The 1,054,506-nt window shown below is 44.9% G+C and overlaps 10 protein-coding genes, 3 long non-coding RNA genes, 1 other non-coding gene and 4 pseudogenes across 40 annotated transcripts; 7 read left to right on the top strand and 11 right to left on the bottom strand.

The window, feature by feature from the left end:
• Nucleotides 1–22,913: 22,913 nt before the first annotated feature.
• On the bottom strand, nucleotides 22,914–31,613 carry LITAF (lipopolysaccharide induced TNF factor). The gene is made up of 3 exons (XM_036411122.2): nucleotides 31,389–31,613; nucleotides 25,803–25,959; nucleotides 22,914–23,274 (listed from the first exon to the last, which is right to left on the bottom strand). The coding sequence occupies exons 1-3, from the start codon at nucleotides 31,606–31,608 to the stop codon at nucleotides 23,166–23,168; spliced, it is 486 nt and encodes a 161-aa protein (XP_036267015.1). The 5' UTR covers nucleotides 31,609–31,613; the 3' UTR covers nucleotides 22,914–23,165.
• A 92,274-nt stretch (nucleotides 31,614–123,887) lies between these two features.
• LOC123651212 lies at nucleotides 123,888–134,204 on the bottom strand. Its single transcript, XR_006739765.1, has 2 exons — nucleotides 133,403–134,204; nucleotides 123,888–123,960 (listed from the first exon to the last, which is right to left on the bottom strand). It is a non-coding gene; the product is annotated as an uncharacterized LOC123651212 (long non-coding RNA).
• Nucleotides 134,205–134,348: 144 nt separating this feature from the next.
• SNN (stannin) lies at nucleotides 134,349–144,263 on the top strand. Its single transcript, XM_036411128.2, has 2 exons — nucleotides 134,349–134,482; nucleotides 140,975–144,263. Exon 2 carries the CDS (start codon nucleotides 141,062–141,064, stop codon nucleotides 141,323–141,325), a length of 264 nt encoding a protein of 87 aa, XP_036267021.1. The 5' UTR covers nucleotides 134,349–134,482; nucleotides 140,975–141,061; the 3' UTR covers nucleotides 141,326–144,263.
• TXNDC11 (thioredoxin domain containing 11) lies at nucleotides 144,190–212,055 on the bottom strand. Of its 9 annotated transcripts, none has more exons than XM_036411096.2 (12): nucleotides 211,638–212,051; nucleotides 201,514–201,730; nucleotides 197,674–197,771; nucleotides 191,692–191,821; nucleotides 182,685–182,778; nucleotides 165,961–166,073; nucleotides 163,419–163,619; nucleotides 156,715–157,504; nucleotides 154,038–154,180; nucleotides 153,218–153,327; nucleotides 148,988–149,068; nucleotides 144,190–144,948 (listed from the first exon to the last, which is right to left on the bottom strand). In XM_036411096.2, exons 1-12 carry the CDS (start codon nucleotides 211,904–211,906, stop codon nucleotides 144,306–144,308), a joined length of 2,889 nt encoding a protein of 962 aa, XP_036266989.1. In that variant the 5' UTR covers nucleotides 211,907–212,051; the 3' UTR covers nucleotides 144,190–144,305. The 9 variants fall into 9 exon arrangements, with proteins under 9 accessions (XP_036266989.1, XP_045427635.1, XP_036266993.1 ...); XM_036411098.2 differs by lacking the exon at nucleotides 144,190–144,948 and adding an exon at nucleotides 144,959–148,545 and having other exon boundaries at nucleotides 211,638–212,055; XM_045571679.1 differs by lacking the exon at nucleotides 201,514–201,730 and having other exon boundaries at nucleotides 211,638–212,052.
• On the bottom strand, nucleotides 161,068–161,984 carry LOC118703849. The gene is made up of 2 exons (XR_004983157.1): nucleotides 161,497–161,984; nucleotides 161,068–161,461 (listed from the first exon to the last, which is right to left on the bottom strand). It is a non-coding gene; the product is annotated as an uncharacterized LOC118703849 (long non-coding RNA).
• Nucleotides 212,056–216,537: 4,482 nt separating the features above from the next.
• Nucleotides 216,538–253,924, bottom strand: ZC3H7A (zinc finger CCCH-type containing 7A). 9 transcript variants are annotated; one of them, XM_036411090.2, is made up of 23 exons: nucleotides 253,771–253,924; nucleotides 241,995–242,096; nucleotides 240,693–240,732; nucleotides 238,812–239,009; nucleotides 236,478–236,636; nucleotides 235,728–235,808; nucleotides 235,597–235,635; nucleotides 234,943–234,976; nucleotides 234,190–234,473; nucleotides 233,420–233,624; nucleotides 231,284–231,348; nucleotides 230,173–230,359; nucleotides 229,257–229,418; nucleotides 228,428–228,624; nucleotides 228,075–228,175; nucleotides 227,458–227,639; nucleotides 226,965–227,041; nucleotides 226,084–226,217; nucleotides 225,575–225,680; nucleotides 221,855–221,963; nucleotides 220,199–220,332; nucleotides 218,440–218,603; nucleotides 216,538–217,451 (listed from the first exon to the last, which is right to left on the bottom strand). In XM_036411090.2, the coding sequence occupies exons 2-23, from the start codon at nucleotides 242,060–242,062 to the stop codon at nucleotides 217,262–217,264; spliced, it is 2,916 nt and encodes a 971-aa protein (XP_036266983.1). In that variant the 5' UTR covers nucleotides 242,063–242,096; nucleotides 253,771–253,924; the 3' UTR covers nucleotides 216,538–217,261. The 9 variants fall into 9 exon arrangements, with proteins under 9 accessions (XP_036266983.1, XP_036266986.1, XP_036266985.1 ...); XM_036411093.2 differs by having other exon boundaries at nucleotides 235,597–235,632; XM_036411092.2 differs by lacking the exon at nucleotides 253,771–253,924 and adding an exon at nucleotides 252,951–252,974.
• An 18,909-nt stretch (nucleotides 253,925–272,833) lies between these two features.
• LOC118703853 lies at nucleotides 272,834–285,666 on the bottom strand. Its single transcript, XR_004983161.2, has 2 exons — nucleotides 285,375–285,666; nucleotides 272,834–273,277 (listed from the first exon to the last, which is right to left on the bottom strand). It is a non-coding gene; the product is annotated as an uncharacterized LOC118703853 (long non-coding RNA).
• A 6,428-nt stretch (nucleotides 285,667–292,094) lies between these two features.
• LOC118703835 (protein SGT1 homolog) lies at nucleotides 292,095–293,515 on the top strand. Its single transcript, XM_036411120.2, is given in 2 exon segments — nucleotides 292,095–292,409; nucleotides 292,411–293,515. Coding segments are annotated over 2 exon segments (1,020 nt in total). The 5' UTR covers nucleotides 292,095–292,127; the 3' UTR covers nucleotides 293,149–293,515.
• Nucleotides 293,516–307,483: 13,968 nt separating this feature from the next.
• On the bottom strand, nucleotides 307,484–319,367 carry RSL1D1 (ribosomal L1 domain containing 1). The gene is made up of 9 exons (XM_036411118.2): nucleotides 319,174–319,367; nucleotides 318,330–318,469; nucleotides 315,936–316,074; nucleotides 315,045–315,193; nucleotides 314,591–314,692; nucleotides 312,850–312,943; nucleotides 312,639–312,764; nucleotides 310,172–310,471; nucleotides 307,484–308,082 (listed from the first exon to the last, which is right to left on the bottom strand). The coding sequence occupies exons 1-9, from the start codon at nucleotides 319,291–319,293 to the stop codon at nucleotides 307,756–307,758; spliced, it is 1,497 nt and encodes a 498-aa protein (XP_036267011.1). The 5' UTR covers nucleotides 319,294–319,367; the 3' UTR covers nucleotides 307,484–307,755.
• A 91-nt stretch (nucleotides 319,368–319,458) lies between these two features.
• Nucleotides 319,459–431,795, top strand: TNFRSF17 (TNF receptor superfamily member 17). Its single transcript, XM_036411123.2, has 5 exons — nucleotides 319,459–319,888; nucleotides 368,425–368,522; nucleotides 428,460–428,860; nucleotides 429,206–429,337; nucleotides 431,287–431,795. The coding sequence occupies exons 3-5, from the start codon at nucleotides 428,743–428,745 to the stop codon at nucleotides 431,568–431,570; spliced, it is 534 nt and encodes a 177-aa protein (XP_036267016.1). The 5' UTR covers nucleotides 319,459–319,888; nucleotides 368,425–368,522; nucleotides 428,460–428,742; the 3' UTR covers nucleotides 431,571–431,795.
• Nucleotides 323,790–370,675, bottom strand: GSPT1 (G1 to S phase transition 1). Of its 4 annotated transcripts, none has more exons than XM_036411117.2 (15): nucleotides 370,285–370,675; nucleotides 353,234–353,275; nucleotides 353,075–353,116; nucleotides 352,122–352,340; nucleotides 350,640–350,673; nucleotides 347,402–347,479; nucleotides 345,081–345,261; nucleotides 344,169–344,323; nucleotides 343,862–344,002; nucleotides 342,678–342,771; nucleotides 340,709–340,789; nucleotides 332,639–332,812; nucleotides 331,712–331,801; nucleotides 331,398–331,566; nucleotides 323,790–328,384 (listed from the first exon to the last, which is right to left on the bottom strand). In XM_036411117.2, the coding sequence occupies exons 3-15, from the start codon at nucleotides 353,094–353,096 to the stop codon at nucleotides 328,332–328,334; spliced, it is 1,491 nt and encodes a 496-aa protein (XP_036267010.1). In that variant the 5' UTR covers nucleotides 353,097–353,116; nucleotides 353,234–353,275; nucleotides 370,285–370,675; the 3' UTR covers nucleotides 323,790–328,331. The 4 variants fall into 4 exon arrangements, with proteins under 4 accessions (XP_036267010.1, XP_036267006.1, XP_036267007.1 ...); XM_036411113.2 differs by lacking the exon at nucleotides 370,285–370,675 and adding an exon at nucleotides 369,611–370,240; XM_036411114.2 differs by lacking the exon at nucleotides 370,285–370,675 and adding an exon at nucleotides 369,611–370,240 and having other exon boundaries at nucleotides 352,122–352,337.
• Nucleotides 377,359–378,562, bottom strand: LOC118703836 (annotated as a pseudogene).
• A 3,000-nt stretch (nucleotides 431,796–434,795) lies between the features above and the next one.
• On the top strand, nucleotides 434,796–847,969 carry SNX29 (sorting nexin 29). 7 transcript variants are annotated; one of them, XM_036411105.2, is made up of 22 exons: nucleotides 434,804–434,909; nucleotides 436,794–436,883; nucleotides 459,331–459,395; nucleotides 462,377–462,429; nucleotides 479,296–479,420; nucleotides 496,523–496,703; nucleotides 499,264–499,334; nucleotides 500,391–500,639; nucleotides 506,551–506,914; nucleotides 513,462–513,580; nucleotides 517,430–517,505; nucleotides 519,196–519,278; nucleotides 558,243–558,306; nucleotides 560,874–561,002; nucleotides 609,397–609,479; nucleotides 661,858–661,964; nucleotides 708,116–708,232; nucleotides 728,507–728,562; nucleotides 732,547–732,628; nucleotides 781,471–781,611; nucleotides 807,322–807,461; nucleotides 843,471–847,969. In XM_036411105.2, exons 2-22 carry the CDS (start codon nucleotides 436,865–436,867, stop codon nucleotides 843,598–843,600), a joined length of 2,454 nt encoding a protein of 817 aa, XP_036266998.1. In that variant the 5' UTR covers nucleotides 434,804–434,909; nucleotides 436,794–436,864; the 3' UTR covers nucleotides 843,601–847,969. The 7 variants fall into 7 exon arrangements, with proteins under 7 accessions (XP_036266997.1, XP_036266998.1, XP_036266996.1 ...); XM_036411103.2 differs by having other exon boundaries at nucleotides 496,421–496,703; XM_045571683.1 differs by lacking the exon at nucleotides 843,471–847,969 and adding an exon at nucleotides 814,688–814,910 and having other exon boundaries at nucleotides 496,421–496,703.
• Nucleotides 467,866–467,971, bottom strand: LOC118703966. Its single transcript, XR_004983207.1, has one exon. It is a non-coding gene; the product is annotated as a U6 spliceosomal RNA (small nuclear RNA).
• Nucleotides 847,970–882,526: 34,557 nt separating the features above from the next.
• On the bottom strand, nucleotides 882,527–985,626 carry CPPED1 (calcineurin like phosphoesterase domain containing 1). Of its 2 annotated transcripts, XM_036409799.2 has the most exons (4): nucleotides 985,447–985,621; nucleotides 959,234–959,452; nucleotides 912,863–913,285; nucleotides 882,527–884,083 (listed from the first exon to the last, which is right to left on the bottom strand). In XM_036409799.2, the coding sequence occupies exons 1-4, from the start codon at nucleotides 985,514–985,516 to the stop codon at nucleotides 883,854–883,856; spliced, it is 942 nt and encodes a 313-aa protein (XP_036265692.1). In that variant the 5' UTR covers nucleotides 985,517–985,621; the 3' UTR covers nucleotides 882,527–883,853. The 2 variants fall into 2 exon arrangements, with proteins under 2 accessions (XP_036265692.1, XP_036265694.1); XM_036409801.2 differs by lacking the exon at nucleotides 912,863–913,285 and having other exon boundaries at nucleotides 985,447–985,626.
• Nucleotides 985,627–989,348: 3,722 nt separating this feature from the next.
• Nucleotides 989,349–989,641, top strand: LOC118703268 (annotated as a pseudogene).
• A 6,376-nt stretch (nucleotides 989,642–996,017) lies between these two features.
• LOC118704044 lies at nucleotides 996,018–996,166 on the top strand (annotated as a pseudogene).
• A 37,265-nt stretch (nucleotides 996,167–1,033,431) lies between these two features.
• Nucleotides 1,033,432–1,036,283, top strand: LOC118703691 (annotated as a pseudogene).
• Nucleotides 1,036,284–1,054,506: the final 18,223 nt, after the last annotated feature.

The following is a 1,054,506-nucleotide window of genomic DNA, read 5'->3' as shown; positions in this document are numbered from 1 at the left end:
GGTCAAAGACCCGCATGTGGCTCGAGAGCCGCAGTTTGCCGACCACGGCTCTAACCTATTTACACCAAGAGACCAATTAGGAAACAAGGTATTATTTATGACACCTCTTCCCCTTTTCATTGGGTTAACATTTTCATGTTTATTGGTTGGACTCAAGTGCAATTACCCCTCACATTTCCCAAAGTGCTTCTCTCTGTGCACAGAACTGGCCCTAAGGTCCTTTCATCAACTCCACCCCAAGATACAAATGGAATCACTGGGTTAAAGACTTTCATTGGAGGGCGGGAGGGGGCACCAGCAATGAGGAAAAGCCCTAGGCTGGGAAGGCTTAGGCCTCTTGCCCTGGTGTGCTGTTTGTTTCTCTACATGCTGACAACACGACTGGCCTTGCAGATCTGGCTTTGCTCCTCCCAACTGGCCCTTCTGGGAATGTATACAAGGTGCTCTGGACTTGTCCCTAATCATGCCCCACCCACCCACCCACCCCCACCCACCCTGTATGGTCACAACAGGTGCAATAGTGTTAGATAAGACAAGGATCTCAAGGTCTGAGCCATTCTTACTAAATGCTATTCTTGCTAAAGGTCAAAATGCAGCCCAGTATTTTGCAGACCAGCTGTAAGCAGAATGAGCTGGACTGGAACTCACTCCATCAATGTAGCCAACTTCAAAGAAGAAATCGATAGGTAATGGACTAAGGAGTGAAGATAAGCAATGGCTGTGAAGATAAGCAATAGCTAAGCCCCCCTTCGGGGAGCCAGAGCGTTGGCTAGGAATTCTTTGTCTCCTTAACTTGCAGCAAGCAAATAAACCCTATTTTGCTTAAGAGAAGAAAGACCAATCCACGTCTCCATCGGCAAACCCCCTGAGTTCAGCGACAACAGGTGTCCGGAGAGGCTGGCTCACTTGCCGTGCCCTGGTGCAGGGGCTGCCTCTCCCTCCGGGGAAGCTGGGATTTATGAAATCACAAACCAGACAGAACCAGGGCAGCGCCAGGAGGAGGCAGGGGACAGCCCCGCCCACGGCACACTGAGGTGCTCGTGGAAGAAGGCGTTACGAGGACAAGAGTGATAGTGCCAGCTCTCCTCTCTCTCATCGGACCAGTAATGGCCTCCTCACCTGTCAGCCAACCTCTCTTCCCTACCTTGGGTACAGGGAACACTGTCCCCCCCACACACACACTTATATGGTACTACTGACTGTGTGTCATGCGCTGTTCCAAGCCATTTATATATTCCACTCCTTCAGTCTCTCAGCAACCCCCTAAGTGCTGTTATTACTCCCATCTTACAGATGAAGACGCTGTGGCCTTAAGTGACTTCCTGCAGCTAGTTAGTGGTGGAGCCAAAGTTTGATCCCAGGTACCTGGCTCCAGAGTCCACAGCCTTCACCTCTCTATTATCATGAATAAATGAGTGAATGAATGAATGAACAAAGCAAGGCCAAGAGGCTGCAATAGTAAAAGCTGTCTAGCCCTGCTACCTGGTGGGTCTTGTGGCACCTCATTTCCCTCCTCCATCTAAGCTGTAAAAGACAACCAGAGTATGAACAGAATGAGCTGGGGCTCCTCAGTTCCCTACCTTAGGCTCCAGAGGACCCTCTGCAGGGGTCCCTAGACCTTCCTCCCTAAGAAAGGTCAGCATTTCCTCCTCCACACATCCCCAGTGTGAAGCCTCTCCATTCCGGCCTACTGTCAATCCTCACTGGTACTTCCTGCCAGCCACTCGCCTGATCTTCCCTGAGCACCATCTGTGCCCTCCCAGAATGGCCTCAGCCGGGTGTCCTTCTGTGGCCATTTCCATCGAATGGCTTTTCAATAATAACACTTCTATCCCAGGGTGCCTCCACTGGTAGTCATCACACACGCCAGCCTGCCTAATCCCTCCAAGAACAAAACGCATCCCCCCAAATGAGAGGAAAGCACATTTCATACCCTTGGGTTTAGATTTTTTGAACCAATAACACAAGGCAGGCTATTTGTTAGGGTTTTCCCCTGAAGGTTTTGGCTCCGCTAACCAAATGCTCTTGGTGTTAAAGTAGAATATCAATGGATAAGACCCTATGTCAAAGATTTTTTTAAAAATATTTTAAAGTTGATTTTTCAGAGAGAGAAGAAGGGAGAGGGAGAGAGAAACAGAAACATCAATGAGAGAGAAGCATTGATTGTCTGCCTCCTACTGGGGATAGAAACTGCAACATGGGCTTGGGCCCCAACTGGGAATTGAACCTGTGACCTCTTGCTGCATGGGATGATGCTCAGCCAACCGAGTCACACCATCTGGGCTGTTTCCAAGACTTTCACCCCAATCCATTTCCCTTCCAATCTCCCTTCAACTCGTTGACAACATGGACTCCGGGCACCAAATTGAACTGTCTGCATGCTTAATCGTTGAACTCCCGTTTGTGCACAGACCCAGCATTCTGCCCGTTTGCTCAACCTGCAAAGACCAACAGCCTCCGGATCTGTTTACCAGCCAGCCATGCAGCAGGTCCCAGGAGCAAGGTGTGTCCTTGAAGTGTTCTGCTTGAACAAAGTCTGTTTTCCCTCCACTTCACAAGCACTTTAAAAAAATAATTTAGATGTGTGTTTTTTAAGTTTCAGAAAAACAAAATCATTCAAGGATGCTATTAAATAGGCCAACCAAGGAAGGGAAAAGGTTGAGTGTTGGGAGGTAATAAATCTCTCTGTCAGATCCTACTCCCTTCCAGGACAGTCAGGAGACAGACTGAATTCCATGTGAAGCCGGATCTCCCTTCCACCTTCTCAGATGTTCACTCTGATCCCTATTCATTCATTGATCCAGATGACACCGATTTACCGAGTGCCTGTTGTGTGCCAGGCAAACAGGTGCTGAAAACACAGTGAATAAAACTGCTGGGATCGACCTGCGGGTCCAGGGCAGAAGCCACCAGCCACAGGTAGCTGCTGAGCATATGACTTGTGACTCGTGTTATGGAGAATGCTAGAAGCTTGGTGCATGAAATTCTTGCACAGGAGGGGGGCGGGTTCCCCTCAGCCCGGCCTTCACCCTCTCTCAATCCATGACCTCCTGAGAGATGTCCGACTGCCAGTTTAGGCCCTATCCCATAGGGATCCCATAGGGATCAGGCCTAAACCAGCAGTAAGACATTCCTCTTGCAAACCAGGACTGCTGGCTCCTAACTACTGGCTTGCCTGCCTGTCTGATTGCCTCTAACCACTCTGCCTGTCTGCCTTATTGCTCATAACCACCTCTGCCTGCCTACCTGAGTGCCCCTAACTGCCTCTGCCTGCCTGCCTGCCTGCCTGCCTGATCGGCACTAACCACTCTGCCTGCCTGCCTGATCTCCCCTAACCCATCTGCCTACATGCCTGATCTCCCCTAACCACTCAGTATGCCTGCCTGATCACCTCTAACCACTGTGCCTACTTTCCTCATTGTCCCTAACCACTCACCTGCCTGCCCAATCACCCCTGTTTGCCTGCCTGCCTAATCACCCCTAACCACTCTGATCACCCCCAACTACTTACCTGCCTGCCTGCCTGATCGCTCCTAACCACTCTGCCTGACTGCCTGCCTAATCACCCCTAACCCCTCTGCCTGCCTGCCTGATCGCCCCTAACCACTCTGTCTGCATGCCTGATTGCCCCTAACTGCCTCTGCCTCGGCCCCCACTGCTGTGACTTTGTCCCGAATGACATCCAGAAGGTAATTCGGTTGTCCAGTCTAATTAGCATATACACTTTTGTTTTATAGATTTTTATTTTATGTCAATTTAATTTAAATTAAACACAGATACTCAAGTCAGTTACTGTGAAACTTTTACGTATATTTGAAACAACTTAGCATATATGACACTACTTGTTGCACCCTACATTTTAGGAATTCTAAATCCAGACCAAGTATTGGCAATGAAGTTTCAGCATCCAAATTGAAATAGGCTCTGAGGATAAGGTAAATGCTAGATTCATCTCATTTATATCGATTGTATTTTCTAGGGATGCGTTAGGTATATTGGGTTAAGTACAGCATATTAATAAAATCCATTTCACCTGCTACTCTTTTACACTTTTTAAATGTGGCTACTGGGAAACTTTAAGTCACACCCCGGCTTGCATTCAATTTTTATGGAATAGTGCCGCCCCAGAGCCTTCAGCAACAAAAGCTCATTTCACTGCGCAGGTTTCCCCTGCCTCAGAGATACGTTCCTGCATGTTTAAGCACAGCCCCCCACACCCCTGCAGACAGCTAACACCCCTGCCCTCGGGGTCCAGGGAGCCCAGAAGTCAGAGTTTCCTCACTCAGGACTCAGCCCCGCTCTCAGTTCCCAGGGGATGTTGGTGGAGGATACAAGTGAGAGGTTAGGGATCCACCTGGATCTCCTTTTCCCCAAACGCTGCCTCCCTCCCCCAGGCAGAGCCAGGACTGCGGCTGCTGGACCCACGCCTGGAAGCCACTGCCGCCAGCACCCAGAACAGGACGGAACAGGACCGGAGGCAGGAGGGCCCTGGGCACTTGCACCACCCCTGCCAGGAGGAGCCCCAGCCCACCGCCTCTTCCTCCAGAGCAGCTCAGAGCAACCCTGACAAGGGCTGGGCTCAGGCTCAGTCCCCTCTCCCAGCTCAGGGTGTGTGAGCCGGTGGGAGGGGCAGAGGGAGGCCCAGGTCAAAGACACAGCCAATCAGAAACCTCCATAAAAGTTATGAGCACCCACCCTCCCCCCACCACCACCACCACCACCACCCAGGAGAGAGGAAAGGGGCTTCTGACCAACGAGAAGTAAAAACCCCTTTTTAATCCTGGGAGGGGAACGGTTTGCCTTTTCAATCCTTGTAAACGGAGTGCTCAGGGCAGAAGGTATTACATGGCTTGATTGTTTTTTTTAACTGCGGTCTAATACATATAACATAAAACTTGCCATTTTAACCATTTTAAAGCGGCAATTTTGTGGCATTGGGCACATTCACGACCTTGGCATCCACCACCACTGTCTAGCTCTGAGGTCTGAGTTTTGGCCTTTTCCACTGCTCAGGCCTGGGTGGTGGCTCTCCCCTAAAGTGGCAGCTGCAGGGCTTTCCCATGCTCATGCTCAGGTCCAGGCCGCCCTCCTTGGCATGTGAGGACCAGCTGAGAAGACAGAGAGGAGGCCTTTTGCTCACACCCCGTGTCCTCCCTTCACACTCACCTCCACCCCCACCTCTGGTTTTCAGGCTCCAGGCAGCCAGGTCTGGGCCCACCTCTTCCAGCCACAGTGACTAACCCCTCTCATATCCACCTGCTTCCCCTCATAAATGTGCTTTTCATCAACTCCTTTATTTATTTTTTAGTTATATTTTTATTGATCTAAGAGAGGAGGGGAGAGGGAGAAGCATCGATGATGGGAGAGAACCATTGATCGGCTGCCTCCTGCACGCCCCACATGGGGGATTGAGCCCGCCACCCGAACAAGTCCCCTGACCAGAATTGAACCATGACCTCCTGCTTCATAGGTTCACACTCAACCACTGAGTCACTGCAGCCGGGCTCAACTGCTTTCTTGAGATAAAATGTGTATCCTACCATTCTCCCATTTAAAGTACGTGATGCGATGGTTTGGTTTTTCCTGTTGTTTTTAGCATTTTTACAGTTTGTGCAACCAACACCACAACCAAGCTTAGAATCTTTTCACCCCCACGATGGGAAACCACAGCCCATTCATTAGCAGTCGCTCCTCATTCCCGTCACCCCAGTCCCGGCCACCAGAGACCTGCTTTCGGTCTTTATGGATTTGCCTATTTCGGACGTTTTCTGTAAATGGAGTCATTCACTGTGAGGCCTTAGGTGACTGACTTCTGTCACTGAGCATAGTTCCCCAGGTGCCTCTCTGTTGCAGCGGGTATCGGTCCTTTGTGCCTAGTTCTGGCCGAGTGCTATTCTACGGGACGGGTAAACACGGTTCTCTTGCTCATTCATCCCTTGATGGACAGTTAAATATAACTTCCTTAGAGCTAAATTAAAACCCAGCTGACGAGTTGACATGTCCTGTTTTATGAAAACAATCAATCATGCTTTTAGACGTAGGCCATTTTCTCTTCCTATTTTGAAACCAGAGACCCTGCCTTCCCCCCCTCCAGCTCAAATATTTCCACGGGCAGAGCTAAGAAGCCCCCAACCCATAGGACAGAAGGCCAAAAAGGCCCCTCCGCTCACAGCTGCCTATGTGTGCTCTGGGCTGGCTCTGACCTCTGAGAGGAACAAGGAAAACTCCATCGACAGGCTGGCCCGGAGGAGCTCGGGAATGCACAGCCAGGAAGTGCACGGAGGAGAAACGATGATTGTGCCAAGGGACGGCTGGGAGCAGTAAGGAAGGAGAGATCTCCTTGGGACTTCAAAGGATTGATAACAATGGTATTAGGAAACTGTATACTTGCAACCTGTAGATAAATTAAGTCCTGGAAACCTAATACACAGCACAGTCATTACAGGCAGCAAAGCTGGATGATAAACATGGCATTTGCTGAGAGACTAGATCCTTTTATTTTTATTGACACCCAAGCATATGGTGGGGTGTTTTTTTTGTTTTGTTTTTTTTTAATTGATTTGAGAGAGAGAGACAAAGAGAAAGAGAAACATCAACTGGTTGCCTCCCATATATCTTTGACTAGGGATCAAACCCACAATCTAGATATGTGGCCTGACTGGGAATCGAACCTACAACCTGTTGGTGTATAGGATGACGCTCTAACCAACTGAGCTACCCAGTCAGGGAAAGCAATTAGACCTTCATTGTTCCCTAAAAGACATGATCTTTATGTAATGAGATAAGACTACAGTGGAAACCATATTGCAATATAAATGTATCAAATCAATGTTTACACCTTATACTTACACAAAGTTGTATGTCATATGACAAATATATCTCTATGGAAAAAAAAACACAGAAAAACACTGGCAAAATAAAGGGGTTGGGGCTTACTGGTTAAGTCTTCAGTATTCAAGTGGAGAATAGAAGGGCCAGAAAAGAACCAAGTCGCAAGGGAATTACCACATGATGAAAATAGTATCACATACAGTTGGAGAAAGGTAGATTATTGAATAAATGGACAAACATATGAGCACCCTGTTCATGGAAAACATAGGTTTTCAACAAACTAAAAGAAGCTCAACCTCGGACATAGAGAAACACAAAATAAAGCTACCAAGTGTGTTTCCTCAAAAGTCACACCTACACCTGCCCCGTGACCCAGCCACCCCACTCTGATATTTACCCAAGAGAAAACCTATGTCCAGGTAAAGACCTGGACATGAGCATTCATAGCAGTTTTGCTTGTAAAGCTCAAAACTGGTGGTGGTGGGGTGGGGGGAGACACGGGGATACCCATCAATAATGAATGGATAATGACATTGTAGTCCATCCATACAACAGAAGACTGTTCAGCCATAAACAGAAACAAACTATTAGTACCCACAGTGACGTGGATGAACCTCAAAATGATTTTTCTGAAAGAAGTCAGGGGCAGCCCTGACAGGGTAGTCAGGTGGTTAGAGCATCGCCAAGAACGAATGCATACATAAGTGGAACAACAAATCAATGTCTCTCTCATGTTCTCTCTCTCAATCAATTTTTAAAAAATAAGTCAGTGGGGAGGTGGGAAGGGGAGTACATTCTGTATGTCTCCATTTATGTAAAATTCTAGAACTCCTGTCAGTGGTTGCTTGGGGAGGCATGGACGAGGGGATTTACAGGACAAAGGGGAGTGGGACATAGATGTGCTCTCTATCTTGTGGGACATAGGTGTGCTCTCTATCTTGATTGTGGTGGTGGTTTCACGGGTGTAAACACGCCCAGCATATCCTGTGGTCTTCTTTTTGTCTATGCGGTTTGCGGCCCGTCAGTCATCCTCACTGAGACAGCCATGTGATATCCTGCTCATCTGCCAGACGGACGCAGACAAGACCCTGTGAGAGAACAGTCTCCGGCTCTGCGCACACCATATGCACACATGTGCACAACCTTGGAGGGGGAGTTTAGCAGCCGATAGAATGTAATGTGTACTTGGATGCATTTCTAGAGAAGATGCTACTCTTAGGGATTTGCCTAATTGGTTTTCTATGGCTGTCGGGACACATCACCACACCTTGAGCAGCTTAAAGCAACACCACTCATCATGTCAGAGTTCCGGATGGCAGGAGGGGGAGGGGGTAGAGGTCCAGGTGCAGCTCGGTCCTCTGCTTGGAGCCTCTACGCAGGGTCTTCAAACTTCTCTCATTATGAGAATCACCTGGTGGAGTTGTTAAAACACAGATTCCCGGATCCCAACTATAAGAAATCCCAACTATAAGGAATCTGTGTTTTAACACCTCCACCAGGTGATTCTCATAATGAGAGAAGTTTGAAGACCCCTGCGTCTACAGGCTGAGTTCAGGCTGTTACTAGTTCCTGGTAGACCTTCCAGAGAGAGTTCTACCCATTAGTTAACAAGAAAATACACCTGTATTCTCTCTTCCTCTTGTCTTGTCTTTTAACATTAGGCACGCCACATTCTGCAGCTTGCTTTTTTCACTTAGTTATATATCATGAATCCGACTGTTCTTTTCTACAGCTGCCTTCTACTCCACTGTGTGGATATCTGGATATGCGTGTCCCTTCTGGCTGTGTTCCTTTCTGGAGGCTCTGGGAACGGGTGGCTTCCCAGCTCATGCGGGTCGCTGGCTCAGCCCAGGTCCTGTGGGTACAGAAATGAGGTCCTTGTGTCCAGCGGAGGGGCCGGCTTTGCTCTGGAGACTGCCCACGTCCCTTGCCTCATGGCCCCTCTTATGCCTCAAATATTTCCTCCTGTCTCATCTCTCTGCCTCCAGCCAGAGGACGTTCCTGCTTCAAGGGCTCATGTACCAGATTGGGACTATTTGTCTCATATAGATGCTGGAATCAATTCCCATAAGCTCGGTGGCTTTAAATGACACAGATTTATTCTCAAGGACCACTGTGATGCCACTGGCTCCACCTGGATAATCCGAGATCCTCTCCCCAACTCGAGGTCCTTCCTCACATCTGCCAAGTCCCTGTGACCATATGAGGAAGCAATCATAGGTTCTGGGGGTGAGAGTGTGAATGTTTTTGTTTGTTTGTTTTGGGGGGGAACCATATTATACTGGGTTTAGCACCCAGATAATCCAGGCTAATCTATTTTAAGGCCCATAAACTTAGTCACTTCTGCAAAGTCCCTCTGGCCTCCTGCCATAACATGCATAGGTTCCAGGGACTAGTGTATGGACATTTTGGGGGGCCATCCTGCCCACTACATTATCTTACAATTACACCTGTTTGTGTGCAAAGCACTGAACCCACGAGATTATTAATGTCATGGCCTGTAACGGCCAAGAACTGAGGCCACAGATGACATCAACTCATACCGGGAAGTACTGCACAGCTGTAGAAAAGTCAGATCCGTGATATTTTGTTAAATGAAAAAAAGGAAGATGTGGAGTGTTGCAAGTTTTATGCCACCCTTGTGTGTTAAAAGATAGAAGAAAATGCATGCATTTGCTTGTTCAAACAGAACCCCGTGGGAAGGTTACCAGGAACTGCTAACAGTGGTTTTGTCTGGGGTGGGAGACGGGGGGAGGGGGGCAGGGGAGCAGAGCTGTGAGGGAGAGCCCATTTTCACTGCAGCATCTGGGGCATGTAACCCTTATTCAAAATTAAAGTGTGTATAAGTGAAAAGGCAAAGAAGGCTAGTGGCAGCTAAGGAAGGCGAGGACACAGTGCTACGAGGGAAAAGAAAGGGGAAAAGGTGTGGACTTTGAGGTGAAAGATGGAAGGCAGATGAAGGCAGTGGATGTGAAGCTCCTGGAAACAGACAGCGTATCACCATCCAGGGCAAAGACCACTCCTCCCTCCTGCATCCCTATCACGGGGTCACTTGTGATGACAAAATGTAGGTGTGTGCCCTGACTGGGACTCGGACCCCCAACCTTTGGTGTACGGGCAGCACTCCAACCAGCTGAGCTGCCAGGCCAGGGCTGCTGCACAGCCTCCTACAGCATGACGGCCCTGCTCACACCCAGAGCCCACAGTTAGCTAAGCACCTGAGCTTACAATTCTGGCCTTGCTTTGCCCGAAGCACCTTTCCCAATAACCCCTTAAGAGTTAAGCCTGGGAGAAGGTAGTGACCTCAGCTTCAATCACCTTACAAGTAATATAATACATCTGTGCATATTGAAAGGAAATTAATTAGAATATTTTAATATCACTATTCATCCTTTCTCTATAATAGAAGTGTCAATCAAACTCACAATCGACAGTGACAGACGGAAACACACACATGTCCAATTGGCACCAGAGAGTCAACTTAGCCTTTTATAAATATAGAATAAACTTGCTTTATTAGACCTGCTTTCCGATGTAGCTAAACATTTTCGAGCCCAGTGAAGCACCCTAACTTCACTTTCAGGTAATTGTTAGCAACATAGCAGTAAATATCAACATGAAGCAGATTATTATTGCACAATAGATCACACAGGGAGAACAAAGGGTAAAATATTTTACTGCAGCAGCGTTTGACTATATTCTGTGCAGTGAGAAAACCTGAAATAGTTTTCTAGGTCCACCATTTCTTTCTTTCTTCTTCTTCTTTTTTTTTTTTTTAATATATATTTTATTGATTTTTTACAGAGAGGAAGGGAGAGAGATAGAGCGCTAGAAACGTCGATGAGAGAAAAATATTGACCAGCTGCCTCCTGCACATCCCCCACCGGGGATGTGCCCGCAACCAATGTACATACCCTTTACCAGAATAGAACCCAGGACCCTTCAGTCCGCAGACCAATGCTCTACCACTGAGCCAAACCAGTTTTGGCTAGGTCCACCATTTCTTACTTCTTTTCAGTCAGGTCAAGTTTCTAAGCTTTCTAAATCTCTGTTTTCTGGCTAATGAAAATAGGATTCCACCGAGTCTCCTATCTACCGTATTTCCCCAAAAATAAGACATCCTCCAAAAATAAAACCTACTTACAGGTTTCTTTCTGAGTGAAATATAAGGCATCCCTCGAAAATAAGCCCTCCCCACCCCCCCTGCAGGCTCTGTCTCAGAATGCTATTGCTAAACATGAGAGATTTAGTCCACTGATTCTGAAAGAAATGGAGTCACAAGAAATTCACCAGGAAATTCAGGAATTGGATTGTTATGATGATGTTCCAGAAGATGGTGACATGGTTGTCATTGAATAAATGAGTAAATTCTTGATACTGTAGGATTCACAGTTTGTCTGGTTTGTGTTGACAACTACCATACTACCATACCGTATACAGATGATAAATTTCCTTTATTTTCATTTAACAATAAATGTGTACCATATTCTTCTTCATGGAAAAATAAGACATCCTCTGAAAATAAGACCTAGCACATCTTTGGGAGCAAAAATTAATATAAGCCACTGTCTTATTTTCGGGGAAACAGGGTACCTACTCCAGGACTTCTGCAAGCATCAAATGAGATGAGGCACAGGAAACCGCTTCACAGACATTTGGTTAAAGTGTAAAATGTTTCCACCTGGCTATGGAACAAGTCATGTTCCTGGGCTGAAGAAACTCCGAGAAGGCTAGTCACTAGGGAGAGGAAGCTGGGCATTGCTATGTGATGTAATTATCCAGATGGACACTTAGCATGTTTAGCCTTTTATATGTAGAGATAATTGCTACTCTGCCATCTCCTGCTTGCTGGTGACCTGGAACAGTGGCTGTTCTTCCCCCAACTCATTGTACCCACCATTCTACTCCCAGTTCTGTAAGCAATATGTTTTGTGACTTTACTTCCCATTTGTTAGTGTATTAAAACTGCACCTTCTTTTAAATTTTTTTATTTATTGGTTAATTTCAGAGAGAGGAAGGGAGAGGGAGAGCAAGATAGAAAACGTCAATGCTGAGAGAAAATCACTGATCAATTGCCTCCTACACACTCTCCACGTGCCCTGACCAGGAATTGAACCATAACCTCCTGGTTCATGGAACAATGCCCAACCACTAAGCCGCATGGGCTGGGCTGCAGATTCATTTTTTATCTTTTAAAATTTTTTAAAAATTTTGAATCACAGTTGCTATGTACTATATCAGTTCCAGGCGTACATCCTAGTGGTTAGATATTTATATAACTTAACTTACCCAGTGATCCCTCAATAAGTCCCACTTGACACCACACATAGAGCATATTCTTAATATAACACACAACCACAGGCTCCCAGTACAGAAGCCGTTTCACAGCCAAAGCGGTTGTGGGGAGCTCAGCGCAGGCCAGGAGCAGCGGGGGAAGCAGCTAGGACGGGTGGGGCCTTCTTACTGCAGAGACAGCCCCGAAACAAGGCTCGGGAGTTGTACAGGCTCTGGGCTCTGGGGTGTTGGGGTGGGCAAAGCACTAAGTCCTGAGTGGGAAGCAGTGTCTTAGAGCTCCCCTTGTCCCCGCCCACCATAGGAGGCCTCAGCAGAGGCACCTGAGAGCTCTAGGGCTGCAGACCTGCGAAAGCCCAGCGGGCAGGAGGGGGTGGGGAGGGCGAGCCCCGGACTGTAAGTCCCCTCAGACACCAGGCTTGCTGTGTGGGGTCCGCTTTCCAGGAGGGGGAGCTGTGAAGTACCGCCTTGGCTCCGTAGGCCCAGGGGTCAGGCCTGAAAACCATACCTGGGTTTCCACTGGGAGCTGGGCTCCTCCGAGGCCTCACCAGGGCCTGGACAGCGGCTCATTGGCGTCACCTGGCCCGGAAGGGGCGCCCACACCTCGGTCCGCCCAGGACAGTCACCAGGCACATCTGTTGTCTAGTGTGGCCCTAAGTGGCAGCCCTTTCATCCTCTGAAGTTTCTACCGGGATTCGCCACAACAAAAGATTTTACATGAATATGGTGTGTGTGGAGGAGGGGAGGGGGGAGAATACAACAGAAAGCTAACAGTCTTTTTATTGACAAATGGCGCACAAGCTCATCCTTTCTTTGAACCGCCGATATAATGTAGCTATTTTAGAACCATAGATTTAGAAACAGATGAATGCATAAACAAACTGTGGTCTATCCGTACAATGGATAGACTATCTCCATAAAAACAAACCGACTACACCCTACGAGGCTGAACCTGGAAAACACTGTGCCGGGTGAAAAAAGCCAGGCACGAAAAACCACATAATATACGATTCCATTTATAGGAAATGTCCGGCACAGGCAAAGCCAGAGAGACAGGACGTAGATTAGTGGTGGCCTGGGGCTGGAGGGAGGTGGGGGTTGGGCTGGGGGGGAGGAGGGGGGGATGATGGCTAATAGGGAAGGTGTTTCTTTTGGGGGGCATTGAAACTGTTGTAAAATTGTGCCGATAATTGCAAGATCCTGTGAATATACTAAAAAAACAACAACACACACACACACCGAATTGTACGCTTGAACCAAGTGACTTGTCTGGTATGTGAATTTTATCTAAATAAAGCTATTACCAACAACAACAGCAGCAGCAAACAGTCCTTACCTTAAAGCCTGTCAGTGGCTGTCTCCAGAGGCGAGGCTGCTGTGGAGTCTGAACGCAGCTCTGGGTTCAGGTCGGGTCTGAGGCCTGGCCCTCCAGCACCTCCTCCTCACTCCTCAGCTACTCAGAGACCAGAGGCCACTCCCCGCCCTCAGCCCTACGGCCCACACCTGCTCCCACCACCTCCTCCACCTCCCCCACTCCCACCGCACCTGCCGGCCATTCACTCACCCCAGCTGCGGGGAGCCGGGAGGCTGGTAACCACGCCAGGAGGGCGCTCCCGAGAGGACTGGAACCCAGGCCCCAGCACGTCCCTGCTCCTGTGTTCAGGGATGGAGCCTTCTTCCTGACCCCAGGAAGACACACCTCTGCCCGGGTCCCTGAATGGAGCAGTCGCTTCGTTGGTGGCAAGCCCAGGCCAGGCAGAGGCCGGCGCACCCCGTGGCCCACCTGGGAAGTGGTGGGGGCTTGCGAATGGCACTGGCTCCCAGGTGCCAGCCCTTCTCACTGGTGTGGCTCAGTGGATAGAGCGTCGGCCAGCAGACTGAAGGGCCCCAGTAGGAGGTGTGCAGGAGGCAGCTGATTGATATTTCTCTCTCACCCGATGTATCTAACTCTATCCCTCTCCTTTCCTCTCTGTAAAAAAAAAAAAAAAAAAAAAAAAAAAAAAATCAATAAAATATATATATATTTTTTTAATTTAAAGAGGTTTCTCAGCTCCTCCAGGAGCCTGTCCCTGAACGTTGCAGCGTGTTCTAGCATGTTTCAGAGCCTACCCCTGCGTCTGCCCATTTCCCAGCACAGGCTTTTGGAGTTGGGAGGATCAGCCTGCTCCTTTCTGGAGAGAGGAGAGGAACTCAGCGCAGGATGTTCAAATGACCCGCCTCACCCGGTCGGTGGTTCAGTGGTTAGCGCCGACCTGAGAACCAGGAGGTCAGGGTTTGATTCCTGGTCAGGACACAGGCCTGGTTTGGGGCTGCATCCTAATTAGTGGGCTTGCAGTAGGCAGCCACGAAAATCACTGGTGTTCCTCTCTCTCTCTCTCTCTCTCTCTCTCTCTCTCTCTCTCTCTCTCTCTCTCTCTCCCTCCCTCTCTGAAATCAAGAAAGACAGATTAAAAATAAAAAATTAAAAATAAAAATGGCCTGCCTCAGGCATTCTGCAGGCAGCAGGTGGCTCAGCTCCGTCCCTGATGGCGCTGCTCTCAGGCCTTTCTCCGCCTCACGCCCAGCAAGCAGGCCTGCATGCACGCTCGATCCCAGCACCGCATGGTTCCTGCAGGGCTGCTCTGGGGCCCCTCCGCCCACGAGACACTCGCCTGCTTCACATGCCATCTGACTGCACTGTGCACCCCCATTACACCGGCTCACGGCCACAACCTCGTTCAGATACCCACTCAGCCTCCCGTGGCACCCACGGTTCCCCCTACCCCACCTCGCTGTCCCCGTGAATCACACAGACTGGCACGTGTTTTTACGGAGGCAACACTCCCCCAACGTCAATGAACCGTCTTAAAGTAAAAGCTCGGTGGCACTGCGAACACTCACAATGCTGCGTCACCTGCGTGGTCCAGACCCACACTGTTTTCCCCGAAAGGAGACTCTGTGCCAGGAAGCAGTCTCTCTCTCTCACACACACACACACACACACACACACACACACACACGCGCACACACACACACACACACACACCGTTCTCTCCTCCCCCAGCCCTGGCCGCCACCAACCTGCTCTGTGTCTCTCTGGGTGTCTCTAGCCCAGACATTTCCTCTAAATGGAATCTGGCCACGTGTGGCCTGGGTCTGGCTTCTCTCACTGAGCACCGTGACTTCCAGGTCCGTCCATGCTGTCCTCCGTGTCAGCGCTCCATTCCTGTCCGTGGAAAGGAGCCTGTGTTACGTGTCAGCCACGTGAGAAGGGTCTGATCCGGCCGGCCCCTGTGCTGCGCCCGGGGTTAGCGACGTCTGGAGACACGTTTTGGTTGTCACAGCGGAGGGGCGGGTGTGGCATGTGGTGAGTAGAGGCCAAGGACGCTGCTCAGCCTCCCCCACCCCGCACCCCCCACCCCAGGGGTGACTGGGCCGGTGCCAATTGAGTGAAGTCGGGGTTCTGCCTGGCCTGGCCCTCAGCTCCTTCCCTCTGGCTGACCTGGTCCAGGCCGCATGGAGCAGCATTTCCAGCCCGGCCCGCCCTTAGGCAGCACCGGACACCCGAAGCCGGGTGCCCGGGCCCCTCGGGGTGCTCCAGGGGAGGAGCCAGGTCTGTGTGTTTCAGGACCAGAAGGCGCTCCTCTGCGGTGGGCTGCTCGGGCGGCCCCCGCACATCACACTTAGTCTGTGCCTGCGTCTCTTCAGCTGCAAACTGGCTGTGTCTTTCTTTTCCACCTGGAAATGCTCTTGGCGGGACTGGTGAAGACGGTATTCCAGGAAGCATTCGCAGGCAACACGTAACCTCATCATCACGTGCAAAGCCATCCCACAACGACGAAGTTCCTGTCTCAATCCCCCAGAGCCAGGGGCCTGTCTCCATCTGCTGCTGTGTCCCCGTGACCGAGTGGACACAGTCACCACGGATCCGACCACGTCGACAGAGAGCCTTGCCACGGAAAGCAAAGAGCAGCATCGACACCATGGGGACGAGCCAGAGCCATGAGCATATGTCCCTGGGCCCCTCCCTCCAGAAATATATTTCCTGAAGTGTGTCTTCACACTGTGTTGATAGCCCTGGGTGGTGTTGCTCAGTGGTTAGAGCACATGTGTCAAACACAAGGCCCGCGGGCCAAATCCGTCCCGCCAGGCCTTGCAATGTGGCCCGCACCGCGCTGTCATCACTGCACTCCGCTGAGTTTCCATCACAATGACAGTTTATGACTGTTCAGTAAACCATTCGGCCCGCGATTTAGGCTGGATTTTAGATTTTGGCCCCTTCTCTGATTGAGTTCGACACCCCTAGGTTAGAGAGTCGGCCCACACACCAGAGGGTCCTGGGTTTGATTCCTGGCCAAGGGCACGTACTCTCCGTTTCAGACATGAACGAGAAAGGCAGGCAACAGCTTAGAAAACCCTCCTGAAGGGCTGCAGTGTCCCTGCCTCTGCTCCCCTCCTGCTCCTCTCCGCGGGGACTCCTGAGAACAAGGCAGCAGAAACACACCCCCCTCCCCCCCCGAGCCCTGACAGTGAGGGCCAGGGGTTGCCCACTTGCCCTTTCTCCACAGAGCAGGTGTGGCCAGGGGGGCCCGGGCTCAGAGGAGGTGCCCTCTGGGGCAGGCACTGGGAGATCAGGCCCTCCGGGCAGGGGGGCCATCAGGCCGATCAGGGCCAGGTAGTCACACCCACAGGAGTTCACACCCACAGAGTCCACTAGCTTACTGGAAGCCGCTGGGCCCTTCCTGCTGACTCACAGGAAGTCAGGCGGCCTCGAGCTGGAGAAAGATTTCGTTTCTAGGGCCGTCACTCTTCCAGAGAACATGGCTCTGGTGACGCTGCCCGTTAAACCCCGGGGGGGGGGGGGCAACACGGAACAGGGGGACCTGCCTTGGACTGCCGTCAGGCTCCAGGGCTCCGACTCCCACGTGCTGCCTCCGCAGCGGAAGGAAACGGCAGGGTGATTGATAATTTTAGAGGATGAGGGACCCCTTCCATTCCCCCTCCACCTACAATCCCCACCACAGGCTGTTCTCCTGTGCTTTTCCTCCTGGGTTTGCACCAGTTTGTTAAGGTAGGCTTTCTGATTTAATGCTCCCACCCCCACCACCAATTCCACAGGGAGGGGCAGTGCTCCCCCCCCCCCCCTTGCAGCTGTGTGCAGCGCCTTGCATACACGTCAACAGGACCCACAGTGTTGTGGGGTAAATAAGACCACCGGAGGCTGATGATTAATTAAAAAAAGCAGGCAAGGATTTATTGAACTGGCCAGGACGGCCACAAGAGCACCACACGAGCCTGCACTGTCCCAGGTGTAGGCAGTCCTTTTAGAGGCTCAAACCACAGGAATTTTCCTTTGTTCTAAATTCTAAAGGCTGGGAACACTGGAATGTGGCCCTATCTTGCCGATAATACAGAAGCAGAACTCAGAGGTTAATTTCTAAAGGTTATCTATAGTTTCCACCCCTAAAGCTACTGAGTCAGTGGTAATCAATCTCCTGTATTTCTGGTCCCAGGCACAGGAAAACTGCCTTAGCCTCCAGGTCTCCACCTGGAAACCGAGATAACTACCCTGTAAGAGCAGGGCTAAAATTCAAACAGCAGTTTTTACCCAGGTGCGGTTGCTACCATACTTCACACAGGACATCTGAGGGCTCTGTGTTTGAGCTCACCGCGCCTTCTCCAGAGAGGGTCCACACGGAGAGGCCGAGATGTGGCCACAGCCCCTGCGGTTTTCCAGGCTCCGGGGGAGCCCCGGGAGGGCGGAGCGGGGTCCGGAGGAGCTGAGCGGAGCGGGCCGCCCCAGGTGCAGCTCTTGCTCCGAATCTGGCTCTGTTGCCGCCAGGCTGCTCCCATGGCTCTCGGGAGAGACGATGGCAAAGTTCTCTCTCTATTCCTGGGCGGTGCCAATGGGCGGCCGTGCCAGATGTGGCTGTGCAATAGGGAACATTTAAGACGTCACTGGGCAGCTCCTCAACAAGTTAAACTGGGTTTCCATGACTCAGCAATTCCACATCCAAGAGAATGAAAACATATGTCCATACAAAGGCCCGTGATCCAATGTTACAGCAGCGTTGCCTGTGCTGGCCCAAAGGTGGCGGGGCCAAATATTCATCAGTGGATGGGGCATCAACAAAATACGGAATAAACATACAGTAATTCTCCCACTAAACAGGACAAAAGCACAAACCTGGCCGGTGGTGCTCAGTGGGTGGAGTGGCGTCCCATGCACGGAAAGGTTGCCGGTTCTATTCCTGGTCTTCACATGCCCGGGTTGTAGGCTTGATCCTGGATATGGGGGTGTGCAGGAGGCTGCCGATCAACGTTCTGCTCTCACATCGATGTTTCTCTTTCTCTCTCTCTCTCTCCCTTCCTCCACATCTAAAATCAATAAAAATATTAAACGGGGGTGGGAAAGGAACAAAGCAGTGACACCTGCTGTGCTGGATGAACCTTAAAAACATGATGCTAAGTGAAAGAAGCCAGACACAGCAGGGCACATATTACATGATTCCGTTTATAGGAAAGAAATATCTAGAGTAAGCAAATCCAAAGAACAAGAGGGAACGTGGTGCTGCCAGGTGCTGAGGGGTGGGGAGTTTTAGGTGGGCTGATGAAATGTTTTGGTGATGGTTGTACACCGTGAATGTACTGCATGACATTGAATTACACATGTTAATGTCAGGCGAGTTTTAGTGGGGTTTTTGTTTGTCTTAAAGAAGCCATCAGGAAAGTGGGCAGGGCAGGGCTGAGCCCACTGCTCACTCTTCCCAGGCAGGGCTGGGTTTGGTACCCGGACCATCCAACATCTCAAATACAGCCGAGGTCAGTCAGCGAGAAACATGAGGACCACAGCTATAGGATGTGCCAGATCAGAGGCTACCAGATGTTGCCCTGGGCGCTCCTTTTGCCCTGTGACCCCCACACATACACAGCCATAGAGCCACAGGTTTCAAAACTCCACCGTACACTATGATGACACGTGATGTTGACACACTAAGTTGATTTTGTCCATTTGGGAAATCCAGTACAAGATCACGTGAGACACTACCGTGTTAAGAACTTTAAAAGCACTTAAATGTGCCCTAGCCAGATTGCTCAGTGGCTAGAGTGTTGGCCCTCAGACTGAAGGGTCCCAGTTCAGTTTCCATCAAGAGCACGAACCTTGGTTGCAGGCGCCTGCAGGAGGCAACCAATTGATGTCTCTCTTCCTCTCTGTCTCTCCCCGTCCCTTCTCCTCTCTCCAAAAATCAATGGGGAAATATCCCTGGGTGAAGATGAACAACAACAACAGAAGTAATTCAAGCCGAAACCGGTTTGGCTCAGTGGATAGAGTGTCGGTCTGCCGACTGAAAGGTCCCGGGTTCGATTCCGGTCAAGGGCATGTACCTTGGTTGCAGGCACATCCCCGGTAGGGGGTGTGCAAGAGGCAGCTGCTTGATGTTTCTCTCTCATCGACATTTCTAGCTCTCTATCTCTCTCCCTTCCTCTCTGTAAAATATCAATAAAAAAATATATTTTTTTAAAAAAAGTAATTCAATATGTGGCTTACCCGAACAATGGAACACTCTTCAGAGCTAGAAAGGAAGGAACGGAGAGGACTTAAATGCATGAGTGAGAGCAGCCGGGATGAAAAGCATACAACCCTGTTCCCACTGTTTGACATTTGGGAAAAGGCAGAACCGTGGAGACAATAAACAGATGGATCGGTGGGTGCCAGGGGCTGGGGGTTGGGAGGATGAACAGGTGGAAGAGAGGACTTGCAGGGCATTGGAGCTCCTCTCTGTGACGCTGTAATGATGGACACGTCCTTATACGTTTGTTCAAACCCACTGCACACGCACCAGAGTGAGCTGCAATGCAAACTACAGGCTTGGGGGGATGGTGTATCAATGTAGGTTGTCAGTTGTACCGAATGGGCCAGTCAGGTGAGGATTTGTTAACGGGGGAATCTGGGCATGTGTGAGGCATATGGGAACTCTGTTCTTTCTTCTCAATTTGCCATAAACCTAAAACTGCTCTGAGAAAAGTTTATTTTTAGGGGAAAAGGGTACTTAAATATGTGAACATTTTCCTAATACCACAGAGAACAGTCGCAAAAACAGTTAATGCACCAGACTGTATGCTAGGCCATGAAGCGTTTTGTGTTGTCGTTTTCTTTTTTAATCTTTCTGAGCCTCAGAATCCTGTTTCTTTAAAATTCTAGACCTAAAAATCTCCTTTCTCTTTCATCACCCTTACTGGGTTGGGTCTATTTTCAATCCCTCATGTGTCTCTGACAAACAGATGACTCATTGTAAACATGTGAGTCTTAAATGCAGGCGATAACTTTAAAAGGCTTCAAAATGCAAATAGGAACTTTGGAAGTCAAAGTACAAGCTCCATACTTACTCCTAATGGAGACCTTTGACCCCAGAAAGTCAGAAGGATTTTGGCATCCCATACATAAGAGGCTGTCACTGGGAAGAAAACCGAGGCCACGTGTGTAGGACGCCACATTTAGAAATAGTTCGGTGCCTATCCAAGAGTTCGCAATAGCCACTGGGAAGCCAGTTGTGCCAGAAAAAAAAAATTTTTTTTTTCATGGGCAGTGCCGTGATCTGCCAGGAATCGGTCATGTGCTTCAAGTTGGCTTAGCTAGATGCAATAACTGAATCGGTTTTGTGAACAAGACACAAAGCAACTCTTCCATACTCACCTCGATGGCCTAACGGTGTATATGAAACACAGCCATGTGGGATTCAGAAATTGGTAGAATTCTTCACTGAGATCGATAGATACAAACACCTTTATTAAGCGAATGTGACTCAGTCTTTGCACGCCAACATCCCTAACAAACAGTGGCAGAACGGAAGAGCCTTCAGTCGGTACACAGACAGGAGTGAGCCCTGAACACGGGACAATGAAATGGCAGGTCCAATAAGTGCACAGCGGAGCCCAGGTTTTGGAGGGAGTCTCCAGGCATCTGACATTAAAGGTCCCACCGGATAACTCATGGCCCCTGAAGCAGGGCTCTTGTTTTGAAGACTGCATATATAATTAATAGCAGCTTGGAAACCCTTCCTGGACCACCCTCTGAACAAAACTGCTGAATATGCATGGCTCTCCATTTTGTCAAATGAAAAGGAAAACGCAGGAGCCAAACTGAGGGAGGGGCACTTTTCCGAGACCCTAAGATGGGTTTAAATGACGACGTTCGCCACACCGAGGACATTATTCTCCTGCATCTGCCAGAAGAAAGCCGTGTCGCCAGGTAGGGAAGGGAGGATGGCAGTCCCACTCCCTGCGGGTGACAAAGCTCTCCTTTCAGCGGCCACAGCCACCCGGACCCGTGAACAAAGCGTGTGTTGTTCGGAGAATGAATGGGGACAGCTCTCTTCTGTGCATTTTATTAAAACTAGAAAGCTGTGGCTGGCTGCCACCGATGACGCCTGTTGAGTCCCAACAGCCTAACGCTCAAATCGGACTCACCAGCAACCCACCCAGCTCCGGGTCTGCATCTTGGCACTGCGGACTACGCAGTGGGTCCGAATTCCACTGCGACGGGGCAGATAAAGGTCCTTCGTCACGGGGACGAGAAGCACGAGGCCTCCCTTTGCACGGGAAGAGTAGATAAATAGTTCACCACGTGAACCAAAGACTTTATTTATTTATGTTTTTAAAGCAGATATAAACACCAAAGTACAATGTAGTATCCATATTCGTTGAGAAAAACAATAAAATTACCGAAACTTCGAAAACATCAAATGAATGCGCTGAATCAATGATCATGACTAATTCTCAGCCGGTAACACAGATTTTCCACTCAAGGACGAGGCTTGATTTCTAAATGATATTATTCACATGCACTCCTTGGACCTACTTAGTATCAAAATGGGGACTCGGGGAGGTCGAGTCCGGCTTTGTCTCGATTTCAGAGATGACGCAGCAGCCGCCCGAGGAGCCTGGCTTGCTGCTGGAGTCCCAGAAATCATGTCTCCCGAGGCTATACAACAAATTCTACTTCTGAAAACTAAAAACCAGACTTTAGATTCCTTTGACATCACTCAGGGCCCACACTCTCCAGCACCATGGAACCCGACATGCTCACACGTGCTTTTCCTCGTCTTTCCAAACACACCCCCAAAGGGGGCCCGGCTCTGAGTTCCCTGACAGAGGTTCGTAAGGACCACACTGAGGCCCAAGGGAAGGCCGGGAATGCAGTTCCCTGTGGCTTTTTCTATTGAGGAAAAAATAGATATATTTATACGAGAGTGCCCTGGCAAACGGGAAAATGACACCAATTATACGGCCACAGAAAATGGTTCTATAAAACCCCTTCTGTCAAAATCACGTTCCAAGGCAGTTTAAGGCCAAAGGGTCGTAAAAACGGTTCATACAAATAATAATCTCTCCACCAGAAAAAGCCCTTCGTGAAAAGTGGCGGAGGGTCTGGCACCCAGAACGGAGGGAAGCGGGCCCGCTCCTGTGGGGCTGGGGCCTGGGCGTGTCGTTAAAAACGAAGTAAAAAAAAATGAAAGTGGATTTTCGTGTGAGCAGAAAGCCTGCGGTTACAGAATCCGAGAGCCGAGGCCTTAAGGCAAGACTGCTGCCATCAGACGTGAGGACAGAGGGTGCAATGGCAGCGCTACAGGCTGGCTTAGTCCTATCCAGGCCACAGCGGCCTCAGGAACAAAGCCTGCTGTGACTCCTCAGTCTGAGCAGCCCCCGGAACGGCCCACGGAGGTGAGAAAAGAAGCTGGCAAGGCGAATCACCAGAAAATATCCAGGCGGGGCAACGATCACAGTTGGACGGACGGCTTGGGTCGTGGGCAGGCGGGAAAACCCTTGACCCAGTCCTCAAGGTCAATGTCTTTGCATGTCCTGTGCACGACTCCAAGCAGCAGTTTCTGGGGCCGGGAAGTGAGTTGCTTTTGCGATATTTCCCCCCCAATAAAAGAAGACAAGAAGAGACGGAGAGATGAGACCACTGAGGTGGACCCTCCTCCGTCAGGGGTGGAGCCAGAGAGGGTCGGGAAGGACTTCCTGCCATGCACACGGCTCCCTCCTCCAGGTCTGGCCGAGTCCTACAGACGCTTGTAGGTGCCGAGGAGAGCTTTGCAGTTGGGACAGTAATGGTCCACGTCCTGCAGGGCGTCCACGCAGAAGGGGATGAAGCAGCAGCCCGCGATGCACCTGGAGACAAGCACGGCCCCCGCGGGGCGGGTTAGCGACCGCAGCCGTGGGGACGGTGGAGACATCCTAGGCCCCCCCCCCCCTCCGGAACCTGTGCATGGGACTTTTATTTGGAGAAAGGGACTTTGCAGATAGAATTAACCTCAAGATGAAGTCATGACGGAGTATTCAGCTGGCCCCCTAAACTAAGGTGACCAGACGTCTCGCTTTTGGCGGGACAGTCCCGCCTTTTAACAATCTGTCCCGCGTCCCGCGGCATTTTAAAAAAGTCTCGAATTTTGCAAAAACATTTGGTCACCTTACCCTAAACCCAATGACTGGTATCCTTATAGCAGGACACATACAGAGACACAGGGGGGGGAAAGGCCACGTGAAGACGGTGGCAGTGATGCAGCCACAAGCCAAGGACACTGGGCCTCCCGAAGCCGGAAGAGGCAGGAAGCACTCTCCCCTCAGAGCAGTGGTTCTCAACCTTTCTGATGCCGCGACCCTTTACCACAGTTCCCATTTCCGGTACTCCTCCATAACTGTAACGCTTCTACTGTTAATGAGTCGTAATGTAAACATCTGTGTTTTCCGATGGTCTTAGGGGACCCTGCTAGCATTTTATTTTACTGGTCTCCCAGACTGCCCAATCTAGAGTGCATGCTTTCTCCCCTTAAAATGCCAAGACCATGGCCTATAAATGTATTTCCCATTAAAGAATACAAGTCTTCCTGAACAAATGGTTGATTCCAGGTTTGTGGCAAGCAACGTATAGAATGATCATGGATATCTTATTATAATACATGAGAACCGCTGCCTAAGACTATCGGAAAACACAGTATTTACACTCCGATTCGTTAACAGTAGCAACATTACGGTTAAGAAGTAGCAGCGAAATAATTTTATGGTTGGGGGTCACCACAACATGAGGAACTGTATTAAAGGGTTGCGGCATCAGGAAGGTTGAGAACCACTGCTTTAAAGCCTTAGGGGAATATTGGGGGGGGGGGGGGGGGGTAATGGCACCTTGATTTTGGACTTCAAGCCTCCAAAATTGAGAGAGAATCAATCCTTATTGTTCTGAACCAACAGGTTTGAGGTCATTTGTTATGGCAGCTCTAGGAAAGGACTACGCCAACCACTGCCAAGCCTGCTCCCACCGACAGACTGTGCCGAGTGTGTTTTCAAGTCCTGGGTTATCTGGGCGCCTTCCAGAGCCTCAGACCAAGGTTGGGGGGGCCTCTTTGGTGCAGGGCCAGAGAGCACCTCTTTTATCCGCGCTGCAGTGTGAAAGCAGCCAGAGGTCATGACCCATAGACGGAGGTGATGTGTTCCAGTCCACCTCACAGCAGGCTGGAGTTTGCTGACCTCTGTCTCGGACTGATCCCCTTTCCACGTGGAGAGGCTGCTTCTTACAGCAGCCACCACACAAAGTTCCCCCCAATACTGTCTCTAACCCACGCAACCAGCAGGCCCAGGCAGGGCCTTCTCCAGGCCTGCAGCAAAGGAGGCAGAGCCAGTCGCACAAGAGGCCGGGCTCCTGAAAAGAAACGCACGAACACCCTGCCTCTGGGGAAGAACACAGAGCCCCAAGGTTTTCCGAGAGAGTCCACGGCCAGGAGCCAGGAGGCTGCCTGGATCTGTTGGGGGAGGGGGGAGGGCGCAGGGGATTAAATTGTGTATCTTCAAGTTTCTCTCAGAACAGAAATTATTGTCTCTTTCAATAAAATGTCCTTGGGGCAGACATAAATATTTACACATCCCCTTGTGGAGGCAATGGGAAAAACACTTGGGCTCATAAAAGGGTAAGACATTTTAAAGCGATGACTATCGAGTATATGTAATGTGCAGATGTTTAAAGCTTCTCTCGGAGAGAGGCAAACACTGTGATTTAGACCACGGAATCCTGGAAGGAACAGAGATCCCTAAGGTATCACGCTATAAGACGCACGGGGATGCTCTGCCGGGCACTGCATACACTATATGTCATAGAGGGAGTGGTGTGAGCAGATGAGCAAGAGGGAATTATGGGTCTTGGCCGGTATAACTCAGGGGTTATAGCATCAATCCCCACACCGAAGGGTCTCGGGTTCAATTCCCAATCAAGGGCACACACCTGGATAGCAGGTTCGATCCCCATTCCTGGTTGGGGTGTGTGCAGGAGGCAACCAATTGATGTGTCTCTCACACCTGGATGGTTCTCTCCCTCCCTCCTTCCCTCTCTCTCTTCCACTCTCTCTAAAAGTCAATGGGAAAATACCCTCGTGTGTGGATTAACAAACGAACAAGAAAGAAGCAATGATGGGACAGCAGCTCCCAAGCTTTGAGATGCTCAGGAGCAGTGGTTCTCAACAGGAGACGATTCCTATTTATCACGATTTTCGGAGGAGCTCCTGGCACACAGTGGGTGGAGGCCAGGGATGCTGAGCAACGTCCTCCATGCGTAGGACGGCACCCCATGAGACAGAAGTGCGTGCTACCGCTGAGAAACCCTGCGAGCGAGGAATGAGGGAGAGCCGGGGTTCCGAGGGGACCTGGCTTACCCGAGCAGGCACAGGCTCCCACAGGAGAGCCAGGTGAGGGCGCCGGCGTTGTAGGACAGCTGGGTCACAATCATCTTGTTGCAGGAAGGGCAGCACATCTGGACCGGGCGGTCGAAAAAGGAGACCGGCTGCTGCACGTAGACCGTCTGCACGGTAACTGATGGGAGGGAAGAGGAGAGAGCCGCTCAGTAAACCAGGAAACATCTGTTAGAAGACAAGGTGGAGGCACACCCCTGTTCACAGCAGCACTATTTCTAGAGCCAAATGTCCTCCGATGGGTGAACAGATAAGCAAAATGTGGTCCATCCATACAGCGGAGTATGATTCCGCCTTCACATATGCACCATGGATGGACCTTGAGGATGTTACACTCGGTGAAATAAGCCAGACAAGAAAGGACAGATGCTGCCGGATCCCTCATCCAGGAGGCACCTCGAGAAGTCACACTCATAGACAGAAAGTGGACGGTGGTTGTCAGGAGCTGAGGGAGGAGGCTGCGGAGTTAATGGAGACAGAGTTTCAGTTTTACAATATGGAAAAGTTCTGGAAATGGGTGGTGGTGGCACAATGATATGAATGTGCTTAATGCCACTGAACTTATACTTGGAAATGCTTAAGATGATATATTTTATGTTGTATACTAGAGGCCTGGTGCACAAAATTTGTGCATGGGTGGGTGGGGGGGGGGGTGTCCCTCAGCCCGGCCTGCACCCTCTCCAATCTGGGACTCCTCGGGGTATGTCCCACTGTCAGTTTAGGCCCCATCGCACCCTGGTTCCCCACTAACTAACCCCCTGCTGGCCTGATCTCCCCCTAATTGGCCCCCTGCTGGCCTGGTTGCCCTCTAACTGTCTGGAAGTCAGATGGCCAGAAGATGTCTGGTTGACCCGGTTAATTAGCATATTACCCTTTAATTAGCATAGATTTTACCTTAACTTAAAAAATGAGGTGGAGAGGCCCGGGGCTGCAGAAATTGGGCAGCACCACCAGGAAGCTGCTGCCAGGGGCCGGAGCACCTTCACTGCGGATTCCTCCCTTGAGGTGGGACTGCACAACTAAAGCAGCTGCACTTTTATTTCTCACACGCTCCCCCCAAAATGACCTGCAGTTGTATGTGCAGCACTTTGCTCTGGCATGTATGCGCTATTAAAAAACACACAATTCTAATATATTTTTTTTTTTTAAACCCACACAAATCTAATATTAAAAATAATAGGGGGGATGACAAAAAGGGAAAAAGAGGAAAGTGGCAGATTTCCAGAAATATCCTTTGAGGGACATTCAGAACCCCACAGGCGAGCGGGGCAAGGCCTGTGCTCAGCTGGGCCAGGCTTCCAAAGGCAACTGGCCATGGAGCCATGGGAGGAGCTGACAATGCAGGTGCCCGGGCCCCGCCCCGGCACAGCCTGATCCAGCCGGTCCGGGAAGAGTCCCCAAACTGTGTTAAGTTCCGAATGGTTCTGCGACTGTGGTCTGCGGATGGTAATCTCAGAGACTGTGACATGGCCGGTTTTCGCTCCCGTTTCCCTCACCCACAGATTAGACAGCCAGGGGCTGGGGAATGACTGCTAACGGGTGTAGAAGGTACAGGATTTCTTTCTGGGTGATGGGACATTCTGGAATTAGTGCTGCAAACAGGCAGAAACCAGTGAGTTGTACACTTAAAGAGACTGAGCCTTCCGGTCTGAGAATTATATTTGAATGAAGCTGTTATTTAAAAAATGGATGTAGCCCTAACAGGTTTGGCTCAGTGGATAGAGCATCAGCCTGTGAACTGAAGGGCCCCAGGTTCGATTCCGGTCAAGGGCATGTACCTTGGTTTCGGGCACATCCTCAGTAGGAGGCAACTAATTGATGTTTCTCTCTCATCAATGTTTCTAACTCCCTATCCCTTCCTCTTAAAAAAAAAAAAAAAAATCAATATATTTAAAAAATAAAATAAAATAAGAAATGGATGTAACAGAGTTGTTGTTGGGATTAAGTAAGATAATGCTGGTAAAGGAAGAACCTCTCACCGGTTCTGGGACAGAGGGCTCCTCGATAAACAACTCCCTCTTTTCATAAAACAGGCCCCTTTACCAACTCAATGCCAGGGGAAAGGCCGGGTCACCGAGCAGGACAAGCCCGGGAACCACCTGAGCACATGCAGCGAGGATGTGAGGTCATGCCAAAGAGAGGAAACTCCACGGCAGACGTGTCCAGACAGACATTCGCAATTGGAGAGGATCTAGGCATGTCAGTCCCAAAGCCCTGCGCGTTTTGCGTGTTCTTTGTGGTGTTTGGCAAAGGTGTTGAAGCTCATATTTCTGTCACGGGGACTTCCTCCTGGACCGCCCTTGGGCTGCTGAATGCCCCTGCCTCAGAGGAAATGAACGCCGCCCAGGGCTAGGTGAGCCTGACGCCTGCTTTAGCACCTGCATGTCAGTTTTAGTAAGACTTTTGGGGTGGGGTTGAGGGTGGCCAGCAAGAATGAGTCATTTATCGAGCAGAGAGCGGCGAACTAAGATAATCAAAAGTTATCTTGTCCCCTCCCTTCTCGAGGGGTCAAAGTCACCTGAGCACTTTTATGAAATGATTCCTCATAAAATGTTATCTCATTTTAAGAACTCACTGATAGAGGTACCCGATGAGCCCTTACTTACTTACAGATGGGGAAACTGAGGCCCAAGCGGGTGAGGTGACCCGAGCAGACCCGGGGGACCACTCTCTGAGCAGGCGATTTCCTCCTGAGCTGCTTGTGATTTTGAATCAGCTGTGTCCCTCCCTCGGCAGCAGGAACTCCCCCGCCAAGGGACACAGGCCAGGGGCTGTGGCCATGAAGCAATAATGTGATGTTGTAACCAGACAGACAATCAATGGGCCTGGGCCGCCTGTCAGTACTTGAGCCAATTAAGCAGAGACAGGGTGGAGTCACCTATGAGTGGCTATTCCCATACTGCCAGCAGTGTGAGAGAGCAGCAGGTCACCCACAAAAATCTGCTCTGCAGCCCCCCGCCCCCCCAAACCAGCTGCTTATAGTGGGCAGAAGGACAAAGATTACATGGGGAAGTAGGCAACAGATAATGGGGGCTGGAGATTTGCAATGGCTGGGAGTCTTCAAAGGGCGAGTCAATAGGCAAAAGGTTATGCCAAATGGGCAGTTGACAGGTCGGAAGATTTGCAAAGGCCCGTGGGTATGCAAAGGCTGGGGGGTCTTCAAAGGGCTGGTCACTCTGGTTTCTGCAACAAGGTTGTTAAACTTGCCCTGATAACAGGCAGCTCCCTGAGGGGGAGGATGGGCTGCATCTCCAGGTGAGCTCCCAGCCGGGCTAGAATGTGCCTTCTTTCATCAGAACAAAACCATCATGGTTAACAGAGCATGGTTAATACTTCTTACAACTCTAGTGGGCCCCCAGTATCCTATCTCTGCCCTTATCCATGTGACAGTGAGCAGGACTTGGATTGCTGGTGTGGCTTTAAGGATGGAGAAAGGGGGCCATGAGACAAGAAGTGGGGCAGGCAAGGGGATGGATTCTCTCCTAGAGCCTAGAGGAAGGAAAGCAGTTCCACCTAGACCTTCGTTTCAGCCTGGGAGACCTATCAGAATTCTAACCCCGAATAATGTATGGAATAACAAAAGCAGAAAGAGTAAGAGAAGACACGAAGAGAAGAAAGGAAAAAGTTATAAGAATGTCCCATCTGTGGATGTTTGTGGAGTTATTAAATCATGATCAACAGGCCACGCTATTGCTTGTTCCCAACTCAAGCATTTAGCAGCAAAACTCGATCAAGTCTGGGAAGCTGGAGACAGAGCCCACCTCTCCTCACCTTAGACCCCTTTTCCTTAATCTCTAGAAGGACAGACACTTGGGGCAAAATCCAGCTCTTCCATGTTAGTCCTTCAAAGACTGAAATCAAAATAAGGGCATGAAGAAACACTTTGGCTTCCGGGAAAAAGGGGTTTAAAGCAGCGTGACAGTACCCTAACTGGTTTGGCTCAGTGGATAGAGTGTCGGCCTGCAGACTGAAAGGTCCCAGGTTTGATTCTGGTCAAGGGCTTGTACCTTGGTTGCGGGCACATCCCCAAGTAGGGGGTGTGCAGGAGGCAGCTGATCAATGTTTCTCTCTCATCGATGTTTCTAGCTCTCTATCCCTCTCCCTTCTTCTCTGTAAAAAATCAATAAAATATATTTTAAAAATAAATAAAACAGCATTGACAGTATGCAAACTACAGGAACCTGCTTCAGCGAATTCCAGCAAAAAGAGGAGTTATTATTAGGAAATACAGATGGGCTTAAACAAATGAAAAGATGATAAGCCTCCTGCGTTCTAAGGTGCATGAAATTTAAAACTGTACTAAGATAACATTTTTTTTATTGACCAGGCCGGCAACATTTCTAAAGTTGGACATGATACTCTGTCGGCACTGTAAAAGGGAACGAAGATGTTGTCTGTGGACTCATATGGACACTTTGGAAAGTGGAGGAGGGGGAAAAAAACAAGGTACAAAAGAATATACATACACACACACAGCACGTGTATAGCACGCTACCCGTTTCTGTAAGAAAAGGAAGTGGAAGAATATGTATTTGTATTCATTATGTCTGCAGAGAGAAATGTTGGAGGGGACCTCAGTGCTGAGAGCGGTGACCTAAAAGGTGTGAGGGCCGATGGGGTGAGACTGTCCTTGCACACGGACTGTACGTGTCGTGTCCACACGGGTGTCTTCTCCGGGCGACACAAATGAACGCGGGTGAGCCGAGACCCTGTCTGCCCCGGAGGTCAGTCCTGCGGGGCCCACGGGCAGCCCCGCGCTCGCTCTCGGAAGCACCGCCTGGCCTCAGCCATGAGCCCTCTGTGCACAGCACATGGTGCGCTTGGTTACATGAGCTTTCTTTTCAGGTAGTTCGGGAGGCAATGACTGGAGAACAAGCTTGGGAAGAAGCCCCCCACCCCATCCCCTTTTGACAGGTGTGAGGTGATACTTGATTGTGGTATTGATTTGTGTCTCTCTGATGCTTAGTGACAAGGAGCCTAAATCTTCCTGTCTGCTGGCCATCTGTGTGTCCCCTTTGGAGAAGTGTTATTTCAGGCTGTCTGCTCGTTTCTTAACTGGGTTGTCTTCTTGGCGTTAAGCTGTATGCGTTCTTCATGTGTGTTGGATACTAAACCCTGAGAGGTTTAGTATAAAAATAAAGTTGTGGGAGGCAGGGGAGCACCTGTGCACATGGAGCGCTGGGGGGCTCTGCTGGGGGAGGGGTTTCTGCTCCCCCATTCCTCACGCGGGGCGGCTTCTCCTCCGGCTCTGACTCCCGCCCTCCACTCAGGGCCCAGGCTTCTAGCAAACCCCGGTGGGGAGGGTGAGGTCTCTGAAAGCAAGCCGCCGTTGCCAGATTTCTCCGGCACAGTGTGAGTGCCAAAGGGGTGATTTATGGCGGACTTGAGGAAGCTCATAAACGGTCCTTGATCGTGGGAAAGCCGTGAGCCTCAGCGGTGCGGAACCTGCGAGACTGTATGTAACGTTTCACACGGAGGAAAACCGGACTGGAGGCCGGGGCGGGAAGGGGGACAGGGAGGCGGAGCGGTGGGAGGGGAGGTCGCACGTACTTGGATTGGTGTTGGGGACGGGCATTGGCTGGGTGTAGTACCCAGGAGGGTTCATGCCCTTCCCATCGGGGCCGGTCACCAGCCCCGTGGTGGGCCCGGGCATGGGCGCAGGAGGCGTGGGGAAGTAGTTGTTAATGGCCACCGTCTCTTCGTAAGTTGGGGGCGCGGAGGGGGCCGATGAGGGCCCGGCGGCCGCCTGGTACAATCCCGGAGCAGACATTTCACCTACGGCAAAACCAGAAGACACCACATAAGCAATTTAATGGACAGCTCTCTCTGTCTCTTGCTCGCTCTCCTCCACCCTCTTCTTTAACTTTCTACCCGACACAAAGAAAACCTGAAGAATTGCCAGACAGGGAGTTCACATCTTTCCAAGACCCAAGAATGATCACCTTAATCAGAATTCATTAAGTAAAGATTAAAGGTAAATAATTTGGACAACCGAAAATCGCCCAATCCTAGAAAACCCCGAGGACAAACGTCTCAGAACGAACGGAAGCAAAAGGTTCTTCACACTTCAGACCGCCACCCAACAGCAACCTGTCTTTCACACCGAGTGTCTGCTTCGTTTTGAACCACCACGGGTTTTTTTTTACGAATAGTTTCCAATGCCAGAAAGGACCAAGGCATTCGAAACCAACCACAAGCTACGCAAACAGAGTGCTGAGCAAAAGCCAGACGCCAGAAACGCACAGCCCGCCATGCCCTCCCTGGACACACAGTTCCGAAACAGGCGAGATGAGTCATGGGTTAGAAAGCAGGAAAGGGGGCACTCCGAGGAGGCGGGGAAGAGGGTGGAGGGGGTGGGAAGGAGGCCTTTTTGGGGTGCCGGTCATGTTATCTTTCCTCATCGGGGGGACTGGTTACATGTGCACGCTAACTTTGCGAACATCTGAGTTGTACAATTATGTACTTCCTGTATATATGATATTATAGTTCTTTAAAAAGAACACACACACACACACACACACACACACACACACGGTTCCTAGTTTGGAAAATGAGTCTCCGAGCGGCCAGGCCCACATTTCCTTTTGTGAGGGCGAAGAAAGGGTTGTTTTTTTCCTCTCGGAGCCGATGGAGCCGATGCCCGCCTAGAATTACATGGCCCGCACCCAGGGTGCGCTCCGGTCTGACGGCCCGGCTCCCAGCCCCCGGGCAGCCGCGGGGAGGACACAGGGCCATCCTTTGTGCGGCTCTGTGTTCCAACGGGGCAGGGCCAAGGCTGCTGTTAGGAGATCCATTCAAACCTGTCCCAGGAGAGATGGGGTATGAGCTCCCGGGGCAGCGAGCCATGGGCCGGGCCCGGGCTCCGACGGGCCTGCGACCCCTGCCCATCCGGCTGGGTCTTCTCGAACCCGTGGGGAGCAGAGGCAGCAATTCATTCTGCTGCGGGGAGAAGGGCAGAATCCTTTGAGGAAGCGCTGCTGTCCAGCCAAGCATGAAAAAAGACTTCTCTGGGGGGAGAGAAGGGCGTGTATTTCAAAGTGGAAAGAGAGTCACCGGGAAGTGGACACGCGCAAGACAAAGTCAATACATAGGGCTTGGTTTGGGGCTCGGCTGTTGAAAATTTTGAAAGTCCTTTTGGGCTGTTTGGACTTGATAAGACCGGGCTGTCCAGTGGAACTCTCTGGGAGGGTGGAATGTTCTCTATATGGGTTAACAGGGTCGCCACCAGCCTCACAAGGCTATTGAACACTAAATACGGCCAGCGTGACGGAGGAACTGGATGCTCAAATTGTTTTTAAGTCTAAGCAATCTAAATTTAAAACTGAATATGGAATTCATTGACTAGAACACGTGTATGTAAGTCTGGGACACCTCAGGTAGGTGAATCGATACTTTTGCAACAGCAAATTTAATACACTCTGAATCGAGACCGAATGTTTTTTTTGCCCTAACCCCATGGTTGGCAAACTGTGGCTCTCGAGCCACATGTGGCTCTTTGGCCCCTTGAGTGTGGCTCTTCCACAAAATACCACGGTCTGGGCAAGTCTGTTTTGAAGAAGTGGCATTAGAAGTTTAAGTTTTAAAAATTTGGCTCTCAAAAGAAATTTCAATCGTTGTACTGTTGATATTTGGTTCTGTTGCCGACCACTGCCTGAACCGGTTTGGCTCAGTGAATAGAGCATCGGCCTGCAGACTGAAGGGTCCCAGGTAAGATTCCGGTCAAGGGCATGTACCTTGGTTGCAGGAGGCAGCTGAATTGATGTTTCTCTCTCATTGATGTTTCTAACTTTCTACCCCTCTCCCTCTCCCTCTCTCTCTTTAAAAAAATCAATTATATATATATATATATATATATATATATATATATATATATATATATATATATATATTTTAGCATCTAATTTGGGATACGTCGATGTAAAATACACCCTAGATTTCAAGTACTTTAAAATACATGAATGTGAAATATCTTGTTTATAATTTTTAAATATCGGCTGTATGTCAAAACGATACTATTTCGGATATATGGAGGTGAGTTACAGTACGATGTTAAAATGCATTTCAGCTGTTTCTTTTCAATTTAAAAAAATGTGGCTACTAAACCATCTAAAATACCTATGTGGCCCATTTCCTGGTTCTGCGGGAGAGCACAGCTGTGGAGCAGTGGGAACCATGGAAGGTTATGGAGAAGAGGAAGGTCCATCCCTAGAAAATGTAGATGACACAGAAGGTCCGTTAGGGAAGCAAGAAGAAAACCACAGACGGCCCCATGTACGGGTGGCAGGACAGAAGGTCGGACACCCAAGTCCACAGGGGAGGGTCAAGCAGGAGGGCGGACTGTCTCTGTGGGAACAAGCTCAGGGGTTACAGATGAGAACCCTGTGACAAGTGGCTAAGGACTGTTGCCAGGTCCCTCTGGCATACAGACACAGAAATGCAGAAGGACAAAGAAACCACAAAGACCAGCCGAGGACACTTCTCTATCCGTCCCACCCCCTCTGTCTGCTGAGGTCCCCTCAGGCTGCCCCAGGCACTTCCCCATCAGCTTCCGGCAGGGACTGGGCTCTTCAGCTGGGGGAACAGGCCACGATGCTCTGCAGGACTTTACATCCACATTTGACATCAAGGACGTGCTGTCCCTTCCTGTCTCAGAAAACGCAGACCCTGGCTGCTTACACAATTTATTATGGACACCAAGTCCTATGGAAAAACACCAGGAGAGCAGAAAACGCCATGCGTGCGGCAAGCCTAAAATAGCCCTGCTTGCTGTGGTTGCAACTGGAGTGCCTTTGTGGGAGGGGCAAATAAGGCCTGGGGTACCCTCAATCGTGCAAACCGCTGGACATCAATGACTCCACTCAGAAGCGGAATTCCTTTACTTCAAAACCACCACCTCTCTCCTCCGAAAGTAAAGAAACATGAATAAAGAACATCACAAGTGTCGGGCCAGGGGCCTCCTGTCCCTGAACTGTAAAGAACGCCTCGTTTTGGAAATCAAGGCCCAGGTCCCCGCTCATTAACCAGGCATCGTCTTTCTTGTAGTCACATCCTATTTTCTGGACTGTCAGGGCACTGTCCCTTGGGAACATTGCTTTTGATCAAACAGCCACATGAGCATGCTTATAGCTTTGAAAAGAACAAGAGCAACAAACTAGAATAGTATAAAAAAAAAAAAAAAAGAAAGAAAGAAAAAAGAAAAAAAAGCAACAACCCATTCCCAGCTGGTTTGAAGGCTTTCTAAATAAATTCCACAGCATTCCTTCCCCAGGCCCCAGGCCAGGAAATGCCACTTCACTCAGTCCCAGGTCCACCCCCTTCACATTTCTTTTTATTTCACTCCCCCGGGGGCAGGAGGCCCAGCCAGCCACCCACCTACTCACCCTTCCAGAAAGAATGCACTCAGCCCGCCTCCACTCCCTCCTCCTAGCCCACAACATGACACGCTTAAGAGCAGCGGCCTCACCCCAACATACACACAGGCGCAGATGGCCCCCCCACACACACACACACAACATATGCACACTCCACTGCCACCGAGAACCCTCTGCCACGCTGCCCGGGCTGCCTGGATGCTGAGGTGCTGGCACCGTTATGTCAAACACTTGTGTTCCTTTTTCTGGGACAAACGGGATACCCTGGGAAAGCATCTCGGCATCTAACAAAACGCAAAGCCACAGTTTTGCTCATAAAAACACAGCTTTGAGCATCCTGGGCTTTGAGGCATCAAGGCAGAGCCCTGGTTGCCATGGTTACTGGGGGTGTTTTGTGTTGGGGGGAAATAGAGGAATAAACAAGGGGGTACCTCTCCCACCCCCATTGTTAACTTTGTTGTTAAACCCAAGAGTGGCTTTTCTCAATTGTCCATTTGCAAGAACACACAGAAGGCCAGTCTCCAGGACCTTACACCCCACCCCACCCCCGAGAAATCAAGAAAATGCTGAGGAATGGTAAGTGAGACCAGGCAGGAACCTGTGCAGTCAGTCCCACAGGGCACTCCACTCGGAAGGGCCTCAAAAGTGGGAACTCCGGGCACCACCTGACACTCTGGACACCTTTGGAAGGAGGGCCCAATGCTCTGTCTATGAACATCAGTGCTGGTTAAAGAAAAGGAAAAGGAGGCCCTGGCCGGTTTGGCTCAGTGGATAGAGCGTGGGCCTCTGGACTGAAGGGTCCCAGGTTCCATTCCAGCCAAGGGCAAATGGCCCAGTTACAGGCGCGATGCCCAGCAGTGAGTGTGCAGGAAGCAGCAGATCGATGATTCTCTCTCATCATTGATGTTTCTAACTCTCTCTCCCTCTCCCTTCCTCTCTGAAATAAATAAAAATATCCTACATAATAAGAGCTAATATGCAAATGGTCATCACACCCTCATCACACCAGCTCAGACAGTCAACACAGGGGAGAGAGGAATGGGGACCAGCCAGGCACAAATGAGCTCGTGAGAAAGGAATGGGGACCAACCAGGCACAAATGAGCTCGTAAGAGAGGAATAGAGACTAGTGGCTTGGGAGATGGACAAGCTGCCTGCCCCATGGTCCCGGGCGCCAGTGGCTGCTCCTGCACCTGAAGCCTGGGAAAGGGAAAGCCCACCCATGATCCCCTGAGGCTACGGTCAGCACAGGCCCTGGGTCACTGCGGCCAGCCAGAGGATGGAATCCTGAGTCCTGGGTGCAGGATGAGGAGAGGTGGTTCGGGCAATCAGGCGAGTAGGGGAGCAATTAGGGTTGATCAGGCAGGCAGGCAGAGGTGGTTAGGGGTAATCAGGCAGGCAGGCAGGTTAGCGGTTAGGAGCCAGCAGTCCTGGATTGCAAGAGGCAGTTGGACATCGCCAGAGGGGTCCCGGATTGGAGAGGGTGCAGGCCCGGCTGAGGGACCTCCCCTACCCTGCACATGAATTTCGTGCACCAGGCTATATATATATATATATGTGTGTGTGTGTGTGTGTGTGTGTGTGTGTGTGTGTTTCTAACTCTCTCTCTTTCATATATATATATATATATATATATATATATATATATATATATATGAAAGAAGGAAAAGGAGGCATTTCCAATCCATGGATCTGCATTTCTGACACAAGAACTGGGCTTGGCCTTGGAAATATTGGCTCATGACCAGATGCATAACCCTAGCCCCCAATTTCTTATCTATAACTATGCCACTTGGAATGTTGAAAATTTCCCTTGTCCCAAATTTCAACGATTTGCTTAGAGAAGCTTACTCTCGTCAATGGGCAGTGAGGGTTATGTGGCTATTACCCCTGAGCCTTGAGGAATGAGTCTGGGGGTCGCTCATTCATGGAACTCGTAGAGAACAGGATTTCCCAAGCTTGTTTTCATTACCGCTATCTCCCCCACTACCTTCCCACCCCCTCTCCAGAGAGTGAAATTAAATTGTTTAAATTTAATTAATTAATTTAAATATAATTTAATTTCTGCCTAACAAGAGTAGTGAAATACTAAGAAATAAGATTTTGTTGCGTAGGGTTGGATTTTGGAGGGCCACACACCACTGTAATATCTAAGGTATTTTTTCGCTTCTCCCGTCCCCCCAATCCCAAGAACCGATTTTCACTCCCTCGGGACTCCCCTGAGAATGCACAGGGTGGGTCCAATGAATCTTCCAAAATCACCAACATTTATTCATCTAGTGTTTCTAAAATGTGTCTCCTCTTTTCTTGCTGTCATCAATGCAACTGTCCAAACGCATTTTAACCTCCTCCTGACCAAGTCCTGATGCCGCTTACACCTGTATATTCTTTTGCAGGCAAGCCCAGCCCTCTCACACCCTCCATCGCATGAGTCACAACTGAGGGGGAGGGCAGGATAGGATGACACTCCTTTCTGCAATGGAGCCAGGCAGGGCTGGGCCGGCCAATTCCTTTTGTCACCAGTCACTCGTCTGGGTCTTGAATCTGCTGGGTTCTCACCCCAGAAAGAAGCTGAGGAGTACTAAGGCGAACCAGATAAGGAGGCTGTTAAACCTTATGTTGGCATCTTTGAATCCAGACGTCTGGCCTGAGCAAAATCTACTATGCTCCACCTCCACCCCAGATGCACAGTTGCATCTACATGAACCACAGGGGGCCCTTCCTTTATTGTTCTGTAATTTACGTCCTTCCAGGAGCCATCCCATGTAGTTTTCAACCCACTAAGTTGGGAACTATTATCATCATCCCAACTTATAAATGAGAAAACTGGGGCCCAGAGAGGTTAAGCTGCTTGTCCACAGTCACACAGACAAAGTGGCAGGGCCGGCTGGGGTTTGAACCCAGGCCCAGCAAACTCCGGAGTCCTTCAGAGTCCACCAAAGCACCTCCCAGGCTCTGCGATCCAGGTGCAATCAACGGCCTCGTTTTACACACCCTGCCCCCAAATGAAACGAATAGAAAATGAGTTCTCACAGATGTAATGCTTTAAAAAATAAAGATTTTAAACATTAAAAAAAAAAAAAAATTAAAGAAAACTCTTTAAAGAAATTCTCAGTGGAAGCAACACATCTGAACAACTCTCAAGGTGTCACCTCTCCCTAAAAGGGTGAAAAGATGCATTTCAGACTTTCACACCACACAACCGAGACAAAGGGAAGACGTGGCCAGAATGGGTTCTGAGTCCTTTTGTCACTGGGGACTCTGCAATGCAAACACGATCTGCTTTAATAAGGGTGGGGCCGGTCTCAATGATCAACCAAAGGCAGGTGTCCAGGAAGCTCTTCCTTTTCATCTGGAGAGACAACAATGATGGGGGAATCTCAGAATTTCTGAGGTGCACATTTTGTAAGTGACGGTGGGATAGGGTATCTCCACCACAGGCTGCGACCCCAAGGGAGAAAAGGGCAAAGGCCTCTAACCAGCTGAGTCTCAGAGCAGCTCAGTGCTGGCTTCCTAATATTGCTCTGTTGAAAGGGAAGGCAGCCCAGCCCGTGTGGCTTAGTGAGCATTGACCTCTGACCCAGGAGGTCACAGTTCAATTCCCAGTCAGGGCACATGCTTGGGTTGCAGGCTCAATTCCCAGTGGGGTGTATTCAGGAGACAGCCGGTCAGCAATTCTCTCTCATCACTGATTTTCTATCTCTGTCTCTCCCTCTCCCTTCTTCTCTGAAACAACAACAACAAAAATCATATCAAATAAAAGAGGGAATATGCTAATTGATTTCCCACCCTCAAAGATGGCAGCACCCATAGCCAATAAGGAGGGACTATGCTAATTGACTGTCCCACCCTCAAAGATGGTGGTGGCCACAGCCTATAAGGTGGGAATATGCTAGTTGATTGTCCCGCCCTCAAAGATGGTGGCACCTTCAGCCAATAAGGAAGGAATATGCTAATTGACTGTCACACCCTCAAAAATTACAGTGCCCACAGCCACTAGGAAGGCGGCACCACATCCCCCCAGCCCCACCAAGGCAGCAGGCATGCGGCACAGCAGGGCTGGCTCCCAGGCAGGTCCAGCTGCTCCGTGAGCCTGCCTCCAGAGTCCTCCAGGTCCCCTCAGCCCCACAGCCACCTGAGGATGCAGGCAAGCCTCAGATGTTGGCTGCCCAGCCACCCAGGGCAGGACAAGGCTTGCGCTGCCGGCAGTGGCAGCAGCAGAGGTGTGATGAGGCGTCACCTTCCCAATCACTGGGTCATCTCTCGCCCCTGAGAATTCCTTCCCAAACCTCTCCACCCAGTGCAGAATCAAGGGTGCAGGTTCCTGGACTGTGAGAGGGGGCAGGCCAGGCTGAGGGACCCCTCTCCAGTGCATGAATTTTCATGCACTGGGCCTTTAGTATATTAAAAAAGAAAGAAGAGAAGGGGAAAGCCCTGGAAATCCTAGGGAAAAGCCACACCTTCAGATCCTGGGCTGCCTTAACTGATCCTGAAACCCCAGAATGTAGGAATAAACTCACTTTCAGCAATGGGTCTGCTCCTCAAAAATTGGGCCTCAACAGCTTTAGAATCCCCGGAAACATGACAGGAGAGCTGCTGTGTCTGGCACTCACCACGAGCTTGAGGGCCATCTCTCTCGTCCTGTGCCTGCACCTGCATTCGTTCAACGTTTGGGAGCCAAGACTGGCAGCAGCTGCCTGGAACCCTAAGTTCTAAGGGAAGAAGCTGACTCCCGGGAGCCTAGAGAGGGCTAGCCGAGCAGCTCTGTCACCGATAACTCAGCTCCAAGGCAGCCCCGAGCCAGCCTTGAAAGCAGGATGCCACGTGAGAGAAGCCAAACACAAAAGGCCACTTCATGTGACTCCATCCATCTGAAATGTGCAGAGAAGGTGAACCCAGGGACAGGAAGCCAGGGGCTGGAGGGAGGTTTGGGGGCAAAATAAGGAGCGACTGTTAATGGGTACGGTTTCTTTTTGGGGAGATGAAAACGCTCCGGAACTAGAGAAAGGTTGCACACCCTGTGAATGTACTACATGCCACTGAATTGTGCACTTTAAGTGGAGGGTTTATGGTATGCGAACTTTACCTCAATAAAAAGATAAAAGCAGGCATTGCTGGAAATCTCTGTCACAAGCCAAGGCCTACAAGCTGAGCCTCCAAATGCACCACAGTCTTGGTTCAGCCCATCCAGTGATGCCCATTTATGAACACCAAGACCCCTGGGGTCTTTCTGACACCTACCCACCCCCCAATGTGTCCCACCAGGATGATCAGACACCAGGTTGCCCAGGATGGAGGGGTTTCCCAGGATACACTGGGCCCCTACTTCCCACCCCTCTCTCACTTTACCCCCTACCACCAGTGCAAATGCAGATCTTTTGTGCATCTGCAGCCTCGCTTATATATCTCCAACATGCCAGGCACCCTCCTTCTCTCCGTCTTATTTTCCTTCCTTCCCAAAGTGTCTACAAATTCTTTTCACCTATCATAGCCCAGTAAGCACGTCACTCCCTCCAAGAAACCACCTGTGGCCTTCCCAGGGCAGAATTTCTCCCCAAACCTCTCCACCCAGTGCAGAATCAAGGGTGCAGGGTATGGAGCCAGATGGCCTGTGGTCACACCCAGGCTCTCCCATGTCCCACAGCACAACACTGGAGCCTCGGTTTTTCCATCTGTATAATGGGCACAATGGTAGTTTCTTTTTCTTTTTCTTTTTTAAATATATTTTATTGATTTTTTTTACAGAGAGGAAGGGAGAGAGACAGAGAGCTAGAAACGTCGATGAGAGAGAAACATCGACCAGCCGCCTCTTGCACACCCCCCACCAGGGAAGTGCCCGCAACCAATGTACATGCCCTGGACTGGAATCGAACCTGAGACCTTTCAGTCTGCAGACCGAAGCTCTACCGCTGAGCCAAACCGGTTTCAGCCAATGGTAGTTTCTTAAGGCTCTTGGGAGGATGAAATGAATCCTTGTGAAAAGTACCAGAACCACGAAGGACACATAAGTACTCAGATGTGTCAGCTGTTACTCTAAGTGTTCCTCTGCTGTACTTGGCACAGAGTCTTTTTGTTTTGTTTTGTTTTGTTTTGACTATATCTTCCTGACCAGTCTGTGGGCTCTATAAGAACAAGGAGCGGGAATTGATTAAAATCTGCATCTCCAGCTCCAAACACCACGGGTGCCTCCCAGGGTGACACGCCATCCGTTTGCCCAGGGGTGTCCCTGGGTACGGGACTTTTGGTGCCAAAGCTGGGAAAGTCCCAGGCAAACCGGGACACGTGCGTCACCCTGATGTTTCCACGAACGTCTGTGGAAAATGCCTGGGTGTAAGAAGGACACCAAGAAAGACCCACCTTGGGTGGCATCAGGTCTGAAAGCTGCTCAAGACATTCATGGACGACAGGCCTCCATCATGGAGGGTCTGTCCCAAGGCAGCATGAGGATTTGGCCAACGCGTCTCCAAACATGCTCCAGAACTGGAATCACTTCATTGGGTCTGGAATCCTTCGTTTCCTCCAGGATTCCTGGGGGGAGATGTTTCTCAGAAGGGCGCCCTGGGATGTGCAGCAGGGAAGCAAGTCAAGACGTGGGTGGAAAGAACTTGAAAGGGGAAGTGTGGAGGCGTGCAAACACCAACAAGATAAAAATCAGAAAGAGAAGAAAACCACAGTCTCCGAACCTCAAGATCGGTTCATTTGTATTCCTCGATGCTGGCTGGGGCTACCGAAGTGGCAGTGCCTGCGACTTTATCATCCACTCAAGGTCTGACTCGTGACCACTGCCCCCACGCCAAGCTCAGAGAGGCCTGTCCCTCCGTGTTCACGCCCTGGTCCTGGGTGTGGCTCTAAAGCCACTCGTTCAACATGGAGAATGTGTCACCCACTCTCCAGCAATGACAACCTGTCTTTTTTCTTGAGAAAATCCAGGGGCTCTAAGTCGCTTGTACCCTGAGACCCGACCATCAGTACCTCCAGCTGACCGTGTGGACAGGAAGGAGTTAGAGCACATGTGTCAAACACAAGGCCCGCGGGCCAAATCCGTCCCGCCAGGCCTTGCAATGTGGCCCGCACCACGCTGTCATCACTGCACTCCGCTGCGTTTCCATCACAATGACAGTTTATGACTGTTCAGTAAACCATTCGGCCCGTGATTTAGGCTGGATTTTAGATTTTGGCCCCTTCTCTGATTGAGTTCGACACCCCTAAGTTAGAGAGTTCACGCCTCTCCATCCTCACTGCTCGTCCATGCCGGGCAAGCAGGGAGGGGCGGGTAGCGGCGAATGAGGGACTTATGGAATCTTGGGTCATTTTTCCTTCCCACCCTTCATCCCTTTCTGGTGAAATGACCCACAGGCAGGCAGGGCCCAAAAGCAAAGGAGGAAGAGGACAGAGAGATAATGCCCAACAACTGAGAATTCTCCTCCGACAATTGCTCAAGATACAAAGGGCTTCATAGCAAAATCCAATCGGAAAATGACCCGGTGGGGAAACCAAGGCCGCTGAGCTCAGAAAGGTCACAGGAGGGACATCACTGCCGGGTGCCCAGATGTGGTATTTTCGGAAACATCTGTCTGTGTTCCCCTGACATTGACAAGATGAGTGGTCAGGCACCACTCATCTCTCAAGGCACAGTAGGAATGGCATGGACCGTGGCCTGGCCTACTGAATACCCAACAGTCACTCCGAGGAAAGAGAGGGCATGAAAAAATGTGAGCAGGCAGGGCATGCAAAGGGGAATGAAAAATGCCGAAAGAAAACAATATTTAAGACAATGGAATTTGAAGGCAGGTAGAATGTTTAAGAGCAGAAACTCTGGCACCAAGCTCCCTCAGTTCAAATTCCAACCCTGCTACTTCCGGGCTGGTTGAACTTGGGTGGGTTGCTTCATTTCTGTGTGGCCTCGGTTTCCTCATCTGGAAAATGGGCTGAAAAAAGTATCGACCCCCTTGGAAGGCTGCTGTACGAGTGAAGTGAGTGGATGTACTCAGAACACTGGGCACGTGGATTGCTGTAAGCATACAGTTCTCATTATCTACAGGGAAGCTAAGCAACGGGGTCAGGAACGGGGTCACCTGCCCACGGTGACCCAGGTTTCACCGCTAGGAGGCAGGAAGACCCAAGCACAGACAACCTTCGCACTGCGTACATCCCATTCTCGGCAGTGGTTCCAATCTTTCCTTGTTAAAATGTAAAAGCAAAACGCCCCTCTACCCTCAGCCTGGGCCTCAGCCCCTGGGGCTCCCTGCCTCTCTCCCTCACCAACGGGTTCACCCTCTGTCTCAGCCTCCTTCCTCCCTCGCCCTCCACGCCCCTAAGCCCACTCCATTTCCTGTTCTCTCCTGAAGTTGCCAGGCACCCACTCTGGAAGGAGGACACTCATTTGGCCTGGGCCTGAACCTCTGTCTCCTACACCGGCTGCTCCTTCCCCATCAGTCCTTCTGCAGCAGGTCTCTTGGGACTTGGGGACCTGCACACAGCTCCTGTGGTCCCCCTACTCCTGAACCCCACACCCCTCGAGGTGACCATGACCATCTCTGGACAACTTCGTTTTCACACACACAAAAAGATACTCATCTCTCTCCCAAGCAAGGTGGTGCACTTAAAACACAGAAGCAGATGGTGAGGCTTAACATCGTGGGAGAGAAGTCACGTGGACATCACAAACCTGCTAATAGGATGGGGTGAAAAGGGCTTTTCAGTTCTGTGGACTTCCTCCCCCTAACCTCTGACCCCAAACCTCTGACCCCTCAGGCTCATCATGAGGATACATCAGTCAAACCCCAGATCGAACAACTTTTTACAGGGGACCAGGCCAGTACTCCTCAAAAATGGTCAAGGTCAAAGAAACCGGAGGAGGAGGAGACGTGACAACTACATACAATACAATGTAGGACCCTGGAACAGAATCCAGTGGAAAAAAACTGGTGACCTTCAAATAAAATCTGGAGTTTGTTAATAGTAAGGTGCCAATGTCATTTTCTTAGTTGTGACAAACACCTGGTGATGTAGGATGCTAGCAATGGGGAAGCTAGATGGCGTATACGGGACTTCTGCACTAACTCTGCAACTTTTCTGTAAATTTGAAACTATCTTCCCTGATAATAGGCAAACATGTAAACTGACCATACCTCTGCTACGCCCACAGCCAATCAGAGTGAGTATGCAAATTAACCCAACAAAGATAGCAGTTAATTTGCATATGTACCTAGATCCTGGGAATATCCTCCGTACCCAGGTCACTCCAAGCCAGCCATTGGAGGGGGGATACAGCAACCCCTTGCCCAAGCCTAAAGCCTGTGTGGTCCAAGCCGGTGATCGGAGGGGCAGGGACCGAGCTGGCAATCAGAGGGGCAGGGGCCGAGCCTGCGATTGGAAGGAAGGGGGAAAAAACAACGGAAACATATCCTCAGATGAGGATAAAAAAAGATAAAGAAAAAAATGTCTATGAAAGACACATCTTGAAAATGCCTAAATAAAGTTGTAACTTTTTTATGGTGAAGGGACTGCAGTTCCCGTTGATGAAAATACCTTGGCAGCTGAAGCGACTGGCAGGGGCTGCAGTCGCAGGGTGATGGGGCTGGCACCTTCCCCTGGTCAGCCTGGTTGCTTCCTGCAAAGGGAGGTCAGACTGGGGCTTAGGCCCGCTCCCTGTTGGACACCCCCTGAAGGCTCCCAGTATGTGAGAGGGGGCAGGCTGGGTTGAGGGACACCTCCCCAGTGCACCAATTTCGTGCGCTAGGCCCCTAGTCCTATATAATAAAGATGTAATATGTAAATTAACTATCACACCATCACAAGATGGCTGTGCCCATAATGAGTGATCAGCAAGGACCTGAGGTTGCATGGAGCCGCGCAGGGCGGGAGAGCTATGCCCCTCATCCAGAGGGGCTTGACTAGGGACCTCAGGCCACGCCCCCAACCCAGCGGGGCTTGACAGGGGACTTCAAGGCACATCCCCTGCCCCGGTACCAGGCTGGGGGACCTGAGGTTGTGCCCTTCACCCCAGGCCAGGGGACCTGAGGGTGCGCCGGGGGACCTGAGGCTGTGCCCCCTAGACCAGTGCCAGGCCATGGGACCTGAAGCTGCACACCCCCATCCGGTGGGGCTTTACAGAGGTGGGGATGGCCAGACCTGGATCTTACCCAAAGGGCATGAGGTCAGCCAGGTCTGAGGACACACGTGAGTGGGCAGGGACTTGACTCTGGGTCCCGCGGTGTGCCCTAGACTCTAATAGGAGGAAGATTTTCAAGTACATTTTACTAATTTTCTTTCATCTCTGACACTTCTATTATAGAGAAAGGGCAAATAGCAATATTAAAATATTTCCTCTGACTATTCCCTTTTAATGTGCATGAGTTTTGTGCACCAGGCCACTAGTTCTAAAATAAAAGATTTGTGTTTTTAAAAACTCACAACTGATACCAGGATATTTTTCACCCATCATTAGATCTGCACTTTCATCCTGGCAAAGGGCAAAGCATTTGAATCCACATGGAGCTCCCTGGTTGTGGATGTCACACAGGACTGGTGGGAAGGTAAACTGAGGCTTGCAAAATGGACACATCTGCCAAAAATTTAACATGCACGAGTCTTTTGACCCAGCACTTCCCCCTCGAGGAATCTGTATGAGAGACAACCCCATGCATGGGCAAAGTGACAGAACGGTGAGCACACGGATATTCACTCAACATTGCTAGAAACCACCTAACTGTCCATCAGCAAGGAGCTGGGTAGATCAGGGATGGTCCATCCACCCAAGGCAATAGTATGCAACCATTAAAACAGAACAAGGAAGTTTTATGTGCAGAAATGCAGTAATCCCTAAAATATATCATTGCATGAATAGCTTAGACAGCAATTATAGCAAGTCAGCATCCTATACAGGCAGAGATCTGTTGGATTACGTCAGAGATCTGTTCTTAGGGCATGACGTAACTCGATTTTCTCCGTAAGTCAGAACCCACATACATAAGCACCTACGTCACTCACATGGAGCACATACACAGCAGTAATGAAGCAAAACAGCAAAATAATTTTAAAAGGAAGATAAAAATCCCTGACCTTTACTTGTGGTAAATAAATAATAAAAAACATAAAGCACATATGTACATACATCAAAATAACGGAACTTTTACTTTTTATAAATACTGTGAATGGGAGATGGTGACATAACCACGAAATGATGTAAGTCTAGACTGATGTAACCCGAGTCCTGCCTGTATAATAAAAGACTAATATGCAAATCGACCAAATGGCGGAACAACCAGTCGCTATGATGTGCACTGACCATCAGGGGGCAGATGCTCGATGCAGGACTGCCCCATGGCGATGAGTGCTCTCCCACAGGAGAAGCACTGCTCGGCCAGAAGCCCTGAGGCCCGCTCACTGCTGGGGAGCACAGCGCTGGCGGTGGCGGCACCGTGTCCTGCCTCCACGGCAGCGCTAAGCTGTCTAACTGATGGCTTAGATCCACCCCCACACAGAGTTGAACATCCCCCAAGGGCTCCCGGACTGAGAGGGCACAGGCCGGGCTGAGGGACCCCCCCTCAAAGTGCACAAATCTCGTGCACCGGCCTCTAGTTTGTGTATAAGAAGGAGATACATATTTCCTTACATAAGAGGAATGAAATACCTCTAAAAGGATACACAAGAAACTGGTAACAGTGGCTGTCTGTGAGCAGGGAGGTGAACTAGAGATGCAATGGGATGAACACTTTTCATATTTACACCCTTGCCGATCTTTTGTATATTGAACCAGAGCAGTGGTCGGCAAACTGCGGCTCTCAAGCCACATGTGTCTCGCGAGCCATGGTTTGCCGCTCTGTTGACTAATAAGTTTGCCGACCACGGAACCAGAGCAATATTATATAATCAAAATCACATTAAGAAAAATAATTAAATTATGTATTATTTACAACACAATGAATTTACAATTTATTGATTATAACAATATATATTTATAATTAAAATAAATTCAATCTTTTAATGGGGAAAAAAGCCTCCTTTGCAAACCCTTCTCTGCCTCCCCCAGGCTGGCGTCCTCGGTCCTCCTGCCTCAGGATGAGATGACATCACACAGCCCTTTGTCCGTGGACTGGCACTGGCTCCCTGCCTGCACCTGGCCTCGGGCCTCTCCCTGCATGTTTGCACAGTGATTAAGCCGATCGTTTCTATTTGGTGAGAGGTGTACTCTACCATTCCTGCTATAGAACTCCCCAATCTGTACCGACCGCATCCTGTTCACCAAAATAGAGTTCTCTTTGCATGTTGTGCCAAGATCCATTGTTCATGGGGGAGGTCTGGAGGCTGGTGGTGGGCAAGGGGTTGGGGAGACAATGGACTCGCCCTGGATGGCCCCAAGAAGCCCATATAGGAAGATATCGAGGCAGACACAAAGGGGAAACTGAGTCCAGGTTCTAAGGCCAGCAAAGGGTCCGGGTACCAGGCTGGACCTTCTGAGGAGGGACCTCACGCAGGGGTTCTGTTTCACGAACCCGGAGCCCAAGAGCAACTTCAAAACCCCCCTAAAGTATTCAACTCCTGCCAATGGGAGTTCAGATTCCAAAAATAAGTCTCAAAACCTAGCCTATGGGGAGAAGCCGACCACAGCAGAAGCCACCACCAGCTCCCCCGTCCGGCAAACACACATCACAGGCCCCACAGCCCACGGCCAAGGGGGTCCTCCCCCAGATTACATCTAAACACAACGAAAACGCCGCTCTCATAATTCCTGGTGTTGCTTCATTCTGACTTGACAGTCTCTTTCAACATCGCTCCCCAGAAAGTATCTTAACCATGTTCTCAAATCGATCCCACACGTCTCTCTGCCTTTTTAAATTAGCAAAAATCTATACTAACAAAAGGGTAATATGCTAATTAGACTGGATAGACCAGTCATCTTCTGGACGACCTTCTGGACTACCTTCCTGACAAAGCTGGGGCCCAGTCCTGGGTGCCTGTGGCAGCCAGCCAGAGGGAGGGAAGCCTGGGTCCCGGGTGTGGGGGCCGAGGCAGAGGCAGTTAGGGGCGATCAGGCAGACAGGCAGGTGAGCGGTTAGGAGCCAGTGGTACCAGATTGGATGTCCAGACAGTAAATAAATAACAAAATGCTTGTGTCGGCCATGCTAGCCCAGGTGGCCCCAGGTCCAACACAGCCCTAGTCCGCCTCTCTTCCTGCCGGTTCACAGCTCCCTCCCGATTTCCCATGGCTGGAAGACCAGACCCGGGCATAAGGGCTCCAGGTAAAGTAAGTTACTGGTGAACTTGGGCGCCTCCTGTGAGAAAGGTAAACAACCTGGACATCTGGCTTAATGATAACATCTGCACTCTCGGGAGTCCTGTATTTGCTTATTTCCTCCATTCTGGCAGTCTTCCAGATGGCTGCAGGTACTGTAACTGTCATGTCGTTGAAAACAATAGTCTCCCCTTTAGCAAGACTTAGGAATAAAGTGAGACTGGGTGTTAAACATTACTGCTTTCTGCTCTTTCCATTCCCCCGGACCTAAACCACCCCCCTCCAGCCCCTGTGACATATGCCTTCCTCATGTGTTCTAATTACTTCCTGTCTGCAAGTTAGATTGTGTTGCCCAAATGGACCACATTACACCCCTCCAGGCCAAGCCAGGGCTGTTCTGTTTCTCTGGATTCCCCACAGCCTACCTCTTTGTAGAGCTGAGATTTCATGCACGTATATGACCTATATCACCCCAGACAACAGGCTGAGGGGTTGGGGAGACATGGACCCTCCCTCCATGATATATTTTATAGTGTCAGCTCTTTTGAAGTGTTTTTTTTATTTTATTTAAAATTTTTATTGTTGAAAGTATTACAATATGTCTCCTTTCTCCTCCCCCCAGCCCCCACCATCCCCATTGACCTCTCCCTGGCCACTTTCTCCCCACTCCCAACCCCAGCACATGTTCCCGCTCCCCTACTATCTTGAGTCCTTTGGTTATGCTTATACGCATGCATGTAAGTCCTTTGGTTGATCGCTTTCCCCCACCCCCACCCACTCTCCCCTGCCTTCCCTCTGAGGCTCCATGGCCTGTTCCATGATTCCATGTCTCTGGATCTATTTTAGTTCAGAGAGGAAGGGAGAAGAAGAGAGAGATAGAAGCATCAATGATGAGAATCATTGATCAGCTGCCTCCTGTATGCTCCCTACTGGAGATCAAGCCCACAACCTGGGCATGTGACCTCCTGGTTCATAGGTTGATGTTCAACCACTGAGCCACACTTGCAGGCTGAAGTGTGTATATATTTTTTAAATGAAGAAGACAAGTCTTTCTTACAGCATTCCAAGTAATGTGCATTGACACACTCTTCTCTAGGAGGTGGAGCCTAATCTTTTCCCTCCAAATACTGGCTGGGAGCTGGATTTAGCATATTATCCTAGATAATAAAAGGCTAATATGCAAATTGACTAAACGGTGGAACAATCAGTAGCTATGATGTGCACTGACCAGCAGGGGGCGGATGCTCAATGCAGCAGCTGCCCCGTGATGGTCAGTGCGCTCCCACAGGGGGAGCACTGCTCAGCCAGAGGCCGGGCTCAGCGGCGGTGGTAGTAAGTATGTCTGACTGCCTGCTCAGGCTCACTAAACCGGCAGTTGGACATCCCCCGAGGGCTCCCAGACTATGAGATGGTGCAGTCTGGGCTAAGGGACAGCCCCCTCCAGTGCATGAATTTCGTGCACCAAACCTCTAGTCTTTAAATAATAAATGAAAAGAAAGAGCAATTCTACAGTGGAAAACCCTGGCAAACCCCACCTTCACCTAGTGATGAAGGTTAATGTTATTTGCGATGCCATGTGGCCACCATGTACCCCCAGGTGATGCGATGTAACAGGAGGGGCCCTTCGCCTCTGTGGCATTCTCCCACAAACCCATACCCCCTGTGTAATCGTGTCAAAAACATCAGGCAAACCCAATTTGAGGGAAATTCTACAAAATCTCTGCCTGGTACTCTTCAAACACAGTCCTGAAAACAAGGCAAGGTTGAGAAACTAGCCGACCAGAGAACACTGGGAGACCGGGGATTGAAAGCAACGTGGTACCATGGATGGGACCTTGGAACAGGAAAATGGACATCAGTGGAAACACTGGCGTTTGGTTAACAGTGAGGTTCCGGTGTCCGTTTCTTAGTGTGACAAATGTGCTGCAGAGACGATGTAAGATGTTGACAAATAGAGGGATGGGGTGAGAGTACACGGGGTCCCCAGTATTAACTGCAATTTTCCTGCAGATCTAAAATTAAACTGTAAGGTGAACTGGGGCAGACGGGCCTCATCCAAAGTCGTTCAAGTTCAATTATGCGTGTGTGTGTGTGTGTGTGTGTGTGTGTGTGTGTGTATGTGTTCTAAAAAAAAGAAAGTTTTTTTTTTTTTAATTATATTTTGGTTAAATGAAATGGCAGGGTTTCTAATATTTCTAATTGGGGAGGTTAAAAAAAATTAGGGTTTCTAGTATTTCTACTTGGGGATGTTTAAGAAAGAAAAATATACCCTCAAATTTAATTGAATGGTCAGGCCTTAAGATTTAAGGAATCTCCCAAACTCCTACCAGCTGAATATACATCAATACCCCACAAATCTGCACCCCCTCCCCAAAGGTGCAGACTTTAAAAGACGCACAAAGTGGTCTTGACCACATGTTGGTAAGAAACTCTTCTAAAAATACATCTTCATGATGTGTATAGAGCTGTTTTCCAGACTTAGGTATCAGACCCACACACAAAAGGACCAGGCCTTCAGAGGGAAGATAAAGCAGTGTTTTCACCACCAACTTAATCCTCTAAGATCAGTTCTTTCAGGAAGAAAAAAAAAAGGAAGATTATTCAATTCCATTCCCCGCCTCCACTCTCCGGCCCCAGAAAAGAAACCCAGGAGACATCCCGGAATATGTGCCTAACACAAGTGACCCCAGGAGACCCCAAGGAAGAAAGGATTCCTTCAGCCAAAGAAGGGCACGCATGTGAATTGTCAGGGCTCCAAAGAAAATGGCTCAGTTTGTACACAAGGTGGAGGACCAGCTGGGGAAGGCCCCAAATATCTGGTCTTTTCCTGTCTCTGGAGAAAAAGGTTCTTTACAGCAATGTGAGCATAAGTGAAACCTGACTACACGCGCCCCAAGCAACTCTTTCACTTGTGCATTTATTGAATTGAGCATCACTCAGAATTCTTAAAGGGCCACTGGCCAGGCATCTTTAAAATACAAAGACTCCAAAAGGCTGTTTTTATTGTAATGGAATTTAACCTCCAGAAAATGTCCAACATAAATGATGTTTCTTAAACTCTAAGTTAATAAGGGGAAGAATTGAGACAAAAGAGGAAATTGGGGTCTCCAGCCATCTTCGGGGAAGGAAGTGAGAAGTTGTACCATGGTAGTGGGAACCCTGGTCTGCAAACTGCGGCTCTCGAGCCACATGTGGCTCTTTGGCCCCTTCAGTGTGGCTCTTCCACAAAATACCGCGGCCTGGGCGAGTCTATGTTGAAGAAGTGGCATTAGAATAAGTTTTAAGTTGAAAAAATCTGGCTCTCAAAAGAAATTTCAATCGCTGTACTATTGATATGTGGCTCTGTTGACTAAGGAGTTTGCCGACCACAGTGTTAGGCTATTCGAATTCAGATTCAGTATACTTCCATGAAAACACTCATAGTGAAATGTTCAGAGAAATGCTTTCAAAATTCCATCTCCTGAATCCAATCTGTTTCTGCAGGGCGGTACAGTCCACAAGTCAAAGATAAATGTACCACAGCCTGAAAGCCAGCTTCAAGCAGAGCGCAAGTACAAAGTAAGTGAATTGTGGGATGGAAAGTGCTTCCATTGAGGAGAACCAGAGAGGGCAGTTTCCCTCTGGATTCCTGGTGAAGTCACATCCCCAGTTTCCACATGAATGAAGGTTTTTGGTGAAACTGAGCAATGAGAACATGAATGGGACTGCATCAAGAGACCGAAGTGTGTGTACCCTGATTGCAACTTCATTAAAAAAAAACAAAAAACAGGCACCATGACAAAACTGAATTAGCAAACAAACGTGCTAGCTGTTTCATTCACATGGTGAGATTAGCCTCATTTTTTTCCTATCTCCCACACTTTCTGCAATATTGTTATTGTCTATGTCACTTTAAAAAATATCAATGCATTATCTATGAGTAACCTTCCTGGACTCAAGGCACAGGCAACACTGTACTAAGCTCTTAAATTTACCCCAGGAACACGGTCAATTCTAAAGCTCCCTGAGCTAAATAGTTTCAATTCTCCATCAGGTAACACCAATAAGAAAGCGAAACAGAAGGAAAAGTGCCTCAGGCATTGAGGATCCTGGTGCATTAACTTCCTACCTACCAGGAGGTGACAGGAAATCAATACAGACACCCTCGATGCTGTCCACGCCTTAAACCCTATGGAATTACACACAGTTCTACTGATATAAGTACGTTGAAGGGATAACTTCATTAGGTACAGAAGTGTTACCACAGCTGCCCAGAGCGCCACGGCAGATTCAAACAACAGGATGAAATTTTGAGGATTCAGGAAAGGACCCCTTTAGGCTCAAATAACAATTTTTACGATAAGTAAACGCCAATCAAGGGTAGAACAGGCTACGGGCAGCCCGAAGAGCACCAAAGACGTCACAGACACGTCTGTGCTAAAGAGAGACAGAGTAAAGGAGGTCTGTTTGCCTGAAGAGGTGGATCCCCTTACCCACAGGGCTATTTTCACAGCAGCAAAAGCAACCCAGAGGACGAGTCCCTTACCAAGACTCTGAGACGTCCTCGTGTGGATTATTGCCGTGGGGAGGTTCACTTTGGGCAGGAGAATGTTCAGTCCCTGATGGGCACCTGCCTATTCTCACACCTCTGGCCATTCACCCCTCTGGTCAGCATGGGTGGTCGAGGGCCGCAATGCATGTTTATGTCCTTGAAAATTAAGTTGTCCTGGAAATGCCTTCTGGCTCCTTCCTGCTCAGTGGTCCCCCGTTTAGTGTCCTCAGCCCCCGGTATGTCTGTGCCTCCTCCGAAGCTTTGTTCAGATGCTTCTGCAAACGTGGAATGCTGCCCACCGTGTCCACACGTCCCTCTGCCAAAGGTGCTCAGGCCTCAGCTTTGCTACTAAACTTTTCTTGGGTAACAAGCTGGTAGCACCCTCCCTCCCATTCCTCCCACCCCTCCTTCCAAGCAATAGTGAGCGCTGGCTCTTGCACAACTGTGTGTTTCCACTTTCCACCCACAGCGTCAACCCCTCAGGACCAGGGACCATTTCTCCCGTGTCCTTTCCAGGGCAAGAGTGGCCCTTGGTTTCCCCACAGCCAGCCCACAAAATGGACTGAAGGAACAAAGGGACATTTACTCACCAGAGAGAGCGCTTTACTTCAGGCTGGTAGTTTAGAGATTTACCCAATTGATCCTCCTGCTCAGATCAATCACCAAGTCACTTAATCCATGGAAACATTACAACCAGGATACTTTTTCAAATGTGAATAAAAGCATCTATTATTAATGCCTTAAAGTAGCAAGAAAGAGGGAAGATGGGCCTCTCCCACTGTAAGAGCTACAGTAGTGTTTCTTGGAGAGGCTGGTGTACAGTGGGGTCCAAAGCCAGGGCTGGCTGTGGGGAAAGCCAAGGGCAGCATGGGTGTTATTCTAGAGCCAGATAGAGGAGTCACCTGCTCCCTGGACTCTGATCCGGCTGTGATAAAACCGAATGGTGATAGAATCCCAGATACAATCTCTCTGAACATTCATCCAGGTGAGTCAAGAGCCACCCTGAGGAGGCCGAGGGGGTGGGGGTAGGAAAGTAATTTAGGCACACATTCATGCAAACCATGGTTTTTCCTTAAAAGGGCCCCAGGAGAACGGCGGGGCCAACTTTCCTTCCAGACAGCCCCTGAACCAAGGCCCAGGGGAGGGGAGATTTATCACTCCCGTCCCCGCCCCACCCGCCCCCGCACTAACCTGGATCAGGAGCTCCTGGCATAACACCCAACCCACTGCCCACATGCACACTGACCTGGGGAGCTGAGGAGGGGAGGGCACCTGCCTCGCGTGGCGGGAGGGGCAAGGTCCACCTCCGCCACCGGTTCCCCTGCCTGTGCCACCAGCGCTCATCCTCCTGGGAACTGGGCTGCCGCCTGCGCTCCCAGGGCGCCGACCTCAGGGCGGGGGCACCCGGCCCGCCAAGCCTGGGATGGGATTGTGGCCCGGGTTTTCCCTTCTGATGCGCCCCAGGCCCTCGGGTGTCCACACAGGCACCCGCTAAAGGGCGGCCCTGGATCCGGCGGGGATGGGTTTCCGGAGGAAAGGACAAAAGCGCAAGCAGATGTCGTGGCCCCTAGAAGCCGAACTTCTGAGACCTACGTCCGGACATTAGTTGGGTTCTGTTTGGTTTGGTTTCTAAACCTCCCGGGTGATGATGATTCTGGAAATCTCAACTTTCAGGTCGCAGAACGCCAGAGCGAACCCCGACTTTCCCCAAAGGACTCTGGGCGTCCTTCCCGCGGAGGGAGCACCGCGCGCCCGCAGGAGCGCGACCCACCGCACGCGATCCGCGGACCACCGGCCCATCCGGGCGCGAGAGCGGGACCCGCCGGGCCCCACGGCCCCCACGGCCACGGCGGCGCTGGGAGGCGGGACGCCGGCCCGCGCCGGCCCCGCGAGGAAGTTCTGGCCGGAGCCCCGCGCCCTCCACCCGGTCTCGCACCCCGGGACCCGCCTGGTTCACGGGCCGCCGCCACAGGCACGATGCCTCGGGACTCCCAGCCTCAGCCGCCCCGAATCCCGGGCAGGTGCCCGGCGCCGAGGGACCCCCGCTCCCAGCCCCGGAGCCCCTCGGCTCCCTCTCCGCGCCCCCACGGGCGTCCGGCCGTTCGCCCGCCCGGCCGCCGCACTCACCGCCGCGCGCCGCCAGCCGAGCCGGGAGGTCTGAGCCCGCAGCGCGGGCGGCGCGGCGGCTGCACTCGCTGGGGCGGAGCTGCTGCCCCGGCTTCCGGATCCTCCCCGCCTCCGCGCGCCGCCGGCACCCGCGCCGCGTGTCTGGGACACCCCTGATCCCCCAGAATTCGGCCCCCCTTTGCCCTCCGTACTCCTCTAGTCTTCCACTTCTGGCATGCCTTCGCCTCCCCCATCCTCAGACGCCCGGACCACCAACCTGGGATCCCAGATCCCGCGTTGAGGGACCCCCGCTCCCCCCCTCCCTATCCTTGTGAGGGGGCCCTTTATATCCCCAAAAGTCAAACCTGGACATTCAGGCGTATCCAGACAGCCCAACATACTCCTTGTGCCTTTGGGCAAGTCGGTTTCTCTGGGCCTCAGTTTCCTGTCTGCAAAATGGGCATAACAGTTACCTATCTCATAAGAGCTAGTCAAAATTAACTGAGATGATGCAGGCGAGGGGTTTAGAACAGGTTGTGTGAAATCAAACCTAGCTGCTGTTGTACTGCCTTGTGTGCCCCAGAATGGTCAGTGGCCCCTAAGAGCTGTCTCAATTCATGGCTAAAAAGCTCTGGAAATCAGTAACTCCTGTTTCAACAGCCACTCAACCCTCTGCCCCTAAATGGGTGCTTCCTGCCTGTTTGATAAGAGCCCATCTGCCTGCTACAGTAATAGCAGCAGTCCTAATAAAGCAAGGTTCCCTGGTGAGTATAAGGCATTAATGAGCTTGAGAATATAGAACTCTGGAGATAGGCGGAACCCTAACTTGGCGGTCTAGAGAAATGCCACTTGGGCTGATAGCTTCTGAACCCTGTCATGAGTGGATTCATAGACCCGGGGCCTAGGACTCCTCTGGTGGCGGAATCTCCTGTCTTTACACGGAGACAGGGAGACAATGAGAGTGACTTGCCCAAGGTCCCACAGCAAACTGTCCTTCCCTTCCCCGTCCAAAGCACTCGCCACCTTTCACTATGTCAACCATCAGTCATGCATGTGTTACTCAATCAGAGGAGGAGATTTCAAAGTCCTCCAAGCATGGGGAGTTGCCAAGGTACATGTTATTAGTAAGCCCAATCTTTTAGTGAACCTAAAACTGCTTTTTTAAAAATTGTCTTGCCCGTCTGGCATGGCCCAGTGTTTGAGCGTTGACCTATAAACCAGGAGGTCACAGTTGGATTCCCGGTCAGGGCACATACCTGGATTTCGGGCTAGATCCTCAGTAGGGGACGTGCAGGAGGCAGCTGATCAATGATTCTATCTCTTCATTGGTGTTTCTTTCTCTGTAACCTCCCCCTACCTCTCCGGAATCAATAAAAATATATATTTTAAAAGAAACACAAACAAAAATTTTTAAATTGTCTTTTTTTTAATGAAAATAGTTCTGAAGATGAATGGTGTTGATAGTTGCACAACATTGTGAATGCACTTAATGCCAGTGAGATGTACACTTAAAAAAGGTTAAAATGGTAAATTTTACGTTATGTATGTTTTTAGCACAAAAAAATAAAATTAAGTTAAATTAAAAATGGGCAAAGGACTTGAATAGACATTTCTAAAAGGAGATATACCAATGGCCAACAAGCACATGAAAAAATGCTCAATATAGTTAGTTATCAGGGAAATGCAAATGAAAACCACAATGAGATACCACCCCATTGCCCCTGTAGTGGTCATAACATTTTTTTCAAAATAAGTATTGGGAAGGATATGAAGAAACTGAACCCCTCGTGTTGCTGGTAGAAATATAAAATGGTACAGTTATGCCCTAGCTCAGTGGTCAGCAAACTGCGGCTCTGTTGACTAAAGAGTTTGCCGACCACTGCCCTAGCTGGTTTGGCTCAGTGGATAAAGCTTTGGACTGTGGACCAAAGGGTCCCAGGTTTGATTTCGGTCAAGGGCACATGCCTGGGTTGCAGGCTCGATCCCCAGTGTGGGGCGTGCAGGAGGCAGCCGATCAATGATTCTCTCCATTGATGTTTCTATCTCTCCCTCTCCCTTTCTCTCTGAAATCAATATATATATTGAAATCAATTTATATATATATATATATATATATATAAAATGGTGCAGTTACTCCTTCACACATAGGTATTCAAATGAAAATTAATACAGGAATATACACAGCAGCATTATTCACAATAGTCAAAAGATGGGGGAAAAAACAAATATCCATCAACTGATTAATGGAATATCCATATGATGGAATATTATTTGGCCATAAAGAGGAAGGAAGTACTGATACACGTTACCATGTGGATAAAACTTGAAAACAATATGCTAAGTGAAAGAAGCCAGTCACAAAAGGTCACGTGTCATATGATTCCATCTACATGAAATTCTGAGAATATGCAGCTCCATAGAGACAGAAAGCTGATCAGAGGTCGCCAGGGGCTGAGTGACTGCTAATGGCTATGGGGTTTCCTTCTGGGAAGCTAAATGAGTCCTGGAAGTTGACAACAGTGGTATGTACTGTTGGTGAGTACGATATTTGGAATGTACTAAATGCTACTAGATTGTAGAGTTTAAAATGTTAAACAGTATACTATGTGACCATTACCTCAATTTTAATAAAAGTAAACCAGGCCTCTCCTGTATGCCCTGTTTGGACACAGAAGGAGGGGGGACACACAGCATTACATGACATCTGTTTTCTCTTTCCACTAAAGACTTCACCGCTGTGCTCTAACCCAAAAGGGCCCAGAACAAGATCTGGGAAGTAGACACACATGCCAATACTGTGGAATCACAGGAACTGGACAGAAAAGGAGAGACTTCCTCTGGGTGAAAGTTCCTTGTTCTACTTTAAAAATGACAGCAGCCTGAGGAGAAGGCAGGTTGCCTAAAATATACAAAATAAGATACATTTTTGTTTAAAAGAAAAATACACACATGCACACATGTGCATACACACACACATACACACACATACACATACACACACCTGGAAAGAAGTCTTCATACTTTTTCAAGGATACAGCACACTATAAAAAGTTGTCTCTGAGTGATATAAATTAGGATTTTTTTTTTCTCCTTTTGCTACTCTCCATTATCTCACATTTCCAGAACAAATACAAATTGCTTTTAAAATGAAAACTAATTTTCAAAAAAGGAATTCGGTTTCCAGAAATAGCCTCCACAGACTGGTCTGTGTTATTCATAATAATGAATTCTGGTATCTAATGTTTCCATAACACCTCTTCCATTTCCAGAACACATTTCCCACGCACATCACACAATTCATCCTTGAGAAAGCAGGCCTTCTGACTGCCGAGTTATGCAGATGGGGAAACTGAGGCCAGGGGGAGGAGAGACTTGACTAGGTAGCACTCCGACCCTGTGCCTGATCCTGGCTCTCTGTCCTTGCTGGGGCTGGGGCTCTGGACACTCAGGGGCAGAGAGAAGCCTTGGTAGAATTGCCAGATATAGCAAATAAAAACACAAGATGCTTGGCCAGCTGGCGTGGCTCAGTGGTTGAGTGTTGACCTTTGAACCAGGAAGTCACAGTTCGATTCTCACTCAGCGTACTTGCCCAGATTGCGGCCCGATCCCCAGTGGGGCGCAATGATGTGTCTATCTCTCTCTCCCTCCCCCTTCCTCTCTGAAATCAATAAAAATATATATGTTTTAATAACCACACAAATACACACACACACACAAAAACCCCACACAAGATGCCCTGTTAAATTTGAATTGCAGACAAACAGCAAATGATTGTTTAGTATAAGTATGTCCCAAATGTTGCAGACCTGTAATACATGCCCAGTCTTTCACAGGACACACTGAAACTAAACACAAACCGACAAAAAGCTCACACCACTCATTGCCTCACATTTATATTCGACCGGGTATTCTCTGTTCTACCTGGCAATGTCACCTGCCTGTCTGCTCTGGCCAGGGCAGGAGGGCCAAGCCAGTCCTTGGTCTCTGATTGTGGGCGACAGCACCTGCAACCACTGCCCAGGTAAGTTTCCTGGGCCCCATAATTACCTGGACAGCTCCTCCCCCACAACCACCCCCACCCCCGGTGTCCTCACTAGGCCCACCAAGCAGCAGGTGGGGCCTTTTCTGGCTGCCTAGAGGGAGGACCTGGTTACCTGCTTCAGGCACACCACAAACGACAGGGAACATGTGACCTCAGGATGAGAGAGGCCTGACGCCCTTAATAACAACACTCAGATGCCATGCTGAGTGCCTCTGCCTCTGTTTCTTCCCAACAAAACACGCGGCAGCCACGGCACTCAGCAAGGGACCCAGAGTGAGCGCCCACCGCAGACTGATGATGACAACAATGATAACGATGTTGGTGATGGGCCCCCACTGGGTACTGGACCCTGACCAAAGCGCTTTTTCATTCATGATCTCATTTCTATTCTCCCAAACCCCTCCTGTTTTACAGATGAAACTGAGGCCCAGAAAGGGTAAGTAACAAGCTCTACATCACACAGCAGGAAGGTGGCTGAAGATGGAGTTGCACTGGGTCCGGCTGACCCCTGAGGCTACCATACAGCCTCCTCATTCCCTCCGCGGTTATGTGCTGGCTGCCACGACTGTTCCTGGAGCCAGGGCCAGGGTAATAAAGGTCAAGGTCCTCATTCCCCTGGAGTTTATGTTCTGATTGGCAGCAGGGGAGATAAATAATAAAGCAATCATAAGTGAGTGCCCTGTGACTTTGCAATCATTGCTGGCTCCTCGTAGCCTCCAGGAAACACATTTTAGTGGCCCGGAAGAGCTTCATTCTCTGCAATCCATTCTGTAGCTCTGGGGGGGGGGGGGGGGGGGGGGGGTTAGATAGGGAGGTGAGGAGAGATGATGTGGTGGAGCATACATCCCAGAATCCTGTTTATCTATACTAATAAAAGGGTAATATGCTAATTAGACTGGGAGACCTTCCAGGAGACCTTCCGGACGTTCTTCTGGACAAAGCCATGGTGGCGGGGCCGAGATAGAGGCAGTTAGGGGCCAAGAGGGGAGGGAAGTTGTGGGTGATGAGGCCAGGATGGGACAGCAGTTGTGAGTGATTAGGCTAGTGGACGCGGGGAGGGAGGGGAAGGAAGGGAAGGGGTAAGGGTGGTTGGGGGTGAGCAGGGCCAGCATGCAGAGTGGTTAGGGGCAATCAGGCAGGCAGGCAGGTGAGTGGTTAGGAGCCAGTAGTCCCAGATTTCGAGAGGGATGTCTGACTACAGGTGGGATCAGCCCTAAACCGGTAATCAGACATCTCTGGAGGGGTTCTGGATTGGCGAGGGTACAGTCCAGGCTGAGGTACATCCCCCCCACCCCTCACCACCACTACCCCGCCTCACCCAATGCACAAATTTCATGCACCAGGCCACTAGTTTTACTATAAGTCCCATGGTGCACTAGGCACTGGCTTCCCAACAACTCTTATGAGGAAGTATTATATCTTCACTTTGCAGATGCAGCAACTGAGGCCCAGAGAGGTTAAGCAAGTTGCCAAAGGTCACACAGGTAGTAATGGTAGCCACGGCATTTGAACCCAGGCTGCCTGGCACCTAGTCTGTGTTTAGTCACCAGGTCATGGAAAGCTTCTTGGAGCTCAGAGCCTTCTAGATCACCCATATCCGTGTCTTTCAGGCCTTTGAACCTCAAAGCCTTTCCCTTCCGTGCAATCTCTGCAGAGCCCCAACTCACAAAACAGAAACAAGCAGTTCCTATGTGGGCTGAAACAAGACCCAGTCTGAAAGGAACCATCTGCCAACTTCCCCGGCCCAACCAGGTCTCCAAGCAGGTCCCGCCCCCCGCAGAGGGCACCCACAGAGGCCCTCTGTCCCTCGCACCGTTGTCTCTAGGTGCCCGGGACACGGGTGCCAGCTTCCCATCCAGCTTTCAAAGGAACTTCCTCCTCTGGGGCTTTCTCCCAGGCACGCCATTGCTGGACGGCTTCTGTGTTTCCTGGAGTTTGAACCTGAACACCAGTGTTTATCCATCAGTCCTAGGTTGCCTAGCACTAGCTGCTGAACTTGGTTCAAGGTCGGTTTCTCTCCCAGCCAGAGGAAGGAGTATGGGCCAGGGGCCGTGCATGTTGGTCCGGGGAAGCCTGGAATTGTCCAACGTCCAGAGGGTCTGGCCAGGGCTTGGGGGTGGGGGATGGGCAGCCAGGCCCCTTTTTTGGGGGAAATGGGCAGAGCAGTGGTGAGGCCCTAGTGGTGAGTTTGGCATGAGGCCTAGACCACGTCACCTTCTTGGCTCCTTCCTGCTGGCAGGACCTCAGCCAACCTCTCTGGCCAAACTCCCCCAATTTCTCAGCTGCCTTGCCATCTCCAGTGTGGCCATGACAGTGAGACGAACTCCTGAAGGGAAGCCGCATGGCCCCGGGCCTGGCACCCGGTAAGGCTTCAGTCATCCGCAGCAATTCTTTCGTTGTATTGCTGTTGTTTGTAAGCCCCCCTTCCACCAAAAACAAAAATCCACGGGCCAATGGACGTGCCCCATGTGTTTCTGGAATCTTGGTTTTGATCTGCTAGCAGCAGCCAAGCTCCATGATGTAAAAATGGTCTTACCCAGGCAAATGTACTCATGGCACAAACCTAGCACAGCCTGAGCTCCTGACTCGGTTTCCTCACTGTTTAGAGAAGTGCCAGGACCCTCCCTAAGGCCTCCAGAGTCCTACAGGACCTAAGCCCCATTCATTCTCTGCCTTCATCTCTGAAGACCCTGGCCCTTGCTCACCTGCTTCAGCCGTACACGCCTCCCTGCTGTCTATTACAGTCCTGCCTCAGGACCTTTGCACTGGCTGCCCCCCTGCCAGGACCACTGGCACCCCGAGTAGCTATATCGCTTGCTTCCTAATTTAAGCCTTTGCTTAAATGTCACCTTCACAACCAGGCCCACGTGGATCACCTTATCTGAAACCCTCCCCCACCTTCCTGACACCTCCCCCACTCTTCTACACCACATTCTAGTCATCAGCATCATGTCTGTTATTCCACATCTGTCTCCCCAGCTAGACTGTCAGCTCTGGGAGGACAGGGATCATTGTGTGTGGCTGTCCATGTGTCCCAGATGCCCAGCACAGATGAATAAAGAGAAGGCAGCGTGGAGGGAAGAGAGAGAACCCTGACAGCCTCCACACTCTTCACTCCCCCTTCCTGCCTCCTGCTCGGCCTGTGAGCATCATTAGGAAGCCTTGTTATACTGAGTTTCCACACACACAAAAAGGTGAATTGTGCTACTTAGCCTTCCACCTACCTACCTTTCTGAGATGCCAAATCCCGTTGACTCATTTAACCCTATGAGGTGGACACTCTTACCCATCACCTTGTCCCCCTCAGACACACCTTTCTGGGGCCACTGAAGTGAGACACTGAGAAACAGAAGAAACCTGCTGGGGAAGGGACCCCTAAAACCGTTTCTCCCTCCTTGGCTAGAGTTAGGATTAAATGCTCTAGACCTCCTGCCTTCTGAACCAAGAATATGCTCTCTTTAAAACCATAATTTAAAAAGAATGTAATTGTTTACTACATGCCAAATCCTATTAACTCATTCTCCCTATGAGGTAGACACAGCTACTCTCCCCATTTTACATGAGGAAACTGAGACACAGAGAAATGAAGTATCTTGCCCAAAGTCATACAACTAGTCAGTGTGAAGCCAGAATCAGAATCCAAACAGGCTCTTTCTAAAGTCTGTGTGCTTGCCTTGCTGGTTTGGCTCAGTGGATAGAGCATCCGCCTGCAGACTGAAGGGTCTTAGGTTCTGTTCCAGTCAATGGCACATGCCCGGATTGTGGGCTCGATCCAGAAGGGGGTGTGCAGGAACCAGCCAATCAACGATTCTCTTTCATTATTGATGTTTCTTTGTCTCTCCCTTTCTCCCTTCCTCTCTCTGAAATCAATATATATATATATATATATATATATATATATATATATATATATATATATTTTAATCTGTGCTTACCCATCATTCTACCCTTTTTGCCTAAGAATTATAATCCCCATTTTATAAATGATGAAGAGACCGAGGCCCCAGGTTTTGCCGCTGTGTCAGCAGCAGCATTTGAACCTAAGACAGGACTGCAACTAAAGGGCCTGTTCTAATTCACTGCCCCCGCGGGCCCCTTCCAGCTGTGTGCATGTATCCCCCCAGCCAGAGAAAACAAAGGCCTGAACCTAGGAACAGAAAAGCCAGCAGCGTGGACAAGCTTTGGAATCTGGTTTAAAGAGGGTTCCCTCCCCGATGCCCTGTGACAAAAGGGGAAGCTGAGGGGAGAAAGGAGAAGTGAACAGGGCCGACTCATTTCTAAAATGCACATGGTATTTCCCAGCATCGTAAGCAGGTTGAGAAACCGGGCAGACACAAATCTTGTGTGGTCATTGGATGCAGGGGAGCAAAGGGTCCTTTTACACACACCCCAGAAGCGCTCTTGCTGAATCCCTCCCTGAGACATTCCCAGCAGCAATCCAGAGGTTTGAGAGATGCTGGCGTCACTTCTCAGATGTCCTTTTGCCTGTGTGTGGATGGGAGACCCATCTGGAACCTTGCTGGTGACAGCCCAAACTGGACAACACAAATAGCTGTTAAGAAGAATCTGACAGCCCTAGCCAGTGTGGCTCAGTGGGTTGGGTGTCAACCCATGCACCAAAAGGTTGCTAGTTTGGTTCCTGGTCCAGACACGTGCCGGGGTTCGGGGCTCACTTCTCCCATGGGGGGTGGGCATGCAGGAGGCAGCCATCTGCGTTTTGCTCCACATTGGTGTTTCTCTTCTCTCTCCCTCTCCCTTCCTCTCTTTAAAAATCAATACAAATATATTTTTTTTTAAAGAAGAAGAAGCTGACAAATACATCATGAAAAACCACTCCGTAATTTCCTCTGTTGCTTAAGGAGGAAGGAATAGCCTTGCATGTCCACTCAGCGAAAGCAGGCTCTGAAATCCCCCAGGGCAGAGAGATTAAGAGGTACAAATTGCCAGTTATAAAAACAGTCCTGGGATCTAACACATGGCCGAGGGCAGTGGTCGGCAAACTCATTAGCCAACAGAGCCAAATATCAACAGTGCGACGATTAAAATTTCTCTTGAGAACCACATTTTTTAAACTTAAACTTCTCCTAACGCCACTTCTTTAAAATAGACTCGCCCAGGCCGTGGTATTTTGTGGAAGAGCCACACTCAAGGGGCCAAAGAACCACATGTGGCTCTTGAGCCGCCGTTTGCCGACATTTGTCCTAGGGAATGCAGCCAATAATACCGTAATAACTATGTGTGGTGTTAGGTGGGTACAAGCTTTATGGGGGTGATCACTTCCTAAGTCAAAGAAGGGTCGAATCACTATGTTTGTGCACTTAAAACTAACATATCAATACTATTCTATGTCAACTGTCATTTAAAAATAAAAAAATTATTTAAAATAGTGACAAGCAATTAGCATCTATAGCAGTTGTTTCATGGATGGTCATGCCATTCCAGTGGGACATGAATCCATCTGACTAGGTTAAGACCAGCACCTACCTTTGTCTTGGAATGGAATGGAATGGAATGGAAAGGAATGGAAAGGAGCTAAATAGAATACAAGCCCATCCTACAATAGTACCACTGCATAAAACTTAACGTTTTAAGAATATGCTATTGTCTGCATTCTGGGTTGCAATGCAAAAGCTATTTTTTCACTGTGGCTTGGAGCTAAAACGTAGTTTGGAAACCCTTGATATGGAAAATATCTACACGAAACGAAGGACCCAAACAGCCCGGGAGGCTCCCTCTGAAGAGAAGGGAGTGGGAGCCTTATTTTATACAACTCGGTACTGTTTGGGGCTTTCTTTTAAACAATGAGCATGTATTGCTTTTGCAATAAAATAAAGACCTTTTTAAACCTTTCAGAGAAAATAAACACGCCTGCCTCAGTCTCCAGGAGAGGGGCGGGGCGGGGCGAGCTGTCGACAGGTTTTTGATGTGAAAAAGACCATGTCCCGGCCCTGCGGGCTCTGCCTCCCAGGGGCTTGTGGGCCGCCCTGGTTGGTTTCCAGGTGGCCGCCCCTCCTCTCCAGAAAGCCACGGGTCCTCCAGAAAGGAAACACGCCTTATGGTATCAGTCTTCATTTTTGAAAACGGGTTGGAGCGTGGGGTTGGCGGCAGAGTCTTGGGGACGTGGCTGCCAGCTGAGAAGCGGAGCTGGGACCCCCCTCACCACCCGCAGGCTGGTTTCCTCGCACCCGGAGCAATAGGCCAATCTCCCAAGCTGTTAGGAGGGTCTCTGGACCCCCAGCCCAGCCAGACTATCTCCACATGTGGGTACTGTGTGTTCGGTTTAGCATGATATTGGAGTTTCCATGTTGGTAAAGAATTGTCCTAATTCCTTTTTATAAAAACTTTCAGACTCCCCCGTTCAGTCACAACATACCTGTTGCATCCTACTGTCTCCTATTATAGATGTCCGGAGACAACTGAGGGGAGGGGCGGTTGGCTTTTCCTTTTCTGTCTTTTAGGATCAGTTCTTCCGGGCAAATTGGAAAGTGGAGACTCTCAGGCCAAACTGCTTTGGGAAAGGGCGGGGCCAGCTGGAGTGACTAAGGCACCACCACCTCCTTCCTGGGACCTGAATCACCTGGGACCCAAGAGCCCCCCTTTCCTGTGGGACCCATGCAGGAGAGAGGCTTCCTCTGTGCCGCCAGGAACCAGCCAGGGCCCGCGAGAACGGGCTTAGCCCGAGGGCTAAGGCGCCTTCCTCTCCTCCCGCCTCAGACACCTGGAAGCCAGGTCCTCGGCGTCCCGAAGCCAGGGGGGGGAGGAGGGCATTTTTTCTGAATTATGCACATAGACTTGGTCAGTCGGCTGTGACCACGAAGAATGTGCGTGTCTCGGTCCATCCAGGCTGCTCTAACAGAAAATGACAGACTGTGTGGCTTATAAACAACAGACACTTATTTCTCACCGTTCTGGAGGCTGGAAGCCCAAGGTCAAGACACCAGCAGATTCGGTGTCCGGTGAGGACCCACTTTCTGATGCATAGATGGACGTCTTCTCTGTGTCCTCCAAGGGTAGAAGGGAGGAGGGAGCTCTGTGGGTCTCTCTTCTAAGGGCACTAATCTCATTCATGGGGGCACCACCCTCATGACCTCGTCACCTCCCAAAGGCCCACCTCCTAATTGCCACCATATTGGGGGTAAGTCTCAGTAAGTGATGTGGGGAGGGGGACACAAACATAACTCTGGGTACATGCTGAGCAGAGGAGGCAGGGCTATCGTTTGTCCAGACAGGGCAGATGGGTAGGTAGGGACCCAGCTCAATGCCAGCTCTACCTTCTGGGACCCCCATGGGCCCCCACGAGACCTCGGGTCCCCCAGGTCTGAAAAGCTGCTGCTTCCTGCTTCCAAACAAGACCCCCATGCCTTGGAGGGTTGGCAAGCACTTTCCCTGGGCTGCCCACCTCCCAGCGTGTGGCAGGTCAGAGCCAGGCAGGAGGAGAGTACAGAGGGAGAGAGCAAGAGCATGGGCAACAAAGAAAGAAGAGGGAGAGAGGAAGGAAAAGAAAGGGAACTGCAATGAAACACGGGGTGAGAGAGAGATTGAGGGGAAAATATAAGGGGAAAGGGCTGGTAAAGGTGAGACCGCATGTTCTGAGAGGTTTACACACAACCACACCCAAGACCGGCGCCACCATCCCTGCTGCAACCCTGCCACTGACCACCCACTTAGAATCGAGACACGGCCCCCAAAGCCTCCCTCTTCCACCTTCGGGTCCCCATTTTCTCCTTGGAGCATCTCTCATGCGGGGCATACAATCCTCCACTGAGTTAAGGACTCGCTTTTTTGTTAAACTCATCGTGGACCCTCACAAACGCCTTCCCCCTCATCTGACGTCACCGCTAGCCCCCTCGCCCCTTCCACCGTAGGATTTATTTTTTAATAATCTCTTTTTGGGGGTACTGCGTTATGTTGGAGCAAACCCCTGCCATCACATCATTTCATCTGTAAACACTTCAGTTGGAGTCTCTAAAAGACGAGGACTGCTTTTTTTAAAAATATAACCACAGAGCTACGACGTCCCAGAAAAGAAATGAAAGATTACTGGACTGCATCCACGTCGTCCAGCCCGGGTTTACATTTCCCTGACCGTCTCACAAACATTTGAAAAAGAATCTGGTTTGTTCGAAACAGGATCCTGTTCACTGCGTTCCCGTCACCTGGCAATCGGCTTGTTTGGCAAATAGTGGGTCCTTCATAAATACTTGCAGACTGAACAGATACGGACAGAGAATTGTTTTAGAAGTCCAATGCACTATCCATTGCGCGACAGAGCCAGATATGGACAGGAAATTGTTTAAAAACAAAAAAACAAAAACCAGTTCCTATGTTCAGAGTACTTCTGAGCCAGGACACCATGGACATTCCTGTTTCATCCTGACGGCCATGTTGAGAGGTAACACTTTTTGTCGTCCCTTTTTGGGGAGGACACAACTGAGGCTCAGAGAGGGGAAGTGACTTTCCCAAGGCCACACAGTGAGGCAGGACTCCAGCAGGAACAGGGGAAGAGAGTGTGGGGAGCTACCGGTAGCTCCCTGGCCAGGTGCTATACTTGACTTGACAGCAGCCCTCCACCTGCAGGTGAGGAAACACGCACACACATGCATCCACCAGCAGGCTGTGCCGGGCCAGCCTCCCCCGCCCCCACCTGCTCCCCAGCACCGTGAGGACAGACTGGCATGTGGCACAGTTTCCAGGGCTGGGGGTTACTCCTCACTCTGCCAACACCCACATGGGCACCCGTGGCCTCATCGGTGCCCTGCAGAGGAGTTCCTGACCTGCTTTCCCTCCTCCCGGAGGACTCCAAGACAGTCTTTCCCGGGGCCCCAGAGGGAGGACCCAAGGCCTCTCCCTGTCCTCATCGGGCCACACAGCAAATATCTGTTGACTATTATTAGATGCCAGCCATGGGGGCGGGTCATGGAGAACCAGTAGTGGCCAAGACCAAGTTTGAGTCCAGCGGGAAGGCAGGCCTTAAATGAAACCATCAGATGCACTTATAGCTGTCAGTGGAAAAAGGTCACAAGGGAAAGAGAGAGAGGCTCTGAGAGCACCTGGGAGGGCTTCCAGGAGGAAGTGGGGCCAAGGCTGAGGAATGTAAACTTCTGAAGCTCGTGGTTGAGTCCTCTTATTTATTTTGAACAATTCTAATTAAACCGAAGTACTATTAAAATAACACTCACAAACAATAATGACAATGGCTAGCAATTACTAGATTGTGTTGTTTTGCTTTTTTCACATATAGCATATCCTTTCATCTTTACAATAATCCAATGAGACCCTGACAAACCCCTCTTTAGAGATGAGGGAACTGAAGCTCAGAAAGGGGAAATAATTTAGCAAAGTCACAGAATTTGGTAGGTGGTGAAGCTGGGCTTTGAACTCAGGCCAGCCAGGTCGCAGAGTGCAGTCGGATTCTGGCCTCTCCTTTCTGTTAAGAAGCCCTGCTGGACCCCGGCCTGGGGCCTCATGGCATCATTCGAGGTCATCTCCCTTCTCTAGCCTTGGACCCTAGGTCTGACACATGGAGTTAGTTAGACATATGACCAGCCTTCAGAGCCACAGGCCCTGCGTGAACAGCGCTCAGAGCCCAGCTGTGGGCCTGCAGTTGGAAGAACCTGAGTTCGACAATGGCTCTGAGGCTCGGAGGCTGTGTGACCAGAGGCAAGCTCTGCACCCTCTCTGAGCTGCTGCCTCAACCCTGAAAAGTAGGGGTGACAATGGGACCGACTTGTGAGGCATTCCAAGCAGGAGGAACAGCAAGAGCAAGGAGGTGGGAGCGGTACATGTTCGGGAGACTAAATAGCAGTGTCCCTAGGACATAGAGCATGGGGCTGGGGGGCAGAAGGTCCAGTCGGAGAAGTTTATATCTGGTAGCTTATTGGGTGCTTACTAGGTATAAGGCCTAAAGACATAGGAATTTTTGTCCATTTTGTTCACTGCTGTCTCCCCATTGCTTAGAACATTGGCTGGCCACAGTAGGCCCCCAATAGTTGACTGATGAATGAATGAATGAATCAATCAATCAATCAATCTATCAATAAGTGAATGAGTGACTGGGTGAATTAAAGAATGAGTGTATGAATCAATGAGTGGGTGATTAATATGCATTCTGACAGCAGTCTTAACGGAATAGCTGGGGAGGAGCTGAATACAAAGAAACCATCGTTCCCCAGGGAGTAGGAAATCCAATAAAGGCTTTATACAGGAGCTGGTGCTCAGGTCAAGTGTTAATATCTGGACGAAGCAGATAGGGAGGGAGAGCATTCCAGGCAGAGGGCGCTGCATGGGCAAAGGCCTGGCAGGCTGACAGTATGCTGGAGTTTGGAATTACTGGGGCATAGAATAGAAGTGGGTGTAGAAAAAAAAAGATTGTGGTTAAGTCAGGAGTGGACCCCAGGGGTCTGGGATAAAGCGTCTGAATGCTGCCCTTATGTGACGAGGAATCAGAGAAGGTTTTAGGCAGGAACACAGCAGGAGCAGATCTGACCACTTCTGGCTACAGGATGTCCCGCAGCCAAAAATCTTCACTCCCCTGCGGTCCAGATCAGGACTGGATCCCAAACACAAACACTCCACCCCAAGGTACATACTATCTCATTGAATTCCCCTCACACCCCTGCGAGGTACATAGTATTCCTGCCCTATTTTATGGATAAAGAAAGGGAGCTCTCAGAGGTTTAGACTAGAGAATGGCCCAAGGCCACTCAGCTACTGGGGAGAGAATCCAGGTCTTGTCCCCCAGGCAGACTGGCTTCAGAACCCCCATTCCTGTCGCTGTTCTGAACAGCAGGGCCCATTAGCTGGGAACACAAACCACCACACTCACAGGAGCTGGAAGAAGGACTGCCTTTGTCAAGCCACTCCCAGCCTTACATCATAGGCTGCTTTGGAGCAGTGACACTCACTGCTGTGATCCCTGTAGGGCTATTGTTGGGGACAGAGATGTCACCTCCAGCACTTCTCCATGGCCCCGGGTTAAGGGCCGGTTAGAGAAAAACCCTTCCGTTGCCAGGCCCAGGAAAGCCACACTTCCCTCTTCATTTGTTTTCAACTTAGAAAGGTGAGAATCGTGAAACGCATGGTTTCCCTTTTTGCTCTGGCCACTAGGAACCTCAGACCAAAGGCACAGCAGGCTCTGGAGGCAGTCCTGTGCTTTAGCAAAGGTGCTGTTTTATTTCCCTTCCCTCTCATTAATTTTTTTTACCATAGTTTTCTCATTTAAAAAAAAAATCCAATTATTATAAAAAAATCTTTGATGATTACTTCTGATCCATTCTGGCAAGAGCCAAGGTTACAAATAAATATATATACATGTGAAAAGTGAGTAAGTAACAAGGATATAATTCAACCAGGGTTTCTCAATCTTGGCACTGTTGATATTTGAAACTAGATCATTCCTTGTTGCTAGGGGCTGTCCTGTGCGTTGCAGGGTGTTCAGCGGCCTGCCTGGCCTCTACCCACCAGATACAGTAACACCTACTCCCATCGTGACAGTCAGAGAGGCCTGTTGCCAAATGTCCCCGGGCGGCAAACTCATCCCCGGGTAAGAACCTCTGCTCAAGCCTGAGCTTCTTAAAGGCAGGACGAGCGTGGTTGGACCACAGCCAGGTGGAACTTGGCAGGGCTCGCTGATAAAAGATGAACAAATGCCCGCCCGCTACCACGTCCCCCCTCCCCCGGCTTCCAGCCCCAGATCGCTTGCCATCTCGATCCTCACAGCAGCTCCCTGAGGCCAAAATTAGATCTTCACTTCAGAGACAAAGGAACTGGGGCCCAGAGAGGCCAAGCGAGTGGCCCAAGATCACACAGCAAAGGCCGTAAGCGGACTCCCTGTCTCTTGCCATGGCGGAGAGGACAGGGAGTGGCCACAGTGAGTCAAGGCTGGACGCTGGAACCTGAGGAGTAAACTGGATTTGTCTGGGCAGGGGTCCCTGCCTGGGGAGTCCCAGAGAAGGGAGGCCTACGGGTAGGAATTTGATGGTTTGCTAAGACCAGGAGACTCCTGAGAGAAGTACAAACGTGCGCACGAATGTTCGTAACAGTATGATTCACAATAATAATAAAAAGGTGGGAACAACTCAAATGCCCATAAGCTGATGAACAAATAAACAAAAGGCCGCCTCTTCAGACAATGGAATATTATTCAGTCATAAGGGGAGTGAAGTTTGACACATGGCTTCGACGTGGATGAGCCTCGGTGCTCAGTGAAAGAAGCCAGACGCAGAGGTCACCCGGTGCAGGGTTCCATTTATACGAAATACTCTGAGGAGGGAATCCCTAGAGACAGAAAGTAGGTAAGTGGTTGCTTAGGGCTGGGGGAGCAGGGGGCTGGAAGGTGACAGCTAAAGAGCACCGGTTTCTTTTCAAGGTGATAAAAACGTTCTAAAACTGACTGTGGTGATATTTGCACAGCTCTCCTGTACTAAAACCCAGTGGTTGAACTGTACATTTTATATATTTTATTGATTTATTGATTGACAGAGAGGAAGGGAGAGAGACAGAGTTAGAAACATCGATGAGAGAGAGTCATCAACCAGCTGCCTCCTGCACACCCCCCACTGGGGATATGCCCGCAACCAAGGCACATGCCCTTGACCGGAATCGAACCCAGGACCCTTCAGTCCCCAAGCCGCCGCTCTATCCATTGAGCCAAACCGGTCCCTGGCTGAACTGTATATTTTAAATGGTCGCATTGTGTGGTATGCAATGACAGCACAATAGAGCTGTTTTTGTAAAAAGAGAAAGAGAAGAAGGGGAAGGGGTACTCCCAAGGTAGAGAATTCAGGCTGCTGTGCTGGCTGTGTGACCATTGGCACGTCACCTAACAGGACCTCAGTTTCCTCATCTGTAAAGGGGTGCATCACTGCTCCCCCGTCTGCCAGGGTTGCAGAGAAAGTAAGGAGAGGAAGCCTGCAGCCTAGAGCCTGCCATAGCAGTGCTCAGACTCTGAATGTGTCTCCTTCCTACCCACTTCAGAAGCTTCACACTCCAGAAGCCTCGAGAATGCCCATTCCAGGAACGGGGCAATTCCTTGAAATCTGAAAAGACGGCAGGCTTTCCTGGTCTGAGGAGGAAACAAAATCCTTGACTGTGGTCCAAGCTCCAGGTCCTAGCACACCGCCCTGCCGGCATCTTTCCCCAGGCCCAGCGGTCCAGCTGGTCATGTACAGCTTAAGACACCAAGTAACCCCAGTGACCTGCAAAGGGGTCTTTGTGGCCGCCACCACTTCCACCACCACCACGTGGGGCCCTTGAATCCGTTGACCCCACTGTTCCTGGTGGTGTTGGGGACCCCAACAAGGCAATGAGGGGCTGGCACTGACCCTGCAAAACCCATGCAGTCCAGATAGGATGGGGTGGTGGGGAGATCCCACAAAGGAGTGAGTGTGCGAGGACCTGGGCGTACAATGGCCCCTCAGAAATCTGTCCCCGGGGAAAACAGAGGATCTCTATGGACATGGCCTAAGAAAGAAACGCCTGTATGCTGTGAGGGCCTGCCCCCACAGGCTCCAGGCCAAGAATGTGCAGGGCAGCAACTATTATGTTTCTAAAATTATGCCTAGTCGGGGGGTGGGGAGAGGGGGTGGTAGTGGCGGGGGACTGTGGGAGGTGGCGGGGAGGCTGGCCAGGGCCAGGAGCAGGAGAGGATGTAGTGGCCAGGCGGGCAGGAAACCTTTAATCCTGCTCCCCGTGCCCCCGCCTGCACGCTGGGCAGTGGGAAGGGCGTGCCCCTCCAGCAGATGTCAGTCCGCCCCAGGAATCAAAAGCCCTTTTGTGCACAGCCCGGGCACTCAACTGTTTTCCATGATGCCGTGGGGCCTTCCGAATTGCTTGAATTTTCCTTGGGTCTAGGGAGCTGGGGGAATGGGATGGAGTCCATAGGCGGCCCAGTTTGAGGAAGAAAAGTCCTGGTAGTCAAAATCCAGATGTGCCGTCGCACTGCACAACAGCAGAGGGTGCTCTTCTCAATCGCGGAGTCGCGCTGTCAACCTGACAGCCGTTCCAGTTGGCCTGTGACTGTACCAGGAGGACCAGCTGGCCACGTGGCTGGGGCCTCACGTGGAGTGGGAGCTGGGGGATGTGACCGAGTAGTCAGTTTGTATGTGGGGGACAGTAAAACCTCATCACAAATGTCAATCCTGATTGAAATATTTAGATAACCCCCCCTCCCCACTCCACAGATAACTACATCTACGAGGAAGGGGAAAGAAGGAAAAGTCAAGGGTGTGAGGGCCTCAAAATCTGTGGGCTGTCCTACCACACTGGTGTGGCTGCCAGAAAAAACAGAGGCCGCCCCATTAAATCTGAATAAACAATGAATAATAGTTAGCATAAGCATGTCCCAAATACCGCATGGGATATTTACCCTAGAAATTTATCTCTTTGGTTGTGTGGCGTTCAAATTTAACGAGGCTTCCTCTGCTCTTATTTGCTAAATCTATCAGCCCTACCCCCGGAGCTCATGCCTATGACAACTCTTCCCCACCCACCATTGCCTGGAAACAGCCATTACACCAGCAGCAAACGGGGAACATGTCCCCCCAAGTCCTTTGGCTGCAGTGCCGTAGGCAGGATAGGAGGCGTGAGAGCACTCCCCACCCCACACACATACGTCATCACAGCGGCCTCCTTCCTCCCCTGGGGGCTCTGAAACCACCACTGTGGCCTGGCTGCCAGGGCTGCCTATCTGGATGTGGGAGACCAGCAGGGCCACGTGGCCCTGGTGTGAGGGGGAGGGTGGAAGCAGAGTCACTGAGCCTCAGGATCGCAGGGCACTGCCCACGCCCCTGAAACTGGAGATTCTTGCGCAAGGCCTGCTCGCTCGGCCCAGGTTTACCATCAGCTGCCCTGTGTGAGATCAGGCCTCTCCAGGAAGTGAGAGCAGGTGGTTTCCCAAGACAGTGACATGGTGACCCTGGGAGCCTTGGTGGCCTTGGGCTCCGGTGTCCTCTCATTCATCTGAGATGGGAGGGGAGGTGTAGGGTGTAGTCTATGACCCCTCCCAGGCTGTCCCGGGCTTTCTGGGAGGCAGATAGAGAATGAGGAAGTACCTCAGGCAACTCCCAGGTGGTTTCCATGAGAACAGCGGGCTGACTTTTTGTGGGGCCACCTGCAGCCAGAGCAAACTGCAGGTGGCCAGTGGGGCCGGGAGCCAGCCCAGCTGGCAGGACACCCACATGCACTGGGAACCTGGAAGGAAGTTCCCCAGGGGCCAGGCAGGCCGGGCCTAGATCCTGAGCCCCTGGAAGAGCCCTGCTCCCACTGCCCACCGACTCCCCCACTCCTGCTCCCCACATCCCTGTCCAGTGGCCATTGGCTCCTGATCACTGTGGGTCCCTCCCCATCATGGGAACAGATTCCTGTTCCCTGGAGAGGCACAGGGGCACTTGGTCACTGCAGAAGCTGCCCCATGTGGGACACAACTCTGAGGCCGGAGGTGTCCTCTTCTCATCAGAGGGCCAGCCAATGGCGTGAGTGATCTACTTCTCACCCCTGTGTTATGGGGAGAGCAAAGGACACCCACATGGACAAAGAGACTGGAACTCCTGCACCCCTTGGGGGAACATGCAACACAGCCAGATGTCAGCTCCCTGATCTGCTTTCTCCTCATTGTCTGGGTAATTCAGAAACAACAGGGTTTCAAGTATCAGACCCTGCTGTTCTGCCGCTTCAGACAGACCGGCCCCAGGAGGAGCAAAAGTGGTTCACATTCTCCCCTCTGACTGCCAACGCGGGAAGGCAGCACCCTGCTGATTCAGACAAGGCTTCTGGGAAAGCCTCAGAGAGAGGGCAGTCAGGGAAGACTTCCAGGAAGAAGCAGCTCTGGTGGGAGCCAGTATTGGTTGTGGGAGGAGTGGTAAGGACATTGTCACAGGGGGGGACAGTAAGGTCGAAGGTGGGGCGCATGTGCAGACTCAGCAAGCAGGTAACCCTTAGGCAGTTCAGGCTGGTGGCCTTGAGAACACGGCCGGGGGGTGAAAGGAGGTGGGCAGAGAAAAGGCTGAACAGAATGGGCGTCCTAGAAACCAAGATCTGAACTCAGATGGCAGGCCTCACCCTGCCACATGCTGCATGATGACGGGTAACTCCGGGCAGAGCCACTTTACTCACTGAACCTCAGTTTCCCCATCCCTAAGATGGGAGCAATGATAGAGATGAGTTTCACTGCTCTGTGGGTTCCTTGCCAGGCCCTGCATTTGCACATGCACCCGTTCACCTGCACATCTCATGCATTCCCACAGCACCACTGGTAAGCAGGTGGCACTGTTATCCCATTGTACAGATGGGGCAGTAGAGGCCCGTGCAGGTTCAGAAAGACAGCCTGGGTCTCAAGGTCCAGCAATACAAAGCCTAGGTTCTAACTGCTCCACAGATGGGTGTGGGGGGTGGTACCCCTTTGGGATATGGGTGCAGGTGTCTTTCACTCTCCTTTTCCTTCCTGGGGTGGCCATATCAAATTACCACACGTCAGGTGGCTCGAATGGCTTGAAACAACAGAAATGTATTTTCTCTCAATTCTGGAGATAGGAAGTTCGAAATCAAGGTACCTTCCAGAGGTAGAATCTTTCTCCCAGTTTCTTCCAGCTTCTGGGGTTCAGGAAATGGTACCCCCAAATAAAGCACCTGGACTTATTGAATACCTCCAGCTGAAGGAGTTTGAATAAACGGCAGAAGCAGAAATGTCACTCTAACCTTGGCCGCTTGCCCATCTTCCCTCAAACAGGTGAGTAAAACCTCCATGTGACAGGTACCTTTCTGCACCTGGAGGAAATGAGACCTTCTCATTGCCAGCATGGGGACCTGGGGCTGAGAGCCCTGAACAACAAGCCTCGGTAAACAGCCTTGTCTTCCTGGTTATTTTTTCACCACTTACTCCCCCAAACCCTCTGTCTTGTCATTCTTCACAAATGTATTGCTTCTTTGTCTCAAAGGTACAAAAGCTCCCTGCTCTGGTCACTATTGGGGTCTTCCTTCTCCTGGGATGGCTCCCATGAACATGTAAAATTCCAACAGACATGTGTCCTTCCCTCCAGTTGACCTGTCTTGGGAAAGTTAATGAAAACGCTTCTTCCCCCACAGGGCAACCCTGGGAGTTCCTTGGCTGGTGTCTACGCCTGACCTCTGCCTCCATCAATCCGAGGCCTCCTCCATCTGTGCTCTCTCCTCTTCGTATAAGGACACCTGGTGGATTCAGGGCTCACCTACATCATCCAAGATGATCTCACACCGAGATTCTTCACTTAGTGACACCTGCAACGATCCTTTTTCCAAAGAGGGTTGCATGCACAGGTTCTGGGTAGGCACATCTTTGGGCTCCATTCAACCCACTGCACTCATCTCTGGGAGGGAGGGCTCGTCCGAGGGGACAAGACCCCAGACAGGTTCTGAACAAATCAACACCAGAAAGTTCGATAAGGGAGGGGCTTCCAGAAAAAGGTTTACTACTTCCTGGCGGTTCCTCTGAAGAAGCCAGAAGCCCTCACCTCCTCCTAGGGCCAAGCTGTCTGGTGCGGGAATTGCCAACCGCACGGGCTGCCGAGAACCTAAATGTGGCTGGTCAGAGTGCAACCGCGGTGCCCGTGTTCACCACACCCAATTTCAAAGACGTAGCCCAGAAAAGAAAGGAAAAAGCCCTCCTTTTTAACTTCTCGTATCAATTGCATGCCGAAACGACTACATTTTGGATGGATCGGGTTAAAAAGGGTGTTCAAATGAAGTTCTCCCATTTACTTTCATGTTTTTAATTGTAGTAACATTCACATAACGTAAAATGAACTATTGCCCTAACAGATTTGGTTCAGTGGATAGAGCATTGACCTGTGGACTGAAGGGTCTCAAGTTCGATTCCGGTCAAGGGCAAGTGCCTAGGTGGCAACTCAGTGGAAAAGTAAAGATGCGGGTGAATATAAATATATATTTGCTCTTCGTCCCAGGTTCCTAGCACAGAGCCCTAAAACCTTTGGAATTTCCTGATGAGTGTGTTTCATTTTTTAATTTTTATTATTGAAAATATTACAAATATATGTCCCCTTTTCCCCCCATCAATCCCCTCCAGCCCATCCCCACCTTCAGCCCAGGCACTCACCACCCCACTGTCTGCGTCCATGGGTTATGCTTGTATGCATACAAGGTCTTTGGTTGGTTACATCCCACCCACCCGCCCTCCCCTCCCTTCCCTCTGAGAACCCGAACTCTGTTCCTTGCTTCCGTGTCTCTGGATCCCCTCTGTTCAACAATTTATATTGTTACTTAGATTCTACATATGAGTGCGATCATGTGATACGTGTCTCTCTCTGATAGACTTTTTCATGCTGTCCCAAAGGGTAAGATATTCTCCTTTTTTACTGCTGCATCGTATTCCATGGTATAAATGTACCACAGCTTTTTATCCAAGAGGTTTTTCTTAAATGTTTTTTTTTATTGATTTGAGAGAGAGAGAGGAAGGAAGAGGGAGAGAGAGACAGAAACTTCAATGAGAGAGAAACATCGATCAACAGCCTCCTACTGGGGATGGAGCCTGAAACCCAGGCGTGTGCCATGATGGGAAATTGAACCAGTGACCTCTTGGTGCATGGGACAAGACTCAACCACTGAGCCACACCAGCCGGACAAGAGTGTCTTATGTATGGTGAGATGACTCAAGGGGGCTGGTCACCAGAAAAACTAACCAAGTGATTAGGGTAGGAACTTTCAGCCCTGTCCCCTGACCTCCAGGAAACGGAGAGGGGCCTGAGTTCAAGCACTAAGGGCCAATGGCTTAATCAATAGTGCCTGTGTAATTAAACTTCAATAAAAACCCCTAAATGATGGAGTTCAGGGGACTTTCAGGTTGGTGGATACTTCCAGGACGGTGGCCCACTCCAACTGCACTGGGGCAGACAGACACCTGTACTCGGAGCCCTTCTAGACCTTGCCCTGTGTCTTCTTCACCTGTATCTTTTATAATAAACTGTAATGGTACAGATGGCACTTTCTCCAGTTCTAGCAAATCTTTGAACCTGTGCTTGGCCAGGCAGACGTGCAGGTGGCCTGGGGACACCATTCATGGCTGGCGTCTGAAGTGGGCCTGCGCTGACTCCGGTCAGGGTCAGCCTTGGGTAGTAGGACAGCTAGAGGGTGTTAGAGAATCAGAGAGGATGTCTGACGGGCTCCTGTGGGCTTCTGTTGTGTGGGATGGGCTAACAGCAAGATGGTTTTCTTTCCGGTAATGAACGCGGGTGATGCCCTCGCTTCCCGGTGGGTGGAGTACTTCAGTGGGTGCACAGGCCTGTCTTGAGGATGGAGGATGGGAAGATGTGGGCTGGGAGGAAGGCACTCCACAGTGGGCTGAGAGGAAGACACGCCCTGTGGTATTATTGCTGAAAGCTGGCTTCCCCAGGGCCCTAAATGTCATGTGAACATTGGGGCACTTCACTCTGTGGGTGAGAGGCTGCCAACTCGGTCCCCTTCAGCGGCCAGGTCAGCGACAGAAATAGGATAAGTGAGCAGAGTGTGATGATAACCAGAGGACATTCTTAGCTAATATTTCACTTTACTGTTTTTTCAAGACAATGTGGGCAAAGGATGTTTCTGTTCTGTGAGAAAATCATCAGTACCAGAATGATGACGGGAAGAACTAATCCTAAGCCTCCCGCCACGGAGGCGTGCAATAGGGAGTGGTAGGGACTGTGGCAAACTGGAGAGCAAGGCCCCATAGGACTGCCATGGTCCTGCCCACAGGCTGTGGCAGCTGCCATTCGAGTACATGTCAACAGTGTGGGGGGTCATTCCCCATCTGTGATGTTCTACTTGAGGCTTTGCTCTTGGACAACTGGCAGTGCCAGGAAATTCAAACCCCAGACGTTGCCCACCACCAATGACAGACAGGAGTTGGCGGGAAATACCCAGTCCCCTCGCCCCACGGGCAGTGGACTCTGAGGAACATTCAGTGCAGTCTCCCATGTCCCCAGTGGGACTGAGCGCCAGCTGCCCACAGCAGTAACCACTCGCTGACGCTCAGTGGTGTGTTGGCCCCTTCCCTTCCCCGCCCCTGCGCTTCCTGGGACCCCCTCCCTAATACACTGCTTGCATTCTGGTCTCAGAATCTGCTTCTGAGGAGACCAAAACTAAGATGGGGGACCAACTAACTGTTCCTTAGCTACAGCCAATTTTTGCCAGATGGAAAGGCAGGTCCAGTATTGCAAGGGCTGCCAATTTTTTTCAGAGAAACCAGAATCCAGAGTTTCCTATGAAACCATCTGAGTTTTCATGGCCAGCTCAAATTAAACAATACAGAACAAAATAATACAGAAACAAACCCAAACAAAACGTATCTATAGGCCCACCCGGTCCTTTACAGACCTGCCAGTTCAGAGCTGAGAGGTGGGAGGGGGGTTGGGGAGGAAGGGAGCACAGAAAACTGCAGACCTCGGAACGTGGTCAAAAGGGTGCTTTCAACTCACCCAGTGGCCTGAGTGGGGACAGGCCTAGGAGGCCCGAGGCAGGCCAGGCTGCATGGAGTGTTTGTGGGATCCCAGCTGGAAGCATCTGGAGGGCCTGGCGTGGTCCCCCTGAGCCAGCAACAGCCCCAGAGTAAACAATCAGCCTGCGTGCTTTTCAAACATGCAGACCCTGCGCCACCGGCTGCCTCCCCTGGCTCGCAGGGTGGGGAGAAATCCCAGGACCTCTCCACCGCCTGACATCCAAACTCAGGCCCAGGAAAAACAAACGTGAGGGGGCCAGAGCGCCGAGGAGGAGGCAGTTGTGAGAGCTGCTTCCAGACCCCACACTGCTGAACTTCTTTTTAATTCTGTGCAGATGGAGGAGGCTGTCTTTACAGATTTCCATCTCCCTGTGCCACCCCTACTCTCCCCCGGCAGAGGAAACAAAAGGGTGTCTCCTGAGATTCCTTTTGCACCAATTCACATGGTTATTTAAAGCCTCCCTTTTCAGCTGCCTCTTCAGGATTTAAATTAAGAATACAGGTGTCAAGAGCACAAGTGGGTGATGTAAAATGTTGGTGGTCCTGTGTGTTGTCCTACAGCCAGCCAAACCCATCCATGCCTGTTCTAAATTGTTTCATGAATTTATTTTATTTTATTTTTAAAATATATTTTATCGATTTTTTTTTCATAGAAGAAGGGAGAGGGATAGAGGGATAGAAACATCAATTAGCTGCCTCCTGCACGTCCCCCACTGGGGATGTGCCCGCAACCAAGGTACATGCCCTTGACTGGAATAGAACTTGGGACCGTTCAGTCCACAGGCTGACGCTCTATCCACTGAGCCAAACTGGTCAGGGCTGTTTCATGAATTTAGTAGATTTTAAGTTGGAACTGTATTCACTCGGGGAGGGGAGGGAGAAGAGAAATTCCTGAGAGCTGGCCTTTAATGGGCCACGGGTGGGCCACATAGTTCATATATTGTTAGCACATTTAATTCTCCTCGCGACTCAAATAGCTGCATAGGACTGTATTCAGGCATCTTTTGTAAAAGGTATCTTTTGGGTTCAAGGAACAGAAACCTACAGCAAAGGGACTTTATTCGTTTGCATCACTGGACAGTCCACGGTAAGGACTTCAGGCAGGATGAATATCCTGAACGATATCATGAGGAATCTCTGTCTTCATCTCTTGGCTCTGCTCTCCTCTGTGACTGTTTCATGCTCAGGCAGGCCCTTTTCTTATGCTTGTGAAGATGATCCCCAGCACGTCCAGGCTTCCAATCAGCCTAGTAACCCCAGGAGAAAAAGAACTCCTCTTTCCTGAAAGTTTTGGGCCAAGTCCCCTGACTGAATCTCATTGGTGCAGCTCGGGTCATGGGCCCATCCTCTGACCAATGACTATAGTCAGGGTGATAGGTTCCTGACCACATGTTCACCCCTGGAGTTTGAGAGGATCAGCCTCGCTGAAATATAAATGGGGATGGGGAGTTACAGCACCAGAATTTGGGCTGGACACTGGGCATTCAAAAATAATAGGTGCCTACCACAGGGAGGCATCAGAACAGAATGGATGGATCCAGGGCGCCTGCAAGATTGCCGTGACCATTGCACAGGCTGTGCATTGCACGTTTTGAAGGAACTCTATTTACATGCACTGTCACTGTACCGGTAAGTGTCTTATGACTGAATTGAAAAACATGGCCACAATATTTTGTAACTCTTACCATCAAGAATCTGTGTCCTCACCCTGTAGATCTGGGCTGGCCTTGTGACTTGCTCTGACCAACAGAATGCAGGGAAAGTGACGATGTAAATTAGAAGGCTGGGCCTTAGAATGCCAGGTTTCCACTCTCGGCCTCTGGCAATGCTGCCTGAGACCAGCATGCAATGGAGGGAGTAGCCTATGGGGGATGAGAGCCACCTGAGGGAGAGCCCAGGTGCCCAGCCGCCTGCCTCTGGACTGAAGGCCCCAGGAGGTGGCACAAACTTCTGGGGTGAGCTATTTAAGGCAGATTTAATTCACGTAAACTGGGAAGCTTCCCCACATGGTTCCAGGTTAGAGTTCGCCAAAAGAGGAACATGAACAACATTTGAGGGTGAGAGCAAAACAGTGGATGAAACTACTTGGTCAATGCGGTGACAGTCTTCTGAGATAAACAAACCACTTGTACCCAAATCCTGTTTCAGCCTCTGCTTCGGGAGGAACTGAGCCTAAGACAGGCTCCTCAGGGGACCCCAAGTGCCCCTGTGTTGTGTGCTGAAGGAGCCCAGTGACAGCTCCAAGTAGAAAGAGATAAACCTTTCCTTCTAATCTTTCATTCACTTGTTCATTCATTCATCAGCTCTGGGGATAAAAAGAGCCCAGAACTCAGAGTCAGCTGCGCTGGAGCTAACCCCAGTCTGAGACAGGGGCAAGTCACCCAGCCTCTGAACTGCAGTTAGTCCTCACAGTGGTCTTCTGAGGCAGAAACGTCATGGTGCCCATTTTTCAGATGATGGAAAAGAGGCACAGAGAGGTTGAGGGATTTCCCCAAGGTCACATAATTAGGCAGTGGCATGCCAGAGCCAGGAGTCGAACCCAGGAGTCGACCCTAGATCCCACATTCTTAGCCACTTCTGCAGGAGTTCTGGGCTAAGTGAGGGAAGTCCCAGAATGTAAAACTTGCTCCCATAAATGATATAATTAGCTCCATAAATACTTGTGAGAAAAATCGTGTTACTTTCTTTTCTAAGTCTCATGAAATTGGGATCTGATGCCCCTTGCTAGGGGAGCAAGACTTTGCAACTCAGAAGTCTCCCCAGAGACCCTCACTAAGCCTCTCCATGGCAGCCAGGTTCCATTCCCCAAACACCCTCATGCAGACAGCATCTCTTACCTTTGCAACCAAAGCTTTCCTTCTTCCTACCCCACCCCAAGCTCTTGGGGCTGAGTCATGCACATGACCAGACTGACCATAGCTATTGCCTCAGTCATGGTCACGTGACCCAGGCTGAGCCTCTGAGACTCAACCCCACGACTCTTGCTGGAGTTATTGAGTAAGAGGAACTCTCCACTAGGTTAGTGAGAGGAAATCTTTGCCAGCAGGTGGAGAGAGCCCACCTGAGAATGAAGCCAACATAGGAAAGCAAAGTCAAGAGATGGAGACAGATCCCCCACAACACTGCCTCAGCCCTGGATCCAGCTGTTCCTGAAGCTGTCACACTCCTGACTGTCCAGTGACATGAAACAATACATTCTGCTTTGGCACAGCTAATGTCAGGGGCATTCTGTTATTTGTAGCTGGCTGCGTCCTAACATACTAACGAGGCTTTAATTGGCCCAAGGCAAACACAGCGCCTCAGAACATAAAGATACAGTTGCTCTTTGAAGGACATGGTGGGTGGAAAAAATACTCCTCATTCTTTTGTAATGAATTAATAGCCAAAATAAGACCTAGTTCATTTCTCAAGCAGGTCATTCTGCATTGCAACTATTACTCAACACATCCCGAGAGCCTGCTACACTGAGAGCCTCCCCAGATTTTTCCATGGTCACGTGACAAGAATGTCTGTGTCATTACTCTTTTCTCCTTCAGCTCAAAGTCCTGGTAGCTGGGTTTTCTCCAGCTCCAATCAAACACCTTATAGAACGTCCAGCCAAGCTAACACCAGCAAATGCTTGCAGGGCACAAGGAGGCCTCAGAAGTCCCGCCTCTATAGGATCAAAGCAGCTGGTCTTGCCCCTTCTTGCTGACTGGTGGGCTAGCAAGGGTCCTCAGAAGCAAGGGGGAGAGGTCTGCAGGGGCCAGGTGAGGAATGGCATCGAAGGCTGAGCCAAGGAAGTGAGACTTTCTGGAAGGACTGAGGCTGTAGGGGGGAGAGTCTCCACTGGAGAAAACAGACATGCCTTCACCTTAGCTTAGCTCCCTAGAAACAGAGCCTGAGTTGGGGCTCTGGGTGCACATGACTTGTTGAGGAGAATGCTCCCTGGAGGAGAGGTGACTAAGGGGGTGGGGGAAGAGAGCTCTGAGCTGCTGGCCAACACTCACAGCAGCTGGCACACAGCAGCCTGGTAAAGAGGGTCTGGCAGCCTGTCCTCCTTCCTTGGGACCACATACCTGCTTTCCGGGAAGAGACTCCTTGACTGGTTGCAGGTGGGATGGGGGTGGGGGATCCATGAGTGAGTGTGTAGCTCAGTGGTTGAGCGCCCAGGGGTTTGGGGGAAGACAGAGCTGGACTCGAATCCTGCCTCTGGGATGCTCAGGCTCCTGCCTGGAGCTGCAGTGGTACACAGCTCGCAGGACATGGTGCCGGTGAAACATGATCGTGAGTGTTAGATGCTCCTTCACCCAGAGCCCAATCTGTGTGGGGGGTTCCCCAAAAGTCTCAGTTTTGCACATATCTCCAGGGTCCTAGGCCTGGGGCCATGGGGGTCAGAGTGGGGGGCTTCCTGGACCCTTCCTAGTACCCACAGTGTGCCAGGTGTCACCAGACCCTTGGTCCTTGGGGTGTCCAAACCTCTCTGTGTTGGGAAGTCCTGGCTCCCCAGTTTCCTCCCCATTCTCAGTCCATCTGGTGGAAAAGTACCTCAACTGGCATGAGAATCACGTGTGGAGCACAAAGCGCAAGTCCAAATGGAGAGTGAGTGACTCAGTAAGAAATGCAGGAAGCTTGGCCTTGAACTGGAATTGCTCAAATGCTTCAATGACCCCAAAGGCCCTGAGGACAAGTGCCAGCCCCACGTTCTCTGCTGGGGGAGACCTCTTAGGACTCACTATTCCCATAAGCCACGTCCTGTGTCCTGGCTGCTCAAACTATGGGCGAGTCCCACAGGCTCCTGCCCCCGAGCCTCTGCATATGCTGCTCTCTCTTTCCAGAAGGCCTTCCCCTACCTTGTTGGGGCCTACCTGTCCTTCTGCTCTGACCTCAAGCCAAGCCTTCCCTGACCCAGGCCCCTCTGGATGGGGTCCTCCTCCCATTCTGTGTCCATCTCCTATCGCCCCCCTCCCCCCACCATCACTCTCCTTCCTCACTTGCCTTCGAAACAAGACTGAGTGCATCTGGATGTGACTGATTTGATATCAACAGTGCAGATGCTCCGGAAATAGGTGTGGCATGAATGAATGGAAGCTGGTGAGTGGGATCAACGGTCCCTTCTGCCCGTGGCTAATCAGATGCCACCACTAATTACATCCACTTACATTGCACCAAACAGCAAGCTAAGCCAGTCCTGCCAGCTAATTTTGACCAGGGTTTTAGATGGCAAGATACATTTATTTATAAAGTACACCTTCCCCATCAAGTTAAAATCCACTGTTTGCCTTCAATGCGTGGAGTACAGGCCCCACCCCTTGAGCCATGACAATGGCAATCACTGCTGCTGTCGATGTGCCTGGCCCAGCTAAGCGCTGTCCAAGCATTGTTTGAATGACTGTCTCTGGCCTGGGTGGACCTGGAGACTATTATGCTAAGCAAAATAAGCCATTAGGGAAAGACAAATATCACATGATCTCACTTATATGTGGAATCTAATGAACGAAATAAATTGACGAACAAAATAGGCCTAGAGACATGGATGCATGGAACAGACTGATAGATCTCAGGGCGGGCGGGGTGGCAGGAAGAAATTAACCAAAGAACAAATATGCATAATGGATAGTGTGGGGAAGGCCTGGGGTGGTGTGGGGGTTAGGTGGTGGGGGGCAAAGAGGGAGAACATGGGGGACATCTGTAATACTGACAACAATGAAAGAGGGGCAGAGGGAGGGAGGGAGGAAGGAATTGTCTCTGTTTCACATTTATGGAAACCAAGGCTTAACAGAGTTACAATCACCCACCCAGGGCAGGTAGTGGAATGGCGGTTTGAGCCTAGGCCTGCAGACAAGAGATAACCAGACTCCAGTAGGCACTGCAGGGGAGGGGCTGTAGGTGCTGTGCCAGTTTCTCGGGGCGGCTGTAACAAATTACCAAACTGGTGGCATGGTGACGGCCTGGGGTGGGCTGGAGGCTGGGTAGAGAGGGGCAAAGGGGAGAAAATGGGTGATGTCTGTAATACTGTCAACAACAACAACAACAATACAACCCAGAAAAGCTGCGTTCTCTCACAGTTCCAGAGACTAGAAGTTTGGAATCAATGCATCAGCAGGGCCAGGCTCCCCCTGGAGGCCTTAGGGGTGAAATCTTCTCGCCTCTTCCAGCTTCCAATGGCTCTAAGCATTCCCGGTCTGGTGGCTTCATATCCCCAATCTCTGCCTCCGCCTTTTTCCTCTGCGTCTCCTGTCTGTTTTCCCCTCCTTCCTCTTATAAGGATGCCAGTCATTGAGGTTAGGGCCCTCCCTAAATCCAGGATTATCTTATCTCTCGATCCTTAACTGAGGACCTCTGCAGAGACCCTATTCCCAAGTAAGATCACATTCGTGGGGGTGCCCTGGGGGCAGGACACGGACATCACTTTTCAGGGGGCTACCATTCCAGCACAGCAGGGGTGGTGAGAGAGCAGGACTGAGCTCCACAGGGGCTGAGCAGGGACAGGGGAAGGTGGGGGTGCAGAGATGAGCGGGGACAGGGAGCCACCAGGCTTCATTCCCGGCTCCAAACCGTGGACAGAGGGAGCAGTGTAGGAAGGCCCCGAGCTCCCGCCAGTCCCAGCTCAGGACTCACAGCTGCGTCTGACTCCCCAGAGCCTTCGATGCCCTGCCCACACCGCTGGCCCTCTCCTGGTGCCTGGGATCCCTTGGTCAGGCCCATCCTGGGGGAGGCCCCACAGAGCCAGACCAGGCTGCTGGCCAGACTCCAGGCCCAAGGGAGATGCCACCCAGGCTCTATTTTCGGTTCTGCAAGTGCCACCTTCCCCGCTCCCTCCAAGGACCGAGAGTGTGGCCCCCATGTACACACACTCCACCGTGCCCTCAGCCCCCTCCTGCACCCCCACCCCTGCCGGCTGGAGAGTTTTAGGCGCCTCCCAGGCCCCTGAAAGGCCAAGTGCCTGGAATTCCTTGTGAATTCCCACAGCACCTCCTGCTCCCACCTCCTGCCTTTGGCCCCCTGTAAGGAAACAAAGGCCGGCTCTGGGCCTGGGAGGGGGGCAGGGCAGCTAGTGCTTCCATTGCCTGAGAGAGAAGAGGATAGCCCAGGCCTGGAGCTCCCAGGGCAGGGCCTGGTGAGGGAGGCCTCTTGGACCCCATCACACCTGCATACATATGTATGTATTCCCCAACACACACGTGCATACAGGGGCCACAGACACACCCACATAAGGCCTGACCACACACACACACACAGGTGTGCGGTGCCTTTCTCCCACGTGTACACCACGCTAGGGCGGAACATTAGGCGGACACGGGCAGCTCAGGACCGGATGAGGGGAAGCAGGGGGAGCCTGAGGGATGAGAGCAAGCCAGCCTGGGTTCAGTTCTGCCTCTGCACCCTCGGGCCAGTCACTCGACCGCTCTGCACTCATTTGAAAATTCAGATATGTTACCCTGTTTCCCCGAAAATAAGACAGTGTCTTATATTAATTTTTTTTCCCAAAGTTGCGCTAGGTTTTATTTTCAGGGGATGTCTTATCTTTCCATGTGCTAGGTCTTATTTTCGGAGGATGTCTTATTTTCGGGGAAACACGGTAGTACCCATTTCAAAAGGTTGTTGAGAGGGTTAACTGAGCTAACCACGCAAGCACGCGGCAGCCTGGTACACAGCAAGTGCAGTGTAAGTGTTTGCTACGATCGTTAGCATAAGCACACAGGTATGTATGAGGCCACCTACCTACACACAGAAACGTGTAGAAAGACATAGTAAGTCCTAATGAAAGCTCATATGCAAATACAGATACATGTTTGTGTGCACAGAGGCACTCGTACACATGGGTCCACACAGACACACATTCAGAATATTTAAGTGGTGCACATATGCCACATGCATGCATGTGTGCACAGTGGTGTTCACATGTGCCCACATGACTTTACACAGACACCAGACACCACAGGGAACCCTCCAGACAGCCCTTGTGGCTTGCTCACCCCCTTTCAGTGCTCCCTCTCCTTCTCCTCCCCCTCTGCCCAGCTGTGTACAGGGCACATCTGGGAGTACCATGGGGACCAGAGTGTTCCCTGTCTTTCAAGAAGCACCTGTGACATCTCTCAGGTTACAACACACCATCACCCATAGGCTGGTCTGACCACAGATACCCACCCCAAGGTACCCACTGCTCCCTTATCTGCCTGGGGTCTGGCGCCAGGAGTGGGAACCTCAGCGGGCACTGCGCACTGCTTGGGGCCCCTCTCCCATGCTGGGTTTCAAAGGGGAAAATGAACAAAAAAACAATTGCAACAGGTCCTCCCGCCTCTGGGGAGATCAGGATTGCCAGAAGAACCCCTTTTGTCACCAGCACCCCACCTGACCTGCAGGTTGAAACTTCTTGTCTGTCGGACAACAAAGGGCATTTCTGACCCAGGACTCTAGCATTTTAGCTCCCCCGAGGCCTGCAGGGGGCCTCCCACCAGCACCACACTGGAGTAAGAGCAGTGCGGGGCATACAGAGACCCTGGGCATTTATGGAGGGGCAGGAGGGCAGGGAGGAGCAGGGCTGCTAGGGGACTGTTCCTCCCTGAGCCTCCTCCGTCTGCTCACCTATGAAGAGGGTAAGAGGAGCAGCATCTGTGTGGGCGATGGGCACTGTTTGGGGCTGCCCCATCCCACGCTTGGAGAAATTTCCACCTTAGGCATCCCGGTGGGAGAAAACCCTGCTCTTCGCAGGGAAAACTGAAGATGGCAGCCCTGCATTTCGCCAGCCCCTGGCAGCTAGGATGCGGGCATGTGTCCCCGGCTGAGAAATCACATTCACGGGCCCCAGATAGAGAGGGTGCTAGTGCCACAGAGAAGTAGGAATGGGGGCTCTGCCGCAGGAGGCCGGGACACCCACCTGAAGGGCTCCAGGCATGCATCTGCTGCCCTCTTTCCAGACCAGAGTCAGCCCGGGCCTGAGTCCTCCGGTGTTCCTCCTGGAGATTTCTTCTCTGCTGACATCGGCCGGGTCTGTCTCTGCTGCTGGCAGCTGGGACCAGGGCTCATCCACCCCCTGCACGTCAGCTGTGAGGAGCGAGTGCGGTCATCCACTGGAGGACTCAGATCCTGTTGGCAAATGTGCTATTAACATGTCATTAGCCCAGGAACTGGGGCATATCACACCGCCCCTCCGGGCCTCAGTCTTTTCAGCTGTAAGATGGGCTTATAATAATAGTTCATCCCCCTGTGACAGGATTGGAAATATTAATAGATATGTGGTCTCTGCCCCCAGTTCCTAACATAGAGCTCCTAAGTCCCTTGGGATTTCCTGGACGGCAGGAGTGTCTTCTGTTCTAATGAGGTGACTCTGGGTGGGTTCCTGGGAGGAGAGTGGTCACCAGAAAGACCAAGTTGTGATTAGAAGCTTGAAACTTTCAGTCCCCCTCCCTGCCCAACCTCCCCAATACTCAAGGAGGGAGAGGGCCTGGAAACTGAGTTAATAATCGATAGAGCCTACATGAGAATGCCTCCATAAAAATCCCTAAACTATGGGGTTCAGAGAGCTCTGGGGTCTAACACAGCCACGTGCCAGGTGGTGGTGCACCCAAACTCCACAGGGAAAAAGCTCCTGGGCTCAGGACCCTTCCAGACCTCCCACTCTGTGCGTCTCTTCATTTGTCTGTACATCTGATCCTTTACCACCTCCTTTATAATAAACGGCAAACATAAGTGAGTGTTTCTGAGTTTTGTGAGCTGCTCCAGCACATCACTGAGAGTGCGGTGGTTGTGAGAACTTTGACACTGTAGGAAAGTCAGATGGAATTGGGGGTACCATGGGACCCCATCCTTATGGGTGTCTAAAGTGAGCTCGGTCTTGTAGGTCTGAGCCCTTAACCTGTGGGGTCTGACACTAACTGCAGGTAGTTAGGTCAGAACTGAATTAATTTATAGGACACCCCTTTGGTGTCCAGAGAGTTATAGAATTGGTTGGCCTGGGAAGAGGGGAGGCGGGGAGATGCACACATTTGGGGTCAGAAGTGTTGTGAGTAGAGAAACAGTTTTCTTTTATCCCCAGAGGTTGCTGTGAGGATCCAATGAGATAACACACATAACAAATGCCCAGGAAGTATTTCCATTGGTAACATTTGCCTTAATTTGGTAACAGCATAATTTATTTGGGTTTTTTTTGTTTGTTTGTTTTTTTGTTTTGTTTTGTTTTGTTTTTACAGAGAGGAAGGGAGAGGGATAGAGAGTTAGAAACATCAATGAGAGAGAAACATCATCGATCAGCTGCACACCCCCTACTGGGGACGTGCCCGAACCAAGGTACATGCCCTTGACCGGAATCGAACCTGGGACCTTTCAGTCCGCAGGCTGACACTCTATCCACCAAGCCAAACCAGTTAGGGCATTATTTGGATTTTATCAAATAAGAACTGAGTAGGGGCTCCTCAAATACAAAGGATCGTGGATTTAGATAGGGAAAAAAATACATCTTTGAATTCCTAATGTGGCAACACACCCTCAGTAGTGCTAGCAGGACTTGTGACTTTGTCACCCTCATGAATCACAGGGGTTTTTTTAATCCTCACCTGAGGATTTGTTTTTATTGATTTGAAAGAGAGAGAGAGAGAAAAAAGAAGTATTGATGTGAGAAAGAAATATCAATCAATTGCCTCTTATAGGCTCCCCAACTGAACCTGCAACCTGGGAATGTGCCCTGACCGGGAATCAAACTCACAGCCCTTCAGTGCATGGGATGATGCTCCAACCAACTGAGCCACACCAGCCAGGCAGGAATCACAGGTATTTTTATATTCTGTGACTGTTGCAGATATATATAGCTAGTTTTCTTTGTAACCTGTGTATAATTTTCTGCATTGAAAATATTATTCTAAATATTCAATTCTGGTTATTACAACGCATGTCAAAGTGTTTAAAGGGATTGGTACTGAGTTTAGCAATTTACTTTGATGTACATTTTTAAAAAATAAAATGCCTAGATAGAGTTATGGATGGATGGAAGGAAAGATGGATGGATGGATGGATGGATGGATGGATGGATGGGTGATGAAGGGTTAAAACGGTGACAAAGCAAAATAAAATGTTATCTGGGTGCTGGGAACATGAGTGTTCACTGTACAATTCTTTCATCTTTTCTGCATGGTTGAACATTTTCACAATAAAATGTTGGGGGAAATGCTTTCTAAAAGAGAGAAAAGGATAAAACTGGTAAGTGAGGCAACATTCAAGGTACGGGCAAAGAGAGAAGATTCACGAAGTGTGGAAATTCTGAGAAATTTACCAAAATGCATGCATTTCTCATGCTTTTGGAATTATTCTTGTCCTTTCCGTGGCAGGCCAGAAGTGGCTGTGCCAGAAAAGGCAGAATTGCTATCCTTCAGTTATTTTGGGGGGTACAGACTTCAGTCCTTCTTCCTATGGTCAGTAATCCGGGAGAGGCACTGCCAAACTCATGCTCAGGATACTCAGAAAGAGCCCTGGCCTGTGTGGCTCAGGTGGTTGCACATCGTCCCATGCACCCAGAGATCGCCAGTTCGATTCTCTGATCCCCATCAGGGGGTGTGCAGGAAGCAGCCATCTCATTGATGTTTTCCCTCTCCCTAAAATCAATTAAAAAAAAAAAAAAAACCCAAAACATTTAAAAAACATACAGTATTTAGAAAAAAGGTAAAATTTTTATATGGTAAATATATTTTTTAAATATCCAGTGCTAAATCAACAAAAATAAAACCCCAGTTCATCTTCAAAAATAAGACAAAACATTTTGGAAGGAGTCCATGGGCTTTGCCAGAGGGGTCCTAAGAATCGAGGTGTCCCAGCTGGTCCCGGTGCACCTGCCCCTTGATAATCACGGGGATTCTGGTTGGGGCTTCCTTCCCTGTTTTTAGATGACTGCCATGAAAAGAGGCACCATGTGACAGTCGCCTGACCCTCTGTGGGCCGTGGCCTTGGCCCTGACCAGGCAGGCACGCGCTCTGGTCCCTCTGGTTCTTGCTTCAGAGCAAGGAGACCTTGGGAGGAATCTGGCCAAGTGACAATCCTCCCCCTCCTGCCAGAGCCAGGTATGGAGCTAAGTCAGCCCTGAGCCTGAGATTTACCCCCAGGGGCAGCAGGGATGTCTGAGCTCTGGGACTTATTGGGAGGCATTTCCCAGGTGAGGGCCGTTCTGCTGCCTGCCTCCCCAGGCCGGAGCCTTTTTCTTCCTTGCTAACACATGTCAAGCTTGTTCCAGGTGTGGACACCAGACACACACTATCTCATTCCGTACCTGCACCCCTGAAAGAAGAGCTACCGTTCCTCTCCCTCCTCCACCAGCAGGGGAGCAAAAGCAGACAGGTGAAGTGACTGGCCCAAAGTCACACAGCACAGGGCCGTATTCCTGACAACCACTCCATCCTGCCTCCGTGAGGATGGGCCAGAACCCAAATGGGCCCTGATAAGCCCACGCCTGCCTGAGACACACTGGGCCGCTAGCCATATCCTTTCCCTGGAAGAGCTGCTCCTCCTCTGTACTCCACAGCCTGAGGCCATTCCCACCCACAAATCACCGGACCAGATACCTAGGGGTCTCCCTCAGCCACCCCTAAGTCTGACAATGCTTCCTCCACAGGCATATGTGTCTCCAGCCTCAGTCTCTTTCCCTTTAACTCCTCCCCACTTTACCAACTGAGTGACCTGGGGCAAGTCACTTCTCTGTGCCTCAGTTTTCCCATCTATAAAATGGGGGAAATGATAGGCCTATTTCTTACAGTAATCATAAGATCAAAGAGGGTTTTTTAATTAAAATACACACACGTATTAACATATCAGGTTTTACCGTGGGCCTGGCACAGAGGACATGTTCAATGTTATTTCACTACTATAATTATCATCTCCTTCCAAGGACACAGCAAATGTCAAGCGGACCCGAGATGGTTTCACAGGCGATCCAGTCATGTCCCTCCCAGCCAAAGGTCCTGTGATGGCTTCCAAATGAGCCAAGAAGGAGGCACAAACGCCTCAGGCTATCTCAGGAGCCGAAGCTAATGTCCCCCACCTGCTCCTCCTGCCCACTGTGCTCTCTCATCCTACAGTGAACTCTGAAGCCGTAACCCTGTCCTGGCCCAGGCCCTTTGCACTGCTGCTTCCCTGCCCAGGATGTTCTTCCTCCAACACCCCGCACAGCTGCTCTTCCCATGCTTCAGTCTCAGCCCACATGGAGCTCCTCACCCCGGCCTCCCCGCCCCAGGGCCAGCGTGTAGCTCCGCTCCTTCCAGGCACAGATCACATTCTGTCCATTTAGATCTGCTTGCTTTGACTGTCCCCTCACTAGAGTGTCTGCTCTCTAAGGGCCGGGACCTCATGGGGTGCTCCTGGCTGGATCCCCAGGACTTAACACAGCACTGGGCGCCTGGAAGGTGCTCCACAAATGTTTGTGGGATGACCTCAAGCATGAATCAGTGAATGAACAAGTGAGCAATGGGGGTCTCGTCCCAATGTTCGTTTGTGCCTGGGAAATGGAAGCTGAGATGAGGTGACTTCGCAGGTCACATACATCAAGTGGGCAGAGCCACCTTCTACACACATCTGAGGTTACTATATATTTAATATTATGAAACTAGAGGCCCGATGCACGAAATTCGTGCAAGAGTAGGCCTTCCTCCCCCCGGCTGCCAGCACCAGCTTCCTTCTGGCACCCAAGACCCAGGCTTCCCTCACAGCCCTGGCTTTGTCAGGAAGGACATCCATCTGATTAGCATATTATGCTTTTATTATTATATTATAACTATTTTGTAAGTACAGAGGGACGCATGCAATGTACACAGAGCTCTAGAAGGCTCTCTCTTTGACTTCCACCAGCCCTGGTGGCGCAGACAGCAGAAGGCTCCCCCAATCACAAGCTACCCTTGAGCACCACACCAGCAGGAGGGACCGGTTTCGAGTTTTTCACTCCATGCTGGGACGGGGTCATGAGAATCCTCTGGCAGCTCACAAGGATGCTCTGCTCCATTGGACAGGAAATCTCATCCTAACGGCTGAGTCACACACAGCCAAGGGACAGGGTGGGTCTTGACAAACACTGTCCATTCCAAACTCAGTTCCAGCCCGGCTTTCCCCTCCCCACACAGCTCAGCTGTCTTCAAGTCTGCTCACCGGCAAGACACTGCCGAGGAGGAAGGAAGCGAGCAAACCCAAAGAGAGGGGGCTGGTTTGTGGTGGGCGGCCTGGACCGATGTCCCGTGTGTCAGGGAGAGAACTGCATCACGATTCCGAGAATCACCAGGCCCACAAGGTGCTTAGTTAATCCTTGCTCACACCCCTGCAAAATGGTCAGCCCTGTGATCTCCATTTCACAGAAGAGGAAACAGGGCTCAGAGAGGTTGAGGGTTTTGCCCGGGTTGCACAGCTGGCCACAATTACCCCAGAGCCACCCCCACTACCTTTGGCCACATGTCAAGCGCTTAGAACCATTCTTTTTTACCACCAGCTTAGGAGCTACATGCTGTGTTTAGCCCCATTTTACAGATGAGAACACTGAGGCTTGAATAAGAAAATTTGCCCAGGGGCTGGCAGTGAGAGGATTGGAACCCAGTGCATCTCCAGTGCCTATGCGCTTCCCTCTGCACCCAGTGCCTCCTGTCTTGTCAGATCGGCATCCAGAATCTTGGCTTCTGTACAGTTGGCCTGGAGGTCACTTCTGTACAGGTAAAGTGACCTCCAGGCCAGGAACACTCCCTGGCCACAGGGAGTCTCACCCTCCCTCCTACTCCGGGGCCCCTCTATTAGACAAGCCCCAACAAAAGTGACCCATGTCTGCATGCACTAGAGCACATGTGTCAAACACAAGGCCCGCGGGCCAAATTCGTCCCGCCAGGCCTTGCAATGTGGCCCGCACCGCGCTGTCATCACTGCACTCTACTGCGTTTCCAACACAATGACAGTTTATGACTGTTCAGTAAACCATTTGGCCCGCGATTTAGGCTGGATTTTAGATTTTGGCCCCTTCTCTGATTGAGTTCGACACCCCTAGAGCAAGAATGGGACACAAAGGACATTTGCTAGTGACACCCCTGGGAAGTTGTGGCTGGGAAGGGGCTGAGAGTTGGCTGCCCTCCCATGTAGGAGCTGGGACAGAAAAGTTGGTGACTCACCCTGTCACATGCTGGTGGGTGGGACGGCTTCCAGTGAAGTGCACCCCTCCCTGCCCTCTCATCTGACCACCTGGGCCTACCAGCTATTCCTGTCTTCTGGACCCTTCTCTTCATCCACTGAGCCCACCTCTTTTCTCAGACCCCTTGCAGGAAGGGAGAAGCTAGGTGTTTCTCCCACCTGCCGCCCTCCCCGCACTCCCTCTGTGGTTCCAGCCCAGGCCTTGGGCTCTCCTGCACTGGTGTGACTGGTCCCCACGTTGAGGCCCTTCTATTCACATGTACATCTCCTGCCTTGGCCATGCTACCCACCCAGGAGCCCCTGTTAGAGTGTGAACAGAGCTGGAACAAGGAGCTAAGGCTGAGGGATGGACCGATGAATGGACAGCCTAGAGGCAGATGGGAACACAGACAACTATGCCGAGCAAAAGAAAGCAGGCGGTGTACATGCAAAATGTTCGCTCCGAGGTAAGCAAGGCAGATACAGGGATCTGTGCAGCTGCAGAGCACAGAGCAGAAATAAAAATGTCCTGATTTCTTATCAGCCAAACATGCCCCCTAGAGGCCAAGCGTGTGACTTTTAAAGAAATACCCTGAAAAGGGCCTGGCTCAGCCAGGAGCCTTGGAGTCTTTTTTTTAAAAAACAGCTTTATCAAGATATAATTCGATGCCACAGAATTCACCCATTTTGAGTGTACATTTCAATGGTTTTAAGTAAAGTCACAGATAGTTGTAACCCTCACCAGTCAATTTTAGAATATTTCATCATCTCAAAAAGAAACCCTTTAGCTATCGTGTCCCTAGCCTTCATCCATACTCCTCTAAGTCTTAAGCAGCCATTAGTCTGATTTTCCGTCTCTATGCATTTACCTATTCTGGACATTTCATTTAAATTGAATCATGCAATTTGGGTGCTGGTCCCAGACAGGGTTGGGGAATGATCCTGGGTAGGTAAAGCAATGTGACACCCACTGTAGGGCCCTGCCTGCCAGCTCAAATGTCCTGGGGCTCTAGAATTGTCCCCAATATACTTCCAAGATGCTGCCCAGGTCTCCAGGGAAGAGGCTTGCCCTAGCCTAGAGGGTAGTCAGCCCAGAATTTCAGGTTTTAATCCTCTGAAATCATCAGTCCAGGCGGGGGAGGTCAATTTCAAGGCCATGGCATAATATGAGACCAGGAATGGACCACCTGGATCATTGGCCTGTGAGTGTAAATTCATGTAGACACTGTGTGTGCACACATCCATACAAGCTGAGCGCATACACTTGTGTGCACAGGGGAGCACGTTTACACGTGAGCAGGGTCATGCAGGGGTAGGAAATGGATCAGTTAGGACTCTGAGCTACAAGAAGCAAAACTGCAATTTGAACCAATGCAGGCATAAAGGGAACCTGCATGTTTTAGAGATCGATGGTGGGGTCCAGAATCAGGCATCGAAGCCACCAGAATTTTCTCACTTCTCACATGTTTCTCTCTGTAAATTGGCTCCACATGGGCAAATCATCTTGTACCACTGGCAGACCCACCTGGGCTCACATCTTACCACCTCTGTGCCAACTCCAACTGGCAAAAATCCCAGGGAAGGCTTCTGATTGGCCCATCTTGTGTGCATTACTGTACCAATCACTATATCCCAAAGGAGTAGAGTAACAAGGATTAGTGCCCAAGAGAGGGGACTGCCACATGGAAAATTACTGTGAGCTGAAAAGCCACCCCAATTTGGAGAGGGAGGTATAATCTGTACAACTAACTTAGCCTCTCAGTTTTTTCATCTTTAGGAGAAATAATCAAACCTGTCTCAGATGTGCTTGTAAAGACTAGATGAGTTCATATGTACAAAACACTTAGCATAATGCCTGGCCCATGGTAAGTTATACCAAGTGTTTCTTATTGTTGATTACTATTATTACTCCAGCTTCCACAGTCAGCAGAGCTGTGCTGGGAGGCACGCATTATCCCCATTCTGCCGGGAAGGAAAGCGAGGGAATAAGGCCAAACAGAGCTTCTGCAGGAATGTGCACTCTGGGGAACTGAAGAGTCATCAGATAACAGCTTTGTGGTGGACTATTCAAGTCTGCCTATCACCAGAGTAGAAGTCTGAACACTTGTGCCCACTGCTTCTTGGTCTCAGTCACCTGGAAAAATACAACTTGGTCAGGCGCTGAGTGGGCCAAGGCTCCAGTCATATCGAGAAGAGATAGGACAAGTCAGCTTCAGCAGTGGGCATCCGTCCCTCATGGCCTGAGGCTCCCTCTGGCAGCCAGCCAGGGCCATTGGCCTGCACGCACAAACACCTCTGTGTCTCAGAAAGGACCTCGTCTCCTCCCCACAGGGGACAGATATATCAGTGGGGTGGGTCAGGTGCCATATGAGTCACATACTTGAGCAGAACAAAGGAGCACACATTAAGTCTGAATCCGGGGAAGATATACCCACATAAGGCGATAAGCCAGCTGAGGCTGAGCAGGCTCTTTATCGCCTGGAAGGGAAGTGTTCCGGCCCCAAGGCATAGTCTTCTGCAGCCGACTGGGGGTGGGAAAACTGTGCACTCCAGACGGCCTCTCCCACCTCTAGGCAAGGCAGATCAAGTTCAAAGATCTAGAGCCGAAGGGCAATTTAGAGGTTATCTTAGTCCAGGATTTTTCTACCTCAGCCACACGACATTTGGGGTTGGATAATTCCTTGCTCTGGGGACCGTCCTGTGCACCAGAAGACACTTAGTACCATGTTTCCCTGAAAATAAGACATCCTCTGAAAATAAGACCTACTTACAGGTTTCCTTCTGAGTGAAATATAAGGCATCCCCCGAAAATAAGGCCTCTCCCCCCAGGAGTCACAAGAAATTCACCAGGAAATTCAGGAATTGGATTGTTATGATGATGTTCCAGAAGATAGTGACATGATTGTCATTGAATAAATGAGTAAATTCTTGATACTGTAGGATTCACAGTTTGTCTGGTTTGTGTTGACAACTACCGTACTACTGTGCCGTATACAGGTAATAAATTTCCTTTATTTTCATTTAACAATAAATGTGTGCCACATTCTTCTTCATGAAAAAATAAGACATCCCCTGAAAATAAGACCTAGCGCATCTTTGGGAGCAAAAATTAATATAAGACACTGTCTTATTTTCGGGAAAACAGGGTAGCATTCTAGTCTCTACCACTAGATGTCAGTAGCACTCCCCCCTCTCCCAAGTTGTGATGATCAAAAATGTCATCTTGGAGGTAAACTGTTGAGAACCACTGATCTGGATAAATCCTGTCAAATGACAGACGAGAAAATAAAGGCCTAATGAGGTTAAGGAATCAGAGCCAGCTCTGCCATCACTGGTATTGCCTCCCTCACAAGCAAGCTGAATATGAAGCTCAGAAAGATCAAGTGACTTGCCCGGGTAAGTGAACATCGGAGCCAGACATCCTGACTCGGCCCAAGCGACCTCCTCTGTGAGGATTAACTTCACCAAGGAAGTTTTGGTCAACAGACAACAAATGCGGGCAAATTCTTTCCTTATGTCGGTGGACACGTCTACTGTCAACTGAAAACGTCTGTGAGTTTATGCTAGCGTCCTCTTGGCTCCTTCCAGTTCCTGCGGTCTGTCAGTTTTGGGCAGAATTACAGGGTCTGGTTGATGGGCCACCTTTGGCCCATATTATCCCGGGTCTCAGTGGGCAGGTGGTCCTGGATACGTGACCATCTGTCACAATAAAATCATAAGCTGTTGGAGCCAAATGTACCTAATTCAACACCTGTGCTCTCCAAGTGGGAAACGGAGGTTCAGAGAAGGGGAGCACCCTGCTTATGACTGCACAGGGAGCTGGGGCAGAGCTGGAAGGAGGGCTGACTGTGCTTGTAGCTTATCTGCTCTTCTTTTAATAACTTTATTGAAATTCTAGATGTCCGGTGCACGAAATTAGTGCACAGAGGGGAGGTGTCCCTCAGCCCAGCCTGCACCCTCTCCAATATGGGATCCCTCAAGGGATGTCCAACTGCCCTCTTACAATCCAGGACTGCTGACTCCCAACTGCTTGCCTGCCTGCTGTCCTGATTGCCCCTAACTGCTTCTGCCTGCCAGTCTGATCACCCCCTAACCACTCCACTGCCAGCCTGATTGATGCCTAACTGCTTCCCTGCCAGCCTGTTTGCTCCTAACTGCCCTCCTCAGACAGCCTGTTCACCCATAACTGCCCTCCCCTGCAGGCCTGGTACCTTCCAACTGCTTTTCCCTGCAGGCCTGGGTCCTGCCCAACTGCCTTTCCCTGCAGGCTCGGTCACCCTCAACTTCCCTCCTCTGCCAACCTGGTCCCTCCCAACTCCCTTCCCCTGCTGGTCTGATCGCCCACAACTGCCCTCCCTTGCAGGCCTGGTCCCTCCCAACTGCCCTCTCCTGCTGGCCATCTTGTGGTGGCCATCTTGTGTTCACATGGGGAAAGGATCTTTGACCACTTGGGGACAGGCATCTTGTGTGTTGCAGTGATGGTCAATCTGCATATTACTCTTTTATAAGATAGGATAATTCACATACCATATAATTTACCCACTTAAAAGTGCACAATCCAATGGCTTTTAGTCTATTCACAGAGTTGTGCAACCGTCACCACCACCAATTCTAGAACATTTTCATTGCCCTTCCCAGAAGCCCATGCCTATTAGCAATTGTCCCAAAACCCCTGTTTCGCCCAATTCCACCAGCCCTGGCAACCATTGATTTGTCTTTATGGATTGGCCTATTCTGAACATTTCACATAAATGGACCCATACAAGATATGGTCTTTAGGGACTAGCTTCTTTCACTTAGCACAATGTTTTCAAAATTCATCCAAGGTACAACCTGTTATCAGCACGTCATTCCTCCTTAAGGCAGAATATTATTTCATTGTGTGGACAGAGTACACTCTGTCTATGCATTCATGTGTTGATGGATGTTTCTGTTGTTACCACATGCATGTTTTCTCATCTCCTGTGGAGTGAGAACTTCTTGTGTGCCAGCCTGCATACCTGACTTGCTGACAGATCACATGGCCCTGGAAGAGGCAAAAATTGTTTCCACTTTACACTCAGGGGAACAGGCTCACAGGAGCTAAGGGACCAGCTCAAGGACCCAAGTCAGAGCTACCCCAGAGAGCTCAAACTGGTAGCCTGGGGGTCACACAGGACACACTGTGTGTGGTTTGGACTGAAAAGCATTTCACAGTTGTATTAGCTGCCCACATTTGAAACGTGGGAATTGTGTTTAAAAATAAACAAACAAACACAGCAAATCGATTTCTAGATTCTCATGAAAAAAAATATTGAAAAACACAAGATATGGCCCCATAGGGCCTGCCTTTCCCTTTCCAGGAGGTTGGTGACAGCTCCTGTGGGCAGGTGCGTCCCCTTCAGACGGGCCCACCTGATTGGTTAGGATGAATACCCCAGTTTGCCCAGTCTGTCTGAGTTTGCAAACTGAAGGTCCAGTGCCCAGAAAGTCCTTTGTCCCAGGCAAAACAGGATGGTTGGTCATCTTACTGGCCCTGAAGCCTCATTGCCTGCTACCCCTGCCACCCACCACTGCTCCCCAGCACCCTTCACTGCACAATCACCCTCCAGCTTTTGTCCATGATCTTAGTCATGATCTTTAACCATTTCTCACTCTGCCCATATTCTCCAGGGCTAAAGACAGCCCTAAACTTCTCATGGGTCCATGGCAAGATAAGAAAAATTGAGAGTTTGAATTCTTCGTTGACCTAGACTTACTCCATTCTGAGATAGAGACCTTCCTGTTGTTCCAAATGTCCTTCCTTTTATCAAACAACTAGTGGCCCAGTGCATGGATTTGTGCACATTGAAAGGAAATTAATTAGAAGAAAGATTCATGTGGTAATTAGGTTACTTCAAAAAATTACATGACAAAAGAGTATATACTAGAGGCCCGATGCACCTGTGGGGTCCCTTGGCCTGCAGGGATTGGGCCAAAACCATCAGTCCAACACCGCCTGCTGCTCCTGCCTGCTGCTCCTGCTCATCCCGGCCCCTCTGTGCCTGCCGCAGGCTCACACTCTGGCAGTCCCAATTGGGAGAGGTTCGTGCCACCACAGCAGCGCTCACCAGCCATAAGCCCTGTGTCTGGCAGCACCCATTAGTCAGCTGAGTGGAGCTCCTGCTGTGGGAGTGTGCTCCTGCATTGAGCATCTGCCCCCTGGTGGTCAGTGTGTATCATAGTGACCAGTTGACCGGTCATTCAGCCACTTAGGTCTTTATATATTACTAGAGGCCCAGTGCACAAAATTCATGCACAGGGAAGGGAGGGTCCTCTCAGCCCAGCCTGCACCCTCTCCAATTCAGTACCCCTCAGGGGATGTCTAACTGCCAGCTTAGGGCCGATCCCAGGTATCAGGCCTAAATTGGCAGTTGGACATCCCTCTACAATCCTAGACCACTGGCTCCTAATTGTTCACCTGCCTGCCTGCCTGGTCGCCCCTAACTACTCCCTCCCCCCCCCCTCCCCCCCGCTGACCTGGTTGCCCCTAACTGCTCCCCTCCCCCCTCCCAACCTGGTCATCCCTCATGGACCCCTGGCTGGCCTGGTCTCCCCATGCAGCCTGCTGTTTAATTGTTTGGTCATCCCTCACTAACCCCCTGCCAGCCTGGTTGCCCCACATAGCCTGCTTGTTCAGTCGTTTGGTCAACCCTCACTAATCCCCCTGCTGGCCTGGTTGTAGGCAGCCATCTTATGAGGGTATGAGGGTTAATTTGCATGTTGCCTCTTTATTATATAAGATAGATAATATAGTACTATAAAATTAAAATACAAAATATTTTAATATGTATCACGCATGTGCCAGCCAACATTTATTTTTAAATCACCAGTGTGCATCATATATACCAGCCCATTGGTCAGTCCGACAGTCAGATGGATGGATGGTCACTTAGCCTTTCTGATAGGGAGGGAGGAAGGGAGGGAAGAAAAGTATCTTAGTGTGGCTTTTAATGCCTTCATTCATTTAAATAAAACGTTAGCCATCTTATGTCCATCCTCAAAAATTTTTAATAAACTTTAAATTTTAAAATAGTTTTAGATTTAGGGGAACATTGTGAAAGTAGTGCAGATTTCCATATACTATATCACCTGTTATTAGCATCTTATGTGGCTCATGCATTTGTCACAGTTAGTGAACCAACATCAATACATCATCACTAACTAAAGTCTGTGCTTTGTTCCCATTTCCTTAGTTTTTTCCTAATGTCCATTTTATGTTCCAGGATCCCAGCCAGGAGACATTACATATATTATTTATTCCTTTAAAAATGTTTAATGTCAACATATGACTTCAACTAAACAAACAAGCATATCAGGAACTCTCTACACACCCCCAAACAAAATAAGCCTGCTTAAAAAAAAAAAAAAGAAAGAAGGAGTCAAGTAATTTTGAATTATTGCCTGGCCGACGACGTGGCTCAGTGGTTGAGCATTGAATCAGGACGTCACAGTTTGGATCTGAGTCAGGGCACATGCCCATGTTGCAGGCTCGATCCCCAGTAGGAGGCATGCAGGAGGCAACCAATCAATGATTCTCTCTCATCATTGATGTTTCTCTCTCTCTCTCCCTCCCCCTTCCTCTCTGAAATCAATAAAGGAATATTTTTTTAAACGTTATTGAATTATGACTACACAAAACATTTCTAAGTGAGCCCACCTATAGCTGAGACCCTGAGTTTCAGGACAGCCGCTCACTGGCTCTCCTCGCACAAAGTACCTCAGGGCAGAACCATCCCTGCTCGGTCTTCCCGTTACAGCAACAAGCCTTCCATCACGTCTGTGTGATCACATCAGTGTTTCGCCTTGGGATGAGCAAGGAGCCTTTCCAGTGAAACGTAAAACTTATTTCCTAAATAGAAAGGCTTGGGAGATGTCTCTGGGTTGAGTTTTTCAAGCTCTGTGAAAACTGGTCCAGAAAATGTGATGAGCCCAGTATCACTTATTTGATGAACACATTCCTTGCCATTCTGTAGCTACTCAGACTTGAGACACAGATCTCGGTCTCATGCTTTGAGAGTGAATGCGTGTTTAAGGAATTCTTTGTTCTGTAAACTCGAGCATGAAACTGAATAAACTATTTCATAAACATATGCACCACACTGCCTGCAACGCACGATTCCGTTGGCGGTGCTCCGGTTTTCCGGAAGACCCCTATCTGGGTACAGTACCCAACATTCCCAGCTCCTCCTGGTAGTTCCAGCGTAATTGTAGAAAGCGGCCATGCACAAGGTCCAGCGAGACCACGTTATGTTTAGTTTCATGTGTCCTTAGGATCCTCTGAACTGTGACAGTTTCTCAGACTTCCTTGCCTTTGATGACCTTGACAGCTTTAAGAAGTATTTGTCATATATTTTGTAGAATGTCCCTCAAGTGGGATTTGTCTGATGTCTTTCTGATGGTTAGACTGGGGTGGTGTGTTTTAGGAGAAAAACCACAGAGGTGAAAGGGCATTTTCATCACAAGGGTGTATGCTCTCAAGATGCCCTATCACTGTTGGTATTGACCTTAAATAGCTGGCTCATCAAGGTGAATTATTTGGAATTCTTCTGCATAGAAGATTTACCCCTCCCCAAATTAAAAATATATTATCAGCAAAGCCTAAATTCTGGCTGTCATCACTGCAGCCTCCAGATGGTGGAATGGGGTCTGCTAGAGGAGAGAGAGCCCCCTCTGTGTGGGAAGCATTAAAATTTCACATGGGAGGCTGATTTCTGAGGCTCAGAGAGGCAGAGTGATGAGCTCCAGCTCATACTGTGAGAGTGGCTGTTGTAGGGTTTGAACCCACCGGCTTCCCACCTACCTCCCCACACCCCCACTGAGCTGTGCTTGCTAAAGCTAACTGCTGACCAGGAAGCTGGGAAATTATACCAGCCTGGATCCTCCACCCTCTGTGCAGAGTGCACCACCAACCTCGGGGAGAAATCCCACAAGGTGAAACTTCAGAGGGCTCCCATGGTTGCTCTGGAAACCTCCAGCTAGACAATTAAAAAGGTCAGCAGATGTGCTACCTGGTGCTCTGGCCTGATGGGTGCCACCTGACTTCGGCCCTCCCTCACCACCTTTTACACAGGGCATGCTGGACACCTAGCCACAGGGAGAAGCCTAGACCCTGCCTTTGGGTGTCTGGGCTTATCCCTGGACCACAGCCCTGAGGTTAATCTCTAGCAGGCCCCTGCCTCCCCTGCTCAGGTTCCTGGGCAGGAACACTGGATTAGGGGGCCTACGATGCTGATTCAACCCCTTGGGTAGCGCTTTCTGCTCTCTGGGCCTCGGGGTTAAGAGCTGACTTCCTGCCTTGGCCAGTGTGGCTCAGTTGGTTGGGCATCATCCCGAGCATTGAAATGTTGCCAGTTCAATTCCCATCAGAGCACGTGCCCAGGTTGCAGTTCAATCCCTAGTAGGGTATGTGCAGGAGGCCCAGCCGATAGATGTTTCGCTCTCACATCAATGTTTCTCTCTCTTTCTCTTCCTTCCTCTCTCTAACAATCAATTTAAACTCTTTTTTTAAAAATATATTTTATTGATTTTTTACAGAGAGGAAGGGAGAGAGACAGAGAGCCAGAAACGTCGATGAGAGAGAAACATCGACCAGCCGCCTCCTGCACATCCCCTACCGGGGATGTGCCCGCAGCCAACGTACATGCCCTTGACCGGAATCGAACCTGGGACCTTTCAGTCCGCAGACCGATGCTCTACCACTGAGCCAAACCGGTTTCGGCTAAACTCTTTTTTAAAAGGCGCTGACACCCTGGAGGCTGCCCAGTCCTGACTCACCTGAGCACCATTCACCAAGCTTCCCAGCACCTGGAGCCTGTGATAGTGACAGTAAGCACCCTCCTCTGGCCGGGTGCTTTTTTTGCCTTCGTGGTGCCTCCCCTGTTCTTTGTCTCCCCCTGTAGGTCATTCTGGGAAGGGCAATTTGATTGAAAGCCACCAAAGCTGGGTTTCTAGGCTTGGGCTCTCCTGGGCTACGATCTCTGCTCTGCCACCTACTAATGGAACCTAAGTGTGCCACTGAACCCCTCAAAACTTAACCCAATGTGCTGTCATTTGTAAAATGCATATAACATATAACATGTGTTTTATATTTTTGGTTGAGGTGTAAAGCCCTTACATAAAATAAAAAAGGTACACATCTGAAGTGCACAGCTCAAGGAATCCTCACAAAGAAAACACACTCCTGCCCAGGGCAGTGTGCCTCGGTTGGGGACTGTCCCTTGCACTGAAAGGTTGCCGGTTCGAATGCCAGGGTTGTGGACTAGATTCTTGCTCAGGGGTATACAGGAGGCAGTTGATAGGTGTTTTGCTCTCACATCAATATTTCTCTTTCTCGCCCTCTACCTTCCTCTCTCTCTCAAAAGCAATTTAAAATATATTTTTTAAACCACACTGGTGAACTACCCAGGACCAGAACTGAAGCATAATCAGCATCCTAGAAAACTTATACTGCTCACCCCTAGTCACTGCTCCCTTCTTCTTCCCCAAATGTGGCCATTGGTCTAAATTCTAACACTGCATGTAATGCATACAATATTAATGCCTTTCTCACAGAATTGTGAGGGGGATTAGATGCAGGTAATGTGTAAGGAAGTGCTCATACATGGGCTCTGATATCCTTTTCTCTTCTGCTACCCCCACTCTAGTCAAGTGGCAGAGTGTCCTTTCCTCAGAGGGTATCCCATGCTGTGTGATGCAGAACAAATGGCTAAAACAAGTGACTAACACATCTACGCTCTCTGTGATAACATTTGCCCAGGGACTTATGACCCTCCAGCCTCACCCATTCTGCATCCTCAATACTGCCATTTCCATCACCATTCTAATATTGCTCTGTTGAAAGAGAAGGCAGCCCAACCTGTGTGGCTCTGTGAGTGTTGACCTATGAACCAAGAGGTCATGGTTCGAGTCCTGGTCAGGCCACATGCCCGGGTTGCAGGCTTGATCCACAATTGGGGGCATGCAGGAAGGAGTCAATAAATGATTATCTCTCATCACTGATGGAAGGAAGGAAAGAAGGATGGAGGGAAGGAGGGAAGGAGAGAGGAAAGTTACCCTGAGGCTCTGCTGAGGGCTTAGAACCATGGACAGCACCCCAATCACTTCTTCCATCTTTCATTCAGTTGTGCCTTTAACTAAAGCACTCAGAGGCTGACCGCAGAAGGGATCAAGGACCACTTGAGATCTGTTTGTCCTCACATCTTGGTCAGCTACTGACCAAGCCCCCATCACACCCAGCCTCCTTACCAGCCACTCCTCACATCCTCCTGGTCCACTTGAGGCCTCCTATGCTTTCTTCCTCAAGATGATCACAGAAGAGCAGGAATCAGCATTTAACTCCTCACAATGCTCACCAGGTGGGAACGGGCCTTCCCACTGCCCAGATGGAAAAACAACACTAAGGGAGCTTATGCCACTGGGAAGCAGCTGATTCTGGCATCTGTGCCCTTGTCCTACCCCCCACTCTTTCCTCTTCTTGGTTCATCCTCCCTGGAAGCCTGGGCGTGGGGTGCTGGTGGCCCATGCTGAGGAGTGAGTCACCCTCATTTTGTGTGTGTCATCTCCCCAGCAGCAGCTGGGAGCTGGGGGGCAGGGCCTGCAAATATGAACTAGAGGCTGGAAGGCTGTTTTCCCAGTGAGAAAGAAGCCTGCTGCCCACACACCCTGGACATCTCTTGCCCTCCGTGTCCATACGGCCCATGTGTCTGACCCATTCTACCTCCAGAATATCCTGGAACCTGTTCCCTCTTCATCACAGCCAGCACCCTGGCCCAGGCCCCCGTCAGCTCTCGCCCGGACTGTGGAAGCTTCCATCAGCCTCCCTGCTCCCTTCCTCGCTCCCTCAATCTGCTTTCTGCCAAAGAGAAGCAGGCCCATTCCTCATATGCTTTGAAGGTGGCCATAACACACTTGTGGCGAAATGGACAAATGAGTATATTTAGCTGCTGCCAACATCGATGTGCCTTCCTAGGCCTAATTGTATTTCTTTTCAGATAACCAGTATGGTGGAAATACCAGGCTCCCCACAGGTCTGGAGCCCGGGCCAACCCCCTGCACCCCCATAACCCTTCCACTCCACTTTCATTTTTTCCTTTTTTTTTTTTTTTTTTTTTTTTACAGAGAGGAAGAGAGAGGGATAGAGAGTTAGAAACATTGATGAGAGAGAATCATCGATCAGCTGCCTCTTGCACACACCCCACTGGGGATGTGCCCACAACCAAGGTACATGCCCTTGACTGGAAACTAACCTGGGACCTTTCAGTCCACAGGCCGACACTCCATCCACTGAAAAGGTCATCGATTCAATTCCGGGTCAGGGCACATGCTTGGGATGTGGCCTTGATCCCCCGTAGGGGGTATGCAGGAAGCAGCCAATCAATGTTTCTCTCACATATTTCATTCTCTCCCTTTCTTTCTTCCTTCCTCTCTCTTTAAAATCAATAAAAAAATATATTTTAAAAAAAGACAATCATTATAGCTTAAAAGAAATTTAAGAGAGAAATAAGCCAAATCCAATTTCTGAACCCTGCCGCTTGATTTAAACCATTACCCATAAAAACAAATCTAGGAAACAATGGGGGGAAATGGGATTTTAGGGGCCATTACAGAATCATGGATTTCTTCTAGGTGTGAAAATGGTAACTAAATAAACATGTAGTGATTTAAAAGAGTTCTTATCACGTAGAGATACATTCTGAAGAATTTATGAAGTAATATGGTGATATGATTTGCAATAGAATAATTCAGCAGGGAAACGGGACAGGGAGAGCTGAGACAAGCTTATCTAGAGGAAGTTGCACCTTTTTCCAAATATATGCTTCACATGATTGCAGTAAAAGCAGTTTGTCTGGAAACTGGGCCAGCCTGCGGTTTACTGGTGCTGATAAGAACATGAGGGGAGCCCTAGTCAGTGAATAGAGCTTCGGCCTATGGACTGAAGGAGCCCAGGCTCAATTCCAATCAAGGGTACATGCCCAGGTTGTGGGCTCAAACCCCAGTAGCATGCAGGAGGCAGCCAATCAATAATTCTTTCTCATCATTGATGTTTCTATCTTTCCCTCTTCCTTCCTCTCTGAAATCAATAAAAATATATTTTAAAAAAAGAATAGAAGGGGACCTGCTGTTGGTTCACTGTGGGGTGCTGGCACTTGTTTATTATACAGCCATCCTCATTATTTTTGTGTACGTTGGGGTGAGGGAGTGAGGGTTTTTAAGCTAGGCTGCATGGTTCAAACCCTGCCTCGGACATTTTTTTTTGCTGGTGACCTTGGTGATTCACATTCCTGCTGTGTGCCTCAGTTTTCCCATCTGCCAAATGGGGGATAATAATGTCTGCCTGATAGGGCTGCTGTGAGAGTCACAGATGTGAACACTTAGAACATGGTCCAGCACATCACCAGCACTAAGGAAAGTTAGTTCTGATTATTGCTATGAGGTAATATTTGAGTCTTCTTATGATTTTTTTTTTAATTTTTATTTTTCATTTCTCTGAGCAGATCTGGATCTCCACCCTTTTGGAGGGTTTTCTGTTTTAAATATTTTTATTGATTTCAGAAAGGAAAGGAGAGGGAGAGATAGAAATATCAATGAAGCCCTGACTGGTTTGGCTCAGTAGATAGAACATCGGCTTGCGGAATCAAGGGTCCCAGGTTCGATTCCAGTCAAGGGCATGTACCTTGGTTGTGAGCACATCCCCAGTAATGGGTGTGCAGGAGGCAGCTGATCAATGTTTCTCTCTCATCGATGTTTTTAACTCTCTATCCTTCTCCCTTCCTCTCTGTAAAAAATCAATACATATATTTTTTAAAGAAAAAAAGAAAGAAACATCAATGATGAGAATCATTGATCAGCTGCTTCCCGCATGCCTCTTACTGGGGATCAATCCCAGAACCCAGGCATGTGCCCTGCCTGACCAGGAATCTAACTGTGACCTCCTGGTTCAGAGGTCAATGCTCAACCACTGAGCCATGCTGGCTGCGCTGAGGTTAAAGATAGATATAGATATAGATATAGATATAGATATAGATATAGATAATTCACATTACACAGAATTCATCTATTTAAAGTGTAGTACAGTTCTGTGGTTTTTATTGTCTGCATGGAGTGAGTTATGCACCATCACCCCAATCTGTTTTAGAACATTACCCCAAAACAGGGCACCGCTTCAAGAAAGGTGGGGTAGTGACTGGGAGCCCTCTTATGACTTCCCTATGACAGAGGGGTGGGCCGTGGGGGCCACCACCTCCCTGGGGCTTCTCTCTGGTGGGGCCAAGGGCAGGTGCTGTGGTGTTCTTGCCAGCTGGCCCAGCTTCAAGACGCAATACATTTCCTGCAATTGTGTGAAGTACAGTGTATCTTTAGAGAAAGGTGCCCACAGACCTCAGAACCGCTTCTCTAGATCCATAAAAACCTGCCCCAACTTAATTTCCTTTTTTCTCAAGAGAGAGGGAGCGATCACCTCCTCTGATGTGGAGGGTGTTAAAGTTGCTAGAGGGCCCACCAAGGGGCATTTAAGGAAAGATGGAGAATGGCTCTAGGGCAGTGGTCAGCAAACTATTAGTCAACAGAGCCAAATATCAACAGTACAATGGTTGAAATTTCTTTTGAGAGCCATATTTTTAAACTTAAACTTCTTCTAACGCCACTTCTTCAAAACAGACTCGCCCAGGCCGTGGTATTTTGTGGAAGAGCCACACTCAAGGGGCCAAAGCGCTGCAGGTGACTCGAGAGCCGCAGTTTGCCAACCACAGCTCTAAGGTGTGCAGCTCAGCAGCTAGGGAGCTGCTGGCGACATTCGCCAAAATGAGGGAAGTGAAGAGAGGCAGGACGAAAAGGGCGAAGTATTTGCCGCTCCCACTTTCACAAAGCTGTCATGGGGCTCAAATGAGATCTGGCAGAACTTCAGGATGAGGCTGAGTTGAGTTCCTGCTTTGAGAGTCCCTGGGCCTTGAGTGACTCATCCTGTGCCTGGTCTCCTGCTCTGTAAACGGGTTTGTGCAACCTGAAGAGTCTGTATGAGAGTCCTGGGGGCTGGCCCACAGCAGAGGCCCACGGCCTGTGTTTCATAGTGGGAAGGGGGGGAAGGGATGGGGGGATAGATCCCTCTCTGGCTATGGACCCTGGGGGAAGTCCAGCCCAGTGAGTACCTGTCACAGGGGAGGGAGACAGAGCTGGAAAGACCCTGAGAAAAGGGCTAAAACAGGGAACTACCATGATGAGGTTTCTAGGCTGAAGGAGAAGGGAGATTCCAGAGGATGAGGGAATAAAATACATCACTCCCGGTCTGAAACCCGCCATGTCTCCTCGGTGTCATGCTCAACTCCCTCCCCCAGGCCTGGTCTACCTCTTCTCTGTCCCTTTCCAATTCCTCCCCTCCCAGGCTCCTGCCTTTGCCGTGGCACAATGTTCTTTCCAAGACTGGTTTCCAGGCATCCTCAGAGGGGCCCACCCTGAGCCCCTCTATGACGCAGTCCCAGGGCACCCTCCCTTTTAGACTCCGTCACATCACTTGTGAGAGCACATGTGTCCCTCTCTGAAATTCTATGGCACAACCTGTCATTAAGGTACTTTTGTGTTCCATCTCCCCCTCTACAATGCCAGCCCCATGAGGGCAGGGATCTTGCTCACAGTCCACCCCCAGGACCGCTATGCACATTCTGAGAGACTGAAGGGATAGTCCCAGGTGGGCAGGGGCTTTCTGGGAGGGGCCTCAGGGAGCCCTGGGTCCCCAAGGAAGTCTGGGGAGGGCCCTGGGCACTTAGCCCAGAAGGCAGGGAGGCTCCCATAGGTGGTTACCCAGCAGCTCCAGGGGGAGCGGGTCTCAAAGATATCTGTGTCCAGAGGGAGAAGGGTCTGGCTCCCGAGTTTTCTGTGGGGACAGGATCAGCACAGATCCTGTGGCTGATCAGCCACAATTTTCTGTGGCTCTGGCTCTGCGCTGGTCGATGGCTGGTGGGTGGCCAGACACTTGGAGGCTTGTTGGACCTTGCTCCTGAGAGCGAGCTGCTCCCTGCTGGCCTGGACCAGCTCAGGCCGGACACCTGGGTCCTCCCTTTTCTCTATCTGCAGACCCAGTCCATGCTGAGCCTGTCGCCAGCTCTTTGCTAAAACCCCTCCAGACACAGGGCCTCTCTCCATCCTTCTCAGTCAAAGTCACTCAGAAGCTGCAGGAGCCTCCGCCTGCTCATCCAGCTCCTCTGAATGTTCTCCACAGGCAGACACAGCCATCTTCCCAGGGTCCCGTCTTCCCAGGGTGCCAAAACCCTTTGATGTCCTCAAATTGCTCTGAGGATAAAGCTCAGCCACCCTCCCACCCTAGCCTCTTGGCCTCTGTGGCTCTGCTCTGTGTTCTCTGACCCCTGTGTCCTTTAACCCCTGACTCTTTCCTCTGCCTGGAAAGATCTTTCTGCCTCTCTCTGCCCAGTTGTTCTTTCTGAAACATCGCTTCTTCCAGAAAACCTCCCAGACCCTTGGTCAGGACACATTCCCTTTGCTACACACTCCCATGGTGCCATATTTGCCTTCAGGGACCATATGAGGTAGTTACACAATTACTTGTTTCACATCTGCCTACCCTTGGACTTCAAATGCCCTGTAGGCAGGAACCCTCTCTTCCGGGCCTCGGCTAGCATAGAAGCTGGTACATCAAAGTTTGGGGGGAGGGGAGACATTTCCTTTCTACATTCATTTAGTTGCTCTCAATAAGCATTTACTACTGAGAATCCACTGTCGCTGGCTACAAAGTTGGCACAGATCTGATCCAGGCCCTCAGGGGACCACAGAAGCTACAGACCTGGGCTGGGCCACAGAGCAGGGCTTCAGGGAAGGCACCCTGGGCAGAGTCTTAAACAGGGGGTAGAAGTTGTCAAGGGGGGAAGGGAACCCCAGGCCGTGGGAACAGCCTGTGCAAAGGCCTGGAGTTGGGAAAAGAGACAGGGTGTCAGGGAATTGCTGTGGCTGAGCATGGATGCAATGTAGGGAGGGAGGAAGTGAGCGGAGGATATGACAGATGGGAAGGCTGAGGCCCCAGAGTCCGAGCAGGAACTCAGGACCTGAGCTGTCTTCCGGCCTCAGCCTCTCACTCCCCTCCAGTCTCTCAGCCAGGACGGGTCAGGGCCTGCAGGAGACAACTCCCCAGCTCCAACCCCTTCCCTCAGGGCCAGAGCAGCAGGGGCAGGGCTTGGCCGGCGCCCAGGGCAGTGCTGGTGGTTTTCCGTCAGTGGATCAGGAATTAGGGAGCCCTGATAGGCCCCAGCTCTGCTAAGAAACACGTCTCATTTTTCTTGCACACCCCCCTCAGCCAGAGTTCTTAACAAGTGCCCTGGCTGCCCATGTGCCAAGCCCATGCCACAGATGGAGAAACTGAGGCTCGGAGAAGTGGGGCCTCAGAGCTGTGATGGGGCAAAGCCAGGCTTGAATCCACACAGCTTGTATGGCTCAGATCCCAGAACAATGTTCCCAGTCTCATTTCCTGTAGAACCTGTTCCAGGTGGGGCAAAGGCCCCTTCTGGAGTTGCAGGGCCCGTCAGGGTTCAGGAGTATCTCACCAGCATCAGCTACCCACATAAGGTACTTCCGGACCCGGTTGAGCACTCGGCACATACAAACGATTCTATCTCACCACAGCCTCAGAGGCAGGGACTATGCCACTCCATCAGCCCATTCCAGACTTATGGGGGTTCTCAACAGGGCAGGCACACCACCTGGAACCCCAGTGTTTACAGAGGCCCCATGCATGCCCTGACAGAGCTCACTGGCTGGGGTCCCCAGGAACAGGAGGGACCCCAGGGTACAGAGAGTTCTGGAGCTTGGGGGCTGGACTAAGGTGCCAGATGTGCCTTCTATCCACCTCTCACCTCACACATGAACCTGCTAGCAGATGGGTTCTATCTTGATTCCTAGCAATTCTCTCTCTTCTAGAAGCTTCTCCCCTAGTGGGGTGAGATCAAAGGGAGCAGAGAGTCCTGCCTGGACCCTGGAGCCAGCCCTGAGCCACATAGGACCTCTCTCAATTCCTACATGAGTAACCTCTCAGCTCTTCCTGGTTTTGTTCTTCTCCCAGTATTTCACCTCAATTATTTATTTATTTTTTCTTCTCCTTATGTTATATATTCTACTAGAGGCCCAGTGCACTGGTGGCGTCCCGCAGCCTGGCCTGCAGACATCCCCCCAGGGGTCCCAGATTGTGAGAGGACACAGGCCAGGCTGAGGGATCCCACTGGTGTCCAATTAGGGCATGTCTGATCCATCTCACCCAGTCCCAATCAGCTGGACCCCAGCCGCAAGCTAACCTACCATTCGGAGCATCCTCTCCCTAGTGGTCAGTGCGCATAATAGCGACTGGTTGAACAGTCAAACAAACTGTGGGACACTTAGCATATTAGGCTTTTATTATATAGGATTATCTTTAAGTATTTTTAATATACAAGGTGGGCCAAAAGTAGGTTTACAGTTGCATATGGAAAATCCTATCTAATAAAAAGGGATTATGCTAATTGACCCTCACACCATCACAAAGATGGCAGCACCCATGGCCAATAAGGAGGGACTATACTAATTGACTGCCCCACTCTCAAAGATGGCGGTGTCCACAGCCACAAGATGGTGGCACCCAGTCCCCTCAACCCCACCAGGTTGCCTGCCTCCAGAGTCCCCCAGTCCCCTCAGCCCCCCAGCCACCCAGGGCTGACCCAAGGTACAGGCAAGCTTCAGATGGTGGCTGTCCAGGCACCCAGGGCCACCCAAAGCTCAGGTAACTAGGGCCAGCCAAGGCTTGTGCTGCTGGCAGTGGCAGCAGCAGAGGTGTGATGGGGCATCTCCTTCCCCTGATCGCCGGGTCGCCTTCAGCCCCCAAGGGCTCCTGGACTGTTTAAGGGGGCAGGCTAGACTGAGAGACCCCTCCTCCAGTGCATGAATTTTCATGCACCAGGCCTCTAGTAATAAATAATGATACAAGAATAAAGTGTGTATTTTATATATTCATAACTGTAAACCTACTTTTGCCACACCTGTATTAAACATATTTATAATAAGTTTTATATATATATATATTTCTATTTATCATGTATTAGTACAAAAGAGTATGTTATATTATGTTAATATATTACCATATATTATTAATATTGCTGAATATTAATGGTAATATAATCATACTATATATTAGAATATTATTATTCTGTTAACCTCAACAGATCTCTCAGACCCTATTGTTTGACATTTCTCTGAAGTTAGTATTTTTATTTTCCACCTGTTTATAAAAGCTGGCCATGAACTTAGATTGTTTTTTTGGAACAAAACCCATCTTACGGAGTGTGGGGAGGATCAGGATAGTCAGCTCTCAACAAATGCTAAGTTTTGTTATTCTAGCTCAGCAGCACCGTGTCTTTATATGCTTCAAATTATTATTTAAAAGCAAGAAATCAAAAAAGAATAAAGTATGTCTATGTGTGATGTTGGGGGTGACTTTCAATATATATTTTGTCAAATATTTTTTTTTTATTAATTTCAGAGCGGAAGGGAGAGGGAAAGAGAGATAGAAGCCTCAATGATGAGAGAGAATCATTGATTAGATGCCTCTTATATACCCCACACTGGGATCGAGCCCACAACTTGGGCATTTGCCCTGACCGGGAATTGAATGGTGAGATCCTTGTTCATAGGTTGACATTCAAACGCTGGGCTCAAGATATATTTTTAAGTGAGGAAAGCAAAGAACAGCCATTGCATGTTTGAAATAGTACCACCTATGTTCTTTAAAATTGGGATGTAGCACTCACACACTCAACAACAAAAACAAACAATCTGATTTTAAAATAGAGGATCTGAATAGATACTGGCCAATAGATACATGAAAAGATGTTCAACATCACTAATCATCAGAGAAATGCAAATCAAAACCACAATGAAACTGATGAACAAACAGAACCAGAGACTGATGTATTTCAGAGGTAGGGGGTGGGGCAGGAAGAGATTAACCAAAGAACTGATATGTATATATCCATAACCCATGGATACTGACAATAGTGCAGTGAAGGCCTGGGGAGCAGGGTGGAAGGGGTCATTGAGGAGGAGACATCTGTAATACTTTCAACAATAAAGATAAATTTTTTTAAAAAAATTATAAAAAACACACAATGAGATATCACCTCACACCTGTATAATGGCTATTATAAGAGAGACAAGAAATAAATGTTGGTGAAGATGTGGAGAAATGGGAATCCTTGTACAATGTTGGTGAGAAAGTGATGCAGCGATTGTGGAAAAGAAGTATGGAAGTTCCTCAAGAAATTAAAAATGGAATTACAATATGATCCAACAATTCCACTTCTGGGTATTTATCCAAAGGAAATGAAAACACTAACTTGAAAGGCTATCTGTAGCATTTCCCCTTTTCCATGTTCATTACAGCATTATTTTCAACTAGAGGCCTGGTGTACAGGATGGATTTGTACACTGGTGGGGTCCCTCAGTGCCTGTGCCTTCTCACCATCCAGAGCCCCTTGGGGGATGTTGAACTGTTGGTTTTGGCCCAATCCCTGCAGGCCTCTAGTACACATATAAGATCTTTGGTTAATCTCTTCCCGCCCTCCCCTCTGAGATTCATCAGTTTGTTCCATGTTTCCAGGCCTGTGCATTTAGCGTCTGCCCCCTGGTGGTCAATGAGCATCATAACTACCAATCAAATGGTTGAACCATTGCTTAGGCTTTTATATATATAGATACAAGACATGGAAGCAACTTAAGAGCCCATTGCTGGATGGATGGATGGATTGAGAAAATATGGTATATATGTATATGTGTGTGTGGGGGGGGGGTGTATATGTGTGTGTATACACACACAATGTGTATATGTACACATACACAATAGAATATTATTCAGCTATAGAAAGAAGGAAATCTTGCCATTTGCAACAAAATGGCTAAACATGGAGGGCATTATGTTAAGTGAAATAAACCAGACAGTGAAAGACAAATACCATGTAATTTCACTTATATGTGGAATCTTAAAAAAACAAAAACAAAAAACAACCTGAGCTTATAGATACTGAGAACAGATTGATGATTGTCAGAGGGGAGGGTGGGTGGAGGGTGAAATGGGTGAAGGTGATCAAAAGATGCAAACTTCCAGTTATAAAATAAATAAGTCATAGGCATGCAGTGTATTGCATGATGACTACAGTTAATAATACTGTGCTGCAGATTTGAAAGTTGCTAAGAGAGAAGATCCTAAAAGTTCTTATTACAAGGAAAAAAATTTTGTGACTATGTATGGTGATAGATGTTAACTAGACTTATTGTGGTGATCACTTCCCAGTATATACAAATATCAAATCAATATGTTGCACCTGAAATTAATATAGTTACATACCAATTATGTCTTTTTAAAAGGCTGAAAAATAGGGATACATTTATATCTCTCTCCATCTATCCATCCATCCATCCATCCATCCATGTCCTGTGTTTATACAGGATATCTCTGGAAGGACACCCTTGCCCTGATCAGTTTGGCTCAGTGAATGGAGTGTTAGCCTGCGGACTGAAGGGTTTCGGTTTCATTTTCAATCAAGGGCACATGTCCGGGTTGCTGGCTGGATCCCCAGTGTGAGGCATGCAGGAGACAGCCAATCAATAATTCCTTCTCATCATTGATGTTTCTATCTCTCTCTCTCTCTCTTTCTCGTCCTCTCCAAAATCAATATTTATTTATTTATTTATTTATTTATTTATTTATTTTTAAGTACCCTTGGACCCTTCCCCCTTATGATTCTCTCTCCTTTGTTTTACCCAGAATGTATATGGCATATTTTTAAAAAAGATATTTTATTGATTTTTTTTTTCAGAGAGGTAGAGAGAGGAATAGAGAGTTCGAAACATCAATGAGAGAGAATCATCAACCAGCTGCCTCTTGCACACCCCCTACTGGGGATGTGCCCACAATCGGGGTATATGCCCTTGACCAGAATCGAACCTGAGACCCTTCAGTCTGCAGGCCGACTCTCTATCCACTGAGCCAAACCGGTTTCAGCATATAAGGCATATTATTCATTTCACATCTTTATTCATTGCCCATCTCCTCCAATAGAATGGAAGCCCCATAAGGGCAGATATGTTTGTCTGCTGTGTTTGCCACTGTAACTCCCACACCAGTACAGTGCTGTCCTATGTTGTAACCACCAACCCTGTGTGGTGACCGACCACTTGAAATGGGGCTGGCTGGAACTGAGATGTGGTGTGGGTCAAACACACGTTAGGTTTTGAAAACTTAATGTGTGCTATAGACTCAACTGTGTTCCTCTCAAAATTCAGGTGTTGAAGCCCTAACCCTTAGTTCCTCAGAACAAGACTGTATTTGGAGACAGGGCCTTTACAGAGGTGAATAAGGTAAAATAAGGCCATTTGCGTGAGCCCCAATCCAATCTGTCTAGTGTTCTCATAAGAAAAGATTAGGACACAGGGAGAGAAATCAGAGACATACACACAGAGATAAGAGCACGTGAGGACAGAGCAAGAAGGTAGCCATCTATAAGCCAAGGATAGAGGCCTCAGGAGAAATCAGCACTGCCCACCTTGATCTTGGACTTATGGCTGTGAGAAAATTAGCATCTGTTGTTTAAGCCCAGTCTGTGGTATTTTGTTGTGGCAATCCTAGCAAACTAGTACACTATAAAAAATCATTAGTATCTCATTAATAATTTTTATATTGATCCCATATGTTGGTTTTGGGTAAGTCGGGTTAAAGGAATACATTATTAAAATTAATTTTTTTGTTTCTTTCTACTTTTTAAATATGGCTTCTGGTTTCTGTCATATTTCTATTAAACATCATAAACTAGCATGGTGCCTGCCACATAGTAGGTGCTCAACAAATATCTGCTGAATAAATAAATTAAATATTATCCTTGAGAAGTGACTGGATAAAAGGAGGGAGGGAGGGAGACTGGCTTTTCACTGCATTCCCTTTGATTTGCCATGAATAACTCCTTTAAAAATAAGAGGTCTACAATGAACTATAATAAACACACCCTATGATGATGGTGATACATTAAGACAAGGTGACAGTTGCATCAAATACTCATTAGTCAACAGAGCCAAATATCAACAGTACAACTACTGAAATTTCTTTTGAGAGCCACATTTTTAAAACTTAAACTTCTTCTAATGCCACTCCTTCAAAATAGACTCGCCCAGGCCATGGTATTTTGTGGAAGAGCCACACTCAAGGGGCTAAAGAGCCGCTTGTGGCTCACGAGCCACGGTTTGCTGACCACTGTACTAAGAGATGCTTCTTACATGTATAAACATAACAGTCAGCCATCAGGTGCCCTCAAACAGATGATGTTGTCAACCAGGAACAGCCCAAAAGCTGTAATTCTCAAATGACAGGAGGGATTCCTCTTCACACCCCAGGCTTAGTCAGGGAAGCACCCCCTGAGTCCCCTGAGCAAACCCCTTTCCCAGGATGACAAAACAGGGCTGCTTGGGGACAGCCAGCAGTGTCAATGAGCTAAGGCCCCTGCTCCCTCTAGCCCTCCTGCCTGCTGCTGGATTTGCTTTGTCCATCTGTAAAATAGCACATTGGGCTCACTCCATTTGTTTTTAACTTCCTACTCTGGAAATTTTCAAACATATACAAAAGCAGAGAGAATAGTCAAGGGAGCCTTCACGCATACTGCCCTTCCCCTCAACAACCATCAGCTCACAGCCAGTCACTCTGTTCCACACATAACCCTCCCCGCCCTGCTGATTTTAAAGCAAATCCCCAACAGCATATCACTGCGTCTGTAAGTAATTCAATATGTTTCTCTAAAAGATAAAGCCTCTTTATTAAAACATAGCCATAATACCATTAGCATCCCCAATAAAAGTGAATAATAGCAGGGTCCCCTTGGGGTTTACATTTCCCAAAGATCAACTTTAAAAACAAACAGTTAACATTTTCAATTCAGGATCCAAACAAGGTCTACACATTAAAATCGGTTTATCTTTTTTTTTTTTTTTTTTAATATGTCTTTATTGATTTATTTTTTTTTTTTATTTTTTTTTTTTTTTAGAGAGAGAGACAGGAAGGGAGAGGGATAGAGAGATAGAAACATTGATGAGAGAGAAACATCATGGATCAGGGCTGCTTCCTGTATGCCCCACTCTAAGGACCTTGACCACAACCCAGGCATGTGTCCTGACCGGGAATTGAACCAGCAACTTCCTGGTTTGACACTCAATCTCTGAGCCATCCAGTCAGGACTTAAATATCTTTTAATTTAGACTCTAGATTACTCCCACCTAGTAGGTTCCTCTATCACCCTAGCCAGTGGTTGGCAAACTGCGCCTCGTGAATCACATGCTGGCTCTTTGGCCCCTTGAGTGTGGCTCTTCCACAAAATACCACGGTCTGGGCCAGTCTATTTTGAAGAAGTGGCGTTAAAGTTTAAGTTTTAAAAATTTGACTCTCAAAAGAAATTTCAGCCGAAACCGGTTTGGCTCAGTGGATAGAGCATAGGCCTGCGGACCAAAAAGTCCCAGGTTCAATTCCAGTCAAGGGCATGTATACATTGGTTGCAGGCATTCAATATGTTTCTCTAAAAGATAAAGCCTCTTTATCTTTTAAATAAAGCCCAGTTGGGGGGAGAGGGGGTGCAGGAGGCAGCTGGTCAATGTATCTCTCTCATCGATGTTTCTAGCTCGCTAGTTCTCTCCCTTCCTCTCTGTGAAAAATCAATAAAATATATTTTAAAAGAAATTTCAATTGTCGTATTGTTGATATTTGGCTTTGTTGACTAATGAGTTTGCCGACAACCACTGCCCTATCCTGTCTCTCCCCCTCCTGCCAATATCTATTCTATTAGTGATCTATTTGCTGCATAATGAATTACCATAAAACTTAGTGACTTAAAACAACAAATACTTGTTATCTCAGTTTTTGTGAGGCAGGAATCTGGGCTGACTCCCTCTAGCTCAGGGTCCTGCACCAGCTGCAATCTCAGTGCTGGGTGGGGGGGATGTTAGGTGGTGTCCTGCCTGCAGGGTAATTGGGAAAGGATCTGCTTCCAAGCTCACCCAGTAGGTGTTGGCAGCATTTAGTGGCCCATCACTCTATTCCATGCTGGTCCCTCCAACATGGCAACTTGTTTGATCAAAGTGAGAGAAGGAGAGTGAGCAGTGGGCACTTGAGTGTGCACCAGACTCACCTTGAGGCTCTGAGGAAACTCCTGGGCTCTGCCCCCAGAGCTCCTGATCCAGCAGGTTTGAGTGGGGCCTACGGTGGTGCATTTGTAATGAGTTCCCAAGTGAGGCTGGGGCCACACTTGGAAAACTACTGCATTATAGGAACCCCCTCCCTCACTTTTTATTTCTTCATTGCATTTTATCTGTTGATGGGTCACCCTTAAGAATTCCCAGGTGAGGAGAGTGATTTCAACCCTGGCGGCAAATAAGGATTGCTTGGTGAACTTTAAAAAACAGTAAGCCTAAAAGCCCCATTCAAGACTTGCTGAATCAGAAAATGGGGTGGGGGTTTCTGGAGGTACTTTTTAAAGCTCTTTGTGTGATCCTCATGTGCAGCTGGGGTTGAGATCCACTGGGCTAGAAGTAGCTGGGATTTCACCCTAGATAAGTCCCTTTAAGTAACCACTGGGATAATAAGTAGTGTTTACTAGGCATGTAATTAACAGGCCCTGCACCAAACATGCTACTGTATCTTCTTGTCTTGTCTTCACATTGCTGCCATGACTCATTACTCCCACCTCTCCAGTGAGAAAACTGAGGCTTGAACTTAAAACAACAGACCTGCCCAAGGTCACCCAGTGTGTTGATTTTCAAATAGATGCACAAATTCTTTGATGCTCCTCCCTTCAAAAAGTGGAGTCTTGGCTGGCTGGTGTGGCTCAGTGGTTGAGTGTCGACTCACGAACCAGGAGGTTACAGTTCAATTTCAGTCATGCCCGGGTTGCGGGTTCAATCCCCAGTAGGGAGTGTGCAGGAGGAGGCCGATCAATGATTCTCTCTCTTCATTGATATTTCTATCTCTCTCTTTCTCTCCTCTCCTTTCTCTGAGATCAATAAACACATATTTTTTAAAAAGTGGAGTCTCACCTTGAATGTGGACTAGACTTAGTAACCCACTTCTAATGAATAGAATATGGTACTGACAGATGATGACTTCTGTGACTTGGTCATAAAAGGCATTCTTCTTGCTCTCTATGGAGAACTGCTCAGGCTAGGAGAAGCCAGCTACTGTGCTGTGTCACTTGGAGAGGCCCTGGTAGTGAAGAACTGAGGCCTCCTGCCTATAGCCATGTGAGTGAGCCACATGGGGGTAGATCCTCCAGCCTGCCAAGCCTTCATGTGACTGCAGCTCTGGCTGGCATTTTGAATGCAATTGCAAGACAGACCCTGAACCAGAACCATCCAACTGAGCTGCTTCTGAATTTCTGACCAACAGAATCTATATGAAAAAAATCACTGTCTGCTAAGTGTTGGGGTAATTTGTTATGTAGAAACAGAAACTATACAGTCCATAATTCAAACTTGGGTCTGTGATTCCACGGGCTTCACTCTTACCCCTTCTCTTAGTCAGGGTCAGTTTCTAGCATGGGGGGCATGAGCCTCCACCCCAGCCATGGGCAAAACTGGGGAGTACTTCCCACCTGTGCATCAGCCTGATCCTGGGAAGTCTTTGTTTTTCCTGAGGCCTGAGACTGTAGGTGTTATGGATGCCAGACTGACCTGATCACCATTGCAGGTTGCTGGATACATAGTAGATGTTCAATAAAAAGTTGTTCCATAAATAATCACCTTTAACCCACTTTTATGGGGGGATATATTGTCTTATTAAAAGTCATTTTTGCAGGTAATACAATGGGGGTCTGTCTCTCTCAGGAGGGTGCAAACTTGCTGAGGGGGTCACACAATCTCCATATTCCCAGTAGGGCCTTGAAAGAGCAAATGTAATAACAGGGACTCCATGATCAAGGCCACTTGGGCTAATGTCTTTTATGTGGGTTACATCTAAATCTTTTAGCAAGGCAAGGCCAGTTATTCCCATTTTATAGATAAGGACACTGAGGCTCAGAGAAGGTAACTGGGAAGTGGCAGAGCTGGGCTCCAATGCAGTTCAAAGCCCTTTGTCCAAGTTCCCCTCCAGTGGGAAGCCACAGCACTCAGATCTAGAGAAGAGAGTAGCTTGTGCTCAGGCTCAGCTGTGGATAAAAACCCCTGACAGCTGGGCCTAGGGAATAATGCCTGCCTGACCACAAAGCAACCTCAGGCCCAGGATGGCAGCTATGAATAATGGATGACACCAGGGGGATAGGAAAGGGAACCATTGTGGCCAGTGATTCATCTCCACAGTGCCTGGCCAACTACCTGTGGAGGGGGAGGATGAATGGACTCCAGCCTCAGAGTCAAAGGCAGGGCCCACAAGGGAATTGGGGGTCAACCCCACTGTCTACCCGTTTCAATGTCCAAGCCCTTCCTCTCCTCCCCGTTTCAATGTCCAAGCCCTTCCTCTGGAAAAGCAGCCAGTTCTTCCCCAAGCCCAGGGGACTGGATTCTGGAGGACGGAGGAAGGGAATGGAAATGTTTTGTGGCTGTTTTTTTTTTTTTGCTTTTTTTGTGTGTGTGTTTTTTTTAAAATATATTTTATTGATTTTTTTTTTACAGAGAGAAAGGGAGAGGGATAAAGAGTTAGAGAAACATCGACCAGCTGCCTCTTGCACACCCCCTACCGGGAATGTGCCTGCAATCAATGTACATACCCCTGACCTGAATCGGACCTGGGACCTTTCAGTCCACAGATGGAAGCTTTATCCACTGAGCCAAACCAGTTTTGGCTGGAAATGGTTTTGATGTGTGGTGGTGATGGATGAGGGGTCTGCAGCCAGACTACCAGGGTTCAAGTCCTCTGACACATGCTAGCTGTGTGACCTTATGATTCACCTCCTCAGTGCCTGGCCAACTACCTCTAGAGGGCAGGATGGATGGACTTCCCCAGGAACTGGATTCTGTAGGACAGAAAAAAGGAAGGAAAATGGTTTTGATGTGTGGATGAGGGACTTATTCATCCTATTTGAGATGCATCTGTAAAGTGTAGAAAATTCTATCTACTTCACACTGTTGTCAGGGGTTGAGTTAATGACACATGTAAAGTGCTTAGCACATCACCTGGCACACACTAAGTGCTCAATAAATGCTAATTAGTGTTCTTATGCTCTGTACCTGGCGATGCGGGCAGCATTCTGCATAACTTATTTCATGTAATCCTCATGGCAACCCAAAGCAGTATCTAGTATAATTCCCATTTTACAGACAAGAAAACTGAGACTCTCAGAAATGAAGTTAAGATCTTAGACAGTCCCTTGAGGATTTAAACTCAAATCCAATGAGCAACTTCCAGTACACTAAGAGTTCCAGTCGATTATCCTGTCCCACCAGCCCCAAAATATATTTGTCCCTTATAAAAGTTCCTAAGATTACACAACTAATCACTCAGTACACAAATATCAACTCCAGATTAAGAACTTAAATGCCCAAACAAATTTAAAAAAAAAACAACACTTTAAAATCTTTAGTGGAAAGTATAGGTAAATATCTTTTAGACCTTAATGTTGGGAAAGATGGCAGATTATGAACTTAAATGTCAAAAACAAAGCTTTAGAAAACATAGGTGAATACAATTTAGACCTTAAGGTTGAGAAAGTTGTGCAGCATCATTATGATCAAGTAAGTGCAGATTAAGATCTCTACCAGTAATAATTTTACCTCCAACTGACAAACATTTTAAAATTTAGTTATGCCAAATAGAGGAGAGGACATGGGTCTTACACGTTGCTGGTGGCAGTGTAATTAGTACAATTACTTTAGAAAGCAGCTTGCTATTATCTCCTACAGGTGAATATCCAGATATTCTGAGTCCCAGGGATTCCACGTCTAGGTAAACACTCTAGAGCAGGGGTAAGGAACCTTTTTTCTGTCAAGGAAAATTTAGATATTTATAATACCATTCACAGGCCATTCAAAATTATTACCATAAGAATCAGCCTGCTGTATTTGGTCAAATGTTTAATAAACTCACCCCTAATGCCTTGGCAGGGCCAGGCCAAATGATTTCATGGGTCTTCTATGGCCCTCGGGCTGGGAGTTCCCCACCCTACTCTAGAGAAACCCTTGCACACATGCAGCAAGAGCCACTTACCAGAATGTTCATTTTAGCAGACACCTGGACACCACCCAGAGGCCATCTGTTCGAGAGCAGAGGGTACAATGACCTGGTAGAATAAGGCACAACAGTTAAAACAAGTGATGTACACTATGGGTCAGTCTTCACTTTATACTATTCCATGAAGAATTAAGTCCCAGAATAAGTATAAGATTCATACAGCTTACACTCATTTTTGGTTGCCTGGATTCTCTTTGTTGCAGATTGAATTGTGTCCCCAAAGAACTATGCTCAAGTCCTAATCCCTGTTAATTATAAATGTGATCTTATTTGGAAATAGGGCCTTTGCAGATGTGATAAGTTAAGTTTAGATAAAGTAATACTGGTTTAGGGTGGGCCCTAAATCAAATGACTGGTAAACTTATAAGAAAAGGAGAATATCCTAGCCATAGTGATTAGGCAAGAAAAAAAATAAAAGGCATCCAGATTAGAAAGGAAGAAGTAAAATGATCTCTGTTTGCAATGACATGATCTTATATATAGAAAACCCAACTCCACCCAAAAGCTGTTAGGATAAATAAATTCAGTAAAGTTGCAGGATATAAAATCAATGAAAGTTATTTGTGTTTCTATATACTAACAACAAACTACTTGAAAAAGAATTTAATAAGACAATTCCATTTTTAATAGCATCAGAAACAATAAAATACTTAGGGATAAATTTAACCAAGGAAATGGAAGACCTGTACTCTGAAAACTATAAGACACTGGTGAAAGAAATTAAAGAAGACACACAAAAACGGAAAGCTATACCGTGTTCTTGGATTGGAAGAATTTACAGATTCACTGAAATTCCTATCAAAATTCCAATGGCATTTTTCACAGAAATAGGAAGAAAAGAAAAAAAACTATTCGAAAATATGTATGGAACCACAAAAGAGTCTGAATAGCCAAGGCAATCTTGAGAAAGAAGAACAAAGTGTGTGTTGGAGGCATCACACTTCCTGTTTTCAAGCTATATTACAAGCTATACTAATCAAAATAGTATGGTACTGACATAACAAAAAAACACATAGACCAATGGAACAGAATAACAAGCCCACGCATAATTCCATGCATATATGGTCAACAAACACACAGTGGAGAAAGAATAGTCTTTTTAATAAAGGCAGCTGGGAAAACTAAATATCCACATGCATAAAAATGAAACTGGAGCCTGTCTTAGATCACTCACAAAAATTAACTCAAATGGATCAAAGATTTAAATATAAGACCTGAAACCATAGAAGCATATGGAAAAAGAGTTTTGACATTGGTCTTGGCAATGATTTCTTAGATAAGACACCAAAAGCTCAGGCAACAAAAGCTAAAATAAACAACTTACATCAAACTAAAGAGCGTTTGCACAGCAGAGGAAACAATAAATTGATAAGGCAACCTACAGAATTTGAGAAAATATTCCTAGAACTCAATAACTATAAAAGCAAATAATCTAATTTTAAAATGGACAAAGGACCTAAAAAGATATTTCCCAAAGAAAACATTCAAATGGCCAATAGGCACATGAAAAGATACTCAACATCACTAATCATCAGGAAAATGCAAATCAAAGCCCCAATGAGATATCACCCCACATTTGTTAAAATGATTATTTTTTTTTTTTTTTAAATAGCAAATGTTGGTGAGGTTGTAAAGAAAAGGGAACCCTTATGTATTATGGGTGGGAATGTAAATTGGTGCAGTCACTATGGAAAATGATATGGAGATTCCTCAAAGAATTAAAAATAGAATTACCATATGATTCAGCAATCTCACTCCTGGGAATATATGTGAAAGAAATGAAATCAGTATCTTGAAGAGATATCTACTATCTCATATTCATCGCAGCATTATTCACAATAGCCAAGGTCCTTCAACAGATGAATATATTCAATATACATATACTATATACATTGTGTGTGTGTGTATATATGTGTGTGTGTGTGTATAGACATAAAAAGATATAGATATGAGTAATGGAAAATATAAACACACATACACATATAACATTCCATTGTAAATATTTAGGATGTCCCCCCCAAAAACACTTAAATGTGGAATAAGAAACAAAGAAAAGAAGAGAAAAGAAAACTGATTTTGTAGAAACATAAAGTAGAGGGGTTCAGTGGAGGAGGACATAAGGAGATGTAGGTCAAAGGGTATAAACTTTCAACTATAAGAAGAATAAGTTCTGAGAATCTAATGTACAGCATGGTGGCTATCCTATATAATAAAAAGGTAATATGCAAATTGACCATCACTCCAGCATACAAGATAGCCACCCCATGTGGTCAAAGATGGCCACCCCCATGTGGACACAAAATGGCCATCACAAGATGGCCAGCAGGGGAGGGCAGTTGTGGGGGATCAGGCCTGCAGGGGAGGGCAGTTAGGGGTGACCAGACCAGCAGATGAAGGCAATTGGGGACAACCAGGCACGTAGGGAACGACAGTTCAGGGGAACTCAGGCCTGAAGGGGGGACAAGGCCTGCAGGGGAGGGCAGTTAGGGTCAACCACACTGGCAAGGGAAGGAAGTTAGGGGTGATTGGGCCAGCAGGGGAGTGCAGTTGGGAGAGCCAGGCCTACAGGGTAGGACAGTTAGAGGCGACCAGGCTGACAGGGGAGGGCCTTAGGGGCAATAAGGCTGGCAAAGGAGGGAAGTTAGGGATGACAGGGCCAGCAGGGGAGGACAGTTGGGGGCAATCGGGCCAGCAGAGTAACAGTTAGGCATCGATCAGGTTGTCAGGGGAGTGGTTAGGGGGTGATCAGGCTGGCAGGCAGAAGCGGTTAGGGGGCAATCAGGCAGGCAGGCAGGCAAGCAGTTGAGAGCCAGCAGTCCTGGATTGTGAGAGGGATGTCTGACTGCCTGTCAGTGAGATTGGGTCTAAATGGGCAGTCAGACATTCCTCGAAGGGTCCCAGATTGGAGAGGGTACAGGCTAGCCTGAGGGACATCCCCCACCCCCGGGCATGAATTTCATGCACCGGGCCTCTAATAGTTAATAATTTGTTATTGTATACTTGAAAGTTGCTGACAGTAAATATTAAGCATTCTCACCACACACACACACACACACACACACACACGAGGTAACTACCATGTTTCCCTGAAAATAAAACATCCTCCAAAAATAAGACCTACTTACAGATTTCCTTCTGAGTGAAATATAAGGCATCCCCAAAAAAATAAGCGCCCCCCCCCCCCCAGGCTCTGACTCAGAATGAAAATTAATTTACCATAAACTGGTCCCTAGGGCTGCCCCGACTGGCATCTAGCAACCAGTGACATTACGCGGAGTCCTGACATCACTGGTGTGTGGAGGTGGAGCGGAGGTCAGAGTGAGCGGTGGAGGTCAGAGTGTGCGGAGCAGGAGAGAGGAGGAGACTTTCACAGATGCGTGTAGAAAAACAGGAGGATTAGAGCGGACAGGACACGGCGAAGGTGCTGAGTGCTGGTCTGTCTCTGGTGACACTACCTGATGCTCGCAGCCGCCCTCATGATGACTGAAGGTTCTCAGTCAGTGGCAGACCCTACTCCATCCCAGATCCAGGCCCCAGCAATCCCAGTGACAGTCCTCAGACAGGCCCCAGAGGGTAAATGTCTGATAAAGGGGTAAGGGGGGATGTCTGGTGAAGGTGTTCAATGGCACAGGGGTGGGGGGAGGGGGATCACTTAAAATGACACAGGAGGATCAGAGGGGGCAATCAAATTGACACAGGAGGATCTAAAAGGATTACTAAAATTGTAATAACCCCTCTGATTCTCCTGTGCCATTTTGATTCCCCCCTCGAATCCCCCCTGTATCATTTTAAGTGATCCCCCTCCCCGCACCTTGATACCCCAATCCTTTTTTTTTACCCCTAGAAATGAGCGCAAAAAGAAAAAGCTACTCCATGGAGTACAAGAAAGGAATTGTGGAAGACTCTTGGGGCCAAAATCTTACTGCTTTCTGCAAAGAGAAGATGTTGAGTATCCAAGTGGTCCAAAAATGGCAAACTGAGTATGGTAACCTCATTGAACAAGTGGACAAGGGAAATGCTAAAAAGCACAAGTGTGGATCAGGTCGGCAATCATTATTTTCCGAGCTGGAAGACCTGATCTGTGAATGGGGTGTTGACAGGAGAGGCTTTGGTTGTGAATAGGACTCAGATTCAAGAATTTGCCCTTGCAATGGCACCACAGTTTGACATAGCCCCCGAAGACTTCAAAGCATCAAAACACTGGCTGGATAATTTCCTTTAGCGAAGTGAACTGTCTTTAAGAATATCTACAACATTGTTTAGGTTAGAAGATACTCAAGTTATTAAGCGAGCACTTGCATTCAAGTCCTTTATTGATGATGCTAACTTCTCTAAATACAATCTTTCCAACATGATTGTTATGGATGAAACTGTAGTGTTTATGGGCCAATCATCTCAAACAGCAATTGAACAGCGGGGTGCCTCCTTAGTGTACATTCCCTCCACTGCTTACAAAAGTGCACATGTTTCCTGTATTTTGGCAATTCGTCTGGATGGCACTAAAATCCCACCTTTAATCATTTCTAAGGGCAAGAAGGAAAAGATTGAACATGTTTTGGGCGTTTTTATTCTTAAAACTGAAAAAGCCTGGGCCGCACAAGCAGTTATAAGGAAGTGAGTAGATTTAATGCTGCCGCTTGTTATGCGAGGGAACCAAAGAGGTCTGCTAGTCTGGGATGCAGCCAGCACTCACCGCGCTAAAGACATGAAGACATTTCTTCACGAAAGAAAAATAGATCAGATGATGATTCCTGCAGGAATGACGGCCTATCTCCAGACTCTTGATATTGCAATAAACAAGCCATTCAAAGACAATTTGCGCATGGAAATTAATGACTACATTGAAAATAGAATGGAGAGAAATCAGCGTGGAAACTTTGTGAAACCTAAACTGCAAGAAGTTGTGACTTGGGTGAAGAATTCATGTGAGAAAATCACTGACAGTTGCATTGCAAATGCACTGCGAGCAGGCTACCTTGACAAGAAATACTCATTTAAAGACAGTGCTATTGCTAAACATGAGAGATTTGGTCCACTGATTCTGAAAGAAATGGAGTCACAAGAAATTCACCAGGAAATTCAGAAATTGGATTGTTATGATGATGTTCCAGAAGATGATGACATGATTGTCATTGAATAAATGAGTAAATTCTTGATACTGTAGGATTCACAGTTTGTCTGGTTTGTGTTGACAACTACCATACTACCGTACCATATACAGGTAATAAATTTCCTTTATTTTAATTTAACAATAAATGTGTACTGTATTCTTCTTCATGAAAAATAAGACATCCCCTGAAAATAAGACCTAGCGCATCTTTGGGAGCAAAAATTAATATAAGACACTCTCTTATTTTTGGAGAAACAGGGTATGTGAGGTGGCAGATATGTTAATTGACCTGAATAATCATGTGTATGTACATAAAAGCATCATGTTGTATATTTTAAAAATATATACAATTACATATGTCAATTATTCCTCAACAATGTTGGGAGGAAAAAAGATGCAATGACACACAGAGGAGAACGCATGTGAAGACACAGGCAGAGACTGGAGTGATGCATGTAGAAGCCAGGGATTGTCAAGGATTGCTGGCAACCATCAGAAATCAGGAGAGGCAGGGAACAGATCTTTTTCTAGAGCCTTCAGAGGTGTACCTCATGGTTCTCAACCACAGTAGCAAAATTACAGTTATGAAGTAGCAACAAAAATAATTTTATGGTTGGGGGTCACCACAACATGAGGAACTGTATTAAAGGGCTGTGGTATTAGAAAGGTTGAAAAGTACTGCCCTTGAAGAATGTAACCTTCATGAGGACTAAGATTTGACTAACTGGCTCATGGTTGTCTCCCCAGCTCCTAACACAGTGCTTGGCACATAGTAGGTGCTCAATAAAGATTGGTTGAATGAATGAATGAATGTATGATTAACAGGCTCCAGTGCTTATATGAGTGTGTGTGTGTGTGTGTGTGTGTGTGTGTGTCTGGCTGTGTTGGTGCTACAGATGGAAAGCAGGACAGGCTGGGGGTGGGGAGTATCTCAGGCTGGGCCTGCCGACCCCCCTCCCTTAATCTGTTCCTCATCACACTGACACTGACCACAGACCTCAGGAGTAAAGACCAGAGTCAACCTAGGCCCCACTTAACCCAGGAAAACATAAATGGACTTTTCTGGCAGACACAGAGCCTGTGGGGTGTCTCTGCCTCAGGCTGGTGGTCGGCTGGGCTCTGCAGTAAGAAGACTGTGGGGTGCCTGGGCTGTGAGCAGCCCTCTAGTTCACCTCGAGCACGTTCCCCACTTCAGCTATCCATTTGCCACTGTCCCCACTGCTTTCATCTCGCTGTACCAGCTTTAGTACTTCCATTAATACTTCGCTTTAACTCACTTTTCCCCCTTAATGGATGGATTTTTAAAGGGATAGGTATGTCATTATCACAAATGGAAAAGCAATACCTGAGCCCAAATAGAAGGAAACTATAAACATAAATATGCAGAAAATGACACATTATTAACCTCTAGTTCAAGAATGTAGATTGCCCAAACTTTGAGCCTGAGGTTTGCAATCTCCTGGTTATGAGGAAAACCAGTGTGGAGAGATGTTAAAGCAAGTGAGGCTTTCTCCCCTTGAACAAGAATTGCTGTCTGGCCCTGGCCTGTTTGGCTCAGTGGATAGAGCATTGGCCTGCATACTTAAGGGTCCCGGGTTCGATTCCAGTCAAGGGCATGTACCTTGGTTGTGGGCACATACCCAGTGGAGTGTGTGCAGGAGGCAGCTGATTGATATTTCTTTCTCATCGATGTTTCTAACTCTCTATCCCTCTCCCTTCCTCTCTGTGTAAAATCAATAAAATATATATTTTTAAAAATTGTTGTCTGATTCATTGCTAACTGTCCCACCTATCCTCACCCTAGAGAACTCCCCGGTGGGTCACCTCTCACCTTTTGGGAAACTCCCCTCTGGCCAAGCAGTTTTCATTTCATTTTAGGTCCAGAACGCTGATGGGGATGCCCTGGAAGCAGAAGCCTGTGCAGCCTGGTGGCGAGGCAGAAAGGCCCAGCTGGAGGGAGTTTCCCAGGAGGCTGGCTGAGACTTCCCTACTCCCTAGCAAGTCCCTCTCTTGTCCCAGCCTCGCCAGCAAAGGGAAGCAGGCACAGGGCCAGGCTGGCACAGGGCAGACTCAGCTGAGCCATGGCAATCCCCAGGGAGCCAGGATGAGCTCATCCCTAGCCCTTATTTATCTTCCCGGCTAATGAGCATCTGAGAACCTCCTTGCCATTGCCAGGAAGGACCCCTGGGACACTGGAGGCAGGGAGGTGCGAAGGGCCAAATGTCAGCAAGGAGGTAGAGGCCCCAGGAGAGGAAATGAGCTTGGGGAGGGGAGCTCTACTTCCTGCCTCTTCTTTGTAGGGGAGAAAGCTGGGGCAGGCAGGGTGGCAGTTAAGCACAGGACTCTGAAGCCTGCCATGTGAGCTTGAGTCACGGCTCACTGCTCATCACCTATGTGGCTTAAGCGAGGACTTTAGTCCCTCACTGCTCAGAGTGTGGTTCCCCAAATGTCAGCACCACCTGGGAGCTTGTAAGAAATGCAGAATCTCACACCTAGAACTTCTGTGACAGAATCTGCATGTATGGTTGTATGTGTGTGTGTGTGTGTGTGTGTGTGTCTGTGTGTGTGTGTGTCTGTGTGTGTGTCTGTGTGTGTGCACGCTTAGTCCTCACCCTAGGATATTTTTTCCATTGATTTCTAGAGAGAGATGGAAGGAAGGTATGGAGGGGGAGAGAGAGACAGAGAAACATTGACCTGAGAAAGACACAATTATTGATTGCTCCCCACATGCCCTCCTACCGAGGCTGGGGAACCTGCAGCCAAGGTACATGACCTTGCCCGGGAATCAAACACATGGCCTTTCCGTCCACAGGCCGATGCTCTAGCCACTGAACAACCCAGCCAGGGCCAGAACCTGCATTTTAACAAGACCCCCCAGGTAATTTCCGTGTTCATGTGCCACTCTGTGCCTCAGTATCCCCATCTGTAAAATGGGGATTAAAATGAGTTTATGCAGATGGAGTGTTTTAAACAGTGTTTACTGCCATTATTATTTATTGTTATTCTTGAAGCAACTCAACTTGGGCAAGATGATGGCTGGGCCCAGGTGGGCTGCTCTCAAGGCCCTCCCCCACTACCCCCAATCTCTCAGCACCCCAGAGGGACTTACATGAGACCCAAATGAAGATGAGGTGCCTGTGGCTCAGAGAAGTACAGTAACTTGCCCAAGTTCCAAATGGGGAAATCCAAGTTCACCCCAACTGTCAGACCCTGCTACTAAGGTTAACATTAAATACCAGGTAGGTGGAATTGTTGCCTCTGCACCAAGCACTTGAGGTGCTCACAACCACTCTGTGAAGTCAACCTTACTGTCACCCCTATTTTTCAGATGAGGAACCTGAGGCACAGAGAGGTTAGGCTGCTTTTCCAGAGGATGTCTAACTCTCGACTTCTGTGCCATGTTACATCCCACCTTATTTTTTTTCTCCCAGAATCTTTTCCCCAAGTGTCCCTGTCTTCTCTGTCATCACTTTGCCCTGGCTCTGGGGCTCTGAGCCTGCCCCTCCCACAGCCTTTACGAGGTCTTTGAAAACTTCAGGCTGGGACCACAGAGGCCACTGGAACTGGGTCTGCGGGAAGAACCTGTTTCCTTCTGTTCTGGGCTCCCAGATGTGACAGGAGCCTTTGAAGGCAGTGCTAGACAGACTGGGGTTGTTTGAGACGCTTGGCTCAGGCCTCTAAAGCCGGGCTTCCCTCAGGCTCTGTCCCCTATTCCTATTCAACCACCAGTTCACCATCTGGGCGTGGCCCCTTGGCAAGGATGCAGCTGGGCCAGGCCTGGACCTCTGCAGACTAATCATTCATTCATTCGTTCGTTCATTCGTTTGTTCATTCATATATATATTGAATGAATGTGTGCCAGGTACTGTTCTGCAAAAGTGGCAATGAATGAAACTGCCCTACTCCTGGGGAAGAGACAGACCAAATTTAATCACACACCCTCAAAAATGTGCAATTTCACAATGCTCCAGGCAGACAATAACGAAAGGAATCACTTAGGTAGAGATGAGGGAGGGCCCTCCTGAGGAAGGACATTTAAGCTGAGATCTGAAAAATGAAGTGGAAGAATACTGCAGCTAGAGGACACAGCACGAGCAAAGGCCCAGAGATGGGAAACAGCCTGGTGCACCTGAAGCAGGAAAGAGACCAAACCAGCCAGGCTGCTCTGGAGGGAGTAAGGAGAGCCTGGCCACCATGGTATTACGAGTTGAGTCCTCCATCTTCCCCCAGAGGGTCTGCTTGAAGCTGGGAGAGATGTTTCCAGCTGTCAAGCCCCCCAGCTCTCAGAATGAGAGGCTTCACCTGCCCATTCCTATCTTCCAAGCCCGAGGCAGTGACCCAAGGGTCTTGAGCCCCAGAGGTCTTGAAGGACCCGTCTTACCTTCTTGCATGCTCTAGCTTGCCACAGGGCCAGCCGGTGTCCTCTCACTAGATTCCCTTCTTGGGTGAACTCTCACTGTACTTATTGTCTTCTCACTGGATTCCCTTCTTGGGTGAACAAGTGGAAATCCCTGCACTTATTGGCCCCTCGGCGTTCCCTGGCCTTGCCTCAAATCCTGCCTCCGTCAGTCACCAGCTAGCTGTGGTACTTCTACCCTGCGGACCTCATGTTCCTCATCTGTTAAATGGGATATTTCTCGTTCCCGAGTAATCTCGAGAAACGTGTTGAGTGGTTAGCACAGGGCGTGGCCCTTGGTGTGGCTAATCAAGGTTATTACGTTAAATAACCATGTTTATAAGAAGCCAAGGAGAGGCAAACTCCCGGCATCTCAGCCCTCAGCAGAAGGAGAGCCCCGTGAGGGTGGCCGGGATCTTGTTTGTCAGCGGTTCCCGAGGGGACCTGTGTACCAGGCACAGGGTTGGTGTTCCATAAATGTGTGAGTGAATGAAAATAAGTAAATGAACTAGCCAATAAGTGAATAGCCAGTTCCCCGCCCCAAGCAAGGACTTTCAATTAAGGGGTCCTGCTTCTCTCCAGCTCTGGCCCGGGATCCCACCGCTCCCGCTTCTGGGCAACACTCATCTGCGCTAAGCCTCAGTTTCCCCCTCCCTAAGCCCCGGGTGAATACGAGCAGCCTCTAAGGTCAGAGGGAGGTTTCCTGGCCGGGGACCCGCAGCCCCGGGCGCCCAATCCTCGCGCGCTGAGGTAAAAGTGTCCCCGTCAACCCCCCCCATCCCGTCCCCCTTTCTGCCAGCTGCGTCCAACTCCCGGCCCGCCTCAGGCTGACCCGGCCCAGCGCGCACGTGACCACGCCCCGCCGTCCCAGCGCGAGCTCCCATTGGCCTATCCACAAAGGCACCGCCCCATTTCCAGGGGCGGCGCCTGGAATGCCCCGCCCGCCGCTGAGCTGGGGCTTCTGCGTCCCGACGGAGCGAGCGCCGGACCGGGCTGGCGTGCGGGCAGAGGCGGGTCCGCAGGGCTGCTGCGGGGCGATCCAGCCAAGCTGCAGGCGGCGCCATGGTGAGCGGGTCCGAACGAGCTGGGTGATCGGCCGGGCGGAGACTTACGGGAGGGAGAGGGGCGACCCTGGATGGAGCTGGGGCGCGTGCTGGGCAGCTTGGCCGCGGGCCGGAGGGAGGGGGTGTCCCTGCGGCGGGGGAGGGGCAGCCCGGGCGGGGACGCGGCTTCGGGGGAGGGTCTGTTCCGGGGGGCCGCGCCCGCGGGCGGGGGTTCTTTGTCCGCTGCGCTGCGCTGCGGGCGAGATCGGGACAAAGGAGGCGGCGGGGGGCGGCGGCCGCTTTGCGGGGAGCGGGTGTTTCCCCCCCTACGCGATGCATGCCCCCTCCTGCGGCCCGCAGTTTCGAGCCCTGGCCGGCCGCCCGGCTTCTCCCGATACTTCGGTGTCTTTTGTTGTGTTGTTTTTTTTAAATAACGGAGGAGGCGCGGATCCTGGCAGCCCCCGGGGTGGTCAGGAGGGTTCCAAATGGCAGGGATGGGGTCCTGGCGAGGTCTGGCACCCATCTGGCAGGTGGAGAAACTGACGACGGTCCCCAGCGTTTGGTGCCGGGTTCCGTCGGTGGTGGCTGCGCGGCGTGGGCAGGACTGGGTCTCGTGGTCCCAGTTCCCCCTGCCCGCCTACCCCCCTCCCTCCTCCGCTGTCTGGCCAAGGGAGTTCTCTTTCCAGTTGTCCAACCCTCTCCAGCTGTCGCCCCCTGGGCTAAGCCCCTTCCTCCAGCCTCGCATAGCTTCCTAGCAGAATGGGAGAGACTACGGCTTTGGCTGGGAGGGTTAAACCAGAGGATGCCTGGAGCGCGCCTGGCACCGCGCCTGCACGTCGCCCGCGCTTAGCACGCGGGAGCTGCTGGGGCGCTTGTCATCCCTGTGTACCCCGCATCATCGAGGCCTCAGCCCCCCTCACCCAGCCTGCTCCTGCTGGGTCGGGGTGCGGGGGAGGCTGACTTGGGTTTCCCTGTCCCCTGGCCCTGGGATTGGGGAGGTGTGGGTCAAGAACATCATAATAAAATAAAATAGAATATCACTTTAGAGTCAAGATTGAAATCTGGAATTCTGGATTCAGGCAGGCTGGCTGGATTTGAGTCCCTGTGCAGCAAAAATTTGAGCTGTGTGACCTTGGGCAATTGATTTAACTTCTCTGAGCCACAGATTCTTTATCTGCAAAGTGGGCATAGTAAAAACTCTTCGCTGGGTTGTTTCTGAGGCTGAAAGGAGATGATTCTGTCAAGTTGTTTAGCTCGGTGTCTGGCACATAGTAATCATCGCTAACTTTTGTCAGGCATCTGTTATTACCAAACTTGTTTAGCCAAGTGGGCTGACCCTGGGGCAGCCTGTGAGAATTACCAGTGGCTGATTCACAGGGTGGGGGCATGAGCCTCAGGCCTTGGTCTGCAGGAGAGACCCAGTCTGACCTTGGTACAGTCCCCGAGCTCTGCCCCAGGCCAGCTTCCTCTTCTGCACAGGGGAACCTAGGGGGTTCTGATGCGAGTTTCCTCTTCAGGGGGGTGGGGTAGAGGATGAGATGACACTGATCACAGAGCTGGGCACAGCCCTGTAATTGTTAGTCTCCCATGAGGATCCCCACTGTTCTTGGTCCTGGCATTTAGAGGACAGGGGCCTTGTGTGATGTGTCCTTGGGTCCCAAGGACAGCTGGGGCCTGGCACAGCGCAGATATTCCCCCTGTGCCCTCACTGTGCCCAGCAGTGTCTCTCATCCTCTCTACTATTCTATGTTCCTAATCAGAAACCGGGTAGGAAATGTTTCTCATTTGTGACCTGGGGTCCCATGAAGAGGTGGAGCTGGGTTTGTTGGCATATCTAGCAGATGGCTTTGTTAGGGGAAGGGTGTGGCTTAACCCCTAGGGGCAGGGCTGGAAGCCTCTGGGTTAGGGGGGTTGGCCCCCTCTAAGCAGGGCAGCCCCAGAAGGCGGGGGTGGTAAGCTCGTGTCCAGCTGGGCTGGGTGACACTCGTGATATGCTCAGTTAAGTGAGAAGGCAGTGTCCCCGAGGAAGGGACAGTTTGTGGCATTGTGCTTGGACCAGACGGTACCCTCTTGGGAGGCAAGTCTTTGGGGAAAAGGGATCCCAAGGGCTCACTGTCCTCTCTGTGGCACCCAGAAAGGCACAGGGTACCCGGTGACATTCAAACCTGGGAACCCCCCCTGGCCCTTCCCGTTTTCACATTTCTTATCACTTCTCATCCTCCACGCAACTTGATGGGTGAGGTCAGGGCCTCATTCCTATTTGGCACACTGAGAAGCAGGCCATTAGGAGCAGCTTGCTTGGCTGGGTCAAAACGGCTCACAATAGCAAGTCAAGAAAGAAGTGGGGTGGGTGAACAAGGGGCCTCAAAACTGCTTTTTGCTGGCTGTGGCCCCACTGTGCCTTGAGTGTGAGCAGTGAGCCACGGAGTGGGATTAAGGCTCAGTTTGGGGGTTCCATGAAGTGTCAGGGATAACTGAAAGAAACCCCACCTAATACTGGGAAAGATCTAGACTGTGGGCCTCTTAGGGGCAGCAGGACAGTGAGAGGTGTTGGCTGTGGGGAGAACTATCCTTTTGAACCCATTGATGCGCAGAGGGGGCATGGGATGGGGAGCTCAGAGGAGCAGCCTCTGCAGATTGGAGAGGCCGGGCTTTAGGGCTTGATGACTGTTCTGAGGCTGTCAGGTTTCCAGGGTGCCATCCTGGGTGTCTACTCAGCCCAAGCCATGGCCCTCTTTAGCTCACCGGGGGGCTTTCCTGGATTAGAGTGAGGGGACAGCTAACTTGCAGAAAACACCTTGGCTCAGAGGGGCACAGGGATGGGGGATAGGGAAAGCCACAGTAGAGAACACAAGTAGGGTGGGGTGTCACTCAAGCCAGCCAGCCAGCCTCCCTCATGCTTCATGTCCCGTCTGGTCTCTGCTTCTTGGAGGCCTCCTCCCCTCCCCACTGCTCAGTACTCGCAGTGACAGCTGCCCTTCCATGGGCTCAGGCCTGCCCGGCCTCCACTTGCACACGTTGCTCCCACCTCCACACTCAGGCTGCAGCCTGTCCTCCCTTGCAGGCTGCTGGCTTCCTGAGTCTGTTCAGACAGACAGGGAGACCCATGTCCAGAGTCCTGGGAGTGGCTTTGGAGTGAGGGAGCTGGCTCAGGGATGGGTAACTGCCAACTGTGATCCCCATGACAACAGGGTCTCCTCTGACTCATCACTCTATCACTGGGCTTGGAGCAGTCAGCAGACATGTATCGAGCACCTGTTGTGGGCTAGGGATCCCGCAGTGAGCAAGATAGTCAGTGAGCAAGATAGTCAGTTTTTCTGGCTCGGTCCACTGCAGGAAGGACAGTAGCTAGGGAAACGTGTTCCCTGACCAAAGAGGATTTCAGGTAGCGGAGAGTGCTAGGAAATAAAATGAAGGAGTGCAAGGTGGTGGCAAGTGTAGGGTGGAGGGGTATCTGGAGCCAGGGTGGTCTGGGAGGGCATCCCCCAGGAGGTACCTTCTAAGAAAGTCCCCCCAAAACAGGAAGGAGCCAGACATGGGACAATCAGGGAAGAACATTCCAGGCTGAAGGAGCAGAAAATGCAGAGGCCTTGAGGTGGGAGGGTAGAGTGTGTGCAGAAGCTTCGGGAGGCAAGTAGTTCAGATTCTTTGCTGATACTGCTGAGCAGGAGATGATGTGATCAGATTTTTTAAAAGATGAGTTCCCAGAAAATATACTTGCTGAGTGAGTGAAGGAACAAACGAATACATTCAGGGGAGGGCCAGAGACACAGGCCAGGTCACCTGGCTCTGTGCTCATGGGGGTGAGGGTCCCAGACCTGGCTATGCCCACTCCTGGCCTGATCAGGGGCAGCAGGTACTTGGTAGTGTCTTTTGAGGTTACCACACCTCCAGAAAGTCCCTGTGAGCTGGGGGGCTGCCTCTGCCTTGGCTTCCTCATTAGCTTGGGGCTTCTGGCTTCAGTGGGACTGGCCCTTGGGTTCCCCCCATCCCCAGGTCTTGCTGCCATTGTTTGAGTTCCCAAACCACCCCCCACTCCCCAAACGCACGCAGACTTCCCCTTCTGAATTAATAACTGACTTCCCTTCCTGTCCACGAGTGCTGTGGGAGTGCAGGCACCCCAGCAGACACTGGACAGGAGAGGTCCAGTAGAGAGAGGGAGGTGGGGAGGGACAAGGCAGGCAGGTGGTCTCCCCAGCAGGAAGAGAAAATGGAGGTCAGGGTGGCGTGGAGGGGTAGTCACCTGTCCCATCTGGAGGGCTGAGAGGACAGGGTAAGGAAGGTTGTGGGAGAATAAAGCAGCCCTGATGGTCACCTGTACACTTGGGACACAGAGGTGTGCAGGGCCACTCATGGAGCACACAGTCTGATGGGTGCTAACCAGATGGTTATGCTACAAAAGCAGGGTTGCAAGCTGAGGCTAGTGCCCTGGAGGGAGGACTCAAAACCAAGAGACACTCCTGGATTGTAGGATCAGGAGGCTTCCCTGCATGAGCTGGCGTTAACTAGGTCAGGGTGACTCCACCTGCACACTGTTGAGCTTTGTTGGGGTTGGGGAGCTGTCCCATGCTCTGTGGGGTCTTGAGCAGCATCCCTGCTCTCTACCCACTCGGTACCACTAGCACCCACACACACACATACATACACCAGTTGTGACAACCAGAAATGGCTCCAGATATAGCCAAATGCCCCCTGGGGGACAAAGTTGTCCCATTAAGAACCCTTGAACAAGGGTAAGGGGAGCAGAGCACTTGGGCAGAGGGACTGGCCTGGGCAGCACGGCTTGGGGATGCATCATGCAAGGTTCTGTGGGTCACTGTAAGGACTGGGCTTTTCCTCTGGGTCACAGGGGCACTGGCTGCAGTGGGCCCACATGGTAGACCAGGGAGCTGGAGGTTCGTTGAGAGTGATGGCAGTGGCTTAACCCTGGAGGTGATAAGGAGGCAGACTCCAGGGATTTGCCCCCTGCTGCCCAGGATCCTTCTGCAAATGTGGGCATGGTGGCAGGTGGAACTCGGGTCTATAGTTTCCACAGGGCCTGGTCCCCAAACAGATTCCGGAGTGTTGACCTTCAGAATAAAAATCACTTCTAATTAAGGCTGTTATTTGCTCAAGGATGACAAATCCCATCTTGTTGGGAGGGAAAACCTTCCCCTTCCAACACTGTCTACCTGCGTTGATGTCAGTCTTCTCAAAAAAAACGAATTCAAACAGGTCACTTACTAAGTGCCAAGTTGGTGTTTTTCCACATCCTCGTAACCACACCACCTGGGTTTTAGTTACTGTTATTTGCTCTGCATATGGTGAGACGTGAGAAAAAAAGTGCAGGCACGTGGGACCCAGGGGAGCCTGCTAGCTTCAGCATTTGAATTTCAATGGGCTGTTAGTGGCCTCACCTATAGAGTCTTCTGCACTTCCCACAGCTGCACTCTCCTTTGCCCCTCACCCCATTAACAGGGGGCTCTGTGGAGTTGTCTGAGGTTAGGAGGCCAGGAAATGGTGGTCCAGTACATGAACACCCCCTCCCACCTTCACCCAAATCAGCTGATGCTCCAACTTCAGCGACCAGCACCCTCAGCTCCTTGCACTTGCCTACAGGCCCTCTCTTGCCTTCAGAGCCTTAGCAGATGCTGTTCCCAAGGGCTGGCTTTTCATGCACATCTTAACATCAGTATTGCCTCCCTAAGTATGCCCTGCCCCACCCAGTCTAGCATCATGGGACCTGGTCTCCTTTTGTGCTGGCATGGCATTCCTGCATTTGTCGTGAAGGGTGTTTGGTATATTGGCCTGTTTGTAGTCTGGCTCCTACACCAGAAGCTGAGCTTGAGGAGGGTGGCTGCAGCGCATCAGCAAGTCTGTCTTGAGTGCCTCCATCTTCCTGGCTTCCTTTGCTGCCTGGCTTCCCTCTCAGATGGTGTAGTGGATCCGGGCTCTTCCCAGGCAACTGCTGTTGTCCTGGGGGCAAAGACTGTCATCTCCTGCACCCTCTCACAGGTGTTCCTGAAAACTTGGTTGTGCTACCACTTGTTCAAATGAGGTAGCTGTCAAATCAAACTTCCCTGCTGTTAAATCACTCATCTTTGGCCATCACGAAGCACTGGTTTCGTCCCTGAACTGCTGTGAACACCTAGTGGTGCTGGGTTTCCAGAACATTCACCTTACACAGACCCTCTTTCTAGGCTGCTGTGGGGTCACAGGTTGTATCCTACATACCCTTCTCCTCCACATGTCAGGCTCTGTGGCTGAGCCAGGGTGGCCGCCTGTCTGGTAGCAGAAGCTCCAGAGGCAGTGAATGGAAGTGGGCCAGGGTGAGTAAGGAGAAGGCTGGTAACACCACAGGCCACGAAACAACAAAAGCCAGCCAGCATGTTTTCACTAGGATGAGGGCAGGATGGTCAGGCTTCACAACGGATTAAAAATAGACGCGGTGGAAGAGCCAATGTGAGCTCGTGAGCTGTTCAGGTGGGTACCTTGCAGAGCCCCTAGTGGAGCCTCATGTCGCTTTGTCTTTCAGGGCTCTTGTGTCCGGCCTGAGTTCCAGCCTCACTGAGCCTGTCACCCACAGACCTCCCTGCTGAGGAAGCCTCCCCCCGCGCTGACCATGTCTATTATGGATCACAGCCCCACCACGGGCGTGGTCACAGTCATCGTCATCCTCATCGCCATCGCAGCTCTGGGGGCCTTGATCCTGGGCTGCTGGTGCTACCTGCGGCTGCAGCGCATCAGCCAGTCAGAGGACGAGGAGAGCATCGTGGGGGATGGCGACACCAAGGAGCCCTTCCTGCTGGTGCAGTACTCAGCCAAGGGACCGTGTGTGGAGAGGAAGGCCAAGCTGACCCCCAACGGCCCAGAAGTGCACGGCTGAGCTGGGATGTGAAGGCTCCTGGGCCTGTTTGCAGCCAGCCAAGAGGCGTGGGAGGGGAAAACCACAGACGTGCTGCCGTTTGAGAGGAGGGGTTGACGCTGGCATGGCCTCGCCAGGCTTCATTATCGCATGCACTGACTTCTGGGGTCCCAGCCGTCCTAAGCCAGGACTTGGTGGCCCTGGGCATTCCCTCTGCCTCCTGGCGGGGCTGCCCATTGCAGGCAGTGGGCAGACCTGACCTTGCTTTTGTTACTTGAATGTTTAGCTGAGCCTGTTTTGATGGCGCTACTACTGTAACGCGTAAACTCACAAACCTGTGAACTGTAAATAGGACCCAGAAGCACGTGCTTAAACCTTTTTTGCTGATTTAAAAAAAAAAAAATACTGCATAGTATACAGGGGATTCACCGTACTAATAAGCTGAGTCAAGACTGTGGGGGAGGGTCTTGGACATGTAAGGCCCAAGTTGCACTTGGCAGGGGCCTCTAATATATGTGTGTGTTTTTAAGTTTAAGAGCTGACCGGTTGGGGTGCTGTGGTGATTTCTGTTTGGTTAGCAATAGATGGGAGAACCACACCACTGTCTTTCTCTAGGTAGGTTCGGTCGTTAAATACCAGTTGCTATTGATATTGCAAGGAAGCTACTGCAGCTGCTTGGGAGCCAGTGAAGGACGAGTCAGGCACACGTCCTGAGGGCTGCCAGGCATCCTAGTGGCAGAGCAGTTACTTGCCCCCTGGTCTTGAGCATGCTGAGCACTCTGTCCCCTTCCCACCCTCACCCCCACCCCCACCCCCACCGGGCATTACTTAGCACAGGCTTAGTGAGCAGGCAGTGGCTTTTATCCGAAACCCATTTGGCCCAGGAGAGAAAATTGTGGTTTTTATTTGTTGTATTTAATCTTTTCTGCACTGGAGGGAAGGGGGAGGGGACTGGGGTTTCCTCCACTCCTTCCCTTTTCACTAATTAGTTTCCTTTCTTACTACTCACCTACTGGATACTGGATTTTACTTTCCTCAGCAGATCACCTAGGACAAGGGTGGGGAACGTCCAGCCCACAGTTCCATATAAAGCCCATGAAATCATTTGTGTGGCCCTGCCAAGGCATTAGGTATGAGTTAAATGTTTGACCAAATGTAGCAGGCTAACCTTTAAGCTGATTAATTGTGTATGGCCCATTAATGATGATGTCAATATCCAAATGGCCCTTGGCAGAAAAAAGGTTCCCACCCTTGTCCTAGAAGGAGAGTCCTCTGACTCCACGAGAGCACCAAGTGCAGTGGAAGGACATGTATGTTCATGTACACAGGAGCCCCAGATGTGCCCTGACTGCCTGTGCTTAGTGAGCACCTGGGGGAACGGGGGAGGGGGAGAGTGAGTTTCCAGTCCTGCACTTAAGTTTTCAAAAAGATGAGGTGTTAGTGGCTTTTGGATCGGGCCAGTGCCTCCACAGCCTGCATCTCCAAGGTGTCCCTTGTATGAAATCACTTGGATTTTTATTCCACCACTGTAAACACATTAACTGTCACGATTAACTAGGACTTATATCGGCATCCTGGGTAATAAACTGGAGGCCAGCCTTGTTTTAACCTCAGTGCAGTGGCCTTTAGCACTTGAGTAGCCTGCCAGCAGCATGGGCATGGAGCTCCCAGGAGGCCCTCAGCCTTGCCCGCCAGCTCTCACCATCAGAGGAGCCCTGGCCTCCTGGTCAGGCTGAAGGCAGCTTACTTATGGCTTCATTCAGGTCTCCTCTAAAAAGCATGTTGAACTAATCTACTTTCCAGAACCCCAAGGAGGGAGCTTAGGGAGCTCTTGTTTTAGCACCATAATTCTAAATTGGGGGTCAAACATTAATAGCTTAGAGAGAGGGATATGGGCAGTTAGGCAATTTGAGTTGAAGGCAAGGAGAAATATTGCTGGCCCTTAACTGAAGATGGCCAAGCATGAGACTTAAGTTGGAAGTCAGCAGAGGCCCTTTCCCTTTGGGCTGGGAGTGGAGACAAATTCCAAAGGTGCCGACTTGAAAATCAGGGAGATTTGCTTTTTAATGAAGGATGCTCAAGAAAAACGGAAGGTGTAGGGGCATTTGATCCATTCCCCTCGCATTCCAGAACTTCCAAGCTTTCTACCTCTAACTTTCTGCAGCCAGCAGCTTACACCTAGGCTGTTTTTCACCCTAGTAACCCAGGAGGCACCTGGGACTTGCATTTTCAGTCTCTGAGCCTGGCTCTGAAAATGACCATCACTTGACTGTCAGACTTACCCTGAGGTTTTTACCGTGCCAGTGAAGTTTGGGTTTTGAAATGTTGCTTTCTCCTTAGTTTCACGTCGGGAAGTCCTTTATTCCACTCCTTGGTTGCCAGGGATGACATCTTTGCAGCTTGAGTCAGGCCCATCCCATCAGCATGGTGACAGTGCCAGGTGAGGGTCACAGGCATGGTGGGGCACTCATGGAGGTCTCTGGGAGGAAAGTGAAAGTGCCTGTAGAACTGGCGAACAACCACACAATAGCTCTCACTGTTCTTATTTGTCAATAGCTACTTTTTTTAGTGTAGACACCAGAGCGACACACTCAACTGGCTTAGTAAGTTATGACCTCTCATTAAATTCTTTCTGAATTGCCTACTGTTCTGTTCAAGTTTTCTGACTAGTCAGTCAAGAAATTAACATTTCATCCTGTATGTCATCACAGAAGCAACAATAGGAGAATGGAGAGGGAACTCTGACGCAGCCACTAAAATATGGACTAATTTTTCAGACAAACCTTCAGATGGACTGTGCTACTGTTTTTGTCTCAGTTACCAAGTTTGTGCAATAAGTGGAAGGGATGTCATCCCTGTTCAATAAAAGCTGAATGACATTCACATTGATTTTCTAGACCACTGAGAAAATCTTTATTTACAATAAATTTCAATAAAATTTGCATAAATATATTCCCAATGTACAGTTTTCACCTCTGATTTCTTCATGTTGCTTAAAAAGTTAGTCTGTCCTACTCTCATTGCTCCTTTCAGCCGCCAGCGGGGAGCTGATATTGGCAGGGGGAGGGGTGCTGCCAGGTAACCGGGGGGACCCTGAAGGCTCAGGATAGTCAGAGTGTGCCTCCTCCTCCGGGGCATTGAGATTCTCAGCTCCGTCCTTGCTCTCCAGTTTCCGCTCCATGGTCGCCACCAGGATCTTGAGCCATGAATTCTCCGTGAGCAGGTTTTCTGAGGCGTCGGCCAGCTCCTGGAGCTTCTGGGCCACCTCCTCCAGCTCCCTGGTCTTCTGCTCATACAGGATCTGCAGCTGCTCAGTGTGCAGCTGGAGCAAGCTGTGCTGCTTCTTCAAGGTCTGCTGCTGCAGCAGCAGCCGGTGCTCATCCCTGCGTGCGCTGGAAAGCTGAGCCTCCACCTGCATTTGCGCTCGCAGAAGGGTGTTGATTTCAGCCCTCAGCTTCTGGATCTCTCTCTCCAAATGGGAGATGTGCTGCTGTAAGACTGCCTCCCTCTGAAGACACTCTTTGGTAGGAGGGTTAGCCAAGTTCTGGGGGATAAAAGCAGGGTCTGAGTGATGCAAAATGAACTTCAGCAGGTTTGGAAGGGTGATGGGAAGATCTTCGGGGTATTTCACACTTAGGTCCTTTCTGAAGAGAAAGGGAAGAGTCAAAGATGAGAGTCACACCAAGATGTTTAGTCCAAAACCAGACTGCTACTGAAGGTCAGGCCGTTTATTTCCTACAAAAGATATTCTGAGGATTGGACTTAACTGAAATCAGCAAGGAAAATGCTTTTAGGGCAAAAATTTTTCTACAAAGCTGAGGATATGCCACATGCTCATTCTGTAATTAAGGTGGCTTATCTCAAACAGGCCTGTTGCTAAGGACAAAGAGCTGTTTCTATTCACAACCTTCCAAGAAAGACAAGAGCTCCCAGGCCTAAGCCTAAAGCCAGTGATGCAGGGGCAGAATGGCCTATACACTCTTAGAGGCCCAGGGCATGTCAGGAAGGATGTCCTGGCACAGGGCTGTCCCCCATCACTCCTGTGGCCATCAACAATGCTTGGTAAAATGGGAAAAACCTGAAACACAGCTCAGTTTCTTCGGCTAGCATGTATTCCATATTATACAAGGCAGGAATTCTTAACTGGGGGTGACTGTATCTTTCCCCGCCCCCAAAGGACATTTGACAACACCTGGAGACATTTTGATAGCCATGATGGAGAAGTTGTTACTGGAGCCCTGACCCTTGACAAACAGAGGAATTGAAGCTACCTGGTCCTGAGAACACATGATAAGGAGGGAGGGTGACATGAGAAGGGGGTTTGCCCAAAGCTTCACTGCAAGTCCATTTGTAGAAAATTCTTTTTTAGAACTTGTCATTTAATTGTCTGATGAGCAAATTTCTACCACAGATATATTTTCCTGAATATACTGGTACACACCCTGGCTGCAATACATCAAAATCACTAGTTTTATGTATGAATTGGACAAATAATGTTTATTGTCACTTTTAGTATTAAAGAAATGGAGTTTAAGAGCAGCACCTCTGGAAGCTGCCTGTCTGGAGCCAACTCACAGTGCCACTGCTCACTGTCAGGAGGTCCCAGAAAAGGGGCTTCTCCATGTCCCTCCACTGCCTCATCTATAAAAGGTTAACAAGAGCACCATCTCCCTCACAGGACTACACAAGTTACCCAAATGCTCAATGAATGTCAGCTTAAAAAAACCCTGTTCCTTAGAAAAACCAGAAACCATTCATTAAAAGCTTGTACACCCTCTTCATACACAGAGCCAGTGGCCAAATAGCTAAGAAAAGATAGGTGTTCTATTACTTTCCCTAGGAAATAAAAATCACAGGGAAATTAAAATCAGATGTGCCCCATTTTTATACAATGTTAATGGACATTTTTAGGTAAATGGATTAATTTCAAACATTCTGGGGATAAGTATATAACCACGCCCTCTTTAAAGCATAATCTTCCTAACATGCAAGCTGTCGTAAGTGGGGCCTCCCAGCCATTCTCAGCTGGCCTCTGCAGGTGAGGAACAACAAGCAGAGGCTGATCTGCAGCACAAACCGGGCAGAGTAAATGTGAATCACTGCCCAGGGAAAGAGCTGCTGAGAGACCAGTGTATGTATCTGGAGATAGTTACAGGCAGAAAACATTCTAAGAATGCCATTTTAGAGTTTCTGGAGCAATCTCCATAAATCTACCTGATGAGTATGTTGAAATGCTTCCAACCTTTTTATAAGTAGCAAGGAAAGAGTGTCAACAAACTGCTTCCAAAAAAAATAATCACTTTGAAAGTGTGGTGGTAGAGGTCTCACTATTTACCTGACTCTCCTCTAAATTCACTAGGAGCATGTTTATGCACCTCTGGCATGTAAAAGGCCAGATTTTAAAAATGACAAATGGGGTCTAAGGCTCTACTCCAAAGAAGGGGCTCTCATACTGAGGGAGAATGGGCCTGCTTCTCTGAAGAAGTAAGGTCCTTCCTCAGGGGATACATTAGAATGAACCCTTCCACACTTCTGATATCCTAGCCCAGAGCGGGGCCACAGCACCTATATTTTGAACTATCACACATAGTGGTGGAAGGAAGGTAGTTCTAAGATGCCCCTGAACAGGAAGGCTGGCCCAGCCAGGAGCAGGAGGGGCTGGATTGCATACTGGGTCAGAGGACAAGCTCTTTCATATGGTTTCCTTTAATGATTATAAAATAAGATGTGCTCACTCTAGACAATTTGCAAAGGATGCAAAAAGCACACAAGAGGTACCATCAGATCACTTGTAATCCTCAATCATTGTCAACATCTTGACATCTTTTCTTCCCTTATGTACACATTTTAACCAGTGCAAATTTGTATTTTATCAAAACACATTTTATATTCTTTTCACTAAAAAGAACTGTGAAAAAGGTCTTGTTACATGTTACCAATCAGTCTTTTTTATTTCCTCTTTTTCGAGCTGTCAGCTCATATCCTTTGCCCATTTACTTCCTGAGTAAACTGAAGACTCACTTCGGACGAGGTAATGAGGCACTTCTGATTATAATTTATTTTGAGGAAATAAGTACAATTCCATCCCAAAGCAGTTATGTTTTAGTTGATCAAGTAAGCTCTTTCCATTAAAATAGAACTGGACAGTCTTTTCATGTTCAATATTTACCTTCTTGATTTTTCAATTCAGGGAATATACCAAGGGGCTGCAGTGACCCCAATGTGGGTGTGGAAAACAATCTCACCTCCATGCTGACTACATCAGACAACTTTAGAATGAAAGCTACTCAAACCAGACTCAGGCCTCCAAACACACAACTCCCTACCACCAAGTCTCTGGATGTCTTTCCCTGTCTCCTAATATATATTCATGGATTCTAGTTGCTGAGAACTTCTTTATGCAAAGGCCAGAGCTGGATGTTATGGCTTTAATACTTTTCTAAACTGTGTTTGGAATTCTAAAATTATGTTTCATTAAATTTCATGCCCAACCTCTGACCCATCCAGATGGAATTGCTGGTGTTATTGTCCATGATCCCGTGACTGTGTGACTCTTTAAAGCTCCTTAGAAAGAAAAGGGTCCTCAAGACACAACCAGTAGTACAATAGGGTGAGTCATGCTCTGCTTTTAGTGTGCGATTTGACAAGACTCTACTACCACAGGAAGTATTCCAGAAAAAAATCTTTGAGATAAAGAGGAAAAAACAAGGAAATGATTCAGTATGTATGAAGGAAGCACTCTCCTGGCAAAACACAAAAAGCAAGGTAGTGGCTACAATAAATGGCAAGAGTGCAGGAAATTAAAACAGTAAATGTCATATATGAGTTAGGGACCTCACTGAAATAACCCAGCAAATGCTTTTTCCCAGTAAAGCCATGTGACTGGGTCCCCAAGGACCCATCCTTTTAATAACAAAAGGGAAATCTGTAAAAAGGGAGAGAACATCTGGTTTATTGGCTTTGAAAGGCCAAGAGTTAATTTCCCTTTCTACCAAAACATCCACATCCACATATGCTAAATGCCAATTCATATTCCTTTTGATAAATGTTCACCCTACTTTCTGGGCTTTCAGAATAGTAGCAGTAATCAATGAACTTGGAGTAGCACCCTGACAAATATGAGGAGATCCAGGTGACAGCCCTGTAGTAGATGTTCACAGAAGTCTGCACACTTGGGAGAAGGCTCCTTGACCCCTATTTCCTCTTTGCATTGGAGAAACAAGGTAGTCATGGCCAGGACTCAATGAGAAGAAATTATACACATGAAATTTTGGACAGGTGGGACCAACACACTTTGTAAGGCTCAATAGGTGCCTGTTGTTTTGCCCCAGAGGAATGTTGAGCTCCCTGCTGTCAATCTTGGCATCCATTATATGCTCATAAGGCCAAGAAAGTAAATGAGTTTTAATGACGACATCTTTGCTGGTGTAAAACACATGCTCAGGGAGGGGCAAGCTTCTTTAAAAAAAAAAAAAAAAAACACACCACCAGCACCATAATGTGACACTAAAGCTGTTTTACCTTTCATTCCTAATAGCACAGTTTTTGCACAATACATTTTATTCAAAGTAATTTAGTAATAACTAATGATTCACATTTCACTTCCATTAAGTATCTTAAATCCACTTCATTTTCAGTAAAAGAATCCCATCTGTCCAAATATTGAAAAAAATTCTGCATTACCTGTTACAAGGAAAAAATAAGACAGTAGGAAGTCGGTCAACCATAAATTCCCAAGGAAGATCATTCTGAGATACATCAATCCTAGAAAAGGGAAAGAAAAGAAAAAGATCTGTGAAAAAACTCTGACCTGAAAGAACCTTGTCAAATAACTGAAGATCCTATAGCATTTTCTTCGACCAGCCCCTTCTCGGTGAGTGCACCATTAGGTTTAAATTGGACACAGTTCATGCCAGATGCACTAATACTTCCATGACATGAATCTTCCCACTTCACTTAACTGAGTAGAAATGTAAAGTTATGAAAGTAAAAATGAACTTCCCAAAAAATGCCTCACTGACAACTTTGGAGTAGTCCCACCTACCTGACAGGATCTAGGCAAATACTTTTTTTTTTAAATATATTTTATTCATTTATTTTACAGAGAAGAGGGGAGAGGAACAGAGAGCTAGAAACATCGATGAGAGAGAAACATCGACCAGCTGCCTCTTGCACACCCCTTACTGGGGATGTGCCTGCAACCAATGTACATGCCTTTGACCGGAATCGAACCTGGGACCTTTCAGTCCACAGACCAACGCTCTATCCACTGAGCCAAATACTTTAATTCCTAAATTAGCTCTGAAAAAAACAAAGGAAATCATTATGCAAAATACATCAAACCTCTCTGAAGATGCAAGGAAATTGGAAAAAAGCTACAGAGAGGGCACCAAAAAAAAAAAAAAAAAAAGAAATTGGAAAAGAAATGCTATATTTTATATTTTGTAAATCTGGACAGAGGCCCAAAAAGGTGTATTTTCTTAGCAGATTTGAAATTAATTTTTTTAATACAGAAAATGACATCTGTGCTAAATTACCCAACCTACCTGTGTTTAATTACTATTGAACTAGGTGGCGGCCCCTCCTGCAGCTAGCTATAAGTGGGACATATTGGGGCTAAGATTGCATAAAAAGAATATTCTAGAGGGAACTGGCCCCTCAACCCTATTCTTACAAATAGTGCACACAAAAGATGGAAATGTTTTGACTCATTAACTTGACAGAAATTTTCAAAAAGTACTGGTGGGATTAGTGCCATTTGTCCAAAAGGATAAAATTCACTTTTTAAAAAAATGACATAACCAAATTATAATGGTTTTAAACAGCTTTACTAATAAAACAGCATTCCTGCCTACTTAAAACATTTGAGTTCCATTTTTTAAACAAATGGTGATGAATTCTTTATTCTACAATGCTTTTTCCCTCCTGACTTTGGCTTCAAAAGAAGACCAAACTGTAAAATTAAAAGAAAATCATTTGTAAACATCCACTCAGAATTCCATTGGATTAATCAGGACCTTCTTTCTGGGTCTCTCATTTTGGCTTGATATACATGCCTACATATTGTTAAGAGCAGTAATCATATATTTTATCCTCTATTCTTTTCCATTAATTGTATGCAAAGCATTGTTCTAATAAGTGGCTCAAAATTCCACCAAATGCCCAACCATAATGTACTTAACCATTAATCTACTGCTGTATAAATAATGTTACCATGCCTACCTCATGCATCTATGGAAGTTCTGTTTCCTTATTTCCCCAAAGTGAAATTAACTAGGTAAAAAATGTGCAACTATTTTTTTTATTTCATACACTGTTGCTAAAATGCTTTCAAAAAAGTTATGCCAATTTTATTTATTCTGTTAGCTATATCTAACTATGCTAACTTCACTTTATTTTATAAAAGCAAGATTCTGTAATTTAAAAGCATGTTAATTTAGCCAAAACCCGTTTGGCTCAATGGATAGAGCGTCAGCTTGGGGACTGAAAGGTCCCGGGTTCGATTCCGGTCAAGGGCATGTACCTTGGTTGCAGGCATATCCCCAGTAGGGGGTGTGCAAGAGGCAGCTGATCGATGACTCTCTCTCATCGATGTTTCTAACTCTCTCTCTCTCTCTTCCTTCCTCTCTATACAAAATCAATAAAATATATTTTTTTAAAAAGCAAAAAACTAAAAAAATAAATAAATAAAAGCATGTTAATTTAGCCAAAACCAGTTGGCTCAATGGATAGAGCGTCAGCCTATGGACTGAAAGGTTCCAGGTTCAATTGTGGTCAAGGGCATGTATCTTGGTTGCGGGCACATCCCCAGGAGGGGGTGTGCAAGAGGCAGCTGACAGATGTTTCTCTCTCATCGATGTTTCTAACTCTCTATCCCTTTCTATTCCTCTCTGTAAAAAAAAAAAAATCAATAAAATATATTTTTTAAAAATAATAAATAAAAGCATGTTAATTTATTAAGTATAAATGAAACTTACTGCAATTTTCCCATTGTTTATTTACTCTTTTCTCCTACATGAAAACCTGTTTATGCCTTTTCTTTTATCTTTTTGTTAATCCTCACCCAAGGATATGTTTTCCATTGATTTTTAGAGAGAGTAGGAGGGAGGAAGGGAGGGGAAGAGAGAGACACATATACACATATTGTTCAGTTGCCTCCTGCATGCACCTTGACTGGGGCTAGGGATCGAACCTGTAACCCAGGTATATGCCCTTGACTGGGAATTAAACCCATGACCCTTTGGTGCATGGGCTGATGCTCTAACCACTGAGTAACATCAGCCAGGGCTCATGTCCTTTCTTCATACTGGAATCCTTCTTAGCTGTTTCTCCACACCCCCTCACCATTGTTTTTTATTGTGATAAAATATATGTAACACAAAACTTACGATCTTAACCATTTCTAAATGTACAGTTAGTATTAAGTACCATACATCCATACTGCTGTGCAACCATCATCTTACAAAACTCTGTACCCATTAAACAACTTTCCATTCTACCCTCCCTGAAAACCCTGACAACCACTATCCTACTTTCTGTCTTTATGAGTCAGACTACTCTTGGTGTTTCAAGAACCATACAGTATTTGTCCTTTTGTGTCTTATTTCACCTAAATTACGTTTTCAAGGTTCATTCATATTGTAGTGTGTGTCAGAATTCCTTTCTATTTTAAGGCTGTACTCCATTGTATGAACCAGTACTCTTAGCAGTTTCTTAAACCATTTTAATTTTTCGGGGTCTGGAGGATGAACACTTGATTCTGAATCTTGTTCCCTCATGGGTTATGTGACTCTGGGCAAGTTACCTAATCTTTCTGTGCCTCAGTTTCTTCCTCAGTAAAAAGAGAGTGATACTCATGTCTGTTTCACTGAATGTTCTGAGATTAAGTATATATATAATATATATATATATATATATGTGTGTGTGTGTGTGTGTGTGTGTGTGTGTGTATTAGCAATATAACATCTCAAATTTGGCTCTCATCAACACTTACAGAATATATAATAGGTGAAATATATATGCCATAAAATACAACTATTATCCTTTTTTTTCCGTCTGTTTTCCTTATTTATTTTTACTGCTCATTTTTTCTAGTGGAATTTGTTCATTTTCTTTCATTATTTTTTTAAACTGCTTCACTTTGGAAAGTTTTCATCTCTCAAAGGAGTTAGCCAATCCAATAGTCTATCTTCTATTTTTTTTCTCTGTGATTTGATATTTGATATTTAATATTTAATTCTAATCTATCTGGAGAAGAGGGAGAGAAGATATGCCTTATTATCTAAATAATTTTCTCCAAAAACTGCTTTCTACCTTATCTAAAACCTCTTTGAGCCTTGTTTTTACAAAACGCAATTTAAAATTTTTTGTTTACTGAAGCGATCACATACAGTTTCCACGGGAATCACAAAATAGGACATGTGGATATCAACCAATCTTTCCTTCCAATTTTACAAATGAGGAGAAAAACAAGGCCTGGTGGAGAGATTTACTCCAGATCCCAGGACCGGCTGGCAGCACACCGGGGACTGGCCTCCTTTCAGTGGGCCAAGGCCCTTGTGCTATGCAACTCCAAGGCACTCTTCCTGAGGTATTCCAGGAAGCTGGCCTCTCCAGGGGGCTGTCCTAACAACCAGGTCAGCACTGATCCCACAGAACTGCACTCACCCTCCTATGAATTCAATCAGGGCTAAACACACTCAACAACATGGAAAAAAAACACTCAGAATTCTTCTGGAAATCTTTGGTTTCAATGAGGTTTTGCTCATGACTTTAAGCTGATAATTAAATTCAACCAAGTCTTTCCCAAAATTAGTGAAAAATGAGCAAACCCTTGCAAACCATATGGCTAAGCTATAAGGAAGAGTGAAGACAGGAACACAGCCAAAGGTGCTGCAGAACAGGCTTCCTTACCTTGCAACAGTAAATGTATCCGTTGGCAGGAGGCGAGCTAGCTGGATGAAGACATGATTGAGGGAAGAACAGAAGCCACACCACTGTGCATAATACAGCAGCAAAACATCCTGTGGGAAAGGGAAGATGGCTGTGACTGGGCTCATTCTTAGAACTCTGTAGGCACTCAATAATGCTGCTTGTGTATATATTACAGTGAAAAAAATTAATATTCAGATGTTTCCAATTATGTACTATCTTAAGGACTTTTGCAATTAGAAAATCCCACGTAATTCACACACCCGTTCTGTAATAAAACTATCAGGTGGTTAATTTTCTAAACCAACCTTTTAGAGACAGTAGAAGTTGGGGGGAAGGGAGGAAGGGAAGAAAAAACAACCGACATGAGAAAGACACATCGATTGGTTGGCTCCTATTCATACCCTGACAGGGCTGGAGATTGAACCTGCAACCAAGGTACATGCCCTTGATTAGGAATTGATCCCAAGAACCCTTGGTTCAATGCTCTACCCACTGACTAACCCAGCCAGGACTAGAGATAATTTTAATAGGGTAGATGGCTTGATTTCTGCCTTTCTCATGATTCTGTGCTGGCTTTTTTTTTTTTTTTTTTTTAATATATTTTTACTGAATTCAGAGAGAAGGGAGGAGATAGAAACATCAATGACAGGAAACAATCATTGATAGGCTGCCTCCTGTATGTTTCCCACTGGGGATCGAACCCACAACCTGGGCATGTGCCCTGTCTGGGGATCGAACCATGACCTCCTGGTTCATAGGTTGTTGCTCAACCACTGAGCCACATTAACCAGACCCATACCTGCTTTTGAAGGACTATTTCCCAGAAGGTATCAGTTGTCACTTCAGTGATTAAATGCTGAGAAGGGAACTGGGCAGAGTCACTTCCAATAAGATGTCTTTTCAAGGGACTGTAGAGAATACTGAAGTTTTGAATAAAAGACTCTAAAAATAAAGAGAAAATGAGATCAACTCTTCTCTAAGTACAAGGAGATTGCTGGCCTACTTTAAACTCTACATTTTAAAAATTGGGATGACTTCACAGGCTCACATTTTTAACACTTCAGCTACATGCAAAACCCTGAACAAAGCTGCCCAGGGTGGCACCAGGTTTAGTTTGGTGGTATTAACTCGGTAATTTAGATAACAAAACACCATGCATGTTAGATATTCTAATATCCTGGCTTTTTTTTTTTCCTAACAAGACAACTGAGACTGCATAAATCATCAACATGACACATCTTTTAAGAGATTTCAATCTACAATACTAAAACTTTTAAGTATAACTATACATGCAGTAATTACACCAGTCTACTGTAATGTATTAGTTTAACACTCATTAATTTGAGGACAAGGAGCTGATGTTTTTGTTTCTTATATTGAAGTTCTTCAAGTTTCTTTCTTAGAAGGTTAAAAAAATAAACTCAAATATACTTAGCAGAAAAGCACATTAAAAAAACATAAATAATCTAAAAACCTAACTTGAACGAAGTTTTACCCTCCCCGAAAAGGCAACTGTATCATCTGAAACAGCACTAATCTGAGTTTCACTTCCTGTTCTTTCATCTACTAGTAACACTCTCCATTTTGGTCTTAAATGAACAATGTGACATTCTGCAGAGGTGGAGGAAGTGAAGAACGTCACGTGACTGCTAAAGAGAATTCATTATCAGCACTGAATAACACTTACTTGGGTATGTTTTGAAACATAAAACCAAGAATTATTTCCTATTCTATATGAACCCTAAATTCTGAGATTGCCCCCAGAGACAGCTGACTTAAAGAGTCAGCTCTCCTGACCATGACTCCCAGTATATGTGGTTTGTTTTTACAAGAACCCTTATTTTTGTCACCAACTTCAGGACAAAGAACAACTTAGCTCAATGTTCCCGAAAAGATACAGAAAACGAAAAGCAATCTTAAGGAGGCTTCTTTCAGATTACCCTTAAATTCAAAGTGACCACATTATGAGCTCATTGAGTACTTGGGTATAACTGAACAGAATTCAGAAAATTCAATAAACACTTTCTTAAAAAAAAAAAAAAAATACAGGCTTATTTCATTTTATAAAAACTCAGTACACCAAATTGCAACTTAAAAAAAACATGACTGGAAGCAATTTCAAAAATTAATAAGAATACACAAAGTGACAGGTCACAGGGTCCTTTAAACACTCAGGTGCTTTCCTGTTTATCCTATATAATAAAACCCTAATATGCAAATGGACCACGCAGCAGAACAACCAGTCGCTATGATGTGCACTGACCACCAGGAGGCAGACACTAAATGCAGGAGCTGCCCCCTGGTGATCATGCCCTCCCACCAGGGGGGCACCAATTAGCCAGAAGCCAGACTCACAGGCTGAGTGCAGCAGTGGTGATGAGAGTCTCTCCCACCTCCCCTGCAGGCGGATGGTAAAGAGTGAGGAGGTCCCAGACTTCGAGAGAGTGCAGGCCATGCTGAGGGACACTCCCCACTTACCTAAGTGCACAAATGTTGTGCACTGGGTCTCTAGTAACATATAACTTGATATAGAACAAAATCATATTGATATAAGCCTTTTCAAATGTGTCTAATGGAAGAAACAAGCTTCACCTGGACTCTAAAAAGACAGCTGAAAGGACTGTTACTTAGGGCTCTAACTTTATTTTTCTAATACTCTCTAAAACTTGAAAACAAAAGGCTTCTTTCCCTACCAAATTCCTCCTGTCTCCATTTGGCAAACACTGACTTTCCCTGGTGTTTCCAATGAGGCTGAACTAACATGGCTTTTGAATTCTCACTTTCTTGTGTGTATACCAAGGATGTCAGCATGGTCCTGGGAACAGGGCAGGGTGGGTTAGATACTGCAACTGTCAAGCCCCTAGTAGTCTCAAGGGCAACCTCTCCTATAATGAATAGATCATATCCCCCAAAAGGTGGTTTGTAACCTGACACTTGTTATTACAATCTAGGCACCCAAGGTCACAGCAGCATTTTCCAACCCTTATAAAAGAACTAGGCCTTGACACTTATACACTTAAATCTTTGAGACAAATCGGAGGTCAGGTGGTTCTATTGTTCACTGCTTTCTGTTTAAGTTCCTTGAGAATGAAGCTGCTATTAGGACTCACACTCATCAGACCCATGGGACATTTGCACCAAAAGGGCTCGCCATCACAGTGGCCAGGTTTCTACCACTGCAGCTCTCCCTACCTTAGAAATGTGATAGGTACTGCCAATCTGGAATGTTGGACTCTTACCCCCAAGGTCTAAATAACAAACTTACCAAAAATTTTGAGTTTGTAAGTTTCTGTTCCATTTAATAGACAAATTTAGCTTCTTATAAATTATGACCAAGTGTAGCCTAAATATTTCAAATGAGCTAAAGAGTTGACATCACCCCCATGACCAAATGTAATGAGATCCCCAGATAAAAGTTACCTATATCAAGTTATGCAAACTTAATTGTGCTTGGAGAAGGAAAGTGTCTGTAGTACCTAGGGTGAACTTCATAAGAGCTTGTTTTGGATCCAGGATATAGTGAGATTCTTCTTTCACATCAACAATTGCAGCAAATTCTTTCACCTGAGAGGTGCTAGGAGCACCTAGCCTTTCTGCATATAACCAAAACAAATTTGAATCCAACAGGTAGAGATTCAGGGTCTTATTGGTCCTGCAGCTCAGGCCTGTGAAGTTTGTGCTATTCATGTCCACTTCAGGAAAGACACGCCTGTTCTCCTCAATGTGAGGAACAGAGCTTGGGATATCAACCTCACATTCCTTCTCGAGTGAAGAAAATGCAATGCTTGGGGATTTGAAGACATCTGGTTCAGAATCAATGAAGCCTGCCATGCCCCTGTTCATAGTCCTGCAACATGCAGTATAGTAGCTGAAAGGGCTGTAGGAGCTCAGAAAATTGCTACACTCCATGCTGTCCGACACATGATAAAAGGCCTGCTCCTTGAGGTAGAAAGAATCCAGAGCTGCTGCCATCTCAAGAAAGCTGCACTGTGGCACACTAACTGAGCTCAGCCTAATGCCTACAGCCGTCTGGTTGACACATAGTTCACAGACATTGTGGGTCCTGGAGATCGAGTGCCACTGGGGCAGCACCACAGTGTTGCAGCAGGGGGACGCCGTTATCAGCGGTGGGTCCAGCAGCTGAATTGGGGGCTCAGATGCCAGAGACTTGACCACTGGGGTATCCACTCGCCGCAAGTGCTGAAGGAGCCGCTCCACCACCTGGTCCCCGTGACAGTTGTTGTACTCCAAGGCCACCTCGGTGATCTGCAACACAGGGTGGGACTCATGAGGCGTGGAATGACAGAGGCCTAGAAATCATCCTAATCTGATTCCCAAGTAGGAACCCTGGCTGGAAGCACTGTGTCAAATCAAAAGCTGTCACATCAAAATCTATAAATAAGGAGGCAAGGATTATTTTTCGGAACATATTCTACTAACCAATAGTGAACCAACTGTTTAGAGACAAAAAGGATCTTAGGGTAGATGTTTTGGCTTATCATTTGACAAGAACTAAGCATGAGGGATAAAGTGGCTCACCCCACAATATACATACAGGTTGTTGATGAAAAATCAGAAAAAGAATTTAAATGTCAATTCCCAGTTGAGTGCATTTTCCTTTACATCTACAAAACTCCTCCATATGTCTTTCTTTATCTAAACTCAAAACATACCCATTCATCTTACCTTCCCCCATAATCTCTTTCTCCTCCTGTACCCACCCTCTTCAGGGAAAGGGCATCATCAAACTGGAAAAATCAATTAATCCTCACTATCTCTCCTCTACTTCATCGCAGGCCTCAAATCCAGCCAGTTCTGACTTCAGCTTGGGAAAGCAGGTCCCTCATTGCATTCCCATAGCCGCTGCCTCAATTCAGGCCCTCAGCTGTCACAGACCACCATTTTCTGGCTTCTACTTTAACTGAGCTTCCACACTGTGAACACTTTTTTTGTTTTATTAGTCCTCACACCTGAGAATTTTTTCCATTGATTTTGAGAGAGAGTAGAAGGGAGGGAGAGATAGAGATAGAGATAGAGAGATAGAGATAGAGATAGAGAGAGAGAGAGAGAGAGAGAGAGAGAGAGAGAGAGAGAGAGAAACATCAATTAGTTGCCTCCTACAAGCACCCTGACCAGGGCGCCTGCAACCAATGCCCATGCCCTTGACCAGAGTTGAACCTAGGACCCTTTAGTCCACAGGCTGATGCTCTATCTACTGAGCCAAACTAGGGCACCACTTAGTTTTAAAAATACTGCCTTAAGCATGAGACTCCTCTAGTAAATGGCATTCAATGGCTCCTTATTAACTGTAGCAAAAAATCTAACATAATCTGGCCTGAATATGCCTTTCCGGTGTCACCCTACCCTCTTTAGACCATGCCAGGCCCACTCACAATGCCATATCTTTAAAGGCCTGGTTGGGACCTACTCCAACTGACAAACTTCAATACTGCCCCTCAGACCCAGCACCAGGGTGGCTGCTTCAGGAAAGCTATCCCCATCCCTATCCCAGGAAGAGTTGGGTTCTGCATCTTCAGGGTTCCAGAGTCTTTTCCAAAGTATCTCATAAGTATCTGCTGAGATGCCCCTCCTCCCAAGCTACGAATCCTCAGGGGCAGAAATCACATTTGATTTATCCTGCTATCTGCAGAGCCTATTACAGTGCCAGGCACAAAACAAATGCTCAATAAATACATGGTGAACAAGTGGCACATGCATGCTCCCATTTCCTAGTAAGATTAACTATTTGCCCTCAGGTCAGTATTAGCCATTTAGATTTACATTTCATTCCAAGACTCTTCCATTTCCAAACTGAATAACTTTCACCACCCACCACGTACCTCAGTTTCAAAAGAAAGATGAGCAAGTCATATTCCAAACTGTATTTATTCTCTAAAATAGAATTATATGCTAACTTGGATCAAATCTTGCCAAAGTCAGTTAAAAGGTTAAGCCACTCAGGATTATTTTTCATTAAATGTGTACGCGTGTGCATGTGCGTGTGCGTGTGTGTGAAGGCCATTTAATGAGTGCCTTTCCAATTTCAAAAAACCTCAAAATTTTGTAACTTATGATATTTATAGAGAGAATTAATCCAAGACATATGCATTTGTACTGAAAAATAGTTTGAATAGTTCTTGGGCACACAAAAAAGATCATTTTAGATGATAACCAGTGTTTTGTTTCTTCCCCATAACAACATAAGCCTTCAGCCCTTTTTGGATAAGGCCCTGACAGCATATTATACTAGTAAGGTCAGGCCTCTATAATCCATAAAGAGCCCAGCTGCCCTCTGACCTCATCTTAGTACTTCTTAATATTCAAAGACACAATAGTACATTACTACTTCTACCCAAACCACCTCCCCCACTCCCAACTCAAGTATTTACTACAGTCTTTTACAAAAGGTCCAAGTAGGAGTATATTAGTTACAGCAAAATTCCTTAAAAAGTCTTTTTCCCCCTCATCTTTCATTCTTCTCTCTCACATAGCAGCCATATCAAGGATATTTTTAATTAAAGAAAATATTTTGTATAGAGTAATGCTCTTGAAGAATGAGGAATTTTTACTTTTCTCGTATAAAGTGAGCTAGTTTTTACTTTTATATTCCTTTTTTAAGGATTTTTCCCCCATTGATTTTTAGAGAGAGTAGGAAGGAGAAAGAGAGGGAGGGAAGGAAAGAGGAAGAGAGTCGTCAATTGATTGCCTTCCATTCATGCCCATTCCCAGGCCAAGGATCAAATCTGCAACTTAGGCACATGCTCTTGACTAGGGATCGAATTCAAGACCCTTCAGTATGGGGGAGGGGGAAATGGCACTCTAACCACTGAGAATCACCAGCCAGGCCTATATTCCTTTTATATTATAGGCAGTTATGAAAACTACAGCTAAAGTTACATCAAATATGTAAATCATTTGATGCCATATTTAATTTCACGTGAACTAATACGGAAATTTGGCAAATAAGTTTGTTTGCACTGTAACTGCTTCATTCCATTTCTTTAATCAGAGAAATTCTGAACAAGATAACCACCTTTGCTTACCAAACTCACAGACTGTGAATGCTTCAAAGTAGGGCTGTGAGATCTGAAAACAAGTCACAGAGACTCACCGGCTGCGGAAGCATCTCTTTTGATAAGCACATTGAAATGTCTTATGACCTTCTCTAGACTCTAATGACCCCAAAGGTCATGGCCTGATGCTGTATGCAGTACAGGCTGTGCTCTCCTGTGAGGAGAATGGGTACGTGTGTGGGAGCAGCTGCCTGGTCCTGGACTGGGCCTCACAGTGTGGCCATGACATGGCTGTCTCACTGACCCCCATCACAATGCCCGCTACAGCTGCTCCAAACTTCCTTGCTTGGCAAGCCCCCAACTTTACTACCTCATTCCACGATTACCTCATTCTTTTCACAATGTAAGCTTCCTCAGCTATCTGCCCAAAATTAGGCCTAAAGGTGGTAATGGAAAAATAAGAATTAAGGCTTAAATTATTTTGTGTTTGAGGAGCTGATGAGTTTAGAACTCACCCTGAGAAGTGTGTGCATTCCTCCCACTCTTCCTGCAAATGACTTCTGGTCAGTGTCACTATTTCCTTGGCATTACCCCCTTGCCATCCCACCACCACCATCCAAGTTCAGGATCTTACTATTCTTCTCTTTTATGGAACACTGCTACCAAGAAAACTTTGATAATAGTAACACACAGCTCTGCTGACATTTTTACACAGTGAGTGAGACTTTGATAGCTACAATGAATGCTAAAATCCTCCAAGAAGCACCTAAGGGCCTCTCTTCCAAAGTTTTTTTTTTTTTTTTTTTTTTGGGGGGGGGGGTCTTCTCCAGTCAGCCATTTATAAAGGCCAGGCAACTAGTACTATTTCCTAAAACCTAAACCAAAACTTCCCCATCCCTGGGCCTTTGCTCAAGCTGTTCCTTCCCATAAATTTCTCTCAATCCATTAAGACCCTGGCCACCAATGAAGGTCTGTCTCAAATACTTGCCTCTCCCAACCCCTCTGTTGCCCAGTCCCCAGCTTCCTGGGATACAGCCCTTTCTCCTTCAATTCCTCCTGACCCAGACCTTCCTCTACCTTGAATTATAAGCAGGCTCTTGCTCCCCTATTGGACAAGCTCTTGAGGCCAAGAAACCAAGCCTGTGTCTTTCCCAACTTTCTCCCCTGTGGCTCCCTGACATGGTGCTCAGTAAACATCTCCTAAACTGATCTGAAATAAAAAGGGAACTACACTGCACAGAACACTGTACTTGCTAAGTAATTCCCAATACTGCTAAGATGCCACCTGGTTTTCAGCAACTTTAACCACACAGGTTAAGGGAATCCATTCACCTTGCAGGGATGCTATGATCTCTATGGAAAGGAGTCAAAGGCAAAAGTGTAATAAGCAGAAGGCCTAGCCACAGACAAAGGAGTCAGGGGAAATGGGGAGAGACAATCAGCCAGGAGCAAAGGGCTGGAAGGCAAGAGTCCTTGCACCAGGTGTCTAAATCCAACCACAACCTCCTAAACACAGAAGTAAGCTCCAGTCACAAAATACCACCCACCTAGGACCCTGGTATGCCCAAACTAAACAAAATAAAATTCTCCAGAAGGAAAGTTTAAAAGTTAAGGTAAAAACCCACACTTGCTTGAAAACCCCTCCTTTTCTACAAAGAGTTTTAAAGCTCTTAATATTAGATGCAGTAAAGGCCTAGTAATTTGGAAGATTGTCTCAGTTCATAAAATGTATAGTGAAGCCGAAACCGGTTTGGCTCAATGGATAGAGCGTCGGCTTGGGGACTGAAGGGACCCGGGTTCGATTCCGGTCAAGAGCATGTACCTTAGTTGCTGGTGTATCCCCAGTAAGGGATGTGCAAGAGGCAGCTGATCGATGACTCTCTCTCATCGATGTTTCTAGCTTTCTATCTCTCTCCCTTCCTCTCTGTACAAAATCAATAAAATATATATTTTTTTAAAAATGTATAGTGAAGATTTTCTAAAGAAATTAAGTCTTATTACTTCAAATCCTCCTTAATCAAAGCAGAAACAAAGCTACTTCATTTCTTATTTCTTCCTCTAAACCAGGATAGCAGGCGAACATTTAGAATGTCCCCTTGCAGGGATAATAACTTGAACCAAGTGAAGGGTCTGGCTGAGCAAGAACCCTGCCTTCCATTCCCTCTAGGCAGACCATTAGGCTCACACAGACAGGCGGGGACAGGCAGTGTCTGGTTAACCTGGCCAGTGGTAAAATGGCTGTCTGAAATTGATTTTGGCCAAATTAAGGGATCCTTCAGGGAAGAAAAAACAAACAAAAACCCCCAGTAAATTCAATTTAGCAATCCAAGGTGCTCTTTGCTGATTGTTATTGCTCTCTAAGTGGCTCCAAATGATCCACGAATGAAATAAACTCACCCCAGACAGAGTGAGTACACCAGATGAAGCAGAAAGGCAGGAGAGAGGGTCAGACTCTGGCTATCTGCGTTTAAGAGGAAAGGTTTAGAAACGTAAGAGATCCCAATGTCAGCACTATTTGCTCCTGGCTCTTGAGCTGAGATGGCAAAGGCCAGCAGTCTGGCTGGCCCCCATGAAAATACCATCTCCTAGGCCAGTGGTCGGCAAACTCATTAGTCAACAGAGCCAAATATCAACAGTACAACGATTGAAATTTCTTTTGAGAACCAAATTTTTTAAACTTAACCTTCTTCTAACACCACTTCTTCAAAATAGACTCACCCAGGCCGTCGTATTTTGTGGAAGAGCCACATTCAAGGGGCCAAAGAGCCACATGTGGCTCGTGAGCTGCAGTTTGCCCACCATGGTCCTAGGCCATATTAAATCCTGCCTGTGTGGCTGTCCATCCCACTCCCTGACATTAGTCATCAAAGAAAGAGGAGCATATGGTCCTTCTCTCGAGAGGCATAGTTTGGTTTCCCTGTTCCCTCCAATTCATCCAGATCTGAGCAGCTGTCAGTAAACGTGGCCAGAGAGGCTTTGGTGGATCCTATCCTAGGCATGGCTCTCCTGCCTCTTTACAGGAGAAAGGAGTAACCTTAGGAACACAACTGCCACTCCTAGCAACCACTCAGCTACACGTGGAAATTATTCTGAACATAGAATGAGAGAAGTCCAAGTGATGGAGGTTTTTCTCCTTATCAGATACCTTTTAACATCAGAACTCTTACCTCATCTATTAAAGGATGACTTTCAGCTAAGGGATTAAAAGGAATAAATAAAAAAAGGGCTGGTCCTTTCTTCAGTTCATTATTCAGCAGGAGACTCTTTCCACCATGTGGCCGCAGCCATCGAAGGAGTGTCTGTTGGTTTTCTAAGGCCCACTTGCAGATGTTCTCAGCTGTGTAGTTAAGGACCTCCCTGGGAAAGACCTGTGAAAGACAAACATGGAATAAATGGCAGGGCAGGATCAAAGCACAGCAGCACTGTCCTCAAGAGGCCCAATCAACCCTACCACTTCACAGGTGAGGAAAATGAGGCCTAGAGCTGCAACAAGACCGGCCCCTGCCTGTGCAGCTAAAACCTGGTTCTACTTCTCCAGACAGAGCATTTTCTCACAAGTGGTTGGAAAAAGCAAGAGCAGTTGCAAGAGGTGACTTTCATATCATGTGATTTATCTTTTTCCCATTAGACAGATGCATCGATCAATAAATAATTCTCCTTGCCTGCTGCTGGCAACAAGGATCTCTACCATTGCATAAAGGGGAGCTATTAGTGTTATTGAGTTATTTTATAAAAGGATCAGTGAATATCTAAGGAAACAGAAATTATGGAGTCATGGATCATTTAGATTTTCACCTTGCCCCTCAAAGGCTGCCTCATAAGGGCAGGAATGAATCTTCTATTAGGGCACAATCTATATTTATTTTGCTCATTTATAGCTCAAGTGGCTAAGAAGAGCCTGACACAGAACTGAAATTCAACAAATATTTGAATGAATCCATAAATGACCTAGAACTTGTGTAAGGCCACGAATCACACTTTATGTGTACAAAATGAAAGAAAGAGAAACTTAGATTTTTTTTTTGCTTTGTTTTTCTACAACAACCAAAGTGTGTCAATATGTAATTATTTTTTAAATTCCAATTTATATATCAGTAAGTTTGAAACAAAACTTACACCAAAGTACTTTGGAGGATTACATACAATGAGATATTTTATACCCTGCCACCCCCAAAACAACAAATTTAGATTCATAACAAAGATGTCCATTGTGCCCTAACAGGTTTGGCTCAATGGATAGAGCATCAGCCTGTGGACTGAAGGGTCCTAGATTTGATTCTGATCAAGGGCATATTCCTTGGTTGCAAGCACATCCCCAATAAGGGATGTGCAGGAGGCAGCTGATCAATATTTCTCTCTCATCGATGTTTCTAACTCTCTATCCCTCACTCTTCCTCTCTGTAACAAATCAATTAATTATAAAAAAAGATGTCCTCTGTATTTATTTTTTTAAATACTAGTATCATGGTATTTCATTTGATAAAAGAAATTCTGCTGGTAAATCAAACAACCAACTTTAATTTATGGAATTGATACAGGAAACCCAATATATTTTTCAGTGTCATTCTCATAGTTCTATCTTCTTTTCTCCATCTATTTTAATTTCTTCCTCAGTACTCTTTATTATAAATATGATATATGCTGGTTATATAGCATGTTATGAAAAACAGATGAAGAAAAATGACACACAGCAAAAGCAGTTGGAGTTAAAAGAAGCTTAGATAGGGGCGCAATGAGAGTGGGTGTGTGGAGGAGAGATAAGCACAGCAGTGATTCTCAAAGTGGGACGATGAGAGTTTAAAATAACAAACATCGTAATAAACATTTCTATTTAGAAAACACAAAAATACATTTGATTTTTTTAGGATATGAACTGAAAGAAGAAAAGCATAACATGTGGGCTACTAGAAATATGCAGAAGCTGGGGTGATTGGCAACCAAGGAGTGTCCCCTAGAGATTGCTGCCTAATTGTACTTACAAGGCACAAGACTTGTATGCTGAGGCAAGGTGTGTAGAGATACTATTGGTCATCACTCGACCTTTAAGTCACTGACACTATCATTGAAGTTAAAAATAGAAAATACTTAAGAGAAATAAACTCTCAATATTGGGACCAAGGAAGCAGCAATAAATAGAGCAGACGCACAGGATTAGCAGGATACAGTTCAGAAGTAGCTGAGTTGAAGTTGGACCACCAAAAGCAAATGAAATCAGCAAACAAAGATGACAATGGAGGTGAGAAGTCATCAACTTCTCACTGTGACTTGACAAGAACTTCAAAATCCATTATATCAGCTAAGGAGAAAAGCATGCCATATTGCTACTCTAGATAAATGGAACCAATGAAACAAAGAACATAGCCCAATGGAAGCTTAACCTCTGAGAACATGGGCCCAGAGTAACAATTCCCCAACAGAATAGTTTTATAATTTTATCCAAGAAGGAAAACTAACAAGGCTGTCCCAAAACCTAAGAATATAAACAAGAATTTCTAGATTTTAAATTCAAGAGCCCTTTAAACCATGGGTTCTTAACCAGGGGCATGGGTCCTAGAGTGGAATTAGAAGAACTCTCAATTTGCATATAAAATCATGTGCACTTTCCTAGGGAGAGTATCCACAGATTTTATCCAATTCTCAAAGAAGTCTGTGATCTAAATAAGGTTAAGAACCACTGCACTAATATAAACGTGATTTCAAAATACTTACAAGTGATGTGTTGAAATGTCTATGTAAATACACACTTCCAGAGTGTACTAAGGATACCAGTTTCGCAAGATGTTTATTTGTGATAACCCCAAATCGTACTGTTCTTAGGTAATCTGAAACAGAAAATTTTCCTTTATTAAAGAAAAGGCCTATGCCTTAAAACCACCACAAAACCCAATGATCAAGTCTAGAAGCACAAATTCCCCGGAGCAAAGTCCTTTTGGTCACCTAGCCTGACGGGAATGAAGAGGAACTAAGAAACCTCCTCCTGACACGGACCTCTCACCTACTCCTGAGTAACACTCTGATAATCACCTTCACTGTTTCTGACCATCTGTGCTGATCTGACTTCACTTTATGCTACCCCCTCACTCACCAGTCCCACCTCAGAGCCCAGGTATATGCTGTTCTCTGTGTGGACACTCCATGGCTAGCCCCTTCTTATCATTTAAGTTTCAGTTCCAACTGTACCTTCTTTGAGAAGGCTTCTCTGACCATCCCACCTCAGGTCAAATAATCAGAGGATTAAGTCTGTAAGGGAAAACTGGGGCTCCTTCCCTACTCTGGCGCTCTCTCTCTATTACCTTATTTTTAATAGCACTTACTAATATCTATATAATTTTACTGACTTACTTAGATGTTTTAAAATCTAACTTCTTTGTAAGTTCTGTGAAAGTAGAAACCTGTTTATTGCTGTTAGCCCAGAACCTACAATAGTGTTTGGGCATATTATAAGAGATCAATAAGTGAATAAGTCTAACACATACAAAGAACTCATACAAATTAATAAGAAAAAAGTTAAAAATGAGCAAATCACAGAAAAGAAAATGTTAAAGGCTAATAATTACATGAAAATACATTCAACCTCACCATTTCAAATGAAAGCAAATTAAAACAAAATACAAATTTTATTCTCAGACTGTCCAGAACTTGAGATAGGAAATATCAAGTGTTGGTGATTAATAAAGAAAGGAGTACTCTGATTGAATGCTGATAGAAAAAGTAAAATGGCAACCACGAGGGAAAGCAATGACACACGCTGTACTGATCACAATGAAACATGAACACACTACAGCCCCGCAATTCCACTTCTTAGTATCCACTTATGTGCACTAAGAGTCAGGTGAGGAAAGGCACCAAGAAACACTCTGCATATGTTAAAAACAATGGGGCAGGGCTACCTATAAAACATGAATAGACTTAAAGGCATATGTGAGTAAAAAAGCTATTTTTTTTACCTTTTCTGTAAAAAAATAAATAAAATAAAAATACCCAAAACAAACAGAAAAAAGCCTCACATTTATAAACAATACTTTTTTCCTACTGGCACACACGTTCAGAAATGTATAAAAGTATCTCAAAGAATATGAAATAAAGAGCAAAAAGGACTTTATCTTTATGTGTGAAGCTTTCTTTTTCCCCAATGAGTATATGTAAGACTTGTGTGATTAGAAATGGACTTAAATATTTAAAAGATGGATAAGATGGTGTAGAAAAAGGTATATTTTTTCCCATCCACTTTTTGCTTTATTAGCGATATAATATTGGTTACATTTTAAAGTTACCAAATCATACCTAAGTAGCTAAAATATAAAGTATTAAGTACTAAACAAAAGAGAGGTTTCCGCACAAGCAGTGGTGTCTACCTCCCAGCAGTGGTGTCTTCTTTCAGAGGAGTGGCTGTCAAGGATGAAGTAGAAATGACTATGTCCCTAATGCCATGCTAGACAAGCTTTAATGCAAATCTGATGAGTTTAAAATGGCACAAATCCAAAGAAATACAGGAAGAATAAACCAAAAACTACAGAGATTGGTTGCTTTTATAACAGGGGGCAAAGAAGGAAGAATGGAAACTGGAGAACAAGGATGAGGAGGCTTGACCCTCCTCTGAGGAGACCTTTTTTATATCAGACTCTTATTTCACACCCTTCACATGCTCAAAAACTAAACAAATCATTAAATCAACCCATACGTGGGGAAACCTAATGTGGAATACAAACACAAGAAATTACACCTAACTTTATCACAAATGTACCACACTACAATGAAGGGGTGAAGGCTTGGGAATAAAAAACTGAGAAACTAGAAACAGTATCTTAACTGGATACTGTAAAACTAAAGACAGAGCTAGGACTCTCAGGGCAGAGAGAAAGAAGTTATATATTAGAAGGGATCCCTAACATGAACCCTTTGGTGTCATACTGGAACCAGAGGAAATCAGTATAAACTTATGGCTTTTAACACATACAACTTCAGATATATAAAAAGATAGGGGAACTAATCCAAGATGCTCCTAAAGGCCAATAAAATAAACAATCACCACTATTTTGCAAAAGTCTCAAGGTCACCAAAGATAAGGAAAGAATGAGAAATTGTCACAGGCTGGAGAAGAGTAGGGGAAAAAAAAATAAGTAAATGTGATCTGGGACTCCAGACTGGATCAGACTGGATTTGGGAACAGAAAACAGACATTAATGAAAACACTGGCAAAATTCAAATAAAGTCTGCAGTTTAGTTAATAATACAGTATCAATGTTAATTTCTTGGTTTTCACAAATGGTTATATAACATGCTAACATTGAGGGAGGCTAGGTGAAGGTAGGGAATTAGGGAACTCTCTATTAAGGCAACTATTCTGCAAGTATAAAATTAGTTCAAAATCTAAATTTTAAAAAAAGTATGTCATAAAAGTTCAGATCCCATAACTGTCAGAAGAAAAAGCAAGACTTAAGATAGGACATGAATTGGCAGAACCAATGGACACCACTCTCCAGGAGGGGATTGAATCTTGGTGGACAGCCATAGCTAAAAAGAGAAAAGGAAAAAAAGCAGCCAGTAAAGAAATTTACTTGATAGTCTGCCAAAGTCACCAACATGATTTATTGGATCAGAGGAATAAGAAGTGACAACTCTACCCAGAATCTGAAAGAGTCCATTCAATAATGTCTTTAAATAATAAGAATAGAGAGCTTGCCCACACAGAGCGGAACAGATTTTATCATGCCCAAGCATACTACAGTTTCAAAACTTTATTTTTTTCCACTTCGAGAAAATTATAAAAATCACACATCTATTTACGTCTCTGCATATTGTGGAAATCTTGCTGGAAAAGCAGTTTAAATTTGCCATTTCATGTGTACAAGGAGTAACTGAATTACCAGAGGAAGTTCATAATGTAAGAATGATGCAAGAAAATAACACTTCTCATCTCCATATCCAGAACATTCTCTGTTAAGAAGACATGGCTTTTTACAATAGGGGTCTTTTGTTATTTATAAAATGGAAAAATTTTGTCCGAAAGTAATGAAGCTTCAATATTTCAGTTGAGGACTCTAAATTTGATTAAAAATAAATTTAGGTCTGGCCGGGTGGCTTGGTTGCTTAGAGCCAGGGTCAGCAAACTGCGGCTTGCGAGCCACATGCTGTTCTTTGGCACCTTGAGTGTGGCTCTTCCACAAAATACCATGGCCTGGGCGAGTCTATTTTGAAGAAGTGGCATTAGAAGAAGTTTAAAAAATTTGGCTCTCAAAAGAAATTTCAATCATTGTACTGTTGATATTTGCTCTGTTGACTAATGAGTTTGCCAACAACTGGGTTAGAGCATAGTTGATATACCAATAAAGGGTTCGGGTTTGATCCTCACTCAGGGGGCATACGGGAGGCAATCAATGTTTCTCCTCCCCATTGATGTTTATCTCTCTCTCAAATTAATAAATATATCTTTGGGTGTGGGTTAAAACAATTTTTTTTAAATAGATTCAGAAAAATGCTCTCCCATTCTTCACAAAAAAGTGTACAGCAGTGGCATAACTCTATTCAAGTAGCCAAAAATCCTATCTAACCTAATAAAAGAGTAATATGCAAATTAACCATCACTCCACTACACGAGCCACGCCCACCAGCCACGCCCACTAGCCGATCAGAGCGAGTATGTAAATTAACCCCAAGATGGCAGTTAATTTGCATATGCAGAAAGAGGAAGGAGGGAAGACTGAAGATAGCATAGAAGGAAGAGAGAGGGAAAGCAAGGCAGCTGTGGCTGCTGGAGGGAAAGCACTGGCAGTGCATGTGGGGCAGGGCGAGGTGTGCAGTGGTGGCATGTAGCCCCAGAGGCAGCGGCAGCAAGCACAGCTGTGGAGGCAGCAGTAGCAGAGGGTGAAAGTGGGTCGGGGCATGCGGGGCGAGGCGCGCAGCGGTGGTGGCAGCGTGCATGGATGAGGAGATGGTGGCTGTGGTGGCTGCGGGTGCGGTGGGGTGGGGCGTGCCCTGTCTGTCCCACCCACCCCGCCCTGCCTACTGCAGCAGGAGAGGTGGGGGGTGGGAGAAGTGGGGTGGCAGGAGGGAAGCCCACCAGAAGTCTTGCAGGAATATTCCTGCAACAGGTGCCTAGTATTGTAATAAGGAGGTAATATGAAAATTGACCCTCATGCCTTCACACAAGATGGTCACCTCCATGTGGTCAAAGATGGCCACCACAAGATGGCCAGCAGAGGAAGGTAGTTGTGGATGATCAGGCCAGCAGAGGAGGGCAGTTGGGGGCAACTAGGCCAGCAGCAGAGGGCAGTTGGGAGAGACCAGGCTGGCAGGAGAGAGCAGTTAGGGAATCAAGCTGGCAGGGGAGCTGTTAGGCATCCATCAGGCTGGCAGGGAGCAGTTAGGCATTGATCAGGCTGGTAGAGGAGTGGAAAGGGGGTGATCAGGCTGGCAGGCAGGTGAGTGATTAGGAGCTAGCAGTCCTAGATTGTGAGAGGGATGTCCGCCTGCCCATTTAGGCCCTATCCCACTAGTATCAGGCATAAACGGCCAATCGGACAGCCCTCAAGGGGTTCCAGATTGGAAGAGGGTGCAGGCTGGGCTGAGAGACTGTGCAAGGGGCCTATGGTGGTTTGCAGGCTGGCCACATCCCCTGGTGACCCAAGTAAAGGCCCTGGTATCTGGGATTTATCTTTTATAATTGAAACTTTGTAGCCTTGAGCAGAGATCAGGGCAGGCCAGGAAGTTTGACTTCCTCCATTGCCAGGGAAACCCAAGCCTCCTGCTTGCTCCGTGGCCACAGCCATTTTTGTTGGGATTTATTTACTTTCTATATTGAAACTTTGTAGTCTCAAGCAGAGGCCAAGGCAGGCCAGGGCGAGTGGGAAGCTTGGCTTCCTCCATCGCCAGAGAAACCCAAGCCTCCTGCTTGCTCTGTGGCAGTAGCCATTTTGGTTGGGCTCATTTGCATACTCGCTCCTAATTGACTGGTGGGTGTAGCTTGTGGGCGTAGCAGATTTATGGTCAATTTGCATATCTCTTTTATTATTATAGATTATCAGACTACTGTAGTCTGCTTAAAACCACTTGCCTTAAATCCAATTTTTTTAATTCAATTTTTTAGTATTAAAACTTCAATTTAGTATTAGGGAAAAGCACAAACATTCTGAGGCAAAAACTACTTTATTGAGACAAGTTATTAAAATTTTCAAACATTCCAGGAAGAATAAAATTCGTTTCTTCTGTTAGGAAAGAGAATATGTTTTTAACTGTGGTTTAAGATTAACAATGAAGGGTCCTGCCAGAGGCAAAGCTACACAACTCACACTCACCAAGTAACAGACTACCAGGAGCACACTCTGAAATGCTAACAAAAAAGAAAATGCCTACAGTAGGCTCAAGTATCTTATGAAACAACTAGTGGCCCACTGCACAAAATTCATGCACGGAGGGGTTCCCTCAGTCCAGCCTGATCCCTCTCCAATCAGGCACCCCTTGGGGATAACCAACAGCCAGACATCTCATATGCAATCTGAGATCATTGGCTCCTAACCACTCACTTGCCTGCCTGCCTAATCACCCCTAACTGCCTCTGCCTGCCTGCCTGATCACTCCTAACTGCCCTCCTCTGCCAACCTGATCTTACCTCCAATGGTCCTCCCCTGCCAGCCTGATATCGTCCCTAACTGCCCTCCCCTGCTGGCCTGATCTTGCTCCCAACTGCTTTCCCCTGCCAGCCTGATTACCCCTAACCACCTCTGCCTCAGCCCCTGCTACCGTGGCATTGTCTGGAAAGATGTCCAGTCTAATTAGCATATTACCCTTTTATTAGTATAGATTATTACAGATTGCTTTTCCCGGGACAACTGGATAATAAGGCCTGTGCCACAGCTGCAGCATCCTGTATTCGTAGCCACTAGCTAAAAGTGGCTAGTGAGCACTTGAAATATGAGCAACCTGGAAACTAAATTTTTATCTTTATTTGATTTTTTTTTTTAATAACAAGGATATGTTTATTGGTTTGAGAGGGGAAGGCAGAAAGAGAGGAAGAGAAACATCAACAACCAGTTTCCTCCTGTACACACCCCGACCTGAACTGAACCTAAAACCCAAGTATGTACCCTAACCGGAAATCAAACCTGAAACCTTTTGATGTATGGGAAGATGTCCAACCAATGAGCCACACTGGCCAGGGCTGATTTTAATTATTTTCATTTTAAAGTGATGCTCAACACAGTCATTGGAAACTTTTTATGTATATTTACAACTTGGGTATGCAAATGATTTTTTCAACTATAAATTTTTTAAAACCTAAATAGAAATCAAGTATTTCTGATAAAAATTTAGGATCTGAATTGATATGTGTTGTTAAGTGTAAAAGTATAAAAGACTTGGTCAAAAAAATAATATAAAGTAACTCAATAGTTTACATATTAATATATGTTGAAATAATTGGAACACACTGGGTTAAATAAACTATATCATTAAATTAGTTTCAGCTATTTTTCCTTAAATTTTAATTCAGCCATCAGAAAATTTTAAAATATCTACAAGGTTATGCTATATTTGGACAATGCCAGCGTAATAATGATGAAAAAGCAAGATTATTTAACTCAGGAAGAAATTTAGACTGAGATAATAAATCGAGTAACCAGTAAGTCTGAATAATGAGCAATTATCTAAGAAGGATACATAAGACAATATTTCTCAAATTTTGGGGGAGAAAACCCCTCCAACCCCCTCTCTTCTGCAGATAGAAAAAAAGGGGGGAGGAGAGGGTTTGAGGGACTCCAGACCTTGTGGCTCTAGGAACAAAGTGCTGAGCTTCTTAAATAAATTCTTTCTCAGAGGCCTAAAGTAAGCAGTACTTTCTGTACCCACAAAGTAAGGTACCTAAGGACACTGAAAGAATAAACAGAATGCCTGAGTGAACAATGTGGAGATTTGTGAGCCAATCTCTCTAGGATCACTGAAATGAAATGGAATATCAGGTCAGGAAAAATCCTCATGAAGATCACTACTAACAAATAAATCATGACATACTTCAAAACTAAATACCACTGGATTACATCACACAGCTTTTAATCAGTATGGCTAGGAAGTCATATACCTTCCTGGGGGAATTTATCTCACTTCTTTACTCTGGGAAGTAGTGACATTCCAAAAGGCAAACTTGTAATGTGTACCTTTCATCCTGGAAAGAGTCCTCATTTTACTCTATACTCTGCCATTTTATTAACTTCTGCTTTCCCACTCTTCTTTCCAAGGTTTTGGACAAGGAAGAAAAAAGAAAATGATAGGATTATATAAAACAGGTAACAACAGCCTCTCCAATGTTACTTAGCACTTACACAGTGACTCAATCACTCACTGGATAATGACTCACGCATTTCCAATGATAAATACATTACCAAAATTAAAAAGCCTTGAAAGAAATGTAATAGATTACAGAAATGTTTATTTTTAATATATGAACCATCTTATTACTTGCAATTTCCCCTAGAAATCCAGCTTTGGAATGTATATATTTTCAAAATTCTTAATATAAAGCCAAAGCAATTATCTGGGGGGGAGGGGGGGAACCTGGCATTTGGGCACCATAAATACAATATGCATATTCTGGTGCTTGCCAAAATACTGCTAAACCCTAAGTAAACATGTAAGTCCTCAGTTGTGATTTTTTTTTTTTCTTGTGAGTTAAGGAGGAAGAGAAATCAGTTTCAACTTCACTATTTTAGGGGAACATAAATTATAGAGCTAAATATGCACTGGCACATATACTAATATGACAGTAAACTACCCTCATACCAGCTGGTCCCATTTAACCAAAGCACAACATTAAACCGATCAATCAGAATACTTCCCTTGTATATATTTCAATTAAATTCCTTTCAATAAACTTGTTGAAGGAAGGATTTCATAAAAGAAACATATCTGCTTAGAAATGGCTCCTACACTCCCTTTTAGGCTATTCTTTATCATCTAGCATGGAGTCACATGTTCACCCCCAAACAACCCTTTACAAATATAAAAACAATTCTTAGCTCGCAGGCCTCCAAAAACAAGCCAAGAGCCAATGCATTTTTCAAGTTGAAGTGTCTTCAGAGGCAACTTGGGCAAGGCTCCTTTATCTTACCGACGGGAACCTGAGAAGGGGTGACTGAGTGGGTCCTGGACATACAGGATACTTGCCACTAAAATGATTTGTAACTGTCTATTGGAACTTCTTGTAAGGAAGATACCACTGAAATCCAAGGGAAAATAAGAAAACAATGCTAACTGCCAAGTAGGAGACATAGCCAACCAGTGCAGAAGTTCCAAGAAGGGGACCAGTGGTATGGAAATGTTCATATCATGTTCACAATGTGCCAGCATCATCCTAGACAATATTTATCAATCCCATAGGCCTTCAGGTACACTTTGAAAATTAGACAGGAGATATTAGAGAAAGGTACTATATTTAAAACAGTATCATGGGCAAGGCCTGGAGGTAAAATCAGCATATTGTACCACCTGCCACATCCCATGAGTACAGCAGTAAATGGAGTAATTTGGTCTTGGGCTCGTCTCAGCTCCTCCTATATGGTATCTGACAATATTAATTTGCTATTTCTGCTATAAGAAATTACCAAATATTTAGTAGCTTAGAACACCATAAGTTTATCTTACAGTTCTAGAGATCAAAAGTCCAAAATGGGCTTCACTGAAATACAATTAAGGTGTCAGTTGGACAAGTTCCTTTAAGGAAAATCCATCTCCCTGTCTTTTGCAGGTAAGCTTCTAGTTTACCTGCATTTCTTGGCTTGTGGCTCCCATACATCTTCAAAGTCAATAATGGCCAGACAAGTCCTTCCCACAGAGTACCACCACTTTGATACTACGCTTTAGTTCTTGTTTCCACTTTTTTTTTTTAATATATTTTATTGATTTTATACAGAGAGGAAGGGAGAGAGATAGAGAGTTAGAAACATCGATGAGAGAGTCATCGATCAGCTGCCTCTTGCACACCCCCCACTGGGGATATGCCCGCAACCAAGGTACATGCCCTTGACCGGAATCGAACCCGGGACCCTTCAGTCCCCAAACCGACGCTCTATCCATTGAGCCAAACCGGTCCCGGCTTGTTTCCACTTTTAAGCATCCTTCTGATTATACTGGATACTCCAGGATAAGTTCCCTTCCTCAATATCAGATGACTAGCAACCAATTTCATTTGCAACCTCAAATTACCCCTTGCCATGTAACATAACATATTCACAGGTTCTGATGATTAGAATGTGGACATCTTTGAGGAGCAATTATTCTGCCTACCATAGTTACCCTGAGTCAATAAGCAATCTCCTCAGAGCCTCTGTTTCCTCACTGAGGTAACAGCACTGAGCTAACAGTTCCTGCTGCGAAGAGGACAGTGAAGACTGAATCATCCGGGTAAAGTGCCTGACTCATCAAAGGGCTCTGTCCAAAATCAGCTGGTCATGTTCAACTTTACACAGATCAGAACTGGATTTGTCTGCACTCAGTTGTTTCACTATAAGCTTGTGACCTTATTAGATAAGAGTTTTTCAAGATTTTTAATGTTTGTGGTTCTTCATCTAAGAGTCTCATCGCAGCTTCAAAACTAACAAAAAGAGAAAACCTAGAAGGATCAAAACACACCACACACACACACACAGGACAAGTTAAAAAGGTAAAAATTATCACAAAACAATTAGAAAGTAAAGATAGTACAAATAAAAAAAAAACATATTTTTATTATTTCAGAGTGGAAAGGAGAGGGAGAGAGAAACATCAAAGACGAGAAAGAACCATCTATCAGCTGCCTCCTGCACAACCTCCACTGGGGGTCGAGCCCACTGAGCATGTGCCCTGACCAGGAATTGAACCATGACCTCCTGGTTTATAGGTCAATATTCAACCACTGAGCCATGCCAACTGTGCAAGGTGGTATAATTTTTTAGATACATGGATTCAAGGAATCCAAAATATATACAAAGATCACTAAATTTGGTTCTGAGCTTCCTGCACAACTTTTGCTTTCTCCAATCCCTTATATCGTCCTTTCTTTCTAGTTTTTAACACACTTACCTGAAGACTAACCTCTCATTATCCTGGGAAACCCTCCATACCCTTAGTGCCAACTCCTCAGAGCAGTCTTCTCTGAATTAATCAGATCAAATGACCTCCAAGATCCAACAAAGCTTGTCACAGACCTGTCACCACACTCATATTATGGGCAAGCCTACATGTTGGCCACACTAGCTGGTGGCACTACTGATGTCAGGGAACAAGTTTTATTCATCTTTATAGCTGTAATTACAGTGGATCCTCAAATGTTCGTTGAATTTGTAAGTCATGCTTCTGAATCTAACTTAAAGTGTGAGGAGGTCCATTTTTGGCCTTAGTTCTTATGTAGCAGCATTTACAAGACTTAAGAGATATGTAATAATGGGAATAAAAGTATCTCTTATGATATATGATGATAACCTTGCTAAAATAGCAAAATATTAAAAAGTCAATTTTACGTATGGATACCAAAAGCAAGAAATTCCTAATATGTTTATTCTAATGTGCATTAATCAGTACCCATGACAGATAGAAAATAATTTCCTTCTATTAGTAAATATAGTGACAACTATGAGATTATCAGAGAAAACCAAGGGATCCTAGAACCATCTTCATTCATGGGCAATTGTTAAACCCAAAGCCTGGTCCAAACTCTGAAGAGTTAGACCCCGGGCCCTGGCTGGTTTGGCTTAGTGAATAGAGCATAGGCCCATGGACTAAAGACTCATGGGTTCAATTCCGGTTAAGAGCACGTACCTTGGTTGCAGGCTCGAATCCTGGTTGGGGTGCATGTGGGAGGTAACCAATCAATGTGTCTCTCTCACATCAATGTTTCTCTCTGTCTCTCCCCCACTTTTCCCTCTCTTTAAAAATCAATGGAAAAATATCCTCCGGTGAGAATCCACAACAACAACCAAAGAGTTAGACCCAGGAACCCAAGAAAATAAAGCAATTTCAGCATCAATCTTGCCTAAGATGTCAGTTCTTTTTTTTTTTAAATGCCTCTAAGAATGTCACCTACAGGGTAAGAAAATCCTACCCTTCAGACCTCTTGATATTTTATAAAATTTCACTATCTAACATAAAAGTGCTCCAAAAAAGCTTTATTTATGAATAAGGATATAGAGGAGTATGCTTTTATATATACTGATTGAATTATACCAGCAAAGCACAGCACTATCAGATGCCTCCTGATGCCAAGAGGGACCCTACACTGAAATTATAAGTTTTTTCCTATAAGAAATTCCTCTTTAAAAATTCATTACAACAGTATTTCCCAAAAGGTGTTCCTTAGAAGACTCATGCCACAAAGTTCCCTTGGCAACTAAGTTTAGAAATTCATAAAGGTGTTAGAAGGGAGTGAAATTGTTGTCTTTAGTTAATAGTTTAGTGTATGTTCTTTTTTTTTTAATTTATCCCTACACCCTTTTTCACTTCCACCCACTCCCCTTTCTCCCAAAATCACCACATTATTATCTGTGTCCATGAGTTCTTTTTTGCCTTTTTTGCTCAATCCTCCTCCCCAATTCCCCCTCCCAAAGAGTCTGTCTCTATTTTGCTTGTTAGTTCAATTATAGTGTATTTTCAAGATGACACTTAAGTATCATGTAAATTTCAATTAAATTAAATAGGATTTTAGTGTCAGAGAACACTGAGAAGCCAGTGGAAAAAAATAAGGAGAAAAGTACCAGGCAGGGACACTAAACAGTTCTGCTGTGAATGATTCCCACATATTGGTCTATGGAACCTGAAAGGAGAGTGGTGTTGGTGCGAGCGGACCCAAAATGACTTAACAGCCCACTACTAAAATCATTCTCACTTGAGCCCCAGTCGCCTAATGGATAAGGCATTGGCCTCCTAAAATCATTCTCACTTAAGCAAAAGTGCCCTTTATTAGTCATCCTTCAACCTCTCAGTTACAACACTGATCAAGATGTAGGAGTAAGAAGGCAAAACCTTGGTTTCAAAGCACTCAATAAATATTACGCTATCTAAACAAATTCTTTTCATTCAACCTACCCTAGAGATGCAGACAGTTCTATAGTAAGGACAGCATGAAGTATGAGAAGCAGATATGGAGTGCTAAAGGAAAAGGGAGAAGGAGCACCAGTGCCCAATGGTTGGTCAAGTTATATAATACCTGGTGTAGATGCTTTTAAGAAAACAGACACAATACTTAAAGTGCTTTCAGGCAGGTGGCTTTCTAATTAAGCTACAATAGACTTTATTTATACCTGATGTATTTCACACAAATGTGACTTGGTAAAATAAGCATTTAATTCTACCCTCTCTGATAGAGCCTCCCTTCCCCCAACCGATGGACAGAGTATGACTTAAATGGGATCGGTGTCACGGGCATTCCTGAGCACCTAACCAGGCACCTTACATGGACTGTATATTGAACAACCAATCAGCACCTGCCAAATACCCTAAGCCAGTGGTTGGCAAACTGCGGCTCTTGAGTCACATGCGGCTCTTTGGCCCCTTGAGTGTGGCTCTTCCACAGCCTTGGCCAGTCTATTTTGAAGAAGTGGCGTTAGAAGTTTAAGTTTTAAAAATTTGATTCTCAATAGAAATTTCAATAGTTGTACTGTTGATATTTGGCTCTGTTGACTAATGAGTTTGCCGACCACTGCCCTAAGCCCTTGATTCTAAGTACCTAGGTGCATAATCATGTGCCTTATATGAAACCACCAATCAGCGCATGCAGAGTACCCTAAGCTCCATCCCTTCCCATTCCTCCCCTCAAAAGGTGTGTTCCCCTCTGCACATGGGCTACTCCCCTTTTTGGGGAAGCCCGGCAGGGGTCCTTCTCATCTAATAAAGCCTGTAGTCCCGGTTTTTGGCCCTCTGTCTCATCTTTCATTCTTCACCCTCTCTAATTTGAGACAATCTCAAACACAGATAAGTCAAGTGCTTTGTTTGATTTTACAGATTCTGTCAAGGGCAAACAAAGGGTAATGATCAGGCACTGTCAGTTCCCAAGCTACTGCTTTACTCCCAACAGCACTGCATCCCTATTGTAGATTGAATGAAAAGAAGAGTACCTCAATTTATTGCAAATTTTCTTTTCTAAAAGAAGTCACTAACCATAAAAGAATATAACATTTTACCAGAAAACATTTTACAGCAAATAATGAAATAAGATGAGGAAAAAATCAAGCAACCAACCAAAAATAATGATCCCCTTCTACCAAATTTTCGTTAAGCATAGAAAGAAGTTTGTCCGCCAAGACCAAATGTGAAAAGATAAAAAGAGAAACAGGTGCCCAGCCAGCATGACTTAGTGGATGACCATCGATCAACCTATGAACCAGGAGATGACGGTTCAATTCCTAATAGGGGCACATGCCTGAGTTGTAGGTACAATCCCCACTGTGGGATGTGCAGGAGGCAGCCAATTAATGATTCTCTCATCACTGATGTTTCTATCTCTCTCTCCCAGTCCTTTCTGCTCTGAAATAAAGAAAAATATTTAAAAAAAAAAAAAAAAAAAAAAAAAAAAAAGAGGATCAGGCCCTAACCGGTTTGGCTCAGTGGATAGAGTGTCACCTGTGGACTCAAGAGTCCCAGGTTCAGTTCCGGTCAAGGATATGTCCCTTGGTTGGGGGCACATCCCAGTAGGGAGTGTGCAGAAGTCAGCTGATCAATGTTTCTCTCTCATCAATGTTCCTAACTCTCTATCCCTCTCCTTTCCTCTCTGTAAAAAAATTAAGAAAATATATTTTTTTTAAAAGAGGATCAGACTTTGCAGTCTCCAAAGAGTAGAGAAGTCCGAGATTGGTTTCACTCAAGTTCTTGAAACATACACAGTCTGCCAGCCCAGAAAATCATTCCACATTTTGAAATGTATAAACATTAATAAAGGATGTATAAATAAATAAATAAATAAATAGGTTGAATAAAAGAGTAATCTGTTGTGATCCTAGAAAAGGAAGCTGAATATTATGAACATGTCAATAACTCTAAGTCAATTTATATGTTTAATATAATTCCAACCAAAATCCAGCCAAGTGCATTAACAGATATAAAAATATATTCCATAAAACACAAGAATGAGAAAGCTGAATATAGGCTTTACTTAAAATCAAGAAATGACATATTTACTCTTATAAAAGGAGGTATCTAGACCAAGAGAAAACATAGAAATAGACCAAATTACAGGCAATAAAATATTTGGTGATAAAGCAGGCATCACCAAGATGAGGGTAAAAGGAAGCATTATTTTGTAAATGGTGCTAACTTATTACCCAACTAGAGGAGCAGTGCACAAAATTTATGCACGGGATGTGGGAGTGGGGAGGAGGAGGGGGTCCTCAGCCCAGCCTGCATCCTCTCCAATCTGGGACCCCTTGGGGGATGTTTGACTGCCGGTTTAGGATCTGCTGGTTTAGGACTCTCAATCCCTAGGATCAGGCCTAAACCAGTAGTCAGACATTCCTCTCACAATCCTGGACTGCTGGCTTCTAATTGCTTACCTGCCTGCCTGCCCAGCGGCCCACAACTGCCCCCACTGGCCTGATCGCCCCCAACTGTTCCTCCCTACCAGCCTGGTTGCTCTTAATAATTAATATTAAGGGTCTAGTAATAATTAATGTCGTTTTTAAACATTCGTTTAAAATCTTGCTTGGCGTTGACTTGTATTGACATAACCTTCAAACACGTGGTATCTACAGAATGTGTGAAGTGCAATTAACAAGTTTTGCTTGAAAAAGTTTGTGTTTGGTTTGGTTTTTGTTGCAAAACTAGGGCTAAGAAGATGGCGGATGAAGAGCATATTCGGCACTGCATGCTTTACGAGTTCCAATTAGGAAGAAAAGCAAGTGAGGCTGCAAAAAACATCTGTAGTGCTCTTGGTCAAGATGCAGTTAGCGCCAGAAAATGCCAGCGTTGGTTTGAGAAATTTCGCGAGGGAAATTTTTCGTTAGATGACAAGAGTGGTCGAGGCCGTGTGTCCAATTTTGATCAAGAAGCTCTTCAAGCCGAAACCGGTTTGGCTCAGTGGTAGAGTGTCGGTCTGCGGACTGAAAGGTCCCGGGTTCGATTCCGGTCAAGGGCATGTGCCTTGGTTGCAGACACATCCCCGGTAGGGGGTGTGCAGGAGGCAGCTGGTCGATGTTTCTCTTTCGTCAACGTTTCTAGCTCTCTGTCTCTCTCCCTTCCTCTCTGTAAAATATCAATAAAATATATTTAAAAAAAAAAGCTCTTCAAGCTCTTTTGGTTCAAAATCCTCAAATTACCCAACAAGAGCTTGCGACAACTTTAAATTGTTCACAAAAAACAATTTCCAATCAATTGCGTGCACTTGGCAAAGTCCAAAAGTTTGGAAAATGGGTTCCTCATGAGTTGACCGACAACCACCGTAATCAAAGAGTCACAATTTGCAGTTCGCTCTTCTCTCGTCAAAACCGTTTGCCTTTTTTAGAGCAAATTATTACCGGAGATGAAGAATGGGTGCTGTATGTTAATTTGAAAAGGCGGCCTCAATGGTTGGACAAAAATGAGGCTCCGCAGCCCACGCCAAAACCTGACTTGCATGCGAAAAAAGTGATGTTGTGTGTTTGGTGGAATTTTAAAGGAATTCTTCATTATGAACTTTTACCATCTAACCAAATCATTACAAGTGCAGTGTATAGTGCCCAATTGGAAAGGTTAGCCCAAGCTTTAAGAGAAAAAGAACCCGCGCTGATTAATCGGAAGGGCGTAATTCTTCACCACGATAACGCACGACCGCATACTGCAAGAATCACTGCTGAAAAACTGCGCCAGTTGGAATGGGAAGTTCTCCCTCAACCTGCATATTCTCCTGATATTGCCCCTTCCGATTACCATTTGTTTCGTTCTTTGCAAAACTTTCTTCTTGGAAAAAAATTTAATAATGAAGAATGCCTCAAAAATGCATTGACCGAATTTTTCGCATCAAAAATCACAAGAATTTTACAACAGAGGGATTAAAATGCTTCCTGAGCGTTGGGTACAAGTAGTAGAAAACAACGGCAACTATATTGTTGATTAAATTTTGTTGTATTGTTTAAATAAATTCGATTTAAAAAAGTATTAGAAAACGACATTAATTATTACTAGACCTAATATTATACATCGACAATATAGCCATTACGCAGTTGGACCAGAACTTATAACTATGAACACACACACACACAAAATTATGATATAATAAATTTTAAAGTACAAAACCTATAATTGCAGACAGTATGATCAAGTTACATTTTAAAAGGCTAAAAAGTAAGGGACTACAGAACATAAAAGAATACAATTATGTAATACAAATACAGAGAAAAAGAATCAAGAAAATGAAAGTAATCATAAAGTTAACACATGCAAAAGAAGCTATCAATATACAAACATTTTTGTTAAAGTTCTAATGTCTTACTATAAATGATTTTTACCTTTCTTTAATGAATGTAATGCTGAACTGAAGAAGGTCACATAACCAGGAGGCTGGGGTGAACCACTGAATTCAAAGTACCCAAGTACTCCAGGCTGCAAGAACAAGAGCAGAATTAAGTGACTGAGGTATCACTAATCATTGTGCAATGGGGACATTTTAAAACAAGAAAGACATGTCATTATAAAATGACAATTGTCATTTGCTGCATTTCATTTTTTTAAAAAGCCTAATCACATGAAAAACGTTGGGATTTAGGGTGGACCTTTCCTTCCATTTAGGCAACTGGGTTAAGAGATACAATTGCAGCAGCTTTTATAGGGGGAGTTAATTCAGAGCTGAAACTTCCTTCCCTCTTCTTAAGTAGGTCTTTCCATTCTCTGTTGACAGTTTTCCTATGTCCCTGGTTCAAAATCTCACCATCAATTACAGGTACGGTTCTCACTTACTTCTGTTTGGCAACTCCAGACAAGCTATCAATTTCCTCATAATCTTTCTTAGATTTATTTCTCCCTCAAATTGCTTTCTTGAATGCCAGCACCCCTTCACACTAACTAGAAATCAGGTTAAATCTGATTTGCTCCACTTATATTCCAGGTAGTTCTTCTAGGGGCTCTTTCCTCCTCCACACCCAGAACCCTCTGCAAAGGACCCGTCTCATACTCTCTTGTACCTCTATCCCCCACAAACTTATTTCTCTCTCTTCATTCTACTTCTCTAAGCTTAGGACAGAATTCCCCTCCAGTCTGCTAAACCAATAAATTATCTTCTCCAGATACATCCTGCCTTCCTGTTCAGAATAATTTCTTCCATCTATGAAGGCCTTGTGGCACTCATTTTCTCTGGTTTTGTTCTGTAATGATTGTATCTGTCTAAAAAGCCAAACTGAGATCCCTAAGGAAAGAGTGCTGAGCTTGGAATCAGAAGACTTAAGCTCAAGTCCAAAAGCTAAATGATCTTGGGTGAACCCTTCAAAGAGAAACCTCAGTTTCCTTATATAGCAAATGGGTCAATTTATCATAGTGTTACGGAGAAGAATGAGCTTGACGAACTATTCAGCACTAGGCAAATGTAAAGAATTCTCTCTAGCCCTAAAGCATGTAACATCATGCTCTTAATAAATAATGGTGGAGCTGATTTGATCATTGGGGCAAAATCAGACCCAAAAGATAAGGTAGGAATTTCATCTGTTGGTAAAATTTAAAGTCAATAATTTGTATAAAAAAAGAAAATTTCTGACCTGTAGTGGAACATACTATCTTTCAAATTCAAATCACTTGTTTACTCTCATAAAATTCAATTTATTTATTTATTTATTTATTTATTTAAAAAATATATTTTTATTGATTTCAGAGAGGAAAGGAAAGGGAGAGAGAGAAACATCAATGATGAGAGAGAATCATTTTGATCAGCTGCCTCCTGCATGCTCCACACTGGGGATTGAGCCCACAATCTGGGCATGTGTCCTGATCCAGAATCAAACTGTGACCTTCTGTTTCAACTACTGAGCCATGCCAGCCAGGCAAGATTCAATTTTAAATAAATCACTTGGTTTTTATTCTGATAGAAATTGAGATAGTCAGAATGTTGAATCCTAATACTAGCTAAGAAAATCCAGCAAATAACTAACTTCTAAAACAACTGAGAACATTAGAAAGAAAAGTACGGAAAACAAATTTTCTTTTGCTAAACTCTTTCAAAATCTTTTTTTATTTTTAAATCCTCGCCCAAGAATATGTTTAGAGAGGAAGGGGGAGAAAGAGAGAAAGAACAATGATATGAAAAAGAAACATCCATCAATTACCTCATGCACGCTGCCCAGGTATTTGAAAAACCCCACAACCTCTCGGTGTATAAGACGATGTTCCAACAAACTGAGCCACCCAGTCAGGGCTCCTCTAAAATCTTTTTAACAAGCCAATCCAGAATTGGCTGAAAGAAGAACTGCATACTGTTTGGGTTTCAAAACATGCTATGACGATGTAATAAACCTTACTACCAAGAACAAAAGGAAGACAAAATCTTCAGACATTCTAGTCACTCAGTTAATGTTGTATGCAAGATCACAAAAATGAAAATTAGTGGAAACAAAATGGACTCATTTAAGATTCTTTATATTATAACCAATCTCCCAAACCGAAACCAAATGAAATAAATTAATTTAAATACCAATAAATGTTTCTTTGCTAAAAATTAAATCAGAGGAATTTCACATCATGTTATCACCAATGACTTCACAGAAGTGAACATATGGTCCATAAACACATTTATATCTACATGAATGTATGCAATTACATATATGTTTATATATAGAAATGCACACATGTACAGACATTAATGGAAGCAAAAAAGTTTTTAAACCTTAGTCTTCAAGAGAAACTGCAATAAACATTTTAAAATGTACGAAGGTTGGAGCATTTGCAGGGGTCCTTTGTGGACATTTCTACAGGTTTATTCTTGTTGAGGGCATCACTGCTGCAATTTTCCAAGGGGCTACAGAGCTTGGACAAAGGAGCCTGTCTACAGAACTGGTACTGAACTTTTCAAGTACTTTGACCAAAGAAATTTCATAAACAATACAAAGCAAATATCATATGCAAAATTATTTTCTTTTCATTGGCAAAAACACAGATAAGACTCAACAACTGTATGAGATTATTTAAAATTACATACCAGCTACAGAAACAAGAAAAAGACAAAATATATTTTAAGTATTATTTTTAAAATATTCACCATACTGTGACAATCTATATTAAGTTTTGAAAATTGGCCTGTTTGAGAATGTAACTTAAAATTAGTATTTCAAAATAATAAATTAATATTTATCTGTTTATTTCTATTACAAATTATCACTGAAAAGTAACTAAACTGGCTCTGGTTTTGCTTAAGATCAAAACAAATTTTGCAACCATTTCCCCAAAGTTTCAGTGTCGCCTAACAGAACCTGTATTTGAAAAATGATTACATATTTCAGAGTTCCTTTCACAATTCTTTCTTAAATCTGGAAAAAGAAGAGTTTGGGGAATAAAATTCATGCATATTCACATAAGTAGATTTTCTAGGTCAAGATCCCTTGTTTGCTCATCTGCAAATAAACCAGGGGCTGGTTCAAAGCACAACTGTAACCCTGCCTAATATATTTTGAGGCTTTTAGCACATAAGCCAGTCTGACACTGGGTTATATAGTTGGGGTGCAAGCCCTGCTGGTACAGAAGTTGACCCTCCTCACTCTGCTGCTTACCATAAGTAAGATCACCTGACCCCAGATTCCATCTGCAGTGTTTTATTAATCTACTCCCAGATGCTTATAGCTACCAGGTAAACAATCATGGGAACTCAACTGCAAACAGGACACTACTCAACCCCCTACACCTTGTCTATCTGTTTTCCTTTGTTATATATCTCCACTTTAAAACTCCATAAAACAGAGGCTCTCTCTTGTTCATCACCATGTTTCTAGCACAGAGCAGTCACAAAATAAACATTTGTTAATGAATGAATTGGGGATAAAAATGTGAATAAGACAATACTCCTTTATCAAGTTTACAATTTAGCAAAGGACATAACATAATAAATGCCAGATTATAATTTGACCTAGTTTGTGTTTTTAATTCCATCCCCTAATGTACAGTGTATTCAGTACCTGCTAGAATGAGGTTAAATAGACTACTTATAGGAGGCCAACAAATCCTCATGAAGACTAAATATTTATTTCCTAAGTAAATACTATTTGCAGTTTGGCATCAATTTCAGCAAATGATGTACACAATCTCTAGTGGTGTGTTTTTATCAATGACAATTGAAGTATTTCTGCACTAATGTTAACTCACACCTAGAAAACTTGAAACTATTTAGTTCACGGTGCTATAAAACTATAAATTGACAGAAACAGTATTTATTTGTTCAACATTCAGGCTATTTTTACTAACAAGTAACAGTATAACAGCAGGCAGCAGACATTCTACTAGATGTTTCTCCAAAATACTCAGGTTTTCTGTCACCTGGCAATTTACTCAACACCATGCTTCCATCTCTAAAAGATTGCCAAGTTTTTCCCCACTCTGTTTAAATGTAACACAATTTGGTTTATCATACTGATAAGAATAAATAAGTACATACATGCAAAATCACTACTCTTAAATGGATAAATTATAAATTCATGAAGAGATTTAGAAAATATTTTGGCCCATATGTAACATAAGAATTAAATAATATTGTTGGCATTTAGTGGGTAGAATAAAAGATACAAATCAGATGATTCTGATAAAAAATAAAAAAGAGCCCACTGGCATGGTTCAGTGGTTGAACGTCTACCTATGAACCAGGAGGTTACAGTTTGATTCCTGGTCAGGGCATATGCCAGGGTTGCAGGCTCAATCCCCAGTGTGAAGTGTGCAGGTGGTAGCTGATTGATGATTCTCTCTCATCATTGATGTTTCTATCTCTCTCCCTCTCCCTTCCTCTCTGAAATCAATAAAAATATATTTATAAATAAAAAAAGAAAGAAGCATTACTGATGTAGAAGCTACTGAAACCTTAACCAATTGATGCCTAAAAAATACCAAAATTATGCCCTGACCCAGTGGCTCAGATGGTTGGAGCCACCAACCCAATATGCCAAGATTGTAGGTTTGATCCCCCGCATGGGCACATACAAGAATCAATCAATGAATGCAAAAATAGCCCAAACTGTTCACAAATATCTGGATTTGAGACAAATGAATAAATTGATGTTTCTCTCTCTCAATTCCTCTCTAAAATCAATATTTAAAATATACCAAAATTAGGAGAGCCATAAGACTAATGACTTTGAGAAAGTGACATTACCATCACTCAATCCTATCTCCTTTCCAATCAACTTAATGTCCACCAAAATAAAAAAGGCACTGGGCTATGCTGTCCACAAGTAATAAATCACATTTTCCTGTCTGTATCTTAAATAGGCAAGAAGGACCTCCAGGAAGAAAGATTCTACATTTAGAATAAATGAAGAAAATGAAATTTCTTAACATGGTTTACAATGAGATGACTTAAAGCTCTTGAGCTCCCTCTGTAGTATGCATTGACAAGTTCACTTAAGTTTTTCGCTAATTTCATTATTTATAAGGTAGCTATGATTTTAATGCATGTCTGGAAAGAAAATTATAGAACCTACTCTGTCTCAATATTGTGATTATCATACATAAGAACACTCCCAGTTCTACAGAATAAATGCAATGACCCAATTAAAAATAGCAGATTGAGAGAGAACCAACATGGTGGTATAAATACCCTGTTTCCCCGAAAATAAGACAATGTCTGATATTAATTTTTGCTCCCAAAGATGCGCTAGGTCTTATTTTCAGGGGATGTCTTATTTTTCCATGAAGAAGAATACAGTACACATTTATTGTTAAATGAAAATAAAGGAAATTTATTACCTGTATACAGTACAGTAGTACAGTAGTTGTCAACACAAACCAAACAAACTGTGAATCCTACAGTATCAAGAATTTACTCATTTATTCAATGACAATCATATCATCATCTTCTGGAATATCATCATAACAATCCAATTCCTGAATTTCCTGGTGAATTTCTTGTGACTCCATTTCTTTCAGAATCAGTGGACCAAATCTCTCATGTTTAGCAATAGCACTGTCTTTAAATGAGTACTTCTTGTCAAGGTAGCCTGCTCGCAGTGCATTTGCAATGCAACTGTCAGTGATTTTCTCCCATAAATTCTTCACCCAAGTCACAACTTCTTGCAGTTTAGGTTTCACAAAGTTTCCACGCTGATTTCTCTCCATTCTATTTTCAATGTAGTCATTAATTTCCATGCGCAAATTGTTTTTGAATGGCTTGTTTATTGCAATATCAAGAGTCTGGAGCCGAAACCGGTTTGGCTCAGTGGTAGAGCGTCGGTCTGTGGACTGAAAAGTCCCACGTTCGATTCCGGTCAAGAGCATGTACATTGGTTGCGGACACATCCCCGGTAAGGGGTGTGCAAGAGGCAGCTGGTCAATGTTTCTCTCTCATCAACATTTCTAGCTCTCTATCTCTCTCCCTTCCTCTCTGTAAAATATCAATAAAATATATATTTAAAAAAAAAAAAAGAGTCTGGAGATAGGCCGTCATTCCTGTGGGAATCATCTGATCTATTTTTCTTTAGTGAAGTAATGTCTTCATGTCTTTAGCGCGGTGAGTGCTAGCTGCATCCCAGACTAGCAGACCTCTTTGGCTCCCTCGCATAACAAGCAGCAGCATTAAATCGACTCACTTCCTTATAACTGCTTGTGTGGCCCAGGCTTTTTCAGTTTTAAGAATAAAAACGCCCAAAATACATTCAATCTTTTCCTTCTTGCCCCTAGAAATGATTAAAGGTGGGATTTTAGTGCCATCCAGATGAATTGCCAAAATACAGGAAACATGTGCACTTTTGTAAGCAGTGGAGGGAATGTACACTAAGGAGGCACCCCGCTGTTCAATTGCTGTTTGAGATGATTTGCCCATAAACACTGCAGTTTCATCCATAGCAATCATGTTGGAAAGATTGTATTTAGAGAAGTCAGCATCATCAATAAAGGACTTGAATGCAAGTGCTCGCTTAATAACTTGAGTATCTTCTAACCTAAACAATGTTGTAGATATTCTTAAAGACAGTTCACTTCGCTGAAGGAAATTATCCAGCCAGTGTTGTGATGCTTTGAAGTCTTTGAGGCTATGTCAAACTGTGGTGCCATTGCAAGGGCAAATTCTTGAATCTGAGTCCTATTCACAACCAAAGCCTCTGCTCTCCTGTCAACAACCCATTCACAAATCAGGTCTTCCAGCTTGGAAAATAATGATTGCCGACCTGATCCACACTTGCGCTTTTTAGCATTTCCCTTGTCCACTTTTTCAATAACGCTACCATACTCTGCTCGCCATTTTTGGACCACTCGGATACTCAAAATCTTCTCTTTGCAGAAAGCAGTAAGATTTTGGCCCCAAGAATCTTCCACAATTCCTTTCTTGTACTCCACGGAGTAGCTTTTTCTTTTTCCATATGAATGGCCTGTCCTGGTGCAGGCTTCAGACTTTGCTAAAAATCAATCAAACAAGCTGCAGCTGGTGACAGCATGCCCCAAACGTATCAATAAAAAGCCTAAGACCAGGCACTAGTACAAGACTGCCTTGCTTCAAGCTGGGCCTCACCTCCTAAAAAGCAGCTCTCCCACTGTAGTCATAGATGGTCCTCACAGACAACTGGCCTTGAGGCCAACTCTTCCCAGAGACGCCAACAGCAATCAAGTCTCAACTACAAGTCTGTGCACACAGCCCACACAGGGGGCACCTAGAGTGCCCAACTCAGGTGACTGGGAGGCTGAGCCACTAGGCCCTAAAGGACACATACTACACAAGGCCACTCTACCAATTCCAGGAGACATAGTAGCTCTACCTAATACATAGAAACAGACATAGGGAAGCAGCCAAAATGCAGAGACAAAGAAACGTCACAAATGAAAAAATTGGAAGCAAGCAAACTACTGGATACAAAGTTCAAAACCATGGTTATAAAGTTGCTCAAGGATCTTTATGAAATTTCAGGGATCTTAGTGAGAATGTCAACGACATGAAAAAGGTCCAGTCAGAAATTAAGCATACACTAAATGACATGACAATTTATAGAGATTAAATGGTAGAGAAGATTCCAAGAAGCAAATCAACAGACCTAGTTGGTGCTACCAAAGACACTAGGCCCAAATGCCCTACTTCCCAGTGTAGCTCAGGCCTATCAGCCTACCCAGGCAAAACGGGAGGCAAGATAGTGAGTAGCACGGAAATCCATTATTTTTCTACCTTAAGAGCAAAGAATTTACTCAAATGCATATCTGAGAACTACAAGCAGAACTAGATATTAATACTGCTGCTTGGGGAATCTGCTATCATTAACATATAAATAATATTTCTAACATGATTGAAAAAGCTGTTAATGATGTTCTAGTGAAAGAAATTCTTAACTAATCTACATACAATCTACATAGCACAAAAATTCAACCCATCACTATTATTAAATTCTAAATTATGAAGTCAGGATTCATATGATTTTTATCTGTATCTGGTTACTTAAGGTCCTAATTTTGTTATATCTAAGCACCATTTTTCATTTTTGCTAGTTCCTAGTGATCTAGTGCAGTGGTCAGCAAACTCATTAGTCAAAAGAGCCAATTATAAACAGTACTACAATTGAAATTTCTTATGAGAGCCAAATTTTTTAAACTTAAACTTCTTCTAACACCACTTCTTCAAAATAGACTGGCCCAGGCCGTGGTAGAGTCACCCTCAAGGGGCGAAAGAGCTGCATGTGGCTCGCGAGCTGCAGTCTGCCGACCACGGGTCTAGTAGATTCAGCACTTTCACTTGTTGTACCCAAGTATGACTTTACACTTGCTCCAAAAATTTTTTGTGAAACTATTTTTACATTTTATTGAGATTACTTTAAGCTTTATACTAGTCTCCCAAAAATAAGCTGCCCTGCACAAGCATTGAACAACCTATAAAAATATTTTATCAGGTGTTGAAATTGGCAATGGAAAAGCAGTTCAGATCTTAAAATAGTTATACACTTAAAATATAAAGGAATGTATTTTCAGTTTTGTTTTGCTTTGAAACTACAACTGACAAGAAAAACCAGATACCTCATCATAAGATGCCATAAAGCATCAAATAAAATTTTTAGAAATTTGCCGCTGTATATAAATAAGTTAATTCTTACATACTCTAAGTTAATTGTGAGACAAATTGAAAGTTTGTTAAAAATTCCCAAGTAAAAAATAAAGGTTTTGCAAGCATTCTATTTTCTTAAAACTCACTTGGTCAAACCATCCCTATAATCTATTATCTCAAAAAGCATTTAATTAGGGCTTATCTATAATGTAACTTTTTAATTGCTACAAAATCAGGAAGTATAAAAACTTTTCTATACAAACAATCCAATACAACCCGGTGAAATCTTGGGAATGTAAGGAGATATGAAAGATAGGTACCTCGTAGTTTGAGAGAAAATCTAGTAATTCTGATTGAGATGGGATGTACTGAAGTGGTTTCATCACCCGGCGGACAAACTTCTCAATGTAAACAGCACTCATGGGGCCTTTGTATTCGATTGGTCCAAAACTAGTACCAAAAAATAAAAATAAAAAATAAAAAGAATACACCATGCATTAAACCTGTAATGTATAACTGAAATCATTAACAACAAAAAATGAAAAGGTCCTGCTTTAGGATCCTGACTGAGAAGTTCTTTGTCTCAGGAGACAACTGGAGAGCCAATTAAGAAGCATTTATGAGAGGAAAGATACAGAAGCCATTACAAGCAATCTCTGAAAAACAAATTAATTCCCGCAATATTTCCTTAAAAAAACAAAATAGAAAGGCAACCTTGGAAACTGGCCAAAACCTAAAGGATTCCAGGATCTGAACCACACAATTCAATGTAGAGGGGCAAGCTTTCCATTGAGCAGTTGGCCCTTAGCCTACTAAAAAACAGTTATTAAATATTCCCAACCTAGCCATTTTGGCTCAGTGGATAGAGCATCGGCCTGTGGACTGAAGGGTCATGGGTTTGATTCTGGTCAAGGGCACATGCCTGGGTTGTGGATTCAATCCTCAGTGGGGGGTGTACAGGAGGCAGCCAATCAATGATTTTCTCTCATCATTGATGTTTCTCTCTCTCTCTTCCTGAGATCAATATATATATATATATGGCTAATATGCTAAGTATCTGTCTGGGTAATAATGTTACATAACAATGCCCAACTTCCTCTCCATAGCAACTAGTCTCCTTGCAATTTCTTCAGCTCAGGAATACAACTTGCTTTATAGCCAGGTGCAAACATTTTACACTGTAACCAAATGTCTGTGAAGCATTTTCCCATGCCTCATCTCATTTGATCCTCACAGAAGTCCTGGAAAAGGTAGAAAGGAGAGTAGGTGGAATCCTATTTTCTTTTCATTAGCCAGAAAACGGAAATTTAGAAAGCTTAGAAACTTGACACAACTGAAAAGAAGAAATGGTGGACCTTGAAAATGACTTCAGGTTTTCTCACTGCATAGAATACAATCAAACACTGCTGCAGTTAAATATTTTACCCTTTGTTCTCCCTGTGGGATCTACAATAATAATCTGCTTCATGTTGATATTTACTGCTGTGTTGCTTACAATTACCTGAAAGAGAAGTTGGGGTGCTTCACTGGGCTGGAAAAAGTTTAGCTAAATCTAAAAGCAGGTCTAATTAAGCAAGTTTATTCTATATATATAAAAGGCTATGTTGACTCATGCATGTATGCTACATATAATGCTCTTGCTGGCACCAATCACACATGTGTTTCAATATGGCACTGTCGATCATGAAATTGGTTGACACTTCTATTATAGAAAAAGGACAAACAGCAACATTAAAATATTTCTTCTAATTAATTCCCTTTCAAAGTGCACAAATTCAAGCACTGAGCCACTAATATTAATTAAAAATTAAAAATAAATATTCACATAGGCATTTATACAAAGGATCACTAATTGAACCTTAAACCTAGTTAGAGCTTTATTACAACAAAAAATTATGTGATGGATCAAGTCAGGAGCCTGTATAAATGATTTTCCATTCCAGTTGTATAGGGGATGCATAAGAAGTTGATTTGGTATTGCTAAGAATACTATTAACACTCAGTTAACCTCCTAATAAGCTGATCAGAATCCTCAAATGGCTTTCTTTGATATTGTGCAATACCAACAGATATTGCTCAAATATAAATGGATGGTATGTGGAGTGGATAAGAAATAGAGTGACATTCAGCAACTCCATAAACATTCTTCTCTCTAAACAGAAACTGATATTAAGCTTACTGTTAATAGCAAGCATAGACAGAGCACAGTAAAGAATTATATAAATGCTATGGTCATAATAATATAATATTTGATTATAGAAATTAACACACATATAATGTGATAAGATAAACACAATTCTTCAGTGTGTACTGCAGAATATGATGCAAAGAAATATTAGCATAAAAAAGTAAAAATAGCATTCTACATGCACAACTGGGAGACAGTTAAGAATTCCATAAGTCAAGACTTATTACAACTAATTTAATTTTAACAATTATTTTAAAATCACCACCAGCCCTAGCCAGTTTGGCTCAGTGGATAGCGCATTGGCCTGTGAACCAAAGGGTGTCAAGTTCGATTCTGGTCAAGGGCCTTGGTTGTGCCTTGGTTGCGGGCACATCCCCAGTGGGGGCTGTGCTGGAGACAGCTGATTGATGTTTCTCTCTCATCGATGTTTCTAACTCTCTATCCCTCTCCCTTCCTCTTTGTAAAAATTCAATAAAACATATATAAAAAAAAATTTTAAAGGAAGAAATAAAAATCATCTGATAACTTATTTTATTCAGCAAAAAGGAGGCAACCAATCTAGAAACCTCATCTATTCAAACAAACAGGCTCTGCTGAATTTTACAGAATCCCAGTACTTGTAATGAGAAGAACCCAGAATGCAGGATGGGGGACATGTTTTAGCAACATGCTATAGTCATTGCTGTAGGACAAGCTGACCTAGGGCTGCTTAACTCCATATAGTGTTTTGAGAAACTACTGCCTCAGAGCCTTTATAACTAGTATTAATATATCGCTTCTCGGCCTTTTGGCTAAGATCAAGTGTAATAACTAGTATTAATACAAGCCAAAAAAAAAAAAAAATGGAATCTATGCTCCCTTCGGCAACACATATACTTTAAAAAAAAAAAAAAAAAAAAAGTGGAATCTAGTTTCACAAAACAGAAAAATCTATTAATTTATTTAAGCAGCTACAACTAGGTAAGTCATTATACAAACAGAAACAACACACACAACAGTCTATCCAGTGATAAGACAGACTCAAGGTTCACATTTGCAAGCACATTAACCAAAAAAAAATCTCCAAGACTACCAAATACTCACAAGAGAGTTTAGTTAAAGAAACACATTCATTCATATGTGTTTCATGTAAAATAGAGGGCTTGGAGATTCTTAAATAGAATATGAAAAGGCTACCTTTCAGATATTTCTGTGCTTTAGCACTTTCTTCTGTTTTTGAGACATTGGGAATGACTTAAACAAGTAAAAATTTAACACATAAAGATGAGGGGCAAACACTTCAAGATGAGTACTAACCTCAAATTCCTCATCTATATAATTAGAGGAGTGGACTAGATTTTTCTAAAGTTCCTTCCATGCCTTTTCAATCTTTCTATAAAACTAAGAAAACAAACAGCGTAAGACAACAATGCACACGCCACATAAACCAAAATGACATTTTGCACTCTATTAAAGGGAATTCTTCTAATCTTAATGTCACATCACATTAAGTTCAGCTCTGGCAACTGGCTTGGTTACATGTAGTTGCAAGTCTTTTATTCCCTGCTAGGCATCTGTGTCCTATTTCCTATTTCCAAGAAAAGAAATGCAGGAACCTTCATGAGGCAAGCTCATTATCCCTTTGACAGAGCACAGAGTTTTAGAACCTTCAAGCATAGCACCTTATACTTATCTTAAAAAACAAAAAAAACACAAAAACAATTTATAAATAATTCTTTGGTAGCAGATTCATTGTGTATTGTATATTCTATATTACCTAATAAGAAAAAAATTGATCAGGTATTTTTAGGAAGTACCTTAAACCAGTCCTTTTATAGTTTATATTTACTAGCATTTTTATACACACACACACACACACACACACACACACACACAAACACACACACACACACAATCACCTCTAAACATCAGGATGCCTTAATCAATGATTCTCTCTCATCATTGATATTTCGATCTCTCTCCCTCTCCTTTCCTTTCAAAATCAATAAAAATATATATTTTAAATAAATAAATAAATAAAATGGAGCCCTAGCTCAAGCATATCAAACTCAAAGGCTAACATAGGCCAAATAAACAAGGTTTAAGTTTATATGGGCCGCAAAAAAAACAAATAGAAATGTAGGTTTATTTTAATAGAGACATGCTGAATAAAAAGAGCTGAAATAAATGAGTAATCATTAACATAAAATAATAGAGCATTTCAATAAAGTTAATATTTTTTCTTGAACATTAACTTACCAGACACTGAATAACGATACAAAACACACAAAGACTTTTATTTATTTTTATACCACAAAACACTTTTAGAATATTTGAAATGTACAGCCACACAAATAATCTATTTTCCTTGTTCTTCAAAAGCAAAATATTTCCTGTTGCGCATACCAAACAAATCAGTACAAAACAACTGATGTGGCAATTGGCTGCTAAAATATTAGCTGCTAGTATTAGTGGAGAGAAATAGTGCGCCTGCACATAAGGTGCGTGATTATAGTAATTCGTCACTAGCGAACATTGTAATTCATTATTAATAATTATGTATAACAGAATATTGTAAAAATTAAGTTACGACACTTTTGTTAAAACGTTTCTTACATACCGTTATATTGGCTGGGCCGCAAACATATTCGTTGTGGGCCGCATGCAAACCACGGGTTTGCCCTAGCTGGACTGGCTCAGTGGACAGAGCATTGGCATGCAGACTGAAGGGTCCCAGGTTCGATCACGGTCAAGAACACATGCCGGGTTGCGGGCTCGATCCCTAGTGTGGGGCTGCAGGAGGCAGCCAATCAATGATTCTCTCTCATTATTGATATTTCTATCTTTCCCTCTCTGTTCCTCTCGGAAATCAATAAAAATATATTTTTTAAAAAGAAGGAACTATGAGAAAGTTCCTCTGAGAAAGTATTCATATGTCTAGATGAAAATGTGAGGTTGAAAATGGGGTAGAAAAGTATGTTTTTGCCCAAATACTATTTACAACATTTTATGTTAAAGTCATGGAAGTGTAATGGAATGTGACAGATAATCCACAATGGTAATTTGTTGATGTTTGTTATAAATCTCTATTAAGGTCTAAGAAGTTTGGAGGGAGGGGAAAAAATAAAATCTTAAAATAAAAAATAAAATCTTACTAATCACATCTTCTTTACCCATTTTACTTTCATTAACAAACTTTAAGACAACTACATTGAACAAAGTCCGAGTCCCATCTCATGTATCCAAAATCCTTTAAGTCAAATTTTAGACATTACCCATAGCAATGGCCAGGCAGTACTCCAAAATCAAGCACCAATATTTTTCTACAGCAAAATGAATAAACTGGCACCTTAAGTGAGATAAAGCCTATAGACAGCCTCTTATTACTTTAGGCCAGATGAATGTATTTGGGGACAAATTTAGGTTTCCAGAGCTCTCTGGATTTCAGAATTATGGTTATAGAATTATGGACTTGTACTTTTCTTCCCAGTTGAAAAGATGGTAAGATACCCTCTTGATTATGCAATCCTGCCAACTAAAAGGATAAAGACTTTTATTTATTTTTATACCACAAAACACTTTTAGAATATTTGAAATGTACAGCCACACAATGGAGTAACTATTACTATTACAATAAAAACCATGCTTTAGAATATACGTAATGATATGAAACTTAAGAAAAACCAGTTTAGTCCATCTTTGTGGCTCAGTGGTTTATCATGAACCAAAAGGTCACGGTTTGATTCCCAGTCAGGGCACATGCCTGAGTTCCAGGGTCAATCACCAGTAGCGGGCGTAAACTATTAGCTATTTCTCTCTCTCTCTCCCCCATCTCCCTTACTCTCTGAAATCAATAAAAAAATATATTGAAAAAGAAAAAAGTTTAGGAAAGAATATTACTATAGGGTAATGCTTTGTTTATTTTTAAAGAAGAGGAGATATATATATATATATGAATATAAATCTAAATACATAATGATTATATATGGCTGATAAAATAATCCAGATCCTTTTGTCTATTTATTTTTGCTTATACATATTTTCTCAATCTAGCTAATATTTTAAATGGGGGGAAAAATCACTTCAAAATTGATAAACTTAGTTGGAATTAGAAACATTACTTAAAATGTCTTACCTCCGATGATACAGATATATTACAGGAAAATAAAAAAAATGCTTCTTTTTTCTGCATCTCCCCTGGTTCCACCAACAGTTAATTGCCACAAACAACACCTGCAGAGCCAAAAAAAGGTTTTAAATGACTATGAATAACAACTGAAAAACTACAAAAACGTAAAAGGCAAACTTGTAGCTATGGAACTATTCCTCTCTGAAACAGAAAGTATAAAAAAAATTGTTTTCAAGAGTTCAAAGAAGGTCATCACTGACTGCTGCAATAAAAAAGAAAGACTCCATGCTAGCTTGCCAACTAACAGGATAAAGACTTTTATTTATTTTTATACCACAAAACACTTTTAGAATATTTGAAATGTACAGCTAGGACTGAATACTTTGGAGTCTGGCCCAAGAGGAAAATGATTTCCTTTGAATTCTAAAGTGAATGAGCATCAGAGCTTTTTCTAAGCATGATTAACAAGAAAGCTTAATAGAAAGATATGCCTTTTGATAGTCAAACTAAATATCTGAGAATGAAAAAAATATACAAATCAAACATCACAAATTTCAAGACCATTTCAAATGATTACATTAAAAACTAATAAAAATAACAGATTATTAAAGCTATTTCTAAAATATAGGACTGAATAGAAAAAATATAGATTAAGTACATATTTATAGATGGATGCTGAAGTACTTAAGAAGTGTCCCTATGTCTACAATTTACTTTGAAATGGACCAAAAATAAGATGGATTAATAGTTAAATTGGTGCAAAGTTTTTCAAATTTGGCAGAATTGAAATTTTGGGATTAAATTGTTGTGAGGCTTTTTTCCTTGTTATGTTTGTTTTTGCTGTGAGGGCTGCTCTACAACAAAAGTAAACAAAGGGTGGTGTAGAGTATTTAGCAGTCTCTTTTCCACTAGGTGCCACCAGTGTTTCCCTCTCAAGTACCAAAAAACCTCTCTTTACATTGCCAAAGGCCCCCTGCGGGGGAGGGGGAAAAGACTGCCACTAGTTGAGAACCACTGATTAGAAGGATAAGATGGATAAATACATAATAAAATGTTAACAGTGGAATTTAAGTGGTAAGTATATAGAAAATTCCTTTACCTCCACTATATGTTTAAAAACTTATAATTAGCACTGAAAAAAATATGAAGACTATAGTTATTTTAGGTGGCTTATACTTATTAGATAGCAATATTGCTCAAACTTAGTGGAAACTCTTTACAGCTCCTTTTGGAGTCTATTCATGAGAAAGAAAAGCAAAATATCTTTACTTATGGGTGACATCTCATTTTTTTACCCAAAAATAAGGCAGAATCTACCATTTTACTAAGCAATGTGGCTCAAAATATTTTTGCCCATTTCTGAAAATAAACCTGCTCCTTTTTCCTACTGAGAACTTGGAAAGCAATTAGGAAAATTTAGGGGGAAAGGGAAAAGCAGAGCAGGTCAGTTGTTTATGGCACTATGACCTCAATCATTTGTCCTGTGATCTTTAACAAACTGTTGTGCCCTCTAAATCTGAGGTCTTGCCTTAGAAGAACAGGAAAACCAGTATCAGCTTACAGAGCTGTTGTGAGAAACAGCATAAGGCTAGGCACTCCCAAATACTATTCCTATGTAATCACTTTAAAGGGCATATTGCTTAAGTTGACAATTCTATATAATAAAACCTAATATGTAAATTGTCCCCTCAGGAGTTTGACCACTCGCTATGACGAGCAATGACCACCAGGGGGCGGCACGGAACATGGTGAGCAGCGCTGGCAGTGGGCGGCAGTATAAGTGCCCCTATGGGCCCCAATGAGAGTGGGACCGCAACGGCATGGTGGAGCAGGTGAGTGGGTGGTGCCAGGCCAAGGTGGGAACAAGCAGGAGCCTGATCGCCCTGCAGACTGCAACCAGCAGTGGGGGGGGGGGGGGGGGGTGTAGCCACCACCCAGCTCAGAGGCATTGAGGAAGCCAGGTGGGGGGCCTGAGCAGGTGAGGGGGTGGTGCCAGGCCACAGTGGGGTGCCAGGCAGGGCTGGGGGCGCAAGCTGGGGCCCAATCCCCACAGGCCACCCTAAGGGACCCCACCTGTGCACAAATTCATGCACTGGGTCTCTAGTAAAATAATAAGTGATTGATAGTCTAATATATATTCTTCACTTGTTCTCTAAATTCAGAAAATTTGGGGAATGACTGGCAAAGTGGTGATTTCCTTCATGCTAATATACTACTTGCCTCACAGTGCTCCATTACAGTTCCTGTTTCCTCCCTGGAAGTATCTGCCAGTTTGGTTACTATTCGCCATTTAAAAGGGGGAGGGTGTGTAAAGGAAAGACGGGAACAGATTAAATCCACTGACCCACAGCTGGAACACAAAATCATATCCCACCCCAAAGAATCAGTGTTAAGGGAATGAAGAGTTATATTTAAACAGTAATTGGTACTCCATTCGGGGATATATAATGGTTTAAAATGCTTTACTAGGCTGAGAAGGAAGTCTAGTCACCATTTAAAACACTGTTTCGAAGAGTCTTTCCCTTTTTTTACTAAAACACTGTTTCGAAGAAAAGCCAACTGAGAGTTCCAAATGAACTTCTGGAACTCAGCTGCCTGCTTAAGTAACCTCAAATCAGTAGGTCCCAACAGCAGCCTTTTAGAAGTCTGTGGATGCTTTTTAGTGAATTGCAATGACTAGGGAAAGGAGGGAGGGGGCAGTGGGGTCAGGAAGGCTACAAGGCATGTGGTGGGGGTTGGGCAGGGGCTGCAGTAGATATCCTGCAATGTTCAAAATTGTTCTGCAAGGGAAGATTCATTCCAGAGCAGTTTTAAATGCCCTGCCCAACACAGATGTTGAAGAAAACCCATTTGTTATTATTAGAGCCCAGAACCTAATTCCATTTTATATGTGAAACCAAAACATGGTTTTTTTATACACTGAATTTCTTAGGAAGGCAATTTCTGTGTCACCTGAGGGCAAAAAGTACTTTGATTAGTTTAGAACTTTACCAACAGATGTCCATTGTTTAGAAAAATCAAAATCACCAAGTGCAATGCCCCCATGGTATCAAAGTCCAACACGTACCTTTATCAATCTACATTTGTAACTGTTCCATCCATAGTAACTCTATATAAAGGTACAAGGATCTATTTTGTCCAAGCATTTACAAACTGAAACACATATGATTTAATTATATATGACTTTGCTCCCTTCTCCCTTTAAGTTTAAATAGGTCATTAGATTAACTATTGTGAAATTTTATGTGTAGGAAGTTTTTCTTATCTACGAATTCCTTTTTAAGGCATAAAAAGGAATAAATATCAAATACTTGTTTTATAAAAAGCAACTGAGATCCATTTGGCTTAAAACCACTGTCACAGATAACTCATATGCCTATATATCCCTCTTATCTATTATAAAGGTTGCATTCGTTCATTAAATATCTGTTATAGTTCTGGTCCAAGTACGGGTATTTAAATGTCAGACAGCTACACTGTAGTCATAATGAATAAATTTCTCCTAAATAAAATACTTAACTAGCAAATATCAATGAGATAATCAACTAGGACGTTCAGTTCCCCACCTATAATACTTCAACACAAAAACTAAATAGCATGGCACCTGGAAATGAGCGCTGGCTTAGTCACAGGATGCAGAATCTGTTCCCCCTCCTGCTGCTAGCTGATTAGGATCATCACAATCAGAAATCCTTTGTTTCTTTATAGAAGGCTTTAGAATTTTAAAAGTGCTCCTGGTCTTCACCTTGGCAAAATCAGTCAGTTGGTAAGTTGTCTCTATAGAGACAATCTGCTCTGCAACAGGACTGACAGTCATTTGCTTCTTAGGCCAAATGTCAACATTACCTGGTCTGAAAGCTGAGTCGCTGCTTGATCAACTTCTGCCCTGGCAGCGATGGACTGTCCACACCATGGGGCATAGAAGAACAGCAGCACCACCTCTGAATCCTGGCGAAGATACTCTGCGTAATCCAGCTGACCCTGGAAGAGGTCAATAACCGGAGACCTCGAGGAGAAAAAGCTGACAGGTGGCTTTGCTGGTATTATCACATCTTTTGCTCGACTAAAAAAGAGTAAACACAAACAAGATCACTAAGTTTATTTTCTCCAACAACAGCTTCATGTGGAAGGAGAATGAAACTTAAATATTCTGCAATAAGGCAATATGTAGCTGAGAAAATGAAGATATGAAATATATGCTAGAAATTATTCTATAATATTGTCTCCCCACATGTGAAGTGGGAAGGCAGTGGAGAGCAGAGAATATCTTTGAGTAATCCACATTCTTGCCTCCACACCCAAGATTCACCTCATCTCTCTGCAATCTTTTTTTTTTCTTCAAATTTAATAAATCTTTATTGTTCAGATTATTACAATTGTTTCTTTTTTTCCCCCCACATAGCTCCCTTCCACCCAGTTCCCACCTCACCTTCTGCCCTTACCTCCCCGATTGTCCTCATCCATAGGTGTACTATTTTAATCCAGTCTCTTCCTGCATCCCCCACACCCCTTTCCCCCTGATAATTATCAATCCACTCCCGTTCTTTGCCCCTGATCTCTGCAATCCTGTTCTCCACAGGAGTCACTGATCTCCAGGACTTCAGAGCCACCAGGTAAGCTTGCTCAGAATTAAGGAGAGGGAGCACATGTGGCTACTACTAATAAGATTTCTATATGAAATGCTTACAATTAACTCAATTTTGAGAAAACTTAAAAGCGTATTAACTGGAGTTGATCAGAGGGGCAGGACAGGTGGGGGGGAGCTATAGGAGGTTGGCCAGCTGGCCCCACCCACCAAACAGGCCTGTTCGCTGGCCGCAGTGGGCATTATAGCATCAGTCATTCTGGTCATTACAGCTTTCCGGTAGCTGGCATTATATATATATATATACACACACACACACACACACACACACACACATATATATATATATGTATATGTATATGTATATGTATATGTATATGTATATAAAATTACTTTTCATACAAACCAATATAAACCTACTTTTGCCCACCTTCTATAATATGAATGCATTTATATGAAATCCCAAAACAGACAAAGCTAATCTATAATGAAATAAATCAGCATCAGTGATTATCTAGACTAGAGAGTGGAGAAGAGACTAACTGCAGAAGGGTACTGAGAAAATTTTCTCTCAGCTCCCTATTGGTTGCTTTCATACATCTCACCTCATTCTGTTACTTATCTTACCTTTTTATTATTTATTTACTCTACAAGATATATCATTAACTCCCTAAGGACAAGGATACTGTCTTTTGCACTGTTAGATCCTCATTGTTTAGTAGCTGCTGTTACTATAAAGTTCAGTAACTTGTGAAATGAACAAACCTCCCCTACTTACCTCACCTAAACATATGTGAAAGGAAATTAAATATAAATCCAGACATATTCTATATAATAAAAGGGTAATATGCAAATTGACCCTAATGGCAGAATGACACGCTATGATGTGCACTGACACCAGGGGGCAGATGCTCAATGCAGGAGCTGCCCTTGGTGGTCAGTGCACTCCTACAGTGGGGAGCTCTGCTCAGCCACAAGCAGGGCTAAAGTCTGTGAGCACAGTGGTGGTGGAGGGAGCCTCTCCCGCCTCTGCAGCAGCACTAAGGATGTCCAAGTGACGGCTTAGGCCCACTTCCCACTAGGCCTAAGCCGTCAGTTGGACATCCCCCGAGGTTCCAGGACTACAAGGAGTGCAGGTCAGGCTGAAGGACCCCCCTCCAATGCACGAATTTTCGTGCACTGGGCCTCTAGTGTTATTAAGAACAGTCTGAAAGAATCAAAGTGTCAGAAGGCCTATTTGCATTCCTAGGTATGATTCCGAGGGATGCCTAACTGTGCTTTAACTTTACAGGTGTGCAAATGAATTTGATAATTCGGTTTCTCAGAAAATAGCCAAGTATAATCAATCCTCTGTATCTCTGGGTTCCACATTGATGAATTTAATCAATCTTGGATCAAAAATATTCTTTTAAAAAATGTTACATTGTTGATGATGTGTACTACATAGTTAGGCATACCATGGTTATGTCTGTACTGAACATGTACATACTTTTTCTCTTATTGGTATTTACTCAACAATACAGTATAACAACTATTTATGTAGCATTTACATTGTATTAGGTATTATAAGTAATCTAGAACTACTTAAAATATATGGAAGGCTGTGGGTAGGTTGTAGGTAAATACTACACCACTTTACGTAAAGGATTTGAGCATCCAAGGACTTGGGTATCCGAAGGTGGTCCTGGAATCAAGCCCCTGCACATACCAATGGAAGATGTAGTAGGAAGGAGGAATGTGAAGGTGCTGACAAGTCTGAGATATGCAGCTGACTGCAAAAAAGAAACATATATCTTCCTAGCCGGTTTGGCTCAGTGTATGGAGCATCAGCCTGCAGACTCAAGGGTCCCAGGTTCAATTCTGATCAAGGGCACGTGCCCAGGTTGCGGGCTCAGTCTCCAGTAGGAGGCATGCAGGGGGCAGCCAATCAATGATTCCCTCTCATTAATGATGTTTCTATCTCTCTCCTCCTCTCCCTTCCTCTCTGAAATCAATAAAAACATATTTTTTTTAAAAAAGAAACATATATCAACACCCAAGACTTCGAACCAAGCTTCTCTAAGAGCCTTGGGTCATTTAGTATGAGGAAAAGAGTCCCAGATTCTCCTCTGCATCTAAAAGGTGTTAACTTCCTGAATTATGACGACAGTTTTAAATATATCACTTAACTATTTTAACCAAAAATTATGAACATCATAAATGTGTTAAAAGTTGGAGCAAATATATTAACTCAAACTAAAATTTTAACCTTGCAATCAGGAAGCTTGTCTATGTGAAATATCTTCATTAAAAGAAAAAAAGAAAGAAAAAACCTGGTGGCATAGGTAAATACCTAAACTGCTTCCTTGCACAACAATTTCAAAACTACAAATAAAAGATAAAACGTCTATCACCCAAAACCACAGGAAAGAGTGGAAGTTCTACAACTAGAAGGAAAGAAAAAAGAGCACTGAGATGTGCACAAGTGCTGAAAAGCTGAGGTTCGGAGGCATGCGAATCAGGCTGGCAGCAGGCAACTGGGTGCACTGCTTTTTCAACCAGAAGGGAGACAAGCTCCCGATTACTCTGAACTCGTTTCTAGGGAGACGCTGGAGACCCAAACTCCTATGGGGAGTTGTACTGTATGCCATCTGGTCGGAAAGTGAAGGCGGCTTACTTGAAGAGGTGCGCGCAGCAATCATTGTTTATTGCACTGGGGCGCAGGATGCAGGGACTTGGAAACACGGACACACAGAGATGGCTGACTGGCAGCCATCACTGTTTGCCAAGCACTAGCCTAGTGACTCCCTGCACAATCTACAAACCCCACCCTGCACAATCTACAAACCCACCCAAGCTCCACGCAGCTGCTTTTGCATATAAATGGCCTGCCCTATCGCAGCTTAACCTAATAAACTGCAGCTCCAGTCAGACAGCTCCAAAACCTCCAAACCCCAAGCAAGAAGAGAAAACTGTAGTTCTTGCTATAGCTCCTGCTGGGTGGCCTCAGACAGTAGCGGAACTGCACCCCATTGGAAGTCCAGAAGGTAGTGTATCTAGTGGTCAGTGTGAGATGACACCAGGTTTCAACTACTCACATCCATAAGCGACACATTCAAGAGGCAGATTCAGTGAGCACCAAAGCCCCACTGAAACAAGTCCTACCACATAAGCATATCTCCAGCACAGCAGTTATTCCATTATAGACACAGCAGGTCTTCACAGCCAATTGGCCTGGAGGTCAATACCTCCCAGTGATACCAATAACAATCAAGACTTAACTACAACAAGGCTGTACACACAGTCCACAAAGGGGTGCACCAAGAGTGTCCACCTCAGGTAAGTGGGAGGCTGACCCACTGAGCCACATAGGACACCTAGCACACAAAGCCACCCTACCAACTCAGGGAAGCAGCGAAAATGTAGAGACAAAGAAACAGATCACAAATGAAAGAAATGGAGGAAAACAAACAACTGGATATAGAGTTCAAAACCACAGTTATGGGTTTTTCAAGAATTTCCTAGAAAAGGCCGATAAATTTAACGAGACCCTCGAGGATATGAAAAAGGACCAACTATAATAGAAATTAAACATACATTGACTGAAATAAAAACCATTATACAGAGACCCAACAGCAGACTAGAAGAACGCAAAAATCAAGTCAAAGATCTGAAATACAAAGAAGCAAAAAATACTCAACTGGGAAAGAAAAAAAGAAAAAAGAATCCAGAAATTTGAAGGTAGTGTAAGAAGCCTCTGGGACAACTTCAAGCATACCAACATCAGAATTATGAAGGTGCCAGAAGAAGAGAGCAAGATACTGAAAACCTATTTGAAAAAATAATGAGTGAAAACTTCCCCCACCTGGTGAAAGAAATAGACTTATAAGTCCAGGAAGCACACAGAACCCCAAACAAAAGGAATCCAAAGAGGACCACACCAAGACATATCATAATAAAAATGCCAAGAATAAAAGACAGACTATTAAAAGCAGCAAGAGAGAAAAATAAATAAATAAATAAATAAATAAATAAATAAATAAAAGCAGCAAGAGAAAAACAATTAATTACCTACAAGGAAGCACCCATATGACTATCAGCTGATTTCTCAACAAAAACTATGCAGGCCAGACAGGAGTGGCAAGAAATGTTCAAAGATGAATAGCACGAACCTACAACTAAGATTATGCTACCTAGCAAAGCTATCATTCAGAATTGAAGGTCAGATAAAAGAGTTTCACAGATAAGAAAAAGCTAAAGGAGTTCATCACCACCAAACCAGTATTATATGAAATGCTGAAAGGTATTCTTTAACAAGAGGAAGAAAAAAGTAAAGATAAAAATTATAACAACAAATACATATCTATCAACAAGTGAACCTAAAAATAAAGTGAATTAAAAATCTGAGGAACAGAATAAACTTGTGAATATAATAAAATCAGGGGAAAAGAGGAGTGGGGGTGCGGGAAGAGACTGGACAGAAATCGTACACGTATGGATGAGGACAATGGGAGGGAGGTAAGAGCAGAGGGTGGAATGGGAACCAAGTGGAGGGGAGCTATGGGAGTTAAAAGGAGAAACAATTATAATCATCTGAACAATAAAGATTCATTAAATTAAAAATAAATAAAGAAATTGCCGAAACCGGTTTGGCTCAGTGGTAGAGCGTTGGTCTGCAGACTGAAAGGTCCCGGGTTCGATTCCGGTCAAGGGCATGTACCTTGGTTGCAGGCACATCCCCAGTAGGGGGTGTGCAAGAGGCAGCTGATCGATGATTCTCTCTCATCGATGTTTCTAACTCTCTATCTCTCTCTTCCTCTCTGTGAAAAATCAATAAAATATATTTAAAATAAATAAATAAAAATAAAGAAATATCTTCATAACCTGAAAAATTCAGTCACAAAATACAGTCAAACATCAATTCTCGAACATCTGCCATCTCGAACAATTTGCTTTTCAACTTGACAACCCTTTCATGCTGATAGCTATATGATCAGTCACAAGGCTCTCAGGCAACAAATAAAGGAGAGAATGTGTGAATATTTGTCAGTTAACCCAAGTTAAAATCTCAGGATATTGTGTTGTAAATATTTTCTTTTTTGTTTTTGTTGCTGCTTGTTATTAAACTTTCATTTTTTATTATACATTTCCTTGCCTTTTTGTTCAATTTTCATTTATATTTCAAGTCCTTTTTGTTTTTAAAGTGTTTATTTATAGATCCGTCAATACATTATACTTGTACTACCTATATACAAAAGGCTAAGCTATTGACCTATTGTCTGACCATGTGGTAACTATGACATGCACTGACCACCAGGGGGCAGACACTCAACCCAGGAGCTGCAGAACTGCTGTGACTTGGCAGCAGCAGTTGTCATTCTCGGGTGATGCACCCTGAAACCAAAGAGGAAGCCAATTTCTCGAGGGCCACACTGGGACGTTGTCGGCCCCAAAACTGGTTTACTGCACTCTTGATTTGCATTCTAAATAATGTACACAACAACTTTGCAGAGTGCCCTCTCACACTAGGGACCCCTCGGGGGATACTGGAGAGCCAATTTCTGCCAATCCCCACAGGCCAGGCCAAGGGACCCCACCTGCTGGAAGGATTTCCCCCCCACACTCCAAAGATGCCCTTCAAGCCGTGGAGGAGGGACTGTGGGGGATTGGCTCCAGGGTGTTGTCCGCCCCACCAGCCACTTTCTGATTAATTTCCTTTCAATGTGCATGAACCCATGCATCAGGTCACTGGTATACATATGAAAGGTTAAAACAGGGAATCATTTGGGGGTCTGAAAAGGGTTAGTTCAATTTACATTGTTTCTAATGGGAAAAAATGATTCAATTTTTGAACAGCCTTTTGAGGTTCCACTGTAATTCAATAAAATTTTCATTGAACAAACTTACTGTGCTGCAGGCACTGGACTAGATACCAAAGTGAGTGGGATATGTTCTCCAGGGGCTTATTTTTCTCAGAGAGGAAGGCAGGCAAACAACCAAACATGTAAACAACAAACAAAACACAAAACAATCACTGCTACGAGAGAAATTTAACTAGTAAAAGCGGTTCTTTTTTTTTTTTTTCTTTTTTTTTAATTTAATGAATCTTTATTGTTCAGATGATTATAATTGTTTCTCCTTTTTATTCTTATAGCTCCCCTCCACCTGGTTCCCATTCCACTCTCTGCTCTTACCTCCCTCCCATTGTTCTCATCCATAGGTGTACGATTTCTGTCCAGTCTCTTCCCGCACCCCCACTCCCCTTTCCCCCTGAGAATTATCAGTCCACTCCCTTTCTATGCCCCTGATTGTATTATATTCACCAGTTTATTCTGTTCCTCAGATTTTTAATTCACTTTATTTTTAGGTTCACTTGTTGATATGTATTTGTTGTTCATAATTTTTATCTTTACTTTTTTCTTCTTCCTCTTGTTAAAGAATACCTTTTAGCATTTCATATAATACTGGTTTGGTGGTGATGAACTCCTTTAGCTTTTTCTTATCTGTGAAACTCTTTTTATCTGACCTTCCATTCTGATGAGCTTTGCTGGGTAGAATAATCTTAGTTGTTTTTGCTATTCATCACTTTGAATATTTCTTGCCATTCCTGTCTGGCCTGCATACTTTTTTTTTTTTTAATTGATTATGGTATCACATAATTGTCCTTATCCCCCCCCCCCCCATTCCCATCCCAACCCCCTCCCTACATATGCCTCCACCCCCCTGTTGTCCATGGCCACTGGCTAGGCCCATATGCATGCACACAAGTCCTTTGGTTGATCTCTTCGCCTATCCCCACCCTCACCTACTTTCCCTCTGAGGTTTGAGAATCTGATCGCTGCTTCTCTTTCTCTGGGTCTGTTTTTGTTCATCAGTTTATGTTGTTCATTATTTCCTGTAGATGTGTGAAGTGGTTATCTTTTTAAGCTGAGATCTGAATGACAAGAAGACAGCATGCAGCATCATAAAAGCCCTGTGGTGCAAGAGTGCCACATTTTCAAGAGTTCCAAAATTCTGCCCTTTGGAGGTATTTTTTTCCTACTATTTTAGTTGCATGTTAAGTGTTAATAATCTGAGAGAAAATGTAGGTCTATGATGGCCAAGGAAAGGATAATTATCAACGTAGTATTACTGCTTTGCATGTTGAGTAAACATACCAGATAACATACGTGGCACTTCAAAAAACAAGCATTAACCAGGGAAGAGAGACATTTGCTTCTGTTCCATGAGACACATTCACAAGTTTCCATTTAACTCTTAAATTTGCTAAACAGTTTTTGAGAAACTATACCTAGATCAAAGATTCCCTGCAGCTTTCAAGTCAAAGTCTCAAGTACTAAAAACTCAAGACTTGATTGCAAACAAGAAGGCCTATTGCAACTCCTGATTATATAAAAAATAAATTATATACACACACAATATTTTTCTCCAAAGCAGGGTAAAAGGAAAGTGAGCAGGAGGAAGTCAGGGAGATTGAATGCATAGAAAGGCACACAGGATAGAGATTAAATGTCCAGAAATACAGAATTATTAGTTGTGTTTCAACCCCAAATCAACCTCTTAATGTTATCTTGTTGAACTCAGCTAAGCAATAGACACTGAAGAGGGTTTTCCCTTATTTCAGGTCTGGAGCTATTAACAAAAATTAAATTTTAAAAATTTCACTCTTCATTAAGCCTCTGTCTTCATTAACACAAAGATCTTAAAAGCAAAATAGAAAAAGAGGGTCAGAAATGTTTAAGTCAGTTGTACAGCGAAGAAATAGTATCATGACACCTTTCAATCAAATAGGACTCTAAAAAACTCAATCTGAGTCTATTAAAAGCCTGTCACATCTGCCAGTGGCAGAGCAAGGAGCTGGACAGACAAGCTGTGGCTCTCTCTCTTCACTGAAGCAGGCAGGGATCTTGTTCTGTCGGCTCTTCTTTCATCCTGAAATCTGAAAGGGCTTTCATATCTAGCAAGTCATTATTTCTATAGACAGATAAGCTAATGTAAGTAAGTTCCCCACCTTTAGAGGGGAGGAAATACCTCTCTTGCTAATTTAAACCCAAATGCCACCTTGCAATTATTCTACTTGTAAAATATTTTGTACATTTTGATGAAAGAAGTTATTGATAAAGAGCAAGGTTAAGAGCCTAGAACCTGACAATAAGGAATTAATAGGTAGATGTGATATGGGGCAAGTTTTTTAACATGACCAAAGCTCAAGTCCTTTATCTATAAATTGGAAGGACAAGAAAGAGCAGATCCAGACTTTACTGAGAACTGAAATTTAAATGACCCACACTAGGCTCTCAGAGTCTGCATTAAATTAACATTAATAAATGCATTCTTGTAAGCTAAGCTGTAGTTATCAAGCAGGCAATTCTGTTCCCCAGAGGACATTTGGCAATGACTGGAGACATTTTCCGTTGTCACATCTGCACAAGTCAGGGATGCTAAACATCCTACAACGAGCGGGACAGCTCTGCACTTAACATATTCAATAACAATGTTTCAAGTTGAAATCTTCCTCTCGGCCAATATGCCACTCAATGGCAACACAGACGTAAATCAAGGTCCCAAGAGATACACTTGTGCGGGAGGCCAAAACTACTCCTGAAATTTAAAGCGAAGTTTGTATCTGTGGTCACTCTCATCTTCCCTGCTCATTACACATAAGCCTGCTCAGGCCTCTCCTAGTTCCAGGAAGACACCAGGCTTGTCCAGCTTCGGGGCCTTCGCACTTCTGGTTCTCACTCTCCTTGGGACACTCTTCCCCCCAGATCGTCCCATGCTGGCCTCTTCCCCTTCTTGTGTAAGCTTCCTATGTGGCTTCCTTAGGAAAGCCTTTCTGCCCCACCCTCCCTGCTTCCATTCTCCGTACAGCACTGACAGAAACCCTTTAAAAATTAAGTTTACATGTTTACTGCCTGTCCCACCCACTGAAGTAGAAGCTTTTATCTTCATCGCTCACCTGGACGAGTGCGCCCCAAGAGTTGCGAATAAATAGTCATTAGATCAATGACTGCATGAATTTTGAAAGGGGTCTGGGGACTCTCCAATGGTTGTGAATTATCACATTCGAAGCATAAAGGACACAACATAAGTGATAGGTGAGGGTTCTACGGCTCAGGCAGAAGTGACAGGTGCATCCCCCGAGAAACCCCAACTGAGCACCTCAGAACCTGGCCCACCTCCGTCGGTACAAAATGGGGTGAAGGGGCGCCGAGCTGCACCCGAAAACCTCGCCAAATGGCTGGATGGCCGGCCAGAGCGACGGGAAAGTGGCCGGCAAAGCCGCAAGGGAAGTCAGTTTCCGACTTCACGCCGCGGAAGCCGCTCCCACCCACAACCTGGCCACGCGCCGCCCGCCCCGCCGAGGAGGCGCGGGGCCGGTGTCCCGGGGTGCGGGCCGCCTCACCTGCAGGTGAACTTGAAGGCGAGGAGCAGCACGCAGCCGAGCACCAAGGCCGCGCCGAGCAGCTCCGGGCGCCGGCGCGCCATGAGGAAGGCCCCGCGCAGTCCGCGACGGAACCGGTCCGCCGAGGACGCTCTGGCCGGCTCCGGGCTGAGGGAGCCGGAGCCCGCTGGGCCGGCGCCGCCACCCTCCTCCTCGGCGTCGTCGCTGCTGCTGCCGCCGCTGCTGCTGCCGCTGCCGCCGCCGCCGCCGCGGCCTCCGCATTCCGACATTACATGCTCTCCGTCGCCAGCTTTATACCGCCGCCGCCGCCGAGGGCCCAAGGGCCCGGCCCGGCCCGTCGTGCCCCAATCCCGCAACTCGTAGTGCCCGCTAACCGTGACCCTCCACGTCAGCCCAGCCGCCGCCGCGGCTCCCGCCCCCGAGCAGGCGGCCCCGCCCTACGCCCTCGGAGTCTGCGCGGACGCGGACACCGCCCCGTAGCCCCGCCCCCGGAAGGCCTCGCCCCCTCGACCTTGGCACCGGCACCGCCTCCCGGCCCCGCCCACACGTTCTGAAGCCCCGCCTTTACCCTGCGGGCCCCGCCCTCCGCCCACAGAGCATGCGCTAGACCAAGCACCGGGCCCCTCCCGCCCCGAGGTCCTCCCGCCCCGAGGTCCTCCCGGTGTCCACAAACGGAAACGTCGTACCCGGAGCGTCTCTGCCTGGCGCACCGCGTTTTAAGAGCCGGGATGGTAACAGAACACGTGCCCACCCGTCTCACTACAGTCCCCGGAGGAAGTAGGTGCCGTCTGTGAGCTCCGCTTCACGTAGGTCGTAGGGAAACACGTGCGGAGGCGAGAAGTGTCCGAGAACACGGGAGAGAGGCGGGGAACCACCTGTTCCTCGGCACCGGTCTGCACGCCTGTAAAATGGGGTAATAGCAGTAACTCGCTCTCAGGGCTGTTTTGAGAATTAAATGAGGCAACTCACGGAAATGCCTGTCAACCTACCGTCATTTTGCTATTTGTTTTCTATATCTCACATCTTTTTTTATCCTTTACTTTTTTTCTTTTATAGTAAGTGGATATTTTCTAGTATACCATTAATTCCTTTAATGATTTTTAAACTTTTTTGTTATAAGGGAAAGTTGCTCTAGGGATTACAGTATACACTTTTTTTAGAATTTCCGGAATGATTACTTCAGATTTATAAATTTAGTGATACAGAAACTGCTCCAATTTAGCTCCATTCCCTCCTCTCTTTTGTTACTATGACTCTTTTTTAATCTGTTATGTTGCAAGCCCAATAAAACAGTGTTTATATTGTTTTATATAATCTTGTTTAAAGAAGAGGATATGAGAACAAATATGTGATACCTTAATCAATAAAGAATTTTTTTTAAAAACAAGTTAAGTGGAAATACATATTTGTAGTTTTTAAATTTATATTAACCTTCTTACTTGCCATTTCTAGTTCTCTTTTCTTTATGTAGATTTGAGTTACATGCTAATGAAGACAAATATGGTAAGAAGTCGCCAGTTCCCCATTCACAGTAGGTTGCTATTACAATCTACCCTACACTTCCATAAGACGTCTGTTCTTTGCACAGGCTTTTTATAAGGTTCAAAGTACTTATGCTGCCTGTAGGTTAATCTCCTGAGACCCACAAAGCTTGTAGGCCAGGAAACTACCCTACACTAATAAAAGTATGGCCCTTTCCTCTCTCTTTTTAGTCATCTGGCTGCTGCTCTGGCACTAGAATATTCTGAAACAATGATAAATGCAGAATACAGCAGGTTGTCAGGGTCAGACTATACTGCTCTTCAAGGCTAGGTTAGCCCTAACTTGTCCACATCAACCAGAAGATGAGCTTTTGTAACCACTTTTTATACCCTGACCCAGTGGTAGAGTTAGCATAGGAGGCAAGAAGAATATTTGGGTTTTATACATATTTTTAAAAACACACTTTGAAGCTGTTAGCAGAGAGCCCTCAACATTCATTTCCACTTAGTTCCAAAGTCCCAGGGACCTGTATCAATTGAGAAACTGAAGAAAACATTTCCCAGTAACAGGTTTCAACATATCCCACATATTAATCCTTTCTTAGAACCAGAGAGAAATAAGGTTCGTTATTTTTTTAAAAATATATTTTATTTGTACAGAGAGGGAGAGAGATAGAGAGTCAGAAACATCGATGAGAGAGAGTCATTGATCAGCTGCCTCTTGCACAACCCCTCCTGGGGACATGCCCGCAACCAAGGCACATGCCCCTGACCGGAATCGAACCCGGGACCTTTCAGACGCTCTATCCATTGAGCCAAACCGGTCCTGGCAGGTTCGTTATTTTTTAAAAGCTCCTAAGCATTGACTTAACCAACGGGGGGGGGGGATATGTAAAAACAAGGTACAGGTTGGCAGATAATAAAGAGGGAAGCCTGTACTCCATAAGCCTGGGTATTCTGGACAATGGTATTCTCTCCAATGTTTCTTGGAGTCTTTTGTATCAAGACCCCAAAATTAGCTTCCCAGAAATTGGCATTTATCCTTTGTAGAAGTCAACTAAAGAGTGTTTGAAACCTGCACTACCCGGGGGAGTGTTCTCCTTTCGTTTCCCAATTGATGCAGGTCCCTGGAACTAAGGGGAGACAACGTGGAGGACTCTGCAAACAGTCGTCAAAGCAGACAGCCCAGGGAAGGTGAGGGTGGTGGGCAGAGGCAAGCACCTCCAGCACCAGCCTGCCTGCCCTGAGTGCCTCCGTCACAGAGGGGGAGGACTGGGCTCAGGAAAGAGTCCCTGAGAGCAAGGACCCACTTGCAACCTCCCATAGCCTTCCTAGGGCAGCTTATTGCAGCCAATAAAACATGTACATGAATATTCATATTCACAAGAGCCCAAAATAGCGAAACAACTCAAATGTCTATCAACAGAGGAATGGATAAAATGTGAATGAGTAAAATGGAGTATTATTCAGTGATTAAAAGGAATGAAATATTCATAACCTGCTACAACATGGATGGACCTTGAAGACAATATGCTCAGTGAAAGCCAGTCACAAAAGGTCACATTATGTGTTGTTTCCCTTAGAACAGGCAGATCCATACAGACAGAAAGCAGGTGGTTGCCTATGGCTTGAGTAGGAGGGCAAGGGGGGGAATTAGGTTGTGGGTTTTTTTTTAAGGAATGAAAATATTCTAAAAACTCTTTGTGGCCCTAACCAGTTTGGTGGATAGAGTGTCAGTCTTTGGATTGAAGGGTCCCAGGTTCTATTCCCGTCAAGAGCATGTACCTTGGTTATAGGCACATCCCCAATAGGGGGTATGCAGGAGGCAGCTGATCGATGTTTCTCTCATTGATGTTTCTAACTCTCTATCCCTCTCCCTTCCTCTCTGTAAAAAATCAGTAAAACATATTTTTAAAAATACCTGAGTGTGATAATTGTATCACAACACTGCTAAACACTCTGCTTCTCGCATCTTACTATTTGGAATATACTGAAAACCATGAGATTATACTTTAAAATGGTAGTTTTTGTTGTGCCGGTCTGCACGCCTGTAAAATGGGTAATAACAGTAACTCGCTCTCATTTTCTTAAATGTTGGGGGAAAAATGCATCCTGTGGAGATAAACATATCCAAGTAGATATGCCAGTGGTTACAGTTTCCCCTGCTGTGAGTATTGGACTTTTGCTCTTTCATACTTTACCCACCCCATTCCCATCACAAGACTCTGTCCTCCTCCAAAATTACCCCTTTGGTATAGGATAGAGTGTAACTTCACCTTGAATAATTCATTAGCTTCGTAATGCTGAGACCAAGGCTGTGGCAGGGGGGGTTCTTGGTGCAAACCAGAGCAAGTCACTGGCTCACTTAGGTAGAAATGGAGTTTACTGAAGGATGGCTGAGAGCACAAAGAATCAACTGCAAGAAGATTGAAAACCAAGTACAGAAAATGCGGACTGAAAAACAAGACTCTCACCTAGATCACTCACAGGATCTCCATCTCTGTTTCAAGCCTATATTCCCAAGGTTAAGACAACCAGCTTTTTAATTTGTAAACTGAGACGAATCACCAGGGAAACTTTTTTAAATTTACTATTCTCCCTGGAAAAAGAGGACAAAAGTAGACTGGGAGAAGTACGAAGAGAGAAATTAATGAAGACTGTCAAACTAGGAAGACCTAGCAGAGTAGTAATATTGCCAGACAGTGTCCCTCCTAACAAATAAGATGCATTCCTAATGCACCTGCCAAATTAAACTGGTCCCACCGCCTTCCCACACACAAGGGAAAAACCAGTCATTCCTACAACCTTCAAGGAGTCACGGGACTTGCTTATCACTGCAGTGCCGATTCTGCTAAACTCTGCTGCTCTCATCTCACTACTTGAAGCTGTGCCCTGCCCTCCACCCTGGCTGGACTCTATAAGCAAACATCTGTTTCCCCCAAACCCCACTCATGTAAGGTCATGGTGAAGCAGTGACTGCCTGAGTGTTTGAAGGGTTGGTACATCACAACCTGGCAGATCCCCCCAAACCCCACTCATTCAAGGTCATGGTGAAGCAGTGACTTTGCCTGAGTGTTTGAAGGATTGGTACATCACATCCTGGCAGATCCGTTTGTCAGAGATTCAAAGTTTGTCAGCCATTCTCCCTAATCCCTCATCCTAACAAGGACTCTGCGCTGGCAATGTCCTCATGAGTATCTGCCACCCACACCTGGATGATGACTTTTCTCCCTAGCTGGCTGAGTTCCAGCTTCTGAAACGGGTTAGTCTCAGAGAGGACAGCTTAGCTCTGTCTTTGTCTCTGTCAGTCCATATCTTCAGGGATCTTTTAACAATCAAACATCTATCGAGGGAATTAGGCTAGACACTTGTCTCACAACAATTCTTTGTGGGGGAAAGCATCACACCAAAAACTAAAAGACATCTACATATAAAATCTTTATTACAGGCAATATTGGTCCATACACTACACAATACCAACAGTACAAGTTTAATCTTTCAAAATCATCATTTTAACAGCAAAAGACCAAGAAATAAAATTTAAGTCAGCTGATTATTTTCAAAATATTCTCAATGCACATTTTTATCCTCAGTTCCCTTATATAGTGAAACATTCAAATAGAGAAAAATACCCCATTTAACGTATACTAGTGTTAAATGGTTATTTGGCTTAAAATCTGAGTTAAGAAAATCCTTTTTAGCAACCTACATACAGATAAGTAGCAAACTTTATTAAAGAAATTCATTCTGTTTAAAATGTGTAAAGAATTTCATCCATCATGTGTTCTGATTCTAGTACAAGTATTTAATCTCTCACCATCATGGTTCTTATCTGAAGGACCATCTCAAGGAATTGTCCTAGACATAACCTTATCCTCTTCCCCAACACACTTCATCCAAAAATCTGTTCAACAGATGGCAACCGGGAAGCAGTCACTTTGCCATTTGATGCCAATGGTGCTGTGAGAGCATGGCCATACCTGTTAAACAGCCCTTTTCCTACCTACTGTGGTTGCTGCTCAGGAGGGAGGATAGACGCCAATACAAGCAGAAAATCTGCAGCTCCTCTGCTACGTTCCTTAGAACACTTTCAATTTTTCTGGTCAATGCTCTGATTAGGTAACACACATAAAAGCCAGCATATTAGTTTAAATCTTTAAACAAAAAACTATATTTTCCAAAGTCATTATCATTTGGGGCAATTAAGTGATCTTTCCTTGCTTTGTTGAGCTTCATCTTTAGGGCATCTCTTCTTTCTTCCCATTCGTGAAGTTCAGCGTTTCCATGTGCAAATTTACAGCTGCTCCCTTCTGTGCAGGTACCATTCATATACCTGTCAGGACCAATCAGCTTTGTAAGTGTCCACGAGTTGTTTATGAAAATCTTAAAATGTACACTTTCCTATCATTATGATTTGCATAAAACTTTTAGTTCAAAATCTTAAGCCTAGAAAAATGGATATTTTACAGCCTTGACATCCACAATAGAGAAAATAAGCTATTTAAATGTATTTAATGAAAAATATCATTTTATTGCTACAATTCAAACATTTTCTTAAGCAAATGTATCTTTAGATAAACTGATTAAACAAATTTTTCCTGATTTTTGCAATCTAGTTAAAAAAGGAAAAACACTGTTTAAATGGGAGTAAGAGGGACTACAATCCTTCCTGATGCACGGTAGAAAAATTAGAAGTGACATTAATAAGAACTGCCTTAGATAATTTTAAGTATAACATGGATCTAAACTTGGAAATTAAATATCAACAGTGTTTTAACAAAATGAGAAGCAATTCAAAATTATCTCATTTGCCATTAAAAAATTTCCGCATAAACACAGGAGTGACACATTCTCCTTTGACCCCAGTAAGTTTCAGATTTACACTTGAAATATTTAAAGGTAGTTTCAAAATTGATGAACATCTACAAGAAAAGCTGTGGCGAAAGGTTAGACAATCATGGCTAGGAACTCAAAAATGGTCTGGGGAACAATGGGAAGAAAATAAGGGGGGCACCTATAATACTCTCAACATAAAAAGAAAAAAAGTGCTTTTGACAGCAACTGTAAAAAAAAAAAAATTGGACAAATTCAAATAAACACATTAATCTTAAGACATTTCAAACTAATAGCAGAGTAGTAACCTTTTCCAGTAACCACAGAAGAGTGAAGAAATGTTCAAAGAGCAACTATAAAGCTTTGGGCCCAAATCTAAGCCTCCAATATTAGAGGATTTATCACCCAGATATTCTGTCTACTGACATAATGACCATCAAAAATATGCGAGAGCAGCAGTTTTCGTGCGGGCAATGTAAGAAACCTACCTATCACAAATACTAAAATACCCTGTTGGAAAGCGGTGCTGCCAGCAGTACTGGTCGTCTTCAGTGTGGAAAACCTTCTCTTTGTGCTTCTCCGAGGAGATGTGGCCTTGCCACTGCTTCTCGCTGTTACAGTTCTTCCCACACATCCAGCAGTGAAAGTCCACCTGTAGAGCACAAAGACAGGCATCCATCAGCAGGTGTGTCTGTGTGTCCCTCACACACGGTCCAGGCACCAGGGAGACTAGAAACCACCCAAACTAATGGGAGCCCATTTGGTGGGAGAGCTAGGCAAGAACATAAAACACAAAGTAAGAAACGGGACCAAGGAAAGTGAAGCGTGCTCTAACACAGGCAGCGGGCTCGGGGGCAATGGCTTCAGCCAGGTGTCCAGGAAGTTTCCAGCAAGGAGATGACAGGAGCTAGTTTGCAAACAAAGATGTCTGTTGGGAGGAAAGGGGGCCAGGTTCAAACAAGGATCCTAGGAAGGAGTAACACCACAAGGAAAAGCGAGAAAGCTCAAGGCTCGCCAGCTGCAGAGGGACGAGCAGCAACTGCGTTCAGTGTACCTGAACAGAAGCCCTTACTATGGGCCAGGATTTGTGCCTGCTGGGAAGACACTCCCCCCGGGGCGCACACCTACAGAGAAGGCACTTGGCTGGGGGTTGGGGGGGATGCAAGCTTTAAGTGTCTGAGTAGCATTTCCCAAATGCCCTGTGTAAGAATCATTGCAAACACTGGATAAGAATAGACTCTGGACACTTCCCCTGAGATTTTGACTCGATATGTCTGGGATACAGATGAGAATCTATCTTATTAAACACCACAAGCAGATCTCATGCCCCAGCAAGCATGGGTGGCCCTGCTCTGGGAACCCAAGGACTTAAGAAAAGGTGGCAAGGGAATGAGAGCTAAGCTTGGCAGAGAGGACAGATTCCCAGGCTGTAACATAAGCAGAGGCGCAGGGCAAGGCCAGGCCACGATGTGACCCGGATCAGACTGAATCAATATGGAGAGGAGCCAAAAAACAAAACAAGCAGCACAAGAACGCATGCACCTACGTCAATTTAAAAAGTACGCCAGGCAGAACTATAGATGTGGAATAAATATGTCAAAGATATGTGCACGTGGCCTGGAAAGATACACACCGGATCCGAGCCCTCTGGGAAGAGGGACAAGTGGGGTTCCAATTTTATCTGTAACATTTTATTTATTTTACAGAAGTAAATACAATAAGCTTTTAATATCAGTTCACTTAAGATGGTGGACTCAAAATAATCACGGTATTATCCTCCTCAGTTTTCTGAAAATTTTAAGACGACCACAGCAGGAAAAGACAGAGGCAGAGGCCAAACTGCAGGCGGGTAAGGATGATGGAATGGGGGGAGAAGAGAGCCCTACATTTCCTGAAAACCTTCTGTGGCTGAGATGAGTGTACAGACTCATTATATTGTACTTTACCTCTCCATCATCACAGCCCCACTCGGAGTTGGTTAATAATCTGCCTAGGCGAGTAAGAAAGGAACCTGGACTTGAAATTCTCTGGCTCCAAAGTCAGAAAAAGGATCAAGGAGAGGATTTTAGCATGAAGAGTCTTAAACTAAGACAGCAGCAGGCCATTGGAGAGAGAGAAAAGATGAAGATACCAGAAAAGGGCAGGGAGTAAGTGATGGAGACAGGTTTTAGAGAAGGTGGGAGAAAAAGAAAGTTTCCCTCTACGGTTTAGAAGCAATGGAGAGGTGAAACAACCACCAGTACTTACGGTAACTTCGGCATAATCTGTTGGCATGTGAATTTGTTTTCCATTTTCCTTGTTGGACTGACTGGCTGCATCATCACTTTTTTCATTTTTTTGACTCTTTAGCCAGAGTTCATAAAACTGCTCCATATCTTGTACTAAAGAAAAATAAATCACTTTCAGCAACAAAGATCTAAGCATACCATTTAAATAAACGCAAGATCATGCACGCTTTTTCTATCAGTCAGTGTACATTTTCAAAAGACAAGTGAGAGGCTGAATGGAGACTGATTATATTAGACAGAGAGGACAGTCCAAGCAGCCAGGGAACTATCATGGGCAAGAATCAAACTCAGCGCTGTTAGGCCACCAACATTAGTTTTCAAGATTAATGACTCCTCCCTGCATTTGCAAGATGCGTTGGTTGGGGTGTTTAAAATTCAGAAACCATCCTAAGGGTACCACTGAAAACAAAACAAAACAAAAAGCCTCTGCACAGCTTCATGTTGCCCACATTAAACACTTGTTATCGTTGCCATAACCACACAAGCGACTTACTCAGCTGGGGAGCCTGGAGCTGACACGCTCCTCACTGCTTACTGAGAAAGAGAACACACTACTATTGGGACCGAGATTCTGACTCTGATGGGGGTTCATCAGTTAAGCCACAGTCCCAAAGGACTGACGTGCTGGGGTACAGTTTACATCACAACCGTGACCAGGTCCTGGGAAGTGGCTGCAAGCTGCTCCCTATGCACAAACCGGTGCATGACTGTCAAGCGCTAAGGCCAGGTTTCTCAGCCTCAGCACTGCTGACATTCTGGGATGGACAGCACTGCTGTTGGGGGCTGTCCTGTGTGCACTGTGAGATGTTTAACATCTCTGGACTCCACCCACATTCCCAAACGTCATGACAATAAAAATGTCTCCAGATATTGCCCATGTTCCCAGAGGGAAGGGGTGTGTGTGGCCAGATTTATCCCCAGTTGCTGTTATGTCCCTATTCCAAGCAAGACAATGTGGAGGAGTTCCATACACACAAGCCACTGAATTCTGACATGATTGAAACATGGTAGATGACAGGCTTAAATCCAATTAGTTCTTGTAATCCAGAGATTGCAGATCTTAAGGGTACCACTCTCGCCAGCTCCCACAGAAGTGGCGGAAAGTCCGTAACTTTCCATTGATTAAGATGAAAGAACAATGATCCTTGGAATAAAACATTTTCTGGTCAAAAGTGAAAAGTTGTCTGAAGCTCCTTTTAAGGACTCCCACAGTGAACTAGAGAAGTTTGACCAAGATACACGTTCTCTCCTTGCCTTTGAATCTGGGCCTGTTCTACCAGTCAGGCCTCCTTCAAGAAACTCCAATACTAATCTGCTTAATTCAGGGGTTACTATTCACAGCAGGAGATGATCTGATTTAAGCAGTTGTGGAAGGACTGAACTAAGGAATACATCCACCACATCGAAGGATGCAAACCTAGATATCTGTATCCTCATCTGACCTAAGCACAGATCAGATGTCAGAGTCTGCTCCACTGGTAAAATGGTACAATTGTCTCAGAAGCAAACTGCTTTCTGTGTTCACGACAAGCTGGCACATTTCCAGAGAGGAAAGAAACTTTCAGGCGAGCTAGATTTCATGGATATCAAGGCCACAATTAAGACATCAACTTACTCCCATTTTCCTTCATATAAGTCCACACTTCTCGTTCCTCAGGACTATGAGCAAAAGAGCAGTTTCCAACATATTGACACTTTTTCCCAGAAGCAATATGATTGCACAGCTGTATTAAAAAAATATGAATATAAAACATAATATACTTAGTAAAACTGCCTAATTTTTACACTTAAGCAAAATAAGCATTATTATCCATGCTAATGCTGAGTAAGACAATTTTAAAAGAAAACTGATTTGATTCTATGCAAAGTGACTGTAAGCCCAAAATACATGAGATGATATTAAGCTTTCCATTTCAAACATTTTCAAAAGAAAGAAAATATGGAACTGGAATGTGGAACATTTTCTTACAAATGTTTACAAAATTCACTTATTCAGAGTATCTGCTTTCAACATCGTGGAACATTTTTATCTCCAAAGGCTGATCTCTGGCCCCTCAGTCTGACAGCTCCTATTCTCCCCTACCTACAATCAGGATGCCTCCTTTCCAGCACTTGGAAAGCAGTTAAGAAACTGTAAAGGTACTAAACAGTGTCAAAAAAAAATAAATAAATCTTGGACATTTAATTTTCTAATAACCAACAGACAATGAACCTTGGCCATCATTCACTAGGTATCCATTTTCTGAAGATGATTATTATACTAACCAAGCCATCCAGTTACATAGTATTCAAATAATATATCTTCTGATTATTTGCATTTATATTTTACAAAGTAAATACAATGATATTGGTGGGGAAATAAAGTGAGCAGCAGAATGCAGACTTCCTAGGAACCTTGACTGTGAAGAACTAAGAAAACCTCCATCAGCCCTGGCCAGAAGCTCACTTGGTTATAGTTGTTATCCCAATACACCAAGGTTGCGGGTTCAATCCCCAGTCAGAGCACATATAAGAATCAACCAATGAATGCATAAATAAATAAAACAAACCAATATGCCTTCCTTTTTCCTCCCTTTCTCTCTTCCCTTCCTCTCTATCTAAATCAAACAGTAAATAAGAATTTAAAAAGAAAAAATATCCCTGGCCAGTTTGGCTCAGTAGATAGAGCATCAGCCTGCAGACTAAAGGGTCCTGGGTTCAATTCTGGTAAAGGGTACATGCCCAGATTGCGGGCTCAATCCCCAGTGGGGGGGTAGGGGAGGAAGGGGTGCAGGAGGCAGCGATCAATGATTCTCATCACTGATGTATCTCTCTCCCTTCCTCTCTGAAATCAATAAAAATATATTAAAAAAGAAAACCTCCAGCCCTCGCTAGTGTGGCTAAGTGGATAGAGCATCGACCTGTGGACTGAAAGGTCCCAGGTTCAATTTTGGTCAAGGGAATATACCTTGGTTGCAGGCACATCCCCAGTAGGGGGCGTGCAGGAGGCAACTGATCAATGTTTCTCTCTCATTGATGTTTCTAATTCTATCCCTCTCCCTTCCTCTCTGTAAAAAAAATCAATAAAATATATTAAAAAAAAGAAAAAAGAAAAAAGAAAACCTCCATCACCAAGAGCTCATTCTTAAATATATTTTATTGATTTTTCACAGAGAGGAAGAGAGAGGACAGAGAGTCAGAAACATCAATGAGAGAGAATCATCGATCAGCTGCCTCTTGCACACCCCCTACTGGGGATGTGCCCGCAACCAAGGTACATGCCCTCAACAGGAATCGAACCCGGGACCTTTCAGTCCGCAGGCTGACGCTCTATCCACTGAGCCAAACCAGTCCCGGCCAAGAGCTCATTCTTAAATATCAAGAATAAACCTCTGCACTGGCCGAGAGGCTCAATTGTTTGGAGTGTCGTCCAATACACCAAAAGACGGTGTGTTTGATTCCAGGTCCAGGCAGTTTCAATCCTATTGGGACTCGTACAGGAGGCAACTGACAATGTTTCTCTCTCACATCGATGTTTTCCTCTCCCTTCCTCTCTCTCAAAAAAACAATAAAAACATATCCTCAGGTGAGGATTTTTTTTAAAAAGCAAACTATTAAAAAAATACTCTTGTTGTTATAGAACATAAATCCTAGCACAATTGTTAGCTTATCTTAGTTTATTTATTTGTATTTCAACAGAAGTTGGCCATATATATTGGCTTATATAAATATTAGATGTTTAGCATCAGTTTTTGCTAAAAATTTAAAGCAGTGCCCTGAACACTCATTTTCTCCCCTTAGACCAAGATCAGTGACCCCTCCTCTTAGGATCTTCGGTATTAAGTCAGTAGTCAATAAAACATTCTGTGACTGACTTGATTGTATTCTTTCCCCAATCAAACCTCAGTAAGCACTTAGGCATTACTAGGGAAGCATTTACCATAGTCTTTAAAGCTCAAATAAGCAGCAGGGAGAAGAGAAACAAAGGAGAAGGCTGGACATTTTGCTGGGTTTTACATAATACCATCTCATGTAATCTTCCCTATAATACAATTATTCCCATTTACAGACGAGTTGACTGAGGCTAACGTAACCAGAGCCCTTGTAGCAGATTCTGAAGCTCATTCTTTCCACCTTAGGACACTGCCTACATACATATACACAAGAGTACTGTTTCCTCTTTTAGAAAAAGGATCCCTAAGCAATACCTAGTATGGAAGAAAAAGAAAAGGAAATAAGCTACTGTAACATCATACAGCAGTACACCACCTCCGACACCACCTCCGAGATTTCAGAATACAGCAGTACACCACCTCTGAGATTTCAGTCCTAGGCAGCTGCTTAATGAACTAGAATTGTTCTCAGGTAACTCAGTTTTAGCAAAGTATTTAAGGAATTTACTCATAATCTCCACCATCTTTTAAAGCCCAAGATAGCAATGGTTCCAATCAGCCTTCTTCCCCTCCTACATACCTCACAGGTTAAATCACCCAAATCTGAGTCTGAAGCCAAAGTTGATGAAACACAAACACACCACTTCCTTCCAAGACTGACTTTGTAACCAGTATAAGTTTTACAAACTGCAAGGTACTCTGGGTGATGGGAAATTAATGTCTCTTCCTCAACTCTTTCTGATTAGTCAGAAAAGGGGGCTTCCTTTACTCAGGGCACTGTCCACTAACTCACTGCTGACATCCCTCCACTCTCTCCACACCACACCCCATGAAGAGGACAGTCCAGAGCCAGCTCACGGAAGGTCTTCCGTGTAAGGCAACAGAGGATACAGAGGTGAAACATGCCACCTTGTGAATGAAGCACTATCCTGCCTTTAAGTTGGTCTGGCATTTTCATTCTAAGAGTTTTTGATTGAACATTTTTCCTTTGGGTTATTGGTAGAAGGCCCTATCGAGTAGGGTATCTTTTAGTTAGTATACATTGCTTCAGTGAAGGAAACTGGCATGATTTAAAAATAGCTCATCCACAGCATTCATCATAACACAGAAAGCCTTGGGTTTGAGAGCAAAGCTGAGGAATCAAATTTAAATGAAATTCTCTTCCATTCCCTCCCAAAAGTAATTCATCTGAAAAATAAGTGAAATCATGCCCAGAAGTCTCTCTTCCTTGATTCTCTATTTACTTTTTCCAAGTAACTCCTAAAATTCCAATCCATCTGAAAACTGTCCCAGAATCATACAATTAAATACTAAAGGGAAGGAAAAAAGAGAGGACCATTTAAATTTCATTATTTTACGATGAGCATTATTTAAAGGGAGCCAATTTTTATCTAAATTGCTACTACTTTCTAATAATTTGAAATGCCTAATTTAAAAAAGTGGCTTAAAAATTACGTATGTACATCAAACTGTAAAGGCATTTGTTTCTTTGTGGGGAGAGGACGGATGTTCATCCACTTCTTACGTTCAACAGACATCACTCTCATCGCACGCCGATCTTTGGTCCACCTAAGAAAAATGGAGTTCAGAAAAAACAGACACACTGGCAAAGGCATAATATAAAGGGACAGGTACGCAGTTTGTACCTAAAGGACCAGAGATTTCTTTTTTCTCAACCCTTCTAAAAGAAATGCCTTATAATGCTGTCATTTCCTGTTGTTTTTTGTAAATAAACATTCCCTACAAATCCTAAAGAATGAACTGATAAAATATAAGAAAAACACTATTGAGTTTTGTTGAATTCTTAGCTACTAAAGCCTAAAAAAATCTCTTTCCTTGTGCTTTTTAATTAATCCTAAATTATCTACTTTCCTCTCCCCTCTTCAAAGTCTTAATCTTTTCTCACACAATTTTACACCTATGAAACAGATCATTATGAAATAGGTATTGTTTCCACACACACGCTACTTACGAATGCCTTGCTTTTGCACTACAATATTTTCTGTTTTTATCTGGTTCAGTGACTTGACCATTTCTCAGACACTGAGCACACACAAATTTTATCTTCATATTAAGAAATCCAGGCATTATTTGATTGCCAGATACCTTAAACAATTAAAAGACCAGTTTTAATTTTAACAGAAAAACAGTTTTCTGAGAATAGTGAATCACCATGTTTTTCTTTTTTTGTTTGTTTGTTTGTTTGTTTTCACAATAGCATACAGGATATCTCTTTTTGTCTGGTTTGATGATTTGACCACTATATATGATGTGATAATAACTAAATCTCCAATCTTCCACCCAAATGTAAGAGAATATGACAAAAAGCGGATTAAAGATGTCAAATCTCGATTTATAAAAATCGGCTTTGGAATTGATGACTGGAAGTTTTTTGGGAGGAGAGGGAATAGATGTGCCAGATGGGAAATAAAACTATAAATACACCTCCCTTACATAATATTAAATATAACTTTTGTAACTTAATATTCCTTAGTTTCAATATGATTACATATCTATACATTACATATTTATACCAATTAATATGAATTATGAAGTCTTAAAATTATTCTTTTGGATAATAGTAGAATCCCCAAAGCCCAAGATCTCAATTGTTCTGTCAATTAGGCTGAATAAGAAAACTGTGTCTTATATACTTGGCAGATATTATGGGATGCCTAATTTTTTATGATGACCAAACTTTTTAAAATTCAGAATTTTTTTTCACATTAAGAAATCCTCAACAGACATTAAGAAAGTAATGGACTGCAAGTATGAACTGCCTCTGCTAACAACTAATATCCATTAGGCCATTCCAAAAAGATCCCAAATGCAAAAGTACACAAGATAAAATACCTGTGCTCCAGGCATATTTGCTTCCAAATTTTGCCAATATCTTTTAGATTCTTGAACAATAGCATCATGTGAGATACCTGGGAAATATACAAGCATTCCTTTAGGATCTCTATGTAATAACAGCCCACCAATCAGGTCCCAGTCAGGCTCCATTCCCTAATTATCCCCAGCCAGTGTAATCTATCATCAAGGAGGAATGAACATCACATGACTCTTTTCAAAATGGAACATTTACAAATAGAGCTCTTGGTGCTTTCCCAGGAATCTTGCTCACAAAACCATGCCACATGCATGCATTTGTGCCAGTAATTAACTACATAAGAACATACTAAAAACAGAGACTCTGAAAATGAAAAGTAACTTCACAGTTTAAAAGCTCAGAGCAAAATCATCAGATTGTCATATCAGGATGAAAGACAAGAGGCTCTGAGACTGTTTCATCAAGTCTAGACGGCTCTTGAGACATGTCTCAATCACACACACAGACACCTACCTGTTTCACTCTGCAATATCCAGACTTTCAATTCTACAAGACTGTGAGCATAAAAGCACTCATCTTCCCTTAAACAGCCATACCGAACCTCATGTCGACATAAATCCAGCTGACACTGACCATGAAAAGAACGTATTTTAGAATATTTTACTGTTGTCTCTCGCAAAATGTGGACAAGGCACCTAAGATGAAAAGGGAGGGACATTTTAATATAATCTGCCATAAATTTATTTAGATATATATATATATATATATATATATATATGTAATTTCAAGTTTAGACTAGCAATACATTTTAAATCTTTATAAAAAATAAATTACTATATACAATTGTTGGATTGGGGGGGGGGATAATTATTGGTTAAATCATAGAACATCTAAATCCATGTCACGTGAAGCTAAAAATCAATAATACTTTTCTGTACTAAATAATTAATTTAATAATTCATTTAAAAACTTACAGCAAAATTTACTAACAGACATTTAAAAATAGTCATTATCATTCAAAACAACAAAAGAAGAGGGAGGACTGCCTGAGCAGGTAATAGTCTGGTTTCATTTGGAGCTAAGAAAGGAATCTATTTTGTCACAATAAAAATCAGAAACTAGCAACATACTTATTGTCTTGAAACTCATGCTTTGTAACCGGGTGAGAACAAGAAGTAGAATTATCTTTATTTCTTTTACTGATCATTCTAGGCTTATGATCAAAACATTTCTGGAACAGACAGAGAAGACAAATTATCACAAAAACATAATACAAATTATAACTTTTTACCCTGAATATTTCTTAGATTCAATGTTATTACATTTATACATTATATACTTATACCAACTAATATTCGCTATAATCTTTTGGCCATTGCCAAGTGAACGCTTTAGCAGCCCCTGTACTAAGTACTTTATACTTCTGAGTCACAAGTCAGAAACTATCACCAATTTTACAGCAAATAAGGTTTGGAGACAGCACCTCACAAAGGAATATAAATTCTCCTAGATGCTCCTGCAGAAGTTTGAATACAGTCAGGTGGACCTTTCCGTTGCCACCAAAGAAAGCCTCTCTACTGAATGCCCCTTTCCGCTCCAGCGTCCACACATCTATCTCTTCTTGGCAATAAGCAAACGTGCAGTGGCCGGAATATCGACATTCCTCCTCGGCAGCAACATCTAGAGAGACAGAGAATTCAGACATTTATAATGTGGACCACTGGTTTTTCAAAACCAATGAATATTGAACACATTTAGGGCATCGTCTGAACTGTTTATAACATTCATGGGGAGTTTCAAACGATGACACCCATGTTACTATCCAGAAATGGTATTATCTCTTACTAAAACAAAAACCCAGCATCATAAATACAAGTTTTTTTCCAGACAGGGAAAAAAAGCCTTGATATGCTCATGTACCCTACCTAAGTTTAAAAAATCGTTTGGAAACCTTCAGAGTTTGTTTAGATGAAGTGGCTTAACAAAATAAAAATACTAAATCCTTTCTAAAACAGTTTAAAGAACAATATATTTTCTTTCAAAGCCTTAGTTCACTGTTCTGATTCTTAAAGTTTGAGACAGTTTCTGTTTAAAACCTGTTCAAAAGTCCTGTTTCCATAAACAGCTACAAAATATACACCACAAAATAAGTTTAAAACCAAGGAAAAAATAATATAAAAAAGACTAATGTCTCAATCCAATCCAAGGAACTTACCCTTAACTCTAAACATTTTTAGTAACAGAAATCCTGGGACTATTACAATAAATGCAGCATATCATTTGTAACACTAAGTAATTATAATACTACACACCTTTACATATATAATAAGGTCCTTCATAATTTGTTTTTGTTGGTCTGGGGCGTATTTTTTTCCATGTTTTATCTTCAACATTCTTTATCCTACCAATTAAAATATCTTTCTTACATTTATGGTCTGTATCAGCAAGGTAAGTGAAATCCATTAACTTAGGGCCTGAAAAAAGATGTAAAAAGTATTGCTCATACGCACAAAAAGTATCATTTCATTTTACAGGCAGATGTGAACTGATTCACTGAATACTAAATTCCTACAAAAATCCCATTTTCATAATACCAAAATGAAAACAAGCCACTGAAGTAATTTTTACTTTTAAGGTGTTCAGTAAACAACACATAGTTCTATTCAATACCAGTCCTCCCAACATATATCCTTATTTAGGACAGGAATTCTGACGGCTCATAAAAAACAATATTAAACATAAATCTAAGGGGAAAAAATGAATCGGGAAATACAGTGTGTTTCAACTGAGGATAAATTGTGTTTAAATCACTTAATTTAAGGGTGAAGATAAGAAATAAACCAATATAAAGTACTTTGATTTCCATAAACATTATACCATATACTGGTCTTATAAAAAAAATTTTTGTTCTCACTCCATTTAAAAATGACCAAGTTCTTAAGCATATATTTAATACATACGTAAATAATTTCATAAAAATCTCAATAAGCTTTAAAATCAGGTAAATATTCTACTGTATAAGATTATATAAAGAAAATTATACCAAATCAGAGAAGGAACTTTAAATTAGACTCCAAAGGCCCTAAATCAATAACTGTTGCTTCTTTAGAAAAGAATTCAAACAGGGACTGAAAAGTCAAACACCTGGTGTTTGCTACATGTATTTACAAATTCCTAAGAACTCAGGTTTCTAGTTCAATACTGTCTGCTGCTTCGGTTGACCCTGACCTGATTTTATAAAACAGATCTGACAAGCTTGTCTCAGTTCATGGGTTGCTTCTAGGGGATGTCTTGGGATCACTGATGAAGGTGGTTTTATAATTGTACTTCCAAAAAAGTTTCCAAAGTCATTTCTAGGGTGACTTGAAATCCCCAGGAAACTCTCAGAAGCAAACAAACTTCCTGGTCCATTCATCTGCAAGAATGAAAAAACAAAAAACAAAAAACAGCCAACAAATATTGATTGCACTCTCATTAAAGCAGGAAACAAATTCTTCTTTAGTCTATGAAAAATAAAGAGATTCTTCACAGACTGAAGTCTGTATTGTTCTGTCCCTTAAAGGGTTTTATTTTAAAAGGTTTCTTTGAAATAAATAAATAAATAAATAAATAAATAAATAAATAAATAAATAGGTTTCTTTGTGTATTTCCTCTATGTGGGTCTCTACACCCCTCCCCCACTTTTCCTGACCCTTCCTGAGTTGTTAAATGTAATAGGTAATTGTTCTGCTTCACAGCAAGCACATCTTACATGCCCTGATCTTATACAGTTGACCTTGAACAACATGGGGATGAAGAGTCTAGGCCCACACAGTCACAAATCCGTATGCAACTTCTGACTCCACAAAGACTTCCATTGTCACAGCATCCTCAGGGGCTTGGTTGGGTCCAGGAACCCTGAGGATACCAAAATCTGAGGATGTTCTAGCTCCTTATATAAAATGGCCAGATCAATGCACACAATCAGCCTCCCACATCCACTGACTCCCAACCTCAGTTCAAAAACAGTACAGGTATTTATTGAAGAAAAAAAAAAAAACCTCACAGTTCCAACCCGTGTGGTTCAAGGATCAACTGTATTTCCTTGTTTTGTTCACTCTGTGCTAAAGCCTCTTAACACTGTCTGCAATAGTGGTTAATCTGCTATGACAGATCCCGTCTTAAACACAGAGCACTTATTACTGGATGTTCTAAAAGAGTCTTATCCTAACACTATTTCCCACAGCACACACAAAATTTTAGGGAGACTGTCTCGTCCATTCAAATAGCTCCGTTATTTAAGTAAAAGACCTATTTTCAATTTAACTGATGTATTTACAAAAGAGGAAGTGGCACTTACAAGTAAAAGGGAAGAATTACTGTTGTTAAGCGATGTTCCCTCTCTAGAAGTTGAGGTGGGCAGATCTAAAATAATAAAAAAACTTCAACAGACCTTTTCATTCTAATCAAGTAATAAGAACATCAGGACTTAGTAACTGACTATGGCTTCCCACGTTATTTTCCATCCCAGTTCCTAGAAGCCTTCTTGCTCAAGATTGATACTCAAAGAGGGATATGGAGTTTTCTCTTTCCTCCAGAAACCAAGGATGTAAAAAAAAGCCCGTAGATAAAAACGATTTAAATACAAAGCTATTTTCAGAGATAGAAACTAAGGCAGGGCCTACCGAGTGAGACTGTTAAAAACAAAAAAAATCAACAAAAGTAAGAGTCCTGGCTTACTGGAGCTCAGTTGGTTGAAAAGTTGCAGATTTGATCACAGGTCAGTCTGAAGCATAGTAGAGGCAACCAATTGATGTTTCTCTCTCTCTCTCTCTCTCTCTCTCTCTCTCTCTCTCTCTCTCTCTCCCACCACCCCCCATTCCTCTCTCTAAAATCAATTTAAAAAAAAAGCCGAGACCGGTTTGGCTCAATGGATAGAGCGTCGGCTTGGGGACTGTAGGGTCCCGGGTTCGATTCCGGTCAAGGGCATGTATTACCTTGGTTGCGGGCATATCCCCGGAAGGGGGTGTGCAGGAGGCAGCTGATCGATGACTCCCTCTCATCGACGTTTCTAACTCTCTATCTCTCTCCCTTCCTCTCTGTACAAAATCAATAAAATATATATTTTTAAAATCAATTAAAAAAAAGAAAAGGAGCCCAGCCAGCATGGCTCAGTGGTTGAGCATCAACCTATGAACCAGGAGGTCACAATTAATTTCCCGTCAGGGTACATGCCCAAGTTGTAGGCTCAATCCCCTGTGTGGGATATGCAGGAGGCAGTCAATTAATGATTATTATTATTAACTAGAGGCCCAGTGCACAAAAATTCATGCACTCCTCAGCCAGGCCTGTGCCCTCTCGCAGTACAGGAGTCTTCTGGGGATGTCCGACTGTGGCTTAGGCCCACTCCCTTGAAGGCTTGGAGCCAGGACTGGGACTGTGCCGCTGCCTCTCCCACCGCCTCTGTGGAAAGGGGGGTGCCAGGACCACCATGGCTGGCCTGGCAGCACAGGCTTGCTGGCCCTGCCCCCGCCCACTGTTTGTTCCAGCAGGTAGATCTGGAAGATCGTTCCATAGTCTGGTCTAATTAGCATATTAGTTCATTATTATATAGGATGTTTCTATCTCTCTCTCCCTCTCCCTTCCCCTCTGAAATCAATAAAAATATATAATAAAGACTAAGAAAATAATTCATATTCAATAGGAAAAGAGCCTCTACTTTTGAAAATATGAAGCAAGAATTCACTATAACATAAAGAAAAAGAGTGAGGTTCAATTATTTTCTTTTTCTTAACCTACCACTCAATTAATTTCTCCCTGCCATTTGTCTTCCACAAATTTTAGTTTCTTCCATTGTCAATCTTTAAATCAATTATTTTGATTTTTCCCTTTAACCACACATCAATGCCTCAGAGATATGATTTATATTACTATTGCTGAAAATATTTATTAACCCTGGGATTACAGAAACAGAATTCAGTCCAAAACTCAGTAATCCCTGTAAAACTAAGGCATAGTTTACTGAGCTGAGTGGGTGCAGCCTGAAATAGGTCTAATTGTTATTATTCTGAACATTCATCTTAAATTAGTTTTAAACATGTATTTGCCCAGCTCAGAATTTAAAAGGATAACTTGCCTTTAAGACCTTTTGGGATAGACCTCTCTTGGAGAAAATGTTGAAAGTCATTTCACCACTCCAAAACAATAGACACCCAGCTTAATAAAGAATCTTATTAAAAACCCAGTGCCACATACATTCCTGTTCTCCTTTGCTTCTTGATCTCCAGAAAGGCACATTGAAGTCAAGGTGAATTTAAAATTGAAGGTTTTGTTTTTATATTTTCAGCTACAATGAAAATAATTTAAGTACAACTACCAAGGGTTAAATAATTGCCAAACACATACAAAAATAAAAATAAGTAAACAATTGCCGATTATCAACTGTCATTTTTAGAAAATGAACCACAATTGCTTACACAAATGACTGGATTCTTACCTCGTTTGGATTCACTCATTGAAAATGAACTTAAAGAAGAACAGAAATCTTCTAAGGATGAGGTCAAAGGTGGGTACAACTCTGAGAAGGAGGATGGAGGGGCATACCTCGCACCAATGGGCAAGGCGCTCAACAGAGACGCTGAAAAGGGTAAGCTAGGGGTGACACTGGCTGTCGGAAGGGGTCCTCTGACTAAAGCTGATGGCTGGAAAAAAAAAAAAAAAAAAGATCTGATGACAATCCACAGATCTCAGCTCCAAGTTAGCTGAGCTGCTTTTAACATTAGCATATATAAAAACAAATCAAGACACTGGGTGATATATTACATACAGTTGAAATCAAAATCAAAACTCAGTAGAGGAATCTATTCTACAGAGATTATTGTGCACTGAAGAATGAGAAGTCGTCATCCATAAAACTTATTTTGCTTTAAATATCAAATGCCTATTCTTTGTCCAAATGTTAAATTTACCCTTTTCATAGATATGGTTCCAATAGGAGTTGAAGAAAATTGGCTAATTACTAGAGAGTATGTATCTTTTTTATTTCAAAAATGACCAAATTAGCCAGTTATATCACCAAAGAAAGAAAAAAGTAATTTTCAGGATAACAAATCCAAAGTTCAGCTGGTAGGCAATTCTGAAAATATCTAATAAGTTATTTTGCCATTTTTTTTTCTTTTATTTTTTTTTTTTAAGTTTCTTATATTGCCTTTTCTTTTTTTAACAAGCCTGCCTTAATTTTTTGAAAGAAGTCACACTGAACGTTACCATAACAGTGTCATTAGTTTCAGGGGCGGAATCAAGGAGGTCATCTATTTCCTCTCCAAGGACCATATCTCCATCATCTACATAAGCTTCCGGCATTGTGAAGGGGATCTTTCCTCCATTTGCCAAAACTGTTGATGGCAGAGAGCTCTCTTCCACTTGCAGAGGCAAAACAGAAGTTAAGGGCATAACTGAAACTGAGGCCAGCTCACTTCCAACATGGTGAGGAAAACCAGATGCAGGTACAGAAACAACAGGAAGTGCTTCTTGCCTTGGCGTTAATAAATCTGTAACATAGATAGGAATGTACTCACTCATTTTCAGTGTATGTACATAATACCAATGTTAATAAACAGTAAGAGAAAAGAAAGAGCAATGATAAAAACAAATAAATACGTAGATACAATAGTAAAAGCAATTCAAATAAAAGAGCAAATGTAATTCTAAAAATAATTTGTTTCACCCAGGCATAGATATATTCATTTGAGAAAATATTTCCTTCTTTCTCAAAATGCCTGGGCCTCTTATAGGCAGAACTGTTAAAATAGTGGTAAGGCCTTAGTGGGTATTCAATGACTGCTTACTGATATCAGCATTATCAATCACGTGCAGGCTCAGACAGGAGCATAAAAGTGGTTTTCAAAATTATGCTTGCTTTCATACTAATAACCACATAGTAATCTCATTTGACAACTATAACACATATCATGTCTAACACTGGCACTTTTCAGATTAAGATGGCATGGAAACACATACCTGGCTCGATATCTTCAACAGAACAGTTCAAAGCCTAGAAATTAAACCAAATAATGAATCACAGTATTTTTCAGGATTCTAAACTATAAAGCAATCTGTAAACTTCACTGTAAGACATTCCCAATTAAGATCCAAAAAATAAATGGAACATGTAAATCTTTGCAGTGAGTGGTGGTATCAGCCAGCAGCACCACCTGTCTGTTCTGTGGGCCAGCATTTCTGACAGGTTCAGGAGCCAGTTCCAGAGCCACGAGCCTGGCCACCACTCACTCCCAACTCACAGTGGCCACTAGCATCCTAACAGCTCCAAGAAGACTTACCTATGAAAAAACAACTTGTTAACTGTGTTTATCCCAAAGACTCCCAAAATTATTTACTTGGCCTCCACCACTTTTTCTAACAAAACCTATCATCTCTGAATACCCTGTAAAATGTTCCATCAGACTTCAGGAGATACTGGGTAAACATGAAAGGTACTACTCAAAGTGCCTGCTTTCTTTTCACAGGCCAGGAAGCTCAGGCCAATAATGTGTCTGAGAAATAAAAAGGTTTCAAATAGACACAAACTAAACATATTAAAAGCAAAACTACTAATGTGCCTATCTTTGCTTCTTCGTTTTCATATTATGATTTTTATAGAAATAATAGCTTTACCTTGGTAGCCCTGTCACCAGGAACTGATTTTAATGACTGCTGAAAGAAAACAAAGACGAGAACTTAAAAACAGAATTGACTCCAGGTTACAAAAAAAAATGAGAACACCTGATGGAGAGAACTCGGCTTACCTCGGTTCTAACATATGCTTTTCTTATTTTAAATCCCAATTTCTGAGCTAGTTCTTGAGTTAGTTTTATTACATGTTCATCCTGAAACAAGTAAGAATATATATTTAATGAAAAGTTATATTTTACTAACTGTGAAGATTAGGCAAAACTTATGCCTGTCTCTCTCTCTGTCTCTCTCTGTCTCTCTCTCTCTCTCTCTCTCTCTCTCTCTCTCTCTCTCTATATATATATATATATATATATATATATATATATATAGCAACTGTTGCAACTGTTTTACAACCAAACAACCAGAACGACTGGAACAACCAGACAACCGGATGACCAGTCGCTATGATGCTCAATGCAGGAGCTGCCCCCTGGTGATCAGTGCACTCCCACAGCCAATTTCCCACAGCTGGCCAACCTCCTGTGGTCCCTTCCAGCTCAGGCCGGCTGCCCAACCTACCACGGACCTGATCTGGACTGGGCAAGAGGGCCCCGATCACCTTGATCACAGCCAGGCTGAGGGACCCTACCTGTGCACGAATTCAAGCACCAGGTCTCCAGTATAACTTATAACTTACAAATTTATATAACTGTAACGTATAACTTATATTCTGTCAAAACATTTGCTTTATGAGTAATTAGCTCCAATTGAAGCAGGCTGGTGGCTGGTTGGAAATTTAACTCTTTAGATGCCATATACCCACAAGGAATTAATAAAATGGCCATGATGTAAACAAATGAACAAAAATACAAATCTCATACCTGAGGCACCGCTAAGGAGCACTTGGCTACTGCGTCATAAGCCTCTCTGTATCTTCCCAAGTTACTTAGAGCCTTTGATTTCCGATACAGAGCTTTGCAGTTACTGGCATTTAAACTGAGGACTTTATCACAGTCTTCTATACTTTTATCAAGGAAACCCTGGTGTGGAAGACCAAATATAGTTAGCAATCAAACAATCTTGCACTGATGTCTTCCTGTAAATAAATGCAAACACATTACAACCCCAGGCTACTAAACCTCCTTTTAAACTCCAGGTTAGCGGTATTACTTTCCTTCTTAAAATTATTTCCAGTATGAGATTTCAAATACATAAAAGGAGAAAGAATATCATAAACACCTATGTATCCGCTACCCAAGTCAGACAAAGGTTAACATTTGGCCATAAAAGCCGCAGGTCTTCAAGAAAGAAAACACCTGCAGGTGTCACTCTCTGTCCTATTCTCCTACCATCTTAGTCTCCCCTTGGCGGATCTCATTAAAATGTCAAATGAAAATGTAACTCCCCCGGGACCGGTTTGGCTCAATGGATAGAGCGTCGGCTTGGGGACTGAAAGGTCCCGGGTTCGATTCCGGTCAAGAGCATGTACCTTGCTTGCGGGCATATCCCCAGTAAAGGGTGTGCAAGAGGCAGCTGGTCGATGACTCTCTCTCATCGATGTTTCTAACTCTCTATCTCTCTCCCTTCCTCTCTGTACAAAAACAATAAAATATATTTAAAAAAAAAAAAAAGAATCAACCAATGAACGCATAAATAGGCAGAACAACAAATTGATGTTTCTGTCTTTTAAAAAAAAAAAAAAAGAAGAAAGAAAGAAAATGTAACTCCCAAACAGTTAGAGATGAGAAAGGAACACATTAGAGAAAACAAAATAAATATCAATGAATGCTCGTTAACAGAGAACTAGGTGACAACATGGATTATTTTCACAGTTAAGTTTTACTGAACGTCCATAGTGAAGATTATAGGCACATCAAAATATGCTTTTTAAGAAAGCTTGTTAATTCTTTTGAAGGCTACCATGTTTCCCTAAAAATAAGACCTACTTACAGGTTTCCTTCTGAGTGAAATATAAGGCATCCCCCCGAAAATAAGGCCCCCCTAGGTTAAACATGAGAGATTTGGTCCACTGATTCTGAAAGAAATGGAGTCACAAGAAATTCACCAGGAAATTCAGGAATTGGATTGTTATGATGATGTTCCAGAAGATGATGACATGATTGTCATTGAATAAATGAGTAAATTCTTGATACTGTAGGATTCAGTTTGTCTGGTTTGTATTGACAACTACCGTACTACCATACCATATACAGGTAATAAATTTCCTTTATTTTCATTTAACAATAAATGTATACCGTATTCTTCTTCGTGGAAAAATAAGACATCCCCTGAAAATAAGACCTAGCGCATCTTTGGGAGCAAAAATTAATATAAGACACTATCTTATTTTCGGGGAAACGGTACCTTTTGGGTAAAAATCTATTCAGAGGACTGAATCTTGACTAAGAAGTGAATAATTAGCACAAGTACCTGACAGACACACTATCTCTGAACACTTGTATCTTATCTCCCTGGGCTGGTTTTAGTTTTATTTTTTTAAAGTGACACTCCACCCAAAGCCATATTCAAATAGGAATCTTTATAGATCAGTAACTAAGAAACAAGTTATTTTAAAAATCCCTAAACATTTGCCCAAAGCTGATTTTTCAAAATTTCAGCCAACTCTAAAAGCAGTTAATAACATCTTTACTTAACACTGAAATTAGAACCCAGCCTGTGTGGTTCAATGGTTGAGCATTAACCTATGAACTAGGAGGTCACAGTGTGATTCCCAGTCAGGGCATGTGCCCAGGTTGTGGGCTTGATCCCAGTCGAGGGCATGCAGGATGCAGCAGATCAATGATTCTCTCTCATTAATGTTTCTCTCCCTTCCTCTCTGAAATCAGTCAAAACATATTTAAAAAACAAACAAACAAAAAACATACACTAAAATTAGCCCTAGCGGATTTGGCTCAGTGGATAGAGTGTTGGCCTGCAGATGGAAAGATCCCAGGTTCGATTCCAGGCAAGGGCACGTACCTCGGTTGCAGGAGGCAACCAATCGATATGTTTCTCTCACATCGATATTTCTTTCCCTCTCTCTTCCACTCTCTCTAAAAATCAATGGAAAAATATGCTCAGGTAAGGATTAAAAAACAAAACAAACACACACACACACAAAAAACAACAGCTAAAATTAGATATTGACTTATTAATATACTATACTATACTATAATATACTATATTGAAACACTGTTTTAAAAACCACAACTCACCATATTAGAATAGCAAGCAATCCGATTTATATGTAGTTTCTCAATGATTTCTTTAGGTATTAAAATTTCTTCAGACTTTGCATAATCAGCTATATTCAAAGCTTCCGTGTATTGGCTCATCGAGCCATTCCAATCACCTTCCCGATAAACATCATTTCCTTCATTAAAAAGATTTCTCACAAGAGCATGTAAATATACCTAAAAAAAGAAAGTTACCACTTGAAACCATTTAAGGAACAAGTCGGGTATAAGTAAATTTTAATTTTTGTACCTACACCTTCAGAGGAAATAATTTGACAGAGCAAGAAGTACTGTTGTAAGAAATTACAAAATCCACGCCACTATCTCATTGTGGGTTTCATCTTGCTTGCTTTTTCAAGAGAAAATTCAGTTCTTAATTATTAAGAAAAATGCAGCAAAAGCACCCTGTAAATATTTGTCCACATTTCCAACTCTGTGCCTGGGATACATTGCTACAGGTGGACACTCTAGAGTCTAGGTCAAACAGAATGAGACGTTTAAGGCTTCTTACCAGTATTTCTCAACTGCCTTCCAAAGGCGGTAACAACGGGTATTTTTAGTGGTTTCTTTTACAGCATCCCACCAACACTGAGGAGCATGCAGGCACTTGTGTGCCTGCAACTAAAAATCTCTACCAATTTCTAGTGAAAGTGGTTCCTTTTTTATTTGTGTTTCTTTGATTACCAGTGAGGTTGAACTTTTCCACATTTCTGTGGACCATTTGTATTTCTGTTTTTATAACCTGTTTGCTCAGGCTACTTTTTCTTATTATGTAAGTATGTACATCCTTCTGATATGCAGAAAAGTTTTTAAGATTCCTTTGTGTTTTCTATCACAGCTTTAATATTTTAGAAATCCTTTCTTATCATAAGATCAAATAAATATTCAAGTCTTCTGTCTCATTTTGTGAATTCAGGTCTAAGTAGTAAAGAAAGCTGGACAGATCAACCTTTGACAATCGAGGTAACTTCTGAAATGCCACTTAACCTCTTTTAGACGCCAGTTCCAATTTAAATGTAAGGATTGTAAACTGAATTATAAAGTAAATGGATTATTCCATTTATTTGCAACCATCATACTTCATGATTCTACATCTGTTTGGAGGAAGGAAAGAAAGAGGGAAGAAGTAACTAAAATAAAGGAGAGGAAGGGACAGGCAGAAACAAAGAAGTGACAATTAGAAGCACCATGTCCCTCAGAGACACAAAACCACAGGTGAACTAACAGTCTTTAGAGACAAGAACCTGCAGAACTATTTCACATCACTGACATGCCTTACATTAATAGATTTACTAATTAATAGATTAATAGGTTCACCCCTGGCTCTTCCTATTACTGAGTCACGCTTTCTCACTGTTAGAACTTCTTTCTCCCAAATAAAAGCAGAAGATTCTCTGCGCTCTCCTTCTCAACATATTCTGTCCCACTTATTTTCGATGAAATGAGAAGTAGGCTAGAACTAATTTTCAAGGGGCTCAAGACATTAATTTTAAAAAAGATATATTAATTCAATATTATACTGAGAGAAAAAATATATAGGACAATTGTCCAAGTATGTAAAAAAAACAAATGTTGTCCTATATATGAGGGTCAGTATATCTTTTCTGTAAATGCTCAGATACTAACATTTTGGGCTTTATGGGCCATACAGTCTCTGTCCCAAATGCCATATTTCGTGAAAGCAGCCATAGAAGATACATGAACAAATTAGTGTGACTGTGTTCCAATAAAACTTTATTTACAAAAACAAACAACGGGCCAGATTTGGTCATCAAGGCCATAGTTTGCCAACCCTTGCTACATATTTACAGTTCACAGGCTACTGAAGAATGTTTAAGCCGACCTTCCCAGAATCATTACCGCATATTGTTCCTGTGTTCCTGGATATGACAGTGGTGACCTAAGAAGAAGAAACAAATTCATTTTAATTATCGGCTCTTATCAGGATTTGTTCATCCAGAAGGCATCTTAAACATGAAGATCTACGAGCTTGCTGCTGGTTCAAAGCATATTTTAAAGATTTCCTTCTCCTTATTCACACATAACTGTAGTCATGATTTAAGAAATCTAAAATTATTCCTTTGTCTTTTCTTGACTAAGTACATTTTCTTCTCAAATCTACTGCTATGGAAAGAAGGCCTAATGTTCCATATGCCAAAAATGTTTTAAAAATAGTACAGAACCATTAATACCAATAACCATTGGACCCAATTTACTGGCGTGTAAGGAGAAGACTGTCACTTCCTGGGAAGCACAGAGGGACCTCTCCTGGACACATCCACCCAAGCCACACCTGTCCCCTCACCAGCATGCCTTACAAAGGTCAGAGACTGAGCTTCTCAACAGAAACGTTTGATCACAAAAGCTCTGTGTTGACAGGTGTTCACTTTCATTCATCAGAACCTTTCTCATGAGATTAGGTTCAAATTCCTCAGCCTAACATTCCCAGGGAAATTAAAGGATTTCGGCCCTGCCAGACCGGTTTGGCTCAATGGATAGAGCGTTGGCTTGGGGACTGAAGGGCCCCGGGTTCGATTCCGGTCAAGGGCATGTACCTTGGTTGCGAGCATATCCCCAATAGGGGGTGTGCAAGAAGCAGCTGATCGATGACTCTCATTGATGTTTCTAACTCTCTTATCTCTCTTCCTTCCTCTCTGTACAAAAATCAATAAAATATATTAAAAAAATAAAAAAATTAAAAATTAAAAAAAGGATTTCGGCTCTAACAATCAGTGACAGTAAGATCCAGGTCAGCCCAGCCAGCATGGTTCAGTGGTTGAGTATCGACCTATAAATCAGGTCACAATTCCATTCTTGGTTGGGGCATATGCCTGGGTTGTGGGCTCAATCCCTAGTGTGGGGCATGCAGGAGGTCTGCCAATCAATGATTCTCTCTCATCATTGATCTTTCTGTCTCTCTCTCCCTCTCCTTTCCTCTCTGAAATAAAATTTTAAAATATTAAAAAAAAAATAAAAAATAAAAAAAGATTCAGGTCAGAACACAAAGAAATCAAATGTAAAAGAGCAAAAATTACTGCTGGAACAAAATACCTAACTTCTCATCCAAATTAACGGGACTTGTGATATATAACTAAAGGTTTCTTAATCTCTGTGAAATGTATAGCATTATCAAAGTTATTAGGGGATGAATTAAGCTCTTACTGTATAAATTGTAGTCCTTCCTTAATGCTCTGCTGCCTTTTTCTTCTCTCCTCGGACACACTGGACATGTTACCCCACACATTCACTTTCTAAGTGAACAATCTGGAAAGAAAGAATACACAAAATTGCATCAGGCAGCACAACCTGGACCTGTTAAAATACCCATCGCTTAAGGTTATGTCACTTATTTGTTGTGGACGCGTGCCTCTATGCCGATGTGACTCTCCAGTTCTCAAAGCCAAGAACCCCGTCTGCTTTCCTGTGCGGGGCCTGCTGTCCAGCTCACACAGCAGAAGCTTCTTAGACTCCTTCAGGTTACACAGCCAGGCGGACTGGGAAGGCTCCCCCAAGCACTCTCCTTGAAAAAGCCATTTCTCTCCCCTCCCTTCTCTCCTCTCCTTCAGCCTCAGGATTTGTTTATTCCCTTCCTACACGCGCACGGACGCTGCCCTGAACAGTCCCGGCCTTGTTTTGTTCTGGAAGCTCTCCAGAAGTAAAAAGGTTTCACATCCGCTTGCCTCCGAGGGAGTCTGACTTCCTTACCAGCAGACTCTAAACCTGAACACTTATTTCGTTACACAAACTTCTGAAATAATCCTTGTTGATACAACTGATAAAAAAAATAAATGATCTAGCCCAGCCAGTGTGCTCAGTGGTTGAGCATCAATCTATAGGAGGTCATTGTTCAACTCCTGGTCTCGGCACATGGGGGGGTTGTGGGCTCCATCCCCAGTGTGGGGCGTGTAGGAGACTGCTGATAAATGTTTCTCTCATCATTGATGTTTCTATCTCTCTCACTCCCTCTCTGAAATGGATAAAAATATATTTTTTTAAATTAGTGATCTAAATGAATTTCCTTCCATTGGAATTTTCTGGAAAGTTAAGTGTTTACCTTCCAGGTAACTGGCAAATGTCAATACGTATCCTTGCTGGTAGTATCTAACCCACTAATCAGTGTTCATTAGGGAGCTCCCAGCAAATCAGAGGACCGCAGGGAAGAGACTGTGATAAAAGAGCATCTCCAATGTCCTAACTAGGGTTTCTCAAGCTCAGCACCGCAGCTGACGGATGTTAGCATCCCAGTCTCCAGCCACCAGATGCCAAGTAGCACTCCCTCCCCCATCTCTTGTGACAACCAAAAAGGTCTCCACATGCTGTTAAAGGTGCCCTGCAGGGGGCGATTGGACTGGGTGGGGCACATCACCCCAGGGTACAAACCCCTGAGATCTAAGCCTCAGGAGACATCTTATCACATAAGCCATGTATTTGGACCCACGTGACAGATAGGAAAATGTCACTCATGTTTCAAATATGTGACTGAAATGTTTGTTTCATTACTGCTTACCACTGTGGTCTGGTCTTTAAATCTACCTTTTTCTAAGTGTAGGGGTGAGGATGAAGGTTGGAATGCCCCAAAGGCTGACAGCTGGTACTACCGTATTTTTCAGACCATAAGACGCACTTTCTTTCCCCCAGAAGTGGGGGGGAAAAGTCCCTGCGTCTTATGGTCCAAATATAGCCTACACATATACTTTAAAAAAAAAGTTTTTTTACTTGCCAGGCTCTGTGTGGTATCTGTGTGCTTGCCCGGCTCTAAAATGGTTCTAAATGCTGCTGTTTCCTTTACAGGGTTGATACATGTGTTTATGACTGTGATGTTGGGTTTTAATGCACATAAAATATTTTAGGACACTATTTGTTTCAGAATCTTTTTTTTCTTCATTTCCCTTCTCTAAAAACTGGTGCGTCTTATGGTCCGGAGTGTCTTATGGTCCGAAAAATACGGTAATTCTTTTTGTCTTTTAAATACTGTCAGCTCTAAGTACTTCAATCTCATACTTAAAGGTTGGAACTTCACTGAAGTGTTTACATGGAAAGGATATAATATCAGGAACTTGCTTTAAAATAATCCAGCAAACAAAAAAGGGAGTTGGGAGCGGATATGAAACAGAACACTGATAACTGGTGAAAGCACAAGGCTTTTTCCTAGGACTTGCTCTACCTTGTAAGTTTGAACTCTTCCAAAATAAAAAGGATAAAAGCCTCTTACACTGAAGTAAAATGGCATTATTTCTGGAATTTGTTTTTTAACATATTTTTATTGATTTCAGAGAGGGAGAGGAGAAAAAGGGATAGAAATATCAATAAGAGGGAATCATGATCGGCTGCCTCCTACATATAGCCCACAACCCAGGCATGTGCCCTCGACCGGAATCAATCCCAGGATCCTTTGGTCTGCAGGCCAATGCTCTATCCACAGAGCCACACCAGCTAGGGCTTGGAATTTATTTTTAAGATTGTCTAGCCCAGTGGTCAGCAAACTCATTAGTCAACAGAGCCAAATATCAACAGTACAACTGACATTTCTTTTGAGAGCCAAACTTTTTAAACTTAAACTTCTTCTAACGACACTTCTTCAAAATAGACTCGCCCAGGCCGTGGTATTTTGTGGAAGAGCCACACTCAAGGGGCCAAAGAGCCACATGTGATTGGAGAACCACAGTTTGCCGACCATTGGTCTAGGGCACATGTGTCAAACACAAGGCCCGCGGGCCAAATCCGTCCCGCCAGGCCTTGCAATGTGGCCCACACCGTGCTGTCATCACTGCACTCCGCTGCGTTTCCATCACAATGACAGTTTATGACTGTTCAGTAAACCATTCGGCCCGCGATTTAGGCTGGATTTTAGATTTTGGCCCCTTCTCTGATTGAGTTCGACACCCCTAGTCTAGGGGGATGAATGGGTAAAAGTGAAACAATGTTGCCAAAAACATGGGTAAGTGCCCCTTTTAAACAATGGGAGGAATGTGTGAGTTCATTCAGCCCCTCTACTGGTACAGGTCTGACCATTTTCATGATAAAAAATGTAATTCATACTTGTATGTACAAAGTTATTTAAGGAGGCACTATTTGGAAAAGAATAAGAGAGCAGATTAACTGTCTTATCAGAAAGGAAATAACTAAATGAAGCTGGGGGAAAAGAGGCAAGAAGCAACTACCCACAATATGACCCCAGTTTTTTGTTTGTAAAAAAAAAACTCCAGATGGAATCCCAGAAAATTACAGCAGCAGCAGCTGAATGGGTAGGACAGTCTTTTCACTGAATACCTTTAAAACTTTTCTTTTGAATCCTATAAATGAATTATAAGTATTCTTAAAAGTCTATGTAGCCTCTGAGCCCTTCCTTGGAAAGATGGCCCTTCCAGGCCCACTAAGGTGGCTTTTATTTTATTTTATTTTGTTTTGTTTTGTTTTAAGCAGGGCCACCTCACAGCAGCACTTTAGAGCTCAGAGGCCTTGAGTCTATGGCAGCCAGATGCCTTGAGTCTATGGCAGCCAGGCCCAAAGGCCGGGACAAAAGCAGACACCAGTTCTCAGAAGCACTGTTCCCTCTTCAGTGAATGGCAAAACTCTCCCCACCTCTGTCCAGCCTGGTGAGAAATGAGTTTTGGTTTGCTGAGAAAGTCCATCTGTTCCTCCTATTGTTCAAAAGGGGCAGTTACCCATAAGAAGGGATGCCTGGGGAGTGATAATCCACCAAACTAATAGCCGTGGGGCCATTTCCCCAGCTAGTGCTGGGAAACCTTGAACCTGGACCTCTTAGGGACAAAGGGCAGGTGGCAAAGAGCTGACAACTCAGATAAGTGATTAAGAGGAAATAAGATGCAGATTCACATGAAGTATACACTTCCTTTACATGTTAAAGATCTGGAAGCATAGTATCAAGTGATATTTAGACATATGACAGAACATGAAATGTTGTATAATTTTCCCAAAAAAAATATTATGAAAAATTTTACACACACAAATTTTAAATTTCTTTCCACAAGGCACACCATATACCAACACCGTACCTATATTCTACAATTAATATTTTGCTATATTGATCACATCTGCCTGTCTTTACCCATTTGCCCATCCTTCTGGCCTTCCATCAACCTGCATTATATTGGTGAGTTGCAAAGTGAGTTACATTTAATTCATCAATTATAATTCACCTCTAACCTCTTCAACATATTTATCCTTACCTAGAATTCAACATTTGTTAGGTTCCTTAATGTAAATGCACACATTTTAAGGCAAGTTTTGACAAAAGATAAATTCATGTAGCCCAGACCCCAATCGTGATATACAGTCATGGTCACTCCTCACGCCCCTTCCCCAGCTGGCCACCCACCAACCACTGTTCTGGGTTTGTTTGTTTTTTTCACTGTAAATTAGTTTTACCTATAAAATAAGCCTCCTCCACCTCCCATTTTGAAAGAAAAATATCTATGCATTATACACCATCTAACTTTTGGATCCAGTTAAAATCTTGCCTCAATTTTAATGATAGAAAGAATTTAAGAATTTTATAAAGTTAACCCAACAGTCAGGTTTTTTTTAAATATATTTTTATTGATTTCAGAGAGGAAAGGAGAGGGAGAGAAAAATGGAAACATCAAAGATGAGAGAGAATCATTGATTCGCTGCCTCCTGCATGCCTCCCCTTCCTCTCCCCCCCACCCCGGGGATCCAGCCTGCAACCTGGGCATGTGCCCAGACCAGAATCAAACCATAGATCAATGCTCAACCACTGAGACACACCATCAGGAGTCGTTCCCCACCCCCTTTTTTTTTTCTTATTCAAACTCAAGTCATTGTATGTCACAGGTGTCCACTTCCTCCTTGGACCTGGGATTCCATCTCCCGCTGACTTCTAACTGTGAGAGCCCTGGGCTTCATCAGACCATCTCCCGCCCAACCGCTCTCCCTCAGGGCCTCCCACACTGCCCAGCTGTCAAAAACCCTCATCTGGGGCCCCTACACTCCCCAGGCCATCCCCAGGCAGATCTTGATACTCTCCACGGATGTGATAGTTCTACCTGGGATGACTCATAGACATTATAAACTGTTTTAAAAGTAGTATCTTATTATGACAATGAAAAGAAATATATCCACCCAACCCCATCACTCAACCACCTTTTTGTCCTTCCTGAGAGCAATCAACCACTGCTACCAGTTTTTCTGTGTATAGACATAGACCACAGAACGAACACACACACACACACAGGTGCATGTAAAAACTGGTGAAAACAGAGTAAGGTGTACTTGGTTACAGTATTACACCAATGACAATTTCCTGGCGTTGATGTCAATATAGTTATATAAGATGGCACCACTGGAAATCTACATACTTTTGCATTTTCCTGAGAGTCTACATTTCAAAATAAGTCAAAAGTACCCCATGATGTTATTTTTACTACAGCAACGGTAGGGTCCCTAGGCCTGGACAGTGATCACAGCTGATCTGTGGGGTGACCGGCGGGGAAATGGGGAAGGGGGTCCTGCTGGCACCCACCTAGGCTGGCCTGGGGCCTGTGGGCTGGAGGCAGCTCCTGTGTTAAGCGTCTGACCCCTGGTGGTCAATGCATGTCCTAGCAACCAGTCATTCCACCAGTCATTCCACTGTTTGGTCCATTTGCTTATTAGGCTTTTATTATATAGGCTACCACCTGGGGCTCCTAACATGTTCTGCACCTTGCTTTTTTCATGAATCACCTAATCCAGAGGGTCTTTCCATATCAGCACCTGAAAAACTGCTTTATCCTTAACAGCCATGTAGCCTGTTCTAGAATACGGTTGGACTGTAACTTCACTAGGTCTCTAGTGATGAACAATTTGGTTGTTTCCAATCTTTAAAATCCATCAGATACACAGGACCTTTCACATATGTGTATCTTCAAAGAATTTCTATATGATAAAGAATATATGTTGTCATTATTTTACCAGCTATTGCCAAGCTACCCCAAATGACCCTACCCAGAAATAGTACTTGAGGGTGTCTATTTCACTGCTTCCCCAGAAATTATCAAATCTTTTCATCTTTGTCCACCAGGAGGTGAGAGATACGGCTTCTGGGTTTTGACATACTCAGAAATGCCTTCAACGCTGAGATTATAAAATAATTATCCATGTTTTCTTCTAGTACTCATATCCTCTCATTAAACATATTTTTTAATCAGATCTGCCAGTTTACTATAAGGAGTGATATAAAGATACACTGTCTATATTTCCCTCCCAAATAGCTGCCCAGTTGCCTAAACTTCATTTACAAAAAGGTCCTCTATTCTATAGCAATATGTGCCAGGCCACCTGGCTCTGTTTCTGACTTTTATTCAGCATTTCTGACTTCAGTGGCCCCAATCCTCTGCCCTCCTCTCAATCCTAAGGCTTGGCCCAATCTTACCTTTTCAGTAATGAAACCTTCCAGCCAGTTGCTCAAACCAAAAACCTGGCATTACACTTTTCTCTCTCACATTCCACATCCAAGCAACCCACTGACAAGCCTGTGGGAGATACCATCAAAATTGGTGCAGGCATCCCAAATCCAACCACTCAAAACCTCCTTGGTCTTGTCTCACCATCTCGTATGAATGCTGTCATATCCTCCTCTCTTCTTTCAGCCTCTGTCTCAGCTCCAGTCATTTCCTCTGCCCCTCCCCCTTTCATGTCCTACAGTAAACTAAAAGGAATGCTCTTTTAAAAACAGAAATTAGTTATTAGCCCTGCCTAAAACCCTTCACTGACTTCCCTAAGCATTTAAAAGAAAACCGAGATGCCTTACCTCGACCTACCAGATCTGGAGGACTAACTTCCCGAAAGTCTTTTCACAACGTCCTCACCCTGATTCACTTACTCAGCTCCCGTCAGACTGGCCTTCGGTGTGTTCCTAAAATGAGTCAAGGGCTCTGTTCTTCTGGGCCATTGTGCCTGCTGATCCCTCTGCCCATAACACGCTTCCCAGATCTGCAGAGCTGGCTCCTTTTCGGTCTGGAGTCTTGGCTCATAGTAAGTGTACCTGTAGAGGCTTCCCTTTCCACCCTAAATTGTCATCACCTCCCATTATTCACTTTAAGAGGTACCCTGTGTTATTTACTCCTGATTGCATCACAATACCTAGGACCAGGTCAAGAAAAGCTTGAATGGAAGAAGGAATGAATGGAAAGTTGAGAGGCCCCAGAGTTAAAACCTGGTAAAACTGTTCACAAAAACAGGCAAGCAGGAGAAAGGAGGGTGTCCGGGAGAAAATGACCGGACATAAGCAGAGCTGGCTGTAGGGGACTCTGCCCCACCCCTGCAGGGGAGCAAGTTGGGGAGTAAATCAACTAGAGACAGACAGAGAGAAAAATCTGAAACCATAAGACTCCTGAAACAGTGCTGGGATGCCAGGGGAAAGCAAGTCAGACCCATCCCTTCTCCTTAAATGAAAAGGAAGTGGATTGGGGGTAGGGAAGCTTTCAACTGCATTTTAAGGCAAGAAATTCAATTAGATATGAATTTCATTAAATTAACTAAACTCCTACAAACCAGAACATCATCTTTCCGGAACCAGCCGATTTTAAAATTGTTACTCATTCTCAAGTTTTTTATAAGAAAAAAAAAAATACCCTGGATCTTTATTATAATTCCTTTAAGTATTTACTCAGGGCCTGTTAGGTGAAACTCATTATACTCAAGTCCAGTACAATGTACAGAGCTCATAACTGAACAATTTAAAATTTCAGTCTTCCTTAGCAACTTTAGAAACTAGCTCCCATTAACAGAAGACACCCAGGTAGATGACTGCAATAGCACAGGTAGGAATGACAGCTAACACTAGTGTGCTTACTCCATGCCAGGCATTGTTCCAAGTGCTTTACATGTATTAAATCTTTTAATCCTTATATCAATAGTAACCTTAAGACATAGGTCCTATGAGGAAACTGAAGCACAGCAACCAAGTGACAGAGCCAGATTTCAAAGCCAGACAGGCTGGCTCCTAGCCCGAACTCACCCACCACCCTCCTTTGCCCTGTAAGTGGTGGTTTCGCCTGGAGGAGGAGGGGCTAAGGTAAGCTGGCCCTGGGCTCAGCTCACAAAAACTAACGCAGCACTGACGGACAGGTGGACACCTGAACGCCACTCAAGAGGAACAAAATAAACATATGCCTGCATATACACTGACGTAAGTGTTCAAGGAACATAATCTAAAGTGATTTAGACAAAGCAGAGGGTTCGCACAGGAATGTAGTCAGTGAAGGATCTTTACTCCAGGGAAGTCCACTTTGCCCTACTATAATGTACTTAGATACTAAGAAGAAATATTAAAGGGCCTTATTTACAAGATGTTCTAACTCAGGACCAAAGAACATGCCCCCAGGGAACTGGACACTGTGCTAGGACTTTTGCCTTAAAAGGTATTCTGAAGTTTCAAGTGAAAAATTGTAATTGCCATCAGACCCAAGCTTCTGTGTAATGGCTAGACAAACAGGCAAACAAAAAGTAGTTAAAGCCTGTCTTGCAATGTTGTATTAGCTCACTCCGGCAACACTTACGAAAGTATGTGGATACAATATAATCCTCATGACTACAAATCTAGTCAGTGAAACATTATTACAGATGTGCTACCACCTTCTTGCACCTGTCTCTCCTACTGGATACTTTATGAGACAACTTTTCCCCTTCACTGAAAGAGAAAAAGCGGTGATGGAGGCTGTTGCTAAACATCAGAAAGGTAATCTGATAATGTTTCCCGCCCCCCTGGACTTTCATTTTGAAATCAGATACTTATGCCAACTGCCTCCTCCAGAGCCCAGCCCTGCTAGGGTACAGGGTTCATCTCACCTCATACACCACCTCTGTATGGAAGGAATCAACAAAAACGATGGGAAGACTCTGTCCAACCAGTGTGGCCCAGCAGTTGAGCATCGACCTCTGAACCACTAGGTCATGGCTCAATTACCGGTCAGGGCACCTGCCTGGGTTGCAGGCTTGATTCCCGGTAGCAGGGCGCAAGAGGCAGCCAATAAATGATTCTCTCTTCACTGATGTTTTTCTCTCTCTCCCTCTCCCTTCCTCTCTAAAATCAATAAAAATAATTCAAGTTAATGGACAGAATTATAAATATGTTTACATATATATAAAAAAGATATAACGCCCTGTGCGTTTTGGTTCACTGAGAAAGTCAATCTGTTCCTCCTATTGGTTTGGCTCGGTGAATACAGCCTCTGCCTGCGGAGTAAAGGGTCCCAGGTTCGACTGTGGCTAAAGGCACATGCCTGAGTTACAGGCTCGATCCCCAGTAGGGGGCGTGCAGGAGGCATTCGATCAATGATTCCCATCATTGATGTTTCTATCTTCTCACCTCTCCCTTCCTCTCTGAAATCAATAAAAATATATTTAAAAAAAAAAAAAAAAAAAAAAAAAAAGATGTAAAGTCTTCAGGACAAATAGTTTGCCCAGAGTCATGCATACTGCCTGTGACATACCCAGAATTGCAGATGAGGTCTTCTCAAGGACCACATTAATATCTTGCTCCAAATTTAGGTATTCTCATAAAATACAAAGGCTCTGGGTTTTATTTGTTTTTGTCAAATAGAAAATTACTGACTCTCTCTTACTGAGGTTTATAAGTTATGTGAAATTAATTAATATTAATTAACTAAACATATCGCTAAACTCATAAAAAAAATTTCTTGTTGGGACAAAACCTCAAAGAAAAGCACCTCGCTTAAAAAAGTGTCTCCTTTGCCGAGACCGGTTTGGCTCAGTGGACAGAGCATCGGCCTGCGGACTGAAAGGTCCCGGGTTCGATTCCAGTCAAGGGCATGTACCTTGGTTGCGGGCACATCCCCAGTGGGAGGGGGAGTGCAAGAGGCAGCTGATCTATGATTCTCTCTCATCGATGTTTCTAACTCTCTATCCCTCTCTCTTCCTCTGTAAAAATCAATAAAATATATTTTTAAAAATAATGAAAACATTCAACCTCAATATGACCTGATTCTGAGTTAAACATTACATGACTGTTTCCAGAGTCTTAGTACACAGCAGATAGACCTTTCTTTTTGAAAAAAATTCTGCCCGTGAACATGAATTATTCTGCGTATTAGAACAAGATCCTCATTATGCAATCAGCTCAAAAGTTCAGTTCAGCCGAGGGTGAGAAGGGGGTGGGGATTCCTGGAGAGCCTACAGAACAGGAGGCAAGATGCCATCAGAGAAGCAGGAAAAGATAAGCAAATGGCATAGGCTTCCACCCGCCCCTGCCCCCATTCACAGGCTCCCTTGGAGCCCTGCCCAACAGAAATATAATGTTAGCCACATATCTAATTTTGAATTTTCAAGCCGCCATATTAACAAAAGTAAAAGTAAAAGTGACATTAATTTTAACCTTTATCGGAGGAAAGGGAACTTTAGTTCCCGGCAAGGAGTGGGTCAAGATAACTTTAATAATAAACATTTTCTTTATAAATGTTACTTTTCATAACTAACTCAAAAAATAGATAAGATAGAGGGGGGGGGGGGGGAGTAAATGCCTGCAGAGCTGAATTTAAATGCCAAAAAAAGCTCCGGCCGGGAGACCCCACTACGGGAATTTAAATGCCGTCTTTTTAGTTAACCCAATATGTTCAAAATATCATCTCAACATGTATTATTGAAGCATAAAAAAATATGAACCCCACCATGTGGCTCAGTGCGCATCAACCCAAGAACCAGAGGGCTGCAGGTTCAATTCCCAGTCAGGGCACACGCCCAGGAAAAGCAGGTCCGATCCCTGGTAGGGGGCGTGCAGGAGGCAGCCAATCAATGATGTCTCTCTCCCATCCATGTTTCTATCTCTCCCTCTCCTTTCCTCTCTCCCTAAAAAAATCAATAAAAATATTTTAACAAAATTACGAGATATTTTACCTTTTTTTTTTTTTTTTATTGTAAGTGTTTAAAATCAGGTGTGTCTTATTCGCCAAAATTCGGCCTACCTATATTCCAAGTGCTCAAGAGTCCCCTGGGGCCAGTGGCCACCTTCCTGGGAAGCAAAGGTCTTCTAGTTCAGGCAGATCCTTGCTCTTTAAATTTAAGGCGGGTACCTCCTTTCACCCCTAATCATGCGGGTTGGGGGGAAAGACGGGGGAAATACCCAACCACTAACAAGTTCACCCAATCAGGGGGCAGGCACAACCTCTTCCCAGCCTGGCCACACCCCTGCGATGACCACCCCCTCCACCGGGAAATTCTCGCTCATGGCAACTGACAGGTCCTCCTTCTCCAAGGGTGGGCAGGAGACACCTAAACCCGGCGGTCTCCGCGTCCACAAGAAAGACGAGAAGCCATTCGCCGCGCGTCCCCGACGTGTGTCCCGCGCAAAAAAAAAAGGGGGGGGGGGCACGGGGGAGGGACTAACCCGAAATAAATGAGCCACGCACTCCGCGTGCATCCTTCCCGCCCCCCAAAACCCAAAATACTGAATGAGGAAAACCGCGATGACCGGAACAGATAACGAAAAATGAAAATGTCTTTTGGAGTTCAATAGCCAGAAAGGAGGTGTCCAGCCAACGGAAATGCATGCTGGCGCGGAATGGCAGGGAGAAGCAGCCCTTTTCGCCCCACCTCCCGGAGCCGCGCCCCCTCCGCCCCCCGTCCCCCCAACCCTCCGGCTGAGCCCCCTTCTTCCCCCCGCCAACCGGGAGGAGGAGATGGGGAGGGAGGAGAGGGGACCCCGGGCGCGCGCGCCCACGGCGGACCGAGAATCCGTGGCCCGATCGGGGGCGCGCCCCCGGAGCCTGCCCCCCTTCGTGGCGGAGCCCCCCCTCCGGACCCCCCGGGCCGCCTCGGAGGACCCCGCGCCCGCCCCTCCCCCGTCCGGGGCCCGTTACCGGCCGCGCGCGAGCACGAGGCGGCGGCGGCGGGCGCGCGCCCGGCCGGGGCCCCGCGCGGCGGAGGGGCGGCGGGGGTGCCGGCCCCGACGGCGCCCACCTACCTGCGGGGGCGGCCGCGCCGGCCAGCGGGCGGAAAAGAGGGCGGCGGCGCGCGGGGGAGCGGGCGACAGGGGCGGCGGCGGCCTCGGCGCTCGCTCGCAGCTTCCCTCCGCGACCGGCGGCGGCGGCGGCGGTGGCTTCCCGGCCCCCGCGCAGCGCCCTCTGGCGGCGGGAGGCCGCGCGCGAGCCGCCGGGGAGGCGCCGCCATTGGCTGCGCCCGCGAGCGTCGGTGCCAGGGGCGGCCGCGGCGCACGTCGGGCCGGGCGGGCGGGGACGGGGCCCGGGATTGGCACCGGCGGTAGCGACCCTCGGCCCTGCCGACCGCGGGTCCGTCCCCAAACCGAGCGCGCTGGGCCGCCGGGTGGAGCCAATAAGAAGCCAGATCGTGTCCAGGACACCCCAGGGCTGCCAACTGCTGGGTGGACGTAACATTCAAATTCATACGCGACTTTGTGCATTTGCTTTTTTTTTGTTTTTGTTTTGTTTTGTTTTGTTTTTTTCCTAATCTGCAGCCCTAGGGTTAGCACCGCATCTAGCAAGGAACTGACCTAGTTTGGGTATCAGGAAGCCTTCCGGGAGAGGCTGTTTATGTAGCAAGTGCTATCTGGTGCTTACTGATCTGTGATCAGTTACTCTTTGGAGCCTCAAAACAGCCATTCTTGTCCCCATTCGTATAGATGGGAGGGAGCACGGAGCTCACTGGCAGCTCTGGGATGGAGAGACAGCCTCCCACCTTTGGAAGGCCTGGCTGGTTCCTGTCCTCCAGGTCCCAGCTCAAATGCCACATCTTCCGCTGTATTTTCAACAGCCGGGCGCCCTGGGTCTCAGCAGGGGGCAAGGTAGAGGCCCCGCCCTTTGACCGGATGGAGCGTGGGGGTGTGGACCGAAAGGACACAGAGAAGACCAATGGGGACAGTGAAAAAGGAAAGCAACTAGAGCAGGATGACCTGACGGTGACGGGAGGGTTAGAGAGGGGCTGGGGATAAGCCAAGGAAGGCCTCTGAGAAGGTGGCAGTAGAGCTGAACCGGGAAATGAGCCCCAGAAAGAGGGAAGAGCAAGTGCAAAGGCCCTGAGGCTGTGACATTCTGACCCGAGACTGCTCATCACTCAAGTCTCTGCTCAAATGGCTTCTTTTTAAAAAAAATTTTTTAAAAATTGACCTGCCACACATTCATAACAGGTTATTAGAGAAATAAAACAAACAAAATTGACTTCTGGTTGCCTTGGTTTCCTTTCAGCTGAGCACCAAATTAGACATCTTAGGGAAAGAACCCCTTCTCCTAGCACTCATTTTGAACTTTGGGGATGATTTCTCTTCGGCCCATGGGGTCTTTGGACAGCATATCTACACCTAGGGAGTAATAACAATAGTAGTTCTTTTTTATGAATAAAGTTCTCTACGATCCTCAGCTGAAACTACCATGCAAACATGACAAAAGTGTATTTTTAATATATATCCACATCCTAAGTTCCCTCCAAAGGCAAAAGGTGTTCTTTATTGTTGAAGATACCACACTTTCTCAAGCTCCTGCAAATAACATAAGTAAATGTTATGGACTGAATGTTTGTGCCATCCCCCCCAAATTTATATATTGCAATCCTAATCCCAATGTGATGATATAAGGAAGTGGGCCTTTGGGAGATTAGGTGATGGGGGTGGAACCCTATTGAATGGGATCAGTGCCCTTTTAAAAGGGACAAGAGAGAGAGGATTTATCTTGTGAGAACACGGCAAGAAGATGGTCATCTGAAAGCCAGGAAGAGAGTCACCCCAGACTAGATCCTGATCTCGGGCTTCCCAGCTTCCAGAACTGTGAGAAATCAATGTCTGTTGCTGAAGCCACCAGAGCAGCTCGAGGGAACTAAGTCGGTGAACATCTAAGATTGAGTAGTTGGTAGGATAGTGCAATGGCGGAAAAGGAGGGCTTTGGAGTCTGGAGAACACAGGTCAAGTTCCAACTCACTCCTTACCCATCTGGATGGCCCTGGGCCAATTTCTTATATCTCAGAGTCTTAAATTCGTCATCTTTAAATGTGAATGATGATTCCTCTGTCATGGTGAGGAGTAAAAAACGTGTATGTAAGGCACCTGGCAGACAGGGTGTTCAATAACTGGCCATTACCTTTCCCTGGAGGTTTTGACTAATGAATGGATTAAGCTTTCCATCGTAATCTTTGGAGTAGGGAGGGACACTTGCGCCCCCCAGAAATTGTTCAGCATGCTCCCGGTACCCATGGAATTGCTGCTTTTGGAGAAACTGTTCTTGAGGGTTGTTATGAGGCTGGCAGGCCTCTTAGGTGCACTGAGGTGAAAATGTTCGAGAATCACTGGCTTAAAAATGAAACCAAAAAAAAAAAACAACCTTCAATCTTGGGGCCATTATCACAATGTCGCCTACAAAAATGGGTTGACAACAGGGGAAACCTCAAATAAGAAAGAATAAAAAAAAAATGGTCCATCTTGCCGTGGCCAGTTTGGCTCAGAGGGTGGAGCATCAGCCTGCAGACACAAGGGTCCCAGGTTTGATGCCGGTCAAGGGCATATACCCGGGTTGTGGGCACATCCCCAGAAGGGGATGTGCAGGAGGCAGCTGATCGATGTTTCTCCCTCATCAATGTTTCTAGCTCTCTATTCTTCTCCCTTCCTCTCTGTACAAAATCAATAAAAAAAAACAACATATTTTTAAATGGTCCATCTGCAACTATGACATACCTATACAAGAAAAAGAAAACCTCCAATTTTATAGCACTCAGAACATGAAAGTATAAGATATCTGTTTGCCAAATGAATATATGATACTTTCACAAGCCACATACATTTCATTTTTGCCAATATTCACACAGGAACTGCTCTGCAACCTAAATGTGAAGGTACGTGTAAGGCAAGAGAATTACCCAAGGGGAAAAAAGGAGGGGACACCTAAATAATTTGGGAGATTATAAAACAGACTTTGCATTTTACTTGTCTGCAATTTTCCCAGTAGATCTTAGGAGCTCTCCTGAAGGCTACTCTGCACACTGGCAGGAAAGCAGATCTATATATATATAATTGATTTCAGAGAGGGAGAGAGAGAGATAGAAACATCAAAGTTTAGAAAGAATCATTGATAGGCTGCCTCCTGCATGCGCCTCCACCCCCAACTGGGGATCAAGCCCGCAACCCAGGATGTGCTCTGACTGAGAATCATACCCTGGACCCTTCTGTCCACAGGCCAATGCTCTATCCACTGAGCCAAACCAGCTAGGACCAGATCTTTAGTTCTAAAGTGAGTTCCTTTGGTTCTCGGTATGGATTTGATACACAGTTTAATGCCACAATGTGTCCCATGCCCCCTGCTTGTATTTGGGGGATGTACCTTTAATATTCAGAAAAATAATTATTCCAAGTCTAGTAGCTTCTGAAATTGAAGGATCATGAGAACTCAAGAGTGCTTCCTTTCCAGACCCAGGTCCAGTTATCTCACCTGCTTCTCGCTGCCCTAAAGTTGGGGATGTGTCTTGTCTTCCACGCCATACCTATTTCCAACTGATTCTTCCTCCGCTACCCTTTGATTATGGAGTTAATACTGAACATAAGTCCTATCGCCTCCAGCCTGTGGGATCTAAGCCACTTCAAACTGGTCTTTCCAGAATCGTGGGTGGAAGTCAAAGAGCTCCATCCATCTGTTTAACATACATACGTGCCAACTCTGTTAAGGGCAGTTTGCTGAATCCCAAAATCTACTGGTCATGGTTCCTACACTCAAGATACTTAAAATTAAACCTGCTGTTTCAAGATCCCCATAATGGGGTTTGGGAAATGGGCAGAAAGGACCACAGAGACCTGTGATTAAGCAAAAACACAGATTAAAGGAACTTGATCTATTGGGATGGATGGTCCAAAATATTTCTTTTTTTTTTTTTTTTAATATATTTTATTGATTTTGTACAGAGAGGAAGGGAGAGAGATAGAGAGTTAGAAACATCGATGAGAGAGAGTCATCGATCAGTTGCCTCTTGCACACCCTCTACTGGGGATATGCCCGCAACCAAGGTACATGCCCTTGACCGGAATCGAACCCGGGTCCCTTCAGTCCCCAAGCCGACGCTCTATTCATTGAGCTAAACCGGTCCCGGCACAAAATATTTCTCTTTTAACGTGTGAGGTTATTGGGATGTGTGAAAATGAGAATCAGCATGAAATCAGAATGAAACTCATCTCTGACCCTGCCATACAAAAGATGCCTCAAAGAGCCCTAGCTGGTTTGGCTCAGTGGATAAAGCATTGGCCTGCAGACTGAAGGGTCCCAGGTTTGATTCCGGTCAAGGACACATGCCTGGGTTGCAAACTCGATCCCCAGTGTGGGACATGCAGGAGGCAGCCAATCAATGATTTGCTCTCATCATTGATGTTTCTATCTCTCTCTCTTTCTCCCTTCCTCTGTGAAATCAATAAAGATATATTTAGGGATGAGGGCATGTGACAGGGGATAGGGAAGGCTGGGGGAAGGTCAATGAGGAAAAAAAGAAGATATATGTACTACTATCTGTAATACTTTAAACAATAAGAAAGGAAAATATATATGTATTTTAAAAATAATAATCATCCTAATATATAAAGAGCCAGGGCCCGTCACAACCTAAACATCTGGACAGATGACCAAACACCAGGCTAGGGTCCCGGCCAGCACAGCAGAAGTCGGTCCTGGGTCCTGGCCGGCAAGGTGGGAGTCAGTCCTGGGTCCCAGCTGCCTGCAGCATGGGGCCAGGAGGAAGCTGTGGGAACAGGGCCATGCTGCCATCGGACTGGCCTCTTGGTACCTCCCCCTGCCTACAAGCTCTGGGGAACCAGAGCCATGCTGCGATCTGGGAATCTTGGTCCCTCCGGGCACCTGCAGGCTCTGGGGAACTGGAGCCATGCTGTGATGGGATTGGACCCTACCTTAGGGGTCCCAGATTGTGAGAGCACGCAGGCTGGCCTGAGAGACACCCCCCTTCCCGAGTGCACAAATGTTCATGCACTGGGCCTCTAGTCTCTCTTTAAAAACCCAGTGACCGAACAGCGGAACCACTGGAACAACCAGAACAACTGGTTGCTATGACAGGCACTGCAGTGGCCAACCGGCCCTATCTGGGCCCTGATCGGCACCCCCCAACCTCACTCAGCTCCTCCCCCTGGCCGGCCCCTCTGCCCCGCTGACCCTGCCCCGGGTCAGCCCCCCCCCAGTCAGGGGGGCCAACCAGCCAACTGCCTGTGGCCCCCTCCTCCCCACCATCCAACCTCCTGGGGTCCCTTCCCCCAGGCTGGACCCCTGATAGGCCTCCATCCCCGCCAGGCCAAGGGACCCCACCCGTTGCACGGTTCATGCACCAGGCCTCTCCTAATGAAATAAAAGTTGCCTCAAAGAAAACTGCTGTCAGGCTTCCTTTAATTTAACAAATCAGCAATAGAGTGCTAGCTTTAAGAGGGAAAAAATATGAGCAAGGATTATAAATGTTACAAAGTCTTCTATAGCCTCTGGCAGGGTGCCGAGGGAGGCTTATTAGGAAATGTGCCAAACCATCAATATAAAAAATGCGTAAGTCCTCCCGTGAGTAACCACATGTATATTTTCCAAAAATATATTCCAAAGCCATTTTCTCTTCTGTGATCTTGTTATAAAATGTACTTAGCATGAATCCACATCTGCTGCTCTAGACTTATTTATAGCAAAATTTTAAAATCAACATGTTTTAAATGTGAATAAGGAATAAAAGTGAATAAATTCTAAGCCTAAATCATGGTAATGTACTTGCATTATAAAATTTAAATATTAATGTAAAAAATTTTTAAATCCTGAGCCAGCTCTGCTCCCTAGCTTTCAGCATTTCATCCTTCAAGCCTCATATTTAAGACCTGTGTCTTCAACAGGAGAGAGGTTTCTGGAAGCATGCACTGCTACAGATGCATATGTGCAGAGAACCAAGTGTGTATGTGTGTGTGTGTGTGTGTGTGTGTGTGTGTGTGTGTGTTCCTTTGGAGGAAACAAATTTTGTTCAAAATTTTCATATATTTCACATAAGTTTACTATAGGATAAACTTAAATTTCCAGTTGTTGTTTTTTCCAGAATAAACTAGATTTTAGACATTCTAGCTATTGAAGAGCTTTCTATGCTTCTCAATTTAAATGTTAATTTTCTCCATTTCATCTATACTATCAATGAAGTCTGTCTAATCAGTGGTGTTTTTTGTTTTCAGTGTTGATCAGGAAATGTTATCCATAGTACACTTTTTAAAATAGGACATGAGCCCTAGCTGGTTTGGCTTAGTATTGGCCTGTGGACTGAAGGCCCCATGTTCGATTCCCGGTGAGAGCACATGTCCAGGAAGTGGCTTGATCCCCAGTGAGGGGCATGCAGGAGGAAGCCTATCGATGATTCTCTTTCATCTTTGATGTTTCTATCTCTCTTCTCCCTTCCTCTCTGAAATTAAAAAAATATATATATGTTATTTTTTAAAAATAATAAAATGAATAAAATAAAATAGAGGGGCATGAAAATTTAACAATGAAGTTCCTCTAACCAGGGTATCTGTATCATAGTGATTCAGATATCCTTGGAGGGCCAGTTCCTTCTCAAGCACTTTACTAACATTTTTTAAAAGAAGTTAAAGACTAGATATATCAAGAATGTTTTAGTTGCAAGGGATCTGTAAGTAGTGAACCCTACTTAAACTAGGGTAAGGCAGAAAGCAAATTTATGAGCTCCTGTAACTTAATCATCCAGGTAGAACTGGCCTTAGTGTCATCACAGTCCAGTTGTTCCCCATCTGTCAACTCTGCTTTCCTGTTTCCAGGCAGGTCCTTCGTTTGTGGCTGGTTCTTCCAAGGAAAAGTGCTGGTTCCTGAAGAAAGTTATAAATGAATGGCACGTATGTCCAAAGCAGTGACTGCTGTAGGTCCTGTCCTGTTCAACCTCATTGCCATTTCTGGCTCCCACTGTCACTTCTCCACTGATGGCTCTTACACGTATGTCTCTAGCTCAGATCAGTCCTCTGAGCCCCAACCCTTGTGTTCAGCTGCCTCCTTACCCTTGCTTTTAGGGTATCTCAGAAGCATTTCCATTACAGCATGTCAAAAACTGAACTCCAGTCTTCCCCCTTCCCCATGTGACACTGTCTTAGGGAAACCTTCGCTAGCTTTCTTGAGCAGGCAAAGTCGGCCCAGTAGAGACATTCAGTAAATGGTGTACTTCCCTCTAAGAAATGGACACAAGTGCGAAGTTACATTTGTTTGTGATTCATATTTGTCTCTCTCATGAGACTGTAAGCTCCATGAAGGCCGAGGCTATGTCTATTTTTCTCAACATTGTATTCCATAGTTGAGAAAAATTGACATATTTTTCATAGACTATCAGTCAGAGTGTCTGCCCCCTGGTGATCAGTACACGTCATAGAGAGCAGTTGAGTGGCCTTAGCATATCATTAGCATATTACACTTTGATTGGTTGAACGGACAACTGGATAACAGAACACTTAGCATATTAGGCTTTTATTATATAGTATTAGGGGCCCGTTGCACAAAGACATTCATGCAATAGGCCTTCCTTCCCTTAGCTTCCAGCACCTGTTTTCCTCTGGCACCCAGGACCCAGGCCTTCCCTTCAGCCAGAGTCTGCCTTCTTCATCATTGCTGCAGACTCTGTCTGGAATCTGCCATCTTCACTGCAGACTCCAGAGTTGCCATCTTCATCTTCGTTGCAGACTCCAGAGTCTGTAGTCTTCTTCGCTACAGCCAGAGTGCCATTGCCGTAGAGCCTTCGCCCCCCACCCTTCCTCTCATAGCAAGTGTCCTGCCCTGCCCAGCCACTCCATGCTTGGTGCAGCTGGGTGGTCACCATCTTTGTCCTTCTAATGTGCATATTCCCTCTGATTGGCTGGTGGGCATAGTGGAGGTATGGTCAATTTACAATGTTTGTCTATTATTAGGTAATATACTAGAGGTCTGGTGCATGAAATTTATGCATGGGAGGATGTCCCTAAGCCCAACCTGCACCCTCTCCTATCTCAGGGGATGTCTGTCTGCCAGCTTAGGCCCAATTCTGTAGGCCTATCTGCTCACCGGCCTGCCTGCCTGATCACCCCCAACTGCCCTCCCCTGCAGGCCTGTACCCCACAACTGCCCTCCTCTGATCTCCCACAACTGCCCTCCCCTGCCAGCCATGTTGTGGTGGCCATCTTGTGATGATGTGGGGGCAGCCATCTTGTGACAACATGGGGGTGACCATCTTGTGATGATGCAAGGGTGAGGAGCGACCTAGGCTTTTATTAGTATAGATTTTGTTGACTACATTATTACTGTATAGCTGTTTACTGAGAAAAGTTTCCTACTGGAAAATTCTCTCTGAAAAAGAGAGATTACTAGTTAGAAATTAATCCAAAGTATAGCAGACCAGATGGTTGGTGGTAGATGGAAAGAAGTTTAGGAACATGTGCTCCTTCATGATCACTAGTCTGCAACACAGAGATTCTAAAGGGAATATAAAAAACCATCCTGAAAGATTGCTTTTTAAAATACATATATTTTAATTGATTTCTGAGAGGAAGGAAGAGGGAGAGAGAGATAGAAACATCAGTGATGAGAGAGAATGATTGATCAGCTGCCTCCTGCATGTTCCACACTGGGAATCAAATCGTGACTTTCCGGTTCATAGGTTGAAGATGATGGGTTGATGCTGAACCACTAAGCCATGCCAGCTAGGCCTGGAAGATTTCTTTGTAGCATGAAGGCTCTTGGAAAACATGCAAGTCAAAAAGAATGCTTGTATATTTAGTTACGAAAAGCAAGCAATTATTAAATATCATTATATCTATGATGATTGAGATGTCAGTGGGAAAAACTCAATTAGCCCAAGAGGAAACAAAACAGAGACTGATAAGATCAGAGGAAAAGCCAGGGAACAAAATGCAAAGACAAGGAAGGAAGAGTAAACAATGAAGATGTGAGCAGCCAGGGAGCAAACTGTCCTTCACGGAAGTGAGGCTAAACCAAGTTCAATGTGTTTACAAACAAAAGTAGCACTTCTGGTGGAAAAATATGTGTTACATGCTTTTTTACCACAATTAAAAAATAAAAGTAGCTGTTTTGCAAATCACTTGCCTCATGAGGCAATTAAATAAATTCCTTTTATCTTTTTTTATTAATCTTTACCCAAGGATATTTTTCCATTGATCTTTTAGAGTGGAAGGGAGAGGGAGAGGCGGAGCACAACATCAATTGAGAGAGACACTTCAATTGGCTGTCTCCTGCACACACCCTGACCGGGGCAGGTAATGCCTTTGACTAGAATCAAATACAACTCCCCTCAGTTCACAGGCCAATGCTTTATCCACTGAGCTAAACCGGTCAAGACTAAATAAATTTTCGAAAGGTGTGAAGTAAAATAGCTTTAAAATAGTGAGCAACTGCCCTAGCCAGTTTGGCTCAGTGGATAGAGAGTCAGCCTGGAGACTAAAAGGTCCTGGATTCGATTCCAGCCAAGGGCACATGCCTGGGTTGCAGGCTCATTCCCCCCAGTAGGGGGCGTGCAGGAGACAGCCAATCAATGTTTCTCTTTCATCATTGAGGTTTCTCTCTCTTCCTTACTCTCTGAAATCGATAAAAAAAATGTATATATTTTTAAAAATAGTGAGCAACTATTAATTTTATAGACAAAAGCAATTCGATTCCAGCCAAGGGCACATGCCTGGGTTGCAGGCTCATTCCCCCCAGTAGGGGGCGTGCAGGAGACAGCCAATCAATGTTTCTCTCTCATCATTGAGGTTTCTCTCTCTTCCTTACTCTCTGAAATCAATAAAAAATGTATATATTTTTAAAAATAGTGAGCAACTATTAATTTTATAGACAAAAGCAATTCATAGTAAATATCCATTTTGGAAGGTAAAAGAACCCAGAAGAATATTATAGATTGAAAACAAAAGTTAAAAGAAAGTATATGGAAAAAGTGACCTGTAAGGAAAAAAAAAAATGAAGTGGATCTAAACAACCTCAATATGAAAACATTAAAAAGTAAAAGCACTACAAAAAAAACCAAAATCATAAAAATGTTTTCCCGTCAAACTCTGAATGCTTTACTTCAGAATATTCTAAAAGCACCCTGAAAACAGTTGAAACTAACTGCTTTTAGACCTTTTAGCATTTCCCCATCTAAATAAGGGTAGTGACATCTGACTTATTATTGGAATTCAGTAATAATTAAGTAATAATAAAATGTATTATTTCATTAAAAAAATCAATAGGTCAATGTAAGCCATTATTAATGCTTTGGTCTAAGTTTCTATAACAAGTTATCACTAAACTGTTTTTGCAAGATCAGAACCAAAGTTTGATATATGATAAACATTTAAGCCAATTTATATATTTTATACCCATTTTTCAGATAAAAAGGGAAGGCCTGGCTGTGGCCTTTCAAACTCAAAGATCTAAAGTAACCACAAAGGATGGTGTGAAATTAAAACTTTTTAAATATATATATATATATATATATATATATATATATATATATATTTCTTTATTGATTTCAGAGAGGAAGGGGGAAGAAGAGAGAGATAGAAACACCAATGATGAGAGAGAATCATTGATCGGCTGCCTCCTGCCCGCCCCCTACTGGGGATCGAGCCCATAACCCAGAATGTGCCCTTGGCCGGAATTGAACCTAGGACCCTTCAGTCCACAGGCTGACACTCTATCCACTGAGTCAAACTGGCTAGGGCTGAAATTTAAACTTTTTAACTAAAAGCAGTTTATGGCACGTAGTTATGTCCTAGGCCAGCATCTTCTTTGACAAAGGTCAATCTTTACCTTAACTGAGACTGTCTATTGTCTCTTTGTATCTATGATAACATAACTTTGGAATGGCAAGCGATTTTCCTTTTTCCAGACCGCTCAAAGCACAGGAACTGCTCTGTGAAGACCACAAATCCCCTCGTTATTACTGAGTTAATTGTTAACTGTTAACTATCCTGTACCCACATATGTAAAAGGTGTATGTGTCTATCATTTTACTTTTCATTCAATCCCAGAAGTTTCTCTGCTTTGCTTTCTCCCACCTCCCTAATCTATCACCAGTGGATTTCATGTAACTCACTTGTGTCTTCTCTTTTTTTTAATCCTCACCCAAAGATATTTTTCCATTGATTTTTTTAGAGTGGAAGAGAGAGAGGGAGAGACAGAGAAATATCTATGCGAGAGAAACACATCAATTAGTTGTCTCCTACATCAGCCTTGATGAGGGCCCTACCGGGAAGGAGTCTGGAACTGAGACATCTGCCCTTGACCCTTTGGTTCGCAAGCCAACATTTTAGCCACTGAAGAAAACCGGCTAGGGCGTGTCTTCTCTTTTGATTGCAATATATATAATGGTGCAAAACTGCCATTCTCTGGACTCTGGAGCATTATCTCAGTTCGTTCAGATTTTGCTTCCTGGCAATTATCAACAGTTGGCTCAAATAAACCCACACAAAGTCTCTATAAGTTTGAATGTTTCTTTTTTTTTTTTTTTTAAATATATTTTCATTGATTTCAGAGAGGAAGAAAGGAGAGATAAAACATCAATGATGAGAGAGAATCATTGATCAGTTGCCTCCTGCACACCCTGCACTAGGGATTGAGCCCACAACCTGGGCTTATGCCCTGACTGGAAACCAAACCGTGACCTCCTGGTTCATAGGTCAATGCTCAACTACTGAGCCTTGCCAGCCAGGATGTTTCTTATGTTGACAACTTGTAAACGTAAGAGAGCTGATTTAGTGAGCTTCAAATTAGGAAGGTTTTATCGTGTCTGCAGCAGCTGATACTTGCCAGGCCTCTGCCCATGTACTGCATCCCTTCCATATAACTATCCAGAGTGTTGTCTGTGGGCCAGCAGCATTGGCACTCTGAACTTATTAGGAACCTAGCCCAGGTCTGGGGTGGGGCCCGGGTTTCGCACTTCTTACAAATTCTTCGGCCATGCCAGTCCTACTAAGACCATGGACCACATTTTGAGAAGCAAGGCTCCTCTTGATAATGTCCCATTTGTTTTCTTTAAACTCTATTCATTTTCTTAGGGTTTTTCTGTGGTTTCACCTAAAAAAAAGATGAAGTATCTGGATTTCAAAATGCTCCCAATCAGAAAAAAAAAAAACAACTGTACTTGAATGTGGCCGTTTTATAATTTGTTATTTTTTAACTTGGCCAGGTCTTTTATTCATGAATGATAAGTCTTGTTTAGGGGAGGAGAGAGAGAGGGAGAGAGAGAGAGAGAGAGAGAGAGAGAGAGAGAGAGAGAGAGAGAGAGAGAGAGTGAGAAAAAAAAATATATATATATATATATATATATATATATATATATATATATATATTTTATTTTTTATTTTTTTTAAGAGGGCTATGGCAGGCCACTAGTGACACTATGTGGCCAGTTCTTATAATAGCATTTTTGGGCCCCTTACAAATGCAAAATTACAAAACCTGACATTGTGGTTTGTGTGTGTGGTTTTTTCATTTCAACAGTCTGTTTAAATACTATTTAAAAATTTTAAACTTTTTATTATGAAGTAATTATAGATTCATAGGAAATTTCTCAGAAATTTATAGGAAAGTCCCACGTGCCTTCCCTCAGCCTCTCTCAAGTGAGCTGACCTGCTGATCTCTCAGAGAGATCAGACCCTGCTTCTCTCTCTCTTTGGGCTTTGCCAGCCCCCCCCCCCCCTCTCTCCCGGAGAGGTCAGCAGTTCAGCCCACTGGCCAGTCCCCGTCCACAGAGCCTGCTGCACATGCAGCCTGTCATTTTGGATATTATGGGCCATGAGTTTTTTTGTTTGTTTGTTTTGTTTTTAATGTATTTTATATTTTTTTGTTTTTTTAATGTATTTTATTAAATTTTTACAGAGAGGAAGGGAGAGAGATAGAGAGCTAGAAATATCGATGAGAGAGAAACATCAATCAGCTGCCTCCTGCACACTCCCTACTGGGCATGTGCCCGCAACCAAGGCACATGCCCTTGACCAGAAGAGAACCTGGGACCGTTCAGTCCGCAGACTGATGCTCTATCCACTGAGCCAAACTGATTTCGGCCTGGGTTTTTATATATTAGAATTACTGACTATATTCCCTATGTTATGTGGCAACTGATATTTCTTAATCCCTTCACCTTTTCCACCCAATCCTTCAACCTCTCCCGCCCCCTCCTACCATCCATCAATTTGTTCTCTGCATCTATGAGTTTGTTTCTGTTTTGTCTGGTCATTTATTTTGTTTTGGTTTGTTTTTAGATTCCACATATAAGTGAAATCATATGGTGTTTGTCCTTTTCTGACTGACTTACTTCACTTAGCATCATATCCTCTGGTCCATCCATGTTGTCCCAAATAAGAAGATTTCATTCTTTTTATGGCTCAGTAATATTTCATCATATATGTATCTCTTCTTCTTTATCCATTTGTCTAACAGGGAACACTTAGGTTTTAACAGGGAATACAATATCGTGGCTATTGCAAATAATGCTACAATGAACATAGTGGTACATGTTTCTTTTTGAAATAGTGTTTTGGATTTCTTTAAATACCCAGAAGTAGAATTGTGGGGTCATATGGTGTTTCTATTTTTAAATTTTTTTTTAGGAATCTCTGCACTGTTTTCCATAGTGGCTGCATCAGCTTACAATTCCACCAACAATGCATGAGGGTTCCCTTTTCTCCACATCCTCACCAACACTTACTGTTTGTTGATCTGTGTGTGTGTGTGTGTGTGTTTTATGATCCCCTGACCTGGTGCCAACCAATCAGTCAGCGGAGACCAAAACCCTGAACGGACACATCCTTTGTGGTTACTTTAGGCCTCTGAGTTTTCAAGGCTGCCACGCAGGCCTTTCCTGCAGTAGTCAGGTAAGAGAGTATGTAGCCCCTTTTTGTCCACAACACAGAGACCAATGCCTTCTGTGGAAAGGAACAAATGCCCTAGGCCTTGCTTCTGAGATCAAAGGGACAGAGATCTGTCTGGCAGGTCTGCATGACAAGGGGCCAGCTCCAGAGCGGGCAGTGAGGAAAACGATGACTACAAGTTAAGAGCTCCGTGGGGCTGGCCCAGCTCTGGCAGAGAGCATGCTGAGGTGCGGTGCTCTGAAACACAGCGTGCCCTTGGAGGCCAAAGGCAGCCCATTACAGCTGTAAACGATCTGGGCTAGCCAAGGAGGTGTGCCAGTGCGGTGTTGCTGTGGATTAGACCACATTCAAATAGCAGTTTAATAGCATATGCTGTTTGGCAAGCTGAACTGACTGGTGTGGGCTGAGCTGGGCTGAGCTGGTTGGTTTGGTCTGAGCTGGGTTAGTTTTGTCTGGGCTGGTATGGGCTGGTGTGGGCTAGTCTGGGTTGTCCTGATCTGGTCTGGGTTGATCTGGGTTGGCCTGAGTTGGTCTGGTTGTGCTGGTCTGGTCTGAGCAGGCTGGTCTGGTCTGGTCTAGGCTGAGCTGGCTCAAGCACCAGTGGTCAGTTGTTGGATCAGCAGGGCTGTCTGGTGTAGGAAGGCCTCTGTTGGATGACTAAGCTATGTTTTACAAGGCCTCCCATTCTCTAACAGGGTGGCCTAGGCTTATTCTCAGGCAGAGAGAGGCTGTGAGAGTGAGGCTTGTAGGTTCGGCACTGGCACAATGTCATGCCTACGGAATTCTACTGGCCAAAGCAAGTCATATTCACAGGGTGGGGAAGTGGACTTCCCTCCTTGATAAAGGTGTGGCAGTCACATAGCCCAGAGTGTGGACGTAGCAGGACAGGAGTGCACAGGGTGTCTGTGCAAAGCTGACCACCAGTACTCAGCACACAGCCCCGAGGCTGGGGGCTGGGACACAGCGACAGGCAGCGAGAAGACTTGGCTGCTGCCCTTGGAGTGCACAGTTTTTGGAGCTTGGGGGAGGACACTAATGCAGGCCCAGCAGTGGGAAAATAGGACCAAAGGATTTCTTTCTTTTTTTCTTTCTTTTTTATAATATATTTTTATTGATATTTCACAGAGAGGAGGAAGGGAGAGAGATCGAGAGCTAGAAACGTCGATGAGAGAGAAACATCGACCAGCTGCCTCTTGCACATCCCCCACTGGGGATGTGCCCGCAACCAATGCACATGCCCCCGACCGGAATCGAACCTGGGACCCTTCAGTCCGCAGACCGACGCTCTACCACTGAGCCAAACCAGCTTCGGCTGGACCAAAGGATTTCTATGAAGAGGATTGCACTGAGGTTGGAAGTGTGTGTAAAAGTACACTTGTGGGCAGTAGGAGCAAGGCTCCTGATTCCTGGTCCCTCCTGAGCCTGGAGGCAGAAGACAGAGCTGAGGAAGGACCGGAGCTGGTGCTCAGAGCCCACAGTCCAGCACAGGCTCTGTGTGTTGATTTATTGATGACAGCCAATCTGACAGGTGTGAGGTAATATCTCATTTCGGTTTTAATCTGCATTTCCCTGATGATTAATGACACTGAGAATCTTTTCATGTGTCTATTGTCCATCTCTATGTCCTCTTTGGAGAAATATCTATTCAAATCATCTGCCCACTTTTAAATTGGATTGGCATGTTTTTTTTTAAAGTGTTAAGTCTCAAAAAAAAAAAAGTGTTAAGTCTCTCTGTCACTCTCTCTTCCTCTCTTTAAGAAATCAATAAAATATATATTTTTTAAAATAATAAAATTTAAAAATAAATAAATAAAAAGTGTTAAGTCACATGAGTTTCTTTTCAATACTTTGGATATTAACCCCTTATTGTATTTATTATTGGTGAATATGTTCTCCCATTCAGTAGGTTGTCTTTTCTTTTTTAAAGATTTTTTAAATAGACTTTTAGAGAGAAAGAGAGAGAGGAAACAAAGGGAGAGAGTGAGAAAGATCAATGTGAGAAAGAAACATTGATGGGCTGCCTCCTGCATGCCCCGCACCGAGGATTTAGCTCACAATGTGCCCTAACAAAAATCAAACCCGGCAGCCTTCCAGTGCACAGGATGATGCCCAAGGAAACGAGCCACACTGGCCAGGGCCACTAAGTTGTCTTTTCATTTTGCTGGTTTCCTTTGCAATGCAAATACTTTTTAGTTTGATGTTTATATTTTTTGTTTGTCTCCCTTGCCTGAGGAGACAAATACAAAAAATTACTAAAAGCACCCCAGCCTGTTTGGCTTGGTGGATAGATCATCGGTCTGTGGGCTGAAGGGTCCCAGGTTCAATTCCAGTCAAGGGCACATGCCCTGGTTGCAGGCTCGATCCCCAGGAGGCAATCAATCAATGATTCTCTCTCATCATTGTCGTTTCTATCTCTCCCTCTTGCTTCCTCTCTGAAATCAATAAAAATATATTTTTTAAAATAGAATAAAAGCAACATCAGAGAGTTTATTGCCTACGATTTCTTCTAGGAATTTTATGGTTTTGGGTCTTAATTTAAATCTTTAACCCATTTTGAGTTTATTTCTTTAAATGGTGTATGAAAGTTTTCTAGTTTCTCTTTCTTTCTTTCTTTCTTTTTTCTTTTCTATTTCTTTTCTTTTTTTTTTTTTTTTTTTTTTGTATGTGGCTGTCCAAAATTTATTGAATAGATTCTCTTGATCCCAATATTCTTGCCTCTTCTGGCATAGATTAATTGACCATAAAGATGTGGGTTTATTCCTGGGCTCTGTTCTAGTCCATTGATTTATGGACTTGTTTTTATGCCTGTACCAAGCGGTTTTAATTACTATTGCCTTATGGTATAGTTTGCTATTAGGTAGCATGATTCATCCAACTTTGTTCTTTTTTCTCAAGATTGCTTTGGCTATTTGGATCTTTTGTGGTTCCATATAAATTTTGGATTATTTGTTCTAGCTCTATGAAAATTGCCATTGATATTTTACTAGGGGTTGTACTGAATCTGTAGGTTGTTTTGGGTAGTGTGTACATTTTAATGACATTAATTCTTCATGTTTATGAGCACAGTATATCTTTCCATTTATTTGTATCTTCTTCAATATCTTACAGTTTTTCAAGTACAGATCTTTCACTTCCTTGGTTAAATTTTTTCCTAGGTATTTTATTCTTTTTGATGCAATTGCAAATGGGATTGTTTTTTAAATTTACGATAGTTCACCGAAGCCGGTTTGGCTCAGTGGTAGAGCATCAGTCTGCGGACTGAAAGGTCCCAGGTTTGATTCCGGGCAAGGGCATGTACATTGATTGCAGGCACATCCCCGGTAGGGGGTGTGCAAGAGGCAGCTGGTCGATGTTTCTCTCTCATTGGTGTTTCTAGCGCTCTCTCTCTCTCTCTCTCTCTCCCTTCCTCTCTGTAAAAAAAATCAATAAAATATATTTTTAAAAAATGTATGATAGTTCATTATTGCTATTTTAAAAATGCGACTAACCCTAGTTGGTTTGGTACTGTCTCATATCATTGTTTCTATCTCTTTCTTTCCCTTCATCTCTCTCTAAAAATAATCAATGAAAAAATATCTTGGGTGAGGATTAACAACAAAAATTAACAAAACAAAAAAGTGACTGATTTCTGAATGTTTTGTATCCTGTTACTTTACTGCATTAGCGTATTAATTCTGGTAGGATTTTTTGGGTGGAATCTTATATATAGGGTTCTCTATATATATCGATAATATGTCATCTGCAAATTACTGTATGACAGTTTTACTTCCTCCTCTTCAATTTGGATGTCTTTTATTATGTTGAGGTTTTTATCATAAGTAAATGTCATGCTTTAATGCTTTTTTTGCCTCTATTGATATTATATGGGTTTTATGTTTTATATTATGTGGTATATCATATTGATTTGTGGATATTGAACCAACCTTGCATTCCATAAATAAATCCCACTTGATTATGATATATTAACTTATTAATGTATTGTAGAATTTGGTTTGCTAATATCTTGAGGATTTTTGCATCTATGTTCATCAGGAATATTAGCCTATATATTTTTTTATAGTGTCTTTATCTGATTTTGGCATTAAGGTAATGCTGGCCTTATAAACTGAGTTTGAGTTTGAGATATTTTTCCTCCTCTTAATTTTTTGTAATAAATTTTTTATTGATTTTGTACAGAAAGGGAGATAGAGAGTTAGAAACATCGATGAGAGAGAGTCATCGATCAGCTGCCTCTTGCACACCTGCTACTGGGGATATGCCCGCAACCAAGGTACATGCCCTTGACCGGAATCAAACTCGGGTCCTTTCAGTCCCCAAGCCGACGCTCTATCCATTGAGCCAAACCAGTTTCGGCTTTTTGGAATAATTTAATTCTTTGAACGTTTAGAACAATTCACCTATGAAGCCAAGGGAGATATGATTTTAAGGCAATGTGCTTACAGAGGAATCTGCCTGGGCAGTAGGGAAAAGAGGAGCCACAGTAAATCAGAGAATGGCAGCGGGAGTGCCTGTTTGAGGTTAGTCGTCATGGTTTGAAGGAATCTTTACTGTGTCATTTCTCAGGAGGTTTGGCTTCTTGGCTTTGTTGTATACATTGGATAGTCCAGTGAAGTTACCAGAATCTACAGGAGGGTCTGAAGGGTATGAAAAGTTAGGAGCCCATGAGGGATAAGAAGAAAGTCAAGGGCTCTGAAAAAGTAAAGAGGCAGTGGCATCTAAGGGTTGGAGAAGTCCATGACATCTGAGAATTGTGACAAGTGAAAGGCACAAGATATATTTTCTGAGTAAAAAGGGGGCTGTGTCGTAATGGCTGGGATGTCTGCAAGGAAGTTTTGGGGTCCTGACAAGGTACAGGACACTATCATGGAAGTAAGTAACTGATGGGGAAGAGAAGAACAGGACTTTGCAGGTGAAGAGGGCCATGAATCAACACCTGTTGTCTTGGCTTGGTCACCTCTCTGCACATTACAATGTACAGAAATTGATGTAAAGAGCCAGAGCGAGAGGCAGAGGCCAAATTTTCAATGATGGTAGGATGAGAGCAAGAAGATAGATAGTTGAAGCAACAGGGAAGAAGAAACTGGTTCCTTCTTGAGAGAGCAAGAATTTCTGGAGAAATAGAGATTTCACAGAAGCAACAAGGAACAAGCACATTCCAAAATCAGATAATATTAATAAGATCTTTATAAGCCAGAGTTTATTTCTATTTAAAACAATGCGTACATGGGGTCTAAAAGCCCAAATTATTTGGGTTTAATAAAAGTTATAGTCTAGTGCCTGCTTCCCATGTGTCCATTTCAAAATCGATGTTTCTGTCCCTCTGAGTGTTTCTCAGGTTTGATGATTCTAAGGTGAAAGATGAGTTTTGGCGTGCTTCATACAAAGTGAACATTACAACAATAGCAGCAAAAACAACTCCAGTAACAGTCATTATCATTGCAAGAGAAAAAGGTATATAGCTTGCTAAAAAAGCTTCCACAGAAATTCCCAGGAGGAGTATGATCAATCCAATATTAAACAACCAGATGCATTTGTAAATATCCTGAGGAAACCACCCCTCCCATATTCTCAGCAACCAACTCCTCTGGTCAGAAGCTTCTGGAGAAGGTGGGATCATGATGAGTCTTATCTGCAGAAATTAAAAGGAAAAACAAAATAAAGTCAGGTAAGTCAGAGGCTGATTAGAAACCTATCACCCCATTTAGCATGACACTACTTCTAGCTGAGGTTTTGAAATCCATTCACTCTTAAGTTATCACGTATCCTGATGATGTCAAACAAAGGGCTATTGGCTAGGACTGTGGTCAGCAAACTGCGGCTCTTGAGCCACATGCAGCTCTTTGAGTGTGGCTCTTCCACAAAATACCACAACCTGGGAGAGTCTATTTTGAAGAAGTGGCCTTAGAAGAAGTTTTTAAAAATTGGCTCTCAAAAGAAATTTCAATCGTTGTACTGTTGATATTTGGCTCTGTTGACTAATGAGTTTGCCGACCATGGGGCTAGGGTAACTGAGGAAGGATGCCAGGAAGTCAGGGATAATTGGTATATATATTTTAAATCTTCTTAAAAATTGATTTAAGAGAGGAAAAGAAAGGAAAAGAGAGATAGAACCATCAATGTTGAGAGAGAATCATTGATCAGCTGTCTCCTGCAAGCTTCCCACTGGGAATTGAGCCCACAACCCAGGCATATGCCCTGACCAGGCATTGAACCTCAACCTCCTGGTTCATAGGTCGATGCTCAACCACTGAGCCATGCCACTGGGTAATACTCCTTCTAAAACCTTCATGAAGCTATCATAAACTTCTGAAACCTTTACAGAGAGACCAGTATTGAATTGGGGTATTGCCCATAGTCCAGAAGTTTGTCTGGGGATGTATAAAGACTTAAGATATACATTGCATTTTCAGGAGTGTCAGAATTACTCAAGAGAGAGTATACTAAAGACTGTTATACTTTGATAGTTCTAGGATATGTGTTATGGAACACAGAAAAAGGGCCCAATTAATTCATTTAGATTCAGATATAATATAATAATAGAAGCTGAAAGCAACATGCACTTGAGACAAAGCCTAACAAGGGACATTTGAACTCCCACCAAAGGTTCTATTTTTTGTTTTGTTTAAAATATATATATATATATATATTATTTCAGAGAGGAAGGGAGAGGGAGAGAGAAATGGAAACATCAATGATGAGAGAATATCACTGATTGGCTGCTTCCTGTCCGCCCTACTGGGGACTGAGCCAGCAGCCTGGTCATGTGCCCTGATTATGATTCAAACTGACCTCCTGGTTCATATGTTGACGCTCAACCACTGAGCCACATGAAGTCCTAGGTTTTGATCTTATTGTTATTCATTTTAATATATTGAGAATTTTTCTACATTGCATGAAAAATCAACTATTTCTCTACCGTCTTTCCCCATTAGTTTGAAATGCCAGCTGCTTCATATTAAACAAACCTATTCCCTTGGCTATGCTTTGACACATTACTTCCATTGCCAATTCCCAATTGTGTTGATTTAGAACCTCTTTTATTGTCTGGTTTCAGGTGTTCCTCTTCAACTCATCTTTCAGACTTTCCTTGGCATTACCCTCAGCACAAAGATATGTTGGGGGGTGGGGGGTTTGAAATGTGGAAAAATAATTTCTTTGGAAGACATTATATTTTTATAATGCTGTATCTTCCTTTTCAGAAAATGCTCTCTACTAATCGAGTTCATCTTTGTATTCTTCATAATAATTTTATTCTTATTTTCCATTTACTATTTACAGTTATGTTCATAGACCTTACATATGATATATAAATTTATACAACTGCAATTATATCATATAATTTTATATAATTCATATTATATATTATAATAGGGGATTTTATCAGGTCTATTTCAACAGGTAATTATATTACACAGGAAAATTATTAAATTTGTTTACTAATATTTGCAGCTAGTCACTTTTATTAAAATAATTTAAAATGTTTAAATATGTTTTTATTGACTTTTTAGAGAAAGAGGAAGAGAGAGGGAGAGAAAATAGAAACATCAATGGGCTGCCTCCTACAAGCCCCTACTGGGGATCAAACCCACAACCTGGGCATATGCTCTGGGAATCAAACCAGCAACCTCTTGTGGGATGACCCTTAATCCTCTGAGCCACTTTTTAATTAAGATTCTAGATTTTCTAATTGTACAGTCATTTCCACATACACACAAATCATTTTTCCAGTAGCCATACCATTTTGTTCTTCAATTTTATTACATTATATTGGTAAATAATTATAGACTTAACTTAAAAAAAAAAAAACAAAAAAAAAAAAAACAATAAACTTCACCAGAGGATATGTTCATTGATTTTGGGGGAAGGAGTAGCCAAGGTGGGGGAGGGGAGCAGAGAGGGCGAAACATCGATTGGCTGCCTCCACAGTTCCCAGATCAGGAATCTAACCAGAGTGATGTATGGGACAACACTCCAACCAACTGAGCTACCCAGCTGGGCTAGACTAACTTTGAAATAATTTTTTTTATCTGACTATATCTCTCGTCTCGTTCAGGAAATGCTAATAATTTTTATGGGATTGCCATAAAAACCTACCACTTGTCACTTTTCTAAGACATAGGTTTTAGTTCATTCCAGCAAGAGTGGATTTGTTATTTTAGGTTTTCCTTATTAAAGTCCTCCATTTCCAAGTGTGTGTGTTTTTGTTTTGTGTTTTTACTAATTCCTCAGATTAAATATATGTTTTATTTATTTTTGGTCGTCCCAAAATGTGAAATCCATATTTCATTTGGAAAAAATGAGACAGAGACACCACATGGGAAAAAGGGGGAACATTGTAATACTTTCAACAATAAAGATAAATTTAAAAAAGAAAAAAAGAAACAGAGACACCATAAAAGAGAAATATTACTTTCATAATGTAAGACACATTACACAAAGTTTTGGTAGATGTCAGTCTGGAATTATGTATTTCATACACATAGAAGACAAAGAATTACAATGCTTATATAGTTTTTAAAAAATACATTTACACATAATGAAATAAAAACAAGAGAAAAACAGAGTATACCGAGAAACCCACTTCTGAGGAATTGCAACGGTCAGTGAACCTAAAAAGCCATCCCTGACCTCACCTAGTTAAGAAAAAGAGCATCTTCAATGACTTCCAAACACACCGCTACTTTTATATATAAGAAAAAAAATTGTAGCGTGCTTTACCTGGTATTAAATGCGGCTTTTGGACAACGGAAATCAGCAAACACCCTTCAAGATGAAATGCCAAACACAGCTCTTCGTGTTGCTTTTATAGGAGAAGGGATCTTGATTGAAACCTGTGACAAATAGGGTCTCATGGAGAGGCATTTTCACAGGTCAGTGTAGCTTTCTCTCAGTTAATCCAATAATCAAGGCCTAGATGCCAAGGAGCTGAGAAAACTCCTTAAAGGAGAGACTGGTGACAAGCACTTGTTATATGGTAATTAATGATCAGTGTCCATGTTAGAGAGAGAGCTCATGAGCTCGCTAGGAAACAAATCCTCATTTGTTTTCCCCTAATGTTGATGGTGGAGGTTTCATCTGGCTTCACCTGATGATAGTTTGGTCAAGATGAGGAAAGTTACCATCACTTTATACCAGTTTCCCAGCCACTCCGGGCTTGACAAATTTGGGGGCTCTTGTTGAAAGCACAGTTCTCCAGCTTCTTTCAGGGAGCATCAGCTTTCCACAAGCACCCCAGGAGGATCTCAATGCCAGCAAATACTGGGAGGATTAATGCTTTAAATTAGGGGTGTCGAACTCAATCAGAGAAGGGGCCAAAATCTAAAATCCAGCCTAAATCGCGGGCTGAATGGTTTACTGAACAGTCATAAACTGTCATTGTGATGGAAACACAGCGGAGTGCAGTGATGACAGCGCGGTGCGGGCCACATTGCAAGGCCTGGCGGGACGGATTTGGCCCAAGGGCCTTGTGTTTGACACATGTGCTTTAAATCATTCACTCTGAGCTTCTTCAGTCACGTCTTCACAGCTATATAAACAAGGTGCCCCAATAGCACATACCCTAACGGTATACTTAGTGATTTTTGGCATATGTATATTCCCAAGAAAGCTACAGTACCATCAAGACCATGAGCACATATCATCTCCAAAGTTCCCTTTGTTCATCCAGGCCTTCTTCCCTCCAACCCACAGGCAACCACTGGTCTGCTTTCTATCCATTGCTTGGCATTTTAAGTATATTTTTATTGATTTCAAAGAGGAAGGGAGAGGGAGAGAGAGAGAGAGAGAAACGTCAATGATGAGAATCATTGATTGGTTGCCTCCTACATGCCCCCTCCCCCGCTGGGGATTGAGTCTGCAACCTGAGCATGTGCCCTTACCAGGAAATCAAACCTTGACCTCCTGGTTCAGAGGTCGACGCTCAACTCTGAAGCCACACCGGCCAGGCCTTTACTTGGCATTTTGTATAAAGGGTACTAGCAAAACCGGTTTGGCTCAGTGGATAGAGCGTTGGTCTGGGGACTGAAGGTCCGGGTTCAATTCCGTTCAAGGGCATGTACATTGGTTGCAGGCACATCCCCGGTAGGGGTGTGCAGGAGGCAGCTAGTCAATGTTTCTTTCTCATCGATGTTTCTAGCTCTCTATCCCTCTCCCTTCCTGTCTGTAAAAAAATCAATAAAATTTTTTTTTAAAAAAAGAGTATTGTAGCCAGGACCGGTTTGGCTCAATGGATAGAGCGTCGGCTTGGGGACTGAAGGGTCCCGGGTTCGATTCCGGTCATAGCATGTACCTTGGTTGCGGGCATATCCACAGTAGGGGTGTGCAAGAGGTAGCTGATCGATGACTCTCTCATTGATGTTTCTAACTCTCTATCTCTCTCCCTTCCTCTCTGTATAAAATCAATAAAATATTAAAAAAAGAGTATTGTTTAGTCTAGACACGTCTGTTTCTGACTTATTTCACTCAGCATAAATATTACGAGATTCATCCATAATATTCAATATAATTATGGATGAATCAATAATTTGTTCCTTTTCCCCAGCTTTTTTGGAATATATAACGGACAGATACAAATTGTTTATATTTAAGGTACTAAAGTTAGTACCTTAAGGTAGTATATTGCTTGGTGATGTGAAATGTAGATGTAGACACAGGGGGGAAAAACTGGTTTCTCTGTCCTGTATGGAGAGAGAGGCCTTCCCTGGAAGAGACTTCACAGAGGCAATAGAGGAGAACATTACAACCATCAGAGTAGCTTTTAAAAACCAGTGTTTATTTTGCAAGTAAAATGCTCAAAAAACTTTAAAAAGGTCCAAAGGTCTAGGGATATCCAGGTCTCAATAAGATTATAGGCAGGTGATGACTGCTGGCTTCCCATTACTAACGCCTAAATCTCTATAAACTCGATTCTGTAGTTCCAGGATTATCTTCTTGTTCGGGAATTACTTCCTCCGACTCTTGCTGGCGTACACCAACATCCACCACAATAAGAACAATAAGGAAAACAGTGGCAGTAGTCATCAATAACATTGCCAAGGGAAACATTCTCTGACCCAGGGAGAAACCTGCCACAACAATTCCAAAAATCAAAATCGTTAATCCAGTAAAGGAGAAAAAGTATTGTCTGCAGGATCTATATGAACACTTTCTTTGGGTTATTCTCTGCAACCGAGTCTGCTGATCATAAACTGGAGGTGTCGCCATCATGAAGGGTCTTATCTGCAGGGATTAGAGGAGAAAGAGGTTAAGGTTAGATAAATACGTGGTTGGCTAAGAACTTATCCTTGCTCTTGAGGTGGCATTGCATTTATTTGTTTGTTTATTATTGATTTCAGAGAGGAAGGGAGAGGCAGAGAGATAGAAATATCGATGATGACAGAATCATTAATCGGCTGCCTCCTGTCAGCCTCTTACTGGGGATTGAACCTGCAACCTGGGCATGTGCCCTTGACCAGAATTAAACCCAGGACCTTTCAGTCCACAGGCCAACGCTCTGTCCACTGAGCCAAACCAGCTAGGGCTGGCATTGCTTTTAGATGAAGTTTCTTATTCCATTCGCTCTAAGTTATGGAGTATCCTGATGGGCTAGTGGCTAAGATAATCTACGAGTTGACCTCCAAGGAAAAATTGCTAGAAAAATCAGGGAAAGTTAGCATATATTATATTTCTCATATACTTTAAGATTTTTCTTTCAATAACCTTCATGAAGCTGTCGTAAAATTCTGGATCATTTCCAGAGAGACCACCACTGAATTAAGTATATCATGTAGTCCAGAGGTTTGCTGGGGGACATATAAAAACTCAGAATACACACTGAATTCTATGGAATATCACCATTACTTGGTGGTATACTTAAGATTGTTGTATTAATTTAGATACAAATGAAAGGGGAGGAAGCAAGAGCTCTGTTCACTAATTTAGGCACAGATATTATGGAACACATGCACTCCAACACCTAACAAGGGGACTGTGAACTCCCCAGCACAGGGTCCTGTTTCCCCTCCTCTGCCAGTGGGAGGCCCTGGGTGCAGTTTGACACTAAGAGGGAAGAAAGCTTCCAGGTATTTCCCACTGATGCCCTTGCCCTTGCTCTTGCCTGAGTGAACTGAGGGGGATTTTTAAGTTCATCAGACTTGAAAAGGTCCACTTGGGAGGGCAGAGACAGCCAGCAGGTAGCTCTTGTCTTGGCTGACATTTTCAGACAGATGAGCTGCCTGCTGTCTCAGGACCGTGTAGGACCATCTGCGGATGGACATGGTTTCTAATTAATGTGGTAAAGAGCCACAATTTCAGCTAAGTCAAGGGGGTCACCTCTACCCTTTATTATTATTATTATCCTATTTTTCAGGCTTATGACCTTTTGATGAAAAAGTCCTGGTACTGGGCATGTTTTGTTACATTCCAAGAAGCATTTAAGAGCCAATGTCCTGCCTGTTCGGTGTGGCTCAGTTGAGCCATGAGGTGGCAGGTTTGATTCCCAGTCAGAACACATACTGGGGTTACACGTTTGTACAAAAGGCAATCAATCGATGTTGATGTTCCTCTTTCCCCCACCCCTCTCTTAAGTGTGAACAAGAGGCAGCCAGTTGATGTTTTTCTCTCATATCAATGTATCTCTTTCTCCTTCCTTTCTCTCTCTCCCTCTAAAAAAAAAAAATCAATTTAAAAAGAAAAGAGAAAAAGAAATAATCAATGTCCAACTCAAAATAATAAATCTTATGATTTGACACCTACCTTATTCATTTTAATCCATTGAGAATTTGTGTATATTATGAGTGTGACTCTATAATTCCAAAAGGAATAGTCAATTTTTCCTTTTCCTTTATGGAATTACTCATCCTTTCCCTATGACTTTGAATGTCATCTTTATCATATTACATAATTACACATTTGGACACATTTTGAAGTATTTTTTTCTTATTTATCCACTCTCGCCATTTCCAGATTGTACTGATTTAGATCTTGTTTTTCTATCTGATTGGAGTATTTCCCCAACAACTTGTCTCACAGACTTGTCCCAGTACTCTCCTCAGTGAAAACAGGTAAATTGGGTTTTTATTGAAATTGCAGCATAATAATCTGTTAGGACATTATATTTCCATTATACTAAGTCTTTCTCTTTGGGAAGAATTCTCCATTCATTAAGCTCATCTTTTTTTAAAATATATTTTTATTGATTTCAGACAGGGAGAGAGAAGGAGAGAGAAATAGAAACATAAATGATGACAGAGAATTATTGATCGGCTGCCTCCTGCACGCCCCCTACTGGGGATGGAGCCTACAATCCAGACATGTGCCCTTGACTGGAATTGAACCTGGGACCCTTCAGTATGCAGGCCAACGCTCTACCCACTGAGCCAAATTGGCTAGGGCCATTATGCTCATCTTTGTATTCTTTATTATAATTTAAAATTCTTCAGTTACATCCTGGATTCTAACTACATGGTCATATCTGCAAATAGTGATTTTCCAGTAATTGAACTACTTCATTTTCCTTTTTGATGATTGACTAGATAACAGTGGTCTACAAGTGGACCCACATCTACCCTGAGGGACACAGACTGCTCAGGTGGTTCATGGTCAGGGGCGTCAGGCTCCACATCCTCAGCTTCCTGTGGTCCTTCCTAGCACTGCTCTGCCTGCCATCAGGGCAGCTCTGTGCCAGGTGCCTCTCTCCTTCCTCACAGAAGAAAGGCATCTCTCTCATTCTTATTTTGCTGCCGTGCATTGCACCAGGATATTAAAAAATATCGGGGGTGCCCTGACTGGTTTGGCTCAGTGGATAGAGCGTTAGCCTCAGATCGAAGGGTCTCAGGTTTGATTCCAGTCAATGGCATGTACCTTGGTTGTGGGCACATCCCCAGTAGGGGGTATGTAGGAGGCAGCTGATAGATGTTTCTCTCTCATCAATGTTTCTGACTCTCTATCCCTCTCCCTTCCTTTCTGTAAAAAATCAATAAAATATATATTTTTTAAAAATATCTGGGGTGCCAAATGTAGGGACAATTCAAAATATAGGTGTCTGTCTTAAGAAGGTGAATGACTAGCAACTGAATTACAAATAGTGTTACAAACAGTAAAAGTCTCATATTCTTTGTTGCTAGCAAAACAAAACTGCAGGAATTCATGCACTTGTCAGCTCAGGAAAAATAACTCATAAAAGATCATTTTGTGATTTGATTTTTCTTGCATGAAATTAAAGAACTTCAAAGATTAGCGACACTAAAAATAAAACCCCTTTCCTTCTTTTTCATGTACGTGAACATGATTTCTTTTGCTTTTGCCTGCGAAACCTACCAGAACTGTGTTATACCTCTTATTGCGGAGGTGATGGTTTAATTCTATGACTGGAGGTGCTCTTCTTAATAACTTTTCCTCTGTGTTTTTAATAACAAATTTGTAATATGTTTGCCTTCGACCCTTTGGACTGCTTTAACAAAACACCACAGACTGGGAGGCTTATAAATAGCAGAAATTTATGGCTCTCTGTTCTGGAGGCTGGGAGCCTGAGGTCAAGGAGCCAGCACCGTCAGTGGGTGCCTCTTCCTGGTGACAGACTTCCTGTTTTATCCTCCCTTGGGGAAAAGAGCAAGGGTGCTTTGTGGATCTCTTTTAGAAGAGATTAATCCCATTCATTAGTGCTCAGTCCTCAGATTGATCACCTCCTGAAGATCCCACCTCCTAATACTATCACTTAGGGGTAGGATTTCAACATATGAATTTTGGGGGAAACAGAAACATTCAGACCATAGCAATGTTGTTTTGGTCTCATGTATATTAATTGTAATTGTAATCCAGTTTAGAAGAAATTTTATAGTTAGAGCATTATAGTTAAAGAATTTTCCTTAAGCAACAATTCCAAAAACCAAACTTATCAATTCAATAAACAATTGCATAGATGAGCAAAAAACACTTTCATGCATAACATATTAAGACACAATTCATGAGAGATTGGATGGAATAAAAAAACAGACTAAAGAAGAAATGAGGAAGGTGGGGGCGACTGGTAAGAGGTCAATGGGAGGAAAAGGAGACTTATAAAATACTTTAAATAATAAAGAATTTTTTAAAATGAAATGAATTTTTGACAATTAAAGAAGAGTTTATGTGCATCTTGGATGGTGGTGGTCAAGATTCAGATTCATACATACATTTAAAAGTGGAGAAACAGTTCTTTTGTTTTGTTTTTTTCTTAATCCTCACCCAAGGATATTTTTCCCATTGATTTTTAGAGATAGTGGAAGGGAGAAAGGGAGAGAGAGAGAGATTGAGAGGGAGAGAGAAAGAAACATTGATGTGAAATAGACACATGGAATGGTTGCCTCCCAACAGGGACCAGGAATGAACCTGCAACCCAGGTACACCTTGACTAGAAATCAAACCCGAGACCCTTTAGTGCCTGGGTCCATGTTCTAACCATTTAGCAACACTGGCCAGGGCAAGAAGCAGTTTTTTGAAGGGTCAGCATTTGCAGTATGTCAGAAAGTGCATTCTTTGCGACTATTTTAATATGATGGAAACCTATGGAAGTCTAATTACTGTGTTTCCCCGAAAATAAGACATCCTCCAAAAATAAGACCTACTTACAGGTTTCCTTACAGGCATCCCCCGAAAATAAGCCGCCCCCAGGCTAAACATGAGAGATCTGGTCCACTGATTCTGAAAGAAATGGAGTCACAAGAAATTCACCAGGAAATTCAGGAATTGGATTGTTATGATGTTCCAGAAGATGATGACATGATTGTCACTGAATAAATGAGTAAATTCTTGATACTGTAGGATTCACAGTTTGTCTGGTTTGTGTTGACAACTACCGTACTACCGTACCGTATACAGGAGATAAATTTCCTTTATTTTCATTTAACAATAAATGTGTACCGTATTCTTCTTCATGGAAAAATAAGACATCCCCTGAAAATAAGACCTAGCGCATCTTTGGGAGCAAAAATTAATATAATATAATTAATATACACTGTCTTATTTTCGGGGAAACAGGGTAATATGGAAGTATCGAGTTGTCTCCAAAAATATTATGATGTTTGAGATGAGATCAAAGGATAACACTGAAAACCATCTGGCCTTTAGTGAAAGTGCTTTGGTTACTTCATTGTTTCTTATGTTCTTTGCTATTTGCTGATACTCCCTTTTAGAATCAGCATTTCTATCTTCTGAGAAATTGTTATCAGAAATTGCTATTGAATTTTGTGAAATGCATTTCAGCATTTACTGGTAAATGTGACTTTCTACTTTCCTTTATTAATATGATAAAGTCCATTGATTTTTTCCAACTTGAATCCATCCTTGTGTTTTTGAAATAAACACTCATAGACATCTTTATTATATTAAGCTGTATGATCATTTTTGAGCAAGGGTAGGATTCAGTTTTGGTAAGAGAATGAATGCCTTTCTTTACAGGAGATGAAAGTTCAAGTATTTAGGCAAGAACTACATAAAGTCTGCCACTTACCCTCCAAAGACTCCGCAAACAATAACAGCAATAATAATAAATTACATTAACATGCACCAAGGTTTCCACAAAATGTTAGTTTGTGGAGACTAAGAAAGGTAAGTGAAGGTAGTGTTCTTTGGATTTTAACCTTTTACACACTTGCAAATTGTGATTAGAGGCTTAAAAAAGATAAAGATTTATTTTCTCATTATGTTCGGAACTTTAACATGTATATTGCAAGGTTAGACCATGCCCCCATTTTTCTGAGGGGATTTTTAGGCTTTTTAGGATTTTTAGGGTAACATTTACGTTGCCAAAAGGTACCTTTGCAAAGCTTCCAGAGCTCAAAGCAACAGGTTACTCAGACCCTCCTCATGTGGAGGCATCAATACATTCCTCATCCGGAGTGATTTGTCTGCTCACTGCAAGTTTCCATCACTTTCTGATTCAATTTTGGCAACTTTTCAAGAAAACTATCCCTTTAACCTAAATTATTAAATATTTTTACATAAAGCTGTAGGTTACCTTTTTAAATAATTCTTCATCCCTGACTATATTTCTTATATTGTTCACAAATGCTTTTTTAATTGTCTTGACAGAGTTGATCTATTTGTCAGTATTTCCAAGAACAAGCTTTTTGTTTTACCCATCAGTCCTAGATCTGTTTGATTTACAATTTAATTTAGGCTTTTCTTATTAAATTCCTCCCCTATTCCCATTAATTTGATTTATTTATAGTTCCTGAGATTGAATGCATGTTTTGAGTCTTGCTAATATAGAAAGCACTTATGTTTTATTTAGAAAAATTAAAGAGACATGCCTTAAAGAAAACAAATCTCTTGAATGGCATCATAGACAAAGTTATGATAAGTGACAGATTAGGAGAACACACAGGGTGTCTCAAAAAATGCACATACACTAACACCCGAGAGCTCAATTTTGAAAATGAAATGCATTTTAGTAAACACTGCCTTTGTAATTATTCAAAGTGTGTGTGTGTACATTTTTTGGAATACCCTATATTTTACACAGATAGAAGAAAAGCATTAATATCCCTCATAAACAAAGAGCACAGACAAATTAGGAAGAAAGTAAGGAAATAGACAAAGGGCATAACAGGAAATTCACATCTGAGGAATTATAATGGTCAGTGAATCTAAAAAGACGTCCCTGGTCTAATTTAGGAATAAGAAAAAAGCATTTATAATGATTTCCAAGCACATATAATCACTACAGTTATATGTTAAAAAAAAGAAAAAAGAAAAGTAGATTCCTTTACCTTGGTTAATGCAGCTCTTGAATAACCAGAAAAGTCAAACGCCTTTCAAGACGAGATGCCAAATACAGCTGTTTGTGTTTCTTTTATACGAGATAGGATCTTGTTTGGATAATTGCGATAATGTGGGTTCTCATGAAAGGCCATTTTCACCCATCAGCATAACTTTTTCTCAATCAAGCCAATGATTAAGATCCTGAGGGGCTGAGCAAACTCCTTGAGAGAGAGACTGGCCCTTGCTGGTTTGGCTCAGTGGTTGGGGCATCAGCCCACAGACTGAATGGCCTGGGGTTCGATTCTGTTCAAGGGCACGTGCCTCAGTTACAGGCTTGATTCCCCTGGTCAGGGTGAGTGTGGGAAGCAACCAATCAATGTGTCTCTCACACATTGATGTTTCTCTCTCTCTCCCCATCCCTTCCACTCTCTCTAAAAATCAATGAGAAAAATATCCTCAGGTGACGATTAAGAGAGAGAGACTCGTGGACACCTGTTATATGATATCAATGATCATGTTGGATGTTGGTCTGGTCCAGCCTCCTCAGCTGCCACCACTTTATACCAGAGTTTCCCAACTTCTCTGAGCCTGAGAATTCTCCAGAGCCTTGTCAAAAGCACAATTCACCTGGTGCTTCATGGAGCACGCAGCAGCAGAACCAGGGGCATGTATTTCCCAGAGCACTCAGGAGCTTCTTTATGGGCAAAGACTTGGGAAACATTGCTTAAACTCATCATTCTGTGCTTCTTTATTCACAGCTTCATGGAGTTGAGTTTTAAAAAACTGCACATATAATGTGTACACATCAATGAATTTGACATCGTATGTATTCATAAAATCATCAACCTAATTAAGAAGCACATCCATCACCACAAACGTTTCTGTGCCTCCCTCCTCTCTACCCAGGCAACCACTAATAGGTTTTCTTTCTCTGTAGATAATTCATCTTGTTCTACGTACTTTTCTGACTGCTTTCACTCAGCATAAATATAGGGTGTACAAAAAAATGAATACACACACTTTGAATAGGTATAAAGGTAGTGTTTATTAAAAATACATTTCATTTTCAAAGTTGAGCTACCCTGGCCCTCACCAGTATGACTCAATGGCCACAGGTTTGATTCCTGGTCAAGGGCATGTTCCCGGGTTGCATCATTGATCTCTGGCCCTGGTCGGGACTCGTGTGCAGGAGGCAGCCAATTGATGAGTCTAACTCATCTCTTTTCTGTCCTCCATCCCTTCCATTCTATCTAAAATCAATGGGAAAAAAATAGCCTCAGGTGAGGATTAACAAAAAGAAGAAAAGAAAAAAAAAAGCTACCTTGTAGTTTGAAATTGGTCTATGTGGTTTTGAGTATCAACAGTTCATTTTCATGTTGAGCTGCATTTCATGTTATGGATATGTCACAGTTTGTATATGCATTCTCTTTTTGATATTCAGTCTGTTTCCAGCTTGGACCATTACAAGTAATTTTAGATAATTAAAGAGATACAATGAGGGAGTGATTACTTTTTCTTTAAAACAGTTTTATTAAAAAAAAAAAAAAACTTGAAACTATAGATGGTAGGGGGGAGGAGGCAAATCCCTGTGCATATGGAAAAAGATAGAAAATATACCATCTTTATGTCAAGAAGTGGGCCTTTGGCCCAGCCAATACGACTTAGTGGTTGAGCACCAACCTATGAACCAAGAGGTCATGGTTCAATTCCTAGTCTAGGCACATGCTCCAGTGTGGGGCATCCGGGAGTTAGCCAATCAATGATTCTCTCTCATCACTGATGTTTCTGTTTCTCTCCCTCTCCCTTCCTCTCTGAAATTAATACAAATATTTTTAAGGTATGTTTTTTGTTGTATTGCTCCCTGCACTCTGTGTTCTGTAGTCCTCTGAGTGTGCAGGTCATGGCAGATGCATTCCTCACAGGCTCTAATTTCTGGGCTCTCCCTTTATTTCCAGAGTGAGGCATGAGGGGGCCGGGGGCTGTTGAATGGGCTTATTAATGGGTAGAATATCTAGGAGTGGGAAGCATAGTAAGTCACATTTCATTGTGGAGTTCCCAATGTCAATTAAGAAGGAAGGACTTCGGCTGGTTGTCTCAGGAAAGAATCTGAGCTGAAAGAATGAGAGCGCCAGCAAAAAAGGAGACACAGCCCTGGCCAGATTGGATAGATAGTCTCCCAATATGCAGGTTATGGACTTGGGTCGATTCCTGGTCAGAGCACATACAAGAATCAACCAATGAATGCATTAATAAGTGAAACACTACTTGATGCTTCCTCTCTCTAAAAATCAATAAAAATTTCGCTCTGGCTGGTGGGGTTCAGTGGTTAGAGCAGCGGCCGGTGCACCCAAGGGTTGTGAGTTTGATTCCTAGTCAAGGGCATGTACTTGGGTTGCAGGTTCCATCTTTGGCCCCAGGTGGGGCTCGTGCCAAAGGATAACCAATTGATATGTGATGTGTGTCCCTCTCTCTTCCCTTTCCTCCATCCCTCCCTCTCAAAAGGTCAATGGAAAAATATGCTTGAGTGAGAATTAACGAAACAATAAGACACATATTCTGCACAACCCAGGACCTGGTGCTTTTCCTGGCTAGCATTTTTGGCTCAGTAAAACCTTTCAGAAAAACTTTCTGCCTCAAAGGCTATTGTTTAACAAGCATGTGGGCCCTGGCCCAGGTAGCTGGGTTGGTTAGAGCTTTGCAGAGATACACTAAGGTTTCAGATTCAGTCCCGGATGAGGGCACATACAAGAATCAACCAAGGAATGCATAAAAAATGGAACAACAAATCTCCTTTTTTCCCTTCTCTCCTTTCCTCTTTCTCTAAAAATCCAGGAATAACATTAAAAAAAAAAAAAAAAAAAAGGAGGCATACTCACATGAGTCCATTCATATTAGAGATTGTGATTTTTATGGAAATCTTGTCAACTTATATGATTTATTCCAACACATTTACCTTCATGGACTCATGTACATGACAGTTTGTCATGTTTAAATGTGACCACACAGGTAGAATCTTAAGGGGGTAAAAGGTGAGTATTTCAGAGAGAGAACCCACAGGGGACAAGGAGAAAGTCAAGGTGCTGTGAGATAATGAGGTGAGCTTGGCATCAAAGCGTCAGAGAAATCCATCATATTGGAGAACTTTCAGGTGGGAGATAGAGGAGGAAGGGATGAATGATAACTGCAGTATGGTAAGAGAATGGGGTTCTGGAGCATGTTTTGAGGTCTCACAGATGGCAGTGGTGACAATGGACAGGATACAACCATGGAACTAGGAAACTTTCAGGGAGAAGAACAGGACACTGCAGGTGAGAAGAGCTGAGCTGGGGCTCCTGTGGTCACCTCTGTGCACAGTAAAATCTGCAGCAGAAGCCCAGCTGATGTGTCTCAGTGGTTGAGCATATACAATAGAAAAAGATAGAAAATATACCATCTTTATGTCAAGAAGTGGGCCTTTGGCCCAGCCAATACGACTTAGTGGTTGAGCACCAACCTATGAACCAGGAGATCGAGGTTCAATTCCAATCAGGGCACATACCTACCCTGTTTCCCTGAAAATAAGACAGTGTCTTATATTTTTTTCTCACAAAGTTGCACTAGGTCTTATTTTCAGGGGATGTCTTATCTTTCCATGCGCTAGTTCTTATTTTCGGAGGATGTCTTATTTTTGGGGAAACATGGTAGGTTGTGGGCTTGATCCCCAGTGTAGGCGTGCAGGAGGCAGCCAATCAGTGATTCTCATTATTTATGTTTCTATCTCTCTCTCCTTCTCCCTTCCTCTCTGAAATTATATATATAATTTAATCAGCAGGAGTTGACATGAAGAGGCAGAGTGAGACAGCAGCTGGATCTTCAATGATGGTAGAAAGAGAGCAAGAAGGATGGGAGGGGCAGCAACCAGGAGAAAACTACTGAGCCAAATGAATTTTTTTTAATTTTATTTAGAGGAGACATAGGAAGGGGAGAGAAAGAAACATGGACTTGTTCCCCTCATCTGGGACCTGACTGGGGATCAAATAGCTAATCTTGGTGTAGAGAGACGATGCTCTATAACCAACTCATCTTACGTCTGTGGGTTATATCTGTGGGTTATATCCCTGTGAGGGCCAGATGACATGAATTTGAAAGCAGGAAGAATTCTCTCAGAGGCAATAGGGAACAAACCAGAACATCCAAAAGCAGACAAAGTTTGTGAAACCCAAATTTATTTGTTTAAAAATGCTCAAGAGACTTAAAAAAGGCCCAAAGCCCAATGGCGTCCAGGTTTAATTTCAGATCATCCTGATGTGGAGTACTTCCGCTTCTTCTTTTGTGCGGCATCGATTTGATCCTTGTCAATGAGACACCTTGGCAATTCCAGTTGGATCGTGGCGTCATCTTGTGACTCCCAGTATCTGTCATAAATGGCCATCAGGTTATGAACGATGAGAAACGTAATACCAGAAATAATCACTGTCAATGAAAGAAAGTTCTATGACTAATAGAAAGCCATCGCAACAATTCCAAAAACCAAATTCATCAATTCAATAAACAAACCGAGACGTCTGCAGATTTTACTTGAATATCCTTTCTGAATCATTCTTTTCAACCAGGCCCATTGATGATCAATTTGAGTAAGGGAGATCATGATGAGTGTCACCTGCAAAGACTAAGGCACAAAGGAAATTAAGGTCAGATAGGTCGAAAGGTTGACTATGGATCTCTCTCACCGTCTGATAGCATGGTGCTTTTAGACGAAGTTTTTCATTCCACGCATTGTGAGTCATTAAGTGTATCCTGGCGGTACAATATAAAGGGCTAATGGCTAGACAACCTGGAGATTGATTTTCAAGGGAGATAGCTAGAAAATCAGAGATAATCAGTATATATTCTTAATTTACTTTATTTCATTTTTATACACGTTGAGATTTTATAAAATATATTTTTATTGATTTCAGAGAGGAAAGAAGAGGGAGAGAGAGAGAGAGAGAGAATCATTGATCATCTGCCTCTGCACCCCCCCCAAACCCAGGCATGGGCTCTTGACCAGAATCGAACCCAGGACCCTTTAGTCCACAGACTGATGCTCTATCCACTGAGCCAAACTGGCTAGAGCTTAATTTATTGTACTTTAAATACTTCTTTCAATAACCTTCATGATGCTGTCTCTTACAAGCACCTCGATCGTTTCCAGGGAGACCACCTCAGATTTGGGATATAACCCACAGACATAAACTCAGGAAAACATTGCATTTTACTGGAATATCTATCTATACTACTTGTAGTATTTTTAAGACTATTATACCAATTCATATTTACCTGGACTGGAACAGAAAGCAAGAACTATGTCAATTTAGACACAGATATCATGGAACACATGCTAAAAGCAACATGCACTCCAAAGGTTAACAAGGGACTGTGAACTCCCCAGCACAGGGTCCTGTTTCCCCTCCTCTGCCAGTGGAAGGACCTGGGTGCAATTTGACACTAAGAGGGAAGAAGCTTCCATATTTCTCACTGATGCCCTTGCCCTTGCTCTTGCCTGAGTGAACTGAGGGGGATTTTTTAAATATATATATGTTTTATTGATTTTTTACAGAGAGGAAGGGAGAAGAATAGAGTTAGAAACATCAGTGAGAGAGAAACATCTATCAGCTGCCCCCTGCACACACCCCCCCCACTGGGGATGTGCCCGCAACCAAGGTATATGCCCTTGACTGGAATCAAACCTGGGACCTTTCAGTCCGCAGGCTGAGGCTCTATCCACTGAGCCAAACCGGTTTCGGCTGAAGGGGGATTTTTAAGTTCATCAGACTTGAAAAGGTTCACTTGGGAGGGGCAGAGACAGCCAGCAGGTAGCTCTTGTCTTGGCTGACATTTTCAGACAGAGGAGCTGCCTGCTGTCTCAGGACCATCTGTAGATGGATGTGGTTTCTAATTAATGTGGTGAAGAGCCAAAATCTCAACTGACTCAAAGGAGTCACCTCTTCCCTTTATTATTATCTCTTATATTTCAAGCATATACCCATTGGACCAGTGAAGCCTGGCTCTTTGTAAGATTTATTTAAAGAAACAAAACATTTCAAGAACATTTCAACAAATTTTTTTTTTAAATAACATTATGATTTTTTTAAAATATATATTTTAATGATTTTTCACAGAGAGGAAGAGAGAGAGAGTTAGAAACATCGATGAGAGAGAATCATCGATCAGCTGCCTCTTGCACACCCCCTACTGGGGATGTGCCCGCAACCAAGGTACATGCCCTTACCCAGAATCGAACCCAGGACCTTTCAGTCCGCAGGCCGACGCTCTATCCACTGAGCCAAACCGGTCCTGGCCATTTCAACAAATTTTTTTAAGTAGCAATGCCTCATCACAAGATTAAGTGCTGTGTTCTGATACCTATTGTGTTCATGTTAATCCATTGATATTTATCTCCAAAATAAATAATCAAGTATTTCTATCCCACTTATGAGGTTTTTTCCCCCCAGTATTTTGAAATGTCACCTGTGTCATATTAAAAAACTGTAATCCTTGGATACATTATAAAATATTTTTATTTAATCATTTGCTAGCTCCAAATTGTGCTGATTTAGGTCCAGACACACATATATATATATATATATATATATATATATATATATATATCTATATATATATATATATATATATATATATAATAAATTTCAGAGAGGAAGACAGAAGGAGAAAGAAAGAGAAATATCAAGGATGAGAGAGAGGTAGTAACAGCTGCAGCAACACAACATTGACTCGCAGAGATGACGGCAGCTGCAGCTGAACCTGCAACAACCCAAAGGTTTTGCCCGAGCTTCTCAGATGCTCTGATTGACGAGGACCCCCAGGCGGCCTTAGAGGAGCTGACTAAGGCTTTGGAACAGAAACCAGATGATGCACAATATTATTGTCAAAGAGCTTATTGTCACATCCTTCTTGGGAATTACTCTGATGCTGTTGCTGATGCAAAGAAATCTCTTGAATTTAATCCTAATAATACTGCTATGATGAGAAAAGGGATATGTGAATACCATAAAAAAATTAAAAAAAAAAAACTATGCTGCTGCTCTGGAAACATTTACAGAAGGACAGAAATTAGATAGTGCGGATGCTGATTTTATTGTCTGGATTAAAAGGTGTCAAGAAACTCAGAATGAGTTACAATCAACGGCGTCTGCATCCCAGAGGAATTCTCAGCCAAAAATCAAGTATGACTGGTATCAAACAAAATCTCAAGTAATCATTACACTTATGATCAAGAATGTTCAGCAGAATGACGTAAATGTGGAATTTTCAGAAAAAGAGTTGTCTGCTTTGGTGAAACTTCCTGCTGAAGAGGATTACAATTTGAATCTGAGACTTCTTCATTCTATAACACCAGAACAGAGCATGTTTAAAGTTCTTTCAACAAAGATTGAAATTAAAATGAAAAAGTTAGAGGCTGTGAGATGGGAAAAGCTAGAGCGAGAAGAAGTGCCTAAGCCAAAACAATTCATAGCAGATGTAAAGAACCTATATCCATCATCATCTCTTTATACAAGAAATTGGGATAAATTGGTTGGAGAAATCAAGGAAGAAGAAAAGAATGAGAAGTTGGGGGGAGATGCAGCTTTAAACAAATTATTTCAACAGATCTATTCAGATGGTTCTAATGAAGTGAAATGTGCCATGAACAAATCATTTATGGAGTTTGGTGGTACAGTTTTGAGTACCAACTGGTCTGATGTAGGTAAAAGAAAAGTTGAAATCAACCCTCCTGATGATATGGAATGGAAAAAGTACTAAATAAATTTGCTATTACTGTATTGCATACATTCACCTAATGCCCATTGTGTATTATTAATATTGCATTCTTGAATTTTGAACACTGAGTATCTTTTTCAAAGACTTATACCTTTTTACCTCTCTGTGCTTTAGAAATTATTTTCCTTCAAGTGTTCAAAGAATCTAATGAAGAATATAGGTCATATTTTATCACTCTATCCTTAAGGATTTTAGACTTGCTGAGATGGAGTGAGGTATCATTTGCTACTAGATAGACTAGTTCTATCTAGTTGTGGGAACAGAGAAATTGTTCATGGGGTATCTTGGGTTATTGCCTTATTTTTGATGCAGTGTTCTGTTAATTTATCAGACTTGGCAACTTTGGGTGAGCATATAATAGATTTTTCAACTTCAGTGTTATATTGTTTGCTTTAAAATTGCTTTTGAATAGAATTGTAAATACAATTTTTTTCTGTGAAGAAAAAAAAAAAAAGGATGAGAGAGAATCATTGGATAGCTGCCTCCTACATGACCCCCCACTGTGTGTGCCCTGATCTGGAATCAAACCATGACCTCCTGGTTCATAGGTCCACGCTCAACCACTGAACCACCGTGGCAAGGCTAGGCCCTGTTTTGTGATCTCATTGGAAGTGCCCCCATCACCTTGTCTTTTAAACTTTGCCTGCACCACCTACAGCATATTTAGGTAAGTTTCAGTTTTAATTGGAATTACAACAAAACAATTTCATAGGAAGACATAGTATTTTCATAATACTAAGCTTTTCTTCTCAGAAAAAGCTCTTCACTAATCAAGTTCATCTTTATATTCTTATTTACCTCTTTATGCTTATTACCCATTTAACACCTATGTCTCTGCTATTTATTTTAATTTATACTATATAATAATTTTATTATATAATCATAAGTATTATATAGAATAACTAGGAATTTTATAAGTTCTATTTCTTACTGATGATTTATTCCCATAAAAAAAAACACTAAATGTTTTGTTTCTTTTGCTTTGTTAATCCTCACCCGAGGATATTTTTCCATTGATTTTTGGGAAGAGTGGAAGAGAGAGAGAAAGAAACAGAAACGTCAGTGTGAGAAAAACACATCGATTGGTTACCTCCTGCACAAGCTCTGAACAGGGCCTGAGTGGGAAAGGAGCCTGAAATCAAGGTATAAGCCCTGGACGGGAATTGAACCCAGGACCCCTTAGCCCACAAGTCAGCGCTCTATCCACTGAGCCAAACCATCTAGGGCACTACTACATTTTTATACCATTATTTATCACTAGCCATTTTCATTTTTGACATTCTAAAATTCTTCAGTTACATCCTGGATTTGCAAGGTATACTGTCATTTCCACAAATCATCATTTTTCCAATAGACACCATTTTCCTTCCTTAACACATTGTCTAACACGGTCTTCAAGTGGACCCACACCTACCCTTGAGGGACACAGACCGCTCAGGGGGCTCATGGTCGGGAGCTCCTCAGGCTCCACACCTCAGCTTCCTGTGGTCCTTCTTGCCACTGCTCTGCCTGCAGTGAGGGCAGCTGTGCCAGGTGCCTCTCCGCCTCCTCACAGAGGAAAGGCATCTCTCTCGTTCTTACTTATCTTGCTGTGCTGCACTGCACTGGGGAATTAAAAAATATCTGGGATGCTGAAAGTAAACTACCTATATTTTGACTTGTGCCTCAATTAAATACCTAACAACCAGATAAAAAGTTTGTCATTAGACATCTTATGTTTTGCAGTTAACAAAGTGGAGGAATTAATAGCGTTGTCAACTCATTAAAAAAAAATCTATAAAAAGCATTGATTTTTGCATGTAACCTTGAAGAAGTTCAGAGAATTCAGAAACACTGGCCTAATGAGACTCCATTGTCATTTTTAATGCAATGTGACCAAGATTGCATTTGCTCCTGTTTGAAAAAAAATAAAAGTAGCGAGAATAGATGCTGCACCTGATCTCACTCTAGCTGTGATAGTTCTTCATGTACATGTGCACTAACAGAAAAGGGAAAAAAAAGAATAGAGCAAAGGAAAGGAAAGAAAAAAAGCAGTCACATTGCATGACAGGAGGAGCAGCTCTGAACCAAAATTTTTCTTTCATGTTTAAGAACATTTCTTATATATTGTTTGGATCACTCCACACTAATTGTAACTGTAACTTAGTTGAGAAGAAATTTAACCTTAGAGCAATATGCTCACAAGAAATTTTGAAATGAAAATGTCACATGTACTTTTGTTACCAGAGACATGATATAGTGGTCAACAAGAACTTAAAGCATATTATATTAGGATACATTCTGGGGAGAGTGAATAGAATGCATCCAGGAAAGCAAGAAAAATAAAGGGATGAAAGTTTCAGAGTGTGAAAGAAGAGCTTGTTCAGGTGTATTTTAAGTGGATAATGTCATTGAAGAGTCAGACTGAATGCATACATTTGAAAGTGGTGGAGCAGTTATCTATGAGTTTATTTCTGTTGATTATTTTTTAGATTTCACATATAAATGAAATCATACAGTATTTGTCTTTTTCCGTTTGACATATTTCACTTAACATATACCCTCTAGGTCTATCCAAGCTGTTGAAAATGGCAAGATTTCATTTTTTTATGGCTAATATTTTTATATATCAGATCTTCTGTAGCCATTCATCTATCAATGGACACATCTTTATGGCTGCCAGATGAAAGGGGATTGGAGAATGGATGAAAAGGTGAAGGGATTAAGATGTATAAATTGCCAGTTACAAAAACAGTCAGAGGGCTGTAAAGTTCCGTATAGGGAATATAGTCAATAATTTTGTAATAAGTATGTATGGTGTCAGATGTGTACTAGACTTATCTGGGTGATAACTTAGTAAGTTATATAAATGTCTAATCACTATGTTGTATGCATGAAACTAATATAATGTTGAATGTCAAATGTAATTAAAAATTTGACAAGTAAAGAAAAAAAAAAGTGGAGAAGCCATCACTTGGAAGTGTATTTACAATATGCCAGTATTCTATCCTTTTGACTATTTGAATTTATGATGAAAACCTTCAGAGGACAATATAGCACATACATAGTAATGAGTTGTTCCCTCAAAATATTATGGTCCCTGGGATCAGTGACCCTTGAAGGTTTCAAACAGAATGAAAACACTGGAAACCACAGAGCTTTTCATATTGCTTTTATGGAAATGCTGTGATTATTTCACCATTTTTATGCTATTTACTATTTGTTATTCTCTTTTGCACATTTAGCAATTATTTATTTGAGAAATTTTAGTAGGAAATGGCTAGAGAATTTTATCAAATGCATTGTCACCATTTGTTGTAAATGTGACTGTCTCCTTTTTAAATTAACATAGAGTTCAATCATTTTCCTAATATGGAACCATCCTTGGGTTCCTAAAATACACTCTTCTAGGTATGTATTTATTATATTATTTTTTTAATTTTTTAAAAATTAAACTATTACCTTTGTACATATACCATTGCCCACCCTTTTCCATACATGCCCTCCCTCACCAGAGTTTTGTGTCCATTGGTTGTACTTATATGCATGTATATAAGTCCTTCGGTTGATCTATTATCTCCCCCAGGTCTCCCTACCCTCCCCGCTGCAATTTGACAGTCTGCTTGTTGCTTTATGTATTTATTAGATTAAACTGTACAGGTAATTTTCTTACACAAAGGTGGTTCTGAATTTTTGTAGGAGAATACCTTTCACTGTAGGAGATGCATATTCAAGAATGTCATGATGCCTGTGACTTACTTTCAAACAATTAAGCAAATTACAGTGATAATAGATTATTTGCATGTGTGCCAGTCACAACAAATGTTAACAATTTATTGCATCTGATTGGAGAGCAGGTAGGTGTATGTGTTTTTTCTAAATTGTCTGCATAATTAAATATTGTGATGAAAGATTTGAAAAATTACAGGATTTTATTAGCTCATGTGTTAGGAATTTTTGCAGTCATGTTTGCAGTCATGTAATTAATTTAGAAAAGATTCCAGTTTTGTTATGGGAATTTTTATGGGCACTAGAGCTAGGTAGCACCTTTGTAAGATGACTTAGAAGCTTCCAGAGCTCAATGTGATTGGTCTCTAAGGCCATTTTATGTTGATCTGTGCGTTATGTGTTTTTGTCTTTCAGCAAGATTAATCTGACTGAAATTTTTATCTCTTGAGGTGATTTTGATAACTTTTGTTTTCAAGAAAGTTTCCTATTTTGTATAAAATGTTAAGTGTATTGAAATGAAAATGTACAGTCTTCTTAATAATCTTTTTTATATCTAATGATATTTCTAGTTTTATTTAGAAAATGCTAATTTTTCTTGGTTTGTCAGAGATTTAGGTACTTGGCTTCTTTTCAACAACACACTTTTAGTCCTGGCCAGTTTGCTCAGTGGTTAGAGTGTCAGCCTGTGAATCAAAGGGCCAGGGGTTCAATTCCCGGTCAAGGGCATTTCCTAGGTTTCGAGTTCACTTTGCAACACAGGTAGGAGTGTGCGCAGGAGTCAATGCGTCTCTGAAGGCACATAGATATTTCTCGCTCGCTCGCTTTCTCCCTTTCCTCCCCCTTTGCTCCCCCTATCTTCCCCTCAACTCTGAAAAAGCAATGAGGAAAAAAAAATCTTCTGCTGAGGGTTAACAACAACAAAAACACACCAACAAAACAAGCTTTTAGTTTTATCCACCAATGGAGTATTTGCTTCCCAATTTGTTTTTACATTTCCTTATTCAATTCTTCCTCCTTTTCTATTGGTTTTATTTTTTGTAGTTCCTTAGATTGAATGCACATTTTGTGTATTTTCAGACTTGCTAAATAGAAAATAATATTGTTTTACTCCTCTAAAAATGATTTTTAGAAGGACATTTTTATCCCTTGAATGCCCCAAGACATCAGAAACAAGATATAACTTTGTCAGTGATAGATAAACATATTTTATATACAAAAAAAAAAAGACAAAAAATCCAGTTCACAAAGAACATTGACAAATTAAGAAGCAAGCAAGCCAACAAAAGTGCATAAGAAGAAAAATCTGAGAAAACGCAATGGTCAGTGATTCTAGAAAGACAAAAGGAGTGTCTTTAAAACACACCATTACTATTATATATGTTTTTAAGAAATTATAATACTGTTTACCTGGTATTAAATGCAGCTTTTTCAGAAAGAAACCAGCAAACACACTTCAAGATGAAACAGCAAATACAACTCAGTCTTTGTGTTGATTTTATAGGAGACAGGATCTTGATTAGATAATTGCAATAACAAGGATTCTTCATAGATTGGTTTTCCCTCAGATGTTGATGGTGCTGGTTTCATCTGGCTTCACCCGTTGATGGTGTGGTCATGATGAGGGAAGCCTCCTTCTCAGCTGACACCCCCTTTATCCCAGAGTTTTTCAACCTCCCTGACCTTGAAAATCCCAGGACACTAGGTGAAATTATAATTCACCTGGTGTTTCACAAAAAATCTGGCAGTAGAACCCAGCTTAAGTTCTACCAAATGGGTGTTGTGAAAAAGTGTGGACTTTTCACAGCACCCAGGGGCTTCTTAATATCAGTAGAAATTGGGGAAACACTGCTCAAACTCATTCACTCTGTATTTCTTCATTCGCAAATTCATAAAGGCATATAGGAGACACAAAAATAGCACATATTTAAAATTAACATACACACACACACACACAAACACACCAATGAAAGCATCAGAACAAATAAGACAAAAAATACACCTACTGCCCCCACAAAGTTTCCTTCTGCCCCTTTATAAGCAACACCTCTCTCCCTTCTATACCCAAGCAACTATTGATCCACTTTCTGTTACTATAGATTATTTTCCCTTTTATGTAAATAGTACCAAAGATAATATGCTTCTTTTACTTAGGGCCATGGTTGGCAAACTGCAGCTCGCGAGCCACATGCGGCTCTTTGGCCCCTTGAGTGTGGCTCTTCCACAAAATACAATGGCCTGGGCAAGTCTATTTTGAAGAAGTGGCGTTAGAAGTTTAAGTTTAAAAAATCTGGCTCTCAAAATAAATTTCAATTGTTGTACTGTTGATATTTGGCTCTGTTGACTAATGAGTTTGCCGATCACTGACTTAGGGTATTAATTCTTTAGAGATTTGACCAGGTTGTTTGAGTAGTAATAAATTGCTCCTTTTAATGTTGAGTTGTACTGCATGGTTTGCATATATCACTGTTTGTTTATCCATTCCCTCATTTATGAATATTTAGATTGCTTCCAATTTGGGGCCATTAAAAATAATTTAGGTAATTAAAGAGATAGGATAAATGACGGTTTAATCTTTTTTCATTGAAAATAAAATTTTTATAAACAATCCAATAAAAAAAATGGGCAAAGGATCTGAATAGACATTTTTCTAAAGAGGACATAGAAAAGGCCAAGAGATATATGAAAACATGTTCAAAGTCACTAATCATCCAAGAGATGCAAATCAAAATGGCAACGAGGTACCATCTAATATCTATCAGAATGGCTATCATCAACAAATCAACAAATGGCAAGTGCTGGTGAGGATGAGGAGAAAAAGGAGCCCTCTTGCACTGTTGATGGGAATGCAGACTGCTGCAGCCACTGTGGAGAACAGTATGGAGTTTCCTCAAAAAATTAAAAATGGAACTTCCATTTGACCCAGTAATCCCACTTCTAGGAATACATCCCAAGAAAACACAAACACCTATCAGAAAGGATATATGCACCCCTATGTTCATAGCAGCACAATTTACCATAGTTAAGATTTGGAAACAGCCTCAGTGCCTACCAGCAGATGAGTGGATTAGAAAACTATGGTACATCTAACAATGGAATACAATGCGCTGGGGGGAAAAAGAAAAAAAGAAAAAAAAAGAATTCTTACCATTTGCAACAGGGTGGATGGACCTGGAGAGCATTATGCTAAGTGAAATAAGCCACTCAGAGAAAGATAAATATCTCATTATCTCACTCATCTATGGAATATAATGAACAAAATAAACTGATGAACAAAAATAGAACCAGAGACACAGAAGCATCGATATACTGTCCAACCTATGAGGGAAGGTAGGGGGTAAAGGGGTGAGAGACTAACCGAAGGACTTGTATGCATGCATCTGAGTATAACCAATGGACACAGACAATAGGGGGCTGAGAGTATGGGCTGGAGGATGGGGCGGCTGGGGAGAGGTCAATGGGGGAAAATGGAGACTCATGTAATACTTTAAACAATAAAAAATTTAAATAATAATTTAAAAAAAAGAAAATTAAATTTTTATTATACCAGTTCTGTAGGATAAGGGATAGGAAAAGTTAACATCAGATAAATTAAAGATTGACCAGGAAACTAGCTGCCCACTTGTCATGAACAGCTTTTAGATCCAGTTTTAAACTATATTCATTGTAGCAGAAAACGGTTTGGCTCAGTGGATAGAGCACAGCGTCGGCCTGCAGACTAAAAGGTCCTGGGTTCAATTCTGGTCAAGGGCATGTACCTCGGTTGCAGGCACATCCCAATGGGGTGGGGGGCCCAAGAGGCAGCTGATCGATGATTCTCTCTCATCAATGTTTCTAACTCTCTATCCCTCTCTGTAAAAAAATCAATAAAATATATATTTTTTAAAAATTATATTCATTGTGAGTTATCAAGTGTCCCAATGGTGTAATACAGAGGGCTACTTTCTGGACAAATTGAGAGTCAACATCCAAAGAAGATGGCCAGATAATTCAGGAGGAGTATATATTCTTAATTTCCTCTACTTCTTCATGAAGCCAACTATCACAAACTTCTGGATCATTTGCCAGAGAGACCAAGACTGAACTGATAAATCCCGTAGACTGGACGTTTGCTAGAGGACGTGTGATGATTCAAGATTGCACATTGCATTTTACTGAACTATCAGCATTTCATGGTCCCCTATTTAAGATTATCATAGTAACTCAGGTATAGATAAAATGGAACACAGCCGAGACTGGTTTGGCTCAATGGATAGAGTGTTGGCTTGGGGACTGAAAGGTCCCGGGTTCCATTCCGGTCAAGGGTATGTACCTTGGTTGCAGGCACATCCCCGGTAGGGGGTGTGCTGGAGGCAGCTGATCGATCGTTCTCTCTCATCAATGTTTCTAACTCTCTATCCCTCTCTCTTCCTCTCTGTAAAAAATCAATAAAAAATAAAATAAAATAAAAATGGAACACAAAGCAAAAGCTATGTTAATTCTGACACAGATATCATGGAACACATGCTAAAAGCAACATGCACTCCAGACAAAGGATAACAAGGGGACTGTGAACTCCCCAGCACAGGGTCCTGTTTCCCCTCCTCTGCCAGTGGGAGGCCCTGGGTGCAGTTTGACACTAAGAGGGAAGAAACTTCTGGGTGTTTCCCACTGATGCCCTTGCCCTTGCTCTTGCCTGAGTGAACTGAAGGGGGATTTTTAAGTTCATCAGACTTGAAAAGGTCCACTTGGGAGGGGCAGAGACAGCCAGCAGGTAGCTCTTCTCTTGGTTGACATTTTCAGACAGATGAGCTGCCTGCTGTCTCAGGACCATGCAGGACCTCTAATTAATATGGTGAAGAGCCACAACCTCAACTGACTTAAGGGAGTCCCCCCTTCCCTTTATTATTATCTCTTATTTTTCAAGGATATGACCTGTTACCAGGAAGTACTGGTGCTGGAAAGGTTTTGTTACATTTCAAAAAATATTTAAGAGGCAATGATCTGCCTCAAGATTATGAAACCCTGTTTTGATACCTATCCTATTCATCTTAATCCATTGGGAATTTTTGTACATTGCTCAAATGGGAATCCATATTTTCCCTCAAATGAATAGGTGTTTATATTAAGAAAGTGAATGACTAATGACTGGGTAACAAAGGCTTTTACAAGATGTGTTATTCTTTACTGTTAAGAAAATATGGAAGAATTAATGGAGCTGCCAGCTCAGTAAAAATAACTCAGCAAAAGATTACATAACTGCTGAAACCTGTTTGCCTCAGTGGATAGAGTGTTGGTCTGCAGACTGAAGGATCCCAGGTTCGGTTGCGGTCAAGGGCATGTACATTGGTTGTGGGTACATCACCAGTAGGGTGTGTGTTTAGGGGGCAGCTGGCTGATGATTCTCTCTCATCAATGTTTCTAGCTCTGGCCGGGCCCGGAGCAGCCGGGCCCAGAGTAGCCGGGTCGGTGCGGCCAGGCCCGGAGCAGCAGCAGCCACGCCCAGAGCAACCAGGATAGGAGTGGCAGTGGCCAGACCCGGAGCAGCCAGGCCCAGAACAGCTCGCTCCTCGCCTGCCTCTGTTCCAAGGCTGCCTCTCAGACATGGCTGGAAACTTTTGGGGGAACTTGAGGGTCTGCTGAATCAAATGAGGAAGGCTTAGATCTGGATGTGTTGAGTTAGTATTGCGCTGGGGTGTTGATCTGTGAGTGCCTTGTGTGGGGCCTGGATGAGGTTGGTTGATCTATTTGGAATGTCTTTTGTGTGAAGTGTATCCCTGGGCATGTGGAGGTATTATTGATTTGAGAAAATGCTAAGTAACTGATTTACTATCTGAAAAATTTTAAATTCTGAAAGTTTAAGGTCTCTTGCCAAAAAGAGGTTTTAAAGCTAACACCTTAATTTTAATGGAGAAAGGGAATGACAAGCCCTTCCCATCCAGAACAGGTAATCCAATTTCAACCAGCAGCTATGTTTAAACAATGTGTCCATTTACACTTGAATGGCTACACCTTTTGATAGCCTAAGGGCAAGTTTACATGTAAACAAGTTTGCTCTCAATTCCCAGGGCAGAAAAAAAACAAGGTTTAAAATTATTAGATTTTAAAATTTATTCTTAGAAGTGTAAAAGTTTATTAATTTAAAAACAACAATAACAACAACAACAAAAAAGGAGATTGAAAAACCTGATGAACAATAATAGCGGTTCATTGTAGTAGAGTTGGCGATATGGGAGGGGAGTGGATTGACTGTTCTCGGGGAAAGGCAGGGAGGAAGAGACTGAACATAAACTGTGCACCTATGGATGAGGACAATGGGGGGTGGGGAGGGGGCAAAGGGTGGGGTGGGAACCTGGTGGAAGGGGGAAGAAATGAGGAACCTTTGTAATAATATGAACAATAAAGATTGATTTAAAAATAAATAAATAAATAAATAAACAAATAAATAAATAAACAAATAAATAAATAGTTTATATTAAAAAAATGTTTCTAGCTCTCTCTCCCTTCCTCTCTGTAAATATTTTTTTAAAAAAATATTATATAACCTTTGCATGTAACTTTGAAGAAGTTCAAAGAACTCAATGACACAGCTCTAACTAAAGCCCTTCTAGTTTCATGTTTTGTTATGTGGACAAGATTTGCTTTTGCTTTTATTTTTTTTTATTTTTATTTTTATTTTTTTTTTTAAATATATTTTTATTAATTTTTTACAGAGAGGAAGGGAGAGATAGAGAGCTAGAAATGTCGATCATCAACCAGCTGCCTCTTGCAAACCCCCCATCGGGGATGTGCCCACAACCAATGTACATGCCCTTGACCGGAATCGAACCTGGGACCTTTCAGTCCGCAGCCCTACGCTCTACCACTGAGCCAAACCGGTTTCGGCTGCTTTTGCTTTTATAAAAATAAGAGCAATGGTCAGTGACTCTCTTTATCTGACTTAACTAGTAAAGAGAAAGGAAACTTTAATAACGTCTAACACACCACAACTTATATTTATAAATGAAGTTTTCTATACCTGATTAAATGAATCTACTTAAAAACAGCCAAAAAACTTTCATGATAAAATGTCAGTTACCTTTTTGCATTTCTTTTATAGGAGACAGAATCTTAATTGATTGAAATAACATTTATTCTCATTGGCAGCAGTTTTAATATAATTAATCCAATAATGTGAATGCTTTGATTCTATAGATTTGGAAGAAATTCTTAATGTGGAAAGACTGGGGCCAAAAGCATATAGTTCTCTTGGAGGTCTATAAAAATCCTATCTAATAAAGAGGGGATATGCTAATTGAACCTCATGCCATCACAAAAGATGGTGGCACCCACAGCCTTGAGGGAATATGCAAATTGGCTGCCACATCTTCAAAGATGGTGGCGCCCAGTCCCCTCAGCCCTGCTGGGGCAGCAGGCAGGCCCGGCTGCTCGCGCAACTGCCTCCGGAGTCCCCCAAGCCCCTCAGCCCCCCAGCTGCCCAGGGCCACCCAAGGCTCGGGTAACGAGGACTGGCCAAGGCTTGTGCTGCCAGCAGCAGAGGTGTGATGGGGCGTTGCCTCCTGCCCCTGAGGTCTCCTGGGCTGTGAAAGGGAGCAGGCAGGGCTGAAGGACCCCCCACCTCTCCAGTGCATGGTGCACTGGACCTATAGTTTGAATAATAGAAAATAAAAGAACTGGTTTACCTACTTGCTTATTTTATTTTTATTTTTTTAATATATTTTATTGATTTTTTACAGAGAGGGAGGGAGATAGAGAGCCAGAACGTCGATGAGAAAGAAACATCGACCAGTTGCCTCTTGCACACCCCCTACCGGGGATGTGCCCAAAACCAAGGTACATGCCCTTGACCGGAATCAAACCCGGGACCTTTCAGTCCGCAGACCGACGCTCTACCACTGAGCCAAACCGGTTTCGGTACCTACTTGCTTTTTAGTTGGCTGTTTCACTTAGTTTCACCAATGAATTTGATAAAGTTGTTACTAAATGGAGGCAACTTTGAGCTACCACAATTTATACTAGTGTTTCCCACCCTCCCTGAGCAAAGAACTCACTGGCTGCTTGTTAAAAAGATTCCTGCTGAAACCGGTTTGGCTCAGTGGATAGAGTGCCGGCCTGCAGATTGGGGCGGGGCCCGAGTTCGATTCCAGTCAAGGGCATGTGCTTTGGTTGCGGGCACATCCCCAGTGGGGAGTGTGCAGAAGGCACATGATCAATGTTTCTCTCTATCCCCCTCCTTTCCTCTCCATAAAAAATCAATAAAATATATTAAAAAAAAAAAAAAGATTCCTAAGTCCCACCAATTTAGGTCTGCAGTGGGACCATGGCTGTGTATTTTCCAAAAGTGCCACCCTATCCCCACCCCAAGAATTTCTTATTCTCTTTTCTTAATGAGAGACATTTAAAGGAATAAAGTGAAGGAGGGCTGGCATGTGTTCATCACAAAATAATTTCATTAAGAACATCTTGGAGAATACAGACGGGAAGAAAAAAGAAAAAAGGAATACTTATGCATAGAAGATATACTGATGGCAAATATGCATATTCCTTATCAGTATTATCAGGGAAATGCTAAGTAACACACACCTATATGAATGGCCAACACCAAATGCTGGTGAGGATGTGGAGCAATAGGAACTCTCACTCATTGCTGTTGGGAATGCAAAATGGTAAGGCCACTTTGGAAGACAGGTTGGCAGGTTCTTACAAAACCAACATACTCATATGATTTAGTAATCATACCCTTAGTGTTTATCCAAAGCACATAAATCTGCACACAGACATTTCTAGCAGCTTTATTAATAATTGCCCAAAACAATATTATTCTGTTTCCAGCACAAAAAAGAAATGTGCTACCAAGCCAAGAGAAGAGAGAGAGGAATCTTACGTGCATATGACTAAGTGAGAGAAACAGTCTGAAAGGGCTACATACTGTGATTCTAACTATATGACATTCTGGAAAAGACAAAACTATAGACAGTAACAATCTCAGTGGTTGCCAGGGGCTCTGAGGATGGGGTGAGAGGGATGGATAGGTGCAGCACAGGTGGCTTTTTAAAGCAGTGAAAATACTCTGTATACTGTAATGGTAGGTACATATTACTATTCATTTACCCATGTCCTTAGAATGTGTAACACTAAGCGTGAAACCTAATGTCAGCTATGGACTTTGGCTAACAGTGATGTGTCAAGATAAGCTCATCGGTTGTAAACGTGCCCCTCTGGTTGGAGGATGTTGATGTGGGGGTAGCTGTGCATGGGCACAGGTGGGGAAAATGGGAAATTTACCTTAATTTGCCATAAGCCTAAAACTGCTCTAAACATTTTAAGTCTTAAAAACAAAAAACAGAAGCATTTGAGATCGTTTCCTAGCATGTCATTAGTTTGGCTCAAAGAAATTCATAAAAATTCTTAAAAAAAACACACACAAACAGAACACCTACATTTAAGAATTGTCTATGTGAGCCAAAACCAGTTTGGCTCAGTGGATTGAGTCGGTCTGCAGACTGAAAGGTCCCAGGTTCGATTCCGGTCAAGGGCACGTACATTGGTTGCGGGCACATCCCCACTAAGGGGTGTGCAAATGTTTCTCTCTCATCCATGTTTCTAGCCACCCTCTATCCCTCGCCCTTCCTCTCTGTAAAAAAATCAATAAATTAAAAAAAAAATTTGCCTATATGTAAAAATCACTTGGTGCTACAAAATCTTTTACTTGGCTAGAGGATGGAATTAGAAAACCTTAAAACCCCAGAAAGTTGTCACATAAACTACATTATCTGATTGTTTCTTTGTCCTATGCAAAACAGCACTTATCTTAGATCTTCACCTTTGAGTAAGTGAAACAAGTCTATCTGAACATCTTCCCACAGAACCCAGTCTCCATGGAAAATGTTTCCATTAAGCTACAACACACACTTCTATTCACTTTTAAAAGCTTTTATAAAGTCAGTGGACCTACACATTTTTTTTGTATATTAGAGCCTTTCATGATTTAAAAAGTTAACATTAGTTTAATTTGTGGGGCTAAAAAGCTAACAATTGTCTCAACTTGCCAAGAACCATCTCAAATTTTATTTCTTGTTTCTGAACCAGCTGATATTTAGAAGCAGGTCTCATGCCGACCTTCCCATACTACAGTGAACCAATCGCTTCCTACTAGCAATGTGTACCCCAACTCCTATTTACGGAAAGGCTGTGCACCTGAGAAGTCAGCATATATTTAACAATCACCCAAATTTAATACTCTCCACTTCCAGGCTTCCTATCATAGAGGTGCCAAATCTAAGTAACTCTATAAAGGGGAGGAGTAACCTGGAGGAAGAATGGAAGGCTGAAGGATTTTCTTGCCTCTAGAAGGCAGGAATCAATTTGGTGCCTTTATGAATGATAACATGTTAATTTTTCTCATTAAACATATGCTAATTGGTTTATAACCTTGGCCAACCACCCCCTAAGACCCATTGAGATATACCAGCTCAGCATGATGGGCCAAGAAACTTGAGGTGTTACATAAATTCCACAGTTGATTTGCATGTAGTGAGCCCACCCACTGACTTGAAGACAAGCTTCAGAAATGTTTGCACAAACTGCTGTTTTGGAGCCAGAAAAGGAAAAGGTTGGATCACAGGCATTCAAGTAACAAGATACAAAATAATTTACTCAGAAGCAAATGTTACACTTTAATAAAAGCACTGTAATTTCTATTATATTAGGTAATACATAAAAAAAAATTTTTTTTTAATGGATTTAAACTACTGGTTCTTACACACACGATACATCAGAGTCCCTTAGAAGGTTTTACAGCCAGGTCTCACTCTTGGAGAAGGCTGTGACAGGGGTCAGGACCTGGGTATTTTTCAAAAGCTTTCCAGGCAGCTCCGATGTTTCCTCCTGGTCAAGTCACTGACTTTAGGTTGACTGGGGCACTTTGGGTTTTTGGCCCAATTTTTTGGGGGTACGAGCAGCTTTTTTTGCAGATTTATTAGCTGTAGTGAAGAACTTGGCCTCTGGCTTTTTGGGCGTCTGTTTTGGGTCTTTTTTCCCCAAAGGAGAGTTTCTTTGCTTCTCCACTTCCTCTTTGACTCGTGGCTTCTTCCCTGGGCCTTTACCTGGGGTCTTGGGCTCTGGTGCTTTCGGCATCTCCAAAGCTGGACAGGCCTTTCTCTTCTTCCCACGAGGTGGGTTGGAACCCGGACTCTTTACTGGAGACTTCTCTCCTGTGGCATGTTTTTGCACCTAAATAAAAGAACAAAGTTAGGTCTGGAGAAAGCCAACTGACAATATAACTCTAAGAGTTACTCTTTTGACTATTTAGGTAAACCCAAAGGTACACCTCAGCATGATGAAATGATGAAAGGCAGCTGTATTCCATTAGTCATATTTTACTAGTAAAGAAGATCCTGGCGGTATTCTGGTCCAATCAAAAGACAACCATCTTTCCCAATGGCTGAGTGTAGGGCCTCCTGGAAGCACCTTCCGGGAGCACAGTAGAGAAATCTGTGACCCAATCCTGACTCTTGGTCACCTTCAGCTGTAAATTCCTTGCACATGGGTTAGGACATGAGGTTCCAGAACTGTGTGTGTAAAAACCAACTGGGCTGCCTTTTAGAAAACCCAGTTTGATTCAAGGCTCCCTGGGGCAATGTGTTACAGGCCAGGAATCCTGAATTTTCTAAGCACCCCAGACAACTGCTGAATATACAAGTATTGTACATTCTAGCAATGGGCTGTCCAATATAGAAGTATGTTATGTAAACAAAAAAACAAAAACCCCAACCACCAACAAAACTGTTTCCAACAGATTAAGGAAAATCTGAAAAAACATCAAGATGCAAAAAAACTAATAACCATCACACAATGTTTACTATTCTTATCTTTCCCCCACCCTATGTAATAAAGGATCTAGTAAGGATCTTCTTTACTAGTATAATATGACTAATGGAATATGCTAATTGTCCCTCACACTGTCACAAAATTGGTGGCACCCACAGCCAATGAGGGAATATGCTAACTACTGCCCCGCCCTCAGAGATGACAACACCCACAGCTAATAAGGAGGGAATATGCTAATCGACCACCACACCCTCAAAGATGGTGGCCCCCACAGCCACAAGATGGCAGTGCTTGGCCAGTATCAAAAAATGGAGCAACAAGTATTGGAGAGATTATGGGAAAAAAGGGAACCCTCATTCGGTACTGGTGGGAATGTAGACCAGTACAACCACTATGGAAAGCAGTCTGGTGATTCCTCAAAAAATTAAAAATAGAGCTACCATACCAACAATCCCACTCCTGGATATATACTAGAAAAATTCAAAATCATTTATATGCAAAGATATATGCACCCCTATGTTCATTGCATCATTATTCATGGTGGCCAAGAGTTGGAAACAGCCAAAGTGCCCTATGATAGAGGACTGGCTAAAGAAGATGTGGTACATGTAGTGTACTTCCAGTACACCATGGAGTACTACATGGTCATAAGAAAGGATGAAGCAGTGTCATTTACAACATGGATGGATCTTGAGAACATTATGTGAAGTGAAATAAGTCAAACAGAAAAAGCTAAGAACTATAGGATTTAACTCATATGTGGAATATAAAACTGAAACATATGAACAAACAGCAGTGTGGTGGTTGCCAGAGGGGGTGGGGAGGAAAAAGGGTTCCTAATATGAGGTTCATGTTGACTAATGTCAACACCAATAAAATTTTAAAAATTAAAAAGTCACTTTGGAGAAAAAAAAAAATTAGTCTGCTATATTTGGTCAAATATTTAATTAACTCAACCCTAATACCTTGGCAGAGCCAACCAAATGTTATTATGAGACTTAAAAGGCCTTTGGGGGCCGGACATTCCCTACCCATTTTAAAGGATCCACTGCCTTCATTCACCTCTGAAAAATCTCTCTGACCCTCCTCTTCTACTAGTTTAGGTTGGATGTCTATTATATGTCCAAAAACTCTCAATTTCCCCTTTAATAAACCTCTTTTGTGGAAAGAAAATAAAAATTCCAAGTATTATGCCCTTTTCCCAATTATTTTATTAGTATTTTCTAAGAACTGTTAACTCTTACCAAACATTATTTCAAATAATTTTACAAAAACTATTGGTCTACCAAAAGGTCTGTAATTCATGGTAACTATCTACTGGGTCCTCAGGGTTAATCCTAGTATTTTTCTCTTTTGGTTCAAAATCTTTGGTAGAACGTTTCCCTAAAAACAGTGTGCCTCCCATCTTACATTCACCACTCAGCAGTGCCTGCAGGACACACAGTGACCACTGAATCAATCCACTGTGAATATTAAACATTAGCAAGCATACCTCTACTTTTCCTTTGGCAGGAGTTTCTCCTATTGGGACCAGTAATGGAATTTCTTCTTCAGATTCAACTTGCACTTTATTTTGGGCTTTTATTTTGCAGGTCTCTTTCTTCTCAGGCTGTGGGGTCTCTTTCTTTTGGGGTCTAGGGCCCTTCACTGGAGAACCACAAGTTTTTGGGGCCGTCTCCTCCTTATGTAGGGCTGATGTAGACTTTCTGCCCTGTTTCGTAGGCTTTCTGTTTCTTTTCTTTTCCTTTTGTTTCTTTTTATGTTCTTTTTGTTTTTGTAATTTCTTTGCTTCCTACCAAAAAACCATACGTAACTTTTTGAAAGAGATATTTTAGTTGGAAAATAAATGGCATTTGCAGTCCTGATTATTCATAAACTCTCATAAACCTGTACAAGCTCTGCACAAACCCCATTACCAGTACTTGAACCCCATTGCCACTTTGTTTCTGAGTCATGACCACAATTGCATTTTATGTGGTAAATTATAGACAGACACCCAAAATCTGGGTATCTGAGTTATGCAGTCATAAGTTTTGTGAAAATCAATCCCATTGATAGGTGACTTAATTATATAGATTGCATAGTATGTTATATAAATTACATCTCAATAAAGCTAACAAAAACAAAAAATAAAAATCCCTAACCATTTTTTTCCTACTTCAAGTTGTGGTTGAAAGTTAAAAGAGTACAAAGTTTACATAATCCTTACCACAGAGTATTGTTAAGTAATATCTATAATAGCATCCAAATTCCATTTTTGCCAGCAATTCCAACATTTTTACAAAGCCCACAACAGACTCTATGACAAATGACAAAAAAATCCAGCCTTCCTGCTTCCTATACTAGCAGTCTATATTATTCTGGATCACCCTCCCAATTAAAACAAAAGACAAGGTAAAATAAAATAATTTTTTTTAAAGCACTGATAAGGTGATTAAATTGTCAGAACTGCAATGAAGTCCAGAATCCATTTTGACCCAGAGTATCTCCTAATCACTGACTTTGGTTTTAACCACCATGTAAGAAACAGGGGGTGGAGGTGGTATGTAAAGGGAAATCAAATCCCAGCATCCATGCTGGACAGGGATTCTAGGAGGAAACCTCCCTCACCTCGATAAACTGAGACCCCCATGAGTTACACCCTCAGGGCAAAGATGAGCAGGAAACAGTCCTACAACATTAGCACCATGATTTGTCATTCAGAGATGTGCAAGCCTTGAATGTGCATTCAGGTGGTCCAAACTGAAAATGACCCAAGGTGCCTGGCAGATGTAAATGTCAGTCTCCAGATATAAGATCTTCTTCCTACACCTCAAGTCATTTCTACAAACAATTTTCCAAATGCCGAAATCTTCACAGAGATAACCAAACATATAAGGAACCAGCAGGCAGAGAAGACAGCTTGCAACACCAAGACTTCTACTATATGAATTAGCAGACAACTAATTGAGTAATTATGTTTAACATGTTCTAAGAATTAAGACCAACTGGAAGACTATCTATAATAATAAAGTGTAATATGCTAATCAGACCTGAAGACCTTCTGGACAAAGTAGGAGCTGCAAGGGAAGCCCGATCCCCGGGCGAGGGGGAAGCCGGTGCTGGCAGCCAGAAGGAAGGCCTATTCTTGCACAAATTTAAATTTCGTGCATCAGGCCTCTAGTTTCTAGATAACAGCAAACCAAAGAAAGCAAAGCCAATTTTAAAAGAACAAAAAATGGAACTTCAGAAAGTAAAAAAATAAAAAGATTAAAATTAAAAATTCACTGGACAAAATTAATATGGCTGAAGAAAAAATAAACAAATGAGAATATGGACCCAACAAAGAGCAAAAATTTCAATTTTCTCTCATTCTAACTTGTTTTTCTCATCTGAGGTTATGTTTTCCACTGATTTTTTTTTTTTTTTTTTTAAAGAGAACAGAGGGGAGGGATGACGGGGGGGGGGGGGGGGGGGGGGGACACGACACTGATTTGAGAGAGGCACACTGATTGGTTTGAGCAGATAACCAAGGTAGCCCTTGATCAGGAATCAAATCCATGACCCTTTGGTCCAAAGGCCAATGTTCTAACCCTGAGCTCTGGGTAGGGCTCATTCTTTTGCAATAGTATCTATTAGCACCAAAACCCTACAAACCAAAAACAAGAGGTACATGTTAGCCTAATAGAATCTTAAATTTTGCCCATAAACACAAATGAACTAAATTTTGGGTTTCTTCTCTCTTAGCTCTTCTTGCCAATAAATAGGCCCTTTAAAAGCCTAATTAGACCTTTGAAGAGAAATTAAAACACCTACCTTATCACACATGTATGTCCTACTATATTTTATTAACTAATCTCAAACCAGTCACTAGAAAACTACTGCAAGACAAAAGCCAGGCAGAATGACAACCTAGTTCTCTCTTCTGGGCAGCATTTACATCCCAGACTAGTCTACCCAGTACTTAAAGTTCTACTTACTTGTTTCTTCAGACTAGAAATGTTCACTCCTTTAGCTTCATCCCAACTGCTGACAAATGAAGAAAAGATAGGAAGGGCAACTGATCTCTCAGTTTTCACGTACAAGAGTTTCACACTCTCCCACTTCTGAAACAAACACAAAAAGAGTAATATAACATATGCTTTGTGTCTTTTAAATGAACGATCAATTGATGCATCTGCAAGACCATACCTCTGGCAATTTCTGTGAAAGCTTTTCCGTGACAGCAACAATGTTTTCGACGATGTGCTGAACCTGCATTCCAGTGTGACCAACGCGGATAGTGCTGAAATTTAAGTTTCAGACAAAAAAGATTTTAAAAAATAATTCTTCAAAATAAGGCATAGGCAGGTATGTGAGAAATAGAAATATACAGGTCCAGGAATCAGCCCACAGCTTTTCCGAGGACAATTACCTCTAGTAGTGACTGTTTTGAAAGGAAAGACTCCTGGAAGGGTTGCTTGCTTTGTTGATTTTAGAGTTCCACGGCCCTAACCCAGCTGCCTAAAACCAAGAGCTCTCCTCCCCCCTACAGTATCAGTCTTCTGGCCAAGAGCAAGACCATGCCTTCATTTGAAAGAGCGCAGACATAAGCCAGTGGGAAGCCCAGAAGTGCCGGGTACTCAGCCACCGAGTCCCTTTCCCTGCCAGTCCCCGTCCTCCCTACCATGGGAGCCAATAGGGAGGTGTCTCAGAAGCAGGGTGAGACAGGGGCTGGTGCCCCCACCTCCCTCCAGCCAAAAAAAAGGGGCTTTGATCACTCTGTCTGCTGCCACCTTCCTACAAGCACATTCTTGGCCTTACAGATGGAAAAATAGTAAGGAAGGAGGGGGAGAGGAGGGAGAAAGAGGAAGGAGGGTGGATAAGGAAGGGGAGGGTGGGAAGGAAGATAGAAAACAACTGTGTTAGGGAAGGGTAAGAACGGAGATAAAAGAATGATTGTTTTTGTATTATTTTTATTAGCTGTCCACAATGTTTCTTAAGCTCTGGATTTGGCTTGGGAAAACCTTAGAGGCAGATTTCCACTCCTTTATCTGGATGCATGGTGCTGTCCCCTTTTCATAGCTACTCATTAATCCCCTGAACCAGGCCTCAGACCTTCTAGCTAACTGCTTGCCATGAGCCACTACTCATGGCCTGATGAACAACTCTTCTCAGTTACCTAATGATACTCAAGTAAGGGACTTCTCACCTGAAAGCAGAGGGCAACACCAGAACTCACATGTTTTGCCCAAATTCCATTCTGCCATACCTGGAAACACTCTGCCAAGGACTGCCCTCCCTGGCATGTGGTCAAGAAACCCTGATGGTCCTATTTCATCCTGTGACCACTAGCTACACATGGGCTCCTGGGCATCTTTGGGAGAAAGGATCATACTCCACAGCTCTACACTACGGGCAGCGGCCCATCCCACACCACAGACGCCCAAATCAGCAGACTAAGTATTTTATGAAATGATTTTGAATATGTTTAAACCAAGACCGAGATAGATCTTCACATTAAAGGATAATAAGATGCTGGTCAACATGAACGCCCAGAACTACATGGATGTTTTCTAAGCATTAATCTCATTCTCTCTGCTATCCTTAACCTAGAGGTGCCCTATCCAATATGGTAAGCATTAGCCACTAGCCACACGTGTCTAAATTAATTAAAATCAAGTAAAATTAGAAATTTGGTTCATCAGCTATAGTACCCACAATGCAAGTGCTCACAACCACATACAGCTAATGACTCCTATAGGAGACCATCTCCATCTCTGTAGAAAGTTCTATGGGATAGCACTGTTCTAGAGAACTGAATATGTCTAAGGAATGGATTTTAGTCTTAATAGAACGACCTGGTTTCATTAGCACTATCTTATAAAACCTTAAAAACGTTTGTAAAATCATTATTAAGTATAAGATTAAACACATATATACATTTACCTACCTGCAAGAACCACTTTTAGAGATGTTTAAGACAGTCCCACCTATTGATGTGTTGATCTCTTTGGAAAGATTCTTGGCTTTAAGATTTACAGGTATTGGAACTCTGTAACGACAGACATTTAGAGCACACACAATGCATATACACCTGTAAATTCTTTTTTTTTAAATTTTCAATCCTTTCTTTACAGATTACCTAAGTAAAACCTTTTTTTTTTTAATTGATTTTTTTACAGAGAGGAAGGGAGAGGGATAGAGTTAGAAACATCGATCAGCTGCCTCCTGCACACCCCCTACTGAGGATGTGCCCACAACCAAGGTACATGCCATTGGCCGGAATCAAACCTAGACCCCTTCAGTCCACAGGCCAATTCTCTATCCACTGAGCCAAACTGGTGGATAGGGCTACACTTATAAATTCTGTGCTGCTCAAGTCCAGTCATTGATCAGACACTTACTTCTTTCTCTTATAGAAATGTCTTCCGAGGTGTGAGGGTAAGAGCCGACGGATTCTTGCATCAGAAAGGAACAAGTTGAAACTACTCAGGAGGCGGAGCTTGGCCTCATAGGCTTTATACTCTGTTTTTAATGTTCGGAACGGGATAATCTAGAAAACAAAGAGCACAATTCTCAAGCAACAATTTGTATTCAGATTTTAAAATGTTCTGGAGCCAGTTTAGTGAACACTTTAGTGCCTAAAATGGGCCAGACAATATGCTAAATGCCACAAACATGGAAACAAATGAAATGGGACAACCTCAGCTAAAGAAATGACACCAACAACTGTCAAACAGGATGAGAAATGCCACATCAGAGGCAAACACAGAATGCTCCAGAAGTTCAGAGTAAATGACCTAATGGAGCAACTGTTTGTAAAATCTTCAAGGAAGATACTAGTGTACACAGTGAGCTTGTGGATCAACAAACCTGGACAGCTGAGCCATCAGATGAAAAATGGAATATGTCCTACCTAAAGCCAAGGAGAACTATGTTAAAAAGAAAAAGTTAAAATTAAAAATTAAATTCTTAGGAGATGATACAGCAATGTATTACTTTTCGCTTCAAGTGAATCAAAACTTTTTAAAAAATATATTTTATTAATTTTTTTTACAGCGAGGAATAGAGAGAGGAGAGAGAGAGAGAGAAGGGGGGGGGGGGGAAGAGAAACATCCAGCTGCTCCTGCACACCCCACACTGGGGATGCGCCCTCAACCAAGGTACATGCCCTTAACTAGAACCGAACCTGGGGCCCTTCAGTCCGCAGGCTGACGGTCTATCCATTGAGCCAAACCAGTTTCGGCATGAATCAAAACTTTTAATTATCTTGAAAATATTAACCTGCTCCCTACCTGAGAAATGGTTTTTATTCCATGCTTTTTTAGAAGCTTCTTATAAAATTGTTCCGTCTTTTCAGGAGTTACATTGGGTTCGTCCTTAGTAAATAAACAGACATCTGCTAAATCTGACCGAATACCATGAGGCAAGGACCTGCAAAATACAGAAGGAACCACAGAATAAAGCATTATTATACAAAGAATGTGTTTATACTCCATAGAATATACAATCAATTTACTGTCATTTCAGGAAACTTCACTTAAACTATTTAAGCAAACTATATATGGGGTGCTTCCCCAAAATGTGAATAATTATAAAGGCAGTATTAAAATAAATTTAATTTTCAAAATTGAACTATCAGCTGTTAAAGTGTATGTATGTTCTTTATATTGAGAACATTTAAAAAATGTCTGATTTTCGCCAAGACCAGTTTGGCTCAGTGGATAGAGTGTCGGCCTGTGGACTGAAAGGTCCCGGGTTCAATTCCGGTCAAGGGCATGTACCTTGGTTGTGGGCACATCCCCAGTAGGGGGTGTGCAAGAGGCAGCTAATCAATGATTCTCTCTCATCAATGTTTCTAATTCTCTATCCCTCTCTCTTCCTCTCTGTAAAATATCAATAAAATATATTTTAAAAAATGTCTGATTTTCAATGGCACAGAAGAGATTTAAGATGGAAGTCACCACAAATACACATAGGTCAAATATCAATTAATATTTGGGACATAATAAGAGTTCAAATACAAAGACACTCAGAATAGTGAATATATAACTATTATTTCATATGTTACTATATGTGTACACATCCTATAATGTGCTAGAATCCATTTCCAACAGGGCAGATCTGACTTAGAACCTTACCTTGGAGAAAACTCTGGGCTCCATAAACAACAGAGCTCTTAAGAGCTGAAAGGAAAATATGGAGCAAACCAAAGGGACCAAGAGACATGCCATGATTACTAGGTTGAGTCTTAAAAAGAAAAAAAGATTTAAAGCACTTCCTAGGCCTATATGTTCCAAGGAAACATTTCCTTTGTTTAAGAAGATAGTAATACACATAGTAGCATGACCTGCCAAACGATGCGGGAAGAACTGTGACGCTGGTAAGTGGCAGAAATCACCAAAAAGGTGAACAGCTGGCGAAAATATTCTGGAGAAAGCAAGAGGGCTTTCCAGAAGGGAAAACTGCCTGAGCAAAGGTGTGGAATACAGAATGCAGGAGATACATAAAGCAGTAACTAAGGGAAGCTGGCTGAGGCAGGTTTGTAAAATTACTTATTGAAAGGTTTGAGGACCAAAAGGGTCTTTCCAATTTGTAATAATTCTTGGTTCCTCCTTCCCGCATCTCCTGCCCCCCCCTCCTCCGAAAAGAAACTAACTACCCTATACACTGGTTTATTTATTTTTTTCTTTTTTTAACCTTTTCTTATATTTCATTAGCTTACAGATTCTGTCAGTATGTCTCACATATCTATTATATATATTTATATATCAATACAATGCCTCTCTCTAGGGGACCCCCCAGAGGCTTAAGAAGCCCCTTAAGAACGGAGTCCCTATACACTGATTTAGCATAGCTGGTTAAAGGAAATATACTCAGGAAATGAGGGACTCCACAGAAAGACAGTGTTATCAGATAGAAGATAGAACACCCATTACATTTTAATTATTTTTTAAATACGTCCCAAGTATTACATGGGACTTACTCATACTAAAAAATTACTTGTGTTTTTATTTATTAAGTCTGGCAATTGCAGAGGTGCATCTCTGAGCTAAAAGTCCTAGCAATAAAAATGTGTAATTGCCATTGGTTTCTTTAAGGAGTTCACTGCCAAGTTTTAAACAGTGTCTGTATAAAGAAGCGAGTTCAGCCTGGCTGGTGTTGCTCAGTGGTTGAGCGTTGACCCATACACTGGGAGGTCACTGGTTTGATTCCCAATCAGGGTACATGGCAGGGTACAAGGGGCTGTTGTACAATGTTGATGTTCTCTCCCATTGATGTTTCTCTCTTTCCAAAAATAATAAAAACATAGTTTAAAAGAAGCGAGTGTGGGATCTCAGGGGTTTTAGCTTGAAAGTAGTTTGACATGAAAAGATGACAGGTTCTATTAAAGTATAAAAGCTGTTTAATTTATTCTAACTTTTATTCTCTAAAAACAAACAAACAGGTTTTGTATTCAATAGAACGGCTTTGGTTAATTGTCCACCAATTCCCAAGAAAACTGGTGAAATTTCTAAAAAAATGTAAGCTTGTCTGAATTCCTGTGTTTTTTTGTAAGGTACAACTATTTATACCAACTCAGATTTTTATTTTGAGTTTGCAAAGTTTACACTAGAAATTAGATCACGACTGTTAACGCTACACAGAATTGACTGATTAAACAGCTAAGGCAGAAAACCAGAACTTACAATCTGACCCTCAGTTCTTTACTTGGGATTTTCCACAATACCACCATTAAAAAGAAATTTTCATTCTCATTCAAAAGCAATCCATTCGCGTTTTTCCTGGACTTGGAATGTGTCAACAGAGCTTCCACTGCCTTTTTGGCCTGCAAAATGAAGATAAACAGATTAAATCTCAATCCAATTTAGCATTTGCCCTCTTCCTTACTACTGCTTTTACCTTTTTCTTCCTGCTCTATTTCTAGTTTAACAGGCAATCTCCAAAACCATTAACTATTAGTATCCTACTATTTGCAGTCACAGGAATATAAAACTCTTATCAGAATCACCTAAATGTATCCATACGTCCGGAAAAAAAGAGAAAAAAGGGCCAGACGGAACATGCTTCCCCTGCCCCGCTATGTTCAATGAAGGCCGTAACCCCAGTAAACGCGCACCACACCGCAACTAGCATTGAGTGAGCGCTTACTGTATGCCAGGCCCTTGGCTACAGCGCTTTGCGCGCCTCACCTCCTCTAACCCCGGAGAGCGGAGGGCAGCAGAGGTAACCGAGGCTTACAAAATTAAACCACGTGGCCATAGTCAAACGTAGGGAAGTAGAACCAGGTACACTGCGCTCAAGAATCCCAAGCTAGACCTGCATTCTAATTCAAGAGCGCCAGGCCGCGCAGGGTTAGGGTAAGCGAGCACCTACTCGTGCGCATAAGAGTGCGGGCAGGCTGAGAGTGAACCCTCAAACAGCGAATCAGAGACCCTCAAATCTTCGGGAGAATCGAAGGAAGCGCGAGCCCGTCTCCCGCACCACGCGCATCACCCGGCCAAGGCCGTCTCGCTCCCAGAGGCCTCTCACCTGTTTTTTATCCAGCTGCCCCACGGCAGCCGGGGTTGCGGCGGTCGAGGCTGGAGTTGCTGCGGTGGAGGCTGGAGTTGCGGTGGAGGCTGCGGGCGGGGATGAAGCGGAGTCCTCCATCTTTTTTCTCGCCGCGTGCGGACTCGCGAACCAAACCCGCACGACTGGCTCCTCGCGCGCCTGCGCGAGCACAGGCCTGCAGACGGAAGTTAGGGAACGTGGGGCGTGTCCTTGCGTCACTTCCGGGCGTCGCGCCGGAGAGGTTTGGCGGGCGCGAGCAAACTGTGAGTGTGGCTCCGCCTGCAGTCGGAGTGTCTGAGGTGACAACTCCGTGTGTTTCCGTGAGGCTTGGGGAGCAACCTGGCGACATTTTGGCCTCTCTCCTTTCACAAAAGACATCGAGCAGGCTCCGGGAGGCGGAAGAGGAGGCCTGTCCATGCACCCAGCGAGGCCACCCGCTCTCCGTGGACCCTGCCTTTGGGCAGGCCCCGAGGGGCATGAGGAGAGCTGGGAGTTCTGGCCCCGCCACCCACCTGTCTGTCTGGTGACTTTGGGGGGAACCACTGACGCTGCCCAGCCAGCCTCCTCCAACGCGAAGGTGGCGGGAACCTCTCCACCGCTGGCGAGAATTCCGTGGCATCAGGCGCGGGAAACACCACGCGCGTCGTTAAACGGTGGGGGGCCCCGAGCGAGGAGCCAGAGCCTGAGGTGGGAGGTAAGCATACAAACTTGAGCGTGCAGGCTGGAATACGGCGGAAAGCCTCCCTCCCGCCTCACTTCCCCAGAAGGGACCACTGTCACTTGGAACCTTCCAAGGTTATTCAAGGCATGTTTACGAAATAGTTATAATTTCTCTCTCTGGATACGGCTGGTATCATTTTTCTCTCTCTGTGTGTGGCTGGGTTTAAAGTTAGTCTTTAAAAACAAAACAAAACAAATGGTAGCCAACTATACTTATTGGTCTGTACGTTGACTTTTTCTCTTTCTCTCTTTTTGCATTGATGTGAGAGACACAATGACTGGCTGTCTCCTGCGCGCGCCCCAAGAGCTAACCGGCAACCCAGACCTGGGTAGTGAGTTGCCCTTGACCTGGAAGACCCCACGACGCTTTGGTGCGCGAAACTACGCTCTAACCACTGAACACGGGCCTGCGCGGTTTTTGTCTCAATGTATCTTGGAGGTTGCTCTACCTCAACTGTTTTAACTCGGAATCTCCTTCCTGCATGTAGATAAAACAATAGTTTATTTGGGAGCTTTTCTTCGTTTTGTTTTTTCTTTTTTTGTGTTTTTTGTTTTTTGTTGTTTTTTTTTAAGGAGCTTTTTCAATGGACCTTCAGGATGGTTGTAGTCTTTTTGGAACCAGCTATGGAAATCTTTGAGAGACAAGGAATAAGAGGAGACTTTCCCTATCAGTTGTTTTCCCCCAAAATGCTTCTTGCACATTGCCAAATGTGGAGGAATGGGTATTCTGCTGATCTCTAATAATGACTTTGTCTTTGATCAGTTTTTTTTCTTTGATCAGTTTAAGAAGAAATTTTCTTAAATCTCTGTTGCTTACTCTCACATATCTATTCTAGAATCTAGTATAAGGTGAAACTAGTTTTAGCACAAGATTATGAATTGTTATGTTCGGCTTCATTTATCATTTTTTCTAGTATGTGTTAAGAGCATTAGGAACTGTCAGATGTGTCACCTGAGTTCAAGTTTGAGAACCAGACTGGTAGGCCAAGGGAATGGTATGAATTCAGGAGAAGGTGCATGGCGGTGTTTGGTAGTAAGTGGCTAGACCAAGAATGTGTAGAGGGGAGGAATGGGAGATAAGGCTAGAAGAGTAGGTTAAGGAATTGATTATCTAGCTAAGGGTTTATACTTTGGAGAAATCGTACAAAGTTTTTGAACTGGTGCTAAGAAAAGGTGTGATGAACTGGGCTTTAGGAAGGTTAATAATTTGGATGTGATATTGTTTAAAACATGTCATGCTCACAGATTCTTTGATACTGAGTATGGGCTGGACTTAATAACTTGCTTCTATCAAATAGATTATAGCAAAAGGATGTCACTTCTGAGATTAAGTTATAAAGACTATAGTTTCTTCCCTGAGTGTTCTTCTTCCCTCCATCTTTCCTACTCTCTCTTTACTTCATATTACTTGCTCTAAGTGAAATCAGCTAACATGTCTTAAGGCTACTCAAGCAGTTTGCCAGCAACACATGAGTGAGCTTGGAAGTGGATCCTTCCTCAATCAAACCTTTAGATAACTGCAACATTTTGAGAAACCCTGAACCAGACCATTTAGCTGTGTTGCTTGTAACTGCAGAATCAGTTCAGACACGCTCTGTCCTATTTCTAACAAGATATTGAGTTGCTTTTCAGAGACACAGACCAAAACCACAAGTCATGCAGCTGAAGCATGTTCAAAGGAGACAATTTGACCTCGTTGCACCCAGAACCACAGCCGCCCTTCCCCCCATCTTCCAGAACAAAATGACTGGGACATGACCAAAACTTGAACACTGGAACCCTTTCAGAAGCAAAGGGTCAGTTGTCCCAGGAAGATCTGATGCTGAAGCCCCTTTCCATAAATGGCCAAGGTCCAAAGCTCTTCAATCAAAACTTGCCCTGCCAGTGCTTTTATATACCAGTCTTTTTTCTCCTAACCTCTTAAAACTTACCTGGGTTAAAAGATATTTGAGCCTGTTTTCCGTCTCCTTGCTTATGATTTCATAATAAAACCTTTTCTCAAAGCCAATGTCATAATAATTGGCTTCTGTATGCAATGGGCAGCCAGTCCTTGTTTAGCAACAAGATAAAGTTTTTTAAGCCATTGAGTTTGGGGTGATTTGTTATCCCTCAACAGATAATAGAAATTTGCAGACCTCCATCTTGAAACTCATCAACTGTTGATATAGAAATTCTATTAAAACTTCACACTCAGCAACGCCCCACTATCTTGCCTTCAAACCTGCTCCTTCTGTTTTCTCTGTCATTGGCACCCACTACAGCCTAGTTGCCCAGAATATGGGAGTTATTGTTTTTTATTCCCCCAAATATAGTCAATAACAAAATCTTGTTTATTCCTTTTAAATATCTCTTGGATTTATCCAATTATTTTTATCCCTTCTACGTAGTAGTACAGGGTATCATTTTTTCCCTAAAGGTAGTTTTGCCCTACCTCCAGTTTTGCATCTTGTCCATTCTCTGTCCTTAAGTTGGAATGATCTTTGTAACATTCAAAGTAATAAACAGTGCTTGTAAAGGAATACTACAGGTATTTTAGAGCCAATGGTGATAAAGGAAAATTAAATACAGGGAGTCCCCCCAAAAATGTACACACAATTAAGAGCTGATAGCTCAATTGATGCTTCTATCTTCATATTTAACCTGTTGGTATATATACATTTTTGGGGAGGACACCCTGTATAAGTATCTTGAATCAAATATGTGAATTACTCTTTTGTTGTTATTCCTATTCTGAGGATATTTTTCTATTGATTATTTTCGAGAGTGGAAGGGAGAGAAACAGAGAAGAAACATCGATGTGAGAGAGACACATTGGTTGGCTCCCACACACCCTCCGACCAGGGCTGGGGATCAAGCCTGCAACTGAGGTACATACCCTTAACTGGAATTGAACCTGGGACCCTTCCGTCTGTAGGCTGATGCTCTGTCCACTAAGTCAAACTGGCTAGGGGGAAGTATTTTTTTTTAATCCTCACCCAAAGATTTTTTTAAAATTGATTTTAGAGAGGGAGGAAAGGAGAAACATTGACTGGTTGCCTTCAAGATGTGCCCCCACCTGAGATCAAACCTGCAACCTGAGTGTGTGCCCTGAGTGAGAATAGAACGTGACTTCAGTGTACTTAGGATGATGTTCCAAGTCACACCAACCAGGGCATGAATCACTTTTCAAAAATTAATATGTATGTATTAAGACTCTTGGGAAGAAAACAAGGTAATTAGAGCATACATTTCTGATGGCCATCATTTATTCTAGGTTGGGAGGTATATAGTTCTTCACTACAAATCTATAGTATCCAGACTATTTTTCAGAAAAAGTCTCTGGGTCAAGAAGTATAAAATTATCTACCATCAGTTTTCTGCCCACTGCTATATATTGCCTGTGTATGGTTGGATGCCCAAACACACTTAAGAAAGATGTTTTTTCAACAATGTTTGATGGACTGATTTGGAGAGCTGGTCATTGAAAAGTGTGGAAAATGTCAAACCATTTATTTAGAACTTTCACATGAACCCCTGCTTTCATGTCAAACTTGCTCATAAAAATTCTGAACAATAGAAGTTTGTAGTTTTGACAGAATCATTGGTGTTTCCTCAATTCTGTTCACATAAACCACATACTATTATATAGCTATTTATTGTTAAGCATATATAACTTCCTATCAAGTTGCTGTTTTGTTAAGAATCATATGCACTGTATAAAGACCTTGCATACTATATGCAAGCAGACCACGTTTGTAAATTTCTTATGTGACAGAGCTTATTAGATTCATTTAATTAGATCCATGCTGGTAGATGGTTCCAATACTTGATACAAAAATAAAGGATTGTACAGAAAATTGATAAATACAGGTAACTATAAACAGACAGACAAATCCTTCAAAAGGGTAGGTGACAGTTTTTATTATTACAAAAGCAAGTATTTTTAAACTTGTCATTTGAGTAATTGCAAGAGCAGACTAAGGGCTTAATCCTCACACAGGCACCAAGTCAGGCACAGTAGGTAGCTACAAATCATAAGAAAAAGGTTTCTTTACCTTGGATTTCCCTAATTCCTACCTATAGCATTCTGCCATGCTTTGGAATTAAGTTTTTTTTTTTTTAAAAACCAGCAAACCTAATTAGGCCCCTACCCCACTCTTTTTTAAATGAGAACTAGGTATTAACCTGCTGTCTAGTGGAAACTAGACTACACCTTGGCCTGAGAGAGATCCACATTTCCTTTAGAACAAACAGAAGAAACTAGCTAAGATGTGTTGATTTGAGAGCCCAATGCAAGTTCTTAAAATGCAGACCTCCTAAGCTCAGACCTGTTTTACCTAATTCATGTGGATGATCACCTGAGGAATGCAAGAGTTCCAGCTCCAGCACAAATACTCTCCCAGGGCAGCAGAAAAGGAGGTAGCAGGGACTTGGGTTGACATCGGAAGCACTAAGCTAATGTGCCTGGCAAAGGGGACAAACCTGAGGTTTCCACATTAATTTTTAAATGGCACAGTGGCATGTGTGACAAGGCAGAAAAGGTAATTGCCACCCCAAGAGTTGTTTAAGAAATTCTGTGTAATTTTCTGCCTAATCAGACATGATGCCTCTGCTTTTCCCTTATGTTGGAGAACATAAAAGTTTTAATCTCCATTTCCTCCAGGGCCCTTGTAACATTCCTTAGTAAACAACTTGCTAGCATGTTATTGTTTCAAGGAAGCATAGGATTAGAGGTATGTGAAAGTGTATTTATTGAAGGGAAGACTTAATACATTCTAGGATATTGAAAATTAAGAATATCCTAGAGCCAAAACCATTACAAGTTGAACCAAATCTATTCTGTCTGAATTTCAACAGTAAATTGGTTCAAATGGGGTCCACCAAACTACTACAGGAATATAAGAACACTTCTATTCCATTTACTATCAAATCTATTATCACCAACTGACTACTAAATTTAAATCTAGTCTTTTTGAGTTGTGCTACGTAATTACATTTATTTAAGTTGCTGCCATGGCGAGATTTCTAAAGAAACAAGATTGTGAATGTATTAGGTGCTATCTGTTAAAATCACTGAGAAATTTGCTGGAGGAAATAAAAGCTGTATTATTTGGAGACAGAAAATCATCCCCTAAATCCTATTGATTGCTATCTACCTTATATATGTCTGAGAGAGAATTGATAGCACAGTTTATTCTGATTAGATAGGCCAACACTGAACATAACACTTAACCTACAATCAGAGCTATAGTACTGGAACCAGAATGTTCACAAAGGGTTTAAAGGTTGAAAGTTGCTTGGTGTTAAGAGCTGTAATAAAAACTATATTTGTCCCTTGACTACCTTAAATCCCTACCGAAAGCAATGAAGCTACCATCCATGAAGCAGCAGTCAATGAGGAAGTCCATGCCAATGAGGAAAGGTGCTAGACTGCTGTCAGTGGAACAGCCATCAAAGATCACCGAGTAATTAGTTATAGTATTCCTGAAGATTGCCAGGGAGTTTAGCTGACTTTTTTCAAAAGTTCATCATGGAAGCAGTTTTTGACCATAGGTTCACCTTTTTTTTGGGTTACAAAACTGCATCTTGTTGAAACTATGACCCAAAATATCTGCAGCACTTCAGCTGATAGGATGCTGGTAATCATTCAATGGCATCACCTCAAAGTACATGCCGTATTGTAAAAGCAGTTCTTGTACTTTATATAACTAGCAGACAAGTATTAATTACCTTGTTACAGTGAACCTGGACTTTTTTACAATTTACAAAGTTTTTACATTCAATTATCACATATTTCAAGACTTTCAATTCAAACAAACAAATGTACATGGGCTTAATTATTCAACAACTTTACTATTTGTTTACATAAGTTCATGGCAGTACATACTCAGTTCAACTCTTGATTTTACATAGATTTTCACTGAATAAGTCTTTTTTGCAAATTAAAAGCAAGGACTAGTTACCATACCAGTCCCCCACAGTAAGAAATAAGGGTTTAGAATAGCAATTACTTAGACATTTATTTCAATGATATCTTTCTTCTCTTAAATTTAATTTAAAAAACTATAATTAAATAATCTAGAATGAAAGTTGTATAAACATCAGTAATGTAAAAAGATGCAAAGACAATTGTTCTAACACATCTATTCTAAAGATGCAATATTTAGTTCTGTAATCTCCCAAATCTATCAATTGTCCTCTATTTTTGCATTGTCAAACATATAAACAAACCTGCACTTGCAGAAGACAAAATGACAGCATAGGAATCTGTATTGCTTAAAGGTCCAAAATCGCCACACTGCCAGTTTATTTCAGATATTTATTTCCTCATCTAAATAACTATTCATTGTAATTAATTAGAAATGCAGCAACTTTAAGAATCTCTAAAAAAATGTCAAAGCACATAAAGCATATGGTATTGGTTAATTTAACAATGAGGTTGTTAAATAATTATTTGCACAAATGTGCAAGAATTCATGAAATTTTTTTCATAATTACATTTTTAGATGTAGGCCTTTCAGTTGATAGCCATGTTTTACTTAAAAGTGTTGGCAACATGCACATAATCTAAAAATGTAAATGTCTTAATAGCAAGCATATAACTGGTTTTTAAAATGTGTTCAATTTAAAAATGGAACTCTAGAATTAATTTTAACAACTCTTGAATTTTTAAAGATTCATTAAAATCCAAGCAATTACTAGTATTTTGTTATTAACTTGAAAGTACAAAAAGTTATTATGTACTGATTAAAATTCCCGTATCTCCCAGAAAAATAAAAGCCCAGAGATGTGCAGACATAATAGAATTAAAATTCATGCAATTTAATAGCCATGAGTATAGTTGCAGGAAGCTGCAAGAGAATAATGTTGCTTTCATCATAAAATATAGCCCATTCATGAAATGAATGGGATTTCTATAATTAGGAAAACAAGAGTTAAATTAAGTATCAGGTTTTATGATTGGAATTACAGTTTGACTAGGCTTTTCTTTTCTAGGGAAGACTATAGGGAATTAAGTGTCATTAAATAAATAATTACAGAGTATCTTATTTAGAGATAAATTATGTGAAAGAGGCCAAGTCTTTAATAAATGGCAACACTCAAAATCAAGGGGAGGGGGCTTCCAATAAACTGAGAAATTATCTTACCCATTTCCCATTTGTTCTCATTAAAAATTTCAAAGTCATGAGTTGTACCAGAAAGTCATTCTTCAATCTAAAACCATCACAATGCTACACTGTGGTTCATCCAAATCAACATTAACAAATTCCAGCTTTAAATTTAAGAACACAATCAATTTCAAATAGTTGAGAAAAGCTCATACTGTGCTTGAATCTACTTATCACTGTTCATTGTAATCTGTGCAAATTCTGATGGTTCCTAAGTATGTGTTTATTTAGTTGCTGGATAAAATTTATCGTTAACCAGCAAGGAACAACCAATGTTTAAAACCAGTGATACAAATAGTAAAATGAGTAATTTGTAGATCTGGCACTTCCAATTGATAGTCTTCATACTAGATGCATGCAGCTCTTATAAATTCTAAAGGAGGCATTTTTGCCAGGTCTCAACATGCTTTCTTTATTGTAAATTCCACTAATTTAACACAGTAATGGAATTTTTTGTAGGGGTACAATTATGCTTTCTTATAAAAACTACAGTATACTTTTATTTTAAAACAATTTACTGTGTTTAAGAAATCATGTTAAAATATAAATTGGCCAAAAATAACTGATAGATCTAATAAAGCAGTGTCAGTTACAGAAAGTTATTTAATTATTATATGTATGCATTTACCATCAAAAAGGGGTCAAACTGATTCTTTCCTTTAATACAAACTTGAATACTGTTGTAAATGCCTCATTTAAAGTAGTGGGTAGGGAAAGAGTTTAGAAAAGTCCAAGTAATAAAATGTATTCAATTACTTGGTAACGTTAAAAAGCTAATGCAACAATGTTATATCCAGATAAAAAACATTATTCAAAAGCAATTCAAATACCGAAAAGGGTTTCAAATTGAATATTTTATTAACATGGTAGTTGTCTTTGTAACATGTGCACACACACTCGCACACTCAGAATGATCTGCCTTGGGGGGAAGACTATGTATGCCTAAGGGGAAAATGAAAAATTAAAAAATTTCTATAGGTTTTCATTATTGTAGGCAATTATGTCCACATCACTTACAAAGCTATTGCCAAATCTGTCCAAGGAAGCAGTTTGAGAGGGGAAGAAAAAAATATTGGGAAAAATTCAACAGTGGCATAGCAGAGCTCTCAATATGAGAAAGCTGACATAATGTGGACTTTTGCTGTGAATTTTGTCTTTGCAAAATATAGGGAGAGGTTTGTCAATGGGCAGAAAATAAGAAGGCGGTGTGAAGTAGGCTTTTGCAGTCAATTTTCCTCACAGTATTGTGCAGGGTCATCAAGAAAATGCTTAGTCTTTCTCTGGAACCAGTTTCAGAACTTTTCCAATTGCAATGGTCTTACCTGAAAAATGCAACAAAAACAAAATTTTTTGTAGTCAACAGCAAAGCCATGAAAGGTATTTAAAGCTTATTAATTTAAATCTTAATTTTTACAACATAAAGTATTAACTTCAGTTTTGGATCTGACAACTCTTTCATGCTGATACCTCAGCAGGACAAAAAACGTTTTTGCTGACAAAAAGGCATGATTTCTGATTAAGGAGTCTTAATAAGTGGATCTTTTTTTGGGGGTGGGGGGTGGGGGGAGGGGGACAGAGGAGGAGGGCTGAAAAAAACCAAACATGATTTCCTATATAAAAAATATCTTGCCCTACATGGTTTGGTTCAGAGGATAGAGGGTTGGCCTGCAGACCTAAGGGTCCTGAATTTGCAGGCTTCTCCCTGTCCCAGGCCCTGGTCAGAGAGTGTGTAGGAGGCAACCAATCAATATGTTTCTTATATATTTATATCTGTCTTTCCCTGCTGGCTCAGTTGGTTGGAGTGTCTTCTCATACACCAAAAGGGTTGATTCCTGGTCAGGGCAGCACATATCTAGGTTGCAGGTTCTATGGGACAAAAACGGGAGGCAAGTGACCGATGTACTCTCTCAAATTGATGTTTCCCTTTTTCCCCTGTCTCAAAATAATTTTTTTAAAAGCCACTCTCCAGTGAAGATTTAAAAAACACACACACACCATAATAAGTGAAATATACTAGACACTGAAGACCACAAATTTTATGTTCTATTTATATGACTTGTCCAATAAGCCAAATAGAAAAAAAATGTTGTGATTGCCTAGGTCTGGAGGTAGGTGTAGGAGATAACTAAATAGGTATAAAGGCTTCTTTTTAGCTATAATAAACATTCTAAAATTAGAATGTGATGGCTACACAACTCTGTAAAGATGTTAAAATTCATTGCACTGCACACTTAAAAACAGGACTATTTCATAGTATGTGAATTATCTCAAAGATGTTAAAAGGGGCTCTCCATCTTATGGGGGGGGGGGAAACTAAATACCTACCTACTACATTGAAGCCTAATTTCTTGAAGGTCTCTCATATTGAACAATTTGTTTCTCAACCAAGTTGTTCACAGAAAAAAAGTCTGGGTTTTCCACCTGACAATCCTTTCATACTGATACCTCAGCATGACAAAGAGTACAAATGTTGCCAAGGGTCTGAAAGTGCTCTTGAAACAGCACTCACAGGCAATTGAATAGGCAGAAAAACAGCTGATGATTTTGATAAAGGAAAAGCAGTTAGCTGGTGATAGCATTTCACAGGCAGTGATATTGGAAAAATTTCTTTAAGGCTAGTAGGAGAAGGTTTGATAAATTTAAGATAAAAGGTATTTATTTACAAATTAAACATGTACTGTATATAAGAAAAGTTGAAACAGAATCATTTGGGGGTTTTGAATGTATTGATTCAATTTACATAATTTCTAATGGGAAAAATAATTCCGTTTTTGAACGAATCGATTCTTGAGCAGCCTTTTGAAATGAATTAAATTTGAGAAACAAGGTTCCACTATATTTAGGAAAAAATAATTCTTAGAGTTAAAAATGTATGTTACATTAATTTCCTCTGTGACTTTATCAAGTTAATTCTGTTACATATAGGTATATTTTAAAATATATTTTTATTGTTTGAAGGAATAGGGAGAGAGAGAAACACCAATGATAAGAGAGAATCATTAATTGGCTGCCTCCTCCACTGCCCACACTGGGGATCTAGCCCAAAACCTGGTTATGTGCCCTGTGTGAGAATTGAACCATGACCTCCTGGCTCATCGGTGACATTCAACTGCGGAGCCATGGGCTGGTTGGGTTAATTTTTTAGTATTAATAGGACAACCCAGTAATCTGCGACTTTTACTAACACAAAGCAGATTTTTAAAATAAAAAATTTTATGAACTCTATAGTGTCTTTATAAAGATTTCTCTGAACTAGAACTAAAGTGCAAAAACTATATCCTATCTAATAAAGAGGGAATATGCTAATTAACCCTGACGCTGTCACAAAGATGGCAGTGCCCACAGCCAATAAGGAAAGAATATACTAATTGACTGTCACGCCCTCAAAGATGGCGATGCCCACAGCCACAGGACAGCGGCACCCAGTCCCCTTAGCCCCCCAGCTGCCCAGGGCCGGCCGAGATTCACGCTGCCGGTAGTGGCAACAGAAGTGTGATGGGGCGTTGCCTTCCCCTGATCACCAGGTCACCCCTGAGGGCTCCTGGACTGTGAGAGTGGGCAGGCCGGGCTGAGGGCTCCCCCACCCCCCACCAAAGTGCATGAATTTTCATGCACCAGGTCTCTAGTATATCATCATATTTCCAATGCTAAGCACAGTTTTTGACTTGCAATACAGTCAACTTTTTGCTGAATGGAATTAGAACATACAATTGTATTCTATATTTCAATTAAATCAAAGTTTCATGTAAATTTTCCAATCTTAAAATAGTTACCTAAGTTAACAACCCATAGAGAAATGTTTAATAAAAGTCATTTTGTTTTCATGATACCAAAGAATTTCATGGCCACAAGACAGAAAAATTACAGCTGTTCAGATTAACATGGATCATAAATCTTGAGCATGACTATTAAATCTTAAAAAAAAAAAAGGTTTTAAAAGGCAATCAATCTATATATCCCTTTTATTCCCACCCTCATATCAGTGCAGTGAATATATTATATTTGATTTTTAAATTATTTCCTCTGACCACAAAATGATAAGATATATACCTCAAGCTCACATTGCAAATCTTAAGAGGGCAAGATGAGCTTTAATCACATATATTACAAAGGATTACATCATAGAAATCTTGTTTATAGTAAATAAATGGCTCTCAAAACCCACTACTTACAAAATATCAAAATTCTTCTAGAGCATTACTGCCAAAATGCAGTTAATTTTACCAGCTGTCCAATTCATTTAACTCATAAAACATGCATCCAGTTCTCTATGAATTGTACTCAGGTGAAGAATCTATTTTAGACATACTACTAGACATCAATTTAAGGGCTTACCCTCATCTCTCAAAGTAAATCGACCCATCTGAGGGAAGTCTTTAAAGGTCTCAAGGCAGATGGTTCCTGCTGTCCTTAAGCGTGCAATGCATACTTGATCTTGTTTCACAAAACGGGGTCGAGTTTTACTTTTTTCTCCTGATTTTTTATCTACCAAGCAAATTAAGGCCTATCCAAGATAAAAGGATGAAAAGACATCAGAATAATGCCAAATAAAAGAATCATTAAATTATTGTAATAGGCATGCAAATAAGAGTACATCACTAATGATCTTAAAATACACAAACAAAACCCCCATTTATCTTAATACTCACTGTTATTTCAACTTCCTCAATACAGGTATGAATATGCAGCACCGCATTATAACCTGGGCAGATGATGGATTTGTGCTCTATAATCACTATCTGTCAAAAAAAAAAAAAAAAAAAAATTTCACATCTTTATACCAAGGGCAAAAAAATAATTGAATGTGTTAAAGTGAATATAGTATCACAAGAATATATAACTCACCATCTTAAAAGTTATTTTTGTGTTACAAGTGATAGGTCACTTGACCTCGAAGAACGAACTCTGATATCCTTAACCTACTGATCTTCTTGGCAAGTGCCCAAACTTTCAAAACAGTAGGCAAACTCTTTCCCCTCAGGGAAACCGTTCCCTTAAACCTCCCCCAAGGAATCATTCTGCTCACATGCTACTCTTCCCCCCCGCCCCATATGAACTTATCATAGTTTTATCCATTTTTCAATATGTAAGGTCCAGTAAAGGTAAACAACCTTATACCTGGTATCAGAATTTAATTTCATTAGTTATTATACCTTGTAAAATAATAGAAAAATCCTGTGACCTACACCAATAATTTACTGTCACTCTCCTGGGGAGGGCAGGTTACTAATATGAAAAAATTGGGCATGTTTTTGTGTCTGGAGAGTTATTTGTGCTAAAGGAGCAGACAAACCATGACTTCCAAAGCAATTTGCTTTAATTAAAGTGAAAGACACTGAGTAATGATATAAACAGATTAGAAAATAAGGAATTTACAAAGAATACTATCTAATCAGTAAGAAGACCTTATGTTGTAAGATACCTTATGGCTGTTGTAACACACACACGATTTATTCTATTTCAATTCCCCTTCTATACATGATGACATGTCATCAATAACCTGGACAAAGGACATTTAAATTCATATTTCACTTGCACAGTAAAGGTCAGTGAGATAACTATAATAACGGGTTTACCTGGGCATCAAATGTGCGTCCAGAATGACAAAGATTATTAGGATCACAAAGTATAAATCCTGGAAGAATCTCTTCTTCTTCAATTCCTTTCAGTCTGATTTTAAGGTTTTCACCTGGTGCTACAGAATCAGTTTCTACATCATCAGAAAGGATTCCAAGAACTTCCACGTTGTGCTTAAAAAGAAACCGAAATTGGAGGTTTTCTGACACATTTGTATGATGTGAACTTCATTATTGAGTTGTGGCATTTTTCTGTGCTTGTTGATTATCCAAAATACTTACTACATTTGTATGATGTGAACTTCAATGAAAATCATAACTTGACCAACAACTGCCAATTAAAATGACCTGTTATCCATTTGTACCTCCTGGGTGCCTGGTGGACAGCTTCAGATCACTCCAGATTACAACTTTACTACATCCACCAGCATCACTCTCAAGGAGCAAACTCAGTGAGCACCAAAGCCCTACTGAACCAAGTCCTGATCCGTAGGGGTGTTGTCTGCACAGCAGCTCTTCTTTTGTAGTCACAGCTGGTTCTCACATACAATTTGCTTGGGGGTCAATACCTCCCAGAGACAGTAACACCCATCAAGGCTCAACTACAACAGGGCAGTGCACACAGCCCACACTGGGGGATACCTAGCATTGCCCTGCTCAAGTGACTGAGTCACTGGACTCTACAGAACATCTACTACACAAGGCCACTCTATCAATTCCAGGAGACATAGCAGTTCTCCCAATACTTAGAAACAAACACAGGGAAGCAACCAAAATGCAGACAAAGAAACATGTCACAAATGAAAGAACAAAAGAAAATTCCAGAAAAAGAACTAAATGAAATAGAAGCAAACTACCAGATACAGAGTTCAAAACAATGATTATAAAGCTGCTCAAGGAAATTGAGAGTTTCAAGGAACTTAGTGAGAATATCAAAGAATTTACTTAGAACATCAAAAGCATGAAAAAGGGACCAGTCAGAAATGATGGATACACTAAAATGAAGAATAATTTACAGTGAATCAACGGAGTAGAGGATGCCAAGAATCATATCAGTGATTTGGAGTATGAGGAAGCAAAACACACCCAATCAGAAAAAAAAGGAAAAAATATCCTAAAAGAAGATAGTGTAAAGAGCCTCTGTGACAACTTTAAGTATACCAACATATGCATCACAGGGGTGCAGGAAAGAAAAGTAGCAAGAAATTGAAAACCTATTTGAAGAAATAATGACAGAAAACTTTCCCTACCTGATAAAAGAAATAGACCAGGAAGTAGAGAGTCCTAACAAACAAGATAAACCCCAATAAACCCAAGACACATGCCTGCAAAGGTATTATTTTGAATTGAAAAGTCAGATAAAGAGCTTCACAGACAAGAAAAAACTAAAGGAGTTTCAACACCAAACCATTATTACACGAAATGTTGAAAGGTATTCTTTAAGAGAAAGGAGAAGGGGAAAAGATAAAAAGTATGAACAATAAATATCAACAATTGAATCTAAAAAAAAAAAAATCAAACAAGGAATCTAACAGAATAAACTGATGAGTAAAATAGAACCAGAGACATGGAAACATGGAACAGACTGATGAATCTCAGGGAAGGGGGGCAGTGGGAAGAGATGAACCAAAGAACTTATATGCATACTAGAGGCCCAGTGCCTAGATTCATGCACCAGTGGGATCCTTCTGCCTGGCCTGGGCCCTCTCATAATCCGAGAGCGCTTGGGGTATATAGTAGTGTGAGAAGTGGCAGGCAGGCAAGAGCGAGCCCAGGTGGCATAGAGATTTGCACAGCCACAACTGCACTCGCCAGCGGTGAGCCTGGTGTTTGGTGCCAATCAGCTGAGGGGCGCTCCCACTGTGGGAGTGCACTGATCACCAGGAGGCAGCTCCTGCATTGAGCATCTGCCACCTGGTGGTCAGTGCATGTCATAACTACCGGATGGTCATCTGGTCCTCCAGTCTCTCAGTCTTTTATATACTGTTTCCCTGAAAATAAAACAGTGTCTTATATTAATTTTTGCTCCCAAAGATGCGCCAGGTCTTATTTTCAGGGGATGTCTTATTTTTCCATGAAGAATAATACAGCACACATTTATTGTTGAATGAAAATAAAGGAAATTTATTACCTGTATATGGTACGGTAGTTGTCAACACAAACCAGACAAACTGTGAATTCTACAGTATCAAGAATTTACTCATTTATTCAATGACAATCATGTCATCATATTCTGGAACATCATCATAACAATCCAATTCCTGAATTTCCTAGTGAATTTCTTGTGACTCCATTTCTTTCAGAACCAGTGGACCAAATCTCTCATGTTTAGCCTAGAGGGGGCCTTATTTTCAGGGGGAGGGGGAGGATGCCTTATATTTCACTAAGAAGGAAACTTGTAAGTAGGTCTTATTTTCGGAGGATGTCTTACTTTCAGGGAAACACGGTATATAGATAGATAGATATGCATTACCGATGGACACAGACAAGAGGATGGGGTACATGCCCTTGACCGGGAACCAAACCCACAACCCTTTGGTGGGCAGGCCAACACTCTAGCCACTTAGCAAATATGGTGAGGGCAAGAGTATACTTTTTAGAAGTTGTTTGAAGTAAGCTTAAAAGAATATTGCTCCGCCTGGCCAGTGTGGTTCAGTTGGATGGAGTGTCGTCCCATACGCCAAAGGGTTGCAGGTTCCCAGTCAGGAAACATCTCTAACCCGTGGGTTTGATCTCTGGTCTAGATACATAAATACAGGAGGCAACCGCAACTACTTGATTGTTTCTGTTTCTTTCTCTTTCTCTCTCCTTTCCTCCCCTAAGATTCCTCTCTCTCTAAAATCAATAACCATGTCCTAAGGTGAGGAATAAAAACAACAAAATAATATTGAATGTTTAGATAATATTTTGATGGTTGCAAGATGGGAAAGGATTTTAAGTAAGCATACTGATCAATGATTACAGGTTTCCCTTTTGGTGTGATAAAATATTCTGAAACTAATGGTGATAGCTGCACAAAAATGTTTTAGAAAGATATACAGATGGGGAAGTGGTAAAAGCAATACCCACAAATATTCCCACTTGTGCCCTTTGAGATAATTCAGATTTTTAAAACATCAACCAGAAAACTGCCCTAGTTAGTATGGCTCAATTAGTTGAGCATCATCCCCATGTACCAAAAGGTCACTGGTTGGATTCCCAGTCAGAGCATGTGCCAGGTAGTAGGCTGGTTGGCTGTGGGCAGGAGGCAACTGATCAGTATTTCTCTCGCACATGTTTCTCTCTCTCCCCCCTCCCTTCCTCTAAAATCAAAATAGAAACAAAAATATTTTCAAAAAATATATACCAGAAAACCAAACAAAATAGCCCTTCAAGACAAAATTGAATTTCCTTATGACAGATGAACAGTGAAAAATGCAGAATCAATATATTCCATACCAGAATGCTATAGTCACTTGCTAAACTCTAGTACCTTTACCCCTCTCCCGCATAATGATATTCTTTTCCAAAAGGTAGCTTATGCCTTAATGATACCTGTTCTAATGAAATTCATCCTAAGAAGTGAAGTAGAGCCATATTTTGTTAGCTAAGTTCTTTATAGTAACAGCAGGATAAAGGGGTAGAACTTAGCAGTTCCACCATGTACAAACTATTATTCATTATATTTTTGCCCTAATAACCCAACATAACAATCCCTATGGCCTTACATTGCTAAACACAATAAGAGCTGGTGTAAGATTAACTTAATCCACTTGGTAATCTCAGTCAACCTTTAAAAACAGAGCAGGCAGCGGAATCTGGTTTTGCTCAGTGGATAGAGCGTCAGCCTGCAGACTAAAAGGTCCCAGGTTCGATTCCGGTCAAGGTCATGTACCTTGGTTGTGGGCACATCCCCAGTAGGGGGTGTGCAGGAAGCAGCTGATTGATGTTTCTCTCTCATTGATGTTTCTAACTCTATCCCTCTCCCTTCCTCTCTGTTAAAAAAAAAAAAAAAAAAATCTATACCAATAAAAGTGAAATATACCTCCATGATGCCCACCAGCCAATCAGGAATGAATATACAAATTAGCCCAACAAAGATGGTGGGTTAATTTGCATGCAAAGGCACCAGGCAGCTGGGGGAGAGACACTTGTCTCACTGCCATGACGCAGGCATTTCGCACCACCCCAACCGCTCTTGGCTGGGACAAAAGCGGAGCCGGCAGCCAGGAGAAGGAAGGCCCATTCTTGCACGAATCTTTGTGCATTGGGCCTCTAGTAAAATATATTAAAAAAAAAAAAAAAAAAAAAAAAAAAAAAAAAAAGAAAAGAAAGAGCAGGTGGACTCTATCCCCTCTGGGAAGCCTTTCCTTTATACTCCCCTCCGAAGGAATCATTACTGTTCACCATAACTACTCAAAAATTAAGATTAAGGCTAACAACTTTTCTTAGTTTATAGTTTATGAAAGGTATTAAAAATAACTAAACATTTTCTTATTCTCTAGAGATCCAACATGCAGCTGTGTAAAGGAGTGATTTTAGGCTATATTTAAGCAATTTGGCAGGGATAAGTGGTTAACATTTCTAAATAAAGGATATCTGCAATTGTCTTCCTAGATAGATGCCCATTGTCTTGACTGGGGTACGATACCCTGTCTTATCAGTTCAAAAAGTTTTGGAGACAAGTCTGCAATGTGTTTACCAATTATATAGCACATGATCTTAAATGGCTGAGTCCACATTCCTACTAACATATGAGCTGGAGTTTATACAATATCCTTTTGGTATCTCAAATTATCAGAAATGAGCATTCAGATTACTGCACTGAAGTGTGGGGGAAGCCACTTTGCACTAAACTTGCAGATTCAGTTAACTTTGCATACAAACTTAAAGCCAATTTGTAAATATTAGAGCAATATTCAGAAATTCCATCACAGAGTTTATCCTCCAACATGATTTATTTTGTTTTACTTTACTGCTACAGCCAAGCATAGGATGTAGAAGTAATGCAGGCATTAGAAGCATACATAGGCTTCCAAAGACTCCTTAAGAACCAGAAGTTAACAAACCAGCAATCTAAAAAAGGTCTAAATATTAATCTGTACATTAGAACAATTTTGTAAATAGCAAAATAAAAAAAATGACCAATTTTTAATTTTACTCATTAATTTTTAAATACTTTTTAAATATTATGGTAAAATTCAGAACATAAAATTTATCCCCTTGAACATTTTGTCAGTCCTGTAGTATTAAGTACATACTGTATACAACCAATCGAGTTCTGAAAAATTTTCATCTTATAAAATTGAAACTATACAATTAAACAACTCCCCATTCTTCCCTCCCCACAAACCCTGGAAACCACTATCTACTTTGCTTCTATGAAATCTGAGGACTACTCTAGGTACCTCATAAAACTGGAATCATTGTGACTGGTTTATTTCAGCATAACATCCTCGAGGTTTATCCATATTGTATAGCGTATGTCAGAATTTCCTTTCCTGTGGTTGAATAATAATCCACTTTTACATATGTACATTTTGATTATCTGTTAATCCTTCAGACACCTGGGTTGCTTCCACCTTTTGGCAACTGTGAGCAATGCTGTTATGAACATGGGGGTACAAATATCTCTTTGAGGCTCTGTTTTTAATTTGAGGTGGGGGGAGGTACATACCCAGAAGTGAAATTAATAGATTATATATATGGTTTTATTCTATTTTTATTTTTTGGGGTGAAACATCATTACATTTCCCACCAATAGTGCATAAGGGTTCCAATTTTTCCACATTGCCAACATTTGTTATTTTCTGTGTTTTTAAAAAAAAAGTTTTTTAGAATTCCCACCCAAGGATATCTTTAATTTTGAGAGAAAAGAAAGGAGAGAGAGAGAGCGCGTGCAGTTGCCTCCCATACCCACCCTGACCAGGGATCGAATCTACATCCTTTTGGTATACAGGGTGACCCTCCTTCCAACTGAGCTATCTGGCCACAGCTAATTTCTGGTTTCTTTTCTTATAGTGGCCATACAGATAGGTGTAAAATATTTTCTGATTATGATTTTGATTTGCATTTAGCTAATGATTAGTGATGTTGATCATTTTTTTCATGTACATCTTTGGAGAAATGTAAATTTAAGCTTTTTGCTTGTGTTTTTAGTCAGGTGGCTTGATTTTGTGAGTGTGTTGAGTTGTAGGAGCTCTTTATATATTCTGGATATTAACCTCTTACCAGATTTAGAATATGCAATTATTTTCTCCAATTCTATAGATTGCCTTATGCATTAATTTTCAAATGTAAAGCGGTATGACATCTGTATCTTTTAAATATTTAACTCTGTTCCAAAAAGACAAAAGTAAACTGAGTTTTTAAGGCTCACTTAACCAACTATAAGATATGCTATACCTGCCCAGTAAGTAATTAGTATAAAGTGACAGCTTCCAGAGAACAGCCACTCTGTAACAGGGGTGGGGAACATTTTTCTGCCAAAGACCATGTGGATATTTATAGCATCATTTGTGGGCCATATAAAATTATCAACTTAAAAAAAAATTAGCCCATTATATTTGGCCAAACATTTAATTGTCTTGCCCCTAATGCCTTGGAAGGGCCAGACCAAAGCTCACAGGCTGGATATTCCCCACTCCTGGACTATAGCTAGTATGTTAAGGCTCTCGCCTATAGTGAATTGTACTTTTCTTTCTGTGGTGGTAAAATACTCACCACATAACATTTGTCTTTTTAAATCATTTTACACTGTACAATTCAGTGGCATCTAATACATTCACATAATGTCCTATAATCATAATTACTATCTAGTTCCAAAACTTTTCACCATTCCAAAAGGAAACCCTGTACCCATTAAGCAGTCACTCCCCATTCTTCCTCCCCCAATCTCTAGCAACCACCAATCCCACTTCCATCTACCATGATCAGCAAAATTTCTAATGACTACAGACAAAACTCAGCAAGAATTCAAACCAACTATTATTTTCATTCAGTTGTCACTGACTTACAAGTTGTAGAAAAAGTAGGCTTTAAAACAGAAACACTTTAGGAAAAAAAATACTATGGTGGAATACTCTAATCCCCAATGCATAAGGCATCAAGAAACCCCAGAGTATAATTTGTAAGGTGTCAATTATACTTAAACACTACATTGACAATAGACATCTTTTCTAATTCACTGAGCCTGGAATTGAGCATAGTAAAGAAATTCTCATTTAAATCTAATAAAATCTCTGTCATGAAGATCTGATGATTCAGGTATATTTTCCTACATTAAACAACATATTTGGAGATTTTAGAGAAGTCCTTTCTGGAAAATGGGTAACTTTCTTAGTAACATGTCATCTATATATATCACTAAGTGAGCAGTCACAAATAACACAAAGGAATAATTCAGAGATATTGCATGTTTTAATAAAACCCCCTCCAATGATGAAGAAATCACAATAAGTAGGAAAGAATTAAGACATATATATGCAAAGTGTCCCCTCGGGAGTTCGACCAACCAGGAATTCAATTACTTGCTTAACTATGATATTACTACCAGGAGGAGGCGCAGCTGGCAGCCACTAGGCACCCTACCCAGGCACAAATTTTATGCACTGGGCTCCTAGTTTATGATAAAGATAAACACTTTATGCTTAAAACAAATTAGGAACATAGCTTAGACATAATGTTATAGTATCCAATGTAACCACATACAAAAAGAGAAAGAAAGCTAACTATATCATAATTAAACCTGAGTTTTCATCCTTGGCTCACTTATTAATCCAGTATATTAATGGAAGCAAGTCACTTAATCACTCCAGATCTCTCCCATCTTGTAAAATAAAAGAGTTGAAGTTCTTTTGGTGCATCTTTTAGCTCTAACACTGTGCTAACATTGATCTCTCCCCATTTGTCAATGAATAACACCACATTTTTTTCTTAAGTTTTATATCTGACATTAATAAGTTTAATCCCGAATTTTAAAAGTTAAGTTTATTTTTGTGGAAATCTCTAAACTTTTGAAAAATTCTGGCTTCTTGCTAAAATTTTCAAGAGAAAAGCTAAATGAGAAAGAACATCTTTACTAATTCTTACCTTGTTTGGCATCATCACAAGCTGCTGGCCTTTACTAATAGATCCTGATTCCAGCTTTCCCAGGACCACAGTGCCCATATCCTGTTGAAATTGTAAATAAAAAAAGTTTCAGATTTTTTTTTTAAATATATTTTATTGATTTTGTACAGAGAGGAAGGGAGAGAGACAGAGTTAGAAACATCGGTGAGAGAGAGTCATCGATCAGCTGCCTCTTGCATACCCCCTACTGGAGATATGCCCGCAATCAAGGTACATGCCCTTGACCGGAATCGAACCCGGGACCCCTCAGTCCCCAAGCCGACGCTCTATCCATTGAGCCAAACCGGTCTCGGCAAGTTTCAGATTTTTATTACCACTCTACAACAGTTCAACAAACCCCATATGAAATCTTGCAGGGCTTATTCATTAAAAAAAAAAAAATCATTAGAACAAGTGGTATAATATTTAAAATTAATCTTAAATACAAGATAGGTAAAAAGTAATCTATAATACCTGCATTATAAGCATGTGCACAACTATAGTACCAATATAAAAGTATGCCTAACTTTTAAAAAGAAAGCATGGTACAGGAAATGGCACAGAATTTTGTTTGAAGATCTGAATTATTTGTTCAGGGTCTTGCAATCTCTGAGACTGTTTCTTCATCTATAAAACTGAAAAAGCAATACTTGTTCAAGAACTCCTGTATGGAGCTCTAGCTGATGTGGCTTGGTTGGAGCATAGTCCTGTACACCAAAAGATCAAGAGCTCAATTCCTGGCCAGGGCACAAACCCAGGTTTCAGGATGATCCCCCAGGAGGAGGCAACCAATCAATGTTTCACTCTCACAATGATGCTCCCTTTCTCTTTCTCTTTCTCTCTCTCTCTCTCTCTCTCTCTCTCTCTCTCTCTCTCTCTCTCTCCTCTCTCCCTCTCTCCCTCTCTCTCTCTCTCTCTCTCTCTCTCTCTCTCTCTCTCTCTCTCTCTCTCTCTCTCTCCCGCCCCCCTCCTCCTCCCCACCCATTCCTCTCTCTAAAATCAATAAAAACAAGTCCTCGGGTGAGGATTTAACAATAAAGTATTTGAGGAGAGGCAAAACATTACACTGATATTGCAGTTAAAAATAATGATGCTTTTTTTTTTTTTTTTAAGTAGAACATCCAGTTAGGTGAGGTGGTAAAACTAGCACTCATATACTCCTGGTAACAATATAAATTAGCACAGTATTCTGAAAGGTTGTTTGTCAATATGCATAAACTTTAATGTGCAAATCCTTTTGAGTCTAACACTTTCACTTGTATGAGTTTCTCTCTAAAAGATGATTGGCTCGCCCTAACCAGTTTGGCTCAGTAGATGGAGCAGCGGCCTGCGGACTGAAAGGTCCCAGGTTCGATTCAGGTCAAGGGCATGTACCTTGGTTGCGGGCACATCCCCAGTGGGAGGTGGGCAGGAGACAGCTGATTGATGTTTCTCTCTCATTGATATTTCTAACTCTCTGTCCCTCTCCCTTCCTCTCTGTGTAAAAATCAATAAAATACTTTTTTTAAAAAAAATATATTTTATTGATTTTACACAGAGAGGAATTGAGAGGGACAGAGAGTTAGAAACATCAATGAGAGAGAAACATCGACCAGCTGCCTCCTGCACCCTCCCCCACTGGGGATGTGCCCACATCCAAGGTACATGCCCTTGACCAGAATCGAACCCGGGACCCTTCAGTCCACAGGCCGACGCTCTATCCACTGAGCCAAACCGGTCCCAGCAAAATACATTTTTTAAAATAATTAAAAACATAAAAGATTATTGGCTCATTGGGAAACAGATGAAATAACTTAAGCTGGTTGAATAAATTATCGTCTATACCACAAAATAATATGCAGCCATTAAAAAAAAAAACTATGTTATTGTTAATGATTTCATAATTTAAAACAAAACACAAAACAATTATTTCATATCCCATAAAACCCAATTTCTTGAACATTTTGGGTACCTTGTATTTATCCACAATTGGCAGCCTGATTGGTCCATCAACTGATCTATTGAAGTTTGGCAAATTATCCAGATATGGAATAAATGGTAATCCACTGAGAACATAACAATATCCATTAAAGAGAGTCAATATAAATATCAAAATATTGTTACATGTCTGTAACTTTATGCAAAAAAATGATTATGTTTTCATTCCACCCATGTACTCGTCTCATTAATCCAATTTATTTTTTAATTTGTTTCATTTTATTCCTGAGAAAATTAAAAATAACAAAGTAGCTGAATTTAATATGAAAAACCTTCCCATAAACATGAGATTTAGAAAAATATTTTATAGCAAATAGTCCACATGCTGTAATAAATGACTGCACTCTTTTTCTTAAATTTTATGGACTTTTCCAGCTTTGAAATGAAGATTCTATAAAATAATTTCCCCTTTAAAACTGAAAAAAGCTACACTTTATAGGACACATAAAATACTGTCAAGATGGCAATGCTCTCCAAACTATCTACAAATTCATTTCCTGTTGAAATCCCAGGTGCCTTTTTTGCAGAAAATGTCAAGCTGATCCTAATGTTTACATGGAAATTCAAAGAACCCAGAATAACTGAACAATCTTGGGGAAATAACAAAATTCAAAGACACTTTCCAATTTGAAAACTTAAAAGCTATATAATAATCAAGAGTTCACCTTATTAAAAATGTAGGCAAAAGTGGGAGGGGGGTGGGCAAGGGTACATGTACAAAAACAATAATTTAATTAAAAAATATATTAAAAAAAAAAAAGTAGGCAAAAGTGAAATGCACACCTAAATGTCAATATTAGGGTTCTAACACTTCCTAACTGGATTAGGCAGTTTTCCTATTTCTGACACCAAATGTATACTCGGCAAAAGAAAAAATAAACTAGATTTAATAAAAAATAAATACCTTTTATGCTTCAAAGGACACCATCAAGAAGGTGAAAAGATCTCCCACAGAATGGGAGAAAACATTTGCACATCGTATATTTGATAAGGGACTTGTACCCATACACAAAGAACTCTTTACAACTCAATCAGAAAAAGATAACCCAATTAGAAATGGGCAAAGTTCCTGGTATTTTTAAAGCCAAAGTTACATTCATTATTTTCTTAAATTACTAATTAAGACATAAACTCTTAAAGGAAAAAAAGATTACTTACATGTACCAAGGACAGAAATCTGATTGCTCTTTAAGATTTGCTCCAGTCAGTCCTGAGCAGGGCATAAAGTGAATATCCTTTTTGGGATTGAAGCCAACTTTTTTCAAAAATGGCACTAGTTTCTCTTTACATTCTTCATATCTATAACATTTATACATAATCCAATTTTAATATAAACCAGTTGAACTCTAGTTTCATTTTTAAAAATGAGGTTTAGAAAAACCACAGGAGAAAAACATATAATAACAAAAACATTCTTTATTTCACTAACATGTCTATAACAAACCAATAAGGTATGTAAGCTTACCTCTCATTGCTCCAATTCACTGTTGGATCATCCATCTTATTAATGAGTACAATTAAGTGTTTTACACCTGCTGTTTTTGCCAACATTGCATGTTCTCTTGTCTGTCCTCCTTTTTCAAATCCAGTTTCAAACTCTCCTTTCCTGGCAGAGATTACCTATTCCCAGAAGTCAAACAGTTTATTCTTACACACTCAGGTATACTCTTTTAGCAATAAAAAGTCTTTCCTTTCAGTTTTATCAGAAGCTTTCTAGCGATCAGGCCAGGAGTGGAGGGCAGTTGGGGGCGATTAGGCCGGCAAGGGGGGAAGCAGTTGGATGTGAGAAGGCTGACAGGCAGAGTGCTTAGGGGCAAGCAGGCAGGTGACCAGTTAGGGGCAAGCAGTCCCAGATTACGAGAGGAATGGCCAACTGCCAAGGATCAGGCTTAAATTGGCAGTCAGACATCCCTCAAGGGGTCCCAGATTAGAGTGTGTGCAGGCCAAGCTGAAGCACACCCCTCCCCACCATGCACGAATTTCATGCACCAGGCCACTAGTATTTTCATAAGAAAATTAAATTATAGACTTCTTGCACAAATCAGCAAAAAAAAGTAAAAATTGTAACCATGTATATTACTGTTCACCACAACCTAAATTCCAGCTTTTACAGATAAACTCAAATATTTAAAAATTTAAGTGGGACCCAACCGGCATGGTTCAGTGGATGTGTCAGGGCACATGTCTGGGTTGAGGGCTTTATTCCCCAGTGTGGCGCATGCAGGAGACAGCCAATCAATGATTCTTTCTCATCATTGATATATCTATCTCTCTCCCCCTCTTCCTTCCTCTCTTAAATCAATAAAAATATATTTTTTAAAAATTTTAAGTGGGGTTGCTAACAAATATGAAGGTGAATTAGAAACGTCTTTCTTACCAATACAGCCAAATCAGCTTGAGAAGCACCACCAATCATATTTGGGACAAAACTCTTATGGCCAGGGGCATCTAGAATCGTGAAATGCTTCTTTTCTGTTTCAAAATAGGCACGACCCACTTCTACTGTTTTACCCTTGTCTCGTTCTTCTTGATTTGTGTCTAAGGCCCAAGACAAGTACCTGAAATAATTTTAAAATAAGAATAATACTGATAAGAACATGAAAATTTCTAAGATATTCTTCTACCATTAAAGGTGTAATTGATGACATCTAGCTTTATGTCCAGCATACAATATTTAAACCAATAACAGAACTAGACAGAATTGAAAATTAAGAGAATAAAATTTATGTTGATGTGGTTCAAACACTTGGAACTTTCACATATATCCTCAGTCAACCATTTCTTCTAGAAGCAAACATTATTTATGAAAATAGCTGAAACATATACAGAAAGACTACTTTAAGTACCAATGCTAATATCACCATCTATAATAAAAGCGTAATATACTAATTAGACTGGACAGCCAAACAACCTTTTGGACGACCTTCCAAACCAAGCTAGGGCTGCGAGGGCTGAGGCTGCTGTGAGGGCCAAGCCCCTTGCATGGATTCCATACATCAGCCCTCTAGTCTATATATATAAACAGGGAATATGCTAATTAGCTGGGTGTCACCGCTCAGGAGGAGCTGTGCAGGCAGATGGGAGGGAGGGGACTGCATGCCGCCCCTAGCCCCAGCAGCCACAGGGAGGCTGGAGCTGGGGGCAGGACAGAACGGACACACAACACCTAGGAGCACCTGCCTCTACCCCAGTGGACACAACGTGGCGGCTGGCCCCCTGTGGGGTGCTTCTTTGCACTATTTCAATCTCACATGAGCCTCTAGTAAATTAATAAGTTCCTCTATATTTCATTTTTATAATAATCTGTCACAAAATGTAATACAATTAATGGCTGTCTAAGGATGTCTTTTTAACATGAAGGCTGTTAACGTGCCACTTGGGAGCAACAGTTACTTGCTAAAATTATTTCAATATTATTTGCCATGTAAAAATTATTTAAGATCAATTCATCCATAATAGTAGGCATTATCTGTATTTCATAGTATATACTCATTAGGATTTTTCCCTTTACAGAGCAAGATAACAACTAAAAACACACCAATGCCCCATTCAGATAAGCTTAACTTTTAAAATATAAAATAGATAAGGTTAGAAAACTGAAAAATGTTGACCTTTTCTCTCACTATTCAATGGAATCATTGTCAATAATTCCTTCAGTCGTCAAAACCAGTTTGGCTCATAGGGTAGAGCGTCAGCCTGCGGACTGAAAGGTCCCAGGTTCGATTCTGGTCAAGGGATGTACATTGGTTGCGGGCACATCCCCGGTGGGTGGGTGTGCAGGAGGCAGCTGATTGATGTTTCTCTCTCATCAGATGTTTCTAGCTTTCTATCCCTCCCTTCCTCTCTGTAAAAAGTCAACAAAATAATGTGTTCATTTACATTTGAATGGTTATGCCTTTTGATAGCCTAAAAGCAAGTTTACATGTAAACAAGTTTGCTTCTCAGTTGCAAGGGCAGAAAAAACAAGGTTTAAAATTATTAGATTTTAAAATTTATTCTTAAAAATATAAAAGTTTATTAATTAAAAAAAAAAACAAGGAAATTAAAAAACCTGATGAACAATATTAACTGTTGATTATAATAGAATCAGAGATACGGGAGGGGAGTGGACTGACAATTCTCAGGAGGAAAGGGGAGTGGTGGATGCGAGAAGAGACTGAACATAAACTGTGCACCTATGGATGAGGACAAAGGGGGGCGGGGGGCGCGGGTGGCAGAGGGTGGGGTGGGAACCTGGTGGAGGGGGGAAGAAATGAGGAACCTTTGTAATAATATGAACAATAAAGATTGATTTAAAAAATAAATAAAATATATTTTAAAAAATAATAAAAATTAAAAATAATTCCTTCAATTATTTTTCTCTCAATTGTTTATTTACATAGTTAATGATCATGTCCTAAGTACTATGCTGTTTCCTGCTTTCTCTCCAAATTCCACTGTAACATATTCTATTCCTGGTTACTTTAAATGCAATTTTATAGTGGTTAGTTAATGGCCCAATTAGAATATATTCAAGAAGCCTTTTATTATTGGATGCTTCCAAACTTTCTCTGTGCAAGTTTTGAAGTCATTGGGAAATGATCTACTATGTAGTGTGAGGGGAAAGAAACTTCTTTGTTACACCATTTCAGTAGACTACAAAAACATTAAGTGGGCAGCATTTCCTTACAAGTAATTTATAGTATCATAAAAGTATACCAAGTTTCTCTGTTTTTCTCTTTAGCTTCTCTTTCATATTTCTCAAGTGTCCTTTTGTCAACCATTCCAGTCAAATACCTGAAAACATTTAAAGAAACACAAGATACTCAATGAAATCAGGAAAAATTTAAATCACTTAAAAAGGAATTTCAACTCTAAATATAATGAAGTAAAGGTATCTCTGGTGGATGCATGAATCAGGAAACTTTCAGTAGAAAAGTTATTTGCATAGTCTCAAATTATCTCCCACAAAATAAAGAGGGAAAATCATAACTTTATGGTGGAAAATCCTGGTAACACCTTAATTAAGTAATTTTTAGCAAACATCACCAGTAATAAATAAAACATACTGAATATTAATCTTTTTTTTACCCTAACAGAATGCCCTAAGAGCACAACATGTCTTTGATATTCTTGCCCAAAATGTCCAACCTCAGTGTGATTGTAAAAAAACATCAGTTAACCCCAAGTGAAGAATATCTATAATAAAAGCATTATATGCTAATTAGACCAGACATCCTTCCAGATGACCTTCCATATGAAGCTGGGGCTGTGAGGGAAATCCTGGGTGCCAGAGAATAGCTGGTGCCAGCAGCTGGGGGAAGGAAGGCCTACTCTTGCACAAATTTTGTGCATCAGGCCTCTAGTATAATAAAAGAGTAATATGCTAACTAGACCGGACAACCTGCCCAACAAAGCTGGGGCTGCAAGGGAAGCCCGGGTTCTAGGTGCCAGAAGGAAGCCGGTGCTGGCAGCTGGGGGAAGGAAGGCCTACTCTTGAACAATTTTCGCCCATCAAGCCTTTAGTCCTATATAATAAAAGGCTAATATGCAAATCAGTTGCACGGCAGAACAGCCCATAACTATGGCACGCACTGACCATCAGGGGGCAGATGCTTAATGCAGGAGCTGCCCCCTGGTGGTCAGCACACTCCCACAGAGGGAGTGCCGCTCAGCCAGCAGCCCTAAGCAGGGCTCATGGCTGACAAGCGCAGCATCAGTAGTAGGAGCCTCTCTGGCCTCTGTGGCAGCACTAAGGATGTCTGACTGAAGGCTTAGGCCTGCATCGGACATTCCCCGAGGGCTCCTGGTCTGCAAGATGACGCAGGCCAGGCTGAGGAACTCTTCCTCCCCTTCCCCCCATCAAGTGCACAAATTTCATGCACCAGGCCTCTAGTATCCTATAAAATAACTGAATAGCAATCTTCAAATTATGAAGTTGGGCCAAAACCCGTTTGGCTCAGTGGATAGAGCATGCCTACGGACTGAAAGGTCCCGGGTTTGATTCCGGTCAAGGGTATGTACCTTAGTTGCGGGCACTTCCCCAGTAGGGGGTGTGCAGGAGGCAGCTGATCGATGATTCTCTCTCATCGATGTTTCAAACTCTCTATCCCTCTCTCTTCTTCCCTGTAAAAAGTCAATAAAATATATATTTTTAAAAATCATGAAGTTGGTGAAAGACAAGACTGAGAAAATGTTGCAAGTTCAAGAGGACAAAAGAGACAAAATAATTAAACACAAAATAGAATTCTAGAACAGAAAAACATTACTGCAAAAACCGGTGAAATTCAAATAGATTTGTAGTTTAATAGTATTATAGCAATATTAGCTTTCTAGTTTTAATGATGATATACTACAGTTATATAAGATGTTTCCATTAGGGCAGGCTAAGTGAAAGGTGTATGGGAACTGTGTATTGTTTTTACAATCTTTCTTTAAACTCTGAAATTAATTCAGAATAAAAGTTTATTTATTTATTTTATAATAGTTTACTTTTTAGAGAGAGAGGGAGAAGAGAGAAACATCTTTGTGAGAGCTCAACGTCAATTGCCTCTTGTATGCACCCTACTAGGAATCCAGCCCACAACCCAGGCATGTGCCCTGACCAGGAATCAAACCAGCAATCTCTTTGCTGCATGGGATGACACCCAAACAACTGAGCCACACTGGCCAAAGCAATAAAAGATTCTTTTAAAAAGCAAATGTAGCCCAAACCAGTTTGCCTCAGTGGATAGAGTGTAGGTCTGCAGACTGAAGGGTACCATGTTCGATTCTGGTCAAGGGTACCATGTTCAATTTGGTTGCAGGAACATCCCCAGTGGGGGGTGTGTAGGAGGCAACTGGTCAGTGTTTCTAGTTCTCTATCCCTCTCCCTTCCTCTCTGTAAAAAAATCAATAAAATATATTAATTTTTTAAAAAAAGCAAATGAAAATGCTATATAAAAATGATTACAACAGTGTTGGCTAGGCAATTAAATCTTACTAATACACTTCAATATTTAATATTTTAAATATATTATTTCTCAAAGTGAGGTTATTTTAAAATAATTCCTTAGGAATTCCAGTTCTGGCTTTCATCTCTATGGGATTCTCTGAGCAGTCATCTATAGTGCATGTTTCTAACCATTTGATTATAGAATCCCAATGAATTACCAATGAAATGTATAGCCCATAAGCAAAAAACATACATTCTTCTAAAACACATAATAAAATGGGCCAAACACATCTATCCGTAGAGCCTTAGAAGAGGACACTTGTTTTAGAGTCTGTTGGGGAAGCTTCAAAAGTGAGAATTGGCAAGATTATCAACAATTAAGATTACTTAACAAGGCAAGACAATGATATACGTCTAGATCCTCTGATGACAGCTTTAAAAAATGGATCTAATCTAAGAGGAATTAAATATTTAGGACCTGTGAATTTAAAAGATTTTTCAATACTAGAATATGTTCCTGGAGGCCAACCATAGTGTCTTCATACCTTAATAGCTTATATACTATGATAAAAAATTATCTTAGCATGTTAGCCAGACTAACTTATATTTAATTAAATTTAAGGAGTTGATGATAAGGAAAAGCCAATTCTCTTCATGAACCAGGTTCAAGACCAGGTTTTTATTATTTTTAAGAAAAGTAAAATTTCCTATAAGTGAGAGTTGGTTCTTTATTAGTTTTTATAAAAAATGTAAAAGGCAATTTTCAGAAATATATTTAATTCATGTTACATGAGAGTCTGACAGTGATAATGAGAGAATTTTAGTGATGGTTTATAATCCATCAGAAAATACTAATGATCACATTGCAGAAATTACTACAGCCTTCTCTACAGATAATGTCATTTTATTATTAATTTTTCTTAACTTGGGGTGATCTGTTTTATCTCCTTTGTATTTTATGAATGTTGACAATTCCCAAAGTTCACTCAATTGAGTTAACTCTATAAGAAAAAATATACTTACATTATTTGTCCTCCAATGGTTGACTTGCCAGCATCTAAAAGTAATAACATCAACAATACGCAAAGCATAGGTATAAAAAAATATTTTAAAAAGCCAACCAGTATATACACATAACAGAACTATGAAGATATGGTTTAACATATACTATATAATTAAATTGTGCAAAAGCAACAGAAACTGTAGAAAACTATTGGTTAGTTACCTCTTCTCTTGGAAAAAGGAGCTACTAAGTCCCCCTAACAGCTTGATAATGATTTACAACTACTTTACTGATAAAGAACAAAAGAAACAATTTTTAAACAGCTTACTCCCTGACCTTCAACTAAGAGCCAGGCAGCAAATGAATATAAATTACCTAAGGGGAGCCCTGCCAGCACGGCTCAGTGTTTGAGCATCTACCTATGAAACTGGAGGTCACATGCCTGGTCAGAACACATGCCCAGGTTGTAGACTCAATCCCCAGTAGGGGGCGTACAGGAGGTAGCCAATCGATTCTCATCATTGATGTTTCTGTCTCTCCCTTCACTTCTGAAATCAATAAAAATATGTATTTAAAAAAACAAAAACAAAAACAAAACCCTACTTTAAGAAAAAAACAAAAAACCCCAAGGGAGCTTTAGAGGACAGCAAAAATAACCAAGAGCTGTGACTACATTTAAGTAGTCTGCCTTTCACTTTTAGTAGACAATGGTATTTCTATACAAATTTCAAAGGAGTTCTTGTTACTAAAAAAGTAGAAGGGTGTATCATCATATTCAGGGGAAGGCGGGGATAAATGGAAGGAAAAAAAGGACACATAGTTGTATTATTTTCTTCTCAGAATGTTGAGGATAGATAGGTTAAATATCTAAGTAAATCAAATGGGTGGGGTTTTGGGGTTGCTAAATCAGCAACCTATTACTAATTCTCATATTCCACAACATTAAACTATACAGTAAAGTTAATACAATAAAATTAAGTTCACACATAGAAAAGGCACATTCCCTAGGATAGTAAGATATAACATGCTCAGCTATCATCAAAGGCTAATTTACGCATTATATAAAAACATACTGGCTTCTTTTCTTCCAGCTTCCATGCCATTACAAAATTGTTCATCTGTCCACCCTTTGAGAACAAAGTGTTTGTTGACAACTTTCTGCCAGCTAAATCTAGCAAATCACGGTTCAGTTTCACAAAACATCTACAAGTTATTTTAAAAATGTTGTTTGCCCTAGCTGGTTTATCTCAAGGATAGTGTCAGCCTTCGGACTGAAAGGTCCCAGGTTTGATTCCGGCCAAAGTCACATGCCTGTTGGGGCTTGATCCCCAGTAAGGGACGTGCAAGAGGCAGCCAATCAGTGATTCACCCACATCATTGATGTTGCTATTTCTCTTTACCTCTCCCTTCCTCTCTGAAATCAGTAAAATATTTTTTTAAAAATAGTAATTTTAAAAAAAGATATTGTTTTATCTACTCAATCATAGCTATGAGTAACTTACCTACATGCCCAATGAATACCACATTTACATGTTCTTTTTTAGGAGCACCTGGTGGTGCAACCACAGACTTAGGTTTTGGTATTTCCTCTTCCTCCTCCATCATTTCTTGGGCATTTTCTTCTGAGGGCTTTCCATCTCCACCCCCTGGCTCTGCTTCACTTATTTCTTCTTTGTGCTCCCATGATTCTTCTGGGGACATTTCTGTCTCTCCATTTTCTACTGAAAGAAGCCATTTCAATTCAGTATTCTACAGAAGATCTGTAACATATACAGGTACTTTAAAACATAGATGCTTTCAATAAATGGAACTTTGCATATTTAGCTCCATTTCCTAATGTCTAGTGACACGTAAGCAAGAAAATCTCTTTCACAACAGAAAGGGATAATAGCTTTCAAGCTGGCCACACTCCTGACATCACAGCTTGACTCAAGATATTATGAGAATTGCTATTTTACCAAAGTTTTATTTTCATTAGGACAAACAACATGTAAGCAGGAGATCTAACTTTCTCAACAGCTCTGTTATTCCAATGTTAAGATGTCCTGACAGAAGAAAGGAAAATTTTAAATCAGAACATAGGAAAAGTGTGGAAGAATTTAGAAGATCTTTTTCCTCTGCAAGTAATAACTTTAGCTTCAAGTTTATTAATCACCTTGGGAATATGAAACCCTTAAGAGTAATAAAGTTACAAAAGGGAAGAAAAATTTTCACCAACTAAATAGAAGAGATACAACTATTTAAACTGACTTTAACATTCCTCCATTCAATTTTTTAATATTTGCAACACTAAATTTATCACAGCAGTATTAATGTCCAAATCTTCATAGCAAAGACTCAATGTCAGTTTTAAATGTAGACATTATAATAATCATAACACTTACATTTGCACCTTAAATCTTGAGAGTGAAAGAGTTTCTTATTACTGTATTAATATGGTCAGAAATTTTCTTACCAACAGGTTCTGAAAGTTCCATGCTAACAGCTGAATTTGAACCTAGACAAGAAATTGAGATATAATATATATTTATAAAACAATATCTAGCTTTACACACCATTACACAACTTGTTTTCTCAAATTAAATAGTACAAGAGTCACATCATAGAAAATTACCTTCACACAACAACTGTTCCTCTTGAGAAGGTTCCACAGGTGCTGTTTAATAGAAATAAGTTCTATTAAAAATTAAGATCTATGTATCCATTTTACTTACATTTTTTTTTTAAATAAAAGTTCAAAACACAACAAAAATCTCAATAATTCAGATTAATGACTAACTCGGGTATTCCAATCAGAAGTCTCTGTTTAACCTACTTAAAAAAAAAAAAAAAGTAACTGATATATATTCATAAAAGAATAATTATTCTTGCCGAGACCAGTTTGGCTCAATGGATAGAGCGTCGGCTTGGGGACTGAAGGGTCCCGGGTTCGATTCCGGTCAAGGGCATGTACCTTGGTTGTGGGCATATCCCCAGTAGGGGGTGTGCAGGAGGCAGCTGATCGATGATGACTCTCTCTCATCGATGTTTCTAACTCTATCTCTCTTCCTTCTTTGTACAAAATCAATAAAATATATATATTTTTTTAAGAAAAAGAATACTTATTCTCTTACTTTGCTCCATAAACTTTTCCTTCACAGATATTATAAAAGCAATCTATTGCCCAGGAAAGATCAAATTTGTAAAATTTTGCTCAACAAATATACATTACTTCTCTAAATTCCCTTAGTAAATTCCTCTAGCCTAAGGCTATGATTAGCCCTTTTTAATAATCTATAATCACATTATCATCTAGATTAGCGGTGTCGAACTCAATCAGAGAAGGGGCCAAAATCTAAAATCCAGCCTAAATCGCGGGCCGAATGGTTTACTGAACAGTCATAAACTGTCATTGTGATGGAAACGCAGCAGAGTGCAGTGATGACAGCGCAGTGCGGGCCACATTGCAAGGCCTGGCGGGACGGATTTGGCCCGCGGGCCTTGTGTTTGACACATGTGATCTAGATTCTCAAACAGAAAAAGGAAACCAAGATGGTGGCATAGGTAAGCACCTAAACTGCTGCCTCACATAACAATTTCAAAACTACAACTAAAAGACAGAATAGACATCATTTTGAACCACAGGAAAGCTGACTGAGTGGGAATTCTACAACTAGAAGGAAAGAGAAAAGCTCACGAAGAATCAAAGGAGCTGCAAAGGGCTGAGGTACGGAGACACCTGCGCAGAGAGGAAGGGTGGCTTTCTGTGGCGGGAGGGAGAAGGAAGATCCTGACTGCAATTGAACCCCAGTTCCAATTGCACTGAACCCCAGTTCTGGGTGCGACCCTGTGGACCCAGGCTCATATGGGGGGAATCTGGACTATCAGGTAGAAACTCAGGGGAACCGAAAAAAGCAGAGGTCTGGAGGCGTGCATGCAAGTGTGCCACAGAAAGGACTGAATGCTGAGTGTGCTGCTGGCTTTCTCTAGCTGGAGGGAACTGGAAGCTCCCTACTGAAATGAACTCTAGTTCCGGGCGAGAATCTCGTAATCCGGATTCATTTGGAGAGAGAAACTGGACTGTCTGGAAGTAGGTGAAACTCGAGGGCAGCTTTCTCTCAGAGGTGCTTGCAGCGATTACCAAGGGACAATGAGACCCAGGGGCCTCATAGGGCAGGGCTGACGGGAAGCCAAGGCTATCTGCTCAGCCCTGAGACTCCGCCCCATCCAAGCTGAGCACAGAGGCTTTTGCAATTTTTCAAGTCTTCTCTCATAAGGCTGTCTCCAGCACAGAAGTTCTCCTGGCATAGACACAGCTGATCCTCACAGCCAACTAGCCTGTAGGTTAATTCCTCCCAGTGATACCAGCAATAATCAAGACTTAACTACAACAAGGCTGTACACACAGACTACAAAGGGGTACACCAAGAGTGTCCAACACAGGGAACTGGGGTGGCCGAGCCACTGGGCCATAGGACACCTAGCACACAAAGCTACCCAAATGGAAGCAGCCAAAATGCAGAGACAAAGAAACCGATCACAAATGAAAGAAATGGAGGAAAGCAAACTACTGGATATAGAATTCAAAACCACGATTATAAGGTTTTACAAGAATTTCCTAGAAAAGGCCAATAAATTTAACAAGACCCTCGAGGATATGAAAAAGGACCAACTAGAAATTAAACATACACTGTCTGAAATAAAAAAAATATTATACAGAGACCCAATAGCAGACTAGAGGAATGTAACAATCAAGTCAAAGATTTGAATACAAAGAAGCAAAAAACACTCAACTGGAAAAGCAAAAAGAAAAAGAATCCAAAAATTTAAAGATAGTGTAAGAAGCCTCTGGGACAACTTCAAATGTACCAACATCAGAATTATGGGAGGTGCCAGAAGAAGAGAGAGCGCAAGATACTGAAAACCTATTTGAAGAAATAATGACTGAGAACTTCCCCCACCTGGTAAAAGAAATAGACTTACAAGCCCAGGAAGTGCACAGAACCCCAACCAAAAGGAATCCAAATAGGACCACATCAAGACACATCATAATTAAAATGCCAAGAGCAAAAGACAGAGCATATTAAAAAGCAGCAAGAGAAAAACAGTTAATTACCTACAAGGGAGCACCCATACGATTGTCAGCTGATTTCTCAACAGAAACTATGCATGCCAGACTGGAGTGGCAAAAATATTCAAAGTGATGAATAGCAAGAACCTACAACCAAGATTATTCTACCCAACAAAGTTATCATTCAGAATTGAAGGTCAGATAAAGAGCTCACAGACCTAACCAGTGTGTCTCAGTGGATAGAGCATCAGTCTGTGGGCTGAATGGTCCTGGGTTTGATTCCGGTCAAGGGCATATACCTTGGTTGTGGGCACATCCCCAGTGGGGCCTGTGTAGCAGGCAACTGATAGATGTTTCTCACTCATCAATGTTTCTAACTCCCTCTCCCTATCCCTTCCTCTCTGTAAAAAAAAAAAAAAAAAAAATCAATAAAATATATTTAAAGGTGTCTCTCCATGATCTCATACTTAAAAACAAAAAAACTAAAAAAAAAAAAAAAAAATTTCCACCCCCACCTCCCAAAAACGGAAAAAATAACAAAAAGAGCTTCACAGATATGAAAAAGCTAAAGGAGTTCATCACCACCAAACCAGTATTATATGAAATGCTGAAAGATATTCTTTAAAAAGAGGAAGAAGGAGAAGATAAAAATTATGAACAATAAATACATAACAAGAAAATCTAAAAATCAAGTGAATTAAAATTTGAGGAACAGAATAAACTGGTGAATATAATAGAATCAGGGGTATAGAAATGGAATGGACTGATAATTCTCAGGGTGGAAGGAGTGTGGGGGGTGCAGGAAGAGACCGCACAAAAATTGTACATCTATGGATGAGGACAGTGAGGAGAGGTAAGGACAGTGTGGGGTGGGAACTGGGTGGAGGAGAACTATTGGGGGGGGTGAAGTGGGGGGAGAAACAACTGTAGTAATCTGATTTAATAAAGATTTATTAAATAAAAAAATCCTCAAATTATATTTGATAACAAAATAAAGTACTTCAGATAAAATCCTCCAACTATATACAGGCCTTTACATCTCAGAAAGGCAATTACAAGGACGCCAGTTTTGCCCTATGTTAGAATTCTAAGGTCAAAACACAATTCCATTTCCACACCACTAATCTACCTATGACATCACTAGAAGAGATATATACTGTTCCCCAACTATGCTTAAACTTATTTTACCTGCTAAACTTAAATGTTACTGTAATATGAAAGTACCCCTGCTTTAAAGAACCTGCAAAATACAAAAAAAAATCAAAGAATTTGAAGTCACGTGAATCCTACACACAAAGTAATCTATATAAGGGAAGCTAGTGCCGACAGCTGGTGAAGGAAGGCCTACTCTTGCACCATGGGGCCTCTAGTAAAGAATTAGTCTGGCTGGTGTTGCTCAATGGTTGAGCATATCTTATAAACCAGGAGGTCACGGTTCAATTCCCAATCAGGGCACTTGCCCGGGTTTCGGGCTCAATCCCCAGTATGGGGATATACAGAAGGCAGCTGTTTGATGATTCTCTTCATTGATGTTTCCACCTTTCTTCCTCCCTCTCTGAAATCGATAAATATATTTACTTAAAAAATAATTAATTGGTTCAGTGGATAGAGCAACAGCCTGCGGACTGTCCCAGGTTCAATTCTGGTCAAGGGCATGTACCTTGGTTGTGGGCACATCCCCGGTAGGGGGTGTGCAAGAGGCAGCTGATCGATGTTTCTCTCTCATTTATGTTTCTAACCCTCTATCCCTTTCCCTTCCTCTCTGTAAAAACTCAATAAATATATTTTAAAAAATAATAATAATTCATATCCAGCAAAACTCATTTTAAAAATCACTACCGGGAGGAAGGGGGTAGATGAAGGTAAAAGGGGGGTTAAATGGTAATAGAGAGAATCTTGACTTGGGGTGGTGAATACAATACAATATACAGATGATGCATTATAGAGTTGTACCTCTGAAACCTATGTAATTTTATTAGCCAATATCACCCCAACAAATTCTAATAAAAAAATAATAAAGCCACTGCCAGAAAATATTAACACCTATAAGAGTCAAGAAAAGGTATTGGACCCAACCTTTAATAACAACAAGTGTTGAAGAAAGCAATTTTCTGTCCCTAAAAGGTAAAGGGCAATCAAGGCTTTCTGACAGAAGTGACATATGGAGTATCACATGGGAAGACTATTCTATGGTAGTATATAGAAGAACTAGAGAGGGAAAGACATTACTGGCAGAGAGACCAGCATCATTACTACAAGGAAGCATGCCATTATGATAACTGAGCAATAAAACTAGAGGAGGGATTAAATGCACAGATAATGGATACAATATCTAACAGGATTAGGAAGAAAGGTTTAAGATGACCTCCAACCTTTGTCACAGAAAGGAAGTAGGGGTGGAGGGGAGCAGAAATCATTTCAATTAGGTTTAGAAGGGAACAGGAATTGTACTTCAGACATAAAAGAGATTAACTTTTGTTCATTTTCCTATTTTAAAGCAAAGTTTGTGGATAAGGAAAAAATATTCAATTTTGAGATGAAGCCAGGCAATGCTAAGTGAATCAAGTTCATATGCCACCCTAGAGATGGAAGAGGTAGCAAGCATGTAGTAGCAAATAAGGCTAAAACTGAGCTGACTCCTCACTTTAAATCATAGTTTGTCACTAACAAGTTGTAAGATGCAATTATTTCATTGAAATTATGGAAATTACGTGCCAATCACCTGACAGGATTATTGAACAGATTAAATTGGGGGGAAAAAGAAAAAAGAAAAAGGAAAAAAACACAAAAAAAACCTCTGTTTAGTGACAAATAACTTCTGGCACCTATCAAATATTCAACAAATGACAGTTTTCATACCCTAACATGTATTGAGTATCAACTAAATTTTACCAGCATATACTGAGTATCTATTATGACCAGAACAAGGGATACCAAGCTCTCACAAATCGATACAATGCTGGATGTGGGGGTGATGCTAACGCCAACTAATGTTTTTGTTTGTTTGTTTATCTTCCTTGCTGAAAGTATTACATTCCTGCCTTTTTCTCCCCTTCTAGCCGCTTCTGTCCCCAACCCCAGGCCTTCACCACACTATTTGTGTCCCCACCCACCCACTTTCCCCCACCTTCTCTGAGATTCCAATCTGTTCCATGTTTCCTTGTCTCTGGATCCAATTGGTTCATAAGTTTATTTTGTTCATTAGATTCTACATTTGAGTGAGATCATGTGATACCTGTCTTTCTCTGACTGAATATCTCATTTAGCATGAATACTCTCCAGGTCCCTCCATGCTATCTCAAAGGATAAGAGATCCTTTCTTTTTACTGCTGCATAGTATTCCATGGTATAAATGTAACACAGCTTTTTTTATCCACTCATCTACTGATGGGCACTTGAGCTATTTCCAGATCTTGGCTATTGTAAATTGTGCTGCTTTTAATATAGGGGTGCAGACTTTCTTTCTGATTGGTATTTCAGGTTTCTTAGGGCACATTCCTAGAAGTAGGATCATTAGGTCAAATGGCAGTTCCATATTTAATTTTTGAGGATACTTCATAGTTTTCCATAATGGCTGCACCAGTCTGCATTCCCACCAGCAGTGTACTAGGGTTCCCTTTTCTCTACATATTCGTCAACACTTGTCATTTGTTGATTTTTTGATGACAGCCATTCTGGCAGATGTGAGGTGATACCTCATTGTTATTTTGCATATTTAATTTGCATCTCTTGGATGATTAATGACTGAGCATTTTTTTGTGTCTATTGGTCTTCTGTATGTGCACTTTGGAGAAGTGTGTATTTAGATCCTTTGCCCATTTTTTAATTGGTTTGTCTTCCTTTTGTTAAGTGGAATGAGTTCCTTCTATACTTTGGATATTAACCCCTTATCAGACGTATCATTGGCAAATATGTTTTCCCATATAGTGGGCTCATTTTCATTTTGTTGATGCAGCAGCTTATTGTGATGTAGTCCAATTTGTTTATTTTCTCCTGTTTCCTTTGCCTTAGGAGATATATTAGCAAAAATACTGTTTCAAGAGAAGTTTGAAATTTTGCTATTATGTTTCCTCTAGGATTTTTATAGTTTCACAACTTACATGTAAGTATTTTTTAGTTTATTCTTGGGTGTAAGTTGGTAGTCTAGTTTCATTTTTTTTGCATGTACCTGTCCAATTTTCCCAGCACCATATATTGGAGACTGTCTTTACTCCATTGTATGCTCTTGCCTCCTTTGTCAAATATCCTATCTAATAAAAGAGTAATATGCAAATGGACTGTCACTCCAACACACAAGAGTGCTGCTCACATGTAGTCAAAGATGGCTGCCCCCATGTGGACACAAAATGGCCACCACAAGATGGCCAGCAGGGGAAGGCAGTTGCGAGGGACCAGGCCTGCAAGGGAGGGCAGTTGGGGGCGATCAAGTCTGCAGGAAAGAGTAATTAGAGTTGACCCAGCTGGCAGAGGAGAGAAGTTAGGGGCAATCAAGCCTGAAGGGAAGGGCAGTTGTGGGGGACCCAGCCCTGAAGGGGAGAGCATTTGAGGGGGTGGGGGGATCAGGCCTGCAGGGGATGCAATTAGGAGCAAACAGGCTGGCAGGGGAGCAGTTAGGCATCAATCAGCCTGGTAGGGGAGTGATTAGAGGGTGATCAGGCTGGCAGGCAGAAGCGGTTAGGGGAAATCAGGAAGACAAGCAAGTGAGCAGTTGGGAGCCACCAGTCTTGGATTGTGAAGGGGGTGTCCCACTGCCTGTTAGGAGCCACCAGTCTTGGATTGTGAAGGGGGTGTCCAACTGCCTGTTAGGATCAGACACCCCAAGGTGTCTCAGATTGGAGAGGCTGCAGGCTGGGCTTAAGAGACACAACTCCCCATGCCCGAATATCGTGCACTGGGCCTCTAAGTTAATTTATACTAATTAATATTGTTGGGGTGTGTTTTTTTTTTTTTAACTTTTTATTAACCCTCACCCATGGATATGTTTTTCCATTGATTTTTAGAGGAGTATAAGGGAGAAAGATAAATAGAAAAAGATAAACATTGATATCAGATAGACACATGGATTGGTTTCCTCCCTCATGCACACCAACCAGGATAGAGATTGAACCTTTGACCCTTTGATTCACGGGCTGACACTCTAACCACTGAGCAAACCAGCCAGGGCTCTATTGAACTTTTATGTGCTGTTTGCTCTCTCATTTAAATTCCATCAAAACCCTATGAAATACTGTAATCACCACCATCTAACATTCAGACATAATAGACTCAGCTGGGCTTTTCCAAGTTATACAAGACCCTTTCCTCAAACAGCCTGTTGAAAAATCCATCCTATATAATAAAAGGCTAATATGCAAATTGTACCTATGAGCTGGAGTCTGGCCAACCACAAGTTACATGTGTGCTGACCACCAAGGGGTGACAAGGAACATGGCAGGCTTTGGCGATGGGACCCACAGCCAGGGGAACGGAGGCTGGCCAGCAGCAGCAGCACAAGCACCCAGGGGAAGGGAGGCCCCAGCCTGCAGCTGGCAGCCACTAAGGAACCTACCTGTGCATGAATTTCATGCACTGGGCCGCTAGTAAGTCAATAAATGTAAACTAAGTTATGATGTACAAGTATTTTAAAACAGGAAAAAGCCTGAGACAACTAGTATGGTGGGCTCCCCCTCCTCACCTAATAAGATAGCCCCCAAACTGTAAGTGAGCTTTTCAAAATGAAAAAGTATATACAACTGACCACCTAGTTCTAGAACCAACTCTTAGATTTACAAAAATGCAGTATTTTATACTTTACATGAATAAAGCTGTAAAGTACTTCTTAGAACAGAGACACTAGTCATGAGACCACCTCCACATGGCTGCATAATGCAGTATAATAAAAAAAAATCTGTTCCATTTTATTTTCCAAAATATCCTACATTTATAATGTTTAAGTTTGTAAAGCTCATAAAGGCAAAGAGTCAAGTACCACAAGCAATGAAATGCTTAATATACTGAAAGGTATTCTAAAACGTATATTGAATGTAAACTGTAATGGAAAAAAAATAAACCTTAGCCAGTTTGGCTGAGTGGATAGAGCTTTCGACCTACAGACCTAGGGGATTCCAGTCAAGGGCATGTCTTGGCTGGAGGCTCTTCCCAGGACCCTGGTTGGGGCCATGCAGGAGGCAACTAGTTGATGTGTTTCTCTCACATCAATATTCCCCTGTCTTTCCCTCTCTCTAAAACTCAATGGAAAATACACTCAGGTGAAAATTTAAAAAAAAAAAAAGTTTAATTTACAGGTAGTGATGACATTAAAGGACTCAAAAGAAAGAAGTTAACCAGTTTCTTTATGTTTGAAAAAAGCTTTCCATGTATTAAGATGATGGATCACATTTATAAAACTTAGCAATATTTGTCAACTGATGTTTTTGGAATAATGAGCCAGAAAAATAACAGATACAGCCAAATTTTTTTAAAATGTAAACTTCTCAAAATAGTTATACCCAGTATTCACAAATGCACTAGCAATCTTCTCTTGTTAATTCTACTATGGTCTTATTTCATAATGCATATGACATCCAGATTTTACTATTATTAATGAGCAGGGGTGTTGAATTCTACTAAGCTCAAAGTCATTGTTCATGTTAGCAAACAGATGACCACTCTAATATGAGATTAACCTATCAGGTCCTGCATGGTTCATATTTGCTAATGAAAGAGAAGTTATTATAGTAAACCTCCTGAGGAATGAAATTATGGTTTCACATTTCCAGTGGTATCTCTATGCTCAGGAACACATCCTTATCAAGTATTCAAACAGGAACAATTCTAATTAAGTGCAAAAGTTATCTGAGTGTGGCGGGTTTTATTTTGTGGGGGGTTTTTTATGTATTTTTATTGATTTCAGAGAGGAATGGAGAGGGAGCTAGAGATGGAAACATCAATGATGAGAAAAATTGATCAGCTGCCTCCTGCACGTATTACTCTGTGGATAGAGCCTGCAACCTGGGAATCTGACTGGGATTCGAACTGTGAATGAATATGAACTCCTGGTTCAGAGGTGAACGCTCAACCACTGAGCTATGCTGGCTGGGCTAAGTGTATCAGTTTTGAATAAGACTGCCATACCCCAAATTGAAAAGAGAAACTAAAACTACTGTTTATGATAAAGGAAGACTAATGAACTGGCTATTACCAATGAACTGGCTATTACTAATGAACTAGTTATATTACCACAAATTTTAAAACAAGAAGTGCAAAAATTTTAACATAAGACAGTCAGATAGTAGTTTAATACAGATGGTACTGGATTTCTAAATGGTTAGTTAAAATTTGGTCATAGTGCCCTGACCAGTTTGGCTCAGTGGTAGAGCGTTGGCCTACAGACTGAAGGGCCCCAGGTTCAATTTCGGTCAAGGGCATGTACCTTGGTTGCAGGCACATCCTCCATACGTGCAGGAAGCAGCTGATTGATGTTTCTCTCTCATTGATGTTTCTAACTCTATCCCTCTCCTTCCCTCTCTGTAAAAAATCAATAAAAATATTTTTTTTAAAAAGAAAAGACGCCCTAACCAGTTTGGCTCAGTGGGTAGAACATCAGCCTGTGGACTAAAGGGGCCCACGTTCAATTTCGGTCAAGGGCACATGCCCAAGTTGCAACTCGATCCCCAGTGGGGAGAGTACAGGAGGCAGCCAATCAATGATTCTCTCTCATCACTGATGTTTCTGTCTCTCCTTTTTCCTTCCTCTCTGAAATTAATAAAAATATATTTTGAAAAATGGGAAAATCCTTTTTTTAAAAAAAGGAGGAAAATAGATAGATCCTTAGTTTATCATTAGGGTGACAAGATTGAAATTATTTACATAAGGAAATCTGTGAACAATTATTCTTTACAGCTTTGAAAGCCCTCTGCACCCTTTGTATGGCCCTCTTACCATGCTGTGTCTTCCATTAAGCGTAAATCTGATCCCTTTCTAGACTCCTTGGGAACAATTTATTCCTCTTGGTGCTGTCATTTCAAGTGCCTAGAACAGCATCCTGCATTCTGTAGGCAGTTCGTTAACTGTTATACATATATCTGAGCAAAACCAGATTCACATCTCAAAAATTTCCACTCTAATACTGCTAACTCGCCTATAAGGTTATCTAGTCTCTTTTTTTCTTTCTCTTCAACCAGAAAAACAATACTATTTCAACACTAAGATATTTCCTCCCCAGCAAATAAAAGCAACCAAAACAAAGCTTAAAATCTGTCCTCTATAACATCTCCCTAACTTGCCCTGATAAACTTTAATTGCTGCCTTTTCATGCAATATGATTCAGAAAAAGTGAAAAATAAAGGACAAAATAATGCAAAAAGCTCTACACTCACTGCACTACTAAATAAAACTTGTTTCAAAGACAATTTATTCTCAATCAAAATTTCTAACAGTTTAAACTGCTCAACATGGCACAGCACTTGTTCCCTAAATCCTCCTGCACAAGTCATTCAAGCAAATAAGGGGCCAAATTCAATAACCTAATAATCAGTAAGTCAAGACTGGGGGAGAGGGAGGGAAGAAAGGAGGGAGTGAGAGTGAGAGTGAGAGGGAAAGGGAGAGGGAGAGGGAGCACTGCCTGTGCTATGCAGTGGTTAGAGCCTCAGCCCTAGCCACCCAATGATTTGAGGATTCAATTCCCTGTCAAGTTCAGGTACCTGAGTTACATATTCGATCCCTGGCAGGAGATACCCATGTAAGAGGCAACCAATTAATGTCTGTCTGTCTCTCGCCTTCCCACCCTTTCTTAAAAAAAAATAAAAACATCAATAGTAAAAATATCCTCAGGTGAGGATTAACCAAACACACACACACACACACACACACACACACACACACACACACAATGTCATATATACACATATGATACTCCAGGATCAATAATTTCCCCTGATCTTTTCTGTCCACTCTATTCTATTTACTGTCCCACAGAAACCTGAAAAATCCTGTATATTAGAACTGTTAATGCAGGCCATTTCAGTATAGAGGAAAAAGAAAACAAACCTAAAGTCAAGAACCTTATTTATCCAAACTTATCTATCAGTCAATAGGTAATGTTTAATAATAAGAAGAATATTTAAGAGGAGTTCTGGAGAAAACAAGCATTACCAGTTTTATTCTATATCTTTTCTACTCTAGGGCCCCAAAGACATCTTTTGAGACTATTGAGTGATTAACAAGCATCCACCAAGTAACAAGCCTTCCAGGGAAGGTGGATGACACTTTGTTGCATAACTTTGTGAATATACCAAAAACAACTAAACAGTATATTTTTAAAATGTGAATTTCATGTTATATTAATATGTCAATCATTTAAAAAAAAAAAAAATCCCTTCCCAACTACAGGCAGTCAGTGAAAACCAAGCACTACAAAACAAATATTTCTTTTTAAAATTCAAGTTCCACAATATAATGTGCTACATTTTGGGGCTAGATCTTCCTCTGAAGCCTGCTGGTTTTATTCTATACTTATTTTTTTAATGGCAGAGTTTTGAGAAATGTTGAGGGTGGAGAAGTGGAAAGAGCATTACACCATTACTTTAGAAGCTAGGCTGCTCTTAAATCTAAGTGCTACAGTCTGAATATTTGTGTCCCACCTATTACCCCCTCCCCCCCCCCAAATTCTTAAGTTGAAATCCTAACACCTGAAGTGATAGTGGTAGGTAGGGCCTTTGGAGGGCCCTTGGTCATGAAGGTGGAGCCCTCATGAGGGTGGAGCCCTCATGAATGGGATTAGTGTCTTTACAAAGAGCTCTCTTGCCCCTGCAGCGGAAAGAGGACACAAGAAGTCAATAGTCTAGAACAGTGTTTTTCAACCTTTTTTGGGCAAAGGCACACTTGTTTCATGAAAAAAATCACAAGGCACACCACCATTAGAAAATGTTAAAAAATTTAACTCTGTGCCTATATTGACTATATATAAAGTAATTCTCTTGAATAGGAATCAAATAAACACAAAGAAAGTATTTTATAATTACTTTATTATGAAATATTAAGTAAACAAAATAGTGAAAAATTATAAAATTCTTGTCTTGTCTGCACCTACGGCACACCAGGCAACATCTCGCGGCACACTAGTGTCGGTTGAAAAACGCTGGTCTAGAAAAGGGCCTTGCTCAACCAGGCTGGCACCCCATCACAGACTTCCAGCCTCCAGGACTGTGAGCAATAAATGTCTATTTTCTATCAGCTGTAATATTTTGTTATAGTAGCCCAAATGGACTAAGACAACAAGTAACTAACCCTGAATAGTAACTAAACCTGTTTCTCATTTACTGGGGAGAGACTGAACTAGGTGCAAACTGGAGCTTAAAGTACATTCTACCATGGAAAACATTTGTTGTTCTGGTATATATAACCCTTGCCTTCATATTTTCATTCATTTTAGGACCTCTACTTTAAAGAGCAATTACTTAGCCAATTTACTTGGCTCTGTACAGAGTACTGAACTAAAATGAATTACACCTAATGGGTTCTACTTAGTCATGTTTTTGGAACCCTATATTAAATTTTCAAAGAGATCCTAAGTCAACACTGAAACCTAAGCTGGGATGGCTGGAAACAGGCATAACCAGCAGCCTTCTAGAGAAGGTGGATGACACTGTACAAGTGCTCTCTGGTATCTAGTTTAAACACACACACCCACACACACGGCAAATTTCAGCTATGGCTTCACAACAAAAAGAAACATGTTAGCCCTACTGTCCATTTCCTTAATATAAAAAAATTGCAAACTTTATGATTCCTCCTTTGTAAACTCAATCTAAATGCTGTTCCCATTTTCCCCCCACTTCTTCCAAGCATAGTTTCCTGCTCTGATGGTATTTTACGGACTTGAATCGGCTTGGAACATGCAATCCAACAGTCCCACATAAGTCAGGACCTCAATTTAGAAAATCTATTCTTTTTCAAATAGATATCCTTCAAAGGATAATTTTTAAAAACATAACTCACATTTTGTAGAAGCAGCTGGTAAAGTCTGTAACATCAAAATAAGTCTCTGATAAAAAAGAAAAAAGTTGACCATAAGGTAGGGACTTCCCTTACAACCACTTCCCTACACATTTTTACATCTCTAACTCCCAGTAGGTCACAGAGAAAAGAATTAAAACTGCAAATTAGCAACTATCAGGAAGAGGAAAAATTCTCCTGGGTAAGAGTTAATGTCTAACCCAGAACTCATTGTTCAGTATGAGTTTTGATACATATAAGAAGGAACATGATACCTAAAATGCTGGTTCCTTCAGGTCTATAGGATTAATCATTTAAAAAAGCACAGAATATCAGGGAAATATCAACCATACTGCTTTAGTATTTTAATTTTGATGTTGATAACACTGTAACAAAGACGACTTCTTTTTCTCATTAGCGTTTTATCTTAAGAACACAATATCTGGATTTATGTCTTATTCTTTAGGTATTTTGTATATCCCGAAGATCTATACTGTTCTAGGGTGACAGCTTAGGAGTGAAGATGATTTTAACTTATTCATGTTTAGAGGGTATCTGAAATTAAATGAGGCTGATCCATCTACTCAGACCCTAACCATTGCCTAAAGTAAATTTGCTTGAAGAAATCAGTTCCCAACAATTATAGGTGGAGAGGTTTAAAAAAAAAAAAAAAAAAAAGTTTTTTTTATTGATTTCAGAGAGTAAGGGAGAGAGACAGAAACATCGTTAAGAGAATCGTGGATCAACCTGCACGCCCCCTTAGTGGGGATCAAGCCCTCGGCCCAGGCAGGTGCCCTTGAACAGAATCAAACCTGGGACCCTTTGGTCCGCTGGCCGATACTCTATCCACTGAGCCAAACAGTCCAGGGCCTAGGTGAAGAGCTTTTGATGTCCATATTCAAGTGTAGATCAAAGAAGCTCAACTACAAGGATTGTGGACTGAGTGAAATGACAACTGGATTGAACAAAAAAGGGATGACAATTAAAACTCAAACTCAGGATTCCAGTGGAAGGACTCAGACAGAACATGTGAAATTCCTTAAATAAAAATTTATTAACTTAAAAAAATAAAAGCGTTAATCCCTAGTCTGCCTAGTTATTCAACAACTGACTACCATTCCAGACCACTGCTCTGATTACTGATGGCTGTCCCTGGATGGCTAATAGGTAGCAAGGCTGGAAATAGGTCTTGCCATACTGGTGCTGATGGCTTCAGATTGAGGGAGGACCGAAAAAGAAAATGTCTGGATAACAGAGATCCTTATGATAAGGCACTGGAAACAGGCACTTTTAGGAGCTGTTAAGTGGATTTGTTTAAGTAGCCAAAATGGCTTGACATAAGCAAAGAAATAAAAGCTAAGTAAGCTTCCTTGTTCAAAAGGAAAACATCAAACACCCACACAAGCATAAGAAATACCAGTCAATAAAACAACCAAATCCAAACTGTGCTCACATATGTACATACTTGCAAAAGTATTTCTCCAAAGTCTCTTTTTACCTCTAGAGAGAAAATTGTAGCAGAAGTTTCTGAAGAAACTAAACTTTTATGGTGTCCACTTATCTAAAAAATACTACAATATAGAACTTTAAAGAGAAATCAACAATCTGCTCTCACAAATTGCTGGGAATAACTACGATTCAGTTCCATACCCTCACTAGAATGCAAGGACATTCAGCCTTTCCCTTTTTCTCTTTAAGCTCCTAAAATAAGCAATTTTTATTTATTTGTTTGTTTATTTTGTTAATCCTCACCTGAGGACATCTTTTCCTTTGCTTTTCAGAGAGTGGAAGGAAGGGATGGTGAGAAAGACAGAGAGAAACCCTGGCCGGGAACCAAACCCACGACCCTGGAAGGACCAATGTTCTAACACGGGACAAGGTAATAGGCAACTTTTATATAAGAATACTTAAATTCACTCATTTGATATTCCTACAAAATCAGTACCTGAAAGCATGCTATTACTGAAGCAGCCCCCTAAATACAGGAAGGTTATTAAAGACCGAACTGAACTTGAAACATCTGAAAGTTTGTCTTAATACCTAAGATCAGAACCGCACATGACTACTATTGTTATAACAAATGCTCAAGTGTCTGAATAGGCTACTTAACTGACACATAACATTAAAAAAGTGAGTTATACCCAACAACCTGAATAAGGTAAACGATTTTGACACACTGAAAATTCTAAGCCTGTCACTGACGGAGAAAGTCCAAGTCCCACTTAAGAAAGGGAGCACACAAATTAATGTAATTTCCTATCCATATTAAATGAGGTACTCTAACTTTGTGACATTTTGTGAACTTTACAAGCTTACAAAATGCGAAGGGTGAAAAAGATCTTTGTATTGATAGCCAACAGTTTCTGTCGGATCACAAGACTGCAATGCATCTTGGGATTCCTTTAGCCGGTTCCGTGCCACAGATATTTAACACGTAATTACAGTTTCAATAATAGAAGTTGCAGCCAAGAGACACTCTCTCCTAGGCCTAAGGTGAAGAGAAAACTCGATTCGTCCTCCCCAACTCCTCGGACCTTTCAACGCCTACCTACAGGCTCGGGATTCCATCTGTCCTCACTTCTGGGCCTCGTGTTACTGCCCTGCCGCCGCCCCTCTCCGTTCCATACGGTTCCCACCTTAAGTGGTAACTGGGGCCCCCGGCCCCGGCCCCAAGCCCCGCCAGTGTCCCCAGCGCGCTTCTCCCACCCCGCCCGGCCCTCCGCCGCCGCCACCCCATGAGGCCGACTTCAAGGCCCCGGACCGCCCCACCCAAGACTGCCGGCGCCCGACTCCGCTGTCAGCGCCCCACGTGCCGCCGGGTCCCACGTCCCCCGGCTCTGCGGGGCGCACCGCCTCATCCCAGCCCACCCCAGCCCAGGTGGGCCCAGACCCCCCAGCTGCTGCTCCCGCCCTCGCAGCCCCGCTGCCTCCCGCGTCTCGGGGCTGCCCCGAGTCCCGACCCTTTACCCGAAGAGCCTCCCGCGCCGCTGCCGGTCCCGTGGTTGTTGGCCGAGGCGCCGGCTGAGGGTGGCGGCGGCTGGGGTAGGCCCCGCAGGAAGGACGGCACGAACTCGGCGGCGTGGACATTGGGCACGAAGGGTTTGGCGTTGACGTTGAGTTGCCGGCTGAAGGCCGCATTGAGGGGTTCACCCTGGGCCTCGGCCGCCGCCGCCGCCAAAGGGCCGCCAGAGCCACCGCATGAGCCCGGCACGGGGGCTTCCATGTCCGCCTGGTCCCAGCAGTCGGGCGCCGAGTCGCAGCTGCTGCTGCCGCTGCTGCTGCTCCCGCCGCCGCCGACGCCGCCACCACCACTGCCCGGATCCATGATCGGGGGGGCCGTGTGTGTGGTGAAGAGAGGGCGGGAAATGGAGGCGGGGGCGACCGGCGTGGAACAAGCAGGCCGCGCTGACCCCGGGAAGCGGCGAGGAAGAAGGGCCGAGGGCTAGCGACCCAAACTCCAGCGGCGTCGCGGCGGCAGCGGCTCAATTCCCGACTCCGCACTCGCGACGACGGCGGCGGCGGCGGCTCAATCCTCCTCGTGTGAGCGAGCGGATCTCCTCCCACCCAACCCCAACCACCTCCGACAGCCTCAGCGCCAACCCCACGCCCGGCACAGGTTGACCCCTCGCCGCCACCCGTACCTTCGCCTTGGTAGTTCCCGGCCCTGTGCGTTCCCGCTTCCGGCTATGAAGCGCAGCGAAGACGGGACTACGAGTTCCGGCAGCGTCCGCGCGACCCCGCTGCGGTTTTCCCGGGGGCTGACGGGAGTCGAAGTTCTGGGGCCCGGAGCAACCGGAAGCGGCTCGGGCTCCCGGCAGGCAGCGCGAGGAAGCTGCGATCTGGTGGCGGCTCAGCGGCCTCACCTGTCACGGAGTGGGGGGGCCAGGGGTCACCGAAGCAAGACCTGGCGCGACTTGGCGAGTGTCTCAGCCTGCACTCTGGTCCACTCGTCCTGTTAGGCACAGGATACGGAGGGGAAACTCAGCTCTTGAAAATTTCTTCCCTTTCATCGTCTTCTCTGCCTCTGAATCCCTACCTGTTCTCTTTCTTTCCACCTTCCTTCTCCCCTCCCCCAGCCAGAACATCTCCTGCATCTCAAGCCAACGCAGAGCGCGTTTCATTTTACGTATTCATTTGGTGGAAGAGGCAGTAAAACCGTGAGACATTACAACTTAAACTGTGATGTGGCTCGTAAAGCGCTTGGGCCCAGGCTCTGCCCTGGCAGAGGGTATTATTAACTGGAAAGTTTCAGTGACTCACTGTTTGACTAGTCATTTAAATCCTTCACCCAAACTTTTCCATCCCCTCCTCCTCCTGCCGGCCAAGGGCTTTGCAAATTGAACGGAGGATTGCCATATTCCTTGATGTATCCAACTGTACCCAACTAATAGGGTTATTTTAGTACATCCAGCTTCTTTTATGCACCATTAGTTCACGTGGTTTTATTTTGAATGGTGGGATTCGCACAAGTTTATTCCCTTAGTACTTTGTTGACTGCATCTCACACTGACAAGCATGTGAAAAGAAAAAGACAAAAGACAAATAACTGTATGAAGTAGGGAAGTAACAACATGGCTCTGAGGACCAGTTAATTTTTCTTGTAATGCATCCATGTTCAAGCAGAGAAGAACATACTGGTGATATTTTTCTTCAAGGAGTCCAAGTGCACCTAATCTATTTAAAGAATAACGGCTCCACCAAAACCGGTTTGGCTTAGTGGATAGAGCGTCAGCCTGTGGACTGCAGGGTCCCAGGTTCGATTCCGGCCAAGGGCATGTACATTGGTTGCGGGCACATCCCCGGTAGGGGGTGTGCAAGAGGTAGCTGGTCGATGTTTCTCTGTCATCGATGTTTCTAGCTCTCTATCTCTCTCCCTTCCTCTCTGTAAGAAAATCAATAAAATATTTTTTAAAAAAACCACCTTTGGTACATTTACACAATGGAATACTATGCAGCTGTGAAAAGAAAGAACTCAGGGGGATGAAGGGGTAATAAGGACACATGTAACACCTTAATCAATAAAAAATTTAAAAAAAAAAAAAACATTTGCAACAGCATGGATGGACCTGGAAGGTATTATGCAAGCAAAATAAGCCAGTCAGAGAAAGATAAGTATCACAGGATCTCACTCATATGTGGAATCTAATGAGCAAAATAAACTGATGTACAAAATAGATCCAGAGACATAGAAATGTGGAACAGACCAAGGAACCTCAGAGGGAAGGGGGCAGGAGATCAATCAAAGAATTTATATGCATATATGCATAACCAAAGGACACACACTAGGGTGGTGAAGGCCTGGGGTTGGGGTAGGGGTGGACTAGTAGAGATCAATATGGGCGGGGGAGGGGGAGAATGGGGACATATGTAATGCAACAATAAAAATTGTGTGTGTGCGCGTGTGTGTGTGTGTGTGTGTGTGTGTGTGTTTTAAGAGAGAACTCACCTTAATGAGACAGGTCAAAAGCAAAGCTGTCAGTTACCTTTTAAAACAAGTTCTACACTAATGTGGTTTGAAATTGTGTTTAATGTTAAACTAGCAAATTTTCTGTGTGCTTTTTTCCTTTAACCCATAACATTTGGAAAATGTAAAGAAAGCAGATATCTCCATTATAACAAGTTTCTTGTCAGGTCTGTGGCCCATGCTCCCTGAAATCTTTTGGACACTTCCTCCCCCCATTCCCCCCCTCATTCCCCAAATAATATATTCTTCTGATTAATACAAAGTTCTGGTTACAACCTAATATAGTTCTCTGAAGACCCAATTATATGTTTCTTAAATATGTCCCACTTTAAAGTTGGTATTAATTGATTGCCCTCAGGTTTACAGAGAACCTACATGGGAGACCTGCATTGCTATTAAATGATAAATATTTTTATCGTACATTCACAAGACGAAAATACAATGTGTATGAAATAAAGTAAATAAAGTGCCTTCTCACTCAAGATTTGCACTCCCCAACCTATTCCTAAGAAACTGTCAATACAAGCAGATGGTTCAAGTAGTGAACTACTCTGTCCTCCCACCATCTTGTCATTGGATACCATAGGACACTGGATGATCGCTCCGATGGATTGATTCTTCACATCTAATTAAAGTTTCTTTGTACCTTGTGCTTTTCCCAGGGACACAGACAGAAACTGCCAAGACTGCAGCTTAGAAAAGCAGTTGATGTCATTAACTTGCATACCCTTGAATAGGATAATTATGGATATTCAGGAAAGAATCCACTCCATTGGTTTTCAAAAGCCTTGACCAGCCAGGGTTGAAGCACTGCTTCATCCAGAGAGTGAGAAGCTCTTCTTAATTACCGTTGAGCTAAGACTGAGCAACTGAGGTCAGGGTCTTTTCTTCCTCTTTTTATATACCCAATGCCGAGTAGAATGGCATTGAAGCTTAATAAATGTTTAATGAATGAATGGGTGAAGCAATAGGGGGCCTGGGATGGTACTGCCTTCTTTAAAAAAATTCATTTAAGGCTGTTGAGACACAGGACTACCAAGTTTTTCCAAGGACGTGATGCTATTCTTTGTGACACACAGGGTGAGCTTACAACAGCTGTACTTCATAAAGCGATGCTCAGTTCAAGGTCTGAGCCATTTCACAACAGATAATTCCCACCTTCCATTGCAAATTCCACCAGCTGGCATTTCTAATGGTCTCTGACTTTTGTTCTCTGCTTTCTTATTCTTCATTAGTTATCCCTCCTTTAAACTGATGTGCCTGTTTTAGTCAACTACACAGTACTTTCTTTTGTTCTTTTTAAGCTAAGAGTTTGTCTTTCGTGCTTCCGACCATGAGGATGCTAAGAAAATTCATGCCTCTCCCATGGTTTTAGTGGGTGAAAACGCAAATGAACACTGATGTAGCCATTCCATTCCTGGAAATGGTTCTACCGAAATATGAGCACAAGAGTGAAAATCTATTCTTTCCGGCATTTCTGCAATAGCTCCAAATTGGAAACATTCTAAATTTCACCAGCATGGAAGTGGTTAAATAAGGGATGTTATATCAATATTATGGAATAATATTATGTAGCTATCGAAAAGAGTAAAGTAGCCCAGCCTGGTTGAACGTCGATCTAAGAGCCAGGAGGTAACAGTTGATTCCCAGTCAGGGCACATGCCCAGGCTGTGGGCTTCGTCCCCAGTAGGGTACGTGCAGGAGACAGCTGATCCATGATTATCTCTTATCATTGAGGTTTCTTTATATATATATATATATATAATTGTTTGTTGTTGTTGTTTTTTACAGAGAGGAAGGGAAAGGGAGAGAGAATTAGAAACATCCATGAGAGAGAAACATTGATCAGCTGCCTTCTGCACATCCCCTACTAGGTATGTGCCCGCAACCAAGGTACATGCCCTTGACCGGGATCAAACCTGGGACTGTTCCACAGGCCGATACTCTAGCCACTGAGCTAAACCTGTTAGGGCATCATTGATGTTTCTATCTCTCCCTCTCTCTCTTCCTCTCTGAGATCAATAAAAATGTATATTTTTAAAAGAATAAAGTAGATCAGGTGCCAACATAGAAATTCATTTTTAATATATGGTAAAGTCAGAGAAAAGCATGATATCTCATGTGTGTAGAATATATCGTGGATCTATGCATCTAATACAATCCTATTTCTTTAAAAGTACCTATTTTTCCCTCTCCCTGGTATGTTCTTTTACTGCATCAACTCTCTAGGTCCTTGTTATCATTCAGCTCAAATGTTGTGTCTTTATCTCAAAGTCACCCTGCCCTCCACCAACCCACATCACTCTCTGCCCTCTTTACCCTGTCTTAGCTTTTCACAGCACTTACCATGATCTGAAGTTGTTCATTCCCATACCAATCTCCTGCTACTAGAAATCAATCCCTTTGTCTGTTTTATTCACCATTGTGTTCCCATCATCTACAGTGTTTCCCATCATCTACGTGTACCCCCAGGGGTACGGGAAGAGTTTGATGGGGGTACACGTTGCACCAGAGTTTGGTGGGGATATGCACTGCACCTGCTTAGCTGCACCTAATTCTACATTCTCATGAGTACGAGGGGTACTCAGTGTTACAAAAATTATAGAAGGGATACACATATGTCACAAGTTTGGGAAACACTGATCTACAACATTGCAAGTGGATAAGGTGTTCAATAAACATTTGGGAGAGGAAGAAACATATGTATCTCTTTGTATATTTAAAACTTTAAAAAGTGTGAACAGTTACTACATATCGAACAGTTAACGGAAGGTATATATGCGGGGTGGGATTGGATAGGGAGAGGAAAGCAGCTAGGAGAAGAAATTGAATTTTATTTTACATTTTTTAAGGCTGAATTTTTCTACAATAAGAAAATTGCTTAAAATTTCTTTTATTGAGATGAAATTCACATAATATAGAATTAACCACTTTCAAGTGAACAGTGGGATTTAGTGCATTCACAATGTTGTGTAACCACATGCTTCCCATTCTCCTCTTCTTCCTGCCTCTGTTAGCCACTTTTCTATCTCTAAAATTTACCTTTTCTGGTTATGTCATATGAATGGAATTTTATAATATATAACCTTTTGTGTATGACTTTTTTAACTTAGCATAATATTTTCAAACTTCATCCATGTTGTAGCAGGTATATCAGTGCTTCATTCCTTTCCTATGGCCAAGTCACATTCCACTGTGTGGCTATACCCATTCTTGTAAGACATTAAAGAAAATAGAAAGGTTAGACAGATGAAATTCCAGTAAGGTGTGGAGTCTACTTACCTGGATTGTAGCAATGGTAACTTTCTGGTTTTGTTGGTGTTACTATAGATATGTAAGATGTTACCATTGGGAGAAGCTGGGTGATAGATACATAGGATAGATACTATTGTTTTGCAATTTTTTATGTCCAAAATTATTTCAAAATAAACAGTTAAAATGTTAAAAACTCTAATCTTAATGAAAAGCCATGTTTTCTGAAGTCTTACAGCCCACTAATAATTATACCCTGTTTCCCCGAAAATAAGGCAGTGTCTTATATTAATTTTTGCTCCCAAAGATGCGCTAGGTCTTATTTTCAGAGGATGTCTTATTTTTCCATAAAGAAGAATATGGTACACATTTATTGTTAAATGAAAATAAAGGAAATTTATTACTTGTATACGGTACGGTAGTATGGTAGCTGTCAACACAAAGCAGACAAACTGAATCCTACAGTATCAAGAATTTACTCATTTATTCAATGACAATCATGTCATCATCTTCTGGAACATCATCATAACAATCCAATTCCTGAATTTCCTGGTGAACTTCTTGTGACTCCATTTCTTTCGGAATCAGTGGACCAAATCTCTTATGTTTAGCCGGGGGGGGGGGGGGGGGCGGCTTATTTTGGGGGGATGCCTTATATTTCACTCAGAAGGAAATCTGTGAGTAGATCTTATTTTCAGAGGATGTCTTATTTTCGGCGAAACATGGTAGAGACTAAAGCCTTGGTTCCCATCTTTGCTAAAGGTTTTTTTTTTTCTGCCTTCCTTAAATAAATTTGTTTGGACTAGGGGTAGCACTGAGGAAGGATTTTTTTTTTCCCACCTTTGAGAATTTTGTAAGTATAGAATAGTACAAAGAATCACAAACACTCACATACCTACATAGAATCCCAATACTGTAAATTGTTAACATCACATTATCTTGTTTCATGTTTTAAGATCAGAAATAAAACAATTCCAATAAGTGTTGCTTCTTTTATTGCCATCTACCCCCTCAAAAATGGCAACCACTATCATACTAGTATATTTAATGTGATTTATTTAATCTATTTAAAAACATATTTATACCTTAGCCAATGTGACTCAGTCAGTAAAATGTTGTACAGTGCAGCAAAAAGTTGCTGATTCATTTCCCGGTCAGGGCACCTGCCCAGATTGTGTGTTCTGTCCTCCATCAGGGTGTATACAGGAGGAAACAGGTCCATCTTTTTCTTTTTTAAAAAAACATATTTTTATTGAATTTAGAAAGGAAGGGAGAGGGAGAAAGAGATAGAAACATCAATGATGAGAGAGAATTATTGATTGACTGCCTCCTGCAGGCCCCACACTGGGGATTGAACCCGTAACCGTGGCATGTGCCCTGATGGGGAATCAAACCATGACCTCCTGGTTCATAGGTTGAGGCTCAACCACTGAGCCACACCAGCCGGGCATTTAACCTCTCAGAGTCATTCCATCTATGTTTATACCTCTTTTTTATTTACCCATTTCCCTACCGATAGGCCTTTAGGGTATTTCCAAAATTTTGTTATACTAACAGTACTTGTACAAAGTGTCAGGATATTTTCAAAAGCAAGTTACAGAAATTTCCACTCAAATTGGATATAACTATAAGAAGTATTTTATCTTACATAACTATACATTCTAAGGTAGGACTGGCTTCTGAGACCACTGGTTCAGTAGCTTCATTACATCATCAAGGACCCACAGCTTTCTACCTGTCAGCTGCCCTGGCTGTCAGCTTTATCCTCAGGCTGGTCCCAAGAATGCTGCAGAGTTCCAGATGAAAGCCAACATTCCAGATGTTGGGCCCAGAGAACCAAGAGAGAGCATCTCATCCTGTAGTTGTCTTCTGAGAATGGGAAGTTCTCTTATGGTATCTCCTCCCATGTGGTTGGCCTGAATTGGGTCATATACCCATTCTTGAAGAAGAGATATTTTTCTTTTTATTGTGGTAAAATATAGACTTACCACTTTAATAATTTTTTTTCATGCTGTATTATCTTTAATAAAGTACAAAGACTTTTCTAATCATGTCACCTAGAGCAGTGTTTTTCAACCTTTTTTGGGCAAAGGCACACTTGTTTCATGAAAAAAATCACGAGGCACACCACCATTAGAAAATGTTAAAAAATTTAACTCTGTGCCTATATTGACTATATATAAAGTAATTCTCTTGAATAGGAATCAAATAAACACAAAGAAAGTATTTTATAATTACTTTATTATGAAATATTAAGTAAACAAAATAGTGAAAAATTATAAAATTCTTGTCTTGTCTGCACCTACGGCACACCAGGCAACATCTCGTGGCACACTAGTGTGCCGCGGAACAGCGGTTGAAAAACGCTGACCTAGAGCTCACTTCACCCACTGCTCTGTTTGGCCACCAGTCTCTTGTCTCTCTCTTCAGCAATGGTGAGGCAGATACCCTTTCCCCGGGGTAGGGAAATCCATGGTTTGTTGCCTTTGCCAATTACAAAAATGTTGGAGAGCCGGGTGGCAAAGCTGTTGCCATTGGCATCTTTCACATGAACTACGACAAAAGAACCAGGGTGTCTCTCCCTGTTGGTGATCACGCCAATTCTTCCCAGGTTAGCATCCCCAGTTACCATGCACAAGTTACCAGTGTCAAACTTGATGAAATCAGTAATTTTGCCAGTCTCCAAATAGATCTGAATGGTGTCGTTCACCTTGATGAGGGGATCAGGGTAGCGGATGGTGAGAGCATCAAGGGTTACCAGATGAGGGATTCCTTTTGTGCCCACTAAGATCTTCCTGACTGCACAACTTGTACTTGGCCTCCTCAGGTGTAATACGATGAACAGCAAAGCGGCCCTTAGTGTCGTAGATCAGGCAGAAATTCTCTCCAGTCTTGTCAATGCTGATGACATCCATAAAACCAGCAGGGTAGGTTATATCGGTTTGCACCTTACCATCAATCTTAATAAACCGCTGCATGCAGATCTTCTTTACTTCATCTCCTGTTAGAGCATACTTAAGTCTGTTCCTTAAGAAAATGATGAGAGGGAGACATTCATTCTCTGAGCTTGTGGGGACCGGTAGATGGCCGAGGAGCAAACACACCGGTCAGTTTATCCAGCATCCAATGCTTTGGAGCTGCTACACGCTTCAGATGCTTCTTGGGACCACAAGCCATGGCTGCTCTAGGCAACGAAAGAGGCCACTTTAATAATTTTTTAAAAATTCTCACCCGAGGTTATTTTTCCTATTGATTTTTCAGACAGAGTGGAAGGAAAGGAGGAGTTGGAGAGAGAGAGAAAAACATAGATGTGAGAGAGACACATTGATTGATTGCCTCCTGTATACACCCTGACTGGAGCTGGGGAGCGAACCTACAACCCAGGTACATGCCCTGACCTGTAATTGAGCCTAAAACCCTTAGGTCCTCAGGCCAACACTCTAACCACTGAGCAACTGGCCATGGTTTAATTATTATTATTTTTTAATATATTTTATTGATTTTTTACAGAGAGGAAGGGAGAGAGAGAGCGAGCTAGAAATGTCGATGAGAGAGAAACATCGACCAGCTGCTCTTGCACACCCCTACCGAGGATGTGCCTGCAACCAATGTACATGCCCTTGACCAGAATCGGACTTGGGACCTTTCAGTCCGCAGACTGACGCTCTATTCACTGAGCCAAACCGGTTTCGGCTGGTTTAATTATTTTTTAAGTGAGTGATTCAGTGGCATAAAGTACATTCACATTACAGTGTAACCATCACTACATCCATCTCCAGAACTTTTTCATCTTTCTAACCTGAAACTCTGTACCTATTAAACAATGTCTTTCCATTCTCCTCTCCCCCAGCCCATAGAAACCACCAGTTTACTTTCTAGTCCATGTCTTTGACTACTCTAGGTGCTTCATACTACCCTGGAGTCCCGTGGTAGCAGAAACTGCATTTCACTTAGCATGGCTGTCCTCGAGATTCATCCATGTTGTAGCATATGTCAGAATTCCCTTCTTTTTAAGGTTGAATGATATTCCATTGCCTATATATACTACATTTCTGTCGTTGGACCATTGGGTTGCTTCCACCCTTTGGCTATTATGAATTATGCTGTTAGCAAAATGAGTATACAAATATTTGCTCAAGTCCCTGGTTTCAATTACTTTAGATATATACCTAGTAGTAAAGTTGTTGAGTCATATAATAATTCTATGTTTAATTTTTTGAGGATCTTATATATTATTTTCCACAGTGGCTGTACCATTTTACATTCTCACCAGCAATGCACAATGTTTTCAATTTCTCCACATCCTCACTAGTACTTGTTATTTTCTGGTGTTTTTCTTCTTTTCTTTTCTTTTTTTAATGTATTTTATTGATTTTTTACACAGAAGAAGGGAGATAGTTAGAAACATCGATGAGAGAGAGTCATCGATCAGCTGCCTCTTGCACACCCCCTACCGGGGATATGCCCGCAACCAAGGTACACGCCCCCGACTGCAATTGAACCCGGGACCCTTCAGTCCCCGAGCCAACGCTCTATCCATTGAGCCAAACCGGTTCTTTCTTTTCTTTTTTTAATCATAGCCACTCTACTGGGTGTGAGGTGATATCTCTTTGTGGAAAAGGGATCTCTTTAACTGGTGGCTTGCACTATTGGCTGCACATTAAAATCACCTGGGAGAACTTTCAACCTAATCCATCTCTAGATTTTTATTTAATTGGTCTTGGACAGGACCTGGGCATTGATACATTTTAAATATATCTAACGTGAGACATCTATGTGAGGACAATTTTGAGAACCACTGGTCTAGAGACAAATTATCCAAAGCAAAAACTGGATGTTGGAGAATCGATTCCAGTGTTCAATACTACTCAGAAGTGAAACTCCTGAGTCCTCAGTAGAGTTTCTGTACTTGCCAAGTACAGCCAACTCTGAATTATTCATAGAAATTTAGAATCAAAGTAGCATGTTAGCCCAAATAATTAGAATGGAGAGAAAATACTAGTACCATTGCTGCTTAATTTTTCACCCAGCACAACCAACACTGTGGATAATCAACTGCTTCTCACTTTGGCTAGACTTTCTTCTTCCGTGTGGTTTGTTTATTTTTTAAGTTTATTGAAATTTAATTCACATGCCATCCAACTGTAGATGAAAGAGGCCACATGCTAACCTGACAAGCTCAGGAAAGGCCTACATAGCAGTCCTGCAAATTCAGAGACGGAAAGTAACCACAAAGGATGTATGAAATTAAATGTTAATTAAAAGCAGTTATGGTAGGTAGTTAAGTCCTAAGCTAGTATCTTCACTGACAAGGTCAACCTTTACCTTAACTGAGCCTATCTGTCTTTTTGCATCTATATTAACACTAGTGGCCCGGGGTGTGGATTAGTGCACATTAAAAGGAAATTAATTAGCCGAAACTGCCCGCAACCAATGTATCCCTCTCTCTTCCTCTCTGAAAAAAATCAGTAAAAATAGCCGAAACCAGTTTGGCTCAGCGGTAGAGCGTTGGTCTGCAGACTGAAAGGTCCCAGGTTCGATTCTGGCCAAGGGCATGTACATTGGTTGCGGGCACATCCCCGATAGGGGTTGTGCAAGAGGCAGCTGGTAGATGTTTCATCGACATTTCTAACTCTCTCTCCCTCTCCCTTCCTCTCTGTAAAAAATCAATAAAAAATATATTTTAAAAAAGGAAATTAATTAGAAGAAATATTTTAATATTGCTATTTGCCCTTTCTCTATAGTAGAAGTTTCAACCAAATTCACAATCGACAAGGACAGATCAAAACACAAGTGGGCAATTGGCCCCAGCGAGAGCTTTGTATGTATCATGCAAGCATGAGTCAATTTAGCCTTTTATGTATATAGAATAAACTTGTTTAATTAGGTCTGCTTTCGGGCATAACTAAACATTTTCCCAGCCCAGTGAAGCACCCCAATTTCTCTTTCAGGTAATTGTCAGTAACTCAGCAGTAAATATCAACACAAAGCAGATTATTGTTGTATATCACATAGGGAGAACAAAGGGTAAAATATTTAATTGCAGCAGTGTTTGACTATACTCTGTGCAGTGAGAAAACCTGAAATCATTTTCTAGGTCCACCATTTCTTACTTCTTTTCAGTTGGGTTAAGTTTCTAAACTTTCTAAATCTCCATTTTTTGGTGAATGAAAAGAAAATAGGATTCCATCGAGTCTTCTATCTACCTACTCCAAGACTTCTGTGAGGATCAAATGAGATAAGGCAAAGGAAAATGCTTCACAGACATTTGGTTACAGTGTGTAACGTTCCCACCTGGCTATAAAGCAAGTCGTGTTCCTGGGCTGAAGAAACTGTAAGGAGGCTAGTTGTGGCTAGGAAGAGGAAGCCAGGCATTGCTATGTAACATCATTACCTGGTTCCTACAGTGACCATTTCCAGGCTGGGGTGGGCTGGGCTGGTTGGGCTGGGCTGTGGGCCACATTTTGCACAATGGGGTCTTGGCAGCATTGGATGCGATTTGGTGGGCTGTCACTTCGGGTTGGTGGCGGGCTCCTGTCCCACTTGGGGGAAGCCATTGCTTTGCAGGTGCTGGGTCTACAGTGCCATTTCTCTGTGTGCATCACGGCAGCTCCTGTGTTGAGCATCTGCCGCCTGGTGGTGATTGCATGTCATAACGGCCGGTTGGACAGTTGGGAACTTAGCATATTAACTTTATTTTTTAAAATATATTTTATTGATTTTTCATAGAGAGGAAGAGAGAGGGATAGAGAGTCAAAAACATTGATGAGAGAGAATCATCAATCAGTTGTCTGTTGCACACACCCTACTAGGAATGTACCCGCAACCAAGGTACATGCCCTTGACCCGAATCAAACCTGGGACCTATCAGTCCGCAGGCCAAAGCTCTATCCACTGAGCCTGAGCCAAACTGATTTCAGCATATTAGCCTTTTATAGATATAGATATTCTTGAAATGTCTGGGTAACTTGTAACTTCCCTTTTTCCAGACCCTTTGGAGCACAATCTAATGTACCTAGCCACCAAGACAGATACCACAAATTCCTTCATTGTTATCATGTTAATTGTTTCTGTAATTAACATGATAACTATGTCTGTGTCCATCATTTTCCTTTTTATCTAATCCCAGGGTTTCCCTGCTTTGTTTTCTCCCGCCTCTCTAGTCTATTACCAATGGATCTAATGTAACCCACCTACATCTCTTTTTTGATTGCAATGTCTAAAAATAGAGAAAAACCCACCATTCTCCAGAGCATTATCCCAATCCGTTGGGATTCCGCTTCCCTGCAATTGTCAATAGTTTGGCTTAAATTCTTTAATGTTGTGTTTTGTGGGGTTTTTTTTCGTTAACACAACTCACCCATTTATACTGTACAGTTCAAAGGTTTTTTGTATAATCACTGTTGTGAAACCATCATCAAATTCGTGGCATTTGTTTGTTTGTTTTTTAAGTCTAGGTTAATGAAAACACAGTTTGGAATGAAATGACTGAAGAGACAACATTCAGTGAAAAAGAAGTATGAAAAAGGGGTCTCCATGAGTCACGAAATGCATAAACAATTCTTCACACACACAAAAAAAGACTATTGGGCAAGATAAAAATGATAATGAAAGACAATCGCTAGCAGAAGATGCTGCTAATTGTGTTAAAGCTTGGTGATGCCAACATGAGCACAGTGACATTCAGCCTGAGAGCTCTTTTTAAAAAAAACAAAACATATTTTATTGATTTTTTAACAGAGAGGAAAGGAGAGAGATAGTTAGAAACATCAATCAGCTGCCTTCTGCATACTCCCCACTGGGGATGTCCCTGCAACAGAGGTACATGCCCTTGACCCGAATCGAACCTGGGACTGGAACCTGGAACCCTCCAGTCCCCAGGCTGATGCTCTATCCACTGAGCCAAACCAGTTAGTACCCGAGAGCTTGTTTTAAGGAGTCAATGGACCAGTTCTTTGGGCCAATTGAATTGGCTTCTTAAATCAGCTCCTCTGGGCTAACCACCTTTCCCCCCATGAATTGGAGATGTTTCCATGAGTAAATCTTGGTCACTTTACAGGCCTCATTTTCTCAGCCCACCCATCTGGAGGAAATGTTTAGCCAATGTAATCCTGAGTGCCCTCTGTGACTAAAATCCACGTTTATTGATCACTGACTCTGATGGGTTTCCCTGTAAATGGGTTTGTCTCCCAAAGTAGAGGGGAACCCCCAGGACCACCCTCAGAGCGGCTTCTTTGCTCAGCCAGCTCCCTCTGTTAGCACAGCTTGGCCATTAACAGTTGTCTAAATACCGCAGGCCTGGGATACATTAGCTTATTGATTTACATTTGAATTAACTGCCTCTTTGTAATGATTATCTCATTACATCCCTTTGTGAATGTAAAAGACCCATAATAAAGAGCACAGAGGAAGTCTGATAATAATCAGTTGACTCAGATGAAAATTTGATTCATCCTGTCAAAATCAGGGTTCATTATTCCTGAGCTATTAAGATAGTGCTCATTATGCTTCACACCTGGGAACCTGGCACCTTTCTTTTCAGAGTCCGACACATTTGTACAAACCACTTGATGGGGACGGTGGGCAGAGGAAAACTTCAACTAGGTTCAGTAGTGTTAAGCTGCATAGCTAGCCTATTAAATAATGTATAGATTATACAAATATATAATAATAATATTAACCTCATTACCTCTGTTTTTTTTTACTTTAAGAAATTATGGTAGCCCTGGCCGGTATAGTTTGTTGGTTGGGCATCATCACATGTACCAAAAGGTTGGCTGTTTGATTCCTGGTCAGGGCTCATGCCTGGTTGCAGGCTCAATCTCCTTGTAGAGGGAGTGCAGGAGGCAGCCAATTGATGTATCACTCTTATATTTTATGTTTCTCTTTCTCTCCCTTCCTCTCTCTCTAAAAGTCAATAACAAATTTTTTTAAATTATTGTAAAATATGCTTAACAATATTTACCATTAATAAATGTACAATTCAGGGACTTAAAAGTACATCCACATTGCTCTGCAACCATCACCACTGTTATCCATATGTTACGCCCAGACTTCGTGATCCCCAAGGACCACCAGGGAGTCTGATGCAATAAACAAAAGAGCCTTTTCCATGCTAGCATGGGCTCTGTCCCATTCATGCCAACAGCATGGTGGAAGAGTGCAAATTTCGCCAAGCCCTGGGGTTTTACTCCGGTGGTGATGTCACTGCTTTGGCTGACCCCAATTGGTTGGTTGAGGGCCAGGTTCCAGTTACACAAAATGGAGGATAACTCTGCCCAGCCCCACAGTGGAGTCAGGAGTTTATCCTCGCCCCACCCTGCCCTCTCACCACCATCCATCTCCGGAGCTTTTTATCTGCCTAAACTGAAACTTTATGAATAAGAACTCCTCATTCTCTTTTCCCCAAGCCCCTAAACACATGAGGCCAAATGGGGTGCAGAATTATTAATTTACTAGAGGCCTGCTGCACAAATTCCTGCATGGGTAGGGTCCAGCCAGCCAGCCCGCCCAGATCTGGTTGATTGGGCCTGGCTGGCAGGGTGAGGGGCTGTGGGCAGTTGGTCAGCTGGCCCCACCCCCTGGTCAAACTCCTGGTTAAAGGGGCAATTTGCATATTAGCCTTTTAGTATATAGGCCATCTGGATACCAGATGGGCTGAGCCCAAAATGGCACTAGCCCCCAAAGACGGGGGAGTCAGAAATTTTTAAAGGACTCTAGGTGGGCTTTTTCTGGGCAGAGAATTCTCTGTGCAGGTCCAGATTCTAGGAAACTCTGGAGGGGAGAGATAATGGTCTTAGCAAGTGGAATGTGGTCTACACAAGTGGAATGTCCATTGTGAAGTTCCCAAAGGAGGAGATATCAATTCAATTATTTGATCAGACCTAACACTAGTAACCTCTAGTTTCCATTTCTATTAATTTGCTTATTATAGTTATATCACAGAGTATGTATTCTTTTGTGTCTGGCTAATTTTACTTAGTATGTTTGCAAGGTTCATCCATGTTGTAGCATGTATCTGAACTTCATTCCTTTTTGTGGCTGAGTAATATTTCATTGTAGGTGTATACCTCATTTTGTTTATCAGTTCATTCATTGGTAGACACTTGGCAGTTTTCACCTTTTGGCTATCTATATATATAAAAAGCCAGTGTCTGTGATGACCGTGATGACCAAATGGCCAGTCACCATGAAGTGCATTGAGCATCTCTCTGTTCCCCCTAGCCCCCTCTGTCCTCAGGGTGGGGCATGCCTAGAGACTGGTGAGTGGGCTGAATGGCTGACCTTTTGGTCCCTGCCCCCGGCCCGCAGGCTCTGATGGATCAGCAAGGGTGAACAGGGTAATCAGAGTGGGTGGCAGGTGGACCGGGCTGGCTGTGCGGCCATTGGTATCACCAGCTCATCCCCGGCTGCTCAGGGGTTCAGGCCTATGTGAAAGCAGGCACCGACGAATTCACCTCCTTGCACCGGCACCGGGCTGGCCACTGATGGAATGCACTGCCCACTCAGGGCCACTCATGCCAGGGCAGGCAGGTTGTGGGTGTGCCCCGTAGCTTCCATCAGTACTTTAAGCCCCAGCAGCAGTGGCAGTGGCAGCGGTGTGAGAGGCCCCAAGTGGGCAGTGCATTCCATCAGTGACTGGCCCAACACACGTGCATGAACGTATGTTTGCCAGTGCCTGCTTTCCCACAGGCCTGAGCCTCCGAACAGCTGGGGATGAACTGGTGATCCCAATGGCCTGACAGCCCAGCAGCAGAGGCGGTGTTCAGCTGGGGACTGGTGAACAAGCAGAAAATGGCCTTGATCAAGGAGGCTAGGCCCTGGGGACCCTACCTGCACTATTCTGTGCAATGAGCTTCTAGTTATAAATAATGTTGCTGTGAGCATTGATATATAGGTACCTTGAGTCCTTGCTTTCAATTCTTTTGAAATTACTGGATTATTTGATTATTATCTTTAATGGAACTTGAAAATTTATCTACCGTTAATGTTACAACAGCCTTGGAAGTCTTTGTGTATTGTCTCCATTGTCAAGCGGGGTGGGGGGTGGGGGGTGGGGGGGGGGGTGGGGGGGTGAGGAAGGAGAGAATCAGAAGTTCAGAGAGAATGAATGACTTGAACCTGAAGTCTGTCAGACTGCAAAGCCAGTGTTCATTCTCCATATCCTCACACATAGAATCTTAACATAGCTGGTGTGTCTTGCATAGCATACACTCAGAAAGTGTCCGAGGCAGCACCTGTAAAGAATGTCTTCGAGGCCAAAACCGGTTTGGCTCAATGGATAGAGTGTCGGCTTGGGGACTGAGGGGTCCCGGGTTCGATTCCGGTCAAGGGCATGTACCTTGGTTGCGGGCATATCCCCAGTACGGGGTGTGCAAGAGGCAGCTGATCAATGACTCTCTCAACGATGTTTCTCTCTATCTCTCTCCCTTCCTCTCTGTACAAAGTCAATAAAATATATTTTTAAAAAAAGAATGTCTTCTAAAGCTTTATTTTAACAAATAAGGTGATTTCTGATCAGTTGGATTAAAAACAAATCTCTGGTTTAAAAATACCACCGATTCCATCAGGATGGCTGAGTGTTCTAAAATGTCACTGATTCCAACTCCTATCAACTTCCAAAGAGGACTGAAAGCATTTTTTAATAGAACTCTAGAGACAATAATACTGAAAAGCATAAAACAAGAGAGAAGTCAGAAACCAAAATATAAAAAGAGGAGAAAAGAGGGAAAGGATACAAGATTTCTTGGTTGAAGAAGGTTATATTGACTGATCACAACAATATTTAGTTTCAAGCAGGGAAAAGAGATTATATACCTTTCTTTGGTACTAGAGGACACACTAATTAATTAATCCATCCATCCATTCATTCATTCATTCATTCACCAGTTTAATCCTTTTAAATACATAATTCCTCACTCTTAGAACAGAGTTCCCCTTTCTGGTTCTCAAGAACTCTGTTCTCAACATACGTTAGGGCAATGGCTCTCAGTTTTTGTTTTGTTTTATATATTTTTATTGATTTTAGAGAGGAAGAGAGAGAGACGTAGAAGCATCAATGATGAGAGAGAATCATTGATCAGCTACCTCCTGCATTCCCCCTACTGGGGTTCAAGCCCACAGCCCAGGCATGTGCCCCTGACCAGAATCAAACCTGGGACTCTTCATTCCACAAGCCAACGCTCTATCCACTGAGCCAAACTGGCTAAGGCGATTTTTGTTTTGCTTTTTAATCCTCCCCTGAGTATATGTTTAGAGAGAGGAAGAGAGGGGGAGAGAGAGAAACATTGATATGAGAGAGAAACATGGATTAGTTGCCTTCCTTATGTACCCCTACAAGGAATCAAACCTGCAACCTAGGTATGTACCCTGACCAGGAATGGAACCACCCACAACCTTTTGATATATGGGACAATGCTCCAACCAACTGAGCCACCCAACCAGGCCTCTCAGATTTTAATACTATCAGATTTGCCTGTAGGCTTGCTAGGTATACAGACCTGAGCCCCCCTCCCCCAAGACACTGGTATAAGGTAGCTCATTCTAGGGACAGAAATAATGTCAGGAAGGGAGTGGGGAAAAGAAGGGTGGGACAAGGGATAAAACGAGAGGAAAAGGAAACGTCAAATCCTACAGAGCCTTAATGGTAGCAGAGGCTGTCTAGCAGAGCTCCCACTTCTATCCTGGTTTCCCTCATCTGATCTCTGCACCAAAGTTTTTGTCATCCTCAGTGATTCTTCTACTCAAAATGCTCTCAGAGGTTGTTATTGGAGAAGAGGAGTATGCCTTTCCCCAATGAATGTTGAGGTTGTTGTCCATGCCTTCTCTTGGTGCTCCCTCTCCCAGAATCTCCACATTTCCACTAACCTGGAAGCTCTCTGAGCCCCATACTCTTGGGTTTTTATGTAGGCTGCATGCATAGTCATGATTGATTTAAGCATTGGCCATTGGCTGCTACTTCAGTCTCCAGCCACTTCCTTCTCCTTGGTGAATGGGGGATGGGACTGAAAGTTCCAACCTTCTAACTACAAGGTTGGTTCTCCTGGCAGCCAGCCCCATCCCATGTGGTTCGGAAAGTCACCTATTTGCATAACAAAATACTAGTACACCTTCATCACTCTCAATACTTAGAACATTTCAAAGTTTTCTGAGCTGTGAGCCAGAAATTGTGGATCATGATCCAAATTTGGTGATGAATATATTTAGTGATCTGAATAAGTATATTTCTTATAAATCACAAGATCACCCAGAGTCTGAACAGCATACCAAACATTCCTCTCACTTCCTCTCAAGGCTCTGAATCCAGGGGGAGCTGCCCATTGGCCAAGCTCTTGTCACATTCTTCTCTCCAGCTGATGTAGAGTAGGGAAGGCACTCCTGGGGGCCGGTCCCAGCAAGAGAAATATTACCCACAGAGGTATTTCCCCAACTAGGAACCGATGTGTTATTAGAAAGAGGGAGTGGATGTGGGATAGCCAAAAGAACAAATGCCAAGACAGGGACTCTGTGTGACAAGGACACAGCATGACAAACACCGGGGCATGAATATCACATGACAAATACTAGGACATTTGCCCACGCCAACTAGAAGAACGTCATCCTTCCTGCTTAGTCATCCATTTAACAAATGCCATATTCAAGATTTAAATAGTACTAACGTGCTTTTGGTTGCACAATGAATCCACTCTTGCTGTTTACAGACCTCAGAAATATTAACAAGTCCACCGAAGCCGGTTTGGCTCAGTGGTAGAGTGTTGGTCTATGGACTGAAGGGTCCCGGGTTCGATTTCGGTCAAGGCATGTGCATTGGTTGCGGGCACATCCCCGGTGGGGGGTGTGCAGGAGGCAGCTTGTCGATGTTTCTCTCTCATCGGTGTTTCTAGCTCTCTATCTCTCTCCCTTCCGCTCTGTAAAAAATCAATAAAATATATTTTTTTTAAAAAGAAATATTAACAAGTCCTAGAGACTGGCTACTGATTCACCTTGTATAGGGCAAGGTATGGGGAACTTAAGTAGATAAATTAACCCAGTTGTTTTTTTTATATAGGTGAATCAGGTTATTGTGACCATCCATAAAGGAGAGATTATATGTTTGAGAAGAGCCAGTGGAGGAAAGAAGAACACAATAGAAAGAGTCCATCTTGGAATTAGATAGACCTGTGTCTGAATCCTCCTGTATTATACAGCTGTGTGACTTAAATATATATACTTTAAATTGACTTTTTACAGAGAGGAAGGGAGAGGGATAGAGTTAGAAACATCTATGAGAGAGAAATATTGATCAGCTGCCTCTTGCACACCCCCTACTGGGTATGTGCCCGCAACCAAAGTACATGCCCTTGACTAGAATTGAACCTGGGACCCTTGAGTCCACAGGTTGATGCTCTACCCACTGAGCCAAACCAGTTAGGCCCAACTGTGTGAGTTTTGACAAGTTACTTAACCTCTCTCAGCCTTTTCCTGAATGCTCTTAGCATATTGCTTGTCCTCAGAAAGTGATAATGTGTTAAAGGACATGATTGTGATGGTAACTTCCTTATGTTATTATTTAAGTGAAGACAACAGATTTAGGTTACACATCAGGAAGAACTTCTACTTGTTAGCAAGCCCAAATTAGAGAGAGAACAGGGTCTGAGCTCCTGGGGTAAGTAGTCAGGACTACCTGGGAGGATCCAAATAGGTACAAGCTAAGGTAGGACCATAAGGATGGCTTAAAGGAAGCCCCTTACCTAGAGGAAGATCTGACTTTTATATAGATGATGGGCCAGGATCTGTGTGGACCTTCAGGATCAGCCCACCAACAAATACCCTTCTCCCACTTCATCCTCTGCCTTTCTCCCCATCACTGGCTTCTCCGTACAATTCAGCTGCTCTGACCTCCTTTCTGATGTCTCAACCTGCCAAGCTTGTTTCCTCTTCAAATTCTGTATTGTTGTTGCTTTTATGCCCCGGCATGCCATGCTCCCTAAACCTCACATGGCTGGCTACTTCTCATCATTTAAGACCCAACTGAGATGTTACCTCTCCTCTGAGAGATTCCCAATTGAAAATTGACCCCCTTCTTTCTCACTATTGCATCGCACTCATTTATGGTGGATCTTCATTATATTGTATTTGTGAATTCATCTACTCTCCTGAATTTATTTGGAATCCCTGAATCAACACTTGCAGGGCTTTTCGAGGTCATTCTCAGATGCGGGCAGAGTGGCAAAAATGTCAGGTACCTGAGCTGCATGTTCCCTCTGAGTCGGAGCCGCCTTACTCTGCCTTCTTGCTTTCGCTCTCATACTGTAAACGAGTGTCCTTTTCAGGAGGAGCTCAGGCACAGACTATCTCAAATTGTCTCCTGTCTATGTGTCTTGTTTATTATTGCCCATCTCTGTGCTTTGGAAGTGCAAAGCTCTGAGAGAGGCAGCCTGGGCTTCCACTCTCAGGGCTCTCTCCCCATCCCTGCCCTCTACCCCCAATGGGCACTTGGTATTTGTCACAACAATAAACATAATGAATGAAAAGATCAGACTCTTAGCATTCAAGAGGGAGGGTTAAGACCTGGGGAGCCCAATCTAAACAAACATAACAAAGAAACAAAACCAAAACAGACTCATAGATACAGAGAACAAACTGATGGTTGCTAGAGGGGAGGAGATGAAAGGAGGGGTAAAAAAAGTGAAAGGGAATAAGAGGTACAAACTTCCAGTTAAAAAATAAACTAGATGCCTGTATATGAAAATTCATGCATTGGAGGGGGGTACCTCAGCCTGGCCTGCCCCCTCTCACAATCTGGGAGCCCTCAAGGGTGGGCGGTGATCTGAAAATTGGGGGAAGGTGATGCCCCCATCACACCTCTGCTGCTGCCACTGTCAGAAGCGTAAGCATTGCCCAGCCATGGTTACCTGAGCCCCAAGTGGCTCTTGGTGGCTGGTGAGCTGAGAGGATTGGGGGACTCTGGAGGCAGGCACGTGAAGTGGCTAGGCCCGCCTGGGGGTAAGCCCAGTCGTGCTGCATGCCTGACACCCCAGCAGGGTTGAGGGGACTGGGTGCCACCATCTTGTGACTGTGGGCACCACCATCTTTCAAGGTGTTGCAGTCAATTACCATATTCCCGCCTTATTGGCTGTGGGTACTACCATCTTTGTGAGGGCGTGACAGTCAATTAGCATATTCCCTCTGTATTAGGTAGAATAGGTCATGGGGATATAATGTACGCATAGGGAATATAGTCAATGATGTAATCACTTTGTACCATGACAGGTGGGTACTAGACTTATCATGGTGGTCACAATGTAAGTTATATAAATGTTGAATCATTGTGTTGTACAAGTGAAACTACTGTGACAAAGGAGGCCACATGCTAACCTGACAAGTTCAGGGGAGGCCTGCATGGCAGTCTTGCAAACTCAGAGACCTAAAGTAACCACAAAAGATGGTCTGAAAATTAAATATTTAACTACAAATTGGTTATAGTGGATAGTCATGTCCTAGGCCAGTATTTTCCCTGACGAAGATCAACTTAGATCTATACTGAGCCCATTTGTCTTTTTGCCTCTAAGATAACATATCTGTGAAATGTATGGGTAACTTGTAACTTCCTTTTTACCCCAGACCCCTCAGGACTTAACAAATGGCACAGGACATTCTCTCATTGTTATTTATCAAGTTAATTGTCAACTTTAATTATGTTAAACTATCCTGTATCCGTCTATGTAAAAGAATCATATGTCCATCATTTCACTTTTTACCCTATCCCAGAGGTTTCCCCACTTTGCTTTATTCCACCTCCTTAATCTATCACCAATGAATTTTATGTAACCCACTTACGTATTTTCCTTTTGATGGTAAATTTATGAAAACAAGGAATGAACTCCCCATTTTCAGGAGAATTATCTCAATTCATTGAGGTTCTGCTTCCCGGTATATGTCAACAGTTTGGCTCAAGTAAATTCATAAAAAATCTTTACAGATGCCGAGACCGGTTTGGCTCAATGGATAGAGCGTCGGCTTGGGGACTGAAAGGTCCCGGGTTCGATTCTGGTCAAGGGCATGTACCTTGGTTGCGGGCATACCCCATGTAGGGGGTGTGCAAGAGGCAGCTGGTCGATGACTCTCTCATCGATGTTTCTAGCTCTCTATCTCTCTCCCTTCTTCTCTGTACAAAATCAATAAAATATATTTAAAAAAAATCTTTACAGGTTTCGATGTTTTTTTCATGTTTACACTACTATAATATCTATGTCAACTGCACAGTGTGGTACTGATCTGGGAGCATCCTTGTCCGGGTTGCTGGGATGGATCCTTACATGGTGGCCTTCTGAGTGTTTACCAAGACACCAGTATGGCCGAAACCGGTTTGGCTCAGTGGTAGAGCGTTGGTCTGCAGACTGAGGTCCCAGGTTCGATTCCGGTCAAGGGCATGTACCTTGATTGCGGGCACATCCCCAGTAGGGGGTGTGCAAGAGGCAGCTGGTCGATGTTTCTAGCTCTCTATCTCTCTCCCTTCCTCTCTGTAAAAAATCAATTAAAAAAAAAAAAAAAAAAAAAGACACCAGTATGTCATCTGGAGATAGAGGGGGGGCAGCAGTCAAGTCAGTAACTCCCACTGAGTGGGCTGCTTTTATGAGTTAGATGCTGAGCTTGGTGCTTCACCTCTTTTAACTCACACAGCTACTCTGTGTGTGGGGAGGGGGGGTACAGGGGAGGGGGGGTTATCACTCTAAAGTTTAGAGTCTAAACAATTGAAATAACTGGGTCACAGAGCTACCAAGTGGCAGACACAAAATTCAAACTTAGGCCAGTCTGGTTCCTTACCAGGACTCCTTAGCTGCCACCACTGTGTGTCGCAAGCTTCAGGCTTCCCATTTTTGTCATTTGAATTTATCATCTGGACTATTATTTACTTCACGCTTTTTCTTTAAACTGACACAGTTTTTCCCCCCACCAACTTTATTTTCAAAGGAAACTTCATTGCTATAGTAAATGTAAATCAGGCATCCCTTACCTTGAAAAAAAAAAAGATAATTTTGAAAATAGATACAAAGGACACAGAATAATATTACATTTTGGCCAGATCCGGTGGCCTGCTGGAGGCCCACTGGGGCTTTGATCAGAATTCAGGTTAGCAGGCATTGGAGATATGTTAGACAGTAGAATTCATCTGAGACCATCTTCTAAAGTGAATAAGAGGGTGGCTGATCAGAGAGTGCTGTCTCACTATGTGACTCGACATTACTTGGTGTACCATGTCTCTTTACCTCACACAGTCTTCTCATACTCCTCCTAAAACCAACACATGTGCCACTCTGGTCTTCGGGAAGCAGCGGCAGACCTTTGTGGCCATATGCCCTACTGACCGTCCTCTCTGAACACGTGAGGGGGCAAAGCTTATGTTATAGAAAGTTGAAGAGGGAATTTAAGGAGCTGTAAATGCAACTCCTTCCCCCGACACTTGATCCCGTTCCAGAGAGCAGGGGGAGGGAGCAACAGCCCCAGACAATGAGAACACTGCTGTGCTTGCTTTCTAGGGAGGCATCGAGGTCATGGTGTCTGGCTTTGTGAGGGTGATAAAGGTCCCTGGAGGAAATAAAAATTCACACCAAGGGCACAGTAGGGACGGTAGTAATTGTGGAGTGGTACACAGCCCTCCATAGGTGGAAAGCCAATTTAATAGATGGACATAATGAGTCTGGCTCCCACTCTAAGTTTTCTTTGCAGGCCTTCTGGAAAGCAAGTCAGTTATTTGATGTGCAACGAGGAAGTGAAAACATACCCAAACAACTAAAGCAGAGAGATGGGGGTGTCAAGCTGGAAAAGCTATAGGGCTCCTCTCAGAGCCTTAAGTTACAGCCTGATCGTAAGAAGTGATATGGGAGGATAAGATGCATTTGTTGTAATATACATGAGGCAGCCTGGGGCTTAAATCAAATGAGATCTTATGGCATCTCAGCTCTGGCAGGTAACTTGGATAATGGAAGGGAGAAATTGCTAAAGCAGATATTGGGAGAGAAGAAGGAGGCTGAGTTGTGAAGACATACACACTGTCTATCTTCCTACGTCTTTTTCTCTCTTCTGTACCCTTCACCCTTAGAATGAACATATTTTCAGTCAAAAGGTGGGATAAGGAGATTAAAGGTTCTCTATCAGTGTTCCATTAAAATTCAATTATTTTTTAAAATTTCAATTATTTAGCAAACCATATTTGTCACCTACTACATGCCAGTCATTGTGCTGGGTACCAGGCCCCTGTAGATGAATGAGGCATGCTCTCAAGAGCTTCATGTAAGACCTGTCTGAGTTTGGTTCCTGCTCTTGTTCTTTGAGTTGTGCAAGTGACTTTACTTCTGTTCTCAGTTTCCCCATCTGTAAAATGGGGAAGTCAGTAGTGTCTGTTTCATAGGGTTGTTTGCAAGGGTTAAATGGATTTATCAAGATAGAGCACTTGGCACAAAGTATGGAATACCACACAGAGAGCTCCATACCTAATTATTACTATTACTAATATGTTAATAATTATTACTAACATTTTAATCAACAAAGTAAAAAGTGAAGTAGATAGAGGAGGGAATAATTCTATGGGCAGCTGGGGAGGCTTTCCTGGAAGAAATTATGGTTTCTAGTTTGAGCTTTAAAGAATGAGGTTTTGCAGGGCCCACGATGATTAGAGGGCATGCTGGGCAGATGGTGCAGCATGCATGCAAATGCACCCTCTCTTATTAGAAGAGAAAATATGGAAAAGGCTATGTTGGTGCCTTTAGCCTGCTGTTTTTCATCATTACTGCATATAATTACTCCAACTTCCCAGCTCCGCTTCTTACCAGTGTTCTCCAAGGTCAGTCAACAAGAGAATCCATCAAGGTCTTAATGAACAATGCAGGTGCCTGGGCACCCATCCCGGAGGTTCTGGCTCAGCAGGCCTGGTGTGAGGCCCAGGATTCTGCTTTTCAAAATAAGCATCCTTTGGTCCAACTGTGACACTTGGTAAACCTCTGTCCAAGGGTTCCAATTCTCCACTGAGAAACAGTCCTCCAGATCTATAGTGTAGATCACAGCCAAGTCCCTGAGTAATATAAGCAAACTAGGCTTTGCCTGTCTACTGAGACCATCCCTCTGAGGATCCACACACCAGGTCTCACTCTTAGCCCACTTTCCCTCCAGCAGCAGAAGTGCTTCCTGTTTCTTTAGTTCTGTACTTGGCTATGTTAGGGGCCCTTGAGGTAACCCCCAAAATGTATATTCACTAGAACTTTCTGTGATGATAGAAATGTTCTATATCTATATGGTGGCTATTAAGTGCTTGAAATGTGTCTACAGAGACTGATCATTTCATCTATCTATCTATCTATCTATCTATCTATCTATCTATCTATTTTTAGAGATAGCGGGAGGGAAATAGAGGGAGAGAAAAACAGAGACATTGATCTACCACCTCCCACATGCTCTGATTTGGGATCAAACCCGTCACCTCTTCGTGTAACGGTTAACACTCCAACCAACTGAGCCACACTGGCCAGGGCCTGATACTTTTATTTTGATTAATTTAAATAGCCACATGTGACTTACCACATTGGACAGCTGGGTTCCAAACACTGGAATCAAGCTAAGCACAGAGTGCTCACACTTTGAAAGGCCCCTGGATGGAGACTGCCTCAGGGACTAGCAGGTGTGTCTTCTGGCCTCACCCCCTGAAACCTGTTTGTTTGTTTTTTAATATATTTTATTGATTTTTTTTACAGAGAGGAAGGGAGAGGGATAGAGAGTTAGAAACATTGATGAGAGAGAATCATCAATCAGCTGCCTCTTGCACACCCAAGGTACATGCCCCTGACCGGAATCGAACCTGGGACCTTTCAGTCCTCAGGCCGAGGTTCTATCCACTGAGCCAAACCGGTTTCGGCAGAAACCTATGTTTTTTGAAGAGAATGGAGGATAGAAACTCCTCCGTTATTTCAATAGTGAATCTCTCTTTCCTGTTTGCATGTATAATTGGGATTACTAAGTTACAAAGATGTAAAACATTGCTCCACTGTGTAGGTTTTTTAAAATAATGTTTTTATTGATTTTAGGAAGAGAGTGATAGAAACATCAATTGGCTGCCTCCTGCATATGCCCTACTGGAGATGGAGCTTGAAACCCAGGTATTTACCCTGACTGGGAGTTGAATTGTAGACTTCTTGATGCATGGGACAACACGCAACCAACTGAGCCATACCGGCCAGGCTAAGTTTTTAAAGCATACATTCATGATCTGTTTCTTTCTGTAACTTATAAAAATTTTTTTAGCCTAGCTGGTTTGGCTCAGTGGATAGAGCATCAGTGTGTGTACTGAAGGGTTCCAGGTTCGATTCTGATCAAGGGCATATGCCTGGGTTGTGGGCTTGATCCCAAGTAGGAGGCATGCAGGAGGCAGCCAATCAATTATTCTCTCTCATCATTGATGTTTCCACCTCTCTCTCCCTCTTCCTTCCTCAATAAAAATATATAAACAAATTTAAAAAAATTTAAACCACACAGAATGGGAGAAACATATTATAACATCATATATTTGACATGTAATTTATATCTAGAAAATATATGGAACTCCTATAACTCAACAATATTGACATAGCAACGAAAACAATCCAATTTATCAATATTTTAAAATTTTCTATTTATTTTTATTTTAGAGAGAGGAAGAGAGAAAGAAACATCGATTTGTTGTTCCACCTATTTATATATTCATTAGTTGATTCTTGTATGTGTCTTGACTGGAAATTGAACCTACAACCATGGCATATTGGGGTAATACTTTAACCAACTGAGCTACCTGGCCAGGGCAGAACAATCCAGTTCAAAAATGAGCAAAGGACTTGAATAAACATTTATCTCAAGAAGATATACAAAATGTACAATAAATACATGAAAAGATGTTGAACATAACTAATTATTTGGGAAATGCAAATCAAAACCACAGTAAGAAACTACCCCTTACCCAGGGTTATATACCCAGAAACAGTACACCCAGTAAATCATAAGTGTTGGCAAGCATGTGGAAATTGAAACTCTTGTGCATTGCTGAGAATGTAAAATGGTGTTGTTGTTATGGAAAATGGTAAGAGGATTCTTCAAAAATTAAACATAGAGCCGAAACCAGTTTGGCTCAGTGGATAGAATGTCGGTCTGCGGACTGAAAGGTCCCAGGTTCGATTCCGGTCAAGGGCATATACATTGGTTTCGGGCTCATCACCAGTGGGGGGTTTGCAGGAGGCAGTTGATCAATGTTTCCCTCTCATCTATGTTTCTGGCTATCTATCTCTTTCCCTTCCTCTCTGTGAAAAAATCAATAAAATATATTTAAATAAATAAATACACAAAATCTTAAAAAAAAAAAAATTTAAACATAGAGCCCTAACTGGTTTTGCTCAGTGGATAGTGCATTGGCCCTGCGGACTCAAGGGTCCCAGGTTCGATTCTGGTCAAGGGCATGTACCTTGGTTGCAGGCACATCCCCAGGGGGAAGTGTGTAGGATGCAGCTAATCGATGTTTCTCTCTCATTGATGTTTCTAACTCTCTATCCCTCTTCTTTCCTCTCTGTAAAAAATCAATAAAATATATTTAAAAAAATTAAACATAGAATCCATATGATTCAACAATTTGACTTCTGGTTTATACTGAAAATAAGGTAAAACAGGGACACAAACAGATGTTTGCTTTCTCATATTCATAGCAGCATTATTCACAATAGCCAAATGGTAGAAGCAACCCAAATGTCTATTGATGGAAAAATGTATAAGCAAAATGTGAAATACTATTCAGCCTTAAAAAAGAAGAAATTCTGACACTATAACATGGATGAACCTGGAAGACATTATGCTTGAGGAAATAAGCCAGGGACAAATGGACAAATACTATATGAAGCCACTTCTAGGAGATGCCTTGAATAGTCAGGTTCCATATAGACAGAGGTAGAATGGTGATTGCGGGAAGTAAGGGTTGGGGAGCTATTGTTTATGGGTACAGAGTTTCAGTTTGAAGAGATGGATGGTGGTGATGGTTGCAGAATGATATGAATGAACTTAATGCCACTGAACTGCATACTTAAAGTGACAGATTTTGGTTATTTACCAAATAACCACAATAAGAATGATAAAAGAAAAAAATAAGCCAGTAAGATCTTGACGTTGCCTCCATACTTTTTTTAGTTACCACAGCCAGCAGGAGGGATGGAGGAATCCTAGTCTAAAAATCCCCCCAAGTTGATGTCCACACACCTTTCCTAGTCTCTGTCCAGGGTGGATGTTATTGAGTTACTTCTCTGGCAGACAGAATGCATTACTGAAGATGAAAATCCTTGGAAATAACGTGCATAGAATGATTATGTTGACACTATTGATAAACTGTTCCCTATATAAATAACATATGTGAATCTTGAAGTGTAGCCACAATTACAGTATAATCGTCTCATAAACACTGAATAGTCAAATCATTCTTGTGGCAACAACCTTAATTGACACTATTATTACTCAGCTCTACACGTAGGTCGAAATTTTTATCTATTTGATGATAGCAACCACCTTCATTTGGTCCTACGCCATATTCTGGTTTTGTTGAATTTTTTCTGAGCCTGTCAGTTTCAGTGTGCTTATAGTAACTGTAATGAGTATAATGAAATACTGTACCCTACTTTTTGCAAAAAATATATGCTGGCATGGCTCAGTTGGTTGAAGCATTGTCCCAGACACCAAAATGTGGCAGGTTCGATTCCCCTCGGGGCACATACCCAGAGTTCAGGTTCCATTCCCAGTCCGGGCACATCAGGAGGCAGCAGATCTCTCTCTCTCTCTCTGTCTCTCTCTCTCTCTCTCTCTCTCTCTCTCTCTCTCTCTCTCTCTCTCTTTCTCATCAATAAAAATAAATAAATATTTATTGTTGAAAGTATTACAGATGCCCCATTTGTTTATTTGTTTTTCCATTGACCCTCTCCCCACAAAAATATACAAATGTCTTAATATTTAGATTCACCCTGCCTTTCAGACATTCTGATTCTTTTTTTTCTAGAGGGACTGGTGTCGATATTATTATTATTATTATTATTATTTTAAATATATTTTATTGATTTCTCACAGAGAGGAAGAGAGAGGGATAGAGAGTTAGAAACATTGATGAGAGAGAATCATCGATCAGCTGCCTCTTGCACACCCTCCACCGGGGATGTGCCCGCAACCAAGGTACATGCCTTTGCCCGGAATCGAACCGGGACCTTTCAGACCACAGGCTGACGCTCTATCCACTGAGCCAAACCGGTCCCGGCTGTGTCGATCGATATCTCAGGTGGATGATATTCCCTGATCACTTTATTAAAATTGGTATTTCTCAAGTCTTTATTAGCAACACATTTACAAACTATCTTGTGAAATTCTTTTATCTGGCTAATTTTATATGCTATATCTATATTATGTTAAATATTAAAGGTTGTACAAATATGTGTTCATTTTAGAAAAACTAGAAAGCAAAATCTCACAATTAAAAAGATTGTGTCCGACTAGCCTGGCTCACTGGTTGAGAACTGACCTAATGGCTCCACCATTTTAGAGTCCCATCAATAGTGCATAAGGGCCGAAACCGGTTTGGCTCAGTGGTAGAGCATCGGTCTGCAGACTGAAGGGTCTCAGGTTCGATTCCGGTCAAGGGCATGTATTGTATATTGGTTGCGGGCACATCCCCGGTAGTGGGTGTGCAAGAGGCAGCTGGTCGATGTTTCTCTCTCATCGACGTTTCTAACTCTCTCCCTCTCCCTTTCTCTCTGTAAAAAATTAATAAAATATATTAAAAAAAAGAAGGAAAAAAAAAAGAAAAATGTTTTAAAAAAAAATAGTGCATAAGGGTTCCAGTTTTAAATCCTCATCTACATTTGTTGTGTTCTGTTTTTGCTTGCTTGTTTGTTTTAAATAATAGTCTACGTAATAGATATGAAGTGATGTCTCTCTTTGCAGTTTCGATGTGCATTTTTAATGACTAGTGAGTGCTGTTAAGCATATTTTCAAGTGCCTGTTGGCCATTTGCATATCTTCTCTGGAAAAACATTCTTATACACAAATCTTAAAGTGCTTCTTCAAGTCACATAACTTTGTTATGTGTCAGGGTGTCTAGTTCTGTAGCATCTTTTTCCATAGCTATGTAGTACCCCACTGTATAGATGTTCTATGTTTGATGAAACCAATTTCTCATGGTAGGAGGCTTTTAAAAAAGATTCTTATTGATTTTTAGAGAAATAGGAAAGGAGAGGGAGAGAGAAATAGAAACATCAATGTGAGAGCGAAACATGTTTCCTGCACAATCCCGGGCATGTGCCCTGACTGGAAATCAAACCAGCAACCTGCCGAGACTGGTTTGGCTCAATGGATAAAGCGTCGGCTTGGGGACTGAAGGGTCCCGAGTTCGATTCCGGTCAGGGGCATGCACCTTGGTTGCAGGCATATCCCCAGTGGGGGTGTGAAAGAGGCAGCTGATTGATGACTCTCTCTCATCGATGTTTCTAACTCTCTATCTCTCTCCCTTCCTCGCTGTACAAAATCAATAAATAATATTTAAAAAAAACAAAACAAAAAAACCCCCCAGCAACCTTTTGGTGCAGGGGACAATGCCCAATTCACAGAGCCACACTGGCCACGGCTCGTGGTAGGAGGCTTCTCACTATTTTACACAACATGGTGATGAGCATGCTAATAACCAAATCTTTGAAGGCTTCCTTAATACTGTAAAATCATTTCTTGGATGTAAACTTTTGGATCAAAAAATATATATATTTTAGAGCCTTTCAATTTACATTGCCTAACGTGCAGGAGTACTGTCTAAACTGCCACCCACGTTGTAAAAAAGAACTATATTGCATTAATTTAGTGGTCAGAAATACAATTTAAGCCTTTATCCCTTATAAATTATAATTATGTCCTGTTTCTTTGAGTTTTAAATTGCCTTTGCCAGATTAGCTGGGCTGGTGGGTGCTAATCCTTGCATCTGTTACTAAACATTACTAATGTTACTAAGCTAATACCAGCACAACATTATACTCAGGGCAGTTTGCCTTTCATATCCAGCCAGGCAATTAAAGTCTGTTTATAATTGCTTGGTGCAAGGACTGGCTGATTTCCAATTTTTTGTTCATGTACAATGAACAAACTCGGTGTTTCCATGATTCAATTTCCAATTAAATATAAAGTCAGAGATCATTTGTCCGATACTTTGTGAATAAATATTTGCACGCTTGTTACTTAGTGATTCTTTTTTAAAATATATTTTATTGATTTTTTACAGAGAGGAGGAGAGAAGGATAGAGAGCTAGAAACGTCTATGAGAGACAAACATTGACCAGCTGCCTCTTGCACACCCCCTACCGGGGATGTGCCCGCAACTACATGCCCTTGACCAGAATCGTACATGCCCTTGACCAGAATCGAACCTGGGACCCTTCAGTCCACAGACTGACGCTCCACCACTGAGCCAAACCGGTTTCGGCTACTTAGTGATTGTTTCTGAAGATGCACTCGATTGGTCTCTACTTTCCCATAGCCTTTCAGCCTTGAAATGTTACACAGAAGACTGTTACAAATGGCTTGCATAGATCTGGGCAAGGATATTCAAATGACAGAGGCTTTATCACAGTGCATCAGTGAGCGGGGGTGGGGGGTGGTGGGGGGGGTGGGGGGTGGGGGGGGTGGGGGGGTGGGGGGTGGGGGGGGGGAGAGGGAGAGGGAGAGAGAGATGAGAGAGACACACTAATCAGTTGCCTTCTGTAGGTGCCTGGATTGGGGATCAAACCTGCAACCCAGGTATGTGCCCTGACAGAGAATTGAACCGGCAGCCTTTCAAGGTACAGGATGACGCTCAAACAACTGAGCCACTCTGGCCCAGCATGCTCGTACTTTTCTTATGTCTATTCTATTGAGTTATCTATCATTAATGGATGTTCTAGTTCATGTGACTTAAACAAGTAATGAACTCTCTTTATGCCTCAGCTTCATATATAAAAAAAGCATAATAAAAAAAATAATAATAGCTTCCTTTTATTTATTTTTTCTTAAATATATTTTATTGATTTTGTACAGAGAGGAAGGGAGAGAGACAGAGAATTAGAAACATCAGTGAGAGAGAGTCATCGATCAGCTGCCTCCTGCACTCCCCCCACCGGGATATGCCCTCAACCAAGGAACATGCCCTTGACCGGAACCGAACTCGGGACTCCTCAGTCCCCAAGCCGACGCTCTATCCATTGAGCCAAACTGGTCTCGGCTAATAGCTTCCTTTTAAATAAGAAAAGGAATGTAAAAAATGCTTAGCATGTGCCAGGAATATGACTAGTTCCTCAGTAAATATTAGCAAATATTATTGTTGTCATTATTACATCATTTTTTTTTTCATTGCCTTTGGGATCTTCCTGTGGAAATTTCCAGTAGAACGTTTAAGAACAAAGCTGTATTAAGAGAATTATATTCGTGGAGGTAAAAAAAATGTTCAGTTCTGTTAATGTTTTTGGGTTCTAGCCTCTCTAGGGCAGGGACAATTGAACTTGTTTTGAACTTTATCTGGGCTCTCAATTCTGTAATAAACGCATCTTACCGACACATAATCTTTACGGGGGTTAAGTAGAGTAGAGTAAATGCATAATAAATATGTATTGCATATTGCCCAGGAATTTAGCTATTGGCCCTAGGGGGTCATGTTTATTACCAATTTACTTCACCTACTTGCCAGGGATGAGTGGACCAAGGTGGGCACCTGGCTCAGAAACTGCGCTTCTTTGAGGAAGGAGCCCCACTTGGCCGCCATAATAGTCAGCAGTCTTAGCCTTCCTCGGTTTGTAGATGCATCACTCCATCTCTGTCTTCACATGGCCTTCTCCCTGTGTGTCTGTGCCCAACTTTCCCTCTTATCAGGACACCAGTATTAGGGCCCATCCTAGGACCTTGTCCTAACTCAATTTTATCTGCAAAGACCCTATTTCCAAATAAAGTCACATCACAGGTCCTGGGGGTTAGGGCTTCAACATATCTCATTCTAGGGGGACATAATGCATAAAGGCTGCTATTTCGGGTCAGGTGTTCTGTGGGGGGCAATTGACAGAGACGAGGGATGGGGGGCTCCAGTCCTGAGCTTATTCCGTGGCAGAGCAGTTTGAGTCCAGGACTGGGCTGAGGCCCTCCCGTGGGAAGGAGTTGGCTGTATCTAGAAATAGCTAAGAGGACAGTGTGGCTGGAGCAGAGTTTAAGAAGGAGCTGAGTTTAAATATGTCATGGGATGAGGGACCCAGACAGGGGGGGCGCAGGCCTCCTTTAATGGGGCAGGCCGTTACCCTGGACCCCACTGTGGCCTAAGGGCAGTTCTTGCCCAAGACTACCAAAGCAGCCTTTTTTTTTTTTTTTTTTTTAGCACTTTTTTTTTTTTTTAAGAGATGCTAGAAATCCAGATTTTTAAAAATGTGCAATCTTCCCTAGCAGTTTGACTCAGTGGATAGAGTGTAGGCCTGTGTATTGAAGGATCCCGGTTCAATGGTTCAATGCCCCCTTGACGCTACCTCAGTTGCAGGCTCTATCCCTGGAACTGGTCAGGGTGCATGTGAGATGTGTGTGTGTGTGTGTGTGTGTGTGTGTGTTGTGTGTTGTGTGTCTCTCTCCCTCCTTTCTACTCCCTAAAAAAAAAAAAAAAAAAATTAATGGAAAAATATCCTTGGGTGTGGATGAACAACAACAAAAAATGTGCAATTCCCCAATTTTTTATTTTATTTATTTATTTTTTAAATCAATCTTTATTGTTCATATTATTACAAAGGTTCCTCATTTCTTCCCCCCTCCACCAGGTTCCCACCCCACCCTCTGTCCCCTCCCCACCCCCTATTGTCCTCATCCATAGGTGCACAGTTTATGTTCAGTCTCTTCCCGCATCTGCCACTCCCCCTTTCCCCGAGAACTGTCAGTCCACTCTCCTCCCGTATCTCCGACTCTACTAAAATCAACAGCTAATATTGTTCATCAGGTTTTTCAATCTCCTTTTTAAAAAAAAAAATTAATAAACTTTTACACTTCTAAGAATAAATTTTAAAATCTAATAATTTTAAACCTTGTTTTTTCTGCCCTGGGAATTGAGAAGCAAACTTGTTTACATGTAAACTTTCCCTTAGGCTATCAAAAGGTGTAGCCATTCAAATGTAAATGAACACATTGTTTAAAGATAGCTGCTGGTTGGCAATATCCCAATTTTTTAAATGTTAATAATGAATTCACATTAAAACAAAATTTCTTTGAGGATGCCAATTGTAGGGTGGAGTTGGAGGAGAAGAGAGGAGAGGGAGTCAGAAGAGGTCTCAGAGAAGGTTTCAGATGGTGAATAAAAAATAAAGGACAAGCCCTAACAGGTTTGGCTCAGTGGATAGAATGTTGGCCTGCGGACTCAAGGATCCCAGATTTGATTCTGGTCATGGGCATGTACCTTGGTTGCAGGCACATACCCAGTAGGGAGTGTGCAGGAGTCAGCTGATTGATGTTTCTCTCTCATCGATGTTTCTAACTCTTTCTCCCTCTCCCTTCCTCTCTGTAAAAAAAAATCAATAAAATATAAATAAATAAATAAATAAATAAATGACGGACAAATAAAAATGTGGAATGAGGTGGCTACCCTCCTCCACCCCCACCCCCACCCCAGCAGTGGCCTTTTCTGTTTCCTTCTTTTTTGGACAGCTGGTGTCATCTTTTCCAGTATCACCACTCACCAGCTCTGTGATCAGGGTTAAGTCATCCAGCCTTTCTGTATCTCTTACCTGAGAAATGGCTCAAGTCTCTTAACTTCTCTGGGCCTCCCTTTCTGCTCTGAGAAATGAACTACCGTGGAGTGGGTTAGGGGCAGCAGTTGTGAGGATTATTCAGTATCTGATCCACGATAGGTGGTTAATAAAAGCCAGTGCTTAAAACCCTCCTCCTCCTCACACCCCCATCCTCGCACCCCATCTCCCTACCCACTGTGCAGTGTTCATCAACAACCCCGAGTCAACCCCTGAATGGAGTACAGCTGTCTCCTACCTCTGCCTCCTTGGGAAGCATTTAGGTATGACATGGGGACCCGGCATCCTTGGGCAGAAACTGGTGGAGGAATTTCTTAGCAGTGCCTTGACTGGCAGTGGTCCCAGCAGCTCCGCCTAGTGGGCTGAAGAAAGACCAACCCTTGCTGGGCGGGGGAAGAGGGTGAGACTGAAGAATGGATTCTCAATTACTCCTATTCTATGTGGATGACTCCTGGGCTCTGTGTGCGTACACGTGTGTACATGTATATACACGTGTGTACACTTATGTGTACAAGTGTGTTACTATGTCATTTAGTGAGGCTCCTAGATATGGGAGGAGGAACACCAAGGCCCAGCCACAAAAAGGTCATTAGGTCCCCCTCACTCCTATGTCTTTGAAAACTGTATTCACTGTGAAGGTTTCTTTTTTGTGTCAAACTGAGAGGACCGGATATTTACTTAACCCTTGTTCTGAGCCCAGCTTGCGTGGCCCAGTGGTTGTGCGTGGGTAGGGTCCCTAGGCTGGCCGGGGATCAGACCCGATTGAGGCTGACTAGCTGCCAGCCACGGCCTTCCTTCCCTTCCTTTGTTCCACACCGCCCCCTGGTGGTCAGTATACATCATAGCGAGTGATCAATCTCCTGGTCAAACTCCCATGGGAACAATTTGCAATTAGGATTTTATGTATATAGATAAACCAAAGCTTTGAAAGAGGTCCAGTAACTTGCTGGAGGTCGCACAATTAGTAACTATCAGAGCTGGGATTTGAACCCAGGTATCTGCAATGGATAGATATAGCCTGAAACCCGGGAAACAATAGTGGTTTTGCAGGGAGAATAAGAAAGATTTATTTATTTTTATTTTATTTTCTTTAAAAAATTTAAAAAATATATTTCATTGATTTTTTTTTTTACAGAGAGGAAGGGAGAGGGATAAGAGAGTTAGAAACATTGATGAGAGAGAAACATCAATCAGCTGCCTCCTGCACACTCCCTACTGGATATGTGCCTGCAACCAAAGTACATGCCCTTGACTGGAATCGAACTTGAACCCTGAGTTCGCAGGTCAATGCTCTATCCACTGAGCCAAACCAGCTAGGGCGATTTATTTATTCTTAAATCTTCACCTGAGGATAACTTTTTCATGGGTTCTAGAGAGAGGGATAGCAGGGGAGAGAGACAAACTTCAATCGATTGCCTCTTATATGATCCCGGACTGGAGATTGAACCTGCAACCTTTTGGTGCACAGAATGACACCCAACCAACTGAGCAAAACCAGCCAGAGCTCCTTAGCCCATTTTATAATTGAATACACTTAATCTAGTTTTCTTAACAATTATACACTCCACCCACTGTGGTATCCTGATTCACAGTGGGTGCACTTCATGAAGTCCATGGCCTGGATTTGAATCCCAGCTTGGCCACTTATTAGCACACAACCTTGGCCATTCTCTCTGGAAATCGTTTTTTTCACCTATAGAGTGAGGTTAGGAATAGTAGGGTTGTTATGAGGATAAAAAAAAAAAAAAAAAAAAAAAAAAGACAGTGTATGTCAAATGCTTTGTAAGGCTTAATAAGGTCTCAGTGATGACATCACTTGCTAAGCTTTTTATTTTATAATGTGCACATAGTTGATCTCATTTACTATACCTGGCAGCCTTGCAAAATAGGTATCAGCATCTCCATTGTACAAGTGAGAAAACTGAAGCTCACAGAGATGAAGGAATGTGTCCCAGGCTACATAGCAGGTAAGAGGGAGAACAGAGGTTCTTACCAGATCTGGATGACTAGTTAGTCTCTGGAAAGATTTTAGCCCGAAATCTGTGTTTCCTCATGAGGCTTCTGCTATTCCAATACAACTGTAATTAAGCAAAAGCTATCAGAAAGGAATCAGAGAAGAACCCAGTAATGAAATCGTCAACAGCAAGGGTCTCCCATCGCTCCCTCTTCCAGAACTAGTATTTAGGGTTTCTGTGTAGTTCCCCATAGTGACATTGGGTGTCACCTTTGAGTTGTCTGAAGACAATTTCCCCTAGATCCTGACAAAAGGCGTTGTTTTCCAATTTTTTGGAGATGTTCATTACCAGCAATTCTGCCCCCAACTCAACCTGGATAATCTGATTCTCCTTTCTAGGGCCAAGCGCTGTCCTGAAAGAAGAGGGCTTCTTGTAGGCAGATAAGCTTTGAGTTTGAAAATGGGCTGCATGGCCATGACTTTGCAATCAACTTCTGTGAAAGGGAGGTGATGCCATAAGGATGAGAGATGGCTTATGCAAAACCCCTACCAACTAGGAGCTTTTTTCTCCCAGAGTTCTCTGCAGTGTCCCTTTTCAGAAAAGTCATCTGCTCACACATCTGTATCAACACTAGTCTATGAGCCACTTGGGAACAGGGACTCCCTCCCTTCCTCCCTCCTTTTCTTCTTTTCCTATATATTGTATTTATTGAGTACATATTATATACAAGACACTGGGAACAAAGTGAACAAACAGCAAAGTTCTCTTCCTTCATGGAAGTGACATTCTAATTTCTTATTTATCTGTATGCTCTCAACACCTAGCACATAGTAGGCATTTAATAGTTCAGTCTATTAAATGCTTTAATGGCTCAGTCTATTCTCTTTTCCCCCCAGTTTTAAAAAATATATTAACATATGTATATGATATCTACATTTTAGATGGAAATAAAATCACCCCTTAATACTATTCTGTGACATTTCCCCCCACTTAATGGTGTATTATGGCCATTTTCCAAGCTAGAACATAAAACTGACTTCTGTGGCTCAGTTAGTTGGAGCATCATCCCATATACCAAAAGGTAGAAGGCTCGATTCCCAGTAAGAGCACATACCTAGGCTGTGGGTTTGATCCCTAGTTGGGGTGCCTATGGGAGGTAACTAATAGATGTTTCTCTCTTACATCGATGTTTCTCTGTCTCCCTTCCTTTCTCTCTAAAAATGCTCTGCTGGGCATGTCATCATTCCTATTTTACCCGAGAAGAATAGGAGGCTCTCAGAGAGATTAAGGAACTCACTGAAACATATAATAAGCAGGTCAACAAACCATGCTTTTGAATCCAGGTCTTCAAGCTAGAATTTTGACTCTAAGGCCCTCATTCTGATGTTTTTATGTGTTCTGTGTGTGTGTGTGTGTGTGTGTGTGTGTGTGTGTGTGCGCGCGCGCGCGCACGCGTGCACGCGCGCGCGGGGGAGGCGGCTTTTAAAAGATCCAGTAAATCAGACAGAGGGGCTGCCTAATAAACCCACTTCTGCCAAAACCGGTTTGGCTCAGTGGATAGAGTGTCGGCTTGCGGACTGAAGGGTCCCAGGTTCGATTCCGGTCAAGGGCATGTACCTTGGTTGCAGGCACATCCCCAGTAGGGGGTGTGCAAGAGGCAGCTGGTCAATGATTCTCTCTCATTGATCTTTCTAACTCTCTATCCCTCTTTCTTCCTCTCTGTAAAAAAAAAAATCAATAAAATATATTTTAAAAATAAAATAAACCCACTTCTGAGGCACAACCTGGGGAATCCAAGAAAAATAAGATCAGGTGGGAGGTACCATGAATATTGACCAATGACACTTTTCCAGGTATGTGTCCAGGTGATGGAGCCTTCCAATAGGAAGATCTGTAAGCAGCAATGAAGAGACTTTCCAGCTCGGTGATGGGAAGCCTGGGGCCTTTGGGATGTTCTCATATCACAGCCTATGCATTTATGTAAAGTCAAGATGTTTGTCCAAGCAGAGATGCTGGGGCTGGGGTCTATTCTGTCTATACCATCAGCCCCTAGGGAGCTATAGAATGCTAACAAGGTAGAAAAGAACTCTTTGAAGGGTTGTGTTTGATAACAAGAGAAAGGATTTCGTTATTTCCTTACTCTCTCTGCCCTCCATATACCTGGAGGGTAGAAAGCATCTTTATCACCTGAGATAGAGAATTTAGGGCCCAGAAGGCTATATAAACAAATCTTGTAAATTCTTAGTGTTTACTACCCCTAGCCTAAATCCTCCTGCCTTACCAATTCTTCACTTATTGATTGTTTCTTCTTCTAAAAGGTATAAAAAGTCTCTGCTCTGGTCACATCTTGGAGTCACATGTCTTTGTGGGGCTCCCATACATACATACATACATACATAATTAAATTTGTTTTTCTTCTGCCAATCTGTAATTTATTACAGGGGTATCTCTGCCAAGAACCTAGAAAAATTTTTTTTCCTCTTCTTCAACATTTAGCCACATTAAGTAAAGGTGGGTGATGGGGAGATTTCCATGTGCAAGCATTGACATGTGGCCATGCTCTGTCATCATTTTGCACAGAGCTGTTCCTCCCCCACCAACCTCCGTTAGTGAGTTTGTGACATCACCCTTCATCTGTGGCTCTTAAATAAAAACCTCAGGCTCATCTTCCCTCTCTCACACTCACCATGGCCAATCACTTACCATTGACTTCTCCAATTAATTCTCTCTCTACATCATTTTAAACTTTCAGTAAATTCTTCAAACACATCTTATATCTGTTGACTCCCTGCATGTCTATTTGACAGCACCCTGGTTTCTCTTACTTGAGGGAAGGTGGGGTAGTAACCAGACAAACAATGGGTCTGTGCTGCCTGACACTACACGAGCCAATTAAGCAGAGGCAGGGTTGAATCACATATGAGCATTTATTCCAATACTAGAGGCCCAGTGGGGTTCCCTCAGGGTGGCCTGCGGGGATTGGGCCCTCAGCCTCATAGCCCCAGCTTGCACGCCCAGCCTCACAGCCCCACAGCCCTGCATGCACCCCACCTTGGCCTAGCATTGCCCCCTCACTGGCTCCACCATTCTGCCTTCGGGGCAATTGATTGGGGCCAGGTCCCCTGCCTGGCTCCCTCACACCCTTACTGGGAATTGAACCTATGACCCTTTGGTGCATGGGATGATGCTCCAATTATCTGAGCCACACTGGTCAGGGAACAATTCCAAAATTTAATGTGTGCAAGTTATTCATATGGTCATAATTTTATTATAGCACATGAGATTTGGGGAATCAAGAGCAGGGCAAAGGGAATATTCATTAGCTGCTTTAAAAAGCCCATAAGTAAAATGAATTTAAATATTTTAAAATGTATATTTATTGATTTTTTTTACAGAGAGGAAGGGAGAGGGAGAAAAAGTTAGAAACATTGATGAGAGAGAAACATCTATCAGTTGCATCCTGCACACTCCCCACTAGGGATGTGCTCTTGACCAGAATTGAACCTGGGACCCTTGAGTCTCCAGGCCAACTCTCTATCTACTGAGCCAAACCATCTAGGGTATGAATTTAAATGTTGTAACTAATTTCCTATTAACTCATAGTTATTGTCAATACACCTATTTAATAAGATTTGAAGTTCTCATTGACTTGAAAGGCTGAATTTTTTTTTAATTAAATTATTATCTGTGTACATATTTTAACATTGCCCTCCCCCCCTCCCCAGAGTTTTGTGTCCATTGGTTGTACTTATATGCATGTATACAAGTCCTTCGGTTGATCTCTTATTTCCCCCAGATCTCCCTTCCCTCCCCGCTGTAATTTGACAGTCTGCTTGTTGCTTTACTGTCTTTATATCTGTCTTTTGGTTCTTCAGTTTATAATAGAGAACTTTCCTTTTTTAAAAAGCTTTTTCCCCCCCAAAAAAAGTTAGGCTTTCTGTAGAATTAAACCGAACTGTGATGTGGTCAGCTGCTTTTCTGAAGTTGCTTCAGTTTGATTGGAAAGTTTTAAAAATAGTGCCAGCAAGGAAGGGAGTAAATGATTGAAAATGGAAATATGAACATGCCTTGATAGTATAGCTAGCCCCAGGCAGCTCCCAGCAAAATGAGTGTGCTGTTATTTATTAAAATTAGAAATTCTCCTCAAAGTTAGTGGGAGAAACAGAGAGGCTTTTGGTCAAAGTGCTATAGCCTGGGGGATAAAATTGATGACTTAGGCAGCTACCTCCCCAAGTAGCACACTCTGCCTGTGATGTATCTATTTCTGGACACAAACCAGCAGTAGTTATGGGTCCTTGGGATCTTAGAGTCACTCAGAGGAGGCAAAGACTGTTTGACAGGAAGACACTGGGATGATGTTGCTAATCTGGGGAATGTTCCAAACCATGAGAATCAAATAATGGCCTGGCCATGCCCGGTAGGAGAGGGAACTCTCTCTACTGTTTTAGTTAATGAGAAAGTAAAATCTTCTGAAGTGTTCTCTACACAAATATACCTTCCTTTGTCTCTAAAATCAATAAACATATTTATAAGTATGAATCTATTTAAAAAAAAAAACTAATTTAAGAAAAAAAAAGTTTAAGAAAATACCATGTTTGCCAGGTTGGTGTGGCTCAGTGGTTGAGTGTTGACCTGTGAACCAGAAGGTCATGGTTTGGTTCCTGGTCAGAGCAGATGGGCTAGATCCCCTGTGTAGTGTGTGCAAGAGGCAGCCGAACAATGATTCTCATCATTGATGTTTCTCCTTCTCCCTTCATGTCTGAAATAAATAAAAATATATTTTAAAAAAGAAAAGAAAGTACCATGTTGACCTGTGTTGCCATCTTGACTGGAAGCTCTATGCATTTTCTAGCATACATCTTATATAATAAAAGCTGGTCAACTGGTCAGCTGTTCAGCCAATCAAAGTGTGATATGCTAATGATATGCTAAGGTTACTCAACCACTCGCTATGACGTGCACTGACCACTAGGAGGCAAACGTTCTGACCAGAGGTTAGGTTGGCAGCTGGGGAGGTCGGACTCCAGCAGCAAGCTGGATCTCTCCCCAGTACTGATTGTGCACCAATGGGTCCTTCAGCTGGGCCTGCGCCTTTTGCAATTCCGGGCCCCTCAGGGGATGTTGGAGAGCTGGTTTTGACTCAATCCCACAGGGGGTGTGCTGCTCAGCCAGAAGCCAGGCTCATGGCTGGCGAGCACAGCAGCAGCAGCGGTGGGAGCCTTTCCTGCTTCCACAGCAGCGCTAAGGATGTCTGCTAAGGGTTCCTGGACTGTGAGAGGGCAAAGGCTGGGCTGAGAGGAAACCTCCCTCCCTCTGCCCCCGCCCCCAGAGTTCATGAATTTTGTGCACCAGGCCTCTAGTGTATATATAAAAATATATAGAGTTAGTACATCTTTGAAAATTTTAAGTTCTAAGATCAAATTGTTGTGCAAGACTTTTTATGAAGAACAGCATCTATTGGGTCCTGAGTGTTAGGTACTGGGCTACAACAATGTCTGTGGCAATTGTCCACAATGTCACTGAATAGTCTTTCCCTCTGAGTGGATCACTCCCACCTCACAGCACCCATTGCTGGTTTTCTAAGTATTATCTCATTTAACTCCCACAACGACTCCTGTGATAGGTGATATCATAATTGTTTCTCTTTTACAGAGTAGGTCATCTGACAAAGTGACTACTAACAGGTGCTTTGTCAGGATCCCAGATCAGGCAGGCTGATCCCATGATGCGATGACTCTAGGCAGGAATACTGCCTTTGGTTAGAAGTTGCTCTTGCATTGAAAGGAATCAAAGGTTAGGAAAATAAATTTATTAGAAATTGAAGCAAAAGAAGAAACATGCTGTGCACCTCTGCCTTCTGTGTCCCAGAGAGAGGGACAGTCACCTTGAGTCAGGGCAGAAATTCATGCTGCACATTTCGTCAGAGGCATCCGTTCCAGGGTGCTTTGTGACCCAGAGGAAACTTTGAGGGAGTTGAGTGTGATAAAATCACAATGCAGACCCCATCACAGACATAGCCACAAACTGCTTGAGGCTTCAGAGTCCTTCTCAAGGTTAATTTCATCACTGTGATTTCTTTTTAAATCTTCACCACAAAGAAAGCAAGAGTGTCTGTGGAAAATACTATTGCTTTCAGATGTTCAAATGACTTCACAAAAGACACTGAGTCTGCTTAGGGGCCTAAACAACAGAAATTTATTTTCTCACAGTCCTGAAAGCTGGAAGCCCCAGACCAAGGCCACACAGCCTGGTTCCTCCTGAGCCTCTCCTGGGCTTGCAGGTGGCTGCCTTCTCACTGTATCCTCCTCATGGGGCCTCACCTGGTGTGTGTGCATCCCTGGAGTCTCTGTTACTAATATGGCATCATTCACATTGGCTCCACCCTAATAACCTCATTTTACCTTAGTCACTCCTTTAAAGACTCATCTGCAGATAGTCACATTCTGAGGGTGCTGTGTGTGTGTGTGTGTGTGTGTGTGTGTGTGTGTGAAAACTTGAACATATAAATTTGAGGAACACAGTTCAGCCCATAACACTCATTATTTAGATCATTTCACATCCTCCTTTGCTTCACTCCCCTCGTTTCTTACCTTTGCTGCCCTGTTTGCATGTTCCAAATAAAATATTAACACATTCATTCTTGCCTCAGGGAATTTAGACTAATGTAGTGTAAGAGGAAAAAAAACAAATCCACAGTTTAGCCTCAGATCTACATTCCATGTCACAAAGGAGTTAAGCGAAATAGTTTCCATCCTAAATTGGGTCATAACATTTCCTTGTTTAAAATGCACTGATGAGCCGAGACTGGTTTGGCTCAGTGGATAGAGCGTCGGTCTGTGAACTGAAAGGTCCCGGGTTCGATTCCGGTCAAGGGCATGTACCTTGGTTGCGGGCACATCCCCAGTGAGGGTGGTGCAGGAGGCGGCTGATCGATGACTCTCTCTCATAGATGTTTCTAACTCTCTATTCCTCTCTCTTCCTCTGTGTAAAAAATCAATAAAATATATTTAAAAAAATAAATAAAGTGCACTGATGAGTGGCTCTCTCTATGGAGCCTCCAGCCTTTCCCCGCCCCCACCTCCACCCCCCAGGTGAGTTTTCCTTACTTCTCTCTTTCCTAAGCTCCAAGGGCCCTTCTTTTGCCTCTGTTACTTCCAGGTATGTACCCTGGACTGGAATCGAACCCAGGATCCTTCAGTCCACAAGCTGATGCTCTATCCACTGAGCCAAATCAGCTAGGTCGAAGTTCCCTCTTCTTATGAGGACACCAGCCAATTGATAGTGTCCACTCTAATGCAGTATGACCTAATCTTATCTTGATGACATCTGCAAGGCCCCTATTTTCAAACAGGCTGCATTCACAGGTCCCAGAGGTTAGGACTTTCACATATTTTTTTTTGGGTGGACACAGTTCAACCTGCAACACCACCTTAACACAATTCCTCCAAACGGAAGTCTTTTTTAAAAAATGTATTTTAGCCAAAACCGGTTTGGATCAGTGGATGGAGTGTTAGCCTGCGGACTGAAGGGTCCCGTGTTTGATTCCGGTCAGGGGCATGTACCTTGGTTGCGGGCACATCCCCGATTGGGGTGTGTAGGAGGCAGCTGATCCACGTTTCTCTTTCATCAATGTTTCTAACTCTCTATCCCTTTCTCTTCCTCTCTGTAAAAAAAATCAATAAAAAAATTATTTTAAAAAATGTATTTTATTGATTTTTTACAGAGGAAGGGAGGAAACCCAGGTGACCTACTTGGGGGCCTCCTGGCTCTCCTTGCCCCATTGAAACTGTGGATGACCTGTGCAGTGACTGCTCCTTGGAGGACCCCCAACTAACGATGGATTTCTTTTCCCTTCCCACTCACTGGGGATGTGCCTGCAACCAAGATACATGCCCTTGACCAGAATCAAACCTGGGACCCTTCAGTCTGAAGGCCGATGCTCTATCCACTGAGCCAAACTGTTCAGGGCCGAACGGAAGTCTTGAAGCACCTTGTTCCTTCCACCCTACTTAAAGGTGTGCAGCCATGAAAATGAGCTTCTCAGATCTCCTGCTGTGGCTGAGGAGAGTGGCTACAGGTTCAAGCCTCGGACTAATGAGAGGGCACAGTCCTCTCGTGGCAGAGCCACGTGCAAGTCCCAGCTTGAAGGGCAAAGCCATCCCAGCACAATTATAGCCAGAGGCTGTAGTTGTAAGCTTGAGCTTATGGTCTGAACCAGTGGTCCCACGTGGCTGAGTGATGTGGGCTTGATAAGTTCAGGTGCATGTAATTGAGTAGATTAGAACATTGTTAACATCTTGACTACACCCTTACTTTACCTAGTGGAATATGGCTATAAAATAAAAACTAGGATTGCAGGCGGGGTTGCTGTCTCTTCATCAGAGAAGCAGCTTTTATTCTCTTGCCTGTCTTTTCTAAATCCTTCACCGCCCCCACTCAGGTTCATCCTTGGTAATGCTGGCTTGGCACAGTGGCAAGTGGGATTGATGGCCCTGCTGCCAGTGGGTCCTCACAGAGCCCAGGTTTATCCTGACTTAGTCTGAATATGACATGGCCTTTTCTACTGGCAGATTCTCAGTCAGCACCACTGTCTGGAGGCTTATGGAATGCCCAATCCGTGGGCACGGAATCCCACATGACAGCATTTAACCTGGGGGTCTGCTTGGCAGTGAGGGAGACCCAGGAGTGGACCCAGGACCACTGGTCATGATATATTCTGATTCATAGGTCGACACTCAACCATTGAGCCATGCTGCCAGGCGCTCATGTTATATTCTGTACCATCTGGAACATATGGCTTGCGAGCCGCAGTTTGCCGCTCTGTTGACTGATGAGTTTGCCGACCACTGATCTGGAGCAGCTGTCCCATAGAGCATTGCATGGCTGAGCCAGCTAACATGCTGTGCTCTGAACGACGGGCTATCATCCTCCAGGAAGCAGCACGTGCTTTAAACCAGAGACCTCTCTGTGGTCCAATAGGAGGAGTGCACAGGTCCAGGAGCCGAGGAAAAGAAGCAGGAATGACCCACTTAGCATCACTCGCAATGATCCACTGGAGATGCAGCAAGGGTCCTGTTCCAGGACACGTGGGCCACCTGTCCCCAGGCCAGCAGCAGAAAAGGGAAAGCACCATACAGTGGGGGTAATTGGTGCTGATCAGCAGGCAGAGGCAGGGCTGCTTCTGAGCATCAGGGCCAGGGAGGAAGCCCAGGTAACCTACTTGGGGGCCTCCTGGCTCTCCTTGCCCCATTGAAACTGTGGATGACCTGTGCAGTGACTGCTCCTTGGAGGACCCCAACTAACAATGGATTTCTTTTCCCTTCCCACTCACTGACCTTATTTCAGTTTGTATCTGTGTGCCATGCTTTTTCTGTAATAGCACTTTCATAATTGTCTGTACTTTATTAATTATTTCTTCTGTTTCCACCACCACACTATAAACTCCATCAGGGCAGGAACTACATCTGAAATAAGCTCACTGTGGTACCTCGGTGCCTGGCACGGTGCCTCAGATGTACTGAGCACGCGATTAACACTTACGAAATGAGAGCATTGGTCATCTAATGCTGCCAACACTGCTGTCAGCATGTGCTCTGTCTGTCTTGTGATTGTTGGTGTTTAGAGTAGAGACAACAAGTGTCACAGGGAGGAATCAGTGAACTGAAAAACAAGGAAGCAAACTTCCCTGACACAGTGAGCAAAAACCCTGAGATCAGAAGGAAGCCACTTTGAAAAAGTCTAAAGAGCTGGGTTAGGGCTGAGAGGAAGCAGCTCAGAGGAGCGGCTCTTCAAAGGCAATCTTCCTGGAAAACAAGCAGAGGGCCTGAGACGTGGCCCCAAATCAAATTAGCCTTTTCATGTCCACAGGCAATCAAGGCTTCTGAGGGACGTGCAGAGATCTGAGTATCGGGGAGGGAAGGAAGGTCCCACATGTTGGCATTGGAATCTGCCAGTGCAGGGCTCCTCAGCGGGGCTTCTGAGCTCTTCTGAGCTCTGTGCTTTATTAGATCCTGGCTCTGAGCTGTTTCATCTCCTCCAGCTCCCCTTAGCACAAGGCCTGACTCCTCCCTCTTCCCCCCCACTGTTTCCAGTTGAAGAAGAAACAAGACCATCTGCAGTTTATGGGTATACCAGAGGGCCAATGTTTCTGGCTTAGTGTTTGCTGTTCCTTTGTGCTCTTGTTAGTTCTGTGTGCTTTTGCATTTCCTTTCATTTTGAACTGCAGTACACTAGAAAGGACTTGTTTGCTAATATCTAGTTCTCATAAAGGAGTTTTTAGTGGCAGTGAAGAGGCAGTGTGGCTTAGTGGTTAATACTATGGCTTTGGACTCCATCAGTCAGGATAGACCAGGTCATGCTGCAGTAACAAGTAACAACCAAATCTCATACACACAATGTGTCTGTCTTAGCTCAGGCTGTTAGACAAAATACCAAAGGCTAGGTAGCCAAACAACAGAAACATATTTCTCACAGTTCTGGAGGCTGGCAGTCTAAGACCAAGGTGCCAGTAGATTTGGTGTCTGTTGAAGCCCTGCACCTAGAGCCTCTTCACTGTTTCTCCCAAACTCTCTGATGTCTCTTCTTGTATGGGCACGAATCCCAGCACGGGGCCCCCCAACCCTTCTGACCTCATCTAAACCTAATCACTTCCCAAAGGCCCCATTTCCAAATATCATCACATTGTGTGTATGTGTGTGTGGGGGGGAAGGGGTTGGCACCTGAACATATTAATTTTTTTTTTGAAAAACAAACGTTAAGCCCATAATGGTGTCCCTCCTGGGCCAGTCAGGTCCACGCTTCATCCTCCTCCCATTGAAACCGAGGCCGACAGAGCTGTCATCTGGGGCATTGCCGTTCACCATGACAGAAAGAAAGAGAATGTGGTGAATCAAGCACAGGTCCTGAAAGCTTCTGCCTTCACGTGAGACATGTCCCTCTGCTCCCATTTCCTTGACCAAAAAGCAGGTTGCACATCCACATGTAACTTCAAAGAGGGGCATGGGAGGAAGGTACAATCCTGCCTTGAGCTCAGGAGAGAACTGTATTATTGGGAACAGCTCCAGATCACCTGAGTCTCACAGTCTTGATATTGCTGTGAAGGTATCTTCTAGATGTGACTAATAGTTAAGTCAGCAGACCCTGAGGAAAGCAAATTACCCTCCATAATGTGGGTGGGCCTCATCCAATCAATTGAAGCCTCAAGAGCAAAGACTGAGGCTTCTCAAGAAAGAAGGAATTTGGCCTCAAGACTGTAACATGGAAGCCCTACTTGAGTTTCCAGACTGCCTGGCTTGCCCTGTGGATTTTGGACTTAAGATTGCAATATTAACTCTTTCCAGAATTTTCAGCCTGCTGGCTTGCCCTATGATTTCAGAATTGCCAGCTCTCATAATTGCATGTGCCAGTTCCTTAGAATATGCCTGTCTGTCTGTCTGTATGTATCCATCTATCTGATCTCCAATGGGCTCAGCTCTCCTGTAGGACCTTTAAAAAAAAAAAAATATATATATATATATATATATATATATATATATATATATATATATTATTTATTTTTTACAGAGAGGAAGGGAGAGGGATAGAGAACTAGAAACATTGATGAGAGAGAAACATAGACCAGCTGCCTCCTGCACACCCCCTACTGGGGATGTGCCCACAACCAATGTACATGCCCTGACCGGAATCGAACCCAGGACCTTTCAGCCCCCAGACCGACGCTCTATCTACTGAGCCAAACCGGCTTTGGCATGTAGGACCTTGACTGGCATAGTTATACCCCAATTGTAGAACTGCCCCCACACTATGCCAACATCCAGTCCAGACAAAGCCCATTTCCTTGAACCTTCTCCCAAATCACCTGACGCAAGTCCAAATCCTATAATAAGGACTTTCTAACCTCCAATGGAGTCACCTAGGATGCTTCGTGACTTTTGAGGCACAGGGAAAAATGAAAATGCAGGGCCCTTGTGAAAAAATTACTAAGCCGAGACCGGTTTGGCTCAATGGATAGAGCGTCGGCTTGGGGACTGAAGGGTCCTGGGTTCGATTCCGGTCAAGGGCATGTACCTTGGTTGTGGGCACATCCCCAGTGGAGGGTGTGCAGGAGGCAGCTGATCAATGACTCTCTCTCATCGATGTTTCTAACTCTCTATCTCTCTCCCTTCCTGTCTGTACAAAATCAATAAAATATATTTAAAAAAAAAAAAAAAAAAAAAAAAGAAAAAATTACTAAGAGTTTCAAGATGACAACAGCAGAGCATTCAATTGAGTACAAGACCTGTGACCTGTTCTGTTGATCCAGCCTGCACGCTCTCATAATCCAGGACTGCTGGCTCCCAACTGCTCACCTGCCTGCCTTCCTGATTGCCCCTAACCACTTCTGCCTGCCAGTCTGATCACCCCCTAACCACTCCCCTGCCAGACTGATTGATGTCTAACTTCTCCCCTGCCAACTTGTTTGCCCCCAACTTCCCTCCTCTGCTGGCCTGGTCACCCCTAACTGCCCTCCCCTGCAGGCTTGATCACCCCCAACTGCCTTCCCTTGCAGGCCTGGTCCCTCCCAACTGCCCTCTTCCACAATTGTGGGAGGAGCTGGGGAAGTGAGGACCAGAGGAGTCACCTACCAGTTGATCTGAGAGATCAGAAACATTCAGTTGCTAACGTGGGGTTGTGAAGGGAACTTTTAGAATGGTCCAGGTTTCCATGGTATAGCTCTGTGAATCAGGAACCAAGCAATTTGGTGGTGGGACTGGGGCCACTATTGGTCAGCAGGGCCAGCAGTTGGGAAGAAAGGCTGGAGCAAAGGAGGTTGAGCATATACTTGAACCTATGAGACATCTTTGTGACCATCCATCACTGCATGCAATGCTGTCCTTCAGAGAATAGTGGGTGCTGTTTCCCACTTGTTTTCCAAGTCTCACATGTGTTTCTCTTTGTCCAACTTTTTCCTGAAACCATACAGAGATGGCGATTTGGGGAGACACAATTCTAAGAGTACTTAAGTGGACATAACACAAATTAGTACAGAGGTTATTCAAATAAACTAAAAGAAGGCAAGGCTTGGATGTGCAGTCAAGGGTCTTGGGATGGTTAATTTTATGTGTCTACATGGCTGGTCCATGGGCTGTCCCGTTAGTTGGCCAAACATTATGTTGGGTGTGTTTTGGATGAGATTAACATTTGAATGGCTAGACTGAATAAAGCAGATTGCCCTCCCCAAGGTGGGTGACCTCATCAAATAAGTTGAAGACCTGAATGGAATACAGAGGTTGACACTCCCTTGAGTAAGAAGGAATCCTCTTGCCTGACTATAGAGTTGGGACATCGGTCTTTTCCTGCCTTTGGACTCAAACTAAAACACTGGCTCTTGGACTAGAACATATACCATTGTCTATCCTGGTTTTTGACCTTTAGACTGAGACTGCAACTACACCATGGACTCTCTCTCCAGCTTGCCAACCTTAGATCTGAGGCCTTCACAAGCCTTCAAAATTGTGTGAACCTATTTCTTGTAATAAATCTCATTCTCTCTATATATATACATCCTGTTTCCCCGGAGATCCTTAATACAGGCCTAGGTTTCCCTTTCTGAGTAAAAGAGATCTACTTGGAAGTTCTTGGAAGAAATTGTGTACTTTTGGTTTGGATTTAATTGCTAAAGGTCAAAGTGTGCTGTTGTGGAAACTTGCTTGTAGTTGAGTCATTTTGGAAAAAGAATCTTTTAGTTGGATGGAATTTTCCTTGCAGAACATGGTAATGGCTTTGGACATTTGAGGCAGCATATCTTTGCTTCTTTGGAGCTGTGAGTGCGTGCTGAAGCTTGAAGATGACACGGGAGGCTTTCTTTCCTCTCTGTTCTGTGGAGAGGGAGGTCAAGCCCCGCACCCTTTTGGTGATGTTATTACATGAACACACACTTTCATGAAACATTTAAACATCATTAAAAAAAAAAAAACAACCAGGCTACTTCTGTTTTACTGTGGTTCTGCTAAGTCCCAAAATTACAGTCTTTGAGAACTGGAGGGAATCATGGAAATAAAGTTGTCAAAATTTTTCTAAATTGTGTTCCATGGAACACCTATTCCTAAAATGCTCATAGGTGGACCTTGAAAAAAAGGGATTCTATGACCAAGTAGGCTTGAGAAGGGCAGCACACACTCCCCTTTTGGAGAATCAAAATGCACATTAATAAAGTTTGAGCTGAGTCCGGCCAGCATGGCTCAGTGGTTAAGCATCGACCTGTGACCCAGGAGGACATGGTGGGATTCCTGGCCAGGACACATGCCTCGGTTTCAGGCTAGATCCCCAGTGGGGGGCGTGCAGGAGGCAGCCAGTCAGTGATTCTCTCTCTCATCATTGATGTTTCTTTTTTTTAAAAAATATATATTTTATTGATTTTTTACAGAAAGGAAGGGAGAGAGATAGAGAGCTAGAAACGTCGATGAGAGAGAAACACCGACCAGCTGCCTCTTGCACACCCCCTACCAGGGATGTGCCCGCAACCAACTTACATGCCTCTTACCGGAATCGAACCTGGGACCTTTCAGTCCGCAGACCGATGCTCTACCACTGAGCCAAACCGGTTTCGGCTCATCATTGATGTTTCTATCTCTCTCTCCTTCTCCCTTCCTCTCTGAAATCAATAAAAATATGTTAAAAAAGAAATTAAAGAATAAAGTTTGAGAGACCTCTTAGTCTTTGAGGTGGAGACGTCAAGTTAGGCCATGGGAAGTGGAGCTGGATTTAAGGGGCAAGGTTGGAGTTGGATACATAGGTTTTGAATCTAACGTGTTTAAAACCATGAGAGCAGATGACATTTCTCAGGAGAGTTTAGAAGAAATAAGACTATGCGAGGTCTGGAGATGCCGTAGCTCGCAGGTGAACATGAGGGAGGACCTGAGGATGGAGCCAAGACTCAGAAGATGGCATTGCTGAGCCACGTGACCAAGAGAAACCAGGATACTGTTGGCCGTAACTCAAGCCACTAAAGCTGACTTTACCATTGGACGTGTCAGCTACAATGCCAGTAAATTCTTTACGTTTTTATGTCACATCTCATGGAAAGAGTTCTGACTACTAGGACATTTCCCAACCTCTTTTGCACCTTCATCTCTGTCTCCTCCTAGTGTCTGTCTCCCCATCCGCTTACCTGTCATGAAGGAGAATCAGCTGAATCTAAGATGTCACCCCACCTCGAGGTGCAAGGGGAGAGCACATCTTATCCCAGCCAGCGTGGACTGTCAACATTTCAGGGATGAGTGGAGGAATCAGTTAAGAATTGGGTAAAGCAGTTAAGGATTTTATTTTTACTTTTGGGTTGTTGGCAACCAGCCAAAACCGACTCTGGCTAATTTAAGCCAAAAAAGGGGATTTTATTGGGTGATTCATGAGGCTGCCCCACAAAAATCAAAGACAGAGCTGAGCAAGCAGCACAGCAGGCTGGAGATGGGCAGAGCCAGGGTCTCCTGGGGAAGCTCTCTGGGCTTTTACCAAATTCCTCTCTGGGCCATTTCCAAATGGTGTGGCTACAAGGCCAGCACTCTCGGTGTTCAAGTTTGAGATGACCAGGACAGAGAATAGACTTGAGGGGTGACAGGGTATGGCAAGGAGGGAGAGAAGGCAAAGGCCTTTGGCCTGGTTCCTGCCAGTGCACTCTGCATGTCTGAGAGGCTTAGGGACTGGCCAAGAAGGGTCTTCTGTAAACTCTGAGGAAGGAGCCACCCCTGGGCCTCTCCAGGTTGCCTGCGGCCTAGTGGTGACGAAGAATAACCTCTGTGTCCAGCCAGTGTGGCTCAGTGGTCGAGCATCAACCTATGAACCCGGTCACTGTTCGATTCCCAGTCAGGACCTATGCCCAGGTTGTGGGCTTGATCCCTAGTGTGGGGTGTGCAGGAGGCAGCCCGTCAATGGCTTCCTCTCATCATTGATGCTTCTCTCTCTCTCTTCCCTCTCCCCTCTTCTATGAAATCAATTAAAAATTAAAAATAAAAATAAATAAAAAGAATAACCTCTGTGGGCGTCAGTGTTCTTAAGGCCCAGTGAGTGCACCTGGGGAAAGGCTTCCTTCAGTGCTTTTGGTGTTCAGGCCTCATGCTGTCCCAGATTCTGCCCAGGATGTTTCTGACATCTTTATTCTTTTTATTTTATTGATTTTTTTTTTTCAGAGAGGAAGGGAGAGGGAGAGAGAGTTAGAAACATCAATCAGCTGCAACTACTGGGGGTGTGCCCACAACCTGGGTACATGCCCTTGACAGGAATCGAACCTGGAACCTTTCAGTCTGCAGGCCAACGCTCCATCCACTGAGCCAAACTGGTTAGGGCGTGACATCTTTACTCTTTATTCTTTTTCCTTAGTGTGTGCTTTCAGCCTTAGGAAACCTTCTGAATCCCGGAGAGAATCCAAGATGGCAGCATAGGTAATACCTAACTGCAGCCTCACACAACAATTTCAATAAAATACAACTAAAATACAAAATGGACATTACCCAGAACTACAGGAAAGTCGATTGACTGGAAATTCTACAACGAGAAGGAAAGAGAAAACCAGAAGGAAAATCAGACGAGCTGTAAAAGCTAAAGGTACGGAGACACGGAGTGCACTTGGGGAGAGGACAGAGCCGGAGAGGAGGGGGAGGCTGAGTGCCTGGCTGGTGTTCCCTAGCAGGAAGGAGATAAAAGCTCCGGACTATGCTGGACCCCAGATACGACAGCACTAAATCCCAGTTCTAGGCCAGACCCTGGGGACCCAGGCTCAAACAGAGGGAGCCTGGGCTGTTAGGCGGAATCTCAGGGGAGTGGCGAAAGGCAGTCCTGGAGGCGCGTATATTGCACCCAGAGGATGGACCATTGATTGCTGCTAGATTGCCCTAGTGGAAAGGAGACAAAAGCTCCGAACTGTGCTGAGCCCCAGTTCTGACTGCACTGAACCCCAGTTCCGAGCGCATTGGGGGAGAGCCTAGACTGTTTGGTAGCGTGCAAAACTCGAGAGCACCTTACTCTCAGAGGTGCTTGCAACGAGTGCTGAAGGACCCTGAGGAATACTGAGACTCAGGAGCCTCATAGGGCATGGCTGACAGAAGCCAAGGCTGTAGGCTCCACCCTGAAACTCCGCCCCATCCAAGCTGAACACAGAGACTTTTAAGGCTACCAACTCAGGGAAGCTGTGGAAATGCCGAGACAAGGAAACAGATCACAAACAAAAGAAATGGAGGACAAAAAGCGACTGGATATAGAGTTCAAAACCACGCTTCTAAGGTTTTTCAAGAATTTCCTAGGTAAAATAAATGAGACCTATGAGGATATGAAAAGGGATCAACTAGAAATAATAAGGGATCAACAAGAAATAAAGAATACAATGTCTAAAATAAAAAATATTATACAGAGTCCTAAAAACAGAATGGAAGATCGCAAGAATCAAGTAAAAGATTTGGAACACAAAGACCCAGAGTACTCTCCTCCACAGAAGCAAGAAGACAAGAGAATCCAGAAAGTTGAAGATAATGTAAGAAACCTCTGGGACAACTTCAAGCGAACCAACATCAGAATTATGGGGGTCCCAGAAGAAGAGAGAGAGCAAGATACCGAAAACATACTGAAAGAAATAGTGACAGGAAACCTTCCTTTTTCACTCTACTTCCTTTTGTCCTCGAAGTTCCCACCCGCTAGAGCCTGAGTGTTTATCCCCACCCCTCAAGTCATGTGTTGAAAATTAATCCCCCATGTGATGGTAATGGGAGGTGGGGGCCTTTGGTAGGTCAGGAGGGTGGAGCCGTGATGAACTGGATTAATAACCTTATAAAAGAGGCTCCAGAGAGATCTCTGCCCCTTCTGTCCTGGGAGGTTATAGTGAAAAGATGGCTATTCAGTGGGCTCTCACCATACACTAAATCTGCTGGTACCTTGACTTTGGACTTGCAGGCTCCAGAACTATGAGAGATAACTTTCTGTTATTTCTAAACCACCCAGTCTGAACAGACTAAGATATCTCCCCTTTAAAAAAAGGATTCTTATTTTAAAAATAATCCTTATTATTAAAAAATAATTATTCAGCTGAAATCGGTTTGGCTTAGTGGCAGAGCGTTGGTCTGCAGACTGAAAGGCCTCAGATTCGATTCCAGTCAAGGGCATGTACATTGGTTGCAGGCACATCCCTGTTAGGGGGTGTGCAAGAGGCAGCTGGTCGATGTTTCTCTCTCAACGATGTTTCTAGCTCTCTATCACTCTCTCCTCCTCTCTGTAAAAAATCAATAAAATATATTTAAAAAAATAATAATTATTCAGTCCTGGTCAGGCAACTCAGTTGGTTAGAGTGTTGTCCTGATATGCCAAGGTTTCAGGTTCCAATGAATGCCTAAATACCCTGTTTCCCCAAAAATAAGACAGTGTCTTATATTAATTTTTGCTCCCAAAGATGCACTAGGCCTTATTTTCAGGGGATGTCTTATTTTTCCATGAAGAAGAATATGGTACACATTTATTGTTAAATGAAAATAAAGGACATTTATTACCTGTATACGGTACGGTAGGACTGTAGTTGTCAACACAAACCAGACAAACTGTGAATCCTAAAGTATCAAGAATTTACTCATTTATTCAATGACAATCATGCCATCATCTTCTATCTAGAACATCATTATAACAATCCAATTCCTGAATTTCCTGGTGAAATTCTTGGGACTCCATTTCTTTCAGAATCAGTGGACCAAATCTCTCATGTTTAGCCTAGGTGGGGGCATTATTTTGGGGGGATGCTTTATATTTCATTCAGAAGGAAACCTGTAAGTAGGTCTTATTTTTGGAGGATGTCTTATTTTCGGGAAACACGGTAAGTGGAACAACAATGTGGTGTTTCTCTAAAACAGCGTTTTTCAACCGCTGTTCCGTGGCACACTAGTGTGTCGCGAGATGTTGCCTGGTGTGCCGTAGGTGCAGACAAGACAAGAATTTTATAATTTTTCACTATTTTGTTTACTTAATATTTCATAATAAAGTAATTATAAAATACTTTCTTTGTGTTTATTTGATTCCTATTCAAGAGAATTACTTTATATATAGTCAATATAGGCACAGAGTTAAATTTTTTAACATTTTCTAATGGTGGTGTGCCTTGTGATTTTTTTCATGAAACAAGAGTGCCTTTGCCCAAAAAAGGTTGAAAATCACTGCTCTAAAAAAAAATCAATTAAAAATTTTTAAAAAAAGTATACAAATAGTACCAAAGATTTTTTAATGCAATCTTTTCCCTGTGCTGCTTCCTATCTCTTGCCAGAAGCAATTACTATCAGTGTGTTGTGTATATTTCCAGATGTAGCTAGCCTATGTCTGTCTCTATATACAAACCCAGTTATTTTATTTGTAAACACAGAAGAGCAGATTATACATACTGTTCAGTACCTTTCATTTTCTGCTCAGTACTGTGTCACTCATATCAACACACATCTGTCTCACCCTCACCTCTGTGGCTTAATGATTAGAGTGTTGACCTGTGGACTGAAGAGTCCTGGGTTCAATTTAGGTCAAGGGCATCTACCTGGGCTGCAGGTTCATTCCCCGGTCCCTGTTGGGGTGGGTAAGGGAGGCAACCAATTGATGTCTCTTTCACGTTGAAGTTTCTCTCTCTCTCTCTTTCTCTCTCTCTCTCCCTCTCTCTCCACTTCCCTTTCTCCCTTCCACTCTCTAAAAAATCAATGGGAAAAATATCCTCAGGTGATGATTAATAAAAACAAACGAAAAACCAAAACACTCCTGTCTCATTCTTTTTGATGGCTGTGTAGTATTCCACTTTGAGGCTCCCATTGACGGGCAGGCTTTTGAAAATACAAATGATACTGCAGTGAACACCCTTGTACCTGGTACATGTTACTTCAGGCACCTAAGTAAGCACATCTGTCTCATCTGTCTTACTTAGTATTACATATGTCTCTCTCTCTCTCTCTCTCTCTCTCTCTCTTTATTGTTTAAAGTATTACATATGTCTCCTTTTTACCTGATTGACCACCTCCTCCTCCCCCAACAGTGCTTTCTTTTCCAAGAGTTATTAAAGCTTTGTTCTTCCAGTTTCCACCAGACTTCCCAGGCATTGCCCACATTGACTGCCTCCTCTTGTTTGTTTTTTTGTTAATTCTCACCCAAGCATATTTTTCCATTGATTTTTAGGGAGAGTGAAAGAGAGAGGGAAAGACAGAGAGAAACATCAATGTGAGAGAAACACATTGATTGGTTGCTTCCTGAATGAACCCTGACCAGGGCCTGGGCTGGGAAGGAACCTGCAACCTAGATACATGCCCTTGACCAGAAGCGAACCCGGGACCCTTTGGTCTGAAGGCTGATGCTCTATCTACTGAGCCAAATCGGCTAGGGTGACTGCCTCCTCTCTCTCTGCTTTCTAAATATCTACAATATGGTTTCTATATGCTGACACCCCCAAAGGCTACCAACGACCTTAGTGTTTCACCTCTGACTTTTCTATAGACTTTGACCCTCACTACTCATCCTGACCTGAAACTCCCTTTCTGCCTGGCTGTTTTGGCGAGACAATCTTTGTCCTCCTCTCCCTCTAATTATGCTTTTCCTGTGAGCCTTTACCTGCTTTCCAAAAGTCCATTTTCACTGGGGGACCTGCTGGGCCAGCCCTTTCAGCTCCTGGCTATCCCACACAGGCTTCCGCCTGGACCCCAGAGGAATGGGAGGTTTTAATCAATGCCCACGTCCAAACTCTCTTCAAGGCTCAAGTCCTTCATTTAAAAAAAAAAAAGTAAAAAAAAAAAAAAAAAAAAAAAGTGCTATCCCGGCCAGTGTGGCTCAATGGTTGAGCGTCGTCCCATGAACTAGGAGGCCTTGGTTAGATTCCCAGTCAGGGCACATGCCTGATCCCCAGTAGTGGGCATGCAGGAGGCAGCGATCAATGATGTTTCTCTCTATCCCTCTCTCTTCCTCTCTCTCTAAAAATCAAGAAAGAAATTTAAAAATACTCTAAACATATCTTTCTCTTCAACTCACAGGCCAGTTTAGCTTTTTCCTGAGAGTTCCCTCTTTCGGTCAGAATTCTGGAATTCTACCTAGGTTCACAACCTGGTAGGCATGCTTGTTACCCCTTTCCCTCTTTCACATTCCATCAGTTCCAACTACTGTGTTGGGGTTCCATGTGTGAATTTCGATCTCCTCTGTGAGGGGCACAGGCTTTGTCTTACCCAGCTCCCTGGGGCCTGCCACACAGCTCCGCTCATAAACAGATGCACCGTAACATGGTTATAGAACCTTCTGCCTGGTGCCTCAGGCTTATCTATGTCTTGCAACTGTCACCTGGTTGAGACCTTGTCACTATTAATAAGCAGTTTCTGTTTCAGGTACGACTTGCCCTTGATATTGACGTGCCATCTCGTACCCCACCCAAGCCTCAAACTACGAAAGGGGAATGAGAATTGGTATTCAAATCCTTGGCCACAGTACAGAAAAGCATCCCCTATAAGCCCAGAGCCATCGAGGTGAACTTCTTTTATTTCCTCGAAGTTGTTGGACATTGTAGCTGCTCTCCTTCCACTGGCTGGGGAATTCTCGAAGAGAATCTACTTGTCTTTCCATGCGGTTCTCTTTGTGGTTTTTTTGTTTCTTTTTGTGATCAAGTTCCAGATGGCTCAGCAGTGCCTCCAAAATGAATATTTTGACAGATTGCTGAATGCTTGCAAATCGTGTCACCTTCGGTGTTCTAATACCCCTCCTCTCATATGTCAGCGTTTCTGCAATACAAGTAAGTACTACTGCTTGAACAATTATTCGTTGGTGTGCAGTATTCTTTCTATACTGAGTGCTTATTCAAAGAATAAACATTACAGGGAAGGGGGTGAAATATTGTGAATCCAAAAGGAGAAAGGTAATGAGGCCGTTATTTAAATGCCAACAGGAATGATTATTCAGAGCTGAACTAAATTTTATTCAGCACTGTTAGCAACCCTGTATTTTATCAACTCTTCTAATTAAGTGTTATTTAGAATTGGAAAGTCAATGCTGATGAATGAGGGGGAATTGGGTAGCAAATAATCTTTACTTGATGTTACCAGTTCATTCTCTCTCTCTGACATTGCTTTTAACTCAGTGAAAGGAACAAATACCACTCTCTGGACCTGTTTGGGCCTGAGCTTGCTGTTGTCTTTGACAATTTTCGTGCTGATGATCTTGCTAAGGAAGATGAGCTCTGAACCTTCAAAGGACGAATTTAGAAGCACAGGTTAGTCTGGTGGCCAATCTTAGAAATCTGTTTCTCAGAGGTGGCTTTTTCGAGTTTCAGTTCCTCTTTCTTTTTTTACATTGAAGATTTTATTAGGTTGGAGCCCTTTTGAGTGTGTCAGAGGACAGATATGTCAAATGCACTTCTTGGTTGAAGGGAGCTGTCTTCTCTCCTTGTTTACACCTTCTTTGCAGGTGTCCTATAGTGTCAGTCTTCTCCTGCATTCTTCCCTTGAAAATCACTCTTTTGAATTACCATTTTTAAAAAACAGTATATTTTATTGGTTTTAGAGAGGAAGGGAGAGGGAGAGAGAGTTAGAAACATCAATGATGAGATAGAATCATTGCTTGGCTGCCTCCTGCATGCCCCCCACTGGGGATTGAGCCCGCATCCCAGGCATGTGCCCTTGGCTAGAATCGAACTTGGAGCCTTTCAGTCCACAGGCCAACACTATCCATTGAGCCAAACCATCTTTTTGATCAAAATTCACACATTGACTAAATGTTACTGCTAGCCAGGTCTGCTACTACCGTATCAGGAAAGGTGTATTTGGCACGCTCCATGGCCACATGTTTAATATGTGCTATTTGCTTGGGTGAACATTTTACTGTTGAAAAATGTTGGAACTGAATAACCAGTTGCTCCTGGATTATGTAAGCAATCACCTCAAAGATTAGCATCTTTATAATCAGTAGAGAACCAGTCCCAGAGGACTGAATGTTCCGGAGAAGTGATTGTTCCTTACACCCTCAAGGTCTTAAGGGCTTCTTAAGATAAAACTACTTCTGCGGCACCTTTGCTGACAATCTGATTCTCAAACACTCTGCAGCCTCTGCCCTATTTCTTTCTGCATTTTTTGTGCATAATCTGCAAAGCATCCACCTTATTCACTCTCCTTGCATAAGGAGAGGTAAATGGTTGTCCTATATAATGTTACTCATTTTTATTTTTGTTTTGCTTGGAACTTGAGAAACAGGTGGGGAAGGACTTCTAAGTGTGGTGTTTTGGAAGATTGAGTTACACTGTGGAAGGTTGGGGAAATAGTAAAACATCTTCACAGGCATATGATGGGGGCATAATGGAGACTCCTTCCTTATGTGATCATGGAGAGTCATTACACTTTTTTATGTTTTTATTTTTATTTATTTATTTTTTAAAAATATATTTTATCGATTTTTTTACAGAGAAGAAGGGAGAGAGATAGAGAGTCAGAAACGTCTATGAGAGAGAAACACCGACCAGCTGCCTCTTGCACACCCCCTTCTGGGGATGTGCCCACAACCAACATACATGCCCCTGACCGGAATCGAACCCTGGACCCTTCAGTCCACAGACAGACACTCTACCACTGAGCCAAACCAGGTTCGGCTCATTACACTTTTTTAATCTGACACAAAATGTGAAAAGAGAAGCATCTTTACTTGGAATTCTAACGTGTTCCTATAGGCTGATTTTGGTGTGCTGTAACAGATGGTAATTTGTGTAAAATAAGATCAAGGCCAGTCTAGATTTGTATGCAAAATCACTTGATTTTTTAAAAATACTTTTATTTTTTTAATTCAAGAGCGAGAGCGCGAGAAAGAGACATTGATGTGAGAGAGAAATATCTATTGATTGCCTCCCGCACACTGGGAATTGAAACTGCCACCTCTTGGTGCACGGACAAGACTTCTACCAGCTGAGCCACATGGGCCAGGGCAATCCCTTGATTTTTAAATGTGGGTCAACATAAGCAAACACATAAAAACACTCTATGCCCCAAAGCATGTCTTTGAGCCTCTTGTGTCCAGTGGCCTGTTAGTTCCTGACTTCTAGAGTAGGACATAGTCATTTGTTTTGTAGGGAAAGATTTGTCTGGAACGGCTCTCCACCTGAGGTGTACTACTGGGACTGCCATGACCACACCTCCTGGGAAGTTTAGGTTAACTTTTCTGTTTCTGTGTAATCAGGATCACCTCTTCGGAACGAGGTGAATGCTGACCTGGGTGGTAAAGAAGATAGCAGGACCGGTGAGGAAATTCTTTCCAGAAGCCTGGAGTACACTGTAGAAGACTGTACCTGTGAAGACTGTGTCAAGAGCCAACCAAAGGTCGACTCTGACCATTTCTTTCCGCTCCCAGCAATGGAGGAAGGCGCAACCATCCTTGTCACCACAAAAACGAACGACTACTGCAGTGGCCTGCTAGCTATTGAGAGTCTCACAAGGATGGAGAAATCCATTTCCACCAGATAATTAACCATTTTGAGCGATGCAGAGCTACTTTGAGAATCTTTTGTCAGAGGAAAGGATGGTTTATCAGGCCTCTTTAGGATGGTTATGAGTGGCCCATAGAGCTTTCTGTCCTCTAATTCTAGAAAATCATTGTGTTAGATATATTTCTCTGTCTTACTGTTGGGAGCTTAACCGTGGAAACGTCATTGGTTTTGATGATTAAATTCTTGACTCACTGAAAAAAAAGGACTGCATTGTGTAGATCCCGTAGTGACACCTTTCTGCGGCTGGACCACTTCCCTCCTCTACAGGCACAGATGCACTTCAGAACAGACTGAATTTTTCTCTTTATGGTAAAGGCAAACAAGGTTATTTTGCGTACTTCTGTAGACAGGAGAAGCCTAGAGTCAGCTGTGCTAATTCAGTGTGCAATGACCTTGTGAATTTCCAGCCTACTGGAGGCCTCGGGCACTATTATAATCATATAAATATGGGTAGAATTACAAACGGTGATAGGTATACTTTTTAGACCCAAATGCAGGTAATGATGATTGCTAACACTTATATAGTTGCTAATGTGCAGGGACTGTTCTAAGTGCTTTACCTGTACTCACTCATTTAACTGCATACAACAAAGTACAAGTGGGTGGACCACCATCATCTCCATTTTACAGATTATGACAGAAACGAAGGGAGAGCAAAGTCACATAGCCATTAAATGGCAAAGCCATGATTGAAACCCAGACATCTTGATCTATTTTTTTTTCTTTTTCTTTCCACATCAACTTAGTTCCATGTCTGAGTTCCCCATCTGTTTGGGTTACAGTCTTAGTCATTATAGGGGGAGGATTTCTCTTTTGGGGTTGAGCAAAGATCTTGGGGCTGTGCACAGCTCTTTATGGAAAGGCTGCACTGTGATCATCGATTGATTTTGATCATTAAGATGCCCACTGACACCACAGCATAGATCTTCAAGGTCTTGGGGCTCTGTGGCTTTTGTGTCAGGCTTGGGATAGGGGGAACCTTGGCGGGATCTTTTTCCTATTTGGGACCCATCGTGGCTCCTTTTCAAGCCCTTGAGGGCCACAGGAGACAAACCGGTATAGTGGTTAAGGCTCTGGCTCTTAGAGCCTGACTGCCTGGGTTTGAATCCTGGCTCTGTTAGTAGGTGATAGACCTTGGGTGACTATAAGAAAGATACTTAACTACTGTATGTTACATAAACACACAACATTTCCCCCCCATAAAAGTATCTGGTTTATAATAAGCAATTTGGTTAGTCACACTGCTCTGATTTTTATTAGTTCCTTTGAGGTTGAGTCTCTCTGAGGGCAGGCACAAACTCCTTTACTATGATATTGCTCCTAATCCCCTCAAACCTGGTATAACCTCCTCAATGAATTTAGATTTTTCAAAAGTTGATGTTAGGCTTTTGATTCCTGGTCTTCCAGCACCAAGTTAAAGTCTGGGTTGAATGGGAGTTCCATTTTTAATTTTTTTGCATCTAGATAACATACCTTTGGAATGTCACTAGTAACTTGTACCTTCCCTTTTTCCAGACCCCTTGGGGCACAATCAATGCGCAAATCCCTTCATTGTTACTGTTATCCTTAATTGTTGACTTAACTATCCTATGCCCACCTATGTAAAAGAAGCATGTGTCTATTAGCTTACTTTTTTTCCAATCCCAGAGGTTTTCCTGCCTTGCTTTCTACCACATCCCAAATCTATCACCAAAGGATTTCATGTAACCCACTTACTCTCCTCCTTTGATGGTAATTTATAAAAATTAGTGAAAAACTGCGATTTTCTGGAGCATTAGCTCAATACATTGAGATTCTGCTTCCCAGCAGTTGTTGAAAGTTTGGTTCAACTAAACTCATAAAAATTCTCTACAGGTTTGAATGTTTCTTGTGCAAACACTACTTAAGAGTCAGGTTGAAAAGTTCAAACAGCTTACAATGGCTTGCAAGGTCCTACACCCAACTCTTTTATTTTTAAGCTTTATTGTTTAAAGTATTACATAAGACCCCCTTCCCCCCATCATCCCCACTGCCCCCAACCTCCACCCCAGGCCCTCACCTCCCCACTGTATGCATCCATGGATTATGCATATATGCATAGAAGGTCTTTGGATGATTACCTCCACCAACCCACCCAGCCCCACCTTCCCGATAGATCCCAGCTTCCACGTCTTTGGATCCACTCCCTTCATCAGCTTATTTTGTTAATTAGAGTCCATAGGAATGAAATCATGTGATACTTGTCTTTCTCTGACTGACTTATCTCACTTAGCATACTACTCTCCAGGTCCTTCCATGCTGTCTCAAAGGGTGAGACTCTTCTTTTTTACTGCTGCACAGTATTCCACGATATAAATGTACCACAGCTTTTTTATCCACGCATCTGCTGATGGGCACTTGGGCTGTTTCCAGATCTTAGTCTATTTTGTCAGAAATGAGTATTGATACTCCAGTTTTGATCTTTTTCCCAACCACCTCCACCCAACTCTTGACCTGACTACCCCTTACTCACTCACGCTCTCCCTCCAGCCAATCCCTCTCGGCAGGGCCTTTTGCACTTGTTCCTTTCCAGCAGATCTTCTCCGCTGTCTCCTTCGGTTTGGCTCAGTGAATACAGCGTCAGCCTGAGGACTGAAAGGTCCTGGGTTTCATTTGATCAAAGGTATGTACCTTGGTTGCAGGCACATTCCCAGTAGGGGGTGTGTAGGAGGCAGTTGATCGATGATGTTTCTCTCACATCGATGTTTCTAACTTTCTCTCTCTCTCTTTTCCTCTCTGTAAAAAAGCAATAAAATATATTAAAAAAAAATAAAGTCGTTTCCTTAGAGAGGCCCTCTGGGACGGCCCGTCTCCCCTGTCCCCATGCTTTGGCCCATTAGTCTTTCCCCTTCTCTGCTTCTAGCGCTGCCTGGCGTCTTTCCCTCTCGGGACTTCCTTGTTTACTGTCTGGCTTTCCGGCAGAGGTGTGAGCCCCAGAGGGCGGGGAGGGGTCCAGATCACCCGGCTGTACCCCAGCACGGACGGACCACCACGTGTTTCCGAGGAGGTTCCAGTCTGCCCGTCCCGGCCCAACGCGTCCAGATCACCCCGCTGTACCCGACCATGGACAGACCACGTGTCTCCGAGGAGGTTCCAGTCTGCCGGCCCCGCGCCGGCGCCGGTGTTTACGTTCCGGGTCGGGGGGCGGGGCCACAGCGCCGACACTCCACTTCCGGGGCGGGGCGGGAGGACGGGCCGGCGGGCGGGGCGGGGCGCGCAGTGGCCCGGCCTGTCGGAGCTCGGCGGCGGCAGTAGCGGCGAGGCGCTTCCACCGGCCCGGGGAGCGGCACCATGAGCGGTGAGTGGCGGCTCCGCCGCTGTCACCCGCCCCGCCCGCCCCGGCTTCCGCCGCCTCAGCTGCACACTCCGGCCCCTGGTCCCCACGTCCCGCTCCCGGACCCCTGTCCCAGCGGTCCCAGAACACTGTCACCAGCCCAGTTCTTGTCCTGATCACCTGCAGTTCTCGGGCGTCCCGAGCCCAGGCACTCCTAGTCCCCTGCCTCCTGTCCATCTCTGGGAACAAGCCCTTCGACACCTGTATTCCAACCCGCCAGCCCTTCCCAGCCCCCCGACCCCTTGCCCAGTTACCAGACCCCCCGGTTCTCAGACCTCCCGTGTCTCAGTCCCAACTAACTCGTAGACTTCCTGAGTCCCGGTTCCAATTCAGGCTCCCCCTGCTCCTCGGTCATCCGCGTCCTCAGGCCCTCGGTGTCCAGTCACTGCTGTCTCCACACAGGCTGAGCGTCCTCTCCGAACACTTAGTTTGCTGACCCCTGAACCCCGTGTCCCCGTAGCTCCGATCCGGAGAGGACTAGTAATTCTCCAGCCTCTTTGTTTTCCCGGCTCCTCTTATTCCTCTGCCCCCAGTCTTTGCTGTTCCAGCCACCGCTGTTCCCAGTTACTTTGTATCCCACTTTGGTCCTTGTTTTTTTTTTTTTTTTTTTTTTTTGTACTCCAGCCCCATCATTTTCTTAGATCATTTGAGATCTCCCTTGTCCTGTCCTGCAAACCTTCCCTTGTGCAATGTTGAGCCCATCTGGGGACCATTGCTTGCCCTGCCCAGTCCACCCCTCTCCCTCCCACAAGGGAAGGAGGCTGGTTTTGGTGGGGAGCTTGCGAGGGGGAGGGAGTTTCCTGGGAGGTAGTCCTCAGTGTTTCTGAAGTTTAGTCCTGAGACGTGGCCAGGGATCCTCAGTCGTTTCTCCTGTTGGTGTTTTGGTGCTAAGTCATTCCTGGGTGTTGCTTGTGGAGATGGGAGTGGCTCGGGGAAGCCTCTCAGCTCACCCTAACTGGGATCTGGATTCACTTAGGAGGACTCTGTTTTCTCTTTACTGAAAAGTCCAGCCCTTAGCCCTAGCCCCTTCACCCAAGCATTTTCTGGAGGTCAGGAGTGGGCAAGGCTAAGGCAATCTCTCTTTTCATCTGTAACTTTTAAATGATCTCTGTGGAATGTTTTTCAAGTAATGAGCTTTTGTTTTTGTTAAAGAGTAAGATTTGTGAAATTGATGGTCCTAACGAGGGGGGGGGGAGGGGAGAGGATTTCCCTGGGAGACAGCCCATCTTCTGTTTCCAGATTGAATGAATTTTAATTAAACTTTCTGCTCCTTGGACATGAGTAATACCACAACACAGATGAGCTGGTTTCCACCCAGGAGGTAATCTAGTCTGGTGTAAGTGCAGGCCCTGGAACTAAACAGCCGGGGCTCAAATCCTGGTGCTGCCACATAAAGCTGTATGATTTAAGAGTAAGTTGCTTGATCATTCTGCAAGTCCTAGCAAAATGGGGATAAATAATGGTTCCTGTCTCTAGGCTTGTTGCAGTGACCAGATAACATTACTCAGGTGAAGTGAGTGGTACTTTGCCCCTCCTTGGTATGTACGTAGTCAGGAAATTAGCGCTATTATTGTTTCCATAAGGACATGGGGCTCAGGTGGGGTTGCTTTGGCCCTAAAAAAATCTCTTTCTATTATTGTGACCAAGGAGGCTCCAAGGCTCACAGTTCTGCCTTCCTCAGAGGAGTAAGTGAAATTGACAAGCCAGGGGGAAATGAATCAATGTATCTTTTAAGGAGCAACTTAATATCAAAGATGAGTTTTAAAATGTAATTAAAAAATAATTAGGTCTAAGGCAAAAAAAAGGAAGCCAATAAATGTGTTTTTTGTTTTGTTTTTGTTTTTGAAGGAAAAAGCATTAAGAATGAAAGCCTTCTTTTGGAAAGATTGTAATTGAGGCAGAAAAAGTGGTTGCTGAGGATGGCGGGGGAAGTCCAAGGTATTTTTCAATCGTTTCTTTTTTTGAAAGTAAAACTCTTTATTTCCTCAATTTGTAAATAATACACATACATGTTTCCATTAATCATTTCTTGAGAATACAATTGAAATAGGGTTTTCCCACCGTTGAGATTGATATACAACAAAATAACATGACATGGAAATATTTTCTTTCTTCTGTTCTTTTTATTAACAGAAAATTTCAAACATCAGGGAAGTGGGGAGAATAGTTGAATGAGCAATTATCAACTTATGACCACTTTACCTATTTACTTTCTACCTCTCTCCCCAGTTTATTTTGAAGCAAATCCTAGAAGTTGTATTGTATCACCAGTAAAAATTTTAATATGTATTTCTAAAATATAAGTACTCTATCTTAGCTGGTTTGGTTCAGTAGAGCATCGGCCTGCAGACTGAAGGGTCCCAGGTTGATTCCTGCCAAGGGCACATGCCCAAGTCTTGGGCTTGATCCCCAATAGGGGTGTGCAGGAGGCAGCTGATCAGTGATTCTCTCTCATGATTGATGTTTCTGTTTCTCTCTCTCCCTCTCTCTTCTTCTTTGTCTGAAATCAATAAAAAATATATTTTAAAAAATATAAAAAAATACAGGCACTTCTTTAAAAACACAATTTCATTTCCATAACTATAAGAAATTAGTAATAATTCATTAATATCAGAGATTCAATGTTCAAATTTCCATACTTGCTTTATAATTCTACTTTATAGTGTATTTTTTAAAATCCAGGATCTAAATAAAGTTTACACAATGCAAATTGGTTTGTCTTTTAGGTCTCTCTCTAATTCTTAAGTTTGTTATTTTTTTAGTGTTCAATATATATACAGAGTTCTGCAAACATCATCATAATCAATTTTAGAACATTTTCATTACTCCCAAAGAAACCCTGTACCCATTAGCAGCTATTCCTCATTCTCCCTCCCTTAAGCCCCAGGCAATCACTAATCTATTTTTTTTCTCTCTCTCTGGATTTCTTATTCTGGATATTTCATATAAATTAATCATACTGTGGCCTTTATGTCCAGCTGTTTGCATGAAGTATGCTTTCAAGGCTCAAAATGTAGCATATTATCTGTACTTCATTTTTTTTATGGCTGAATAATATTCCATTATATGGATATGACACTTTTTTTGTGTGTGCATTAAAAGGAGAGACTATTCAGGTGAATAGTCTGCAAACCAGAGAAGTGCAGCCATGGGCAGAAACTGAAAGTGCATTCCACTGAGACAAAGGGGAGGCCCCTTATATAAAATGCCCACAATGGTCACTGATTGGTCCATTTTTATGCAAATGAGGAATCCAAATTTGCAGTTTAATTGGTTCAAATAGTACTGTCCAGTAAGTTGGAATTGCACATTCTGGTTGATTGTTACGGATCTACTGATTGGTCAGTAAAGGTGCAAATGAGGCTCTAATTGTGCAGCTCTAATTGGATGGGGCAGGTCTCTGGCCCAGTGGCCAACGTACATCCCAGGAACTCCTTTTAAGTCCAACTCTGCTGGCAGAAACACAGTTCAGGAGGCTGGCCCCTCAGTCTGTGACTTTTCCTTGAGATGCAAGACACATGTATGGCCTCTATCAGCAATGGCTACTAGACTCTGGTGAAGAATTTGGACCCAATTAATTGCTAGGAAGTCCTTTTTTGCAGGTATGTTCCTTCTTGGGGTCAACAGTTGTAATACAAATAGTGAATATTTATTGAGTGCTTAGTCTGTCATGCACTAAAGCTTCATCTGGATTACATTTTTAAATCCTTTCAAAAACATTATGAGGTAGTTATACTGTAATCCATCGTTTACAAATGATAAAACTGGATCACGGGAAGGTGAATAACGTGCCAAAGTGTACACACCCAGCATTTAAAAAGGAGTGTTGTGTAGGTGTCAGAGGGAAGCAGTAAGGTGGAGAAGATGTGCCATGCCAGCGCGGGTCACCTAGAACATCAGCAGTGCTCTTTTTGGACTTCAGGGCTTAAATCCAGATATGCACAGAGCTTTCAAAGCCTGTTGGCGATAGTGGCACAATTTATTACATTGTTAGGAAGGTTTAGATACAGGCGTCTTCAAACTACGGCCCGCAGGCCACATGCGGCCCGCAGAGGAGTCTGATCCGGCCCGCCAGGTTTTTTGGGCAGTGAGCGCAGCTGAGGTGTTACAGTAGGAATTAGTAGTTCATATAGTCCAGCCCTCCAGCTCTCTGAGGGACCGTGATCTGGCCCCCACTTTAAAAAGTTTGAGGACCCCTGGTAGAACCACCTGAAAGAGAATAAATAAGAGGATGGACTAGTAGTGAACAGGAAGAGGTAAACCAAAAGGAGATGCCCCAGTGGGGAGTGTGCAGGAGGCAGCTGATCGGTGTTACTCTCTCATCAGTGTTTCTAACTCTCTATCCCTCTCCCAATAAAATATATTAAAAAAGAAAAAAAAAAAAAAAAAACCAAAGGGAAAGCGGTAGCTTAAAAAACCTGTTAAGTTTCCTCTTAGGATGTGTTCACACCACAGGTCAGTAACTGTTCCAAAACGCCTTGAGCGGAGACCGGGAGAAAAGCATTTCCCAGTCTTCACCTGCTGCACAGGACTTGGCCAGCAAACTGGAAAACTTGCACATAGCAAGGATTGGATTAGCTTGACCACGCTGTGAATCTCCTGATGGCAGATGAGGTGATGGTGTGGATGAAAGCTTTTCCACTTACTGCACTGGGAGGCCGCTCCCCGGAGGGCTTTTCCGGTGCTCCACACGAAAGGAGTGAGGAGCACCAACTGGCTTCTCTCCCCTGTGGGTTCTCTGGTGCTGGATGAGGCTGGCACTCTGACTGAAGGCCTTCCCACACTCATTACCTTTATAGGGTCTTTCTCCAGTGTGAATTCTTTGATGCTGAATGAGTCCTGATCTCTGAGCGAAGCTCTTCCCATATTCATCACATTGGTGTTGTCTTTCTTCTATGGGGTTTCCCCAGGGCCCTTCAATCGGAGCCTTATGCTCACCAGCTTCTCCATGTTGGGCATCCTGGTGTGACACCTCCCAGGTGTCTCCATAAAATATCCTCCTATGTTGCTCAGGATTACTATCTCAGGACTATTTTCTTCGCACCACTCTCCTTCCTCAGTCCTGGTCAGTCTGTCTGTCTCTCCAATAGGGTAGGTAGGATCCCATGTGAGTAGGGGCTCCTCCAGGGATGGAAGACCCAAGGTGCCTCTCCTCTGGAGCCACTGTCTCTCTTTTAAATTAAATATATTTTTATTGATTTCACAGAGTAAGGGAGAGGGAGCGAGAGACTGAAACATCAGTGATGAGAGAGAATCATTGATTGGCTGCCTCCTGCACACCCCTACTGGGGATCGAGCCCGCAACCCAGGCATGTGCCCTGATGGGGAATCGAACTGGAGAATTGAACCGTGACCTCCTGGTTCATAGGTCAACACTCGACCATTGAGCCACCACGCTGGGTGCCAGTGGCTGTGTCTGCAGGCTGCAATTTCATGCTGCGGTTCATTGAGCTCTTTCTCCAGATCCCCCAGCAAAACCATCGCCTGCTCCCCACTCTGTGGGTGCTGCTCTTGCACCCAGGCCTTGGATATGCCACATTTTGCTTCTTCCTTTCTTAGTAGATGGACATTTGACTTGTTTGCACTCTGGCCATTATGAATAATACTGCAGTGAACACTCACATACAAGGTTTTGGCTGGGAATATGTTTTTATTTTTCTTGGGTGTACACATAAGAGTGGAACTACTGGGTCCATTTGAGGAACTGTCAGACTTTTCCAATGTGGCTGCACCGTTCTCCGTTCCCACCAGCACTGCATGAAGGTTCTGATTTCTGCAGTCTACCCTTCTAGTGGCTGTGAAGTGGTGTCTCTTTGTGGTTTTGATTTGCATTTCCCTAATGACTAATGGTGTTGAACACTGTTTCATGTGCTTATTGGTCACTTGTATATCTTCTTTGGAGAAATGTCTGTTGAGAGTCTTTGTCCATTAAAAAAAAATTATATATATATATATATATATATATATATATATATATATATATATATAAAATTTGATTTTTTACAGAGAGGAAGGGAGAGGGTTAGAGAGTTAGAAACATCCATGAGAGAGAATCATCGATCAGCTGCCACCTGCACACCTCCTACTGGGGATGTGCCTGCAACCAAGGTACATGCCCCTGACCGGAATTGAACCTGGGATCCTTCAGTCCACAGGCTGATGCTCTATCCCCTGAGCCAAACAGGTTTCGGCTCTTTGTCCATTTTTTAAGAGGTTGTTTTCCTTTCTGTTGAGGTATAAGAATTCTATTTAATTTGGTTATAGGTCCTTTATCAGATATGTTGTTTATAAACATTTTCTCCTTTTATGGGTTGTTTATTCCTTTTATGATGGTATCCTTTGAAGCACAGTCTTTTTTTTTTTTTTTTTTTTTTTTTTTTTTAAATTACGGATTCCCCTTTCATCTCTCTCTTTTCTTTTTCACCTCTTACAGTTTTTGTTGAAGGAAGCATTTTATCCTGTAAGGTTTCTTTGCAGGATTTTGCTGATTACATCCTTTTGGTGTCGTTTGCTATGTTTCTCAGTCTCTTGTATATCCTATAAATGGGCAATTAGCATCTGCTGTATTTTGAGTTGGAAATGTTTGAGTGGAGTTTGAGGTCAAATAGGTTCAAGGCCAAATACATTAAGTGCAAATAACCAGGAAGTGGAATGGCTCTAGGAAATGCATACATAAGATAAATGGGTATCATGAGGCAGAAACAAGATAACCATTAATAGGGGAGTGGATAAATGTATGTGGTATGATCGCATGATGAAAAACCTCAGAGACGTTAAAAGGAAAAAAATGGACTTTTACACATCATTAATATTAATGTTTTCTAAAAAAAATAGTGCAGAATTACACCTTTTAAAATATATACCTTGATGCACATCAATACATGCACAGAAAACTGTTTTTGGATTCATATATGTATGTGGAAATAAGCAAATTGTTAGGGTGATAGTGGCCATTATTTATTTATTTGTTTGTTTGTTTGTTTGTTTATTTATTTATTTTTTTCATAAAAAATAGTAGGGAAGAATACTTGATTACCAGCTTCTGCTAGCTAAGAAATTCTGATTTTCAGGTAATACCTTTGTTGTTATTGAGAAAGTAAACTTGTAGGGTCAAAAAGGCAAGGTTCTCAAGCATTGTTTTTTGTAAGACTTAATCTTTCAAGTTCTTGATGCTCTTTTCAAACAATAATTATTCTGTAAAGAATTCTTAAGTTAGAAACACACAGAAACCCCCAGTTCAAGGATGGGGAAAGCCAGACCCAGGGAAGTCAGGTGATTTGTGGAACAGACAAGCTGTAAGGGCTTGATACACTTTCGAGTTTGGGAATAGTGGGAATTTGCTGCTGTTCTTGCCGCATGTTTATGTACATTTTGGCAGCTTCTTCTTATTTTCTGGAATGTCCAAGGTCATGTTTCCTCTTTGGCTTTGACTGGGTCATCTCTAGCAGTGGCTTGTATTTGGAATAAAGAATAAGTGAGCCCTGGCTGGGTTGTTCAGTGGTTAGAGTGTGAACTGCAGGATTGAGGTTTTTATTCCAGGTCAAGTGCATGTACCTACCTCAGTTGCAGGCTCAGTCCCAGCCTGGGTCAGGACAAGTGTGGGGGGGCAGCCAATCAATTCCTCTCTTTCTCTTTTTTTTTTTTTTTTCTCTCTCTCTCTCCCTTTTTCCTTCTTCTCCTTCCCCACTCTTCCCTCCCTTCCACTCTCTAAAAATCAATGGAGTCGACCACTGCCCTGGCTGGTTTGGCTCAGCAGATAAAGTGTTGGCCTATGGAGTGAAGGGTCCCAGGTTTGATTCCGGTCAAGGGCTCAATCCCCAGTGGGGGGTGTGCAGGAGGCAGCCAATCAATGATTCTCTCTCACCATTGATGTTTCTATCTCTCTCCCTCTTCCTCTCTGAAATCAATAAAAATATATTTTAAAAAATAAAAATCAACGGAGAAATATCCTTGGGTGAGGATTAAAAAAAAAAAAAAGGGGAAAAAAAAGAAGCTGAAAATTGAGTGAACGGAAAAAGGAATATTAGTGGTTTTCATTCAAAGCAGAAAAAGTGATGGTAGCACACTTTCTTTTGTCCTTGTTGAAGGCAATGGGTTGATTTGGCAGTTAGTGAGAAATAAGAGCTCCACCACCAGCAGATATTTGACCATCTCCTTTGCGAGCAAGTGGCAATAGACATTTGACATTGACATTGACCCTATTGACATCACTCTCCTGCTTCCTGTTGCATGACTGTGCCTGGGTAACCGATAGAAATCAAGTTCTCAGAGCTCTTAAAATATGGAACTAAAATCTAAGACTTTATGGGCTTCCATGAATTCTGGCAATGTGGACATAATTCCAGATAAAGCGCCTTCCCTCCTGCCTGCCAGCATCTTGTCCATACGCATGCTCTGCATTCTCCACAGGTGATCGCGCCCCTGAGGGGTGTGCACATTTTATTGTTTTGTATAAATCACAGATAGGCAAGCAGTGTATAAACAGATGTAAAATATATCTGTGGCACTAATTTTTTTTTTTATTAACATAAAATAGAAACTAATTTTATTTCTCTGGGAGAAGCAGGTATCTGTAGCTGGGGCAGCGACTTTGGCGACAGAGACTGGTGGGAAGAGGGAACAGCGCAGGGGAAGAGCTGGGTCAGAGGAAGCTCTAGTATCCCTCCCGGGAAGCTACCCCTTTGGTCTCTTTCCAACCTGAGGCCGTGGGCCCTGGTCCCTGCCAGAGAATGACTGGCACCGATGCTCTCTTCTTGGGCCACTGCAGGCTATTTCCAGGCACAGGATCCTGAGAGCAGCCAAGTCCCAAAACACTGTCTACGGTGAGGCCACCGTTACCTCCTGTCCGACACCCCAGAACCCAGGGGCTCTCTGGACAAGGGCCCAGCCGCATGCTAGTCCACCTTTCAGGGTGGCCAACACATCCTCCCGCCCCAAGGCCTAGCCTGGCTTCCCCCTGGGCAGGACGTGGGGACACACTCCAGCGGCAGCCCCACCAGGGTGGATGCACCAGAGGCACGCCAGCCGCAGGCCTGCTGAGGCCACCCCCGTGCGAGCCTTCACATCAGCGTCTTGCACCTCGGCCCGGGGCCTGTGGGCTGAACCAAAGTCACTGGGATGGTGCTGGGTGAGGGAGGGACAGGCGAGGCGGGGCTCCCAGCCGCATGCTGTGTGGCATTAAAATTTCACTGAGGGGGTGATAAGAAAAAAAGTCTAAAAAGGACCCTAAGGGAGAAAGTAATAATTAAAAAAAAGGTTACAAAACACCTATATAGGTTGAAGTAATTTTATTTTTATCATATAAATTTGCACTTTATTTTTACCCATAGCATTTCTGGAAAAAACTTGAACATGTTGCTAAGTGGTCTCCATATTATTCACTTTTATGAATTACATAATCTATCATTAATCCATCATCTTGCATATAGCATAATTAAAAAAATACTTTTGTTTATTTCAGAGAGGAAAGGAGAGGGAGAGAGAGAGATAGAAACATCAATGATGAGAGAGAACCGTTGATCTGCTTCCTTTTGCACGCCCCAACTGGGGATCAAGCTCGCAACCCAGGCCTGTGCAATCCTGTCTGCGTGGTTATAGCGTCCACCCCACGCACTGAAAGGTTGTGGGTTCAATATTCCTGGTCAAGGGCACGTACTTGAGTTGCAGGTTCAATCCCCAGTCAAGTAGGGCTTTATGCAGGGGCAACCAATTGATGTGTGTCTTTCTCCCTCCCCTATCTCCCTCTCCTTCCCCTCCCCACCTCTCTCCCATCTTCCCCTTCCCCCCTTCCCCCTTCCTTTCCATTCTCTCTAAAAAGCAATGGGAAAAAATCCTTGGGTGAGGATTAACAACAAAAAGCTACCCATAAGAGTGAAGGCTCTAGTGGCAGCAGAGCCAGGCCAGAAATTCAGGATTCAACATTCAGGAGACATTTCTTTGATGACAGTTTAGTGTGTCTTCTGTCACTTAGCAAAGGGCTGTACTGTTGATGTCTGTTGAAACGAATTGAATGAACTGCCAAAAAGTGTTTTGTTGGAGTAATGGTTGTGTTAGCCAGGACTCTACAGTAGCATGTAGCAGAAGCTTATTTCAGGACTGCGGGGATTTAAAGTGTTTTATGATGACCCTGGCTAGGTGGCTTACTTGGTTGCAGCGTCATCCCATATACCAAAAGGTGGTGGGTTCGATCCTAGGTTGGAGTGTGTACAGGTGGCAACTGATCAATTTTTTTTTTCTTTCCCTTCCTCTCTCTCTAAAGTAAAAACATATGCTTGGGTGAGAATGAATGAATGAGTGAATAAATAAATAAATGAAGTGTCTTATAGTGGACACTGAACCAGATGGACTCAGGTGCTTAGAGAATCATCAGGACAACCTTTCTGCCCAGCTCACAGCTCTACTTTTTTCTCCGTTGGCTTCATATTCAGGCAGCCTCTCCTCTGTGGAGGCAAGATGACTACCAGCAGCTCTTGGGTCACATCCTACAATGTAATAACACCCAACAAAGAGTGGACCTCTTTCCCAATGGGCCCGGCACAGGTCCTAGGCTGATTTACCACAGTCTTGTTGGCCATGTGGTCATCCTGGACCCTACCACTGTGGCTCTGGTTAGCGAGGTCTAGATCTTATGCCCAGGCCATGGCTTAATGGTGCATCGGACTTGTTTTCTGGATAGATGGGGTGGGGAACGTTTGGGAAATCATTTGGTCTGGCCCTGCCAAGGTATTAAGAGGGAGTTAATTAAATGTTTGATCAAATGTAGCAGGGTAATTTTTAAGTTGATAATTTTGTATAGCCCATGAATGATGTAATAAATATCCAATTGGGACTGGCCAGCGTGGCTCAGTGGTTGAGTGTTGACCTATGTACCAGGGGGTCACGGTTCGATTCCTGATCAGGGCACATGCCTGGGTTTCGGGTTTGATCCCCAGTGTGGGCATGCAGGTGGCAGCTGATCAATTTTTTTCTTTTGTAATTGATGTTTCTATTTCTCCCTCTCCTTTCCTCTTTGAAATTGAAAAAGTAAAAACTAACTGAATAAATATTCAAATGGCCCTTGGAAGAAAAAAGGTTCCCCCCTCCTGGGATAGAGGATAAATTGAAGGGGGAGGGCTATAGTAATTTTGAATGGGGTAATCAGGGTAGACCTCACAGGAAAGGTGGTATCTGAACAAACCTGAGGGAGGGAGGAGTGATTCCTTTTTTTTTTTTTTTTTTTTTTTTTCCCTCCTGGGCAGCTAAAAGGGGTAAGAACTGCCTTTTACTGAGGTAGGAAAGGCTGGGAGAGGAGCAGGTATGGGTGTGGGGTGTAGCAGTGTGAAACCTCCAGAGGAGTGAGGACCCATTCCTTGGGCTTGATTTCTGCTTGCCCATCCAGGAGCCTTCTCTGACCATTGGGAAGCACCCTGCTGAGCCTGTGTTCCCAGCTTCCTGCAGGGGACCTTGCCCATTCCCATCTGATTTTTCCTTGCCTGCATCTGCATATCTTGGAATTTGCTCTTCCCCATCTTAAAAAAAAGCGAAGAAGCCCCAAAATGCCATTAAAGACTATTGTGAAAACAGAACATACATATGCATATGCCTTCCTTGCACATTAAATATTTATATTTTTAGGTATTCTACTTTTTAAAAGATTTTTTAAGAAACATTTTTGTTGATTTCAGAGAGAAAGAGAGAGGGAGAGAAAGCTAGAAACATCAATGATGAGAGGGAATCATTGATCAGCTGCCTCCTGCACATACTCCACTGGGGCTTGAGCCCATAACCCCACATGTGCCCTGACTGGGAATCGAACTATGACCTCCTGGCTCATAGGTTGACATTCAGCTACTGAGCCACACTGAAAATACTGTATTTGTTCAAAGCATATGCATTTTATATAATTGCATTGAGTCTACATTTAAATCAGTGTTTTCAGTGAGGAAAGTAGGTTTATAGTTGTTTATCTGGAAAAATATATAATACTAGAGGCTTGGTGCACAGATTTGTGCATTGGTGGGGTCCCTCAGCCTGGCCTGAGCTCTCTTGCAATTTGGGACCCTACCATGGCCAGGGAAGGACTGCAGGAGGGCTCCAGGGCATATCCTGCTCTCCTTGCCCAGTCCTGATCAGCCGGACCCCAGCAGCAAGATAACTACCAGTCGGAGCGTCTGCCCCTTGGTTGTCAGTGTATGTCATAGCGATTGGTTGGACAGTCAAATGGTTTGATGCTTATCGGTACATCAGGAATCTACATATATAAAGCCAAGCAATTGGAACACTGGAACGACCAGAATGACCAGAATGACCTGTCGCTATGACACGCACTGCGGCAGCCAACTACCGGATCGGAACCCCAAAACCTCCCACAGCCCCTCCCCCTGGCCGGCTGTCCTGATCAGCCCCACCCATCCAGATCAGGGGCAGGGCCAGGGCCAGTCATCCAACTGCCTGCATTCCCCTTCCCCCCCACTGGCCCAGCCTCAATCAGCCCTCTTAGGGGCAGGCCGGCCTGACCCCACTCATTCACGAATTTGTGCACCAGGTCTCTAGTAAACAACAATACAAGAATAAACTATACTTGTTATACTTAAAATTGTCAACTTACTATATTATAGTGTTTATCCAGGTTCCTTCTCTTCACAGTGATTAGAAATGACCGCATAACATTTCATAAAATTGAGTTACTCCAATTATTTAACCTTTCTCCCATTGTAGGAAAAGAACGTAATTCCATTTAGGATGTTCTGGGATGAAATTGGCAAACATTTTCTGCAAAGGGCCAGATAGTAAATATTTTCTGCTTTGCAGGCCATCTGGTCTGTGTCCCAGCCACTCACCCCTTTGTTGTAGGATAAAAGCAGCAAATGGAAAAACATGGCTGTATTCCCATAAAACTTTATTTAGACAACAGGCAGCAGCTGGGTTTGGTTTGAGCTATAGTTTGCCGACCCCTGCTCTAGGACACTACTGGAAAAATCTGCACAACTATGACGCTATGCTTAGGCCGCCATTGTGGGAAAAACACTACTCTGGCAGTCCTGGCTTTCACTCCCTATAGAGCGAGGGCAATTCTCTGCCTCCTGATTCCCTGGTCAGAAGATGGAAATGAAAGTGAGAGATGCACATGGAGGCCTTGCTCAGTGCCTGGAAGATGGAAGGACTGGTGAAATAGTTACTTGTTCCTTTTCTCGTTTCCCCCACTCCTCCTCCGCAGCTTAGTTTCCCATGCATCGAGAGTATTTTGTAGCTTTTGGTATGCTCTGCCACACTGTTTTTCAAGAACTTACTACCCCAGGATATTGTTTACTGGTGGTGTGTACCTTTTCCTCCAGCACTGCAGAATTTCTTTTTAAATGTTTCTTGGCCAAATTAATAATTACTTAATGATCACATGTGGAGGTTAATTTTAAGTAAGAATATAATTTTTATTTCTTCAGCCCTGGGGGAAGATACACATTCTCTTCTAAGTGTTTGCCAACCACTACCATTTTAATGTTTTTCCTACAACAGAGATTGGCACACTAGGCTGGCTATCTATTTTGTAAATAAAACTTTGTTGGAACACAGTCCCATCCATTCTTTTACTCTTGTCTATGGCTACTTTTACACTATGATGGCCGAATTGAGTAGCTGTGACAGAGCTGTAATGGCTTGGAATCCTAAAATATTTACTGTTTAATCTTTACAGAAAATGTCTGTTGATCCTGCTCTAGAGTAAACTATTTGCTCATTTATAAACCTGCTGTTGACTCCGTCTTAGACATCACACATCCACTTGGATGGCCTGAGTCTCTCCTTTCTATTGTGTGGTCTTGGACAATCTGTCCTTTTATCCCGGCCCAGCTGGGCCACTTTCCTCCACAATCCTGGGAACCAGCGCCCTGACTTCGGGGAGTGTGATTGTTCATTTTATCTGTTCACATGCTTGTGCTGAGCAGACAAAACTGCTGCTTCCCTATGCAAGTTACACATGCGAGGCTGCTGCTGTGGCCTGGCTCGTCCCTGTCCCTCTGTTTAAAGCTCCTTGGGGAACCATGGAACGTCCCTTGGAGTCTTGATTCCATAATTGTTGATTTCCTTATGTTTGCAGAAGGCTTAGGAAATTTTGGACCGTTTGCCTAGGTGGCCCCAGTGTGAATCCAATTGGAGAAAGGTGTTATAATTAAGGTACCATTCTGGGTCCAGATCTCCTGATTGTCTAATCTATATTGTGGCCATCCTGTATTGCAATAGAAAATAAGCATTTGGGTCTAATTTTTTCTCATAAATTGAGGGCCTTAACAGCCTTTAAAAGGCAGGTGAATTTTTGGGAGGGGTTGAGATTGAGTTGATTGTAGGAGGGAGAGCCACATAGTGAGAGGGAGAAACCAAGGATGGTTGCTGCCCCCTTCCGTGTGTGGAGACCTATTCTAGAGGGTGTCCTCACCAGAAAAGCTTAGTTTCGGGACCCAGGGTCCCCTGGAGGCTAGGGGTAAATAGAAACATCCTTACTATTAATTGCCTGGTAAACTGCTGGTTGGACCCAGTGCTAGGATTCATGGCGAAATCCTAATGTGACACGACCAGCCTGTGAGTGCGCTCTCTCCCCTTAAACGCCAGAATTGACAATGCCGAGACTCACAGTTCCCCAAATACAATTCTACAGGGAGTTTTGGGCCAAGGCTTTGCGCAAATGTGTGGTTTTCCATAGTGTGCCCCAGTTGCTGGGACATTTGCTTGAAACCGGCGGGCTGCCTAATGCAAATGTGCCTGTTCCGAGCCTGGTGAGTCTGGTTTATCTTATCACTGGAGTCTTTTAGTGGCAGCCGCCCTAGTGGGTTATAAGTGGTTGACCTGTGCCCAGAAGTGGTGGCCTGGGGGGAGCTGAGAGTCTCGTTCCCTAGTGCCCTTTTCCAAAAAATGAAGTGACTCACCTGTTAGGAATCAGGAGGTCTGACCATCTGGCACTCCTGCCACTGCTTGGGAGTCCAGAAGGACTTGGTTGGTGCTGGATTCCAAGACTAAGAGTCTCTAGGGGTTGAGGAGGCAGCGAGGAGAGGCGTGGAAGCTTCTCTTACGGATATCCCTCACGGGCCACCAATGTGGAAGGTTAAAGTGGGTGGTGTGCCGGAAGGCTAAATAGCCATCAAGATGAAAGAAAATTGAATTTATTTAAGGAAAAGGGGATGGAAGATGGGGATGTCTAAAAGAAAGGCCTATGCAGAGAAAAAGGTGTTAGCCGGGGACAAGCTGTCATTGCCCATTGCTCCCTTACTTTCAAGTGTCATGCATTCCCCTACAGCAGTGGTGGGCAAACTCTTTAGTCAACAGAGCCAAATATCAACAGTACGATTGAAATTCCTTTTGAGAGTCAAATTTTTTAAACTTAAACTATATAGGTAGGTACATTGTTATTAACTTGATTAGGGTGCTCCTAAACTGGCCTTTGCTAAGGGCCAACCAAAGAGCTGCATGTGGCTGAGAGCCGCAGTTTGCCAGGCATATGCTGGGGAAGGAAGGGATACCCTGGGGGCAAGGTTCTTAAAAAAAATTTTTTTTTTAAATTGATTTTTTCCAGAGTGGAAGGGAGAGGGATAGAGAGCTAGAAACATCGATGAGAGAGAGAATCATAGACCAGATGCCTCCTGCACACCCCCTACCGGTACCATGCCTCTGACCGAAATCGAACCTTTCAGTCCACAGGCTGATGCTCTATCCACTGAGCCAAACTGGCCCCGGCATGGGGCCAAGGTTCTTGTTTTCCCAGTTTCGCCCCTTGATCCTCTCTGCTGTAGGCATTAGGCCAGAATGTGGTGTGGTTGGAAGGACGAGGAAGCACAGTTCAGGGAGCAGGTTATTGTGCCCATTGGGGATTCTCGGCAGGAGGGTTTCTCAGAGAAGGTGGCATTTGAGCCAGCCATTAGGAGGAGGAGGTTGGTTTGTCTTTGTTGGCCCTTCCCGAGGAAGCCCTTTTTCTGTCTGAAGTTGAACTGCCCAAGGTTACCTGGTTTTGTGGGGGTTGGAAGGCATGGGCTTTGGGTAAATGTTGGGTCTGTCACCTCTGAGCTGTTCGTTGGGCAAGTGATCAATATCTCCAAGCTCCGTTCCTTTATCCTGCACCCAGCTTACAGGTGAATATAAAGGTTTACTGTGTATCTCAGAATGGAAAATTGGTAGCAGATCTGGCCTCTGGGTATATTATGTTTGGTTAATGCAGAGTTGGCTGAAACACTTCCCTAAAAAGAGTATAATTAGGGGCTGTGGATGAAAGGGGCCATATGCTAACCTGACAAGCTCAGGGGAGGCCTGAATGGCGATCTGCAAACTCAAGGACCTAAAGTAACCAAAAAGGATGGCCTGAAATTAAACTTTAACTACAATAAAAGCAGTTATGGTGGGCAGTTATGTCCTAGTCCGGTATCTTCCCTGACAAGATCAACCTTTACCTGACAAGATCAAGCTGAACCTATCTGTCTTTTTGCATCTATGATAACATGCTCTTGAAATGTCAGGCTAACTTGTAACTTCCCTTTTCTGGATCCCTTGAGGCACAACCTAAGGTAATGTGCCCTAGGACAGATACCACAAATTCCTTCATTATCATGTTAATTGTTCCTGCACCCACCTAAGTCTGTGTCTATCTTTTTACTTTTTGTCCAATCCCAGGGGATTCCCTGTTTTGCTTTCTCCCGCCTCTATCACCAATGGATTTCATGTAACCCACTTATGTCTCTTTCCTTTGGCTGCAATGTATACATACAGATGTAACCCGCCATTCTCCGGAGTATTAGCTCAATTTGTTGAGGTTCTGCTTTCTCATATATGTCTACAGTTTGGCTCAGATAAACTCACAAAAATTCTTTACAGGTGTCAATGGTTTTTTTAATTAAAAAAAAACCCTGGAAGATGGAGCAATGCTGTACTGATGTTTCCGAGAAGTGCTGTCACCTAGAGCTGAGTAGCAGCTGCCATCTCTACAGGGGCATCTGTCTTGGTCCCGCAGTCTCTGCCTCCCCCTCCTTCCCTGCCACATCACTCATTTGCATTCTCCACCTGATCCACAGGACTGGAGGGGTTCCATTTTGGTCAGTACATGCATGCCTCTGGAATATGTCGGACAACCCTGTCTGCTACCCATTCACTCTGTTGTTCTTTCCATCTCTAAATTCGAAACAGGTTGGAAAACAATAGCACTGAACTCTCCATTGGGTGGAGAGCGCCGGGCATCCTAGATGCCTACAAATGAGACAGTACAAATTCTCCAGTGGTAAAAGGTGATGTGATGTACGTGACCCCTGCAAAGCTCTGAGATGGGGGTGTTGGTTATAGGGAGAGGGACGATGGCAATATGACTAAGGCCTGCCTGCTGGGGATGCAGAGTATGTAATTGTCTACTGCAGGGTGGCTGTTTAATCTGGAAAGGTAGATAGTTTCAATTTTTCTCCCTTCCCCCATTAGAAATGCTGGGCAGTGGTCTGCAAGCAGTGCTTGGGGTAAATCCAGCCCACGGCCTGCCTTTGTAAACAGCTCTGCCGATTCATTAATGTATTGTCTATGCTGCTTTTGAGATACAAGCGAAGAACTGAGTGGTTAGTGACTGACTGTATGAACCGCAAAGGCTAAAGGTATTTACTGCCTGGCCCTTTACAGCAGAAGTTTGCTGACTACTGTTCTGTAGTACATTAGAGGTGCATGTTTATTCAGTGAAAACTAGAAACAAATAATCTGAGATAGTGCACAACAAGTTTATGCAGTGAAAACCAGAAACAAATAATCTGAGATAGTGCACAACAAGTTAATGCAGGGCTTGATGAAAATGCCTTGTGAACTACAACATTGTAGGGTGCATTGAAAGAATCACGTAGTATCACTGAGTGCACCATGTGTTTGCTCTGTAATATCAATGATTCTCTATGAGTATTCACCTACACTTCCAGATGTTACGGCCACTGTGTAGATAATTCAGTGCAGGTGAAGGAGATGGGAGCACAATGGCATGGGCCAAACTTGGAACAGTAATGATGGCAGGGGTGGCTCTCAGAGGAAGCGCTGTGCTGGACAGGGCAGCAGAGAAAGGAATTGCAGTTGGAAGGACATGTGGAAACCAGGCACGGCTAATATTAAATTTGGGGGAGATAGTACAGTATCCTTGTATGCTGCAGGAATTTTGTAAATGAGGGGGGAAAAAGTAGACAGTGGGGAAAAGAGGGACAGTTGCTGGCAGTATGTCCTTGAGAAGATGAGAGGAGTTGTATTCAGAGCACAGTGGAGGTTTAAGTTATTTAGCCTTTCTGAGTCTCAGTCACATCACCTGTGGAATGGGATAATCAAACCTACTTTAGGGTAGAATTTTCTAATTGCCACTCTTGACATTTAGGCTAGATCAGTGGTCGGCAAACCGCGGCTCACGAGCCACATGTGGCTCTTTGGCCTGTTGAGTGTGGCTCTTCCACAAAATAACACGTGTGGGCGCGCACATACAGTGTGATTGAAACTTCATGGCCCATGTGCAGAAGTCAGTTTTCAACCTGGGCCAGTCTATTTTGAAGAAATGGCGTTAGAACACTCAAGGGGCCAAAGAGCCGCATGTGGCTCGAGAGCCCCGGTTTGCCGACCACTGGGCTGGATGATTCTCTGTGTGGGGCTCTCTTGTACAGTGTAAGGTGGTTAGCAGTATTCCTGGACTCTACCCACCAGATGCCAGTAGCATCCTCCAGTTGAGCCAAAAATGTCTCCAGATATTGCCTACTGTCCTTAGGGGGTGTGGAGAGTGACATCACCCTGATTGAGAATTGCTTACCTATACCCTTTCTTCAGTAGAATCCCTTAAAGTAAACCTCTTGAACTATCTGTATTTGAGTGTACCTGTTTCCTACTAGTAGCCTGACTGAGGCTGGAGTTAAGGACCTCCTAGTGTCAGACAGACTGTCCCCTCAGTATCATCAGAAATCTGAAAGGGAAGTGAGTGTGGGTCGCTTTTCTACTCGGTTGTTCAGGGTTGGGGCTGGGTACTATCTGGAGTTGCCTTGTTACACCCACCCTTTGGAGAATCCTACCCTAGGTGTTGCTTTTGCTTGGGGGTGGGATTGAAGAGGGTGGTACTCTGGGCCAATACCTACCTGCTGCAGATGTTTTTTATTGAAATTCACATAGCATAAAACTACTTATGGGTTTAATACAATTAAAGCAACTAACAATTGTTAAATTATAATTTTAAGAATTATAAAAATAATCATTTATAAGTGACCAGCTCAGTGGTATTTAGTACATACAACCACCACCTCTATAGTTCCAAAACATTATCATCACCCCAAAAGTAAACCCTGTGCCCATTAAACAGTTGCGTTCTGTCTGTATGGGTTTACTTTTTCTGGTCCTTCCCAGCATTTAAAACACATTTCCTCCTTTTTTAGTAAACCCCCGGCCCCTAACTGGATGGCAGTGTGGCTTGTGGAAAGAGCACTGGGCCGAGAGTCAGGCAGACCAGGGTTCAGCCTCCCGGGTAGCACTTCTTTGCTGCTTGACCTTGGGCAGAATTCCTGGCATGCAATGGGTCCCCAAAGAACGTTCGTTGCCTTTGTTTTCTCTTCTACCTTATAGTGCATTGCAAGGATTAGCCTTAGACCACAGAAATGCCTGGCTTCACTTCACTTCTGCTGTTGTATGGAGAGGCAGGGAAACCCCACAGTTTAAGTGTATGTGTGGCCTTGATCAAGCCACCTAACTCTTCTGTGATTGGAAACAATGGTATCTGGACCTCCAAGGATTAGAGAAGGGCTATGCATAGAGTGCCATTTGCTTGTTTTTCCCTCCCCAAATGCCATGGACCCTTTTCACATTTTTATCCCCCAGGGCAGTGGACACAGAAGCCTACACTGTATTGGTTTGCCTTTGCCTTGGAGAGAAGTTAGCCAGTTGAAAATAATTGTTAGAGCTGGAGATCTTAATGCCAATAACAACAATATCGTAGCTAACATGTATGAAGTGCTTGGTCTGTACTTAGCACTGTGGTAGGTGTACAGTAAGCAGCCACTATTGAGCAGACCTAGGAGGTGCAGAGAGTTTAAGTAACTTGCCCATGGTCATAGCTGGTGGCGTAGGATTTGAACCTGGGCTGTCCCATTCTTAACTCCCAGGGGCTTGTGGTAAAAATGAATGTAGAGGCCTAGGGATTCTAGACATTCCAGACCACAGGGATGCACCTGGACCAGGTGAGTGATTTTCATGTGCACATGTGATTTTGGGGGCCTCTGGCAGAATTTCTTTGGGTGGATTTATATATTTTATTTTCACTCTGATGAGGAATCTCACAAATTCAAAAGAATCCTGCTCTGGCTGTTGATGAAGGAAGGAAGCAGGAAAGTAGGCTTTTACAGAGAAGTCATTCCTGGCCTGGCAGTGAGGCTGTAGCTGCAGGTTGGTTACGGGGGTTGAGAGTGAGTGAGATTCAAAGGTGGCTGAGCCAGGAGCCAGTGGACTTGAAATTGAATCCCTCCTGGAGCACTTCCCCTGGGACTGGCCTTAGAAGAAGATCTTTCCCTTCTGAGCCTCAGTGCTCTGGTGAATGGAGCCACCTTTCCTTCCTTGTTAAGGACCAAAGGATGAAATGTCAGTTGCTTAATGGCTTAGACCACACTTGAGGCTCAGCAGGAGGGTATGGGTTTGAGACTGGAGAATTCTTCCTGGCCCTGGTAGGAGTGCTGTGTTCTCCTCTTTGTCTCTTGAAGAAGATAAAGAGAGTGGTGGCTTTGAGTCTCTGCCTGCCTGTTTCCAGCTGCAGAGCGAGGAGGGCATGAGCTCATGTAGAAACCATGCACAGGGAAGGGAAGTGGCTGTCCCTGTCACATGCAGCCTGGCTGGGATGAGGACTCATGATATCTTGTGACTTCCCACTAGTGCTTCTCCCACTGTCGGCTATGAGCCTCTCCAACATGTTGAGTGCTCCAAACGCCGCCTGTGCTCCCTCCACCCTATGAGACCCCTTCTCTTAATCCTCATTCACGGCTAAGATGGCCACAGGTGCCTATCTGAGGTCAGGGTTGTCTCACTCAAGTGCGCTTTTCTCCTGTAGAGAGATGGCAGCCAGGGCGGGGTGGTGGGCTGAGACCTGCACAACGTCAGGTTGTTTCTCTACAGAGAATGAGCTTTTCTTCCTGCCACAAGAGAGGCATTGATAAAAATTATAATCATGGCCCCACAACAACAACAAAAACTTAAAAAATTAAAAGAGCATTGCAAGGTAAGACAGGGCAGTCTGTTGACATCCAAGAAAAGCAGTGGTGGAAAGATACCTTAGAAAACATCTAGGATCATTGTGCGTGTCATTAAGGGTAGGTGCTAAATTCTTGCTATTCAGATGCTGGTCAGGAACCAGCATCAGCTTCACCTGGGAGCTGTGAGAAATGCAGAGCCCAGGCCCCACCTCAGACCTGCTGAATCTGAGCCTGGCTTTTCACAATACCCAGGGGGTTCATGTGCACAGGGCAGCTTGAGGATTGCTGCACTAAAAATGGATCCTAGTGAGATGATGGAGATTTTTATTTTCATTGTACATTTATGACAACAAACAAACAAACAAACAAAAAAACAGCGAAGGCATTTATTTTGGGGGGTGAGGGGACCTTCTCAGGTTTCCAGTTGGCATTGCCCCAGGGCAAGTGGGATTGTTGGGTGCAGTACTTAGGAAAAGGAAGAAAGCAAGCCTGACTTCCCTATTCTGGTGTTAGAGAAGAGTAGAAACTAAACCTTTTGCTGAACAGAGAACAGGACTTACTGATAGACACAGGTGTCAGGAGAGATGTTCCAGGGCCTTGGGTGGGTGGGGTCTCCGTCTTGAGTGACACTTCAGGATGGCCTCTTGTCCGGTGGGAATGATGTGTAGGCTGTCCTTCCTCAAAACCTCTTCCCATAAAATAACAGTGGCAACATTTGGGAATCATCTGTCTTACTGTGTCCACAGAGTATCTGGTTTTATCTCCAGGCCTGTGTTTTATCTCTAACTTGGGCATTTGAGGGGTGCGGTCTTGAGTCAAGGTCACAGTTCCACCAGTTAGTATCCGAACTTGAACAAAAACTGATCCCATTATCATGATCCACAAGACACTTTGTGATTGGCCCCTGCCCGCCTGTATGGCCTTTACTTCCCTTTTTTGCTTTCGTTACAGCAGACTTCCTTCTGGGCCTGGAAAGCCTGAAGCCAAGTGTGTTCCTGCCTTCTGGGCTCTACTCTGGATGTTTGCTCTGCCTGGAACCCATACCTTTCCATGGCTGCTCCTCTGCTTGCTCAATGTCACCTGGGCAGAGAGGCCTCCATGACTGCCGTGGCTAACATGGCCCTCTAGCTTCCTCCCTGTCTCATCAGCCCATTTGGTTTTTCTTGGTAGGACTCTAACATCATCTCATATATGTCTTTACTTAGGTTCTATTTGTTCATTCCTAATAGAATTTTTGCTCCTTGAGAAGATGGCTCTTTTATAGCATTTAACTCCTGTGTCCACAGCCCTTAGAATATTGCCTGGCACACAGTTGAAGGTAAATACATACTGAATGAGCCAATGCACAGTGGTTTGTCCTCTCTGAGCTCCATTTTCCCCATCTGTGGTATGGGGATCTAATACCTGGCGCGCAGGGTGGTTGTGAAAATTATGACATAATGAATGCAGAGTGTTCAGTTGAGTGCCTGGTATACAGGAAGTGCTCAATAAGGTTACAGTTGTTATCCACCTGGTGGCCCTGGGATGACTCAGATGAATCGCTGACCACGTCTGAGGCGATGCCCTGCTGGTGCTCCCTGGTGAAGCCCGAGTGGAGCTGCCCAGGGAAGAAGCAGCTTGGTGGCAGCTCAGGACCTGCGATGGGGAGCATCTGCTCCTGGAACTCTGACTCTGAGCCTCCTTTGAAACAGCTGCATTCTGTGTGAGGTGTATCATAACAGGCGGCGTGTCTCTGTTGGTTGGAGTCACTGGGTCTCCTGTGGAGGGTCAGATGCAGCTCTGACTATGTCCTGCCTGGGACTTGAGGAGTCCTTGCCCAGACCTCTCTGAGTGAAAGTTCCATGTGTGCCATATGTAACAGTTGTGAAAGCTTTTGGCTGCAAGTAACAGCCCAATGTGTTTTGAACAAAAGGAGGTCTTCGTTGTGTTAGAGTTAGTAGATTTCTAAAAAAATGACATCAAGGCTGGTGTCTTTGTGATTCTCTTAGTTTTTCCTCCAGGATTGTTGTTTAATGGCAGCAAGATGCTACTGGGCCCCACCCAGTGTGTTTATGATTAGCATAAAGGATGGAAGAAGGAAGGAAGCCATTAGTATCTTTTCTTTTATCAGAAAGGCGTAATTTTCTCAACCCTCCCAGTGCACTTCTGCTTACATCTCATTAGTAGAACTTCTTAAGGTCAGTCTATGAGAGGCCTGGGAAGGAGTAATTAGGTATTGCAGTGACTTGGGAAAAGGGTGCTGGAGATGATGGTGAAATCCACTAACAAGCAGTGCCTGCATATACTTGGAAATATATATATATTATATTTCCAGGTATATGTATATGTATGTATTTAAATATATTTTTATTGATATCTGAGAGGAAGTGAGAGGGAGAGAAAGACAGAAACATCAATGTTGAGAGAGAATCATTGACCAGCTGCCTCCTGCACTCCCCTTATTTGGGATCGAGCCCGTAACCTGGGCATGTGCCCTTGATTGGAATCAAATCCTGGACCCTTCAGTCTGCAGGCTGATGCTCTATCCATGAACCAAACCAGGTAGGGCAGGAAACCTATATTTTAAATTAACCATTGGTTCTCAACTGGGGATAATTTTGCTCCCCAGAAGCCATCTAGAGGCATTTTTAAAAAAGTTATATATATATATTGCTTTTTACAGAGAGAGGAAGTGAGAGGTATACATTGATCAACTGCCTCCTGCACGTCCCCTACTGGGGACTGAGCCTGCAACCCAGGCATGTTCCCTGACTGGGAATCGAACCGGCAACTTTTTCGGGCAGGAGGATGACACTCAACCTACTGAACCACACCAACCAGGGCTAGTGACGTTTTTGTTGCCACAACTAGGGTGTGCACGTGTGTACGTGTATGTGCATGTGCACACTAATGTATTTAGTGGGTTGAGGCCAGGGATGCTGCTAGTCACCCTACAATTCATAGGGTAGCCTTCACCATCTGGTCCACATGTCAGCAGTGCCAAGGTTGAGAAACCCAGAGTTAGACTGTTCTAGACACATTCTTCAAATTTGGGGACCATAGTTTAGATGCTTTCCCGGTTGCAGGGACCAAGAAATGGTGAAATTTCATTGTGATAATATAGATTATTGGGGCCAGTCTAGATTTTATTAAAGAGAAGGTTGATCCTAGTTGGGGATAGCTATATACTATATGTCAGAAAGACATAACTAATTAATCTTGTTGTATTTCAGGATCACAGAACAATGACATGAAAAGACAATTTCTGCTAGAGCGACTGCTGGATGCTGTGAAACAGGTAAGAGGAAAGCTCATGTTTGACCTTGAGATCTAGTAATAGTGTTAGAGAATTAATGGGGAAATCATTTCTGCCCTTATATGTAGACAGACTTACTCTCATGTTGTATCTGGGAACAGTGAGGCCAGTAGTTCCCCGCCGCTTCCCCCTTCCCCCCCCCCCCCCCCCCCCCCGAAAATGAGAAAGCAGGGAAGGCAATCAGAGGTAGGGACAGAGAGGTTCCTCTCTACGCCCTCTGGGGACCCCGTCATTCAGGGGTGTCCCTTAGAGTTGATGTGGGTTTCAACTCCTCTGGGTACGTACCAGCCATGGTGATTGGGTTAGGACTTTGTGAGCATGAAACAGAGACAAGGAGGAATGAACCATGCTCCGGATTGATGGTGTGGAACCTTCAGGTGGGCTCTACTCTGGTTTGTTGATGCTGCTTTTAAAAAAATATATTTTGTTCATTCATTCATTCATTCATTCATTTATTTATTTAAAAAAATATTTTATTGATTTTTTACAGATAGGAAGGGAGAGAGATAGAGAGCTAGAAACGTCGGTGAGAGAGAAACATCGACTAGCTGCCTCTTGCACACCCCCTACCAGGGGATGTGCCCACATCCAAGGTTCATCGAACCTGGGACCCTTCAGTCCGCAGCCTGACACTCTACTACTGAGCCACACCAGCTTCTGCCTGTTGATGCTATTTTGATGCCTGGTTTTTGGCTGGGTGGGAAGTGAGCTTTGACATGAGCTGGCTTAAGTTTGCTTATCTGCATATACCACATTCATCATTTATTGCACATTCAACATGTGCGGGGACCTCTGCTAAGTGCTTTACATTTAATCCTTCCAACCACCCGTGAGGTAGTTCCTACAATTATTTCCATTTTATGGCTAAAGAAACTGAAGCTCAGAAAGGCCGAATAACTTGTTTAAGGTATCACAGTTAATAAGTAGCAAGCAGAGCTAGGATCCAGTCCTGGGAATTCTGGTAGCTCACATTTCAGAAGGGATGACTGACAATCATATGCATGTAATCACAGTTTAGGGCACATGTGTCAAACACAAGGCCCGCGGGCCAAATCCGTCCCGCCAGGCCTTGCAATGTGGCCCGCACCGCGCTGTCATCACTGCACTCTGCTGCGTTTCCATCACAGTTTATGACTGTTCAGTAAACCATTCGGCCCGCGATTTAGGCTGGATTTTAGATTTTGGCCCCTTCTCTGATTGAGTTCGACACCCCTAGTTTAGGGAGATAGGAGATAAATACTTTAATAAAGATGTGTGTTACGTGTTGATTGTGTTAGGTGAGCTTGGGAGACTTCACCATCTGCCCAAACTTCAAGGTGTCCTGTTACAGTGCAAACAACACAGGCCCAGGTGTAGCTGAGTCAAAGGCCCGTTTCATTTCTTCCCAGCTGTGTGTGCTTGGGCAATTCATCTAGCCTCTCTGGGCATCCTTTGCTGTAATCTGCTCACTTATCTCCACAGGGCTGTTGAGCAAATTGTGTTTATTAAAGTAGGTAAAGGCCTGGCCAGCTCTTGGTCCACTGTAAATTCAGAGCACACATATTTGTTTTTTCTTTCTTTACTCCAGAAATGGAAAATAGGACAAGAAGCTACTAGCCAGTTTGGCTCCATGGATAGAGCATCGGCCTTCGGACTGAAGGGTCCTGAGTTTGACTCTGGTCAAGGGCACATGCCTGGGTTTTGGGCTTGATCCCCAGTAGGGAGCATGCAGGAGGCAACCCATTAACGATTCTCTCTCATCATTGATGTTTCTATCTCTCTCTCTCCCCCTTTCTCTCTGAACTCAATAAAAATATATTAAAAAAAATAAAATATGACAAGAAGATGTGGAGGCAAGTGGAACCACTTTAAGTGTAGTTAAACAGAAATAAATTGGAGCTTATGCCCAGATCTGCCATGATTGGTATTATTATTTGGGGGTAGCGAAAGTGTTGTATATGTATGCCTTTTAAACATCAACTTTATTGAGATATAATTTTCATACAGTAAGATAAACCAATTTTGAGCGCAAAGTTCTATAAGTTTTGACAAATGTATCATTGAAAAAAATATATAATAAGTTCAGGAATCTTGTAAGCCTGCTACCCACTCTTTAAAAGAGTGGATAGTAGTGATGGGTGCACAATATTGGGAATTGAATTGTACAACTAGAAATGGTTAAACTGGTAATTTTATGTTTTCTATATTTTACTGTAATTAAAAATAAAAGGAGAATAGTTTGCTTTTGTTTGTACCCACCCTGAGAAAATTGTCACTCAGCACAATCAGACGACTTCTTTAGAGTGTAAATTTTTTCTTTTTTATTCTCACCCAAGGATATGTTTTTATTGATTTTAGAGAGAGGAAAAGAAAGAGTGGGGGTGGGGGAATAACACTGATGTGAGAGAGACACATTGATCAATTGCCTCCTGTACATGCCTCGACCTGGGATTGAACCTGAAACCTAAGCATATGCCCGGACCAGGAACACACAATTGTGAGCACACAATTTTTTGGTGTATAGCACAACGCTCCAACCAACTGAGCCACCTGGCTAGGGCTGAAGTGTGGTTTATACTGTCATAATTTCCTAGCCATTCATAACAACCTTGGGCCCTGTCAAAAGGGACCCATCATTGCAGATTTGTGGAAGTTTTAATTATTGCCTACTAAGAGCCCTGTGTTATGGACAGCCAGCTGCTGACACACAAAATTTCCTAGATAATGTGCAGAAGTTGTGTGCTTCTGTTTTCCTCTTAGCATTGTTTTCCCACAAGGTTCACTCTGTACAGTGGAAGGGAGATAAGGACTTCCTTTTAGTGGTGGCTGGAAGGCTGGGTGTCCACTGTCTTATGTCTTGGGCTGACACCCCAGAGTTTCTGGCCCTGTGTCTCCGGCTGACCCTGAGGCCTGTGTGGACTGTTTTATGACAGTTAAGGGCCCCATCCCAACAGCTGATCTCAGCGCCTTCTTTTTCTGTTCAGTGCCAGATCCGCTTCGGAGGGAGAAAGGAAATCGCCTCGGATTCCGATAGCAGGTAAATATGTTGTTTCTACAACCATTTTCCTTTAAGAGCATAAAGGTGGCTAGAGGTGACCAGCTTCTGTGTTCGCCTCCGCAGCCAGTGAGTGAGTAAGTCTGGGTGGCCTGTAGCCCATCTGGGCAGTGACTGCTCTGACGTACTCCCAGCTTCCCACAATTCTCCTTCTTGGAATCTACTGAGGGAATTACTTGAAATACCTGCTGCATAAAGTTACTTGCAGGGAAATTTATATTTTTGAAAACTTGGAAATTTAAATGCTTGACAGTTGGGAAATGGTTAATAAAGTATAGTGTATCAGTAGAGTAGAATATTATGTAGCCATTAAATTGATGTCTGTGCAGAATTTTTAAACAATGTATTTTTATTGATTTTAGAGAGAAAAGGAGAGGGAGAGATAGAAGCATCAAGAATGAGAGAGAATTATTTTTAAAAATATATATTTTACTGATTTTTTTATAGAAAGGAAGGGAGAGGGATAGAGTTAGAAACATCAGTGAGAAAAACATCGATCAGCTGCCTCCTGCACACCCCCTACTGGGGATGTGCCTGCAACCAAAGTACATGCCCTTGACTGGAATCAAACCTGGGACCTTTCAGTCTGCAGGCCGATGCTCTATCCACTGAGCCAAACCATTAGGGCAAGAGAGAGAATTCTTGATCAGCTGCCTCCTGCACACTGCCTACTGGGGATTGAGCCCACAACCCAAGCATGTGCCTTTGACAGGAATTTAACTTAGGACCTTTCAGTCTACAGGCTGATGCTCTATTCATTGAGCCAAACCAGCCATGGCTGTGCAGAATTTTTTTAAAAGCAGAAAATGTATAGTATTAATAGAATTAAAAATGATATATTTAGTAAAAATAATGTGAGCAGGATGCAAAATTATTATATATGGATACAAAGTGATCCTCGTTATGTTAAACAACTCTGGCAAAAAATGTACCAACATGTGAACAGAGGAAATATTGGAAACCTTTATATTTCCTGATATTTTTAATATTTTTTTTAAAAAGGAGAGTCATTTACTTATTTTTAAAATTTATTTGTTGATTTTAGAAAGAGGGAGAGAAATAGAAACATCCCTTTGTTGCATTTATTTATGCATTCATTGTTTGTTTCTTATATGTGCCCTGACTGGAGATAGAACCCACAACCTTAGAGTATTGGAACAATACTCCATTTGACAACTGATCTAACCGGCCAGGATCTGTTTTTCATATTTTATACTGTGATTGTATTTCTTTTATAATTTAAGTAAATTCCTGAAAGTTCCCATTGACCTTCATGATCCAGGAAAGGCTGACATAATCACATAAATTTATAACATTTGGAGGCGACACAAAGGTTAGGGCAGCGAGAAGAGACATTTCCAGCATTTGCTGGAAAGGCTGTGTGAAGTCAACAGCGCTAACTCATGCCCTGCAGCGTGGAGAGGCAGGAGGCACCATCCTGCAAAGGAAGCGAAGGGAAGGGAACGCCTTGCTCAGTGCTCATCTCATCCTGGAGGCTTTCCACACCCCGCACTCTCTTATCCCGACCCACCCAGCTCCCGCTTCTCTGTCCTCTCACACCCTTGTTCTCTGTGACACTGAGAGAGCATCCTAATAGAGCCGTGGGGACCATTTGAAACTGGTGCAGATTTAAGATGGTACCCTGTCCCTTATAAACCTGTCCCTCTTTGTTTACCCCCATAACACGATGTGCTTTTCTATTCCCGTACCGTAACGTGTGGGCATGATGTTATTATGCTGTCTTGTTCACCGATGTAGTCGCAGTTCCTAGAAACATCTAGAAAGTGCTCAGTGAAGATGCGTGGTCTGGTTGAGTGTGTACATTGCATAGCACCATAGTGAAGTGTTTAAATAACTGCCACCACAAGCTTTGAGGGAAAGAGGGCAGCCTCTCCCTTTTTTTTTTTTTTTTTTTACTTCTCAGCGTTTTGTACAAACATTTTATGCCTGTCATGCGTTAGGTTCACAGTGTACGTTTGTGGCATTTAAATCATTAGGTATGGCTTCAGTTCTCCCGGCGGGCTGTTAGTGTGCCCTCGCAGGCTGGCACGAGAGTGCATGGGCTCTCAAGGCCGTGCTTTGAATCCCGGCTCCTCCTCTCTTCAGCTGTGTCCCTTGCCTTAACCTCCCTGAGCCCAAGAATTATGTCTGCTGTGATACTGTGATTTATAAGAATGACAGACATTTGTTCTTTGTCCCCATTTCTGGTACTGAGGTCCTAAATCTCCTGGGATTTTCAAAGTGATGATTTCCATAAAGGTGTCTTATTGCTCACCATAGTGACTTTTGGAAAGCACTGAAGATTAGGGACTGGTTTCCAGGAGAACCATATGATTAGAGGGTTGGAACTTCAGTCCCACACCCCTCTGGGGGGAGGGGAGAGGGAGTGGAGATTGAGTTCAGTTGTCAGTGGCTAGTGATTCAATCATTCATGCCCGTATGGTGAAGCCTCCATGAAAACCCAAGGACTGGTGTCCGAGAGCTCTGGGTGGGGAACACTTGGGTGCGGGGAGAGGGGTCCTCTCTGAGAGAGCTGGTAGCTCCAGTCCAGGCCCTTCCCACTCACTTCACTCTGTGTGCTTCTTCCATATGGCTGCTCCTTTCCTAATAAACTGGTGATCTATTAGTAAGTAAGATGTTTCTTCAAGTTCCAAGAGGCCCTCTAGCAAATTAATCAAACCCAAAGACGGGCTCATAGGTACCTCTGAGGTACATAGCTGGTCGGTCAGAAGTACACATAATAACCTGGAGTTGCATCTGTCGCCTGAAATCAGGGGCTGGTACAGTCTTGTAGAACTGAGGCCTTAACCCGTGGGACCTGACACTGTCTCCGGGTAGATGTGTCAGAATTGAGTTGAATTGTAGGATACCCAGTGATGTTGGAGAATTGCTTGGTGATATGGGGAAAACCTAAACATTGATATCTACTTAACCAGTTGTGAGGATTAAGTTACATGCTGTGTGTAAAATGCCAGAGTCATATAGGAGTGTTACTTTTATTCCATACTAGAGGCCCATGCATGAAATTCATGCACAGTAGGGTTCCTAGGCATGGCTGGCGATCAGGGCTGACTGGGATCTTCCGGCTGTGGACCAGGGCCTTCTTTCATTTCGTGCCACCCTCTGGTGGTCAGTGCATGTTATAGCAGCGATCGAACTCTGGTCTCCCGGTCCAGGGGACACTTTGCATATTAGCCTTTTATATATATAGATAAGGAGGCCTTTGCCCCTCAGGGAGTGAAGTCTGGCTGGGATAAATGTTACTCAGCTTGTGACCCCTATCCATGCAGGTAGTAGACCGCAAATAGGTGTAAGGGCAAAAGTGAATTAGCAAGCTTTGTTACTGTTCTTCTTTGTTGGTAAAGGAACAATTGAAGATAGATTTCTTTCCATGTAACTCTGGGCAGAGTCCTCAGTCTTTAGAAAATGAAACTTGTCCACATGTTTCTTCCCACATTGTGTCCTCCAGGAATCTAAGTCAGTGTGTCCACTAAGAAGATAGAAATAACTGGAAGAGGTTTTCCATGAAAGGCCAAGTGTTATCTTCAAATGCATTTCATATTTACTGCCTTAGGAAGAGTTTTAGGCAGGATGTGAGGTGTTGGCTAGAGAGCACAGCTGGTTGGATGGACAGCAGTGGGAACCTTTGAAAGAATGTCTGCCAGGGCTCAGTGGTAAAAAGCAACAGAAGTCTGTTACTGTTATGGATATTGTGACCCTAGGAGTTGATGGCAGGCCAGGTTTGGGAACAGGAAGGAGTCAGGCAGCTGTGGAAGGCTAGAAGCTGGAAATAAGAGTCCAGAAATGGTCTCCTAGAAGGAATGGTGACCCAATTAAGGCCACCATTGCTGAAGTGAACACCAGCTATTTTCTGACTCTCTCCTCCTGCTCAAGGTTGGCATTCCAGGAAGGAAGCACCTGATTGCTCAATCTCACGTCACTTGGCCACCTCTTGGCCACTGGCAGAAGGATCCGGCTGAAGGAGTGTCTTGGGACCCCGATGGCTTGTGTAGTGCAAAGATGTCTACTTGGGTTAACCATCCCATCAAGATAATGTCCAGAGAAGAAGAAATTAATCTTCAAAATGACATCCGGGTGCTGTTAGGAAGGTGGATAAATGCAGGGTGGCCAACATAACCAGCTGTTGTCCCCTGTTGCTGCTCTAACGGAATGATAATCTTTCTGTGACAGCCTTGTCTGGTTTAAAAATGCTGGTGTCTGTGTCATCAGTCTCATTTGATCCTCAAAAGAACCCAAGGAGAACGAGAAGGGGGTTCGTTTTCGACTTTCACAGGCAGACAGGTTTGGAGGCTGGTCACTGGTGCAGCATTTATTTGCCATTTCCTGGGCACATGCCCTGTTCGGTGGGTCGCATGGTTGGTAGGTAATAGAATAGGACTTCATGTCCCAGTGTGGTCCTTGCTCACTGACACTATATCCCCTTTTGTTTTTCTAGCAGAGTTCCTAGCAAGTACTTAATATTATTTTAAGTGTTAAAAAAGTCACTGTATTAAATGCCTTTCAGTTGCCTAGTGGCTCAGTTACTAGTATTTTCCTTTAAATTCTCTTTGTCTTACTGATATTGGGGGAGAGACTTGGTTTGGTGTTGATAATATTAAATTGAATTAGATGAAATTTCCAGTATTTGATTGTTTTGACCTATAAAAATAACAGCATCATACAGTTCAGAATTATAATAATCTCTAACAGCCCTTTCTCTTCAAGAAGAGTGTGTGGGTTCCAGGCTCAGTCTCCCTTTAGGGCTCTCTGGAGCCCATCATGTGAGCTTTCTGTTTGCAGTAGCAGTAGAGTTTTCCTTGTAAAACAGGTTTATGTGAAAAAAGTGTGTGAAATTCAAGACAAGTAACTAATACATATTCTGTTTGTGACTGGAGTTTGGGAAGAGTGCTGGTAGGACTGAAGCTGATGTTTGGTTTTTGGTCCTACGTAGTGCACATTATTTAGCTGCTAAAACCAAAATGCCAAGTGTGAGAGTGCAGGCCCTTGTGAGAGAAAGATTTGTTTGATCTTGCAGATTACGGGGCAAGATGCAACTGCCCTCACCTGAGTGTGAAACAACATTTGCATGAAGGGTAATGACAGGCAGGCCTAGCTTTTTCCTATCAGATTTTGTCCTTAGAAACCTCAGAGGAAGTGGCAGCATGCTCTGGGCTCCATGATGCATGTTTCTCTTTGCCCTTCCCTTCTTTTCCCCCACCTCTCTCCTCTCCTTCTTCTTCCCCTCCCCTCCCCTCTCTCTCTTCCCCTCACTTTTACCTCCCCTTCCACTTTCCTTCCCCCTCCCCTTCCCTCCCCTCCCATTCCTCTCCTTCTCTTCCTCCTCCCCTTTCCCCTTTCTTTCTCCCTCCCTTTCCCCTCCCCATTCCCTTCCCTTTCTCTTCCCTCTTCCCATCCTTTTTTAAATACTGACTCTTCACAAGTTTGGTGTCATCCTTGTGCAGGGGCCATGCTAATCTTTTCCCTGTCGTTCCAATTTTAGTGTATGTGCTTCCGAAGCGAGCACTCTCTTCGTCCTTCTCTGTTGGCATTGTTTTCTGCTGTTTCCTCCTCAGAACAAAGGCCCATTCTTGTGCTTCATTAAAATTACTCACATTCTGTCAGTCAGCCTTGGCCTGTGGAGAGGCTGTACCATATCTCTTGATATAACGGCCCAAGAACTTAGCAGGCCCTGGGTTTCCTCAAAGATTAGGTACTTATAGTTTCACAGAAGCATCTTCCTCCCACGTGGAATTACAGAATGTGATCTGGAAGTTTTCTTTTGGAATTATAAATAGCAACCCAAACTACAGGGCAGAAGAATGAGCGTGGACTTTAGAATGTAGACTGAATCCTGGCATTGCTGACCTGGTTCGTGTTGGACTGTGGGCAAGTTTCTGGCCTTTTTGTGCCTCAGGGTCCTCATCCGTAAGCAGGGATAGTAATACTAACGTTTACTTCATATTGCTGCTCTGAGTTAGTTCACGTTGGAACAGGGCCTGGCAGCTAGTAAGTTCCAGCTATTGTTATAGTCATCAGAGTTTTATGTCTTGACACTTGGCAAATAAATATTCTCTGCACGCTGGGTCTCTTTGCCATTATGGTTTGGGGGATGCATTTCAGAACATTTAGAAATTGTAAGTTTTTGTGACCCTTTCATTTTACTGTCAGAATAAATCAGAGGAGAGCATTTTTCTCCTTTACAAGCCTGCCAGGGAAGAGGGATTGTTTTGGTGATTTTTCTGTACCTGTTGAGGAATTAGGAACATTTTTGAACTTTTTAGAAGGAAATCAGCTGCCCTTTGCTGTTCCCTGATGTCATTCTTAGCTCAGTGTATTTGTTGGGAAACTTATGAAACCAGATAGCTTTTCCAGGCATTCCTTTGCCTGTGATAAATGTCTCTGGATCTTCATCATGTGATTTTTATCTTCAGTTGCTACAACTTCCTTTTTTTTTTTTTTAATTCTTTAAAAAAAAAATATTTTATTGATTTTTTTTTTACAGAGAGGAAAGGAGAGGGATAGAGAGCTAGAAACGCCATTGAGAGAGAAACATTGACCAGCTGCCTCCTGCTCACCCCCTACTGGGGATGTGCCTGCAACCAAGGTACATACCCTTGACCAGAATCGAACCTGGGACTTTTCAATCTGCAGACCAGCACTCTATCCACTGAGCCAAACTGGTTTTGGCACTACAATTTTCTTACCAGCCTATTATTAGTGTGAGGTGTTGACTAGATCAGCGTTTTTCAACCGCTGTTCCGCGGCATGTGCCGTAGGTGCAGACAAGACAAGAATTTTATAATTTTTCACTATTTTGTTTACTTAATATTTCATAATAAAGTAATTATAAAATACTTTCTTTGTGTTTATTTGATTCCTATTCAAGAGAATTACTTTATATATAGTCAATATAGGCACAGAGTTAAATTTTTTAACATTTTCTAATGGTGGTGTGCCTCGTGATTTTTTTCATGAAACAAGTGTGCCTTTGCCCAAAAAAGGTTGAAAAACACTGGACTAGATGTTCTGATTCTTCTTTGCCTGGTGGAAAATTCTGAGGTTCATTGATTAGATTCTTTATTCTCCACCCTGAGTACTTTATTTCCACTTCGAGACTCTGTAGTAGATGATTCTATACTGCATTTTCTTTTATTTTACTATATTGATCAAACAAATTGATTTTCCTTTTTAGGAAAAAGAGTATTTTTAGCAATTAGGTAACTCTAGGGCAGTGGTCGGCAAACTCATTAGTCAACACAGCCAAATGTCAACAGTACAACGATTAAAATTTCTTTTTAGAGCCAAGTTTTTTAAACTTAAACTTCTTCTAACGCCGCTTCTTCAAAATAGACTTGCCTTGGCCATGGTATTTTGTGGAAGAGCCACACTCAAGGGGCCAAAGAGCTGCATGTGGCTCTCGAGCCGCAGTTTGCTGACCATGGCTCTAGGGCATTTAGCAAGTCTGAGCACATTTCCAGTCCTGAATTTTAATTAATATTTATATTGTTTATATTGATAGTTGTTGAGAGCAGTGCTTGGCCCATTGAAAACAATATTTAAGCGCTGTCAGCACCACCCTGATAGTGGAGAGAGGCTGTGAGCATGAAGTATGAGCTTTGTTATCAGACAGACTTGTCTATTGCCCACATGGCCACAAACCACCGTTACCAGCTGTGTAATTTGGGACTTACTTCTCTAGACCTCTGTTGTACCATTGGAAAATCAGATGATGATCATGTTGCCTACTTCCTGGGGTTGTAGTGAGAATTAGATGTAATAATGTTTACTTGGCACACCCAGTAAGAACTTAATACTCAATATGTTTTCTCTCTGTGTCTAGACATAACCAGTGTTTTGGCTGATTTGGAAACCGAAGGCTAGAATGATTGCTCATGAGCTCCTCCATTCAACAGATAATTACTTATAGATCATTATGTTGGCATTGGGGATGCAAACTGGATGAGATGTTTGCTGTCTTCAAGGAACTCAAAATTGAGTCAGGGAAATAGACATGTAAATTGTGGGCAGTCCTGGTGGCCTGTAGTAATAATTCCACAGTCCAGATGTGAGAGGTGTGAATGGGGTCCTGAGTGGTCACATGGGCAGAACGGGCATTCCAGGCAGCAGGAATAGCAAATGCAGAGATGAGCAAGAAATCGGCGGGATCATAGGTGATGTGCCCTGTATGTTGAGGGATTGGCTGGAAAGTCATTATTAGATTCCTGTCATGGGAAAGTTTTGAACTTCATTCATTAGGGTATTCTTTATTTAAAAAAAATTCTTGAGGATATGTTTTATTGATTTTTTTTTCTTAGGGAGGAAGGGAGGGGAATGAGAGAGAGAGAGAGAGAGAGAGAGAGAGGGAAAGGGAGAGAGAAACATTAATTGATTGCTTCACAGGGATCAAACCCATTACCTAGGTATGTGCCCTGACCAGAATCAAACTCCCAGTTTCTCAGTCTGACCAACTGAGTCACCCAGCCAGGGCAGAGTACTATTTCTTTAATTATGGTTATTTGTATACTGTTTTCACAATTTTTTTTGCCATATCTGTATACTATCTCAGATTGGCTTGAGGTGGAATTTCAAGGATTTGTTTACTCTGGTCTTGCCATAATACCATCAGTAACTTCAAAGATTGATGGCTGGTTACAGTTTTATCTTTACACATTGAAATGATTAACACAAAATTTATTTATCTCTGTTCCCCCTAAAATCATGTCATGCACTGTATACACATAGCAAAGTGTGGTGTGGGTAAGTAAGAAACAAAGACAGATAAGGCCATGACTTTACATTTCAGGAGGCTAGCTTCTGTTGAGGAAGCCAGGGGGTTGAGCGGGGTGGGATGGGTCTAGGAGAGCAGCGAGAGGTGGCTGTGCAGTGGAAGTGGTTGTATTGGGGGAAGACACAGGACTGAGAAGCCTTAGGACTGAGCCTTGATAAGACTGAGTGGTGCTGGATGTGGCCAGAAATCAGGACAAGTGTCTGTTGTTTTGAACTTTTTTTTTTTTAAGCAAGATTTTGGTGTGGAGTTTTTTTCTCCTAGGCTATGGACTCCAGTCAAGCTTGGAGATATTGGCCAATAACTTAGTGTCACTTTTATGTGTCCTCATTTCCCATTTATTCACTCCTGCATCTACGACTCTTGCTTTTCTCTATGCTCTTTCCTCTTTGATTTACCAGTAGAACATTTATTTGATTTTTTTTTACATGCCTGTTGGCCGTCCTCTAACCTTTATACTTACAGTATCTTGAAAACTACTGCCTTGCGAATTTTCACTATTATCAAATTTATTTTTCTGTCTACTTTTTTTTTTTTTGGTCTTTTTATTCACTACCATATGTTCTTCTTCCTTCCTTTGGATAACTGAAGTTAATGATGAGGAATAGTTTTATTCCCCCCACCCCCCATGTTCTTATAGTCTCTTAAAAATAAAATATACATGTCTATACATACACAAATTTTATTGACCGTGTTTTATAAAACCTGAATTATGTATATAAATGTTCTGCATCTGTATTATTTCCCTTACCATTACCCTGTCCAAATCTTTCCAAGTTACAGTTCTAATAATTATTTTTAAAAGGCTGCATTATATTATACAATGCACATGTACGAACAGTTGCCTATGAAGTAATACTTTGTGTCCAATTTTTACTACTATAGACATTCTTGAGCATCTTTTCTTATATTTTGATTATTTTATTTCTTTAGCTTACATTTCCAGGTTGTTGGGTTGCTTTGTCAAAGAAAATATGTGTTTATTTTTATTAGTTGTGGTCAGGTATTTTTCTAAAAATTTCTACCAGCAGTGCAGGAGACTACCCTTTTTCTTTCTTGCTAAGGATAGTGTGGATGAAAGAAGACACATGCTAACCTGACAAGCTCAGGGGAGGCCTGTGTGGCAGTCTTGCAAACTCAGAGACCTAAAATAACCACAAAAGATGGTTTGAAAATTAAATATTTAACTACAAACAGGTTATAGTGGGTAGTCATGTACTAGGCCGATATTTTCCCAAAGATCAATTTAGATCTTTACTGAGCCCTTTTGCCTTTTAGCCTCTAAGATAACATATCTGTGAAATGTCTGGTTAACTTGTAACTTCCCTTTTTCTGGAGCCCCTGGGGCACAACTTAATGTGGTGGGTTCCAGGACAGATGCCTCAAATTCCTTTTTTATCATGTTAATTGTTCCTATACCCACCTAAGTATGTGTCATTTTACTTTTTATCCAATACCAGGGGTTTTTCACAGCTTTGCTTTCCTGCCTCCTTAATCCATCACCAATGAATTTCATGTAACCCACCTGTGTCCCTCCTTTGATTGCAATGTATATTGTATACATACAAATGTAACCCGCCATTCTTCGGAGCATTATCTCAATTCATTGAGGTTCTGCTTCCCGGCATATGTCCACAGTTTGGCTCAAATGAACTCACAAAATTCTTTACAGGCTTCAATGTTTTGTTTTTTTCCCCATTAACAATAGTTTTGAGTATTAGCTTGATGGGTAAAAAGTGTGGCTCACTGTTACTTTAATTTGCATTTCCTTGATTCTAATGAATTTCATTATCTTTTTTTAAAAAAGTTCTTTTCCTCCTTTTAATCCTCACTTGAAAATATTTTTTTCCATTAATTTTTAGAGAGAGTAGAAGGAAGTGGGGCTGGAAGGAGGGAGGGAGGAGAGAGAGAGAGAGAGAGAGAGAGAGAGAGAGAGAGAAACATCATTGTGACAGAGACACATCGATTGGTTGCCTTCCACATGCACCTCAATGAGGGGTGGGTATCGGTCTGGCAACCCAGGTATGTGCCATTGTCTGGGAATCAAACCCACAACTCTCTGACACTCTAACCACTGAGCAATGCTGGCCAGGGCTAGATCTGTAGTTTTAAAAATGATTGACCTAAATTACTTTCTTAGTATTGTGATACTTTCTTGGCCATTAGTAAGGTCTTTTCATATGTTTATTGGCCAACTACATATCCTTTCATGTTTGTTCATCTTCCTTAATTTATTTTATTTTTTGAGTTTCTTGTCTTTTTTCTTATCCATTTGTAGAAAGACCTTCATATACTATAACTATCAATTATTTTTCAGTTATATGTGCTGTCAATGTTTTCTCTGTGTCTGTCATTTATTGTTTTACTACATTTGTATTATCTTTTTATGTGTTTGTTTGTTAATCCTCACCCTAGGATATTTTCAATTGATTTTTAGAGAGAGTGGAAGAGAAGGGGAGAGAGGGAGAGAGAGAAACATTGATGTGAGATATACATCTATTGGTTATATCCTGCATGCGCCCTGATCAGGGCTGGGGATTGAGCCTGCAACTGACATATGGGCCCTTGTCTGGGAATTGAATCCGAGAACCTTCAGTTTCTGAGCTGACCCTCCATCCACTGAGTTATTCTGCCTGGGTCATATTTGTGATATCTTTTGCTATGTAGAAATGTAAAAATTTTATGCAATTAATTCTATGAACCTTTAAAATTTTGATTTTAGAGTATCCTGTCCTGAGATTCTTTTGTATTTTTCTCTATTATTTTAACACTTTATTATTATTATTATTTTTATTTTTAAATATGTATTTTATTGATTTTTTACAGAGAGGAAGGGAGAGGGATAGAGAACTAGAAATGTTGATGAGAGAGAAACACCGACCAGCTGCCTCTTGCACACCCCCTACCTGGAATGTGCCCGCAACCAATGTACATGCCCTTGACCGGACTCGAACCTGGGACCTTTCAGTCCACAGACCAACGCTCTACCACTGAGCCAACTAGTTTCAGCTACTTTATTATTTTTTGATGTAGATCTGCCTGGAATTTAGATCTGTCTGTGCTTTGAGATAGAAGTTTACTCTTATTTTCTTTCAGCCCTATAGCTACTGGTGTCAGTGCTATTGATTAAATAGCCTACTCTTGCCCATTAGAATTGAGGTGCTACCATTATTATATATGACATTTTCATATTTATTTGGATATTTGGGAGTCTCTGTACTGCTCCATTAATTTGTTTATTCTTGTACTAAAGCCACACTGCAAAGGCCTTCTTGTAATTATTTTTGGAATTGTATTAAATTTATACATTAATTTGGGGATAATTGATATTTTAATTTTATTTTTTTTCATTCACAAAAGTGGCATTTATATTTATTTTGATCTTTATACTTTTTAAAGAACATATTATAGTTTTCTTCATTTAGGACTTGTATCTTTCATGTTAAAAATATGATTTACTTTAATTTTTTAATATTGTAAATATAATTCTCCTCTCACACTTTGTCTACATGAAAATGTCAACTTTTAATGCTATAGTGTTTTGAATTGTAATGTTTTTTATTCATGAGTTAGAAACATTTTTATAACTTTTTATAGATCTGTTTTTTTATGTATCATTATAATCCAAGCTTTAAAAAATTGCTATTTCAAATTCTCTATAAACATTTTTAATAGTTGCATGATTTTTCCTCACCATAACTTTTAAACCATAATTCTTCATTCTTTATCTGTAGCTCAAGGTAGTAGTATTTCTGGTTCTTGAGTCGTGGATCCTTTTAAAATATTTGTTTTAGAAAAAGTATTAATTTTAGCCGAAGCCGGTTTGGCTCAGTGGTAGAGCGTCGGTCTGCAGACTGAAAGGTCCCAGGTTCGATTCCAGTCAAGGGCATGTACATTGGTTGCAGGCACATCCCCGGTAGGGGATGTGCAAGAGGCAGCTGGTCGATGTTTCTCTCTCATCGACGTTTCTAGCTCTCTATCTCTCTCCCTGTGAAATAGAAAAAGTGTTAATTTTAGAAAGGCATAGAGGTAAGAAAGATATCACCAGTAATTCTTTTACCAAGTAGCTCTTAATTTTTTCACATATAATACACCCACAACATTTTGGAGCTAGTTAGAGGTAATGGTTGTATAGCACTTTTTAAATAAATGTTTTTATTGATTTTTAAAGGAGGGAGGAGGGGGGGGGGGGGGAGGGGAGAGAGAGAGGAGAGAGAAACATTGGTCGGTTGCCCTCCGTATGCATCTGGATCAAACCTGAAACCTGGGCATTTGCCCTAACCAGGAATCAAACCAGTGATCTTTCGATGCACACGAGGACACTCAACTAGCTGAGCCACACTGGTCAGAGCCTTTCAGATTTTTTTTTAAACTTCCTTCTTTTATTATTTAAAAAATTTTTATTATTATTTTAAAATTTCAGAGTGGAAAGGAGAGGGAGCGAGAGACAAAAACATCAATGATGAGAGAGAATCATTGATCAGCTACCTTCTGCACACCCCCACTGGGGATCGAGCCCACAACCTGGGCATGTGCCCCTGTCTGGAATTGAACCTGGGACCCTTCAGTCTGCACATGTATGTTCACTGAGCCAAACTGGTTAGGTTAGGGCTATTGCATTGTTTATCTTAAATATTTGTCTGACTTGTAGACTATAGCCTAGGATTGATTTCTGCCAGTAAAATTCATGGTTTAAAGGGTGTGAACTATTTAGCAAGGCTAGTCGATAATTGTACTGTCTTAAATCTGATTTTCATGGGTCCATTCCAGGTGACATTGGAGCTTCCACTGTGGATAATCTAGTTCATTTTCATGCTTATACTTAGTTTTTCCCAAAAGGTTCCAGTAAAGCTGTAATGTAGGAAAAGGATTAATTTGAAATATACCCTTCTGTCACAAGATTCATGAGATGCAGTTTGTAAAAATGCAGCATTTATTACTGATCCTGTCTGTTCTAAAAAAAGGCAGATTGCCATAATAAAAAGCACAGTATCCTTCAGAATCTCATTACAGACTAATGTGGCAGATTTAGTAGTCTTAAAATATAGGACAACACTCAGGAAAACCAGTGCTTGCAGAATTTTATCAGTGGACTAGTTAAGCTCGTGCCGTGTCCAGCTGTGCTGGTGGATACTTTTATATTCAGCAGGAGGGCGTTATTTCGGTTTTTTGTTTGTTAATTCCTTCACTCCTTCATCAAACCTTTACTGAGACCTTGAGGGGAGTTTCTTTTTTTTTTTTTTAAACAACTTTATTGAAGTCTGATTTGCATACCATAAAAATCTGCACTTTGTAAGTGTACGATGCAGTGATTTTTTTAAAATAGTAAGCTTATAGAATTGTGTAACCATTCCCACAATCCAGTTTTAGAACAACATTCTCATCATCCCCAAAGTTCCTGATGCCAGCTTATCCTTGATTTCATTCCTAGCCATGGGCAATTACTAATGGACTCAGTTTCTATATATCTACCTTTCCTCAACATTTCGTGGAATCATAGGATCTGTGCTTCTGACATCTTTCCCTTAGCATAGTATGTTCAAGGTTCATCCATGTTATGGCATGTGTCAGTACTTTATTCCTTTTGTTGCCAATAGTATTCCATTGTGTTGATACACCACCTTTTATTTATCCATTCCTCTGGGAAACAGCTGTATGCCCTAAAAACTTAAAGTGATTTCCTTGCTTTGGTGCTTTTGGAAAATATTAAAACATTCACTGTTGATTCAAATGCCCCACTTAATTAAAAAACATGCCCCAATTCATTAATGTCTGTATAATAAATGCCACGGAGGCAGCCAACCCCCCACAGTAATGCCAGAGAGCGTTCTTGGAAATAGAAGTGTCTAAGATGAGGAGAGAGAGCTCCACAAAGTGCGTGCCCCTTTCATTGTGAGGAATTACCGTGTAATTGAAAAGATATGAGAAGAAGCCCTGGCCAGCTTACTTCGTGGTTGGAGCGTTGGCCCACGGAAGGGTTGCAGGTTCAATTTCCTAGTCAAGGGCACATACTTTGGTTGTGTTTCAATCTGATCACATTGGGGCGCATGTGGGAGGCAACCAGTTGAGATATCTCTCTCTCTCTCTCTCTCTCTCTCTCTCTCTCTCTCTCTCTCTCTCTCTCTTTCTCTCTCTCTCTCTCTCTCTCTTCTCCCCTTCCTCCCTTTTACTCTGTCTGAAAACCAATAGGAAAAATACCTTCTAGTGAGGATTAAAAAAAAAAAAAGGTGAGAAGAAATGAAAAACCTTAAGCTGACATGGTTATAAATCAGCACCTATAGCGTGCTCACCACAGGCTAAAGGGCTGTAGATTCATGAGGTTGGACATGTGTGTTCTCCTTGATTCACTAGTCTTAATTGACCTGGATTTGTAACCCAAATCCAGGTCAATTAAGATCTACCTAGGGGAGAAGTCACTTTGGCCACATTTACCACAGTAGCCAGCTTTGATCATTGGCTGGGGTGGATTAGTGATGTGTGCCACAGGCACAGAATTGAGAGGAAATGTTGGTACTTGTTGACTCTGTGCTAGTGTTTTCTGGTATAGACAGATGACCTGAGTAAAGGTTGGGTTTATGAGGGAGAGGACTTTTGTCATAGGAATAAAGCATGTTTGTCTTGGTGCTATGGGATGTAGCAGAAACTAGATGGGGTCAGCATGGGGGTGGGGAGGGGTGGAATACAGATGGCGCTGCTAATTACATACTTTATGTATGCTGTCTCTTAAATGTCTTTAAGTCTCAGTTCCTTTATGTGTAAAATGGAGATGATAATACCTATATCATAATGTTGATGAGAGGAGCTAATGAATCCATGGTATGAAAATATTTTACCACCCACAGAACTAGAAACTCTTGGAGTGTTATTATTACAGGTGTGTGGGTAGGCGGAGCAGGAAATGCCTGCAGTTAGGCAAGGTTGGAAAGGATGTGGTGGCCTCAGGGCCTTTGCATGGGGCCCCTCTGCCCAGCCTGCTGCCTCTTGCCACATCCAGGTTTTAACTCAGAAGTTACCTCCATTAAGGCCACATCATTTAAGCTGGTTCTTGCCCTCTCTCCAGTTACCACCTCATCCTGTTTTATTTTCTTCAAAGTTTTCATCAACTAAAATGGTTTGGTTAGCCTACTTGTTTGTGTGTCTTCCCTGTTAGAACTGTGCAGACGTGGTGAGGCAGAGACCTTGTGTGTCTCACTGTGTATCATCAGAGCCTAGAATGGTGCCTGGCACATGGAAAGTCAGGGTTTCTTAATGTTTGTTGCACAAGCGAATGGAAGGGTATCTGAAGTCCACAGACCCAACTGGGCTGAGGGCCAAGGAGTGCTGGGAGGATTAAGAATAGAGTGTAGTTGCTTAGACCTCATCTCTTTGCAAACATGGTCTTGAATCTTCCATTTCTTTGGTTATTGAGAAATGAATTCAATTAAGTCCACAGTAATTACAACTTTTTTTTTTTTTGTAGAAAAGCAAGCAGAGTAATTGTAACTTAATTGAAAATTCCACTAACTCTGAATCTGATTTCAAATGTAACCTCTTACAACAAAATAAAGAACAAGAATCAGAATTCATATTATTTCTTTATTGTATGTAACAGGCCATGAAATGACACAATGTTTCCAATTTGTCAGGCTGGTGAATTCAATCTCTTAAAAGATAACCATGTTCCTTAAACTACCTGTGATATGAATTTGAGTTGAAATGTGTAAATTGGATACAATTAACTCCCACCGCTCCCCACAACAAATGGATTTGCTCTGAAATTGGCTTTTTTCTCTCTCCTGCTGCCTGGCACCAATTCCATGTTCCCTTGTTTCTTGTGAATTGTTACTATGCTTCCACCAGTCTAATGACTATGGTTAGACTGTGTGGGCTTCCCTGAGTTATGTGAAATAAACAGACATGGGGAGGGGTGCGTGGAGCGGCCCAAGGCAATTACCTGCCTGTAAACCCAGGCGTCTCATGGGTTCCTTCACACCTGGTGACGTACTGGCTCCCGGGCGATGCGGGGCCACTCTGGTGGTTTCTCCGCTTCACAGTGGACTGATGAATCATTGGTTCTCTCACAGGGTGACCTGTCTGTGTGCCCAGTTTGAGGCCGTCCTGCAGCATGGCTTGAAGAGGAGTCGCGGATTAGCACTAACAGCAGCTGCGATCAAACAGGCAGCCGGCTTCTCCAGCAAAACGGAAACAGGTACTGCTCGGCCTCAGGTGGTGGCCCAGAGGATGCTGTCTTTCCTCTCTCCGTTTATTTTTATTTAATAGCGAGCAAGGCAGTCAATGTGTGGGACTGATGCGGGGGTGAGGTGGGGCAGGGCAGGGTGGTGCAGAAATTACAGGTAAGGATGTCTGACTTTCGGTCATGGTGTTTAATTTAAGTGAAGTCATCCTTGGTGAGGAATCCCTAGAGCCACGTGTTGCAGTCTTTAAGGGCTCGGACGCCTGCAGCGGAGCTGCTTATTTCACAGCGTGGTGAGGCAGTTGCTGGGAAATTAATAATCTGTTTTAATATGATGCATGGGGATAGCATGATGTTTCATAATTAAATCTGTCTTTAATAACAGCAAGAGACCACACAGGTCTCTGAGCGGATACGTTCTGCTGCCATCCGCTTTAAAGTTCCAAAGCATTTCCCAAGCGCCATGTGCCTGTCTGTCTGAATGACAGAGGTAATGCTAATGATAATAATAACTGCTAACACTTGCAGGTATTTACCTAGTGCAAGCCTGGCACTTTGTCCGTCTTCTGTATAAATGAACTTGTTTAGTTCTGACAACAGCCCTGCGAGTAGTAGGCACCTTTATTTTCTCCACTGCACAGATGAGGACACCACCAAGAGTGATTTGCTTTGGGCCTGAACCTTACAAGGGATCCCATCATGTGAAAACCATCCCATACTGTTGTTCCAAACAAGATTTAAAATATTTAGACAGTTACTTGTTAGTTGGTTTCTAACTAACCAATTCAGTGAATTGGTTATGGTTATCCAGTTACAAATGTTGCAGCCATGCAGTCACCTGGGCATTATTTAAAAGTATTTACTGTTAAATGTGATACCCACCAAGAATGAAATAGAACTTTATGAAAACTGTGCAGTTGTGTGCATGTGTGTTTTAAGTTCCTTTTAACGTTGAATATTGTCATTGAATGAAATGGGTCAATGGATTGAAGATGAGGTGTTAAATTCAACCATTAGAATCACTTTTGGTATACCAAAACATGACAAATTATGAATAAAACAAATACACATAAAAAACAACAACACCCCCCTCAAAAAACTGTCCTATGTTCCCCACCACACACCCCATTTTAAAGAGCACGCTCTTTTAGACTCTGCTTGTGGTTGTTACCTACAATTCTCAAATCTTTCTTGTTGTGATATTAGTGTAAAATGTGTTATTTTTGGCTAGGTTTCCTCTTCATAGCTAAAAATCACCTCACTGTGTTTGGTGAAGTTGTTGGTGGAAATTCTCTGCTGACTGAGCCTTTTGCCCTTCTTTCTTTCTCTTTTGTGTTGGCATGTCTCCCTTTTCTTTTTTGCCCTTCAACAAACTTTGATTCCTGTTCATCTCACCGGTTGCTCATCTTCTCAAAGTATTGTGATTCCTGTTGGGGTCAGAGGAAGCTGCCAGAGGGATTCCTGTCACTGCTGATTTTTCTCCTGTGCTCCTGGGTTCCTCCTTTAAAATTAAGTCATGGACGTGCGGGGCTGGTCCAGAGAGACGTCAGCCTCACTGCTTTCACCTCAGATGTCAGTCCTGTTGTCTCATGTCCAGGATGCTTCCCTGGGCCCATGTATGGGAGTGGCTGAGGGCTCTGGGCTGGCTGAGAAGCTGTTCAAGGACATTGCTTTTCCCACAATCCCCTCGTTTCCATTGTCTGAGGGGCCACTACCTTTCATGATCATGGTGTCTCCCCCACCAGGTAAGTATGAGGGGGAGCTACCGTAATGGCACTGGCGAGGCTCAGGCTCTGCTTCCATCCAGTCAGTGGCAGCTGCTGGCCATGGCAGAGGCAGCCTTGGCTTTGGAGTCAGACTGTGAGGCTAAGTCTGGTAGGGCCATAGTTTTCATTGTTTTCACTTGTAAAGGAGAGTAGTCTCATCTATTTGGGGCCTTGTCAGGAGGATTCAGTGAGAATCTCATGTGAAGATCTGCTTCCATTCATAACCTAATGTTGAACCAATTGCCATCTTTCTGCAACGCTCTTACCTTTAACCTCTTCCTGCATCTCATCTCCCTTAAGGCTCCCTGACCTTTTAGCCATGAAGAATGGCTCTTTCCATTCCAGCCAGACCAGAATTCTTGTCTTTTTGTTACTTGGTCCTGATAATCAGAGAGGTGCCAAAACATTTGCATTTGCAAGGCATTTCCAGCACATGTTCTTGCTATTTTCCTGTATTTTAAGCATGATTTCTGTACCTGCCGGTACACCCCAAGGAGGCGGATGAACGGGTCTCTGGCTCTGTTCTCCTCTGAGGAAGAGGTGCTGGCCTGCCTCTTAGACTCTTAGAAGCAGGAAAGACCAAACTGGGTTAGCGCTTGAGTGGCTGCCCGGGGCTTTTGCTGTCACTGTCAGCAGTGTTAATGAACCGTTCACCGGTGCAGAATAGTCCTTGGCTGATGAAAACCTCTTTCCTGCTGTTGAACGTGTGATTAAAAGCCTCGCGAGAGAAGGGAGCCGTGGGCTTTCAACTAAGCGCTGGGAAAGATCAGATCAGTGGCTCCTTGAGGCTGTTAGAGCCACTGGAATGACCTTTCAGGCAGAGTGAAGCAAATGAGATCTGGTGGAAATGAGCATCGTTCTGTTCCTTCGCCCCTGCTGCCTGCTGGCTAGGCCCTTTATGTGGCTTAGCAGCTTATATCAGACTCTGCAGTCAGGCGACAGAGTTGAAATCTCTGTTCAGTGACTTGTCACACGTGAGGTCTCTGGAACCCCCTCCCCCATGTTTCCTCATGTGCAAAATGAGGTTAATAACAGACTGCCTTGCAGGTGACCCCCTGGGAAAGTGCCTGCAAAGCCCAGGCCTTGGTACAGAGCTGCTGGAGCTGGTGCTTGATGGGAACTTGGCAATTACTTTCCAGAGTAGATGACGGTGCCCTTATTTCCCAGAGGATGACAATGAGGCTCAAATAAGTTAATAAGCTGTCCAAGTTACCTACCAAGCTGGTAAATGGCAGAGCTGAGGATTCCAACCCAGGTCAGATTGATGTCAAGCTCTTGGCTCTTCCCAGCTGCCCCCTCCTCTGGTATTGGGCCTGATGCCCACTGTTGCTCCTCTGCAGACCACTCTAGCTCTCTTAACTGAGTTGAAAGTAACAGGAGAGAATAATAAGGGTGAATTAATCCACAAGGCTATTGCATTAGCTCTGTTTACAAACGGGCGACATTACCTTTGAAGAGAGAAAAGCTGAAAAAGTAATGGCCTACTAAAATGATGTTGAAAATCACAGTACTGTAGATTGTGCTGTGACTGCATTTGGTCATCTGGGGTTACGGTGTGTGTGGGACTGAGTTTGGAAACTGGTGCCCTGTACAGTATACGTAAAAAAAAAAAAAAAATTAAAGTTGCCAACGTTTAAAAAATAGGAGATATTATGCTGAAATATGAATTTATGACTTTTCTTAAACTTGAAGATCTGTGACTCTGGACACACATGTGCTACTGATTTTGATTGGAGCCTAATACTCCTGCCCTCCATAGGTTGGGAAAAAGTACTCTAGTTTACCATGGTCTCCATCTCCCCTGATTGCCCTTGACACTTGAGATAAGAGTGTTGGTTGACATTTATTGTTGAACTTTTGTTCCTATTTCCATTGTTCCTATCTAAAATTCAGTAGTTTTTGAGTTTAAACATCTCTCAGATATAAGTCTTTGAAGTCAGTTTCCACAAATGTTTTTGTCTTCGTTGTCTAGTTTTAAAGTTGCTTTTTGGGAGGGGATTTGTTAATCTCACTTGGCTATAGCCAGAAATCCCTTATTTTTTGTTATTGTCTGGATTTTGAATATATTGTTGTCTTTGTAAATGCCTGGTATTTTCGACCAAATACAGATGTTGGGTATGAAGGATTGTAGAGTGATTTTGAAGCTTGAGGTGGTGTTATCTTTCTTCAGAAAGGATTTGCTGTTTCTTCTCAGGCAGGTAGAGTAGAGGGAAATCAGTTTAATTCAGTCAAGGATCGGGCCAGTTCACACCTGGGCTTCCGCATTTGTGAGGGCTCCTGTATTTCTGCTTCTGCCTTATTTCCAGGATATAGTTCTTTGGGCTTTTCAGTTTGTTCAGAGCTTCCATACAAAATTTCCACACCCTGGGTGGCTTAAAAAACAGGGAGAAATTTATGCTCTCGCAGCTCCGGAGGCTAGGAGTTCAAAGTGTAGGTGTCAGCAGGGTTGGTTCCTCCTGGATGCACGTGTTCTCAGCTTCTGGTGGTTGTCAGCAGTCCTTGGCGCCAGCAGTCCCTGGTGTTCTTCGTTTGTAGCTGTATCACTCCAGTGTCTGCCTCTGCCTTCACATGACCTTTCCTCTGTGCCTGTCTCTCTGTGTCCTGCCCTCACCTCAGAAGAACACGAGTCAGATTGCATTTAGTTCCCACCCCACTCCAGTAGGACCACATTGTAACGAATTATATCTGCCTAGAGTCTTTTTTCAAATCAAGTCACATTCTGGGGTTCCAGGTGGACATGAATTTTTGGGGGACACAATTTAGTCCGGTGCACAGCTGCATCCTTGAGGTGATTACCAGTGCTCTTTCTCCTCAACCTGCCCGAAACCTAATTTTCCTCTTAGCCCCTGTGGGAATATTGAAAGCTCAGCTTCCCTCTTCATGTGGGGAGCTCTATAGGGAAAAGCCTCGAGGGCAAAATAAGGCTCTAAATGTAGGTCTCATGTCTATGGACTTCTCTTCCCTCCTAGAAAAATGTTGTCTGGCTTTTTAAGTTGCTCTTTGTGTCTAATCCAGGCTAACCTTCCGTAGCTGAAAGATGTGCCACCTTGTGTGTGACCATCTCCAGTTCCTGTTCTACAAATCAGGCACCACGTTTTCCTTCGGAGAGAAACTGTAGCTTGGGAAAGGGTTTGCAGGCAGTTTCCTTCAGTTTTGTGATGATTTCCATCAGTGCCTGCAGATGTCTCCCATTTCCTGGTTTGTTGTCTGCTAGGTGTTTTGTTTTATTGGTTTTGGTTTTGGCTTAGCATTCAGATTTCTTTCTCTCCCTGACTTGGAGAGTTTTGTCCTAAGCATCCCTCACTTAGGAAATGTTGGTAAGGCAGACGTGATTATAAGCAGATAGGTCATCAACTCAGCTTTGTCTTGTCGAGTGTTTGGTGGCCGGGGAAGCAGCGTCCATCCCAGACAGAGATCCCTGGAGCAGATTGCCCAGCTAATTGGTTGCGAAGGACCCAGAGAAGTTTGGGATTAGGTCACCTTTAGGATTCAAGCCCCAGTAGTGAGAGTCTGCCCTGTCAGCGTGCGAGCTGTTTCCCTGTACTTTTGGACGAGTGACTGGATTTGTCCATACAAGTGGTTGATTTGGTGATGGTGAGAGGGGGATCTGCATTTTCAGAGTCTGGTCCTGCAGTTTGTTTAAATGTCCCCTTCCAGTTAGTATGAATAATTACAGCAGACACTGGTTGTTCCCCACCCAGCAGTTCTGTCTCTTCTGTCTTGCTCATGGAACTCTGATTTTGTAAAGATGCTGGGTGGCCAAGAGCTTCAGTGAAAGCTAGCCCCAGGGCAGTGAATCTGGGTCAGAGCAGCCCAGCCATCAGAATTATCCTGCCGGTAGCTGGTTTAGGAAAAGGCAGGAGACACAGTTCTGACCAAAGAGAAGGAGGAAGTCTGCTGAGGAACTTCTAAGATGGATTCTTACTATTCAAACAAGTCACAAAAGAAGGCTTATTTTATGGCCTTGGGTTGTTGCCTGAGACAGAGATGCTAGGAGCTGTGGCAATGATCTTGCCACCTTGCTGGGAACAGATCTGAGGACAAAGCCAGTACAGCAAGGAAGGCAACCCAGGGAGGTGGGGTGTACCTGGGTCTTTCCTAACATGATTGGAGCTGCCCTACTTCCGGACTTAAAGTGATGCAAAATAATACATTTCCTAAGGTTTTAAGCCATTTTGAGTTCAGCCTTTTACTTGTATCCCAAAACATACTAATTTAAACTATAGAGAAAAGTAAGACAACTTAAAAAAAAAAAAAGTCAAGTGCCCAGGCCCACAGTGGGAGGATAAATGTGATTAGCATATCAGTCTTGGAAATGACACCTGGATGTTTTCTGCTCTTTCTGATTAATGGGCTGAACACAGAGGGGCTTTCTTAGAGTTTGCTGGATACTCATATCGAGCAGCTCCTGTGACCCAGAGGATTTGTTAGAGTCTTCATGTTCATTATGCCATTTTATTCCTGAAATGACTGTACATGGTGAATGATAGTGCCCCCATTTGACAGATGAAGCAAACAAAGTTAAAAGGAATGAAATAAATGCCTTCATGTTTTAGAGCTAATATGTGACAGAGCTGGGATTTCTACTCAGATCTTTATGATTGTGATTCCTAAGCTTCCACTTTTATTTAATAACTAGAGGCCCAGTGCACAGATTCATGCACTGGTAGGGTCACTTGGCCTGGCCTGCAGGAGGAGTTTCCGAGGGAGAGGCTCACACCACGCAACTGCGCTAGCCAGCTGTGAGCCCAGTGTCTGGCACCCGTTGGTCAACTGAGCAGTGCTCCCGCTGTGGGAGTGCACTGACCATCAGGGGGCAGCTCCTTCATTGGTCATCTTCCCCCTGGTGGTCAATGTACATCATAGCTACCATCCAGTCGTCCTGTTGCATAGGCTTTTATGTATATAGACTAGAGGACTAGTGCACAAAATTCATGTATGGGTAGGGTCGCTAGCTGCTGCCGGCAGTTGGCTGGGGCAGGGCTGGCTGCGGGGGAGGGCGTGGGCTGTTGGCCGGCTGGCTCTGCCCCCTGGTCAAGCTCCCGGTTGAACTCCTGGTCGAGGGGACAATTTGCATATTAGGCTTGTATTATATAGGATAAGGGCACATTATTTCCAGAAAAAGGATTCTCTGAAAGATCAGAATTCCCCCTATTTGAATTTATGAGTAAGCATCAAATTTTGAATGAGCTATGATCACTCAGAGCAGAGGTCAGCAAACTATATCCCCCCACCTAGTTTTGTAAAGAAAGTTTTATTGGAACAGAGCCACTTGCATTTATGTACCTACTGATTATGGCTGCTGGCTGCTGTTAGGCTGAGTTGTGTCTGAGATCATCTGGCCAAACCTGTTTTTTTGTTTGTTTTTAAAAAAATATATATATTTTATTGATTTTTTACAGAGAGGAAGGTTAAGGGAGAGTCAGAAACATCTATGAGACAGAAACATCAATCAGCTGTTTTCTGCACACCCCCCACTGGGGATATGCCCGCAACCAAGGTACATGCCCTCTACTGGAATCGAACCTGGGACCCTTGAGTCCACAGGCCAACACTCTATCCACTGAGCCAAACCGGTTAGGGTCAAACCTATTTTTTTGACTGTCTCCCTTGATGGTTAAGGTCTGGACCATCCTTGCTCATCCAGTGTATTGCAAGGTTGCTGGTAACTAAAAAACTATGTTCAGAATAATGACTCAAGGATCCAGACTTCAGGCCATGCTGTTCATTCTCTTGGGCAGTCGAGCCCCACTGTCTGCTTTCTGGATATCTTCACAGTCCATTGAAAAGCAGGTGATATTAACATACCACATCTATAAAATTAGAAAACCAACTTCCTTGATCGTCAGTGGGGATTTTTGAAAATGGTTGATTGCATTTCACTCAAAGCAGAATTTACATTTTGCTTCATTGGTTCACCTTGGGTAACAATTTCATTTCTGTAGAGAGTTAATTTTGGAGGAAGCTGCATGTGCCAGGAGAACCCTGGGCTCCTCCTTTTGATGGAGGGGAAGTCAACTTCCCACCCTCCCGTCCCTACAATGTTTTCAGTTCTCTCTTTGTGTTTCTCTGTTGTATTTGTGAACTTGCAAATCAGCTACTTCTGGTGAAAGAGCCCTTGGAAGGATGTCTGTGGAAGGTGCTGAGAAAATACTAAGTTCTGTCCAGGGGTGTGATGAACATGTTAAACAGTTTTTAGGGAACTGCTAGACTTGGGGAGTGAGCCAGAAGCCAGAGCACTGTCCCCCGGCTTCTGTGTTGACCTGGGAGGTGATAGATTATGGGGGTGTCCACAGGGTCTGGAAAGATCCTTGGTAGCTGGGAAGCCTGAGGGCTTGGGCCAGTGGCTATTTACTAAGGGGCATGAAACTGTCCCAACCAACTTATTAGGATCTGTTATTGCTGGACTGCTGCCACTTGGCTGAAGGTGACCTTTGGCTATTTCAAAGGTGTTTGATCCTGGTGTGTTGTAAATTGAGACCCAGATTTGGCTTCATAATTGTCAGTTTTCAGTCCATAATTATCCAGCTTTGTTGGTTCCATGGGTCTTTTACTTTGCTCCTGACAACGTGAAATGGCTTTTCAGCATAGGATGGGGTACTACGCCCTAGTGGGTAACAAGATACTTTAAAAGTCCTGCTTCTTTGGTGCTAGAGAAGATCCCTGCTTTTTTATAAAGAAGCTGCTGAAGATTCTCGTATAATGTGGGTGAATGCCAAGTGGGTTATCCTGAGGTATTAGAGTTAGGGACTCAGACCTCAGATGCTCACAGGGCCAGACAGATGGCAGAATGAGTGAGCCAGGCCTGTGACAGGCACCTGGGGGGAGAGGAAACTGGTAGAGCAGTCTGAGAAAATAGTCTTGTCTGGTGGTTCAGGAAGAAGGGAGGGTAGATTTGGATGACCAGCTAGCAGTCTGCCACGGTAGGAGGTTTTGCCCTTCTGTGCAGAGTGGCCAGACAGCCTCTTTCTGGGGACATTTGAATAGAGACCTAAGGAAAAGAGGGAAGAAACCATATTGTTATTGGGAGAGGAATTCCAGGTGGTTCACCAGTTCAAAAGCATGTACCAGCCTGATGCTCTCAAATTTATTTATTATCTTTCCTTCCTTTGTGGACTCTCTTTCCCAAGCTCTCTTCCCATTGCCTTTCATTTTGGTTTGGCCTGTAGGAGGTGATGATGAGTTTAGAAGGTGGGACAAAGAGGGAAGCTAGACTATTTCTTCCTCTCACCTCTGCCTTAGGTGGCATCTCCAGCAGTGTCTGTGCTTCCTCCATGGTCCGTGGAGATCCCACGTGACCTGCTGTTTAGGTCTCCTCTCCTCCCTTTTCTTCCCAGGTGCCTCTGCCATAGTCCAGCTGTTGCCTGACAACCCTACTTGGTAACACTACCTCTTTCTTTTGTTCCTCTGGCTTAGGGATGGGTTGGCTTTCTACATTGTTGGTCTTTAGGTGGCCTCATTATCTCCTATTTGGTGGGCAGGCATGTCGGAGGAACAACCAGCCCAATGAGGCTGTAGCAGGGTGAGTGACAGTGAGAGTGGAATGAGGTGAAAGCAGGGAGATAGGGGAGGAGCCAGGTGACATATGGGCTGGGCCATCAGTGGCAACTCATCCTTTTTTCCTTGCTTTAGTGATCTCCATCTGCTCCTACTAAGATAATTGCCCTTTGTTCTATAGAGTCCATAGGGATGTTAATTTTAAAATTTAAATCTATTGAAGTCTCCCAAAGTAATCCAGTATTTCAGATTAGTGTGCCTTTATTCAATCTTTTAAAATATATCAAGTTTTGAATTATGTACTTTAAAATGATTAAGATGGTGAATTTTATCACAATTAAAAAGACAGAAGTGGGCAAGTTACCTGTAATTGGCAAGTTTAAGTTTTATCTAAGTTTAAGAACTAACTGAAAGGGAATTTATTTTTATTTTTAAAATACCTTTTATTTTATTGATTTTTTACAGAGAGGAAGGGAGAGGAATAGAGAGTTAGAAACATTGATAAGAGAGAAACATCCATCAACTGCCTCCTGCACACTCCCTGCTGGGGATGTACCCACAACCAAGGTACATGCCCTTGACCAGAATTGAACTTGGGACTTTTCAGTCCACAGGCCGATGCTCTAGCCACTGAGGCAAACTGGTTTCAACTGAAAGGGAATTTAATAACACTTAATTTCAGTTGCAGAGAATTAAAGTTAGTTTTATCTCCACACAGACAAAAAAGTATCAATGTAAAATGGTACAGAATCTGCAGAAAATAGTTCGGTGGATTCTCAAAAAGTTAAACAGTTAACCACATGTTCCAGCAATTCTACTTCTAGATGTATACCTAACAGAATTGAAAACAGGGACTCAAACAGATATTTGTATATCTGTGTTCATCTGAAGCATTATTCATGATAGGCAAAAGGTGGAAATAATTAAAATTGTTCATGGCAGATGACTGGATAAACAAAATATGGTATAGACATACAATGGAATATTATTCAGTTATAAGAAGAAATTAAGTACTGATACACACTATAACATGGATGAACCTCGAAAACATGCTAAGTGAAAGTAGCCAGACACAAAAGGACAAATATTGTATTATTTTGCTTATGTGAAGTATCTAGACTAACAAAATTTCTAGAAACAGAAAGTAGAATAGAGGTTACAATGGACTAGGGAGAGAGGAAATGGGGGAGTTATTGTTTAATGGCTATGGAGTTTCTATTTGGGATGATGAAAAAGTTCTGGAAATGGATAGTGATGAATATACTTAATGCCACTGAAGTTTACACTTAAAATGATAAATTTTATTATGTATATTCTATAATTTTAAAAAAGCAAAAAAGTATCAAGTTTCTATATTTTGTACCAATCTTTATTATGCACTAGAGGCCTGATGCATGAAATTTGTGCAAGGGGCCCAGCTGCCACTTTGTCCGGAAGGTCATCTGGTCTAATTAGCATATTATGCTTTTTTTTTTATTATAGATGATTCATGTTTATTTTATTTTTTTTATTTATTTATTTATTTATTTATTTATTTATTTATTTATTTATTTATTTTTATAGATAATTCATGTTTAAACCATAGTCCCTGTGTTCTAGTTCCAGGAGGCAGCCTTGTGGCTGGTTGGGAGATGGCCAAGTGACAAAGCTATAGTCCTGTTGAAGCTCTGCATTGCCAATGCATTTGTACCTTGTAGTCAGGCTCATCCACTGTGGGAAGTGACTGGGATTTGGGAGTGCCTGTGCTCACACAGGTCTCAGGCTAGAATACTGAAGCACTTGGTTTGCTTTTTGTTCCTAGAAATGTTGGTTCTATTTCCCACCCAAAACCTGTTTCCCCTTTCTCCTTTGGCGTGGTAGAACCTGATTTTGATGGTGGGTGAGATCTCCTTCTCTAGGTAATGGATTGCGTGTGATTAAGCCAGTCGACATTCTTTTCTTCACTCTCTCTGGGTTTCTGGGATTACTTATCCCAGGGTGACAGAGCTGGCTTTATCTTGTTCTCTTTCTTCGGGCTTGATTGTGGTGACAGTCCTCTGAGAGTGAGGTGAAGGTCAAGAGTTTGGAGCTTCTGCCTGTGACAAAGCCTTTGAACCAGCTGTCTACTTCTAGGCTAGGAATGTGAGACAAACAAGCCTTTCTTTGTTTACAAGGATTCTAGCTCCTTTTAGTTTTGTAGTTAGTTTAGTTTTTTAATTATTTCTTGTTGAGCAATTATTTTTGACGTTGTTGTTTATTTTTGAGCAACGCATCTGCCCCTTCAGCACACACAGGCATTGCTCAGTGCCTGGCCTGTTGTCAGTCTCCATAAATGATTGTTAGATGATTGAAGAACATACCCTCTCTCACTGCATTAGGCTTCTTCTCGTTATGAGTGACAGCAAGCCACATAGACAAAGAAAAAAAGGGCACGTATTGATTCGAGTAACTGAGAGCTGGTTAGGGGCTCAGCACCACCAAATCTTTCTGTTTCTCTGAGCCCATTTTTCTCTGGGTTGGCATCTTTCCTAGGTGGGCTTGTTCTCCCTGATAGGGGGAAAATGGTCCCAGGTAGCTCCAGGTTGACAAGATTATAGAGTCCTACTTCTAGAATAGTGGTTGGCAGACTTCTTCCTTAAGGGATGAGATAGTATTTCACACTGTAGGTCTCTCACAGTCCTTAGCTCTGCCGTTGTATTACAGCAGGAAAGCAGCCACAGATAATATATTAACAAATGGGCAGCTGTGTTCCAGTAAAACTTTACCTACCTAAATAGGTGGTAGGCTGAATTTGGCCCTTGGGCCATCGTTTGCTGACTTCGGTTTTGGAAGGAGAAATATTGGGAACTAGCTGTGGTTATGGGAAATATTAATCATGCTCTGTTAACTGTGATTGCTCTGTTCTGATTAAAGAAAGGACAGTCTAACCTGGCTGGGGATTGTATACCTTTGGGACCGGGAGTCAACCTTGGGCCTGTGAGTTAACCTTGGAATGCTGTCCATCCTCATTCAGGAACTGCCTGTTACCATGGAAAGATGAAGAAACTTGATGCCCACACAAATGCGTCCCAACCCAGTCTGCATGTCCTACTTCCTCGTGCCGCCTGTAATCTCTACTTCTCCATTGTAATCTTTGTCCTACCCTATATAAGCATCTGGTTTATGGGATGCTGCAGAGCAGATTTTTGTGGATGACCTGCTGCTCTCCCATACTGCTGACATTATTGGAATAAATGGTCCTATATGAATCAGCCTTGTCTCTGCTTAATTGGCTTAAGTAGGCAGCCCAGACCCATTGGGTGTCTGGTTTCACTGTGACTGGGATGAAGCCAATCAGGCACTCACTTTAGCCACAAGATTTATAGGAGTGTTGTCAGTGGAAATAGGGTTTTTCCACAGCCACGAGAAAAGCATTTGAGGGACCCACACCTAGGAGAATGAGATATAGTGGTAAGATTTATTGGAATGAAAAACAAAGGACTGTTCCCTAGGTGCCAGGTGTCTCCACACCGGGTGGCCTAGCTCTATTTCGCTGAAATAAGTCCTGGGCCTGGGGAGCATAAGTATCAACCAGGAAGGCTAGGACCCAAACTGTAATGTCATCACCCAGGGCTCCTGCTGCACTCAGGCCTGCTCCTGGAGCCCCACAGATGCTACATCCGCCGATGAATGGGTGAACACGTGCTACCAAGAATTATATTACCTCAGGCTCGGGAGAGAGCAGGCTTTCTTTCAGACTAACCAATCTCTTTCCCAGTCCTTCTTGAGCTTGTGCTGGGTCCTCCCCCATCCAGGTTGATCCTTTTCTCAGAATTTCCAGTCTAGTGCCGCCCTTTATGTGACCATTTTGGCTCCTGCTGTGTCTTCCTCAAAGTTCTGCTTCGTCATCTGGTTTCTGCTGCCCATGCGCTAGTAAAGGAGTTTCTCCCACTCCGCCCTCAAACTCCCAATAGCGGCTGTCCCAGGGAGATTCTTCCTGCCTGCTCTGGAATTAAGTCCCCTTGGTGGAGGGATTGGCATTCCCTGGGGGCCTGAGTGTGCTGTGGCTTCCCAGTGAATCAGGCTTAACATCCGAGTCCATTTGTTCCCTTTCTTAACTAGCTACCTTGCTAACAGCAAGCAAGATAAGTAATATCTATCTTGCAATATTTTAAAAACCAAGATCAATACAATAGAAATCCCTCTGCGCAAAATATCAAACAAGGCCTGGATGAGGGTGGGCTTGTGAGGTGTGCCAAGGCTTAGGGCCTGCGATGGCCAGGCGATTGCCAAGCCTGTGTTACCTGCTCATCTAGGTAAGGATGGCTTATAGTGTCCGAAGGCAACTTCAAACAGTCCCTTAGGATAGATGGGTGCTGCTTTTAGAAGAAAGGAGTATTGTTTGTCTGCCCTGGCACTAAGTGCTTTTATTGTACTACATGTATATTTTATTTTCTTACTCTTTTTCCCTCATAGCAAACCTCACTTTATAATGAGGAACATGAAGAACAAAATAAGGTGCCCAAGATCACACAATCTTATGTAGAATCTGAGGCTAGGCTTTGGTCCTCTTTGGACTCCAGAGCATGAATTCTTGAATTTTTGGCATCATCTAAAGCCGTGGCCTGTTAGAAATTTAGCCAAAGGCCGGAGCTATTAGTTGTCCTCTGTTAATGAGTGGCCCCAGGTGGCTAGTCTCAGTAACCCCTTCCTGGCTCTTTGTTCTGGTTGGCAGATGGCTTTCAGAAGTTGGGAGAGCCAGAAGCCCTCACCCACTTTTAGAATTAGCCCCTTGTTTCAAAGCAGCAAGAGATTGGTGCATATTTCCAAATTAAATTACAGATACTGCAAGTGTTAAGTGGCAGGTGAGCTGCACTTTAAATAGATCACATTAATTCTGGCAGTGGAAGCGGAGCCCTGCTGGGATAATTCTTATCATCAGCATCTCTCTGGCAAGCTTTAGAAGGATTCTGTAGCGGTAAGCAATTTGGGAAATTGAGAGGTGAAAACACACCTTCAAGTGTTTAATGTGCATTCAAGGTCAGAGGGAGGTGACTGCAGTTTTCAAGAGAGATGGTGGTGAAAGTCACTTGATGCTAAAGGTGATGGATATCCAGATGGTTGTCTGGTGGGCCCACTCAGAGTACTGCTTTCACCAAATTCCCCCTGCTCCGGTTTCCGAGAGGCTTCAAGTGGAAAGAAGGCTGTTAGCACACTTGTGCAGTTTGGGTTTGGGAAAGGGATTAGTTTCACATTTAGGCTTCGAGACAGAGGATCGTCCTGAGTGAACTCCCCTGTTGGTGGTTTTTCCAGTCATTCTCGGGACATTTATTGTAAATGATCCCAGAGGTTGGCACGATCCATCCAAAAATATGTATGCACACTCTTCCGTACATACTCATTTAGATACTGTTAACAGAAAAAGGGAAAGAAGAAACAACCCAAATGCTTTCATATGAGAAGGGTAAACGATGGTTAGTCATCATGGACTATGTATTGTGCTCAGTGCTTTACCGCCTTTTTCTCCAGTTTCCCCAGTAACCCGGGTATTCTGTACTTGGGGCCTTTTGTTAAGGGAGAGGAATCTAAAACATATCATGTTTAAGTGACTTGCCCATGGTCATTCAACTGAACAATCTTTTCTTTCTTTTTTTTTAATTTTTAATTTTATTGATTTTTTAGAGAGGAAGGAAGAGGGATAGAGAGCTAGAAATGTCGATGAGAGAGAAACATCGACCAGCTGCCTCTTACACACCCCAACCCAGGGATGTGCCCACAGCCAAGGTACATGCCCTTGACCGGAATCGAACCTAGGACCTTTCAGTCCACAGACCGACGTTCTATCCACTGAGCTAAACCTCTTTCGGCCTGAACAATCTTTTCACCTGTTGTTCTGCCCACTGGTTTGGAAGTTTGTTGGGGACGAGTCCTTCTAGGCTTTGCCTTTTAGGCCATCATCTCGCCTAGTCCATGGCTCCTGGTTAAATGGTAGTCGATGTGGCTGAGCTGAAATATCAGAGTGAACATATTAACCCGACGTCCAGTGTGTGATGTGTATATGCGCATCCTTCTGGAGGGAAGATTCACAGACCTTGCCACATTCTCAGAGGGGTCTTGGGAGCTGTTATGCTCCTGGATTAGAATCCTTGTCTAGTAGCAGACTCAGTATTTCCTCTCTTAGTATTGTATATTAAGCATTTGTGAACATGATCATTTTAAAATATATTTTATTGATTTTTTTACAGAGAGGAAGAGAGAGGGATAGAGAGTTAGAAACATTGATGAGAGAATCATTGATCAGCTGCCTCTTGCATACCCCCTACTGGGGATGTACCCGCAACCAAGGTACATGCCCTTGACTGGAATCGAACCTGGGACCTTTCAGTCCGCAGGCCAACGCTCGACTGAGCCAAACCAGTTTCAGCGAACATGATCATTTTGAAGAATGTAGACACCCTCCTCACTTGGCAAGGCAGTATGGTTTGTAGTTCGACAGCTCTGAGTTCCATTCTGCTGTATTGCTTACTGTGTATTGCTGCGTGAGTTCCTTCACTTGTCTAGGCCTTGGACCTTGCCTTTGATATGGACTTGACCTTGGTGGTTATGAGGACTGAGTTCAGATATAAAATGTTTACTACAATGGCTGGTGTATACTTAATGCTCAATAACTAGTATTGGCTGTTGCTGTTGTTACTGTTATTGGCAGTAGGTAAAAGTGTTGATGTGAGGTAAAGAAAATTGATCACAACATTAGATATATACTAAAATTACAACTAGGAAAAAAATTTGTGTGGGCATGGATAAAAAAGGGGGGATGTGAGGAGGTACTATGACTATTTTATGGATAAAAACAAACTTTCTTAGCTTTCCCTTAAAGCCTTAAATCTGTTCCTTTCTCAGACCTAAGGAACTCTGCCCTAAGAAATTGGAAATGAGGACAACTACTTATGTACAAGGATGTTCAAAGCAGTATATAGGAAAAATTGGTAATATATAATGTTCCCCACTGTAGAGAAACAGTTAAATAACAGGGAAGCCATCAAAAATCATATTTCCAAAGATCTTTAAATGATATAGGAAAATGTTCATGATATAGACGACAAAAAATAAATGAGGGTACAAGACTATGTGTGTATTTGTATATATATGTATGTATACATATGCACCCATTTACCATACACACAATACAATGGTATATGAGTTATTTGCTATAACAAATTACCACAAAGCTGATGGCTGAAAACAACATAAATTAATTTTCTTATACTTACGAAGGGCTTAGTTCAAAGGCGATTTCACTGGATTGAAGTAAAGATGACATCAGGCTGGTTCCTTCTGGAGGCCACAGGGTAGAATCTTCTGGCTTCTGGCATTCCTGGCTGTCACTGGCTGCATCATTCCAATCTCTGCTTCCCTAGCCCTGTCACCTGCTCCTCTGTCCGACCTCCCTCCACCTCCCTCTTATAAAGATAATTGTGATGATTATGGCCACAGAGACTGCCCAGAATAATCAATGTCCTCTCCTTCTCAAGACCCTTAATTTAATCACATCTGCAAAGGCCCCTTTGCCATATAAACTAACACTCACAGGTTCCAGGATTAAAATTTGACTATCTTTGGGGGTTATAAATCATCCTATCACAGATGTTGATTTTGTATAAAAAAGAAAAATACAGAAAGAAAGAGTGGAAGGAAATACTTGAAGATGTCAACAATGGCCATCTCTGGATGGTGGACTTGGGAGTCATTTTAATTTTCTGTATAGTCTTTGGTATCTTTCTTTTCTGTGTTAAGGAAGTAGCTCTTTTACAGTCTTCAGAGATGCTCAGGGAACATTAATAAAGGTGATGTGCACCCAGGCAAAGTGCCACAGCGCCTGTCCCGCTGTCTCCCCAGAGCCCGTGTTCTGGTTCTACGTGAAGGAGGTCCTCAGCAAGCACGAGCTCCAGCGCTTCTACGCCCTGCGCTACATCACCTCGGACGTGGGCCGCGGCCGGGCCTGGCTGCGCTGCGCCCTCAACGAACACTCGCTGGAGCGCTACCTGCACATGCTCCTGGCCGACCGCAGCAGGCTCAGGTACCCGCTGATGGGATTCTGGGAGGCGGGGAAAAGGTGTAGATGAGTGGTTAAAACCACAGAACCTGGAGTCAGAAGCCTGGATTTACATTCTAGGTGCCCCCTTTCCCTCCCCTCCTCCTCTCTACTGCTCACCCTGCTCACAGTCCCATTTGTTACATGAGAGAAGGCCTGTAAAAGGCTCAGCACGGCCCCTGCATATAGCAAGCACTTAAATGCTTATTATTCTTAAGGCTGCGGTGTGGAGAGGTCTATGGTTATAGATCACAGCCTGCTCCTCACTTCATGAAATTTGAATTCGGGCTCTTTTCAAGGTTCAGAATTTCTTTCTCTTTAGATATTGGATGTTTAGTGCCCAGTTTCAGGTTTTGTCTTACAATTCTTTCTGTTTTCTTTTTTGTTGTTGAGGTTAATCAGTATCAGTACCAAACGACTGAAAAAAATGTGGAAGTTTTAAGTTGGGAAGAGAAGTCATTTGTTATTAAAAAACAGGCCCTCCAATTTTATTGTATTTTCTTGATCATAAAGTTCACTCTGTCAGGTAGCACAGGCCAGGTTGTGCTGCCGTAACAAACATGAAGACCTTAGTGGCTTGAGACAGCCGAGTTTATTTATTCCCTCTGCTTCATGTCTCTTGTGGGTGAATAGGGATTCTCATCGCAGGGACCCAGGCTGATGGAGGCTCCATCTCTGTAAAGATGTGGTTGAACTAAGCACTGGCTCTTAAAGCTTCTGCCCAAAGTGATGCTTCACCTCCTCAGGGTAGGGAGATGTGGTTATGCCACAGCGATGGGGAGAGGGCACTGAATATGCTCAATACACTCAGCCACATTTTCTTCAGAAACATTGACATTCCTAACATTTTTCCTGTGCTCATGATGTTTATGATGTTTTCCTCTCTCTCCCAGTCTCTCTCTCTGACTTGGACTATTGTTTTTCCTTTGAGAATGGTAGACCAGACTTGTAGGGTTGTGGTGTTTTTTATTTTTTATTTTTATTTTTTATTGTCACCTGAAGATACAAAGGGACAGTGATCAATCCTGCCCTGGTCCCTTGAGTAACTTCTGCATCAGCAGTGCCCGCGTCCTTATCAGTGAAGTTCCATTTAGCTCAATAAGTTGGCATTTCATTAGTGCCGTGATGAGTTCCCTGTCTCAAGTCTCTCCCCAATTTCTTTTGCCCCTCGGATCACTTCTCCTCTGGAATTTATTAGGCATTCTGGGATCGTGTGCTGGGGCTCTCACAGATACCTTTGAAGTTCTCCCATTGATGCTACCTGGGGTGCTTTGTCCAATTCTGTGCTCAGACTCTGTGGGTCTGAAATATTATATAATAGGAGGGGTAGGCCAGGATGCCTAGTGCTGCCTGCATCTGTGTGCTGCCTGGGTCTGAGTTGGATATCTCTATGTACCTCCCGAGCATTAATCAGCCTTAATTAAGGAGAACATACTCATGTTCCTAAAAATGGATTCTAGTCAAGGTCTTTCCACCACATCATTTGAAAGTGGCTGAGTTGTACACTCCACATCAAAGTTGAATTAACAATGAGCAGTTGAAGTGAATCCAGATGTTAAGAATCATAGTTTAATTTACCTAAATCACTAGTCACTTTAATCTACTTCAATGTGGGAAAACCAAATTCATTTACATACATGAAAACTGACTCAGATATTTAAAGAATCAGAATTTGGGGGATCAGAGGTACTGTTGCCTTGCCAGCTTAGACCTGTGGTTTGTGCTTCCCCTGCCATTCTGCTGGCCCATGTACTGAACACACATGTCCTTTCTCTTTCTGTTAAGTTGTATTCAGTCACCTGTGTCCAGCCTCCTGCTGAAGCACAGCTCACTCCCAACTGACTGTTTTAGTGAAATTTAGCTCTGACTCCACTCATCTAGAGTTCTCTGACCTGGCGGGAAGTCAGATGGTTAAGGGTATTTGCTTGTTACCGCTTAGCAGGGGGCTGGATAAAGAGCTGGGAACTGGAAGGGGAGACCTGCTTTTGAGCTACATTTATTGCTGAATGACCTTGGACACACACTGTAGGCCTCTCTGGCCCCTCCCCCACTTAGATTTGTGGGGTCTTTTTAGCTTCCCAGCCTAACTTGGGCTTTTGGGTCTGTAGCCCAAGCAGATATTACATACAAATGCTGTGGTTGATGGACTGTGGGCTTTATAATTTCTTTCTGAAATGCTTTCTTCTTGTGTTAGCCCCGCCTGGACTTCCTGCCTGTCTTTTGGAGATCTTGCTTGAGTGGCAGTCACCCCTCTGTTTGTGCCCATCTGCTGCTTCATAAACACCACATTTACATCTCCTGCCTATTTCAGTGCTGTCAAGCTCTGGGGACTCTAAAGATCTCGGGGGACCAATGAGGAAGTCGTAGGGTCTGTGCAGTCAGTCCTAAGTTTATAGCCAGAAGCTTCATCCCAGCAGAGACTCCTGTCTTCACTCTGCGGTGACCAGGCGTGGCTTTTCCAGGAAGCCAGATAATGGAACTGTCTGGCTAAGGGGCACAGAGAGCCACTACTTAGAGCCTTTTCCTTTTCTCTTTCAATTTGCAGCACTTTTTATGAAGACTGGTCTTTTGTGATGGACGAAGAAAGGTCTAGCATGCTTCCTACCATGGCAGCTGGTAAGCCCGGGCAAGGCCGGGGTGATGGGTCCTGGAAGAAGAAGAGGGGTTTTCCTTATTCCTCAGCAACTTGAGGTGCTTGCCACCGTCCTTCCTCTAATGGCATTGAATTTGATACCCTGGCAGGGAGAGCACGGGGTTGAGGGTTTTTGGCTGTGGCTTTGCAAGTGTAATAGAAAGACCTGCAGGTTGGAGACAGGAGACCTGCCTTTGAAGCTGGGGACCTGGGGCAGATGCTGTTACTATTACTTTCCTCCTCTGCAAGGTGGGGTTCCGGATGTCACGGCCGTTGTCATATAGGACTGTGAGAGAATCAAATGTGATAGTCATGTACACCATTTGTCAACATGCAAACCTGGAAAGATTTTTTTTTGTGTGTGTTTTATTAAATTGTTTATCATTTGACTCACTCAAAAGGTGAAACGATTCAACAGAAGTGGGCAACTTTTGCTACTTTCTTCTAAATCCTCTGTTGCCTCCTTTTTCTTTTTCTTTCCTCAAAGTTTGCACCAAGTCCCAAATATTGAGTTACGTTAGCTTAGGCCATTGAGGAAGAGTCAGGGTTTGGCCATGATTTCCTGTGGGTCATAGGATACCAGTGCAAATTTTTCATACGTAATTCTACTAATGATATTGGTGTACCTATTGTAATTGCTTACTGAGCTGAGTGTTTTTGGTGGGCGATGGTCTTTATAGTTAACCTGTGAAAGAGATATTGTGTCTCTATTTTACAGATAAGGAAACTAAAGCTCAGAGAGTTATAAATGGCTTGACCAAGGTCTCGTAGCTCGTACGTGGCAGTGCTGGGATTCAATCCAGGCAGTCTGACCTCAAAACCTATGACTTACCTTCCCTCTTGACAGAGAGGAAAAGAATTTGGAGTGACTCAGCTTCTGTGGTAGCTGCTGTTCACTGACCCCAGTTGGGGGAGGTTTCAATCAGCATTTAAGATCAGTGTGCACCCTCCTGTGCACTGTACTGTCTGCAGCTGTTTGTCGTGTTGGAGGCGTTACTGTCCAACAGCACACACTCCATGCTCTTCCTTTTGTGTGGAAGGTCTGAACTCCATACTCTTCGCGATCAACATTGACAACAAGGATTTAAATGGGCAGAGCAAGTTTGCTCCTACTGTCTCGGACCTCTTAAAGGAGTCAACGCAGAACGTGACTTCCTTGCTGAAAGAGTCCACGCAAGGAGTGAGCAGCCTTTTCCGGGAGATCACGGCGTCCTCTGCTGTCTCCATCCTCATCAAGCCTGAGCAGGAGACCGACCCCCTGCCCGTCATGTCCAAGCATGTCAGTGCAGGTGAGGCAAAGCGTTTGAGGTAGAGCAGAGGGGCCAGGTAACAGGTGTCAGGCCATGGCCAAGGTGGACACACCTCATCACCTGAAAGTGCCCAGGGGCCTGAATCTGACGCACTTGCATTCTCCATTCACATTTGTTCTTATTCTTTTATAACCTTTGGATAAAAGTGCTAGAAGAACTGCTTAGAGGAACAATTTTAACATTTTCTTTGTGGCATATTTTTAAAATTATTTTTATTTTTTAAAATTTATTTTTCAATAACCCTTGACATACAATATTATAATTGTTTCATATGTATTGTTAACATGAAAACTATCGAAACCTGTAAAGAGTTTTTGTGAGTTTATTTGAGCCAAACTGTCGACATATGCCAGGAAGCAGAACTTCAAGGAATTGAGATAATGCTTCAGAGAATGGAAGGTTACATCTGTATTTATACATTGCAATCAAAGGAAAGGGATGTAGGTGGGTTAGATGAAATCCATTGGTGATAAATTGAGGAGGTGGCATAAAGCAAAGCAGGGAAACCTCTGGGATAGGATAAAAAGTGAAATGATGGACATATGCTTCTTTTACAGAGATGGATACAGGATAGTTTAACATAATTAACAGTTGATAATAAACTTGATAACAATAACAATGAGGGAATGCCCTGATGCCATTTGTATTGCCCCTGATTGGTTAGGGTGGGGGGAGGAGGGAGGGAGAGGAAAGGAAGTTACAAGTTACCCATACATTTTGCAGATATGTTATCTTAGAGGCAAAAAGATAAATGGGATCAGTAAAGATCTAAGTTGATTGTTGTCAGGAAAAATACTGGCCTAGGACATGACTACCCACTATAACCTGTTTGTAGTTAAATATTTAATTTTCAGACCATCTTTTGTGGTTACTTTAGGTCTCTGAGTTTGCAAGACTGCCATGTAGGCCTCTCCTGAGTTGTCAGGTTAGCATGTGGCTCCTTTCATCCACAGTGTATTATACAAAGTGGTTAGATATTTATATACCATAAAGTGATCCCCCCTCCCCCGTAAGTCTAGTACCTATCTGACACCATACATAGTTACTATAATATTATTGAGTATATTCCCTATGGTGTACTTTATATCCCCATGACTATTTTTATAACTGGCAATTTGTACTTCTTAATCCCTTTTATCATTTTCACACATCTCCTCACCTTTCTCCCATCTGACAACTATCAATTTTTTCTCTGTATCTCTGAGCCTGTTTCTATTTTATTATTCTTATTTTTTAGATTTCACATATGAGTGAAACCATATGGTATTTGTCTTTCTCTATCTGATTTACTTCACTTAGCACCTAATACCCTCTATTAGGGGTGTCGAACTCAATCAGAGAAGGGGCCAAAATCTAAAATCCAGCCTAAATCGCGGGCCAAATGGTTTACTGAACAGTCATAAACTGTCATTGTGATGGAAACGCAGCGGAGTGCAGTGATGACAGCGCAGTGCGGGCCACATTGCAAGGCCTGGCAGGACGGATTTGGCCCGCGGGCCTTGTGTTTGACACATATGCTCTAGATCTATCCATGTTGTTGCAAATGGTCATATTTCATTCATTTTTCATGGCTGAGTAATATTTCAATGTATATATGTACCACTTCATCTTTATCCATTTGTCTGTTGATGGGCACTTAGGTTGATTCCATGTCTTGCCTATTGTGAGTGATGCTGCATTGAACATAGGGATGCATATATCTTTTCAAATTTGTATTTTAATTTCTTCATATGAATACCCAGAAGTGGAATTGCTGGGTGATATGGTAGTTATATTTTTTAAATTTCTGAGGAATTTCCAAACTTTTCCATAATTCCTGCACCTGCTTATAATCCCTCTAACAGTGTAAGAGGATCCCCTTTTCTCCACATCCTTGCCAGCACTTTTTGTTTATGGTTTTATTAATCATAGCCGTTCTGACACATATGAGGTGATATCTCATTGTAGTTTTAATTTGCATTCCCCTGATGGTTAGTGATGTTGAGCATCTTTTCATATGTCTTGGCCATCTGTATGTCCTCTTTGGAGAAATCTCTGTTCAGGTCCTCTGTCCATTTTTAAATTTGATTATTTGGTTTTTGATGTTAAGTTGTATGAATTCCTTATATATTTTGGATATTAGCCCCTTACCAGATATATCATTGGGGAATATCTTACTCCATTCAACAATAGGTTGTCTTTTCATGTTTCTTCTTCTTCTTCTTCTTCTCTTCTGTTCTTCTTCTTCTTCTTCCTTCTTCTTCTTCTTCCTCCTCCTCCTCCTCCTCCTCCTCCTCCTCCTCCTCCTCCTCCTCCCGCCTGCTTCTGCTGTTGCTTCTGCTGCTTCTGCTGCTGCTTCTTCTTCTTCTTCTTTTGTTCTTTTTTTCTCTTTCTTTTCTCTTCTTCTTTTTCTTTTCTTCTTTCTCTTCTTTCTTTCTTTTCTCTTTCTTTCTTCTTCTCTTTCTTTTTCTTCTTTCTTTTTCTTTTCTTTTTCTTTTCTCTGCTGTTCTTCTTGATTCTTTTCGTCTTCTTATTCTTTCTTCGAGTCTTCTTCTCGTCTCTTTTCTTCTTCTTTCTTCTCCCTTCCTTTCTTCTCGTCTTTCTTCTTTCTGTCTTTCTCTTCTTCTTTCTTTTCTGAATCTGCTTTTCTTCTTCTCTTCGTCTTCTTCTTTCTTTCTTTTCTTCGTTTCTCTTTCTTCTTCTTCTGGCCTTTCTATTCTTCTTCTTTCTTCTTCTTCTTCTTCTATAGTCTTTCTTCCTTCTTCCTTGCTCTCTATTCTTCTTTCTCTTCTTCTTCTTCTTCTTCTTTTCTTCCCCTTCTCTGCTGCTGCTCTGCCGGCACTCTTCTTCTCTGCCATCTTGATTCTTCTTCTTCTGATTTCTACATCTCTTCGTTCTTCTTCTTCTTTTTACCTTCTTCCCCCTTTCTTCTTGTTCCTTCTTTCTTTTCTTTCCCTTTGCTTCTTCTTCTTCTTCTCGTTCTTACATTCCTTTCTCTTCTTCTTTCTTCTTTCTTTTTTTCTTCTTTCGTGTTTTCTTTTTTGGTTCTTTTTCTTTTCGTTTTTCCTCTTTCTCCTTTTTTTTTCTTTGTTTTCCTCTTTCCTCTCTGTCGGTTCTTCTTCCTTCTTCTCTTCTGCTTCTTTTTCTTCTCTGTCTTCTTCTTGCTTCTTTGCGTCTTTCTGTTTCTATCTTGCTTCTTGTGCTTCTTCTTTCTTCGTTCTTCTTCTCTGTCGTTTTCTTCCTTCTTCCGTTTCTTTCTTCGTCTTTCTTTTTCTCCTCGCTCTTTTGTCTTGTCTGTCTCTTTCTTCTTCGTCTTCTTTTTCTGTCTTCTTCTTCTTTCTTCTTCTTCTTCTTCTTCCTTCTTTCTCGGTCTTCGGCGTTACTTTCTGTCTTCTTCTTCTGTCGTTTCGTTTTTTTGCCTTTTTGTCTTTCTTCGTTTCTTTCTTCCTTTTTTTCGTCTTTTTTTCTTTCTTTCTTCTTCGTTTGCTTTTTCTTCTTTCTTCTTTTTCTTCTGTCTTCGTTTTCGTCTCTTCTAAAATTTCTTCTTCTTCTCTGTTCTTTCATGCTTCTTCTTTCGTCTCTTTCTTCTTCTTGCTTCTTTTCTTTCTTCTTCTTCTGTCTTCTTGCTTTCTTATCTATTCTTATTCTGCGGCCTTCTACCTTCTCTGGTCTTTCCTTGCTTTCGTTCTTCTGGTTTTCTCTTTCTTGCGTCTTCTCTTCTATCGTGCTCTCGTTGTCGTCTTTCTTCTCTTTTTTCTTTCCGTTTCTGTTTCTTCGATCTTCTTTCTCGTCTTCTTCGTTTTCGTCCTTCTCTTATTTTTCGTCTTTTTCTCTTCCTACCTCTTGTCTTCTCTTCTTTTTTCTTTCCCCGCGTCATGTCTTCGTCTGCTTCTTTCTTCTTCTTCTTTTTCTTCTTGTCGTCGTTCCTTCTTTCTTGCTTTCTCTTTTCTTCTTTTTTCTTGTTTTCTGTTTCTTCCGTCTTTTTTTCCTTCTTCTTCTTCTTTTTTTGTTCCTTTTTTGCTTTTCTTTCTGTTTTTTTCTTTTTTCTTCTTCTTTTTTTTCTTTCTCTTCTTCTTCTTTCTTCGTTCTTTTCGTTTTCTTTCTCTTCTTTTCTTTCTGTCTTCGGCGTCTGTCCTGTCTTTCTTCTCTTTCTTTCTTCTTTCCTTTCCATTCGTCGTTTTGCCTTACTTCTTCTTTCTTCTTCTTCTTTCTTCCTCCTTTCTTTGCTTTTTTTCTTGTCCTTCCTTCTTCTTTCGTTCTTTTTCTTTTCTTCTTCTTTTTCTTCTTCTTTTCTTTTCTTTCTTCTTCTTCGTCTTTCTCTTTCTTTTTGTTTTTCTTCTGCTTTGTCTTCCTCTTCGTTCCGGTCTCTTTCTTCTCTGTTTCCTGTTTCTTCTTCTACTCTGCTCTTCGTCTTCTTCTTTCGTGCTTCTTCTTTCTTCTTTCTTTCCTTCGTTCTTCTTCTTGCTCGTTTCGTCTTCTTTCTCTTCTTCTTCTCTTTCTTCTTTTTCTCCCGTCTTACTTTTCTGCGCTTCTTTCTTTTCTCCATTCTCTATCGGTCTTCGCGTCTGTTTTCTCGTTCTTTGCTTCTCTTACTTTTCGTTTACTCTTTACCTTCCTTGTTGCAGGTTCTCTTCGCTTCCTCTCCACTTCTCTTGGCTTCCTTTGCTTCTTCGTTTTCCTTCTTTCTTTCTTCGTCTTCCGTCTGTGCCTATTCTTCTCTTCTTCTTCTGCTTTTGATTTTACCTGCTGACCTTTCCTCCTTCTTCTTGCTTCTTCTTCTTTTTTCCTTCTTCGGTCTTCTTCCCTAATTCTTCTCTTCTCCTTCTTTTTGCTCTCTTCTTTCTTCCTTTTTTCTTCTTCTTCTTCTTTCTTTTCTTCTTCTCTTCGCTTTTTCATTCTCCTTTCTTTCTTTTCTTTCTTTCTTCTTTTTTCTGCTTGTGCTTTCGGTCTTGTCTTCTTCTTTTTTCTTCTTTGTTCTTCTTCTTGCTTCTTTCTTCTTTTTCTTCATTTCTTCGTTTCTCTGTCTGTCTTTCTTTTCTTTCTTCTTCTTTTTCATTCGTTCTTCTTATTTCTTCGTCTTCGTCTTTTTCGTCTTTCTTCTTCTTCTTCTTCTTTCTTTCTTCTTCTTTCTTTCCTTCTTTCGTCTTCTTCTTTCTCTTTTCTTTCTCCCGTTCTCTTTCGTTTTCACTCTTCTTGCCTTCTTTCTTCTCTTCTTCTGGCTCTTCTTCTTCGCTTTGTCTTCTTCGTGCATTTCTTCCTACTTTTCTTTTTTCTTCTGTCTTCTTTTCTGCTTTACTTTCTTCTGCGTCTTCTTCTTCTTCTTCTGAGGATCGTCAGAGTCTCTTCTTCTTCTTCGGTCAGAGAACGGAAGAATATGGCTGACGGAGGCCTCGTACCTTCACCTACTAAGACTCCGACTCCGAACTATTCCTCTTCTGTTGCTGCTTTTTTCTAGTGCGGCTTTCCTGCTTGCTTCTTTCTTATTCTTTTCTTCTCTTCTTCCTCCTCCTCCTCCCTCCTCCTCCTCCTCCTCCTCCTCCTCCTCCTCCTCCTCCTCCCCCCCCCCTCTTTAATTGTTTGAAGCATTACAAATAGTAGTACATATGTCTCCTCCCCCCCCCCCTTAACCTCCCCACTATCTTTTTGTTTTCATTTTTTTATTGTTTCCTTCACTGTGCAAAAACTTCTTAGTTTTGGCTTAGTCTCATTTGTTTACTTTTTCTTCTGTTTCCCTTGCTTGAGGAGACACATACATTTTTTCAGTCTTCTAACAGATGTTTTTCCAAAGGATTTAAGAAAGTCTGAATAGTAGTAGAGTAGGAGAGGATTTTCCAAGATCTAGAGTCAATATGGCTTGATCACCTCTTTATCTTGCCTATTTTTTCTTATATCATATCTTGTCTTTTTCTAGATGCCAAATGTAAAAAGGAACGGAAGAAGAAAAAGAAGGTGACTAATATTATCTCATTTGATGATGAAGAAGATGAGCAGACCTCTGGTGATGTGTTTAGAAAGATACCTGGGACTGGGGAGAGCTCAGAGGAGAACTCCGATCGCTCCTCCGTCAATATCATGGCCTTTGAAAGCCCCTTTGGACCTAATTCCAATGGAAGCCAGAGCAGCAACTCATGGAAAATTGATTCTTTGTCTTTGAATGGAGAGTTTGGGTACCAGAAGCTTGATGTGAAAAGCATTGACGATGAAGTGGATGAAAATGAGGATGACATGTACACGTCGGGAAGGAAGCATACGGGCCACTCAGAGTCGCCTGAGAAGTAAGTTCCACTCTAGGTTTTAACGAAGGTAGCATATTAACTGTTTTCTCTTCCTGCAGAATTGGGTGAAAGAAGGGTGCAAGGTTTATATTTGTTTAGGGCATCTTTCGTTTTTCAGATCTTGATTTAGGAGGAAGGCGCATTATTAGCTTGTAGAGAACTAAGAGAGGGGAAGGGAGTATATTTAAAGGTATGTATTCCAAAATTAGTGTCAAGATGCGTGCCTTGAAACTTTTGCTTTACATATCCAGCTTTCATTTTGTTTTCTAGCTTCTCCTCCCATCTTTAACTTGCCTCTAGCATAGGGAGCTCAGTAGAAAGGTAGGGTTATTCTAGAAAATAGCCATGGGCTGGTGATGTTTGTGTTTATCAGCAGGATTGTGAACAGCAGTGATTTGCCTGCACCTGCTGCTTTACCACTGGAGTTGCTGTAGACTTATGCCTGTGGAAGGGGCTTGACACATGAAGGCATAAAGCAAACAAGTATAGTAAAGAGCTTGGATTTTGGAATCGAGACAACCTGGGTCCTCGTGTACTAGCTCCCTGGCTTAGATTGGAGGAGGTTAGACAAGTTACTTCACTTCCCAGAGTCTCAGGGCTCATGAGAGACCCGGGAGAAAAACAGTACCTTCTTAGTAGGGTTGTTGTCAAAGCAGTGAGCTGCTCCATGTGGGCTGGCTGCACACTACTATTGTAATAATATTCCCACACTTGGTTTTACTCTTCATGCCAAATAAATTAGTTTTCATGTAGGCGTTACGGTGGTTAATGCTATCCTGATCACTCTGACTTCAAAACCAGCCCATAAGAGTGAGAGAGATTTTGAGATCCCATGGTATGACTGAACAGTATGTCTTGCTTTCCACTTTCATGCTTTAATAGGAGGTGTTTTTTTTTTTTTTTTTTTTTTTTTTCCCTTTCTCACGACATTGTGCCTGCTTTTTGTCTTTGATTGTTATCCTGGTCCTCATTCACATGAATACCTGTGTATTAGAAGTATCATCTGATTGACCATCTGTGTGACATGCCAGATGCTACAAGCTATGTATATATTATCCTAATCCGTAGTGGATACCATCCCCACGGGACGGATGAAAGAATGGGATTTGTAGAGAGTTGAGATTTGTCAGAGCAATGGGCAAAGCTGGGTTAAGTTTAGATTAAGCTGATTGTACTGTTGAATACTTTACATATCATTCTGAATATCAATTGGTTGATGTTCAATTAGATCAATATGTCATGTTTGTTAAAGGTTCCTCCATTGTTGAGTATTGGCATCTTCCTAATGGCAGCTTTGTCTGTTGTTGCTTTTGGTTATCAGCCATTGTGAGAGCAACATTTTCACGAGGAGGTTTTGTTCTCCTCCTGGAGGATTTGTTGGAGTAGCGTCCCTGTGGCTTGTTTTGCTGACAGGCCGTGAATGTTTTGGTTCCTGGAATCCAGGTCTTGTGACGGGCTGTGTTAGTCAGGGTTTTCCAGAGAAACAGGATCAAGAGGGTGTGTGTGTGTGTGTCTCTTCTGTGTGCATCTATCTGTCCTGAGAGACTTATTTTAAGGGATTGGCTTATGTGATGGTGGAACTCTGACAAGTTCAGAAACTGGAGGGTGGGCTGGCAGGCTAGAGATTCAAGGGAGAGTTGCTGTTCGAGTCTTAAGGCAGCCTGCTGGCAGAACTTCTTCTCAATCTTTTTCTGTGAAGGCCGTTAACTGATTCGATGAGGCCCACCCAAATTATGGAGGGTAGTCTGCTTACTAGTACTCAGTGTCTGCTGATTTCAATGTTCATTTCATCTGAAAAATACCTTCCCAGGAGCATAGAATAACATTTGATCATATCTGGCTACTGTGGCATAGCCAAATTGACACTTAAAATTCACCCTCACACTTGCCTTTAGTCTTAATCTAGGCCTTTCAGGAAACGCCACTTGTGTTCTGTGTCTCTGCAGGTGAGAGCAACTGAGTTTATTCGCTTCATGGGTTCTCACTGGCCTCAAACACAGTCATTTCTCTCCCTAATGACCAGTGCCATTGAGGGAGTCTGGAGAAGAGGCCACTTTGCAAGCCAAGGCGGCTGCCAGCATTGTGATGTGTGAGGCACAGGACAGTGCAGGTGACCTTCACAGAGCTGGCCCTGCGGGGCCATGGAGCCTCCTGCAGATTCTGGACAGCCTCTCCTGTGTAAAGGGGGTCTTGAGTGAGCATTCACAGAGCATCTTGGGAAAGAGCAGAGGAATGATGAGGTGGCTTATGAATAATGCTTTTCCTTTAAAATTTTTTTTTTTAAATTGATTTCAGAGAGGAAGGGAGAGAGAGAGAGAAAGAAACATAAATGTGAAAATCATTGATTGGCTGCCTCCTGCACGCCCCCCTTCTGGGGGTTGGGAGTCTGAGCCCGCAACCCGGGCATGTGCCCTTGGCTGGAATCTAACCTGGGAGCCTTTAATCCGCAGGCCTTGGCTAGGGCTGATGCTTTCCTTTTGATTGCAAGAAAATGTTCATATGTACGGTCTCGGAACCTGAGGGACAGAACTTGAGCAGTGTCACAGCACAGCTGGGTTTGTGAGGGGAGTGGCGGGGCCAGGTCAGGGGGGAAGCACACTGCGGTCTGTCACAGCCTCTGGCAAGGTTGGTGCTCTGAGGGCGTCGAGATGCTCCGTTGGCCAAAGGTTGAGTTTTATGTCTCTGTTTGCTAGCAATTAAACCACTTATTTGATGACTAAGGAAAACCTTGCCCCTCAAGATTTTGGCTTTGCTTTAAAAAATTTTTATTTTTTATTTTTAAGAGGATAATACCTTTATTATATTATAGAAAGTAGTTTTCTGTCACTTAATATGTTTTCTGTGATGCCAGTAGGAAAGTAGAGTGAAACAATTTCAAACGTGTGGGAAAATGTTGCACCTCCCTAGCAATTAAGCAAATGCAAAGTGAAAGCAGTTAGTACCATGCTTGCCTGTTCTATTTGCCTAGAGCAGTGGTCAGCAAACTCATTAGTCAGCAGAGCTAAATATCAACAATACAGCGATGGACATTTCTTTTGAGAGCCAAATTTTTTAAACTTAAACTTCTTCTAACACCACTTCTTCAAAATAGACTCGGCCAGGTGGTCTATTTTGTGAAAGAGCCACACTCAAGGGGCCAAAGAACCGCATGTGGCTCGAGAGCCACATTTTGCCAACCCGGGGCCTACTAGCGTTAAAGTGAGAACTGGGAAAAGGCAGGCCCTGCTTAGTACCCCGGGCCTGGCCTGCACTTGGTGTGTCCTCAGGCTTGGTTTGCTCCAGGCACACAGTAGGTGCTAACTGTGAATGAGTGATGTAAGGCGTCCTCCATTGCTGGTAGTGTTGGCAGCCATCTAGAAAACACAGTGTCAGCAGCCTTAACATTGTCGACCTCACTTGATTTAGCAACCCCACTGCCAGGGATCTTCTCAAGGGCAGGCTCAGGGAGCAGGCTGCTGCGTCAGATAGCAAAGTCCTTACTTAGAGAAGCAGAACTTCAGAGCCAACCAACAGGTGCTACCACAGAGGAGCGGTTAACAGAGGATCGCATTGCGTGAACCTCAGAGTCTTAATGTTTAGGACCTTAAACCTCTCACATGAGAAGTGTAAGAAAGAGCATCCAAGTAGTTTGAAGATTAACTTTGTGAGCTTATGCTGAATGAAAAAAGGCAAATATAAAATCATATTTAGTTTCATTATGGCCTTGTAGAGAAAACTGCAAGAAAGAAAAGACATACTAAGAGGAGATAGTGTCTAAGTCAGTTGTGCTTTGGGTAATGTGGTGTTGGGTGTAATTTTCCCCCATTCTTTTAAAAAAATTTTTTTCTTGGTTTTACAACATGTTTTACTTTTCTAACAAAAAGCAACACCTGTTCTTACGTTGCTAAGCCAGCGGTGGCACCATATCCTGAATTGGTCTCTGCCTCAGGAACCACTTTGGTGTAACTCAGCTTTGAGGTGTAACTCAGCTTTGAGGTGTGACCCGTGGCCCCGTTAACGTAAAAACATTGAAACCTGTAAAGAACTTTTGTGACTTTATTTGAGCCAAACTGTCGTATGCCAGGTAGTAGAACCTCAACGAATTAAGATAATGCTCCAGAGAATGGCGATTTTTCATCTGTTTTTATACATTGTAATCAAAGGAGGAGACATAGGTGGATTACATGAAATCCATTGGTGATAGATTAGGGAGGCAGGAGAAAGCAAAGTGGGGGTGGGTTGGGAGTGGGAAACCCCTGGGATTGATAAAAAGTAAAATGATGGACACATACTTAGGTGGGTACAGAAACAATTAACATGATAATGAAGGAATTTGTGGTATCTGTTCTGGAACCCAGCACAGTAGGTTATACCAAGGGATCTGGAAAAAGGGAAGCTACAAGTTATCCAGACATTATTAAGAGTACATTATTATACATGCAATGAGACAGATAGGCTCAGTTAAGGTAAAGGTTGACCTTGTCAGGGAAGATACCGGACTAGGACATAACTGCCCACCATAACTACTTTTAGTTAAAGTTTAATTTCAGACCATCCTTTGTGGTTAGTTTACGTCTCTGAGTCGGCAAGACCACCATGCAGGCCTCCCCTGAGCTTGTCAGGTCAGTATGTGGCCCCTTTCGTCCACAGCCCCTTTTGCTTGGGTCCCAAACCTCAGCTGCTAGAGCCTGGCTTCCCATGTGTTGCCGTGAAGTGGCAGGATTTCCCCTCAGGAACAGCAGCAAGAGAAATGGTGGCTTTGCTTCCTTCTGAGAGGTGCCCTGACTGACTCTAGGTGTCTGGGAGTCCCTCAGTCGCAGCTGCTGGCCTGGAGCCCCAGGAGGGCAGCTCTCTACAGGTTCTAGGGCCACAGCCCCGTTCATCGAAGCATCAGCCTTCCTCTCTTGTGCCCTAGAGTGCCATCTGAGAGTCTCATTGTGTGTGTACCTGCAGGATTAAATGAGACATTTTGCAAATTCTGTAGACTTCTGTTTGGTGCCAAATGCATGAGGACTGAAAGCAGAATTTCTACGTGATGATCTCTAAAAGAAGGGGTGGCCAACTACACCTGCTGGCCAGATCCTCTACACAGCTGAGAAGGGTTGTTAAACAAACAAACAAACAAGGCAAAGCAAACAAACAAAAACCAAAAGAAGAAGAAGGATGGCCACAAGGCTTAAACATTCTGCTATCTGGTCCTTTATAGAAAAAGCGTTCGGTTTGGCTCGGTTGATAGATCGTCAGCCTGCGAACTGAAAGGTCCGGGTTCGATTCCTGTCAAGGGCATGTACCTTGGTTGTGGGCACATCTCCAGTAGTGGGTGTGCAAGAGGCAGCTGATTGATGATTCTCTCTCATCGATGTTTCTAACTTTCTATCCCTCTCTCTTCCTCTCTGTAAATCAATAAAAAACATTAAAAAAAAAAAAAAGTGTTGATCCCTGCTCTAAGGAATGAAAGAAAACCTCTCTGCATCATGCCATGGTAGGCAGGAGCCAGGAGAACCATTGCATCTGGGTTTGGAAGACCTGTGCTTGAGCCCCCAGAAGCCTTGGTTCTGTCCTTAAGGCTCATGACCTTGTACAAGTCAGAATCTCTTGAGTTTTTCTCCCTCTCTCCCTTCTTCCGTCCTCTCCTCCCCTTTCTTTGTTCTTTCCTCTCCCTCTCCACCCATCCCTCCCTTCCTCTGTTAAGTAGGTGTGATTATGATCTGCTCTGGTCCTCACAGCTGAGTTACAGAGTGAGTTTATAATCTTTGAAATGTGCTGTGGGCAGTACTTTCTCAAATCAGTTGAATTGAGCCAGCCTGGTACTACAAAGATCGTGCAGCTTAGTTTTGTACTTAGTGGATGCGGTGACTATATAACAGATCATATGAGCTGGTTAATATTTGAGCTGATCCCCTTTCTTGGAAGGGACCCAGACATGGTCTGGTCTGATTCTGCTCTTTACTTGAGAGGGTTTGAGAACCAACAAGGCAAAGGGCCAGCCCAGGTCACATGGCTGCCATCATTTCAGAGCTTGAAACACACCGTGCTTCCTCCTTCAGCACTTTGCACATGCTGTTTCCTCCCCTTCTGTTCCTCTTGTCCCTTCTCTTCACTCAGGTAACTCTTGTGCTTCCTTCAGCTCTCACCTCAAGCCTCCCTTCTTTCAGGAAGCCTTCCATGACCTTCTGACCAGCTCTATGAGGATGAGCTACTGTTCTATACCATCTAGGGGGAATATTTGATTCATGTCTGTGCCCCTGAACAGGTGGTAAGCTCCACGAGGCTGGATAAACACTGTATCCTGGGTCTTTTGCCAGCACAAAATATAATATATGTGCTGCACGCTGCTTGGCATATATCAATAGTAGGTGCTCAGTAAACAGTGGCAGAAAGAACAAATGCAAGGGGTCTGGCTCCAGTCTCTGTGCTCCCGACTCCCAGTCTGAATCTCCCACTGTGCCCAGCCCTGTCATGGTTAGTTGCCAAGAAGGAGCTTGTGGGAGGCCCAGCCGATGCGTGTGGTGACCTGAGTCCTCAGGGGCCCTTTGCCCTTTCACACAGCTTTATTCTTTCCTCACAGGCCACTGGATGGGAACACCTGCCTCTCCCAGATGCACAGCTGGGCTCCGCTGCAGGTGCTGCACGGCGACACCGATGTCCTCTTTCCGGTCAGCAGCGTGGGCTCCTTCAGCCCTGCAGGTGGGTGCTTTCTGACTGCTCTTTTCCCTCCATTATGGCTCCGAGCACTGCAGGGGTGTCTGGGCCACTTCTGCCGGTGGGAGCGGGGGGCAAGGAGGCCGGACTCAGAGCAGAAGTGCTGCTGAGATTCGGAGGGACAGAGACTTTAGCTTCACTTCCTGCTGAACCTGGGTATTTTGAGATGCCCTCATCTGAATGAGTGTTGGGCAGAATTGCCTTGCAGGTCACCAGGGAGCCCCCAGTCTGCTTTTCTTCTTGCCAGTGATTTGTTGAACATGTACAAGCTGACTACAAAGAATGACCATTAATTTTGCCTCCTAGGAGGTCACAGAACCCATAGCTGTGGAGGCCCTGGCACCCTTGGCAGCAGAGTGCTTGGGGTCAGGGAGCAGCTTGCTCAGTGGGTAGCAGTTCTGGCCCAGTCCCTGCTGCTGAGCACACTTATGTGTGGTTTGTTATTGTTTTCTGTAGTGAGGGCAGGTCACGGGGAGAGCTGGGACGGATGTGCAGGAGCCCAGCTGGCCCAGAGGAGTGGGAGTGCATGCAGCTGACTCAGTGCCTGGCACTTCCCTACAGCACCACAGGTCCCCGAGGACTCAGTGCCTGGCACTTCCCCACAGCACCACCAGGTCCCCGAGGCCATGGTCCCCCAAACCCACCCCTGACGTCTTCCCAGGTTTAAGAAACGGACGGGGCTGCCAGCTGCTCAGGAAGCTGCTGGCTTTCTGAGCTGGATGACACTGTTGTACTTGCCACTGTGCAGGGAGTACTGGAGTTTCTAGGGTTTGCTCGTGGCTTCCAGGTCACCACCCAGGTCCCCATTCACCTTGCCCTACTCCGCCTGGGGGTGCCTTTCGGTTGGGCTGTGAAGTATTGCTGGGCTGAGAGGTGCATGCACTATGCAGTCTGTTTTGTTTACAGTGGCTGTTTCATTTCCTAACTGGGCTCCTCTAACTGTCAGATGCTGGGCATTCTCCCTTCCTCTGGGCTTTCTGTAGACGGTGTCTCTAGGAGAAGTAGCCCCTGGCCAGTTCCAGCCTGGCGGATCCTCAGGGGAAGACATCCCCTGGCAGGTTGCCCACAGTCCCACCTCCGGCCTTTGTCCTCGCAGACCTGAGGCTGTCTTGTCACTGTTGACGGGACCCGAGCTCCAGCGCATCTGATTGCCCTCACCAGAGAGGCTGCCCAGGAGCCAGTGTGCCAGCTGTTTCCCCGAGAACAGTAACAGAGCTCTCAGCAGCCTTGGACGATGTGACAGCCGAGGGACAAGTGCCACGGGAGCATGCATGGGAGGCAGATTCATCCAGGGCCACGTGGAGACACTGGGGAACCCATCACCCGAGTGTATGCCAGATTGCATCAAGTCTCTCCTGCATGATGCTCCGTTTCCATGGCAGGCATGTGGTCCAGGTAGCGCTGAGACCGGCCTGCCTGCAGGGGGACCCTCCCCTAGGCAACACCCAGCATGGCCGCAATTCCTTTCCCAGGCTCCTTTTCTTTTCCTCCTTTTCTGACTAGTGCCCCTCCTGGTCGACACCCCCTAATTGAGTGATGCTAATATATTCCCTCAGTCAGGCCTGGAGCCATTTCATGTCGTTGGTGGTGAGTTTGCACACAGGAGCTCCTCCCTTAGACCTTCCCATCATCTTTGAAAATGTTAGTGCCTCTGCTGTCATCGCCTTTGGGGTATTAGAGAAAGGGAGGGAGAGCAGAGGATAAACGGAGAGAGGGACATGGTGAGAAAGGTGGATGTGTTGGTAGCTAAGTCGTGGGAGGGAGAAAGCGGTGGAGAAGGGGACCCTGAACACAGAGTCATTATCCTTCTGGATCTTGGAAGGGGCGGTTCTATGGATCAGGGGCCGTGCTTTGGGCTGCATTTCTGGGGTGAGGGAGGGGCTCAGCTCAGGGAGATGCCAGGCCAGGGCTTGGTCCCTAGTAGAGGGTGTGCAGGAGGCATGCTTCTCTATCCCTCTCTCTAAAATGAATAAAAAAATCATTAAAAAATAAAATAAAGTAGTGGCAGTACCTTCCTCAGAAGGGGTGTGGCAGTTGAGTGCTCTGACTCTGCTCTGTGGCTCCAGGGCCTCAGCTTACTACAACTGTCAGCCCATCACATTTTGTGATATGAACATCACAAAATGTGGGGTTGTCATGGTCATGTATCATTAAGGGAAATCGGCTGGGGCCGTCGGTGTTGTATCCGGAATGCTGGTGGGCGATGGTGGCCTTCACTCCAACTACAGGTTTCTGTATGTTGGAGCCCCTGTCCTTGCTTCAGGGAGCAGAATCTGACGGCTGTGTGAGTCAGGTTAGAGAGGGTGAGGTGACCTGAGGTGACCTGCTGCAGGACACCCCTAGAAGGTCTGGAGCCTTTGGATGAGGGTGAAAACGGTTGGAAAACAAGGAGTGGAAGGTAGCTAGTGGGGGCTGACAGGTGTGGGCACTCCTAGCTCTGTGATGGGAGGGAGGGTGAATGCCAAGCTCTGAGGGTACTGCCAGTGGGAAGTGGTGACAGAAGAGGAAGAGTGGCTTTGAAGGTTATGATCAGTTGGTGGCCCAGTAGGACATCCCAGTGGAGATTTCTGGTAGGCAGTGAGAAATGTGGGGCTGGGATTCAAGATTCACGTCCTAGCCAGAGGCAAGGGCTGAGCATGGTCACCTTCCCAGAATGGAGTCTGCAGCTAAGACCTGCTGGATTTATTGGGGACAGAAGCCACAGAGCTGAGATTCAGGGACACCTTTGCTCAGGAATCAGAGAAAAAGACGGTGGGGGAGGGGGACCACAGATAATTGCTATGAAGCCTGAGAAAGGAGTGCTTCAAGGAGGAATGTAGGAGGGGGCCGAGGGAAGTGCTCTTTGGGTCCTTTGAGGGCAAATCCAGTTTCCTGGGAAGATGAGAGTCCCAGGCTCACTGAGTATTCTCACTGAGTTTTACACATGTTACAGTTTAGTATGTGGTAGGCGTTAAGTGTTGTATGGTAGGCAGTAGAGTCATCCCATTTCATAGATAAGGAAACTGAGGCACAAAGAGCATAGGTCACTTGCTGAGTTAAAGCTGGGATCAGGGCTTGAGCTCAGGCAGAGCCCTCAATCTTAAACTAACCACAATACCCTGGTATGAGAAAGGGGAGGCGGTGAAGTAGACACTCTCTTTCCCCTTTGAACTTCTTGAAGGAAGTAGGAGTATGTGGAGTAGCTTGATGGTGTCAGCAGGGTGAAAAAACATTTTTTTTCCTTTTATCGATAGAAGTCCCTTAGTTGAACCCCCTTAAGAGCTGGAGGGTCTTGAGCAGGACGACACTGGCAGAAACGGAAGGAATGAGATGTAGGAGGCTGTCGTGGATGGCTTAGGGAACCAGAGATGTTCCCCTTACCTCTTCCAAATGCCTTTTCCACATGCCGCTGAATGCAGCAAGTGGCTTTTTAGAAATTGGCGGTCACTTCCTTTTGACCCGAGTAGACTCTGTCAGTAATTAGACTGTGCTGCCCTCTCGTGTCCATCTTGAGCCACTACAGGCAGGAGCAGTTTTGTGTAACAGAAAGCTTTGTTCCCTGATTCTGAGGTTGGCCCTGATATGGAGTTGATGGGGAATTCCAGCTGGCTAAGGTAATAAAGGTTGGGGCCTTGTATCAGTGACTGATGCAAAATCTGAGATGGACAAAAAAAAAAAAAAAAAAAAAAAAAAGGTAGCAGACAAAAACCCAGTGTAGCGATGAGGAAAAAATTTTCAAGTCAACTTGTCTAGCAGATAAGCCATTGTGCTGTCTGCCTGTGTCCTTGCCTCATGGAGAAAGTGAGATGACAACAGAAACCTGACCTTCTCTCTGTGTTTGCTCTCTGTTCCCAGATGCCCCCCTCGGAAGCCTGGAGAACGGGACAGGACCCAAGGACCATGCTCTCCCAGAGCCTGGACCTCGGTACAGGTGGGTGGTCAGAAACCAGGTTGCCTTTGGGGTTGGATTTTATTCAGCATTTTATTATTTTTTAAAGCTAGGAGAGCACCTGCGAGGATTGAAGAGCGAGGCCATATTGTGTTCAATTTTAACTTAACATCACAAAATATGGGGTTGTCAGGTGTGGAAGGGCATGAGCGACTCTGTAAGAAATAGGATTTGCATATCATCTTTTCTTGTGCACTTTTGGGGCCAAATCTGGGTACCCGCTCTGTCATTATTTGCTAATTTTAATATTTGATCATGTTGAATAATTAATATTATATAATATTTAAGCCACTTACATATCATATGTTTGTGAAGTGCTTACTTTGGCTATAGTAGTAAGTGCTGTATCAGTTTTCTTTTTTCAAATTGAATTATCTCAATACATTGAATTGCCCAAAGTCCTTGGCTGTGTGGTGGCACAGTGAAGTCTCTCTTATGTCTGGTCCTTGTTGCTGTTACCGTGTTTCCTTCTTTCTCGTCATGGTTTTAATTTGGTGTTTCATTTGCAAGCTCAGCTCCAAGCTGGGAGCCACGATGGCCCCACACCTTGCTTGGGGCTGTGGCCTCTCCCTGGGGGGCGGGGCTGTGCTCCCTGAGACCACACTGTCTGTAGGAGGTCGTACCCATCAGGACAGTGTCAGGAAGGGTTTGCCTGACACATCCAGGACTTGCGTCATTTTTTGCTGTTTGTCTTAGTAAAATTGGAAAATGCAGCATGAAATGAAAAAACCACTTTTAACTCCCAACTCTTGTCTCATTGTTGATATTTTGGTTCTTTTTTTCCTAGTGGTGTGTGTGTGTGTGTGTGTGGACGCGAGCATGTGTGTACATGTGTATATATATGTGTGTGTACACGTATGTACATGCATGTGTGCTTTAACCACACTGTAGCCCTGCTGTTTTCATAAAAGATGTGCTGTTTTTCCACGTTGAAAATTCTTTGTAACTATACAGCCGGTCCTCATTATCTGTGGTGACTGTGTTCTGTGCAGTCGCTGTGAAGGTGGAACCACTGCTCGGGAATTAGAAGACTGGGCTCCTGTGAGCCTCTAGGCCTTTTGTCAGCCTGCCAGTACATACCTTTGTTTTCTGTCTGTTCCTGTTCTAAGACACCTCATTTAACATATATTGTTGACTTTTTGACATTGAACTCATGGCCAATAGCACTGTAACTCCTGCTTGAACAAAAGGTTACCTGACATGTACTTTCTCCACAGTGGCTATCCCAGCCTTCTGGTGGTTGGGAACACCAGACAGCCCTTTAACACCTCCCTTAGGGGGCGTTTTAAATAGCACAATCACCAAGAAGTGTGAAAATGTGGCGATAGTCACCCGCCAAAGGGCACATTGGCAGTATGAGAGTTAAAGATGGAGGCAGAGCTCACCTTGTTGGTGCCAGCTGGGAGCACACACATCTGGAAACCCTGCCGCATGCAGCAGAGAACACGAAAGCACCATGGTGTGGATTTTGGGGTTACAGATACATTTAGTGGGCGGGTACATTTGTGGTCAGGAATTGCAAATAATGAGGACTGACTGTAAGCCCAAGGGCTGCCTTCTGTTCCTTGTAGTAGGCATAGCTGAATAAACTTAACACCAGTTAGTGTTTGAATGGTGAGGTTGTGCATTTGAAGTCACTGAGTGTAACCTCTTTCTGCCTGCCTTTTCCCAGCGTGGAAGCCAGTCCTCCAGGCCAAGGAAGTCCTCTGAGCAGCCTGTTACCTTCCGCCTCAGTGCCCGAGTCGATGACAATTAGTAAGTACTTTCTGAGTCGCCTCCGGCAGTGCTGGGATGACTCCTGGGCCTGTGCGTCCCCGCGGTGCCTCTGTGCCTGCTCCTACACGACTGTGCTGTGAAGTGTGGGGTCAGGTTAGGAGTGTGCATCCCTGGGGTGGATGTTGACTGTGGTGCATGGTTGCATGCTCACTGAGCCGTGCTTGCATGTGATGTGTGGACTTGTGCACACTTCCCAGGACACGCTCCAGGAGTGGGGCAGCGCTGGATTAGAGGGGCAGTCTTCTCTCATTCAGGGTTTTGGGGTTTGCTTCCTGGAAGGCTGTCAGCTAGAACAGGGTTGATTGGTTGCATTTCCTTTGTCGCTCTGGAGGAGTAATTTTTCTAAGTGAGGAAGCCTGTCTCTCTCAAAGATTAATGAAGGTTGCTGGGATCAAGTTCAAACTTTCCAACCTCACCACCTAGAAAAAAGTGTCAGAGAAGTAGTAATTAGGAGGAGGTCTGAGTGGCTTTACGTAATCAAGACGAGCCTGCTTTGTCTTCATGTGCCAGGCAGGTCTGCCCAGAGGCAGGTGGGGCTGGCGTGGGCTCCGGGTGGGCAGAGGCCAGGACTCCTGCCCCCCTTTCTTGTCCCAGGGGCAGGAAGGAAGCGGGGGCAGAGGAGAAACCGCCTCCATTCCCACAGGTAGGATGCAACCGTATGAACTTACATGGGAAAAAATTTACAGCTTTTCCTCCTAGCCTATAGGAAACCTAGCATTTTCTTAATTGTGAAACAGCAGCAAATCATAGGAAGTGGTTAGATGCAAAATGTCACAGGCACCTGCAACAACTGTGGCATGAAAGAGTCTGAGTGTCATTTCTGCTTGAAAACATGGTAATTTTTGAATGTGATAGATAATAAAGAATCCTATATATTATTATGCCAGGTTTTTTTCTTTTTCTTTTTTTGCATTTTCATAATTCTATTTCAATATAGTCTGTTTGCTTTGTAATCATGCGTCTTATTTTATGTAATTTAAAACATTTTTCCTGAGAAGAGGCCCATGAGCATCACCAGACTGTAGAGTGGGCCCATGGTACACAAAGGCTGCTGCCAGGACCTTTCCTAGAAGGTACGCCGTATCCCACTCGGATGGCCACGTACCCCAGTGGCGTGGCCTGGGAGGCAGCGTGCCCCACCCCCTCAGGGCTGTCATTGCTAAGGAAGGAAGAGTGGCGTTTGGGGGCAGCCAGTGTCCTCTGACCTGGGGGTGAAGAAGGCCATGAGCAGATGCTGTGAGGTTGGTGTGGTGGGAATGACCTGCCTCCCTTTGTACAGAGAAAGCATGTAGTTTTTTAGGACGCTCCGCTGCCTTAGATTCAGCCGAGCAGGTATTTATAGATCGCCCAGGATGTGGGACATGGGCTAGGACTGTGGTTGGCAAACGCATTAGTCAACAGAGCCACAGTTTGCCGACCACTGGGCTAGGAGAACACGAAGGTTGCTGGTTTTTAAATTTAAGTTTTGTTTTTTTTTTAACCATGGTACTATTACTTACCCTGTAATTCCTTTCTTTTTTTGAATGCACACTTGAAAAATGTACAAGTCTTTATTTAAAGAGGTAAGTTTATATGATTACAGTGACTGGAGAGCCACAATGGGCTGACTTAAATAGCAGGTGGCTGTAAAGATGAAGACAGTGAGAAGGCAACCGTGTTATGAAGCTGACCTCGATGCTGCCTGTGCGGCTGGGACTGAGACCATTGTGGGAAAGACAGGCCAGTGGGTGAGAGCATTGGGAGGGTGTAGGCTGTCCTCTGCTGACCTCAGACACTTCCCGGGAAGCAGTCGAAAGGCTTGGAGAAGTGAGGGGCTGGCATCTCTGATCACTGTTATGGGGCACCTTGTCCTTGCAGCACAGGATGCTCTCTGTTTCTGTGGGGACACCTCCATGTAGGGGTGAGGCATGACTCTGCATCTAGAGAACACGGGTTTTGCCTTATTTGCATTTGTTTTGAAGAGGACAGGGACCCTGAGATTGGGGACATGAATAGCAGGCTTCATGGCTCCTCATTCTAGGAGCCCAGTTGTCCCAGCTTTGGCTGCCAAGTAGGTTCCTGCTCCGCAGACTGAAGCCCCGCCTCTCAGGTACAGGGTTCGCTTTGTCACTGCTCTTTGGGATGTACAGAGACCGCGGACCGTGGGTCTTCCTTCTGTCCCCGAAGGACTTGCTGGCCCTGCTCGTGTGTGTTCACTGAGGAGTCTGCTCTGAATGGTTCTGCTGATGGCAGGGCTGTAAGCCATTTTTCTTATTGTTACTCATGCAGTTTTCTAAAAACATAAGCCCCGTTTTATTATTTCTTGCCATGTCCAGAGTGTTCAGTTGAATCTCTGAGGAATAGGTCACTGCGTCTACATGTTGACACTCCATATCTGTCAGTGTGGTGTGTGGGGATTGCTGTGTGGATATGGGAGGCTGTGAATTTCAGGGAGCCTAATGGGGCAGCACTGTCATCCATCCTGTGTGTGTTCTGGCTGAGAAATCAGGGTGCTTAGAAACTGTGAGTGGAGGGGCTTTTGGCTTGTGTACCCCTTTCCTGCCCCACCTCCTGTGTCATCACAGGAAAAGAAGAGCCGTCTGTCTGGGTAAGCAGGGGGCATTAGTTTGCTCGGGCTGTCATAATAATAAACCACAGATCGGCGGCTCAACCAACAGACATCTGTTTCTCTCGGTTCTGGGGGCTGACAGTCCAAGATTGAGGTGTCAGTAAGGCAGGTTTCTGGGAAGAGCTATCTCCTTGGCCTTTTCTCTGTGCACCTGCACCCCTGCTGTCTCTGCCTCTTCTTGTAAGTCCTGTGGATGAGTGCCCTGCCCTACGACCACGTTTAACCTTAAAGACCTCTGAAGCCCCACCTCCAAATGCAGTCACATTGGGGGTGAGTGCTTCAACATGGGGATTTTGGAGGAATATGATTCAGTCATAACATAGGGTGTTCCAGGATCCGTGCCCCAGAATGACCCCAATTCAAATGACGTGCACATCCCAGCCTGTGACACACAGGGTTCCACTCCAGAGATGCCTGACTCTTGCAAACCCCAGAAGAACCAGGCAAAGAAACCCCGTAGCAGGGATTGTGACCCCACCTCCCACCAGTGGCTTCTCCACGTCATTTAGCGCTCTGTGCCCGTGGCTGCCTGGGCCCTGTCCTGCAGCTGAGCCTCTACCCAGCACCCCCCCCCCCCCCCCCCCCTCGCCCCGCCAGCCTGAGCCAGCTCTGAAATGGCAGAGCGCTTGGTCCTGGCGTTTGGGGCAGATAGTCTTATTAGCACCCAAGAGGATGGTTGTGCAGACCCTCGTTACTGCTGTCTTCCTACCAGGCCCTTTGGTACTTAAGAAATCTATTTAGTGGAGCAGTCAAGACAGTTTTGAGCAAACCAGAACACCTGCCCTCCTGCCTCAGAGGCTCTTCGTTTCTGCAGTCTGGCTTTGGGTGTGAGGGTTGTGCCTGGCTGGAGTTGGCATGCCTGGTGCTCACGGGAGCAGCGCGCTCCCTCAGCCAGGCAGTCGGGTTCCGGGTTCGGCTGGGTGGCCTTCACCTCTCAGTGCCTTGCTGCCCTGTCCAAACGTAAGATGAAAACCCATCTCTGATGGCCATTGCGAGGATCAGCTGTGATGTTCTTAGAGTATTCGGATCAGAGCCAAGAGTCACTATTAGCTATTATCAATGTGCTTATTCTGTGTTCTGCATTTTTTTTAGAAATTAAATTTATTAGAGTGACATTGGTCAACATTAATGTATAGGTTTCAGTGTGAGTTTCTGTTACAAGATCTCTATATTGACCGTGTGCCCATCACCCAAAGTCAAACCTTCCTGCTTTCTTACCATGACTTCAAAGAATCCTTTTCTTCTTCATCTCCTACTCATTCTGTTGAATGACTGCATAATAGCCTAGTACTTTACTTATTAGAATTTACCAGATTATTTTTTTTGGGGGGGTCATCAGGTTTAAATTTTTTTTTTTTTCTGTGAGTTTTTTTTAATTCATTGTAAATAAAAAGTGAGAAGTTCCAAGCTTGTAGTAAGTGCATTCTAAGACTACCGCCCATCATTATTATTATTTTTTTGCACACCTTTTCCTCTGCATCAAATTCCTGGTTGTGGGCCAGTGGACCACAGTCCGGCCTGCCTTTCTGGGCTGTCTGTGAGCAGCCATTGTGTTCAGGTAATGTGTTGCCAGGAGTGTGACAGCTGCCAGTTTCTTTACTCTTCACCAGCCTTAGGTGCTAACATTTTATGCATTTTTGCTACTTAGAATCGGGAACATGGCACTTGGTAGCTGTGTGACTGCATTTCTGTGGGATGTTTCCCTGGTGTGAACTGTAGGTTTATATCGTTTGGTGTGGGGCCTTTTGTTCTCCCATCGGGTGACCTGCTGATGTGGAGAGGACCTGAGAATAGGAGGGGTGGGACTAAAGCAGGTGTTCTTTGCTGCTCATGTGGCTGTGTGGTTTGGCTTGACGAGGAGGCTGAAAGGAGGGCCTAATACACCTTGTGTAAAAACAATACTTAGTAAAGTAATAATTTGCTTCGGCAGAGTTCACAGGTGCCAAGGATTGTGCCTGGGTGTTTCAAGTTGCATTTTCTCATTTAGCCCCCAGCCATCTTGAGGTGCAGGTAATATTCTTTTTGTGTAAGAAAACAGGGACTTAGTGAGGTGAGGTAACTTATCCACGACCTCACAGCTAGGATATCATTCAGCCAATATTTATTGAGCATCTATGTGACAAGCATGGTTCCCAGGTAGATTAAGTGGTGAAGTGTATGAGGAACCTGGCTTTCTGACTCCAAAACCTTCTATTTTCCCCACTTCTAGATTACCTAAGGGGACATGCTTCACCATCACCCAGTCAGGGCATGCAGCCCTGTGCCAACAATGTGTGGGCATCCAGGCCTGGAAGCCTTACACTTATTGTTCCTTTTTAAAAAGTTATTTTATAAATAAAGGAAGGAATTCTGAGTGAGGATGCTAGGCTTTCAGGATGAGCATACCAAACTTGCTTATTTTTAGGAGTATTTTTGGCTCTGAGTGTTTGTGTCCCTTCCCAAAATTCAGACTTTGAAATCCTAATACCCAATGTGATGGGATTAGGAGCCTTTGAGTTATGATTAGGTCGTGAGGATGGAGCACTTCTGAATAAGATTGATGCCCTGATAAAAGAGGCCCCAAAGATCTCCGTTTTCACCATGTGGGGCACAGTGAGAAGTGTGTGACCCAGAAGAGAGCCCTCACCTGACCACGCTGGCACCCTGATCATGGATTCCGTCTCCAGAATTGTGAACAGTACATTCCTGTGGTTCGTTCATAAGCCGCTCAGTCTGTGATGTTTTGTTACAGCAGCTGAATGGACTAAGATTCACTGAGGAGTAGTGAGGCCAGAACACTGCAGCCGGGCCTCCTATCCACACAGCCACTATATGCAAATGGCCGCATCTCCGCCTCCCAGTTCACCCCCTTCCACTACTCCAGAGATGCCGTGCCAGGTTACCGTGCCACCCGATAGATGGCCCAGGAGCTAGCCCTATAATTTCTCCCCACCACCATCTTTCCCCCGATTAGGACACCTGTTTGCAATCTCGGTGTGTTTTTCATTGTAATGGTTTAGGGAATTTTACCTCAGGTTGTCTTTTCATATCTACATAAAACAGAAAGCAGTGATTTTAATTTTTCAAATTCTTTTAACTTTCTTTTCCTTTTTTCATGTTTTATCTCAAACATCTTTATCTCTCTTTTATGATACCAAAATATTAATTGTAATGGGTAAATAGAAAAGAAGTTTGCTTAATATTGAAACCAAAGAAAGTCATCTACTTTTGATGTGAGATTAGACATAAGAAACCCATGTTGTTAGCCTCTAAAGACTTTAAAAATACCTGTGATTCTTCTCATGCCACCTTGGGACTGGCACAGAATAGCTCTTCATCATTTGCTGTTTAAGCTGACTTACTCCAAACACCATATGTTATGATGAATAAAATTTTTATTTTCTGTTTCCCAATTCTGTTTAACTATTGGCATTCTTTTGAACTTAATTTATGGCAAAATTGTTTTAACTAAATTTTGTATAAAATAGTCCCATGGTCCCAATCTGGGCTCAGAGGGTGCGGATGGGGTGGGGCGAGAGAAGTGATGTGAAATGCCACGGAGGAGGCGGATCCTGGCCCAGAGCGTGGAGTCTTTTTGGAATAACAAATGTGTCCACTTTTGGTTGGGAGTACATGGGTCTATGTGATCAGCAGGCTGTGATAAGTCAGGGTGAGTGATCCTGAAGACTGACAAATGTGGTTCATAGGATGGCATTAAGGGGGGCTCTTGGTGGCCGGTAATACTTATGCTGATGGTTAACAGTCATGAGATGGTAAGGCAGCAGCCTTTGCTAGGTGCTTCTCTGAAGTCATCCTGGCTGTACAGGCACCCACAAGGTGCAGGCATCACTGGGCCTGTGTACCGATGGGAAAGCCTCTGAGGCAGGGGCCGAAGGCAGTGTTCAAGGTTGTGAAGCCAAACTCTGGGGCTGTGCTCCCAAACCCAACGCTGTCCTCTCTTTCTTCTCAGCGTCCATGTGGTTGGGAAGCAGCAGTTTCTGCTGTTTGTGGGCTAACCTGGCGGCCTGGCTATTTTCGGTAGCTCTGCCATTGCCTTTGAAATGCTGGTGGAGGAGGAGCTGAAGGGCAGCGGCTCTAATGTCCTGCACTGGTGTCACCGCAGGGAGGTCTCTCAGGAGCTGCGAGCATTGCCTTTGCCTGTTCCGACCTTGTCCCTCGAGGCCTGGGATTGGGAAAGGCGGGTGACATCCCCACAGGCTGAGATGAGGACAGGCTGCGCCGAGGGGCGTGTGCTTGGTCTTGGCAGCGGACCTGGTAGTGTCACTGTGCTGCCCAGCAGAAAGTCTCATGGGCTGCACCAGGTGAGTTGGTGGGGTCCATGCTGGGCAGCTGTGGGGAGTGTTAGTACGTTGCCAGGGGGAGGTGCCATGTTGTGGGGGTCCCCTCTGAGGTCAGAGGGCGCTTTAAGGGCCAGGGTGTTGCCTTGTGCTCTTTGAAGCCCTAGACACTGTCCCACTTGTCCTGAGACCTAGAAAGGATGCCAGTCTTCAGTCTCCCTAGTTTGTATGGCAGGGCTTGTCCCCAGCTCTAGGGAACTGTTCGTAGTCATGTGATGAGAGGGCCGATGCGTGGGAGAGAGGTGATGGCCTTTAGAATTCTCAGAGGAGTGCTTTTCTGCTCTTCTTTTAAACACTGATGGAGGTATGATTGACATACAAAATGCTGAGCATATTTAATGTGTATAACTTGATGAGTTTGGAAATAAGCATACACCTGTGAAATCATCACCATGATCTATGCCATAAACATACACAGCCTCCTCCAGAAGTTTCTTCCACTGATTGATTGATTGATTGATTGGAGCACCTAGCATACCATCTACCTTCTTAGCACGTTTTTGGGGAGTGCTTTTCTTGATGAAGTGCATTCTCTTTCTTTTTACTTTCTTTTTCTCTTTGCCGGGTCCTTTCTTCCATTCAGACACTGTTTACGCCCCGTGCTTTCCAGGCCAGTGGAGATGACAGGCAGCAGTGGTGTTAACAGGCACGTGAACTTGCCCTTGAAAATCTGTACAAGTGCTAGAAAGGCACAACATTGGGTGGGGCGGGCTGGAGGGTGGGGGGTGTTTGCTGCTTTAAGGTGTGTTACCAGGAAGGGTTTCTTTGGGTGACAGTGGAGTTAAGGTCTGAGGATGAGAGACTGCAAGTGCAGCTGGGCAGAGGTGAGAGGGAGAGCCGCCTGGGCGGATGCTGTAGAGGGCTTTTGGACTTTATCCCGGTGCAGTGGGAAGCAGGCAGGGCCTGAAGCAGGAGTGATTGCTCTCTCCCAATTGCTCTTGCCAGGCAGGCTATTTTATCTGTTTCATAGTGCGCTCTTCAGGTCTCCACCGTCCCTGCTGGCCTTCCTTGCACCAGTGGTTCTAGAAGGCCTCCCTGTGCCTCGCAGGTGGGGATTCCTCACAGCCCCCTGTTGGTGCCCTAAGTACCTTGAGCTGACACCCATAGTTCATATAGATGTGCTATGTGCTACAAGAGAGCAGAGGCAGGGAGGTTACCTGCGATGATCTGGACCCTTGAGCCATTGTCCTAGGATCAGGTCCCAGCTCCAATGCTTCCTAGGCCTCCCTTCCTCCCTCTTTCCCTCCCTCCCTCTCTCCCTCTCTCCCTGCCTTCTTTTTTTCTTTTCAGACTCTGGGCCCTGTCTCCTTATTTGTAAGATGAAGACACACTGGCATCTGAGGGACATCCTGAGGGTTAAGTGCACTAACTCAGGAAGGCAGCAGACTTGTGTCTGAACCAGGCACCTTACGGGATTGGAGCCTTACCAAGAACTTAGAAGCTCCCACAGCTGGTATGAGCATCAGCCCTCTTGTTCTTCAGAGTCAGGCCATTGCCCAGGGAGGCTGAGGACCAGGCCGAGGACCTAGGACAGTGAGAGAGTCAGTGCAAATGTCCAGTGTCCTCTCATCATCTTGGGGTGTGAGGCAGTGGCCTCATTCCAGGGAGGCCAGTTTTTCTGGAATAATTTCTGGAGATCCTCTTTGGAGATTAATTAAAAAAATATATTTTATTGATTTTTTACAGAGAGGAGGAGAGAGAGATAGAGAGCTAGAAACGTCAATGAGAGAGAAACATCGACCAGCTGCCTCCTGCACACCCGCTACCGGGGATGTGCCCGCAACCAATGTACATGCCCCTGACCGGAATCGAACCTGGGACCCTTCAGTCCGCAGACTGACGCTCTACCACTGAGCCAAACCGGTTTCGGCTGGAGATTAATTTTTGAGCCTGTTCAGTAGCCCTTAGGGTTCAAGCTGTGAGCCCAAATCCCTTGAACTCTAGAGCCTGGTCTCACGTTTTCATCCTGGCTTTTTTTCAGATGACCTCTACCGGTTCCCACATATCAAATCCACTACTAAGTTCATACCTATTTGTAGGGCAATTCCAGATTTTCCTTCAAGGACTGCTTGGAAGAGATGAATAATATGGACATCTCATTAAAAAAAACACCAAATACTTTTATTGATTTCAGAGAGGAAGGGAGAGGGAGATAGAAACATCAATGATGAGGGAGAATCATTGATTGGTTGCCTCCTGCATGCCCCCTATGGGGATCCAACCCACAACCCAGGCATGTGCCCTGAGCTGGAATAAAACCTTGACCTCCTGGTTCATAGGTAGGTGCTCAACCATTGAGCCACTGCAGCTGGGCGGGACACCTCATTTATTTTGCCTACTGTGAACCAGGCTTTGCCTATATTATCACTTAATTTCCACAGCACCCCTGCAAAGGGGGAATGTTGGCCTTGTTTTATAGTTGGAGACATGGAGGCTGAGAGAGGCTGTGGTAGAGGCCTTATGCTAGGATGTGGGGAGCTGGATTCAGACCCGTCTCTCTGGAATGCTGAGCCCTCAGGGGGGAGCATCCGGATGAGCTAGAGTAGGGGTGTCGAACTCAATCAGAGAAGGGGCCAAAATCTAAAATCCAGCCTAAATCGCGGGCCAAATGGTTTACTGAACAGTCATAAACTGTCATTGTGATGGAAACGCAGCGGAGTGCAGTGATGACAGCACGGTGTGGGCCACATTGCAAGGCCTGGCGGGACGGATTTGGCCCGCGGGCCTTGTGTTTGACACATGTGAGCTAGAGTGTCCCTCTGCAAGGAAGTTTTCCTTCCCCAGCACTGCTTGAGAGGACTGGCTTCCCGCACCCTCATCACATCGCCCACTTAGTTCTTCATGTCCCGACTCAAGGCCCGAGGCCTTTATGACTAAGTATATTCCTTGTTTACTTCTCTGTCTTCTCGGGGACAGGCATTTTGCCCTCTATTCACTCTGTGTACCCGGTGCCTAAAATCCTGTCCGACATGGATTTGTTGGTCCAGAAACATTGATTGAAGGAATGAAGGGATGCCTCAATGAACTGTTTATTCTAGTTCCAGCAAGCACGAAGTAATTAAAAAGTGTTCTGTGGGAATGAATTGAGAGTGAGCTCCTCGAAGACAGACTCACATCTGTTGTTCTTTAAATTTTTTATTTTTCAATTACAGTTGGCATACAATATTATATTAGTTTCAGGTGTATATCATAGTGATTAGACATTTATATAACTTACGAAGTGATCATCCTAATAAATCTTGTACTACACATCATTATTACAGCATTATTGACTATATTCCCTGTGCTGCACTTTACACCCCATGATTATTCTGTGACACCGATTTGCTCTTCTTACTCCCTTCCTCTTTCCATTCCCCAGCCACCCTTCCATCTGGTGACCATCCAAAGGTTCTCTGTATCTCTGAGTCTGCTTCTCTGAATATTTCTGGTGTCTTCCCGGTCTTGTTATTTGTTCTGATGTCAGAGGCAGGCATCTTTGTCTCCCCTTGATGACTCTCCCCTGTGCAAACATGCTGACTGTTAGTTGACTTTGGGTACCCTTTGGCAGGTGAGCTGGGTTCCATAAACACACTGGTTTTGACATGTGGCCCACACCGTTTTCTACTCTAGGCCCGGTGTTAGCCAGTGTAGGAAGCACGGCTGGGTGGAAAGGGGTGGGATGGGAGTTGTGTGAGTGCCCGGAGGCTTGTGGCTATCTTCCCGGAGTTCATAAAGGGGAATGGCCTTCTTTGTGAAGGCAAATGTCACCTTTGGGCTTTAATCCTCAGTGGCCAAACAGCTCTTACATTGTCACTGCCAAGTTTCTGTCCTCAGTGCTGCTACAGGAGTGACATGTACATCTTCTCTGTACTTTCTTTATTCTTTACTAGAGGCCTGGTACACAAATTTGTGCACAGGTTGGGTCCCTTGGCCTGGCCGGCGATTGGGGCTGATTGGGGGGAGGGACAGAGGAAGGTTGGCTCCAGCAGCAAGCTGACCAACAGCTGATTCCATGAGGAAATGAGCTCCCTCCTTCCTCCTTCCTCCTGCCTGGGTCCGGGGTGCGCGTGAACCAGATTTGGGGCTGTCAGGGCTCCAGCAGCAAGGACTGGGTCAGTGCACATCATAAACTGCTGGCCAGTCGTCCAGCCATTTGGTCATTCAGTTGTAAAGGCCCCTTAGACTTTTGTTTATATGTTTGTAGTGCCCTGGTGTAGGTGGTCATGGACACATTTGGTTGAGAAGGCGGCCTTTGGGATATAAAGAGCACTGGGGTCAGGCATGGCATTCAAGAGCTATGTCACCTTGGCAAATGCCCTAACTTCTCTGAACTCAGTTTCCCTCTCTGTGAAATGGAGGTGACATTACCTGCTTGTAGGAGTCTTATGAGGGACATGGTGTGTCTGTTGTCAGGGGCTTCCTTGGAGGTCCACAGATCCAGAAACCTCAGAAGCTTTTCCCAGCTAATAGAAATGCTTGTGTATTTGTGCTCACATATGGATTTTCTTGGGAAGAAGGGCCTTTGCTTTTATTACTTTCCTTTAAGGCAGTGTTTCCCCAAAGTGTGGTATGCGTTCCCCCAGGGATACGGGAAGAGTTTGGTGGGGGTACGCGTTGCACCGGAGTTTGGTGGGGATATGCACTGCACCGTGCTTAGCTGCGCCTAATTGTACGTTCTCATGAGTACGAAGGGTACTCAGTGTTATGAAAATTATAGAAGGGGTACACATATGTCAAAAGTTTGGGAAACATTGCTTTAAGGGATTGGAGACCTTAGCAGAAGCCAGGAAACACTCCAGGCACTTGATTGGCAATAACTGCACAAAGTATCCTAGGAATTGGGCTCATTTTCTGTGGTTGCTGTTCTGCTCTCTGATGTTGCTACCAGGTAGACTGGCTGTGTCCTTATCCACATCTCCACAGATGAACATTGGGGACTTGGATGAGTTACTAAACCTGTCTGTGCTTGAGTGTTCTCGTCTGTAAAATGGGGCTAATAATAGTACCCATTTGATAGGGTTGTGAGGGTTAAATTAATATATGAAAAGTACTCGATCCTTTATGTGTATTGTATATTGATAAGAAAAATGGAAAACACATACTCAGCAGCATGCCTCGCATGTTAAATGCTCCCTAATTAGTAGGTGCTATTATTATTATTATTATTATTATTATTATTAACACCCTTGAAGGAGACATTGCTGAAAACAACATCCAGGTCTTCTTGTTGAACTGCATGTGGATAGACCTGATTTCCTGTTTCACAGACACCATCCCTCCTGCAGAGTTCCCTTTGTGAGGCCTCTACTCCTCACTCTCCCCCAGTTAAGAGGAGGTTGATTGCCGCTCTCTTTCTGTGCCCATGAGTGGAAGTATGATCAGAGAGAAAGTATTGCCAGTGGACAGTGACAGTGTAAGGGCTGTTTGGCCATGGAGGATTACAACCTGAGGGTGACATGTGTTTCTTAGGAGAAAAACATACTAGTGAAGAGGTCTGGCTTCTCAACGGGGGTGATTTCAACCCCGAGAGGATATTTGGCCTTGTCTGGAGACATTTTGTTGTTGTTACATCTGGGATAGGGGTGCTACTGGCATCTAGCGACTGGTCCCAGGGATGCTGCTTAACTTCCTACTGCACACAGGATGGCCCCACAGCAAACCAGCCTCAACTGTCAGCAGTGCTGAGGGTGAGAATCCCTGAATAGGAGGGGGCGGCTGTTTTTCAGGAACCGTATTTTGTTTCAGACTTGTTTCTAAACCATCTGCCTCTTGCAGGGTCCAGGGGATGAAATTTAGGAGTAAAACAAACCTAGGTGAAATGATAGATCCCAGGAAGTGTTTGTCCTCGTGTGTGTATTTGGTAACTGTGTAGTTCCATCACCCCTGCAGTGAAGGTTATTTAGGGGAGCTGTAGGTGCTTAAGAATGAACACATGTAGAATGTATAGGAATAAGTGATCTCTACCTAACTGCGGCAGAAACATTCATATTCATTGTGTGAACTCATTGGTGCTATTTTTCTGGAACTTATTGAAAATTCCTTTAGTTGATATTTATTGGTATTCATGTAAGCCTCACATACCTTCACTTCCTCTTTCAAAATGAGTTTCTGTTCTTGAATTAATTTCTTTGTTTGACTCTATGATTATTCAGAAGCTGGAAGTTGTAGGCAAGTGGCTCAGCCTGCATTTCTACTGATTGCAGGAAGAGCAACATTGGGACCACCAGGGGGCGCTCTGGCCCTTTCTCTGCTTTGCTTCTGCAGCTGTGGGATTTTGCTATCTCAATTTTTGATGTCCAGCGCTGCTGCCCTGTTTTAACCGTGAGGTGGGGTAATGGTGTGGCAGGAGCAATGGTCTTTTCCAGGTGAAAAACACCAAGCCTGCACAGAACACTTTATTCTCCACGAGCATAACCATCATTGCCAGTGGCTTTGAAGGGGAGGTACAGGTGTCTGGTCCTTTTTTCAAAAGGAACATATAGCTAATTAGAAAATATCTCTCCTTTGTCATTGCTTTTCATGAGCTGTAATTGATTGTCCATGGATATTTACTCAGCATTCGAAATCTAATAATTGCTTTTCTCCTTTTTGTGGGGGTAGGGGGTGGATAGAGAGTGATGGGAGGTGGAGAGAGGTAAACCCAGATAATCAACCCAATTGTTTTCTTTTGATTTTGCTTTACTTTTGATCTTGAGCTAGAGCAGAGAGGGCCAGAAAAAACATCCTCAATGGTCAATAGGTCTTGTTGAACTGGTCCTTTTTGTTTCCGGCTGTTATTGGAAGGGATTCTCAGTACTAGTGAGGACGTCTGGCTCGTTGCCTGGCAACACAATTGCAAACATTGGGCAACTTGAAGAGTGCTGTAGTAATGCTGGAGGGAGGTGGCAGGGAGCTGGCATGGTGCAGCAGCCTGGCTGAGGGTGTTACACTGGTGGCACTGAGCCTCCTGTCCCTTAACAGAAAGGAGTGAATTGAGGTGATACGGCCAACATAAATCCTCAGGTTGGGCAAGATTTTTAAAGGGGAAACTTCCCACTGGGGTTTATCTACCAGACCTTCAGTGACTTGACTTGACTTGGTAATTGGAATGTTCCCGATGGAATTTAGATGAGCTCACTTCTTTATTGCTTTGTTTATTCAGTCCCAAAACATTTACCGAGCATCTGCCACATGGCTGGTACTGTTTTAGGTGAAGGATGTCCTGCTCTGCCACTCAGAAGTTCTGTGCCTCAGTTTCCCCATCATTAAAATGCAGTTATAAGAGCCAACATCAAAGGTTGTTAGGACTAAATGAGGTAATCCATACGACAGAGTAGGACAAAAGTAGGTTGACAGTTGTGAGTAGGCGAAGCACAGTTTATTCTTGCATTATTATTTATTAATTCTTATTTTACATACAAACAACTGTAAACCTTCTTTTGCCTCCCCTGTAGAAAGTGCTTATGCTAATGCACTCAGTACTCTGTAGATGTGAGCTCTTACTATGCAGACCCTGCCCACAGGAGTTTAAGTCAAGTGGAAATAACATTGTGATAAAGTACAGAAACAAAGGATGGTTGGATGGGCAAAAGGAAGGCACCTGGGTCACGTGGAGTGATATATTCTTTGCTGCCAGTGGACAGACTGACCTCTGCAGTGGTCTTCCCACCACCACTTTTCATGACTTCCCTGACGCAGAAATCCTAATTAGAGTTTCAGATCACATAGTGCAACTTCACTCTTTATCTGGATCTACAGGAGACATCCCCCCACCCCCAACTTGATGCTGGGACTAACTGCCCAAGCCTGGAACCAGGACGGGGAAGGGATGAATGTAATAGGATAGGGGCTGTGCAGAGAGGTGTGGGAAGAGGGGAGAGCTAAGGTGTGGGTGAGGTGATTTAAGGAGCCATCACAGAGAGGGGGTGCTTGATAAGGAGAGAGGACACTCCCGGGAGACAGGCAGCTGTGTGCAAAGGCTCCATGAAAAAGCAATACTCAGGGCTCCTGAAGACACCCAGCTGGTGGGGGCGGGGGACTTTTCTTCTCCCATCAAGGGACCCCTGGGGAAGTGCTGGTGATGCTGCCACTGTCCTCTGTCCTCCTGCCACGGTCGGTCACTGCTCTTCCTATCAGTTCCGAATGGGAGGGGTGCTCCTCAGTGGTGAAGGGATGGGACAGAGCTGGGAGAGCGGGCTCAGCCCTGGAAGGCAGTGTTGAGCCCGGCCTGGGGACCCTGGCCCACAGTTCCCCGGGCACTTCCATGAGGAATTCTCTCTGGGCGACTGCCTGCTTTACTCTGGCATCTCTGCCCAGAGCTTTCCCTTGACTGGTCATGGGGTTGCACGAGCTCCCTAGCTCTCGGTATCATCTCTGTGCTTTCGGGATTTTTTTTGTCTAACGTGATTTCCCCACTTCTTTTTGGAATTTCATCCTTCCACTCGAGGCCTGTTACATTTCTGCTGACCACCCTCCCTCCCCCTTAAGAACTCAGATTCCTAATTTGCTTAGAAGTGTTACAAATATTAACGCCCGAGCTAGGGTTGACTTTTGGTCACTTTTGGTCTTGAGCTTTCTGGTAGTCAGCCTCTGTGTCTTCCCCACCCCTCCCCACCCTGGCCTGGCAGGTTCATAGGTAACAGTTTCATAAATTCAGAGCTGACCAAACAGGCTTCTTGCTCAGGGGACAAGGCACCTCCAAGAGTTGTTTGATTGAAATGCCAGCTTTGAGTGAAATGTCCTAGCCGAAGAGCTGGGCAGCTCGGTTTGTCCAGTTGCATGGGGGCAGTTTGAATTCCCCAGTGGGGTTGGGGGGTGGAAGGGGAGAAAGCTGGCTGGGCAGAGCATCCACTGAAACTGGGTTGGTCACCCTGTGCTGTGTCATTAAGGGGGCAGCCCCCGTTCCTGTATCCTGACACATGGCTCATGTCATGCCTGCTTTCTGCTGGGTGCGTTAATCCCCCTCTCTGGATGCCCTGCTTTCTCACTTCTAAGAGAAGGTGAATAGCGCCCGCCACACTTGGCACAGATTGGTAAATGGAGGGGGTGCTTACTATATGTCGTCGGTTCTAGTGCAGCTCTTCCTCTTCTTCTTCCTCTCCCTTCTGTTCCCCCTTCTTCAACTCCTCTTCGTCTTCCCCTGCATCTTAAATATTAACTTTAAAACTTATTGTAAAATTGTTGTTTTGTATATGAATACATTTACACGGAAAAACTCAAAAGATACTAATGGAACACAGTGATGTCCTCATTTCAGCCACCTAGCTCTTCCCTTCCACTATGACTCTGACCTTTGAAGTTCAACATCTGGAAGAGCACAGCTGCCAGACTGAATAGGGGTCAGAGTTTGCATCTGACTGCCCCTCACCTGTTGATGGACTGTCACTGCATCACAGCAGCCCTGAGCTCTCCGGGTCTCTCCACGCACTGTCAGGCTTCGTGTGCTCGTGCTGCTGTTCCCGCCAGTCCTTCTGCCTGGAATGCCCGTTCCTCTCCTTTTTGGCCTGGGTAGAGTTACCCATTCCTTTAAATGTCACTTCTTCCAGACAGAGAGGTACTGATCAAACTGACAGCTTTGTTATCAATACAGTGACTGGAAAACAGAGCTTCAAACCTGTGGGCAGGTGGGCTTGCAACAACCGCCACCCATGAATTCACTAGTCAGGTGGAGACCCCACTGGGCAGCTACTGAGCCTCCCCAGTGTCTGTGAGCAGTGGGTGAGCCCTGAGAGAGACCACAGGGGCTGAGCTGAGCATGCCCCCATCCTCACGCTCCGAGTGGGACCAGTTACCCCTCCCTGTTGGACCCGCCAATGAGGTGCAGAGACATGGGGGTAGGGAATTGGAGGGCACCTGTTCCATGTGGAAATGGAAAGTCAGAGACTTGGCCATTCCCCTGTAAAACCGAGCACCCCGCTTGGGAAGGGAGATTTAGATTTCAGGCTGTTTTAGATACATGACCACAGGCAGGTGACTTTCCTGGGCTCTGTTTTCTCTTCTGCAAAATGGGATCAGTAGCCTCTCCTTCACAGATTCACTGGGAGCATTTGATAAAACAAAGCAGGTAAAGAATGGCTCCTGAACACACGAGGCGACCTGCTAAGGTTAAATCTGTGATCTCCATTGATAGCGGGGCTTTATTTTATCGTGCCACCCTTCCAGGTCTTTCTCAAAACCCACATCTCCTCTTCTCCTTGAAGCAAGAAGACCAGAGGCACATCGTCGAGTGGGGTGCATAGCTAGTAGCGGACTTGGGTTTGGTAAGGGAAGGGCCGGTGAGTTGGTGCCGTGGCGGCCTTGCAGCTCAGTATTCAGTGGCCCTGCATTTAGTGCCTCCTGTGTACAGGTGCACGCGTGCTGGGTGTTTGTCCGGGAGAGAATGCCGTGACCTGGGTGGGTTTTGATCCGTTCCCCTTCCCACACATACACTCTCTCCAGCCGAGTGTTCTGACTTATTGAGCCAAGAATTCTGAGCATAGTGGAAACAAGGAGGCCCCAGGGAACAGCAGGAGATGCAGCCCGTCTGAGGTGGCTGTGCTCTTGCTTCTGGGTTTCTTTGGAGAGAAAGCAGAGTGTCCAGATGTGCCTGTGCCTCTGGGATGCTGGCCCATCTGTCCTCCGCATTTCCTCCCTTTCCCCCCACCCTCTTTTTTCCTGGTGTCTTAATACCTTGGCACCTGAAGGTTCTGACGTGGGCTTTGATTGAGCCGCTAGTCACAGATCTGTCTCCGGAGCGGGTTCTGAGAGTGACCACAGGCACCAGGCACTGGAGGTGCCCTGCGTGCCAGCACTGTTGTGAGCACGGTGCACTAACTCCCTTATCTAATCTCACATCTTCCACGAGGCAGGCCTCTTATCAGCCCTGACTGAGTGATGGGATGAAGGGGCTTGCCCAACATCACACAGGCTGTACTTGATGGGAGTGTCTGGGACCTGTCCCAGGTTCCCAAGCCTTGGGCACTACTGTTTCTGGCTGTTCATGATTTATTCAGCCATTCACTCAGCAAATTCTGAGAACCTGCTGTGTACCAGGCCCTCGGAAGGGCTCTTGGCCATGGGGTCTTGGCCTCGGCACTGTTGACCTTTGGGTTGGATCATTTTCTGATAGGGGGTTGTCCTGTGCTCTGAGCGGTGTTTACTAGCATCCATGGCCACTCCCCACTTGATGCCGGTATCACCACCACCTCTGTTCTGACAATTAAAAATGTCCCCAACTTTGCCAGATGTTCCTGGGCTGCAAAACCCCCCTTATATGAGAACTGCTGTTTTAGGGGTAGAGCAGGAAACATGGAGCTTATACGCTAGGGGGAGAGCAGAGGCCACAAACATACGTAAATCTATGAGGTAATGCTCTGTCCTCTGAACAAAATGGGGGGAACCAGAGCATTGGTCAGAGGCTGACTGTCCTGCTGTCTGTGAGCCCCTCTGACCAGGGCACTCTGAGAGGAGGCCTGCATGGGGAGAGGAAGGGAGCCAGGGGTTGGTATTGGAGGAAGAGTGTTTCCAGCAGAGGGGACCCCAGTGCAAATGGCCTGGGTGGGAGGTGCTGGGCTTGGCTTACACAGAATGAGTCAGCGTTAGTAGAGATGAAGGCAGAGAAGTCAGGGCTGGGGTTCACTTTAGCTTTACTCTGAGTGAGGTGGGAAACCATTGGGGACTTTGAGCAGAGGAGTGACACAGTCTGACTTACTTCTTAAAAGGGCCATTCTTGCCACTGGGTGGAGTGTGGGTGGGGGGTTAGGAGGGTGGGTGGAGGACAAGGGTTAACAGCTGGGAGATGGCTGTTGGGTCCAGGCAGCAGGAGGAGGGTCTGGGACTCTCTGCTTATGAGGATACGTGCAGCATTTTTGAAATGTAAGTGATTAATATAGTACAGGTCCTTGGTTAAAAGACCTGGCCCTGCCCACCTCTCACTCCCAGTCCTGCTCCTCCTGGCACTAGGAGTGTGCCCCCAGATCTCTGAGCTGTTAGTTTTGCAGCTCAGAACTTTTCTTTAACCACCATCTCTTGAAGCAGCACTTTTCGGAAATTATTCATTGCTTTCTTGCTAGAATGGGGAAGGATTGTGGCCATTCCACTGGGTTGAAGGAAACAACTGATTTTGTTCTCCTTTCTCAAGACTTGTTTTTTCTTATCTATATCCAGCCATCCTAAGGCAGTTTGCCCCATTTTGCCTTTCAGAACCTGTAATTGCTCTCTCCCTGTGTTCCTCCCTTTAGTAATCATGATTTATTGACCCCTAATTAATTTTAATCATTTTATATTGGCAACTTTAGTTAGTCATAGCTGTCCCTTGATGATAATGATAAAGGAAAGTGTCTTCTTAATGTGTCCTTGTTTCCATTTATCATCTCTCCATGGTGCTCTTGGGTCACCAGTAATGAATAAATAATTAATTTATTCATTCATTCTTAGAGGCCTAACCATGTGATTAGGGCGCTTCTAAAATTCACTGATAAAAAGGTGAACTATAGTTGAAAAAAAAAAAGACCTCTACTCACTTCAGTTTCCTGGAATTGGAAACTCATATCTCAACCTCTCATTCCTGATGAAGCAACAAAAAAAATCAGAATTCATTTCCTTGAAACTATGGCTGCTACTTGGCCACAGACCACCCAACAGTTACGTGCCCTGTTCGAGGGTGAAGATGTGGTTGATGCTTGTGGGCACCAGGCTCCAGAGAATCTTCTCCGGGGAAAGCAGACACAGACCCCCTTGCTGGAGTCCTCTGAGGCCGTGTTCTTAGAGAGTTCTTCCCTCCCCGCTTCCTGTTGCCTGGTGGCTGGCTGCATCCAGAATTGCTCCGGGACCACTTTGGGTTGGTCATTTTCACAAGGTTCTTTGTAGCCCAGGAAATAGTGGTCGAACCTATCACCTGAAATACTGGAAATGTGCTGCATTTTTTCTGTGCAAAACTTTGTTGCAGATAGTTGTCGATCCTTGTTTTTATGGCTGTATATGGTATTCAGAGCATTCTTTGCCTTCCAGAGATAGGTCCAAAAGACAGATTACACTGAGGAGGATGGGCTGGAGAGAATGCCACAGGCTTGCCCAACTCCGCTGCCTCGAGTGTTTGCTGGGGACGTCTGCTGGTTGCATGCTCAATCCTCAGAGCCTGAGTCAACAGAATGACCAGTTAGGTAAACTGAAATCTAAGGCCGGACTGTACTAGGAATTGATTTGAAAGGAGCCTTTTGAAGGGGAAATCTACAAACGTACCTTTCATGAAATTTGACCCTTTGGGCTAAATTAGTTCTCTTCTGGTAGCACTGATGACTCGCCTGGATGTTTTTTTTCAGGTAATATGTGAGCAATGGAAAACTCAGAAAATGGTAAACAGTGCTGCCTGTGTTTGTGGGGACTCCTGTCCCTTCCCCCTCCCCTCTGGAAGCCCTCAGTATGGCCCTGTGTCTAGTGTGCCCCATCCCTGCAGTGCCGAGAGCGCTCTGGGGAGGAGAGCTCCGCACAGTTCTCTGTGCAGATATTAAGTTCAGGTGATTGAGCTGAGACATCCCAACCGTATTTCACAGAGAGCTCGGTGGTCGTGTGTTGTGTGGTCTGAGGGGAGGAGATGCAGAGTGATTACTTTCCTGAGGAGGCCCTCTGTCATCCATCTTCACTAAGAGGGCACCTCTAGTGGGACTGAGCCTGCATCTCCATCTGTTTCTCGCCCAGGAGGGACACACTGCAGCATGGCTGGTGCAGCTTAATACGAGGTGCTTCACCAGAGACCCGAGAGGCCTCTCTTCTCTACATTTCATTTGCTCACCCCCGGCTTGTGTGGGCTGAGGGTGGGGCCTGAAGAGTCACCTTGTATATGTGTTGGTGGTGTGTGGAAGGGAAGTTGCTCTGCCTATTGTAACAAAGACCTGGAGTAACACTGGTTTAAATGAGATAGAATTTCATTTCTTCCCACATGATTGATTGGAACTCAGTCCCCTTTTATCTGGTTGCTCTGTCATTTCTCAGGTATTGCCCTTGTCCATGCTCCCAACACATTCACAGTTCTGCAGAGAGGAGCTCAACCCCAGCTTCCACGTCTCTTCCCGCTCTCCTCACTGTCACTGCATGTAATCACATGGCCATATCTAGCCGCAAGAGCAGGTGGGAAATGGTTTTTTTCTGAGCAGTCATGTGGTCAGCTGTGGGGGGGAGAGGAACATGGGTCCGAGGGTTGGCTGGGGCTGGCTCCAGGTGAAGACAGATCTCAGTATGATTGTGGCTCCTATTTTTTCCCCATATTATTTTTAAACTTTTTGTTTTGAAAGAATTTAAGCTTCACAAGGATTAATAAAAAGTAGTAGAGAATTTCTGTATACTTTCCCCGAGCATCACCCAATGATGACATGTTATAGACCAGGGGGCATGGTCAAAACCAGGAGCGGACACTGCTGAGACCTTACCTGATTTCACCATTTTTACATGGATGTGTGTGTTCACGTGCATGTGTGCGCAGGAGTTAGACATTTTATAATTTATATAGATTCACGTAGCCACCACCATAGGTGACACCTTCAGAGGCTGCCCATTCCCTCTGGGGTCTATTCCCAGGGTATTCTATGAACAGCCTCGTCCATGTGTAACTTCATCTCCTGCCAATCCTTGATCTTGAAACAAAATGTAAACAGTTGGCAGTTCTTGTGTGGTTACTGTGTGGTTCCTTCACTCTCTGCATCTGCTTATGCTCATAGTTTTCAAACTGGTGGTCCACAGAGGGTTTCGTTTGAGCTGCACAGTGGTTAAAACTTTTTTTTTAATAAATTACAATAGATGCCAACATTTAACCATCAGATGTTCTTGTTAAAAAAACAAACAAACAAAACAACTGAAAACACTCAACAATAAACCAAACCATTTGGCCTCAGTGGAAAAATCAGGACATCTGAGCCTTTTGTTTACAGCATTCAGCAGTAGCCAAATAGTGGCTGCCCACTTTAAAAGGCCATTACCAGTCGCTCCTTGTCCCATCAGGCCAGCGTCCAGCCTATACCCTAGGCCAGAGGTCGGCAAACTACAGCTCTGTTGACTAATGAGTTTGCCGACCACTGCCTAGACTCTCGATTCCATTAATTACAGGCTGTTGTTCTTTGTGATTAAGTCCCTATCCCAGTGGTTGGCAAACTCATTAGTCAACAGAGCTGCAGTTTGCCGACCACTGCCCTAGGTAGCTGAGTGTGCAGTTTCGCATAAGCAGTTTCTCTGTTATAGAAGCATTACTCAATTTTGGGGGCCAGGTACCCCCTGTCAAGTCTTTGCACCTTGTCAAAGGAAGCATTTCTTGACCCTGACACCCCACAGGCATTTGGTGACATCTCTCTTCGCTTATCTCCGTTCAGCCGCACCAAACTTACCTGTTAGCCTGTCAGCATCCCTGCCGATCTGCAAGCTCTTTGAGAGCAGGGCAGGGTCACGGATTGTGTCTTTCCTCTCATCCATCTGTGTGCCTGGCACCTTGTGAGCAATCAGTAGTTGTTGGTCAAGTGAACAGAGCAGAATCAAGGCAATTAGTAGGTGTCATTATATTGACTGCCCACTGCTTGACCTCGATCGCTATCCGAACTCATCCTCCCATGACTCTGCAGGAGGCGTTCTTTTGTTCATCTTACAAATAAACTATGTCCCAAGCAATTAAAGAGCTTGTTTTCAGTGTAGAATTAGGTACTGAGCAAGCTATGAAATGATTTGGGCCATGAGCATTGTTTTTAAGGTCAAGGATTAATTGACAGCCCCCAAATGAAATGTGGAAATGTATTAGGAGTTGCTAGTAAAGCACAGGAATAGGGAAAGGTCAGTGTTGAACCACAGAGATTTTCCTGTCGATAAATCAATTGCTGTTTGCGCCTCTAAAGATGATCATTTTGCCATTCTGGCTGGGATGGCAGCAGGCTTGGCATTGGTGGCCAGCATCTTCCTGGACAGTTCTTGGGCACGAGAAGCCCTCTCAGTGGCCAAGGAAGTTGACTTGTGCTGACTCCCTGACACTCGTTGAGAAACACTGATAGAAATGGGCTCTGGTGAGCCTGGGGAAACTGCCACCTTACTCTAGGCCTTGGCAATGCCCCTCCTTCAGGGAAGTGCCATGCCAGGCCATGGTGGGACTTGGCCAGTGACTTCCATGAGAAAGGACCGCTGGCCTGGGTGGATCATGGCGACCAAGGCAGTTGAAGCACTCGAAGCACCTGGACGCCGGACCTGGCACCCCCTCACCTTTGGTCTTGGAAATGGCGTGTTGTCTCCTCTTTTAGGAGAGGGGCAGGAGCGTCCAGGCTTGCTGGGGCCTACAGTGTCACTGTCCCCCTGTGCTGGCAGGAGCACACGGGTTTGTAGCCTGTGACTCACTTAGCTCCCCTGGACCCTGTGAGTAGACTGGTCATAACCTGAGTCCAGATGCCACCGCTGGGGTTCAGGAAAGCTCAGCGTGTTACCCAGAGTCACCCAGCTGGTGGTTGGTGGAGTGAGGGTTTGAACGAGGCTCCATTCCAAAGCCTCTGCTTGGTCCGCCATGCCCAGCTGCCTCCACATTGGTCCTGACTGTGTACACGCAGGTACCGGTGCACACCACAGAGCTGCTGCCAAGAGAGCACGGAGGGGGCCCCACAGTCAGGGAGCTGTTAGTTCTCCAGCTGAGAAGCCGAGCCCCAGACTCTAGGTTTCTGTGAGGAGGACGTGGATGTACTTGCAGGCCAGTCAGCTTCCAGTTTCCTCCTCTCTGAAGTGGAAGTGATCTTATCACTACTTTCCTTACAGGGCAGAGTGAATGTGGAGGCCCAGGGCCTGGGAGACACCCGTGAGCTGGAGTTGGCACCAGCGTGAGCCTGCCTGTCTCAACTGCAACAGGTTTCAATGATTCTTCCTTCCCGTGTCCTTGTGTGGGGACATGTTCCCCGCAGAGGTTCCTGAGGCAGGATGGCGGGGGGAATTCTTTACTTCTGCTTAGCCAGTCCCTGTCTTCATGGGATCCTGCAGGCAGTCCTCCCCTGGGTAATATATCTGCTGCCCACAACGGTGCTGTGTATTTTGAGAAAAGACTAATTTTCTAGCTCTCAAGATGGGCCTTGGCACCAACTTTCGTCTTCTTTCTAGATGAGTGGGTTACACGAACGCCTCAGCTGGGAGAGTATAGGAACACAAACAGGCTTTCAGGGCCACTCCCCTGCCGACCCCAGCCCAGCGATGAGGACAGCGCAGGGAAGCATGGGGTGGGGGGGTGGAGATGTGAGAAGGAGGCTGGGTTGCTTCACCCCTCAATTGCCAGGCTCCCCTGCAAGACTAAGGCCCAGCCTTTAAAGAATAAGCACATAGCCCCATGTTGATAATTTTGAATGAGGCACTGGTGCCTAATACAGCTCTGTACTGTGACTCAGTTACACAGCAACTTCCTGTCTGATTCTGCAGGCTCAGACCCTCTAAGACAGGATGCCAGCTAAGGAAGCAAACCTGGTGATTAATAGGAAACGGTATTTTTCCTTGGAGGCCACAGGCTTTAATAAAATGGGACCTGCACGAGGATTCCTAGAAAGACAGACAGTGAAGGGAAGAACCGTACTCGCTCGTAGTGAGACGCGGTCCATCTGGGGAGCAGGGCACAGGTGCACGTCCACGTCCTCTCTGCCTGCCTCACTTTCCTCCTCTGAACCCGGCAGGTGCCTGTTTCTCTACTTGGGCCAGTATCGGGGCCTGCCACCTTCCTCCCTGTCTCCCCTCGGGCACTTCCTCCTCTATTGCCTGGAACGCTCTCCCTCCTCCCATGCCCTCTGCCTGCCGAAGAACTCCTATTTTGACATTTTACAATTTTCACCTTGGTTTCTTCTGCCTGTCCGACCATGCCCTCCACACTTAATTTGGTCTTTCTCACTCTTTTCCCTTCCTAGCATCTCCCAGTTTGTGACAGTTTCCTTTTTAAAAAAAATTTATTGATTTTTAGAGACCAAGGAAAAGAGAGAAAGAGAAAGAAACATCAATTGGTTGTCTCCTACATGTGCTCCAACTGGGAATTGAATCCGAGACCTGGTGGTGTACGGGACAATGCTCTAACCGACTGAGCCGCTCCTGAGGGTCTGCACCTGAGAGGGACCCTGGATCCCCACGGGCTAGTGCTCGGAATAGCTGGTGAATGACATTGTGAACTGCCAAGGGCATGAAGGATTGAGATGCTGGAGCTGCCTCCTTGGAGAGGTGGTTGTGAACTTGCTCGTGAAGGAGGGCAGGGCTGGGAGGTGGAGGCAAGTGTGCAGGTCCAGGAGCACATGGTTTCTCCTCCCTCCTCCCTGGGTTTTAGGACTGGCCTGGGGCAGAATGGGCTTGTGGCTGGCTGTGAGGAAGGAGCCTGGGTTGAGCGCTGACTAGAGCTCAGTTCTCTGTGTGGCATGTGCTGGGTGACCCCATGGCATGTGTGCTGGGGTTGCTGTGCAGGTGGGAGCAATGAGCACCCTCCTCCTGCCTAGTGATCATTCACACCTGGTTCCTGTCTCGCGAGTTTTTATGCGGGGAGGCCCACAGGCTTCAGATCAGAGGCCTGAGTGCTCATTTGGCCTCTGTCCTATGGGCTTCATGGCGGTTTGGAGTCTCGCTGTGAGGAATCACTGTGAGCATTCAGTGTGGCCCAGGCTTTGTGACTCCTAACAGAGGGAACATCCAAACTGCAGGTTTCTGTGAAAAAGGGAGGCTTGCTGCCTAGCTGGGGATGTCCACTAGCCCCTCGCTGGCACCTCCAGCTGGAGATGGGTGATGGAGCACCTGATCCTGTCACCCCGTGAAAGCTGGACAGCCTTCCTCTGTGGCTTTGTAAGTCTTGGGAATGGGGAAGCAGCATGAGAGAGGGAGGGTGCTCTTTTGGATTACATTTGAGACTTCTGCTGGATCAGGGCGGACCATTTCTGCCAGGAACAGGATCTCAACCCGTTTAGTCTGTGCCATGCTTTCCCTTCCTCACTTCTGTCGGGAAAGGAGGCTGAAAGGAACTTGGCTGCACAGACTTGGTGCACACGGGAGGTGGCTGTGCCTTGTACTTCCTTGGGGGATTTAATGTGGGGTGGTTTTCTCCCGGGTGGGGGCATGCATAGGAGGGAGTGGTTGACCTTCCAGTTCCTAGGGGTGCCTGGTGCGTCATTCATTCTCATTTAATCCCGTAACCGCCATAGGAGGTGATTATTGATTTCTCCATTTTACAGCGAGGAAACAGGTTCAGAGAGGTTAAATCATTTGCCTGAGGTAAGGAGCGGTAATTGACAAGAGCCAGTTGTATAAAACCTAAGCCTGCCTGACCAGCAAGCTGGAGTTTTTGTGCTGTGCTGCCTTCCAGGGAAATGAGTGAATCTTGAGGCTGTGCATGAGACTGTCCCACCCTTTCAAGTACTTTATCTCATTTAGTCCCCAGGGCCACTCTGTGGTATAAGTAGTTTGATTTCTGTTGTAACAGGTGGGGACTCCAGAGCTTGGAGAGGACAGGTAACTTGGTTCTCAGTGAGATTTGGGTTCAGTGTGGGGGTGGTCTCAGGGCTTCAGAGGCAAAGAGGGTCAGTGTCATTGTTAACTTACAGGTGGGCCCGAGATGGGTGGGGGTGGTAAGTCAGTGAGGAATGCTTTCAGCTGCAAGTAATCAGAAACCCAATTAACAGCGACAAAGTATCTATACAGGCACACCTGGGTTCACTGCTCTTCACGGATTTTCTTTTTATAAATTGAAGGCAGAACCCTCCACCGGCAAACACTTTACAGCTAGCTTTATTGCACTACTTTATTAGTTTTTTGAGGTGGTCTGGAACCAAACCGGCAATGTCTCTGAGATATGCCTATATTTCTGATGTAACAAGGAGTCTGGAGGTAGTTGATTGCTGGCTTGATTTAGCAGCTCAGTGCCACTGAGGGTTCAGGCTCTTTTTGATCCAACTTCTGTAATTGTTGGCATTTATCCTAATGCTTGTTGCCTCATGTTTGCAAGATGGTTGCTCTTGTATCAGATACTAGATCCACTTCAGGCAGGAAGCAAGGGAGAGGGGTAGCACCTGCTCTCTCTTCTCTTTATCAGGAAAATAAAAGCCTTCCCAGAAGACCACATAGTGGACTTCCCTTTACATCTCAGGGACCAGAACCGAGGTGCATGGCCCCTCTAGCTGCAATGAAAACTGGAAAGTGAGTTTCTGGCTTCCTAGCCTGTAAGGGAAGGCAGCAAAGGAGAATGGTTGGGAGTCACTTTTGGCATAGCCACCCAATAGGCAGCTTAGTGTAGTGTGACAAAGATTGCTCAGACTGAACAGTGCAGGTGGCAGCTGGCAGGGCCATAATGCTGGAATGCCATAGAGAGAAGCTTTAGACAATTTAGGAAAACCCAGAGTGGCAGGTCTCATGAGTCTGCTGGAGGAAAGCAAGATCACCGAAGAGAGAGAGTTCAGGTTTAATAGTGTGGGGGTCACTCACTTTCCTGAGCCCACGTTTCCTGCTTCGGTTCCTCTGGAAGAGATGCGAGGGAGCATCCAGTGAAGGTCTGGGCCATGCCCAGCATGGCAGGTGTCCAATGTGCATTCTTTCTTTTTGGGGCTTACACAGCCACGCCCAGCCTGTGGTCACCATTCCCAGGGCTCTGCCAGCAGGGGTGCACGTACTGCCTGAAGAGCTTTGCAACGATTACAAGCTAAGGGACTTGGCCGAAAACCAGGAGTCCATGCAGTTTATTGTTCTTCCCTGCCCTTTGAAGTGTCTTGAACCAGAATAGGGGTGATAGCAAGGAGTTCTTGATGAGGAGGCAACTTGGTGTTTTTTGGCCCTTGGGTTGCTGAAGCCATCTGTAATCAGGTACTGATTAAATCCAATTAGGGGCAACTTGTCAGCTCTCCCTTCACACCACTCATGTGGGTCTCAGAACTCACCCTCTGATGGCCAGGAGCGGGGACTCACCCTGCTGCTGGTCCATAGTAAGTGCCAGTCATAAGGCCGAGGCACTTCCTTAGAGTTGGAACTGGGCTGAGAAAGCATCAGCTCTCCACCCTGCCTGGTGAAGCATCTTGAACTAAGAACAAAGGTTCTTGGTGAAGAGGCAGCTCAGTGTTTGTTGGTCCTTGGGCTGCCGAAGTGATCAGGTACTTACTTAGTCCCATCCACACACATTTGCTAAGGTCCTGCTGTCAGGCACTGTGTTAGGCTCGGCATCGGAGGGAGACTCAGAGGTGATGGGTTGAATCCTACTCACACAGAACTCTCCATTGAGAGGGAAGATTGTAAGATGGAGATCCTCAGGTTGCGTAAGGGGGAAGAATTGGCTTCATCTCACATAGCCAGAAGGCTTCCCGTGGGCAAGTGTCTGAGCTGCGTTTTAAAGGTAAAGTAGGAGTGTTAAATCCATGAATGTTAAAGGGCATTCCATTTCCAATGACACACTCTTCCTCCAATATGGCTGGTGTAATGCAAAGAGCTGAGGTCCTAGAAAACCTCAGCGTGTTGCTTGCCAATTCCAAAGAAATAACCTGGAAGGACTGGCTATTAAAAACATGGGTTTATTAGGATTTATGTGTGCACCAGTGTGGGGTGGGGTGTGTGTGTGTGAAGTTTTCTGAAACAGAGGCTTTCTCAGTACAGAAAACAAAGCAAGCAATGCCTGCAGGAAGGACATGCTCTAGAGTAGGGGTGTCGAACTCAATCAGAGAAGGGGCCAAAATCTAAAATCCAGCCTAAATCGCGGGCCGAATGGTTTACTGAACAGTCATAAACTGTCATTGTGATGGAAACACAGCGGAGTGCAGTGATGACAGCGCGGTGTGGGCCACATTGCAAGGCCTGGCGGGACGGATTTGGCCCGCGGGCCTTGTGTTTGACACATGTGCTCTAGAGCAGTGATCGCCAACCTTTTGGACGGTCCACGGACCACTGGTTGGCAACCGCTGCTCTAGGGCACGCTGTGTGAGGTCAAAACCCAAGCTATAGATAGTCTGGACTCACATTGAGAAAAGTGTCTGTTTAGCCCTTCCTTCCTTCCTTCCTTCCTTCCTTCCTTCCTTCCTTCCTTCCTTCCTTCCTTCCTTCCTTCCTTCCTTCCTTCTTTTTTATAGTAAAAGCTGGAAATGTATTGAGGAACAAGCACAGACTCCCATGTGGGGAGAGGGAAACAGTTCTTTAACAGATGGCCATGATCATATTCCCACAGGGTGGGAGGGGGAGGTGGAGCTTGGGAAGGGGCCCTTCTCACCACACAGCTGGGCCTGAATATCCTATTCTTGGCTTAGGAATTGCCATTACCTGTGCTGGGGCGCAGTTTGATGACTCGTCTCCTTCCTGCTGCGTGAAGGGAACCCTCCTGTTTTCCATATGAGTTCTCAACAGTCAGGGCACCTGGAGGGGGTCCTTGTGGCACTCAGGGGCAGGGTGGTGGGCTCAGGGTCAGGAGAGCCAAGCAATTTCCATTGTCTCCTGGCCATGTGTGTTCTGGTGTCTCTTGATTGTCATTCCCCCTTTCTGGGCCTCACTTGCCTTGACTATAAACTTGGGAGCAGCATTCTGCATCTCTTCCCTGATGGTCATGACTGAGTAGGTGATTGCTTAGCATTGCATCCTTCCTCTACAAGCACCTCATGCCCTCTCTCGAGACCCTTGACTCACCTGCATCATTTTGGCGGTAGATGGTAAGTGCCATCATGCCAATTGTAGAGGTGGGAAACTGAGAACCAGAGAGGGCAAGCAGCACACACATGGCTGCACAGGAGGTAAATAGCAGAGCAGGGACTAGAACCCATACTCTGTGTATCAGATTTCAAGCATCTAGGTGTAGCGCAGGAGAGCGTAGAGCTGGTGCCACTCAGCCTCGTGTGTGAGTTCTGCCTGTGTTCTCCCAGTGGCTGTGTGCTTCTAATTAATTGCAGATTATGTGTGTGGACCTGTCTGATTGAGAATTGCCTATACATATGATATCACAGCCTGAGGGTGGAAGAAAGCTGTGCAGCTGATGTCCTAATTATTTATGGGTATTTCACATGCAATTAATCTCCCTCACCATCCGTTAACCTCACTACCCTGCTGTGTGTGAGGCCAATTGCAGCAGATGTTGGTGGCGCAGCCCTCGGGACCATGGCAGACCTAGGGCTTTAGGCAGGTCATGGTCACGTTTCTGCTGGGGCCCAGCCAGTGGATAGGTGCAGATGACGGGACGCCTAATATGCCACATTTGCTTGCAGGAGCCAGAAGCTAGACAGGCTCATTTGCTACTCCTGATGAGTCACAGCATCTCAGAGCTAGAAGGATCCTAGACAATCAGCTTGTCTAACCTCCTGTTTTGCAGACTAAACATGAGACCCAAAGTGGGTGTGAAACGCTTAAAGCACCTTGCCAGTTAGCAGCTGAGCCAGCCAAGGACCTGGAGTCCTTATGCGTTACTTGCCGTCACATCGCACATCTTTGTGTATAATGTTATTTTCTCATCCTGTGTAAGCCCCACCTCCCTGGGCACAGTGACTCCAGTGCCAGCTTGGCGTGGGTCCCGAGTCACAGCATATGAGAGATGACATGACACACTTGGTTGCAGGTAACAGGAATCCACTTAAGTAAAATAAGGGAGTGTTATCACTCTCATACCTCCAGCATCCAGGAGCACCATTGCGTTTAGGCAACACTGGGTCCCAGGACCGGTGGTAAGAAGTGTGATGAGGAAAAGCTGGGTGAAAGCATGCCGTGTTTGTTGGTCCTTGGGCTGAAGCCATCTGTAATCACACCTCCTGAGAGGTGTGATGAGGAGAAGCTGGGTGAAAGTGTGCCCGTGCCCGTGGCCAAGCTGACTCTGCCTGGAACCTGCTTAGGCTTTGTCTCTTGAGCATGTGATTTTTGGGGTAACATGCAGACCTAGCATGAAACTCTGGCAGCCTCTTTCTCAGAACCCACCATGGGGTTAGGGAGACAATGTCATATGGGCATTATGGTTGTGGGTCTCAATGCCAAATGGCCTGTGTTCTGGTGTCTATGTCCTTTTCTATAAAATGGGTTTGATTCCAGCATCTCCTTCCTGTGGCTGTTGGGAGGGCTTAATGAGACAATTTATGTACAGATCTTCATCCAGTGTCTGGACATGGCATATGCCTGCTGGCAGCTGTTATTAGGAAAGTCATAACTTCTCAGTTTTTTCCACCTGCAAAAGGGGAAGGGGAATACTTCCATGAAGTAAGGAACTCATTGGTTTCTGTAATACAGCCAAGCCCAGACCTATCCTTCAAGGTTGGCAGTGGGTGAACAATTGTCATGGGTAGCAGGGCAGCTAGAGCCCAAGGCCCTCTCTCTTCTGTCTTCATCTGCTTTTCCCTTTTGGCATGCTCCCCAGTCACTGAAACCCCAAATCTCCTTGAGGGGCACTATGTCCCTTTAATGCTCTAGCTCTGACATGATTCTCTGCTCCTCATGAACACATCTGGGACCAGACTGGAGCATCTGATAAAGTTTGTCTGAATGTTGGGGTACATGTATCAGTAACCTTTCCCCCATGGGGACAACACCTGCAGACTTCTCCAGAGAAGCCATTGTGGTAGATCAGGACCAAGGACAGAGGCCTCCTCCTCTGATCTAGGGACATAGCCTTTGTCCCTGCTTCCTGCTGCTAGTTAACATCTCTGATTATAGTTTGGTGATCTGTAAAACAGGTATAGTGACAGCATGTACCTTGGGGTTATGGGAGGATTGACTGAGGTAACAATGTCTGTCAAGTTCTTTAGGCCAGGCCTGGCCCACAGGAGATTTTGAGTGCTCACTGCTGCTGTGCTGAGCCATCTTCAGCTCGGGGTCACCTGCCGCCGTGCTTCCCAGCCTGAATCAGCTGAGCAGGTTTACACAAAAACACTGGCGCCCTATCCCACTTTGACATTGAGTTAGCTTGTCTGTGATGTAGTTTGAGTATTAAAAAACACACATATGTGGTTTTAATGTGCAGCCCAGCCTGGCTGGAGAACCTACTGGTGTCTGGGCCATCTCTCTCTTTCTCATGTGGCGCTGCCTTACTCTGTCCAGACTGTGCCAGGTCCATGCCCTGGAGCGGGAGATTGGGGAGAGAGTTTCTTTTTCCCCATGGCCGTAAGCCAGGAAAGTTGCCTCCTTCAGCGCAAACGTCACTCTCTGTAGTCTAGCACCGGGCAGTGAAACCCCAGGCAGTGGTGGGGCCCATCCCTCTCCCTTTTCTTACTGATCAGAGAAGTCAGTGCTGTTTCTCTCCTGAAGCAACATCTGAAGCTGTTTTTATTCTTCTGGAGATATCTCTTTAAGCTAAATGATGTGTTGATGACTTTTATCTAAATAACTTTAAAGAATAAATGTAGAGACTCCTCGACATAAAATATGTGGAACTGTCTGAAATTGAGAGATTCCCTCCCAGCCCGAGTTACTCCTAGTAACCTGATGACTTCACACACCCAGGTCTTTCTAGGCCTTTCTGAGGGGGACAGGGCAGGGGTGCTTGGACCTTTTTAGTCCCTGAGTGAATCACTTTGAGCTGCCCTGGGGAGCTGCCCTGGGGAGCTGCCCTGGTGTGTCTAGCTTCCCCTTCTCCCCTCTCCTAGAGGTCTCGCTTCCATTACATCCTTTCAGGCTCCTTCCAACTCTGTGCTTTTGATGTTCTCTGATGTGGGGCAGAAAGCGGATTCTAAAACAGCCATGCATGTGTGTGCTACTGTCTTGACATTTTGAAGCTGATGGATGGTCAGAACTCAAACTTTAGGGCAGTGGGGTCTCGAAGTGGTGACCTAGCACCATAATCTGTTGTGCCTGCCTGGTAAGAACTTTAGTTAATACCTTTAAAAATTGATTTGTCTGAAAACATGGATTCTGGCTTGTTTTGAGGTGGGGGCAGCCTAGCTGCATCCCTTTGTGGGACAGTGGACGGAGGCAGGGCTGCTGCCTTAGCTGGTTACACCCCCACCCCCTTCCCTCTGCCCCGCATCCATCCAAGGACTGCAGTGCATCACTGTTGTTACTTCTGTGGCCCTGTTTGAGTTTGCTTTTGGGACACCTGCCTTAAGGTTTGTACTGCAAATCACTGTAAGCACTGGGTTTGTGTATGTGAATGAAAGAGAGAGAGAAAGAGAGCAAAAGGGAGGGAGGGAGAGAGAGAATGATAGTGAGTGCACACACAAAAATGAGCAAGAGAACCCAAATTACACATATGGAAAAGTTGATAAAAATCTAGAACTTTTCAAGGTAGTTTTCTTCTGTCCCTTGTGGTTTTCTTAGAGTTCTCAGTCTGTACCCATGGGTTTTTTTTTAAAACCTTTCTTCTCTTTCCAGGTCATGTTGAAACTATAGCTTTAAAGCTGAGGGGTGTGCCAGGGGAGCAGATTGCTGATTTCCCAAAAGGAGGAGAAAGGTTGAGAGAGCGCTGAAGGCCATGCTGGAAGCTGGTGTGGCCTTGGGGGCCTTTCTCCTTTGGAGGGGACAGCTAGGCCTGGTGCTGCGAAGGTTGGGACAGGCTTTTGAGGGAGCCTGGCCAGGTGGGTCCTTGCCCTGCCTCCTGGCTGTGTGGGGTGGGGACTCACTCCCCTCCTCTGGGCCTCTGTTTCCCCATTCATATGAGTGTAGTGATTCTTGTTTCTCAGGGAATCTTGTGAGAATTAAATGAGATTGTGTATCCAAAGTGCCTCTGCCTGGTGGGGCATACAGAAAACAGCCGACGCCTGGGAGCACTGGCCACCAGGCTCTTGGGGCATTTTTTTTTTTTTCATCCTAATACATTGCAAAGTTGAAATCCTGGGTGGACAGGGTGTTGAAGGGAGGCAGGAGAGAGAAACAACAAAAAGCTAGAATGGCCCAAGATTAGTTTTAAAAGTTACCCTTAGAGCTCAATATAGATTACCCTTTCTCTTGGAGATAAAAGGAAAGAGATTGGGTAGACAGAAAAAAGGAAGAAAAAAAAAAGCAGACTGTTAAATTTGAAAAATGATGGTCTAGGTTAAATATATATCCACAGAAGAATGCTTTTATTTCTGTGCATGAACCCTCCTGAGCTCTCCCTTTAACTGTAACTGAGGATGGGCTCAGGGGAATGTTTGTAAAGGCTCTTTTGAGGTTTTTGGAAAGTGATGCAATATAAAGCTAAAGAATTATTACCCAGTTCTATGTATATATAAGAGAAAGAGAAAGAGAAAGAGAAGAGAGAGCGCGCGCGTGCGAGCGTGCACGTTTGCATACTTCCAGATGTATTCATCTCCCCCTCATTCTCATCTGGTCTCCTTCTTATTCAATTTGGAAAAGGAAGTTGAGATCAATTTACCTAAAGATAATTATTTGGCCAAAACCGGTTTGGCTCAATGGATAGAGCGTCGGCTTGGGGACAGAAAGGTCCCGGGTTTGATTCCGGTCAAGGGCATGTACCTTGGTTGCGGGCATATCCCCAGTGGGGGGTGTGCAAGAAGCAGCTGATCGATGACTCTCTCTCATCGATGTTTCTAACTCTCTATCTCTCTCCCTTCCTCTCTGTACAAAATCAATAAAATATATTAGAAAAAAAGATAATTATTTGCCCTTCCTCGACTTAATATAGTACCTAATATAGCAGCCTCTGACGCCCATGGTCACTGTGTGAATGGGTGAAGGATATATCTGTCACGTGTGCTGTGGTGTGTTTGGGTCCTTGGGAGCTGGAGGTTGGTCCCTGGTCTGCCAACCCGTTGGGAATCAGGGATTCACGATTCACATGGTGGGTCCTGAGGAGGAGGGGAATGGTGTGGTAGGCTTGTCCAGTTTTAGGTCATGATAAAGCTTTTTGCCCCCTCCCTTTCATGTGTATCTATTCCCAGACATAGACTGGAAACAAGCTCTGTTTGAGTCTGACTCTGTCACCGGGACAGGAAATTACAGCTGTGAACCCGGTGGTTAGCATTCTCTGGTGTGGCCTTCGACTTACTAATAAGCGCAGCTGACATTTCTGCTCAGCCCATCTCATGCTCAGTTCTGCCGACAAGGGGTACATTTTCCCAGTGGGTGCCAGTCATTCACTCGTTTGTTAGTTCACTTGTTCACCCAGTATTGACTATTGCGCACTCTGTCTTCTCAAGGAACTCACAGGCGTGGGGGTGGGGCCTCGGTTGCCAGGCCTGCAGATGAACAGGTATATACATGGTGGGTGGGAGCTTGGGCAAAGTGGGGTCCGGTGAGCTCTCCTAGCTTGTTCTGCTGTGAGGACTCAGGTTCAGATCACAAGGGCAGAGAGTGTCGATGCGCTCCCAGGTGCGGGGGGGAGTCTGGTGGGAGCCAGCAATGCTGGCAGCTCCTACGTTGCAGTGCCTTCTAGTCCTGTGGCCACATGGTCTCGTGTGTTGCCCTCAGAGAGCTGTTTTGGCTATACTTGTGCCAGAGAAACCAAGTCAGCCAAAGGCGAGTTTACCTAATCGACGGGTGCTTTTCAGAGTCTGGGTGCCTTGGTGCTATTGCCCCAGGGTCAGACCTATGTTTGACATTTAAGACGCCAGCCAGACATTTTCTCTGCTAGGTGGGCTCCCCTGAGAGGTTTCACTGACTCCTGTCTTTGCTGGGCTTCTGCCCTGTGCCTGTACCTCATTTGTTGCAGCCTCTGCATCTGGTGATGGAAGAGCCTGGCAAACTGTCCTCGGCCTGCCTTTCAGCAGGTGGATGTTGGTGGAGTGATGTGGACTGTGCTCTTTGGCGAGATGCACCAGCCCCCATCCTCCCTTCCACCTCTAGCATAGTCTTGGCCCATCCCAAACGCCTGGAAGACTCTATATGGTTGACTTAGTTTGACTCATCTAGGTCCTCTGGGTCCCGCTCGCTGCATCAGGGGGTAGGTGGGAAATAGAGGTTGTTGGGGACAAAGAGGGGATGAATAATACAAGACGGGCCTGCTGGCTCCCTTATCTGCCACAGCCAGTGGGCAAAGATGCCACAGAAGTGATCCCAACCCCGAAACTTGAAGGAGGCTCCAAGTAGGGGAGGCAGCCAGACCTCCTAGGTGCTGGGACCAGCCTATGCAAAGGCACAAGAGAGAGCAGCGTGTTTGATGTGGTGGGAGACGAGCAGGAGGAGCAGAGGAGACAGCGGGTGGAGCCAGTGGAGGGCTGTGGTGCACACGGGCTGGAGCTCCGGTGTCTGCAGGGTGAGCCCTGGTGTAGGTGCAGTGCTGCTGGAGGAAGAAGATCCAGGCAAGGAGGCTGAGCATGAGCAGGGGCAGCCGGAGGGACCAGAGGCAGGGCTGAGGGGTCTTGGGAGAGGTGTGGAAGGATCCATAGCGTCTGGGGCAGCAGCTGCTTGACTGCCATTTCCTATCAAAGCCTGGTCTACAGTCTCCTGTTGGCAGCTAGCCAGTGGCCCTGCCCATTGGGCGAATGTCTGGCAGGCAACGGGCCTCACCATAGAGAGCCACCCCCCTGAACTGGAGAGGGACAGCAGTGTGTGTGGGGGCAGGGAGGTAAGAGCTTCTGGATGTTCTCCTAAGATGGGTCGGTAAACCCTTCCTGCAAAGGGCCAAATGGGAAGTATTTTAGGCAGTGCAGGCCACTCGCTCTCTGTTATCACAACTCTGCTCTGCATTGTGGCATGAGAACAGCCACAGACAACTGAAAACATGGCTGTCTTCCAGGAAACTGCTGCTGACCCCTGCCCTGTCCCACGTGGTCGGCAATATTAGCACCATATTTTCAGCTGATGGAACTGAGAAGCAAGAGATGGTCATTTGCTCAGGCCAGTGGTCGGCAAACTCATTAGTCAACAGAGCCAAATATCAACAGTACAATGATTGAAATTTCTTTTGAGAGCCGAAAACCGACTTCTGCGCATGGGCCATGAAGTTTCAATTGCATTGTACTCACGCGCTCACATGTGGTATTTTGTGGAAGAGCCACACTCAAGGGGCCAAAGAGCTGCATGTGGCTTGCAAACCGCAGTTTGCTGACCACTGGCTCAGGTCATCGAGGTGAGACTTGGGAGATCTGGGATTTGATTAGAAAACCTATTTGCTGCCCTGATGTTATTTTTGTTAGAGTGGCCCTTGATGTGCAGAAGTTATTTTCTTATCGGACTTGTTCTTTGCTTCACGATAAGAAAGGCCTCTGCTGCCCCAAGATGGCATCAGTGTTTGTCCACATAGTCATAGAGCTTTTATTGCTGCTTTTCACATATTTAAGTTATTTTGTGTGAATTTATTTTGATACATAGCAGAAGCAAAGGTTTAAGTCTTGTTTCTTGCTCCCAAAATGCTTTCTTGCCCTGGCAACATTTATGGAGGAATCTGTCTTTCCCACAGGGAATTAAAATGCTGCTCTGTATCCCATGTCGACTGTTTACAGTTAACATTATCCCGTGGCCTTGACCAGATTGTCTGTTCGGTTCACTGGGGGCAAGTCAGGAATGGAATTGAGATGGGTGGTCCTTGGTGCTTCAGCCTGGAAGGCTGCCATGCAGCATCTCTGCTCTGCTGTCACTTGCAGTGTGTGCGGTGGCAGGTAATGAAGAAGGAAGTCACAGTGAATAGACTAAACAGATAATGGGATGTGTGGTGCTGGGGATGGAGAGAAAATTACAAGTTAGGCAGCGCCTCTGCCACTGAGTGTAGCCGCCTTGAAGAAATATAATATTTATATAATATATAGACATCAACCCAAACGTCACCTACTGGCTCTACTGCAAAGTGAAAGCATATAAAGTTAAAGTTTATTGAATCTGTGGTTTGTTTTTTTTTGCGGGGGGTGGGGGGGAGGTGTGATACTAGGTCTTTGACCATGTCCTTTCCCACCATTCCCACCATTGTTCCCAAGGCAGCGTGGGGGAAGGCAGAAGGGACAGTTGTCTGACATCCTGATTCCTGTGATGGACGTCACAGGATTCCTAGTATCAGAATACTGTTTTATTTGTGTCCTTGGTCATTTTTACGTTGAAGCAAATACAGGCTGTGGTCCCGGAGGCTGGAAATGCACAGCGTGGAAGGGAAAGGTTCTTACCAGCATGATGGTGAGGATTGGTGTGGATTGGGTCATTGCTATTTCTGTGGCTTCTGTGGGACAGCACCATGAATTTCTTAGGTGTATATAAAGCATTAAGTGAGATAGTGCCAGTAGAGGCTTTGAACAGAGCTATACTTGTATAAGGGTTCAAATTTTAGCTAAAAGGAAGAAACCAACAATCCATACCTTTTTTCTAAAGAGGATTTGGAGCAGTGCATTAAAACAGATAAGAAATAAATTGAGACCAGTGATAGGCAAATTGACACAGGTGGACATACAGGCTGGAGAAGATCAGAGCAGGGTTAGGGCACATCCTGGTTTGCACATGGCTAAGTACACTCATTAGATGTGTAATTTTCTCTGTGAGCTTTCTAGTAGCCACACCAAGAGAGAAACATAGTTTATAGGGTTTCTTAAGTGGAAAAATCCCAAATAACTCCAGGAGAAATGAGAAGCTTCTGGACTTGAAATCTGAGTGACACAGTGAACGATGTCTTGAATGCATGAATGGGCAGTGAGAACAGTTGTGTGATATAGGTAGGAAACTTGGGTGGTTATTTAATACAAAGGCATAGTTTCCTATGGGTGAATACTTCCTATGTAAAAGCTGTCTAGGAGAGGAGCTCCTGTAAGCAATTATGGACTGTGTTTTGGGAATCCCCCTTGTCCCCCCGTGTCGCCTGTATGCTGACTATAGAAAACCAGATATCTTAGTAAACTTGAGGATTTCTATGTCAGTGTGGACCCAAGTGTCACTCGATTTGCTGTGTGATCCGCTGTTGATAGGCAGCTGTAACTGGGAATGTGCATTGTTCAGAACAGATGTGGTCCAGCAGCAGGGACCTGGAAGCACTTGGAAACCGCAAGCCTGCTATTCCAGGCAGCTGAGGGTTTGGCAAAGAGACAATCCACACATATTTCATCCTGCCCTTCTGTTTTGTGTGGCTAATAAGAGTGAGCAGCTGAGCCCATTGGATGGATAAGTTAGGCTGTATAGTAATTACTTTTAAAGGGGAAAGGGAACTTGTGTAGACAAGTCACTATAAATAGCCCATAACCCAGATTGGTGGTTGGTGAGAGGACAGCAAATAGGAGAGTTCCCTGGACTAATGTGGATGTGCTTTCTTCCTAGGTGAACTGCGCCAAGCCATCGTGGCCATGATGAACCGGAAGGATGAGCTGGAAGAAGAGAACAGGTATCTGACCTCCAGGCTCAAGGCAGAGCCTCGTCCTTTGACATTCTAACTCTGGGACTGAAAAGATGAAAAAATTCTGCTTTATTGGCAAAATTGAATTGTGACCAATGATTTTGTATTACTTTTGGTTTGCAAATTACCACTTTAATATATATATATAGTAGTTTGAGTGAGCAAGGAATGAAAACCTCACATTCATGGCACCACCTTAGAATAAGCTTAAAATTTGGTAAAGCAATCTTTTTAAAACTTTAAAAAACAGCCTTACTGAGATAGAATTCATGTATCATATAAATCACCCATGTAAAGTGTATACAGCTCAATGGTTTTATTATGTTCACAACTATATGAATCACCACCACAATTTTAGAACATTTTTATCATGTAAAAAGAACCCCATGTACCTTAATGGCCATCCTCAGACCCAGTGAAGCAATCTTTTGAGTAATCTTTTTTTTTTTAAATTTCTTTATTGATTAAGATATTACATATGTGTCCTTATTCCCCCATTACCTCCCACCATCCATGCTCTTACACCCCCCCCCCATTGTCTGTGTCCATTGATTAGGCTTATATGCTTGAGTAATCTTTAATTGAGGGCCTATCTGCCATGTTCCAGGCACTTGGAATACTTGGCTTAAAGTTTTTTCCTCTAATGGGTACTTTGGGCAAGATGGTACTTGAATTCTTTTGACTTTCCCAAAAGCTCAGGTGCAGACATTGAGAGGGCAAAGGGCTATCTTTTGTTCCCTGTTGAAACCAGTGCTACATACTAGACAGGTATTATCTGTCCTACTACCATCTGGCTGCCCGATGGGAGCCTCTCAACTGCCAGACCTTGTCTAGGCTGCAAGGTGGTCAGGAGAGGGATTTGCCTGCCTCTCTGGGTGTTGGCGTGGGTCAGGTACCTCTATCTGTGCACGTCTGTGTGAGCTTGTGCTCATGTCACTCTCTTATTATTATTTTTTTAAAAATTAAATTAAATTTTTTTTAAAAAAATTATTCATTTTATTGATTATGATCTCACATAATTGTCCTTATCCCCCCATTCCCATCCCAAACCCCTCCCTACATATGCCCCCACCCTCCTGTTGTCCATGGCCACTGGCTAGGCCCATATGCATGCACACAAGTCCTTTGGTTGATCTCTTCCCCTTACCCCCACCCTCCCTTACTTTCCCTCTGAGGTTTGAGAGTCTGATCGCTGCTTCTCTTTTTCTGGGTCTGTTTTTGTTCATCAGTTTATGTTGTTCATTATTTCCTCTAGATGTGTGAGATTATATGATCCAAGAAATACCCTTGTAAAAACCTAAACTGCACCAAGCCATAATGGTTATGCTGAGAGGCAAATGAATCAGTCTATAGTGAGTTTCTTTTCTGGGCCAACAGTTCTTTTGAGTCCCAGTTTCAATGTCAAATAGTTCCTTATGTGTACATGTCAGCCATGATATTTCAGATCTGGTTGGTGGACAAATGGTGGTAATGCAGGTCAGCCCGTCTCTGGTTTGGTCCTGGGCATCTTTCAGCTGGTATGCTGAGGCGTCATCAGCATTTTCCATCTCTGAATTGTGTCTCTTCTGTCTTCATGGCTGGAGCGCTTCTGTCTATTCCTCTCTGTTACAGGATTCCAGATAGTCTCGGAGTTGTTTTAGCTGCCGTGATCAGCGTATCTTTGGATGTGGAGGTCCGAGAGTCTGCAGCTGGGGTAGCAGGATATTGGCTGGAATTGGTGCTGGGTCGTGGGGCAGTTCCAAGGCCTTTCTTGGTGGTGGTGTTGATGGGTTTCTAAAAAAGGCAAGTGTCATCTAGATTGGGGAGAAAGATGCATCAGAATCAGTAAATACTTCCCAGAAATAGCCATTTGAGGTCAGTGAAGTAGGTGGTCAGGCCTGGCTCACTCCGAGGTGCTAACTTAACAGTCATTTCTGGACAAGCCGCTGTCTAAGACCAAGCATGGCAGATTCACAAGTGCATGTGTTTTGGAGGGTTAACAAATTCCAGACATAAATCTAATATGGCATGTGCAATGTCAAACTCTACAGCTCTATAAACTCTCTTTGTGCTTGTTTAACGTGGAGGTGGCTGGGGTCAGGGTCAAAGTGTGTTTTGTGAGTAGAATTGGAAATAAGGATAGACATCTGTCAGGTAACTGAGCCTGTGTTCTATTTTGATGGCTCAGGTTATTGTTTTGGTTTGAACTGGCATCCTTTCCTTTGTTAACTTTCTTTTTCAGTGTGGCTGTGACACAGTGGCCTCCGTTAATGTGCTGCACCTTTGGGCGGGATGTCTGTGAAGGGGCTTGCCTGAGACTCGCTCAACTCACCGTTTCTCTTCATTACAGCTGCCCAAGGTTATATGGACATGGGGCTCATGCTAATGATTACTCTGAGGCTTTTGAGCAGAGTTTGGTGTCTCCTTAAACAAATTTATAATGAGATAGACTAGAATTATGGCTTATGCATAGCCTTGTGGAAAACAAATGATTAGGTCTTGACTAAATGACTGAGTCCTGGGCTCGATGGACTCTGGGTTCACAGCATCTGAACGGATGGGCCCTCCTCTTCCAGATCACTGCGAAGCCTGCTGGATGGTGAGATGGAGCACTCGGCTGTCCTCCGGCAAGAGGTCGACACCTTGAAGAAGAAGGTGTCTGAGCAGGAGGAGCGGCACATCATGAAGATCCAGGCCTTGGCAAGGTAGGAGGGCAGAGACACCAGGGGTGGGCCTGGTGGGCCTTATTAAAGCCCAAGCACACCTTTACCAACACTATTAATTAAAAAGTGTTGTGACCAGTAGCAATAAAATTTATGCATTTGAAATTTTAATATTTTATTGAATACATGTTGAATAATATGCACACACATGATTCAGAATACAATACATATAAATGGTTAATGTGTGCAATCTCCAGTGACCACGTTTGCCCTGGAAATGGGTGATATTACTGTTTCCAGATATGTCATGGATGTGTGTACTTGCTTTTAATTTTCCTCCCTGCCTCCCTTTCTCCTTTCTCCCTTAATGTACAGTGGTGGCATGTCTAACTCACACTCACTCTACATCATGGAGATGGTTCTGTGTTGTGCACAGGGCTACCATCTTTAGTAAGTAATATTTCATTGTCTGACTGCACCAGAATTTATTTGACTGTTGTACCAACAGCCAGGCATTAATGTGGTTTCCAGTCTTTTGCTACTTCTAATAATGCCACTGTGAGTAACCTCTGCGTTTGTTATTTTGCTCCTACATGACAATATTTGTTGGAAAATTTATGGAAGTAGAATAGCAGGTCAGAGTTCTGTGCTTTTCTCAGTGGAGAGATCCTCAACTTGCCCTCCACGGAGGCTGAGCCAGCCTATGTTCCACAGCAGCAGGGAGAGGGCGTGACTGAGCAGCCCACAGGGGTCGGCTCCAGCCTCTGGGCCTTTGATAACATGCAGGGGAAACATGGCACTGGCAGACTATTTTTCATTTGCATTTCCCTAATTAAGAGTATGTCTGAGCCTATTTTTATTTAAGAGCCATTTTATTTTTCTATGACTTTGTTTATATCTTATTATGAAAACTATACGGGGAAACTCCCAAATCCCAGCTCCCATAGAAAAACGCATCTCTACGGAATTTGTTCACATGGAAAGATAGTTTTATGGGCTATATTTAACATCTATAGCCTGTCATTGCTTAGTTTGCCTCTCTCCCCCCACTTAAGCTTCTTGTTCACTGTTTCTGATGCCTGGATGTAGCATTTCACTGAATTAATGTCATATTAAATAAGCATTTGCTAGACATTTGAGTGGGTCCAGTTTTTCTCCCATTTTCCCATTCCCCCATTAGGCAAGATAAACATTTTATTGGTTGTTAATGTAACACTACTTTAAAGTAAGACCAGGAGATAAGTGTGTCTTGGGGACAGGCGAGGGAGGCGGGAGTTAGTAAACTTGCAGCAGCAGCATTTATCGTCCCTGTGCTGTCAGGGCGAGTGCCACTAATGTAATTGTTATGATGTGGAATCGAAAGTTGGCACCCTCGTCCCATATTTAACTTTAATTTGAACTTCTCTCCTTTCTCTACATTTTAAAATGACACCTCAAGAGCATCAGAGACAGTTAAATGACTACAGCAAATGCCTAATTTGGCATTTTGTCAGCTGGGCCACCATTTCACCTGGCCCGGCAGGATTCTGTGGTGAAATGGTGTTTGCTCACAGTACAGGCTGCGGTCTATGGAGAGCGGTTCTGATTCATCAGAGAAACACAGACCTATATTCCCTGCCACTTTGGATTGTGTTAGGAGTCAGCTCCATTGTGTGAAGATGGCGAGCTCCTGGGTGAACTGCTGAATCTTCACAAGTGTGCACTTCCCCATTAATAACCTGGGGAGGCTAAGCTACCCACATGGGAGGACTGAGTGAGAAAGAGTTTGTGTGGAAGTACATAAGGTTCTGGACACCAGCGAGCTATTGTGAGCGTGTTTTACAGGAAGTGTATTTTAGCCTGTGATAATTCTTAGGAAAATTTTTCCCAGCAATGGAGTAGAAACATTTTTCTTAACTAAGCAGTGTTATGACTTCAAGTCCCCTCATTTAAACAATGGGGGACCTAAGTGTTTAAGGCACATGTGTCAAACACAAGGCCCGCAGGCCAAATCCGTCCCGCCAGGCCTTGCAATGTGGCCCGCACCGCGCTGTCATCACTGCACTCCGCTGCGTTTCCATCACAATGACAGTTTATGACTGTTCAGTAAACCATTCGGCCCGCGATTTAGGCTGGATTTTAGATTTTGGCCCCTTCTCTGATTGAGTTCGACACCCCTAGTTTAAGGTGTCTGAAGGTTCACAGTTTGCAGATAGAAGGAACATTTGTAAAAGAAGCAAATACTTCAGGAAAAAAGGGAAAAAAAAGGAAGAAAGCAAACAGGGAGGCTGGATGTGTACGTTTTGAAAAATCCCGCTGCTGACGTGTTCCAGGCACAGTTCATCTTTGCCACCTGCCAAGCTTTCTTCTTGCCACAAAAGGAGCAGCTGTCAGTGTTCTCAGGTGGGAGCAGGCAGGGCATTGATGCTGGGCTAGGCCTTGAGGCTGGGCCAGGCCTCTGTGAGCACTGGGGCACCCTGTTCTCAGGTCCACATGTGTTCAGGTGGCAGGTATCATAATGCCAGTGGTTTAGCCTAATGGTTAGTGACGAGGATTCTGGCATTGGACTGTGGGGGTCTGACTGAGGCTCTAATGCTTATTAGTTGTGTGACCTTGAGCAAGTTACTTAATGTCTATTTCCCTAGTTTTAAATTTTGGTTAAGAAAACTCTCTACTTTCTAGGGTTGTTGCACAATAAAATGAGAGACCATATGTCAGCTCAATAAATGTGCTTCATAAATGCTCAATAAGTGTTAACTATCATTATCATTTTTCTTTAGTATGGTAATTATATTACTAAGAAACCCTGCCACATTAAAAGTTACATTTTAACAGCAGTGGTGCAGAAAGAATTAAGTACTAGGCTATTTCGGACATAAAAAAGTGAAATTGTTTTTGCTGTAAGTATTCTAAGAGTGTGTTTGTGTGTATGAGTGTTTTACTGGTTCTGAGTATATGCCAGTTATAAAACTGAAATATCCCTGAACAAATGCATCATTTTATTACACATTTATTTTCGCTCAGAATTAACGGCTTTCCTTTCATGCTGTCATGGCTTAACCATGATCAGGGCCATATATCCATATATCCAAGCGGCTGCTCATTTCTGAGGCAGCGGCGTTATAATCAATGGCAGCTCAGGGTGGGTGCGCCTTGCTCCCTAAGTAATTGATTGCCACGTTTCCCATTGAATGAAGAGAACTTGGACTCGGAGACAGGTGTTCAAAGAAAGAAGACACAGGTTGACATGAGAGGTACCTTTGAGAGAAGTAAGTGGACGGGGTTGTGCATTACTGGGCAGTCATTTTTTTTCCCTGTTCATTGTATCAGTTATCTCTTGGTGCGTAACAAATTATCTCCAAACATGCACCTTAAAACAACAAACATTTACGATCCTCCAGGATTTCTGTGAGTTGGGAATCTGGGATGGCTCAGCTGGGTGGTCCTGGCTCTAAGTTTCCCACAAGGTTGTAGTCAAGCTTTGGCTAGAGCTTCAGTCACCTGCAAACTCCACTGGGGGTGGACGGGCCACTTTTTAATTTTCATTCTTTTTAATGTTCACCCGAGGAGTGAGAATAGTTTGTCCATTGATTTTTTAGAGAGTGGAAAGGAGGGAGGAGAGAGAGGAGCATCTATGTGAGGGAGACATCTGAACAAATGAGAGGAGACCAATAACAAACTGGTTCAAGTTACAAAAGGAATTTATTGGCTCACATAACTGAAAAGCCCAGAGGAAAAATAGCTTCAGGAAAGATTGCATCTATTGGTTGCCTCATAATCGAACCCGTGATATTCTGGTGCTAGGCAGACACTCTTAACCACTGAGCAGTGCCAGTTAGGGCTGGAAGGGCCACTTTTTAGTTCACTCGTGTGGCTGCTGCCAGGAGCTCAGCTCCCTGCCTTGTGGGCTTTCTTCATGTGGCTGCTCACAGCACAGCAGCTGGTAACTCTAGAGTAGGGGTGTCGAACTCCATCAGAGAAGGGGCCAAAATCTAAAATCCAGCCTAAATCGCGGGCCTAATGGTTTACTGAACAGTCATAAACTGTCATTGTGATGGAAACGCAGTGGAGTGCAGTGATGACAGCGCGGTGCGGGCCACATTGCAAGGCCTGGCAGGATGGATTTGGCCCGCGGGCCTTGTGCTTGACACATGTGCTCTAGAGAATACACCTGACATGGTAGCCACTGTTTCTTTTATAACCTGGTCTTGGAAATGAGACACGATTATTTCTGTTGAATTCCATTGTCACACAGATCAACCTTGTTCATGTGGGAGGGTCTGCACATGAGTGTGCATGCCAAGAGGTTGGGGTGGAGGGGGGGTCATTGGGCGCCATCTTGGAGGTTGCCTACCACATCCACCATGCTTCCGTTTCACCTTGGGACAGACACTACCCTAATCTCTCCTGGCTGGTTCTTCCTCATCCTCATTCTGCACATGTAGTTTGGTGCAATTGACGCTACCACTGCCTGCCCTGGGTTCCAGAACAGGCCAGATGATCGAGGCCTGGTCGTCGGCTTGTCCCACCCCTTGACCATTATGATTGGGTTAAAGAAGGGTGTGTGGCCAGGCTGCTCTGAGGAGCTGATTTCAGCATTCTTGAGGGGATATGGTATAAGCCAGGAGCTGTTGGCAGCTGTCTGCTACTGTGTGGGAAGATGCTGGCCTCCCCATGGTGACAACATTTTGCAGAAATAGAGGGATAGATGGAGAGAGAAACCCACAGGTCCTGATCCCATTTGAGCTCCTGGACCCAGTCTTTCCTGAAGCTATTTTCCCTTCTGGACTTTGCAGTTATGTGAGCCAATAAGTTCCTTTTGTAACTTGAGCCATTTCGTCACTGGTGCTCCTCTCTTTCGTATCTGGGGTCCTGACTAACGAGGCTTCCTAGTTGGAATGTTAGGGGATTGGAGCAAGTTGTGTTTTCTCTGTGCTCTCTCAGCAGCCAACCTGCTAGGTCCACAGAGAGACTGGTGATTTGTTGTGATTCATTACGGGTGTGAACACCCTCCTGTATTGTGCGACAGAGCACTGCTCAAGGCCTTTCCTTCCTGTTTCTCATGTCGGGACCAGCCTTACTATCATTCTTTGTCACACTGGTGCACTAACAGGAACATGTCAGTTATGTGACCACAGCTATTCCCTTTCCCCATCTGAGCCTCTGGGTCTTCATCTGTCTAAAAATATAAGAGGAGGTGGGTGGCATGGGCTCCCTCCAAGCTTCATGTAAGGATGCTGTGCACTTGTGTCCTGACATAATAGTCTTAACTAATATGAAAATGCTTTTGGCAGTAGAAACCCAAACCAATTTAGCTTAGGTCAACAGGGGAATTTAGTGTTGCTGTAACTAACTGATCTCTCTTCAGGCGTCACTGGACCCAGGTGCTCTGTGAGTTCGCGCTCTCCTTCTCCCCTGCCCATGTCTCTGGCTCTCTGTGTGTTGTCTCCTTCGTGGGCAGGGCCTCTGCACACAGCTGCAAAGATGGCCTTTGGTGGCACCTCATGCAGGATCCAGAGAGAAGAGACCCCCTTTCTCCTGACGCTTTCTACAACATTTAGGGAGGCTACTCACTGGGCATGTTGTGGCCAGGAGAGAGCAGAAGGCATGGTGAACGGCCTCGCCAGGTCCCCAGGGCTGGTAAATCATGTGGGCAGATACATCATGCCGGCGTGCTTCCTCGGAGGATTGTGTGGAAGATTACATGAGCTGATGCTCCTCAGTCAGTGCAGCTTGGGTCTGTCATAAATGCTCAGAGGAAGGTCTCTCCTTCCTTTTAGCCACTGCATTGCCCGTGGGTGCCTAGCGATGTGGAGGCTAGGCCAGGTCTGTGGGTTCTTTCCTGTCCCAGCTTCCTTCTGCAACAAGCACGTTGGAACTTGTTGCCACTGGCCTTCATCTGACCTCAGCTCCTCGTGGTGTATTTTTCTAGCCCTGCCTGCCCAGCACATGTCCCTTTGTTTATATTTCCCTGTTGGACTGCTGAGCAGTGATCTGCTATGACAGGGTCCTGCATGTGAGACAGAACCATACTGCAGTTGTAAGGGAAGGCTGGACCAAGGGTCTTAGAAGCCCAGCGCACATCACTCCGTCCAGCCCCCTGGGAGGCCTTTATTGGCTTTCTATGAAGGCTCTAAATCTCAGTGTCTGCCCTGAGGCTCAGTCTCTGCCTTTAAAACATTTATTAGAGAAAAATGAAGGCTTGCCTCTGTGAAAAAGGACAGTAAATTTCTCCAGTGTCCATCTATTGACATTGATTATGTTTCTTTTTTTATCACAAGAAGTGAATGGTCAGAGTTGAGAAAGTCAAATGTGGGAGATCCTGGCTTGGAATCTGAGCCTGTCCTGGGTTAGGGGGGCCTTTGGAACCGAGAGCCTGGGCCTTTTCCCTGCCAGCTCCCCTGATGTAACACATGCTCCGCCGGGAGGACTGGTAGGCTTCATCCTGCTGCCAACGAAGACCAGAGTGGCTGCGGCTGTGGGGGTTATGGGACATCATCTGGGCTCAGCAAGAAGTGCACCCATTGATTAGCAATGTCTGCCGTGGACATGGGAAGAGGGAGTGGTGGGAAGAATGTACATCCCTGTGTTAGTGCTGGTGAGCTATGGAAAAGGCTGGGGAAGGCTCAGCGCCTAGGTGGCAGAGCTGCACAGGAGACTGGAGAAGGGCGGGTTTGCCTTTTTTGAAAAGAAGTCCCCATTGCTCAGCTTTGTCTGGTGAAAGAAATGTGCTCTGGAGGAATACATCAAACCTGTTTGTTTTGTTGTTATGTAAAACAAAATGAAACTTTGCTCTCAGGTTGAGTGGAGACCAGAAATAAGGCCCAGTTTTTATCTGTGTGTCTTCTAGAAAATTAACATTTGCTGCATTGTCTGATTCAAAAAGCCCATGTTTGTGGATAGAAAGTTGGGGAGGAAGAGCGGGCTCTTTTGCTGGAAGAGGAGTTGCTCTAGTGGACACTGTACCGCCTTTCTGAAAGCCCTCTTCACATTTCTCTTGCACTGGGGGACCCGCCAGGGCTTGATTTTTTTCTTCTTGTTTTCTTGATTGGTGGCAGGGATTGAGGTCTCCCAAGCACTGAGGTTCAGCCCTGATTTGTCTAATTTGGTCAGGATAATTCTGCCTCCTTTCCACAGTGATTGTGGTCATTGGGCTCGCTTCAGACAAGGGGCATGTGGTCTAGTTCAGGCCAGGGAGACCTGTTTGGAGGTTTGCTGAGACTTTAGAGGAAGATGATCGCTTGGTCATGGGTGTCTGGGATGGCTTCATTTTCTGGACCAAAGCTGTGAGGGTGTAAAAGCCAGACCTGCTTTATTCATTTTACCATCCTGAAATGAAATTCATAGCTAATATAACCTACCTACATAACTAACTTTAAAAAAATGGGGAGAACATCCTAACTCTAATATGAAAGAAAAGGAAAGTAATTTATAATAGAAAGCAGATTTCAGTATATATTGGCTGGGAATTCCTTTGTAGAAAACATGTGGAGGTTAATGGCTTGTACCTACTTATCATGCATAAGTTTGGATTTAAAGAAGGTAAGAAAATCAGAAATCATTCTTTATAAGGAGTATAGAAAATGAAAGAGCAGAGTCTGGATGGATTCTAGGGTAAAAACTCTATAGTCAGTGTATAGTGAATGAAGTAGATTGTAGGCTGAGATTATGAATAAGTATTTCACCTACATGGAGAGCCATCAGGACAGTTGAAAGTATGGCAGGATGTAGGTTGCTCTTGGCTATGGGACTGCCTTGGCCTCTCAGGACAGTGAGTATTCCTGGCCATACGCAGTGAATGCTGGGAGCACTTTGCCATCCTTGTGACATGCAATAGTGTCTGCACACCTCTGTCTTGCTTAGACTTTGCTGTGCATTACACTCACCAGGCGAACTTGTAAAATGACCTTGTCTACACCTGTAGAAGGCAGGATGGGTCTCCAATGAGAATCCTTGCTTTTAGTTCTTTCCCCAGTGTTCTCATTTTCAACACTATTTGCAAATATTCCATCAGAATTTGTGTTTAGGAGCTTTCTGGTCCATTTTCTTTAATTTCCTAGCTAATATAGCCTACCTACAGAGGACAGACATTTACACTAAAGGGGAAAATCAGGGGCTCCTGCCATCAGACAGGGCTGGATAGGCAATGGCAGCAGATGTTCCCTGCAGTGGGCTCATCTCCTCATCATATTTTTTAAAAATGTGCTTTATTGATTTTTTTTTTTTTAAGAGGGAGAGGGAGCCAGAGATAGAAACATTGATGAGAGACAAACACGGGATTGGTGTCTCCTGCAGGCTCCCTACTAGGGATCAAACCTGCAACCCTGGGCATATGCCCTGACTGGGAATTGAACCAGCAACCTCTTGGTGCATGGAATGATACTCAACCAACTGAGCACACTGGCCGGGCATGGCACCTTTTCAGTTGCCTCACTCTTTTAGAGTTTTTAGTTAGAGATTGAACCCTGACCACATTATATTACCTGTTGAACTCATACTGTGCGTCCCAGCCTACTCCGATTCTCCAGCCTCTTACTTATCCTAGGGCCTGAAGCTTGTGCTCCTCTCAGGTGGCTGGCTCTCTTGCTTGGCAGAGTCTCATTGTTGAGTGAATTGTGCTCTTCATCACTGTCTAGCATGTCCTTCTCAGCAAGTGATGGGTCTCTAATGACTTACACCAGAGCAGCCAAGGGGAGTTGAGTACATGGGGTGGAACTAGAATGAGTGCTAGACACGTGGCAGGGCAGGAGACAAGATGGCTTCAGAGGTTTCCTGAAGTCTCATGCTACCCAAATTCAGTGAAGACAGGTGGTTAGTTAATACTCACTTATTTACTGATCAAATACCTATTTCACATTAAACCTATAAAATCAGAGATAAACAGGATGCAGCTGACTCTAATTTCTAGGTGTTGAAAGTCAAGAGAGGGATATATAAACACAGATTTTAACCGTTTGGCTGACAATTCCTTATGCTCCAGTTGAGGTGGTTATTGTTGAAGTGTAGTGTAATGGTATGGTACAAGCCTTGGACTTGAGCCCTACTTTTCAAGGATGGGACCTGGGGAAAGGTGAGTGAGCCTGAGGGTGCAAAGTTTAAGGAGGCACTTTCTCTGAGGATCACGCTTGTGCTCCTTCTGGTTGTGTGGTGTCCGATAGTCATTTTTTCCCTAATGATTCTTGTCTAGAAAACTGGGATAATAGGTCTCTCCTTTATAGATATATGCAGGAGCTGATGCATGCAAAGTGCTAAGCACAGGGAGTGCCCTGAGTAAGTGCTTAGTAAAAGCCAGCCATAATTATTATTGGTTTTGTGGAAGTAAATTATTCTTTTATTCAGGGCTGCAAAGACTCATTTTCTGCAGTTCATCTAGCCTGCTATTGCTCAGATGTAACTAACTTTTTAACAAAGAGTTCTCTGGGTTGAAAAACTAAAAGCCTTGCTTAGGCTTTGCTATACATTACAGACACCAGGAGAGCTTTTAAAAAGTATGTCTCAGCTGCCCTCCAGACCAATTAAGTCAGAATCTGTGGTGAGACCCGCGTATTCAAGTAATTCCAGTGTGCACCAAGGTTGACAACTGGTGGTTTAGTGCAGCACTTCTCAAGCACGCCTGGGATCCTGGTCCACTTCACACTCTGTTTCTGCAGGTCTGGGAGGGGCCTGGTAGGCATCTCTAGTTTAAGAGTGATGCTGGCACTGCTGGTTCCGAGACCACATTGGAGTCGTGAGGGCTCAAACAGAATGCTAATGATCTGAAAGGGTAAGTTCAATTATTGAGATCCCTGGGGCTCATAGGTGAAGGTGCTCGTGATATTTATCTCACAACTGACTTGGTAGTTAGTGTTTGCTTGCTGGTTTGTTTGAAAAATATGGAAAATGCTGTGACCCAGTATAAGAATGAGCACTATTAACACTTGTCATTTTTATTTTCAACTTTATTTTTAAAGTGGACTGTGAACAACCTGTAGGCTTGCTTTTGGTGGGTTCCAAAGGATCTGTATGTGAGCTTTCAACACCAGCACTTCATCCTGCACCTGGCTTTGCTCATCCAACACTTAGCTGAATATGTGCAGGTTAAGATGCACACAAGTGGGCTTTGAGGACAGAGGGCTGCCATGATTGGCCAGCTGGAGATTTCTCGAGAAAGCTCTTGTTTTCATGTTTTATTATTTTATTTTATTTTTATTTTTTATTCCAAACATAATAGTGTTTATTTTTCAAATAAATCTTTATTGTTCATATTATTACAAATGTTCCTCATTTTTTTTTTTACCTCCATTGCTCCCTTCCACCCCACCTTCTGCCCTTTCCCCACCCCACATTGTCCTCATCCATAGGTGCACAGTTTATGTTCAGTCTCTTCCCTCAACCCCCACTCCCCTTTTCCCCGAGAATCGTCAGTTCACTCTCCTTCCATACCTCTGATTCTGTTATATTCACCAGTTAATATTGTTCATCAGATTTTTTAATTCCCTTGGTTTTTAGATTCACTTGTTGATAGTTACGTATTTGTTGTTCATAATTTTTATCTTTATTTCCTTCCTCTTCCTAAAGAACCCCCTTCAGCAATTCATACATTTCTGGTTTGGTGGTGATGAACTCCTTTAGATTTTCTTTTATTTGTGAAGCTCTTTATCTGGCCTTCGATTCTGAGTGATAGCTTTGCTGGGTAGATTATTTTTGGCTGTAGGTTCTTGCTATTCATCACCTTGAATATTTCTTTCCATTCCCGTCTGGCCTGCATGGTTTCTGTTGAGAAATCAGCTGACAATCGTATAGCTGCTCCTTTATAGGTAATTACCTGCTTTTCTCTTGCTGCTTTTAATATTCTCTCTTTGTCTTTTGCTCTTGGGATTTTAATTATGATGTGTCTTGGTGTGGTCCTCTTTGGATTGTTTTCATGTTTTAAACAATTACCTTTAACTTGTAGAACCAAGATAATAATCTGAAGTGGAGAAAAGAGCCCCGAATCTCACAACCTTAGCATGATGATTATTTCCACTGTTAGTCCATTTAACTACAATTTTTACATAATTACAGGACCATGAATGTTACATGCAATTTTTATTCAATTATTTTATGTTTTCTTTTTTAAAAAGTTAAAAATATTTTTATTGATTTCAGAGAGGAAAGGAAAGGTAGAGAGAGAAACACCGGTGATGAGAATCATTGATCAGCCACTTCCTGCAAGCCCCCTACTGGGGATCCAGCCCACACCTCAGGCATGTGCCCTTGACCAGAATGGAACCCAGACTCTTCAGGTTGCAGGCCAATGCTCTATCCACTGAGCAAAACCAGCTAGAGCTAGTGAGGGGTATTTATCTTTTCTTGCACTTATATGTAGATTTCAAATTATGTCTAAATAGAGACTATTCCCCCTTCTCCAGAATATAAAAGTAATGTACAAATTACAACCCACAACTCTTGGAAGAACAGTAAAGTTTAAAGAAGAAAATCATCAGGACACAATTATTTTTAAGGTGTCTTATTATTTATGATGCACTATATTCCAGTTTATGTATACATTCACTTATTCATATTACATAATCCAAGTCATTCTGAATCTATAAATTGATGATCTTCTTTGAAAAACATAAACCTTTTATGATGTTGTTCTTTTATATGGATATCACTTTACATGGCCTTTGAAATTCTGTTCGGATATGTCTGTTTCTCACACAGTGGTTTCCTTAACAATTCCTCCCACCGCCCCCTTTTAGGAGAACTTTTCCTGTGAAAACACACACACACACACACACACACACACACACACACACACACTTTAGTAAGTTTCCTTAATCTAGATTTCCTTAATCTAGAGCTCTTACATTAGAGTCGTTTGCCTCCTGAACACGCCTGGACCTGAGATCAAACCTGCAACCCAGGCTTGTGCCCTAATCGGCAATTGAACCTGCAAACTTTTTGGTGTATGAGACAATGCTCCCACCAACAGAGCCACTGGCCAGGACTAGATGTCATTTTAGTGGCTGACTAGCATCCACAGTTTACTTAACAGTTCCCTCAGAGGTTAGTGTTTCTGTTGCTTCTGGATTTTGAGATTGTAGCAAAGGTTGAAACGCTCTCCTCATGTCTGTAGCTCGTTTTCCCTCTGCCAGTTTCATTCCTCAGTGTGTATTCCCAGCAGTGGGATCTCAGGGCTAAGTATGTGAATGCTTTAATGGCACACGCTGTGTGTGGTTCTGGCCCCAGGCTGAGGCTTGAGCCGGTTCTGTCGTCATTCATCATCTCTTAGCTTCTGCTTTTTCCAGGTGTGAAAGGTGAAGGGATGCGGGGTCTGAATGATTTTCCTTATGTGAGTACAGATGTGGGAATCCCCTACAGGTAGGAGAATGGAAATGCCAGTGTGTTACCATCTGAACTTAAATTTATGGAAGCACCTTCTCAAATGCCATGAACTGTGGAGAGCCATATCACTTCCTCTACAAGTCTGTCAGCATTTTGCAACCAATATAAATTTCCTAGCTAATTTTTTATATGAAAATGATGGACAGGAAAAGATAGAGTGGGGTCTCTTAAAGCAACCGTGTACAAGGGAGAAAGCCACGTGCTTGTTTATTTTCTCTGATTCCAGAATCCAATCAAAGACTCCGATTTTGTTGATGAACTAAAATTTTTAGAGAGTAAGCAGCAAGGTATATTTGCACGAACATCTGCATTTTGAAGCACGTGCCCACGCTGAGTGGTTAAGCGTCAGAGCCATTAGTAGTTGGTGCCAGATGTTTCCTGAAAAATGTGCACCAAACATGGACTTGGGTGGCTCATTAAGATGCAAAAAAAATACACAGCTGCTAAGGGAAGAGGGAGAAGGTTGTGTTTGAGACATTGCTTTAGCTCATCCTTTTCCCCATCAAAGCACGGAAGCAGGAGGAGATAAAATGGTCAAAACCAATAAATATGATAGAACACTCATTAAAAGGTTACATTAAGTACCCATGGGGCAGGGAATGTGTTTGTCATTCATTATTGCCCCATTTGCTGTCTTTTCTAATGAGAAGTAGGTAGAGGAGTCTAGAGGAGTAAATAAAAACAGCAGAATGGTTTTGAGGGATAACAGAAGAGCCCAGGAAAGGAGGGCGATTGGAAGAGAGATGCTGCCACTAAGTGAATGTCGGGGTGTGTGCTATTTGAGAGAAATGGTTGAAATTAACAGCTGGTGTTAGCTGGGCCCAGGGCTGGAGCCCGTTGCTCATCTTGACGCCCTGGTGAGAGACAGGATTTGTAACCTGGTTATTTGGAGAAAATAAGTTTTTAAACCTTGCCTTTCTGGGATGGTTCACAAGGTGGCAATTTCCATGTCACTGAACACGAAGCCTGGGTCTTAAATATAGCCAGCATGTGAATGCCCTGCAGGCGGTGACAGGGCCGATGACATCACTGCCAAGCAACTTCTCGTTATTTTGGAGCCGGAGCCGGAGCTGGGGAGGGGAACAACAGGAAGCTTGGCGGAGGGGAGATATTCTTGGCAGCTGCAGGAAAGCCGTTTAAAGAGCGACAACTGTCAAGTCTAGTGATTCTGGAAGTTTGCAAAGTTTTTGTTCACCGAGCAGACAAAAAAGTTCACTGAGTTCACACTGGGTGGCAAACATAGACAGTGGCAGATATGTGAGACGCCCAGTGTACCGCCACACCACTCCACTGCCAAACAATCTTCGCACGCTTTATTTCCCGCAGCGGAACTGTTTCTTCAAATGCACTCTTACATGGCTGCTCCAGGTGCCTTTACTGAGAGCTGAAGTACACAGGTCGGAGTGGAGAGGGGAGGTCCCAGCACCTCACTGAGCTGCAAACCCTCACTGCGGACCTGATAGAAAAGGCTGTTTACTGTATGGTGATCATCTAGGGTGGACTGGTCTTCCTGTGAGTCCAGCTCTCTCATTTCTGGTGACGAGGAATAAGCAGCTGCTATGGTTGAACTCAACCCATGGTCTCCACATCTCGTCTCCATCTCCTGAGGCTGTTCCCTCCCCAAGGTAGTTTCACTGGCGTGAAGTGAACGGCTCCTATTAGATGTTCTTGCACTCATCATTCATTCACTCATTCGTTCCTTAAATTTTATAATGTGGTCCCTCCTTTTCCCCGCATTCTCAGCCCACTTATTTTTCTCCTTTTTTAAAATAGCATTTGTCATCTACTATGTTACTTAATACATTCACTATTACTGCCATTTTCTCTTACGTCATAAGCCTCTGAGGGCAGGGACCTTTGCTCCTTAGTTTAGTGGTAGAGCTATCACAATGCCTGCCTGGTACATAATAGAGCTTAGAAATTTGTTGAGTGAACAAATGAGTGTTTTGTCAATTACTTCTATGTTTTTGCTGTGCTGTGTTTGGCTTGTGTGTTTGTAAGGTCCTTTCATGGGCTAAAGACGGCTGCAAGAGCTCTAGCCATTACATCTGCGTCCTAAAAAGCAGCGAAGGGAAAAAGAAGTGTGTGCTTACGTCACTCAAAACAGTTTCTCTCACATTTTAGTGGCCTGAATGTCTCTACTATGGAGATGTGAGGAATGTGTTTTTGTTTTTTCGGGCACATTGTCACTCTAAATAAAACAGAAGAAGGGAAGAACAGGTCACCATGGTCACGGAGTCAGCAGGCCCCAAGCCCAGAGGGAGGAGGTTTTCCTCGGGTCACCAGAAGGCTTATAGCTTGTGATTTTGATTTATTTGTGCAGATTGAGGCAAATCTGTTTTGACTCCAACTATGAAGTGGAAATTGCTCGTCTGGGCAAGAGATGTGCCATTTAGCCGATGGATGCACTAGGATGGATGGGGTGAGGCAGGATTTGACCTGTGTTTCCTCCTGGTTCATTGCTAATAAGGATGTGACATTGGCTCTCAGAGGTCCTTAACCAGGCTAAGATTGGTTTCCCCTTCTGCCACATAGTGATAGAGTGAAACTTTAATATCTGTTTGCTTACATTTCTTTCTTTTTAAAAAAATATTATTTATTGATTTCAGAGAGGAAGAGAGGAGAGAGAGAGATATAAACATCAATAATGAGAGAAAATCATTGATCGGCCACCTCCTGCATGCCCCCTCCTGGGACCGAGCCTGCAACCCACGCATGTGCCCCTGACTGGGATTGAACCTGGGACTCTTCAGTCCATAGGCTGATGCTCTATCTACTGAGCAAATGGGCTAGGGCTGCTTATGTTTCTTATTTAACTTTTGTTTACTGTAGCATTTTTCTAATACATATGAAGTAGACAGAATAGTATAACAAATCCCATGTTCCCACCACCCACCCTTAGCAGTTATTAACATTTTATCACTCTCTTTATCACTCCTGCCACTTACCGCTTTCTTTTTTGCTAGTGTTTTTCAAAGCAAATCCTAGATATTATATTGTCTGTAAATAATTGGTTATATATAAAGCTCTAAAAGATAAGTTTTTTTTAAAATAACCATATATACCACCATTCTCCCATTTAATAGAATTAGCAATAATCCTTGATATCATCTAGTTTCTAACTTCAAAGATCTTTAGTTGTCTCACACGTTTACAGTGGTTTTGTTTGAACCACTTCTTAAAAGCATAAACCAGCCCATGCCACTCTGTTGCACTCAGAAAAGAAAGCCACACTCCTTTCTGTGGCCTGTGAGGCGCTCGCAATCTGACCTGCGATCTGACCTGCGCTGCCTGCTTCCTGCTGAGGCGCTTGCTGTCCCTTCTGCCTGGAGCATCCTGCCCAGGCCTCCATGTGGCCGTGCTCCTCACCTCTGCAGAGAGGGCCCCATCTCCTCCTCCTCCCCTGTTTTAAGTCTTGCACTATCTGTTCTTGTGCATTTCTCTGTGGTTTTTGTTTGAAATAGACATCCTTCCACTGACTGTCAGCACAGTGAGGGCCCGGGCTAGGCCTGCGTGGCCACTGCTGTTTCCCCAGCGCCCACACCGTGGCTGCTCAGCCAGTGCTCGCTCAGTGAGTGGCCAGCTGTGCAGCATGGCCCCCCGAGTCTGTGGCCTGGAGCCTAGGGCACACATCTTTTGGGGCAAAGTACTAACAAGGAGGTTTCTCTTCCTGTTTCCTTTCTCTTCTTTTTCTTCCTCCTTTTTTCTTCTTCTTTCTTTTCTTCAGTTGCATCATTGGCAGAAGTTCATGCTCTCAGAAGAAGGCATAGCAGTGGTAGTTGTTATGTGTATAACAAAAACACTGTAGACATCACATTGTATTATAGAATCCTAGGTTCATATAATTCTTTCCTGTTCAGAGGAAGTCCCAATCCTGTAGGTAAGTCATCACCTTCTCCATTCAAGCCAGGAAACTGGCTCACTGATTGGGAAGTCAGGACACCTCCAGGTGGTCAGGTCAAGGTTTTGCCTTCATCTGGAGAGGAGACTGTGTGGCATAGTGGATTGTGCCCATGGCTTCAGAGTCAAACTCTTTGGAAACCTGGCCCTTTCCTTGCTGTGTAACCCTGAGCCCATCACTTACCTTCTCTGGACCTCAGCTTGCTCATGTATAAAACGGGGTGATTTAGCATCTCCAGGCAGTGGGTGGCAAGGCCTTCCCCCAGCTCCTTCCAAGAGTCCTGCACACAGACCGGTTTGTATTGGCGGCAATGTTTGGTGACAGTGCTGGGCTGAGAGGTAAACACAGCACACACCTACAGGCCCCTGGGACAGATGCTGACATGATTTATGGGCAAAATGAATTTTTGTAGCTACCTTTCAATTTTCTTTTCAAAGGAGTTTTTGTGCCCTAGGAATTGTGCTGCTTGCCTTTCATACATCAACTCGGGTAATTCTCCAGGAGCCGGTGAGCTGGGTACAGTGGTTTTCTCAGTTTACAGAAGGGTGATGCCTTGAGCAGCTTGCCCAGGGTCCACACACAGCAACAAGGCTGTCTGCCTCCAAACCCTGTTGTCAGGTCCCCTTGCCACCCACTCTTCATGGTCATCAGGAGGGTTTTGTGCTGTGTGATTTCACAGAGTGCTTTGTGACAGTAGTGTTGTTGTTGTTATTGTTTTTGTCCCAGCCCTGGCTGTTTTCAGTCAAGGATAATGGTAGTTGACAAAGGGCCACATCCTTCATCTTCCTCTGTAAAGAGGGACTTTTCACCCCCTACACATCATCTGATTCTGGGCCTTTATCTTGTTCCCGCTCAGTCTCTCAGCGGGCCTCACGCCAGGTCACAGTGTAGGCCAGAGCGGCTGCTCACAGACAGCCCCACCTGTTGCCGCTCTCTCAATCTCTGTAGGGAACTCCGAACGCAGCTTTTCCAGAAAGTTTTATGCAGCAGAACATGGTGACAGGAGGACAAATGGTGCAGCTCTAAGTGGAGGGAAACAGAAGGCAATTTGTCTGAGGCGCTCCAGTTCCGCCGCTCTCCTCCTCCAAGTCTGAATGATGAGATTGTTTCCTGTTGCTCTGAAGGGAAGCTGATGGGAGGTGTTTTATTGGGACCTGTATTATTAAAGCATTAAGAACAATTAGATGGAAAGCCCTTTTTTATTTTTTATAGATTTTGACATATGAATAACTGGAAGTTTGGCTCTCTCTCTTTGGCTCTTCCTTAGAAAAAGTCTAAAAGTACTGGAATAAAATGGATTTTAGAGGGAATTTGGCAGCAGGTTTATGGCAGTTGCCCGGAAAAGGAGAAAAACATCTTCTGGAGGTGGGAACTGATCCTCAGGCCTGTGTGGCTTGGTAGGGCTGGCTTCCTTCCCTCTTAGAGACCCTGGAGATGGGGCAGGTTGTCCCTCTAGATCTGGCAGGCTTTTCCCCCTAGCATTCACTTTGGTTCGTAATCACAGCAGATCCTTGAATAGCGGTGCTGCCCTCAACTGTCATGCCATCACAGCATTGATGAGATGCTATAGGAACCTAACTTTTGTTGATGTCAATTGGCCTGTGGTAAAATGTCTCACTTTAAGTTGTTCCCCTCGAAGTCACAGGACTTACGGACAATGGTAAGTGAGGACTTGCTGAACAGACCTGCGTGCCTGGTTAGGGCCCGCTTACCCTCCTGGACCTGGTGTCCCGGTGACGGGGAACCCTGGCTCTTTCTGTCATCTCCGGCTCTTTATCCTCAGGCCTGAACCCGCTGCTAACAATGGGCAGATGACTGGCATCTTAGCATTTGAAAAATGAATGAATGTAACTTGAACAAAACTTGCCCTCTTACCCCCACAACCCACCACCACATGCTCCCCCTGCCGATTCTCACCGATGGCAGCGTCCTGATATCCCCTCTTGTTGGTGCTGCCAGGCTCCCACAGACTCCACCGGAGGCCGTTATGGTCCTTGTTGCCACTGTGTTGATTAGAAGAGGAGGTTCTGCCCTGGGGAGAAGTGGATCTGGTTAGAAGGTGTATGACAGGGTAATTATGTGGCTGTGTGTGCTTGGAAATATTCTTCGTATCATGCTGCTAGAAAAATGTGTTAAGTCAGTGAATCTAGAACACATGTGTCAAACACAAGGCCCGCGGGCCAAATCCGTCCCGCCAGGCCTTGCAATGTGGCCCGCACCGCGCTGTCATCACTGCACTCCGTTGCGTTTCCATCACAATGACAGTTTATGACTATTCAGTAAACCATTTGGCCCTCGATTTAGGCTGGATTTTAGATTTTGGCCCCTTCTCTGATTGAGTTCTAGATTCTAGAAGAAGGTGCACAATTAGCAAGCCATTGGGAGGAACGGCTAACATGAGAGATTCCGAATGTTTATCTTGCTGAAAGCATGGGGATGAGACGAGCCAAGGATGAAGTCAGTCATCAACAGGTAGAGGGGAGGGCTGGCTTGGATTGAGGGACCCAGAACTCTCCAATGGCCCTTGAGTAGGGGCTTAGGTGGACTGAGCGAGGTGCTGAGGCACTGGACTTGGACTTGCTCTGATTTGTCCTGCTGGAGAGGCCACACCAGCATGAAGAAAGTTTGACTACAAGCCCTGTGGCCTCCCCTGTGCTATTGGAGATGCTGCTACAAGGAAGGCACCTGGGCCAACAGGCTCAATGCAGGGTACACTGAGTCCAACTGGGCTGAAAGGAGCCTTGTCCTCACTTCCTGCCATGTCACCTTGGGCCCCTTTGAGCCTGTTCCTTCATTTGTGAAAGGTGTGTGTGGATGAACCGAAGCGAGCCCTTAGCCTCGTGCTCAGTACACAGTCACTGACCATAAGTCAGTGCCGCTGTTGTTGTTGATGTGATCCCAAGCAAAACAGTAGAGTTGTTTCCCCAGCCATGGGGAGTAGATGGAGTGCCGCTGGCAACACGCCTCTCGCTGGTTTTAGATTAGCCCTCCTTCCAGGACAGCTCTGGAGTTAACAGGGTGTGAGTGTGGGTGGGAGCACATCTTGCTCATTGTCTTAGCAATTAGCCCAAATGCAGCTGCTACATGACCCCTGCAAGGGCACCAATTCAACAGAGGCCTTCTTTGGCTCCCGGCAGTGGCTGGCACCTCTGCAAGTATGTGATCGTTCCCTGCCACGTAAATCCCAGGTTCTGCATAATCTCCAGTTCTGCTGTACTCCCCGCTGGCTCAGTGCACTGTGGGCTTGGCTGCTTCTCTGCACATAGGCCAGAGCGAATCCCGGCCATCAGAGCCCAGCCCTGAGCAGGCACGGAGGACCTGGAGCACTCATGCCGTTTCATTTGCTAGGCTTGACTTCAGATGTTTTGGATGGAACTTTCTTCTCTTTGAAGATGATGCTGAAACTTCACCAAGCATGTTGGGCCACATCTCCTTGGAGACACAGTGATTGGAGGGTTGATTAGAGAAGGTGATCTCAGCACTAGGAAACTGAAAATCACTGCTGACTGGGAGGACTCCTGCCTCGGCTCATTGCCTGTGCTGAGCATCTGAGGGAGGGTGAAAGCACAGGGTCCTTTGCTGCTATTCCTGCATCCCTTGCTCATGGCAAGCATTATTCATCAATCCCCACAGTCTTAGATTAGCCCCAGAATCTTCCAGTTTGCTTCTAGGAAGCCACTTCAGAGTTGGTCTTTCAGCAAAAAGTTTATTCTTTACCTTTCCTGTCTCTAAACCCTAAGAAAGGCCCTTTCCAGAAAGGGTGGATGGGGCACCATTCTTGAACATTTGGTTCTAAGGTCGCATGGGACTGACCGTCTTTGCCACAGTGAGGAAGAGCACTGAGACTGGCGTGCCGGGCAGGCCTGGCAATGATGGCAGCGAGGAAGGACATGTCCACTGCCGGCCAAGTTGCAGCTCTGTTGACCCTTTAAGTTCTGCCTCCGGGCGCTTCCTCACGGTGTTTGCACTTCAGGGGGCCATGCATCGCAGGAATAAATGTCAGGTTTTCATGTGAAGAGGCTCGTGTCTGGGTGGAGAATGTGTGGCCTTCATTTAGTTTGGATTCACAATCTGTTTTATTTTATCCTCGGAGTTTGCTTCCTGGGTTACGTAGCAGGGGGCTCATGCTCTCTGCTGACCAGCTCACCAACTTTGAAAGGTCCCAGCCAGAAGAACGGTCTTAAACAAAGCATTTAAAGCTAGCTTGATGCTCCAATATGATTCCATGCTTAGATGATGCCTAGAATTGGCAGGTGTATAGAGACAGAAGGTAGATGACTGTGTGACTATTATCAGGGACAGTTGGGAGTGACTGCCAATAGGTACAGGATTCCAGAATTGGAATTAGTAGTGGTGGTTGTACACAATGGAGTTATACACTTTTAGTACATTGTAATCCACTCTTTAAAAGCGTATAACTCCATACTTTTAGTACATTCCCCAGTGTGTACAACCACCACTGATATAAAATAAAATAATATATGATCTATTAATATATCAATAAAAAAGGTGGATTTTAAACAAAGTCAAATAAAAATTTTAACAACAGCTGTCATTTATTGAGCTCTTAAACAAATAATGTGTGACAAGTGTCAGTGTCCCGTGCTCCCTGCTGTCTGCTCTCTCATTAGCGCGTGGTGGTGGGTAGGTGGTAGGCTTTCTCTTCTGGGTCATAGCAGACACTTTGCTTTCATTTCTGACCACGTGTAGGAAGCAGTTAATGTTTGTGGGATTTTGAGGTAGGCAGATCATTCTTTTTCTGGCTTTCCTAATTCCTTTCAGGATTGCTGACATGTTGTAGCTGATGAAGGCACCCACCTGATTACACTTTGACAGAGAGGCAGGAATAATAATTTCATCCTTCATCTGCATAACATCTCTCTTCCATAAAGAGGAGGTGTATCTGGTACCTCACACATTCCATGATGTTGATATTATTAACCCTGCCGACCCCCTCGCAGCTGCATTCTGACCCTCAGATGTACACAGGATGCCGTGTAGACCGTGTTGTTCTTCTGGTTTTATAATGTAGACTCGTGTAGACCTTGTTCTGCACCCTGGGAAGTGCACTTGGTGAATTCTGTCACTGGTCTCCCTGTCCCGGCTCCTGGTGGGTTATGGCCTGTGTGGTCCATGTGAGGTCCTGGCAGAAGGCGGGCGGGAGGCATTTAGTCCACTGGCTCCCTCTCTGCCACACCTCGGGTTGGCGATGACGTGTTCCTGCTGTGGGGGCCACATATCCGTAATGTCCACCATGTCACGCTGGGTTCCATACCTGCCGACTCCCTTCCCTCTTTGTTTCTGGAGGAGTGTTGGGGTGGCTTTCCACCACGGCCAGACCCTGCGTCTGTCACCACCTTGCTAGTTTCTTGTCACCTTGAAGATCATTAGCCCATAATCTTCCCCTTTGACGGTGCCATCTGTTTTCTATGGGCTGTGACTATAATGCTAGGCTTGGTCTAGCTTCATGGCTTTGCACTTGAGTGTTCCCTTCTTGGAATATTCTTTCTCCAGATTTCAGCTCGGTTGGCTCCTTTTCAGGATACCCACGCTCATTGAAGGTGTCACCGTCCTAGAGGGACCTTGTCTATCTACCCTCCTGCTCCTTCTATCTTAGGACTGTGACATTTTTCCCCCAACACTTTGATCCCTGAAGGCATCTCTTACTTGGCTGGCCTGTTGGTCTTGTCCAGGGTATCTCCTCCCTCCTAAGTTGTTCAGGGGTTAGCAGACATTTTCTATAAAGGGCTAGAGAGCGACTAGTTTTCTATTAGTAGCCTATATCATCTCTGTTGCAGGCACTGAAGTCTGCCATCATATCAAGAAAGCAGCCACAAGGAATAAATAAATGAACAAGCATGTCCATGTTCCAATAAAACTTTATTTACAAAAACAGACAGGGCAGGCTTTGTGGTAGGAAAATTGTCTCTAATAATAAAAGTGTAATTTGCTAATTAGACTAGACAGCCAAATGACCTTCCATAAGTCATTTGGGACTTCCTTCCAGATGAAGCTGCTGTGGTGGGGGTCAGGGCAGAGGTGGTAAGGGGCAATCAGGCAGGCAGGTGAGTAGTTAGAGGCGATTAGGCAGGCAGAGGGGTTTGGGGTGATCAGGCAGGCAGGTGAGCAGTTAGGAGCCAGCAGTCCTGGATTGCGAGAAGGATATCGGACATCCCCCAAGGGCTCCTGGATTGCAAGAAGGTGCAGGCTGGGCTGAGGGACACCCCTTCTCCCTATGCATGAAATTCATGCACTGGGCTTCTAGTATCTCAATAAAGCTATTAAAGAATAACACAACAGGCAGCAGGTAGATCTGGTCTGTGTGCCGCTCCTTGAGGATATTGAACTGGACTGGCAGCTACCGAGCTCTGTACCCTGTCTCCTTTACGCTGGGCTCTGCTCTGACTGGGGCCTGTCACACAGGCCAAGGTGTGCAGAACCTATTTCCTTTATACAAACATGTATTGAATGCCTATCCATGTAGGTCATTGTGTCAGATGGGCAGCAATGGTAAAATAAGACGACATCCTAGCCCTTGGGGCTCTGAAGATGACAGATAGCATGTGTTTATTGCACAATACTCTGTTGCTTCTGATGATAGATGGTCATGGCCATTTAAAAAAATATATATATTTTATTGATTTTTCACAGAGAGGAAGAGAGAGGGATAGAGAGTTAGAAACATCGATGAGAGAGAATCATCGATCAGCTGCCTCCTGCACACCCCCCACTGGGGATGTGCCCGCAACCAAGGTACATGTCCCTGCCTGGAATCGAACCCGGGACCCTTCAGTCCACAGACTGATGCTCTATCCACTGAGCCAAACCGGTCCTGGCGGTCATGGTCATTTGGGCGCTCACAGGTGAAGCAGCTCACCCTGCTGGGAAAGTTGAGGACTGGCCTCCATGAGAGGAATCCATGAGCCATATGTGGAAGGATGATTAGGTTTTAGCAGGTGGAACAAGGTGGGGTGAGCGGGGTGGCAGGAAGGAAGGCCTGTAAGAAGGATGGGAAGGCTTAGAGAAGTGTCTTCATTTAGAGCCGTGGAGGGTGGGTCAGAGGGTCAGGCAATAGCAAGAGACTGGAAGACATTTGAGAAGCTACTTGTCCAAGAGTGGTCTTGGTCTGGGGTAGGGTTTCAGGGGATGGGTATTCGTTAAAGCTGAATTTATGTTCAGTCAGGGCCAGGGACTGTTCTCTGCCTTGAATCTGGTGTGGGAGAGAATAGATGACAGGCCGAAGCAGTCTCTGTGTCTGGCTTAGTAGATGGTGTACTATTCCCTGGTACAGTGTGAGCAGGTGTGTGTGTGGGGGTCGGCTCTGTTTGATTTAGACATTTGGGTGGGATGGGGAGGAGAGATAGACAGTAACAAGGAATTGAAAAATCAGCTTCAGCCAGCTTAAGGACCGGGAAGACAGGAAAAGATGTTTGACATGAAGGTTGTGGGACATTTGGGGAGGAGCAGCTACTTTCCTAGTTAGGAAGGCCTTTTGGTGGGGGTGAGGCACAGAAGAGCAGAGGTTGGAAGGATGAGGCAGACTGTGCCAGGTAGAGAGAAGGGCACACACATAGGCTCTGAGGTGAAAATGGGCGTGAGGTGTGTAAGCATGTCCCAGAGGCTGGTGTGACTAGAGCAGAGGCAGGAAGGGGAGGCAATGAGGCTGCCAAGGCTGCCAGGAGCCTCACCAGGGAAGCCACTGGGAGGAGGTTGGGAAACAGAATTTTCAGCTAATGGAGGCTTCTAGTTAATAGGATTCTGGTTACACCAGTTACGGAAATCTGCGATGGTGAGCTGGTATGTGAGGGAATTTACATTATGCACTTAGGAGTCCATGCCTGTGTAGGTTGGAGGCCTTCAGAGGTTTGGCTGCTACACTTTCCCTTCCGGCTCAGCATCACAACGTTGAGAAGATTTAGTACTGTTTACAAGTGTGTTCCTTTCTGATTGATATACTTTTTTAAACTTCACACTTCGAAATGGGCTGGCACTGAAAGCATATAAGCAGTCTGAGCATTTGCCTTGTTTTTAATCATGGGGTTGTCTTATTTTGGGCAGTAAAATTTGTGTGGAGTGTGTTGATTCCTGCCTCCTCCACTTCTCCCACGGCTGTTGTTGAATTTGCATTGTCACTCTGTGAACGAATTAAAACTTGCCGTGTCTTCGAGGGCCAGACAAGGAACACTTACCAGAACTTTGGGAAAGACGTTAACTTCTCATTAAGTGGAAAAAGAGACAGTTTCACACTGAAGTGTGTGTGTGCACAGAGCAGGCCTGCATTTTTGTGGTGGCATCTTTATCACTCAGCCCTGCAAACATGCCTTTTTCTGGGTAATGGACCTGAAGCACAGAGCTGTGTGAGTGGCACCCTGTCTGCAAACGCCTTTGTCCTCATCGCCCTGTGCATTCTAGTTACTTGGTGGCGTGTGTATGGCTTGTCAGGCTACTCATCGATTTAGTGGCGTCAAGAGAGAACTTGCCTGTCACTTTTTGTTTCAGGTCAGCTCACTTGTGCCCAAGGAATGGGAGGAGTGATGCGTGTAGTCAAAAAAACTGTCGATCCTTTCGTTTCTGGGTGCTGACTCAGCTAAGCAGTTTTCATCAGCCTACTTTTCTGGGCCTATTTTTATCATTCAAATATTAAAAATAAACTTTGATTCCCTGAGCACTTCAGGAGAGGCTGGGCCTCAAGTAGGACTCTGGATAGTGAACACCAGAAAATTGGATGCAAATCGACTGAATCAGAAGGGGGATTCATGGGCTCAGAGGACCCAGGTAGACTGTGGCGTTAGGTATGGCTGGCTCTGTTACACTCTCTTCAAGGGTCTCGTTCCTTGACAGTTCCTCCAGGTAGCCATGCAGCTCCAGACCTCCCGTCTTCTCAGTTTACTGTCCACCGGGCAAGAAAGAGCATCAGGCTCTCGGTAGTCAACTCTCAGGTTTGGTTTCATTGTCTCGTATTGGGGCCAAGTGTGTGCCCAGCCCTAGTTAATTTTACTGCTAGGAGGGTGAAGGCCTGGCCAGCTTCAAACTGCACCCCCATTCTGGACGTGAAGGAGGAGGGAGGAGCTCCCAGTGAGCCCCCTGGGGAAATAGGTATGAAGGAAATACTCTTTCTGAGAGCAAAAACAAGAGTTGCTTCCTAATATGTGTCCCTCCTCCCCGCTGCACACTGCCTAGCACCCCCCACCTGTACTGATTAGATTTAGCAAATGTTCTTGCCATTCATTTGCAAATTAAAAAAAATTCCTTATTGTTTAAAGTATTACACATGTCTCTTTTTCCCATTGGCCTCTCCCCGGCTATTTCCACCCCCCAGCACATGCCCTCACCCCCCTACTGTCTATGTCCATGGGTTATGTTCATATGCATGCATATAAGTCCTTTGGTTGCTCTGTTACTCCCTCTTGCCCTCCCCCACTTTCTCTCTGAGATTGTAATAAGTGGGTTAATTTAAAGAAAACTATTAAGGAAGTATTAACATAGTGCTTCAGGATATAGTAAACAGCTTGGGAGTGGCTCACAGGTGAGTGATGTGTGCACAAACATGGTGCAGTAATGGTTTAGAGTTTGGATCGTGAGTCTGGCTGCCCAGAGAAAGCCAGTTCGGCTGCACACTAGTGGTGTAAGCTTGGGCTCTTGTCTCGCCTCTGGGTCCCTGACCTTCTTGTGCTATAGGGCTACTTTGGAGGGTTGTTGGGACAAATGTAGCAGGACTGTATAAAGTGCTTACCATAGTTTATGGTACAGGTTTAATCAACATCAGCTGTCATTGTAGTAGGACAAGTAGTGGTAATATAATACACATGGCTCATGGGTAAGAACGTGGTTTAGAGATTCAACAAAGTAGATCTCTAATGAAACAAATGTTTACTGAGCATCTGCTGTGTGCCAGGCACTGAGCTGAGTAGTGGAGAAGCAGAGGTAAATGGGCAGAGTGCTTGTTCTTGAAGGGCAGCCCGTCTAGTGGGAGAGACTCTAATGAGAGGAGGTAGAGTGGTGAGTGCTCGGAGGTGGTGTGGGAGCTGCTGAGGAAGACACCAGATGGCCATGGAGCCGGTCAGAGAAGGCTGCTGGGTGGGGCCTTGAAGCCGGGGAAGCCAGCAGGTGAAGATGGTGAGGGAAGGGCTCTCCACCCAGAGGAGCTGGCATGTGATAAGGTATGGGACACTGACAGCTAAATCTGGTGGCAGAGGCATGTGGCACTCCATTTGGTAGGGGCTGATTATATCTTTTCATATAGTCACATCCTTTCCCCACCTAATTCCCAGGTGACTATCCTTTTAGGGGAACAGGACATGGGCAAATATTGGTACAGCTACAGCTCATAGAAGCTCAGAGTCCTTTGTGCCCCTCCATCAGAGGCCTTCTGTTTATTTGAGAACTTCTATCAGTATCTTCAAACACCAGTGTGGGGTATGTCTGCATATGTGAGAGAGTGTGTGTGTGTGTGTTTAAAACCTGGACATCATATTAAAAAAAAAAAAAGACTTTTATTAAGTGATTTCAGAGAATCCATGGTCCAACTGAACACTGTGAATTAATAACTGCTGCTAATTATTGATCTGTGTGGGCTACTTCTTGATACATTCATTTTGCAAAACGAAACTGAAACCTTACTTTGGAAATGACAATGCTTCTGTCTGTTCTTTGGGTTGCTGTGTGGACCTCTCCTGTGGGGTCAGCTGGTGATCAATGATGGTGGTAAACTAGGGACATTCGGTTACAACTCCCCACATGGCTCATTAGCTCCATGCCTGTATGTTCTGCTTCCAAGGGAACGTGTGACTTTATGGGGAACCTTATAATGAAGTCTAAACTTTGTTGGCGGAACCAGGAAAACTGCCCTCGTTGGCCAGCTCTCAGCTGGTGAGGTCACTGTCCTCATTAGGAAATGAAAATGCTGTGTTGTTTTTCCCTGCCTCCTTGTCTCTCAAGAAATTGGATTCCAGTGGCCTGTGACTGCACCAGCTGCTTAACTGGCCCAGAGCTGGCCTCACCTAATGGTCCTGTCTGAGCTCTGCCGTGACAGCAGGCGGGCCGGCTGCTGAGAGTGACTGTGCTGGGCCACCTGCCTGGCCTTCCAGACTGTCCAGGTGTCAGATGTTATAGATCCTCTGTGGGCCCGAGTAGGGTTCTTGAATCTCCCACTCCTTCCCTGGGCTCACCCAGTTGCCTCCGTCCTTGTCATGGCTTCACCGAGGAGGGGAGCTGGGGCCATGTGATTGACAGGCCGACTAGAATCTTAGGAAGGGCAGTTCCCAGAAGGAAGACATGTGGGGTGACCAAAAATAGAAGAGTTCTCTCCACCTGGAGACCTTGGCAAGTGCCCACAGCCCTAGGATCCCAGGTTTTTCATGTCTTTGAAGCAAAGAGAAGAGAAATTTCTTCTGGCCAAAAGGGCAGGGAGCCTCACTTTTAGGCATTATACACACTTGAGTTAAATTCATGTTTCTCTAAAAACAGAGTTGTTTGACACCAACCTCTAATGTCTTTTGTATCCACAACTCATGGTGTGGTCAAGGACTTGGCTTTAATTCTGAGCTCTGTTCCTTTCCGGCTGTATTTCTTCAGCCAAGCCTCTAGACCTCTCTGGGCCTTAGTTTCAGATGAGTGCCAACCCTGCCTACTTCATTGTCTGTTTGTGAGAATGAAATAAGAATCTCGACTCTTTAAACATATATTCTTGCTGCTGCTTATTAATGGTGTCATTCTGGGACACATTTTTTTCTAAATCACACCAAAACTTTGAACCTTTTTTTTTTTTTTTTTTTTTGCAAGTGTTATTCTCTCTGATTTGGAGGTTGGTTTGTTTGTTTTTTCTATGTAAATGTGAAGTTTTGAGTAAGAGTGAAATGCACATTGGCACCTGAAGTGGCTCTCATTTTGTGTGGCTTTGCTCACCAGCTGAGGAGAAGTAGGCTCTTGTTTGTTTCTTAAAGTGAACAAAAGATGACAAACCCTGCCTGGTGATCTAAGTGGGAAGAGAGTAGAAGGAAGAGGGGCAAGGCGGGAGGGGAAGTGTGGAGACCAGCCAGAAGGCATCTGCTGGATGTGGGGCTAAAATCTGCCATGTATTGCTCTAGTTGTCAACGCTCTTAACACCCATGTCCCCAGGGCATGAAGAGAAGAGGTGGTGATGGTTAGGAGCTGGGATTGAACTCTAGCTCTACAGTTTTACTAAAGGTCTCACCTTGGTCAACATCCTTCACTTCTCTTAGCCTCAGTGTTCTCATCCATAAAATAATGTTAGCTTCATAATATTAGTTTCCTCATAAGGATTAAATAAAATAATCCAGGTAGAGTGAAGGCATTAAGGGCTCAAAGAATTGCCATCATCGTTAGTGTGATGCTGTAATGCAGTGTTTCCCAAACTTTTGACATATGTGTACCCCTTCTATAATTTCCACAATGCTGAGTACCCCTCGTACTCATGAGAACATAGAATTAGGCGCAGCTAAGCACGGTGCAGTGCATATCCCCACCAAACTCCAGTGCAACGCGTACCCCTACCAAACTCTTCCCGTACCCCTGGGGGTACAGGTACCACACTTTGGGAAACACTGCAGAATGAGTTTGATTTTTATAACCCTTTGAGATATGAAGGACAGATGGTCATGCAATTCTCATTGTTAGGAGAATGGACACTGAGATTCAAAGATACAAAGTAACTCTGCGAGGTATCACAGGGCACGAGTCAACAAACTTTTTCTGTAAAGGACCCCATAGTAAATCTATTGGCTTTGTGGGCCACGGGTCTCTGTTAAAACTACTCAACTCTGCCATTGTGGTGTGAAAGTAGCCATAGATGTCACATCAACTAATGATTGTGGCTGTGTATCAATAATACTTTATTTATAAGAACAGGTGGCGGCTGAATTTGGCTTGCAGGCCACAGTTGCCAGCCCTGACATAGCTGAGTTATGTCTTGCATCTGGGTCTTTTGGCTTCAAATTCTAGCCAGTCTCACTGTGACACAGCTTTCTCTACATGTGTATCAGGAGACGCTTGTCTGCCAACCAGGAGCCACACACCTGCCTCTGGAGCCGATTAGAAAAGGGAAGGCCTCATCTCCCAATTTGCCAGATGCCTTCAGGGATGTTTCCTCTGTGTCTTATGCCGCCTCCCTCTGCTGCTGGTCGACAGTCCAGCAGACACGAGTCTGATCAGCTCCAAGTCTTTGTCTGGGATGGCCAGCTCCTGACAGGCCCATCTCAGGCTATAGAGGGGGGCCAGCAGCCTCCCTCGTGCCCATGGCTACTTCACAGCAGCCGCCGACACCTCTGCCCAGGCAGTTGGACATCTACTCTGTGCTCCTGTGCAGCAATGCAATGGGAGGGACGGAGGAGTGAGACCCTCAGGAGATCAGGGAGCCCGCCATCCTCTGGCCATGCTGACTGCTGAGAGTCAGGGAGGAAGGAGGCCCCATCTTGGCAAGATAAGTCATTGAGATTTTCAGCTGTGACCTCTGCTCAAAGGAAAGAGGGAGAGAATCCAGTTACTGCTGCCATTGTGAGCTCTGGGCAGATGGGTGGGAGAGAGGCTTAGTGTTGGATTCAGCCAGCTCCGCAGCTCAGGTTGACCGGAGCAGGGTCAGGTGAGGACTTAACAATGACAAAACACTGCATGTTGCATTTATCACTGTTGACGGCAGCATTTGAAGAAGCTCAAGAGAATTCTCCAAGCTCATTTAAACCCGAAGGAATAGGCTTATTTTCCACAGGATAAGGCTGTTGGTGCTTTATAAATAATGAATAACGAAAAGATTAGGAGGTTACAAAAGGATATGTAAATGGACTCTGTTGAGTGGCCAGTTTGAAAGTTGCTAAGTTCTCCTCCTCTTAGCAATAAACAGCACATGTAAGAAGATTTTGTAGTTGGTGGTTTTGCTCTTTGGATTTTTAGGGGAGGAAAATGGTTCTATAAATTTAAAATATTGTTAATACTTTAAAAAAATATTGATTCTTTTGTTACTAAGGTAGGAGAGTTAATGCATAGCTTAGTGTCCTCTCTTGAGAGGCCCAACAAAATTTAATTATATTTCATTTACTGCTTAGGTAAGTTCTAAAAGGAGATTGTTAGGAGAATAATCATTTGGGGATTATTTTATTTTTAGGGTTGATGTTCAAGGATTATCTAAATTGTTACTAATCTACTAATGGGCTGCATTTTGCTTGTTGCCTCTGTTACAGATTTGCAGCAGGCATTGGCCCCGTTAGAAGTGGGTCACAGTTTGTGATGGATTCAGTTACGAACTCCCCAAATTTGCATGCTAAAACCCCAACTCCCATGTGACTGCCTTTGGAGATAGGGTCTTTAAGGAGGTCATTAAGGTTAAATGAGGTCCTAAGATTGGGGCCCTACTCCAGTGTGCCGGATGTTCTTACAAGAAGTGGGAACATGTGTACACAGAGGAGGGACCATGTGAGGACACAGAGAAAAGGCATTTACAAGCCAAGAGAGAGGCCTTAGAGAATTCAAACGTTCTACATTACAGTATTAGGTTTCTTGTTTCCAGGACTATGAGAAATTTCTATTGTTCAAGCCACTGTGATACAGTGGTATTTGGTTATGATAGCTCTAGGAGATGAATACACTATAACTAATGTCTCTTCTCCCAGCTTTGACAGGTGTAAGTTCAAATCCTGGGTCCAGTATTAGCTGTGAGTACTTGGGACAAGCCGATTAACCTTTCTGTGTCTCAGTTTCCTTTTCTGAAAAATAGGAATAGTGTATGCTCCAGAAATTGGGTATTATGTGTATATTGTGACGTTTTGGTGTGAAAGGGGTTGACTCCATGTCAGCCCTGCTGTGTAATTATAATTCACATGCTAATGTTCACGGTTCCTGCAGGATCCTGGTTTGTTATCAGCGACTCACATTTGTCATTGTTGAAGGCACATGTCTTACATAGGATTGGATTTGTGATCAAAGTGGTGTGGTGTGGGGGTAGATATGCTCAGGTTCTGGGACCAGGCTACTTGGGTTTTCATCTCAGCTTTGGCTCTCTGTTGGGTGTGGCCACTGGCTACCTGTCTTCCTAGTACTCACAGTCTCCGTTTGCTCAGCTGTAAAATGGGATAGGAATGGAGTTGGGCTGGATTTTCTTGGAAATGATACCAACTTGATTTTATGGCTCTGTTTTAGTAATCAAATGTGACTAGACTTCTCATGACTCTGTGGGTTTTCTAACTTAGTTTGTGCAGAGTCTTGATGAAAGCCATATTGGTCTTGAGAGGCAGACCTTGTTGGTTATTTTCTCATATCCCAGTGCTTTCCTCAGTGCCCAGTATACAGTAGATGCTCAATTACTTAATTGTTTTTATTCTTTAACAACTTTATTGGGGTACAGTTGCCACATCATTGTAATTTCACCCACCTAAAGAATCCAGGTTAGTGTTTTTTAGTAACTTACTGTGTTTAATTATTTCTCTGCCTTTGTGGAACTCACATTCTTGTCAGGAGAACACCGGGAGCCAAGACTTGGTAGTCTTGGCCTTCCTGCTCTGATGTAGCTCTCTCTAGTTATTGAACAGAGCTCCTCAGCGATGATCCACAGTCCCTTTATCTTAGACTCATTGCCCCTGCTGTTCCCAGGTTGCTAACATGGGCTCTGTGTCATTGTAGATTTCATCTGATGAGCTTTCTTTAAAAACAAAAACAAAAAAACCCAAAAAACTATTTTTTAAAATTGATTTTAGAGAGGTAGGGAGGAGAGAGAGAGAGAAACATCAGTGATGAGAGAGAATCATTGATTGGCTACCTCCTGAATGCCCCTCACTGGGGATGGAGCCCAAAACCTGACCATGTGCCATTGACCGGAATTGAACCCAGGACCTTTCAGTCTGCAGGCCAATGCTCTGTCCACTGAGCCAAACCGAGTAGGGCCATCTGATCAGCTTTTATCAGACATGGGAAGAGGACCACAGGCAGGAAATACAAGGCTGGAGGATACATAGGTCTGCGAGCTCCAGAGGAGGAGACATGAGGGGCCTCCCAGGAGTGAACATCTCCTGGTCATAGGGCACTGTGGAGTGGTGGGTGACTCCTCTGGTCTATTCTGACACTGTCCCTCCCTTTCCCATGATCTGTGGGAAGTTGCTGTGTTGGAAGAGGGCTGGTGTAAGCTGTTAATTGCTGTGTGAAGAGATGGGAGGCTTGAGTGATACTCATTTAAGAGTGAACCTAGAGACAATCATTGCCCTTGGTCCCAAGGGACACAGCCCTCAACCAGGACACCAATCAGATTGCAAGATTCCACAAACCATCCCAACTGTCTTCTGCCTTTAAATCAATTCAGGACCACAAAGAGCTAAACCTCTGAAGAAAGAGGCCTGTGGTCTAAAAACAAGGTGGAACCCTGCACAAAAAGGAAGTTCGTTTAAAAGGCATTTTTGTCTTTTTATTGTGGAGAGGATAACGGCAGGTACTCAGATTCACCAGGGACCCGTCAAAGCAGGACTATCCAGTGTACAGTTGATTCTTGAACAACATGGGGGTCGGGGCGTTGACCTGCTGAATGTTGAAAATCCTCCTGTAGCTACTGTAGGTGGGTTTGACCCTTGAACAACACATGAGTCAGTTGAAAGAAAACCACTTATAAGTTCAAACCCATGTTGTTCCTGGGCCAACTGTATACCATGGGGTCCTCTCCTTTACTTTGTGATCGGGGTTACCTGCCTTTATCGACCCTGAAATAACATCCAAGCCATAGGAAGGAATTTGCAAAGTTCAGACTAACTTGAATGGTGTTTAGTTTTCTTTGTAAAATTGTGTAATTTTTCATGTGTAACTTGGGTGGAACATATTTGCCCTTGCTCTCTATCTATATGGGCACACGGACTTCTTGAATCCCTACTCTTAACAGTATTGTTGGCATTCTGAGTCTGTTGTGTATACGCTGTGGTATACAGCACCTGAGTTTTTATGGTATATACTAATCATCCTGTATAATCTTACTGTTCTTCACATGAGGAGAAAAGCACATACAAATGTAATATAAAAGAGGCTAAATAAAGAGCTCTGCCATAATGAATTGGCAATAGCATTGCCAATAGTGACATTTTATCTTAAAAATGTGTTTTTATAGCCTGGTTAGCATGACTCAGTGGTTGAGTGTTGACCTGTGAATCAGGAGGTCCTGGTTCGATTCCCTTTGGGGGGCACATGCCTGGGTTGGGGACTTGAGCCCCAGTGTGGGATGGGCACCAAAGTACAAAACATCATTAATGTTTCTATCTTTCTCTCCTTCTCCCTTCCTTTCTGAAATCAATAAAAATATATTTTAAAAATGTTTGTGTGTATATCTATAGATGTTCCTATATGCAAATAATCTGTAGTCTCAGATAACACCAATCATACTGCAACAATATAATTGCTGAGGATAGTTACAAGTTTTCACATATGCTTTCCCCATTCTTTATGCTTGAAAAATATTCACTCTATCTACATGACCTGAGAATATAGCCCAAACAGACTTTATTTTTTCCCTTTAGTCTTGTTTATTTTTAGTTCTGTAAGTTTGATATAAATTATATAAGTTTTCCCACCAATTCTGTTGCTGTCTTGTTATCATTTTGACTACTTCAAGCTTATTTTTCTCTGATAGATTCTTTAGGGAGGGCTTATGGGAACATATTACCCAAGTTCTTACATGTTGTACTAGTTTGTGCTTTTCTTGAAAATCAATTTGGTGGTTCTAAAATCCTTAGCTCACATTTTCTTGAGTATCTTAAATATGTTACTGCATTTTGGGGAAGCATTGCTGTCAAAGTTGGATGATAATCATTTTCTCCCCCTTAGAAGTCATTTGCCCAAAGGAGTTCTTCTCTTTCTCTGAAGTTCAGGAATTCTGCTAGATTGAGTCTTGGTGGTAGTCCTTCAGCATTATTATTCTCAGGTACATGGAATGCTCTTTCAATATATAATTTCAGATTTATTTCAACACCATTTTTTCGAATCATGGTTTTATATCTGTTCCTTTCCTCTGGTTTTTCTCTCCAGGAGCTTCTGTTTTCTGATGTTGGATCTTATTTGCCTGTTTTTAATATTTGTCATTTTCTCTCAAGTCTTTTTTATCCCTTTTTTAATTTCCTTTTAGTCTTTTTTTATTTTTTTTATTTTTATTTTTTAAGCTTGTTCTTTTCACCTTCTAGGTGTTCTATCTCGGTTGGTCTTTATTTCTGAAATGTTTTCTTTAACTTTCCTGAGTTTTATCACCTCTTTATTGAGTTTTTCTAATTCTGGTTTATGTTGTTTCATATTTTGTATCATTTCCATATTGTCTTTTAGCTTGGTTTGAAATAGAAGGTTACAGTTACATGGGTATTTCTGGAATGCCCTCATTATCCGTAGATATATTCTACTTGTTATTCTCTTCTTCTTATAGCTTTGTCTGGGATTTTATCTGGATACATCCTTGTTTCAATGTAGTAAAAAAGCTAAACTTTAAAAAAAATTATTTTATTAATTTTTTTACAGAGAGGAAGAGAGAGGGATAGAGAGTTAGAAAGATCAATGAGAGAGAATCATCGATCAGCTGCCTCTTGCACACTCCCTACTGGGGATGTGCCTGCAACCAAGGTACATACCCTTGACTGGAATTGAACCTGGGACCTTTCAGTCCACAGGCAGACGCTCTATCCACTGAGCTAAACCGGTTTTGGCAAGAAGCTAAACTTTTAAAGGGAGATGAGTTGACGGCAGCTTTTACTAACTTCACAGAGCTTCCTTTCTGTTGTTTTTATGTAGTGATCAGGTTTATGGCAACTCGTTTGCTGAAACTTCCTGCCTCTGTTTTCCTCTTCTCCCTTTATCAATAACCTTTCTTTCCTTCACCTCTCGTGTCTCTGTACTTCGCAGCTATGATTCCACTCAAGCAGTTTTCTCTCTCTCACTGAAATAACTTTCAAATAGGATGGAAAATAGTCCTGGATGTCCTAGCGGGCTAGGTTTGAGAATAATGGAGGCCAGCTGTGTTAGTCCCTTCAATGTTACATATAGGACCCTTGCACTCATCAGTAGTCTGACTGTAGTTCTTCACTTGGCCCAGCATGTTTTCCTTTCAGGGAATACCTGTTGGTGATTTGGGCTTCTCTTCTCAAGATATCTCATCAGATGCCCTGTGGCTTCTGTATTCTCCTGCACAGATGGCAGTGCCATACAGACCGTGTGGCTATTGGTTTGTCCTTACTGGTTCTATTTTGGGGTTTGTGGGGATAACTTGTTACCTATTTTATGTAATATTATCTGTAGGCTTTTGGTTAATAGGAATTTAAAATAATGCTAATAAACTTCCCCATAATACCATCCCACCAGACAAAGTACAAAAGAAGAAAGCTATAGTGAGGGTGAACTTGAAGGTGAACTGTCAGCTGGTAATAGGCAGATTGGTTACTGTGGATCAGAGCTCATTTTGCTTCACAAAAGTGATTACGCTGATGGCTCCTAACAGCCTTCGTTCATTATGAGCAGAGCTTCCCAGCCAGACTGCTGGGAGGCGCGTGGGCCCTAGAGTGATTGCCTCAGCCCTCGGGGCTGCCAGAGGGCCGAGGCGGCAGGAGTCTCCAGCCAGTTGCCTCCAATCTGAGTGGCTTCATCTGTTCACCTTCAGTGGGGCATAGAAGTGTGATTTTGAGCTTTGCTTATGGATTTATTTATTCATCAAACATTTTATATTTTTAAAGAAATTTCCTAACTTTTTATTTTGAAACATTTCAAACCTACGCAAGACAATGACCTTGGGTACACGTACCCTTCACCAAGATTCACTTCATACTTTGCACACCTGCCTTTATTTCTAGTCTTTTATTATGAACACACACACACACACACACACACACACACACAACTAGGTATTTTTTTCTGTATTAACAAAGTTGTTTCAGGATTTGTGATTCTTCATCCCTAAATCTCCCTATTTATTTCCCAAGCATAAGTCTCCCACAGTATCACAATATTGTTATCATGCCCGAGAAAATCAACAATCATTCCCTAATATCTAACACACAGTCCATTTTCACAATTCCCTAATTGATCTAAGGTCTCTCTTTTAGTCATTCCCCCTACATTAAAGGTCCAGACAAGGTCTGAGAACTTCCTTTGATATGGCGTTGGACCATCCTTCAGACTGAACGCTGTGCCAGGCCCTCCCTCTGCAGGATTTGGGGAAAAGCAGACTGGGCAGGGCCAGGTTCCTGTTCTGGAGGAACTCATGGCCCAGTAGCCATGTTACAAATACAAGCAATCCCGACTCGGTCAGGCCTCCTAGACCTTCCTGCTTTATTCCTAGGAGTTTTATTCACCTTTGTAACAGCTGGCATCCAGCTCCCTCCCTCCCACACTCACCAAGCCCCGCCTGGTCAGTTTCCTGGAATCATAGGAACCCTTTCAGGTTTGGGCACTGACCTGATTTGCATAAAGGCAAGTGTGCTTTTTTGAGGAGGCCAGTGATAGTTTTGTCGTGGTTGCTGAACCATAAGCCACATAGATTTTTTGGCATGTCCTTGCATTGATCCTGAGGTCCTTATCCCATAAATGTCTCTGGAATTTGTCAGTGTGTCAGGGTTCATGTGCAGTAGTGGGTCTAAAACTGGAATTCCTTCAGGGGCCAGGTGGGCAGTGGAAGTGCATAAAGGAAGCACCTGTGCGAAAAGGGGGTGGGGTTCTTGGGGAACTGGACAGCACTTGTCCTCTAGTGGCAACTAGTCAGTGCCAGCTGCTGCGACCTCAAGGGCATGTTGTGTGGTTAGGCACTTGAAGTTTTGACAAGAAGTTGGAAAACTAGGCCTTTAAGGGGAATGTCTTGATTTTAATTATTGTCACCTAATTAAAAGCCACATCACATCCACATCCACACTCAAACACTTTGAGGATCAACAGAGCACGTCTGCAAGCCAGACACTCCTTGGGGCTTGGAGGAGCGGTATACCCCCTCCTGCAGTAGCCCACGTCTTGCTTTCACTCTGTTTATTGGCTTCCCTTGTTGTTACCTTTTTATTTTTGCTTCATTCACAGTCCACATTTTCTGCCTGTGGTCTCAGGAGGCTGGGATTTGATGAGACTATTGTGACTTGTTCCAGAGCTAAATTGAGTTTTCAACTTGGTATTCAGATGTGGGATGTCTCTCTCCAACGCTGTGTCTGTAACAATAGCTCCTCCACAGCAGATCAAGTCCCAGCAGCAGGCCGCCTCTTTGGAAGAAAGGGGCCATTCTAGGCCCACCCCCTTCCCTCCTGGGCAGGCGGCAGGTTATAATAGTGACTACACCCCTCACTCACAGACCCCAGTGGGGTGTTTTGGGCTCTGTCTCAGCGGTCCTGCTTCTCACAATGGAGGTGGGCAGGTTTCGTGAGCTGCATCCCTCTGACTCTGGTATTTATCAAAGTAATAGTAGTGGCTGGGCCTTGGTGTTCCTGGGCACTATTTTATATGCCGTGTTTATATTTACCAAACTCATTTTCTTAGCTTTTCAGTGCCAATTATGAGCTATTTGGCAACCCTTTCAATTTTCTCTGTGGGTTGTTATAAACCCATATTTTTGTTGAGTGGGAACCTTTCTTTCTAAAGAATTTATTTAAAAACTTTTTATTTTGAAATAATCTTAATTTTGCCGAAGAATTGTAATAGTAGTAAAAGAACTCCAATGTACCCTTTAGTCAGATTCATGAATTGTATTTTGCCACATTTAAGATGGATTTATCAACTTATATTTTTACCCATGTAAACCTTTATCCTATTCTATTTAAGAGTTGTAAACATCATGACTTTTTACCCCTAAGAACTTGTATTTCCTAAGAAGGGCACTTTCTCACATAGCTACAGTGTGATGGTAAAATTCAGAAAATTTAACACTGGTGCAGTATTATTATGTAGAGTAGAGCCCATACTCATATTTCACCAATTGGGCCAATTAAGCCTTTTATGGCCATTTTTTTTTGTCTGATCCAGGATCTGGGCCAGAACCAGGCACTGCATTGAACCATCCGGCTTTTTAATCTTTAATCTGCACCACTTCACAGCTTCTTTGGTTTTCAGGACCTTGACTCTTTTGCATTTCTCTTCTGGCCAAGTGTTTGTAGAACAGCCCAAATTTGGGTTTGCCAGCCATTTCCTCATGCTTAGGTTCAGGTTATGTGTTTTATTCAGGATCTTGAAGGTTTTACCTCTATTTCCTCTTGGCCTAATAAAGGGACACTAATAAGTAGACTTCTGTCTTACAGATGGCAAAGCTTGATACCAAGAAGTGAAGGTTAAGAGCAGAGGTGCCACTCGTGGCCCCAGGCAGAATTTGTCTCGCAGATGTGGTTTGTTAATCCGTGTTTTTAAGACCTCAACATTTCACAGAGAAACCCACATTTCCAGCTGGTCTTAAAGGATGTGAGAACGTGAGTCAGGGATGTCCCCTTCATATGGGCACCCACTCTCTGCTTCACCGTAACTTCCACTCTCACTTGATGCCCAGTGTGCATTTCCCGGCCTGCTTCAGTCCTTTGTTGCCTGGCTGGCTCCTGCAGCCTGTGGCTCTGAAACCGCCGGGTAGGCTTGCAGCTCTGCAGTCTGTATTCTGCTCCTGTACAGCGTCTGGTTCTTCGTGGGGCCCATCAGGAGTCAGTTTGCGTGTCACATCTGCTCCTCTTGCCTGTTCTTTCTTCTTGGGGAGGTGGCCGCTGGGAGTCACTCTCATCTCCCCTGCAGGGATACTGCTGCACGCACTCTCCCTAAGGGCAGGTGTCACTTGGAGGACCTCAAGGCGTTGCACACTGGCTCTCATGGAAGCCCAGTTTGGTGGGAGGCTCCTTCAACTCCCAGTTAATGTGGGAAATGCTACATCCCTGCACCAGTCTAGGGAAATCAGACGAGTAATTCCTGAAGAGTTGAGGTTGAATTCTGGGATGCATCGAGGTGGCTAGGAGACAGGTTGGGGGAAGAGGACTCGGTATTGGTGCCAACCTGAAAATACTTTCAGGGATCACTCCAGACCTTCCTAGTCCTTCCCTTACCTGCAGAAAACAGACCTCTTTGGGTTGGACTACAGTGGGATCCTAATTTATAATTTATGACTAATGATAGCAGTAGTAGTAATTATAAAAAATAATAGCTAATATTAGTACTTACTATAATATATGCCAGATACTTTACATGTATTTGTATTTATGTGCACTCACCAATATACACGTGTTTTAATTCTCCCTGTAATTTCTGAAGTAGGTATTTTTATCATCCAATTTTAAAGGTGATAAAACCAAGGCCCAGATAGGTTAAATGACTTGCCGAAGATCACAGAGGCAGAGCCAGCCTGTCTGACCTCAAAGCAAACACTCTTTTAAAAAATATATATATTTTTATTGATTTTAGAGAGGAAGGGAGAGGGGGAGAGAGATAGGAACATCAGTGATAAGAGAGAAACGTATGACAGAGAATCATTGATCGGCTGCCTCCTATACTTCCCTGCTGGGGACTGAGTGCACAACCCAGGCGTGTGATCTTGACCAGAATCACCCAGGACTCTTCAGTCCATAGGCCAATGCTCTATCTACTGAGCCAAACCTGCTAGGGCTCAGAGCAAACTGGGACCTTTTGGCACAAAGGACTGAAGTGAGCTGCCTTCTTCATATACAGATGCCCCAAGAAGTAACTTGAAGGAGCTTGGAGGAATGAAATGACAGTCAAGTATGCTTCCGCCTGTTATTACTTGGAGCCCTGCAATTTTCCTGTTGTGTTCGCATATTTTGGGTGTGTGTCATCTGCAATTAATTACTCTCCTGCATTACTGGAGTTGTTTGGGCTGTTTCCTTGGCTCTGGATATGAAATGTGGGGGCCAGCATGCCATTCTGAGTGGAATTTACCAGGTGGCTAATGAGATGGGGATTATTAAATAGTGAAATGATGGGAATGGGGAGTGAGCACTAAAAATCAAACAAGCTTTTCATGGTCTTCCTTTCCGTCTCCTCTGCTCCAGTTGGCTGATGAGACACCACACAGTTCAAGTCACCTCACATCCAACTTGCACTGATCATTTCTTTTGCAAAATGATTGAGTCCAAAGTGACTTGTTGCGTTTAGTTGTCACGTTTCTTCCGTCTGGAACTATTTCTTGCTTTCCTTGACTTTTGTGACCTTGACCTTTTTGAAGATTATGGGTCAATTAATTTTGCAGGATGGCCCCCAATTTGTTGGTTTACTATTTCCTTGTGGTTTGATTCTGCGTCTGCATCTTTGATAGGAATATCTGTCCTGGCGGCTGGTGCACAGTGGCTTCAGTTGTTTCATTACTCATCATGTTAACTGGTTAAGGTGGTGTCTGCCACCCTTCTCCACTGTGAACTTAATCTCTTCTCTTTTACAGTTAAGTATTGTGCGGGGAGGCGGTTGAAGCCTTTGTAAATATCCCATTCTGCATTAGACTTTCCATTGATTATTTATGGATTTGTTGATTTCTATTATATTCAGTAGCTCATAACCCATTGTTGTCACTATTTTGAAGTTCAGATCGTCCCAGTTTTGTCCAGGGGAGCTTTGTTGCTGGCATCTCTGTCCTTTTGAAATGTTCTATGAGTTTACACTGAACCTTGAACTCCAATCTAACACCATAGTGTTGACCTCTGGCTTTCTCACGTTATTCGATCACTCTCCCTGGCTTTGGATGGAACTATTCAGGAAGGGGAAGAGCAATGCTGGGGGGGAGGGGGACGACGACAACGGGATCTTTGAATGAGCCCCCAGGGGATTCCATTGTAGGAGATCCTCCATCCTCTGACCACATAGGAAGAACCCTGGCCTTGTACTGAAGGTGTGGACTTTGGGGTCACCCAGACACTAGTCCAAGGTCCACTTCAGTCAACCAGCCCCACTGAGCCCCCATTCCTCATTGGATCAAGTGTGATTGGATCAAGTGTGGATTATGGTAATATTTTATGGTTATGGACTAAAATGAGATAAGTAGGGCCTGAGACTTGGCATTTCTACCAAGTGCCCTAGGGATGCCAATTGTGCCAGACCTTGGACCACACTTTGAGTAGCAAGGTCTGGGCAAAGGAATGAGCCAGGGCAAAGGCCTAAGACCAGTCTGCGCCCTGGAACTAAGGGAAGTCGCTGATGCTGGAGCGGGGCAGGATGCTGGAGCAGGGAGCGGGTGCGGGAAATCCTGAGGAGCCTGAGGCTTGGAAATTAGTGTAAAGTTTAAGCCTGAAGGCAGTTGCAAGGGAATGACATACTATGTGGGAAAAACAAAGAGTGGGGGAAGCGTGGAAACAGGCAAGTGTGCAGGCCAGAAGGCAGCTACTGTAACTGAGCATCCACCCAGGCAAGAAATGAGGATGGCCAGACTGGGAGGGCGGGTACAGGGGAGACAGAAAGAAGTATTCACATGTTCATCTGAGGATTCCAGAAAGCCTTGCCAACTCCCACCCTCGACCCAAACACACCTGCTGGCCACCCTGCCATTTTCTTTAAAAGCATCAGGAAAGGAAGCAAATCATGTACCTCTCAAACAGCTTCCAGTGACTGCAGTAATTAATGTTTGTAAGTCAAAGCAATTATGCTTGCCCTAATGTCAGAACAAACAACCCTTAATCCCAGACAGCACCACTCAAAGGATAATTATTCAAAACCAGCGACCCTGTGAAGTGCGTTTGGTAATTCACAGCCATCAAAATATTACAGTTAATTCACTGGTTTGGACATTATATTTGCCAAGCAGTAACGTAAATTACAACTGGTTTTGATGATTCCAGGTGCATTGTTTTCTAATTTTTCATTAAGATTTAAACATTTAATAAAAGATGTTATGCTTGTGAAAGTTAAGGATAAGTTCTGAACTTGGGATCCTGTTACAGTGTAATAAAATTTGATATTATACACATATTTGCACATACATAAGTGACATTACTGAATGGTCATATACTGGTATAAATATGGAGGAATGTGTGAATATATAATTGAGTTGAACCTCAGTTAACCAAATTAAGGTTAAAAGTGAATTATTGTATAATCTTTCTAAGTAGTGTTATTTACAGAAAACTATCTTCTTTTTTGGCTCTTTAAACAGATCAGTTAAGTATAGAACCCCACTTTATGTTTTTTTTCTAGCTAGAACTCCCTCTCATTGTCCAGATGGGTGAAGTTCTACAGGGCACAGCAGTTATATACAAAAATTATAAGATTGGTACTTGGTCCATCTTTTATACATATTTCAAAAATTCATTGTCTATTGTGCCTTAGCTCCCCTTTCAGTCCCACAATATACTTATACTATCCTCAGGGTCCCGAATTATAAATACCATCTAATTTCCTAGTCAAAATTTTCCTTTTCCTCAATTTTTATCTGCCATTTTCCCTATATCAAACCATAATGACAAAACAAAATAGTACTATTTTCTTGTTTATGCAAATGAACCTGAAATCAAGAGAGCAAAAAATATATTCATCTGTAAAATAGGGATAACAACTAAACCTACTTCATAGGGCAGTTGTAAGGATTAACTAAATTAATATAAGTGTTTAGAAACAACACCCGGAATCTAACTATATATAACATTATCACCCCAAAATGGAATTATTTTCAAATGATGCTAAGTATAACGTTTTTTAGAGGGATGCAATCTAAGGACTAAAAGAACAGTAAAGAAATTCTAAACTTCAAAAACAAAACAGAAAACAAAAACAAAAAACATCACAGTAATATACAACTACAGGAATTTGCTTTCCCAACCCAGACTCTGGCGCGAGGGAGGCACTATCCATAACCGCACCTGACCACTGTCAGAGCACGGCTAAGTGACCAGGCTGTCTGTAAAAGTGACTGTCTGTCCCTCGCAGCCGCCAACAAAGGCAGGCAGGCAGGGAGGCATAAATCTCCTGGCTTTATGGTATGGACAGCAACTCCCAAATATTCAAGGTCATGATCACTGCAAAATACAACAACGTTGAAAAGTCATTTTTCCCCAGACTGCTTGTTCCCCTCCCACTTTTCTCAGGCCGCCAGCTCCGGCCCCATCACTATTTCTGAGGTGTTTCACCTCTCAGCCCCGTGCCAGGATGAACGCTGCACTGTCTCCCACAGAATGTATCTGCACTTGCAGCCTCATTCATCTTCACCACGACATGACACTCGCAGGAGCTGACTCTGTTCAGCGCTGACTGGAGAGAAGGGAGGGTCAGCCAGGTTTGTAGATACCCAAAGGGTCAGGGTCAGCCAGGTTTGTAGGTACCTACAGGGAGGCTCAGCAGTTCTCTTGGCAAATGACAAGGGTGACAAGTGGTTTTTTGGGAGCAGTTTTAGATTTACAGAAACATGACCAAAGCAGAGAGTTCCCTTATTCTCACTCCTTCATTGCCTTCTTTCCCAATTTTTCTTATTAACATCTTGCATTGGTAGGGCACATTTGTTACAACTGATGAACCAATTCTGATACATCATTATTAAAGTCCATAGTGTACATCAGGATTCACTCTTGGTGGTGTTCATTCTGTGGGTCTGGACAGATGTATAATGACTTGTGCCCACCATTATTGTCTCAGATTAATTTCACTGCCCTAAAAATCCCCCATGTTCCACCTATTCATTTCTCCCCACAACCCTTAGCAACCACTGACCTTTACACCGTCCCACGGTTTTGCCTTTTTCAGAATGTCATATAGTTGGATTCCAAGTATACAGTCTTTTCAAATTGAATTCTTTCATTTAGAAATATGCATTTTAGTCGCCCCCCTGTCTTTTCATGGCTATATAGATCATTACTTTTCACCATTGAATAATATTCCATTTTCTGGGTGCACCACAGTTTGTTTATCCATTCACCTATTGAAGGTCATCTTGGTTGCTTCCGAGTTTTGGCAATTATGAATAAAATTGCTAAATATTGTGTGCAAGGTTTTGTGTGGACTTAAGTTTTCAACTCCCCTGAGTAAATACCAAGCAGCCAGGTTGCTGGATCACATAGTCAGAGTGTGTTTGGTTTTGTAAGAACCCCCAGGCTGTTTTCCAAAGTGGCTGCACCATGTTGCCTTCCCACCAGCAGTGAATGAGTTCCTGTGGCTCCACATCCTCGGCAGCTTTAACAGGTGTGGCTTTAGCTTTTGTGGTCATCCTGTGAGGCAGATGAGTGATTTGCAGCTGAAAGACGAAATCTATGGGGACAGCCATTGACAGATGTGGGCCCCCGACTGGCCACAGAGCAGAGCGTGGGAAGTACACCAGCTGTCCCTGTGGCACTAGTGATGACTCAGGATGGAGGTGGAGAAACGGGTTGAACCCTCAGGACTCCCAGGAAGCCCATTTTGGAAGGTCAGCACTGATGGTTCCTTGCAGTGTTTCCCAAACTTTTGACATATGTGTACCCCTTCTATAATTTTCATAATGCTGAGTACCCCTCGTACTCACGAGAACGTAGAATTAGGCGCAGCTAAGCACGATGCAGTGCATATCCCCACCAAATTCCGGCGCAACATGTACCCCCACCAAACTCTTCCCGTACCCCTGGGGGTACGCGTACCTCACTTTGGGAAACACTGCCAGTAACAGCGCCCCTTCCCCCAACTTTTCTAGATGGTTTTTCAGATGGACTCTTAATGAAATCACTCAGTTAGTTGCAAAAAGAGCCAGGTGTTGTTGGTGATTTTCTGCTGAGCCGGCACACCTTAGGGCCAGAGAGGAGGCAAGTCCTATGAAATAGGAAGGAAAGTTGCCCTAAGATGTAGCTGCCCTAAGCCAGCCATCTGTGCTTCCTTGTTCAGAGGTCTTGTCCTCACAGGCTCACTCACTCCCCTGCCACCAGTGTAGACGGGTGTAGGTGGGGAGATGCCTCACCAGAGAAAGAGAAGACCAAGGGATGGCTGCACCCCAGTAGCTTCATCACCCGCCAGATGTATATAGCCTTCTGGGCTCTGTTGCTCTCACTCTCTCATACATGTGTACATGCATGTAAATATCCTCCCCCGACACATGTGCAACACAGTGTATAGTGAAGAGGTTAGGTGCCCAGGCTCTGAAGACAGACTGCTGGGCTAAGGTGGGTGCTGATGGCACCAGAGCCCTGGTCAGGTTTGGTCTTGTTGCTCACCTTGCCTCTCACCTATTTAGATTGACAGACTCCTGGCTCGTGACTTGTGATGGGTCGAAGGCCTCTGATGAGATGGGCCTCAGTCATTATTGTAATTCATAGGTAGAATGTGCTTAATTAATTGATCCATTCTGTTGTCTCATGAAGTATCAAATGAGAAGGCATTTTTATTTGATAATCACAACAGAGACCTGGGTAATGATAAGAATGATGAATTCTGTTCTTCTGTTTCCAAATTCAGTCTGGTTGCAGATTAGTTGTCTAGAGCCTAGGAATTATTTTCTTGGGGCTAAGATATCTCTTGATGGGGCTCTGTAGTTTGCCAAAGCCGCCCATCCCCTCTTCCCTCTTGTACTTGTACCTGGTTTGCTTTACTCATTGCTGGACCTGCAGTGGTCCTTTAAGCCTGTGTTCCATTGTATGGGTGTGCTGGGCAGAGGACTGTTATGCACTTGATAGGACCATGCACACACGTTTTCAGAGTTTGGTTTGCCATTGCCCCATAGTTACATAGGGTGTGACCATAAGGCCAACCTCTTGCTATTGTCTTAGCAATTTCATGTGAATCTAAAATTACTTAAAAAAAAAAAAAATGGGCCTCATCCTGCTGCAGGATGGGAATCAGGAGCCAGTTGCCTTTTTGGAGCAGCCAGTGTATCCTCCAGGTGTTTGAGTTTTATTCAGAAGCAGTTCCAGGCACCTGGAAGTGTTCATTTCCCCCAAAGGCAAACAAGTTCATTCATACAAACTGGACTGGGATGAGTTTATGGCTCTCAAAGATGTCTGACTCAGTGGTTTGATATATCCTACATGGTTCCTCCTCATTTTGATAGAAGTCAGATTTATATTAAAGATCTTGGCTTTTATCTGTTAGGTATGATATTCAGATAGTCTTAAGACTCTATTAAAAGATTGATCCAAACTGGAAGACAGCAGCCCTTTTTTATTTCAGTGCTGAGTCGAAGATGAATAAGGGAGCTGAGGGTCAGCCTGTGTGGTGTGAGCAAATGAGACAGAGCAGCCAGATGTAGATGTGACGCACCTGTCAGCCAACTGGAGTGAGCCTGCCCAGCCTGCCTCTTGGGGGTGCTCTGTCACAAACCATGTTAAATTATACCACATAGAAGTGCATATAAATGCCCTTTCCTTAGTTTTCAGGTCATATGTGACTTGAATTCGCATGAGGAGATTAGGGCTAGCCTGGGATGAGTGACAAGACTCTGGTTAAGGAACCCAAGGAAACAAGCTGTAAATCCGCATACATCAGGGAATATTTTTTTTCTCCCACAGGCCTTTTCAAGGCCTGTTAGTTGTTGAGTTTCATATGTTTGCTATTCATATCACAGACGGAGAAAGTGCAGATACCTGTAGGAACACCATGGCAGGCTGTCTAGGGGGAGGGAGCTAATGAAGGGGCTCCTCTGTACTTTTCCTCTAAAGCTTCTGAGATGAATGTGGAGTTCTCAGGGGACCCCTGAGTATATGGTAGTGTCTGCAGTTGGTGCAGATATTCTTTCTGCCAAAGTAGTGCAGAAAAGCAAAATGCAAATATAGCACTGTCTTTGCGGGCGAAGATGTCATCAAGTGCACTGAAAGCAGACGGCAGAGCCAGCAATGGGCGGTCTCAGGCTTTCCCCTGAGTAAACTGTGCTCTTAAATGAGGCAAACCCAGTTGTAGAAAAATTTATAATCCGGTTTTATAAAGTAAACTACCTGAGTATATCAGGTGTGTAGTTAGTGACTGTGAGCATGGAGGGCAGCATTAATATGTATATCAGGTTTTAAACATTGATTACTATGGGGAAGTGGTGAATGGAACAGTAAACAAGGGAATAACACTTCAAACAGAAAAAGATTAAAGGAGTGTGAAAGATGTTTCATCCACATAAAATTATATTTAGGAGTGTGTGTGTGTATGTATGTCTAGTGAGGGGTATGATAGAAAAATTATAAAAATGTTGGGTTTATTTTCAAGGCTGTGGATTTTCAGCTGATTTTCGCATTTCTTTTTTAAATGTGTTCTAAATTTTAAAGTGAGCATTTTTACTTTTAAATTTATTCTTATGAGCATAAAAGAAACCCAATCTTACAGCTATTTTGCTGTGAGGAAATGCTCTAGCTCATTCAAAAGCATTTGGGCATAGGGCTTTGAGGGGAGGAGCAGAACAAGAAATGGGGAGGAGGCACCTCTGTCTGGGGTAGCTGGTGAAGCAGCCAAGTCCAAGTCCTACAGGAGACAGAGAACAGCTCTCCTGAGCCTTAGGTGCCGACAGACCTGGGTTTGGATCTCTTTAGTGTGCCTTACTTGTGACTATGGTTGGAGACCTAATCCATACCCCAATTCCTCTGCTATAACATGGGGAGAATATGATAGTGTCATTATGCCTGGCATATCGTAGGCACTTAATAAACATTTTCCCACTGAATGAAGAATGAATAAATGAACGAGTGTGTGCTTGATTCATCAAGGTCATATATGTATAGTCTGAGCTATGTCATAAATACTCAACAAATGGTGGTTTTCTGTCCCTAATCCCCATATTCTTTTTCTTAGCCAGTGTACCTGGAGAGGAAATTGAGCAGAGTAGGGTCTTTTAGCCTGAATTCCATGCTTCACAGCATGATCTTACAAAGGGATAGACTTTGTCCACTGCTTCTCCTCTTTATGCCTCATCTCTAAAATTGATGTCCTGATAATACTTGGAAGGATTAAATGAGATACCTAAAGACTTCATATGATGCCTGGCAAATAATGAATATCTTTTTTATAATATAAAAAAAACATTTTATAGTTAATAAAAATATTAAGAGTATTCCCCAGGTTGAATATACAGTACTTAGTTTGTTCTTCTGTAAATGGAGAGTATATTACAGAGTGCCTGGCACAGAATAGTTACCTAACAGATTGATAGATTCAAATTACCTGAGCATAGCACATCAGCATCCTGATTTTATGTGCACTGGAACCAGTTAGCTCATTCCCATCATGAAAGAACAGTTCTTGAAGGCATTCTGCACATGTGCCTTTGTTAACTCATCTTTTCACACAGACCCCTCCCCCAACCCCGGCCTTCAGTCTAATTGCCAATTTTTAAAAATATTTTTTTAAACATTCTTCTACCTACAGGGAAAATGAGGTGCTCAAAGTCCAGCTGAAGAAGTATGTAGGAGCTGTCCAGATGCTGAAAAGAGAAGGTCAAACAGCTGAAGGTGAGGGGGAGACCAGCCTGGGTGGGAGGGGGCTAAGCCTTTGCATTTTATCACTCCTGTGCATGGCACATAGTAGACACTCAACAGGTAACCAGTGCATATGCGGATGAATTAGAAAAGCAGGATTCTGAAAAATTAATTAGATGGAAAACCCTGCTGTGTATTCTTGTTAAACTAATATTGTAAGACTTATTTGCTAGATTATTAACAGTCATATCAATTTGTGTACTTAGGGGATTTTAAGTCTAGAGTCTTGGGACACCACTTATAACCTAGCAGCATGATTACGTCGCGTTGGCTAGGGGTGGGAGCAGCAGAATGCCAACACAGCGGAGATCCAAGCTCTGGACTTAGGCTGATTAGCTTCCAGCCCAGCTCTGGTTAAGTTTCCTTATCTCTCTTCACCTCCATTTCTCATGTATAAAATAGGACTCATTGATAATGTCTATCTCATGAGGCAATCCATGTAGACACCTACCATAGAGGAAGTACTGAGTAAATGTTAGTCATTACTAATACGTATTATTAATCAGGAATACAAGTAGATAGAAAAGTGATTAGCCTTTCTCCAGATGGTCAGTTGCAATGGAGGAGTTGTCCATTCACTGAACCATACTTCTGCCCCAGCACTACTGCCCTAGCACTGTCCTCAGGAGGCCCCTCAGTAGCTGCAGTCATCACAGCTCTTGGAGAAGGGCCTCTATCCTGGGGCCATGTGCCTGTGAGGAGACCTCCACCACAGTAATGCCCTCAGCCTCATTCCCTACCTCCTACCTGATTGCTGAGATTCTCAATTGGGTAAAGTGATGCATTACAACAACATCCTGATTTTATGGGCACTGGAACTAGTTAGCTTACTTCTATCATGAAAGAACATTCTGCAAATGTGCCTTTGCTAACTGGTTGTAGTGGGCATCTGTGTCCTCTGTGGTACCCATCCCACTTGCTCTGGTTTTCATATGACCAGCATCCTCAATCAGTGTCATCCTCAATCAGTGTCAGAGGTGGGGCTCCACCCTCTGTCCTGCGCTTGATCTTAGCTGGTGCTCTCGCTGGGTCTCAGGCTCTGGTAGGCTCAGGAAGGGTTCTTCCTCTCTGTTGGCCTTGGAGGCTGTGGATGAGGCCATCACATACAGAGAGGAGCTGAACTGAGAGGCAGAGAGGAACCGAGTCTGATCAGGTCCTTTGAGGCCTTGAATTCAGCTGTATCTGATGTGATAGTTCAACTCTGAACTTCTTATTGATTGTAACTGATAGTTCAATTCTGAACTTCTTGTTGATTATAACTATAACTGCACCAATCCCCTGCCTCTGTTTTCCAGCTTGAGTTTCTTTTTGAAAGCTTATATGGTCCTGACCAACTGTTAGTTCCTTACTGGATATGGCATCCATTCTGTCCTCGGGGAGGGTGGTGTTTCTCCGGACTCTGTTTTTCCAAATGTGCAGTGTCTGCTGCTGCTGCTGCTATGTGAGGCTCATCCTCTCACCCTCCCTCTTGTTGGGTTCACTCCACTGTCATCTGTCCCAGCCATTACAGGCCCATCCCGTAGAGATGGATTTAAGGCTGCAAGCTCCTGTTGGCTTCCCCCTTTAATTAATCTGCCATAGGCTCAGGGATAGTGGGAGAAGAAATGGCCTGTTGCCAGTGGTGATCAGAGTAATTGGGAGATTTACTGGAAGGAACTTGACATTTCAAATGAGGGAGGCTTGGGAACAAATTCTTTAACAGTTTGCCACTGCACGTACTTCATGCTCTCACTTCAGGGTCTCGGTTTTCCTGGGCTTCAGAAAAGATGACTTGACAGTCAAGGAAATGGTTGATCATGGGTGAGAGGGTTCTGGGGACATTGTTTCAGCCTCAATTATGTAGGCCTTGGGCTGTCTCTTCTTGGTCAGCCTCATGTTCTTGCCCCCAGTGTGCACAAAGGCAAGGACATCTTTATTTGAGGCCAGCTTCTTGAGTCGTAAGGAAAGCTAGCTCATGACTGTGTGTGTTTGTGTCTGGTTCTAGAGGACTATTCAGCCTCAAGGGATGATGAATCAGATCCCATCACTCTGCTGCTTAGAACCCCATTGCACACTCTTTGATGGTGGCCTCAGGCTCTGTGTGATCTGGGGCTTCCCCATGCTCTGGCCCCATCTCTCTCCACCCTCCCCTTGCTGTCTCACCCCGTCATACTGGCCTTCAGGCTGATTCCTCCCTCAGGGCCTTTGTCCCTCCTCTGGGCTGCTCCTCCTTGTCTCTGCATGGCTGAGCCTGCCTTGGCCAACAGGTCTCTTTCAGATGCCACCTCCCCCCCCCCCCCCCCCCCCCCCCCGCTGTGCCTTCTCCTTCACTCTTTATTCCATCACTTCCTTTATTGTCATCACAGCACTTGTCAGCACCTCAGAGGCTCCTGGTTGTGGATTCCCTTCTTTGCTGTCTGTCCCACCCTGACAGTCCACAAGGGCAGGGGCCTTGCCTGTGTTCCTTGCTGTGTTCAGAGCGCCTTGCGTAAACTTAAACCCATTCATATTTATAATTCGATGAGTGGAAACCTAAGAGCAGCTGTAGTAGGACCTATCCGCCTGCATTCAGGTGCCTGAAGGTCCATGGTAGCTAGGAGAGCTCAGCAGTGCCACCCAGTGAAGTGCCATGATGTGCCCCTCATAACTACTGCTTTCTGCTGTGCCTTCGACCAGATTCTTCAGGTCCTTGTAACTACCCTTAGCACATGACTTGATTCCCCCATGGTTCCACTATTCTTTTGTGACAAGAATCATAAGATTCACTTTACCCCTGCTTAAACAAAACAGAAGTCTTGAAGTTCCCATATGCAGGGACGGCTTGATCCAGCGGCTCAAACAATACCAGTATATTTCTCCCCCATTACTCAGTGTCCTGCCTCCCTCCCTCCCTCCCTCCCTCCTTCCCTCTCCCTCTCTTCCCCCACTCCCTTATGTATTGGCTGTGTGTGCTGGTAAATGTTTAACATCTAGCCCTCCGGGAGGAAAGGGTGCTTGCAGGTTCCCATGGTGTGCATGCGCCCACTGTGCTAATTGCAGGCTCATGGCTGTGTCATGAGTGCAGAGTGGGAAGAGGTGTGTACACACACACACACACACACACACACACACACACACACAAGGTTCCTTGCACTGATGCCCAGGTCCGTGCCCCACTGTGTGTTGGCTCAGGCAGGTGATCTCATGCTGGCAAGAGGCTGCCAGCAGTTCTGGTTTAATCTTCTCAGCAACCTGGCAAGACAGGAGCTGCTCTTCCCACTAGTTTCCTTATAAACCATCTGCCCTCTCTCCCATGTAGAGCCCTGGTTCTTAATCTTGGCTTCACATTGAGTCATCTAGCTTCACATTGAGTCATTAAACATCCCAGTGCTTGGCCGTTGGAACCACAGCCTTGTAGGATATCATTTCCGAATTAATGGCCTTTAGGGTCAGCCAATATGTTGCAAATGTGCCAACATTCTCCAATTCTCCGCCAGCAGTAGCTGTCTCAAGTCAATCAAGGTTACTTTTTTTTTTCCTCTCTTCTTAAATTTAGATTTGGTCTTGGCTTGCTTCTCTAAATAGGTACCACCAATTAAGAGGACCGGGTAGGGAGGCAAGGAGTGCAGTGGAAGCTGTTCACCATCACTGTATGAGCTAATGCGGTGCGTTCCCTGGGCCCACCCACCATGGGATTCCATGGGATCCGAAGTGAGTGTTCACACATTTCGCCTCTTTACCTTCCACCAAAATGTGGCCTTTTCATCTCTGTCCAGCACCCTCTCCCTCCTCATCACGAGGCTCCATCGCAGTCACACTTGTCTCCCCACCCAACCACTTTCTGATCCTCTCTGCTCATCTGATTTCTTCTTCTGGAAATGCCACTCCCTTTAGCCTCATCAGCCCAGATGTTGCATCTATTGTGAGAGCCAGCTCTTCTCCTCACTTAATCTAATCACCCTAGACCTTTCAGTTTCCTAAGCTCCTGTTACTAATGATGAGTAGTAGCCAAGGTCTAGAATTCCACTGTTTGCTCTCACAAGGGAGTTTGCTGTCCTGTCTTGTGTATGTAGTCTGACCACACAGAGAGGATGAACTGTCTTAGTGTGTGTTGGTCAAGTATACAGCTGGTGTTTAATCAAAACTTGTTGCCAGATTCTATCCAAGACCTCTGAGGCATGATTTCAGAGTGATAGCAAGTTAATATAGATGGGAACAGCATTCTCTGAGAAGGAACAACATTTGGGGAAGTGATATGACAATACTAGATAGGAGGAAGAGGATGATAATTATTGTTACTCCCTCCTTCTACCAGAAGTGACCCACACACTCTGCTCATGATGCTTCAGTGAGGACTGGTCATATGGTCCCACCTAGAAGCAAAGGGGCATGGGGAGGGCTGTGTTGGCTGGAGCGCTGCTTTCCAGCAAGAATGTTAATGCCATGGTGGGCAGCCTGTTCATGCTGCTGTGCTGGGCACTCACTTCAATGCATGTGGTTTCTATCTTCTAAGCCAGTTGTGTGGCTCCTTAGAAAGGAACCTCATATCTACCCAGTACTCTTATTTTTGGATTTGTGCTCTAGGGTCTCAGAAGGAACACCCGGTAGTTTGTAAGGGTCTGCAGTAGAAAGAGTGTCCAAGGATGTGGCAAAGGTACGTCTGTCAAAAATAACCAATTTTATATCAGTCATTAACTGGGATGAAGAGACCATGTTGTCGCCAAAACCGGTTTGGCTCAGTGGATAGAGCATCGGTCTTCGGACTGAAGGTTCCCAGGCTCGAATCCGGTCAAGGGCATGTATAATACATTGGTTGCAGACACATCCCCAGTGGGGGGTATGCAGGAAGCAGCTGGTCCATGATTCTCTCTCATCAACATTTCTAGCTCTCTCTCTCTCTCCATTCCTCTCTGTAAAAAAATCAATAAAATATATTAAAAAAAAAGAGAGACCATGTTGTCCTTTTCCCTTTTCTGAAAGGCGTACACACATACAAACACCCCAATTCATACACACATACATACACACACGCATGTATATATATACACAAATATATGTATACACACATGTATATGTCTATCTATCTATTAATATCTATCTATCTATGTCTATCTATCATCTATCTATCTAGGGTTGATTGACTTTGAAGGAATTGGCTCAAGCTATTGTGGATGCTGGGAGCTCAAAAATCTGTGGAGTAGACTACAGACTGGAGTCCCAGGGAAGAGTTGATGTTGCGACTCAAGTATGGAGGAGACTTCCTTCTTCTGGGGACCTCAGTGTTTCTCTTAAGGCCTTCAGCCAATTGAATGAGGCCCACCCACATTATGGAGGGTAGTTTGCTTTACTCCAAGTGTACTGGTTTAAAAGTTACTCATATCTAAAAAGTACCTTCTTGGTGACATCTGGACTACTGAGTGACCAAACATCTGGGGTCTAAATATCTAGAAATGACCAGCCATATTGACACATGAAATTAACCATAGCAGTCATCCGCCTAGCCTAGAAGTCAAGCCAAAATCACCCCCTGATCTACATAGTACCTCAGAGGTGGTGTGTGACGGCTACCCAAGGGATGCCTGCCTGGGTGGGCGGACTCTGCCTGGGCCAGGTGACTTGACTGCCTACCATCTGCTCCTTGACCTGGTCTCAGGCAAAATCCATTCCCCTCTTCTCTTTGGGCAACTGAAATCTAATCATGTGCCAGAGCCACACGGGGGCAAGGACTGGGTCAGTGTGAGGGACTCGGAACTGGACATCAGATTGGGGACACACTTCCCAGTGGCAGTGTTGTATGTAGGCAAGTCATGCAGGTGACATTTTTTTCTTCTTCCATGAAGGCTCCTCCTTCCACAGTAAATGCGAGGAGGTGCCCGAGGAAGGGGCAGTAGAGCGTGGAGGCAAAGGCAGGCCCAGGTTTTCCAGTGGGTGAGCTGGTGGAATCTCAGCTCTGCATGCACTGCCTCCCAACTCTGGAATCAGTTTTTATCTCGGAGCTCCAAAAGTTTCATTTTGCTGACTTGATAGAATTATTTGAAGTTTCAAAGGGATGACAGGCAAACGTCATTTTGGATTGGCGGTGCATTTTGAAGGGTGTCTAGGCCGTGGAAGGTTAAAGCACATTAACCGAACACCTGTACATCAGTTTCTGAAAGTGAGTGAATAATTATGGTGGTAATTATAGAGTAAACCTCTTTGCAACTTGCAGTCTATTATCCTGGTGAAACAATATTTGTGTGATTAATTAGTTTCCTGATCTTTTAATATCTGAACAGGTTGCCTCAGTTCCTGGCTCTTATTACTGCTCAGGAAGGCAAAGTAACCCATGCTCTGTATTTAAAAAAAAATTATAATTTACTGGAAAGGTCCAGGGAGTAATGTACTCAACACCCATAATGTGCTCACCACTAAATTTAACAGATAATTTTCCATATTTCTTTCAGATTAATAAAAAGTATTAAAAGTTATAAGTGCAGTTGAGGGTATCCTTACTCCTTGCACCCACTGGTGTTTCCAGATTAACTCTGATTGGCCCAGCTTGGGTGGCATATCTCACTTTTGCTAATCCTGGGATCAGAAGGGGGTGTAAGCCAGGCTCATGTGGCTTCTTCCTGGCAGGGGGTGATTGGGAGCAGCCCCATGCAGTCACACTGGACTGGAAATGGGAGAGGGGCAGGCCTCCAGAAATGGGATGGGTTCTGACACGAGAAAAGAGGATGTTGGGAGCAAAAACGCAGGTGACCTTGCAGCCGGAGTAGCAAGGGAAACAGCGGTGGCTCCAGCACTTTTATATACGAGATGTTTGGTTGTTGTGTTAGATAGGGGGTTGGGGGGCCTTTTCTTGACACTGCCTCTCATAGCATGCCTTTGTTTTTATTGAATTTGTAAGTTTATTCAGGCTTGTGTATCAGGTGGACTAGGTTTGGCTGCATTAAAAAGAAAACCCAAACAGCAGAAACAAGGTGTTTCTCTTCTCTAACGCTAGCCCAGAGGTAAGTACTTTAGTCCAGGGCTAGTGTGATTTTGTGATCATTGAGACTCAGGCTGCTTTTCCCTTTTTTGCTCTAGCACCCTTAGTGCATGGCTTGTTATCCTCATGATTCCCTCATGGTACCCAAGTAGTGGCTGGTGTTCCATCCATCCCGTCTGCATTTCAGGGAGGTAGAGGGGGAAGTAGAAGTCCATTTCACAGGTGGATTCTATAAGGCTTTAACACTTTAAGGATAATGAGCTGACTTTTAAGGAGCTTTTCGGGACCTCCACTTCGTCCCCTAATGACTTCTACTTACATATAGCTCTTGGGGCCCTCAGCAAGGATGCTGGGAAATGTTGCTTAATTGGCACATAAGGAATTGGCTGTTGGATAGGTGGGCTGCAGTCTCTGCCCCGGGTGGCTTTGGGGAAGGTGAGGCTGATGGAAATTTTGTGGGAAGGATCCCCCAGCCACCCCTTAGTGCCATCACTACTGGCTCCAGGGTCTTAATTGCCAGAGAATCCACTCCGTGGCCCTAGAGGTGATCCTCTCTCTCTGGAGACCCTGACAAGGGATGATGTTCTATTCGCTCAACTCGATTCTGTCCCCACAGAATGCTTTCCTCTCCTAAATCACTGCAAACGCCATTGTCTGGAAATGCCAACTGTCAATCCACGATTTCTGTTCGTTTCCTTTTTATTGTTCTATTGTTCGGTAGGAAACAAAGACCCAGACAGAACAGGAGCACCTGGGCGCTTCCCATTCTTCTTGGGGCCTGGGCCAGACACGTATTTATTATCATCATCCTCACTTTAGAGCTGTCTCGGCTTTGTGCTGACTGTCGGGCGTTTGTCAGTCAGCGTCCTGTTTGGTGTTCAGCTTCCTTCCTTCCTGGGAGCAGACAGGTGGCCTGCTGTGTTAAATGCCACTTTAGTTCTGAAAATGGCTCAGTTTTAAGTTTTTAATTACAGCTTTCATAGGCGGCGGGTCGTTTTGCTTTGCTCAAGTGGGTAATGATGCTGGTTACCTCGGCTGACGGGGACTTGTCTAAGTTGTTTTCTTGGATTGAACTGAAAAGTAGACATCCTATACAGAGAGAAAGCCTGTCTCTTGGCCTGGGGTTAAGGCCTCACTTTCCTTCTTTGCTTTTTGGTAGAAACACACTGCCTCTCCCCCACTTTCTTCTGCTCACTCTGTCTGGAATCTCTGCTCGTCACACTCCTGTTCGCAGTTGCCACTGCCCCAGGAAGCTCTCTGTGGTTCCCACCATCATTTCCTAGGTGTCACTTACAGATCTATAGTGTTGTTTTTTTTTTGTTTGTTTTTTTTTAAATATTTCAGAGAGGCAGGGAGAGGGAGAGAGAGATAGAAACATCAATGATGAGAGAGAATCATTGATTGGTTGCCTCTTGCACGCCCCCTACTGGGGATTGAGCCTGCAATCTAGGCATGTGCCCTTGACCGGAATAGAACCTGGGTCCCTTCAGTCCCCAGGCCAATGCTCTATCCACTGAGCCAAACTGGCTAGAGCATGTTGCTGCTACTTTTGTATATGAAATGTTTATTTCCCCTGTAGTGACATATTTGATCAATATTGATCAGGATGTAAGCTCCATGAAAGTAGGGACTGACCTGGTTTTGATACTGTTGTGCACCCAGCTTCTGAAACTGATACCTGGCAGCCAGTAGGAGATTAGTAGATGGATGAGTCAATGAACAAATGAATTTGCTGAGTACTTTATAATAATAATAATTGATAATATGGATAATATGCCAGGCCCCGTGCTAGCTTCTTTGAATAGGCAACCTTCCTGTGAGGTCAGTATTATCATCATCCTCACTTTACAGTTGGGGGAATTGGAGCTTAGAAAGGTCAGTGAGAATGTGTAGTGGGGCCAAATGGTCTAGATTGCAGTCCCTGCCATCCACTGTGTGAGTGTCAGGTTGCTGTGGCTGTCATTGTCCAAGGCACACATGGTGAGTGGTGGGCTGGTGGATGGTGGATGCCCTGATGCAGAGGTGAGTGACACACAGTATCTACATCATAGAGCTTACAGACTGCATGTCGATAGGGACTGAAACCTGTGCTCCTGGAATGGGTGAGCAGAATAGGTGAGGATGTGGACTTGAGCCATGCAATCAATGTGCTGCAGGGTGCCCTTGACCTGGGCTGGGAGAAGAGGGACGGGCATTATAGGTACATACTGTACCTCACACTTCTCACCTTGACAGCCTTCCCCTTTACCTTCCTATTTCTCCCTTTTCTTTCCTCATAACCTCATCATTCAGGGTCCCAGTTCCTCCAAAAGAAGCCTCTCCTTCCTCCAGGTGGAGCCAGTTTGGCCAAACTCAACTCTACCTTTGATTACTCTTGCCGTCATTTGCATCTGGTTTGTCTCATTGTAATGCCATTAGCAGAGTGCAGGGGTCCCCTTGCTGGGCAACCCCCTTGAGGCCTTCTCCTGTGGTCTCGCCTTCTTTCTGAGTAAATGAAGGCTTGGAATTGACAATAACCAAACACACCCAGGGGCCAAAAGCAGTCTGCCTTGAAATTATTTTTCAGCATCTTCATTGTTGGGAAACAATTTGTGTTTACATTCCTTGTTAAAAAATGAAACCATATTCATTCTAGAGAATTAAAGATAGAGACAAACAGAAAAAGGGGGAAATATCATTTACACACCCTCCAGCATTATTAGAATTTAGCACTATATTCCCCAAATCAGTATAGATCTTTGCTCTGTGAACTCTGTTGGGATGAACACCCCCAGCCTGAAGGGCTTGGAGACCTCTTACCAGTCACTTGATACATACACTGCATGAGCTAAGAAGAAAGCTGATGGCATAAAAAAACCCACAAAAAATTGTTAAGATTTTTAATAAGAAAATCAGGTACAATGTGAATGTAAATTATGTCAAGTGCCTGCTGGCAACATGAGCCAAGATGACAGAAAGCGGGGTTTGATGGGATGTAAGGTAGCTGTTGCCTTTTGCCTCCTTCCTCACTTCTTTTCCAGAGGAGAAGGGTCAGCATTCGTGAAGGCAGCCTGTACTGGGAAGTGTTAGAGCATGAAGCTGTAAACTATGGTTTGGCTCTGTTCTTTGTCGTAAGTGTGACCTTGGGCAGGTTACCTAGTCTTTTTCTTTTCTCCCTTTTGGTATGTTTCATCTTGGATAGTTCTATTGCCAAGTCTTCAAGTTCACTAATCTTTTCTTCTGCAGTTTGCTTGTGACAGCTTTATGCAGCCACATCTAGTTGCAGGGGATTCTGGGGAGCACAGTCTTGGTTTTCAACCCAGACAACCATATGCCCAGCCAAAATCTGGCATTTTTCTTGTTAAGGAAGAAAGAATGGCTACTAGAGGACACTAGCTGTTTCTGCCACACTTCTCAATTAGCAGCTACTCTGCTTTTATTGAACAAGTGGGAGATGATGGTGCTGGCTTTGCTAGCAATGTTGGTAATAGAGTTCACTGGAGAAATGGGGAGAAGTAAAATGTGAACATTGGTGTCAATTCAACACGTTGAAGTTCTCTCCCTGTTTGGGTGATACAGTCATCCTTTTATTTTCAAGAGGTAAGGTAATCAGTTTTTTGTATGTCCCAAGCTTAATTTTCCATGTGAATCTGGGGTGGCCTTGCAGCATAAAGGATTGGATTTAACATGGGCCTGTATTCTGTTGATCAGCTACTGGTCAGTGCCCAGAGCATTTGATTAAACTAGATTCAGTCCCACGTCTACATCTCTGCTTTCCACTTCTCTGTCATGTTGTCTTGGGATGGCATGGACTCAGCCAGTCCACATGTAATGTGTGGACAGTAATGGAATGGCATGAACTCCACTAGTCTGTGTGTAAGGTGTGGGCAAGTAACTCGATGGTATGGACTCAGCCAGTCTCTGTGTAAGGTGTGGACAGTAACCAGATGGTGTGAACTCCACCAATCCATGTGTAAGATCCACACGGACAGTAACTAATTACCTGGTTCAATTAACAGTGGAGCCCAGGCTTACAAGCTTAAGCTTTAAGCTACTCTTTATATGTCATTTGGTCTCCCAGAGGAGAATACAAATTTTCTTGGTTTTTCATGACTTATTACTTTTCCTACTTTGGACCATTTTCTAGGTGTAAAATTTTCTTTTAAAAAATTTTTTATCTTTATTGTTGAAAGATTACACATATTTCTCCCCCCCCTCCCCCCTTACACACACACCAACCCTCTTTACCTCCTTGACCACCCCTCCTCAGGCCTTCACCACACTATTGTCTGTGTCCACGGGCTATGCATATATGCATAAAGTTACTCAGTTAATTCCCTTCCCCCCAGCCCCCACCTTTCTTCTGAGATTTGTCAGTCTTTTCCATGCTTCTATGTCTCTGGTTCTATTTTGTTCATTAGATTCCACATATGAATGAGTTACTTATCTTTAGCTGACTGGCTTATTTTTCTTAACATAATACTCTCTAGGTCCTTTCATACTGTCTCAAAGGGTAAGAGATCCTTCATTTTTTTTTAAAACAACACACACACACACACACACACACACACACACACACTCACACACACTGATTTCAGAGAAGAAGAGGGAGAAAGAGATAGAAACATCAATGATGAGAGAGAATCATTGATTTGGCTGCCTCCTACAATGCTCCCCACTGGAGATTGAGCCTGCAACCCAGGCATGTGCCCTTGACTGGAATCAAACCTGGGACTCTTCAGTTCACAGGCCAATGCTCTATCCACTAAGCTAAACCAGCTAGGGAAAGATTCTTCTTTTTTATAGTTGCATAGTATTCCATATATAGTTCTTTGTATGATAATTGGAATCCAATTAAATATAAATTATATAAAGTCTCTTCTGTTATTTGCATGGGCAGGAAAAAAAGGTTAAATAACTGGTTGGTATGGCTCAGTGGTTGAGCATCAACCCATGAACCAAGAGGTCACTGGTTTGATTCCCTGTCAGGGCATATGCCCAGGTTGCAGGCTTGAATCCCTAGTAGGGGGCATGCATGAGGCAGCTGCTGGATGATGTTTTTCTCTCATTGATGTTTCTATCTATCCCTCTCTTTCTCTAAAAGTCAATAAAAACATATTTAGAAAAAAGGTTAAATATATGAGAAAATTGATGTTAGTGAAAGCAATCACTAGTTAGCTTCTATTTTATGTATTTTCTATTTAATATTTTATTGGAATTTTAAAATAGTTATATCTATTCTTTATAACAAGCCCGGCCATACAGAGATGTATAAAGAAGTTAATTTACCTCCATTGCTACCCATTTTAGACAACCAGAGTTAATTGATATATGTAAACTTATGCAGATCTATATTTTATATACATATGTTTCCTTTCTTGTTCTACCTAATTCTCTCCCCACCCCCCAAAATGGAATTGCAGTTTCTATCAGAGTTGGCAAACTATAGCTCATGGGTGTGTCATCTGTGTTTGTAAATAAAGTTTTATTGGAACACAGTCATACCTATGGATGTATTGTCTATATGTGCTTTCTTGATACGAACAAAGAGTTGAGTACTAGTTCAATAGAGAACATGTAGCCTGAAAACTGAAAATAGATACCATCTAGCTCTTTAAAGAAAAACTTTGCTGGCCCCTGATCTATTTTGCCTTTTTCCAGTAATAGTGTATCACTTAATAGTCATGAATCTTCCTCCAGATCAATAGATACAGATCTAAATCAGTCTTTTTATTGTTATTTCATTTTTTTAATTTTTAAAAATTAGTCTTTATAATATCAGCATACTAGAGTCCATCATGGCTATGCTCTCATTAAAAAACCATTCTCCTATAGATCCCCTTTTGTTTGTTTCTACAATAGGTTTTTGCCACTATGAACAGCATTGCAATAAGCCCCGTATACCTGTGTCCTTATGTCCCGGGAGCTCCATTTTGGTGGGGAAAACGTTTGAAAGAATCATCATCACTGAGTGAAAGCATGGGCTCTGTGCCCATTTGTTGCCTTTTGGTTTGAAAACAACATGTCATATCATCAAATGTCCTCTCTGATCTGATGTATTTTCTTGTGGTCTGATGACACCTTTTATAAAAGTGGTTTTCAGTCCTTTTTGCCTGTGGCTCACAGTAGAAAATAAGCTTTTAAGCTCACACATTTGTGTATGTATCTAACTGGAACACAGTCTTCCTGGAATAACACTTAACCTTTATGACATGTAAACATTCTCAGGCTTTATATCTTGTTCCATTTTATCAAACATCTGTTGTGACTCACTGAGTTATTTTTGCCACCTTACGAAAAGGATACAACCTGTAGTTTGAAAAAAACACATCATTTTGTAGCAAGGGGTATTCTTCTGGAATCATGCGGTTTAGTTAGGAAGTTGGATCTTTTGTCTTTTGGTCAAGACCATTCCTCCCCTATTTAAGGTCTAAACATTATTTCTCTTTCTGAAGAATCTTTAATGCACAATGTTTTACAGTTTGCAAGCTGGGACACAGACCCGTTTCCTTTAACATTAGGAGTGGTATTTTGGTCATCGTGTTTTCCTGAAGAGAGTGCCCTTGGGGTTTTGCCAGGATGGACACATCTCACAGGTGTGTTTTCTCAGGTCTAGCCAATCGCTCATACACACATCCTGACTAGTGCAGGTATGGCTGGATGCAGGTGTGCGAACAGTTTATCAGGACGATGTGTCTCTCTCACTCTTGGTTCTGCTTCTAGAGTAGGTTTGTTTTATTATACTTTTCAGACAGGTTTACTCCGTCAGAGGGAGGAAGAGGGGAGAGACAAGCCTGGGAGACAGGCAGGGGTCAGATCAAGGAGCATCCATGGGACTTGCTAAGAGGCATGGGTTTATCCTTAGGCCTGGGGGGACCTGCCGAGAAACTTGGAGTGGGAAGTGATATGAGCCGATTTGCATGTTCCATCCCCTCACAAAAGATCTTCCCCTGTGTTGTGTTGTTTCTTGCACGTCAGAAGCTCCGCTCTGCCTTTAGAGGGATGGTTACTGTTCCATACCTAAAATATTTTTCTTTTCTTTTTTTTTTCTGAAATTTCTGACATTGTTTGAATTTAATGATTCATATTACGAATTATTCATGAAAATGATCTTTTAAGCTTCTTATAATAGCTGAAATTATCCTTCATTAGATACTGACAGTTCCTGTGATGGGTGTAATTATAAAAAACATTCTTAGGCTAGCTATATTCTGCAGTGTTAAAATTACGCAAATGAGCAAGGGATAAGAATAGAAGCTGAGTAGGATGGTCAGATTTTATGGGAAAAGGAGGGTAGCAGCATTGAAGATTTTCTAAAAATGAATAAATATGTGCTGTACACATTACATTTTTATTACAGTCTGCCTCGATGCTCACTCTCTCTTCATTGGCAAGTTGGCAAGGGAGCGAATTAATTTTAGCGCCCTGAATTGTTTGTAGCTCCTGCCCATATATGACTCTCATAAAAGGGATTTTTTTTCCCCTCTCCTCCTCCATTCCACTCAGCATTTTTCTGCCAGGAATGCTGTAGTAATTCCTAATAGTTCTGAGAATGGCAAGCTCATCACTAACACAGAGAAGGGCGATGGGAGGGCAGCAAGCTGTGGCCCCGTGGCAGGGCCGGTGTCTGGGTGACTGGGCCTCAGAAATCAGGGCCTCATCGCGTTCATGTCCAAAGGATGGACGTGAGGGATGTTCATGGCTTACAGAGGCCACATTTGCTAAGGTTAACCTCAGCAACATCATGGGGTAACACGGGTGAGAAGACTTGAGCAGCATCTGTTATAAAGCCACAGAGTCCTGGGTCCCCCACTTGGCCTGGCCCTGCCTGCTTCTCTAGGACCTCTATTAGTGGATGCCTCATTTCTACTGTTCACTCTGGGGGTCCTGTCCTTCCTTGGGGGCTCTAAGAAACCCTGAGAGAGAGGGTTGGTTAATGGAGCCATCACTGACCACAGAACTTACAAGCAAAGCCGATGGAGCGGACTCTCCCATCTCCCTGTCTGAGCTGAACCACGCAGCAGCATGTTCGGTGGACGGGGCGATAAAACAGCTAACGTTCATGGAGTGCTCACAGACTGTGCCAGGCACTATTTGAAGAACTGTCCACTTACTCATTCAATCCTCACGTCAATCTTATGTGGGAGGTGCTCCTATGAGCTCCCTCTGCCAATGAGGAAACCTTATCAGAGCTGACCATTCGTCCAAGATCCTATAGCATGTTAGGGAGGGGGGCTGCTGGTAAGTGTCCATTGATTGGTGGCCGCAGTGCTGGGAGAAAGGCCTGCTCTCCATCTGAGAGACTCTCAGTCAAGTGTGCATTTATTTGTGCAAACGTCTCTCCTTTCCCTGATACCTGTTTTGATCTTGCCCTCTTTCCCATCTAAGTTTCTGGGCACCACCTACTTCAATGCCCCAGTTTGGTGTGGACCCACCACTCTTTGCCTAGCATGTCACTGTAGCAGGTGATGGCTTGGTTTTTTCCTAACTTGGTATCCAGGCGGCCCTCTTGGTGTTTGGCTTTCTTCCAAAATGTGCACAAACCTCATTATGCCTTCAAATGACAAGAAGTAGATGTTGACCTTTTATTATATCTTAGAGCCAGAGGTTGGCAAACATTTTCTGTAGAAGTCCAATAGTAAATATTTTAGATCTTGAAGAGGGTCTCTGTCTTCTCATCTTTATTTCCTCCTCTTCCTCTGCTCTCTGCTTTCCCTTCACCATCACCATCACCACCATCACCTCTTCTTCCCAAAATACGCTGATTACAGTAAAATAAGGTTCCACTCACAGGGTATAGTTTGCCAATGCATTGCAGATATTTTTTGGTCTTAAACTCATCTTAAAACATGTAACTGCCCTTCCTGTGGGCTTGATTTTCAGTTCAGGTTGTCCTTCCCGCAGCAATGATGTCTGCTTACTTGGCTCTGGACGTGCGTAAATTTTGCAGTCGGTGTCTGGGTCAGCCCAGGTGCAGAATGCGGGGCAGAGGTAGCATGAAAGGTTACAGATCACTTTCTGAGTGTTTTGAATATCTGGAAAGCTGACATAGGGATCTGACCAGATTTCAGCAAAAAGTTGTCTTTTTCCTAGTTGTAAACTCAGTAAGCTGTCCTCGATCTATTAAAAAAAAAAAAAAAAAAGCATTAACTTTGGCACCCGCATTGTAGTTCCAGTGTCCTACAATAAGACACTGGAGTTAACGAAAAGGTCCCCTGGCTTTTAACTAACCCGTTAGACAGATGAAGCAATTGAGTTCAATATTTTACACTTGGAATCCAGCTGGCATCCAGCCCCCATCCCTTGGCATTCTAGCAAGAGGCAGATTCACCAAGATATGGAATCCCTTGCATACAAATGACTTCTTTGCTGTCCCACTCATTCCTAATAATTAATCCTGGTGATGATTAATCTTTTAGCTCTCACGTTATCTAAAGAACAGTCATGTTCAACATTCTGTGACCTGAAAAGCGCTGTATGTGTTTAATGTTAATAGGCAGTCACTCGGAAAGGTGCAGAATAAATTGAATTAATATTGTCTGGGAGTCTGGGATGCTGTAACCAGCAGAGGCCCACAAGTGAGGTGTGTGCTGGGGGGAGCATGAATCACTACTCGGCAACAGGAGGGTTCTCATGATTTTTTAATGGACCCCTGAAAATGAATGTGCACTATTAAGGTAAGCTCTTTAAAAATTAAGGCTTTGGTAATTCTGTGAGTTTAAAAGTGAGAGAGAGCGCGCGCGAGAGCGTGAAAAGAATTTGTAGCCTATGACTTCTAGGAGGCAGGCAGTTCTTGGGGTGACTGGGCCTGAATGCAGCCACTGCATGGGTCCCTGCTGACTTTAGAAAGGGGACCTTGGTGTCCAGTGATGCTGAATGCCTTGCACTGAGCCCTCAGGCTTTAGGCACATATATTTGACACGGAGCCCACTGTCCAGGTGATTCCATCTGCAGGCAGCCGGTCTGGCTGGGATCCTTGATTCCAAGCTGATTGGATCTGTCTTTTGGAGGGAAATTTGAATTTGGCTGCTGCTCATGTTTAGTTGGGATCATAGATCAGGACTGGGGTGAAGAACAAAAACAGGATGCAAACTCCCCTTTGGGGCTTTTGTAAGAGCCAGCATTGCTGTCATGATGCAGCTCAGTGGGGGCCCAGCAGGGGGCGCAGTGCCACTCTTCTGGGGACCTCACAGCAGCAACTCTTTCCTTACCTTATTTCCCATCATTCCTCAGAGCTTAACCCTGTCTTTAGTTCAGTCAGGATGAGGTTGAAACTCCACAGATGTACAACGCATACATGTGATGTTGGTCATATTCTACGGTGATGCTTTTTTATGGTCAGCCACCTGGGATTTTTGGAGTTCTTTTTATAGCAGTTGGTGCCTGAAAGTCACCCCCTCCAACCACCCCCAACCCCAGCACAGTTCATGAACATTTGCTGAGTATCTGTCTGTGTCAAGCCCGGGAGTGATGCCCATCCTGTGCAAATCTTTGGGGGGAAAAGAGTAAGTCCTCTAGATCCTTGCTGTCCACAGTGAGGTCTCTGGACCAGAGCATTGGTCTCAACCCTGGGAAAGTGTCAGCAGTGCAGACGCTCAGGCCAGCCCCACTCTTCCAGATTCTGCACTTTAACTCAAGGTCTCTGGGTGAGTTGCACAGATGATAGTGAGAGAAAGCATTGCTCGAAGTTCCTATAGACTAAGGACAGAGATTGACACACACTGCTGCTGTTCCTCTCCTGTTGCTGTGGCAGGCATCACTAATCAAACTGGATTCTTTCCTCCAGTGAGCCCTGTCTACACTTCATAATACATCTCAAACAGTGTTCTGGGTAATTGCTTAGAGCAGACACTTGAGATCAAGTTCAAGCACTTGACCGCACCTCCACCACAGCCCAAGATTCTTCCTACAGCAACATCCTGGTCTCCCTGCTTCCATTCTTGCCCCTGCTCTTCCCCATTCTCCACAACATAGCCATCTTTTATTTTATTTTATTGTTATTTTTAATTTTTGTTAATCCTGAGAATATGTGTTCCATGATTTTTCTTTCTTTTTTTTAGAGAGAGAATGGAGGGGAGAGGGAGGAAGGGAGTGAGGGAAGGAAATAGAGAGAGAAAGAAAGAAAGAGAGAGAGAGAGATGAGAGAGACACATTGGTTGGTTTCCTTCTGTACATGCCTTGACCAGAGCTGGGGATCAAACCTGCAGCCCAGATACCTGTCCTTGACTGGAAATTGAACACACCTACCTTTGTCTGCGGGCAGAAGCTCTAAACACTGAACAACCAGGCCAGGACCAGAGCCATCTTTTAAAAATACAGTTGTCCTTCCATATCCACAGTTTCTGCTGTGTACATCTGTCCATTCCCAGGCTCAACCAACCCCATAAAATATTTGGAAAAAAACAAACAAACCCCAAACAGACACACCAGTCTTATGTTGTTGACATGTACTAAGCAGTTAGGCCTTCCATAGTTCTTTGCCAAACATGCAGACTTTCTTTATCTTGTCGTTATCTACACTAATAAAAGAGAAAGATGTAAATTGACTGTACCTTCGTGATGACACCACCAAGCCAATCAGGAGTGAGTATGCAAATTAACACAACAAAAATGGCAGGTTAATTTGCATACACAGGTGCTGAGTGGCCAGCGGTGGGATGCAGGTGTTCCACTCTGCTCCGGGTCTCTGGGCAGCATGGGAAGGTGGAAAGGCGGCTCTGGGGCAGATTGAAGGTAATGTTGGCAGCCAGGGGAAGGAAGGCCCATTCTTGCATGAATCCTAGTGCATCGGGCCTCTAGTTCTGTAAATAATACAATATAACAATAGTTTATGTAGCAATTACATTATATTAGGTATTATCAGTAATCTATTGTAGATAGGATTTAAACTATAAGAGAGGATGTGTATAGAAATACTACACCATTTTACAAAAGGTACTTGAGCATCTTAGATTTTGGTATTAGCAGGGGGTCTTGGAACCAGTCCTTTGTGGGGTACAGAGGGATGATTCTACAAAACTTCCCTGCTTAAAACTCTTCAGTGTCTTCCCGTTGCAATGAAAATAAAATCTGAATTCCTTCCCATGACTTGTATAACATGTTTGAGTTGTTCCTGCTCACCTTCCACCTGTTTTGTGCCTCCCTTACCTCCTTGCCTCCTTACCAGCTATTCTCTGGCCTCTGGCCTCTTTAAAATTCCTGGAGCAGGCCAAGCTCTTCCCTCCTCAGAGCCAGGACAGACCAAACTCACAGTCTCCCTAAGTCTCTTCACTGTGCCATGAGAAAGCTGAGGAGCAAGAGGTCTGATCTGCCTGAGACGACATGGTCACTCAGAGCCAGAGCCAGTTCATTGCAAAGCCAGTGATAATCACATACATTACCAACCCCAGTGGACTACACCAGGGAGGCTCCAGTGAGTCCTGAGTCTTTCTGAATCTTCCTATGTTTAGAGTGCTCCGGGGGGGAGAGGGGGAGAGCACAGAGAGGGGACAGTACTAGCTTATACTCCTCCTTTCTTAGGACTGGCTTTGGGCCCATCACTTCTCTGGAGAGGCTCTCTCTGGCTGTCTTGCCCAAGCAGCCTCCTGTCTTCTCTGTCTCAGCATTCCAGTTAGGTTCCCCAGAGCACTTCACCTAATTTGCGATTATTTGTTGTTTGGCTTGTCTTCAGTCTCTCTGCTAATGCCTAAACTCCATGGTTGCAGGAATCCTATTTGTGTGCTATTGGCCGCACACCCAAAGAACCAGCACAGTGCCTGGCACATTGTAGATAATTTGGAGATGTGCATGAATGAATTATGGAATGGAGGACAGTTTGCAGGCTCTTGTTCTAAGATGTCTAAATTAAGAACCAAAACATTTTAAAAGTTAGATAGCTTTCGTTGTCCAAACTTGTTCACAAAGTGCTCCAAAAGATGGCTTTGAAGCTGCTCTTTAGACTCAGGAAGTGGTTCTTTGAAACATTGTCTTTGGCTTCCTTTTTGGGCAAAAAGTCAAACAATGATTTACCAGTTGCAAAAAATAGTTTTTATTTTTCAAATAAGCAATCACATTTTCTTCATTAGAAATCCATCTGCTCAGCCCTCTGCAGTACCAAGGAAGATTCCTTTGTAAACACAGCAGCAAGATTGCATAACTCAGACCAGCCCTCTTTCTGTAGTGATGTACCCCTTTTTCCGGCACTGGCCTGTTCTGTTACCGGTCCCTAATCTTTGCCCAGGTGCTGGGAGGGCCCGTTCCACATGAGTGGAAATGTCAGTATGCTTCAGCCGAATAAATTTGAAGATCTAAATAACTTTTTAAAAAAAAATATATTTTATTGATTTTTTTTGCCCCCCTCCCTCCCTTCCATACATACCCTCCCTCCCCAGAGTTTTATGTCCATTGGTTGTACTTATATGCATGTACACAAGTCTTTCGGTTGATCTATTATCTCCCCCAGAGACGATCTAAATAACTTTATTACAAGATTCATGAATTGGGCAGCATCCTATCTAGCAACTAGAAGGCACTCCTAGGATTCGTATAAAACAGAAAGATTTTATAGGAAGAAGGATGGGCAAGAGAGCTATTAGTGAAAGAAAAGGAAGGGTTATTTTGGGGCCTGAATTCCCTCCCATCCTCTTTCCTATCCTTCCTCACATAAAGATATGTCTTTCATTGATTTTAGAGAGAGAGAGAGGAAGGAAGAGAGAGAGAGAGAGAGTGAGAGAGAGAGAAACATGGATAGGTTGCCTTCCATATGCATCCTGACCTTCTGCTATTTCTCTCTTGCTACTTTTCTTGGAACCTGCAACCCAGGCATGTGCCCTGACCGGAATAAACTTGCAACCCTTCAGTGCACCGAATGACGCTCCAACCAGCTGAGCTTCTGACAGCTTTTCTTTGTGGAAAGAGAGAGAGAAACACCGGGAGTGGCTGTTCCTGAGTTCATGACCTGTAACCTTTGTGTTTGGTCTTTTTCATTAAGCTGATATTTTCAAGATTCATCCATACTGTAGCATGTATCAGCACTCCATTCCTTTTTAAGACTGAGTAATATTCCATTGTATGCACAGACCACATTGTATTTATCCATCAGTTGATGGACATTTGGGCTGTTTTCACTTTTTGGCTATTGATAACATTGTTACAAATGCTCATGTACAAGTTGTGTGGACACATTTTGCATTTCTCTTGGGTGGATACTTAGTCTACACTGTGGCCCAAAACCACACCTCCCAGCAGCAGTGATTCCACAGCCCGCCACGTTGTTACTCTGCCCTGTTGTGACAGGCACCCTAGTAGATGTGAAGGACACCTCACTGTGGTTTTAATTTGCATTTCCCTGATGACCATTTTGCATGTGCTTACTAGCCATTAGTATATCTTCTTTAAATACTCTGCCCATTGTAATTCCATTGTCTTTTTTATTGCTGAGTTGTGAGAGTTACTTGTGTATTCTGGACATTAGGTCCTATCACATATATGATGTGTGGATGTTTTCTCCACTCTGGGTTCTTTTTCCATTTTTTTTTTCTTTTTTCCACTTCTTTAAAAAAATATTTTTTATTGATTTCGGAGAGGAAGTGAGTGGAAGAGAGAGAAACATCAATGATGGAAATCATTGGCTGCCTCCTACGATGCCCCACAGTGGGGATAGAGCCTGCAACCTGGACATGTGCCCTGACTGGGAATCGAACTATGACCCCCTGGTTCACAGGTTGGTGCTCAACCACTGAGCTACGCTGGCTGGGCTTTTTGCACTTTCTTGATGGTGCCCTTGAAACATACGTGGTTTTAATTTTGATGAAATTCAATTCAGCTATATTTTTCTTCTGTCACTTGTATTTTTGGTGTCTTACCTGATTTGTTTTTAAATTAATGCTTTTGTCAAATTTATGCCACAAAAGGATTTGATATTTAGAGATTGAACACCCTTTGCTCCAGCCTAATGATTTTGGGTGTCTTTTGGATAAAGAGCTATCTATTCCTTCACTGGACTCAGCACTGTGCTGTACTGAGATAGCCCTTTATTGAAATCACTTAGGGGATGGCCTCCCTACTGAGCATCATAGTAGGTGCTCAGAAAATATCTGCTGAGTGGATGATTTTTAAAAAATCGTTTTTATTGATTTTTAGAGAGAGAAAGGGAGAGGAAAAAGAGATAGAGACACCTATGAGAGAGAAACATCACTGGTCAGCTGCCTCCTTCACAGCCCCTACTGGGGATTGAGCCGTAGCCCTGGCATGCGCCCTGACCAAGAATCTGCGCCCTCTTGGTACCTGGGTGGACGTTCAACCACTGAGATACACCTGCTGGGCTTGTTCTGATGCTTTATTTTCCATGATGCATGTGTCACTGGTTCTTTTGCTATTTCTCTGTTGCTACTTTTCTTCCCCTTCTCTCTTTGTCTCCCTGAGTGTGTATTTATATGCATCTCTCTCTTACTCCCCCCTTCTTCTCCTCCTTCTCCCCCTCCCTCCTTTTGGGTTCTCTTTCTGTGTCTCTCTCTCATTCTCTCTAGCCCCTCTGGCAGTCTCTGTATCTCTCTCTCCTGCTTTCTTTCTGTCTCTGTCTTTTCATTTTTCTTTAACTTTTTCTTCTGAGCAGCTTACCCTGTTAAAGGATCAGAATTAGCCAAAGTAAAACCAATGAATCACTTAGGCAGTATGAATAAAATTTACTATGCACACACCAGAAAGACAGTTTGCAAACCGGGAGCACTGACACCAAAACATGGACTGAGATTCGGGGCAGAGATGTTGTCCCAAAGCAGCTTGTATAGCGAGAAAGCATGACTGTTGGTTCTTACAGGGATTGACTACAATGTCAGAATTTTCAGAGGTTACCTCATAGTGACCTTGGGAAACAGTTCAAGTTCTACCATGCTTTCCAGAGGCATAAGCACAACACGACCAGGGTAAAGTTAGTCTTGTGAAATAAGTTCACTAAGCTTTGTATGACCAAACTGGTTTTTGCTCAAGGGACCTTCCAGGTTGGCCTCCATTGGTTATTGATCCTCGTGATCAGCAGAGGATCTTTGCAGGCGATTGGAAGCCAACCTGCACCCTCTCTGTGTCTTTTCTTTCTCTCTCTCTGGTTGTCTTTGGTGTTTAATAAGCTCAGGGAAGTTATAAACAAAATGTTAAATTCCGCTTCACCTATATGGTCCTGAGTTGGCAGACACCACCGGGGACAGCTGGCACTGAGCGTGTTGCGGCTTCATGTTTCCACCTTGCTGGGTAGGAGCCTGCCCCTCCCTGCAGGATTCAGTTTGAATTTGGCTAGGAAGCCACAAAAAAGCATTTTCACATTCTGAGGTACATTGTTGGCCTGTCAGATTGGAGCATTGCAGCTAAAACGTTCTCTGTGCACTCCTGCCAGAGTTTGGCAGGAGTTTTATTATGGAAATCACTATTTCTGCCTTTCCATTTTCGCATTACTCTCCTATATTGATATATTTCACCTGCTGCACGTTGGAATATTCTTCAGGGTTCTTGCTTTCTGATTCAGTAGCAAGACTCAAAATAATGCGGAGGAAGGAGATGGAAAAACCTCTGGGTAAAAAATATTTGCACTCCACACTTTTTTTTATTGAAAGGAAAATTAATCAGCCTTTTGAATAGAAAACTGAAACACAATAAAAGGTGGATGAAAACATAGGTTATAAATTTGATCTGTGTGTATTTGTTTTTGGAGTGCAGATTCTGATTTATAATCACAGTTCTTTTTGACAGTGTCTGAACACCTCAGGGGACTGAATAGTAACAAGAAAGGATTCAGAAATAAATAACACTTTGGGGTTATTGGAAAGTACACTTTTCTGTTTCCGTGGGACTCGTTGCTGCCTGGAGAGGGGAGGTATGCGACATAAAACCCGGCCTCTCTGTGTTTAGTATATGCAGCCTCTGGTTGCACAGAGAGCCCTGAACTGCTTTGCATGTATCTTTCCTAACACTGTAGTTTTGATGTTATATCTCTGGTTTCTTCATATCAATTTGACACAAATCTTGTTAAATAAATTTGCATTTCCTGGCCATTGTGGGTCAGTGGTTGGATATCAATCTATGAACCAGGAGGTCATGATTTGATTCCCAGTCAGGGCATATACCTGAGTTATGGGTTCGATTTCCAGTGTGAAGTGTGCAGGAGGCAGCCAGTCAATGATTCTCTCTCATCATTGATGTGTCTATCTCTCTGAAATTAATACAAATACATTAAAAAAAAATAAATGTCCATCAACTAACTGTTCCAAAAGTTAATAAATCCTGTTGGTTGAACCAAAAAGTTGGGTTGGAGAAGGTCAGTAGGTTGCAGTCTTCAGGGACATGTTCAAAAGCCTTCATGTGAGAGCAGGACAAAGCAGAAGGGATGGAAAGGGCTGCTGTCTGACCTTCAGTCAAAGAGTTTCCTGGAATTCTCATCTCACAACTTGAGTCTACATCAACTTGTCAAACTTGCTGCTGGCGGGCCGCATGCCTCATTTAAAGTATGTGGCCCATTGGCTATGAGTTTGACATGCTTAGTCTACATCTTACTGGTTAGATTTAGTGGTGCCACTTGAATATAAGGGGCATAGCCTTTCTGAATAAAACATGGCTTCTGGCATGGAGGAAGGAGGAGGGAGGGACGCCAGCAGGCTGCACCACCATGGTTACATGGTTAGTGCCGGCAGCAGCTGATGGTCATTGAGTGGTCTCTACATAGGAAGTGCACCGCTAGAATTACACCCAGCACAGTAGGTGTATTAGAGATGGCATGTGGGTAAGCGGTAGAGCTTACGTCACATCAGCTTTTAGTGTTTGGTTGGCTTGTAGATTTTTGAATCATTCAGCATCTTTCCTGGGCTGTATTTAGCTCACTGGGCTGGAAACTCTTTGAGTACTTGCTTTTGTCCCTCCAAGTACCTAGCTCAGTGCCATGTACCTAGGAGTTGTCCACCAAATGTTGACTTATGAAACCTAAGCTATTTCTAGTGAAAAGTGTGTGTGTACATCTCTCGCTCTGTGTATATGTATTTTCTGATTATAAAGGGCTATATATTTATTAGAGAAAATCTTTAAAATAAGGACTAGGACAAGGAAAGGGAGGGAAGTCACCTTTAATCTTATCAATTAGAAATTGCCACTGTTATGCTTTTTGAAGAATCTATTTTCCTTCTTTTCCCGTTGCATTTGAATGTGTCTGTGTAAAACAAGTTTGGATCATTCTGTGCATATTATTTTCTATTCTCTCATTCCACTTGGGATTATGCCAGGAACGGTTTACATGGTAAGTATTTTTTATTAGCAGCATTAAGGGCTTTGTAATCCTTCATACTTGGCTATGGCTGGGCACTGAGTTGTTTTTATTGCTATGCAGTGTTTTAGTCTGTGATTCTAATGACTTCTCTGGGACTCATTCCTATTCAGAGAAACATTAGGCCATTTAAGGCTCTTGACCAAGAGCACACATGTGCCCCTTTTTCTTCACCCTCGCTGGTTTTGAATATTGCTATTTTAACTTTTTGCTAATTGGAGAGCAAGTTTTGTTTTATATTTCTACAATGGCTGGATTTTTCCAGATGTCTTGATAATTTGTTGTTTTGTTTGTTTTTTACTATGAAGAGTTCGTTTATTGTCAATCTTGATTTAATTCTTCTCAGAATTTTATCGTTTTCTATTTTTGATGTGGTTGTGCCTCTTATTTATAAGACCAGCAACAGTTGGCCATTTTGGTGGCAAATAATTTGTTTTTCTTTAATTTTTCTGTGTAATGTTTTTAGACCTATAACCGTCTTTAATTTCCACCAAATCAAATCTATTGACTCCTCATTGTGATTTCTTCCATTGATTTGGAAACTTCTTACCTGTCCTGAGGACTAGTGTTTTCTGATTTGAATTATGTTAAATGCTTACGTCGCTGTAGTACATTTAGAGTTTATTGTCGTGTAACATAAAGAGAGGTCTGACTTGTCCCCACATCCCCTCCACTCACAAATTAGTCGATTATGTTGTTGGACCTCCTTTAGTAACAGCTCTTCTCCCTCCGTAGTTTGTGACACTGGTCTTCTGTTTTTGCCATGACATAACTCTTCTCCCCTTACTCCCCACCCCAGCATTTTAGGACCTCTCTCTGCTTGTCTCTTCTGTTGCATTGAATCTGTTGGAAGACAGTTGTATCAGACTGTTAGTTATTACAACTTTGTAGTTGAAGTATTGTGACAAGTCTCAATCTCCCCCCCCCCCCTGTAAAAATGTTACTTTTTATTTGCTCATTTTCTAGAGAAGATTTTAAATTGGGTCAAATTAGAAACAGTTAACTAGGATTCCAATTGTAACCTCATAAAAATGCCTCGTGGCTTGTAAGAGGATTAATGATTATTGAGTAAAATTCTTATCTGACTTGGCCTAGTGGTCCCTTTAAAGTTATTGTTGTAAACACAGGGACACAACAAGTTAATAGTGAGGCAAGGAATCCTAAAAATTAGCAATCCTATTTTACATCAAAAGGGAATTTGTTGATTAATGTGGCAAAAGTTTCTAGGTTCAGGCAGTGCTTGATCAAGGTAACACCAAAACCTAATCTGTCTCTAGGTCTGCCCATCTGTCTCTGCCTGTGTGTACTTAGATGCCTGTTAGTTTCTCTTGGTCTCTGTTTCTCTCCTTTATGTCCCTGTCTCTTTTTTGCGCTCCTTGATTTGGCTCCATCATCAGACAGGTCAGTCTCCCTGCATGACTGCCTGTAGGATGGTCGCAGCAGCTCTAGGAATTGGATTTTGTATAGTTCAAGTCCAGTGTGGAAGGGGAGGAGCCCTGCACAGGGTTCCTGGAGTGGCACTGACTCCAGCATGCCTGTCTCAGAGCCAATGGCTGGCCAGGGAAATTGCAAGGCTCTCTCTGATTGGCCGGGCTCGGGTCAGATGCTACCCTGGAGCTGGGCTGGAGTCAATCCTGGGGTAGAGTTAGTGGTGTTGGAAATTCGGGAGAACTTCCTTAACGGAAGTTGGGTGAATAGAGTTCAGGCTTCTAATATATAGCAAATGTCTACAATAATTTCTTACGAGCGGTGGAGGGCTCACAAGAAAGGCACCATGGGAGAGTGAGGGGCGGGAAGGGGCCCTGTGGGAGGAAGCCACCAGTGTCCTGACTTTTTCAGGAAGGGTTACATTTAGTCTTGATCTTGAGTCCTGTGAGTGTTGCTGTCTACAGGCCTTTGTGTGTGAGTGGTGAGCTCTGTCTCTATCTGTGGTTGGAGGAGCACGAAGCTGTAAGTTTCACAGTGAATCACACCAGGAAATGAAGGTCCTCTTGCCACGTTTGTAGCTAGCTCTTCAGCGGCTGACTTCGTGGAGGGTGAAGCAGAGCAGACAGTAGTTATCAGAATGTGGGTGGTCAGCAGGAAGTTACACTGGCACCTGTGTGGGGAAGGACATATGCAGGGCTAGGAAAAGCAGGCACTTTGAAGAAGATGGTAAATACATATTAAAGCAGTAGGTTTAGTGGAAATATGTTCTGTTGTCAAAAAGCACTGCTTATCTTATTTTCTTATTGTTTGTCTTTCTCCCACACATCGTTCTGTGGCCTGGGTGGCATTTTGTCTTCCGTGAGAGATCTTGCCGAGCTTGGAGTAAGTGGCCCTGGGATGGAGTCATCAGTGGGCCCCAGAGATGCCTCTTGTCTGTTCCAGAATGCTGCTGGCCTTTTGGGGCTTTCATCCCGGCCTGGACATCTGTGGGGCATTTAATGAGTTGAGTAGTTTGGTTGGGTTTCAGGGCCATCCATTTAGAAAGCCTTCAAAGGCTTTGATTGTGGGCTGGGTTCTGCGCACATGGTATCTCAGGGGGGTCTTCAGCACCCTGAGTACCAGGCCGTTCCTCTGCTCACATGTAAGAGGCCTGGTCACACCTGCATCAGTGTGCCATGTGTCTGTGAAGACTTCGCGTCACTACGTAAGTGCGTTCCACACACCAGTCAGTGCTCAGTGTCCAGCGTCAGGTCCTCGGCTGCTCTCATAAAGGCAAGGATGGGGAATTACTCTGGGAAACCCTTCAGGAAGGCACAATTCTGTAGAGGCTTCTTCCTCCAGCAATGCTGTTTCTGAAGTCAAACACCAGATGAAGTGGCTGTGGGTATTGAAGAAGGTTGTTTTCATTCTCTTTTCTCTCTCTTCCCCTTTTCCTCTCTCCTATAACCTCTAAGGTCAGCCATGGCTTCATGCTGGGAGAAGCCCTTGGCTGCTGGGACTCCCTGAGGTGAAGCTGCAGCTCCCACGTCTGCCTCCCCATGTCCGGGCACCAGGCTCCATGAACAGGGCTGTGGGCGGAACACAGTATTGGTGTTTTTCTCTCTCCTTCCCACCTCTTCCTGTATGTTTTGATGTAGGTCTGCTGTCTCTCATGCACACTCATGTGCATAGTTGAACATGAATAAACTAAATGTGCACTGATGTCATTGTAAGGCATGTGCCGGATGTGGCCGGGCTTCATGCACTGCACGTGCCTGAGCCCCCGTGCCCGAGCCTGCGCTGTCACCCGCTTGTAGAGGGAGTATCATCTGATGCCTTGGGATGAGTTTAACGCCTACAAGCACATTGGGCTGAGGGGCTCCGCGGGGTGAGGTTGCAGGATAACTGTCACTAGATCCTGGCCACTCCTGTCCCCTCGGGATGGAGAAGGGAGGGCTCATGAACCTCATGTGCTGAATGGAGGGTTCTTGTGCTCCTAGATGCAAAATCATCTTTTCAGCGTTGATCTGGGCCTGGTGTTCCCTAAAAGGAAGAAGGTTACCATCTTTGAAAGACCGTTCCCCTCTCTGAGAGCCGTCTTCCTCGGGTGGTTAAAGGGAGGATTGCTGGCTAGCACTCAAGCACAGATGTGTGCTGCTCCCAGAGTCACATTTCTCACCATTTGTTACTGTTACCTAATTTGAAATGACAGTTTTGTGTTCTCAAAAGAACAGTCACGTTCCTGCTTCCAGATTTGTTGTGGCAATTTATTAGTGGATCTAATTATAATGCTTGTTCAGTGAGGCCTCAGGTAGGACCCACCTAAGTGGTAATAACACTGCTTTAAAAATAAGACTGAAAGGGCATGTTTTTCTTATAATGACAGAGAACATTGATTTATTTTTTTTCCTACAAAAATTGTTCCTCAGTGATAAATTGAAAAATGATGTTTCCCTTTTTGTTGGATTGGTTATGTGGTGGGTGTGAGCCTGGGCTCTGGATTGGTCATCCTTACGGCAGAATCCTAGCACTGCTTCTTCTCAGCTGTGTGACTTTAGCCGAGTGGTGAGACATGGTCCAGTCACCAACTGTCAAATAGTGTAGAACGGGGAGCTCTTCACAGGGTTGATGGGATGCTTGCATGCATGTGGTGTGCTGTGACATACCCGATTCTCCCATGCTGTCGCAAATATTCTTTCTTTCTTTCTTTCTTTCTTTCTTTCTTTCTTTCTTTCTTTCTTTCTTTCTTTCTTTCTTTCTTTCTTTCTTTCTTTCTTTCTTTCTTCTTTCTTTCCTCCCTCCCTCCCTCCCTCCCTCCCTCCCTCCCTCCCTCCCTCTCTCTCTCTCTCTCTTTCTTTCTTTCTTTCTTTCTTTCTTTCTTTCTCCCTTTCTTCCCTCCCTCTCTTCCTCCCTCTCTCCCGCATAATAACCCATTGTGCAAATGTGCCATAGTTAAAAATAAATAAATAAATAAAAAAATATATATCAATATCAATATATATATCAATATATATCAATATATATATAAATTTATTTTTTCGATTTCAGAGGGGAAGGAAGAGGTAGAGAAAAATAGAAACATCAATGATGAGAGAGAATCATTGATTGGCTGCCTCCTGCTTGTGCTGCCCCCCCCCCCCCCCCCCCGCCACTGGGACCGAGCCCGCAACCCGGAATTGAACCCCAGACCCTTCAGTCTGTAGGCAGACGCTCTATCCACTGAGCTAAATATGCCTTAATTTTCTAATCCACTCATCTGCTGATCGGCACTTAGGCTGTTTCCAAATCTCAGTTGTTGTAAATTGTGCTGCTATTAATATAAACATAGGGGTGCATATATTCTTTCTGATTGATTTGTCTGATTTCTTTTAGGGCAGTGGTTCTAAACCTTTTTAATGCTGCCACCCTTTAATACAGTTACTCATGCTGTGGTGACCCCCAACCATAAAATTATTTTTGTTGCTACTTCATAACTGTAATTTTGCTGCTGTTATGAATTGTAATGTAAATACCTGTGTTTTCCCTGCCTGAGAGCCTCCCCTCCTTCCTCCCGAGCATCTTTCTGTCTCAAAGCCCTTGCTTTTGCTGCCCCTTCACCTGGAAGGTTCTATTTCCAGACCTTTGTATGGTTTTCTTCTCCTCTTTCTTTAGACCTTTGCTTCATAGCACTTTATCAAGAGGCCATCCTATCTATTGTAGAATGGCACCCCTGACATGACTTTGTTTTCCATGTACCTCATAGCCCTTGACATAAAATTAACTTATTTGTTGGGTTGTCTGACTCCAATGTCAACTCCTGGAGGGCCAGGCTTTGTCTCTTCCGTTCTCTGCCAGATCCTGGGCTCAGACAGTAACCAGTGTGCATGTTCTCTGTGTGTCAGTTGATGAATGAGAAGCACCTCAGTCCTCCCAACATTGTCAGTAGGCTCTGTGACTTTTAGCAAAACAAGGTGTGATGAATAGACTAATGGATATGATAAACAGGAGTTAGGTTCTGTGGTATCAATGTTGTAATGAAACCACGATGAAATAAATGCCATTATTTGAGGCGCTGCTTCTGTGCCAGAGATAAAAAGCAGATGGGTCTGTGCACAGGCAGTTGAAGCCTTGGACTGAAGCTGCTCCAGCTGCAGGACGTGAAAGTGGAGCAGGCAGAGAGGTGGGCTGTTGTGAGTAGTTCAGGGCAGGCTTCCCGGAGGAGGTGACATCTGAACTCAGTGGGGAGAGACAAGCAATGATTTTCTGAAAGCATCCTGTCTGCTCCCAGAGACACTGCCGGTGGTGTGGCTTTCCTCCAGGAGAAGTCAGGGTCTCACAGTCAGCCTTAGGTGGGTGGACTGTCCCAGGAGACTGGTTACACCAGAGACCTGGGGGTGCTGGGCGGATGGCACAAGAGAGAGCCACCTGCGGCTCCTCCTCAGAGTTTCCTGCCTGACGTCCAGGGTGCTGCCTGATGACCTGCTCGAATCTCCCCAGAACTCAGCCACAGTCCCCTTCATCACCAGCTGGCTTCTTGGCCTCTTGGGAATGTACTGTTCTTATCTCCAAAATGGGGAGTATATGTACTAAATGGGAGTAATGAGAGAATTAAGTGAGAGCTAATGTGCCCTACTTTGGTCATAAGTGTTCAATAGATGGTTGTGGAAACAATCCAATAATCCAATAATCAATAGTAACTATTTTTTATGATTATTAACTCTCTCTGTGAACATGTGCTCATTTCCTGGTTCAGGATCCTTTGTTCTCACTCCTGTTCCCAAGGGCCACCTCCCTGCACCTGCCTTAGCGCTGCCACCTCCTGGTGCTGGCAGCCCGGCCTCAGTGCTGCGGGGTCTCATTGCAGGGGATTCTCCGCTTCTCTGCTCACACCCCTGAGAGGCAGTCACCAATGAGGGGCGCTCGGTGCTCAGCCATGCAGAGCCTTTGGTGGGCCACCAGCTGCCTCTTCATGTGGCGCAGTGCCCCCGGCGAGGGAGCAGCTGCCTCGTCCAGCTGTCTAATTATTCACCAGATCCCCTTGAGCACCAGCTCAGCACATTCCTTCCTCCCAAGCCACCTTCCTCATGATCTGGGCCACCAAGCCTGGGTCAGGATGGAGGGTTTGTGTGTTGGGTTTGAGGAATTTTCAGACCCAGAAGGAGAAGCTGGTGGTGTTTGGGTCTTTGGGTCATCGTTGTGGGCCTGGTGGTCCCAAAGGAATGGTCATTTGTTTTCTTATTCAACAGATGTCTTCTAACTCCCACCCTGTGCCGGACAGATGTTGAGATGAGAGATAAAAAGATGCAGCACACAGTGATTTGGCCATAACCCATTGATAATGGGCATTCACCTTGAAGTATTTCATTAAGCACCATATCATGGGCCGGACACTATGCTAGGCATTTGGGCTAATAGTGAATAAGACAGATAAAGATCTCTGCCCTGGTGGAGTAACATTCTAGTTAGGGGCAGACACATGATAATCAACAAACATGATAAATAAGTAATGCATAGTATGTTCCAGGGTGGTAGTTGCTATGATGAAAAGTACAAACAGAGCAGGATCGTGGGGGAGATTATGACTCGAAACAAGTGAGTATGGGTTTCACCGAGAAGGTGATGTTTGAGCACAGACTGGAAGGAAGGAGGGCGTGGCCTCCAGGGGGAAGAATGTTCCAGGCAGAGGAACCAGCTTATAAAGAGCTAGGTGGGCATGTGCCTGGCATGTCCTGGGAACACCCAGGAGGCAGGGAGGGGGAGAGGAGGAGGAGGAGAAGTCACAGGCGCTCCACGGGTCAGATCCACTGTTAGGTGCTTGGGGATCTGTTTCTGTGTCCTGGGTGGAGTGGGTCATCACACGGATTGTGAGAGAGAAGGGATACCATCTGACTTAGATTTCCAAGCGTGGCTTTGACTACTCTGTGGAGACTAGAGTGTCAGGGGGCAGGGCTAGAAACAGGGAGGAGAGTTAGGAGGTTATTCAGCCAAGAGATGGTGGCTGAGACCAGGGTGGGGCAGTGAAAGTGGTGAGAGGTGGCTGGGCCCTGGACTAATGTTGAAGCTGGAGCTGAAAGGATTTCCTGGAACATGGGTTGTGAGGTAAGAGTGGGAGCAGTAAAAGATGACTGAAAAGTATTTGGCCTGCACATTTAGAAGGATGGAATTGCCACCAAGCAGGATGGGTACTGCCTTGGGCAGAGTAGGCTTGGGGGTGTCGAGTGGGAATTCTGGTGTGAATGTGTGGAGTTTGAGATATCTGGGTATCTGAGAGGAGATGGAAAGGAGAAGTGTGAGTCCTGGGCTGGAAATACGGACTTGGAAGGTGTGGACATATCAAGGTATTTAACACCCAGGGCTGGGTGAGATCCTTAAGAGAGCAAGTATAGATGGACTGGGACTGAGCCCAGGACCTCCCACATCAAGAGGATTTAGAGTGAAGGAAGAGGTGCCAGCAGAGGAGATGGAGAAAGAGTGTGTGAAGAGAGAGGAGAAACTGACAGGATGTGGGGTGGGTCCTGGAAGCCAAGTGAAGAACATGCTTACACGAGAGAGTAACAACTGTGTTAGTGCTGCTGATGGCTCCAGTGAGATAGCAACCCTTGTGGCAATGACCAGAATAGGCCAGTGGTGGGATGAAAGCCCGATTGGAGAGCACTGAAGAGAGAACAGGGGCCGAAACTGGTTTGGCTCTGTGGATAGAGCGTCGGCCTGTGGACTGGAAGGTCCTGGGTTCGATTCCGGTCAAGGGCATGTACCTTGGTTGCGAGCACATCCCCAGTGGGGGGTGTGCAGGAGGCAGCTGATGGATGATTCTCTCTCATTGATGTTTCTAACTCTCTATCCCTCTCCCTTCCTCTCTGTGAAAAATCAATAAAATATATTTAAAAAAAAAGAGAGAGAGAACAGGGGAAGAGGAACTGAGTGTAGACAGCTATTTGGAGCAGGCTGGCTGCAAATGAGAGCAAGGAAATGTAGCAATGAACAACGGGGGGACATGGAGTGAGAATTTTTTTTTTTTTTTGAAAGAGAGGATAATCAACATTCCTTCAATGGTTGTTTATGGAGCATCAGCTTGTATGCCAGGTACTGTGCAGTGGGGACACAACATAGTTCCTGAGGACATGGAATTTATATCTACTGGAGTTCATGGTTGGGAAGGCAGGTGTGACCACTGACCTTCCCACTTAGTTCCAGATGTGCATGACCACTTGGGTTTATGAAACAGAATACTTGCTCTTTCCTCCTGACCTGCAATCCCTCATTCTTCCAGTTGCTACAGTAGCACAAGGTCAGAACCTTGGTTTAAAACAACACAGTGTTATTGTTTTTAGTTCTGGAGGTCAGAAGTCCAAAATGGATTTCTCAGGGCTGAAGTTGAGGTTTGGCAGGATTGTGTTCCTTTCTGGAAGCTCTAAGGGAGAATCCATTTCCTTGCTCATTCAGTTATTGCAGAATTCAGTCCCAAGAAGTTGTAGAACTGAGTTCCTCGTTTCTTTGCTCCTCCCAGCCTCTCTTCGGTCCCTGCACCTGGTCCCTCTCAGGACCAACCATGTCACATCTATCCCTTTTCCCTTTGGAATCTGACTCCTCTTCTGCTGCATCCTGGCTGTCTTCCTTCTCTTCTGCTTCCAGCCAGAGAAAGTTCCCTTTTTGCAATGGTTCAATGGATTAGATAGACCTACACAGGTAATCCAAGATAATCTCCCCATCTCAAATTCCCAGTCACATTTTTAGGGTCCCCTTTTCTGTGCAAAGTAACAGTCAGAGCTTCTGCTTACCCATCTCAGAATGTGCCACCAGCTGGTAGCTCACACTAGAAATCTAGGACTCATCCTTGGTTTCTGTGTGTACCTCACCTCCCATTTCCAATCCATCAGGAAGTCCTATCAGTTCCAAAATACATCCCCAAAATGATCGACTTTTTCTGAGCTTCTCACTGCTACCAGCCTGGGTTGGGCCACAGCCATCTCTTGTCTAGAGTGTTGTAGATGCTCCTAACTGGTCTCCTGCTTCTGCTGTTCCTCCTTTGCAGTCCTTTTATCTCACAGCAACTAGTGAGTTAAAAAGAAGCAAACAAATCACGTTGCATATCTCCCCTGCTGAAAGCCCTCCAGTGGCGTTGCCTGCTTATGAGAATGAGATGGAAAATCCTCCCATGGCCCGAGAAGCCTTGTGGGATCTGGCTGCCACCTGCCTTACCATTCTCATCTCTCACCACCCTCTTCATCATGCTTCCACAATCCTATGTCATAACATTCTCCAGCCCCCTTGCTAGAATATTCTCCCCTCTGATATTTCCATGACTGACCTCTCCTCAGAGAGGCCTAATCTCTTTTCTAAAGGAGCTCCCCAAGGCACTTCCTCCAGGGTATATTTTACATAGCTGTTGTTTCTATCAGAGGTTATCTTCTTGATTCATTTGCTCATGTGCCACAAACCAGCTGTAAGTGCTTGGAAGGCAGCAGCCTAGTGTGTCCTGCTCCCCTTGGGATCCAGATGTCTGAGCCCTAGCACTACTTACCGTGTATGCTCTGGGTAAAAAAGCAAAAGTGTGGCATCAGGATTCTAGAGCCTTTTTGGAAGGTGAGTTGTATTTCTAAAATAAAATTAAAAAAAAAAACACCTTCTTTTACTCTGCTCACACTTCTGACACCAAGTGTGTGGAAATACTTCCCCACACCAACCAGTTTTCCAAACTTATGGATGCCAATCAGGTGCCCTACAGTCCAGCTCCATTCTAATACTGACTGGGGTCATGCAGATCCCGCAGGTTAAGAGCACAGCCCCACAGGCCTGCTCCCACTTGGACACCATTGCAAGTTCTAGGTTACAGTTTGAATTTCTGACCAACCGGCTGTAAATCAGGGATTTCCACAACCTTTTTCTTAGACTCAGCAATGTGCTGGAACTGATCATGGAACTCAGAGAAACACTGACTTCCATTTACTAATTTATTACAAAGAAGGTCCCAGATGAACAGTCAGGTGTGGAGGTACATGGGGGTGAGGTCCAGAGGGGCCCTGAGCCCAGGAGTGGCTTTTCTGTGGAGTTGGGCTGCTTTGTCCTCCCAGCATGAAGCTGTGCTCACCAGCATGGAAATTCTCTGCCCTGTACGTGAGGGATTTTGTGGAGGCTTCCTCGCAGGCATAATGGATCATTAACTCAATTTCCAGCCCCTCTCTCCTTCTAGGGTGGGGTGGGCTGGAAGTTCCAAGTTTCTAGTCATGGCTGGGTCTTTCTGGTGACCAGCCCCCTCCCAGGAACCTACCCAGGCTCCTGGTTGGAACAATAGGCTCTCCTGTCATCCAGGAAATCCCAAAGGATTTAGGGGCTCTGGGTCAGGAACCAGACGTGCACACACGTGTACATACATGTAAATACACATACATGGATATATGTTTATTGTATATACAATATATTCCTTATTTTACAATTTTAGCTGGGAGAGAGAAATGCTTTCCATCTGCCCATGTCTCATGGGATTTGTAAAGTTTTGGGACTTAGATGTCTTCTCAGAGGTGCCACATGTGGAGAGAGTGGTTATTTTTAATCTCATTTACAGTCAGACACCTGAGAGGATGTCCAGCCTCCTGTGGGAAATGTCCTTGACTCTCAGGAGGAGGGGCCTTCTGTCTCCCGTTGTTATCTGGCTGTAGTAGTCAAGTGCAAAGACCATGTGAGCAGACAAGAGACAGCCCATCAGCGCGGAGATGGAGAGGTGGACCCAATCCCCGTTCGAGGCTCCACTTCCTTCCAGATTCCTCCTGCTCTGCGCCCTCCGCTCTTCCTTGCGTTGGCTTCTTAGATATAATTAAGATTTTTCTGGGGAGTTGTCAGAGCTGCCGAGTATCTCTGGGCTGTTTGAAACAGCCTGTGGTTAGTCATTTGTTATCATGTTGTTCCACATATGTCAAGGTCCCTTTCTCACGTGGGAAGGAAGCACACTCAGCTTCCAGGTGCTCAGGGACTCGGTCAGAACACACCGTGGTCATGGCTGGCCTGCCTGGTTCTTCTACCCCCTCTTTGGGAGGGGGCAGTGTGGGCTTGGTGGGGTTGGTTAGTTCCCGGGCTGACATGGCGTCCTTCCTCCTGCAGCTTGGACAGGCCCTGGTGGCGCTGGGTGTGGGTGTGCCAGCAGCCTTGGTAAGAGCTGTGAGGGAGGGTGCCTCCTGGGAGGCTGTGGAGTGCCAGGGTGGGGAGGGGGCCACGCTGGAGGGCCTCCTGTGGGCTAGAGGAGGGTCCTTGGTGAGGTTGGCCTCCCATTTCCCAGTTTCTTTGTTTTAGGGTATTTTCTCTTTTCCTGATGCACGTCTGGTGTATGCATTGAAACCATGCCAGATATGTATTAAAATGCAGATTCCCACCCCCTCACGCCCACTGGAGTAATTTCTGGGACAGAGGCCCAGGAACCTGCATTCCAACACTTCCCACTCCTACCCATCCTTCTCCAAGTGATTCTGATGAGGGTGGTCTCTCTCTTAGAACCATGATGATCTAATGGGCCTCTCTGCCAGACTCACCACCAGGCCCACGAGCCCTGTCCTCCATCCTGGCCAGCAGCCTTCTCTTTCCTGCCCCCTGCACTTGCCTCTGGCCTGGTGAATGCAGCCACTCCGACTTCTGCTCCTCCCCACCAGCACCCACTTTCCTTGTTCTTCTCTCCTGTCTCCTCTCCTGTGCTTCCATGTGGCCCCGTTTTTCTTTCCTTTAAGACCTGACCCTGTGGCGTTCTTTAGAATTCATAATTGTTGTGGGCTTTGAGCTTGATTTCTTTTCTAACCCAATCTCTTCTCGCCCCTCTGTACCTTAAACGTCACCATGACCTTGGCTTCAGGGATGGTGATTTTTCTTTCCCTGCCTGGTCCTGGGGGCTTCGTTTCAGCCTTGTCAGTGCTTACCTGTGGGTCCCAGGAGCAGAACAAATTTCCAGTTTTCAACACGAATCGTGTGACCTTTATTTTAACCCCTCCTCTTGACAAAAATCACCCTTTTTAATCTTAATCTCTCTGATGGCTGGTTTTCATTTACTGCCTTTGTGCTGTCTGGCCTGGTGCAGACAGATATGGGCGTCAGGTGGTGGCTGTCCTTGCACTCGGCCCCACATACTTGTTGGATAAGCCACTTTTCAGGGCCCAGTCCCCTCATAGGAGGGGCGGGGGGGGGGGCATGTCTCTGCATGCAGCTTGCAAATCCCGTGGCTTGCCATCCTATGTTGTTGAGGGATTTTCGGCCTTCTGGTGTCTTTCTCCTGCTGGCTGAGCTCTCGCAGCCACATACCCTGTGCAGCGCAGTCCTGTGAGGTTTGTATATTTTCTCCAGCTCCCTGCGACCCATTGCCAGGTATCCTCTCAATCTTGTGGTTTACAAAATGAACGTTAGAACTGAAGTCCCCTTAGAAATCTTTGTCTGGGTTTCATCAGCGAGGATGCTCAGGCCTGTGGAAATGAGGTGGCTGTTCAGGTCATAGGACATCCTGGGGGAATTTGGGGCTGGGGATCATTTCTTAGCTATCCATATTTAAACATAGCAAGAGCGGCAGGTAGGAGCTGCAGGTGTTGTTGGGCTGCGGGTTTTGGCCCAATCCATGCAGGCCACCCAGAGAGACCCTACCCGTGCACAAATTCATGCACTGGGCCTCTAGTATATATAAAAGGCTAAGTGTCTGTCCGTCTGACTGTAGCAATGATGTGCACTGCCCACCAGGCGTCAGACGCTCAACACAGGAGCTGCCATAACGCCTACTGGTCACTTAAAAATAAACGGCACCACAAACTTGTTCCCTACAAACAACACTCGGCTTGTGGGACACAGGCCCTGCCACTGCCCCATAGTAACACCCCACCAATGCTGCCAAGACCCTATGCTACAAAATGTGGCCCACAGCTCAGCCCAGCCTGGAAACGGTTGCTGTGGGCACTGGGTAATGACATGATGTAGCAACGCCTGGCTTCATTTCCCTAGGGACTAGCTTCCTTGGAGATTCTTTAGCCCAGGAACCAAATTTGCTTTATAGCCAGGTGGAAACATTTTACACTGTAACCAAATGCTGTGAAGCATTTTCCCATGCCTAATCTCATTTGATCCTCACAGAAGTCCTGGAATATGTAGATAGGAGACTTGGTAGAATCCTATATTCTTTAGCCAGAAAACAAGAGATTTAGAAAGCTTAGAAACTGACCTGACTGAAAAGAAGTAAGGAATGGTGGGTTTTGAAAATGATTTCAGATTTTCTCACTGCATAGAATAGAGTCAAACACTGCTGCAGTTAAATATTTTACCCTTTGTTCTCACTGTCTGATGTACAATAATTATCTGCTTTGTGTTGATATTTACTGCTGTGTTGCTGACAATTACCTGAAAGAGAAGTTGGGGTGCTTCACTGGGCTGGAAAAAGTTTAGCTACATCAGAAAGCAGGTCTAATTAAGAAAGTGTATTCTATAGCTATAAAAGGCTAAGTTGACTTATGCATGCACGATACATATAAATCTCCTATTGGCGCCAATTGCGTGTGTGTTTTAATCTGTCATTGTCCTTCGTGAATTTGGTTGACACTTCTATTATAGAGAAGGAGTGAATAGCGATATTACAATATTTCTTCTAATTTCCTTTCAATGTGCACAAATCTGTGCATGGACACTAGTAAAAATATAAAAATGGATTTGTCCTTTCTGCATTGAGCATGTATTTTATTTCTTGTTAAAGAAATGAAGGAAACATAACAAGTCCCTTGAGCCCTGCTAGCCATGCCCTGCCAGTTAGATGGCCTCTCCAGTGAGACAGCACGTCTTTATTGACCAGTGTTCTCAATAAGTTGATTCATTTCAGACTCAAAGAGGTATTGGTCAGTCAGGAAGTATAGAGAATCTAATTTGTGCCCATTTTGATTCTAAACATTTTGTGGATTCAGAGAAACAAGAGGGAGCCTTTGACTTTAAGGTCCTGATAGTCTAGGTAGATAAGGTCGAGATTTTATGTTTCATTTGTTACCCCAACAGCCAGTACCACCAGTGCCATGTACAGAGCATGCTTTCTGCAGAAGGCCTCTGCTACTGCCACTCTGTTCCTTGTCGAATTATCTGTCCTGTAAGACAGTTGCAATTATCCCTTCTGTATCCAGCAGAAATCCTTGCAGAAGGTGGTGGAGCTGGGATTTGAACCCTTAGGCATTGTGGTGTCCCTTTCATTCTACTGATGCATTTCCTGCTTGAACCTTACCATATCCAGCTGCCTATGGTATGGCGCAGCCCTAGGATTGAGGCAGTTGAAAGAAATCCTTCTCCCGGGCGTTTGAAATTCCAGAGCATCTTCTTATGTGCAGGCTGAACAGTGATTTCCAAGATGGGTTTAGATTCCCATGAACCCAGGGTTTACAGATGACAATTTCTGCCTCTGATCTGGGCAGCTCTGCTGCTTTAGGAATGAATTGCAAAAGTCGCCCATGCCTATTGTTTCGAACAAAATGATCCAAAGGTTTAGAATGAAAGCAGTGCTTGTTATTTGGTGCTCTACACACCCAGGTTACCAAGGCCAACAGCTGGGGGTGCCCTTTGTCCTTGCTCAGACCTCCAGATACACATCTGGATGGTGTCCTTCTTCCTCCCTCCTTCCCCTACTGCCTCTCCCCCCCCCAAAAAATAGAACCACATCACACACATTTCTGGTAGTAATTTCAATCTCGAACATGAGCACATCTGCAGTTTGGAATGAGCAGTTTTACAAGCAGCATTTGGAACTGCCCATGCCGCCTTGCCCCATTGTGGGTAAACTGCCCTTCCTGGGCTCAGAGGTTTGCTCAGGAAGCACTTTCCACAGGAGCAGGAGAAACGTGCCTGTGAAGGGAGTGATGACAGCTCTGGTTTTATGCAGCAGCCCTTCCCAGCTGTCCCTGTGTGTGTGTGTGTGTGTGTGTGTGTGTGTGACATATTTAGCTGATCTCTTGGAAGAGAGAAACGGATAAAAACAGGTAAATGCTTTTCTCTGGAAGAACCGGAGGAGACAGAAACTTCTAATGAAGAGGCTTTCTGATTTGAAAAAGAAGGTGGACCGTCACTTTGCATTTGTCTTTTAAAAATGATATATTTGAAGCTTGAGTGAGAATACAAAGTAGTTTATATTCTCCTTGTATAGTCCTTACACGAAGGCCTATCACCCCCATTTTATAGATGAGGAAACTGAGTGTCAGAGAAGTAAAGTAATGTGCTAAGTTCTCACTTCTGTTAGTGACAGAGCCAGGGTTTGACCCAAGGATGCCTGTGTCTCGGCCATACTTTTCATACCTGCGTCCTCATCAGTTATTAAAAACGGTCCCCTCTCGATCCCGGGTTCCTGGTTCTGTTTTGTTTTTGTTTTTTAAATATATTTTATTGATTTTTCACAGAGAGGAAGAGAGAGGGATAGAGAGTTAGAAACATCGATGAGAGAGAATCATCCATCAGCTGCCTCTTGCACACCCCCCTAACTGGGTATGTGCCCGCAACGAACATACATGTTCTTTAGGAATTGAACCTGGGACCTTTCAGTCCGCAGGCCAATGCTCTATCCACTGAGTCAAACCGGGTTCGGCCTTGGTTCTGTTGAGGTTTCGGCCCTGGTTCTGTTCTTGAGGGATGCAAGTGAGCCTGCAACTGTGGATAGGTTGGTGACTATCACCTGTTGGGACATCCTTCCGGTAACGTTTTCTTAGCTTGGCTACCACATGGCCCTTCTGGTAAAAACCCAGAGAACTGTCTCCCTGTGAGATGGGTGGGTTTATATCCAGTGTTTAAAGAACTTGGTTTTCACTTTCTGGAGCGTTTGACATTTATGATGTTCTTATACTGTGCGTAGGCAACCCAAGCTGTAAGGGTCTGTGTGTGTGTGTGTGTGTTCGATGCATGTAGGGAAGTGCCTTTCCTTTGGGGTCTTCACTTGTGCCCCCTGGCAGCCTGTCATAAGTGAACATCGGGACCACATTGGGGAGTGGGCTTCAGACGGAAGGAAGGCAGTGTGGTGAGTTGGGAAGAGTGTGGCATTTTGAGGTCAGGCAGACTGGGGCTAGTATTACTGGGTCCAAAATTTACAGTGTTAAAAAAATAGTTCAAACCTCTATTTTCTGCTCCCTGCAGTGGCGACATGGAGCCTTAAATAACATGTTCTGAATCCTAGGGCTCAGTGAGCAATAGCTTGCTTGCCTCTTCATTGCTGCCCAGAGATGTGTGGTGCAGGAGTGTGAGACGTGGGCAGGGAGCTGCCGCCCTTGTTCCATGCCACAGTCTCTTGTGCGTTCTATCCACCTTATTCCCCAAGTACGATGTCCTGGCTTCTCCTGAGAACTCTAGGTTGAATGAAGGTGTCTCAGCTTTGGGGGACTCCCTTCCCCAAGGTCGAAGTTAGCTGAGGAGCAGCCAGATTTCATCTGTTGCCCCTTCCCTACAAAGCCATACATGCTCAGTGCTAAGTCACAGGTGACACCAATTGGGCAGGTGGCATGGTGTTCCCTCCTGGGGCTCTTTGGAGTGAGGGCTGTCATTCTTATTTTGTGACAGGAGGAAACTCAGCTTCCAAAGGTTGGTGATCTCACTTAGTCCTGTGATTCTTCTCCTCTGGAGCTATTATTAACTTCTGGTTCCATACATCCAGTCCTAACTTCCAGACTCACAGGCTCCAGCATTTGTGCTATCTTTCTCAGATGACTGATGGTTGTACCAAACAAAACTTGTCTGAAAGCCATACTTCTCGTGGTCATCACTCTTCTCCACCACACCTGGTCCTTCCCCAGGCTGCCCAGCCCATGGAATGATAGCTCCATCCTTTCAGGTTCCTGAAGCCAAGAATCTTGGTGTTACCCAGATCCCTGTCAAACCTCTGGCTTTCTCTTCTTGCCTTTCACTCCTTCTCACACCATTGCTGTCACCAGGATCCAGGCCAGCACCATCGCCTCTGGCCTGGACACTGCTAAAGGGGCCTAACCAGCTGAGTATGAGGAATCCTCTAGGAAGCAATGCCAAGACAAAGGTAGGCAAAAGCTGTATTGGGGGTAGTGCCTGTGAGAGATGAAGGAGACATGTGGCTGTGGGCAGGGAAAGCCTCAGACTTTGTTGCAGATCCAACAGTTTCGCTCACCTGGCCCAGTGGGGAGATCTGGGCAAAGAGTGCCCATCAGCGGGGGCCCACATTGGGCAGAATTACCTTTCTGTGCTCAGGCATTGGCAAGGATGGCCCAGGAGGGCCCTGCACCTGGAGGTTGCCAACTACCTGCACTGTTTGTACAGAATGGCAAGTCCTTCCTTGCAGGGAGGCCTGAGCTGTGTGCCTCCCCTCCTAACCCCTGTACCTTCTCTCCCAGCCTCCTACTTTCCCTTTCATATAGCTGGTAGAATGATCTTTAAGAAAATATGTCTGATCAGACTCTTCCAGGGGCTTCCTATTTTGCTCAGAATAAAATACCATAGTCTGAAAACCCATGCCATTTTCTCTAAGGTCTCATTTCTTGTCCATCTCTCTCATCCGTTATCCTTTAGCCACACTGGCCTCCTTGCTGTTCCAGGAATACATTAGGCCTGTGCATACCTCAGGGCTTGGCACTTGCATTTCCCAGGAATGCTCTCTTCCTGGGCTTCGCATGGCTCATGTCCCCACTTCATTCTGGTCCCTGCTCAGATGGTATCTCTCTAGTGCGGCCTTTCCTTGCGTTTTATTTAATTAGTATTCTTCTGCCATCATTTTCTCATGCTTTCACCTTCCCTGAGCACTTCTCACAGCCTGACAGGGTGAGTAGTTAGTTCTTTATTTTAAATTCCCCTACTTGAGTGTAAGCTTCATACTGGCATTCACTTTTTCCACCCCTGTCTCTAGCATCTAGTGCCTGGCATGTGATGATTCTTCAGCAGCAAGGTGTTGAGGCAATGAGAGACTTTTCAAGTCTCTGCCCTGGTGAGTGGTGGGCAGACTTTGGCCCAGTATCTGTCTGAGAGCAGAGCACACACTGTCTTGTTTGCCATGCCCATGGAAAATGAGGGCTGCTGTTATTGTGGAGACAGGGCTCTTTGCTGGAACAGCTGTGGGTGCCTGCTGTCCTGTAGGGTCCCTTGTCATCTCACCAGGGGGAGCCTTTCTCCTTTGGAACCTGAAACTGCCCTAGATTTCCCACCACACCGAGCCTGGCCTGCTGTCACAGGACCATTAGGATATTCAAGGGAACTGTCTCTGAATTAAAAACGGTTCTTTATTCTCTTTCGCCATCAGCACCTCCCACTGTGTGCATCTGGGGTCATGCTAAGCTTGTTCAAATGGAAAGCAAAACAGTAACCTTATCATACTGTTTGCCATGCTGCTCTCCATGGTATTTGAAGTTTTGTTTAAAAGAATTTAGGCAGAAAACTCCATGTATTCTCTGTGCCTGCAAGTGAGACCCGCACAGTGTCTACTTATTTTAGATGACTTATCGCAAACACCTCCAAACTGTAATGGCGACTGCAAGGAGCTGAACAACTGTGTCATGTTCTGAGTTTCAATGACCTGCTCATGGTGCTGACAAATCCAGAGAACGTGAGAAATGGTTCTGATTTAAAGTCAGTGTTTGTGCTGCTGCCGACCCAGTTTTAGTGTCTATTTGGATTTAAAAAGAGAAAGCTTATTACTTCTGCCAGATTTTTCCATTTGGAGTCTAACTTCTGGACTCTAAATGGAAACACAGGAGAAGATAGCTGACTAGTCAGAGTGTTTGCAAGTTAACAAAGTGCAGATTTTCCAGCGAGTTATGTGGATGTTAACCAGATGGGTTGGGTTAATGGAGCATCCTGTGTCAGACACGTAAGGTGGACATATTCACCTTGGATAGAAGCTTATGATGGCCAGGCTGAGTTCAGCCCGCCAGATTCCTTGTGATGGAAACTCAGAGGCACGTTAAGGTTCCATTGGAGAAGGTTCCTCCTGGGTCAGCGGACACTGATGCCTACAAGACAGCAGTTCACCAACAAAACAGGCAGTGTTCGTAACAATGCTCCAGTGAGCTGGTGCGTTTGAAGATGCTTTGTAAACTCTGAAGCGCTATATAAGCTGAAGCAATGTCATTTTGCTTATGTTAAAAAATGTTTTTATTGATCTTAGAGAGTAAGGGAGAGGGAGAGAGAAACATCCATCAGCTGCCTCCTGCATGCGCCTTACTAGGGATGTGCCCTGGACCTTTCCCTGACCAAGAATTGAACCAGTGGCCCTTTGGTGCATGGGATGACCCCCAACCAGCTGAGCCACATTGGCCAGGGCCAATGTGAGGACCATTGCATATGGATGCAAGCCTCAAACTTTGGTTAGCACATGAAATACACCCCTTACTTCATTTTGCTTTTGGACAGATCTTTGGCCTTTTCAGTAAGTTTCTTACCCAGAACTGAAATGCCTAAAATGTAGATGAAAGACTCTTTGTCTTGTTGCATGTGGCAGCTGCATGCCTCTTGTCCTCCTTCAGGACAGAATGTCCAGTTATGAGCATAAAGTCACTCAAAATATGGACTGGAATTAGTGATGATTAAGTTTTAGGATTGAGATTGCAGTGCTAACCAATGTTTCAAGCCTGTGTTCTTGAATACCTGTGTTCTTGAATTCAGGGTGAGCTATAACTGACATAATAGGTAGAAGTATGCTTTTCTCCTGGGCTATTCGATTGTTTTTCTAAAACTCACAGATTACTCTCAGAAACCATGCATCTGTAAAAACCAAACTTTTAGTTTGATCCATTGCAAACATCTGTATTTATTGTTAGATTTGGCTTTCAGAATTTAATCACAATTGATCTACTAGAGGTTGACTGGCTCATTGGGGCCATCATGTGCATCCTGTCCTTTTGGGTTCCCAAATGACGAGCTGTTACTCAGCCTTTTATTGTGCTGCCTTCCTTAAACACCCAGTGTCTTCTTGTTCCCCAGGCTGATTAAATCTTCTTTACTTGAAAATTAAAAGGTCCGATGTACTTCTTTCATCTTAAACTAATGGGACGAGTAGATTTCATGTACCTCACTCCATATTGACCTTGCCAGTAGAGCAGTTATTGGCTGGTTAAATGGCTTTCTTCATTTTCCTGATATTAATCCTTAAGCTATCGAGCTATATTGGCCAAGTCCTCCTTTAGTGTTCCTTTTTATGAGTAAATGTCATCCATGTGGAGCCATGTCACCATCATTGTAACTTCATGGTCTAACTCAGTATCATTCAGAGTTAGTGTCTAAAGAAGTCCCTGTTAAATAATCAAAGGCACTGTATTAGTTACCCATAACAAATTACCCCAAAATTTAGCAGCTGAAAGCAACAAATGTATATGTTTCAGTTTGTATATGAAGGAATCCAGGCACAGCTAAGCCACGTGCTCCGGCTCCTGGTGTCTCACAGGGCTGCTGTGGAATCTCAGGGCTCGACTGGGTGAGGAGCCATCTCTGCTCCTTGACTGGTGGCTGACCCCAGGTTCTTGCTGACTGGTAGCTGGATACATATTTCCCGATCACCTGGGTCTTCATATGAGATGGCAGCTGGCTTTCCTCAAAGTGACTGAGTGAGGGTACCCAGGATAGAAGCCATAGTTTTTTTTTTTAATAATTTAATCTTAGAAGTGACATCCATCATTTCTTCCACATTCTATTCATTAGAAGTGAGTCAATAAGCCCAGCCCACACTCAAGGGTAGAGGTTATATAAAAATGAGAATACCAGGGGCCATCTTAGAGGCTGCCTACTGAGGAGCAAAAAATGATATAGTTGGGGGTCAGTGTTTTATTACATTACTAGAGGCCCAGTGCATGAATTTGGTTGGGCTGGCCCAGCCCCAAGTGAGGCTGGGCCTTTTGGGAGGAGGAGATAACAGGAGGTTGGCTGTCCAGCCTGCCCCCTGCCCGGATGGGCCTGATCAGGGCCAGGCCGGCTGGAGGGAGGGGCCATGGGTGATTGGCTGGTTGGGGTGTGGGGAGCCCATCGGGGGTCAGGGGCCATAGGAGGTTTGGTCCAGCCAGCCCCACACCTGATAGGCTGCAGTGGGCGTCATAGCGCGATCAGTTGTTCTGGTCATTACAGCGTTCTGGTTGCTGTTTTTTTGTTTTGTTTTGTTTTTTTATTATATATACATAGATGTTAAATATGGACTAGAAGTTTCTGATATGCTCATTAAGGCTTCAGAAGCCTGAACCAAGGCAGTGAGAAGTAGGGGAAGGTTGACTGGCTAATTTTTAAGAGATCTGCTATAAATTCCTGACTGTCCAGGTCTGTCCCCAGTTGTGAGGTTAAAATCTGATCTATATATCTACCTTCTTCCGTGCAGAAGATCGTGCATTTCTCTTACCTGTACCCACTGAAGCCTGGGGCCTCAGGGCAGAGGCCAGTGGCTTGATTTCCAAAGACATGTGCAGACATCCCGCATGGCTATCTCTTTCTGCCCCGCAGAACTGTGGTGGAGGAAGCAAGCCTCGGTCAGGCAGGATCAGAAGGTCTGGTGGGCAGCATACTCGCATGTGCTGTGTGTTACACACCAGTTACTCCTTCGATGGGCCTTAGCACCAGGCTCTGCTCACCGACTGCATCCAGCTTCATGGTGGGGCGCTCTGAAGGGCACTACTGTTATCTTAATGAACTTTGTAAATCTCATTTCTTTGTGCCGCCTCCTCTCAAATTCTGTTTTCTACTTGATGCCAAATTTAGTTAGCTCATTAAAAATCAAACCTTTGTACATAACTTATTGTAAAAGACTTGTTGCTTCTAGCCATCACCCTTTCCCATTTCCCACTCCCACAAGCAACTGCTATAAACTCTTTTTTTTTTGGTTCTGTTTTGTTAATCCTCACCTGAGGATATTTTTTCCATTGTTTTTTTAGAGAGTGGAAGGAGGTGGGGAAAAGAAAACAAAACATATATGTGATAGAGACACATACTAATTGATCGCCTCCCACATGGGCCCCCACTTGGGTCTGGGATCGAACCAGCAACCCAGGTACATTCCCTTGACTAGAAATCGAGCCCACCACCCTTCAATGTGTGGGCTGAAACTCAGTATGCTCACACTGAGTCATACCGCCAGGGCACTGCTTTAAACCTTTCAACCAATTCTTTTGGTAGTTACTTTGATATCTCTGAATAACATGTCTGTGGCCACTTGTTGATTTCTCCACTGTAGGTGCTGTTTATCGAGTTCTCTCTGTGGAAGATGATGATTAGCTTTCTTTGATCTTTCCGCCCCCACAAAACACATACACACACACACATTCTCCAGCACAGACATATAATCTTTTCGGTTCGATCCCTGGTCCATGATTACATTATTATGACTCTGAAAATGCCATCCAGCTGAGCCGTGAGGTACATAATCATTATTTTTGCACAGCTTTTTATTGCTTTTGAGTTAATACTTATCATTTTACTTTAACTTGGTTGATGTTCTATGTACTTAAAACTAATTCATCTCCAAATGCTCTCTTAGTTATGTAGATTTCCTCAGTATGCTCACACTGAGGCAGCTGTCACACCTGGAGTCCTCTGGCCTCCGTGGCTGGAAGCCTGGCCCCTCTGTAATCCTGCTCCCCCCACTTCACCGCTGCCATTGCCACAGGGGCTGCTGCTCCTCCTCCCCTATATTCGGATACAATTCATATACCATGCAAGTACCCAATTCAGGGGGTTTTGGTATATTCACAAGATTGTGCAGCCATCATCACTCTCAAATTTCAAAACATTTTATCAGTCCTATGGTACTCATTAGCAATCATTCCCCAGCCCTTCTTCACATCCCTGGAAGCCAATATTTTTTTTTCTCTTTTTAAACATTTTGTATAAATGGGATCATGAAATAGAAGCTTTTTTTAATCTGGCTTCTTTCACTTAGCATGATTGTTTTTAAGGTTCATTTGTGTTGTAGCATGTATTAATACTTCATTCTTTTTCATGGCTGAATACTATTCCACCATGTGGCTAGCCCCCATTTTCTATATCCATCAGTCACCTGTGATGGCTGTATATGTTGTTTTTACTTTTTGGTGGTTACGAATGATTTTCTCACTTATGTTAGTGTTGGGTCCCCAGTTTCTTGGAATCTCAGATTTCCTGTAACTGGATTTCTTCTCTTTTCAAGTTTTTGAGAGGTTGTATATCTGCAAGTGGGTTGACCTGCTTCTCATGTGGTTTGGCTTGGGCATCCTCCTTGCTCAGAAAGTCTTCCCTGGAGGATGGCAACGTATCACTCGTTGCTTTTCGGCCCACGCCTGCTGTTAAGAAACCCTGTGCCATTTCTCCTTTCTCTCCACTGCATAATTCTGCTTTCACACTGGGCTCTGTGCCCTCTCTTTGTCCAGGCTGAGACTTCATCGAGAGGCATGAGAGTGCGGTGTGTCCTGCTGGCCGCCCTCAGAGCTCTCCCAGCTCAGCTCTCCTGTCTCCTGGTTCCGGGGCTTTTCTGGAATTATTATATCTTTGTTTTCGTCCTCTCTGTGTTATGTCCTCCCCACCCCCACTTTTTATTAACTCTTCTCATGTGGTAACTCTTCATTTCTTGTTTTCCTTTTTGTACCCTTTGGCTGTATTTTCTGGACGTTTTCTTACCTCCCTGTCTTTATGTCTAGTGTTCCTTTTGGATATCACAGTTTTGCTCTCCGGAAGAGCTTTTTCGCTCTCTTAATTTTTTTTCTCCTTTTAAAATAAATGTCTATTATTGTTTCTCAGCTACACCATCTCCTCTCTCTCCGGGAATATTACCGATAGCTTGCTCTTGAAGTGTACTTCTCCCTAAATTGTGTCTTTCTCCAATGAGTTATTTTTCTCTGTCTGGTTATTCTGGTCCCTGTCTTTCCACCTTAGGCGCTCGTCTCAAGTAGAAGGTGATTCTGGCTGGCTGTCAGAGGCAGGTGTGGGGACTGAAACACTGATTTAGAATCTTTCATCATTTCCTGGGGGGTGATCTGGCTCTGCTCTTTCACAGGAGAGGAACCCGCCCCCCAAATTGGTCTCCTCAGATCTTTTCCCTCCAGTTAGTTAGATTTACAGGAAAATACTTTTCTCTTCCTTTACTTACAAGTATAGGTTGTCTGCCAGCTATTCTGGGAATGGGAAGCTGGGTAAGGGGGGAGGGGGGGGAGAAGGTGGTTGAATCTTGAAATCTGTGTGTTTCATTTATATCCCTGTTTCCATAAGCTACCTTTGCCTTTAACTGGGTCCAAACCTATGGTTTTACCTTTCCTGGAGCGGGAACCCTTAGTCTCGGGTTACATTCCTCTGAGCCCATGCTCCTTCCAGCTCCCAGAAGAGCCTGGTGCTAGCGATCGATCGCTCGGCCTTTTGCGGGTTTTTCCGTTTTTATCAGAGGGTGTTTGGTGTTGCCCACTCTCAGTTAAGAAGGACATTTTCTCCGTTTCGTCAGGTTACTCACAGGTTATCTACTTGCCTCTTAGCTTCTAAAATTCAATAGTCTTATTTCCTCTCTCATTCTCTTTCTCCTTAAGGGCGAGGCTTTTAGAAAGGACTTTTAAATTGGTATTTTAGTGGGATTCTGAGAAGATGTGAATGTAAGTTAGTGTGTCAGTCTGGCAACTTGACCTGGAAGTCCTTTTTAGTTTTTTAAAGCACCTATTTCAGGCCTCAGGTTGTGGTTTGGTCACTCCCTATGGTAGGGGTGGAACTGTAGTCACCACCCGGCGGGAACAACTTAGGACTTCATGCTTGTGTGCTCCCTACTGCCACTCAGGAACTTGCCGCCTCTGTGGGCTCTAACCAGCTGAGGTCCGGTGGAGGCTTAGCCAGGGGCTGGGGCGGAGCCACTGGGCAGTTCAGGCTCAGTGACCCCCATTGATTTTTTTTTTAAATATATTTTATTGATTTTTTACAGAGAGGAAGAGAGAGGGATAGAGAGTTAGAAACATCAATGAGAGAGAAACATCGATCAGCTGCCTCTTGCATACTCCCTACTGGGAATGTGCCCACAACCAAGGTACATGCCCTTGACTGGAATCAAACCCGGGACCTTCCAGTCCACTGCAGGCCGACGCTCTATCCACTGAGCCAAACCAGTTTCGGCAGTGACCCCCATTGTTGTTCAGCCTTTGCCCACTTTCACTGTCTCACTCCCTTGGTGCCACTGCCTTTCACCCATCCCCTTGTCTCTCAGATCCCAGTCACTGCAGGGCTGGCCTTAGGATCTCCTTTTGCCTCACGGCCCCCTCATCACACTGTGTTGGGCTGCCGGGGGCTTCACTCGCAGACACCTGGAAGCTGGATCTGCACAGTCATTGCTGGTTTCCGACTTGGGCTGGTCCATGTTCTTACTGCCGCCACTGCATCTTTTGTTCTACTTTCATTGCAGTTATCTGGCTCATTCCCAGCTTTCGTTTATTTACTCTTCTCTATAGAGTAAACATATATGGGTACATACCAAAAAGTAGAAATACCTTTTGGTGTCAGCTGTGTTATTTTAATGGAAGTTTTTCTTTTAATTTTTAAATTTTATACAGTAAAGCCCTCCGGGTTGATCCAGGCTGTTCAGTTGGCTGTTTAGAGAGCACGGAGCATGCTGTGCTCAAGAGCATTTACTGAATTACTTTGTTTTGACTTAGTCTGCGCCCAAGTCAAATCCTCCCTTGAATCCTTTGACAGTCTTCCCTGCTTTCAATGTCCAACCTCTGCAAAGGCCTAATTTTAGTCTCTATTGTATCTTACTAATGCCACATAGTATTTTCTTCTTACCCCTCCATCTGTCCTCTGTCTAGTCATCGCACACATCAAATATTTACTGAAAACGTACGTACCACCCCCTACATTACCTTAAGACAGACCCAAGTTTCACCTCTCCGTCATTCAGTCTTCCTGAAACATCACTGCACATGCATAGCCTTCAGTGCCTATTCATTAAAGCCACAGCTTCTTAACCTGACCTCCATGTCTTTTCCTCTTCTCTCAGCCTCACCCACCAGTACCCTGCCGGCTCCTGTGCTCACCTGGGAGCCAGTCCCCCTAAGACAGTGGTCAGCAAACTCATTAGTCAACAGAGCCAAATATCAACAGTACAATGATTGAAATTTCTTTTGTGAGCCAAATTTTTTAAATGTAAACTTCTTCTAATGCCACTTCCTTAAAATGGACTCCCTCAGGCCATGGTATTTTGTGGAAGAGCCACTCTCAAGGGGCCAAAGAGCCGCATGTGGCTCGTGAGCCGCAGTTTGCCCACCATGGCTCTAAGATGTCTATTCATTCTAAGTACAGTTTATCAGTGCCAACTCGTATTGGTTCCACATGCACTCTGACCCCCACTGCCAGTTCACTTGGCTGTAGGCAGGCACAGCCTCAGTGGAAAACTTGTTATTAGAAAAAAAGACATTTGACTAATGTAAAGAATTTAGGTATAGGCTTTTCCGTCTTCCAGCCCCTGGGATATGCATTTGTCTCTAGGAAAGTTCTTCCATTTTTAAATATGTGTTATCATTCACTTTATTACACTGTTCCATTGGGTGGAAATGTTGTAATGTTGAAGTAACTAGTAATTGTGATTCTTTTTCCCTCTTAAAAAGAGAATTCTCCCTGGAGAAGCTACTTGGAAAACATATATATATATATATATATATATATATATATATATGTTTTCCATATATATATATATATATATATATATATATATATATATGCGCGCGCGCACACACACACACATATGTGTGTGTGTATGCATATATATGTGTGTGCTATATATATATATATATATATATATATATCCATCCATCCATATCCCCTGGAAGAATAATGTTTGATTACTGTTAAAATATTTATTGAATGTCTTTCTTTCCCTAAAGTGGTACCCAACCTTTGGAATGTCGATGGAGAAGTCACTGTTGCCGAGCAGAGGCCGGGAGAAGTTGCTGAGGATCTAGCGAGCTCCTATGAAAGGAAGCTCATCGAGGTAAGGCTTGGAGTCTGTGCCTTTATTGCTGATGCTGACTGCCGTGGGACTTCCCAGGCATAGGCCCAGCCTGCTACACAGATGTTAGCAGAACAGTCACAGCACTGCACTTGGTAAAGGCAGGTAAGAGCTGGTTCTTTGAAACATATTATTTACTTGAAAATGTGGTACTTTTGGCCAGGAAATAAGAGAGAAGACATAAATATGTAATGTTAAAAATAAGAAAATATATCTACCCTGAGTTTGGAGAAGATTAAAAACAGGAGAGAATGTCACATACAACTTTGGGCTGATAAATGTGAAAATATGGACTATTTTATTTTCTAAGATAACATTTCTAAGATAACAAAATTTATTGATGATGAGGCAAATTGCCGAAGGGTACCAAAAAACTGGTATAAGAAAGTTATAAAAGTAATTAAACAACTGTTTCCCTGGAAGGTAGCAAGCCTGGGTGGTTTTATGGTGGTTTCTAGGAAGCCCTCTAAGTCTGCCAAAAAGCCCTTTGCTGTTTATATTTCCTTAAGGCGTAATCCATAGGTCTATAAATCATATCTCTGTATCTTGGTTCAAGTGCGCTTTACTTTGATATAAAAATCCTACAAAGATAGTCTAAGAATTCTATAGATCTATAAATCATATCTCTGTATCTTGGTTCAAGTGTGCTTTACTTTGATATAAAAATCCTACAAAGATAGTCTAAGAAACAATACTATAGACTCACCTCATTTGTACACAAATGCATAAAAATTCTAGAAAGATATTACCCAATCAAATTCAGTCACACATTAAAGGAACAATCCATATGAAAGTAGGATTTATTGATATATAGGATTTCAAGGATGGCTTAATATGTTAGGAAATTCATCAGGTCAGCTCATTTGAAAGGTCAAAAGAAAAAAAGCAGATATTGATCTTGATGGGTGCTGAAAAGCCATTTGATAATATTGATTGTTGATATCTGATAAAAAATATTCTTTATAAATGAAGATTAAAGGTACTTCTTTGATATGATAAAGTTGTTTATTTTTAAAAATCAGAGACCATTAATTATTCCCATATTCAGTGGGAAAGCTGGGAGGCTAGTTTCTGATTACATAACTGGTATATGAAATACACAGAGGTGTGTGTATATGGTGGTCACGTGGTTGTGTTTATTACAAGTCACTTATTTTTGCATGTGTACACACATCTGAGAATATAGTCGTATCTTCCAGTTACTGTCAGATCCACTTGCATGTGGCTCCTGTTAGCTGCCAGAGAGTGAAATGCTGAATTCCACTGCAGAAGGAGCAGTGGGTGGGTGTAGAGCAAGCATGTCAAACTCAGAGACTAACACAGGCCAAACAAATGAGGCATGTGGCCCGTGGGCCTCAAGTTTGACATTCTTGGTGTAGAGATTTCTGTGTTTCTGTGACTCCCTAATGCCAGGAGCAGTAGAGTTGATGATTATCATTAATGAGCTGAGATGTTGAGGCTGAAGCACAGCTGTTCCTTTAGTGGAATATACTATTCTAGATTGATTTTTCTTTATTTTGGTTGCAAAGTGTGGTTCTGTCAGTGATCTTTCACGTATGAATATTAGCATTTCATTGCAACAAGACTTTTGTGGGACCCTCTCTGTTAATATTAATTGAGCTCTTTATAGTGTTTTGTGTGATGCTTGTCTTGTCATTCTATTAATGAGTTGGCTTTTGCCAAAAAAGGGTTGTAAACACGTGTTGGAGTGGAGTGATGAAAGAGTGTGGGAGAGAAGTTGATGCAATTTTCTTTCCATTTCAGAAGAAGAAACATCTCAATGTAAATAGCATGACTATTTGAAGTACCACAACCTTTTAATTACTTTTTTGTGATTCATCCCAATCAAAAGGCAGTTCCTGAACATTCTTTTCTAGGTGTCTCTCAAAGCATTAAAACCACCTTACTCGCCTGGCCAGCATGGCTCAGTGGTTGAGTGTTGACCTAGGAGGTCACAGTTCTATTCTTGGTCAGGACATATGCTTGATCCCCAGAGTGGTGCTTGTAGGAGGTGGCCAATCAGTGATTCTCTCTCATTGTTCCCCTCTCCCTCTCCCTCCAAAATCAATAAAAAATATATTTAAAAAAGCTTACCTCACCCATTTGCACACAAGCCCTGAACACTACACATTCATGCTCAGTGACCAGGCGTCTCGCATCCGGTCAGCTCAGAGCCCAAAGTCAACATGAAGCCATTGTTTATTAGCTGGTGTGTGTGTGTGTGTCAGGAGCCAAGGACTGGAGGTAGAAAGATTGTTCTTGACACCCTGTGATGGTTAACTTTTGGAAACAAGTGGCAGGGGAGAAACGTTAGTATAAACACACTAATTATAAGCCAGCTACTGTAGTGCCAGTGGCCAGCTGTGGGGTGCACACTTTTATTTCCAGGCACCATGCACCATGCTAAGGCTTTTACAGAGATGGACTGCTGCAGTCGTCAGCAGCTTCCTGAGAGGAAGATTCTGCTCACAGATAGCGTTTTGGGAAGTTAAGTAACTTGCCCCAGAGTTTCCAGCTGGTCAGAAGCAGAGCTGGATTCAAATCAGCCAGGCCATCCAGCACTGGAGCCCAGACTCATAACCCTGCTCTGCTCCGGAAGTGAGCTCATCGAGGAACCGAAAGATAGACTGGACAGCAGAGAAGGCTCATCACCGTTAAGAGAATGGAAGGAGCCGAAACCAGTTTGACTCAGTGGATAGAGCGTCAGTCTGTGGACTGAAATGTCCCAGGTTCGATTCTGGTCAAGGACATGTACATTGGTTGCAGGCATATCCCCGGTAGGGGGTATGCAGGAGGCAGCTGGTTGATGGTTCTCTCTCATCGATGTTTCTAGCTCTCTATCCCTCTCCCTTCCTCTCTGTGGAAAATCAATAAAATATATTTAAAAAAAGAGAGAGAGAGAGAGAGAGAGAGAGAGAGAGAGAGAGAGAGAGAGAGAGAGAGAGAGAGAGAGAGAGGGGAGCCGAGGGGAAAGCCAGCCCTTGATAACAGATTTGAAACGGGACCCTCATACCCTTAGTTATTACAGAAGAAGGGAATGGAGATGTCTCATATGGTTGGAATTACCTGCTTCTGAAGCAAATTGTGGTAGAACACTAGCTGGGAGCTCCTTGGGGACTGGGAGCATTATCTTTTTAATTGCATATTCATTGACTGACACAGCTCCTGCATATGGTGGGAGCCCCATAAATATTGAGGGGAGTGGCAGTTTATTGAATGGATTCAGCTGTTCAGAGTAATGGTTGAAGAGTGACAGATCTGACTCTGGAACCCCAGATTAAAGGTGAATTGTGCTATGGCCTTACCAGGGCTCGGAGCATCCTGGTGGGAGGGACAGGTATCTAATAGGAGGAAACATAGTTCTTTAGAGGAGGCAGACCTTTCCTGGCTCTCAGTGTTAGGAGAAAGTTTAGTTTGCAGAGTCTGGAGATGACATTGAGTAACAGACAGACGGATGCTACCAGCTCATTTAGTGCGTAGTTATTTAGTACCTTCCAGGTGCCCAGCCTTTAGCTTCCTTTCTCCACCTGCAGTGGCTTTCTATCCTGGGAGATGGTTCTGGGGTATGAGCCACAAAATGTGTGAGGTCATAGGAGATGCCCCTCAAATGGCATTTACTTTCCTAGGTGGAGTTCTTTCTTTGACTGCAAAGGCATTGATGGTTCATCTATGAATAGCGTTTGCTCTTTGTTACCCAAGTCTGGTCCTGGGTCATAAGGATGAACCACACACCATAACTTCAGGGAGCTCTCAGCTCTCAGGGGTTAAGTAGATGTGTCTGCCATGATCCTTAGGAAGCAGGGTGAGGTGCAGACACCTCCTTGGGTCCTAGCGCCATGTCTGTAACAGCAGTTCTGCAGAGCTAGTGCACTTAGCTGGAGCTTCTAGAATGTTCCTCCCTTTTTCTTTGGGATTGTTAGTAATGATACCTGGAATTTCCTTTGTAAAGTTCTCCTCCCTCTTGTAGCTCTAGGCATCAGAGAAAATGGGTTTGTTGTTACCGTGGGTTTTGAAGATAAAAGTTATTGGGCACTTCAGGATAGATCTGTTCTAAGATTTTCTTTACCTTTTGAAGCACAGTTCCTTTGGTTTAGACTCATCACCAGAGATTTTCTATTCTTTCCTAGCAGTAGTGGTCAAGAAGAATGTAAAATGTGGGCAGCCTTTTGCCTGCCATCCTGCATCTCTTTGTTGCCGCCTTCTGCAGCTGGGTGGCTTAGAGGGCACACGATACCCTGCATCAGGCAGACCAAGCTCAGTTCATCACTTACTGCCTCGTGTTCCTGGGCAGGCCACGTGACCTCTCTATGCTTCAGTTTTCCCACCAGTAAAAGGTAGCCAATAGTACAAACTCGTAGGGTGGCTGTGAGAATTAAGTAGAGAGCATCTGGCTCAGTACTTGTGGTAGACAGGAGGTGCCTCGTACCTTCCTGCCTCCCTTCTGATCTCCTTGGGAGGAAGGCCTTCCCCACCATTGCTTGCTCTCTTGGTGAAGGAGTGAATCTGAGTCCCCTGCCCTCCTTTGGCCCAGGGGTGACTATGTGGCCTGTGCAGGGGACTTCTATAAGAAAAGCAGAAATGCGTGGGAGCCTCCTGGGCTCAGCCGGTTCCTGTGCTGAACCTGCCGGAGCTGCTCAGGATGCAGTCCTTCTCTGTGCCTGATGCTCCCACTTTCCTGACTGGCACAGCGATTCCTTTTTAGCTTAGGAGAGAAGTGTGTGTGTTACCTCCAAAGCCCCTGGCTCATCTGTGGCTTGTACATGCGTGTGATTGGTAGATGTCATTTTCCTCAGCCCCTTTCCACCCTTGCTTACCAGGGCTGCTTTGTCCTGCCTTCTTCATTGCCATCCCCCCATGCCACCCCCTCTCCCCCCATCCATCCTGCTTTGCCCCTGCTGTGTGCTCACCTTGGGCCTCTCTTCCATGCAGCCAGTTCATCCTTTGCAGACAGATCTTGACTTTCTCCCAGGTGGTGGGACTCAGCTAATTTATTGATTGATTTTTCAAATTTTAGATACTTATCATTTACCCTGTGAGTGTATTTAGTCCCTGAATTTTTGCTCAGGGGTGACATAAATGGTATATTAGCAATGTTTATTCTCATTATGATGGCAGAGTTACTATTAATGGAAAAGTAAGCTTCAACATCAAGCTCATAAAAAATACATTCATAATCACACTGTAGATAACGCAATGTGATCATCATTTTAATAAAATGTGAAAGTTTTAAAGCAGCCGGGGCCTTGGGAGCAGTTACACCGCCAGCACTTGCTTTGTAATTGGCACCAGTGGGTTCCAACACTCTTGATGCATCTGAGAGTCATTTTTGTGCAAAAGGAGATGGGCTTTAAATAAAATACCAGATTCAGGATGAAGGCTCTGAGCTGAGAACAAATTGAACTGATACTCAAAAGTGAGATGTGAGCTTGTTTTTATTTGTTCCTTTAATCGCATCATGCTGAGTGATTGAAGCCAGGCTCTGACCTCGTGTCAGGGGAGAAAGGTCTTCTCGCTGGGCAAACAGCGTCTACGTGCTTGCTAGGATGAGTGAAAACTGGTGAGGAGTTCTCTTTTCTAGAGGGCTAGTTGTAATTCTCACTGAAGCATGAGTAACAAACAAGGCTAACCCTCCAAGTAATTCTTAGACTCTTTTTATTATGGAAAAGTAAAAAATGTAGAAAAATAGAGGAGTGATAGATGTGGCTTCCGGAACCCCATATTGAAATTGAATTGTACCACCACGGCTCAGAGCATCCTGCTGGGAGGGATTAGACTTCTGATAGGAGGGAACGGGCGCTTTAGAGGAGGGAAACGTTATGATGTGCATTAAACTCAAGGGTCAGTGATAAGGGCCCTAAAATTTGAAAAGCCAATCAACAGCTGGCTGAGTCCTTCCTGCCACCTGAGAGGAAGTCACGATCTGTCGCAGAGGGAGGACTGGCAGTATGAAAGCACAGGCCCAAGGAGAGCACACAGCAGGGGTAGAGCAAGACATGGGGCAGAATAAGAAGGCAGGAGCAGTGAGCCTCCACTGGCCCATGTCTGGGCCAGTCTTGCTTCATCTTGGTCCTGGCCCACTGCTCAGTCTCTCGTGGTATTTTGAAACAAATCCAAGATTTCACCTTGTTCCATTTCTAAATATTTCAGGATATCTCTGTAAAATGTAAGAGCTCTTTGAAAACAAAACAGAACAAAAAAACACCCCACATTAAATATCATTAAAAAGCTTTTCAAGGAGGCCCATTCCTGTTCCAGTGAATCTCAGATAGAATGTCAGTGAGGGTCACCTTCTTTCAGGGGCCCTTGCTCACCGCTCGTCGTCTTCACCGCTCTAGCCTTAGCATCTAATTCATGAAAGGTGAACAGGCCCAGGTTTTGTGGTTGTTTTTTTGTTTTTGTTTTTGCCTCTCAGTTCGGCTCTTTGCTGGACTTTATACATCGACTCAACCATATCCATACTGGCCTTTGGGAGTTTGGCTAAAAGGAGGTGTGACCACAGCCTGCAGGCCTCCCCCAGCGTGGAGGGTGCTAGGCCTCCTGTGGGCCCTTGTTCAGAGATGAACTAGTTCCCTAATGACAGCTTCCCATGGAGAAGAGCAGGCTGTCTTCACGGGAACTCCATCAGTGTTTTAAGAAACATTTATATTACGCATACCTCAAATATATGTACCATAGACAGAGGAATGTGATGAGCTTCCGTGTAATCCCCACCCAACGGCAGCAGCTGTCTGCTCAGGGCTGGGCTTACTCCGTCCGTGCATCCTCCTACCTTCCCAGCTTCTTACAGCATTTTGAAAACATTGATTTTATCCCCAGGTATTTTGGAATATCTCTCTAATAATGTCTAAGAACCCCATTTTCTAAAAAGAAAAAGCCTTAAAATATCAGTATCATTATCTCTCTCAAAAAAAAAAAAATCAGTATCATACCTAAAAATTAGCATTAATTCCTTAATATCATCAAATATCTGGTGAGTGTTTGAATTTTCACTTCAAACAAGTGTTTGAATATGTTTCTAAATGGGGTCTATCTGCATGTTGTGATTGGTCAACTGACCTCCCAAGTCTCCTAATTCTTAATCTCCCATTGAAGTCTCCAGGTTCTCTCATTAAAATGTCTTCTGCTCCCTTTCTTCTTTACTATAATCCATTAGTTGAAGAAACTGGGTTGCTGGTTCTAGAGAATTTCCCACCAGTGTTTTTTGTGGATCTCCTTTGTGCGTGGTACTCTGTGACCCACAGGGCTTTTGGTGACGTCTATTTAAAAACAAGCAACCATCAGACCCTGACGATGGTGATGATGAAGGTAGTTAGTGTAAGTTGAGGGCTTACTCTGTTTCTAGGTCCTGCACTAATTGTGTTACATGGGCTTGTCTAATGTAACATTGCTGCATCCTTTCGGATGTTAAGTCACCTGCTCAGGGTCACAGGGCTCGCATGGGGAACCAGGATGGCACCTGGCTGGCTGGATTGGCTCTGGAGTCAGCACTCTTTCTTTATGGTTCTTCCTGGCTGGCTGGAAGCAGGAGTCAGGCCTTCCTGGCTGGCTTTAACTTTCAACTCGAAGAGGAACCAGGACAATGAAAGCAGTGAAACACATACTAGCTATGAGCTTGTCAAATCCAAGGGAATTATCACAGGGATAATAGAAATAAATTCTAGCTGACAAACCCAGTACCAGGCATAAGCCATATGGATGTAAACACACCTGAGTGCTTGCTCAGTGGCAGGCCTGTGCCCATGGGATGCCCCCACTCTGTTCCTGCGTGCTCAGGTGACCCACCCGGTGCAGCAGAGGAGAAGGTGCCACCAGTGGCAGCTCTCCCTTATGCACGAGGCAGGGCAGGCACAGCTGCAGGTGAGCCCTGCTCCTGTGAGGGACCTGTTAACGTTTGCCCCTGCCCACCCTCTGATTTGTATTGTGAACCTGGGGCCTCTTGTTTTCTAGGTCACAGTGGGCTGCACTCTTTGTTGATGGTGTTGTTTGCTCAGTGTCACCAGCCTTGTTTTGCTCTGCCTCTCTCTCTATTACAGCCTCGTTTCCAGTTGTGTGTCTGAACTGAGAATCAGAACCAGCAGATGGCCTTCCTGGGAGAGACCCTGGAAAAAGGGCCCAGGCCATGTTTAGGGCGATAGATAAAAACCTTTGTAATTATGGTGGCTGGTTCTCAGTGTCTCAGTCTCACATTATTTGGGGCCTGTTTTATATTTGCTATCCTCATAAAGGTAGGAAGTGGCTTCTTGAAGCTAGCTCTGGGCCTGTAGAAGGAGTTTCCTGATCTTGATGGGAGTGGGTACGGGAGCCTGTTCTCGTGAGGTTAGAGGCGCAGCATTCAGGATGCGACAGGTGAAGGGACAGGGTGCCGTGTGCCACATGAGCCCACCCCACCAGGCACATCTAGCAGACGTCACTAGAAATTCAGGTCAGGGAAAATTCAAACACTCACCAGATATTTGATGATATATTCGAAGACCCAGTCAACTTGGGCCATTTTTCTTCTCAACATTCTTTAGGGACTCACCTTGCTCTTGGGTTCATTCAAACAGCACACATTTTTTTTTTTTTTTAAATATGTTAACATCAGACCCTGTATGTTCTGGCTCTTGCCTTCTCAGTCATACTTTCCAGCACAGGTGGAGGGCCGGATCACGGTCCCTCAGAGAGCTGGAGGGCCGGACTGTATGAACTACTAATTCCTACTGTAACACCTCGGCTACGCTCACTGCCCAAAAAACCTGGCGGGCCGGATCAGACTCCTCTGCGGGCCGCATGTGGCCCGCGGGCCGTAGTTTGAAGACCCCTGTTAGAGCCTTTCTTCTTTCAGGTGCCTTGGTCAGCATTTCCTTTCCTGCTGTGGTACAGTTGGAAAGGTTCCTCGTTCCTCTGCCCTTCCTCTCTGAGTGTCCCTGACAGGCACCCGTGGGCGGCCACACCTCCCACCCCCTCACTCTCGGCCATCTGACAGTCAGTTCTGACCTGTTCACGAAGACACGGCTTTGTAGGTCAAGTCAGCGCTGCCAGGAGACTTCTGTTTCCCCCACAGACTCTGCAGCTGGGTCCTGAGGGACACCCCTGGGGACCTCCAGTGGGAATGCTTGGTGGCAGCTCGCTGGCTGTAATTGGGAAACACCTCGTGAAGAGCATTGCCTGAGGGTGCGCTGTCATCTCAGAAATGGCCCTTGATATGTGATAGTCAGGCTTGGGATTTTGCTTCTCTTAGCTCAGTAGTTGGCAAACCGCAGCTTGAGAGACACATGCGGCTCTTTGGCCCTTTGCGTGTGGCTCTTCCACAAAATACCATGAGCTGGGTGAGTATTTTGAAGAAGTGGCATTAGAAGAAGTTTAAGTTTAAAAAATTTGGCTCTCAAAAAAAATTTCAATCATTGTACTGTTGATATTTGGCTCTGTTGACTAATGAGTTTGCCGACCACTGTGTTATTTGTTTTATCTAAAGGGGCCACACCTTCCATCGCCTGCCTGTTCTCCTGCATTGAGAGGCTGGCACAAAGCACAGTGCTCTGCTGATAGGCTTGCAAAAGCCAGAGGTGCTCTGACCTGGTCCAAGCTCGTGAAAGAATCACGCTAATATCCACCCGAACATCTTTCTTGAGTGGAATAAGTTGAAATTTTCCCCACAGTGTCTCACCTAGAAACAAATGAGTGAATTATGAAATACAAATTATGCAGCTGATACCATCCAATAAGCACTTACTGAGTGCCACAATCCAGACTTGGGCATCCTGTGCATTCTCTCACTTAATCCTCACAGCAGCAGGCCGGGAGCCTGGAGCTCAGAAAGACTGGGCAGGATACATCCCAGACACCCATGGGGAAGCGGGAGAGTGCTGTTGGCCGGCTCTGGCGCAGCTGTGGCTGGGGTCCTGCACCTTCTGTGCAGACAGTGCCTTCGTTTGCAAAGATGTCACCGAGATTTGATGGCCCTCCTTGGAGGTTAAGCTCACCATTTCTGTTTCCTGACACTGTGACTCTCGCTGCGGGATACTTTTCTAGTGCTTGAAATAGAGGAGAGATTGGGCTTGGAGCAGCACTGAGGTTTTGTCGCGTCTCCTGGCTTATTACAGTACAAATTAATCAAATGAATTACGTAGCTCAGCGAATAACTTGCTTTGGTCCAACAGCTCTGTAGAAAGAAGTTGAACATTTTTATTAATCCCCTCTGAATGCATGTTTGAATGGATTAAAAAAATAAAAAGCAAGAAGAATCCTTTTTAATAATTAATTTGGAGCCATTCCGTTCTTTTGGGCAGGTATCTCTCAGTAATGTTAACCTCCTTGTCAGGCTGGCTAGCTTGGTTTTGTTCAGCTTGGTTTGGGCCAGGCATTTCTCTGAGCCCTCAATTGATCTTCCTTGATCCTTATAGTCATTCGATGTGGTGGTACCTCTCTCAGCCCTGTTGTGTAGGGACACTAAGGCACAGTGAGGGGATGATGTGTAGGGTCACGTAAATAATTGGTGGCAGAGCTGGGTGGGAAACTCCAGACCTGACCTCATAGCCACTCTCTGTGGAAAGAACCTTAAATTTAAACTACAGGAGAGGGCGGGTATGAGGGAGGGTATGAGGGCTTCAGTCTCGGCCTGAGGTGTGTGCCCTGGCCCCATGACCTAGCCTCTGCAAGCCTCAGTTGTCCTCAGCTGTAGCCTGGGAATAGTCATTTCAGGTGTCATTCAGGCTGAATGAATTGCTTCCTGCCACAGTCTCTCCTTCTTGGTGGTGTGTGGGCTCTGGAGAAGGGCTCTCTTGTCTTACTTACCCGCTGGGGACAGACATGTGCCTCCTGAGCTGAACAGCCTGGAGCCCCACCCGGCAGGGTGTAGCTACAAGACTGGTCTCCTCGTGGGCCTTGGCCTCTGATGGGCTGAGAGCGGCCTGTTGGGCTCACTCAGGGAGAGGGGGTCATTCTGGTTTCTGAAGGCGCCTCTTCCCCCCGAGGCCACGGAAGTCCAGATCCCACCCTCTGTGCAGGGTCTGGACAGCTTCGGGTTCATGCCACGCAGTACCACCGCGAAAGTGTCATCTCTGCTCCCCCGCCTCCGCCACCCCACTTGGTCCTGGCTCCCTGCCCTGATCCTCATCTAAGGGGTGAGGACACACCTCCTCATGGGGGGATTCAGGCCCGTTCTGTCACTGCCCGGCCCAGCCTTCCCCTCACCTCCCTCCTGGCTTGTCTGAGGGCAGCTTGTTCGCCGCCAGAACTGCTCTGGCCTCTGGGTCCTCGAATCCAGGCCCAGAGCAGGCAGGGCCCAGAGGAGAAAAGTCTCTCCATTCTCTCCTCCTTGATTATTCATCTCTGCCTGTCCTGGGGTCGACTTTACCAGAATGACCCATGGGCTCTCTTTAGTGAGGACCCCAGCCCAGACGGTGAGGTCCACCTTCTCACGAGGAATCCACTGTTACCATTTGCACGCGCCTGTGGTTTTCAGCTCCGTCACAGGGTAGTTCGGAGAGGCAGCCAGAGTCCCTGGCCTTCCTCCTCTTCCACCAGCCTGAGAAGTTTAGTTTGCCAAGTTGCCCACAGCTTTCGTAGTTTTATTTCTCAGAAAACAACTCTGTCTCACAGCTCCTTTGTGACTAATTTCCCCAGCAGCAGCCTGCTTTTCTGGAGCTTCCGTTGGCGAAGGTAAGTTCTACCTCTGGAACGGGAAGCGAGGAGCCGAAAGCGCTCTGCTCCTTCCTGTGACTCACAGGCTCCGTATTCAGTACCCAGACCCAGCTTTGCCAGGCAAACTGTCAGCCTCTTTCTTCGCAGTGACAAGCACCTTTTAAAAGTTTATTTTCCCCTTCACGGAACTTAAAATGCCCGATTCACCTACTTTTCTAGGTCATGTAGGCAACTCTGCGGCCTGCTTGGGGCACATAATGATATTTCTGTAGCAAAGGAGATTGAAATTGGGTTCTGTTGATTCTCCAACCCCCCCCCCCCCTCCCATAAGACACCTCCAGGTGGTTGAAAAGAAAGATCCGTCATGCATCTTTAACAATGTAAAGGTTGGGTAGGGAGAGCAATGTTACAAAAACCTGAAAACTTCTTTCTACAAAGACCAACTTCTGTGCGCCAGCGCTGTCATTTCCAAGTGCTGGGATTGCTGCTTCTGAAAATGAGCCTTTTAAGCTCAGTCCTTCTCCCCTCAACGAAATGTGTTCTGTGGTAACAACCCAATTCAAACTATGTTGTACGTAGAAATTATTTTTCCTTTGTGACAAAAACTGGATTTAAATGCTAAAATATCCCCTTTTTTGTCTTCTTGAAAAATCTGCCTTTGGTCATGAAAGCTTTTGAAGCTAATGGGAAATTCTCCGATCCCCTTTGCCATGGCTCAGAGGGAGAGCAGGATATCGGTTTCTCTGTAAATAGCATAACTGCTGCCTTCCCGGTGTTTGAGGTTTGAACTGCTTTGATGGGATATATTTTCAAGCAAAAGTGGTGGTCAATTTGGATGAAAAGTGATAAAATTGAGTGGATTAAATTGGCTGTCAGCCGTTGAAATGCTGTTTTTGATCTGAAACTTGGTGCTAGCAGCCTTTATGTATGTAGGGAATGAAATGTAAATTTCCTACAATTTTTTCTTCTGACACATCAGTATTATAACAATTCTTTTGTATAGCACTTTACACTTTCTAGATCATGGGTCAAACTTTTTTCTGTAAAGGACCACATCGTAAGTATTTTAGGTGTTGCAGGGCACAAAATGGAGCTCCTCGCCTGCATGGCGGCACTAAAGCCGCCCTGGGCAGTTTGTAAGAAAGAGGCCTGGCTGTGTTTTAGTAAACCTTTATTTACCATTCAGGCAGCTGGCTGTGTAGGTACTAGTGTGCCAGTCTCTGATCCAGATAGTCCTCCTCCTCCATGATGGTGGTGGTGGTGGTGGTGGTGGTGGTGGTGGTGGGGTCATGCTGTCAGCCAGCCAGGGTTGTGAGTGCCTGTCTGGTCCAGGCAGTCTGCATTGTTAATGCGCACAAATCCCTGAACAAAGGGTATAGGTGATTAGTGCCACTTCACAGAGCAATGAAGTGAGGCTCAGCTGTGTCCTTTATGAAACCTCATTTTCATAAAATGAAAATAAAATCACCTTCTACAGTTGAGGCATGCTTCTAACATTTTTTTTTTTTTTTTTTTTTTTTTTTTTTTGTACGGACCCTGTGATTTTCTGTGTGTTATTAATGATCTGCCCTTCCGTCACTTTGGGAACTTTCTGGTAGGCCATGCCTTTTACAAAGCACAGGGGACTGTCTCGGAGCCATGTGTAGGGGGAGTGCATTTTGAAAGAAGTCTATCACTTTTTAAAAGCATTCCTAGTTCAAGAGGAGCCTCTCTCAAGAGAGCAGCCATTGCAAACCAGAGGTAACTGGGTTACTTAACATCCTCATGGCACAAGGAATAAAAGCAACAAGATTTCTGGGAAAAAATACACGTAAGTAGAACTTTAAAAAAAGAAAATCCACTTGCCTTTCACCCCAAAGATAATCACTGTAGACACTGGGGTCTATTCTGACATTTTGTTTCCATGTAATTATCATATAAACTAGAGGTCCCCTCAGCCCAGCCTGCACCCTCTCCAATCCGGGTCCCCTCAGGGGATGTCTGACTGCCGGTTAGGCCAATACCTGGATTTGGGCCTAAACCGGCAGTTGGACATCTCTCTCACAATCCTGGACTGCTAGCTCCTAATCGCTCACCTGCCTGCCTATCTGGTCACCCCTAACTGCCCCCCCCCCCCAAGTGGTCTGATCACCTCTCTCTGCCTCTGCATGCCAGCCTGATTGCCCCTAACTGTCCCCGTTGCTGGCCTGGTGACTCCAAACCGCCCTCCACTGCCAACCAGGTCATCCCAATTGGTCCCCCCCACCCCTTTTGGCCTGCTTGCTCCACACAGCCTGTTGTTCAGTCATCCCTCACCCCCTTGCCATCCTGGTCGTGCCATGCAGCCTGGTGTTCAGTTGTTTGGTCGTCCCTCATTAACCCCCTTGCTGGCCTGGTCATAGGCATCCATCTTGTGAGGGCATGAGGGTTAATTTGCATATTACCCCTTTATTATATAGGATATGTCTTCCCTCTGGGCTTGTGTAGGTGTGAGGTAAAACTTTATGCCATCCAAAAGTCTGCAGAACTCATTTTTTAAGAAATGATATTCATGAATACTTGTCTGAAGGTCATGTGGTCTGTCCACGAAGGACCCTTTTGTCTTGAATTAAGCTAGGTCCTGGGAGAGCCAATGCAGCATGAATTGTTTTATGCTGGTAGAATCATTCTTTTGCAGTTCACTATGAAGCTGCTGATAGAATTATTCTTTTGTAGTCAGCCTATGTTGCTTCAGAAGATCAGCAGCCAATAGCATCCAGCTCTTACTGTGTTTTTCTTCCACATAGAGTTGGTCCACATAATGCTCTCTTTAAAAAGTATATTTTTATTGATTTCAGAGAGGAAGGGAAAGGGAGAGAGATAGGGAAACATCAATGATGAGAGAAAATCATTGTTCGGCTGCCTCCTGCACGCTCCCTACTGGGGATTGAGCCCACAAACCAGGTATTTGCCCTTGATTGGAATTGAACTTGGGACCCTTCAGTCTGTAGGCCCAATGCTCTATCCACTGAGCCAAACCAGGCAAGGTGATGCTCTTTTTAGCCCCACCCTAGAGAAACACTTGCCCCATAGACCAAGAGAGACTCATACAGACAGCTCTGTCCATCACATTGATCATAGTGGCAAACATTCAATACAACACACAAATATCAGTCAACAAGAGAGCAGATAAAAAAGCATAGTATAGAAATCAATACAGCAATGAATAAATATCCATAAAATGTAGACTGGAACTGAAGATAGGCAAGGAATTCACACATGGGATAAACTATTCGGAATAGCAAGGGGATTGTAAACATAAAAATCAGGGTAATGATAATGGAGAGATTCTCAAAAGTACTAGAAGATTTATGTCTTAAGGGATACACAGGAATTTGTTTTATTACTGTTATTCATTTCCTACACGTATGTATGTGTTACATACTTTTTTTGTATGCTTGAAATAGTTCACAATTTAAAACCTTGGGTTATGTGAAAGTGTTAGGCCCATGTTCCTCTAGAAGCTATGCAAACTTCAGTTTATTACAGTCCTTCGCTACCTACTGGCCCGCCTATCTCATTTAGTTTTAGTGCACTTGAGCTTTTGACCCCTGGCCTAAAATCACCCTTGTGCCCTGGCCGGTTGGTCTCAGTGTTTGGAGCATTGGCCTGCGGACTGAAGGATCACAGGTTCAATTCTGGACAAGGGCACATACCTCAGTTTCTGTCCCCAGCCCCTGTCTGATGCGTGCAGGAGGCAACCAATCAATGTATCTCTTTTACATCAATGTTTCTCTCTCTCCCTCCTTTCCACTCTTTCTCTCTAAAAAGATAAAATCAATAAATAAATAAATAAAAATAAAAAAAGGTCAAAGGAAAAAAATATCTTCGGGTGAGGATTAACAAGAAAATCAATTTAAAAAATCTACCCTTGTATTTTCTAAGTCATGTAGATATGGATATTGTTGACTACACATGTTGTGTGTCATGTGAGTAATTTCTATGTGAGAGAAATTTCTCTCAGGTGTAAGTACCAGAAATGGTGTTCTTGACTAGCCAGGTCTTTTGGATGCTGTGAATGCTGTCACTGATCTTCTTTCCTTGGCTGCTAGGAAGCTCAGAGGCAAATGAAGGCTCATCTTTAGCTAAAATGCTGATATTGTGGCATATATTTTCAATATTTCAGGATTCATCTGTTCTCCTGACTCTCTTCTTTTGTAATTTAAAATACTACTCCTTATAACAATTATTACTATTCTTTTTTTTTGGAGAAAGAGATTATATAAATTAAAACGCTTCATGCTAGGGTTTGTGAGAACATTTTGGAAATCTGAGCTTTTTCCAGAATATTTTATTCATAAAGCTGCTTTGTTCATCTATTTCAGCCATGTGAGTTACTGATTTTCCAAGAATGAGAATATAATTAAAATACACTTAACGCTAAAATGCAACTGCACATAATTTGATCTTCGATAATTTAGAAAGCAGTTAAGGAACTTGCCGTTCCTCATGGCCATAATTATGAACATCAATTATCATAGTGTGACACTATAAAAAACCTGGTTGTTTCAGCTTCCTGATTATTTGAAGTCTGTGGGAACTAGGATTTAGAGTCTCTGCAAGCAGTGTGTATATAGGTCTTTCAAGCCCCCACATATGAAGAGTTCATATATGAGTATCAAAAGGAGAGGCAGGTAGGTCTCAGTGGAAAGGGCTGTTTTCTCCATTTATCCGGTAGCGCCTACTATGTGCTAAGCGCTGGAAAGGTTGTTGCCTTTTGGTTCAGTGCAAAAGACAGGGATGTAAATAATATAGTTGTTAAAACTGGTGAATGAATGCCTTGGCCTCTTACCTCAGCCCAGAGGGAACAGTGAAGGGTCGCTGTGCCAGGAAAGAGCATGCCATGGGAGCCGCGTGTGGGTGGACTGGGTGTGGAAGGTCTAAGAAGGCCTACAACAGGGGCTTTTTGAAGGGGCTCATCTCTTCACATCCTTACTGTCCGGTGGTGGAGGAGATGATGTTCCTGTGGAGGTGATGGAGGAGGTGGGGACGCTGGTTTCAGCATTAATTGAGTATTTCTGTGCTGGGCACCATGCTAAGCACTTTACGACACTGTCTCATTTAATCATCATGGCATCTCTAGGAGGGTAGAAAAGTTTTTGTTTGCCACTTTATTATTGTTATTTTATTTAAATATATTAACACAATATGTTTAATAAAATATCATATTAGTTCTTTTAGTTCCAGGAATATAATGTAGTGATTTGACATCTTTATGCTTTATAGTGTGATCACCTCACTAATTCTAGTAATCAGCTGTTGAGGTGAGGACATTTGAGGTTTGCTCTCTTAACAACTTTCAAATGTATAGCATAGTACTGTTAATTATAGTCACCATGCTGTACACTAGGTCCTCAGAACATATTTGTCTTGTGACTGGAAGTTTGTGCCCTCTGACCAACTCCTCCCTGAGTCCCCCACGGCCCAGCCCCTGGCCACCACCACTCCGCTCTCTGCTGCTCTGAGTTTGGCTCTCCTAGACCCCACCTGTGAGTGCGAAGGGCCTCTCTCCTGGGTGTTTTGGTGACCAGTGGCAGGTGATGGTGGCAAACCACCTCCCTTTTCTGGGCATGTTTTACCGTCTTCAGAAAGAGCAGCAGTGCCCTGGCCAGTGTGTTCAGAGGTTAGAGGACCAGGTAGCAGATCAAAAGGTTCTCAGGTTCTATTCCTGGTCAAGGGCACACACCTGGGTTGCAGGTTTGATACCCACCCTGGTCAGGGCACATGCAGACAGGCAACCAATCGCTGTATCTCTCTCACATCAATAGTTCTCTTCCTTCCTCCCTCCCTCCCTCCCTTCCTTCCTCCCTTCTTTTTTCTCCCCCCGACCCCCCCTTCAACTCTCTCTGAAAATCAGTGGGAAAAATACTTGGGTGAGGATTAACAAAAAATAAAATGGGAAGAGCATCCCAGCCATATCAAAACCTGAGGCAAATAGAAAATCAGTTATACCGATCCTATCTATATTTAAAATGTTGCTGTTTTGTTCATTATAGGTGTTTTTTTGTGTGTGTTTTTTTGCATTAATTTTGATTTTTTCCCAATTTTTCATGAAAACATTACTTCGGATGGCTGAGTTTTTTTGGTACCCCCTTAAGTTTTCCAGCTGACTCCTGGTCACCCCAGCCCCACTCTGAAAAGCTGATTGCTCTGGACATGAGGCCTCATCCAGGCTCCGAAAGCCTGACACAGCGCAATTTACAGTTTCCCAATCACCGGTCTCTGGGCTTTGAATAGGAAAAGACAGGGTTTTCCTTCGGGTATTGGGTCAAGTCACTTGTCCTTTTCATGTGGAAAGACAGAGTACTGACAAGCTGTAACCTGTCCAATCCACCGCGGGCCTCCCAGTACACCTGGGGCTTTGTGGAGCTAGCAGAACCTTAGGCTGGGGATTAGTGTATCACAGAATCTTTGAAACCTCCGTCCTGTTCAGGCCAAGCCTGAGCGGCTGAAAGCCTGCGAATGCACATTTCATTACCTTCACAGCCGCCTGCCCTCCGGCCGAAATTGAAGGCCCCTTTGGCGTTTAATGATGATGGCTCCCGGTAAGCCCACTGCTGTCGGCAGTGCCCGCCACTGCAGCCCGGTCTTCGGGGAAAATGGCACCATATTTAATTTTGCTTCCTCAGCACTTCGGAGATTCTTCAAAAAAGTTATCAGGGATCTGACAGCAAGGGACAGGTTTGTCGCTGAGCTGTCCTGTTGAACTAACTCACTGGCTCACCAGCAGCCAGTGGAGGTGGGGGGAGGGTAGGCAGGCAGAATCATCGTTTTTCACAGCTTTGTCCGAAGACCAGGCTTTGGGGGTTGTGGGAACAGGCACGTTCCCGGAATGTGGCCACCTGGGAATGCGGCTTGTGAAGGAAGGGGCCTGAGAGAGCACAGTGTCTGCAGGACCCAGGCTGGGCTCTGAGCCCTGGCCCTCTGTTGGGGGGGGGGTGGGGGGTGGGGGGGGAAGGGTTGTGTGTGAGTCAGGCCCCTCCTTGTCTCTGCACGTCAGCTTTTCTGAGTTTAAACTGCTGATGAACAGGCTGCTCTGAGGATGGGCTTCAGAGCAAGCTCAGCAAACCATAATGGCTGTAATCTCAGAGATTTAGGTTCAGTTTCTGGTTGCTCTGCCCACTCCAAGTCTGCGTTTTCTCCTCCATCAAACAGAATAGTGATGCCAACTGGGTATTGTCCTGAGGATGGATGGTTACATAGACCAGTGCCTGGCAGGCAGAGGCTGTGGGTAAACGGTGTATTCTATGGTTAAGGAGACGGAGACATTTGTCTGCTCTATGATGTGAGGAGGATATAGATCCTGTCCAAAATGAGGTGATGTCAGGAGCGGCGTGAGGAGCAGTCCCTGGCACGTGGGGTTGTCACCCATCTCGTGCTTTGGGAATGTTGAGCAGGATGGGTGTCTTCCAGGGCTGCTCTGAGCCTGTTCCTCACCATTTTATTCGCATTTCCTGGCTGTCGGCATCTCTGTAGGTATAGACGTTTGGTGGATGCACGTATAAGCCAAGAAGAGGCAAGAAGCCGTCCATGGTAGAATCCATGAGATCCCTGGGATCCCCTGGGGTCCATGTGTGTCGGAGCTCTGAGTGGCTCGGGTTGTCCCGGAGCCCTGTCTGCACTGTGGTCGCTGCCCGACTGCCGCTGCCCGGGCTTGGCTTGAGCCCTGGCATGGCAGTGCTGGTTGTTGAAGTGGTGAAATATGCTCCCACCTGTCAGCAGTGCTGCCACCAGCAACCTGGGTTCATACTGTCCTTAGTCCTCAGGCACTCCTGCTAGGTGGGTACTGTCATTATCTCTACTTTGTTGACATTCCACAAATACTCTTAGAGTACCTACTATGTGCCAGTCACTGCCTGGGTGCCAGAGTTCAACAGTGAACAAAACAGAACTCCTGGGCTCTGTGGTGCCATGGCAGATCGCTGCAGTGCAGGGCTTATATTCAGTATCCCTGCTTCCACAGAAATAATGTTCATACAAGGGCACAAGTTAAAGACTGCCCCACCAGTTTATCATCCAGAAGTCTTCACAGCATGCAAGGATTTACTTAGCTAACGAGCAGAGGCAGTAAGAACGCTGATGAGGCACAGTGATTGGTACATGCAATACCGTGGACGAATCTCAAAATCATTATGCTAAGTGAAAAAAAATCAGATCAGAAGAGTATTACTGCCCTAATCGGTTTGACTCAGTGGATAGAGTGTCAGCCTGCAGACTGAAGGGTCCCAGGTTGGATTCCGGTCAAGGGCATGTACCTTGGTTGCGGGCACATCCCCAGTGAGAGGTGTGCAGGAGGCAGCTGACGATGTTTCTCTCTCATCCATGTTTCTAACTTTCTACCCCTCTCCCTTCCTCTTTGTTAAAAAAAAAAAAAAAATCAATAAAATACATTTAAAAAAAGTATTACTGTATGATCCATTTATAGGAAACTCTAGGAAACATAAATTAATCTCTGTAGACAGACGCACACTTGCTTGAAGATGGGGCATAGGAGTGTCAGGAGGGAGAGGTTACTAAAGGCCAAGGAAATTGGGAGGCAATGGCTGTGTTTACTAGCTGATGGTGGTGATAATTTTGTGTGTAACCAAATGTCAAAACTTACCAGTTACATACCTTAACTGTGTGCAATTTTATTGTATGTCATGTATACCCCAGTAAAGCTGCTTTACGAAATGGTGAGGTGGCGTGCTTAGGGCTTCCTGGCACATTTGGGGGCAGTGCCCCACTCCTGCAGGAGAGACCAAAAATCCACCTATGCATTTGGGGAAAAATAATTGTAGGTAGCCTTTCCCCATCAGGGAAGTTTGTTATCCTTAAATAACCACTGTGAAAGGAGGGACGGGGTGGAATGAGCTGGGGCTTCCTGGGAGGATCATAACCTCATAAATTGTAGTAAAAAGTGAGTAAATTCCGCTTCCTTTAAAAAGAAAGCTATAAGCGAGAGCTGGTCATTTATAATCAACTCTTCAGGGCAAAATGCCTTGCTAAAACCCCTGGCTTTTCATTTGAAATCCTGTCAGGGACTCAGGAAGTCACTTTCTGGTTCTGAAATCTCTGTGCAAGGGTACTTTTTCCTCAGTGCTGCTCTTCCCACAGGTTGCTGGACATGTGTCAGGGTGTCTTCCTCCAAGTTCCATTACAAAGGGGTCAGGCATGGAAGGCCCAGGGGACGTCTCTGATTGCCTTCACTTGTGCAGTTCCCCCATTTGAAGCATATCCTTCCACCCCTAGACATCATTTGAGACCCTGCCCAGGCATTGCTTCCTCCAGGCAGCCCTCCTGGACCACCCAGGCTGGGGCCGGTGCCTCCCTCAGTCCTCATTGCCAGTCTCGTTCTCCTCTTTGCTCGCTGGACTACCCTGCAGGGCATCTCTGATTTATCTCAGATGCCATTGTACTTGCAGTTCCTATGCCTTGGAATGTTCTTCCTAAATCTAGCAGCTCTTTATCCTTCAGCTCTGAGCACCCTCTCTCATTCCCCCCCCCTCCCGCCCCCCAATTCCAGTGCTGGCCTCTCTTGCTCGTGGAGCTTAATCTTACACCCTCCATCTTCCTTCCTTCAGAACAACACAGTCTGAGTCGCCGTTCCCTTGTTCCCTGCCTGTCTCTCATTGGAAAACGAGCCCCGTGGAACAGAGACTTTGGCTGTCACTGCTGTGCCCTGGTGCCGGGGCCGACGGGCAGCATAGGTGGGGGTGGTTTTAATGAGGGCACTGATTAAAGGAGTTACCTGAGATGAAGAGGTTACAACAGGGCCTGGCTGGCATTCAGGAAGCACCAGTAAAGCCTTTGTTTAAAACAACTAAAATTGGGTCTCAGTGTCTTCTTCCCTGTGAGCTTTTGAAATCAAGGTTTGTTTTTTTTTAAACTCTAATTGAAGTCATGATTGAGCAGGAAGAAAACCGCTATAAGAGGAACAGAAGCCAGTCATGTCTCTGGCCAGTGATAGATCTTGGTGGATAAAAAGTGACACATACGGCGCCACTTTGCTTCATACCAGACGGCCTGGGACTCCAGATTTCCCTGTCTTCTGAGCAGTCTGTGGGTGGTTTTGGAATTACAGTGGAAGGGGTGGCAGCAAACCATGTGTTCTACCAATCACTGTGGGGCTGTCAAATTCGGTTCCCTAATTTCCTGGGCATATCTTAATTATGACTCATGGGCTTGCGTTTTTCATTTTTTTAATCCTCACTCAAAGATATGGTTTTTTAAAATTAATTTTAGGGAGAGAGCAAGGGAGAGGTGGAGAAGGAGGAGGAAGAGAAACATTGATCAGTTGTCTCCCATAAGCACTGTGGCGGGAGATTGAACCTGCAATCTGGGTACGTGCCCTGACCCGGAATAGAACCCACAACCTTTTGGCTGGGATGATGCTCCAGCCAACTGAGCCACACCGGCCAGGGCTCATGAGCTTGCACTTTAAATTTCTAGTTTTATAATCCAGAATCTTGGGAGGCCATTCTAGCTAACTCAGGGGAGTGACAAAGCCACTGATAATTATGAAGCAAAATGAAAGATTCTGAACCCTTTGGGCTGGACTTCAGTGGGTATTCTAATGGAGAGTCATGGGGAAACAAGGTCACTGTGACACCTTAACTCTATGCAAACTTACAAGGAAGGGCCAGAGAGTAAATGTCCATGCTTGGCTGATTGGGTGGTCTGGGTTGTAGGTAGTCAGCCCTGCCGTTGTGTAATGAAAGCCATCAGAAACCATGTGAAACACAAGTGTGGCTGTGTTCTGTAACACTCTGAATCATGTTCCCCTTCCCCAAGTCCCCATGTTGAAGCCCCAGCCCCCTCAATGACTATGTATGACCTTTAAGGAGACAAATAAGGTTAAATGAGGTCAGAAGGATAGGCCAGTGGATAGGTCTGATATCCTTATAAAGAGAGGAAATATGGGTTCATAAAGAAACACCTGGGTTGTGTGCCGAGAGGAGAAAGGCCACATGAGGACACCACAAGAAGGTGCACGTGGGGCCTTCGGAGAAACTCATCTTACCAGCACCTTGAACTGTAAGCAATTAATTTATGTTGTTTAAGACTCCCCCATCCCTGTCTGTAGGATTTTGGCAGCTCTAGGAGATGTATATAGTTCCAATAAAACATTATTTACAGAAACAGGTGTCTGGCAGTCTTTGGGCCATGCCTTGTAGTTCATTGACCTTGCTGTAGGGGACTGTCTACACTGAATAACCAATAGGAAGTTTTAGCACAGGCATTCTGGGTTGGGTACTAGGGGTCTAAGAGAATAAACTAGGCATAAGCTCTTTGCTGGGGTGGAGGTCACCAGCTCATGAGGGAGATAGTCAACAAATGGTCAAATATACAGTCAAGCTGATTTCAGATAGAGAGCCAAATGTTCTGAAGAAAACGCTGAATGATGTGAGCAGGGACTGTTGGGGGGCGGGGAGGGTCTGGGAAATGGTCTGTTGGGTCCCCTGATGAGGTGATGCTTAAAATTCAAAGGTTGAGTTGTGGAGTGTCCAGGGCAGAGAGCCAGCAAAGGTCAAATGTCAGAGGCAGGGGCAGGCTTAATAGTTTCGAGGAACTGGCAGTAGCCTCAGAGGTAGGAGAGTTTGGAGCAGATTCACCAGGGGCCAGCCTGAGTGGTATCTAGGTTAGTGTTATGTACAAAAGCCCCTTTTACTGGAGTCAGGGTCTTGCTCTCTGCCAGTCAGGGACCGTCCCTGCCCACCTGTCACTCCTTCCACACCCCAAGCTCCCCACTGCTGCACTACCCTGGCCATACAAAGTCCCGCCCCCTTTGGGCGCCTCCTCCTGACTCCTCTGCACACTTTCCCTCCTGGCACTTCCCTGCGGCCTCCTGTGTATCCATAGGGTGACCAGGCAGGCGGGTGCACAGTGACTTGGGACAATGGCAGAAAGTGAGATCTTCCGAGGCCCTGTGGGTAGTCTTTGGAGGGCTTTGAACAGAGGCAGGTTTTTAAAGGCTCATTCTGGCTGTTGGGTTGAAAAATAGAGCATGAAGTGGTGGCCCCATGTCCCTGGGGGTTAGAAACATCACATTTTATTGTGGTTTTTGTTTGTTTGTTTTTATTAGATGAAACTTGACTTATACTGTTCATGCCAAGCTTGCTTCCTACCTGCTCTGTTTGGAGGAAATTGAATCATAGTGGTTTTTCCCCCTCTCCCCCCAGAAGTTTCTCTTTGTACATGAGCTTTCTGCAAGAACTAAGGCTTCTCCTGGGAAGTCTGGTCTGCAGTGCATGGGGGTGGCTCCTCCTACTGCTTTATAACAGGCCGGTGCAGGCGGGGGACTCTGCTGGGCTGCCCTTCCCTCCGAACACAGGCCCCAATACAAGAGGCAGAATCTCAAATATTGTCTTTATCACTTCACTCCAGTGCCTCAGTTTTTCCATCTGTAATATGGGCCTACTGCACAGGGTTGTTGGGGTGAAACAGAATCATATTTTCCAGTCTCTTCACATGAAATATGAAATTGATAAAATGCAAGCCTTTGTTATTACTGGTTTGAGTTGTTATTTGGACTGTCCTGTGCCTTTTAGCAAATGCTTTTAGTTTAAAAACATGAAAATAGAAAAAGATTTTAAGTGTTTACTTTTTTTTTTAAGCAAATTGACTCCACAGTTTTTCCGTGGGACCTGAGATCCCATTGATCTGCAGAGACCCCAGTTGAGCCATCACAGGGTTATTTACGTTTTCTCCATGTGAGTGTAACTTCCTCACGAGTTTGTTTTCTTTCTCTGCTATCCTCAGAGCAGCCCACCCCACTGGTCCCTGGTTGCTGCGTTGGCAGGGCTCACCAAGTCAGATGCCAGAGTCTAGCCTCATGGCGTTTGCCAGGAATGGAGCACCTGGGCAGGAGTGTCCGGAGGATGCCTCACTCTGCTCCGCTGTCTCTGGCTATTGCTTGTCGGTTACATGGGGTGAGCAAAGCCTGTTTGCAGTCTCAACCCTGAGCCCTTCTGTTAATTGGTTCTGTTCCCCTCCTTTCACCCACATTCTTGACCTTGAAACTCCAGGCTTGGCTCTTCATTTATCTCATATCCTCTTTGATGATAGTCATTGCCAGGGACACAGCTCTGAGCTGACAGACAGTCCTTCCTACCCAGAAACCCATTATTGGGAAATTCCTGAAACCTCCCAAGCTACCTAAACATCTGTTTCTAACCTCCCCCCCCCAAAACAAACAAACAAACAAACAAAAACAACCACCACAAAAAACAAAACCTCTGTCGATAATGAAAGATACCGAGGGAAATTAGAGCTGCAGGAACAATAGTGGGAAAATTTCAACCAGGACGTAGCTCTGAGTGACTTCACTCAGGAAGCCTTGTCTCTCTCCCTTTGGCCTTGTCTGCAGTCCCCGTAGCAGAAGGTGCATTACAGCAACATGGCTGCTGGTGGAAGGCACCGAAAACCTGTCGCTATTCCAAACTGTTAACTGACTATCCTTTGCACAATTTTGCCCTTCACTAGCAATTTATCCCATTTCTGCAGTTCTGTGGGCCTTTCCCTGACGAGAAGAGAGAATAAAACTCTAAAACGTCTACAATGTGTTTAAACTCTGTGCCATTCCAGTCTGCTTCCTCTGAAAGGCATTTGTAAGGAGGTGAACGGCATTGGTAGAGTGTCACAAGGCATTTATTTGCAAGGTATTGAGCAGGTTTTAATTTGACAAGGAAACTGCCCAGGAAGGATTGGAAAGGTGATTTGGAAAAGGTTTGCTTTGTAAAAATTAGTTAAATGCATTTGGCAGCTCTACTTTGAAGGTTAATTGTGATACTGACTGTTAGGGAAAACCCAATTAATAATAACAGGGGGAAAAACTGCATTTCAGTAATTCTAGGTTGTGACAAGCACTTTATGAAGCCAAGAATTCAACATTAAGGCTTAGCGTTGATCTTCAGCCTGTGGCCCATTGTTCCCAGGTAGTGACACAGATAAAATGCATTAATTAAATATTTGGGAAGCACCTTGCTGCTGCTTCTTATTTATTATCTTGTATGAGGTTGACATCGTGGCAATTTCAAAGAATAAAAGATTTGCAGAGAATTAGGTTTGTTCTTTATCAGTCGGATTACTATTTAAATATATTTTTTAACTTGCATTTCCTCTGTTGGGGTGCAAGGGGCAGTCCGGGTTGGGGATTGTCCCGGAAAGGTCAAACTGGGTGGGCATGTGTGGGGGTCAAGAATCTAGAGCAAGGTCCTCAAACTTTTTTTCTGAGAAGGGCCAGATAATAAATAACTAAGTTCAGCTTTGGGGACACAGGGTCTCTCTTCCAATAAAACTTTATAAACACACAGAGCTAGATTTGGCACACAGGCTGGAGTTGGCCAACCCCAGCTGGAGCTGGAGCCAAGCAGCCAGGGTTTGAGTCTAGGCCACTTCCGAGTCTGCCACTCCAGACAACAGTCTTTGTAGGTGTCTCAGAGTAAAATGGGCCAATCATAGTGCCTGGCCTCCTGGCGGGTCAGGTCAGTGAGGGAGGCACCGAGGCCCAAGAGTGGAGAGCATGAACGGATGATCACTCCTGGTGATGGGTCAGTGGAGGCAGCCCCGCTTGGTTGGAGGACGGTGTGGTGATGACTGGGCCATTGTCAAAGACATTTGAGAAATCCCAGCTGCTAAGGGTAGGGAGAAATACCTGAGCCTTCCTGTTGGGCTGATGGGACTGTGAGCTCTTCCATTAGAGTCTGGAGGGGGATCTTGTAGGACCCTATGAGCAGCTCCTTGTGGTCATGCCCATGGGACACCTCTCCTTTCCCCTGGGGCCAGGAAAGCAGCCCCCCTCACTCAGGGTCTCAAATCTCTCATGCCAGTCACACTCATCTCTTGGTCAGTGATGACAAAATAACCCAGACAGCTTTCTTTGCAGATGATTGGGGTCCTTTAAGCTTCTGAGCAGCTTTCAGCTTTTGCAGCAGGATGGGAGTTTCTGTAATCTGAGATCCCTGTCCACACCACTCCTGCCATCCTGTTTGCCTTTTCTACCAAAGGATTCCTTAGCCACTTCTACATACTGGGAATGGCTCACTGCCTCATCTTTTTCAGTCCTGTGATGCCAACTGCAGCTCCTCCTTGGTTTCCAGCTTGTGCCTCTGTTTAGCAGGGTGCTGTGGCTGCCTCCCTGTGCTTGTGGGAGCTGGCAAGGTCAAGCCCAGAGGCCCAGGTCTTCTGAATGTGGAATAGAACCTTTAATTTTACCTGTAGCTATTGCTGCGTGGAGCATAAGAATTCATTTCACACACACACACACACACACACACACAAAAGCTCTAAGCAGAGATGGTCAGTAGTAATAAGGATAGCAGCAGCTAATGCTATTTGCATTCTTACTGTGTACTAGGCAGCATGCTAAGTGCCCAGTCCAGATCGTTTCAATTATTTCTTGAAGTAACCCCATAAGTTGGGCACCGTGATTATCTGTATTTTCCTAATGATGTCAGGGCCCAGCAATGGTCAGTATATGCTCAAGGTCATACTCTTCACAACTGGCAGGATTCGGATTTGAACCTGCAGTCTGACTCGACACCTCCATGCCCTCCTGCCTCTCTCGTAGGTTGCGGTACACCCGTGAGACAGTCTTTGTGGGTCTGTGTGTATAACAGTGGTCAGGACACTATGTCTTTGTTAAACCATTATCATATTTGAAGAAGAACCAGCTGTTATTTAGGGAGGTAGAAAACATATTTCCATTTTAATTCAAATTAAATCAGACCCTAGTCAGAGACCCAGAGGCAGGGACTGTTCCCAGAGTGGCTAACAAGGTTGAACTCTAATGTTGCTGTCTTTCAGCTCCTAGGGAGAAAGTTTTGGATGTAACACGGTAGGGTCGGGGTATTCAAAATAGACTCTCAGTCAGCATCCTGCAGCGGCATAAGAGCCATAAATAAATGTGACTGCAGAGCAGTTCTTGGCAGGAATTTAAAAAAAGAGCAAGCTTTCAGCAGGTGACGTGAAACTGCTCGCACTGCCCTGTATCTGTAGGATGCTGCCGCTGCGCAGGACGGCCTGAGCAGGTCGGCACGCATCACTGGCTGCGCCTTTTGTTGTGGTGACTCTGATACCTTAAGATCCTACCCTCTCAGGGAAAACTGTGTTCTCTCTTTGCCCAAGGGTTTTCATTTAGACGGGAGACGTGTGCTCTTCTTCTGTATCTGAAGGGAAGGCAGTGACAGGTGGTTTGCTCTCCCATTTTAGAGCTCGAAGACCGAGGTCCGAGGAAGTCATGTGTTACCTTACTTGTCCCCTGAGTCTGGCACCACAGGAAGTGATAGAAGGCCAAGGGACTCAGCGTGAATTGAGCACACCATTGAGGATTTTTACTTGATTTTACCTTCTTAACCATCCTAGGTAGCAGGTAGCAGAGGGTGCTTTCATAGACAAGGACACTGAGCATAAATTATGTTACCTGTTCAAGGTCACCTGGCTAGTAGGTGATAGAGCTGGGAACAAAACTAGACTTGTCTTCCTTCTAAAAGCTCTGTTTCTGTCACAGAGCCACCCCACCCCAAAGCTGTCTGATGGAGAAATGTGAAAGTGCCCAGGAGGTCCCATCTGCTGTGGCCATCCCTGAACCAGAAACTCGGGATGGGGTGGCGTCACACTTGCCCCTGGTGAAGAATGGGAGAGGGACCCGTTCACTTGGTAATTTGTAAGAGCTGTGTCATCCATATTACAGAAATATGTTCCTTAGATTGCCATTTGCTTGCGGCAGGGCTGGCTACATAATTTGCAGGGCCCAGTGCAAAATGAAAACACTGGTCTTTGTTCAAAAGTTAGTATAAAAACACCTTCCTTCTTTCTGCAGTCAGGGTGTTTTTCAGAATTTTCTTTACTATTTGAAGTCATACTCCCTGGAGCATGGAGATACTTGCAGGGCAAGTGCACACTCTGGCAGGAGCTGCCCTGTGACCTGATGCATGGGGCCCTGTCATGGGTAGAACATTACAGCACTGCTAGATGGAGACAGGGAAGCCGCAGCCCAGAGCCTGTGGCCGATACTCAGGCACATGCGCCGTTGCCCCATCAAACTTCTTTTACAAAGCACACATTGAGAGAGAAAATTGTTACGAATCTCAAGATCAAGAACACAGAGCATTAAGCCTCAAGTGCAAGACCTACCCCTTCTGAGCTCGGGCCCTGTGTGACTGCATGGGTCATGTGCCCAGGAGGCTGAACTGAGACCATTGACTTTACTTAAGGTCATTTTCTTACTAAAGCTTTGACTTTTTTATATTGCTAAGCTTGACCATCATTTATTTTAGTTTCTGGGTTTTCAGGTTTTGCAAAGGCAAGTATAGATTCTATTGCAAGAAGGAGGAATACGAGGAGGGCAGTAAGTAGCTCACACCCATTACTAGGAGTTGCTTATGGCAGGTTAGAGTGTGTGTGTGTGTGTGTGTGTGTGTGTGTGTGTGTGTGTGTGTGTGTGTTGGTGTTATCAAGGAGTCAAATGAGACAGGAATATTGGGTGACCTTCAAGTTATTTTTTGATGTGATAAATCTGGGAAATTACTTCCTGGGAGAGCCCCTTGGGAGGTTCTACAGTGGGGCTCCCCACCGGGGGGAGAACGCTCATGAGTTATGGGCCAGTAAGAACAGCTGACATTTGTTGAAATGTGCCAAACACCATCCATGAGCTGTTTAACCAAATCCGCCAGGCATCAGTGTCCCTCATTTCACCATATTAAGCCGCCACCATATTAGCTCAGAAATTCCTGTTTTCACTTGAGCAGTATCTCCCAAGGGCACGGCCCTTGGCACCTGCGATATTTTCTTCACCTCAGTTAGCTCCTTTCAGGCTTCCATCCTAACAGTTGAGAGAAGTTCACATCTCCTTTAGCAGATGAGAAAATGGGCAGTTGGTCCAGCCCTGGTAGTAAAACACCTTCCCTCAGGCAAAGGCCCTGTGGAGAGTGGAGAGCCACGTGTCCCGTGCCTCCTCCCTCACCAGTCAGCCCATCCCAGCACCCAGGCTGTGGGGGTCAAAGTGAGAGCTTCCCCACCCCGTCTCCTTTTTAACCGCTGAAACCCATGAAAGTGTGTGTGCTCACACTCTTTGTAGAACAGCAAGGTTTTATAGACCTGCTTTATGTTGGTTTCTGGATAAAGTTACAAGGCCACACATGTATGTGTTAGTTTGTGGATACTGAAACCACGTGCCAGTTTCTTCCCCGAATAGCCTGCTCAGAGGGAACATCTGTGAAGTGGCCCCCACTTGTCCAGACTAGTTTTCCCAAAGCAGTGATTTGAGGCTCAGGCTTGTGTGGAGGGAAGCAGACAGACCTGGCCCAGAATCTGACTAGCAGGTGGTGCTGGCCTGGCACTTCAGCTCAGTGCCCTCATCTGTGGAGTGAGGGAGACTGATGGCTGGCTGGTGGTGAGGGGATTCGGTGCTACAGCTCATGGATGGTGCTTGGCACTTTAACAAATGCCAGCTATTCTTATAGCCCATAGCTCATGAGCATTCTCCTCGAGGTGGGGGATCCCACTGCAAACCTCCCAGGGGGCTCTTCCAGAAAGTAATTTCCAAGCATGGCTGGTATTAGGACATTCTAACACTGGATGGGTGGGATCCAAACATTCTGAGTAACCTGTTAACTGATGTAGAAATTTTGTTGATTTTTTTTGTCTTGTCACAAATATTGAGTGCCTTTGCCAGGCACTGGTCTGTGTGTGTGTATGTACTTATGTGTGTACATGTGTATGTATGTGAACACATGAAGCAGATTTGGTCCTGCTTTTATGGAGCGTCTGTCTAGCAAAGGGAAGAGACTGTAAATAAGCCATCAACAACCAACTCTAGGTGCATTCGTTACCTATTTCTGTGCAACCAATTACTCCAAAACTTGTAGGAGAACATTTTATAATACTTCTTGTTGATTTGTGGCCAAAGTTCCCCTCCAACCTGACGCAGGAGTTCCCTTCTGGACTCCATCTTTGGGCATGGCCTGTCCACTAACTTTGGGAAGCTGGCATCATCAGGAGGAGTCGGGCAGAAGCAGAGCTAATGCAAGACAGGCACTGGCCCACTTGTGAGGGCTCCATGCCCATGGCCTCATCACTTCCCTAAGGCCTCATGCCCTAACACTGTCCCATTGGGTTAAATTTCAACACATGATTTGGTCGGGGGACCTAGCATTCAGTCCATAGCATAACTTACATATAAACCTTAAGTGTTCACTCGGGTTCGTGTGACCTCAGGCCCTGCAGCATCTAGGGGTCAAATGATGTAAGGTGGGTGTTCTCTTCCTGCTGCTTGTCTCTGCTTTCTTCTCTGTGGTCTTTTCTCAGACAGGGTCTCATGATGGTTCCCAGCAGCCCCAGACTTCCAGCCTATGAGCTTAGCAATTCCAGTGGCAAGAGGGTTCTTTGCTGTTAGCTCCAACCAGGCTCTTGGAACTGAGTTGCACTGGCTTGAGTCTCCTGCCATCTCTGGACCAATCACTGTGGCGGGGATGACATATGCTGGTTGGTAGGGCCAAGGTACATGCCCACTGGGCATTGTGAAGGGGGAGTGCAGTCAGACCCCCCAGATTGTTTGAGCTCAGAGTGACGGAGGTGTTTCCCTAAGAAAAAGCAGGGTGCCACTAGCTAAAGAAAAGGGAAATTGATTCTGGGCAGGGAGAAACAAGAGCTGTTCGACCTGAGGACCACTGATAAGGGGTCTTTGAGCATTAAATGAGGAATTAAAAATCCCTCTGTTAAAGTTCTTCTAATTTAAACTGTAATGAGCAGGGCGAATTCTTAGCCAGAAGTGTCTTCATCTTGTCTTCATCTCCTCCACTTTCCTGGGATAACTAACTACTGGAATGGAGTCTGGCTGCATGGAGGCCCAGGTCGTTTCCAGATGCACAGTGGGATGCTGCAGAGGAAGCAGAGTTTTGTGGAAACCTGACCTTCCTTTGAAGCCCATTCCCTGTGACTGGGCACATGCATCCTGTCTTTTGGTCAATAAGCACTTATGACTTTGACCTTGGGCACTGCAATGAGACTCAAGTGAGGAGGAGATTTTTGTCTGTTCACTACTGTATCCCCAGTGTCTAGACAGTGCTTAGCACATAGTAGATGCGCAGTAAATGTTTCCGTGTTATATGGATAGATGGACGGGTGGGTGGGTGTGGGAGGCAGAGTGGGACGAGCATGATTTTGAGCTCAACAGACCTGGGTTTGAAGCTGGAGTTGTGGAGCAATTGATCTTTGATTCACCTGATAAAGAGTGGCCACTCAGGGACCTTGGTGGTCATTATCAGTCACTTGTTCCTGGTTGCCAGGTAGACAAGAGATACTCCCCACCCCGCCCCCCTCCCACACATGGCAGGAAGGAGCTGTTCCTGAATCTCCCACCCTATAGCTATTTGTGTATAATAACTTCCTTTACCTCTATCAAAGGAACTTATACCCTTTGCTCATCTCTGCCAGCATCTTTCCTTTATTTATATCATCATCACATTGAGAACTGTGCCCATAGTCTCTTTAAGCCTCTATTTCCTTACCAATAAAATGGGGGAAATGCCTTAAAGAGATGTGAATATTTTAGTGCAGGAATGTTGATGAAGGACCTAGGACAGTGTCTGGCACACAGAAAGCATCTAATCTATGGTTATTATTATTATCATTGGAGCCCAATGAGAGAGCTGTTTTACATTTGGGACCCTCACAGGTGTGAAATACATTAGAAAGTGCTATTTGGGCCCATGTAGTAGACGGACTATAAACTTTGGGATGGACAGATCTGGATTCAAATTTTGGTTTCATAACTTGTTAGCTGTATAACCTTGAACAAATAATTTAATTTGTCTGAGTCCAGTTTCTTCTTCAGTGAAAGGGGGAAGAAATATGACATGGTGTTTAAAGGCAGCCTCACACAAAGATGCCAAAGATGCCTGTGCCATTCTGCATACTTTCATGTCCACTGTTGGAGAGTCAGGGTGATACAGAGTTGCAAAGCTGAAGGATTGTTTTAGCTAGGATAGGCTTGGTTCTGCTGCAGTAACAAACAACCCTTCATCTCAGTTAACTTCCCAGTCATGCTATGTGTCTAACGTGGGCTGTCCTAGGCCAAGGGTGGGATGTTCTGCTCCATGTAGTCACTCAGGAATCTGGCCTAATGGAAGCCGCCCATTTTTCAGCCACATCATCTGAGAACCTGGCTTTCTCTGTGATGTGGTGAGAGAGGGACAGCTGCAAGGCCCCCCAGCAGCAGCCCTGTGCTGAGACTCAGAAGTGACACATATAACTTCTGCCTGGAACCCTCTCTGGCCAGAATATTCAAAAGCCTGTGGCCAGTGTGCATAGGGGGCTGGGAGACGTGGAGGGCAGATGGAATGCTTGTCAAGCATTAGTGTCTCTGCTGCGAGGCCCCATTTGTTGTCTCTGTAATTTCCTGTTTAGGGCCAGAGCAACTGTGGGCTCCGGACTTCACAGCCAGCCAGGTCGCTCCCAGGCCGGAAGGGAAAGAAATGTAGGCCTAATCTCCCGAGCTTGATGGATGCGGCTGAAAATGTGAACTCCCTTTGACCTCTACCAGATGCTGGGAGATGGGTATGGTCTTATTGGGTAACTGAGTGCTCAAATACTATTGGGTAGAAAGTAGAGGAGAGTCACATCTGATAAGCCACTCTTTGGGGGCCAGTTGAGGGGGTGTGGAGCACTGTGATATTTATCTTCACTAAATATGCCACAAGGCCTTGAATGGCCCAGAGAAAAGTTGTATTTCCTGGGGCCCTCTGGGGCAGGAAGAAAGGTGACTGCTGTTTGCCGAGGGCCAGGCCGCACTCTTTGTTGCTGAAATGTTTGATTTCAGTTACATCCCGCAGCACCCCTTTGAGAGAGCAGGTTATGATCTCCATTTTTCCGGTGAAACAGGCTTAGAAATGCTCAGAATTGTAGAGAGATAATAGCTTTTCCCATTTATGGGACATCACCAGCTAAGTGTGGTCCCAGGTTCAAACCCAGTCTGTCTGCCTTTAACATCCATATTCTTATTTTATTTTTTTACCATCTCACACTGTTTTTCCATTGTGAAGCCCATGGAGGCTCAAAGCAATCGAAGAGATGCACATGTTTTTGTTTGTTAATAGAAGCTGTAAGAATCCAAATCATAATGGCAGTATTGTTTTTTGAGCCCTAGTTTTGTATCAACTCATTTAATCCTCAGAGCAACCCTATGATGTATGTGATTCTGCTGCTACCATCTTTAGATGCAGAAACTGAGGACTAGAGAGATTGAATGACTTGCCCAAGGTTACCCTGCAACTTAATGGTAGATCGGGATCCACTTCTAGCCTCCTGCCTCCAAGTGCATTCTCCACACCACGCCCCACACTGCCCTCATACATCCTCCGCACCACACCCCACACTGCCCTCATACATCCTCCACACCACGCCCCACACTGCCCTCATACATCCTCCCACCACGCCCCACACTGCCCTCATACATCCTCCACACCACGCCCCACACTGCCCTCATACATCCTCCCACCACGCCCCACACTGCCCTCATACGTCCTCCACACCACGCCCCACACTGCCTCTTAGGCATCTTCCACACCACGCCCCACACTGCCCTCATACATCCTCCACACCACGCCCCACACTGCCCTCATACATCCTCCCACCACGTCCCACACTGCCCTCATACATCCTCCCACCACGTCCCACACTGCCCTCATACATCCTCCACACACTCCCCACACTGCCCTCATACATCCTCCACACCACGCCCCACACTGCCCTCATACGTCCTCCCACCACGCCCCACACTGCCCTCATACATCCTCCACACACTCCCCACACTGCCCTCATACATCCTCCACACCACGCCCCACACTGCCCTCATACATCCTCCCACCACGCCCCACACTGCCCTCATACGTCCTCCACACCACGCCCCACACTGCCTCTTAGGCATCTTCCACACCACGCCCCACACTGCCCTCATACATCCTCCACACCACGCCCCACACTGCCCTCATACATCCTCCCACCACGTCCCACACTGCCCTCATACATCCTCCCACCACGTCCCACACTGCCCTCATACATCCTCCACACACTCCCCACACTGCCCCTCATACATCCTCCACACACTCCCCACACTGCCCTCATACATCCTCCACACACTCCCCACACTGCCCCTCAAACATCCTCCACACACTCCCCACACTGCCCTCATACATCCTCCACACCACGCCCCACACTGCCCTCATACATCCTCCACACCACGCCCCACACTGCCCTCATACATCCTCCACACCACACCCCACACTGCCCTCATACATCCTCCCACCACGCCCCACACTGCCCCTCATACATCCTCCACACCACGCCCCACACTGCCTCTTAGGCATCTTCCACACCACGCCCCACACCACTGCTCACACCATGCCCCCACCAGCACTCGCTCTAAGCACTGCCTTTCTTCTGAGCAGGTTTTGGTGTCCACACTCATCTCGGATGAGTCAGGACCATGTGCATCCTGGGGAGCAAGGCGGTGCTTACTGAAGGGGTCTCTTTAAGTAATGCTGTTTGATATGAGAGACAGACTCTGTGGCAGAAAAACATTTTTTGATGCTCATAAAATTTAATGTTTTTCACTACTGTCTTTCTTTTGAAATGTGGGCATAATTTATTGAGCTGTGTTTAAAATATTCAGGAGGTCTCTATGTATTCCTTCTGCGGAAATGTGATTAAAAATGTACACTTGGCCTCCCCTGATTTCTGGAAGACATTAGAATATGACAGAGGGCCACATAACTTCAGAATTTACATCTTTATATGCGATTCTGTGTTCTCCAGCATGCAACACAATAAATATATAAGCAACACTTCAGGGTGAAATATTTTCTGGAGAAAATGGAATTGGGGCATCAGTGTGATATTATAACACTTCCTTGTGCAGCAGCCAGTTCTCAGGAGTAAGCAGCAGCTGCAGCAGGGTGAGCCCCACTGTGTGCCAGCCAGGGGCTCCGCGGTCAGCACCAGTCCCATGTGGTTTTCCACCAGCCTGCCTGCTCTACATGATGGATTCCCACTTTGTAGATGAGGAGACAAAGCAGAGGAGTGTGGGCTTGGAAGGGGCGGGCCTGGGTTTAAACTTGCTCTCCAGTCTCCTGCTGGCTCATCTCCTTCCACCTGCAAGTCAGCTCCCAGCCACCCCTGGAGCTCTCCCCTGGCCCTGGGTTCCCCTGGCTTTGGTGCTCCTGTGCCACTGGCACCCTGCGTGGGAACTGTCAGGTTCTGATCCCCAGAGACAGGGTGCTCCTTAGGCATCACCACGATGCCCAGCCCAGGGCAGGGCCTGACCCCTGGGTGAAGGAAGAAGTGTGCAGAGATGCAAGTGCCATAGATAGGAGGGGCTTTGTAAAGTAATGGCCCCGGAGCCGAGAGCGAATGCGTGGGAGGCGTGAACATGGCTCAGGGTTCAGATCCCAAGCTCTCTGTTTATCAGTCTTGATCAGGACTAAAGCTGTGCAAGGACCCAGCCCTCTTCTGCGAATGGGGTCGATAGCTGGAACATGGAAACCACAGGGTAGAGATGCTTCTCTCTAGTTTGCCATTACATCCACGGTGCTTAAAGCAGGGCCCGGGAGATGGCAATTGCTCAATAGGAATTTGTCGAATGAATGGATCTGAGAATGTTCAGATACTGAAGATGGGTTTCTAAAGAAAAGAATATGGTGTGGACAGGTCTTATAAGGTTGCTTGAGCATGGGCTAATGTAGGGACAATGCAGAGACTGGGGCCAGCACAGAGTATGTGCTCAGTAAATGTTCTTAATGATGGCCCTGTGCCCTCCTCCCTCCTGTGTCCATCCCTGCCCCCTCCTTTCCCTCCCTCCCTCCCCAGCTGCCTTCCCAGCAGGCTAAAGAAGTCTGCTGTGCTGGGGAGGCAGAAGGCCATCGTAGGATCCTGGAGATCGATAGTCATTTCTGGGAGCAAGCCTATAACCGCAGTGCTTCAGAAAGGAGAGGCCAGTAGGGCCCTTTAAAGTAATTCTTGACCCATTTTCACAAGCCCAGCCAGGCACAGTGCTTTGTACTTGTAGTGGAGTATAATTACAGCCATTGTGTGATGCCAGGTAAACCACCTTGTCTGCTGTGTTAACAGAGGAGAATCTTTGCCCTCGCACCCCCACCCCTCGCGCTCCATTGATCCAGCAGAAGTAATTAGCCCCAGAGTGTCCTGGCTTGTCACTGGCTTTGGCAGCCATCCACGTGAGACGAGTGGAGTCGGAGAGACCTGTGCTCGAGCCAGGACTGTGAGCTGCCTGGGACAGCGTTGTCTGCCGGGTGCACAGCGCTCCCACGGGTGTGTGTCTGCTGTCGCCTACTGTAATCATCTCTGTGTGACTGTAGGCAAGCGTTATGGCCTCTTTGGACCCATTTCCTCCCCTGTAAAATGGGACAACAGTAGTGCCCCGCAGTGTGTAAGCCGTGGGTGTGGACTGTATACCGCACAGGGGCATGTGCATCAGCCTGGGGGTTGGGTGGAGGTCAGAGGGGCAGCAGATGGCAGGGCAGGCTGTGGGAGTGGGAGTGCTTCAGAACCAAGGCTGTGTGACAGGGATGGGGAAGAGGGAACAGATCTGAGAGATCAGGTCGCCTGTCAGGAGGAACGAGGACCAGCCCGTGTGGGAGCTGTAACTGTTCCCTAACATCTGTTTCTCAGAGGCGCCCCATTATTAATTGAGCTGTTGTTAGCTCAGGGTGTTTCTTTCTTCCCACCAAAGTGTAATCCAGCCCAGTGTTTTTAAGTAGCTCTTCTCTCAAGCTTGGCGTTCTGAGCACAGAGGGGCTTGTTACAGAGGCGATGAAGGGTCTCTTTTGCATGGGAACGTATTGCTGGGGCTTCCGTACAAGCACCCACTCAGCTCAGCACTGTAGATGGAGCCCGCACAGCACCGTCTCGGTGGCACTTCAGGATGGGTCGGCCTCAGGCTTCTCATGAGTGTCACTTGGCGGCTCTACCAGGTGATGTTGAGGAGGATCAGGCCTGAGATACCAGGGCTTCTGCCTCAGCAGGACGAGCCTGAGCATCCACCGGGGTCAGTCCCACGTGCAGCTTAATCTAAGCCGAAGGCAGACAGACTGCAGGAGCAAAGAAACCTGACGCCGGGAGGTACAGGGCTGTGAGCTCCCAAGGCAGACGGACCCCAACTGCAACTGCTGACTGGGACAATTGCTTTACCTTTCACAGCCTTGCCTTCCTCATCATAAAACGGGCATACAGCTCTACCTCCAGGTTGCTGTGTGTGCTGATGTTTAAAGCACCCCGAATGTTGCCCAACCCCAGGAGTGCTCGCTATGATTTTTTTGGGATCATTGTCTGTGGCAAGCACTGGGTAGCTACCCAAACTCTATTATTTTTTTTTGTTGTTGTTCCTAACGGCAAACCTGTGCAATAGAGGACAGTATCCTCGTGTGACAAAGAAGATAGAAAAATCGGCAACTGAGATTATTTACTCAAGGTCACACAGCACTGAGTAGATAGGACCTGGGATTGACCTTCACGTTCCTCCTTTTTCTGTACCTCAGCTGAGGCCCCCCACGGAGATGGCTCCTGATGCTGAGCATCCAAAGTAGTACCTGTCAGTCCCCTGGAACGTCTTCATGTTGGAGTTGCCATTTAGAAACTGGTTTCCAAAACGCCTTCACTTGGAACAAAACCATTTTGAAGAAGGTTCCTCTTTGGCTGCCGGAGTTCCCAGTCTTCCCTGGTTTCTCCTTTGGCCCCTCATCCACAGGAGGCCCGGCTATGCTGGGTGCTCCCCCCTACTGGCAGCGTGCTCCTGAGGAACATGCTTGCAAACTGGCCTGCACCAAGCCACTGGGCCCCCGGTGTCTCAGAGGGCAGAGGGGGCAGCCCAAGACGGTGCCTTTTCCGTGTGTGTGTGTGTGTGTGTGTGTGTGTGTGTGTGTGAGAGAGAGAGAGAGAGAGAGAGAGAGAGAGAGAGAGAGAGAACGAACACACATGCTAGAGCCCCTTGCCTTGGGTCATGCTCTCAGCCAGTCTTTGGTCCCAGGTTCCTCATCTCCTTCAGGTCCTAGGCTGGTATCTCGAGATGCCCGCCCAGCATCAGCATGCTGGTGAAAGGTGTATGCTGAGAGGCAGTGTAGTGGACCTAGACATTAGAATCCCAGTTCTGCCGCTAGCTTGTGGCCTTGGGCAAGGTGTATACCTGTTCTGTGCCTCAGTTTCTTCAGCTGTAAAACTAGAAACAGCACTTAGCTCCAGGGAGCTGGAGGGTGCCAATGAGGAGCTTCGTGGAAAAGGCAGAGCAGCCCCCAGGCAGAGTGATCCTCTCCGAGCCTGACTTCCCTCCCACTGCTGCTGGACAGACATGTTCCCATTTCTCTCCTTTTTTGAGAGTCTTATGGTCCCCCAGTGGAGGAGCAAATTAGATTTGAAAGCACGAGACCTGGTCTGCAGCCCTGGCTCTGTGAGGGAATAAACTGTGTAGCCTTAGACCAGTTACTTAGCCTCTCTGAGCCTCAGTTTCTTCTACCCCCAAATGGGCAGTGTTTCTCGTCCTGGGTTATTTATTTGTTGTCTGATGGGTCAAATGATATAAAAGACACATGCTGTGGAGACATGAAAACTAGAGTTTGGATTTCAGCTGCCACTTGTGAGCTTTGTAAATTGGAGCAGTTTGTTACCTCACTTGCTCCTCTGGGAAATGGGTATGATCAGGCAACTATTGGGGCCAAAGAGAGTGATGGTAACTATACTTCTCCAAGACTTCTGTGACCTGTGTCTCTGTTTAGGACTGGACCTGTACTATTTCACTGATCGTTTTTAACTTTCTTAGTCTTTAAGACTAAGTGACATTCTACAAGGAACCAATGTAGCATTGGTTCTATCTTCTTTTTCAATTATCTTATATTTTATCCAAAATAGTCATATTCGGGCTTTCTTTTTTCATCATTGTTTACCATTGCTTCTAATAATGAATGCAAAACATTACTTCAGAAATAGCATATGCATTGTGTATAGTTACTTCTCAAACGATCTATGGTGAAAAACCAACTTTAAAAAAATTACAATTCATTACAACTAAAACTTTTGTAAAATAATTTTAAAAATCTAGAAAAATTAAGGACTTTCACAGCATCTTGAAATTGCTTTCGGTGTTTCTAAGTGCTTCAGGTCACTGTCAGTGCTTGTCCCAGACTGGAGCCAACAGCATGCATCCCAGCCTCAGTTCCCGGGCCCACTGTGGGCAGCTCTGAGCTCTGACTTCTGGGCTGTGTGAGAGGAAGGTCGCACATGGCTCAATTGTCAAGGCTGCTGGAGGGGCAGGCCTGCACAGTGTCCTCTGGCTGGTGGCTTGTTCAGCTCAGTGAGAACTCCTTAGTTAAGAACTGACTAATAGAAGCACTTCTGTGACATCCCTGGTTTACAGATGAAGAACTGAAAAACTGGCTTCTAAAACTGGGAATGGCCCCATGCATTCAGGCCTAAATGTGTGAAGTCCTTCCCCGTGGTCTTCACCAGTGGGTCCTGAAGCTGATGCATCATCACAGCCACTGAGCCTCTGAGTCAGAGTTTCTGGGAGTGGGGCCCGAAAACCTGCATTTCTCAGAAACCCTCCCAGTGACTGATGATCAGCTTGCTCAGGGCACCCTGGGCCACACTGCTCTGCTTTCCTCCTGAAGCCCTGAACCCCTGAAGGGCTGCCTTTCTCCCCACCCTGAGATGGGGATTGAAGAGCACAGACAGGACCATCCCCATCCTGCTACTTCCTGATTCTGAGCCTCTGGCCTCTCCTTAGGAAGGCAGGCCCACCTTGCAGGAGGGTCCCAAGGCTCACATGAGCTGCTGGATGTGATGCCTGGAAAAGTTCTGGCACGTGGTTGGTGCCCCCCCGTGTGTGAAGGCACGTGGGCATTGGTGAGGTCTAGTCTTCACCGAGGCAGGTGCAGTGTTGCCATCCCAGGAGGAGGTACCCGGTCCCTCCACAGCCGGGTAAATGGGCCCAGCCCAGGTGTGTGTTCTGTCAAAGGGGGTTGATTTTGAGGCATCTAAGTGTGAACATTCTGGAAGAGTTGGGTACATCACCAAGAAGAGCTTTCATTGCTCTTAAAATTGGGGAGTGGGAGTGTCTTGATCTAATTAATCTGGAAGTGTCTAATTAGGAACTGAAGGAGGGCCATGCATGCTTTGCTGGGATGTGATTAGATAGAACATTCTATATGAAAGGAAATGCCAGAGGCATTCTTTTTAAAATTTATAATCCTTTCATGATTTGGCAGGTAATTATGATAATTCTGGGGTTTTCACAGACTTAAAAGCTTTTTCACAGCCACATGATTTTTAGAGATCGTCTTCCCTGATGCTCCAGCTGGAATGATTGCTCAGTCACTGAAGCTCCAAAGGCCTTATTTTTCTAAGCCCAATTCAGATGCCGCCGTCTTGGTGACGCCTTCCCTCCATCCCTTATGCCAGGGACACCAAATGGTGTTGTCATCTGAGCCAGCACACGGGGGCTACCTGGGCGTCTTCCTGAGGAATGAGTGCTGCGGTTGACTAGTGATGTCTGCCTGGGCCAGACCTTGGACAAGGGAGCTGAACCTCATCTATTTCATCCCTCCCCAGTGGCTGGGCATTTGGGTAGGTTCCAGCATTTGGAACTAAACTCCTGCTCTGAACACGTGTAATAAATACAGGGGCAGGATAACTGCCCAGCAGAAACTTCCCAAGTCACAGATGAGGGATTTTAAAAGTTTGATAGATGTTGCTAAACAGCCCTGTGACTTAAACTTCTTAAAAATTTTTTTTCCATCTTCTCGCCAACCTAAAGCATGAAACCCAGGTGGTGAGTGGTAAGCATTTACACTGTATTAATTATGGGGTGTGCACTTGCCAAGCACAACTCGGGAGCATGCCTTCTGCCAGCCAGGTGGTCTCCGTGGGCCGTTCGGAGAATCAGGGCTCCGTGCTTAGCCCTTTGGCACATGCTGGTCGGGGTTTGAATCTGCGTCAGCGGAGATTAGTATATCTCCCCTTGGTATTTGCTTTTGATTTGTCATTGCCACTGGTGTTGCCAAATGGCACCTCTGCCTAACTGCTTTCAGATTAGTTTTCAAGGGAATAAAAGTGCTGAGAGTAGGAAGAAATATGGCGGACTCTCAAAATGGCCCTGAGCATCGGTGGTGTGGAGCACAGTGAGTGCCTAAAGTGAGTTAGGGTACAGAGTGGCCAGGGAGGCTGCCTGGCATGTGCCAAGGCCGACTGGAGAAGTGGCTGCTCAGTGGTTCCTCCAGGGAGGCCTTCCCGACCCCCGTCTTCCTTCCACGTTTCCCTCTCTCCCTGAGCTTTACCTGATATGACCTTCAGGATGTGAAACTGACTTTCTTCTCCAGCACCAAGAGCAACGCCTGGCATGTGGCTCACAGTCCTGTTGGTGGCATTTGCACTTTGGGGACAGTGAGTCTGCAGAGCTGCCCCAGCTCCTTGGTGCAGCACATATGGTCCTGTCCCTCTGGCTCGGGGAGCCCTGCTGTCCTTCTCCATTTCCCTTTATGTGATCACCCAGTGTGCAAACCAACTCTCATTCACGGGCATTTGCCAGGCCCAGACATGGTGCTAGGCCTGCTGGTAGCTCATTTCCACCACACAGTGGCCTAGGGAGTTGGGATGGCTTTATAGTGAATAGCATGGGCTCCGAGGTTGGTGACTGGTACCAAGCACATGGTGCTGTGATCAAGCACAGCTTTGTCTTGCACCAGAGTCTGAATCCTTAACCACCTCTGTCAACTACCCCCCTATCAGCCTCAGAGCCTGGGCACCGATCTTTCCTCTGCTGGGTGCGCCTTTCTCCTCTATCTCCTGGGTGACCTGCCGCTCAGTGTGGATATGGAAGATAGGAGACTGAGTGGAAGTCAGTGAGACACAGAGGGAGGGGGCAGAGGGAAGGTCAGAGAGGATGGTATGTATCTCGCAGGCCTCTTATGGCCTTAGGACAGTGGGAAGCACTGAAGGTTTTAAACAGCAGGGACAGTATCCGACCTTGTTTGGGAAAATTGCTCTGCCTGCTTGGCAGAGAATGAATCTGAGGGCACCTATTGCCTCTGTCTGTTCCCTGTGATTCTCTGTAGCTGTTGAAAATAAGGAATGAGGTCAGATGACACCTGTACTTGCCCTCAGAACCGAGTAGAAATTACAGCCAGCAGTAGTGGTGTAGCCTGTCTTTATTTTTGTGACAATAGGAGCTATTTGTGATCTCAGATTCCTCTTCCAAGGCTCACTCTGAGTTTTGAACTCATTTCTAGTTATTCCAGAATTTGGAAAGCGTTATTTGAGGACAGTGAAGTTCAGTACAGTTTTCTAAGATGAAAGCTGTTTATGTCAATGGGTGTATGTAGGGATATGTGGTATGAAAATTCAGAATCTCAGAGCTGAGCTTAGTAACAACGAGCACTGAAGGCAATGGCTGCTGGAAATGATTTCATCTTTGTGTCTGCAGTGCCATCGGTCCAGCCCATTCCCTAGCGGAATGAAAGCCCTCCCTGACGTGGTCAACCCACTTTTCCACCTGCAAACGAGAAGCAGGGTTTTGGCAGTTCGCCATAAACACCACGGGAGGCTGGGATATTCTGATGTTTTATGCATTTAGGGGAAATTGTTTTAATACACTGGCTCCCACTGAAAAGCAAAGTAAAAACAAAGCAGAAGCCTGCTTTGCATTGGAAGTGAAAGTGGCATTTATTTAAAGCTTGAATTTGGGGGGCATAGTAGCAGGTAGTCAGCATTAATAACGCCAATCGTGTGTTTCCTGCTAACAGGGAGATAACTGGATGCTCAGCCCGAGGAGGGTTATGCGGTTAGCGCGTGGAGAACCACACGGGCATTGTTAGTGATACTATATTTATTTGTGAAAAGCCCAAACAGGTCTTGTTCAGCTGCTTTTATACAGAAGGAAGAAGGCAGCGGAGAATATTAACGTTAGGTCTGTGCAGTGAAGAAGGCTGTGAGCAGGCTCAGCGGCTTGCTCTCCCTTGCTCATCGCACAGTCTTGCAGTGCCTTTTGTGCATTTCACAGGGATTTGATAGGGGGCGCCTGAGGGGCAGCAGGTGCCTTCCCAGAGAGGGGCTCCCAGAGCAAGTGTGGCCGCCCCAGGCTTACAGCCGGAGCCTCACACATTTCACGCTGGTTGCACGGTGGCTCCCTTTGGTTCCATGTGAAGAGTTTTAATTCTTTCTAAGAGTCTAAGTCAGGCGTCTTCAAACTACGGCCCGCGGGCCACATGCGGCCCCCAGAGGAGTCTGATCCGGCCCGCCAGGTTTTTTGGGCAGTGAGCGCAGCCGAGGTGTTACAGTAGGAATTAGTAGTTCATATAGTCCGGCCCTCCAGCTCTCTGAGGGACCGTGATCTGGCCCCCACTTTAAAAAGTTTGAGGACGCCTGGAAGTGGTAATTCTGCTGATTAATGAAAGAGTGAACATTATTAGCAAACTAAAAAGTAAGGAGGAATAGAAAGAATGCACTTTGACGAATGTTAATATTCTGATGTTTCCTTTTTTGCCTTTTATCCTTTATATATCAACCTATCAAAAAAAAAGGAGAGCTCCCTTTATTCCTCCTGAGGCATTAATACTCAGGTTAACAATCCCTTTTTTAAAAAAATACATTTTTATTGATTTCAGAGAGAAAGGGAGAGAGAGAGAGAAATTTCAGTGATGAGTGAGAATCATTGATCAGCTGCCTTCTGTACGCTCCCTACAGGCAATTGTGCCTGCAACCTGGCATGTTCTGTGACCGGGAATGGAACCATGACTTCCTGTTTCATAGGTCCACCCTTGAGCTATGCCAGTCAGGCAGCAAGCCTTTATTTTAAAGAGCTTATTCTAAAATTCCTTCTTAAGTCTGATATTACATTTTCTATGTTATATAAAGTACTTGTTGCAAATGGTTTGATATTTACTAGTATGCATTATTTAGAGTATCTATTGTAAGTGCCTTGACCATGTAGGATATCTTTGTGCTTTTTGTAAGTCACTGCTGGAAAGATCTGTTGTTCATTTTGTACATCAGTCATAGGTTATCTTATGGCTGTCCCCATTTAAAAAACATTTGGGATCAGCTAAGAGTATTGCATGAATGTGGAAAAATTTGAGTGCTCACAGCAGACCTGGTTGGGTTACCTCTGGGCATAGTGAATGGCAGGATGTGGCAAGTCGCCCAGTGGTCAGGAGCCCAGGCTCCAGAGTCAGCCCTTTATTAGCTATCTGACCTTGGCCCAGTGCCTTAAACTCAACACATTTCTCTTCCTAAGGCGGGAATAGCAATCCCCGCCCTGCAGAGCTGGTGTGAGGAAGAACATGCAGTGCATAGCATGCAATTTCCTGGCTTAGAAGCAGTGAGCAAAGGGTAGCTGAGCTGCCACATTGTGTCTGTCACCTGCACCTGCACCTACACCCTCTCCCTCACCCGCACCATCTCAATAAGGCTCTGGTTCTGTTTTCTTGGTTTTCAGAACCTAGGCCCCGATGGTCAGTTATTCTAATTGTGCCACTAGTGGGACATAACTCAGATTAGAAAGAAAACCTTGGCTAGAAAAGTGTTCATACTATCTAATAAAAGAGTAATATGCAAATTGACCATCACTCCAATACACAAGATGGCTGCTCCCATGTGGTCAAAGATGGCTGCCCCATGTGGACACAAGATGGCCACCACAAGATGGCCAGCAGGCAAAAGCAGTTGTGCGCAATCAGGCCAGAAGGGGAGGGCACTTGGGAGGGACCAGGCCTGCAAAGGAGGGCAGTTGGGGGCAACCAAGCCTGCAGGGGAGGGCAATTGGGGGCGACCAAGCCTGTAGGGGAGGGCAGTTGGGGGGGGGGGCAGGCCTGCAGGGGAGGACAGTTAGGGGTGACCAGGCTGGCAAGGAAGGAAAATTAGGGGCAATCAGGCTGGCAGGGGAGCAGTTAGGGTGTGATTAGGCTGGCAGGCAGAAGCAGTTAGGGGCAATCAGGCAGGCGGGCAGGCGGGCAGGCGAGTGGTTGAAAGCCAGCAGTCCTGGATTGTGAGAGGGATGCCACTGGGATCGGGCCTAAACTCAGGCAGTTGGGCATCCCTTGAAGTGTCCCAAATTGGAAAGGGTGCAGTCTGGGCTGAGGGACACACCCCCTGTGAACAAATTTTGTGCACTGAACCTCTAGTTAATAATAAAAGCCTAAGGTGCAAAAATGACTTGATACAACAGTGTTCTGATCATAAATTGTAGACTGTCAATTCCATGGTGTTTAAATCAACCAAGAAAATAAATGTGTTCACACACAGTTGGATTGTGTAGCCCATGGTCGGCAAACTGCGGGTTTGCTCTCTGTTGACTAATGAGTTTGCCAACCACTGGTGTAGCCCAGAGGTGACCAGTGTTACTCTCCAGCCCAAAGACCTCCTGATGCCTTGCTGACATATGTGGGCCCAGAGGAGCTGTGTGATTCCTGGGGAGGCCCTGCCCTCGGAGCCTCACTGTCTGGGCTTGTGTGTTCCAGGTGGCGGAGATGCACGGAGAGCTGATCGAGTTCAACGAGCGCCTGCACCGGGCCCTGGTGGCCAAGGAAGCCCTCGTGTCCCAGATGAGGCAGGAGCTCATCGACCTCCGGGGGCCGGTGAGTGACCTCAGATGCCCCAGCCACGCCACTCTGCCCCATCTCTGTCTGACCACCCCGCCCTTCCTGTCCACAGCCCCGCTGCTTAGTCTGTTCATTGTTAGCGACGTGAAGGGAAAGAGACTAAAGAGTGAGCTCTCACGTGCCCAACATCCAGCTTTTCTGTGCATTAACCTTTAACACTTGCTTTTTCTTTTTTTAGGTAAGATAAAGTAAATAAAATAAATGCTACAAATTCTGTTGAAGCCCCTTTGCAGTATATCATGCCCCTGCCCTTGATGTCAATGATCTGAGGCTGACATATAGCCTTTCCTTCCATATTTTTATACTTTACTACATAGATAAATTCCCATGAGCAATAAATAGTCTTGGTTTTGTGTAACTTTCACCTACATGCTATTACTTGTACATATCTCTTTTTGCCCCTTGTTTTTGTTTGTTTTTAATTCAGTACTATGGTCTGAGGAGTATATAGATCTGATATAGAGATTTTAAACTGTGCCTCTCTGGATTGTTTGGGCGGTGTGCTTTTTTGAAGGGGGTGAGGAGAGGGGTGTTCTGTGTATTGTGGGATGTTTAGCTGTATCCCCGATCCCTACCCACTAGAGGCCAGTAGCACCCCACCCCGACATGGCAACCAAAGATGTCTCCAGACATGGCCAGCTGTCCTCTGGGGGGCAGAGTCACCCTCGTTGAGAACTCCTGATCGGGTTCATTCACTTTCTTGACTCTAGTTCTCTGCTGAATGAAATACCACATTATTTTTAATCCAGTCTCATGTCCGCTGACATTGAGATTCTTGCCAGTACTTAGCTATTACAAACCATGCTGTTGAGAGCATTTTGTCCTTTCAAACCCATTTATAATAGTTTTTCATCTGGAAACTTTTTGTTAATGTCAAATGTTAAATGCCCAGAGGTAGGAGATTGGTATAATGCCTTTTACATATCCATTGTATGTACTCATTTATAATAAGTTGAATTATTATTAATCTGGCCAGTCTTTTTGAAGCTACCCATGCCTGCTTCCCCTTTCTGTATTATTTTGAATTAAATACTGGATATTTCACCTATAGACTTCTCTACTTTTCCCTCCCTTCCTCCCTCGGCCCCCCGCCCCCCAAATATAACCATGATATCACTTTTTCCTACGTTACCAATAATTCCCTTATTCCCTCAAATATCACGCTGGCTGGTGTACTCAGAGATTAGAGCACACCTTGCCCTCAGGCCCACTCTGCTCATCTTCCCCATCAGACAGCTGGGGCAGAAGGAAGGAAAAAAATTCAAGTTCCGTTACAGATCTGGAGCCTATCTTCCTTTTAATTGTGAGAGGCACTTGTCCTGGGAGTCTCAGCCTCTCCTCCCTCTGTTTCCACTTGGCCTGGCTCTCCGCAGACCCTGGATTAGACTCCCTCCCAGAACGACAGTGTTTGAGCGCCTCAAGGGCAGAACTGTGTCTCTTTATTTGGAAACCCCAGTTTCCTCTTTGATCAATGGGGAGTCACGTGGCTGCAGCCTCATTGGGCAGCTTGTTGAGATGCTGCCAATAAAACAACTCTGTGGTGGCCACGGGTCAGCCCCGCCCTGCTTTCATCTGTGAATCCCCAGTGCCTAGCACTGTGTGGGTGCTCACTTAATGTTTGCTAAGTGGAACTTTATCTCATAGAGCAGAAAAGGATGGTGTGGACCACATAATAGTCTTCCTTAAAGATGGGAAGAGGGAAAGTTCCTTCTCATAAACTTTTAAGCTAAAGAACTTATTTTCAAGGAGTTTGCGACTTCGGATTGAATTTTTTCCTTTTCTTTCTCTGAATATATTTTTAGAACTCTCGCCTCATTATTTTCTCTCTCCCTCCCGCCCCCTGTAAGATGTGAATGAGTGTGGAGTTTTTGTTTTTATGTTTTTTTGTTACCTTTTTAACAAGATTTGATTACAGCCCTGAAAATTCTCTGGGACAAGAGCTCCTATTTTGCATAATAAATGGAGACAGGGTAATAGAACCTGTAAGACATAGAAGTCAATTAAGGTCACAGCACAGGGAGAGTGGACAACTAAACAATTCCCAAATGGAGGTTGTTCTCATGGGGGGAGCAAAATATAATTGCAGTGCATTCCTGTTTTCTCTGGTGGGTCTCTGTTCCCACTACCTTCAAGTGGCTCACTCCACTTACTCGAAGAGATGGCCGATGTGGTCTGATCTGAGGTTTCTTTGATCGCTGCCCTGACTCAAAGCATCAGTCCATCAGTCACTGCTCTCCCCTCTCCCCTCCCATGCTTGTTTGGGGAGGGAACCACCTTTGTTAGCCACTTAACATGTGCTTGGGCTTGGATGCATTTTTATCCTCTCCTCCTCAGAATAACGCTGTGTTAGTTATTAGATCCATTTTTCAGCTGAGCAAACTGAGGTGCAGGTTGATTTCAAGACATGACTTGCCTACCCCAAGGCATGCAGCCTCCTGGTGGCACCAGAATGCTTTAACACCATGATGCTTAATCCCTCTCCCCCTTCCCCCCCTCAATTTCAAGGAAAACTTAGTGTCTATTTTGCTCTAGGCACGACACTCTGGGTGGTTTTAAAGATTCAGATCCCTCACGGAACAAGATTGAACATTCTGGATTGAATGGTGTTGAATAGGTTTCTCTGCTGTGGGACTTCCCCCCGAGAGTGCCTCATGGCTCTCTGAAGGGGTAGATACAGCATACATTGTATGTGTCATTCCCCACAATTACTTCCCCAAGGAGCATCATTCCTAAGATGCTCTCCAAGGTGTGCATGTGGGAAAGGTAGGGCTGTGTTGCGTATCATGTCAGTTCCCCATGCACCGGCTGGCAAGGAGGTCATGGAAGCCTGCTTTGTCTCAGGAGCCTGCCTGGTATGGGATCCGCAGGACTTGGAAGAGAGGGGGTGACATTGTGTGGCTGTGGGGTGCAGTGAGCATGCCCTCCCTCCACTGGAGGTGACAGGCTACCTTCAGTTGGGGTCCAGCTGGCCTGGGTCTCAGTCATGTTTGCAGCACCGCACCCCGGGCACTTGGGGCCTCTCAAAGGTCAGGTGCTTCTGCGTTTCTCCATTGTGCCCTGTTCTCCTTCTTGCTCTGTTTCTCTCTGTGTGTTATCTGCCTTTTAGTTTCTTCTATTGCCTCTGTGTGCTTTTCTCTTTCTAGTCCCCTCTCGCTACCTACCCCTCTCTCTGCTTTTCTTTCTTGGCCTGCCTCTGTCTGACTTCATTTCCGGCTCTGCCTCTCCCTTCCTGTGTGTGTGCTGGCCTCTGTCTGTTTCTCCCCTCTGCCTGAATCTTTCTCTGCACCTGTTTCACTGTCTTTTCCCTTCCCATTGTCTAGAGTTCCATAAACTTACATCACTCTGACAGGATGATAGCTGCTGTTCATTGCAGTGACTTGGAGAAACCACACATCCTTTCATTTCTTCATTGCCCAAGACTTTGCGTTTTGCACGCGGTCCTGTGATGGGGCTTTCAGTGGAATCCACTTCCACGAGCAAATGCTTTTACAGACCTCCCCTCCCAGCACCTGGCTGGCCCGCACCCGTGTTCCGTGCACTTTGCACCCCAGCATTTGTCGCTCTGTATAACCATGTTGTATTGAATTTCCTGTGGGCTGAGGACAGCTTCCCTGAGACAGCGACTGTGTTCACTCCCCTCCTCTCAGGCTGGCACACGGTCACATGCAGCTTTGATGTATGAGCCTGGCCAGCACCTGTAGAGACTGTGATGACACTGTTGGCCACACATTTGCTGACCCAGAAAGGTGCCTTCCTGGATCCTGCTGGAGAGGAGACTTGGCGTTTCCATGGGTCTCCTTCCCGCCACGGGTGAAATGATTGAGCTGGTGGGAGAAAAAGACAAATGATTAAAAATTCAGGAGTAAGCTTGGTGAAAAAACTCATCCCAATTCTGTGAGAAGGTTCATTTGGGAAAAAAAATGTTTCCTGGGACTTTCTTGGTATCTTTAAAACCTTCAGAGGTAGCTGATGCTGTTAAGTCGGGATGATAAGAGATTTAATAAGAGAAGTATTGTTCAGCTTGTGGACTATCTGGCGATCAAGTACCAAACTGGCTGTGGTCCCACCGCAGCTCAGCACCATGTTCCAAATAACCAGGTGGCTTTGTAACACGGCCCCTGACACTGTGTTCCGATTGCTTGCTGTCTTGGAGGAGATCATTTTCAAAAGTGTCATTAAAGAGCGGCTACTAAAACTATGTCTCACATAGAGGCTTAGCTCAGAAATTATCATTTTTGACACAAATCACCTGGAAAGGTTCTGGCAGAACGCATTTGGGCCCACCCAGGGTTTTCTATCCACAGGCAAATACCCCGCATGACCACATACCCCTGGACGGTAAAGCAGATACGTCCTGTACCTCGGAGGGCTCCTGGGTCACAGATCTTTCCTCCCACATGTGCTTGGGATGCACTCTCGTACCATTTATACCTGGCTTGCTTGTCACCATGGGTAGCTGGGCTCCACTGGGGAGCTCTGGGGGCTACAGTGTAGAGTTTGGGTGGGCAGAGCCTGGCTCCCCAAGGCTTATGGGTATGGGACTTTAAAATAATATTTCCATTAAAATGAGAGTTGTGTGCCTATTGGCGAGTGCAGCGTGTTCTAGCTGCTCACAGCCGGTCCCCCACATTGCTGCAAATAGGAAGCACTGGCAGGGGACAGAGTTATCAGGGTTTATACACTCTATGCTCCGTGCAGACCAGCTGTGGGGCGAGGGAGTAATTTCTGCATTGGCTTAGTCTGCCTGCTGGCCACTTGTGTTTCTTGTGGTGACAGATACAAAGTGTGGGATACTCAGTAGGGATGTGGCAGATGTGGAGAATGTGGACTCTACCCTTGACTAAATCAAAGACCAGAATAAACTTGGTGTGATTTGCGTTTCTTCGCTTTGATTGCATGTGACTAGGCTTGGAGACTGAGGTCTGGAAAAGATACCCCTGAGACCTATCCTGTCACAGATTCTGAAGAAGCAGAGGCTGGGGCTATGAGACCACCCCTGGAGCCCCACCAGAGGAGAGATGACAGGCGGTAGCAACCAGGATGCTCGGGGGAATCACAGCCCTGTGCTCCCCTTTACTTACCACCAAGTCCTTCCAAGATGCACTTGCCTTTCCTCCTTTTGTTTTCACCTAACCCAGGTGCTCAGATTCGGATGATTCTAAATCGTGATCTCATGGCACACGGTCATTATTGGTGTGAGCAGGGTCTGCTTTTACTCATTTGATAAGTTAGCTTTGATCTCTCTCTTTGCCTTCATGGAAGATGCCCCCAGACCTCCCCTCACCCCATACCCCGCCTCTCCTCAGGTAGTGACCTCAACATCCTCTAGGTAGCAACCTGAAGACCTGGGTTGCTTGGCTCCTGACCCTGTATATTTGATTGGCATGTAGGTTTCTCAGTAGGAAGTTATTAGCATGGAAAAGTGGTTCCTGTGACTGGGGCAAGCACGTGTGATCCTGTGTAGGTTGGTCTGGGACTGGACCTCTCTCGGTCTCTGTGGTCAGACTGCAGCACTGTCCTTGACTCTTGTCCGTTTGTCATCATCTGAATGTAGGCTCTCCCAGCCCCTTCATTCTGTCTCCACCTTGACTTGTAAGTCTGACGACCAAGACTATTCATCTAAATCCTAATCTAACTTATTCTACTAAATTAGCACACAGTATTTCTAGGGATCCATAATAACCACATGATTATACTTATAAAAGCCTTCTAACCTAACTAAATATATTTTTTACTTTATTTATTAATGATAATTTCTACATGACAATAGAGTTCCATTCTGTTTAGTTTTACCTTCTCCACCAATTGCAGGTGACTTTTTACATTCTTTTTTAGATTTCTTCTTCTTTTTAAATAGCTCATCTCTACTTCCTTCTCTTCTGACCCATCATTACCTTAGGACCCATCATTACCTTAGGGCCCATCATTATCTTGGGAAGTGAGTGATTTTAGTTGAGTGACATTTGCACATCAAAAGGATCATACAATTTATTCTGAAAGCTATCCTCAACTCCGTGACATGGGTTTAAATATCTTCAGTAAAAAAAAAAAAAAAAAAAAAAAAAAAAAAAAAAGATGTTTTTGCTGTGTTTGATGACAGTTGTGTCTCTTTCCAGCTGGTTTATGGAATCCAGAACACGTCATGTATACGTTATGTTGCTGTCTCTTCCAGGAGACCAGCCGGTCACATGGTTGCATTGGAACAGGTGCATTTTAGTAAAGAGATACCCGCTTAAGGGACAAAAAGCCAAACTGTTGGCTCCCCTTTTGTGTTCTTTTAGAAATGCCCTCTTCTGGAGGGATGAGTACCATTGCCCGTGAGGTTCCTAAGCCTTCTTGCCCTGGGGTCTACAAAGCTGCTGCTCTGGTTTTGAGGACAAGGATTTTGTTGACGAGGGTTTGGATGGTATTCTCCTAGCCACTGAAAATCTAAGGGTCTTGTCCATGCCCAGGTGGGTAGTTGTAGCTTGCTTTGTGACTGATGTGACCAGGAAGGCATCTGAGGTCTGACTTGGCCAGAAAAGCCTCAGGCCCCCTTAGATTTTATTTCTGGAAAAGTGGCTTTTTTTTTTTTGGCGGTCCAGGAGTATCATCGCCTTTGCCAGCATGAGTGTGTGTGTGCATGTGTGTGTGTTTTCTTCAATGGGACTCGTCTCTCACTCTGTTATGCAGGGCTCACAGCCAGCTGGTGCTCCCAGTGCCTCGATGCAGTGCAGAAATGTTTCGGCTGCGTTTTAAAAATAATCTTGCAGATGCTGGAGCAGAACCTGACACGCCCCTTCCTCACCTCTTGCTATTGCTTCTTTGGCCATGGAGTCCAATCCCTTACCATTGCTTTTCCTTCTACCTTTGGTATTTTGTTTCTCTTCCTTTTGTCTTTCAGAAGATGTGCTTTAATTTTTTTTTCTAAATTACATAATCTATTTTTGAAAGAAATAATGTGCAACTGAATAGAGTACAAAACATGTGTCCCTTTCCCAGAGAACCCTATAATGAAGACTTTGGTATATGTCTTAGATATTTGTTATGCATTTACATACAGAGAGGCATGCATCTTCTTTATTCATGCACCATTTATACTGTTCATGTTGTTGAGCTTGGCTTTCTCCATATGCTGGCTTCTACTCTCCACTCTTCCCTGTCCTGCAAAGTCTAGCTCCGTGGTCGGCAAACTACGGCTCTCAAGCCACATGCGGGTCTTTGGCCCCTCAGTTGAGTGTGGCTCTTCCACAAAATACCACGGCCTGGGCAAGTCTATTTTGAAGAAGTGGAGTTAGGAGAAGTTTAAGTTTAAAAAATTTGGTTCTCAAAAGAAATTTCAATCATTGTACTTTTGATATTTGGCTCTGTTGACTAATGAGTTTGCCAACCACTGGCTCTAGCTCATTCTTTAAGAAAGTCCTTAGGGCTCTGTCAATGCTAAGTTGTTGTTGTGGTTTTTTTGTGTGTGGTTTTTTTGTTTTGTTTTTTTTTTAGATATATTTTACTGATTTTTTACATAGAGGAAGAGAGAGGGATAGAGAGCTAGAAACATCGATGAGCTGCCTCCTGAACATCCCCTACCAAGGAAGTGCCCGCAACCAATGTACATGCCTTTGACCAAAATCGAACCTGGGACCTTTCAGTCCACAGATCGACTAAGCCAAACCGGTTTCAGCAATACTAAGTTGTTTTTATTTTGAATTTCCTCTAAAACCCCCTAAAATCTTTTTTCCTCTGGACTACCCATTTTACCTACTTTCTAAATGTGGCCCTTAGGTACTAATTAATTTGCTCTGTTGAACTATACCCAGTTAATTTTCTCCATCCCCAAGAAGTTTGTTGTCCTGTGGGGGACACAGACAAAGTTAACACATGTTTGCCATGGGGTCTGATGTGGGTCTGCCTTTTGAAACATATTTGTTGAATGAATGAATGAGTGAGTGAGTGAGTGAATGAATGAATGAATGAATGAATAAAGAAATAGAGCTATGTCAGTTATCGGGTGGAATGGTGACACCATGGTGTCTTAAGGAACTGCTGGGATTGGTCATGGAAGGTTTCAAAGAGGAGATGGGGACTTGGGTCTTCAAGGATGGGCCTGTTTGGCAGTGGGATGATGTTATAAATCGGCATGGTTTGTCATGGGTGTTATCAGCCACTAGTTTTATGGGTGTATCTTTTGGCTTCTCCCTCAGATAATGAAGTCCTTAAAAGTGGGAGTGGCATTTACGCTCCAACCTGCAGCAGTAGGTAACATTAATTGCATGCCTATTACATACCAAATGCTTTCCCAGGGGTTTTATATGGAGTAGCAAGCCCATGAGTCACGTACTCCTGTCGCCATGCAGAGATGAGGAACTTAAGGCCCAGTAAGATAATGCCCCCAAGTCTTCCCACCTAGTAAGTGCTGGAGTTGGCAAGTCTCTTACTTTTTCAGAGTTTCGTGCCCTCATCTTTAAAGGGAACTGGTGATGCTCACCAGAGTGAATTGTGTGAAGTTTGAATTAAACGAGAAAATGCCTCTAAACCATCCAAAGTAGGAAGTCAAATACCACCTTACCAAACCCCTGAATAAAATAGCCCCTGCTTTATTTTTGCTCAGAGCACTTATCACTACTTAGTATAGAGTTGTTTATTCATTGTCTTCATCTTGGTCCACTTTTATACTTGGCTGTGTCCTCCGGGCCTGGTAAAGAGTTTAAATTTTTTGTGGAATGAATGAATATTAGTACCTACTTCTCACCATAGCATTCAGACTATGGATGCCCAGAAAATACTTGGTGAATTTCACTGAAACAAAATATTCTGTGTCAATTCCACACAGGACAAGGGACCATGAATTTATTTGTCACAAGATAATCAACTTTGCTGTTTTCATTTTTTATTTGCTGTCATGTGCAAGGAGCTATCATATGTCTCCCACCCTGGTTTTCCTGATGTCTCCATTTAAATGCTTTCCAATTTGGGTATGAAATTACCTGTCAGTCACAGAGAGGCTGTGGCTGTCGGAACAAGCCCGAGCTTATTTAGAGAAGTTGTTGGTGGAAGAGCTACTAGAGAAGACTTTCCCCGTGCCCAGCCCCTGTGGAATATCACTTCTGTTCTGGACAGTGGTCTGAATCTTACCCACACCCTAAGACCCAGTGCTTTGGCACCTCATTTATGTATTCACTGGATGCAGACTTAGCATCCTCTTTGTTCAGATGCTGACCTGCACCCTGGCAGCCAGAGAACAAACCTTGGACTGTCCCCTGGGCCCTCACAGTCTGCATTGTGGGGGAGGGGGCACCCACCTGAGCCCCTGCCTGAGCCATAACCTACGAGTCCCTACTGTCAGCATCTCTGCGTTCTGAGAGATCACACAGGCGGGTTTCCCAGGGAGATGGTCCTGCTGCGTCAGGTCTGTGTTTCCTGAGGTTTTTAGGCATGGAGCCTCGGTTGGGAGGGAGCTGGATGGTTGCAGGCGGTATGAGAGTCAGATGTGAATACATGGACTCTGGTAGCGAGGAGAGGACGCTCTCCCTTCAGTTTCCGATCAGCAGTGCTGGTGCAGTCTCAGGCAGCACAGATGCCCTGACAAGCAAGTATGGGCTCAGAGTCAGGGTGCCAACCCATTAGGATGATGATGTATCTGAAATGTGTAACATGGCCTGGCACCAAGTAAGAGGCAAAGAACTGTAACAAAGCAACAAATACGTGCTCTCTAACAGTCTGGAGACTAGAACTCTGAAATCAAGGGGTTAGGAGGGCCATGCTCCATGTGGAGGCTCTGGGAGGATCCTTCCTTACCTCTTCTAGCTTCTGGTGGCACCCGGCATTCCTTGGCTTGTGACCACATCATTCCAATTTCTGTCTCTGTCTTCTCTGCCTTTTTCTCTCTGTGTGTCTCCCTTCTGTATGTCTTCATAAGAACACTTTTCTTTGGACTTAGGGCCCATCTGGATAATTCAGGATGATCTCATCTCGAGATCCTTAACTTAAGTACATCTGCAAATATTGTTTTTACAAGTAAGCCACATTTACAGGTTTTAAAACTTGAGCTGTGGATATAGCCATTTGGGGGCCACCATTTAATCTACTATAACTGCTATTAAAAACATGTTTGAAAGGCACAAGTCATATCTGAATACATTCTTAGTGCCAACATTCGGATGCTAAAATCCCCTTGCCGTCACCCTCAATTCCATTCCCACCCTAGAGGGAACCATCCTGATGTTTTGGGTGCTTACCCTTCCAGATATTTCTGTTCAGAAAGAAAGATAAATGTCATCATGGATTACTACCCTGTTGCCAGGCACCAGGACAGGCCCTGGGCATTGTGCAGTGAGTTAGGGCACAGCCGGGCCCAGTGAGCTGCAGCCCTGGAGGGAGTAGGAAGTAAGCTGACGCCTCCATGCAGACAGGCGGTGCTGGGGTGGACACCACGCTCAGTGCAGTGGCAGCGTTCAGCTCCTTCTGTGAGAGGGGATGTGAGGGTCAAGTGGGGGCACCTTGTAAACTGTGAAAGGTGCATGTGTGGGGAACTGTGTAAGGAAGGAACCGGGAGTGGGCTTAGCCACACCAGCTGCAGGAAGCGAACCTGGATGTGTATTTCCTGAAGAGTGTTCCTGAGGATTGTCATTCTGAGGATTGTCATTCTGCGGAACTGGATCCGTAGTTACCGGCCCCTGATAGGGAAATATGGGAAGGTACTGGGTTCAGGGACTGGAAGTGCAAAAGTGAATGAGCCACAGTCTCTGTCCTGGAGGGGTTTTCCCAGTGACGCATATGCCCGTGGGAGCTCAGGAGGGGTGTTTGCAAGAAGACAGCATTTGAGGTGATGGACATGGCGATACCTTCTGTTGTCCTTGCAGTCTGAAATCTCCTGCAGATCAGCCCAGATAAGCCAGAGCCACTGCTGTCTGTAATAACAGGTTCCTCAGACCCGCTGCCTAAACATCTTTGACACCTTAATGCTCTTACACACTGCTCCCTGCTGATTTCTAAGTGACAGTTCCAGTTGTGTGGGCAGTGTTTTGAAGGAACTCCTGCATTTACTCTATAGTTACACCACAGGACTAGTGAGAGCGGGTTTGGATTCTTGAATTTGCACAGCTATTTTTTTTGGCATGTTTGGTTGCTCGGTGCCTCAGTTTCTCTGGTTATTCTATGGGACTTAAGGGTGAAATGAGAGTGAATGAGGCAGCTTAGTGTTTTCTAAACTTTTCCCCCCTTTAAATAAATCATGCTTGTGTAACCCTTAAGAGTAGCTCTTCTCAGATTGATATAGGGTCAGAGTAGAGTCAGAACCTGTTGAAGCCAGGCATTAAGGGGACAGGGCACTGAGCCAATGGGTAGGTCCTAGTGTCCCTGGGGGTCTGTCAAGAGCAGGTAAGAAACCCCTTCCTCATGGGACGAGAAGTCTGCAGCCAGGAGACCCGACCACTGTGAGGTTGCTACTTCATCCTCCGGCCTTGGTTTCATCATCTGTGGCAGAGCAGGCATGGATTAGTTAAATGCTCTCAACTCGTCCTTATAGGCCCAAGTCTTTCACTAGAGATTGGCTGAAAATTCATAACTTAAGAATAACTTTATATTAGCAACTTAAGCCTAGTGAAACTGTAGACAGTTGTTAATTAGCACTTTTCTTACAAGTAAGCTTTAGAAAATCTGTTGATGAAAGGTGATGGGCAGGGAGGTTGGCATATTATCTCATGTGCATAGTCTAGATGGTGTGTGTGTGTGTGTGTGTGTGTGTGTAGCAGCCTCCTGGCTTGTCCCTGTTGCCTGGCTCCCAGTGGCTTTCTGAAACATGAGCTTGCGAATTCCCTGCAGTGGCTCCCCTGGATTTGAGCGGAGGTGAGGGACTGGCTGTTTTCCCCATGCTCCAGCCTCAGCCCTGCCACCTTCCCTCCAGGCCGAGTTCCCTTATCCCCTTGGCAGCCCCTGTTATCCCAACTCTTCTCTGAGACTTTCCCACGGTGACATGAAATTAATTGTGTGGATCCGGCACTGAAAGGCACCTCTCCTGGGGGATTGAGTGCTTGTGAGCCCGGCTTTGTCTCCATTCCCTGAGGCCGCCCTGGTGCTCGGTGCGAGTCTGTGAGGAAGCACCCGAACACCGGGAGAGCCTGTGCATGTGGGGGATGGAGCGGTGGCCCCCACTCATGGGTGAGGGCTGCGGGGGCCGCCCATGCCGGTCTGTTCTGTCCAATACCCTTGAGAGCAGCTGCCACTCACCAAACAGCTGCTTCTGCCTGGCACTGGGCAGGGGATGGTCTTCGCAGGATCGTGTGGAAGCCTCACAGCAACCCCACAGGGGCTGTTTCACAGGGGGACGGGCCCAGAGAAGGGTGGCGGCTTGTTCTAGGCCACACAGCCACTTCCGAGCTCAGGCCCAGCCGGCCCGAGCCCCTTTTCTACAAAATGGAAGCACTTAGTTAGAATGGGGAAAGAAATCAGAATACATTACCATTTTTAAAGAGCTGATAAGTACCACCAATATCTCAGAATCCAGATAAATATGACAGCCATATATATATATATATAATTGATTTTTTACAGAGGAAGGGTGAGGGACGGAGAGCTAGAAACATCGATGAGAGAGAAACATCGACCAGCTGCCAATGTACATGCCCTTGACTGGAATCGAACCCGGGACCTTTCAGTCCACAGACCGACACTCTATTCACTGAGCCAAACCGGTTTCGGCAGTATGACAGTTTTATTAATTAACCATCTGACACATATCCACTGCTTCCCCCATGTTGAAAACTGATAACCTTAAATACAGAGGCTGTGCTCTGCTAGCCCTGTAATAGGACACTGATATTATAATATCATTTTCTATGCAGAGACTAGAAAGACATTTCTGTTGTTTTCTGCATGGTTGATCAAAACATATTTTTCCATTTTATCTGGAAAAATTTGAAATAGTTCTATGGACGGCTTTCATGGCGAGCTCCGCGTCCCTATCCCCTGGGTGCCGCCACTGACATTTGACGGCCCAGACACACACACCCCCCCTCCCCCCTCCCCCCGCCCACTCCCACCAAGTCATCTTCTTTTTCTGATGCAAAGTAAGCTGCACATTTTAGTTTTCATTTCGTCCAAAATACTAAAGTGTGCATTCTGGAGTTTAATATTTTTGTTTGTAGTTTTTCCTTCGTTTGAGATAACATTTATATACGTTGAAATGTACATGTTTTAATTGTGTGGCCACTGAATGTTGACAAGGGCACAAGTTTGTGTGGCCCGCATTCCTCTCAAGGCCTCATCCCAGAACGGTCCCTTCTCCACTGTCCCCACCCCTCTCTCAGAGGCAGTCACTGGGTGTTTTTCCCCGTCTTAGACATAACACTTCTTCTTTTAATTTAAAATGTCAAGGTTGTTACACTTGTTTTTCAGAAGGGTAACAGCTCAGTACATGGTAAAAATGTAGAAGGTATGACGTTTTACAGTAAAAAAATGAACCTTCCTCTTGCCCCTGTGCCTTACTTCTCACTGTCCTTTGCTCACAGCAGCCACAGTTGGCAGTTTCCGTGTCTCTAGAAATGCTTACTGCGCATCCAGTCGCGTGAGTACCCACCTCCCAGCTGCTTCAGGAAAATAGGTGCTCATCTGACACGCTGTTTTGTGTCTGGCTTTTGCCGTTTGACAATAAACCTTAGAGAACACCCCCAGTCAGCAGCGATCTGTGCTCTCCCTGCAGTGGCTGTGCAGGCTGGCTCGCACTGGAGCCGTATCTTAGGTAACCATTCATTGTTGTTCCCAGGCTGTTATTGCCACGAATGATGTTGCAGTAAATGCCCTTGTATAGGCGTCCTTGTTCGTATGTTGTTCGTGTATCTTGACTACCTGGGAAGAAATGACATGTCCATCTTAGTAAATGAGGTGATTTTCTCACATTCCTTCCCTCTCATTCTCCTCCCATTCATTCATCCACCTGTTCATCTGTCTGTCCATCCACTGGCAACATTCTTTCAGCGATCAGTATGTCCCTAGTATATCTTGGGCTCTGAGAATATTGTTCTCAAAGACTGTCTTTTGAGAAAAACAGACACATGAAAACAAAGTTAAGGGGTGTGATAGCCTGCCTTTGTGCAGGCTTCCAGGGCTGCCCAGAGGTAGAATAAAAACTTTAAAACTCCTATTTGCCAATTCTTTATGCCCAGCAGAAAATCTTAGATCTCAGCTGACTTTTAAACCCCACATGACTCTGATACCTCTAGTTGTACATCTGTAAAACAAAAGAACAAGTGAACAGACATACACATGGAACCCTGGAAGTGGTCCAGACCCAGGCCGGCAGCCTCCAGAGGCAAGGGAAGCCCAGGCTACTTGATGCTCACAGCAGCCACACTGGACCGCAGAGCCATGCCATTCACAGTTTGCTCCTTATTGAAACATGAGATGAGAAAGCAGGGGTGTTGGCGGGATGGGAGGTAGATTTTTGCAGTGCAAGTGCAAAATGAGAGCTAATTGCTTAAGGCAGTGGTTGGCAAACTGCAGCTCGCGAGCCACGTGTGGGCTCTTTGGCCCCCTGAGTGTAACTTTTCAAAGTACCACGGCCTGGGAGAGTCTATTTTGAAGAAGTGGCGTTAGAAGAAGTTTAAGTTAAAAAAATTTGGCTTTGGCTCTCAAGAGAAATTTCAATAGTTGTACTGTTGATATTGGCTCTGTTGACTAATGAGTTTGCCGACCACTGGCATAAGGGAAGGCTAGTTGAAAAGGGGTGAGTGAGAAAGTGCCTCTGGAAACGTAGATTGGGGTGTGATTTCACAACTGGGACAAAGGGTCGCTGCTTTCACGCCTGCCTGTTGCCTTTCCTTTGAACAGTGAGCCCTGTAGTTAGAAGAGGTACTACGATTCACTTTCTGGTTATTCTGGTCTCCAAACTAATGTATCCTTATCGTGCATGGAGATTGGGGAAGTACTACAGAGCAGTGTACGAGTGGATGACATTTCTGTGTGGAAACATAGCTCCCATTTTATCATTCGTTCCTTTAACCAGCCGCACATGCTCATTCCATGCCCATGGTGTGCCAGGTGCTAGGCAAGGATGGCATGTGTCATGGTGAGAACAGACGTGGGAGTTCCCAGGAGGACCAGTGTGCCGATAAACCGGAATGGAGTCGTTGCCAGCTGAATGGTGTGAGCCATGAAGGTGGCAGTGTTTAGTTTTGTTGGTCAGGGAAGGCATCTCAGGAATTCAGTTTCAGCTGGGACTGGGAAGATGAGAGAGGCTGGGGTCAGAGGGGAAGGAGCTGTGACTTGCGATCATACTTGCTTCATAGTATCTGAGGATTAAATGCACGAATACTTCGGCACATTGTTGGTGTTTGACACATGTTGGTCCCTTTGTTATTCTGTCTAGTAGGGCAGTCAGGCTGGTTGCCATGGGGTAGGCGAGGATGACACTGAGGTTTACTGGAGCCCGGTGACTTCTCTGACTAACGATGGGAGCCTGGATTAGAATTCAAAATGTATGAGCCTCCATTTGTTCCCTCAGGATTCAGCTCAGAGCCTGGAAGGTGACCTGTGTATTTGGAAATGGGGAAGGAACCAGGCTTCCAAGGGGAAACCAGCTGCTTTAGACTGGGCCAGGTCTGCACCTTGGCTTCCAGGCCCGGTGCCTATCAGAGTCACTCTGGTGACAAAAACAGATTGTGAGATAGGCGTAAGCTGAGACCCACTTGTACACTGTGCACGTCTGCTCCTGAGCGCTTGCCCTCGACACCAGCTGAGGCTCTGCAGTAGGATCTGGGTAACTCCATCTCTGAGCTTCCTAGTGTGCAGGTGCAGAGCACGGGGCTTCCTACTGTGCAGGTGCAGACACAGAGCACGGGGCCTCCTAGTGTGCAGGTGCAGACACAGAGCACGGGGGCTCCTAGTGTGCAGGTGCAGAGCACGGGGCTTCCTAGTGTGCAGACGCAGACACAGAGCACGGGGCTTCCTAGTGTGCAGACGCAGACACAGAGCACGGGGCCTCCTAGTGTGCAGGTGCAGAGCACGGGGCTTTTTAGTGTGCAGACGCAGACACAGAGCACGGGGCCTCCTAGTGTGCAGGTGCAGACACAGAGCACGGGGCTTCCTAGTGTGCAGGTGCAGACACAGAGCACGGGGCCTCCTAGTGTGCAGGTTCAGACACAGAGCACGGGGCTTCCTAGTGTGCAGGTGCAGTCACAGAGCACGGGGGCTTCTTAGTGTGCAGGTGCAGACACAGAGCACGGGGCTTCCTAGTGTGCAGGTGCAGACATAGAGCATGGGGCTTCCTAGTGTGCAGGTGCAGACATAGAGCATGGGGCTTCCTAGTGTGCAGGTGCAGACATAGAGCATGGGGCTTCCTAGTGTGCAGGTGCAGACATAGAGCATGGGGCTTCCTAGTGTGCAGGTGCAGATGCAGAGCACGGAGGCTTCCTGTGGGAGGCAGCACAGCTCAGTGTGCAAAGTGCAGACTCTGGAGCCAGAACACAATCATTGGGAGCCCACCTCTGTCACTGACTAGTTGAATGACCTTGGACAAGTTACTTTTTTGTTTCTCTATTGCTATATGTCAAACCACTCCAAAACTCAGTGACTTAAAAAACATATCCACTTTCTTATCTCATGATAGTTTGGGTTGACTGGGCTCAGCTGGGTGGTTATGCTATATCATAAGCTTGTGCATGTGGCTGTTGGCGCTGGCTGTCCTCTGGGTCTCAGGTGAGGTTGGTTGGCTTCACCACCTGGAGTCTCTGAGGCTGAGGCCCTGTTTCCTGGGGCTTCAGGAGGCCACCAGGGATGTTGGTGGGCAGTATCAATATAGAAAGTTATCGTATGTTTCTGATAAAGCACCCTCTGCTCCACACTGAAGTGAAGTATGGAGCAGAGGGTGCTTTTTGGACAATTGTTGTTCCTGGACAATTACTGTAAACCCAGATCATGGCTAGTACCCAGCCAGGTGGACAGCATTTCTAGACAGAGAAGGGTATAGTGATACAGCCAGTGTCTTCAGGGTCCCTTCTCCGATCTGTGTTCTCCATCCCATCCTCTCATTACGCCAGGAGAGACACAGGTGCTGAGGAGAAGCTTGGAGGACATGAGAGGCCGAGAGCCACCAGAGAAGGCTCAAGAGTCCCAGCCTTTCCTATTGGTCTCCCTCCGTCAAGAGGAGAGAGTGCCTAGAAGGTGGTGAGCCTTCAGAGCCTTCCTTTGCCCTCCCTTTTCCATTCCTGATGTATCAAAGAGTTTGAAGGCAAAGTTCCTTCCATCTGGCTTTCTGCATTCTAGCAAAATGCATTGGGGGAAGGAGTTGGAAAAAATATAATTTATGAAGCACACTTAATACACAATGTGGCTACACAATTAATGCATCCTCATTGTGGAAAGTACAGAAAAGTTCAAATATATAAACAAACTCATCTGGCCTCTCAGCCAGCTCCCACTGTCATCTTTCAGGTCTGTTTCATTCTGACTTTGCCGACACACATGCACTGTGAGTTATTTTGGGAATCACAGGGCATTTGCAGTCCTTAGCAGCTTTTTATTAAGCAGAGAGCAGCAGCTTTTTTCTGAGACATTAAAAATTGATCAAAAGCACTCTATTGGTGGGGTTATACTTTTTAATTTAAATCTTGGGGTGGTAGTACGTTATAATATTTCAAAACTCAAACGATATAAAAGGCTGTACACCAGCTTCCTGAATCTCCACCCCCAGTGCCCAGAGGTGTTCTTTGGAGTCTTAAATTTCACCGCTACAGCTTCTCAATGCAAAAAACAGACCCAAACAACCAAATGCAGCTTGATAGTCTCATCTTACTTTTTGCACATGGTAGTGAGTAAGACCCACTGACTACCCCTGCTTTTGCTGCCACTCGATCATCAGTCTTGGAGCTCTTTTCCATACAGCACGTGGAATGCTATCATTTTCTTTAAAAGTGTGTTTAAACTTTTTAAAAAGCAGTTCATTAAAAATATACTCTCTCTTTTTTTTTTTAATCTTATAGAAAGGTAACAAATGAAAAATATGCCCTTTTCTCCCCAACCCCACTCTTAATCTACCATCAATGATAGCCACGGTCACTATGCTCTTAATATACTTTTCTAGAATTATGTTATGCTTGCACCCTCGGGAATGTGTGTACCTCATCCTTAGCTTGGCCATCTCATGTGGAGATGCCACAAGTTCTTGAATCATTCCTCTGTGATTGGACCTTTATGTTGTTTGCTTCCCCCTCCCCCCTCCCCCCCCACTTGTCTAAGCAATGGAAAGGGAATGATGTGAATGTTGGTCTTTGGTTGTTTCTTCTAGAAAAGCTCTTGGAGTGAGATTTCTGAGGCAAAGGATGTAGATGTTTTGGGGATCTTGGGACATGGAGCCTCGTGGCTTCCCTGGTAGATTATACCATTCTCCTCCCAGCCACCCACATGAAAATGACAGTCGCTCCAGCAGCAAGGCCACTGAGAAGTTCCTGATCATTTGAAAATGAAGTGTTTTCCAGTGGCTTGCTCAGCAGGTTTCCTCCTTGTTGGGCTTGAAGGAATTTCTCAAAAGCAGCTTCTTAGCAAAGTCTGCTGTCTAGAGCCCTGTCTCACTGCATAGCTCACACCTGAGGGCTCCAGCTGAGTCACTCTCTGCCTGGGCTGCCATATATAGGTGAGGTGAGAGACACCCCTTGGGCCGGCAGGACAGATTCCTGTCTAGTGTCAAGGATAGCAGAACATACTGCTCTTCCTTCTCAGTAACTGTCTTATTGTTATTATAGCATACAAGTCAGTTATTGAGGCCTTTCTAATTGCTAGGCACTGTTTTGCATACTCTATAGGTGTTGAATCTCTTTATCCTCAGAATAACCTATGAATATTACTACTGTTATATCCATTCAGATTAAGTCAGTGGGACACAGAGAAATTGGGTGATTTGCTCATGACTCTACAGTCAGGAAGAGGGGGAGCTGGGATTGGATCCGGAGCCATGAGGCCCCAGAGCACAGGCTCCGTAATCACTGGGTTCTCCTGCCTCTGAAGGAAACCTACTGTTTCTTTAAGGGGGACCTTCTGAATGCTCTAAGGGCAGAGCTTCTGGCTACGTCTCACCTTCTCCTTTCACCTGTTCACTGGTGTTTCCTCTGTCTGGGGAATTTGTAGCAGAAAAGCCTTTGAAGTTGGACAGACCTGGACTCATGTCTGGTTTGTGTATGTGTGACTGGGGGCACTCCTGTGGCCTCCCTGAGCCTCAGTCCATCTGTAGAGTAGTAGGGGGCGGGAGGGGGAGGGCAAGGGTGAATCCACCCCTGGGACTGTTAACCAGACTGAAGGTGGTCGTATAATATGAAATCTCTGACAGGTGTGCAGTGTGAAGTACAAGTTCTCTTTCCCTAACTATCCCACATCCATCTCTGTTCCACTTGATTCCTCTTAGTTCTGATCTTCATTCTTTTAAAAAATATATTTTTATTGATTTCAGAGAGAAGAAGGGAGAGGGAGAGAAAGAGATAGAAATATCAGTGATGAGAGGAAATTATTCATCGGCTGCCTCCTGCACACCCCACACTGGGGGTCAAGCTCACAACCCGGGAAAATGCCCGGACCGGGATTTGAACCATGACCTTCTCTGGTTCATAGGTTGATGCTCAACTACTGAGCTACACCAGCCAGATTGATCCACATTCTTAAGCTCTAACCAGTTCAGATTTGATCAGCTTACAATAGGAAATGTATCCCCAGGTGTGATGATGTGAGCACCATTTATTGAGCAGCCACCAGTGCTGACCGTTGTGCTGTCTGCTTTACATAGTGGCTGCCATCACGCAGGCAGGCTCGCCTCACACTCAGCCATGTCGTCCCCTGTCCTGCTGCCTGGGGTTTTCCTATGAGGGGAAGGATGGGGCCACAGAAGGCAGGCATGGGCTGGGTGTGTTTATGCTTCGGTTGTGTCTGTGGTGTGATGTTCATCATGGCAACAATGGATAATTTTTTCTACTGCGCATTTGATATCTTGCATCTCAGATTTTAACTAGGCCTTGATAGCTCCCCAATTGCACGCTTTTATGTGCCTGTGATTATCTCGGCAGGATGATTAGCCCCTTTTCTGTAAAAATGATTGAGATCGCTCGTGGCATATTTTTGTTCCTGTAACATCATCTCTAGCCATCCTTGCACAGAACCTCATTGTGTTCCAGCCCTGCTTTTCCACCTCCATCTGAACAGGGGGTGCTCAGGGATCACGAGAGGCAGGGTTCTGTTGTGATGATGCAAGCCATGGTAACCACGATGCATTCTCTCTCCCTTCTCCTCTCCTAACGACAGGTGCCTGGAGATCTGAGTCAAACATCCGAAGATCAAAGTTTGTCGGATTTCGAAATGTAAGTCCACTGCATCTGCTTGGGGGCCCTTTAGAAATAGGATTCTGTGGTTTGGCTTGAGTCCCAGAAGGACCGCACGGGAAAACAGAAATCACTGTTTAAGTCTGCACAGGCTGGCCTGGTTCTGGTAGAGGTGGGGAGGTGTTCGCCTGCAGCCCGAGTCTGGCCTTCAGCTGTGTTTTATGTTTCCCCTTCAGTATTGAAAAACAATTTATTTTTTATTTTTTGCCTGACATTTAAGAGTTGGAATATACCACATAAAAGTGTGTAAATTTCTCTATTTTTTTTTTCCAAAGAAGAAAATCCTTGCAAAGCCATAGTCTGAGCTGAGCAGCAGCTTCCTCCTTCAAAAGGGCAAGTGCTCATCAGTGGACCGCAGTCCGCACTCCTCCCTGTTGCCTGACTCTGGCTCACCATTCATTCCATTGACTGGGTGTCTCCGTGGGGATTTGAATCTATAATCCCTGGTTGTTGGAAAGAACAATAGCTCAGTGCGTTGCTCTGATTTTTTATTAGACTCAGTTCTGTCTGGTGTCTTTGCTGATAACTCCTAAGGAATTTGGTTGGCCTTTAGACTGAATATTTCTGATCAGGTTGTCTTGGTTTTTGGACTGATAATCCCCTTGGATTATCAGTAAAGAGTGGAGTGGGCCCTGGATTAAGGCAGCAGAAATCCCCTCTTGTCTCATTCACTTGCCTGTGGGAAGAAGGTTTGGCCTCTGAGAAAAGGTGTCATCTGGGGAGAGTCCACCTCTGGAGAGAGGGCCGGGCGGGGCAGGGAAAGAGCATCTTGTCAGAGCCATGCTGGCCTGTGCTGACATCTCAGCTACAGGACTCACATTGGTGTGACCTCGGGCAGGCACTTAACCTCGCTGGCCTGAGCTTTCCATCCATAAGAGGAAGGTTATGATACCAGCCTCGCAGGGTTATGGGGGCGATTGAGTGGGATTATGAAAATCCTGGAGGACATCAGGAGCCTCTCGGAGCCTGGGTGGCTGCAGCAGAGGCGCAGGTGGCAGCCAGATTGGTAGGATAAGGAGGTCTCCGTGGATAAAGAGGTGAAGCATGAAAACTGAAGGTGAGTTGCTTCCCAGGGGTGGGGCGAATCCAGCATGAGGAGGATAATGGGATAGACGCCTGGCAGAGGGCCAGGGGAGCCAAGCTGGGAAGGCAGGAGAGAGCTGGACAGGAGCATCCCCGAGACGTGTCAGTTGTGACCGGAAGGAAGTCCTTATTAAAGTAAAAACTTAGCGGGCACCTGCTGCAGGGTAGTGTCATGTCATGCCCTTGGTGGGGGGGATGAGTCGCAGTCCCTGCCTTAAGCCGCCTCTGCCGGGTCCAGTCAGCTCATCTCCCCGGAGGTGTGCAGCCTCCTCCGCAGGTGTGCTTATCTCCACTCATGCCAGAGGGATGCGCTGCTTCTCTTTCTCATGTTGGAGACCCAAATCTTCCCTGTGGTGTGCCCAGAAGGCCCTTGCTGACCCTGGTTCCTTTCCTCGCCTGCTCTCATCCCCTCCTGCACACAGCCATCCCACCCCGGCCAACAGCACCGCTAACTCACTCTGTCTTCCCTGCTCAGGACGATCAACTTATTTCCTGAGCCCATGCAGACACAGTGTTTTCTCTGCGCTGTTCTAACTCCTTCCCTCAACAACCCCCTGACATGGCTGCTGGCTACAGAGGACAGATTTGAGCAGGATTCAGATCTGGGCAGTCTTGATCTAGACATCATGCCCTTCACGAACTTTAATTCCTTGCCTGAAATAACCTTTCCTATTTTCAGCCTCTCCTCCCCCACTCGGCTAACTCTCAGTGTTCCCCAAAGCCCTGCCCAAACCTTGCTTCCTGAAAGAAGCAGGACCCCCCCGATGTCCACTCTCCTTAGAGCCGGTGTTCCTCGGGGCCCCGCAGCATGGATACTAAATAATGTTTGTGTAAAAGGTTCAGACATAAATGCACCTAACAGCAGAGTTGCAAAACATTTCATGTAAAACACGGACAGAAATGAAAGGAAATGGTTTTATCGTGATAGTTGGAGACTTCAATACCCCACCCTCAATGATGGGAAGAACTAGAGGACTAATAAGGAAACAGGACACTGGACTCACACTGAGGAAGGAAGGCCTAACAAACGCGCACAGATACCACCAAGCAGCAGCATTCGCACATGGCACATTCTCCAGGATAGACCACAGGCGAGGCCACACAGCAGTCTCAGTAAATCTAAACAGAGGGAAGTTCATACAAAGTATCTTCTCCGACCACAGCCCAGTGATTTTTATGGGGATTTGCCTCTCCCCCATTAAAGTGCACACTCCATGAGGGCTGGGCCTGTGTCTGCTTTCTTTATTGCTCGCGCTCTCATGCCTGGGATAGTATCTGGCACATAGTAGGTTCTCAATAGCTACTTGTTTCATGCATGAGTGAAAAACAAAAGGATGAGCAAATGAACTAATATTTAGGAGGGAGAGGGCCGTTCAAACAGGCAGTTCAGTGCAGTGTGGTATGTGCTCTGAAAGGGAGAAATGCCGGGAGGTTATCTGGCCTTAGCAATGCAGGAAGGCTAATGGAAATCAGGGTGTTAGCTGCACTTCTGCACCCCCCTCCCCATACACACACACAAACACCCTCCCACCTCGACATAAATGAAAGGGGAACACTTTGGGCACAAGTACAATTTGGGGGACCTTTACAAGAAGACTATCATTAGATATACAAACCAATTTTGTGGCTTAGAATTGCAGTTTGTACTTGGAGCCCTGGGGAAATGATCAATATTTTGCTCAATGAACTAGGTCAGCACCTCATTGCTTAGAAGAAATGCTGCTTAGGAGAGGACCATTTCTGTGTGGAAATAAAGTGCACTTTATTCTAGAGGTTGTGAGACATCCTGAGTCATGGCACTTTATTCTAGAGGTTGTGAGACATCCTGAGTCATGGACTCTTCCATGATCAACATCTCAAATTCCCAGACAGGAGAGAGCAGCTTTGTAGGAGCTCTTTGGCAAGAAGGAGGGCTGGTGGGGAGGGGGGTAGGAGGGACGTGGAGTAGCTCTGGAGTAGCCCTGGGGTAGCTCTAGTGGGGGAAGGCCAGAACCTCCCAGCCCTTTCAGGCATTCACAGTGCTGGTTGGATAGCTCTTATGATTGGTCTTGATGTTTCAGCAACAGTTAGCTTATCAGCTCCTCATGGCCTGGATCCAGCCTGGTGGGAGTGGGGTGGTGGGCTGGATGGTGAAAGAGGGGGTGTGTATACCCAGTGACTCATAACTTGAGTTGAAAGCCTTCAAGGAGGCAAGACTGTCACATGACCAAAATAATAACCCTTGAAAGTTCCTTAAATAGCCTATGAGGATTAGCTAAGATAATATGTATAAAAGCATGGAGGCATAAGTTGTTGGGTACTTGGTAAGTGATTTTGTATTTGACTTTAAGTCTGGTTTTATGTGAGCCATGCACAAAGTTTTTGTTCCTGGCTCCCTGGTATTCTACCTCGTCGTTCTTTGTTTTCCCTCCCCCACAGCTGTTGCTCTCATAGTCATGGCTGCTTATCTCCTGAGCTCTCTTCTCATGGGTTCTCCTCTCAAAACAGGGAGAGGGTCTAGAGTGAGCACAGTGAGGAGGCAGCATGACTCCCCCCGGTGCTCCAGAGACCCTGGGGCCATTACCGCACGACCCTCCGCAGTATCCTCAGGGGCTTCTGGTTATCCTCCTCTTCAGAGGCTCATATACATTATGAATGTGATACTCAGAACTGAGGGGCAGCTTGTTCACATTCCAGAAGACAAACTGAAAATGTAAATTATATATATATATATATTTAAACTAAGCCCTTTAAGAATAATCTTTGGGGACCAAGTAATGCAACTTAAAACTGGCCCTTTACTGTTAAGTTGTTAGAGTCGTTGCCATAAACGTTTTGCATCTTAGAGGAAAAGATTTTTGGTAAATTGAAATGACCCATTTTGATCTTTTCTTTGATCAGATCAAACCGGGCGCTGATCAACGTCTGGATCCCATCCGTGTTTCTCCGGGGCAAAGCAGCGAATGCATTCCACGTATATCAGGTAAGCTCCTGGCTGCCAGGTTGGCAGCTCTGGGGGAGATCTGACTCGTTTATTGCTCTGGTCTTGGCCTCTTGGCAGTAGCGTGCTGTGCTGTTCTGCGAGGCCACAGCTGCAGCCATTGCACTCTGCAGCCAGCTCCCGGGGAACTGGTCCTCCGTCCACAGGAGGGGGCCAGGTGGCTTCTCACACTGTTAGCCTCTCAGTGTGGCCATGGGCCCTCGGTTCACACAGCGTGTGAGGGGCGTTCTGTGGCTTCTGTGGGAACTGAGGAGGCCGGGCGTGGCTCTGGCCTCAGGAGCGCCTGTCCTGTGTGTCTAAAAATCTGACCCCCCGTGGTGCTCTAATGAGGCCCCCTTTCCGGCTGTTCTCTGATGAGTGATGAGATGGCTCCCAGCAACGCTGACTCTGGCCTCCGGGGAGTCTCAGTCATGTCCCCAGCATTTCTCTTGGGTCTGTCTTGTATCTCAAGCCTATTCCTTCACCTTGGGATTGGGTGATGGGCTTCTGTGATTGGCCAGGTTTGGACCATGTGACCACTGCTGTCACTGGGGCTAGGGTAGATGTTATCTGACCATGTGTCTGAGAGGGGAGACGTGGCTCCCACATGTAAACTCGGGTTCTCTTTCCAAAGAAGGGGCAACAGGTGGTTAACAAACAAAAACTATAGATGTCTCCTCTTTTTCTTTGGGGTAGAGCAGGCCACCCACTGGCTCAGGTTGAGTGTCTGGGACCCTGAAACGTTTGTCTGTTTTGGAGGTAATTTTGCCTCAACAACTGGGACCCCAATTTTCCATCTTTTCTCTGATTTTCTGATGCCTCTTCCAGCCCTGCCTCCTTATCCTCTCTCTATCTTTCTTGTCTCCCTGGATCCCAATGTCCAGCCATCGGTGTTCACCTGTCCTGGCACTGTTTTGTTCTCAGCTCTGACTTGTAGCTGTTTCCGGTTCTGCTGGCTTCTGGTATCACAACAATGTCCACTGAGTTTTGTTTTTATTCCCCTGAGCTCTGTGAAAAGCCTTGCGTTTTGTTGCCATTTTTCTTGGTGGGGAATTGACCCATTGAAGAGTCATCTCAGATATTAAGATACTAGAGGCCCAGTGCATGAAATTCATGCACGAGGGTTGTCCCCTCAGCCCAGCCTGCACCCTCTCCAATATGGAACCTCTTGAAGGATATCCAACTGCTGGTTTAGGCCAGTTCCGGTAATCAGACATCCATCTCACAATCCAGGACCATTGGCTCCTAACTGTTTACCTGCCTGCCTGCCTGATTGCCCCTAACTGCCCCCCCCCCCCATTGGCCTGGTCACTCCCAACTGCCCCTCTGCCAGTGTAGTCATCCCCAACTACCCCCTCCTCCGCCGGCCTGGTTGCCCCTTACTACCCCCCCTGCCAGTGTGGTCACCCCCAACTGCCACCCTCCCCACCAACCTGGTTGCCCCTTACTAACCTCCTATGGGCCTAGTTGCCCCACACAGCCTATTGTTCGGTCGTCCGTTTGGTTGCAATGGTTGTTTTTAGATAGCCTTTTATATATATAGATTTCCTCCAAAGGAATTTTTTTACCTTCATATATATATATTTTGAACTTGAAAATAAAACTCTGGCTTCAATTTTATGGCCTTAAATAAACCTCAGCTTTCCTTTGTGAAATGCAAACAGTAACTTAACTTTGAATGTTCTTACCCGCATTAGGATTACATGGTGCCCAAAGGACAGATAGTTTCTTTCTGGTCTTCAGACATGATTGTGTGTTTGGGCTCCGGGGAAGGTCTGCTGGTGGACATCTGGTACAGAGGTTGGAGCATGAGCAGGGCACACACATCTCACCTAAAATCTCAGGGACCGGTGATTTCACAAGGACACTCGCATCCGAGAGTCATTTTTGCTCCCCATTTAGCTGGGCAGCACCAGCACTCAAAGTGTCAGAGACTCTGGGTGTACATGTTGCTCTCAGCTCTGACTTAAAAAAGGGGATTAGATAGGACAGATTTCTCAATATCTCCTCTTTCTTTCTCTTTGTATCCCAAACCCCAATAAACACACTCCCTTCAAGTCCTGCCTCCAAGTTGTGGTCATCAGAAAGCCGGGGTGTTGCCCTGGAGGATGAAGAGTGAAGCGATAGCTTTTATTCCTAGCGAAATGAAAAGGTGATGTCCCTGGAGAGGTGTCCTTGACCTTCCATTTTAGATTCTTTCCCCAAGCTCACCCTGTGGCAGGTTCCAGCTTCTGAAAGCCAGTTATGAAATGAGAGGGACACAGCAGCTATGTCGTTGCCTGGGAGATTGTTGCCACAGCGGTCACAGTGGCGTTCCAGCCTCCCTCTCCCCATACACTGTTACAAGAGCTTCCCAAGGGGTGGTCCAGCCAGTGCAGGGGAGGGGGCGCAGCCCAGAGTTCATCTAGCCACCGTTTGGCAGCTCCCAGCACCCGGGCAGCTGCAGCCCTCACCGTGGGCCCTGAAACCTCTCTTGATGTTGGAACGGGGGAAGCAGCACCTCTTGAATGCATTGTTTTCTCCTTTTTGCTAATGATGCTTCTACTTGGTACCTCCAGAACAAAAGCTGAGCCACGTATGACGCTGGACCATTTCCTACAGTGATAATAGCAACATGTCTAGGAAGCAGCTGCTGCTGCCTCTCACTGGTCTGTGTGAGTTACATATAATAAATAGCTCACTCAGTCCTCACAAACTCTTATCTCCATTTTATGGGTGGGAAAACAGAGGCACAGAGAAGCATCTCATCCTATAACATGTTTTTCAGTCCAAATAGCATTTTCTGACAAGATATCAGTTTGCAGATTCTATGAATGAGGGAAGGTGCAGTCTAGCTCTTTAAGAATCGAAGAAAGAGATGAGGCAATTGCTTCATTCTGAAAGGCCAGGCCCACCCTGACCAGGATCCTGCATCCCTGAGACCGTGAGCCAAGGGCATGCGCGGGGCCGAGCCAGGCACTTTCTGAGTCCCCTGCAGACACATTGCCACCAACCACTGCCAATCCCAGCACCGCCCTGGAAGGGCTCAGGGACATTCCCTGAGAGCCTTTCATTTGAGCGACATCAGGAGGCTTTGCGGAGAATCTGCCTGGGAGATGCCCTGGTAAATGCCAGAGGAATATGATCTGTAGGCGCAGGGATTGGCCAGAAGTGCTGTCCCTTTGCAGGACTGCAGGTCGGGTATTAACAAAGGTCCACACCTCTGAATACAGGCTCCCATGCTCCTCGCCTGTAAATTGACCAATTTTCAGAACAAGGAAAATTGATACCCAGAACTTTCTAATTCAAGTTTTTTGTCCATAAGTATTTCTTACACTTCTAGCCCCTGCTAGTGCTTGGCTGCTGGCAGACACTAGCCAGAGAGAGAATGATTAAGCAGCAACAAATAAAATGTCAGGAACAAGACTCAATCTATTAACTGGTCTTACTTATTTCTTTTTCGCTTCCTCTCTCTGTGCAAACACAGATGTGCTTGCAGGTTTGATCTCCATCACTTCCCTCTGATATAGTTACATCCATGTTAATCAACTAGTTTCTGGTTTCTATCTTTGTAATTGTTTGATGTTATTCCCCGACTGCCCTGACTTCCAAACAGGTCTGCGGTCCACTGAATTTGTGTCCTAGTGCAGTGTTTGCAAAGGCCGCTAGACCTTAAAGCAACCTGCCTGTTTTTATCTTAAGCAAACATCGTAGCCACTAAGTTGGCCTGAGCCATTCTCTGTGTGTACAGCAGGAATGGGGCCTTGGAGTGGGTTAATAGCAGCCTTGGCATTCAGCCACTGGAACCACTGGCTGCTTACAGTATCCCATTTGCACAGCACAAGTAATTAGGGCTCCTTTGTGGAGAGGTTGCATTGTTTTAGCAAAGATTTTTTCTTCTAGAATGAGTCCCCTTTGATGAAGAGCCCTGCTTGGCTGGAGGAGAGGTGGTGCCCCAGGAAGACCCACTGCGTGTAGGAGGTCTCTCTCCCCCAGTAGGGAATCCTGGAGCCTGAGCCACCCCCTCCCCGGTGCGTTCTGGAGCAGGGTATTCACCCGTGAGATGCAGGGAACGCCATTGTTCTGTTAATCATAGACCACAGGGCCCAGGTGGGCTGAGGGTGGTTTGGGACTTTGGAGATGTTTTTTGCTCTTTGCACTTTGGGTTTCTCGGCTCTTCCTTTTCATCTTCTCTTCTACTCCGCAGTGCAGTAGAGAGAGCCTCACCCCCCACCCCCCTGCCCCCCCTTCCCTCTGAGTTATTGGCGGGCAGCAGGCTCTAAGGGACACCAATGCTGGATGGGCCTCAGGCCTGGCACCACGACCCTGCCCTTCTTAGTGAGCTGTGGCTGTGAGAGCTGCCTCCTGGCAGTTGACTTCCTCACATACTGTTTTTAAGGGTGGTGTCAAGTGAGGCCGGAGGTGGGTGATGACATGGGAAGGTAAGAGGGGTGTTTGGGAGGCACTCAGTGCAGTGCATGAAGCTCGGCTCAGAGCCCTCGTCAGCATGGTCGCCGTGGCCCACCCTCCCTCCGCCACTGGAGCCGCAGAGGCTTGGTGGAGGTCATCACCTGGGCCCCGTCAGAGGCAGCTGGCCCTTTCCTGACACCTTGTCTGCCAGGAGATTTCTGGGGAAAGTACAAGTCCCAACAAAGACATCTTCCTGCCTGGCTACTGTTTTTTTAAAAGCCTGAAGTTTTTATTTTTTTTAAAAAGAGACTTCTTTGTGTTTTTGTTGGCCGGAGGCGACAGGTGGGGGCGGGGAAAAGGACTGAAGTGCCAGGTGGCAGGGCACCAGGACGGAGGCCTCGGAGTCTGGGCCCCAGGCTGGGCAGAGCTCTAGCCTGCCTTGGGTGGTGTGGGGCAGAGAACCCGGCAGGACTCGCAGACTGGCAGCAAGCGCGCCAGCGTCTGCAGGTTGGAGGCCCTCTCTGGGCTGTCTAGGCACCATGCACTGTCCTGAGGGCTGGGGATGGGAGTGGGACCCTGTGGTGGCCGAGACGGACTTCCCCACCAACTCGGCAGGACCATCTTAGAGTCCTGATTGGAATGCAATCAACACGCACTTCTGGAAGCCTTGGCTTTGACACCTGCCCCCAGCACCAAGTGACATGTTTCAATGAGCCTTGTAATTACACAGGAAGCCAGGCAGCACTTCTATCCCCTCACCTGCATAAAATATAAAAATAAAATAAAAATCAAGATAAATAGTTCAGCCGTGAAGGTCTCCTCCCAGGAGAGGAGGGTTGCTGTAGGTTCTCAGGATGCTGCACAATTGGAGGCCCAGTGTCTGCATCCATCAGACCTTCCCTTTGCCAGTGACAGGCCCACCTGTCATCATCTGAGCAGGAAGGATGCGGCAGCCTCCCAGGACATTATCTTGGTCCGTCAGAGGATGAAATAGGCTAGGACCAGGGACCTGGTCAGGGCTGACAGGTAGATGGATTCTTCTCCCCATCCAGTCCCCATGGAGAAAAGATGGCACATTCTATAAAGTACCACGTGGGCCCTTATGCTTCCCAACCCAGGCCAGAAAGGCCCAGTTTTTCTTCCCTTTACTATGTCCTGAGTGGTTGGGTTGTTAGATGGGGTAGTGAAAGCGAAGGCCATGAACCTCACATCTCCCCTGGGAGGAGCTCTGGTCAGAAGCCAGGACAGGATAGGAAACTCCTGGGAACTTTGTCTGGGAGCCTTAGTGATGGAGTATCTCTGCGTTTCTAAACGTTTCCCCCCAGAGGCCAGCAGAGGGAAGCCCAGGAGCAGGGGTCCCAGCCCAGTCATTTATTCACTCATCGAACACTTGCTGAGTCCTTCTGCGTGTGGGTGGGTACTCAGATCAGACCAGAGGTAGCATGGGCCCTCACTTGGGAGAGTGCCAGCCCAGTGCTGCCTTGAGTGCTGGAGCCTCCTGTTCCCCATAAGACAACCCTGGGCACTGCTCTCTGCGCCAAGATCCAGTCGCATCTCCTTTAAGGCGGCTGCCTTCCTCCAGCTGGTCTGTAGTGCAAGTGCTCTGGGTTCATGTGTTGAGCCAGTCCGTGCCCCTCAGCACACCTCTCACATTTAGAGTCCAGAGGGCCCCTTACTTGCTTCCTTTGAGCTGTCTGGCTGTGTCTGAGGGCCAGCAGGTGGCGCTCTCCCTCTGGGACGTTGGGCAGGAAGATGGACTGGGAGAGCAGAGTGGGGGCAGGGGTCTTCTCATTTTCTTCTTTGCTCTACAATTCTTTTCTCATCGTTCTCCCCTTCTTTCCTAGTATTTTCCTTTCTGTCATTCTGCTTTCCTCTTCCTTCTCCTTTCCTCCTCCACCTTCCTCTTACCTCACCTTCCCCTCCCCTCTCTGTTTTGTGTCTCCTTTCTCTCCTCCTCACTTCTTGCCCTCCCACCCTTCTTCCCCCCCTTTCCCTCTGACTTCTGCCCATTCTCCATCCTCCCTTCAGAGAGGAAGCGGGGAACCCTCGTTATCTGCCCATCTGTCTCATGCCTGGAAGGAGATGTTTTCTGCCTTCACTCATCAGATGGCTCTTGGATTTGTCTTTGTCCTGTTGGACTGCAGGCTTTCTTAGAGCTTTTGGGAAGTGGAGGTGGGAGGGATTAGGTAAAGTGTTGGCGGGAGGGGGGGGGGGTGGAGCATCTTTTTCTCCTGGAGCCCGAGTCAGCCTGCTGATTGACAGCCCAAGCTGCCTGCTCTTGGGGGTCACTTGACAGCAGAGGACCCAGGGTGCTGGAAGGGGGTCCCTGGCACTGTTACTTGCTCACTCCTAATGATATTTGCCTGCAGCTTTTTAATGACCAGTTAACATTCTCATGCAGACTTGAAACAAGTGTTAATTGGTCGGTGATGTTTTTGTTCTTAAAATGGGAGGGACTTTATTGCTTTTCATCATATGCTCTAAAGCAGTGGTTGCCAACCTTTCGGACCTCACGGACCACCAGTGGTCCGTGGGCCACCCACCAGTTGGTGACCACTGCTCAGCAGCCATATGCCATTGCCCACTAAATTTACCTGATCAGCAAAGAAAACAGATCTCCACTCATAACAGGAATCAGATGTAGAATATTTTTATTGACGATGATCCTTTTATCAAAAAATTGTTTTCCAAGTAGAGTGGGTAGGAAGAGGAAGGGGGCCTGTTTTGTCTGGCTGTAGTCCTGGAGTTTCCTGGTATGGCTTGGTCATCTGCACTGGTTTCTGGGGTTTTCTCTGGGTATCTGGGGGTTTCTCCGTACACCGGATAATGATTTTGGTTCTGAAACTTTGGCGTCTCCTGCTCAGTGTGTTCAGATGTCCCTTCTCCAGGACACTTGCCTTCCATCACCTGGAGCAGCCCTTGTAAACTGCCTAGACTTGTGCCATGTCTCTTACAGGACCCAGGCCAGAGGGTGGGGTGGATGGGGGATGCGAGAGGGCTGCTTGACATCCTCTGCCGCACAGACAGCCCCAGCAGCGTCCTGGCCCCGCGTACCAGCAGTCCCGCAGGCAGGAAGCCCTGCTCAGTCGTGAGTGATGAAGCGATGTTTCCTCCTAATGCTTCTGTCCTTGTGCTTTTCCCGGGGGGCAGGTTTGCTCAGGGAGCTGTGTGTTGGTCAAAGGGCTGGTGTAGCAGTGGAATCTGTGCAGTCCTGGACACATGGACAGTCAGGGCCCTCTGGATGCAGCATCTCTGGCAGGTCCCAGCCTGCTCCTGTGATGTGATCCCGGTTCACATCCAGCCAGGGCTCCTCACATAGGGGCAGGGTGGGGACTAGCTGACCACCGATTCTGACCGAGATACTAATTCTGACCTACACCCGTTTTATTGTTATGCATCTCTGCACCAGGGTTATGCATCGCATGGGTGAAGGAGAAATCAACCTGGGTTAAACTGGCATAAGAAAAAAGGACCCTCATTAGCTGCCTAATGGAAACTTGGTGGCATGAGGACTGTCTCCCAGCTTTGGAGAGAGCTGCTTGGCGCTCTGGGATGGCTCTGTTTCTAGCCAGGCTGCAGGCAGGACGGCGCAGGCAGCTCTGGCGGATATCCCCTCCGCTCAGCTGCCTCGTGGAAAAGGCCTCTGTTTCTCCCAGTGTGGACAGCAGTCCTGGAGTGGATTCTCATGGCCTTTCTCTCGCATGGGCCATGCCCTTGTCTACACTAATCACTGTGTCCGGACGAGTGCTGTGCTTGCAAGTCATATACCTACTCCCCAAGCAGAGGTCATCGGGAGAGGAAAGTGAGGATGAGCTCGCCTGCAGGAGGGGGACTGGTGTCAGGTGGGCCCAAGCAGCACGTGTCCACGGAAGCCCCCAGGCGCATATAGCCCGGCTTGGCTTGGAGCCGCCTGGTGACAGTTATGTATCTCTGCACCAGGGTTTCTCGGCTGCAGCACAGTTGGCATTTGGGGCTGGACAGTTCTTCGTGGTGGGGCTCACATTTGCACTGTAGGATGTTGAGCAGCATCCCTGGCTTCTACCCAGTTACTTCCACACTCCCCTTAGTGGTGACGACCCAGGGTGTCTCAAACATGGTCAAATGTCTCTTCAGAGCACAGTCACTCCAAGTTGAGAACTGCTGCTTTATATGGGAACCCTGAATGCTGGTGCGGTTCTTGTTTATTCTCTTGGACATAAATGGGATCACAGAATACATGCCTTCCTCCTCAGTATATTGACCTCTCCTCCTTGCTTTCTTGAGTTTCTACAGAGGGTTCCTTCCTGTTATGAGAGAAGCATCATGTATGCAGCAATTCTGATGATGGATGCTTAGATTGCTTTATTTCTGACAACTGCAAACTGAGAGCTGCCAGAGTTATCCTTGTAGATACCTCTTTGCACACATTGCAGGCATTTCCTAAGATAACTAGAAGGGGGCTTGCTGAGGGGAGGAGTATCTGTGCTTCTTATTTTAATAGGCCCAGCCACATTGCTCTCCCAAATTGCTGATATTGGCCATTACCAATCTTTTAAACATTACCAATTTGAAAGAGGAAAAAAATATTTCATTGGTGTTTGAATTTTCCTGATTATTTGTGAGATTGAGCATACATCTGTACTTTAATTTGTCATTAGCGTTTTTTTATTTGGTGAATTGCCTACTTGTGTCCTTGTCCGATTGTTTTACATATTGTTTGTTATTTTCTCATCAATTACTGTCCTTTCTTGTCAATTATTCTATTTCAGTCTCCTGCTTGTCATTAATTTCCCTTATTATTGAGTGTTCTTTTGTTTCCTGGTCTCCAAATCTTGGGGAGCAAGGAGTTTTGTGACTGACCTGCTGAAGAACCGTGTCTTATTTCATTTCATTGCTGCAGTAGACCTGAGCTTTTGTAGACATTCTTTCCATTTTAGAGGTGGAGAAAGAAATGCTCAGAATGGTCAGTAAATAACTTGTCCAAGGTCATACAGTTCAAAGGCGTCAGAGCCAGAGTCACTGCTGGTCTCCTCACCCCAAGGGCAGAGTTTTTCGCTGGTCTCCCAGGGCCTCCAGAGGACGGAATGGAGACCAGCAGGTGGGAGTCAGAAAGCATGTTTTGGCTCATCTGTCTCTCTCTTATATCCAGTCATCCTGCAGCGGGCTAGATGGGGTGTCGTTGCGAGGATAGACACATTCTCGGTTATCGACTTATTTGATTTAAGAAAAATTGAGCGTGGAAAGCTGTTCAAAGGCAGGTGGTCTTACCATGTACTGATCTTGCCCTCAGCCACATATGACCTGAGCTGTGGTCTGGCGCTCTGAGCTGGTGCTGCCGAGCGGAGGTTCCTCTTCTGAGCAGGGCGCTGCTGCTCACCCAATGCTCACCCTCAGGCTGGGGGAGGCAGCAGGTAGAAACAGTTTGCAAGCAATTAGGCAGCTGTTCAAATGTCAGCTATTATGATTTATGTTTACGTGATGAATGTTTTCCCAAGGCCTGTGGCATGGGAATAGTAATTACTTCATTTCTGTGTATAAAAACAACGGCCCTGTGCATGGGTGGGTAAGGGTCTCTCCTCGCTGGGTGAGCTCCATTACGATCTTCAGAACCTGGATGGTGCTGGCCCGAGAGGGCTCTCATCTGAACAGGGGTGCACACCGCTAGTGCTTTGGTGGGGGTTTTGTCCCCAGTTCTGGCTTTGAGGACTCATAATAAGGTAGAATGGGAGGGACTGTTGCTTTACGCTTTGAGAACTTTTTACCCACCCTTCCAGATACAGCATTTTGAGTCCAACCTTTAAAGGTTCTCTCCTTGTGCTGTCAGTAGACTCATCTGAGACTGTGAATTCCAGCTCCGTGCCAGACTTCCCAGTGAGCGACTCTGTCAGACTCTCTGGCTGTGTGAGCTGAGGAAGCTGCTCCAGCTGGCGGTGTGCAGAGGCTGCTTTGCAGGGCCCAGTGGAGAGGAGAATGTGAAAGGTGTGTGGTTGCTCTCAGGTCCAGGAAGTCTAGGGAAGCCGCTGTTCCTACTGCCACACAGGACATAGAGCTAGGCAAGAGGCACCTCGCTTCTGGACTTGGCGCTGTTACTGGTCAGCTGTGGCCCAGATAGCAGGAGGCAGGTTGGAGGCAGAGAGCCAGACTTGGAGGGAATCAGGGTTTGAACAACTCAGTTACCAGATGATGAGGAAAGGAAAACAAGCTGCATTTTGCAACATGTGATTTAGAAGAAGCTTCAGGCTGGGCTATGGAAGTAACTGAGTCATGTTACCCAGTCTGCCCCTCCCCTGCACATTTTCACATGAATCTATTTATGAACAAAGGAATTGGGATACATGCACTGGGATACATACATTTATTGAGGCTTTCATATACATAAGTTTGATTCCTTGCTACCACCCTGTAAGGGGAAGTATTTTTATCTCTATTTACAGATGAGTAAACTGAGATCCACTGTAACACAGCTAGTGAGTAGCAGGGCTAAGCTACAAAACTAGGGCTAGATGACCTTCTAGTTCTATAATCTTTAAGAGAACAATGTGCCTTGTTCGTACCCAAGTTTCCCTAAGAAGGAAAGGAGAGAGAATGTGAAATAAATATAAGGATATTGGATGATTGGTTAGGGAGGAGGATGGTGATGGTTGAGGTTGATGAAATAATGATGGTAATGGTAATGATGGCTGTGGTTGACAGTTGATGGTGATGCTTAAGGATGAGAATGATGGGTGAGGATGGTAGATGATGATGATGACAGTGATAGTAGATGATGATGGTTGATGATGACAAGGATGATGGATGGAGATGGTGGATGGTTTTATCCCCTTAACCTCTCACAATGCTCTGATGGAAGAGTTCTAGTTACAGTTGTAGGAATAAGAGGAGGCTCATGTTTTCCTTAACTATCCCATCTGTTTTAAGGAAAAACAGATTTAAAAAGATCTAGGATTCCTTCCACCATTGAGAGAAAATTTTCTACACATCACAGTGGGGTTTTAGGTATTCGTGATTAAGGGCTTAGCAGGCCCTGGGAACTGAAAGGCCTGATTAGACCCCCAAACCTCCTTTGGGACCTCAGTTTGTACTCTCTCCCTGACCTGATTTTAGCTTGGATTTGTTAAAGCACAAAGTGGGCTTGTCTTTTAGGAGTAGCACCCATCACTTTGGACTTCTAGGTCTTTTTATGAAAAATAAAGGCACCGTGGCTGGCTTGGCTTCTCTTAGTCTGGTTTTTAAATACCTTGGGCTTTGGAGCCTTAAGAATCAGGATGCAGGACCCATCTCTATTACTTACCAACTGTGTGACCTTAGGCAAGGTGAGAATTTTCTGTCTCATTTTCTTTGTTTGTAAAATGTTAGCTGCTGACTACCTCATGTCTAGGGTTGACATGAGAATCAAGTGAGATATACAGGAAAAACGTCAAGCACAGTAACTGGCACATAGTAGATACTTAATACACATGTGTACCTCCGTGTTTCCGTCTTGTTAATTGGCAGCACTGCTGTTTATGTGCTTGCTTGTTTATCATCTCTCACACCCTCTCCATGAGAGCTGTATTATTTTTCTGCTGTGTCCTGGTACCTAGGTCAGTGCCTGTTGCTAAATAGTTATTAAATGACAGGACAGGCAAACATGTGTATACATGCATTAGGGAAGCAAGAATCTTCACTAGGAGCCAGTGGATCTGGGCAAAAGATGAAGCTAAGTAGGCAGGGCCTTGTGTCTGGGCTATTCATAATTTCCCCATAGAGCGTGAGCTCCACAGAGGGAAGTATCAGGTCAAGTACTCTTCTGAACTGGTAGGTCAGAGGTAAGCAGGACCACCAGTAGCTCGGCTTTGCATGTGTTTGGGTTAAAGTCTCACAGGTGTGTGTTTCAGGTGCCAGAAGCCAACTTCTGTTTCCACATGGCAATGTGGTGACTTCATCTGGTCAACCTCCATCGACGGTAAAGGGAAGAATCCTTCAGGAGTGGAGTGTGGGGTCTGTCTAGGGTCTAACCACTGCTCAAGGGTTGAACCCTTGCCAGATGGCCCTGTGATCACTTTCTGTTCTCTGTCTTGTGCAGGAGCATGTGTGTGTTGTGTGTGTGTGTGTGTGTGTGTGTGTGTGTACACGCATGTGAGAGAGCCCACCCTCCTCTTGCTGATATGTGGTTTTTGGTTTTTTGCAGTTTTACAAAGAAAGTTGAAAAGATAATTAAATTTTACAAAGAAAGTTGAATAGATAAATTGTGAATGGTTTTATCTCTTAGATGTATTGATAATATAAAGACAATAATGTTCTGTCTTAGGGCATCTCCTAGAGCAACTAGAATCTTGTAAGCAGCCTACCTTGAAAGCCAGAAACTTCTGGTATCTGCAAATTATTACTAATAACAGCTAAATATCTTTTTTGGCAATAAGAGATAGGAATTGTATAAGAACCTAAGGGCATAATTTAATGTGAATATGCAGAGAGAGGGGCTTATAGCAAGCAGGAATTGGGATATTCTTTAACCTGATAGTTGAAGCAGACCTTGTATTTTATTTTCTTTTTTAAAAAATGGTATTGATTTCAGAGATGAAGGGAGAGGGAAAGATAGAAACATCAATGATGAGAATGTATCACTGAGCAACTGCCTCCTGCACAACCCCGACTGGGGATCGAGTCCACAACCCAGGCATGTGCCCTGACTGGGAATCAATCCGTGACCTCCTGGTTTATAGGTCAATGCTCAGCCATCGACCACACTCGCTGCACCAGTCCTTGTATTTTAGGCTGTCGTACTATCTTTGGGTACACTTGTAACATGTATTCCTTCCATTCTTCCCCCTTCTTTCCTTACTCCACTCTCCTTCTGTCTTCTGTTATGGATCAGGTGCTGTGTGAAAGATTGGATTACATCATGGGGACATGTAGACTAGATTCTAGTCATCATGAAGTTACAGTCTAGTGAGGGGAAAACAAATATTAACCACATGAATAGGTGCAAAATAACAGACATGGCATGCGCATTGATAGAAGAGTGTATAAACCAACTATGGGATGTATGTTCACACAGTAGAACACTAGACAGCAAGGAGAATGAAGATCTGTAACTGCATGCTGTGATATGGGTGAATGAAAAAAGCTAGATGGAAAAAAGAAATACCAGGGGATTGCATTTATCTAAATGCAAATGTAGGCAGGACTGATCCATGCCATTAGAGGTGCTGATTGTGGTTAACAGGAGAAACAAACTATACCACTGTGCCATTCTGAAGTTCCCCTGACTACCGAGTCAGCCATAGAGAAGATAGAAAACAACAGTACACTGTGCTCACTGTGGATGTCAAGGCCAACAAGCACCAGACCAAACTGGCTGTAAAGAAGCTCTATGACATTTCCATGGCCAAGGTCACACCCTGATTAGGCCTCATCAGGAGAAGAAGGCATATGTTGGACTGGCTCCTTACTCTGGTGCTTTGGATGTTGCCAACAAAATTAGGATAATCTAAACTGAGTCCAGCTGGTTAATTCTAAATATAATGTGGGTTGCTTAGGTTGGTAGAGGGGCCAGGAGAGCGGAGAAAGCTGGATCACCAAGCACATGTTGAGAAACCAAGATTAAAGCCCCGAGTGGCAGATGGATTTCAAGGAGGTCAGACAGAGTGAAACTGTTGCTAGTCATTAGCTCCACAGATGTCCTAGGCCACAGTGTCCCCTCGGGGACTCCGTCCTCTGCATTATCACCCATGCATTTTTGATAGGGGAGCAGCAAACCATTTTGGCTCTGAGACCACAGGTCCCACGAAGGAGAAGGACCAGGAGCCTTGGTGCACACTTTCAGTTCAAATCGAGTCCACTCTACTTCATCACCCAGTGGAGACAGGCAGACAGAGACAGGGTAAGAGAGAGACACCTGGCCGGGTTTGCATCCTGGGGAGGCCTGGCCTGGTTCTTCCAGGGCACGTGCTCTGGAGTGTCCATGAGCGGCCTGCGCGGCAGGGACAAACTATACCACTGTGCCATTCTGAAGTTCCCCTGACTACCGAGGGGGAGCGCCTCCCTGGTCAGGCTTCCTTCCTAAGTGCCCTGCATATTGTGAACATCTGGCTGCTTACAGCTACGTGTTTTGGGAGACTGATTTCCTCCCCTCCTGGGCACCACTGACACCAAGAACTATCTGTGTCTCAGCCACAGAACCTGGTATGTTTCTGCAGTGCCAGTCTGGACCTCCTGTACGGGAGCCAGTGGGCACCCAGAGCCACTGCCCCTGCACATCCTGCCTAGACCTCCAGGGCCAGGCGTGAGCACTGGTGAAAGACCTTTTCAAAAGGTCTTTCTAGTTATCTAAAAAGTGCTTTAACCCTTTAATATATCAGTCAGCTGAGGCTAAGTTTTGCCTTTGTGACCATCTCCAAATCTGTGCACCTTCCAACACTGTGTATTACATGTCTATTCCCCGCCCATGCTGCACGTCCACCCTGGGTTGGTTTTGGTTTTGCTCCACGTGGTCTCTGCCAGGATCCAGGAGAAAGACGCTGCCCCACACTGAGGCCTCCTGCTCTCTGTGGCAGAGGGAGAAGAGGAGATGGCAGACCGTGCTTGGTTCTGAGGGCTTTTGCTCAGAAGGGACACTCGGTGTGGGCCAGGAGGCCTTGTCCTCCCCTGAGGAGGGGCCCTGCTGAGAGGGCACCTGGAATATCTGGTTGAGTAGGAATCCATGTGCCTCAAAGTGACACATTATAGAAAAGTCAGGAAAGATAGGGCAGTATTATGGAGCCATGATGTTGATGTAGATCCTTTATGTCAGCTTGGAAGGTTACTTCTCTATATGATAAAATAAGAAAAAACAGGTATTAACTAGGATATGTAGGTTAGTCCTGTCAAAGCAGTAATCCCCAGCATTTAAAATGTGTTTGATATCTGCAGAGTGCAGGCGAGAGACAAATCAGGTCAGCTACTTCTCAGTGCCAGCTGGTTGTCACTGAGCAGGAATTTGGGCTCTTTGTCCCCGGATACTTCAGGCTTTTAAAAAAATGGAAACCTGGATTTAAATATTAAAACCCCTTATTTTTAAAAGTTGGCAAATAATTAAAATTTTTAATCTGCACGGACTGACATTTTTGCAGCTTCCGATATGAACCCAAAATGATTTTCTCTGGGTATTGAGATTTTGTATGTATATGTGTTTTTTACCCTTTTATATTAATATATTTTCTAATTTACACACACAAAAAAAACTGGGAATTTCTTTGTGACAAAGAATGATGGAGACAAAGAGGAAAATCATTAAAAGGAAAAATATGTTTAAGCTACAGGAATCACTCGACTTGTAACTCACTATTTAGTTGGCGGTTAATTTTTTAAAAAGTGACTTAAAGCATTGGCTGTACTTGAAACTGCTTCATGTTAATAAAACTGCCAAGGCCCCATGCCTGTGATCAGGTGGTCAGGGAAGGCTGAACCCCAGGAGTCGCTGGGAAGAAGGCTCAGGAGTCCTCCTTGTTGGCTTCCTTATCTCAGCTTATGGACTCTCTGGGCCGGCTTCCCTTGCCACAGAGCCTGATGATGTGTCCTACTAGAAATGACGCCAAGCCTGGGAGACCAGAGAGAGGCCAGCTATTTCAGTGGGAGAAAGGAGAATGCTCTGAGGGCAGAGCTGCTAAGGAAATCCAGTGAAACTTGGACTGCCATTGAGCAGTTATTTAAAGTGCAAGAATGGATTGAAAAGCTGTGGTACATGGAATATTATGCAGCTGTAAAAAAAAAAAAAAAAAAAAAAAAGGATCGATTATCTTTTGAGGCAGCATGGAGGGACCTGGAGAGTACGTATTATGCTAAGAGAAATAAGCCAGTCAGAGAAAGTCAAAATATCACGTGATCTCACTTATGACACAGTAAACTGATGAATAAAATAGAACTAGAGACATGGAAACATGGAGCAGACTGAGAAATCTGAGGGAATTTGGCGGGGGGGGGGGGGGGGTAAATAAAGAACTTATATGCACATATGCATTGTTCTTGAACACAGACCATAGAGTGATGAAGGCTGCCTGGGGTGGGGGCAGGAACCTGATGGTGGGGGACAAGGGGGAAAGGGAACATCTGTAATACTCTCAATAATAAAAGATAAAAAAATATAAATGTACACTATAAAAAGTAATACTTGAATAAAATATCAAAAGGAAAAATAAAGTGCAACTGTTTGCAGTCGCTCTGTTTACCAAATTGCCGTAAAGGATGCAGGAGATGGCTTAGCGTGGGAAAGAAGAGTTGTTGGATGTGGAAGAGAATGTGAGCTTTAGGTTCAGTGCAGGCTATTGAATATTCAGGGTTTGCTGGTTTTTTTCATTTCTTTTTCCCTAACTGTAATTCCCTGCTTCATCACCCATCATGCAAATGGGATTCTTATGCATTTTCTAATGTGACTCTTTCCCTAAACAAGTAATCAAAATAAGGTTTTGAGCTGCAGTTTGAGCTGCAAATAAGTTTAGTATAAAATGCAATTATTCGCCTCAAAAAACCAACAGGGACAATTTGGACACTTGAAAGGCTTGAATTACCCTTAATTAGAACTCAGAATGGTGTCCATTCCAAGGATTAAAATAAGCTAGGACTCAGCGCTACTTGATAATAGCCAGTTTTTTTTTGTTGTTGTTGTTTTTCGTTTGTTTGTTTTTAAAGACAACTTGAAAAATGCTAAAAGTAGTACATATTGATTATAAAAAATTTGGAAAATAAAGGAAGTTAGAAAGAAGGAAAACAATGACTCATCATCCCACTACATAGATATAATCACAGTGAATAGCTTTATCTAATCTTTTCTCTCTGCATTTAAATCTCTTCTCATTTAGTTTTTGCTTTAGATGGAATTATCCCACATATGAACTTTTGTGTTTTCCTTTTTAATTTGATATAATTTTCCCATGTTACTCTACAGTTTACATCACAATCATCTTTCATAGCTATACACTATCCCACCATAGTGATGTAATATAATTTCTTTGGTTATTCTGTTAAAGCATAAAGGCATATTAACATTTTTCAGAGTTTATTTGACTGACCATTGGTTCACATTGGGCAATACAAGCAGAAGTGGTTAAAGCGCACCACTGACCAGAGCCAGGGGCAAGGATTTTAGAGCAGAGATGCAGAAATTGAATTCAGTTCCTATAGCTTAAGTGATTGTATTATTTGAGAAAGCCTCGTTGGCTGTTTGTGATTGGTTCTTCTTTTTGATTAAATTCATTGGTGTAGCATTGGTTAGTAATATTATATAAACTTAAGGTGAATAACTTTATGATATGACATCTATATACTCTATTGTGTGCTCACCGCCGCAAGTCTAGTCTCTTGTCACCACGTGTTGGACTCACTTTACCCTCTTCCTCCTCCTCCCACTCTCTCCCTCTCCAGTAACCACCATTCTGTTGTCTCTAACTATGAGGCTGTTTTATTGCTTGTTTGTTTATTTGTTGCTTCAGGCTTTATATCCACATGAGTGGAATCATATGGTTCTTGGCCTTTTCCACCTGCCTTGTTACACTTAGCATGATACTATCAAGATCCATCCATCATAGATGGCAGTGTTTCATCATTTTTTATGGCCGAGTAGTAGTCTGTTGTTTATATGTACCATATCTTCTTTATCCAGTCACCATCGGAGAACACTTAGGTTGTTTCCATGCCTTGACTATTGTGATTAATGCTGCAGTGAACATGGGATTATTATCAATAAGGCAAAAAATGTGTTGGAGAGTATTTGGAGAAAAGGAAACCCTTGTGCACTGCTGATGGATATGTAAATTGGTGTGGCCACTGTGGAAAACAGTACAGAGGTTCCTCAAAAGATTAAGAATGAGAACTACCATCTGACCCAGCCACCTGTCTTCTGGGTATCTACCTGAAAAATTTGCAAATACTTATTGGTAAAGACATATGGTTGTTTTTCCTAACCATGAAGCGTTGACAGGGTTCACTCTGGCTTAGGTTTCGGTTTGCTTCTGTAGGTGACCAAGGCATTAGAGCACCTCAGTCTAATGGCTTCCATGACTGATTAATTTAACAATTCTTCTTAATCAGCAGTTAGGTTTCTTTCATTTTCTCAGTGTCCTAAACAATCACAGTGAACCACATTATTCTTCAGGCCTAATCTGTATTTTAGATTCTTTTCCCAAATAGGTCTGTGGCTGGAGGAGGAGTGACTCTGTGATCTAGTAGAATGAGCATGGACTTCTGAAAGGACTCATGTTCCGACCCTACCATGACCCTGCCATTTTCATGCTTTGTGACCACAGGCAACTTATCCAGTTGCCTGTGCCTTACCCTCTTCATCTGCACATGGGGAAAGATCACCCCAACCTGCAGGTTCATTCTGAAATTTAAAGTAAGGGCTGGGAAGTACCTGGCCTCTAGGGAGCATTAGATAACTTGATGTGCTGGGGGCTGTAAGAACGGATGGCCTGATATGCAGTGACCTTGAAATCAGACACCCTGGCTCTGGAATGGGATCATCCCTAAGTTTACATCTCAGCCAAGCCCTGAGAGAGCTGGAACCCTGGGCAAGTTACATAACAGCCCCGAGCCTCAGTTTATTCACTTGTGTGAAGCTTACAAAGGGATTATGAAGATTAAATGATATTAATAAAATGAGATTATTCAGCACCTCATATAGTACCCAGACAGTAATTCATACTTAGTTCATGAGAATGATGATAATGATGATTATGAATATGATGATGATAAGTGCTATAAGTGAGCTTTACAAGAGCTGCTATGGGAGAATAAGGAGAGCAGAGGGACCTGTGTGCTCCCAAGCCCAGAGATGGGAACAAACTAGGGATGGCTGGGAGAAGGGGTGGTCAGAGGAAAGGCCAGGACCCCAATCAAGTGCCAAGGCAGAGTAGACTTCTGAGAATAGCACCCTAACTAACTAACTAACTGAGCCATGGAGGTTTGGAGGAGGAGAGGAGGCGATATTTAATTCTTCTTGCTGTCTCAGTCGTGGGGGATGGAGCCTTCATTTATTTTCCTACATTGCCGTTATTGATCCGCAGTGTCTGAGTGATGCCCTCTAGCTCTGCGGTGAAATGAAAAAAACTCAGCTTTGATGGAACGCATTGGAAAGTGAAATACTCGTTCCCCCTTAAAAAATTGAACTTTTAAAAGAAAGTTTAAAAAAAAAAAAGTTTCAAAAAATGGGTCTGTGTGTGATGTGACGTGCCCCTATTGTTTTTTCTCTGCGTTGAACAAAGTCAAGAGATAGTGAAGTGAATATTTTATGCTTCTGGCAGGAACTCAGCAGTGCTGCTCCTGTGCCTGTGTCTTCCAAGCTATTAAAAACTCGGCTGGCACAGTGAGATCCAGGAACGCTCACACGTAAGGGTAGCTCACGTGTGCCTTCCTGGAAGTTTGGTCACTCATTAATTCATTTTTCCAACCAACCAACCAACCAACCAACCAAAGAGCCTACCAAAAATTAAGTATTGAGCACCTTCTTGTGTCAGAATTTCTTCTTTACCATGGGGATGAACTCATGAGCCAGAAGGATACGATCCCTATTCCCATGGAGCAGATAGTCTAGAGCAGAGGTTTAGTAAACAAAGAAGCAAACACTGAAATTTCACTTAGTAGTTAGTGCTTGGAAGGAAATAAAATGTGTGATGTGGTGGAGGGGACTGGGGATATTCAGGTAGAAGCTGCTTCAGATACGGAGTGAATTGGTCCTCCCCATTTACAAATTCACCCAGCAGTTATTGTTACTTATACCTCTTTGTATGTCTTTGTTTTCTAAGACTTGACCCTTGTCCTCAAGAGAGCTTTATGGCCTGGTAGAGGAAACAGGTGCATTTTGGGTAAATGCTGTCATTGTAATGTCCCGTAGTAAGTGAGGAGGGAAGAACAGGATTATAGAAGTTCAAGGATAGGGCATTACGCTCAGATAGGGTGGGGAGTATTCAGTCAAGACACGTCTTTGGCAGAGAGATACTTGGCCAGGGGGAGGATGATCAGGCCAAGAGGGGTGGGCAGGACCTGGTGTGGAGAGAATGGCCCCAAAGTAGGAGCTAGGAAGCAACACTGTCAGGAGCAGCGTTGCTGTCCCCACGACTGCAGCTCACAAGTTCCAGGCCCGAGTCAGACCCTCAGTTCACTGTGAAGTCAAGTTCAGGGCAGCCTTAGTCTGGATCCTGTGCTGGCCAATCACAAGATGTTGGTCAGTTTAAATGTTGTTTTTGTTTGTTTGTTTGTTTTTTAAAGATGGTCTATTAGTTTATGCATCTGGGAAAATACAATAGAAGTTTAGTAGTCTAATCCTTGAGCCTAGAAAGCTGGACCCACCTCCACTACTCACTGTCTCTCTCCTCATGCTTCTTCCTGGGTTAGCAAGGCCAGAGGGCAGAGAACTTTCTCCAAGGTCCTGACTGTGTCTCCCTCTTAGGGGAGGGCTTTGGGTGGATATGGCCAACCCATGGACATGGGACATGAGACATGTGGCATGGGATGGTAGAATTGGCCAGGCCTAGGGCCATGTCATGGGGCCGAGGGTGTGGGTCAAGGCAGTTTCTGTGGCAGTGTCTTCATACTGACACGGAACCTGACCTGAGGAAGGGCCCCCAAGGGGACAGAACCAGACACACTCTTCTGAAAAGTGTGTTTGCCCCATTCCTTTCCGACCACTGCAGGGGCCTGCTCCCACACGGTGATTACGTCTTGGTTAGCTACAGTTTGGGGAGCTTTGGTCAATTAGGAAAGGAAAGGGGGAGAAGACAGAGTCTACAGAATAAGCCTCCTTCCTTCATGTTGTTGTTTTTTATTTAAATATATTTTTACTGATCTCAGAGAGGGAAGGAAAGGGAGAGATAGAAACATCAATGATGAGAGAGAATCATTGATCGGCTGCCCCCTGTACACCCCCCACTGAGGACTGAGCTTACCACTCAGGCATGTGCTTTGGGAAGTGAACCATGACCTCCTGGTTCATAGGTTGATGCTCAACCACTGAGCCACGTCGACCAGGCCTTCCTCTGTTTTAATATCCACTAACTGGAATATGCCCTTTAGTAAGTCTTCTAATAGGAAAATAATGAGGATTGCAGAGGTCACAGACCCCATTCTCTTCTCTGGTGTGTATGTGTGTGTGTAACCATTTCCAGACTCCAGAACTATGGCAGAACTGGGATTTAGCAACCCCACCCACTCTCTCTGGACTCTTATTCCAACCATATTGTTTTCCTCCTGTTTCACTCGCCTGCCCCTTATTTTGAGGTCCTCATACTGGGCATCCTTTTTCATATCCCCCCAACTCATTCCATAGGTCAAAGGTGATGGGCCAATTTACAGGGCACCATTTATTTCATGTCCTTTGAGATGCTGGGCTCTGTATCAAACGCAGTTTCACAGAGTGGATTCCTGTGTGTGACCTTGGGCAGCTTATTTGAGTTCTCCAAGCCTCAGTTTCCCTTTCCATAAAATGGGGACAGCTTTGTAAGAGAATGTAGTGTTAAAAACGGAGTGTCTGCAACATGGTGTTCGTTTTTCTGTTTGGTCCAAATAGGACCCCCAATATCAGGGCCCTGAGCACAGCCCTGTACCCTGAGAATAGTGGGGCAGGGTGTTTGGTTGTAGGAGGGTGGGTTTGAACAGAGGAGGAGGGGGCACTGTTGCCTTTATTTATTCACTAGAGGCCTGGTGCACAAAATTCATGCATGGGTGTGGCCCCTAGGCCTGGCCTGCAATCAAAGCATGAGTGTCTGGCATGGAAGGGACCCCAGAGAGTACCAGGGCCCCTGAGCACACTCCCCTCTACCTGAGTCATCAGTCCCCTGCCTGCCTCCCTCAGTGCCTAGAAGCCAGGTGGTGGCCCTGTGTCTCCCTCTTCCCCCCGCCCACCACCACTGGTTGTTGTCTGTGGGGCAATTGGGCCTGGCTCATACCCGTCTTGGCCTGGTGCTGCCCGCTCACCTACTTTACCATCCTGCCGTGGTCCTGCTCTCCTTGGGGCCCATCAGGGCTGGCAGAGCCTCCACTGCTGCCCACTGCCAGCATTGCATCGCTGATGCCGCCATGTTTCATGCTGCCCCCTGTTTGTCAGTGCACATCATAGTGAGCAGTTGAACTCCCAGTGAAGGGGACAATTTGCATATTAGGCTTTTTTTTTTTTTTTTTTTTTTATAGGATTCTTCTTTTTGTGCTCGATTTCACAACTAGAGCCATAAGTCCAGAAGTGCTCCTGAACCCCAAAAGCCAGTCCCTCTGAGTTCTGGAGACCTTTGGCTAGCCGCCCAAAGTGCTAGGGGCTTCCTTGGCCTTTCACCCTGTGACATGTGGCCTGTGCCTGGCACCATGGGGCAGGGGAGCTGGTCTGCTCCAGGCCATGATAATGCTGATGTTAACTATGAGCAGGGCTGGAACAGGACGCCCAGGCTTGACATTTCTGCTGTGGCAGGGACATTCCTCCATGCTGCCACTTAGTGGCTTCCGTTGGAGAGAAGGAAACCATCCCCCGTGTTTTTGCTGTCAGTCCTCCTGAGGATTAAAAGTGGGTGAGGCGACCCATTCCAGGAGGGGGCTGTGACCAGGCAGCATTCCCAGGCCCTGGGCAGGTGGAAGGAATCTGTCTGCCCTGGGGCCTTGCAAGCGTTCCTTAGTTAAAGAGCACATGGCCTCTGGAGAGAGATCTGCTCAGGTAACACCTGCTGGCAGCCATGTCTGTAACATGGGGACTTTGTAGGAAAATGGTCTGCCTTACATCTGTTTGTTAAAATTCTAAGGTGTTCTTTCTCTAGCTTAGAGAAAGATCCCATTTATTAAACCAAGAAGCACAAGGTGGTCAAGTAATTGAGCAGGTCAAGAAAATTAGGAAGACATGCTGCAGGAGGATCTGCCGGAAACACCATCTGTAAGAATGGGCCCTCCATGAATACCCATGGAGCCATTTAGGACACAGTTTAGAAAGCATTGGTTCAAGCACATATTACCTTCTTGATGAACACAGTTCCTCCAGGGGCTCCACTTAGCACCGCCTGGGTCCTCTGCGTGGCTTTCCTTCCCTCGGCTCCTGGAGGTCCTGGCTGGGATGGTGGCTGGTGGGGCCACCTGATCATAGCACTTCGTGCTGGAGATGGTCACTGCGTATTGTGGACCCTCCTGCTCAGTGCCCAGAGCCAGTTTCTGGGTCTCAGACCCCCCTTGCACACAGCAGCTGCTAGGATCAGTGAGAAGTGGGTTCATGAGCTCAGTCAGGGGCCATGCATGAGCCAGGAGTTTTATACTGATTGCAGCCATTTCTTAAGCTAGTTTTTCAGAGGGTTGAGGCTGTTTTCTGGGAAAGCCCTGGTGCCCTGCGCTGCCCTGCGCCGCCCTGCGCCAGCCCCTTAGCGAGTGGCACCGGCACAGGTAAGGGCCACGCCCCCCGCTTGGGCCCAGGCTGTGCTCTGAAGGCAGCAGGGTAGGAGCTCACAGACAAGTTTCTATTTGGAGAGAAGGAAGGAATGAAGGCAGGAACATGGCACCATTTTTAGTACAAGGAGACGTGACAGCTTGTGGTAAGTGTGATACGCGCCACCTCTGTGTGGAAGGTGTTCTGCCGCCGGTGGAGTGGGGAGCGGGCACCTGCTGCTTCCTCCCACCAGATGCCATTTCAGGACGATGCCAGTGTTGCTCAGACAGGCTTTGCCTCTCCGACTGCTCGAGTGCCGCCTGGCTCAGGATGCGGATGGCTGAGGGGCCTCTCTGAACTCCAGTTGTACCTGGCACATCTCAGGTGAGCCACTGGCCTGGAGTGACATGGTCATCACCCCGGGGAGCCTTCTGCCTGGGTGACCTTGGCTGTGCCTTTCACTTCTCTGGGCCTCCCTTCCCTTGTCTGTGAACTTGAGGGCTAGGTCGAGGCCACACCTCAGAGTATTTGAAAGGAGTGCAGTTACTTTACCTCTCAGAGCCTCAGTTTCCCCCTTTGGCACAGCAGCAGTGATGCCCCTTCACCACCACAAGGGGGCAAGAGCCCTGGGACGGCTAGTGCACAGTAGGCGCTCCCAGACACCTGGTCCTGGCTTCCCAGTCCCTCCCCGTGCCGCAGGCAGGCTGCTGAGAGCACTGGGGACAGGCCGCTGGCTGGCTGGCACGGCCCGCTTGTGTGGGTGCAGTGGGCATGGGCCAACATCCCCTCTACCTCCTGCGGTCTCATGGCACTGCAGCCTTGCCTCTCAGAGACTCATGGGCATGAAGGCTATGCCATCACCTCACCCAATTGTTTTGAGGCTAAATAAGCTGATGTCTTGAGTGCTTACGCCAGAACACGGCACAGAGCAGGCTCAGCAGCTGTTATCTCTCCTTCCAGCTGACCATTTCTCTTCTCTCACTTATAAAAAAATTGAGATGTAATTCACATATAATAAAATTTACCCTTTTAAAGTATACAGTTGAGTTACTTTTTAGTGGATTCACAAGATGGTGCAAAACCATCACCACTTCCTAATTCCAGAACATTTTCATCGCCCTAAAAAGAAACCGTGTATCCATTAGTAGTCAAATCTGCATTTGCCAGGAATCAACTTTCTTTCTCTACGGGCTCTCTAGAGGTTTGTCTTTTCATGACCATTCATGTAAGGGGAATCTTACAATCACACAACCCGTGCCTTTTCTATCTGGCTTCTTTCACTTCACATGTGATTGAGGGTCATCAGATTGCAGCAGGTGTCAGTGCTTCAATCCTCTTTATGGCTGGACTGCATTTTGTTTATCCACTCATCCATTGATGGGCATTTGGCTTCTTTCTACTTTTTGGCTGTTATGAATAATGCTACTGTGAGTATTCATGTACAAGTTTTGTGTGGATATTTTCTAGTATCTTGGGAATACATATGGAAGAGTTTTATATATACTGTTTTAGCTCTTATATTTAGGTATTTTTGTTCCTTTTTTAACTTTTGTATATTGTATGAGGAAAGAATTCAATCTCATTCTTATATTTGTGGATTCAGTCATACCAGCACCATTTGTTAAAAACACTATTCTTCCCTTCATTGGATGGTCTTGACACTCTTGTCAAAAACCAATTTAGCATAGATGAATGGGTTTATTTCTGGGCTCTCTGTTCTTTTTTTTTTTTTTTTAACTTAAATTTTTTTTTTTCAATTACGGTTTATATTCAATATTATTTTGACTTAGTTATAGATGTACAGCATAGTAGTAAGACAGTCATACTCTTTACAAAGCATCTTCCTAATATTTTCAGCACCCACCTGGCACCATACATAGTTATTACAATATTATTACAATATTATATTTCATATATATATATATATATATATATATGCATAACCCATGGACACAGACACAGACAATAGTGTGGGGAAGGCTTGGGTGGTGGTGGGAAACGGGAATATCTGTAATACTTTCAACAAAAAAGAAACATTTTTTAAAAGTCATTTTTTATTTTTTATTGATTAAGGTATTACAGGTGTACGTATCTTTCCATTGCCCCAACTCCCTCTCATACATGCCCTCACCCCCCAGTGTCTCGCGTCCATTGGTTATGCTTATATGTATGCATACAAGTCCTTCAGTTGATCTTTCATCTCCCCACCCCTCCCCAACCTTCCCGCTGTAATTTGACAGTCTGTTTAGTGCTTTACTGCCTCTGTTATCTATCTTTTTGTTCATTGGTTTATAATGTTCTCTATTATCCATAAATGAGTGAGATCATGTGGTATTTTTCTTTCATTGACTGGCTGAAAGAGGAAGTGAGCTGTCCCTCAGGGTAGACACAGCCTACATATATGCTTGGTTTGGTCTGTGGTTTTGGCCTGGACAATGTTTTACATTAAAATTAGTTATCAAATAAACACAATGAAATTTTAAATATATATGGTTGACTTAATTTTTATATCTTAATTTATATATATTTAAAGTTTATATACCATTGTTAGTCTGTAGACCATACACAAACAGGCAGCAGGAATGTCAGTCCCTGTTTGAGAGGCATGAGTCTTGAGGGGGGTGTTTCAGAGAAAGGCGGTGAGTCCCCCTTAGTCACGGTGGCCCCGGGCCTGTGGGTTTTCTCTACTAGCACCCTCCTCACAGACTCCACCCTTCCCTGTGGAAGCTGCTCGGCAGACCCTGCTAAGGACAGTAGCTCTGCCCCGAGACCCCAGAGCGAGGGACGTGTGTGGATCCCGGGAGCTGCCCTGCCGGACAGTCCCTGCCTCCTGGCTCCTCCTCCAGGCCCTGCCCCCGGGAAGCAGAGAGCCCTCCCGCAGGCACTCATACCAAGACTGATGGGAGCCAGCCGCAGATCTCCCTTCCCTCTGGGAACACACAGGCCTCCTCGCACCCCAGCTGACCGGCTCTGAATCTACTCAGGAACATGAATTTCAGAGCCCGTATGACTCTGCCAGATGCTGTCTGGGGGGGAGTTAGGTCAGGCTAGCTATCCTGTTGTTTCCTCGCTTGTAAAAGGAGGTAGTCATGCACATTCAGTTCCTCACCCAGTACCTGCTGCCGTTACCACTGTGTCCCTGTCCCTCGTGGTGAGGGTGGTGAGGGGCGTGAAGGTGGCTGTTTGCAGCAGGCGGCAGTCCCCTGAACTGTCTCCTCATCTCTAACGTGCATAGGCCCAGATGTTCAAGCTCTGGCCATGGATCCAGGTGAGGGAGCGGGTGCTCGCTCCTCTTTCCTGACCTGAGCCGGAGCAGGAGGGTCGGGGGGAATTCTTATTCTATCCAGGGGCCTCCTCTGACTCTGCCTGTATCGTTTTCCTGGACTTTTTGAGTGAGGGCGGACATGGTTTCTCCCCGGCGCTGAACCTGACTCCCAGGCCCCAGTGCCTTCCTTTGTGCCTTCTGGGCAGCCCGGGCTCCAGCCTGCATATCTTCCCAGAAGCTCATTTTAGATCAAGAGTTGGCGGACTATGGCCCATGACCACACTGGCTCCTGACAGTTTCTGTAAGTCACGTTTGATTAGAAGGCAGCTGTAGCCACTCATTTACGTCTGTGGCTGCTTTTTGCCACAGTGGCGGAGCTGAGTCCGTGACCGAGCCTGCGACGTTCACCACCTGGCCTTTCACAGAAAGCGCTGGCCGCCCTGCTCTGGTGCCTCCCTCCTGGGCTCTCACTGTCGGGACGTCCTCGTTTCCCACTGGTCCTGCTGTGCGTGACCATCTGTCTATTCCTGTGTATGTCCCTCTATCAGATTCATGCACTGAATCTGGGGTTCTTTCATCCCCAGTCCCTGTCTCTCTCGCAGCACAGACACACAGTAGGTGCTCTGTAACTATGAGACAGATAGCTGACTGGCTGGCCTAATGAATGAAACAAGCAGGAAATAGTGGACTAAGGTGGAATTCTTCCTGGATGAACCCCAGCTCAGCCCTCTCACCTGCAGAAATAGGATCTCAGTGCACATTCGGTCCAGAGATTCGCTGTCCCTCTCCGATCCTCACAATGAATATGTATCACAGATAAAGTGGCTGACACTCAACAACACCTACTGTGTGCCAGGCTTTCCTACTCAGTGCTTTTGGGATGTTAACCAATTCCAGCCTAGGATAACCCAAGGAAAGAGGTACAGTTACTATTTCCTCTTTCTGTAGATGAGGGAATCCAACATTGGAGGGGCTGAAAGCTTCCCCAGGATACCCAGCAAGTAAATTCATGTGAGAGGGGAGGGGCCACTTTCAGACCCATCTGTCGAGCCCTAGACTCTGTGCTCCTTGTGATACACATCCTGCCTGGTGCAGCCCTGGACATGCTGTTGAAGCAGTAGCTTCTCATTCTACTTGTTTTAAGAAATTTCTTTCAGCTCCTCCATTTCAAATCTTAAAAGCACAACGCAGGCAGTAATTATTCTTTATCATCTGGTGCCGTACTTACCACATTCACCTCCTTTAATTGAATGGGTAATTCAAGATTGATAAGGCACTCCAGCAGCACCATTGTGTGCTCGGTGAGCAGAGAAGAGAGTGGAAAGCTTGTCAAGAGCGTTTCTGAAAACAGGAGTTGCAGGAGCTGTTCTGTTGGAAAGAACCGGCGCTATGAAGGGGACTCCTCCCAGGTTTCCTGGCAGCAGTGCTCCCACAACTTCTCAAAGAGCCCAAAGGTTCTCTTTCTGGAGGTCTAGGGACAGGACCCTGAAAGCAAAATTGGGCTGCTTTAGCCATAGAAAGCAGGAGTGGACTGACAGGTGAGGAGGGGTGGGATATAACAACAGGAGTGGACAGATGGGAGTGGTGGATGTAATAACAGGAAATATAAGAAAAATTTCTCCTGCTATTATTGCCCCAGGACCTGAAATTCTGTGAGTCGGTATGTGTGCACGCACACAATCAATGCATTTCTTACTCTTTTTAAAAGGTTTTTAAAATTGATTTTAGAGGGGAAGGGACTGGGAAGAGAGATAGAAACATCAGTGATGAGAGAGAATCATTGATTGGATGCCTCCTGCAATCCCCATACTGAAGATTGAGCCCACAAACTGGACATGCGCCTTGACTGGGAATTAATCTTTGACTCCTGTTTCATAGGTCAATGCTCAACCACTGAGCCTCACCCACTAGGCCTCATTTGTTCTTTTGTCCCTTTATTTATTCGGTCAATATGCTGATTACTGTGCTAGGTGCTGAGTATATGCCAGTGGGCAAAAGACTCATTCTTTGCCTGCATGGAAACTCTGGCAGAGCACCCCGGGAAGTTAGATCCTAGTGAGAAGGATGCTATGGATTGAAACTCGAGGCACCATTAGATGGATGGCATGCCATTGATACCAGGCTAAGATAGCTGATGTTTCATCTCACAATAGGGAGGGCTTGCCAGTGCAATCCAAACAGCCCAAAATCTGTTGGCAGAAACTCTGTCTACCAGGACGATGCAGGGATGGGCCACACCAGTGTTGGTCCTTCTTAGGTAAGTGTTGGGTTGAACTATATGAAAGTGCCGTTTTTGCAGGTCAGAAGGAGCAGATGTCGGCCTTCCTTGTGGGCCACCTAACTTATGCCTTTACTTGTGGACTAGGCTGGTCTCACAGGCAGGCAGCACCTCTCTTTCTTGCAGGAGGCATGCTGAGCTCTGCTTACACCCGTCTGGGTGGCTTGCACTCTTGAACTTCCTGTGGGCAGCCTCCTCTCCCAACTTCTCATATACTTATATTCCCTCATGCTTCTGTGGTCTCTTTAGAATTCAGATTCTCCCTGCCTGGATTGTCTTCCCCGCTCCTCCCTCCCCACCTGTCCTCCAAAATACAACTAGCATCTTCTAGCCTGGCTAGATGTCATCTCACCCACTTCCTGTCCCCATGACATTGTTTGGACTAGCACTATCCATGCTTAGTCTTAAGTGGCACTGATTTGAGCTTGTGCCAGGCAAGCAAGCAGGCTCACCAAATCATGGCAAGTCAAATCCAGTGTGCTATGGCCAAGGAGTGAGGGAATGAGCTGATGGGCTTAGGCCTGGGCCATAGAGGCCATTCTGAGTGCAAGTGTGAGACATAGGAAGACGGTGGCTCCTCAGAACAGTAGGCCACAATAGCCAAGGAGTGTGCCACATACGCCAGGTGACTCGAAGCCACCAAGGTCCAGCACAGGCCGGCGAGCAGGCTTTGTGTGCTGTACCGGGAGCCTGGGCATTTCCCAGAACATGATGAGGAGCTTGCAAAACCTTTCACAGAAGTGACACATGTGATCAGTGATTTAGGTCAGTCGTTCTGGCAATAGGGAAGGTCAAGTTGATTAGAAGCTCCTTGAGGATCTGGCTCTTTCCAACAGAACAGCTCCTGCAGCTCCTGTTTTCAGAAATGCTCTTGAGGACAACTGGAGTTGAGGAAGGACTGAGCTCAGGAGTGGAAAAGAGGGAACTGGTCCAGAACCCAAGAGGAGGTAGAGTTGCTTGGTCTGATAGGCCTATGGCCTGGGGAGAAAACTGAGTGGGGCCGTACTGAGCAGCCCCACCGGGGCCTTGTCCTGGGACATAACAAGGCCTTTCATCATGATTTCAAACTGAATAATTACCTTCCACAGACCAGAGAGAAAGTTTACCCACTGCCAAAGCAGTAGCTCTCCCAGAGTACTCAATGCTATTTTTATTTCTTCATCAGCCCACTAGTGGCCCCCAAACTTTTGAGATTGCTTTCCTCCTTATTCTTCACCTCACTCCCCTCAAGTGCACGTTAAGTTCATAAACGCCATTTCAGGGCTGGGAGAAAGCGGAGATGGACTGTGGTAGAAAATTAGCTCCCCTCAGTCCCCTGGGTCTAGATTTCATTGCCTTTGACAGCAGTGTTCTTGGTGGGGGCCTCGAGCCTCAGGTTAGGCATGTTGATAACTAACTAATCATCGCTTGGCAACTGCCTCCTATGGCCCATCATTTAATGATCTGGGGTGGCCCAGTGTGCTTGGTGACCTGTGACCCTCTCTGTCAACAGAAGAGATTCTATGGCGCAGCCTTTCAGAACCTCCACAAATAGGAAAGATCCCCAGGCAGGATTGCATTGTTCCAAGAACAGATGGTTTCAGATCACCTGGCTTTGCTGATACCTCACTCTTCCTGTCCTAAACAAGGGGAAATGCACCTGACCATGACCATGCACCAGCGGCGTTAGCCATACTGGTCCTTTGGATTCTGTTCTGGAAAAGGCCAGTTCCAGCTGTCTGGCTTTGGGCCAATTATTGAGCCTCTCTCTCTGAATATCAGTTTTATTCAATGGGCATGTTAGCACCCACTTCATCAAAGGTTGTGAGGCTTAAATGAGATACAGCTTTAAGGTGGGTTGCTGAATAAATAACAACTTTAAGGTGCCTTAGTGCAATTCTAGTCATGTGACCCTCAAAATCTCAAGACTTATTGAGAATTATTGGGTTGTTGAGTAAATAAAACTTTAAGGTACTTGGTGCAAGTTCTAATCATGTGGCCCTGGACTTCCCTGATTCCCAGTGACCTACCCAGGAGTAAAGTTGCCCCTGAAGGAACAATTGGCAGCACCTGGAGGTGGTTTTGTTTGTCACAACTGGAATCTGGGGGTAGAGGCCAAAGATGCTGTTAAATGTCCTGCCGTGCACAGCACGGCCCCGCAACAGAGCTATCTGGCCCCAAATGTCAGTCCGGCCGAAGTTGAGAAGCTCTGATGTACAAAATGCTGCTGGAATGTGGGAGCTCTGTGCCAGGGACTGTGCTGAAGTTAGAGAGAGAGAGATCCAAGACCACCTATTCCCCTGCTGGTGGAGATAACGTGTCAGAGCTCAGCGGAGAGCCCCTACCCAAGCCTGGAGGTGGGAGTGGAGTAAGGGGGTGCGAAAGGGCTGCAGGATCACAGCATGGAGGAACTGAGTCTTGAACTTCCCATGAATCCTTTTCATGCCTCCATTTGGTCTGGTTGATGTCAGAGCTGGGGCCCCAGCCCCAGAGACGGGTGCAGAGTAGAGACAAGGTGGCCTGCCCCTGTGACTCCTGGGCCCCTCAGATGTGAGTCATGTGGACCTGTGGGAATGAGGAGAGGGGCCGGGTGGTGGGCTGTGAGCAGACATGGAGCTCCAGGGTGGGAACTATCACCTCTGCTCCTATCTGCGATCGATCGCAGCTCTGTCTTTTCAGAGTTGGGGTTTAAAATAAAACTGCACCTTGTCCTGACTGTAGCTGTCACTTCTTTTGTTACTTTTGAGCTCTTTGTTAGTAAGATGCATAATTTAGGGCTTGGAGGTGGCCTTCATTTTGGCAGGTTGCTAAGCACCCACTTTCTCGAGGCACAGGGACTCTAGATGCAGACAAGAATCTTAGCGAGACCTGGGGCCATCTCATCTACTGGCAGCACGTGTCTCCTCCCACCCTCCACCTCCCACCTCCTGGGCAGGCGTAGACACCAGAGTGCAAATGCAGCATCTCCACAGTCCAACGACCACAGTCTCTTAAACATGCATATTAAGCACATGGCTCTCCCCTGACCAGATTCATGGCAGACATAGCTAATCAATCACACCTTTCCTCAGTGAGCCCACACCCATTCTCAGAATCCTGCTCCACACCCACCACCTTCCCCTGCCCCACACACCCACCACCTTCTCCTGATCCATACCCATCACCTTCCCCTGAGCCACCAGTAGTGGACTAGAGTGGACAAGTGACACTAGATCTGCAGGTCAACCATCCTTTCTGAATCTTTACTGGCTCTGTGGCCCTGGGCACATCATATGACCCTTCCAAGTTTGTTTCCTCTTCTGCAGAATGGGGATAAAAATACCTACTTGGCATGTTATGAACATTAGAGAGGTAAAAATATATAAAGTGCCTCGCAGAGCCGAGTGTATAGTGAGTGCTCAATAATTTTTAATTGCCTTCCTATTTGCATATGACTTATCCTTCAAAGACTGCAATGAACTTGTGGTTCATTTTATTTGCACTTGATATTGTCGTTTATCTTTTCAGCCTCATTTTTCTTAATCCTCAATTGGATTGTGGGCATTGAGAGAACAGGAATGAGGTTGTAGGATTCTTTTAGTCCACTGGCCTTCTGTTAAGATATGGTAGTTGGATATATAGGAATGCAGCAATGGTTGCTAGTTGGCTTACCCAGAATATTCATTTCTGACTATGTCTTAGTTACAGAACCCGGGGCAGTGCGCCTAAGTGGAAAACACCAAATCTCCCCGCTTCCCTTGCAGCTACATGTGGCCATGTGACTAAAATCGGGCCAGTGAGATAAGGTCAGATATGTTGGGTATGGCTTGTCCTATTGCCTAAAATTTAGACATGATAGCTAAAACGCCAGCAGCCATCTTGGTCCTTGGGGTGGCTTTGAGGAAGACCGTTGTGCAGTGAGATTGGTAATATAGAAAGATGGAAGGCCCTTGGTCCCTGTTGACTTTGGAGTAGCCATACCAGTCCTGGACTGCCTCCTTCCAAACCGCTGCACATGAGACAGTAAACCCCAGATGACTGGGCCACTGGTGTTCTGGAACCAAGTGCACTTCCTAACTGCTGCCAACAGGCCTCTGAAAGAGGTTGAGAGAACTGCATGCCCAGAACCCTAGAGCCAGTTGTAGTACATGGGATTTAGGGATCTGAAGTTCTTCATTTAGTCAACAGCTGTTTATGAATTTCCATAAGCACTGGTTCTGCTCAGTGGTATGGCTCATTGCTGAGTTAAAGGGAAAGTAGCCAGAGAAGATTAGTTTTTAATCCTCACCCGAGGACATACTTACCTGAGAGGAAGGGAGAGGAAAAGAAACAATGACTGATTGCCTCCGTATGTGTCTCAGCTGGGGATTGAACCCTCAACCCTTCCAGGAATTGGACTGGCAACTTTCCAGTGCATAGGATTACACTTACCCAATTGAGCCATACCAGCGGGTTCAGAGAAGAATATGAGGAGACAGATAAGCAAGAAAAGAATCTTTCTATGCCCTTTAAGCCGTGTCCGGGAATTTAGACTTAAACTTGAGTGTCCATCAAAGGACACCAGTTTGTGCTTTGGAATTGCCTCTCTGGCTGTGGTATGGAGAAGGGAGAGAGCTGGTTTCATCCATGTTGACAAATGTTTCTTCTTTCTCCTGGAAGACCTGAGTCATCAGCCAGCTCTGAGACCCCTTTTCACACTAGAGCTCTGAGTCTTACTTGGTCGACCACCCACACCGGGGTATATTTTTGGTGTTTTCTATAACACCCACAGCCCTTGGCATTGTGGGCTGGGCCTTCTGGATTGTGGGTCTCTCTCAGTCTGAGGCCTTATCATTGAGAATTTCCTCTGTTCCTGGTCAGCCACAGGCCAAGCAAACAATGGAAGAGTTTGGCCAACATCCGCCTTGTCTGTAACTGACCTGTAGGTGGTGGTGGCTGCCTGCTGCACTGTGGCTGTCAGAGTGTTGGCGACCAAAAATCCTCTTCCCTTCACATTAGCCAGTGTTTCTATCTCTTCCCTCCCTGAGTTTTGGATCCAGGCCCCTATCTCTTTTTTATCTTACATGCTACCCTTTTGACTTCCCCAGTTCCACTGATGCGAATGTCCTATATCTTCTTTACAAAGTCTTGATTCACACAGTGGGCTGGTGGGGTTTCACACAGAAGTTTGTTTACCCAGAGATTGATCCTGCCTGTCAAAGGTAGCAGTCCATTGCTCCCTATCAGTCACCAACAAGAATATGTGTATTTATGAGTACACTAGAGGCCCAGTGCACAAAATTTGTGCACTGGTAGGGTCCCTAGCAGCTGCCAGCCGGGTACTCCCCCCCTTTTACTGGCCGCTGGCCCCCCATCCCCCCAACTCCCGGTTGAGGGGACAATTTGCATACTATGCTTTTATTATATAGCATAGGTGACTAGATGCAGTGGATGAGTAATGTGCTTGCCTGCCCTCCCTCCTGTGTGCCTTTTTCATTTCCTTCTCTTTCTTCTGTTAGTCCATTCATTCAAAGATCCAATCCTATCCTTCTACCTACCCACCCACCCAGTACCCACTGAGCACCTCTAGGCACTGGGGCTTCCCAGGAGCATCTCACCCATGGGTTCTTGCCTTCGGACATTTACCTCCCGGTACAGATAGAAAGACTTGTAAAAGGCTCCAATGCAGGTGAATATTCAGGTGTTATTATTCATTCACTGAGCATTGTTTACTGAGCATCTGTTATTTTCCAGGTGCTGGTCTGGGAACTGGAACATAGTGAATAAGAATTGTGGAGTTGACATACTAGCTGAGAGGAGACAGGGAGCAGTCAATAAATAAATATGTAAGAAATTTTCTGATTATACAAAATGCTAGGAAGAAACATAGGGGAATGTGGTAGAGGGCCATGTGGGGTTGGAGATATAACAAAGTTTCTACAGAGCCCAATAGGAAATCTTTGGGGAGGGTAGCAGGAGCTGAGTGAACTGTTTTGGGAAATGTGTGGGGTTTGGCCAGGCAGATGGATGAGGGAAAGGCATTGCAGGCAGAGGGCCTGGGCATAGAAAAGACCACACCCAGTGGAGCACTTGGGTGGGGGCAGGGACAGGGGAGCATTCAGGGGTCCCTGGGAATGTGGCCATGGCTACAAGGTGGAATGTGAGAGAAGCTGGGGCTGCCGAGGCAGGCAGGGAGGAAAAGGGGAGGGCCTTGTGTGCTCTGTCAAGGACTGTGGACCTGATCTTTCATCTGGGTGCTTTCAGGTTTGGGTTTGTGTTGCCCAGCGCTCCACTAAGGTTCCTCAGATCCACCTGGGTAGAGAGGGACAGTGGGGCCCTAACCCTCCTCGCTTTGACAGGAGCTGCTCAGCCTTCATCTCTATGTACATAAGATCTTCACATAGGATTTGGCCTGAAAAAGAGGTTTGGAAGTAAAAAGCGTTCTTGAAAGCTAAGAGTGGGAGTGGGGAGAGGTGTTGAAGATTCCTAAGTTATGTGTAGTTATTAACCATCTGGGATTTTTGCTCTCAGATCTGGTTCTCTGAGCCAGTTTATTGTAAAATAAGGAACACAATCGTCCCTGTCTCTTGGCATTTTTATTAGGATTAAATGTGGTGTACAGTGCTTAACACCAGAGCCTGTGACACTGTTGGTGCCAGGATGTGATAGTGTTGTTTCAGAGTTAGTGTTAATCCTCACATTTTTTTATCTTCCTACTTCCTCTCCAGTGTCAAACAGTCAATAAGTTAACATTAGTTGACATTTTTCATCTTCCAGCCCAGGATCCCATGGTAGTAAATAGAGATCATCTCTTTATTCCTCTTTCACGACCAACACAGTGGAGGCTAGAGGGAGGAGTATAGCACCGTGGCTAACACACCGAGGCTCAGGGTCAGATAGGCGATCTAGCTGTGTCCTGTAACCCCTCTGAGCCTTGGTTTCCCAGCACTTGGGATGGTTAAGTAAAATGCGTGGAAGGCCGTTAGTGCAGTGAAAACCAGGGACTATATCATAAGTGTTCAGTGGAGTGGCTTCATATGTGTTCAACTTATCCAGTTTCACCTATTCTAGCTATCACCACAGTAATCTGGTGTAACCAACAACCCCCAAATTTAGCAGCTTAACACAATTTATCCTTGCTCACACATCTGTGGATTGTTTGGAGGTTGGCTGGTCTAGGCTGGTGTGGTCCAAGGTTCAGTCAGTCTGCTCTCTGCATGTCTCTCATCCTTCCTGTCCAGCAGGCTAACTGGGGTGTGCCCTCCTGGTGCAGGCAGAGGTACAGGGACACACCCAGCCATTCAGTGTATGCCAAGCTCTGCCTGCGTTGCGTTTGCTTATTTTCTATTGGCCAAAGCAAGCAAGATGGTTAAGCCCAAAGTCAGAGAAGGTGCAGTCTGGCTCTAATGAGCGGGATCCCAAAGGCACATGCGAGTGGCATGGGTATGTGGAGGGGAGAGGAATTGGCCACTAATTCAATGTACCACAGGAGGCAAAGGGAAAACAATTTTATTTTATTTATTTTTAATATATTTTATTGATTTTGTACAGAGAGAAAGGGAGAGAGATAGTTAGAAACATCGATGAGAGTCATCGATCAGCTGCCTCTTGCACACCCCCTACTGGGAATATGCCCACAACCAAGGTACATGCCCTTGATAGGAATCGAACCCGGGACCCTTCAGCCCCCAAGCCGACGCTCTATCCATTGAGCCAAACTGATTTCGGCAGAAAACAGAATTTTAAATAGTCTAGCCATCCTACTCTTCTCTCATTAAGTACCCTCAAAGAAGCACACGATAGGAGACAGTCTGTGGGCCCTTTCCTTGGTATTAGATGTAAAGCTGCTCCCAGAGGATAGTGTTAAAAGATCTGTCGCTCAAGTAATTGCATTTTGCATATAGCCCTTATAAATTCTGTACTACTATGCGCATTATACATTTATATAGCCAAATTACTGTTGGTGGTACATACCAGACCAAGTTTTCTGTACTTTATGGGCAATTTAAGAGATTTCTAGGTTGTAATTTTGTCCTTTTGTTTCTGTGTGGATTTTCATAAAGTTCAATTTCATTTAAATGGACTCTTTTATTGAAGGTTCATGACCCCGTATTCAAAATTATTGAGGCTAAAATTTAAGATACATATTTTCATTTCTTTTCCTTTTGGCTTTTAGAAAAGAATACAGCCATAATAAGCAGGTCTGGGAGCACCCTATAATCAGACATTCAGTATTTCCACAGCCAAACAGGAGCGTTCACACCAAGTGGGCCGAGTTGGGTCTTAAGGGGCAGACCCTGTAATCAGAAGCTTCAATATTTCCATGGGCCATTCTGTAGCCCAGTCCTTTGGTCAGCTGGCCCCATGCTTTGGTTATCACACGCCTTCCTGCAGACAAGGCCGGTCTGTCTCTCCTGGCACTGTGTGTTGCTCAGACATGGATTGGGCAGGATCTCAGGAGGAAGCTGTGGGGAATGACCCCTGGTGCTCAGTTGCTGCATCACAGCAGGCTGCTGGGCCATCTGCTGGGTTTCCTGGCTGCCAAAAGCACAGGCTGTTCTTCGGCCTCAGCCTCTGTGCGGCTTGTCTGCCACCATCATGGGCAGGCTTGGGTACGCGTTAGGATCTGGGAGTGAGCAGTTCCTAGAAGCGGGCAGTGTCTGTGTATGGTGGGACCCTATTGCAGCCAGAAGTGCCCTGTCTCCTCTCAGGGGGTGTCTCCCTCTCTAAGGTGAGTGTGACACTGGCCCCTGGGTTTATAGCAAGGAGTCCAGGACAGTGGATGTGTGAATGCTGCAGAGTGCTGACCCACAGGGGGCGCGCTGCAGCTGCGGGTGTGCAGGGTGTGTGACTCAGGAACTCTACCGTAGTGCTTAGACCTGGACAGTCACCGCTTCCTCACATTCTCGAATGAGCTGAGCCGATCTGTGAATGTGTGTGCTGGTGGGTGCACGTGTGTGTGCATTCACCCGAGGGTGTGTGTGTGATGGCCTTTTTTCCAGGAGAGAAGCACTGGGCTTTCTGAATGTTTTCAGGGGCCCATACCCCAGGAAGGATTCCAAATATGGGGAGACAGGCCAGGGGAGACAGGAGCTGCTCAGGAGTTCCCCTGCACATGAACTCCTGGAAGACAGGCAAGTTCATCACCCTACCTGCCTCAGGTGTAGAGGGAAAATCCTTTGGGTGTCTCAGTGCTAACAGAGTGCTTGGATCAACTCCTCTGCCTCCATGCCATCCTTGTTAGTGGGCAGTAAGCTGATGAATCAGGTAAGGCCTTTTTTTCTTTCTTCCTCATACCACGTAGCGATACAGGCATAGAAAATCAAGTCACATCATGTATCCATCTAACTTAATAAGAACTCAGCCCCTCACAAATTACCACGGATAACATGGTAAGCATGTGTCATGCATGCATTGTGTCATTGGGCCGTGACAACAACCTGTGAGGTAGATGCTATTGTAGAAGTACCCTCATTGTACAGATGCTAAAACTGAGGCTCAGAAAAGTTAAGTAACTTGGCCAAGCTGGGGCTTAAAAGAGGCAGCAGATTCCACAGACTGGTGTTTTAACATTTTGTTGCCTGGAGTGGGTCCTCCCATGCTCGCTTTTCTGAGCATTCAGACACACAGTGGGTCTACAGGATGCCCACAAGCTGCTTTCTCTGGGGCTGGAGCTCCTTCCCTGCTGTGTGGGTGTTGAGGGAGGAGAAAGACAGATTGGGAGCTGGAAAAGACAAGAGTTCAAGTCACATCTCCATCACAGCTGGCTCCGGGTCTTTGGGAAAACCCCATTCGCATCATTAAACACGCACCCCAAAAAGATGCAGACAGGACCAGTGATATTTGTTAAGCACCTACCTTAGTGCCATGCATGTGTGAGAGGTGGAAGAATGTTCATCACAGCCCCATCTTGGGCATCCGGAACTGTTTTTAATGCTGTCCTGGGCAACATTAGGAGGGGAAATGGTTGCCGGGGGCGTATGAGCTGCATTCTGCATGTGGTCTGCCAGCAGGTGCAGTCCGGTTGTGTGGGGAGATAAAGGAGGGCTCTTCCTGATGACTAACCCGTCTCTCTGATCGTGCCTTAGAGAGGGAGCATGGAGTTCTCCTGTCACAGCTGAAATGTCCTATTGTTGTGTTTGTTTTTCATTACTCTGAAGTGATTACTGCAAAAATTCTTAAATTGGCTGCTTTTCCAAGAGGAGGACTGAAGACTGTGCACAGGCTTGCAGTTGTGTAGGCGAGAGCTGCATCTGCCTGGCTCTGGGTGCAGCTCCAGCCACTTCACCTTGGGCCCTGGATAGCGTGTGAAGGAGCGCCCAGACCCATCACGGGCACATCTGCCACGGTCCTTCCACAGGAACTAAGTTGGCATCTGGTAGCTTTTCTGCCCAAGCTCAGTGCTGTTTTCTTGGTGTTACTTAAGGCCTCCTGGATGCATTTTGATGGGGAAGAGTCCCCGTAATGCCAAGACAAGGCTGCCGAGGCATCCTGAGGGGACACAGAGACCTTGGAGGAGTGCAGGGGAGGAAGGGAAATCCGGTCCTGATGTGCCCGCCCAGTCCCTGCGCAGTCCTGCTTCAGTGTCTGCGGGGAATTGGAAGCCGTGTGATTACGGATCAGTTCTTGTTGGAAAGTCTAAATATATTACCCACATGCTGCTGCTGTTAGAAGTCAGCACTAGTCCTGTCTCCAGAATGGGGAGGAAGTGTCTGTGTCCTGGTGTTGGCTCCCAGGTTTCCAGCCCACAGTTGCCAGAGTCACTGCCAAGGGCGCCAGAGGAGCTTTGCTCTGTTGTGCAAATGAGTTAAAGGGTCCATTAAACCCAGAAGGAGCAATACCCTGGGCACCAAGGAGGAGGTGTCCTTTGGGTTATTTATCAGGCTACTCTGAATGTTTTATATTTGGATAGAAGGGGGTAGGTTATGTACCGTTTTTTCAGTGCCCACCAGAATTTCCACTCACTTGAAAAATACCTTTTACTTTTTCTGTCACTAAAGTAATTATTTAATAGACAAAAGAAATTTGGGAAACTTGGACAACCATAAGAAATCATAGCTCTAACCGGTTTGGGTCAATGGATAGAGTATCAGCTCATTGACTGAAGGGCTCTGGGTTCAGTTCTGGTCAAGGGCACATACCTTGGTTACAGGTTTCTTGGCCTTGGTCATAGTGCATGCAGGAGGTAACCAAATGCGTCTCTCTCATATTGGTGTTTCTGTCTCTCCCTCTCCCTTCCACTCTCTCTAAAAGTCAGTAGAAAAATATCCTCCAGTGAGGATTAACCAAAAACAAAAAACAAAAAAACAGCTTGGCTTAGAGCAGTGGCCAACAAACTCATTAGTCAGCAGAGCCAAATATCAATAGTACAACGATTGAAATTTCTTTTGAGAGCCAAATTTTTTAAACTTAAACTTTTTCTAATGCCACTTCTTCAAAATAGACTCACCCAGGCTGTGGTATTTTGTGGAAGAGCCATACTCAAGGAGCCAAAGAGCTGCATGTGGCTTGCGAATCGCCGTTTGCCGACCACTGGCTTACAGTAGAAGTTTTGTGGGGGAAATCATAAAGATAGTAAAAAAATCAACCAGCATTCGTAAATAACCACTGTAATCTTTGACTTGTCTTATTTTGGCAGATAATATTGCATACATACTCACATGTGATTGAAATCATACTTATCAAAATATTTATGGATATAAAAGCCTAAGCAACCAGCCAGTAGCAATGATGCACACTGACCACCAGGGGGCAGATGCTCAATGCAGGAGCGGAAACCACAGGCTTGGAAACATGGAATATACTGATGAATCTCAGAAGAAAGGAAGAAGGGGGAGTGGGAAGAGATTAACCAAAGATCTTATATGCATACTAGAGGCCTGGTGCACATACATTAACACAGACTGCACTGGTGGTATCTTTTGCCCTGACCTGCAGGGATCGGGTCAAAACTGGCTTTCTGACATCCCCCAAGGGGGCCCGGATTCTGGCCAGGATGAGGGACCTCACCGGTGCATAAATCCGTGCACTGGGTCTCAAGTATATCATTAGTATTCATCCCCCCACACTCAGAAGACTTGGCTGGTATTTATATCAGTGAAGAGGACTTTTCTACTTTCCAGTGGGTCTAAAACTCTGTCCATAATTTTGGTGCCACAAGCAGAATAACCAGCTTTTAGCAAATGAACGTCTGTTGCAGTGCACATGGCTAAGGGGGTAATGTGCATGACTCAGATATCCAGGCTGCAGCATGTGATGCAGGATGAAGTCATGTTTCCTTTTAAAATTCCCCAAATGTGACCATTGGATCCCCCAGCAGCTTGATTGCAGAAATGAACTCCCATCAAAGGCTCCACCTATTTCTGACGTGCACTCAGGGACCTTGTGATTTTCTCCGTGGCCGCTGATACTTCTGGCAGCCTACCTCTGGGCACAGATGCCCACTAGTTGTGGTTGTTGCTTTGGCTCAGGATGGGGGAGGGGTACAGTGCTTTCTCTGATTCGTCCCTTAAACCAAAGCATGACAGCTCTAGTGGATAGAGAGTTTCTCATATCTCCCAGCTCAGTTGAGAGAACCAGGCCCTATCTCTGTGGGAATGGTAGGTTCCTTTGTGTGTTATTTGCATTAGATCGGCTGTTTGGTTAGCAGGAGTCATGCCTGATTTTGTTCTCTTTGTCCCAGAGCCCAGCCCTGAGTTTGGCACATCAGAGGCACTGCTGGTTACAGGGGAGGGAGCACCCAGTTCTGCTTGGGTTGAGCAGGGTCTCGAATGAAGAGTAGAGGCCCCAGTCCCAGTCTCCAGCTCGTGTTGCCTCCCAACTCGCCCGGCGCAACCTGTGGGAAGGTGGCCGTGCACTCTCAGAGGAGCTGAGGTTGGCATCAGACATCGGGTGGCAGTTGCCCTTGGGCTGGACAGCAGTGAGTGTGGGGACTCCGGATCTTCCTGGAGGGAGGTACGGATGGGTGTAGCACCCCGTTCAGGGAGAGCTGACGGGGCTGCTCTGTCCACTTCTAAATCACACATCTGTACGCTCCTTTCAAAGGTGTGGGCTGGGGCTGGCAGTTCTTACCCAGTCTGCTCATTTCCGTGACCCCGTGAATGGAAAGGTCCTTCACTGGCTAAGTTCTTCATCTTGTGCTGGGCATTGCTGCAATGCCTCCCCTCCCTTGGCATTCCTACATTAAGTCAGGCAGTTTGTTCTAGCAGTGAGGACACTTAGAGTTAATAACACGTGAAGCCATTTCATTAAGAGCAAAGTTCTGTTAGGATACATTAACACAGGCTGCCAACCAAACACAAATCATTTCATTCCTTGGGTACGAAGGAAGCTAAACACATTAGGGACCTACAGCATGTTTAAAGAATCCTTGTTGTCCTGACTTCATCTGACCATATGAGTCCATTTGCAGGGCGTCGGAGTTTGGAGTGTTTTCCTGAGGTGGGCGGTGCCACGTGTGTCCCGGCAGCACTACACGGGCCGGTTCTGGTTCTCCTCACTGCCCAGTGCACATGTCTCCCCATTGTTCCAGTCTCTGGCTTAAGGCATGTGAAATCGCAGGGCTTTTGTTAGAATCATAGGTGAAATGTCTGGCATGTGAGAGGTGTTGCTAAAGGGCACGTCACCTCCGTAAGTCCCAGGGTGTCATGGAGGTGACTGCCAGCTCTCACCCCAGGCTGTCACAACAAGCATAACGTGCTCGCTGCCGAGGTGGAAGGGTTTGGGTCTTCAAAAAGTGGTCTGCTTTTTGAAGTGGAGAAGGATGAATTTGTTCTATGCTGCAGGAAGCAGGGGCAGCCCAAAGTTTTGTGTCCAGGCCAGGTTTGTAAATGAGCATCTATCCAGCGCTCCTGTGCATTCAGTCAGCAGGGCACTCTGAAGGGTCTGGTTCTCGCAGAGTTTACAGCATCCATCGAGTGTCTGCTGTGAGGTCCCTCCTGAAACAGTGCTCCTGTCGGAGAGCCCTGGTGCCCGTGTCACAGGGCAGTATGAACACCAGACCAGCCTACAGCGGATCGAGGTGCACCGAGCTTGCTCCGAGTCCCAGGTTTTGTTTTAGTTCTTGAGCATCCACCCAAGGAGGTCATTTATGAACTCTGCTGGTTCTGTTGGCAGTTTTTTGGAAGAAAGGGATGTTTAACTGCCCAGCCCACAGACTGTGAATTCTGTTTGTGTTTCCTCGCCTGCCTAGCATTTGACAATTAATTAGGCATGGTAATTACCTGCTTTAATTTTGTGATTGCACATCCTATAATTACCCCTAATTCTGTAATAGGGAAGTTCATGTACACAAGGCAGATGACGACGAAGGTGAGGGGCTTACAATATGAGCAGCTGCCTACTGCCTGCCAAGCAGGGCCGCTCATAACCACCCAATCAGTTGGTGTTTGTCCCCATTTTACAGATTGAAATGCTGAGTCTTGAGATGGACGGAATATCATCCCCAAGGCCACAGCTGTCAAGGGGAAGAGCTAGACTTGAATCCAGGCTCCTCTCCCTGCATACCCCTTTCTCTAGGCCATTCTGCCTCTCACATGGTAGGCCTCAGGTGTGCCTAAGGGCCAGCATATTGCTGGCTTAGAAAGCTATGCCTGTGCTATGCAGACCCTGAGAACAGATCCAGGCCTTAAATTAACTTAAAACAGTGTTTAAATGATCATTCTCCTCTTCCTGTATCTCTCACTTTCTCCTTTTCCTCCTGTCTCCCATTCTTGATTGGTTGATAAATACATAGATTTATATAGGTGTGTGTGTCTGTGTGCACACGTATGTTTGCATGTGTGTTTCAGAGGTAGATTATACTCAGGAACATGCAACATTTGATGATTAGACATGGTAACAGATGTAAAGAATGTTGTTCTGCCCAGCCAGTATGACTCAGTGGTTGAGCATTAATCTATGAGCCAGGAGGTCACAGTTCGATTCCATGTCAGGGCACATGCCCAGGTTGCGGGCTCAATCCCCCGTGGGAGGCATGCAGGATGCTGCCAATCAGTGATTCTGTCTCATCATTGATGTTTCTATCTCTCTCTCCATTTCCCTTCCTCTCTGAAATGAAAAAATATATATTAACAACAACAACAAAAAGAATGTTGTCTTGCACCATACCAGTTGCTCAGTGGTTAGAATGTCAGCCTGTGGACTGAAGGGTCTTGAGTTTGGTTCTGGTCAAGGGCACATACCTTGGTTATAGGCTCAATCTTTGGCTCCAATTAGGGCTTGAGTTGGAAGCAACCAATTTCTCACATTGCTGTTTCTCTCCCTCTATTTTCCCCCCTCCCTTTCACTCTTCCCCTTAAAAAAAAAAAAAAATCAATGGAAAATATCCTCTAGTGAGGATTAGCAACACACACAAAAAGGGATGTAGTCCTGTACAGAATCACAGTTTTCCTCCTGCCCTTATGAAGCAGTTGCCAGAACTGTCCTCATTTTCCAAGTGGAGAATTGCAGCTTAAAGGTGGGAAATAACCCAGATCACCTGGCTCGCAAGAGGTGGAGCTGGATTTGAAGGCAGATCTACTGAGGCCAGAGTCCAGCCTCTGGACCGCTCTGAACGCTGACATCTGACTATGTGTCATGTCTACAACTCTGTTATAGAGTGTAGTACTATAGAGTGGATTATCACTCACTACAGTCCACTTTGGACATCCCAGCTCCAGGGATTAGGATAACAGCTCACTCTCCTGAGGATAGTGAAGGCATGGTGTTTTGTTTTGTTTTTCTTCCACTTTTGCTTTTAAATCTAACTTTCATATAAACATCAGGTGCATAACTCTTAACTTTTTGGTTCAGTTAAGTTTTACTTTAGTATATACCTGTGTAACTACTGCCCAGCAGGATCTTGGTGCCCTTTTATATTCTGTGTAAGAATCTTTGCCCACCCCAAGGTCATTAAGATGTGTTTTCTTCTAGTAGCTTTGTGATTTTTACTTTCACATTACGGTGTATGATCCCCAAAGAAATGAGTACAAAAGCCGTGCTGCCTTACCCATAATGGTCCCAACGGAAAACAGCCTGACTCCCTATCCCAGCAGGATGGCTAAATAAATTGTGGCTAATTTGTAAGTGGAACACGGTGCAGCAGGGAACAAGGACAGGTGAATACTCTGCACAACATTATGAAGACACCTCACAGGCACAGTATAAAGCAAAAGAAACCAGACACAAAGGAGCACATCTGTTTGAGTCCATTTAGATTTAGTTCAAAAACAGATGAAAGAAACCAGGGATAGAGCGCTCAGCAGAGCAGGCAAGGAGCATGAGTGCTGACGGGAATGCTCTGGCGGATGTTCTTATTCTTTTAAGAAAGCATTTCCCAGAGGCCCTGTCTACACAGAGTTTGTTTCTGGATTGGATTCATCAATGGACTAAGGTCTTGCTATTTCTCCCTGCTGACCTGTCCTTATGTGAGTGCTTCACGGGCATTACTGGGGCAATTCTTCCCAGTGGAAAAGAAACCTCAGGATTCAAACTTCCTTTTAAAACAGAAAAGAGGGTGTGCCGCCATTCCTGATTAGAGATACTACCTATTTTCTTTTGCTGAGTCAAGAAGATTGACTTGAAATGGCTTTTTAATGCTTGTTTTAAAAGAGAACTTGATTTCGCAAGAGGAGGTCAACTCTTTATATTGCTCCAAGGAATTATCTCTGTGGCTCATTTGCAAATTTGGATGCTAAAAGCATTGCAATTGAGAGTGGAGCGGTGAGGTGATTCTGGGCCATCTTAATAGCAGTAGGTTAGGAGGGAGCTACGTAAGTGAGAAGCGCGACTAGAGACTGTCCTGAGGATAGGTGATCTGCCCAGGAAAGGGACAGTGGGGCCTCTGGGATCTTGCAGGGCATTGCTGGCTTCCGGAGCCCTGGTTACTGCAGCAGCGTGCTGTCATAGAGAGCACAGACCTGGTTCAAGTCCTTTATTCTCCAAGTGGACATATGGGACGGGGAGGGGGTATTGGGCACACTAATCCATGGCTTGTAAAAGGAAGGGCTGACTAATGGTTTCTGAGCTCCTTTCTAACCAATGTCCTTCCATTCTGAGTTCTTGAATGGCTGCTGTCACCCACAACAGGAGCAACAACACAAGAGAAAGTGCAGAGGCCACAAGTGCTGTTTCTAAGACAGGACAGTTGGTCTGATCGGAACGTTTTATAGAATGTTTTAAAGAAAGGCGGGCAAGTTGACACCTGGCTGTAAAGCAGTTTTAAGAATTTAAGAAATTAAAGGATTTTAAGGAAAATAGGCACTCTCCTGGGTGCCACAGAAAAGGACGGAGCTGGAAGTAAGATGGCTATGACTGATGTAAGAGCCCTAGGGCCATGGATATTTGTGTGGGAGGGAGAGCCCTAGGTAAGACCTCCACTTTCCAGGAGAGGAGGAGGTGCCCTATGGAAGGCCAGTGGGGACCACTGAAGATCAGGAGGGGCTCAGGCATCCCCAGAGGGGAGCGCTGGCTCTTAACTGACTGCGCCATGAGAAATGGAGTGTGATTCATCGCATTGGAGATGCTGGCTTTTGTCACTGTTAGGGGTTTTTAAGTAATGTGTGTGTTGACATTCTCTGGTTGCAGATTGCCACAGTCATTTGTCATTGGAGATTTTATCCTCTGGGGAGATTTTATATATTAATAATTTCTAAAAATGCACTGGTCCCTCTCCCGCTTCTGTTTGCCCTCACATGCACCCTGACCAGAGCCAGGGATTGGACCTGCTACCCAGGTGCGTGCCCTTGACCAGGAATCAAACTCATGACCCATCTGTCTGTGGGCTAATGTTCTAACCACTGGGATACCAGCCAGAGCTACATGGTCTTTTTTTTTTTTTTTTTTTTTTTTAATAATACATTTTTATTGATTCCAGAGAGGAAAGGAGAGGGAGAGAAAGAGATAGAAACATCAGTGATGAGCCGAAACTGGTTTGGCTCAGTGGATAGAGCGTCAGCCTGCGGACTGAAGGGTCCCGAGTTCAATTCCGGTCAAGGGCATGTACCTTGGTTGCGGGCACATCCCAAGTGGAGGGTGTGCAGGAGGCAGCTGATAGATGTTTCTCTCTCATCAATGTTTCTAACTTTCTATCCCTCTCCCTTCCTCTCTGTAAAAAAATCAATAAAATATATTTAAAAAAAAAGAACATAAAAAAAAAAAGAAGAAGCATCAGTGATGAGAGAATCATTGATCAGCTGCCTCCTGCATGTCTCCTACTGGGGATTGCACCCACAATGTGGGCATGTGCCCTTTGACTAAAATCAAACCCGGGACTTCAGTCTGCAGGCCGACGCTCTATCCACTGAGCCAAACCAGTGTTGGCATTTTTAATGGCTCTCCCACATTATTCACTTAGTTTGAATTTACTGAGACCTGTAAATCTTTGTCCCTCGGGCTGCTGCTGGGCTCTCTCTCCCCCACCTTATACTTACGATGTTAGTTTTTTTAATTTTATGGCTGGTCCTGACATTGAACTTTGTGAATTTCATCACATTGGATTAGACTCATCCTTCAGGCCAGATGAGGTCACTTGATATATGTCATCCAGTGTATTTGCTGTCTCGCTTAGCTTGGAGGCTTCTCATAAACTCGATAGGCCTCTGTTTCTCCATCTATCTATTCCACTGGAAGCTTCTATTCATTATTTGCAATTCTTTGGTTTAAGTCCTCCTTTCTCTGTCTTGTTCAAATATTGTGAGAGACCCTGTTAGTCGCCTAACCAAACTGCAAGTACATGATGTTAGCATCCGGGGATGCTGGTGGTTTTCATGTGGGGGCAGAATTTATCATCACATTGGCATGCCTGTTTTTATGGTTAAATAGGTCTTAAGGTGTATATTGACATTTGCTGATTGCAAATTACATTAGCCATTTATCATCCAGACTTGACTCTCCGGCCTCTTCTTAACGCGTATAATTTTTTAAATGCACTATCCCTCTCCCGCTTCTGTTTGCCCTCGCAGGGTCATTACTGTGTGTCCCTGGAGGGTATTAGGCCTGCAGAAAGCTGATGAGAAGGCCCTTACATTTTGTCCTCCCAGAGTGTTCTCTTGGGAGTTACAGCTTGATTAAAATAATGATATTTTGTGTCCTTGTTGTGTTTACCCATGTGAGCATGACCCTCCATCCGATTGGACTTATCTCTGCCCCTCCCTCCTTCCCCAAATTGGTTGGTGGTCTGCGTGGTCCCGGGCACAGCTGTGTTGCTACTGTACCTGAATGCCGTGCACGCAACCTCGGGAGGAGGTGCTGTTAGTCAGCTCCGTGTACAGATGAGGACACCCATAGCCAGAGAGGAGGAATAGACTCTCCCAGTAACTTGTCGTTGCTGCAGCGTGCATGTGACAGAAATATGAGTAACGCATCGCTGAGATTAATTGGGGAAATGATATACAGTGTGTTGTTCCCATAGAGATTAATTGGGGAGATGATATAGAGTGTGTTGTTCCCATAACCTGCCTGATTCATCTTTCACATCCCCACATGTTCACTTGGTAATACTGAGTCCCTGCTCTGTGCCAGCACTGGGCAGCAGTGGCCCGGGAGACAGATGTGGCCCCTGCAAAGATGTGGGTGAGCACTGCCCAATGTCATGGGTGGCACACTGCCAAATGCCCACCCTTTGCAAAGAACTTTTAAGAAAAGTCTCCATATTCTTCTTTTCCTTCTCTTGCCAGGTCTACATCCGGATAAAAGATGATGAGTGGAATGTCTACCGGCGGTACACGGAGTTCCGGAGTCTGCACCACAAGTTACAGAGCAAATACCCGCAAGTGAGAGCCTACAACTTCCCACCCAAAAAGGCCATTGGAAACAAGGTATGGTCCCATGTGGAGCCAGGCAGCTGGGCACTGGTGCCCACATTGGGGCAGACTTTCTTTTCCTTCAGTTATGATTTAAACACACATGTGATGTCAGGGTTCCAGGGCCTGGGGACCCGAAGGTGTGCGACCCGCGATGGGCTCTTGGCTTCATGCAGGGAGGAATTCAAATGGGAGCCAGCAGAGAGGGAAAGTGAGTGTTAGTGAAGCAGTGACAGAATGGCTGCTCCACAGGCAGAGCAGCCTAGTGGGTTTACTTCTTTTATTGGGGCTCACTGAATCTAGGGCATTCAGTAAAGGGGAGGAATATTCAGGATTTTTCTGGAAAGCAGGTGGAGATTTCTTGGAAGAGCCCATCAGCCATTTTGGGTCCTCACATGGGTTTTCCCTTCTGATCGTGATGCGCAGGGCGTGTCGTTTAGGATGCTAACACATTACAGTGAGTGTATAGAGGCTAGGGGTCACCTCTAGGTGAAATTAGTCTCCATGTTGGATTGAGCATAAGGTTTTAAGCCATAAACCCTTTGAGGGTTAGGCTTACTGTCTGCTTGATAATCCCTGGAAACCTTATTGGTTATAGCTGTTTCACCACATACCCTATCTCACATGCTCCTATAAACACACAACTCCAAAGCTGGCTAATATAAGAAGAAAAAACAAAAGAAAGTGGCCACCCATAACTTCACAGCTAAAGACAATCACATCCTCTTATGCCTCTAGGGACCGGGTTGGCAAACTTGTTTTCTAGACCAGAGAGTAAATATTTCTGGCTTTGCAAACCACACCATTTCAGCTGAAAATACTCAACTCTGCCCTTATAGTGTGAAAGCAGCCACAGTGTGGACATAACTGGGTGTGTCTGTGTGCCAATAAAACTTTATAAGAATGGGTGGCAGCTGGATTTGGCCTGTGGGTCATAGTTTGTCTACCCCTATTCTGGTCTAAGCAAATGTTTCCTAGTTCTTGTCCATGGGAGTTATATGTATTTGGACTTATGTGTGTGGTGTTATTTCCCAAGCAGAGCCTTCTCAAAAGAGCTTTTATCATAGGGCCACTGCTCTCGTGAGGCTTCACCATTTATAAGGACATCATTTGTTTCTCACCCAGGTACCCTGGAGAAGGGAGTTGCTAGCCTCTTTAGGTTTGCAGTTTGATTAGTTTTCATTCATTCAGCAAGTGTTTATTGAGCACCGATCATGTGTCCCGGTGCAGGAGGCAAGAGCCCAGTACTTCAGAGGACAGGCCCGGGCTTAGCGTAAGGCCCTGTTGAATGTCCGTTCTGGTTCGCTGCTTAGAGTGCCAGTTCCCCACTTTGGCTGCACTTTGGGTCACTTGGGGAGTTTTAAAAACTTCTGGGTGGCTCGGTTGTTGGAGCATTGTCTCCTGCACAAGGGGTGGGGTGAGGGGGTGGGGTCAATTCCTGGTGAGGATGTAAGCAGAAGGTCTCCAATCAATGTTTCTCTCTCACATTGATGTTTTTCTCTCTCTCCTTTCCACTCTCTAAATATCAATTTAAAAAAAAAAGATTTTTTTAAAGTACTGAGATTGGCTTATCCCCTAGCCCCATTCTGATTTAATTCATCTGGAGGGAGGTCTAGGTCCCGAGGGGGTTAAAAGTTCTCTGTAATTCCAACATGCAGCCAAGCCTGGGAGTCAAGTAGGCGATGGAGATGCTTCAGCAATCACAGTGTATTCATTAGCTTGGCAGGATAGTTCACTCAGACGGGGTAAGGTCATGACTTTTCTCAGGACCTGTGAGAAATTGGGCCCTGTGTAAGAGGGGTTCCTCTACTACCATGGTTCTCAAAGTAGGGACAGCATCACCTGGGAGCATGTTAGAAATACAGATTGTCAGGCTCCACCCAGACCTACAGAAATACGAGCTCTGAGCTGACATCTGGGTGGGGCTAGTGCTTGAGGATGTGTGAGAACCATGAGCAGTCTTGTCCTGACTGAGCCCTTGGCAGATTCCACATGAGACCAATTTCCTAGTTTCTCTCTTGAAGAAGTGGCTTGCTGGGACCGGTTTGGCTCAATGGATGGAGCGTCAGCTTGGGGACTGAAGAGTCCCGGGTTCAATTCCAGTCAAGGGCATGTACCTTGGTTGCGGGCATATCCCCAGTAGGGGATGTGCAAGAGGCAGCTGATCGATGACTCTCTCTCACCGATGTTTCTAACTCTCTATCTCTCTCCCTTCCTCTCTGTACAAAATGAATAAAATATATTTAAAAAAAAAAAAAAAAAGAAGAAGAAGTAGCTTGCTAGGATTTCCTCCCCCCACCCCCTTTTTTTTCGATTAAATTTTTTTTTACTTACAATTGATGCTTAATATTATATTACTTTCAGTGTGTAGCATCGTGATTAGACATTTACCTTATAACTCACTAACTGAACTCCCCGATAAGTGTAGTACTCACCTGGCTCCATACATGCTTCTTGAAACATTATTAACTATATCCCTACACTATACTTTTCATCTCTATGACTGTTTTGTAACTGCCAATTTGTACATCTTAACCTCATCCCACTATCCCCTTCTCATGCAAGCATCAGTCTGCTCTCTGTGTCAGTGAGTTTCTGTTTTGTGTGTCATTTATTTTAGTTACACGTATAAGTGAAAGTATATAGTGTATGTCTGACTCATTTCACTTAGTGTAATACCCTCTAGGTCTATTCATGTTGTCACAAATGGCAAGGTTTCGTTCTTATTTATATCTGAATAGTAGAATTGTATATACCTACCACATTTTCTTTATTCATTCCCCTCCTTTCAGTGCAGCTCTGTTTACAAATAAATGAGCCTGGGAATTGGAGGTACCATGGACACTTAGATCCCTTCCATATCTTGGATATTGTAAACAATGCTGCAATGAATATAGGGGTGCATATATCTTTTTGAATTACTAGTCTTTTGGCCTTCTTTAGGTAATCCCAGATGTGGGATTACTGGGTCATATTGTAGTTCTATTTCTAATTTTTTGAGGAATCTCCATATAGTTTTCTTTTTAAAAAAATAGTATTTATTAAATAGATTGAGGTGACCCTTGGTCAACATGAATATATAGGTTTCATCTGTGCTTTTTCTGTGTTACAACTGCCATACTGTTTTCTATAGTGGCTGTAGCAGTTTACAATCCCAACAGTGTACGAGGGTTCCCTTTCTCTACATCTTCTCCAACGTTGTTTATTGATTTATTGATGATAGCTATCAGACAGGTTTGAGGTGATATCTTATTATGGTTTTAATATGCATTTCTCTGGATTTCCTTTAAACTTTATCTTAGAAAACCAGAGTAAGGGTTTCCATAACCGACTCTCAATACTTGGAAGTTCCGTAGGGAAAGCCGTTACTGTCATGTTTACATATTCATAGATTGTGTTGTTTAAACTAGATTAGAAATCTGATCACGTATGGACCTGTTATATCTTAATTTAAAAAGTTATAGAGCAGTTTATCTCAAGCCTAAAATTAATGTCATTCCATTTTTTTCTGTTGAAGAAAAGTGGAGTTAAGCCCATAAAAAATGGAAGACTTAAAAATTCCACGCTTCTTCATAGCAAGGAGTACAATAATTCTTATGAAAAGAGGGGAGGGAATTATATGCTGATTTAATCTAATGACTCGTAGGCTCATACAAATCTTGGGACCCATCCAGAATGTCTTAAAATGTCATAAAACAAAACCCTGCCAAACCATCCTGTTATCATTATAAGACGTTCTCACTTGCAAAAAGCCTTGCCTTGAAGCAGCCCTCCCATGACCTTCCTTCAGGGCTGGCCTGTCTGCAGCTTGAGGGAAATAAGTCCCAGACTGCCCTGGGCCGCTCACATGGTGAAATGTCTGCATTGTGTGGCCACTTCCTGTGGCTGCTTTCATACCTGGCCACACAGTTATGGTCCAAAACAACACAGAATTATTATCTCAGCGTTCTGGCGGACAGAGGCACAAAATTGGTCTCGCGCGGCTCAATCAATGTGTCGGCAGAGCTTCCTTCTGGAGGCCCCTACCTTCCTTAGCTGTGGCCCTCCTGTGTTGCCACAGCTGCAGTCACATGGTGGGCCTCTGCCTCGGCCTCTGCCAGCATGGTCACGGCCCCTTCTCGGACTCTGGCCCTCGTCCTCTTTTGAGGAACCTGTGGATTTACCCAGAGAATCATGGTTAACTCCGGGCTCAAGATCCTGAATTTCATCACACCTGCAAAGTCCCTTTTGCTTCCTAGGTTAAAGTTCTCACAGGTTCTGGGGTTAGGAGGAGGCCCTTGTTGGGGACCCACATTGCTGAATGCTTTCCTGAAGTGACTCCTTCCCCACCTTGTAGCTCCTCAAGCCCATAGTTAGGCAAAGCAAATCTACCAAGAACCCCACCAATCCTAAGGACTCTAGGGGCCAGCCTCAGGTTTAGTGGGCTGCAGCCTGGCTGAAATCAAGGACTTCTGGGTGAACCTGAGGCAGTCTGCTGTCCTGGGCCAGAAACAGGAACTGCGAGTAGGTGTCCCCTGAGGTGGGTCATCCTCATCCCCACTTCAGATTCTCAAGGACAAAGACTGACTTGAATCAGCTTTGGATTTCTTCCTGTGAAATCAGTGCCACTAGAGTAGTGCCTCTCCTCACCCTCCCCTCCCTTCAGTGCAGCTCCATTCACTAATAAACGAGGTTGGGAAAGAAAGGCACCATCTTCTGGGCTGGCCAGTGAGGACAAGTGGTACTAAGGCTGCAGCGGGTTCTCGAAGAGGTCTGTGTTCCTGCTCCTGCTGGTGGTTGGGGGGAGGAATAAAGAGGGGCTGCCAGTTTCCTCTGCTGCCCAGGAAGCTGGCAGCTCTGGGGCCTCTGCCACCTGCAGCAGCCTGTGCAGCCCCTTAGCCTGTAATTGGCTAGTCATGCCATGATTGTGCTTTGATGCTCTTCCCCAGCATTCATCTACGACATACCCGCTGCTGCCCAGCACAGCTCTGAGGGTCCAGCTGATTCCCAAGTGCAAACTGAGTCAGAATGCAGGACTTCAGTGCCCAGTGGAGGCTGCCTGAACTCTGCTAAGAGATCAAGCATGTGCTGCCCATCAGGCCCAATAGGGCAGGTTTTCTGAAGAGCTTCTATTCTAAATTGGACTAGGAAAACCTACCAGGTCAGAATCTTCCCTTTGATTGAGTAACTTCAAGAGTGATGCACTTGTGCTTGGACCACTAAGGCATGTCCACATGATACCTTTGGGACTGAGGTATAGATTCCTTGTTACTCTAAGCCTTGGACCATTCAGTGAGTCACTCCAGAATCCACAGGCCTGGACAGTACCCAAGGACATATTAAATGTAGGTTAGCCTTTTGAAATTCATCAGATTAGTATCTTTCTAGCTGAATTTCTAGACATTTTCCCAATGATGGCAATTACAGAAGTAATATGTGATCTCAACCCGTCTGAACTTTTTGATCAAATTAGCTAGCATGTTGCAGTTTGTGGATTCGGGGCCTGTCTTTACCAAAGCATTGCTTTTTGCCTTGCCTTGTTTACTTGTAAATGCTCTGATGCCCAGAGCATGGGCTAGAGATGGCCATGTCCTCACATACCACATCATGCCCAAATCTTGTTAGAACAGTTACCTGAATATCCTTCACCACTTGATGAAGTTTATTCCTTTGTAGCCGAGTCAAGCCACAATAGTCATATATTAAAGTTATTCATTGCTCAGCTGATGTGGTTCACTGGTTGAGCATCAACCTATGAACCAGGAGGTCACAGTTTCATTCCCAGTCAGAGCATTGCCCAGGGTTGCGGGCTTAATCCCCAGTAAGGGGCATGCAGAAGGCAGCCAATCAATAATTCTCTCTCATCATTGATGTTTCTATCTCTCCCTGCCTCTCAAAATAAATAAAAAATATCCATATTTTTAAAGTTACTCATTAATGTTTAAATATCACAGACATAGGGCTTGTCTCAGCCAGCATAGGCTTGGTTAGGCTGATTTAACAAATTATTAAGGCTCACACTTCGTGTCTGCCATGGTTGGCTGGGAGCTCCACTCATGGTGTCGGGAGCTTGGGCTGCTGGAGGCTCCTGTCTGTGTGCTGAGCAGGAGCAGGGGCCACAGGCAGATCAGACTCTGGTTCTTCAGGCTCTCTCTGGAAGTGATAAATGCCAATTCCACTCATATGTCATTGGCCAAAGCAAGCTACAGGGCCATGCCCAATGCCAAGGGGCAGAGGAGTCCACTCCTACCCTGTCAGAGAAGGAGAACCAGCATCTTCACCAACAGCTCTCATGACCTGACCTCCACCCTGGGCAGAGCACTTCTCTTGAGCTACATTACTGAGCAGGATTGAGATGATGAGAGAGCAGAACACCACAAATCCAAGTGCTGTGGTCTCTGCTTCCTCCTCCCATGCGTAGATGCCCTAACCAAGCCACTGTCATCTCTGCCCTTTTCCACTCCTGCCTGACTAGCAGTCTGCTTCCTGCACTGTAGTCACGGTGCATTCTGCATATATAAATCAAGTTGTGTCACTATTAATTAAACCCTCCGGTGGCTCTGTGGCAGTTAAATCCATGACACTACTGCAGTCTGCGAGGTGTCTCTGACTGCCTTCCACACCCTTCCACCTTCTCTCATGCCCCACTCCTCTCCCTCCACACCAGCCACACTGACCTCCTCACACTTCCATGCTGTTCCCTCTGCCAGGATTGGTTTTTCCTGTCTCTGCAGGGACAGCTCCTCAGAGAGAGGCCTTCCCGACCCCTCCTTATTGTCGCCCCTTCAGTCACTCTCTGGCCCACTCGTTTTTGCTTTTCTCCTAGCGCATCCCATGAATTGAGACGTTTATTGTGTGCTTGAATGTTGTCTGCCTCTGCACTGGAACAGAAGTTCATGAAGCGGGGCCTGTCTGTGTCTGCTCACTGCCCTCTCCCCAGCCCTAGAGCAGTCCCCAGACACTGAATGATCGAATAAATGAACACAAATCAAGTGGGAAAGTTTCCCTTTTATTTCCGCCTTCCATTCACTGCGTTCTCAGCACAAGTTCAGTAATATCTAAATTCCATAAGTGAGCAGAATAACTTCCAGGTGACTTGGGAGTTGTTCTCATTCCAGTGTTGAGTGAACACTTTTTGCGGAATGGGCAGGCGGCCGCGAGCCTCTGGAGACAGGAGAGAGGGCTCTCTGGCAGTCCCAGGAGTTGCCTGGCCGGCTGCCTGTCCAAATGGACATTGCCAGCATGGGCTTAGATAAAAGTCTCATTTTGGTTAAGCTACTAAACGTGTACATTATTGCCTCAGAGCAAATGAGGATAGAGAGACTGTCATTCCTTCTTAGTCTAATGATGTCGGTCTCCCAAAGTTCATCTGGCATTAAGGCAAGGAGATCACCACCCCGCCCCCAGGCCACGGAGAATGCAGCTTGTTGGAGAAATTATGCATTAAACTCCGACGGACACTCACTGAGCCGTGGAGTTCGCCTTTGCTGCTCCCTGGGAATCACCGATTTAAATGCATCCCTGGGGGAGGCCAGACCTCGGCAGTGGAGGGTGCGCACAGATGGAAGTGGGAACCAGTGGCATCTAGACGAATGCTAAAGCTGATTGCTTTTTCCACTTGAAAAACGTGTCCAGCATTCAGGGGCACGGTGCTGGGGATAGAGGTTACAGAGATTACTTGAAGTTCATGGTCTTGTAGGGAGAAAGGTGAAGAAATCAGTTCTCCTGGAGGGTCCCCTGTGCTCTGGAGAAGAGGGAGAGGGAGGCACAGCTGCTTTCTGCAGAGGGGAATGCTTACAGGGCCAGCCAGAGCCTGAGTTCTCTTCCAGGTGGGGCAGCAGGCTCAGGTCAGGGACACCATTTTCTTCTGTGCACCTGTTTCCTCCGTGCGTCTTACATTAGTTTCCTATTGCTGCCAGCACAAGTGACCAGAAGCCTAGTGGCCTTAAATGGCATGTATTTGTCACCTTCTAGGTCAGTGGGTCAGAGTTCTGCCTCAGGTCTCCCTGGGTAAAGCCAGGATGTCAGCAGGGCCGTGTGCCTCCTGGAGGCTCCGGGAGAGTCTGCTTCCTGGCCTTTCCCAGCTTCTGGTAGCTTCCTGCATTCCTTGGCTTGTGGCCCCTTCCTCTGTTTTCATCGCTGCATCTTGCTGACCATTCTGTGGTCACAGCTTTCTCTGACCACACAGCGAAATCATATCCCACACATTTAAGAAATATGAGTAGATTGGGCCACCCTTATACCCCAGAATGGTTTCTTCAACTTAAGGCCCTTAACTCAGTCCCCTCTGCCATGTGAGGTAATGTGCACAGAGCCTGGGGAGCAGCGTGTGACTGTCTTCAGGGAAGAAGTTATTCTGCTGACCTCTTGTCTCTCTTTCCTTATCTCACTTGTCGAAGGCCCTCTTGCTTGGCCCTGTCCAGGCTGATGTGTAGGCCTAGGCAGATGGTCTGCGGAGCACCAGCACCTTTCGCACACGGAGGCCTCTACAGAGCACCCTGGGGGATGGGTGAGAAGATTACTTAGCCATTGCTCAGCTGATGGACATTTCTGTTGCCTCCATGAGGCAGTTCTGTAACCTCACAGTGTGGAAGTCTCATGGAACCAGGCCCTCAGATTGCCTCTCCTTCTATTGAACCATCCACCCCTCACACCACCTACTCTCTCAGGGGCCAAGTTCAGAGCTAGGAGTTGCAGCCTCCCTCCCACTCCTCCACCCAGTCCCACCAATCTGCAGGCCCATAAAGTTCCCTGGTAAACCTAAGCATTCGTTCATTTTGCATTTATTCATTAACAGGATTTTGTCAACTAGGAGAGTAAAAAGTAAAAAGCAGAAAAGGAAAGAAAGGAAGGTTCTTATTGCTTTACACGCTCTGTGGCCTTGAGCAAGTTACTTGATCTCGGTGTGCCTCAGTTTCCCCTTCTATATACCAGGGATGGACTGGTAATGAGATGGAGCATGTCCTTAAAGGATGCTGGGACACTGAACCTGGGCAGTGGACAAGCCTGACATGGGTGGTCCATCGGAACCCTCCCACCCTACATTTCTGTGTGCAGAATCGTGCCCAGCCTGTCACACACACCGGAGGCTCCGTATTCATTTCTCATCAGTCTTTTCAAGACTCATATAAAATGTCTCAGAGCAAACCAAGTTCAGAGGCTGTGAGCATCCTGCCCAAGATCCCGTAGCTTGTATGAGGAACTGAGTAAGACTGGTGCTAATCCATCTGGTCGTCTGCCCCTTGGTTGAGAAGCCCCTTAGTCCATGCCCAAGTCTGGGAGCTGGTAACGCAGTAGGTCACACGTGACTACACGTTTCTATATGGGATTCTGCCAGAAACACCCTCATATGGAAGAGGACCCAGAAGACAGTGCCAGACCCCCGCTCCCCTGCTTGGAACAGAGACATGGGGAGCTCAGACACCATCCCCTAAAGATGAAAGCTTTCCAGAGTGGAAGTTGGGAGAGAACAGAGCTCTAACTGAAGGAAGCCAGAAACCCAAGCTCGTTCCTCATCTGACTCTCTGCCAACCACTGTGTAAATGGTACTTAATGTATTAAACAAGGAGGAGAGAGAAATCGGGCTCATTATACATCGCACATTTGTGTTTCTCTTTAATATGGTAAAAGCCTGTAAGATATTTGCCAGGAGAGCAGTTGCTAGAGTCATCTTGCTAGAAAAATCATCTCGGGAGAGACAGTGACGCACCTCGAGCCTGAAATGTGTGTACATGCATCTGTGTGTATCTGTATTTAATGCGTGGGGCCTTCTTGGGAGGACTTTTTATAGTATCAAGTTAATAACTAAATAAAAAATCAGCCATTTTATAAACAACCTGGGGCCACACCTGGAACTGTCTATGCTGCTCTGCTCCCTCCCCCCCCCCCCCCCCCCCCCCCCCCCCCCCCCCCCGCCGAGTGTTTCTGTGTGGAGTACAGGGAGGCCTCTTGGTCTTGGGTCATAGACCTTCATGTGACACCTCTTCCAGGCAGCCTTCCCTCAACTCAGAGTGGTAGCTGTCCTTCCTCCCGGTTCCCTTCTCGTACTCTGTTGGATGCTTTTGATACACAGTTTTCTCTCTCCCATTTCCCCGTCAGTTAGAGAGCAGGACCAGGCCTGTGGAGACTTTGTCTTTTCAGCATCTCAGGCAGTGCCCAGAGCACAGTAGGTGGCGAGGAAAATGTGTTTGATGAACAAATGAACTCAAGCTACATAGGCATTGCTGTGTGGCACCAGGGTACCAATCCCACCCTCCCCAGTACCCTTCATTACCTCAACTTGTTTGATAATTGTTCATGGGAAGATGCTCAGGCCTTACCTACATGGTGGATACCGACAACGCTGCGAACATTTGCATTAGCCATGCCCGGTGACAGTGATGAGTTCTTGGACACAGCTGGGTTCTGGCTTTCCCGATTTCACCAACCAGAACTGGCCTGCTCCCCTTGTTTCTCGCATCTCAGGCTGAGCAGGAGGCCTCCCGTGAAGCAGTGTTGAACCCATTGGCTGGAAATTGACATGAATTATAAAACACTTGACACTCTGCTGGGCATGAAGTGTTGTCCAAAATATTTCTGAGCTGTTAAGTTGCTTGTGTGTCATTATTTAATCTCTCCTAGCTCTGAAGGCCTTCTGAATATACTTAACATTACATCTGTTTTTCCCTCTTGCTTTTGGACAGCTGATTAAAATCACCACCCGGAAGAGTCCTTCTCAGCTCTTACTCTCTTTTTAAATAATTGAGAATAATTGCTACCTTCCCCTTTAGTGCTCCCATTAATATCGAGAGTTATGTATTACAATCTTGGTTCATCTAAGCAAGCTAGACGAATACATCTTCAGTGTCTAAGGATGCCGCCCTTTTGATTACTTTCCTATTACCAGGTCTCTGGGGTGCAGACCCCCTCATTCGTGTATGGAGGAAGTGGTCCCTTCCCCCTGACCTTCTCTGCAGCATGGTGGTTCCCACACGTTTCTGGGAACTAGGCAGTGTAGCTTCTCTGTTGCCAGAGGCACCTAGGTTAAGAGTGTGGGCTGTGGCATCTCCCTGGCCTCACTTCAGGTCCTGTCGCTGCAGCGGTGGCTGTGTGACCTCTGACAAGTCCCCCAGCCTCTGCGATGCTGTCATCCCAGCTGCCACCAGGGGTACGGGCGCTGACATCACGGGCTCTTGTGACAATCCTATGAGATGCTGTAAGTTGTTGAGCATGGCACTGGCATATCTGGAACCCTCCAGTGCTAGTTTAAGTAACAGGTCAATAGAGACACCTCCTAATTTGTCTCCATTCTTTTGTCATTTGTGGTAACTTTTATATATGCCTGTTACTCTCTTCTTCCCTTCATTTCTCTCATCGTTTGGATGGTGGGTTTTATCTTTTACCCCCTTGTTTGGTTACTTCTTAAATCCAAGTATAACATGCCTCCAATCTTCAGTGTACAGCTTGATGGATTTTCACAAAATGAACACAGCTACACAGACAGCATGGGGCCCTAGAAGCAGGCCATTGGCAAAGCTCCAGCCTCCTCTTGTCACCCTCTCCCCAATAGGGCTCCACTATCCTGACATCTAGTTTGGATAGGTGAGTTTGCCTGCTTTAGGGCTTTACACAAATGGGGTCATATAGCATATATGCCTTTGTGTCTCTCTCTCAGCATCACATCTGGGATAGTCATCCATGCTGTTGCAAGTGGCAATTGTTTCTATTGCTGTACAGCATTCCATTGTATGAGTATACCACATTTTTTTTTTTTTAATCTTTACTATTGATGGATGTTTGGGTGGCTCCCGGTTTGGCTCAATCACATGTTGTGCTGTGGTTAACATTCTTTTCTGTGTCTTCTAGTGGCTATAAGCCTGGCTTCTGTGGGTTTATGCTAGGAATGGAATTGCTGTGCCACAGGCTGTGTTCCCTCTGGTAGGTTCTGCTGAAGAGTTTCCCACGTGGTTATGCAGTGATGTGTGCGTTACAGTGGTGCTTTCTCAGAGGAAGGGGAAAATACAAAGAATAAAGATAATAAGCAGATTCCCATTACCTAGCATTAACAGCTATTCACATTGTGTCATATTTGCTTCTAAGTTCTTAAAATTTTATTGTAAAATATTTCAAAAGTGCCCCAGAATACACATAAAAATATAATGAACACACATGTCTGGTTGTCTGGTTTAGTAAAGGTCAGTGTTTAGTGTTTAGAATTAAACATTACAGATACAGCGGGGTTGTCTTTGTCCTCCTCCCAGATGGAGCCATCCTGTGGAGTGCTGTGCGTCCTTCCTGTCTGTGGTTTTGTGCTTTCATACATATGATTCCAAGGGTTAGTTGTTGTTTTTTTAACTTCACATGAATGATATCAGTCTTCAGATATTTTTTCACACCTGTATTTTTAAACCAGTGTTGCCTTTCTGAGATTTGTATATTTGGATGCATGGCCTCCTAATTCATTAACTTCAACCACTGTGTTACTGATACTCAGTTGTATGAATATTCAGTGTTGTGTTTATTGTCCCTGGATGGGCAGCTAGGTTGTTGACTCATTTTCCCTATTCAAAGTGTTGCAGAGAGCACCCTGGAAACATCGCCTGGCACACATTTGATACCTCATTTCTCCAGGTGTGTCCCAGTGAATGAGGTCAGTGGCTGATGGGCATGCCTGGCTCCAACTTTCCCAGCTATTTCCAAATTGCCTCCTGAGCCAGTGCCATGCACTGCACACACTGGGTGCACACAGTTGGGAACATGGCACGTGAGGAACGGACTCAGAAGAGCCAGGCAGGGACAGTCACCTTGCATACTTAGCTGAGGAGTTTGGACTTTGTCCTGAAAGCAAAGAAAATGGCATGGTTTTAAAAAATGGTTTTGCATTAACCCATGGACACAGACAATAGGATGCTGAAGGCTCAGGGTGGGAGGGGGGTGGGAGTCTTGGAGGGATTCAGTGGGGGGAAAGGAGGGATATATGTAATACTTGGAACAATAAAGACTTATTTAAAAAGTGGTTTTGCACTTAAAAAAAAAAAGTTCCCTCAGGAAGCAGAGTGAAGGGTGAATGGCAATAGGAGAAACCAGCCTAGAAAAATGCCCAGAGGGCTACAAACGTATTAAGAAGAATGTCATCAACTCACACAACCATTTATTCAAGGAAATTTTCTTGAGCACCTACTATGTGCCAGCCACTGAGAATATAGCAGGGAGCTAAACAGATAAGCCCTGTTTACATAGGGCTTACATGGAGTGAGACAGATGATGTATGGAGGTAATTTTAATAACTCTGAACAGCATTAGCCAGATAAGAGATTTCACTCTAGAACTATCCTGGGAAGATTACCTAGGGCATAGGAGGGGTTAGTTATGAACTGAACAGTATGGCATTTCTTCAACCTGAAAACTTAATATATATATATATGCCCATTGCTGCCAACCAAAGTAAAATGATTTAACTTCCTTTGAAAAACAAGGGTAAAACTAGAGAGGTTAGTACATTTCCATCTAGCAATGAACTATTGTTTGGACTTGACCTGCTACTGCTTGATGTTCTATGTGCCTCTGAGAGCTGGGAAATGGATCCGTAGTTCGATTTGGACAGGTACATAAATATTGAGGGAAAATTAAAAAATGAGCCAGCCTAGCAGACCTGGCATTCTGGATTAAATGCTTAATCCTCATTCCCACCTTTTATCTCCCCCCTCACCCTCTGTTCATTCCTCCCTTCTGCGGAGGGGGATGCCGCAGAAAGCTCACACTGAGTTTTGCACAGGCGTTCTTCAAACTGGAGCAATAAATAAGGGGTGGTTTTGCTTTCTGGGGCTTTCTCGTCAGTAATATGTTAGTGTTCAGACAGGTCTGGGCTGTCCTCATGCCTTTCACCATTGCTTTGGTGACAATTGATGTCTTTCCTATGTTGATTTTGGAAATAGTTGGACAACTCTTCCCTTTTCCAATGGGTTAGGACTCACAGCCATACTGCAGGTGGGTATGCCAGTGATGCTGGTACCCAAGAAGCAAATGTGGCTCCGTCTTTTCCAAAGTCTCAAAGTGGTCACTGACTGACTCTCAGGCATTCCCTAAGTCAGTACTTAGGCCACAAGGCACAGCACTGTTCAGCACCACGGACAGTTCCGCCTTCCTTTCTGTACTGGAATCCTTGTGTTTAAACATATTCTGGTGCTCAACTACAGCTGGGGGTGGGAGTGCGGGACAGAGGAGGAGGGCCGATGGACTTGGGCTGGAGCCCTGACACCAGTGCATCCTCATTGTAAAGACACTAGTCTCTCCCTTTTGAGCTGCTGCAGGGTTAAGTGAGGAAAGGTGCCAGGCTGGGGAAGTGGCCTGGCCAGGGAGCGCTCGGGAGCTGCTTGTGGTGACATTCCTGGGACTTGGCCAGATTATCTTTCAACACCATCCTTACTCCTCACCCATCCCCTTCCCCCAGCGGGCAGGGCGGCTTCCCAGCCCGTTACAGGTGGGAAACGGACTCAAAGTGACCCACCTGGGAGCTCGGCATGGTCCGGCCCAGGAGTGCACATATCTTAGGGTTTGAGGGCAAATGATCAAAATGAAGCAGAAGTAACTGCCATTTAAGTGATACCTAGCTGCAGCGAGAATGTAGGCAACAAGCTACAGCAGTGGTGGTGGTGTCTGTGACTTTGTCCCCAGTGGAACTCAGTGTTGTGTGTTCCCATGTAACCTAGCAGTTGCTACTGGTAGTTCCAGGTGTCCTTAAACCTCTCCACTGCTTAAAATGACATGAGATCTGGTCATTAATCCCTCAGCAAAGGAATACTGGCACTGTTTTATCACAGGTTTGATATCTGTGCTTCAATAGAAGTGCTTTTCTTTCTAATTCCATGTTTTAAGAAATTTAGAAACAGTTCTGATAAGGAGATGGGTGGGGAGGCTTCACCAAGGCCTAGGACAAATTCCAGTGCCCTCCCCCTCCTCCCAAGGTCTCTCCCCCTGCTCCTAGGGCCCTCCTCCTCCTCCCAGGATCTCTCCCCTTCCTCCCCCCAGGGCCTTCTTCCTCTTCCCAGGTTCTCTCCCCCTCCTCCTAGATTTTCTCCCCCTCCTCCCAGGGTTCTTCCCCTCAGGTGGCTATAGCTCTCTGCCCTGCAGGGGGTGGCACTCCCACCATAGCACTTTTCAGCTGCTTTACTCTTCCTTAGTCCTCCCTGCCGAGTTCCTTTTTGTGTGTGAAGCAGGTGGTAGATACATAATTAATAGGGTGGGAACATTCGCTGGAAATAATACAGCTCATGTTTATTTTTAAGCAGCTGAGTATGGAGCCATGCTCCAGGTGCTGTCGAGGTGGGGGGGTGTCTGGCTAAAAAGAGGCAGGTGAGGTTGAGGGGGTGCCACCATGGAGAGAGGGTTTTTAGAAAAGCCTGTGCGTTAGGAGAGTTGGGGTATTCGGGACAATGGGGGGCTCCAGGGTGGGAAGCCAGTGAAGGGAGGGTGTGACCTGAACAGTCAGAGTAGAGGATGCCAGAGAAGAGCCAAAATTTCCGTGAGGAACTTAGGAGAAGTCCTCCCACCTGGACGGGCACAGAGGGTATGGATGTGATTGAAGGGCAGGAACGGAGTGAGCTTTGGCTCGGTTGGCCCAGGTTCCTGTGACCCATCAGAACCTGGTCTCTCCCTCTCCATCCCCACCAACTCCTCCCTCTCTCCTCTGCCTTCCTCTGTGCTGGCTTCATCTCAGACAGGCTTTCTCCAGGTAGAGCCCCTGGCAGTGCCATCCCGAAAGCAACCCCAGGGGACAAAGTGCCTTTTCCCAGCAGTTTCAGCAAAAATCCCGGGATCAGTCCCGCCTGGGTTATGTGCCCATTCTCTCCTTTCTTAAAACAGCTTTACTCTGCTTTTTGTAGAATTGCCTATTCGGGAAATTTCATATGAGTGGGATCATATACTATCTAATCTTTGTGACTCACAAAATCATAATGTTCCCATGCTATGTTGTAGCATGTATCAGTACTTCTTCCTTCCTATTGCTAAATACTATTCCGTGTGTGCACATGCCACACTTGTCTATCCATTAACCCATTGGTAGACATTTGGGTTGTGTCCATTTTTTTGGCTGTTAATGAAATATTGTTCTGTGGACAGTTGTGTGCAAGTTTTTGTGTGGACATGTTTTCATTTCCCTTTGGTTTCATTTCATTTCACCCAGGCGTGGACTTGCTGGGTCACGTGGTAACTTGGTCTAGCAGTTGGAAGCACTCTTCATTCTCCTGAGTTCTGTGAGCCATTTCTAGCAAATGACTGAACCCAAAGAAGGATCTGGGAGCCTCTGATTTATAGCCCGTTGGTCAGAAGTGCCACACTAGTGTCTGAAAGGGTGGGGAATTGGTGATTGTTGTGCAAAAGGAACCCACTGGTGTCAGAAGTATTGCAGATAAAAATGGGTCAGGTTTGCATTAAACTCAGGTGGCCGAAAAGGTATGGTTGCTGTCCTCCACATCTCTCATCCCACCAGCCCTCGCCTGGGGGCGGCTCAGTTACGGTTTTTGAATGGAAAGAAAGTTTTGTAAAGTCCCCTATAAACCGAGGCCCAGCGAGTACTGGGCCTGGACATTCCAGCTCTGCCCATTCTAGTGTGACTGTGGACACATTATCCTGTCTGTAAAGTGGACTTCCCACCCTCCCTGAGAAGCGTGTTTTTGAGGTAAAAGGCTACATTTGAACATTGAGGCGCGGGTGGATGTGCTGGGCATTCCATCTGCAGCAGTTAGAATTGGGCAGCAATCCGGGGAATGGCACCGTAGTGTCATACATGCCCTGCCCCGGGGCAAGTGGGCGGCACCCCCTCCCAGGTGTCTGGGTTATTTCTTAGACGGTGCACGGCTTTCGGAAGCAGGGCCCCCTCACTCCCTCTCAGTAGCAGCTCAAACTTTCAGGTGGCGGGGAGCCGCTTGCAGAGGCCAGTTTTTCAGTGAACTACCCGTTTCCTGGTGCTTCTGGTGGCCTGTAGGTACGTTTTCTTTGCTCTGCACCATGATGTTTAAGCATTTAAATGAGCTGCCAACTGATCTGAGAGTTGAGAGATTTAACCTAACAATGCAGACTTGCAGCTTCCCTGGGACAGCGGGAGGAACTGGCATTATGGCTGCACCCACCCCCCTTTTCCAGGGTCTGCTGGAACGTTCTGGGTCTTGTCCATCCTGCGCCTTGACCCAGCCCTGGGAGAACAGGGGTGTGGCTTTGGGGGGGGGGGGCGTGCATCTGTCCACTTGCCCTAGGGAGGGATGCAAGGCCTCCCACCTCCTGTCTTGGCTTTGGAACCAGCTTGCTCCTCCCAGCCTCGCCCCACCTTGCCAGGGCCTCCCTGGGCATGCGGGCTCTGCAGGGGAGGGAGGTGGCTCTGGGACAGCCCTCTTCTGGCTCGGCCCCTCCTCCACTGTGTGCTTTGGGTCACAGTACTTTCTCTTCAGCTTCATCTGGAATGTTACTAGGATTAGAAGTAATACTCATAAGAGCCTGCACTCAGTTCCTGGCACCCAACACACACTGGCTGGTGCTAACATTCTGCTGCGATTCTGCCGCCTTCGCCCATCCTGCCATTCAGCCTGTGGCATCCTCCTGCAGAATGCATACTGATCGCACATGGCAATCAGGACAGTTTGAGATGGTGGCACATAATGCTGCCGCCACTGCCATTAAAATCTTCGCGAATCTCTAAACCAGACCCAGAATGACCATCATGTCGTCAATAGACCGTGAAATGAGGGAGCTCGCCTGTCTCTAACGAGGGTGGCATGTGCGAGCCATCTGTCAGCCACAGCCAGTGGGGATCCAGGGCCAGCACAGCAGGATGGGTGCATAGAGGGGAAGGGAGTGGGGTCCAGGGCGCCTGGGGAGAGGAGAACCTGAGCACGGTGAGCACCCTGCACTTCCCCTGCGGTGTCACAGCTCCCTCTTGGCCTTGGACTTGGACTTGAATCTTTTCCAAGGCAGAACACATCTGCACCAGATCCCTCAGGGTCTTTGTGTCTGATGGCATACGCAGGTGCCGACAGGAAGCACCACCTCTCTCCCTTTTGTTCCCTCTTTGGACCTCAGCTCCTGAGACATGGGCTCCTCGGTCACTGAGGCCTCAGTCCTGTGTTTCTCTCTCATCCTGTCTCCTGTTCTCCCACCACAGCAGCTGTGCTAGTGGGGTCCTTCCCTTCTAGTGTTTTTAATTTAATTTATGTGGTCTTGCGCAGCAGTATTTTTTTCTCTCGGCTCCGTTCCTGTGGCTGTGTGCCTACACTTTGCTTCTGTAATGGTTACATACATTTTCAGGTGTGCGCCCACCACATTTCACTGTCCCTTCCCAAGTGGCTGCTGGCCCCTCACCATGCCATCCATAGTCAGTCTCCTGTGGGACACTGGATGGAATTGCAGGGTCATGTAGTCCACTATATTTATATTTATGCTCACCAAATATTGCCGGCTGGCTGAAAAATCCGGTCATTTTAAAGGCCCAAGGAACCTGAATTGTGCTTGCTTCTAGAAAGGAAGTTCGTTGCGTCTTTGTGTTGAGTGTTTACTGTGTGCTGGGAGCAGCCCAGTTTTTGCTTTACAAGCTTGACTTTGCACAGTAATCCTCTGAAACAGGCACTACACCGGCCTTGCTCTGACGCGGAACTGGAGGTCAGGGAGGCGGAGTAACTTGGCGCAGCAACAGCTGGAGCTGAGCAGCTCTGGGTGACTCCAGGCACTGCACTGCTTCCCTACAGACTCCCACCCCCAGCCTGGCTCCGTGAACTTGTGGAAAGTGTCCTAAGCTAAGGAGCGTGAGATAAAATGTCTCAAACTGGTGGCTCCGTGTGGCCTGCACACTGTGCTGTCTTTAATCCACCTGATCTTCGTTTTTTTTACAATTATTTTTCAGTGTTTTTACCTGAGATGTCACATCATCTAGGCCAGTGGTCGGCAAACTCATTAGTCAAACAGAGCCAAATATCAACAGTACAACGATTGAAATTTCTCTTGAAAGCCAAATTTTTTTAACTTAAACTTCTTCTAACACCACTTCTTCAAAATAGACTCGCCTGGCCATGGTATTTTGTGGAAGAGCCACACTAAAGGGGCCAAAGAGCCAAATGTGGTTCTCAAGCCGCAGTTTGCCGACCACGGACCTCGGGGATCTGGCAGCACTTCCGGGATTGAAGCAGTGGCTGCTCCTTTCCAGCTGGCCCTGCCCAGGCTGCGCCCTCCTTTGCCTGTGTCTCCCTCTGCCCCTTCCAGCTCGGGGTCTGCAGCTCCTGGAGGACACTTTTGCACGTGGGCAGTGTCTTGTTTTCTACCTGGTTTCTTCCCAAAAGCGCCTGACCCAGCTTTCCCCTCCTCCCAGAGGTCCAGCCTGCAGTTCCCTTGGCTACAGAGCCTGCTGCTCTCCTGCCACGAAATCCTTTGTTGTGTCCTGCAGAGGCCCAGCCCGTGCCGGCCCAGTGGTGCAGAAGAGGCATCTTAGACCCGCTCCCCCTCTTCTCCCCCTGCCCCCCCCCCCATGGGGGACAGGCCATCGTATCCTGCCTGTTTAATAAACGAGGCTGCCAGGAAGCTCCGCACACACTCCACCTTCCCAACAGACAGGGTTCTGTTGCTATAAAGACTGGAAGTCACCCAGCCGTAAACACTGCTGTGCCAAGAGGAGTTTTCAGAATTACGGTGTTTTGTTCACGCTCTGTGACCTGCAGGACCTGTTTGTTTTTCACTTCTGTTTTTAGCAAAGCTGTAGGTCTCCTGTGGTTGTTGATCCTAAGAGTCAGGACCTCGTCATGGCTATGAGCTGAATCCAGTGGACACGGCTAGAAATCCAAGCTCTTCCTCGCCAGCTGGGTCCCGTAGAAAAGGCACTTAATCTCTTGGAGCCTCAATTTCTTCACCTGCAAAATGGGGATATTGTATGCAGTTCATAAGTAATGCCAGTCAACATTTCACTTAGTGCTTGGCCCACAGGAAGCCCAAAATAAAGGGTATCGTCACTGTCCTCGTCGGGGAGAGTGTAAATGTACCTCAAACCCCTCATGGGCCCTCTGTCCTTTCCTAAAATGGAGACCTGTGTCTGCAGTGAGGTTTGGGGGTCCGCCCTCACTGCAGGTGGGTCCTGCTCTGACAGTTAACACTGCACGGATACCCTGTGTGCGGCTGTCCAGGCTTAACTCCATCACATGGTGTGTGTCCCTAAGCTGCTCAGTCTTGGGGGCCTGCTCTGTCGCCCCCATTTTTGAGTAAGACCTGTAAGCAGTGAGGATCACCTGGGACAGGCTGAGTAGGAAGAGGAGGGTGTCTGGACCCCAGGAAGAGTGCATTGGAATTTAGTGTCGCTAAGCCCTATGGCCTTCTTCATGGGAAAATGTGGCGAGGACGGGGTCTGCGATGTCCTCTTGAGTTGGCGCTTTGTCTTCCCATCACAAACTACACTTCACCTGAGGCTGCCAGGGCCGTGCTGCCCCAGTCATACAGCTCAAGTGTGCTAGGTGGGAAGTCCCGCCTCAGATGTGACAAGTGAGGTGGGTTTCCAGTTCCCCTGCCTCCCTGGGGGCAGTGGACATGCCGTTGATGGATTGGAGGACCTGGGTTATATGCCAGGTCTCCAATTTGTTAGATCCACGCTTGGGTGAGTGCTGCTGCTCCCTGCACCTCCGATTCCTCACCTGGGAGATGGGGATGGTAACAGACCCTCCTTAGGAAGTCATCTGGAGGATAAATAAGTAACAGGAGCAGCGATGAAGACAGAGTGGCGTGTGGTAGATGTGTGGCTGCTATGGTTAGCATCATTATTTTACTACTAGAGGCCCAGTGCACAAAATTTGTGCATGGAGGGGGGGGGTAGGAGATGTCCCTCAGCCCAGCCTGCACCCTCTTCAATCTGGGACCCCTTGAGGGATGTCTGACTGCCCAGTTAGGCCAGATCCCAGTAGGATTGGACCTAAACGGACAGTCAGAAATCCTTCTCACAATTCAGGACTGCTGGCTCCCAACTGCTCGCCTACCTGCCTTTCTGATTGCCCCTAACTACTCCTGCCTGCCAGCCTGATCACCCCCTAACCACTCCCCTGCCAGCCTGATTGATGCCTAACTGCTCCCCTGCCAGCCTGATTGCCTCTAACTGCCCTCCCCTGCAGGCCTGGTCACCCCTAACTGTCCTCCCCTTCAGGCCTGGTCATATCTAACTGCCCTTCTCTGCAGGCCTGGTTGGCCCCAATTTCCCTCCTCTGCCAACCTGATCACCCCTAACTGGCCCCCCCCCCCCCCCTGCAGACTTGCTTGCCCCCAACGGTCCTCCCTTGCAGGCCTGGTCCTTTCCAATTGCCTTCCCCTGCTGGCCTGATCCTCCCAACTGCCTTCCCCTGCTGGCCATCTTGTGGCAGCCATCTTGTGCCCACATGAAGGCAGCCATCTTGTGTGTTGGAGTGATGGTCAATTTGCATATCACTTTTTTATTAGATAGGATCATTCCTGCTGCTGCTATCAGTGCCACTCTTGGGAAGATTTTTTCAGTGCTGTGAAACTTTCTGTTCCCCATTAGGAAGGTGGGGGTCATGGTTTCTTTGCCTTCAACCACACAGTTTGTTCTACACAAAACAGAGGGGGGAAATTCAACCACTGAGTTACACTGGCCAGGCTGCCACAGCTTTTTAATCCACTCTTCTACTGTTGGGCACTTGGGCTCCTTACAGATCTTGGCTATCCTGTATAATAAGAGAGGAATATTTCTAATTATCCATTATGCCCTGAGGCTTAATGACCAACCACATAATGACCACCAGATCACAGATCTGCAGGGCCGTGAGGCAGCGGGGGAGAAGGGAGGGAGAAGGGGAGCTGGGGGAACTACAGGAGGGAGGGGCAGCAGGCAGAGAGCTACAGGAGGGGGCAGAGACACAAGCTATAAAGGGGGAGCAGGTGGGTGGGGGGGGGGGGGCTACAGGAGGGCAGCAGCGACCTACTGGCACACGGATTTGTGTGCAGGGCTACTAGTTGTAAATAATGCTGCAATGAACATAAGGGTGCATATATTTTTTTGAAATAATGTTTCAGGTTTCTTTGGACATCCTCTCAGAAGTGGAATTGCTGGATCCTAAGGCAGTTCCATTTTTAATTATTTGAGGAAACTCCAAACTGTTTTCCACAGTGGCTGCACCAACCTGCATTCCACCAGCAGTGCATGGGGGTTCCCTTTTCTCCATCCTCACCAACACTGATTGTTGATTTGTTGATGACAGGTGTAAGGTGACACCTCATTATGGTTGTAATTTGCATCTCTCTGAGGGTTAGGGACATTGAGCATCTTTTCATATGTCTGTTGGGCATCTGTGTGTTCCCTTTGGAGAAATGTCTATTCAGGTCCTTTGCCCATTTTTTAATTAGGTTGTTTGGGGGTTTTGTGTTGTTGAGTTCTTTATAAATTTTGAATATTAACCCCTTATCAGATGTATCATTGGCAAATATGTTCTCCTGGGCAGTGGGTTATCTTTTCAAGTTGTTTAGCTTGATGTAATCCCTTTTGACTCCCTGCCCAAGGAGACATATCAGAAAAAATATTGCTACAAGAAATGTCCGAGATTTTACTGTCCGTGTTTCCTTCTGGGATTTTTGTGGTTTCCAGTCTTACAGTTAGGTCTTTAACCCATGTTGGGTTTATTCTGTGTATTTCCTGCCCCTCCGCCTGCAGGCCTCACCCTCCACAGCAGGGGTCCTCAAACTTTTTAAAGTGGGGGCCAGATCACGGTCCCTCAGAGAGCTGGAGGGCCGGACTATATGAACTACTAATTCCTACTGTAACACCTCGGCTGCGCTCACTGCCCAAAAAACCTGGCGGGCCGGATCAGACTCCTCTGCGGGTCGCAGTTTGAAGACGCCTGCTCCACAGGATCGCCTCCCAGGCCGAGTCTCCTCCCTCCTCAGGTTCGCCCACACTCACTCTGCCCGAGCACTGGTCACTTTGTGTCCCTGCCCTGCTTTTGTCTCCTCTCTCTGCTGGGCTCTGCTCCTGCAGACGGGGCTGTATCCTCTGCCGAGTGCATTCCCTCAGGCTTGCTGTGTGCACAGGGCAGGCACGTGCAGCCACACTGAGTGAGCAGCTGTGTATCAGCATAATTAGCACAAGTGCCTCTCACGCAGTGGAGTAAACATGGACTTGGCTGTCAGCCCTGGAGGCACTTCTCATTCATGCCACAGCCCCAGGCAGACCGGTGCCTTTGGTCACCCTCCTTCTTTCCAGTGGTTCTGCCTTCTCCACATGTGGCCTCCACACGTTGCTGGGGAGGGAAGGGGTTTCTGAGCATGTTCCTTGGCGTGGCTGCCTCACCCCCACTCAGGTCGAGCTGGCCGCGCCTGGTTTGTGGCTCCCATCCCACTGCAGACACTGGGAAATCTCGTCTTCCTTTGTGCCCAGTCTCATCAGAACTGGGCATGGGAGGGAATCTCATAGCCAGAGGGCCTTAATGCCTGGCTCCTGGGTCCTCACCAGCGTTCCAGATGCTCTAGCCATCCGCTGACTCCTAAGCTGCAGTCTCTCCTCAGGGCCAAGCTGCTTGCTGCTCCTGAAGGAGGGGGGCGGCCTTCTACTTGTTTTAGGAAAACCACGTTTTTCTTAGATGAAAGGAGGACGTCTGGGGATGCGGTCCCTGTGCCCACCTGCAGCTCAAGTGAAGGGCAGCTCCTGGGGAGGCCCCTTGGAGAGGGGGCACGTGGTTGAGAAGATGCCCTGGGCTGGACAAAAAAGTTGTAATAGTGCAGGGGCCAGCGTCTGGGCACTTGTCCTAGAAACCATAGCTTTCACAAAACCCTGCTGTTTCAAAAATAGTTATTCTTAATATGATGGTGTCTTTATATTCTTGAGGCTCAAAATAAAATTAACATTTTAGAGGGGAGGAAAAATGCTTCCATTAAAATAGCCCTGAATGTCGTTTTGTAAGGAGAAGACTCACTCCCGGTGCTCTCCGTTCCTACCTGTAAACCATAACGGACAGAAGTATTGTGTGGGGATGCGCACAGAATGGCAGCAGGCCATGGCAGCGAGGGCCTCTAAGCGGTCACAGAGGGCCTGGCAGGTCCCCCGAGCCGGGCTTCCTCAGTTCCATCACTTCCTGTGCCATTTCACTGCAGCCCCAGGAGCCCAAGCAAACATCTCACGAACACCCATGGCTCTCTCGGCACTGCACGCCACCCAGCAGGACAGGTTCCTACCCCGATGTTGCTCTCCTTCGGAGCCCCTGTGACAAATGGGGTGTCTGAAGGACCAGCCCCCCTCGCTGTCCGTGGCCTGCTGCCGTTCTGTGTGCATCCCCACCGCTATATTTCTTTGCTCTGGGCTGGAGGCCTTGCTGTGGCCTCCAAGGGGCCTGGCTCTTGCCCTGCGTTCTTCCTCCCGCCTGTGCTCAGGGGCGGCCAGGTGAATGCAGGGCAGCCAGTTACATTTTCATCTCAGATAAACAATGAATAATTCCCTGGTTTCAGTGTGTCCCAAATAGTGCATGGAAAGGTTTTATTGTGTGGTGCACAGTGGAATAATGACAATTTATTGAATTATGAATTATTGAATATTGAATTATGAAAACTGAAAAAGGACTCACTGCTTATTGTACAATAATTCACATTTCACTGGGCATTCTGTGTCTTTATTTGCTAAACCTGGCACTTCTTAAAGCATCTCCCTGCCATACTGGAGTCCTTGGCAGGGCCTTGGGGCGCTCTCAGAGACCAGGCCATCCTGGGCGGGGCTGGCTCTGTGCTGACCCAGGGTGTGGGGCGGGTGAGGCCCCGGTCCATCTGTGGGACCTGTGGATGCGCCGCCCGGTCCTCTCTCAGCCGCAGTTTCCTTGCTTGACATGGAGAGTCATCAGAGTGTGCTCTTCCTCTTTGGGATGAGCGACCCTGCCCTGTGGCCTCCCTCTGCTCTGTCTTGCCCGCCTTGGCCTCCGGTGTAGTGGGAGCCTCGCTGGAGAAAGCCTTCCCTGCCCCTCGCTGCAGGATGGGCTACAGAATCTAAGGGGCCCCATGTTCTAAGATTATTAAGAATTTCAAGACAGGGACAGCAGATGATGACACAGATCCAAGTTCTGACCCCGAGAGACAGCAGGGGCGCACGCCTGGGAAGCTGGCCGGGTGTGGGGGCGGGGCGTATGGGGGGATGAGCAGGGATCCAGAGCAGTGAGGGGATGGCCCGGGCCTGCGCCTGTGGGGGCCACACTAGGGAGGACTGTGCTGTCATGTCTCCCGGCTTTTCAAGAGAAGGTGGAATTTGTTTATCAGTGAAATCTGTTAAATAGTGGTAATAAGTTTTTATTCAGGAAAATTCCTGTGAAGGCAAAATTAAGCACCCTCTCTCCAGGGTGCCACTTGGTGTGATTAACAATTACACACTGACTTGTGTGGTCACCGGTTTTATCTGTGTGTGTGTCCCCACCTCCACCCCCACTGGCCTGGGACTCCACCAGGGTCACACTGTGGGTTTGCTGGTGCACCCTGAGTCCCTGGCACCACATCTGGCACATGTTGGGCACTCGGTAACAGAGTCTAGAGCTGCTGAGACTTCATTGGGTTCTGGGAACACACTGAGGGAGTTCGCTGGGCCTGCGCCCACACCTAATTTCATGAGCATCGTCCCTTTCATTAAATGATCACACGTGTAAAGCCTGAGACGCCCTTTGCATGTGTGATCACTCGATAAATATGAGCTGTCTGGCGGCGAGGGCCCGGTGTGTGCTGTGGGAGTGGGTAGGCGAGGAGGCTTGACGGAGCACCTGTCTGTCTCCCCAGGACGCCAAGTTCGTAGAGGAGCGGAGGAAGCAGCTGCAGAGCTACCTGCGCAGCGTCATGAACAAAGTCATCCAGGCCGTCCCCGAGTTTGCCGCCAGCCCCAAGAAGGAGACCCTGGTTCAGCTGATGCCCTTCTTCGTGTGAGTACCATCATGGGACGCGCTCGGCCGGCCCGTCCTTCCCTTTTCCGTGGCTGGCAGCAAGCAGCCTGTGTCCTAGACACCCTGGGCCCAGGCGCCAACAGGGAGACTCGGGCCATGGGCTTTGGAGTTCCCGAGGGGCTCGTGAAAGTCTGTAAAGGAGCCATTGGATTTGAGTCTGCAAATGAGTGCAGGGCCATGTGGTTTCCTACGTGCATAGATTGCGAGCACAGGGGCATTCACGCTCCCTGCAGCCCAAAGGAGGTCAGACTCTCAGCTCGGGGAGTGAACCCAAGGAGAGTTCTCAGGCTTATGTGGTTTTCATATTAACGTTGCTTATGTATGGGCAGACTTAGAATTAATATAAATTCCTTATTCTTACACCTCCTTGAAAGAGTAAGAAGTTAAGGATGCTTACAAGTTAAACCCTTACAGGATGGTCGCAACTCACAGAGGCAGGTGGCAGGTCTTGTCTTTGCGTGTGCCACACAAGTGCCTGCCCGCTGACCTCTTCCTCCCCGTGGTTCTCGGGTCACAGGGCCTGGAAACACCTGCTTGTGCGGCACCTTGAAGCAGGTGGCTGTCACGGTGAGTTCTCCTTGTCCTGGCAAGTCTCCTCCAACCTGAGACATTCTCCTTGGATCTGGAGATCTGGAGCGGTGAAGCAGCCCTTGTTATTCCGTCTTTAGATGGTGAATGTAGTTTCATTCCTTCTAACATGTTATCATCGAAATGGAAACAATAGCAAGGCTGTGGCTTCCCGAACGGGAGTGGGCTTTATCATTGAGAAGCACTGGCCAGAGTCTGTGTCTGCTGGGATAAACAGGTTTCCTTTCTTCTAAGCTCTCTCCATGGTGGGACCTGATCCGTTCTAACAGTGCGGCCGTCACATAACAGGGGGCCTGTTTCTGCTTCTGAAGGTGGGGGTGCTGTTTTGGGGGCGCCCTTCCCAACATTTCCAAGGTGAATTTCCAGCACCGCCCCTCTTCCCTGCATGGGGCCTTTGAAATTGTAGCCACGCTGGCTGCTGACATTTTCTAATTGTCTTGGGGTTTTGTGTGGAGGTGTGAGTGTGTCATGCCGCCTGTGATGGAAGATGCCCCTGCCTTCCAAGTAGAACCCACTGGGTACCTGAGATGCCAAGGCCGGAGCTCGCTGCTTTGAAAGTGCCGCCCTAGCTCACGGAGGCGTCCTGCCCTCAGAAAGGCGGCCCGGCCCATGGTGTGTGCTGGAAGTTAGCCTCTGCCCGAGTCCTGTGCACTTGGCTACATTCCCTGCGGAACATCGAGTCAGAGCGTTGGTCCTTAGGCCCTGATGCTGAGGAGAAAACACTGCCCCGCACAGGCACGGGGTGGCCTTCCCGCTGGCACGGCCCGCATCTGTGGTCGCGCCTGGCATTAGCAGACATGGGCCGGCAGAGTTGTGAAAATCGTGTGCTAATGAGAGCGTCTCGGTGAGAGGCGCAGCCTCAGCCCGCTAGTGCCATTAATCAGAGGCAGGAGAGAACCTTCTGTGCCTGACTGGCACAGGAAATGCAGGTTCAGTTTCACAGGCTTTAACAAAGGGTTCAGTCGGGGATTGTGGCAAATGACACAATATTGACATCAGATTTCTGGCTGAACGTTGCTCTGGGCTGGGACCCAGATGAATTACACAGCATTTCCCTGGTGGCTTTCCTCGCAGTTCCAAGGCAAGCACTCCTCTCCGCCTCTGTCTTTTTGAGCGAGGGGGTTACAGGGGGATGTGCAGACTGCTTCACGTGGGGGAACGGGAGGGGAGCGGGTGAACTGCCGCATGACCATTTCCGGTATGTGCACCCCGAACACCAGTGAGACTACTTCAGTGCCAGACCTTATCCTAAGAGAGCTCCAGTTTTATAAAATCTCCCTTGGCTAAGGAAATAAACCTGGAAAAGCATTTAAAAAGAAATAGATCTTGACAGATTTCCTCAGCTCTTTCAAAGGGTGACTCAGGACTCTAAAGATCGGCTGTAGCTACTGAACACGCATGGTCATGTTTACGGGGCATGTGCCGCTCCCTCCACACCTGCGTCCGGTGGGCACGTGCTGTGGGCACTGGCTGAACGTTGGCCTGCCTGGTCTCCCTGAGGGCCGACCCGGTGGGCACTGTGTCTCCATCTCCTTAGGTGGGACCTTACAATGTTGTCAATCAGAGGACAACTTCATAAAATTCCAGTTAGTACCGGTGAGGACAGTGAGGCACTGAGGGTGACCTGTCTGTCCCCAGGGTCACTCACCTGCACATGGCAGCCTGCGCCATTTGGTGCCAGGGCCCACGTTTTGGGGTCTGGGTGACAAGCCCACAACCTGTGGATTGAGCCTGGCCCTTGGACCTGCTTTATTCGACCAGTCCAGTAGGGTTTTGTTATTTGTTTTTCTTAATTGAAATATTGCCAACAGCAAACATTAGGTATCAGATTTTTAAAAATCAAATATCAAGCTCCTCTTGAAAATGAGAATTGGTCACGCTTTGTTATGGAGTGGGTGTTTGTGCACCCCTCCCATTCATATGTTGCAGTCCTGCCCTCCACCGGATGGCATTTGGGGTCTTTTGCGGTGACGGGGCATGCTGCCATAGTGCCCAGTGAGAGGAGGAGGAGACGTGAGGGCACAGTGCCAGGCAGCTGCCTGCAAGCAGGGAAGGCTGCCCCCTTCTCCTGGACCCGGCTCAGCAGCACCATGACCTCAGACATCAGCCTCCAGAGCTGTGAGGAGTAATGCCAGGTGCTTAGCCAAGTTACTGTGTGGTGCAGTGTTCTGCCAGCTGAGGCAACAAATACCCATGGCCATTCCCACTCCACCCCACTGGCCACAGCCCCGCCTGACAGTGCTACCCTGTCTCCTCATAGCCCACCCTGACCATTGGACTCAGAGCAGAGCCTTCCTTGTGAGTCATCACTCAGTCACATTGCCTGCAGCCCTCCTCTTACGCACTGCGCAGACGTCTCTCCTGCAGGGTTTGATGTGAGGCCCAGACTGTGCATGTTCCCCATGATGCACTTGGCTCACCCTTGTGCTCCCTCGCATGTTCTGTGAGCTCGTCCACTGCTACCTTCAGGAAAGCTGTTCCCTGTCCAGTTTGTGGTGAGAGGGGGAGATGGGCCGGGGAGAGAAGCCTGTGGTCGAGTTTCCTGTGGTGGTGTGTGGGTTGTTTTGATTTTCTTTTTTCATAAATATTCCTTAAAACTTTCAGGCTGTGCAGCCTAGAGTTCAATCTTAGATGGATTTGCCTTTGCACACACCTTCCAGCTCATTTTTTTCTGTGTCAGTATTTCTTCTGTTCTGCAAGGGGCACCAGGACTTCCCCGTATTGTGCCAGCTGCACAGATCTGTTGAAGAATCAGCAGGTTGAATTTTTTCTCCAAATCTCTCTGCCTCCCATTGCCTTCTTGCTCACACCAGCCGCAGTCTGCCCTGGAAAGTAGGCCAGTAGGAAGCGGCTGCTTCTTTTCCATTTTGAACTCTGTCCATCAGTGTGGCCCAGGTGGGGACCAGCGTCCGCCCACCACAATGGGGAGTGGGTGGATGGCAGGCCCCTAACACCTTCTTCTTCGGGGAGCCCCATCTTCTTTGCGTTGCCCTGGCGTTCCGGAGGAAGGTGTCCACGGAGACGTGCCACGTGGCAGATGGGAGCAGGCACTGAGGGAAATGTCCGGTGTGCTTTTGAAAGCACCATAATGAAGGGAGGCTTGGTTCCAAGAACTCGTGCTGGGGACTGGCCCACAAATCAGTGAGGGCTGGAATGATTTGCCATGCTGTCATTCAGCGTGTTAATAAAACGGGCTTTCTCCATGGGGGGAGGCTGGGGGGGACCGATGCCTGGGAAATGGATCGTGTTCTGCCATTCTTGAGGGGAGAGAGTGTCCGGGGGTGGAGGGAGAGTAATGTAGGTCACTGCACAGATCCCCAGCTGGACTGGCAGAGAAAGTGTGGCGGGTGTCTTCCCCACGCCTGCCCGCCCTGCTGCCACATCCACTCTCACAGTGGAGACATGTGTGTTCTGCTGAAATATGAGCTGCCGTGTTCTCCCAGGGAGCAGGGGTTTAGCTCGGGGTGAAATGGCCTAGCCTGTATGGAATTGAAGGGCATCTATATATACTGTAAATGTGAGTGACTTTCAGTGAGATAATACCCCCAGTCTGGCCCTTTCCGGCCTCTCCCCGTGGCTGGGGTCCCTGATTCACACCAGCAGGCTGGCCCTCGTAGGCAGGTGAGTTTGAGACCCGTGCCAGCCAGATGGAAAGTGTGGTGAGGCAGTGTCAGCCATAGTCCCAGCTCCGCCGCTGAGCAGGTGATCTTGGGCCAGGATTCGCCTCTGAGCCTGACTTTCCTAGTGAGTGGAGGGAGAAGGGCCAGCATCCCTGATTTGTTGGGTAACTGTTATGCATGCATTCTTCTGCAAGCCCGTCCCTCTCTCCCTCCATCCCCTACAGTTTCTCCAGCTCTGGATGAAGTGACTCAGGGTCTACAGCTGAGCTCTGGCTCCCAGGGAGGTGGCCGTGGGCTGGCCAGGATGGAGGGGCCAGTTCTCTCTGCAGGAAACATCAGCTCCTCCTTCCTTGGAAGGTCCTTACAGGAGGCCCCTTCCCCTATTCCCCTGTCACCTGGAGGGATGACATGTAAATGGGCTAAGAGATGCATCGGAAAATTCATTCTCCAGGGTGCTGGCCCCAGATCCACAGGGCTCCCACCCAAGGAGATTGAGATGAATGACTCCTGAAAGTGATGAGGGTACAGCGTTCCTCTCTGGTCCTCAGGTAGCCTCCTGTCTCCTAGGCAGCCCATCAGTCACAGGGATTGTGTCTTGTTTCCGCCATTTCTTCTCATGGGGGTGATGGCAAGAGAGGCCACTTCCACAGAGAGGGGGCCAGGGAGGAAGAGGGTGGTGGGCGCGGCTTTTACAATTTCCAGAAAGAGGGAGGGAACCTGATACATCTCCAGAGCAACTCTGCTGAGTGATACATGGACAGTTCCCCCAGAGGGGCCTGTACTCAGCAAACATCTCTTCCTTCCAGCCACTGCTTAGTGCCTGGGACATAGCAGAGAACAAAACAGAAAAAAGCAAAAAATCCTCTGCCTTTACACTAGGGGGTGGAAAATGGGCACATAACCACATGATATACTGATCAATGAATTTGAAGAAAAGTCATGGACTACTAGAGACTAGAGAATCACACGGGGTGTTTCCCATGATGGCTGAGGGAAGATCCTGTGGTTTTCTTGGGAAAGGGCATTCAGACAGAGGGAATAGTAAGTGCAAAGGCCCTGCGGCAGGAACAAGCTGAGTGTCAGTGATGCCAGTGTGGCCAGAACAGAGAAAGCAGGGCAGTGATACAGGAGGAGGCCGCCAGGGCCAGACCATATATATTGGTAGGGCCTCAGAGGCCGTAGCAGTGATGGAAATTTATTCTAGGTCAGTTGGGAAACCACCAAAAGGTTTGGGGCAGGGTGTGACATGGCCTGGTTTATGTCTGGGTGTGGGATACGGAATGGAATTGGAGGGGCAGGTTTCAAGGGGCTTTTTTAGGGTCCTGGCAGGAGATGTTGGTGACTTGGCCAGGGTAACGAGAAGGCAGTGTGGTGAGCAGTTGTGACGAGGACTGGCTGCCAGGTGTGAGAGAAGAGGACTTCTAGGACCTGCAGCCTCCTGCTAGACCAGGCAGAGATCCAGATGCCTCAAGATGCTTGGTATAAACTGTATTCAAGTCAACAAGCATGCATTAAGCACGTACTCTTTATAGGGCCCGGGTGACTAAGCGTGGGCCCAGCACTCAGGGGCCAACATCTGCATAGGTCATGATACCACGAGGCGGCACATCTTTTTTATATCCACAGGAATTTGCAGAGTGCCTAGTTCTGTGTCAGAGTTCCCTGCCATGGACTAGCTGGGTGGCCCCTAGAAGGTCACTCGGGCTTTCCGAGGCCTCAGTGTCTTCACCTGTACAGTGGACACATCAGTAGCGACCACCGGATGGGGTGGCCGTGAGGGTCACCTGAGCAGTGTGTCAGGCTCTAGCAGCCCTCCCGCATAGTACGCTGTGTGTGTAACTGTCTTCACCAGCAGAAAGGGAGCCCGGGGGAAGGAGAGTCCGGGAGCAGACGTTTTGGGGGAAGTGATAAACTTATGGTATTAAAAACTCTGAAGCACTGCAGAAAGATGCAAGATGAAATCCACGTCACACGCCCTCTGCTGGGCATCGTGCCCCACCCCCACCCGTGATCACCGCCGGTCCCTTATGTAACTGCAGAAATTGCCGATACTTACGTTAGCCAAAGCCGCCCTCCGCACAGTGTTCGGTCGTTTGCCTTTTGATTTATAAAGCTGACTCATTCTTTTTGAAAAACGACATGGTATCCACTGCAGTGGCTGTTTTGTAACTCGTTTCACCATTGCTCTCTTTGAACATTTAAGATGTTTTCCCCTCTGACAGGGCTGCCAGGAACATTTCAGTAGGTACAGGTTTCCGCAGGTAGGTCTGTAGGACTGGTTTTTAGGAGTGATTCTGGCTCCAATCGCATGTGCCATTTTAAAATTTTCAGGCATCAGAAACCCCACCAGCCCATACCCATATGGTATGCAGTTTTCAGAGACAAAGATGGGGGAGCTGTTCTTTCCAGATGTGCAGAACAGCTGCCAAGTTCAAGGAGCTCATGTCATCCTCTACCGTGGCCAGGGAACAGGCGCTCCCCGTGTGGTCAGGCTGTTCTGGAAAGCAAGGTGGGGCCCTGAGGGTGGCAGGTCCAAGGGCATTTCCATCCTGGTCTCTGAGAAGGGAAACCCTGGCAGGCCTTTGAGAGCAGGTCTGTGCTACAGGGGGCTCGCACTGGCAGCTGGGTGGCGGGATGGAGGTTGGGTAGGGGGCTTTCATAGTAGCCCAGAGAGAAGGGGCTGCTGCCAAATTTCTGAGGCGGGAAGTCTAGGGGAATGATGGTGAAGAGGGTGAGGAGAACTGGTTTGGAGGCAGGGGACGTGAAATGAGGGGTTGGGTTCAGGAACTGGTCTCTGTGAGGCCCTGAGGGCAGGTTGGGAGCCCAGCATGAGAGAGGTGTGACGGGCGCTAGGATTGCATACTCTGAGCTCAGCATCAGGTCGTCAGGTTGGAAACATGATGTTTCTAAATCTCAGGAAAATCAGCCAAGAAATCAGGAAACAGTATTATAATTCTGTGCAAATTAAGTGCAGTAATCAACATTCATGGTTTGAAGGAATCCACACGGAGGAGAGAGACGTGGGAGCAAGGAGAGCGGACACAGAATTGGAGGCGAAGGCCAGCATTTCCAGGAACCAGGACGGGAGCTGTAGGAGGGAAATGGTCACGATCCCATTAGTCAGTCTTGCTTTTTCCGCTGCTGCCCTGTTACCAGTGTGTGTTCTGGCTCTGTCTGCTGCAAACAATGAGCCTTCCTGCAAATAAAATAAATACTAATAAACTTACGTGCATGACATACTTGATGTGAGGGGTAGTCCAAGAAATAACAAGTTTTGGATTATACGATTTCTATTTGGACAAGAGGTTGTGTGCATTGTCATTTGAAAGTACCCACCAGTGTTCACTGGTGTTTCCCAGTGTTTGAATATTTGCTCCAGGCTACGATTCTTTGCAAATACCACCAAGCTAAATATTTCCTACTTGTTAAGCAAATCATTCTAGTTTTCCACAATAATGAATACATAGTATGAAGAATGTTGGGAATATCTTCTAAATTATGACTTGGGGAATTCTGGCTTTGTGCTCTTAAATCCCAGAGTCATCTCTTTCAGGAATTTGGGATTGCACCCACTCCTTGGGGTACAATTTCCTGACATAAACTTGGGATTGGGGGGTGGGGAGAGAGCCCAGGGAATAAGGGAGCTGGGGATCGGGTGGCGGTGTGGCACCAGCCCCGCACAGGGGGGGGAGAAAATGGGGGGAAGAGGAGCTGGAGGGAGCTGGGTCGGTTGTGAGGGGAAGTGTTTCCCAGAGAAGCCTCCAGCAGAATTAGCAGCTAGTCTCAGAGCATCAAGAATAGCAAGCTGTCATCCTTTGCTGCCAAGTTGGCTGGGACCACGGAGCAGGTGGTATAGCACAACTGTCACCCTCTTCGCGTGAGAGCACTGTGCACCAGCCACTGAGGGCTGCGGTGGGGAAGCAGAGCCTGGCAGCCCCCGCCCATGCCTCCCAGTGGGAAGGGGTTCGCTCCTCTCCTCCTCTCCCCCTCTCCCCCCCCTACTTAGAAGTGCCCTGCCTCTGAAAGGCTTCCCAGGGGCTGGGCCTGTAGGTGTCGGAGGTGATGGGTGGGGGGTTTGTTCTGTCAGGAGTGCTGTGCACAGCTCTGCCTGGACGTTCACGTCAGTGGCAGGAACTGTAGGCACTCGGGTCTGGGATAGCTTAGGTCAGAGGCCCTTTTCCGATGTGTTGGTGCTTCATTTGGACACGACAGAGGGCCAGGCATGGATGCCTCCCCCACGTCAGGGGTCCATGGACAGGCCTGAGGAAGCTGGAGAGGAAACCTTTTCCCCATCGCAGCCTTTTCCATGAGGCTTTCTTAGCTCCCAGCCTTACCCCACCTTCATTAATCAGGTCTGCTGTTTGGGAGAGGAAGTAGCTTCCACCAGGACTGACACCCCTCATTGGCCAGACTTCCCCCCGGGGAGGCCCCTCCTGACCTGCTGCGTGATCCTTCAGCATCTTGCTGTTGATGCTTGGCACCTTCCCAGCATCTGGGTTGGCAGAGCCACATCCAGGTGTACCCCTATGGACTGGGTCCGTGGCAGACCCAGGCGCCTGTAGGAAAGAGGCGGTCATTTAAGGGGTGAAGCCTGACGGTGTGACAGCAGGGAGGGTGGGCGTGGAGCTCACAGAGTCTGTCTGAGGGCCGGCACTGCTCACCCAGTCGATGACTGCTATGTGTGCATTTTTCAGGAGAGGGCAGATATATCCGGTTTCTAGATATAAAATCTGGTTTTAGGAGGAGTGCCCACAGCTCATTCTGGGCCCCTTACAACCAGGGCAGACCTTGGAGAGTGGGAAGACCCTCACTGAGGGCATTCGGGAGACAGTATACATTTCCCCACGAGTCTCCCACCATAGTCATTCCTTTTTTTGACATTTCAGTCAGGCTGACCGGGAGACAGGCTCTTAGATCTCATTAGCTTCAAGGTGGCATCCCCGTGGCCAAGCCCTGCATTGCTGAGCCCAGAGACCAGGCTGCAAAGTGCCAGGTTCCACCAACATATTGGACCTTCCCTTCACCCCAGTAACTGTTCGGGGTGATGGACAGTCAGGTTCATTGTAGCAGGTAAGCCAAAGCTCTGTTACTGATCTCCTTATGATTCAAATTGAAAGCAAGACTTTGAGTCAGACAGATCTAGGTTCAAATGACAGCTCTGCTACCCAGTGGACTTGTGACCTTGATTTCTCCACGCCCCAGTTTTCCTGTCTATAAAAGGGGGCCAGGAGCACAGACCTTGCCAGCTTGCCGAGAGGATTACGTGAAATGTCACCTAGTGGGAGCGTCTCCCAGCGGGCTATTTCAGCTGCAGGCGCATTTCCCTTCTTTGTTCAGACCCTCACTTCAGTCTCAAAATTATTTGAGCTGAAAGCTCAGGTATTATTACAATTGCTTGCCCTACTTCATGTTGTATATTTTTAAACATTAGAGCATCTGAAAACGCAGTTTGGAGCCTGGGAAGCAGGTTGGGCTATTTTGGGCACAGCAACCTCCGTCCTATTTCGGGTTAGTAAAAGAAATGGTGATAACCCTTCTCTAACTGCACCCCTATCTCATCCCACCAAAGTATAATCCACCTCTGAAATAGCTTTCTTCTCAGTGGGCCGAACGATTTCACGGGATCCAGCATTGCCCTCACTTTGGAAGGCTGTCTAGGAGTGATTATGGGAACAGTTACTGTGTTGGGTTATGTATCAGTTACCTACAGCCCCGTTAGTGGTCATAAACCACTGTGTGCTCAGCGACATTCAGTCACGAGGACATGCTGCTCATGCATTGGGTGGTGGGCTGAGGGCTCAGCTGATTTGGGCTCATTGGCTTCCATGTCTGGGCAGCCACCTGTCTACTGGTCCAGGAGGGCCTGGTCCAGGCCCAGTGGGCGAGCCTGGGAATGCGTAGCAGAGAGTAAGAGCCGGGAAAGCCCAATCATTGAATCACTTTCCAAGCTCTGACGATGTCATGTTTGCTAACATCCCATTGGCCAAGGCAAGTCCCAAGGCAGAGACCAGGGTTAGAGTAGGAGGGCACCTCAGAGTCACATGGCCAAGGACACGACACAGAGAGGGGTGAGTAATTGGGGCTGGTTTTGCAACCACCACCGATGAATAGCTTATCCTAAGTAATGTGTGAAAGGGGATGAGTGGGTGGGGTGGGGGCACAACTGTGAAATTCTGCAAATGATATTTCAACTAGTCAGAAATGGAAGGAAGGCTAATGATTGGAGCCTAGATGGTTCGTAAATCAGCAGTGGGCTCAGAGAGGGGCCACACCACTATGTTCTCGGAAAGGCCATGTTAGGGCCTTAATATTTTATTGAAGTCCTGCCTGCCTTGACTCATCAAAAGACAAAAACACTTCTAGCAGATAGTAAATTGGACCTTTTTTGTGTTCAGTTCTATGCATGTTAATACACGTGTAGATCTGAGTAACCGCCACCTCACAGTCGGGATGTAGGACAGCTCCATCACACAGACAGCTCCGTGCCTCCCTGTGGTCACACACTCCCCAGCCCTGAACCCTGGCAGTGGCTGATCTGCTCTGTTGCTACAGCTTTGTCTTCTTGAGCATGTCATCGCATGGAGTCATACAGCAAGCAACCCCCTGCTCTTCTCACTCAGCACAATTCCTTTGAGACTCATCCACGTTGTGGGGTGTATCAGTAGTTAGTTCTTTTTATTTCTGAGTAGTATCACATTATGTGGATAAACATATGGATCTATCAGAGTTTGTTTATCCATTCACAAAGATACTTAGGTTTTCCTAGTTGTTGACAGTTTTGAATCCTATATAATAAAAGCCTAATATGCTATGTGTCCAGTCATCTGTTCAACCAATCAAAGCATAATATATTAATGATATGCTAAGAAAGCTCAACTGCTTGCTATGATGTGCCCTGACCACCAGAGGGCAGACACTCTGACCAGTAGGTTAGCTTGCTGCTGGGGTCCTGCTGATTAAGACTGAGTGAGTTGGGCCAGACATGCCCTGTAGCCCTACCTCGGCCCCTCCCTGGCTGGCCAACCTCCCGTGTTCCTCCCCAGCCTCGATCGTGTTCCAGCAGGGTCCTTTGGTCCGGCCTGCACCTTTTGCAATCTGAGACCCTCGAGGGATGTCAGAGAGCTGGTTTTGGCCTGATCCCACAGGCTAAGCCAAGGAACCCCACTGGTGCACAAGTTCGTGCATCAGACATCTAGTAGAGCTAATAAAAGTGCGTAGCTTTATTTCTCGGGGGTAAATACCTAAGGGCAGGGTGGTAAGTGTAAAAAACTGCCAAGATGTGTTCTGGAATGAATGTTCTATGGCCCATTCCCACAGCCGATTCATGAGAGAGCTGCAGATACCCTGCCCCCTCCCCAGCATTTGGCATCTACTCTAATCATAACCTTATTGGCATTTCCCTAGTGGCTAATGATATTGCTCATTTCTTCATGTTCTTATTTTTCTTAGCTCTGTTATTTTGGGGAAATTCTAGTCTTGTGCCCATTTTTAAAAGTTGGGTTGTTTGTTGTTTTACTGTTGAGCTTTGATGGTTCTTTGTATATTCTGCATACAAGTCCTTCATTAGATAGGTGATTTGCACATATTTTCTTCCCGTCTGTAGCCTGCCTTTTCATTTTTTCTTCACGGTGTCATTTGCATAACAGAACTCTTTGATGTTGATGAAATCCAACTTCTCAGATTTTCTTATTATGAATCATGCTTTTGATGTCTTATCAAAGAATGCTTTACTTAAACCAAGGTCACAAAGATTTTCTCCTGGATTTTTTGTGTAAGATGTGAGGATTGGGTCAAGGCTAAATACTTCCATGACTGCACCCATGTCCAGGGCCCAGAGGAGGGTAACAGAGAGGAAAGGGGATCCCAGCTCTTCTGACTGGAGAGGAAGATTTCCCCCATAGTAGATTCCTGTAACAAACCACCACAAACCTCGGTGGCTTAAAACAACACGAATTTATTTTCTTACAGTTCTGGAGGCCAGTGTCCAAAATTGGCACTGGACCAAAGTCAGTGTCAGCAGGCTGATTCCTCTGGAGGCTCCGGCCAAATCTCTTTCCTTGCAAGCGCTCCAGGTCTGCTTCCCCCAGCTCTGTGACTGACCTCCTCTTTCTTATAAGGACCTTCTTGATCATGCTGGGTCACCCGGATAATGCAGGGCAACATCATTTCAAATCCTTAGTCACACCTGCAGAATCCAGAGAAAAGGGGAGGGGCATTCAGCCCCTCAACTCATGGACTGAGCCTATTTCAGGAGGGGGTTGTCCCTGCAAGGAGAGAAGGTGGTGGACACACAGGTCCCCTCTGTGGGTCTGTTGGGCAGCTGTCAGTAAAAACCACAGCCAGTTGCTGTGGCCGCTTTTGAGTAAGAGGCTGTGCCATCTCTGGCCCAGCCTTCCCCACACCCCGAGCCAGGAGACCATGCTTCTGTGGGGAACCTTTGCATCCCAGCTTCTTTCTCCCAGGGAATGGAAGAGTGCCTGACACTCCTGTGGGCGTAGCCTGTCTTTAGACTTGTGTCCGCCTGTGTGTGGCAGGCAGTCCAACGGTAGAGTGTTAGCCAGGATACAGTCATGAACTGGGGGTTGCCTGCTCTGACTGCTCGTGGTGATTTCTCAGGGGCCTCATATGCATCGGTCTCCTCCCAGCTTGTGGGTGGAGACTTTGGAGGCCTCTGTACGTGGAGGAAAGAGGTCTAGGATGAGAAGTCCTCACCTCTCTGCAGGAACTCTCGTGTTATTCGTCCTGGGTGCCAGACATAGAATTAGGTGCCTTCTTGTTACACAGGAGGGCAGGGCCTTAGCCAAGGTCACGTGAGCAAAGGACAGAGGCTCTGGGCTTCAGACCCAAGCCTGATGTCCCATTCCAAAGCCACAGAATCGCTGTTGCTCACGTCATTAGGGGCAAAGATCCAGGTTTGGCTGCTGGAGGCTGTTGTGGAGAGTAAGTCCACAGCCCCAGCTTTAAAATGCGGTATTGTCACTGATCAGAACACAGGCAGGAAGGACGGGGAAGTGTGCGCATCTGCCAGGGGCCAGATCCCCAAGCCCTGGACCTCCTCACGCAGGCTGCGGCTCACTGACCCACAGACACAGCCTCAGACTGAGACGTGTCTCCTGACACTCGGGCAGGTCCGGAAGGTGGGCTTGGTTGCCAGTAGTGAGGCAGCAAACATTAAAAGACTGGTGGAGGGGAGAGCTGGCATGGGACAGTGGGAGGGGATCATAGGACTGGTCCAATAAAACCTGAGGGGCGTCATCATTGGTGGCGACTGGGAACTTCCTTTCTACCCCTGTCTCATTCTCAGGAGGCCGGGTCCCTCACAAGGCCCTGGAGGGAGTTCTCAGGTTGTGTGGCATAGGGCGTCCCTAGGCCAGCCCCGCAGGGCTTGGTTTGCTCGGCAGGCATTGATAAGACAGGTGCCCTTCCTGATTCTGTCTGGCCCTGGGGCCAGCAGGGAAATCTGAGTATTTCTCACAGCAGCTCTTGAGAGCTCTATCACTAGAATTATCCTCCTTACCACCCTCTGAAGAAGGGCAGAATTAAGCCCCGAGAGGTGAAGTGACCGCCCGTGGGCCACCTGGCTGCCAGATGGTGGAACCGAGATCCAGGGAAGAGCATTTGTGGGCAATCAGTTGGGAGTGACCAGGCCAGCAAGGGAGGGCAGTTGGGGGGACCAGGCTTGCAGGGGAGAGCAGTTGCGGGGGACCAGGCCTGCAGGGGAGAGCAGTTTCGGGAGACCAGGCCTGCAGGGGAGTGCATTTGTGGGCAGCCAGCTCTGAACCAGGCCAGGCCCTGGCCAAGGGTGTCAGCAAGGGCCCATTGGGAGATGCCTGGGCTTCCATGGGAGGGTGATGTTCGTATTTGTTTTTGAAGAATTCAGAGCAAGGAGTGTTAGCTATAGGGAGGGGTGATGTGTACTCTCTTGCCATCTCTGCTGCTGCAATTATTGATACCAGGAGCATGGACTAGGCATTAGAGTGTGGCCCAACTCTTGGTTCAGTTGCTTGATAGCTGTGTGAACCTGGGTGAGTCCCTGGACCTCTGTCACCTCCCTAACTAGTTCCTTCCTCTTGGGGTTGCTAAGAGGATTGAGCTGGATTATTTGAAGTCCCAACCACATGGCCAGGCACAGGACTATGCTCCAAAAGTTAAAGACACAAGAGTATTTATCATGAAAGAGTTGGATTTTGTTGTTTATTTTGAATCAATTTATATGGTTGTGTTGTGGGTGTTTTTTGTTGTTTTTTTCTATTTTTGAACAGTTTTATTGTCACTGCCCCAACTCATAAGACAGTTTGTCTCAGGTTACATGCTGGATGTTCCTATATATAGCAGCCACTTTACTTAGCAAAATATGTGTTTTTAAGCATTAAAACAACAACAACAACAAAAACAAACAAACTGGCATTTACGAGTTCAGCATGAATACTTTTATGTAACTGGGAGAAAATATGCCACAAATTTTAAAAATAAATCCATTGAGAATAGTAATTTCTTGAAAGGAGATTTACATTATCACATGACTATTTCATTCACATCAGAACACTCATAATTGAAGTTTTTAAAATGTATTTTGTATACAAAGAGCTAGCATTGTTTCTGTGGTAAAGTGATGTCTCAAATGACCCATTCAGGGAAGTATACTTAGTCCAATTTAGTGAAGCCTATATCCTGTTTCCTTCATACTGATGGAAACACTGGGGCAGATATAGAGGACATATTTCTGGATCAGACCATGCAAAAACAAGAATCTTGGCTGAATTTTTTTGGAAGGCTCCAGTGGACCTGCTGGTCACCTCTCTTGCTTTCCCAGACCCAATGAGTCAAAAAGCAACATGACCGTGTTTGTTTTTTCCTTCTATAGCTTGGTATATTACATTTTTGTATGTTGAACCATCCCTGCATTCCAGGAATGAATCCCACTTGTCCTGGCATATATTCCTTTTATTATGCTGATGAATTGTGTGCTAGTATTTTGTTGAGGATTTTTCATTAAGTTCTCAGGGATATCCTATCTAATAAAAGAGTAATATGCAAATTGACCATCAGTCCAAGACACAAGATGGCCACCCCCATGTGGTCAAAGATGGCTGCCCCCATGTGGACACAAGGGCTGTCAGGGGAAGGCAGTTGTGGGCAGTTGTGAGTGACTAGGCCAGCAAGGGAGGGCAGGTGGTGGTGGTGGGGAGGGAACCCAGGCTTGCAGCGAGGGTAGCTGGAACAATCAGGCTTACAGGTGAGGGCAGTTGCGGGGGGACCAGGCCTGATTTGTGGGCAATCAGGGAAGCAGGAAAGGCAGTTAGGGATGACCAGACCAGCAGAGGAGGGCATTTGGGGGAGACCAGGCCAGCAGAGGAAGACAGTGGGGGGGAGAGGGAGAAGGGACCAGGCCTGCAGGGGAGGGCAGTTGGGGGTGACCAGGCCAGCAGAGGAGGGCAGTTGGGGGAGGGGGGCAGGACTGCAGGAGGAGGGCAGTTGGGGGGGGGGGGCAGGCCTGTAGGGAGAGCAGTTAGGAGGTGATCAGGGTTGCAGGCAGTTGGGCTGGCTGGGGAGCAGTTAGGCATTGATCAGGCTGGCAGGGGAGTGATTGGGGGCATTGATCAGGCTGGCAGGCAGAAGCATTTAGGGGCAATCAGGCAGAGGCAGGCCAGTGCTTGGGAACCAGCAGTCCTGGACTGTGAGAGGGATGTTTGATTGCCTATTTAGGCCCAATCCCAGGCGGTTGGACATCCTTCAAGGGGTCCCATATTGGAGAAGGCTGAGGAACATCCCCCTCCCCTGCCCCCCCCCCCCTGCACGAATTTTGTGCATCGGGCCTCTAGTGGGTCTATAATTGTCTTTTCTTGTAGTGTCTTTGTCTGGTTTGTATTAGGGCAATGCTGGCCTCAGAATGAGTCAGGAAGTTTTCCTTCCTCTTCAGTTCTGTGGAAAAGTTGGAGGATGATTGGCCTTAGTTCTCTAAATGTTGGCAGAACTCACCTGTGAAACCATCAGGTCCCAGCTTTTCCTTGGTCATGAGTTTGATTATTGGTGCCATCTCCTTACCCACTACAAATCTATTCAGGTTTTCTACTCCTTTGCTTTAGTCTTAGTTGGTTTTGTGTTTCTAAGAATTCATTTCATCTCAGTTATCCAATTTGTTGATAGATAATTGTTCATGGTATTCTTGTTCTTTTTATTTCCCTGGAATCAATTATAATGTGTCTCCATTTTAATTTCTGATTTTAGTAATTTAAATATTTTCTCTTATTTTTAGTCCATCTAGCTAAAGTTTTGTCAGTTTTATTTTTTGATGTTTTCAGAGAACCAAATTTCGATTTCATAAATTTTCTTTTGCTTCTTTGTTCTCTATTTTATCTCCTTTCATCTTTATTATATCTCTCCTTCTGCTAACTTTGTGTTTAATTTGTTCTTTTTCTCGTTCTGAAGTTGTAAAGTTAGATTGCTGATTTTAGATCATTCTAGTTTTTTATATAAGCATTTATGGCAGATTTCCCCTTTACACTGCTTTTTTTACTTGCATCCTGTAAGTTTTGGTGGGTTGTTTTTTGTTTTCATTCCCTTCACCGCATTTTCTTATTTCCCTGTGATTTCTTCTTTGATCCATTGGTTAAGAGTATGTTATTTGATGTCCATAACAATTTGTGAATTTTATAGTGTATTGATCTAATTTCATCACAGTAGTCAGAGAGGAATTTTGTGTGATATCTTTTTAAATTTGTTGAGACTTAACTTGTGGCCTAACGTATGGTCTATCCTGGAGATGTTCCATGTGTACCTGCAAAGCTGTTATTGGGTAGCGTGTTCTGTACTAGTATGTGTCTGTAAGATTTAGTAGGTTTTTTGTGCTATTAATGTCTTCCCACTGGTGGTTCTCTCCATTACTGAGCAGGTTATTGACGAACTATCTATTTCTCCCTTTAACTGTCAAGTTTTTGCTTTATAGATTTTGATTAGGTAGATAAATGTTTATAATTATTTCTTCTCGCTGTATTGAACCTTTCATTAATATATAATATCCTTGTCTCTTGTGACCTGTTATTTAAAACCTATTTTGTCTCATCTTAGTATAGCCGTGACAAGGGTGTAAGGCGAAAGGAGACAACATTGCCCCTGCATTGAGATTCATGCCTTTATTTAAAAAACATTTGTTCATCCTCTCCTGCCCCTTTGTAGCAATGAGCAAGGCTTTAGGAAGACAAACCAACAGTCTCAATCCTCGGGGAGCTTCCAGGTCAGCCTGGTGGCTCCATATGGGGCAGGAGGCATAGCTATGGCAGGTGTCTGTATACAGGCCCCGCACTGGGGGTGGGTGTCATTGGTGGCCCCTTGGCATTGCCATCATTGGAGTGAGTGAACCATGCCCCCCTGACCCAGGAAAGGGTGTCAGTTCTGCCTGAAAGTTTTGCAAGGGACCCATGCCAGCTGCTCTGAGATGTGACACTAGAGCCAGAGAGTGGGGGCTGTGGGCCAGGGTCAGGGGTGGTAGAGGGTGAGATCAGAGCCTAGGCAGGGCCTCAAGGGAATGAGGCCTTCCAATTCCTGCCTGAGACCAGGTACAGCCTTTGGAACCAGCTCTCTTCACTGGGCTCGCGGGGGCTCTTCTTAGCTTCCCCATCAGACACTGAGCGCTGTTCTGTGTGAGGTCCTGCACACACCAGGCCCGGTCTCCTCCCCTGCACAGCAGCCTCACCCAGCCCCTGACCCTGCTATTGTAGCCTCAGCCTAACACAGGGTGCCTGGCTTCAGCCACTGCACCCTCCCCACCCACTGCCTTCAGTGTGTGGTACTGGGCCAGGTGGGGCTTCCCTTATCACAGGGCCTTGGGGGGGGGGGGGGTGGGTAGAGGTGGTGGGAGAGCCTGAGCATCCCAGGTACGTGGGGATATTTATTTATTCTGCACTCGGGGGGAGATAAATAGGAGTTTAAGAATGGGGCAGTTTGGGTTCAGGTCCCCAATCTGTCACATGGCTGCGTGACTTTAGACAGTTTGTTCTCTACGTTGCATCCCATGTTTCTTTATCCATAAAAGGGGACTAATGACCCAGACATCACAGCATGGTGACAAGGTGAATATAAAGCAACAAGGAACATAGTAGGTGCTCAATTCCACAAGTAAAATTAATTTCCCTTCTCCCTCCTTTGTTCAACCCAGATTAAGTAGAATATAAATACTAGATTGGTCTATTAATAATTTTAGACAATTATAAAGAACAAAGGGGGAAATCTTTATTTCTTAGAACCACTGCGATTCAGGCTGTTGTTTTGACTGGAAAACTAAGCAAACACGATGAGAAAATTATAGAGACATTTGCACAGCTGTCTCCTATGCATGCATTTTTTATTAAAGGACATTTTAAATATAAACTATTAGGGCTGCTTTCAAAGTACGTAAAAATGAAGATTAAATTATTCTAAACACCTGAAGGTAAGAGGCTGGCTTGGTTCTCCCAGGATCTGTCTAAGTTCCGGGAGGGAGCACAGCTGCTTTTGGCTGGGCCAGGAGAGCAGCCAGGATCCAAGCAGGCATGATGTGCAGGAATTCCTCTGTCCATCCCTTTCACCAGCACATATTTACTGTGCACCTACTATGTGAGGCACCATTTCAGTTACTGATAGTTCACCAGTGAATAAAACAAAGTCCCTGCCTTAATGGACATTCTGGTGGAGGAGATAGCCATTAGTCAGGTGGTACATGCTAAATAAAAATAAACAGGGAAGGACATCCTGAGGTGGGTGTGTGGGGTTGTGCTATCTAAGGTTGGGGAAGGCCACAAAGAGTTTGACACAGTGTGGAGAGCAGGGAACTGAGTGGGGCAGAGGAAGCAGCAAGTGCGAAGGCCCTGAGGCAGTGTGCGCAAGAAACAGCAAGAAAGCCAGTACCGCAGGAGCAGAGTGAAGGAAGAAGAGCAGTGGGGGTGAGTCTGGGGAGGACTGTGGGAGCCTGTTGGAGTGAAATGGGAGCTTTGTTGTCAAGGATGATGGTGACTGAGTGAGGCTGGGAGGGGCAGTGGTGAGCAGCAGCCAGGATCTGGATGTATTCTGAAGGTAGAGTGGACAGGATTTGCAAATGAGCCAATGTGGGTGTGAGGGAAGGAGATGAGTTGGGATGTTGGTGTAAGGAACTGAAAGAATTGCCATTTACAAGGGGTGAAGGAAGTGAAATCTCTTCCTTGGGTCTAAGGACACTTGGCCTATAGTGACTGGGGTACCGTCAGGCAGGTTTCGGGGGAGGTGGCTTTGGTCCCAAAGTCGCTGCTTAGGCCTGGAGACAGCCACCCAGGCAGAGCTAGGAGACCCTTCCCGTGCTAACCCCATGATGGGGCTGCATTTGCTGTCCACAGGAGGCAGGGTGAGGCTCCACCAATTAAGTGACTCACCTGAGACTCCAAACCAGGCCTTCCTGGTCCCTGCTTAGCTCCTCTCTCAACAGGGGCACCCCAAGGTCTGTAAGGGCTGCAGCCTGTTAGCCTGCTCTCTGTATAGGATGCGGTCGACGGAGAAACCTCCTTTTGACTGACTAGCAAGTCCACTGTTAGGACCTGTGCAGAGAGCGAGGAAGTGCACCTTCCTTTGCCTCTTTCCAGCTAAGTGTGGTGGCCTCAGTACTTCTCCACAAAAGGCTCTGAGGGGACTTACCATTGTGTTTACCCATTTAAGAAATGAGGAACCTGAGGCTCGGGTTGCTGGAGTAGCTACCCCAAGGTCCCTCAGCAGGTATGGGGGCCAGGATTTGAACCAGGGTGGTGGCTGCTCTCCCTTGCGCTGTTTTCTGCTGGCCCCGTGTACCTGGTATATCCAGAGGAACTGTCAGAAGCAGGGTGACAGGCGGCATGAAGGGAGGGGGTTGGGGGGGGGCGTGCCAGTGCTAAGTTGTGGGATCTCAGTTCCCTTACTTCTCGAGTGGGTCCTCATCTCTAAAACATGCTTATTGCAGCGCCTTCTCTCAGCGCCTTACATGTATCTCATTTGAGCCTCGCAAGTTTGGAGCAGTCACTCACCTAACAGATGAAGGCACAACCGCTGGGTCTTTCTGTTTTTTTTTCATTTGATTTTTTTGTTGACAGCATTACAGATGCCCCCCCTTTCCCCCCTCTACCCAATCCCTGCCCCATGCCTTCCCCATGCTACTGTCTGTGTCCATGGGTGATGCATACCATATTTTTCGGACCATAAGACGCACTTTTTCCCCCCTGAAGTGGGGGGAAAAGGTCCCTGCATCTTATGGCCCAAATATAGCCTACACATATACTTTAAAAAAAAAGTTTTTTTACTTGCCCGGCTCTGTGTGGTCTCTGTGTGCTTGCCCGGCTCTAAAATGGTTCTAAATGCTGCTGTTTACTTTACAGGGTTGATTACATGTGTTTATGACTGTGATGTTGGGTTTTAATGCACATAAAATATTTTAGGACACTATTTGTTTCAGAATCTTTTTTTCTTCATTTCCCTTCTCTAAAAACTGGTGCGTCTTATGGTCCGAAAAATACGGTATATTCTTTGGCTAATTTCTTCCTGTCTCCTTCCCCACCCCCACGACCTGTTATTCTGTTCCATGCATCCATTCCTCTGGACCTGTTTTGTTTGTAAGTTTATTTTGTTGTTTAGATTCCATTTATGAGATCATATGATTCTTGCCTTTCTCTGACTGGCTTATTTCACTTATCATAGTGTCTCCAGGTTCCTCCATGTTGTCTCAAAGGGTAAGAGATCCTTCTTTTTTAGCTATTGTAAATTATGCTGCTATGAGCATAGGAGTTCATATATCTTTTCTGATAGGTGTTTTGGGTTTCTTAGGATATATTCCCAGAAGTGGGTCAAATGGCAGATGCATTTTTAATTTTTTGAGTTAACTCCATATTTTTTTCATTAAAAAAAATATAATTGATTTCAGAGAAAAATAGAAACAACATTGATGAGAGAGGATCATTGATCAGCTACCTCCTGCATGCCCCCTACTGGGGATCAAGTCTGAAACCCAGGCATGTGCTCTTGACCAGAATCAAACCCAGGACCATCAGTCTACAGGCCAATGCTCTATCCACTGAGCCAAACTGGTTAGGACCATACTGTTTTCCACAGTGGCTGTACCAGTCTGCATTCTCACCAGCAGTGTACTATGGTTCCCTTTTCTCCACATCCTCACCAGCACTTATTTATTAATGGTAGCCATTCTGGCAGGTATTATGTGATTCCTCATTGTAGTTTTAGTTTGTATCTCTCTAATTATTAGTGATTTAGACACATGAAAAGATGCTCAATTGGTCATGTTCTCTTTGGAGAAGTGTCTATTCAGGTCCTTTGCACATTTTAAAATTGGATTGTCTTCCTGGCGTTGAGTTGTATGAGTACTTTAGTTTGGAAATTAGCCCTTTATTAGATATATCATTGACTGAGTTCTCCCATATGGTAGGTTCCCTTATCATTTTGTTGATGGTTTCTTTTGATGTGCAGGAGCTTTTTATTTTGTTGTAGTCCCATTTGTTTATTTTTTCCTTTCCCTCACCTTACACCACATATTGGTGAAAATACTGCTATGTGAGATATCTGTGATTTTACTGCCTGTTTTCTTCTAGGATTTTTATGGTTTCTCAACTTACAGTTTAAGTCTTTTGTCCACTTGGAGTTTATTCTTGTATATAGTATAAGTTGGTGGTCTAGTTTCATTATTTTACTGGTACCTGTCCAGTTTTCCCAACGCCATTTATTGAAAAGACTTGTCTTTCCTTCATTGTATGTTCTTGCCTTCTTTGTCAAATATTAATTAGCCATATTGGGGTGGGTTGATGTCTGGACTCTCTGCTCTATAACTCTATATGCCTGTTCTTGTGACGTATCAGGCTGTTTTGATTACAATAGCTTTGTAGGAACCAAAAAAGACCCCAGATAGCCACAACAATTTGAGAAAGAAGAACAAAGTTGGAGGGATCACAAAGATATTCATAGGAATAAGGCAAGTATCATATGATCTCATAAATGGCACCTAAATGACATGGGTTCTTGGGGACAAAGCAGATGGAAATCCCGGGGTAGAGTTTTACCTTCCGGTACAGTTGCTTTCAAGTTGTGGTCTCAGCTGTGGCTTGCACACTGGTTCCCTGGCTGTGCTTCTGGCACAGAGCAAGCCCAGATCAGCACAGCGAACGAAATCTTAGGTTTGAGCAGTGCGCCACACTCTGGCCAGTTTCCCCAGCGGGATGGCTCAGGCATCGTGTCGAGACTGGACTAGCAGCAGGCAGCGTGGGAGAGCAGGTGCCACAGTGGCACCTCCCACTTGGCACCTGGCAGGACCTGAACAGATGCCATCAGAATTAAAAACCCAACATGCTTTCTAATGAGGCGGGCTCCCCGTGGCTGCCCCTGCGTGTCTGCAGCGCCATCGGCTCTCTCGTTGGCTTGTAGGGTACACCTGCAGGACATTTCACACCTGCCTCCGCCCAGTCTGTCCGCTGTCTGAGGGAGCCACAGTGCTCAGCTTTCCCTCCACGTATTTTTGCCTGTGGTGAGAGGCCTGCCCACTGCACACCCACCTGGTTCTCTCTGCTTGGTTGGTCACTGCAGCCTGATGGGACGAATCTGGAGGCAGTTACTGTTCTTATTAACAATCTTATAAAAGTATTATCTCCATTTTGTCTGAGAAGCAAATGTGGGCAAGTCCTTGGACCTCACATATGAATGGCTCTCACAGTGATAGGCGGGGGCCCTGCAGGGTCAGGAATTCAGCCCCGGAGGGTTCCGAGGCCCACATCCCAGCATCACAAACCACCTCTTCCTCTCAGCCTGGCATGTCCAAGGGATGGTCAGACCGGGGACAAGGTCAGTGTGGTCCAGCATGGCCTGTGCAGTCCATGTTGACTCTACACGAACGGTTAGGTACGCCAGCCATAAATCAGGCCTGTGGAGTGAGCCCAGAACTGAACACAAGCCCACCCTGGCTGGAGCTTTGTGATGGGGAGCACTCCCCAGGGGGTGGTCAGTGAGCACCATGGAGACTGATGAGGTCTGGCTGTAAGAAGAAAGTGAGGACTGAGAATGGGGCATGGTCCCATGAGGAGATGGCAGGGGCATTGGAGGGAGGGAGCAGGAGAATGATCGGCCCCTTTTTTAGAATGGCCGTTCAGGAGCCGGGCCCTAGCCCAGTAGACAGGCATGCACAGACCGTCTGCCATGTCAGCCGTGCTGGCTCAGGAGCCTCTGACACCACTTTGGACAGAGGCTCCCAGCCGGACCCCATGCGGCCCACCAGCTTCAGGGTCATTGAGGATCTGAACCTCACCGTGTGCTTTGTGGCCACGGCATACCCACAGCTGGTGGCAGTGCAGCATTTTTATGGACTTTTACAGACTTACCCTCTCTTTCCTGGCAGACAAGGCCAAGTGCATCTTTACTTTTCTTACCATCATAACTCACCAAGGGACATGCGCACTATGCCTTCACCCCTGGCACTGCCACACTGTCACTCTCTGCACTTTTCCCTCCAGTCCAGCCACTCCTATGGTCCGGCCTCCTCTCACCTCCCCATACACCTGATTATGGTGCCCTGGGGTTGCTCTCCTTCCAACACCATGGTGCCTCACTGCAGTCCTGCTGCATCCCTCTGCCCCACCCCCTCAGCCTGGGAAAGATCTGACCTCAGGATCTATTTCCTGCAGCTGGACCCACCCTACTACAAAGCTCCGGTCCCTCCCGGTCCCACTGGGGATCTTTACACCCGTCCATCCAGAGCAGGCCGCACTCCTGCTGGGCCGCAGGGACCCACACGGTGGCCCTCGCCCGTTCCTCCAGCCTCCTTGTCAGAGAGCCCACCCCACAGTGTCGTTTCTCACAGCCTGTTTTTCAGATGGTGACAGTAGAGATTAAAAGACTTTTCTTAGGATGTGGCTAATCTAATAATTAGGGTCATTAAAGACATTTCTTAAATAGACAATCATACAGGATATATACAAGTGGGGAAAATCATGAACAAACAAATTGAAGGCAAGTAAAGTCATAGTCAAAAACTGCAGAACCTTCCCACACCTTTTAGGCCATTATTTTTGTTGTTGTTTTTGTTTTCTGCAAATGCTGCTCTGTCACTGGCCACTTAGCCCAGAGGATGAGAACCTGCTGCCCAATGGGCCCAGCTTGCTTCCTGCTCTAACCTGGGCGGTAGGGGCCCTGCACCCGTCCCTACACCTCCGAAGCCACCCTGGCAGTAACTCCATGAAACAGCCCTCACCTCCTGGGGGGATGGAGGGAGAACTAGGTAAGAGGGTGACTGGCCTACACCTGCCACACAGCCAGCACTCCAGATGCCACCTGCTCTAGTTATAGACCGCACTGTCACCTCCATCCTTGGGCTCTCTCGCCAATCCCTGTGCATCCCTGAGCAGAATACCGATGAAAAGGAACATCCAATTTCAAGGCTGTATATATAGGAAACCATTTTCACTTGGAAAGATAAAAAAGACACACAAAATGCCGTGGGGTCACAAGCTGTTTCTCTTCCTTCCTCTTACCTTTGTGTCATTGTTTTTGTTTTGTGTTTCAACAATAAGCCTGCATCATTCTTCACCTTGTTTTAATGATGACAGAGGATTCTCCACATTCCTCTGCTTCCCTTTTTCCTCCATTTAGGCTGTGCTTATGGGATAGTAGACCTGCTGGAGCTTGGAGTAGAAAAGCTTAAAGCTGAACTATTAGAAACTTCAGCAGACCACAGTTCCCGGGGCACAATGGACAGCGCACTCGGAAGATGAGAGGATAACACCATGCAGGTGGTGGGGTTTGCACTCATCTGGGGCCAGGTGTGCCCTCTGTAGTCTGACCTGTCCCATTTTCAAAGGCTAGGATGTCGCTGTGGAAAGCATTCCTGTGCCTGACCCAGTCCTGCCACTTCCTCTTGCAGTCACATTCCTCACAGCCCCCCTGGTTCGGGTCAATCCATGTGATTGAAGCCTCGCTCAGAGGCTCGTTCGGACACTTCCCACAATACCCTGAGGTGGCCAGCCTCTCCATCCGCCGTCTACTCCCAAAGAAGTGGTCCTTAAACACTGAGCACACGCCTGCTGTGGCCTCGCTAACTGTGAGGTCTCGTTGTGGCTCTGAGGTCACACTGCACCTTCAAGACTGGCCTCTGCTCCTTGCTGCTGTGGGGCCCTGGGCAAGTGACCGGCCCCTCTGCTCTAATGCCCACATTGTAAACCTGAGATGTCAGTCACAGCACCTCCTTCAAGGCCAGAGCACAGAATACAGGAGAATTTGTATAATTTTTAGCCCCAACCTTGACAAGCAGTGGCCTTCTCTGATCCATCCAGAATAACTAAATCACCTGGTGCCCTTTGGGGTCAGAAAGTGTGGGATCCAAAGAAGAAGAGGACACAGTCCTGCCTTTGGAGAGCTCCTGTTACTGTCAGCCATTTCTGGGTCACGTCTGGATGGTGAAAGTCTTGGGATCCGATCAAACCACAGGGCAGGAAACAGGAAATGCTGCAGAAGACTCCTCACCACCCACTCAATGGGGGTCGCAGAGAGAAACCGCAAAGATGACAGAGGAGAGACGAGCAGAGTGGGATCCCCAGGGTCCTGAACCCTGAGAGGCGCCTAGGAGTGCATTCACCTGGACCAACCTGTCACTGCAGCCCTCACAACCAGCCTGCGTGGGGTGGGGCCAGGCCGCCCCCCTCACCACGCAGGTCTGAGGGCATCAGACAGCTGGGCAGCACTCCTCCATGGTCTGCACATTCTGGAGGCAGCACCATTCTCCAAGGTCCCCAGTCACAAATGTCACCCGAGAGCTTGGTCTCGGGGGACAATGACCACAACCCTTACAAATGGGTGAATTGGCTGCAACCATATTGGAGCAACTGCTGTGCAGGGCTGACCCCACAGAGCAGACATTGCCTCGGTTGGGCTCTGGTCCCGATGAGTCTGCCTGTTGAGAGTGTCGCTTGTGGAGGAGGTGCACACCACTCGGTCCCCCTGTGTTCTGTAATCCAGCCCAGTAGCAGGCAGGGCCAGTGCAAAATTCCCTCCTTAACCCCCTCCCCACCCAAGCTGCGTAAGGCAGCTCCCAGTAAATGGAATATTGACTGGCCTTCAAAAGCCAGTTGGTAAGTGAAATGAAAAGCAGATCTCCCCCAGTGGCCGTTTTCACTGATGAGTGGTTGAGATCATCAGATCGATTGCTCCCGCATGCCGGAGCCTGTGACACCATGGCAGTGCCCAGCAGGCTCATTAAGAAGAACAGCCATGTCTGGGGCTCCTGGCAGGGGCCACTTCACACACATGGACACCCTTGGTGCCTTGATGGTAGCCCACAGCAGGGAGAGACTGATCAGACCAATGAGTTTCCAAAATGAGTGCTGAGCTAGCGCCTCAGAAGCGGAAGATCTGATGGGGAGGGGCTCACTGCCTCATCCCTGCTGGAGAGGGAAGACCCCCAGTGGGGCCCGGGGCCAGCTTCTGTGACTGACAGTTCTCAGGAGACTAGCTCCTATGGCCCTCCAGCTGAGGGCCAGGTGCAGAGAGCCGGCCATGTGATATGATGCCCCAGAGACGTCCCATAGGCCAGGGAGGCAGGCATCTCCTGAGTTGGGAGAAGGAAGCCTCTGCATCACTGCTCCCTGTTTCCTGCTTATTGATTTGAACGGGGTCTCTAGACCATCCCTCGTGGACCCCAGCATGGCCCCCACAGCACCAGAGTCAAAGGACAGGACTTAGTTATCACCTGGGCGGTTTCCTCAGAGAAGCCTGAGCCGTGCTCATGCTGCAGGTGGCCAAAGCCAAGTTCAGAAGCAGTGATGGGGGGGTGGGGGGGCATTCACTAAGAACCCCCTGTGGTGCCGTGCGGGCCTGGCATTGAATGTCATCCCTCAGCTTTGCCACAAAACCCACCAGAGAAGAGCCTTTCTTCCTATTGGCTCGTGCCACTTTTTTAAAACCTCCTTATTGAGATATAATTCATATACCATATACAATTCACCCACTCAAAAAATACACAAATCAGTGGGGTTTAGTATAGTATATTCACACATGTACACAGCCGTTGTCATGGTCAATCTTAGTACATCATGGTCAATCTTAGTACATCTTCATCACTTCAAAAAGAAATCCAAACAACCACAAATGTACCTCTCATCTCTACAGACTTTCACATGAATGAAATAATTTACATGTGGACCTCTCAGGCTTAGTAAAATATTAAGGTTCATCCCCCTTTTTTTTTTCTCTTTTTTTTTTCTGGGCCTAAGAATTAAAATAATATAAAACAGAGTAACAGGAAAAAGCATATAGATTTATGTGCTTATTACATGATACAGGAACCCTTGTAAAAAAAAAAAAAAATGGAGACACAGCCTTAGCCCATTTAGCTCAGTGGATAGAACGTCGGCCTGGGGACTAAAGGGTCCCAGGTTTGATTCTGGCCAAGGACACATACCTGGGTTGTGAGCTCGATCCCCAGTGTGAGTGTGCAGGAGGTATCCAATCAATGACTCTCTCTCCTTCTCCCTTCCTCTCTAAAATTAATAATATATAAAAAAGAAATGGAGACACAAAGAAATGGTCTCAGCATGTCTCATACCTCCTGCCAAGAGGTCCCAGCACAAGTAGCAGCCATCTGCAGATCGCTTTGTAGCTCATGCTGGGTGGCCCAGGGCAGGGCACAGGCAGCAGCTGACCTTGGCCTGCATCTTCCGGAGGCCCCAGGGCCAGCGTAGCCAGAGGACAGTGATAGCCATGCCAAAGCACCACCTAACCACCTCCACAAGTGACACACTGAACGGGCAGAATCATCGGGCACCAGAGCCCCACTAAAGCAATGTCTGCTCCGTGGGGCCTGCCCCTGCACAGCAGGTGCTCCATTGTGGTTGCAGCCAATCAGCTGATTGGCCTGGGGGTAAATACCTTCTATGGATGTGCCAACAGCACTCAGGACTCAACTACAAAAGGAAGGGGCACACACCTCAAGTGCCTGGCTCAAGTAACTGAGGAGGCTGCACCCTTGGGCCCTACAGGACACCTACTACTTAGGCCACTCTAATGGACTAGAGACATAGCAGGTCCACCTAATATAAAGAAATGCACAGGGAGTCAGCCAAAAAAACAACACATGACCCAAATGAGAGAACAGAACAAAACTCCAGAAAAAGAAAATGGAGATATGCAATCTGCCAGATGCAGAGTTCAAAACACTGGTCATAAGGATGCTCAATGAACTTAGTGAGAACTTCAACAAAGAGATAGGAAATATATAAAAACAGACATAGAAAATATAAAGAACCAGGCATAAATGAAGAATACACTAACTAAAATGAAGAATGCATTACAGGGAACCAGCAGTGGAGTAGATGAAGCAGAGGATCATCAGCATTTTGGAAGATAAGAAAGTGGAAAATACCCAATCAGAACTGCAAAAAGAAAAAGATTCCCCTCCAAAATGGAAATAGTTTAAAAAAAAACCTCTGGGACAACTTCAAGAGTACCAACATTTGCATCATGGAGGGAGAAAAGAGAAAGAGCAAAGAATTGAAAACCTATTTGAAAAAACAATGACTGCAAACTTCCTTAACCTGAAGAAAGAAATAGACTTACAAGTACAGAAGTGCAGAGGGTCCCAAACAAGATGAACCCAAAGAGACCCACACCAAGACACATCATAATCAAAACGCCAAAGGTTACAAAGAGAACATCTTAAAAGCAAGAGAAAAGTAGTTAGTTACCTAATAAGGGAGCACCCATAGGACTGTCAGCTGATTTCTCATAAGGGAGAAGCAAGAAATATCCAAAGTGACCTACAACCAAGATTACACTACCCAGCAAAGCTCTCATTCAGAATTGAAGGTCAGATAAAGAGCTAAAGGAGTTCATCACCACCAAGCCAGTATTATAATAAATGGTAAAGAGTATTCTTTAAAAAAAAAAAAAGGTATTTTAAAATATAATAAAATGACAATAAGTTCATCTCTATCAACAATTAATTTAAATGCAAATTGATTACATATTACAAAAGACATAGGTGGCTTAATAACAAAACAAGAGCCTTCCATATGCCGTCCACAGACACACTTAAGATAGAAAGACACCCACAAACTGCCGAGACTGGTTTGGCTCAGTGGATAGAACGTCGGCCTGCAGACTGAAAGGTCCCAGGTTTGATTCCGGTCAAGGGCATGTATGTTGATTGCGGGCATATCCTCAGTAGGGGGTGTGCAAGAGGCAGCTGATTGATGATTCTCTCTCATCGATGTTTCTAACTATCCCTCTCTCTTCCTCTCTGTAAAAAAAAAAAAATCAATAAAATATATTTTTAAAAAAAGAAAGACACCCACAAACTAAAAGGAAAGGGATGGCAAAAGATATTTCATGAAAAAGAAAATGAATCAATAAGCTGGGGTAGCAATGTCTAACCAGGCGTCTTCAAACTTTTTAAAGTGGGGGCCAGATCACGGTCCCTCAGAGAGCTGGAGGGCCGGACTATATGAACTACTAATTCCTACTGTAACACCTCGGCTGCGCTCACTGCCCAAAAAACCTGGTGGGCCGGATCAGACTCCTCTGCGGGCCGCATGTGGCCCGCGGGCCATAGTTTGAAGACGCCTGGACCAAACAAAATAGACTTTAAGCAAAGAGACAAAGAAGCGACCCTGCAAGCCCACTTCTGGGTATTTAAAAAACCCAAAACACTAAAAAAAAAAAAAAAAAAAAGACACATCCTTATATTCATTGAAGCATTATTTATAGGAGCAACATGTGACCTTCAGTAAAAAAAGTGGTGTGTATACGCAATGAATGTGACTCAGCCATTTTAAAAGAATGAAATCGCCGACTGCAACAACATGGATGGACCTAGAGGGGATTGTGCTGAGTGAAGTCAGATAGAGGACGACAATGCCATAATTCCACTTATGTGCAATATAAAAATAAATGAGTGAACAAGCAGAACAGAAACAGACTCACAGATACAGAGACCATTTTGATGGGAAGGAGCTTGGGGGGATGGGTGAAAAAGATGAGGAATTAAAGTACACATTGGTAGGTAGTCACTGGATGTAAAGTACAGATAGGGAATAGTACCGTATTTCCCCGAAAATAAGACATTCTCCAAAAATAAGACCTACTTACAGGTTTCCTTCTATGTGAAATACAAGGCATCCCCCCCAAAAGAAGGCCCCCCTAGGCTAAACATGAGAGATTTGGTCCACTGATTCTGAAAGAAATGGAGTCATAAGAAATTCACCAGGAAATTTAGGAATTGGATTGTTATGATGATGTTCCAGAAGATGACGACATGATTGTCATTGAATAAATGAGTAAATTCTTGATACTGTAGGATTCAGTTGGTCTGGTTTGTGTTGACAACTACCGTACTACCGTACTGTATACAGGTAATAAATTTCCTTTATTTTCATTTAACAATAAATGTGTACTGTATTCTTCTTCATGGAAAAATAAGACATCCCCTGAAAATAAGACCTAGGACATCTTAGGAGGCAAAAATTAATATAAGACACTGTCTTATTTTCAGGGAAACAGGATAATAGTGTAATAACTGTATGGTGCCAGATGGGTATGAGATTTATCAGGATGATTACTTCACAAGATATATAAATGTCTAATCACTGGGGTGTACACCTGAAACTAATAATATCTAATAATACTGTATGTCAACTGTAATTAAAATATAAAAATTTATTTAAACAAAAAACAAAGCAGCTGCACCCTTTTACACTCCCACCAGCAGATTTCTCCACATCTTCACCAATACTTATTGTGTGACCTATTGAGAGCAGCCCCCTAGCAGGTGTGAAGTGGTGGCTGATGACTAATGATGTTGAGTATCTTTTCATATTCTTATTGGTCATTTGTATGTCTTCTTTGGAGAAATGGCTATTCAAGCCCTTTGTCCATTTCTAAATTGCCATTTATCTTTTCACTGTGATCTCGTTGTATAAGTGAGCAATTGAGTCTCATGGTGCATCAGTGACCTGTCCCCAGTGCCCTGCACTTTCTACTCCGGGAGGAGAAGAAAAAACATCTTGTCCTCTGCGGTGTCACACAGGCTGACTGCCCCATTGTGCGCACACACCACACTTGCTTCATCCACTTGCCCACCCCGGGGTTGGGGGGTTTGCGAATCTCGGCTGTTGTGAATAATGCAGTGAGTAGGAGGGCAGATATCTCAGATCCCCGGTTTCAGTTTTTAGGATACAACCCAGAAGTGGGATGGCTGGGTCGGAAGGCAGTCCTTTTGGTGATTTTGAGGTGCCTCCATACTGTTGGCAGGAGCGGCTGCACCGTTTTGCTTTCCTATTGAGTCTGAATGCCTTCACCGACAGTCGCTGTCCTGTTTTCTAGCTACCTACCATCCTGACAGGTGTGAGGCGGTGTCACTGTGGTTTTGATTTGCATTTCTCTGATTTAAAAATAGGCTAAGGTCTTGAATAGACATTTTCTTCAAAGAAAACATGCAAATGGCCAACAGGTCCATGAAACTATTAGATGGTTTTTGACCTGGAATATGAATGTCAGTTTCGTGTGGTTTGGCCTCATACATGCCAATGAGTCCTGTTCCCACTCTTCACTCCAGCTCAGTGCTTTCAACAGAACCAGCCCTGTGATCAGCTGCCCTGCCACCCATCACCCACTAGTTATGGGCCCGCCCCAGTGTCTGCCCTCAGCTCGCCCAGCTGGTTTATCTTCCGGAGCCTCGGCGCCATCCACTCTCCCGTTCCTGGGACTTTGTGTACAGCAGTCCTGCCCTCTCACGCCCAGCCCCAGGGGGCTCAGCTCATTGTCACTGCTATTCTGGCTTTTAGACTGAGCTGTGCCTGGCACCCCTAGGCCTGTCCAGTTCTGATGGACTGGCACCCCGCCCCATTCCAGTCCACCCTGGGTACCCTCCGCACTCACTGAGTCAGCCTTGGGTGTTTGACAGACGCCATCTCAGTGGCTTCTCCCTGCAGCCAGAGGTCAGTCCTGCTGCCATGGAGGGCAAGTCGCTGGGCCCACACAGCCACCACAGAGCTGCCTCGCCTGCCTTCATGCACATCTAAAGAGCCGCTCACGGCGAACCATCCAACTTCTGTTGACCATCGTTCTCGCTCTTCCCTGCAGGAAGCCCTCTCACTGCCAGAGCTCAGCACCCTGTGTGCCCGGTGTGAAGCAGCCACCATGTTCCACTGTCACAGTCTGCTATGGGCTCTTGGGACTCCTGTTAATCTCTGTACACCCAGGGCCTCGCTGGCACCTGGCAAAGCCCACAGGCAGGTGATTACTCCTGCCAGGCACTGCCCAGCTTTATCCACATAACGCTCAAAACCACCCACCTTTGTTACAGCAGCAAGAGCAAGGACCTTATCTAAGGAAATGCAGCTGGCAGGTGGCTTTGCGTGGGTTCACGTACTGTTGAAAACCCTTGTGCACCCTTGGTGGGAATGCAGACTGGTACAGCCATCAAGTAAAATAGTATGGAGATTCCTCAAAAAATTAAAAATAACACTTCTTATGATCCAGCATAAGAATACACTTCTGGGTATTTATATGAAGAAATAGAAAAGACATAGTACGCACCCCTATGCTCACTGAAGCATTATTTGCAATAGCCAAGCTGTGGAAACAACCTGAGTGTCCATCAGTAGACAGATACAAAAGAGATGGTGCATACACACAAGGGAATAGGACTCAGTCATAAAAAAGAATGAAATATTGCCATCTGTAATATGGATGGACCTAGAGGGTATTTTACTGAGTGAAATGTCACATACAGAGACAAATACCATATTATTTCACTAATATGTGGAATCTAAAAAAAATAAAATAAACAAAACAAACAGACTCATAGGTACAGAGAACATATTAATAGTTGCCAGCGGGGAAGGGACTTGGGAGAAAAGGTGAAGGCATTAAGATGTACAAATGGCCAGTTATAAAAGCAGTCACAGGGATGTTCATACAGCACAGGGAATCTAGTCGATAATATTGTAATAGCTATGTATGTGTCAGGTGGCTGTAGACTTATGGGTGAGCACTTCATAAGGCATATAAATGTCTAATCACTATGATTTACACCTCAAACTAATATAATACTGTATGTCAACTATAATTGAAAAATAAAAAAAAGTTATAAAAAGAAAATGCACAGATTAGCACCTAAGCCACCAATGAAATATTTTGCTGTACTTTAAAGTGTTTTAAACCAAAATATTCACACAGGTTCATTGAGTAAGGACTGTTTAGCAATACAAAGTTAAGAAGTAACAATAAGTGCTGTGAAAAAGGAGAGGAGGGAGGGAGGTAAAGAGGGAAGGGAAGGAGGAGGAAGGAAAGAAACATCTGTGCTAGGTAGAATGGCCCCCAAAATGCCTTCTCCCTGCTTCCTGGAACCTGTGAATGTGTCCCTTTCTGTGGCAGAGGGGACCCCTCAGCTGTGACTTGGTCTCAGAAGAGGGAGGTTATCCAGGCCCGGTGCAGTCACAGGGTCCTTAGAGGAGGGAAGATCTGGGTTACTACACTGCGGCTTTGGCGATGGAGACAGCCAGTTGGAGGCAACGGAAAAAGTGGGGAAACAGATGCAACCTGACTTCCGCCCTGGCAGTCCCATTCTAGGTATCTGCCCTCCAGGACTGTAAGTCCTAAGCCACTATATGTGTGGAGGTGTGTCACAGTAGCTGTAGGAGGTCAGAGCTCACAGCCACAGCCTGTCCTCCAGCCCACCCTCTGCCCAGCACACAGGAGCACTTAAAACACAACCAGATTGTGGGCTCTCCACCGGAGCCTTCAGCTGCACCCTTCACTCCCTGTCCCTCTCAGGGCACTTTCTGCCATCTTCAGGCAGCTTGCCCCTGGAACTCACAGGGATGTTAACATGTCATCTATATATATAAAAGCCTAAGCACACTGTCTCTTCTTTATCTGCACCCGTTGGGTCCCCCAGCCTGGCCTGTACCCTCTAGCAATCTGGGACCCCTCAGGGGATGTTGGACTGTCAGTTTCAGGATTGGGACTGTTAATCTGATATCCCTCAAGAGATGCAGTAGTGCATAAAGTGGCAGGAGGCCAGGGAGGAGCCCAAGTTGGGTGCCACGCCACTCAGTCCTGGCTCCATTGTGCCTGCCACTGCTGCTGCTCAGTAGTGCTGCAGTGGAAGCGAGAGAGGCTCATGCAACTGCTGCTGTGCTCACCAGCCATGAACCCGGCATCTGGAGCCCAACTGTCAGCTGAGCGGCACCACCATTGTGGAAGCGCACTGACCACAAGGGGGCGGCTCCTGTGTTGAGTGTCTGCCTCCTGGTGATCAATGCACGTCATAGCAACCTGTCAAATGGTCATTAGGTCGTTCAGTCACTTAGGCTTTTGGCTCAGTGGATAGAGCATCAGCTTGCGGACTGAAGGGTCCCAGGTTCAATTCCAGTCAAGGGCATGTACCTTGGTTGCGGGCACATCCCCAGTAGGGGGTGTGCAAGAGGCAGCTGATCGATGCTTCTCTCTCATCGATGTTTCTAACTCTCTATCCCTCTCCCTTCCTCTCTGTAAAAAATCAATAAAATATATATTTTTAAAAGGTTTTTATAGATAGATAGATAGATAGATAGATAGATAGATAGATAGATAGATATAGATGGCACGTTAACATCCCTGTGAGCTCCAGGGCCAGGAGAACCTGCCTTGTTCCCCATGCCATCCTCAGTGCCTGGGACAGCGCTTACCACCTGGGATGAGGAAAGCATGAACATCCTTCAGGGTTTCCCTATACATGGCAGGGTGTGCCCTCCCTGAAAGAGTGTTTTAATTCCTGTGCTTAGAAACTAGCAGATCGCAGCATGGCGCAGGCCCACTCCACTCCGCCTCGTCCTGGCCGCCCAGAACTACGATGTCAGCTGTGAGAGCTGCTGCATGGCACCTCACGTCGTTTTTACCCACGTGTGCACTTTTTACGCCTTTTCCTCCACATGAATCCACGGCTCTTTTCCCATGGGATACACCACGCCTCCCGGGCCAGGCGGGAACACGGACAGCCTATGCGGTGTCCTAACATCACCACTCTGTGTGTTCCGTTTCCCCATCTCCACCTCGCACGTGTTCCTGGAGAAATACTGTGTTTTCCCTTCCCCGTCTCATGACAGGGTCCTGACCACGTGCCCAGGTCACGCACAGGCCAGCGATCTCTTGAGAACCATGCAGCTCCCTCTCTCGGTCTGCCACTGAGGACGCCCTGTAACCCAGGTCCTCAAACGCTGCTTCTCTCTCCTCTACAATCCACTCTCTGGTCTTTTCTGAGGCTCCAGCCCGACCACCCGGAGAGGAGGCCCGGACCCCCACTTTGTTTTAGCCGAATCCTCATCGCATCTCTGCGGGCAGGTCAGCAGATGCGCTCCTCTGTGGCGTCCTCACCCCCGCTCTGCGTAACCAGTATCAGTGACCCCCTTATTCCACGCTGGCATCTGCCCCGACTGCCCTCTGAGGATGAATCCTGCAGCCTCCCGTGTCTGTGCGGCACCTCTCGTGTCTGCAGTGTGTTCAACGCCTTCTCTTCTACTGGAGCGTGCCTTTGCGGAGCAATGAAAGTGCGGGGAGGCGGGTGTGGGAGGGGTGAAGGCTATGGCTGGTCCCTTCTCTCACAGCCAGAGCTGGTGGCCCCACAGCTGTGCTGGTGCTTTGGAAGGGAAAGTGTACGTGCCAGTGTGGACTCTCAGTGTCTCCATGTTGCATCACCAGCCAGCTGGGAGCAGCTGTCCATGAGCCCCGCTCCGGAGCCCGGTCCCTGCGTTCGGAGCCCACTTCTCCGCTCTCCCCTCTCTTACAGAGACGCCGCCCCGCCCGGGGAGCCGCTGAGCAAGAGCAGCCGGCCCAGGGCGGCCTCCCGCTTCCCCAAGCTGTCCCGCAGCCAGCCCAGGGAGACGCGCAACGTGGAGCCCCAGAGCGGTGACCTCTGACCTCCGTGGACGCCCAGGCTCAGCTTCCGTGCTGCGCTGCTGCCTCCCGGCCTCCTGCCCCAGTCCGGCCACGGCAGCCGGACCTGCCACCTGGAGTGACGGCCACACGCACCGGTGACCTGAGAGCACACCTTCCCACCGGCCGCACGGCACCGATTAAACTGGTCAGACGTGGACACGTGGGCACTCTCCCCGGTCTGCCCAGCAGCCAGGCCTCCTTTCCTCCCTTCAGGGGCCGGCGGACGGGCCAGGCGGGCTTGGAGCCCCGGTTCCCTCAGAAGCTGCCTCTGGCTTTTCCTGCCGGGAGCAGTAATGACTGTTACTCCTCTTTTTCTAACTGCCTGCTGCCGCCTATGGCCAGTGGGCGGGTTCCTTTCCATTTCACTCTCCCCAGTAGCTGTTGGACTGACCCCTTGTCAGCGCCCCATGGCCAGCCTCCGCTCTGCGGCCTCTCCCACAGGGACCCCGGGCCTGCATGCGAAGGAGCCCGTGGGTAACGCTGAACTGTGGCTCCCAGGGCCTGGCTGCTGGGAGGAGCGGGCCCAGGAGACCCAAGGGCCTGATCCACAGGCACCTTCTCAGGTTCGGGGGACCTCACCCACCCAGCCAGCCAGCCATCGGTGGCAACCTGGTGCCCCCACGGTGGAGATACCAAGGCTGCCCGGTGAGAGACGCGGTTCTGCAGAGGCTCTGAGGCCCTCGGCCTACAGACCTGGCCCCATGGCTCGTGTGAACTGGGACACGTGTCCACCTGGAACAGATCATGGTCATTCCCTAAGACAGACTCGAGGGCACTCTCTGCCGCCACGTGCTCGCAGGGGAGCAGGACCCTGTGCCCCTGGACGGATAAAGGGGAGAGCGTGGCCTCACCCAGCTTCCCCCTCAGACCTCCAGGGCCAGGGCGCCAGCTGCACATAGCCATGGACGTGCCTCTCCCCTGGGCACGGGCACTGGGATGTGGAGGCCGCATTTCTGGGAGACACTAGGAAGCAGAGGTGAGGCTGTGACAGTGCACGGGGATGAGGGAAACCGGGGACGGATCATAGGGAACCGGATGACGACGTGTGAAGGACGGCAGTGGAGCTAACCACCTCCGTGTCCCAGAGCCCTCAGCTCCACCCAGACCTCGGCCCAGGTGGGCTGTCCCGGAGGAAACCCTGTGCAGGCATTCCGGGCGCCACCATGGACTGGAGAGCCACCTCCTATGGCAGCCCTGCACAGCCACAGGCCTGAATCCCTTCTGAGGGGACAGCCAGCTGGGCCGAGGGCCTGCTGTTCTCGGGCTGCGGCAGAGTGAGTGGCAGGGACCCTGTGGTCAGCTCGGGATGAGAGGACCCGAGAGATGCTGTGTCCAGAGAGTCAGCATCTCCTTCGTTTCAACTCCCAGCCCCACTGCGCCCTGGCCAAAATGGGCAGGATGCCTCGCTCCCTCTGCCCCGCACCCCACTGTCTGCTCCACCTCCGTCCTCGTGACGCAGCCAAGAGACCGTCCAGCACTGCTGTCCGGACAGCGGGGCCTGCTCCCGACGCCTCTCCTCCCGGTCGTGTTAGATACAGAATGGAGCGCCCACCTCAGCGGCCTTTGCCAGCGCCTGCCCCGAAACATGTCCAGTGTGAACCTCCAGGAGCCCCTCAGCCTGTATTCACACAGGAGGAACCTGCCTCCCATCTTCCGAAGCGGAATCATTCGTGGAAAACGCGCCCCGCTCCCCCACTGGTTGTAAAAGCACATTCCTGGGGCTGCGCAGAACTTGCTCTTTGCACCCTGTTTCGTGATCATGCAGAAACCCTGAAATCACCTTTCACGTACAGACCACCCCTAGTTTTAGCTCAGATATGCATGTGACATGCGCATCACAGCAACTCCTCAAAGCCTTAACTTTGGAAACATGGAATGTTCTGCAGTGATTCAGTCCATTCGGCTGCTCAACAGACCCTGGCCCTGCTGTGCATGTGGGAGGAGCGGCTTCCTGTTCCCAGAGCAGGACAGACCCTGGGCCCAGCCAGGTGCACAGATGCCTTCCCCTCGGGACTTCTGCCCTTCAACCTGGGTCCAGTCCTGAGGGCCGGCCGCCGGCCTCCCTGCGCACCCCTCACCCCATGATCATCACGGAAAGGACAGCCTGCAGTGGGCTCAGCCTGGCGGCTCCCACTTAGCATCCATGCCCGGCACATGGCTCCCATGAGGAGCAGGCAGCCCCTTGCAGCGCACCGAGCCACAGTGAGAATGGCCCAGCGTTTGTCCAGTTGGGCCCTGGGGGAGGAGGTGGATCTCCTTTAATACCCAACAGCTGGGCACATTGGGGTCACCCAGTTACAAAAGGGGTTACCCGATTGAGTAGTGAAGACAAGATGTCATCGTGTGAAACCTAGCAGGAGGTGCTAACAGCGAGAGCAGGGGATGTGGGCGTGACCTAATCACTGCACTCAGCTCTGCCCGGCTGGGAGCTTATTAAGACGAGTCCTTCATAACCACTGGAACTTACCAAGGAGGCAGGTTGTGTGTTGTGCCTGTAACACAACAGAGGCAATCAACACTGTTCACATCATAGGATCGATAACACCATTGTCACCGATGTGAGAGGACACAGGACACAGGCGCACTGCCTGCCCACCCACCAGCCAGGTGACGAGATGAAGCACTGCCTGCTTCCCAGCACCGGCTGTGGCTGGCCAGCTGGTGGCCTCCTTTCTCTCTTGGTATCACATGAGGAAGTTTGCCCACCTGAACACCGGGCCACAGTTCCCAGCCTCAGCCCACCCCACCTGCTTGTGAGAGCAGCCCAGAGGTGCCCGCTGCCCCTCACCTGGGGTCAGGCCTATTCTCTGGGTCCCAGCAGGGCTTGCTAACCAGTCCCTCTTCCTTCCTTCTGGCTCCTCTGCACCAGCCCAGCGTCCTCACCTTGGCAGCGTATAACTGACGGTAAAGAACAGGCTGGCTTTCAGCCTCGCCCTGAGGATGGGCGGGCCCCACCTGCCTGAGAAGGGCCCTGCCAGGGCCCCGCCTGCCAGCACAGCCCAGCGAAGGCGTATCCTGGGTGGGCACCCCTCCTGTCCGGACCTCTCCCTGGCGGTTCCTTTGGGACGTAGTGCGCACTAGATGGCTCCCCAGCCTGCAGGCCGGGCCTGGCAGAGGCCTTCCCCGGGCAGCGTCTGCTTCTGAGCAAGGGGTTCGCAGCGATCATGTTTCAAATTTTGTGCATTGTTTCATTAAAGCTAACATTAAATATTTGCTGTTCGGATTAGCTTCTGTGCTATTTTTGCACAATTGTAGCACTGTATATTTTATCTCAGATTTCTGTGCCAAAAGTTCGTTTTCATGTCTCTGTAGCACGCGGTCTTGATTATGTTTCTAAGCTAAAACGTCAGCTCCGGGATTGACAGGCATGAGGGTGGAGGCCGACCAGCCCGAGCTCTGGAACCCCCTGCTCAGCCCGCAGTCCTTCTGCTTCCGCCAGGACAGTGCCAGTGAACTCTCCCGACTTCAGTCACAGAGCCCCAAGGCCATGCGGAGTGGCTTCCCACTGACCCAGTCAGCTTCTTCAGGAAAAAACCTGATTTCTTTAAACGGTGCCTGGACAACCATCCACGGTAGAGCATGCTGGAGTTGTCAGCATTTCGATGTCCAGGGGTCAGTTCTACAGCCCGTGAACATGTTTCCATGGAAACTGGAAAGCCACTAGCTGACCTGTCCAGGCTGCCACCTGCCCACGAGTCTGCTCAGGCCACCTCTGGCCACGTGAGCTGTGGAGGGAGAGGCCACGTTCACCCAGAGACCAGACAGGAGGTGCCACTGCAGAGACGGGGCTGGGACGCGGGAGGAGAGCAGAGTGCTGACCACTCGGACATGAGCCCGGGGACCCGGCTTTCCGGGGGTGAGGGGCGGAGCTGACTAGGGCTTCTGTTCTCTGGATTCATCCTGACCATCTTCACCTCTGCAGCCTTCGCTCCACCCCCTGCACAGCTGCTCAGTAAGCACTGCTTGACTCATCAGATACTGACTTCAGGGAGGAGGGGCTGTGGGTCAGGAGCCACGTCCACCGTGGGAGGCCTCAGCCTGGCGGAGTCCCCTTGGCTGGGCCCCCGGATGGTGGTCAGGGATAACGTGGCCACGATGTGGAGTCTGGGCCACGGTCTGTGCCCCAGGCCTGGACGTGGGCCGGGTCGCGCTGAAACGTGTAGTATTATCGTAACTACCCTGTTATGTTAAGGTTTACATGATAGAATTTTTAAACAAATGTGTTTAATTTTCTAAAATCTCTTGTATTACCATTTTCTTTTGGAATAAGCTGTGGAAATTTTGTTACAATCTGGAGGAGATCCAGCTCTTTACAATGGCAAATAAAAACGGTGACATTTTATACATTAAGCACTCAGTCATGGCCTCTGTCTCTTCGCCTCCTTCCCTTCCCACAGCGCGAGGGGAGGGGCTTGTGTGTTATAAACAGACACCTCTGGAAGCCACTCACCAGGTGACACAATGCCCGGGGGACAGGATTTGATGGGGATGAACACAGTTTAATTTGAAGTGAAGCAAAGTTTCACGTGATGCATTAGGCAGAGCTGTCCAAGCTGGACAGAGAAATACTGGTAAATCCACAGAGAAAAACCCTCATTACAGGTTCCTTCTCACTCCAAAACAGGCAGTCATTGGGCACCGACTGTATATCAGGCATCGTGCCCGCACTGGGCATGCGGCAGTGACCAAGACAGAAAAGACGCCTGCCGTCTGTGCACTCGCCCAGGACAATAAGATGATTCCCCCCAAAATGTCAGCCATCCGGACCCTCACGGACCACAGGCAGTGCCAGGAAGGACTCCAGTGAGCGGGATGGGCAGGAAGAATGGGGCCCAGGCGGTCTCACCCTCAGCCCTGCGGACACGTGGGCGGGGCACCTGCCGCCATTGCACTGAGGGGCGCGGGGGTCACAGCATCCCTGGCCGCCTCCCACTAGATGAAGCCAGAAATGTCTCCAGAGAGGCCCCGGGTTCCCCCATGAGGTGGTCCCCAGTGAAGACGAGTTGGCAGAAGTGACTGGCAGTTAAGCTGTGACCTGCAGAATGAAAAAGAAATGCTACACCCTCCCTCCATCCCCCACACCCCAAAAAATGACCTTGGCTTAAAAATTCATACTGAACAGCAAGGGACTTAACTTTTTAACCTAATTATGGAAACTGAGGAGAAGAAACATTCTCAGCTGAGAGCCCAGGTGTGAGGCAGTCTAATACCACCGAACCCGGCAGGGTCTGACCAGGGCTTCATGGAGGGGGTCGGCACAGGCCGAGCCCAGCCTGCCGCAGGGCAAACGCTGCGTTTAGGGGTGTGTGTGTGGCCAGCCTCCCGTTTACCTAACCCCAGGCCACCACTGAGAAGCAGGCCCTTGAGCAGACGAGGGAACTGTGCACCGATGTGTGCCGCCTGAAGCCCCCAGCCTGGGTGTGACAGCCCATTGTCTGGGCCACAGCCTAGTCTGTCCACCCCCTCAGCTCTCCTCGTGAAGCCTCAGCTCCCACACAGCTTTCCCCAATCCGGGGACCTGCTCCCCAAGCTCTCCCAGGTACAGACTGTCTTCTTGTCCTCCCCTAATCCACATTGTAACTCTCGTTTCCCTGTTTTAAACCACTCTGCCTCCTTAGAAACTCAATTCCTCTGAAGTTCATACACCTGCCTGTAACCCCTCTGCCCCTGTGGACCTGTGAGCTGCTTCTCCTTTCTCACCAGGGTCGGCACCCTCTTCCCAAGGGTCAGCGCGCTGCTGCCTGAGGGAGGGCACCCCTCTCCTCGAGGGTCGGTGCCCCCACTGGCCTCCTCCTGCTGGTCTCACTTCTCTGAGCCCTTCTCTCCGAGGCTGTTACTTTGTTAATATAGCACCTTTAGGTGCCTTTTAAATGTATTTTTATTGATTCAAAAGAGGAAGGGAGAGGGAGAGAGATAGAAACATCAATGATGAGAAAGAATCATTGACCCACTGCCTCCTGCACACCCTACACTGGGGATCTACCCTGCACCTTGACATGTGCCTTCACAGGGATTTGAACTGTGAGCTCCTGGCAAACAGGTCGACACTCAACCACTGAGTCACACCAGCCGGGATGGAGGCTGTTTCCTGGAGCCACGTGAGCCTCTTCCAGGTGAGGGCAGCAATCCCTGCGCCTCTGAAGGCCTGGCGTCAGCTCCCCTCTGCCCCGTCGCTGTCCTTACAGTGCATGGCAGCAATGCTTCCAATTCATCAAGACCTTCATCTGTCAGTGAACGCACACACCTGCCCTACCCTATTTGGCTCAGTGGATAGAGTGCTGGCTTGCAAAATGAAGAGTCCCACGTTCGATTCTGGTCAAGGGCACATGCCTGGGTTGTGGGCTCAGTCCCCAGTAGGGGGTGCGCAGGGGGCAGCCGATCAATGATTCTCATCATTGATGTTTTCATCTCTCTCCCCCTTTCCCTTCTTCTCTGAAATCAATAAAAATATAAATACAGCACTGAAGTCTCCCAGTGTGACAAAACTAAAAAGAAAAAAAAGGGGGGGGGGGGGAATAACCTAAAAATATATAAAAATATAAGACACATACACCTGTCCTCACCCTCTTTCCCAGCACTGGACACCAGGGCTCCTCCCAACGCCCTGAGCCCCTGTCCCGCCTTCACACCTGCTTGACACAAACCCAGCCCTGTCAAAGCCCAGCCACATAACTTAGGAGATCGGTGCAGTTAGAAGAACTTTTAGTTGATGTCTGTGCTCAATGATAAAGATGGGAATTTGTGACGTCAACCACTGACTGGAGTAGGAACAGCTGTAGGAGCAGTGTCTGTTAGGATGATAAACTCAGACACTCAGCACGGACAGGACATTAGGTGTAATCCCCGTGGCAATCACAAGGGAAGCAATGCCCATCAATGGTACAGACAATGCATACAGACAACGGATTCAGCCATCTGCAACGCAATGGGCCCAGAGCTTTTGTGTAGAGTGAACTAAGACAGACAGAAAAAACAATGCCACATGATTTCACTTATATGTGGAATCTAAAAACAAAATTAATGAACAAACAAAACATGAACAAAGTCACAGATACAGAGAATAAATTGATGGTTGCTCGATGGGAGGGAGTTGGGGAATGACAATAAAAGGAACAGGGTTAAGAAGTACAAGTTGCCAGTTATAAAAAGCAGGCATCTATATACAGTACGCCCCTAGGTTACATCGGAGATCCATTCCTACAGTGTGGTGTAACGCAATTTTCACCGTAAGAACCCACCTACACAAGCACCTACGTCCTTCACATGGAGCACATACACAGCAGTAATGAAGTGAAACAGTAAAATAAAAGATAACAATTCCTGACCTTTTCTTGTGGTAAATCCTATCTAATAAAAGAGTAATATGCAAATTGACCATCACTCTAAGTCACAAGATGGCCACCCCATGTGGTCAAAGATGGCTGCCCCCATGTGGACACAAGATGGCTGCCACAAGATGGCCAGCAAGGGAGGGCAGTTGTGGGCAGTTAGGGGTGAAGCCAGCAGAGGAGGACAGTTGGGGGTGACCAGGCTGACAGAGGAGGGCAGTTGAGGGAGAACAGGCCTACAGGGGAGGGCATTTTGGGGGGACCAGGTCTGCAGGAGAGGGCAGTTGGGGTGACCAGGCTGCAGGGGAGGGCAGTTGGGGTGACCAGGCTGCAGGGGAGGGCAGTCGGGGTGACCAGGCCTGCAGGGGAGGGCAGTTGTGGGTGATCAGGCAAGCAGGGAGGGCAGTTAGGGGTGAGCAGGCTGGCAGAGGAGGGAAGTTGTGGAGGACCAGGCCTGCATGGGAGAGAAGTTGGGGGGGGGCCAAGCTTACAGTAGAGAACAGTGGAGAGGACCCAGGCCTTGAGGGAAGGTCAGTTGGGGGAAACCAGGACAGCAGGAGGGGCCAGTTTGCGGAGACCAGGCCTGCAGGGGAGGGCAGTTAGGGGGGTGGGGGGAGTGGACCAGGCATTCATGGGAGAGCAGTTGGGGGGGACAAGGCATGCAAGGGAGAGCAGTTGGGGGAGGGGGGGAGAACTAGGCCTGCAGTGGAAGACAGTTGGGGGGGGGGCAGGCCTTCAAGGAAGGGCAGTTGGGAGGACCAGGCCTGCAGGGGAGGACAGTTGGGGAGGATCAGGACAGGAGGGGAGGACAGTTGGGGAGGACCAGGACAGTAGGGAGGGCAGTTTGAGGAGACCAGGCCAGTAAGGGAGGACAGTTGGGGGGAGGGGGGGGACTTGGGCCTTCAGAGGAAGGCAGTTGGTGGTGGGGGGTACCAGGCCTGCAGGGGAGAACAGTTGGTGGGAATCCAGGCCTGCAGGGGAGGGCAGTTAGGGGGGAACCAGGCCAGCAGAGGAGGACAGTTGGGGGATGGGGTGGGGGAACCAGGCCTGCAGGGGACAGCAGTTAGGGGCAATTGGGCCAGCAGGGGAGTGGTTAGGGGGTAATCAGGCTGGCAGGCAAAAGCAGTTAGGGGCAATCATGCAGAGGCAGGCCAGTGGTTGGGAGCCAGCAGCTCTGGATTGTGAGAGGGATGTCCTACTGCCCGTTTAGGCCTGATCCTGGTGGGTCACCCCCTCAAGGGATCCTAGATGGGAGAGGGTGAAGGCTGAGCTGAGGAACACCCCCCCTCCCATGCATGAATTCCATGCACCAGGCCTCTAGTAAATAATAAAAAACATAAAGAACATATGTACATATGTCAAAATGACAGAACTTTTTTTAAAATATAAATAAATGGGAGAATGCACCATAACCACAAAATGATGTACATCAAATCCGACATAACCTGAGGACTGTCTGTATATAAAAGCCTAATCAATCGAATGATGAAAGACTAGTCGTTATGATGTGCACTGACCACCAGGGGCCAGACGCTCAATGCAGGAGCTGCCCCCTGGTGGTCAGTGTGCTCCCACAGCCAATCTCCCATAGCCAGCCAACCTTCTGCAGTCCCTCCCCCAGGCCAGCCAGCCCCATTCGACCCCTATTGGGACTGGGTGAGCTGGCCCCAATTGGCCCCAATTGCTGGTCAGGCCAACAGACCCCACCCATGCACAAATTCGTGTACCGAGCCTCTAATGTGGATATAAAGCACTAGATTAGGGGTGCTGAAATGAGGTGGGACACGCAGAGGGAAGGCATGTGAGACTCAAGCCAGGAGCACCAGGGACTGAGAGCGGCCACCAAGAGCTGGAAGAGGGAGGAAGGATTCTCCCCACAACCTTCAGGAGGAGCTCTGCCAACACTTTGACTTGGGACTTGTAGCCTCTAAATTGTTAGAGAATAAATATCTGGGGGGAGAGGGCATTGTTTTGTTTTTTATTGATATCAGAGAGGAAGAGGGAGAGGAGAGAGAGAAGCATCAATTACAAGAGGGAATCATCAGTCGGCTGCCTCCTGCATGCCCACCACCGGGGATGGAGCCCACAACCCGGGCATGTGCTCTGACCAGAAATTGAACTGTGACCTCCTGGTTCATAGGTCGCTGCTCCACCACTGCGCCACACTTGCCAGGCAAATTTTTGCTATTTTAAGCCACCAAGTTTGTGGTAACTTGTTATAGCACCTCCAGGAAAAACACTCTAAATCCATGCACTCTCCACCACCTGCCCAGGGACCACCAGCCTCACCTGGAGCCTCCCAACACCCTGCCAGCTGTCTCCATCTGTCCCTCAACACAGGTGCACACACACACACACACACACACACAGTTACATACACACACATACATACACACACACTTAAACATAGTATATTGAATCATGTAGCATGTGTTCGTTGTATCTGGCTTCTTGTGCACGCATACTCAGAGTCATCATGTGTTGTGTCTATCAATAATGTATCCTCTTTTACTGCTGACTCGTCCCACTGGACCAAAGAACGTTTTAAAAGCACAATCAGATCATGTCAACTTCGTGCTTAAAACTCACCCACTCTCCCGAGGGCTTAGGCTGAAACACGACCTCTGACGTGGCCACGGGCCTCATGTGGCTTGAACTCAGCGGCCTGCGCTGTGGCCTCCATCCCTCCTCACACAGGACTAACTCATCGCTCCCGGGCCATCGGTGTAAAACACCCACCTCACATACCCACCCCCGTTCTTGTTTACTCCTCACTGTGTTCCTGTTTACGCACCTGTGATTGGTCCACCTCTTGCCCTTCGAGCTCGGGGGGCCAGGACTTGGCCTCCCTTACCGGTGCGCCTCAGCCCGTGTGACATCCCTGAATGGACTGCAAGGTCAGCTGCAGGCTGTGCTTTTTGTGTTACTCAGCGGACCTCTCAGTGACAGCCAGCCCCTTCTAAGATGTTTACCATTAGGCGTGGCCATGGAGTGTGGAAGGAAGCAATATGTGTGTTTCCGTATGGAAGCTTGAAAGGCTGGCACACAATTCGCCTTCCCATCCCTCTGCCCACGGTGCCCAAGCAAGTTCATATTGAGAAAGGCCTTCTCCGGCCAGAGCAACAGGGCAATTCCAATGACTAAAGCCCTCTGTGGACTTATAGTAAACACATTATAAACAACAAACTGCTGCTGTACAAAGACAGTGACTTCAGGGGATATTTATTACCACAGCATCACCTTTCCTATCCTGACGCAGACAGTCCTCTTCTCGGATGCACTCTCCATATTCCTCTCCTCCACTCTCCTTGAACCCCTCGGATCTGGCCTTTGCCCAGCCACTTAGGACATTTCTGGTCAAGATGGCAGAATAGGTAAACACTGCTCATTTCCTCCCACAACTACGTAAAAAATACCACTGAATTATACCACTGTCCTCTAGAACCGCCAACACAGACACCTCTGTCTTCCTGACAAGACAGCCCCAAGCAGGGCACAGTGGTGGCTGATCTTGACTTCCAGAGCATCTCCCAAGAGACTCCAAAAACAACACACCTGCTGGCTGGCTTCCGACCACACTAGGGCACCACCCAAACCAGCTCTCAAATGGCATGCCGGAAGGGCTGACTCCACTGGCACTGGAGCCCCACTAAAGCAACTCTCCTCCCTTGGGTCAGGTGCCAAACAACAGCTTACCCACTGCAGTCATGGCCAGTCCTCACAGCCAGTCAGGCTGAGGGTAAACAACACTCACCACTGTTGTGCCAACAACAATCAAGGCTCAACTACAACAGAAGGTAACACAACCCACACAAGGGAAACCCCTGGAGCAACCAGCTCGGGTGACCAAGGAGACTGTGCCCTGGGCATAATAGGACATCTGCTATACAGACCACTCTGCCAAGACCAGGAGACATACCAGGTCCATGCAATGCATAGAAGCAGACACAGGGAGGGAAACAAAATAAGGAGAAAAACAAGCATGTCCCAAATGAAAGAATACAACAAACTCCAGATAAATGAAATGAAATGGAGACAAGAAATCTGCCAGATGCAGAGCTCAAAATACCGATTACAGGGGAACTTAGGGGAAGAATAGATAAAATTTGTGAGAACTCCAACATAGGAAACATAAGAATGGTGATAGAAAACAAAGGACATAGAAAACAAAGAATCAGAAATTAAGGATACAATAACAAATGAAGCATAGATTAAAGGAAGTCAGGAGCAGATTAGATGAAACAGAGAATCAAATCAGTGATCTAGAAGGCAAAGTAGAGAAACTGTCCAATTGAAACAGCATAAAGAGAAAACAAATATAAAAAAAATGAAAATAGTTTAAGAAACCTCTGGACAGAATCAAGCATACCAACATTAGTGTCATAGGTACCAGAGGAAAAAAAATACAGAGGACTGAAAAGCATTTGAATAATGATTGCTACCTTCCCTAACCTGGTGAAGGAAATAGCCATACAAGTATAGGAAATGCAGAGTCTCAAGCATGATGGACACATAGAGGTCCACACCAAGACATATCATAATAAAATTCCAAAGGGAATGATAAAGAGAGGATCTTAAAAGCAGTAAGAGAAAAGCAGCTAGTTATGCATAGGGAGCTCCCATAAAACTTCCAGATGATTTCGCAACAGAAACTTTGCAGGGCAGAAGGATCAGCATAAAATAAAGTGATGGGGGGAAAAAAGCAAAGACCTACAACCAAGATTACTCTACCCAACAAGGCTATTATTTAAAGGAGAGAGAAAACGTTTCTCAGGCAAGAAAAAGCTAATGGAATTCATTACCACTAAATCAGTATTACAAGAAATGTTAAAAATGTTAAAGGAACCTCTTTATGTAAAAAGATCAAAAATAAAAATAAGGAAATATATGATAGAAAAAATGCTTACTGACAAAGGCCAACACTTAGTAAAATTCGTGGTTAATTACTTTAATCAACTATAAAGATAGTACAAGGTTTAAAGGCAAAAGTAGGGAGATCATGAGTAATTACAACAATCAATTAAGAGATACACACAAAAGTGTGAAAAAATGACAAAAACATAAATGTAGAGAGGGTGAGTAAAAACTGTAGTGATTTTAGAAGTGTTCAAACTTGAGACCATAAACTTAAAATAGGCTTTCATGAACATAGCGTGGTATATAGCAGAGGTGGGGAAACTTCTGACCAGCAGGCCATACAAGGCCTGAAATACCATTTGGCCTGGCCCTGCCCAGTCATTAAGGGTGAGTTAATTAAATGTTTGACCAATATAGAGGCTAATTTTTAAGTTGATAATTTTGCATGGCCCGTGAATGATGTTATAAATATCCAAATGGCCCTTGGCAGAAACCAAAAATCTCCGAGAAATAAACAAGAAATGAAGAGAAAGGAATCTAAACATAATACTATTGAAAGTCATCAGCATTTAAAAGAAGAGAGTAAGACAATAAGGAAAGAGAGAAGAACTACAAAAGCAATCAAAACAATGAATACAGTGGCAATAACTACATACCTATTAACAATTACTTTAAATGTAAATGGGCTAAATGCTCCAAAAGACATTTGGTGGCTAAGTGGATAAAAAAGACCCATACATATGCCCATACAGGAGCCCCATTTCAGATGAAAACATACACAGACTTCAATTAAAAGGGTGAAAAATAAATTTCATACCAATGGAAATGAAGAAAAAGCCTCTGATGTAGCAATACTTATAGGAGAAAAAAAAAATTGACCTTAAAACAGCCATAACAAAATATACAGAAGAGCATTTCATGTTGATAAATGGATAAACCCAACAAGAGAATATAACTGTTGTAAACACCTACACACCTAACACCTAAATACATAAAGCAAATATTGACAGACATAAATGGAAAGATTGACAGTAATGCAGTCATAGTAGGGAACTTTACCACCCCATTGACTTTATTGGATAGATCATCCAGATAGAAAATCAATAAGGAAACAGTGGCCTTAAATGCCACATTATACCATATGTATCCAAATGATATTTATAGAGCATTTCTCCTAAAAACAGAATACACATTCAAGTATGCACGAACATTTCCCTGGATAGACCACATATTAGGACACAAAACAAGTCTCAATAAATTTAGGAACATTGATATATCAAGCATCTTCTCCAGTCACAATGGTATGAAACTAGAAATCAATTACAAGAAAACTCAAAAACACACAAACATGTGTAAGCTAAATAACATGCTACTGAACAATGTATGGATTAATAATAAGATCAAGGAAGAAGTCAAAAGATATTTTGAGATAAATAAGAATGAAAACAACCCCAAATCAACACAACCAAAGCAGTTCTAAGAGGGAAATTCATAGCAAAACAGGCTTACGTCAAGAAAAAAGAAAAATCTCAAATACCAAGGAACTAGAAAAAAGAACAGGGTAAGTAGAAGGAAGGAAACAAGTTCAAAGCAGGAATAAATGAAAGAGTCTAAAAAACACAGAAGATCAATGAAACCAAGAACTGGTTTGAAGAAAAGATAAACCTTTCATTACTCATCAAGAAAAAAAGGGAAAGGCCCCAAGTAAACAAAATAAGAGATGAAAGAAGTGACAGCCAACACCACAAAAATACAAATTATAAGAAAATACTATGAACAATTATAGGCCAACAAATTGGACATCCTAAAATAGATAAATTCCTATGTACAGAAGGACATTTGACAATGATGAAAGGATCAATCCAAGAGGATATAAATTGTAAACATCTATACACCTAACACATACAATCTTCGCAGATTGAATTAGGATGAAACATAAAATCTGAACAGATTGATACCTACCAATGAAATAAAATCAGTAATCAATAAGTTCTCAAAAAACAAAAGTCCTGGATCAGATGGCTTTGCAGGTGAATTTCATCAAACACTGAAAGAAAAATTAATACTTATACTTCTCAAACTACTGCAAACAACTAAAGAAGAGGAAAGGTGCCCAAACTTTTATAAGGTTGGAACTAACCTGATATCAAACCCAGATAAAGACACTACAAAAATAGGGCCAATATCCCTGATAAACATAGATGTGAAAATCCTCAACAAAATAGCAAAATCAATTCAGCGTTAAAAAGACCATACACCATGATCAAGTGAGATTTATTCCTGGAGTGCAAGGTTGATTCAATATCTGCAAGTCAATTACCATGATGCAGTACATAAGCAAAATGAAGAATAAAGACATGTGATTAGATCAAGAGATGCAGGAAAAAAAATCTGACAAAATCCACATCCAGTTATGATAAAAACTTTCAGCAAAGTGGGGATAGAGGGAACACACCTCAATGTCTCAATATAACAAAGGCCAAATAACATCATGAAGACTGACAGCCAACATATCAATGGTATAAAGCTAACAGCTTTTCTTTAAGATTAGGAACAGGACAAGTATTTCCACTTTCACCACTTTGTTCAACATAGTATTGGAAGTCCCAGCCATAGTAATCAGGCAAGAAAAATAGATAAATAGTATTGCAATTGGAAAGAAGTAAAACTGTCATTTTTTTTGATGACATAATACTATATACAGATCCTATGGAGTCCACCAAAAAATGATCAGAACTAAAATGAATTCAGTAAAATAGCAGGATGCAAAATTAATATTCAGAAATTGATTGGATCTTTATACACCAACTAGAGGATTGGTGCATGAAATTTGTGCACTTGGGGTTGAGGGGTCCCTTGCCCAGCCTGCACCCTCTTGCAGTCTGGGAGCCCTCTGGGGATGTCCAAATGCCATGGAGGCCAGAGAGGCTCCTGCCACCGCCAGCTGTGAGCTGTAAGCCCGGCCCACAGGGGGAGCACACTAACCACCAGAGGGCAGCTCCTGCATTGAGCATCTGCTCCCTGGTGGTCAGTGTGTGTCACAGCAACTGGTCGTTCCACTGTTCAGTTGATTTGCATATTAGCCTTTTATTATATAGGATAATAAACTGTCAGAGAAAATTTTAAAGAAACAGTGCCATTTACAATTGCACCAAAAAGAATAAAATACCTAAGAATAAATCTATCAATGAGATAAAAGACCTGTACTTGAAAAATTAAGACACCGAAGAGAGAAATTGAAGAAGATACCAGTAAATGGAAGGATATGTACAAACAAAACAAACTCAAATACAGAGAACAAATCGATGGTTGTCAGAAAGCAGGGGTTGGATGAAAAAAGAGAAGGGATTAAGATGCACAAATTGCCAATTATAAAAACAGTCATGGGGATGTGAAGTGCATCAGAGGAGATATAATCAATAATGCTGTCATTATGTTGGCGCGAGATAGGCACTATACTTACTGGGGTGATCACTTCAGAAGTTATATAAGTGTCTAATCACTATGCTGCACACCTATAACCAATATAAAACTTGTATACCAACTATAATTGAGAACGTTTTAAAATAATCCATCATTTTATACATGCCGAAACTGGCAAATGTTGAAGTCCAACAAGTTATGATAGGCAGACAAATGGCCCCCAAGATGTCCATGTCCTAATCACTAGACACGAGTATGTTCTGCGAGCTGCAAGGAAAAATTAAGAGTGCTAGCCCGCTGGTCTTGGACGGGTGGTGATCTGGGCCAGGCCGATGCAATCCAGGGCCCTTCATCACAGAGGAGGGAGAAGACGCCAGAGGTGCAGTGTGAGAAGGACACTACCTGCTGTCATTGGGCTTTGAGGGAAGCGGAAGGACCACCCACCAAGGCTGCAGGTGGCTAGTGACTTCTGGAAGCCTGGGCCTCCACATGGGAACGTGGCCCTGCAGACAACTTGATGTTTAGCTCAGTGCGACCCACTTTGGGTCTGACCTACAGCATTCTAGATTAACTGTGTGGCTCAGCCCCTGAGGGTGTAGTGACTGATCGCAGCAATGAGACACCAGTACATCCAGTACCTTCCCTGGCACACAGGAGGCCCTGGGAGCTGTGAGAACACAAGCTCACCAAAAGCAGGCCTGGGCACCAAGGAGACTTTCTGGAGGAAGCAGTGCCTGAGCTAAGTCTCGAGATTGAAGCCACGGAGGAAGGGGCCTGGGTTTTGAGAGACCCCGTGGAGCCCTGAGCTGGGGGTGGTGCTGGGAGGACTCGGATGGAGCCTAGAGTGTCCACGTTTGCCCTGTGCCACGCCCACCTTGGCTTCCCTGAGAAGGCTGGCAGACCTTGGAGAGAGGAGCCCAGCATCCTGGCCGAGGCTGCAGAGGCCCGGGCCAGGGCGCTGGTGGAGGGGAGACAGGGCCGAGGAGGGGTCTCAGTGGCTGCTCACCGTACTCGGTCGGGGTGAAGGAGGTGTGTGGGTGTCTTACGTGAGGTCTGGCACATGCTTTTACCACATTCCTTCCGCCACATTCTATTCTGCATCTCTAAAAGCTCTGTGCTCCTGCAGCCGTGCCAGCTCCTCCCTGTCCCTGGAGGAACGTGTGACACGGAACAGGGGTCACCCTCTGCCATCTGCTGAGAGGCATGCTGATGAGAAGGGGCGGGAGAGGGAGGGAAAATGACCACCATCTGCTCCGGTGCTTTGGGGAGAAGGAAAGGACTAGGTCGGGGAGATGGAATTGGTGACCCCCATTTAGTTCAAAGAGCAGCAGTCTTGGGGTCCCAGCTGAAAGGAACAGGTGTCCTTGGCGATGCCCTTACCAGACAGACGGCTTCTATGGTCCCGGCTGGTGAGTGGCGCCGGCTTTCCCAAACAACCCAGGCCCCGGGGTGTGGGCCGTCTGCACTGGGGCCTTGGAAAGCGCCCCTGGGCGGGGATGTGACCAGAGGTCTGGATGCACCCCTCACACTCTAAGGAGACACCGGTGTCCAAGCAAAGTGGGGATCAGAGGTGAGAGGTCATTGTGTAACCCAAATACTATAGGAACTGAACATTTTAATAACCCATTTCATCTTTTTTCTTTTCTTTTTCTTTATTTTTTCATCATCACTATTTATATCCCCCAACACACACACACCCATCTAATCTTTACAATAATCAAAATGGCCATTTGATAGATGGGGAAACTGAGGCCAGGCAGATGGAAAGGGCAGAGCTAGCCAGCGCGAGAGCCTGAGTTGAAGTTCTGGCGTGTGGCCCATGTGCTTCGTTTCCCCAGACAAGCAGGCGGGAGCTCCCCGAGGGCAGGGCCAGGCGTGAGGTGCCGGGACCCCACCCACACTTCCCCAGCCCAGCCCCGGCGCTGGTCCTCACTGGCTGAGGTGGTTGTGATCATGCCTTCCCCAGCTCCGCCTGTACAGGCGGATGAAGTGTAAGGAAGCCGAAAGCCCAGCTTGGAAAGAAGCTGTGGCTACAAGTCAGGGGTCCGCTGACTTTTCCTGCAAAGGGCCAGTGAGTAAATATGTTAGACTTCAGATCCTTGTCTACTTGCTAGCTGGAACATTAGATCCCTGTTTCTAACGACTCAACTCGAACACTTGGGCTTGGCTGCATCCAAATTGCACTTTATTTACAAAACGGTGAACCGGATTTGCTGGGCCCCACATACTAGTACTCAGAACCAGCTATGGGGGGACACGGGTAGGCCTCTCCTGTGGGGGCAGCTCTGTGGAAGCAGCAGTCAGTCCCCACCAGGCAGGACGGCTCAAGGCAGCCCCCCGTCTGCTTGACCACCTCACCCAAATAGAGAACTTGGTTAGAAACATAAAAAATCAAAGAAGAGGTCATGATGGGAAACCTCTAGGGGTTTGGGAAAACTTGGGAGGCACGTTGAGCTTCTCCATTCCCTGGAACAGGGGTTTAAGCCCCTCTCTCAGGGGCTGGGAGAGACCCCCTGCCGTTAGAGCGCCAGCCCAATATCTGTAAAACAGAAAAGGAGCTCTGGCTGAGATGGGAGGTGACAGGCCCTGGAAGCTGCTGCCTGCATTGTCCCTTCTTCCCGAAAATCACTGGACTAAGAGATGGTTTAATTAAAGTCTCCTTTAGCCTTGAGATTTGATCATTATAATGCAGGCTGCACCTTAGCTGAACACCACACGCCGGCCAGACCAGGTGGATCAAGAAGGGAAAGAGCAGCCGTGGTCACGCTCCCAGGTTAGCCACACAGGCCAGGAGCTGTTAATCGCTTGTTAATGAGCTCATGCGTAGGTGTGTCTGCCCTTGAACTCAAGGACTAGGAGGGTTTGTGCTCCTTTCCTTCCCACCCCGGGCACCAGGGCCCTCGTTGGGGAACTCTTGGAGGAGAGCCGTGGAGAGAGAAGCTGCGGTTGGGCACGTTTGCCTTCCTGTGGGGCTCACCGGCTGGTTGTGGGGAGCGTTCTGCAGTAGCAGTGTGCAGCTTGGAATCAGCAAGAGCCCCGATTCTGGAATATAATGGATGTTTAACTGCATGTGAGCCCAGCTTTCTCATTTTATCACAAGCCAACTTTATTTCACACACATACACACAGACACACTCAAACAATGTGTATGTTACTAAACCTCCCCCCCCAAAAAATAAAAACAAACAAAAAAACAAAACAAAAGTAGTAACTGTCCATCTGCGTGTGATGTTGCTCGATGAAAGATACTCAATGGAGGAAGGAAGGACCTGGCAAAAGAGGTCAGGGGTCCAAACGTGATCTGTCCCTTTCTGTCCTAAAAGACTGAAGTATTGTAGCAGCAATGGTAATAGCTAACGTATCCCAGATGCACTGAGTGCATAAATACTGACAGACATAAATGGAAAGATTTTTTATTCCCACGGGGTCTGCCAGGGCTGCCCTGACAAAGCACCACACACGGGGCTGCTTGTACCTCGGACACTGGTGTTCTCACAGTCAAGGCGCCTGCAGGGCTGGTTTCTCTTGATACTTCTCTCCCTGTGCTCACATGGCCTTTCCTGGTGTCCCTGCCCCCCTTATCATAAGGACATGAATTCTATTGGATTAGAGCCCCACCCTATGACCTCATTTAACCTTTACGACCCCTTGAAAGGCCCCTTCTCCAAGTACAGCCATGCTGGGGTTAGGGCTTCCACATACAAATCTAGCAGGGAGGGGCAGGCTTCGATTCACAACTCATGGACTATCTTCATCGTCACCACTGAACTCCAGGTAGGCACCGTAACATCCATTTTACACCCACAGCTGTGGAAGCTGAGGCTCACAGTGGGCAGAATGATCCTGCCTCTCACAGGCCCAGCGTGCTCCCTGTACGCAGACCCGAGGAAGCCCTCCCAGCCAGACACTTAGAAAGCTGTCTGGGTGGTGCAACCGTCAGCCCATGTGAGGACCAGGAATTAGGAAACACAGGCCCTGCCTTCCCCTAAGGCCTGTGCACTGAGTGGCTGCACAACATCCTAGCTCACCTCCTCTGTCCAAAGGGGGGACTCGCCTCTGCAGTGCATGCCTATGACAAGCACATCAGGTGACTTTCATCAGAGCCCTCAAACCATGAGAGCTGTGCAAGCACATTCCATCGTCATCCTCACGCCAGTTTTAAGAACAGTTAGCACTGAGACAGAGTTAGAAATCGCACAGAGCCGTGCCTGGAGTCCCAGGTCCAGGAAGAGGAGAATGAGCTGGAGAGGCCCCATGAAGCTCAGCATTGGAGGCGATGAGCGGCACAGACAGACAGTCTATTTGTGTCCCAAGCAGAAGGAATGACCAAGAAGGCAAAGGAGATGAGAATACCTCTGGAGGGTAAGAGAGACTGAATCTTAAAACTGATGGTTTCCCAAGAAATTAAAACAGAAGGAGTAAACAAAGACGAGGCTGAGGAAATTCTTTGGCATTGAAAAAATGTCCTTAAAGCTTTTATATTCTGAGGATAAAATATCCAGGAAAAATAAATACAGGTTCACAACAGATTTCCTGGGGAAAATATCAGAATCCAATAAAACAAAAGCTAGAGAAATCTAAGCGTAAAAGCCACAAATCTGACAATTTTATGCACAACAGACCTGCTGCTCATGCTTACGGTTGAGAAAAAGACACTCTCAGAAGAGTCAGAAAGCAATGCCAGTTAAAGAAAATAATGAAAAATAATGCCCGGTGGTGATTAATTTATCTTGGTATTAAAAACAATAGAAAGCTGCAATTAATAGCACAGTAATGAGATAAGGATTAACCCTCCCACCAATGGAAGTGAGTTAATAGCCTCAAGACAGATCCTTCTAATTTTGTACAAGTTAGGGGCACTGTGAAGATTCACACTATCACTGCTACTTTTCAAAATTTTACTGAAGGTTATAGCCCACGTAATAAGAAGTATAAATATTAGAAAGAGAAATACAAAACTATTTACAGATGATATAATAGAAGATATCCCCTACAAAATTCTAAGAGTGTAAATTGACAAATCACTGATAAAAAAGCAAAAATGGTCAGCTATTAGATCAACATAAAAATAACAAGAAGGTATCCGAGGAAATTTTAAAAAATTGAGTTAACAAATAGCAACAAAATTGGCTGTATAAGAAATAAGACATTGATAGAGACAACAGCAAAGCCTCCCTGAACAAGAACTGTGTAGAAATGGGGTGATTTACCATGTTCATGAACAAGAAGACTCAATAGTATAAAAGTGTTTTTCAGTTTTTCCCAAATTACTTCATAAATTAAATGCAATCCCAATCACATTTTACATAGAATTTGAAAAGCTTATTCTGAAATTCAGAAGAAGACAATTTTTTTTATTTATTTTTTTTTTTTTGGAGGGAGGGGAGAAATACAAAGGAAGTCTTCTCCCACCAGATGCCAAAAATATATGACAAAGCTATTGGGATACAGAAATGAGTCAATGAAGGAGAATACAGAGAATATGGGTAGAAATGAAGGTTTAATGTAGGTTAAAGGAAGTATTTCACATGAGCAGAGAAGGACTTTTCAATGATTTGTGTTAAAACATCAGCTGTGCACTTAGAAAAAAATATAAGTTGGATCCCCCACTTTATAAGACACAAAGAAGTAAATGTTAGTAAAAACCAAAAGCTATTACATTATTACAATAAAATAGGAGCAAATGCTTTTGGTTTGGGGGCTTTAAAAACCATAAAAGAAAGACTGATAAATCTGAACATACAACAAATCCTGGAATCCCATCGTGTTATCAGGTTGTTGATGTGCTGTAGGCACTTCACTTTCATTTACATCAATTAGCAACTAATCATTAGCAGTGGTCGGCAAACTCATCAGTCAACAGAGCCCAATATCAAAAGTACAAAGACTAAAATTTCTTTTGAGAGCCAAAATTTTTAAAATATATATTTTGCTGATTTTTTTACAGAGAGGAAGGGAGAGGGATAGAGAGCCAGAAACATCGATGAGAGAGACAGACATTGATCAGCTGCCTCCTGCACACTTCCAATTAATTTCCTTCCAATGTGCATGAATCCGTGCACCGGGCCTCTCATACATATATATAATTTTGGAGCAGTGGCACTAAGTGAGCAATTCCCAGAAAAGGAAATATCAACACCCGATGAGCACATGAAAACATGTTCCACCTCATGAGTAACCAGATAAATGCAAATTAAAACAACAAAATAACATTTCCACCTTTTAAATTGTCACAAACTTAAATAGTATGCCGATGTGCTTTCACACAGTGCTGCCGGTACACTGCTGTGACCATTCTGGAGAACGTTTTGGCAGTAACATATGCACAGAACCTAGAATGGTGCAATTCCAGGCCTCAGCTCCTCTGCAAAGCATTTGCCCACATCAACAAGAAAGCTGAGTGAGTGTGTTCATCGCATCGTCTGTGTAACAGCAACGTCGGGAGACAACCCAAATGCCAGCTCCCGGGGGAATGACACCCACAGGAACAGCTGCCGATGGTGTGGGTGTTAACACGCAGGCAAAGGGCTGAAGACACATCGCCCCAGAGGACGGAGCGGACAGGCAATCTGCCTGTGGCTAGTGTCAGGGAGCCCTTCCATCTTGTGAACAATCGAAAAGCCTGCAGGTTGTTCAGAATGTCCTTTCCTAAAGGCAGTGAGAGTCCCTCACCTGGGTGATATATTTAATGTCTTGAAAAGGATCTTGAGAAATAGCTGCCTAAGGAAATGGGCCACGGATCCGAGCAGGGGATGGGACTCAGGGAGGCGGTGGCTGGGTTTGCTTAACCAGGAAAAGCCATATCAGGAGTAAAATGTCCTGTTTGTTCAGGTTCCGGGAGATTCACTTACTAACCCAGGGTGTCCTCCGGCCCCCAGTGCCACAGCCACATCAGCGACAAAATCAGAACTCCTGCTCTCCAGTCCCAACGCCACCACCTCCACAGCAGCATTCTGTGCACAATCCTTTCTGTTTTAGTCCCTACCCCAGGATGTGCTTTTCAGTGGTTCTAGAGAGAGGAAGGGAGAGGGGGAAGGAGAGAGCAAGAGAGAGATGAGGGAAAAACATCTATTTAATTGCCTCTCATATTCACCCCAAGCAGGGATTGAACCTGAAACCTAGGCATGTGCCCTGACTGGGAATCGAACCCGAGACCCTTCTGTGCAGAGGATGATGCTCCAACCAACTGAGCCAGCTGGTCAGGGTGGGGCAAACCTTTTGACATCACTGAGTCTAGGACCTCCAAATCCCTACATCCACAGAACATGGCACGTCCCCATCTTCCTGGTAATCTGAGACGTACACAACATGACATAAGCAGAGTGCTCTGAAAGCTGTCATAAAACCACAATGACAGACACAGTGTGACTCCCCCAAGTAACAACAAGCACCAGGATAAAGTATGCACATCCTCATCAAATAACTGAAATCACATTTAAAATAGCCATTTGCCCCCAAATTTCTCATCAGTTTGATAGCTCATATCACATTCTGAAATAAAACCCAGATGAAATCATCAAATAGTAAAATAAATAAATAAACAAAATAAAGCAATATGGTTCCTGAATATAAAGAAAATATCTGATCACACAAAAAATTTAAACTTCTTAACATCAACTAATATAAGCAAGCATTAAAAGGTAGACAACAAACCTTCAACACAAGAAATACCACATTTTATACAGAAATATCACTCAGGAACCACTGTGAGAAATGCAATTCTCTAACAGAGAACAGACAATTTCCAGAATTATACGCCAATAAATTAAGAAAGTGTGTGACCGTGGTGAAAATCAAGAGATGAGAAATTAACAAATGCGATACCATTACTGAATACCACGTTGGACAAAATTGCAAATACCAGCAACACTTAATGCCTCAAAATGGTGTCCGTGGACCCTGGAGACAGTGCTGGCCAGGGAGGTGCACACCCCATGCCTGCCATTTAGGGCTTTCCAGGACCCACGTAAAAATAAATGGGTCGGATCAATCTGTTGTTCTACATCAAGGGTTATTTTAACTTGCTATAAATTATTACTGAGATATTTACATTTTGGGAGGAGTATGGCTCTTTGAAATTTAATGTGCATTTTATTCTTATAGCATCTTAATCCAGATCCTCAGTTTTTATTGGAAATATGTTTTAAGTTTCTAAAATTTTTGGTTGATAAAGGCGATTCACATACTGTTCCAAATGTCAGTTTTTCCCAGTGACTGAATTGAAGATCAGGTTTGAGAATTTATCCTAAATTAAAATGAAACACAATTCAGAGCCTTGGTTTCTTGGTTGCACCAGCCACATTTCTCATACTGGCTACTATATGGACAGTGTAGTTCTAGAAAAATCTACTGCCCCACCCCAGGCCGGCCCTAGGCAAAGGCTGCTCTCAGCCTCTGGAAACCTAACACAGTGGCTCTTGGATCAATACCCATGAAATTTGCAGACTCACCACTGGGTCCCATGCAGGTGCCTTCCTCCTCTGGTGGAAATGCCCATGTCCTTGTCTGTTCCCACAGTGACCGGTTTCCCAGGAGACACATCTTTCATAAGAACATGTGAGTTCTCATGACCTAAATGTAAATAACAATGGGAATAATAAGGATGGATGTTGGGCGTCATTTAACACTGGTGGGTCTTGATCCAGCATCTAGAAAGGTTCTGGAATCTAAAGAGGTGGCTGTGCTTAGATTAAATAAGAGTATAGAAATGAAACATAATTTTGAAAGGCATATTGGGGGAGGCAGAGGAACCTGGCTGAAGAAACCAAGTTCTCATCATCTCAGGACCCCTTGCTTTTTATTAACACAAATTGTCCTAATGCAAGGTGGAGATATACACTTCAAAGGGTACGGTTTGTATGAAAGCATTGTCAGATTGGGGAATTGCCTTCAGCTGTTCAGGTGTTTGGCCAACAGGAGGCAATAACATGTAGATTAAGACAGTGTTTCCCAACCTTCTCTCATGATGAGAATCACCTGGTGGAGTTGTTAAAACACAGATTCCTGAATCCCAACTAAGAAGTGCTAAACTAGAATTTTTGGGAACATATAGGTAAAATTGTATACTTAACTAGTGCTCTAAGACAGATTTTATATACAGAGCACTAAGTTAGGTATGCAATTTTACCTATATGTTCCCAAAAATTCTAGTTTAGCACTTCTTAGTTGGGATTCAGGAATCTGTGTTTTAACAACTCCACCAGGTGATTCTCATCATGAGAGAAGGTTGGGAAACACTGGATTAAGATGCCCTGAGCTGTCTGACAGCAAGCAATCAATTTAATGCATCCTTTTCAGGTTTGGGGAAATGCCTTTAGCCATTCCAGCAGGTGATAACATATATGACTCAACCCTTGTTGAGTCCTCAAGTTCCATCAACCTTTTGATGAGATTTGCGATTATGACATGCTAGAACTGGCTCCCGGTAAAGAATGATAATAAAAAGCAATAGGTCAGACCGTGGCATCAAATGCCCAAAGTCCTTTATTAGCAGCCTGTGCCCTCCTGTGCACAGGCAGAAAACAGGCTCAGAGAAGGAAAGGAACACAGCCACACTCTCGGTAAGAGGCAGAGCCCTCACTGTTGGAACCAAAGCTAAGAGGCCCTTCCCCGTGTTCTCTCCTCCATGCTGTTCCCCATTCCGTTTGTGAGCCGCCTCCCCTCCCCGTGTGCTCTCATCTCTCCCCAGTCCCAGCAAGGACGCCCTGCACTTGCTGGAGCCACTGGCCACCACCGCCAGCCACAACCCAGCCACTCAGGTGGCTCCAAAGGCCTGTGGCCTGAGTGCTGGGTGCTGCCCTGGCCACCAGGCCCCACTCAATCCCAGCGGCCATGAGCTTAGGTGGGACATTCCCAGAGGAGGGCTGTCAGCAGACTCGGGTTAGCATCCTGACCCACCAGCCAAGGGCCCCAGCTCCCTGCCTCCTGGAGTTGAGCGTATGCCAAGTGCCCGGCCCAGAGCAGGTGCCCAGAAAATGACGGCGCCAGTCACCTGTCTGCACAGATGCTGAAATCCTGTGAAATGTGTGCCCCCTCTCAGTTAAGAAATGTGTGGCCAGCAGAAGGGGTTGGATGGGAAGGAGTCAGGGGGTCTGTGACCCCAGAGCCAGGACGCCCAGGTGGGAACCTCACTGTGGATTCCCAGGCTGCTCCTTTGATATTGCTGAACCTCAGTCTTCCCATCTGCAAAGTGGGAACACTACAGCAACCAGTTCCGGGGGCTGAGGAGAGCACTTCACGAGGGAAGGCACAAACGATGCTTAACTTAGCACCTCACAGCCCATGTTCATAAAGGAGGTGATGAGGATGGAGGTGGTGAAGGAGGTAATACCCTGTTCTAGTGCCCTTTACGGAAGCCGCTGCTCTCACCTCCCTCTGGACGCGCTAAGGCAGTGGGTCTCAAAGAACAATCCCCAAACCTGCAGCATCAGCACCGCCTGGAGGGGGCAGCGCCCCTCGGCCAACCATGCAGCCTGGGTCCTGCGCTCGGAACGGCCCTTTGATTGGTTTCAGGCTCGCTGTCCCCATCTCCAAAGTCTCCATTTGAGCAAAGGGCCTGCATGCTGCAGCCAGCCTGCCCAGAGCTCCTTAGAGATGCAGATTCCCATGCCGCTCTGAGGGCGGGGCCCAGCAGCTGTGTTTAATCACTGAAGCCTGCAGCCCGTGGAAGCCTACGGAGGGATGGGACCAGCAGTCCTGCTTCCTGCCCCAGCCTGGGCCTCCCCTTTACTGACCCCGATTGCTGTCTAATAGGAAGCTAGTGACACCTCCCTCGAATGCAAGGCCCCCTCCAGGCCCAATAACGGACTTCCCATCCATAATTTGTAATCTTTTCTTGAAGAGGCCCAAGTCGTGTTATGCTTCAGCCCTGAGGCACCTCTGGCTGCTCAGTAACTATGAGGGTGCTCCTCAGGCCTCAGGTACCGCATCACCCAGAGGGTGTGATACAACCAGATGGCTGGGCCTCACCCTCAGAGCCAGGTGATGCTGATGCAGGGACCACACTGTGAGAACCCTGCTCTGCGGGCCTTCTTCCCACCTCCATCTGCCCCTACTCTGCCCTCCACCCCAACTTCATGTGGCTAAAGCTGCTCCTTCTCCCAGCACATGCCCTTGACTTCAGCCTCCGAGGCTGGGCCCATCCTGCAGGCCGCCCTAAGCTCTCTCTCGTTCCTGAGCAGGCCCCAGCAGACCTGGAAAAGCTGGCCTTGATCTGGATTTCCCGCACCCACTCTACACCTGCCGCCGCATTCTCCCTCTTCAACCTGCCCCAGGAGCTCTGCTCAGGGTCACAGGAGTCTGTCCGGCTCCTCAGGAGGCCTGGCCCTCAAGGGGACTTTCTGCACCTCGCACCCCCCCACCCCTACCCCAGGGCAGTGCATGCTTTCCCGGGGAGACACAGGTGCGGAGGAGCTGGGGACTCAACCTCTGCCTCCAGGAGGCGTTAATACCCGGAGGTGGCGGCTGCTCCCAGCACTGCAGTCTCTGGAGCTGCTTCCTAATTAGGTCACAGCCAGCAGAGGGGACGAGGGGACTCAGGGACACAGGGACGGGCAGGGTGCCGGTCTCCTTCCTGCTCACTCGCCCTTCTCTCCACGGACACAGCCCCACGTGTGGAGCTTGTGGCTTAAAGAGCCTCCAGCAGCACTTGGCCCTCTCCCAGCCAGTCTGTCTGTCCTGCATCCCCCACAGGAAGGAGCTGGGCCTTCTCCTCATCCTGCCCTGTCCCTGGATGTCCAGCCCTCGTCCCCTGGCCATGCCCCTGCCCCACGCACAGCTCTCCTCGCTCACCCCTCTTCTCCCTACACTCAGCGGTCAGCCGAGTCCCCAGAGGGGGGTGAAACCTCAGAGGCTGGGCCACCGGCTGGTCACCAGGGACATGGACATACTTGTGAGGCCCCGGGGCTGCCCCAGCCGCCCCAGTTCGCCCTGCGAGGAAGGGGAGGAGGGGGCCGCTCACCTCTCTGGCTTCCAGAGGCCTCCTCCTAGGCTTGCCAGAGACTGCAGAGACCCAGCGCAGGCTGCAGGGCTGTGGGGCTTTGGGACCTGGGCCTCAGGCTGGCTTAATGTGCCCACAGCTGCGGGCCTCGGGCAAGCTCACTGCGGCCTCCGGGCACAGCTTGGGGAACAGCCCTGGGGTGAGGGTCGAGGGGGGGGGGAGCTGCATTTTCAAAAGCAACACCCAGTACACAGAGGGAGACCTGAGGACCGTGCTCAGGGCCTGCTGTTCTGTGGGCCTCCTCAGGCTTTTATACGGAGACCTGAGGGGCTTCAGCTGGGCCGGTTTCTGCTTTCCTCACGTGCATTTACTTCTAATCTCTTAACGAGCCAAGGGGAGGCTCTGCAGAGAGAGACAAGGAGACAAAGCTTTCTTATTACAAGCCACCTCCCAGTTTACCCAAGGTGGCACGCCCCCTGGAGGGATGTGGAACCTACCGCAAATTAGGAAGTTCAAGGCCTGCGCGCACCACGAGCTGTGTGACCTTAGAAATCATCTCGGACTTCTCTGAGCCTCTTTCCCGCGTCTGTGGAGGGTGAATAATAATACCTGTCTTTCTCAAGGGGCTGTAAGTATTAACTGAGATAATCTTCATTGCAAGTTCATTAACTATCAGCTGTTTATTTCATTAACAAACATTCATCGAGCGCCGGGTATGCGCCAAATCCTTGGCTAAGATCTGGGGATTAAGAACATGTTTTAAAAGGTCACTAAGCAGTGACCTTTTGAGATGGTCTGTGCTCTTCAGTAGTTCAGTCTAACAGGAAAGGGATATATACTGCTCTAATAGTTGACAGTTTATTTTCAAAATGCCCCAGACTTACCTTCCTTCATGTTTTTTGAGCCTCTGAGGTGACTAGTATTGTGGATATTTTCTCAACGAGGAAAGGGGCTCCAAGGGGAGCAGAGCAGGGCTGGGGTGAAGGGGGCTGCCTGGGAAAGCACCGTGTGCCCTCCACTCCCTCCTCCTCCCCTTTTCCCTCCCCCTCCCCCCTGCGCTTCTGACAGGGTCCTCACTGGCCCTAGCCTTCTGGAGTCACAGTCTTCCCTAAACCCCCTGTAGAACTCAGTACCTCTCAGCCATCTGTCCAGCCCGGGAGGCAGTGGAACTGTCCGTGCTCCTGTGAAAGCCTCCTACCATCGGCTCCTTTCGGGATAAAAGTAGAGACTATTGGTTAGGGATTTACCCACCTCCATGCATGCACCCCGAAACTGATGATTCCAGGCTTGTGAGATGTGAGTCATCTTCTCTTTTTCTCAAGAGCAGGGGGTCATTATCAGCGGAAAGGGAGGGACCCCCTCTGTGCCCGGCGTCTGAGGGTGGGGTGCTGGAAATAACCTGTCCCGTGGCGCAGAGGGGGGCCAGGCCGTCAGCGGCTCGGAGAAGCATCCCCAGGCTCCGCTGCTGGAAGGAGGCCGAGCATGGAGCGCCCTCCGAGCCACCCACAGCCTCCCCCCCCTCCCCCCCCCCCCTCCCGTCCTCCCCTTCCCCGGCACCCCTGCCAGCACGGAGCACCAGGCCGGGGGCTGACCCTGGCTGCCATTCCAGACAGCTCTGTAATTATTCTTCAACTAAGCGGCGACCTCTCGGCCTTCTCTTTTGGGAGCGTGTGTGTTTCCGATGTGTCTTTCATCTTGGCCCGATGCCCGAATAATTTTATTTCCTTGTCTTCTCCGGGGTTATCCTTTAGACACAACCCCAGAATATCCAGGCCGACTTGGTTTCTCTTTCCTTCTGCTTTTTCCTGTTGTTGGATTCTTGAAGGAGCCCACCGCCTCTCTGACCCCCGTGGCCCATTTGTGAAAGGAAACGCTGTGATCGGTTCATAACAATTAGAGTCATAGAAGTCAGGACTCAGCTCACCACGTTGCTGTCAGCTGCTTCTGTCTTTCTCCTCTGTCCTAATCAGGGCCGTGACCCTAATGTTCCAAACCGCACCCCAGCACAGCGGCTTCCTGGGGGGCGCTCTCTCCCGGGTTTGCAGATGCCTGCCTTCTCCTGCACGCTCCTGTGGCTGAGAGAGAGGGCGAGGGAGGGAGAGAATCAGAGGAAGAGGGAGAGCGGGAGAGAGAAAGAGAAGGAGAGAGAGAGAGGGAGAGTTTGAGCTCTGATCTCTTCCTCTTCTAATAAGAACTCTAAACTAAGGTGACCAGACGTCCTGCTTTTGGCCGAACAGTGCGGATTTTTAACAATTTGTCCCGTGTCCCACATCCCGCATTGTTTTTTAAAAAAAGTCCCGATTTTCCAAAAATTGGGACTTTTTTAAAACGCCGCGGAAGTGGGACAAATTGTTTAAAATCGGGACTGTCCCGCCAAAAGCGGGACGTCTGGTCGTCTTACAAACCCAAAAGAACCTCACACTCATGAGCTCATTTAAACCTAATCACCTCTCACAAGCCCTGCCCCAACAGCATCCCATCGGGGTGAGGGCTTCCCCATGCGGACTTGGGGGTATGAACATGCAGTCCACCGCACACCACGACGGGCTTTCTTCCCATACAAACATGTCTTGAAACTCAGTGCTCCGATCAATCAATCCGCCTCTCCTCAGGTGAAAGACATCAATAAGGAGAAATGCTGTTGTGGCATCAAACAGCTGAAAATGAACCAGGCCGTCCATTCATAAACTGTAAATAGAATCGATCTTGAGAAATATAATAAGAGTGTCTATTCTGTTCCGCAGAATAAAAGGCACCCATAGGAGCACATCGGGGTTTCCATCTGTTTGATGCCTTGGCGGGCAGGACGGCCACGGTGCCAGTCGCACAGTGACAGGAGGGTTTTGATCTGATGGACAAGCCAGGGGTGTCCACCCCACTTGACCCTAATATTCCAAAGGACACCCCAGCACGGGCGGCTTCCCAGGAGGGCTCTCTCACTGGTTTGCAGATGCCTGCCTTCTCCTGCGTGCTCAGTGGCTGAGAGAGAGGGTGAGGAAGGGAGAGAATCAGAGGAAGAGGAAGAGGGAGAGAGAGAAAGAGAAGAAGAGAGCTCTGGCCGTTGCTCTGTCCCTGGGCCGGGAGAGGCTGACGAGGAGCAGGTGCCCGCTGAATACTGCAGAGCTGAGAGTCACGAAGGGGTGTCTGGGATGTGGTGGCTCAGTCCTCTGAGTGAGATGGCCCAATCTCTGGCTTCTTCCCTGTGCCTGGTTGCCTCCTGATCCATAGACAGTGTTCCTCCCTGGCCTCGCCTATAGTCCCCTCCCCCAGCGCAGCTCTGGCTTAGGGGTGGAATGGAGAAGATGATGGGAGTTGAGATTGCCCTATGAGATGTGTCTTAGTTGGGCCCCTTGGTTTACAAACAACAGAAAACCAGTTTATCCAAAGAAGGAGAGCTGTTGGTGCATTTCACGGAGCAGCCAGGCTTCAGGTACGGCTGGACCCAGGGGCTTACTTGGGGTCCTCACCTCTTCTTTCGTGTTCTCTCCCCGACCCCATTTCTCTGCTCTAGTTTCCTCCTGATGCTTCCCTGCCAGTGGGGTTCTCTCGCAGCAGAGTCTCTCCTCTGAGTCCTGAGACTGGCTGACGTGGTCAGGCGCCCTCTCTGCATCCTGGCACCAGAGCCAGGCCCTCTGACATGTCACGTACACCCCTACGTCCACCGTGGCAAAACCCAGGACCGGGTCCGACCCCACCTACACGACAGGCTGCACAGGGAGAGGCAGCCCCCAGGCAAACCAGACGGCGCCGCGGAGGCTGCACAGGTACAAGCAGCAGAAGCCGTGGGGCTGTGGTGGTTCCCGTGGCCTGGAGTCACCTGGATGAAGGCTCGCTTTGTGTGCACAGGAAGACTGTGAACAGGGTCCCAGCGCCGCCCATGAAAGACGGATGAGCTGGCGGCCGGGAGATGATTACAGTGGGACTGAGCTGTGAGATACACAGAGTGATGGCAAGAATTTGCAGAAAGGACATAAGAAGGAGCGAGAGGCATGGGGGAGCGTGGGCTGGAACACACGTGGGGTAACTGGGGGCACACCCCCTCATTTAAGACGACTGAGGAAGGGGACAGCGGGGAGGGGGCAGCTTACACTCAGAGGGAGCTGTAGGCACAGCAAGATCCGACCTGGTCAGCCATGTCCCGGGGGCGGGCAGAGCCAGAGCTCAGAGAGGAGGCTGGGAAGATGGGGGGTGGGGACTGACCCAGAAAGAAGGGTCAGTGGCCTCATCATCAGACAAACTGAGGAACCGGGGCTTCTCCCTCACAGGTTTCAGACTCGCTCTCATGCTGTAACTCACGCTGTAACTCACTCTGTTAGAATCTTTCTTCTCCAAAGCCCCGCGGAGCCCTGCCACTGGGGGATTCAAAGGACTCCCCTGCTTTTCCCTCTGAAACAAAAGCACGTGGTGAAGTTTATCAGAACCAGTTACGATCTGTATCCGCTGTAACCCTTTAGGCCAGTGGTCTGCAAACTGCGGCTCTCGAGCCACATGTGGCTCTTTGGCCCCTTGAGCGTTCTAACGCCACTTCTTCAAAATAGACTGGCCCAGGCCGAAAACTGACTTCTGCGCATGGGCCATGAAGTTTCAATCGCACTGTATGTGCGCGTCCGCACGTGGCATTTTGTGGAAGAGCCACACTCAATGGGCCAAAGAGCCACCTGTGGCTCTTGAGCTGTGGTTTGCAGACCACTGCTTTAGGTACTGACCATTTCCCTTTCTGCCCAGTTTGATCTCCAGACAGCACCTGGTGCCCAGGGCCCTGGCTGCACCGGTGGGTTATTTGTTATTTAATCCGCACACCAGGTGCTCAGCGGGACCCACCCAGCGCAGCCAGCCAGCTCAGGGCCCTCGGAGGACCCGGCCGGGCCAGGGTCCGCAGGTTCCCCACCAGGGACGCAGAAAGGAGGCCCCGTTCTCCGGCATCTGTGCCATCACCTCGGAAAGGCCCACCTAGCCCGGGAGATGCTGCTGAGCTGTCCGCACACCAGAAAGCTTGTTTCCTGAAGTGACCATGACAGCGTCTCTGCAGGGGGCTGGCTCTTGGATGTGCCCTCTGAAATCCCTCCCTCCGTACAAACAGCCAGATGGGCAGCGGGCAGAGGCCGCCGCTAATTAGACGTGGCAGCAGTGTTTACACCCCGCTGGCCAGTTACGTGGGGAGGTGAGAGCAAAGCTAATGACACTCCCTTTTCCTCTGGCCAGGCGCTGCGGCCCCGGTAGGGGTGCAAGGCTGGCCCATAAACCCCTCTGCTGGAGCTCTGGGCGTGTGTGACTTTATGGCTCCAATTCCTTGGAGAGAGAAAAAATAAAAAATAAAACCAAACAACCCTACTTAACTAAACCGAATCTTTTTAAAACTAGATAAAACTTGGTTCCATTTGTCAGAGGAGGCATAATTTTGGAATGGAAAGAATTTGCTTCTCAGTCTGACTCCGAGGTGAGCAGAGGGACCTCCATGTTGGACGGAAGACAAACTGGGACCCTGATTGGTAACACGGCCCACCCTGAGCAGCTAAGGCAGCTGCGGGCTTGCCCTGGGGCCAGGCCCTGGCAGGCTACCTCTGCGGTGTAGGAGGTAGAGACACACAGCCTGGGTTTGAATCCCAGCTCTGCTACTTGCAAGCTGTGTGATCTTGGGCAAGTTCCTCAATGTCTCTGTGCCTCAGTGTCCTCATCTGTGAAATGGGGACAGTAACAGTACTTACTTTGTTGGGTCGCTTTTGTAAGGGAAGCACTCAGGAGAGTGACTGGACATGAAGCTGGCTTCCCGGTGGCTCGGCTGTCCTCTCCTGTATGGATCGGGGCAGCTGCTTTTTTCCTTTCGAGGCTGAATTATAAAAATACTGACTGCTGCTTGCTCTTCATTGCACCCCCCCTTCTCTTGCCCCTTTCCTGGTTGCCATGGCCATTCTCAGGGCCTTTGGTAATTATCACCAACAATCGTATCTTAGGAATTCAGGAATATAAATCTATTTTTAAGGAGCCAACATGGAAGACTCAGCACATGAGAATAGTTGACAGGAAATAGTGAGCTCCTTGTGAGGTACCACAGGGATCTGTCCTTGGGGGCAGGGGTGGTTTGTGAAAAATCAAACGTGTAATGTTTGAGGACAATCAGCATCATTATTACTTATCGTGTGCATAATCTGCACCGAACACCATGCCAGAGCATTAAAAAATAAGCTCAGCTCTAGCTGGTTTGGCTCAGTGGATAGAGCGTCAGCCTGTGAACTATGCACATTCCCGGGTTGCAGACTCGATCCCCAGTAGGGAATGATTCTCTCATCAATGATGCTTCTACTTCTCTTCCACTCTCCCTTCTGTTCTGAAATCAATAAGAAGAAAGAAAGAAAGAGAGAGAAAGAGAGAGGCAGAGACAGAGACAGAGAGGAAGAATTGTATCTATTTTATAGATAAAGAAACCTAGTCCCCCAAACAGGCAATTACCTGCCCAAGGCCACAGAGTTATTGAGTGACAGACGGGACTCAGTCCCAGACAACAACTTCTCCTCCTCCATCCCTTCCCTGCCTCGCCTCCTCCCTCCTTCCCTGGCTTGGATGTGGGGAAACACAGCAGAGGCAGGGAGACTGGTTCGGAGGCTGCAGCAATGGCTCAGTGACCTGGATGACAGCCATGCTGTGGGGATGCCATTTACTGAGTGCCCACTGTGTGCCTGGCACGGGGCTGACCCAACAGGCAGTCACTTCACCCTCACCCAGGTGCCACTATCTTATGCAGAGGGGGTTTGCAGAGTTTCAAAACTTGCCCCGAGAAAGGCAGCCACAGTGGCCCAGATGGGATTTGGGTTCAGAGTCTGTTTGGAGCTCTGGGTGTCAACCATTGTGCCACGGATCCAGGGCACTGGGCTATTCCCAGTGGTGAGAGATCAGACATGGCGCATGGGGCAGAGGAAGGGCTGGGATGAATTTCCAGTTCAAGGCAGAGGTGCAGCAATGTCACTTGTCAAGAGGGAGAGAGAGAAAAACATTGATGTGAGAGAGAAACATCGATGGGCTGTCTCCTGCACACCCCCTACTGGGTATCGAGCCCACAACCTGGGCATATGCCCCGGGAATCGAACCAGCAAATCCTTGGTGCATGAGACGATGCTTAAAGAGTCACACTGAAGGGGGGGGGGGAGGAGCAATGTTAAAATATGTACACAGATAATAATTGAATAAAAAAAATAAATTAAAAAAAAGAGTCACACGGGCTAGGGCTCTCCTCACAAATGGTTTATGCAGAAGTTATCATCACAAAAGTGCTAATTAATGCCATTGGTGTCAAAGCATCCCAGAGACAGAGGTACTGAGAGGGCTGCTTGGGACATAGGAAGCATCAATATTTTAATGCTCTCACTGGAGTCAAAGGGTGCTGTTTGCTGGGGGTTGGCAGGGTCTTGGGGATGGAGGAATAATCAGAAGGAAGGCTCATGATCTGGGAGGGTCGCTGAGTGGAGTACATCAGTTGGGAGTGAACAGATATTTATAAGCCGTTCCAGGACCGGAGAAACAATGCTGATCCTGCCCGCAGGACCCGTGGCTTGTCTGACAAACGTGGGAGCCGGAGAAGTGCAGCGTGCGGGACAAGTATGGTGCAATTCCGTTTAAGTGGCTTTTCAGGAAACCCGGGACAGCCAGGATATGTAGTTGAGAATATGATGTTGCAGTGGTGGTTTCAAGAAAAGCAAATTCAGCCGAAACCGGTTTGGCTCAATGTATAGAGCGTCAGCTTGGGGACTGAAAGGTCCCGGGTTCGATTCCGGTCAAGGGCATGTACCTTGGTTTCGGGAATATCCCCAGTAGGGGGTGTGCAAGAGGCAGCTGATCGATGACTCTCTCTCATTGATGTTTCTAACTCTCTATCTCTCTCCCTTCCTCTCTGTACAAAATCAATAAAATATATTTTAAAAAAAAGCAAAAAAAAGCAAATTCAATCTTTCAAAGACCGTAAAGAGGCAACACTGTCTAATTTTTCTGTGAAAGTCTGAGAAGACCGTTTTAAGATCCAAGGAGAGACTTGATTATGGCAATGTAGTAAGCCATGCCCTACCTCTGCTCTTTCAGGGTCCCCAACACACCCGGAGGCGGGGCTTCAGCCAGATGGCCACCCGTTCTCTAGGGATGGCCACCTCTTTCATGTATCTTAACTCACTTTATTCCATATTCATTGCCAAGTATGCATAGAGTAGCTTCTTGGTGCCCCAGGCACAGAGCTAGGCACAGACTGGGAAGCGAGCACATGAGACAGACAAGTCCTTGCTGTTCTGGAGCTTGCATGCTGGTGGGGGATACACACTGAGTCTTCATGATGCCTCTGAGGGAGTGCAAGGGAGGGGGGAGGTGCTGCCTGGGATGAAGATCGGGACCACAGACCACAGGGATGTGAGTGAGGGATGGCCACTGACAGGATTGATTTTGAACTAAAATCAAAATGACGACCAGAAGCTAATGTCCATCAGAGGAAACACCAGTGTAAAGGGCAGTGGGACGGCCAGCAAGGGTCAGGCGGCGTGGACGAGGCTAAGAGGCAGAGTGAGGCAGTGATGGGGCCTGGAAAGCCATGGGAAGGAGTCTGGACTTTAGGTGAAGTGCAAAGTCACTCTAATGAAGAAAATTACCTTTTAAAGACAAGTATCAGAGCAGAATAATGAAGAATGAAAGGTATCTGATAATTATTCATATTCAATAAACTTTATTTACATAGATAAAACCTAAAGGAAAAATCGGTCTGCACATTTTGTGTTTGTATGGTCACTAATGTTAAAAAGAATAATGGAAACAAAAATCAGTGAGAGGAAAAAGAAAATTAAGTAAATCTTTTCTAGAAAGATGCTAGAAGTCATTACTCTTAGCAACCATATATGAGCTCTCTGATGACATAAGACAGTATTCTGTGAAGTTATAAGAAAAATCAGTATCACATGTCAATTACTATCTTTTGCACATACAACCAAAACTGCTAAGGTTATCAGAATAAGAAATCCCTGGTGTCTATTACGCAAAGCTTTTAACAGAACTTGCCTTGACAACTTATTCCTAATCATCTCTCCCAGCTTAATACAATATTGCCACTTCACTTCATGACTCACATAGCTCTTGTAGGCACTACTTGGGGAATAAGTTTTAAGAGTTCAAGTAAATGCAAATGATGTTTTTCTATCTTTTCTCCAAAGATTTCATGTTAGAATATAGACTATAACATTAAACTATATTATGTATATATAGTTTCTACTGATAAGCACTTCAAACAGCATTTAGAACAGAATAAACACCCCAAAACCTTAGCACTGATGACCATGTGACCATGTTTTCTTGTTTTTCACAGTAGAGGGCACTTGTTTACCATTCTTTCTTTTTTTATATTTTTTCTTTTTTCTTTTTATTTTTAGAATCTCATAATGCTGAAAAGCACAAGCTATGATGAAATGTTCTGTCTACTTGTTCCATAAAGTTTACTGGATTCACCCCACCCCACCCATTTTCCAACCTCGGGAGAAACATCACTGAAGACTAGCGATAAACGTATTGTAAAAAGTGAAGCAGTTAGATGATCCTCTCCCCACTGGGCCTGCGAAGAGTCTTGGCCACCCAATTTTAAGTCACTTTAAATGACCTTCCCCTGAGGCAGCCTCCTGTCTTCCCCCCAATTACAATGACTAATTGGGAGGGGGAGCATTCAGTGGCACTCCTTCCTTGGAGAATGCCAACTTCCCTACCCTTGGGGCAGAAACAGTTAATAGGAAGTGAGGAGTCATCTGATAGCATTTATCACTGTGGGCAGAGCTGTGTCCTGTGGCCTATTATAGTTCAACTAGATGCCCAATGCACGAAATTCGTACACTGGGGGGGGGGGGGGGGGGGCTCGGCCTGGCTGCACCCTCTTGCAGTCCAGGAGCCCTTGGGGATGTCCAACTGACTGCTTAGGGGCCTAAGCCTTCAGTTGGACATCCTGTGGAGGCAGGAGAGGCTCCCATTACCGCCACTGAGCTGGCCAGCCAAGAGCTTGGCTTCTGGCTGAGTGGCGTTCCCCCTGTGGGAGCACACTGACCACCAGGGGGCAGCTCCTACATTGAGCATCTGCCTCCTGGTGATCAGTGCGTGTCATAGCAACTGGTTGTTCTGCCATTCCGTCAATTTGCATATTGGCCTTTTATTATATAGGATTCTGTTTTCCCATCTCTCCCAGTGAAAACTCTTCATCTGGAACAATCTGCTCCTGGGGCAGGCTATGCCACCATGAACCTGATGCAATTCAGTGAAGGGGCTCTGTGAACCCTGGATGAAGTCCCAGGTCCTCCAGCTAACACTGGGTTCTTGCCCAGGAGAGATGGTCAAAGGTGCCAAATATTGTATTATTACCAAGGGCAAATCTGGTATATTTAAAAAATATTGATTCTACAGAGTGAGGAAGGGAGATACAGATAGAGAAACATCAATCAGCAGCCGCCTGTATGATCCCCACTTGGGACTGAGCTGGAAACCTGGGCACATGCCCGACCATGAATTGAACTGGTGACCTCTTAGTACATGAACGATGCCCAACCTACTGAGCCACTGTCATCATTAAAAACATTTTCCAGGAGCACAGGCTTAGCAGTTGGGCTGCTAGCTTCTTGGTCCATCCTATCCCAAGGAAGAGCTGTATGACCTTGGCCAAGTGGCACCGCCTCTCTGAACCAAAGCACTTCAAACAGCATTTAGAACAGAATAAACACCCCAACACCACAGCACTGATGACCATGAGTATTTTGTTTTTCACAGTTGAAGGCACTTTTTTTTTTTTAAGAAAAAGGAATAAAAAGGAATGCATTGGTACTTATTATCAGAATGATACATGTTTATTTACAAAATCACTTCCTCACTTCTTCCTGAACCTCTCACCATGAGAATATTGCTGTTTGGTTACTTTAAAAATGTTGAGAGTTTCACAGAATTCCCTATTGTTAGCATATTCTTGCTGTGTTTTGAATCAGTTCTTTTACTTACTAGGTTTTGGGGAAGGAGGCTTAGTAAATTTAATTTCTGTTGCTTTTAATTATCTCCATATCCTCCACCAAAACTCTGGTGCCACAGCCCAGAGCGTTTGCACCCGTGACATCACAGAGACGGCTGGGTCAGCCCACTGTGCTTAACCTCTGCCCTTCCCGGAGCCCACACCTGCGTTATGGTCCGGACACACGATCCTGGTAGCTAATCCTCAGTGTTACCGCCTCCCACGTCCACATGTGTGGCTGTTAGTTACACCACTTACTGAGTTTCCTTTTCCTGAACTCATCTCCACACCTGTTGTAAAAAAAAAAAGAAAAAAAAAAAGAATACAAAGCAAGAATGTAGCAAAATTCCCAAACAAGGGCATTCTAATCTTGAACATTTTAAATTTTCCTGTGCCACATAACAATGAGCTATAGTGTGTCACCGATCTATAGTATAATTAACTTCTTGTCTTTTGTTCCTTATGAATTTACATATCCAATTATCTTTCTATTTACTTTCTCATGGCTTTGCTACGTTGACTAAAACTTTTTAACGAGACAGTCTTAATGGGTTTTGCAGTTCATTTGTAAGCAGGCAGTTGGAGGCATTTCAGGATGAGGGAGTGACGCTGTGAGGTGTTCCTGGCAGGACTGGCATGCCCACGTTCCCTGCCCATCAGGACGTCTGCAGAAGCAGAGCCTGTGGATGAAATAACACAGTGTCAGGAGTTGGGAGAAGACGCAGCAGACCGCATGGAAACAAAGCCAATTTCACCATCCTCGCTCCCCTGCATTGGGGCCGTGAATCAAAGTCGGCGCCAATTCCACTAAAGTGGCTGAAAGCAGTTTTTGCCCCACTGAAATTTCTGCTTTGATTCGAGAACTCTCGTCTCATTTCCCACTTTTCCTGTCAAAGTCAACATGGTGAAGAGTCTCGGGAATGGAGAGTCATTCTGATGGCATCGGACAGCAACCTGTGGAGTTCCTGCAGCATCCAGCGTGAACGGAACAAACTCAGAATGTGCGCCAGGCAACTTTAGGGCTCCGGTCCTCGCCTCTTGATTGAGACTTTTATAGATGGCCAATTTATGTGAAAAGGTGGCTTTCCTAGTCACCAAGAAGGCAAACTCAGCTCTGACTTGTACCAACTGCATCACCAGCAGAGGCCTCGGCATCTGACAGCTCCGTGTTGAAGTGAGTGTGCCTACACAGCTCGGGTAGGAGGACAGCTGTCTGCTTTGTTAGGAGGGAAAGGAGATGACCTTCCTGTTGCCAAGCATCGGAGCCATGACTACAATTTAACTGACCAGATGCAGTTTGTTCGAGGAATTACCCAAGATTACTCTTGGATACCAGTTGGGATTGAGGTCCATAGGTAGACACTCACCATACCTGCGAGAAAGCAATTTGATTCAAAAACAGAGAATTTGAGATAGCTGAGAAACACATCATTAGGAAAGTTTATTCAAACACCCACACAGAGATATTCCAGAATCGTTTATTCTCTTATTCCCAGGCCCCAACCCTCATCCAGCCCCTTCTCTTTCTTAAAATATAATTGAGAATAGGACCCAGCTCTCTGATTTATACAAAGGGCATAAATTCACAAATCTGCCTGGATACTTCTTTATTCAGAAGTGACTGTATGCAGCTGCTGTTTCTGGCAAAATTAAAAGACAGTGGAAGTGGAAGTGACTGGATCATAACGGCAATCATTTTTCCTTCATTAAGTCCATCAGGTCACCTTCTATTCCCCTCTCACTCAGCTCGTCCAAACTGTAGTACCGATGAACGATCTTGTCAGCGGTGACCACCACGACTCGGACCCCATGGGTATCATTGCCCAGCTGGCACCCGATGGCAGATGACACCACGACATCCATGTTCTGGTAGGTACCCCCGGCATTCCTGTGGTAGTGGCCCGAGAACACAGCTTTGATACCTGCAGGGAAGGGAAAAAACATTAGGGGGCCAAGGATTTCCATTTAGGTAATTGAGGGCTCCAATGTTTTCTTGTTTGGACAGTAATGTATTATTATATTACACACATACTATTATCCAGTGTATAATAATTAAGAGGCAGCATATGTGACATCCAGAATCTTCAAGGATAGCTCATACATAAAACTAGAGGTCCAATGCATGAAATTCGTGCATGGGGCTTGGTCCTCACAGCAAGGGCGGCTTGCCTTGGCTCTCACAGCCCCACCTTCATCTGAAGGTCGTCCGGCCGTCTGGTCTAATTAGCATATTTTGCTTTTATTATTATAGATGTTATCATATTTGCCCTAATAACTGGCTCAGGAAGGTATTAGGGAAAAACAGACAGGAACAGAGGTGAATGACGGGTAGAGATGATGAAGGTGGAAGGAAATCTTTTGAGGGCATTATGAGAGCCATACAATCGAAGTTATATGTCTATGAAAAATAATGTCGATGGAGTTCTAGTCAAGATAGAACAGCATGTTCAATATTTAATGTACATCTTCCCACCTCAAACTTAAAGCAATGATGGATAACACATATAAAAGAAAACCAAAGGACAGATGAATAATGCTATGGATAAAAGAAAACCAAAGGACAGATGAATAATGCTATGGACCAGAAACAAAATAGGAAGGCAGAGCAATGAGTGGGGTTACTTTGCTTCAGGGAGTTAAGCTCTTATGGTAAGATATCGAGACTAAAAGCACTTTCTGTGAGAGGAGGAAATGAAGCCTGACCCCCGTTTGAAATAGAGGTGGCGGGAGTAACTGTTTACAAGAGGAGACTGAAGAAAACTGCTGTTGCCTGTGGCCCGATGCCTGGGGCCAGGGCAATGCTGTGCTGGTATGTTAAACAAGTATTTTGCACACATGCACATACACAAAAAAAGACCCGTTTTGTAGTGTTTCCTAATCTCCATGGCTTGAACACTCTTATCATGGCCATTTTCAAATGACCAACGTGATGTTATTGAACCGGAGCAGGAAGAGATGCGTCGAGCACCATGCTATAGTGTTTCCACTACCCGGACACAAAGGCTGCAACCCTGAGAGCATGGATGTTAGTAATGTGTGGCAAGATAATTAGAAAATGCTAAGTTTTAAGTATTTATTACCTTTACTGTTTAATATAATTTACTTAATGGTGAGTTCGTATAATTTAAACAATGGCTGTTTAACACCCAGCTCACAGGATTCCTTAAAATTTAATCACTGATTTTTGTGAGCTGGCAGGAGCTTTCTCTAGCACACCACTGGGCTAGGGCTTACAGCAGCCCATGGTCTAGGAAGGAAGGAAGACACAGGCTCAAGTCTAGGAACTGAAACACATTTTCCCAATAAATCACTATAGTATTATAAGGCCTAGTCCTGGATGGTGGCTGGGGTGGAAGTAAATGAAACCATAGTCAAGAGAGAAAGTAGGAGAAAACCAAAACCAAAAAATCCCTTACTCAAACTGGACCTGAAATGAAAAAATTCCACCACCCATGAAGAAATCTCATGCTAAGTAAGATGGTCTATGAACTCTTCAATTAGGAACACAAATTCCTTCTAGATTAAATCAATGATATAAAACTGCCTGGGAAATATTTTACATAAATGGGCTAATTTAAGTAAAGGACTAAAATCCATATTTGTTATGAAGCAAAATAGGCATAAATTGAATGAGAATAGTTGATAATAAAAATTTAGATATGGTGGACATTAATGACATTACCATTAAAATTTAAAACAAAAGCAACTCTCAACAAGTGGCATAAATTCTAGACTTGGCACTAATCAAAGATCTCATGTGGTATTAGTGAATTAAAAGGTAGAATTGAGGAACTGAACTGAAGACGACATGAAGACCCAGACACAAGTGATATGAACAAGCAGTTCAAAGAACCTGAAAGATCAATTAAGAGATATCAATGTGTTCTCAAAAGAAACTGAACAGGAGAAATGAGTAAAAAGTAGTAAGACTAACTTGAAGAAATATTAGCTGAGAGTTTTTCATAGCACAGTAAAATTGTAGAGCATGAAAGAGAAAAAAGCTTAAGATAACATGGTAAAATATTACAAAGGAATGACAATTAATAGGGACATCTGAGCAATAACAGAATCAAGAAGTTACATCTTCACAATGTTTAGGGCAAATAACTTCACACCTTAAATTTTATACCTTGCTAAACTATCATTCAAGTTTAAAGGCAAAATAAATACATGTTTGGACACATAAAGACTAAAAGTTTACCACTTCCAAACCTTCACTAAGAAGACATAAATAAATGGAAGGCAATACCCACTTGTGGAATGAAAGGATCAATATTGTTAAAATGTCTTTACTACCTAAAGCAATATATAGATTCAATATAATCCCTATTAAAATATACGTTGTGTTCTTCTAAGAATTAGAATAACTAATCCTAAAATTTATATGACACCATAACAGACCCATGGAAGAGTCTAATATCCAGAAAATAAAAAAGAACTCTTCTAATTCAACAATAAAAAAATAACCAGAAAGGCTTTTGGCCACCATTTATGGGACAGAGAAAGCATAGGCTTCTAGAGGGAGATTAAATCTCGCCACAAAGTATCCAGAAACCAGTTAAGATAGGTCTCAAAATGATACCCTCTCCACCTTCTATGTGTTTTGTTTTAAGTATAGGCTTAAATAATTTGTCCAAAAAAAAAATTTTTTTTTGCATTTATAGGAAACTTAAAGATTATTTATAAAATATTACAACTCCTTTAGGAATTATTTGGTTTTGCACATTAAGAGGTCCATGCATTTATTAGCTCTTTACAACCTTCAGTTCATCACAATCTATTACAGTGCATAACAGAGTATGCAACTACTTTGAAAATAAAACAGCTTTGAACTAAGTAGGGAAGTGAATGGGATTTCTTACTCTGGTTTATCTTGAGGTGTTTTAAGTGTGATGTCAGAAGCTTTTGTTAGGTCAATAAAAATGGCGAGCAAAAGAGAATGGAGAGAATTGACATGGAGCTCACACCTGCCATGGCTAAATCTTTTATTACCTTTGATGGCTGGTGGGATAATGTTGGAAAAATGTTTATGAAACCTCTGGCCATATTTTGCTCTGCTTTTCCCAGATTAAGGATTCTGGGAGAACATAAGAATGAGATTGCAATAGAAAATTGTCACTTTGAATCTTACTGATTATTCAGAAATTCAAGCTGGTTTGTATTTTTTTAAAAAATATATATTTTATTGATTTTTCACAGAGAGGAAGGGAGAGGGATAGAGAGTCAGAAACATCGATGAGTTTTACACATGTATTACACATGTGTCTCTCCACCACCACCCCCCCCCCCACATTGACCCCTTCTAGCCATCCCCCTGCCTTAACCACCCTATTGTCTGTGTCCATGGGTTATGCATACATGCATACATGCATACAATTCTTTGTTTGATCTCTTCAGCTGCCTCTTGCACACCCCCTACTGGGGATGTGCCCGCAACCAAGGTACATGCCTTTGACCGGAATCGAACCCGGGACCTTTCAGTCCCCAAGCCGACGCTCTACCCATTGAGCCAAACCGGTTTCGGCTGGTTTGTATTTTTATAAGTAGGATTCTATTTACGATATACACTGAGTGGCCAGATTATTATGATCTCTGAATGCATAATAATCTGGCCACTCAGTGTATATCCTATATGATAAAAGGCTAATATGTCCACTCAACCAGGAGTTCGACCAGCAGGCAGCCAGCCAACCGCCCATGTCCCCTCCCCCTGGCCAGGCTGGCCAGACTCCACCCATGTATGTATTCATGCACCGGGCCTCTAACACACACACACACACACACACACACACACACACACACATTGAGTGGGCAGATTATTATGCGTTTAGAGATCATAATAATCTGGCCACTCAGTGAAAATCTAATTCATTCTTCATTTTAATAGTTTCTTTAGGCCTATGAAATTTCTTCATTACATTTAATTGTTGTCCTATCCCTTCCACCCCCAAATCAGTTTTTGTTGTTTTTTGGTTTTTTTTTTTGTCATTGGGGCTGAAGAAAAAAAACATTTTTAAATTACTTTTTTAATCTTTATTGTTGAAAGTATTACACATGTGTCTCTCCACCCCCCCCCCCCCCCCGCATTGACCCCTTCTAGCCATCCCCCTGCCTTAACCACCCTATTGTCTGTGTCCATGGGTTATGCATACATGCATACATGCATACAATTCTTTGTTTGATCTCTTCCCACCCACTGCCTTCCCTCTGAGATTCTACAGTCTGTTCCATGCTGTTATGTCTCTGGATCTATTTTGTTTAACAGTTTATTTTGTTCATTAGATTCCACATGTGAGTGAGATCATGTAATACTTGTCTTTCTCTGACTGGCTTATTTTGCTTAGCATAATGAAGATAAACATTTACACACACACACACACACACACACACACACACACACCCCAAAATAACCAAGTTGCTAGATGAGCAAATAATTTGAACAAACAGTTCTCCAAAAAAGGAATACAAATGACCAATAAATACATTTAAAAAAAAAAAAGATGTTTAGCATCATCAACCATCAGGGAAATGCAAATCAAAACCACTAGATATCACTTCACACCCACTAAAATGATTAAAATAAAAAAGATGGAAAATAACAAGTGTTTGCAGGGACTTGGAGAAACTGGAACCCTCATACAGTGCTGGTGGGAAAATAAAATGATGCAGCAGTTCTGGAAAAACACTTTTGCAGTTCCTCAGTTAAACATATAGTTACCACATGACCCAGCAATTTACTCCTAGGTATATAAATCAAGAGAAATAAAAATGCCCATTATTGTCAAAAATTGTATATGAATGTTCATAACAGCATTATTCACAATAGCCTAAAAGTGTAAACAAGCTAACTGATGAATGGATAAACAAAACGTGGTACATCCATATAGAGGATTACTCAGTCATAGGAAGGAACAAAGTACTGACACATGCTACAAAAGGATTGACCTCAGAAACATTATGCTGAGCAAAAGGAGTTAGATACAAAAGGCTACATACTGTATGACTCCATTTCTACAAAATGTCTAGAACAGGCAAATCCACAGAGAAAGGAAGATTATTACTTGTCAGGGGCTGGAGAGAGAAAGGGAAGGTGACTGACTGCTCATAGGCAAAGCTTTTCCTTACGGAATGGTAAGATGTCTGCAATTAGACAGTGGATGGCTGCACAGCCTTGTGAACATATTAAAACCAGTGAATTTTATACTTCAAAGGAGTGAATTTTATGGTGTGTGAATTATATAGCTCAATAAAAAAATGCAGAAAAAAGGTAGGGGAAAGGGAGGAGGTAGAATGATGTATGTGGCAATAGATTAGAGTTGGACACATCAGAATGAACTCATGTTTAGCTTAATATCAAAGCAAATGGTTACATACGGAAATATTTACAGATGTGTAAACACACAGGTTAGCATCCAGACACACATGTCCTTGCTCTGTTGGCAGGGAGTGCCTGAGAAGCAAGGCCATAGATTAGCAATGAGCACGCTATCCAGGTCTGGGTTCTTACACCATTCTCCAAGACAGATGATGGATCCATGGAGAAATGGCTGACTGGCGGGCTGGGCAGGAGGTTTACTAGCTGAGCCTGCGGGATCTTGCAGAGTCGGGGAAATAAGCAGTATAAAAATATTTAACTAATGTAAACGATTAAGTAAACAAATACACGTGGGAGACAGATGCAGATCTCCCCTACTGAAGAGTAACAACGAATTTATACATGTTCTGCCCGCCCTCAGGTGTGTGAGGACTGTGCGTAGTGGCGGCCTTCTGAGAGTAAGTTCCAGTGGAGACTGAACATCAGCAGTGATGATAAGTCATGCTGACAGATGTGTCCCTGATTCGACTGTGACTTTACCCATGTGGTCTTCCCCAAATTCATGACCCCAGCATGAGGAAAACGTCAGACAAATGCTATACGTGCTGACCTGTGCTTCTCAAAGCTGCCAAGGTCACTAAACACAAGACAAATCGGAGAAATGGCCACAGCCACGAGGACAGGCTGTGTGCGGTATGCCAGATGGGATCCTGGGCAGGAGGGCATTAAGGAAAAGGTAAGGGAATCTAACGATGGACTCTATGTAATATCTATCTGCATAAGGTATTAACAGTATGGAAAGTGGGTATGGGGTATATGGGCATTCTCTGTATTGTATTTGGAATTTTTATTTTAAGTCTAAAATTGTTCCAAAATTTAAAATTTATTAAAACACACACACATGTAATTTCCAAAAGGACAGAAATGGAATATGTAGCTTTTAATCAGCAAAAGGGGGGAAGGGGGGAGGAAACCAACCAAAGTATTTTAAAACGTTACTAACGCGAACACTGGCTCTGGTGCAGAGGAACTGGACCTGCCTGCAGTGGTGGGGGATGTGAGTCGGCAACCACTCTGGAAAACTGCCGCCTCGAAGTTTCTTAGAACTTGGAACATGCAACTCCCATGTGACCCGGTGACAGAACGCTCAGATACGTGTCCAGACACACAGAAACTATGTCCACTCAAAAGTCTGTCCCTGGAGATTCACAGCAGCCATATGTGTGCCAGCCAGAAAACACCCTGCATGTCCTCCAACGGGTGGATGGTTGAACTACCACATCCACACCAGGGAACACTACTCAGCGATACAAAAGGAAGGAACCACTGATACAACAACTTGAACGGCATCAGGGAAGCATGCTGATGAAAGAAAGCCAAAAAGATTTCGGGCTGTGTGATTCCATTTGTATCACATTCTTGACATGACAAAACGATGGATATGGTTGAGGTAGGAACAGAGACGGAAGGATTGGGTTGGGGTGGCTACAGGAGGGTAGCAGGAGGGATCTTTGTGGAGATGAAGAGTTTTGCATGTGACAATGATTCAGAAAAGCATAGAGGAAATATGTTCAAGATGTTTACAGCAGCTGCAGCTGGTTAGTAGGATTCTTGGAGACTTTTGACGGCGCTCACACCATAGCTGCAAGCACGTGGCAGGAACCGAGACCCACCTGTCTGCCAGGTGAGATCCAGAACTAGGGGTGGGAAAGAAGGTGACCCAGGTTTCCCTGCAGCCGAGGGTGGGGAAACATCACTATTTCCCTTTACTATTATTAGATGCAAACAGATACACCACGTTTCAGAGGGTAATGAGATGCTCTCTTCTCACTTTTTTGTGCTCTTGCCTCAACAGCACCATTTTTGCAGAAATGTATCCTTCAGAAATACCCAGCGAAGACTCCTCAGATGTAGGGGTGTGGGGTCTGTGGGCAGAAGTTATAGTACAGTGTCCACTGAGGTATGTTTGTAATGCTCATGGATGGGAGACTGGAGAAGTATGTATGTTCAAAAAAGAGGCAGACTAACATACACTGACATTGAAAGGCACCAAATATTCAGTAGGAGTAGGAAGATGTAAATAAGTGTTGTATGATCCTGTTTTTGTAAAAAAAATAAATAAAATAAAGATGGCGTATGTTTAAGAGGGAATGTGTTTGTAGCCACAATGAATGGGAGAGAAATACACGCAACTCCTCATAGTGGTGATTTCAGATGAGAGTGTGTGGGGGGGATCAGGAGAGGCAGCACTTTCTACATTTTTACTGATGTAATGTTTGTCAAGGTCAGGAATTGACCTGGTGATCATGAACAAAACACTAAGGTGAGATGAGCAGCTGAGAGGCAGCACGGCCGATGGACCAGGGAAAGATGACAGAAGCGCTGGAGGGGCCACCACTCCGAGCCCGAGCTGTGTGCCCAATGGGTCCTCGTTGCAAATGGAGACACGAGCGGCTCCTGGCCACTCTGGCGGAGCGGCTGAGGCAATGACTGCCTCCTCCACAGCCTTCCAGGCTTTCAGAGCCTGAGGCCAGCAGAGACCAAACGGGCATGTGCTATTAGTGCCGCCTCGAGGAGCTCCTAATGGCCGGTGGGAAAGCACTTAGCAGTACAATTCTGTTGTATGCTAAATTATGTTTATGAAATTTGGCTCTTTATGCCTAATTCATAGTTGCAAACTGTACTATTCTGGAAGGAATGTTTGGCAATTTTGAAAGTTGCTCCATTAGCTGTAATTAGCTGTAAAAACTCATTTACGTTCAAATTTCACGCCATATCAATCGGCATTTGCGGAGACAGGATCATTAATGGGGATTGTTTGAGGGGCGGGGAACTTTCAGAGCTGGGCTCCTCTGCAGTGTACGGCCCCATCCTCTTCCTGCTCTGGGCCCCTAGGGCTCACCGTTTATTAAGGTCCCAAAACCACAGAAAATGTGAGGATTCTTACAGGAGCAAAAATGCCTAGAAAAGAAGCTGAAAGAGGGGTCAGTGAGCAGAGCCACTGTGTCCAGACCCTTCTCCCACCCCCACGCCCAATACCAGGGACTGGACACTGCGAGTCCTGAACAAGGACTGATGCAACTGTAATGAGTGAACAGAGGGAAGGTCAGGCGGGATTCCAGACCCCACAGGGCCTTGCAGACTGTTCTGTTCTTTGGAACCTCCGGCAGCTTCCTGAAGCTTGTGAGCCCCGATTTCCTCATCTGTAAGATGAATAATGACACCTGTCTCATGGGTGGCAGGTTTGGAGGAGAGTTTGGGTGTCGCCCTCACCACCCCCCACCCCTGACCCTCCAATGCAGGGCCAGCTGCTCACCGCTGGAGTGGGACAGACTCCATATGCTGGTGCTACAATGTGCTGGCTCCGTGACATGCAGGCTCTTGTCTGAGTTCGGGTCCTGTCCCCTTTCCACTGGCAGGCCACAGGGACTTGTAAGAAGTTTTACCAATCTTGGCTTTCTATTAGCTTTTGATAGGAAAGCAATGATTCACGACTCAGTGGAGGCAGAGAATGTATTAATAAGTCATGGTTTCCCTCACGGGGGATTGATTTTAGCCGTGTTTTCCAGAGTTGTGCAGAATTTCCATTCGGCTGTCCATCAGTCATCTGGCCAACATGCCTCTGTGAGTCCTTAATTGAGTGTTACGTATAGGCTGTTTGTGAATTATGGACTGCGGCACAGAGATGGCAAGCACCTTCTCAGATGACCACTAGATGAATTCCCGGTAAAGGCAGCCTCTGAATCAACTGAGGACAACTTCTGTGGCATTAGCTTCATGTTTATTTCTCCAGGTATCAAGTCATAAAGATGCTATAAAAGCTTTTTTAAGCTATCTTGATTCAAATTTATTTCAAATCAACCAGAAGATTAGGATGCAATCTCTGTATAATTTAATATTCTAACTAGAGGCATAGTGCATGAAATTTGTGCATGGGGGTGTCCCCTCAGCCCAGCCTGCACCTTCTTCAATTTGGGACCCCTTGGGGGATGTCCGACTGCTGGTTTAGACCCAATCCTAAAGCAGCAGTCAGACATCCCTCTCACAATATGGGACTACTGGCTCCTAACTGCTCACCTGCCTGCCTGAATCCACATAACTGCCCCCCCCCCCTGCTGGCCTGGTCATCCCCAAATGTCCCCCCACCCTGCTGGCCTGGTCACCCCTTACTGCACCCCCTGCTGACATGGCCGCCCCCACTGCCCTCCCCCACCAACCTGGTCACCCTTCACTGCCCCCCTCTGCTGACCTAGTTGCCCTCACTGACATCCCCCACCCCCCACAAATCTGGTCACCCCAACTGCCCCCCCCCTGCAGGCCTGGTAGCTACATGCAGCCTGCTGCTCAGTCGTTTGGTTGCCCCTCACTAAGCCCCCTGCTGGCCTGGTCACCCCACACAGCCTTTCAGTCATCCGTTCAGTTGTTTCAGATGCGGTGGTTGCTTAGCCTTTTATATATACAGATATTGGAATCTGCCTTGAATCAATCAGGAAATCGGGATCTACCTCAGGACAATTTTGATAGTCAAAGCTGCCTTCTTATGGCCTTTGTGTGACTTAGGCCTGGACAGCTTCTACCTTCTTCCTGCCTGGGTATGCATTTGTGAAAATCCCATGTGCCTTTCCATCACCGTGAAAACTCTTGTTGTAAACCATTAGTCACCCAAATTCATTGTGTCTCAGTGGTAAGGAATAAAAAGTGACTCATAAGAAAAATTCTGCCACACAGGAGCAGGTGCAATAGCCCTTTCTGCAGGGAGGAAACTTCCTCAGCAGGCAGCCAGGAGGCCGAGGACACAACGGAGCAAAAGGTCAGCCCACAGACCATATACTATATGATTCCATTTATATGAAATGTCCAGAAGAGGCACATCTATGGAGACAGAAAAATTTCTAGGGCAGAGAGAGGGAGGGGGTTGGGGAGGAAATGGGAGAGTGACTGCTAAAGGGATAGGCTTTCTTTATAGGGTCATGAAAATGTTCTCAAATTGACTGTGGTGATGGATGCACAGCTCTGGAAATATTCTAAAAACTGCTGAATTGTACACTTTAAGTGACTTGTATGGTACGTACTGGTAAGGCATGTCAATAAAGCTGTTATGGGGGGGGGGGGGGGGGAGGAAAGCAAAAAAAGGGAATAATGACCATAATAGTAAAAGCTATCATTTGTTGAAGATCTACGAGCCAGGAACCATAAAGAAGCCTAATGACATGTACTATTTTAAATTTTTCATCATTCCTACCGATTACTGTACATGGGGGCGGGGGATCCTGTGCGGTAGGCTCTGTGCTTTGGAGCTCTGAGGAGAGGCTGCAGTCCAGCCCAGCTGAGCATGTCTTTGCCTAGTTTTGCTCCTTCCTTGCCGTGTCCTACAGCCTTACATCCCTGCTCCCTAGAGGCCCCTTAGGTCCTCCAACCCCCTGCCTGGGCTCTGCTTCCAGGGCCCTGACCCCAGGTCCATTGGACCTCCTGCTGCCTCGGTTACCCTATTTGTGGGGCAGAGGCAGCCCAGGGCTCCTGGCCCGACTCCTCCTGCCGCCCACCCACTTTAAAAAGAACAGGCTTTCTATAAGAGCTTCCTCTTGCTCTTTTCTGTGGCTTTTACATTTTCTTTCCACTATTTATCTTTACTGCTTTTCTGCCTTCAAACGTAGCACAAGCTGCAGGAGAGTAGCTAAACTAACTAGAGTGAGGAAGATGGCCAGGAACTGATAGGGAATGAATGCCCCAAAAATCATGTGAATAAAGTGCAAAAAAAGATACAGTGGCCTTCCTAATGTGTAAGAAAAAAAGGGAAAATAGGAAAACACACACACAATGCATGCAACTAACCTTAGAACAGAAAATATATATATATATTGCAATATCTTTCACAAAATAAGTAAATAAGTAAATAAAGCAACTGGGGTAAAATGGCAGATAAATCTGAGGCATAGAGACAGGTATTCTTTTTAATTGTAGCTTTTCTGTAAGCTTAATAATATTCTTGAATAAAAAGTTAAAAGAAAAACAGCAATGACTGCTTGTTAAAAAGTAAAATCAAATGTAAAAACACAGAGCACTCAACAAAGAAGGAGGGTGAGAGACATCTCTTCCCATTTTAGCAGTTCAATGTGTATTGCCCAGATAATTTTAATGTCTCTATGAATAATACAGATATTAGATATGTCTATAGAAATACACATAATTTCACAAAAATGAGGTATGTTATCTATGATTCCTTTATTCTCCCTACACTGTATGATCTAACTGTTCCATTCAGGACATTCAGCTCTATCTCACAGCTACCCTGCTCAATCCTGAAAACTATTTCCGATATGTAAAATCTACGCTGGCAGATGGCCATTCTCTACTTTAAACTGGGAGGTCAGGTGGGTTTGGAGATTTTCAGCCTTCAGACTGCGCAGGTGGACGGGGCACTCTTCTGAGAAAGCCCTGGGGCCTGGGGCAGGGACGGCTCCGGGGAGGAGGCCAGGTCTAAGGGAGGAGCCATCTGTTCCGTTAGCTGCCGGATCATCAGCACGAGAAGAGACTCAGGTTATGGAGCAGCTGAGTCAAGCAGCCCTGCCTCTGTGTGACTGACCTGGGGGAGGGTGCGCTATCCCTCAGGGAGATGAGCCTGCCTTCTGAAGGGCATGAGCAGCCACAGGAGGCTGACAGGGCTTCACTGCCAGGGGCCGGGTGGCCCTGGTCTGGGTCACTGCTGGGAACCTGGGTTCATGCTTCTCCTGTGGATGCAACACCAACATCTGGTCACCTCAAGCATTTGTTCAGGTGCCTGGTCCATGGAGGTAAAACATCTGGCTTGTGTTAAGAATTCACAGCCATCCCTTGAGATCCTCTCTCTTCCTCTGTATTCCCCCCCCCCCCCCCCTTTTAAAATGTTTTGCTTAGGTATGAAGTAATGGCTCAGTTGTTGAAATGGCCTGACCCAAGGCCAGATCATATTCTATAACCTGCTTTTTTTCCGTTCTTTTAAAAATATGATTTCTCCACTTTCAATCCTAAAAACAAAAACAAAAACACACACACCAAAAACACACACACACAAAAAAAACTATGGCCCTAGCCAGGTTGCTCAGTGGTTAAAGCATTGGCCCAAGGATTGGAGGGTCCCTGGTTTGGTTCCAGTCAAGGGCTTATACCTTGGTTGCCAGCTCCATCCCTGGCCTAGTAGGGGCTCAGGTGGGAGGCAAACAACCAATGTGTCTCTCTCACACGGATGTTTCTATCTGTCTCTCCCTCTCCCTTCCATTCTCTCTAAAAATCATTGACAAAATATCCTCTGGTGAGGTACAACAACAACAACGAAAGCCATATAAATTACACTTTTCTTGCCTCACCTAAATAACAGTCAATAAAAATTATATTCTTCCCTTCCAAGTCCCCTGTTCATGGAAACTATAAGAAGGTGGGAGAAGGGTTGAGACTGCAATTCGTGATGGCAGAGAAGTGGATCGGGCTGCGCACTCAGCGTCATCAGGATGGAAGTGGTTTTGCGGCAAAAGTCCCGCAGGAGAGCGGTGGGGAGAGACTCACTGGCCAGTGCCATCACACCGACACCACTGCAGCCAGGAGAGGCTGTTTCTGTTCGCCAGGCGCCGTTTCCACTTCTACCGCCACACCCGCTAACTAATCACAAAGGACACCAGCCTCCCCCATTTGGGGTCGGAGCTCCCTCCGGGGCCTGGAGGGCCTGTGACTGCCCTGCAGCCGGCTTCTCCCCAGGGACTCAGGACTAGTTATGCCCCTACAACCGTCTCTTTTCCCCTTGTTTTCTACACGGGAGGCTGTGTTCAACTTGTACATGTAATTCTCCCCCTTCCTGATGACTTGGAAACTCAAAACCCGTGTGTGTGTACGCCAGAGGAAGGCTGTATTTTATTTGACCAACATTTGGCTGCCAGAAAAGCAGTGGCAGCTTACTTACGGTAGGGGCCAGGTGACAGGAGCTTGAAGCTCCGCCTGCCCCTGCCAAGCTGTGTGAGAGTGGCATGTCCACCAACCTCCCTGAGACGGTTTCCTCGTTCGGAGGCAGGAATAACGTCGGCCACCCCTCGGGTCCCTGAGCTGCGGCCAAGGTCACATGGCAGGAAGCTGCACGTGGCGTGCTCAGGCGGCGCTCAGTAATTATACCTTCCTTTCATCCTTTCCTAAGTCTCTAAGAGATCTTTTCTTCATTTGCACAGATTACATCTTTTTCGCTATTCATAATCTCCTCTTTAGGAGAAGGAGCGTGAGGCACATATTAAGGTTTCTATCCAGAATGGACAATTTTCTAGATTTCCATCACCCGTTTCCCATGGCCTATCTTAAACACAGCTGTCAGGACAAGAGGCTCATTAAAAAGATTGTTTTGACTGATGGCATGTTCATGGATCAAATTGGAAATCCGTCCAAAAATACTCGAGGGAGGTGGACAGGGGTGGCAGCAAGTCACGGAAGGCAGTTTTGCAGAGCCGAGGATGAGATTTACTAGGGAAACGGGGTCTAGGTGGGGTGTGCAGGCAGGTCCCGGAAAGAGTGCTGCAGGCATGGAAAGTGCAGTCTGCTTCATTCTAGTAACTGGGGAGAGCAAGGCTCTGAGCAGACAGAGGTCCCTTACAGAGCAGGGCGCTCGCCAACTCGGCCCGCCTCTCCTCAGCCCTTTAAAAGATGGCCTCTCTGCTCACTGATGACCACAGCCCCCCCACCCCCACCCTCAGTCATAACGCAGCGGCCCACGTCCCATCCTTCCCCAGCCCAGGTTCAGTGCAGGGCCTCTCCTTCAAACATCCCTGTAAGCACTCCTGCCCCATGCCTGACTCTCCTCCAGTGGACTCCCTGCTGGCACGGTTGCCAGGACTCCCCTTCCCTTCCCTCCCCCTCCCCCCCCCCCCCCCCCCCCCGGCCCTCCTCTTCCTGGGCCATGGGGCCCGCCATTCTGCCTGAACCCACTCATAGCCCTCTGTGCCTGGTCTCCTCCTTTCTATCCCGGATGTGTCAGGACATTCAGCTGTCAGTGGCTTCACCCAGTGAAGGGTGTACTTGAGTCCATTTATGACTGCTGCTCCATCCCACAGGAAGAAAGGAGGCGGGCAGCCAGGAGGATGCAGCTGTGTGAGACTTCACTAAGGGCCCGGGCTCCTCCTGTTTCTCTGCTCTGCACCCTCAGCTTGTGGCTCTGTCCTCAAGGCTGCACGATGGCTGCAGGGCTTCCAGACACCGTGTCCACGTTCCAAGCAGAAGGAAGAGCTTTCCCATAGCCCTGCTTGGTAGAATCCAGGATGGGGTCACGTGGTCACAGGCAGTTGTAACCGGGCCTGTCACACTGTGACCCACATGACACCCGGGAGGGAGAGAAGAGAAAATTCATCCTGGACAGAACGAGCAAGATTGTCTTTCTAAAACGCAAACCTAACTGTGCCACTTATCCACAGCTTTTCCGTGCGTCCCATCACCTTGGGCTCCTGTTCCATGTCATCCAATGCTCGAGCCCTACTCTAGTCCCTGACTCATGCCAGCTCCAGGTCACACTGGCTGTTCAGTGGCTCCGGTCTAGGCCCAGCTCTGCCGTTTCTCCAATGCCCTCTTCCTTCCCACATCTGTGTGATGAATTCTTATTCATTCTTCAAGACCCTGCTTGCCCCTCTCCTCAGCAAAAACATCCCAGGCCAAGCTGGGCCAAACTGATTCTCCTTCCTCCTGAGTTTTGAGCATTCCTCTATTTTAGTCTTGTGATTTCTTGTCCCTACCTTCGGTATGTGAGGGCAGAGACCAGATCTAGTTGACCGAATATCCATTTCCACAATCAACAGAAGAGAGCTGCTGCCCTAAGAGTGACTGTTGGATAAATGCATAGAAGGATAAATTGATGTATGAAACTGTGGCAACTCATAAGCTATATTTTTAGTAGGTGTCCATAGGACAAACTCAATCTCTCCTCTTCGCCAATAAATAAAACCTCAATGCAACGGACTAATTCAGGCAAGGGGGTGTCCGTTTAAGCACAAAGTCTATTATATAATAAAGTAGGTTTTCCAAATGTGCATGTTGAAAACCGACAAATTAGTTTACCTGTTTTCCTTATGTAGACATGTTTGTGTAATTGAAATTAAATATATATGAAAAGTTTAATCTCACAGGAAAGTTTCCTATATGTATTACAGTAATTTTAAATGTATACTGAATAGGTCTAATAAATGCCTGCATTCACCAGTCACTGCAAGTAAACAAATGAACACAGCTGGGGCGTGGCTTAGCACGTGGGAACATCAGCCAGCCGGCGTTAAAATCACCGCAGAAAGTCATGCCACGAAACAACAGCTCACCTGCTGAACATTGTTTATGAGCAGTGACTCCTGCATTTCAATATGCAGATTATAGTTATCAATATGTAATATTTACTTATGTTGGCAAAATTACTACAGTGTTTTTCCAACATATGGCCTATTTACTAGAATTTGTTAAAAATAACAGTGAATTAATATCAACAGCAACAAAATAACCTGTTAACTTAATTACAAGCAAATCTTAATTAAAAGCGTTTTAGAAGTAGCAGGGTGTTAATTTTCACATATGACATATGGATGGGAAATTTTGCCTCGTTAAATCTGAAGTCCATTAAATCCAGGCCCGCAAATCCAGGGTTTACTGTATGATCTAAGGAGCAGGTGTCTAGTACTGTTTCATGTCGCAAGACTTGCCACGTTCCTTAGGTGTCACCCTCCTGTGAGCAGCGACAGGCCCCCTGGCGGGGGGAGGTCAGATAGAGGAGTGAGCACGGACTGAATCCTGTCTGTTACTTAAATGCCCCAATGACAAGCTCCTCTATTTACCGCCCCGAACCCCCACTTCCTTGGTCTTGGAAAGGGTCTGGTAACACTTCCTCACGGAGCTGCTGAGTCTCAGAGACATGTGCTGAACCCCAGCACAGCTCACTGCTACGTACGGGGATGTGAGGCTTTTTTCCACTATTTTTGAAATAAGGATTGAACAGCGGGGTCCTTGCTTCCTTGCCCAGGGAGAAGTGCAGGTCGCCTCCTCGTATCACACCTTCTTTCTCTTTGCTAAAAGAATCCTGATCTTGTCCTGGTAGGGCCTGGTCCATCCCAGAACCAGGACTGCGGCCGCTGTGGCAATTGTCCTGCTGTGGCCACGCAGGCCGGGAAAGAGCCTGTGGCCCAGGTGTGCAGAGGAAGCTGTGGGAGCATGCCTGCAGGAGGTCAGGGACAGGTTGTTCTGTCTCTGGGATTGTCAAGTCTGATGCTACATCCAGGATATCCAGAGCTTGGCAGCCATCTGGGAAGGGCTGCCCTAAGGAAGGGCCATAGGGGAGCAAGGGCAGAATCAGGGCGAGATCCTGGTCCCTGAGTTAGCCCACCTGAGAGCCACACCACCGCCTTCTATTTACATGGGATGACAAACTTCCTTATTCTCTGAGCTGGGGACCTGGAGCACAGCCAAATGGATGAACACTGCCCTGTACATTTTAGAACAGTAACTCTTTATGGGTGACCACTAATCTTTTTTTTAATATATATATTTTTTCTTTATTGATTAAGGTATTACATGTGTCCTTATCCCATTGCCCCCCCCACACACACACACCCTCCTTACGTCCTCACACCCTAGTGTCTGTGTCCATTGGTTATGCTTATATGCACGCATATAAGTCCTTTGGTTGATCTCTCCTCTTCCCCCTCCCCTCCCCTGCCTTCCCTGTGAGGTATGATGGTCTGATAGATGCTTCTCTGTCTGTTTTTGTACATCAGTTTATGTTGTTTATTATATTCCACAAATGAGTGAGATCAACTGATATTTATCTTTCTCTGACTTATTTCACTTAGCACAATGCTCTCCCCCATTTGACCCAGTGATCTCACTTCTAGGAATGTATCCCAAGAAATCAGAAACACCAACCAAAAAGGATATATGCACCCTTATGTTCACAGCAGCACAATTTACAATAGCTAGGATTTGGAAACAGCCTAGGTGCCCATCAGCAGATGAGTGGATTAGAAAACTGTGGTATATCTACACAATGGAATACTACGCTGCCGTAAAAAGGAGGGAACTTCTACTATTTGCCAAAGCATGCATTGATCCACTCATGTGTTTTTGAAGACTCTACAAGCCGGCCTTTGGAAGCTCTTTCAAATGAGGCCGCAGGCCCTCTCCTTGACAGAGTGGGCTCCGCAGGACTCCATGAGAGTGTTGTTTGGTCAGTGACCTTCTGGATGCCCTTTATGCTGTTTGTGAAACTGCTTTTGGAAACATCATGCATTCGACATGGCAAGGCCCAGGTCCGAGGCAGTGCGGGGGCACAGAGGGGGAAGGTGGCTCAGCTCCCCAGGCCACGTCTATGTGACAGCTGGAAGTGAGAAACATACCCTAGGCAGAGTGTGCGTTATTAAAATACCTAAAACACGGTCACCAGAAAGAAAAAAATCTTTTCCTCTCTTCGATTTTAGACTTCTACTTGTGGCTAGATGAGATTAAGTTTGGAAAGTGCTAAATGGCATAAATTTTTAATGGTTTTCCTTAGATATGAGTGCTAGCAATGACCAGGGGTTAGCAAAGCACAGCCCATTGTCTGTTTGCTTATAAGGAACCTGAGCTAAGAATGCTTATATTATTAAATCGCTAAATTGAGGTTTATACAAAACCAATGTAATATCCTCAATTTTGCCTCAGGCCCACAGTCTAAAATATTTACTATCTGGCCCTTTGCAGAAACAGTCTGCCAATACTGGCCTAGACCTCATTAAAGGGATTCTTTTCATTATTCTTTTTTCTTTTTTCTTTTTTTTAAAGAAACTTAGAATAAAATGAGCCCCAAAAGTAATATAACATTTATATTACCACCACCCACAGATAACGAATATTAACATCAGTAAGATCTGCTTTCACAGTTTTTAGGAAAGAAAAAATTATGATTATGTAATTTTTATACAATTACCAAGTCCCTTGGACTGTCTCGGGCTGTCCCAGAGGCGGTCAGCTTTACCATGATAAGGAGTGGACACCTGGCCAGAGCCTGACCTTGACAAGGTTAGGATGGCTATTCTGCGACTCTGATCTAAAGATAGGAAATGGGGCACTAATCACAATGCTTCTGTGTACTGATGAATCAATTTCCCAAAAAAGATTTCTTTTCCCTGAAAGTGGTCTTTGCCTTGATATCTGGGTTTGGCACAGAATAGGCAACTCCATATCTACCGAATTAACTGAATGGGTATCCCCAAAGCACACATTTGATGGAGTGATTACATGCAAACACACCATGAAGTAAAGACTATTACGAATTAAAGTAAAGGAAGGAAGAAAACAAACAATGAAGGAAGAAGAAAGGAACAGAACAGGAAGGGAGATGAAATGTCCTTGATGTGGAGGTCATCCATGGCAACAGGTCGGAAACTATTCACACGCGCCTATCCAAACAGGTAGCTAGAAAGTAACTGCACATTGTCAAGTAGGATTTATAAAGAGAGAAATTTAAATACTATGTAAATAACTAAAGTGTCATGAAGTCCCCACTCTGAGACTTCTACGTTGATAGGGAGTCTGGTTCCTTCCCGGATTCTGAGCTTCTTGAGGAAAGGACTGATGATTGCATACCTTTTTCCCAGTTTCCAAATGCAGAGAGCATGCGCAGTAAGTGTTCACCAGTGCACGGATGAATGTGACAACAAGCAGAGTACTCCATCCCAGCAGCAATAACCCCTCCAACGAAAGTGCAAAACCTCTTCAACAAAACACGATTCTCGTCACACTGAGCCTTACCAAGACCATTTCAGGCATTTGCTTTATAAACTTAAAAATGTATAAGCAGCCGAAACTAGTTTGACTCAGTGGATACAGCATTGGCCTGCAGACTGAAAGGTCCCATTCAGTCCCAGGTTCGATTCCTGTCAAAGGCATGTACCTTGGTTGCGGGCACATCCCCGGTGGGGGGGTGCAAGAGGCAGCTGATCGATGATTCTCCCTCATCGATGTTTCTAACTCTCTATCCCTCTCTCTTTCTCTCTGTAAAAAATCAATAAAATATATTTTTAAAAAAATGTACAAGCAGCTTTATTTTAAGATTTGGGCTTGTTTGTACATGAAGAAGTTCATGACAGTAATCTTTATCAGAGAAAAAACTGGAAACAGCTTAAGTGTCCTATAATATAAGGAATTCAATGAATGTGGTACATTTATGTGTTTTGTGGTTAAAATGACACAAGATAATACTGTGTATGACATACTCTTATGCTTCTAAAATGCTTATATGATATGATTTCAGTTGTATGAACTTCTTAGTAATAAGAAAACGTTCATGAATGGATTGTTTATAAACCAAGCCACCTACTCAAAACATCGCAACCAGGCAGACGGCACCTTTGTGTTAAATGACAAATCATTTTAGAGACGCAGGATTTCATAAAGCCAGACAAGTGACACTAGGGAGCTGTGCAATTACGGGGAAGTCACCGACAAATAAAGCTCCAGCAGAGTAAACACCCGCTGGAGGCAATAATCAGATTATTGACGGATTCAGAAACAGGCCCTCAGGAAAACTGATGAACCGCAATCTTTCCTCTTACACAAATGACCCTCAATGCTGCTGTCAGCACCAAGTGTAAAATGTAGGGGTGCTGTCAGACAATTATTTCAGACAACTTTGGCTAAGGAAACCAAGCCAACATGTGACTTATTCTTTGTTCATTCTAAGAGTTGGTGCAAATGCAGTAGCAACCAATACTTTACCAGGTGGACACAGACTGGCTGCATTAATTTATCTTTTTTTTTTTTTAATCAAGATAATGTCTCAAATCAACCTTAATTTTATTTTACCACTATTTTCAATGAGCTACGGTTCCCATTTTTTAAGCGAGCTTTTGCAGGGGCTTGTAATCCTCAGCTAAGAGCCAAACTGAACTTGTACCCCTGAGGAGCCCTTCAGAGAGTCTGTAGGGTGGCACAACTCTCTCCCTGTTTCAAGAAAAACAACAGAAACAGCATCTTCCTGGCAGAAGACACAATTTACACACTCAAGGTGAAGGAATGAACTCAGAGGCTTAGTCTGAAAGGAAAATTGCTCCTTGCTGAGGCCAGAGGGGAATTCCATGCCCAGAGGTCTCCCTGGGCCCTCACTCTGCACCCTCAGACACTCCCATTCTGAGCATGGATGTCTGGCTGGGCCAGCTCCTTCTCTGAGACAGCTCTTAAGGATGGGTGCCCCAACTCAAGCTGGCCTGGCTCCTCTTTTCTTGCTGCGAAGAAAAGCCCAATGCACACTTTGCTCATTACCCTGATAGCAACATGAGAGCCAGGCCCCAGGTCAGAGTCCTGGACGTGAGCCCAGCTGTGTGAATCTGGGTAAGCTGACTGGTCTCTCTGTGCCTCCGTGTCCTTGTCTATAAACACACAATACTACCTGTAGTTTCATATTATTAATGGGTGGTTGGAATTATCATATTAATAGTATGTTAATTGTGTTTTAATGGCTTTTGGAGTAAAACTGATGGCAGTTGGTTACCCTGTGGTTTTTAGCACCCACCGGTAGCACAACATGGGGCTATCCTGGGACATGGCAGAGGAGTGGCAGAAGACATGTTCACAAAGACTTGGATCCAAATCTGGCAACACTCTGGCAACCCAGCAGTGGGTCAGAGGTAGGGTCTCATGGAAAAAGAGAAAATATATTTCTTACACATCAATTTACCTAATGTTGCCATTTATATATTTGTATATCGATAATGATAACAGTAAGATGGAAAATATAAACAGCACTAATGACACTGTGTCAAGGTGCTGGGTTATTGCATGGGATCCCTTCACAGCTGTGCGACCTGAACAGGTGACATGGCCTCTAGTACTGGAGTTTGCTGGTCTTAAAGTGTAGAGTGCCAACATCCTGTAGGCGGCTGTGCAGGCTGCGGTGACAATGAGGAAGCCACTGACACTAAAGGAGTAACAATAAGTCTGGACATTAGCCAGTTGCCTTTTCAGAAGGAAAACTGCTCTATTAGGTACACCTTCAGTGGTACACAGAGGAAGTGAGGTCACAGCCCCGAGGCAGACAGAAGCGCAGACCCCACCCAGGCGGTGGCCCAGTGGAGGCTTGTGGCTAAGGCAGCACCACAATGGCTCCAGACTAGGCCCCTTCCTCCTGGGCGTTACTGCAGGGAACTTCTCACCTGGATGCCCAAAGGTGTATAGGACCATGCCTACATGAAGGAGACACCTAAGAAAAATTATTTTCCTTCCTCTTATGTGTCTATAATTTCAATTGAAGAAGGACTCAGGAGCCAGAGAAGCTTCTCCTTCCTACTGTGCGCTCAGTATCCTCAGCTGCCCCACAGACAGTCAAAATACCCTCCGGGCTGTGACCAAGGGCATGAAGAGCCATACCTGCACTAGGAGGCTTCTCCCCAATGGGTGCTATTCCTTCACTTCCAAATGAATCAGCAACGATTGTTAAAACAGAAAAATGAGATTAAAGCAATTTTTAGCTTATGTTACACTACAACATCCTCAATTTGTATTTACACTGTTATACACAATGGGGGCAAATGCCTCTAACGTGAAAGCAAGTCTAATAGATACAAAATAGAAAGTGAGTGTTCAGCTGGCTGAGGGATATTCCAATTTGACAAAGAAATCCCACTATTCATTTGAAAGTGACACTAACTGCTGTTTTTAAAGCGTGACCTATTAAGAGAGGAGGTAATATTTTGACTTGATAAACTTAGACACAGCTCTTTCCCATGCACTTTTGGCTCCTTTTGGAAATGTTGCAATGGGATTTTTCAACAAGATTGTAATTTTCAGAGTAAGAGTGATCCACAGTACAGAAGGACCGGTCTGTGTTGTTCATGCCTGTCCTCAAGCCTACCTCCCGCCCCAGCTATCTGTTGAATGAATGAATGTTGACTTAACTTGGGGAACCAGCAGCACACACTTACACATGCCAGATTCTCAATTTATAAATATTTACCATCAGGACTTGATTTCAGCTTTAATTAGTCCAACTGTTAAGGGTACCTCCAAAGTGAGAAATGTAATCCATCACATCACACCAGATGTAGCTTCAGCAGTTGGTCTTTTATCTAGTTTTATATGAAACACAGACTTCAAATGACTAAAGCAGGATGTTTTATGGTGAACTGACTGGGAAAACAAACTCAAAACCAAATCATAAAAAATAAATTACAAAGGGTAAATTCCTCAAGCTGATATGCCCCAAGAAACTCCCGATTCTACATGAGCTTAAAAAAAGAAGTTTGTAAGCTTGACTTAGAAGTTGATTAAAATGCATTTTAAACAGAGGGCACATAAGATGCTCACCATTTCGTTGTGAACATATTTGCTAGATTCAGAAAAACATGATTATGAAGTTATGCATTCAAAGGTGTGTTTACTAATACATTAATTGGCAAGGTATGTACTTTAAAAAAATAAAGTCAAATTCTATCATTCCATTCCATTGGAATTGTCCATTTAGTTCAGTGATTTCCAACCTTTTAAACTAGTACCTACATCCTTTAGATAAAACTAAAAATCACATGCATCCGCCATCCACCCTGAACCACCTCAGATTCCCTTGACTCTATCTTCCTAGGAACCAAGAGATTTTTGTCCAGCTTCTCTCACTGTAGTTTGTATTATGAAGAGGTGCTAATTTCTTGCTTTTTCGATTTATAACGTTATGCTAGTACATTGCAGGCATGTCCCCAAACATGCCTGACCTCACCTGCAGTTACTCACGTGCACCCTACAAAAAGACCCTGGTCCTCCTCACCACAGAGTGAGAAGCCCTGCTCTCACTGAAGGAAGAGCTGGACCCACCAAAGCGCATTTGCCTACCAGGGGCTCACAACATATAACCACAAACCACCTTTATCAAGCACATACTATGTCCTAGGCACGGTGCCGATGCTTACACGCCACACTCTATTTGACTGTCACACCAACCCTACGGGTTTGGATGATACTCCCCCATTTAACTAATGAGAAAGATATTCGCCAACTTGTGTTCAGCCACTTACGGGGGGTGGGGGGGATGGGGAGCGGGCAGCCCTGCAGGATGTGAAGCTAGGTCTGTCCAAAGTCAAAGCCTGTCTGTGCCCCCTGATGTTGTATGGTGTTACCCATCTACCACGGTCACAATTTCTGCCTGACCGGCATACTACCCCTGCTATTATTTACCTAATATTTTTCTTCAAATTGATGAGCTAGTTATATTTTTCCTAGCACATGTTAAACACTCAAGAGTTGGATTTTAAGTGCCCCCAAGTACCTTCCCACCTCCACCCCACCTCCAATTACATCAGGGGCCTCCAATGGGGCGTGCCTCGCCCACTCACACCCTCCCCTGAGGAACGGAGTCCCGTTCAGGGCTGTGAGGCAGGCAGCTGTCCCAGGGAAGTCACCTGACACATCCTGGAAGTGGACACATGCACAGTGCAGGCAAGGCCTGGGAAGAGCAAGAGCTATACACTATAATAGGAACATTTCTCTAAGCCGAGGCGGCAAAACCATGGCTTTGTAAATTGTTACTGGAGCACAGCCTGGGAGCAGCACGGAAGGATCCTAAGCTACGCCATTTGCTTAGGAGTCCTCTGTAGCTGCTTTCATGCTCGGAGGCACAGCTGAGTAGATGCTACAGAGACTAGTCCAATGTTTCTTGTTAGAGAGTGGGAATTTTTGAGCATGCTTCCTCCTAGTCAACTTGGCCATAAATCCCAGCTACAACTAACAAAACAGCCTTACAAGATAGATCACTGTCAACTCTCCTGATAACGGGATGCAGTTACTTATTCCACCAGGCGCCAAGACCCCATATAAATGGCATGTTGACTTTACCTAAGAAAAACTACTTTGTTTAAATTGTTTTAAATTGTTTGCTCTGCAAAAACAGGAGGCAGTGAATGGGTATAAATATGGTCGGACACAAAGGGTCGGGGCTGCATGGAGAGAGCAGTCAGCCGGCTGGTATTAAAAGGCTCCCTAAATTTTAATTTGGTCTGGACTCCAGTGGTGGTTTACTCATGTTCGCTCCACAACATTCTGACCCTTTGCAGAAAGTGTTTGGCAACCCTTGCTCTAGGTAAGGCATTTCCCATCTAAAAGTGGACACCAATCCACAGGCAACATGGACATTACCTATGATTCTGCTAATAAATAGGTTTGATCAAGTTTAAATCCACCCCATTTACCAATATTTATTTATTAGGGGCTACTATGGGACAGTCTTGGCTAGCTAGGGGCTGGGCTTACAAAGGTGAACAAAGTTAAACTGGGATGCCACTTCATGCAAAAAAATAAATAAAAAATCAGGATTTAAAATAATTTCAATACAATGTAATTAAGATGTTAGAGTGTGATTTCATGTCTTACTTTTCCCATAAAGTGAATTGTAAGATTATAACATTGGGCTAAAAGCTCTCTAGTTCTTTTGTTTGTTTGTTTTAAGCATAAATACTAGAGATGAAACTATAATTTTGGGAAATCACTGATCAAATTTGCAGAAAAGATTAACTTACTGATATTTTTTATAACTGTCAAATTCACTATTGGCTCTCTACTACACAGTTCTGATCTCTCTGCCATAAGTGAAAAAAAGCAAAGGTATCGAGACATTAAAGCAAACAGTTAAAGAGTTAGACTTCTATTTTTTAAGATTGAATTTTTAAATTGGAATCCGTATTAGCTGGTTCACACATTAACCTTCTGCTAAAAAAGGCACGAGGGACGGAGACAGTGGCCAGGTTCAACCAAGATTTCATTATCTGTTACCTATCTTTGCAACTCCAACCAGGTATCAGGTGAATTGTGGGGAAAGCCAATTTCGACATCCCCTAGATGTGATGAAATTGATTATCCTCAGGCAGAGCAAAAAGAAGACAGAAAATAACAGCCGCTTCACAGCTGTGCATCTGTCCCGCCCTGATAACTCTTTATTTGTACTGGCTATTGACAAAGTTTTTGTTTTTTTTAATCATACTAAGGTTTTTATTGAGCTTCAGAAAGAGAAACTGAATGCATCCGTTTCTAGGGAAACCTGGGCCGGGAAGCCCGCAGGCTCGGATTCAGAGGCGGCATCCCTCCACACAAGGTGGCCCGTTGTGTAGTAACACCCCTCCTCCTCATTTACCTCCTCCATTTAGAGATTACTGCAACAATGTGAGATGATTGTTGATGCTCGTTATTAAATCATTTATTCATCCCACACAATGATTCAGAATTATTCATTAAGCTTGCTGGGAGGAAGCGGGGTTTTACCTCCAGAGTGGTTTGAGGAGGGATGTGCTCTTTAAAAGGGTATTTTATAACAACACAATTATCATAATTAAAAGCTAACCTGGAAATTCTGATGAGCTTCTGACAAATTTTCTGTGGCATTTTAACGCAGGAGATAAATGAGGCTGCAGCAGGATTAGGGAGTAACACTGCTGTGGAGGAAAGCCGAGGCTGTATTAAATACCATCACCACCCCCAATTTCATCATGGTCTTCAAGTTAATTGATTTTACAAAATGTCACTAGAACTTCTGGCTTCCCAAAATGAGTTCAAAAGATGTTGCTGTGATGGAGCCATCCCCTGCATTACTGAGCCGCAGAGCAGACATGCCCAGGAGAGCCCACCTACCTGAGCTTCCCCACCAAGCAGGTCACTCGGCCTGCCAGAGTTGCGACCATATTTGATGCCATCTCTTCTCCATGCTGCCTGTGGCTTGTTCTGTGTCCGAAAGGCCCTTAAGCAAAGGGCCTGGCTTGGTTAAGCCACTAAAAGTTATGGGGACTGCAGTTTGAGCACCCATCTCTCTGGTTTTCCCTGTAAGCGCGTCTAGGGGAGATCCTGAGGCAGTAGCCACGAGGACGCCTTCTCACAGGTGAAGGTGGTGCCTGGCAGGAATTTTGGGGGGCCAGCTGTGAAGTGAGAAAGGCCTGCTTGTGAGCCTGGAGAGCCAGCATGTGGATCAGAGCAGAGGATGCACAAGACCAAAGGCCTGGAGGCCCTGTGATGGGCGCTGACACGCGAACACCCTACGGGAAGACTGTGCTGGGGGCTCTGAGAAACCTGGACTTGGTCTGCTCTGAGGCCGGCATACAGTGATGCCAAACAAGGACTTGGGCTGTGGGTAGTCGGTCAGGGTGGGGAAGGAGTCTTAGTTTCAGCCCTTCATTGTCCTACAAATACTGATGAGGAATTTATTATGTGAGCCCTGAGCCAGGCCTCCTGAATGCAGGTGACCACAACAATGGCTCTGTTCGAGAGCTGAGTCCAGTGGGGGAATCAGACAAGGCAAGACATACAAATCAGCTGGGATCCAGGAAAGCCGAGAAGGGGGATGGGCTGGGGGCACCTCATCCTGAAGGTGTCTGAGTAGAGCAGCTGTTGGCCAGGTGAAGTGGAAGAGGCGGAGATGGACTGGAATGGGGAAGAATGGGCCCAGGCACCAGCTCAGAGCTGTGCCATGACCTGGATGAGAGACATGGACAGGATGGAGATATCAGGAGGCAGAACAAAAAGGCACATGACATATCAGAGTCTCCCTGGGCAAGGAGGCCCTGCTGGGGACAGTCCGTCAGGTTCTGGAGCCGGAAGTATTGAGTGAAATAAGAAACTGCACCCTGCTCTGTCCCCTGTTTAGCAAGCAACCTCCAGATAATTTGGAGTCCCATCTCGCTCTGTCTTGGGAAGAGACTGTGCTAGGGCTGAGGGGAGGGTTTCAGTCTCACACTGAAGCATTTAATTGGAATTCTGGTGGTAGATGTTTGTTTCTGGGAACGGGGGCAAGTGGAGTCCGCCTCCATGGCAGGCCAGCCCTGGTGTGCCAACCAATCCTCCTTGCGCATGCAGGGCTGCGGGCCTGACAGGGAGGTGGCCGGCACAGCTCAGATCTGATGCCTTCCTGGTGGTGGGCAGCAGGCTCCCCGAGGATGCCCTGTTAGAGCTGCGGGCTCTCTCTATAAAATCCACAGGTCTTACCATCTGGGATGCTGGTGGCTGCATGTGCTCCACTCTACGATGGGAAACCCCGAAGCACATGCCACGCAAGTCTGTGATTGACAACAGCAGAGAACAAAGAGCAGCCACGTGGATGGCATCTGCATCATTTAACATTTTATATGAAAGGAATCATTTGAGTGGCATAAAATGTTCTCTCTGACATTATTTTTTGTTAAAAAACGGTCTCCATGGTGGTGCTGATGCCATCTTGACACTTTATTTCCTTGTCACCAAAACGGTTTTCTACTCAAGCTCGGCACAAAATTTCAAAGACCTTAATAGTTTCTAACTTCATCTCCATGGAACAGTTGGAAAATGTCTCCAATTATGCAAGCTTTTTATAAAATGCCTCAAAAATACAGAAGGGCCTATTGTACTTTTCACCAGTGAATGCGAACTCATTTAATGATCAAAGATGAAAAGAAGAGTGTCAGGATTTCTTTTTTTTTTTTTTAATTCTAATGAATGATTGCCACTTGGTTAGACCATCTCCCTTTCCTTAGCCCCTAACCGACACATTTACATTTTAGAAAAGTCTGATAAAGTGCACTCTGGAAAGATCTAAATAGAGGCATTAGGACCAAAACAAGAGACACAACAGCTGTCAAAACTGGAATCCTGCCAGGTCTCTGGTACCTCGGGGGCAGCTCGGATCACACCACTATTCACGAGAGGAATACTGCAGGTGCTATCAGGGGCAGAAGAGAGGTGTGTGAGCTAGTGCTGCACAGAGTGCCACCAGAAACCAGATCCACAAAGGGAGCCCCTTCATGCTATGTCAGTGTGCACACACGGGTCAAATGCATGACCACTTAAAACATACAGTAACATTTAATGTTGAGATCATACCAAGTACGTTTCTCTCTCCTGGTTCTGGAGGAGACATGGTCCTTCCCAAAGGAGAGCCAATGAGGCCCAGGGCCTGCCCACGGCAGCCCACCCAGGACTCCCCGGTTATACCTGAGGGAGTGGGAAGCTTGGCTCTTACAGATCATCTGCCCGTGGGCAAGTTCCTGCTCCTCAGAGAAAGGAGAAAAGGTGCCCTGGCATCTTCCCTTTGCAGGGGCACATGTAGTCACACTCAGACCCTGCCCCAGTACTCCCTACCTGCAGCGCCCCCCCCGCCCCCAGCTGTGAGCAGCTGTCACGTTAGTGCCCATAGACAAAGAGCTATTCTAATGCTTTTAGCCTCTTCTCATTTAATCTCACAACCAGCCTATGAGGGCAACTCCTGCTGTTCCTACTTTACAGATGAGGACACTGAGGCAGCCTGTCCCAGGCCTCACGGCCAGTGAGTGACGGAGCTAAATCAGAACCCCTTTGCCAGGCAGTGGAGGGGCAGAAGGATCTGGAAACCTCCCCTTCGGACCACTCTTCCACCCAGACACTGGGGCCCCGCTGCTACCTGCTTTGGTGAACTTGTCTGCCATCTCCTTCCGCACGCTCTTGGTGAGGTTGAAGTAGTCATCGTCCTCGTCGATGCTCTGGAGGAAGAGGGGGATGTGCTGGAAGACGATGGCGTGCTGGCACTTCTGCTGCCCTGCGGTGCTCAGCTGCTGGTCCAGCCACTGGTCCTGGGCCTGCTTTAGGGTGGGGCACCGGGAGGCGTCATACAGAAACTGGGAGTTGAGGACGAGGAACAGGACACCCCCGACCCAGAAGCTGAAGTAGTCGTCTCCCCACGTCTCCTGGAACTCGGCGATGGTCTCGGGCGTGGGGACGTTGCCCACGTCGTGGTTGCCGCTCACCAGGACCAGCGGGATGTCGCGGTCCACGTTCCTGAGCACCCGCTGCAGGTCCTTCGTCTGCTCCTTCCGCCAGGGCATCCCTGCAAGAGTGAGGGTCACGTTCTGAAATGGCCGAGGTCGTTTGACATTTATTCACATGAAATAAGAGGGGATAATCTAAAAATTCATCCAACCAGGCAGAGAGAAACTGCAAAAGCAATCCTATGCTAAAAGCCAATCAGCGAGTTGGAAACCACTGCCCCCTGGGTAGAACTGTCCTTCCCTCAGGATGCCTTGGATTTCAATGACTAAGTGGCATCTGACCCAACGTGCCAACTGAAGGATGGTGGAGTCATTGTACTATTAAATGCTAGTAAAGCTTGGTTCCTATCTTTTGTTTAGATGGAAAATAGGTATAGGTAGTTGAAACTGTCCTGCCCCATCTCAATGGGTCGTGCTGAGCACCCCTGCAGTAGTCCCAAACTGAAACGTTTCATAATATACACACGGCCTTAGACTGTGTGAGCACCTTTATGGGAAAAATTCTTAGAGACTGAATGGCTTGATCCTGGCACATGCACCTCGCTAAATGGCCCCCATACAGAGAAAGAGGTTTTTTGTTTGTTTGTTTGTTTTTTAATATTCCATTAGTGGTGTTTAAAAGCTCAAATGCTCAATGTCTTAATATTATGTGTGTCCCCCTGGCAGAGGATTCAGTTTGGAGATGATTATTTAACTCAGGGTGGAGAAGCTTTGTTCTGCCGAATGCCATTTGGATATTTATAACATCATTTGCCATACAAAATTATCAACTTAAAAAGTAGGCTGCTATATTTGGTCAAACATTTAATTAACTCACCCTAATGCCTTGGCAGGAACAGACCAAATGATATCTCAGCCTTATACGGCCCACGGGCCAGATGTTTCCCACCCCAGATTTAGCTTGAGAATTGGAAAGCGTGTGGAGACCTAACTCCCTCAGATTCCTGGCTTCCAGACTTGATATAATAATACATCAAATCTTTAATAAATGGGTTCTAAAATGACCAATTCAAATCCACATCTGTTTTTTGAGCCTCTCTATGCTAATTTATTCAACAAATAATTACTGAGTGCAGACTACATACAAGGCTCTGAATTAGTTCTCGGGAGCCAGGTCTTCCCTTCAAACTGGGGAGCCAGGTAATTTGTCACCCATCTGTTTCAAAAGTTATGAAGCATTATTAAGAAAAGCCAAGTGGGGAAAGGCCATGCTTCCCGCGCCAAGTGTACATACTGGACGAATATGCTTAGTATCATGCAAAGACAGCCCGAGAAAAACGATGAGAAGAGCTGCCCAGCTTCCCGGGGGGTGATGGGTGAAAACTCACCTGGAAAAGGTTGCCATAGTGGATGAAAATTACACCATCATTTCATTTCCATCATGAATTTAAAGGAAAGCAGAAAGTCTTTATGAAGCAATTACAGCTAAGAAAGACTATAAGGCAGAAATGAAGGAATTCATCTAGATCCTAGATGGTCGTAACACAGGCAGAGGTGAAGTAGCAACTGGTAGAAATAACTCGGGAAAGAAACGGAAGGACACACAAAAACATCTCATAAGTTATAACTACAAAAGGAGTAGCAGTAGCGAGATTCCCTTTACAGCCAAGTGTGCGCCAGTTTCCCTCGCGTCCCCTGTGAGCATATGAAGGAGGTGTGTTCTCCAATTGTTGAACACACAGCTCCTCATATTCCCACACAGTCACACTCGTACGTGGTGTGATACAGAGATCCTCTGCCATTATTCTTTGTTTTCTCCTATTGATCTGCACCCATTTCTGAAAAATTTGGTTAAGTTGCCACAGTTATCGGTTGTATCCATTTAGAAATTCTGCCAACTTTTGTGTTCATCTACTTTTAGCTACCTTGCCTAAGAGCTGAGAATTTCCATATGTCACTGAAATGTTTTATGTTTAATCCTGATAAGGTAAGTTAGTAATAAGAAAAGGAAGATGGAGAGCCACTCTTTTGCATGTGGACATCCAGTTGTCCAGCAGCATTTGTTACAGAGACTGTCTTTCCCCACTGAACTGTCCTGACAACCTGATCAGAAATCAACTGACCTTAAATATGGGAATTTATCTGTGGGCTCCATTTCTATTTCATTGATCTATATGTCTAACCTTATGCTAGTACTACAGTGCTTTGATTACTGTAGCTTTCTAATAAGTTTAAAATCAGGAAGTGTGAGTCCTCCAACTTTGTTCTTCTTTTTGCAAGGATCCCCTGAACTTCCATATGGATTTCTGGATCAGCTAATTCAAGGTCCAACATACAAAAAGCTACAGCCTTTTCTTTTTTTTTCTTTTTAAAAAATATATTTTATTGGTTTTTACAGAGAAGAAGAGAGAGGGATAGAGAGTTAGAAACATCGATGAGAGATAATCATCAATCAGCTACCTCTTGCACACCCCCTCCTGGGGATGTGCCCACAACCAAGGTACATGCCCTTAACCAGAATCAAACCTGGGACCTTTCAGTCAGCAGGCCAACACTCTATCCACTGAGCCAAACCGGTTTTGGCAAGAAGCTACAGCTTTTTAGGAAGGCTTGTCTGGGTTTCTGCCACTGCAGACACACCCACCACCTGGCTGTTCTCGGATGGACCATGGCCCAGCAGGTGAAGTGTTCTTCTGAGAGTAATGTCTGCCCACAGGAGTCACAGGAGAGGGAGGCAGCGGGGGTGTGGGAGCCCTGATATGTTCTGAGAAGAGTTCATGTTAAAAGGACTCTGTCCTCATAAAGATTCTTTGGCCAAAGGCAGAGGGGCTGGCAGAGAGGTGATTTTATGGTTTCCAGCAGGAGGTGATAAAAACTAGATCATCGTTGTGATACTAGAAAAGGAAAGAAAAAAGACCATGTAAATATGTGTAAGCCTTGTCCTGTTGGCGTAAGAAAACATAGAGGTGAAAATATGTAAATGCCTGTCATTGTCTGCACCTGTCACTGTGGGTCAAGGTCGTCCATAAATTATTTCCCCCAAAAAGTGATCATCCCTCTAGTGTTTATGTTCTTTAAAGCCAACCTTGGTGTTATTATAAGATGTGTACATGCATGATGATGGGATACTCAATTTAACAGAATACTACTAGCACTTGGCACATGGAAGTGCTACATGTACATGGAAGACATTGCTCAAGGCTGATGCTGACAAGAGACATGCAACGTCCCGGGACAAAGTTCCAGGACAGTTATAAGCAGATTCACCTTTGAAACTGGCAAGTCCCCTCAGGGGAAGGAATGACCAGTTCATTTCTGTTCAGAGCTGCTGGGGGTCAGGTGCGTGAAAAGGTCTTAGAATGACTGCCTCTTTTTACTCTAAGGTTCCATTTTATAATTAGAACTCTGGCACCTGGGGCTATGCTCCCAAAATCTTTATATTAAAACAGGGTTTTAAATATAAAACATAATGAAAAATTAATAAAAGTTTCACAGTTAAACTCCAAAGAGAGTCACTGCTTTTTCAAAGCCAGAGGCAAAATCTACAATGCCCTAGTTATCATAGGGCTAGAGGAACAGAAATTATTTGTCTTCAGCTAGGCATTTATTCAACACACATGCTGATCTACTGTGTGCTGGGTCTTGGCCATACCAACAGAAGGAAGGGAGATATCTTTGTTCCCATGGAGCTCAACATCTAGAAGGGGAACCAAACATAGGAAAGGGAATTACCAAGTTGTATTGCACAAGATGGTAAGTTATGTGACGGGCATCAGGCCCCGAGAAACCCACACAGTCGAGAGAGCCTTCCCAGAGAAAGCAACACTCCCGTCATCATGAAAATTTTAGGGGGACTTAGGGCCTTCTGAAAAGGAAGCAAGCCTTCAGAGGCAAAGAAACAGCAGGGTGAAGCCAAGGTCAGAAAGAAGATCTGGCACCAGGAGGTGGGGCAGTACAAAGTTGCAGCCAGAGTACCAAAAAGCACACACTGTAGACTGCTGACTATGTTCTTGGCACTGAGAGAAGCACTTCACACAGATGGTCTCACTCCTATAAGAACCAATGCAGAATTAATAACACAAATGGGGAAACTAAGGCATGGATGACGCCCTCATTCAAGGTCACAGAGCTTGTAAGATGTTCACTGGGTTTTAACCCAGATAGGGCTGCCAGATGAAATATAAGATGTCCAATTATATGGAATTTCAAAAGGATATTTTAGTATTAGTACGCAGTATTTGTGTTCCTGTATTTTTCTCTGCGAAATCTGGCAGCCCTAGCGAGATTCAGATTCCACCTTGGTTATCCCAGCCTGACTCCAAAGTTGGTGTCCTCAGTGATGAAGGGAAAGTTACAAGAGCCAAGAGCAGATGCAGAGTGAATATGAATCTATGGGGAAGGGAGAGAGCACTGCAGGCAATTCCATGAGTTTCTATGTTGAAGTGTAAGACTATGATTTCAGGTCCAATCACTTAAACAGTTAGCTTGGTCACATATTTCTTGATATGTTACCCATCTGTTGGCAATAATCTAAAAGTGTTGCTAATACAATTTGTTGGTCAGAGTATGGGGAAACAGACAATGTTTAGTGTTGGCTGGAGTGTAAAAGGTTTTCTTTATTCAAATTAAAAAAAACCACATTCACCTTGATTCCCATGTTTTAACACCTGGAATTTTCCTCAACAATAACGTGTGGGGAAAAAGTACAAATAAAAATTTTTATTGCGGCCATTTGTCAGAGCAGAGCAGGGCTAGGAGTATGATAAGGGGAGTAAGTGGAACATTTAAGAACCTCCCTCTCGGGTTTGTGCAGGTGCTGGCCGGGAATGAGCAAGGCCCTGAGAGTGAGTGTCTCCTTAAATCATGTTCCCTGGACACCTCACTTGCTTCACACACCCCTAGTGCTGCAGCATATCATCATAGATAACCTAAGTGAACACATAAGGTCTAGCCAATCAGTGAAATACTATGTAGCTGCATAAAAGAATGAGGAAGACTATCAAGGAAAAAAAAGCAAGATCAATATAGGCATACATCAGAGATACTGAAGGTTTGGTCCAGACTGTTGCAATAAAGCTAGTACTGCAAGTGATAATCTTTTTGCTGGTGGAGGGTCTTTCCTTCAATTTGTTAAAAAAAAAAAAAAAAAAAAAGGAACTTCTGTAAGCACAATGAAAACAAAGTCTGGCTGTACATTGTGCATAGTTTACTACCCACCTTTCATGTAAAAAAAAAAAAAGGAAAAAAAAAGGAAAAAAAAAAAGGAGAACTACACAAAATATGTGCACATACCATCTTTGGTAGAATGCCTTCAGAAATTGGATCTATGTGCTGCCTCTAGGGAGAGACACTGGGTTAAGAAGGAAACATTTTCTACATTCTTTATATTCTTTTGTAACTTTTGAAAGTTGGTTTCTATTAAAAATGTAAATAAACATTATGAAAATAAAATATAAGGAAGAAATATGAAAATTACTTGTAAATGTATCTGGAAAAGATACACAAGAACCTGGTAGTTGTCTCTGGGAAGAAAACTGACCCCTGGCGGGTAGAGGGTGGCAGAGAGGATTAGGGGGAGCAAACTGATTTACCAAGTGCCTACCCATATACAGAATTTGATTCTCCCTTGAAAATAAAGACATATAACTAACTACATGAATGTTCACACACACACACACACACACACACACACACACACACAGGCATATGTTGTTATCAGACCAGTTAGAACTGAACAAAACTGGATGGCCTTATATAATCATAGCCATGCCCAGACAAGAGCCTGGATGTCTTTGCTTGGCCCATGGCTTTAGGGGATTTGGTGTTGGTTTGGCAAGGGCCATCGTTTTCCTCCTCAGGGGATGGCACCTCAGAGAGAATGCTCGAGCCAAGCAGGACCAGGCTCTGTTCCCTTGGAGAAGGAATCCTTTGCCCTCAGACACAGGAAGGTCAGAGTCTCTGAGTGTTCTAACTGCGCCTGAAATCAGACCCGGTGTAGCTTGGCCTGTGGTCAGCAAGCTTTTCTCAACCAGGTGTTGCTTCCGTGCACTCAGCCCTCTTCCCCAGGGACTCGTGTTTCAATGAAGGAACCTTTTCTCTTCCATACGTTGAATAGCAACATGAGTGTTGTTTTTTTTTAATCTATTACAGGTTGCAGCTCAACACGATTAAACAAAATTATGTGCTGTTTGTATAATAAAATTCCACTGCCTGGCTCATTTATAGAGTTTATTTAAATTCTTTGGGGCATAGATTGAAAGAAGACACCAGAGTGAACCTGGGACAGCTCTTCATGAAACACTGCCATTGTGACTCAGCAGCAATGGCGAAATCCTGGGGAGGCTGAGATGAACTTAGCCATGTGGCTTTTCTTAGGATTTTCTTGCTTATTGAAAACCCAGGTGGCTACTTCATTCCCAGGGACATGGTGTCCAGGTTACCACCATTTCCACCCGCTGAGGGCTCCATCTTCTGAAGGGAAAATAGTCCCTCTGTCTCATGTAAAGCCCATCTCAACCACCAGAGAGGCAGGCAAAACCACACACATATAGTGCTCCCAGCCACTCACAAAATAATCTGATAACACATTTTGTCTTCCCTTTTGGGGGTAGTGGAGAATGTAACCTGGTTATAGAAAACAGCGAACCCGTGGGTTTCCTTTCCTCTTAACCAATACTCAGCGAGGGCAAAATCCCACCAGCAAACTGCTGCTAAAAACCACCCACCTGCACAACCTTCAAAATATTTTCTCTTTCCTGTGGAGGTTGTCTAAACAGATACCGTGAATAGATTTCAAGTATTGTGACTCTATTTACTGCTTTAGTAAGAAGTTGTTTTTTTCTTCTTTTTAAAACAAGATCAATGTTCTCTGTAGCAACTGGACAAGGAAGAATGCTGCTTAGAGAAAATAAGAGTTCTCTGTGTCCTAGTCCCTGTAGGCATAAGAGCTCTAACGAGAATTGATGCGGATAAATTCAACCACTGTCAGGAAAATTTAAATTAAGTAAATAGTGGGACAGCCTCAGTAAGAGAGACACAGTCAGGGTATGTGATGAGCTGCTCATTCCGGGAGACAGAGAGCGGGCTTTCAGGGTCAATACATTTAGCAGCTTAAAGAACAACAAAATCAATATGGCCCACGAGTAAGCTCACTCTGAGCAGTTACTTGCAAACCTAATGATTTCTCCAGCTGAGGCGGTGAAGGGGGGTGGATAACAGTCCGAGGTGGGTTACAATTGCCTGTCCTAAAAATTGCTGCTGTACTTTGTCAGATGCTTTCACATCACACAGCCTTCTGGGCCTGCCCAGCTCAGAAGGGATGGTCCAGGGACCTGGCTTCACCCCCCAACCTCACCCCACCCATCACCAGGCTGTGCAGCAATGAGCAGTCTCCAGCAGGATTTTCTTTGTGCAATAAAGATGCTCCATAGGTGTGTGTGGATTTGGTCTAATCTGGGATCGGCTAAGTGCAGAAATCAACCTGAAGACATTAGAACACACACAGGACACCCATGTCTATTCCTCCTTCCCTGGTTTCATAGTGGGCTATCAGCTGGGCAGCCTCAGGCCCTTCCTCCTCACTCCAGACCTTCTGACAAGAACAGAAGGTCCAGCAGCTTCTCCACATACACACCACTACCGTCCCCACTTCTCTTGTCTTTTAAAGTCTCTGCCCTAACTTAGCTGTGGCCCATCTTTAGGCAGTTAAAGGTACAACTTGTGGCTTATTGAAAACTACATGGGTAGTAGCATCTGCCTGATATGAATCTTCCCCTGCCCCAATTCATATGTTGAAGTCTTAACCCCCAGAACTGTACAGATTGAGCCTTTCCCCAGAAGAGCTGATCCTCTTCAACTCCCCTGTACCCACCTCCATGGCATCGTAGAACTGCAGGCCCACATTTCTTCTTTCCCCTTCTCCCCCAGGTATAGCTCACTGTCTGCAGGACCGCACTAACCTCTGACTGGCCCCTCAACCCGTTCCCACACACAGCCACCAGCATGAGCCATTTCAGTGGTACCAGCCTGTCACACTGCTCACCTCTCTCAACCACCATTCAAAGTTACATACACTTAATCTCTCCTTCCTATAGGTGCTCCCAGCTACCCTCACATCATCCCTCTGATGGTACAATGGAGAGAAGGTATTTGGCATATTATGCAGAGGACATCATCAGAAAACCTAACCCAATTCAAAATACGCATGCTTCCTGACTGCTCCTGAGACAGAGTGGCTGTGTGCCAGCTGAAGTGCCCCTGCCATTTTGCAGGAGCACATCGAGGGCTGTGCATTACACATCATCAGCTTCGAGAGGGCGCAGGCCGGGCTGAGGGACACCCCCACAAGTGCACCAATGTTGGGCACTGGGCCTCCAGACAATTATAAACATGCCGCTCACTATCACTGGTAAGTGTTTCTCTCTGCCAGGGCACCAAGGTTAGCATTTCACACATTATTTCATTGTGTCAGCAGTCCTGTCACCATGACACCATTTTGTTATTAACTGTGTGCTGCCTCAGTTTCTCCAGGCATTGAGCAGTCATAGTTTTTTTCAACTAATAGGATGATGATGCTGAGGCAGGATGGTAAAGCTAGGAAAATTCCTCAGGTAGCAGAAAGGGGAAACTAACTGGGACAAGGTAAGTAATCAAGGCCAAACAACTTAACCAACTAACAGCCAGCTAGTGAATCAAAAGACCTTATCTTCCCCAATCAAGGACACCTGAGAGGTTTACACCTCTCTTCCTGACAGGGGAATAAGCAGCTTAAATCACTTTGCTTATTGTGATTTAAGCAAATGAGGACTGAGATAGGTAACAGAGACCTGATTAGTGCCATTTGTGTCGGCCAACACCAAAGATGGGTGAAGTCAGAGAAACAAGTAAAAAAAACCCTGATTAGAGCCAGACAGACCTAAGATAAAAGTAAAACAGTAAAACAGAATAATAATAAAAAAAAACCTATATGGTATGCTGATTTTAATGTATCAGCATATTAAAACACCTGGAAAGCTGATGAATATTCTGCTGCCCTCCTCCCCTAAGATTCTTGCCCCCCTCAAAACAAAGAATGCAGGCCCAGGCTTGCTCTAGAACATGCCCATGCCTGTTCTCGGGCACGCACTTTTTAACTTTCCTTCTCCTAAACCTAAGGGTCCCCATGAGACATGCAGCCAGGTGACAAGCAGCGGCAGAGCATCCCGGGAGTGAGGCCTCAGAGCCGAGCTACACAAAGCCATGGAGGAGGACAGCCCGGAACTGGCTGGTCAGTGGGGGCTGAGTGGGTCTCTGACTTCCCGTGGAGCTGACAGCAGCCCACCCTGGCTCTCTTCTTTCCTAGAATGTTTCTAGGGAGCAAAGCAGAGCACTGCGAGGCTCTCTCCTGTTACTTCTGACACCCTATTACTTCCACGGTCCCCCGCTCTAATAACCGTGCTCTCAGACTCACCTGGATCGTGCTGTGAACTCTTTCCTGCATGAAGTCAAGAACCCACACGCTACCACCGGCCCTAGGCAGACCGCTCCGGGCTCAGTCCTCATCTGGTGACAATGTCATGTGTATGTGCCAGGTGCCCAGGAGAGTGTGAGGAACAAGGACACTGTCCTTCCCCATGAAGCTTAGAATGTGCACACAGGCTATGCCAGAGGTGCCCTCACAGCTCCGGGCAGTGAACCGCTGCCTAAGTGACCATAAAGAGCGAGTACCCCTCACAGGCTTTCAACAGGGAACAAGCTGACCCTGGTTTACAGGCACAGGAGGTATAACCAATTGAGTGTTGAATATAGGGGAGGCCTAGACTTGTTGAAATGCAGCCAAATTAATTATTCAGACAGGCATTCTAGCTAGTGGTAATAGGGAACAGATAGCAGCAAAATTATTTGACCAAATTGTCTGTCAAAGGTTTCAGGGGTCACTGAAATTGCAGGGCAAATTCTGGGCATCAAAGCCATTTTCCAAGCATTCCATTCTGACAGAGTAATGTAAAGTCCTCAAATAAATAGAAGGCTTTAGAATTTCTAAATTCATTGTAATTCTGCACTTAAGAACATTGTAATATGGATTTATTAACTTGAAAAGGTTTGTTGCTTTGTAAATTATCCCCTTAGAGCATCCAGACGTATTAAAAGAGAGAAACACTACAATTATAAATTTTTTAACCTCTTAGAGTGGTGTTTATTTCACAGATTATTGTGTGTAAAGTTTATTCATAAATGGGCTGCTAGGTAGGCAACCAGGGTTTATCACAGAAACAGTTTAACTGGTTGTTAAATCTCAGGCTAACTCACAACAACTATTCACTCTACCACACAGAGGAATGCCCTGATTCAAGCACTTAAGAGGTATAATCAAGCTTCTTTTTCCAGCTGCAGTGTTTATTTGCCCAGCAAAAATTTGAAATTTATTACTGTTTCCAAATTTTGTAACCTATTATCCTTTAAAAAAAAATGCATAGGAACCTAGCCACTATTTATACCCATAGGTAGCAATGAACACAAGGGAATTTAATATACTGGAGAGAGATATAATATAAAGCAATGTATATTAAATGCATCTGGTTAGAGGGTCAGTAAAGGTATAATTTTGTAGCTATCCATACTTAGAAACATTATTTGTTACATCAATAGAAGTATAATGTACTATACTAGTGGCTTTAGGATAATATATCTCTAATACATGAAGCAGGGGAAATAAAAATAAAGGGTTTGCAGATTGATTATATTTTTGAGATCCCAAAGGAAGGGTGACGTGACCCAACGTCACCATTGGAGTTTGACCAAATGAAGCAAATAACCCTTCTGAGTTACTCAGAAGCTCACCATACAGGAAGAATAAACATGCTGGCAGCTGTCACTCATGGAATCCTTACCATGTGCTAAGCACCTGCACTACTGTATCCTGACAAGCTACCTGGGTGGCTGCCCAGGTGACTTGGGCCCTTCCTCATGGCAATATTATTCTGAGAGAAATCCACATGGGATGAAATGCACTGATCTAGCTGATTCTGTGATGCAGGCAAGATGGGCAAGGAGGGGTTAAATAGAGGACAAAGTGTCAGCTCTCCAGGGAGGGGCTCGAATGATAAACAGATGGGTCCTGCAAAGTCTGGGACCTCAGAGCATCCTAGGCACCAAGTGTGCCTGTCATCTCGGCTGTCAACAGAGGTGTCACCACTGTGAGCAGAAAAGGGGTCTGGGACTCCTCATTGCCATCTCTGCCCTGCCTGTCACCTTGTCTGCAAAGAAAGGAAGCCCCTAGAGGGAACCTAGGTGATGGGTAGGATCAACACACACCACTGACTCTTTGCGGAGCACGACCTGACTTCCAATTCAGGACTCCAGATGTTCCAGCCCGCCTCCTAGTCCCACACCAAAAGGGGTAGAGGTTACAGGAGTGAGGGCAACCTCTGGGACACACAGGGGATATAACACAGTTAAGTGTTGGGATATTCACATACACCTAGACCTGGACATTATTTGATCAGCTTGAAAATCCTAAATGCAATAGTATACTGAGGGTTTTGCAAACTCTAGGGGGCCTGAGGGGGTGGAATTAAGGGAAAGAATTCCACAAACTATACCTTCAGTCTGCATTCTGTACCAATTCTGACTTAGATCAGAATTGTCTTGTCATTTGCTGACAATGCAGCACGTAGAAAACAATGGATAGCTGTGAAAGGCTGAGAGCAAAAAATAAAGCCATTAAGCAAAAGTGACTCAGAGAAAACACAGGGTAAGAATGTTTGGTGAGACAGAATTAAAGCCACCTTAAAGTCATAATAGAGACTTCCAATTAAAAATAGTGTATTAAAAACACTTTGCTCTATTGCTTCCACAAATCTTACTGCAAAGATAGTGAATTCTCAAGGACAAAGATAGCAGGAAAGAAGAAAACCACAGAAATATGAAAACCAGGAAACAGATGGACAAGTGGGAATGGGATTAGCCAGCTTAGAAAGTTAAGTATTCAGCTAGCAGTGAGAAAGTCAATAAGCGACTGGCTTGGTAGAACCACTTCTGAAAACTCTTTGGAAGTATTTCCCAAAGTTAAATCTACATCTTCCCAACAACCCAGCAATTCCACTCCCGGGCCTGTAACTAAAGAAATGAGTGTGCAGCTTAGCTAAAATACATGACAGGAATGTCACAGCAACTTTATTCATAGTCCCAACGTAGAAATGACCCAGAAATCCATCACTGATGAATGAGTATATAAGTTGTGACATAATCATTAGGTGGATGAAGAACATCCCAGGCACTAAATGTGCCTGTCATCTCGGCTGCCAACAGAGGTGTCACCACTGTGAGCAGAAAAGGGGTCTTGGACTCCTCATTGCCATCCCTGCCCTGCCTGTCGTCTTGTCTGCAAAGAAAGGAGGCCCCAGAGGGAACCTAGGTGATGGGAAGGGTCAACACACACCACTGGCCCTTTGCGGAACATGACCTGACTTCCAATTCAGGACTCCAGATGCTCCAGCCCGCCTCCTACTCCCAAATCAAAAGGGTGTAGAAGTTATTGCTGCTGCATGGATTAGCATGGATGACTGTCAGACAGAATGCACAGGAAGAGAAGACTGAAGACTACCTACTGTATGACTCATTTTTATGAAAGTAAAGAACAGACAAACCCAATGACAGTGCATGAAGGTTACTGACACAGAAGAGGCAGGAGGGAGCCCTCTGGTGTGTGTATCTTGGTCTGAGTAGTGGTTAAGGGTGGATTTACACCAAGCTCTTCACTTCAGATAACTTGCATTTTTTACTTTATAGTAAACCTCAATTTTAAAAAAGTAAAGAAAATTAATTTTAAAATATCTGCTTTGTATCGTAGATGCCCTAAAGGCCCAGGAATTTGTGGTACAGGTAACCTTGGAAAAGGGGGTGAAAGACCTAAAACAGAGAGATGGCATGGAATTCCATGAAACTGGCCCACTGTCCTTCTCACTTTGGCAGAAGGCAGTTTTGGTTTTTGTAACAAGTAAACAGGGGATTCTGAGAGAGAGCCACCAGGTAGAGTTAGGGACAAGGTGCCATGGTGAAGACAGGAGGATCAAGATGAAAGGCGTTACCTTGTTCTTCCATTTGCATCCTAGAGCGCTCTCAATGAGAGCAGCCAGGCAGAGCCCTCCAGCCACAGGCAGGAAGAGTCTCCTCTGGGGCATCTAAGAATCAAAATGACCTGGAGACACCGTGGAACAGGGGAGCCTCACCACTATGGTGCAAGACCCCCTCACAGCATCCCATCAGCTTTGCGGTGCTGCATTCCTTTTTCACTGCACTCAGGCTGGAGCAGCTAACCGAGGATCATTAGATGCTTGAGGAAAGTCCAATAGGAAAGCCATGCCAAAACAATCAAAATGGGAGAAGACAGAGGCTATTTGGGGAGAAGGGGGGAAAATATCAATAATATTCTCAGAGAATGAAGATACTGCACTCATCAAACAATTACAGGATGTTACTTTTTAAAAAATTAATGACCAAAAAAGTTCTTGAAATTAAAACTATGGTAGAGGAAATGAAAATCTAGTAGAAGCTTAAAGATAAACTTGGGAAATATCTCAAAAAGTAGAATAAGCAAGGAAATGGGAAAAAGGAGATAATAGTTGAGGACCAGCATAGAAGCCCAATATCTGGAGAATATGAGTACCAGAAAATACAGAAAAACTCACAGAGGAGAATTTCCAATGAAATAATTCAAAAATATTTGATAGCTATGACTTTACTAAATGGATTAAGCAGATTCACACCATGGTTCATCACTGTTATTTCAGAACCCAGTATACAAACATAAAATACTCCGGTCTTATAAAAGGATCAGGAATCAGAATGAAACTGAGCATCTTAAAACCCTATTAACAAGCAAAAGCAAGGAACAGTTTCTAGCAAGAGAAACAGAATGTGCGAGAACAGTATGTGAAAGGAACACAGCCAGTATGGTTAGAGCCCAGAGTGGTCAGGGGAACGTGAAACACCTCGGCAGGCCGGCCTGATCCAGGAGAGCCTGTGGAACACCATGGGAAAGGGTCTGACTCCTGAGAGCAGCTCCTGAAGGGTTTTAAGCAGTGATGGTCAGGTTCAGGGCTGAAGTTTCACGTAATCTCTGTCTGCAATGTTCATGTTGCCCACACTATTTTCAAAGAATGAAAAGTTAGAAGATGGTCTAAGGGCTTACCCTTGCCTTACCAACGAATTCTATTATTCGTGTGAGGCTGTAGAGGCCAGAGGGGCCTCCTACGCCATGAAAGAAAAGAGATGCTGGAGGGCAGGATGGGGCTTGAGGTCACTAGGGCGGTGGCCCGACATGGAACAGTAGAAGGGGCCAGATGGAGGAAACACATGAGTAATTTTCTGTCTTCTTGGTCTTCACCCTCTCAGCGTCAGGGGGCATGACACATACTTGCAAGACTAAAGGATCTGGTTATTTTTTTAAAATAAAAAATCAGTAGCATCTTGTTCTATCAAGGAAAAGTTATGACAATAAGAATGATGCTTGTCAATGATAATTTGTTTGATAGACCTGCTAAGATAATCAGAATTTGAATTATTGTTCCCTTAGAAATGTTAGCAATTCAAGGCTCACCATAACATCCATGAGGTATTCTAAATGTCCATCAATAACAGATGGCATGATTTTTTTTTTTTTTGGAGGGGGGGTTGTTCTTTAAGCCATGAATATGAAATGGCACTCTTCCATCATAAATAATTTTCTATGGGGAGCAGATGTAAAGTTAAAGGCAGGAATAAAGGAATGTGCAACTCAAAGTTATGCTCATGTTCGATAAAGACTAATCTACAGTCACCATCAAACTACCCTCTAGCACCTACAGCCTTTTATCCACAACCTCCTCCACACAGCAGGAGAGGAATGCAGGGCTGGTTGGAAGTCACATTATTCTCTTTTCAAGACCAGCCTCTTGAAAAAGCCTGGCATCCCCACACAACAAGGCACTGCAGAGCAAAAGGGAAAGCAACCTGAAGTTCCTGTCAATGCTTTGTTAGAACTGGGCCTGAGGGCAGGACTCTCATGCACAAAGCCAGGGAAGTCTGGCAGGCTCTCTGTTAATGGACATCTGAGCTGCCTGCAGAGAAATTCTTAGACTGAGTCGATGTAATGTAGCCACTATTGCTGTGTTGGGAAGAGCCATCTGCAAACTCCAGACTCACTTTAGGTTGTTTGACAATAGTGATGACATCATACGCAGTCTAATAAAGGTACAGAGAAAGAAAGCAAAAGGTCAGAGGCAAAGGCTTTGGCACTCACTGGAAGAACACAAGGTACCAGCACTATTAAAAATTTTTTAAAATATTTTTTATTGATTTTTTTTTTTTTTAAGAGAGAGAGGAAGGGATAAGGAGAGATAGAAATATCTATCAGCTGCCTCCTGAACACTTCCTACTGGAGATCAAGCCTGCAATCCTGGAATGTGCCCTTACCAAGAATCTCACCAGTGACTTTTTGGTGCATGGGTCGACACTCAACCACTTTGCCACACTGGTCAGGCAAGGTACCAGTTCTTAACTCTTCGTCATAACATAGAGTTGGAATACACTCTGCAAATAAAATGTAGCAGCAGACTGCTAAAAAGTCACTTCTTAAACTACACATTCAACATAGAAGGGAATGCTGTCTTTTGAAGGAAATATATAAAATATCCTTATCTAAAAATATTTTAAGTCTCTCCTCTAATAAATTCTCATATTTGTAGCATACATCACATCACAGAGTAGAATAGATTATTTTCCAGGTCTTAAACCACAGAAATAAAAGAAACACAACAAACAATCTTTTCCCCATACTCGCTTTAGGATAAGCCCTAGCCACGGAAGAAATTACAGCAATGCCTTCCCCAAAACGTGCTGCAGTTACTTAGAACTCGAGTGGCCACCAGTATGGTTCTCTGCCGCTTCTGGGTTCAGAAGCTTGTGAGTCACCCTATTTGGAGGCAGTCTGGTCAGAAGGGTTGAGAATTGGAGAGGAGGAATGAGGATGGCTCAGTAGGAGACGTGTCTTTGCACTGTTGTCCTGATAAATCTGGACTTGATGTCAGCACCTAGCTTGCTGGGAAGGAGGAAATCAAGATACAGAAGATGAGCCAGGGAATCAGGAATCCATCATGGTGAACCACAAAATGAGAAAGATGATGGACATTTAAAAAGAGAAAAAACAATGCTGGAATAAAGGAGAGTTTGGCAGAGAGGGGAGTGTAGATAGCTTGGTATGCAAGCACACTAAACATTTACAAAGTCTTAATATTAAGAAGCTGATGCTGAAGTATATCTACCAAGAAAATGTTTCCAAAGGAAAAAAATGTTTCTATTGTAAAGTCTATAAAATAACACTGGAAATATTTTTACTTCAGGTGCGATGTCATTTTAGTGAGCATTTCACAATTGGAAGGGAGATGTGTTTTTAATGAAGGGACACCATGCAGCCATTCACAACGATCCTTGTAATAACAAGGAAGCTTGTTTATGTTACAGGAAGAATTGCAGCACACAGAACTGCAAATAATTTATGAACTCAGCTATGCAAAAAATGTATTTTTTTTTAAGATTAGGAAGGAAATATGCCCAAAATGTTACTAGTTATTATCTCTGGGTGGTATAGAACTGAATGATTTTTCTTATTCTTATTCCCAATTTTTTTTTCAATTAAACATCTATTACTTATATAATCACAAAAATCCACACATATTATTAAAAAAAACAAAAAAAAAAAACAAAAAAAAACAACGCACACACACATCATGGAGCAGAAATAAAATCTCTCTGAATATTTTAGTTCATAAATATATAACTGTAAGTTGTGGACATGAATATAGATCATGGTTTCATTTATTCTAAAACAAGAATGAATGCTGGGATTGTCAGGAACAATAAATGGCAAAAGCTCCTGGCAAAGTTCTCTACCTACTTAAATAGGAAGAGATCATGTTCAGGCGTCTTCAAACTACGGCCCGCGGGCCACATGTGACCCGCAGAGGAGTCTGATCCGGCCCGCCAGGTTTTTTGGGCAGTGAGCGCAGCCGAGGTGTTACAGTAGGAATTAGTAGTTCATATAGTCCGGCCCTCCAGCTCTCTGAGGGACCATGATCTGGCCCCCACTTTAAAAAGTTTGAGGACCCCTGAAAATTATTTAGAGTGCTGAGAGTATGGCCTAACTGCTGGGTAAATGCTTATTAAGTAGCTTACATACATGGCCCTGGACTAAAAATTATAACCCAGCTCATAAAATGAATGTCACCTTATTAGAGCCAAAATACAGTTGCAATATTATTAGCAAACTAATTTTGCCAAGAGGTTTAAGGGAGAAGCTAAATTCTGGCAGGCTAAAATTACTGTCCCTGGCAGAAACATGTCAAATGTGGGAGCTTTCACAGGATCAGACATGGTTGTTCTGGGAGACAGTGACGCATTAGGGAAGGCAGGAGGGAGGGGGTTTGAGTCTGAGTCCTGGTTCTGCCCCTTACATAGCTACACAACCTTAGGCAAGTCATTTACTCTCCCTAAGATTCCTTTTCTTACCCCTAAATAAGTATAATGTCTAAATTGCCAGGGCTGTCATGAGAATATGCAAGTGTGTAAATAGAAGTGACTAGCAGAGAGTCTGGCTCAAACCAGACAATGAATGAATGAACAAATAATCAAAGCAGGTGAGCTTTCCTCCTTTTTGGTATTGTCTACAGATACCAAAGTACTTGTTCAGTACACGCTGGAAGAACAGTGGTGGGACAGAGCCCTATTGGTGGGCCAGTCCCACTCCCATTCCTCCCTTTTCCACCTCCAGTATAGAGACTGGAAACACTACACACGGTTCCCCAGACTCCTTTCTAGCTAACAGTGACACTAGCAGAATCTGGCTCAGGGAATTCCCAGGAAACTTCTGCTATCTTGAAAAGGGGGTCAGATGTCACTGGTATGGCCTCCCAACCTTCCTTCTTCTCTTAAAGATGGAGGAGCCTTGTTACTATGAGAGAAAAATAAGCTCCACTTTATTTAAGCTACTTTTTGTCTAAACTTGCAAACACATTGCCAACAAATACATTCTGAAAGAATACAAACCATGAATATAATTAGGACTGGTCCTTGCTCTCATGAGGACAATAAAAAGGGCTCACAAAGAAATGTAAAATTATAATGTACTATTAGTGTTATGAAGAAGGGGTACTTGACATTCTCTCCTTCATATGCCAGGGGTTTTGAACCAGGGTGTGATGTAGTGTATGAGAGGAAGAGAGAGAGAGAGAGAAAGACTGAGAATACATATCTGTGGTCAGGAAAGCTTCCTGAGAGATCACAGTGATACTGGGGAAGGAGGGGGACTGGTGGGGAGAGAATTCTCAGCAGAATGAATGGCAGGTGCAAGGCCCTGTGGCAGAACTGAAGAGTGTGAAGTGTGAGATCTTGAACATGACAGCAGCTGCTTCACAGAGGGCAGGAAGAAGTGTAATACAAGATCAGACATGGGAGGTGGGCAGGGGCAGACTTCTTTCAACCTTGTGCTTATTTTAAGTATTTAGTTGTCTTTCCCCTCCAAGAGCAAGGAGAAGCAACATAAGTGAGTTTGGCAAAGAAGTGATGTTTTCATTTTGGATTTGGGTGTAATTTATCTGGTGGTGTGGTGCATGACAGAGAGACTGAGGATACATATCTGTGGCCAGCATGGCTAACCAGATAGCCAATATCCATTCTCCCTTCTTCCTTGCCATTAGAAACCAGATTTTGTTTGGGGAAGCCACGTGCCATGCCCGGCTAAAGGGCTAAGACTGGTCCAAGCCAATAAGCACATTGCTCTTCCCTTTTTCCCAAGACTCCCTGGAGTCCAGGAATGGTTATGTAACCTGGATCTGACTGATGGGCCTCAGAAGAAGTCTAGTTGGTGGTGGGGTGGGGTGGGGGTGAAGGTGTGTATATAGACACAATCTTAAGGACGTGTTTGCTTTCCTGATAAGAGGGGCCCATGTGATCAACACAGCCATTCTGAGAGCACGAGACAGCCCACAGGAAGATGAGAGCCAGTGTGCCAAGGATGATGAGGCTTCAAGTCAGGAAGACCTCAGGTCCCCAAGGTACGGCTGGGAGGTGAACTGAGGACGCCTATTTGTTTAGGCTGCCAACGTGTGCGTGGCCTGTTAGCTGCAGCCACACACTTTCCTAAGTGATGTGCAGTCTTTTCTTATTTGGCCAAAGGAGAAAAGGCTACGGATCCACAGTTCACCGCGCCTAGTAAGGGGTGTGCTTGGCAGCTTTAAGGAGTCGGCACTGTCCTGGGTAACATTCCCTTTCCAAAACCAGAACTGCCTGACGCATCAACAGAATGGGAACCAATTATGAAAAAAAAAATATATATGTGACTATAACTAGCTGGATGGTACTTATAATGGAGTGGGCAGGACACCAGACGAGGTAAATCATCAGAAGAGCTGTTCTGCCTCATAAATGGCACCAGGGGCCCTCAGAATGGTTTTATTCCAGACTTTAAAAATGGACTATAAAATGAATCTTCCTTCGATGCTTTTCTATAGAATAAGTGAACGGAGACGAACCTGTTGATGGAGAGCTGCGGAGAATCACATGTGAGCATGAGAGGGGGCAGTCATTACAAGTGATAAAGGGACTCCATTCACTGGGGTGCAATTTAAGGTGTTCTAAGCTCAATTCAGAGTTTTTGAAATGGCATGATTATTGCTTCCCTTCATCAAAGGAAGAAATTGGTTGGACACTATTGATCTGTTCACACAAGCCACACAGAAAAAATCACTATGGAAAAGCAGGTAGGGTATATGAATTTCTACAGGACAAGAGACACTCATGCCCAAATAGGACACCTGTTGGAATTCTGTGAGCGGGTTCAGTTAACTATTCTGCAACTTAAAATTTCTAGTATACAATGCCAATCACTGTACATGTGCTTACCTATGGTCAAAGTGACAGTATTTAAAAATGTGACAAAACAGAGATTTTCTTATAAACACATGAATAGAGAAATATATAAAAATGACCATAATACTTTAGCAAGAATATTTTAAATAACTGCAGACAAGCCTTGAATTTTAATAAAATCATTTATCAAACGATGAACTACTACCTAAAGAAATATTACATGAATAAAGGCAGCTAGCTGAAGACCTGGCCTGCAGCATCAGAAATCAGACAGTGACACGTGCCTACCAGTTCGGGCTGCTATGACCCAGTGCCACAGGCTGGCTGGCTTAAAAACAACAGAAATTGATGTCTCTCGGCTCTGGAGGCTGCAAGTCTGAGATCAGGGGCCAGCAGGGAGGGGTTCTGGTGAGGCTCTCTCTCAAGGTACAGAGGTTTGACTTCTTGCCGTGTCCTCCCTGGATGGACAGAGAAGTGAGAGCTCTCTAGGGTCCTTTTCATAGGGGCACTAATCCCAATCATGACGGGTCACCCCTATGATCTAACCACCTCTCAAATACCCCCACCTCCTGATACCATCACATGGGGGTTAGTGATTTAAACACTAAAATTTTTGGGGAACACAAATATTCAGTCCATAGCATGACACAAAGGCAGGAATGCTAAGTATATTAAATAATTCTGGGGTTTTAAATTCTCAGCAAGATCAAAAAATCATAACTAAGGATATCAAAGGAACTATAAATAGTACAATATGATTTTAAAAAGTCCTGATTGCCAGTCTTAAGTAGATATGGGTAAATTTATTTAATGATTTTCAAAAACACAAAATATGCCTGCCTAAATATGTAACTTTCCAACAAATGAGTATTGTACTTTACCTATTCCTTTCTTATGGTTATTAATGACCATTCATTAAGTGATAAAGAGTGTATGCCAGGCAGTATATAAAACACCAGGAAGGGATGGGCATTTAGATGTTTTAATGAAGAAACTAACATTTAGGAATAGAAATATTGCTAATATCTACATCTCAGGACTATTTTGGTATCCTCAGGGAAAGAATAGCATGCTGGGGTCTCCAAAGATCCACCCCCTGGTTTGATGATTCATTGGGAGGATTCATAAGACCCAGCACATGTTACTCCTGGTGTGATTTATCCCAGCAAACGACACAGACCAGGATCAGCAAAGGGTCAGGTGCATGGGGCAAAGTGTGCAGAAAAGCAGGTGCCAACTCCCAAGAGTTCCTTCCAGTGGAATCTCACAGGATGTGCTCCATTCCTCCAGCAAGGAGCCGTCCACCAGGGAAGCTCACCAAAGACTTCTTACTGGAGGCTGGTCACAAAGGCAGCCTCTGCCTGGCATAGACAGACTACTCATTAAGTGGTGCTAGGGAAGCTGGTAATCCCAAAGAAACATAAAATAAAATAGGGACCCTATTGCTACCATACACAAAAGTCAGTTCCAAACAAATTAAAGATGTAAGTATTAAAGACCTTTTAAGCTTTTGGAAGAAAATAGAGTATCTTAACAACCTCAGGGTAAAGAATGATTTCCTAAACAGAGAATGCACTGAGCATAAAAGAAATTGGACTACATTAAAACTTAAAACTTCTGCTCATCAAAAACAAAATAATCTAAAAAATGAAGATAGTTAAATCTAAGAAAAGTTAGTAACAACCAATATAAGCTGACAAGAGATTAATCCCTAAAACACATTAAGAACTATTCTAAATAACTAAAGAAGCATCTATATCTCAAGAGGGGAAAAAGGCTGAGATGAACAGGCCGTCCACAAAGTCAGATGACTCCACATGCGAAAAGAAGTTCTTTGGATTTTTTGTCATATGCCCTTAATGCCTAACTGAAATGCACACGGGAGGCTTCAACAGTACTGCTCATGTTTTATTTTGTAAGGTGGTTGTGTACTCATGTTATTAATCTTTAGCCTGTTTCTCGTGTTCTTTATGTTTTTTCAGTTTTTTAAAATGCTGAAATATTTAAAACTTTAAAAATATGTAGCTTAATACATAATTCTCAGTAAGATTTTGAAGACTCATTAGTAAAATGTATGAGAAATGCCCTCGGTAGGCAACTCAGTAAATAAACTGAGCTGGAAATAGTAAGAAAACTTCTTAGAGTCATCAAGCTAATAGAAAGTAGTAGACCAGAATTCAAACCCAGTTTTGCCTGCCCTCCAGGGCCAAGCATTTCCCATTATACCCTAAATTAACGAGGAGATGAATACAAGTTTGCGTTGAAGATAAAGTCTTTTTATAATAAACTAGTTCTAGTTTGTAAAATCAAACACAACAGGAATAGATAAGAGGTTAAAGACTATTTTAAAATTAAAGGGTTTAATTTTTCTTTAAGAAAATCTATTAAAAGAACATCATAGATTGTAATTGAAGTTTGATGAAAAACATCCTTTGGATCTTAAAAAACCTACCTGATGCCAGTTTATAACATAAACGTGTTCCAATTGCAATGAGTTGCTAGCCTGGATAAGAAATGCTCATGTTACCTATTACTATCACACAAATAGGGCAGCTTTGCTTCATGCTGACAGCTCCGACTTAATTCTTCCTAAATGCCTTCTGTTCAACCAGTTATCTTCAGATTGGTGGGGAGAAATCAACTTGTGTCAGTTTTAAGTAGATCAAATTTATTGAACTCTGAAAATCAGTTATTTGAGGGCAATGCTGGTAGGCAGATATATATATATGCCTAAGTGACCCAACAACCAGTTGACCAGTTACTGTGATGTGCAATGACCACCAGGGGGCAGACGCTCAACACAGGAACTTCCCTCTGGTGGTCGGCGTGCTCCCATGGCCAATCTCCCATGGCGATGGCCCCAACTGAGGGGCTGGCTGGCCAACCTCCTGGCAGTCCTCCCCCCTGACCCTGGGGCCCCCCATTGGACTCAATCAGGACTGGGTGAGACTACCCCGATCACCCTGATCTCTGGCCAGGCTGTGGAACCCCACCTGTGCATGAATTCTGAATCCATGCACCGGGGCCTCTAGTAAATTAATAGAGATTATATATAATAATATGTAAAAAGTGTGTGTGTGTGTGTGTGTGTGTGTGTGTGTGTGTGTGTGTGTGTATCTGCCTATGTATGAATACCAACTCCAAATTCTCTTGCCTTGCAGAGTTACAAGCTAAAGACAGACACCAAAATGAAATTAGAGCAAATTCAACTAATCTGCACCATCAAAAATCTATACAGTGTGAATTTGTTAAAATTTTTTATTATTCTACTTATATGTCAACTACCAATAATATTTCTTTGAAAAATTTCTGAATTTTTTAAAAAACCTTGCAGACTGAAACTTTATGCTCCTATCCCTAATTCATATGTTGAAATCCTAACCCCGGCTGGATTTAAGAGAAGTACTGGTCATGGGGTAATTAGATCATAAGGGTGGGGCCCTCACCAATGGGATTAGTTAGTGCCCTTTAAGAATAGACCCAAGAGAGCTTGTTTCTTTTCTCAGCTCTCCACCATGTGGGGATCAAGACAGTGGCTGTGTGCAATGTTGGATGAGGGCTTTCAGCAGATACTGGATCTGCTTTATCTTGGACTTCCAGCCTTTGAAATTGTGAGAAATAAATGTCTTGTTTAACCCAACCAATCTATGATAATTTGTAGTAACAGCATAAACAGACTAATACACATGCTAAAAATGAAAATGCCTTAAAAAAGATACCATACTCCTGACTATCCTCAGGGCTTTCTTGTCTCTGCATCTTGTTCATGTGGCTCTCTGAGGAACTGTATTAAAGGGCGGCAGCATTAAAAGGTTGAGAACACTGCTCCAGGGGGTCCAGGCAGCAGAGGTGGCATGAGTGAAAAGCAGTTTGCCTTCAGGCAGGCTTCACTCCTTCAGGATAACCTACTAAACCAGTCCTAATGCAAACAGTATGACAAGTCCTCCTAGCATGCTGTCAGATGACAGATTCCAACACTGACTACTTATTTACAGAAGATGATGGTGTGTCAGAGCATTTGGCTGAAAAGACCATGTTTCCAAATCAATTTGGTATATAACTAGGGCTTCTCTAAATCATAGCAAAATATATGGCAACGAAAGGCAGGAGAGGAACTAGTCATTTAGGCAAACCGTGTAATCAAACATCCACTTCTCTTCATAAGGCTCCTGGCTGTTGCTGATTTTCTGTGCAAGCTTTTGGAGTATTTTGAATAAGAGCTGGAAAGTCAAAGAAAGAAAAAACACATACAAAACCCCCGTTCCTCACATTCCTGTTTCCTTCAGGAAAGAGACAGTATTACTATGTGGTCCAGTGTGGTGTCACCTGATAAATGAAAACTCCACTCCACCAGCACCAAGGTCTGCCACAGGCCTGTAATTTATGATCCTGTTTAATCCTCCAAACATCCCAGGAATATGGATATCACCCCCACCCCTGACTTCCAGATTAGGAGGTTGAGGTCCTTGCCCAGGGTCAAACAGCTCCTAAATGACAGTTTCAAAACTTGGGTCTGCCTGTCTCCAAAAGCTTATATGAGCACCTATGCTTTGAGCACCTACTATGTGTCAGATACTGTGGTAGCTCTGGGATATTAATGGATAAATAGCAGAGAACGTGTCTTAAAGAGGTATACAAGTTGGGAGGAAATATAAAAAGCAATGCCACTAACAATTATTACAGTTACAGAGGGCTTATCAGGTGCCAGATATCATGCAAAATGTTTCCCAATCCGTATTTCAGTTAATCCTCCCACAATCTATTGATATAGCTATTATTTTCCATGTTTTATGGGTCCTGAGGCTTGGAGAAGCAAAGCAACTACACCGAAGTCACAAGGTTAATTAGTGATATTTCTGATTCCCAAACCCAGACTATTTAGCTAGACTGACAAATGCAGCCCACACACAGTACCACATTAATGAAGTAGATGGACAGCTGAGTTTACAAGTAGAAGGAATCACTAAAAACCGGTACTCGTGGAGAAGTTTTCAAGAATACAGGAAATGGTGATGAATCCCAAAGGAAGATGTGGTGACCGATGACCATGACAACAGCAACAACTTGAATGTGATGGGGAGGGAAGATGGTCAGCCACCATTTCTTCAATGATTATTTTGTGCCAGCCCTTTCACGTTCATTACCTTACCCTATCCCATAAAAAACCTCTGGTGTAGGCACCCTTATTAGCTTCATTACATAGAGGAGTGGCTGAAAGTCACATGGCCATACAGGATAGAGCTGGGACTCGAACCCCTGCAGAAAAGACAGATGATATCACTGTGCTCTTAATTACCACATCATTCTGCCCCTTTGCTAATGCAGTTGAAGAAACAAACATGAGGAAACACACTCTACCTCCCAATGGGAAGGCCTTAAAGTCATGTTACAGGGTGAGAACACGCGGAGGGTTTGGCCTACTAAACCAGTCCTAATGCAACCTTTCCAAACATTATAACAAGTCCTCCTAGCATGCTGTCAGATGATGCCAGATTCCAACTCTGGGTACTTTCTTACAGGAGATGATGGTGTGTCAGAGCATTTGGCTGAAAAGACCAAGTTTCCAAATCAATTTGGTAGATAGCTAGGGCTGCTCTAAATCAGAGCAAAATATATGGCAATGGAAGGCAGAAGAAGAACTAGTCATGTAAACAAATTATGTAATCAAGCTAAGAAAGAATATGACCATCCTGTCCAAAATCTTAGCATCACTGTTTTAGACTATGGCCATTTTGTTAGAACATTACAGGGGTGATAAGCCAAGCACATGACACAGTGACAGTAGGACAGGTGGACAATGGAAGGGACAATGTGACGAGGGGCCCTCCTGTAGGTAGAAGGCAGCTGGCTACAAGGAGGGTAGGCAGAGCTTGGTAAGGGTAGTTGGGGAGGAAAAATATCTCAAGAATGAATCCAGATAGTTCCCATAATTATGACTGAGGGAATAATATTACCACCAAACAAAAAGAAATCTCCAAAAAGGGGCTGAATTTGGTTTTCACATAATGAAACTGAGGGGCGAGTGGAACAACCAGGCAGATGTGCCTAGGGAGAAGCACAGAGTGAAATCTGGGAGGCAACTAGAAAAAGTGGTTGTAGAAGCTTCCTTCAGTCAGTTCTTTGTTGCAAACAATTGACTCTGGCCAGATAAAGAGAGAAGCATATTAAAGGATTTCAGGTAGCTGTGAGTTTTAAAGAAAGCTGGAAAACCGGGTTTTGAGGCTGAAGGGGCAGAAGCTGTACCTCAAATCACATGCAAAAATGCTTCCAGGCAGAAACACTGACCTAAGCACAGATCACCCCACTCCCAGCCTGCCCACTGTCACTGTGATGGCGATTGGATGCTGCCGCTGCAGGGTGGATGTACCTGTGAACTTCCTCAGCGGGATGAATCCTGCCTTCTCTGTGTCAACAGCTGAAGATTTAAGATCTGCTTCAGGTGTGCCTGCATGGTCAAGACCAGGTCACATGCCTGAGTCTAGCTGCAAGGGAAGCTGGAAAGAACATCAGGGTATCTAGCTTCAATCACAACAGGTAGTTTCTGCCTCCCTCCAAGGCACATATGGGAGGGAAAATAGAGTTCAATGGTACTAGAAGGTCAAGAATGATAAATGTCCCTTGCAATACATGTTCTCTTCTAAATAATTGCTTGTTAATTTTACATGTCTCCGAATGAACAGAGTTTAAGATGGCAATGTTAGTAGAGTAGAAGCTGCTATGCCGATGGAATTGATTTTTCATGCTGTGGGGGAACCAGTGGTCCCGGGATGGGCTGTCAGCAGGCTGAGAAAAGCAAATCTGTCTTCGGTTCCGAAGTGCAGCAAATCTCCTGTAGCATGTGGCAAGTATGGGACTCTGGGACCATTTTTAATTTACTGATAAGTGAAATTTTAAAATGTGACATCTTTGAGTACTGCTGCCCTGGTCTATTAAACAAAGAGAAGCAATTCCCATGCCAATATCACCCAATTAACCTGATAATGCTGATGGAGTCCAGGGCTGTCAGGATGGCCTAGATTGCAACTGAACAGCACCTGTTTCCACTTCCAGACACATGACTTCACCCTTACACAGGGGCAGAGACAGATCATTTTGAATTTTGTAGATTTATACCCGGAAGCACACCTGGGGCCGTCTGTCATCAAATTCTAGTTGGGAACCTTGTCCTTCCACTTCAGCACCCTCTCTCCCTACTTTCTGTGCAGGCGAGGCCGTCGCAGGGCACGAGTAAAGGATTCACTCTGGCAGGGCTGTACTGAGGGTCCATAGAGGAGTCCTGATGGTGGTGACTCCACAACTCCATAAATATACTGAAAACCCTTAATTGTACACTTTATGTAAGTGAATTAAACAGGGTGGGACAAAAGTGGTGTACATTGTTTGTGTTGAAAATAATACAATAACTGATAAATAATAATACAAGAATAAATGATTTCACATATTCAGAACTGTACACCTACTTTGACCACTCTGTATGATATGGGAATTACATCTCAGTAAAGCTTTTATTGAAAAACAGCTAGTAGATGTAATTTTAGTTATTGGATCGTACTAAACGCAAGACAATGTTTTAAGCATTTTTTAAAAGTTTTATGAGAAACCTATAAATAGGTACCATTATTACCTGCATTTTACAGATAAGAAAACTCAGCTGTGAAGAGATGAGCTAGTGTGCCCAAGGTGACAGGGATCCAGGATTTCAATGTAAGCAATCAGATTTCTCAGCCATGTTCTGAACAGCTACACATGTACAGGGGTGCAGGCTCAGACAGGGGCCTGGCAGCACTTGTCATAACAGAACACGGGACACACATAAATGTCCACCAGTCGGGAACAGTTTGAACACATCCGGTATCCTGTCCACTGAAAAGAGGGAGGACCTGTATATGCGCTGCCATGGAGAGACAATGGAAACATCGTAACCAGATGATGTGTCTTTCTTGCTCCCATCTGGGCTTTTTACAGAACACTATCTGTACAGAAGCGTGACAATTTTTTGTCCTCTTTCATGAAAAACTAATAACTGGTTTTCTCTGAGAAGTATAATAGATCAGTGGTGGCAGAAAGTCTAACTTTTTCTCTGAATACCTTCTGTTTGATTTGACTTGGTTTTCCAAACTCTGAGCATGGCAATCCTAATCCAATTTCAGGAAAGCCTTCACTAACCCACTAGACCGGATCAGGGCCCCACACTGCATCTCCTCATCTCACCACTTACCACACTGGGGCCACTTGCTCCCAGTGTCACTCACAAAGGCCACCATTTCATTCCATTTGCATGGCATTTTCTTTCCTCTCTCACCAGCCTCTAAGCTGCCTGAAGACAGGCACTAAGCTGGTTTCTTACTAAGCAGTGCCAGGCACATAAGCAGACCCTCCACAATGAACTGCTATTATCCACAGACAAACAAATGAGTAAATAATGGATTAAGGTCAAATTATCTGACTTCAACCGCCACAGTCCAGGGCACAAGCAGTGATTGGTGGGTCAGAGGGCACTAGGACTAGAGACACAATGGAACAAGCAGCCTTGAGTGGAACTTAAGAAAATAATTTAGTACTTTGATTACAAACATGTACTTTCACCCTGGCTCCTATGGCTCAGGTGATTGAGTGTCGTCGGCCTGTGTACCAAAAGGCTGCTGGTTAGATTCCCAGCCTGGGTACATGCCAGGGTTTCGGGTTCAATCTCCATTAGGGGGTGTGCAGAAGGCAGCTGATGGATGTTCCTCATATCAATGTTTCCCTCTCTCTCTAAAAATCAATTAAAAAAACACATATCCTCGGGTGAGGATTAAAAAAAACCACATCTACTTAAAAACGCATACACATTTACTTTAAAAAGAACATTCACTTTCTTCTACTCCCATATAATTTATGGAACCATAGTCCTTTCCATTTCAAACCCTTTCCATTACCTTTTCCTAATTAATTGAGGTATGTAAATTCATTGATCTGAAACCTTGCAAGTATAAACATTTACTCACGTAGTGATCCAGGGCCCATTGCTAACAGATCAAGCTTAATCAGGTTCTACAGGTTTTTAAATTACACACGTTATTAAACAAGATCCATTTAATTTTGCATCTACCTGCTACAGCTTATTACATTGGCTGCTCTCGGACATTTAGAGCAACTCACTGTTGAATCTGTACTATGAACGACCTTAGGATACAATTAATAAAGTAAACTGTTTGACATAACGAGGCTCTGGTATGATATAAAATATACTTTAATGTGCTTGGGGAAAAAAGATTAAGGAAGGTATATTATCCAAATGAAATTTCTAAAGATGCTACCTTACATATCAGTATAAAATTTCTTCGCAAGAATATTTATGGATTATGACAGCAGTATTTCACCCAAATAATTGTATTAAGAAAGGAGTAGTAAACTTTTTATAAAACCCAAATAATATATATTAAAAAGAACCTGCCAACAGTTCCACTAAACTATTTAGGAACTGAAGGGAACATCAAATTCCAAACATGCGGCGAGTTTCTACATTCTGGCAGTTGCACAATGGGTGTCCTCAGCTGTCTGGGCACTTAAATGTGCTCCATTTTCCATCCTCATTGTTTTTTTTCATTTCACATTCTGATCACTTGACCAATTACTTGATAATTAAACTCCTTTGGGATCATGCTCCTTTTTAGCATTTCATTTGTTGCAGAAAATAGGCCCATCAAAGAGGTGAAATGTTCCAATTCTAGAAAATGAGTGTTCGCAGAAAAAACAATGAGAGAAAAGATGTAAATATTCCCATCAGCTAAGCAGAAGCTGGAAAGACAGTAGTTTTGTCTACACTATATCTGTTTGCCAGGGGATCTGCAAGTTTCCACAGGAAAGGGGGTTGGGGAGGGTAGAAGTGGGCTCCAAAGCTATCCTGCTCTGAGGGCTGGCCCAGCATCTCTAAGCAGACCATCACGCATTCTCTACCAATGTCCCCTACAGTCCGATCTGTTCCAAGGGAAAGCATCCCTAGATGGGAGTTGAAAACAAGAGCACTGAGATCATCAATGATTTTTGTTCCTTGGCTCCTCATCCTTCTTTTGAGTCACAGAACCCTTAAAAGATATAATGAACGCTATAGACCTTTTCCCCCCATCACTCCCCAAAGCACCTATGCAAATACACTGGATTTTGCCCGGTTTTATTGATCCCCCTAGCCGGATGGAGCCTATTCATGGACCTGGAACCCAGATTAAGAAACCTGCATCTAGAATTCCCCAGTTTGTTATATTTCTTAGTGCCCCAGAAGGGAATCCTCATAAAAATTGTCTTTTAAATCTAAGATTTTCTATGAAAATCTGTGTCTCTCTTAGATATGGGTATAATTTTGTTTCTTTGACAACTCTCTCTTTTCTCCCTGGCTAAACTTGCATCTTATCAACCATAATGGCCCTGTGGGCTCTGTCTCCCTCCCTCTGTCTTGATTTCCCATATGAACCTATATTTTCTTTGGTCCTGATTGGTCGATTCTTATATTTTTCCACTGTGTGTTTCTGTTCATTTTAAGCCTTCTCAAATGCCCCATGGAACAAAAACATAACACAAGGATTTCTCAATTTTCAGTTTTTGATCCAAACTCTAGAAACTAAAGAGAAAAAATATAGAAGGTGTTGTTTTTCTTAATCAAAAGACAATTGTTAATTACCTGCTGTTATTCAGCTTCAGTCATTTATTTTCATTAAATAATCAAACGTCCACATTTTTCTAGCTACAATTAAGAAGCTTTTAGCCTTTAATTAAAAGTAGACATTCTGCATTAAGTTTATACTTTGGTCAATTATAATATCCACATATTGACTATAAAGAGACAGCTCCAACAAGTCAAATAAGAGTGTCCATATGTACACACAGAAAGGGCTCTTTCCCTGGGGCATGGGGATCTGTGAATCCAGATGGGGAAAATCTACATTTTCACTAACCTCTAGCTCAGGGGTGGGGGACCTTTTTTCTATCAAGGGCCATTTGGGTATTTACAACATAATTCACAGGCCATATAAAATTATCAACTTAAAAATAAGCCGCCCTGCCCTGACTGGTTTGGCTCAGTGGATAGAGGGTTGGCATGCAGACTGAGGGATCCCAGGTTCGATTCCAGTCAAGAGCATGTACTTTGGTTGCAGGCACATCTCCAGTGGGGGGTATGCAGGAGGCAGCTGATAGATATTTCTTTACTCATCAGTGTTTCTAACTCTCTATCCCTCTCCCTTCTCTCTATATAAAAAAAAAATCAATAAAATATATTTTTAAAAAGTAATAATAAGCTGCCCTAGCCGGTGTGGCTCAGTGAATAGAGCATCGGCCTGGGGAATGAAGGGTCTCGGGTTTGATTTCCAGTCAAGGATACATACCTGGGTTGTGGGCTCCATCCCCAGTAGGGGGCATGCAGGAGGCAGCCAATTGATGTTTCTCTTTCATTGATGTTTCTATCTCTCTCACCTCTCCCTTCCTCACTCTCTAAAGTCAACTAAAAAATCAATAAAAAAATAAGCCTCCTATATTTGGTCAAACATTTAATTTACTTATCCCTAATGTCGTGGCAAGGCCAGGGCAAATGATTTCATGGGTCTTATACAGCCAACAGGCCAGACATTCCCCACTCCTGCCTCGCTTAGAATTTCCTTTTATTATGACTTGGGCAGAAAAACAGAGCTGTATTAATGCTCCTGTGACTTTGTCACCAGCAGAAAGCGCAAGGATTTTTCCTGTCCTATGACAGCTATTGTAGTATCTCAAAATATTGTTTAAGCTCAGCACCACTTTGGAATTATTGCAGTTATGAGCCCCGCCTTTAGATTGTATTATATAACAGATCAACAAAGAAGCATGTATATCACTGTATCGAATAATTTTTAAAATATTTTGATAACTGTATTTCAATATAATTGGTTTCCTTTTAAATCCCATGCATTTTATTTAAACATTTAAAAACATCCTGAGAGGTAGTCCAAAGGCATTACCAATCTGCCAAGGGGTCTAAGCTGCCCCACTGGGAACAAAGAGTCAGCAGTGAGTGCAGCCCCTCAGCCACAATGCCATGTGGCAAATGCTGGCTGGGAGGGAGAATGAACACTGACGCCAAGGACACTGTTTCTGATGGCACACCTAATCACAAGCAACTTTTCAAGTAATGATCCAAGCTCTCTAATTAGCAATATTAGGTAAATGAGCTCAAACCACTTTCAATCAGCATCAGCAAAGGGAGGTAGTGTCGCTGATTGCCTGGCTGCTTGAACAGAGCTTATAATGGATGTGGAGGAGCCATGGAGCCACAGGTCTGGCTGATTGCTCCTGGTAACACACTCAGCATTCCCCTGCACAACCAGCAGGAGGGGCCCAAGTGGGCAGCCCCCGCCCATTCCAGGCATGTCACTTTCTGGTACTCAAATACCCCCCTTTTATGTTTCTGTACATTAAACTGTACACCAAATTGTCTTTAATTTTGCATTTCTTTGAGCCTAGAATAGGCACTTAAAAAATAAAAACTCAAGGCTAATTATACAGCTGAGGAAATGAACCTGAGCTAACTAGTAAGCTTCTTTTAATAACAACAAATCCTATTGTAATAGGGACAAAAGGTTTCTGTTCAACGGAAACTTTCTGAGTACCTACAGTGTGGTGTGGTAGGCATGCAGGCCTTATCATTTAGATGATAGGGATTGAGGCACTGGTTGCACAAAAGACACAACATGGATGGTCAGTCGCCAGATGACCTCCAGGGAACTGGCTAGTGCTCACTCAATGCAAGTGCCAGAGCAGATCCCAAACCCAGCCAAGCCTGAGGAGAAACTGGCCTGAGGCATGAGAAGAACTTCTGAAAGCAGCATAATTTCCATTAGCTCCCACACGGGGAGATTAGCGTGCCTACTTCTGGCTAGGAGAGAAGATTAACGAATTCTGATATTCCAATCCATGGACTATAATACGGTTGTTAATGAAAAAACAAAAACAAAAACAAAAAACAACAACAACATTGAAACCTGTAAAGAATTTTTGTGAGTTTATTTGAGCCAAACTGTCGACATATGCCGGGAAGCAGAACCTCAATGGATTGAGATAATGCTCCAAAAAATGGCAGGTTACATTTCTATTTATACATTGTGAAATATAGTGGCAACCATACTTTGATAAAAACTGCTATTTGAATTTTAACCCTTCTAGTTTGTCCCCTGCATCTGATTAAAACACAGGGTACTTACCTCAGCTTCCAGGTGAAGACATGGAGGCTGAGGCAATTTTCCCTTGCCTGGGACCAGGACCACAAGAGAATGATTCCCACTGACTCAGTAGCTTCAGGGATAGAAACTGTAGATAACCTTTAGAGTCTAACCGCTGAGCTCTGCTTCTATGTTATCACTATTGCAAGATAGGGCCACATTCCAATGTCCAGCAGGATGTGACTGGGAACCGACCCTGCGGGCTGTCCCCAATCTTTAGAATTTAGTCTTTAGGATTTAGAATTTAGAACAAAGGAAAATTCCTGTGGTTTGAACCTTTAAAAGGGACTGCCTAACCCTGAAACGGTGCAGTCATTTGGAGTCCACCTGCGTGTGCTGTCCTGGCCAGTTCAATAAATCCTTGCTTGCTTTTTTTAATTAATTAACCAGCCTCCGGTGGTCTTATTTTGAACTAAAAAGTAAAATGATGGAACGTACTTAGGTGAGTGCAGGAACAATTAACATGATAAAGAAGGTGTTTGAGGCATCTGTCCTGGCACCCATCACATTTGGTCATGCCCCAGGGGATCCAGAAAAAGGGAAGTTACAAGTTACCCAGACATCTCATAGAAATGTTATCTTAAAGGCAGGAAGGCAAATGGGCTCAGTAAAGTAGATCTAAGTTGATCTTTGTCAGGTGAAATATCAGTCTAGGAAATGACTAACCACTATAACCTGTTTGTAGTTAGATATTTAATTTTCAAACCATCTTTTGTGGTTATTTTAGTTCTGTGAGTTTGCAAGACTGCCATGCAGGCCTCCCCTGAGCTTGTCAGGTTAGCATGTGGCTCTTTTCCTTCACACCATTATTAGAAGCCTGACATAAACCTCTATGTATCAACATAAAAGGATTTTTCCAGACAGATGGAAAGGGGAAAAGTCACAGAACAAAGTAAAGTGTACCAAATGATGACACTGACATAAGACAAGTTGCTCACATACATGCCTTTAACTATGGTGACCTTCAGAAGGACTTGGGGGTGGAACGTGAGCATGGGCTTTACAGTTTATTCTAGATATAGATTTGAAATCTTTACAAAGAGAATCTAGTCACATATTACTTGTATAATTTAAAAATCTAATAAAATAACAATAAATCAGATCTATTGCCACCTGAGTTTAAATCCTACCAAAGATTAGAATGAAAAAAATTTCATGTTTCCCAGTGTCCATATTTTTTATTTCTGGATCAAACATGGATTTTTGTCAGTTTTACTCACTGATGTAGCACAAAGTGAGCATTCAATAAAGATTTGTTAAAAAAAAAAAAATGAATTATTCATTTAATCCAGAACTTTGTACTAAATGCCTACCAGGTGCTAGCTCCTTGCTTGCTCTCTTAGGTCATGGGAAACATAAAATGATTTATTTGACCTGCAATCACTGAATACCTTTCATGTGCCCACAGTGTTGGGTACTACCCTGTTTCCCCGAAAATAAGACAGTGTCTTATATTAATTTTTTCTCCCAAAGTTGTGCTAGGTCTTATTTTCAGGGGATGTCTTATCTTTCCATGCGCTAGGTCTTATTTTCAGAGGATGTCTTATTTTCGGGGAAACACGGTAGATGAAAATGCACATTGATACAGATACATAAACCTACTGTCCTTTAGAATTTAGATTTAAGCTTGGGAAGGTGAACTTGTAGAGGGTTGGAGGAATGAGATAAGGCCTTTTGTTCACCAGAGCCTTAATCCTTCCTTTGGTTTTCGAAAATTATGACTCTGAAGCTTTGCTTATCTTAGTCTGCCTTGTACCAGAATTATGTTCATGCGTTTGTGCCTGCCTAGTTGAGGAAAATGAATACCAACTTTCCTGATCTGTATGAACAATGAAAGGACAAATGGCTTATTTTTGCCTGAAGCCCAGGGTACCAAAGCACTCTATCTTTGCTCGGTGACTTTATTCCTCAATTCTGTCCACTCCTAATAGAATTAGAAATCTCCAAGTGGGGAAGGAATCTTAATGGTCATTTCACCAGCCCAGACTACTCTTACATGGATCTTGGCCCGGCTATTGAAGGTGAGGGGCTACCCAACTAGAAGAAATGGAACTTTTCAGGTCTCACTTGGGTCTTTTCAGAAAACCAGAATGCCATTTATTAGTACTTCCTATAGCATCTCCCAATCCTAACCACCACTCCATTGACGCTTTTCCTCTCCCTGCTTTGCAGCCATACCTGCAGAAGCCCAGTCTTCCTCTGTCTGGGAGTTAAGACTTTCTACCTCAGTGGATTATTTTCCACTTATCTACAGCAATCACCTCTGTGCACACAACCTCTCTTCTCTCTCTCTCTCTCTCTCTCTCTCTCTCTCTCTCTCTCTCTTTCTTTTGTTAATCCTAATGCAGGGACTTTTTTTTTTATTGATTTTTAGAGAGAGTAGGAGTTGAAGAAAGATAGAAACATTGATGTAAGAGAGACACATCGATTGGTTTCTTCCCACACAGGCCAGACCAATCCTGGGATTGAGCCTGCAACCAAAGGACATGTCCCTGACCAGAATTTGAACCCAAGACCCTTCAGCCTGCAGGTTGATGCTCTATCCACTGAACCAAATTGGCTAGGACAATTCCCTCTCTTTTCAATGTTTCAGAATCATTTTTTAAATCCAATTCCATTTTTTTTACTTTGGTACCAACAGAAATGGTCCCAAAAATCCTATGTAATACTATATAATAAAAAGGTAATATGCAAATTAACCCTCACAAGATGGCTGCCTATGACCAGGCCAATAAGGAGTTAGTGAGGGATGACCAAATGATGAACAAGCAGGCTGCATGGGGTGACCAGCTGGCAGGGGGGCAGCTAGAGATGACAAGCCAGCAGTGGGGGGGGGGGGGGGCAGCTAGGTGTGATAAGACTGGCAGAGAGGGGCAGTTGGAGGTGATCGGGCAACAAGGCTGGCAGTCAGGGGCAGTTAAGGGCAACCAGGCAGATGAGCGATTAGGAGCCAGTGGTTCAGGATTGTGACAAGGATGTCCCAGATTGGAGAGGACCCCCCCCCCCCCGCACTAATTTCATGCACCAGGCCTCTAGTTCAAATATAAGATGGCCCAGATCATTTTAACTTTGAAACTAAAATGGATTCTGTGTTAACACAGAAGCTAACTTGGGAAGCAATATTAAATCAGAGGGAGGATAAAGACTTCTGCTTCTAGTGATCAAAGGTTTCTTAATCTATAAATCCAAAGAGTTCAATACTGAAAATTCATATTTTCTTATCCAAAAGGATCTGTGCCAAATAGCATTTGAAATTTGAAGTTTTCAAACTTAAAAATACCAATACTGGGCATAGGACAAATAACAAATAACACCTGAAGCTGTGTCTTGAGTATTATTTCCCTAGCAAATATATGAACATATGAATATTCTTACTAAGTAGGATAGAGACTATAAATAGTCTCATGCCAGTACAGGTCAGTTTTGCTGCCAACTGAATTAAGTTTCAAAATTACGATAAACCTCTTAGTTTTCAGAGCTTTCTGAATTCAGGAATGGCAGGTAAGGGATTATGCATGTATATATATTACACAACACAAAGAATCAGGTCTTAGTCTCCTGACAATTCCACATAAAGATCCATTTTAAAGCAAAAATGTTTGTTGTCTTCCTCTATATTTTCATCAAATTCTGTTTAGGAAGCCCTGAATGGCAGAAGTCCCTCTGATTTGGTTAATTCAAACTGGTTACAAAGCAAAACAAAACCTACAAACTTAAAAGCATTTCCCTTTGAAAGCTGAACATGCTAAGACTAAAATACTGATAGCTTCGTTGCCAAACACCATTATCTTTAACAGTTGAAAGGACTTTTCACAAACCACTTGCAAACACACAAAAATTGTACATAATATATTTGTTGGCAGAGAAATGGCACCAGGTGTTAGACCAGTGAAGTCAGACCAGACCTTGGCCAGCAACTTCAGTACTTGCTGACTAAGAAAGAATTCAGAGCCAAGTCTCAAACTACAGGAGAAAGTTTATTTAGAAAGTCACAGAGGTAGAAGTGAGTCATAGAAGAAAAGGGCTCAGGAAACAAGTTCCGGAGGCAAAGAAGGACCCTTGGAGCTTAGGAGAGAGGGGCAAGGAAAGCGCACCTGGGGGAACAGGGTGGGGAAAAGCTCAGGCATAAGAGCCTCACCTCTTGAGGATATTTATCTGGAGGCCTCAGGGGAGGACCCTAATAGATATGCATCATCTTTCCAGCTGTGTCTGCTCTGGGCCTTGGTCTCTACTGAGTGGTCAGTGCCAGGGCAGGGGGTCATTAGTTGCAGCTGGTCCTGAGGGTAGCCAAGGTGTCATTTACCTGGTTTTGCTGTTTTTGGGACCTGGTGCTGAAACTTGAACTGAGGCCTAAATGTATTTGATGCACATCAAATATCATTGTCATGGGGGCTTAATTCTTAAGGACTGTTCACCAGCCCCTTTTTTGCTCCCCCCTCGAAGGGGGTCTAATACATGACTAGCAACATACTAGGGGAGGAAAGGTCAGGGGAAAGTCCGAACCCCATGACCAGCGATATGCTAGGGGAGGAAAGGTTACCCTAGCACAGTGGTCGGCAAGCTCATTAGTCGACAGAGCGGCAAAAGGCAGCTCAAGAGCCGTATGTGGCTCATGAGCCACAGTTTGCCGACCACTGCCCTAACATATCGCTGGTCTTTGTTTTCCCAGTTCTGCCCATTGCTAAGTACCCAGAGCTCTCTGCCCTGATGACCTTCTGCACCTGGCCTATCGTCTTTGCTATGCTCTTATTGTCTAACTGCCTGCCACACATTAAGAAGAAAAAAAAAAATGTGGCTCTGTGCATTTTAGTTTAGTAGTTGCTTCTCAAACTTGACTGTCCATAGGATTCACCTGCAGATCTGTTGCACTGCTGACTATCTCACTGGGTCTTGTGTTTCACACAAGCTCCTGGCTGCTCTCTAGGGACCACCCTTCTTGTAGGTGGCTGCTATGAGAAATGCATGAAGTTTGGAAATACATGGACTTGAGTTAGATCCTGACTCCACCACTGACACGCTGAGTGACCCCGGAATAAGTACTTCACTGCTCTGAGCCAGTTACCACCATCAGTAAAAAATGAAAACAACAGTGACACCTCCTTTTCATGACTATAATGAGTAGATGAAATAGCAACAGTTACTGGCAGATAACAGACCTTGAGGTTCATCCTAGGCCATCTGTGGCAGGCTACATATGGGCCCCCAAAGATGTTCACATCCCATCCCCATAATCTGAACGTGTTATCTTACATGACAAGAGGGGAATTTGCAGATGTGATAAATTACGGATCTTTAGATGGAGAGATTAGCCTAGGTCAGTGGTCAACAGAGTCAAATATCAACAGTACAACGATTGAAATTTCTTTTGAGAGCCAAATTTTTTAAACTTAAACTTCTTCTAATGCCACTTCTTCAAAATAGACTTGCCCAAGCCATGGTATTTTGTGGAAGAGCCACACTCAAGGGGCCAAAGAGCCACATGTGGCTTGCGAGCTGCAGTTTGTCAACCACGGTCCTAGGTTATCTGAATTGGCCAACGTATTCACAAGGGTTTTTATCAAATTAAGTAGGAGTAATAGAAATAAGAAAGAATCAAAGGTCAGAGAGAAGATGCTCTTTCTGGCTTTGAAGACAAGGGAAAGAGCCTAGTGGGTAGTCTCTAAAGCAGAAACCTTTAGAAGGAAGGCTTCTTGAGGATCCACGTGAGATTTCTGACTCTCAGAATTTTAGGATACATTTTTGTTGTTTTCAGCCACTAAGTTTGTGGTAACTTGTCACAGCAGTCATAGGAAACGAACCCACCATCTAGGGATAATGCTAACGCAGACTTGCTTCACATCACAAAATAAAGGATTTTCTGAGGCTGAGTCACCATCTGAAAGGAAATCAGGTAACAGCTGACCACGTGGAGGTCAACACAAAAAAAAATTCTTCAAGGGGACTTTACATCAAGGGAAGAATTCCTTCCACATTTTCTGTTTTGACTGGTTATGGCTATTTTTAATAAGCAGGGCTGGACACGTGCGTTAATAACAAACTATACTAACAGCAGAAAGGAATCTCTTGCACTGTAATTGTACCATCCTGTTCCCACTTGTCAGCTTCCCACATAATTGCTGAAATCTAACAAGGTTCCTGGGGACAGTATCAGTGGGTCGATGCCTTAACATCAGGAGGACGGAGAAAGTAACCCTGGGCTTCAGAGTGAAGGACTGAAAATCAATGGTCTCAATATTTGTACAAATCTTCATTTGCTATTTGTAACATGGCTTCTCCCATAGAGAAGCTTTATGAGAATAAAAAAATACCAGGATAACGAAAAAAGATGTCTGCAGAATGAAACATGTTTTGCCCTGCATTCTTCAGCTCCAACAGCTCCTTATAGCATCTCTGATTTTGCATTTCCCGTACCAGACTCTGAGCTCCAATGGAAGGATCTGGGTATCCTCTTTCCAACTATCACATGCGCAGCCTCTAGCACTGTTACTGGCACTTAGTGTGCACACAATGAAAATTTGTGGATGAATAAATATTATGACAGATATTTGCAATGAAAAAGCATATTATAACTTCCATTAGGAAGAGAATTACCCATAAAGTTCTTTTTTTCCAGTTTGAACCTAAAACTACTTGGCCCAAGATATTACTTATGTGGAATTATAAGTATGTTTTCTGATTTTATTTGCCTATTAATATATGCATTTGATAATTAACAATGTGCTAAGCAGTCAAAGCAAATAATTACTTTTCTAGTGTCTGCCCCTGAATAAAAACTAAATGAGGAGGAAGCCACTAATTGCATATTTAAAAATGATAACTAGTTTTAAAACATTCTGTTTAATCTTAGACCACAACACTCAAAATGTCACAGTCCTGTCATTGGCTCAGTTACAACCCCACAAGGCAGCCCAAATCTTTAGAACAGATATACAATACAATGCTTGGGTTGCATTGAATATAAAATATATATTCAAACCAGTTCACATGTACGAGGTCTTCTGACCAACAGTAGGGCTGATCATAATAGCCATACATGTCCATTTATGGGGCTTCCTCATAACCAGGGGGTCCCCAATCACCAACACCAACCTCATTCTCAAGCTCCTTCAGGCCACAAGATTCCCTAAAGCAGCAGCAATAACCCATTGCAAGGGGCATCAACCTGATACAGGACTCATTGCTCTAGGGAGCAAGGCAGACAGGGAGGCGAGAAGGGCAGCCACACACCAGCCTGCAGAATCCCGGTTCTTAGCTATGCTGGCTCTTAACCCCCCCTCCGCCACTGAGGAACTCTCCGCTTCACACAGGCAGGAGCTGTTTGGCAGGGGCCTGGCTCACCAAAGCAGGAAACTAATCCTCCCACAACAGCAGACACCCAAGTCCTTACCCAGATTCACAACTCACTCCGCGTAGGATATAGGCCTTCCTTACATTCCTTCTCCCCCTAATCACTTGTCACCAGATGGCCACACACCTCAAGAACATAACAGTCAATGTTCTACTTGCTCTCAGACCTCTCCCCAGCATGCCCTCAATACGCCCCCATCTTCTCCCACTAGCCAGGCCAGAGGACAGGTTCCCAGTCAAGATTGGGAGGTTGACTACACACACACACACACACACACACACACACAGACACACACACACACCCAAAGGCGTTTCAAGTACCTACTAACCTTTGTAGACACTTTCTCTGGGTGGAGATAGGCCTTTCCCGCCACCTCAGAAAAGGCTACCAAGGCAGTTAAGGCCCTCACTGAACATCTTGGCCTGTCCACCTCCCTACAGTCAGATAATGGTCCGCCCTTCATCTCTAAAGTCACCCAAGTGATTGCCACTGCACTAGAGATCCACCAAAGTCCGAATATCCCTTACCATCCTCAATCCTCTGGCAAGGTTGAGAAAATTAATTCAGTCCTCAAACAACACCTCACTAAGTCTTGAGGTCCGAGAAACCTGGGTCACCCTACTGCCTTAGCCTTCATTCGCATTCGATCAGCCCTTCGAGCCCCCACATTCCTCAGCCCTTTCGAGCTTATATATGGCAGACACTTCTTACTCTGAAACTTCCCAACTGCCTCTAGCCCAGGGGTTCTCAACTTTTCTTAGGTCATGTTCCACCTAAGCATCTCTAAAATCCTTATCTCCCCCTATGACATATAATTCTTATTATTAAAAAAATGAGCTCCTATTCACATGAAGGAAGCCTAAAGGGCCATTAACTTGGTCTAAACAAGCTTCCAAAGAACATGGCATCCATGAAAATATATATATAAAAGAACTAAAGAACAGATGAAATACTGAGGAAGAAATCACTAAGAAATTATTAAAAATTAATAATATGAAGTGATATGAAAAAATAGCAAATAAAGTTTTAAAATATGAGAACTGAAATACATAAATATGTTACAATATATCTTAAATGCTATATATGAGGCCCCCAGAACCATAAGAAATGCAAAAAATTCACTGTTAATAATTCTCGAATTGTGCCCCCCTTAAAAATCAAATTGCCCCTTTGTGGGGGGTGTGCCCCACGTTGGGAACCTCTGCTCTAGCCCTTTGAGAGATTATCTCTGCACCCTCAACCTCACTTGACACCTAATTCAGCAGCATGCCAGCCAGTTCTTCCCAGGCCTACCACTGACTCTCCCCTTGATCCTCCACTACAGTCGGGAGACTGGGTATTTCTCCAGGCATCCTACAGCACGGGGACACTAAAACCCGAAGGGACAGGTCCACACCAGGCACTCCTGACCACACCAACAGTGGCCAAGCTACGGGAATATCCATCCTGGGTCTACTCCTCCAAGTTGAAGCGAACCCCTGCACTGCAGACTCTATCATCAACCAGCTTATAGCTGAGTGTCAGCCTCGGACCGACTAGCCTCAAATTGACAAATATTTCTGAGGAACTGTAAGCCCTGGACCCTTACTCTTCTCCCCTATGAGCCAGGCTTCCCCCAAGGCTTATTCAAACCATTCACATTTACAAGGTCTTCTGACCAACAGTAGGGCTGATCTTAAAAACCGTATCTTTCAATCTACTGTCCTGATTGTGCTGATCCCTGTCCTTTGGCCCCTGCCCTGGCCAGCTCCCCCTTTTCCCCCCTTCACACACACACACACACACACACACACACACACACACGCACACACCACTGCAGAACACTTACCCTATCCTTCCTCAAAGAAGTCCCTTCTCCTTTCCATCCCAGGACTGAACAAAGTTACTGACGTTCTTGTGGGATTGTTATCTACAGGGAGATTTCAAAGACTTTTCCTGGGACCAGATAAACTGGCTAGAAGTCAACTCTGGGGATTAACTTAACTAGAATTAAGCCTGGGAGGCCCTTACTCACTCTGTATTCTGGCTGGTAGTACCCCTGAGTCTCCCTTGTCATTTTTTATTTTTTATGAGCCACTGCCTTATATACCATCTGATTGAAATTACACCCATATCTGTTAGAGTCTACAATGATCCCCCAAGCCTTCTCCTCCTCTTACTGTGTATGCAGGTCCACCCTATTCCTCTTAAACATCTAAGTCTTCACTATCTCTCTCGAACCCTCAACCTAACACATCACCTCCTCAACACCACCAACCCCACTCTCGTGCAGGACTGCTAGCTCTGTCTTCCCCTCTCATCAACGAGCTACACGGCACCCCAACCTCCTTATACACATGGGCCAACTCCACTGTAAAGTACATGGAGGCCCCTGTCCCAACTCGTGTGCCTCGGTGAATTTTATAACTTCCAACGCACAGAAATGACAAGAGGAATGCTCACAGGCAGAGCTGTTCAGTCACTCCAGTCATATTTAAACAACATAACTGAACTCTCATGCAACAGTCTCCATCTTAGGACCAGTTACAACCAACTCTGTCCTTGCATATCAGGCACCTCTTTGCATGGACAGAACACTCCCTGCAGGAAGTTTTGGGATGTCTTGATCAACGTTTATGCAACTTTACTTTCAACTTTCAACCTTCAGCCTTCGTCCAACTGGGCTATTTCATAGCCCAATAGCCCCTTTTCTGAACCCATGTGCCTCCCCATTTGATTATCAGCCTGGCCCATCATCTCAGCAACCTTCCCAACGACCCATACCTCCCAGTTCTGTTTAGATCGACCCCTTTCCTGCACTAGCTATTTCACATGGCAGAGCTTCAACTCTCAATTACAATCTAACTGCTGTCAACTCCCTTCCCACAGACTCACAGATTCTAAGTTTTGGATGGAGACGGAGAGGAAACACATCTTTTTTGAGAACACCACCACTGAGGTTACACGGGTCAATCCCAAAGGCCCTTTCCAGCCCCTTATGGCGGCAACCTTGGCTGGAACTTTGTCTGGGAAAATGAGAACAACAAGGTCACTAATCTCTTCACCAGTGAGAACACTTTCTGCTTAGAAAATCACACAGAATCTTTTTTCTATGTGACACCAATACCTGTCTCCCAGCCAACTGGACTGGGACTTGCACCCTAATCTATCTTGGCCCAAATTAGACATCGCCCCTAATAATCGGTCCTTTAAATTTCCTCTCACTGCTCAGTCCTGATCTCTTCTGGTGACAATATGACTGAATACATTAATATAATTCAGAACAAGTAGTAAACGTCTACAAGAACATGTTATATATTATAATTCTAGCGAGTCCCATAATACTCTATTTTTTAAAGAAAAGAAACCAGACTGTCAAACCTCAGAAGGAAGGCAGGGGTGGAAGGGGGTAAGAGATCAACCAAAGGACTTATATGTATGTATATAAGCATAACCAATGGACACAGACAGTAGGGGGGTGAGAGTATGTGCTAGAGGGTAGAAGTGGCCAGGGAAAAGTCAATGAGGGAAAAAGGAGGAATATATATTTTAAACAATAAAGAATTTAAATATTTTTTTAAAAAGAAAAGAAACCAGACATAAAAATGTTAAATTCAGAATCTGATTTTCAAGTGTCCAATAAAAACAGAAATTTGCTCACTGTGTGGTCCAGAATGAGTTCTCTAGCTGATGCTACGGTGCTTATCGATTCCAAAAACACAGCTAACTGCAAATAAGACCATTTGGAAGTAGCATTAATCTGTCTGATCAACGAACACTTTAAGTTCTGCTATGACTTCTCTTTTAGAAACTGAACTCTCTGTGGTCACTTTAGCACTGTACAAGCTCAGCACCTAGGAATCCTTGGCCAAGAGTCACCAGGTGGAAAGACACAGGCAACTAAGATTTCACCTCTCTACAGAACAAAACTCACCACCTTCCTATAAATGTGTTTCTGAACCAAGCTGCTAAGATATTCAGCAGCTGATTGGAAGTACAGTTAGTCATCTGCCACTGTACTATACAGCCCCAGGCTGTTGAGGTTTTAAATTCTTGCTGCCATCAATAGCTCTTGGTTCAGAAACTGAGGCCTTAAGAAGGTAAGGAGTGTGTCCAGGATAACCCAGTGCCTCCAGAACAGATGTGGAGCTGAAGTCCCAGCCACTGAGCCTGAGTGTTCAGGTTTTTCTCCACTAGGTTTTTCTCCCTCTTCTCCATCTGGCCACCTTTGTAGAGGCCCAATCGCAGGACAAGCTACTTCTCTAGAGATTACATCACTGGCTTCTACCTGCTGGGAGTGGATGATGTGGGCATGTGCACATTGATGAGTTTGTGTAAAATGCTAGTAAACAGATGAGGGAAGGTCTGAAGGTTCTCCCTGCTGATTACACTGCCAGGAGAGCAATTCTGGGCAGCCCCTTTTCCATTCTTTTATATTCCTTCTGGGATTGTTTTGTAGAGGTAGGATGGAAGACAAGTGAGCCTTGATGGGGAGAAATTAGTGCACCTTGGCTTACTGCAAAGGAATCTTGGCTTCTAAAGGTGTTAGACATCATTGCAGGAGTCTTGGTTTACAAATTAACACCAGATGAAACTAAACACCTATAGCCACTGCAGTGTTTTCTGCAATAGTCCTTGGACATTGCTATTCTAGCAGAGACCAGGACCTAGATAAGAGTGGCCATGGATGCCTGCTCTGCCTCCCTGAGGGGCACAGGCACTTTCCATTTGCTTATACTTACTCATTGGGCTATCAGAGAAGAATATCAGGAACGGGGAAGAAAAAAAAAAAGGACATGAGTTCTAGGAGGCATCTATTATTTTTGTATTGTCAGCATCATACTCTTCCTTAGGGGATCCATCCTGTTCTTCAGACCAAGTGGCTGCAGCGGAGTGGACTTCACACCCTGGCTTCAGTGGGCCACCTGAGCTGGATGGGTGTTGGTCTGGGGCTTTGACTATACCACCAAGAATAAGGTACTTTCTTTCTGTTGTGGCTTCTGTAAGAAGGATATAAACCTACAGCCCCAGGGACAATTACCTAAAGTGAGCCTACATGAGAATGAAGTCAAGCCAGAGGAAAACAGGGCTGAGCAATGGAGACTCCAAGTCCCAAAACAACCTCTGAGTCTCTGGATCCAGCCATGCCTGAAACCCAACTCTACCTCTGATATATATAGTGCCATTAGGTAATACCTTAAAAACAATTAATCCAGTTTAAGTTAGAGTTCTGTCACTTGAAAATAAAAAAGAACTAACAAATAAAGATAAAATTGGTAGAACAGACAATTACATTTATGGCTATAGTTATCTGGAAGCAGTTCAAGTTTGTCCCCTGGAAATAAAACAAGGTGACACATGGGGATCTGCTCCATTTTTTCAAATTAAGCTCAGCTCATCAGAACTGCAGCTCTGCCTAATTACTGTGATTAATCTCACCAAATTCTAAATATAAAAAGAGTGTGCATTTTTCTGATGTTTGATAATACTGCAACAGTCATGAAGAGAAGAAATGAACCATTACCGAATAAAGACAACTTTTAAGATAAATCTTCTTCTTCTTTTTTTTTTTTTTTTTTCTGACCAAATGCAGTTATAACTGGGCAAAGGAGAAAAGGTCACGGCGATCTTACCTGGCATGGCATGGATGAGGTCCCCACACAGAACAAAGAATCTGGGCTTGGGGTTCAGCTTGTTGATGGCCTGAATGGCTTGCTCAGTTAAACGGATCTCCTGCTCCCACTCATCTCCACCATTGTCACAGTCCCCAGTGGACCAGGCCTTCATCAGTCCAAACTGTGGGTCTGCACCCTGGATGAAGTAGAAGGGGCCTTTCCATTCCCTTTCCTGTTCTTTAAAAAAAAAAAAAAGAAAGAGAAGAAATATTATTAAGGCTACTAGGGAAAGCATCCAGGTTACCGTGCAAGTAGATATGATATTTTTCTTAAATTAAGTAGGTCATTTTAATAAGCTGCTGTTCAAACATACCATTTTCCTGTCATAGTCTAGAGGATGTTGATTTATACTAATTATGCCTGGGACCTGGAGTTTCCCAAAGGCCAGGACAAACCACGTGGGCCTCACAGCCATGCAACAAGCTATTTGTTTAAAAGCCTGCTGGCCAAAATGGGGCTCAGAGGCACAATAGCCCACTATAGAGGGGATATTAATGTTCAATAATAGGTTTTTAATTAGAATTTTAAAAACCCAATTGAAAGCTGCCAGAAGTATTATATTTAAATTACTAGGTGAAGTACTCTCAAATCCTTTAGTCAGGCTTAATGGCACAATTTGCACTGTTTCAGGGGATGTGACAGAATTTCAATTATAAAACTTGGAGCTCAGAAGCTCTGGCTATCTGGTGGGATATGCTGTGCCAGAAATGAAATGTTGAAATGAGTTAGTCGATGTGAAAAAAAAATCGATGCTAACATTTCAAAGGCAGCATGATGTGGGCATAAGTGAGGTGTGATGATGGGGGAAGGGAGTAGGGGAGGGAAGAGAAGGGATTCTTGGAAAGGGAGCTAGGTCACATGCACTGAAATGATCAGGTTTGCTTTCCTATTGGTTCCGCTGGCCCAAAGCTTCACCAGCCACAGGTATCTACCCTTTTCTGCCAAAGAACCACAGCCAGTGCCTGCTTTTTCAGAGCTGGAAAGACCATTCATAGGCACGGAATCCCTGTGGATTGCAAACTTTTTATTTTTATTTTATTTATTTTTTGGCCACAGGGTCCTTTCTTTAACCAAAACCTCAGGTGGCAGACCAATGCTATACTATAAACATGGAGATGTCCCTGTCCAACTGGGATCTGGGGATGGCCCAGTCTGAAGCCCCCGATCTACAGCCCTGGTGTTTACCCTCAAGGGGACTGAAGCCCAGAGCAGTGACCTGCCTGGCCCAATGGCCCAGCAGCAATCAGTGGCATGGATAAAACTACCCCACTATCTTAAAACTGCTTTCTTTTTAAAGATAAATTAATGTATTTTCCATGTTAATCGAGTAAGTGGCATTTCTTTTGGAAGTCACGAAAATGTTATAATTTCTAAAACTCATTGGAATAATCTCACGTCTCCATGATCGATTCATTCATTTACTCAGTAAGCACTTACCGAGAGCCTAGTTTCCCAGGCCCCGTTCAGGGTGCTGACCATAGACTGGGGTGGACCAAAGACTGGTGAGGTCTCCTCTCTGGGCTTAGTTCTCATGGGGGAGATAGACAAGGACATAAGCAGAGAACTGAGCCAGAACGTGCCAAGGACTATGTGAGGATAAAGAAGGAAGTGATGGATAATTTAAATTGGATGGTGGGGGAAGGCCTGAGATGGTGTCTTTAAGCTGAGATCTGTACAGCAAGAAGGAACCAGTTGTATGTAACCTTTTAAAATCCTCTCACCTACCATACTTATTAACATATGTTCTCATAAAAATTATTTCACCAAAGTTCAGAGTTATCTGCAGAGCAGGGCATAGGTATTAGTTAGCTGACATCTACAAGCGCCTGAGGGGAGCTGTGATGCTTTCCCTTCCAGGGCAGAGCAAGTGTCTGCCCCCTGGAGGAGCCCAGGTGCTCTCTTCAGACTCCCTGAAGCACTGCTCTGGCAGTTCAAGCTGTAGAGTTTGGATATACTGAGGACCCTTCCTAAAGCACCCTGATACACCATGAGCAGTAGAAAAGGCACTTTAAGATCCAGTAGAGGGGAAAGGGTAGTTTGTTTTTTTCCTAGTCAACTTCAATATGAGACTGCCTGGTTAAAGAATAATGAATGACCATCTCAATGAAGCAGAATTGCCTGGAAATGGAGACAAAGGCAGAGAGAAAAGTTAAGGGAGACAGAGTGACAGTGAAGCAGGCTGCACTGGGGCCCAGAGGGCGGGACTGCGCTGACACCTCAATCCTCAAGGTGTGGCCAACAAACCAGCAGCAGCATCACCACCCGGGAGTTAGTTTGTAGTAAAGGCAGAATGTTTAGCCTACCCCAGAATTTAGAATCTGCCTTTTAACAAGTCCCATGTGATTGAATGCAAATCCAAATGTGAGAAGCACTGGCCTGCAATTAATTAAGGAACTGCCTTAACATGTTCATAAGACACAGAAGCAAAGTGATTTTTGTTTCCCTAAATTGAAATAATGACTTGAGGTCTTCCGTGGTAAAGTTTTTATGGCTTTGTGTTATTTTGTATATGTTCCTATTCATTTTTAGGTCCCTGTCTATGACCAGCTCAGGTGTTTGGTCCTAAACATTTCTTAGTATTATTAATCACTATCTAATCGTCAAAATTGCCTGTACCACTGAGCTAAGTGAGCCCGTTCATGGCAGCCCATCCTGGGAGGCCAAAGCCTTACCTTACAGAAGCCTACCTTTTCCCAATGAGGAACCTGACATTGTCAGTGATGGGAGGTTCCCAAAGTTACTTTAACCAACCCTCTCATTTAACTGAGGCCCAGCTAGGGATCTTAGTCATGGCTCACGCTCAAGGTCACACAGTGAATAAGCAGCAGCTTTCATTGTTCAGAATCTCAGAGCAGCCAGGCCAGTCTGAAGAGGAGACGGCCACAAAGAAGATGGAACGTGCCAGAGCTGCCCGGAAGTTGTCTGCCTCCATGAGGACATTTTTGTCTCCAAAAAGTCTCCTTTGAATGGAACATTTTGGTAAAAAAGAAGACTGGACATAAAGATAATGCTGGCAAGGCCCCAAACAATTTCCTGGTCCGCTGTGATGCTCACAGTTCCTGCCAACAGCACCGGGCTGATACGGAGTACAGGCTGGGGCCGGCACATTCATCTTCTGTGAGATGCTAACTGGTGATTTCTCCAGAGATTCCAAACTCCAAATCTTTGGATATGATCTGGCTAGCAGATGTGTTCTATTTGGCTCATACAGGTTTTATAAAATTTCAAATTTGTTGCCAAGATTTTTAAAAAATGTTTTTTTAGTTTTTTTAAGGGAGATAGAAACATTTGATCAGCTGCCTCCTGCATACCCCCTACTGGGGGTCGAGCCCACAACCTAGGCATGTGCTCTGATAGGGAATCAAACCAGGGACCTCTTGGTTCATGGATTAATGCTCAACCACTGAGCACACTGGCCGTGCTATTGTTGCCAACATTTTTAATCATGAGTTTCACATATACACTGAGTGTCCAGATTATTATGATCTCTGAATGCATAATAATCTGGCCACTCAGTGTATATCCTATACTAGAGGCCTGGTGCACAAAATTCGTGCACAGGGGGGGGTGTCCCTCAGCCCAGCCTCACCCGCTCCAATCTGGGACCCTTTGAGGTATGTCCGACTGCCCGTTTAGGCTCGATCCCGGTAGGGCATGGTATTAGTTAGCTGACATCTATTGCCCGTTTAGGCCGATCCCGGTAGGTGTTAGCTGACATCTACAAGCGCCTGAGGAGAGCTTGTGATGCTTTCCCTTCCAGGGTAGAACAAGTGTCTGCCCCTGGAGGAGCCCAGGTGCTCTCTTCAGATTCCCTGAAGTACTGGATCAGGCCTAAACAGGCAGTCGGACATCGCTCTAACAATCCAAGGCTGATGGCTCCCAACTGTTCACCTGCCTGCCTTTCTGATTGGCCCTAACTGCTTCTGCCCGCCAGCCTGATCATCCCCTAACCACTCCCCTGCCAGCTTGAATGATGCCTAACTGCTCTCCTGCCAGCCTGTTTGCCCCTAATAACCCTCCCTTACAGGCCTGATCACCCCTAACTGCCCTCCCCTGAAGGCCTGGTCACCCCTAACTGTCCTCCCCTACAGGCCTGGTCCCCCGCAACTGCCCTTTCCCTACAGGCCCGGTTGCCCCCAACTTCCCTCCTCTGCTGGCCTGGTCACCCCTAACTGACCTCTCTTGCAGGCTTGATACTTCCCAACTGCCCTCCCTTGCAGGCCTGGTCCTTCCCAACCGCCCTCCCCTGCTGGCCATCTTGTGGCGGCCATCTTGTGTCCACATGGAGGCAGCCATCTTGTGTGTTGGAGTGATGGTCAATTTGCATACTACTCTTTTATTAGATAGGATAATAAAAGGCTAATATGCAAATTGTCCCTTCAACCAGGAGTTCGACCAGCAGGCAGGCTGGCCAACTGCCCATGTGCCCTCCCCCTGGCCAGACCCCACCCATGCACGAATTCATGCACTGGGCCTCCAATAAATGCATATATATATATATATATATATATATATATATATATATATATGGTTCAGAGATCATAATGATCTGGTCACTCAGTATGCACCTGGCCTTGTGATTTCTTGTGGAAAATGAGCATATCAGGCCCCACTGGAGTGTGCCAATGTCTGGCTGGGGCTGAGCAGTGGCTGCCCCTCTAAAGAGGCATGCACTTTCAAATTCACCACGGTCCACACCTAGCCCAATTCCCCACCGAACCCCTGTAGATATCTGTAATGACAAGCCGTTTATCTACGGTAGGGGTGTCAAACTCAATCAGAGAAGGGGCCAAAATCTAAAATCCAGCCTAAATCGCAGGCCAAATGGTTTACTGAACAGTCATAAACTGTCATTGTGATGGAAACGCAGCAGAGTGCAGTGATGACAGCGCAGTGCGGGCCACATTGCAAGGCCTGGTGGGATGGATTTGGCCCGTGGGCCTTGTGTTTGACACATGTGATATGGTAACCCTTCCCTTTTGCTCAGTGGTGTGGAAGAGGAAACCAAGCAAGGTCAAGAGTAAAGAACTTGATGGAGATCAACAAGGGGCAGAACCAGGCCTAGTATGCTCCAGAGCCCCAACTTCAAAGCAGGTGATCACAGAGGGGAAATACAGAGAACTATCCACCTAGGAAAACTGGATGACAAGCCAGAAAAACAAGCTCTGAGTTGCCATCATACATTACCATAATTTATTGTTACCATTGCCTAGATCAAACAGTTACTAAATCCAAATTTTAAATTAATTTAAAATTATTTTTCAAAGAAAAAGCTGGTCTTAGAAAGAACTTTGATTCATCCATCATATAGAGAACAACAAAATTTGGCCACTTACTGATAGAGATTGTCATAGTAACCATCATTCAAAATTAAGGGATAAAAACAACAACAGTGAATTTGGGGTGGCATTACACTATGGATAGAAAAGGCTCTGAGTCTTCTTTAAGCATGATCAAGTGCAAAATAATTGCACACAGAGAAAAATCTTAAACATCTTTAAAATTTAACACAATGTCTTATCCATCCTTCCTATGAGACTATTTATGTGCCAATATGCTGTCTGAAAGATAATCAAATTGTAATCACTCTTTGCATTTGCACTTTTAATATCATGAACTAATTGTTTTCTCAAATTCGTCTCTGCCAATATATTTCCTCTCATGTTTATTATACCTTTTGGGCATATTTGTCAATTGTTAATGAAAGCTGACTTTTTAATATATACCAAGAATTAGAAATTTCATTGATCCTTTCGCTATTACCAGTTAATCAATGTCTGACTATAATAAATGTACTCCCCAAAGCAAATGAATCACTGCTTTCATCACCCAACTAAAAAAAGGCCTATGGGAGTTAATCCTGTCATTAATACCTAATACTGTAATAATTTATGCTCTCATGATGTGCTAAACCTGTTACTCTATAGGCAACTTCAAATACTTCAAGGTGAATGCAATGACAACTTAATTTTTATAAAGAAAAGCCTCATTTTCTACATCTAGTTTGCCTTTTGGAAGACAGACTTAAAATAATAAGATATTGGTTAGGACATTTAATTAGCAGGCAGTCTGGTTAACAAGGTTGCTGTTGTTATAATACCACATTATTGCACTGTAAAAATATTTCAAAATTCAATGTTTTGGCTCCTATTAATTAATCTGACTCCAAATAACACATGAATTGGGATTACAGGGACCACACTTCTCCATTTGACTAGAAGCCACAGAATTAACAAGGAAGTAGAGTAGGAAGCAGTTTTTTGTTCTTTTGGCTCCCAAATTGTTAGCACTTTAAAGTCAACATTCCCACAAGCAAATTTATCATCTTTCCTTCAAGACTGGTTCCTTCTCCTGATAGCCCAGACTTTGACACCATGGTCCCCAGTCCACCTATTTATAGATGTTAGGATCATGTGTTACTGTGTACCTTTAGCCAACCAGGTAATGCTGTCCAGAGGATCGCCCATACTCATCCATCCTCCCCATTTGCAGTGGTACACCTTTGGCCAGGTGTTAACCACTCCCACCTCGGGCTGCCAGGACAGCTCCATGCAGTGCCCCCCACTCTGATCCACTCCAGGCTATCTATCACACCAGTGCAAATCTTCCTAAAACCCTTACCCATATCATCAAACTCCCTTGTTAAAGGGCCACAACCCTCTAATCTTCGTGAGAAAAGCCCCAAGTGTGCTTTCCCTTCCTAGTATATTGTCAGCATGTTGCTTTCCCTTTCTATCGGGTCTAGTAATAATTAATGTCGTTTTTAAACATTCGTTTAAAATCTTGCTTGGCGTTGACTTGTATTGACATAACCTTCAAACACGTGGTATCTACAGAACGTGTGAAGTGCAATTAACAAGTTTTGCTTGAAAAAGTTTGTGTTTGGTTTGGTTTTTGTTGCAAAACTAGGGCTAAGAAGATGGCGGATGAAGAGCATATTCGGCACTGCATGCTTTACGAGTTCCAATTAGGAAGAAAAGCAAGTGAGGCTGCAAAAAACATCTGTAGTGCTCTTGGTCAAGATGCAGTTAGCGCCAGAAAATGCCAGCGTTGGTTTGAGAAATTTCGCGAGGGAAATTTTTCGTTAGATGACAAGAGTGGTCGAGGCCGTGTGTCCAATATTGATCAAGAAGCTCTTCAAGCTCTTTTGGTGCAAAATCCTCAAATTACCCAACAAGAGCTTGCGACAACTTTAAATTGTTCACAAAAAACAATTTCCAATCAATTGCGTGCACTTGGCAAAGTCCAAAAGTTTGGAAAATGGGTTCCTCATGAGTTGACCGACAACAACCGTAATCAAAGAGTCACAATTTGCAGTTCGCTCCTCTCTCGTCAAAACCGTTTGCCGTTTTTAGAGCAAATTGTTACCGGAGATGAAGAATGGGTGCTGCATGTTAATTTGAAAAGGCGGCCTCAATGGTTGGACAAAAATGAGGCTCCGCAGCCCACGCCAAAACCTGACTTGCATGCGAAAAAAGTGATGTTGTGTGTTTGGTGGAATTTTAAGGGAATTCTTCATTATGAACTTGTACCATCTAACCAAACCATTACAAGTGCAGTGTATAGTGCCCAATTGGAAAGGTTAGCCCAAGCTTTTTTTTTTTTTTAATATATTTTATTGATTTTGTACAGAGAGGAAGAGAGAGAGATAGAGAGTTAGAACATCGATGAGAGAGAGTCATCGACCAGCTGCCTCCTGCACACCCCCTACTGGGGATGTGCCCGCAACCAAGGTACATGCCCTTGACCGGAATCAAACCCGGGACCTTCAGTCCCCAAGCCGACGCTCTATCCATTGAGCCAAACCGGTCTCGGCGGTTAGCCCAAGCTTTAAGAGAAAAAGAACCCGCGCTGATTAATCGGAAGGGCATAATTCTTCACCACGATAACGCACGACCGCATACTGCAAGAATCACTGCTGAAAAACTCGCCAGTTGGAATGGGAAGTTCTCCCTCAACCTGCATATTCTCCTGATATTGCCCCTTCCGATTACCATTTGTTTCGTTCTTTGCAAAACTTTCTTCTTGGAAAACAATTTAATAATGAAGAATGCCTCAAAAATGCATTGACCGAATTTTTTGCATCAAAATCACAAGAATTTTACAACAGAGGGATTAAAATGCTTCCTGAGCGTTGGGCACAAGTATTAGAAAACAACGGCAACTATATTGTTGATTAAATTTTGTTGTATTGTTTAAATAAATTCGATTTTAAAAAGTATTAGAAAACGACATTAATTATTACTAGACCTAATAGTATAATGTCCCTGGTATGTGGGAGCTATTCAGTAAACATTTGGTGAAGGGATAAATGAGGATGGCAATGATCCTCACTCATTCTGGCAAGTGGGGCTCAAATGTAGCCCAATAGCCCGAAACTTCCCAAATGTACAGATTACTGTTCCCCCTAGACCAGTGGCTGTAAACCAGGAATGATTTTGATCCCCAAGGGAGGTTTGATGTCACATTAGAGGGGGATGGAGCTTCTGGCATTCAATATAGAGAGGGCAGGGGTGGTGCTAAGCATCCCACACTACACAGGGTTGTCCCGCAACAAAGCACAATGCAGCCCACATGTCAATGCTGAGGTTGAGAAAGCCTGCACAAGATAGCACAGGATGCCTCCAAATGGACCTTATCTGCTCCTCAAACACAACCCACGCTTTCCCACCCCTTCCTCCAGGAATGCTCTCCATTCAACCAGCTCTTTTCCCCACTCAGGTTCCAACAGCCTTCCCAGCCCAGCTCAATCACTTCCTCTGTCACAAAGCCTGTCTACCTCTCTTGCAGCTCTGCCTCCTTCCCCCATTCAGCAGTTTATTCTGAGCACCCAGCATATGACAGGGGCCACACTAGTCACCAGACATTCAATAGTGAGCAAGGCCACAGGTCCTATTCCTTAAGACCTTATAGAATAGAGGTGAGATGGACAATGAACAGGTCAGTAACTAATGTAATCACACATGTGCTCCATATGACCACAGAAATAATCAGGTTATCACAGGCAGAGCTCGGGTTGGATGGGGCAGCTAGGAAACAGGGAAGCTGAGATCTGAAGAATGAGAAAGTCAGGCATGGGGAAGCTGTGGGGATAATCTCCAGGAAGAGGGCAGGCAAGTACCCAGACCCTGAGACCAGGGCAAATGGTAACATAAGGTAGGATATATCATACCAGGACATGAGGGCTTGGGGAAGAGCTTAACACCTCGGGACCACTTTGGGCCTCCATCTCCTGAAGCCCTAACTGGGTCCCAGTGTAGCCCAGACTCTGAGGCTTGAGGGCCAGGTTCAAATCCCATTTCCATCCTTTACCAACTAAGTGACATGATGCAGTTCCCTCAACCTGTCTGTGCCGCAGTCTGTCTCCTTATATATAAAGTGAAGAATTGACGAGTTCATGCCTGGAAAGCATTTGGACCTGGCACACAATAAGCAGTCAAGTGGGAGCTTCTGTTTCCATGACTAGTACTCATGGGAACTCCTACCCTTGTCTGAGCCTAGAAGAGCTATCAAACCTTACCATTTCTTTGTTCTCCATAGCACCAAGTGGGGTTCAGAGAATATCTGATGATGGAGCTACATAAATAAGTATACAGGATGGGGTAAAAGTAGGTTTACAGTTGTATGTGAAATGCAGAATTTTTTCTTGCATTATTATTAATTATTATATTATTTTCTATACAAACAACTGTAAACCTACTCTTGCCTCACCCTGTATATATAAACATACACACACACACACACACACACACACACACACACTTTGGCCTTCACATCTTTTCCTTCATATATTGTGAATATTGCTTTGCTTATAAAACGGCAAAAATGGGTAGCCTGCAGGCTTTCTATCTAAAGAACAAATGCCAACAAAATGCAATTTTTGCAGTTCCTCACAGTAGCGATCTGCACAGTGAATCATTACCTAAATGTCTTTGGCAATATCCTTCATCTTCTCTGGGGACTAATCTTATTTGAATGGTAAACAAAACAAAAAACAATAGCAAAACAATCCTTCACCACTTCAGGACTCTTTCTGGTTTGACAACCCTAATGTCCCAATTGTAAAACTACCAGAACTCAATGCAACAGTTAGTAGTGCCTTTCAATCTTGGTTGCCCGGGCTGGGAGGGAGGGAGGGGTGACCACTAAGGGGTGTGGAGTTCCTTCTGGAGTGATGGAAGTATTCTAATACTGACTGGGGTGATGGTTGCACAACTCTGTGAACACAATAAAAGCCATTGAATGATTTGCTTTAAAAAGGCAAACTGTATAGTACATGAAGATGTTAAAGAAAACGAATATCCTTCAGGACCCCCTCCTCCTTAAAAATAACTAACTATAACATCAATATCCTTAAAGTCTCCAAATCATATTTCCTAAGTACCAAGTGAATTTACCCAGTTTCGCTTCTCTTCGCCTAAATGCATCCAAAAGGTAGTCTCTTGGATACACAAAAGCTTCTGAGTCATGGCTTGGCTGCCACACTTGCCACTTGGGAAGGAAGGACCTGCCAACATCTTATCTGCAGCCTTTCAGGGATGTCAGAAAGCAGATGGGCCAGGACAACTTGGCCAGACACTTTCGGCATCACTGGCTTTGGCCAAAGCTGATCCAGACAACAGCTAAAGGGGGAAGAAAAGCACTTCTCGAAACTCTCTCACTTTTCAGAAGCAGATCTCCACTTGGGGTTTGCCTGACTTGGGTGGCTTTCCCCCACCATTCCCCATGTTCCCCAAGCTGCTAGCCCAGGTGGTGCATCGGGGAGAACTGGAAGAAGGCACTCTCCCTAGGCAGAGGCAGCTCTGCTCTGTGGGAGGGCACACCCTGATTACAAGAACGTCCTCCAGAAGATGTCTTTGAGTAATTCACAAACTCAAAGATTTTCATGAGCCCCAGGGTGGTTTGCAAGGGTCCTATTGATTAGTTCAATATGCTGGTTTCTGTTTTGTTTTGTCCAGAGAACACATGGTGTGTTCAAGCAATGGGTTAGGTAGATACACACGTGACCCAGAGGTAGTGTATTCACTCTTTCATACTCATTTGTTTATTCACATAACAAATGGCTACTGAGTGTCCACTACTGCTAACACTGTCTAGTCCAGGCTTCCTGCCTTCCAGGAATTTATGTTCTAGAGACAAGAAAAGACCTCAAAGTCACTAGAATAAACGCACAACTATAAGGAAAAGAACGAGTGGTGGTGAATGACAGGGGAAGGGCTTAACACAGTGAATCACTACCTAAATGATTAGGGAGAATGGGGAAATCAGCAAAGGTTTCTTTTAAACTGTGACCTGAAGAATGAGAAAGCACACAGAGAAAGAGAGAGGGTCAGAGAAAAACCATGTAAAGGGATGATGGACCCAATTTGTTTCGAAGAGATGACTCTGAATGCTGCACAGGGAATGGATTGGAGGGGCAAGTGTGGAGCCAATGGCTGATGGAATTGACCAGGTGAGAGATGGGGTGGTTGGGGGTAGGGTGGTAGGAGCTGAGAGGAAGGTGGACAACCTCTGGAGGTTGAAGAGACTGTGGAGGACTGGGACATGGAGAGGAGGAGAGAAGCTCAGGTCAGGAAGGACTCCAAGGCTTCTGGTGGAAGAGGTGAGTGGGGGAACATGGAGAAGAGAAGGAGGATGAAGAGCTCTGTTCTGTTCCAGTGTGTTCCGGTGGCAAAGCCAAAGGCTGGGAGCCAGGAGAGCTGCTGCATTCCCTTCCTGGTCCTCCCACTTAGCAGTCTGAAACCTGAAATCAGCCAAGTGCACAGTGCCCTCATGCAGATGAAGCCAACACATACATCAACACGGCTGCACCTTCACACAGACCTAGCCACCACTCTGCCTTCATTTTATAGATGCGGGCCTGTAGCATTAGCAATGCGTTTCTTCTTTCAAACAAGGCTACCTCGGGGGTTTGGGCATTCTTTCACTCAACAAGTATTTCCCCAGTGTCTGCCTGCTCATTAGACTTGGTTCTGAGAGTGGCCGGCAGCTCTGGGGCTCCTGGAGTCTCCAGTTATCTGGCACCAGGTTATTGGGCCTTCCTCACTGGAGGGTTTGGCAAAGCTAAAGATCATGTTGCACAAATAAAAAGTTGACAGCCCTCTCTGGGAAGAAGATGCTCTCAGAACCACCACGACTCAACCGATGAGAAGGGTTTTCCAGCACTCCCAAGCCCTCTATAAAGGCACAGACAATCCCTAGGGCAAGCTGAGCCCTCCCATGCTCTATGCCCCTCTGCCTCTGCCCCTCCCGGAGTTTGTTCAGTGTCCATCAGGAGTTGTCCCCAAATCTGCTTATGCCAGTACTTTATACTTGTAAGTCAGAGAAATAGGAATGTGAAAAGGGTTGTGTCTAATAAGACTTAATAAAGGCAAGCTGGTGAAAATAAAATACTATTGAATTAGGTGTTAAATAGACAAGGGTAAAAGATTTGAAGAAAAATAAAGTATAAACCTAGAAGAATTCTTCACTCTGAGTGCTCTCCAGTGATTTTTCACTGACTACTCCACTGGAAAGAACCCAAACTGGAAACGATTCCTTGTGGGTGTTTATTCAAGAAAGGCTACATGGCAGCCCCACCTACAAACCCACACTCCAAGGCACATCTTTGGCTCCCCCTCAGAGATTGGTAAGTGAATGTACATTTATAGTTTACGTTAAAATGAAATGTTAAAAGAATGTGTGGTATTTTTATGATTGCCCCCTTGAACTAAGTTTTCTACTCATTGGCTAAATACCAGACATCTATGGTAGTTTTAAAAACCTATCTTACATAAAAATTAACTCACTATGGACCTAGGCCTGAATGTAAGAGCTTAAACTACAATACTCTTAAGAAAACACAGGAGCATGATTTGGAGTGCAAAAATTTCTTACATCAAAAGCACAAGCGATATAAGAAAAAGATGATAATATGGCCTTCATCAGAATTAAAAACTTTGGTGCTGCAAATGATATTGTGAGAAACGGTTCACCTGTCCAAATTTCAGGTGACGGACCAGGAAACAGAAGCACGGTGAAAATGAGGCTTTTAATAACACTGGGGGGAGGGGGGACTGTATAGGATCACACATGGGGCAAGGAACAGAGCCTATTTCTTTAGACCCTCCTCTAGTTCCTCATGGGCTGAGTACTATTTGGTCACTATTTTCTAATAGGTGACCTGGGTCTTGCTATCTCCCATTGGGTTATTTTAAAAAATGGGCTGGGGCCTTTTCTAGTCTCCACCTCTCTTTGTCTAGGCCCTAGAGGAGAACAAGGACGACTCTAGGGGAATATTACTAGGATATGTAGGATATGTACTATCAGCCACAGGTACAGCTCTCATCCTCTCTCCCCAACCCCACATCCTGTTTGCCCTGGGGAAATTCAATAGGCGCCTGGCCACATGCTGTTTCTTTTCTAATCAGAGGCATGTTTCTTACAAATTCTCCCCTCTTTTTCTTACACTGATTCTATCTTCATTAGCTGTTCTAAGACTTGTTGGCTTTCTTAAAGGAAAGGAAAAGGAGAATCTACACAGGTCCCTTCATTACTGGCTTCAGAGCAGATGGAGTAGTAAAAAGCACATCTCAGGGTTGGTCCATCATCCTTGTTCTGCTCATGTCTGTCTAACTGCCTACCACATCCCCTCAAGGATGCTGGCTCTGAATCTTTCAGGGAAAGGGGGTGTCCGCAAAAATTACTGCTTCCATACTGAGTGTAGGTCTGATAAAATAATTGAATCGATACTGAGAGGGCAGGGCGGGGCAAGGATGAGCTCCCAACTCCGCCCCATAGGGCGGAGTTATCCCTAGCCCTCAAAACCCCTGGACTGGGAGAAATTCGCTCTCTTCCGCCATGCTGCCGGCGTGGGTGGGAGGAGCACATGCTAGCATGGTGAAGGCTCTTTTGTTTATTGCATCGGACTTGGCTCCCTGGTGGTCCTTGGGGATCACGAAGTCCGGGCATAACAGATACCTTTAGGCCATTTCACAATGGACATTCCATTTGCTTAGACCACATTTCACTTGCTAAGACCATTACCTCTCCCCTACGGAGTTTCCCAGAATCTGGACCAACACAGAGAATTCTCCACCCAAAAAAGCCCACTGAGAGTCCTTTAAAAACCTCTGACTCTCTGTCTTTGGGAAGTGGTGCCATTGTGGGGCTCAGCCCATCTGGATAACCAGATGACCTATCTATCTATATATATAAAAGACTAAGTGACCATCGCAACTGAAACTGGACAGATGACCAAACAGGCTGCATGGGGCAACCAAGCTGGCAGGGGGGAAGGGGGGCAGTTGGAAGTGACCAGGTTGGCAGGGAGGGAGCAGTGAGGGGCAACCAGGCTGGCAGAGGGGGGAAGTGAGAGGTGACCAGGCTGGAGAGGGGGCAGTTGGAGGCAACCAGGCTGGCAGGGGGAAGGGGGAGCATTGGAAGTGACCAGGCCAGCAGGAAACAGAAAACAAAGAACCCCCTTCTGAGTCAGTTAGAAGGGAAAGGTAAATTGTACCTAAATGCCTGGTCTGGGTGGTGTCAGTGATTGCCCATGTAGCTAAGCTGTTACAGTCTTTGTTTATGGCCCCTTTGTAAATGGGGAGTAATTAGGAAAACAGGTCTTGCTATACCAGTTTGTGGAGAAAGGGGCAGTGACTTATTCATAGGCTATCAAGAATGTACAATAGTTTACTGGCACAGATTGATTGCTAGCTCCCCCCAAAATATCTTATTTTCCCCATCAGTTTCAGTAGCCTGTTATTTCAAAATACCTAGGTATTTAAAATATATGTATTTTTTCACTATTTAACCCAGCAAACTCCAAAGTTTTAAATTACTAAAAACTTTGGAAAACTGAAAAAGCTTTATCATATAACCTTTATTTTTGTTATATTTATAACAACTTTGAGATTTTAAAGCCAATTATTATTATCCAAGGCATTTTCTTGGCAAATTTTGTAATAGGGATAACTCACCAGCCTTCAGTGGCTTTAATGTGAAAGTACTATTTTATTTTATTTTCCTTTATAAAATAGGAGTGCCCCCCCCCCCCTTCACTGCTAGAGGGTACTTCTACAGATGTGTTCCGCCCAGTGTTAAGGGCAAAAATAGAATACTGGGGACTAGTTATGGTTATGGGAAATATTAATCATGCTCTGCTAACGATAATTGCCCTTTCTGGTCAGAGAAAGGACATAACAACCTGGCTGGGAGTCCTAAGCTCCCCAAGACCTGGGAGTTAACCTTGAAATGTGGTCCATTCTCATTCAAAAACTGCCCATTATCATGGAAGCATTAGCCTTGTTGCCCAAACAATGGAGTCCCAACCCAGCTTACTTCCCCATGTTTGTAATCCCTACTTCCCCATGTAATCTTTGTCCCTATATTCATAAAGCAGGGAAGAGCAAACTAAAGTCCCCAAAAGAAAGAAAGCTAAAATTATGTTACAGACACACTGACAGAAATCTCACTAGCTAAGAGTTTCGGGTGGCTGATGCCCTGAGAGGGAGAGCAGGAAGTGTCCCTAAAATTAAGAATCCCTGGCAGCTGCTAAAAACATTCCTGCCATCTCTGTCACAAAGACAATCCAAAGAATGGCAGAAGATACATTAGCAAATCAAATACTTGTTAAGGATCTTATATCCAGAATATATAAAGAACTCTTACAACTCAATAATAAAAACACAAATAATCTTACTAAAAACTGGGCAAAGGATCTGAACAGACCTGCAAAGATTACAAATGGCCAATAAGCACATGAAAAGATATTTAAATCATTAGCCAATAGGAAAATGCAAATCAAAATCACAGAGATTCCACCTGTCACACCCATTTGGCTGATAATAAGAAAAAAGGCAGACATTGATATGTTAGGATTTTTAAAACCACGGTATTTTTTAATATATATATATATATTTTTATTGATTTCAGAGAGGGAGAGGGAGATAGAAACATTGGTGAGAGAAAATCATTGATCAGCTGCCTCCTGCACACCTCCCACAGCAGACTGAGCCTGAAACCTGGGCATGTGCCCTTGACTGGAATCAAACCCGGGATCCACAGGCCTCGACACTCTATCCACTGAAGCAAACCAGCTAGGGCAAAAAACACAGTATTTTCAATCCCATTCAGACTTACATAAACAGGTCGTTTTAAGAACAGTTCTTAAGAGAAAAAGGAAAAAGATGAAGTTTGTTTTTAACAGAGACTCTATTTATTCTTTGCATGTAAGAGGGTTTCTGAGGGGGACAGAGAAATATTCAGGATTAAATACGATTCGGTTCCTCCCAATCAGCTGCTGAGGTTTCAATGTCCGGGGAAGTAACGAACCTTTTTAAGAAAACCCCATTCTCTAAGGGGGAGGAAATATCCTGGCAGTAAAGTGACCTGGTGAAACAGGAATTTTGGGGGTGAAATAGGACAGGTTTAGAAATTTTGGAAATTAAGGGGACTGTGAAAGAAAAAAGCCACATGCTAACCTGACAAGCTCAGGGAAGGCCTGCGTGGCAGTCTTGCAAACCCTGAGACCTAAGATAACCACAAAAGATGGTTTGAAAAATTTAATATCTAACAGGTTATAGTAGGTAGTCATGTCCCAGATATTTTCCCAAAGATCAACTTTGATCTTTTTACTGAGCCCGTTTGCCTTTTTTGCCTCTAAGATAACGTATCTGTGAGATGTTTGGGTAACTTGTAACTTCCCTTTTTCCCGGAGCCCCTGGGGAACAACCAAATGTGGTGGGCACCAGGACTGATGCCTCAAATTCCTTCTTTATCATGTTAATTGTTCCTGTACTCAACTGAGTACACCTCCATCATTTTACTTTTTATCCAATCCCAGGAGTTTCCCACAGCTTTGCTTTCTTCCGCCTCCTTACTCCATCACCAATGGATTTAATGTAACCCACCTATGTCCCTCCTTTGATTTCAGTGTATAAATAGAGAAATGTAACCCACCATTCTTCGGAGCATTATCTCAATCCGTTGAGGTTCTGCTTCCCGGCACATGTCGACAGTTTTGGCTCAAATAAACTCATAAAAAAATTCTTTACAGGTTTCAATGGTTTTTTTCGTTAACAGGACCATGGAGGAAGCACAGGGCTGCAGAGCAGCAGAAGGTATATTTCCATAGAATGAAGGAGCTGGAAAGCTGCAACAGGTACATTTTTAAAGAATGAGGGAGCTGGGAACAGCAAAATGTCTATATTTACAAAATATAGAGAAGGAAGCCCTTCATCCGGAGGGAGAAGAAAACTCAAAGGGAATAGGAAAACAGTAAGGAAGGGGGGCTGGGGGGGGGTATGTGAAGAACTTCACATGTCCCATGTGAGGTATAACCTTTGAGCCCAGGAGTTACTATAGTAACCAGTCCAAGAGAATAGTGACCAATCAGAGGGAATATCAAGGCACCAGGCTCTGCAGCCTTTATAAGCCCTTTGGAAGAGGAACTCAGTGGGACCCTCTCCCCCTCCCCATGTGGGAGTCCACCCTGTGGGACTCTTTCCCTCTCTCCACGTGGGAGTCTGTTCTTGCTCTTCAATAAAGCTCCACCTTTGCTATACCACTTTCTGTCCGTGGATTCATTCTTTGATTCTGGCGGACAAAGAATCCGGGTTCCAGTCCAAAAATTCCATAACACTGGAAAACCAGGTTAGGACTGGAAAACAATTAAATATAGATAATTTTTAAAACTTATTTTATCTCGATATTTCTCTTTGATCATTTCTTCAAAACATATGTTGTAAACTTTTCAGAAAGACAGTGATTTGCTAGGAGAAAGTGGTCTTAATGAGGATGTGTGCCAAGGAAATATAATTACCAATTTGCCTGATTAAAATTAATATTTAAACATGCCGGAGGAATGTGAGCCTTCTCAGGTGTAACATGTGCCATTTACTTTTTGTAAACATCTGTTGGAAGAGCCTAGCAGATGATGTTAACAGGAAATGGATGACTGAAGCCAAGTTTCACCTATAATAATGTGGAAAGAAATGCCTGGGAATATTGTTATTTATGTAAATCATGAAGTGGGGTGGGGGGGGTACTAGGTGTATCGGTTAATAATGCGGATTTTTTTCAATAGAGTTACATATGTTGATATATATATATATATATATATATATATATATATATGTGTGTGTGTGTGTGTGTGTGTGTGATTTGATATGAATGCTATTTTGTTGTATTGACAACAAGCTTCAAAACTTCAAATGTCAAATTTGCTGGAGGTGTTAACATCATAGATATTTTTACACTTAAAAATGTTGAATTTCATGCCAAAAAAAAGAGCATTTGTGGGAAGTTTTAATTCATTACTTTATTTTGAAGAAAGGTGCTGCTGAATACTTCAGGAAGCTTATGGTGAACATGCTCCATCTCAAGATACTTGTGAACGCTGGTTTAGACATTTTAAAAGTGATGATTTCTATGTAAAAGACAAAGAACGTCCAGATTAACTAAAAAAGTTTGAAGACCAACAATTACAAACATTATTGGATGAAGATGTATGTCGAACTCAAAAACAACTTGCAGAAAGATTAAATGTGGCTCAGCAAACAATTTCCTATTGTTTACAAGAATTGGGAAAGATTTTAAAGGAAGGAAAATGGGTGCCATATCAACTGAACGAAAGACAAATGGAAAACCGAAAAGTCATCAGTAAAATGTTGCTTCAATGTCATGAAAGAAAGTCTTTTTTTCATCAAGTTGTGACTGCAATGAAAAGTGGATTTATTTTGAGAATCCCAAATGCACAAAATCATGGGTTGATCCAGGTCAACCATCAACATCGACTGAAAGGCCAAATGGCTTCAGAAAGAAGACAATGCTTTGCGTTTGGTGGGATCAGAAAGGTGTGGTGTATTATGAGCTTCTAAAACCAGGTGAAAGTGTTAATACTGATTGCTACTGACAACAAATAATCAATTTAAACCATGCTTTGATCGTGAAATGACCAGAATGTACCAAAAGACACGGCAAAGTAATTTTGCTTCATGATGATGCACCATCACACACTACAAAACCAGTTAAACACATTAACAGATCTTGCCTGGGAAGTATTAACTCACCCTGTGTATTCACCAAATCTTGCTCCCTCACATTACCACTTGTTCCGATTGATGGCATACACACTTTCTGAGCAGCACTTCAAAACATACAAAGAAATAGAAAACTGGGTCTCCAAATGGTTTGCCTCAAAACAAGAAATGTTCTATTGGGACAGTATCCACAAACTACCTAAAAGATGGGGGAAATGTGTAGCTGGTGATGTACATTACTTTGAATAAATACTTTTGATGTTTCTTTTGAAATTATCATGCTTTCTTTGATTACAAAATCTGACATTATTAACCAGTATACCTAGTAAAGTACTTGCTAGAAGCTGAATATCTGTGTCCCCCTCCCTTGAATTCTTAGGTTGAAACCTAACTCCCAATGTGATGTTATCTGGTAGTGGGGGCCTTTGGGAGATTACTAAGCCCCCTTAGGTCTTGAGGGCTTAGTAATGGGGTTACTGCCCTTACAAAAGATACCCTCAGAGAGTTCCTTCATCCTTCGGTCACAGCGAGAAGACAGCCCTCTATGAACCATAATAGGGTTCTCACCAGACACTGAATCTGCAGGTGCCTTGATCTTGGACTTCCAGCATCCAGAACAGTGAGCTAGAATTCCTGCTGTTTATAAACCACTCAGTCTATAGTATTTTGTTACAGCAGCTCAAACAGACAAAGACAGTGCTCTTTCATTCACTTGCCAGACTTCACTTGAGAAACCAACTGTTTAACTGCTAATTCTAGAAGGGGCTTCTAGTAGTGCATGAGAGTTGTCAGGGATATGATGTTAGGTACTGTTGCTTAAGTTAATTGAATGTGTTTGATGGGAGAAGCCAGTTCCTTCCCTTTCTCTTCTAGGCCTGCCCTTGGGGCAACTCTACCAGCTCAAGGTTCTACCTTCTAGCACAAGCATGTCAAACTTGCAGCCGATAGGCCGCATGCAACTCACAATAAATATTTTTGTGACCCAACCTATAAAATGGTATGTAAGAAACGTTGTAATAAAAACTTTGTAATTTTTACAATATCCTGTTATACATAATTGTTAATAATGAACTACAATGTTCGCTAATGACTGATTAGTATAATCGTGTTGCATTCATTTCCCTTACATGCCTTACGCGCAGGCACACCATTTCTCTCCACTAATATTAGCAACAAATATTTTAACAGCCTTGATTGTCAAGTCATTAGTCTTGAACTGACTTGTTTGGTGTGTGCAATAGGAAATATTTTGCTTTTGGAGAACAAGAAAAATAGATTTGTGTTACACTTATTAATTTGTGCAGTTTTTCAGTGTCTGGTAAGTTAATGTTCAAGAAAAATATTTTTATTAAGATGTTCTATTATTTTATGTTAACGATTACTCATTTATTTCAGCCCTTTGTATTCAGCATGTCTCTACTGAAATACACCTATGTTTCTATGAAAATTGAAGCTTTGTTTTTTGCGGCCCACATAAACTTAAACCTGTGTATTTGGCCCCATTAGCCTGAGTTTGACATGCTTGTTCCAGCAGAACCTGGATGAACAATGAACTTTTCAGGCATCTTTCAAAGTCAACATAAATGCTAACAGGGAACTAGAACCCAAGGAAAGTCAATGACAGCATCAGAGGCAGCTTAGGGGTGAATTAGGGATTCAGCACCTAGTGAAGTAAACCAAGACTAGGGATTCCACACCTAAGCCTTCAAGGATGAGCCTCTAAAGCCCTGTGCTGTATGATCCATACAGGGCATGCCCACCGGGACTGCTCAGCTCACAGGGGAGACCAAGTGCAAGCCCCACTTCTAGAGAAGTCCAGGGCCATGTTCCCTCTTCTTATCTCATCAACTTCTAAGTCTCTCTCTGTCAGCCCCATTCTTTTCCAGACCAACAACTCTTGTTCTCTGGTCTTACTGGCAGTCTTGTGGCCGCTCCAAAAGGCTACGGAGGTTCAACACCTCAGCACTCTCATCATCTCATTGGAAGCCCCCCACCACGACCACACGCACCTCCAGTTACAGAAAATAAACAGTGTGGTCTACGGAAATGATGCTCCTAGACGAGTACTTGAGCTCCAGCTCCCAACCAGATTGCACCCAAGTTTCTCGTAAGTAGAAATGCTTTTGTTGCCACTGCTGCAGCCATCCTTTTCAAAATGGTCATCTGATTATGTGTCCCTGTTTTTTTCACACCTACCGCTTAAAACCCTTTGATGCTATTAGGCAAAAACAAATCCAACTACCCCCACCTCACTCTCCAGTGCCCGCCCATACCACACTGCTCCACACTCAATGGCTTTCTTCCCTCATCCTTCCCTTTCCAGTCCCACCATGCCAGACTTTCAAACTTGCTCTGCCGATGGCCACAAAGGTCTGCCCTCCTTTCAGGACCTAGTTAACTCCTAATCGTCCTTCAGCAATCAGATGATACATCCCTTCCTCGAGGAAGCCCTCCCTAAAGGTCCTTACTAATGCTCCAGTGAGAGGCTCTCATGGAACCAATCCCTCACTTCTCTGGCATTTGCCACAATTGGAATTTCCACTGGTTCGTGTGAGTGGCAGGTTAATGTCAGGCTTTCCAAGTAGCTATGTGCCAGAAGAATCACAACTGTTTTTCACTCACTGCACTCTGGCATCCAGCACCATGGCTGGGGCAAGGCAAGTGCTCAGTGGGCAAATGAATGATAGGTGGATAGACAGACCGAATGAAGAGATGGACATATGGTGAATAGTGGATGGATGGCCTGGTACACAGATGGATGGACAAACAGTTGGAAAGACAGACAGACAGAAGGATGGAGAGATGGTTGAAAAGTACATTTGATCCCAGAGTCAACCCCTCTTCACAAGCCCTTGATTCCATCTCCACAGCTATCTCTCTCCAACAATTATTCTGATTTTGCATTTTCAACCTTATATCTATCTCATACCAATTATGTGACCTTGGGCAAGTTGCCTAATCTTTGAGCTTGTGTTTTTGTGTGTGTGTGTGTTTTTTCCATTGTAAAAAGAGGATAATCATAATAGTTACCTAAATAGAACTGTTTTGGAGATTACATGACATAATCTATACAACCCTGAGTACAGTGCCTGGCTGCCAGAAACACCTGATAAATGTTAGATGCTCCTATTTTCTTATCATTATTACTATTTCAGCCTTCCTTCAGCATTGCTCCTCCCTTAAGCTGCTACTGGCCTAGGTCTACCTTGCATCACCAAATGGCTCCAAACAGAATCCTACCCTCACTGATTTCACATTCTCACTCTCTGCCACTCCCCAGACACTGTGTACAGGTGTCCCCCTAGAGCACATGTGTCAAACACAAGGCCCGTGGGCCAAATCCGTCCCGCCAGGCCTTGCAATGTGGCCCGCACCGCGCTGTCATCACTGCACTCCGCTGCGTTTCCATCACAATGACAGTTTATGACTGTTCAGTAAACCATTCGGCCCGTGATTTAGGCTGGATTTTAGATTTTGGCCCCTTCTCTGATTGAGTTCGACACCCCTACCCTAGAGCTCTACTGAAATTGTTCTCCTCAAGGTGACAATCAAACCTGCCATCCTCTGCTCCTGGTTTTCTCTTGCAAAATTTCTGGTTGTTTTCTGCTCCGAGTCCTTCAGTGTACCTTTTCTTCTTCCTGCCCCCTAAGCACTGGCATATCCTAAGACTACACACACAGAGACAAATACTGTCCACTACTCCACACTTTCCCCTTAGCAATGTCAGTGACTCCTACAGCATTACTATCTCCTCTCTGCGGTGGAACCCACACCTTCATCCTCAGCTGTGTACTATGCCCCACAAGTTCCATCATATTTCCTGGTGGCACCTCAAAGTCATCACTTCCCAAATCAATCCCATCAAATCTGACCCTATTCCTTATTCTGTGATTTTAGTTAACAGACCCAACATCAGCCAAGACCAACGCTTAACAACCCAACTCCTCCCACTGCAGAGGCCCACAAGTCCACCAGTTGAGAAGAATTATTTTTTGTGCCACAGCTCTGTGCCTAGACTATGAGTCCCTGAGGGCATGTAGTTGCCTTTCTCCCCCCCCCCCCACCCCTTCTTTTTCTACTCTCCACAAGATACTAAAGAATGCAATAGGAACCTAATAAACACATCTTGAACTGAAAAGAGATACCGAAAAGAGTAACAAGAAACTCTCTCATTCACTGCTGGTGGATATATCAATTGGTGCCAGGGCTTTGGAAGGCAATTTATGGTAAAGCTGGGGGTGATTATACCTTATAACCCAGAATTTCGCTCCTGGATATATGCCCTGGAGAAATTTCCCCACGTATCCACAAGAAGATTTGTACAAAAATGTTCCTAACTGGGGGGTGGGAACCACCGGGAAGAGGTCAATGGGAGAAAAAGGAGACATATGTAAGACTTTAAACAATAAAGAATTTTTTTTTTTTAAAGTTCCTAACGGCAATGTTACCAAGAGTGAAAAACATAAACAACTCAATGTCCATTATATCAGGGAATAGCTGGCATACTAAAAATTAGGAAAATTAAAGGAGGGATTAAAAGTAGATTATTTGGGATGAGCCGAGTGTAGAAAAACTACAAAAGACAATTTGGTAGCCCAAAGATAGAAAAGCAGAGCTGCCGCCTCCCCTACATCTGAAAGGAGGAAGTGAGTGGTTACCCAAATCTGAAAACCAAGACCCAACGAAAATGCAATCTTGAAAGCAATGAACTTCAAGCGGGGGATATAACTAGCTCAAAGCAAGTCCACAGGGAGTAAACTGGGGGAATGAACACCCTGATTTTGGTTCCCCCTTCCTCAGCTCTCTGGTGGGGACTCCCCATTGGCTGACGCCAGTGGAAAGCCAGAGGATCAGGAGCCTCTGAAGCCCAGAGAGGCCAACATCCTGGAGCACAGTGGAGATTCAGAGGGACAAAGATACTCAGCATATCCAGCAACAGAATGCATAGAGTATATTTTTATACAATAGAATATTGTGCAGCAGGAAAATTGGTGAACTAGAGCTACTTATATCAATATTAGAGGCCCAGTGCACAAAATTTGTGCACGGGAGGAGGGGTTGTCCCTCAGCCCGGCTTGCACCCTCTTGCAATCCAGGACCCCTTGGGGGATATCCATCTGCCAGGATAGGCCCAATCCTGCAGTGGAATCAGGCCTAAACCAGTGGTCAGACATCCCTCTCACAATCTGGGACTACTGGCTCTTAACCCCTCTGTTTGACTGCCTGATGGCCCCTAACCACCTGCCTGCCTGCCTGATTGCCCCTCACTGCTAACCTGCCTGCCTGATCGCCCCTGCCACTGCCTCTCCCACTGCCCCTATGGCCATGGCTTCATCTGGAAGAACATCTGAAATGATGTCCAGAAGTTTGTTCGACTGTCTGGTCTTATTAGCATGCCTTTTATTATTAAAAATAGATAAACCTCAAAAATCTTATGATGGGCAAAAAAAGGCATATTAAAATATTTAGAGAATGGGCACTACAGCAGATTGAGTTTCCCAAATATACTACAGCTATATTCCTGGCCCCCATGTGCTCTTCCAGAATCTCGCCACTCCCCAACAGGAGCTGCAAAAAAAAGAAAAGAACAAGGTTTTAGGACAGAATTACAGGAGAAACCTACTTTAGACAGAGTAGCCAGGGAAAATCTGTCAGAGAAATAACTTTAAATAAGATGTGAAGATTGAGAAAGAGCCAGGCTATTAGCCATGGTAGCAGGGAAAGAGCAAGTGCCAAGGTCCTGAAGAGAAAACGATGCTGCAATTGGCTCTTTTAAAAATGCAGTTCAAGAAAACCAGTGTAAAAAAGAAGAAGAAGAAAGCCAGTGTGGCCCTGGCCGGTGTGACTCAGGTGGTTGAGTGTTGTCCCCGTGCACCAAAAGGCTGCCAATTCCATTCCTGGTCAGGGCCTATGCGGTGTTGTGGCTCAATCCCCAGTAGGGTGTGTGTGATGTTCTGCTCTCATATCGATGCTTCTCTCTCCCTCTCTCTGCTTGCCTCTCTAAGAAATCAATAAAAATCTTAAAAGAAAACTAGTTTGGCAGGAGACCTAGGCTAAGGTGACCAGATGGCCCGATTTTTAACAATTTATCCCACGTCCCGCGGCGTTTAAAAAAAAAAAAAAAAAAAAAAAAAAAAGTCCCGATTTTTGGAAAGATTCAGGACTTGCGGGACAAATTGTTAAAAATCGGGACTGTCCCGCCAAAAGCGGGACGGCTGGTCACCTTAACCTACCTAGGCCCAGGAAAGAATGGAGCACGAAGGAAGAAAGATGAGCACCAGCAGATCCAGCAGGGCACCCGTGGCTCCCCTTGGGTTACAAAACTGGCGAGTGCAAGGGAAGGAATCTGACTCCAGGAAGCAAAATGCCACCGAGAGAACGAACCAAGGAACCAGGGACAGACTTCCCTCTCGTCTTCCAGCTCTGAGGCTAACATTCACTTTAGCAGCTAGTCTGTGTCAGGCACTGGGTTTCAAAAACAAGTTTCAATCTGTTAAAAAGAATAATCCGGTTAATCTGTTACCTATCAGAATCTTCACCAACCCATTTTTTACTGCGAGCAGATCACCTACATCCAAAGTCCAAGCGTTTAATTCTGCCACGAACCTTGACTGCCTTGCCTCTCTGCCGGGCACGGCGAACATTTTGTGGATGACTCATATTATAGTAAATAACCGTGATTGCAGCGTATGAAACACGTCGTGGTGAACGACGACAATAAAAGTAACGACATCTAACGTGCACCAGCCGCTTGTCGAGTGCCACACGGAACTTCTGTTACTGTTCCCGTTTTACAGATGGGGGAACTGAGGCCAAAACTTGCCGAGCAACGGGTCCTAGACAAGGCGTGGAAAACCAAACCCAACCGGAGAGCGAGCCCTCGCTCCTGTGAACTGCTTTGCCGCCTTACTCTGCTCTCAGGGAAGTTAGGTGGAGGCCAGGGAAAAAGCTCCAGCACCGGCCTCCTCGCGCGGCCACTCGCGTCTCCATGGCGACCGAGGAAGCCTTTCCGCGCCGGCTGTGCGGACCTTATTTTGGTCCCCGACACCGACTGCGGCCCCGATGGGGGTCCGGCTGGAGGTGCGCGCGCCCACACAGAAGGTTCCCCCGGCGGAAGGTTCCGCAGCCCGAAGTCCTCCCCTCCCCGAGTACCTGCGGGAAACGCGTCCAGGGTCCTGCCCTGGGCTCTGCGGAAAACACCCCCCGCCTCCGCTGCGGACATGGCGAGCGGGTTCCTGGTCCCACCGGAGTGCAGTGCGTGGGAGGGAGCGGCGCCACTTCTCACCGCCCAACTGCCCGCAGGGCCTGGCCCTCTGGGGGCGGAGCCTTCGAGGCGGGAGGGGCGAGACGGGGCGGGGCGCTCGCAGGCCTTGGTTGCTCGGGGCGCCGCTAGTGCTGCCTGGGCGGGCAGAAGCTTGAGCGGCCCCTCTGGGATGGACTGGGGCGCCTGGCGAGCGGAGGCCTCCGAGTGCTTAGAAGAGTGTCTTTGGGCTCAGGCTGGGAGCCTACAGGGAGGGTTGGCAGGTTTAACCAATAAAAATATGGAGTGCCCAGAGAGGCGCCGATAAGCTTGACCCATGCACCATTTGGGAGACAGTCCTCTAAGCAGCTGGAATCTATAACAATTAATCACCAGGCGTCTTCAGCTTCCCTGTCATCATCATCACACCGTCCCATTATCAGCATCGCTCACTCCAAATCAGACCCTGCTCCAAGCACTTTGGGAGCAGAGCACTTAATCCACACAACAGCCGTGGACAATGGTGCTGTGGCATCTCCCTCATTTGTCAGAAGGGGAAACTGATGCTCAGAACGGCGGCGAGGCAGTTGGCACAAGGGGACAGGCAACTAGAAAAGTAGCAAAGCTCCAAAGGAGGGTCTGTCCCAGCGAAAACCATTGAACTGAATTGCACAAGCCAGTGTTTGCCAAACTGGCTAAAATACAAATTCCAGGGTGGACCTACTGACACACAATCTTCAGGAGAAGGGTCTGGTTTTTAACTCCCCCAAGAGTTTTTGTTTTTTTGTTGTTGTTTTCTTTTTAACATATTTTATTGATTTTTCACAGAGAGGAAGGGAGAGGGATAGAGAGCCAGAAACATCAACCAGCTGACTCCTGCAACCCCCACCGGGGATGTGTCCGCAACCAATGTACATGCCTTTGACCAGAATCGAACCCGGGACCCCTCACTCCGTAGACCTACCCACTGAGCCAAACCAGTTTTCGGGTCCCCCAAGAGTTTTTATGTTCTGCCAAATTTGAGAAATTCTCTTCTTACCTGGCTGCCTACATCTGAAGCACTGTTTGGGTGGCTAAAACGACTAGGAAGACTGTCCTCCAATCTTAGGCAAGAGATAGTAAATCATAGTGGTTAGGGGCTCAGGGGAGTCACCCCAACATGTGCCTTAATTTCAAATGCATGAGAGACACTGCAAAAACAGTTATTCTCTAGAGTATTTGAGCTCTTGCTCTCTGGCATATGTCATCTAAAAATTCCCTACAGGTTTGTTCCTTACCTCTACACTCCCCCACATTAAGAATATTAAGTGCCTAGGAGTTCTGGAGTCAGACTGCCTGATACCACTTGCTGGCACTTTGATCTTGAAAATTACTTCGTTTCCCAAGTTACTTAATTTCTAATCTCCCAGGATAGGGCTGCTGGGAGGCTTAAATGGCTTGGTGCATCAAAGAGCTTAAATACAAAAGTTCTAATAGCAAATGGTAGGTAGTACTCAAAGAATATTAGCCATTACCATTATATTATTGTTAATCACTATATCCCTATTCCCTGGGTATGGCCTGGCCCAGTGGAGGATTCTTAGGAAATGTTTAAGGAGGAAATGAATAAATGAGAATGAAAAGTCCTAATGGTGGCCTCAAGGCAGATTCCAGCCCATTCTGACCTCTCACCCATTAACTTTGCAGCCACATGTCCTCTTTCAGTTCCTTAAATGTGCAAATCTATTTGCCCCTGTGTGGTTCCTTCTGCTTGGACTGTATCTGCTCATTTGAACATCAAGCCTCTGCTTAAATCACACTTGCATGGAAAGGTCTTACCTAAACACTTGCACGCTTTTCCGATCTAAACTGTCTCCCTCATTCTTTTCATAGCACTCTGGTCTTGTCCCTCAGCCCGTTGCACAGTTGGTAATGATATGTACAAGTAAAAAGGGGGTTCTATGGCAGTAATCTCACAGGGTGATCTGAACATAAATTCCTGACTGAGTAGGTCATGATGGGCAGTCATGTCCAAGCATATAATTTCTTTTTTTCAAAAATGCTTTTATTGATTTTTAGAGAGAGTGAAAGGGAGAGGGAGAGATGGAAACATCAATGAGAGAGAAACATCAACATCACTCTGTTGCCTCCTGCATGCCCTCTGGCTGGGGATTAAGTCCAAAACCCAGGCAACTGCCCTGACCAGGAATCAAGTTGCAACCTCTTGGTGCATGTGTTGATGCTCAACCACTGAGCCACATCTGCCAAGCTATAATTTCTTTAGTAAAAGGTTTGAAGCCAGCCCTGTCCATTGTTCTTGTGCATAGAGGTTAACACATCTTTGAAGACCAGAAGTAATATCCCTCAAAAGGGGTAATAACCCTTGAGAGAGCACAAACCAGTAATCTTGTTAATTATCCTGTAATCCAATCCCACCTCGCTTCCTCCCACCTCCAGGTAATCTTCCTTAGTTCCTCCTTAAATTCAACTGCCAAACTGTTATTCTCTGGTGCATTTGAGATCTTGCTCCCCAATATATGTCATCAGTTTGGGCGCAAATAAACTCTTATAGCCCCAGCTGGATTGGCTCAGTGGATAGAGCATCAGCCTGTGGACTAAAGGGTCCCCAGTTCAATTCCAGACAAGGAAATATGGGCCCCGTTGCAGGCTCAGTCCCCAGCAGGGGATGTGCAAGAGCAGTCAATCAATGACTCTCTCTAATCATTGATGTTTCCATCTCTCTCTCCCTCTCCCTTCATCTCTGAAATCAACAAAAATATATTTTAAAAATAATAATAAAATAAACTCTTATAAAAATTCTCTACAGGTTTGGACATTGTATGTGTGAGAGTAATGGCTGCAACTACACCTTGTGCACCACTGGGTCCAGAAACCTCTGAACAACATTGCCTGCTCTATTCTCCCCTCGTCACTGTCCCGATCAGTGGTGCCCCTCTCTGACCATGGTCTTTTAGCCGTTTGCCAGGAAGGTTACATATTCCTGAACATCAGGCCCAGCTGCTCCACCACTTCCCAGCTGGGTGACCTTAGGCAAGTCACTTAATCTTTCTGAGCTTTATCCCAAATGAACTCGTATAATTTTTATGAGGAGTAAATGAAGCTGTAGGCAGAGTTTCTGAAGCATACTAAGTGCTTGATACATTTTTTGCTGTGGTCCATATTGTTAATATTGTTGTTGTTGTTGAAATACCAATCAAACTCATTCTTTTTTGGTCAAAATTCTATCTTCTTTCAAGAGTCTGTTCACCTATTATGTCAGTCAGTATCATTTCATTGCAATGAACTGAAAATCAGCTCATATAGGCTTAATTGGGAGGAGGGGAGAAATCCATAGGCATGTATAAATTACAATCCCAAGGCAGCTTCGGTTGAGTTTTGACCCAGCCTCTCTGCCTTTTGTAACTTTGGCTTCACCTTCAATATTGATAGAGGACTCCCCCTCATCACTTGGCATCTCCAGGCTCCCATCCGCAGGAGGAGAGTGGCTACAGCAGTTCTAGAGCACATCCTCCTGAGACACCTAGCAGGAAGACAGAGGAAGGCTCTATTTCTCACTAGCCCCAGCAAACATCCCCTTGCATCACTACAGTGCCAGCTTGGATACAGGCTGCTCTCTGAAGCAAAGTCAAAGGGTAAAGAGCATGCTTCTATCTGCTAATGTATAGGGCCACCCCTGGAGGAGTGCTATCAATCGCACCCATACTGCATGCTTGAGAATAGAATGCATAGATGTTTTAAAATGGGTTCAGGATACCATTGTCCTGAAAGGGGGAAATGGCTCATTAAAAAAAAAAGAAAAATTAGGAGGTGTTGGTGCTAAGGATTAACAATGGACACCCAGAAGGACATCCAACCTCCAAAGCAGCAGCCAATGATATATATCTGTGGAAAATGAAATAAAATCCAGGGATCCAATCAGATGCAGAGAATGTGGATACAGAATAATGTATAAGAAAAGGACTAAAGGATTGGTGGTTTTTGATACTCAGTGAAACGGAATTCAGAAGAATATCTTTGTTTACATTTGGATTTGCTGTTATTGTTGTATAGTTTTTTGATGAGTATACTTATTTTTATGAATACAACTATATACGCATGATTTCATTTTAAAAACCATATTGTATTTAGGTGTCTATTATAAAGATTGTTTTTTGTTAAAAAAAAAAAATTAAAGAGCCAACAAATAACCCACTAAATTCCCCATGTACAAGTGAGCATTTGAGGGCAGAAGAGCATATCAGCTACTGACTATCATGCTCCCTCCCCGACCCTTTAAAAGCTGACTTTTTTTTTTAATTAATCCTCAGAGGAAGATATTTTTCCATTGATTTGTAGAGAGAGTGGAAGGGAGGGGAGAGACAGGGAGAGAGAAACATCTATGTGAGAGAGACACATCAATCACATCAATTAGTTGCCTTCTGCATGTGCCCGACCAGGGCCAAGGATCAAGCCTATAACCAAGGTATGTGCCCTTGACCGGAATCAAACCCAGGACCCTTCCGTCTCCTGGCTGACACTCTAACCACTGAGCCAATCCAGCTAGGGCGAAAAAACTGCCCTTTTCCTTTCATCCCACCCCTTGTAACAGCTAATCCAAGTGTGCTGTTATTTAGAGACCCAGGTATATTATTAAGAACAGCAGTTGCTATACTGGGCTGTATTATAGCCTCTCTCCAGGAAGCGAGCCGAACAATTTGTCTCAACATTCAAAGGCCCTAGCAGCTGAGCGTTTACAGTTCTGTCTACTTTTTATAGATCTCTGTCTCCTCCTCACCGGCAGGCTGTGAGCTGTTTCTTCTCACTGTTTCTGGCATCTGCCTCTAGCAAGTACTCGCTCTCTATCTCCTTCCCTCATTTATCATCTGCCCAGATTTGTGAAACTAGATGGCAAAGGTTGTTAGGATTATGAGCCAGGTTTGTCTTAGGGATGTGAGCCAATAGGCCGGGCCTAAGAGCCCGAGGCCTCATTTAGGGGTAAACTGTTTGGGCTTCACTCTAATGAGCATAGTCGTTCCTGGTTAGATTGTGTGATGGTTAATTTTACACATCGACCTGGCTGGGCCCTGGCATCCGGGTGTTTGGTTACACATTATTCTGGATGTTTCTGTGAATATGTTCTTTGGATGAGATTTATGTTTAAATCAGCAGATTGTCAGTGAAGCAGATTGCCCTCCATAATGTGGTGGGCCTCATCCAGTCAGCTGAAGGTCTGAACAGAACGAAGGAATGACCTTCCCCCAGCAAGAGGGAATTCAGCCAGCAGATGGCCTTTGGACTTGAAATGCAGCATTGCATTGGCTCTTCCTGGGTCTCCAGCCTGCTTGCCCACCTTGAACATTTTGGACATGCCAGCTTCCATAATTGTCATGAGCCAATTCTTTAAAAATAAATCTCTTTCCGTATATTTACACATCCTATTGTTTCTGTTCCTTTGGAGAACCTTGACCATTACAGACTATCGGGTCCTCATTGGAGGTGACAGAGTTCCAGAGCTGGGCTCATCGTTCAGGTTGGTATCATCATTCTGCAGGGAAGGATGGTATTCTGACACAACCACATGAGCAGTTTGTAACTCATGAACCTGCCCGCTCCTTCTGTCCAATGGCACGTGATTGGCATGAGAACCATGGACAAGCAAAAGGATCCCTCGCTGCTATAATAAAATTCTTGGCCTTTGATACAGACTCTACTAATAATTCCCATTCTTTTTCATTCAGAAATTTAAATTTAATTTCCTCCTTAGGTTTTCGTTCACCCATTTATTTTCTTTTTTTTAAATATATTTTATTGATTTTGTACAGAGAGGAAGGGAGAGAGATAGAGAGTTAGAAACATCGATGAGAGAGAGTCATCGATCAGCTGCCTCTTGCACACCCCCCACTGGGGATATGCCCGCAACCAAGGTACATGCCCTTGACCGGAATCGAACCCGGGACCCTTCAGTCCCCAAGCCGACGCTCTATCCATTGAGCCAAACCAGTCCCGGCTATTTTCTTGTCTCACTCTCCTACATTGCTTAATACCCTTCGTAAGGGGCTTCCTTTGACTTTCTAATTTCATTTCCTTCATCTGAGTAGTGAACTCAGCCTTCTGAAGCATTTAAATATTTCAGTTACTCAGTTTGGGTTGTGAAAAATCATTCCCCCCCCCCCCCTCTCAACAAGAATAAGTGTTTTCTTTAAAGCTCCGATCATCTCAATCCAATTGTATATTTAGTGTACAGTTTAAGAGATGTAAGTTTCCCAAGACATAGATAGATAAATAGACAGATATAGATATCTGTATGTATATCTCCACTGGATTATGCTGGGTGTCTAGAATAGGATCTCATACATAGGAAGCCCTCAATCAATACATGTTGAATTCAATTGAATTTGTTTCTCAATTAAACTTACTAATGTTGAGAGTCTTTAAAAAATTTTTTTATTTATTTCAGAGAGAGGAAGAGAGAGGGGAGAGTGATAGAAACATCAATGGTGAGAGAGAATCGTTGATCTGCTGCTTCCTGCACGCCGTGTACCAGCATCCATCCTGAAACCTGGACATGTGCCCTGACAGGGAATGGAACCGTGACCTCCTGGTTCATGGGTGGATGCTCAACCACTGAGCCACACCGGGCAAGCTATTGTTGAGAGTCTTAAGGGCAGATTTCAATTTTTGTTCAGTTTCTCCACATGCCCCAGTATTATTAAGTCAGCTCCCAATGAATGATGAAAACAATAACAAATTTCTGCATATTTCAACGCCTGCCTCTTGAATTCTGCTTTGCTTTTATTTGTCATGTGTCCATGCAAAGTGGCTGCAGCTGATTCCCGGCCCTGTCTGGATAACATTTCTGCCATTGGAGCTCAGGATCAAAATGAAAACCTTTGATTTCACTGGGAAACACGATAGGAACACTCAGCCCTCCCTTTGCTTTGTTTTATTTTTCCATTTTCATCACATTGGGCACTGTTAGGTTGAAAGGAAAACCTGACATGGGAATGATGCTTTGTTTCCCACAAGAAGGAATGACTACACATACGTCTGGATCTGACAAGTTTTACTGGTTTTGATCTTCCCAAAGCACTAGCCTGGCTTTTGACTGAGCTAATGTTCCGGAGAAATAGGGCCACATCCAAAGGCACTCAACATATGAGTCTGGGTTTCATCTCTTGGGACTCTGACCACATTAATCTCAATGAGTGGTTCTCAACCCTGGCTGCGGGTTAGATCAATCATCCTCTTTTTATCCCGGGCCTGCCGACACCTCGGGTTTGGACTTCTGACCTCCAGAGCGGAGAGTCTATTTTTGTTGTTTTAGGCCACTCATTGTGGGGTAGTTTGTTATGGCAGTCCTAGTAAATGAATACAGATTTGCATTGTTGCCATTTGAGAGATGAGAAAACTGAGGCAGTATAAAACATACCAAGCGCTCTGGCTTGTATGGCTCAGTTGGTTGGGTGTCATCCCGAGCACTGAAATGTTGCTGATTTGATACCCCGTCAGGGCACATGCCAGGTTGCAGGCTCCATCCATGGGAGGAGGCATGCAGGAGGCAGTCCATCGATCGATGCTTTGTTCTCACATTGATGTTTCTCTCTTTTCCCTTCCTCTCTTTCTACCAATCAATAAACTATTAAAAAAACAAACAACAAAAAAGAAAAGAAAGATACAAAGCAATTAGGCATGACCCCCACCAACAGAAATTACACTGGGGCTATAGGAAAGCATCCCATGTGGATTGAGAACTTGGCTCTGGAGGAGACAGACCTAAGTATCAATAGCATCTCAGCTCCATCACTTATTAGCATATGACCTCAGGCCAGTCCCCAAGCTTCTGAGATGCAGTGTTCTCGTCTTCAAAACAGAATATTCCATAGAATTGTGGAGAGAAGTAAATGAGAAACTGTAGGGAAAACACCTTGACTTGCACGTACATGATCAGCTCTCAAAAATGTTAGCTGTTATGTTTGTCATTCTTCTTAGTATTAATAATAGCTAAATCTGGCTAGAATGCTTTCAAGAAGAGGAAGAATCAGAATTTACTTCTACAATAATTTTGTGTAAAAGCTTCACCCCTTAACGTGGCTCAATTGTCTTTGGTCAATAGTCAACTAGAGGTAAGGGAGGAGGGTTTGGAGCTCCCCCTAGAGGTGATTGCGGGTAACAAACTGTATGGGCAGACAAAGGAAGGGGAAGGGAAGAAACACATTAGGGGTCTGAATAGGAAATAAGACTGGTTAGGTGGGGCCAGATGGAAGAATCTTGAATGCCAAGCAGAGAAATTGATTTTAGACAGACCATCGTTCTGATTGGGAAGGATTGAACACGAAGTGAGCAACAGACACCTGAACTGGCTACGTAGGTTTTAGCAGTCAGAATGGTAAAGAAAAAATGCAGGCAGCGGTACTATGAGAGGACCGAGATAGGCATTGAAGGCTTGGGCTTCTAACCTGAAAAAAATAGAAGAAAAATTGCGTCCCCTCTCAGAAACAGATTAGCTGAAAGGGAGAGCCAGTTTGAGGAAGAAAAAGAAAAGAGAACGAGTTAGTTTAAACAAGGATAATCTGAAGAAATTTGGAGTGAGAAAAACTGGCTTCTGGTTGGAACCGAGCTAAATGTTAACAATGAATCCATCATGTACCCTTTCTGGGCCCAGTCCCTGGTCTTTTAAAATTGAGGGCATTGCCCTAAACCAAAAGTAGGGAAACTGGTGGCAGATGTCGTTTGTTTATTCTACAAGGGTTTTACATTTTAATTAGCTACCAACATTTCAAAATTGTGAGATTTTACAGAAAAGCCCAGATTTCTGCCTCCAGCAGTTGGTGAATACTGAGCGTCCATCCGCTGCCCCCTTTGAACGGGACATGGACGCGTGGTCCCCACAACCTCTACCATGCCTGCAAGTCGTCCTGACACAGAGGCCGCATACCAGTTGCTGTTTGTCATCTATACAGCCTGCTTCACAAGTAAATTACCTTCCCGGTCTCCCCTGGGCAACTGGATATGAGACTCCTTGGGCACAGGCTCTCTAAATTCCTCCTTAGTTCAGTAAATCTACATTTTTAGCTTCTTATTCAATTGGGAATACAAGTCAGTGAGAAGTCAGAGTTAGGGATACACAAGTGGGGATAACATGAGTAGAGGTGGTAGTTAACCCCCTGAGAAACACCAGGGGTGTAGATGGAGCACATTTTCTAGGAAGTAGGAAGCAGACTCACAATGGGACTTGGCAAGGCTGCCCAGGGGAGCAAGACGTGGCTCTGAGTCTCTGATAAGAGAGTTCCTTTCACTAGACTAGCGTTTCTCAAGCTCCAGTTATTGGGAAAGAGCCTTTAACAGTTCTTCTCATATTTGCATCTTTTCTTAACTACTTACTCATTTAACATATTTTTAAAAACCAAGTGCCTTTTTAATCTTAAATATAGAAGTAACTTTATAGTCAATATTGAAAATGGAAAACTCATATCAACTCATAATAGAAGGTAACTAAAAAACAAATATAGGGAAAGCATTATTGGAATCCAGGTAGATACGTTGTTTGCTAAAAGCTCTGAACCCCGGGGCTGCTGTCGGGTAAAGAGAGAAGAGTAGCAGGTGTTAGAAAGGTGCCAAAGCCTTCCCCTGGATGTCCTCAGTGTAACTGAAAGGAAACAGAGACGGGAATAACATTCTATGTCATTGGACGTAATTTGATGTTGGGGTATGTGTCCCCTACACAGATGTGAACTAATCCCAGAACCAGTGAATGTGTCACCTTCCATAGGAAACAGGAAACAGGCTTGGAAGATGTGAATGAATTAAGGATTTTAAAGTGGGGAAATTGTCCTAGATGATGTGGGTGGGCCCCATGTAACCACACAGGTGCTCCTAAGGTGGAAGTGGAGAAAGAGAAGGTGACTGTGGGAGCAGGGAGAGAGGCAATGTGACAACAGAAGTAGAAGTTAGAGACCCAGAAAGGGCTGGCTTTGAAGATGTGGAAGGAGATGTGAAGCAAGGAGCCAGCTGACTCCAAGAAGATGTAAAAGGCAAGAATACAGGGTCTCCCCTCCAGCCTCCAGAAGGCGCGCAGCTCTGCCGACACCTTCACTGGGGAATACTATTGGATTCCTGAGCTCCAGAACTAGAATTTGTGTTGTCTTCAGCCATTAAGCTTGTGGCAATTTGTTATAACAACAAACGGAAATAGTAGGCTGTGTGGCATGGAAGGGGCTTCTTTAATTTTCCAGGAAAGTCCAATTACCTAAAAAAAAAGCAACGTCTTTGTGAAATGTTAAAGTAGTTAAGAAAAAATGATAGGTTTTTTTGTAGTATTTTTTATCTTTCCAATACATTACTACAGTAAACAGTTTGCCATATATGTCCCAACTTTTAAATGCCTTCAGGAATGTGTGTGTGTGTGTGTGTGTGTGTGTGTGTGTGTGTAAAATTCCACTGTCCCACATTCCATTTGGGTTCTGGAGTTGTTTCACATTCTCTTCTTCATAGATCAAAAAGAGTCATACTTCCCTGGCAGGGGACGTACCATGATCACAAAGGTGGTTTTCCCATTGCACTCCAGATGTGCTGACCCCTGTGACTTCCCCAAATGTGGGAAAATCGACTGCATAATTTGGGGTAGTGGGGGGACTGCGTTCGTGCTCTCCCCCCAAAAAAAAGAAAGAAAGAAAAGAAAAAAAAGAGTCAAATATTGGCAATTTCATATGGTCATGTGATTCAACTTAGTATTTATAAGCAATAGTGCAATGGATAGCTTAGACACATTGGTATGCTTTTCAGATCATTTCTTCAGGATAGCTTCCCAGAAATGAGGTCATTAGGCTGATGAGTATATACATGTAAATATGTAAATGCTGCTATTGTTTGCCAGAGTGCCCTTTATTCCCACCAACAGTGTATGAGATGCCCCTGTAAACCCCCCCCCCCACACACACACACACTTGCCAAACTAGCTGCTAAGCCGTGGACAGACCCATTCACTCTCATCAAGTACATGTGCGCGCCTCTTCCTAACAGATTCTTCTGTGGGACTTCTGTATCCAGGTGCCTCTCTCTGGAGTCTTCTCCAGCATATAGATGAACAAAGGACTCCCCCAACCCTCACTGCCTAGAAATTAGGAGGCAGAAACCTGAACTTGGCTTTCTCTCTTGTCAACTGTAACAGAATGTCCTGAAATGTGATTTCTCAAAAACACTGGCTTATATATTTAAATCATTGCATTCATTAACTTCTGAGATGGGTGTACGTTGTGAGTACAGACGTTATGAATAAAATAAAAGTAAGCATACCAGATGCCAGCCACAATGCCAAGCATTTACTTATCGAATCCTGAGAGGTGGGCATTGCAATCCCACTTATACAGATGTGGAACTTGAGTTCAGAGAGGCTTAGTGGCTTGCCCAAGGTGGCATAGCCCCAGTGTTAGTTATCTGTTGATACATAACAAATTACCCCACACTTAGCAGCTCAAAACAACAAGTATTCAGTATTGCACAGTGCCTATGAGTCTGGAGTATAGGTAGAGCTTAGCTCATGGGCTCTCACAGGTTGTGAAGAAGGCAGCAGCCAGGGCTGGGGTCTCACCTGAAGACATGAATGGGGAACACTCACATGGTCAATTTTCTTTTCTTTTTTCTTTTCTTTTCTTTTCTTTTCTTTTTCTTTTTTAAAATTTCTTTATTGATTATGGTATCACATAATTGTCCTCATCCCAAAACCCCCATTCCCATCCCAAACCCCTCCCCACATATGCCCCCACTCCCCTGTTGTCCGTGACCACTGGTTAGGCTCATATGCATGCATACAAGGCCTTTGGTTAATTTTCCCCCCTTTCCCCTCACCCTCCCTTACCTTTCCTCTGAGGTTTGACAGTCTGATCAATGCTTCCCTGTCTCTGGGTCTGATTTTGTTCATCAGTTTATGTTGTTCAATATTTCCCCTTGATGAATGAAATCATGTGATACTAGAAATACACTTGGTTTGGTGGGACTCAGTTCCTTGGCATGTGCCCTTTCCAGCATGGCAGCTCACAACATGGAAACGTATTCCATCATGCCAGGGGGAGAGAATATTTGAGCAAGACAGAAGTCACATCTTACATAACCTCATCACTGAGGTGGCCTCCCATCACCTTTGCCAGACTCTGTTGGTTAGAAGCAAGTCACCAGGCCAGCCCACACTCAACAGAGAGGGTTACATCAGGGCACAAATATCAGGAGGTGTGGAATCCTTGGAGGACCTGCAGCCTGCCACAGGGATTAAGTAGCAGCACTAAGATTTGAAGCAATTCTTTCAAATGCCAATGTTCCTCACAGTTAACCACTATGCTCTTCTGTCTTCTCAGACAAATTAACCTGATTATTTCTCAGGCAGATTAATCTGGTTTTTCTTATATGGATTCTAGTGTTTTCTCAAATGTATTATCCTTTTAGATTTAATCTCCCAAGTGGGAAGCTGAAAAATCCGTCCAGAGTGGGAGAATTAACTAGTTCTGTGAACGTTACTTAGGGGTAACTTTAGAAAGTAAGGCTAATGAACACAAGACTTCCAAATCCTTGCTAAATCCTGACCCTTTGATACTGCACTTAAGCCTTCTCATATGGTTTTCAGACCAATTTGCATAAGGATAAATACAAATTGGGCAAATGATTGGATTCAAAGCAGATAGAGCAAAACTTCCCGGGGAGAAAGAATTTATTTGGAATAAATTTGAAATCTTGAATCTGTAACTGAATTCAGAATTGTAATAACTTGCTTTAATAAACATCTTCGGACTTAGCCATACATCTGTGTGTAATTTGGTTTTGGGGAGAACAGAAGAACTGGTTCATGGGGGCATCTTTGTAGGCAGAGAAATATCTTCACTTATTGAAATGTTCCTAGCAACAGAAGTTGTTTTCTTTTCTCGCCCCCAAATCCTCAAAGCAGACACAGGCAAAATGATAAGAAATGTGGAAAATTGTAGATGTGCCTTAGGTTTTGTAGCGTACAATTGTGTTGTAATGATATCTCATTGCATTTGCCCACACAGAGTCATTTTAAAAAACATTTTAATGACAAACATGGGCTAATGTGGGCTATTTTTTTTTTCTTTTCTTTTCTCGAAAGCTAACTTATAGAACAGCAGGTAAATGCTATCATATTAGACTGCTCTGAGATTGCTTTGGCATTTTAATTGCATTTCTCTTGCATGACAATTTTTCATTGGCTGTTTTTATATTATTCAACTCTGTGCATTCAGAACCTAATCAGCTCAATTTCTTCTGGAAGTGACAACAGTCACAACATTTGTTGATACGTTTTATCTAACACTTAAGCTCCGCATTTTCCATGCATTCTGTCTTTCTTCATAACAATCCTAAAAAGTAGTCACTTATCCCAATTTTACAGACAAGGAAAACGAGGCTTGAGACTCAGAGAATTTAAGCAATGTACCCAAGGCCACACAGCTAGTAATCTGTGGAGCAAGATTTGAGACCATGGTCTTCAGACTACGCTATACTGCCACCCCAGTGTTTGGGCATATGCAATGGATGAACAAAGGAATGACCAATGAACTCAATGGCAGCAGGCATCTCCTCTAATGGTACGAGCAAAGCATATTTCTGCAACTCTCCCACCTTCCCTTGGCAACGTGCACGACATAATAAACCCCCAGGCTTAATGGGAAGAACGTAAACCCTGAAGTAAAACAGAGCTTTTTTCCAATTCAGGTTTGCCTATTTTTGGCAATGTGACAACATATATAACCTTGCGAAGGCTCAGTTTGTTCCCACAGAAACCGGGAATAATGAGCGCATTCACTTATTATAGTTGATATTACATTTTGTGAGGACATGCCAATCAGGAGCTTAGCACAATGCCTGACATTACAGATAAATGTTTACTCATTGGCAGTTAACATAATTATCACATGGAGTTATGGATCTGTCACTTATTAATGCTGTGACCAGGAGGAAGATTCCCAACTGTGTGAATGGACATCACCCTCTCTTTGGCATGAGGGATTGTTTGGTAATGTCTGGAAACATCCCTGGTCATAATTGAGAGGGGGTGCTACCTCTTACCATACCCAGGACAGCCCCACGACAGAGAATTGCATGGCCTTAAATGTTAACAGCTTCAAGGTTGATGATCCCTGTTGAATGGGCACTTTACAAAAGACCTAGTGCCCGAAAAATGCTAGCCATTCTTATTTCCTGTCTCTTTGAGCTTCCATCTCAGCCGGTGTGTTATTTCCAGGAGCCTTTACAGCTTTAAAATTCCCTGATTGAACATAATGTGAAACTCAGATAGGACTACATATAGAAAATATGGAAGGATATGAACATTGTTTCTGAGTGTCAAGACCTGCTGAAAATAATGACCTACTTTGGTAAAATGGAAAATTCATTTCTTTTTGTTATTTGAACTTCTGTAGAAATCTTACTTCAGATTAACCATTGAAAATAGGCCTTATACAAGCAGTTTCCCCCCTATTTTATATCAAAAGAACAACTCTAAAGAGGGACTCTTTGTTCTATCATCCCATCTCTATTTACAAGGGCTTATAAAACTCAAGGCTTTCTGAGAAAGGACATGTCCATTTCTTATGGCCTATTTTGTTCTGAAAAGTTGTGGTTATGGGCATATTTGTCTATTTATGTTCTGAGAGTTAAAATGATTTCTGGTCAAGAGGGCAGGGTAGGCAAATGGGATACTTGCATCCTCTTAGAAAATAAAAATTACAACTAAACTACAGACAACCATCATTCAAAACATTCTGAAATCAGTCAGCAGGAAGGGAAGAGATGTGCAATGGGTCCTAAACCCACAGGTAGCAGATAAAAACCAGGAGGGATATCTCTGCTGCAGAAATACCCCCTGATGGGTGAGAAGGTCCAAGCCCAACACCAGCCCCCAAACCCCTCAGCCTAAGGTTTCAGTGCCATGAAGGGAAGTCCCCATAGCTTCTGGCTGTAAAAACCAGCGTGGATTGTGGCTGAGTGAAACAGATGGCTGCTGGAGTCCCAGGCAGTACCTCTTAAAGGACCCATGCATGGACTTAGTTGGACTTACTATCTCTGAGCTCCAGAGCTAGGACAGCACTCAAAAGGCACTAGGGACATGTGGGGAGGAACTGAAGTGTCTGGCATCAGGGTAAGAGCTGGAGGAGTAGCTTTCTCTAAGACAGAAGTGTTGGCAGGGGCCATTGTTCACTTGTCAAGTCCTTCTCCCACAGAACTGGCAGGTGGCTGCCATATCTGAGTTTCCATGAACTTGGCTAACAAAGTTCACCAATTTCTACTAATCCCTTGAGACCCTGCACCACCCAATTTTGGGGCCCACACAAGCTGTCTCCAGTGGCTCTTCCATATGAATGTTTCAGACTTTTTTTTTAAAATCACTAAAACAAGCAGCATCTGGCCTTGGTGTGCCCCATACCTCTAACTGGCCCCATGCTTGGCGCTAGTGGCAGCCTGCCTTGGCCTCTCCTAGGCATCTCCAAACCCAGCACAAGTTGCAGCCATGAAGATCACTTTGTGACTGCCAGATGGCCTAGGTAGAACACAGGTGGTGGCCTGAACCTCCCGGGAGGATAAGGCACCCAGTGGAAAGCTTCAGACCACATCGAAGAGCCACCCAACCACCTCCACAAGCAACACACTCAAGGGGTGGACTCAGCAGGCACCAGAGCCCCGCTGAAGCAAGTCTTGCTCTGTGGAGTGGGCTCCTGCACAGCTGATACTCCACAACTGTCAAAGCCAGTTCTTGCAGCCAAATGGCCTAGGGATACACCTTTATTGATATGCCAACACCAATCAAGGCTCAACTAAAACAGAAGAGTGTATACAACTCATTTGGGGAACACACCTGGTATGTCCAGCTTGGGTTATCAGGAATGCTGTGCCATTGAACCCTACAGAATACCTACTGCATAAGGCCAATCTCCCAAGACCAGGAGATGTGGCAACAATAAACAATATTATATTAGTTTCAGGTGTGTAACCCAGTGATTGTATCTGACACCATACATAGCTATTCCAGTATTATTGACTATATCCCTATGTTGTACTTTCCATCACTGTGACCATTCTTACTCACCAATTTGTACTTTTTAATCCCTTCACCTTTATCACCTATCCCCCCAACTCACCTCCAACAGCAACCATCAAAATGTTCTCTGTTCCTATTCTGCTTGTTCATTTATTTTGTTCTTTAGATTCAATTGTTGATAGATATGTATACCCAAATAAAGTATTATACTATGTTGGCACATTTCTGCTGAATGTTCTTTCTCTAAACATTTCTTTAGACAATAGAAATGATACTATACAAAATTTTTCATCTTACCTTTCCCACTTAACATCACAGCATAAAAACTTTTTTGTATTATAAAAATACTTCCTAAACATTTCGAGAGCTACAGAATGTTTCATTATATTAAAACCTACTTTAAATTTTATACACACTTCTAAAAACATTTCGTGACACAATAAAATATTTGCAAAATGTCAAAGATATGTAACTATACAAAATACAAATTAAACATTAACTTCTCACCCCTCCGTAAATTCTTTCCCCAGTTGTAAGTTGTGATTTTTAATAATTCCACATGTATCTTACAATGAGGTTTTCTGGTAGTCAGTTGTATTATTTGCAAAATATTTCCAGTTCTACATTTTCCAGGTACATAATATAATTGCAGTTGATGGTTAATTTATTTCTTTGGTTAGGCCATGTAACTAGTTCTGGGCAATGAGTTATGTGTATTTAAATGCTGCTGTAAGAACTTGGGACTTTTATTCCTTTTGCCATGCCAACTGGCAATAATCTAATCAGTAGTTGTTTCATCAGCCAAGTTCCAGAGAGAAGGTGACACAGAGCAGAGTTCCCAGACTACTCATGATGGACATGTAGAGTAAGTGAGAAGTAAGATTGTTTCACTTATGCTTGTTGTCTGTTATAGCAGTATAACCTGTCATATCCTGTCATATAGGATAGAGTATATCCTATATGATAAAAGCCTAGTATGCAAATTGTTCCCTCAGGAGTTTGACCTCTCCCTATGGCAGGCATCAGCAATGTGGTGTTGACAGCAGGCTGCAGTGAAGGGGCTGCTGGCCCAGATGGGCCCCAACAAGGGCAGGGCTGCAGTGAGATGTTGGAGCAGGTAAGTGGTCAGGGCCAGGCCAAGGTGGATGTGAGCAAGGGCCTGATCACTCGGCCCAGGGGTGGGGCTGCTGCTCTGCTCCCAGGCACTGAGGGAGCTGGGTGGGGGAGGGGTGAAGGAAGGGGGCAGGGAGGGCTGGCCCCAACCCATCACCCCCCAGGTGGGATGGTGGAGCAGGTGAGGGGGCAGCTCCAGGCCATGGTGGGGTGCCAGGCGGGGCTGTGGGGCTTTGAGGCTGGAGCTCAAGCTGGGGTCCGATCCTGGCAGGCCACCCCAAGGGACTTCATCCATGCACACATTCCAATCTGGGATCTCTATCACAATACAGGACTTCTGGCTCCCAACCACTCACCTGCCTGACTGCCTGCCTGATTGCCCCTAACCACTTCTGCCTGCCAGCCTGATCACCCCTAACCACTCCCCTGCCAGACTGATAGATGCCTAACTGCTCCCCTGCTGGCCCTATTGCCCCTAACTGCCCTCCCCTGCCAGCCTGGTCCCCCCCAACTGCCTTCCCCTGCAGGCCTGGTCACCCCTAACAGTCTCCCCTGCAGGCCTGGCTGCTCCCAACAGCCCTCCCCTGCTGGCCATCTTGTGGCAGCCATCTTGTGTCCACATGGGGACAGCCATCTTGTGTGTTGGAGTGATGGTCAATTTGCATATTACCTCTTAATTATCTAGGATTATTATATAGGATATATATATATATATATATATATATATATATATATATATGCAAATGCAGACACACATACATAAATCAACTGTAGTATCTACATTCTTTTATTGCCTGATGTTTCCTTATGCTAAGGAATATAGTTGATACTCAACAGTTGTTTATTGAACGTTTACTATGTCTCACTGCTCTTCAAGATGTTAATATTTGTCAGTAAACAAAATAAAACAAAAAAGCCTACTCTCAATGGAGTTTATTTACATGGATATCTTTCCATGTTTGTACACACATATTTATTTATTATTCTACAGTTGCTTACTATATGGATGTATCACAATCTGTTTAATAATACTTCTATTTATGAATATTTAGGTTTTTCCCAATTTGTCGCTTGTTGAAAAACAAGGCAATGATACATATTAACATAGATCTATTTGGAGTCCTGTGTAACACAGGTACACTGTGGATACCTCCTATTTTACTTAAACATTATCCTATAATTAGACACATGAACCACTTCAATTTTTTTTGCTATAATCCATGCACTGGTTTTATAGTTAACATCTATTTGTTTGAAACTTTTGGGGGTAGTTGGGGAATATTTCTTTATGATAGTGACTCCAACATGTTAATGCTGGGTCAAAGGGTTCTGGTATTTTTAAGGCTGCTAACATATGTTGGCATACATATCTCTTTTTAATGGATTTCCTACTTCAGTAGGGATTGTCCTGCCATCTCTGGTAATTTTACACATAGGGAGTAAGGGGATCTGAACCTCCCACTGTCAACTTTTCTTCTTCAAGGCCATCTGAAGAACCAAGAACAATCCAGTCAGGCATGAAAAGCTCAGTTAATACAGGTGGGGAGACTAATTTTTTTGTTAGTAATTAACATTTTGCTTTATTTTACTTCCTAGGAATTGATGTATTTCCTTGCTGTTAAAAGACATAATGGTCTGGCTGGTATGACTCAGTGATTGAGCATCGACCCACGAGCCAAGAGCTTACCGGTTCAATTCCTGGTCAGGGCACATACCTGGGTTGCGGGCTCAATCCCTGGTTAGGGTGTGCGGGACGCAGCCAATTGTTATTTCTCTCTCATTGATGCTTCTATGTATCTTTTCTTCTCCCTTCCTCTCTCTCTAAAATCAATAAAAACATGTTTAAAAAAACCCCACAATGGTCATTTAACATATTTATATGACTTCGTTCTTGAATTGGCCTTAAGTCTAGTAGGGCACATCTACTGGGCTTCCCTGATGAATTCTCTTTCCTGCTCTCCAAGAAAATACTTTCTTCCCTCATCTCCCTACTACCATCTCCCTCTCCCTCCCTCCCAGTTACAATGTAGAGACAGACTGTGACACCCACAGAAGAGGTTCCTTCTCTTGTGCACTGATCCCATCATCCCATTCCCTCTTGCCTGCTAGGAGGTAGAAGTTCTCCTTGCTACTCTGTCATTCACTTCAGTATGCAGTTGTGGATTGATGGCTGTTATGGTTGAAGTTTAGCCACTCAAGTGCCTGGTCGTTCTCTCTGGATCAAGAATAAACAAAGATGCAAAGGGGAACATGTTGTCAGATTTTCTAATCAAACCAGCACTCCTCTGATGTGATGTGGGGACAGCTGTCTTACCCCGGAGGGTTTGCCTGTGGGACAGACCAGCTGCTGCCTGCACTGCAGAATACCCCACACAAGCTGTGAGTTTCTAACTGCTCATGCTTACTCTATTTCCAGACCTAGAGTTGTTGGTGTGACATTTAGGATCCCTAGCTTGCATTCAGTCAGCAGAGCAGATGAACTGAAAAAAACTGAAATGCTATGGTCTCACTCGTGATACAGTACTGCCATAGGCTCCCTCAGTTAAACAAATAAATAGGCAAAAGTTAGGTTGATGGGCAAGGAGAGTGTCCCTTGTTTGGGACATTCATTCACTTGTTCTACAAATACTGATTCCAGGTTTACTTTGTGCCAGGCTCTGCTGCCGGGGCTTCGGGTAAATAAGTCAATAAAACAAAGATATCCGGCCCTGACTGGTTTGGTTCAGTGGATAGAGCATTGGCCTGCAGACTCAAGGGTCCCGGGTTCGATTTCAGTCAAGGGCATGTACCTTGGTTGCGGGCACATACCCAATAGGGAGTATGCAGGAGGCAGCTGATCAGTGTTTCTCTCTCATTGATTTTTCTAATTCTCTATCCCTCTCCCTTCCTCTCTGTAAAGAAATCAATAAAATATATATTTTTAAAAAGATGTCTGTCCTCATGGAGCTTACTTCTGGCAGGGGAATTCAGACAATTCATATAATAGATAGATGATAGCGTGTGATAGAGGATGATATTTAGAACAGAGCCAAAGGGACCAAACCCTGAAGGGCAGAAGAGAAGGCAGTTTTCATAATTAAGTAGGGTCGTCTGAGTGAAAATTAAGAAGGTAAAACTTCCACCAAGATTGGAAGGATATGAGCGAGTTAGCTGAAAGAAGAGTGTCATAGCAGAGAGAAGACCTGGAGCAAAGGCTTCAAGGGGATGGGAGGTGTGCCTGGAACATCAGGGAGGGGCAAGGACAGGAGTGATCCTGAGCAGATGAACAAGGGAGAGCAGCAGGAGCAGTCAGCGGCTGATGGGAGCACGCCACAGGAAGTCTTTGCATGTCATTGTCAGAGCATTGGCTTCACCTTGAGTGAAATGGGAAGCCACTGCAAGATTTCAACCAAAGGTGTGACATGCTCCAAGCTACCTTTTTTTTTTTTTTTTTTTAATCCTCACCTGAGGATATTTTTCTGTTGATTTTTAGAGAGAGTGGAAGAGAGAGGGAAAGACAGAGGGAAATATTGATGTGAGAGAAACATATCAATTGGTTGCTTCCTGCACACACCCCAGCCATGGCCCAGGTTGCAATCGAGGTAAGTGTCCTTCACCAGAGTCGAACCTGGGACCCTTTGGTCTGCAGGCCGACACTCTATCCACTGAGCCAAACTGGCTAGGGCTAAGTTACATTTTAAAATATATATATATTTTATTGATTTTTTACAGGGAGGAAGAGAGAGGGATAGAGAGTTAGAAACATCAATGAGAGAGAAACATGGATCAGCTGCCTCTTGCACACCCCCTACTGGGGATGTGCCCACAACCAAGGTACATGCCCTTGACCGGAATCGAACCTGGAACCTTTCAGTCCGCAGGCTGACGCTCTATCCACTGAGCCAAACCAGTTTCAGTGCAGTAAATCTTTTTATTCCTTTTCTTCCTCCCCCAACCACTCACAGAATGCTTAGCACACAGTAGGTGTTCAATAAATGCTTTCTGATTCATCACTCTCACTATCTTCCCCTCAGAGGGAGACTCGCTTCTCTCCTCACTCTGCTGCTATATGCATATGATTGCTTCCATAACACAATCACTATGTGGCATGACATGATCTGTTTATCTGTCTCCTGTCTGCCTCCTCCATGAAATGTAAGCTCCAAGAAGATAAGAACTTGCATTTGTTCAATCCCTCTATCTCTAGTGCCTAGGACTGCCTGGCTCTATAAATATTTATGGAATATATTAGGAAATAAATGAAGGCTGTGAGAAAACAAGCCAAATCTATCATTTTAACTTTTATTTATTGTTTGATTTTAGGAAGAGAAAAAAGAGAGAAACATTGATTTGTTGTTCCATGTATTTATGCATTCATTAGCTACTTCTTGTATGTGTCCTGACCAGAGATAGAACCCACAACCTCAGCTTATTGGGATGACGATCTAACCTACTGAACTACCTGGCTGGAGTCCAACTTTATTATTTTATATACAAAGTGAAACTTCAAAGATCACCTTGAAAAACCTGCTGTCAGAGCACAGCTCAGAAGAGGGCAGTGGGAAGAGGTAAGAATGACTAGGCACTTACTTTCCCTACAAACCCTGTCTGCATGGAATTCCACTGCTTTGAACTGTTTATTAATACACAACACAAGCCATTTTTCTATTTAGATGGTTCCACTGGGAATTCCACACCATCGCCCCCTCCCCTCCCCCCTCAGCTTTCAAGATTTTATTCCTGGATTTCAGACACTAAATGACCTTCCTACATCTGGTGAGACGGCAGGTTGCCTGTTCCTATCTGCGTGCTCCAGGCACTGAGAGGCCGATAGCATCAGCGTGTAGAAGCAGCTCCATTCACACAACTAGCAACTGGCTGGAGCCAGGCTGAAGGGGCATGGGCGGCAGAATTCTGTCAGAACCCAGAGCACGCACCCCAGGGTTGACTGTAGACCAGGATCCAGGATTTTCAGGTTCATTCCATAGATCGGTTCTCTTCTGTCTGTGGAAAAAGAACTGTCTTAATCCTACCTAGATGTCACAAGGAGTTAAAAATTGCTCTCCTAAATGAGAGAAGAAGATAAAAGCATGAGGATCCAAATCTCAGAAGAACCAGGATCTACCCAATGCTACCCTCGTAGTTCTTACCCTTACTCAAGCCGCTGCTGGATGTTCACAGGTGGTGGAACAGGTGTTCAGGGTTCTAGAAAAATCACAATGCAGTTTGCTCTGCTCTGCCTGGATTCCCAGGCCATCCCGGTTCGGTCTGCACGGGCCTCATGCCCCAGGAACTAGAAGCACAGGGTCTTTGCTGCTTTTTGCCATCTCCTGGGTGGATGATCCCAGGCTAAGTGTCGGGATGGTGGTGCAGCCAGAATTTGGGGCAACTACTCACCTCTCTGCTTGCTGTTACTTTGAGGTTGGCCAGGCCCTGTCACCCTCCTTGCCTTCAGCCCACCTTTGTCCACACTTCCTAAGAACTAGCGGATCTGCCCTGATCTCTGGACCATGACTGGACTTCTCTACTGATGGCTTCTCTCTGTGGGAAGTCTCAGCCTCCCAAGGATGAGACTCATAATTGCTGAGAACAAAATAAAATTGTTGCTGAAATATCAGCAAATTGAAGAACAAGAGGGAGAGAGAGAGAGAGAGAGAGAGAGAGAGAGAGAGAGAGAGAGAGAGAGAGAGAGAGAGGGAAGGAAAGTAGGAAGGGAGAAAGGAAGAAAGATCTGCCCAAAAAAAGGGCAGAACTGACATTATTTTCAACACTAAGACGTTACAAATTAATTGATTTTTCTGACTCATTTAGTGTGGGTTTCAACCATTTATCTGAAAAGGCCATAATATATTTTTGAATTACTCTAACAATAAGAGACACCGACGATGAAATGATGAATTAAACACTTAGTTGAGACATCTCTATCAACCCCTGGCATAGATTGCCTCTCAACATCCCCTCTGCAGTGCCAGCTTCAATGCACATTTGGTTTTTCTGGGGACCAGCAGGATGAGTCTCCCCCTTCCCCTCCCAGCGCCTGTGAGAAAACTGCAGTCCTGCCCTTTGGTGACCTCACCAACTTTCAGATCAGGGGCCTTTGTCAGAGGCCTGCCAGAGCTTCCAAATAAAGCCGCTGCTCATCTCTGCCCTGGTGTGCCACCCACCCCTGCAGTAGCAATATTTAATAACACAGAGAATACAAAGCTTGGCGGGATGAGTCACTGTTCTAAGTGACCAGACAAATGGAAATCTTCTTTTTAACAAAAAGGCCTTGAAATGCAAGGATAAGGACACACTGCTTTAATTTCCAGCTTTAATGATCATGCTATGCATTTCCAGGGTCAACACCTACGTTTTCTTTCCTTCCTGTTGGATTTCACAAGACACCTCTGCATCTGAATTAGGGTCAAAGGTCTTTCTTAACTCTGTGTACTGCAAACTTGAAGCATTTGCATACCATCTTCTCTCATGTGCTTTGCCCTGTCTGCATACCACCTGTATTACTATTTACCTCTTAGTTTTCTTTACTGTGACTCATGTTTGTTACTTAAATACCTTTGTTTAAAAGAAAAACAATCTCCCATCTTATGATTCTGGTAAACCAGCATCTCCTGCCACAAATAGACAAATAAAACTAGAAGGGAAAACCAAATCATATCAATGCTTATTAGGCCATTTCTGCTGTTTGCTGAGGACTCTGAACCAGGGCTTGTAGAAGTCTCTGATCAAGAGGGAGAGTGGAAAATATTAGGTGTTAAAGAAATGGTGACCACCCTAGTTGGTTTGGCTCAGTGGATAGAGCATCGGCCTGTGGACTGAAGGGTCCCAGGTTTGATTCCGGTTAAGGGCACATGCCTGGGCTGTGGGCTCAATCCCCAGTGTGGGGCATGCAGGAGGTAGCCAATCAATGATTCTCTCTCATTGTGGATGTTTCTATCTCTCCCTCCCCTTTCCTCTCTGAAATCAATAAAAATACATTAAAAGAAAAAAGAAATACTGACCACTGATGAAGACATTCTCCTTGAAGTCATGAAATGAATTGAAAGGGACTACAGAAGAGGAAGCTCCTTTCTGGAGGTAAAATCTAATAAGAAGATAGATGCATTTACCAGACTTCGAAATCCTCAAGGATAGCGTGTAGTATTGTTAGAAGCATGTAGCCTTGTGGTAAGGAGCTTAGGCTCAGGGTTCCATCAGAAGGGAGTGGACCTCTAATTCACTCTATATTGGGTAACAATCTTACCTCTCAGAACCTACATTTCTTTGGCTGAAAGCGAGGATAATAAAAGTATGACACTTGTATCTCAGGGCTTTTAAGAGGATTGTATAAAATCAGTCAGGCAAAGCACTTAGCACACTGCATGCCACTTAAGTCCTCAATAATTATTTGCCTTATCTTCTTTATCATGTTTTTTTTCCCTATTCTTCTTCCTCTTCTTATCATCTTCATAAAAGTGGGCTGAATTGTGCCTTCCAAAATGACCTGTTCAAGTGCTGACCCTGGTACCTATGAATGTGACTTTATTTGGAAACGAGGTCTTTACAGATGTAATTGAGTTATGATGAGGTCTTACTGGATTGGAGTAGACCCTAATCCATTGATTTGTGTCTTTAAAAGAGGGATATTGTGAGACAGAGACTCAGAGGAGACACAGAGGGAAAAAGCTATCTGAAGATGGAGGCAGAGATTGAAGTTATGCTGTTATAAGCCAAGCATTATCAGCATCCTCCAGGAGCTAGAAGAGGCAAGGAAGAATTCTTCTCTAAAGTCTGCAGAGAGAGTATGGTCCTGAAAACTCCTTCCTTCCTTCCTTCCTTCCTTCCTTCCTTCTTTCCTTCCTTCCTTCCTTCCTTCCTTCCTTCCATTGATTATTTTATTTAAAAAAAAAAACACCTTGATTTTAGACTTCTAGTCTCTAAAACTGTGAAAGTATAAACTTCTTTTGTGTTAAGCCATCCAGTTAGTGGTAATTTCTATGGTTATCACAAACTATAGAATTTGGTACTGGGAAGTGGAGTACTGCTATAATAATGTTGAAGTGGCTTTGAAATTGGATAATGGATAGAGGCTAGAAGAAGTTTGAGGTATTTGATAAAAAGGCCTAGCTTGCCTTGAAGAGACCCTTGGTAGAAATGTGGACCTAAAAGAAATACTGGAGAGGGCTCAGAAGGAAGCGAACAGTAATGAAAGATGTTATTATCTTAGAGAATACATATATTGTCACAAACAGCATGTTAGTAGAAATATGAATGTTAAAGGGGCTTCTGGTGAAGCCTCAGAAGGACATGAGGAAATCAAGAAAATTATTGGATTCTGGAGGAAAAGCAATTGTTATAGAGGTAGAAACCTGTTTAAATTGCGTTCTGGTGTTGGGTGGAAAACAGAAGTTATAAATGATGAACTTGGAATTCAGATAAAGAAATTTCCAAACATTTGAAAATGGTCTGGTTTCTCCTTGATATTTATTGTAAAACTAGAGGCTCGGTGCATGAATTTCATGCACAGGGAAGGGGTCCCTCAGCTCAGCCTGCACTGTCTCCAATCTGGGACCCCTTGGGGGATGTCTAACTGCCAGTTTAGGCCCAATTCCAGGGATAGGCCTAAACCAAAAATCAGACATCCCTCACACAATCCTGGACTGCTGGCTCCTAATCACTCACCTACCTGCCTGCCTGGTTGGTCCTAACTGCCCCTCCTCTGCTGGCCTGATTGCCCCTAATTGCCTCTGTGTGCTGGCCTGATAGTCTGTAACTACCCGCTCCCCCCTCCTCTCGCCTGGTCGCCTCTTACTGCCCCCCCCCCCCCCGCCAGCCTGGTCACCCCCAATTGCCCTCCTCTGCTGATCTGGTTGCCCCTAACTGCTCCCCCACTGTCAGCCTGTCACCCCCAACTGGCCTCCTGCTGGCCTGGTCACCCCAACTGTTCCCCCTTCCCCCCCTTCCAGCCTGGTCACCCCACACAGCCTGCTGTTTAGTCATTTGGTCTTCCCTCACTAACCACCCCTGCTGGCCTGGTTGTAGGCAGCCGTCTTGTGAGGGCGTGGGGTTAATTTGCATATTACCTCTTCATTATAGGATGTAAGAAGAAAGAGATTTAGGAAGAAACTATCGAGCAAGAGGGAACCAAATGTGATAACCTAGTAAATTCTCGGCCTATCTATAATGCAAAAGATGCTAAAGCATGCTTTTGAGAGAATGTCAAGAGTGTGACTAGACAATCTTTTGCTAAAGAGATTGGATGTATGACTAATGGATACAAGCAATTATCTCAGCAGAAGCTAGGAATAGAGATGAAGTTACCTAGATCTATATCAAAGTACCTTTGAATGTGACCTTATTCGGAAACAGGGTTTCTGTTTTAAGATCATACTGGATTGGGGTGGGCTCTAGTCCCCTGACTGATGCTTTTATAAGAGGAAGATGGATATACAGGCAGAGGAATGACATTGGAAGAAGACAGAAGCAGAGATTGAAATTGTGTTGCCACAAGCTAAGAAACACCAAGGATTGCCAGCAATCACTAGAAACTAGAAGAGGAAGCATGACCCTGCTGAAACCTTGATTTCAGGTTTCTAGCTTCTATTGTAGAACTATGATACAATACGTGTTGGTGTTTTAAAGCTATTCCCAACCTCAGTTTGTGGTAATTTGTTATGGCAGCTCAAGGAAACGAATACAATTGCCATTGTTATCTAACCAATCTTTGTACTCCCAGTATCTCAGTTTCTACCATGTTATCACTTAAAATACTCCACGAAGTTCTACAGAAAGCCAATTTAACTGGTATTTACATGCATCAAGAACAACTAGCATTGGGGAAATACTAACTTTATCTCATTTAAAAATGTATTGATGAGAGAGAGAGAGAGAGAGAGAGAGAGAGAGAGAGAGAGAGAGAGATCAATTTGTTTTTCCACTTATTTATGCATTTATTGGTTGATTCTTGTATGTGGCCTACCCAGAGATTGGCCTTGCAACCTTGGTGTATCAGGATGATGCTCTAACCAACTGAGTTCCCCAGCCAGGGCTAACTTTACCTCATTTCAAATTAAGAACAAGTGAGAGTATTTAATTTACTCTAAGGTATATAATAGTTCACTTTATGACATGATGTCATAGCTGGAACTAGAACTCACTTCTCTCTACAACTCCATCTTAATAACAACAGTTGAGCCACGCAATTTTATCTGTCAGGACTTCAGAGCTCATTTAGTCCAAATTCTTCCTGAGAAAACAGATGCCAAAGATAAGTGCATTCCCAAATTCACAAAGCAAGCTGCCGCATTTTTCTTACATGCACAAAATGTGCACCCAAACGAACCTGCAATCAATGCAAAATAATAGATGCCGCTGCTACTAGAGGCAGAACTCTGCAATACAAACCGTCACAGCACAGGTATTGTCAAATTGCTTAACGACAACAACAACAAAAAGTCAGAGCTTATCAGAAGTAAAATAAGGTTAATTATTAGATTTTAGTTTATGATTACTCTTCAGTATGTAAACACTATTAGTTATTGATAGGGAAACATTTATTTTAGCTAATTTTGTATCTATTATCTGATTTAGTAAAATATTATTGCACATATAGAGCTAATAATTTTCTGTTGGGGTATTTATCCTCACCTGAGGATATATTTATTAATTTTAGAAGAAGAAGGGAGAGAGAGAGAGAGAGAGAGAGAGATGTGCCCCAAGTGGGGATTGAACCTAAAACAAGGTATGTACTCTGACTGGGAATCGAACCTGCAACCTTTTGGTGTACAGGATGATGCTCCAAGCAACTGAGCCACTCAGCCAAGTCTGTTGGATTTCAATACATAGTAAAATGTACTTAAATCAACCAAAAGTAATGTGTTTTCTCCAACACAAATTACTGTAAAATCACTTTTAATACATGTACAATGAAAAAAAATTTTACATTTCCCCCTAAAAATGTAATGTAGAATTGGGATATATATCTTACACACTCACATGACTTATGTGCCAGCAAAAATGATAGTAACAATGAAAAGCTGTTTTTAAAAACTGTATGTCTCACTGGGGAATCTTTGTTGTTTTTCTTTTAAGTCATCTTGTCCTTAATTTCCTAGTCAATACACTTATGAATTTATACAAAAAGGTGATGGGCAAACAGGGTACATAAAGCCCCTCCTTCTGACCCAGGTGAGGAGTTAATCCATTCATACATGCATGCAATCTACTGTTTTGGGGACCACAGAAATAGAACAGTTCCAAGGAGTTTTTCCTCTGGAAAGATCAGAAAGTGCTCATTGTCTCAGGTTCTTCAGCTATAGACAGGGTCAACCAAGACTAGTTGATCACATATTTGGCAAATAAATTCAGAAATGAGGACAGTCCTAGCTCAGATCTTCCTGTGCTCTCAGAAATATATTGGGCCAACAATGCCACTGGGCCAAAGGGAAGGAATGAACCAGTTTACGTTGATGCTACCTTGTGTATCTTTTCTCCGAGAAGAGCAAAGTTGAAAGAAACCAACATTTTTTATGCCAGACAATCATTTTCAATATTTCCTCTTTTAAAATCTAACATTCAGTACATGTGAGAAAAATGTCAATCCCACTTTGTAAATGAGGAACCTAAAGCTTGAAGAGGCTCATTTGTCCTTGGTGTTACACTGTCAACTGGCATTTATTGAGTCTTCGCTATGTGCCAGCATCTGTCAAAATTGTTTATGTGTATATTCTTTCCTTTAATCTTCAAAATCTGTGTGGCATCATCCTTATTTCCCAGAGGAGGAAATTGAAACTAGAAAATGCTGAAACTATCAGGGGACTGTAAAACCTTAGCTAAGGTTTCCTGGAACAAACTGGGAAATAAGAGACAGGAGTCAAAAACATGGAGCTCAAAGCACCATGGGAAAAACCAGAGGCCAAATGGACACGTGGAAGTCTCCTCCCAACATCTCACATGTCCAAGGCCACAGCTCAAAAGCAGAGAAGGTGGAATTTGAACTCTGATCTGAGTGGCTCCAAAGCCCAAACTCTTATCTATCATGCTGCCCTTTCCTTATTCTTCCTTCCTTCCTTCCTTCCTTCCTTCCTTCCTTCCTTCCTTCCTTCCTTCCTTCCTTTCTTTCTTTCTTTCTTTCTTTCTTTCTTTCTTTCTTTCTTTCTTTCTTTCTTTCTTTCTTTCTTTCTTTCTTTCTTTCTTTTTTCTTCAGAGAACTAATGGCAAAACAAGGACATGCTACAAAACAAGTTTCATCCTTTCAAATCTTGGTTCACTAAAGGAGGTTTTAACTACTGCCATGAAATGGTTAACTAAGAGTAATGAGTGCTTCAGTTATTTTCATTATAATCCTTGGAAATGAAAAATCTATTGAAAAGTGGTCTTCTGCCTGATTTACTGGTAGCAAATGACAGGAGCACAACTGTAACCAGTTTGAACAAAATTATACATTTATTAAGGACTCTTGGGAGTCACACGCAGAAGAAAAGGGTTGATTCAAATGAGGAGAAAGCAGAGATGCTGCTGAGCTGCCACCTGAAAGTGATAAGAAGCAAGATCTGCCAGAAAGCCTATCCTGGCTTCTCCAGCAGCAAGGGAGTGTATTAGCATCCTATTGCTGCTATAAGTGTCACAAGCTTAGTGGCTTAAAACCTCATAAATCTATTATGTTATACTAGAGGCCCGATGCACAAAATCCATGCAAGAGTAGGCCTTCCTTCCCCGGCTGCTGGCACCAGCTTCCCTCTGGCACCTGGGACCCGGGCTTCCCTCACAGCCCTGGCTTCATCCAGAAGGTCATCCAGAAGGATGCCTGGTCTAATTAGCATATTACGCTTTTATTACTATAGATTTCTGGAGATCAGTAGTCTGACATTGGTCTCACTGGGCTGAAATCAAGATGGTAACAGGGCTGTGTTCCTTTCTGAGCTCTGGGGGAGATACATTTCCTTACCTTTCCCAGAGGACACCTGCTTTCCTTGGCTCATGGATATCTTCCTCCATCAAAGCCACCAATGCTGCATCTCTCCTTGGCTGTTCTTCTGGTTTTCACCTCTTTCTCTGACCTCTCCCTTCTGCCTCCCTCTTCTATTCTTAAACACCTTTATGATGACATTATCACCTTCTCCACAATCCAGGGTAATCTCTCCATGTTAAGGTGGCTGATTAGCAACCTTAATTCCACCTGAAACCTTAATTCCTTTTTGCCATATGCCATAATATATTCATGAGTTCTGATGATGAGGGAATGGACATCTTTGGAGGGCAATCATTATTTTGCTCAACATAAAGGGGAATATACCTGGATTACCAACTAGCAATTCTGAACACAATGAATGAGGGTAAATTTCCAAAAGAAAATTGGACTTTAAGGAAGGGAGGAATGGTTTATAAATGGCCAAAAGTGACAAAAGTCCTCAACTGATGGGGAGATTGGTCATTCCAGACGAAGGAAGGGCTGCTGAATAGACACCACTTGTGGCTGTCTACTACAAAGCAAAATTACTGTTAAATCTCTTTTTGATGATCTATGCTCTCTCAATGTCTCAAGATTGGTTATGACTGCCACTGAACAGAGTACTAACAGGAAATACAAGTCAAAGTGGGTTTGTATTGGCTTGTAAAATACTCTGAAGTTAAAAAGAACACACACATTTCTGCCTAAGTTGTCCTCTTATTGCTTGTCTTTTTCTTATAAAAGTGGGATATAGAATAATGTAAAAATGATTATGTGAGGGCTCCAATGCACTGAATTTTTATTCATCCGTGTTTAATAAAATAAAAAGACTTAAAAATAAATGATAGCAAAACTTGTTTTTTGTCACTTTAAGGCATTAAACTTGTTCTCATATCTATTAAGATAGAACCCACACTTGCTGAATGTTCATGGCCAGCAAACACCTTTGTTTAAACTCTGGCCTGCTCATTCCATTTTAATAGGTAACTACAATTTATTATAGTTTGGTATATGTATTGTTGGCCTATTTCTTGCTGAGGAAGAATTTATACACCTGTCTTTTTGTATAACGATTTTAATTCATTCCTGAAAACTGCTGCTAAGCAAAAAGCCATTAAATGGAAAAAATGTTTCCATTACTTTTTAATAGGGAAATTATGATGCTCTCCATAGATATTTTTCTATGCATTTGTATGTAGAAGCATACTATAAACATTTCACTTGATATTTTTTCTTCCTTATATCACAGTGCTCTTTAGAAAACATGGTAGGTCAGGCCACCTTGTTCTTTGAAACAGATCACTACAGGATCTTGTGAATGTTTTGAAGAAGCCATCAATATTTATGGGTAAAGTTCCAATATTTTAAAAGTTGGCAACTAGTTTAAACATGTCAGGAATGGCGTGAAGACTTAACTGAATGTGCCTATAGGCTTGATCCATTCTGTAAATGACTACCCTGCCTTAGTAGAACCTGCCAAAGTCTGGAAATAAAAGATAAAGGACAGCAGACTCAGACAGTTGAGTTTGAGATGACTGCTATTTGTCATGAGAGAATTATGCTTCTCAGTTTCCTTGACATTCTGTAAGGCTGTGTGACTAGTTCTGGTCAATGGGTCGTGGGCAGAAGCAACCAGGCTGCTGTGAAACACTCTCACTCTGTGCTTCCCCAGCAATTGTAGAAGCACATCCTAAGGAGGAGACTCCAGCATCCTGGGTCCCTGAGTGACTATCTTAAGAAGAGACTTTTCAATAACCCACATCCGATATTTGCGTGAGTGAGAAATAAACCTTGTTGATTTATGATTCGGACATACTGTTGCTTTTAAAATATTTTTAATGGCAGCATGATTTGGTTTATTTTGTCTGACTTGGAATATATTCATTTTCTATTGCTATATAACAATTACCATATACTTGGCAGCTTAAAACAACCTTCTTTTGTTTGATCACTGTTCTGTAGGTCAGAAGTCTGGCATAGTGTGTCTGAACTCACTGTTAAAGATGTAACAAGGCAGAAATCAAGGTGTTCATTGGACTGCATCCTAATTGGGAGGTTCTACTAGGGAAAATTCTGCTTCCAAGTTTGATTGGGTCATTGGCAGAACTCATGTCCTTGTGGTTCTAGGACTGAAGTTCCCACTGACTTGCTAATTGTTGGACTGGGATGATTCTGAGCTCTTCAAAGCTGATCTCAGGTTCTTGTCATGTGGCTACCTCTCAGTAACCAAGAATCTCCCTCAAATCAAATCTTTTTCATGCTTTGAGTCTCTATGACTCCCCTTTCTACAACCAAAGAAAACTTTCTGCTCTTAAAGGCTCATGTCATTTGATCAGTGCCAACAACATAATCTCCTTTTCATAAGGTCAACTGTGCTCAGTAACAATCTAATCATGAAAATAGAACCCCTCACCTTTTTAGTTTTGGGAGTATGCAGGGCAATTACCCCAGGGGAGCATAATATCTTGGAGTCCTTATGAAGATTTTGTTGAACACATGTGGAGAAAGTAAGAAAGAGCGAGTGATAATGATTACTTGTTGGCCTACTTCTGCCAGAATCTATATACCTGTCTCTTGTTTAATGATTTTAATTCATTCCTGGAAACTCTTCTGCTGAGTAAAAAGTTAAGTGGAAAAAAATATATCCATTAATTTTAATGGGAAAATTATGATGCTTTCCATCTCAATCTAAAATATCCTCACAATTCTCAAAGACAAAAAAATATATTAATTGTACAATGAAAACACATTTACATAAGTAACATATTTAAAATGGAAAGTAAGTAAATATAGTTTGTACTTAAGATAAAATGTAAAGGTTTATCACAGTTGCCTAAGGAGGAAGTTAAGACTTAAGTGTGGAGGAGGTGTGGAAGGTAATCAATCATTCTTTGAATGGTGCATTTTTCTTTCTGCATCGTTTTCTCTGGTAAATTCTGAGCCATTTGAGGGCTGGTGGGTTGGTTATCTTGCACTCAAACTTTACACACAAATACAAACATAACAGCAGACCTCAGATAAACACCTTTAGGACAAAATAAGCCTAAGCATGAGAGTGCTCTTGGGAATGATACTGGAGTATAGAAGAAGCTGCCTCTTTCTGCCTTTTCTCTTGGTGTATATATGCAGAGAACATTTGGGGAGATCATGCAAACATGGCTTGCCATTCAGATTTGTTCCACTTGATAGTTTCAGACTGTTGTGCTGGTTAAACTGGAGAGTATGTCTTTGCCTGAAGCCATAGTGTCAAACTATCACTTCTTATAGTATATTCACTTAATGTATTTTTGGGCAAAAACATTGGTGTTAAAAGAAAAAAGAGTGGTTGTCCAAAAAGTAGCATAACTTTGCAGAAGCCATTATGACAAAAACTAGAGGCCTAATGCACAAAATTCGTGCAAGAGTAAGCCTTCGCAGCCCCAGCTGCTTCGGTCCTCGAAGCCTGGGTTGCCCTGCGGCCCTGTCCACTGGTTGTTCTAGAAGGTCATTCCACTGTCTGGTCTAATTAGCTCTTTATTATAAGATTGGCTGAACAACTATCATGAGGTCTAATATTTAGATTTATTCTTAGGGTAGATGGTTTATGGCCCCTCTGAAATCCATAGGCCTGTCATTGGTTTCTGTTTGCTGACTATTGTTGAAAATCACTCTTCTTCCCATGGTTACATTGAAAACAAACAAGTCATGTATCATAAAGGAAAAAAAATTGAAATTATATTGAGCCAAAATGACCCATTTGGAGGTCATCACTAATTAGCAATTGCTAGAACTATGTTTAAGAAATGAATGTAGAGCTTAAAATAGTTATTGGCTTTTATAAATCTTTTCATGTAATTTTTAAAAGGAAATTTCAAGCCTAACTGTTTACTCCATATTTCAGAGTGCTATTTCCAGTATCATAAAACTGATAATGATAATATAGTTTTTAAAAATCAGCACAAAAGCAGTAATAATGAAATCCTGTTATCTTCCTGTAAAACATTTTAGTAGAAACTGTTCATTTATGATATGATACAATATCTCTGTTTTCCAAATACCATGTAGGGTGCTTTTTTAGGATTTTGAATGAGGTAGAAAGGCTGTAAGCCTTAGCTTTTCCCTTGTTGTTTTTTCAAGTTAACCTTACTTTAAAATTTCCTGGGTATAAATAAATATATCTTTACCTAAAATGAACAAAATAATTTTTTTAAAGCATATGAAGATTGTGATTTAAACTTTTTTTTTTTTTTAATTTCAGAGAGTAAGGGAGTGGGAAAGAGAGATAAAAACATCAATGATGCAAGAGAATCATCCATTGGCTGCCTCCTAAGCACTCCCTACTGGGGATTGAGCCCACAACCCGGGCATGTGCCCTGACTGGGAATTGAACTGTGACTTCCTGGTTCACAGGTTGATGCTCAAGCACTGAGCCACACCAGCCAGGCTAAACATTATTTTACATGTATTATATTCTACATAGAATTTCCTTTATTTTCTACTTTTGAACCATTAAGACTCTTTACTAAAAATATTCTTTTGTTGCCTGATCAGTGATTTTTCTCTCATCTCTGTTTCTATCTCCCTCCCCTTGCCCTTCCACTCTGAAATCAATAAAAAAATGTTTTTAAATCATGCTTATAAGAGATGTTTTGTGTATACCCTCAATACATACACAGTTATGATCCAAAACTATTTACTTTGCTCCACTTCTGATATTTCTTAATAGGCCTATTAAGGACCAGCCCACACACTGTACTTATGGAGAAGTAGGTAGAGCACTTTTTCCTGACCTCTCTTCCGCACATTCCATTTTCGTTTATGGCGTTGAGCATGAATGTTAAGCAAAGTGAAGAGGAAGTTGATAGATACTTGATTTCTGTGAGCACTGACTCTCAATGTTTACCACAAACATCAGCACCAATTGTCTCAGGAAGAATTCCATTATCCATTCCCTTTGAACAAGCTATATTTATGGGTATTGCCTTACGCAACCTGATTCCTCCTAGATTTTTTGAGGTGAAATTGTGATTGATTTTAGTTTTAGGATTTCTTTTAAAAAAGTGATGCCAGATTGGAAGGCATTGTGTTATAATCTATAATAATAGAAGCGTAATATGCTAATTAGACTGGCCATCCTTTCAGTTGTCCTTCCTTTCGGACAAAGCTGCAGCTGGTGGTGGCTGAGGCAGAGGTGGCAGAGGCCCTCAGCCACGGAGGTGGCAGGAGGGGGCCAAGGCAGAGCTGCCACAGCTGTGGGGGCCAAGGCCCTTGCACAGATTTCGTGCATCGGGCCTCTAGTAGTATAATAAGACCAAGATGTGCTGCAGTGAAATCCTAATGTTAACTGAAAACAGTAGAAATGTCTTTCTTGTTTCATATAAATGAAGTCTAGAGACAGGTAGTCAGGGACTCATGTTCTTTCTGTACAAAACACATGACTTTTACATCATTGTCCAATTCAGCTGCCGGTGCTTCAGCTAATAGAAAGAGGAAATGAAGGAGGACAGGCAAAGGCTGCGAAACAAATCTCCTAGAAATGTTTCCTAGAAGCTGCTAACGATTGCTTCTCAGAAATTAGTTACATGGCCATACCTAACTACAGGTGAGGCTGGGATGTGTAACCTTTATTCTGGGTGGCTATTTGCCGAAGTAAAAATTTGTAATTGTATTACCATACAAAAGGGGAGAGTGATCTTGGTCTGTGCCACTAGGAGAAAGAGCATGGTTTCCTGGACAAGAAAAGATGAAAAGAGTTTGTCACCAACAAAGCAGTATTACAAGATAAATGGATAAAGAAAAAAATCTTGCCATCAGCAACAACATGAAGGGACCTAGAGAGTACCACACTAAGTGAAATAAGTTAGACAGAGAAAGACAAATGCCATAATTTTATTTATATGTGGAATCTAAAAAACAAAAGCAATAAACAAAACAGAAGCAAATTCATAGATACAGAGAACCTTTTGATGGCTGCCAGGTGGGAGGAGGGTTGGAGATGGGTGAAAAAGGTGAAGGGATTAACAAGTACAAATTAAGTAGTTACAGAATAGTCATGGGGTGTAAAGTACAGCATACACCCTATAGGCAATAAACTGTACACACACACACACACACACACACACACACACACACTGAGTGGCTAGATTATTATGACCTCTGAACGCATAATAATCTGGTCACTCAGGTATATCCTATATAATAAAAGGCTAATATGCAAATTGTCCCTTTGACCAGGAGTTTGACCAGCAGGCAGGCCTGCCAACTGTCCATGTCCTCTCCCCCTGGCCAGGCTGGCTGGACCCCTCCTATGCACGAATTCATGCATCAGGCCTCTAATATATATATATACACACACACATATACCTGAGTGGCCAGATTTTTATGCATTCAGAGATGATAATTATCTGGCCACTCAGTATGTGTTTGTGTGTGTGTGTGTATGTGTGTGTGTGTGTGTGTGTATGTATGTATATATATATATATATAAATATATATTAATATATATATATTAATATATATTAATATATATTAATATATATTAATATATTAATATATATATATATATATATATATATATATATATATATATTATGCAAAGTGTTCCTTTGGGAGTTTGACCTGGAGAATGGGAGCTCAGGCGCTTGCTATGACATATATAGACCAGGGGTGGCATAGAACATGGTGAGTGACCAGCAGCAGTGGTGGGGCACTGAGGGAGCAAGGGAAAGAGGAGGTAGGGAGACAGGGAGGCGGGGGTTGGGGGAAACTGTGCAGTGACAGTGCATGGGTGGAGAGGGAAGGAGAAAGTGGGGAGATGGGGAGGTGGAGAACCTGATTAGCCCTAATAGCTGACCAGGCTTAGGGACCCTACCTGTGCACAAGTTTCGTGCTCTTGGCCTCTAGTATTGTAATAACTATGTATGGTGTCAAATGGGTACTAGATTTATCAGTGTGATCACTTTGTAATTTATACAAATTTCTAATCACCATGTTATACACCTGGAACTAATATAATATTGTATATCAACAATAATTGAAAAATTATTTAAAAATAAATAAAAATATTCTGATGTACTAAAAAAAATCCATGGTTTTTGAAATCAGGCACATCTAGATTCAAATCTACTACTCATTAATCTTGTGAAAATTATCTTGAGAAAGTGATACTGTTAGGCCTCCATTTTAAAATTTAAAACAAGGATGATACCCCCAAGCTATTGTGGTTACTATGGCCTGCTTTCTTACTGTCCATGCAGTATATCTATAAAGTAATAAAACTCTGAATCCCAATATGTGCACTTTATACTATAACTTCTAACACATTCAAATATCTCTGGAAAGAATGCTTTTAAAAATTCTTTTAAATCTCATTCAGTTTAAATGTGATTCTTCACATAGACTGTATAATTGTGAACTGAAAGAATAAATACATTTTAAGAACATCCACATGAACCCTATTATACAACTATTTAATTAATATTGATTGGATGACAAATTAAAGAGAAATAAATAGATTCTTTCATTCTTCATTTCAACAAAAAATCTTGAGCAAGTTCAGACTCTGGATGAGCCCTTCCCTGATTCTACCCCTATTGTGAAGAGAAGGACATTTTTAAAAATTAATTTTTTTATTACAAAAGGGTATTAGGATTTTGTAGAGGAGCAGAACCAATAGGACACACACACACACACACACACACACACACACACACACACACACATTTGTTAATCCTCACCTAAGGATATTTTTCCATGGATTTTTTTTTTTTTTAAGAAAGAGTGGAAGAGAGGGGGATAGCCACACAGAGAGAAACATTGATATGAAAGAGACACATCGATTGGCTGCCTCTTGCATCCACCCCAACCAGCACTGGGGGTTGAGCCTGCATATGCCTTTGACTGGAATTGAACCTGGGACCCTTCAGTCCCTAAGCCAATGCTCTATCCACTGAGCCAAACCAGCGAGGGCACAAATCTATACTTTACCTATATCTCTATTTCTACCTATATCCACATCTAGAATGATGTTTATTGAAAGGAATTGGCCCCTGTAATTATGGAGGCTGAGAAGTTCCATGACCTGCCATTTTCAGGCTGGACACTTACTGGTGCAGTGTGAAGGTCTGAGAACTGGAGAGCTGGTGATGGAGCTTCTAACCAGGAGTCAGTCCCAAGGGTAGGATAGAGTGATGTCCCAGTTCAAACAATCAGGCAGAGAGTCAACTTCCTCTTTCTCTGCCTCTTTGTCCTATCTGGTCTCTTAATGGATTTGGTGCTGTCCACCCACATTGGGGAGGGCGATCCACTTCACTCATTCCATCAACTCCATTGCTAAGCTCTGGAAATACCTGCTCAGATACACCCCAAAATAAGGTTTAACCAGATGCCTGGGCATCACACGTCCCAGTCAGGTCGACACAGAAAATTGACTGTCACAAAAGGTAACAAAGACATTGGCTGCAAAAAAATTTGATGTGCAGAAAAGTTTCAAATAAAATATTAAAGCCCATCAATATCTTCATTTTTAGCCTCATTCCTCCAAGATAATTGCAATTGATGGTATGAAATTTTTTTCTTCTTGGTATTTTTTTTTTTTTTTTTTTTTACTATATACTGATATATATTCAAATGTATAAATATAGAAATAATGCCAACCATACTATTATGCAACTTACTTTCATTTTCTTTACCAATACATCTTGTCATCATTTATAAAGGCTGACTTCATTCTTTTTAACGGCTGCATACTATTCTATGGTGTGGATGTATCATAAAATTCTTAAATAGTGTCCACATGTGGATTTTTAGGTTATGTCCCATTTTTCTCTGTGACAAACCCTGGTGCCAGGAATATCCTTGCACAAATGTCTTTGTTTACATCTGTTGGGGAAATTCCTAGACATGAGATCACTTGGCCTAAGGATATGCTCATTTGGCATTGAAATAGAGAATGACAGAATGCCAGAAAGCATTCAGAGATCTTTTGTTTGCCATTACCTGGCTGGTAACCAGATTAAAAATAAATTTCCCATTGGATAGAGATATTCGTTCTCTCCTATTCCAAGGCCCACATCTTACCATCTCACTCTCCCAGAAGCCCAGCAGGTTGTTTAAGCATTCAGTGACCTCTATCATGTAGGCAAGAGTAAAACAAGTGTGTCTGATGTCTTCCTAAAATTCAGGTAGCGTTTTTGAAAGCAGAGATAATGCTTAAAATAGACGGTCTCCCTTAGATCAGGGGTCAGCAAAATGGGATGTGTGAGCCAAACCCAGTCACCTTCTCTTTTTGTACAGTCCACCAGCTAAGAATGGCTTTTACATTTTTAAATGGAGAAAAATAAAAACATAAGTAATATTTGTGATATGTAAAAATTATACAAAATTCAAGTTTCATGCCCATAGTAAAGTTTGATTAAAACACAGCCACACTCAATTCATTTACATGTTGTCTAAGCTACTTTCATAAAGCAAGAATGGAGCTCAGTAGTTGCAACAAAAACTACATTTACTTTGGGCTTTTCATTAAAAAATATATTTTCCAACGACTTCTTTAGATCTGCAGTGTTATTTTTCCTTTTGTGCTATTCTCATTTTTTTCTTCTATACATTTTTCTCTAGAATTCTCTGTTACTTCTCCCCCCCCCCCACATACACACACTCTCTAAAGATAATAATTCACATTAGCAAGGTCCATTTTAATAGTGAATTGCATTTTCCTACTTGCCAAGTGTCTGAAGGTAAAATATATTTTAAGAAAATAAGGAATAATGATTTCAATTTTGGTCTAAAATTAATTTGGGTCACAATATTAACATAATATTAATGAAATTCAGAACAAAGAGGAAAAAAAAGAATTATAAAACACAGCTCTGAATCTTTCTAGCCCTACCTTTCCCCTAGAAAGACCAATTTAATTTTAAGGTAGAAACTAGAGGAACTGCTACCCCTTCATATTTGGGATTCATCAAAACACAAATTGTCATTAACCCTTTCTGAACCAGAAGTGGGCAGAGACTGAACAGCTGCTAATGTATCTATGGAAAACTATTTCTCAGCTCAGGGATTTGGGGAAGGACTTGTTTGTGTGTTTTTTTAAGACGAATTTCCTGGCTTTCTCCTAATTCAAGTGGAGAGAGTAGCATTTAGCATCACAGAAGAGGGTGTGAGAAGGAATCCTGGGAGCTCCTCTCTAGGTGGGCTGTGTTGGGCAGTGAGATGGGACTGTGGTTAATGGGTGGCTAATGGGGGCCTCACCTTTTGGAAATGAGATGGCTCGCTGAGAGACAATTATTATAAATCAACAGATCAGAGTGTCTTTCTGGGGGCCAGTTCAGAGGACATTCCTTTCCTTGGCTGCCTCCCTTGCTCTCATTAATAAAATCTGTCTGAAAATTTAAAAAGAAGAAGAAGAAAAAAGAGTGTGTTCCCAGACCAGCAGCACTGGCATCTCACCTGGGACGCAATACGAATTTGAGTTGTAAGGCCTCTACCCTAGACAGACTGACTCAGAAATCCCAGGGGTGAGACCAGCGATCTGTGATTTGACAGCCGCCAGGTGATGCACGCTCAAGGTTTTGATAACCCAAGTGTTTGAGAACTTGAGAAGCAGTGTTTCGTCCAGGACTGCTAAAATAGAATTTTTCTGTGTGTTGGTTGGTTGTTTTTGCTAATGATGACTACCACTTACTTAGTGCCAACTGTGTCTCGGGTTCATATTAAAATAACAATAGCTAGCATTTATGGAGTGTTTAATGTGTTCCAAACACTGTTCTAAGTGCCTTATTCTACCATCTCACTTCATTTTGAGAACAATCGAATGAGGTAGGTGCTGTCATGACTGCCATAGTAACGTAGATGAAGAAACTGAGGTTATTCAGAAGTTATGTCCTTGGTTGAAGGTCATAATGGCAGCAAAGACCTGGGATATGCACCAGGCAGTCAGGCTCCAGAGCCCTCACCCTTACCACCTTAGGCACTGTCATTGGTATTCTGAGATGCATGAATTAATTTAGTGCATCGTTTAATCCCTTCCACATCACTTTGAAAGTGAAATCTATTAAACAAATTTTACAGCTGGAGACACAGAGTCTCTGAGAGGTCAATTATCATTTCTCAAATCACACAGCCCATTTGAGACTCAGCTGGATTTAGATCCTGGCCTGTGCTCTTCTGTGGCATGTTATCTGAGCTATGATGTCATTCTCCCCGGTCCTGCCCGTTCTGATGCTGCCAGCCATTGATTCAGGGACTTTGAACCTGTTTTGGGGCAGCTTGACACATTCTCTTCTTGTTGTTATTGTTTTTAGTTGATTTCAGGGAGAGGTAGGGAGAGAGAGATAGAAACATCTGTGATGAGAGAGACTCATTGATCAGCTGCCTTTTGCACACCCTCCACTGGGGACTAGCCCACAACCTGGGCATGTGCCCTGACCAGGAATCGAACCATGACCACTGAGCAACACCTGCTGGGTTCTTTAGTGAATAAAAAAAACAGCTCCTACCTTCACCCCCAAACTGAACACCACTGGAACGAGCATCCCCAGGAGCCTCCTTGAAACCTGCTGTCCAATGCAGAGAAGGCAAGACCTGATTTGAGTACAACTCATGTGAACAGAGTTTTCATTAGCAAATAAATTGTGTGTGTGTGTGTGTGTGTGTGTGTGTGTGTGTGTGTGTGTGTGTTGGGGAAGGGGGAGAGATAGATTGATTAGGCTATGTGGCTGAATAGTCAGGAATGCACAGAAAGTCCTTGTGCCTGGAGGAAATCAGCATGCTGCATTAACACTAATTAAGAAACACAGACTATCTTTTCCAGACTAAATGAGGCTCAAGATTCTGGAATAGTGTGTAGGAAGTCTGTCTGCTTTCAAGTTTGAGCCATTTGGTCACTTCATAGTATCCAGGCTCAAGTCCTCACCCTCCTGGGCTGGGGAGGGTGAGGCAGTCTTCCAAGTTCCTGGGCGCTATGCCGGAGGCTGGTCACAATGGCCAATCTGTCTGATTCCACCTTGCATGGATTCACTATGCTCTCATCACACCGAGAAACTTTCTGCTAAACTGGTCCAAACACAGGTCCTTTGCCTGCTCTCCCTCCACCCAGGACACCCTTTCCTCAGATCTTTGCTTCATCATAACATTCAGGGGTTGGCTGAAGGTCCTTATCCTTAAAGAGGCCTTCCCTCATCACCCTCATGTCACCATGGATGTTGAAACCTTGTGTCCTTTCCATTCCAGTTATAGGAAATTAAAAAAAGAAGGAAGAAGGCTACCATAATAAAAACCAACCAGAGCCCTCCTGAACCAAGTTGGGGCTGAATCTAATCTCCATAAGAGCCTGAACCTCTTTATACACTGATTATAATACACTAGAGGCCCAGTGAATGAAAATTCATGCATTGAAGGGGTGGGGGTGGGGGTCCCTCAGTCCAGACTGCCCCCTCTCACAGTCTGAGAGCTCTCAGGGGTGGGAGGCGACCTGGTGATCAGAGGAAGGTGACACACCTCTGCTGCTGCCACTGCTGACAGTGCAAGCCTTGGCCAGTCCTAGTTACCTGAGCCTCAGGCAACCCTGGGTGGCTGGGCAGCCACCATTCGAGGCTTATCTGTGCCTCAGTCTGGTCCTGGGTGGCTGGGGGATTGAGGAGACTGGGGGACTCAAGAGGCAGGTGTGCGGCAAGGGCTGCAACTTGCCACACGCCTGCCTCCCCAGCAGGGCTGAGGGGACTTGGTGCCACAATGTTGTGGCTATAGGCACTGCCATCTTTGAGGGTGAGGCAGTCAATTAACATATTCCCTACTAATTGGCTGTGGGTGCCACCTTCTTTGAGGGTGTGGCACTCAATTAGCATATTCCCTCTTTATTAGATAGGATTAGCATGCTAACTGACACACCAATGGCTCCAAGCAGGTCCAGCTTAGACTATATAAGGGTGGGAAAGGGGTGGCACCCCAATCTGCCAAGCGACCAGCCCATTCCCTGGAAAACTAATACATATGCCTCCCTTTCTCCCAGACTTCTTTAGAACAGAAAGTTAATCTGTGAGTCTGATTGCTGCTTCTCCATTCTCTGGCCATTGGATACAGCTTGTACTGCTGAACACTCAGCTTCGGTTCCATTTTTTGGACTCAGGACACAGAACAGAGAAAGGACTCTTAGGACGACAGAGCGTGCTTCCTGGGGCCTGGGGTCCTAGAGTAGATGCCTTCCCATCTAAACTGATAACGCTAATATTATTCTCCTCACTGCCCCCACTCTGGGCCAACCATTAGCACACCATCCTAACTGAAATCACGCTTGCTCACTGGTCACCTGCCCTCTGCCTCCCCTCTTTGGAACCTTAGCAACCTGAAGCAAGGCCTTGTCCATCATGCTCACCACAGCATCCTCAGAGCCTGGTAACCAGCAAGTGAGCCATACTTACTGCTTCAAGCCTCCCCGGGGGGAAAATTCCAGATTCCTCTCATTTCCTCACCTCCTCCTGCTACCGTGGAATCAATCTAATATCTGATGCTGGGTTTGTACTGAGTGCCCTGCCCCGTGTGAGCGTTATTCTGAGCAGCCTTGAGTCTGCACAGCCCTGCTGTCCCCTGGAGAGCAGAACGGAGGGTGGAAGAAGCAGGGTTGCCAGCTCAGAAGCTGCCTTGCTCCAGGCTTGCCTTGAACTGGCAACTGGAGCTCACCTTCCCAGCCTAGAGGCCTTTTTGGTTCAGATGGTGATTATTTGAATGAGGCGCTTTTAACTGCACCGTCTGACAAGGGCTTCTTGGCAGGGGACCCATTAACACCGGCCTAAATGGGAGTCACCTGGAGGGAGTGAAGCCCCAGGGACCCTTCTTGAAAGCTTTAGCAGAGCATGTGGCCTCCATGGCTGCGGCTTCCCCAGGCAATTAAATGGACAGCGCACAACATTGCTCATTTAGCATCTCAGCCTTGGTCTCAGACACTGCCAGTGACTGTCTGCCCTGCAGCCTGCAAATCAGCCACCTGCCAACCAGGCTCCCAGCCACCCTCTCTCCAGCTTTCCTTCTTCCCTTCCTCCATGCTCCTTTTCTTATATCTCCCCCTCCCTTCCTTCCCTCAGAAAGTTATAAAAGATCTATGAATTCCCCAGCTCTCACCTCTTATCCTTGTCTGTTGGCTCCACCCACTCCATCCCTTTCTCTTGTATCTCTCCTGCCTCTAAATCTGAACTACCCAAGGTGACCTACTTTCGCTTTATAAGCAAAGGCTGTGGAGCTGTGGGCTAGATGAATGAGAGATGTGGACTGAGGTGCCCAGCTGGCGAGAACTGAGGGGCCCCACGGGTTCTCTGGTGGGGTTGGGGGTGACTGCTTGCAGGTATAGATTTACACCTTGAGCAGCGTTCATACACCTGGAGTTGTTGACCTAAAGCATTTTAGGACAGCTCTTTTGGTAGTGAACTGAACAGAAGCTGAAGTATCTATAGCCAGTGCTATGTTGGCCCAGATTTTCTATGCTACCACCACTGAGCTAACTAATGTGATCCACTGAGGAATAATTGCCAGTGCTTTAGAAGGCAAGCACTTGGCACATAGCATCTCATCTGAATCCTCCCCAAAAGCCCTGTGAGGTGGGGATGGTTTTGAGCCCATTTTCCAGATGAGAAAACTGAGGTGCAGGGAGGTCAAATTGTGCTGCTTCTCAATTTATCACATCTCTGTTGAGATGATAATTATAATCCCCATTTTATACATGAAAACCCGAGCTCAGGGGTAAATATCACACTGCACTCACCAGCAGTGCCCTGATTACAGTGCACAAATAAAACGATACCATTTGCAACATTTAAAAACTCAGTTGTTAAGAGAATCATTGATTCATTTCCTGGACACCAGTATTAGATGGGTATTAGACTCAGTTTGAGGTGAGGTAGATTGCAAACAGGGCCACACACTACTCCCTTCTCCTTAGCCACACCCCTTCACAATTTGACTTCGTAATTCTCTCATCAGGAGGTGGAGCCTGTGGCCTTGCCCCTTGGATCTGGCCTCCTGAGGAGCTTTGAACAATCAAATGCTGCTGAAGTGCCAGTCTAGACCTCAGGAGTCTTGCAGCTTCTGCTCCCTCTCGGAACACTCTGAGCTCCAGTGGGGCCCAGTGACCTTTTACAACAAGCCCTCCAGGTGATGGTGATGCACACTAACATTTAAGAACCACTAACCTTTGTGGAATCTAAGGAACAAAATGAATTGACCAACAAAATACAACCTGATGCACAGAGGCATGGAACAGATTGATATACCTCAATGTGGGTTTGGGGGAATGAGAAATAAACCAAAGAACTTGAATATTTATTTGTGTAGCCCAATAGGGTAGTGAAGACCTGTGTGTGTGTGTGGGGGGGGGGGGGGAGTAAGGACTAGAGGGAGGGGTGTAAAGCGGGGGGAATGGGAGATATCTACAGTACTATCATCAATAAAAAATATATTGAAAAAAAGAACCAGTAACCTAAATGCATGGTATCATTGTAAGCCACTACTTTTTGGGGTGGTTTGTTACCTAGAAGAAGCTAACTGATACAGGTGTGGAAGATGAACTCACCAATGCCCTCAAGATGGTTAAAGTTCACTAGGGGAGATAACATATTCTTAAACACAAACAATCTATAATGTAGAAGGCCAGATATTAAAATTATAAACCAATATCAGGTTGTACAACAGTGATAATAACTAATCCTATATCTTATATAATAAAAGCCTAATATGCTAAGAGTCCAGTCAGCCTGTTGGCCATTCAACCAATCAAAGTGTAATAGCTAATGATATGCTAAAGCAGCTCAACCTCTCGCTATAACATGCACTGACCACCAGGGGGCAGACACTCCAACCAGTAGGTTAGCTTGCTGCTGGGTCTGGCTGATCCGGACTGAGCGAGACAGGCCAGTCATGCCTTGGAGCCCTCCTGCAATTCCTCCCTAGCTGGCCCTCCCTGGCCCCAATCATGCATTAGTGGGGGTTCCTCAGCCTGGCCTACACCTTCTCACAATCCAGGACCCCTCGGAGGATGTCAGAGAGCCAGTTTCAGCCTGATCTTGCAGGCCAGCCCAAGGGACCCCACTGGTGCACTAACTTGTGCACTGGGCCTCTAGTATTTAAATAAGTGCTTACTGTGTGCCAGGCTGTGAAGTGCTTTGCATTCATTATTTTACTTCATCCTAACAGGAACCCTTTGAGATCAGTGCTATTTTTATGACCATTTTATAGACAAAGAAACTGAAGCCTAAAGAAGAAAAGAGCTTTGCCTGAGGTCACTTAACCAGCCAGTGGCAAAACCAAGATTCTGACCTAGGTAACGGCTTATGCTGTTATGTGTCGTGGGACCCAAACTCCAAGGGCAGCGCAGAAAGAGTGCTATGAACATGCAGAGGGGAGCCTCACACTTCTGCTTAGGAGTCAGGAGAGGATTTATGCAGAGGGAGTCCCTAGGTGAGTTCAAAGCCCAGGCAGGATCAGGACATGTGAGCTGGAAGAGAATGAGACTTTCAGACAGAGGGAATAAGCAAACTTCAGGAAGAGAAAGGAATGTCACTGACAGAGGAGAGTGTTCGGGGAAGAACTGCGGCAGGATTTTAAATTCAGAGCATTCCAGACATCCAGCATTAATAATCATTTTGGGCACCAGGTGTGGAAAGGTTATATTTGAAATATTAAATTATTAAGCCCAGCATTAACAGAATGTCTTCTGCATTTTAGTGCGGCTTCTGAACTGATTCACTGCTGGACTATATACACAGTTGGAAGATGTTAGTCTGGAAATGGTAGAGAAAATATTTTGCTGTTGTTTTTTTTAGTTTATTCTCTCACCTAAGTATTTTATGCAGTTATTATTTTTTTCTTGAAACCCACTGAGAAGGTACCATCCTTCTCTTTCTGCTTTTGTCTTAGTGCATAGCAACGGTCAAAAGCAGGAATTCTTAGGTGAGCATCCACGAATGCTGCATGTGCCCAGCATTTCAATTCTGCCATGTTCCCCAAAGGTAAGATGCTGCCCTGTTCCCAAGGAACTTAGGAAGCTAATTGGACACTAAAACTCTGTGGCATGAATTCTAAGGGCCATTAACGACGAGAAAGAAAAAAAATCAGCGCAAAACTGGAGGAACCAGGAAGACCTCCAGGGAGAAGCCAGTACCAAAGTGGGAGGAAAGCATTTGAGTTTCATACTGGCATCCAGTATTGTTAAAACCATCTTCAGTATCAACTAGAATATTCGCTCATCCTATAGAGGAAAATAAGAAAGGACCTTTTGCCTAAAAAATTTCTTGGTGCTTTCTCAATCTGAAATAGCGAGAGTGTTTCACTTCTTGGATTAATTCTGCTTGAAGCACTCACTTAAAAAGGATTATGCATCTCCGCCAGCCTCCGAGGAAAGGAGTGCTGAAATCGATTAGTGATGCCTGTCACAGATATGGGGACAGTGAGAGAGAACATCCTACATACATGACTTCTCTCTTCCTCACTTTCCCCTACAAATTATAATGAAATTTCTATTTCTTTGTACCAAAATAGATGAAATCTTTAACTAACTGGATTCCATGCCTTACTTTTTACTTTTAGGACAGAGGCAAATAAAAAAAATTAAACAACATTCTAAAAGAAAATACCCCCATACATTTCTGTTTAGATAGTTAAATTTTAAACTTATACCTGCTCTCTACTTAGAGGATTGTATTCCTTTATATTCAGAAAGATGATCTTGAGGTATAGAAAAATCCTGAATTATTAAGTATAAACTATAAAAATTCTAAGCTGTGTTTTGTTGAAAATATATGTTCTTGAGTGGATTACTTACCTTGACTCTTAGTTTATTGGGAATAGTAACCCAGACCCAATGTCTAATCCAGTGTTGCCTGCACCTGCTCACCCTCAGCCATGCGTAAGTGCCTCTCCTTCTATGTTGGCTAGACTGGTATCCAGATGGACAGTGCCTGGGAACTCTACTGCCTGGATCATGGCATCCAGCCTGCTGGTCAGATGCCAAGTGACAAGACCACTGGGGAAGGAGGTGACTTCTTCAACACCTTCAGTGAGACAGGTGCTGGCAAGCATGTGTTTGTGGACCTGGAATCCAGGGTCACTGATGAAGTTCACATTGGTACCTGAACAGCTCATCATATATAAAGAAGATGCTGCCAATAACTATAATTTCCCCTGCAAATTATAATGAAATTTCCATTTCTATGTACCAAAATAGATGAAATTTTGGGATACTACACCATTGGAAAGAAGGTCTTTGACCAAATTTGGAAACTGGTTGACCAGTGCACAGGTCATCAGGGCTACTTGGTGGGGGAACTAATTCTGGATTCACCTTCCTGCTGATGGGATGGCTCTCTGTCAATTATGGCAAGAAGTCCAAGCTGGAGTTCTCCATCTACCCAGAACCCCAGGTTTTCACAGCGATGGTTGATCCTAACAACTCTATCCTTATCACCCACACCACCCCCGGACACTCTGATTGTGCCTTCATGGTTGACAATGAGAGAGGCCATGTATGATATTGAGTGCCCAACCCACACTAACCTAGACTGCCTTATTAACTGGATTGTGTCCTCCATCACTGCTTCCCTCAGGTTAGATAGAGCCCTGAATGCTGATCTGACTGAATTCCAGACCAACCTGGTGCCCTATCCCCACAACCACTTCCCTGTGGCCACGTGTGCCCCTGTCATCCTTCCTGAGAAAGCCTACCATGAACAGCTTACTGTAGCAGAAATCACCAACGCGTGCTTGGAACCAGCCAACCAGATGTTGAAATGTGCCCCTTGCCATGGTAAACACATGGCTTGCTGCCTGTTGCATCATGATGATGTGGTTTCTAAAGATGTCAATGCTGCCGTTGCTACCATCCTGATCAAGTGCAGCATCCAGTTTATGGGCTGCTGCTCCAGTGGCTTCCAAGTTGGCATTAATTACTAGCCTCCCACTGTGGTAGCTGGTGGAGACCTAGACAAAGTACAGCGAGCCGTGTGCATGCTAAGCAACACCACAGCTATCGATGAGGCCTGGGCTCACCTGGACCACAAGTTTGACATGATGTATGTATGCCAAGCATGCTTTTGTTCACTGGTACATGGGTGAGGAAACGGAGGAAGGAGAGTTTTCTGAGGCCAGTGGGCACACAGCTGCCCTTGAGAAGAATTATGAGGAGTTTTGTGTAAATTCTTTTGAAAGAGAGGATGAAAAAGAAGGAGAGGAATACCAATTAACATTCTTTCAGCCCTGTAACATGGCATACATGTTAAAAAGCTTTCTGGTTAGATTTTCTTCTATTTTACCTGTGATCTGTCTGTCTGTCTTTTTCATATACGCCTACAAGATTTCCCCCTCATGTTTAAAAGTAAAGGCACTGAGAAAGAAAAGAAAATGTATGTTCTTGATTGGAAATCTATTTGCATTAAGATGGGAACACTCATTTGAGGAGGCAGGCCCTTATCAGAGTGGTATTGGTGATTCTATAGTGTCCAATTCTAATTAACTTTAGATAGCAACTCTAGATTTTGGAGGATAGATATCAGGAAGAAAAATGGGTCACAGAGAGAAATGTTTTTTTTCTTTTCTTGATTAGACAACAATAGCAAGAGGAATAGAGATGGAGGTTATTAGGGCTTGCATATTGTGACACAGTCTTTGTGAGGCCATTTGTGACACAGTCTGTGAGGCTGTTACAGAGTTCCCGAACAATCAAACAATGCAGGAGAGTTTAGAGAGATTCACTTTATTCACCTCGGTGGGCTTAGAGAAAATGAATTCAAATTCTAAGCAAAGGTACAAGCAGAGCTTCCCTTTTTATTAAGGAGCCAGCTCTCTGTGCAATTAGTGGTTATCTCACTGCTGTCTTCGAAAACAAGCACAGCTAAATTTATGGGCATACCTAGTCTTGACCTGCAAGGTCAGACAGCTAATTTTATGATCCTCATTTTACAAGCAGGCTAAAGCAAGCTAGAAAGAAAACATTTTTTTTTTCTCTTTAGAATAAGAGGCCATCTAAGAAAAACAGCAGAAAATTCCAAACAGCAGGGTTTTTGTTTTTTTGTTTTTGTTTTTTTTACAAAACAGGGATTTTCCTTCTCAAGGTCATTTGTGACAGTCTTTACAACATAGTGAATGGGACTCCTAACATTGTGTTGTGCAGTCTAAGCCAATTTCAAGTTCAAATGCCAATTTCAATACAGCTCAATATTTATTAATATTTCCCAAATGTATTAGGATTCTCCAGAGAAACCTAATCATACACACACACACACACGCACACACACACACACACACACACACACACGTTACATATATTATATGTATTATATATAATACATATTACATATGTAAATTATACAATATATATATAATGTATGTGAATTTATAGATATACTTTATATATGTGATATGTATGCTACTGGACAGTCCCCTGAGTCGGCTCTTGTCAATCTTGTGAGAAGAAATTCAGACAAGTGACAGACAGCAGGGGTTGAAGCAAAAGCAAGTGAATTCATTAAGAATAGACTTTGCATAAAGCACAAGCAGGCAAGTCAGCTGGTCTGAGCATCCCATCTAGTGGGGATTTAAGGGTCTTATACTTTCTCCTCTTACAGATTTCCAAGCTCCCCTGCCAAATATCTTGGGTAGCTGACAAGGTTTCAAAGTCCCCTTCTACACTGTTGTGTCTTACATTGGAATGCTTGTACATACATTTGGTCATCTTGTTTGGCAAGTCTTAAGACCTTTGTTCAGTGGTGAGATAAACCTCTCCCCCCCATTTCCCCATCCCCCCTTCCCTGCCCTAGCAGTTACCTTTCCTACCTAACATTCCCCAAGTGATACCATTCAAATGCTTTTGGGGTTTTGTTGTTTGTCCCCCAGTCTTTACTTTTCCTGGCACAAATGACATTCATTGGGTCTTTGTTCTCTATTTTTCCCAGGCCAGGGTGATTTAAGCTATGTAATCTCTGGTTAGGAAGGAGAGGCATAAACCATTTCTTCTCAAGTGTCCTTGGGTGGAAAAGATAAGATCTTGTGATTCACAAGCTGGTTGCAAGCTGCTCAAACTGTTTGGCCTTGTTTAATTTTCTTGTCTCAGTTTCTCCATGCCACTTGCCCAGGAATTTTCCTAGCTTCTCACTATCCTTCTACATGTATATATTTATATATAGGAACTGACTCACTTGATTATGGAGGCTGAGAAGTCCTATGATCTGCTCTGTACAAGCTGGAGACCCAAGAAAGCCAATGATGTACTTCTGTTCTAAGTCTAAAGGCCTGAGAACCAGGCGCATCTATGGTTCTGGACCAAGGGCAGAAAAAGACTAATGTGGCTCTAGAAATAAGGAGAGAGAGAGAGAGAGAGAGAGAAAGAGAGGAATTTTTCCTTCTCTCCAGGTTTTGTTCTATTCAGGCCTTCAGTGGATTGGATGAGGCCCACCCACATTGGAGAGGACAATCTGCTTTACTCAATCTACAGATTCAAATGCTAATTTCATCCCAAAACACCCTCACAGACACACCAGGAATAACGTTTAGCCAAGTTATCACTGAGCATGCCATGATCCAGTCCAATTAATATATAACTTTCACTATCACACCAAGTGTCTGGCATTATACTTCACACTGGAAATATAGAAATAAATAAATAAATAAGAAAAGGTCCTGTATCTCAGAGTGGGGAAGGGGACTGGCCATTATAATACAGCATAATGCATATTAGTACAGAGAGAACTAATGGTGATATGGGGGTACGAGCAAAGAGTGCCCAGCCTGGCCAGATGGTGGCAGGGGAGTAGACTGGGAGCAGTGAGAAGCATATTTTCCTGGAGAAGATGATGTTTTAAGTAGAGTCTTAAAAGATGGGTGAGGGTGAAAGTTTATGCAGAAAACAAGACTTGGGAAAGTTGTTCCCAGCAGTGAACAGCATGGCTGAAGCCATGGGGGTGTGCATGGTGTGCAGTGGGAACTGTAAGCCATTTGGTATTGCTAAAAAAGGGACGTGTAGGACTTGGTGTGGCTGGCAATTTGACTTGGGAGCCCATGTAGGACTCTGGTGCTATTATAAGGATTCAGGACTTTATCCTGAGGTAACAGAGTCAATGCAGGGTTTCAAACTTTGTCCTTCCTTTTGGCTAAATGACTCTGGTGAGCAATGCCAAAGAAATGCAAGAATATGAACAAAACAGAAGGGCCCTCCCTTATTTATACCAAGTGATGGGGAAAGAATGGAAAAAGTTAAGGAAAGAGCCCCGAGGGCTTTGACCTCAAATACCACTGAATGCTAAAACTTGAAGCTACCACTGGAGGTGTTTTGGAAGCTTTATGATTCTAATGAGAGATTTGGAAGAGTTGCTTTTTGTTTAGCCTCAGTCACAGATGCTGAGTTAGGTTCTACAGAGATTTTTTATCTAAAATTTGGTGAAGACATACCTTAGAGAAACCTGTGCACTTGACCTTAACATTCATGATCTAGAATATTCATAAGGGCATTGTTCAAGATACCCCCAAAGTGGAAACAGCCTAAATGTGCTTCATTAGTAGACTGGATGAAGCATTGTATTTTCATGTAACCTATGGTATATTCATGGACTACTATACAATAGTGAAAAGAAACATAGTATAACTACATGTATGAATCTAAACATAATACTGAGCAGGGAGAAAAAAAAGGAGTAAGACACAAAAGAACACATCTAGTATGAATCCTTTATATGAAGTGCAAGAAAAAAGAAAAATTAAATTGTGTCGTTGAAGGATGTATCTGTTAATGGAGGGGAGAGGGCCTCGGCTCCTTGGCAGCTCATTGGGGTGGATTTCTTGTGATACCCCAGGGAAATAAATTTTCTGAGATTTGTACAGGAGAATGAGTCATTTTTATTTATGTGGAATTTTATTCCTGAGTTTCCAAAAACCCCATTTTCCTTAGTCCAGTCATAGAGGAAGTGTAGCTGGGGCTGCAATAGAACTAAAATCACAGCCAGTGTCCAGCATGTCTTTTCCATGTTGGAGCCGAGCCCAGTCAAAATCAGACTAGCTTAGCTTGTGTTTCCCATAGCAGCTCAATAGTCCATTTCATGTGGGGTCTGCATGGCCGTGGGCCATAGCAGCGAATGCGAGAGAGCCAAGAATCATAAGAGTCATGAACCAAGTGTGCCAAGAGAGCAAACTATTTTGTTTAGGAGATCATGTGTTCTCCAATTTTCATGTGCTTGTCGTGATCACCCCCATTCTGGCCAATAATATTTGTTCCCAGGTGTGACTGACAGACAAGTACCTTCCCTAGGTCACCCCAACTTTACTGGACACAGGCTTCTCTCCATTGTTGGATCCCTTCCCCCAGTGTTTTGCAGGGAATAGCCAGCGATGTCCTGGAAAGTGCAAAGTTGCAGCTTCCCCGTGAAGTGGCCCAAATGACGCGCTTATCATATCTGGCCTTACCTTTGCTCCTTTCTTATTAATAACTAGCTAATTATAATGGCATCATGCCTATGGGTTGTACATCTACAAAGGAAGGCCAGAAAGACTTACCTCAACATTCTGGGTGGAGTGTTGGTTTATAAAATGGCCCCCTACAGGGAGGGCAAAAATAGACTGAAGAAAAAGGCAGGCTAGTCAAGGGGGCAGGTTTTAACAGGTAAGGGAACTTACAGACTAGACTCATGTTGGTCAGCTGAAAGATGAGTACATCTCACCACCACCCACCAGAATCTTAAAAGTTTACATAGAGGCCATTCAGTCAAATGTACAAATGGTCTCAACAAAGCCTTATTGTCCCAAGGCTATGTCTTTGAAATGGTGTAGGCCACGGGAATGTGGGTGAATGGTACTTCCAAGGACAGGGGAGGATAGTGAGGAGCCCCTGATAGCCTGGGTCCAGGGGTCATGTCCTCTCAATGATCTTCTGCAACAGACTCTCAGGTATTTAAACTATGCGGAGGATCTAGACACCACCTGGAGGTGGCGCCATGTATTCTAAAGCTTGGTGCCTAAGACCCTCTCAAAGATTGGTCCTCCACGTTCGAATTTCCAAGGTGATGACAGATTCAGAGCTATGAGATAAAAACTCATTGTTGTTTGCCCAATGTACTGGGAGAGGGGACAAAATCACCCCTATTTGAGAAATACTGCTCTAGAACAGCACAATACAAATATATGCAAGCTTCCTCTATCATTTTAAGTTTTCTTATAGCTACACTAAGAATGTAAAAGGAAACAGGTGAAATAAATTCTAATAACAATTTACTTGATTCAATAATATGCAAAATGTCATTTCAATAAGTCATCAATACAGAAAGTTGATAGGCTTTACACTCTTTTTTTCAACACTAAGTCTTTGAAATCATGTACTTTATACTCAGAGCACAATTCAATTTGGACAGGCCACTTCGCAAGTTCTTAACAGCTCATGTGGCTTTTGTGGCTGCCATATTGGATAGTATACTTCTAGAACATAAACCTCATGAGGGTAGAAATTTTTGTCTGTTTTTTTTTTTTTTTAAACATTGTTATATCTTCAGTGCCTGATACTGTGTATAGTAGCACCTAGTAGACCCTTAATAGACATTTTTTTTAAACTTTAAAATTTTTATTTTATTGTTTAAGGTATTACAAATGGTACATATGTCTCTCTCTCTTCTCTCCTTCCCCCCCCCCCCGAACTCTTCCTAGTCTCCCCTAATAGATATTTTTAAATAATTGATTAAATGAGTATCCAAATCTATTTGTAAGGGAGAATGGGCATTCTTTTTTTTTTTCCTTGTTCTTTTTTTTTTTTTTTTTTTTTTTTTTTACCAGTTTTATTGAGATGTAATTGACATACAACACTGTAAGTTTAAGGTGTACAGCATAATGAGTTGACATACACATACTGTGAAATAATTATCACAGTATGTTTAATTAAGATCCATCTAGAAGGACATTCTTATTTAGACTGGACACTTTAAAAGCAGTAAGGGCATGCCAAAGCAAGTTGAATAATCCCATCACTTGAGGGCTTAAATCTTACACAAGACAAAATTCATAAAATCACCACCAAAGACGTGGGTTTGCTGGTAGGTAGATGAAGGGTGTGGGTGAAGCCGATCCACGAGCTCACTGTCTCCCACACTTCTAATGAGATGCTGAGTTGTCCTCTTTTAAGCATCCTCCCCTGTCACACCCGTCCCGGAAATGTGGTTTTGATATCTATTAATATATCATTGTTGCAACACTGCTTATTTTTTCCATTGGTTTCTAGAGAGAGTGGAAGGGAGGGAGGAAGGGGAGAGTAACACATTGACATGAGAGAAACACATTTATTGGTTGCCTCCTGCACTAACCACTACAGGGTCTGGGGAACCTGCAACTGAGGTATGTGCCCTAGATGGAGAATTGAACCCACAACCTTTCTGTCGGCAGGCCAATGATCTAACCATTGAGGTAAACTAGTCACTGGGTTATTGCAACCTTATTTTAATGGCTCAGACACTGTGTTACGGACTACATATTTCTTCTAGCTCTCTGATCTAAAAAAAAAAAAAAATACTGGCTGGCCACAGCTGCATTTGAGATTGAACTTTTAAAACTGGCAAACACCATGATCTCCTGTGTATGTGTAGGCAGTTAAGTGTGCTATTAAAATGAGATGGTGTTTTTTCTCTTTACCTATGACATGCTGATGCAAGCAAACTGGCCACAAAAGACACAGCCAGCACCTTCTCTCAGCAACTTTTCCCACATCTTCTCCCAACATCTTGCTTTACTTTCCAAAGGAGACTCCAGGCCCTTTAGGGTCTTGGCTCAATATTCCCGCCCCTCCCCCCCCCCCCCCCCCCCAGCAGTAGGAGCATTATGACCATGGGCAAGCTAGTTGTATATGATGACACTGGATTTCTTTCCTGGACTTTTCTTCTTCCACCCTCCCCAGCACTGATATAAACATGCGCATACAATGGGACTAGATTTTTTATTTTAGATCAAGAAAGAGATTTTCCTCTGTTGACAAAATATCAAGACAAAAACCTAGCTGGACTAGCTGAAACACAATACTTTAAAAAAATATATATTGTATTATTTTTTTACACAGAGGAAGAGAGAGGGATAGAGTGTTAGAAACATTGATGAGAGAGAATCATTGATCAGCTGCCTCTTGCACACCCCCTTCTGGGGATGTGCCCAAAACCAAGTACATGCCCTTGATGGGAATTGAACCCAGGACCTTTCAGTTCACAGGCTGACACTCTATCCACTGAGCCAAACCGGTTTTGGCTGAAACACAATACTTTTGCACCAAGAAATCATCTATATTTGAATTGGATTTCCCCTTTTCAACAACACTGCCATCTGGCCTGGGTTCCTGTCAGCACATCTGCGTGGTAGATGTCACACTAACCTGTTATCTCCCCGGAGGATAAGCAGACACATTTTTCTGAAGTTCCTTCTAATAACAACCTTTTTGCTCTCTGTCCTGTGGTGACAGTCCAGGCTTGCATTCTCTGGTTAACATGGTTTACAGAAGAATAACCCCTGACTGAACCACAGGGACCATGTCCCATCCTACTCTATCATTTTTATATGTCCCTAGGCAGGTGAGGCAAGATTTGAACTCTCCATTGAGGGCATATAGGTGGTTTTGAGTCTTTCTGAGTCATTTTGAGGTAAATGCATCCTGAAGTTTACCACAACGACAAATATGGGCGATCAGTCACATCATTTGAAAGACTTTTAAAGCACGCAGATTCTGGTTTCAGTGAACAGTCCTCTGGCAATTGTGGCAACAGGATCCTTATTTTTTTTGGGGGGGGGGAGACCCATTTACATGGTTTAGGTGAAGTCCTCATTGATATAGCTGCCACAAGGATGGACACATGACTCAGTCTCACCTATCAAAGCACTATATCCTTCTGGTTATTGATTGGTTAAAAGGTAAGCATGTGACCCAAGCTAGACCAATCAGATATCTCTCAGAGACTTTTGCTAAAACCACCAGGAAAGCAATGTGTTCCTATCTTTGTTGAGGATCACTTGCATAAAGACAAGGTGAGACTAGAGCTGTTGATGGCTAACACTTTATCACATAGGAAACCCATGAATGAAGCTAGATGAGAAGGAATTGGAAGGAAGAGAAAATCTTGAAGGCAGCATTTGAGACCCTGAAACTAGCCAGGTCTAAACCTAACTTTGAACCTTTTAATTTTATGAGTCAATAAATACACCCACTCTGCCCTCCCCTTTCTTTAGCTTATGTTAGTTTCACTTATTTTCAAACAAAAATCATACTTATTATCACATTCCTATTTAAAGGATGTCTCTAGTTGGAAATAACTAACCGATCAGTGAAAGTGATTTCTAAACTTCAGAATGCATGTTTTACAAAATACTGATTTCTTTTCCCCCCATAGATTCTCATTCAGAAGGATGGAGCCCAGGAATCCGTTTGTAAGCACTCCACGTCTTTCTGATGTGGGACCACCAAATTGTAATATTCTTATAGGCCACGTATCAGAATGAAGAAAGGTAATTGACTGGGTGCCTCCCACGAGCCAGACCCCTCAGGTAGGTTCTGTACTTAAGTCATTGAATCCTCAGAACAACCTGGTGAAGTTAATCAAGAGAGAAATAAGATCTGTCTTCTTAGATTTGCACAAATGATTTTGGATCGAAGTAGAATATCAACCCGATTTTTTTTTTTTAACAAGAACAGATAAATGCAAGAAATGAAATAATACACAAAGTTTTCATTGATGTTCCAGATGTTAACAGCTCCAAGGATATATGAAATTAGAAGTTAATTAGGTTCTTAAATGAAATCTATTAATCTTATACATTTATTTTTTCTAGTTATTTAGCCAACCTCTTCCTGATGGACATTTAGGTTGTTTCCAACTTTTCACTACCACAATGTTTCAACAAACTTCTTTTCATCTCTAGTCTTACATCCAAGGATACCAGTATCTTTTTATACATGTGTGGGCAAGAGAATATGATGCTTCTTCCAACAAACAGTCATCAGCAAATACAGAGTCTGAGTGGCACATACTAGAGGTAAAGCTATGAGAAACTGTCGTTCCATCATCCATGATTAGAATTCTCCTGCTTTGTGAAAACTCAGAACTGGACTTTCCCACAGCTGGTCTTACATCAGTGGTATCTGCACCTTTTGTTTCTGGTTTTGGATTTGAACTTATGCAAATGAGGCCGAGTTCTTCCAAAGGAGACCCTGAGATGAGAATTCATAGGCAGTTGGTTTGTGAAGGAAGCACTTGCAGGAGAAACCCACTTGGGAAGCATAAGAAGACAAGAGCATTTAGTGTGATTTCAGGCAAAGTTCCACAGAGGGGGCTCCAGCCTGATCCCGCAGAGGACTCTGGAGATTAAGATATACCTCAGAGTTTGTTCTGACCCGAGGCAAGGGAGCTGGCATTTCATACTCCTGCACCCAGAAGCCATGGACTAAAGGCTCTTCTGAGGCATATAACTTTTGAGCACAACTGGTTCAGAACATCCAAGCAAATTTGCTCCAATAGCCTGAGACATCTCTCTTCCTCTACAGAATTACTTGAGCATGGCAACAGAAGCAAAGCAAGGGACACAAGAGATTATCAAAGGGATCCAAGGGGACTTGGTTAGAGCCTAATAGTGTTTGGGCCAATAACACTGATTTTGTTGCTGACTTGAAAATCTAGTCATTTTTATTCATTATATTAATTCACCAATCGACCACTAGTGGATGACAGAGTTTGGTCTTATAACACAGCCCTGATCTAATCTTAGACTAAAGGATTAAGAAGTATCCTGCAGGTTGCCATCTTTTAGACATGCTCAGATTTTAATATTTTTATTACCCCAAATGTGCATAAAAAGGCCTAGCCTTTGTTTTTTGTTTTTTTTTCATTAACATTGTTTCATTCATTAAAATGGACAATCCTAATTGAAAAATATGCATATTGTCCATGGGAATCAATAAAGCAATCTTTGATTAAAGAAAATCATGGATTTATTAAAATTATAAAAGTGAGGCATACCACAAGAAATCAAATTAGAAATTAAAAAAAAACCCACAAAACAAAACAGAAAAATCTCTCTCTTAAGTAGCACAGCCCAGAGATAACCATATTTTAGTGGTTTATCCTATTTATTTTTCTAGTTATTTAGCCAACCTCTTCCTGATGGACATTTAGGTTGTTTCCAACTTTTCACTAATACAATGTTTCAACAAACTTCTTTTCGTCTATAGTCTTACATATAAGGTTACCAGTATCTTGTGCACAAAGATAGACGCCTTGAAGGAGTATTATTGATACCAAGACTTATGTATTAAACATTTTAAAAGATGGAGTCAAATGTTAACTCCCTATCCCATCTTGCAAATGGTACTAATGTATATGTTCTCCAACAAGGATTTAAGTGCTAACTTTTTCAGGTATTTTAATCTTAAAGGAAAACAACAACAACCACCCATTATATGTCATTACATTTACTGAATTTCATCTTGTGCATAAAACATAGTACTTACGCACCAAAACTCATCACTGTCAGTATAATCTGTTCCAGAATATGATTTTGCCCAAACTAAGGCTCGAATCATTTTCCTCCCAGACTTTTAAAGTGCAAAATTCATTGGCTTTTTATACATTCACAGTGTTGTGCAACCATCACCACTCTTTAGTTCAAGAACATTTTCATTATCTCAAAAAGATAATCATTTTAATGACCATTGTATGGTACTGAGTAAATGCCTATTGGATGTTTTGGGAAGGGAAGAATGGCATATTTTGAGTAGAAAAGTGACAATCGTTGAGGTTAGAGATCAGATCATCTTTTTTTCTGCTGTGCTGCAAAGTTTCTAGGACTTCGAGGGTTCTCTCAGCACTCCTCTTTTTAAAGGATCCCTGATGACCTGAATAATTTAAACACTGACCTGGGGTCTTGGGAAGAGATAATGTGGTGTACTTTCATAGTCTCATAATACACTTGTCTTCCACTTCATAGTACCATGTAGCCCTTCATTCAGCCATGCTGACTACAGTCATTCCTGCTTATTCATGGGAAGACCTCCCAAAACCCCCAGTGAATGTCTGAATCCACAGATAATACCGAATACACCATGTCACAGCTCCTGCACTCATGCAACTTTCAATCTGTTTCCTAAGCATTCATGTAATAGGACTCTTGGCCTTTACCCTCTCCTAATCTGTGTTTCTTAGTTCAAACTCTTGAGGGCAAATCGAATGAGCTTTTGGGCAGTATTATAATTGGCTGGACCCTCCCGAATCAAGCATCCGGGTCTATCTCTGGCCTGGCAATAGAGTGGGAGAGCAGAGACTTCTGTGAAGAGGCTCAAGGGCTGAGGAGGCACCCAAAAAACCATTCTCTTCTACATGATTTGGAGATATGTCATTTGTGATTCATTTTATATCCTTCAAGGCACCCAATTTCAAAGACAACTCTAATAAAGAAAAAGCCATTTTATATTATGCTGCTCTGGGAAGCCAGGACAATTACTGCTTTAATGTGAAAGGAATTTCTGCCCGAGCAATTAGCTCTGTCAGTGAATATTGCAGATGATTTGGGAAGCTGGGACCTTAGAGAGCACCAAATCCTGCTGACCTATTTTCCAGATGGAGACACCAAGGTGCAGGGAAGGGGAGTTATTTGGTGAAGGTCACAGGGGACTTGGGAAAGGAAGTCAGGTTGTTGTTGAGCTGTTTGATGCTCTTCCTTTTCTTTCTTCTTGTCATCTACCCTCACCCATTCCTCCTTTTCTTATTCTTTCCTTTTCAATGCACTTTAATCAGTTACTTGTCTTGAACAGCTAAAGCATGCAGATGGTTTAAAAAGAGTACACAAACATATGCAGGGAAAATTAGTTCTCCCTCCCCTTCTAGTCCCTGTCCCTAGGAGCCATCCCTGCTCCAAGTATATCTTTCCAGAAATAGTCGATAAATTCTAATCATAACTACGTTTTTATTTCTGTTTTGCATTTCCTCTCTATATCTTGAAGATTACACACATATATAGATATACATATACATACATATATATATATATCTTAAAGATTATAATCATGACTTAAGCCCTGCAGATATTATATAATATATAAATATCTACCTATTTATATGTTATATATATATATATATATATATATATATATATATATATATAGAGAGAGAGAGAGAGAGAGAGAGAGAGAGAGAGAGGGAGAAAGATACACACATATATATCTTGAAGATTATAATCTTGGGGGGGAAATTGTATAATACTTTTTCACCTAAAGAAAGACTTAATGGCTTAATTCAAGATATATATATATATAATACATCCTGGGGATCTGTAAGGCAGTAATACCTAAACTGAATTCCAGATTTTTTAAACTGCTCATTCATTTTAACTGCTGTGCAAATTTTTCATGTGGAAGTACGATGAGCTGTTTAGCTGATATCTCACTGATGTAGAGATCTCTCCCTGAGATCACCAGTCAGAGCCAGTGTCTCATTAATGGAGTTTGTTTTCAGTCCTTTACTATTACAAACAATACCATAAAGAACACTCTTCTACATATGTCTTTGTATATGTATGTGAGTCCACCTCTCTTTCCCCTCCCCCCTCTTTCCTTTCTTCTTCCTTCCTCTCTCCTGCCCTGCCCTTCCCTGTCCTCCATTGGCCAGCTCATAGAATTGGGGAGAGAGAAACCAAATGTAACAGTTGGTGATGATGTGATGAAGGTCTGAATAGAGAAACTGGAGACAGAATATCTTGGTCAGAATTAAAAAAGGAATCAAACTGAGCAAATGTTGGCAAAAATGGGAGGAAGATAGGAGGACTTCATTGGAAGAGCCAGGAGAATCACACTGAACTCCCAAATCTCAAGAATCAGAAAGCCATCGACTATGTAGTCATCTCTCTTTGTCTTGTTTCTGCTTCTCCCTGAAGATCCATTTTCCCTTTCTGCTTCCCAACAATTTTGCCCTCTGTGTTTATGTAGAGGCAGAGGGAGATCCACAACAGGAGACCAGTATGTAGGTTCTGAGCCCAGAAAGGTTAACTTTCTCTGAGTCTCAGATGAGTTATCAGGCCCAGATTAGCCAGCAAAGTGATCCTGAATCCCAGTGAACATATGAACATATGAACTCACTAAACATATGAACCCCTCCTCTGGTCCCCACAGGATGCTCTACCTCTCCAACCATAGCATCTATTATATGTATTACAATAGTCTGTTGTGTCCAGGACTGGTTATACACACACCAGTTCTCTTTCCTCCTCTGAGCACATAGTAGGACTGCATTTCCCATCCTCCTTTGTGCTTAAGTTGGGACCATGTGACTGAATTCAGCTAATGGAATATGGTGGGAATGATATATGCCACTTCAAGGCAGAGCCCTAAATAGCCTCATTTCATCCTTCCTGAACTTTCTTCCACATGGCTCAACATGGCTTCCACACAGTACTCACATGGAGAGAAGTAAATTATTTTGATCGTGGAGCTACATGATAAGAGAAACTAGATTCTTAAGTCATAATTTTTTAAAAAAATGTGTTTTTATTGATTTTAGAGAGAAAGAGAGGAAAGGAGAGGGAGAAACATCAATGAGAAAGAAACATAGATGAGAGAGAACGTCTTGCACACCTCCCCACCCTCCCTACTTGGGATCAAGTCTGCAACCAGGACATGTGCCCTGACCAGGAATCGAACTGGTGCATGGGGCAACGCTCAACCAACTGAACCACATCTGTCAGAGCTTAAGCCATAATTTACTATATTAAGCCACTTTGATTTTTGGGGGTGTTGTGTATTATGGCAGGTCACCTATCCTGAGTAAAAATTGTTTTATTTCCTTTACCTCATTGTAGGTTCTACCTTATTTTCTGTTGTACCCGCCATCCCTAGCACAAAGTTAACATTCAATACAAGCTTGTTAAGTGAATAAAAGGCAATTGGATTTGGGGGTAGGAGTGGTTAGGTGAAACTATGGGGAAATGTAATTGTCACTGTGAGAAGTGAAGGTTGAACTAAAGAAGTGATGATGGGGATGAAAGAAAGGATTGATATTTACTTAGGAGGGAGAATTGGTCAGAGTTGGTGACTAAACGGTGGCATCAGACACCTTCCAGTTTGCTCGCTTGGACACATGGCTGGATAGGGGTGCACTGAACTTTCAAATGTTCAAGGGTTGTTCTGAATATGTAGGTGAAAACACAGTTTATGTAAGTCAATATGACTGTTGCTTCTTTGATTGCAATATTATTCACATGCACCAGTGTTTCCTTGAATACTGTTGGCTGGGCAGTTTGGTGATGTGGAGATTTTCATTCTGCCTTAGTGGATAGTAATGGGGTTTGAAGTGGGCGATAGGTTGATGCGATGGTTTGACTGTTTTTGTCCTCCCCAACATTCATATGTAGACCTTCTAATGCCCAATGAGATGATATGAGAAGGGGAGTGCTTTGGAGTTGCTTAAATCATGTGGGTGGAGCCCTCAGGAATGGGATTAGTGTTCTTATAAGAGAGACCTCCTCCCCTAGAGATCCCTTGCCCCTCCCACCGTGTGAGGACTCAGTGGAAAGGCACTAGCCAGGAACCAGGAAGAGCGCTGTCACCAGAAGGTGACCATGCTGGTGCCTTGATCTTAGACGTTCCAGCTTCCAGACCTCTGAGAAATACATTCCCATAGCTTATAAACCACCCAGTCTATGATATTTTGTTATCGAAGCCTAAATGGACTAAGACAGTTGATATAAAAAATGTCATTCACATATCCCTGTATACACACCCCTTTTCAATGTGACTTTGCAGCTTTTCCTATCAAGGCAAGAAGTCTATTTCTGCCCCTCCACCCCCTACATATGGATTACCTTTATGGCTTGCTCTGTGCCCATAGAATGTGGCATGAGTGATAGTGTGCCTGTTGTGACCCTGGGTCTCAATAGAGCTTGCAAGCTTTCTCTCAGTTTCTCCCTGCTCAGCCACCACAGGGAAAACCTGGGTGAGTCTGATGGTGTGTGAGGAACTTCATGGAGTGGAGGGATGCTGTCCCTGCCAAAGGCTGATTCAGACCAACCCGCATCCTGGGGGCTTGGGAGTTCATAGCAAATGCAGAATAAACCCTGACAAAACCAGAGGAACCACCCGAGAGAGGCCAACCCACAGAACTGTTAGTTCAACAAACAGTTGTTGTTTTAAGCCACTAAGCTTTGGGATGATTGTTACATGGCAAAAATGGACACAATCTGTATTGTTATGCATTTGAGCAGAGAGACAAGGGTCTTGGGAGTAAGCTGCTGTGGGGGTTCCATCTAGTCTCAGCTGATTCCCGGGGAAATACCTATTTATTTTAATCAATGCAGCTGGCTGGAAAATGCATGACCCCAAAACCGATTTTGGTTTGACAGTAGAATTGGAGGGACTTAAATTATTCAGATAATTGCTTCAACCTACCACTTTATTGGTGAACAAAAGCTACTGTGGAGTTTTTAAATTACTCATCTAAGACTCTCAGATTTCATTTATAGTAAAATGACCAAAAATTGGGGAGAATAGTTTTGCCAATCTTTTTCCTGGTAAGGAATATTTAAAAAAATATTTTATTGACTTTTTTTTAACAGAGGGACAGAGTGTCAGAAACATCAATGAGAGAGAAACGTCGTCAGCTGCCTCCTGCACACCCCCTACTGGGGATGTGCCTGCAACCAAGGTACATGTCCTTGACCGGAATTGAACCTGGGACCTTTCAGTCCGCAGGCCGACGCTCCAACCACTGAGCCAAACTGGTTTCGGCTTTATTATTTTTCTTAAATTGACTTTAAATTGATGGACTTAAAGGAGTCACTACACCTTAAACATTTATGCCCATGATGCTATGGCTGGATGCATCATTATTTTCCCCCCCCTGATATACATTGAAATAAATATAAAACTATTTTAAAAAATCTTTGTTGGGGTACCACCAAAAAACAAATCACGTTCCACCTGTAATCTGGGAGAGCTATATTGTAGACTCACTTCCTTTCTTCTATAAGGCTTCTCTTATCCCTTTAGAGCAAAAATAATACAATATCTTTATATTTAATATATAAAGGGTGTTGCTTGAACCTGGCAAAGTGCTAGGTATATGTAGGCTTCTGTGAAGAGGTCATTGAGAGGCCATGACCAGAGGTTGACCCTTGAACTAGACGCTGGCTGTTGGTGGCTGCTCACCCCTCCCCTGTCTTTGAAATGTACATTCTGCTCACTGTTCCTGCACTTTCAAGGCAGGAGTAAATGTTATTGAGACCGTCTGGATGGTGCACATGATGGAACCCCAGTGAGTCCTCTATTTGAACTAGTGGGAGAGTGTGGCAATCTCCTCACCTTGGCCTTGTAGATAAGTTCTCCTGCTTGTGAAACCTGCCACCCACTGTTGTGGCTCAGCCTGCCTTTCTTCTCTCTCTCCTTGCCCAGTTTCAGATTTCACCCATCTTCAACAGCTTCTGTTTATCTTTTCCCCCCTCTCAAGGCTAATATTAATAGTTTCTTAGGAACCTCTTTGAAACCCTCAAAGCCATCTGATGAGGAGATTTTGAGGGCCATGGCACAAATGATCTAATTTGTTGAGTTGCTTGTAGACAGTGGTTGTAGGTCCTGGTGAGCATATCTCCCTTGTCACGTGGCTCTCTCCCCTAATTGCTGGGGAGTACAATTCCCGTCTCTTTGTAACATGCACTGTGGCCTGACATAATTAAGGCTCGAGCAAGTGAAAGAGTCTTCTTTGGATAGTAAGAGTGCCCGTGTTGTAAATAATAATGTCATCGTCTCTTTCTTAGAAAGTACTTTCATTAAGAGCTGCATTTTAATTTCAACACATTTGCATGAATTCATTTGGATAGTGGTGGGGGGTAGCCTTTGATGATGATTTTTTATCTTCCATGAACTGGCCAGGTGTTTCAATTAGGAAGTTTACTCCCTCTCCAGGAGCTCTGGAAGATGTTTCAAATGGGGCCATGTTTCCACGAACCACACATCTATGAGGAGGCAGTGACTCTTTATTGACCAGAAATACCCAGAGGATATCGGTTTTTTCCTTTGAAGAGTAAAATGAACCAAGATGATTCCTTCCACTTTGAAATAATTTTCAAATGTTTGGAAACAGGGCCGGGCAATATCCCAGGGGGCAATGGCAGCCACAATAGGCAGGGCCAGAAGGAATTTGATTCGGGGCAAAGCTCAAGGGATAGAAGGTTGAAAGTTTGGAATCTGGCAAATAAGCCAGGAAAGGTGGATCTGGTCGGCTTCTCTGAAGTACAATCCTGCGCTCTCTTTGTCACAAACAGGGGGCAGTCTCTGTTAATTAAAGCGGGAGCAGCAGCTACAGTACCAGGCTCCTCTGAGGACCTGACTCAAATGTCCAGGTGACAGGCAATATTTTACAGACTGGATTTCATTACAGTTTTTTTTTAAATTAAAATTATAAATGCCTTAAACCCCCCAATTCTTGTGGGAAGGTGTCTATGACCTATTCTTCTAGCAGGTTCTTGCCCTTGGCTCTCAGCCCTGATGCATGCTGAGAAGTGCCAGGGTGGAACTGCCGTGAGGTGGGATGGCAGGATGCTAGAGATGAGAAGACTGGCAGGTCTGTATCCAGCCCTGGCTGTCCCATTTGCTGCCCTTGTGACCTTGGACAAAGCCCTTAACCTCTCTGAGCCTCAGCTTCCTGGGCCTTAGCAAGCCTGCTGGGGCAGCTCTTTCCAGTTCTGATTTAGCACGTAGAAACATGCCAACCCCTCTGCAGATGTCATAACAGCAGAAACTCTAGTCTGTCCCTGCCTCTTGTTCTTTTTTAAAATTTTCACCGGAGGATATGTTTTTATTGATTTTAGAGAGAGAGGAAAGGAGAGAGAGAAATATCCATGGGAACTACATCCCATAAGCTCTCTTACCAAGGATCAAACCCACAACCCAGGTATGTGCCCTGACAGGGAATCGAACCTATAACCTGCTTCAACCAACTGAGCCACCAGGCCAGAGCCTGTGTGTTTTTTTTCTTGGTTTAAGACAAGGTCTTGCATGAAAGATCTTAATTAGTTTATTATTATTATTATTATTATTATTATTATTATTTTAGTGCTTTAGTGCTTCCCTCTGTTCTAGATGCTGCAAGGGTCAGGGCCATTTCTGTCATGAAGTTACATTTCAATGTGGGGTGAAAAAAAATAAATGCATTACCTAATGTCAGTGGATGGAGCCTGAGGCCTATTTTGCATGGTTAGAATACAGGCCCCTGAGTCAAATTTCTTGGGTCAAAAGCCAACGGCACACTTCCTTGCTAAGCTACCCTGGGCAACTGGCTTAATTGCTTTGGGCCTCAGTCTCTCCCTGTGTTGTGTGGGCCTGGTAAGACTGCCTAATGGATAGAGTTAAATGAGATCTGTCACTCAGGGGCTGAGCAAACAGTCCCAGATTGTCTGCTATATGCTAGGCACCGCTCTAAGCATCTGCGAGGAGCAAGCTTCGTGGGGATGTCGCAAGCACTGAATAAATGTCAGCTATCAATAACTCTTACACACCAGAGCTGTGTTTGTAGAGAGTCACACAGTGGTAGTGGGTGTGGGTCCACAGACATGTCACACTGTCTTATTTTGGGGACCCCGTCATGATGCATCGGATGAATTTAGACGCACAATCTCACGCCTTGTCTGGGTGTGTTTGGGACATAATACAGCCCCATGATTCAGTGAGTCTTCTAGGACTGATAGACCCCTGGCTATGTTCTGTCAGTGTTGCCCGGGTGCATTGTTGCTGGACAGGGTCACTCTTTGTAAGTCTAAGAAGACAGTAAGTAGATGATGTGTCTTCAAAGAGAAGACGCCGTTGGCTCGCATCCCACAGAAAACTTACCACCGTAGAGCCCCATGCACCTGCTTGCTTTTCCAATGAAAGGGACCCCTGTATGTCATTGTACTGCCCCCAACTTCCTGAAAAAATGCTCTGAGAGGAAAGCGGTGGAAACATCTTATCGCTGCAAATAGCCCCACTGACTGCAAAGTGTATACTTAGTTAATGCAATTAAAAAACAAAACGCAGGGGCGTGTGTGGAAGTCTAAATTTGGTGTAGCAGTGTTGGTACAAATGCTGTTTCGGAGGCTACTGGAGTCAAATTCAAGCAGAGGAGAGGAGAAGTGAGAGAAATGGGAGAGGGCTGCTGATGGCTGGAATTGGCCGAGTTGAGAGAGGGCGACGCAAGGCTGGAAGCCCAGGAGCAAGGTCAGCTCCGCAGCCCTGGGTGAGGAGGACGGGATGTGGTGTGGCCGGGGCTTGGTGGGATCTGGGGCCAGTGGAGTCTGGAGACCGGTGCGCGGGTTCCAGGTCCGGGAGGGAGGCGAACATTGGGTAGACGGGCCTTGCACTGCGCCAGATCTGGGCGCACAGAGGCTGAGCTGCTGTGAGCCCTCCTGTGGAGCGCAGGGAACTCTACTGGGGGCGCCGGGGGAAGGGGGAGGAGAGGAGAGGGAGGGACAGCCAAGTGGCAGGTGCAGGGGCCTGGGAGAATCCCAAGGAAGACTTCCGAGAAATGCTATAGCTTCTGTCTTGTCGGCTGCGTCTTTGACTTTAGTTCAGCCCAAGTCCTTCTCTCGGGGTCTTACCCCGGGCCCAGGGGCTTGCCACCCCGCCTCCCCAGCTCAGCCGCGGTCCTCACCTCCGCCCTAGGAGTTGGGCCATCCGATGGCGTGTCTGGCTGGAGCAGGAAGGGCACAGCGGCCCCGCGCACCTGGGAGGGGCGATCCCGCTCAGACCGAGTCTCTGTTGGGAGTGTCAGCCACCTAGCCTGTCCCTAGCGCCTCCGAGGCACCCTTTCCCCGCTGGGCAGATTTGATCGGAAGCTCCGGTGCCGCCGGCATCCTAGAAAAAAGCAAGGGGCGGAGCCGCCTCTGCACCGGGAACAGGTCTGAGCCGCGCTTCCAGCCCGGAGGGGGCACGGGGGTCCCGCCGTCCTCCTCCACCTGCCG

The sequence above is a fragment of the Pipistrellus kuhlii genome, unplaced genomic scaffold (genome assembly GCF_014108245.1).
Source record: "Pipistrellus kuhlii isolate mPipKuh1 unplaced genomic scaffold, mPipKuh1.p scaffold_m20_p_4, whole genome shotgun sequence".
In the NCBI taxonomy this organism is placed as follows: Eukaryota; Metazoa; Chordata; class Mammalia; order Chiroptera; family Vespertilionidae; genus Pipistrellus; species Pipistrellus kuhlii.
Note: the sequence above shows the minus strand (reverse complement) of the source record. Positions and strands in the feature narration are given on the sequence as shown.

Excerpts from the sequence above, each read along its gene's own strand:
- SNX29 (XM_036411103.2), top strand. Across the intron at positions 479,421-496,420 it reads CTCCAGCAAAACGGAAACAG|GAAGTAGCTCTTTTACAGTC; the intron begins GTACTGCTCGGC and ends TTCTGTGTTAAG. Across the intron at positions 732,629-781,470 it reads ATGCATTCCACGTATATCAG|GTCTACATCCGGATAAAAGA; the intron begins GTAAGCTCCTGG and ends TTCTCTTGCCAG.
- TNFRSF17 (XM_036411123.2), top strand. The coding sequence starts at position 428,743 with ATGGCTCAGCAGTGCCTCCAAAATGAATATTTTGACAGATTGCTGAAT. Across the intron at positions 428,861-429,205 it reads TCAGCGTTTCTGCAATACAA|TGAAAGGAACAAATACCACT; the intron begins GTAAGTACTACT and ends CTTTTAACTCAG. Across the intron at positions 429,338-431,286 it reads GGACGAATTTAGAAGCACAG|GATCACCTCTTCGGAACGAG; the intron begins GTTAGTCTGGTG and ends CTGTGTAATCAG.
- CPPED1 (XM_036409799.2), bottom strand. The coding sequence starts at position 985,516 with ATGTCCGCAGCGGAGGCGGGGGGTGTTTTCCGCAGAGCCCAGGGCAGG. Across the intron at positions 959,453-985,446 it reads CCTGGACGCGTTTCCCGCAG|AACAGGAAAGGGAATGGAAA; the intron begins GTACTCGGGGAG and ends TTTTTTTTAAAG. Across the intron at positions 884,084-912,862 it reads AGACAAGTTCACCAAAGCAG|GTATCAAAGCTGTGTTCTCG; the intron begins GTAGCAGCGGGG and ends CCTTCCCTGCAG.
- RSL1D1 (XM_036411118.2), bottom strand. The coding sequence starts at position 319,293 with ATGGAGGACTCCGCTTCATCCCCGCCCGCAGCCTCCACCGCAACTCCA. Across the intron at positions 316,075-318,329 it reads AAAGAACTGAGGGTCAGATT|GTCCTTGCCTCATGGTATTC; the intron begins GTAAGTTCTGGT and ends TGTATTTTGCAG. Across the intron at positions 312,944-314,590 it reads TCTAAAAGTGGTTCTTGCAG|CACTATCCGCGTTGGTCACA; the intron begins GTAGGTAAATGT and ends CTTAAATTTCAG.
- TXNDC11 (XM_036411096.2), bottom strand. The coding sequence starts at position 211,906 with ATGTCGGAATGCGGAGGCCGCGGCGGCGGCGGCGGCAGCGGCAGCAGC. Across the intron at positions 197,772-201,513 it reads CGACTCAGCTTTCAGACCAG|GTGTTGTTTGTGGCAATTAA; the intron begins GTAATGTTGACA and ends TTGGCTCTGCAG. Across the intron at positions 191,822-197,673 it reads ATATATCTGTATCATCGGAG|TTTTGGACCAATCGAATACA; the intron begins GTAAGACATTTT and ends TTTTGGTACTAG.
- SNN (XM_036411128.2), top strand. The coding sequence starts at position 141,062 with ATGTCTATTATGGATCACAGCCCCACCACGGGCGTGGTCACAGTCATC.
- LITAF (XM_036411122.2), bottom strand. The coding sequence starts at position 31,608 with ATGTCTGCTCCGGGATTGTACCAGGCGGCCGCCGGGCCCTCATCGGCC. Across the intron at positions 25,960-31,388 it reads CGTCCCCAACACCAATCCAA|TTACCGTGCAGACGGTCTAC; the intron begins GTACGTGCGACC and ends CCCTCCCATCAG. Across the intron at positions 23,275-25,802 it reads GGGAGCCTGTGCCTGCTCGG|GTGCATCGCGGGCTGCTGCT; the intron begins GTAAGCCAGGTC and ends GCTTGTCTCCAG.
- GSPT1 (XM_036411113.2), bottom strand. The coding sequence starts at position 369,968 with ATGGATCCGGGCAGTGGTGGTGGCGGCGTCGGCGGCGGCGGGAGCAGC. Across the intron at positions 344,324-345,080 it reads AAGCTGATTTGGCTGTATTG|GTAATCTCTGCCAGGAAAGG; the intron begins GTAAGAAAGACG and ends TTCTGGGAATAG. Across the intron at positions 344,003-344,168 it reads GTGAATTGGAGCAATGAGAG|ATATGAAGAATGTAAAGAGA; the intron begins GTAAGCTTACAT and ends TAAATGTTATAG.
- ZC3H7A (XM_036411090.2), bottom strand. The coding sequence starts at position 242,062 with ATGTCCAGTGTGTCCGAGGAGAGAAGAAAAAGGCAGCAGAGCATTAAG. Across the intron at positions 236,637-238,811 it reads TTGCTTGCTATTCTAATATG|GGTTTCCTTGATAAAAGTAT; the intron begins GTGAGTTGTGGT and ends CTTCCACACCAG. Across the intron at positions 228,625-229,256 it reads ACCTTATTATATATGTAAAG|ATGTTGCTGCCGAGGAGGAA; the intron begins GTGTGTAGTATT and ends CTGTCTCTCTAG.